At 33.8% G+C, this 1,153,433-nt stretch overlaps 2 protein-coding genes, 1 long non-coding RNA gene and 1 pseudogene across 7 annotated transcripts; 1 reads left to right on the top strand and 3 right to left on the bottom strand.

Moving 5' to 3' along the window:
• Window positions 1-276,397: 276,397 nt before the first annotated feature.
• On the bottom strand, window positions 276,398-888,067 carry LOC146997625 (protein CASP-like). Its single transcript, XM_085814364.1, has 4 exons — window positions 888,000-888,067; window positions 419,195-419,305; window positions 276,570-276,696; window positions 276,398-276,429 (listed from the first exon to the last, which is right to left on the bottom strand). Exons 1-4 carry the CDS (start codon window positions 888,060-888,062, stop codon window positions 276,398-276,400), a joined length of 333 nt encoding a protein of 110 aa, XP_085670490.1. The 5' UTR covers window positions 888,063-888,067.
• On the bottom strand, window positions 843,499-847,980 carry LOC146997626 (histone H4-like; annotated as a pseudogene).
• Window positions 888,068-888,164: 97 nt separating the features above from the next.
• LOC118193983 (uncharacterized) lies at window positions 888,165-904,391 on the top strand. The gene is made up of 6 exons (XR_004759027.2): window positions 888,165-888,372; window positions 889,087-889,180; window positions 889,951-890,035; window positions 892,937-893,099; window positions 902,499-902,600; window positions 904,145-904,391. It is a non-coding gene; the product is annotated as an uncharacterized LOC118193983 (long non-coding RNA).
• Window positions 904,392-1,019,743: 115,352 nt separating this feature from the next.
• Window positions 1,019,744-1,117,819, bottom strand: LOC118202508 (ribosomal protein S6 kinase beta-1-like). 5 transcript variants are annotated; one of them, XR_015040730.1, is made up of 18 exons: window positions 1,117,421-1,117,689; window positions 1,103,818-1,103,855; window positions 1,094,617-1,094,734; window positions 1,093,420-1,093,488; window positions 1,089,862-1,089,933; window positions 1,083,728-1,083,861; window positions 1,078,498-1,078,598; window positions 1,078,155-1,078,245; window positions 1,075,676-1,075,766; window positions 1,061,276-1,061,317; window positions 1,060,751-1,060,816; window positions 1,045,395-1,045,535; window positions 1,043,712-1,043,819; window positions 1,043,468-1,043,565; window positions 1,035,719-1,035,866; window positions 1,035,584-1,035,624; window positions 1,025,845-1,026,078; window positions 1,019,744-1,023,951 (listed from the first exon to the last, which is right to left on the bottom strand). XR_015040730.1 is itself a non-coding variant. In XM_085815279.1 (18 exons), the coding sequence occupies exons 2-17, from the start codon at window positions 1,117,559-1,117,561 to the stop codon at window positions 1,035,619-1,035,621; spliced, it is 1,464 nt and encodes a 487-aa protein (XP_085671405.1). In that variant the 5' UTR covers window positions 1,117,562-1,117,580; window positions 1,117,696-1,117,819; the 3' UTR covers window positions 1,019,744-1,026,078; window positions 1,035,584-1,035,618. The 5 variants fall into 5 exon arrangements, 4 of the variants coding, with proteins under 4 accessions (XP_085671405.1, XP_085671408.1, XP_085671404.1 ...); XM_085815279.1 differs by adding an exon at window positions 1,117,696-1,117,819 and having other exon boundaries at window positions 1,019,744-1,026,078; window positions 1,117,421-1,117,580; XM_085815282.1 differs by adding an exon at window positions 1,117,696-1,117,816 and having other exon boundaries at window positions 1,019,744-1,026,078; window positions 1,117,475-1,117,580.
• Between the last annotated feature and the right edge of the window lie 35,614 nt (window positions 1,117,820-1,153,433).

The following is a 1,153,433-nucleotide window of genomic DNA, read 5'->3' as shown; positions in this document are numbered from 1 at the left end:
CGGAACATGCACGTAAAGTTTTATTAGAAAAAAAGTGTTCTTATTAGTTGAGGATCCAGTTTTAAAAGAAACTTTGGGAACTGGATAAGGTAAGGTTAAAAGCCAGCATAAGTAAGGCTTACTAGCTTTAATAGTAATGGATGCTGGAAACGGAATTGATAATGCTTTATAAGCATACGTGCCAGCACTTTTATACAAGACAGTCATTCTTCACCGAAGCAGAAACCTTCAAAACTGTGTCAAATCACTTTTATACAGGAGGGGTACTCTTTTTTTCCATGTCAATCAAATTTAACTTGGAAAAAAAAAAAACTATGTTCGTGTTTTAAGACGGGAAAGGGACAGCTAAACAAGTAGAATTTTCATTTGTTGTACTAATAAAAAAAAAGTAATGTCCCATTTCAGGCTTTTTTAAAAAATCATTCCATTTCCGCTTCTGCTGATAAAATAAGTAAAAACGATTCCCATTTCAGCCTTTACATTCAAAGACAATGTAAATCTGAAAGCGAGATAGAAGGTTACTTTGTTGTGAAATACTGTCGATATGTATAAGGTGCTGTCACAATGACGCTTCAGCCTTTAAACTAAATTTAGGCACGGCTTAGGATAAACAGTTAAAGACATTAGTGATTAAACATAATACATAAAACCAGATGTTTAAAAATTTAAGTTACTATTCAGTATCATTAGTATCTCTTGAAGTAGGATCATATCAATTTCTAATGAATAACCGCGGCTGAAATATTTCGAGAATTGAAACGTTTAGAAAGCTGAAACACTGAAAGCGAAAAATGAAAAGTGTTGAGATTCTGGCTAGCATTTACTCTGTATTAAAAATTCAGTGCTCCAAAAAATCATGAAAATCATCAGTAATACTGTTATCACGGTTTTTAATAAAATCGTTTTTTAAAATTGTGACTATTTTATAGATTTTTTAAAAATGTGACTATTATTGTAGACGAAAATATTAAGGGTGATTCAAAACTAGAAGCACAAACTTCTAGAAGGGGTGGGGTACATCGTGACTCTGAATCCCATAGCAATTTGAGCGTCGGAAGTGCAATCCCAATAACATAGGGATGTTGTTAGGGGATGTCACAGGAAAATCGTCGACAACCACTAGCGAAGGTATTAGGATGGAAATAAGAATAACATTATGATTGCAAATTGACATTAAAAAAACCGTAAGTTTAAAGCATGTCATGATCTTCCCGATAATGAAGTTTCTCGAAGTTTTCTGCTATGTATATTGATATCACCATTTACAGTTTCGAAGTCTGAGTGCGCTGGTTATCTGCTTGAGGGCTCTTTTCGCCAGAGCTGTAGTTGGAATGCAGCGTTAATCATGTCAAAATCCGATTCCGTACGGAGAGCAGGAAACAATTTACGAACGCGGAAACAGAGGACATGTATATTGTGTGTGGTGAAGTTTACTGCAACGGAAGGGCTGCGACCCGGTTCTATGCCGAACGGTACCCGAACAGACATGCACCGAACTGCCGAATGCTTCCGAATTTGAACGTAACCTATGTGAATACTGTAAATTCTTCAAGAGAAAGCATGATACAAGTCGCCCACGAATAGTCTTAGAAGACTAGATATTGCGTCGAATGGAAGAAGCTCCTGGTAGAAGTATACGAACCATTGCCCCTGACATGCAGCATCTCAATCAAGTGTATGGCGCATATTACAAAGGGAATGTTTACATCCATATAATTTACGAGTCCAGTCATTGCACCCTGAGAATTATCCTCGACGCGTGGAATTTGCACTTGGGTACGTGGCTAAATGCAACGAGAACCCGACGTTTCCATTGTGCATTCTTTTTCACGAATGAAGCCATTTTCTGTCGTAAAGGGATTTTTCAGTCAATCAAATGTTCATGTGTGATGCACCCACATGCTGCCAACGATTGTTTTCCGTGAATGTGTGGACGGGTATTATTGGTGATTACTTAATCGGCTCAGATCTCTTACCACCCTACTAGATGATCGAAAATATAGCATTTTTCTAGAGAAGGTACTGCCACAATTACTCAACAATGTTTGGCGTACAATGCGGTACCAGTAAAATGGGGCTCCAACTCGTTTTGCATGTGCCGTGTGGGGTTACTTCAAATACGTTTGCACAGCAATGGACTGGACGTGGAGGACCCCTCCCATACCTACCACAATCACCCAAATTATCTAGCCTGGATACTTCTTGTGGGGGACCCTAAAAGCCATGCTCTACGAGACACTCGGTGAATGTAACATCCACCTCGTCTCAAGAATCTCCGTGACAGCTGCAAATGTCCATGCTGGGTATTTCTGAAAGAGTGCCGTGCATCGCCATTGTGAAGCCTGGATAAAAATGAATGGTTGGAACTTTGAGCACTTGTGAAACTGAAAGTATAAATGTATTCTAAAATATCGCTAACTAAAGAATTTTACCACCCAGTATTGTCTTGTCTACCCGGCATATTTGTTTGTACTCTAGCTGAACAGAGGTAGTAGGAGAAAAAAAATTGTTGGAATTCATCATGATCACAAATTGACATTTAAAGATCATAAAAATAAGTTCTAGCTTTACTGATGATGGAGCTACCCGATATTTAACGTGGCTTAAGAAATTGCATTATTAAGATACATGACTTATTTTAAGCTTATGTATGGTCTTTCTCGATCGCTATGAATTCATATTTTCCATCCTAATACCTCTGTAGGTGGCTGTCGGCAGTCTTCCTGGGACAACTCCTAATAATCCCCTTTCTCGCTAGGATTGCATTTTCGAGCCTGCATTGCTATGAGATTCCGAATCGTCTATGGTTTGGTCTTCTAGTTTTGAATCACCCTGCGGAGGAAAACGATATTTTTACAACCATCTACCGAATGGAGTGGTATTAACACAAAACATATGTCTTCTTTTTCGGCTGAAATAATTGATCTTTACGCACCTTAAGAAGGATAATTTTAGTTTGGCTTTCTTTGTTTAACTCACAGTTTATTCCAGAGTAACTTAAAATGCTCGAATTGTATCTTACAATGTCCCTCCTCCTTCAGTTTCTTCCCCCCATAAAAATATAAAGGCTAAAATGGTATGAATTTTGATGTTCTCATCCAGAACACCTATAAAAGGAGAAAGAAGGCCTGAAAAGGCAAGATTTTGTTGCTACCTTCAGGAAGCCTGAACTGGGAAAGCCCAAAATGGGGCAGCAGGAAACAACAAGTCCTATTTCCATGAAAATCCTCTGGCATAACAGTCCTTTAAGGAGGACGCTTTTTTTTTCTTTAATAATTTACCTTGGTATAACACAGTTTAATAAGACTTTTTTTTTTTTTTTTTTTTTTTTTGTAAATATCTAATTTTACTTCATCAAACTAGCAACGTAAACTATAAGAATACATTTTTCTATTGTGCGGGAATACGAAAATCAAAATACGAACATTCTATTTTTAGTTGAAGAGAATGACTTTAGTTTGAAACTAAGATTTAGTAAAGATAATTTGGAACATAGGATATCTTTCTAACTTTGGAATTCCTACACAACGCGCTTCTAATTAAGTTTAAATTAATTTATTATAACTCAATCCACTCCAATGAGTATGAATCTGAAATACAGCTTCATTCACACAACTCAGTGATTATCAGGCTGAAGAGTTGCAGAAGAAAAAAAAACTTTGAGAAATATAATGATAGCAATAAATAATAATTATTTGATATATATATTTTCGCATTCACGAGAGCAATTTTGAGTACATTAATTTGAGCAGAATCAAATTATTAATGAATACTTGATGCCAAACTTAAAAAGTGATAAAAAGTTGACTTTCGTTGCAACTATCAATTAATATAAATTTCATTTTAAAATATCCTAATACCTCAGAAAAAAGGAGCTATGTATACCACTAAGCTGACCAATTAGACCGCACTCAGTGTCCAAATACTTGTGTTTATTTTTAAGCATTTTGTTCCAGAAATTCCTGTCTCCTACCCATTTCAGAGTTAATAAAACCTTCTTAATTAGAACGAGCGTGCAGTTTTTAAACGCTGAGAACATTCGAAAAGGCAACTGTGCGCGAAGAATTAAAATTAGTGGGAAGAATGGTTGACATTGGCAGACGATTTTGAAAGTATTTATCGAATGTTTGCTCTGAAAGAGGGCTGATTAAAAGATCGGAAGTCTGATTTAAAAATTAAAAAAATAAATAACTAAAAGGATACAAAACGAAAGAAAGAATACTTTAAAATCTTCGTGGAATAACCGGATGGAATAACAGGTCCGTTACGGTTTCGAGTTACCTAAATGAGTATTTCGAAACGCAATCATTCCCACATGGATAACTTCTACGTAGTAATTGTTGGCAATAATGGAGAACTTCAGCTGGATAATGAGGACGTTTGCTGCAGATTACTTTAATAAACAATCACTTACTTCGCTAAACACACGATGTAATTTAAAGCTCCGATAAGCAATACTGCAAAATGATACTGATGTCAAAAGTCTCTAAAGGGTACATGTACAGCATCATGAAATATCTAACATTATTTGGTGACACTGTAGAAATAAATTCAAAAGCAATTGTTTGCTAAGCTTAAAAGATTGCTTTAAAATGGGGGAAATCGTTGACTGAGTTTTAAATAACATTGACACTTATTAGGAATTTTGTAATTTGCTTAAGGGGACAAAGAACGTTCAAATTCGTAAATTTCCTTCGGAAATTCGAAATTTTCTTTTTATTACTCTCGCCCCAAAACAAATAATGTAATTGACATGTACAAAAATAATTCTTAAACTGCAATGTATTTTAACAGTTTTATAAGACAATTTCACTATAGAATGTTAATTTAAACACTTTTAAAGAGAATTTAGATTTTTGAAAATTCTGGGTATTTAAACTGTCCTTTAAATTTTTATCGAACTATTTTTATTATTTATTTATATGATCATGACACCACTCTGAAGAGAACTAGAAATGCATTTTATCATTGATAGAGCTTGCGTGAATTATTAGGCTCTTCGTAAAATAATGGCCAATTAAAATTTTTAAAAATTGCTTAGAAATTAATAAATAATTTATTTCCCTCTGATATTTATCTTACTTTAATATGGATAAGCTATTTATTTGTCATTTGATTTAGATTTTTTCCAAACGGCAGATTGTGAACAATTGCAAATGTGACTCAGTCCATTAATCTATACAAGGCCGGATGTGGTGGTCTTTTTATTATGGAGGCACCTAATAAGTGGGCCACCATCGCCTTTCCTATGAAGGGACGGACAGTTACAACCATGCCTTCTCCGGGATTCGAACCCAGGCCCTTCGGCATCGGAGTCAGCTTCCCTGACCACGATACCGACTGGGCGTCCATTTGATTTAGACTGATTATACAAAACACTGTAGATTTCTGATTAAATTTAATGCGCAAGGGACTACAGGAATACAAGTCTAAAAGCATGAAAATATTTTTAAAATAAATATGATATAATACACACAATTTACGTAATCTACTTTAAAAATCAGAGACCCTTTTTTTTTGTGATATATTAAATTTTTTATGCGATATGTACAATATAAATAAATAAAACACAGGATCACAATTAAAAAAAAGTAAGAAAAACGTAGAACTTCCTCAGAAGACATATTGTTACATACAAGCCATTTTCAAAATGTATAAAAATATTAATATTCGCTTCGAAGACACTGAAAATTTGAATTTGCCAGCATGGACCATAGAATAGCTGAATTGCGACACATTTGATGTGCTAGAAAATTTGAATCCATTGAAGCACGACGTTGAAGCGGGGTTTTACTGAAAACACATGGTTGTTAAGTTTTGGAATTTAAAAGTCTTCCGAGAGAAATATCCCAAAATAAATATTATTACAGAACAACATTATTGACTTTCCCATCTGCTTATCTAATAGAAGTAGCTAAGTCAAGTCAATAATTTACTCCAGAGAACAAGAAACAGGTTGAATATTTCTGAACGAGGTGACTAGGGAATTATCTTAAGCGATTTTATGCCAAATATTGCATCAATCATCAAGCGCAGCCATCGCATTAATTAATATCTGTGATTTTTGCTTCTGAAAACTTAGTTGTAAAATTAAAATTAATAATAACGCAAAAATGTAATAAGATGTAAATCTAATAAGCCATTTTTTTCACAAATTTCGGTCTTAGTCTATTATCTTCAAGTTATTTTGTCCAATTATTTGTATTATGATTATGTTGTATGCTATAGCAGTTGCAAAACATCGTGACACACATGCAAATATTTCTCCAGGGAAAAAATGGAAAAAGAGAAGAATTCTAGAAGGTAGTATCATAATAATAAAAAAATAATACATGAATGCACATACAATTAACAATCACCTATTAATTCACCTGAATTAAATAACGATTCTAAATAAATGCAATGAATTATAGCAGATTCCGTATTTAAGACAATCATAATGGCTCAAAATGATTTTGATTTTATCTTTCAGAAGTAATTTTAGAGAGGTGATCTTCAGTATCAAGGTTTACTTATGATGTCAGGAATATTGGTTCTTTTCAGCAGTTATAGTATATGGATGGATGGTGTTGCCCTCAACAGCATTCATTCACTGTACATGAATAACAACAAAAACAACCAAAAAAAAAAAAAAGTAAAACCCAAATTTGAAAACAGTTCAGGATCCACCAAAATTTGACTCCTGTCCCTGCTTCGGAGGACTTGCACTAGTTACACATTACACAATTATTCTCGTATAATATTCAAGTTGACAACTTGGCGGATGGCCGTCAACCCAACAGAAATTGACACCGGCCAACTTGACATCGTATTACGGAGGGGGAGGGATTTATTAATATTCTAACACAATCACAAGCAGTGCAAAGGAGCAAGTCAGCCTTCAAATACACCTAAATGGGTTGAGTTGGTTTTACATTAACGGAAACCCGGTTACACTTTGTGGCCGCAATCGGGCGCGCTCCACCAATCGCCGCTTGTCATCTTCTCGAAATCGGTTGATTTCTACCCGATTTCTCCCGAACGCACGGCCCGCTCGGCTTTTCTACGAATTCACCCGACACGTTTTCCGGAAGCTATTCTTACTCCGTTTGCTGAAGAGGAAGCAGGGAGAGTGGGACTTAGTAGCTGGGGGAATGTGCGTTTCGAATCCCCAACGGAAAGTGATTTCTAATTATTTCAGAGAAACGGTTGAGGGGTTGTAATGGATAATGGATTATTTTAAGCTTATTGAACTGCGAAGAACCTTCTCAACTAATACGTCTGCTACTGAACTCAGCATACAGCATACATGTAATCGCTGGTTGTAAAATTAAATTCTGCGTTAAGTGGACTTCATGTTCTCCGCCAGTTAGAACATAACCTTCTCAGAAAGGCGTAGGTGGCTGTCATATATTACTCAAATCTAATTGAAAATGGGGATTTAAAGCATTTATGCTTAATTAACTTGGAAACGATATTACTATCAGTGATAGATTATCAAATATATAGGCAGACTAAAGTGAGCAATCAATTGAAAATACAGAGCGGGCATCCGTTCTGTATCACAAATTAACATGTATGTAAAGACCATCAGTTGAATTATAGACTACAGGGACCACAATATCTTACCACGGATTAATAGGTATAACGCACTGACTTTTTTTGAAATTGTACGGGTGCTATAAAGTTTTGAATTCGCAATTCAACTACCGATGTTAATAGTGATTTTAATATTGCACCGTGAAGCTATTAAAGGCATGGTTAGCCAGCGATCTTACGACAAAACTATTCCACCTACAGATTTTATATCCCCTATGTATATATTGCATTGATTCATCATTCTATTCTACAACTTACTTGTGAATATTCTTCACAAATTCAATAATTAAATGAAAATTTATCGACATCTCTCACTTTTTTGCTCCTGAATCGTAAAATTTTTGTAGATGCCCAAAAAAGCAGCCGTCAGATTAAAAAAACCTTTCCTAATTCACATTTTACAGAGAAAATGGGTAACAGATGTGAACATGACTGCTCCCCATACAGTTATATACGTATCATAGACCCTCACATATAAATATTCATACAAATGTGTACATACATGTAGGATAAAACTTTTGATTTCTTCCCCCGTACGTTGTTTCTTTGCAACTCTACGCATTGTGTTACTATGTTACTAATAGGATCAAATAAATGATATTTAAGTTGGATGATCCAATATCCGTTAACATTTGTTCATCCATTGTTGGACATTTCAGAATGATCCAAATGCCTGTATTTTTTTTAATTATGAAAATTTAAAAAATGGTTAGAATGAATTGCAAATTTCCAGGAATACAAATCACAACAAGGCCTTTTGGGGAGGGATTTATAAACATATGCTTATATACTTCAACTTTAATAATATTAAAATCTTTCGTAACGTGAAAGATATCCTAAAAGTGATTAATTAGAGTTTCGTCTGCAAAAGAAAATGTAAAATAGCTTCTAAATTGCCATTCTGATTCTGATCGTTATTTTCGATACCATACAGAACTCTTTATCCTGGTAAAGTTGCACTAAATATAAAAACCGAAGGCCATAACGAGCACAGAATAATCAACTTTTCTATACTCTCTCTTATTACTATAGTTCATTTTAGTTGGTTTTCAAATTTCGCTGTTGCTACCTTCCTAAATTGTTCTAATACATTAAAATATTAATTATATGAGGTAACTGACATCACAACCACCTCGGATAATACAAAACTCGGTTAACAGAGACTGGGTTTTAAGTCGTGCTAATTTTCCTTACGAAAAGGTTTTTCTAAAATTATTTATTTGAAATTCTAAAAGTAAGCCCATAAACACTATTGTTAACATTTTATAAACTCTTCTACCTTTCTTCCTCCCCCCCCCCAGTTCTCCACAAGATTTTATTTCGTGACAAAAGTATTCTTGAAAAAACTGTATATAATAAACAAAATGCATCAAAATTTACGCAAACTGTAAACTTTTGTCCACTTTCTTCAGTTAATTTTTATAAGACTTTTCATTCATTCTTTTTTTAAGTGCATTTTTTTTCTTTTATGGCAATTTTATAATTATAGCAGATTCCGTATCGGTACCACACCAATTATTGATCAACAAAACATCCATAGGGCAAACATCAGAGAGTTGTAAATATTAAAGAACTTTGCTCAAGATTTCAGTGCCAATCAGAGGTCGAGCACTAAAATCGCTGAACAATGGTAGTTCAACCCGGGTTCAACTGCATGGGAATTATTGTGGTTTTTCTCATGTGTTTTATGTAAATTAAACCCAGTTTCTCTAGAGTCCTCAATGAAGGTATCTCTTTTCTTAGGCAGAAAGAAGTTTGCTTTGCTGTAAATCTCTTCAGATGGTTAATATGCACAAATTCAGCTTGCGTTACGTCATCATCCTCAGCACGAAATTCATCCTTGCAATTTTTATTGTTCTTCTATTCTTTATTCTCTTCTGCATTATCTATTCTATTCTTTATTGATCTATTCCGCGGATGATTTTGTCATTCAAAACTTGAAAAGCTGCTTCACTGATTTCTACATTTACCAATTTCGAAATGGTATCTTGAACAGTGTTTTCATATTCCTTAAACATTTGAAACACATCTACAAATTGCCAGTTAGTATTCCTTTCATCTTTAATACCTATAAATCACATCTTTTATTGTAATGCACAACAGAAAAGTCTTTAAATTACCCTTAACTAGAAAGACGCCAAAATTACTAATAAGAGAATTGGTTTGATTTGGTTAATTATGGCAAAACATTCGAGTGCTAAGGGAAAGGATGCGTTCGTGGAGGACTTTCTAAGGGAAACTGGATCGTACACATGTTACATATGAGGAAAACCATGAAAACGTCTATATGCAACCAGCCGGTTCTTCAGGATTCGAGCCCTGGAATGAACTACCAGTGTTCAGCATCTTTGCCGAGTGGTCGCTGGTGAGCTGATAAGAAAATTAGCGAATTTTACGACTTTGGACATTTCTTCAGTGATTTACTTTTAATTGATTGTCGTTCATGTTGACAGAGACCTTAGCTTATAGAGGTCCAGTTATAGAAGTTCTACTGCCTAACATATTAAGGAATAATATTTTTTAATCTTTTCTAAATTTTACTGTAACCGTGTCCGTAATCTATTTTATAGAATAAGCATATGGCTCAGTTACGTTAACTGCAGCTACTATCCGTTATTTTCTTTGGTTAAAACGGCACTCTATATGGCATATATAAAAATATGTAAAAGATACGTTATAATTTAAATTAGCAATAACCCTTTGACGCTTAATTTAAATTTGGTATATCGCTTCTATATTCTAAAAACAGTAATTTTTTTCTGCAATGCGTCATTTCGAGACTAATCAACGTCATAGGACTCTTGCATAACGCTGGCGATGTAAATGAAACTCAAACTCAAACAGACAGTAATAATTTTACAGCAGTATTAATTATCCAATCTAATGCATTGAAAACCGAAATAACTGGCCCTGAATTAAGATTTCATCTGAACACAACTACAACTGCACTTCTGCACTAAGCCTTCAGTCTTCTACACTTCAGTCTAAGTGGAATACTGCCTGGTACTCACTTTTTACTGCAAAGCTAACAAAAATGTAAAAATTTTGAAATAGATACAAATAGTGTACCAAGTTGTTTGAGGCTGCACCATGTTTACTGAAGCAAAAAAGATCTGCAGGGCCAGAGTGGGGAAAGACGAGATGTAGCTCAAGATAAAAAATTCTGTAGTAGAAGTCTTTTGAAGAATTACAAAATCACTTTATATTCCCAACGTATCGTTACTAATTGCTGATTGCTCTATTCAGACACATCTATGACATAGCACAGCCCAGTGGGCGAAATCTTCACCCCAAAATTTTAAACAACGCAGTTTATTTTTTCTAAACAACAGGGAAATGCAGCTAAGTGAGAGACGTAGCTTATACAGGCATAAGTAAGCAGCAAAAGAGAGTGCGTATATCCTGGCAGGAGTATATATAAACTCAGAGTGCTTTGTTTTAATCCTGCACAGTAACTGAGCAAGAGTTTTCGTATTGAGGTTACTGCAGAGAAAACGCAGATGCCTTGAAAGGGTTGTGCTTTAATTTAAAATTAGAAATTTACAGGTCTGTTGCCAATTAAGTGTCTTTCAAATTTCATATTTTACATACATATTATATATATATATATAAACGTAACAGGTTGGAGAGAGGTAACTGTAATGGATTAGATAAATTTATTGCATTTTAATAACTTGGTCTTTACTCCGTAGATAGAAGCTGGCACTTAACAGACGTAGCCGTCGATTTAACTTAATTTTCTTACTAATTAATACAATTCTTTAGACGTTTTATCTGATTCACACATCATTAGGGGCTCAATATGCATCCCACAATTTATATATTTACTTTAAGCTTTCATCTTCAGACGATGGACGATAAAGCGACGCGTGTTAGCCAGAGCGAAGCAAAGCGGAAAAGGAGCTACACATTTAAAAGAAGCGTGAGGAATAAAGTCAAAAATTTTGGTTTCTACTGAAATCATAATAATTGGATATGCGTTGTGTGCATTGCGGCCTTATTGAAAATCTTATGATGCGGGTTAATTTTGAAATGACGCAGTTTAGATTTATATATTATAACCAGTTACTATTTTTAGGACACAAAGGGGAAGTATTCAAATTGAAATAAAGAATAAAAGAGTTATTGCAAAATTAAAGTTAGTGATTTGCTTTCATATCTTACATATACCTATGTTATAAATTAAATAGAAAATTGTTTAAACACAATACATATTCAATATGGAGTAAGAAGTTGGTAAAAAGGTGCAGTAAAACACTGTGTATCTATAATAATAAAAGCAAGTGTAATGTGTCTGTCTGTCTGTCTGACCGAGCTCTCCAGCCAAATCTATCGCACGCAGGGACCTGGAATTTTTTATACGGAAGCACAAAGGGGCTGGCCACCAGACCTCGAAGCCCGATTTTCGATTTTTGAATTAGAAAAATTTAAAAAAAATTATTTATAATTAATTAATCACGGTTTTTTTGACTCACTGATATTATTATTTGTTTTCAAATAACGTTCGATTGTAACAATTGATTTCTTTATTCTAGCGTTAGTTTGCTGTTTTGACGATACATTAAATCGATTAATTACAATTCATTTCTTTTTTGTAGCTTGTGGGGGGGGGAAGAGAGAGAGACAGTCTACATGTCCTACACTACTATTCCTGCGCTATTCACTTATCTGCATTTTCTAAATGCACGGGCAACGCCGGGCGGGTACACCTAGTAAAGTATAAAATAAGCGTGCCAGACGTAACAACCCATTAGTTACAGAAAATCAGTTGATGCATAAAGTTTGCATAATTCACCATTTGCATAAAATGTAACAAATTGTTAAAATATGTAATACAACAATTTTTTTTTTTTTTTTTTTTTTTTTTTTTTTTTTTTAAGAGCAGCCAAAGAATTTTCAACAGAGCCACTTCCGAATCACATCTGGATGATCATAAATTCTTGAGGCAAGGGGGCTTAATTCTCACTAATAATTTTACCTTTTCTGCGGTTAAAAATTTATTTAAATATTCAACCCATTGCTGTTTACTTATTTAATGCTTTTTCTGGTTGCCTAATGGATGATTCTTAATTTACTGTTTATTTTTACAGTATTTTTAGTTTTAGGATCACGTCGGAGAAGATTATACTTTGGTAATTAATTAAAATTTTTAAAAAATTTAAAATATTTTTACTTTACTGCATTTTCAATGGTTTTTAATTAATAATTTGCATTTTAATTGTTTTATTTTGAATTTGCTTTAATTTTATTTGACACTTTCTTTAGAATTTTCTGTGAATTATTTCAAGAATTTATAACCATCCAAATATAATTTAGAAATGCCACCTTGTTGAATATACTTCGATTGCTCCTAGAGAAAGACAAAAGAAGTTTCAGTAATTTATTATAATATTTTAATAAATCATTTTATTGAATTGATTTGATTTTATTTCAATTTTGATATTTGCGCTTCCTCTTAGATCGTTGATCAGTTTGTCTATTTAATTATTAGCATTTGATTGTTTAATTTATTTTACAGCAATAATACGAGATTTTAACAATTTGTAATCTAAAACTAAAATTTTTAAACTTTTGTTACAATGAGAAATTACGGAACCATTTAAAATTTCGCTTATTTATGAAAGTTAAAAAAAAAAAAAAAAACCATAGAAAGATTAAGATAAGCATAAGACATTTTGGAATTAATCTGAAATTTCTACGATTCTTTAAACATTGCAAAATAATTTAAAGCATGGGACATAAAAACAACATCATTCCAAATATCATTCCAACTGTAGTGGGGGGGGAGTATTATATTGTATTGTTTCCTCTTCATTACCGCGTTTTAAACTTGACCCCGACGCCATTTTGAAAAAACAAAATAGAGGGGACAAAAACGACATGTCGACCCATGGAGCGTGACAAGCATTAAGAACTAAACGGGTATAGAAAAGGAAGGCAACTCGAGGCGAAGATATCCTCCCAGAAAACAAAAAGATTCTTTCAGTTTTGGAACATTAAGCAACAATGAAACAAAGCAAGCGAACAGTACTGTCGCTCTATTGCCCAGGTCGTTTGATGGGTCAACCGAAAAACAAGAGAAAAATGAGTGGATGACACAACAGACAAATAAAATAAACGTTTAGAGAGGAAAAGACTCCCTTTTTCTTTCTTTCTTTCTTCTTTACTCTCCTCTTGAAAACATTATTGATTTACGTTCTTTTGCGTCGGAAATCGAAATCAGGATAGCTACAATTTATACTTACACCTTTGTCATAACAGACGATAGATAGATATATATATCGTGGTCATAAAAAGATCGACCGTTATGGGCAATCGGCAAAGAATGACTAGCGGTATTCTTCCCCCCCCCCTTCCCCTCAAGGCCGCTGATTTTTCTTCGCTTCACCTGTCCGGTTGCGGTTGACTGATGCGGTGTTAAGGGGGATGGTCGGGGGGTAAGCAATATATCGGAGGAGGTTAGGAAGAAAATGGAGGAGGACACGTCGGGGGGTTGAGATAGATGAAAATGCATTCGAGCGTATCCCTTACCTGTTCAACAGGTGTTCCACAAGAACAATTTGTAACGCTGAACCAGACAAGAGGAACAGTAAACAAGCGATATCAACAGCACTAAATCTACAATCAAAGGAAATGTGGCAATACCCAAATAAAAAATTAAAAACTTCAGTCGAATCTTCGATAGATCAGTTGAAAAGCTAATAGCTGATAAAAATATCTATTTTTGTACTGTGAAACGTGCGAGGGAAGAGAAAAAATGAAACTGGTTTTATTGTTATTATTGGATAATGAGAAATACCAACAAGTGCGTGCGCACAATATGTAAACCAAACAGAATGGCAAATATTTCAATTCTGAGAATCGAAAATTTTTTAATGTAAGTCACGAGACCTGATGATGAGATTGAGAATATCAAACTTAATATTGTATCTCAAATATTATTATATTCATGTATTTTACAAAATAATAAGATATATTATAATATAATAGTAGTGCCAATCCTTTCTTATATACAGGCCTCTTAGTTTTTTTCCATTCTTCAGATGTTCTTCATGGAATCTGGCGAACTTGACAGTAATAATATTTGCAAGTGTTTGTCGATCTTGACAAACAGTGTCTTACTGCCAAAAGATCCCTGCCTCTCCTGATAAAAACACCTACTTTTATTAGCAAAGGCATCGACAGGTATTTGCATGGCATAGGCTCTTATGTCAAGCAAACGATGAAGGCATTTCTAAAGAAGAAAATGCTGCATGATGGCCACGTTCTGTTCTTGGCACCATGGGACTACTGTCTTTGTGCAATTATCTGAATTTGGAATGCATTTTAAAAACCAGAAAACACAGGCGAACTCAGGATAGTATTATGTGAAACAATAATAGGCTAAACCGTTCAATAGATTCCAAAAACCGATGGGAAACCTACACGATAGACTACAGCAGAAAACATTTGAAAAAAGTGTTGTTGAAGAAACAAGGGACAGGGCGAGAGACATGGCACAATGCTGTAACAAATGATTATATGTAGTATTCTACTCTGCAAATTTTTGAATTACATTTTGCAATATTTATTTCCATCTCAAAACTGTCCAGCTTCCATGTTCCTTGTAGAAATCAGCAAGGAATCAAGCAATTAAATAGGTTCTTAAGAATGATTAACTTCGATTTAAGACTTTATACATAAAATTCTCAAATGCAAAGTGAAATATAGCCCAATAAGTGAGGGAAAAAATCCAAATTTTATTTAGGATCATAATCACATTCACACTTCAAATTATCTTCCGTTAGTCTCTCAAATAACCATCAAGATCATAATTAAATTCTTGCTGCAGAGTATCCTTTATTACTGCTGTCAAAATAGCAACAGTGCGATTTTGAGGTCAAGTAGGCTTACGGATAAAGATAGCATAACATATCTTTAAGAAACTTCGCAGAGACAAAATGGTATATTTCGAAATGCGATAATTTAAGCTCTAGGAGGATATTTGCGAAACTCCAAATCATCGGTCCACTTGTATCTGATCTGCTGCTAAGGAAAATTTCATTTAGAAAACATGTAACTCTAAACGTTTCGGTGATGCCTTAAAATACAGAAATTTTCTTTTTTCATTTGATAAATGGTAATACCTTGGCTTACGTTCCTCCGATTTACACCTGCCTGCTCTTAATATTTGCTTCTTTTTTCTCTTCCAAGGATAAACTGTTTGCATCTGAAACTGTCCTTATAAATGTTTCTTTCCCTCTTTCACCAGCTGTCAAGACCCATTTAGAAAACCGCTTATGTTTTACATTCAAGGATTTTGAATAATGTCGCCATATTCAGAACGAAAATTTCTTTCGTGTTCTATAGTCTCTTATCTGAAAATTAACACAGACGATACCGTAAAGGCAAGCTTTCAAACCAGCCTCAGTTTCATTGCAATACTAGCTGAAAAGCACGCATAATGCATTCCTGTTTTCTATTTTTCTGTTTTTTTTTTTTTTTTTTTTTTTTTTTTTTTTTTTTTAGTGAAACTTTCTTTGTGATCCGCATGCGGCCCTGCTGTGAAAGGAGCATGATCAATTACGATTTCAATCACCTCTTTTAGTTTTCGCTGCATTCTGGGGCTGAAAAACATGATGCGTAGATTGTCTCTCGGTGGTAACGATGCAGGCCATAATCAACCCCGACGAGTATGTGCCGTTATTGACGCCTGAAGAAACTTTTTAAATGGACGAGTCTGCTTCGAGGAATAGGTTAAGTAGTTAAGTCGCCTATCTCAAACTTTAAAGAAATGGAGATCTTGTGAGATTTAATCACACTCGGAAAGAATTTTTCGTGAGGATAAAACTCAAGTTCGATACTTTCTGGAATTACATAACCAAAGCATTCTTGAAGAAACTAAGGAAAATGATCATCGGAAAAGAAGGGAAGGAGGCGAAAATAAAAACTGACATGGCTTCGAAATGTTAACGGAAGTTAAAAATTTGCTGAAGTCAGTAAGATTACCTTCAGAGACACTGATTCGGACGAACAGAGATTAGCAAAAAAAAAAAAAAAAAAAAAAAAAAAAAAAAAAAAAAAAAAAGATTAAAAAGCATTCAAAATTACCAGAATATCCGGCGCTTGAAATCTGTTAAAGAGCAAATAAAAAGCCTGTTATAGGCCAGACAAGAAATATACAAATTTTACATTGATGTCTTTTTCCATCATGCCTACAATGAAGTATTTCTAGAAGAAAATTAGATCTTTTTGATCCAGACTTCAGTATGGAATTTTATCTAGTCTCCGAAGATTCTGTCATAGCAAGATCATTTAATTTCATAATTGTGGAGCAATTTACGTACATTTGAGATTAATAATGATTTATGTACCAAATGAAAGTGTCATAAACTTTAATTCTAAACATATTAAAATTTTTGCAATGAACACAGATTTTACTTTTATTTATTTTATTTAATTTTTTTCTTTCTTTATTTGTTTTTGCTGAACACTGACTGCACAGTTTGAGCGTTCCTATTTTAATGCTGAATCTGGGGAAATATTTGTGGAACTTTAAAAATAGTGTTCAGGATTTCCAAAAAAATTTCACATCGGAAGACGCCATATTTACTTTGTTTTTTGCTTGGAAATATGTAAAGAAATTAATTTACGTCGTTGTTGGCGTAAATTGGGCCATATGACCATGTTTCTAAAAGTAGCAAGGATTAGCTTGGTTTTGAAACACGTTCAGCGCCTGTGGCCGACATCTTGCACACTCTCTCAATATGACGACGAAATAATGATTCAGGGTAAAGATAATGAGTTACGGGGAGGAAGTAAATGAAAGCGACTTGCATGGCAAGAAAGTTAGGAGGAAGAAAGTCGACGAAGGATTGCACACTTTTAAAAGATTTGTTGAGAAATGTTGCTATGAAACATCACTATATGCACAGCGAATTTTTAAAACTGCGGCAATATTCGTACATGTTGGCAGACATTCGAAGTTACATGATATCACACAAAGAAATTTGTAGTTTCATATGATAATAAGCACGGTAATTTCAAAATGTTACTTAATTTCGTTTTTCTGCAATATAAATTCATATCTGAATGTTTTAATTTTAAATAATCTATATGAATTTCGATATTATTTATTTAATTGCTACAAACAGATCAAAAACACGACCGACAGACATGATGCATTTTCTATAGACGACATCGCAAAGCATGAACAAGTAAGTTCTATAAATATGCAAGGTTTCATCAAGATGTGGAAAACCTATGCCACTATATTGGATATGATCAGGTTTTATGGCCGCCATGGTCGCCAGATCTGGACACCTTTGGATTTCTTCCCATGAGGTCATCTGAAGGAACTGCTTTATCGAGACCTAGTTACAAGAGAAAGTGACTTAGTTGCTCGTCTTCATGTTGCGTGTACTTTGATGGATACCGCGCTGCTGCAAGATATGCAGTAAACTATTTCACGGTACGCGCATGCATGCTTCGATTATGCGCGGTGCACATTTGGAACATCTTCCTATACAAATAACGATTAACATATGCACATACCGATGTTTATGTTTCTAATATTTTTTTTTCTGGCATCGAATATGATGTCATACTTTTGTTTCGTATTTATCTCGAAAACTATGGGTCGTACATGTACAGTTCTCTTGTCATTTTTTATTATTCCAAGCGAAGAATCTGGCCGTGCAGAGTTCTCTTGATGGGACACCCTGTATATTCAATTATCCTGAAAAATGTCTTTCCAGAATCTGCGAGGTTCCTTTGCTGCCAGTTGAAAGGTATTCTACTCTATATCACATAATACATCAGATTAATACACGATTAAAAAGTACAAAATTATATTCATAAATCCGTGTTTTACTTCCCCTTTTAAATAAAAATTAATACCATGTAATCAGAACTGATTGTTAGTATTTTGATATGTATTTAATCTACATGATCTTGATCGTCTCACTTTCCTGAACAAGAGCGAGATCGTCGATGAGATTTGATTCTATTACGTCTGCGAAGATTATGATAAATTTTTTCCCCCATGCAATGGACATTTTGACTGAAATTTCTTCAGGGCACGCCTTTCGATACACTTTCATACCAGTGTATTTCATTATAAATTTGCTAGGATATTATGCGGGAATGTGATTAGCCTAAATATTAGAGTACGTCTTACAATGCATTTCAGAAAATTATATCCAGCTTCTAAGAACAGCACAACGCTGTGCACCTCCTTATTTTGTTCAGCTTACATCTTAAACAATGAGTGAATTTAGGAAAGTAAACTTTGTGTAGCTAGCGACACAGCAGAAAGCAGCAGAAGAGACGAGCGAAGAGAAGAGGGAGTTGCGACGTTAATTAAGCTTTTATACGAATTCCATTTGAGATCACATGACACTTTAATGTTAATGTTATTACATGACACTTTAATGTAATGTTTACTTTTAAATGTACAGGATTTAGGGTTCAGATTTTATCGGTAAGTGCACATCAGAACTGCAGGGAGAAAAATTTATTGGTGTTATTTTTAGAATGAAACGGAAGTTAATTTATTATTTGAAAACTATATTTTGCATATTAAATGTCTCATATTTTACATATATATATATTGATTGATTTACCACTTATTCTTTAAATTTTATGTTAGAAAAATCCTATAGGTATTGTATGTAGGTCATTTAATTATATTTTTTTAAACAGCTTTCGACGTATATGTTTATCACTGGAGTAGGTTATACTGAAGTAATGGGGCATGAATTCTAAAATTAGATCAAAAACAAAACAGAAACAAATCACGAAATATTTAGTTTCACAAAAATATTGAATAACATTCCTCTAATTTCAAGGATAATTGATAAACGTCCCTCTTCTACAGCATTAAAAAAGTGAAAATTCTAAAGGCAAAATAAAGCAGAAACACAAACTGGGAAACAGCAATAAATTTTCTAAATGGCAATTGAAAAAAATCGAAAAAGATACTCGTCAGTGCAATATATAAAATAAGGCAATTTGTTTTTCCTCGCTTCTGAAAAAGAAGGATCTTTGTCAATCGTCGTCGAAAATTGATGGACTTCTAAATGAAATCTATGCCAATTTAAACTTTTAATTCTTTAAAATTTAATTTTATGTTTTTAAATTTTCATTTTTTTACTTTATTTTATTCTTTCTATTTTTTTGCTATTATTTTATTTTACTTTTTTAAATTTATTTTTGCCTAATTTTACATAAATATGCTCTCCTTCCACCTACATTTTTCGAAATATATGCGGTATTCATATATTTCAAAATATAGGAATATATTCTTCGTAATTTTTTTTTAATTTTATTAATTTTATTCCATCATAAGAAAAATCGTTAAATCCAGGAAATCGTTAAAAATCAGATATCATAAGTTGGGTATATTTGACACACTCTTGTACAAAAGCTGCTCAACAAGACTGATTGAACAGGCTTACTGTTGCTCAAGTACGCTCAAATTTGTATGGTTATATTTACAGAATAGAAATACATTATTTAGAAAAAGCAAAAATATAAGACAAAAGTATACATTTCTAGCTGTAAAACAGAGAAAGGGGGGGAAACGGCGCAGATGCAGCATTGCTATAATCACAGCTGAAAGGTCCACACTGCATTCACCCTGTATATTGATAGACATTTTGTCATAATGTGTGCCATGTCCTTTCAATTCTGGACTTTCCCGGAAATATCACTCGGCGTCGCTCGAAGCAGAAATAATGGAACTGATATTTTTTCATGTTTTTTTCTTCTCTGCTCTGCCCTTTGTTCAGAACAAAGAACGTAAAAAAAATACCATCAAGTAATTGTACATGATAAATGTACATTACTCTGATTGAGCAATATATCTCGAATAGCATTTTCAGCTATTCCATAATTGTCAAGACTTTCACATCGGAAATCAAATAAAAAAATTCAATATTTGAATGAAACGAAACGTTTTTGAAAACCATTTGAGCCCAATGGCTGACCAATGGATAATAAAAGACGATTCTGCCGTTAGAGGCAAATTTTTGTACTAATTCAAGAAGGACATAGATGGAAAGTAACAACGCCACACCTTATTAACATAAAGGAAATTCTTTCCTTTTGATCAAGTATCCGATTTCATTGGATATAAATAAAGAAAAGTTATTATGATATGTGTCTATTGGCATACAGCAGAAGATTCTCAATGCGAAGAATTCCCTTTGTATCTTTCATAATGTTTTTAAGAATACACTTAATATAAGATTTTCGTTACTTTATTGTAAAAGCTGTACTAGTTGTGAAGATTTTGTTAGATAATTTTGTGAGGTACACTGAATGTATAAGTTGGCTTAAAGAAAACTGTCCCCCAAATTGTGCATAATTCTGACACTAAATTTACCCTTGTTAATTTAATTTTGTTATGAAACTATCATGCGCTACAGAGTCCGTTTCGTGCCATTTTGTTACAAAGGCTTCCATTGCATATTTTGCTGGATGTTCTCCCAATGTCTCCTTTCTTCCAGTTTCGGGTCAAGGCAATCAATCGAGAACTGTTCACCGCTTTTCCTTGAGACAATTGTAGTAATATTTTTTTTTTTTGGAACTCGGTTTCTTGAATATATTTAATCCAGAATCTTCAGCTTTGGTTAAAAATTGCGGCTTTATCAACAATCCTTTTATCTTTTCGGAATTTGGTTCGGTATAGTGAAAAAAATTTCTTAGTCCATACTGGTAGTCGAATAACCTTGTGGTGCCACTATAATTATTCAAGTCCAATGTTTCTAATAATACTAATATAATTCTGACACTAAATTTACCTTTGTTAATAAACAGTAAAACAGATTCGCTACAAATTCCGTTTCGTGCTATTTAATCACTAAGGTTTCCACTGCATATTTTGCTGGAGGTTTTGCCAAGACACTTCCTTTCTTAAAATCTTGACAAACAATTCAGTACTCGTTTTTCACGAATTGTGTTTCGTATGACACTCATCAATGAATACGCGTCGTTTTATCGTTAGTACCAGTTTGTGCTGTATTCATCTGATTACTAAACTACGTTTGTTGCAGTTTTTAAGGATCCGTTTGCTATTTAAAGCATATTTTCATGAAATTCTCAAAACACTCTTTCAGAGCAGTTTTATTTTGGCCATCCTGTAAGAGGTATTCCTTATCTGACTTCGAACTCTCAGTCGGCTAAAGTTACCGATTTGTCAATTTATCATGGCTAAATTCTTTCGTACCTACTAAAAATAACAACATTTATTCAAAACTCCAAAAGTGAATGTTTAGGATTCAGTAGGAAAGACATCCCCGGTTTAAAAGAGACTTAAAAGCGACAACAAAGATCCTAATCCAAATATTATTTTACCATCACACAGGTACTGTCGACTATTTTGTCATCACTGTGTTTTAAAGATAATATTATTCGAATACTTGCCCTCATAAGCTCTAACATATACTCCTAAAGACTACCCAAATTTTCAGCAGTATGTAATTTTTCCTCCGGTACTGCAGAGATTTTAGAACGAATCGCACTTTTCGATTTCTCGATTGCCTACTCTCTTTATTTAAAAACTCCGGTTTCGAAATATTCCCAAAGAAAATAATCACGAGCGGACAGGCCGGCGCTAGGCATTTTGCCGCCCGGTGTAATTTCTGCGGATCCTAAATTCTGTTATTCGATGCCTCTAAATTCTAAATTTTTGCCGCCCCTAAATTGCTCTATTTAGTGCTTCTCTTAAATGCCCGTTTAATGTCAGCGCATTTTGAAGTAAAGGCCTCTAGATCAGGGACTCACGAAGAGCTCAATAGTGATCGCTTGGGTATCGATGAAATTTTAAAGGAAATCAATGGTGATCAAAGGGTGATAGTCGAATATACATGAGTAACTGACGGCACAATGAAAATCCCACTAATTACAAAAATTATTAATGTTGTAAAATAGGTACTTAATTGTTTATTGATTTAAAGTTATAACATATAGTAAGGTGGTGTATTTAATTATGGCAAAGCACACAAGGGCTATCTGCCTAAGAGGAGGGATGCCTTTCGTGGAGGACTTTCTAAGGGAAACTGGCTCGTATACACGTTACACATGGGGAAAACCACGAAAACACCCATGCAGCCAGCCCGTTCGCGGGATTCGAACCTCGGACCGAACTACCAGTGTTCAGCGACTTTACCGCTCGGCCGCTGGTGGGCCACATATAGTAAGGAAAAGACCAACTTAGTGAATAATATTTATAACTTTCCCCTTTTCTTACCTAGTAGAAACAGGTTTTTGTCAAGTCATGTGATAGAAATGATGTCACTTGTGATAAAAAATAAGAAACAGGTTGAGTATTTTTGAAAGAGGTTATTTAAAAATTAAGTTATGCAATTTTATGCCAAATATTGAAAAAAATTTAATAAATAAAACGAAGCTATTATATTAATTAAAATTGAACTTTTGTGCAATTAGAATCTGTGATTTTTTCTTCTGAAACTTGTTTCTATTTATACAGTTAAAAATAATAGTAACAAATTATACAAAAACACTTTTTTTCAAACATTTTATTTCCATTCTTAGTCTAGTTGTTATCTTTAAGTTATTTATTCGCAATTATCTGTATTATGATTATGACGTGAACTATATATTATAAAGAAAAATATAAGGGGTTGATCAAGGATACCATTCTTTTACATGGTGTCGAAGGGAAAAAAGTCTAGAAATCCTGGTTTTCGTAATCCACACAGAAATGATGTAGCTTCTTTTGCTGTATTTGCTGCACTTTCATCTTCTTGGAATCAATAATGCGTACTTGATGGTCGTGGATTCTAAGCTGTAAGAAGTTGCATAATATCTTTATATACCAATCATATGTCATAATGATGCTGCGGTCTTTTTCCAACAAATATGGCCGTGTTACCCAAATCAGGATGGCAACAGAAATGACGTGACATAGGCTGCTTGAATACATACACAACTCAAGTGTCACTACCAAGGTAAGTCGCACGGCAGAACAGTCAAAAACGAGGGAGATCATTGTGCCGGGCTCACTCCTTTTATTAGAAACTTATTGATAACTGTTCTGGAGTGCTGAATAAAAACATACTGCAACAGATGACATGACTTTGATAAAGTAAAGACCACTTTTAACCTAGACTTTGAGTTGCGAATATTGACGTGAGAAAGTACTATAATTTGTTTTTTTATTTTTCGCATCCCGTAAAATCTCAGTGTGAAAGCATTTATCGTTCTCGCAGCATAGCAGCGGCCTATCCTCGGAGATGTGTCTATTTGATATGGCATAAGGTTATTAGACATTAATTATTATTAACATTGTTAGTACTAGATTATTATTATCATTAGACATTATAATAGTTTCACTCTTGCAGCTGAAGAAGCGGGTTTTCGAGTAAAACCTTCGAAACTAGTACTGAAAATTTAAAAATTAACACTGATTACTGTTATTCATAATTCTAACTGTTATTTAGCTTGTTGCATTTAATTTAATGGTATAAGACCTTTCACATATGTTACACATACAATTGCTTAACTAAATTAAAAGCAGTTCACGTATTTCCTAATAATTTGTATCTTTATTTTTTAGTAATATTGAGTAATATTTTAGTAATTTTTAGGTGTTTTTACTTGACATGGCATGCTATCTTTAACATATGCTCTACATTACTTAACTAAATGAAACACAGTGCACGTGTTTCTTATTAATTTATACTTTTTTAATAATAATTAGTAATATTTTTAGAAATTTTTAGGTGTTTCTATTTGACATGAAGTGAGATCTGTAATGTATGTTATAACATTTCTCAAATGAAAAGCAGTGCACATATTTTTTAATAATTTATATCGTTATTTTTTTGAAATTTTAGTAGCCTTTGTAGCAATACTTTTTAGTAATCGATGTAATTTATAAGGTATCTAAAACTTGGGATTTATAATATACCTAACTGCCTAACTGATGATTTTTGTCAAAATACGGTTTTCACCCAGTACGTTACCGAACGTTAAGCTGAAGAAGATTTTTGAACGTAACTTTAGTTTCGATGACTCGAGTATTTATTGCGCGTATTTAAAACAAACATTTCATCATCTTTTTTATTTTGTTGTGTCTTTACTCTAGTTAATAGAATTGCGATGTGGACAATAAGTTACTCCTTACCGTATACGAAGGCAACTAACTGAGAGCTGGCAAGTTAATCTAAGAATTATTAAAAAGCTAGAATTTTACAGTTAAATCTAGAAATAAGGAGAAAACATGTTTCTTGCGTAATTTTATTTACATTGGTAAAAAATTCCGACTTGTTTCAATAAAAATTCGAAAAACACGCTGGATCATTAGTATTCATACAAGCCTTCACTGACCTATCTGATATACTGCGCCAGGAAGCAACTAATCCGTGTGCAAATATATTCTGGTAGTTATTTCGTTACTTATGCGACATATTAATTATCTCTGGGCATAGTGCCAAATAACGCATTTCTGGTGGGAAAGCTATGACATTCGATGGCTGATTGCTTTGCATAACGTTTCTATATTGCTGTAAAATCTCATAGGAATATTTAACGTTCGTAAAAATTTTAACATTTGGTGAAAATGTTAAAATGCGTGCTTGGCAGAAGGGAAAAAAATGTTCCTAGTCTTTTGCGAAGAGCTCAGAAGACCAAATTCTTCAATGTCATTAATTATTTAAAAGTAGAATTTCACTTGAAGAACTGCATCGAAAAAACCACGTATTACCCCGAAAGTTTCGTACAAAATGTGTAGAAACGCGTTTTTTTTTTTTAATGATGGACATCTCTTTACAGTGACTTAAAATAATATATCCCTAAAAGTTAATGAAAATAGTGTAGCGGAGGTTAATGAGGCAAAGTATGCCGCTTTATTCGATAAGTTAGGAAAAGCTAGAAAAGCTATGGAAAGCTAAAATGTGTGGGAATGTGAATGAACGTTTTGACGCTAGAAACATTCTTAGGGGAATATTTTCAAATTTTGTTTTTGAATTTTGCATTTCAAGTGATACATGCTGTGTACAATGAATGTACATGCGCCTTGGCAAAAGTTGCAATTGCAAAAAACGCTACGCTACTCTACTCTACTGATGTAGGCTTAATGGTTATAACTAGTTTTAGTTCAATTTTCATTTTAATAATGTCTAAATTTTCTGCATCGCCTTATACAAGTGACTTATAGGTTAATCGCCGGTGGCTTTCATCGTTGTCATTTGCCACCAAAGGCTTTGACACGTACCAGAATCCTACATTTTATTTTGCTAATAGACTTAAATTCATTGCTCCTTTCTACATCAATGGTTTGTGGATTAACTGCATACTATACATCACCACTAACACGAATTAGAAGGCGTGAAATTTCATGAACTGTGCGCTAAAAATTCCGCTTGAGGATTACACGCGCATTGTGTGTTTATGTGCGTGGAAAGGGGGATCTTAAAACATTATTTGAAAAAAATGAAAAATTTGGAGTTTTTAGAAGAATAATGGAATTTTTAATACGATTAATTTCTTTAAGTGAATCATTAGTTTTTAACAAGAGTCCTAGTCTAGACTTCTTTCTGAAACAATTTATTTTCAGGGAAATAAAAACCTGCGCTACAAATTTAACCTGTAAGTGGCCATTACAAACAATTTCACCTTCCAGTTATTCTTCCCTTTTTAACAGAAGCAGCATTCGGAATCAGCATTAACAGAAGCTCATTTTTTTTTTTTTTTTTTTTGTAAAAGATAACCACGAAAAACGAAGCCGTCATTACTTGCAAAATGTTCGCGTAAGACCTGAAACAAAAGTCACAATGAGCCAGAACAGAATGAAAAAAAAAAAAAAAAAAAAGAGCGAATGATAGCGTCTCACGCTGTCAGTCACTCGCTGACACAGACCAGATGCCTGTCTTTAATGACAGAGTGGACCGGAAAACCAGAGCCCCCAATGGGACTCGACAAATTGCTCAATAAGCGAACTTCCATTCCTTGCTTCTCCTAACCTTTACAGGGATGTGGAAAAAATGAAAGCTATCAAACACATACATTGCACATGCTAGAGGTGATTCTTTTGAATGCTGCACATGTCCATACCAGAAATAATACATCTGAATGCTTGGTCCGAAATCAGCAAGTGCTTACGAGTTCGATGAATACCGTTATTTCCTCTCGTACTTTCCCCCATAGCCTTTTAGCGCTAGTTTCTAAAAAATTTAAGAATATTCGCATAATTTTCCCCTTCTTGTATTGTATATAATTCCCCCTAGAGTAGTTTATTGGTTAATTGATTATTTGATTTTTATTCAGCGTATTCAATGTTAGCATTTTATTATTTGAAACGTATTTTGTGCAAATTCTTTGTTAAGCTACCAAACGTAAAAAGTATTCTCACTTTTTAGAAAATTTCCAAATCTATGATTTCACCTTATTTCTTTTATCTGCATTCCATTTCCTTGTAGTCTGATCTACTGCTGATGTGTTCGATTTTTCAAATCCGAATCTTTTTTTCCTCCCCTTTCTCTTTCGTTCCTCCCATGTCCCTCTTGGGGGAACTGCGGTCAAAATTCATTCATGTGAGGTGCCCATGGGGTCTTGCATTTGTATAACTGAGCCGGATACTTCACGCTGCCGTCAGATATTGTGATATTACTATTACTATATATTTTTATTGGAATATAGGATTCTTTTAAAGAAATAATATTAAGATAATTACCAGTTATCTAACAGTGACTACTTTTCATTCACTATGCTGTTACCGCGTTCTTCGAAAATAGTCGCCAAATCTTGGCCTCTCAATTTTTGAACGACAAAATTAGTTAAAAAATGGGGAAATGGCGTATAATAACATACTGATCCGAACACAAAATGATCTTACGTTAGTTTACTTTCCATTTAAAAAGCAAGCATTTGAAAGCCGTACACGTTTTAAAAGTGCTACTTAGCACTTTAAGAAATGCATTAAGACGAAATTTCTCAAACGTGTTTTCAAGTGGAAGCCGCTTTAATCAGTTAGAATGTTCTACGAACCATCTTACTTTTGCCCCTTTCGAAAATGTCGCTGCTAGTATATTTATATTTTTAAATGCAGTTAATTAAAACCGATTTAATTTTATATTGGTATTATGTAATTAAATTAAAAGAAAAAAATATAGTAGTTTAATAATTCCAGAGTATTAGAATTTGGATGATATTTACCTTATTAGCTAAAAATTAAATAAATAAATTATGATGTTACTCATATTAATGAGATGTATGAGCCTGTCAATTCTTCTTGCATAGCTGTTCTATGTTTCAAAGTACGCTGGTAAGAAGCAACGCAGTTATAGTGCTTTAAATCCGTAGTTTTAGAGGATCTTAGCTGCAATGGAGTTATTTTGCTGAAATATGCTAAAAGCGCTGCATACTACGAAAAGATTCGTGCGCATTAGTTAGAGGATCACAGCGGTTAAGTTAAACTCTTATGAAATGCTTCGTTTCTTGCACGTTAATATATTAGAATCAAAGGATCATTGGACTACACCACGAAACCACAAGCGCATGAGAAGTACAGCGGTAAAATTGCTAAACTATGGCAGTTCAACCGGAGTTCAAGCCCTGGCGAATGGACGCCCTGCAAGAAACTTTTAGAGGTTTTCCTGAAGTGCATTGCTAATACGAGCCAGTTTCCCTTATTAAGTCGTCCACAAAGGCATTCCTTCCCTTATGCCGATAACCCTGCAGTGTTTTGCCATAATCTGAAAAATCCAATCCAATCTATGTTCATAATCTACATCAGCATTAAGTAAACTCTAGATAATTTTACATACTAAGCAAAGAAGGTACAGAACAAAAATACGAATAATATTCACATAGAGAACCCAGGTCGCAATTTAATAGGAGGACCGGAAAGTAATGTCGCTTTCTTACATTAAATTCAAACGAATAAATTTGTAACAAGTTTTTATTTTTAATCAATAATATAATCACTCTCGTTATCAGCAACCTTTTGCCATCTAGTATGCCGATTTCAACCCCAGACCGATAAAAATCAATTGGTTTTTGAGTAAAATATCTCGAGATGGCATTTTGGACATCATCCAAATTTTCAAATTTTTTTGTCACTAAGAAAATGTTGTAGTGATCGGAATAAATGGAAACTCGAGGGTGCGATATTGGGCGAATATGGTGGGTGAGGCAGTACCTCCCTCCCAATTCATTATATTTTGCCAGTGTTCGTCTTGCACAGTGTGGTCTTGCATTTTCGTGTTGCAGAATGAGACCTTTTCCGTTGACAATCGCCAGATATTTTTCGATTAAAAGATTCGTTCACTAGATCCAAGTGTTCACAATAAAGGTCTACATTAACAGTTTTTCCAGGTTTCAGCAATTCAAAATGAACAATTCTGCGAATACTCCATCAAACACCCAGAAGCGCCTTTTCGGGATGTAAACCCTTTGTAACCCCTATTAAAACTGCCTTTTGAGTTTTGGATTATCACATAGGACTTATTTCTTTGTCTCCGATCAAACGATCAGAAAACGGTTCTGTATGGTGCCGTTGAAGCAATACGTTGCATGTGATGGATAGGTTGGCTTTGTTCTTTTCAGACAGATTATGGGGGACTCAAACACCTGCTTTTCTTATTTTTCTATTCTGCTTTAAATATTCTTGGATGGTCGACCAAGGTTGGTTAAGAGTGTTTGACATGGATTTGCTTCCACGTCTGTACTTAGCATGTTGTTGTCGACATGCGCAGAAACGACATTACTTTCCGGTCCCCCTATTATTTATTTAGTCATAAATACAGAGCGTCTCATTTCAACTGAAACAAGATGTTTATAAGAACTGTTCAAAATTCCATCCACCAACAGCTATACATGCTTGACAGCGACGGTCGAGCGACTGATACATTGGGAAATACCAGGTATTTCACGTACACGTACACATGCAGCAGCTACTGATATTCGAGAAACGAGATCCTCAGCTGAGTCAACTGAAATAATAAACAAGACTCTTCCGATGTCTCCAGAAAAAGTCATCGAGGCTCGATAAATCGGGAGGGCCAAAGGGACTTGTCCACCATGGCTAAGCATCGCGCTTCAAAAGTGGGAATCAGATAAATGCGAACGTCAGTGTTAAAGTGGGCTGACGCCTCATTCTGCTGGAGCCACATTCCGGTTATGAAAGGAGATAGGAGCATCTTGCAGCACTTCTGATAACATCTATTGCAGAAAAATAGTATAACGTTGGCCACTGAGTCGTTGAGGCAGTAGGTATGGACTAATTAAAAATTTTTGGAGACGCATGTGGTTGTTTTGCGTTTGGATTCTGAGTTGCCCACACATGAGAATTGTGAACATTAAATACACCCATGTAGGTAAACATCACCTTATCCGTGAATGGCACATGAGGTCTGAAGTCTGGCTGCAGTGCAGACTGCTGAAAACGCCACTGGCAGAAGTGCAGACGCAGAGGATAGTCTTGCGGATTCAAAGCTTGTACTCGCTAAAATGGAAGGGGTGTAAGAGATTTTCGTTAAATACTCTATAAATGGTATGTTAATACACAACTACGTTTTGTACAACCGCTCTTGTACTTGACTCGGGTCAACTAGCTACATTGTCCAGGATGCTTTCTTCAAATCTTGAATTGCGTACAGTTCGTCACGAACTTTATTTGGCGTTTGGACTTTATTTGGTGACGTTTGGTTCGTCACCAAATAAAGTCAAAATAGGTTATAAAAATTGCCAAGTGACAGAGAAATATGGCAAGTAAGGGATTAAAACATCAAACAGTTTGGTTCCGATTTTAGTAAATTATTTAAAATTAGACAAAAAAGCAATCTTAGTTTGGCATAAATTTTGAAAGCGATCAGACACAGGTTCCTCTTTTTTGGAAAGAAAAAGTTCCCCCCCCCCTCAAAAAAAAAGTAGACTGCGTTTTCCTTGAAAAAAAAAATATTTCTGAAAATATGTCCGCCAAACCAAGGTTGCATTTTTGCTTAATTTTAAATTTTACGTCTGCATGTTGTCTTTCAATGAGGGATGCCCTACGAGTGTTAAGGTACAGTATCGTTCTAATAATTTATGAACAGTTCTTAAATGAACTTTCGTCTTTTCCTAATTGCACCTCCTTTCATCACTGCTAGATCATTTCTCCCTCCTTTATAAATTTCGAAAAACAAATAATACATTTATTTAGATTTAGGTGTTTTTTTAAGCGTTTTTGTAAATTAAGCAACAAAAAGTATATAGCACTTTGACAAATACCAAAACTTAGGAAAAAGCATTTTTTTATATTCCTAAACTAAAACTAAATATGTAATAATAAAAAACGCACCGCATTCTCTCCTGAAACTATGAAATTCCCCCCCCCCCCGGCCCGGGTGAAATTCTGCTTTGTTGACAATACCTGGGCTAATCTTATCAAAACAGCCGTGGACAAACGGGATCACTTTTAAGTGGCGTATACATAGAATACAATTTTCCATTTTCTGCTCTCTCTTGTTCATTCAGTAAATTCTGTTTTCCATAGAAGTTTTCCATTCACGCCCCATACGATTTCGAATGATCTACAAAAAATTCAGAGAAATAGCTTTAACGAGGCGAGTTGCGAAGCACTAAGATAATGTAGAACTAAGGCAACCTCATCTCAATTAGAACCATACATATCACATGCAAATTCTGTACAGGTAGTATATGTACTTTAGTGCTTCATCCAATTCAGTATACTACAACACATGCGTAGCACTATCAGTGACACAATACTGGGGAGAAGGGAAATAGAGGCGATAAGAGAAATAACAACAACAATAATAATAATAATAATAATAACCCAGCCCCAAATTTAACGCCTTGTTATCGTATCCTCAATATTATCTTAATAACAGAGGAACGAGGAATTTAACAACCCATTCCTGCTCTCTCCGCTTTCCTAAGTGACAAGGTGTTAAGGGGCATGGAACGCAAAAAGAGCTCGAAAGAACATAACCCTTAGGGTCGAACAGCTTCTAAATGAACGAGGGGGCAACAAGCCGTTATCGTTTCTTTTTTACGACAAAACAACGTTCTCTGAGCAATTTTGTTTTTCCACAGCACTTTTAAGGTCGTCAGCGAAACAAGACCGACAAGCCGTAGCTCGACTTTTAGAAGCGTTTTTTTATTATTATTATCATTATTATTATCATTCTATTCTCCAACGAGGGCTGTTTATTCGTTAACACAGTCATGGAGAGTGGAGAAAATAAAGCGAACGCGAGCATATGACCTCCGGTAGAATTCGAAAAAGAGAGAAAACTTTTTGGAATTCACCCCCGCACAGCTACTTTTTTGTTATTTAATCATCCATTTCTACATACAATAGAAGTCTGGAAAATTCGAAATGATTGTGCCATTTTTTAAGCCCTGAAGACACTAGAAATGGTAGTGCTAAGAGTTAGTGGCAGACACTTCTTCAGAAAATGAATTCTAATGCTTTTCCATGCCCATTTTTTCTTCGCAAGTAGAATATTTTATGCGTCGTACAACTTTCTCGAAGAAAAATCGTTAAGTGTTACTGATACACGTAATGAGTCGAAAAGTCTGACTTTTGCGAATATTAGAAGCACTTATTTCATTTTAAAGCAAACTGTAACAAAATATTTTACGATTCGTCTTTTGCTTTATAGAAGGAAGAATGTAAACAGATGGGTGTGAAGAAAAATATTTGTTACGCTTTTTTTAGTTTGTATTTACAAGAAATTCAGAGACACAGTAAATTCACACAGATATATATATATATACATAATCACAAAATTTTAGTTCTTGCTTGCTGATAAATTAAAAGCATGTGAAAAGTCCATAGTTTATTTCAACCAGCTATTGCCATAAAATCTGCAATTTAAATTTCAAATTAAATCTGAAGCTCCTTAATAAATTGAGCAAATTATAAGAAATAAATGTACACTCTGAACACACACACCAATTTAAAAAAAAACATACTTCTATATCTCCGGTTCTACTAGGCTGATTCATGAAATTTAAGTTGCGCATTTCATGTCTCGAAAAGCGACTTAGGATTTGTATTAGATTTATATATGTAACATTGTTCTAACATAAGCATTTTGACGCAAAATTGGACTTTTTGCAAAACTTCATACCGATGTTTTTTATATTTCGATTAAACGACTCAAATTATGCCAAACTATTTAATTTTTAAAAATTTGGTTTAAAAATTTTTCTTACGTACTTTTTCCAGTTTGCGCTAAGACTAATTCATTTGGTGGAATTCCTAATTTATGGTAGCCTAATTTTTTTTTTTTTCGTTTTCATTGCGCACGACCGGAAAAAAGTGGTCCTTTCATTATTTCAAAGAATTTTAACAAAATATGGTATCCATATTTGGCGTTATTATCGCTTATAACAAGCATGCGCAAATTTCAGAACGTGCTAATATATAAATTAACATATATCTTGAGAAATTTTGAATAAAAACTGTATTTTTTGGCAGGTATGCTCAGAAATACATCTACAGTAAGGTAATGGTAAAAATTTTATAAGTTACACTTCAAAAAGTTTTTCGAAAAATTTATAAAAATTACTAAAAAATGAAAATTTTAAAGCCAAATCAGAAAAAGAATTTTATTTAGATTGAACCTAAACTTCGAACTGTGAAAGAATAAATCAAGTAAGTTTAATAGAAAAAAGAGATATTAGTAAATATATACCAAATTCAATTAACAATGAGGAAATGAAATTTTGAGAACATTTTTTTGGAAACTACTAGTGCGATATTGACAAAACGGCATTTTGACATAATTTAAGTCGTAGAATCGAAATATGAAAAAAAAAAAATAGATATGTCATTTCAGAAAAAGCCCAATTTTGTGTCAGAATAATTATGTTAGAGCAATGTTATATTAAGTCCTACATATAATTCTATATGATCGCACTTTCGAGACATGAGAAAAGCAAGTTAAATTTCTTCAGTTGGCCCAGTAGGACGGGAGATATCGAATTATTATTATTTTTTTTATATGTGTGTATGTGTATAATGTTACCTCTTAATGAAGGTGACCACTAAATAATTTGTATTTATTTTATATTTTAAGCAAATTAATTAAAAGATAATAAATTTGTTTAAAATATTAAATTTATAAAATCAAAAACCAAACGACATTCTGCCTAGATACGTAATAGACGGCGTTAGAAACATCTTTTAGTGATTACAGTCATGTCGCAAATGTTAATGAAAATTATCAGCTGGATATGCGATAACATTTTAAATTATATTAATGGGATATATTATTAAAAAATTAAAATGAACATTTAAATTATGTATTATGTGAAATATGTTTATTGTTTATAATATATTTTCTGTAAGTCAAATACATACCTGCTATAATGCAAATGAAGGAATTTTATTTTTTTCGTTTATTGTATTTTATTGTAGCAAAGATTAAACGCCAAAATATTTTTATTCCCTTGAAATAAAATATAAAGCATATTTCTTCCAGTAAAATTAAACACTGAAATTATTTTTATTTATCAAGGCCAAAAACGTCAGGAAAGTAAGACAACACGTTAAGTGATTGTAACTGACGTCCTATGTAAATAACATAGGACATTAAAACAAAATTCTTTGTATGGAGAGGAGAGAGAGAGAACTGTCATATGTTTACTTAATCTATTTTTAAAATAGATCGTATTATAGCATTGCATAGTCCTCATCTGCATCATAGCAAGTACGTTAATTTAAATCTATATTTATATCCTGATAATATAAATTTATATTTTAATTTTTAATAATATAATTTTAAATGCACATAATTTATCGTATATACAACTAATAATTTGCTCGGATATTTGCAGCATTATTGTATTTGTTAAAATGTGCTTCTAACGCCAGTTATTATGCGTTTAGGCAAATAATAAGTTAAGACAAATTTTCATGGCTTAGAATGACTCATGGAGGGGAAAATAAATTTAAAATTAAGAAAAAAAAGCCTGAAAGCTTTCAGATTTTATATTACGCCCGAAGAGTGTTACTTTTATATCTTAAATATCATGTTCTTCGCACTTAAATTATAAGATTCAATTCAAAAGCAATATCATAAAATATTTAAAAAGAGCATATCTTTAGAATTTCCGATACACAATCTCGAGCGCTGAAGATAAAAGTGTTCTTTCTTTCGCACAGTGTTGCCATTGCTCTCTTTGAAATCGTTGAGTTTGTTAATCAAAAATTCGTTAACTTTTAACAAAAACGCCCAGCTGCGGTAAGATAGCTTCCCCGCAAAGCGGGATTAGGGTTACCAGAAAGTGGTAAGGAAAGGCAGGGTTGCCAGATTTCGCGTGAAATAACCGAAATAACCCATTTGGGGATATTTGGCGTCAAAATTGGCGATATGCCATAGACGGAGCTAGAACGTTCTAAAGCGAATTCTTACCGGTTTTCCCAAGAATATGCTCGAAGGCAGGTCAAAAGCTGTTAATACCCTACCTGTACGCGGAGTAGCAGGGTATCGGTAGTTGGCCGAGTTCAGTTGTAGCGCCTTGAATTCAGAAATTAGCTCGACAGGGATCGAACGAGTTGGAAGCTGTATTTTAGTGCTTTTCCGTGAAGTTGCCCTCATCATTTTAGCCTGAGGGCTGTGTTGCTGATTGTTTCAGCCTGTTTATCGTAGTTTTCCGACGGCTGTAAACGTGTCTTTGGAACTCTTCTGTGTAATACTGACGAATAAATTGTGTTTTGATTCTTCATCAAGTGTTGTCATGAATCACTCCAAATCCACGAACCTGTAGAAAGTAACAATATGAAACAGATAATAAACAAATTCCAGATTCCAAATTTTGGCTTCCAGATTCCCATATTCGAGTGGAGGACTACGTTATTCAGAATTTGATGTCTTTAGGTACCGTTGCTTTTTCGCAATGCGAGAAACATAGATACATTCTTGCAGATTCTTAATTATTTAATTTCTTTCAATATAATGCAGGGCTCTAATATTTGATGGCAACACTGTGAAAAGTGAAACGCCGTTTTATAGTGGATGACGCAAAATTCCAAAACGAAATTAATAGCCCTTTTGGGCAAATTTCCCCTTTGGGTTAATAAATAAATAAAAATTAAAACAAATAATTAATTAATTTGTATCGCATAACTGTTTTTCCATTAGTATTTGTTTATTGATCGACTGGATCATTTTGATTAGTACAAAGCACACTGCTGACTGTTGATTAGCCACACCTTTTGATGCCAATACTTAGCTGCAACGGATTGGCAGTAGCGTGTTCTACACTCCTAAGACAGCGGTATCTGAAATCATAATTTGTAACGAACCTGCAATTTCTGAAAATAAATTTATGTTTTCCTTATGAAGAGTACTTTTCCTTACCGTATAATATGACTCGACAGAGTTTGTTTACTGAAAGTGAATGACGAGAGGAGTTTCAAATACACACTACTGCTGGCTGCCCAAGGGAAAAGACGTATTTGTATAGAATTTTCTGATATTTTTCGTTGAATATTGACACCCGGTCTACTTCCTGTACGTGTTCATGCAATCTTTCGTATTTTTTAAAAATTTTATTTAAACAGTTAATAAAAAAATTAAATCACTAAATTAACAAGAAGCTTAATTTTATTTATCCTAAAAAGAAAAATTAGCAATCCGTATAACTTTCGGTTAACTAGAATAATTAAAAATTTAGATAGTTCAATATTTGGGTGGTTGGGTTTTAAGATAATTCGGATTCTAGATAAAATTAGAACTCTATTGTACTGCTAGAGAAATAAATTCCAATTCAGTCAATGGGATATTAGGATTTTTTGAATTTCTGCATTTTAAAGATACGAAAGTGCACGTACATACACGCCACCCCCCACACCAAAAAAAAAAAAAAAAAAAAAAAAAAAAAAAACATTTGAAACAAATCTTGGTTTAAACTAGCTTTAAAAAATAGCTTGTCACTCAGATTAAAAATGTACTTAAAAAATTATCCTGAGTTTAAACATTTAGCATTTTTTAAGAAAAGAAGTTTTCACTAATTAAGGTATATTTTACCTTTTATTATTCTAAATGACATTTAGAATATTAATGAATTTAATGTCATTCAGAATATTTTTCAAGTCATAACTTAAATATCTTTCTGAGTTACAGAAAACGAACTTTAGACATTTTTCGTAGAATTCTGAATTATATATCTAAGTTAAAAAAAATTCTTTGGCATAGTTAAAATAAGTATTTTCTTTATTAAGTTTCAGAATATTGCTGGTAAATATATATTTATGCAGTTTCTGAATACAAATGCTCTTGGATATATGATACATAAATCGAGGATGATTTATTTTTAGCTCATTAACTCACTGTAAGTTGAAAACATCGTTCAGTACAAAAGGAACGGAATACTCATAAAATATCCCAAATATTATGCTTTAAACTTATAATACTTTAAAACTGCTAAAAAGGCTTGCATTGGATTCAGCTAACCAGTATTTGGGTTAAATCTTTTCGCATAAAGCCTATCTTTTATTAGAAAAGGAAAATGTATCTGCCGTGGACGCAGTCATGTGATAAATATTCACATTTTCAGAATATTAAATATTGCTATGCTTTTTTTTTAATATTCGCTGTAAGATTTATATTTGTTACGTAAATTGATGAGAGTAACCGATTGATTTATTTCGGATATCGTCATTTGTAAAAATTGTAAAAAAGATTCCAGGTTTACCCCCCTTCCCGCTCTTTTGGCATGTTTGTTCATAAAGTTTATACGAACTGTTACCACACAAAGTACCTTATTCAGTTTCTGGAAACGCTGGAAAATATCAAAACTTAATCAAATTTAATTTAATTATACTTTGTTTAGAAGCTGTGAATGGCACCGATTTGTAAAGCAGTTTAAAATTGAATCCTAAATTTTAAGACTTTTATTTTAGAAAACAGATAAGATGTTATTTTTATATATTTAAAATTGCGAATTTTATGATTCCAACAATACATTCCATATGATGTTATAAGATCTAATTTTATAATTTGCATTCTTAAGATATTATGAGATGAATAATTTCTAATTATGAGTTGCCTAATTTAGTTATTAGTTATTTAAGTTATTATTTATTGTTACTTTAACAGTTATTCTTAGCGTTAGTCGTGAAGTCAGCATCCTGTTTACTATGATTCAGATAAAACGAAGAGGAAAAAAAGGACGAAGCAAAAAAAAAAAAAAAAAAGTGTGTGGTCTGGACGTGTAGCTGCAGCTAGTGGTAATCCGAAAATAATAATTACGTACTTTCTTATATAGTAAAAAGAAACACTCGAAAAAAGATTAAATAATACATTTTATTTTATATGTTTTGGTTTCTCTTCTTTTTTTTTTTTTTCCGATCTTAACTGTATTAAAAAAATGCATATGCACGCAAGAAAATGAGAATAGACATTTCGATTTAAAACCACTACAGACACACATAGGCCAATGTTTATATTTAGAAGTGCCGCCAAACCGTGAAAGTGGTTAGCGACATGACTGCCGCACAGAAGGGTTCGGGTTCGAATCCCGGATAAGGCGTGTATGTTTGTACAGAGTCTGTGAGGCACAGAGGCACACTAAATATGCGGTACACCGAAAGTCTCTGAAGAGGTTGGTGAGAAGGAAAGAGGGGTGGGAAAATCCTCGGACTCGTCCCCCGGGGTGCTCTTCTACAAAACTGGAGGCAACCTGTATGGTGCTCAAGGTTCTAGCCAACGACAAGAGCAATCTTACCTCCTTTCCACGATGAATTGCATGGGCTTCCTTTGACATCAGGTAAGCGAGATAAGTTATAGCAACAACAACAGCAATGTTTACGAGTAACGTTTTCGAATATGAAGGTAATTGAAAACAGTTCGAGAGAGATCATAGCGCAGTAAAATAAAATTAGTTCTCTCTGTGCACTGGACGAGTAAACATCAGTATTAACACAACAAAAAAATTATTCCGCACCGATCATTAAGGATTGAACATTGGACAAGAATCAGGTATGTTTATTGGTCATTTTATTTTAAAGCATTATTCGATTCGTTAGAGAACTGGGGGCTTACTGGTTCCGTATATTAAAATTTTCATTGACAAGCTGAAAATATTATACGCGTGAAAAATATCATCGGACTTTGCATATCTCTTTGCCAAATATCGAAACTAATATCATATTTAGTGAAAATTTTAGTACTGTGTGCCAACTCTGGACGAATAAAGACACTGCCCGCAAATAATTGAATATGGTGATTTAGACTTCTATTCACAAATCTTAATACTGAATATTAAACTATAACTTTTCACAAAGTTCATCTACCCCGCTGATAATATATAAAACATTATTGCTGCACTAATAGCACTTCCTTGTATTATCATTATTATTGTTATATGATCGTTCATTGCTTGCATTGGATTCAGCTAATCAGTATTTCGGTTAAAATCTAGTACTTTATTAGTATTATTATTTGTAGTTTTTAACGTAAAAAATAAAATATTATATTACTTAACAATTTATAATGGAAATGTCTTGTGACATGTTTAGCACATTGAATGTATGAATGTATAATTAATTAATCAATCAATCACTTAATAATCAGTTAATTAAATTTTATATTAGCTAATGCAATATTTATAAAATTACACGTATAGTAGTTACATATGCGATAACAGAAAGCATTACAAAAAATAGTTCAAACAATGGGGTCGCTGACTCAAGAAATTTTGTAAAACATTACCACTTGAGCATCAGTACTTCTTAAAGATTCAGAAGGTGCAAGATTTCACAGGAAGCTGTGCAGTTGCTTTTATTCTTTCTGTCTTGATAAAATCTAGTACTTATTAGTTATTACTTACAGGAAGCTTACTAGTTATTACTTACAGGAAGCTTAGAGAATTATAGCAAATTAAAGGACTCGAACATTTTTGCTCGGCAGTCGTTACAGTGGTTACGAGGCAATACAGAGAGGGAAAATGACCCTGAAATGCCTGTTCTAGAGTAACAGACCACAGACTGAATTTTTTAACAGTTTTTCTTTTAGATATATATAATATAAAATATTACAAATATATAGATATCAGTTCAGTTTTTAAAATGAAAAGAATGTTTAACATAGTCTATTTGCGTCACATATAAACAATATAAAAATATTACCTTTCTATTCAAAACTCATTTTTCTACAATCAACTTGCCATGATGCCATTACAGTACGTTTCCCCCCTAAAGTAGTTGGATACGTCTTGAAACATCGTGTAAAAGGAAGTTTGCCGCTTTATTCGGTATGGTGTTAATGCAGGCTGCTTATAACATGATGGGCTTGTGTTAAAATTTAGGGTTAGGTAAGGAAATTTATTAATTTAGTGTCTTCGGCTAATTGGGGGCATTTAAAATCTATGACTTCCAAGGGACCACCGTCAGGAAAATGAAACTTTCATGGAAGCTAGCTAGTATCGTCAATACAAGAAACCTTCGCAAAGACGTTCCAGCAAGAAACATCTGACTCTTTTATGAAGGTTTGTAGGGTTTTCCTTATTTTACATAGCCCACCAGCGGCCGAGCGGTAAAGTCGCTGAACACTGGTAGTTCGGTGCGAGGTTCGAATCCCGCGAATGGGCTTGCTGCATGGGTGTTTTCGTGGTTTTCCCCATGTGTAACGTGTATACGAGCCAGTTTCCCTTAGAAAGTCCTCCACGAAAGGCATCCCTCCCCTTAGGCAGATAGCCCTCGAGGCTTTGCCGTAATTAAATAACCTAACCTAACCTAACCTTATTTTACATAACAAATTTGTTTTAAGTTTGATACCTATTCTAGACTTCTCAACTTCCCCTCACATTCTCTCGCCAGGATGTAAAAGTTAAGTAAAGTGCTTATTTAAACGGGTGAATATCTGATGTTTCCAGAGTGTGTTTTTCTAGCCAAGCGGCATGTTTCGTTGTTACTTCGCTGTTACGCTGAGTAAGCCTTTTGGCCTTATCAGATTACATTATATTCTACGTTTAGTTTCCACTGCAAGTTGACGGTGCTTGTGTAACGCACGAAGCCCCGTGCCTTTCTGTTAAACTATTTTGAATTAATAAAGGGTTATTTTTACCCTTCGTCTGAGTCAGTAGTTTTATTCACGCCTGTGCGAGAATTCGCCAGGTCATTATAGGTTTTATTCTAGTTTATGTGGAACAAAAGAGACATACTCTATACGTTAACTTTCTAATTAGAAAACAGAAGCCTTCGTAAAAGACGCTGTTACCATTACGCTAGGATACCATAAAGGGAAGTAGTATTTTTTGTTTGTTTGATAAATCAAAGTAGTACATACACTAAATCTTACTTTTATAATGCACTCTGATAAATCTTGCTGATCTCCTTACGACATTTGCTGGTTTCAAATTAGTATTTGACCTATATAGTAAATGTGCCAACCTCTTAATTTCGGAAACCCATTGTTCAGATTTATATCTTGAAGCCATTTTCATGAAAGATACTGGCACCTCCACAAAGGTGTTACTACTTTTATACTGAAGGACGCCATGAAGTCATCTTGAATCGAGAATACCTTTTGACAGGCTTAGTGGTAGGAAAAGGAGTATATGACTTTATTGGGGGTGAATTTCCTTGGTACACATTGGTATTGCAACCGTGGAAGGTACACATTGGTATTGCAACCGTGGAAGGTACACATTGGTATTGCAACCGTGGAAGGTACACATTGGTATTGCAATGTAAAATGGTCCAACTGCAAAATTCGCTCAAATCATATTTCATGAAAAGGGAAAACAAGAATTCATTTTCCAAAATTCTGCAGTATTCATATTTTTTAATTAAAGTAATCAGATACTGAAATCTCTCCGTCATGACTGTAATTTTAATTATTTCGCAAATAAAACTGAACAACAAAATTTTTTCGCTGATTAGAAATTAGCGACAAAATTCTGGCAAAATAAGATAATTTGATAGCTGAACAGAAGCATTATTGCCAATCCATTGGTCAGGTGAGTCAAGCTTCTCCTGATGTTGCGATAATAATGTGCAGATAGGAAATTCGCTTACCAGTTGTTTCTCATGCTGAGTGATATCAAGTGAAGCTAGACGAACCTGGGGAAAAACAACCGCCAATGACGCAGAAGGTCTTAGCCTGTGATGACAAAAATGTGTGTAGTCATGTTTATAGCTAAAACGCAGCGTGGATTAATAATAACATCAACAGCAACTTCCTTATTAATGGTAAAAAAAGGCTATATCTCCAGTCTCTATTCAGAAAAGTTAGCTTCATGAGAAATGTCGGGGAAGGGAGATTGCCAGAAGGTGAAATAAGGTGAAGTAAACAGTAGCACCTGTTTCATTTTCAAGACATACCGATGAGACAGATATTTATGAAAAATCTTCACAAGAACTTCCAAAAACAATTGTTGATGCTAAGCGTTAATAATAATAAAAAAAGGCAAAATTCATTTAGCATTTTTTTCTACCTTTAAAAGAGCAGAAAACATAACTTTATTTGAGATTTACATCACTCCATATAGTTGAAAAGTGCCATTTATTTAATAATACGCTCTCCATTGCCAAAAGCCACATAAAGAACGAAGAAGGAGAAGGGGGGATTCTTTGGAGCGCCATCAATTAAATGACTCACTAAGATTGCCCTGCAAATATCATCCGATACTCTGTGTCAAATACTTGTGAGTGGGGGAAAGAGTTAATTCGTGTCCAGATATATAGCGCCGATAAAAAGGTCACCGACGTCTGAGAATGTGCAGTTCTTTCATTTCAACGCGACTTTCCGCTTCTGGCCCTCTTGAGAGTGACGTCAGAACGAATAAGTAAGTATGTAATTCTATTCTGTGAGCATCGGATTGAAATTCCTAAGTTTCTCTGTTTTTAAAATCGATACTGGCTCTGACAACAATGTATTTCATGATACTGAAAGCGATTCTAAAAGTGTCATTTTACAAATTTTGAAGAATTATTTTTTATTACACTAATTCTTTTCCGTCTACAGTTCAATATATATATATTTTCAAAACGAAAAATATATAATTAGTACGTAAGGAATTTCACCATCCCCCCACGCATGCTTTCATGGTGTAAATGACACAGCGTTCAGCTAGCAAATGGGAAAACCAGTGGTTCGAGTCCCGGCGAAGCAACATTAGATTTTTCAAGCTTTCTTCTCCAAAACATCTAATGGACCTTTATTCTGGCATCCGAACTAAAATGTGATAGACGATAACTTCTCAATATTTGAACTCTGTCGACAAATCTTGCGCCTTTTCTCCGAGGCCTATGAAGTAGAAGAAAATCTAATGAGGTCATCACATTTAGCGGTGTATGACGCTATAAGACTTCTGAGGAACGAATTTCTTCCAGCACTGTTTGAACGGGGCGGTTTTTAGATGAAACAGTTCTGCTTGACTATATGTTGCGAGTACATAGACGGGATACTTTACGACGCTGGCGAAAATGCACACCATGCGCGGTGTGCTTCAGTGATGAGTCCCGCTTTAACTGAGCCCCGATGACCAGCGAAGGTGAGTCTGGACAGCGGTGTGATACCAACCTGACTGTCTTCCGGCAGACAGGCCGACAACCAGGAATGATGGTCTGGGGTGCCATTTCATTTTATAGTAGGATCCCTTTGGTTGTCATCCTCCGCAACCTTACAGCATGGTCGACGAAGTTCTAAAGCCTGTTGTGTTGCCCTTCATGTCACGCCACCCTAGGCTTACATTTCAGTAAGCTAATGCTCGTTCCCGCACTGCACATGTTTCTACCGCTTGCCTTAGTGCTTGCCGAACATTACCTTGGCCAGCAAGGTCGCCGGATTTCTCTCCTATTAAGCACGTTAGGAGCATTATGGGCAGGGCCCTCCAACCAGCTCGAGATGTTGACGATCTAACGCGCCAGTTGGACAGAAGTTGGCACGATATCCCTCAGGAGAACATCCGCAACCTCTATCAATCAATGCCAAGCCGAATAACTGCTTGCATAAGGTGGACAAATGCGTTACTGACTTTTTCATTTTGTGAAGCTCTACCACTTCAATAAATCATCCAATTTTTCTCAGACTGTAATAATTTGTTTTTCTGTACATGTACATCACTTCTACAGATTTTCGTCCCATTCGGATAACTCCTTCTGGGTGCGTCGTGTCTTTTTTTTTTTTTTTTTTTTTTTTAAGTGTATATAGAAAAGTATTTAAAAATCAACAAATCTGAAACTATGTGCAAGTTCAGAAACAAATATTTATTTTTAGTTCAGATAATTAAACTATATATCGCCCTATTATTTAGTATGGTGATTAGTAACATTCCATCTGATTTTCCTACAATTTGGGATACAAAAATACTACTACATTTTTCAGTTATACCGTTCTTGAAAAAGGTAACGCTCATAATAGCTTCAACAACTTTATTTTAGTGTACAGTTCTAAATGTTTTTCAGCGGGCAAATGCATAAGGTTGCATAAGAGTTGCATAAGGGTGCTGGTACAGTAATGATTAGACACTTTTGTGAAGACGTCTCCATACTTGAATAATTTAAGTCATCTAAAAATGCTAAACTCATCCGTATTATGCCATTTCACTGGAGTATAGGTATACAAAATATTATTTATTAAAAGACGAATACCTGTTTACTTTGTCAGAAAGGAATTTTACTTGATTTAAATTATGGCAAACGTATGCCATTTTTAAAAATCAGTTTAACTTTATAATAAAATACATAACACGAATATTTCGAATATGTAGTCATTATAATGTTAAATGAACATTAACGGAGCGAAGGGAGCAACAAATTTATGCTTCAAGTTTGTTCAAAAATTGGCTTTGGAATTCAAGTTCCGACAATTATGTTACTTTCCTTTTTAAGCCCACCAGCGGCCGAGCGGTCAAGACGCTGAACACTGGTAGTTGGGTCCGAGGTTCGAATTCCGCGAACGGGCTGGCTGCATGGGTGTTTTCGTGGTTTTCTCCATGTGTGACGTGTATACGAGCAAGTTTCCCTTAGAAAGTCCTCCACGAAGTCCTCCCTCCCATTAGGCAGATAGTCCTCGTGTGCTTTGCCATAATTAAATAATCCAATCCTTTTTAAATATTAAGTTTTTTACATCATCGTACTTATTCTTCAACACAGTACGCACATTTATCAACACAATACGCCTATTTCAGAAGCTTCAAGCCAAACTTAGTTAGACGAAAGTAAGTATAAATAACGTAATTTCTTAATTGCAATTTATGCTGAAGCCTAGTGAGATTAATTAATGTCAGAGTACGCCTTCGTCGCTTTTAAAAGGTTATATCTGCCTTGCTGGCTTGCTGTGATTTTGAAAGCTTTTTTGGGGCAAGTAGGCATCTGAATTGCATAGAACACTTGAAAAGATCTACTTAATTTGGCAGCTAAAATTATGAAGTGGCAGCAGTATTAGGTCAATTATTATGTTCGTTCACAATTTAGCAAAATTTTCAATTTTTATCTTGTGCATTGAGTAAGACGAATATATGTGTGGTAATAATAAATTCTCAGCTACTGTTATTTACAGTCGAACCCCTCTGTAACAAGTTTCAACAGACCGAAAATTTCGTTCTCTATATCCTGTTTGTTATATCCAATCTCATAAGAAAAAAAAAAAGGTTCATCTCACTAAATACCTTAAAAATTGATTGATGAATCACACATAAAAAGTTATTATAGCATTGTAACATCCTTTTTCGTTGTTTTTCACCTTCACCATATGATAATAAGTTTACACACAATACACACCATCATACGCACCTAAAAAAAACACCCTTAGCATAAAAGTTATGGTTTAGATTCGTCCCTCTAATTACGCATTTGTAATCATGAATCAAAACCAGCCTTTAACAGACTACGGCAACTTAATCAAAAAAATTGAATGGAATTAAGGAACCGATTCAAGCTCTTTGTATCGCTTCAATGGTTTTCGGCTCAAAGTGTACCATAATAAGATCTCTTAAGGTATGTTTATGTGTTCTGCCGCTCAGATGGTATATGGTTAGTGATGCTGTTTCTGTTCTGAAAGGCTCGGGTTCGAATCCCGGCGAAAGCATTGGTGTCTGACGCAATACCCTCCTTGCCACGATAAAAGTTATAGGCTTTTCCTGATTATGCCCAACAAGTGCGAGTAGTCACAACAATAACATTGTGCATCAAGATAGTTTCCAAGATGGTTAGGGTAAACTTCTTGGTTTCCAAAGGCGGTAATACACATACCTTGCATTGCCCTTTATTTAGAACATAGAGGAAGGTAGTGGTGGTGGTGGCGGTGGTGGAAGATAAAAAGGACAGTGAGAGACTTAAAAGTTGTTTTTCATTATTCTGATCCCTAAAGTGGATCAGTTTTAAAGGTTAGTAATTTTTTATTTGAAAGCTGCAAAAATTCTGTAAGAAAAGTGTGATTTATATAAAACATTTTCATTCCAAAATAATTATAAAGTTCATTATGTCCGATTTTTATACATTTGGAAGTTCGCTACAGCTGTATGAAATATCATCAGGTCTACAGAAAATTAGACGGGAATAAAAAGTTCGTTCGTTATAAGCCTAGTTCGCTATAACGAGATATGACTGTAGTTGCATTTTAGGTCCTTTATTATTGTGCATATTATAATTCATCTTGACACCAGTTAGCCTAAGGTGGGATCTTAGATTCAAATCAAAATGCCAAGCAATACATTAAATGTTAGAGCTACAACGTCTTTTAATAGGCGACTGAGACCAAATGCTGCGAACATGAATATTCGCTCAAGTAACTACAAGTCATACCAGTTTGAAATAAAGTGGACATCCATTGTTTATCCATAGGTAATGTGAGTACAATACAACTGCACTAACTATCTGGAAAGCAGGGCCCCACAAGGATCCGTCGAATAAATTGAAAAGGTTTTGCAGTTGGTGCTTTTCACACTTCCAAAGATTTAAACTGTTGGTACTTTTTGCACTTAAATAAATTTACAACAGTTGTTGCCTTTCGCACTTTCAAAGATTTAGAACAGTTGGGACCTTACTTACAACAATTCAGAAAAATCTTTTCGCACTTACATAAATTTAAAAGAGATAGTGGACTTTCACATACATTTATAACAATTTAGAATAACTGGTGCCCTTCGCGCTTGCGTAAATTTAGAACAGGTGGGGCCTTTTGCCCTTATGAAAATTTACATTTACAAATCTGCGATAATTCATGAGCAGTGCGAATAGAGAAAAGTTATTTGTTGCAAAACATTTGTAAATAATATCCATTATTTACTAATTTGTTTATACAAGGATTGTTAATGCAATATATATATATATATATATATATATATTATCGTTTGTTCTTTCTACTTTACTTTAAATTATATATATATATATATATATATATAATATATAATTTAAAGTAAATTATATATATATATATATATATAATTTAAAGTAAAGTAAAAAGAACAAACGATAAAAGACCTAGTAAAATTTCTGAATGCGAAGTTCTCTTATGCTACGTAAAGTTACTAATTTAGAACAGGTGGTGCCTTTTGCACTTGGCATTACTTGGCATTTTTAGAACAGGTGGTGAACAGGTGAACAGGAACGTTGCATAGATGCAACGTTCCTTTATGCAAAATTTCTTTTCATAAAGCATTTTGTGCAAGATAGGAATTTTTTATTCTATCACGCATTGTTTAATAGTACAATATAATGTAATATAGCTATTTGTTTAGTTTAGTAAACATATTTTTAGGCAGTTCATAATCGTTTCTACATCTTTTTTAATTGTTTACTTTTTATTGCACAGTTGATATACTCGTTAAGACAAAAGAGTAATTAAGTTGCAAACACAGACGGAACCTGATAGAGAAGGTGCAATAAAAATCTCTTTCTGTCTCTCTCTCTGGCAGATCTCATCCCAGACAGCAGAACGAAGAAAGCGAGAGCTCTGAAAAGAACAGGGGCGGTCTTTTCAGTATAAAGTGGTACGGATAAATGAAGAGCGGCACAGAGCAAATGAAAGCCGAAGTAAGCCTCGCTCATTCTTTCCCGCCGAAAAGAACTTGCGAAAGAAAAACTGAGCGGAAGAAGAAAAAGAAAACATGTAATGGCATTTCTCACTGATAGAGAAAAGGTCCCAGTGCATTGAAAAACTCGACGGGGCCCCCTCAATCTTCGTTCTGTGGCAGATGGGCCATTACTGCTGCCCAGATTCGTGTCCGAAATCGGAGGATAATGCGCAGGTTTCGCTGGTCGTTGGTAACGCCCGCCAGATTTCATTCACAATTGAATCGTACCGTGAGAGGATGACCTGTGAGGTGAGGGTTTTTCTTCTGGTTTTTCATGAGATGAGAACTTTTCACTGGACGGGAATTCAATCGTCGATAAGTCCATTCGGCTGGAATTTAACACCGCTCGGATGGGCAGTCAAATAATAATATCATAACTGTTAAACGATATTCGCCTGTTCCAAGACTGGGAAACGTTTTCAAGTTTTAACTAATGACCATTATTATAATATTTAACATAACTGTTAATTAGCTTTTAGTTCGTTTCTTAGCAATACATAAAATATAAAACAGAATCAATGCTTTAAAATCAAACATTGAAACTGCAATAAATCTTTGTATCAATTATAATTAAGCTTTATTAATCGAAAATGTTAATTTTCACTTGCGACAACTCTCAATACTCCTAATGACTTTTTAATAACTTGTTTTAGGGAATTTGATAAATAATTTACTTCTCCAACGTAGTAATGTGAAGGAAGGTCTCCAGAGCAGGAATAACTATAAATGTCGAATGGTTAATTGTTTGGTTAAAGGTACCCAAGCCGTTTACCTAAAAGGAGGACTTCCTAGAGACAATTGATTCACTTGTCATGTTACTGACGAAGAAGATCAAGAAAACTCTGTGCATCCATGCTATCTGTCAAGAACCAAATCCGAGATGAGCTACCAGTGTTCTCAGAAATCTTATAAACTCGATTATTGATGAGATATCAAGCAAGGATAGAATTTTAAAGAACCTGAAAGAAATGCATATTTTCATATATTTGAAATTACTCTTGTAGAGACATTAGGATTTTTTGGAAACAGAAGAATTGAAAAATTTGCAATACCTTCGCCGGGAATCGAACCACGGACCTCTCAATTACGCGCTGAGCGTACAGACCACGAAACCACGAAGGCACGCAAAGAAGGCGGGAGAAATACCTTATATAGTCCCCCTTTTAAAGGACAACTGGGGTTTTAAGGTGACCCAATTGCCAAATTCTGGGTGAGGAGAATCATCATCCAGCACCCTTTTATTTCACGCACCATTGTAGAGACAATAGGATTTTTTGGAGCAGGCAAGATGAAAAATTAGCAACGCCTTCGCCGGGAATCGAACCGCGGACCTCTCAAGTACGCGCTGAGAGTGCAGACCACCACACCACGAAGGCACGCAAAGAAGGCGGAAGAAATATCTTATACTCTGAACTTCTCCAATCTAAAACAAACAGAAAAGCGAATTTAAATACACCAAATTTCGCTTTAAAACTCAAAGAAAATCACATATTTTCCGACTTTTTAAAATAAAATTTATCATTTATTTCCGGTTAGAATGTTTAAGAGAAGTAGGCCTAAAAAATATTACTCATTTCAGGTCGCGCGGAGAGCTTCCAGATTCAAGTTCACGAATTTATTCTCAAGTCAAAATTTCTTATATTTTCCATAAATTTTTATAAATTAATGAAACGTTATACTGAAACGTAATCACACAAGTGCATTTATAAATGTTTAAATTGCATGATATCTTTCTGTAGATATAAAATTTTAGCGTGTGAGATTAATTAGAAATTTAATTCACAGGGGAAAAAGGATACTAAAAGAAAAGGAGAACCTGCTAGTATTTTGTTTACGTGAAAGTTTTATATTAAGCAGTCCACAAATTTCAGTCGTATGATTTTAGTGAGAAAAATTTATATCTGAAATTTACCTACAATTCTATTGAACTTATTTTTAATTGCGTGAAATTGCGAAAAATTGGACTGTATTGCTTTTCTGCGTATACATATTTAAAAGTCGCAGGCCAAACACTAAATTTACTTAACATAATATTAAGCAATATAATTTTTGTTATTTATATCAAAAAGTGTTGTCGCAAAAATTTGATTTTTTCACAGTCTGGAAATAGTCCAAGAAAAGTTAAATAATTTTTATAAAAATTAAAAATAAAATGGGAAATGCAGCAGTCCTGAATAATACAAAAATGATGCCGATTTTACCAGAAATTAAAAATAAAATTGGATACTACCGAACATTCTTCTTCTTCAATGGCCCAAGATGGGCCCTTGCCTTCCTCAGAATCGAATTCCAAGCTCTTCTATCCCTGGCCATGGATATCCTATTGGTTATTTTTAAAATTCTTAAAACTATTGAACATTATTTATAATTAATTTTAAGATATCGTGATAACTATCATTAACAAAAATATAAGATAAGTTTACGACTGGGTAGCAAAATATTGAATTTTTAAACATTTTTTACTTAAATTAATTCCTCCCAAAAAATTAAAAATAATACTTTTGATGCTTAAATCCTTTCTTTGAATTTTAAGACAGCCGTCGTGTATAAAATATTCTAAACTTATTATTTTACTAACTAATTACTTTAAACTTATTAACAGACTGCAGCAAGCTGATACATATATACATATGTAGATGCTTAGTAATAAAAATAAAGAATGCTTATAGAGACTTAAAATATAACAATTCTTATGCTTAAAATATTCTGAAATAATTATTTTAAGATTAATTATCCCAATTAATAATTATCTGTTTGATTTTACATATTATAATGCATGAAGGAGATTAAAAAGTAACTGTAACATGACAATAAAACACTAAATCACATAATAGACCGTCCATTCGAACTTGAGGTATCATTGCGTACTATTATTTACTGAAGTTGTATTTTCCCTCAAGTATGTCGATCAGATTGGAAATATAAGCAAACAAGAGCGGAGACGGCGGCTCACCTTGTGCAAAGAAAAACAGCATACAATTATCCAGTTATTCGAGCATATTTTAAAGAAATTGGCTGGTATTTAAGTTACACATCGGGACTTAAACCCGAATTAAACTACCAATGTTTAATCAAAACCGCAATAACAACCTTGTATTTAGCGTAAGTATATTAAAACACTCTATCGATTTCGAGGGCAGCTAAAAGCCCCTCCTCATCAGGAGAACGAAATTCCTAGAAAGGGGAAAAAAAGAAGAAAAATAAAGCATTGGCAAAGGAGGTCTCAGAAACACATGGTCCTTATCAGCACTGCACGTGGTCGTAACCGGATTTTGAATCAGAGTTAAACTGGCCGCCTACTTTTACTGAGCCAGGCTATCTGATCCAAAATATGACACATAGACTAAAACGCAAGAAAATCAGAAAAGTCAAACAATAGGGAGAGAGGGACAACTGCACCTTCACGCACCAAATCTGAACTTCGAATAAAAAGGTAATGAGGAGGGACCTTTAGCTGCCCTCGAAATCGATAGAGTGTTTTATTGCGATTTTGATTGTCACATTGGCGTGTTTTCTCTTCTATTCTTGCCAATGTTTAGCTCGGCCGATGAAGGTTGCGAGATACTGTAAACGGGAAATTAAAATAGAAGTACATTATAAATTGAACACAGACTTGTGAGTAGATCCTCAAAGAGACATTTCAAGAAGCTCAGCACAGGCAATGAGATGAAAGAAGTTTTGCATAAAATAGTTATGTAGATGGTCAACGGAGACTATTTTTGCTGAACCTAACAGTGATTGAACTGCTAGTATACTGGCACTGAACATAGTGAATTTACATTAAAACTGATGAAATACTTTCAGCCCTATTTATGCCTATTGTATAAAGCCATCAAGTTAGCCTCTTGATTCTCATGCCGTTATATAATCTATATAATAAGCAAACAAATTTTTGCACGAACATAATAGATAAAACATTTACATGAAGATTCGAAAATTACTTAAAGAAATATTTTTTCAATGAAACAAATTCGAGAATGTTCACGAGTAAAGAATACTTTTATAGTAAAAGGAAAGAATTAACGAATACTCAGGCGGATTTTCAATCAAAATGGGTATACAGAGAAAGATATTTCAAAGATGAAGGCTTATTTTATGAATCCACACCCCAGGGCTTCTATTATATTCTTCTATTTTTTCTCTTATGATTGAATGGTTAAATCCTTCTCCAGGATTTCTCAGACAAGAAATATCTCAGCATTTATAATTATTTCAGAATAAATTGATGTGGCTACATCTGATAGTTATGTATTTTCTTGTTTTTGATGTTACCATCCATTTTATCTTTTCTTGCCATTTTTCAACTAAATTCACCCTCTTTTTGGTACAATGATTTTGTGTTATTAGGCTTATACTCAGGCCGAAATAAAATTATTTTTTCTCGTTTGATATCTGTTTTACTGTTCAGTGCTCATTAAACACAGCATTAGTTAGAAAATACTTTTGATAATATATAACTGTAATGTCAGAGCCCGGTTAAAACAGTCTCTGACATCCAACACCCACTTCCTTTGTTTTATGAAAGAGAAACAGGATTATGAGGAATTATAAAAGAATTCTGGAACACTAGGTTCAGCTCTTACAGGCCTAGGTTTTAGTCAGGCCCTGTATAGCTTATGATTCTCTCATGCATAGAGTAAAATGAGCAGAATTTAACAACCTGAAAGAGAGCATACAAATATAACAAAGATTCCATTAGAAATATTCATAGTTTTAATACTTTTCATAGACTTAAGAAGTTTCTTCATATTATTAGGATATGTGTATTATGCAGCAGAATGTACATGCCTAATGATGATGATCAAAAGAGCCAAATGTACATGATGATCAAAAGAGCTACTAATCGAAAACAGTATAATTACATAGATTCAAGTAGAAATCTCTGGTAGTAAGGCATTTGTCCAAATGGCAAATTGGACCAATGCCTTACTACGAACCTTACTTTGGTGTGAAACTAATGCCTTTAACCTGCAAGAGTTTTAGACACACTTTTAGCAGATGTCTGTTGCCTAAGTGATACAGACTTCATCACTCTATTCATCCGAAACTAACATCCTTTGGGGTCATTTTTAAAGGGTTGATGATGAACAAAATTTCACAGTGAGAAATATATACTACAATATAAGGCAGGATCTACTATTTAAGAACACACAACTTCAGCTTTGGGAGCCTGACAGGAACACGATATGCAATGAGTCATGGACTGGATTGAGATTTCATAGACTGGACTGATTACGAATCATGGACTAGATTGAGAGTATAATTTTGCAAGCAGTGCGCGGAAGATATTCAAAGGCGTCCAACTTCTGCTTCGAGACTCTAATAACAATAAAGTACGCAATAACGTAGACTGAACTGAATGTACATCTTAGCGGATAGTGTATCTTGCAGATCCTCGCAGTATAGGGCCAGAGATCATATAAAATCCTTTTACGTTACTATCGAGACGTTTCGTGTGAAGTCTATAGTTCAAATTTCACAGTTAGAGTCTTAGGATTGTATGCTCATTTAAAAGTATCCAGGTTTTGCCTTAGAACTCTGATGATAACAAAGCATGCAATATCATCGATTAGACTGCAAGTGTAGTGTGGAGTGCTGGGCCAGGATTATGGCCCAAAGGGTAATACGAAATTTAATAATTCCTCATTGTATTGCCATCCATCATGTAAGATGTTCTAGTAAGCCATTTACAGACGTAAGCGAAATATTGCGGTCGGTCTTGACTTCACAATAAGAAATAAAAGATTGTAGAACAAAGATTTTCCATTTAATATCGTCTAAAGTTTTCGTCATGACTATGCCTATAAGAAAGCGCGCAGCAATTTACTATGATATTTCACATTAATAACCCATCGCAACTGAAAGATGCTCTTTGGCTTAGCTTAAATTCTTCTGCAGCATAAAATCCTATGCTTCATAAGTTCACTTTGGTCTGTGGCGAATAATTTTACTTTGATCTGCATCAGAAGCATTTGATAATAATTATACTGTCGATATATGTACTGCATTAAATTCTGAGTGCAAAGATTGCCTTACTGATCACATGTCTCGATAACGGCAGTTTCATCGGTTCATAAAAATTATAATCTAATATCACAGTTATATCGAATGAAAACAATTTAATCGTCTTCTTCAAATAATGGATTGAAGCATTCTGATATTTAAGAATAAAGCAATTTTAGGGACAAAGTCAGTTACAAAGGAAGACTGAACGTTAACATATGGCATTTAAGTCTGATAATTTTCAGAACATTTAACAAGTAAACTGTGTGACTTTCTCAAAAGTATATAATCAAAATTATTACATATTCAGTGTTTGAATTACAAGGCCAAAAAATTGTTTATACGGCGTGGAGAGAAAACTTGTAGCATCATCTCCTAGATTTTTATCTAATACTGAAAAGAGTCTTCTGCTAACTTCTAGCGCAAGATAACATTCTGGTAGATATTTTTAACCAGAACAGAACGAGCGCTAATTTAAAATGTAAGCGGAAAAATTTAAGTCATTTAATGAGCAAGGAAATGCTTATAAAAGTTTGGTGAAAAAGTATGACTTACACGTTACGAACGAAATATACAGACATTAATTTTAGTGAAAGTTATTGTATATGTATATAAATTTATTATTCAAAAAATGGTACAGTCATTATGAAAATGACACTTAATAGAAAAAACATATAACGATTGTAATTTATATATGGCTATGAAATTTTATATTTACTGTTAAATTTGTTTTTAATATAGAAGATAATATAAGATATTGAAGTTAGAAGTTCACTGTATTCGGTTCACAATCAGTACGATATTTGAGATTTAATTTTTTTATTAATTATTTTATCAATATTAAACGTTAGTCATTTCTTTTAAAGTTCATAATGCTTTAGAAAAAGAGTTTCAGAAAATAACGGCACCAAATATGCTCACTAAATCGAAACATTAAGATGAGTTAACTCTCTGTAAAAACTTTCCCAAAACACACTTATTTCTTTAAAAAAAAAGTATTCAGTTTGCGTGAGTGACAGCAAGAGAATGAAATTTCCTACGTTTTCATTCAAAGATAAATACAGGGATTCCCTTGCACGTGCACCATTATAGTCCTGTAGAAGGGGTCCAATGTCAGAGGTCGTTCGGCATTACAGGCATTCACCTGATAAGGGTGTCTTCCACAGAAAGTGCATCCTCACTCGCTTATTACACTACACAATGGCCCGATAGAACAGCGGGTGTTAGAGCAGTTTCCTATTTAAAAACCATCTCGAAAGGTACGAAAATTAAATGGAGTTTACAGATGATAATTCGAGTAAAAGGCCCAAGCGCATTTATTTTTCTTATCTTTCCTCCTCCGAAGTATGAACTTAGTAGTAATCAGTATGAAATAAAAATAGGACAAACATCTAGGGAATATTTCTTGACCTGTAATTATTTTAAGTTCGTATGAATACCATAACATCTTGCTTACCAGTTTTCGCTGACTGTTTATTCCTCTTTACCAGCTTCTGCACAATTAACAGATCATTTACATATATGAAATAGCATTAATTACTACTAACTTGCAGACGGAATCTTGAAATGATTTGTTAAGCATAGTTGGCAAATCCATAAAACTTACTGTTACGGTTATTTTATTACTAGAAAGTTTGCTTTGTGGGGAATATATAAAAATAAATTTAAGTTTCATAGAACATTCTTTCGACAGTTTGGAATATATTTTCCTAAAATTTTGTTACTCAATATGAGAAATTTTATAACTGGAAATATGCGCCTAAGATCGGCGTTTATGAAAATAAAATTTGTAAATCTCAATATACCCTTGAGTTTCAAAAAATTTGAATCTTGGGATGATATTTCAAAATTTATATGACATACCAGTTACTACTCTCAATTATGACATACCAGTTACTATAGTTCAAAAGTAAGAAATACTTGAAGCTTATAGTTGATTTACATATTATTCTATTAGATAGTTCTTTTGTTAAAAAAGCTGTTGTTGTGACTGATCTAGCTTGTTTGATATCAGATAAAGTCCACGAAATTCAATCGTGGCAAGAAGGCAACATGGCGCCTGTCGCTGGCAAAAGCCTTGGGCTCCATACAATTACAGTACTGCTTTGCTAAGTTTCACCCTTTTGAAGGAGAGCACTCTGGAGGGATGGGCCGGAGGGTATCCCACCCTTGTTTCCCTACCACAAACTCTTGCGAGGACTTTCGGCTCCCCATATATTTTGAGTGCTCCCGTGCTGAACAGACACTATACAGTTACAAACTTCCACGCCTTCTCCGGGATTCGAACCCGGGCCCTTCCGTAGATAGTCAGAATCACTAATTAACTAACTCGGTTTGATGGCTCATAAATAAGTACTAGATATTAGAAACTGCCGTAACTAACATACTAACACGCATATATTTCTGTATTCTAATTTTTAAAACCTTAAAAAATCACTGCAAAATTTCCACTAGAGCTTTAAGTTGTCTCTAGTTGATTGTAAAACTCAAGAATTACCTGTTTTATAGAATGGATGCATTCCTGAACAGAAACATGTTTGTGCTAACACTGCCCACGGTGAAAACTATAGAAATCTACACTGGTATTTAAAAAATTAAAAAAAAGTCACATTTTTTCGAATATCTCCATAACTGATGAACAAATTTTACTGAAAATTTGTATACACATAAGATGATATTATAATACAATTAAACATATCATGCACCAGTCTACATATAATCGTGCGTAAGGCTCATCGACAAACGAAAGTCAAAAACAAAGCTCTCAAGATCGAACAAAATAAGAGTTTCACAGGAGACATGGTCCCATCTGCAATCATATAGATCTCAGAACGTGACTTTTTACCAAAAATGAGGCAATTTATGGATCTCTGTGGCAATCCTTCCCACTCCTATAGCTATGCTATTTTCAAGTCCTGAAGATCTATGGGGAAGGGAAAGGAAAATTGGAAGTGCTCTCCAGCCCTATGTGGACGAACGTTGTCGTCTATAAAAATGAGCTAAGGGCCAGCTGCCTTTCTGAAAAGTCGAACATAGGGCTCTAAGATCTCTTCCCTTCACTCGAAGCAGACACACAGCTTCTACCGAAGACATGAAGGAAGATTTATGCCCTCGTCCAATATGATATTCACCCAGAACGTCAAACCTTTGCTGCCACACTTGTTCCTCTCCTGAATGTTAGAAGACAGGTAACCCTAATTATCTCAAGATGAAGGTACTTCGAAAAGGAGTGGTTAAGATGAATCGAAATGCATATGTGAAGAACAGTCCCTCACTGGTGCTTGGTCCCAAGTCGATGTTCTCTGCACCATGCTCTTACGCGCAGAAGTGAGTTGGAAGCAAACAACAGGTCTTTTTGCAAACACAGGACATTTTTTTAAAGTCATAGTTTTGCCTTTTCAGGTATGCACTTGGCTCTTAGTTAATTTTTATGTACGACAATGCTCATTCATATAGGGCGCCAAATCTGCGGATCCAAACTTTATAGAACACGTCCGGGACGTTCTTGAGAAGGCAAATACAACTCGTCTTGCCCCTCTCAAAACCCTCCATAACCTCAAAATGGCACTGCTACATGAGTGGGACCGGCTGCCACAGGGACTCATAAACTGCCTCATATCTAGGATGAAGTCACTTTGCGAGAGCTATATAACTATTAATACCTCTTAGCTTCCTTTTTTGCTCTGCCTAGCAACCTGTGTTTTAGACCTTGCCTCCCCGATGTAATTTGATGAGTGTGTACTTCGACATGACCTTGATGGTATATATTTGGTGTTATATACCAAACTATGGCCATAACAAATTTCATTGAAATCTGTCCCCCAGTTCTGGTGATAATGGATCAAATATGAAAATTCTCTTGATTTTGAACACCAGTGTATCACTCAGCCATCAAGAACAGAATCTAGGAAAAATTTCTTATGCTTGCAACTTTAACCACTCAGTTAGTGGAGGAGAAGTGCGTGAGTCAAATGCAACAAAGTTTAAAGGTTTCAAGCTTTTGCGAATTCTGAAGACACTGTTTCATTCCAATCACGCCCTCCGTCATCTGCAGTCATAGCGGCAGGGGGAAGGAGCATCTTCAATACCATGGGTTTTTGAATGCTAAAGTAATAAACTTGTTTTTCAGTACCTGCAAACATATAAGTCACAGTTCTTCATTCTCTCAATTTTCCTTTTCCAGCGCATCTCTTCTTATCTACGCCCTACAGACTTTTGTACTAATGCTAACATCAGTATTACAAAAACATGATTAGAGAAGAAGCGCAAACGCCGAGGGAAGAGAAATTTCTGTTTCACATATGAAAGTATTTAATCCATTTTCAAAGACACGGGGCAGTCAAAGAATGTTTCTAAAATATATAGCACTGCCATAAATCTTTGCTTTCTGCACATATGAAACAATATTTTAATTTTTGGAAAACTTTTTTTGTTGAACACATATAGTCTAACTTCAAAGCTTCCTCTATTAAAAAACATTTTAAAGCTAAGATTTTGTATAGAAATTTTAGAGGAACTTGTAAAGAACTTTTTATTTACAAGCTTTTCTGAAAGTACTATTTGAAACACAATTGTATGCAATTATTATTTAAAACGAATTCATTATTTTGATTTTATTTTTCACTGCAGGTTTTTTGCCTTTTAACATAGTGATAATTTAAAGTGAAACTTACTTAAAGCGGTTCATATCACTCATTGTTAATTGCGAATTATTACAAATAGCTATGGCTTAAACAAAGCAAGAAATTAGCTGGGTTATTTAAGTGGTTAGGATTTTAGCTGTCAATTATTGCATAAGAAGTAGCTCAGCAATTATTTCTTAATCAAAAGTCCTTTGCGTGCGTAATATTTGTAACCTAAAACACACCGATAATATTATAAATTGTACTTTTTAGAAATACCTTATAATTAGAGTAAATTAACAAATGTAGGGGGAGGGAAGAAAATCATAAAAGTGTAAATTTGAAAGCGGTATGGTTAAAAAATCAACAAGTTGTTAAGTCAATATTATTCGAAATGGAAGACAATATGAAATCAGAGTTCATTATTCAAATTATTATATGTATGCAATTTATTTATTCTTTATGACTAATATGTTAACAATTTTTAGGGACTGTTTTATTTTTAAAAATGTATAGCGTTTATTTTAATTTTTTAGACGCCATTGTTCTCGCAAAAATATAAAATATTATGAAAATTAAATTTTAAATAAAAGGAAAGAGAGAATAGGCGTGAATATGATTGATCAATTTCATATATATATAACAACTTCATAATTTATCGATCGATTATCTTTTTATGGGTTTAATGAAATAAATTCAGGTATTTACTTAAGACATGATTTTATTCAAAACTCGCTGAAGAGATAGAGTACTCGAACACGAGAGAAATAATTGGTTGTTTATAAATACTTCTGTTTTTAAGTAGAGGTATCTATCTTATAACACAATTTCGATTTTACATTATATGAAAATTGTGGAAAACTTCGTATAGCACGACAATACGGTTTCATTCTAGCACACTAATGAATATGCGGAAAACCTCATGCAGCGCTTTATATATACACATATTTTGATAGCACAAATTTTATTTTAAACATTTACAAAATTAAATGACGTAATATGCCATTGTGAGTAGTACACAATAACCACCTATTTATTTATACAACAAAAATAAGACAAATTCTTGGAATACCCTCATTCTCTTACATCGAAATTCTTTTGAAATTGAGTCGTGCCATTTACACAGAATGTACCTTGTACTCCAAGTGTTCAGTTCGAAGACTGCATGAATTACGTAACTGTGATTTTATAAAAAAAATTGAAAAACGTTTTGAGTATGTGTTACTAACTAGTTTTGCCGTCGTTTGTAGTAGTAATTATTGAGAAATTATAATCCCAACTATGTCTTAAAGTAAGAAAAAACTTTTAAAATAAAATTTATTTCTTTGGAGCTGTTAATACTAATTTTGAATCCTTTCTTAAAAGCGGAAAAGGCATCTCACGTTGCAAAAACTCACGTACGAAATTTAAATGAGGCAACAGTGCGCAATTAAAAGGAACAATTTTTTTCTTTTTAAAGTTTTCGGAACGCATCTCACTGTTTTGTATTGGTAGCTAGTCTCGTATAACACGGTTTTGACGTAACACTGAGTATTTTCTAGGAATCTACCTACCGTGTTATAGGAGGAATACCTAACATGTTTCGCTTCGCTTTCCAAAATAAATTTAATATGTTAAGTACTGTACAAAACCCAAGCTATGCGGGAAAAAAATGAAGGTTATTATTTTTATAGGTTCATATATAACCTAAGATTGCATTGCTGTATTCATTACACAGTTTATTTAAACAATGAAGACATTAGACGGAAGATTAAGTTGCCCATGGTTTTGAGTCACTCCCTACTTTCTTCTTGATTTATTTCCTTTAATACAACTAAAGACATTCCTTTAAAGACTTTTCAACCCTTTTTTTCCCAGTAGCTATTACAAATGCCAAAAATAAAGTACTGGTCATATGACTTGTCAAGCGGTTAGGTGTTACTTATAGCGCAGTAACTTCGTAAATTAGTGCATGTTATTTTTCAAAATAACGATCTTTAATGCTTGTCGATAACTTTGAAAAGATAGGTCAATAAATTTTTCCAAAGAATAACAAAAAAAAAAAAAAAAAAAAAAAAAAAAAAAAAAAAAACCGCATGAATGGTATAGTCAATAACATTTATTTTATTAAAAAAGAAGTATTCAAACTCATATCTGAAGCAGTATCTTTATAAATTTCACCCGTGATTTGACACCATGGAAAAAAAAGAAATGTTTCACTTTCAGTTACTGGAAAAGTTTTTTTTTTTAACTGCAAGCACTTCGTGTAGGTAAAATGATAATGGATCATGCATGAGAAGGTGCGTTAAAAGAATTACTCTATGGCAAGAATTCCCAACCTTTTTCTTGCATTAATCCCTTTTTAAAGGAATGGTTTTCTTCATCGACCCTGTCACAATTTTCTATTATACAGTATACCACATAACCGTAATACAAATGACTGCTCACAAATAACTTGCAGATAACAATTAGATTATGGAAATGAACAAAAGCTCTGAAAAAACGGTTTATTAAGTTTATGTTTTATTATTTTTTATATTAATATTATTTTTAACTTTACAAAGATAAGTTTTCAGAAACAAAATTACGGATTGTGAATTCACAGAAGTGCGGTTTCAATGGATGTAACGTCTGCGCTTAATATAGTGGTGCAATTTTACTTTTAATATTTGGCATAAGAAAGCTTCACCTCGTTCAAAGATATTTTACCAGTTTTGTTTCCTTTCTAGTTTTTCATTCTTCGAATATTTCTGATAGCGTTTTCTTGTGTTCTATTTTTTTATATTGTACTTATTGCGTAAGAAATTTATACATTAAAAATATTGTCGATTTAAAAAATATATAAAAAAATTGTGTATTTTGTCCCTTATATTTATTTTATATGATTCCTTCCTTGCTATAAGATATAGCTTTATATCAATAAACAATTAATTATCAAATTTGTTAATAATTTTTTCTATAATCCTTGATATCTTAACTATGCCAACCAACTGCTCAGGCTGTCGATCTCCGATCGATCTCTTGACCATCACTGACTACCTTTAAAATTTCACCGACCCTCAGGGTTGTTAATACTTATTCCGTTAGGAACCCCTGCTCTCAGTAATTTAAAGAAATAGTAAAGTTGCTTAATTAAATCGAATGAAATCTTTCTTTACTTTTTTATACTCAAAATTACCGTTATGTGTATGATGAATAAAAATTTTAATTTTTTCCCCTTGTGCATGTCAAACACTGCAAAATTAAGAAATTCAAATTAAGACACGAATTAGTACAAGCATTAATTTTTTACTTTCGAAAATCGAAAGTTATGACTCTTGTTTCAATTCAGAATGCTATGGTGTATTTATTTACTTCCTTCTATTTAGCATATTGGATATAGTATTTAATTATCCTGAACTTTAGGTATTTGCGTGTTTGTGTTAGAAGGCATTCAGAAGAAACTGTAAATACCTAATAAACGAAAGTATGAAATTCGTCTTAATTTCAGCTTGTCAGCTATTTCAACGGATACGAGAAAATCGTAATCTCTGAAAGATTTTAAACGGAGAAAAGGTATTTCAATATATAAGAAAATTGGGTAAATCTGTAATAGATTGGCGATGGTTTATTGCACTGTAATAACTTGCAAAGGCTTTACTGCATAAACAGAATGATGACAGTTACAGATAGGTATAGCCGTCGATTCCACACATTTTATTTCTGGTTAAAGCAATTCTGTAGACGCAATATCTGATTTTCATCATTTTGGGAGCGATGTGTACCGCACAGTTTTGTAAGCTTAACACATCATAAGACAATGGGGCATTCAGAAAAGCTAGCGGCAGCGGCAAGTTGGCAGGTTGCAAAAGGAAAGCAGGAAAGCGAAAAGTGACGCATTCAGAAAAAGAAAGTGTCCAAACGTTATTCTTTATAATAAATTCAGAAAACGAACGAATGAGTCCTGTAAACACCAATATAAATGAAAACGAAGCTCAATTATGTGTAGCTGCGATACCTTACAAACTAATTATGCTTGCATCATAGGAATCTAATAACGTCAAAACTGTCAAAGGAGCAAAAAATCTTACTTTTGCTGATCGTGCGTCGGTGCAAAATGGCTAAAATATCGGAAGTCTGAACATGTGCGAAAAGGCATATTGCCAAATTCTGTCATAAAAAATAAAGGGTGGGAACGACTTAAATGGTATGCATTACAAAAAAAAGTAGGTATCTGATTTCCTAAAGGTGCTCATTTGGCGAGCTTTTGACTGAAGACTGAGATCCGGCGTAATTGCATTGTTTAATGAATTCTGAGAAGACCTTGTTGTTAGAACTGGGAAAGACGAACGAAGTGAAACAAAATGGCAAATACAGTATTTTGGTTATCTAGTTGGGAACTTTCAAACGAAATAATTCAGTATAAATTCATTGATGCAAAAATTTATCTTCAATCTTTGTCCACATCTGAAAATGTTTCTGCGGAAAATGGAAGTTTCATGAAAGAGAAAACTCTGAAAAAAGCAAGGCGGGCTAACATTTAAAAATACATAGGTGATTATAACTCCCTGAAACATTTCAAAAGTTCTTAACAAATAAACGTTAAGAGATAATAAGAATTCAGCTGTCGTTCCTTTCGTTCCATATATCAGAAATTGCGCGCATTTTACAGAAATTCAACACTCGGGTAGTCTTTTCTTCTATCAATAAAATTTACAGTTCCATACTTAAAGACCCCATTTCAGTTATGAACACCTGGAATACATACATCATTCTTTTCAAATGAATTTACATTGGTCAAATTAAGATAGCTTAAAATTTCGTGCTAAGGAACATGAAGTTCCAATCCGTCTTTATCCTCAACTTTTAAAGAAATTATTTCATAGCTTTTAAATTTTCCATCAATAGATGGCGTCAGTAGCTTGACTTCTTTCTTATTGTTATCGCTTCAACACAGGCTTCTCTTTAATCACTGTCCAGAGTTCAAGAGCATTCTGGGTGTCTCTAGTAGAGAGCTTAGGACCATTCTGACGTGTTGTTCCGACAGAAAAAATGTTCAGACTGAATTAGCCCCACCTCCTTAATTTCTCAGTACTATTTTACATCCTTTGATTCATTATATTTGGAACGATATCAAAGAAAAAACAAGATCATTGATTCGTCAGCCCTCTTGAAATCGAGAGGCTTTGACGATAGACACAGTGCAGAATGTTAAAATCTCTTGACCCTGGTCGGGAAGTTAATGTCTCTCTACTGCCAATTGGAACGAAACGAACTATTGTGTCTGCGATGTCAGAACAATATTGCGTAACACGTCGTTAAAGCTTAGAAACAGTGACTTGCGGGGACCGCACACACGATTTTCTCATCTCTGTGTGGTCCGCCGCATATTCAATAATGTGGAACGGATACAAAATTTTATTATTGCAAAGCAGGGACAAAAGCATTAAATATTATTCTTATACATTCCACAAATGCTCATCACCTTGTCCACCTTGTCTCACACGACATACATCTATTATTGTTAAATCTCGTTGATGTATACTGTTATATATTACTTTGATTCTTATTTAATCTTATTAGGCCTGTTAAGTTAATGATCGTTAAGTTAATCTCGTTGACGTATGCTGTTATGTGTTATTTTGATTCTTATTTAATCCTATTAGGCCTGTTAAGTTAATGATTTCCGAAGCTATTTGACATCACGTAGAGCTATGTAAAATAATTAAGGTAAAATGCTTACTAGCAAATTATTCATTCAATACACTTTATTTTTACACTTGGATTATAAAGATCACTCTTTTCTAACACATCGATTATAAAAATCACATTTTTCTAACACTTCGATTATAAGAATTACAGTTTTTATTAAGCTCAATTCTAAGAATGATCGTTTAACGTTAATTCAAAAAACTTTCAAAGTCCCAGGAGCAGTTAAATATACAACAGTTCACCGGTGCCCAATTCAGTGAAGCTTTCGCCCCCGTGGTATGTTTTCCCTGATATTTGAAAAAAAAAAAACGCTGTCTTTTTGTATCCATTCTCCGTTATACTCCAGGATCTTTTCAACAGTATCATCGATGCTGTAATCCTATTCGATTGCAATATATCGTGAATAAAATTAATTATTGCTTAAACATCCTCCAAAGGAAATGTAGAGCATATTCAGCATTTGTGAAGTATGTGAAAAGAAACTCGTTGAATTAAAACTTTTTGGGGAATTTATTAATAACCTTGTATATCAGGAAAGACTAACTACCGGTTTCAGCAGGGCCGTAAAAGAAACTCAGATTTTTAATCTAGACTCAGTAGAAGCCTAGATGTTTACACTACACAGAATAAATTTAGGGGGATCTAAAAGTCAGTGAACATTTAAAAATTTTGTACGGGAGAAATTTACGATTTTGATATCACTCCCAAGAACAGGATTACTAGATGCAAAAGTGAAAAAGGAGGATATTAATTTTGAAAGCGAGACATTTCAAAACAAAGATATATAGACCTTTATTGTGATAAAAATAATAACTTCAATATTAAAATAATTTTTAGAACACAGAGCTCTCATACCAATTAGACATTTAAACATATTTTTCATAGTTACCTATTTTTGTTAAAAGTTCTTCATTTCTCAATAAATAGTTATAAAAGCAGTAGCAAGCCACACTCTTAAAATTTTACTGTGTGAGTATTATCGAGTTCACTGACTCCAAATTAATTCTATTATGTTTCTTGGTATACTAAGAATTAAACTCTGAAAACATTCTCTCAAGATTTGCGTTATGAGATGAATGTGATTTTTTTTTAGTTTCTAATGGTGAGAATAAGGTAAAAGTTAAACAGAACAAAACTGTGTGACCACATAACGTAAAGTGTCAATATCTCATCACTTGGCCTCTAGCACGCCAATACCTCTTCACCTCAGAGTCTTTTTCCGATGTAGGTCCTGTCTATTTCTTCAACTGAGCCGCAAAGTGGGCAGTTTGGGCTGGTAAGAATACCAACACGATAGAGATGGCTCACCAAGCACTCATGACCAATTTCAAGCGTAAAACTAGCCACAGGGTTTTCCGTGATTTGACTGATAATTTCCTTTCCAAGATGTCCCTCCAGCTCTTGTTCGAGACCCGCGTCATAAGTTCACCTCTACATTTTTGTTTAACAAATTTACGAATACGTAATTATGTAGAATGGTAAGAACAATTTGTAGATATCTTTTGAACATTTTCTGTATAGCTTTTTTGCAAGTTTGTCGGCCTGATCTTTAGCATAAAGGCTACAATGATCGGGAATGCATTATAATATAATTTTTTAACCCCTTATTCTTAGTTTCTTCAAAAGAATTTGGCATTCAAGGATTTTATCGGCGATTGGATAGGCCTCTGAACAATGCAAAAATACAAAAATGGAGCTCATAATTGCCATTCAGTATTGGGACAAGATTTAAAAGATAAAGTTCATGGTTCATTCATGTTGAAATAACCTGCGATAGACATAATCTCCTTGCCTTCAGATTCGAGGAATGACATCAAGTTGCAGAATTGGTCATACAATTTTTTACGCATTTGAATTTTTCGTGGGATATCGTGTTGTGCACGAATGTAAAAGTAGTATAAGAAAATACAGAATTGTAGAATAATTGTAGAAATAAATATAACAGTATTTTTACACTGCATGAATATTTTCGAGAAAAAGAAGCACATTTTAGGGTTGACAGAGGATATTTTATTTTAACTGAAAAAGCAGAACTTGTTCCCCTTTGGATACTATATGATAAACCTAAACAATATTCATTATTATGTTTAATCAGTTACGACTAGGCTCTTTTCATAAACTGGTAGAACAGTAAACATTGGATTATGCATTGGACACCCAAGTAGGATGGAATATCACTCCGTGTTGCTTCCCCAAGTCTTTGAAATTATTTTTGAAGAAAATTCAGCGATAAGCCGCTATTTTGAACAGAAATATTCATTCAGATTTCTAGACCTAAAAATTTGCGATTTTTAATTATAGGGATTTCTGGAATCAAGAACACTCAAAGAAACAGTCAATGTCCTTGGCAACTTTCAAAGACGCTATCCGGTGGCGTGTATCAGATATCCTCCAGGAAATATTGCTTCTGCCCTGTGTATATCATAGCTCGTCTACAAGGAAGCTTAATAAAAAATTGGCTGCCATGTTCAGAATTTATTTGAAATATTTTTTTCCTTCTTTTTATATGAAACGCGGTCTGACGTAATCGTAATTTAAAAATGTTCAGGATAAAACTCCTTAAAAAAGTACCGCCTTATGCATACAATTGCACTAATATGCAAAGAATATTCACCAAAATTTGAACCTATTGAAATATTAATTGACTAGCGGATCACCACGTAAAAGAAGAACAGGGACATTAGGAAAAAGACAAATAGTAATTTCTAGAGACATTAGGTATATTTTGGAAGCAAGGGAGATTGAAAAATTAGCAATCGCCTTCGCCGGGAATCGCCGTGGACCTCTGGAATACCGGCTTAGTGTGCTGACCACTACACCACGAAGGCACGCTAAGAAGGCGGGAGAAATACCTTATATACTCCCCCTTTCAAAGAGCGACTGGGGATTTTAGAGGAAACAGTCGCCAAATCCTGTGTGAGGAGAATCATCATCCAACACCCTTTTAGTTCGGCCGCCACTGCAGAGACATTAGGATTTTTTTGGAAGCAAGAGAGATGAGAAATTAGCAACTCCTTCGCCGGGAATCGAACCATGGACCTCTGAAATATTGGCCCAGCGTGCAGAACCATTACACCACGAAGGCACGGTAGGAAGGCCAGAGAAATACGTTATAAATTAACTGAAAATAAAGGCCGTTTAAAGTAATGTACTTCGCAAGTATTTAAGTTCCAGAAGAGCAGAAAAGAAGTAGAAAAGGCTTAAAAAAGAAAAATAAATTAAAAACACTTACTCTTTTGACAGCAGCTAATTTACAAATTGGGAAGATCTGCCTTACCTGAGAAAAAAAAAAGAAATTTTATTTTATTTTCATATTTCATTATCGTTGAAATACATTTGAAGCAAAATAAAAACAATTACTGCTTAATGCAACATTTTTTTTTTAAACAGCCATCTTTGTTTATTCCAACATTTCAGGCTTTTCAAATGAAATTTAATAGGCAGACATTATTAAGTTGTAACTTTCTTCTTATACTCATTCTCTTTGATCCTTATATTTTCTTATGAATGTATTCTCTTGTAATACATTACTCGTCACTTCTCATTCGAATCTTAATAATTTCATTAATAAAGGTCTCTCATTTACGTGGGCACGCTGGCAATGAAGGAAGCGAAAGAGTTGACTGGCTGACAAAATAAGCAACAAGCCTTCAAATTAAAATCAAAATGACATTGCCTTAAGTCATTATTCAAGAAATAAAGTTGGAATAAAGGAAGTCTCAAGTGGTGTGAATTATACCGAATATCTTGCCTCTCCGATTAAATTATTTTTTCATTCTATTCCTCACATACTCAATAATAAACACTTTTTCTGCAATTACTAAATTTCTAACTAGCTGCATTAATTTCAAGTCATAGCTGAAGAAATTTGGGCTATCTCATATAGTCTTATGTTTCCGTAGCTTCGGAAGAGTGCAAAATATCGAGTATTTGTTGCTCTACTGTTCAAAGCTTACGGAAGGTAAGAAACAAAAACTCATTTTTCAATTAAACTCTTTAAATATTGAGTCTCGTCTCCCTCTCTATGTATTTGTTCAAGATAAAATGATATTCTTCAGATATGATTCAGACAACATGAGTTTACAGATTTTAAAAAGGATTTCGATAGAGTAATTAAAAAAAAAAGCTAATTTTTTCAGATAAAAATTTCTGGCAACAGCTTATTATTTGAAATGAGAAATATCATCTGCTAATATTAAATTTCTTCTTTCAAAATTTAGCATGCAAATAACCTGTGGATTCAAGGATATGTTTCTGCACTTTCCAAGCAAAAATATTTTTATTCTATAACTAAAAAATGTTGCGAAATACATGGTATTAAAACTTAGAAATGCAATGTAAGAAACATTATTAATCGGAAACAGAAAAATTGTCAATAATTCCTTCTACATGGGAAGAAAACTCCAAACGAATACCCGAAAAAGGTACGTATTGTTTCTAAAGTTAAACCGCTGGTAACAACAAAAAATCCCTCTGACGCAGAAATCAATCGTAAAGTCTTTAAATAAATCTGTAGTAATAACAAATAAAATAATAAACTAAGATTTATGATAGTAAACCAAAATTTAAACTTAAAAAGTTAAAACCCAGAATTACTTATATAATTACACAAAACTATCCAGCATACAATTACATACTAATACACAAAACTATTTAGCAAGAGGTAACTGGAACTATATAGTATACAGTGACTTTTCATGAAACTAGGTTTACCTAAACGATATATATATATATATATATAAATAAAGGTGTCTCTTTATTATCAAAAACTGCACAAACCTGATTTCGTCAAAAGAAAGTTTCAGTAAGGATTCTATGACTGTCGCAGAATTCCCTTACAACGTGAAATTAAAAATACGAAGAATTGAAAAAAAATGTTAAAATTAATTCAACGTACTATCTAGAGAACGTTTTACGTGCGATATTTACAGAAGAAATTCCATTTCTTTATCCCAAGGGCCTTCAAAGAGGGAACTTCAAAGAGGGAGACGAAGTAACAAGTCGTATTTCGAAAAGTACCACTGCATTCCTTGAAAAAAAAAAAAATGAAGACTGTTGTAGGTATTGCATATTTTTGTATGTATTGCATATTTATAGAGTGATGTAGGTATTTCGTATTTTCGACGTATTCTTAAAGTCCTCTAACGTTTCACCTATGGACTACTGTAATTTTGTCTCTTGAAAAGAGCTCTCTCTAAGCGCAAACCCATCACAATCGATGGACTCCGGAAAGTAGTGGAAGAGGAAGGAAAATCATTACCCCTGGAGATTCTATGAAAAGCCTTTTTATCATGGAAATCACGATGCAGACTTATAGTACAGAAAAAGGCTATCAGATTGAATACTTTAAAAAATACTCTTTGCATTTTAAACATTAGTCAAATGGCCCCCAAAACTCGTTCTAAAAATGTATAAACACCATGGGTAGTAGGTAAATTCGAATCTCTGACTGTTCAACGGTCTTAGTAGTTTGTAGTAGTAATTACTGATTGCATTCTGTCATCCTGAGAAGAGCTGTATAAGTATTTTTGGGTTGAAAGTTCCAGGCTGTGAAGTAGTTTCGAAAAATAAATCTCATCTAGTTTTCATCGTTCTGTGTACATACAATTCATTATGGACCTGTAAGCACGTAACACCATGTAATTATAAAATATTAATTACGGATATCTCCACAGATGTCGCATAAAGGTATAAAAGTGTTAATAACTAACTATTCATTATGCTTTCATAAAAAAATAAGAATATTTTACCAGTCTTTTCTTTCTTTCTCCCCCCCCTCTCTCTGTGAGGATCATAAAAAAAGTTAAATTTTTTGTTAAGACAAGCCTTTAATTCCCATTGAAGCTTTTTCCGTACAGTATACTTTATTTTGAGCAACTATAAAATAGCAAGAATCGGTATCTAAGCATATCACCTTTTTCGAATATTTTATTTATTTTACATGAAACGCTCTCAGTAGACGTATTAGGTTTCAAACAAAAGCTCAAATTTGAAATTTATTAATGGTCAACTTTAGCGTTCTTCAACTGCAGTTCTTCGATATTGCGAAACGTTTATCAACATTTAATTATTAAATGAGAAACTATAGTGTTACGGATTTGGCATTTAAATAGCTAATGTTAGTTGAATTATAAATTGAATTGTTTTATTCCCCGTGCAGTGAGTGTAGCGCGTGACGAATATTAAAGGAAAGCTAAGCCGGAAAATTAAAAATACTAGAGCACGTGCATTTAACATTTAATAAATATCTCTTTTTGATTTCGAGATAGTTCCAGAAAATTCTCGCGCGCGATGTAAAAATCTTATAAAAAGGAGGAAAACCTCTCAATTCGATGATTTTTAGAAAACTGCTCTTGTTGACTGTAGCAAATTCGTGGATTAGCTTTCTTTAGCTGTTTTGAACTAAGTTCTCTTGAACGTTTGAGTAGTTAAAACACAACTACTGTGAGATATTGTAATACTGCACGAATATCTGAGAAAATTGAAGAATTTTGATTTATTTGTTGTGATAATAATAAATCTTGTTCATTTTTCATAGGACTTGTGCATTCATTTCATAACGAACCCGTACGCAACAATATTTTTTCATATGCCAAAATTATCTAAAAGTGGGTAAAAGCGCATAATAGGCTGCATCAACAAAGTTCAGTAGGTGGAGCTGTGTGACGTACATAAATGGGTGGAACTAAGCTTGTGACGTCACAATGTAGTCTCGCATTTATACTACGCATACATTCTATTTCCTCTTAAAAATAACAATAATAAATTGTTTATTATTGTAAATTAATATCAAATTCTTTACTTTTAATTTACATTTATAACATTTAAGCTTAGGCATTACTGATAATAAGTATAATAATTTGTTTATATTTAAAATTACCATGATACAGTAAGCGAATTCTACCAGTTATTAAAACGATACACAACGTCGCAGTCTCTAATACTTGTAGAGCTTCAAGATTTTCAAAGATTTTACTAAAGCATTTATACAAATAAAAAAAATTTAATTTAAATTCATATTGTGGAACATCTCAATTTTATCATTTTTACAAATTACCTTCTTGCTACGTAACGACATAATTCCTTACATACCAATAATTAGACAATTTTCATTATTTTCTAAAAATTTTAAACTTTACATTAATAAAAAAAGAAGAAGATTTTTTATTGCACATAAACATCATTACACAGCTTTCATATCAATTTCTAAAATTCCTAAATCACGCCATATTCTGTGTAGGCATACTAAAATTCTACGCATTAATAAATAAAAAAATCTAATTTCTCAGAATGAAAGAAAATAATATAATAAAATAAATACTACAAACTTGGAACACTAAGCAATGTTTCATATACGCACACACACACATATTATCAATGAACTCATATTATTAAGTGCAATTATGATACCAAACACTACGTATTAAAATATGAGGTAAACGTTACTTCAAGGGTTAAAGTTTACAGTTTTGCTACTGTTGAGTAGATCGTCGGGCTATCGATATATGTCGTAAGTCGGAAAGCGTTATAAACATATCAAAAACAAAAAATTAAAAATACAATTTAAATAAAAAATGATGTCTTAAATATAATTCACAATTAAAACAACAATACAAATTTAAAATACACAAACGATATGTTAAACAGTGCACATAAATAGTTACATTACTGCTTGGCATCACACAAAACCTCGTTTTCCCTTTTACACAAAGATCCGTATTCGCTCGAAAAACATCAAAGAATTCCACAAACTCGGTGTCCATGTGCTCATCCATCTATTTTCACTTAAAAAAAAAAAAAAATCCCAGAATTGCACAAACTCGGCGTTGCGCACCACACTGGCTTTGCCCATGTGCACATCGATCTATTTTCCCTTAAAAAAAATCCCAGAGTTACACAAACTCGGCATCGCGCACAACCTCGGCATTGCGCACCACATTGGGTTTGCCCATTTGCACATCGGTCTATTTTCACTTAAAAAAACATCCCAGAATTGCACAAAGTCGGCATCGCGCACAACCTCGGCATTGCGCACCACATTGGCTTTGCCCATGTGCACATCGATTTATTTTCACTTTAAAAAATCCCAGAATTGCACAACCTCGGCATTGCGCACCACATTGGCTTTGCCCATGTGCACATCGATCTATTTTCACTTAAAAAAACATCCCAGAGCTGCGCAAACTCGGCATCGCGCACAACTTCGGCGTTGCGCACCACTCAAAACCGTCTATACGGTTTTTTCGCTATACTAGTTTCATATCTGTTCCACAAATTGGGCACTTATACGATATTGCAATCAAACCTTTCTCCATACACCACTCAATAAGGCTCTTTTAACCTCTTCGCTCCAACTGATAAAAAAAATCCAGATTCAGATACTCATCCATTCTGCGGTAAGCACCGATTTTGACACACTCATCAATAATCAAAACATTCTTTAAGCAAAAGAATTCTCTTCTGTATTTTTAGAAGTTACGGTTATAATTTTTAACTCATGCATTCAATAATTTCAATCGTTTGGTAATGATCGTTTTCAATCGTTTGGTATCTTAATAATACATTTGTGAGAGATAATTCGTTGCGTTAAATGCTAACACTACCACACAACACACAAAAGTAGATTTATAATTAAAAAATATCTCGCGCAGAACATTATAAACCTACCATTTCAACTCAGTTAAAATATAATTTAAGTTTTCTTTAAATACGAAGCTATAGCATACTTATAACTTGTTTTTAAGAAGAGGCGTAACCAATAGTACGTCATAAAAAGGCGTGTCCAAGCGTAAGAGAAGTAAACACAGCATCGACTGATGCAGCCTATTCTCCGATTTAGCCAAAAGTGTTTATCCTCTAAAAAAGTAGACGTGAAACTGATTTATTTCCTTGAAAGCTTTTCATACTCATATTCTAAAAACCACCCAGGAAGCAGAAGATGATAAACCCTGAACACGATAAATGCAGCAAGAGCTTCTTGCAAAAGCGAAGAATATACAAATTCACTGAAGCAACATTTCACTAAAGAAAACAGAAGAAGCATGCAAAGCCTGATCATTACTCTGAACTGGCTAGGTCTTGTGAGCTACATTTGTCAGTATTTGCGAATACGTATTTTATTGAAATAGTCCATTATCAACCCCTAGTTGTTCCCATTGATATGAGATAGTAGCTTTAGATTCTGCTGAGTCACCAGAATTGTTGAAATAACGAAATAATCCTGAACTACACCCAATCAAGAGGTTATATGCTGTCTAAGTATGCAGTATGCAGATCAATGAAGAATATCAAAAATTGTCGTGCATAATTTGCTTGAATTCAGAAAATTTAATGACATTTAGCAAGACGTCTTTACATGGTATTTTTATTTTTGGAAAGGAAATAAAGAGCGAGCGGGAGAGGAAAAGAAAAAAGAAATTTAAAGAAAGAAACGTTACTCCACCCAGATGCGTAATACATGACGTTATAAGCATCTCTTATTAATCAAAACAGTGCGGCAAATATTTAAAAAAATATCAGTTGGATATATTAAATGTGGTCTCAAACTGAATTTGTGTGGGGGCGTGTGTGCAATCTAAAACTGACGAGCCAGAAGTTATTTTTTTAAAACGAAACGAACAAAGAAAATAAAAAAGCTTTTAAATAAAATTTCAATTTATCTTACTAAATATTTATCAAAATATACATAAAAAATAATAATAATATCCAAAGAAATAATTCAAATTTGTATTTATTATTTAAAAATTTTTAATCTGTTTATATTTTTACTTATTTATCTAAAGTTTGGTACTTCAAAGACATTTTCATTCTTTACACTTTGTAATTCAAATAGATTAACAGTTAAACATTACATTTTCAAACAGATATTTATTTCAGATGTAGATTGTAGCTGTTTATATAATCATAAAATAACTTGACTAAACTAAAAACTTAATTAAATAATTTAAATTAAAAATAAACAAAACCTTAACTATACTAACTTAATTAAATAATTTAAATTAAAATAAACAAAAACTTAACTAAATTAACTAACTTAATTCAGACACAATAATACGCGGAACAAATACTAATTCAGAAGTCAAATAACAAAAATCAGCGTTATATTTTCAAATTTTCACAGGACTAGTTTCGATGGTTTTACCGAACCACCATCCTCAGCTGCAAAAGCGCAAGGGAACAAGATAGGATATAATGATAAGAAAGCCTGGACAGAAAATAAGCTAGTGGCGCCATCTGTTGATGAAACCAGAACTAAAACATAATGTCTTTCAAGGCCGAAGTCAAAGACGGATTGGAATTAGGATCGTTAACTAGAACAGAAAGATTTTTTTGAATGTGAAATGCCTCTAGAAAATCCATTTCTCCAATGGAAGATGTTTTTTGAATAATTTTGGCAACAGAAAAATTGAAAGTGTGATTTTCGGACCAACAATGTTGGGCAACAGAAGACTTCTGTGTTTCCTTTTTTTTAACATATGCCTCATGTTCCTTGACGCGAAATTTTAAGGCTCTCTTAGTTTGGCCAATGTAAATTAAACCACACTGGCAAGGAATCGTATAAATACCCCAGGAATTCATATCCGGAATGGGGTCCTTGAGTATGGAACTCGGAATTTTATTGATGGGAGAATAAACGACCCGAAAGTTAAATTTCTGAAAAATATGTGCAACTTTATAGCTAACTGATGGAAAGAAGGGAAGGACAACAGAATTTTTATAATCGCCTAAAACAAGAGTATGTTGAGATGAGGATTTTTTAACTGCTTGATTAATAATGTTGGGTGAAAAGCACCTGTCAATAGCTATTGCTTTTAAACAATTTTAGTTCTTCATCAAGGGATAGTTTGGAGGAGCAAACATGAAGAGCACGGAAAACATAGGAATAAAATAAAGCTAACTTTTGTTTAGTCGGATGACATGATTTAAAATGTGGTGGAAGGCAAACCGATGAAGGTTTAGGGTAAACCGTAGTACTGAAGTTGGATGTGTTACGTGTGACCACAATGTCGAGCAACGGAAGAGAATTGCAAGTCTCAAGTTCAAAAGTGAACTGAATAGCAGGATCAATAGAATTCATTGTTGAAATAACTTTATTTAAATCATCTTTATTACCTTCAAACAGGGTAAAAGTATCGTCTACGTAGTGGAACCATACCGGGAAGTTTAAAGTTTCAAACAATTTTGATTCATAATAATGCATGTAGATATCAGCCAGGATGAGACTGAGGTTGCTTCCCATGGTTAATCCCTCAGTTTGTTTGTAATATTTATTTTGGAAAACAAAATGTGTTTGTTTCAAACAGAGTTGAGTGAGAGAAATTAGCTCATCAATTTCGATGCAAGAAAAATGAAATTCGCGAAGTCTTGTTTCTAGACATCTTAATGCACCCTCCGCTGGAACATTGGTGAATAATGATTTTACATCAAAAGAAACCATGAGTAATTTTCTAGGAGAAATGTTTTTAACCTTTAATATAATAATTGTAATATAAAAATATATGCCAACGCTTAACACTGGACCGGGAATTCTAAATATATGCTGCTGTGCTGCTCTTAAAAATTTGGTGATTTTGCTGTTGAATTGCAAAGGGCGTAAGTGCGAAGGAAACGATGTTTAATAATAAAGCTAAAAAGGCCAAAAGATAAAAAAAAAAAAAAAAAAAAAATCGACAAGCACTTTCTCAAACAGGAGTAATTGCGCTTTGATTCAGTTAAAGTTGCAGTTAAAAAAAACTTAGCATTTAAATTAACTGAAATTTATTTAATACTTTTGATCTGGACGGAAGCCAGAAAAAATAAGATGCAGTAAAAATTTTACTTTTAGGAAATTTTAAACATGCATATAAAATATTTAATACATGACTACATATAATAGTGTTATTATTTACATAATAATGTCTTTAGGGAATTTTGAAACAGTTTCGCTATTTTATAAGCAAGCTTAGAAATATCTCTGAACAGCTTAAATGCAATGTTACGTATGAAATGGTACGGAAAAGAAAAATTTTTATAAATGAAACAGAAACTCTCGAATACTGTGTTATGGTATTAACTGGCAGAGCTCCGGCGACAGGGAGATATACTTTACAAGATAAATATACGAGCAACATCATATACTTCCATTTATTCTTACAAAAACACAAGTAAATCTACGCAGCTGTTTGCTTTTATGCCATGTAAGAATTCCACCTTTCGGTCACAAGATGAAAAAAATGGCGAATCCCATCCTAGAAGCTCTCGGCGATTTTATTTTAATCACATCGGAGATTGAAAGCGTCACCTTTGACACTGAACCCTTCAAGTCGGTTCAAATGCGTATCCAACATTCCGAGCGTCGTTTTCCTAAACGTAAACACGTTTCCAATGATTCGTTTAAATTCTTCTTTGGCCCAAATCCGAGAGGTCTTAGAGAGTGCTGTTTGTTACTCAGCACGTAAAGAGGGAATGGTTAAGAGATTACCCGAATTTAATGGAAATCGAACGAATTGAACCCGACGTCAACCGCAGCGGAATAGCAATTATCCAGTGATATCCGCCAGTGTATCATCATCATCATCATCATCACCATCATCATCAAAAGAACTCATAACTCCCCATCCCGCGTTCCGGCTTCACCGGCCCGAAGGTAGTTATTAACAACCAGTTTTTCGATTTTGTACAACACACGATCGATTATTGCAAAACACAATGAGTGAAATTCCTCTACCCATTCTGCGAAACTCCCCCGCACACGCGATGCACACAGGGCCGAACGAAGAAAGAAAAACAACGATAATAAAAAATCATGAAAACCGGACAGGGTAATAAATCGTTTCCGAGAGGAACTATCAGGACGTACGGGCTGGTACATGATAGATATCTTGACCCCTCACCCGACAGGCGTAGCTGAAAAGCCATCGCCGCACCCTATCCGACCGGTGAATAGCCAATCGCACTGCGCCCCGGGCTAAAATACCACGTGATCATCGAACATCGTGAAGCGTGTTCGGCGCGATTCATTCCAGAAATCCACGCAAATGTATTATTGTTATTAGTCCATCACTGGCTTACCTTAAATTGAGAGGTTCCGAAAGCAAAAGAAGACGTAAAAGCCTGGGCCCAGATATAAAAGCTGAGTTTCCACTGTCGTCATCCGACAGACTAAATGTTATTTGATATTTGGAGATTTATGGCCAGCACCTGTTGTTTTAATACAACCCGATAAAGTTGTTCATACGCTTTGGGAGGAAGCTGCCAGAGAAACTAGTGGTTAACGTGAACTGAGAAATATGCGAGACGTCACTCGAGTTTCATAGAAAATCCTTCAGGAAAAGTACCTCTCTTTTAAAAACTAAATGCAGGATTTTTCAGTAAAGCGAATAATAGATTAATTGCCATAAAAACAATCTGAAAGGATTCAGATTTTAACGTCGGACCAGAGTATTTGTTAAGGTTTTCATGCTCTCGTGTTACCATACATAAAATTCAAGAAAAAATAAAAATAAAATATTAGAAAAAAGGACATACCTTTAGAATTCCCGGTAGAGTGTTAGGGGTTGTCATACTTTTTTTTATATTCGCTATACTTTTTTTTGAAAGCTAGGTATTCGAGCGGCCACCTGCTTAAAAGAATTACCATAAAAGAAAGGAAAAAGTATGTAACGATTTCAATGATTTCAGCTAACGCGATTTCATAAAAATATTTAACATTTCTAATTACATATCTCATCATTTATATGCATTTTTATCTGAACGAATCAGATTAAAAAGTAAAAGAAATATTCGTAAGAATTCCTTTTATTGTTTTTCAATCACCTGGGTTGCTACTCACTAACAGAAAGATTTAATTTGACAGTTAAATAGCTTTACTGTATGGCTACATGTTGGTGTGTGGAAGTAATGAGTATTTTATTTGAGGCAGTGGCAATACTTTCAGATAGTCGAATTTGTGGATTAAAATTGAAAAATATATATCTTACATCTTGCCGTATGGCAACAGTCTGACGTGTTGGAGACAAGTGTTTTATTTTGAAAAGGGTTGTCCCTTTTCGCTTTCAAAGCGCTGAATTTATGAAATAAAAATTCGTTAAATTTGAATAAAATATGAAATAAATAAAAATAAATTCGAAATTCAAAATTTGGTCTTCGAGGTACCTATGTTCGGGTGAAGGACTACGTGTATTAAAAATTCGGTGGCTCTGTGTGCTATCGTTTTTCACAGTGCTCGAGGAACGTAGATCCAGATGTACAGATTCTTCATTGTTTAATTTTTTTTTTTAAATAATGCGTCGCAATAACATTTAGTGGCAACAATTTGAAAAGTGATTCGGACAAAATGTGAATGTCGAGGCAAATAGCCCTATAAAGACATTAGGTTATTTCGAAGCAGGAGACATAAAAAATGAGCAATGCCCTAGCCAGGACTCGAACCTAGGGCCTCTCGAATACGCGTCGAGCGTGCTGACCACTACACCACGATGGCATGCTAAGAAGGCGGGAGAAATACTTATAGTCCCCTGGTGCTAATAAGGAATGCAATTAATGATTCAGAACGGAAACATGAACTTCAAAAGTGCGATTAATAAAAATAAATAAATATAATTAAAAAAAACCTGAAAAGCTGTCACATTTTATATTACGCCCAAAGTGTCATTTTTTAACGTTTGGTATATTACCTTTATTTATTAAATATCATGTTCATCGCACTTAAATCACATAAAATTCAGTTAAACAGCAGTATAACAAAATATTTAAAAACAGCATATCTTTAGAATTTACGATACAGAGACTCGTGCGCTGGAGATAAAAATGTGTGTTCTGTACAACGTTGCCATTGTTCGCTTTGAAATCGCGATCAAAAATTCAAATTTAATCAAAAATTCGTTAAAGTTTTACAAAATATGAAATTGATAATAGAAAAAAATCGAAATTCAAAATTCGGGCTTGCAGGTGCCCACGTTCGGGTGAGGATTACGTCATTCGAAATTTGATGGCTCTAGGTACCGTCGTTTGTTTCACAATGCTAGAAACATGCAGATTCTGACTTATTTAATTTCTTTAAATGTAATAGAGGGTGATAATATTTGGTGGCAACAATTTAGAAAGTGATACGCCGTTTATAGTGAATCGACACAAAATGCCGTTTCGAGACTAATAGCCCTTCTGAGCTAACGTCTCTTTGGGCAAAAAAGAAAAGCCCCGTTTTGTTTCTCCCTGCCCCCCTTTTTTTTAAAAAAAGAGAAACTTTCTAACGTTTCCAAAAAAGTGTTGCACGAATTTTGTGTCCTAGTAAAATAGAAAGTGCTGCCATTTCATATGCGTAAAGTATCTCTTTCATACGCGGAAAATATTTATCCGAAGCATGTGATCCAGTGGAAAAAAAACTGCATAGCCACTTTTTGAATAATGAAGTCTTCTTTTTATTAAATAAGTGTTCCCACTTAATTAACATTAGTTTATGATGGAATGATATCACGGCAATGTTTCGCTATTATTTCGTGCTACTATTCTGATTATCTTGTTTTAAATATAGGATTTTATATTTTGTATTTTGCGTCTTCAGAGATAGACTGCAATATAAAAACGGAGATCAATTCAGATTATCCGCAATTATTTTAATCGTTATAATTTTTTATGATTTTAATTCTTAAAGTCATTGATGGCAAACTTTTTCTTAAAGTAAAAAAGCACAGCTGAACACAGAACTGCATTTGCTGATTGATGCTCATTGTTAAACGCGATTGAAGTCCATTGTTGGCTTGTTGATCTCGATTGTCGAGCAAAGTTACTCCTGAGATTCTGTGAGATTTTCAATTAAATGTGACGGAATATATCTGAACACAGCCTTAGTAGGCAAACAACAGGGACAAAATATTAAAAACTTTGAAAGTTCATGTTATATTTTAAAAAATGTGATGACGCAACTGACTAAAAAACAGTTGGTATAATTCGTGCTCATCGAAATTTGCACTAGCCGCTATAACTTCTTACAAGATCATATACATTGCTGCCGGGATCGAAATCTTGTCCATGTTAACCGAGTGTTCGCCTGCGAATTCGTGTTGAGGCGGCTTATTTTATTTCTTTTTGATAACCGTAATTTGTGTGTTAAAAAGGCAATCTTTTGGTTGAATGTGTAATGCTCACAATTTCCCCACATATGCATATGAAATCATTCTAACGCAAATGTTAACCGCTTGTCTATCGAACTCTCTTACGTAGACCAGGAAATTATTAGGGAGAATGAGGCACGACTGGGAACACGAAGGAACGTGTTCTATGTCTGTATATTTATTGGGGGGGGGGGAGAGGACATCCCTTAGAACGTATAAACGTGAAGAGTAGCATACCTTCTGCCACCTACTGATTCTTTTAGAAGCGGAGCGGCCTTTTTTTTTACCTTCAGCAGTTTGTCGCAATGAGAAGATAAGGGTTTCTTTTTGAGAAAAAGTAAAATTTTCAGTTCCTCATTTCAGTCTGAAAAATTTTGAAATCCCTCGATAATTATCAAATGAAGAAATTGTGAAATTTTCTAAAAATATCTTCTTTACAATCTTATGAACAACTATTTTTAATTTATTTTTATTTTTTATTTATTTTTTTTAAATATATATAGATAGACACAGGAGGAATGAAAACGAAAAAACGAAAGCGTCGGAACCTCGTTACTATTAATCATTCTTCTCCTGAACTATAAAACTGATGATATAGGATACAATTTTCATTAATTATATTTTGTACAGAAACTATGAACTAGAAATAGTGTTACAAATAAGGACGAAAACTGTTAAATTTATGCCACGTGTTACTGTTATATACTGTTAAGGTTATTATAACGCGTGAAAGAGTGTTTTTACCGTTCTGAATAAAGAACTGAAGAAATTTAGGTTAGATACATGAGCACTTTTCTGATAGTATTAATGTACTTCCTCGCATTTCACCCTTTTAGCTCCAGATTGGGAAAATTTTAAAAATATTCGCAGTTTTCCCATTTATCAATGCATTTAGAAAACGAGCTCTTCTAAAATTTAAAACGGATTCATTCACATAGTGATTATTTTTGTCTTACTAACAAAGACAAACCCTCGCAAATGAACAGCGAAGGTCATGCCGAACCTTTCCCTTCTAACTGTCGAACTTTATGCCAGCCTAATACAAGAACGAATCACAGTAAAGCAAACACGAACTGATATTCAGTCTGCTATTTCGCAGATTCAGTTGCACATTCATCTTCTCTAAGTACTTATGGATGATTTGAGGCTTAAGGAGTAGCAGAGGCAACAATAAACACAGGCAAGATTCAAGTTACAAGGAAGTAGAAAGGAAAATATCTTATTAGATAATATAACGTTAATATCACTATGTATTGTTATATTATGTATTTATATAAAATGCTAACAGTAAAATCATTAAAATAAGTATTAAAAACTGAGAGCGCAAAACATTAGCGTTTAAATAGTTTTAAGCTAAATACCGGAGGAAAAATTAACTGAAGTAATGTAGCGGTGGATCACATATAAAAATCAAGAAATACTAAAAGCAGTATTAGCCATCCCATGGAAGATAAAATCTTTCAAATAATATTTTGACAGCAATAAATTTCGTTAATTTCATATTACGTTTTAACACAGTATGTTGCATTTTCTTTGTCTGGGGAAATTTTAATTCTTTAACTCCCCATTATCATCTATGGCAGTGATTCCTAAACTTCACGCGTATGAGAATCCATTCCATTTAATGTGTATTTTTCCGGAATTCTAATATTTAATTTGTATTTTTTGCTCAATAGAAAGTAACCAAATAATTTTTCTTCAACATAAAAATTGTTGTAATTTCTAATTTGCAAACATGGCGAAATTAACTTTATTGATAAATAAATTAAAAAAAAAGTATATTTTAGTATAAGTAAAAAGATTTTTCCCCCGAAGAAAAGTATTTATTATTTATTGCAGTTCCCAACTCGATATCTTTGCCATTATTGCTTACTAGATATGGAACATATAACTCAATGTTTGAAATATTACATCTAACATCGATATAATATGTTACATCTGATCTTATCGATATTATATCGGATTATAAATGTAAAATAAAACATTAATATGACATATAAATGTTCAAATCCAACAGATTTTAACGCGCATATTTATATCCGCGTATTATAAGTTAGAAAAACATTTTTGCTTAAAGAAAGTAATTGTGCAATAACTTTCCCGCCGATTTCTTTATCTGCATCCCTTACGAAAAATTGTAAGTCAAGAAAGTTATTCTGTTTAATTTTATTATTAGAAATTTACTTAGGGAAATCTTCCCGAAATACTTAAAGTGTTGTTGTTGTTACTTATGCTCACTTGTCTGACAGTAACATCAGCCCAAGCCCACGAAATTCCTCGTGGGAAGGAGCCGAAGATACGCCTGTCGTTGGCAACAGCCTCGAGCACCTTATAGGTGACAGTTCGATTTAGCTCAGTTCCACCTTCCCCAATTTTGATGGACAGCACCCCGGGTAGGGGACGGGTTGGAAGGTCTCCCACCCTTCTCCCCTTCCACCAAACCACACGAGAAAACTTTCGGCTCGCCCATATTTAGAGTACCGCCATGCCGCACCGACAGTATACATTTACAAATATCCATGCTTTCTCCGGGATTCGAGCCCGGGCCTTTTGGTACGGGAATCAGCAACGCGAACCACTATACCGGTTGGGCGGCAAAAATCATGTGATATGGCGTAATCTGGGAAATGACGCACTCGAGAGAAGTTTATTATGAGCATTTATTATTTGCTAAACGGAAAAGGGAAATACCCATATTATAACGAAGAATTAAGGAACTTTTGCAAATTTAGGTCAGAATTTTGATTTACACATTTTTGTATCTTTTTCTCTTTTTTTAGTAGAGGTGCTATTAGTCTCGAAACTCACATTTCGCTCGTATCACTTTAGCGTCCAAATCACTTTTCAAATTGCTTCCACCTAATGTTATCGGAATTTGATGAATTTTTTTTTTTTTTTTTTTTTTTTTTTTTTGTTTTAAATTAAATAGTAAAGAATCTGTATGCATGTTTCTCGCATTGTCGAAAAACGACGGCACCTACCAGCCATCGAATTTTTAACGCAAGTAGTCCTCCACCCGAACACGGGCACTTCAAGCCCGAATTTTGAATTTCGAATTTGTTTTTCATTTATTTCATATTTTTTACAAATTTAGCGCATTGTTATTTAAAAAACTCTGCGGTTTGAAAGCGAGAAGTGACAATAAAACAGTTAAATAAAACATTTTTATCTCCACAGCGCTATGTTGTTACCATTGAGCAAAATGTTAGATATTTATCTTCCAATTTTAATACACAAATTCAACTATTTGAAAGGAATGTGCTGCTAATCGCCTCAAATAAAATATTTATTATCTCCACGCACCAGAGTGTTGTCTATCAGTAAAGTGCAAGATGTTAAAATTTAAAATTTTATCTTTTTATTACTGAATAGCAAACCAAGTGATTCCAGAGCAATAAAGGCAGCTCTTAAAATTATTTTTTATATTTTACTACTTTTTAATCTGATTGTTTTAAATATAAATGCATTTAAATCATGAAATGCCTAATTACAAATATTAAATATTTTTATCAAATGGCATTAGCTCTACTTATTAAAATCATTACACACTTTTTTATGGTATTTCTTTTAGGCGGCTGGCCATTCGAATGGCTAGTTTTCATAGAAATAATATAGCTAATATAAAAAAAAAACAGTACGGCAACCTCTATCAGGAGTTCTAAAGATACGCTGTTTTTAAATATTTTGTGATTTTGCTCTTGAACTGAATGTGGCGTAGGTGTGAAGAAAGCGATGCTTAGAAATAAGACACACACACACACACACACACACACAAAAAAAAAAAAAAAAAAAAAAAAAAAAAAGCTTTAAAAGGATTGAGTTCAGGAGCAGATCCGTAGCCTTCGATGCTCAGCGAGTGTATAAAAATCCCTAACTAATCCTCTGGTGCCACCGTTAAACCTGAATCTTTTCAGATTTTCTTTTTGTTTTTATTTATATTTATTTTATATACGTGTCGAAAGGTTTAGAAAGGTAGGGAGTACAATAAAATATAAAAACGAGTCCTCGGACATTTGAGTTGATAAGTGCTAGTTCATTGACATATGTCTTACAAATTTATCATTTAACTGTCTGCAACTTTTCTACGTTCTTTCACAACCGTAGACACGGCAGACAGTTAACTACATAAAAGGAATTACGAGCTGAAAATATCGGGGAAAACTCAAGCAGAGAACTTAAAATCAAAGTGGAATCCATTATTCATCACGCATATATTACGCATTATTCATTATTCATTAGTCCTGTTGGGTTTTCTGAGAAAAATCAGCCACATGCACAGTTGAAAGTCATTACCTTTGTAAGTAATCTATTTCTAAATTTCGCGAATTTTGAGAAGGCTCACACCTCAGTTGTCCATTCGATCACGATGACAACCCGTTAAAGAAGAATGAAAGACATTGTTAAAAAGGAAGCTATTTTATTCTACTGCCATTTCTATAACATTTCTGCTAATACGTTTTCTTTTACTGAAATGGCATGAATATATAATAACTTAAATTGTTGCTTAAACGGTAAAATGAAATCTCGAGCCAGATTCCGCCATTGTTACTTTAAGTAAAGCTTTAATTCTTATATGACTAAAACATTCACTTTTCCTACCTCACTCATTCGTATATATCAGAGGGAAAAGAATTAAAAAATGAAAAATACTCTTAAATATTTAACGATATAACGAAAATTTGATATTTATGCTTTCCAATATTAAAAGCAAAGCACGGTCGATACCTTATATGCATTTCCTAGATTAAACATACAGGATATTTCAAAATGATTAAATTAAATTTCAGATGACTCTAACATTGAAAGTTTTTCATGTAAGGTCTTATGCGATCTTTTTGGCGGCAAGAGAAATGAATTACAACCGCAGGTACAAGTACAAATGGTAAGAACACCAGAATTTCATTATTAGTCGTACAGGTATAGTTCTGTCGCACTAACTGTGCACTTCTGTGCAGTTCCGCTCCAGTTTCGATGAAGAACACCCCGGAGTACGGTCTGAGGTTCTGCTACCAATTTCTAGAGAGGACATTAAGCTCGCTGTGTATTTTGAATGCCCCCTTGCCACACAGATTATATACGCTTAACATCTGTACCTTCTCCGGTATTCGAGCCCTGGAGCATCGGTTGTTATAACTACAGTATGCTGTGAATAATTTCGTCAAAGAGCAACATAATTGTTTAAACAAACTCTTAAATTAATAAGTTCAGTGGTTAAGATCTGATTGGAAGCCAGTTGAGGAAATTAAGTGGATCCTGTTAGTTGAAGAAAACAGACTATTGTCTACGTTAATACTATCTTTATATATATTAAATATATTTTTTGATTGATGTTGGATCCTGATTTAGTTAGTGTGTGTTCGAAATTCTGTCGTGGTCTAAGTAATCTTGTACAAATTAAGATTTAATTGGCTGCATTTATATCTTTTGTGAAAGGAGGCTTTGAGTTTTACATCAGGTCTATCTTGGCTGGTAAATCTGCGTTTGTACATTTTATCTGTGCTTGTACATCAATCTGTAGTTGCACATGCACAAGTGCTGAGTTAGAATAAACTGAGAGCGTTTTAATTCTGTGTCTGTCTGATGGTTAGATATTCTAATAGTGATAACTCCCCTCACAAAATAGAGTTAACACCTTATTGATACTCTATTGATACATCTAAATTATTTTCAATTTACAATAGGTATTGCAATCTGGTCCTCTACTTCTGATTTAACGCAGCAGAAAGATTTGCTAGAAAAATTATCAGCATTTTGATAAAATTATAAAATTTACAGATTTCCTTTTAATTTGATGCATAACAAATGAATGTAAGTTAATAATTATGGAATTAAGCTAATCTAAAGTCATCTTGAATCACGCAATAAGATTATTGTTTTAATTGTTCATGGAACTAAAAAGAGTCACACACCTTATAGGGAAAAAAAAAAAAAAAAAAAAACTTAAATAGTTTTTTCTGTCACTTCAGGTTTTATTTGCCTTTTTGTGCTTGAAATCTTAGATATACACTGAAGTGACAAAAGTCATGGGATACCTCCTAATATTTTGTCGGTCCTCCTTTTGCCCGGCGAAGTTGCAGCAACTCGACGTGGCATGGACTCAACAAGTCGCTAGAAGTCCCCTGCAGGAATATTGAGCCATGCTGCCTTTATAGATGTCCATAATTGTGAAAGTGTTGACGGTGCAGGGTTTTGGGCACGAACTGACATCTCGATGATGTCCCATAAATGTTCGATGGGATTCATGTCGGGTGATCTAGGTGGCCAGATCATTCGCTGGAATTGTCCAGAATGTTCTAACCAATCGCGAACAATAGTGGCCCGGTGACATGGCGCATTGTCATCCATAAAAATCCCATCGCTGTTTGAGTACGTGAAGTCCATGAATGGCTGTAAGTGATCTCCAAGTAGCTGAAGGTATCCATTTCCAGGCAATGATCGGTTCAGTTGCACCAGAGCACCGAGTTCATGCCATGTAAAAACAGCCCACACCATTATGGAACCACCACCAGCTTGAACAGTGCCTTGTTGACAACTTGGGTCCATGGCTTCGTGGTGTCTGCGCCACACTCGAACCCTACCATCAGCTCTTACCAACTGAAATCGTGAATCATCTGACCAAGCCACTTTTTTCCATTCGTTTAGGGACCAACCGATATGCTCACGAGCCCACGAGAGTCGCTGCAGGCGATGTTGTGCTGTCAGTAAAGGCACTCGAGTCGGTCTTCTGCTGGCATAGCCCAAGGAAGACAAATTTCGCCGCACTGTCCTATCGGACACGTCCCTCGTATGTCCCACATTGATTTCTGCGGTTATTTGACGCAGTGTTGCTTGTCTGTGAACATTGACAACTCTACGCAGACGTCGCTGGTCTCGGTCGTTAAGTGCAGGTGGTCGGCCACTGCGCTGTCCATGGTGGGATGTTATGCCTGAAATTAGATACTCTCGGCCCACTCTTGACACTGTGGATCTCGGAATGTTGAATTTCCTAACGATATCCGAAATGGAATGACCCATGCGTCTAGCTCCAACTACCATTCCGCGTTCAAAGTCTGTTAATTCTCGTCGTGCGGCCATAATCACGTCAAAGCCTCTTCACATGAATAACTTGAACACGAAAGTCTTGCCAAAGCACTTCGCATTTATACATTTTATACGCTATACTACTGCCATCTGTATATATGCATATTGCTATACCATGACTTTTGTCACTTCAGTGTAAAGCTATTTGCCATCAAGTCTATCATTTTGAATCATCTGTACTTGTTTGGTTTGGTTTATTTCATTACACATCGCACACAAACTATCTGCCTAAGGGAAGAGTTGTCTTCGTGAAAGATTTCCTAAGAAAGATCGGTTCAAATCCATGTTACGCATGGGGAAAACGCCATGCAGCCAGATGATTTGCCGGGATTCGTGTCCAACTCCAGTCGAAATACCAGTGTTCAGCGACTTAAGGAACTAGGTCTAATTTATTATATTTCATATAATCCAGCGGCGGTGAGGCGGTAGACAAGGAAAGCTGTAAATTTTGTTTAATTTTTGTATCGGCTGACTGCATGGCATTTCATTATTTTCTTTTGAGTAATATAAATATAACCGACGGTTTTTCTTACAAAGTCTTCCTTTCTGTTTTCATTTCTAAACCAAATAACCCTTGAGTGTTTTGCCAATACAAGCGTCACCGACTAGTTAAGAACCAAAACACTGTAAAAAGCTGTAAATCGTCTATTTTTTCTTTTCTTTTTCTTTTAAAACTTAGATATATTATATATTCACAGAAAACAATACAGTATATATAATTTGCAGCTGAATCCAAAAACGGTTTTTGAAGCTTGTTTTACTTGAAAAAGAGGGCAGCATAATTTATATCGTTAAATATTGGTTCTAGACATTTATTTCTAATTACAAAATGCCTGTAGAGGAAAAGTTGCATTTTTTATTACCCAGCCTCCCCATCCTGAGTGCTCAAACTGTTTTTATAAAATTCTCTAGTTTACTTTAATAAATTTTGTTATTTGAAGCCCACGTTTAAAGTCAACATATAAGGAAATAAAGTTTGTAGCCACGTTTTTCAAAATTCCTATGTAACCAATTTCAGTAAAATGAAGAGATACGCAAATGTAATTTGTACTATGGCTTTAAGCCAAAGTTCATGCATTTAAACATTCAGCATAAATGAAGAGCTGCTAATTATAATATTAAATTACTAAGCAACATAAAATATTTTTATATTGCAGGGGTTGTAGTTAATAGCTACAATAACTCTGAAAAGAACTATAACCATATTTCTGTGAATTTGCCATTAACAGCATGGTACACCTTAACTTAAAGTTTCAGTTCACATTAGAGCAAGAATGCTCGGAATATGTGCTTACAGTTATAAGGTATTTCTTTCGCCTTCTTAACGAGCCTTCGTGGTATAGTGGTGAGCGCGTAATTAATTGAGAGGTCCGTGTTTCGATTCCCGACGAAGGCGTTGCATATTTTCCATCTTTCCTGCTTCCAAAAAATCTAATGTCTGTACACAGTTACTGCACCGATGCATTTCTTCAGACTAATGGAATTCTGAAGCTCTTTGTTCTCAATCAATGTTTTCATTGGATAAAAAGCGAATTCAGGGAGATAAAGATATTAGGGCTCTTTCGTAAAAGTAATGCATTCATTTTGTCCAATCTGCCACCTGAAACAAGTATTTAACTCGTGCTGCGCTTTCACTGATAAATGTGGTGGTTATCCAGTTTGCTGAAAGAAATATGTATAATGCTTCTATATCTCTGGAGAAAAACTCTGACCTGACCAAAATTCCTTGCAAATAACCCCCCAGCATACCTTCCCTTCTAGACAAAAAATTTCTCTGCAGTTAGTCATAGCACAGAAACTGGGTATTGCATTTATGGAATTTGAATCATATTCAATGAAGAATTTGAAGCCTATTTCATGCAATCTTTGCTTAGGAGTAATTAATTTCTTGTTCGTGGGTTAGTAAAAAGAGAATTTTCTACTGCCTGAAGAACATTATGTTTAAATTTACGTAGCATTTGGTTAGGAAGCATTGGTTTAGGAAGATTTATCTGTCTCTCACCAAAGTTGGGGTAATTCCTATTGTTCACTCTCATTCCAGATGGCCTCTTGTAATTAATTTACATTTATCCACTGCACTGATTTTCTACTGCCTGAAGAACATTATGTTTAAATTTACGTAGCATTTGGTTAGGAAGCATTGGTTTAGGAAGATTTATCTGTCTCTCACCAAAGTTGGGGTAATTCCTATTGTTCACTCTCATTCCAGATGGCCTCTTGTAATTAATTTACATTTATCCACTGCCCTGCATTTTCAACACGGTACAGTGCTGTCGTCGCCATGGAATTCAATCACTAGAAAGTAGCTCATACGCAGTTGTTTCAATATTTATTTTTTAGTGGATTATGTTATTAGGTGCTTTTTGTATGAATTCATTAACTATTGTATGTTTGTGTAAAGTAGAAGTAGTTTGGATTTATTAAAGTTTCCAATGGCGGGCTCTACTAGCTTATAGGCTTTGGCCATTATTAAGGCCGGAGGCGGTGGTCTCTTTATTATGGAATTACGCACACATTTAAAATGCAGCCCACTGTTGCGTCAAATGAAGGGATGGACAAATTACATCCATGCCTTCTCCCGGATTCGAACCCAGGCCTTCCGGTACGGCAGTCAGAGGCACTAAGCACTTCCCCATCTGGACGTCTGATTCATTAAAATTATTACAAAATGAAACCTCGCAGTCGTCTTTCGACGCCATTTTGATTCGCGGTCACTAAACACCTATTTAGCTAGCCTACTAAACCTATTTAACTAGCCTAAATAACTTAACAATACACCTCAGTATATATACCTATAAAATAAAATGGAATTTTTCGCTTGACATGGCACTTCATAACTTCAGATGTATAGTATAGTTAAGAAGAACAGTTAACACAGAACAACTTCAGAAGTACAGTTAACACAGAACAACTTCAGAAGTACAGTTAACACATAAAAAAATGTGTGATTGCAACCAAGTTGCATATGCATAAGTGGAATGTATCTAACTGTGGAATGTTTTAAAAAACTTTCAATCCTAATTTAAATTCTTAAATTTTTACAGCATTTTGCCAATGATAAGATATTAAGCCTAAAACATATTAAACTACGAACTGTAAACTGAAATTATCAAGTTGTGTAAGGATTTAAGTAAGGGCATGTAGTTAAGACATACTGCAAATATAGACAGCCTCGTCCAAACATTCAGAAACCAGCAGTGCAACAGCATTGAATATAATAACCCATCAAATAAATATGCTTTTACAAGAGACTAGCAACGCACTATGGAAACAGAGTCTAAAGGTCTACCAACTGTATTATTATGTAAGTAATTTTCACAGACTTAATTACAATCCCCTTAAACCACGTGTATCGATTCATTACAATGATCGATATCCTTATCACGACGATATTAGAAGAAAAAAATAGTTAACAGCATAATGATGAAACCCCAATAACCCATCATGATCCCACCTGTGAGCTGCCGGATCACGTCCGCAAGGAAAAGAAATCAAGAAAAAGGTATCAGGGCCCCTGCCCCTAGGAGTGGCCACTATAGCACGTGCCGTCGATTTCTTCATGAGTCGATTGAGCGTGGGTGGGGGTGGGCTATTCTGATCTCTTCGTAGAGTGGGTGGAGCAATTTTAATTTTTTCTTCTTAGTTTTTTAAACTTCATCAGTATCCGAGAAAGCCAAGTGTAATATTACGCTGTTTCGGGCATTATTTATCATATGTGACAGGATGCATGGCGATGGAAAAATGGATGTGGAACGATAAACTTCGTTTATGATTGGTCAAATAAGATGCTATTTTTTACGATCCTTAAGTCACTGTGGTGTATGAGTAAAAGAATTGGTATTCCATTCACCTCACCATAGGTGGTCCTAATTACTTGAAAGGATGAAGGATTTTTCTCTGTATACGTGTGCCTATCACGTTTGGAAATGTGTTTATTGTGAATCATCTCGATTATGAGTATCGTCGTTAAATGCCCCAGGACATGATTTTGATATGAATCCTAGAGATGAAAAAATCATAATATTAACAATCCCATACCATATTAAAAATTGCCTTCAAAATCTCTCTACCTATGTCTACCAATTACATAAGCACACCACTCTACATGGCTTCATGTCTAATACAAGAAATAAACCTATGCACATTATCTGTGCCTTTTAATGTGAATAACAATAAGCGTCATTCACGTGCTTGTTAAAATTATCAGCAATAAATTCATCATTAGTAATTTAATCTTGACAACTGCTAACGCAAAAGACGAGTTCGATGTTACTAATTCCATTAATATAAATCTCTACTCAGATTTCATTTTGGGCTCACCGATGGGCGTCCTGTCTCTGTTTTCGGCAGCTCAATAGACTGTTTGCAAAAAGTTTTCTTCATATGTGACATTAAATATCAGCCATTCTGTTTGTCTGTATAAAGGGATCGCTTCTCATGTTCATATAGTCTTAGCACGCATCTCAACGATAAATGAAGTGAAATTAATGAAACCAATCAGAATGTCTCCTACAAATATGATGGGATTAAATAATATAATATTTACAGTACAAATATGATGGAATTAAATAATATAATATAATATTTACAGTTGTGCCATACTGCTAGTAGTTAAATGAGATGCAATTGAAAGGCAGAGAACTCAGAGTAGTGATTACATAACAAATCTTATAGAATTATAATAAACTTTTTGTTGCATAACGCCATATTGAAACTAAAGAGATAAATGAAAGATCATCTTTCTCCGTACAGATTAACTGTATTAAAATTTTCCCGGGCAAGATTTTCTTTTCAAAGTGAAAACAGTGTTGATATATACTTGTATATTGGGTGAATTTCACAGAAACATTCAATACTTACAAGACCTCAGAGGATTCTTATTTATTGTTATTCAACTTATAAATGGTATCATTAATCATACTGAGATATCTATCCTAATACTTTTATCTTCAAGGTTAAAACCATGGACCCCAGAAAATGACAATATCTGTTTTTTATATTTATCTTGAAAACAAAGAATGGGGGGAAAATGTGATCTTAGACACATGAAAAATAGAACTTGAAGTGTGCTTAGCGGGTAATGGTTAAGTCCATAAACAATGTGACTTCTCTCGCATTGTTCTGAAAGTGTATTTCCCCCATAATGTCACGATCTAATAAGGGTCATCCGCTACCGCAAGTTCCTTTCATTCGTCACACCAGTCAGAAGCTGTCGGAGGCTGCAACAGCTTCAACTTTTCGAAGTGACATTCCGTGTGCCCTACTAATCATGTTTTCGTGACAGAGAACATAGATGAAATATATGAGTAACTGGCGCGTACTGCAGATTGTTAACTGGTCATCGACATTGGCTGTGAGGGCTCGTGTCTCATTTGAAGGGAATGGCTAACAGAATGCAAACGGTGAGTTAATAAAAACTTTTCAAAGCGAATAATGAACATTTAGTTAGGGAAATAAATCCATCGCAAGAAAAAATTGTTAGAGTGGACCAGGATTCATCAAACTTTCAGTGGCAGAAGGAATCTCTGAAATATTTTCAGACTATATGAAACCTCCAAGTAAAATTTCTGTGTCTACAACTAACGTCTGATCCGCCAGGCTGATTGCTCTGATCCGTCCGTTTTAGATATAATAGTCCAGAAACCACCGGTAGAGCAATATTCAGCAGAGAATTTTTTCTGTGGATTTGTTTGTATTTAGCCTGCGTTTTACTGCTCATTTTCTTCTTTTCACAAAAGATCACCTTATAGCTTAAAATTAGGTAAAACAGCAACATTATTTTAAGCGTATATTTTAAACAAAGCTCTATAGACCAAGCAACAAATACCTAATTTTAAGTTTTACATTGTTACATTGGTGTGTTTCTCGCCCTATTTGATTAATTCGCCCTATTTTATTTCTCGAGAGCTTGAGAGTAGAAGAGACGCTTCAAATTTCAATCTCCGAAGGACGCTCGATCAAAAATTGGAACAAGTTCAAGCACACAGACCTCGCATACTTTGCGTACATGAAATAATCTAAATCCAAATCCGTATCGTTTATTCATTCATTTCGCATCAAGTTCGTTAATTTTGTGTCTTGCCAAAGGTTTTGTTGTAGCTTTACACCCACTGTTCAAGAATAACACATGGTTTTAAATCCAATGACGATCCCGTAGCGGCCTATATTCATTCATTCCTATTATACATTACATTACATTACGTAGTAATTACTTGTAGTCTTTTGGGAAAGAGAAAACGCGTCACATTTTACTTTTGGAAGCTGCACATGTTAGCTTTTAGAATCGCAAAACATCTGCTAGTACCATCAGTCGTAAAGAATGCAGCGCTACCCTTGCAGATCATGATGAGCATATGATATTGTATACGCAGCATACAACATCACAGTTCATTGGCTCTCAAATTTTCTTCAGGTTGTGTCCCTTAATCAGAATTGAAAGTCTAATGCACCTGAAAAAAAATTTCGCCGGTTTTCAAAAATTTTTATAATTGCCTGCCTATTTTTAATTTCTTATAAGAAAGTACCAGTAACATAAAACTTTGACGCCATTTTTTACCGAAACTTGTTACGATCAGATGAAAGAAAGTTTAAAAATTACATTTTTATTGCCGAAAATTTATTATGAACATTTTCTCCGAGAATTTATTTATATATATAAACAAGAGATAATAATGAAATAAAAAAATGGTAGCTAAATAATTAACTCACACCACACACACAAATCAAAACTGGAGCAAAAACAAAACAATCCAATACAATTACATAAAAATGTAATACGACACGAAGTAATAGCTGAAAATTGTTTGGTCTTTTTCAGGAAGTAACCGAAACCTTTTCACAAAAATCACGTTTCTGAATTATATCTGGATGATTATAAGAACAAATTTATAAAATGATTCAAAAGTATGTAAATAAAAAAAGTATTAAGGTAATTTCAAACAAATATATAAGGCTATTAATTTTTTTATAAAATATTAATAAATACTTAAGCTTAAAAATTTTTAAAAATTAATCAGTCATCAATATTCAATCTGCTCGGAAGTGACCCCAAATCATGCTGAACAAAAATTAAGCAGTTTAAAAATTGGAATACTCTAAATTAGAAAACAGAAAAACAATTTACTAAGTTAATTAAAATGCTAAACTCAAGGCAGAACTACTAAATAATTGTTGCAGAGCAAAAATAATTAAATTTTATAGTCAAAATTTATGGAAACAAAACCAAATTATTTAAGAAGATAATTTACCTAAAATTAAAGCAAAAAGGAATCTTTGAAAATAAATTTTGCATTAATTCAATGTTTCCAAGTTGAAGAACTAGAGGAAAAACCATATAAGGCAATAAGCGTAAATTTAGGAAGTTCAGAATCACATGTCTGAACATTTAGGATTTAAATTCACTGTATTGATGGTTGTAATCCCGACTTATCAAAGGAAAAATTCCGATTCCCTTTGATAAGTCGGGATCTTTCTATAGAATGAGCAATAAATTCTCTTGGTTCATTCTTTAGTTTTACATTTTAATTGACAATTTCAGTTTAATTGTTTAAAAATTTTAAATAATAATTACCACAAGAGTATACATTTGCTACCCAAATTTCATCTTACATTTCATAGGACATAATTTTCATTTGTATATTTATATATATAAATAAAGAAGTAACACACATTTTTCGAATAAAGCGTTTTTATTCCCCCACGTTTTTTAACAGGCTTTGTTTCTGTAATTAGGTATTTTCTATCTCAATGGATACAAAAAAATAAGGTAAAAGAGGGGGGAAAAAAAAATGGAATAAATTCTCCTCCAAAATATTGACCGCACGTGTAATTATTAACAAGAGCGTAAATGCATTCGTCGGTAAACATATTATGGCGAAACAGTTCGTTATTATAAATAATTGTTGAAGCTAAAATGAACAGTTACGGTATTTACTAGAAGAAAAATAAATAATTCTGTTTATATTAGATATTTAAAAAATGATTAGATATTTAAAATAAAACAATTAATTTAAATAAAGTATGGCTAAGTATTCTAAAAAAATCGCAGTTAAGCAATGCTAGCCAGCTAGCTGATAAAAATAACCAAAATAGAATAATTTTCCCTATTGATTTCAAAAATTCTACATTGCTTCACATTTTTTTTCCCATTTTCTTTCTTTTCCTTATTTTATATCCAATTTTTGTTCCAGAATTGGTTATATACCCCTTGAAAGTCATTCACGTTGCCTGAGAGTAAGTGAAATACTGACATTAAACGGTATCGCCAAACTTATTAATATGATGACGGTGTGCTCTTCTTTTCGATTGCTATTAAGCTGTAAATGGCACAGCCACTTACAGCTTAATGCATTCGTCGAGAATGGCCAATACCCATCGGTCATTTAACCGTCTTATTACAGAGGACGTTGCCAGGGTTCACCACAGGAGGCGACTGAATTGCGCCCTTAAGGGGAATCTTCATCCCAATTTTGATTCCCCGAGCGACGGATTCGAGAGTTTCCCATACCTTTTTCCCTAGGAAAAAACCTCTCAAGAGAGCTATCGACTCGTACCTAATTTAAGTACCCCGTGACACACATACATTATACATCCAAGACTTCTCCGGGATCTGAATCCGGGCCCAGCGATTCAGAAGCCAGCATCGCTAACCTGTACTGTTCAAGGCGATTGCTGTAATTAAATACTTTTATTATTATCTTTAACATTAGCATTGCTATATGTAGTATTACTATTATAATTAATGCATTCGTCGGTAAATACATTTAGTCGAAACAGATGCTTATCATTACGGGGAAACAGATATTCATCGTCATGCATGCTAGTAAATATACGCGTAGATATTGCTTCACAAAAGGTGCATTGATTTAAAACAATCACTTTTTGAAATGCGATAGATTACAAAACAATGTCTCTGTAAGTATAGATAGATCTTTTTTTTAAGTAAGAGTTTATGAAGCAAAAACCTATACTTTAATTGCGAGATAATCACCAGAAATAAAACAAAAACAGAAGGAGTGTGTTACAACCAATGCCTGTATCATCGTTATATAGAGTAAACATAATCAAAAGACATATTGGCTTTGTCAAATGAAAAAAGACAAATTTTAACAATTAATTGAATTGAAAACAATCGGTACATTTCCCTAAGACTAACTACGAAAATGAAAAAAAATGAAAATCTGGCTGGAAGATGGTAATTTTCTAAAGGCAAAAGCAGATTCTTTTGATTTGAATTGTTAAACAAACCGGCCATATTTTTCTCGGAATTTGAAAAGACGATGAAATCAATCTTGGCAGCCAGCTCATAAAGGTCGTGACGAGGAAGATAATATTACCTTGAATGATGTGGTCGGTGTGGGGAATGGGGAGGACGGAATAAAAGAAAACTTCTCGATTGCACATTTCGAGCGAGAGCATTAATTGGTGATCCATCGTCATCTACCAACATACCACGAACGCGCACTGTCATTTCTTCTCTTCGTATGGAGGAGAGATGAGGGGTAGTCGTGGAAAGGCAGAGACGAATTTGGCACCAGACAAAATCTATTTCCGCTCTTCGGCATGGGTCGAGGCAATTAGTTGAGAAATCGAGCGACAGCACGTGGGTTACTCGAATTAGACGCAACTGGTGGGCGGGAAAGAAGGCCTGCCGATACAACCAATTCACGGATCGAATTTCGTTACGGGGAGTTCAGCTTATGAATGTAGATGGCCAGATTAGTACGAATGATGTCAAGGTAAATACAAAAAATAAGAATTTTGATTTACATCGATACCTTAGATTCTAAGAGTGGCGTTTAATGTAATCCGCACAATAAAAACGTATACGTCGCGTTGAACTTCTTCTTCTTCTTCTTTTTTTTTTTTTAATTCTTCAATCAAATACTCGAGGTTTGAAGTTGCATGTATTAAATAAAATGTAGTTAATTATGTTCAGCTGGATTTTAATCAACGTCGAGTATTATGTAAAACGCCAATTCTGCAGTTCATGGCTATAAGTTATTCGAATCATGCAAAAACTATCTGCCTAAGCGGAGGAATGCCTTCATGGAAGACTTGCTAATGAAAACTGGCTCGTATTCATGTACATGGAGAAAAACACACACACACAAAAAAAAAAAAAAAATACCCTGCAGTCGATTCATTTGCCTAGGATCGAACCCATGTCGAACTCTCAGAACTTAGTGGTCTTAAGCATAAGGCCATTAGTGGGGTTGGTTATAAATTGAAACGTGAGTAATAGTTACGTATATGTAATATTAGTTAAGGAGTCAGTTATCAGTTATCACAGTTAGTCAGTTATCAGTTATCACAATGACAATTAACTAGAGACATTTAAAAACGTACGAAAAATACGCTTGGTGTTTGGTGTTAGTCCCACTAGAGGCTGAATGCTTGATTTATTTGATTGTGCTAAAGCACGCGAGATATAAGTTATGTATCTGAGAGAAGGGATGCCTTTTAACCACCACAACCAGAAAATAAATACGCGCAAGATATGGTAGTAGATTTTGTATTTTCCAAACAGGATGGGCTGAACTCTTTTGGCGGCTTAGTCAATGGGCACATTTAGCGCCAAAATGAAAAAAATTTCGTTTATAAATTTTCATGTTTATATAAACCCATTTATACTGCTATTACTAAATTTCAAAGAAAACACAAGCTAGTAATAAAAATTCTTACACAAACTCCTAATAGTGAATAATTACTTTACTGAAACCGAAAAGTAACGTCTGTGTTAAATAACTAAAAACAAAACTTTTGTTTTACACAAATATTGATTTATTAATTAATATCGGCACAAGTACCATTATTTTTATAGGAAAGATTTCTAAGAATTCTATTATAAAACACTAAACTAAAAACACTTCTAAACTACCCTAAAAAATAACATGTTTACGGAAGAAAAAATCTTTTAATACAGGTGATAATAAATATGAACAATAAAATATGACTACCATAAAATTTCATATTTTTATTAAATTTCAAACTGGTATGGTACTCTGACCTCTTATTTATCTTTCTCTCAGAATAAAATTAACATACCAAGTTAATTCATGAAAGCTTTTTTATAAGTCACTGCTGGTTTTCTCTTGCAAAACTGAGAAAACTTATGGGTTTTTGGAAAACGAAAAGTGAAAAATCAGTTGTGCCCTCGTCGAGTGAAAACAAACTAAATACTTCCTAGTTACAAGATGGATATGCCAACCATCACACAACAAGAACATGTACAGAAGGAATGCCATGTTATGCAGAGTTAAGCTTTTACTGATGATTTGTTACTTTTAAGATTCTCGACCTGATCATTTTTAATTCACTTTATTTAATTCTAGAAGATATATAAATTATCGAGAACAAAAGATGTCGCACGAAATTAAGGATAGCATTAGTTTTAATGTGAATTTTTTATATTGTAAAACCGCAGATGACTTCAGAAACAGGATAAGAAACCGCCCAGGGGGCCAATTTTTGGAGGGTGTCAGCTATGTTATTCTCCCATGTGACATCTAAAACAAAAGCTATGTTATCATTTTAAATATTAATATGTTTAATTTCTGGGGCAAAAACTTTGCTGATTTGCTGAAGTATGTTTCAAACTATGCAACCAACGAAGCAACGGGTCATTCAAAGTTATTTTGGAACCTACAAGAGTCAAAAACGTCTGTAATTTAAAAGTAAGTTATGTACGCAGATAGACCACTTATATAGAGCTACATCGTCCTTAGATCACCTATAGCCAAATATATATTAATTAAATGAATACCTTACTATCCTGAATGTAAGACGAATCATTTTCTCCTAAAAATGTAGTTCTGAAAATTATGGACGTTTCATATGCGCATGATATGCCCTTATATTAAAAAATATATGTCAAGATTTTTATCTTTTAAATTTGAACAATTTATCTTTTAAATTTGCATTAAAAGAAAACGCACTTACTGAGTCTTATCTCAAGGTATGGTACTCTGACCTCTTATTTATCTTTCTCTCAGAATAAAATTAACATACCAAGTTAATTCATGAAAGCTTTTTTATAAGTCACTGCGGGTTTTCTCTTGCAAAACTGAGAAAACTTATGGGTTTTTGGAAAACGAAAAGTGAAAAATCAGTTGTGCCCTCGTCGAGTGAAAACAAACTAAATACTTCCTAGTTACAAGATGGATATGCCAACCATCACACAACAAGAACATGTACAGAAGGAATGCCATGTTATGGAATACTTTGAAAAATGCAAGGTCGTCTTAAATGCGAAACTGTCCTTTACGTTTATTTCAAGGTCTTATAATCTTATTTCAAATTAGATTCGAATTCAGAAACAACCATAACAAAGAATCTTTAGATCATATATATATATATTGTCTTGTTCATATTGCTATGAAACTGGAACTCATGTAGGAAAACGAACATTAGCAGCAATAACTTTAAATTACTGCTACAAAGTAGCTATTCTTAACAGAACTGCCAAATATATGTAGGCGCGTAAAGAACAGAGTAAGAAAGGAAAGAATGAAATCCGTAGCTCTCAATAACTCCATACTCCTGGAAAGTTCCGCCCATCGAAAAGACAGCAGCTATGGTTAAAAACCCACAGAACCAGCCACTAAACTTCTTTCAGGTGAGATATGACGACTAGCTTCCAACGCGAGTTATAGAGGCAGAAGCAACTGGTCGTACATATTAGACCCGGAGCTGCCCAAGGCTCTGACTTTCATTGTTCCGTTACGTAAAAAAAAAAAAAAAAAAAAAAAAAAAAAATAAGCAAAACTGGGAATCGCAGGGTCACGCCGCCCGGGCCCTATTCAATCACTGATACAGATCGAAGTGGTTCCAAACCCCCCACACAGGGCGTGACCTTGCAGGATGTGGAATAAAATCGAACTGACAGGTCGTTCTATTGCGAGGTATGCCGATTGTGGATTATATATTTTGCCGGAGATGTTCTTTTTTCTTTTCATCTTTGGGATGCTTTTGTGGTGAATTCCTGCTTATCTAAATCAACCTGCAAGGCCACTTGCTACTCCGAGCAGGAATTGTTGTACAAAAAGGTCTCCCATTTTGTTTTTACAATTTTATTCATGTCTGGTATTCTTTTATTCTCTTCAGAGAGAGTGGGATTTGTTGTCGCTTGCCTCTATACAGAGAGCGGGGGTGGTACAATAATTGTGAAATAGTTATTAATATATCTATATTGAGATACGCATCTGATAAATTTATACAGAGATAGTCCCCATATAACACGAAAAAATACACCGCGCTGTACGAATTTGAGTTGCTCGAAACAATTAGCTTCGACAAAAGCAAGGTCGGGAATTAAAAATTAATAAAATTGCACTGTTTCCCTTTCGTGTTTATTAAATGTGTCGAATATCACAAAGATATTATATCACCTGCACAGAGTCAAAACTCGAAATCTGCAATTTTTGTATTCTAGCTTTCATCTGAAGCGTTTTTTAATCGAATTGTTTATTATAGTTGGTTTATTTGATTATGGCAAAGCACGCGAGGGCTATCTGCCTAAGCGAAGGGATATATTCATGGACGGTTTCCTGAAAGAAATCGGCCTAAAAGAAACTGGCAATTCATTTTACAGATTTACGATTTTTTACAACTTATGAAAGAAAACTTATAAAGAATATGTACCGTGTGTAAATCGGTAAATGTAGTTTTAGACTCCATGTAGAATATTTTGCAAAAGAGTATATAAACTAGTTCGTAACTTTCATGTTCCGCAAATGGGATCTATAAGAAAAATACATGAGCGCTAACAATGGTTAATTGTTTTTGTTTTGTTTTTGTTTTTGGTAAAAATAATCACCTGTATTTTATTTCCACTACTTTTGTGTTCACTTTTTAAAAATTCAGACTGTAAAATTACTTTAGTGCGCAAACGTAAAGAACTTGCATTTTTTATTCGGAAAACTAGCTATTCCACATGTAATACGAAATTCTTTTGCTATTTAAGCGATGAATACCAGGCAAAAGTCATTTATGCATTATTTCATTTACCGCGGTTGTCGCATGTGTTAGCGTTTTAAATAGGAGAAGGATACCTCTCGAAGATAGATAGTATGCCAAACAATGCTTCTATTTACGTGATTCATTTCCAGTCTTAATAAGCAAATGATTCTGTATGAAGTACGTTATACATTTGTTATCGGCACTGTATAAAATCTGGCGTTCTATACAATACCTATAGGCATTCCATAGAATGCCAAATGACAAACCTGAAGTATGAAATATATATCCAGTTCGTTTCGGATATCCATACATTTAGTGCATTCATACATAATCCGTGCATTTTGTTTCCTCTACTTTTGTGTTCACGTTCATTCCATGATTCTATGCATTTCATACATTTTAGTACAGCGTTTTCTTTGATAAGAAAGGCAGAAATTTTGTTTTATATAACTTTCATTTTTTTTTACCTATTTTGAACACAAACGTTTTAATGGCACCATTTCATTATTTTTTCAAAATAACATTTCTATTTTTGAGGGAGGCACGTCTTTTAAATAACAGCCTAATCATGATATTTTTCCGTACTTTGCATAAATAGCTTTGTCATTTTATAGATTGCTTAGCTATTATATACAACGCCTAAGGAAAGTATCTAACAATTCTCATATTTCATATTTTGCCTAAAAAGCCATACATTCTCTAAAATGCCTAAGTATTCTACAGAAAGCCGGCGTTTCATACATTGCCTGCAACATATTGATTAAAAAATTTCTTATTAATTAAGAGTAAGTTTTTTCCCCTCCTCCCAATGGCGAGCGCTTGCCTGTGCCGGCATCGACCACTCCTAAGGCCAGATGTGGTGGACTCTTTATTATGGAGGCACCTAATAGGTGGGCCACCATTGCCTCCTATGATGAGATAGACAATTTTTACATCCATGTCTTCTCCGGGATTCTAAACCGGGCCCTTCGGTATCGCATTCAGGATCCCCTAACCACTATACCGTCTGGGTGGCATTAAAATTAAGTTGTAGAGGTTTATAAAAAATTATCACGTGAGCATATAAATTTAAGCATAAAAGTTATACTTGAGTATAAAAATTGTAAATATTAGATACATTTTATAATAGAACTAATCGAAACTATAGGCCTTTGGGTTAATTATAGGCCTTTACGTCAACGGTGACCTACAATTTGACGGTTAGGGTGAGGCAACATAATGTTCCATAAAGCGATGAAACTTGCTAAGGGAAATGGATAAAAAAATTGTAACGTAACGCAATAATTCAAAAATACCGACAAGGTACCGCTGAAGATGTTTTTTTCTATAAGTAATATAGAAGCACCCTGTACTTAAATTTCACAAACTTTCTTATGCGTCTCCAAGCTTTTTCGAAAATTTTCAAATGATACCAGTAGGACGTACAGCAGAATTCGTCTTAACTGGCACTCAATTAACCGGCAATATCAAAATAAAATCACTTTTAAAGATCTAACTTTAAATTCAAAGTTTAAGCTCATGAGATAAAAGATATGTAATGGATTAATAATCCGAAGATTTAAACGTGGACAGCATTAGTGTTATGTTTCTACCGCCTAGTGTAACAACTTTATTTAACCAAAGGATTATTTAGAACATACAAATGACCTACCGATCCCATTTTTTTGTGTGCCGATGTGCAAACATCAAAGTTTAGAGCCCAAGACTTCACATTGAAAGATGGCACATTATTTGTGGCTCTTGCTGGAAAGATTTTGGTTCTTGCTGGTTCTATGTGTCAACTGCGGCCATGCTCCTTTTCGTAGATGACAGACGAATCCGAATCGAGTCACGAAGTTTCTCTTGACTTTAAAGTATGGTACGGTGGACGGAACTTTGTATGAAATTTCTAGAGATAGCATTAAAAACATGAACTAGCAAGTTCTGCAAACATACATTCAATCATCTGAAAAAATCTCTTATCTGGATTCTGTGAGGGTTATTTTTTTTATTTATTTTTTTTCTGTCAGTTAAGACAGATTCTATGTATACATATTTCGAAAGTTTACGTTTTTATGTTATAACTTTTGCTTTACAAAATTTGTAAAAATTGCCGCTGTTCTTCAAAGTATACGCCAAATCATTTCAGACGTAACTGATCTATCACGCTTTGCAATACATATGACTTGAATAATTTGCATTATTAAGATATTTTAGTTTTAATTAATTAATTAATTGTTAGTTATCGTGTATTAGTGCTATTACCTTTGCGTAATATTTGCATTAACTTCTTCTGAGGCACTACAGCCTACTGTTGGCCAAGTCTATCTCAATCAGTCTACGCCATCTGGTCCTATTCATGGGAATACTCCTCCAATCTCCCCAACGTATGGTATTAATGCCATCCTCAACAGCATCAAACCATATAATTGGTGGCCTTCCCCGCTTTCTAGCTCCCATAGGTTTGGTAAATGTGAGTTATTCTACTGGGTTTGTGTCTTCAGTTCTGTAGAAATGACCCAACCATCGAATCCTGTAGCTTTTCATGACCATGACAATACCAGGCTGTCTAAATTTTTGGTACATTTCGTGATTATACATCGATCTCCAAACACCATTTTCATAAACAGAGCCAAATATTTTTCCTAGTATTTTACGTTCAAAGATCAGTAAAGCGCAATAGACGATTCGTACTCTCCCCTGGCGGAGCGTCACATTTGGAAAGTCAGCAAAAACTGTCTCAGTGAATCCAAATAAAAAGGGGGGAGAGACAGTTCCATATCTCCTGTATTTTCATTAACACGGTCATAAAATTGGAGACAAAATAGTCAATTCAGATACACCAGTAATATCCAGATTTCAGGCCATTTTAGTGCAAATTAAAAATTTTATTGTTTTGTTGCCTCGCTTCATAGCCATTTTAGTATTTTGAAAATGCAATTTAAATGCATTTTTGAAACTAGAAACGTCTTTAGCAGAAAATCAGTAGACATAATGTTTATTACATGACGCCGGTGATCTCAAACTGCTGCCTCGCATACGGCCCCCGAAGCAATTTTATGTGTGACATGAATATATCTCAGTTATGCAATTGTTACAAAAATTTCAAGATTCTAATTATTTGAAATCCGAGTTTACATAATTTTCATTACCATTAAAAACTAACGAAAATAATACACCAGAAAATTTATAAATTGAGCTACTTATCTTACAAAATGATATAAACCTTATTCAAAGCTCTGAGGGTACAGATTTGCTTAATTTCTACTCGAATTTGTCAAAAAGTAAGTATGCTCAGTTACAGATTGTTTTGTACTAAGAATAATAGTCTTTTTTTTTTTGTGAATATATTTATATCTGATTAGCTTGTAAGAATTATTAGTTAATTTAATCATTTATAATTTCAGCCTCTACTACTCTTTTCCGTTTTTCTCACCAGAAATGTAAATAAGTTTGATGGCATTTAAGTTGAGGTTTCTGAATTGTAAGTCAAATCATTTTTCAGCCCTTTGAGGCACTATGATTTAGTTTTGACAGCTCTGATAAAAATGTGATTATTAAATTTATTATTATTAGTCCAAAGGGGCTTTGTCCCTAAAGGACTATTGTTTTCGCTTTGCGATTTTGCGTTGAATCATTATAAATGTCCGTTTCACTTTTCAAATTTTTGCCACCAAATGTTAGAGTCCTGTATTATATTTGAAGAAATTAAATAATTAAAAATCTGCATAAATGTATGTCTGTTTCTTGCATTGTGATAAAACAACGGTACATCGGTACATCGAATTTTGAATGACGTAATCCTCTTACGAATATGGGCATGTGGAAGACCAAATTTGAAGTTTGGAATTTGTTTTATTATCGATTTCATATTTTGTAAAACTTTAACGAAATTTTGATTAACAAACTCAAAGTTTTCAAAGCGAGCAATGGCAACACTCTACGGGGGGGGGAAACCTTTTTATCTCCAGCGGGCACGGAACTGTGTATCGGAAATTCTAAAGGTATGCTCATTTTAAAATTATTTTGCTACATTGCTATTGAACTGAATTTTATGGTTTAAGTGCAAAGAATATGATATTTAATGAATAAAGGTAACACACAAAATGCTAAAGAAACGCCTCTTTGGACGTAATTTAAAATCTGAAACCTTTCAGATTTTTTTTAGCTTTACAATAGTTAAACTATTATTAAATGTAGTTAATTGTAATTAGTATTAATGTTATTTATGTAATAATGCGTTACAGCAGCCATCATTTAAAATATTAAGCCAGTGTTCGTAGCTAATGTAGATTTAAATCAAATTGCGTAGTCCGTGACTAACGTGTTTATTCGCATTCTTTTTGCCAATTTTTTATTGTGAAAATCTAGGCGCGATTATTATGCGGGGAAATCTACTAAAGAATATTATGCACTTTTGACGATATTTTTTCTGCTTAAAAACGCGGGTGCGACTATTACGTGAGGCAACTAGGCGAGTAAACACGATAATAGGTAAAGTTTTTAAAATTTTGCATTTAACTTTAAGTAGCATCGTCACAAGTGGTGGCTGATTCTGTGAGCACAAGAAGTAGATTTGTATTCTATATTCTGTTAAATAAAATGTTTTGCTTTTAACTTTCTAAAGGTAAAAAAAACTTTATATTTCAGACAGAAAATAAGTATAAATATGATTTTTTTGTCTTTCCCATTATTATATTAACGTATGTTTTTATAAATCTTTAGCAAGCGAAAAATATGTAGTTAAAATATTTTTTATTTTGTTCATAAATAAATTTTCATTTTGCTATTTTCTTTTCCCATTTCGGCTGTTTTAAGACCGAGCGCTCATTCGATTCGCATGCAGGTAGGTATTAAGGTACCCCGACCACGCACTTATCATCCATGGACATAGCATGTGTTACAAATGCACGAAACATACCGCTGCCACATAGAGATATTTATCAATTTATAAGTTACCGACGAAAGATGGCTTTGACAATAACTGTCTTTTAATTTATTTTTATGATCGATCGAAATTTGCTTCACATCAGCGAGGATCAAACTTTAAATCACCAGTAACCAATGATCTTTTTTTCAGTTTAATCACTATTTTAATAATCAGAATTTACTGTACTCTCAGCCGAGAGTGAACATTACTCTTGTTTTTTTAGACTGCCTGTGAACAATGTTCCTTCATAGCCACCTCATAAGGAATTACCACATTTTTTGTGGATGCTTTAAGTGATATAAGTGATTCCAGATGACACTTTCATTTCGAAGTTGAAAGATCTGTGGCTCGAGCCCCGGCGAAAACACAGTGGGTGTTTCATATTTCCTACATCTAAAAACTTAATAGTCTCTACAGCCTTCGGTTTAGTTTGATTTTAAAAATTCTTCTAATTAATATAATTTTAAATATATTTAATTTATAATTGCGTTCAGCTAATAGTTTTCATGCCACCTACAGCTTCATTTTATATTATGTCTTAGGTTATATTACGTTCTATATTACGTCTTAAGTGGAGCTATCTTTTTGGAGGGAGAAGCGGGTTCTTTGCTTGCTAACCAGTCTTATTTTAAACGGAGTTCAAAAAGTCTTAAAAATGCAAGGTAATTTTTTTAAAATTATCCTACTTCTATGTATTCATTCGAATTTTTCTCCTTGAATCATCATCCATTCTCAATGTTTAGCGACTAAATCATACTAGTTGATTAGTAAAACAAATAAAAGATCAAAATATTCTCCGATACACAGCAATAAATCATGAAACACTTAAATGTTAGAAGCCACAATATTAATGAGGACGTTGGTTTTTCCAATTTCTTAGAAACTGTTGCTTAAACTCTCTTATATTATTATTTCCTACTTCTTTCCTTTCTTAATATTTTACTTCTTCTTTGCTATTATTGCGATAGATTACTCTCGTTTACTTGCGGTTTTCCACTCTTAGACATCAATTCATATTTATTGAGGGTTTTCCCTTAACCAAGCACTTTTATTTCCTCTCCATTTTCAGGTTTTTCAGTTTATTTATGTATGGGGGTATTTACATACGAAAACGGCAAAAGTTGTGCAAACTAGATTATGGTGGATATATATCTACATACGATTACTTCAAGAACTCAGCAAATGATGTGGCCAAATTTCAAAATATACAAGAATTTACTATTACTTCTGGCTCTGGCCGACCATCTGTAAGTTTGGTCAATTGAAACTGGCCAAGAGCGTTGTTTAAATGACAATTTAGTTTAAAGTATATTTGTTTTGCTCTTTATTTGTATTTACTTTTGAATTTCGGATTTGCATATAATGGTTTAGACAAATTTTGTTTTTTTGAATGGTCATTTTATATAATGTAAAGTTTTATTTTTTTTTATTTTTTTTTTATTTTATTTTTTATTTTTTTTTAAGTCAGTTTGGCACAATGTTTTGTTTTATTCGTTGAGATTCGATTTTTTGGTTTTATATGAATTTTAATGTCTTAAATGGAAATTTAATGGATTCTTTTTTCAGTTTTTGATCTCAAATGAACCAGGAGAACGAAACACGTTTTCGAAACATATTGTTACGTTTTTCCTTACGTACGGGTTCGTGGATTTGGAGTGAATAACGAGAACAGCATTGATGAAGTATAAAACACAATTTACTAGCTAGTATTACTCAGGACAGCTCGAAAAACACATTTACAGTCGTCAAAACGTCAAACACGCTGAAACAATCAGCAGCACAGCTATCACGGTTAAGACAGCTTCACGGCAAAGCACCAGAGTACAGCTCCCCGATTTCTCACAAAATATGCCAACCCTTCCTTCCCTTGCTATTTTCTGGAAATCCTAAACCTGCTTTGCGGGGAAGCTATCTTACCGCGGCTGGACTTTTCGTAATCGACTTTTATGAAGTTTTATAATTCATTTTTCCCTGATGAATTCTAACTTGGGTTTCGGTAAAAGGAGATTAATTTTTATATTTTCATTATATTTTTATATTTTTCCCTTTTGTATTTTTATTTTTCGAGTTTGTGAATTCTTATTTTAATTTGGATTTGTTTAGATATTATGTTAGATCTCTTATACACGGTTGCAATTATTAATATTGTTGAGAAATTGCCTTGCTTTGACTCCAATACACACACATACAGTGGAGCCTTTTAAATTTTTGGAGTGTTACCGTAACGTTATATTACATTGCGCTTTCATGGATTTATTATCTATACGCTTTGGCGAATGTTATTACTGCACTATTCATTCCACAATAGTGATTATGAAGTCATACGTCGCCTGCAATTGCACCTGCAAGGCCCTGGGAGTCATCAGTACATTTACTGCACCATTCCACACAGATGACTTGTGGACTGATAGTCAGTGATAACCAACCAGCATCAGATGATTGACGACCACATGACTTGCACATGACTTGCACAGCCTATTAAATTATACACAATTTTTACTTCACTTCATTTAAACTTATTTCCTGGAATTATTCAAACTTAATTAACCGATCCCTCGAGGCAAGTTAAGAGTAACATCGAAAATTGCAAATTTCGAAATTAAATATCCCAGACAATTTTTGTAATATGGAAGTCAAACATTTTGTTACTTTAATATTATTTCACAGCGAGTATAAAACTTTCCCAAATACAAGTATTAGAACAGGGAGACCGCCTTAAATTTTAAATTTCATTATTTGTCGAAAACGATTTTTTTAAAAATTTGACATGAATATTTTCGTCATTTAAAACATTTATGTAATTCAAATTATGTGACTGACCAACGACTGCAAAAATAAAGGCCGGGTAAGGACTTTAAGTAGGGGAGGGTATATGGGTACATGTATATATATAAATAGAGAGAGAGAGAGATACGTTTGATATCGGAGATTGAAATAATAAGAAGGAGGTGCACAACTAGATATTCTAGCAGCTCCATATGCTTATCATTTTGGAGTTATGTGAGATAAATACATACATACGTACAGACGTCACAAAAAAAATCCCTTTTGAATCCGTTTGAAATCCATTTTACAATCCCTTTGAGAGAAAGAGTACTTTATTCTGTCCGTACATACACAAAATAATCCAATTGGTTTGGGAACGGTCAAAATGGATATTTCCTTCGAAATATAGTACGAGAAAATTTTCTCGATTGTAATACTTCCTTTACTTTGTACGAGGAAGCAAAAATCTATCTAAAATTTTTGTTTTACTCTATACCCATAACTCGATCGTCGATAATCTTAAGTTTGATTCTGACATCAGAAAGATCCTTAACGAAGCGTTTCCAAAATTATTTGAACAGTCAACGGTAACTTCAATTTCCTTATATTATTTTACTAACGTATCTAAATTTATAGTGAGTTTCAGCCCTACTGCCCTTCAGGTTTATTTCATTTTAATATTTTATACAAATCATTGCTCTGTTCCACGCTTGCAAACCGTAGGTCGACGACAGTCTAAGATTTAATTTTAAAAACATCTTGAGCAGTCTTTCCAAAATAGTTTGGAATGTTGTGTTTCATTACCTTACCTTATCATGCTCTTGTGTTTTGCGATTCCATGTAAATGGTATTCTTAGATTATTGCCATTCTACAAAATATTTAGCGACGAAATTTAATTAATTTGTAACTATTAATTATTTAAAATCTGATAACTGTTAGGTTTTAAGCTGTATACCGCACTGTCTTCTCTTGTTTATGTCATTCGCTCAGAATAGAAGATAATACAAACTTTCCCGTGAAAAAGAACGATTTTTAAATCTAACTCATGCTGTTTCTTATAAGCAGGAGATTGTCGATGCTCGTGATTGTAGCGCTCAGTTACCATCTAAAGCTTTGTTGATTAGAAGTATTAAGATTTGATTTGAGGGAATCAGTGGTAATCGTCCAGAGTGGTAATTGACCTAACAGTTTAGCTCGTTGCGAAGTTTGAACCGGTATATAATGGCCGGAGGATTTATAACATCAAGGCGCTTTTTAATCCTGCACAGCGACTGGGCAAGAGTTTTCGCCTTGTGGTTACTGCAGGAAAAATGCAGATGCTTTGAAGGGAGTTTTAGTTTTTTTTTTTTTTTTTTTTTACTACCTTGTACGAAGTAAAAAGGAAGTATTGTAATCGCGAAAAGTTTCAGGCAACATATTTCAACGAAAATATCCATTTGACCGCTATCGAATGCAATTTAACGATGTTTTTGCGTGATATCTGTACGTAAGGACAGAATAAAAGACTCGTTTCCTCCAAAAAAATTATAAAACGGCTTTAAAATTAATTCAGAAGAGAATTTTTCAAGGCGTCTGTACGAACGTACGTACGTACGTACGTATCTCGCATAACTCAAAAACGAGTAGCCTCACAACGTTGAAATTTTGTATATAGGACTGCTATAACATGTAGATGTGCACCTCGTATTTTGGTTGCAATCGGCTGCACCAAACGTATATAAATATATTTATATATATATCCACTCTGTTACCCGGCTCAGTGATCTCAGTTTCTTTACTCTTGTATGTGGGTAAATTGTACATTTTTTGCTTTAAAAATGATTGAATTATGTTATTATCTTCCAGTTAAGGTTTTTGTGCCTTTCGTAATTCTGGAAGCAATATTTGTACAATTATCAACAATTTAAAAGCTGTTTAAGTGCGGTTAAGTTTTAAATAACATGGCGGACATATTTGTTTACATTTGAAGCAGCAGAATTGTAGATTTGTTGCCAATCTAGAGAGACTAAGCTTCGCAACACAAAAATAACGCCTTCATTTATTATTGCGAATTAAATCATGCTTAATTCTTTCTGGATTTTTTTCGAGGAAATAAGTGTTTAAGATTTACTTCGTAATTTTTAATGCAGATATTTTGAGTTTTTATGTATTTTTGCCTTGTCGCGAAGTGAGAACTGAATTAATTGAATAAGAAATACTAAATCGTCTGTGAAAAACTGTTTCTTTTCTGGTTTGTTTGCTTAATTTCTTTCATACATCGTTTTAGCTTTAATATAGTATATGAATAGAACATGTGGCAACGATAATTCTTCAAATAATATAAATTTTGTGCATTCAGAGTGTCGTTATAGTAAACAAATATAGTGAATTTTAAAGAGTGCATTTATTCTATTGTGGTTTATGCGCTGTCGACGAAGTAGATTTAATTCAATCCAATCAATTTAAATGAAATTCAAGAAAAAATGCGTATAATTTAATATTCCGTACAAGGAAGTCATGTGGTGTACACATCAGATTTTTTAAATTAGAAATTTAAAGATCTGCTTCCAATTAAGTGTCTTTCGTATTTTATATTTTACGTATAAACATATGTACATATGCATTGATTTTATGAATCTTTTAAACATGAAATACTGTTACGAAATGTACAGGCGCGGTAAGATGGCTTCTCCGCAAAGCAGATTTAGAGTTGCCATAAAATGGCAAGGGAAGGCAGGGTTGCCACATTTGGCGAGAAATCACCCGTTTGGCGATATTTGGCGACAAAATTGGCGATATGCCATAGACGGATGGAGAACTTTCTAGAACGAATGACTACTGGTTTAGCCCAGAATGTTCTCGAACACAAGCGAAAGCTATATAACCCTGCTGGTACGCAGTTAGTGTCTCGTCTAGTTAGTGTAGAGTTAGCTAGTCAGTCCGTGCGGAGTCGATCGAGTTGATAGTCGGTCAGCGAGTGCCGAGTGGGTCGTCGAGTGCATCGAAAGAGTCTCGTAGTGTATCGCGGTTAGTGCATCGTCGAGAGAGCATGTTGAGCTCTGGGAACAACTGAACCAAAGGGGCGGGAGCTGTGCTCTGTGTGTCGTCGAGTGCATCGCGAGTTGTAGCGTGGAGAGTCTTGAGAGTACGTCTAGTTCCGAGAACGAGCGAGCAGAGTCGGGAGCTGTACTCTGGTGCTTTGCAGTGAAGCTGTCTCCACCGTTTTAGCCTGATAACCTGGAGGCTGTGTCGCTGATTGTATCAGCGTGTTTATAGTAGTTCTTCGACGACTGTAAACGTGATTTTGGAGCTGTCCTGAGAATACTGGCCAATAAAGTGTGTTTTGATACTTCATCAAGTGGTATTGTTGTTATTCATTCCAAATCCTTACGAACGTGAAAAGAAGAAAATAACGTAACAATACGTTAATCTCGGTCCAGATATTAAAAAAAAAAAAAAAAAAAAAAAAAACTTGTTCGAAATTTACTTTAGAGGTATACATGTTCGGGCGCAGGACTATACATAGTTTTCAACACGCAGGCGAGTTTAAAACTTGGTAGCTCTAGATATCTGCGTCTTTTCACAGCGCGATAAATTCACATACTCACTCCCATATTCTTCATTTATTAATAGTATTTAGTGCACACTTTTCTAATTTCTAATAATTTTAAATTTATTTGTTTATTAATTTTTGATATATTACACAGATTAGTTAAGATCTGTAAAACGCTCGCTAATTTACATCTACTATTTCTTTAACTGCATTTTTTTATTATTAAAAAGCAGTATGTTATACTGGCCATCTCATTCGTAGTAACCAGGACATATTTCAAGATGTGTGATATCTGTATGACATCAACTTAATCCATCTCGACACTTTGATTAAATTGCTGACGAAAAGTCATAAAAAATGGAGAATAATAGCCAAGGGTAGCCCATCGGGTACAAGGTGGTCCGGATACCTCCTGGAACTGTGTGGAATTGCCTAATGAGAAGCGTTCACTTTTTCAGCGTTGGTCTGTTCGTCTCTAATTACGTCAGCTATTTGTTTTCATACAATAGCAAAAAAGAAGGATTTTTCATTTGGACACATTTACAAAAAATTATTTAAATTCTATACTTTATAGAGTTTCTATAATATTATTAAGTTATTACATTTTTTTCAGCGGAAACATGATACTTCATTTACATCATGTTATTTAAGAATTATTTTTAAGTACACATTATTGATAACTATAAACTTACTAACGTGAAGAACCGCAGAAATAAAAGAAAGGATAAAGTTCAAAATTTAATACAGTTCCTCGATAATTAATTAATACAATTTTAAAAATTATATGGATGTGCAGAGCAAAGGAAATCATTTGTCAATGTGCATGAGCCAGACGTAGGTTTTCCTTAATGGAAATGTACCCACTCATTCGCCGAGGGTAAAAAGGAAAGAAATTGCTTTCAGATTTTTCCTGTTTATATTTTGAGTTCGAAGGTATATAAACTTTTCTGCAGTTATACAGTGAACCATCTCATTTATTTTCGAATTCTCAAAGATTGAAAAAATAAGTGGTATTTTTTAGAACACAATCAGGCATCGGTTTTGATAATTATATATTTTATTTTCTAAGGTTTGGTTTTAGTTTAATTATTTATGGCAAAGCACACTAGGGCTATCTTCCTACGGGAAGGGATGCGTTCGTGGACGATTTTTAAGGGACACTAGCTTGTATACACGTTACACATATGGAAAAACCATGAAAACGCCCATGCAGCAGTCGCCTGGAATCGAACCCAGCTCTGAACTACCAGTGTTCAGTAATTTTACCGCTCGACAGCAGGTGGGTCTATTTTCGAAGGATGTCATTCCCTAGTACGACCGAGACCGTCAAGTACGTTTATGAAGGCGATCACCAAAGTATGTAATTTCAGTCTCAGTCTAAAATATTTCAGATACGTTGGAGTCTTGCATTACCTTTATTACTAATCTCGATATGTCATCACGTCATCACTAATCATCTTTAGAGCCATTCGTAATTTAATTAATAAATTAAATTTTATTACTAAATTCAAGAATCACACTTCTACTTCAGTATTTTCCTTTGATTTAGCCTTCTCTCTTTTTATTAAAATTAATTCACTTGTCGTAAGCGTGACAATATACTATATAAACTGATTTTATTAATCTTTTAAATATAAAATTCGTTATAAATTAAAATTTATCAATTCAATATTTAACAGCGATTGTTAAAAATTATAATTATTAATTTTTTAAACATTAAATTGTAAAATTCTAAATATTTTAGCATGTATTAAATTTTTAATGCATTTATATATATATATATAAATTATATTTTTAACTAATAGTGTTTCAAAGTTACTAAGCAATACTCTGTAGCACTATTCAATAACTAGTCCTGCCGAGCCTGGTGGCGAGCGAAGATACATTCAAGAACCTCATATTACTTTCCTATGGTGTTCTTGATAATGTGTTCTTGATAATGTCTTCTCTGTGTGAACCTAATGAAGTCGTGTTGTTCTCAGTAGTCCTGCACATTTATAGCTAATGACAAGCCTTCATATCCTCCCTATCATTCATAAAATCCTCCTCAGTCTGGACACGAACTTAGAAACTAATAAATTAATATAATTTTTTTTTATTAATTACATATTAAAAATTCAAAATTGTCATCAACATATTTTGAGAAACAAAATAGGATTACATATAGGTATAAATTTTTCGATAAGAGACGGGTTACTATCTAGTTTCTCTCTCTCTCCTTTTTTTTTTTTTTTTTTTTTTTTTGTAATGGCGCCTTTGCTGACAACAGTAAAAACAGCAACATTAAAAAATAGCATTAAGAGCTAAAATAAATGTAAATCACAAGCGAAAGAATAACTGAAATCAAAAGTACAGTACTCTCATCCATTTTTCTTTATTTTTTTCCCTTATTTTCCCAAGATATGCAATCAAGGAACAAGTAAAAATTCCAGTTCCGGTATCCTTTCGCTCTCCAAAGCGATGGAGTGGATAGAAGTGTGGGCCTTGTTCCTCTTCATGACTCAAGGAGAAAATAAAATAATGATAATAGTAAAAAAAATTAACGTGACCCACAGGAATTGGATAGAAAACTTATCATTTGGGTAATATCTTAATTCTTATGAAGAAGGAGAGCGCACACTCGTTTTATCGGTATCCATCTCTGCCTGCGTTTCTTCTTCAAGAAATAGAGAAAGTTCATCTGTGTCTCTTGTCTCCACCACCCCACCAATCACGCTTCTCGCTGAGAACAAATTACGTCATAATCTAATGTTATGGTGTGGTACCAGGTCCCCCTCATTAATCGACACGGGATGAAACCTTTCATGCAAATCAGCATTTGCATAGAGCTGTTTAGAAAATTTTCTTGTTTTGGTGTTCTAGGCAAAAACAAAAAGATTTCCCGAAGTTTTTTTTCAATAAATAAATGCAAAATATGCTCGCAATTACATACAGTAATTCTACTCCTTTCGTTAGTGATATTCACTTGTTTTTGACCAGGGATTCCCGACGGGGTCAGTACAGACCTTCTGAGGTCGATGAAATTTTAAAAGGGATCATTGATGATCAAGGGGTCGATAGCCCAATATCCTTCGGCAGTTGCTCGGCATAATCAATATCCCATTGATTGCAAAAAGCAATTAATAAATTGATAATTAATTGTTTATTTTAATTAAATATTTTCAGAAGGTCTCCGCAGAAATCGACACTAAGTTTAGCTATGCTAGACATCTATACACGGGTCATTGCCCCAATTCTGCATATCTATAGACAGGGTGGGCAGAAAGTAACTCCCTGTTTTCAGTTTGGAACAGCTATTGATGTTATGTGTACATTGCAATGAAAGATACCTTGTTTTGTAGACTGTAGTGTGACATTATTTGTAATATTTTTCCTTTTCATATACCTAATATATTTTTCTTCTTTTTTTTCAAATGAGAGATGTCACAATGATTAAGTATTCAGACCAGAGCGAAAATTGCAGCAAGGTATGAGGTGTGGCAATCTGTAACGCAGGTTCAACGGTAATGGAGGGGTGAACATGGGAAACATGCTGTTTTGGATGCAAAGACAATTATGTCAATTAGACAATGTCTAGAAAAAAAACGGAAAAGGAAAAAAAATATTAGACATATGAAAAAGGAAAAAAAATACAAATAATGCCACACTATATAATATCATCAAAAGCTGTTCCAAATTCAAATGAGGAAGTTACTTTCCACCCACCCTGTAGATCTGACAAAAGAGAAATGGACATGCGCTGCTGTGGTATCAAGGGTCATTTCAGCCATTACCTATACGACTGTTAAATGCCACATCAGTTAAACCACATCCTGCTAAAAAGTAATGAACGAAAATGGTGCGAACTGTTTTCTGGCAATCGTGGAGCTTTAAATAGAGATAATCAGATACATAAATGATAATTCTGATCAGTTGTAACACTTATCCGTAGTACTGAAAAGACCGTAAATATTAAAGACTGTCAACACTACTTCTGTAATAACTGTAAAACATTTTCATAACTGCAAAACCTAATAACACAGTTCCGCATTCTCTTCAAAATTTAAATGTAAAGGCACACCTCCAAATTTTGTCTTCCGGAACTACAGCTGTTAAAACGTCATTGCACATATTTATAAAATTCTGCTTTCAAGATTTGTGAAATTCCAGTGTCTATAGGTTTCGATTCCCATACATGCAACTATAAATTATTATTGTAATTCTATTAATGCACAGAAATAAATGCCCGACTGATCTGCCTGCTTTGGATCGTGATTGGCTAGGTAGTAGTTAACTTCCCACTGGAACACAACAGCTTGAAGCATAAACAGCAAACGGGTCGTCCAGTTAGCGGTGGAAAAAACTTTTTATTGATATAAAGCATCACATAGCAAGAAAGAAATCCTATCAAATAATATAAAAGAAAAGAATACACAGAATTTTTTTCCCAATGGCAGATTGTAAACAGTTACAAATGTAACCCAGTCCATTAATCTATACAAGGCCGGATGTGGTGGTCTCTTTATTATGGAAGCACCTAACAGGTGGGCCACCATCGCCTTTCCTATGAAGGGACGGGTGGTTACAACCATGCCTTCTCCGGGATTCGAACCCAGGCCCTTCGTCATAGCAGTCAGCTTGCCTGACCACTATACCGACTGGCGGCAAGAATGCACAGAAATTGTTTAATATATTTTAGAATATACAAATTTTTCTGCAATAAGCGCTAGCTGAACGTGGTCATCATAGCCGTTGCCATCATGGATCTACAAGTTCGCAGCCACTGGTTTGAGGAGGTGCCTGTAATTTGGATACATTAGTAAAATAAAATTAAACTGGAGGAAACCGGTGACCGACAAGACCATTGATCATCGGCAACCGACGATTTACTAGTCATCGGTGTGCAAGAGTACAACAAATTTAGACAGATTATTAAAATAAAATTAAACTGAAAGGAACTGGTGACCTACAAGGTCATTGGTTAACAGCAACCTACGGTTTGCCGTTTACCGATGTGCGGCACTGAAGTAAATTAAGATGCATTATTTTATTAAAATAACATTAAACCGAAGGAAACCAGCGACCTTCAATAGCATTGGTCATCGGTGACCAACGTTTCGGTGCACGACGATGCAATAAATTTTAATACACTATTAAGGAATCATTATTAATTAGGATCATCACCAAGACTCAATCAAGGTTAGTTATTGATGTGACCTGAATGTTATTAATATGGGCTGCGCAATGTTTATTCAGGAATAATACTTGTCCATGTGCGTAGATAACAAACGCATGATAGCATAACATAGAATTTTAGAAAGCCTCTTCTAACGGTGTTTCTGACTTTATTATACTCCATTTCCTGTCATATTCTCTCCTGGCTATTTAGGCCAGGATCTGAAAACTTTAAAAACATTCGCGTAATTTTTCATTTCCTCAATGAGTTTAGAGAACGAGCTCCTCTAAATTTTAAAATGTATGTGTTCATGTAATGATTACTTTCGTCCCATTAACAAAGATAAAACGTCGCAAACTTCCCGCGAAGGAAACGACGACTGTTGAACTGTTGAACTTTATGCCAGCCTAATACGAGAACCGACTAATTACAGCGAAGTAAACACGAACTGACATTCGTTAACCTATTAGTACCTACTAGCAACTTATTAGTATTTAGACTTCTACATACATGAAGGTATACATATCTTTGGTATTCGTAGATCTTTTGGATTGCTTCGTGGAAGTTAACACTCTATCATCCGGCCAGTATGGTTTTCCTGAATTCCGGAAATGTTCTAAAAAATATGCTCTTTAACGTGAGATCCCACTTTGAGAAACAAAAAGTCACACAGGAGCCAGATACGGCAAGTAAGGGGAATGCTTAAAAGATCTTAAGGCCTTTATTTGCAATAAGCTGATTGATAACTGGTCTACTGCGCTGAAAAGGTTTTTCTTGCATCTAGCCGTTAGACTTCTCAAACCCATAATAACAGGTACAGGTTACATAAAACCACAGACAAAAAATTCCGCTTAAACTTTTTTTTTTTTTTTTTTTTTTTTTTGTAATTGGACGATACTTTAAATGGAGAAAAACTGAGATGTATTAGCAATCGTCATCAGTTTTTGTCATTCAACAGTTTCAGAGGGATTGGTTAAAAAATTGACTCGCAAACTCTTTTATAGACGTATTGTATACTCTTTTTTCTTTATGTGTGTGTGCAGATTATTTTGCCCATTTGTAGCCGTAAGCTTCTTATATCAGCGTTGAGTTCTTATATCAGTGTTGAGTTCTTCCAGTGTTGAAAAGCTTTATTAACATATAATTTTTAAAAACATTAAAAAAAGACAAGTTTATTGATGGATACAATCACAAGAACAACTTCTCACAGTTGTCAGTCAAGACATTCATGTCGATATCATATGGATTCTTAAAAAGCTAATATTCTTTCACAAAACCATCTCATTCAAAGTCTTCGTAGCCTTGTTAATAGCACGGCTGCTGAGAGGTCTTTTAGTATCGAAAAGATCGTAGTTAAGGACAGAAAATGAAGACTCAGGAAAATATTGGGACTACGACAATACTAGTTTTCAATTAATTTGTTTTCATATTATTGCAGTAGTTTGATTACAGTAGCCTCAGAAACAGTGATTTGTATTTCTTATTTTTAGTTTTTTTAAAAAAAAATATTGTTATTTATTTTAGCAAATAAACACAAAAATTTCTTTTTTACTTTTTAGATTTGCAAAATTTTACTTTTTAATGCGAAAGTTACGTATCCCTATTTACAAGTAATTCAAGTTACTTTTGTCCTGCATTTTCTCTTGCTTTATTCCAAATATTTCAAATTATAAACGTTTAGTAACAGGATATTTAAAGTTTCACATTTGCACAGATGGATGCATACGGACCGGAAATCCTTGAACAGGCAAGGATCAGATATGTGTAAAACATGAGAATTAAATCAATATTATATTCTGAGGTTTTTATTCTTTTCTTTACCTTCTTTTCGATTAAAAAAAGATAAAATAATAATAAAAATTACTAAGACATAAAAATTATTAGTATTAAAATATAGCTGGAAAAATTTTGTATTTATCTATTCGGAAGCCCGGGAATGAGAATCAAATGCAGAACTGAGATAAATCAAGAGAGACTGTTCTTTTCGATACCTTTTATTCAATACTTTTTTATTCGTATAATTTGTGTACAAATAAGAAGCATGAAAACTACCAAAATCGATTATTTTCCCCTAAGCTTCAGTAATTCGTATAATTTTTGTAAAAACAATTTCTAAAAAATACCATGTGCTTAAATTCTCAAAACTTTACATATACTTTCAAAGCCATGTTACCTAGAGAGGCCTTAGTCACAAAATGACACCTTTATCTGATTATGAGATGCCATATTCATTATTAATAATTAAATCACTGCTAAATTAATTCAATCAATTATTACACTAATCTTTAGCCCTGTTATTTAAAGAGCACGAGTCCCTTTCGACGTGTTCAAGTATTAAAAAAATCTGATGTATACACCACATGACTTCCTTTTACGGAATATTAAATTATACGCATTTTTTCTTGCATTTCATTTAAACTTATTGGATTGAATTAAATCTACTTCGCCGACAGCGCATAAACCACAATAGAATAAATGCATTCTTTAAAATTCTCTCTAGTATTTGTTTACCATAGCGACACTCTGGCGCTAGATGCACTTAACAGTATTATATTTCGTTCTTCGCGAGAATGCAAAAATACATAAAAACTCAAAATATCTATATTAAAAATTACGAAGTAAATCTTAAACACTTATTTCCTCGAAAAAATTCCAGAAATGATTAAGCATGATTTAATTCGCAATAATAAATGAAGGCGTTATTTTTGTTGTAGCGAAGCTAAGTTTCTCTAGATTGGCAACAAATCCACTATACTGCTGTTTCAAGTGTAAACAAGCAATGGCCGCCATCAAGAAAGTTATTAGGCTTAGCGGCACTAAAACAACTTTAAAATTGTTGATAATTCTAAAATTATTGCACACAGATTTGCTAAAGGCATAAAAACCTTAACCGGAAGATTTAAGAAACATAATTCAATCATTTTTTAAAGAAAAAAATGTACAATTTACAAACATATAAAAGTAAAGAAACTGAGATCACTGAGCCGGGTAACAGAGTGGATATATATATAAATATATTCATATACTTTTGGTGCGGCTGATTGCAACCAAAATACGAGGTGCACATCTACATGTTATAGCAGTCATATATACAAAATTTCAACTTTCTGAGGGTACTCGTTTTTGAGTTATGCGAGATACGTATGTACGTTCGTACAGACGCCACGAAAAATTCTCTTCAGAATTAATTTTAAAGCCGTTTTATAATTTTTTTTGGAGGAAACTAGTCTTTTATTCTGTCCTTACGTACAGATATCACGCAAAAACATCGTTAAGTTGCATTCGATAGCGGTCAAAATATATATTTTCGTTGAAATATGCTGCCCGAAACTTTTCGCGATTACAAGACTTACTTTTTACTTCGTACAAGGAAGTAAAAATGATTAAAAATTGTTTTACGTACGCAAAAGCAAAAATGTTTACCAGTTGCATCATCATCGATAAATTTGACTTAACTATATTTTCAAAATTGCTTTAAAACGAAACCTGAGTCACATTTACGTTTTCTATGCTAGCTGTGTTGTAACATGAACACAGTTATTTATCACTGCGGGACGTGTTTTGAGCTGTTGGAGATGCTGATTATTTATTTTTCCACCATAAACCAATCTTTTCAATCTGCGAATGTTTTTCGTTTCGAAAAGAATGTTCGAGTTTCGTGTAATGAAAAACTATTGTTGTTTGAAAATTACTATGTGGTTATCACAAGGCGGCATAATTCACACTTCTCTCGTACCTTAAAAATAGCTTTTAGAAATAGAAATCATTAGAATTTAATCCCAAACAAGGTTGAATGTCTTCTGTGTTATGAGATCTCCTCTTTGAGATAGGCAGCTGTCAAGACTCACCCACAATACGGCAACCGGAGTGAGACATGACAGATCTCTCTGAAGAAGAATTAGAAAAGGCTCGGCTATTTTTTGATGGCTAAAAACCCTTTTTTGAGAAGAGCACGCCGGGTCACGAGGTGGGGAATCTCCGAAAAAAAGTCACGAATGTGTTGCACAGAGATGGACCAAGATAGGACATTCGGAATTTCTAGTCTCGTTTCGGTGGCGGTCACTACTTCAAGAAGGTCTCCTCCGCAATAGAATAGGTGAAGCTTTGTTGAGAAAAGGGAATTCTTGCCGAAAGACACGATTTAAAAACGTATCTTATACATCTGGTCTATCTTATTTAATGCAAACTACATTTTTTACGGTGATGCCAACAGTCTAGTGCAAAACAATTTTAAAAAAATTATACATTCCTAACTGCGTATTTTTAAATTGAGGTTGCAATAAGGCTAAAATTGCAGTCTCTCTAAATACTATGTATACTAATTTTGGATAAGATAGCATGAAAGGGAAGACCATATGAGCAGTTTGGAAAGCGGGTCACGTTATAAAATAACCTAAATTATAGTTATAATGATGCTCAGTAAATATCCTACATTATTTTACCCCTACAAACGAGTATCATTTAAGTAATTTCATTTTGCCATTAGATAAATATGATTGGTTTACAAACGCTTCGTACAGCACACATAAAAAATTAAAAGGTTAAAATGTCTAATTCAAAATATTTTACTCTTTACTCATGCTTATTAACTATCACCGGATCAGTTTGACTGCTGTTCGATTGCTTCTGTTTATAGTGATTGAGGCAATAAAATTTAATTGTTGAAGCTATATAAATACATTTAAAATTATTCAACTGTATGATAATTCTAAATGTTCTTAGAAATATTTGCCAAAAGTTTCGGATTTTTTTAAACTTTAGTAAACATTCAGCTGAAAACCTGAAGGTGAATAAGTGCTTGAAAGTTATATCAAAAGTAAACATAGTTAAAATTAATACAAAGAAAAAAATATCATGTGGACACCACATGACTTCCTTGTACGGCTTATTAAATTATACGCAATTTTTGCTGTACTTCATTTAAGATTATTTCTTGGAATTAGAATAACTTAATTAACCAGTCCCTCAAAGTAAGATAGAAATGACACCAAAAATTTTGTGAATCCATTTTAAATCACTTTTATAATTCATTTAGGGAAAAAGAGTCTTATATTCTATCCTTACGTACAGATGTCATGCCAAAGCATGGTTAAATTACATTCGATAGCGGTCAAAATGGATATTTTTGTTGAAATATGACACCCGGAATTTTTCGTGATTACAATACTTCCTTTACTTCATACAAGGAAATAAAAACATCCCGTTCATAGCAGAAATTAATCCTAAAAAAATTGGAGTAGAATTTGGAAATCTGGGATTTGGAATAAAATCATAGTTACGCTTCATATCTGTTCCTGTAGCAGCATCCTAAAATCATTTGTAACTAAAAAAAATTAAATATTAAAATTAAAAATTTAAATATTTTAACCATTCGATCACAAGAAAAAATCCTTCAAAAGTTCTAAATCAAATTTGAGATTTTCGAATACATATTAACAAGTAAATATTGTATTCATCATAAAATATAGAGCAGGAATTTCCAATTTTTTCTCGCGTCGATCCATTTTAAAAGAATAGTTTTTTTCATTGACTTCCATTTTTTTCTGTAATATAGCATATGCTATAATCATAATGCAAATAATTATGCACAAATAACTAGCTTAATGATAACAATTAGACTAAGAGTATAAAAAACAGATTTGAAAGAAAAAAATTATTAACCATACGTTTCAGTACTTTTTGTTATTTACATTCCATTATTCGTATATACGTTTTTTATATTCTTATTTATGATTCATTATTTTTAATTTTACAAATATAAACGAGTTATTAGAATAAAATCAGATTCTAATTGCCCAAAAGTTCTAATTTAGTTAATTTAATGGTTGTGTTTGATATAACAATGCAGTTTTTTTTAAATATTTGGCATAAAATTGCTTAATTTAATTCTCAAATCTCCTCGCTCAGAAATATTCAGACAGTTTCTTGTTTTCTGAATAAGTTATTGACTTGATATAAGCCTACTCCCGTTTGGTAAGAAGAGGGGTAAGAAGTCAATAACGTTGGTCCCGGTAAAACAGCTTTGATTTGAGAATATTTTTCTCGGACGGCTCAAACTCCAAAACTTAGAGTGCAAATGCGTTTCAATAAGACTTGATTAATTTGTACACTAAAAATTTATATCAATAAGTAATTAAGTACCAATTTTATTAATAAATGTTTTGTGATTTTGATTTTGTCGATCAATTATCGGCTATTGATCCCCAGTCAACCCTTTATTCTTTACAGAGCCCTTTAAAATTTCATCGACCCCAGTGGATCCACACAGTCCCCGTTAGGAACCCCTGATATAGATGAATATGCAACTAAAAAACATATTTTTGCATAGGAATCAGACTGATTGTGATCTCAAAGTTTTTGGATAAAGCTCGCATTTTCATTTCCATATCACATAGCTATTCCAAACGGAGCCACAGTGCGATATGATTGCTTGAAACCTAAAAGCCCGCATTTTGGGACGAACTGATTAAGGCACGGAGATAAGGGACGGCGAAGTAAAGCTATTACACATATAAGGCCTTCCTCTATTTGTTTTTTATCCCACATTCTGTGGGAAACTACGAAGTAAGCAATTACTCACATCAAAAACTTCATAGTTTTGTTAAGATAATGTATCTAAATCGTAATTTCTTAGAAGAATGAAAAGAAATCTAAGAGGCAGCATTATTTAAAGTAACTAAGACGGCTTTGCGCTCAAGCTAAAATGCGATCCACTTTGAGTTACCTGTTTTTAGGAACTAATTACGTGTAAAAAATTCCGTTAATTTTATAGGTTTAGAGACTTTTATAGCTATAAATATTAATTATATAATGCTTAAACGTGTTTGTGCTAGTTTGCTCCCAGAGAAGCTACCGTTATAGAATAGTGCTAAAGCGGTGTATGCAACCAGTTATTATTATTTAAGTCCTTACTGCAACTTCTTCATTCTGTATTCCTCACCAGAACGCAAATTAGGTTTGTGCGTATTTAAGATGAAGGTTCTGAATATTTACATTACAGTTGTCAACCGCGTCTTACTGTTAATTAGTTATTCTCGCCAACTCTGCTGAAAAGTTATATTCCGGCTTTAGCATTTCGCTAACCGATGTTTCAAAATACGCGCCGGTAAAATACCTGAGCCAGCTTAATTTAAATTATTTTATGTGTAATCTTAGGCTAAGTTTCTACGTTTGAATTAAATTTTGTTATATTAATTTAAATATCCACGAGCAGTGGACGTTTCGTCTGTAGTACAAGTTGTGCCTGTTCTGTTACATTAAGACTAAGCCTTCTTTTAACCTTCTTTATTGTAAATTGTTTAAGACGTAACGATAACTCGCTGTTAGTGTGAAAACGTCTGCAGGATTTTTATTCTAGCATCCAGTTAAAATAGAAACCTACGGACTGTAAAATAATTAATTAGATTAATTTAAAACAGTTCGCGTTCATATAACTACAGGCAGAGAATGTAAAAATATGAAGAATTAAAATGTTCAGGTCTGACCTCCCTCTTGATAAAGTTTGGAGTCGATAAATTTTAATACGTTGCATTTTTGTATCAAACATGTGACTTTTTCTTTATTAAATACGCATCATCATGCAATGTTTTCTTCCAAATTTTGGTTTAAGGCTTACTTCTCAAATTATTATTACGAACTGCCTTCCATATTTACTAATGCCACATTACATTTTGTGAAAATATTTCATTTTATTTAATTATCATAGGATCCCTAAGATTTTTTGAATTTTCAGGAATACTTAGTAACTTTAAGGAGTAGTATTTTCATTGATTTATGTAATTTAAAATTTCAGTTTAACCAGCTTTAGAGCTTGATTAATTATTTTAGAATATACTGCAGTTTTTTCAATTTTAAAATTAATTTTTTATTTATTAATTTTATAGGTGTATTTCACAATTCTAATTTTATACAATAATACCGCATACGAAAAATGCTAATCAGAGATATACAGTCATACATAAAATCGTAAGTTTGTTTAATATACTGTTGTATTTACTCGCATACTCCCCTCTTTTCTTATTAATATGTTCGCTTGGAAAGGAATTCTCGCTGGAGGGAGAAAAACGTGGTAGACGGGTTAATTGATAAACATAGCATACTAAAAAGAACGCATAAAGAATATTATTATAGTACGTATTTCAAAGTATTTATCAATTTCGCCAATTTTCGTTTTTTAGATGCACAAAATACTTTCCTACAGAGGGTGTTTATACACTTTAAAAAGAAAATACTTTCGATAAAGAATTAAACAAGGTAAATGTTTTGGAGTAAAAATGTCTGGCAACAGCTTATTGTTTGAAATGAAAAATGTCATCTGCTACTTTAAAATGCATTTTCTTCCAAAATGTTACATATAAACAAGCTAGGGATTGAAGGATATGCTTTTGACTTCCGTAGAGAAATATTCCTATTCCATAATTTAAAGACGTTGTGAAATGTATGGATTCAGATTTGTAGCTGCAAAGCAAGCAACATTATTAAGAGGAAAGGGAACAACCGTCAGTCATTACTTCTACATGAAAAGATAGCTCCAAACAAATATCCAATAAAGATACCTATCGTTTCTAATGCAGGGGTTCTCAACCGGGAAGAATTCTCCCTTGGGGGAATTTAGTAGTGCCAGGGCATGAATGCGGTCAATCTTTTTTTTAGCTGTTCAGTAATTAGTTTTAGTTCATGAACATAAAATATACTACTTTTGTTCAAGTTTTCATAGTTATCCACATTTCTACATTTTTTGTTGCTTAATTAATAAAACATGTTAAAAAATAATCTAAATCTTGCAGACACATTAGGTATTTTGGAAGCAAGAGACATGAAAAATGAGCATCGAGAATTGAACCACGGATCTCTGTAATACGCGCCCAGCGTGCAGACCAGTACACTACGAAGCCATGCTATGAAGGCGAGAGAAATACCTTATAATTTAAATTAATGTACACGTATTTTTAAAAATTTGGAAAGAAGGGGGATGGACTTCTGCTAGTATAAAAAATTGTTCAGAGCTTCTGCTCTAGTGCTTCTGAAATTAAATCATTTGTAACAAAAACAAAACAAACAAAGAAAAAAAAAAAAAGAGAGAGAGAGAGAAAGAAAAGAAAGGAAAAACCCAATGATGCAGAAATTAAGTGCAAAGTCTTTAAACACATATGTAGCAACAATAAATTAAATAATAAATGAAGATTAACAACTCAAAAAAGCTAAAAAACGTAAAGTTCACAGCCTTTGACGTGGCATGTGGCTCAGCACAGAACAATTTGCAGAATTCTGTATGAAAAGCAGAGATAAATGAAAATACATTGCAACCATTGATGAAACATGGGTTTAATGACATGACTGCTACAGAAAAAGATTTATTTATTTAGACATTTAGACATTAAGAGACAATTATACATTAAGAGCGCCGAAATCGTTCTAAAAAATGTAAATAACCTCTGTGCCACTACATACATTTTACATTGTTACCATAAATAAGAAGTTTTTAAATGATATGCTAAAAAAAATTAAGGGAAAAATTACGCGCGAGAGAGTAATACGTTACATCGTCAAGGCATGCAGAAAGGAGAGAGAAAATACCTTATATACTCCCCCGTTTAAAGGGCAACTGGGGATTAGGGGACCCAATCGCCAAATCCTGGTGGTGAAGAATCATCATTCACCAACTTAGTTCGGGAGCCACTATAGAGACATTAGGATTTTTGATGCAGCCCACATAAAAAATGAGTAAGGGACCTGGACTCGAACTTGGACCCTTCGAATGCGCGCCTAGTGTGCTATCGTTACACCATGAAGGCATGCAGAAAGAAAGGAGAAAATACCTTATAAGTTTAGAGAAGTAACGAGTAGGAAACGTTAGGGATGGCAACATTTTCAGAATTTAGGTTCGGTAGAGATTGCAAAAACATCTAGCGGGCGGCAAAACTCCTAGCTCCAGCCCTGTACCTCTTGTGAAATCATCTGTCATTTACGCTGACAGTATACCATTCGATATTACTTATTTCTCTTCAAAAATGCATAGCATGTTTCTGTAAAAACTCGATGCAGTGCTCGATTAATTCCAGATCTAAAGTGTCACTATTAGTCTGAGGATAAATGCTGTAGGATTTTAAATTTCAAACTAGCTTGCTACATTTTCTTTATTTTTATGAACATGGATTTAAAGCTCCTCTTTTTTATTTTAAAAATGATTTATTACCCTTCGCTAAATAATTTTTTGATGACATCTTATTCATCGATAGACAAAATACGAAAATAGGCGTGCCCATACAGATTCCTGTCATTGATAATGTTACGTTACTTGTGTATACTATGCAGTCCTTGCTTTCTCTTCTTTAAATTCATCGGATAGTCACCAATGCGCAGGAATTACAAATAAAACTTTCTCTCTTTTTTATACCAGCTTTGCATCGGTTTTCGTTTTAAATGTCGAGGTGACATTACAATTCGGTGACCGGATACAACGACACGGTAAATGGTTTCTCGTCCCACCTCAATCATCAAAAGAAACGCTCCTTTGTTGGGACTCTGTACTTTCTCCTCTTTTTAATTCTTTTTTTAAAGTTCACCAACAAAGGAACCTGCGGTTTGAGGAAAAAGAAGTGTCCTCTTGATTTCCCAATTTCTCTGTCTTTGGAATTTCGAATACCTTTGCGAAAACAAATAATTTATTGCTTTTTTTTTTTTCTTTTCCTCTTAAACCAGAACACTCCAAAGTCCAACTTCCTGTAATTTTCAAAACTCTAATTGGCATTTTACCATGTTATTGCGTTTCATGTTAAAATGCCAATTACAGTTTGATTAAGCTAATTACAATTATTTTTAGAAGTATTAGCTGAAAGGTTTAGATTCAGTAATCTCATATTTGGTACCAATTTTAATAAATAATTTTATTCTAATCCTGTTCCTCTCCCCTCCGAAATGTTTTAAAACCGTACCCTATTTTTTTACTCTTTACTTATTTATTTTACTTATTATGTTCAACAGATAGTATTGCATTAAACGTATTATTATTGTTGTCAACCCTGAAAGATACAAACGATGATTGAAAGACTATTTTTTAGATTTTGCTTCTGCTGTTAAAGTTACGCTTGACTTTTTTAATATTTGAGCTTAGAAAATGAAAGTGTAAAAACCACTCTCTCGTCTTGCACAGATCATATTTTTCGAACCTATTTCACAAATAAATCGATTCGTATTGCACATGTTTATTTTTTACTATTACAGGCAAATTCCTCTCTAGGGAAAACGGTTTATGACGAACCACGAACTTTTTTTGTTCCCACCCAATTTCCTATACACGGTTCCTATAGACAGTCTATAGACCGATTCCTACTTTGTACGCCTGCAGGAACTTCCAAATACTCACAAATCGGATATAACAAACTTTGTGTATATGTCTGGATATAACGAAAGAACTTCTTGTTCCTGTCCAATTTTCTATACACTTAATGTTATTTTACGCGACTACAGGAAATTTCCAGTTGCGTAAAAACCGGATATGACGAACTTTGTGAACATCTTGGACTGAAAATGTTTGTGTTTTTCAAACTTATTTCTAGAACTTACGTAGTTTTCAACTGAAAGACTACTAACCCTTAAATTCATCCTGTTTAGGTTATTATGACAAACTCATTTAGTTTGCTGTTCTTTTATCTTCACCCCCACCTTTCTCTGTGTTCTAAACAAAAGGCTATGATAGGTATATGTTGCACTCAGTTTTTGGAAAACCGGAATACGCAATAAACATACTTTAAAAGGTTCTACTGTGCCGCGAATTGAGCCAAATAAACTGATTTACAGAGCCAAACAGTCTGAATCGGTTCTTTGAGTCAAGTTTTTTAATTGAATTGTCAAACAGCATTCTATTCTCTGTTGATCCTTATTCATACTTGTAAACGTATAGTTTTAATAGAAATGCGCAATCGAAGGATTTAATCTATTTTATGCTAAGTAATGTTTTCTGTAAAATTATTAAGGCACAGTGAAACTAAAAAACAACGAAGAAGAAATTTAGTTATTCCCCATAATAATAATTGTAATTAACTTTTAATATTTATTAAATTAAAGTTACTACTAACACTTTTCCGGAGATATAACAATGCTACCAACTTTTTCTGTGTGATTCATCAATCAATTTTTATACTACTTCTTGAGATGATCCATTTTTTTCTTATCAGATCGGACACAGCGAACCAAATTTTCGGTTTCTTGAAATCGTTACAGCGGGGTTGGACTACATTTCATCTATGACGGTGGCCACGGTAAAATAGCTGCAAGGCGGCGGTTCTGAAATTATAAGATGTATCGATTTTCGTGATGTACTTTAGAGGTATCGCACACTTTAAACAAATTTAAAAATGATGCAACGGTAAAGCAAAGGTGCACTCATATAGATTTCGTAAACCGAAAAGACAATATTATAATTTCAAAATTAGTAAAACCTTTCTAAAGCGCTTCAAGCGCTCATTCATTTGCCTGCACTCTTAACTTCCAATTTTGAAGATAAAGTAAATATACCTTTCTAACTTTTGAACTTGTCGCTCAGTGATAACTTAGATCTTAAATAGTCACGTTTTGCATACACAGAAGCATCCCCTCAGCTGACCTGTAAACACATAAAAGAACAAAAATAGGTGCGATACATTTGAAAGGCAAAGCATAAGGATTGCTTGAACAGTTTTTCCAGCATTCTTCGGGAACACCAAGGTTGATATTTTGGTGGCCTAGGATCTGTAGGCATAGGTTCTCCAGATGGCGCATCCAAGCGCTCCAAAAGAGCCAAAGGTAATGACTACCCTTCTTTAAAATACATTTTGATCATGCATGATCAGAATTCCTTTTGACAGCATCATGGAAAGCTGTCGATTGAATTTGAATGACTTACTTGGCACATAAAATTATTTATGTCAATGTTCTTGATGTGACTGAATAGTTTGAAGGCTATAGATAGTGTACATAAGTAGCTATTGTATAGATATTGTACATTATACATAATAAAGAATTAAAAAAACTGAAGATTCCAAATGAACTCTGAAACTGCTACTTATTTAAAGGTCCTAATCCACTCTCGGTTTATTTAATCATGGTAAATCGGGGGCTATAAGCTTTAGAGAAAGATGCCTTATTTTAGGAATTTATAATAGAAAATTGTTCTTATTCATGTTACGGGGGGGGGAACCAAGGACACACTAAACTAGTCCCGTGTCACTCGAAATTTTATTACTTAAAGTCCACGTTATCTCAGCTAATGAGGGATCTAATGTACATATGCAGTCAGGACGACTGGAACTTTAACAGTACAATTATTTCTTTGCATTTGATACAAAAGAGATCCTTATGTGAAGTATTTACTGCTTTTCGATTACCAGTCTTGTGTAAAGTGTGCTGCCAGAGATATGAAGTCTTAGTTATATAGATAAATAGAGTAAACCTTCTCAATTGCCTCAAGGATCTTTACAACACGTATTTGAAAAATCTTTACAAATCATACTCACAGAGGCTTAATTTTGGGAAGTATGGTAGATGGTGGAGCAGTTGTAACAAATCAGCTACATGCATGCGAGTTCTGCACAGCAAAATTCCAGAAGAGTTCTACAGAAATTTCCGCCACTTCTTTTATAGAACTGCCCCAGGTTAAGTTTTAAAAATAGGCAGTTAAACTGTATATGCTCTATAGGTATAGTATACGTTATGACAGTACCCTAACAGTCGTGAATGAAAATCAATTTAACCTTCGCGTTGTTGGGGTTTTGATGAACTTCTGCTTTTCATGGTGATGTACAATAATGCCTTTCGTTTGACTGATATTTGAGTTTTCGTTCAAACAGTCTGGCTCATGTTTCACCCATCTGCATGCTGTGACATAAAAACGTTTGTTTTTTTATGCCATAACGTACAGTTGGATGAAAATTTGCTATTGTGCTCCATGTTTGCTTGATCACTAGTCATTTTTACATTTTCAACCTCGTTCTAATTACGAGAATACCAGCTATAAAGCTTCACACTGACAATTCAGATAAAAATATAATCTTCTCATACAAGAATATGCACACAGTGTTGAAATAATTTATTGTACGGTAAAACTACCGTGAAATATGAACCAGAAGCATTGATTCTCTTTATAATGAATATACAGCAGTCTTACACCACAATCAATATTTCAACCTATATGTATTACTCCTTTGATACTATCCACCGAGCCCACCAGCGGCAGAGTAGAAAACTCGCTGAATACTTGTAGTTCGGTCCGGGGTTCGAATCCCGGCGAACGGGCTGGCTGCATGAGCGTTTTCGTGGTTTTCCCTATGTGTAACACGCATATCAGTCGGTTTCTCTTAGACGTCCTTCACGCAGGCGTCACTCTCCTTAAGCATATAGCCCTTGAATCCTTTGCCTACAATACATTTCTCCCGACTTCTTAGTATGTCTTCGCTGTGTAATGGTCGACACTTTCGGTGCGTATTAGAGTTGAGTTGAGAGCAGAATCTGGACACCCGTACGGCTTACTAAGACTATTCGGGTCTAGTCCAGGTTCCGCAACTATCCGGGGCAACACCTCATGGGGCCTATAAGGGCATACATTGGTCCTGTATACATCCTTACATAGTTCATAACATATGCTTATAGTTACATAGTTCATAATATATGCTTACATAGTTACATAGTTCATAATATATGCTTACATAGTTACATAGTTCATAGTACATGCTTATATACAAGTACTTCATAATACATATATCTTTCATAATACTTGCTTACATAGTTCATACATATACATGCTTACATAGTACATAGTTGCTTATATAGTTCATACATATACATGCTTACATAGTACATAGTTGCTTACATAGTTCATAATATATTGAGCCTGTTATATAATACATACATAGTTCATAATAATTTTCATTGGCCATAGTACATACATGTTTCATAATATACTGAGCCTGTTACATAATACATACATAGTTCATAATTCATTCATAATACATACATAGTTACATAATTCATACATATTCATTGACCATAGTACATACATGTTTCATAATATATACAGTGGGCCGTAATATATACATGTTTCATAATATATACAATTAAAAAAAGAGATAGAAGAGAGAGAGAGAAGAGAGATTGACAAGGAACTATTCCACACTGCAAAAATCTGTTCCCAATTTTTCCAGTTTCTGTATTATCTTGCATATTTTGATGCGAAATGCTGGCTGTTTGATCAGATAACGCTAATGAGAAGTTACCTGTTCCGGAAGCTGCACATGCCACTGTGCGGTTAGAGAGCATTGGGTCAAGTAATGGTCTGGTTTACCAATGCCTCCACAGACACAACTTTCGGTATTTGCAATTCCTCTCTCATAGTAAAAGGAGGGGAAAGGCCCGTGCCCCGTCACAAATCTCGTTATTTGTGGGGATGACTCGAGACGATCGAGCGAAACTTTATGGTAATATTCATAGGTCTTCCTGCTTTGTTCGGTAGAATCCCATTCCCATTGCCACTGGTGTTGAGCTGCTGTCCTTGTCACTTTTTTAAGGTGAGACCACGGGAGTTTGGTAATTACGCATTGTGCATCGATATTGTGAGCTGCTTCTTTTGCTAGCCTGTCGGCTTCCTCATTACCTTGAATGCCGGCATGCGCCTTTATCCAAGATATGAGGATATTCATTGTCGACGAACGCTCCTTCAGCGTGTCCTGAATCTCCGCTATGATAGGAGAAGGATGTCTGGGATTTCGTAAGGCATATATGACCGAGAGGCTGTCTGTAAGAATATTAATAGTGGATCCTACTGGGGGCTTGTTAACTCGATAGCTTTGCGAATCGCAATTGCTTCAGCCTGGAAAACTGAATTATTCTGTCCCATATGACCTTTCCATGTTATCAGCGTTTCCTTGTTCTTAGTTACTATAAGGCCACAGCCTGCTTGTCCGTCAACTTTTGAACCATCCGTATAAACATAATATTGATCCTTTTATGTCAGAGTCATCTTTCCATGATGTGTGGGCCGAGACTCCTTTTCCGTAGTTAGACGAATGGATGACATTTACTGGCCTTATTTTTTCAGAGGCTGTGCTGAGACGTGGTGTGTTTACAACCCCTTTTCCTTGGTGTGAAGGATGGGTTGCATTTATGAGACGTTTTGTTTCATACTCCTCTGGATCATAGCATAGCGGTCTAAATGTATGCAGAGATGTAATTGGAGAACAGTCGTTACTGCTGCTTCTTGTGCTGCTCTAATATGTAATGGCAAAAGTCCCGCCAGTATTGTGGCTGCCGCTGTCGATGTTGTACGGTATCCTTTTGCAATAGCCAGAGCCAAGGGGCGTTGTATACTACTGAGCAATTTCCTTTTCCTTTCGTTCATTGAAGTTGCCCAGATTGCCGCTCCATAGAGGGTCATTTTTCCCACAACGGACTGATAGAGGATTTTTAGGATATGTGGTCTAAGGCCCCAGTCTGAGCCTTGAAGCCTCCTTAAGGTATTTGCAATTGCGTGTGTATTCGCGCGGACTGCTCTGAGATGAGGCAGCCAGGAGAGCTTTTCATCGATTGTAAGCCCCAACAGTTTTAGTTCCCGAGTTCGTTTGATTGTACGGCCCTTTAGATTCAAAACTGGATTTCTTGCAAGAGTTTGACCTGGTTTGTGTACGATCAAATACTTTGACTGAGATGGTGAGTTTCTTGCCTTCACAGAGCCGTACAAATTGTGCTATGGTCTCATTACTGTTACTTTCCAGCTGGTCTCTCAATTTGCCTCTGATGATAAATGTCGCGTCATCAGCAAAAGCAATCACCTTTGTGTGGGTTGGCCACAGTGCTTTGAGAATGGAATTAAAAGTTGCATTCCATAGGTCAGGACCTGCACATGAACCCTGAAGGCAGCCCCTGGTCTGCTTTCTCTCAACAACTCATCCGTCATGCACTGCTACAAGAGTGCGATCAGAGAGATAACTTTTGCACACCTGCAGCAGATTATCAGGGATCTGAGCGTCGTGAAGTGCCTCCAGGATTGCTGGCCACCACAGGGAATCGAACGCAGTTTTCAGATCCAGACTGAGTACGGCTACATGGTTGTTAGAGTCATACGCGTCATAGATTCCCTATTGTAAATTCCCTATTGCTCTCGAAAACCATACTGAGAGTCCGTGATCTCACCCTTAATCTCCAAGTAGTGCTTTATTCTCTGAACTAAAAGTCTCTCATAAATTTTCCCTACGGCGGGCAGGAGACAGATGGGCCGGAACGAGGCCGGATCGTTGGGGTCCTTTTCTTTCTTTTGGAAAAGAATAACTTGCCCTGTATTAGAGAGGTCCGTGGTACCGGCGAAGGCATTGCTCATTTTTTATTTCTCCTACTTTCAAAAAATACTTAAGGTATTTATCTACATTGGCGTCCGAACTAAAAAAGGTGGTGGATGATGATTATTCATTACCAAAATTTGGCGATTGGGTCACCTAATCCTCAGTTGCCCTTTAAAAGGGGGTATACAAGGTATTTCTTCTGCCTTCTTAGCATGCCTTCGTGGTGTAATGGTCAGCACGTTCAGTGCGTATTCGAGAGATTTGTGGTTCAAGTCTCGGCGAAGGCACTGCTCATTTTTCATCTCTACTTCTTTCAAAAACTACCTAAGCTCTCTACTTGCCATAATTAAATAAACCAAACATTTACCTTACATGAAGATCAAAATAGTATTACCAAAAGGTCGACTGTGATCGACTGGTCAATTAGAACTCTTTTTCACAAGCTTAATTTTATTATTATTAATATTGTTTTATAGATCATCTTTAACCCTCCATCATGGATCAGCCCAGAAGGCTTAATTTCATCAATTTAGGAATTGATAATCAGTTAGCTACATATTTCTCATGTAAAAATTTGATGTTATAAGAAAATAACTTGGCAATCCTAAGATAGATAAATGTAATTATTTGTTTAATCAATAATGATAGTGTACGCAAGTATGCAAGTATTATCTGCCAAAGGCGAAATTATCTTGCTGAAGATTTAAAAAAAAACTGGTTTACGTCATATTTTTAGAACGATTTTGATAAAGAATTTTAAAAAAGCAAATGTTTCGAATACAAATTTCTAGCAAAAGCTTATTATTTGAAATGAGAACTGCTACTTTAAATAGTATATTCTTCTTTCAAAATTTCGCCATGTAAATAAGCTGCGGATTAAAGATTTTGTTTTGCGCTTTGCAAACAGAAATATTCCAAAATCCGCCGGCGCAGAAACAAATTGCAAAGTTTTCAAATATAATAAGAAACTAAGATTGACAACTTAAAAAAGCTAAAAAATATAATGTTCACCAGCTTTTACCGAGGCATGTGGATCAACACAGAACAATTTGTAGAATCCTCTATGAAAACTGTTAAGTAGCACATAAATGCAAATGCACTGTGACCCTTGATAACATACTGGCTGGATTACATAACTGGCTGCAACGAAGAGCAAAAAATATAGAAACTGGTTCAATCAATGCAAAGAAATTTCAATAAGAGGTTTATAATTTTAGCAGGATTATTTTACACTGGGGAATTAAAAATAAAAAGAGTGGGAAAAAATGTTACAATTAACTCAACATACTGTCAGGAGAACGTCTGATATTTGCAGAGGGAATACCATTTCTTTATCGCAATGACTTTCAATGACAAATTTCAGCAAGATAAAGCAACAAGTCATACTTCGAAAAGCTCTATCACATTCCTTTGCATAAAGGAAGCCTGATGCATACATAACTTTTCAATATATTCCTTAAATCCTCTGATTTTCCACGTGTGGATTATTGTGCCTTCGGTCTCTTGAAAAGAACCCTTTTTAAAGTGCAAACGCACCGCGATTGATGGCCTCTACAAAGAGGAATGGAAATCAGTATCCTTGTAAATTTAATGAAAATTCCTTCTCTCATGGAAATCACGATGCAAACTTAGAGTCCAGAAAAATGCTATTAGGCCGAACATTAAAAAAAAAAATACTTCTTACATTTTAAACATTAATTAAAGGGTTCTGTAATCGTTCTAAAGATGTGTAAACACTCATTGTGTATTAACTTTACACATTGGGACTGACATAGAAACGGGGTTCGAAGCCGGGTGGAACTACCATTGTTTAACGGTTTAATCCAATCGACCACAGTTAAGCACTATAGATAAACGTGACTGGAATGCTACTTTCTGAATCGCTTCAGATAAAACAACGGATCTTTTTGCTCAATTAGCTCTTTTTAGTCATTTGAATAAAACTGTCTGAGTAATTCCTGCGCAAAATTTGAAATGAAAGCAAAATGAAGGAAAATACATCACTGTGCTGTTTGTTAAGAGATCGTGAACTTCAACAAACTGAGATCAAAGAAGAAGTGAAACTTTAAAGCTGATGGGCAGATGAAAGGAATAACCTATTTATTGGTGTATGAAGGAAAACGCTGACAGGTTTGCTTTCTGTTAATCCTTCTTTGACGACATTAAAGAGGCGTATGCAGTTGAATTTTTTTAATCGCTTCGCATCAAAAAGCTTTAAATGTAAGAAACTTGAAAGGTGCGCAAAAGGATCCATCTTACTACTGCCAAATCTAATTTTTCTTTGTGAGCATATGTCAGCAGTTTAAAAATTTATAGCGGTCACTGAAATTGAAATGTGGAAACCGACTGTAACATTCCATTAACACTTCCTTGCTTATATTTCGCATTGCATCTTATCCGAGAGATAGAAGATTCAATCTTTATCCAATTTCATGTTTTGCATACTGATACAGAAAATAGCTAAGCTAGAGAAACACGGATAATTAATTCAGAATTCGGTTCCTGAAAAGGCAAATGGAAGCACAGAATTCCCCCTCCTCTATAACACTACCGACGCAATATACCTATGCCTATGGTTAAAACCGATGAACACAGTCGTTAGGGGCGAATGACTGAAATTGGGTGCTTTGATATCATTTTATAACTCTGTTTATTTTCTTTAACCGAAGTTAACAAAGTTCGTGAAGGCTATCTTCTACAGGGAAAGAAGTCCTAATGAAAGGTTTTTCGAAGGGAAACTTAGTGAAGTGCACCTGTTGCATTGATTAAACTCCATAGATTCGATGATTTACTTTTTCCTAACAAGCCTCGTAAGTCCTCATATAGCATCATGCGACTCGTTCATTTTAGGAGGAAGTTTAAAGTAGTATATTGTTATATTGTTCTTTGCCAACATGCCAGCAATGTAATTATTTTTTTTAATTGTTAGTATGAATAAGGGAAGTCGCGAAACGCTTAAAGACCTTACACAGTTTTCCTTTCATTTCAGTTTATATCGCATGCTATTCTCTGTTCTGTATTCGCAATTTCAGAAATAAAAGTTGCCTGACATAGGACAGATATTTTCAATCAGTCTATACTTTTGAAACTATAGTAGGTTATAGTAACATATTTTAAAAAAAATTAGCAGCTCGTAGCAACACTTTTTTTTAACTATAGTAATCTAATATAACACATAATCAAATTTACGGCACTTTCAGTAGGCTGGTTTTACATAATTATGGCAAAGCATGCGAGGGCTATTTGTCTAAGGGGTGGGATGCCTTCGTGGAAAGCTTTCTAGCGAAACTGGTTACACATGGGAAAAAAATATGAAAAAGCCGTTCAACGACCTAACTGTTCGGCTGCTAGTCAGCCTCATAAAGGCACACGAAAACTAAAATTGCACGTATGTAAAGTTTGAAATTTTGCGTTATTAAAGAGCCTTGAGTAAAGCACACGAAGCTGTCAGATTAACGGAGGGGTGCTTTCATAAAGGACTTTCTTACGATTATTGTCGCTGTTAATTACTTGAGTTTCGTAAGACAGACAAAGGCCATCTGCCAAGGATAATGATGCCTTCATGCAGGACCTTCAGAGAAAAATTGGTAAATTATGCTTAGGAAATACCACGAAAATTTCATCGAACCGTTCTGCCTGTTAGAATTCGAAACTGGTAGAAATTACAGTTAGTCAAAAGTCTAGGCCACGAGTATTTTATTCCACATGAAATTGAAATCATAAAATGGAAACCACATTAGACTTAACTATTCTGATAATAAAAATAATAAAGACAAGAGAATATTTTGGAAAATTTAGAACTCTGCTCCGGTGAGTCTTCATTTTAATTCTGGCGTTCAAATAAATAAATAAATGTATAAATAAAATAAAAAAATTAAATAAATAAAAAATAACAAAGTTTCTTTTTCAGATATTATATAAAAATTCCAAAATTTCCTTGGTTCACAGAACGAGCGATCTTTCTCTTGCTGCATTTTTCCCAGCCATGCATTCAAAAAGCAGCTCTCGACAAACGATTCCAGACGAAAATATGCAATTTACAGCGAAAAAAGATAATTAATAACGCACCTTTGCCGAGTTTTTTAACACACTTTAGTATGACAATTTTCATTTTTCCTCCTCTTCCCCCCGTAATTTTTACCCCTACACGGTTTCTTTTCCCCATACGCATCTCGAGCGGTGTCGAGAAAAAAATTAATACAAAGTTTTTTCCACTTTTTTTTTAACTTCCCCTGCGAAGTCGCAAATGAAATAATAATAAAAGATTTTTTTTATTATTATTTTTGTTGGAAAACAGAATAGCGGTACCCAAAGAAGTATATATATCTCTAAGCCAAATGCGAACTCTTCCACAGCAAATGAGAAAAAAGGAAATTAGTGAGTGAAAGGGAGAGGGAGAGAGAAGAAGGAAGGTAGGGAAAGTATCCACCACCGTTTCCCTCATAACATTTCTCTAATAATAAGAACACCTGAAAGAATTAATTATGCGGTTTTGTCTGGAAATTAATATCCAAAGTTATTAAAAACAAAGGCAAAGAAATGTAAGAATTCCTACGAGTCACAAACGTGGCGCTCAACAAATATGCAACTCGCAAAAAGTGCAGAACAATGGGAGAAACTGGGGAGTCACTATCCACAAAAAATTCTACCCTGAGGTTTTCTTTTTTCCCCTTTTCTTCTTGTAACCCCTATCCTTTTTGGTAGGTTACCTATCTGAGATATTTTTTATCTCATTATTATTACTCGCCTGAAATTCTTGAAGTGCTAGGTGCGTGATAATGAAAAAATATCTCCCGCGAAAACCATTTGCGAATAATGGCAAGAATTAACATGGCACATAGAACGGAATGTTTTGTGAGAAACGAGAAATGAATGCATGGGGGATAGGTATTAAGCACTTCTCAACAGATACGATTAGTGCGACATTTCTCATCAGTCCGTACAGTTTTATTGTTCGCAGTATAGGACAATAAATAATTTCTCATTTCTGCATTATAAATGTCGTTATTTCAGAAATACTTCATAACTCCCGTGGAAAAAAAGTCTTCTCTTGTTCTTCTCTCTTTCTTTCTATATATATACGCCATTTTTCTTCCCGTATTCCCTCCCTAGCTTTTTAGCACCAGATTCTGAAAATATTCATGCAATTTTACGCTTTCTTAGTGCACTAAGAGGTACTCAAAATTTTTAAATGGATTCGTTCACAAAGTGATAGTTTTCGTCTGACTAAAAAAGACAAACTCTTTGAAACTACTTGCAAAGGTCACACTGAACCTTTTCCTTCTAACTGTTGGATTTTATAATAGCCTAATACAAGTGCGATCTCATCACAGCGAAGCGGATACTGATGTTCAGTCTACGGTTTCGCTGAGTCAGCCGCGCATTCGTCTTCTCTAATTATTTATGGATAATTTCAGGCCTCACCAGTAGCAGAGATAACAATAAGCAGACATAATATATCTTATGAGATATTATAATGTTAACATTACTATGTATTCTTATTGGAATGTAGGTTTCTTTTGAAGAAATAATACCAGGCGATACCAGGGGAAAGAGCTGGCTGCATGGTTGGTGTTCATGATTCTCCACATGTGCAACGTGAATATGAGCGAGCTTCTCTCAGAAAGTCCAACCGAAGACATCCTGTTCTAAGGCAGATAGCCCTTGTGACTTTGCCATATTCAAGTAGCCTAACTTACCTGCTTTTGTTGCAGAAAACTTGCTAACGTCCGCAGCTTCAAACGTACATTGATGAAAAAAAAAATTCTTAACAGCAAGAAGGAAATGTAATAGATAAACAAAATTTGGTAGGCAGGCTTAATTCATCTGAAAGATGACGTCTGCTCAAATTTCGCACTAGGCGCCTTTGTGTGGCGCTACTAGCGCCACAATGAACATGAAAATTAAGTTTGCTTTAATACAGCACGTAAAGTTCATGAGCGTTATTTATCGTTTCATTATTAAGAGGATATGGACAGTCTAATTCTCCTTCAGAAACCTAAGATTTCATTTTAACGTCATATTATGCGACATTTTAATGATATGAATATTAAGTAAAAACTGAATGCCTTGATGTATTAGTTATGTTTTAACATTTATAAGCACCAAAATAACTGTTATTAATAATGAACGCAATAATTTCGCATTTGCTTTGATATTTGTAGAAGGTGATATAAAATGAATAATTCGATTTTTCAAATGACTCTTTCAGAAGTTTGTGAGTGCAAAGAAGCAAGTAATGAAGGAAATAGACGGGAAATTTTTCCTAGGTTTTTAATCAGAAATTATTTAATATAACCCCTTTTTTATTACACGAATAAAGAAAAGACTGTAATCATATTCCTGGGAAGCAGACAAATGCCTAACTAGCAAAGTGTCTGAACTTTGCGAGGAAAGAAATTTATTGAGTTAATTACTCCAACGTATTCTGTATTATCGTCTCTTCTGCAACCAGGGCTTAATGTCTAAAATTAGGAGCGCCGAAGCCCCGTGAAAGGCCGTAAAAAAAAAAAAAGGTTAGTTTTGTTAGTTATTTTTATAAATAAAATAACTAACGAAACTAATAATCAACATAATCAAATAATTAATAATTATTATATTAATTAAAATGCAATGAAATGCAAAGTGAAGTATGAAAATTTAATAAATAATTAAATTAATGATAAAAAGTTAAGCAACAAAATAGAGTACCGGATTTCGTTTTATTTTGGGCGCCGGGTAGAGATAAAATTTCTCTGAAATTAATATTCTAGACTATGAAATTTCCCTTTCGTTTAATATATATCAAACTAAATTACGGTTCACAGATGCAGAATGAATGTACTCTGAAATTGGGTTAATCATTTTGTACTATCATGAATATCTAGAAGCAGTTCTACACAAAATCTATGTTTTATTGGGCGCCATTTTGTTTAAAGTTTAACTTTAATTTTTTTTTTTTCTTGTTTCGTTCAATTCATTTCAACTTGCCAGAATTCCACAATGTATTGTAAACAAAACAAAATTTTATTTATATGACTTGCAATAATGCGTCATAGATTTATTGCATGATAGACAACCGTAAAAATATCGGAACAACTGCTACCACTGGTGGAATTGCTAGGCAGCCATTTCGAACCATGACTCAAAGTGCAATTGTTACGCAATAGCAATCAAGAAAACCAGTTGGAAAAGGCGACATGACAATACCGCATAAATGAATTTTCATAGACTTTTGAATCATGCTAACTGCCCAAACTACAACAGACATCGACCATTCGGTTCGATCGAATCTTAGATACATACAGCTAGAGGACCAGTCGGTATCGAACCCGACCATCGGGTGAGGGAAGGAGAGAGGACAATTTTATCGAAAGCAAAAGCCGCAAAATCGGAAATTTTCTGCACACCTCGGCACGATCTCCGAGATGTGATCGAACGATTAAAGGTGGACAAGGCGGCTGGCGTGGTACAGACACGGTACCGATTGTTGCAGTGGCGAAAAATCGTTAACATAACGGGAAATTTTGCTCGAAGAGGAGGGGGGGGGGGCGAGAAGTTATTCGGGTCCAACTTTTCCGGCGTATTCGGGAATTCGGCGATGCATAAGCCATTCATTGCGTAACACGGAAGTTGGGGGGAAATGATTTGTTTCAGTGCTATCAGCGGAAGTCGGTCGGCCAAACGACGACCGACTCCGTCCTATTGAGCGACTTGGTTCGAACGACTGGAAAGGTCGACGCCGTCATTTTGACTTTTAACGCTTTAAAGGAAATTAATTAATTTAGATAAATCAAGGCGGTTACGGATAGAACTCATTTTTGAGGCTTGCTTCCCAGGAATCGGTGGTTTTAGGTTAAAACCGGCCAACTTCAATTTCCTCGTCGTTTCCTGGACCCGTCTCCTGAAAAGATCCCGGAGAAAATTTTCGGGGATAGAAATTTTAGAATTACTGCTCCCCCCAATCAACACTCCACAGCCGAGACAATGAAATGGAAGTCCCCAGTCATGCCATTGCAGCCGCCCGGGGAAAAGAGATACTAGTTCAATAATAAAAGCATTCAACAAAGGAAAGCATCGGGTTCAATACAGACAACGTTTTCGAGCGGGACTTGGAAGTTCCACAATAACAGCGACAAATTTTCTCTCGCTTTGTGCTGCATTTGAAAACGGAACGGCTTTTCAAAACAATATGGCGGAAACCACGTGTTCTAATCGTTCGGTATCAGTGTTTACACGAGCTTTTGTCTAGTATTTTACCGAAACTGGGGAGCGATTTTTAAAATAAACGTTAATAAATGAGCTCCTTTTGTTTAGATGCTTCCTCCCCCACCCCCTTTTTAGCAGACGGTTTTGTTTTTCAGTTATTTTTATGCTTTATTATTTTCAGGGAAGCAGAGATAATTATCAATAGCAGTTCAATATGGCTTCTCGCGCGCTTGCAGGCGTGTGATTAATTTCTGAGCATTCTCTGCCTAAAGTTTTTCGCCGCTGTTTTTCAATTTTAACTTTCTATTTAAAACGCGCGACGGTATTTATTATCATTAATGAAATATTGCAACATAAAACGGTTTTAAAACTTGTTTTTCAGCGGCATTCAGAAGTCTTTTGTTTCGGAACGATCGTGGAATCTGCGAATGAATGAGAAATGATGAAGCGATTTTTTTTTATTCAACTCAGCTCGCGGCAGAGGATATAAAAGGAACACGCATTTGCAAATAATTGCGAAAACCGAATAAATGATGGCTTTCGTATATCTTTCCGCGGTTACAGGGAAATCCTGAAGATTCATCTAGCATCCATTATTGAGAAATGTTTCACTAATTTATACAGATATTTATCTGCCTCAGGGTAAAACAAATATTTGAACCGATATCTGGAATCAGCCGTAGTTGCAAATATATGCAAAGGGAAAAAAATATTCTAATCACGAGCAGATAATAATGCTTTTTTTTTTCTGAAATAAATTATTTACTCGAACGAAAAACTTTCGCAGCGGATGCTTCTGGTATAGGATTTTCTTTAAATTATAGCAACCGGTTTTTCTGTAAATAAAGAATCGAACTAAAAATAAAATTCGCAAAGAGCAATAAAAATGGCGATGATTTATCATCATTAGATAATAACGTAATTCTATTTGTATTCCAGAAACAATGAAAAGCTTAACTGATATAGTTTTTTTTCCTATTTTGTGATTACTTGTTTTTTAAACATTTAAAAAATAAAATAACAAAAATTACCTTTCCTGAACACGCAAATTTGTTGTTAGTTCCGCATACTCTGAAAAATCGAAACCTTAAAATTATTTTTAAACAAAATTATAAAATGCATTTGCCATTTGTATTACACGTAGCTATTTTATGTTAAACACAATAGGTTTTTCTTTTTATAATTACTAAATGAAATTTACAAACTTTTAAAGTTTTACTAAAATTATTGTCAAGAAGATGAATTTTTTTACACAGCTTATTGTCATAACTTAAATTTTAATTAAAATGTTAAAATACACACACGCAAAAGAAAGAGAAGAGACATAAAGTTTAGTGTGTCTATAAAACATTCAGCAAAATTTTAGTAAAAGTTATTTAAAGTAGTTAATAAGTATCTTCTTACTATTCGATAGGTTAGAGTTAGTTAGTTGGTTAACTGCTGACGTTAAAACACCTAAGGGCTATCAAAAGGGGTACTTTCGTGGCGAATCTTCTGAGCTCTTATTCACATTACACTCGGAGAAAATTGGAAAACACATGCATCCAGTGGACTCGCCTGGGCAAGCTACCTGTGCTCAACGTTCTTTTCCTCTCGGCCGCTGGAAAACGTAAATAGTTTTTTATATATTATTTGTGACTACAACTACTAAGTAACATATTTTATGTCTTTTTTTTAACTTCGACGACATAAGTAAATAAACTAAAAAATAAGACCGGAATCTGAAAATTTTAGATCCCATTCTGCTGTTAAAATTTTTAAATAAATAAATAGAAACATAAAAAAAACTTATAAATATTTCCTTTTCCTTTTTATATAAAAATTATATCATCTGCTATTAACTTATATAACTGAAAATACGGCGTTGAATAAAATTAACTGACTCCATTGAAAACGACTTCTGAATTCAGAAATTCCGACGCTTGTTTCTGATTACTTTTGGTCCTCCATTTGCCAAGCGGTAAGATTAGGATTGGCTATTTGAATATTGAAAAGCACATGAAGATAACTGCTTAACGGAAAGGATGCCTTCGTGGATAACTTTCTGAAGGAACTGGCTCATGTTCATGTAACACATCAGAATAACTAACCATACAGCTAACCCTTTCGCCTAGACTCGAGTACAGATTGAACTATCAGAATCCATTGGTCTTAGCCACTCGGCCACTGGAGGGGGGCTAAGTCTGTTGAGCACTGATAACTAGTCATGGGTTTAAATCGCAGCGAAAGGATTGGCTGCATTGAGTTTCCATGTTTTTTTTTCCATGCGTAAGGTAATTACTGGGCAGATTCCCTTACAAAATCTTCCACGAAGACATGTTCATATAAGCAGATAGCTTTCTGTTTTTTTTTTTTTTTTTTTTTTTTCTGTAATCAAATAATCCAGTATGATTTTTAAACGGAAAATGGAATGAACCGAATAATACCAGTATATTAAAAATATGTTTTTATTAAGCATATATATTTTTTAACTTTTAATTGTTTCTTAAACTGTGTGTCGCTACCCCCTTGGGGGTCGCGGGACCTGCAGCAGAGGGTCGCCAAAAATTTGAGCAGTTTTGATATTTTTTAACTTATTATAATAATTTTTCAATTAGAAAATATTTTTACACAATATATCAGAAAATAGATAAAAATAAGACAATACAGTTAAAGAAAAAAACGTTTCGAAGAATTTATTTTATAATATAAACGCTCATTTTCCTTGCTTTGCATGTGACGCTGTCATTTCGTCTATTACTTATTTACAATTTTCACATTACTCTATGTCTTAAAATTATAAATTAAATTTAATGACCTAAAACTTGCAACGGTATATTACAGTACAAGTGAAAAAATTGACAGTTTCAATGTGTGTGTCGGTTTTGAGCAATACTTATGGGGGTCCCACAAATTTTTTGTTAATATTATGGGGTCTTGGGGTCGCGAAAAAAACTCAGCAATAAAAAGGGGGTTGCGACTGAAAAAATTTAAGAAACCCTGCTTTAGAACTCGCAAACATAGAAAACTTTAGAATACGGGAAAAGGGACAAATCTAGTGAGACTTTAGTTAGTTTACATCTGTAAAGAAATTTATATATATATATATATATATATATATAAAATTGTAGAAAGCTCGCCTAAAAGTTACCAAGAGCTGCTGCTCCAAAAGGTTAAAGACGTTTTCAAAAATTAATACACATGAAAAGCAAATCATTAGACATGTAAAACATAAATACAATAAAATTAAATAACAGAAAAAGTTAAAAAGTAAGCGGAAAATGGTAAATTAGCCCAATTCGACATCCAAACAGGCTTTTCAAGGGAAATTTCAATTATTTGAACGTCGAATCAAGCTCTGTTTCGGCGAAACGCGTAATGGGGTTAGCTTGATTCGACGTTCAAATAATTGAAATTTCCCTTGAAAAGCCTGTTTGGATGTCGAATTGGGCTAATTTACCATTTTCCGCTCACTTTTTAACTTTTTCTGTTATTTAATTTTATTGTATTTATGTTTTACATGTCTAATGATTTGCTTTTCATGTTTATTAATTTTTGAAAACGTCTTTAACCTTTTGGAGCAGCAGCTCTTGGTAACTTTTAGGCGAGCTTTCTACAATTTTTATTTTTTACTTATTTTGCAGCATATTGCGCAAGATGTTTTCTTGACCAAAATTGTTATTACTGCTTTGCTTGATAAATTATATATATATATATATATATTTAATTCATTTTTTCTGCCGCTTTTTGCCCCTGAGGTTCTCTTATTCCAGAATCTATGTACATTTGAGTGGCAGGTAGTTATACTGCAATGACGACGCTAATGTTGAGAATATTGACTGAGGTTAGATCCTGCTCGGTGTTCGAAATTCTATCAGCATATAGGCAATCTTGTAATCTCTAGTCCAATTAGATTGAAACTGTTGCATTTAACCATTGGGAAAGCAAGTTTTCTGTTTTAAAAACCAGGTCCAAAGTGCCTAGCAAATTTGTGTTTGTATTGCAACAGCACGTGTGTGTGCCATTAGAGAACTTCATGTTCTCTTGGGAACAAACTTCAGTAGCCATCGTGAAGGCGATGAAAGTGATCCAAAAAGACTCCTTAAGGACACACCCTTTGGCGGTGTATCCGTTGCTCATCTTGTAAGATTAATGAAACGAGACTTTTGCCTGCGATATGCCGAGACAGTAAGACGCTTTAGGGCGTCGGAAAGGATGTTGTCTTTCCCCTTCTCTAATAATGCTATAATGTTACTTCTTTTTAATTAGTCAAGAAAGCCTACGTTAAATTTTTAAATATATCTAAAAAGACAACATGTCTTCGTTTTCCATCTTAGTGTGCCGGATGTTCGGCGACGTTACAGCTTAAATTTATTGGTGACACTACGATATGAAATTCAAGGAAGCAGAGTTCCGCAATCAAACGAGAACTCTCGTGTTTTTCTCTAAAAAGACAGTAGGCGTCAGTCATGGTAAAGAAGAGGACCGTCAGGTTCCGAAATACGGCTCATCTTAAGTTTTGCAGGACAGCTAATGTAGGAAGACCTACAGCATGGTGTTTAAGCGTGGGACTAGCAGTGTCCGAAAAGTGTCTGTGTTGTGAGAAGTATTCTAAAGTATCTGAATCATCAGCATCCATACAAGTTTCAAGCTGTGATATACAACTTCTACAGGTTCCAGGCATCAAACAAGCTGATTTGGTTTTGTGTTTCAAGTAAGAAAGCATAAATTTTAGAAATCTGAATTTTTGTCAGTCTGAAATGTTAATGAGTTCTGCTGAAACGAAGCTTATATAGTTGAATGTGTAAGAGAGAAAGAATTATTATAAGTTTGAAGATTTTAAAATTTAGCTGGTATTTTGACATATCATTTCTAAGTCGCCTTGAATGTTTCTAATATTAGAGCTTCCTGCTACGGTGTATAAATATTAGTTTGCGAAAGAATTATAAGAATCGAAAATTTTCTGGTTAACATGTTAAAAGAGAAGATTAAAAATTCCTAGTATCTTATGTCTAAACTGTTATTATATTGATATGTGGTTATGAGAATTTATATATATTTTTAATGTACCTTTGAACGCGTAGTTTAATATATCTAGAAAATAGTGATAATCTGAATGTAAAGTGCATTGTATCATCATAAATTATCAAGTTGACCAATTACAATTGATTTTATCGTGTACATATTATAGCGCAAATTATCTTCAATTTGTGTATGAAAAATGAAGCGTACGAGGGGGAACATGAACGTAAAAAGTCTGTTTGAAAATATTACTTCAATGAGGCTTCAGAAGGAAAATAAGAAACAGGATAGAATTAAAAGAGAAGAGAAAGAGAGGCAATATAGAATTAGGAGAGAAAAAAAAGAATACCAAAGCGAAACAGAAAAGAGAGAGGATAGAATTAGGAGAGAAGAAAGAGAATTCGAAATAACCAAACTGTAATTGCATGCTTCAGTCGTTAGACAAAATTTGGACACCGGGCGCTATTTACTCGGGAACCAGACTGCTGAAAAATTAGCAGAAGATCGAAATTAAAGAGTTTTTTGTCAAGAGCCGATATACCGACGTCGATATCAAAGAAGTCGCGAAACTTACAATACCGGAACTGAAGACCCCCAAAATGCAATAAAAGGAGTGAAAATGAAAAGCACATAGCGACAGAGAACATTTCGCCCCCCGCTAATGAGGCAATTATACATTTGCCACGATCTCTGCTTTCAGAAAGCGAAGCTGGTTCTTCTGCCTCTCTTTCATTAGATACGACGCGATTTTCCTTAAAGAGAAAGTAATAATTTGAAATCACTCGTTTATTTAGCATGTTTAAACTCTCAAAGATGTTCTTTAGAAAGCAATTATCTAAAAGGAAAGGGGCTGCTATTTAAAGGCCAGGAAGACTTGGAAGATGGTCGAAAACTTTTGATCATTCCAAAAGCAGTGCAGGAAATGAATATAGATGCGTGTGAACATTTACCAGTCACATTTAGTGGAAAAAAAAAAAAAAAAAAAAAAAAAAAAAAGATATCAAGATCGCACTTTGATTAGCTTTGCAGTACCCGGATGCTGTTCCAGTAGTTACTGTGGTGGATGCATTATTAAACCTTTCCAGCGAAATGGTATTTCCTATAGAAATTCGATACGATTAAGGAACTTAAGCTGTGTCAGTTTTGGCCTCGTACAGACCAGTCATATTTTCGGTCCATTCGACAGGGCCTGGGAAATTTGGAAGTGGATTGTCCGAAAGAAATTCTGTTGTAAATTTTTCCAGGGAAGAAAGGAAGATACACAATTTGGCAGTATAATTTTAATTTAAGCACTGGTGAGGTAGAATAAACTTAAAGTATTTTAATTCTGGTTTTGTTTGTTTGGTGGTTAGCTATCCTGGAAGTAATAACTCACCTCACAGAACAAACATAAGAACTCATTTTTATGGTAATTGACATTGCTAAGCTAGTTGAAATCCACAGTAGATGCTACATTAATTCAAAATTCAAATTAATTTTCAAATGATTGTTTCGTGAATGAATAATGAATGCTTGTAATATTGAATGTAAATAAAAATCTTTCGAATTGTTGATTAGTAAAAATATTTACTTGAATCTGAATATGATTTTATTGCTAACTCTAGACAATAATAAACTCTGTCCAAATGTATCAAAATATCCGGTTACCCGCCATATTTATAGTTTTTAAAATATAAAAAATATCAAAATATTAGATTATTGAAAAGTGAGGGACACCAAACGGGAACTAAGATAACAAGGACACTGAAGGATAACTTTGGCCTTCCAGTTTGCTGAACTGTGCAGTGCTGGGCTCGGAAAAATTTTAAAATATTTTCTCCCTTTTTCAATTCATTTAAAAACGAACTATCTCTAAATTTTAAAATGGATTATTTTAGGTAGTTAAATAACAATGAAAAATCGTCGTACAGTAACTGAGAAGGTTACACCGAAACGTTCCTTTCTAACTGTTGAAATTTACGTCAGCCTAATATAAGAACTGACTCACGCAGCAAAGACAACACGAACTGACATTCAGCCAACGATTTCGCTGAGTCAGCTAAACAATCACTTTCTCTAATTATTTGATGGTGTGAGGCTTAAGGATCAGCAGAAGCAACAACAAAAGCGGGAGAGATTCAAGTTACTGGAAAGAAGAAATGTAGATATTTTATTAGTAGGTTTCTTTTAAGGAAACAATATTGTGTAGTTACCTATAGTGTATTTATGACTACTTTTCATATGTTACGTTCTTACTATAACCACATCCTTCGAAAATTAAATTATTCACATAATTTTCTCATCTGGATTTTCGGCAATAAAAAAAGGGAGTAAAAAGGGACGGGGGAGGAATACGCGAAGAAATATGGTATTCATGATAGGTAGCGTATCCTTGAAAAGTGTGTACTGAAATACCAAAAAAGTATTTGCTGCCTCCAAAATAGAATGTCTAGGTACCCCTTTTTGATAACTAATTCTGAATGTAGCATGTTTTGCTAATATAACGAGTAAAAATACATATTTTTAATGCATGGTCTGCAGACTGAATTAATGCTGAAATATTAAAAAACACTTACCGCAATATTTTTGGTCATATCTAAAACTAAAATTAGAATGCTGCTAAAAATGACGGATCTTCAGTCAAATTATTAAAGAGTTATTTAAATTAATTCAATTTAACTATTGTTGTTATATAATCATTCTTATTTTTATTGTTCCTTAAAATTTCTTTTTTTATTTTTTTTTTATGAAACTTCGATTTTTTTAAAAAAATCGACCATTAAGAATGCTGAAAATGTTTAAAACCTATATTTTTATTTTAATTCCATTTAATTACAGCTGTGTAATCATAAACATTTTCAGATCTGGCGACTGATGAAACAAAGTAAAGCGATTTCGTTCGCAATTCGGCGATTTCCTCTTTTCGATAAGTCTGACCTCTAATCTGAGACGACTGTTTCTACATTAATTTCTCCATATTACCGTGGTGATATGGCTCTCGCGCGCATCATTACCTGTGGCAACATGAAATTTTCTAACAAGTGTAACCAGTTATGGACAACGAGTGACATAATAATCATTACATAATTTTTCTTAAATAATGTCTATTACTACTCTGAGTGTATTTTCTTGTGTACTTCTTTAATCTTTTTGGAATATTTACGTAAAATTAGTTTCAGCCTTAATGAAACATCTAAAGACAAATCATGCGTAAATAATAACCGGTCGGTATCGGCAGTTTCGTGAAAACGCAATCTGAAATGAGAATGTGAAGATATATTGTAAGCAAGTGAGTTTGAAATGAACAACTACTGTGACTGCCGCCTAATATGTTTAGAAATTATCTTTAATTATATAAAAAATAATCGGTTTTGGACTTACGAAAATAAAAAATACAAAAATTTAATTTTTTTAAAATTTTTAATAAAATTTCATTTTATTATTTTTAACGTAGGTTATTTTAATAGCACATTATTTTTTCTATTTTGAAAAACAAATCAGCTAAATATTGATTCGTTTATATAATATTGCGGGCACTACATATTACAATATTATGTGGATGACCCCCAAAAAAGTATTTTATTTAAACTAGTTTCGATGTTAGGGATATTAAATAAAAGTAGCAAATGAATTATTGACGATATCGAAATGAGTATGCAAAGTTTCATGCTCATATTTGAGCTTTAAAATGTTTGTGCTTTAGGGATATTTTGACATTTTAAAGGTATCTAACTTCTCAAAGTATTTATCACTCTTTACAATGTTACACATAATATGAATATTTTGTTGAAATATATATTCGTGCAGTCCAATAATTTTAATATAATAATTATAAATAATGAAATAATAAATAAAAAGCAAATTCAAAATTTAAGTCGCAGTTCTGAGTTATCAAAAAAAGAAAGAAAACAAAAACAATCAAGAAGATGTCGTTTTGTGCGGAACTGCTACTAAATTTTAAAAACTACTATTACTAATCATGCAATGAATGTTTTTTGTACGCAAGTATTCCCGCTTTTCGATTTACTCACAAGTAGTGAACCCTCTTGAAGACAAGTAAACTACGGTTTCGGATGATCTAGTTTTTCTGCGGAAAAGATTGCCTTAACATTCAAAAGAGGTCCTTTAGGGAAGTGGTTGCCGCGAAAGGAGTCGCTATATTTATTTATTTGTTCTTATTGTCAAGGAATTTACGCTGAAAACATCGGAAGCTATAAACATAACTATACAGGCACACATAATCCACCTGCCCAACCCTTTCCTTAGCTGACCCTCAACAGATTCGTTGCCAGCATCCCGATCACGATAACAAAAATCATTACGAAACCATTAAATTGGAAGCTTATCCGCTAGCGTTCATTTATTGACCTTGGAGTTCGGGTGGAGCAGGGCTAACCGATCGCTTGATTTCCTTCCTCCCTTGGCTCGGTGCAGCAGGGAGGGGACAAGTATCCCGGATTTGGTAGAAAGATCGTGAGTTGAACTTGGGAAATGAAGATGCAATCGAAATTCGTGTCCGCATAGAGAACGCTAATTGTTCCTTGTCCAGACATGCTAATCAGGGCATCGTACGTCATTCCTGGAGTTTCATGTCTGTGCTATATGGTTGTAGGTTCTGGAGCACAATAAATATACTTATTTCCAGCAATCAATGTGCATTAGTGTTTACAGGACCATTGTATTAGCATTTTGCTTTGATTTTTTTTTCACCTTCACAACCCCACTTTTTTCAGTTTTCTAACCTATAATCATGATAGTAAATTAGGCATTTTGCAATAATTTAACCATTTAACTTACATCGGAGATTTATATATCGTCGAAAAGGGCCAGTACTAAAGGACTTTGCCTGGAGATTGGACTAACTTTGATTGCTTATTATTATTCGAATATTCAAATGTTCTCTTATGTCATCTGAGGGCTCATAAAGGATATTGTCTTCGATATTTCAGATGAAAGCTATATCTTTCTTTAAAAAAATCTTCCCAATGCAATCTTCTTTCCATAAAGAAAATGATTAAATTTATCGTTACAGTGACAAATCTGTCTGTAAAAGATCCGAATAGAAAAAATGCTCCAGTAGAAGTGTATAAATATATGACCTTAGAAAAGTCTGTTATTCATTGTGCTTAAGGAAGAAATGTTTATAATAACGCCATTAAGAATTGCATATAATGTTTTTAAAACACTATATTTGTTATACTGACAAAAAAATGCACTGTATAACTTGAAAAATAAATTGTTGCGTGAATTGTGAACTGGTAGTTTACGAGACCTGTATGGGTTTTCGATACAGAAAGAAAGGGGCAACCGTTGGTATTTGGTAGCGTACAGTAACATGAAAAATAGGAAGATAAGGTTATAATTTCTTTTAAAACCATAAAAAAGTAAGATTAAGTTTTTTTCTTTTGGAAAAAATTTAAAATTTATGATATTTACCATGAAAATGATTTTATTCAAAATGAAAAATAAGGAGAAAAAAATTACGTGAAACTGAATGAAGATGACTTTAGCATAGAATTCAGTATTAAATTCTTGTCGTTAATTTTTTGAAAAAATTTTATTTCGAGTGAATATGGAAAAGATCCTTCTTTTTTAAGATTTAAAAAGGCAAAATATTCTGCAAGACAATAATCTCACTGAGACATGAACTTAAATGACCAATAATCAAAGAAAAATTCTTTTTGTAATACTTTATACAGTTAATGATGTTCGTAAGTAAAGCCTAAAGAATTGTGAATAATGAAAGTAAAAAGAATGAAAAGATGTAAACGAACAGTAAACTATTTCATTTGTCTTTTGTATCCCATTAGTACGATGTTTGTCAGTGCAATAAAATGAGTTTATATTTCCTGTTTTTATATTTTCCATAATCATCAATCCATGTAATGGAAAATCACGTAGAAGACGACTCATTTAGTTGTCTTAGATTTTAACTTGTGGTTTGATTTAGACGGTAAAAATATGTTTCAAGAAAGCCTGAAATATAATCAGGATTATGAAATAATTCAAACCACCCCGCGATTAGGAGCAATAAAAGCAGTTACCATATTTGCAAGGTAACTAAGGAAACAAATAACATTTGCTGAGACACCAACGACAGTTAGGTGTGACACTGTACACACTGTAGTTTCCTGAAGCCTCTGCATAGCGGAACATAAAAGATAACAAGATGAAGTGTAAAATACGAGTATAGTGAATGCTAAAGGGAAATTAAAAATATTCTTTTCAGGTTTCAGACTTGAAGCTAAAGAAGCTTATTTTAATAATACTTGCTTCGACTTTGGGAATTTCTCTAAAAAGTAATAATAAAAAAAGAAGAGTGAATTCATAAATTTTCGTGCGAATAAGAAGTGATAGAAAATTTCGATATTATTAAATTTTATAAACGAAACATTATTCGATATTACGCTTCTTCATTTTGAAAAAAAAAGGGGGGAGTGAGCAGGAACGTGAATTAAGCAGTTAAAATAAGAAAAAATTGCAACCTGTAAACATTAGACTACATTTTTAGCACTTTTAGAAAAGGAATTAATAAAATTTTCAAAATTTAATGATATAAAAAAACCGTAAAAATTAAGAAAAAAACTTGAAATGTAACTTTTGCATTCAAATTTCAAATAAATACCTTATAGAGTTAGTCTTCTTTGCTAGCATAAACTAAGTCCAAACTCCTAACAGACTTGAAGCAAATCATCGCTTCGTCTGAAAAAAACTACAGAGTCTTTTGGCGATGTAACTTAAAATATCAGTCAATTTAAAATTTAAAAATAAGTAGTCCAGTAGCTAGTGACTACACAAATGATTTAAAGCGAAGTCGTCTTAAACTTCTCACCAGGGTAACAACTTAAATGTAGGCAACTATAATGTAAAGCCGAAGACTAAAATCTAATCTGAGCTAACAGAACCTAGGGATGTGGTCTCGAGAGGTAGAAATACGCTGTATCTTACAATCCGAAAATCTCGCCTTATTATACTCTCGAACTAATTTGCATTCTGGTAGGGAAACAAAGAAAAGTGACAGAAAACATCTAAATCATAAAATAACTGATTATTCAAAATAACAATAACTACAACCTGAAAAAGTTTTAAGGCGAACAATTACGAAAGGCTTATGAATTTAAGAAGCAATCCCCAGAAATGCACAATACAGAACTTAAAAACATGTTTTTTCGATGCGTTAATGATATAAATTGATATTACCTTTCTGAGATAACCTAAGTAAAATATCAATAATTTTATAAAAGCAATACAATTTTTTATTCGTTAGCCAAAAACAGAAGAAGAAGATGGTGAGCTGGGATTCTTTTGTAATAACTGCTAAAATAATGTCTTCAGCTTCTTCTCTTTACTTCCAAGCCGGAAGCAAAGGCCGTAATCAATCTAATAACGAAATTATAATTAACCACTTTAAATGTATTGGCGGCTGGCTACATGGCTGAAAAATGCCCAACGCCCAAGCCGAGTCAAACCAGATTGAAATGAGTGCGTTCAATAAGTAAGAAAAAACAAATAAAAGAAGCCATGAAAAAAAAAAAGAAAAAAAGAGAAGAAGCGAGGGAGAAAAAGTCGGAGAAGTCGTAACCTTCCGCTGAAAGAAAACAAAAGCTTTGGAATCTTAAAACCATTATCGAAAGCTATTTCGTACGGAGCTCTGACCATGCCGCTACCCACCCCTTTAATACTGGGATAGGCTATTGTTGATGGGAGAGCCAAGGCCACGTGCGGCCTACTACCACGTGCTGGCCCGTGTAGCGAGGCCCACCCACACCTGCCAAACTATGCGGGCGGATCAGCCGAAGATCCCTCACATCATTGAAAAGAAGTCTGGAATAGATTACTTCGTTTTCAAGTTCCTCTAATATCTTTCTACCCGTCATTCCAACTCATTGTGTCCGATAAAAAAAAAAAAAAAAAAAAAAAAAAAAAAAAAAATAGTACATCCAAATAGGTGCTGCTTCAAATAAATTAGCAACTACCCAAGTAGGAAATATATTTTATAATTAGAACAAATTTTTCTTTACATTTGATTGCCGTTTTATTAAAAAATTCGATCAATTTGAGAGAAACACTGATATGAATTTCTTTCCTACAAGCCAAATAAAAAAACAACTTGTTCTCATAGTATAGCTGTGTTTATTGTTTCATTAATATTTCATTATTTTATTAGTAAGCATAAACACAGCAAATTTATTTTATGAGCAAAAGGTTTAAAGGCTCAATTAAGACATTATTATTATTTGTATGATTGATTTTATGAATCTGTGATCGAACTTGACGGACTAAATGAAGTGTGGACTTTATGGACTTTATCACTAATGCAATTGCATTTTATTTTTTACTCTTAATACCCCTTTTATGTAAATATGTGTCAAATTTTATGCATTCAATTTATGTACTGTAATATGAAAAAATTCATTAATTTGGTTACTATCATTTAAAATTAAAATAAATCTAGTTAATGATGAATTCGGGACAATACTTGTTACTATTAGTAAAGAGTAGGTACCCCATTCATGGTACATTGAATTGAACTAGTATTGCCCTTCGATGTAGCACAAGATCTTCAATAGATTTTCATTTAAAATGCGAATTTACTTATTTTTTGGGGGGGGGAGGGGAAGATGAATTGAGCGATTTGCGGTCGTATATTTTCAAAAATCATGTGATTTAAGGACATCTTAAAAAATTTAGAATATAGTCTGGCCTATCAAAGAAGTGTCTAATATTAATAAAAAAATATAAATTTAAAAAATAATAAATATGAAGATTATACAACTATTTCTCCTCTTCTTTTAAGTAAAAAAAAAAGGTCTTTTGCTATCAAATCTTAAAACTAAACATTCAGTGTTAATAAATAACATTAAAACTCAAAAAAATTTTCAAAGTTAAATGTTTTTGTTCTAGCACTTCTCTTTTTAACTTAAATTGTTAAAAGCAGAACAATATCAAACTATTAAAAATGTATATTACGTTTTCGATGAAATTTAAAAAAAGTATTATATAGAGATGTTAACAATCTATATGGCTACTGTAAAATTTCATCACATCCATTCGATTTTATTTTAGGTGCAGACGATACTAGACACTATTTAAAAGTTTCTGGATAATGCTAAAAAATATTTTATTTATGACACTGGTGAATAACACGAATTTTAAAGTCTTTTGTTAACTATACTTTTAAGTTACTGTTGCTGCTTCTTGCTGCCATCTTTTCAATGCTAATTTTGTGCAGGCGCTACTTCCAAACCGCTGGCGTAGCTGATAATAAAAACCACATCGCGGGAGCGTTGCAAGAGAACAATCAGTGAGAGAGGGTGAAAGTGACCAACCCGCTCTTTTCTCAGCGATTTCTCGCACTGCGGCAAAGCGAAAAACCATCATCTGACCTTCCTTCCCAAATGGATAGATACCTCGCTGTGCGATTACTCCGCAGTTTTGCGTTTAGGAATAGCCTAAAACAAATTACATCTCCACTTCTTCTCCTCTGCAGTGGATAGATCCAATTAGACATCGGTCCTTTTAAAGTGGTAATTGCAAGATTGTGCCAGGCATTACCATCCAGCTAAATGTTCACTCACTAATCGTAGAACCAGCCTGTGATGCAATCACTGGAAACAAAGATTACTGGAGAAGCCAAGTTTTCTCTAAATCCCTGCACTCCGTAGACGACGATCAGGAAAGGAAAGGGGGGGGAGCGAAGATGTACCATATAAACTCTTCTTTACAGAACAGCAAATAAAATTACATTCCCAGCCTACCACCTCCTCCCCGCGGGGAATTTGCATTGCGAGGCCTATTTCTGGTGGGTATCTCTCACCTTGCCAGACATATTTTGCGAGGGATTCCGCGAGGGGGCATCTGAATTGCAAATCAGGGAGAGATTTATGTGTGTAATTACTTCTTTTAATGGAATAAGACTGCTAGCTTCCTAATTTCTGCGTCTCATACACTTCTACTTCCACTCTCTCCTTTGTTTCCTTTAGTGGCGCAATATAACACGACTCCGATCCCTCCCCAGTGAAAAAATGCAAATTATGAGCAAACATTTTGGCAGAATTGTTGCCGATAAATCTGGAGTTTGGGGCTGAAAGCGAAAGAATGCGGCTGGCAACTCCGCTTAAAGAGTCCGAGTGGTAAATGACGTCACAAATAAAACGACGCTGGCGGGTACATAGTCAATTCCTGATCGGTATTCGTAAAGCAAACTTACCACCTCTCCCACGCACGACATTTCTTAGCAGAAAATTAGATTTGCTTTCTTAAATGTAAATGGATAATGAGGAAAATTGCATTCGTACTCCTAAGGATTTTAAGTGCTTAAGAGTTAGCTACAAATACCTATAAATGATTATATGCAAATGGTTTGGCAAATATAAAATAAATTTAAAAAAATCATTTAAAAATCAAACGCTTTTGCATCAAGATATATATATATATATATATCTTTTATTACCGTATTTCCTCACATATTCCCCCTTCCTTTTTTAACTAATTCTACTGCTGAAAAATCGAGAGGGGAAAATTATGCGAGTAATTTAATTTTCGATGAATGAGGTTATAGTAAGAACATAACAAATGAAAAGAGGTCACGAATAAATTACTATTAACTATTATAATACTATTTCTTTAAGAGAAACCTATACTCCAACAAGATTACATAATAATATTAATATTACAATATCTGACGGATTTTAAACCGTAATTGAGTCGAACATGTCGTGTTGTCATTCCGTAAGCTTGAAAAGCCCTAGGAACACCTCGCATGAGTGACTCTTGACCGTATTTTCCAAGGGAGAGAGAGTGGAGGAGCAGAGAACGGGAGACGGACAAAAAATTTAAAAAAATCGAACTCCAGAGGCAAGGCTACGGTGAGCTGGAATATAAATAACAGAAGTAAGGTAAAATCGCATGTTTGGGAAGTTTCTTAAGTGTGAGAACAGCTTAGTAACTTTTCGAAAAAAATGCATAAAATATGTTTCAAATAATAAATATAAAGGGAAATAAAGCGGATGAAAATTTAACACAAAAAGTAATTACAAATTGAATACACTGAATAACGATTAAATTAATTAAGGAAATGGAATTTACCTATAAATTAGTCCTCAGAAAGAAAAGCTTGCACAGTAGAAAAAGGGGGAAAATACTGCGAGTATTTTTTGAATTTTCAGAACCTAGCGCTAAAAAAGCTAGGAGAAAAAGGCGAAAAGAAACACGGTAATTACGATGCTGCTTAAAATGTTTATAAAAATTATGAGTTCGCTATGTTATAAATTAAATATCTTTAAAGTTATATTTCTAAGATACATTTTTAAAAATTAAATACAAATTTACTTTACTGTGAAATATTTTAAGTTATTTTTAAATCGTTTTTTTAAGCAGTACAGCTGCAATTTGAAAACTAAATTAAATATCTTACTCATATTGAATGCACATCTCTGGATACTGGCCATATGTCAAATTTGAAGGGAAAGAAAGATCTTACGCCTCGTGCAATGGCAACATTTACTAACGCAACGGTAGGTTTGCTAACGCAAGGGCATTTACTCAACGGCTAACGCAACAGCTCCCAAAATTTGGAATGACTTCGCTAAAGACCTTTAACTGTAAGAGATACGCAACCTTGCATTTTCATAGGCTGAAAAGAAACATTTGATTATTTTGAATGAAAGGCCACCTAAACAGTATAGTGGTTAGGGGAGCCTGATTGCGATGCCGAAGGGCCTGGTTTCGAATCCCGGAGAAGGCATGGATGTAAAATTATCTGTCCCTTCATAGGAGGTAACGGTCGATTAGGTGCCTCCACAATAAAATAGCCACCATTTCCGGCCTTAGGAGTGATGTATGTGTGTGTGTATTGAGAATACGGCAAAGCACACAAGGGCTATCTGCCTAAGGGGAGGGATGCCTTTCGTGGAGGACTTTCTAAGGGAAACTGGCTTGTATACACATTATACATGGGGTAAACCACGAAAACGCCCATGCAGCCAGCCCGTTCGCGGGATTCGAACCTCGGACCGAACTACCAGTGTTCAGCGATTTTACCGCTCGGCCGCTGGTGGGCTGCCTTAGGAGTGGCCAATGCCGTTATAGGCACGTGCCCGCCTTTGAGGTTTAAAAAAAAAAAAAAAAATAGACCCTTTGAATGAAAGAAAACTGAAATTGTTGTTTCAAATGAAGCCAGTTGAAGCGATATACTACTTAGTAGAAAGCCTTTATTTCCGTTTTCATGTTAATTAAAACCCATAGAACCAAACCTTTTCCGGAGGCATTTGAATCCATTCTGAAATTTTTAGTGCTCAATGGTCTTATCCATTTGGCCACGAAAAGCTCGCCAAACAGGAGATGTGCCATTATATTTTTTATTTGTTTTATTTGATTATGAAAAAGCATACATTGGTTATGCGCCTAAGAGGAGGGATTACTCTTAGTAGTTACTGTGGTGGATGCATTATTAAACCTTCGTGGATGCCTTCGTGGAGTATTTCTAAGGGAAACTGGCTCGTATCCACATTACACACGAGAAAAACCACCTAGCCCGCCCATGCCGCCAACCCATTTGCCTAGAATCGAAACCGAGTTGTACCACCAGTGTTAACGATTTTACCGCTGGTCGCCTACCCCTTACCATCATGGAGAAGTTCGAAATGAAAATTAGTTTTTACTTGGAAATTCATCGAAGAATGGTTGTTAATTATTAGGGCACTGGACTTAAAATTTTTAAAGTATATGTAATAGATTTAAATGTTAAAATGATAAACAATGCCTGCGGTTTATATACTAGGCTTTATTACGTACGTTTGCACTGTATTTTTGTCGGATAAAAATGAAACTTCAGTAAAGTAAGTTAAAACATTACTGTCATAAATATCAAAGATTAATGACTGAAATTGGAATATTCGAAAAAATGTGCTATAAAGCAAATTTTCCTCCCAAATAATGTGAACGAATTTTATTCTTTTGTGAAAGCGTATGTTGTAAGCATGAATAAGACTAATAACGGGTTTGAAATTACTTCGACGTACACTCTTCGAAGACCATCAGTGAAATATTTCAAGCTGATATAACGGCTACAGCATTTGCTTATATTTCCTGAAAGCAGTTTTACCAAGCATTTGGACTAATACTTTTTTATTCAAAAAAATGTAGCTGTTTTACTTCTTAAAACTAATGGATGATACTGTAAAAGAAATGTTACATTTGGACTCGGCAATAAAAGAAAGTCTGAAACCTTCTTTCAGATTTTATATTACGCGTTTTTTTAACGTTTTGGGTGTTTCTTCGTACTTAAATTATAAAATTCAATTCAACAGCAATATCACAAAATCTTTAGACTTTCCGATACACAGTCTCACGCGCTGGAGATAATTTTTTTTTGTTTTGTTTTGTTTTTTGTTTCCCGTACAGTGCTTGTTTTGAAATCGTTGAGTTTCTTTATCAAAAACGCCTAAATGCTTTACAAAATATGAAATAGGTAATAAAACAAATTTCAAATTCCAAATTTGGGCTTCCAGATGCCCATATACGGGTGGAGACGTACGTTATTCATAATTTGATGCCTCTAGGTAGCGTTGTTTTATCACAATGCGAGAAACATATACATACATTTATGCAGATTCTTCATTATTTAATTTCTTTAAATATAATACAGAGCTCGAATATTTCATGGCAACAATTCAAAAAGAGATTTTCCATTTATAGTGATATAGTGAATCAACGCAAAATGCCAAAACAAAATTAATAGCCCTTCAGGGCAAATTGCTGCTTTGGCCTAAAGAGAAAAAAAAGCTCAACAAAGTTGAAAAACAATGAAATGCAGATCATTGTTAAAGAAAAGGTTAAGAACAAAGTTATACTAACTTATAAAAAATATTTCGCATATCAGAAAAAGTATACTCTCGATTATCTGGTTTGTGGATTATTCGTGCGTGGACATGGCCACGCACGCATCCTCCACGGTGTGCGTGAAAGGGTGCAAAAACAACGGATGGTTAAATTTTTACCACCAAATGTTACTATAGTTTAATTCAGCCGATGGACCAAATTGTAATATCATCAGTGAAACAACTTTACCCTTCTTGCCTTCTTATAACGTTTGCTGAGAAAGATGGTGATTTAACGATATTCTGGAAAAGTTGATTGTATTGGATGCTATATACGGAGTAGCAAAAGCTTAGTCGAAAGTAAAACCAATAACATTGGTTCGATCATAGAGGAAGATTCCTCCTAATGTAAAAATCGAAAATTTAACTAATTTTGAAGAAGTCTAGATAATAACTGAAGCTGTATGCCAAAAAAATGAAAATGTAAAATTCTTCAAAATTGTCGTTAGGGAAAACATCAAGGAATGGTTTGATGGGCGATTCGCCTGGAGCCGGCTTCCATTGCTTGAGTCAGGCAGATCGTTTCAAATGTCACAAGAACAAAAGAGGCAGGCAACGGTCTGAAAATACAAACGACGAAGATACTAGCAATTACATTAGTTCCAAGACAGCAATAACTTTTGCTAAAACTCTCTTGGACTTCGTCGACCAAAAGCAATGCGAATACAATGATGCAACAGCACTTCATAAAACACTCAGTGGAATTCGACAAATATTTAAACGTCCTCAAAAGCAAAGTAAAATTACTATTTTTGTTTAAATAAACACGCATACAATATGCGTGAAAACTGTTAGTTTGATTAACCATGTTTTCAATTAACCGTGACCTCCTTCCCCGGCATTAGTTCAAGTAATTGAGAATACACTGTATAAAATACACGAGCAACAAGGCATTTCACACATTTTCTATCACTATATACATCAAACAAATTTCCTAATGAAGAAAAATACGAATTAATGCAAGGAAGAAACATCAATTCTTCTATTTCCATCCATTGTGTGCATCTGACCATCGCTTGACAGCCATGCTCAATCAGAAAGAGAGATTGAATGCCAATAGTTCTCTTTTCGAAATAGAAGGCACACATTCATTAGTTAGATTTCTAACACCCAATGAAAATATCACAAAATGCGATGTCATAAGAAGACTGATTGCATTAAACAGGAGAAAAAAGAAAACAAGAAGCACGAAAAGCAACTGGAGAACAATGGGATTTTGTCAGAGCTTAGACGGACAAGACAGGTACTATCCGTATGAGATGGTTTTAGATTACAGACCAGATTTCTTGTAAAGGTGGTCCGAGAAAAAGGATGGTATTCTTACATACGAAATCTAAACCTGTTTATAATATAAACTCAACAAAAGCCATATTTTCGAATTCAGGGGTTATTTACGATTTATAGGTGAGCTTCTCTTTGGCAACATTTAACAGGCTATTGAAAGTGTTTAGTTGAAAATAGAGGTCATATATTTTTTCCTACTCTCATCGCATCATGGTACTTACAGATGTTTTATAAGATTTTGGTGATTCAAGCACATCTTGAAATCGCTATACCAGATTAAATATTTTAATGCTAGAAACGTCATTAGTCTCTCCATTTTTGGCTTTACGCTATACTACATTATGCTACAACAGCAATGAATCCATCTTATCTCTCAATCTGTCCCTTCTAAGAGCGTTCATATTTCTTGGCGTAAGAATTTTTAGTTTACATTTGAATTTATAGTAGTCCATTATAACCTATTAGGGTAACAAGCTAAGAAGCTGAAAAATCAAATAGGTACTTCTTAGTAATTTTTTTTATCTTCTAAATTACTTAGAAATATTTTTATTTTTTATATTTCAGATTAAAACGGTGGGTTATTTACCAGTGTAGAATAATCGACTATTTAAAAATAATACGCTGATTAGTAATTTGTATAACTACCAGAAAAAATATAATTTTAACTTAAAGAGTTATTATAATGTAGCATTTAATTGATAATTTATGCAAACATTTATACCCCTAGTGCTATGAATAAAAATGTTTCCAATACAAGATAATAAACTTAATTCGGTTATGGATTGCTGAAAAATTATTATTTGGTTTTTTAATTACGTCAAAGCACCCTAGGGCTATCTGCCTAAAGGAACGGACGCCTTCCTGGAGAATACTCTAAAGCCAACAGACTCGCAGCCACATTACACCTGGGAAAAACTACGAAAACCAGCCATATAGCGCTTTTGCCTAGGTTAGAACCCAAAACAGTCGAGTTACCTGGATTCAGCCATGTTAACCACTCAGCCATTGGTGGAACTAGTGATTGAACAGTCATAATTATATTCGTGTTTAAGTTTCGGCGAAAGGACTGGCTGCTTGGAGTTTTAATACCTGAAATTCAATTTTTTTTAAATACGTGAAATTAAGGAAAACTATTTGTGATTCGCTCACACGTATTCTTTGCAACTTTCTTTAGGTTTAATTTGTTTGGTTGGTTTATTTGATTATGGTTAAACATGCGAGGGCTATTTGCTTAAGAGTAGGCATGTTATCATGGGGGAATTTCTACGGCAGCTGGCACATGTCCACTTTACATGTGGTGAAACCGCCTATGCAGTCAGCCTGTTCACCTGCAATCGAACTTAAGTCGAACTACCAGTGCTTAGCTCGGCTAAGGAATATATCTGTTTAAGCTCTATCATAAATAAGTTGCTCATCATTCTTCTTTATTCTTTCTACGCACGCAACACACAACAGCGCCGTCTGTTTGGAGAAAGGAAACAGAAATCTCGATAAACCTGTATAAACAATATAACCTATATTATGCATTAAAAATATGGAAGTTTTCTCGACTTATGACAAGTGCAGTTCCAGCGGTACCGGAGTTGTAAGTCGAGTCTGTGGCGTAAGTCGGAGACTCATTTTTTCTTGTCACTTTCATTAATATTTTTATAAATGAGATTTTTATTTAAAAGAAAAAGGCTTAATGTAGAAGCTTACTTAATATTATAAACAATTAATTTGTATTTGTATTTTATAAAGTTAACACATACTGGTCCTTTAAATTAATTAATAAGAGCAAAAACAGATAAAAGATGTCTATAATGTAAAACACAGGTGAGTAACTATTTGAATGATTTTTTGAATAGGAAAAAGTTCTTTTAATCAGAAAATTTATTAATGCTTCTTGTTTTTATTTATTTATATTTTCCTTCATATATTTCGGATAGTTTTTCGAATTTGTTTTTCAACTTTGGTGAAACAATCAGTGTATTGATCGGTAGTTTTTACCAAGTGAAATCATTGATTTAATTTAGAAAATGCTTCAGATTAATCCTTAAGATACTTTACGTCTTGAGAGTATTCTACTTTTTAACTTTTCACAATATGCATGTAATGAAAAATGAATAACATGATCATAGTTCACGTAACGCGCGCATCTTGTAGGCGCAGCAACGCCTGCAAAATGCGCTCATTTTATTTTTTTAAAAACAAATTGCATCAACCTGCCAAACGATAATCAGCATGTATTACTAGAACATCTCAACTTGCATTTTCTAAAACGCCTCAAAAGATCACGCTATGTTGCGCGTACATATTCTAGCGTTAAACTAAGAATTTTAAGCTTTGTGTTTAAACGTCGTAAAAGCGATTTATCGTAAATCGAGGCATACTTGTAATTAGTATAAATCACACAAAGACTATCCTCTTTTTTTTTTTTTTTTTTTTTTTTTTTTTGGAAAAATTGCATTATATGGAGGATTTGGAGGATTTTCTAAGAGAAAAGGGCTCGTTTTCATATTTAAAATAAATTTTGAGATCATACAACAGCATTCTATAACTGTACAAACATAATAAAATATTCCTTTAAATTTCAAATTTAGCAATAAAGAACCCAATTTTTTGAAGTAAACTTCATATTATAATGTGCATGATTAGCATCTGATAGCTATTTTGATTTAGCTCATTATATTACTTTATTTTATGATAATTTGAAAACTATCGCGTTCCTATAAGATCTGCTAAGGAATATGCTCACATCTATAGACTTTTTTAGCATGTTAACATAAAGCAAACTTGCGGAATATAAATTTTTTACGACCTTAATTTTAAACAAACTTTTTCACCACATAGTTATAAATCGTTTTTTGTCTTTTAGAAGTTGTTAATTTGACTTCTGTAAAATTATCTTCACAGAAATTAATTTTAATTGGACAAAATACAACTCTGCTAAGTCTTTGTAGAAAGTAATTATAAAATATACTTTCAGAAATAGAAATAGGAAACATAATTTCCAAAAATGAGAAAAAAAAATTTTAAAGATAAATCTACATTAATTTCTAAATAGGACGTGCTGTAGACTACTCTAAAAATGAAAGGAGAAATGTATTGGCTTAAATCAGCAAGCGCAAACTACATTGTTAACAAGTGAATTGCAACTATGTTATAAGTTAAAAAATCAGCATAATCCAAAATATACCGAAACTGAGATAAAGACAACTTGAGCGAAACATACGCGATGGGATCACACTATAGGTACAAATAAAAAAGTTTAAATCCCAATCACCCGGAAGTAATTGCAGAAGTTTTGCCACAGTTGTAGCTGATTAAAGCGTTGATGAGAGAGTTCTGTATTCTAATCCCAAAATTTTTTAATTATGTCCCCCTTCATCAAAAACGTAGAATACAGTTATATGCCATATGAAGTACCCCTGAAAATTAATATCTACGAGATTCTTTTCGCCCCTCCCGCCAAAAAAAGAAAGGAAGTGTGAAAGGCTCAATCTATTAGATCGTACTCCTTGTACAAGAAGCTAGATTAATTTAATCCTCAAATTCAAGAAGCAATATCACTAGCTCACATACCAAGTACAAATAGAAATAGTCAGATCTTAATCATAAGTGCATGCAGTAGGAAGTTAACTATGGCTTGCATAGCGCAACAAAAGTAGTGTGCTTGTTAGAAAATAAGCAAGTTTAGGTTCGAGTCCCACTCGAGATCCAGATGATATTTACATGATTCTTACCGACGGCTGAACTCAACTATATTCAGATGGGGGAAAATTACAGTGCTTTCGCAGTTCATGGGTAAGTTATTAAACACTTATACTAAAAATGTTTATTAAAAAAACTTTCCTAATTTTTTTTCATCTAACACATTTAAAACAGTAAAATACATTGTAAAATCTAAAATCTTGCGTTGTATAAATTCCCATAATTTTGGTGTGTATGTGTTTACTTGTTTATATCTGTAATGATTTATATTCTTTCTCTGTGTAACAGGCTCAGCAAACTGTAATCGTTTAGCAATAAATTAAGAAAAAATTTACTTGTGGAAAACTATTTTATTTTGAAAGCGCATATCCTGCATGGGCTATTATACCACATGGATACTCATAGCACTGGGCTGTTCTTACAAGAAGACAAACTTTTGCGCACCTTGCCTTACGATTCTATAGCAATTGTATAGAAATCCAGTTACCATTTGTTGGACGGTTATTTCCTTCTTCACTGTCAGATAGTTTTTTTTCAATCCGAAAGCTTCCTTAATTTTCAGGAAAGCTTCCTTAATTTTCAGGAAAGATTGTAATCGCTGGGGGCGAAGCTGGGGCTGTAAACCGAATGGCTACTTCCTGCAGAAGATTCTGAATAAACTGCGATGTGGATTACGTGACATCTAGCCAGGGGTGTCGTAAAGGATGCTTAGATTTTTTAGAAAGTATTTCGTTGGCAGTAAAGAGTTCCAGCATGTTATTTGCATTTCTCTGTGGACTAGTGACAGATCTACATGACGACAGTACACACAAACTTATAAATGGTACAGCAAATTCCTCGGCGCCATGAATGAATGTTTGTGCTTTCAAAACTAAGGCTGCCAAGACGGTACAATGGTTAGAGGAGACGACCGCGATACCGAATGCCGCGATGCTCGGGTTCGAATCCTCGAGAAGGCATGGATGTAAATTGTCTGTCCCCTCATAAGAGGTAACAGCGACCGTCTATAAGGTGTCTTCGCAATAAAATGACCACCACTTCTAACCTTAGTAGTGGCGAAAGCTTAAAAAAGGCTAGTGCCCGCCATAAAAAATGGGGGAAAGCTTTCAAAGCTAAATGGCTAAATTATTTCGTTCTTTTGATATTACTAAATGAGTACTACTTTTTGGGGAGAAAAGTGACTAAATGGTACACTAGAAATAACCAAGGCCGGTGCTAGGTATTTTGTCGCCCGGCGCAATCTCGGTGGATCCTAAATTATGTATTAGCCGGTGACACTTTTAATAGCAAAAATTTTGCTTCTCCTAAATTCTAAAAGTTTTTTCATCCCTAAATTATACTGCTCGATGCTACACCATATTTTCAAAATTTTGTCGCCCCTAAATCCCGTTGCACTAGTTGCACCGGGCCTGGAAGTAACCTCTCTTTTAGTGACTATAAATTAAGTAACGGACAATAAAAATGAAAACTAAGCAAAAATGAATAAAAAGAATCTAACATTCGAATTTGGGTAAGATGAAATACTCAACTGTAGTCAAAGAAAGGAATGAAATTGAGAAACACAACATATTTTTTATTAAAGATGAACAATGGATTAGATTGAGATAGGCAATCAGTAAAATGTAAAACAAAACATCTCAAAGTGTATCTCAAGATCGCACAGAACTTATACTAGTGTCTTGTCTTTTCGGATAATTATAGCAGAACAAGTGCCAAAGATCTTTAAATGAGTTTCTAAGAACTGAGATATTTAACTATTAACATAATAATTAAAATTTTACCTTAGTTTAACCATAATAAATATCACATGTTCACTTTAAAACATAATTTGACAAATTTAAATATAATTTTACTCTTAAATGTATAAATGGAGGACAATTTTGCATTGAAAACTTTAAATGGATTCGTATTTAGTCTAATCCCTCAAGTTACTTTTTAATTAAAGTGATCGTAATTTAAGTGATCTTAACTAACTCTTTAATTTAAGTGATCGTAAATTTATAATTTGTATGTACCCCCTGAATGTTTAATTCAGTTATGTTTTAAGCGTTTTATTTAATCTTTTAAGTGTATTGTATCTTTATATATAGTTATATTTTGTAACGGATACATTGCATATAAATATTATTATCATACGTATACTGTTGGACTTCATTCTGTGAACAGAAAAAAAAAAAAAAAAAACTGTTGTATATTTGTATATGAACAGAATCTCTGTCACCTCCATACATATGAATGAATCTGCTAATATACTTCCGACAGAGCGCCTTTAGGAATTCACGGAATGCAGTGGTATTTCCAAATAGTGTAATACGTGGGATAAATACCAGCTTACCCTTCTAGACATCAGGTATCCCCGTTTTCCGTCACCTTTCTTTTCAGGTCCGAAAAGACAAGAAACTAGCGTCTCAAAGAGATCTGATTTTGAACTAGGCTGTGATGAATCTTTAAAGTCATAACATTCATTAGCAACCGAGACTGATATGATGAAGAGCGAAATTTAAAAACGGATGAACAGAACCATAAAATTAAACTACTATTTTCAAATGTAGCAAAATTACTGAAGCAGACTGAAATCCTATTACCAAAGCGCATATTCTCGATCGTGGGCGAGATCCCAAGGTTGTTACAGTGTTAAAAACTCAGGGAAAATCCTTAAAAATCACGTAAATAATCGTCTACAAAGCTTACTTCCCGCTCCCAATAAAGCAGAAAAGAAGCTTGTTGTCGATACGAACAAGATCTCTGCAGCTAAATATATCCATCCGAACTTCCTCTGAAGAGCGAGCGCAGAGAGAGAACGAGCGAAGGCTCACTGCTTCTTCCTTCACAGATCATTTTGGGGAAACGATCAAAGGCAGTCAGTACAACTGTTGCTAATCCATCACGGTCACGTCGCCCTCCCCCCATCCAACAAGGTTTCCCTATCGGAAGATACCATCGCATTCGACAGCGGTAGTCATCATATAAAGGACCCCAGCAGAAGATCAGAATCCCTTCTTTTTCATCCTGGCTGAAAGCCAAATGACGTCGTCTTCTTTAGCCATTGCTTCATGCTATTTTGGGGGGGTGACGACTACAGAGAAAAGAAAAAAAATAGGAAAAAATTATCTTGATAAAAAAAGGGGGGAAACTGTTTCGTATCATTAGACAGGGAGATTAACAGCGTTTACCAACAGGAAGTTCTTTTATGAAGCAGCGAGCATCGCTCCCTCCCCAAAGGGAAAGAATTTATGTTCAAAAAACAATTTTTTCTTCTTTTACTTGTACACAAAGGGAGGCCATTGTCTTGCGCGGCGATAGCTAGCCTTTTATTTGTACAGCTCCAGCCTCCGGTATTTCCGAAAAAGATCACAGCAGTTTTCTTAAACAACAAAAAGGGGTTCCATGCCCTGGGTACCTTGCAAGCAAACCCTCATTCAAGGCTTAACAGCATCTTGAAGTGTGCTTCAACTTATCTATACTTTGATTCTTCTGCTGACACTATAGGCTAATATACGACGCAAATCACTCTATTTATCATTCAATGTGTCACTTACAACGAAGTTTTCATATACGCGATAAAAATGTATAAGATTATGAGAAGATAACAGCATCTACAAGCGAGTATATAACAAAATAAATGTTGAAACCATTATTTTAAAATTGTAAAGACTATTGTGTATTCTGACGTAAATGTTTTCGAACAGAAAGTAAAAAATGATTTTTGTGATAAGCCCCATCTCTTTGGATTAGAGAAGGGTTAATATTTTGCTTTAAGCAGAAAATATCTTACATATTATGTTCATCGTGTATTATCAAAGACCTCTTCCCCCCAATACCTACCAATAATTGAATGGCTAAATCTGCAAACATTGGTAAAGAGCGTTTACAAATTCAGCTTTTGGCTATTGAACGACTTGATACCGTGGAGGCTTTTTCACATGTGTTTCACGAACGAATCGCTCCTCTTAAATTATTGCTGTGGAATATATTTTCATAGCAGTAAACCAACTTAATTTTAAAAGCCATCTGGTAAGTTAGAATTGTAATAATATAATAACGTGGTTAAATAATGTGTTCCGGTTTGAAAACACACTTTTTTTTTTTTTTTTTGCTTCTGAACGGCAAGGCTAAAACCAGTTAAAAGTACATTGATTTAGAGAACGCTGATTATTTATTTTCTTATTTCAAAATAAAAGTTGTTAGGATAGCTCTCAGGATATTGCATCACTTCCAAAGAAACAATCGTCTCGAAGATTTGTCATAGAAAAAAGTGCCAAAATTGCTTTTCTCAGGAAGGTTTTCCTCAAGACATCCCCCAAATAGACAACCCTAGAGAGCTTCTCTATAATTAAATCCATTCCAATCCAAGGCAGTTTCTAACAGCTCTCTGAAGTTAAGAAAAGTTTGCTATCTCCAAAAGTGATTACTTCGCACGAAGTATGGACCATTAAACGGTTGATATAGTATAAATTCAAAATTCATTTATTAAGGCTGAAGATTTTCATTGTATTTACAGAAATATTTTATCTAAAAAGTTTTGTGTTTTAAATGTTCCAGTAGATAACCCTTATTTTTCACTATCTACACCATAGCTTTATACTTCTAAGCCAATAAAATTTTGTTTAATAGCGGAAGAGATATCCATTCCCCTTGAACAGCTTTCCAAAGTCCAAGGAGATTTTTAGCTCGACATCTAGAGAATCCGCTTTTTGAAAATCCAAAAGCGCAGAAATCCGTGGATGATAGATACGTGTGGATGATAGATACATCAGGAGATTTAGTAGGGATATGAGGTATGAATCTTGATACATGTTTCTTGTTCCATTTTATCCAGGAAATTAACAGTGGATTTTGAATGGCACTGTGGGTAAAAAGAACGTATTGGGTATAAAATATATTCCTGATAATATGTGGAGTTGCGCTTAATAGTTTTCCGCACTCTCTTTAATTTTTATTTGTTTTTATATCAAAAATCAGCAGCAATTATAAATCCCTTTGATAACCTTTCTTTAGATTCTTTGAGCCTTGTTCTAAGATTTTATTTCTTCTCGTTGATGATAGATAACATATGGATCTCTTTTAATTGAGGTCATTTAAATATACCTAAGATTCATCTATTGCGACCATATTTTTCCATTTTTGTTCAAATAATTATTTTTCATCGAGAATTCTGTAGTGCGTTCTGCTTTTGGCGATATGTCGTGAAGAAATAGATGCACATTACGTTTTTTTAGTCTTTTTAAGATTCAAATTAGCATTAATTACTTTGTTTACAGTTGACACTGAGAATTTTAAAGATTATGCAACTGTCCTTTGCCTTCGAAGATTTTCCTTTAACATTAAAGTTCTTACCTTTGCAGCATTCGAAACGTTCCGTTTTTCCCTTGGATATGTGTTTTGAGAAATTTTTTCCCTGGGAGTCAAACTTTGACATTTTTCCCTTTCTTATTGAAAATATTATATATCATTGCTTTAGATACTGAACAATCATGGCTTTTACAGCATTTTTTAATAACTTAATTTGAATGATGTTCTTCGGAAAGTGCACAAACATAATCTTCCGTCCATTGCTTCGTTAAAAACGCCATTTTGCATGAAAACAAAATTGTCAAACAGCAGACGATAACATATACTTTCAAAAATATAGCTGCAGCTAAAACAATTTTCCCAAGCGGGAGATTTTTTTTATATCAAAGTTGCCTAAAAATGTGTGTAAACAACCTCTGGATTCGAAACGTAGAAAGAAGCGGGTTTTACAAAAATATGCACAAAGAAATCTTGTTAAAAAATGAAAGACTATGTTGCCAGAATAGTTACAACTCTCACGGACAAGTGATGCTCCAGTTACCTCAGAAGTCAGTACAAGAGACAGAAGACGGGAACAACATCGGACAAATAAATTACAGAAACATGATCGACAATTCATAGATGAACTTTTGTATTAGAGACATTGTGAATAATTCATAAACATTTTAAATTTTCCTATTTAGTCAAAACGGCGTGAAAGTATCGATTTATGTATTTCTAGTTATATTGATATGAAATTAATAAACTTAGTAATATTAAAGTGCTCTACTGCTAGTTAGAAGGCTATTTTTCCTCTTCGTTTAATGTTATCAATCGGTTAATATTACCAAAATAGCCGTGGAGAAACGTGACCACATTAATCGGCGTTTACTATATTTGCTTTCTTGAAAAACGAATTCCGGAAAAATTTTCAACCCATTTCGAAATGTATTCCTTCGAGCTTCTAAGCTAACTAAGAGCTTCACATTTTCTTGTCCAAAATACGCCATGGCTATATTAATGTAATAAATTCTTCCTTTCTAAGCAGTACCAAAACTGAGACGCAAAACTTTGCTGATAATATCTTGTACACATCAACAAGGAGTACAAGATTAAAAATGAGTTCCGGAATGTCGACGACAAGGTTAAAAAAGAACTGAACCACTCAGAGTTAAAAGAAAAAAAAAGAAGAAGAAAATGAATGATAGACACGAAATAGTCACTAAGTAATGGCACAACCTTGTCCTCACGATATTCACTGAGTAAAAAATCGATCAGACAGCATAGAGAAATTAACTAATGAGATTGGCTAAAAAATAAATAGCGATTTTGATCGTTTGGGCAGCTGTTTCTCCATCTGCGAAACAATAGGAGGAGGGATGTGTAGTGGTCGGGGTCGAGCACTCGCAATTATCGTCTGCCGTCATTGTCCTTTCTTCGTCGTAAAGGGATTCTTTGCCATCGGAGGAGGGACAGGTGGCCCCTTTGATGCCAGCTAAGTAATAGATAATTAGAAACTAAAAGTTATACTCCATTCAGAAACCGCTTTTAATCCCGATTTGAGAAAGCGGTGCTTATTTGATACCGCAATGCATCAATGCAAATATAATAATCTATAAGTATTGTATTACAGGTAATTGCCAGAAGGGTAAAGAAAAAAGCACTTGACCTTAGAGCTTGGTTTACAGAGAAAGAAAAGATTTTATGGCCTTTAGATCGTAATTGAATACTAATAGTCGTTACTGTTGGCAACAATTTTCATTCAGACTAATTTAATATATTTGTTCTAAGAATATTATTTTATTAAAGAAGGAAATTTTTTAAATACATTTTCCCCCTTAGGAAATAAACATTGGTTTCTGTTTATGTTTTTTTGTTAACAAGAAATATTTTTGAATTATTCTTTCTTTAGTCATAAAACCGCATTTCAATATATTCTTTGCAACATTTTGTGTTTTAATTTCTCGCAATCGCAACGGTCTTTCTCGAGCCTTAGTATTTAATTATTAGTTTCCAAGTGCTGCCATATTTTATAATATATATTCTCTGTACTACTTATGTTTCAGATGTAAATTGATGAAAGTACTATTCGAATGACTGGCTCCGAATATTTTCACCTTTAAAAATTGTTACTGCTTGGAGTTGTAAAAAGGTTTCCAAATTTTTCGTTAATTTTTGCTCTGCTGGCATTTTTATTCACAAACGTTATACGAACTGTTAAAACATAAAAATGCTTATTCAGTACCTAAAAACATTGGAAAATATCAAAAATTTTAATTTAATTATTCTTTGATTTGAAACTGTAGAGGGCGACAATTTGTAATTTAAGATGGACTCCTAAGTTTCGAAACTTATATTTCGGGAAATAAGTAAGATTTTTTTTTTATGTATTTAACATTGTGAATTTTAAGATTTCAATAGTACATCCAAAAACGTAATTTAATTCTACCTTAGATCCCCCTGAAAAACGCAACATAAATGGCATTTACTATCTGGCTAATGGTTCTAGCTATAAAATCAATGAAATAAGTGAATTACTGCAGTTACGAAATTGGAATGCGCAAATGATATATCATTTCCAAATGTAGAGGCAGAATTTGCAGTTGACATAGCGCATAACTATGCTATGTTTCTTTCGTACGTTTTGTTTAGTATTTGAATATTACTTTTACTTTGAGAATTTTTCCTTCTCAATAAATTCGAAATCTAATGTAAAATTAAATAATTTCCTCCTACAAACCAACTTTAATTCTACGAGAAAAAATCTGATGTGTACACCACATGACTTTCTTGTTCGGAATATTAAATTAGACGCATTTTTTTCCTGCATTTCATTTAAACTTATTGAATTGAATTAAATATACTTCGTCGATAGCGTATAAACCAGAATAGAATAAATGCGCTTTTTAAAATTCACTATATTTATTTACCATAGCGATATTCTGGCGCTAGGTTCACTTAACAGCGTTACATCTCAATAATTTAACTCAAAATGAAAAAAAAAATCATCTGAAGAATCATGTAATCGTTGCCACATGTTCTATTCAAATACTACAATAAATCTAAAACGATATAAAGAAAAAATTAGTGTATAAAAGAAATTAAACAAATAAAAAATAAACAGTTTTTCACAGATGATTCAGCGCTGCTTAACTAATGCGCATGCACTACTCGCAAACATTCTGCTCTATCCGAAACAGACTGGCGACAGTATTTCCTGCTAATATGAAAGACTTATTGCCTCGAATTTCATTAAAGATGTATTTCTCATTCAATTAATTCAGTTCTCACTTCGCGGCAAGGCAAAAAATAATAAAAACTCAAACTATATTCATTAAAATTTAAATATATAGAAAAACATAAAATACAAAATACAGTTAAATTTTTGTTAAAAAAATTACAATTTAAATTATAGTTTCTACGTAAAAACAAGAAATTCGGCCTGCGGACAAAAAGACAGATTTTTAGGGGTACAAAACTGAAAGTTTACTTTTGGCCTCACTCGGCAAAAAGACACTAAAGGCATAGAAACTGATTTAATTTGTTATGGAGGCTATACTGAGTCAAAATATGAGATAATTTAATAACTTAAATGATAATTCCAGAATGGATTAAGCATAGTTTAATTCGTAATAATAAAAGAAATCGTTACTTTGTTGTTACGAAGCTTAGTTTCTCTAGATTGGCAACAAATCCACTATTTTTCCCAAGTTTCAAATGTAAACAAACATGGCTGCTATAGTAAAAAAAATTAGGCTTAGCCGCATTTAAAAAACATTTATATTGTTGATGATTATAAAACTACAGCATGCAGGTTAACTAAAATCATAAAAACCTTAGCCGGAACACAAGAACAACATAATTTAATCATTTTTAAAGCAAAAATGCACGATTTACAAACATATAAAAAATAAAGAAACTGAGATCACTGAGCCGAGTAACAGAGTGGATATACATATACATATATTTAAATCCTTCTGGTGCGACCGATTGGAACCAAAAAGAAAGGCGTACAACTACATCCTATAGCAGTCCTATGTGCAAAATTGCAACGTTCTGAGACTACTGGGTTTCGAGTTATGCGAGATAGATACATACTTACGTACAGACGCCACGAAAAAAAATCTCTTCAGAATTCATTTTAAATCAGTTTCATAATTCGTTTGGGGGAAAAGTGTCCTTTATTCTGTCCTTACGTACAGATATCACGCAAAAACATCGTTAAATTGCATTCGATAGCGGCCAAAATGGATATTTTCGTTGAAATATGCTGCCTGAAACTTTTCGCGATTACAATACTTCCTTTTTACTCCGTACAAGGAACTAAAAAGAAAGATTTGTACGGTATTTTATGTTAATTAACCAGTTATTGTGATTTAAATTCTTGCTGTAATTTCTTTTCGTATTCCTCACCACAGAGTAAATTTGTTTTGTGTGAATTTAAGATGAGGGTTCTGAATGTTCAGATTAGAGCTTCTAGCAATCGAATCTTGCAGCTGTTTACTCCCAGCTCTGCTTACGGTTCTATTTCTATTCCTTAGCGTCTCGCTGGCCGATGCTTCAAAATACGCACCGGTAAAATTCTGAGCCAGCTTAAGAAATCTATTTTACGTGTAGTCTTAATATATGTTATCTAGGTTTTGAATTTAATTGTCTGTTAATTTAATTCAAAAATCCACATGTAGTGGATGTTTCGTCTGTAGCCCAAGTTGTGCCTGCTCTGCTGAAGTTAAGACTAAATAAAAAGGTTATTTAACCTTCTTCAGCATTTTGTGATTTGTGTAAGAAATAGCGATTACTCGCTGTAAGTGTACTAGGATTTAGAGCTTCCAGCTACAAGGGAACCAATAAGGTGGAAAATTAAAAGTGAAAGATATTTACTTTAGGGTCCTGGTCCGGTAAAAATTAGTTTAAGATAAAATCAGGTTTCATGTATAAATATGTAAGTAAAAAACTCATTGGGAAGTCATGTAAATAGTGCCTAGTAAAATATCTTTACACATTAGAAAGGGTATCATCTCATGTATTATGAAAACGCGGGGCGTGCATTAACTTAAGTATTAAATATCAAATATGCTACACTTAAACACTTAAGTATTAAATATGCTAGAAATGTAAATAAATGATGGAAATACAGATTGTACAAATTGATTAAACTATGGACGTCATATGTAAAAGAATGGTTTTTAAATATATATATTACACGCCAGCGATTTAATATTTTTATACTTTTTGAGCTATAGCTGTGTACGGAACAAATCAATATAAATTTTATTATCAGTAGCATCTTCTTTAGTGCAATATTTCCGAAATTTTCGCACAGTTATGATATGTTATTATTTCCTTGCATTTATTATCTACACGAAATGGTATATATTGCCGCAGCCTGAAACATAGAAACATTTATTTATTTTATTTTATTTATTTTGCATGCGCCTTCGCAATTAGCGAGTTTTCACAGTACTGCTGTTCGGTGAAGAAACGATCTTCAATTAGGTTTCGAAATTAATCAGTCCGAAAATGCTTATTAATTTGAGGGGGAATTTAAAAGCAGCAAATGCGCAAATAAAAAGTTTAAAGGGGAAGTTTTTAGGTTTGTTTTGCGGAATGTATGTCTTAAAAAGATAATTTTTGTCAAAATGATATTTAAAAAATTAGCTATTTTTTTGCTTTTGTGAAAGGGTAGATTATGAGTTATCCAAAATAGCTCTCCTCAGATTATTTCAGGTAGAGAAAATACTGTTTTGCTTGAGCTTACTGCAGATAAGCGACATTTTTCTACTCTTGTTCGTTTTAATTTGAAATGGTGAAAATATTAAAGAGATAAATTAATAAAAGTGTAGCTATATAACCCAAATTATCCTACATATGTTTCAGATTATTTAAGAAGGTAATAGGTGTATAATTTTTCGTACTTTTCCTACTGTTTATATAATATAATTTCATTTTATAAAGAATACAGCATTTTAATATATTTCAGTATTTTCACTTCGTTTCCTGGGGCTAGTGATGTTTCTAAAACCAGCAACTTAACATCTTTTCAGCATTCTGTTAGTCTTCCCGAAGGCATCAAAAAAGAGGCACCAGCTTCTCCGCTGTCGAGGATGGATAATATCATCCATAATCGTATTAGAAGTTTCTCATTAGATATAAATACATCGGATATATTTTTCATTCAATTTTATACTATTCTATGAATTTTTAAACTATCACAGTAATTAAATTTGGTACTTATTATCCAAATCTGGCACTTCTCAACTCTGTACATTTGGATTGTATTTAAACACACGAAAGTGAAATAATAATGTATCCATTTGACAGCAGGTATCGTGTCTTGTACACAGCTAAATGCACTCGGATTAACATTTTCGTTTATTTATAACACACAACGTAGATTATATACACTTTATACGAAAAGAAAGCTATATTAATTAGAGCAGAATTGCTGATTATATAATCACTGCATTGAAGATTCAGCCTCTTCCGCAGAAAGCCAGCTTCCAGTTCACCCTTTTCTCCACCTAAAGGACACTACTTACTTTTAGGATTAAAGTTTAGAAGGACCAGGCACTACAAGTAAGTGACAATTTTAATATTGATTTTGGATGCGCAGACAGAAAAGTAAAGCCTCAAATTCTTTATTTGCCTGGGCATTACGCATAATTAAATCGACGTAATTCAAATTCACGGATAATGAAATTCCACTGTAAAGGAGGCTTTCCTGTTTATCGACCGAAAACGCAGTAAAGTTGAATCCCAGTAATAAATATAATCCTGTTTAGTATTTGCATTACCTTATATGGATAGGTAGCAGCTTTGAAAGCTGACAATAAATTATTGTAATCCAACAATAAACAGACAATTATTCATTTTTAAACTATTTTTTTTTTCAAATTCACACCAAAATACTGCTTATACTTTAATAAATGTATTTTATAAAATGTGTACCTATATTGTAATTCGAACAGATGTTAGAATAGTTTTTATGAGCATCGTTTGCATTTAAAGTACGTTAAAATGATGTTAAAAGATATTATTTTATTTTATTTTTCAAAGTAATTCATTCTGATAGAGCTTTGGCGATGAGATAGCTCTATTGTGCTTGCTAATAAGAATGTACATTAAGCTAGTATATTAAGTTAATCAATTTATTTATTAAATTATTAAAAATCCTTTTGTAAAATAACAATATATTTTAAAATATGTTAAAAAAGTTTTTATATTTAAATAAAAAAAGTCTAAAAGTCGCTGTAGTTAAATATAGAATCAAGGCAAGAATGTATCTTAATAAGATATAGAATAATATTTCTCAGCTAAATTAGCTTCAAAAGAAGATATTGAACAAGGTTTTATAATATAAGGAAATGAAATGCATCAGTTTTAAAATTTATCAGTTATAAATTCATTCAAATTTTAAAAAATGCCAATTGATGTTGCAAAAAACTAAAAAGTGTTCCTTTATAATAATTAAGTCTTTTGAATAAATAACATTTAAATAGAAAGTAATAGAATGACAGTTTTAAAATGTGGTCTTCACCCTTAATTTTAAGAATTCAAAATCCAAATTAACAGTTAAGCTGGTGGCAGTTGATTCGCTAATAATATCAATTCTTAATGAATCAGCTATCAATGCAGTGTGTGTATATGTGATAAAAAATATGTAAATAAAGTTTCTAACTTGAATTTTCAGTAGTCACTTAACTCTTTATTTAACATGGTTTATTCCCTTTCTGTTCTAAAAATAGTAATTGCTCATAATAAATCTCTCTAAACTGCGTCATTTCAAAATTAGTCTTTTTCATACGATGCTTACAAATTACTAATGACGCAGGCGCTAACATAACGCCAAAAATAATCTCAAATTTGAGAATGGAAACTTAAAATTAACCAACAAGAATAAAGCTGAACCGAAAAAAATGAAACAGAATTAATTTATAATAAAACAGAATCCTGTGGGCAAAAATGCTAACCTTTATATCGTAATTAAAAAAACATGTTTACTAAAAATGTTAAAACATTCTTTTGTAAATCTAAAATCATAATATAATTAAGAGTATTTATTATAAACAATTTACCTCCAAATTTATGCAATCAAAGGATATAAAAGGATATAAAAAGATGAAAAACAGATTCACCTTACATTACAACAGGCTATTTTGGAAAAGTGAGAGGAGTATAGAGAGCAAACCTTACACTTCCTATTCTCCTAAACATAATAATATATAAACAGACATAAACAAAATTTTAAGAAGTGATAACATTGAAGTGAAATACATAAAAAAGATTGTATTTAATTAAGTTTCCTTTGGAACTTAATTAAATACAATCTTTTTTATCCTTTTCGTTTAAAATCCTTCATTATTAGCTATTTTTTTCTTTCTGATATGTTTAATTGAAAACAATGTAAGTTAAAATTATTTTATGTATTTAATATCATATGTTTATCCTAAAATCAGAGAAAGCTAGTCTTCTTTCAAGATGAAAACGAGACACATATGAAAAAGTCCAAAATTTGGACTTACGGACTACCAGCAATAAACAAATAAATAAGTAAACAAAATTAAAATACGGTAATAAAAAAATCTCACCCTTACAAAATATAATAATGGAGAATATAATAACAAAAAAAAAAAAAAAAAAAAAAGCTGGCACGTTGTAAAAGCGAGTTTTCTCCAGACTAACCGAGGTTCCAGCATGTCACTTTCAAACAACTGCTGGCTAGGTAGTCGAACCGTGGCCAGTGGCAACGCATTGTATTGATGTTGGTCAGGATCACACATTCGGCCCTCGACTGGATACATGTGTATGAAAGGAAGCAAGGCCGGGCTACGCATTTTGCCGCCCAGTACAATCTCTGAATGTTCTAAATAACCCTAGATTCTTCTAAATAACCGTACATACCTGCCTAGATCCTAAAAGTTTTGCCATCCCTTAAATTTCGTTGGCCAGTGTCTTTCTTGTGTGTGTATGGATAGCACTGTTTTACCTGACCTAAACAATAATTGAAGTCCCAGTGTCTCCATATTTGCATGTCGTTTTACTAGATTTAAACTAATGATTTGAAATCAGGAAATTTCTAAAATCCGGAGATTCCGGATTTCGGAATTAGTACTGTATAAATTATCATCTGAAGTACCTTTTCCTCTCTCTTGTGCTCTAAATGCATTGAATGTCATTGGGATGGAATTGGCCTAATTAGCATACTTTCCGATTTGTATTAAACACTTCTGTCATTTAAATAAATGCAAAAAATGTACGCTGTAAAGAATTTACTCAAAAGCAAATGCTGTACTATTACTTTCTTTCAAAATATAATTAGGCAACATAGATTCAGTTTGGCCATTCCAATAATAAAATAGAAAAATATAAAAATGTGCTAAAAATGAAACCAGCGACCTCAATTTTGGGCTTAAAAGAATAAGCAATATTTATTATATAGTCTCCACATATACGATAGAGTTACATTTTAACTGATTAGAACTTTAAGAGGACTATCCATCAACCGTAATCTGATGCAAAAAGTACTTACTATCTGGTTCTTAACTGCTCGTAAATCAGGATTTCGCAAACGAGCCACATATTTATTTACTTTTAAACATCAGTGTATAGAAAAATAAAAGTAAAATTAACATGCTCTTCTTTGTGTCCTGTTTCCCATTAATGACTACGAGATGCGTAGAAGTTGCAAGCATGTTTTAGTAGTTTCGTGCGTTCAGAGAATATGTAAATAGTTACAAAGAAAAACCCACTTCCGTGTAAATAGTGTCTGACAGAAAAAAAATTAAGTACTAAGCCGAAATTTTATATCCTTTTCTTCCAAAATCTCCGTAGGCGTAATTTTAGTCTACTTATTATTTAAAGCCAATTTCCACTTGAAAAAAGGCTTTATTCCCCCCCCCAGAACTACTATTTGCTATTTGTCTGAACAAACAGCAACCGAAATCAACTAGCTGTTACACAAAACATAAAGGTACAAGGCCATATAACGTGCAGAATTGTTTAATACAGGATTTCGCAGACTGTGGTTTGGGAATCGCAATTGGTCCTCAAGGTCTGCTCTTGTGGTCTTCTTAGGTTTGAAAAATTTTCTTTTATTTGTAAACGAAATTTGTAGCTACAAGTAGACTACTTGTCTTAGTATTAAAAGCTTAATTTCCATTAAAAAATGGTTTTTATCTCTCCTTCTCAAGAACTATTATTTACAATTTGTCTGAACAAACAGAAATTGAAATCAACTGATTATTAATCAAAAAATAAAGGTAAAACATAAAAAACTGCAAAATTGCTTAATACAAAGTTTCTCAACCAGTGGTTCGAGGACCGCAAGTGGTCCACAATATTTGCTCTTGTGCTCTGCTAAGAAATACTATTTACTATTTGTATGAACAAACAGCAATTGAAATCGATTTCTATTACACAGAAAATAAAGATACAAGTGTATATAACGTGCAGAATTGTTTAATACAGGTTTTCTCAAACGGACCACAGTGGTCCTCGAGGTCTGCTCTTGTGGTCTGTCCAAAACATTATATACTATCTGTCTGAACAAATAGCAATTGAAATCAACTGTCTGTCACACAAAAAATAAAGATTCAAAGGCACATAACGTGCATATAACATATCACATAACGGTATAATAATTAAAAATTATAAAAGTTTTACAATAGCACCTTTTTCGGTTTACGATAGAAAGACATTTAGGAAAAAATGTGAAAGGGAAAAATATTGTCCAACCATTGTTTAATATAGCGGTTGAAAATAAATAGCTTCATAAAAACAATTAGCTTTTTTTTCACAACATAAGACATAAAAAATCAACAATAGTCTGAGCCTGGTTGCCAACCAGGACCCTAAAATTAGGGGGCCCCAGTATTATTCTATAGCTCCTCCAAATTGAATTTTTTCCTCTCATAAAACAAAGAGATGTGTTGCCCCATGGCCCCTAATGCTATGCCTAAGGCTCTGGACTATCTTAATCGAATTCTTATATTGCTTTCGCCAAAATAAAATCACGAATTGTCAGGTTACTAGATGGAGCTGCTAACCGCTACATCACAAGGACACAGATGGCAGAATGACATAATTCCTTACAATTTTAAACGCGCTCAGGTTTAGGTTAGTTTTGCAAGATCTTTTGATTGCCTACTAAAAGTGTACAACAGATAAAAATTCACCAGTGTAATTTGTCAAACATATATATCCAGAGTGAAATAAAAATGGTTTAACATATCTCGTAATGCCAAGTCAAGCATATTTCAAATCTTCCTATTTAGCACATAATAAAGTCCATTTTTCGATACTGAAGCAAAGAAGTAAAGAAACTGCACACTTGGTGACATGGCAGATAAAAAATGCAGCCTCCCTTTCTCCTAAACACTAATCTCCAACATTTTCCATGGCATCCAATGCATCATAGTCACTATCTTTTTCTCCGATCGGTCACCAGTGGTACAGTGATACAAATCATTGTCACTGGTAGACTCTGGTTCGGTTTGATTAGTTTATAGCATAGCATTGTAGGGCTCTCTACCTAAGGGTAGGAATGCCTTCGAGGAGGACTTTCTGAGAGAAACTGGTTTGAATACATGTTACACATGGAGAAAACCACGAAAGCGCTCCTGAAGCCAGTCTGTTCGCCTGGAATCAAACCCAGGTCGGAACTACCAGTATTCAGAGATATTACCACTCGCCAGCTGGTGGGCCTTCGATTTGGGTTCGAATCTTGGCTTGAGCATTTTCGTAGTTTTCCAACGTAGCCTGAGCCAGTTTTCTTTAGAAAGTCCTACGCGAAGACATCCCTCCCCTTAGAATGAATGTCCTCACTTACTTTGTCATAATCAAACTAACTAAGCTCCTCTGGTAGACGTTTTTCTACTTTTGGAAATTAAAATTACTCAGCATATATGTTTTATTGCCTATATGATTTACCATATCATTTTCCCCTTCAGTGTTCTTTTAGGTTTCCCTTCATAAGCCAATCTATTAACCTACTTAGAGTTAGCAGTTCTCCACAAAAAAGTAAATATGATTTGATAACAAATTTTACAGTACGAATTTAGAGGTAGAGATTGTGCAGGCCGCAATGCAATGTAACAAGCCCAACAGATATAAAAGAAGAGAGAGAGAGCCTATACAATAGACGTTTCTAACATCAAAATTGAGCGGACGTAAAAAGTGGTTACAAGAGAAAACATCGTGAGAAATAAGAAAACAAAGAAAAACATCGCAATTCTAAAACATCCTATCACAAACGTCGTAGTCTAATATTAAGCGATTCAAAAACTTCGCGGATTATAAACATCGCCGTCGGAAATATGGTAAAAAATAAAGTAGCTACAAATCATCGCATGACAGTAATATCGCAAATATACTTTTTTCAGGTTTTTAATATTGTAAATGCATATTCGCATAATGATTTGTGATCGCAAAAAGGAATTACTTTTATATTTTTGGATTAACTAATAAATTTTTGCTAAAAAATTAAGAAGGAAACTTAAGCATTCAACTAAAAATGAGTAGAAAATTAATGCTATTTATAATAGCTAACACAATTTTATAATCATTAAATAAATAATTTAAGAGAGGTAACCACATACAGTCACTCATCTTCAATTTTCTAATCTTTTTTAGGCTACATTTTTCAACAAAAATTGCCAATAAAACTTTATAAAAGAGGTAATTAATTAATGACCTTTATTAATTTACTATGTAAGCTTAAATTTATGTTAACTGTTATATCTAGCATAATTTTTATACTCATTTTCAGTTTCTAAATGCTTAAATTTCCTTCTTATTTTTTCAGCAAAAATTTACTACTTTAGTTTAAATATCACGCTGAATAACAATCAAAAACAAAGTCCAACATTAAATTTTTAATAATTTACGCTGATTCTTAGTGTTGGACTTTGGTTTTGAAAAATTTATTAGTTAATTAAAAAATGTGAAATATAAAAGTAAAAACATTCCTCATTCCTTTTTGCCCTCAGAAATCATTATGCACTTATACGGATTTTCAAAGCTTGAAAAAGGCATGTCCGCAATGTTATCATCATGATTGCAGGTGCTTTATTTTTTACCACGGTGTTTTAAACAGCGAAGTTTTTCAACCACTTTATCTTTGACTACGATGTTTTGTACTACGATATTTTAAAACTGTCATGTTTTTTCTTTGCTTTCTTTTCTACCATGATGTTGTATAAGACGCCAAAAAATGTCTTTGAAATTAGACTTTAAAAATGTGTAAAACAATTTGAAAAGATTACAATAGATGTTTTAAAATAAGAAGCATTACTAATGTGCTTGCAGAGAAGGAAAAGTCAGTTTTGTCAAAAATTAAAAGACCAAACTTTAACTGAGTTAAAAAGTACTACGTTGTAAGTGTTTATTTGAAACAGCAAAGAAATTTGGCGCCAACTGTATTTATCTCACAGGCATCAGTCCAGCAACTTTTTTTAATGCGCTAGCGATAAGCTAAACAATTTAGATTATTCGCTACACAGGTTTCAACATCGAAATTGATGATTTAAAAAAATAGCTCAAAAAATAAAATTTAGTTTTTAGTTTTATCACGAATGCTTAAAATAAAGTATTCAATTGCATAATAATCTCTTCTTATCTGAACTCAATAAAAATTATTTATTCTCATTTGAAAATCAAATTAGAAATAACACAACAGTACCTCGGTATACACAATACAATGGTATCTCAATATTATACGACGGTACTTTGGTATAAGTCTAGTAATCCGTTTCAGATGGACGTATACCAAGCGAACTTTTCCAGTAAGAAGTAAGGGAAAAATAATTAATCCATTCTTATAAAAAATCCTATTGTTATTAATATAACAATTATATATTTATTATATATAACATTAATATAACAATTAATATTTCAGTATAAATTGTTATTAATATAACAATTTATACTGAAATTAAAATGCAGTGAATTAAATATATAAAGTAGGGTTGCGTAAGTCGTACCCCTAAAAGAAAGTAGATATAAATCATAGGATTTACGAAAAAATAGAAATCATGTGTGATAATAATACCTTGTGTCATCGTTGTTGATATTTATTACAATTAAACTCCATGCAGTCTGCTCTTATGAATATATGGATAAAATTAATAAAATTTATCAGCGCGAACTTAATACAACATAGACAACCGGTATTCTATGGCATACCACCCATAGTTTAAGTCGTACTAGATTATTACGACTAAATTTGTACTTAACCCATAGTTTAAGTCGTTTAAAATTGGACATTTATAATAACACTTACTTTTTCTTAATTAATTAATTTATAGAATTTCTAGAATCATTAGGCCATTTTGAAGCAGGAGATGCGAAAAATGTGCAATGCCATCGTGGGACTCGAACCTGGACCTCTCGAATTCGCGCCGAGCGTGGTTCCGTTGCACCACGAAGGCATGCTGGTAGGAGGGAGGTAATACCTTCTTAAGTAATTACAACAATGATCACAAAGAATTTTTTTCATTTTCTCATCACATTCAATAGATAAATCGTGCGCCCATCCTTTGCATTTTAAGAATTGAAACACATTTTCTTTGCGGTCGTCCTCCCAAATATTACAGGAAGAAGAACACAATATGAAATAATATGGTTGATTGAGGGGTAACTCGTTTTGACGGAAGAGCGTAGTTGGCGTGATATTATACCTAATATTTAAAAGGTACAACTTAAGAAGTGATACGACTTGCTCAGCCTTACCCTACTGTGCATAAATGAAGCATTGCACATGATACAATGTTCTCATGTTATCCAGATTGAAAGCTTATCATGCTTTAACGTCTCTGATCCTTATTTGGTAGTCGATTTCACCACATTTGCAAAGTAAGCCGATTTAATGGCATTTATGTTTTTCACATTCGTAGACACCATCGTACATGGCATACGGTATACAGTAGCCAAGTCTTGTACACGCCTGCCATATTCATACTTTTTTCACCTCCGTGATGATCCTAACAATTTTTTTCTTTGAATGACTCTCCACATTAACTTCCCTAAAACTGATTGTTAAAGAATTTACAAAATTTACGAAAACAAATCCCTTCAAAATTCAGAATTATAGCATGAGTTGTCTATTGAGTAGTGGCAACAGACGTACTGACGCTCATTGGCAGTCGAGCATTGCTATGAAAGATGTATACAAGCAGTCGTAATTCATTTAACATGAGTTATTTTCCAAGTTAGTATCGCATATCGAAAAAGAAAAAAAAAACCTAGGCAGGATTTATACCAAGTTGGATGTATTTCAAAATTCTTGTATACTGAGGTAGCTCTGTATTTATAGAATTTATGTAATATATGAATATATTAGTGGCTGCTTGTAAAAACAAGTCCTCGGGCGCAAAATTAGTTTAAGCTAAATCTTTTCCACTGCATCTGTATGCATAAATCGGTATGAAGAATAGGATAATATATACATCGTGCTTTGTAGAATGAAGATATATTTGTTACACGTCTTTTTAACGCTTCGAAGAGGTGTTGTTATTTTCAGCTACGAATAAAATTCTGTCTTTTAAAAATCAGATCAGAAATAAGAGAGAACGTTGTTCCTGTTCGACGACTGATATGAGTTTTCATTTATTTTCGAAAATACATAAATGTATTGTTCATCAGCGTAGCAAATTTAATCCCTCAAAAAGCTATTTTGTTTGAACTTCTTAACAATTTGAAAAAGAGTTATTTTCCACGACAAATGCAATAAATAAAATCAAATCCTGAAACATAAATATACAAGATCCCTAAAAGCTTATAACCAGTCGACAGCTCTTTCTCGTAACAGCTGATGTATGTATCTAAATTAAAATGGAACAGTTATGACAACACTTTCTATTAGCATATTAATTGCTAACAACTAAATAAACTACAATTTCTTGTAAATTCTATTCTAACTGAAATGTATTTTTATTTTAAGAGTTTTACATTCAAAACAGAAGTACAGAAATAAACGCCCAATAATAATAAATAACGCTTTTTTTAAATTAAATTTCTTTATGAATCGAGTTTAAATTTTTTCAGCAGTCAAAATTTACATAGTTTAGAATTTTAAAGTTTCTCGAATATTCTGAATCTCAAGATTTGTCAAATTTTTCGTATCATAATAATAAGACGAAAGGAAAAAAGAACTTATAAAACTTGATAAAAGCTGAACTTGATAAAAGTTTTTAATTAAAAAAAATTCAAACGTGAAATGCGAAACAAAACTTGATAAAAATTGAACTTGATAAAAGCTTTTAATTAAAAAAAATTCAAACGTGAAATGCGAAACAAATTTAAGGACACTTCTTTTAGAAGTATATCTATACTAAAGATACAAATTGAGTATATAATTAAATTTCTTGAATCTTAAGGCTCATTTTCTCAAAACCACTTGAAAATATTCAAGTGCAATGCAAATTTTCTCACAATTTCATAAATCAAAGTAAGTGTAGACGGTCGAAATAATTCAAGATATATATAAATCTTAAATACTCAAATCAACACGGATCTCTAAATTCTCTTCAAATAATTAATAGTGTGATGCTCAGGTTTGTAACAATGTGATACTGCTGTTACAGGCCTACTGAAATTGCAACGCTTATATTCTTTTATTAATAAATGTTCCTATTGTTGGATGTTATTAAATTTAATCTCGCCAAGTTTTGACTTAAAATTTTTCAAAAGTTTCTTTATGCTCAGGTTTGAAAGATTCGAAAATCTGAAAAATTCGAAGATTCAAGTTTTCAGATCTCCATTCATCTAATTCCAGAATTCCAATATCCTTTCTTTAGTTTTATGAAATGGCAAAAGTACATATTATTTTTTATTTAAGATAAAGAAGCGAAATGCCATAAAATAGTAGTTTCAAATTCAAATTGCAAATGCACGATTTGAAAGCAGCTAACTGGCTGCAATGAATATTAAATAAATAAACATATTTTTAAAATGTTACAAAGAAAAAAAATTCAAATTTATAGTTATTTTCTAACTGAAATCTAAAAACTGGTAACTTCCAGAAATTTCTATTAGTCACATTTCGCAATTCAAAGGTATTGACAGCTAAATATTAAAATTTTCAGAGTGACATTTATTCAGATAATTCTAATATATTGAAGTAACTACTAAATAACTGACTTGTAATTCAAACTAAAAAGAAATATACAAAATTTCAGTGAAGGACAGAACTTGAGAATAAATAATGACAATATATATTCCCTTTCCTTTACTTTTTACACTTTTCTATGATGCATACAGAAAAAATACATATTTTTACGCAAATAATTATACAATTCTTTGTTTCTCAACAGCTTTCAGAACAACCCCTCATGGCGTTTCGAGTTTTAAAAAGTTTGTAACCTTGCCGTAAAATTACAAGAAAGTATCTTCTTCACAAACCAAACTGTAGATACTCATAGGCCAACTGGTTGTTTTCGTTAAACTTACTAATTTTCAACTACGAAAAAAATTTTTCACGTGTAAATGCACTCCCGAAAAAATGGTTATTCTTATTGAAAAAATTTCTAACTGAGGGTATTTATCTTCTGACTAAAATACGCATTTTCAAATCTTTGAATAAAACATACATCACAATTAAATTAACTGAAGTTAAATTAATCAGCTCCTTTTAGAGATTTTATGGTTAGTTAGTTACTCACGTTCTTCTTTAACAACAATGAAAATAAACGTAAAACTGTACTCATATCATTAAAACCTTAAATCTTTCTTAAAATTTTTGCTATAATAAGTAATGGCATTAAAATGCTAATTAATTTACGAGAAATGTACTTGCCGTTTTTATTTACTTCATAGCATGGCATGTGAACCAAACGAAAATTAAACCGACGATTGCAAATGACCTGTAAGTTTATCGCCATCGGAGTGGCACAAATTTTCATGAAATTTATTCATGGCTTTTAATTCTCTCATTTGTTAAGCAATTATGATTGACAAAATTTGATAAATAATCCAAAGATTTAACACTTTGCTGAATGGTAACACTGAGAATTAGCTATTTGACAGCCCATGTGGAAGATAAATTATCACTAGATGGTCACCATAATGAATTTTACTACGGTAATTTGCAAAGGGAAATTAATGCTAGCAGTTCAGGACCAGAAATTTTTCATTTTATTTAAACGATAAAATGCATTTTATATAAATAGTTGGAAGACTACATATAAGTTGAAGTTTAATATCAGTGTCCTGCTTATTTTTGAACTATCAGCTAAATTTTCTTTTAAAAAATGAAACTGAATGAACTCCTTTGAAGTAGAAAGCGACATCAGCACTTCCGCTTCCAAGGCGGCACTGCTTTTTATAAGAAAGCACTCACTTGGCAGCAGAACTGACAATTAAGAAACAAAGGGTTAAAACCTCCTCACGCAGAATGATGGAAATGTATATCTTCTCTAGTGGCACGACTTCATACACTTGATGAATACAATGGGTCTCGCGAACACTACAGACGTAATAACTAACGCAGTGACTTTTACAGTAATTCATATTTTTAAAGAAGTCAATCAGGTCTCTAATATAACAGTAATGACTCTTTGAAATTACAACACGAAACTCCACTATAAGACTCTCATTTTATATCAGAAAAGGTGAAGAGGAAAAAAAATGTGCTCAGTTGATTAGTGTTAACGTTTACAGAGTGTTAAGTGTTACCACACTCAGTTCAGGACATTTGTATTTCACATTTGTATTTGCTATATTATATCCTAAGTCGCGCTTTCGAGACATGAAAAATGCAAGTTAAATTTCATCTATCGGCCCAGTAGAACGGAAGATGCCAATGTTTTTCCCAAAGTGTATAAATTATAAGGTATATTCTTTGTTATGGTTTCTTATAGTAATTTCCTGTTTAGTTACTTCGTTAACAGCATCACTTTTTATTTAACTTAATGAATTACATTATTAAAAGAAATAAGTTGCAGATTTAATTTAAAAGTAATACCGAGCAAGAAAACTAACTACTGGGTTTGCAAGAAAGTAAGTTCCTTTTGCACAAATAGAATGTTCTTTTTCTTATTCTCCAGTCAATCTTATATATTTTTTCCTTTTTGAGATTAGGTAGCGACATTTTTAGGTTGCTATAGAAACAAATTCCATGTGTTTTTGTTTATAACTGTTAGCTACATGCTGAAATGGTGTGCAAAAATAAACATTTCCGACACATTGTACATTTTTATTTTCGTAAAGGCAAGAAAGCAGTTGAGGTCACAAAGATACATATGAAGCTTATGGTGTTAATTTTATGTAACAGAACGCATGTGTCAGAATTGGTTTAAAGAATTTCGTTCTACAGATTTTTCACTTGAAGATGACTAAGGTTCTGGCTGACCTGAAGTTGGTGATGACAAAATTTGAGCAGAAATTAACACAGTGAATTAATATTTGCGATACGCATTTCAAACTTAAGGCACTCGATCCTTTTTTGAAACGAATTATTAGTGGGGAAGAAAAATGGAATGTCTTCAATAACATTAATCGAAAAAGGTCATAATCCAAGCATGATGAATCCGCACAAATAATATCGAAAGCTAAATTACATCAAAAAATGAACACGCTCTCAATTTGATTCGATTACAAAAGTGTTGCTTATTTTAAGCTGCTTTCAGGCAACCAAACGATCAACTCCGATGTTTACTGTCAACAACTCAAGGAAGCAATCAAAGAGAAAATGCCAGAATTGGTAAATCGCAAAGGAATCGTATTCCACCGCGACAATGCGAGGCCTCACATCTTTAGCAATCCATACGAAATGACTGAAGCTTGGGAAGTGCTGTCGCATCCCCCATATAGCCCCAACATCGCACCATTGGATTATATTTTATTTCGAATTTACAAAACTTCTTAAACTACAAAAAATTTCAGTAATAGCGATGACCTCGAATACCACTTGGTTGACCTTCTTGCTAATAAAGACTAGAAGTTCTATAAGCACGGAATCATGAAGTTACCAGAACCACGGTAAAATATCATCGAACAGAATGTAAGTTATTTGATTAATTATAGTTCATTTTTTATATAGAAAAATTTGAGTTTTACTTCACACTAAAAAACCGAAATTACTTTCTTGGCAATTCTATATTTAGAAACGTAAACAGGAAGAGAAAATGAAAGAAATTCTTTTCCAAACATTTTAGAATTTAAATCTCTATTTTTACTTTTAGCTTAGATGATGTGCCATTACGATGTTTATAAGACACAATAATATTATGAAGCGAACTTTTATATTTATATCACACAGGAAAATATAAATTCTGGACGTATTTTGGCTGGAAACCAATAAAATTTATTTGAAATGCTAATGAAACAAAGAAATTTAGTTATTTTCTCAGATCCTCTTTAATTTTCATTCAAAACTTTGATGAAATAGCTATTGTATTGTAATATAATAGCTATTTCATCAAAGCTATTAGATGCGTTACCACTCATATAAAACAATAGCTATCCGAAAGCGATGATCAATAAAACATACTTTACTGTCTTCTCATTTTGCTTCTGGAAAAATCAAAATCAAAATATATACGCGAAAAAAAGAGATACTGTTTAAGAATTTTATATTTATTAAATCGAGAGTCATAGTTATCGAAAGTTTATGTTAAATATTAATTGTAAAAATTCTAATAACGAACTTTATAATTTATATTTTATACTGTATCGGATAAAGCAAGAAAATTACATTATCTTCCTTTTCTCCTAAATTTTGGAGAAATGGAAGGTAACATAGATTTCATTTTTCCAAAAGAAAAAAAAAATTATCAAAAATACTTACACATGCCTTTTGAAGCATCACATTACACGCAAAATTCTCGCTGAAGTGTAACTTAACGAAATTTTCAAAATTATTCCTAAAATATTAGTTTACAAAGATTTGGTAATTTAATGCTATGTTATGTTTTTTCTATCATACATGTGAGAAACATACACATCGACGCCCACTGCAAGTTGTGACATCATCTGCAGCAGCTCAGTACAGCCTTCTTAGCAGGCTTTCGTAGTGTAGTGGTCAGCACGTTCGACGTGAATTAGAGAGGTCCTTGGTTCGAGTCCCGGCGAGAGCACTGCTCATTTTTCATCTCTCCGGCTTCAAAAATAGCTAATGTCTCTACAAACGTTCCAGTTTACTCTATACCCTATTTGAATAACTTAGTCCAATTGCAAAGGAGATCCTCGAATATTTATTAGTTCATTTTGACTTACATCGGCGTTTTTCAAATTTCTTGCCCTCCAGCGGAACCCTTCTAATAATATTCCTTTCTCAAGGAATTCCTATGTAAATACTGTGTATGATTAGCCATATATTTAGCCTACTCGTTGTAATTTCTTGTAGAATTCTTGGTGATTTCTCTCGAAACATCAGAGTTTGGATTAGTTAGTTTGCAAAGTTTAAATATCTTTTTGGCAATCACGCATTGTAACTAAACTTTAGATCGACTCGCAGAGAATTATCGCTACGTCTAAAATAAAACTGAAACTTGATAAGGGTGTAAAAGACCCTTTTTAAAATTAATTAAGAACAAAAGCACACTTTGTACTTACAACTCAGCCATCGTGGCTAGATTATGTAAAGTAACAGTACGTCACATGTAAAATTTAATTTAAATAAACTAGTAGCTAAAGGCTACATAAATCAATTTAACCCGAAATTGGGTCAAAACTTAACCGGTGTGGATATCAGCTACCGGCAATTATAATGCAATGCTGAAGACTGCAAATCTGATCTTATCTAGCAGCCTAGTCAAGTGGCCTCGAATGGCTGAATACGTCTTACACTCTAAACACCTCATCTTAAATACACGCTAACTAAATTTGTATTCTGGCGAGAAAACGGAAGCAAGAAGTGACAGTAAAGATCCAAAACATAAAATAACTCGTTAATTAACACAAAGGAACCTCGTAAGTTAGTTAATAAAGCAAAGCAAAGGGCTGTTATCTGCTAAGTCACCGAAGGATCACCTGGATTTCAAGTCAGGTAAAGCTATCAGTGTGCAGCGGTCTTCCTCGTACGGCCACTGGTTTATTCTAGTATTCTCGGAAGTACCGGTGAAATACGTTGATTTAGATAAATAAGGCAATTAATGAAGTTTTATATAAGTATATTTCAACAAATTTCAAGCGATATTTTTTCATGTGCATTAAAATAAAAAGATTATTTTTCAGCTAAATGGTAAAATTCAATAGCAAAGCACAGCGTTTTTAATTCTATATGTATATCAATGGGTATTTTGCTCGAGATGTTTATTGCTATAAAATAGGGTTGTAGACGTTTTTGGCTGTAGAGTTTTCAGGCTGCACGAGATTGCTATTATTTAGCAGGCGGAGAATCCAACAAGTCTGTTCTTTATGATTATCACGCGAGACATGGTGTAATTACCTGTAAGAAAATAAAGAACTTGCAAGGGAAACGCATTATTCCCATAAGTAATTTATGCGAGAATTATTCCATACTTTCTAATGAAATTTTGCTCTTCTTCAAGTATACAGTTCGAAGGAAATTAAACAGTAAAAAGTACCCCACAGAGTGACCATAATCTCATTACAAAATCAAATTCGAGCACAGACATCAATTCAACGAACTAGCTTCGCAGTATGTTTTTTTATCACTCAAAGATCTTTTTAAATGTGCCAAGGATATTTGCCATACACACTGCGTCCATTCTTTTTCAGAGATTCTCTGTTACGCGCTTCCTTTGTTCGGAAGTCATGCATGAAAATATAATTCTATTTATCTGCTGTATTATAGTAGTAGTAGCTTCCTAATTATCTTACAACATGAAGAGGGGGGCGAGAATCTGCTAATTGTGGCACATCCGTCCGATTTATACTAATTTATATTTAAGCGTATGTCCCAGCAAACATCTGCCAGCCGTAGGCCACAGACGGAACAACAATGGCGACCATAAAATCGAATGTACACAGCTACGGCATTGTCCACAGTAACGTCAAAAACGTGCACCTCGTTCACGACCTAACCCACTAAAGCTCTTATTAGTGGGAAATGAGTCTTTCTCTTTTGCGCCTCCTCGATCCAGGTTCCTCGCCGTCAAGACTCACGAAAGGTGTCACTGGTTGGCTAGCATGAGCCAGAGATTAAAATGCTTGCTTACGTACGTTAAGCAAACATGAAAAGGGGATTTAATTTACACAATCACTCCACAGTTTAGTGTAGTTCAGAATAATTACGCATTTTGATCTCGTAAGTATGATTCTAAATTAGCAGAATACTTCTGACTCAGCAATTTAAATCTCCGAGAAATATATACGTGTCATCAGGGCTTAATTTCTAAAATTAGAGGTGCCTATGGAAGGCAGTCAGGAAAGAAGGACTAAATAAATATATAAAATAACTAGTAATTAAAATAATTACATAATTAAATTTAAATGAAATGAAACAGGAAGAAATTAATAAAAATGTAATATAATAACATAACTAGCAACTAAAATAATTAAATAATTAAATAAAAATTAAGGAGATAAATAAAATTTTAATATTTAAATTAATGATAAATAGTTGAATAAAAAAATCGGACTTTTGCGGCTCCGTCTGAAATTACAGTTTTACTGAACAGTTTAGCCGGCCTCGAGCCGAATTTAAGCTCTCAATATACAGTATAACATATTATTTGAAGGGATGATAGACAGAAATTCATTCTATTTCCAACAAACCAATTAAAAAAGATAAAACGATTAATGTCAATTACGAGAACGGAGAGAACAAGAGAAAAAGTATGACAGTGGGAAAGGAAATTTTATCGGAGAAGTGTAGCTTCGGAAATAAAGAGGGTTCACAACATTTTCTAAACACGATGCCCTACCGATACAATTGTAGCTATCATAAAGAATAAAATGACAGAAAATACTTCCCCTGAATATGATCCGATAACAACGTGACAATAAACATAAGGCTCCTCTGTTACAAGTTTCGTTCAACTTGTTTGGTTACGTCGTTAAAAAATTCTGCAGGAGCTCTGCAAGAGTGGGGGGGCGTCGTACAGAGGAAGATAGTAACGTTGTACGGGCACCATAAGGTTGACCACTTTTAGTACTTTCACAAATAAAAATTTACCCGCTCTCATAAATTGACTGCACTTCCAGGAGAATAAACTTTGACATGTATGTAGAGGCTTTTCTTTCTTTAAAATCTCAATCTCTGTCCAAGCTTTGTGTCCGAGAAGGCAAGCATATATTCAGAAGTTATAATCTCCTTAAGGCATATTTATCATTAAAATAAAATTTGTTTGATAATATTGTGGTTTACTCATATAAAAGAATTTTCTGCTGAAATTGTGGTTCAGTTATATAAAATAATTGTCACAGCCGTCTCATTTAGGACTCCCAGGAACTTCGGCTGGAATTATGATTCATCTAAAAAAATTTAAAAGTACCGGAGCAGGGCTCCGGTTCAATTTAAATTCTTTTTGATTACGTACACCATATTTTAGCTGAAAATAGAGCAGAGTTTGAATTTTAAAGATGGCAACTGTTTTACCAACAAAAGGGGTTTTAAAGGACTGAGGTGTTTCTTACCAGTATAGATCCAAGCATACATAGAAATGATGAACCTGCCGATGTAGAAGAATCGGCAGGTTCATCCATCTCATTAGCCTTGAACTATTAAAAACAAATGTAAATTTCCTTCAGTCAACTTAATTACATAATACCGAAATAAAAGCAAATGAATTTCAATTTATTGAATTTTAAAAGTATAAGGCAACAAAGTAAAGGAACAAAAGAAAGAAAAAAATCTTCTCTTTCTTTTGTTTTCCTAATTTATTTAATTTTTACAATATTGTAATTCATTATTTACATATTTATCATTGAATTAATTAAATTCCTTAATGCTACATCTTTTTATAATTCATTTAATTTTAATTATTCATTACTTTTACCACTTTTTTATTACTATTAATTTTTATTTTTGTTCGCCTTCCCTGGGCCCACCATGCGGCCGAGCGGTGAAGTCGTTGAACACTGGTAGTTCGGTCCGAGGTTCGAATCCCGCGAACGGGCTGGCTGCATGGGCGTTTTCGTGGTTTTCCCCATGTGTAAGGTGTATACGAGCCAGTTCCCCTTAGAAAGTCCTCCACGAAGGCATCCCTCCCCTTAGGCAGATAGCCCTAGTGTGCTTTGCCGTAATTAAATAAACCAATCACCTTCCCTGATAGCCTTCTGTAAGGTTATGGTACTTCTAATTTTAGAAATTTAGCTCGGTTTCTAAAAGCAAAAAGAGAGCACAAAGTGCTACTGTATTTGTGATACATAAATATTGGCAACGACAGCAACAAAATAGGTCAAAATCCGAGTATACGGTACTGCTTTGGCGCGATTTTGAAAACTGTCGCCAACACCAAAATGACTCGCTTACTGTTCATAATGAATACCGCATATTACTGTTCATCATAAATACCGACGTTACTATTCATCATAATTTCGCCAAAAGTTGCATCATAAATACCGCATATTACTGTTCATCATAAATACCGACGTTACTATTTCATCATAACTTCGCCAAAAGTTGCCAAATCCTGCGTGTACCGTATACTAGGGTTAAGCTCAAAATAGTTATATACAATCGATCTACCTAATAATCGAGATTCGAAGTAATAAAAAGACAACTCCAATGTCAAGTTAAGTATTAAAAAATATAGAAAAAGGATTGAAATTCCAATTAAGTAGTAACAGACGCTTGCGTCCATATAAATACAGAAATTATACATTCGTATCAGCAGCATTCCAGACTACTGTAATACCTGAATTTAATTACGTCCGACATATAAGCGATACTAACTGGGTAGTTTAATTCATCATTCCAGAAATACGTGTAGTATTATACGCTATTTGGATTTCTAAGGAAAGGATAAAAAATGGTTCATAAACTTAAATTTCAGCAATCAGAACTTCCATTTTCTTGCCTTTTACTGAGCTGCTGATATGAAAGAAATGACCACGATCTGGTAAATAAATTTAAATTTCAGTTATAAAACTGCTCACAAATTTTTTCGTTGTTTCTTTTAGATGTAGAGTTTATGATACTACAGGGCAGGACCATAGCATAGACACATAAGACAAATGTCTAGGGTCCGGTTTTAAGGAAAGGGCGGTCAAACCGCCCTTTCCTTAAAACCGGCATTGCACTTTGAAAATAGCATTGCACTCTGAAAAAAAAAAAAAAAAAAAAAAAAAAAAAAAGATAAAAATAAAATAAAAGTTTATTCATATATTCAATTTAAATTTAATCTAAATCTGCAGGTTTCCTTTTTTATTAGATGCACTGATATAAATGGTCCACTGTATATGAACAACATTTCTCTGATTAGTTGATCTGTAGGTGGGATATGATACGTGATGCTGGGTGCATAGTGCATGGTGCGCAAAAGTCAAACATTAAACACTGCAACAGTAGAGATAAAGAATATGTATTAGATTTTCTTTGGAAGAGAGACGATTTTTGGCTCTAAATATTAAATTTCTGAAAGTGATTAGTTAGTTGAAGTGTTTGAAGTTTTTAATGAAATAAACTAGTGGGCTGCGGCCAAAGCAAAACTTATATATTCTATGTACACCTGAAAAGAAAATGTATAAAAGATTTTAATATAAATGAAATCAGTTCATTCTTCCCAAGCATCATCCAATTCGTAAATAATTTTTTTGTTCACAAACCAGGAAACAAAAACGTTTGACACTTTTGTTAATACCTATGACGTCATGATTTAAATTTAATGTAATATAAACAACTTTTTTCAACAATATCAATAAAAGAATTAATGTTGCAATAACATACCGTGTTCGTTATCCTAACCGGTAACAACAAAATAGCCAACAGCAGCTATTTATTTAACTATTTATTTGCTAATATTAACGAAACGTTTTCGACATACAATGACGTCACATGCAAGCCCGTGCTTTCTTCAACGCCAGAATATGAAACTATATAATAATAAATAATATGTTTAATGAAATAGCATTGCATTTATGAAATAAAATGTAATGCTATTTTTATTTCATATTTAAAGATTACAAATTTTTAATTAACAAACTCTACGATTTGAAAGCGATCACTGGCAACATTTTTCGAAATAAAGCAGATTTTTATCTCCAGCGCGCGAGACTGTTGCCACTCGGAAAAATGAGCGTGAAAATTAGCGTTTTCAGAGTTTTTAACTAATATTTCGGCTGATTAAAGCCGTACGAAAAAGAGAATGGTCGAAATGGCTTCCCACGAATTTTTGGAATCCCGCGGTACCCCTCTCTAAATTCAAATCCCCGCCGTTCCGAAGGAGATAATGCCACAAACAAACAAACGCTCACATATTTTTACTAGTACCGATCGTATAAGTATGTTATATAAAATGAATTATCATCACTCTTCCGGTGCCGAAAAAAGAAAGCGTAAAAAGGAAATGTAGGAAGAAACATATAAACAAAAAAATGCCTTGTTTAAATGTTATTAATACCAAAAATTTATGCCGAAGATCAGTCTGGAAATAAAGATTACAGAAAAAGAAGCTGTGTGTATTTTGGAAACCAGGAAGTATACACAGAAATAACATAAAGCAATGAAACCGAAATTGAAGTAATCAAAATGAGAAACATAGAAGGCATACCAGATATTGTGCAGAAAAACCAAATGAAAGTGATTAAGAAGAAATTCAAAATAGAGAATATATTCCTAACACCGTTAATGGTACTTTAGTTTTAGAAAATTTGGATATTTGTTTATGGCCTTTAAATTTAACAACAGACATGCAACATTAATTTGCTTGAAAATAAACCATTATCAAATATTCCATTTATACATAACGCTCAAATATGTAGTAACAGACGGTCGAAAAACTGCAACTCGATCATTAAAGAAAAATATTTTTATTCACAATAAAGTAAATGGTGAAAAGATTGAACGAGAGTAGTTAGTGTACACTCCTAAAAGTAAAGCAATTTACTGCTATATTTGCAAGATATGTTAGATCAAACGAACAACTTTTACAAAAGGATACTCGGACTGGAAAAAATGCAAATATAAGAGAGCAAGAACGCGAAAATTCTAGTGATCATAGACATTTCATTAAAATTTTAACAGCCAGAAATTTAATTGAAATTTAACGATAGTATTTAGTTGAGGGACATACGTCCCTCAACTAAATACTATCGTTGGTATAGATACTATTGTTGGATTATAAATACTATCGTTGAAAAACACTTATTTAGAAGAAAAAAAGCAATGGAGAAAAATACTGCTACGTAAAAGTAGTAACAATAAAGTTTTTTGCTAAAATTGCTCTTGCATTTCGTAGCAGTAATGAACTTTTTTCTGCTTCCCATAGCGGAAATTATATAGGAGCTCTGGTATATTTGACAGAATTTGATGAGTTTTTAGCTTCGTATATAAAAAAAATTTGGGTCACCTGGAAGAGGCAAAGTGAGTTATCTTTCACGAACTATTTGAGATGAATTTATTAAAATACTGAAAATAAATTTTAGAAACATATGTGTCAGAAATTAAGTCCGCCAAATACTTTTTAATTATAATTGACTCTACCCTTGATATAACACACGTATAACTTTTATATTGCGTTATGTATCAGAAGATGGAATCTCAATCGAGAGGTTTTTCTGATTTTTAGCAATTTATTCGCATACAGGAGAATCGTTAGAAAATGAACTTTTAAAGAACCTTGAAATATTAGATTTGAATACTTGCAACTGTAGTGGACAATGCGACAAACATGTCTGGAAAATACAATGGGCTCCAAAACCGCATTAAAAAGCCCATTATGTTCCTTGTACTTCACATTCGTTAAATCTGATAGTAAGTAGTGCTAAGGAATCATGTTTGCAAGCAATAACATATATTAATTTATACATTTTTTTCGGCGTCTACTCATAGATGGAACACTTTAGAAAAACATTTTGCAGCAAATAATAAACATTTTACAGTAAAAAAATTATGTACTACTAGGTAATTTTGTACAGCTGATGCAGTTAAAGCAATTCGTTCTGGGTTTAACGAAATAGAAAATACTCTATACTTGATATATCTCTAGATGAATCTCAGAAATGTTCTGTAAAACTGGAATCCCGAGAAATAGCAAACAGAAATACTAATTTAGAACTCATTTTATTAGCAGTTGTTTGGATAAAGTTCTTTACAGAATAAATGCAAGCAGTATATCCTTACAAGATCCTACTATGGCAATCTCGTTTGAGGCAAGTAATTTCGACAATTTATTTAATTATGTTACTAGTTTACGAAATTTATTTCCAGAAGTAGAAGCGGAGATATTAAACGCGACAGAAATAACAGCTTCCCATACTAATAAAAGGTTACAAAAACTGAAAGAGTTTTTTGATACAGTTTATCATGATGAGGATGACAAAAGTTCATGTAATCAGGATCAAGAAGCCTTTACACGAAATTGCTTTTACGTAATATGTGACAAAATAGCTTTTCAACTAAATTTATGTAGCAAAAGTTACATTAACGAGCTTTTAAAAGATTAATTTATAATAAATTTTATAATGTGTCAACTGACTCTGAAGATACCACATTACTAAAAAATGTTACATCGAAGAACATTGACAGAAGAGAATTTGATGAGGAACTGTTACAATTTCTGTTACTTTGTAAAAGCCAAAATTTAACGTTGCCATCTGACATCCTACGATTTATAAACACTACAAAAGTTGTATAAACATTTCCAAATATTTCGGTATTAAAATACGTAAAAAACTATTTACGAAACTCATTAAGTCCAGCAAAATTTACTTCTTTAGCTGTACTATACATAGAACAAAATGCTTTGGACAATATTGATTATGAAGAAATAACTGATAAAATTGCAGAATTGGAAGCCACAGAAAAGGATTTTTGAATTAATTTCATAACAATTTCTTTTTCAAAACTATGGTTTTGACATTTCGTTTCCTTAATTTACGTAATTTCGTAAATTTCGTTTTTTTAATTTACGAATACAAACAAAAAGTGCCAATTCTATTGATTGTATTGATACATAATAAAACGCATGTTTATAATTATACTAGCAATGGAAACTATATTAAAGATTTTTGAAAAACTGACTATTTTTGTTAATTATTATAATGTACGTATCATTTATTATTTTGTTAGAAAGTTCTCGTACAAATTACGTAACACCCCGGGTTTACGGGGCCCAGCAGGAAAAAATGGCTAGGGCCCTAAAATAGGTTAATCCATCCCTGACTAGCTATCATCATAAAGACAGAACTTCCCTCCAGGTTTAGTGTCAAACCTCTGCTCAAGAGAAATTGCAGCAAATGTCATATTGCAACCACGAAAGGATGGGAGGTTGCCGTGGCAAAAAGTAATAAATAATGCCTGTTCCAACCGTGAACTGTTAATACCCTATCTCTTTCAGAACTATCTTTGAATCAGACCGCGACAGGAGTTTAAAAAAAGGTACCAAAGACACACAAAAATAGCGGTGGTTTCATCCCGATGGCAAATTGCGCCGATTGGACAAAAACACTGATCAAAACCTCAAAAGCAAAGAGACGAGAGTCAGCCATCGCTGTCCCAAATTAGGATCCGCTGGATGCAGAGAGAAAACGGAGATCCAACAGCAATCTGAGATGAAATGCGAGAACCTGGGTACGTCTGAGGCAGGGGTGGTGAATGAGGGCAACAACACGAGTTGCCATATTCTCATCGACAAAGGGGCTATGTTACAGATGGGGAGAAAAGGGGGGTCGGACACAGAGAAATGTTTGGTGACGCGGGAGAGGAGATGCTGTCAGGGAGTCAGCCATTTCGGACGGTTGTTTGCGGTTGACGCGGCAGCGCTCGCGCGGGGCAATTAAGCGAAAATGGCGACCGCTAATTACTTAATTAAGGTGGAGTGTCAATCATAATTACTTCCGTTCTAACGAGCAGGTACTGTTTGCGAGGCCGAGCAACAATGGCAAGCGTGCGATTGCTGGCTTGCAAGCAGCTTGCTGTTGCCTGCCTGATCTCTCCCCTCCCTTGGCCGCTAAAGCAACCCTGCCGTTTTGTTTCGCCGTCACATGGGCATCAATTAATTTCCACTGGGTATGATTTCTATGAGACCAAGAGCATGATATCCAGTAGGTGCTGGAGGACTTTATGGTCCAATACATAAAAAGGACTAAAATTTGCATAATTGTGCATTTGGAAGAACTCTTTTTTTTGGGGGGGGGAGATTTTTATTTACAAATGAAAGACAGCATTTGATGGGGGAGGTCTAATTTATAAAAGAAACAATCGCATTAGCAAGAGAAATATTCTTTTCAGCCTTTGCCTTTTAATACATTCTTGTTTATTTTAAAAAATTCTTGTGCATGTTATAGTTCGATAGCAGAGGAAGATAAATTAAGAATGTTTTGAAAATGTAAAATTCATCAGGAACGTCAAAGGTTTAACAGAAGGAAAAAGAAATATTTTGGGAATAGTATAATAGTTTGGAAGATTTTTCTTCGATTTAAAAATTTCGATTGAAAAACGGGAGACGTAGAAAATACTCATTGCAACACTGTTTATATATTTTATTTAACAGAAGACGCATAGCAGAATACGCAAACAGAAAAATCAACTTCTTATGATTCTCGCAATATCAAGAAAATTTGCTCTGTCTCTTAATTTGCTTTATATAGAACTGAAAACAACCTTGGGGTGCTTTAAAAACCGTAAACCCCCCAATAAACAATTAATACCTACGAAAAGTTTAATGGGATTATAATTTAACTATTATAAATTAAGATTTTACTAGGTTATGCCACACCAACATTTAAAATTTGTACGAAGAATTTTGTATCGCTCTGGCTATAGCATATCGAAAGTGTCACATAGTTATCTTCTTATGAAAATGTGCATGATGGTAAAAACATTTAGCATTGTTTTTTTATTATTGGTACTTCTGGCCTAAAATTTGTGTAATTCGTTTAAATAGGCGAAATTAAAATAAATAACGATATTTTTTTTTCTTTTTAAATTATTTTTTCACTTAATGCATAAAACCTCTTCCAGATCAAATTTGAAGTATTAAACGTATTTCAAGTAACCCTGTATGGAACATGCAAAATCAACTGGAGCCCTGTTTTACTGGTACCACGCTGTACACCAAACATTGTAGAGTAATTGTGGCAGTACTTTATAAGGTATTCTTCCCGCCTTCTTAGCATGCCTTCGTGTTGTAGTGGGCAGCACGCGAGACGCGAATTCGAGAGATCCGTGGTTAGAGTCTCGGTGAGGGAATTCCTCATTTTTCACATCTCCTGCTTTCAAAAAATCCTAACTTCTCTACAAGTTCAAAATTAAAAGATTTTATGAGTTAATAATTATTTTTTCATTGCATAACTGAGGATTCCGAAAAAGCATGGGGGATAGTTTTAATTTTTTAAAACATACTTAAAATTACAAAACCAAATTGACTTTTATCTATCAGGAATAACTGAAAAGTTTTTTTACAGGAATCCTTGATGTAAAAGAGGAAACGACTTCTAATAACGCCGCCTGACGATTTCTGTTGCAAGAGTTTTTAATTGTTACATCAATCATTTCATCATTTTTTTACTTTTATTTAAATTTTACTGTCTAAATAAGTACCCGCCGCTTAATAAAATCACTTTATTTCCATACATAATTGAGTTTAATAAGCGGCCGAATTTAATAGACGGCGATTTGTGCATTGCAGATGATGATATCAGTTTAAAACTTTCCAAGTAAAATAATAACTGACAACTTATTCAGTAACTCACGAAATAATAATTAAGCTCAAATTAAATTACTCTAGAGTTGTGAAATTTTTATAGAATTAACTCACGAGATTCTGCTCTGCAGAGGCAAATTAGATATCACTAACGGTGACTTTGCTTATTCAAAACATATATTTGGTGACGCAGATTTGTGTGTGTTAAGATCCTAAATGAAAATATGAGAGAAAAGAGAAATTAGAAACTGAAAAACCTCAGATTATTGTGAAACACCCTAAAAAAAACAATTTATCACTGCAATTTTTTTAATATTAAATTATAAGCAAAATTTAATTTGTAATTTGATTTGCGTATTTGGTTTCCAGTTCGACATCCGATATTGTTACGTTATCTGGAATTTCCTCCTTTCTCAATGTATGCCGTCGTGGTGTGTTTGGAAGCACGTCCGGTTGGAAAACTGAAGGTCTGAAGTTCGAATCCCCGCGAAGGCATCTCTGATTTCTCTTTTTTACTGCTTAAGTATTTAGTCACTTCAAAAGGTTAGGTTAATTCATTAAGATAAAGAACTCAGGGCTATCTGCCTATGGGGGGGGAAATGTCTTCGTGGAGTACATTTTTAAATGAAGCTGACTCGTATCCACGTTATACGTACGGAAACCACGAAAATTCCCATTAACACGCTCGCTGAAATTTGAATCTAAGTCGAACTATTAGTTTTCAGTGATCTTAGTACGCGGCTGCAGCTGGGCCTTTGAAATTCGACGCAGTTTTATGTTAAACAGTTGACTGACGTACCGCTTAAAAATTAAGCTCCAAAAATTGAATATATAGAACAAAAAATCGCACATTTAAAAAGAGCCGCTGAAAATAGCAATGCCAAGTTTCAGGACGGGGTGGAGAACTTACTATGCTATTATTCCACTGTAAATTAACGCCATGCGGGAACTCTTTCACTTATTTAATAAAAAGAAAGTATAATTCAAAACATAGTTGACCAATCTTTTTCAGTCAGCCGCTTTTGCAAGAAGCTTGCAATAATGCAGTAACAACGATTTTTTTGTTTTCCCTTTCTCCTTTTTTTTTTTTTTTTTTGTTTAATTTTTTCAGGGCGCAGATTCCATATGTGAAAAACAATAACACTTTCGTCGAAGTGTTAATAAGAATGTAGTTATTTTTACAACTTTTGTGAATTCATTTTTTAAGAATTTTCAATGAATGTTTTTTTCTACATTTTATTTTTTTACCAGCACGAGTCTGGTCTGTGAAAGCAGGCGAGCGGACATGCTGTTTAACCATGCAGTTAGGACTACTTACTCAAGGGAAAACATTGGAACGGACACGAATAGAACAGATGAATGAACATCGGAAAGCAAGTTTGTAAAGTGAAGAACCTTGTAGACAAGGAAAAAAAAACTGCAAGACTTAAGTAAAACAAATTTAAAAAAAAGTCCTCTTCAACCCATCCGGGAACGAAGCGTCGACAAAAAGGACAAGCTTCGATTTCAGCTGCATCCGATAAAGAGGCAAGAGTTCGAGGGCCGAAACCGGTCGTTCTCGGGTCAGGACCCCATTTCCCGGAGAGTCCATCCATAAGGCACGACGCCCACAGCTATAAGGACCACTCCCTCGAACGTGGCTAATAAGGCTGTGCAGCTCATTCCGTACTCTCTCATTCACTCGACCCACACCAATTGGGGATCCTTAAAAATTTCAATCATTACTCCAGGAGCGTCTTCAAGCAATTTGTTTTGGCGATTTGTTTCTCGCACTTTGTTCCCTCCCTCCCCCCACTTTCTTTTGATGTCACCTGACCGAGGTTGAGAGGATATTTCTCGAAAGAGAAAAAGAAAGAAAGAAAAGTGAGAATAAATCAGTGGGAAGTGAAAGTTTGATGGATTTGAAAGTTTCGCGAGGTGTTGTGAACTGCTGGCAAGGTCATCGGTAAAGTGCCATCTAAACTTTTCTTGCCGCACCACCATTCTTGGCTCGGAAGACGGGAAAGAACAGTAACTGAAAGCTGCGTGATTTTATAGCTTGCGTAGCATTAAAATGCTTTTACTTGATAATCAGAGTGAAAATGTTCGTATTTTTTTTGTAGTTGCAAACAGTGAACATCATTTATGTACATCATATTCATAAAAATACTTACCCGATCCTTTTTTCTCGCAATCGCTGCTCATATACTTCCGATTACATAAATATTTTAAATGATGAAGAGATTCACGTTTTGGTATTTTTAAGAGATAATTTTGTATAAAATACGAAATCTAGCATTTTTCACTTTCCTCCGCTCCCTATACTTACATTTTGGAAACTTTTCTATTCATTATAAAAGATAAAATAAAATTAAAAAAACTTGAGGATGACAAAAAATTGACAGAGATATTTGAGTTTAAAATTTGCTATATCTGACGTTATTTTCAATTTGCATCCAGGAATTAGCTAATAAATAAATTAAAAGAATTCGAGGTTGATTTTTCTCCCTTAAATGCCATTCAGTAATATTCTTTTGTGATTTACTAGTTCTCTTTATTTATAATTATGGTATGCCAAAAGAATTTTCACACAAGTGATTTATAAGATTTCAGAGTCTAAAAATACGTTATTAATATTCTCATGAAGTTTATCACTTTAAATCATAACCTGATAATCGTAAAAAATATTAATATACATTTTTTTTTTTTTTTTTTTTTTTTTTTTTTAAGTAATGCAAATAATATTACGAATTGGTTATGTGCCAATAGTGAAGCCTGCCAGGGTTACAGAGAAAAACATCGCAACAAAAATGTCGCGGAGAAAACAACCCAAGGCGAAAACGTCGTGGTACAAAACATCGTGGGAGAAAAGAAAGCAAAGAAAAAACATCGCAGTTCTAAAACATCGTTGTACAAAATAATCGTCGTCGAAAATATCGTGGCAAAAAATAAAGTACGTACAAATCATCGCAATCATGTCTTTTTCAGGTTTTAAAAGCTGTAAATGCATATTCGCATAATGATTTGGGAGCGCAAGAAGGAATAGGGATATTTTTACTTCTATATTTCATATTTTCGAGTGAATTAATAAATTTTTACTGAAAAAGTAAGAAGGAAACTGAAGCATGTAAAAATTATAGAAAATGAGAAGAAAATTAATACAACTTATAGCATTTAATAGAATTTTAAATTATTTTCTCCACCGATGCTATGTACCACAACACTTTCGCCTTGCGTTGTTTTCTCCGCAGCGTTTTTGCCGCTATGTATATTTGCCAGAGGCCACCTCCTACCAGTGCTTTCTAGAAAACGAATTTTATAAGATTCTGGAAATAAGATCTCACTTTTTTTAAAGGGGAGATTACATTCTTTATCAGTATTTTTCACAATAATCTGTGTAGAGATTATTGTCGAGTAATCTGCTAACAACGTAAACCTTTTTCTAAACGAAATCATATTTTGGTCTCGTACAAATGCAAATATTTCGCTCTTCAATTTGCGTACGGTCCTCGAATGTAATTCTCGATTCTTATATCAAATATTTTGGCCAAATTTTGTCGTAAACTTTGTGCGCTTTTTTTTTTTTTTTTTTTGATAACGATCACAAAATTTTACTAAAAAAAGCAGAGCGGCCGGAGGAACGTGTAAAAAATTAGATTTGTCAATTTTTATAAAATTGATTCCTTTAAATTTAAAAATATCAAAATATGAAACTTTACGTCATTTAAAGCATTTTCGCAAATGAAATAGTTGCGAAAATAGAGGACGGGTATGGATTCTTGTGGACCATGGTATGTACAAAGTCCAAAATACATAAAAGTAAAAGCTTCTATTATAGCTCAGCGTAACTGCCTCAAAATTGGTACGAATATACTTCAATATCCAATAAAATGCACTATTGGAATTTCAGTACCCAACCACTTCTAAAGCCAAAGGACATCTAGAGATTTATTCAAATAAACGCTAATAGAAATGTCCATAAATTTTTAATATTGACGAAATACTGCACATTCTCTACATTTCTTGCAGAACAAGGATAATGTGAAAAAAAAGCCATACGAAATAACATTTGAATTAACCCATTGTCAAGAAACAAGAAAGATATAATTTTAAATTACGCTGTAATTTAGTTTCTTTTTTTTTTTTTTTTTTTTTTTTTTTGTTTTTTTAATTTTTATTTTTTCCCAGAAGTTCTTAAAAGAAATGTGACAGTGATTAGAAAACAGAAAGAATACTTAAATATTTAAAATAATCAATAAATGACAATTTAGACATTATAAGAATTATTTAAATGACCAAAGATTGGTAAACAAGTATTTTATAATGTATTCAAATTTTATATGTGTTTTATTTCATTGTGTGTTACCATCGGAGACCGGCCCCGGCACTTCTAAGCTTTTAAGATAAATCCTAAGCTGGCGTGCTCTGGAGCCCTAAATAAGAGGTCTTCGGCACTTCTTTTATGTAATTGAATCAAAATTTCAGCATAAAATTCTTTGATCTCGAAAATTTTCTTTTAATAATAATAAGTAAGCCTTAAAAATAGATTTTAACTAATGAAAACATGTCTTCCTTTTCCTGGGAAATAAACCCTTTGACGGGTGTTGAGGTTTTTGGAAGGTTGAGGAAAATACCCCTATCCATGTGTCAAAACTTTATTTTCCTGGCCATGCAATGAATATATGAGTGCGGATAAATTTTTTCATCCCGAAATCTAACGTTAGTGACTTTCTACAGAAAAGAGCACCTAAGGACTTTTTTGAGTAAACAAATGCGGGGCTGTGAATATTGTCCATTTGTACAGAACCTTCCGTTTGTTCTCAGTTTATACATCAACCTCTTTGGATTCGGGAGAAATTTTTTCCCTTGTTATATTCTGCTTGACAGATAGAATAATACTGGCAAATGATTGCGGTCAAACAGTGCTGGACTCTTCACTCTTTGTTTTGATGCCTCTACATCTCTGTTAAAAATTCTTTCCATTTATTCATAATATTTCTAGAGTTTTCTTCATAGTTAGTGACGCTTTAACCATTCTTTTTATTTATTTATTTGTTTTTTCCTTTGCGTGCTGGAAAACGAATAATCTTTGTTGATATCATCCATCGAAATAATAACTTTTACTACATATCCGGGGTTTAAAATTTCTTGTTTTTCAGTAAAATTGTAATTCCAATTGGAGCTCCAAATTAGACGACGTCTAATATTTTATTAAACTATTTATCATTAATTTAACAATTTATTAACTTTTCATTTACATTTATATTTTATTCAATTTTAATTACTTAATTATTTTAATGATTAATTAATTTATTATTTATGTGTTTCTTTATTTTCGTTCCGCTTTTCTGACGGTCTTCCGTAGGGCTCCGGCACTTCTAATTTTAGAAACAAAGCCCTGTTGCATGATTGCAGATTGCATGATTGCAGATATCCACAGGTGATTACTGTAAAGGCCCTTATTTTCGCGGGCCGTAGATTTCGCGAGCTGAAAATTTCGCGAATTTTACATGAACAGAACCGAAAGTGGAAAAATTTCTAAAGTACCTAAGTAAAGTTGAGAAAGTTGAAAAAAAAAAAGTATTTCGCGAGGCCTTAAATTTTCGCGTTTACGACGGGCTGGCGAAAATCGCGAAAATTAAAGCCTCGCGAAAAAAGGGCCTTTACAGTATAATTTTCAAGAAGGAAATCTTAAAAATTCTTTGTAGGCGTAGAATTTATATAAGCATAGTATGAATTTACTGTTTGTTTAGTTAGTTGAAAGACTGTCTTTAATGAGTGAATTAAGTGCCGATTAGGATCGTGGCATCCGTGATCAGAAAATAATTGAATTGTGAAAGGGAGGAGATTATTATTTAATATTTTTCTATTTAAAATCGTTTTGAAAAAGTAGTAAAATCCGCTTCTCTCTGACCTGACATAAGGTCAATGACCTTAACGCATAAAGCACAATAATCATTAAACCATATTTACATTAACCACAGAGCTTTCAACTTGTTTATATTTCAGTACCACGTTTTCTTTTGCGGCTTAGCAATTTTATTTATAACTTGTAGAAGTGCTATGGTAATTCTTAAGTTGGATTTTCTACTCTTAATACATAAAAACATTTGTAGTGTACGTGCTCTGAAACTTTCAAAAATTTGTGTGCTGTTTTTCACATCGAAAGCCGTTCTTCTTTAATTTGCAACTTGCTTTTAGAATATTAAGTTTCTATAACTAGTAAGAATTATATTAGTTTATTAATTTTTAAATTTCACACTGTTTTGATCTCTTCGGCTTCCAGTACATATTTGTTAAATTCAGAAATTTTCAGCAACCCATGCTGAATCTTAATAGAATTGAAAACCCTTTAAAGGAGTAATAGTTTCTTTTAAAAGTTTAGCTTTGTAAGCTAGACTTCCAGCTATCTAATTATTCGAGAAATTAGAACTGCAAATTGTAATTGCTTTTTTATTAGCGAATAAGCGAAGTCAATTTTGTGTTATGCATTATCTTAAGTGGAACTACAACTTCAGCTTAAAATTAGCATTCAATAATTTTTTATTTTTCTTAAATTTATCATTCAGATATTTTTTTTTAACTTTTTTTTATTTTTTATTTTCTTATATTGTAGCTTTCTTTGTTCTTGTAATGTTTCCGATTCCCCTCACACTAATATACCTTACGACAAATCACTAAGCAGAAAACAAACTGACTAGTCAAATATAAGTCTGCGAAGTGGCACTCGTGGTGGTTAAATTCCTAAAGTTTTGTTACAAAAACAATTTTCTAAGTACTGAAGTGGTCTCTTATCAACAATATATCACAACGGTGTATCTAAATCTTACTTTTGAGTATTAAGTGAACATCCATCCTTCTTCAAGAAATTTTTGTTTAAAACCTTGAAGAAATGATTTTGAATAAAACTGTATCGATTTCGAAAGCGATTTCACATACATCCTTCTTTTTCAGAAGCTATTTGTTTCAAAAATGATTGAAATAATATGGACATTTTACTTGCCCATTTATTGCAACTTCTGGCGCAATTTCTAGCAATTCCTTGGCGAACCCTAACTGAGACATGCTGCCACAAATTCGATGTTTTTGTTGAATAGCTAGTAAAAAGTGATTTACAGTAAATCTTCTGATGTCCGCGTGCATGTTTTCTACTTATAGCAATTCACCGCATCCCGATCTGGTGTGGAAAGAAAGTCTCAGCTGGCGGCCGCACGTGGCTGCCGGCGAAACCAGACCTCGCGCAGCGTATTGACAGGTGCCGCGCCGATCGCCCGACATGTCACATCCGGGTCAGGTTTGGGCCCTTAAAAGAAACATCACGTAAAGCAGTCTTCGATGGGCACTCCTCCCCAAGAAATCATTAAGTCCGTCTCTCGTTTTTCGCTTCTCCTGTCCATCCCGTGGCGGGTAGCTTTCAAGGGGGTGGGACGGGCACTGTTATTGAAAACGTTTTGCAATAAAACCGCACGCTTACAGCAGCTGGAAATTAGAAATTCAAAAATAAATAAAGAAATAAAATAAAAAAGAAAGGGTTTGATTCGTCGAAGCGACTGGACATCCAGGTGGCGCATGCAGCATTTCGTACTTAGCCTCTTCGAATGCAAATGAAGTTCTAGTTCTCATTCAAATAAAGTTCTTGAAGATAGCTTGTAGGCGCTCATATCGAAAAAACAGTCTGGGCTATTTAAGCTGCCAATTCTAAAAACAAGAAGTGTAAGCAATATTTTTTTTATTTATTTAGTAATATCTAAAATCAGGCCTTATTTGCTTAATTAAGCAATTTCGCATCTTGACAAATACAATCCAACTGCCAACGAATTAAGCTTTTCATAAAAAAAAGTTTGTTAATTACAGAGTAGTGGAAAAATTACTATTGCAAATCATCAGCTAAAAAAAAAAAAAAAAAAAAAAAAAACTAGAGATGCTTAAGATAATAGCAGTGATTTCACATGATATAATGGTACCTAAAGGTGTTGTTTGTATTCACAAAAATATGTAATTTAACTTTAGACAATCAGAGATATATAAACATATCGTTTCAAATGTGCCCTGGCATGTGCCCGAATTTTTAATTCTGAATTTATTTATTTTTTTTTATTTTTAAGTTATATGTGAATTTAAATAATTTTTCACAATTTTCCATTAATAAAAACGTTTTTTTTTTTTTTTTTTTTTTCATTGGACAGTTTCAAAATTTATAGTATCGTAAACTATAACCATTTCTGGATCAATGAAAGTATATTTTCCCTCTTTAGTTTATTGGATTTGTTATTTCATTGTACGAAGTAAAGGAAGTATTGTAATCTAAAAAAACTGGGTGTCATATTTAAACAGAAATATACATTTTGACCGTTCCCAAATATCCATTCTGACTATATATGTTTTTTGGACGTACGGAGCGAATAATGGAATCTTTTTTCCAAAACGGATTGTAAAATGGATTCAAAAGAAATTTTTTCATGACCTCTGTATGTATCTCATCTGTTATGCAATATACACTCTTAGACAAAAAAAAAAAAAAAAAAAAAAAAATTATTCGAATAGGTCGAAGTGATGTATATGTACAGAAAAACAAATGATTAGAGTTTGAGAAAAATTGGATGATTTATTGAAGTGATTAGATTTATTGACCTTTACAAAGTGAAAAAGTCAGTAGCGCGTTTATCCACCTCTGGCCCTTATGCAAGCAGTTATTCGGCTTGGCATCGATTGATAGAGGTTGCGGATGTTTTCCTGAGGGATATCGTGCCAAATTCTGTCCAACTGGTGCGTTAGATCTTCAACATCCCGAGCTGGTTGGAGGGCCCTGCCCATAATGCTCCAAACGTGCTCAATAGGAGAGAGATCCGGCAACCTTGCTGGCCAAGGCAATGTTCGGCAAGCAGTAGAAAGATGTGCAGTGTGTGGGCGGGCATTATCTTGCTGAAATGTAAGCCCAGGGTGGCGTGACATGATGGGCAACACAACGGGCCTTAGAATGTCGTCTACGTACCGCTGTGCTGTCAGTTTGCAACGGATGACAACCAAAGGGAATGAATGAAATGAAATGGCTCCCCAGACCATCACTCCTGGTTGTCGGCCTGTCTGCCGGAAGAAAGTCAGGAGGTATCACACCGCTGTCCGGGGCGTCTCCAGACTCGCTTTCGCTGGTCATCGGGGCTCAGTTCAAAGCGAGACTCATCAGTGAAGACTATTCTACTCCAGTCAGTGACATTCCAGTGCGAATGAGCCTGACACCACTGCAAACGGGCTTGACGTTGTACAGCCTCAGCCCCCCTTTCTGTGATCCATCTATGAATAGTCCTTTCGGTCACTGAAGCACTAGTTGCACGTACAATCGATGATAATGATACATCTGGGGCTGTGAGTACCGCTCCGACGATTGCTCGGTCTTCACGTTCTGTCGTTTCTCTAGGCCTACCGCTTCCTTCTTGACGCTCTGTGCGGCCATGGTTCACCCATTTCTGCCAACATCGTCTAAGAGTGGCATCGTTCCTGCTCGAATGTCGAGCTATTCGCCGATAGCACCAACTGGCTTCTTTAAGTTCAACTAGACGACCTCTCTCAAATTCTGACATCTGCGCATATCATTCGCGCACCTGTATGCGAGGCATAGTTACTGCCTACCAGAGTACACGGAATGAAATTCGTGAAGAATTTATGACCTGGAATCATAATTTCTCCTTTTAAATAGCCAGCCAGTTGCGCAGATCAGATGCGCTGTAGCGACAACCGTTCATTCATTGGCAGCCAAAATATAAAATTTTGAATTTTCCGTCGAAACCTGTATGCATATCAATCTGTGTCCAATTTGCTTTATATCTTCTCGGTGCGTCGTTTTTTTTTTTTTTTTTTTTTTTTTTTCTAAGAGTGTATGTACGTATGTATCTCACATAACTCGAATTTTGTATTTCGAATTTATTCTACATTTATTTTGTGTTATGTGAAAATTTTACGAATTTTTGACATTTTTTCTGTCTAATACACGGTATCCTGTTATTGCACAGTTGCACAATTTCAGATTTTATGTCTTCGTAAACTGAAGTCACTTCTCTTTCAAATGAAAATGTGTTCCACTTCTGCAATACTTTCCAATATCCCCCTTTTTATTTCTCTTTCCTTTTTCTTTTCTTTTTTCCTTCTTTTTTTTTTTTTTTTTTTTTTTTTTTTTTTACGATCGTCACATCGCAAAATGAGACAAAACTGTGAAGATTTTTTTTTTTTATTTTTTTGAATAAAGGCTAGCCGCCTAGTCGTGAAAATAAATCAAGTGCATATCCGTAAATGTTTTATTTCACACTGACTGTTATCGAAATGCAACAGTAATATAAATGTTACCGGCGTGTATGAAAGCAGCATTCTACAGAATACCTAGGCATTTTATAGAATTCCCCAAAACTGCCAGATACGTATGAAATGATTAACATTTCATTCATTTTCTAAGCAATCCAGAGAATGCCAAATGACAAACTGGCAAAGTATGAAACACATCTCTGTTTCGAATATGCATATATTTAATGCATTGATACATAATCCATACATTGAATACATTCATTCCATAATTCCACGCACCTTTAAACAATTTCATATATTCTTTAATAAGAAACGCATAAATTTTGTTTTGTTCCACTTTACTTTTTATGTATTCTGAATTTAAGTTTTTAATGACACACTTTTTTTTTTTTTTTAAATAACATTGTACTTTTGAAGAATACATGTCTTTTAAATAGAAGCCTTATAATGAACTTTTTTAATAGATTACCTTATAAGGTATTTTCTCTTTACTTTCTCCAGGGAAAGGAGGAAGGTAATTAGAAGTATATTCGACACGTTTTCGAGAAGTCCAGGTTTCACGTCCCGGCGAGGGCACTGCTCATTTTTCACGACCCCTGCTGAAAAAAAAAAAAAAAAAAAAAAAAAAAAAAAAAAAAAAAAAGAGTCTACAGGTGGCACCGGAACTAAAAGGTAGTAAACGATAATTCGTCATCACCAGGATTTGGCGACTGGGTCCCTTAATCCCCAGTCGCGCTTCAAAAGGCGGAGTATATAACGTATTTTCTCCCTCCTTTCCGCATGCCTTCGTGGTGTAATTGGAAACGTACTCGATGATGCGTTTTTAAGAGGTCCACGGTTCGAGCGAGGGCACTGCTAATTTTTCACGTCTCCTGCTTAAAAAAAAAAAAAAAAAAAAAAATGAATGCCGAAGTATTATATACTACAATGTTTAGGGAATTAGGGAAAGTATGTAATAATTCTCATATTTCATACTTTGCCCAAATACGCAACGCATTTTATAAAAGGCCTAGGTATTCTATAAAATACAGGCGTTTCATTCATTGCCGGTTACATAAACATAAATCATCGTTCTTTTTCTTTTGAATACGTTTTAATTTACGTAACTTATACTCCAGTTAACCAGCTCGAAAATACAACTAAACTGTTAATACATAATAATTCCTATTGTAATTAGCAGTATCTATTAATTACAATAGGGATTCACGGTATTTTTAAAATTTTTCTCGGATTAATTGCAATTTTAGTTAATTGTGGATGTCGTCCTCACTATTACTTCCCAGTCATCTATAAACTTCCTATCTAGGACATCTTCTCATCTTTTGATACATCTTTATAACCCTTACATCATCTCATCTTCTTCCTTATCAAAGAGGACCACATATTAACTTGCAATTGGTTTTCATTCCAGATTTACTAAATGTAAGGATTATGAATTCATAAATCCTTCGTATAGTGAAACCTCGAATTACGAATGTCTCTCATTATGAACACAGAATTGGTTCAGGATCAAATCATGTGAACAAAATGCGTCTCAGATGATAAACAGTTTCTCGCAATACGAGCATTTAAGTTGGAAGCAATTGGTTTTCGAAGGTCGTATGAGATAAACTCTGACTCAGAATTTACGGAACGCCGCCGGAGTATGTTTTGCCCTGGCATTAACCATAAGAGGATGGCTGCCAACTCGGCGGATTTATATATAGTATATTTCCATATCTATACCTTCTATATAACTATATTCTGTACAAGTTACCAAAACATTACAGGAACATTAGAACTGCAGACAATACACACATACAAATAATATATAGAATGTTAGGTTATTCAGACATGAATAATTATTATTATGTAGATTGATTACGTATGTACGAAAAAAATGCTTTTACAGTTTTGAATAAAAGGTTATGTTAATTTTATTAACAGTTAAAATTTGATTTAAACTTCCTTTCCCATCGCTTCTTAATTTCAACTTACCACTTCCGGCCAGAACATAGTTTTAGAATGAAGTTTGAATGCAAATGCAGGAAGAGCGGTATTTAATCGCGAAGTTCTATTGTCTTTGTCAGAGAGAACCAGAGATGCTGGTTAGCATGCGTCCGCCTTTTTAGGCTACTCTCTCTTAAGCTATTATTACGCTCGGCCATACTTTAGGTCCTTGATAGCTTCTCAGTCAATTAGCGTTAAGGGGTCAACTCCGTTAGAATCTTGATAGCTTCGGTTATATCTTTTTAGTTAAGATTAGTTTAGTCTACTTCTTAGTCTCTTAAGTTCAACCCCGAGCGTCGGCTTTATTGTACAACTCCAAGACGGAGTTTTGTTATACCTGATTGGAATAATAAAAGGATATTTCACCCTTCTTATCTTGTTGTTTTCTGCCACACAAACTCAAGCGATTATTCGCTTATCAGTTCTTCTTCTTAGGTCAACTCGGCATTGATGATTCATTTCGCTATGCACAATTGATTTGATTACAATCCCCTTTTCACAGTTTTTTGTTTAACTAAAATGGAAACAAACTGTTTCTATTTTAGATTGTAGCCGCTTACACTTTTTTAATTCGCTCGAAGCTAGCCTGCAAATGCTGAAAATAAGGAGAGGCAGCAGCAGAAAAGTGTCGCGATGGAATGTACATGCGCAGGCTTATTCAAGGTCGATTTAAATTCCTGTTCTCGGGCTTTTACCGAAAGGTGTGTAACTTCTAGGTTTTACCAAGCCACTTTGGTAAAAGCTAGGTTTTACCAGTAGAACCTAGGATTTACCAGACTTTGGACTTTTACAGAGACAGATAAATAGTTAGCTATTCAGCAAAACTTTCATTGTGAATCAGACAAGGCAATCTGACTGTCCGGATTTCAGTCCAAAAGTTCTCGCGCTGCAGAACGCCTGCCCATAAATTCTGGAAGTCAGTCAAAAAATCGTCTGTATTTACTGTATTTCTCCTCTAACATTTTAGCTGTAGGTTCTGGAAATTTTTAAAATATTCCATGACTTCCCCCTTCCTCTAGTAAACATAGTTCTTCCCTCTAACGGTTAGTTTATTGGCAAACTCTTGATTATTTTTCATTTTATTCACTGTATTCAATTTGTATTTGCATTTTATCCATTTTGTTTTCTTTTGCATTTATTATTTTAAGCGTATTTTGTGTATATTATCTTTTAAGCTATCCGGACGTGACAGATATTCTCACACACGAGAAATTTAGAAAGCATGTCATCTCACCTAACTTCTGTTATTTAGTTTCAGCTCAGTGCAGTCATATTTACTCTGGTGATATGTTCCATGTTTCGAAATCCAAGTCTTTTGTTTGCCTTTTCGCCTTCGTTTCTCGAAAGAACTGCTTGAGAACTGCGGTCAAGACTCATTCACGTGAGCTACCCGTGGGTCTTTACATGGAAACTCAAACACCGCTAAATTACCGTCAGATATCGGCTCAATATCCGTCAGATATTGTCAGGTTAATATTACTGTATACTCTTATTGGAATGTAGGTTTCTTTTAAAGAAATAATATTGCGATACCTGTAAGGATTTCAAGTTTTCCTAACGTTTATTTTACTTTAAAACTGTGCTATCCTCTCTTATTTTCCATTTCCAGCCAGAAAAAGCGCGATTAGTTTTGTTTACGCAAATGCGGTTGTAAACAGTATAATTATTTAAGATATGTCTTTTAGCCAAAAGAGAGGCTTCTCGCGGTCTTACCACGCGCGTGCTTTTCAGTCAGTTCATCTCTGCCTTAAAGGCCAGAACTTAGTTCTCGCTAATATTTGAAGACGTATTTTAGTTTTTTACATTCTGCTCACTACATACGTTGTGTTACAAAGCCAGTCTTCGCGTTACTACTCTCTGTAGAGCATTTAAGTTTAGTTCTTATATAGTTAAGTTAGTTTGTTTCTTATTTTCTACGTTTTAGATTATAAGTCTGGTCTCTGTATCCCGAAGTGCGGCAACGGCTGTACGCTGTGAGAAATAGAGGGTAAATTTAACCCTTCGCATTTGTACTGTATCTTCTACACATGCACGAACATAAGTTCTGAGTAAACTCCCTGTTCCTACTCAGGACTCCAATTTAGTTTCCAAAGGCAATTAGAAGGAAAGCAGCAGTCCTACAGTGGCGCCAGAACTAAAAGGTGGTGAATGATGATTCTTCACCACCAGGATTTGGCGATTGGATCCTCTAAAACCCCAAGCGCCCTTTAAGAAGGGGAGTACATGAGATATTTCTCCCGCCTTCTTAACATGCCTTCGTGGTGTAGTGGTCAGCACGCTTGACGCGTATTCGAGAGGTCCGTGGTTCGAGTCCCGGCGACGTCATTGCTCATTTTTCAACATCTTCTGCTTTAAAAAAATGCCTAATGTCTCTACATACTTACTTTTGGTTTACCCATGACTACGTTTCATTCGTTATGCTCTTACTGTAACCACGTTTTTCGAAAATTAAATTATTCGCGCGATTTTCTCCTCTCGAATTTTGGATGACAAAATTAGAAAAAAAAAAAGTGGGGTAGGGAATAAACGAGGAAATACGGTAATAATCCGTAGTCTGATAAATAAAAGTTAGTTGAGAAATGCATGAAGCAGCACAACAAAATTTAAAAGTTGTTTTAAATGAAAAAGTAAATATAAATCTTTTAAGAACATTTTGTCGCCAGTTTATTTCTTCGTTTCGTAATTTTCCGAAAAGAATTTAATTTAACCTAAAGACAGGTTTTTTTTTTTTTTTTTTTTTTTTTTTGAATTTTACAGAAACGAGTTTAAAACGGAACTACACCTAAATACGAAGCAGCTATTTATTTACAATAGCATCTATTGAAAATATGATTGATTTCTTTAACTTCCCTATTGTTTCCGTGACTGTAAGAACTGTCGCTGGTTTTAAGCAAATGGTGGGGGCGCCCGAATAATGATTACCTTTCCCGAAGGCGTTACCGTTCTAATACTTCGACCTTGAATGCCTTGCAATTCGCATCGAACGCGAAATGCCAATGAAAGACGGCTTACGAATAAATAAAAAGCAGGAACAGAAAGTGGGGATTAAATAAGGAAAACAAACCAACTCTTCGATCAGATCAATCATGGTGGCTGGCGAAAAGGAATAACGTTGGAAGCGATAATAACAATAGACCTTGGGATTGAGTACGTAGCGTGCTTGTGATCGCGAGCACGAATGGGAAACTTATTAATACGCGTTATATAACGCTTGTAAAGCGAAAGTTCATTTACTATTCGCCCGTTTTCCGAGGTACGTCACGCGATGTGCTGTTGTTAATCGGATGCTTATTAACCCGAACCATCAAAGTATCGTGTTTCTTCTCTGGTTTCGACACACTCGTGGAATAATTTGATACGCAGAATAATGAAAAGGAAGAAGGGTTCGAAAACTTCCGAACAGTGTTGAAAATAAGTCTAAGGTAGCGTTTAATCTTCGGCTGAATAAATTTGAGGACAGGTATGGAAAATAGCAACAAAATTAATTCGTTTAAGAGTTTTCAGATAAAGCTGCGAAATTCAAGAATTATATATACCCAAGTTTGGAAATTTGCTAGCCTTAGCTCCGATTAGCGGAATTTTATTCCATAGCCTCCGGAGGTAACGTTGTTTTGCTCCCTCCGGTGTCGAGCTTTCGTACAATATGGAGAACGCTGGCATGTTGGTAGCTGTTGTTGTACTCTTCTAATTACGAGCTATCAATTATTTGTTTTAAGCTACAGATTATTTTCAGGTTCCTGCTGTTAATTTCATAATAAAGCAATTAACTATGAAATTAATCGCAGGAAGGTATGATTCATGGATTATCATTTTTTACGTATAATTTAATTTATTTGATTATGGCAAAGTAGGCGAGGACTATCCACTTTCCCTGCCCTTTTTTCATAGAAGCCAAACCTCACAGTACCTTATAATTTTAATTAATAAAAGCATTTATATGATTTTTAATGCAAAATTATTTCGGATTATTTTTATATGAGTGATGGACGAAAACGTAAATGAGAGGTACGTGTGTGGTTTCACCCGAATATCGTGAGATATCTTTCACGCTCAAGAAAGGCAAACAAAAAGGGGTCACCCCTTTTCACGAATGAGAAGTGACAATCGTTTACTAATGTGAAAAATCGCTCCATCAAAGTTAGTGGCGTTTTTCCCCTAGAGGGAGGTCGGAAGTCACACCCTAAGAGTCAAATACGGCTCTTTCGAATTTAGAGAGAAGATACGAAAAGAAAACATATTTTACAATTTAAAATACAAATTTTAATTATTAATAAGGATTTTGTGATACATTAAAAAAAGCACTTACATTCTTCAACTGTAATTTTTTTCAATTATTTTATGCTATTCTTCTCCAAGTACATAACGATTTGTTTCCCTTAAAAAAATTAGAGAATTGCAGAGACTCGTCATAGCTCAAACCTTAGCAACATCAACTATCGAATAAAAGCATCTCCTTGTTGTTTCCTTTAGAAATTTTGGCGCAAAATTCTGTATTTTTCTGCAGAAATTTTACCTGTAGTTTCTACTACTGATGGCAAATTGCACAAGCCCATATTTAAATTAAGTTTAGAGCAAAAAATATGATGATCTGTTTATAAAAACGGGTGGAATAGAGCAAAAAGAATATAGAATATAGAAGTTTGGAATAGAGCAAAAAGGACTCGTATGAAAATGACTAGCATAGTTGCCATAGTTTGGCATATTTTGAAAATTGGCAGTTTCTACTAAGGTGGTTGAGATAACACATAAGTACGCAAAAGAGTTTGAGCAAATGAGCTGAGTATGTAAAAAATTTCTGTCATGCCACAATCACCATATTTGCCAGATTTCTTAACCTTTGGCCCCATAGCTCTCTTTTCGATACTTGCGTTTTTTTCTGTCGACCACTTTCGAAAAACAAGAATTGCCGCCAAATAATGCGATTTAGCACCAGTAATAGATAAACGTGTCGTCATAAAAATCATCGCTTTTTTTTTTCTTTTATTACCTCGAACCTTACTTTGCTGATTTAACTGTTGTAAAGAAGGTGGGATATAAGTTAACTGCTATCTCTCTTTTTTTCTTACGTATTCTAAAATATAAGTTTACAGTCTGGGGCTTGCCTTTTACAGAAGTCGCAAAAATAGAATATTTTCGTACTAAGTAGTTAAGTACGTTACGGAACTGTATGCATGCTTATATATTAGTTATTGAAAGATTCTAGGGTTTGGCAAAATATAAAACACTGAGCAGCCGCTCGACTCCATTGAGATTCCTGTCATAGAGAATTTATGCAATGCCTATTCACCAGGAAGACGATCGTATGTTTGCGATTTTATATGCCATCTGATATTTTTGGCCGTCAGAATGACTGGTGCAGGTTTTAATGAATCATTTTTTCCCCAAATAATCTCAAAGCTTGAGCGTATATTTAATTAAATCTTTTATATGCCACATCTACAGCTTGTGTCTGCTGATTAATTAATAAATAAACAGCGATCTGTGATTACATATTAAAATAAAGAGCAATCTGTGCCTCGAAAGTTCCACCGGAATGATTGGAGCAAGCTTGACGGTATTCCCGTCAAACATTATGGTCGAGGGAAAAATACCTAAGGACTGGTAGTTCTGCAAGGTCAACATTTTCAGATACCCAAGACACAGCAACAGAAAATCTGTTTCAGATACCAAAAGAGGTATCGCCTCAATGTTCCCAGGAACTGCTAGATCACTGAACAAGTAGATGTGTTTTAGTGGGCGTTCTATCGAAAGGGGAATACATAATAACTCTTCAAATTTTAAACTTGCTAATTATTGCTAATTCTTGCTAATTATTTTTAACATGATGATACAATAGGCATAAAATTTGACGGAATCCAGGGTAGGTTTGTAAAAGAATACTCTTCCACCTCACCCCACATTTCATTAGTGGAGTAGTTAGAAAGGGGCAGGAGGGGACGGTCTGTCCCGGGTGGCATATTTTTAAGGATGGCATTTTTTGCCCGAAACTTTATTTTAGAAGTTATTTTATAAGCAAAGTCAAGCTGATCATCGAGATGAATGAAGAATAATTAGATTCTAAATTGCTATAAGGAACTAAACTAAGGGGGGAGAGGGAATGGAATTTTTATCCTAGAGATGTATTCGAAGAAATCACCAAGTGGTTTTAAAAGCTCCATTGTCTTGTTGTACCTTTTTCATTCTGTCGAAACATCAGAATTCAAATTTCAAATATCAATTAAATTATGATCAAGATCACATTAATAAGAAGGGATTTCTCATTAAGAAAGAAATATTCCAGTGTTTTATTTTCTTTAAAGAAATCGACACGGGAGCATGGCATCAGAAGCTCCAAATATTGTAATACCAGTGCGGACATACTTCTCCATCGCTTCTGCAAGTTTGTGAGAAGCGTATTGCAAATAAAAATCAATTAAGAAGTATTTAAGAACTACGAATCTCTGTCTTTTACTTACGAAATCATCCTCTGCTGTCTATATAACAGTAACAGCAATCAAATAAACTTCTAAAATACAACTGATGGTTTTGTGAAAGACAAGCAAAATAATAATACAATTTTGAAAAACTGAAATTAAAATTTGTCTTCAAAATTAAGCGCAGAGTTTTAATTTATTTCCTTACGTGTCGTTTCGACACTTTCGTAGTTATTTGATCAAAAGTACTAGTTAAGCTAATACAATGCAATATATTTTGCCTGTCTTAAAAAAGTAAATATTAAAATAAATAAATAATAAAAAAGACAAAAGCATCTCAGCGTTACATATAAATACAAATAAAATACAGAACATGCGAGCAAATGAACACACATACAAATAAAAGAAATTACACGATTCAGTAATGAATTAAGAAATATTATTTTTAGCTATCACAACAGTTTTGATTACAAATGACAAAAAAATATAGTTACTCAAAAAAGAAATATATTGGGCTTTAAATGAATTTTAAAGAATAATACATGTTATAACATAAAATTATATATATAAGAGGACATAGAAAGTTATAACATAAAATAAGAGGTTGTAAAGAGAAACATAATAATATGCCAAAAACAAAAACTTCAACCAATCCTGCGCTATAGCTGCAGGATTGAAGTATCAGCTAGTTTAACGTTATCGTTTGCAGTTTTGATTTAAAATCCGTCATCGTCAGCATGCCCAGGATTTTACATTTGTAGTCGCTTATAACCTATAATGTTACTATAGCTAAAAAAGAAGTTTTACTCTCAAGTACAGTTAACTAAAACCGAGTAACATGAAAAAAAAAAATGCTTATGTATATTTTTGAAATAAATAATTAAAAAAAAAAAAAAAAGAGAGATTAAAAAAAGGGGGAGCAGAAGAAGGAAAAAATAAATAGATTAAAGAAGCAAAAACTTTTTACTCTGACTCGCAGAAGCTTTGGGGCGAGCGGTAAACCATACCAGCGGCCGAGTGGTAAAGTCGCTAAACGCTGGTAGTTCGAAGTGAGTTCGATTCTAGGCGAACGGACTGTCTGCATGGACATTTTTTGCAGTTTTTCCGATGTGTAGCGTGGATACGAGCCAGTTTATCCTACAAAGCTCTCCACGAAGCCATCTCTTTCCTTAAGTCTAAAAAGGCCTCGAGCGGTTTGCAGTAATTAAATAAATCATCTCAAACCCAGAATCTTTAGCGTAATGGAAGTTGTATAGAAAAATAAAGTATTTTAAATAACGAAGTGATACTGAAAATCTATAAAAATATTTTAATCGTCGACCCCAATGAATTATAATTTATAGTCTCGGAATTAAAGAATTCTGTTTTTTGGATATATGTATACATCATCCTGCAGTTTCCTTAATATGCCCTTTCCAAAATAACGCGATTTCATTATATATATATATATTTTGGTAGATCGTTGCAATCAATTCTTCGTGGGCACAAACTTTCATATTAAGTCATAATAATAATTTAATGATTTCTTTTCCTTACCGGACACATATGCCCCTATATAATGAGATTAAAAAAAGTATTCAGTACATTTTTCTATCATCTTTACTATTCTAATTACACATTAGGAGTTCTTTTATCATTATACCAGGCCTGAATTATTATTCCTGCGCTTTTTTTTCACAGTACGATACTTTTCAAACTGAATCAATATTGTTATTATTAATTTTCTCATTGGCCTAAGTACTAAAATTTTCCGCATAAAAGTCAAAAAGTGTAAAAATAAAGCTTTTGCAGATGACACACTTTTTTTGAGGGGGGGGGGGCACAGTTTTTCGAAATAAAATGATCTTCTTTCACGCAATATTTCCCAAACTGACGCGCTGTCGTTATATGCAGAATCGCCAAATAAGAAAGCTGAAAGCTTTATAGAGATGACTGAACTAAATTAACAGCCTAATGTCCAGTCAATCATTTGCAACAATGTTATCAAGCTCTTTAAATTAAGCCTAGTTGGTTCATCAATTATGGCAAACTGGACTAGGGCAAATTACCAAGCGAAAAGTGATAGAAAACCGGGAACTCACTACCAGTATTCAGCAATCTTATCCAGTCTTCCATAAAGTCAAATTAAGATTATTAAAATAATAAAGAAATATCGAAACCAACGTTCAAGCTTTTAAAATTACCATAATTTTTAGGTGACGTAAAATTTGATTTAACGGTAAAGGTTTGGTTTTATTAGACATTAACACTCATTTATTATCTTTATTTTAAGAGAAAACATTTTTAAAAAATGTATGATTTGCTACTTATTTGCATTTTAGCATAATATTGTTTGCAGCATACGCTACCTTGGTGATTCCTATTTGAGCACCATTCGTATACCAAACATTTCTCCTCAATACTATTAAACGATGAAGAATTTGTTTGTATGTTCCTCGCATTACGTAAAAACGGTGACATATAAAGCCACCAAATTTTGAACAAACGTAGTCCTCTACCCGAGCATGTGCACCTCGAAACCAGGGTTTTGAATTAATTTTTGATTTATTTCATATTTTGTAGAAATTTAATAAATGTTTGATTAATGAACTCAGCAACTTGACAGCAAGCAGTGATAACACTGTTCGAAATAAAACATTTCCATCTCCAACGCGCGAGATCGTTGCCATTTGACAAAATGTGAGTTATTAATTATTCAGTTTTAGTCGACTTCGTATTAGAATAGTACAATCACCAGAGTAACCGTGCACAAGGCACTAACACCCTGATTTTTTTAATGACTCACATCAGTTCAAAGAATGTCCATAATGGTAAGTACAAAAAAATCTTAAAGGTTTCAGATTTCAAATGTCGCCCAAAAAGGTTTAATAAGTTTTTTTATGCTCTCACCGAGCTCACAGTCTACCATTTCACTGTTGTACATACTTCGACTAACCCCGCTTTTTAACACAAAGCGCGTCAGCACAGAAGGGCTATCGATTTCGTTTCGGCATTTTGCGGTGATTCACTATAAACGACGAATCACTTTTTAAACTGTTGCCACCAAAAATTGGAATCATGTTTTATATTTAAAGTAATTAAATAATTAAGAACCTGCATAAATGTACACATGTTTCTCGCATCGCGATAAAACAACGGTATCTAGAGCCATCGAATTCTGAATAACGTATGTCTTCACCCGAGTATGGGCATCTGGCAGCTCAAATTTGGAATTTGTTTTATTATCTGTTTCATATTTTGCAAAGCATTTAGGAGTTTTTGATTAAGAAACTCAACGATTTCAAAGCGAGCAATCGCAACACTGTACGCGGGGAAATATATATATATCTCCAGTGCGCGAGACTGTGTATCGAAAATTCTAAAGATGTGCTCTTTTAGATATTTTGTGATATTGCTGTTGAATTGAATTTTATGGTTTAAGTGCGATGAACATGATATGTGATAAATAACGGTAATACAAAGAATGTAAAAAATAACGTACTTAAAAACAAAATTTATTTATATTTTATTTTTCCTACTTTTTAATTTTAATGATTTAAATAAAAAATTATTTAAATCATGAAATATATAATGAGAAATATTAACGATTTTTTTGAAAACACACTAACTGAACTAATTAAAAAATCCTTACATATTTTTTTTTCTTTTTGGGATAACTATTGCATTTTATGCGGCTGACCTCTCACGACGCATAACGATAAAAAAAAAAAAAAAAAAAAAGTAAAAAGAAAAAGAAGAAAATGGGATTTTATTTCTTTTACGTGATATGTAGGCACGAATAAATTTTTCTCATTACAACAACAACAACAAAAAAAAAAAAAAAAAAAAAAAAAAAAAAAAAAATTCAATTTGAATTTTTTGGTAGCCTTTCACGTGTTACACTTCAAGGATATCCATTTAGGGCACTTTTCAGGTACTAAACTTCAATCTGATGCAGACTGCAGTTTTTATTAGTATTATTATTCCATCTAAACAGCCTAGAAGCCGCGTAACTTTTAAATTATAAAAAAGATGATAGGGACAATATCCGCTTAATAACTTTTGACCATATTCGAAAATGAACCAACATTTCTTCGAATAATCCAGACGTTCAAAAATTTGATTCTCTTTTATTCATCGAAAACCTGTCTGCGTACTAGTTTCTTGTATGGGTGTAAGGTGGAAAACTATGAATTTAAAGACACTTCCTTATATCATTATGCAATAAGGCCGCAATAAATCATGACAGTGATGTTCGTTTTTATTTATTGCCCTCAACACCTCTGAGGCTATTGTTCTTGCGCGTCTACAAGTTCGGACGACATGCAAATGATGTATGAAGGAAAAAAACTGAAAACTTGAAAAAGAAAACCCTCGAAAAGCGTCTACTGTCAGCGCCACTTACGAGTCTTTGTTTTATATTAATGAGGAAATTAGTACAAGTAGCTTCTGCGTCGTAAGTAGTTTGAAATAGTGACACTCTGATATATGCGGTCTGAAAGCCTGAACTATGTCGATGGCCACGCAGACTTATTTTACACCAGTAAGTCAACGATTCAGTAACGAATCGAATAGCGCTATGTGTGAAACTCGAGATCGCAACGGCAGTGATCTCGAATTGGCGCACCTCTCCAGGCAAATTTTTACATGGCAGGCGAATACATTTCCAACAAATTAAAACGACATAGAAAATATACAAATGTAGCTAATGAACTTCCACTGGGCTATAAAATCTTAATCAAAAACTCGAAGGTACAGAATTACGACATTTGTAGTAAAATTAATCCCTTTAGTGTACACACACAGGAAAAAAAAAATTAACCCAAAAGAGGCTGTTAGCTTCGAAATGAGATTTTGCGGTGGTTCAGAATAAACGGTGTATCATTTTTCAAATTATTGCTACCAAATATTATCGATGCATATTATTTTTAAAGAAAGTAAATAATGAAGAATCTGCATTTATGTATCTATCCTTGCACTATGAAAAATGACAGTACGTAGAACCATCAAATTTTGACTAATGCAGCTCTCAACTCGAATATGTGCGCTTGGAAGCCCGTATTTTAAATTTCGAATTTGTTTTAGATACCTAGAGCCATCCAGTTTTGAATAACGTAATCCTCCACCCGAATACGGTCATCTGGAAATCCTAATTTGGAATTTGTATAATTTACTATTTCATTTTTATAAAACTTTAATGAATTTTAGATTAACAAACTCAACGATTTGAAAGCGAGCAGTGGCAACATCGTTCGAAATAAAAGATTTTCATCTCGAGCGCGCGAGACTGTTGTTATTCGGAAAAAAAATGTTAGATATTTATCTTTCAGTTTTAATAAACAAACTTGGCTCTGCGAAAGCAATGTGTCGCAGCCGGAAATAAAACACCTTTATCTTCCAGGCGCCAGCTTATTGCCATTCAGTAAAGCCTACGATACTTACAAATTTAATGTGTAAGGTTACTGAGTAATAAACTAAGCGATTTAAAAGCAATAAAAACAGTTCTGAAGAATGTTTTCTTCTACTTTTTAATGTGATTGATTTAAATAAACATGCATTAAAATCAAGAGATGTCTAATTAGAAATATTAAATATTTTTATGAAGTGACACTAGCTGGACATTAAATTCATTACATACTTTTTATTTTTTATGACAATTTTTTTACTCGGCTGTCTGCGCGAGTGGCTAGTTTTAAAGAAATAATATAGCAAATATAAAAATATGCATGACAACCACTATTGGAAATTCTAAAGATATGCTGCTTTTAAATGTTTTGTGGTTTTATTCTCGAATTGAATTTTATGTGGCGTAATTGCGAAGAATGTGATATATAATAAAAAGAGTTAACAAGTAAAACGTTAATAATAAAAAGACTGTAATTTTTTTTTTGTTAGTCATCTTACTAAGAAAACTAAATATTGACATGAGCAACTGAGAAAAGACTACACACACATATATATGCCAACAATTAACACTGCATCGGGAATTCTAAACACATGCTGCTATGCAGTCTTTAAAAATGTTGTGATTTTATTACTGAACTATATGTGGCAAAGTGCGAAGAAAACGATGCTTAACAATAAAGCTAAAAAGTAAACAAATAAATAAATTGGTTAGCAGGGAGTGAATGCAAGGGCAGAATAGTAGATGCGAGCTCATCGAGATCGTTAAAACCCTTAACAAACTCTTTTGGCCGACAGTTAAAATTTCAAACTATTCAGATTTCCCCCCCCCCATAGTAAAAATTAACAAGTTTTGAGAAACGAAGTATCAGATGAAGTACCAATAAATGTGTATAATTAATTCACAATGAAAGTAGTGTCTATTCTCCAAGATTACGAACTTCATCAAAATCGAAACGCCATGAAGCATTTAGTAAGAAATAAAAAAGTTTATAAATTTTTACATACAGATAGTTGTAATTTTTTGCGTGTGTGTCAGAAAATTTACTGTATGAAAGAATCAGAATAAATTGTCATTATTTATTTTCAAGTTTTGTCTCACGTGGAAAGTTTTCGTAATTTGCTTATTTTTTATTTAAGTTAAAAGAATTTGATGTAGTGGTTAATTAAACGTATTAAAATAATTTGAAGTAAATTCAAACTTATTGACTGCTAAATATCAGTGAAAATTTGATATTTAGCAGTCAATAAGTTTGAATAACTAAGCAACTGAGATTTCTTGCATATACCAAGCTTTAGATTTCAGATAGAAAATAAATAAAATTTGATTTTTTCCCTTCCGTCATTATATTACTGTTTATGTTTCTTTTGATAAATATTCAATAAATTTAAAATTGAGTTAATTTTTAAAATCCTTATTTTGTTAAAAAATGAAAAAAATTAAAATTCGGTCCTTCAGCTGTTTTCAGATCATGCATATTCGGCCCGCAAGCAATATGAGTTTGAGACAATTGCGCTGCGGTATGCTGCATGGGAATGAGAACTGGGGAATTAAAAATTACAGAATAAATTCAAATAAAGTTGTAGCCCACCAGCGGCCGAACGGTAAAGACGCTAAACACTGGTAGTTCGGTCCGAGGTTCGAATCCCCCGAACGGGCTGGCTGCACGGGCGTTTTCGTGGTTTTCCCCATGTGTAACGTGCATACGAGCCAGTTTCCCTTAGAAAGTCCTCCACGAAGGCATCCCTCCCTTTAGGCAGATAGCCCTCGTGTGCTTTGCCATAATTGAATAACCCATAACCCAAATAAAGTTGTATATGCATTTGAAGATTTATCGAGAAGATAGAAACGAAGTTAATTAATAAATAAATAATATTATATGAAGATTAAACGAAGGTGCGTCGATTAGTTTATTGTTTTATTTTACAACTCAAACTTTGCGCATATGAGAAATAAAGTTAACAAATTAAATCAATTAATGAAATGAATCAAATTCACTGTACACATTGTTTCAAGAAAAACATTGTTAAACTTTAAGAAACACTGATCAGATGAATGCATTTGCAATAGACACATTTTGCCCTCTTCCTCTATTCTAATATAAGATAACCAGGGTGTCCATAATTTAAGCACCAGACAACAAAATTAAATTGAAACGTAATTTTATGAAGTAACTGGGAATAATATATTTCGATGTAGTCTTTCGTTCAAAGAATTTCATTTGTTCAAATTTTTTTAAATGGCAACAGGGAACTTGGTTGTTTACATACAAAATAGCGTCATGCACTGAAAATGCAATGTGCGTTCACTGTTTATGGGAAACAAACTCTCCGAAAACAGTTTAGCTGAGATTCCGACATAAATTTAATAAACCTCCACCAACGGAACAATCAATTAAAAGATGGTTACGTTAAAACTGTTTCGAGAGACTGAAAATGTTTTTCATAAAGGAGGTGCCTACCTGCACCTCCTTTATGCAAAAATTAATTATTTTTAAATAAAAATTTAATTAAATCATGAGATGTTTAATTAAAAATATTAAATATTTTCATTAAACGACACTAGCCGGACTCATTAAAATCATTATATATTGTAAAGTTACTTTTACTTTGCATCAACCAGTTATTTATAATTTCATCCTACACTGTAACTTCTCCTGTGCATTTCCTCACCAGAATGCAAAGCAGTTAGTATTTAAGCTGAAGTTTTTGGATTCGTGTTTTTGCATCTCGAGGCCACGTTGCTTTACTTCTGCCATCTCGATTAAGTTTGTAATTGTTCGGCTTTGCGTTTATTTGTTGCCAGAATTTAAATTATTACTTCGCCTAGAGTTTTGGGCCAAATTCAATTTAAACTTAATGACTGTTATTTTAGTTGCATCGACATAAGTGGTGGCTGATTCTTATTAGCACGAGAAGTGTATTTATATTTCAAGTTATGTTTTAATAAAAAGATTGTTTCAAACTTTTCCAAGGTTTTCAAGTCTGTAGTTACTTCAGACCCAGCGATAATTCCCTCTACGTCTGTTATGGTTTGATCTAGTTTATACTCCTAAAGCCCATCAAACTCTGTAATACACTTTTTATAATGATAATTCTTTTAGGCGGTTGGTCGCTCGAGTGGCTAGTTTTCAAAGAAATAATATAGCGGATATATATATATATATCCATACATACATTTATGTAAATTCTTCATTATTTAATTTCTTCAAATGTAATACAGGGCGATAATATTTGGTGGCAACAATTTGAAAAGTGAAACGGACGTTCAGAGTGATATATATATATATAAAATGTGTAGTAAACCTAACACTCCATCGGGAATTCTAAAGATATGCTATTTTAAATACTAATATTGTGATTTTGCTGTTGAACTTCATGTGTCATAAATGCGAAGAAAACGATGTTTACATAATAACGCTAAAATAATAAAGAATAAAGACAAAAAGAACGTGTTAGCAGGAGCTAGAACTCACTGGTAATCTGCGATGCTCAGCGTAAGCATAAAAAACCTTTACCTTAACGGTGCGACGTTAAAATCTGAATCCTTTCAGTTTTTTTTTTTTTTTCTCGTCCTTACTTTTTTCATTTATTAAAATTTTTTAAATAGCCGTCGTATTTATAAATCAGTAGTAAAACGTATTTGATATTAAAATACTCCAGTGTTAGTTCTTATATGTAAAAGTAAAATCGAAAAACGATTAAATGTTAAAAAAAAGGGGAAAAAAATCTGAAAAGGTTTCAGATTTTAAATTACGTAGAAAGAGACCTTTTTCAATCATTTTGTGTGTTACCTTCATTTATTAAATTGTTATTATTTATTTACTCTTCGCACTTAAGCCATAAAATTTAGTTCGAGAGCAATATTTCAAGATAATTTTAAATTCAGCATATCTTTAGAATTTCCGATAACAATCTCACGCGCTGGAGATAATTTTTTTTTTTTTTTTTTTTTTTTTTTACAACATTGCCATTGTTCGCTTTGAAATCCTTGAGTTTGCTAATCAAAAATTCTATAAGTCTTACAAATGTGAAATCGATAATAAAACAAATTCCAAATTTCACATTTGGGCTTCCAGATGCCCATATTCGCAGTAGGATTACGTCATTCAAAATTGGACGGCTATAGGTACCATTGTTTTATCACAATGCGAGAAACATACATACATTTATGTAAATTCTTCATTATTTAATTTCTTCAAATGTAATACAGGGCGATAATATTTGGTGGCAACAATTTGAAAAGTGAAACGGACGTTCAGAGTGATTCGACGTAAAATCGCAAAACAAAAACAATAGTCCCTCAGGGACAAAGACTAAAAATCCACATTATCTTTAACTACTCTTTTCTTTACGCTGATAAGAAACATATTATTACATTTTTCAAGAAAAATGAAATATTTCATATGCGTGAATGGCAACAATTTAATCATTTTTAGTGACATATGAATTTTAACAGAACGGAAAAGAGCGCAAACAACATTTAAAACTCAAAAATAAGAAGAATATAGTATGAATTTTTCATTTTATAAGGGATGAGAAAAGATTGTTACAATTTGTTAATAATAGAGAATTAGTTTATGAATTAAAATGCAGAGAAATGAAACATAACTTCGTTTGCATTAATATCTTTATGAGTAGTTTAATTATTTTATAACAATTATAGCATTTGCATCGGTAATCGAAAAGTGGTACTGCAAAATGGTGAATAAAATTTTATATTCTAGAAAGATAATTCAAAACTTTCGATTACAAATACCAGTTTAGAACGCAACAATTACGATTCGACTCAGTAAATTCTTTACAGAATCAATTTTCCAATGTTAACATCAATTCCTAGAAGTTCTTAACAATGAAAGAAAAAGAGACGAAGAGAATTGCACACCGCTTAATTACTTATTACTCGCTAATTCTCCCTGTTTCATAAAACTGCCTCTTCCTATTATAATTCCACTTTTAATGAGCATCTAGTAATCAATGACAAATGGCGCCATTAATTAAGATTCTATTAAGTACGATTTCAATTCTCCTGTTGGTTTTTACATAGCGTTATCACCTGGAAAACAAGTTTCCAAACTAAAAAGAATCCGAATAATGTCAGATGCATTTGACACGAAATTTTCAACAAATTAATTATCCCTACGGCTTATTTCGGTTTTTAAACGAGCTAATAAATATCGCGTATTATTCGAAATACTTTTTTTTTCCTTCACGCTTTAAAATGCTTTACCTGGAAGGCGTTTGAAACTAATTGCGGATGTCTTCTTATCAATTGGCATTCCTTAACATTTCGGGCGCAGACGATTAGTCGAAGCGTGAATTCTAAATTAAAATGGCTACGACGTCAAGTTTAATTGTTTGTTAAAAAACTGCTGCGCCTAATTGTGACTGACGAGGTACTACATATACAGAAATTCTTCCACCAATAATGCCTTGTAAATAGAATTGCTTATTGGGCAAAATTAGAAGAAAATATGTCCGCCCTAAATGTAATTAAACACCGTAACTTCGGAGACTTTGGAATTACTTGTAGTTTAAGAATTTCTTATGAGGTAAAACGCATAATTTAATACATACTATTGTAAATCTAAGACTTAATACTGTTCTTATATTCGCTTGTTTAGCAATATTTGAAGGGCAATATTATACATTTAAGTTCTCATTTTAATTGATATGTATTAAGAATTCGCTATAATTCTTTCTGAAGGTTGGGTTCGTCAACAAAAATTTGATGATTTTGTTATTAAAAACTCTAAGGAATGTAATTCAAATATTTATTTAATAGTTAAAATGTAGGCGAAGTAGGCGCATTAATCACAAACTGTATGATTTCTTCTTCAGTCTCTTATTTTTTTCAGCAACTTATTAGGCCAAAGCAGCTATTATTCTCGAAATATGCGCTTTCATTTACTAAAATTTAATTTCATTTACTCAAACGGCATATCACTTGCCACCAAATATTATCGCCCTGTTCATAATTAATTATTACCCAGAATCCTCCTTACAAAATTAACTACTCATGCAATATTTGAAGAAATGTTATCCAACTACAACAAACCCTCGACTAACACTTCAAAACAATTAAAAAAGTACTTTACATATGTCTTCGATAATATAAGACCCAATACCGTCCTGTATTATTTTTAAAGGAACTAAATAATGGAGAATCTGGAGGTATGTAGATATGTTCCTCGCACCGTGAAAAAAACGACGGTACCTAAAGCCTTCCAATTTTGAATAATGCAGTCTTCCACCCCTAACTTGGGCACCTGAAATCCGAATTTGTATTTGGAATTTGTTTTATTATTTATTTTATATTTTGTAAAATTTAATGAACTTTTGATTAACAAACTCAACGATTTGAAAGCAAGCAGTGGCAAAATTGTTCCAAATAAAATATTTTTATATCCAGCGAAAGAGACTGTTTCCAGTCGGAAAATGTAAGACCTTTTAATTAACCAACTCAGCTCTATGAAAGCAATATATTGCCGCAGTCGGAAATAAAATACTTTATCTTCCTCTCGCCAGCGATTCTGATACACAGTTCCGCGCGCTATACACACATCCCGATACACAGTTCCGCGATGCATTTCAGACACAGCTCCGCGCGCTGCAGATAAAAAGGTTTGCTTTTCCCCCCGTAAAGTGTTGCCATTGTTCGCTTTTAAATGGTTGAGTTTGTTAATCAAAAATTCGTTAAAAATTTTATAAAATATGAAATCGATAATAAAACAAATTCCAAATTTCAAAATTGGGCTTTCAGATACCCATATTCGCAGTAGGATTACGTCATTCAAAATTGGTTGGCTCTAGATACCGTTGTTTTATCACAATATGAGAAACATACATACATTTATGCAGATTCTTCATTATTTAATTTCTTTAAATATAATGCAGGGCTCTAACATTTGGTGGCAACAACTTTAAAAGTGATACGCCGTTTAAAGTGATTCGACGCAAAATGCCAAAACGAAAACAATAGTCCTTCAGGGACAAAGCCCCTTTGGACAAAAAATAATTAAGGGAATGCAATTTGCTAATGAACTAGCCATCAGACTAGAAAACTATATACAATAAAGCAAAGTGAAAGTTATGTGGATATTTTAAAAAAAAGAATTGGTACCTAGAGCTAGGCGGAAAAGTACGCGAGGAAATATGATAATCCGTTTTAATCATACTACCGTATTAATAATTTAAAACTGATTTATCGCTGCAAATTTTCGATAAAATATGTTATGCAACGTTAAAAATAATGTTAACAAATTAAGGACTACGTGAAGCGGAAAATGTATCATTTCATTTAGTCGCACTAATGATTATTGCGTTAAATGAAATTTCCTTGTATCTGTAAGCTAGATGTCATCATTGATAAACAAAAAAACTGCGTAACAGTTTCTGCTTCATAGTATAGTGTTTGGTAAGTAGGCAATCAAAATATTAACTTTTGATTGCTCAATTTCGCCGTAAATGAAAAAGATATAAATTTATTTTTACTACCCTCCTGCAGGAGTTTTTTTTTTTTTTTTAATTTTGTTCATAACCACTAAAGAAGATGAAGCTCAATTCCAAGCAGCCACACACGCTGTGTCTCATAACCATTGATGATAAATGCTGTCGCGGTAGTCTGTCAGATTACACAAAAGCAAATATTGTACCTTCTAATTTAGGCACGTCTATCCTTTCATTCTCCATTATTCATTTTGCTAATTACGTGAACTTGGCGTTATTTTCCATAAAAATATCCAACAAGATGTGTCCTGCATCATTCTTATGCCGGCATAGAACGCCCTTTGGAGCTTGTATATCATTTTAATGCAGCAATCAGGTCCAGGTTATTATTTTTCAAAGCAACTCCGGGTCGAACGTAATTGAATCTGTCCATTGAAGAGCATCACTCCCGGCTGCCCTTCAATTAAACCCACCAGCAAGCTCAAGACGGCAAACTGGTCATTAAACGGGTCTTATCTCTTAAATAATTCAGGACGTGACAAGCACTCACCTGTTGGTTCGGGAGCGTGGGTGGCTATGTAAATATTTAAACTCCACCCACAGCAGGATTAGGGGAGGTGAAATGAACGAAGAGGATACGCCACATCAAAACGCAACAAGAATGGTTTAAGTTGGGGGCAGATAGAATCATTCCCAGTAGAACTCCGATAAATCGTTCAGCCTGTGAACCTGAGTTGAAAAATGCGGCAGAATGCACGCTTTTAGATTGCATCTGGCATCAACCCGAAGGTTCCAGTAATCGAACGTCCCTCCCTGATGAGTTTGAAGTTCAAAGGGTGTAGATGTAGAACCGTGATGGGCTGCATACTTTCGAAGCTGCAGAGTTTAATTGCTACAGTAGTCATGCTTCAAAGCTTAAAGAACATAGCTTAAGAGCAATACGTTCGAATTCTTAGTAGTATGTTCGCGTACATTAATAGCACACAAGCAAGTTAATTTCAGTTGAAAAAGGAATTGAACAAAAATAAATTTCAACACATGATCTTCATAAGTAGCCAAAATTCAACTTCAAAATGGAATTCTAATAAAATTTTAATATCTGTTTTTCATTTCCATCTCTGGTATTAATTACTTCGACTTAAAATTTTTACTTATTTATTATTTGATTTATTTGTGCATTACCGCATCATCTTAGAAATTTTATTCCTTAATCCATACATACAGGTTTTAGAATTGGTTCTATTTTGGATTTTACTCGATATTTGGATAGCAGTGGCTTCTACGGTTTTACCTATGAATGTCGTTATTGTTAATTATCATCAATTAATGGTACTGGAATCTTATACTCGTAATTTTCCTTTGAGACCTTATTTTGGTCAATCCAAAGGTTCATTTATTACCTTTACCCTGATCTTCGAAATCTTAAAAACATTACTTATTATTGGAACTAATTCTTTTTTTTCCCAAATTTTTTACTTTTCTTTTTAATCTCCATGATTAATTAATCTGGCTATAAATTGATTTAGCTATTTATAGGGTTTTCGTTTTCTTGAATTTTCTTTTTATTCCCGCCCTTAACTTTCCATTTTTCCAATTTTTTCATTGAAATCTAAATTATGATTTCGATTTTTTTTAAATTCTGGCACTTACATGCTTAAACGTTATTAGACACTCAACAAAAACATATAAGTACATGTTTTTCTATTACTTTATATATGCATATTTCATTAAAAACGATAATGCACTATTTTCAACAATGGCCTGAGGTATTTTTAACTGCCACAGATGTTTTTACACTTAAATACCTGTATTATATAAAATTATTTTATTTTGTACTTCAGTATTTTACATTCGTAGTACATGTATTTATTTATTACCGGTTAACCTTAACGGTGGAGGGAATGGTGCCCAAATCCTCCGTTACTATTACTACTACTACTACTATTACCTGTCAGCCTGAAAAGCGACATTTTCAACAAACAATTACTGCATTATTTTCAACGATATGGCATATTTTTAAAGTTTAGAATATTTTGCTATGCTTAAGGGCCAAAGACGGGTGCACGGGTTTTTGACATCAAATAATTTAAGCAATCATCTAAGTATTTATATAATATGTCATTATGTAATTGTCAAATATTCATCATGAGATTATTAATTTAAGTAATTTGAGCAATCATTTAAGTTGTAGAGACATTAGGTTATTTGGAAGCAGGAGATATGAAAAATGAGCAATACCCTCTCCGGAACTCGAACCACAGACCTCTCGAATTCGGGTCGAGCGTGTTGACCACTACACCCCGAAGGCATTCTAAGATGGCGGGAGAAATACCTTATATACTACCCCTTTTAAAGGGCGACTGGAGTTTTAGGGGACCCAATCGTCAAATCCTGGTAGTGAAGAATCATCATTCACCACCTTTTAGTTCGGACGTTACTGTAGAGTCATTAGGATTTTTCGGAGATAGGAGACATTAAAAATAAGCAATGTCCTCGCCGGTACCTGAACCGCGGACATCTCGAATTCGCGTCGAGCGTGGTGACCACTACACTACGAAGCCATGCTAAGAAGAGAAATACCTTATAAAGTATTAGAATATGTCATTCATTGAATATCCTTCGTGAGATTTTTACTGCTGCAATTCTATTTCGTCATTTTAGAGTAACTTTCCCTGTTGTGTAATCGAACTAAGTTGTACATATACGCTCATAAAATTTCCCCTTCTGAGTTTATTATAATTTAATAAGATTCATATTTAAATCATCTGCTTTTATAGTGGTTAGTGGCCTGCTATACCGACAGGCCTGAGTTCAAATCCCGAAGATAGTCGTTGATATTTGTAAGTGTATAGTGTCTGTACGGCAAGGGGGGCACTCGAAACATGCGGCGAGCCGAAAATCCTCTCAAGAGGATGAGTAAGGAAAGAGAAATGTGAGACTCTCGAACTATCTCCAGAGTGTTTCTCTCAAAATTGGGGTGGAAGCTTAAGCGGTAGCTATTCCTCAATACCTCAATCGGCTGACGTACTCTAGAGATGATGGTCTAGCTTCTACCTATAGTTGTTTGTGTCTTTGTAAATATAGTGTCTTTATTGTGTATTATCTATCATGTTTATTAAGAAATCACTGCTTAGCCTTGTTCATTGAGTTCCTCTGTGTTTTAGTAGCATCTTTCTTAATTTTTATCTGCATGACACAACCTCATCATTACGTATTTATGCAACTATATTGCGATAGGAACACATTTGTTTATTTTAAGTAATTGAATTGTTTGTCTTTTATTTTATCTATTTTTTATTCATTATACATTGATTTATTTATTTACTTCTTTTGTATTTGGTCATCTTCTCTTTTCGACCATTATTAAAAATTTGTTATAATCTCGTTCATTACCTACTCGACATCCGATAGTTGGAGTACAGCAGGCGCTGCTTAATGTGATCTCATTTGCACATTACTATTTTAATAACATTAACCGAATGAGGATATTAAGAGATGAGAAAAATCAACTTTAAAATATAGAAATTTGAAATGATATTTTTCTCGTAGCTTTTGTCATCCGAATTGAATTAATTTAATATAATTACAACTAGAAACATGCAACACAGCATTTTTTATTAGAAAAGAAAGCACTAATAGTTGATTGTCTGGAATTCTTACTTGAAAGTTCATTTTTTGAACTGTTCGTATTGTTTTCAGAAATTACTTCACCGATGCTGTACTCAAAGGACATTTCTCATTTCAGCATCTAGCTCTCTGAGCGTCATGGCCGGCTTTATCTGGTCATGAGATATTTTGTTACTTGATATATACTAGCTTATAATTTAAGATATTTTGCCTTCTTACTTTCATTAATAATATAAATGTCATCTTAATGAATGTAAGTTTATGAAAATAGAGACTAAAATAGGTAAATATACAAATTTACCTAATAAGGACTCTTTAGATATAGGTGTTCATGACAAATCCAAAAACCCGAGCCGCTCAGTGAGCTGGAGAAAATTCACCGATCTCGTTCTCATCTTTTTCAGAAAGTTTATGACGTGATATTCTTGTAAATTTTTAAGAAAGTTACAGGCAGATATTTTATTCTGCCACTAAATCTGCAGCTTGAGGTTTTTTTATCAGTATCCATCGAAGCATTTTTTGTTGTTTTGTCCAAAACAGAAGAAAACTGTATCTAAAACTGTAAGACCTATCTCTATTATTCCACATAAAGTAAATTAGATCCTACAATGAACCTGGCGAATTCTCGCACAGGTGTGGATAAATTACCAGCACAGAAGAAAGGGTGAAATATAACCCTTTAATTAATTCAAACTAATTTAACAGAAAGGCACGGACTTCGTGCGTTACAAAAACACCATCCACTTGCGGTGGAATTAAAACGCAGAATATAATACAAATCAAACCTGAAATAAATAGTGCAAGAACGCACTTAAATTTACGCCGAAGGGGTGGACTCACAAAAATCTAACCGGCGTGATACTAATCTGATAAGGCCAAGAGGCTTTTTAGCGTGACCGCGAAATAACAACGAAACGCTTGGCTAGCGAAACATGCTCTGAAAAAACTGAGATATTTACACGTTTAAATAGCACTACACTTAACTTTAAATTTACAATCCTGGCGAGAGAATGTGAGGGGAAGTTCAGAAATTTAGAACAGGAAATCAAACTTAAAATAAATTTGTTATGCAAAATGAGGGAAAAAAAAAAACTAATGACGTTGACGGAAAAAAAAGTTAATTCTGAATAGTCTGGCTAGTATGGAGGAACAGTGATAGATGTACATTGGTGAAGCTGTGTATCAAGACAGTGAGAGCCTCAATTATAACTTCTATGGAAGATGAAATAATTCGGTTGCGATTCAGCTCGGGAATAGAATTTTTCTTAACTTTTGGGGAGATCAGTCTTCGGCTGGCTATTGCATCTGCATTAGCAAGGTTTAAACTATTGGAAAACTGAGTACCATTTCGGGTTTCTTTGGCGAGGTAGTCGGCTTGCTCATTGTCAGAAATATCGACGTGAGCAGGAATCCATTGCAGGGTGCAGGCATTTGGGACGAGCAAAATAATGCCTTGGGCACGTTCATAGCTGACCCTCTGGATCGCCTGGAGGAAAGATTTAGAATTAGAGAAAATTATCATGCCACTGGAGTTCTGAACTGTCATGGAGCAAAAAATAGTCAAAGCACCCTTGATAGCAACCAGTTCATAGATATTGTTTTGAGGCAATTTCTCGAACAGAAATTTTATGGGATTCATGTTCGCGTTTGCATATATAAAAGAATGTGTGTATCGAAGCATTTAACCCTCTGGCTGATTATCCCGCGATTTCCACGGGCATTTCAAGTATAGAAAAATTTGCTCATCCCGCGATTTCCGCGGACATATGTTTTTCTTCCTTTATTGAGGACCCCATCCCGTTTTTTCCCTGTTTAACCATTGAAATAAATTATATACAGTATTAGGCGTTTAGTTTACGTTTTGGCCAACATATTGTTGATAGTGCCGCTTTTTTCTTACAGAAAAGGCTGCTAGAAAACGTTCAACGATTATCTTGATTATTTAATTAAATTATTGAATTATTAATTACATTTATTGATTAGATTAATAATTAAATTGATTATTAATTAAATTTATTGAATCTGGTGCAAAGACTATGAAGTTGGACTTTGCCTTGAACCCTGTTTTGAACTCTATCATACTAAACTGCATTTCTAAGGTATTTTTCACTCAGCGCTTTATATTTTCTTAAACTTTACTTTTTTATATTATGCAATAAATAGAAATTAACTGTAATTCGACTAGTTTCTCATGATAAAAATCTATATAAAAATTTTTTTCTAGGGAAAAAAAGTACATTTTTCAATTCTCCAATATATGTAGATTTAAAATATGAAACACAAAAGTAATTTTGGAAGCGATTTTGGTCCAAAAATTGAGCAGTCAGAGGGTTAATTCCTCAAAATTCTTGTTAGTTGCAGACTTTTCAGTTCTTCATCTTTTAGTTTATCATTTATTAAGAGGTTGGCAAAATAGTTTTTTTTTTTTTTCCCTTTTCTGAGACGCGGTTACAAAACCTTAATATTGCTTTAAATAAAAGTCAAGATATTTAGTAATTTAACCCGCTACTTGGCGACTTAGCTCTGTCATTTGGCGAAATCTTTGTTCTTTTTCAATCTTATTGACGATTTTATCTTTCATTCAGAAAGATTACTTCAGTATAAAAATTCCATTCTATAATATTTTGATAACATCAACAGACTTGTTGATCATACTAAGTGATGTATTTTCAATGTTTTCGTACAAGTGGGAATTCGGCAATTCGATTACAATGAATGATAACACTAACGGCAATCATACTAAGCGTTGCGTATTTGGCAAAGACTCTGTTTTAAGTATATACATCCTAGACATTGTGTTACAGATAATTACAATAGTGGGGCTTTTCAGCCGATATACTAACGCCCCAGTGGATCGGCTTGACTTCTGTTGGGGAAAAGAAAGAAATTCGAATTCTACTTTCTTATATTTTTTGTGAAAGTAAGTTGAAGCGTGTTATCCTCTCACTAAATAAGAGATTTTTTTCTTGTCATCTGTCCATTCTGATCAGCAGATCAGTTTATAACGCATTTTATCCCTCCTTACTTCTATTCCCTCTTTATTTCTCCTTACTTCTACAAGTGGCGTCCTGATATCAAAAAAATTCTATAAGGTTACTGTTTTCATAACCACTGTATTAACATAAACTCTGTATAATTAATGACGTTCTGTTACCTAGTTTGGGAGCACTTAACATTTGATTGTTTCAATATATTTCATCACAATATCACGTTGTATTTCATAGTACAACTTTCATGGTCTTCCAAATTTATTTCCTTTCAAATTATGTCAATAAATTCATTCATTAGAAACTATTAATTGCTTTATATTAACCATTTTAGCAGTCTTTCTGACAGATGTTTCTTCTTCTGAGCACAAATTAAGGATCAGTTTGCGAAACTCTTGCCGCCAATGCTCCCTTGAAATAATTATGATTTAAATACCCTAGAAGTACCACAGATTCTAAGGAAACTTGTTGAAAAATTCAAAGAAATACTTCTTAAATACCGCTTATTACTTCGTTGCAAAATAATATCATAAACTTATATATTATCTTTACTGCAAATTACTTTATTTGCGGTGTCAGTAATGTCCGAGCACTATTGTAGTTAATTTTAGCAGTTTAAAAATTAGATAGCAGTTCTAAAACTCAATATTTTACTTTAGGAAAAAATACTTAACAGTAAAAAAGAAGGTCAGTAAACTTGTACGACAAAGAAATCCCTTTATATAACATTAGCTTAACGCATTAAAAATTTTTGACATTTTTCTAGGAGCGTGAAAATGTTCGATTATGTTTTTGAGACTCTTTCAAGATAATGATATTTGTTAAATAATTTCTTGTTGTTTTAATTTACGTTAAGAATTTATGCAGTTTCTCGTATCTACTTCTTTTCGAGTAAAGCGAATTACAGTATATTCTCGATTATCTGAGTGCGAACTATCCAGTTTGCAGATTATCCATGCGTGGCGGTTGCCACGCGCCCACATTCAACGCCATGAGCCAGTGTTTGTAAAAACGAAATCACGCGAAAGATCTAGCATGCTCTAAAACCCGCTAAATTGCGCCTTTAGGTTTAGTTTCAATGATTACCTAGTACAATTTATTCTGCGTGTGCAGATTAATCTAATTATGAAAAGGTCGAGACAATAACTGAAGCTGTATGCCAAAAAATTCAAAATGCCCATCGAGAAAACATCAAGCAGTGTTTCGATGGCAATTCAACTGCGGGCTGGGCTCTTAAGGCTTGAGTGATGCGGGATGTCGTTTTAAACGCCACAACATCAAAAGAGGTAGGGAGTGATACTGAAAATACAGGCGCCGAAGATACTGACAATTACATTAATAGCGGTTAGCGTGTTAGGCTCGGGATCTAAAGGTACCGAGTTTGAATTCCGCTTATCACTATTAATTTTACAAAAGTTATAATATCCATAAGGGACTTCTAGTCGAGCTTCCTTCTTAACCCTTTGGCTACTTACAGAGACATATATGTCCTACTAAAAGTTTAAAAGTTACTGCTGGGTTAAAAAGTACTTAGAATCTCCTGAATGCTGGGGATCATTTTCCAACAGCTGGAAAATCAAGACCCTGCTGTGGTCGTTGTGTACAAATGAACACAGAAAAAAGAACAAATATGAGTTCCCCAATGTGTAATGTTAGGTTATGCAAAGAATGCTTTACCCTGTAACATACGATGTAAAATCTATTTCATATAATTACGTTTTCCAGAATAATAGGTGTGCCTATAGTAAGTCGATCGCTACCTTTGGGACATACGTATCCCACTATTAACTACGACTGGATGGTGGTGTATTTAATTATAGCAAAGCACACGAGGGCTATCTGTCTAAGGGGAGGGATGCCTTCGTGGAGGACTTTCTAAGTGAAACTGGCTCGTATACACGTTACACATGGGGAAAACCACGAAAACGCCCATGCAGCCAGCCCGTTCGCGGGATTCGAACCTCGGACCGAACTACCAGTGTTCAGCGACTTTACCGCTCGGCCGCTGGTGGGCCAACTACGACTGGAACATATGTGTCCCAGCCTTTGGCTTGAAAAATCGTTAGTCAAAAAAATCCCAAATGCTAAATTTACCTTATTTATGGTATATTTTGATCATTTGGATCGAAAACGGGGCAATTTTTTTTTTTTTTTGAAATTCGTGGTCAAAGGGTTAAGCCCATAACGTCCCATCTATTAATCGTTTGTTTTTCCTTTCTCTTTAGCTAATGCTTACTCTCATTTGTTTCATTTTGTTAATTATGATGTAGAGGTAATTGCAATTAATGCGCAAAGGTATTCCATAACCAAAACGCCTTGGTCCTTGGTCCAAAGGGGACTGGAATACAACGATAAAACAGCACTTGAAATATAAGCTGTGAAATTCGATATAAAGTTCTCAAAAATTAATAAAATAATTTTTTTAAATAATAAACACATAAAAATGCATGAAAACTGATAGTTTGGATTATTCAAATTTTTCAGTTATCCCTAACCTGCTTATCGGTAATAGTCCGGATAATCGAGAGTACACTGTATCTCGCAGTTGATGAATACGCATATAAATAACCAATGCTCTTAAATGCCCGATTTTTGGTCATCAACAAAACCAGGCATTAACCTCAGTCTATGTGATTGACCCCCGATTTAAAAGTCGAACTTCAAAACAAGATGGAAGACGACGCCTCTAAGTAATCCTCTTCGGGAAAAAAAAAAAAAAAAAAAAAAAAAAAAAAAAATCCCAGTACAAAAAGGTTCACGACCTCTGCTCCAGATAAGGACATTTTAAAACACGCCGGCTTCTATAATCTAACGCAGCATACTGGCACGTCTCATTGCCTGGTACGGTCCATTTTTTCTTGCTGTTTTGTTTCGCTTCGTTTTGCTACAAGTTAACCTTCCACACTTTTTGTTTGTTGTTGCCTTCCCCTCTCGTCTCCATTCCTTCCCCCTCGATCTACAACCAGGGTATTAAGTCTGTTTCTACTGTTGAAGTTTTGACATTTGTATGCGGTGACAGTTTCCCGCTGTCGTACAGGATTTAGGGATGCTTATCTATCAATCGTTTTTTGGAGGTCCCCTTCAGCGCATAGCCAGAATGGATGTGAGGCACGCGGGAGGGGGGAGAAGTAACTGAAATAAAATATTCGACATTCCCCGGGGGTCTAGTGAAATATCTAAATAGGTAGCTGCACTGGAGTTGAATTGAGACTAGAAACTAGCTTCTTATTTGTGGGTAGATTTTCGAATCATTCAAGCAAGTCATCGATGCAAGTCATTCAAGCAAGTCATCAAATGAAGAAAAACAACGGTTAGAAGATTTGTATGCAGCAAAGCTGTCTGAAAATCAAAGTTATTTACCAATAAATATTGGATAACTCTCATGTAAGATATTTTATGACACTACAAAAGTGTTAATATTCCTCTGATCCATTCATTCATTAGGATGAATAATACAACTATTTTCGGAATTCATATATTCAATTCGGTTTATAGAAGTATTTCTCGGTACTCATGGGAAGAAGTTCTTATAGAAGTATTTCTAGGTACTCATGGGGGAATACCGAGAAATTTGTCGGTTCTTCTGTCTTAAACTACAATAAAAGATTTTTCGGAATTTATGCACTGGTTTATAACACAGAGCATATTAAAGTTGCGAAGATGCTTTCTCGATTATTGGTATAGTGGTTAGTGCTTCTGACTGCTGTATCGTTTGATGGGTTAGGGTTCAAATCCCAGAGAAAACTTGGATGTTTATGAATGAATATGTGTGGCATGAAGTCACTCAAAATACACGGTGAACCGAAAGTCTTCTGGAGTGGTTTGGTGATGGAGGATAAGGAGTGGAAGAACCTTGGACCCTTCCCCAAGGTGATGTACGTAAAAATCGCGGAGGGAGAGGATCTAGGGAAAATCGCACTGTCACCTATACGGTGCTCAAGTCTCATGCCAAAAACAATGCAATCTTGGGTTCCTTGCCAATAAAATTTCGTGGATTTGTTCTAAATAGATAATACAAGAGAAAAAAGCCACAACAACAACATATTAAAGATTGAGATACAACTATTATAACAAATGAGAAAATAACTTTAAACATATTATAAATTATATAAGCATTTCAAAAATTGCAGATCCAGTACAGTAGCTGAAGGTATCTGCAACGAAGCTTCATATTTTTGCAAGTGGCACTTTGGAGTACAAAAATACGAAACCTTGTTATAAATTTAACATTTTACGAATTTAAACACGGGAAAGAAGTATTTTTTCTCATTTCTGTGAAAGGTACGGGCTTACCACAAATATTCCCCTCCCCACAAGAAAAATGCTCTATTTAATTGTTGCGTCAGATGCCCAGGAACCTTACGAAGAATGAAGAAAAAAGTAAATAAAACCTGCTTCTGAAAACCAGAAACAACTCGTACGCCAAACCCATTAAAAATACCCTCTTCTCATACTAAACGATGGATAGAAGAAGAGAGGAAAAAAAAGGAATCCTCGCGCCCTTGCTCGAATCAACTAAAGTACAGAGCAAACTCAATCGAATCCAAAGCACTCGGTACATAATGCGTTTGCCGAATGACTTCGAAGACCCGTCGAATGGGACCATATCAGAAGTCGTAAATCGCCACAGGAGCCTTGAGGTCGAGTCCTTCCATTGGCCCTGGCAAATTTATTACTAGGGGCGCACGTGGGGCGCAGCTTTTATGTCTGCCCCCGGTTAAGTGGATACAGCCATTTCGGAACCGTGCGAATTTTTTGGACTTACTCTGCCGTAGTCCCAATGGAATTGGATGGATTCGGATACTAAAGGCTGTCTTGGATCTGTCGGAGAATTTTGTGGGATGTCTGGGATGCCCGCAAACTTATACAGCCATTAAAAGTTACCAGGCATCCGATTTTTTATGCTTCCCTCGGCATTATTGTATCACTCCAGAAGTGCATTTGGATAAATTATTTGGGTTCCTCATACAGGTCTTGCAGCTATCCTTTTACCTAATACGAAGAAATAAAATTTCCCCAAAACATGATGATATACTACACATGATTTAAGTGTGAAAATAGCGTTCATTACAGAAGTGTAATTAATTATGATGAGTGCATCATATTCGCCCAAATACGAAAAAGTCTTACATATAATAAAAAACTACCGAGTATTTACCGACCATTTTTGAAGGAATTTTACACTTCACAATTAAGATACACTGATATTTTCTGCTGGATATATTTAGGATTTTCTGCGAGAAAGATATCATATAATCAGGGTGCAATAATTTGATGTGAAACTAATTTAAATGATTCTATCAATGAAAAAATTAAGAAATAATTTCTTTAGTACATATTTTATATGTTACAAGGCAACTTTAGGACGGGTAACTATAGGTTTGGGCTTCCCTGTTCCGAGAACTAGCTCACTACAGGTCGACTCTGCCTTCGGGCACGTCGTGGAGGTTCAACCTCCACTATTACCCTCCAGCAGAGCCGCGCACCACCTGGATACGTCACCAGGCAGCACCGGTCGTCAATTGCTCCTGCCAGTCGCTCGGGCGAGCCCGTCGCAGCGGGACATTACCCAGCGACCCCGGGGGAAATCCCCACGGGTTACTAGCACCACGCCGCGCTAGGACGTGCCAGACTCCGAGGCCGGCCAATAAGTGACCTTTCCCAGAGCCTTCAGAACCACCAAGTTCATAAATTTTATACCCCCGTGGCCGAGACTGCCTAGGTACAGATCCTAGCCAGTAGCTTCGCAGAATTCTCTACGTCGACCCCCGGGGGGGTCTTTAGGACGGGTATGGTGTTTAGGATGGCTTTATCTGGGGGAGCGGGGATTGACCCACATTCGAATGAAAACGAAAATTATAATTAATGTAGGAAAACGGCGAGAGAGCAAATTTCGCATATCGAATAACTGTGAATAAACTCATCTCCCTCTGCTTTTTGAAGCCATTTTCTCCACTGCCTTTCGGAGGACAATTCGCTCTGGTTTACTTGTTCGTATCTCGAGATATCGTTCTTCGTCTAAGATATTGTTCATCTGGACAATTTTTTCGTGATCCAAGGTTCAACTATATATTTAAAATAGGTTGACTTCAGTCGATTTCGCAAGAAACTAATACAAGCCTCTTGTCTTAGAAATAGAAACCTTAGAATTCTTTTTCTCTTTGCTATCTATCAATATTAGCAAAGACTAAACAGAAATTTTGAAGAGACGGATTATCTAGAAATACGTTGAATTTTTCTACGGTAACAACAACAAAAACCCCCCACCCCCCAAAAAAGACTCAATTTTGCCTATTTGTCAAATTTAAGATTATTAAATTTATTCCAATTTGGTAACAGTTAAATTTTTTATTCCTTCTTGGATTATGACATCATAACTAGTCCATTTCAAGAATATACGTAAAAATGAATTATGGAAAAATGAGCCTAAAATGCTCAAGTTTCGTAAGTTTATTTTGCATGAGTGATGGTCGTACTCTGACAATTTATTCCGGGTGTTAAATTAATTGATCAAGGCAAAGCAACTTGAGGGTTATCTTGTATGCAGAGCGATGCTTTCGTGGCGGACTTGAGAAACTACTTCATATCCACGTTACGCATACGGAAAACCACGAAAACTGCCATGCAACCACCCGGAATTCAAACTCAAATAGAACTAACTATGATACCAATGTTCATCGCTTTTAGCTCTCGGTTTCTATTGAGTCATATTCAGAAGTGGATAATTGGATGCATATTTTCAGCCATATAATAGATTAAGTAATTAATAATTTTTAACTGGTAGCGGTTTTAGACCGGTTGTATACTTGGCGTAAGTTAGCAAAATCTTGAAGTTTTTGCGTTGCACATTATTTTACGCTAAACCAAAAATTGTGTTCAAATAAAATTTAGTTAGTCTAAAAATTAAAATTTAGCTGTTGTTTAGTTGCAAGATCATGGTTCTAATTCATGTACTGTCGACAGTCCATTTTAATGCTTAAGAAGCCGAAGATAAAAAATTATGTTCAAAATACACCGCCTAGAAAGCAAGTTTACAAAGATATACATATATACGTGTATATTTGTTATGATCAAATATCTTACTTCAGCTGTCTCAAACTCAAACTGCGTGTGAACTGAATGTTCGATATAAAAATAGATGACGGGTGAGAATTTCTTTTCTTTTTTCTTAAAAAAAAGTATCAACAAAATAAAAAATATATTAAATAAATTTTTTATTTCGCTTACTAGATACATATCGAAGCATACACAAACAACAACAATAATATCGCAAAAGGAAAAAAGTATCGACTTTATATTTATTTTCTATGCGAGGTCTAAAGTTTGATGCCTGTAAGACATTTTGGATGGTTAGACTTTGTTATTCAAATATATTGATAGCTAAATACTAAATTTTCAGGATAACATTTATTTAAAATAGTTCTAATAAGTTTATTAAGCATTAAATAACTTACTTTAATTTAAACAAAAAAGAATTATGAAAACGTTCTAAGTTTTCAAGAAAATTTGCGAAGTGAAACAAAAATAGGCAATAAACAATAACAATCTGGTCTCTTTCTCACATTTAACAAATTTTTCTTCGATCTAGAAATAAAAATGCATATCTTTATATGTAAATAATTATAAACTTTTAATTTCTTTCTTTGGCACATGATGGCTTTTCGATTCTCATAAAATTTTTAGCTTTGGAGAGAAATTATTAAAAATTTTATTCATTACTGCTTTTAGATGCTTACTGGCCAATCGGGTCTTTTCTTACTAATTTTCAACAGTGAAAAAACTTACGTATTCCCAAATAAATTCTTAACAGAGCTTATTTATTTTTTGACAGAATTGCAATTAAAAGTTAATAAAACCTTTATAGCTTCAGATATTCGAATAAGATTTAATATGTCTCACTTTAAATTAATTAGCTTCATTATATAGATTTTTTGGTGCGTTTTTCACGTTCTTTCTTAATGGTAATGAAAATAATGTTAAGTCGGATTTTAAATCTTTGCAACACCGTATTTGAGACAAATTTATAATTTAAATGGACTTCCCGGCCGTATAAAATTAATAATATGGGTGCTTAATATGGCCTGCCGGCAGCCAGTTTGAGACGACTGTCTTACCTGACTAAGTAAGGGTGAATTTTTAAATAAGGAATATCCTGAGAAAGATTATGTAACAGAATTTAGGGAACTGCCGTGATATAACACACATTTTTACAAAGAAAGAGTAAACACATAAAAAAAAAAAAAAAAAAAAAAAAAACATTAACGAAAAGAGAGCGACAGAGATGGGAACTAGCAGATACAGATGCAACCATTAGATATAAAACTATTATCCATTCCAGCATATAACCCCGCAGAGCGGAACTTCGTTTGAATTTCTACACTTCGTGGATCAGGCGTGTAGGAAAGCTAAAGAAATGCAAAATAAAATCCTCCTTTTCGCAATCTACCCGCATCATCAATCCTTAAAGAGAAGGAATTGTTATTTTACTTTCTACATCCACAAAAGAGCGTCCTCCGAATCCCCACCCTCCGAGTGTCTTTGTTCACATCCGTTTAGAGTAGGAACAAACGCCGCAAAAGTGGTTGACCCACCTGACACGTTACCTTTTGTGCACAAGGTAAATCCTCTGAGTCATTAACGTGTCATCGAAGAATGTCCTCCCTATTGTCGATGCACAGACTTTCGCTAAGTGCCTCTATTTTCAAGATGAAAAAAAACCTTCCCCTTAAATGCTTTTCACCTCTGTGGTCTCTGATAAAAGAGACCGCGCGCATTAAAGGGTATGCGTTTATTAATAGTCCATTTATGTAGGATATTGTGTGGCTCTTTGTAACTTATAGGCACCTGTCAGTAAGTATGTCTTAAGCAGTCGCACGCAGCGCAATGCCTTGAAGCAATTTTATAATCGAACGTGGCTTAAAGCATTTTATTGTTTGATTTTAGTGTCTAAAAGGTCTTAAAAGTTTTATTTTCTTCTTTGATATTTTAGAACAGAAAAATTAAAGATATTTTAGTTAATGCTCTTTTACGCATAGCAACTTCTTAGTTATTCGTTGTTCAAATTCGTATACTGAAAAACGAAAGCTTATATTAGTTAGCTGAATACTTGAAGGATAAAAGTTAAAATATCATGTTGGTTTAACCTTAGTTAAACAAAGCTTCATTTCACAAGGAGAACTTACAAATGCACTATTTAGTTTTTTTTTTTTTTTTTTTTTTTTTTTTTTTTTTTTTTAATAATAAAAGCTTTTCCATGAATAACTTGTACGGAATTAAAAAGTATTTCTCTCCCGTGTTTTGTGTTGTGGATAGCACATCAATTGAAAAATCTGTGGTTCATTTCACGACGACTGATTTTTTTTCTTTGAATAAAATCTAATAATCTCTACAAATTGAGAGCACAATATCCCTTCAAGATTTGCTTGACTTAGAGTTATAATGGTAGTTTCTTCATACTAATCAGACAATATATATATATATATATATATATATACCTTGCAATATTTTATCAATCATGCAATTGCGAAACTTATAAACAGAAAAGCGAGGTACCAGTATTAAAGAGGAAAAAGAAAGGTAGCATATAATATAAAAACTTTAGAAACACACATTATATAAAATTTAGCAAAGTAACATACATAGTTGTTTTTAATACATTTTGCCATTTTATTTTCAGTTATAATGTGCGAAGCAAACAAAATATAAACACAACAATACAAAAGCAAACGAACTATAGCCTCACCAACATGTTTTCTTTTATTATATTTTATTATAAAACACTTCCTAGCGGAAATTTGTTGAACTACCTCCTGACAGAGTCCTTTACCATATCTTTTGAACAATGCAAATATAAATTTTGGTGCCAGTCCACTAAATAATTGTAGGCACACAATGCTCTGAACAAACCTATTTAATGGAATTACCTGGCATAATAATTCTATTAGTTGATTCTTGTACCCTTAAATACACCGAAATAAATTGTTAGAGCAACGAGAATGACACTAAAGAGATGTGATATTACATTGCATATTATTGAATGATCTTTTATTGTATTTAATAACTAGTATGATTTTTGAAACTGTAAACTACTGAAAAGAATTTCCGGAATACATTTCACGCTTTTAGGGAAACAGATTTTATATCGGATTTCACCATTTGGAGGAAAGTGTTGGGAATAAGTATGGCTTAAAGCAGAAATGCAAAGATTTGGATGTACACAATAGAAGAAATTTGATAAATGTAACTTAAAAATGATATCCTATTTTGACTTTGTGTATATGGAACAGTATAAAATATTCTTTAACTATTAAATACCTTGAACATTATTGTTAAAGATTACATCTGAAAAATAATTCAGAATACGGAAAAAAATATCCAAATCTGGACAATGACAATTACGTCACGAAAATTGTCTTTGTTTTATTATTCGTTCTTACGCTTCTATTAAGTTTACCCTTATAAAGTAGTTAATTTATAAGTTTAATATTTCATAACTTTCTATTGAAAACAAATACTAAATTATCACTTTATATTTTCAGGTGATTATTCTGCATTTACTTAAATGAACAGCACTCGGAAATTTGTTTCAAAATATGATTAATTGCAAGTTCAATAATATGCAATAAGTGCAATATTTTATACTTTTATGTTTAAAATAAATGTAAAATTATTCATTGTTTTACATTTTGGAACAATTGTTCTATATTTAATTTAAAAAGCAGCTTCTAGACTTTTTTCTTAAAAATATCATTATTTGCATGTTTTACATCATTCAAAATATCATTATTTGCATGTCCATTTTCTTCTTATACGAATATTATTTTGTATAAATTTTTACTATTATTTACTATACTGTTGGCTAATTTGTGTTAAATCACGATTGTTCATTAAATGCAGGGATATAAAACAGGCATATGTATCTGTAAGTAGACCCAGTTTACGATTTCACTCAGTCAGGTGCACATTCCTTTTCTCTAATTAATTTTGGATCGTTTGAGGTGTAAGGAGTAGCAGATGCAACAATACGAACGGGGAAGATTCAAGCTACAGGAGAGTAGAAATGAAGATTTTATTAAATATTTTAACATTAATATTTATATGAATTCTTATTGTGATGTAGGCTTCTTTTAAAGAAATAATATTGTAATAGTTATCTGTAGTTTATCCATGACTACTTTTCATTTGTTATGTCCTTACTGTAACTACGTCGTTTGGAAATTAAATTACTCGCATAATTTTCCCCTCTATATTTTCGATAAAATTAGTTATAAAAAAGGGGAAAATACCATTTATACAATTAACGAAAATGATATTTTCAAAAATTATTTTAGAACAGATCATTGTTTCCAAAATAGATCGAATATTAAAATTTGTGCTTATTTCAAATATTTACTAGCTAGTTTTTACTATCAACTTTCGATTAGATTGATTCTATCTTGTAACTGTTGTGAAAACTTTTGCATCCTCTACACGAAAAAGACCATATGAGCAGGAGATTTACTGCATTTTGTCCTTATTTGAAACTTCATACCTGCTTCATTATCATTACATTAGAACCGGAATCACGAAGAATCACTGTCGATAGCTAAATAATCTGTAGATTGATAGATAGGTTTGTGACAGCATTTCCTTCTCACGCATTTTGTAATAAAAGCCTGCCTTTTTAAAGAAATTGGAAAAACCATTTGAGGTGTTTAATCTCTTCATATAATAATCTTTATATCAGAAAAAGGCGAAAAGAAGATTTAAAAAAAAAAAAAAAAAAAAGTGTTTACTATGGCCGCAGCCAGCTGATCTTACAAGGTCAAAGTGAAAACCTTTTTCTCCTGTCTTCCTGTAAGTTAAAGAGCTGCCAATTTTTTTCTATCTGCATGCGATGAGCTTATCGCATCACATGGTAGTGCATTCCTTAGCATTATATTTGCCGCAATTTATTACTGCATTTTAAGTATTATTATTAATGCTTAACAATGTTTTTACCCAAAACACTGTGTACGGTGAAGTTTTTGCTGCGTTTCATGGGTTGATTTATTTTGTTAAATTTACTGCTCATTCTTGCACAACGTATCAGTTATGTTGTAAAATTTAACACCAAAATAATTGATACATCTTTGTTTAATCTTTATGCAATATTGTTTATTTATTTTTTATTTCGTTTAATCTTATCGCCAAGTCTCAAAATACATATACAATTTTAAATTTAGATTTATTCTCTACATTTTAATTCTCTCATTATCATTCCCAAGCAATTCATACTATAGTGAATTTCACACCCGAGAAAACAACGCAAGGCGAAAACGTCGTGGTGCAAAACATCGTGGGAGAAAAGACAGCAAAGAGAAAACATCGCAGTTCTAAAACATCGTGGTACAAAATATCGTGGTCGAAAATAAAGCGGTTCAAAAACTTCGCAGTTTAAAAACATCGTCGTCAAAAATATCGTCGTAAAAAATAAAGTACCTACAAATCATCGCATGACGATAACATCGCACACATGCGTGTTTCAAATCCCATATTGACATATTACGCAACTGACTTTCGCCATAACTAACAAAACAACATCCAAGAATTTATACATGAAAATGTTAACGGCATTTTAAGAATAAACGTAAACAAGGCAAAATATAATTTTCACTAAAACAATATACGATTAACAAATGTCAAAGAAAATAATTTGATAATTAACTAAGCAATTTTTATAGAGGTGACCTCATGCAGTTGTTTATCTTCAATTTTCTAAGCACTTTTAGACTGTATTTTGCATTAAAAAAATATCAGTAAAACTTTATAAAAAGTTAATTTATTAATGACCTTTGTTAATTAACAATAAAAATTTGAAGTTCTGTAAGTTGCATTAATTTTCTGCTCATCTTCAATTTTTAAATGCTTAGGTTTCCTTCCTATTTTTTCAACAACAATTATTAGCTCATTCAAAAGTTGAAATACAGAAGTAAAAGGACCCTTCTTTCCTTTTTGCGTTCCCAAATCATTATGCGAACGTGCGTTTACAACTTTTAAATCCCTTAAGCGCATGTGTGCGATGTTATTGTTATGCGATGATTTGTAGTTACTTTATTTTTTACCACGATATTTTCGACCACGATATTTTGTATCGCGATGTTTTAGAACTGTGATGTTTTCTCCTTGTTTTCTTTTCTCCCACGACGTTTTCGCCTAGCGTTGTTTCCTCCGCGATGTTTTCGGCGGACACCCAATTTTCGTGTCCCCTTGAACCCCATCGTATTACATTCCTCGATTTTTTTTCTTGTAGAAGTATTGTTAGTTACATCTATATAAAGAGGAAACATAAACTTGCATTCGGAAGCCTTACATTACTATACAACATCAGGAAAAAATTTTTACTATTAAACAAATAAAAATGTTGCCATCTGGTAAAATATCTTTGCATTTAATTAAAAGAAAACTCAGCTCTTTTTTAAATGTGTCGTTTGATCGTCTTGCATATTTCGCGTATTATTATTACAGACGTTCCAGGAAGAAATATAAGCAATGCCAGTTTCTCTATGAGTTTATTTTTTAAGTGTAGACAACAAGTGATCCATTGCAAAACTATAGCAATTAGTACTTAAGGTTATTTATTACGATCGTAAATGAAGCACTAACTTACTTGACGTCAATACTTCAAAAATATTGTTTTTTTAAAAATTTTAATAAAATTTAAAAAAGTATGGTCACAGCTTACATATATAAAAATACCGATAGCTTCGAAATATGAATAACCGAAAAACAAACTTCTTTGAGAACACCTTCGAGAACAAGGAAGCTCTGGGTGAAAAAGATAATTAAACAGCCATGACAACTGCTAAATTTTAGCTGAACTTTAACAAACATTTAGCAAAATTAACATTAATAAATTTAAGCTGAAATAAATTTTAAATACGCAATGAGGCAAATGTAACCGTCTGTTTCATTTTACGGTAAGGACTGCATAATAAATTTCTAACAATAGTTGTACATATCGTTTTCGAGGCATATGACAAACAATATTTACAGCAAATTGATCGAAATATAAATCTCTAAGCTGCATGCTGTTTATGTTTGCAACAACTCTACTCTTAGAATGTGTGTTCAGTAAGTAACATAAGAAACACTTCGGTTACAACATTAATTAAATTTTGCTTTCACAAAAAGTTATTGGAATTCCTCAGATGAAACTGCTTTAAAATAAATATCTGAATTCTTAATATATTTTGGAGGCAGCTTAATTAGTTATAATTAAATCGAGCAATTTCTAATTCTTCAGCGCTTTTGAAAACTATCTTCCGGGGTTATCGCATCTTTTTCTGAGGAAAGATTGTGATTGTGATTATTCAATTATGGCAAAGCACACGAGAGCTATCTGCCTAAAGGGAGGGGTGCCTTCGTGGAGGACTTTCTAAGGAAAACTGGCTTGTATACACGTTACACATGGGGAAAACCACGAAAACGCCCATGCAGCCAGCCCGTTCGCGGGATTCGAGCCTCGGAACGAACTACCAGTGTTCAGCGTCTTTACCGCTCGGCCGCTGGTGGGCCTTTTCTGAGGAAAGAGCTTGTCCATCGCTTACCACTGGCGGGTTCTCAGTCGAAACATGTTTGTTGAAACCCGCGTTCCACCTAGCTACAGGGGACTTTTTTGAAACTGAAGTGAAATTGTTTTATTTGAAGCGTTGTACGCTTTCTCCAAAGAACTGGTAAAGTCAACAAATCAGATATCCCGAATATAAAAATTGTGAGAAATGTTTTTTTCGACGCGCAGTTGATGATAGATTGTACATGCGATACGGGTTTCAGACAGACTATGCCATCAAGAGAAACATGAAATCGCATTTGACTGAAGTGGATATTATTATCACCACACGAGGACGGAAATCTTTCAGATTCCAACTTAAAATTTCTTACCAGCATAATCATTTGTTAAAAAATGATTTATTGAAAAACAATCCATATGGGAGGGTTAAGAGCATCGGGATGCTTTTACAGTGCTACGTAGGCATGAGGTAGAACATACATCAACATCGTTGGAAGAGAAAGAAAGTTTACTGCAATTTCTAGTGCTATACAATGCTTCTGCAGATTTTTTAGATTTAAAACGTACAAAATCGAGAATCGCTTGTTTCCTTATTTTAATCTTTCATATATATATTTCTAAATTTGTTTAATCAAATACATGAAAATATTCAAGGACTATCTGCCTAAGTGAAATGAACCTTTCCAAGGAAAACCGCCCGTGGAGCTCATCCATTCGTCAGGATTCAGAACTATATCAAACTACCGGTCTTCAACGGTCTTATCTATTCGACCACTGGCGGTCTCATAAGTTTCTTCTAATGCTGCATACAAATGACATGCTCAGAGAACTTTTGATGCCTGCAATAACAGGAAAGCAGCACGAGAGCTAGGATAAAGGATAAATTATCCATGGATGTGCTGATTATCGGTACTGCATGTTTGTTTTAATTTGCAGTTAACATTCTACGATGTATATGAAAATTACAACTGAACTAAAAATGTTTCATTTGGAAGCACTGTCCGGCACGTTTTCTCCGAAGAATTGGTATTTGCATAAATCAACAAATCAGATATCTCGAATATGAGAATTCTGCGAAATGTAGAAAAATAGATCCTGCAAGTCGAGAAAATAATTCATACATTTTAATAAATACTTTCTGTTGATTTCATTTTTACTGTTTTGCCTGTTTTTAATGTGTTTCTGGTGTGTTTTTAAGTTAGTTAAATTATGCGTAAGCAAGAGTAATATCTTTAATGGCATCAAAACATTGCCAACTAATCAGTGAATTAAATTAAATATAGTAAAGACTAAGTTTCACATAGAATTTAAATATCAGTTAATTAGAAGAGAGTTTCAGAAGTTTTTATTATCAGAAACGAAAAAATATATATCTCAACAGTTAGGATGCCTTAAAAAGCCAGACAGACTTAATAAAACATTCCAAAATTCAAATTCCATTCCGAAGGAATGTCCTTTTAGCACTTTGACAATTGTTTATTTTTATTTTCTCCTGTCTGAAAACTGACCATAAATTCACGATAAAAGCAATTAAGGAAAAAAATACGGGATATTTTTATTTTAAAATTGCATCATGTATGTAAAACCAGATATTACACTAAATATCTTTACTTTTTTCAATAAATATGTTCATTAAAATGAAAAAGAATTTTCAGACACTTAATAACAATAGTTTTATAAAAATGTGCTTTTCATTCTAAGAAACAACACCTAACAATTGTTTTATCAGTACAAAGAAAGTACTTCCTCATTTTAAATTGAAATCTTATACTTAGCTTTAAATAAAATGCCCCAAGAGCGCAACGAATTTTTTATAAGCCACTTTTCTTACTAAACGGATAGAAATTTTAAAGAGCGAGAATGACTGCACCTTATGAAATAACATACAGTTGAAATATGAGTTGACTACGATATATGATTCTTAAGTGCATATGATGCACATATGTATATGATTAGTAAGCACAATTACAGATCGCATGAACTTATTACATGAAACACTGAAAGGCCATGATTACGTCATACTCACTGAACACTATAGTTCCAGGGTTGGATTACTCCCTCACTGTAGTTTCTTTACATCAAAAAGTTCTACTCAATACTACTGACTGAAAGATGAGATAGTTGTTAGAGACTCTGGCTGCCGTACCAAAGGGCCCGAGTTCGAATTCTGAAGAAGGCATGAATATTTGTAAGCGGTATAGATGTTTGTATGTGCGACAAGGAGGCAGTTGGCGAGCCGAAAACTTCTGGAGAGTTTGGTGGTAGAGGAAGAGGAGTGGGAGACCCTCAGACCACGTTCTGGGATCCTCCCGGAATGGAAGCTGAGCGTTTAGCAAGGCCTGGTGATACCCAATATGCCTTCTTAGATGCACAGGTGCTGGCTTTGCTTCCTGCTGTGCTTTGCTGCTTCAATATTATGCCACAAATCATGGTTTTTTTTTTTTTTTTTTTTAAATTGCTTACATTGTGACTTTTCTCACATTCTTTCGCGCTCACTCTTCTATTTAACAGATATATAAGGAGAAAGGAAAATTCAGGTAAATCTTTTGAAATTTTAGCATATATAACATCCTTGAAAGCATATATAACATCCTTGAAAGCTTACTTAAAAAATATATATTTCCTTGGAATTTGACATCCCCAAGGATAAGAATAAGGAACGGGGGACGTGGGCACTATGCCTCTACAATACGGTTAATTAGTATAGCACCACGTCCACCATGATCTCGAGAACCCTTAGGACAACACTAATTCAAATACGTGAGTACATCCCCAAGAGAAGCGAAAATGTGTACCCCTCGCTTTTCCACAGCAACCTTTCATTTAACATTTGTACTTCTTATATGTTGAATAAGAACACTGGCCAAGTAGATAAGACCGCTGAATAGTCTTACTTTCATCTGCATTCGAATCCTGGCGAATAGAGTAGCTGCATAGGTGTTCTTGTGATGTTCACATTATATAAGTCCATTGCCATAGCAGCATCTAAACGAGAGTGTTTCCTTAGAAAGTTCTGAAAAAAAGCGTTTCTTTCCTTCAGAAATAATCCTAGTGCACTTAGCCATAATCTAATAAAATCGCTTAGAAAATTCTGCATGAAGGCATCTGACCCCTTAGTCTACGCATGATTTGGCTTATTAGCTAAATAATAATAAACACACTATAACTTCTATAAATGCTGAATATCATAAATATATAAACATGTGTTTCAGCATTTTGTATGAATAATTAGTATTTAGCGAGCATGCTGCTATATTAAAATGAATGTGCATTATCGTGAAACGCTATTAGTGGATGGCCAATATGTATTTCGACAAAAATGACATCGGAATCTTTCATTCACATTCTTTGCTGTATTAAAAACTTAGACAAAAGTGAAATTAGTTATTTGAAAATAAAATTAAGCATTAATGGATGAAGTGAAGAAATGACATTCCACTTTTTATTGTTCAACAGTCCAGACAGTAGCGGCCTTGTTCAAAGTAGCAGGGAGACAGACGCATGCAAAACGCATATCCGCACGCGAGCGCATGATTGCTTGACAGTGACTGATAGCACGAGTCATGAGAGAGATATTTACGCATTAATGAGAAGAAAATAGCACTAGAAACTCGTGATCTTCTAAAATATTACACTTGCTGTGCTCAGAAGCACAGCAAGTGTAATAATAAAATATGTTATGTCGATTAATAAGCAAAATTCAATTAAAATGAATTAGGTAATCAATTTTCTTCATTGCGAGATTTATTAAGTTGGTTAATTGCCAAACTTGAGCGTATTATGATTGTTTTAGCTAAAGAATAAACTTTTTTTGCAAAAATTTTTAACTTTCTTTTAACTGTTCGTCAAATCTGAGAAAAAGGAAGAATCTTCCGAGTTTTAAGATACTCAGCTGAAAGTTAAACAAATAAACACACAAAAATAAATAAAATATTTCTCGTTTATTAATCACCGTATAAACGCAGTCAAAATTAAATGCAAAGTTAATAAAATTAAGTTCAAATGCAATAAAACTTTAAGGCAAATGCAATGTTATTAAAATTTAATAAAATTAAATTCAGACTTTTTGCTACTTGCAGAGCGATAAACCAAACGTCTCAACTACTATATTTCTTCAACTCTAAGACATCTTTTTTTGCAAGATGCTCCCTTTGATTTCATAAAACCAATGGGGAGGTAGGAGTGGACCTTTAATTCCAGAAATGAAATGATGTAAGATTCTAAAATTTAGTTAATATTTTTTAAATAATCGAATTCGATTTATTAATAACAGTAGATATTTTTCTTTAAATTAATAATTTGTGTAAAACTTACTATTTCAAAATAATTAGAAAAATAAGTGAAGATGCCATCATTCAGGATGCATTCCGTTATTGGCAATACTTATATTCATTAAACAAGTGCATTTTAAATTTCATGAGATAAAGGCATACAACTAAAAATGTCAAAAAGAATAAAAAAACTCTCACCAAAAACCTCATTTAGGTATGTTAATTAAAATTTACTTATTAATCAAGTTTAATAAAAAATCAAATAAGTTTAATAAAAAAGATATTAATAAATATATACCAATTTCAATTAACATTGAGGAGCTAAAATTCTGAAAGCTAATTTTTTTAAAACTATTCGTGCGAATTTTACGAAGCTTGGCATATTGACATAATTTGAGTCGTAGAATCGAAATATGGAAAATAATCGGCATGTCATTTCAGAAAAAGTCTGATTTTGTATCAAAATACCTATACTAGATACAAATCTAATACATATCCTAAGTCGCGCTTGACATGGATATGCATTAGTCATGAAAAACGGAAGTTGACATGAAAAGCATGAAAAGACATGAAAAACGCAAGTTGAATTTTGTCAATCGGCCCAGTAGAATGGCAGAAGTAGAACTGTTCTATAATTTTTTTTCGCAGTGTACAAAATATTGGATCAACAGTAAAGGTATGTATGTAGATAAACAGAATAATGTTGAAAGCAGTAACTGTCTCTGATTTCTTTGAAATAAGGAAACAGTAATATTAGTGCATTTCATCATATACGCTTATTCTTAAAAATCTTTCTTTCAATCATCCTCTTCAGAACTGTTATTTACCAGTAAATAAAAAAAAAAAAAAATAAAAATAAAAATAAAAATAAAAACACCTTTAAATTTAGCATTTTGTTTTTGAAACACGGACACATTGTTGTATCTTTTACTATATAGAGCAGTCCCTAATTTTGCCACCTGGGCCGGTCCTGGTGTTTTCTGCCCTCTTGATGTACAAAGAAGTAGCTAAAAAAGTAAAATTAGGCAGAGCAACAATTAAGTTAGTATAATTTTTTTATTTTACAAATTTTTGCTATTTATGCCGACAGATGCCGTTACCTTCTCGTTCGTTTTATTCCTTTTGGGAATAAATACAACCGTGCTTTCCCTTCGTTGCAGGTTTCTTTGCTCCTGATGAAGAAGTACCTATTTGCCTTCGAAATCGATAGACTCTTGACCAAAAGCTACGCGAAACAAACGGTTGTTGCTTTGCTTACTTTTATGTTTTACATTGGCGTGTTTCTCTTTTCTCTTAATTAAAAAAGTTTCGACATATTATATCGGGAAATAAATTTAAATTCTCTATGTATATTTGGAGAATAGTTTTAAAGCTAACATTTTAAACTTAAATTATTATTATTTTTTTTTTTTGTTCGCAAAACCAACGATGACATCATAGAGGTATACTTGATTGGTCTAGTTACTGTAATGTAGACACACTAGAAACATTTCTTAAATGCAAAATTAACATTTAAATTCCTTAAAGACTCCTTAAATGATTTTTTATTTAGAAGACGTTTCTTACAATTAGCAACAATTGTAAGGAAAGTTCGCACTAGTATCAAAAGGGAAAAATTCAAAAGAACCGATCATTTACGTTCCAATTTCGTTTTCCTAAGCAATAATGGGGGAAAAAATCTCAAATACTTCCTCTCTTAAGATGAATTCTGCTTTATTAATGCCACCGTAATCTGGTTGAAATTCGTAAATTTCATTCAAAAGTTTCGATGGAAGAATAAAAGGTATAACAAGAATATATAAATGTAGAAATCTTAATGGTGATTTCTTTGAATACTTTATTTAGAATAAAAACTATTTGTTTATTTCTCAATTTAATTCCATATGGCAATCCATCAGGATCTGATTATTATTTAAGTATCTCGACGATCTACATGATTAAACCCTATAAAATAATATTTCATGCGAAAATGCGCCACCAAACTTGTGCCGCTCAGGGCGGACCACTCCCTTCGCTCCCTTCTAGCTAATGTTTTGAAATATCTTTATGTCCCGAAGCAATTAAAAATCTTGTAAATTCTCTGTCATGTAACTGCTAGATGAGTGAGGACAGCTAGAAAGGCTTTATTCAAAAAGAACATATTGCGAAATATTATTTCATTAGAAAAATAATAAATATTTTTATTACAATTCAGAAATACACTCATGTCCATAAATTAAGGATAATTCGGAGTCACGCGGAATTCGAACTCTAAAATAAATATATCACCTGTAAAATAACTTCACACATCTTCATAAATCATATGCAAATTTCCAGAAGTAACCAGATGACACCGATGGTACGTCACAGTGACCAGAGTGTAGAAGAATGATATATAAGGATTACAGGCAAAGAAGTAAAATTGTTCACAGGCGCTTTATAAGCATTTCAGTGCAATAACTGAATAATTATGACACAAAGGACGCATTTGGGCGATTTTTTACGTGGTAGAATTATCGGCCGTCTGGAATGTGGGCGTACCCAACTGGAAGTATCAGACGAACTTGGAATTGCCCAGAGTGTCATCTCCAGGCTTTGGCAACGATTTCAAGATGATGGTAATGTGAGTAGACGTTACAGCACAGGTCGCCCCAGAGTTACAACGCCGAATGAGTACCGGCATTTGGCAGTTACTGCCAAAAGAAACACGCGGAGCACAGCCTCAGACCTGTCTCATCAGCTCTCTTCAGCCAATGGTACGACAATTTCAAGGCAGACCGTGTACAGACACTTAGGGCAGATTGGTCTATATGCTCGTAGACCTGTCAGATGCGTTCCACTTACTGCCACTCACTGTCGCCTGGGGTTAGCCTGGAGTAGAGAGCATGCATTGTGGACACCGCAACAGTGGGCTTGTGTGATGTTTTCCGACGAGTCCAGGTTTAGCTTGTAGTCTGATTCTCGCCGGACTTTCATATGGAGAGCTCCAGGTACCCGTTACCACCAAGAAAACATCATTGAATGACACCGTTACGGTGGTGCAGGAGTGATCGTTTGGGGTGGAATTATTCTGGGTTCCAGAACTGACCTGCATGTTCAAATTGGAACCATGAAAAGCCAAATCTATCGGGACGTCATTCTGGAACAACATGTACGTTTGTTTCGGGGCGCCATGGGCGCACAATTTGTGTTTATGGATGACAACGACCGTTCTCACCGCGCAAACATCGTAAGCGAATGCCTTCAATCGGAGGATATCACCCGTATGGACTGGCCAGCATTCTCACCGGACTTGAATCCAGTAGAGCACGTGTGGCACATGCTCGGCCGACGAGTTGCAGCCCGTCAACCTCCTCCTACATGTCTACCGGAACTTCGGAGAGCATTGCTTTTTGAGTGGTGTAATATTCCCCAAGATCAGATCGCTAATTTGATACTCAGCATGTCTAGGCGTTGTACGGACTGTATTGCATCGTCTGGAAGACATACAATGTATTAACAATCATACCAACCATGTAATATTGGTTTTTTGTAAATAGGTTTTTTTTTTTTTTTTTTTTTTTTTATAATTTGCTCCAGGGAGAAAAAATCGCTAATTTTTTAATAATATCAAATATATAGCATCTTTTTTTGCTCTTTACCTTTTGTTTAATAAATAAGCTTTACAAATAAGTCAAATTTGTTTTGCTTCTAACTCTTCGTTTGCCTGATTTTGCATTATCCTTAATTTATGGACATGAGTGTAAAAAGAAATATAAAATAGTCTGCTCCAAATGAAAAATGTAATGTATGTACTGTGACACGGGCTGAAAATTTTAAGAATCACTGTAATATAGTCAATAATCGAACTCAAATCGATAATTAAAAATAATTTTGAGAATCTTCAATATTTTAGTGCTGCAATTTGTGCTATAATTTTGAGAATCTTCAATATTTTAGTGCTGCAATTAGTGCTCCACTAATTATTTCAATTAAAATAATGATGAGAGTGTTTGGTGGGTGTGTTATATGAATCAGCGGCAAATTGTTGATTGACTCCTTCTAGTAACGTGTCCAGGTTTAAGTCGATAGGAATTTCTGAGAATCGCGGCGTAGGTAGGCAATAAAAACGCAACGGTAGAGACTTAACCTAATCACGCATGGTGTAATTCCCCGGTTTCCGTCTGGATAACTCGACTGCCCTCGACTGCTTCCATCGATAGAAATGGTCGACCCCCCACCCTTGGAACTTTACCATTTCCCGCTGCCTGAACGGAAGCGAAGCTCTTTTAGGACCGCTGATTTGTATGTGTTCTCCGTATTTGACGTCACGTCATCTGGATATCAGCTCCACCCCTTTTCTATATTGTCATGCATCGCAGGTCCGCTTCCTTATTGATTTATTGATACTGATCTGATGGTCACCACGCCCTGACCAGGCTGCTATGGAAACAGGACGCCGCGTCCGAAAATGCAGTGTTTTCGTTGATTATCACTTCACTGATTGCATGTTGTCCACATTAGTTTTGAGAATTCCCTCCCCCAGTTTCTTTGAGTGCATGCGTTTGACGTTCAGACAAATTAACCGCTAGCGGGAGCTGCTGCTTCGAGTCCCAGAAAAAGTTTGTCCCTGGGAAAGTTTCTCACTTTGCTCCCCGTATCTATAAATGATCGTTACACATCTGGGCTAATTTATCACTAGAGTCCATCACAGCATTCAGAAACTGAATAACTGGATTGTCTTTTTACAGTACGTCAAATATTTATTTACTGCTATCAGAGTTTAAATTGCGTCGGAGCACAACGGAGCTTGGCTCTGGTACTTCTCATTTTACGAGATAAATCGTAATTCTAGCCGAAGCGCACTGGAGCACTAAATAAAATAGTTCCGGCACTTCTTTCAACACACCACAATTTCAACTGAGAAATTTTATTTTAATACGCAATAAGCCTTAACAATTCATTCTAACTTCTAAATGTCTATCCCTGGAGAACAAACATTTTGGAGAAACAGAAAACCCCTCTCACATTGCGAGAGATTTATTCCGTATGAAGTGAAATCAATTGATGAAAGCAGGCAAATTTTTATCCTGAAAGTACTAAAAGTGATCATCTTGGTCGTGCAAATCCAGTGACTTCCCATTGTTGACTTCCTGCAGACTTCTGAAGGATGTAACCAAATACATGCAAAGAAAATTGTCATTTGTTCATAGCCTTATGCTTGTTTTTACGTTATTATCTATTCCGGGGGAAATTTTTTCTCTTGGCGCATTCTCTTTGACAGCTAGAATTACATTGTCAGGGCATCGCGGTCAGGATGTTTGCGAAGCTAAACTTCTCCGTTAAAATTTTCTTCCATATTCTCATACTGTTCTTAGCATTCTCTCTAGATTAGTGATGCTTTAATTGTTTTACCTTTTTTCATTAGCATCCTGGAAAAAAATGGTTTTTGTTTCTATCATCGCTTGAAATAATACATTATACCGTATACCCAGAGCTTAAATTCAGTAAATAATTATAGATAATTAAAAATAGAATCATGTGGCCCCTAACGATGATGTCACACTTGCATACATGGAAGTTCCGCACAAGTGGCATTTGTGCACGTCATCCCTGCGGGAACATGAAATTTTCTAATAGGTAAGACCAGTTATGGACAACCAATGACACTTCCGCCCAGCCTGTCAAAAAAATCAATCAGCCTTGTGATTTATTGACATGAATTTTCTTACTTAAAATAATAAGTCGAATAACAACTATTGGAGGAGTTAAAGCAACAAGAATAAGCGTAATATTCATAAATTTGCAGGGCTAGTTTCGGAGGCTTAAATATAGAGTCTTCATCTCCAACTGCAAAAGTGTGAAGTGTGTAAAAATTATTACTTACCAGAAGGTAAAAATTATTACTTACGTTATTACTTGCGAATTATTACTTACAGATGCTGTCTTTAGTAAAATCTTTTAGCGAACGCAGTAAAAACGCGAAAGCAGTACTGGGAAAATGTATGTTAGGAATGTATGTTAAGAAAAGGAAAAATGTATGTTATTAAAAGTCTTGAAGTAATCGGGATACAATACATCTTGAAACTAGAAGCCCCATTTTTTTAGTAACAGCTAGAATATTTGCCAGTTATTAAATTTACAAAATAATAGAAAGATAGTACAAATTGCCTTGCTTTGACTCCAATTTGCTTTTAACTTTAGATGCTTTAAGTCTATTTTACTTCAATCCTGCAGCTACATCGCAGGACGGGTATAAAAATTTGCTTTTAATTTTTAGCCTCTAGTTATGTTTCTTCATGTATATAAAATTATGCCTACTTGCAAACTTTAATTTATAAGCCCACTTTTATATTTCTTTACTAAGAAAATATTGTGTATTTACAGGATTTAAAGATGATGATATCTCTAAGTCAAGATCTCTCAAAAATATAATTCCCTTCCTTGTGTATTAGCTAAAAATACTGATCTGTTTATATTATGCTACGGTCAATACAAGACATTATTATATGGATGACAAAAATATTTTATTTAAAATATTTTAATAATTTGGAATTAATAGAGCAATTAAAGATATCGAAATAAGTACTCAAACTTTCACGCTCATAAACCAATTATAAAGACACTGAGCTTTAAAATGTGCTTTAATTTGAATTTTTGATAGTTTAAAGATACCTGACTTCTTTACATTAGCATTCTTTCACGTTAACCAGTACATAACATAAAACTTTTGTTAAAATCCATGTTTGTGTAATACAATAGCTTAAAATTTTATAAAACAAATTAATAACCCAAATCACTGTTCCAAGTTATTTACAGAATCATGAAGACGCGGTTTTGTACGGATCCGCGATTAAACTATAGAAAGTACCATGCATCAATGGATGTTTCTCGTGCGCTAGTGTCCCTAAACCGTTCTAATCGTGATGAATTTTGCTTCAAAACTGTCAAAGAGAAATTCAAACGAATTGAATGCAATTATTCTTATATATACGTCATTTTTACGCTACCTCTTTTAAACTTTCTGAAAATTCTAGTACTACACAATACTGCATTGTACACTTATGACCATATTTCTGCTTCAAAGCCAGAGTGAGACTGCTACGCGAGGGCTACTGTTAGGCGAGTAAACACGGTATGTGAAATCTCCGTTTTTTACTTTCTTCTCCGTTTAATACTAGTAGAAAAAGAAAAAAAAAAAGTACACCCGTCTTCCGGAAATGAAGTAAGTATTTAGAAATCTGCGTGTTATGAATAACATTATAGGTCATACAGCTTCAAGCAGAATTCTTTTCAAAAACCACAAGCAGATTCCAGTCCTTTGATTCATGGCTTTTTCTGCATCCCCAAATTGTGTTTGTGACTGCCAAAGGCGGCGGAACTTGAAGATCCCAGATGAAGTCCAACCTCATTGAAGTAAAGAGGACACTCTGCACTTTACTGCAGGTTATTTTTCAATGTGCTGTGAAAATATTAATGAACAATTTATATCTAATCACAGTAAAAGCTCTGTTATCCTCGGTTAATATGTACAGATTATAGTCAAAGTCAAATTATCCAGTATACACGTACAACATCTGGTAACATGAAAGACCACGAAACATACAGGATTCAAGAAAACTTATAGGTTAAAAAATTTCGCTGATTTTATGAATGCGATATTTTTTCTAAACCAAACGTTGAAAGAAAATTTCTCTGAACTGTTATTGTTTTCAATTTTCATAATGTTACGTTCTTGATAACAGGTCGTTTAATCGGTTACAGAAAAATACATTTTCTTCCTCCCCCTTTTTTAAATGAAAGAACTTATATATTTTATCATATGACATATAGAAAGAGCCTCACGAAGAGCCGCGCCTTGGATTTTAGAAAATTTTGAGAGCCGCAACTAAATTTTCCGAAAGCCGCAAGTTCATATTTACATCATTTTAAAAGGAGTGAAATAGGTTTCAAATGGAAAGAACTACCTTATTCTAAACAATCATTCAATGACAGTTTGCTTTCAGCATTTGGTGATACGTCGAAAGACAACGCGAAGTTTTGTGGTGCCTTTGATTTCTCTAATTACAGCTTGATGTGATAAAAAATGCTCTTTTTCAGTTTTTAAATACTCCGATTCTTAAGCCACACCTTCTTGCAAAAACTAATTTATCAGATATTTGTAATGCTCATGAAACTTCAGACAGCACCACAGCGACTGAAATTGTTTTTCTGCTACCTGAAAATTATCCTGGAATTCCCCTGCATGACCGTTCTACGCCAAGAAAGCCGAAATGTTTGTAGAAGGATCATGGATTTAACAAGATGAAAAACCCGAGCAATATCCCCCGAGGAAAATCTGTTGGTGAACTGAATAATTTTTCAATCATGTATATATATATATATATATATATATATATATAATGCTGTATGAACTTAAATCCATTTAGTGCGAATACAAGTTATTATTACTTGCGCAATTGCTGCAAAGTTAGTTAATAATAATTTATTTCCTAAACCGTATTGATTAATTGATTATATTATCTCCTAAGTTTAATTAAAGTAGAATTATTTTAAAAGTGTGCATCCATACTGGTAAGTTATATTTTGAAAGATGTTTTGAAGTAATTTGAAAGCAAAATGTTAATAATGTTTTAACGGGGACTGGAGTTAAATCATCACGAAGAATAATATTACAATTGCAAAAGTAAAAATTAAAACATGTAATTATTGTCATTGATCGGAAATTAGTTGACTTTTCAAGGGGAACAAACCAACTCCCGTTCAATGATCAATAATTGATAGAAATACGTAAATATGAAAGTGTTTCGTCTTTACTCGAGTTATAAATTAAAGCCAAACCGGCAATTCTAGTCAGGCCAAATATTTCCGCGAATAGTTGTTACTCAAAGAACTGATTCTCATGAAGCATTTTAGTCAATTCAATTTGGAGTAAAAATCAATTACTGTAGAGAAATCTTGTAAAACTCGAGTAATCGTCCCCGACACTATCATCTTTATGTATTTGAGTACTATATTATTTGTAGAAATTAAACATTGGAAATTGTCATTATGAAATCGAAATCAAAGTAAAGTTGAAATAAACATAGAAGATTATAAAAAAGATAAATAATGCAAACTTTGCAAAAACAAATCAAAGAGAACATAAAAATAATATAAAAATAATATAAAAATAAAATAGAAAATAATATAAATAATATCAGTGAATGTACATGAAGATATAAAGGCCAGAAAGGTATTAAGTAACTTACATTCTTTCTAGTGGGGGAGTTGGCAGTGTGTTCTCTTCGTGTCTGACTCAGAAGTGTAGGGTGTCCGAAAATTCTTAGCGGCAGTAGGGGCTTTGAATTATATCAGTCGGCAAGACTTGGGTGAAGAAATTTATGGTAGTGGGTGGGACTTGGAATTCTTGAGGGATGTATTTTGTGGAGTTCTTATCTGAGAGAGACCGTCTGTTAAGATTTTTTTAAAAATACTAGTGAATGGAAATTAATTAATTTCTGGCTAATTGTCGTGTCGCAATGATTAAGAATTTAAGAAAGGAAAAAGGCATTTTCGCTATCCAAGAGCTAGTAGACAGTCTAAAGGCAGGAAATAGGCCCATTTTTTTAGTAACAGTATAGTAACAGTATATGTCTGAAGACAATTAGCTTTTTACAATATATACAATTGAGTAATTACACTATATACAAATCTTTCAACTGACAGTCATCCAACTTATACCGCCTTCTCAGGTTTAGGAATAAATTATCATATCCCTATCAGTTAAATGATTTAGAGTGAGTATTTAACGCCTGCTCTTTTAAGGCAATGGTTGATAAATTGAAAGGGAATTAGATTATTTTTGAGAATTTTGATAAGGATCAAAATTTCGCGTTGTAAATCTATTGTATCTGTGCATATAGTTTTAATTCGTTGTATTTGATTAATTATAGTATTGTTAATTACTTTTTTGGATATGTTGGAGTTCCAATTTATTAATTTGTTAGTATTGAAATTGAAGTTTCTTGTTTTGTCAAAAAGTAAAATTTTTTTGTAGTTAATGATTTGAAGATCTAGAAAGTCTATGCTGTTTTGTGAATTATTAGTTTTATTAAGTTTAAGACAATTCGGATAAATGTCGGAGTTTTCAATTTTACCAAAATTATTAATTGTAATAAGGTCATCAATAAATCTGTAGGTGTGTTTGTAGTAATTTAACTCTTGTGGTTGTAGATTTTTTTGGAAGTTAAATTCTTTGACAAATAAAAAGATATTACAGATCGAGGTGCTGGAATGTAAGCCCATTGGCAATCCTCTGATAGGCTTACAATTTTAAGAACCGCGCGTTTCGGCCTGTGTGCCTATTTCGGCAGTTCCTTGAATCTTCAACTGCTTAATCCGTAAGCTTGCTGAATCTCAGCTGTATCTTAGAACGCGGTTAAGTTAGTTACGATTTTAGAGCCTCGTAGGTAGTGATCTCGTTATTTATTCATCCTGTCATTTATTTTTAGTTTCACATTTCTGTTTTGTTAAACCGCCGGGTCGGCGTAGTTTGTGAGCGTCAAGTGAACACAGCTGTTATTTCTAAAGTGGAATAAAAAGGGATTTAAACCCTTCTTACGAGTTTGTGTAATTTACAGTTCATAGCAGTCACTACCACTGTTGCTGACAAGTTGGGGCCTCGCAACACTATAATAGAAATACATAAAAAACGGAAAAGAAATACAACTAAAATATGATTCAACGTTGTCAAGAGGAGGTAGATCAGAAATAATTTTAAATTTAATTTCTTTCAAGTTTTCAAAAGGTTAGTTCAGAATTACTTACTTTTTTAGTCTATAATTAATTAATTTTTCAGTTGCATTTTGTGTAGAAATTAATTTTAAGATTTTTTTTGTTGTTGTTTAAAAAGCTTCTACAATACCGTATATATAAATATTTTCAGTTTTTTTGTTTTTACTTTTAGGTATTAGCTTACCATTAAATTTTTGGAAATTCAGCCCAAGAATTGACTTTTCAATTACATTACTTTTAAATATTTCCTTTTGAGATTAATTCACAATAAAACTAAAAATTTATTGATTTAAGTTTCCTGAAAAGCATTAATCTTTTGCTTAATTTAAAATACTATCATAATTTCAGCTGCATTTACATTGCACTACAGCTTTGTTGAACTGAAGCGAATTGTTTCTTCACTTTAACTTAAATGACTTTTACAAAATAATTCATTTTTATTACATCATTATTGTACGCCATATTTAATATTGTAGAGGAGGGTTTTCTAATTATTTTTATTATTAAATCAATTTAAAATTTGTAATTTATCTAAGTACATTATAGGTTTAGTAATGGTATTTTGCTACCAAACAGAACGAATATGTATTTTTTTCAAAATTTTTTTTGCTTTTATTGAATACATTTTTCTTCAAAATTTATTTGGTTGCAAATTTTTATTACGTATTTTAAGAAGTAGGTCCTCTTTTCTATAACTTTAGTTCAAATTTTCATATGTTGGATTGCTTCTTTTTAATATACTCCTTTGAATTCGGCCCACTTAAATAGAAATTACCATTATTTAAGCTTTTAAGATTTTTTGCTTGTTTATGATTTTGATGCTATTAAATTTTTAAAAGCTCTTAATACAACCTATATGATATAATAATTAGATAATTTTTTACTTTTTCATGTTTTGGACTTCTTATATTTGCATGTTTTGTTTTGTTATTTGGACGTAGTCTGCTCAAAATAATATCTTTACTTTAAATTGGTTTATTTTCGGCTCACTGATAACGGCAAAGCAACTCGAGGACTATCTGCCTATGGGGGGGTGATGCCTTCGTGGAGGACTTTTTAAGAGAATCTGGCTCGTATCCACGTTACTATGAGGAAAACCACCAAAACAACCATGCAGTCGGCCTGTTCGTCTGGATTCGATCCCAGGTCAAATTACCAGTGTTCAACGACTTTACCGCTCGGCCGCTGGAGGGGGAAATTTATTTATATGTTTTGTAATTTCTTCAGTCTGTAAGGGTTGGTCTGATAAAACTCGCCAATGTTCTTCTTTTTTTATTTGGGGGAGCGGTTTCACATTTTTATTCCAAATTGATAATAAACTTTAAATGTACTATTTATTTTAATTTATTTTGCATTTTACCACCATTTCTTGCTGCTTTCAGCGAGCTATTGGACTAGGTTTTGAACCTCTATTTTACTTCGTATTTTTTGTGTATGAGTGTGTGTATATATGTAATGAGTTCGAAATTGATTGCGTAGATTAATGTTGAAGCATATATAGAAGATCCGTAATGAGGAATGCAATCGTAGCATATTTAAGTAATATTTCTTTTATTGTAGTTAAAGATTTCACAGCCACAAATATCACACTAATCGTGCCTGTTCCAGAGCATAACGTCTGCATTTTTTACACTTTTGATTACTGGAATAACACAGCCGTAATCTAACTAAGCCGAGATGCAGAAGCGTAGTGGCTTGTGTTCAGGACGAAACCTTAATTCAGAGTGAGTTAGTATCAATTTCAATACATTTTGATTGGATAGCTAATAAAGCTGTAAAATTATTATTGGCTGCTACGAGTTTTACCTTCCCAAACCATTTACGCTACCAGTATTATGCAAAAGTCAGATGATATGGATTAATCTAGAAATTGCACAGTCCAGGAAAAGTTATTATAAGCAATTACTATTTCTAAAATAGAAAGAAGAAATACCTAAATTAAAATGAAGAATTAAGGGACTATTGCTAATTTAAATTATAATTTTGATTTATAATTTTTTTTATGTTACACACATATATATGTATATATTATAAGGTATTTCTTCCTCCTTTTCGCATGCATTCGTGGTGTAACTGGAAACACACTCGACTCGTCTTCGCGAAATCCGCAGTTCAAAACCCGGCGAGGGCATTGTATATTTTTCACGTTCCTTTATCGATATAATCTAATGACTCTACAATATACTTAAATTTTTTATCTTTTTAATAGTATCAAGTAGTATTTTGAATAGTACGAAGTTTCCAGATTACAAGTTTCTCTGCCGAATTAATTTAGAAATACAGAAGTCTTGCAAACTTTCGCATGGCGAAACAATTCGCCAGTAAGCGAGATATTATTCAGTCCACTAATGATATCTACTCTCTCTCTGTATTATAAATGGGGATATAACTGTAGAGTTGATTAACAGTGGTGTTTATCAGTACCGCAAACAATACCCCCGACATAGAAAGCTCTATCATTAGTGGTATCTTGTAGGCTAACGTTCCGCATAAAACTGTAGCTACATTCCGTTGTCAACTGACCTTCTCTAAATGAGTTTTTCAGGATGAGTTATTTCTTGTAATTGTGATGTAATACTGTAAAACGCAATTTATATCAAACAGTTCACATATTTCTCTTCTAAAAAAGTTTTTAACTTTAGAACTCGCAACTATGCCATAGAAAATGAGATAATATCTTGTAGTTACAGATGGATCTACGGATATCATTTCTTGAACAAACCGAAACAATGATGTGATCATTTAGTAGATGAAATTTGTCGAACTGGAATCTAATACCTCTATAATTAAATCTAGAATTTATTACCCACAACTAAGCTGTAAAATGGTAGAATAAACAGTTAAACTTTTGAAAAGCTGACTATTATTCTCCGAATTAAAAATTGTCTATAAGTAATAAGGAGTATATACATAGTGGGACCTCGATATACGTCATTAATCCACTCCAGATCCTTTGACGTAAATCAAATGAAATTTTCCACTAAAATATAAAGGGAAAATTATTAATCCGTTCTTGGAAAGAAAAAAAAACTGTTCCTTGTACCTTTAATTCCATGACACCCTTTAGCTCTAGGGAACGATGGATAAATTGAAAAAAAAAAAAAAAAGTTGCTACTAAACTTTTTTTCAAATTGCCAGCGCCGATTAGCCCAACCCCATCCGCCTCTGACTACGCCCACCTTTGTGGGCTCAAAGACTTATCGAGGCCCAACTGTGCCTACGGACAATCTTTAAGCTTTATACCGTAATGTCTTCACTACCTTTTGACCACACACAGAAATTCTCGCAACTATAACGTTTTCAGTTATTTTATGACGATCACGCACCAGTTCTCGAAAAATATGAACGTAACCCTAAAATCAAGACCGTTCTCGACTCTTTGTTTCATTTCATGGGTGTTCCGAAGGGGAACATTGATTTGTTTCTAAGAAAAACTGTAACGTGGAAATCCTTCACTCAAAGTTCGCGCGCATCTACTTATATTTGTACATATGTGCGTCGACTTCCTGTCGGTGACGACTCCTGTAGTTGGGAACGGATAACTTTCCAAGTTTGTAGATTAAGGAACTTTCCGAAGGTCTTTCAACATCATACCTGTAAGAATTCAGAGCGCAGGGCCAATAGAGAAATACTAATCAAGAAAGTCTAGGGATAATCAAGGAAGTCTTCCCTACACGCCCAGAAAATCCGGAACAGAAAAGATGTGCCCAGCTAGGTAGTTAGTTAGTAGAAGAGACAGATTTGTTCTCTTGGTGATTTTAGCTCTGCCAAGAGCATTTTCCTGCCTGCGCTGTCAGAATTATCTTCTTATATTTCTGCCAAGAGATCCAGAAACCGTTGCCTGGCTACCCGCTACCAACCTGAGAGTATATTTCTCGCAATGGCCAACTGCGGCCAGAAGGAATTTTAAGACTTATTGTCTCACTCAAGAACTAATTTTCACGTCTTTGAGAAAGGAAACCTGCTATGATATTTCTCCCAGTATTAAACTTCGAACAACGTTGAATATACTGCATATTCTTTCTTGCAGTTTTTCATTCATACATGAACAAAATTTTAAATAAAACAAAACGCTACCCCTTGAGTGTTAATACATTGCTACAATACTTAAGATGAAGCCTAAGAGATTATATATTGAAAAAGTAAACAATAAATAAAACAGAGTCTATTTCTCTGTAGAAGGAGGAATATCAGTTGCTCGTTAGTTGAAAATCGACGGTATTTGAAAACTGAATGAAGAAACTGAAAATAGGGCTTACCTGGTAGTTCGATGAAAGTCCTATAGATGGTGAGGAAGGCCGCTTCGGCTGCTTTACTTCTCTTAGACAAGCTATCCACTTCGGCTTGAAAACTTTTTAATAATGGCACCACAGCTTTCCTTATGTCCTGTAAGATAAAAAAAATGAAACTGAATACCCGATTTGTCAGCAGAAAAAAATAAGATAGCTTCGAACAGTAAGGGACAGAACGGTAAGGGTAAAACATGCGATATCTATGCATTGATAGCAAAAACACTGCTAAATGGCGTAAAGAATACCTTAATGATGCGTTGGATGGAAATATTTGTATAAAAATAAGAGATTCAGATTTTTGTAAAAATTAGTATAATGATGTAATGCTGAAAGTAGTTTCATAATTTGTACGCTTCTTCTTTCCTGTCAAGAAAAACTTCGAAACGGGTTAAAAATCCTATAGAAATTAGAGTATTGAAAACAATTACTCATTACTGAATTCATTTCTCAAAATGCAATAAAAGCAAAGTTTCGTGAATTTTATGATATTATTTCATTTTAAAAAGTGATGGATAGTTATTTGGTTCATCGATTATGACAAATCAGGCATTGTTTGCCTTAAGAGGATACCTTCGTTGTGAACTTGCTACAGAAAACCAGCTAGTATTCCTATAAAACAGAGAAAAACAATCACTGGAGCTCATTGATTCTTAAAAATAAACACTTCGAATGATGCTTTGAAGTGGTAATTAAGCGTGCGAAATTAGGCTAAAAACAACAACAAGCTGTCAATAATTTTACTTGAAACTTCAACAATTTCGTAGTTTTTTTTTTTTTTTTTTTTTTGGGCTGTTGAAGAACAATGGCTTATGTCAGTTGTCAGTTCATTCTCGAAATCGAGAGATGTTTATGCAGTATTTAAGTACCAGTGGTACATCGGCATACGTCCACTTTCTAATATGCCCAACTTCGTATGCATCCTGTTTGGATGTAAAACTTTTTGTTTGCTATGCGAAATTTGCTTGGAATTCGACTCTTCGACGAGTCACGACTGCGAGGACTGCCCTCGTTACCTCTTTCGAGATAATGCTCCGACTGCTTAAAAGCGTTAATACGCCTTTTGCTTCTTACTGTTCAGTAAAAACGCCACGCTATAACTCTGAATTTTCAAGTAATTTTGAAATTTTTCGAGTAAATGTTTTGTAAGTCCGTTAGCAATGATCTTTAATAAAGTCAATGAGAGGCCTCAAGCAGCGTAGAAAATTGTTAGGATCACCGTGAGAAGGAAAAAGAGATATTGCAGGAAAGTATGAAAATGGCATGATTATCTGATACTTGGCTATTGTATGCTGTATGCCGAGTAAGATAGTGTTTACGATTGCGGAAAAACAGAGATGATATTTAATAGGGTAACGTTGTTAAAGGCGTGAAATCGATTACCAAAAAAATTTCAGAGATGTTAGAACATGCTAAAAAATTGCTTTTGATCTAGACAGCAGAAAAACATTTATGTACAGTCTATATTTAACCCACCCATTTATAGCTATTTAGTATTATAGGTATTTTAGTATTATTTATAGATATTTTAGTATTATTTATAGGTATTTTAGTATTAAAAAATTTTATAATGATGGGAATTTTTTTTTGTAAGAACGGATTAATTATTTTGGGGGAGGGAGAGGGCACGTAATATTTTGCAAACATATCTTGACGAACTCTGCAATTAGAACTTTCGTTCATTTTCTTAACTAGCAAAATGTTTAACGTCAGTTTTCTGTATTCCTCATTTTTTAGAGGTTGAAGATGTATAAAAAGATTATTCTTTGCATTCTTAATTTTACTTTTAGTAAAATTACGAAAGAGAGAAATTTGTTCATTTCTGGTGACAATCAAAAAACTTATTCTACCCATATACAAAAAATAAACTTTTTAAATTGCAAGAACTTGTTGGTTCAAATATAAAACTGCGGTTAGTATTCTTGAAGGGATTTTGAAGATTTTCTCTGCAAACAATATGGCAAGCGAAAAAAAAATTGTTAATTAAAAAATGTGTCTAAAATTTAGCATCCTTTAACTGCATTAAGAATCACGAATGACGAAATAAAAAGAAATAAAAAGTATCATTAAATCTAGGGTATTTCAATTTAATAATCATGATAAAAAAATTATTCGACATGAGGAGAAACTTAATTTTTTTTTTTTTTTTTTAAATGAAGCACATTCGGATAAAGCTAGAATAAATTATTGCATTCCACGAAACCTTTTCTTTTTCCAAACTAATAATGCTTGTAAGTGTCACAAATTATTTTTTATGTTAAGATAGAAACACAATTTCAAGCCAAAATTTCATTCTTACAGTGATTTGTTATCTATCTCGAAAATTAGAATATATTCATTTTGATTCCTAATGATCATATTAGGAAGAAGTATCTTGAGACATATATTATCATTTTACAAAGGTAGCACGCATCTGGAAGTACATTTCTTTTTGCAAAGATATATATATATATTAAAAAAAAAAAAAACTCTCAGGCCACGCAAATACAAAACTGTATCTTATTGCTTTAACGATACCACGAAGATAATGGCACATAGTCACGCAACAGCGTTTTACAATGATTCCCATCTTCAAACGTTGATACCTTTGTAAATAATGGATTATTTGACGCGTGCAGATCCACTAATAATAAAAAAGTGATATTTATTTGACGACAAATTCGAATCGGAAGAGCTGTTTAGAAATCCGATAGATGGCGCGATTCTTCTTTTAAGCAGCTTGGACGAGAACAATCAATTGTCGATTTTGCGTCACGATTATCGATTTGTTTTTATACTCGGTTCAGACAGACCGGACAAGATACAGAAGAATTCCAGGCAAAAATTATAATAAAAAGCAAAATCGGGATGAATAATTTAGCTTTGAGAGGGTAGGAGCATTTGGAAGAGAGTAGGTTTCTGCTGTTTAATACTGAAGACTGACCAGTGGTTTTTTCAAGATCCAGAAATACAGAAAAACTGAACAAAATTGTTTTCTATTACCCTTTTTTACTTTCATATGTAAAAGAGACTAAATAACTCTTTTCAACGAGCACTGCTGAAAGACCGTTCTGCAAGTTAACAATAAATTTTGGATTATCCGGGATAATTCCGGGGAAGCAAGTCACGGATATTCCAAACTGTCAACTTTCAAGCATATTGTATTGCTTAATTCTTAAAAAAATCAGAAAGTTTACTTTGTTTTTGAGAACGTTTAAATATTTGTCGAATTTCATTTTGCATTTTTGAAGTGCATTTTATCACTATATTCGAATCTCCTTTCGACGAAGAAGACCAAAAGAGTTTCAACAAAAGTTATTGTTGTCGTCTCGGGACTAATATAATTGTCAGCATTTTCTTCGCTTGCATTTTCAGTGCTATTTTCTGATTCTTATGTTCTTGTGACATTTGAAACGATATCCGCATCACTTATTCTGGCCAGTCCTTGATCATACGACCGGCTTGTGCCGACTAAGAGGATTGGGGCTGTGCCCTTATAATAATAATAATCCGCATCACTTAAGCAATGAAAACCTAGTTCAGTCAAATCGCCATCGAAACATACCTCTTTTCCCGATCGAAATTTTTGAAGAATTTTCCAGCATGATAGCACGAGTGTTATTGGTTTTACTTTCGATCAAAATTTTGCTACTTCATATATGTCATCCAATACAGTTAACTGTTTCAAGAATTTCATTAAAACATCATCTTTCTCGGTAAGAGTTATAAAGAGACCAAAATCGAAAAGTTCTTTTACTGATGATATTACACCTTAGTCCATCGACTGAATGAAACTGGTAATATTTGGAGGTAAAAATTTAGCCATCATATGACCGTTCATTATTTTTACACACTCTCGCGCATAGCGTTGAGTGTGCATGGGTGAGCACAGACACGCACGGATATTCTGAAAACAGTCCGCAACCTTGATAATTGAGAGTACACTATAGTTAAAAAAGGTAATATTCTCTATCGAACTTTAAAAAAGGAGTTCAGTATCCTTCCTATAACTTGGTAGATAGGTTTCTAGTCGTGAAACTGTGTTATACTAAACTAACAGCCAATTCAAAATGGAGATATGGCTTTCGAAAAATTCTAAAAATGTTTTTTTAATAGTTCGCACTATTGCTTCTTTTACATTTTAACTTTTTGCGATGTCAGGTGCCTTCTACCTTTTCAAAATCGTAATTGCGTAATTTATGCAGTCTGCTAACTGAACACTTAGAGCACAATAATGCTAATTAATATACAGGAGATGAATTCGCAGTCAGCATAAAATTGTTTCCGGGGTCTCATGGGCCGTAGGCCGCCAATTTGAGACCACTGTACAGGTCAAATCTAAAGAATTGGAGGTGAAATATAAAGGCGAAGAGCAATGTAAGTAATTAAGATATGCAAATATATATATATATATATATATCTTATCAGGAATTCTGAACATACGCATATTTGTACACCTTATGCCAAGAGCTATCATAATTTAAAACGAAATCCACTTACGGATGTGAAGTAAATGGTTTAATTTTCGGTCATTTCAAAAATATGCGCAGCATGTTACTCGCACTTTTTTAAGGCAGATGTATTAAAATTTTTGACTTTTTGCCTTTTTCATATATTGAACAAAATATTCAACCGTTAAATATTTTGCTGATTGAAAACTGATACGAAAAATAAAAAGCGAAAGCTTAGGTTTCGTATGATAAATGGATTAATGTGTATGGTTGCTGTTGATCTGAAAGCTGAACGTACTAGACAGGTTAGCGAGCTATTGCTATGTCTGAAATAGTGTAATAAGGACGGACTTGCCAAGTAAGGCTGGCTCAGGAATGAGTGAGGATTTCTTGAATCGCTTTTCTTGCAACGACCGCCGCTGCATGCGCAACAGATTTTAGCCATTTTCAATGACAAGTTAGACAAGCTAGCTGAGATGGCCGATGGTATCATGGCAGCCAACGGAAACAGTGCTAGCAATCCAGTTTGAAGCTAGCAATCCAGTTTGAAAGTAGAAGAACGGCGGACATTGAAAGAAGACGCCAGTATGAGCAACGAAGCCAGACCACAGCAAAGTCAAGAACACGGCTACAGAAGCAAGTCGAATCAGTGGTCAAGAAAATCCGAGTATCCAAAAACAACCGGCGAAAGTCGACAGTTCAATAATAAGCCAGAAAAAAAGTCTGAAGGCCAGCGGAAAAAGAAGGAAAGCACGGAAATGAAAAATAATTTAAACTAAAACGGATTTCTGCTGACGGGAGGGTACGGAAATCCGAAGGCCACGAAACCCCCTCTTCCTTCAAGTTAAATACAGTAATGGTGAAAAATTTGACTCTTCCGAAGATTGAAGTGTTGGTGAATAATATCCCAGCCACCGCACTCCTGGATACAGGCGCGCAGTGTTCCTGTGTGGCAGAAGATTTTTTTAGGAAGTATTTTCGGAAATACCGCATATATAATTCGGATAATACGACAGTGTTAGCGGCGCAAGGAGAAAAATGTAAGTGTATAGGTAAATTACCGCTGTATGTCCGTATCAAGGACGAACAAGTAAAGGTTATGTTTTTCATAGTAAAGAATCTGCAAGCACGTATTATTTTAGGAATAGATTTTCTTTCAGAGGCACAAGCAACGCTGGATTTTAATGAAGCGTCCCTTAAGCTGACGATGAAACCAGTTCGTGGAGAAAAGGCTGAACCGCCGATGTTAAATCTTGACCACCTGCCTAATGAAGAACAGCGAAGAATCCGACAAGTGGTAAGTGCATTTGCTTCCTTATTTAGTGATATTCCAGGATTTACTCAGATTACTAACCATAGTATTGACACCGGAGATTCAATGCCAGTTCGCCACAAAGCATACCGGTATGATAAGAATAAGGAAAAAATTATAGAATGGCATATCACCGATATGCTACGTAAAAAGATCATAACGCCCATCTCAAGTAGTTATGCTAGCCCGGTGGTTTTATGTAAGAAAAATAATGACTATCCTTTGACACATCCAAAAAGGTGGAGATTCGCAATTGACTACCGTAAATTAAACTCCATAACTAAATATCCGGTATATCCGTTACCTATTATTGAAGAAATTCTAAAGAACATAACATCCACCAAATATATGACGACTTTAGACTTAACGACTGGTTATTTTCAAATAGGGGTTAGGCCTGAGGAGGTGCCTAAGACTGCTTTTATAACCAAGTCTGGCACTTATGCATTTTTGCGTATGCCGTTTGGCCTTTCAGGGGCACCGGCAACATTTCAGCGATGTATGGACATTGTGTTAAGGCCTGTTCTTGGAAAGTCCACATTTATCTATTTAGACGATATCATTATTACTAGTGATAATCTCGACCAACATGTACAGGATTTAAGACAGGTGTTTGCTTTATTAAATGAGGCCGGTCTAAAAGTTGATGTCGAAAAGTGCAAATTTGCAGCCCCTGAATTAAAATATTTAGGTTACAAAATATCTCAGAAAGGAATCGAGACAGACGAATCAAAAATAATCGCTGTACAAAAGTATCCGACTCCGAACACGGCAAAGAAGCTCTCTTCTTTTCTAGGACTTTGTTCATATTATAGGTTCTTTATAAAAGATTTTGCAGCTATTGCTGAGCCATTGTTAAAATTAAAAAGGAAAAAGGCAAGATTCTCGTGGACGGCCGAAGCCAATAGTGCTTTCGAAAAATTAAAACAAGCATTAACGCAAGCCCCTGTGTTGAAATTTCCTGAAAAGGATGAGAATTTAGAAATTTCAGCGGATGCTTCGGATTATGCGGTAGGAGCGGTACTTTCGCAAAATCAACAGCCCGTGGCATTTTTTAGCCGAACTTTAAATCAAACACAAAGAAACTATTCCGCGACCGAGAGAGAGGCACTTGCAGTTCTGTTAGCAGTGCAAAAGTTCCGAGTCTATTTTGGAAAGGCGCCAATAACAGTGTACTCTGATCATGCGGCGGTAACTAGATTGTACTCAGGGAAAAACTTATCCCCAAGGTTAATAAGATGGGCACTCAAGCTACAAGAATATAATCTGGTAATCAAGCATACTCCCGGAAAGGAAAATATCGTAGCAGATGCCCTACCCAGAATTAAAATAGATGAAGAAGGTAATACCGTAAAGGTAGCAATGCTCACAGCATGTACAATAAATTCCCGAGAAACTGTAATAACCGAACTGGGTAAGGATCCTGAGTTTGGAAGCATTTATGAGTATTTAAAGGATCCTGAAAATTTTAGCCACCAAGATATTGTGGCGATAAGAAATAGGGCGGCCCATTACGAACTAATAGATGGTCTATTATTTTATACAAAAACTACGAATTCCAAACAACGAATTTCGACCTGTTATCCCAGCTAGTCTTAGATTAAATATCCTGCAGGAGCTCCATGACAGCCCTTTAGCTTCTCATGCTGGTATTCGAAAAACTATCCAACGCGAACGCGAGGCAGTCTATTTTCCTGAACTGCAAAAGTTAACAAGGGCGTATGTCCAGTCCTGCCCAACATGTCAAGCAGTTAATTATATTAATTTCCGCCCGGCCGGGTTTCTAAATAGTATTAAATCCGAATTTCCAAATGAAATAATTGGCATCGATTTATTGGGCCCTTTCCCAAAAAGTCAGTTAAATAAAAGTCGCTATCTCCTTGTTATGGTTGATCATTTTAGTAAGTGGACCGAAATTGTTCCCTTAAAACGAGCCTCCGCGAAATTAGTTACTGATTCTATTTTAAATAAATATATTTTAAAATACGGGGTGCCCCTAAAAGTTATATCGGATAATGGTCCTCAATTTGCAAGTAATGTATTTGAAGACATGTGCCAAAAACTGGGCATACGTCATTTAAAAATGGTCCCGTATCGGCCGCAATCAAATATAGCGGAACGGGTCAATAGAAATATAGTGAAAATTATCCGTAGTTATGTTAAAAATTTTCATAAAAGCTGGGATAACTATGTCAATATATTTGCTTTCGCCCTTAGGACCGCAAAACATGATACAACGGCAAAACTCCTGCTGAGTTATTTTTAGGCAGAAAGATTATAACGCCGTTAGATAAATTATTTTATGTGCAACAAAGAGCCCCAGAATTTAAAATGGGTGATATAGAAAAACTAATTAAAGAAGCAAAAAAGAATACGGAAGTAGCATGGAGAAAACAAAAGCTGTATTACGACTTGAAACGACGGGGAGTAACTTATAAAGTAGGGGATGAAGTATTAAAAATTAAGCATTCACTTTCTTCAGCACCAGAAGATAAAACTGCCAAATTTTTTCCACGATTTGAAGGACCATATGTCATAGAAAAAATTACTCACGCTGTAGTAGTGTTAAAAGCCAGGAAAGGGGTAACCTGCTCCGCAAACATTCATCAAATCAAACCCTACTATGATCGTAATAAAATGCAAAATTTTAAAGATCTTTTGCAGGATCCGGCACGGCAGACACAGCAGGCACAAGCTCCAGAGGTGGAACATCGACAAGTACAAGGGCAAGCCATTAAGAGGCAGGAGCAAGTGAAAAGAAAGTTTCCCCGCGGAAAAATTGAAGGTAACAAGAAAAAGAAGCCGTTCAACCGTCCAGAAAAGAGGGCTCACGAACACCCCCAGAGTGAAGAAGGGAGAAGGACGACGTATGCAAAGAGAGCCAGGAGAAATGACGGCAACTATAACCCGGCTCTAAAACGGAAGATCTACTCATCCGACAGGACTCTCCGCAGCAAATGTCGCCGAACTGCGGAAGGGCCACCAGCGGCGGAGGGAAAGTTACAAGGAAAATTTGAACGGCCAGCAACGAGGTCCAAACAGGAACGCGAAAGAAGCCTCCCGGTTCCGCCAAGACCAGCTGCCATCAAACGGCCAAGACCACAGGCAGAGGCGAAAAAGAAGGTATTCAAGGGTGACCGAACTGGAAAAAAAAGAAAGCTTCTAGAGGAAGGCTCTGAAGGGCGAGCCCGCACACGAAGGAGGATAAATCAAACAAGAATCTACGCTACTTTCCAGGACTGGGCTCAGAAAAGAATGTCCGAATATCACAAAGATAAGTAAAATTTTATGTTACTTTGCAAACTTAAGTTAATCTTTCATTCTTACTGCAAGTGGCAGATTTCAAGAAGTTTTACCTCATGCGAGGACTACCTTTATCGCCAAAAGGGCGAGAAATGAGTTGTTACCGATTTTGGTATTATGTTTTTCAATTACTCGCGTGTAAAACTAAAGTTTATGTATAATAGCGATGTGTAAAGACTTAAATATTGTAAAAGTTATTGTATAAATTTTATTTAATACTTTCTGGCAAGAAAGAAGTTTTAGTCTGAAAGACTTTTTGAAATGTAGTATTTCAATGTAGAAAGAATTGGCACTTGCTTTGAAAAGAATAGAAGTTAACAATGTACTACTAATGTATGTTGTCAAATGCGTAAAATTAACGGCATGTTAATATGTTCTTATATACAATGTGAACTGTTATTTCAAATGTTAAGAAATACCGTGATATGGTAAAAGTGAAAGTAATGTTAAAAATTTGTTATTCGTGTGACTGTAAAAAGACCAAATCATGGTGAATATGTGTTAAAGGTTGAATGAATGTAGTTAGGCTCTCTGACGCTACACTTCAGAGTTAGCCACTTTCAGAATAGTACCTCAGGATTTAGAGTTGAAGTTAGGGTGTGTTACGAGGTCTTGGTATGTTGAATTTTTAACACGTTAGTGCTTTGATTGTAGGAGCAAGTGTTGAACACGTAGACATAAACACATTCGTGTTTGGTGTTCTTTTACAACACATGTCAGAGAGCATGGGGAGAGATAATTAAAATAGTCATGAATGAAATAAGAATGTTAAGAGAAATATAATTATACATGTTACTTGCCATTTCATTGTGTAACATTTCATTAAACTAGTTTTCCTTCCAGATCTCTGGAAGGAACCAGATTTGAATAAAAGCTCCTGTTTAGATGCAGTACAGATGAAAAAATTGCGTGTCCTGGGAGCTGTTATTGTAAAAACAAATTTCTTTCTTTTAAATTTCTAGTTTCTAGCGAAAAATGTTTGTAAAAGATTGGCCTCGCTCTTAGATTCTAGAGCTAAAATTTTTCAACAAGGTCGTTTTAGACCTCAGTTTCAAACTAATTAACTCTGGCGGGAAGTATGTAAGGATCTTAAGTTTTACTAACGTTTATTTTATTTTAAATCTTTACTATCACTTCTTATTTTCTACTTCTGGCCAGAATTATAAGCGTTAACGTATTTATGCAAAGTTTGTCTGGCGAACGCCAAGTATTTAAGTTGTGGCTTTTTGCCAAGCCAGAGAGGAAGCAGTTAGTCGAAGCAGGCCGCTTACCTTAGAAGTTTTACTCAGTTGCTGGTTGCCTTCCAGGCCAGAGGTTTAATCCTCTTGTTAATTTTAAACGTATTGTAGTGTTCACAGTTCTCTGTACTACATACGGCTTCCTGTTAATATAAGGCCAATCTTCCACGTTTATTATTTTAAAGTTAAATTAGAGTTTAGTTATATTTTTATATTCTTACGTTTAGACCACAAGTAGTGGGTCTTTGTATTCCGAAGTACGGAAATTACTGTAAATAGAGAAAACTAAAGGGTTTTGTATACCCTTCTTGTGTATCCTGTCTACTTCCCACAGTTTTTGAACATAGCTTTAGTAAGCTCTCTGTTCCGAGTCAGGTCCTTGCATGTTCCCGAAGAAAGTAAGACGGAACATTGAACCTGATAGTTGAAACCGGAATCTGCAGACCCTCCAAAAGCTGCTGGGTATCCCCTCTGCACATGGTGATGAAAAGCAATGGAGATTGGAGACCATGTGGGGATTATAGGAAATTAAATAGTGTCACCATTCCAGATCGGTATCCTGTTCCTCACATACAGGACTGTCTTCAAGTGTTAGATAGGAAGCGGATATTTTCATCTCTGGATTTGGAAAGAGCTTACCATCAGATTCCCGTGCGAGAAGATGTGCCAAAAACAGCCGTTTCTACACCATTTGGTCTTTTCGAATATTTATTTGGGTTATCGAATGCTGCGGCTACATTCCAGGGGTTCATTCATCACGTTCTCAGCGGACTGGACTTTTGTGTACCATACTTTGATGATGTATTGGTAGCATCTGAAAATGACATCCAGCACATGCAACATCTTAAGATGGTGTTCCAGCGATTCACGGATTATGGTGTGGTACTAAATGCAGCTAAATGTGTCTTGAGTAAATCAACTGTGAAATTTCTAGGACATATGATAACGCCCGAGGAAATCAGTCCTTTGCCAGAGAAAGTTTCACCAATTGTGAATTTCCTCAAACCAGGAACCGTGAAAGAACTTAGGCGTTTTCTGCCTATGTGCAACTTTTACCGCCGTTTTATTCCGCAAGCTGCAAAAAATCAAACAGTACTCAATACGTACCTAAAGGGAGCGACGAAAAACGAAAAAAAACCAATCGAATGGACGGAAGTAACCACAAATGCATTTGAGAAATGTAAGAAAGATCTGTCAGACGCGACGATCTTGTACCATCTTTCATCAGAGGCCCCACTCGCAATTGTAGTTGGTGCTTCTGATACAGCTATGGGTGCAGTTCTTCACCAACAAGTTGAAAAAGGATGGCAACCTCTTGCTTTTTACTAAAAAAAAATTATCTCCAACACAACAGAGATACAGTGCATACGATAAAGAGCTCCTTGCGTCATATATGGCCACAAGGCACTTTGGACATATGGTCGAAGGTCGTAACTTCATCTTATTCACAGACCACAAACCGCTTACATTTGCATTTCGGCAAAAAGAAGATAAATGCTCTCCACGACAACTAAGACAACTGGACTTTATCAGCCAATTTACGACTGATATTCGCTACTTAAAAGGTTCAGACAATGTGGTAGCGGATGCGCTGTCTCGGATTCATATAGCTACTATTAGCACACCATCTGCTATCGACTACTACCAGCTTTCCAAGGAGCAGGAAAATGATGCAAAACTGCAAAATATTTTATCCGGAAATTCGACTACCTCGTTATTGCTGAAGCCCCTCCCTATTGGTGAGCCTCCAGTTATTCTGCATTGTGATATCTCCACTGGTCGCATTCGTCCTTTCGTTCCACAGTCATTTCGTCGAGCAGTGTTTAGCAGCCTTCACTCTTTCTCACAACGGAGTAAAAGCCTCAGTGACTCTTTACTGAGTAAAAGCCTCAGTAAAGCTGATCGACGAAAGATATGTTTGGCCTTCAGTGAAAGCGGATGTCGCATCTTGGGCTCGTGAGTGCTTACAGTGTCAGAAATCTAAAGTGACACGCCATACCAAAAGTAAAATTGGTGTTTTTGTGCCACCTATAGTGCTAGATTCGAATACGTGCACATTGACCTCATAGGACCTCTCCCTCCATCCGAAGGTTTTGGATACTGTCTCACATGTGTCAATCGTTTTTCTAAATGGCCAGAGGTATGTCCATTAGCAGATATATCCGCACAGACTGTAGCAGCAGCCTTTTACGCAGGTTGGATCTCCAGATTGGATCCCTACTCCGGCTAACTACCGATCAGAGAAGGTAGTTCAAATCATCACTCTTCTATGCACTAACCAAGTTCCTGGGAACAGCTCGACACCGCACATGTCCATACCATTTTCTAGACTTTCTTAGAGTCTACGGTCTTTCGGACCTTGTCTGACTTCGTCCGAAACCGGAGGAAAAGCAACAACAACAAAAACTAATTTGCATTTTGGTGAGAAATACCGAAAGAAATTAACGTCAAGACTAAAATCATAGTTAGTTTAACATACGAATCGTACAAATACATGCACAAAGTTACATATTTTTTCCTGTTTGGATGTGACTTCGCATTAATACGCGAAGCTTTAGCTTGAGGGAAGGCCTCCTGTGATATTTAAAACAAGCCTGTGACTGCAACACCATAATGTGGACTCAAGATACGATGTTTCATTATCAGTATCCAATTTTTAAACAGTGGTTCTGAACCTTTTTGTTCCATGCATCCCTTTCACCACTCTTAGATCATTTCTCTCGTCCTTCCCAGGACTCGAAATATATATATGCACATTTATTTATTTTAAACTTATTATTAATTAACGTATTATTTATATTATTTTTAATGTATTTTATAAATTAAATGAGAAAAGGCATAGAAAGTGCTAGTAAATACCAAAAGTTCATTAAAAGTATCTTTTTACTTCCTTTTACGAAGTAAAAGAAGTAGTGTAATCACGAAATATTTCGGGTATCAAATTTCAAAGGTGTGTATTTTTTTAATTATGGCAAAGCACACGAGGGCTATCTGCCTAAAGGGAGGGATGCCTTTCGTGGAGGACTTTCTAAGGGAAACTGGCTCGTATACACGTTACACATGGGGAAAACCACGAAAACGCCCATGCAGCCAGCCCTCAAATTTCAAAGGAAATATTTATTATCTGCGTTCCCGACTCTTTCTATTTTGACTATTTTTTCTGCGTGACGTCTATACGCACAGACAGAATAAAATACTTTTCCCCCCAAAACGGATTGTAAAAGGCGGGATTAAAAATGGATGTTTTTGTTCCTGACCACCCGCGAGCAGTTGCGGTTGCATCTTTTAGACTATTGACGGGATATGACTGTCTACAGAATCATTTATTTCGCACTGGACTAGCTGATTCGCCGTTGTGTGTTTTATGTAATGGTGGACGGCCAATGACGGCAGAACATTTGGACGTGTGTGAAGCACTAACATATTTTTCTTGTAGATTTCAGCGCTATTGGCAAGCAAGGAGTAACGGCCAATGTAACTGGCATTTGACAAAAAATAAAATGGATGTTTTCGTGAAGTTTGAATCTACATACGTACACTGTGGGGAAAAAAGGGGGAGGGACAGTTCTATATCGCCCGTTCTACTGGGTCGATTGACATGTTTTAATTCCCCTCGTTACATTCGCACATTTCCTTTTAGCGTTTGTTGCTTATTTTTTAGCACGAGTGTATATATATATGTATACACACACACACCCATACACCCAGCTCCCTTATCCGGCTTAAAATTCTTTACTCGGCCTTTATAGTCACAATCGTTTGTGGTAGCCATATACTATTTCCAGTTCCAGTTATAGAACTGTTTTAAACGACGAAAATATCCATATTTTGGCAAAGTCAAATTTTAAAAAAATTGGACAAACAACGAAATCTATTTTTTAATATTGCTTGCTGCTTTTCATACTTATATTTTGGAAAAATTTTACTCGTTATGAAAAATTAAAATTATAAGAAGTTTGATTCCCGTTCGAGAAAAAATGACCGAGGTATTTACTTTTAAAAAACTTGCAATTTTTTATGTCATTTTCGACTTGCCTTGAGGGATCAGCTAATTAAGGAAGAAAAATTCGAGGAAATAAGTTTAAATGACGTGCGGCAAATATGTGTATAATTTAATAGGTTGTAGAAAGAAGTCGTGGTGTCTACATCAGATTTTTTTTTATATTCATAAACTAAAACTAAATACTTAACATTTAACTAAAAGACTAACCACACTGTCCCCCCCTCTTGAAACTATGAAATTACGCCCTGTTTGAGAAACAGGGTTGTTCTAAAATTATCAAAAGTTCCATTTTTCCCGGAATTCGAATCGTTATTAAAATGTTTATACTTGTGATATAACGCTCTACCATGGAATATGTAGGTGCTACCTACGCGTCGAAAAGTGCAGGTGAGTTAGGTGTATAGGTAGGGAGATGTAGAGGAAAGATACAAACAAAAACTAATTCATTTTGAAATAAAACTAGTCTTTTCTTTGCAGTGTGTTATTCTTTTCTTTCAATTTGAGAATCCACACAACCCGCAAACCATTAAAGGGCGTTCTAGGATGCCATAGAGAGCCCCTTTACACGGGGAAGAGCGCTGACCCTCTTCGCCCCTTCCCGTTCCACGGAATAAATTGCCGTCATTTCAAATTCAAAAACTTTTAGCGCACGGAAGCGGGCGTTTAAAGGTGCGAGATGCGGAGGGGTCGGTCGCGGCGAGAAATTTTGCAGTCCTGAGAGCAAATTGGAACTAAACTGCGTCAAGCTGATCTCAGGGAACGGCAAGAGGTGGAAAGGGGGTGGGGGACAGAATGATGGGGTATTAAGGGAGATACGAAGCAGCATCTTTCGTGCTTGCCTACCTTTTCGCGGAGGAAATTTCTTTATAGGGTTGCTACTAGGGTGATAATAGCCAGTCGCCAAGACCTTCGCTTCGTCTTCGGGGATGCAAGCAGGAAAACGTGAAAGTAAGCCTGATAGTATCCTCTCATAAAAGATTTCGGAAAGTTATACTAACCGTGAACATACGCTGATACAAGATTCAGTAAATTTTCTTGCAAATAGTTTATGCTGTAAATGATATCCTTTCAAAATAAGAGGATTAACACTTACAGGGTGACAGCAGCAAAAATAAAAAGTCTAAAACTCAGGTTTTAACATCGCACCTGGGGTTTGTTAAGGTTTTTAATTCTCTCGCTGAGCTCGCAATTGACCAGTCTGCTCTTGGACTCATTCTTGCTAACGTAATTTTTTTTTTTTTAACTTTATTATCAAGCATTGTTTTAATTGAACTCACGCCACATAAAATTCAACAGTAAAATCGCAAAATTTTAAGAGCAGCATATTTTTAGAATTTCTGGTAAAATGTTCATTATTGCCTTTTCTATATTTTTCAGCCTTTCCCCAGTTCATTATATCAATGTTCAGTTTCATTAACAGGATGATCTTCACAAATTGTTTTGTGTTTTTAACGTTATTATTAAACATCACTGTCTTCGCACTTATGCCACGTAAAATTAAACAGTAAAATCAAAAATTTTTTAAAAGCAACATATATTTAGAATTTGTGATAGAATGTAAGTACAGCCATACTACTTTTTTAATATTCCCTATATTTAGATAATACATGGCAATGGTATTTGGGGGGCAACATCTTTTTATTTGAAAAGTGATACGGATTAAAAATGGAGTTCGAGACAATTAGAACCTTTAGTGCTAAAAAGGTTAACAATTAATTTCAGAGCAGTTTATAATTTTAACTATTAAATCATTTTTTAAAAAGGCAGCAGCTATCAGATTTGCTTTTGAATGTGAAAAAATTGAAAAAATTTGAAAAAATTCTTTGAAAAAATTTCGGATAACATCAATTGATTAATTTCAAACATTTTTAGAACTTCAGAGGAGCCGTAGAGTAATTCGAAAGTATTATTAAAACACTGACAGCAAAATCTTTGATTAGCTTTAGTGGAGTAAAAAAAATAATTAAATTTGATGGAAGAATAATGTTAAGAATCCCGAAAAGAAAAGGAAAACTACACTAAGAAATTTAGTGCTGAGATTGCTCGAACAGGTGGTTGTTATGGTGTGTAATTGGTACAAAACGAGATACACTGTAGACGCCGAAAAAAAAAGTCACATATGCCCAATAATTGTTGACATTACACTAAAATAAGTACATTAAGTTATGACTACCTTACAAAAAGAAACAAATAAAATACTTCACCTTATTCTTCGTGGTATAGTGCCCTTAAAGTAAATCCACATACTTTATCTAACGAAGCTTGTTTATTGAACATTCATGAGTTGAATTTGCAGCAACCTTGATTAATATAAACGGTAAAAACATTACATGTCCGACCAAATCTTACTATAGTGACTCCATTAAGTAGCTACGCAGCCACGTGCTACAAAATGTGCTGGAGTTAATCTGTCGCAATCCTTCATCATTCATCATTGAAATCCTCTAAAATTTCACACTCGTACTCTTGATACCAAACAGTACACAATGTGTCGCTCTTTTTGGAAAATAAACACGTTGTATGAATTCCCATACAGTCCATTGTATTTTAGCATTGGGTGGATCATAGCTATTTGAACTCCACTTAAATACGCGAAAAGCGCTTCAGTTTTCTGTGATGGAATTAACAACGCTTGCAGAAGAATCATCCCAACAGAACCAATGAATACGCAAAATTAATTTTTTATTCGTCCTGTGCGTCTCGTCTTTTTTTTTTTTTTTTTTTCAAGCAACCTCTACGTAGCACACCTTTGATATTAACTATTAACTCCATCGCGGGAAGAGCGGGGCCGAAACCCTGTTCTCTCGTTTGCCGTTGTCGTCGAAAGGAGGGAGAAAAAAACAGTTCTGCGAGAATTTATTCCCCCATGTGGACTATTCAATGGCGATTAAACTTACGATTAAATGAATTAATTAAATCCATCAGTGAGAAAATTGTGTTCTCATTCACAGTGGTGTCGAAACGGATTCTATACGAAGACATCTTTAGCCTTAGGCAGATAGCAGAGTTGGACGATCCGCCCCGGAATTTATTCAGAGAACCGATTCACTTTAATGCAGGAATTTACTCTGAATCCAGAATATGGAGTAGTTCACGGACAATAGCTCTTGTTTAAAGCGTGCCAAGAATAGATATCTACTATTCATTTACTAACTGATTCACTATAGAAGGCGAGCATGTGCCTGACTGGCGAAAGAGAGCAGAGGTCTTGCTGGAAGCGTGCTAAGAGAGTTCGAATCCCCTTATAGAAGAGAAAAGAATATTTATGTTCCCATATTAAAAGAGTATTTAATATTTATCATTTACGAACTTTTTGAAAATTTTTTATTGTTAGTTTTTTGTAGAAAGGAGGTTTTAGGAATCTTAAAAACTAAACCTGAAAGAAATCAGTGCTGGGAATGAGCGTTTGATTGAGTCCGTTTTTCCGATCGCACTTCTCGTTCGATTCTTTCTACTCTTCGTTCTATTCTCGATAACTACTTTTCATTCACCTTCATTCGACGTTTCGAATAATTTTCATCAAGGTTAGTGAGCAGTGAGTTACAAAAAGAACCGTGAGAAAGGATTTGTCCATCTCCAGCAGAGAGCCCTCATGTGTATTACCATATCCCATCTTCCCACCAAAATAAAATAAAATTAAAATTAAAAAAAAATCTGAAAGGTTTCAGATTTTAAATTACGTCCAACGGGACGTTTTTAAACGTTCTGTGTGTTACCTTTATTTATTAAATATCATGTTCTACGTACTCAAACCATAAAATTCAGTTCAACAACAATATCGTATAATAATTTTAAAATGACCATATCTTTAGAATTTCCGATACAGAGTCTCCGGAGCTGGTGATATTTTTTTTTTTCGTGCAGTGTTGCCATTGCCCGCTTTGAAATCGTTTAATTTTTTTAATCAAAAATTCGTTGAAGTGTTACAAAATATGAAATCGATAATAAAACAAATTTCAAATTTAAAGGGCTTCCACATGCCCATTTTCTATGGAAGATTACGTTATCCTAATTTTGATGGCTCTAGGTACCGTTGTTTTATGACAAAGCGAGAAACATAAATACATTTATGCAGATTCTTCATTATTTCATTTCTTTAAATATAATATAATACAGGGCAATAATATTTCGTCGCAATTTGAAAAGTGATCCGCCGTTAATAGTTTTCAAAGCAAAATGCTAAAATGAAATTAACAGTCCTTCAAGGCCAATTGACCCTTTGGTCTAGCTTAAACCATAAAATTCAATTCACTGCAATATCGCAAAATAATTTTAAAATGAGCAAATTTGAGATACACAGTCTCGAGCGCTGAAGATACTTATTTTTTCCCCCGTACAATGTTGCCATTGCTCGCTTTGAAACCGTGAGTTTATTAATCAAAAATTCGTTAAAGAGTTACAAAATATGAAGTCGATAATAAAACAAATTTCAAATTCCGAATTTGTGCTTCCAGATGACCATATTCAGTAGAAGAGTGCTTTATTCAAAATTTGATAGCTCTAGGTATCGTTGTTTTATCCCAGTGAGAGAAACATACATACATTTATGGAGATTCTTCATTATTTAATTTCTTTAAATATAACACAGACCGATAATATTTGGTGGCAACAATTTAAAAAGTGAGCCGATATTTATAGTGAACCAACGCAAAATGACAAAACGAAATTAATAGTCCTTCAGGGCAAATACCCCTTTAAACTAAAAAAAAAAAAAAAAAAAAAAAAAAAAAGAGAGAGAAAGAAAAACTATAAATATCTGAAAGCTTTTAGATTTTACATTACGCCCAAAGGAACTATTTTAACCTTTTGTGCGTTACCTTTATTTATTAAATGTTCTTTGGACATAAATCATAAAATTCAATTCGTCAGCAATATCGCAAAATAATTTTAAAATGAGCATATCTTTAGAATTTCCGATACACAGTCTGTCGCACTGCAGATAAAGATGTTTATTTGTCCGTACAGTTTTGCCATTGCTCGCTTTCAAATCGTTGACTTTGTTCGTCAAAAATTTGTTAAAGTGTTACAAAATATGAAATCGATAATAAAACAAATTTCAAATTCCAATTTTGGGCTTCCAGATGCCCATATTCTGGTGGAAACGTACTTTATTCACAATTTGATGGCTCTAGGTACCATTGTTTTATCACTATGCGAGAAAGATAGGTACATTTATGCAGATTCTTCGTTGTTTAATTTCTTTAAATATAATACAGGACTGTAATATTTGGTGGCAACAGTTTGAGAACTGATCGACATTTAAAGTTTACAACGCAAAATGCCAAAACGAACTTAATAGCAACGCCCTTTTTGCTAATAAATAAAAATAATGGTTAAATATAAGATGTAATACTATGGTTAAATATAAGATGTAAGTTAAATATAAGTTAGCAAGCCGTAAGGTGTCAAATAAAGCCCATATTGGCGGAAAATTCATAGAGGAAACATTAATGGCATCATCAACCGATAAATCGGAAAAGTTAGGGGTCAGCATGCACGGCTCCTGTATCAATTTCTTCAAAGAAACAGGTCACATAACAGAAAAACAACAGATAAAATTTGGAGCTACCCTATTTACTTGTATATGTTGCTCCCAAGCCTTAGCACAAAGTTCTGACGATGTTTTTAAATATTCACGGAATTTTCTTTTTCCTCAATTCATTTTGAAAACGAGTTCTCGTAACTTATAAATTGGATTCGTACAAGTATTTGCTCGTAGAATTTGGGGGTATGGACTCTGGTTGATGAAGCAATAATTGTGAATAACTAAGGCATCTAATGTTCTTGATGGTTCTGGAGATTATTATACGTGGGAAGACAGATTGAACGGTGACGACTTACAAGCTTTCCAAACGACACATACAGCAGATACAGCAGTTACAGCAGCATTAAAAGCTCTGAGGCCAATAATAAAAGCTGGCGAAATGCAAGATGAACTAGAAATAAAAATATCTTTTTAGATAGCGAGTTTTAATATTACTCCTTTTTCTTATTGGAATGTAGGTTTTTTTTAAACAAATAATACTGCGATATTTGCTAATAATTTAGTCATGAATACGTTTTATTTGTTTTGTTTTTACCGTAACCACGTCATTAGAAAATTAAATAATCGCCTTTCCGATTTTTAACCGTAAAATGACTTGAAAAATAACCGTAAAAAAAAGAGGGAAAATGCGCCAATAAATACGATGTTCTTTTATAATATTTGTATAGGAATTAGCGGTTTGAAAAGGAATGTTTGCTAATGCAGCAAAAACGAGCTTTGTTTAAGAGAGCAGGTTTGTGCAGCAGGCATTAAAACCAATTCCCGATATCCCGCACAGAAAGTTTTGAAACCTTTTGCTTTATAAAGCATGACTTCCCCATAATGTACACATTCGTGAATGGATCTTTTCCACAAGATTTCATATCAGTATACTGTTAAAATAAGCTAAAATGCCTCAGACATTGAAAGATTCAAAACAGTCCTAGTATGATGATTTCTTTGGATCTACATAGAAAATGAACCAATCAAAAGGGTAGTTTCAGCTTCCTGAGGTCTCAAAAAAGGTGTTGGACAAGAGGCAAAGAAAATCCTTCTCAAAATAATATTACGTGCTTTAAATTTGATTGGTGCTTTAAATTTAAATTTGAAACGTGCTCGATTTTTATTAAAATAATATTAATAAAAATCGAGGGTAAAACAATGTAAATTACCCTAATATGTCATGAGTAATCATAGTGAGAAATACTGTAATCATTTTTATAAAATTAAAGAACCATGAAGATCAGAATGATCCTTAATGTGATTTATGACCCAACAGAGTGCTTCAAGACAATGAAAGTTCGCATCAAACCTACCACATTTCCTCTTTTTTTCTCGTTGAAAAAAGTCAGAAAAATTCAGAAAAAAAAAAGAGTCATATTTTTACGAAGTCTTATTTTCTCTCACTATACAATCTATAAAATCGCACTATATAAAATAATACTACCAATATTAGTTAATATTTTAAATATTTCTTTCCATATGATTTCGCATTTGTGTGAGCTGGAAATTAAAGCACACTAGTATGTAAAACAGTCTTAATTTTCATTTTAGCATAAATGTACAAATCATCGACGAAGATGCTGACTTAGAATACCTAGCGTGGTGACGTCATCCCAGCTTAGCGCAGTGCGGAGCAATCGAGACAACGTCAGATAGCGTCCAGACGTGGAAACGAGCGGAGGCAAGTAGACGGCTTGTAAATCCTCCAAGAGTTGGTGGAAACAGACGGTTTCCTTTGATGTTTAAGTTCCTTTAGCCAAGCTGATCAAATTATCTAAAGCTAGCCATGGATGTTACGTGTGTATAGGACTGAAATGTTCATCATTACATGAATCCTGTGTGGACTGAGTATAACTATCATGACATCACCTGCAATATTAATTTTTACTTAATTTACCTTTTATTACTTTTATCTATTTCTTATTAGTAAAATAAAGCATTTAATAACGAAATAGCCGTGTTCTCCTCGTGTTTTGAAAGTAAATTCTACATAAATATTATATTCATAAAAGTTTTATTCATATTCTGTGTTATGTGAACTATATCTTCCTGTTTGTTTCAGGAAAGCAAAGTTTTATTTTTCCTATTTAAGCGTTATAAATACATATAAATTTTAAATACAGTGAAATATATATTAATTTCACAAAGAAGTTCAGAAGTAATTTTCGTTACTCAAAATTCACAGATAATTAATGGTAATTCAAAAGACTAATATTACATTTAATGCAATCATAGTATAGCAATTCTAAATACTGTAAAAAACACATTAAAATATTGAAAACTTGAAATGATTAAAAGGAAAGGTAAAATTAAATAAAAAGTTTTTTAAGGAAACTGAAAAATCAAAGGATTGAATGATATCAGAAAATCACAAAAAACATTGCGATCTCTTATTCCTACACAGAGTGTTTACGTATTTTTAGAACGATTTCGGAACCGTGTAATTAACATTTAAAATGTTCAATCTGACAGCCTTTTTTTCTGAACTGCCTGTATCGTTATTTCCATCATAGAACGGCTTTCGCAAAATTTCCAGCAATATCGATTTCCATTGCTCTTCCATTACTTTCCAAGGTCCGTCAATGTGTTGGGTTTGAGTTTAGAAAGAGCTCTTTTCAAGAAATCAAAGGCACAATAGCCTATAGGTGAAACGTCAGGGACTTTGCAGGAATTCAATGAAAAGATATGCGTGCAGTACCTGTATCACACGTTTTCAAGGAATGCAATGGTCTTTTCGAAGTGTGACTTAAAATTTCACACACAGCCTAAGAGACAAAGGTAGTAAAGAAGCGGAAGAGCCACCACTCCATCTCCAATTGGCCACTACATAACGCCTCTTATCCACTAACCATTTTAAACACAGCCACCGATCGGCTGCTATGAACTTCCACATTGGACACTCAACAATGTGCAAAAAGTGTCATCTCCAATGTCCAGTGGTATCTCAAGAATGACCAGTTCCAGTATTTATTTGGTTCAAGAAAAGGTTAAATTATTTACATTTAGTAGGAAAGGTGGTGATTATGCGAATGTTGAGTTAGCCGATATGCATCTGATAACCAGTAAAAGATGATCACTCAGACATAGCATTTAGCTGAAGTTGAATCGGGCTGCTCGATCGTCACTGAACTGCCTTGCTCGATAGCCGGACCTATCATGTCTTGATGATTTGTTCTGGGGCATATGAAAACACTCATCTGGTGACAGAAGGTCAAAAAGGTTGGATGATAGAAAGAAGCTGTGGTTCTCGAAAAATAAACTATTGAGATTAAAATGGGCATGATCGAATAAACATTTTACAGAGGAAGAATGGTGAAATCCTGAATTTTCTGGTGAATTCCTGATGAACCGACTGTTTTGCTTCGTTTTGCATAAAAATAATCTTTCAAAAATATCCAAAATTTTTTGTCAAAATCCGTTGTTCAAAATGTCCAAAACTGTACGAATTAGGGGCTAATATGCCAAGCAAAGTCGTTGATTCAATTAAAGGTGGAAACATTAAATATTAAAACTGAGAATAAATAATGCTTATAACTTAAAGTTAAATTATTATTTTTCTATTTTAATTTCTATTATTATTTTTCAAAACTATTTAAAAATAGATACATTATAGTACGGTATCTAATATTTTTGGCCAAAGTTGTACATAGCGTTGCATAAAGCACCACTTATTGGGATTGCTGTTAGTGTTAGCAATGGGATGTTGTTATCTTTTTCCGAAGTTCCGACCATCTGTATACGAAACATTGAAAATACATCGTTTATCGTGACAAATAATACTCTTAATATTATCAAAATCTTAGAGAATAGTTTTTTAAAACTGAAGTATCCCAGATAAGGTCAAATTTATTGTAAAAATTGCGAGGGACCGAAGAAAAGTCGCCAAGTTAAGGATTAAGTCGCCATATTGCTTATTTTCCATTTTAGTCAACCATTTAAAATTAAGCAGAAAAGCAACGTTAATTTGGCGGAGGTTTTGAATAACTTTATTGATTTTGAGCGTGATCAGACACAAATCTCTCTTCTTTAGGAGGGAAAAAAGAATCTGTAGATTCAATCCCCCTGTTCCTGCTTGAAAAGAGGGAAAAAAAAAAAAAAAAAAAAAAAAAGAAAATGAAATCATCTACGCCAAACTAAGGTTCCTCTTTTACCTAATTTTAAATTTTACATCTGCATGTTCTCTTCCAGTGAATGAGGGATACTCTCCGAGTATGATTATAGGCATAGCATCGATCAAATAATTTTCAAAATATTACGAACTTCTGCATTAAATATATTATGAAAAACGCGTAAAACATTTTTTGTATTTTCCTAATTGAAATTCTGTGAAAGTACTTGTTTTTAGTTGTATTTATATTAACTTAGTTAAATTTAATTGATATTTTGAAAGATTTTTGTTTCATCGTCTAATGTTAGCAGTTAGTTAATGGTACCGAAATAGCCGTGGACAAACGTGATCACATTAAACAGCGCCCTTTGTAGTATAAATAATTTACAGGGCATCAACATGTTGTTGTCCATAAAATATTGCAAATAAAAAATTAGTTCTACATAAAATGAAATAAAAAATTTTCAGATTTCAAACATGACCTAATAAGTATTCAGCAGATCCTCTATTTCTTACACGGCACGTAATTTAAAGGTACTTCAATTCTACCCCCACGCGCTGTAACATTTCCCAGCTATCACCAAAACTGCTATAATGCGATTCTGTAATTCCTGTAAATGTTGCTGGCAGCAGGGGGATGTAAATAATAGTGACTTGTGACGAAGGGCGGGGACATCTGATGTCTAACATAGGTAAACAGGTATATGTCCGACGCCCTCTCCTATCCAGAGCAACAACTCCCAGAGGCAACAAGAGTGTCGCTTCGGGAGTTTATGCATTTTTAGCATACGATTTGCATAGCTTATGGTTTTTACATTGGCTACGATGCTACATGTGGTATGGAGTGGCAACTTGCTTATAGCATAGGAATACTGTAACGCCAAAGCAAAAATCACTACATATGGATGCGTTTCCTCACTCTACCAATATCAGGGCAGTTTCGAGTGCCACTTCACACAGCACATGAAAATTTTAGGGTAGGACCGTAACGATGGATTTCCTTTAAGTAAAAAGATAAGCTAGATTTTTTACTTACACGAAAAGCGTAAAAACTTAGTTAAATCTTAAAGTAAAAAAAAAATCACTAGACGTAAGATCTTGGTAGACAACAGGACAGTGCTAAATCATTAAGTGAGCTTCCCCATGTCGACCAATCTTAACGACTTTGGAGCTCATCATTCAGGTAGCAGCTTGTTTCATTGTGCCATTGAGATTAAGCTATATCCTGCTGGAATATGAAATTTTTTGCATCTTTTTTGATTGAATGAAATAACTGCAGTTGCAACATATCAAGACACGTAACATATCAGCCGCAGAATTATCGAAAGAAAAATAAAAAGCTCATAAATCTTTATTTGTGAAATAGCGTAGAGAACTGATATTCCTGATGAATCCCGTTTCTATATCAGTGCGACATAACAATTTTCAATTCCCATATCCGCATTTTGTGATGGTTTACCATTTCGCACAAATGAAAAGCCGCTATGTAATTTATTTGGATGAAAATGAATTGTAAAAATATCGTCTGCCAATAGTTTTTGTACGCAATGACAAAGTGGCCTAGACGTCGCAACATGTCAGACGGTAGGGCTTCAGTTGCAGTAGTTAAGAATACAAGCAAGCAATGTTCTTGAAATGCCATACCATATCAAAACAATCTAATGGTCTGATGGACTATATCTCACATGTCACAGTAACGATGGGTAAATATTTGCACATTCTCGCATACAAAATGCTTTCTTTTGTACACTCGCTAGTTCATAGTCGCAAGAAAATTTACATGCAAATTTAAAATTTAAGATGTTTCCTTTCGTTACGTAAACATCAAGAACCATTTGTAATAAACCTGTATATAGTATACCGATTTTTTCGACAGTTTAAATATAATATGCTCTAAAAATCTTTTTTTTTACACTCATCATTCTAATTAAGCAATTATTTATTGTTACACGGCAAGGTTAGATAACTTATTTATATGCTGTATTACAATAAAAATGAAACTTAATGATTTATTATAATATAAACGTAAAAATCATTTGAACTTCAGTAATTCAAGTAAGTCATTTCTTGACATGCAGGATAAAATTACTATACGTAGATTTAAAGAATTAATATTTTATGCTATAGTTGTAAGCTTCGATGACTTCTGTAACGATAAGATATGAAATTAGTGCCAGATGCTTATTAAATCTGCTAATGGTATTAGAGTGTCGAATTTTATAGAAGGAACAATCGGCAAATAAACAGATTGAGGGAAAAAATGTCCTCCAGGCAACAAGATCATTTACAAAAGACGGCGCCAGTTTGTGGTAGCGAAACGGTAATAAATCTTTCAAATGCAGATGCTATCGGAAAAGCCTGGCGCAGATGACTTAAAAAGAAGCCTACATGGTATAAATTCTTTATTTTATTATAAAACAGTCTCAATATTTCTTGCTGTTTTACGATGCCGTATTTTTAACTGTTCGTAAAACATAGTTATGTGATCAGCTAGCTCAAAATAAAATCGAATTCGTGAAAACTGCAGAAAACATAGTTACGAAAGCGATCGGTGATTAAAAATGTAATATACACTTCTTTTTATTCTATAAACATATTAAAGAGCCCAAAGAAGTGTTAGCTCAGAAGGTCTATCAATTTCGTTTGGCATTTTGAGTCGATTCACTATAAACGGCGAATCACTTTTGAAATTGTTGCCACCATCGCCCTGTATCATATTTAAAGAAATTAAATAATGAAGACTCTGTATAAATGTATGCATGTTTCTCGCAATTTGATAAAACAGCGGTAACTAGAGCCATCAAATTTTGAATAACGTACGTCTCTACTCGAATATGGGCATCTGGAAGCCGAAATTTAGAATTTGTTTTATTATCTATTTCATATTTTGAAAAGCATTTATGAGGTTTTGATTAAGAAACTTATAAAGTATTTCTCCCACTTCCCTAGCGTGCCTTCGTGGTGTAACGGTAGCACGCTGGGCCGGTATTCCAGAGGTCCGTGGTTCGATTCCGGGCGAAGGCGGTTGCATATTTTTCATCTCTTTGGCTTCTAATTAACCTAATGACTCTACAAGTGGCGCACGAATTAAAAGAGTTGTGGATGATGATTCTCCGCACCCAGGATTTGGCGACTAGGTCCCCTAAAACTCTAGTCGCCCTTTAAAAAGGGGAGTATATAAGGTATTTCTCCCACTTCCCTAGCGTGCCTTCGTGGTGTAACGCTAGCATACTGTGCCGGTATTCCAGACGTCCGTGGTTCGATTTCCGGCGAAGGCGGTTGCATATTTTTCATCTCTTTGGCTAATGACTCTAATGACTCTATAAACTAATTTCTAAATTCTATTTTTCCTAATGACTCTACAAACTCAACGATTTCAAAGCGAGCAATGGCAATACTGTACGGGGGAAAATATCTCCAGCGTGCGAGACTGTGTATCGAAAATTCTAAAGATATGCTCTTTTAAATATTTTGCGATATTTCTGTTGGACTGAGTTTTATGGTTTAAGTGCGAAGAACATGATATTTAAAAAATAAAGGTAACACACAAAACGTTAAAAAAAACGCCCCTTTGGGCGTAATATAAAATCTGAAAGCTTTCAGACTTTTTTTATTTATTTAATTTTTTTTTTTAACATTAGAGGTGGTATTAGTAATTACTATAATAGTAATAGAGGTGCTATCATTTTTTGTCCGTATCACTTTTGGGTTCGAATGACATTTCAAATTGTTCTTAATAAATTTTATTGCGCTATAAAAACAAATCATATAATAAGGAATAAGTATGCATGTAGTTATGCTTCTCACACAGTGAAAAGACGCTGGCACCTAGAGCAACCGAATTTTTCTTAGAAGTAGTCTTCCACCCGAATATGGTCACCTCGAATCCCAAATTTTGAATTAAAAAAATTTTTTTTTGATTTATATCATATTTTGTGCAAATTTAATGAATTCCTATTTAACAAACTCAGCCATTTGAAAGCGAGAAGTGATAACATTGTTCGAAATAAAATATTTTTATCTCCGGGGGCCGGTGTGTTAACATTCGGTAAAATATAAGACATTTATCTTTCAATTTTAATCCCCAAATTCGGCTACAGATCTCCCTGCAGCAGCGTTTTGTCATTCAGTAAAGCGTAAAATATTTAACTTTCAAATTTAATTTTTCGGGCTCTGAGTAGCAAACCAGGTGTCTGAAAAGCAATAAACACATTTCATAAAAATACTTTTCTTACTTATTATTTAAATTGATTGATTTAAAAAAATGCATGTAAATCTCTGAAATGACCAATTACAAATATTAAATACATATTTTTCTGAAATAACTCACTAAAATCATTTTATAATTTATTTCTTTTTTGTGATAATCTTTTAGGCGGTTGTCTATATAAAGGATGGCAAACCCTGATGCTCTGTCGAGAATTCTAAAGATATGCTGTTTTTAAATAACTTGTGATTTTGCTCTTGAATTTTATGTGGCATAAATGCGAAGAAAGCGAATTTGACAAATTCCTAACTGTTATAAACTGTTGTGGCTAATCGGCCGTGCGTATGAGCTTTCTTTTATCATCAGTTATTACAAGATTCTGTTGCTCATCAACGAAATAGTGAATTATATGAAAAAATATATTGTTACTAATTTTTGTATTTAGATAGATAATTTTAGTAGAATTTTAATTAAAATTGTTGTATTTTTCTGTGAAATGTAGCGCGAGACAAATTTTAAAAGAAAACTATGCTGAAATAGAAAGAATACAGGGGTAGATGGTATTTAACATTGAGTAAATGGGTATCTCGGTGATTTACATGAAACTGAATAAATGTAATTGACCACTATGTTAGCTGTAACCGTAATTCCACCCTCTTATTGCTTTCAAGTAATTTCGAGAAGCAGAAAGTACTAGAAATGTCTCGCGGCCGGCTGAACACTATTTAAGGCCGAAGAGAGAATATCTGCTTTCAGTTGCTTACTCACTGTTGTCGCGAGTTATTACTTCCACGTGAACTAAGATATCCGAGTTAGCTTTCTCTTTAGATGCTCTTTGCATTGCGTTTAGTTTAATGATCTAATGTAACTACTGTGTGATACTGTGAACACATGTACGAATATTTCTGTGGAAAATTCTGAGTTTTGAAATATTTCTTTTATTAAAAATAAATTTTTATTAACCTTGTAATGATCCTAAGTTTTACTAACGTTTATTTTATTTTAAAACTGTACTATCATTTCTTATTTTCTACTTCCGGCCAGAATTAAATGCTTTAACTTGTTTATGCAAATTGTCTTCTAACGCCCAAGTACTTAAGTTGTGGCTTTTTGCCAAGCGGGAGAGAGAAGGAGTTTTAGGAAGCAAGTCGCTTGCCACTGCAGTTTTACGAGTTTTCACTCGGTTGCTTTTAAGGCCAGAGGTTTAGCCCTCTTAATATTTGCAAACGTATTGTAGTTTCAGCAGCTCGGCGTGCTACATACGTACCCCTTTTAAATAAAAGCCAGTCTTAGTGCTAGGCATTTGTATACTAATTCAAAGTTAGCTTTTAGTTAGAGTTTTAGTTAGTAGTTTTATATTCTTACGTTCAGACCACAAGTGGTTGGTCTCTGTATTCCGAAGTTCGGAAGTGCCTGTAAAGTATTGGAAATAATGGGTTTCGTATACCCTTCCTGCTTTCCTGCTTGTGTCGTCTGTTAGACACAAATCTTGAACATAGCTTGAGTAAGCTCCCTATTCTTATTCAGGGCATTCCATGTTTCCAAAGCAAATCAAGAGAAACACAAGTCCTGAAAACCTATTATCAGACTTGTGCATTCAACCTATTGCGAACCCGTACGTACACAACAATATGTACTTCATAGCAACAACGTAAAATAATAATTGTTATATAGCAAAGATAATTGTAAAAGGAAGAGTCTGTCTGTGTGTGTGTGTCTTTCGCTCGTGCTGCGCGTAAGCTAATAGACCCAGGGCTACGAAATTTCGTACATAGGTGCATCTAGACAAGAGCCAGTGCACCTCGAGGCGATTTTTTTTTCAAAGTTCGAATGAGTTAAAAAAATTTTTTTAAATGAAATCGCATCAAATCGATAATTCTTTCTCATTATATTTAGCAACAATGGAACACAGCCATTGTTGCTGATATATCACTGTTGACATTGTTGCTGATATCAGCACTGTTACCAATCGGAAAAATGAAGGCGATAATTCTGTGCAGTTTTTAAATTTAATGTTTCTCTTGGATACTTTACGTTTGTCGAAAGATGGCAACGGGAAGTTGGTTAATTTATTTATTAGGATAATTAATATTTGTATTAAGGGATATTGCTTATTTCATTGTAATTTTTTCATATGTAATACTTTTTTTTTGATAAAGTAAGAGTAGCAGAGTAAAATATTATGTGCAGATATTAAATTTAATATTTGGTGTTCCCTTTAGGCATTTTTCCAGTACATTTAAAAGCCAGACGAAGGCTGGCTAGTTATAAATTAAACAGTCTAGTAACATTCTAATTAGCCAATAGCAAAATGTATTTATTTATTGCGTACATTATACATTGTCGTTTGTATTCCAAGTAAAATCCATTGGTCAGCATGGTATTTTATCGAAACATATACAGAGAAACTATCTCTCTTTCTTTGTGAAACAGTAATATATTTAAACATTTTGCTTATTTTCTGTTCACATCATTTCTTTTCAAAAAAGAAATGGTGGAAACAAATGTCGGAACTCCTAAGAACCGAAATGTTTTTTAACTGAGTTTAATTTTATTCAATTAAAAAAGATTTAATATTACGAGTTCAAAATAAAAAAATATTAATCTTTCCTGTAAAAAAAGGCAAATTTGATATGTGATTTTTTATAGTTACAAAATTTTTAAAACTTTAGTGGTAAACTCCTCTTTGAGATTATGTATTGTAATCTAAGGTTTTCGAATTGTCAGTTTATTTTTAAATAAAATTAACCGCGCTATATATTTAAAACTCACAGAAATTCTCAGGAAAGAATTTTATGACTACTTAGGACATTTTTCAGTACCTACTACAGCCTACCAGCGGCCGAGCGGTAAAGACGCTGAACACTGGTAGTTCGGCCCGAGGTTCGAATCCCGCGAACGGGCTGGCTGCATGGGCGTTTTCGTGGTTTTCCCCATGTGTAACGTGGGTACGATCTAGTTTCCCTTAGAAAGTCCTCCACAAAGGCATCCCTCCCTTTAAGTGGATAGCCCTCGTGTACTTTGCCATAATTGAATAATCCAATACCTTCTACGAATTTAAACTCAAATTTAATTAAATTTACTAGCAACTACAAAGCAAAAGCTATATTTTATAAATACATTATTTTGAGAATTAATGTTCGTCTGAAGCAAAATCACGTTCATTAATGCCCTTGCTCGTGATACATATGAAAATATTACATATATCTTTGAAAATTTTGTACGTAAAAGTGTGGAAAGATTTAATATATTAAAGAGTAATTAATATTTTATTACCGGAAACATTTAAATAACAAGATTAAGATCCTACATGCATTTTAAAAATTACGTTTATTAAATTATCTACCTAAATTTCAGAAATGTCCTTATTGGGAATATAAATAAAATCAGTACTAAATAAACAAATTACGTTGCCACTCCTTTTATCAAACACCCTGTTGCAAATATATAAATAACGGAGGTAATAAAGATTTCTTAAACATTTTTCAAACACAAAACTTCAGTATAGTTTTTTAATTTAAACTCATAGTTGTGAGATAAGAATTCAATTACATCATACTCAAACTAAAAAAACATTCTTCAAAAATCTTATTCGCTCATTCTGCGCCATGTCTGGAAATTTTTTCGTTTCTTTCATGGAATGCATAATATTCCAAAAAATATTTTCGAAGAATATTAGAATTTGTTTTTGCTTTAGTCTTGATTCGGTTAGCTTAAAAGATAGATTAGGTCTACTAATAACCAGTTAACGCGAAAAATAAGGTAGCTTTCTTGTTTTCTTCAAATAATATGAATACGAAACATTTCTCTTAGAAAGCCTCTCCACGAAGGTATCCTTGTTTAAGACAGATAGACCTGGTATGCTTTGCAGCAATCGATTGAAAAATGAAAACCGTTTTAAACTGCATGATGTTTTATATATCAGCCATAAACTACAGGTAACATAAAATTTTTTATGATTTTCTTTCATTGCTCTTTTTATCTAATTACTTTTCATTGCATGTTTGTAGAGCAGCTGTAAGGTATTTTTATCGCGCGCCTTCATGAGGATCCCTCACATCCCTAATCACCCTTTAAGTGGAAAATGTAAGGTATTTTCTCCCTCCTTGCTGCTTGGCGTGCTTTCGTGGTGTAATTAGAAAGCATGTCCGGCTAGTTATCGAAAGGTCCGGAGTTGAAATCCCGGCGAGGGACGCCTTCAATTTCCTTGCTTCGAAAAACCTTGAAGGGACTCTACACAGAGCGATCTGTTTTACAGATATATAAAGCTAACAAAAAACAAAAACGTCTTTTATCCTGCTAAACAAATTTCTACCAAAGATATGGCTGCCCTCGGTCTGAATCACTCTGAGGCCCCGGCCACAGCGCTCTTTCAGGCCCTTCAGTGCTAACTTTCCTTGCTTTTAAGGACCTTAGAAAGAAAAAAAAAGAAGTACAAATGACATTCAGATGTTGTATAAGGCAAGGTTATAAACAAATTTTGCAGTTCCTTTAACAATAATGCGTGGGGGACATGGTGATCGAAATTTCAGTGTTATCTGTCTGAATCATCAGTCTCAGTTGGCGGTCACTCAAATCACTCTTTAGTTTTCGGATGAGAATTTATTACTTCAGGTTTGGTGCCTGTCTATGATAATTTTTGAAACAATCAAACTTTAATTAGTTAAAATTTATTCTTGACCATGTTAAAGGCCAACCAAAAAAACCCATGTTATACAATGAAAGGTTTTGAGGGGTTAGATATCTGTGTTAAATGGGCACTGCCTGAAAAATAAAATTCTCCAAATATAACGAATAATTTGTATTTTAATCAGAAGCCTCGTCCTTATGATGCAAATTTTATGCTTAAACATATTCTATTTTGAAAATGTTCTCATTTTCATGGAATAGTTTGCTGACATATCTCATTCGTATGCGTGGCTGATAGTTTCATTTGATGTGAAGAGTTCTAGACGTGTAGTTAAATCATGTAATATGTGTAAGAAAAATGCAATGTTCAAGTGCTTATAGTAAACCACCTTTCAGACATAGAGTAGAAAGCACCTATGAGCATAACAAAAATATTTTTCTCGGGTATTAAATGCAAAAACGAAAGAAACAAACACGATTTTGAAAAGCAAACCATTTTTTATATCAAATGTTTAAGCTATCACCAATGATATCAATGTGGCGAAACTTTTGATTTATTCCATCATAAAAGAAAAATCTACATCTGAAATTGTTTGTATTGATGCAAGTTGTTCTTTAAGAATGCAAATAATGCATTTTAAAGCTAAAATTTTGTAGAAACGTATAATAACTTTAAATGATTTGTGTTGGATACAATTAAATAATGCTTTTGATTTATATTACTGTCACTAAAACTTTATGCTATTTGTTGACTCCTTCGAGGAGAAATATGCGACAGCTGAAATTATAGTAACGTGCAAACAAACATAAAATATTTTCCTGCTGTTATGATAACCCTTTTGCTTTCCTAATAAACAAACAAATAACGAGTGCCAGAGAATAAATGAAATTCCGTCGGTATAATTATTCTATTATTCGGTATAATTATGTGCAATAAATTAAATCTGTATGCGAATGTTCATGTATAAAACCTTTGTAGTGAAGTTCTTATATGACGTGGTTCTATTAATTCCGGTATGTTTTTCTGCGTAGTTTTTAGAACTAATATAAAATGCTTTTACTTTAAAATATCCCCATTCACATTTCGCCTGACGAGTGATCAAGTGAATAAAACTATTGAAAACAGGTAGTTTCTTTCCGTAAGCAATTCCAGTCATAGCTTTATTTTAAATCATGGTGTTTAATAACATTTCTAGAACAGAGCTTCTCAAACTATTTTGCTCCGTGCACCCCTTTCACCATTGTTGGAAAACTATTCCCCACCTCCTTTCCCAAACTCGAAAAAGTCATATATATTTATTTGGATTTAGATTAATTTTAATATGCTTTTATGAATTAAACAACAAAAATGTAGAGAAAATATTGATAAGTTCCAAAACTTGAATAACACTTTTTTATATCGATAAACTAAAATTGTATGCTTAACAACTAAATAAAAGTGTCACCGAACTAGTATTTCATCCATTTTATTTTTCATTGCATTTATTATTTGAAACGTATATTGTGTAGATCATTTGTTAAGCTACCCGGATGAGGCAGATGTTCTCACGCTTAGGAAGCTTTCCAAACATGTGGTTTCACCTTACTTCTGTTGTTTACGTTACAGCTCGTAAGCCCATCAGCAGCTTATCTACTGCTGTTGTTCTCCATCTTTTCGAAATTCGAGTCTTTTATTCGCCCTCATTCTCTTTCGTTTCTCCGATGTCTTCTTGGGAACTACAGTCAAAGTTCATTCATGTGTGGTGCCTCTCGAGCTTTACAGTGTAAGTGTGTCGGACATGTAGTGCTCGGCTCAGTTGCTATCAGGTATTATAGTATTAATATTACTAAGTATTCTTAATGAGCTGTAGGTGTCTTTCAAATGAATAAATAATATTGTGCTATTTACCAGTAATTTATCGATAACTACTTTACATTTTTTATGCTCTTACTATAACCTCGTTCTTCGAAAAATAAATTCCTCACATAATTTTCCCCTTTCGATTTTTTGGACGATAAAAATTAGTTGGAAAAGGGGGAAAATACCCGAGGAAGTACGGTCTTTAACAAAGTCTTCGGCTACGATAAAGTTAACAATTTTAATAAAAATAATTACAGATTGTTGAATAAAGAATTAGAAGTTCCAACAAATATGTGGAAAGTAATATAAATTAAAAAAGAAGTCATTTTTTACCCGCAAGTTAAAGAATAACTCCCGAACTTCTAATTAAATGGAATTATACTTCTCACATGCCATGTAAAGTTTTTGGTATAGAAATTTATCAGAATTGCATAAATTTGTGGAAATCACTCAAAGGCTGTTTGTCTTAGACGGAGTATTTTCAAACAGGTTGAATATGGCAAAGCAAGCAAGGCTATCTGTCGGAGAGGGAGACCGCCTTTGTGGAAGATTTTCTAAGAGAAATTGATTTTTATTTATGTTACACATAGGAAAAACAACGAAAAATCATCATGGAGCCAGCTCGATCGTCTGAGTTCGAACTGTCAGTATTCATAGGGCCTTTCGTTTTTGAAAATTCTTCCTTTAACTAATAGACCTTTCGTAATTGTTTAACTTAAAACTATTTCAGATGTCAAAATTGAAATCTGAACACAAACATTAGATAGCAGTTAAAAAAATTAATTCTTGTATCACGAATTTTCAAAAATGCAGTTTTTTTCAAGTTTGGAAGATCTCTTCCCCTCGAAAGTAAACGTAGGAGGGTATGAAACTGCGGACTCCCTGTCATATTTTTCATTCTTTAAAACAAAAGTAAATTTTATTACGCAATAGAAATAAATACGTACTTCAGTCAAGGTCGTTATTAAGTGCTTTAACTGATATCAAGCATAAGAACTTTTCCTCGCTGCAATGCATAGCACAGAAACGACAAGTTTGCGCGGAATATGGCGCAGAAATAAAGCAAATTGGCTAAAAATCGCCAACTTTGCAAGCCCTTCCAACTTTCCTAGTTTCTGCACACTCACAACACGACCAGAGAGATAGCGTGTGTTACCTCCGCAATGTGGAGGAATTCATGAATCACAATAAAGCTCTACGTTCTGCCTTCCCCCCTCCCGGCAGCTCTTCTTCGACCCCCGAGTCACGGAAACATCACAAACAGTGTATAAACCCGCCAGGAAAATCAATGGCACAGCGGATTTAAGAGATAGGTTGTTTAATATTTAAACAATGGACACTGCCCAGTATATGCTGCGGCGAAAATGCCCGCTTACGTCTCAGGGGGGGGAGGGCAGGTGGCTGTGTGTGTGGGGTGGAAGGTGTGGGAAGAGGGGTCGCGTCGTCTCCCACCATTAAACGAAACTGGAGCGCGCTGCTTAGCCTTCTTATTTCCGGAAAATTTTCTACAGACGAAGTTGGGGTTTTGCGTGAGATAAGACATGCTTCAGATTTTTTTTGGGGTGGTTGTCCGCACGACATTCTAAACTGGCCCCTTCACCTTTCCAATTCCCTCTGCGAATGGACAAGGGATAAAACTAGAAGGAAGTAAAACACCATAGTTTTTTTTTTTTCATTTGTTTCTCACTTTGAGAGGGATACTGCGATTGTGCCAGGGTTGGGGAGGGAGGAATTTCATTTCTTTGCCCACCCCCCCGTGTGTTTATTCTGAAAGGAAGGAAAGAAACAAATCGGAATGTAATGTACTTTTTTAATACGCTTATTTGTACACCTTTGATAGATGAGTAGGTTAGCTGGGGAGCATTTATAGTAGGAAATGCGTTTAAGATGAACAATTTCATTGCCTTAAAAGTGCGGGATGTGGGATTCTTTAGCCATTTACAGCAATGATTGTTTAACAAATGGAACACCGTTTTTCCTCTGTTTTTATTCTTGAAATAAAACTATTGCAATGAGAAAAAACTAAAATTTAAAAGAACCATAGAAAATCCATTAAAAAACTTCAAGCAGTCTAAACAAGGCTTTCCCAGCTTTTTTGTTACATCGGCTCACATACATCCGATTATCCAGAAGTTCCGGGCAGTTAAGGGGAGCTACACTCTTTCTCTTAACTGCCCGGAACAGCGTTCTCTGTACTGATAATAAATTACTTGTTTATACAAGCATATTGAGTATTATGCTTCGGTACGACAACCTTGTATAGCCACGGCGTACAGAGCTAGCATAACACGTCGTACAGGGGCTGTCGTGCTGTAAGAGCTACAGAGAACCGAAAAGGCAAAACTCCGACAGTCCGTTGTTATATTCGGAACAACAAATTTCCAGAACTGGGTGTTACTCAGCTACTCAGCTACCCACTTTCAGAAAAGTCTCAGAGAAAATCTCCATCATCTCAATTTATAATTATGATTACTGGTCACAAGATAATGCCAAAAGGACAATGACCATATTAAGTAATAATGTGTTCTTATTAATTTAAATCTTTACTTTTTTTTCAATAATGTATTTAACTGATATATATATATAAATACATTTTATTTATGACATATCCAACTGATAAATTTTATGATTATGCAACTTTGATATGTTTAATAAAAACACGAAAAAGTTATTTGTAACGCCTTATGTTATGCACCTAGTACAGAATCATTCGTAATTTAAAATATATATATTAATAGACTTTTTAAATTAAAAAAAAATTAATGGAAATTCTTCGTTATGTGTTAAGTTTTAGATTTCAGTTATTTTTTTTATTTTTTTTATTTCCCCCCCCCACCACTTTTGATTGCTGTAGTTGTTGTGGTTTGCTACTTAATTCCATATTTACTTCGTAATTTTATTAAAATAACAGTGTTAAAAAACTGATATATTTGCCCTTCAATAATTTTTTATTTCTCTAAGAAACACCAAAAGTATTGTTTAAGGCTAAATCCTCTATGCAAATCAATAACCGTTACCATCGATATAGTTATTTTCTCTAAGACGGGCTCACTAGCGGCTGAGCGGTATGATAGTTCGCTATGGGGTTCGAATCCTGCCGAACGGGCTGGCTGCATGGGCGTTTTCGTGGTTTTCCTCATGTGCAACATGTATACGAGCTAGTTTCCACAAGCAATCCTCCACGAAGGCATACCTCACTTAGGCAAATAGCTATCGAGTGCTTTGAAACACCAGACCAAATCAATGCTCTATGACGACGATTTGTACAACAGAAAAAATCACCTGGAACCGTGGAGGGTCGACTTAAAGGAGTTAAGTATATGATAAGTATTTAGTGGAATGACAGAAACGAAAGAAAATAAAGAAAGTACTTTCCTAAAGATAAATAAAGGAATACAATTATGTAAGAGAAGAGACTGAAATTCCGTAAACATTAATTTGTCAGCAATTCATATTTTTTTTAACAATGGTTACTTATTTACTTGAATTGTTGATTTTATCTCTTATTGAATTAAATCACGCTAATTACAAATATACGCTCCTAATTTATTGCTTTACAAATATACGCTTCTAATTTATTGTTTGTTGATTCGCCTTTACTATCATTTCGGAGATTTCATCATACAATTCAATGTCTCAAAACGGCTAGGGATTCAATAAAATATACTCGCTAGAAGTTAATTTTCTTCCTATTGTTCTTGCTGTTGAGATGGACTTTTGCACGTCTGATTATAAGTGTGAGAATCACGATCAGCTCTCGTCATTAAAAATGACGAGAGATGTTTATTGAGTAGACTAAATCAGCAAGGAACTCTATTTTTATTTTCTTAATAAATAGCTAATTAGCATCCCGTTGCATATTTATGACCATCATTGTTAATTAGCTAAATCACCAGATGGTTCGTATCACTTTATTATTTTGCAACGAATAAAATGCGAGGAAAAACTGCCTTTCCACAAAAAAGAAACTTTAAGTTTAAAAGTTTAGATAAAAGGGGAAAAATGTCAGTAATTAGTTACGTAATTGCCCCCCCCCCTTTTCATAAACATTTAGTGTTTTTTTTAACAGTTCTATATATTTGAGAAATTCATTGATATCAGTTCATACCTACAGAAAAAGAAATATATATTTATATTTCAACGAATACTGAATGATTGTCACTATTTTTTTCACTCTGTTTTGCTTGTTAAATATCTATCGGTTCATATTTATAAAAATCTGATGTGTACACCACATGGCTTCCTTGTACGGAATATTAAATTATACGCATTTTTTCTTGCATTTCGTTTAAACTTATTGGATTCAATTAAATCTACTTCGCCGACAGCGTATAAACCACAATAGAATAAATGCATTCTTTAAAATTCACTCTATTTGTTTACCATAGCGACACTCTGGTGCTAGGTTCACTTAACAGTATTATATTTCGTTCATATTATAACTCAGAATGCACAAAAAATTTATATCATTTAAAGAATTATCGAATCGTTGCCACGTTCTATTCAAATACTATAATAAAGCTAGAACGATGTATAAAAGAAATTAAGCAAACAAAACATAAAAGAAACAGTTTTTCACAGACGATTGAGTATTTCTCTTTCAATTAATTCAGTTCTCACTTCGCGACAAAGCAAAAATACATAAAAACTCAAAATATCTGTATTAAAAATTACTAATTATTAAAAATTAAATGATTAGAAATTAAGTAAATCTTAAACACTTATTTCCTCGAAAAAATTCCAGAAAGGATTAAGCATGATTTAAATCGCAGTAAGAAATGAAGGCGTTTATCTTTTTTGTTGCGAAGCTACGTTTCTCTAGATTGGCAACAAATTCACTACTCTGCTGTTTCAAATGTAAACAAGCAATGGCCGCCATCAAAAAAATTATTAGGCTTAGCGGCACTTAGACAACTTTAAAATTGTTGATAATTCTAGAAATATTGCATACAAATTTACTAAAGGCATAAAAGCCTTAACCGGAAGATAAAAACAACATAATACAATAATTTTTAAAGCAAAAATGTACAATTTACAAATATATAAGAGTAAAGAAACTGAGATCACTGAGCCGGGTAACAGAGTGGTTATATTTATAAATATATTGTATGACCTTAAATTTACTTAGTGCGAAATCGAGTTATTTTACTACTTGCGCAATTGCTGCAATGTAAGTTAATAATAATTTATTTATATACGTTTGGCGCGGCCGATTGAAACCAAAATACGAGGCGCGCATCTACATGTTATAGTAGTCCTATATACAAAATTTCAACATTCTGAGGCTACTCGTTTTTGAGTTATGAGAGATACGTACGTACATACGTTCGTACAGACGCCACGAAAAATTTTCTTCAGAATTCATTTAAAGCAGTTTTTTAATTTTTTTAGAGAAAAAGAGTCTTTTATTCTGTCCTTACGTACAGATATCACGCAAAAACATCATTAAATTGCATTCGAAAGCGGTCAAAATGGATATTTTCGTTGAAATATGCTGCCTGAAGCTTTTCGCGATTACAATACTTCCTTTTTCCTTCGCACAAGGAAGTAAAAATGGCTGACATCAACACTAAAAAACGTGGAAATTTGGTGGAACGGCCCTCCATGGTTAGTCAAATCTCTAGAATATTGGCCTCATTCTGATACTATTTCTAAACATTACAGTCATAACTTCGAGGCAAAGAAAGAAAAAATTCAGACCCTGCACATCGTATCTACTCAACCAATCATAAAGCCTGGAAACTACAGTTCTTACGTTCGATTGTTACGTGTCACATCTTGGATTCTTCGCTTTATTCACAACTGTAGGAAACAAGAAAAGTTAGTGGGTGAGTTACATGCCACAGAACTGAATCAAGCTCGTATTTATTGGATGCAGACCGTTCAGAAAGAATCCTTTCCTTCAGAATATGAAGCTCTGTTGACAGGAAAAAATCATTCCCTAAGAAATCAAGGATAAAACAATTTAACCCTTTTTTCAAGAACAATATTATACTTCTTGGTGGTCGACTATAATTTTCTGATTTATCTCATGCTGAAAAACATCCCATATTATTGGAAGGTTCTCATTATTTTACAAGTCTACTGATACGCCAAACACATTTACGAATGCATCATCTCTGTGTTCGGATTGTACTTTCTCAGCTTCGTTCAGAATATTGGATATTAAGAGCAAGACAAGCCATTAAAAAGGTGATAAAGACTTGCCTGTAAGACTTCCATGTAAAGTACTGAAACTAAAGAGAAGTGAACAGATAGGAGCTCCATTACCAGCTGAGCGAATTCAAAAGTCATCTCCTTTCGAAACTACCGGAATTGATTTTGCTGGACCACTCTAAGTAAAAAATAATAACTCCGTTACAAAAGCTTACATTGTCATCTTCACATGTGCTACAACTCGAGCTATCCACTTAGAATTAGTTTCCGATCTGCGTACTTGCATGCGTCCTGCGCCTTCCTACTTGCATTACAACGTTTTGTGTCTAGACGTTCACTTCCTCATACAGTGTACACTGATAATACCACAGCTTTCTGCGATGCGGACAAAATTATTGTGGGATACTATATCCTCTGCCAAGGTACAACAGTTTTATGCCAATCACAACATCAAATAGAAATTCATCGCCCCCCGAGCGGCTTGGTGGGGAGGACGGTAGGAAAGAATGATAGGCCCAATTAAGCGATGCCTTCGAAAAACATTAGGTAAGGTTCTTTTGGATGACGCTGGTTTGATCACTGTATTATGTGATATTGAAGCCGCTCTTAACAGTAGACTGATTGTCCACGAATACGGAATAAAAGATGACTCTGAGGAAGCTTTAACACCCTCGCACTTTCTCATGGGAAAGAAATTAACTACTATTCCTTCCAGCTCCACAAATCCTGAAACAAATTTAAATCGTATGTGGAAAAATTGTCAACATTTGATGGACTCCTTTTGGAAAAGATGGCAAAGGGAATATTTGATGGACTTGCGTACATTTCATCAAGTGCGGAATCCATCTGAAACAAATAACATACGGAAAGGGGACATTGTCCTACTACAAGAAGATGTTAGACCTCGCCACACCTGGAAAAAGGCCCGTGTTGAGGAGCTAATCCTTGGCCGCGATAAGAAAGTCCGTACTTGTGTTCTGCGCCCCAATGGACATACCATTACCCGACCTGTGCAGCTGGTCATCCCCTGGAGGTTGACCAGGGTGTGGAGGATGTTGCGGCAAAGCCAGCGAACTGTTAAAAATACTATTACCCTTTTTGTGAATGGCATCACTTACGTTTTTGGATTCATAAAATGTCTTTTACTTGTTCTATACTTCATGTTTATGTTAGGAAATAAATAAGTATAAAATACTATCTCCTAATAGCTGTGTTGCTGATTGTTTCAGCGTGTTTATCGCAGTTTTTTGACGACTATAAACGTGTCTTTGGAACTGTCCTTTGTAAAACTGGGGAATAAATTGTACTTTGATTCTTCATCGAGAGTTATAATCATTTACTCCAGGTCCACGATCCCTTAAAATAAGCATTATTATGAACACTTAATTTCCTTTAATTAAAAACCAATTCAGTTATACATTATTTAACCACCTAATAAAATGCATTTTTTCATAAAAAAATAAAGTGACAAACATTTAATTATTTGGTACAAATTTAGGAAAACCAGTTTTTACATATACCCAATTACACCTAATAAAATATAATCCAGAATATCATATTACAGACCTTTCTATTTATCCGAAACAACAAATTAAGTCTTGTTTCAAAACAATCAATCGGAAGTTTACTTAAACCTCGTTGCTATTCAAAACATGGAATTGGCAGAAGGACTTATGCTGGTCACATATGATTTTTTTTATTTAAATATGAAAATACACTTCACTAAAATTTCTGAGGTTCTTTACTACTTTTTTTTCTTCTTCAACTTTCTGATTTCTTTTTCAGCTAGCTAGTTAAAATTCTATTACCGTTTGTTTCTTCTTCGACCCCACTTCATAACTAGGCAAAGCTAATTGATATTTAAGCGGTGTCACAATAGGACAGTATCTCAGCAAGAAAAGTACGTACTAAGTTCTTCAAATAGAAATTTGTTAATATCTGCTCAGCTGACTTACTGGTGATGTGACACATACAGCACATAATAGATCCACAAAAGTGGTATTTGCGCACATTATCCCTGAGGGAACATGAAATTTTTTAACAGGTGTAACCAATTATGCACAGCAAGTGCCACTTCCGCACTATGTCAGAAGCAATGAATGAGCCTTATGATTTATTGATATGGCTTTTCTTAAGTAGTGTCTGGTCTTCCTCCGAGTGTTTCTCATGTATTATTACTTTTTCTTCAGAGTTCTTTTGATAACATTTATGTAAAATGAATTTGCTCTTACTGAGCGCCGCCTGAGATAACCACTGACCTGACTTTGTTGTAAAAGTTTTACAGTGTTAATAGTCATCCTGGCAGAAGAGAATATTTCCTCCGTGTAAAAATATAAATATAAATATTACATGGGCATACAAGGCCTGTGTATAAGCATAGATATGTTGATTACAAACATTGTCTTGTACAAGTTACATATGATAATTACATAAAATCATGACAGCTATGTGTACATTTAAACATTATCTGAATTCATATTTACAATACTTATATTGAGATAATCAAAGTAAACTTGTAATTCATTTACACATTGACTGGATTTTCAATATCATTTAAATTGCTTTACAATATTATTTTTATCAAGTACATACAAACTGGATAGTAATGTGCTCACATTACAATAGTTTTGCTCTTACAGTCCTGTTACTATTCTACAAGGTGAGCTATTTTTCTAGTGTTGATTTTCAGTTGTTGTAGTATTTTGAATTGCTATTAAAATTATGCTGCGAAGATACAGTTCTCAAGGGAGAGGGAGAATTTCTTAGTACTTTTCTGAACATAGCCTGATTACCTTCTCTATATTAGTTTTCGACTGCTTGTTGCCTTAGATATTCTTCGCCCATTGCGGCCAGTATTCACTACTTGGCATTTTTAAATGCAGTTTATCGGTTTGTAGGCAGTTGAAGAGGAAGTGATCTGCATAACCTACCGCACCACATTCACACAATTCTGATGCTCGTTTGCCGAATCTCTTAAGATAATGTGGGAAGGGACCATGGCCAGTGTAGAATTGAATTTGTGCTCAGTTGTATGCATTAACTGAGCATGTAACTTTTGGAAAGAACTTGTAGGTTCTCCTCCCTGTGCATTCCCTTTCCCATCTTTTCTGCCATTCTTGTGAAAGGCTATTCAGCGTGATTTTTTTTAAATAGGACTGCGGAACACTTATTACGTTTTCCAATCTACTGGAGTCATTGGCTGCAGATTTCGCTAGCACGTCCGCCACTTCGTTGCAAGTAATACCAACATGAGCTGGAACCCAGATCAGGATAGGTCTGACATCTGGTGGGATACTTAGCAGAATTTTCTGAATATCTTGCACCAAAGGACTCCTTGTCTTGTGCCCTCGGATGGACTCCAAACTTGAGGCAGAGTCGCTATATATGTTGACCGTTATTCCTAATTGATATTTTACCAAATTGATGGCTACTTTTAATGCAAGAAGTTCTGCCTGAAATACGGTATTTTTGTCTGCTAGTCGTCTTTGCCAAGTTTTAACCACTTCTCCTTCTTGGAGTACACAGTAGGCGCAGCCTGTGCCTTTCTCCGTCTTTGAGCCATTTGTATAAATAGCTATTGCCTTCTCATTTGACGGGGTGTATTGCATGTGTATTGTGTGCGATAAATCTGTATCTGCAGGGTGTCCAAGCATGATCGGTTTGCGCTTCTCATAGTCTGTGTTGTAGAATGTCTTTTGCCACAGAGAGACGTTCTTTTCTAGGCGCAATGTCCTTACTAATAATGATTCTCTCTCCACTAGAAGGTCCAGTGGAGATATACCCGCCGGCACTTGCAGTCCCGCAGTTGGGGATGTTCTATAACCTTTGCATATGATCAAAAGTTGCATTCTTTGTATGGTGAGAAGCTGCCTCCTCATATACTGAAACATCTAAAGGCAATTTATAACCTCTACAAGTATGTTTGCAATATTGTTTAAATATAAAATTAAGCATACTTGCAAACTTTAACTTATAAGTACATTTTTAAATTTCTTTATTAAGAAAATAATACGCATTTACATGATTTGAAGGTAATTATATCTTAACGTTAAGATATCACATAACTAGAATTTTCTTGCTTGCGTGCAAGATTTCTCCGAAACCATCGGTCAGAATTTCAAAAACGTTTCACGAATTGTTTAAGCTATAAGCGGCTTTAGAGTAAGCAGTTATTTATGCCTGTGGCCTAAAATGTTTAGAAATTATTACTAATTATGTTAAAAAATAATCGATTATGTCGGTGATAAAAAAGGTATTTATTCAAATATTTGGAATCAAACTTTATACTTTAATATTTGGAATAAAAAATAAAGATAGCAAATACATTATGAAATACATAGAAATAAGCCTACAAGATATTTTAGATTTAAAATGTGTTGTACTTATGGGATATTTTGATATTATAAAGGTACCTGACTTCTTAAAAAGTCTGGTTTTCTTACGAAGCATGCAGTATAGAGTTTAAAAGGACTCTAGAAGAACTATCTTCTAGTTTTGTGAATACAAGAACACAAAGTCAGAAGAAGGGTCTGTAGGACCCTTTTATTTAAACAAAAAGAAATAACAATGACCCAGATGGGGTTTACAAAAGCCAACACTTCTGGCTAAACTTAAATACGTAATGTTGAACTAAAAACAAATGTAATAGATTAGTCTAACGGCTCACATGATAAAGTAACGAGCAGGAAAGGCTCTGGTTTGTAGAAAACCGGCGAAACAAGCTTAATATCTGGAAGCACTCAACGCCACAGAATCAAATAGTTAATAGGTCACGATATAACGTGGCTTGAAGTAGGTAAAACTCGCTCTAAATATAACTTGCGTAACCTTCGCTTAAATAGCACTTTTTTCTGCCTCAATCTGATTAAACGCTCGCTATCTCATTTACATTCTGGCTTGAAAAACGTGGGTGAAAAGAGAGAGACAGAAAAGTAATCGAACATAAAATTAACTATTAGTTAAAACTAAATAGATAAAACCCCACAAAGGTATTTATCATTCTTTAAAATGTAATGCATACATAGCATAAAGATTTTACTGAAATTTGTACTTGTGCAGTCCAGTAGCTTAACGTTTTGTGAAGCAAATTAATGATAGAAGTCAAAATGCTCGTCTTTATTGGAAGAATGTTCCTGCTCTGTCAGTCAGTTTTGATTCACACAGCCTGTTTCTGAGGCTCAGTAGAATTATAAGTTACGCAAGATTTCTAACAGTTTAACTGACTGAATAGTCAAAACTGTTAATTGCTATCGGTTGTAGGCATGCTGTGTATTTGTTCTCCAGTTTTTGTACAGTATATTATTTTATTAAGTTATCGAAAGATAATCAAGAAGATATAGTTTTGGGCTTAACTGACGCTAAACTATGCAAACTACTATTACCAGTCTCACCATAGATGTTTCTTGTGCGCAACTATACCCGCTTTTCGAATTGTGCGTTAGTCTCTTGTTCGCAGGTGCCACTAAACAGACTATTTCCTAGCAAAGATAAAAAAATATCATTGGGTCTGGAGACAGAAACTGATTTACGTTGATAATTTTAGCGCCAAGATTCGGTAATAGCTTTTCAGTTAAAGGTAACTGTATCTTTGCAAGTGTTCGGTTTTCGACCCCCCCAATTGTAAAGATATCGTCGTTCCAATATCGTTGTTATTTATTCTAAAACCTAAACAAGATTAGTTATTCTTGGCCAAAATGCTCGTCTTTATTGGAAGAATGTTCCTGCTCTGTCAGTCAGTTTTGATTCACACAGCCTGTTTCTGAGGCTCAGTAGAATTATAAGTTACGCAAGATTTCTAACAGTTTAACTGACTGAATAGTCAAAACTGTTAATTGCTATCGGTTGTAGGCATGCTGTGTATTTGTTCTCCAGTTTTTGTACAGTATATTATTTTAATTGTACCAATAAACGTTCGAATAAATGTCAAGTTACTTTTATTTGATTGTCTGCAAGTTTATTATTCTTGTGCAGATGATAACTTACCATGACACTTAGGAAGCTAAGATAGATCGTTAGATTCTAGACATCAGACAAACAGAGATTTTTTTTTAACTTATGAGCTACTAAGTTCGTCTTTTATTTCTGAGGATAATTTTACCCAATTAATTGCAGAGTTATTAAGATTTGTCTGAAACTTGACAAAGATTTGAAAATTAACTTTACATGTTTTATGCAGCAGCAATCGTTACAACCTATGCTTTTCAATAAGTGAGTGAAAATAATTAAAGCTAGAAAACAAATTCTTTCTACCAATGGTAGTAGGCAAGCAATTTAAATGATCTCTTTCGTGAACAGAAAAGATCCACCATTAGTTTTGCTGCACGATTAAAAGAGACACACAGCTTGCAAAGTTTACACTACCACTTCAATGAAAGCTGTTAAATATTTCCACTTCACCTCCAGAGAGCGCTCTCTTGCTAATGTGACAAAAGGTCCCGGGAATTCTAAACAATCCAGCTTAGTGTTGGAAAGAGAAGAGAATCCCAGAGGGGTGGGGTCAGGGGAGGAATATTGAACCCGAAATCGTCCAGATTACTGATGACTTATGATCGCGGTTTCTTGGAAAAGGGTTTCCCTGCAATATTCATTCATTCCCTTTTCCAAGCAGTCGTTAAAAGCATTGGATTCCTTCCACAGAATGAAGCCGTTTGCTCCTGACCGAGATCTACTCCCCATCAACGAGCGCCCTCAAAAGTTATTGATGGAGCCCCGTGCTGTGATTAATAATGCCCGGGCGCTATGACAGATACCACCCTCCAATCCCTCCTGCATAGTTGGTAAAAGCCATTGTCTCGTTTCACAATCACTTAAGAGGCTTTTCTTCTTCTTCTTCGTGATGTCTTCGATTGGAAGAGTGTGAAGTTTTAAAAAGATGGGATTTTTCCGTTGGTGGACGAATTATAAGAAATGCGTCTTTCGCAGAGTTGTCCGTTTTCGTTTGTCAAGCCTTTATTTGGGTTTTGAGGCAAGCGTAATTGGGATCCATTTTCGAGGAAACCGAAAATGAATGGCTTGGTGTTTCCGGTGATATATTTTTGCATATTCTTGGGGCACTGCTGGGGGAAATAAATGCGGTTTGGCAACCTTCGTAGAAGATTTCAACTCCATTGGATAGGTGATCGATCATTTTAATTTGAAATGTGCATCTCTAAATTCTGAAGAATTTATCTGCAGACTTTTATGTAGTTGCCACTTAAATGTTAATAATTAATTAAAATGAAAATCAGATATCGGGAAGTTCTGCACTTTTTTCGTTGACTAATTTTTAATCATGACATGATCCATGCACAGTTATTATTTGAAGTCAGTTAACACCTCATCAAAAGATGCCCATAATAAAACAGAAGAAAACGAAAATTGATTGGGAAATCCACTTAACACTAATATCTACGCATTATGTGAGTAAAATGAACAAGAATAAATTTGGTAGTAATACTACAATCTATACTAGAAGATATAACCATTTAAAACTTATAAAAGTCAAATATTTAAATTTTTACTTATTATAAATATTTTAAAGAGTTCATTACATAGAGAGTAGATTACTCATTCATATAATATTATACTTTTATCAAATACTGATCGCAATTTTTTTAATCCCAAAGGGATATTACTCTCGAAACACGATTTTGCGTTGTTTCACTTTTCATTCGAGCTCATTACCATTCGGAAAAAAAGTAAGATATTATTCTTTCATATTTAATCTGCCTGTTATTGATTAGTAAATTTAACCTTTTTAAAAGCCAGAAACGCACATCTTATGAATATTGTTATTTTTTTTTTACTTTTGAATCTGATCGATTTAAATAAACATACATTTAATTCATGATATGTTATTCTCAATGCATATTCATCTACTAATACGCTATTAAATATTTAGCTATTCCACCGACGCGCTCTCTTTCGATGATCTATACTGATAAACCATACTAAACTTTATAAAAACCTTTTCGGGCGATCTTAAAAGTGTGAATTCTTTCAGATTTTTATTCTTTTCCTTTCCCCTTTCTTTTCTTTTTACTTTCCTGTACAACGTAAAGGAAGTATTGTAATCGCAAAAAAATTTCGGCTATAATATTTCAAGGAAAATATCCATTTTGTTCGTTCTCTAATCCATTTAAACAATTTTCCATTTTGACCGTTCTCTAATCCATTAAAAAATTTTTTTCCGTGATATTAGGTCCTGGCAGAATAAAGGGCCATTTTCCAAAACGAATCGCAAAACGGATTCAGAACGGATATTTTCGTGACGTCTGTACGTACAAATGTATCTCGCATAACTCAAAAAAGAATAGCTGTGGAAAGTTGAAATTTTATACATGGGTTTGCTATAATATGCAGTTGTGCACCTCTCTTTTCTATTGCAATCGGGCTCATCAAACTTGCTGCTATTGCGCAAGTATTAGAGAAACTTGTTTTCGAATTCAATGAATTTTAGATCACTCTTTTAAGATAATCCTACTATAATTAAACTTAGGAGATAATATAATCAATTAATCAATATTCTTTAGTAAATAAATGATTATTAACTTACGAGACTTTGCAGCAATTGCGCAAGTAGTAGTAACTTGTTTTCGCACTAAAGGAATTTAAGATCATACAACATTTGATATATATATATATATTTTTTTTTGTGCGGACGCGTCGGGAAATTGGAACAGAGAATTGAGACTAAAAATTTTTTTTAGGACAATTCATCTAATTAATTAAAAATTTCGTAACGCAAAAGTTTCACTTGTCTGGTTCGGCGAAACGCGTAATGGAGTTAGCTTGGTTCGACGTTTAACCAGAAATTTCCCTTGAAAAGCCAGGTTGGACCTCGAATTGAGCTAATTTACCATTTTCCGCTTTATAATGTTTATAAATTTTATATGTTTTTATTTGTTTTATTTGTTTTAACTTGTTCTATCGATTGGTTTTTTATATGTTTTAACTTTTCACTTATCACATCGATAGATATTTTACTGTATTTTTTGCAATTAATTTGTTTCCAACGATTAGTAATTTACTGTGTTTTATATATTTTACATTTTATTTCGCGTGTAGCCTAATTTTTCACCCTTCAATGACATTGTTTTTTTTAAAAAACTATGTTGAACTTTTTCTTGGAGCCACAGCTCCTGGTAATTTTTTGGAGAGCTAACTACAATTTCTCTTCCCATTTCCTTAATTTTGCAGCATATTGCGCAAAAATTTTTAGACCAAATTGGTCTTTTTGTATTGTACTTACTACCTAGCTTATTAATTATATATATATATCGCCACTCTGTTACCCGACTCTTCTCTTTACATTTGGAACTCTTAGTAGAATAGTGAATTTAGTCAGTTGGTGCAACAACTTCAAGGTCTTTTTTGTCCAGTGGAACCAAAAAGTTAACTTTTAATTTTGTGCACCAAAAATTTTGTCTTGCTGTACGTTGGCCGAATTGCCCTGTTTTGGCATAAAAACTCTAATTTTAATTGTAAAAATTGTTTTTCTTTTTAACTGGTTTTTATTATATTTTGTGTTTTAGTTTTTCTACATTTTACAATTTTTAATGTAGATTGAGTTATTATGTATATTTTTGCCTTGCCGCGAAGTCAGAATTGAATGGATTGAATCAGAAATATATCTCTAATGAATTTAGAGGAAACAAGTTTAAATGAAGTGCACCAAAAATGTGTAAATTTAATAGGCCGTACAAGGAAGTTGTGGGGTTCACATCAGATTTTTCTATTTCGGTATGAGACCAATAAATTACAAATATATTCTTAGAAACGATTTTTTGGAGTAAAACAAAGAATATAAAAAATCTCATTACGTATATTTTCTTTGCTTATGTGTAATATTAAATTTGCTGCGGTATGTGACTCGGAAAGAAACTCTATAGGACTTATCCGACTTAAGATAATGTCGGATAAAGAGTTTTAAAGAGTGTATTCTACTAATAATAAACCAGCATGCAGCAAAATAATGAATTAGTTAGAAAATAGATAAAACTGTCTAGAAATTGTGTATAATAAATAAATCCAGTTTTCATCTGCATGTCACTCATTTGTGCATTTGCTATTATTATTATTATTATACAAACGGCGATAGTTCTTTCTGTCATTATTGCATTCATGCAAACAGAAGAAATCAATATATCAATGTATTTGTATCTATCAATGTATTTGTATTGCATATTAAATTAATGTATTTGTATTACATAACGTTTTTGTTTTGCGCATTTCTTGCTAAAATTGATTTCATGTTAAAAGAAGAAAATAAATAAGATATTAATATAAGAAAATATATAAGTAATAGGTAAATAAGTATAATATACAGGGTGTTTATAAAGTCTCGGACCCATTAAAGATATATTAAAATTAATAACATAAATGGTTAGATAGACTCAAAAAGTTTCATAACCCTTGTCAATGAACTTCCACGTGTGCCCCCTTCGACGCACAGAGAATATCAAGTCGATATTCAATTTCACGCCAGGTACCGGCAAGCATATCGGCATCCACAGAGGTTATTGCGGTTGTAATTCTGGCTTTTAGTTCATCAATGTCCGACACTCCCCTCCTGTAAACGTTGTCCTTTACAAATCCCCAAAGGAAAAAGTCCCTAACATTGCAATAGTTGCCAAAAACAAAAGAGAGAAAAAGGCAATTAATAAGCAGACGATATTTAAAAAGTACAGATATTTAGACTGGAAAATGAAATTATCTGAAATTAACCACACGCACAGACGATATTTACAAAAGTAAAGATATTCAAACCTGAAAAGGAAAATATATAAGTTATTCCATCAATAAATGCCATAAGTTTGTTTATATCTTCATTATTTTAGGAGTTATTAAACATCAAAATGGGTCCGGGACTTTATAAACACCCTGTATATCTAAGTAAATAAGATATTATTTCAATAATTCTTTCAAACATTTCTCATATCAAAAACACTTTCATTTAATTCATTAAATTGACGAATCAAACTGCATCACACAAAATAGTCTTTAGCGATTCAGTCTGAAGCTATTAAACGTTACTTATAATAACAAAACATAAGTGACATAAACTTTTAAAAGACTTTTTGATAATTACCGTCCAGCTGAATTTCCTCAAAGGGAAAATAAGTAAATAAAAAATAATAAATAAAATAATCATTTTAAGTATAGATTTAAACGCTTTATAGTCATTTAAGAATAGTTATTGATGCCTATTGTTTTTTCTGGGGGAAGAGGGAGAGAAATTTTGGAGTCTTCAAAATTTCTAAATGAAGATCTATAATAAAAAACCTGATGTGGACATCAGTATGACTACATACATTTTTTGATGCACTTAATTTAAATTTACGATTACGTATTTCTTTGAATCTCATTAGATGTTATGTTTCTTATTCAATCAGTTCAGTTCACATTTCGGCACGGCAAAACACATAAAAACTTAAAACATCTACATTAAAAATTGGAAAATCAGAAAAAAAAAACCCTAAAATACCAAATATAGTTAATAACACATAAAAAAGAATTTTTGCAATTAAAATTAAAGTTTCCACAGGAAGGCAAACAATTGGTCAATGGGCAGAAAGGCGAAATTTTCGGGGTAGAAAAGCGTAAAGTTAGCTTTTGGTTCAACTGCGAAAAAAGACACTGAAGTTGATGCACCACCTGACTGAATTCCCTGGTCTACTAGGAATTTTAGACGTAAACAAATAGCCGGCATATTAGGCCAAACGTCCCTTGCACTTTTAAATTGATAATTCTGGAACTAGTGCATGCGAATTAAATAAAGGCATAAAAATCGAAACATAATTCAATCACATTTAAAGCAAAAAATGCACAGTTTAGCAACATATAAGAATAACAAAACAGGGCTCGTCGAGCCGGGTAAAAGAGTGTGTATGTGAGAGAGAAAATTTGGCATAATGTAATGCTTTATTCTTTTCCCCAAATGTTTCTGAATGCGTGTAGGGAAAATTTTGAATATATCTTTTCGGTTTTAAACGAGTTTTAATGTCTTAACTGAAAATGTAATTGAAACTTTTTTCGATTTTTGATGTCAAATGAACCAGAAGAACGAAACATGTATTCGAAACAAATTAATCGACTTTTATTAAACTTTAATACATTTTCCTCTAATGAATTCTGAATTGGAGTTTCAGTGAAAGGAGATTAACTTTTATAATTTTATATTGTTATAAGTTTTGTGAATTTTTTCCTTTCCGCATTTTTATTTTTCGAGTTTCTTCTACTGATGAATTCTTATTTTAATTTTGATATGTTTAGATACAGTATTATACCACGGTTGCAATTATTAATATTGTTGAAGAATTACCTTGCTTTGATTCCAATTTAATTTTAACTTTAGATGTTTTAAGTTTAATTTATTTTAATCCTGCAGTATAGCGCAAGACTGCTTAAAAATGTTTTGCTTTTAATTTTTGGCCTATTACTTTGTTTGGTTTTATATATATTTGCTTCTTTACATTATATATGTATATTATATATATATTTTGCAGCATTTTGCGCAAAAAAATTTTAAGACCAAATAGGTCTTACGTCACATTACTTGTTAGCTTTTCAATTTCTATTTCGATTTTATATATATATATATATATATATATACCGACTGATATTATTCAAAGCCCCCACTGCCGCTAAGAATTTTCGGACACCCTGCGCTTATGAGTCAGACACGAAGAGAACACTTTGCCAACTCCCCCACTAGAAAGAATGTAAGTTACTTAATACCTTTTCTGGCCTTTATATCTTCATGTACATTCACTGATCTTATTTATATTATTTTCTATATTATTTTTATATTATTTTTATATTGTCTTTGATTTGTTTTTACAAAGTTTGCATTATTTATCTTATTTTGTAATCTTCTATGTTTATTTCAACTTTACTTTGAATTCGATTTCATAATGACAATTTCCAATGTTTAATTTCTACAAATAATATAGTACTCAAATGCATAAACATGAAAGTGTCGGGGACGGTTACTCGAGTTACTTAGGATTTCTCTACAGTAATTGATTTTTACTCCAAATTGAATTGACTAAAATGCTTCATAAGAATAAGTTCTTTGAGTATCAGCATTGGTTCATAATTCCTTCTATTCGCGGAAATATTTGGCCTGACTAGAATTGCCGGTTTGCCTTTAACTTATAACTCGAGTAAAGACGAAACACTTTCGTATTTACGTATTTTTATCAATTATTGTTCATTGAGCGGGAGTTGGTTTGTTCCCCTTGAAAAGTCAACTAATTTCCGATCAATGACAATGATTACATGTTTTAATTTTTCCTTTTACAATTGAAATTTTATTCTTCATGATGATTTAACTCCAGTCCCCGTTAAAGCATTATTAACATTTGGCTTTCAAATTACTTCAAAACATCTTTCAAAATATAACTTACCAGTATGGATTCACACTTTTAAAATAATTCTACTTTAATTAAACTTAGGAGATAATATAATCAATTAATCAATACTGTTTAGGAAATGAATTATATATATATATATATATTAATCAATACGGTTTAGGAAATAAATTATATATATATATATATATATATACTGGTCATCAAAATTAAAGGATTATGACAGAAACAAAACGTAAATGATGCTTAAAAATTATTAATAGAAATTTATATAAAATTAATTAATTAACGTAAATTACAATGTTTGGCAGTTGATTGTTAACAAAACATTGAAATTTAAACCAGATTTATGTAAAGCGAAAAATGATGGAAAATTTAAGTAATCTCTTTAGTTAAACGTTTTTTTCTTTAATATGATGTATGGTCACCTCGGACTGACATGCACACCTCACACCTTGATTTCATAAACTTCATCAAAGTGTTGATCAGGTATTGTGGAATTGCACGTCGCTCCTCTAAATGTGCACTTTTCAGCTTCTGGAGAAATTTCACGCGCTGAAATCGGAATCCTCCACATCCTCAATCGGGTTTAATTCCGGTGAATAAAGTAGCCAATTCATTCTAGTGATATCTTCTGTCTGCAAGTATTCTGACACTACATATGCTCCATATTGTCATCCATTGGTCATATTGTCATAACCTCTGGGCCAATAACACCCCTAAACAGTCTAACTTGGGTTTGCAGTTCCTCGCCTACATATTTCCGAGCAGTAACAGAACCTCCTTGAAAGATATGCAAGTCAGTGCCGACATTTCTCTTGATTCTTCCCCAAACCATTATGCCGCGGTAACCGAAACGGGATATTTCACGTCAAGCTGCATGTTCGTTCCTCTCTCCAGATCAAAACACGTCTAGAATCACTGTTCAGACTATATCTGGACTCGTCAGTAAACAATACTCTGGCCTAGTCTTCTTGACTCCACAGAATACGACGACGATTACAGTTTAAACGGTCCTCTCTGGAAGCTGGAGTGAGTGGGACACAAACCATTGGTTTTTCTCGCATACAGTCCAACCTCGTTAAGCCTTCGTGCAGCAGTAGAATAGCTGATTTGAGTTCTTTTGGCAGCCTGAAGGTCTAAAACCAAATGTCTTTTAGTTCCTGCGCGATTTCTTCGAGCCGATAACAACAGAAAACGGTGCATTTGTTGTTCTTGGTCACCCTTGAACAGGTTGTCTATCAACTGATTCAGTGCTTAAAAAACGACATCAAACTCTTTATATGACAAGGAGGGATATCTTGGGGGGATGAACATTTGTTTTTGACTTCTCTCGTTTCTACCAATTATTCGCCACTCTTGACCTTCATTTAAATGATGCCTTTGAGCCATAACTACTGAAAACGGATCATTCCCAGACACCACATTCATTTTAAACAACACTAGAGACCGGAATTCCCACATACATCCATTGCGCACCACATTGTCAATCTCCGAATTTGCATATTTTCGGCGCTAAACGTACGCGCGGAAGCGCAATTTTGTGTTCAGTTGTACTTAATTAACATAAATAATTACAGCATTAGACATATAGGTTGCAACATATTAACTTAGTGAGCATATTTTTTCACACTATCCTTTAATATTGACGATCAATGTATAAGGTATTTCCCCCGCCTTCCTAGCATGCCTTCGTGGTGTGGTGGTCTGCACGTTGGGCGCGTATCCAGAGGTTCGCGGTTCGATTCCCGGCGAAGGCGTTGCTCATTTTTCGTCTCTCTTGCTTTCAAGAATCCTAATGTCTATACAAATGTATATATATAGTTAATCCGCGAGGTGGGGAATTATCTCGAATATCCGACTCGATAAGATGTAATTCGGATATTCTAAAATTCAATAGAAATGTAAATTGAAAAGAGATTTCTTCAGATATGCGAAATGACGAAACGCGGTTTTCATGAATTGTTGATGGTCGTATAGAGATCCCAATTCCCTTTGACAACTCGGGATCTTTCTGTGGAATCAGCAGTAATTTTCTTGTTTTATTTATATCTTTTACATTTTAATTGCCATTGTCATTCCAGTGAATTTATTTATAAATTAATATTGACTATTACCACAATAGTGCACATTGGCTTTCTAAATTGCTGTCTAATATTTTAAATCCATTTTACAATCCATTTTGGAAAAAAAAGTCCTTTGTTCTGTACGTACAGATGTACGTACAGACGGGGAAAAAAATCGTTCAGATGGATTCGAGAGGGGTCAAAGTAGATAGTTTCGTTGAAATATGATATCCGAAAAGTTTTTGCGATTATAATACTTCTTTTACTTCGTACAAGAAAACGAAAAATTAGCTCTGATTAATTAATAAATCTACATAAAAGATAACAAAAATTACTGAATTTGTGTCGACAGTTGAAAATATAACATTTCATTTACTATTCACATTTCATTGAAATGCGTGCATATAAATACGCTCCCTTTGTATTGTATCTAATAGTATCCGTATCTTGGCATTCATAACTAACAGTAAAACGCTTCCAGGCGCCTTTCGCTCGTAAAGAAAAACCACAAGATGTACTTCCCGTACTAACTGCTTTAAATGTCCCACGCAATGCAGTCTTGCGCTTCCCACCTTTTTCTTCGACGGCAAAGCAGACTTCAGGCACCATGCCCAGAATGTCACTGCACAATCAGTTCTGTTCACTCATTATGGCTTTTTTGTAAATTTTTATTTGCGGGAAGGGAGAGTTCGATTGTTAAACTGGGCAATATCGAGGGTGAAGTTACTTTATGCACAATCTTTTTTCAGTATGGAACACTGATGGTAGTTGGTAGTTCCTTGCGATCAGTTTCAGAAAATAACACTTCAGCTTTGTCATGATACTTCTTAAAATTGTAATAACGTTTTCTACTTAATTACATAATGGTGAATACTATAAAGATACTTCAGATCAGAGCTTTTCAAAACCCATTATTTTGTTAGGGGAGTACAGAAATCAATCCTAATTAACCAATTATTATGATTTGAACTTTTACTATAGCTTCTTTCCGTAGGTCTCACCAGAATGCAAATTAGTTGTGTGAGCATTTAAGCCAAGGTTTTGAATTTTTTAGAATCGGAGTTTTGGTAGCTGCGCCTGCAATTTTCGTCCTGTCACTAGCTCTGACAAAGATGACTCCGACTTCAGCCCTTTTGCTATTCCACGTTAAAAGCGCGCCATCAAATACTTGATGTATACCAGTCTGCTTAGTCTCTGACTAAGATATTTCAACTTATGTTAAATGCTCGCGAGTGGCAGAATTTTGTTTTGCACGCACAAATAGTGTCTTATGTTAAATTTAAAGAATTATTAAAGAGCTTACTTTAAGCTTTGCACGACTTGTCATCTTAATTTAAACTGGAGTGCTAACTCGCTTCTCAGTCTAATAGGATCTGAAGGGCATTGATTTAAACTTCTTCGCAGTTAGAACACTACCTGGTGTTTGCTATCTATCGAAAAATTGTGTATTATTATGCATCATATTATTATATTTTTATAAAAATTGTAAGGAAATTACATAACCTATATTCTTATCTTTTATTACACAGCAAAGTTGTTCAAGGCAGTTGTGGTAGATTTTCAATGACAAAAGAGAGGGGAAAATTTGATTACGAGAAAGGGCACTGTAAAAATATCGAATTTTAGCCAATTCCTGCGTGCAGAGAAAAATGCAGTAACTTCGACATCCAGATTCACAGGTAAACAAATGTGGCACCTGCCGAAGCTGTCGAGATTGGCATCTGTGAGAATTCAACGATTGACATGTTCGTTACAGAATGCCATGACATGTTCTTAACAGAAGTATTGATACTGATACGCTCGTTACAGGAAGAAACCATTAGGTAGAAACTTGATTATCTATCACTCTTTCAGACCTCAGTTTCGCACCAGCAGGTGGAAAATAATAATAATATTATAACAATGATGGCGGTGATGGTGACGATGATAAATAAATAAATAAAAATAAGTTCAGAAAAATTGTAATTTTAAATAGGCCAAAATTACATAAAGTATATTTTATCACCGTTTTCATAATAAAAAATTAACATTTTTTTAATAATACATTATTGGGCTCGTGCAGTACAAAATGTTTTCTATAAAAAAATTGCCATTAAAGTTCAATAACCACAACGTATTACATTTTTTAGAAATAATTTACTGGACAGTTTACTTAACTTATGTTTTATTACATGAAACCTGTATTATTGCATGAAATCATCAGAAAATTTATCTTAATTCAATTTGTATTTTATTTTAATTAGCATCTGAAATAAACAAAAAAAATCTTTTGATGTACAAAACTGTTCATTGAAATTTTTAATATATACCTTTTCGCTATTGCAACTGCTCAAAAAACAATACCACATCTTATTTTAAAATATCACGCAATGCGCATCAAAATGAAAATTAAATTGAAAATCGCTGAACTGAATTTAACTGAATAATTGATTCGAAGATTAAATTTAAATCAAACTGAAAATTAAAGCTTTCGAAAGAAATGAAAATTTAATAGGCATTGTGGTTTCTTTAAAAATTGTTTTGGATATATTTTAATTATTTTTTCACTAAACGTAACAGTAAAGAGCTATAATGCCATTGATTTGTGATAGGAATGTATTTTCGTTATCGACTACCCATACCAGATAGTGCCGCGGGGAAGAAGTTTTATTATCCGTGTTTTCTCTTATTCGTCATGATAATGGTTCCGAAACTGACGAATGATCGAAGTGACATCCAGTTTTAGTGAGCAGTTATAAATACTTGCAGTGCAATAGTTACAGCAATTACTGTCGAAATGCTCAAAATCTCAATAAATGCTAGTTAAATAAGCACTGAATATCTCTTAGGAAGCAGTCTCTTTCTCATCTGCTAACATGTTCGTTATTACAAAAATCTTGTCATCATCATTACTACAGAAATTGTACTACTTATATGTCCGTTACAGAAATTACACCTGAAGGAAATCTTTAAAAAGACAGTTTTCTCTTTCCAAGAAGCAATTTATATGCTTAAACATATCGAGTTTATTAAAAATGGGTAAATATTTGCTTTTACTCGGATTTGAATATTTACAGTTGAAATGCTTAGACCCCACAAATGCATTTCCTTAAACCCTTACATTAGTAAGGGACGCAGTTTGGAAAGTAGTCATTTCGTATTTGCTGCTGTCAAAAAGTAACTTGAAAGCAACGTGTTCAACTGTATCAAAACTAGAGAAATCAACAAGAGACTCCCCTCCAAAAAATTTACTCTTACGCGACTAAATCTGATAACGAAACCACAAAAATTTTTATTTTCCATGATATTGCGTAAAAAAAGGCCTAATTGTTAACTTGATTCAATTGTTTTTATCTGAGGAAATACTTGGTAATAATAGACTATCAAATGACACATCATCAGACCTTCAAGCATTGAAAAAAGCCTTTTCTCAAAGAAATTTAATAAGGCAGAATTCTGTTTTGCAAGCACAAATAGTGCCATACTGATATCGAATTCTATGTCTATTTTTATTTTATTTATGTTTTATCAATGTATATCTTTGATGGACATGCATATTTTAAGATTGATGACTTTGATAACTGCCGAAAGACTTTTGAGCGAATATATTGATTGCAATTTGGAATGTATTAAACCTGAAACTCTGGATACGTTTTTCAGAAGATTTAGAACCTTGAAGGAAGGAAAAAAACAGAAAGATCTATACACTCACCAAAATGGAAGGGAGAATCGAACTACACGACAACAGGTTTTTGTCGCCCTTTAGTATTCTACCAATGTTCGTCAAGATTCGCACAAAAAACGGACAATGCGTAAATCTGGGGTAAAAAATCATGAATGTCATTTATCTCTCGCTTAGTTGCGAAGCATACTGCGCAATGTTGTGTTATTACAATTACCTCAGGGTTTCCCACAGATTCTTAAGATATACTAAACGCATAATTTCAAGGTCAATGCCACAAAGTTCAATGTTTTTGACCGTACCAATAACATCCGTAACGATAGTTATGTGATTCCAAGCAGATTCAAAGTTCGAAGAAGATGCAGGACTAGGAGGGGGAAACGGAAGTTGTATATGAATGTGTCTCAACTTTGTCAATTCGACGTGAGAAGGAATCATGAAAAGACACTTCCGCGGAACTCATGCAGTACTGAAGGTAAAATAAAATGATTTGTTTTCAGATAGATTGGCGGATTGTTGACGATGCAGATGCAGTGTACGTGGATACAATAAAAATATATGCAGAACTCATCACACATTTTCTGCTTTTTTCCTTCAACTTCTTGAAAATAATCAGTTATTTGCTACATTTTGATACAATCAGGAAAGCAACATTGATAACAAATCTTTACAGCATGTTGACAGCAAAATCATTGTAGCAACATATAAAAAAATAAATGTGTTATTTTTTTACTGAGCATACTTTATTTCATTTATGCCATTCGCTTGGTCAAAAGCCTGGTCAACGTTAGGCATTTGGTCCGATGTAATCTCTGTAGTAGAATCCAGTGCAATCCTTAATACTCCAACCACTGCCCCTCTAAATTCTAAATATTTTTCTCTCCTTGAGTTCTCCTTTCTACTACCTCCCCTAAATTCTAAACATTTTGCTATCCTAATTTTTGTTGCTCCGTGACTCCCTAAATTCTGATTTAGAGAAGCAATTCGAATTCTATCTCCATCTATCAACTGTGAATTCTAGTATATCTAAATTCTAATCCCTTCAAAGAAACCAAATTCCCTAATTCAAAGAAAACCAAACCAAACAAACTCTAAATTCTAATATTTTGCCTAAATTCTGCCGTGCAGTGCAGGCGCACCGGCTCTGGCACCGGCCTTGGAGAAAGGCGAGCATAGGCAGATTAGTGACTAAACAAATAAATTAAAAAGAAGTGCTAGTTGAGATCTGATTTTGTCTACATAGCATTAGTGGTTTATTCGCTTTGTTTTTGGATAATGGTAGGTGGCTCGCTGAGAGAGATTTTAGCTCAAATATCAAGATAGACTAAAAATAAGTCAGGAAGAAACTGTTATAACCCGAAATAAGTAGGTTTAATCGAAATTGTAACAGACCTCTTTAAGTGTAATTGAACTATTTTATTCACGCCATGAACTCATGAACTGTAACCGAACTATTTTATTTAAACGCCATCTCGTGGCGATATGAAAAAACGTCAGTCGAACTCCAGCCGCCATGATGTTAGTTTACTATGTCTCTGTTATTCAACTGTTTGATGTTCCATTTGGTATATGTTTCATTTTTATGTATATTTCTTCTGTTTGTAACCGTTCCTGTGTGCTCTGTTAATAAATCCTTTTAAAGCTAGCCGGCATTAGTGTCTATTGAGGAACGGCTACATCACAAAATTTATTTATTTATTTTAATGTTTTTAGGAATTTAAATAAGGCAAAAATCCCTTAGAGGACACTCCAGCTGTTAATTCAGATTACGTTTGTTACTGTAGTTAGTGCTACTTGGGTACTGGCACAATTTTAGATAAAGATTTGCTGAGAGAGATTTCAGCCCAGCCACTAAAAGGCAGTTCGGAAAACTGTAATTAACTGGAATAAGTATTTAATTGACTTTTTTTATTTTTTTCCTAAATTTTAGGAATTTAAATAGGGCGAAAATCAGTTAAAAAGTTTCCTTCTTAGGTTTTCATTAAATTGCTTTTATTACTGCAGTTAATGCTACTAGGATACTACCTAATTTTTGAGTGCGAGATGGACAATTTTGGTAAAGAAGTATATAATTCGTTAACTCGTTTCTGATCTGTTTCAAATATATGCATGTATTTAAATATTTTGCCTTCCGAAACCAGAATTCTCCCCCCCCCCAAAAAAAAGGGATAAAAAGTAGTTAATTAAGAATGATTAAACAACGACAGTAATTAAATAGTTTGTAACTGTTTTCAGGTTTTCTTAGAAACAGTTTCTGTGAAATCATACGCAAATATCAAATCTGGAATTTTAAAGAAATTAACGACCAGAGTACGTAGCAGGCTCAACATTTACAATAATTTTTAAAACTTTCATATGGAGATTTGCATGCTTTAGCTTTTAACTTAAGCATATGTAATCAACAATTATTAGATTTTTCTGAATGTAAATTGATAGTTTTCTCTTTAAAACACCCTTCAAAAAATCATATCCGTCTTGTATGCACATTTAAAAACATAAGACACGACCTCTTATGCGTTAAAATTTTGTAAAATAAAACGTATTAACTCCCTCAAAATGCTTTTAATATGAAAGTAAAAATAAAAAAAGCTTCCTTATATGAAAAAGCTTTATTTTGTATAACACTATCAGAAATATAGGAACATCATGTAAGTACTTTTACTTACTCGGGGCCATACGATATTTACAAACTCTCATATCAAGACCAGATAATATTGGAAAGATGATTAGAAATTCATTTCAGGTCTTCTTCACGTTTTATTGAAATGAAAAAGATCACAGTAATACAAGGGATATTTAGAAATGCATCTTGAATTAGAAAATATTGTGGTTCAGATGACTAGTAAAAGAGTGTGCCGTAAGAATGCGACTGTGTACCAATTTTTTACCTTTGACTTTTCGATTTTATTGCATTTAGCATTTTATTTTACGAGCTTCTGCTTTCTTGAAATTTGATAATTTCTGAACTGACATTTAATTTATTTCTCGAGATTTCTCTAAATGAAGTAGGTAGCTCATGTCTTAAAACGCATTCACCTCGTTAATGTCTTAACTGACATCAAAACAGTTCACAGAATACAAATCATAAAATTAGATCATAATAATAAAACTTATAACATCCTACTGATTGTGTTATTGGAATTTTAAAATTCACAGCTTTAAACATATAAAAATAACATCTTACCTTTTTCAAAATAAGTTTTAAATTTTAGGAACCCATTTTTAATTGCTTTACATATAGTCGCCATACACGACTTCAAAGACAAATTAAATTAAACATTTTGATACTTTCCAATGTTTTCAGATATTGAATTAGTATTTTTGTATATTAAAATTTCGTGTAAACTTTGTGAATAAACATGCCAGAAAAGCAATAAAAATGAACAAAAATTTGGAATGATTTTATAACTCCAAGCAGTAACAATTTTTACAGGTCAAAATATCCAGAGCAAATTCTTTGAATATTTTCATCAATTTTTCGTCCCACATATCAATAATATAGCGAATATAAAAATAAGGTATGGCAGCACTTAACACACTGTAAAAATGCATACTAATCATATGACTGCGTTTTGGCACATACATTTGCCTTTTCTTACTAAGATAGTCAAATTATTTTCTTATCATACATTGATACTATAAATGTTGTAAAATTTGATTAGAAGAAAAAGCTTTTCGATTCCATAAATCACAATTTGTCAGATAAGTGAGAATGGTTTTAATATCTCGAAAAACATTCTGTTGTTTTCACCATGTTAGTTTCATGTTCTGGCAAAGCAGCTATTTTTTCCACTTCACTTACGGAAATTATTTGTCGCAAATGATTCATTGAAAACTGCTACTGCTTGAAAACCTTTGCCAAATGCAGATTTGCAGAACGCGATTTCGCATATTCTCTTTATCTTAATTGTTCCATTTAATTTGCCATTTCGCTAGAATTCCATTCATAGGAGGTTCAACGCTCATTCATCAATACTGAATGCTTGCATCAGCTCTGCCCAGAATTTATCAACAATTTTAAAGTATTTATGTCAAGTAAAAATGAAGCTAAAGACATCGTTCAAATTGCCAATTGCCGTAAGTGGCGGCGAAGAACTTTCAAATATGGGCGCAGGAGAAGTCAAAGAATTAGCTTAGAAATGACGAATGAAGAATTAGTTGATCTGATAACACCAGCCAACAACGAATTGAATTAATTAGGTAGCTGAAGAATTATACAAACATTCAAAGTTGAATATCGCGCATTGTCATCTGCAATTTGTGGAAACAGTTTCAGGACATATCGAGAAGACCTGATTCTGAAGACCTGACGATTCTAAAGATTCAGGACATATCGAGAAGGTCGATTAAGATCCATAAACACGAATTAGGATCATTATTTAGCCATTTTAGCGCAGCGACACAGGACTGCTACAGCTTCTCATCTCTGACGTGAGTTATACTGCAACTGGAAACCGAGTTTTCCGGTCTACATTAGCCCGAAGGCTTCATGATATAAGGTTGTACGCCAGAAGACCCGCTGTTTGCATTCCGCGCACTGCAGTACACAAGAGAGCGCGTTCAGCATGGTGCAGATCACGTATGCCTTGGACCAGTCATTAGTGGAGCATCGTGCTTTTCACAGATGAGTAAGATTCACCCTGGAAGGTTTCTGCGATTCAGATTGGTGAATTATCAGCTTGCCTGTATCTGGACAGAGCCTGGAGCACGATTTCTCGATCAGGGAAAAAGATTATTACTGCGGGGAAGTATGATGGCTTGGGCAGACATTATGTTGGACAGCCGTACACCCCCTGTATGTGTTTGACAAAGGCTCCCTGATTGTTATGCGGTATAGAGAAAAGATGTTAGGACCAATGTTTGACCTTTCAAGGGCGCAGTTGGTCCTGGGTTCATGTTAATGGACAACAACGCGCGTCCATATAGGGCTCAAATGGTCGACGATTACCTGGAAAGTGAGGTTTATTTGCCGCACGGATTGGCCAACCTGACCTCCTTACCTTACCCCTATAGAGCATGTCTGAGATGCTCTTGGGAATTTCATTTCGCCATTCCCATCCAAGAACCATCCTGAAGCTGAAAACTGCCTTGTTACAGAATTGGATTGACTGCCACAGGAACTCCTCAACTGCCTCCTGTCCATTATGCTAGCACGCTACGCGACCTGTCTGGCTATGAGAGGGGATCATACCCCATATTAGACTCCTTATTTTGGACATCCCGAGAGCTTTACTGATAATCATGCGTATATAAAATGACTTTTGAATGGTACATATCTTTCTTTTATATTAATGCAAAATTTCATAGAAATCTGTCTATTAGTTTTTCCGATATTCGACATAATGTGCAGACTCTCTTGATTTTGGACACAAGTGTTACTGCGTCATCTCTTCTTATGTTCATAGACACTACTGACTGCTCGGTTTATTTGTTTATTTTTCAGAAAATTGTACGTTGTGTATATATTGTAACAACATAAGGTGTGACATTAGGAAACTTCCTGTGCTCTTGGGAACGAACCCTGTTCACAAAAATTCCATTCTTCTTTCCATTTTTTAGTGAGATTTTCAGGAGATATTTTTAAACCATGATCTAGACCAAGGAATGGGAGTATATTCCACATTATAATTTTGATAGCGGTCACTCTTGCTAACTGATCCGCCAGTTCATTGCTATGTAATCCATCATCTAATTCAGCTGTTTTTAGAGCATGCTAGGACTTGCGCGTGTATGTGTTGGCACACTCTCGCGAAGAGCATGGGTACCGTCACGCAATCGCAAACCTGATAGTCCGGCACCGGGATAATCGAAGGTACACTGTATGTGTTTTTCGAATTTGGGAAAAGACGCGGTGACGATCTTCTAGCAATGGAGAAAGGGGTACATAGCACAAAACAGGCTGAGAACTACTGGCGTAGGAAAGTTCATTAGGCTTAGGACAGCACGAATGGAACTGTATGGACACATTTTTTTAGCGTTTTCCTTTTGGGTTCTTTTTGAATAAACGGAGTTTAATTCTGCTGCCTTTTTTTTTTTTTTTTTTTTTTTTTTTGAGTTTTTACTATTTTATATTTGCCTCCATTAATATGGAAACTTGGTTCATCAGGTATCGCATAAACAACTTTCCAACGCTGATGCTTTTCTTTAGAGGGTTGCAATTAGTAGGAAGATCGTCAAAGATTCTGTACGAATTACTTTAAGCTAAGCTTTAACAGATTCACGTTTCACTAAAAAGGCAAATCAATTAATATATTAAAGAAAGTAAATGTATGAAACTTATTCAAGCAGTTAAAGCTGTACAGCCAAAGGCTTTGATATATCTGTTGATTTATGTAATTTAACTGTTCTGGGATTCGGTAGTTGCCATTTGGGAAATCCAGTTTCCTTTAATTAACTTTCGGAGAAGGAGCTAACTAACTCTACCACGCCTTCATTATTTGGCGGCACAAATTCTCCACAATCCTTCGGTGAATTCGCAAATCGCACTTTAATGCGGAGGTGGATTTCGAATCTCTCTTTATTTGAGAAACAAATACACCCAAGCCAACAACCGTCTCGCCCCGCGTCCTATCTATCTATCACCCCCAGCAGTTCCACGAACGAACAGAGTCTTCACCAGCACACAAAAACATAAAAAAAAAAAAAAAAAAAAAAAAAAAAAACCTCGGTGATTAATCGACGCTCGCTGATCCCAAACTTCTTTTTTTTTTCCCCTTAGAGGAGCCTCGACGATTGGCCAAATGCCACGACTCCCGATTCTGAATCGGCAGCGCCCGATATTCGAGAAACTCGACACCAACGACTCGGTCTGCCACGACCTTAAAGGGACAAATCTGTCGAACGGTTTTGGGAAGTTGTTTTTTTACCGCGGTGTCGTCTGACTGCCTCCCATCTATCATTCCCGGCATGACAAGAAGTTATCCCTCTCTCTTTCGTTCGTTCTTTTTGGGATCCTTTCGGTAGCGAGTTTGTGAGAAGCCCGAGTAAACAACTTCTTTCGCTCTTTGGGTGATAAATTTATGATTAGAAACGCAGGTTATGTCGCTTTCCCAGAAGAAGCCAACCCGCCGAACATTCTCTGTTTTCAAACGGGAAAAGGCTCTTTAAATATACCTCCCGTTTCCGCTTGGAAAACCTTCAATTACAATTCATTTTACACTCAATGTAGTTCTTTTCAATCCACCATATTTTTAACAGACAGCATGGATAATGGCTGTTAGCATAAGTCAACAGAGTTAGTGGTAATACTCTGAGTTTCAGCCAGGGTTATCATTATGGTATCGAAATAGAGAACATGTTTTTCCATCTTACTCGAAATATAATGTCTTCTGTCCGCTTTAAAAAGTGTTTCTGTTTTCAGTTTTCATTGCTTCATGCACACTGTATCTCAGATTTAACAAACATATGTGAAACTTTCATACTTATCGAAAGAAGGACTACTAGAAAAAAATAAAATTAAAAATTCTGATGTTTACGGAATTTCTACTCAATTACTAATTTCCAAATATCCGCACATTCTGAATTTTGTGCCCCAAAAGGTCTTTTTCTAGCCTGCTAAATTGTAATAGGCTACGTAAGCATTAAAAATAAATGAAACTGTAATTAATCAGGTTAATCAGCGAGGCAGATATGGAAACCCAAGAGGTTTTTGGACGGAAGACAATATTAAAAAACTAAATCTTCTAGCTAGTGAAATATAGGTTTAATTATTTTTTCTTAAACTGCTTTGCATCTGCGACATTTGATAACTTTCAGCCTGAAGTTAAAAATAGGAAGGAAACTTGCAAAAGTGAAAGATCTCCAACCATCTTTCGTAAGATTAGATTTATCGAATAAAACGGGGACTAAATTATCTTCAAAAAGTAATCGGTGTCGGAAAAAGAGAAACTTATAACACACCCATTTCAAAGAATTAGTTTTCACTGAAGCGGTAAGACTTTTGAAGGTAACATAGCACCAAAAGGAACACTCTTCTCCCGTCCTTTGCAGTACAAAACTACAGAAAATTGTCTTCCCTTTGCAATACAGAACTTGGACTATTTGAACAGGTTTAAAATTTTCGGAACGTTCAATTGAATGTGTCATGGTTCCTAAATGAATAAAAGTATGTTAATTCACATAAGAATTTTTTTTTAGTTCAGAAACTTAATTAAAATGCCGTGAAAGTACGTATTTGCATGTTTTTAGCTACTAGCTCAAATGAGCAATTTACCAAGGAGGGCTATTAATTTCGTTTTGGCATTTTGCGTTGATTCACTATAAACGACGAATCACTTTTTAAATTGTTGCCACAAAATATTAGAGCCCTGTATTATATTTAAAGAAATTTAATGATCTGATGAAGAATCTGCATAAATGTATGTATGTTTCTCGCATTGTGATAAAATAAAGGTACCTAGAGCCATCAAATTTTGAATAACGTACGTCTCCACCCGAATATTGGCATCTGGAAGCCCAAATTCGGAATTTGGAATTTGTTTTATTATCTATTTCAGATTTTGTAAAACTTTAACGATTTTTGATTAACAAACCCAAGGATTTCAAAGCGAGCAAGGCAACATCGTACGAAAAAATCATTTTTATCTCCAGAGAGCGAGACTGTGTGCGAAGAACATGATATTTAATAAATAAAGGGAACACACAAAACGTTCAAAAAACGTCCCTTTAGGCGTAATGTAAAATCTGAAAGTTTTCGGACTTTGTTTTTTTTTTTTTTTTTTTTATTTATTTTATATTACTCTTCATTTAGAACATTTCAAGATTAAGGAAACAAGAAACTTTCCCTTTAAGTTTAGGAGGATAATTTTATATTTATATTAAATTAGTTAAATTCTATTGTTATTTTGAAGGATATTTTTTCTCATTGTTTAATTATCATTCGGTGACTGTTATGAAAAAACAGCCGTGAACGAATGTGATCACATTAAGCGGCACCTACAAGAGTGAAACATCTCATTGCGACTACCTTTTGTAGCTGTTCATCGTTGAAAGTTGTTACTTCCAAGAAAGTAAATTAAACGTCGACATTGAATATCGCATCTGTAAAGCCACCACAGATTCAGAGAAAACCAAAATTATCTGAAATCATAAAGTGGCTGCATTCATGCATTTGATTAGAATTTTAAAGAACTGCATTACTGAAAGAGAGATCATATTTTCAAGCCACTAATTTTAATTTTTTCATTCTACTACACGTTAAATTTTTATCTTAAAATGTTATTTACGTGAGACAGTGGTCTCAAACTAGCTGCTCGCGGGCCGCAGCAATTCTGTGCACCCTGTGGATACATTTAAATTATGTGAATTATGTGTTTGCTCCTGATGAAGAGGGACCTGTACTTGTTTGCCCTCGAAATCGATTGAGGTCTTGACTTAAATCTGCGCCAAACTCAAGTTTGCTGTGTTACTAATTTTATATTTATTTTATTAAACTCGAATTTATTTTATTAGATTTATTATTCTATATTTATTTCATTAGTTTCACTTTGTTGACAGTATGTTGTTAACACTTTTGTTGACAGTAGAGACAGATTTCTTAAATGCAAAATATGCATTTATATTGCTTAAATAGTACTAAAATGACTTTGTAGAGACATTAGGTTAATTGAAAAAGCTGGAAAGATGAAAAATTAGCAACCGCCTTCGCCGGGAATCGAACCAAGGTCCTCGAAATACCGGCTGTATGCTGACCACTACACCACGAAGGCACGCTAGGAAAGCGGAAGAGATACCTTATAACTTTTATTTAGAAAACGCTCCTCACAACTAGCAACACTTACAGCAGTTGAGAATGAAGGTTCACATTAGTATTACAATATTTGCTCTGGAGACTACAATTTAGAATAAACAGTTAAAATTCAAAAGCATCGTCCATCCACATTCCTATTTCATTTCCTCTAGCAGTAATAAAAATAAAAGTTTGAGATATTTCTTTCTTAAGGAAGAATTATTAATGCCACCGTGATCATAATTTAGTTGATATTCGAAATTTGCCTTCAAAAGTTTCGGCTGAATAAAAATGGTTTAACAAGAAAATGTAGCTGATGAATTCACTATGTTGATTTGTTTGAGTACTTTACATAGAGTAAAAACTCTTTTTCTTCTCAATTTACTTTACTTTAGAATCTAACTATTCTTCCTCTTCCTCGATGATCCACTTGACTAACTGCTGTAACATACGCCAAGTATGCTGCCTTGAAAAATATGCTACTCGGGTCTGACTGCCCTTTCCACCCCCGTTGAGCTATGGCACTGAACTTACTTAACAATAACTAACAACTTAACGATAACGATAGTTTGTTGTAAATTTTGAAACAAAGTTCTATTGTTTTCGAGGGTAATCAGACACAGGCAGGAGAAAAACCATTTTGGCAAATTTTGTCAAAATATTTTTGATTACTTCTGACTCTTTATTTGTCATACACTTACTTTATAACGTATTTATATAAATGTATCATGTGTAGGTGAATATTAAGAAAACAATAACACTCACGTACTAGCGCGCAAAAAAATCGAAGTAGTCTGATAAAGGAATAGCATACTAAGTGTTCTCTCTCTATTATCAAAATGAGTCGATATTTTCAGAATATACGAGTGAAAAAAATTCCTCCTGAATGCAAGAATTTGGGGAAAGTAATAAAAAATTACTAAAATGAGTAATTACCTTTAATTACCCAATTAGTGAAAAACCTCTCGTTACCCACATCCGAAAGAGGAGGAGAAAACTGTAGAAGACGCAGGAAGGGGAAATATGGAATATTCTGTTTTTCTCTTTTTTTCAACTATGACGAAGATAGGCTCTTCCCTAAACAATTACTATGAGATTTCGCCTAATTCAATTTATTCTGAGAGTTTTGCATACAAATGATTATCCTCTGAGCACGCGATATTTCTTTGGGAATGCAGAGTCTTCCAAGTATGCAAAGGTAGAGCAAGCACACACGTGTCGCCATTAATGGCCACGAAAATTTTTAAAAAAATATATGCGCAGTGAAATTATTTTAATTACTTTTATACTATTTTCTGTTCTGAAAAGGATTTCCCTGTTAGACCTATAAAAGCCTTTTAGAAACTGAAATTCGTTTTCAAGAATATTTTTACAACACAAGCGTAAAATACTAAATTTCTCTTAACATTTCTTCGTAACATAACGAAGAGTAATATGAAATTAAAAAGAGAATAATATATAGAACTATTGAAAGTTTAATATTACAGCGCAACAATTACATTTAATAAGTTTTTCAATCATTGATTTCACTTGCCATAAAACATCTGTTAATTATTACGTTTCTTCGAATTTAAGACGCACCCTTTTCTATTGTACAGACTCACTCAATAAATAAATAAAAAAATAAAATAATAAATCTGAAAGCTTTCAGATTTTGCATTACGCCCAAAGGGATTTTTTTAAATCTTTTGTCTGTTACCTTTATTTATTAAATGTTCTTTGCACTTTCATAAAATTCAGTTCAACAGCAATATCGTAAAAATAATTTTAAAATGAGCCTACCTTTAGAATTTACGATACACAGAATCGCGCGCTGGTGATAAAAATTTTTTTTTCCGTACAGTTGTGCCATTGCTCGCTTTGAAGTCGTTGAGAGTGTTAATCAAAAATTCGTGGAAGTGTTACAGAATATGAAATCAATAATGAAACAAATTTCAAATTCCAAATTAGGGCTTCGATATGCTCATATTCGGTGGAAGATTACGTTATTCAAAATTTGATGGCTCTAGGTATCGTTGTTTTATCACAATGCAAGAAACATATACACATTCATGCAGATTCTTCGTTATTTAATTTCTTTAACTACAACACAGGGCGATAATATTTGGTGGCGACAATTTGAAAAGTGAAATGGACATTTAAAGCTTTCAACGCAAAATGCCGAAACGAAATTAATAACCTTTCTGGGCTAACGGCCTTTGGGCTAAAAAAGAGAGAGCGAGAGCGTCTTAAAATTGCAAACCTTTCTGAACTACTAATAATACTGAAATAACAAGATTTTTTTTCTGTATTTCGAATTTCAGTATGAATACTAATTTAAAGTTAAATTAATAGTTAAACTGCAAATCCTACTTCTAATAAATGGGAGTCGATTATTAGAAACATTAAGTTGTATTTTACCACTTTATTTTCTTGGAATCAATTTCTTTCCCGCTATTGAGGAAATTGAAATCAAGGAACATAGAATGCATTTCAAAATCAGAGAAAGACGGTGTTTATGGAAAAAAAAAAAAAAAAAAAAAAAAAAAAAAACTAAGCTCGAAGGTAATAATTCATCTTTCTATATACACGTAAGGTTAAATAATTCTGAGAATTAATTCAAAAATTCGTTCTAGATCTTAACTTTAATTATTATGTAAAAACTTGTAAGAACTAGCAACTACGCACAAAAATTGGAAGAAGAATTTAAGAATTAATTCATTTGCTTGCCAATAAGAACTATGATGTAGAGATATGACACAAAATATTCTAAAGTATATAATTTTAAAAACAATTCTGAGGAGTTTAAATTCTGAAGAATATAAAGATTATGCTTCAGAAGCCAGGAAGATTTCATATTTTACGGATATTAATTAAAAACTTCGTAATTCATGCGATCTTGCATTCGTAATCTTGCATGAAATTATATATAAGGATTGTACTTGTTGTGTGCATTGTTCAGATTAAAAACTGGAAGTAATTCTGCGGGGACAGCTATATAGGAGTGTAAAGTATTATTTTAATTTATTATTATTAATAAGTATTATTTTAAATTAAAGAGTTAGTTATAAGCCAGAAATATAAATGCGTTTGAGAGTATTTAAGCTGAGGTTTTTGCGCTGTAAAACAACGTTTCTGCCTCTCGAGACGCCGCGTTACTTAGTTGTGCCATCTCTGATAAGATTGTAGTTATTTGACTTTGCGTTATAGCTGCCCTCATTTAATTTGTTACGCCGGTGAGAAATTCCGAGCCAACTTAGATTTAAATTAAATTGTATAGTTTCTGACTAGCAGGTCAAGTTTTAAATTGAGTTTGACTGTTACTTAAAGTTACTTCGCCCTTACGTGGTGGTCGATCCTGTGAGCACGAGAAATGCATTTTTGTTTTAAGGTCTGTTAAATAAAAAGGTTGCTTTCAACCTTTTCAAGATTCTGTAGTTCATTTCAGACACAGCAATAATTTGCTCAACGTCTGTTAGAGTTTGATGCTAATTTATGCTCCCAAAGAAAGTCAGACTCTATAAAGGTTCCTCTTTATTAATACACCGGGATTCTTACAGAGGCTAACTGGTGTTCAAGATACTTCCAACAGCTGGGCTCAGCATAAAGCAGCGGCACCTGTTATGAAGAAAAGTTTCCAACTTCAAAAAAGCAAAAGCCGGTATTCTTATTACATAGTAGTTAAAATTTTCCTTTGCTTCATTAATCAAAGTAGCAAACTAAGACGTTACTTGCGTAAGGATGCAACTTTAGGTTCCTTTTTACATGTTAAAAATGATTTTCATGGGGCACCTTTACATCGGGTTACCTCTGTGATGGTTACTGAAGCATACGTATTCTCGCACTGAAATTGAGTACTTATATAAAGGGGTTAACTATTTTAACTACTGTAATAGTATTTGTTAATTTAAGAAACACTGCGCAACGAACATTTCAAATTTTATAAACAACTTCGTAGAATATACAGGATAAATGTTTGTTGAAAATTTAAAAATGAAATAATAAAAATCACTTGACAGGAAACGGTGAAACATATTCATAATAAATTACTTAGCAAAACAGTTTAAAATATTTATCATTTTTATTACAATATGAGTATTTGCACATTTTTCTGAAAGCGGAACGTCAGTCAGTTGTCACAATCTAAAGATTAGTCGGCAGAATTGGCATATGTAACTAGCGGATTTTTAACGTGCAATATGCTTAATTTTAAAAACAGTTTCGGTTATGGAGTTGTCCGATTCAGTATTTTTCTTCCGCTAAAATGTTTACCGTTTTTAATTTATACTCAGTTCGAAAAGAAACACTCATTTGTTCTTTGATATTTTTATAACATGCAATATATTTGATTTTAGCATTCACTTTAGATTGCGTGGCATCATTCCTTCATTACTTTTTATTTTCTTAAAATGTTAAGGATGTAAGAGAAAATAAGGATAGGAGAACATGAAGAAAATAATAATTTCATATTTACGCTTAACACGCATCAGAGATTTGCATAAGCTCAGCACTGCGAACTATACATCCGCACTGTTGTTACGCAAACATTGCTTTGCAATTGTAATACTTTTTCTCGTGTTAGCCAGCTTGTAGACCAGCCGGAATTTTTGTTCTGGCGAAAAATAGTACTCTTGCATCATACATATATGCATGATTTTTAGTTAATGCAATAAGGACATACTGATAGTAATTTTATGGCAATAAGGTAATAAAGTGTAGAGAGAGAGGAAGAAGGGCTTGTTGTTTCTCCACCCTTCGATGTAATTTTTAAGAATCCAGTACCAAGTAGGGATAGAATACTTCCATGTAATAGTTTGGGTTTCTTAATTATATAAAATGCAGCTTATTCTATAACTTATTATATTCACTTCAGTTTTTCTGTAGATTTCGTCACAGATTTATGTTTTTATATTTTGGACATCATTTGAAAACTGGTAGTTCGCATATTGTCAGTTACATATACAAGCTGCTTAGTATCCTTAGAAAACAGCACTGAACGAGACAGTGTTAAACAAGATCATTTTAACATAAAATGAATAAAGGTAAGCGAACATGAAGCCAATAATAAGTATATAAATTTTATTTTATTAGCACTAGAAGTTTTATTATTTTCGAAATACCCTTTTTGTCGGTATCACTTTTGTTTTCGAAACACTATTGCCACCAAATGTTATCATGATGCATTATTTAGAAAGAAAATAAAGAATCTGTATATATGTCTGTATGTATTCACCTCACAATATGGAAAAACGACCTAGAACCATCGAATGTGCCCACCGAATTGTCCTCCACCAGAACATGGCCATTTTGCAGGCTGAATTTTAAATTTCGTATTTGTTTTTGATTTATTTTAGACTTTGTATGAAGTTAAAGATTTTTTTTTTTTTTTTTTTTTTGTTAACAAACTCAGAAATCTGAAAGTAAGACATGGCATCTTTATGTTACTGAGTAGCAAACGAAGTAATTGAAAAGTTTTTAAAAATACGTTTTCGACTTCTAAATTTAAATGATTTAAAGAAATATCCATTTAAATCATGAAGTGTCTAATTAGAAATAATAAATATTTTTATGAAATGGTAGTAGCTGGACTCATTAAAATCATAATATACTTTATTTCTTATTTATGATAACTCTTTTTAGTCGGTTGGTTTTCTTCAGAACATATGAAAATCATATATACAGCAACCCTACCATTCCATCGGGAATTTTAAACACATACTGCTTTTAAATATTCTATGACTTGTCTCTTGAATTTTATGTAACGTTATTGCGAAGAAAGCGATTTTTAACAATATACCTAAAAGATGCATTTAATTCATGATACATCTAATTAAAAAGACTTAATATTTTTATAGAATTATTTTACATATATAAATTTATTTAAATATACAAAAGATATATATATATAACGTTCCCATGTTAGTTTAAATGCATATTCATCTAATATGCTATAAAATGTTTTGTTCTTCCCACTAGGCCATTTCTAATGATAATCTATACTGATAAACCGTATTAAACTTTAAAACAGCCCTTTTGGGCGAATATTAAAATATGAAACCTTTCAAATTTTAATTATTTTAAAACCAAGGGGACGGTGGACTTTAAAATAGCTAAAAATCGACCAAAATATTGAATTTGTTTTTTTACTCTCGTAATATTCCAAATACGTAACTACATCGTATGCAAAAACCGAGTTTAAATATTCTAATTTTTAAAGAAGTTACTAGCATTTAAAATATATAAACAATGTAAACTTTGCCCTTTAAATTTTGGGTAGAGCTCACCAGTGGCCGAGCGGTAAAGTCGCTGAACACTGGTAGTTCGGTCAGAGATTCGAATCCCGCGAACGGGCTGGCTGCATGGGCGTTTTCGTGGTTTTCCCCATGTGTAACGTGTATACGATCCAGTTTCCTTTAGAAAGTCCTCCATGAAGGCATCCCTCCCCTTAGGCAGATAGCCCTAGTGCGCTTTGCCATAATTAAATAAACCAAACCTTTAAATTTTGGAGAAAATGTAAAAAAATATATTTCAACAGTTATTTACTGATGTTATAATTTATATATTTGCTCAAAAGAAGTGTTTATTTCTAAAGAAAGACTAGAAATGTCCGTATTGACAACTATTAATGAATTTAACTTTGGTTATGTAAATACTATACTCGTAGAACAGGAGGAAACAAACTCGCTTTCCCTACTCGTTGAAAAAAAGCGTGATCAACGTCGCTTGAACCAAAGCAAAAAGAGAAGTTTACCTGCTTGGAAAAAAATAGAAATAGTAAAAAATATTCTAAAGCATTTAAAAGATAATGTAAATGTAACAAATGAAGGTAAAACATATGGTGCGGGTGAATTTTAAAAGTTTCATTGGATATAATGCATAAATTGTTTCTACCTATATAACTTCGAATCACATACCAATTTGCGATATGTTTATTTTTGTCATATTTAATATTATGGGATTAAAATAGTTAAATGTTACGAAAATGTTATTTAGTGTTTACAAATTCATATTTAAAGTCAATCTGCTGTTTCTCAGGACCATGTATTAAAGGTAAGTTTGAAGAAAATCTTTAAATTCGTTTTTCTGAAAACAAATTTTTTCGCAGTTCGCATGTCTTCAAAATGCACCGTGCGTCTCATTTTTAATTAAAAATGAATGATATTTGAAAGAAACTATCTTGTTATACTTGTATGTTACAGTAGATCTATGTATGCATTTTTGGATATGAGGTTATTAAGAAGTTTAAACTTCTAATAATGTAAAACAAAAGGTGACATTTTTCAGAAAATTGGGTTTAAGTTCACAAAAAGCCTTTTTATAAATTTCTGATTAATCATATTCAATAACGGATACACACAAACTTTTGTCAAGTTTTTATAAATAACTTAAAGGAAAAAATAGAAAAAAATATTGAAAATTAAAACGCAAGGAGCATTTTAAGTCTTTAATTAAAATAATTAATTATTTGTTAAAAAATTTTTTAATTTAAAATAAATTGAAATTTTGAACATTTATTTTATAAACCGATGTTATAATATGTATATGTATAACAGTTCTTCTTAAAAACACAAAAACTTAAGTCCCCCGTCCCCTTAATCAAACAAACATTTTAAATCAAATTTTAAAAAATTTATCAAAACATATACGAGCGGTAATAAATGGCGTAAAGGAAAAAAATTCCAATTCATATTTAGTTTCTGTCTGAAATCTAAACAAATTTCTTTGGTTACACTTTGTAATTCAAAGATAATGCACATGTATGTACACCTGATTGCAGATATATATTCAGTGGGCTGACCGGCGTTGTAGACCACATTTTATTCCAATTGAACTGGTTTAGCATATGACGAAATGATGAATTATTGCCTGGCGCTCTGTCTATGGCTCCTGAGTTGAATTAATCTCTTTTGGGGCATGAATAAGGATACTACTACAAGAACTGAATAACCTCATTTTGCCTATCGCAAATAAGTGTACTCTGATTATATAACAGTTCATGAAGATCATACATCCTACTAGAGATGTTTATTGTTACATTCCTTTATTGTTTCTTAACATCATAAACCTCTGACTCTTCATAGTAAAATTGGCGACTATGTACTGATAGATGTAATTCCATTTAAACGCTTATTACTCAAAGATGATAAATTCTAATCTTCTCCCATAAGTAGAGCAGAAACATCGGTGAAATATTAGATAATATGCTATTCTTTAATATGTATCGGCTTGGAAAGAAAGTAATTTCGATTTTTTAGTGTGAAACAAACCTCAATTTTTTCTATAAAAAATAAACCTTAATCAGTCAAATATCTTCTATTCTGTTCGATGACCTTTCTTTCATTTTTCTGGTAACTTCATGATTCCGCGCTCTTACAGAACAGCTAGTCTTTATCAGTAAAAACTTAATTAAGTGCTATTTGGAGTCAGTCATCGTAATTACTGAATTTTTTACCATTCAGGAAGTTTTATAAACTTCGAAATAAACGATAATCCGCTAGTGCAAAATCGAGGCTATACAGAGGATGCGACATCACCTGTTAACGAAGCTCCGTACATGTTGCTAAAGGTATGTAAGGCTTCGCACTGTCGTAGTGGAATACGATTCCTTTGCGATTTGGCAGTCTGGCCTTTTCTCTTTGATTGCTTCCTCTAATTCTATAATCTGATGGCAACAAACATCTGAGTTGTTCCTTTGATTACTTGGAAACAGCTCAAAATACACAACACCTTGTAATCCCATCAAATAGACAGTGCGATATTTTTCTGATGCAGTTTAGCTTGCGATATGATTTTCACCGATTGATCATGCTTGGACCATGATCTTTTTCAATTAATGTTATTGTAGACGATCCATTTTTTATCACCAAATATCGAGAGTCCAAGGCATCTTATGCGATTTTCAGTTGTTGTTTGCGACACATTAAACCTTTTTGCCATCTCTCATGACGATTCCATTGATGTATGGCTAATGTTTTCATCATCAACTTCAGAAGTTAGGGCAGAACGTTGGTCATTTTCAAGTGAAAAATCTCCAAAACGAAATCACATGCGTTATATTAAACAATTAACATCATAAACATCACATATGCCTTTGTGAGCCTCAGCCGCTTTCTTGCCTTTATGAAAATGAAAAAGGAAAATATGTGGAATATTTTTTGGCACCATATGTTAAACCGACTGTAAACTAACAGTTGTAAACAAAAATAAACGGAATTTGTTTTTATAGCAACCTAAAAGTTTCAGTTGCCAAATCTAAAAAAAAAAAAAAAAAAAAAAAGTTTAACAGAACATAACTGCATCTATTTATGCAAACCTAAATTACTTTCTTGCCAACCCAATACCTTCTTCTATATCTTTAAATAAAATATAAAATAAATTACAAACAGTGAAACTTTTGTCGCCAGGGGCGGTCCGTGAGCTTGCTGCCTGGAGCGGACCCTGGATTTGCCACCATTTTTTATATACAAACAAATGACTAAAAATGTCAAAATGACACATGCAGGAAAATAAATTAAATATTTATGTTTTTTTTATGAAGTAACCCTTTAATTCTAAACATTTTATAATTTTATAATTATTTTGCTTATTTTCTTCTTTGCGAAAATATTGTCGACGTTGCAGAAGTCTACTTCACTGCTGAAGTTGCTGTTAGGTACAGAACATGGGAAGATTTCAATTACCTTTTAGAGAATTATTCTCAGAACTACTAGCATTTGCAACAATTGTACAGAAAGTTTGCAGCAGTGTTGCAGTATTAGGAAATTTAAACAAGAGATTTATTTAGAAAAAACTGCTAAAGTTAAAAAAGTACGTTATGATGGAATATTGTCATAACGAATTTTCCCCTGCCGTTTAAGATTGCTGTTTTGAAAAGCTGGCTTGAAAAATATAAGTTTGTTTTTTTAAGTTCTGTACCTCGAATATTTGGAGATTAGTTTTTAAAATTGCAGCATTACCGCAACTTTTATCTAAAAACAGTTCCAGGTGCTAAACTGAAAACTGTTAACAAAGATCAGATTTAAAATGTTCTTTAAATTTTTTATATTTTAGTAATTTTAAAACTGATACCTTTATGAAAAATAATGGTAAATTTTACTTTTACATTGCAATGTAAAAATTTTAGATTGCTATCTTTTTATATATATACATATATATAAACAAAACGAAAGAAGTAACACATTAGGGTTAAATTCCAGCCATTTGCCATTTCTCATTCCCCCGCCCCCCCCAAAAAATCGAAAACCTATATAAATAGAGCAGAGTGTCAGTGCGTTTATTTTTCAGACAAATCTACATGTTTTCCGATCTTGATGAAATTGGGCACCCTTGACCTTCAAAACAAGGGGAAGATCACAAACTGCGTGAGATTTCTCAAAACCCAGCCCCACGGAATTCGTATTCTTATATACTACATATATTTTACGCTAATTTAACAAATTTTTGATTAAGAACTCAGTTATTTAAAAGCTTGGTGCTGCCACTCTGCAAAGAATGAGATATTTATGTTTCAAACTCGGCGATATATAATCCCACGGGGTTCACACTCAGGGCATATATATTAGAACATTGCGCTCACGACATACATTTTAGGTTCACGTCTCCGTTGTTTCGTTCCCGCTGTCAGTGTTTACTAAAAACGTTCGATGGCGCCATGCTTGTTTACTCTTTAGAGCAGTGTGGAACTTTCCAGACCAGTGTAGAACGTTTAAAGCAGAATTTAAGCGCGCTCTCTATTAGGTTTTCGAGAATAATTCGAAAACGTCGAAGAAATTGATAAAAGTGGATGTTGATTGTCCTAAAAAAGACTTATAATAAAGCGATGATAAGTTATAACTAAAAACGTTACATGGCGCCATGTTAGTTCTACACTGTTTTACACTTTTATTCAAACTTGGTACAATTTTGCATTATTCATATGAATGAAAATAGGAGGAAAATCGTTGTTTACTTGAGATTCCCCCCAAAAAGTATCCCCATTCCGTTAAATGAAGTCTCTTCACTTTACGCAAAGCCTAGGCAACGTCGTGCGCTTCAGCTAATATTAAATAAAGAAATGACCAAACATGGTGGAGAAAGAGTATCTTGTAACACCATTTAACAAAGTGGTGAGACCTAGCGCTCATTTCGAACTTACCCTGCCGGGTTTGGTGTACGCTGATGCGGACATAATGAGTGGACCTTGTTCTGTACTCTTTATCTAGTACGTGATCAGCCATTTTTAAGAGCTCTAGAATCTGCAGCAATCAACAACGCAAGTGGGGTGAAGGGAAAGAAAAAAAAACAGAACAGTATTTCGGAGTTTTTTTCCTTCAAACATCTTGCATTGTTTCTAATTATAATGATAAAAAATAATTATTATTACTGTAATTTTCATTCTGCTGAAAGGGAAAGAAGAAAAAAAGTGTTATTCTCTGCCCCTTACTTCTTCTCTCCCATCTATAATGTGAATTTTAATCGTCTGGTAAAGTTTCGAGGGGATTTTTTTCCCCTTCCATTTCTTTATTTCTCTTTGTGATCGTCTTTAGCGGTTACGGTTTAGCCGAAATGCTTTCGTGAATGATTTCAGCGGGCTGAAAATCTTACCAACGCCTAATTTAACTCAACTCTAGCACAAGTGATGTACCACATGATGAATGATGAATTTCCGCAAGTAAGAGTTATTATAAACGAAAGAATGCGCGGGAATGCTTTTTGCTTACTGTTATTTTTTTAAAAATTCCCTCCTCCCCTCCAAAAGAAACAAAATATTTCTCCTTCCCCTAAAACGACAATAAAACTTGATAGGAAATGCTTATTATTATTATTATTATTATTATTTTCCCGTTGCCGTCGTAGGTTTTCTTTTACCAGAAAACATATCGCATGGCAAAAAATATTTTTCCATCATAATGTGTCTAAAGCGAAACCATATATTTTTTTCTTTCTCTCATTTTTTCTTCTCCCCCCTTTTTGTTCCATCATTCTAACAATGTCGAGATTTTGTTTTTAGCTAGTGAGCACGTTATTAATGTAATTATGGCAAAATCAGAACAAAGAAACGTTTTCGCACGGGTAGGAGGCTGTTGGTGGAAATATTAAAATAATAGCATTTAATTCCATTCTCCGAAACAGGAGAGGAAGAGGAAAGGGGTGTCAGTTTCACGGCTGTTTAACAAACATACGAAGAAAGAAAGAGGAAAAAAATGAAGGAAAAAATGTATTTAATTTTTAAAGAATCCGACAGGATGTGTTGTGGGGCTAGGGAGATAGTACGAAGAGTAAAAAATGTGAAAAATGTCAATTATAAAGTGCGAATGCATATGTAATTAATCTTCCGGCGGCGCGATGATATTTTCTCGTCTGTAAAGTATATTTTATTTACTTTTGTTATACGGGAACTGATCCAATATTTAAAGCGAACTTTTTTCTTTCATCATCCTTCAACAATAAGAACGAAAGATACAAAATTTTAATGTTATGGGATATTTAACGATTAAAAGACATGATTTACTTATTGTGATGTTTCTTATCCACCGCTACAGTTGACAATGCATTTCGTTAACAATATTCAGTATTTACTTAAGAAATCTAGTTTTTTTTATAGCTAAAATAATAGGAAAAGATATTTAGGTAACTAATAGAACTTTGGCTGATGTATATATAAAAAACATGGTAATAAATACAGGTAAATAATTTATTGAAGTTTTTTAGGTCATTTTAGGAAAAGGGGGTAGAAATTAGCGATGAAATTAGTTGTATATTTTAAACATCAATAAATGCTAATTATATATTACTCTGGAATGCAAAACTAAGTATATTATTCATAACTGTAGCAGAATTTGGGGTATAGTCGTTCCACCGTTACCTATTGATTTATTATCTACGATTTCAATTAATGGAATTTAAAGCAAATTAATTCTCCCAAACGGGTAAAGATAAAACATATATATAGCTTCAAAAGCGAAAACATCAAAGCGAAAACAGACTGTAATACGGTAAAGTAAAACGAATGCCTGCAAATAATGCCTTCTCACAATACGTCAACCATATCAAAAAATACCCATTGATGGTTTCATTACTCATGCAGCGCTTTGATGGAAAAGCATGATTTTTATTTTTCTGTTATGCTTTAAACAGCGCTTCTTATACAGTGGATTGCAACTTCAAAAGGGTGTAAAGAACGCTCCTGAACTCTCTAGAAAGACCTATGATGCTCTCGACTAGAGAGAACTTCGTTAGCGATCTCCTCACACTACAAGGACTGTAATTCATTTTAACATCTATTTTAAAGAACTGTGAATGGCAACGACTTAACTGAGTAATACGCATGCGTAAAGAGAAGAGACCTTCTGGTCAGACGCCTGTCAGAAAAGAGAGAGTTTGGGAAGCTCCGCCAGCGAGCTGAGGTGTGGAGATTAAATTTGTCCATTGATGACGAGTGCTATCATCGTTAACGTCTCTGATCGTGTCACCAACTCGGATATGTACTCAAGTTTTCTAAATGTATTAATTAAATGTTGTATTTGTGGTATGTGCTGTAATTAAAGTGATGCATCACCAATACCAGTGTTGATTCCGTTCCCACTGAAGCATCCACGACGTCACAGACGAAAAGAAATAAAAAATTGGAGGTTCCACCGAGATATGTGTGACAAGAGACCAGGTATGTGTTCTCCATAATATTTCATTTCCAGGCCTGAAGTGTATAATGTAGTTATTTATTACTTATTCGGGAAATCAATTCCCAAAGCAGAAGTAGCACGTCAATGCATACGAGTTTAAGCAATGTGTTTGGTTTATATATCTAACAAGATATTTTCCTTTTGTGGTATATTCGGGAAAACATTTCCCATTAACACGTAGCACATCAGTGCATTTTATAGCACGTCAGTGCGTAAGAGTTTTTTTTTAAACAATCAAAGTGTTGCATTTATATATCTAACGAGATATTTTTCTTTTGTATGATAATGGGAAAAATCCATTCCCGTAAATAAACAGCACATCAGTGTATTTATGTTTAACGTTTCGCTATAAATTGGTGTGATAGAATCTGAACTGTTTATTTTGTGTATATGTGAAAGCATATCAGTGCAATATTGCAATTTTCATTTCTAAGTCATTAGAAGAAAATTTATGTTAAATTTTTGTGAAAGAAATAAGTTGTTGAATATATTAAAAACTTGTTACTTTTGTTTTCTCATGAAAGCACATCAGTGCTGTATTTTAATAGAATGTGTATTTTCTGATAAGTAGAATATTAAATTCTATCATTTCGTTTTTAATTTTAAAGCTTTGAGCAGTAAAGAAAAGTTCTAATAGTGTTCTGATTTTTAAACCTGCGCCTATCAAATTTACGTAGTATTTGCGTTGGCCATGTGGATTCCAGCGGAAGTAGCTGTCATGAAAACGATAGTTAATTAAAGGTGTTTATATTTATTGGCGCCACTCTGGGTTTTTTTTCTGTCTGGCTGTACTAAATGAAAAGAATTTGTTATTAATTTTTTATACGAAGTATTCAGTAAGGTTGTTTATTCGTTTTATGTTTTAATGGAAATAAATTCAAAATGATTAATGCTTTTATTAACCTTTTATTTTTATTTGCCTAATTTTGTAAGAAAGAAGAAAGTGTTTTTTATATCTCTGATATATTTTTATGTGTATTATTTGTAAATAACTATTTGAGTTCTTATTTGTTTTGAACAAGTACTTTTGCGAAAATGCATTTTTGGGGAAAGCTAAGAAAAGGGATCTATTCCTTGTCGCTTCAGAACTTGGGGAAATAGCTTTAGAAGATATGAAAGTGATAGATTTAAAACAATTAATAACGAATAGTAAAAATTATGAGGAAGAATTTGTTAAACATTTGTTAGAAAGTATTATGACTGATAGGATAGAAAAGGAGAACTTAGAGAAGCAAACAAGAGCGAAAGAATTACAGTTAGAACAGGAAACTAGGGAGAGGAAATTTCAGATACTACAACAAAATAAAGAAATTGAAAAGCAACAGTTAGGACTAGAATGCCTTAAAGCAAAACAGAACACTGAATCTGCTAAACCTGGAGGTGAAGCGGTATTTAATCAGAATTTTCAGAAACTTATGCCCAAGTTTAATTTAAAAACTGATGATATCAGTTTATTCTTAGAACTTTTTGAGAGGCAAGCTAAAGTTTTAAAATTGCCCACGGATCAATGGGTGTCATATCTCATTGGTGTCCTTCTGGTTGAGGTAAATAATATAATTGCTAGGGAGCCTGAAGAACAGGCTAGAGATTACCAACATATTAAAGAATTACTACTTAAAAGATTTAAGTTAAGTGCTGAGAAATTTCGGCAACTTCTTGTTAAGACTAAAAAAAATCCTGATTCTACGTGGTACGATTTTTATCACGAAGTTAAGACATTTTTAGATGGGTGGCTTAAGGGATTAAAAATCGAAACATTTGAGCAACTCAAGGATTTAATGTTGGTAGATCAGATTAAAAGGCGCACGCCTAAGGAGTTTAAGGAACATTTTATAGATGAATGGGCCACGATCACTTCACCAAAACAATTGGTGGGTAAAATAGAGGAATTTGAAGATGCGAAAAAAACGATGGTTGGGAAAACGAAATTGGGTGAATTTAAAACGAAAATATCAGGTAGACAAATGGGTGTTTTTCAGTCCACTGGTAACGTTTTCAAAAATAGAAAAAACCCTCAAGGCACACAATTTAAAAAAGATGATGATGCACGCAATGTTGGGAAAAAGTCGGACTCGAATTTTGATAGGAGAAAAAGACTCCAGTGCTATGAATGTGGATCTTTTCACCATTTACGTCCTCAGTGCCCTAATTTAAAAACTCAAAAGGCAGATATGTATCGGATAAGCGGGAGATCAGAGAAGAATCTGTTAGATCCCTATACATTAAATGGAAGAGTAAATGGTTTTGAAGTACCTATTCTAAGAGATACAGGAGCAACGGTAGATATTATTTGTCAGAAATATGTAGCCATAGATCGAATGAAGGGAGAACACGTGTGGGTTCGACATTTGTTGAATGATCATATGACTTATTTACCTGTTGCTGAAGTAGATATTGAATGCGATTTGGGTACAGTAACCACCAAAGCAGCTGTTATAGGAGACCACTTAGACCAAGGGCGATATATATTAGGCAACCAGACAGCGGCTCTTCTCAGAGGAAATGAGAAAAATTATTCGTCGTATGTCGGGAATGTTAATGCGGTCGTTACTCGATCTCAAGCACGGCAATTTAAGGAAGCGGAAAATTTAAGTGACACGAATCAAAATTCTGAGCAGAATGAGTTAGAATTGGAAGAGGAGGACGATGCTCATGAGAAGTCTGAAAACAGAGAGATATTACCTCCTGTCGACCTTTGTGTCCCCACAAGTCCTGCGATTCAAATAGACTCAAGTACTTTTATTAATGAACAACAAAAAAGTAAAGAACTTGCGCCTTTATTAGAACTAGTAAAAAGCGGAAGTAAAACAAGTTATGGGATTAAAAATGGGGTTTTAGTAAAAAAGAAGGTAAATAAGTTAGGAGGAGGAGAATATTTAATTGTTGTTCCAGAAAACCTCAGAGAGCAAATTAAAGCAATTTGTCATGAAGGAACTTCAGGTCACTTAGGAGTTCTGAAAACAAAAGACCGGTTACTAAGACATTTTTTCTGGCCAAATTGTTATAAAGACATTGAGGAATTCGTTAAAACATGCGACTCCTGTCAACGTGTAGGAAAAGCAAGTGACAAAAAGAAAGCACCGTTGGTAATAGTACCTGTGATATCAGAAGTCTTTAGTAAGGTTAATGTAGATGCTTGCGGGCCTATGCCTACATCTACTGAAGGTAAGAAATATCTTATTACAGTTATGTGCTTAGCATCTAAATATCCTGACGCCGTCCCGGTACCGGATATAACGTCGAAATCTGTTGTAAGTGCACTCTTGCAGGTATTTAGTCGGATGGGCTTTCCAAGGGAGGTTCAAACTGATCAAGGGAAATCTTTCATGTGTCGCTTAACCATTGAATTTTTGAAAAGGTTTGGTATAAAAATTTCCAGAAGTTCGGTTTACCACCCCCAGTGCAATCCTGTGGAACGGTTCCATAGGTCAATAAAAAGGGTCTTAAAGGTCTTATGTATTGAAGCTGCCCCAAATTGGGAAGTACAAGTACCTGCCGCTCTCTTTGCTCTGCGGACAGTAACGCATGATAGTACAGGATTTAGTCCAGCTGAATTAGTGTACGGGACCAACCTCAGAACACCTGTCGCATTATTGTATGAGAAATGGTTAGATCCTCAGGAAAAAAGAAATACCGTGATAGAATATGTTTTCGAATTAATCAATAGGTTAAAGAAAAGTAGAGAATTAGCTACAGAGAAAATGGAAGAGGTGAGAGACAAAAGAAAGAAATGGTATGACAAAAATGCCGTGAAAAGGGAATTCCAGCAAGGAGATTCAGCTCCTCAATGGAAAGGGCCGGGAAAAATAGAGAAAAGATTATCAGAAACAAACTATGTGGTTAGTTTTGAAGGGAATCAGGAAGGGAATAAAGTGTATCACATCAGTATGTTAAAACCTTATCATAAGAGACCTGAACTTTTGTATATGGTGCTCCTTGACAACGAGGAGATAGTTGAACCCTCGGAATTAGAGGAGGATTTTCCTTATATGTTAACCGACCCCAATGTGTTTGATTTCAATGAAATAATAGCAAAAGATAATCTTAAAGAAGGACTTAGTGATGAACAAATCCTGCAGTTGGGAAAGTTGTTGGTAAAGTTTTCTGCTACATTTTCGAATATTCCAGGGAAAACAAATTTAGTCGAACATGATATCGAACTAATCAGTGACAAACGAGTATCGCATAAGCCTTATAGAATGACAAATCGACAGAAAGAAATTCTTAAAGTCGAGATTGAAAAAATGTTAAAATACAAGATTATTGAGACAGGACCCTCTGAGTATACTTCACCCATGATCCTTGTTGAAGCACCAGGTAGGGATCCTAGGCCGTGTATTGATTACAGAAAGTTAAACGAAATAACGCGTACTGAGTTCTATCCGATCCTCAATGTAGAGCAACGTGTTGAAACTGTTGCAGCAGCCAAATTTATCACCTTGATAGACTTAACTAAAGGTTGTTGGCAAATTCCGCTGACCCCTAGGGCTCAGAAATTGCTGCATTTGCTACAAATTTTGGCGTATATAGGCCTTTGCGAATGCCATTTGGGCTTAAAAATGCTCCTTATTATTTTAGTAAAATGATGAGCGAAATATTGTGCGGATGTGAGAAGTATGCTACCCCTTATTTAGATGATATTGCTATTTTTTCTGAAACGTGGGAGGAACATTTACAACATTTACATGAAATTTTAGAAAGAATAAGAAAAGCCAATTTAACTATTAAACCCTCTAAGTGCAAGTTTGCACAAGAAGTGCAATATCTCGGTCACATAGTAGGTCGAGGAAAGCGTTCTCCAGCAGAACTAAAAATCGAAGCGGTTCAAAATTTTCCTGTTCCCACAACTAAAACTGAGATTAGAGCTTTCTTAGGGTTAGCTGGATACTACAGACAATATATACCTATGTTTTATGCTATAGCCGAACCTTTGACAGATTTGTTAAAAGGGAATAACAAAAGGGGTAAAATTGTTTGGAATGATGAATGTAATGAATCATTCAAATCGTTAAAAGAAAAGCTATCTAGTAGGCCTGTTCTACATGCACCCGATTTTTCTAAACCATTTATACTACAGACAGACGCATCAGATCAAGGATATGGTGTTGCTTTAGCCCAAAAGGATGACAAAGGAGAAGAACATCCCATATTGTATCTCAGTAAAAAAATTTACTGATAGTGAGCGAAAGCATTCCACCACTGAAAAAGAGTGTGCCGCAATTCTGTATGGAATAAAAAAATTGAAAGGGTATATAGATGCGCAGACTAAATTTTCCATTCAAACGAACCATAATCCGCTAGTATGGCTAAAAAAATAATGCAGGTAGAAATGGTCGATTATTACGCTAGGCCTTAGCCTTGCAATCTTATAATTTTACAATACATCATAAAAAGGAAAGTGACAACTTAAATGTAGACTGCTTAAGTAGAAACTCTGTACATGCCAGTTAAATAGACTAGTTATCATTTTTTTTAAGTTGTCTTGTTATTTGATTATGTATATTGTATTTTTTAAATTTATACTATATAGTAAATTGTTAACTTTATTATTATTATGAATAAGTTATTATTATGAATAAGTTATATTATTATTATTATGAATTATTTATTATTATGAATAAAGACAAAATTTCTGTGTTGGTTTTTCATATATTGTATACGTATTGTTATATGTATATTTTTATGATGGCCTGGTTATGAGAGTGGAGAGCCTTTGTAACAGTGTGGTTTAAAATTAACTGGTAAAATGTTGAACAATCTGTATTGAAACCAGAAACTGTGAACTGTGAAGGTTTACTTCTCCTGTGTCCGGAGAAACAAAAACTGGAGGCGGAAGGTGTTTGTTTGTAGCGAACGCCTGCCTGAACTTGTATTTTATCCCGTAGGAACTTTAAAAAAAGTTTTGTTTCCTCTGTGTCCGAGGAAAACAAAATCTGGAGGCGGAAGGAGTTAGTCTGTAAAGAACGCTCCTGAACTCTCTAGAAAGACCTATGATGCTCTCGACTAGAGAGAACTTCGTTGGCGATCTCCTCACACTACGAGGACTGTAATTCATTTTAACACCTATTTTAAAGAACTGTGAATGGCAACGACTTAACTGAGTAATACGCATGCGTAAAGAGAAGAGACCTTCTGGTCAGACGCCTGTCAGAAAAGAGAGAGTTTGGGAAGCTCCGCCAGCGAGCTGAGGTGTGGAGACTAAATTTGTCCAGTGGTGACAAGTGCTATCATCATTAACGTCTCTGATCATGTCACCAACTCGGATATGTAGTCACGTTGTAAGGATCTTAAGTTTTACTAACGTTTATTTTATTTTAAATCTTTACTATCACTTCTTATTTTCTACTTCCGGCCAGAATTATAAGCGTTAACGTATTTATGCAAAGTTTGTCTGGCGAACGCCAAGTACTTAAGTTGTGGCTTTTTGCCAAGAGAAAGAGAGGAAGCAGTTAGTCGAAGCAGGCCGCTTACCTTAGAAGTTTTACTCAGTTGCTGGTTGCCTTCCAGGCCAGAGGTTTAATCCTCTTGATAACTTTAAACATATTGTAGTGTTCACAGTTCTATGTACTACATACGGCTTCCTGTTAATATAAGGCCAATCTTCCACGTTTATTATTTCAAACTTAAGAGTTTAGTTTTATTTTTATATTTTTACGTTTAGACCACAAGTAGTGGGTCTTTGTATTCCGAAGTACGGAAGTTATTGTAAATAGAGAAAAATAAAGGGTTTTGTATACCCTTCTTGTGTATCCTGTCTACTTCCCACAGTTTTTGAACATAGCTTTAGTAAGCTCTCTGTTCCGAGTCAGGTCCTTGCATGTTCCCAAAGAAAGTAAGACGGAACATTGAACCTGATAGTGGCGCCCAACGAAGAAGAATAACCATGGCCGAGTTTCAAGAAGAACCTGTGCTGCCTGCAGAAGCGGCTCAGAATCCAGAAATGCCAGCTGCCGCCCTGGAAGGATTTGGTTACATCGTCCAGACCATGCGCGCTTCGATGAAACCAGAAGCAACATTTAATGGAAACTCACCGGTAACCAGTTTTTTGGGAAAATTGGATGACCACTTCATGCTCTACCCCGTGCACGAATTTCAAAAAGTTACCTTAGCTACCAGCGCTTTGAGGGGCCAAGCGCTTAACTGGTTCAAGTGTATAGGCAGAAGTCTCTTGGGTCAAGCAGGAAGTCCCACATATACTTACGAAAATTTCAAGACTGCTCTACTAAAAGCCTTCCCTGTCGTAAGGGATCGTGCGAAATTAGAAACGGAACTTTTTAGTATATATCAGCAAAGAATCGAAAATCTCTCAAGCTTTATTTTAAGAAAAATTCACGTCTTCAAACTCTTGTATGGAAACCGTCCGGATCCTGAGATAATTCAAGTGATTTTGCCGAGGTTACTGCCCCAAGTGCAAGACTTTATTGAATTGAGAAATCTGGAAAAGTTATTTGACACTGGAACTTATACACTGGAAAAGTTATTTGAGCTAGCAATCCAGTTTGAAAGTAGAAGAACGGCGGACATTGAAAGAAGACGCCAATATCAACAGCGAAACCAATTTGGTGCGCCAAGACTACAGCAAACTCAAGCACACGGCTACGGAAGCAAAGCGAATCAGAGGGCAAGGAAACCCGAGCATTCATAAACAGCCGGCGAACGTCGACAGTTCAATAGCAATCGAGGAAAAAAGTCTCAAGGCCAGGTGACAGGTGACGGAAGACGGGGACGCCTGGTGTTTAACAGTGGTAAACAGGCATATGTCCCACGCCTTCCCCTGTGTAGAAGCAGCAACTTTAAATTAATAAAAGTATTTACAGTGCAACAAGAGCAGATGAGTGACTGTGTTACATTGCAGTTCAGGTTACATTAGCATGTCATAAATAGTCAAGTGCAAGACATAAAGAGAAAGGGTCTTAAATAAAAAAAAAAAAAAAAAAAAAAAAAAAAAACATTAATCACATAAACATAAGGCGTAATTATATGCCAATACTCTTCACTCAATACATAAACTTAAGCATATTGCTAATGCATGATAGTGTTGTATATTGGGAATACTGAGGTATCTAGAGATTCTATACTTACTACAGGGTGTACAGACAGTGAACAAAAGCTTAGTAAAAACATGATACTTGATAAAATACAGGACAAAATACATGATACAATACATGAGACACGGAATACATTGATAAAATACAAGAGACATGAGATACATTGATAAAATACATGAAACATGATGCAACTTTAGAAATAGTACACAACACTAAAAATGTGATATACAGAGCGGAATACGTATACAAAGGTATTAACAGAATACAAAACAGAAGATAGTGCATTAAAGATTTATGTACAATGGATATATACACAGAATACCCACACAGGTGACAGGTGACGGAGGACGGGGACGCCTGGCGTCTAACAGAGGTAACAGGCATATGTCCCACACCCTCCCCTATTCAGACACAACAACTACACATTACACATTAATATGATACATAATTAAGCACACACATTTGAAATACATGACAAATAAATATACATAGAGAAAACACAGTTCAACACAAAATATACAAAACATAACAGTACAATGATACAAAGTACACACAATACGACATTAAACAGCATAAAACATATATAAACATTACGTTAAACACACACATTGCATTAAACACATAAAACATATAAGGTGCACAGTTATAGTGGCAGTTCAGTATAGTTTCAGGGAAAGTACTTTACAGTGGCAGTACTAGGCACATTGCGCAGAATGTACGCAATACCCACAAGTGAAACACTAGCGGTATACAGCATGTAGTATGTATTGTTGCACAGTTTGTTAAGGCAGAATGCAGTCACTGAGACCATTATGAATAGCACTGTTTTATAATGGGAGGCAAAGGTCTTGGCCGTAGGCCTTAATGGTGTTAACGATTTTGCACACTGTGTTGATTGCCGCTTTATTTTTAAGGATAAACTTGTGGAAGGCAGGTATGTTCGTGGGTTCCGGGAAATGGTGCTGTTCTGTGAGTGGGCACCGGAAGATATAGTGATCGGGTGTCCCCTCTTCCCCGCATACACAGCGATCCGTATTAGAAATAGTGCGTCTGTTGAAGTAGTCCGGGAAGGGACCGTGCCCAGTTACAAAATTAGTAAGTGGAGCGTTTGCTATGAGTCTCTCCGTTGTCACCATCGGTAGAAAACCATACAGTCTTCTTCCTGTGTTTCCATGTTCCCATACTCTTTGCCACCACTGGACTGCTGCGCCTTTCAGCAGTCTTTTAAGATGGGAAGGTGGCGCCGGAACAGCGATGGGACGTGCGTTGATGTTTGAGGCTGCCTCTTTGGCGAGCACGTCCGCTGCCTCATTACCTGCATTGCCTTCGTGAGCTTTCACCCATGTCATGTCCACGTGTACCTGTGGGTTATCTTTTAAGAGTTTTTGAAGGCGGATGATCAACGGGGAAACATGGTTGTGTTTGCTTAGGGCCAGCAAGGCAGACATACTATCCGTATAGAGATAAGCTTTTGAGATTTTTCGGCTTATTAGATATTCAACAGCAGCTGTAATTGCTATCACTTCTGCCTGAAAGACGCTATTGCTGTCACCTAGGTGGCCTTTCCAATGATGTAATTCTTGGCTTTGCCAACAGTGCAGGAAAGCACTGCCAACGCCTTTAGCATGTTTAGAACCATCAGTGTAAAGTGTATGGTTGCTGATGTGCTGTATTTCTTTGTTGGGCTGTTGCATGATGTGGGTGTGGACCCCTAGTCCTTTATGCGCTGGATGTGTGTGCAGCGGTGTCTTGGGGTGCTCATAAAGTGCTGGACTGTAGAGAGTACCTGCGAAGGAGGCGTCTTTCCTCAAGTGAAGGACTCTCGTATATGTCGCCTCTAGCTCGGCCTGGATGTGTAGAGGGACTATACCTGCTAGTGTAAGGGCGGAGCTCGTGGCTGTTGTGCAGTATGCCCTGCAGATGCTTATGACAAAAGGGCGTTGGAGTGATGTTAACTGCTTGATTTTCCTCGTTGTCATCGGTTGAGCCCAGATTGCAGCTGCGTACAGCGCAATCTTTTCCACCACCGTGCTATAAAGCACTTTTTGAATGTGGGGATTTAGTCCCCAATTCCTACCTTGAAATTTCCGTGTCATTCTGGCTATAGCGGAGGTTTTTGCTCTCTGTTGCTGCAAATGTGGCACCCATGTTAAGCCAGAGTCCCAGACCACTCCTAGATACTTCTGTGTATCCATGAATTTAATGTTGCGGCCAAGTAATCGGATACAGGGACGACGTACAGGCTTCGTGCCCGGTCTTGGGATGAGGAGTGCAGAAGACTTGGTGATAGAAATCCTCAGCTTAAGGTCTTCGCATAGGCTTGCGAACTTGGCGCACGCTTCGCTGCCATTGGCTTCAATTTCGTCTCGTGTGCGACCTTTAACAAGGAGAGCCGCGTCATCAGCATATGCAATGATAGTTGTGTGATCAGGCCACGTCGCTTCGAGGATTTTGTTAAATGTCAGGTTCCAGAGCAAGGGCCCTGCACAGGACCCTTGTGGGCAGCCTCTGACTTGGGTCTTAGTAACAATGCCATTATTGTTTGCCATAAGTAATTGCCTATCTGTGAGATAACTCTCAAAGACTTGGTAGATGTTCTCCGGGCATTGCGCCTCTCTGAGGGCCTGCTTGATGGCGGGCCACCAAAGGGTGTCGAAAGCGCTCTGGAGGTCTATTGAGATGAATGCGGTCTGAAGATTCTGTGAGGGATTAAGCTGGACTTCATCATATATTCGTTGAAGGGCATGTGTGGTTGAGCAACCTGAACGGAAGCCATATTGCTTGGGACTGAGGAAGTTGTTTTTGTGAATATGATACTTCAGCCTGTTAACTATGATCTTTTCATAGATCTTACCCAACGCTGAAAGGAGACAGATCGGACGAAAGGAGCAGGGGTCTATTGGGTTCTTATCTTTTTTGAGAAAAAGTACCACGTGTCCCTTCTTGAAAGCTTGTGGAAATACTCTGTGGTGCAGGAGTTTATTGAAGTAGAGGCGAAAGAAGGTGGGCCGTGCTCGGAAGGAGACCTTTAAGATTGCATAATCAAGTCCGTCCGGACCCGGTGCCCTCTTCAGTGGTAGATGGCGGAAGATGTGAGTGATTTCCTGCATTGTAATGGGGACATCTTCTGGCGTTCTTGGGATCTCTGTGGAGTTTCTCAAAAGTCGCTGGGCCGTCGTGTCATCCTGTTCTGGATCCGCTGGGAAGATTGCATCAAGCAGTGCTGTGGCCGTGGACCCTGCTAAGTCAATTGTTTGTGGTAGATTCCCTGGCTGCACTGGCACTTGTGCCGGCTGGAAGATTTTCTGCGTGGCCAGTTTATGCAGGATTCCGTAAGGATTGCTATTGCTGGTACAAAAATTGCGCCAGCTGTTGATTTTGGCTTCTAGAATTGCTTTTTTATAAGTAGCCCGTGCTTGTCGGAATGCAGTTAGCAACCTTTCCGTTTCTGTGCCGTCTACAGCCGTTCGGAGACGGCGACGTAATGCTCTGCACCTTTGGCGCATTTGTCTCAGCTGCCTAGTCCACCACGTAATGCCTTGCAGTTTCTTGGCAGTCCTGATTGGTAGAATTCGCTCACATATGTCCTTGAGAGTGGTGAGAAGATTATCTGTGTAGATATTCATATCATACTGGTCATTAAGCGTATTAAGCTCCATCTCTTCTCTTCTGAGAGTTTCGCTGAGAATGCGATGCAGATGCCTAATCTTGCCACCCGGAAGCTTAAACCTTTTTAAAATGCTAATGCTGGTGTCTACTTGAATGAGGAAATGGATGTACTTATGATCGGAATTGCTTTCATCATCCATGACAGTCCAAGAGTAAATATTGTTGACAATGTCCGATGTTGAAAGGGTCAAGTCGGGCCAGCCTTTATGATACGAGTTGTCAAATGTCGGCTGTGCACCGGGGCTGTTATGCAAGTGCAGGTTATTGCTCGCCATGAAGTTTTCCATTTCGTGGCCCTTAGGAGTCGTGTCACGGTAGCCCCAAATGACGTTGTGGGCGTTGAAGTCGCCTCCAATGATGTGTGGTACCGTAAGACATTTCAGTCTAACGTGATTGTATGCTGTAGTTGCGTCAGTGAGGTCATCGCTGGGGGAGGAATAAACGGAGCTTAGTATGAACTGTTGATTGTTAAAGATAACTAGTACGGAGACGAAATCTCGTTCCATTGAAACCAGGAAAGGTGTCCAGGTAGGGTTACAGCAGGCAATGGCTGCTCTGGGTGCCTGCTCTGCTGTGGATTTCCTTTGGAAGATCTTCCATGCCAGGGAAAAACTTGCCACCTGGCCTTCACGGCAGTATGGTTCCTGGATTAGAAGAAAGTCTAAATTATGATGTATTGCATGTTGTATGGCTTGGGTTGAGGCAGCTTCTGCTCTCTGCAAATTAATTTGAGCGCATCGTATGGGTGTCTGGTGCTGGGTGGTTTCCACTTTTGTTTCTGGTCGATCTTCAGTGGGTGTATTTTTCGTTTTGTGTGGCGTCCAAGCTGGTGCGGAGGTACTTGGTCGTTGTGCGTTATTCGTAGATTGTGCTTCGTCGGATTCGCTCAACATACCGTGCATAGGTTGGGCATCGGATGTCGTATGCTGGATGGTTGCAGGGCATTGTACTATGTGTTCGGAAATTTGTATCTGCGCAGTTGATACAGGTGGGCTGGCATGCGTGGCAGTCCTTGATGCTGTGGTTGCCCGAACAGAAGGCGCAGTAGATTTTATTCGTGCAGCCTTGTTGAGTATGACCGAAATCTTGGCATCGGAAACATCTCTTGGTATTGAAGTGTTCCGCGATGCGGTGTCTTTGCCAACCAATGAACAATTTGGGCCATTGGAGGAGACTTCGGTAAGCTGCTGGCTGGCACTCCACGATCCATTTAACAGTATTTTCTCTGTCTTTGAGACGGTAGAGGATCTTTGCTGATTCTTTGGATAGATGGAACTCGGAGCTGAGCGCTTTTTCCAATTCTTCTGGCTGGACATCAGGTGACACACTGTGTATGGCCACTCTCGGTAATCTGGTCTGTGGTTGTCTGGTCTTGACCAGATCTTGCCCCTGTTTACTCTGTAGGGTGTTGACTAATTTCGTTGCGTCCTCTTTGGTTACGCAGTCTACCGCTAATCCTCCCTTCTGCAGGTTCCGGATGGTGCTAATTTTGACTCCCAGCTTTTGTAGTGGAAATTTCTCGTTGAGGACTGTTTTCAGGTCTTTGCTAGGGGTTGCTGTATTCTCTGTTGGATAAATGAGAATAGTATGCTTCAGCTTCGGGGCGGCAACTTGTGCGTAAGATTTAACGCGTGTGCTGTTGGAAGCTGCCGTCTGTATGGTGATCGGTGCTGTGAGAACTTCTTCCTCAGTGTTCACACCTATTTCAGTAGTAGGCCGAGGGTTATCGCTGTCTGGACCCTGCAGGGCCAGCTCTCTGAGTGCTTCTATTATAAATCTTATTTGGTCTCGTAAGTCAGCTGGAAGTACTGCTCGTTTGCCGCATTTTGTATTGCTGATGCGCAGAGCCTCGTCTGCAAATGAATGAATCTTCTCCGAGTAGCTTAGAGTGTCTCTCTGGGCTGGATTTGTAAGGTCGAGGTCCCTTGCTAAAATGGAGTTGTCACTTTCTTGCATATTTCATCAATTGCTTAGTTGCAGGAGAAAGTAAATTATAATCACTTTGTCGCTGAGAACACTGTTGTGAACACTTGAGCTGTGTGCTAAACACAGATTGGGTAGAACACTGTTGCAAATACTTATACACTTGAACACAGAGCACTTTTATAAACACTTGGGATGTGTGCTAAACACTGATTGCCCGGAACACTTTTGCTAACACTTGCACAGTATATTATCACAGTATGACATTTGTACACTTTAACACTTCGGCACTAAATTAGTGTTGCATTATGCACTACACATTATTCTTGGTGATCGTGCACATAGTTACACTATTTAAGCAATTAGTATTACACACTTACACTATTTAAGCAATTATTACACAGTTACACTATTTAAGCAATTAAATACCCTATTTAAGCAATTGTATACAATTTGTACTACACTAATCACTAAGGTTACTGTGGTGCAGATAAAGTTTTGATTACTTGAACACTGAATTAATGTGGCACTCTATACTTAATATATTATTGTCATTCGCTATCTTGTATATTGCACAAAAGTGAAAACACTGTTGAGCACAGTAGATATGCGAACCAAGGTGCAGTGAAGATAAATGTTAATTAAGTGGTACCGATAATCACAAATAATTAATTAATTTGAATAACTAAACTTAGATCATTACTTTCACAAATGCCAGTTAATACATTGTGATTGATAACGTTATCAGAATGCAAGAAAAATACAGCAATTATACTTGAGTACAGATAATAGGAGAACTGAGATACATAGCAAATTGGAGTAAATTTGGTAGAACTGATAAGTACAGATAATTAATTAATTTATTTAAGCGAAAACCTAATAGTCCGGTTTCTCTAGAAGTCTGTATACTATTCGTCACTTAAGGATGACCAGTAAATTTAATGTAGTTAAATAGCAGATATTTGCGGTAATTGGGAGACGAGATAATTAATTATTGCTGCTAATTAAAAATTAAAGAACGAAAGGCCTACCTTGGCCGTTATGTTTCTTCTGTTTTCATCTGTTGCTTGCACTGCTGGTAATCCAATGTAATCCGATTGAGAAAAACACAGAAATTATAGGTAAACACACTCACATTGCACTGTATAATATCGCAAAAATTGAAGAATTTCTTAAGTCCCGAAAATTGCTGAAGAAATTAGTAAATTCAAAAGTTATTGACGGATTTTCTCCAAATTTTGAAACTTCCACTTCCTGGGGCTTGAGTTGAAGAATGCCGTTTATTCCAGAATGCTACGCCAATTAGGGGGTTAATTAGCAGACTGATTAGTATTACTCCAGTACCTCTTGTTTACCTTTGTAGACTGGTTTCAATTCGAGGACGACGGGGGGTAGATGACATCCGGTTGACCGTCGGAGTGGGAAAAGGTCAGAGTTCACCAAATTAAAACGTGGTAAATTATATAAAAATTAATTTCGCGACTTCTAATTATCTCACTGCTATGAAATTACCATCAAAATACTCGTGAAGATGTGGAGCGTCTAGCAGTATGAAAATCCAGGCTCATCGATGAAAGGTGACTGCTGGGCGGGCGATCAAATACGCGTTGTAAGGCTTACTTGGGTATTCGAAGCGTAGATGAAGCAATTAATCTGTAATTAATTAAACGGTGGACCAATCTTGAAAATTTTGCATCGATGTGCTCCTTAAGATGTTGGCTATCCACTGCAGGTGATTTTAGCTAGATGCGCTGCGTATTTCCGCGAATGCTGGGGTAGAAAACGGAGCAACAAAGGAACGACCTTCACACACGCCGTCAACGGCAGCTCTCACACCGCCTAGGACAAGTTGCCCAGACGATCGTCAGATTTGCTATCAGTCCAGTGGAAAAAGAAGGAAAGCACGGAAATGAAAAATAATTTAAACTAAAACGGATTTCTGCTGACGAGAGGGTGCGGAAATCCGAAGGCCACGAAAACCCCTCTTCCTTCAAGTTAAATATAGTAATGGTGAAAAATTTGACTCTTCCGAAGATTGAAGTGTTGGTGAATAATATCCCAGCCACTGCACTCCTGGATACAGGCGCGCAGTGTTCCTGTGTGGCAGAAGATTTTTTTAGGAAGTATTTTCGGAAATACCGCATATATAATTCGGATAATACGACAGTGTTAGCGGCGCAAGGAGAAAAATGTAAGTGTATAGGTAAATTACCGCTGTATGTCCGTATCAAGGACGAACAAGTAAAGGTTATGTTTTTATAGTAAAGAATCTGCAAGCACATATTATTTTAGGAATAGATTTTCTTTCAGAGGCACAAGCAACGCTAGATTTTAATGAAGCGTCCCTTAAGCTGACAATGAAACCAGTTCGTGGAGAAAAGGCTGAACCGCCGATGTTAAATCTTGACCACCTGCCTAATGACGAGCAAGGAAGAATCCGACAAGTGGTAAGTGAATTTTCTTCGTTATTTAGTGATATTCCAGGATTTACTCAGGTTACTAACCATAGTATTGACACCGGAGATTCAATGCCAGTTCGCCACAAAGCATACCGGTATGATAAAAATAAGGAAAAAATTATAGAAGGGCATATCACCGATATGCTACGTAAAAAGATCATAACGCCCATCTCAAGTAGTTATGCTAGCCCGGTGGTTTTATGTAAGAAAAATAATGACTATCCTTTGACACATCCAAAAAGGTGGAGATTCGCAATTGACTACCGTAAATTAAACTCCATAACTAAATATCCGGTATATCCGTTACCTATTATTGAAGAAATTCTAAGGAACATAACATCCACCAAATATATGACGACTTTAGACTTAACGACTGGTTATTTTCAAATAGGGGTTAGGCCTGAGGACGTGCCTAAGACTGCTTTTATAACCAAGTCTGGCACTTATGCATTTTTGCGTATGCCGTTTGGCCTTTCAGGTGCGTCGGCAACATTTCAGCGATGTATGGACATTATATTAAGACCTGTTCTTGGAAAGTCCACATTTATCTGTTTAGACGATATCATTATTACTAGTGATAATCTCGACCAACATGTACAGGATTTAAGACAGGTGTTTTCTTTATTAAATGAGGCCGGTCTGAAAGTTAATGTCGAAAAGTGCAAATTTGCAGCCCCTGAATTAAAATATTTAGGTTACAAAATATCTCAGAAGGGAATCGAGACAGACGAATCAAAAATAATCGCTGTACAAAAGCATCCGACTCCGAACACGGCAAAGAAGCTCTCTTCTTTTCTAGGACTTTGTTCATATTATAGGTCCTTTATAAAAGATTTTGCAGCTATTGCTGAACCATTGTTAAAATTAAAAAGGAAAAAGGCAAGATTCTCGTGGACGGCCGAAGCCAATAGTGCTTTCGAAAAATTAAAACAAGCATTAACGCAAGCCCCTGTGTTGAAATTCCCTGAAAAGGATGAGAATTTAGAAATTTCAGCGGATGCTTCGGATTATGCGGTAGGAGCGGTACCTTTGCAAAATCAACAGCCCGTGGCATTTTTTACCCGAACTTTAAATCAAACACAAAGAAACTATTCCGCGACCGAGAGAGAGGCACTTGCAGTTTTGTTAGCAGTGCAAAAGTTCCGAGTCTATTTTGGAAAGGCGCCAATAACAGTGTACTCTGATCATGCGGCGGTAACTAGATTGTACTCAGGGAAAAACTTATCCCCAAGGTTAATAAGATGGGCACTCAAGCTACAAGAATATAATCTGGTAATCAAGCATACCCCGAAAGGAAATATCGTAGCAGATGCCCTATCCAGAATTAAAATAGATGAAGAAGGTAATACCGTAAAGGTAGCAATGCTCACAGCATGTACAATAAATTCCCGAGAAACTGTAATAACCGAACTGGGTAAGGATCCTGAGTTTGGAAGCATTTATGAGTATTTAAAGGATCCTGAAAATTTTAGCCACCAAGATATTGTAGCGATAAGAAATAGGGCGGCCCATTACGAACTAATAGATGATCTATTATTCTATACAAAAACTACGAATTCCAACAACGAATTTCGACCTGTTATCCCAGCTAGTCTTAGATTAAATATCCTGCAGGAGCTCCATGACAGCCCTTTAGCTTCTCATGCTGGTATTCGAAAAACTATCCAACGCGTACGCGAGGCAGTCTATTTTCCTGAACTGCAAAAGTTAACAAGGGCGTATGTCCAGTCCTGCCCAACATGTCAAGCAGTTAATTACATTAATTTCCGCCCGGCCGGGTTTCTAAATAGTATTAAATCCGAATTTCCAAATGAAATAATTGGCATCGATTTATTGGGCCCTTTCCCAAAAAGTCAGTTAAATAAAAGTCGCTATCTCCTTGTTATGGTTGATCATTTTAGTAAGTGGACCGAAATTGTTCCCTTAAAACGAGCCTCCGCGAAATTAGTTCCTGATTCTATTTTAAATAAATATATTTTAAAATATGGGGCGCCCCTAAAAGTTATATCGGATAATGGTCCTCAATTTGTAAGTAATGTATTTGAAGACATGTGCCAAAAACTGGGCATACGTCATTTAAAATGGTCCCGTATCGGCCGCAATCAAATATAGCGGAACGGGTCAATAGAAATATAGTGAAAATTATCCGTAGTTATGTTAAAAATTTCATAAAAGCTGGGATAACTATGTCAATGAATTTGCTTTCGCCCTTAGGACCGCAAAACATGATACAATGGGCAAAACTCCTGCTGAGTTATGTTTAGGCAGAAAGATTATAACGCCGTTAGATAAATTATTTTATGTGCAACAAAGAGCCTAAGAATTTAAAATGGGTGATATAGAAAAACTAATTAAAGAAGCAAAGAAGAATACTGAAGTAGCACAGAGAAAACAAAAACTGTATTATGACTTGAAACGACGGGGAGTAACTTATAAAGTAGGGGATGAAGTTTTAAAAATTAAGCATTCACTTTCTTCAGCACCAGAAGATAAAACTGCCAAATTTTTTCCACGATTTGAAGGACCATATGTCATAGAAAAAATAACTCACGCTGTAGTAGTGTTAAAAGATAGAAATGGTGAAACCTGCTCCGCAAACATTGATCAAATAAAACCATACTATGATCGTAATAAAATGCAAATATTTACAGATCTTTTGCAGGATCCGGCACGGCAGACACCGCAGGCACAAGCTCCAGAGGTGGAACAACGACAAGTACAAGGGCAAGCCATTAAGAGGCAGGAGCAAGTGAAAAGAAAGTTTCCCCGCGGGAAAATTGAAGGTAGCAAGAAAAAGAAGCCGTTCCACCGTCCAGAAAAGAGAGCTCACGAACACCCCCAGAAAGAAGAAGGGAGAAGAACGACGTATGCAAAGAGAGCCAGGAGAAATGACGGCAACTATAACCCGGCTCTAAAACGGAAGATCTACTCATCCGACAGGACTCTCCGCAGCAAATGTCGCCGAACTGCGGAAGGGCCACCAGTGGCGGAGGAAAGGTTACAAGGAAAATTTGAACGGCCAGCAACGAGGTCCAAGCAGGAACACGAAAGAAGTTTCCCGGTTCCGCCAAGACCAGCTGCCATCAAACGGCCAAGACCACAGGCAGAGACGAAAAAGAAGGTATTCAAAGGTGACCGAACTGGAAAAAAAAGAAAGCTTCTAGAGGAAGGCACTGAAGGGCGAGCCCGCACACGAAGGAGGATAAATCAAACAACAATCTACGCTACTTTCCAAGACTGGGCTCAGAAAAGAATGTCCGAATATCACAAAGATAAGTAAAATTTTATGTTACTTTGCAAACTTAAGTTAATCTTTCATTCTTACTGCAAGTGGCAGATTTCAAGAAGTTTTACCTCATGCGAGGACTACCTTTATCGCCAAAAGGGCGAGAAATGAGTTCTTACCGATTTTGGTATTATGTTTTTCAACTACTTGCGTGTAAAACTAAAGTTGATGTATAATAGCTATGTGTAAAGACTTAAATATTGTAAAAATTATTGTATAAATTTTATTTAAAACTTTCCGGCAAGAAAGAAGTTTTAGTCTGAAAGACTTTTTGAAATGTAGTATTTCAATGTAGAAAAATTGGCACTTGCTTTGAAAAGAATAGAAGTTAACAATGTACTACTAATGTATGTTGTCAAATGCGTAAAATTAACGGCATGTTAATATGTTCTTATATACAATGTGAACTGTTATTTCAAATGTTAAGAAATACCGTTATATGGTAAAAGTGAAAGTAATGTTAATTTTTTTTTTATTTGTGTGACTGTAAAAAGACTAAATCATGGTGAATATGTGTTAAAGGTTGAATGAATGTAGTTAGGCTCTCTGACGCTACACTTCAGATTTAGCCACTTTCAGAATAGTACCTCAGGGTTTAGAGTTGAAGTTAGGGTGTGTTACGAGGTCTTGGTATGTTGAATTTTTAACACGTTAGTACTTTGATTGTAGGAGGAAGTGTTGAACACATAGACATAAACACATTCGTGTTTGGTGTTCTTTTACAACACATGTCAGAGAGCACGGGGAGAGATAATTAAAATAGTCATGAATGAAATAAGAATGTTAAGAGAAATATAATTATACATGTTACTTGCCATTTCATTGTGTAACATTTCATTAAACTAGTTTTCCTTCCAGATCTCTGGAAGGAACCAGATTTGAATAAAAGCTCCTGTGTAGATGCAGTACAGATGAAAAAAATTGCGTATCCTGGGAGCTGCTATTGTAAAAACAAATTTCTTTCTTTTAAATTTCTAGTTTCTAGCGAAAAATGTTTGTATAAGATTGGCCTCGCGTTAGATTCTAGAGCTAAAAGTTTTCAACAAGGTCGTTTTAGACCTCAGTTTCAAACTAATTAACTCTGGCGGGAAGTATGTAAGGATCTTAAGTTTTACTAACGTTTATTTTATTTTAAATCTTTACTATCACTTCTTATTTTCTACTTCCGGCCAGAATTATAAGAGTTAACGTATTTATGCAAAGTTTGTCTGGCGAACGCCAAGTGCTTAAGTTGTGGCTTTTTGCCAAGCGAAAGAGAGGAAGCAGTTAGTCGAAGCAGGCCGCTTACCTTAGAAGTTTTACTCAGTTGCTGGTTGCCTTCCAGGCCAGAGGTTTAATCGTCTTGATAACTTTAAACGTATTGTAGTGTTCACAGTTCTCTGTACTACATACGGCTTCCTGTTAATATAAGGCCAATCTTCCACGTTTATTATTTCAAACTTAAGAGTTTAGTTTTATTTTTATATTTTTACGTTTAGACCACAAATAGTGGGTCTTTGTATTCCGAAGTACGGAAGTTATTGTAAATAGAGAAAAATAAAGGGTTTTGTATACCCTTCTTGTGTATCCTGTCTACTTCCCACAGTTTTTGAACATAGCTTTAGTAAGCTCTCTGTTCCGAGTCAGGTCCTTGCATGTTCCCGAAGAAAGTAAGACGAAACATTGAACCTGATAAAGTTTTCTAAATGTATTAATTAAATGTTGTATTTGTGGTATGGTCTGTAATTAAAGTGATGCATCACCAATACCAGTGTTGATTCCGTTCCCACTGAAGCATCCACGACGTCACAAGGGGTCGCAAAGCGAGAAAGTGGGGTCGCGAAAATTTAATCCAGCTATATGGATTTAATGAAAGATTAAACGCAATTCCTTCATTAATGTAACGTACTACATTTTATATACAGAACAATTATAAAATCGTTGTACTGGTAAAATTGAGCTTTAAATTATTTCATTACCGAAAAATACGTCTAAGCGTATCATAACACGATGTTGTATTGCAATGTTAACATAAAGTTATTTCAAAATATGCCTATGTAACGTCCTACACTACAACGGTGTGCCAAGAATAAGGTCGGTAACACTAATGTAGTGATAAGGCTTTTCCAATATCGTTTTCAGTTGCTTATGTTTCATCGCAACAAATGTGTACATCGCAAGAACAATACAGTATTGTTCTCTTCTGTTTCACTCGACTAAAGTTGGTATTTATTTAAATAATTGTTATGAAAGATCTTATTTTATTTATATTTCAGGATAAAAATATTTTTGCCCACGGATAAATGCGTAAACTTAAGTTACAAAGGTAATGACGCAGTTGGCAGTGCTACGAGGTCTTTTCAAGCAGGCTCAAGTAATCAGAAAGAGACATATAAGATGAGAAATAGAAAATATGATGAGACGTTTCTCCAATTTGAGTTTACTTTCAACAAATATGATGATAAGGAATAATCATTTTGTTTAATTTGCTGTAATGTTTTGGCTATGGAGAGTATGAGACTAACAAAATAAAAAAGGCATCTTGAATCACAAAGCATCCTTCTTATGGCATTAAACCATAAGAATATTTCGAAAGACTGCTAAAATCTCCAAATAAAGAAAACAGATTTAAGAACATTTTATCATTAACTATTCACTTGTGCCATACGAAGATTCATGTCTGATTACTAAAATAAGAAAAGGCATACAGGAGTTGAGAAGATCTTGTATTAGCTGCTGCAATTAAAATTGTAAGAATCCTTCAATGAAGTAAATATGGTGATGATATTCTGTAAATGCTTTTTTCAAATGATACTCTCACCAATAGAATTTCTGAAATTATCTACAACCTATTCAAGCAACTTCTTACTGAACTTAAAGATAGCCCAAAACTTAGAAATTAGTTACACGAAATAAGTGACATTAAAATAGTTTCAGCGTCCTTTGGAAAAACAGGAAGAGGGAAAGACATACATAGTAAAATAGGCGAATTTTTTTTAAACTGATGATTTAGAATGTAAAAATTGTAATGGGATATGTCCAGATAGGCGTAAATATTGGTTTTATATTATTTGTTAAAGCTGCTCGTAATTATCAATTATCATTTATACACTGCCTGACCGTTCTAGAAACCCTCTATGTTCCCTTTAAAAATGATTTAAAGATATCCAAAGCTATGCTATTTTATAAACTTTTCTTGAGAAATTAAGTGTTCTCTTCAAGGAATATAGCAATATATTTACTTTGAGATAAAATTGAAGACTTTGTTAAAAATATCAGCATTTGGAAGAATAAGGTGGAAAATGATTCAAAATGTTTTCGACAATCCACAGTTTTACAATTAAAAAGTTGACTACAAAATTTTAAAAAATCTGATGTGGACACCGCATGTCTCCCTTATACGGCCCATTAGATTAGATATATTTTTTCTACACGTCATTAAAACTTATTTCCTCGAATTTCATTAGAGTTATAATCCTCACTCAATCAATTCAGTGCTCACTTCAAGGCATGGCAAAAATACATAAAAACTCAAAACATCTTCATTAAAAATCTTAAAATAAAGAAAAACTAAAAAAAAAAAAAAAAAAAAAAAAAAAAAAAAAAAAGTTTAACAACAGTTAAATATAAAAAGTTTTTTCAGTTAAAATTAGAGTTTCTAATCCTAAACTAGCAATTCGACCAAGGGGCAGGGAGACAATATTTTCGGTGCACAAAACCGGAGAGTTACCTTTTGAGCCCACTGGGTAAAAAGACACTGAAGTTGGTGCACCAAATGATTTAATTCACTGTACTACTAATTACTAGTTTCAAATGTAAATAAATAGCCGCCACACTAGGCTTAGCAATTTTAAATTGTTGATAATTCTAGAACTATTGCATGCATATTAACTAAAGTCATAGAAACCTTAAACCGAACATAAGAAAAACATAATTCAATCACTTTTAAAGAAAAAATTAACAATTATCTAGAATATAAGAATAGAACTCACCCAGCCGGGTAAGAGGGAGCCCACATGTAAATAAATATACATTTGACGCGGCCGATTGAAAAAAGAAAGAGAAGTGCACGACTAGGTTATAGCAGTGTCATATACAGAATTTCAACATTCTACAGCTAATCATTTTTGAGTTATGCAGCATACATTCATATGTACGTGCGTACAGACATTCACGAGAAAAATCCCTCGCCCATTTTAAATCCATTTAAAATCCATTTTTCTATCCCTTTTGGAGGAAAAAATTTCTTATTCTGATCATACGTACTGATACCACTAAAAAATCGTTCAAATGGATTCGAGAGCGGTTAAAATGGATATTTTCGTCCAAATATGATACCTGAAAATTTTCGCGATTATAATGCTTCCACTCTTTCATACAAGGAAATAATAAATATTAGTATAGCGAACTTAAAACTCCTAGAAACACAGTTTCGCAAATGCTTTATATTTAATTTTGATTTCAAAATGTTTATCTTGGATTCAGAAACCATTTTTGATTGACATTAAAGAGTTAATTACCTGCTGTACTGAGTCGAAGAGGAATTTGTTGAGCTATCAGGTGACATGAAACTTCTTGAGTTTCCACAAAACTCCGTGAGTGAATTCTGGATTGGTGCTAGAACTGAATTTCTCACACTTTCCGAAACGGATTAAAAGTTCTTTTGTCATTCAGCATTACATATTTATGTTAAACAACTTCTTCATCCTTAACGCTTATTAAATCCAAATATCATTCAATTTTGAAAAACGCTAAAGATGTTTTCAGCAGTGTCAAATACTGCTTCCAGATTTCATTTGTCATGCAGAATAAAAAGGCGCATTCGTTCTACAGGTACAGGCTGAAAAGGGCATGACATTAGAAATTCATCATTGATCATACAGGTTTAGTTCCCACGCACTCACTGTTCAGTTTCGTCCGAATTTTGAGGGTGAGCACCCTAACCCGAGGCTTTCCTAACCCTCTTCTAAAACATCCAACCTCTCGAGAAGACATTTGGCTTACCATATATTTTGTGTGCCCCCTTACACAGACACTATATGCTTATGAGGATCCATGCCTTCTCCAGGATTTGAACCTGGGTCCATCGGCACAGCAGCTCACATCTTTAGCCACTATATCGAGAGCGCAGCTTTCTGCCGTGCAATGGTAACATACTTGTTAAATCTTTATAAGCTGCATTATTTTAGAAACTAATGCTCGTCATATGATTCTTGCATAACGCCTATGATGCATGTATTTACATAACACAAAATGTCTTTCGGCCGATAATGATATTATAATTTGAAGAGCAAAGCTTTAATATGTTAATGGAATCTCTCTTTTTCATGCTTGTCTTTGTCGAGCTATGACGTAGTCTTTTACTACTGTATATGTTGTGCTCTCCAACTGTTGCGCTGCATGTGTTACATTTTACATGCGAAATTGGTAAATATTACGTGAATCCCTTTCTGTGTTGTGGTCTTAGTTAACATAGAGTGTCCACAAAATTCCTGAATAACTTTACCTTATGATCGTCAGCACACTATAAGAAGTATTGCTGTTATTATATGTATATCAAAGTTTCATGGTGTTATTACACGTATATCAACTTTTCCCCTATATTTAGTTTTAGTTTATAATATACATAAAGTGAGGATTTAGAGGTCCGAAAATTCTCACGTCATAAGGCAGTTGAAGTGGGAAAGCTAGAAAGTGGATATTTGGTGTGGGAAGCTGCATGAGAAGATTTTAGAATCATTTTTCTTCAATGAAAAGACAATAACAGCCAGAGTTTGCCTTAAGACATAGATTGATTACATTTGCCTACAGTAGGAATATTGTCAATCAGAGATCATTTTGTCGCATTTCGAAGTTTATTATGTGTACTTGTTCTGCGTGCACCAAAGGACTGCGCTCCAAGGCGAATCCAAATGAGTCACTGTATGTCTGGTAGAAGTCGTAAAATCACACAGCTCAACTTGCATGGAGCGAACAGACAAAGAGCGACCATTTGTCGCTCTCCTATTCGGCATTCCGAAACTACCTAACCTCCAAGACAGCACAAGCTGCCCCTTCTCATGCTAGGGACTGGGTACGTGTGTTTTACGTTCCCGGTGACTAGACTACCAGAATACAGGTCTCTGCCAGTATATGTCGAGGTTATGTAACTTATGTCATTCGCCACAAAATCTCCGAACCTTTCTTGTGAAAGTATGACATATATCAAAGATATAAGCTGTTATAGTTCAAACAAGAAGCTGTTTAAAGTCGTTCAAGGACTTTGTGGACACCTTGTAGTTACTTAAAAATATAACCTCATCCAATACTACCTAATTCTTCATGATTTTCCTAATCTCGCTAAAATTTTGTATTGTTACAAATATTATAAAAAAGAAATATAAAAATAGGCTAAAAATTAGAATTAAAAAAATTTAGACCCGTCATTTAGACCCGTAGCTGCAGGATTGAAGTAGAATAAACTTAAACATGTAAATTTATTACAAAATTGGAATAAAAGCAAGGCAACTCCTCTATCGATATAGAGAGATAGACAAATAACGCGAACAACTAATGTTCACTGAAACTTTCTTCTTTTTCTTCTTCCATTTAAAATAACTAATAATGCAGCTTAATAATAACATCATATTATGTTAAAGTAAACTATCTGAATTACGTTAGGCAAACTAAAGAATTTTGTAGCGACTAGTATAGATGAATATCTTTTAAGATCATAGCGGCATCTAATACAGATTGAGAAATCTTCAAGCTGCGTGAATTAAATTGCGAATTCTTTTTATTTCACAAACAGGATATTAAGCGGACTGTGAAGCTAAGGAACCCTCTCATATGCACCTTGAAAAATGAATAAAATTATTGAGCATTATTTTTCGAAATAAAAATATTTGGACATAACCGTAGTCATCTGACAGATTTCAAATGCCGGTGAAAATCATTTCCTGCTAGCAATATTTTATTTTATTTTCAGGGTTTATTTTAATATCAAGCCTCAAAATTATTTTTGCACAGCACATCTCAAAAACTTTCTATTTTAAGTGTGTTTTTAATATCCTCATCGTTCTCTATTTTTCTATGTTAATAAATGTTGTGAGACCTTTCTTTTCGATCACCTTCCTGCACGATAACTTTTGAAATGACCAGCTTTTCTGAGAAACGCAATCATTATATGCATACACACACATATATAAACTTAAAGCATCTAAATTAATTAGTAAATTGGAATAAATGCAAGGTTATTCCTCTATAATGTAATAATTGCAATCGTTATGTTATAACATTATAACAGAACTAACAGATTAAAGGGGGGGGGAATTTATAGTAGAACATTCTCAAAAAATAAAAAAGCAAAAGGGAAAATATACAAAATTATACAAATAAAAAATTAATCTCCTTTTATTGAAACTCCAATTCAGAACTCATCAGGGAAAATGGATTAAAGCTTTCAAATTAAAGGGAAAGAATTAAAGCTTTAAAAAATTATTCGAATTTTTAGCCTATTTATATATTTATTTATGTATATATTGTAACTTTTTTTGCAGAATTTAATGAAATAACTGATGAGCTTAGCAAAATATAGATTTTATTCTCAGTTCACGCAGATAGATAATTTAAAATACAATTCTATGCGTAACAGCATTACAAAGCAGCTCACTACTATATTTTTTTTTCTTGATAAATTTACACTCATCTACAAAATGGAAATCTTCCAGAATAACTTTTTCAAACATTTTTTGACGTTGTTCAACAATAGTTACACTTTACAAAAATATGGCGTTGTCATTCCAATGTGAAGAAGGAATATATATATTTGTTAAATGAAAAATATTACAATATATATATTATGCTATTAGATGTTATATGATCTTAAATTCACTTAGTGCGAAATAGAGTTATTCTACTACTTGCGACGATATAAATATTATAATAAAAATCGAGATAAAATTATTTTTGAAATAATTCATTAATGATAAATGTAGTTTTATAACATGAAATTAAAATAAAGTTCTTAAATCTCGTTATTTGGCAAGAAATCGCTAAATCAAAACACGAAGCAGAAATCTACAATAATTTCCCACTTAATCCTCTACGTAAAAATCGAATTTTTGATACCCCTGTCTCACTTTATCAATAAGCCGATTAAAGGGACCAGCTTCTGCTTAAAAAGATATTCTCTCAAATAGTGATTATTGCCTTCCATTAATAATTTTGTGATACACTAACTTTTTATAGCACAAGACTAAAGAGCAATAAATATCTCCTCGAGGAGATATTTATTGCTTTCAGCACGCAGATTGTGTTCTGGTAAAGTAAAATGTATTACAGCTTGAGGGAAATACTGTATTTCCTTGTGTATTCTTTTTTTACTTCCTTGTACGAAGCACTATGCTACTAATGAAGTTGTCGGTCAGTGAAATGGGAAGTAACGATCAGACACGGAGTAATTCTTGTTCAATCTTGGAGAGGACTTGATGCAGCAACCTGTTCCCCAAGGTAGTCTCGAAGATGCTGTGCCGGATTCAGGTCTGAGGATTGAGCAGACCATTCCATCCGCTCCATACCTTGAGCCTCAAAATATGCTTCAACAACCCAAGCTCGGTGCAATTGAACATTGTCGTTTATCAAAACAAATCCAGGACCAAAAGCAGCGGCATATAGTCGGGCATATTATCAAGGATCTCGTCTCGATATCTCACACCTGTCAAAGTTACTTCATGGAACACATGCAGATCAGTGTGACCACGGAGAAAGATCCCAGCCAAAATCATTATTCTACCACTGTGTCCTTTCACAGTGTGGGATTCATTGTTCCTGGTGCATTGTTCCCTCCATACCAGCTGACGACCTGATTCACTCTTCAGTATAAACGTGAACTCCCGTCTGTGAAGAAAACTGATTCCCATTGTTGACAGCTCCAGAAGATATATTCTCTTGTCTAACATAAACGGGCAACTCTTGGTCCTCGGGACAAAGCGACACAAACAACTGGTCTTTTTGCATACAGACCTGTATCGCGCACGCTTCTGCGTTCTGTAGTAGCTGAGATTCTTGTTCCTGTTGCCACTAAATGATCTGCCATGAGCTGAGGCACAGTAATGTTACTCCTCCTTCGGGCCGAAAGAACTATATAATGGTTTCCCGCAGGTGTTGCAACTCTAAGTCTGTATGGAACCTGTCTTCTAGACACAGAATCCTCAGATTCAAACTGATTCCATAGTCACTGTATCAGGACTTGTACTCCTCTTTACTTGCTTTGGAAACATGAACTGTCCTGACTCGGAACAGGGAGCTTACTCAAGCTATCTTCAATAAATTGTGAAGTAGACAATACACACAGGAAGGGTATACGAAACCCTTTATTTTTCTATCTTTACAGAGCTTTCCGGAACTTCGGAATGCAGAGACCAAGCACTTATGGTCTGAACGTAAGAATATAAAACTACTAACTAAAACTTTAACTAAAACTAACTTTGGATTAATATACAATTGCCTAACTTTAAGATTGGCCGTTATTTAACAAAATCCGTATGTAGTACAGAGAGCTGCTAAAACTACGATACGTTTAAAAATTATCAAGAGGACTAAAGCTCTGGCCTTGAAGGCAACCAGCAACCGAGTAACTACTATGGCAAGCGGCCTGCTTCTAATAACTCCTTCCTCTCTCTTGCTTGGCAAAAAGCCACAACTTAAGTACTTGGCGTTAGCAAGACAAATTTGCATAAATAAGTTAAAGCTTTTAATTCTGGCCGGAAGTAGAAAATAAGAAGTGATAGTAAAGATTTAAAACAAAATAAACGTTAGTAAAACTTAGGATCCTTACATACTTCCCGCCAGAGTTAATTAGTTTGAAACTGAGGTCTAAAACGACCTTGTTGAAAACTTTTAGCTCTAGAATCTAACGCGAGGCCAATCTTTTACAAACATTTCTCACTAGAAACTAGAAATTAAAAAAGTCGTTTTTACATTATCAACACCATGAACAAGATTTTTCATCTGTACTGCATGTATAAACAGGAGTTTCTTAGTTGAAATCTAGTTCATTCCAGAGATCTGGAAGGAAAACTAGTTTAATGAAATGTTACACAATCAAATGGCAAGTAACATGAATACTTATATTTCTCTTTTAACATTCTTACTTCATTCATAACGTTATTTAATTATCTCCCCGTGCTCTCTGACATGTGTTGTAAAGAAAAACACCAAACACGAGAGTGTCTATGTACAAGTGTTCAACACTACCGCCTGCAATCAAAACACTAACGTGTTAAAATTCAACATAACAAGACCTCAGAACACACCTTATATTCATCTCTAAACCCTGAGGTACTATTCTGAAAAGTGGCTAACTTTGAAGTGTAGCGTCAGAGAGCCTAACTACATTCATTCAACCTTTAACACATATTCACAATAATTTGCTCTTTTTACAGTCACAGGAATAAGTTAAAATTTTTGGCATTACTCTAATATTTTCACTTAACATATCACAGTATTTCTTAACTTTTAAGATAACAGTTCACATTGTATATAAGGACATATTAACATGCCGTTAAATTTACGCATTTTAAAACATACATTAGTAGTACATTGTTAACTTCTATTCTTTTCCAAGCAAGTTCCAATTCTTCTACATTGAAATACTACATTTCAAAAGTCTTTCAGACTAAAATTTCTTTCTTGCGAAAATCTTTTAAATAAAATTTTATACAATAATTTTTACAATTTTCTTATGGTACCTTTCTCAAAGATTATCAATGCTTTTACAATATTCAAGTATTTACACATTCCTATTATACATTAATTTTAGTTTTACTCGCGAGTAATTGAAAAACATAATACCAAAATAGGTAACAACTCATTTCTCGCCTTTTTGGCGATAAAGGTAGGCCTCACATGAGGTAAAACTTCTTGAATTCTGCCACTTGCAGTAAGAATGAAAAATTAACTTAATGTTTCAAAGTAACATAAAGTTTTACTTATCTTTGTGATATTCAGACATCCTTTTTTTTTGCCCAGTCCTGGAAAGTAGCGAAGACTACCGTTTGGTTTATCTTCCTTCTTGTGCGGGTTCGCCCTTCTGTTCCTTCCTCCATGAGCTTTCTTTTCCTTCCAGTTCGGTCACCCTTGAAGACCTTCTTTTTAGCCTCTGCCTGTGGTCTCGGCCGTTTGATGGCAGCTGGTCTTGGCGGAACCGGGACGCATATTTCACAAGTGCACATTAGCGTAGCTACTGAGGGAGGGGTTTCGAAAATGGACCAATGAGCTTCTATTGCTCTTATGACGCTAAATATTCGTGCATGTGAGCGTATGTTGTTTACACTTTAATTTTCAGTTGTTTCGAAGCTATAAATGTATAGCGTAATAGTAGAAAATCTCGTAGTGCTTTAGTTTTATGAGTTTAATTAATCGCCGACATTTCACTTTCGCGATTTTTGTCACTCATTAATATTAGGTTTGATGTTCACGGCATATTATGTGGATTAAAAGAATTCAAGTGTATATTTTTTAATTCAGCTGAGAAGGACTGGAAGCGTTACAATGAGTGTAGTGTTTTCTTATTTCAGTGCTGGCATTCTTTTGATTTTTAAAGTGTAAGATTCAGAATACATATTGTGTACAACCTGATTATACCCATTGTTGGTATTAAAAGTTATATATGAATAAATTGAATATATTCGTTGTGAATAAGATAAATTCATTCTGTTTGATGAGTATTTCTTGTGTAGACAGTACATTTAAGAGTGAGCAGTTATTAAATGTGAAATTAAACTCATACAAATGCAAATTAGTTAAGTTCACGTTGAATAAAATTCTGCATTGACTATTATTATAGAACATCTTTTTCATATAGACTGCAATAAAAAATGCTGACTTCTATTTACATATATAACTGGAGTAAATATTTTTCGCACGTGCATACTTTTATATAAAGAAAGCATTTGAGCTCAGATATTTATCACATATTTCTTTCTTCATTTTATTTACCACTTATTAAATAATTTACCACTTATTTCACATGGATACTTTTGCGGACTGTCCAACATGTGTTTGTATTCATTTCAAATTCTTTCGACCGAGTAGTGAAATCTTCACAATCGCTTATATTTGATCTAACTTCGCAAATAAAAATTTTCAGAAGTGCGTGGCAAAATATTTTCAATCATCTTGCTTAAGTCTTAAAGCACGCGAAAGCTCATGTGACATGACAGAAATATTACTGGACGCCCATTGGTCCATCCTAGAAGCCACTCCCTCGGTGGCTACACAGGTGTGCACTTGTGAAATATGCAACCGGGACAACTCTCTCTCGTTTCTGCTTGGATCTCGTTGCTGGCTGTTCAAATTTTCCTTGCTTCTTTGCATCTGCAGCTGGTCTTCCTTCATCAATTTGTCGACATTTGCTGCGTAGACTCCTATCCGATGGGTAGATCTTCCGTTTTGGATCCGGGTTATAGTTGCCGTTATTTCTCCTGGCTCTCTTTGCATTAGTCGTACTTCTCCCTTCTTCATTCTGGGGGTGGTCGTGCCCTCTCTTTTCTGGTCGGTAGAACAGCTTCTTTTTCTTGTTACCTTCAGTTTTCCAACGGAGGAACTTTCTTTTCAATTGCTCCTGTCTACTCATGGCTTGCCTTTGTGATTGTCGTTGTTCCACCTCTGGAGCTTGTGCCTGCCGTGCCGGATCCTGCAAAAGATCTTGAAATATTGGCATTTTATTACGATTATAAAATGGTTTTTTTCTGGTCAACGTTTGCGGTGCAGGTTTCACCATTCCTGGCTTTTAATACCACTACAGCCTGATTTACTTTTTTATGATATATGGTCCTTCAAATCGTGGATAAAATTTGGCAGTTTTGTCTTCTGGTGCTGAAGAAAGTGAATGCTTAATTTTTAACACTTCATCCCCTACTTTGTAAGTTACTCCCCGACGTTTCATATCGTAATAGAGCTTCTGTTTTCTTTGTGCTACTTCAGTGTTCTTTTTTGCTTCTTTAATTAATTTTTCTATATCGCCCATTTTAAATTCTGGTGCTCTTTGTTGAACATAAAATAATTTATCTAACGGCGTTATAATCTTTCTGCCTAAAAATAAATCAGCAGGAGTTTTGCCCGTCGTATCATGTTTTGCGATCCTAAGGGCGAAAGCTAATTCATTGACATAGTTATCCCAGCTTTTATGAAATTTTTAACATAACTACGGATAATTTTCACTATATTTCTATCAACCCGTTCCGCTATATTTGATTGAGGCCGATACGGGACCATTTTTAAATGACGTATGCCCAGTTTTTGGCACATGTCTTCAAATATATTACTTACAAATTGAGGACCATTATCCGATATAACTTTTAGGAGCGCCCCGTATTTTAAAATATATTTATTTAAAATAGAATCAGTAACTAATTTCGCGGAGGCTCGTTTTAAGGGAACAATTTCGGTCCACTTACTAAAATGATCAACCATAACAAGGAGATACCGACTTTTATTTAACTGACTTTTTGGGAAAGGCCCAATAAATCGATGCCAATTATTTCATTTGGAAATTCGGATTTAATGCTATTTAGAAACCCGGCCGGGCGGAAATTAATGTAATTAACTGCTTGACATGTTGGGCAGGACTGGACATACGCCCTTGTTAACTTTTGCAGTTCAGGAAAATAGACTGCCTCGCGTACGCGTTGGATAGTTTTTCGAATACCAGCATGAGAAGCTAAAGGGCTGTCATGGAGCTCCTGCAGGATATTTAATCTAAGACTAGCTGGGATAACAGGTCGAAATTCGTTGTTGGAATTCGTAGTTTTTGTATAGAATAATAGATCATCTATTAGTTCGTAATGAGCCGCCCTATTTCTTATCGCCACAATACCTTGGTGGCTAAAATTTTCACAATCCTTTAAATACTCATAAATGTTTTTAAATTCAGGATCCTTATCCAGTTCGGTTATTACAGTTTCTCGGGAATTTATTGTACATGCTGTGAGCATTGCCACCTTTACAGTATTACCTTCTTCATCTATTTTTATTCTGGATAGGGCATCTGCTACGATATTTTCCTTTTGGTGTATGCTTGATTACCAGATTATATTCTTGTAGCTTGAGTGCCCATCTTATTAACCTTGGGGATAAGTTTTTCCCTGAGTACAATCTAGTTACCGCCGCATGATCAGAGTACACTGTTATTGGCGCCCCTTCCAAAATAGACTCGGAACTTTTGCACTGCTAACAGAACTGCAAGTGCCTCTCTCTCAGTCGCGGAATAATTTCTTTGTGTTTGATTTAAAGTTCTACTAAAAAATGCCACGGACTGATGATTTTGCGAAAGTACCGCTCCTACCGCATAATCCGAAGCATCCGCTGAAATTTCTAAATTCTCATCGTTTTCAGGAAATTTCAAAACAGGGGCTTGAGTTAATGCTTGCTTTAATTTTTCGAAAGCACTATTGGCTTCGGCCGTCCACGAGAATCTTGCCTTTTTCCTTTTTAATTTTAAAAATGGTTCAGCAATAGCTGCAAAATTTTTTATAAAGGACCTATAATATGAACAAAGTCGTAGAAAAGAAGAGAGCTTCTTCGCGGTATTTGGCGGCGGATACTTTTGCAGAGCGATTATTTTTGATTCGTTACCGGATAGTCATTATTTTTCTTACATAACACAACCGGGCTAGCATAACTACTTGAGATTGGCGTTATGATCTTTTTACGTAACATATCTCGAATGTGCCAGTCTATAATTTTTTCTTTATTCTTATCATACCGATATGGTTTGTGGCGAACTGGCAGTGAATCTCCGGTGTCGATATTATGGTTAGTAACTTCAGTAAATCTGGAAATATCACTAAATAACGAAGCAAATTTACTTACCACTTGTCGAATTTTTTGTTGCTCTTCCTTAGGCAGGAGGTCGAGGTTTAACGTCGGTGGTTCTCTTTTTTCTTCTCGAACTGGTTTCATCGTCAGCTTAAGGGCCGCTTCGTTAAAATCCAGCGTTGCTTCTGCCTCTGAAAGAAAATCTATCCCTAAGATAATATGTGCTTGCAGATTCTTTACTATAAAAAACATAACCTTTACTTGTTCGTCCTTGATACGGACGTATAACGGTAATTTACCTATGCACTTGCATCTTTCTCCTTGCGCAGCTAACACTGTCGTATTATCCGAATTATATATGCGGTATTTCCGAAAATACTTCCTAAAAAAATCTTCTGCCACACAGGAACACTGCGCGCCTGTATCCAGGAGTGCGTTGGCTGGGATGTTATTCACGAAAACTTCAATCTTTGGAAGAGTCAAATTTTTCACCATAACTGTATTTAACTTGAAGGAAGAGGGGTTTTCTTGGCCTTCGGATTTCCGCACCTTCCCGTCAGCAGAAATCCGTTTTAGTTTAAATTTTCTTTCTTCCTTTCCATGCCTTCCTTCTTTTTCCGCTGGCCTTCAGACTTTTTTTCTGGCTTACTATTGAACTGTCGACGTTCGCCGGTTGTTTTTTGATACTCAGGTTTCCTTGCCCACTGATTCGATTTGCTTCCGTAGCCGTGTTCTTGCCTTTGCTGTGGTCTTGGCGCACCAAATTGGCTTCGTTGCTCATACTGGCGTTATCTTTCAATGTCCGCCGTTCTTCTACTTTCAAACTGGATTGCTAGCTCAAATAACTTTTCCAGTGTAGTCGGATTCCTTAATTCAATAAAGTCTTGTACTTGGGGAAGTAACCTCGGCAAAATCACTTGAATTATCTCAGGATCCGGACGGTTTCCATACAAGAGTTTGAAGACGTGAATTTTTCTTAAAATAAAGCTTGAGAGATTTTCAATTCGTTTCTGGTATATGCTGAAGAGTTCCGCTTCTAATTTGGAACGATTTCTTACGACAGGGAAGGCTTTTACTAAGGCAGTCTTGAGATTTTCGTAAGTATAGGTGGGGCTTCCCGCTTGACCCAAGAGGCTTGTGCCTATACATTTGAACCAATTAAGCGCTTGGCCCCTCAAAGCGCTGGTAGCTAAGGTGACTTTCTGGAACTCATGGACTGGATACAGCATGAAGTGGTCATCCAATGTTTTCAAAAAACTGGTTACCGGTGAGTTTCTATTAAATGTTGCTTCTGGTTTCATCGATGCGCGCATGGTCTGGACGATGTACCCAAATCCTTCCAGGGCGGCAGCTGGCATTTCTGGATTCTGAGCCCCTTCTGCAGGCACCACAGGTTCTTCTTGAAACTCGGCCATGGTTATTCTTATTCGTCGGGCGCCACTATCAGGACTTGCACTCCTCTTTACTTGCTTTGGAAACATGAACTGTCCTGACTCGGAACAGGGAGCTTACTCAAGCTATCTTCAATAAATTGTGAAGTAGACAATACACACAGGAAGGGTATACGAAACCCTTTATTTTTCTACCTTTACAGAGCTTTCCGGAACTTCGGAATAGAGAGACCAAGCACTTGTGGTCTGAACGTAAGAAAATAAAACTACTAACTAAAATTTTAACTAAAACTAACTTTGGATTAATATACAATTGCCTAACTTTAAGATTGGCCGTTATTTAACAAAATCCGTATGTAGTACAGAGAGCTGCTAAAACTACGATACGTTTAAAAATTATCAAGAGGACTAAAGCTCTGGCCTTGAAGGCAACCAGCAACCGAGTAACTACTATGGCAAGCGGCCTGCTTCTAATAACTCCTTCCTCTCTCTTGCTTGGCAAAAAGCCACAACTTAAGTACTTGGCGTTAGCAAGACAAATTTGCATAAATAAGTTAAAGCTTTTAATTCTGGCCGGAAGTAGAAAGTGATAGTAAAGATTTAAAACAAAATAAACGTTAGTAAAACTTAGGATCCTTACAACTGGACCACACTGCGAGAGACATTGAGACGTCTAGCATCATAACTTGTGACTGAAGAAATATAATTAAAGAAAACAAATGCAGAAAACCGTCAAATAATTCATAGTTGAGGTGCAGGAGATACTTAGCGATGTAGGTTTATGTCGGTTTGGATTTTCCACTTGGATTGCCGTTTGGAACGGATAACACACAACGGCGCCTGAGAGACATTACCGAACAGCCAAGATGCAGGTGATGCTCGTCAATAATAATATTAAAACTTTCAGTAGTGAATCAGTAATCCTGCTGTTTCATAATAAACTGAGAGCAGATGCTTTTCTTTGCCTTACATAGTTTTCAACCGGCCGCGCGAGATATTTCTAGCAATGTCTGCTTCTCGAAAGCAATAACAGGATGGAATTACGGTTACAGCTAACATAGCAGTCAATTACATTTATTCAATTTCTATAGAAATTACCGAGATAACCATTTACTTAAAAATGCAGTTAAATGCATGTGCCTCTCTATTCTTACTTTTTACGGCATATCTTTCTCTTAAATCTTGTCTCGCGCTGCATTACTCGGGGAAATATAGTAATTTTAATTATAATTCTACTAAAATTACCTATCTGAATATAAAATTCGTAAGGTCATGTGATGCCCACATCAAATATTTTTTTTGCCAATTTTATCTTCAGAAAATAAAGGGGGGGGGGGAATTAAGCGATTTATTTAATTTCTGAAGGACGAGTAAGAACACAGCAAATGAAAATTAGTTTCGGGTAAACTACGGGTAATTAGAATAGTAATATTACCATAACAGTATCTACTTATGTACCTTCAATTCTACTTCCCTGTAACTTGAATACTTACCGTTCTTATAATTGCCTCTGCTACTCCTTAGGCCTCAGATTATCAATAAATAATTAGAGAACATGAATGTGCAGGTGACTCGGTGAAATCGCAGACTGAATGAATCATTTCCACTGCTCTTAAATTTATTCTTTGAAATTGTACAGATGATAGTTCAGGAGTGGTCAAACTTCATGTCAGTAAGAGCCGCATGTTGGAATTCAGGCAAGTTTGAGAGCCGAAACTAGATTTTAAAAATGCCACAAGTCCTTATTTACATCGTTTTAAATGTAGTGAAACAGGGAACAATAGAATGAGTCAATTGCTTCCTAGTGAATTTTAAAATTTATAAAAAAGACTAAAAAGTAAAATTCTGCGCTATTCCTGTAAAGATAATATTTTATTTAATAGAGAATAAATGTATAAATGAAAATTATTTTCTATGAAATGTGAAGTGAAATTTAGAAAGCAAATGTGTATTATTGTGATAGTTTAGTAATTGTAATTTGCAAATAATTACACTAGAATTGTTAACTAAAATGCAAAACTAAAGAATAAAACAAGAGAATCATTGCTGATTCCATAGAGAGATCCTGACTGAAGGGGAATTGAAACCTCTCTATACAACCATGAACAATTCAGGAGAAGCCCGTTTCGTCATCTTGCATATCTGAACAAATCCTTTTCCCAGTTTCATATTTTTGTTCAATTTTATAATATCTGAATCAAAATCTTAAAATTTGAGATCTTAATAATTAATAAAATAATTTCCCGACGCGCGGATAAACAACTAAATACAATTAATTTCAAAAATAAAGATAATAGTCATACGGAACAAGCTTTAAAAAGGGAAAATAATAAAAATATGTAAAAAATTGAAATAAAAACAAGATGCAAATAAAAAGAAAGTAATAAACAAATAAAAGTCATATAAACATGAAATTTTTGCATACTAGTAGGCCAAAATTAATTTTAAATTTTAATTACATTTTACCCTAACCAATGAAAATTTCAAAATGATGGTATTAAAGAAAGCTGAGACGCTGTGGATGCCATGATTAAAGTATGGGAGAGTACGATGACGAGTAGTGCAAAAATCGCAATTGCTTTGATGGTTAAGGCATCATTTTTATTTTTCACAGTAACAATTATTCCGAAATACACTTCTGCTTAGAACTATTACAAAACTAGGGGTGCTAAATACGGCCCACAATTTCGATATGCGTAGTTTACATTTTAGATAATGAAGAAGACGTGGTTTATTCAGGCAACAGCTAGCGAGAAAAAGAATTGCGTACTCAATTTGCTCCTATTTATAGCCAGAAAATCATTGTAGTTAATCCTGAGCAGCAATTGAGCTATAGATGTCGCAGTGCAAAGAGATCGCAGGGGAAGAGTGACGTAATGTGCTGCAGAGTGACGAAACAAAGCATATCCTTTAAAGTGGGGATGCGTTTAATTAAAATTTATGGAATTGAAATCTATTGTTAATTGATTCCAATTAAGTTTAATAATTTTATTTCATATTTTATATACATACATACCATATTTGCATAAGAGCCTAACTTCTGCAAGAGCTGCGCTATGGTCATACCTGTGTATAGATTTTATCTGTAGTTGAGAACTGAAGGAAGACAAAATATTAAAAATATTTTGTCTTCCTTCAGTTCTCAACTACAGATATTAAACTATCCATGCATTTATTCAATGCATGGATAGTACCGTTATCGGCCAAATGGAGAACTATTACATGAAAAAGGATAGGACCATAAATTGTGGCATAATCGGGTAAACAGATCAAGTAAGAAACATCCATCCAATATATTACAGCATTTTCTACAAAACGAAGAGAAAAAAAAATATTTTTTCAAATTTTATTTTATATGGAAAATACACTGTTCGACATTGAAAATGAAACACCAAGAAGGAGTGGTCAGAAATTTATGCAAATTTTAGAGTAGACGCACGTCACTGAGTTATGCGAATGATGTGGAAATGCGCAGTTCTCCGACGTACGTGAAGTAAGTATGGAAAGGAACGTGCAGAATGGGCAATATTCGTGTCGTTATTTCTGCCAGACGAATTATCGAAAAAAGTTGGTTTTTGTCCCGGAGGATACGTGTAATAGGAGAGAATGCCAGGCCGCTGTCAACGAAGGCACTTCCAGCAGATAGACGATTTTACGAGGGATATGGTGATCGGACTGGAAAGGGCGGGTTGGTATTTACGTCAAATCGCAGCTGATACCCACATGGATGCGAAAACGGTGCATCAGCTATGGCGAACATGTTTGGAACAAGGAAATGTGGGAAGAAGGAGGGGTGCACGTGCAGCCAGAGTGACGTCAGCACGCGTGGATCGACGCATCCGCCGACAAGTTGTGGATGACAGAATGGCGAAATGTCGTGTTCTCAGATGAGTCATGCTTCTGTTTATCCAGTGGCAGTCGCCGCATACGTGTGTGGCGTCGACGTGGAGACAGATCTAATCCGGCAGTAACTGTGGAACGGCCCACCGCGCGATAACGAGGCATAATGGTTTGGGGCGCTATTGCCTACGATTCCAGGTCACCTCTAGTTCGTCTTCAGGGCACTATGACAGCCCAACGATACTTGAATAATGTACTGTGGCCGATGGCAATTCCCTACCTTCAGGGGCTGTCTAATGCAATTTTTCAGCAGGATAACGCCCGATCACACAGTGCTCGCACCTGCCAACATACTCTGTAACGTATACAAATGCTTCCCTGGCCATCGTAATCTCTTGACCTGTCACCAATCGAACATGTGTGGGATATGATTGGACGCCGTTTGTAGACTCTCCCCCTGCCTCGTTCAGAAGACGAACTGTGGCAAATGGTTGAAAGGAAATGGAGAGCCATCCCTCAGGACACCATCAGCATACTTACATTGGTATGCAAAAATTAAGGACGAGACGGTTTTTTCAATATAACTTTGTACAAAAGCTTTCCAAATCAACACATTTAATACCGTAAGATTCCCAATACGTAAGGACATGAGTAATGTAAGCAACACTTACTAAAAGAGAAATCAGATGTATAAAAAGAAGCTTTATTGAAAAAGTAGCATGGAGCGCAATGCGACTGAAGGCCGAAACATCCCTGTGATAGGTGTCCAGCAAGAAACATCCGGTCTTTAAATAGAGGATATGATCTCCCCTGACTGCTAGGCAGGTTTCACAGCATCTGCCCATGCTGAGAATGAGGGTGTCAATGTTGAGGCATTGCTGCCCATTCGTCTTGCAGCGCCAATCGAAGCTCCGGAATCGTTGCTGGTGGTAAGGTACGAGCTGCAAAGTATCTGCCTAGAAAATCCCATACATGCTCGATGGGATTGAGATCCGAAGATCGTGCCGGCCAATCCATACGTTCAATATCCTCACTCTCTAAGAGCTGTTCGGCAGCTACTGTGCGATGACATGGTGCATTATCGTCCGTGAAAAGGAACTGCGGACTCATAGCGCCTCTAAAAAGACGCACATACGGAAAAAGAATCTCGTTACAATAACGGGTCCCGTTGACTGAACCTGCGTCGAAGATGTGAAGGTCTGTACGACTACCAAGCATGATGCCTCCTCAAACGAGATCACCACCACCTCTATACCTGTCCCTTTCAATGATGTTCGAGGGATGATTGCGGCTTCCCCGCTCTCTCCAGATGAGTATGCGATGAGAATCGCTACTCAGACTGAATCTGCTCTCATCTGTAAAGAGTACTCGTCCCCATTCATTGTCTCTCCAATTCCGGTGTTCCCGGCACCTCAGAGAACGACTTCTCCGATGGGCAGGCGTTAGAGGTACACACCGTACATGGCGTCGTGCAAACAGACCACCACCGTGCAGTCCTCTGGCCACGGTAAAAACGCGATATCGGTCGTCCAGTCGCCTGTGTCGTGTGTCTAGCGATTTCTCCCGCTGTCTTCCGCCTGTTTCTTCTGTCCTGTAAGGCAATATACCGGTCATCTGCGGGTGTGGTTCCTCGTGGACGACCACTACTAAACGCCCGGATAGCTGTTCCTGTAGTTTGAAATTGTCTCCAAAGTCGTGAAACGATGCTGTGAGCAATTCCGAACTCTGCAGCCACACTTGTCACACTGCGGCCTTCCTCAACTTCCCAATGATTCGACCTCGGGTAAACGCATCCAGATGTCGTCTAACAGATTGATTATTCGCCATTTCTCGCTGAGGCAGCAACTCGGTGTGATTTTAACTGCTATACGGCGTGCAATCTCTTTGCCAGAAATACTGATCTTACACCGACAACATGCTTTATATTACTCAGACACTCCCCCATTACGTCTACCTGCATATCTGCGCATGTGCTACCGTACATCACCTTACTTAATCTCCTGATTGGTCTTTCTGTCCGCTCTGTCTCTTCGTTCAGCTGATATGTTAATTTTTCGACTTCGTCCTTAATGTTTGCACACCAGTGTATTGACTCTATGCCTGGACGTGTTTCTTCGTGCATCGCTGTTCGCGGTGGTCCTACATTCTACTGAGCCGAGCCGTTCTCGCTCTGTATTCTGACTATCATTTTGAAATAAAGATCACTTATTGCTGCTTGCTGTCTCTGTCTTTTTTTCCAAAATTTGTCACTTTCTGACCACTCCTTCTTGGTGTTGCATTTTCAATGTCGAGCAGTGTAAAAGGTTATTTTCAGAGAAAATGCCAGATCCTGTTTTAATCAAAGAAAGCTGTACGAACTTTACTAATATACCTTTTAATAATGCCAGCGAAATTAAAAGGCTTTTGACAAAATTATTGAGGAAAAGACAGAAGAAATACTTTTGTCATTTATCTGTTTCAGAAAATGGAGTAAATATATTATACACGAAATTCAGGGATTTTACATTTGATGGCGTTGTCAATGCGAGCACTGTTTAGACAATGCGCAATTTTTATTCCAGCAGTATATACTAATGATAAAATATATTTGATTACTGACACTTCAAATCTAGATAAATTATTGGAACCACGTATGATCATTTGTGGAAAAACGCACTCAGAAGATTTCTTTCTTGAGTCCCATAGAAATGTAATATACGCAAAGAAAGAAACGAAAAGATTTAATATATATAAAATTGACTTAATTTTGTAGTTAAATACTAATTTCTAAGTACAAAAACAATAAAGTTGATCTAGAGTAGGCACTGCTTAATGTGATCACGTTTGTCCATGACTGTTTTGAAAACATTAACCGAATGATAACATTAAACGATGGGAAATATATCCTTCAGATTGTCAATAGAATTTAACTAATTTAATGCAAATATATTTAATATTCGCAAAGCATCGCTCGTGTCAGCATTTGCAGGAAATTCAACAATTTCATCATTTTCTTCTCCAGAACGTTTACCACATGATATTGTAGGATACGTTTCAGATGAGTGGCAGGTATATTTTTCTGTCACCGACGCTTCAACTTGAATTTTTTCAGATATTTTGGAGCGAGAGATATTTTTGAGACACCTGGCGTGAAAAAGCAAAATCTTTTAGAATTCCGTTTAGTTATTCCCATCTGATTAATTCAGTTGATCTTCCTAAAACTTAAAAAACGAGCTTCTTTAGACATGGTAGTCACAAATCAAAACCAAGCTGTTTGCATGTTTAATCCCTTAATTAAGGCTATGCCTGTGTCATTTGGCAGTTTCTGTTTTCTATTTCAACATTATTTGGCCATTTTATCTTTGATTTGGAGATTCTACGTTAGTTTAAATAGCTATATCTGCAATATTTTGATAATATTAACCAAACTGTTGATAACAATAAGTGACGTATTTTCCGTCCTTTAGTATACAAATGGCAGAACTTGACTAATTCGATAACACTAAAAGAATGATAACATAAACCGCGATCACTTTAAGCTGTATTAAGTACTAACTGTATCATTATTTGCTTTTCTAATGTATTACAATTTTTGCTTAAGTCCTCCCCACCCCCCAAAAACCCCGAAAGCTTTCAGACTTTATATTTCGCCCAAGGTTTTTTTTTTCTTTTTCTTTTTTTAAAACGTTTTGTGTGTTATCTTTATTTATTAAATATCCCGTTCTTCTCACTTCAGCCATAAAATTCAATTCAACAGCAATATCACAAAATATTTAAAAGAGCATATCTCTAGAATTTCCGATACACAGTCTCGCGCGCTGGAGATGACTTCCCAACCCCGTACAGCGCTCGCTTTGAAATCGTTGAGTTTCTAATCAAAAACTCATAAATGCTTTACAAAATATGAAATAGGTAATAAAACAAATTCCAAATTTGGACATCAAATGCCCATATTTGGGTGGAGACTTACGTTATTCAAATTTAATGGCTGTACGTACCTTCGTTTTATCACAATGCGAGAAACATATATTTATGCAGATTCTTCATTATTTAATTTCTTTAAATACAATACAGGGCTGTAAAATTTGTTGGCAACAGTTTAAAAAGTGATTAGCCGTTTATAGAGAATCAATGCAAAATGCGAAAATGAAATTAATAGACCTTCCGGACAAATTGCCCCTTTGGACTAAAGAATTATACTTACTTCATTTAGCAATGAATAAAGCAGATAGCTGAATTATGCAAAGTGATTCTTATTGATTGACGTATTTTATAAACCAAATACATGAAAAATATATATTTAAAAAGTTCTAATGGGAGCCCTTTCGGTTAGAAAATGAAAGTATGAAACGTAAGAACATGGAACTGGAAATTTTCAAAGGAAATTACTAATTAGGGATTGCCAGAGAGCCACAGGATGAGACAGCTCAATTTTGAGCAGACATAAAAGCGGAAAGGATAAAATGGAATTAACCAAATTGACGTTGCCCAACATCAGAGGCCAATATAACGAAGTTCTTGACTATTTTAGGTAAAAAACTGACTTACTCTTAATCAGTTTACGGTTATTCAAACTTATAAAATTATCATATTTCTATTTTCTGATTTGAAATAATCAGAGTTAAGAATTTAACCCTTCTGTGATTAAAATATTTCAAATTTCAAAAGACAACGGCTACAGAATCTTCGTTCGTATATTCATCTTAAAAAAATTAAACGAGAACCTACCATAAATAGTTCCTCGAATGGAACTGAAATGATATTTCAGAAATCACTCCTAAATTGCAAACTGGAAATTAGCATACTGTGCTAGCTGCGAAAGAAAATTTATCATCTTCATTTCATCCTAGTTCATCCCAAGATCACCACAATAGCTTTTGGTGGCGGTCGCAGTCTCGGTTACGGGCAAAAGAGGTCAAGCCGCCTTGTTCCCACGAAGCACTCGAAGCAAATTTCGCGTAACTTCCGCAAGAGAGAGCTAATGATGAATGGAACATGCAAGATCTTCTTATAGCAGCATAAATACCTTAGCAAACTTATGAATACATAAAACAGGATCACAAATGTATTCAACAATGGAAAGCAAATTACAATAATTGGAAACGTAGGTGGCTCTATTCTGCATGAAAAATGCGCAAACATTCCTGGAAGATTTCATTATTTTTTTTAAATTTAAAACCTATTATAATAATGAAAAGTCTTAAGTGAATTGATAATATCATACTTATTTGAAAACAAGACCCTCTTCCGCCAAATATAAAACCCTCCTTATATTTAAAGATAAATTTAAAAAAATTAAAAATAGGTTAATATTCAGAATGTCTCACAGTAAATGTGTTAAATGGTTAACTGAAATTTAAACCGAGCTATTTGGCGACTTAATTCCTTACTTGTCGGTCATTCGCCAATTTTAAAATGAATTTTGACTTTATTTGGCAAATTTACTCGTACTTCAGTTTAAAGACTTATTCTATAATATTTTGATCACATTAATCGAACTGTAGATCACAATAACTGAAGTACTTTCCATGTTTTTGGATACAAACGTACAGGACTTCGATAATGCAATAATATCAAAGATAATATTAATCGCGATCACATTAAGCAGCGCCTACTGTATTGAGTGTTTGACTTAGACAATGAAAAACAATTCTACTGCTATTTGAGTATTGTTACGTGCATACGGGTTCGTAATGGATTGAATGCATTCAGAACCCATGATAGCTTGATAAAATTTGCTTTTCCAAAAGAAGCATTTTACAATTCTGGAACTTCTCACAAAAGTACTCGTACAGCTCTTCTCGGGGTGGCAGAGCACAATCATTAGTTTCCACTTCAAATTACTAAGAACTTAAACACAAGACAATATAAAATGCCTCAAACGTAAGCTAACGTAAGCTGAGCTAAACTCCGAACTAAAATATGAATTAAACTGAGAATTGATGCTCTTCGCGGACTTATACGGTTTTCCTCTGGCCGAAGAGAAGTTTCTAGTACCTTTGATTTCTCAAAATTGCTGGAAGGTATACACAGTTACAGTTAACATAGGGTAGGATACAGTTAGAGTTGCATAGACATCGGACTAGTTACATTTATACAGGGATCGGACTAACATGTCGCCAAATGCTCGCCATATTTGGTGACTTGACACCAATTGGCGAGATAGCCATTTACTTTAATGTTAAATGGACTTACCGGCAAATCTTCAATTTCGGAGGCCTTTGATGTTACATTATGTAAGAAATTCTGCAATTTAAATATAATTTTACTAAACTTATTTACATGCAGACAAACCTCGAAACAGTGTATGTACTATTTGGGTTATAAATTGCTTGTTTACAAAATTTACGGCCGCTTCATTCTTTTTATGAGTTCAGATATAAATTTTAATAAAACTTTTCCATTAGGCATAACTTTATTATGTTCTGCTGCAGTTTTACGTCTCTGTTAAATTCAGGTTTTGAAAAGTACTGTATCGAAGATCAAGAGTTAAATTCTGAATAATTCGAACTCAAGACACTTTATTTAAAGACTCCTTAGAATTTTTAAGTTCGAAAAATGTGTGAAAAAAAAGAGAAAAAAATCTGGATTGAAAAACCACTGAGAAATTAATTAAAGAATGATACGGCTTTAAACACGTCAGTCTTTGAGTTTACACGGCTTTTTGCCTCCAGTAAGTCACTTTCTTCAGCCGTTTTATTACGCTGGGCAACTATTTCATGTCTCAAGAACAGGTGTAACTCCGCAGAATTTCTAAAAAAGGGGACCTAAAAAACCTCAGGGCGGAATGACAGCTATACAACTGTAGAATAATAAAAAATGATTAATATTTTGAACCTTGTAGCCTAACAGAACAAAAAGGCAAGGGGAAAAAAGGAAAACAAATATAAAAAGCTCCTCTCTTCTTGGTCTTGTCACTCTCGAAGTCATAAATGAAAAGAAAAAGAAGAATGATAAAAAAAGTCGAAGAACAGACAGGAGCAAAAAAAATGAAGCGAGAAATATTTTTCTCTAAAGCCAAACGATGCAGAAAACGCGCGAACCGAAACAACGGGCAAATCACGTGGCTTAAGGAAGGACGTATAAGGAATGTCATGAACAGCCCTCCTCGAAACTTTTTCGGACAAATTTCTTTGCCATATTAATCATTTTTTCCCCCTAATTATCGCTCGCCGTCGTATTTTCTCCAATCACAGCAGCGTAAACTGGTTCGTGCGACAATTAGTTTTTAATCTTCCATATTCGACCGACATTACCAACACGTAGAACGTCGCGAAAAGCGAGGTGGCGAAAAAAAAATCGCGGGAAAACCAAGAAAAAAAAAGAGAATGCAAAGAAAAAAATAAATAAAGCAGCAAAGTCGAACGTAAAAGGTGACGTTTCGCGTAATTTTAATTCCAGCTGTCATTTCGGTAGATTACAGCGCCCCCCTCTCGGCTCACCCCCGTGTCTTTCGCTTGGTAATGAACTTATACGTAGGGGGGAAGGGGGTAGGAAGGGGATTACGTTTCCCTCTCTCAGTGCGGGTAGAACTCTTTTCTCCGGAGAGATTCTTTAATTTAAACCTTGCCGAATTTTCTGATCAATACTCCAAGATGAGTTCTTGCTTTGCGGATGATTTTGGAAGGTGAGCAATCTCAGGGTCCTTTTTGACATTAATGAATCTCCAAACTTCCAACTTCTTCCTCCCTGCTTCCTCGCATACACTCCCTCCCCATCCATACCCAGATTGGAATGCCTTAATTCGAGCTTTCCAACAACCCTTTCGTAAAGCACCTGATTGAGAAAAATCTCGAGTTTTGCTGGGAAACAAATTACAGCGACTTTCGTCTTGTAAGAATCGCCGCGGATTATGATTTTCTTCGTGGCAGGGAACCCCCCCAAAAAACTAGATAAAAAAAACCTTAAAAGGGATCAAAAATATTTCTGTTCGATGCTAACGAGTTATTCCAAAAGTTGAATGATTTCACGTCGAGGTGTATTAATTCGGAACGTGCTACACGGTAAAATTTCCGTGTAGTGCCGCGCGGGGAGAAAAGGTTAAAAAATTCTTCATCAATTTGGTCATTTTCGTGTATTCTTTAGCATTAGAAAAACTTTTTTCCCCTTCCTTTCATTCGATTTCTGTTGCGGTACACGTAACTTATACGAAAATTCGAAAGACTGAACAGAAAAACAATTCAACTTTCTATTCCTGCACACATCCTTGGAGAATAAACAAAAGAAATACCAATTACAATAGTTGCTCGTACGTCTGGTCTTCAATTCTTACTGGATTGCCCGAGTAAAAAACATTCAATTCCTTCACGCTGCTTCTGAATTCTAATCACTACACTTCGGAGCTCTATCGAGCTTCGGATAATAAAGACTAATTAAAGCTAATTGCGTGCTTTATTTATGGCTCACTGTTATCTTCACACGGAACCGTATAAAAACAATATCCTATTAATTAAAAAGTATTCTTTCGTTCAATGCAATACAATTAATTTCATTTCATGATTCATGGTTATGTTTTCTTAACGGACGTGATCAAATATTATCTATTTTGTTTTTATTTTGACGTGTGTTCCATTGGAAGATCGTTTCCTAATAAATGTTGTGATTCTTCTTAGTAAAAATCACGTTTTACGACTTTTTTTTTTTTTTTTTTTTGTCATCCTATGATTTCTCTTTTACGTGATGAAGGGAAAGAGTTTACTATATAACTTTGAAATGCGTTGTTAAAAAGCAGACGGAAGTTATATATATTCGAAGTAAGTCGACACAAAGTTATAAAATTAAACATAAGATTCAAGCTCAATGTGATACAATTCAGGTTGCAAGGTTCCGTTTAAAATACAAGCTCTCAGATAATATTTTGTAGAGTTTGGTGTTCTTAGGTAGCAAAAACTAGACCAAACTCTAAAAGATAATATGTGAATTTTCTCTATGATTTGTTAGTACTACAGAGACAGGGAAAGGTTGTAAAGGACTCTTTTATCAACTCAAATAAAGGTTAACAGACGGCACCAGCTAGTGGTTACAGAATCCAACAGTTATGGCCTAATTCAAAGATAATGACAGTGATAGTGTCAGAGGACGTGGCCACCACCCCTTTACTATTAATTTAATTAGCATAATTCAAAGATAATGAATGGGCTGAAACTAAAAAAGTAAGTTAGCCTAACGGCTTCACAATTTGAATAAAACGCAGTCTGGCTCTGACCTAAGGTCGGCGTAACAAGCCTAATGGCAGTATAACTCAACGCTGCAGAATACTACTACTAATTTGTAAGAGAATAAAACTAGCAACGTGGCTTCAAGCAGACAGAACACGCTCTAGTTCTACCCTCTAAAACCTTCCTTTAAATAGTTATGGCTTTCTGCTTCACTGAATATCACACGAGCTATAGAAATTTATATTCTGAAAGGAAAATGGAAATTAAAGCCATAGGTCCAAAAATTAACATGAAGTAACTGGTTTTGCTTCTAATCTTTCTGTTAGGTTCAGATTCCTCCAGTGTAGTGCTATTAATTGATTCCCATGAAAACGTTAAATATAGACATCTCGGTAAAGTAATTTTAGCCCACTTTGGTGTTTTTCTTAAGAGTAATTAATTATTTCAAAATGTTCCAATCTTAGTTTTTGTTGATCAATTTGTTAGTTTTTTAAATACTAACCGTGGATATTTTATTTTGATATACGGTGCTTGGGTAATTAATAATAATAAGAGGTGAATCTGGCCTATGGAATGAACAAACATTTTATTTCAACAACAGATTTCCCTAAAAACGGCTTTTTTTCAATAAAACAACGTATTTATTAAAACTGATGGGTAATACAGCACTTTTAAGGATCGAAACCGAGCACTTTTAAGGAAGAGGTCCGAAGTAGCAGTAATGGTCGATATTACTTATTCTGAGATCCAAATTTAAAGAAGTAATCTGTAAAAAGTAGATTCCAAGGTCAAAATCTTTTATAGTAGTAATCTGTATTATTAAGACCTCATATTCTACAAAGTCGAAACCGAGGTCGAAATTAGTACGAAGAGGTCCAAATTAGTAATAGTAATATATATAATTTAGATTCTGATGTTCAAATTAGTAGTAGTAATCTGCATAATTTAGATCTTGGTTTCTATGCCGTATTTCGTCGAAACGGAAGGATAAATTATTAGTAATAATCTGTATCACTTAGACTCCAAATTATTATTAGCACTAATGCGTATAATTAAATCCTCAATTTCTACGAAGTATCAGAAACCGAGTCTTAATCAGTAAAAAAGGGTCCGAATTAGAAGTAGTTCTTATATAGGTCCAAATTAGTAATAGTAATATATATAATTTAGATTCTGATGTTCAAATTAGTAGTAGTAATCTGCATAATTTAGATCTTGGTTTCTATGCCGTATTTCGTCGAAACGGAAGGATAAATTATTAGTAATAATCTGTATCACTTAGACTCCAAATTATTATTAGCACTAATGCGTATAATTAAATCCTCAATTTCTACGAAGTATCAGAAACCGAGTCTTAATCAGTAAAAAAGGATCCGAATTAGAAGTAGTTCTTATATAACTTATTTTGAGGTTCAAATTATCAGTAGTAAGCTGTATAATTCAGATTCCATTGTCAAAATTATTTGTAGTAATAATCTGTATTATTAAGATATCAGATTCTACGAAATATTTAGTCGAAACCGAGGTCGAAATTAGTATGAAAAGATCCGAATTAGTTGTAGTAATATGTATAATTTAAATTCCAAGGTCCGAATTAGTAGTAGTAAGCTACTAATTCTGAGGTCCAAATTAGTAGTAGAACAAAATTCTGAGGTCCAAATTAGTAGTAGAACAACTATACAACTGTACAACTTTAGATTCCGAGGTAAAAATTATTTCTAGTAGTAATCTGTATTATTAAGACCTAGAATTCTGAAAAATATTTAATCGAAACCGAGGTCGAAATCAGTTTCCAATTTATTGGGAAGTCGTATCCCCTTGATTATTTTTATTTTCATTCAGTTTATGTTTGCATTTTTGTCTTAGTATTTCATCCGTTTTACATTTATATTTTAATGATATTTATTATTTTAAACTCTTTCTTCATTTAGCTACCCGGACGTAGGGTTTCACACTTAAGGAACTTCTCAAACATGTGAGTTCACCTTGCTTCTTTCATTTATGCTCCAGCTAATTATAACCTAGTATAGTGCTGAAGTGTTCGAATTTCCGAAATCTGGATAGATTTGCAGGTGTTGCATTCATAGGCATTTTTCATAGTAATTATTAGGAAGAATACAAAAATGAACATCATCTAATAAATATGACATAATAATAATATGCAAATTTTAAAGGAATGGAGTGCAAAACCGTCTATATGTAATGATAACATAAATTATAAAGGAACGACGTACAAAACAGTGCACACATAATATTGCAAATAACATAATAATACACAGAATAATGCAAATGATAATATACATAAAACATAGCATAATAATTCATGTAAATTATAAAGCAAGCATAAAATGATTGCACTGCTGCAATTATAAACAGAGGATTATAAAGTATTGCAGAAAACAGTGCACACTTACCCCTCTCCCCTTTCCCCCAAAAATTTAAGTCTAAAAGGAATTTAAAATGTAACTTGTTTAGTCTGTACTTGTGTTTAATACCAGCTTCAAAACAAATTAGGAACAAGAGGTGCATCAGAAGTATTCCAATTAGCGTATTATATAGAGTTCTGTAGGAATTTAACAGTTCTGTTTTTCAATTAAATTGCCTGTCGAGACGAGTCAGTTGTTTCCACTTGTTAAGGTACTTGTACAAGTACATATGCTTAGTGTGTTGATAGTCGAAAAGATAGTGGTCTGGATCTCCCACCTCACCACTACTATAAATATCAGTTGACCCTAAAACGAAAGCGCTTTAGGTACCTCGGAATGGAGCCATGTACTGTCATGAAGTGAGTGGTGTAGCCATTTATTACGCATAATTTAATGCTCACTTTTGAAAACAGTTTATATTTCCGTCACCCTGGAAATGTAAATACAGTAATTAAGATACTTCTATGAACAGAACAAAGTCAGTAAATTTCAACGTAGGTTCCCTTAGTAGCTTCGAGAAGGTCAAATCAGTATTCCAGTTCTCCCAACATTTGCCGTGGAACATCAATATCACAAGCTGGCGTGACAAAGACTCGGCCTTTGATATGCCCTCTCTCCGATTTAAGACAAAGTCTGACACACAGTAGGACTGCCCTTTTTTGGAACGTCATTAGTACTACCAGTTTCTTTAAAATTTTTCTGATTCTCTTAACATCTGAACGATTGCGTCCACACGAACTTCTAAATCGCCATCGATAGGCGACTTAGTTTCATGTAGAGTGCAATAGTAATAATTTCCGCATACAGGTTACCATGGCGTAAAAACGTTTGTATCCTCTCTCCTATATTTTAAATTACAATTGTTAAATAATTTACGAAAGAAGACTTACATGCTTTACGAAAAAAATATCTTAGTATTTATGTATCGTAACAATCTTGAAACATGAGTGCCGATAATAATTGATTTTGTTGTTTTTTCTGGTCTTATATGACTTTATACGTTTTTATTTTAAAAAGTACATATAGAGTATATAGAAAATATTTTTATTTGTTCTTGTTGTAGTCCATATTGCATGGAAGATTGGTTTCCAGAGCCTCAGGTCTGTCTTCTATTTCCAGCCCAGTTTTGAAGGACAGCACCCTGGGGGGTGGTCGAGGTGTCTTCCACACGGCTCCTCTACCACCAAGCCTCACGAGAAGACTTTCGGGGGGCTATATATTTAGAGTCCTCCATGCAAAGACATTATACATTTACAAGCATCCATGCCTTCGCCGGGATTCGAACCTGATTCGCAGTAGGCTTCCGTATCACTATACTGTCTCGGTGGCAATATTTTTATTTATTTTTAGATATTAAAGGTGAATGTGATTGTGTCGACTGATATTAGAAGTCAATATTGGCATAAAGTGTTTTTTTTAAAGTTAATTTATCATGGGTATATTTTGTGGTGGGCTATTTTAACAGGTCACGAGAAAATCGTTGTTCAGAGTAAAAGAATATTTAAAGGATGACAGTTTAAGATTTCAGAATACGGCTAGCAGCATGCAACTAACTAATTTAAAATTTCAGCATAAAGCTGATTAAGAACGAAAGTCCCTTCCAATGTATGATTCAATGTGTACATATATGACATGAGATAAAATATGTTCGTAGAAGATGTCGACAATTTTTGCAATTTTTTTCTTAATTTACACCAAACTTTTGACTTGCATTCAGCATGAAATACTCGATAGAATGACAGAAAAGAACGTTTAAATAAATATATTCAAACAACAAAAATGCTGAATAACGTTAAACTCTATGTTATAATTATTATTACCATGTACCCAAAAATATGTTTTATAGAATATCGGTAGTCTGTTATAAAAGATGGGCAAGAAATAGCAATAACACAGCTAACAAAAAGAAATTTCTATCAGGCACTTTTAGCTCAGTCTTCGAAACCCTCAGCTATGAAGTTTTAAATAAAAGTTATTATTTGATGTCTGTCCTAACGCTATCCGTTACTGCTTAATAAAAGGAGCATTTTTTTTTCATTTTAAAATTGTTTATTTCCGGAACAATGAAAAGAATAAAACGTGTGGACAATTCTGCCAATCAATGAGCACTTAAGCATATCTGATGCTATTAAAATCTTAATGCTTCGTCACGCAAATCAGGCGAAGAAACCCTCTGTTGCCACCCCCACCAATTAAAATAAAGGTAAAAGAAATTTTTTGCCCTAAGTAAAAAAAAAAAAAAAAAAAGCTTCCTTCTGCCCACTGTTTTTTACCCTTCTCTTAACACTTTTTGATTTCCATCCTGCTTAATTTTTTCCGTCCCCCCATTGTCCCCTCCCAGAAAAAGGATTTTTACAGCTTTCATGCATCGCCGCATTTATTCGAGCGCGAAGTTGCGATGCGAAAATATGTTTTCATTGACGGCAGACAAGCGGATCCATTAGAGAGGCGATTCGAGTAAAAGAGAGGGGCACAGAGCCGTGAAAGATTTCCCTAAAGGGCAGAAAAAAATAATGAATCCAAAGAAATGGTATTAAAATAATGCGAGAAATTCTCATTTTTTGGAACTCTGATTTAGCGATATTAAAATAAATAAATAAATGAAGCTTGATTCCAATTCCCTCATTTCTTTTATGATACCTGCTTTCTTAATTTAACTCTATCTTCACATCTCTACCTAATACTAAGCTAAAATTGTAAGACAAGAAAAAAAATTCTTGCTTAATTTTGCTTATTTTACGTATGATCTTAGGATAAAAAAAATTAACGTAAGATCAACTAAAAACTACAGAGAAAACTGTAAGAACAAACGTAGTTTATGTGTATTATTACCACTATGGCAGACTAGTTTTAACTTTTCGTTATGAAAATTCCGTACAGATAACAAAGAAATGAGATTCCATTACTAAAGACTACAAGCTCCAGCTTTATGCTTTCTCGAGGCACCATTACAGTTTGCAGCGACGTTGTTGTGGTATTAGAACCAGTTGCAACAATCTGAATTTCTGTAATTTAGCGGCCTGCAGCTGTCTGTTAATTGTATTGTTATTGCTATTGCTCACTTGTCTGACCTATAGTCAGCCCAAGCCCACGAAATTTTTCGTGGCAAGGAGCGCAGGTTTACGCCTGTCGTTGGTAATAGCCTTGAGCACCTTACAGGTGACAGTACGATTTAGCACAGTTCCATCCCCAACTTTGATAGGGATAACTTCGGAGGGACGGGTCAGAGGGGTCAGAGACCCTTAGAAAAACCCACCCTTCTTTCTCTACCATCAACTCCTCGAGAGGACTTTTGGCTCACTGCATATTTATAGTCCCCCATGCCACACGGGCACTATACATTTACAAACATCCATGCCTTCTTCGAGATTCGAACACGGGCCCTTCGGCACCGCAGTCAGCGACGCTACTATACCGTTTGGGCGACCTGTTAAGAGTATTAGTACTCAAAGTATGCTGCAGGGACGGAATCATTGCTTACTGAATGTCCATAATCATGGGAAATGGAGCGTTTCAGGCATTTTGGACAGAAAGTGATCCTCCATTTTCCATGACTATTATAAAATTCAATGTTTTACTTATTTGAGGTTAGAAGTAATGTTCTTTCGCATATATTGACGTTAAAATTGATTCAAAAAAATCAGCATCATCTAGGTGAATAGAATGGTAACTAAAAAATTCACTTTCTTTGGGGTAAGGACATATTTTCATACATTTATGAGCTAACTGCGTTACCATATTTTGTAAGTTCACTGTCATATAAATTGTTCATATATTTAATAATTTCAGGATCATTTTTTGCAACTAATTACGTTTTTGACCGATTGCTATTAAAAGTTTTCGGATATTTGGGATTGCTTAATCAGGAAAAGCAACAGTAGTATTAAGCAGACGTACTAAATTATCAAAGATACAAGTTGTGAGAACTAAAAAGTTATTTTAATTTGCATCTTTACTGTTCTTTTGCATTTCAGTCAAGCAACTCGCTGTTTCCAAAAAGTTACGAAGATTTTAAGTGGCAAACGTTGATGTGTAAAAGAGACATATTCGGAACCGTACAGAATGTGAAAAGGAAGTAAGCTCGGTATTTAAATTCTTCGGTTTGGCGAATAGCTGATGATAACGGTGCCTGTGCTGAAGAGTCCAGTCGAACAGCCGTCCAAATAATAAGTTCTGATAGAAATTTTAAATACTTTAGAATTCGCTAAGAAATTGCGATTCATATTACATTACACTGAATTGTGAATTTATCGACGTTAAGTTTTATTTTATATTTAAGGCCCAGTTCAGTGGCCTATGATCTTGTAATAGTTTTAAGTCAAGACCTCAGTAGTCAGTTAGAAGCCTAAAGCTAATCTGAGTTTACTCAGTGTTTCTGTATGAATGAATTGTACTTCACTCTCTTCATGAAAACTCGTGTGAAGGGATCTTTTTCATACCTGTTACGACTTGCACATATTTGCAAGCTGATCTTAGAGATACACAAGAATTTCAAGTTAAATAGAGGCACCATACGTTGACGCAGCTTAAAAAAGTGTAATCTTGTAACTAATAGGATTTCCACACACACAGATAGATATAAAAGCAGCGTTCGCCTTTGAAATCTAAGGCTGCTTCAAAAAGGATTACAAATAATAATTTTACTTTATGGAACCTTATTGTGATGGGGAATTAAAATGCATGAAAAGTAGAAAGCTTTAAAACTAACACTCAAGACAGCTTAGTTGAGTATTCTTGAAGAGTTCATGGGAAATAATAAAAAAAATCTAGAAATAAATGAGGCCAAAATTTTCGGATTGATTTCCGGAATTTACTTACGGATTTTGGCAGAATGTAATCTAACTTCAAAATATATATTATAAAAACAAATAACATGAAACACGACTATATGCTGATAAATGTTATATATGACGTGTCTGTACAGTCACTGGAAACGTACAGTAAAACTTGAGAAATACCGCATAAATTGTAAATATCAAACTTTAACAGCCCAGATTGATTATTTCTATCAGCTTCATTTTATCGCTCAGCTCCGCTTTGCTTTCCTTTTTGCATCAAATGCATCTACGGAGCAATAAGTTGCGAATTTAGAAAGAAAACGCTAATGAGCTATTCCTTCTAAACGAGCAATAAAGTGCAATTTCCGTCATTTATGCTGATATTCTTCCTCTGCTTGAAGGAGTGGCATTTCCCCTGTAACGAGATATTCCTTCGCCTTCGTAGCTTGAGCTGTTTTAACATTCCCTCCCCAGTTCCCTCATCTAGACAACATAATTTCGCGTCCCCCGAATTTCTATCGACATTATTCACTCTCCGTGCTAATCCACTGCATGTGAAGAGACAATGTTTTCTTTTACCTGCACCAAGTGAGACCAAGACTAGGAGTCAGAGGTGGGCGGGGATGGATAACAGGCTATTATTCTCGGACATGGAAACACGCTTTCGCGTCACTGGATCATCATAACGAAACAGCCGGCGAAGTAGAGTTTTAAAAGAGAGGAACAGGCAGGCAGACAGAACGAGAGCAATGGAAAGTGAGAGAGAACTCTTCCCAAGAATCCATCGCTTGATGAATAAAACATCGTCAACTATTGTGCGAGAGAGTAATTAAATGTTTTCGCTGACTTGCCGATGGCCGGCGACAGCTCGACGGCGGCCATGTTCGGGCCCGAAGACAAAAGGACAACTCGCACGGAAAGCAATAAATGACTCCGAGGGACTCAACTCGAGAGAATGACCTGGTGAAAACCCATTGGCTCCGAAATGAAGAGGTCCTAGTTGCTGCAAGAGTGGCGCAGTGGTGAGGACGAAGAGAAAGTCTTTGGGCGCGAAAGGGGTGGTTGTTGGTGTTGGGTGGGAGGGGGGACAGTCTGATCTCAGAAATGAATGCAACCGAGCAAGAGGCCATGAAGGGAGGCAGCACAAAACGGGAAAGGCCCCCATAGATCATTAACACACGTGGTAATACCACGCACCGATGACACTGACTACAATCGAAGTCCGTTCCTCGTGTCTTCCTGCGCTGAGCGACTATTCATCCCGCCATTCATTGGTATGCAGTATTCCGGTTAAAAGTTGCACGGCGAACCGGATTTGGCAAATCATGCATGGCTTCGTGCCCAGCTATAAATTTCTAATGCTCCTACTCCCTCTAGTTTAAACAAACCAAATTTCCGGTCTGGGATGTTAATGACTGAATCGACTCGGGATGGTGATCTTTCTTCCACTTGTCAGGGAATGGAACATCCGAAGGAATCGTTCAAGAAGCGCAGCTCTACCACCCAGTCCTTTGTTAGACACTCATTGATATACAGACTTGCATAGGATTAAAAAAAAGACTGAAAGACTGACAGAGATTGAAATAATGGATTTCCATTTCTCAAAGAAGCATTTCAATGCCTCAATAAAAAATTTGCATGAATTTAAAAGAAATTAAATGTATTTTGTTTTATTCTTATAACTGAAAAATTATGCTTGCTTTTATAAAAGAAGTATAAAAGCTTCATCGTTGACTAGCAACTTTATTCTACAAATCCAGGGTATAGTTAAGAAGGCAAAAAAAGTCTTATGGCTTCTAAAAGAGTTCTTAAATTACATTTTAAAAATTATTTTTTAATGATAATTTACTATTTCGATGAACAAAAGGCTGACATAACTTGATTAAACATACTTGCGTTGAACCACACAGATTTCTTTACTAGGAATTAATAATTTTTCAATTTGTTATTTAACTACTGATCACCGATTTGTATTTCTTTACGAAAGCAGAACGAAGATCCTCCTAAATAAACATGGAGTAACAATTACAAAAAGCTACCAGAAAATATTTCATTATGAAGTACACTGTTAGTAAATCTGTTTTACATATTATGTTTACTTTATTATTTATTCGATATTATTATACCATTATTTATTCCAAATAAAATATGACTGATTTTTCTTCTGTAGAATAGCGAACATAATGATACTAGAATAGTTTAGCTACACATATAAATACTTTAAAGCTATTTATAACTTGAATTCAGAAAAGTAGGCAAGGCTGCGAGGTTTATTTAATTTATATAACAGTTATTTTATATTTGGAATCTTTACTGTCATTTTTCAGTTGCAAGAAAGTGAGCGTGTGAGATTGTTTTAGACAGAGCGTGTTGTACGGTCTGAAGGCCCCGTTACTAGTTTTGGTATTCTAGGTAAAAGAGTTCCTGTCTTCGGCGTTGCTTCTTGCTGGTAGTTTAAATTTACTCCGGTGTAGTCCGAACCAACTTTGCGAATAAATTGCTCTCTGCAGCCTTTGGCTGTTACATATTTAAATTTAGCTTTAATTTAAATTTAAGTCCTCAACATAGTGTTGACGAATTTGTTAACACAGGAATGCATTCTTTTCATCTGAGTTTAAAATAAAAAGGTCTTTTACACCTTTCTCAACTTTCTAGTGATATGTCGCCTTAAGTCTAACAAAAACATTACGCCACATTTCACAGTTGTAAAAGATATTAAACCTCATACAGTAAATACATTTCATATTTAACAGTTACTTTCGTGAAAGAGATACCGAAACCTTTTCTGAATTTTTGTGGTTGTTCTTAAACCACAAAATTAGTTATATTATAATTAATTAAAATTAGTTATATCCTTATCAGCAACTCAGTACCTTATTTGTTTGAGGAAGGTAACCAAAAAAAGTCATTTAATTTAAACAAAACTAAGCAAAAAACATTAAAATAATGAATAAAACCCTTTTCCCCAAAAAAGCTTGTTATTACTCTTCACCGATATGAATACTATTTTAATTTAATAATATAAACGAGCAGCAATTATTATTAAATAGCAAATTTACTCTACACGTTTTTCAACATGAACTTAGTTCGTTGTTGATTGCTTTTAAGTAAACTGTAGTCAGCAAGCCACGCAAAATAACTCGAAAAGTAATCGAAGCATCACAATATGCTCCAATAAGATAAAGTTACTGCAAGTTCACGCTTGAAATTAGCTGAAGCATACTATTAGAATAATAACTGGCAAAATTAAACTTTAACAGCGGATGAAAAGTATCAGCACAATGCCAGACATACAGAATTTTCTCCCCCTACCAGAAAAACAAGTCGTTCTGAGCATGCCTGTTGGTTCGTGAATTCTATTACTAGGAATAATAGTATTTACGGCCATTTTAGCACCACAGGAAAATACGGAATAAAGTTTAATCCACAGAGGCAACACTAATACATCAATCAAATACGGGGTTGAGAATAATAATAAACATTTTGTCAAACACTGAATTTTTTAAAACTATATGCTATACTTTTATGTTCTTTACCAGATTAATTAATTAATATAGTCAGTATTAATTTAAAAATTAATATTTAGGTGCATTAAATATTTATTTGTATGTTGAAGTCACAAAATGTCTGCACCAATATATTCTGGACTGAATTTACGTACTTCTGGTGTGTTCTTCTTGAAGTCCCTGCTGAGGTCGACGAGTCTTTTTCTGGAGCTATCACTCTCATCTTGTCTGTTGGCCAACTCTCTAGCAGTGACGTCAAGGGCTTTCTATTAAAAAAAGAAAATTCGACGTTTAACTAATGACACAAATGTTATTACTTTATAATATTACTTAAAATTATTAATTTTTATAAAAATGTCTGCAGCCTGTCCCAAACATGTCCACAATATAAGTTTTCCACAGCAACAGGAGTACAGCGGAACCCTCTCTCTCTGTATTTATTGCTGTTACCCATATTCAGCTTTGTACATTCTTCTGTATTCATATGTATATTTTCAATTTGATTATTTTTTATCATTTATGATGTGCCCTCCGACATTAGCTTACGCACTTGCTGCAACTTAAATGTTGTTCATACAACGATTAGGATTTTATACAATTAAGACAAATAAATTTTTATTAAAGACATTCAATGAACCGCAAATATAATGTTCAAAATCTTTAGTAACTGACATAATAATGTTAAATTATTTGTAAATAAAATATGAAATCACTAAATATTACAATTTACTTATAATTTTGTAAGTCTTCGAATACCTAAAAACCAAACAGTTGTGATCATTCTCGCGATTTCTTTGTGTTCAGTGTGAACCAGTGACGTGGCTAAAGGGGAGCAGAGAGGGCGGTCTGCCTCAGGCGGCATATTTTCAGGAGTAGCATTTTTTAAGTGAAACATTATTTTATAGGGATTAATCTGATGGGCCTTCAAGACAGTTGAATAATAATTAGATTCTAAATCGCCGTACGGAATTAACTTGAGAAGAAAAGAGTTTTTATACCAGATAAAATATTCGAAGAAACGTATTACGTAATTTCAACAGCTATATATTTTTGTTATGACTTTTTTATTTTGTCGAAACTTTTTAATGGAAATTAATAATTTTATCTAACTTATGATCTCGGTAACATTAGTAAGTACCAATTCCTCGCCAGGATAAAAAGTATTTCAGAGTTTTATTTCCGTTATTGCTCGGGAAATGGAAACAGGAACGTGCAAGAGAAGTCCTTTCGAATTTTTGCAGTTTATTGCAAAATTCAATCTCCAGAACAAAGTTCAACTTGTTGTAATTACAAGTGTAAATTTTCCTCTTCATTCCTCTAAGTGCTGCTAGTTGAGATAAACGTTTTCTTAATAAAAATTAAGACACATTTAAGAAGTCTTTATTGTCTGTGTTACAATAAGAACAATTAAAAAAGACTTCTAAAATGTCATCGATGACTTTGCGCCCCCCCCAAAAAAAAAGAAAAAAAAGAAAACTAGCATAATAATAATACAATTTTACAATGTTGGAATTAAAGATTGTCTACAAAAATAAACATATAATATAATGTTAATTTATTTCCCTGCATTGTAGTTTTGACATTTTTTTAGTTATTTGTCTGTATATCAAGAAGAATAGCAAACCCAGGCACCACCCCACGCTCCAAAAGTTCTAGCTACGCCATTGATGTAAACATAAACTCATTTCTTCAAGCAGAAAGTCTCTATCCATTTCTTCAAAAATCATTCCCCTACAAGTATATATCCCGGTGAACGGAATAGCTGCGCTGTCGTTTTTGTAGTGTTCCCATATGATTGCGAGCAAGTTTTTTACGAAAGCATTCCTTCCCTTAAACAAATAGTTTTACTGAGGTTTGCTATAAATCCAATAAATCCTTTGTAAATATTTAGATATCGTTTGCTTTGCCTTTTTAAAAATCAATCAAAACGTAACGCACAGGTTCAATACTCATTTCGAAAATTACCTTTCACTAAATTATCCTGCCTTCTGTAGCGCTTACTTTGCTTTAATTTTAATATTTCACAAACCATTTACTAACTTTTTATCTATATTTCAATAATTTAATAACTATTAAGATTATTGGAGTGCGCAACTGCTGAATTGCTAGAAATTTGATAGCAGATTATAATTTGCAAAGGACAGCCATACAGACAGCTTGACGCAATTGATCCCAATCTCTAATTCAAAAAACGAATTGTTTTTCATGGTGAGATAGGCAACTTGTAATATACATGATAGCATACGCTATACTTGCAAACACGAATTACTACAACCTAAATGATTTCCAGGCTCAGTGGTTAACCGTTTAATTAACAATAAAGAAGCGACTGTATGATATCGAAAACACTCTGGCCGTTCCCCTTCTGAGACTTTTCTATACCTGAAGTTATCTGACCACATTTTATATTTATTTTTTTATTTTTATTTTTATTTGTGGCGCTATATAAAGAGAAAGTTAACAAAGAAAATTCATAAGCTGTGAAAAACATAGATAGTCAGCATAACATCTCAGCCTTGGAACGATTAGTATGCAATATGCTGTTCAATAGCCTGGTCCCTTCCAATATTTACTGTTATTTCGTGACATTAATAAATGAATCTGAATCGGTATGATCATCAATGAAAATAACACAGGGCGATAATATTTAATGGCAACAATTACAAAAGTGATTCACCGTTTATAGTGAACCGACCCATTTCCACTTGGACAAAATCCCACTTCGAGACTATTAGCCTCTTCTGAGCTTAATAAATAAATAATTAAATTTCAAGCTTTTATATTTTATATTACGCCCAAAGAGGCGTTTTTTTTTTCATTTACACACACATACACGTTTCGAGAGTATTTGGGTGAATGCTCCTTTGGGCTAAAAATAACAGTGTATCTTTAGAATTTTCGATAGATAGACTGACGCCCTGGAAATTAAAATATTTTATTCGGTACAGTGTTGCCACTGCTTGCTTTGAAATCGTTGAGTTTTTCAATTAATAATTCGTTAAAGTTTTACGAAAAATGAAATAGATAATGAAACAAATCCGAAATCCCGGCTTCCAGATGTCAATATTCGGGTGGAAGACTATGTTATTCAAAATTTGATGAATCTAGGTAGCGTTGTTTTTTTCACAGTGAGAGAAACATATATACATTCACGCAGATTCTTCATTATTTAATTTCTTTAAATATAATACAGGGCGATAATATTTGGTGGCAACAATTTGAAACGTGATTCAATGTTTTTAATAATTCGACTCAAAATGCCGTTTCGAAATTAATAGCCCTTCTGGTCTAACGCTCCTTTGGGCGAAAAAAAAATCCATTGGCGATAAAAGTCTAGACATATAAAAAAGTCGAGAGATCTAAGCGGTAACTGCCTTTTTAATGATTCGGTTACTATTTTTGTATACGAGATCAACTAGTTCATATCCACTGATCATGACAAGTTTAATATTATGAGTATCATCTAGACGTAAAACTGGAGGGTAAAGGAAAAAAAAAAAAAAAAAAAAAAAAAAAAAAAAAAAAAAAAAAAAGGAAACTACATATATCCGTTTAACGATTAAGAAAGCAAGCTCGAGACGAAATATCGCTGTTTCATAGCTTTGTCATTGTGGATTGAAAGTTCAAAGCAAAAAAGACGAATATTTTTTTTAATCGTTGTATGCTGCACTATTTCTTCCTTAAAATTTATTTAAATGCTAATGTCTACACATTTTTAGGATCGGGGATCAAAATACTCAAAAGCCTTGTTGAAGGGGCTGTAAAAACATTTTAGAAGGAGGAGAAAATAGTCTTATTTTAGGTGACAGAAAGAAAAAATTGCTAATCACATAAGCGATTATTATTTATTTTATTTTATTTTATTTTATTTTTTTACTCAGAAAGACCTGGAGAAGGGTGAAAAAAAAATCAGCACTTTATGAAAAATATATAATTTTTTTTAAAATTTTCTATTAAGTGATAGAAGATGCAAGTTCACTTTCCGTTCTGAGTATATGGGATAATTAAGAATATTTCTATTCGGTTCAAATAATTTTGTTTAAAACAACGTTTATCATTTAGTTTTTAGTTTCGGTCGATGTGACACTGAAATTGAGAAGCAGCGAAATAGAAAACAGAAGCTGGTAATTTGAGTAACTGAAAAAATACTATATTTGAGTGAGAAAAACATTTATCTTTTTTGTATACTAATAATATAATTTTTCTCTTATCCGAAAGCTGATGCCTGTCACTTGCAGTGGTTTTTTATTTCTACAACTGGAAAAAGTATTTAAAGATATTTATGTATACAATATGGATGTTAAAATTTGCTTTTAAATTTAGATTTGTGACTGCAGTGTAGCATACAATTAGACAAGAGAATGAATCCAAAATTTTGGAAATCAAATAGCTTACTTGATTGAAAAATACCCATTTAATGTGCAGCTAATGGTCGATTAAAAATACGCTTTGTACATTTAAGTATTATATATGTTATATAACCTTAAGTTTAAAGCTGAGGTGCAAAACTGAAGCGTACTTACGTATTATCGCAACCATCTTGACTCAGTTTGGCGAATTTTGAGGGTGAAAAAGAACAATTACTTAAAAAATATATATATATATTACAGACACACATATTATATGTTTCAGCCATATATGCAAGGACATATACGCAAAGACACTCAGTAAACCTAACTACAAATCGGTTTATGTTTCTGTCGTGGTAGAAATTTCGTAACTACCGTTTTCAGAAAGAATTCAAAGGATTGTTCTTTTAGTGATTTATAATAATAGTAAATAATGTATTCCTGGAAAAATTTCACCCCTCTTTCTTCTATTATAATAAAAATCTTACATCTATTAATTTTAAAATCGAGTTTAAGACAAAAATAATCATATTTTTTCTATAAAAGCCGTTAGAATGTGAATACAGCAAAAAAGAACGCATACGAAAATGGCGACGTCGGGAAATGAATATTTGTTATGCGCATGGTTGCCTGAATAATTGTTTTGCGTGTGGTTACAAGAGTTTGGTGTATTCAAAAGCTTTGCCGATATCTACTAAAGTAGTTGCGATAATACGTAAGTACCAACTGAAGTGTGGTGTAAGAAAAAATATAATTGTACTTTCCAGAAGCAAACAAGAATTATGTGTTTAAAGTAAAAATTAAGACCCTCGCAAATATAAAATAATATATTATTTTTTAAGGAGAGGAAGCACTAAATAAGTAATCTCTGTTGCTATCAATCATATGATGGAGCTCTCTACCGATAGATTTTACCTGGCATTTTGTATGTTTTCTGTTGCACCTGTACCTGGTGTGGTGGTGTATTTAATTATGGCAAAGCACACGAGGGCTATCTGCCTAAAGGGAGGGATGCCTTTCGTGGAGGACTTTCTAAGGGAAACTGGCTCGTATACACGTTACACATGGGGAAAACCACGAAAACGCCCATGCAGCCAGCCCGTTCGCGGGATTCGAACCTCAGACCGAACTACCAGTGTTCAGCGTCTTTACCGCTCGGCCGCTGGTGGGCCGCACCTGTACCTGGAGTTAAAATCCTGCAGACCTTACCAGACAAATGGAGAGTTATCGCTACATCTTAAAAAACTCACAAAATATGGAAGAAGCTTAAAATAACCTTCTTTTATTTAGTCTTAATATAATAGAAAAGCACAAGTTGTGCTACTGACGAAATCTGCACTACTTGCGGATGTCACAACAAGCTGTCTCAGATATTTTACAGGTGCGTGCTTGAAACATCGGTTAACGAGAATGCTAAAGGCGGAATATAATTTTTAAACACAGCTGGAGTAAAATATTAACAGCAAGACGCGATTATCGAAGTTTTTATCTAGAGATTCAAAACTCTCAGCTTATTATATACCCAAAGTTAATTCGGATTATGGTAAGAATGTGGGAAGGAAAAGTTATAGTAAAGACTTAAATCATAATAACTGGTTAATTAACATAAGATATATATCACAAATTTTCAGAATAGGCTTATTGGTTCATTTCGTTATGGCAAAGAACTCGGGGCTATCTCGCCTAAAGGGAGGGATGCGTTCGCGAAAGACTTTCTAAGGAAAACTGGCTCGTATTCACGTTACACATGGGGTAAAGCACGAAAACGCCCATGCAGCCAGCCCGTTTGCCGGGATTCGAACGCTGAACCGAACTATCAGTGCTCAGCGATTTCACCGCTCGGCCACTGGTAGGCTCTCAGAATAAGCATTACGATCAGAAATATTTAATATTTGCCGAGGATTTGCTCGGAATTTGTACTCTTTGAACTATCATATCATATATTTAACCATCATATCATATAGCATTTAACTATCATATCATATATTTTTGTAGTCTTTTAACTGTCATATCAGTGAAGAGGAGTTTAAATCTAAATTCTGAGAGTCAAATGAAGTTGAAAATTGTCAGAGGGGAAATTTTTGATACAATATTATAATTTATTTACTTTTTTATTATTATTTATTATATTTTTATTTTTAAGCAATTGAAATTCATTGTGGGAATCCAAGATTTCCATTTATAACTTGACAAGATTCCCACTTTCAAAATTAGCTTTATTTATTCTCTACTGGGAAAACTTTTAAAATTCATACTAACTCAATTTTCAGAAAAAAAAGTTTTGCTATAGATAAACAAGTTTCATTACATATGAGTACGCTATGGAAACTTTATTTCACTGTGATAGTATTTTGTATGTTATCGTCGATAAATGAGCTCTGAAAATGCCGTTATCGTATTTTTTGCATATCTCTCTTTTAAAACTCCGAAGAATTTTAAACTCGCTTTTAAACAAAATACTACACCGCATTCGAAATTTAACACAAAATTGTACCAGTTCGAAGAAAGAAAAAATAGCTGACAATATTCTATAAGAAAAATTTCTCGTAAAGTAATAGCGAAGGAAAATTTCTAATGCAGTTTTTTGTTTGAGATACATAAAAGTAAAAAATGACTAGACCTTAAAACATCAAATTTATATTTCCCTAAGTTTTCCCAAATTGCAATAGCAAATATCAGACATTAAAGCGCAAGCAAAAGTACAGATGAAGTCTAACTTAGGTATAATTCAGTTATGGACAACTAAAACAACTCAAAAGATATCAAATGTTAAAAAATGTACAGTAGCTATAAGAAAAATAAAGAAAGTAGCCTGAATATGACGTTGCAAATCTAAAGCGGCGTTAGCTAAAATGTCCCCATCTATTAGGGTCCTTATTCGGATAACCATCTGAGCGATTTTGCAAACTAGATGTTTAATATTTTTATCTTTTGATTTACAGCTTCATCTTATTCCTGCACGAAATTTTCTTGATGTTTTCAGACCAACGGAGAAAACATTTTCCCCCACGGTTCGAGAATAGCAAATGGTAATTACTTTTTAATATAATGCATTTAATGCGAATAATCGTAGGTTTAAAATAATTATCGCCTCGGAACGGTTCAATCTGGTGTAATGTATCTGCCAAGCAGTAGCGAAATAACACATAAAAGCCATATCGTGATGGAGCAATATTTTAAAAGGTGAGTTTTCTTATTTCAAAATACTTTAATCAGCGGCCAAAATGAAGGAAAAAGCCACAAAAGGGTAAAAACCAAATCAAGAAATCACGCCATTAAATCGTTTATGCGGAAGCATTTTTTAATCAAAAGTAAAAGGTTCTCCCTTCGGTGTAATAAACAAAAAAAGGCTGTACACTAGCTTCTTTATGCAACCGAATTTTTTCCATCCACTTCAGCCCGCCAAGTTTCTAGTGTTTCTTGGTAATGAAGATGTCTAACGCAATACGAGCCCCAAAGATAAATGATCTTTGTATCAAAAAGTTAGGGGAGGGGAGAAGAGCTGAAACATTCTAAGCCTGACCCGCAAAATAGGGTATTTTATCCAGAATTTGCGCCGCGATTACCTAGCGCACGAACTCGACAGAAAAATTTCTCTGAAGGTGAAATTTAACTAGCGAAGCTTGCCGACGAGTTTCGTGACGAATTTAAATGTTTAGGTGTAGTAACATTGGCTCTTTCTGTTCATTTTATTTGTTGTGGAAATAGGGGCGCCTATTTACCGCCTCTGCACCATTTTCATTGGGAATAAAATAGGCAAAAAGAACTAAATTCTTGAGGAATTTCATTCACCAATTGCTCAAACGAATCTCCTAGCCCTGGCAGACTGCAGATCTCATTTGCCTAGCCTTTATGGCTGTCGCGTGCGGATGCATTGTGAGGCGGTGGTGGCAGTGGCGGTCATATTGAACTTTTTTTCCTTAAAAAGTTTTGCATATTATAAAGAAAGAACCCATTCCGCGAGTGATTGTTGCCATCATACTTTGAGTTACACTTTACACGGAATCTTGCAGGAAGAGAGAAATTTCGCCAATAAGCAGGGGCAAAAATCACCGCATTCTGCAAAAACAGATCAAGACGGAGTGAAATTAGTTTCAGCCCCGGCGTATTCCACAAAGTCATCCTTCCGTGGGGTTGAAATGAAATTGGCTTTTACTGCCTGAGAGGAGGAAATCCTCCCTCCTCTCCTCCTTTACGCCGAGCTATATTTTAGGTCTAAACGATAACCGTACAGAGACCGTTATGTTTTCTAATTTCGAGAAATTTCTTTCCTTCTATGCAGCCACTGGCACGCCACAAAGTCATCGGGCTTCGCAATGCTGACGAATTGGAAATCGGGTAATTAGGCCCATTTCATTATCGCTCTATAACGAGAACTACCTTTCATCAGAATCATTCACGGAACAGTCTGATATTTTAATAATGCTCTTCCTCTCATCTTAAGAAGCCCTATTGCTTCAAATGAGTTTTACAGATCTTGCAATTATTGCATTGCAAAATTGTTAAGCAGTGCAAAGTAAAACTGGGGGTTTTATTTCTCCAAATAACTAGAAATCTGAATTTGTTCTAAATATGCCATATCTATTATCCTACATTTGCGGCATATAAGACGTTATCTTTCCTTCAAAATACTCGTTCTAAAACAATTATTTCCTTTTATGCGAAGCTTAATATTTATTTAAAAAATATACTAAGATATTTTATAACATATCCCTGAATTTTTTATACGAAAAATAACACTTAAAGCATGATAGCACATATTTATCTTTTTTTATTACACTCATTTACCTTTTTTTTAAAAATCATGTATGTATCTTTCTTGTTGAAAAACCTCCAGCATGACAGGCAATCCTATTCGCAAAGAGTATTCGATATATGATTTCTTCTCATTTGAATATTTCATAAATACAAATTTTATATTTCTTTTCATTGTGAAACATCTTCAAAACGTAGGTCAAAATATGAGGCCATCTTGTATTTGGCCATACGGTATTAAAATGGTGACTTCCGAACACGGCAGTTCCGCTCAAATGGTGTTTCCGCATATCATATCTTCAGGAACATAAATCTTTTAACAGCTATAATGAGTTACGGACAACAAGCGACACTGCGAATTTCACTCTTGTTGAAACATATAAAAGCAAATCATCCGCAATCTCTCGGTATCAGCAGTTACTCGTTAATACAAATTCTAAAGAGACAACGTGGCGACGCATTTAAATCAAAACTGAAAGATTGAGGGTGGATGACGACGCAGTTTTTATATCTCTAAGGATTTGAGGGATGTTTTGACATTTTAAAGGTACCTGACTCCTTAAGGTATTTATTAATCCTTACATAATATATATATCTTGTGAAAAACTATATTTGTGCAGCCTAGTAGCTAAAAATTTTGTAAAGCAAATTCATAACCCAAGTCATTGTTCCAAGTTATCAAAAGATGATGAAGAAGATGTGGTTTTGTGTCCAACTACCATTAAACAGTATAAACTACTATTATCCATCCAGCAATAAATGTTTCTTGTAAACAAGTGTCTCTGTTTCTTGTGCGCAAATGCCATTACCAATATAATGAGGCGCAGCTTTTCTTCCCCGCCGAACGCTTATTTTGCCGTAAGGCTCGCAGGGGCGAATAACCAATATAGTACGTATAAAAATAAAATTTACTGATGAGTTCTCTCAAGCTTTACATTTTTATAACGCTTATAATCATGTTATTTATGTAATATGATAAACGAAATTAGCAGGAAAAAATTCACATGTAGAACAATGATTTGTATAAATTAAAAAGCATATCTGATACATAATTTTTTAAGGTGATTACTAAAATGACTTTATACATCGGAGTATGCAAATTATTTAAAGAGTGTTGTCTTTTTCTAAACTGAGGAATGTCAAAAACAAAAGAAGAAAGCGAGAAAGAGCAAAACATTATAAAATTAAAATAAACCTTCGAGTTCTTCAACGGCGAAGTAAATATTTTTCATTACAACGATACCATCATCAGTTTTGAAACAGAACAAAAATTTCATTAGTTTTAGTACAAGACATAATTCAAGCTAGCATTAAATTGGCGTTAATTATATAAAAATACTCTACTGTATTTCAAAGCCATTTAAAACAGATGTATCTTCTTAAGACCAAAATTATTCTACTATCTTGTGCTTTCATCTTTGGTGTGCTGAGTATATTTGCCTATTGATCAGAAAAGAAATACATCTAAAAACTAGAAATTCTTGCATTGAAAGGCATTCGGCACTTTTTACCGACATTATGCAAATTTCTGTTACCTATCCATCGGCTACTTTCAATAATACTCAAAGTTAAATGAAAATATCAATTTTAAAGATGCACTGACATTAGCAATCTATTTCATTTCTTTCCCTCCCGTAATAAAAGAACAGTATATGATAGTAAATATGTACATAGTAGTAGTAACAATAGCAAGTTTAGGAGAAATAAGTTCTATGCCATTCGTCATATAGTTGTCCCACTCGAAGCGTTCGGTTTAGCGTTTGTGGAAGTAATCCATCTGCATGGTAGTTGCAGTAGATATAATAGAGAATGAATCAGAAGTAGGGTTATACGTTTTTTAGTAGATATAATACGTTGAGAAATGGCAAACGGTATACAAATCTTATAACTTTATTTTTTCGTTTCAATAAGTCACATGCCGCAACTTATACCATTAGTCAAGAACTTATACCATTAGTCAAGTCATAACGTGCAGTAGTAAGTTACAGCTGAAGCACGTACGACTACGTATTGAAACTTCCCATACCTTTTTTTTGCAAACTACGCAGAGATATGTGCAGTTAATAGTCTTATAGAGCAAACTAAAATCTAGTTATGGATGCTGTTTTACCCATGATAAACGACCACTTGAGAATGGAGATTTTTATCCTTGAGAATGGAGAGATACAATTTTAATGCAACATGTTTGCTGGCAGTTATGTAAAAGTGGAGAACACAGCTGATTAGCACAGCACTGATGCAACAACATCGGTAAGATTTGTGGAAGCATTTGTAATGGCTAACAGTTTGAGACAATGAATTGAGTCGGGTTGATATCGTTGTCCATTTTTCTTCAGTTCTTCAGTTTGAAGACTTGACTTCGCAATATCACTATCTTATTTTTCTTAGCGGTGATAGTGTCATCACTTGATACGGTATAATCTGTAATCATACCTCTGCCTCGCCCTGCAGTATGTCACTGAAATCACAGTTGTGTCATTCGAAGCATTTACCTTAGTGTGAATAGAGAGCCAATCTAATTAATGAGAAGCAGCTATCGTGCTACAACAATATTTAACTAGACAGACAGTTGCTATATCAAAGCTTTCAGCATAGCATTTACTAGCCGAAGAAATATAAGTTCTTGAGTTGAAGTAGTAGTATGTGACAAGCTAGACAGTTGGACCCACTAGAAGCATTCAGTTCATTACTTACAATAGAAATAATTCGACCAGGTACCAAATCTATCCCAGGGTTAGGGATGGCAGATGAGAAGGCATTATTGAACATAGACTAATGTTTACAATGGACAACTGCAGAGGGGAATTATGGGGTTGCATAAGTAGCAATTGGGAGGGGCACATTGTTCCAAGAGGCCCTTAAACCATTAATTCTTAAATTGTAACCTATTCCTTTGTTTTAAGATGGGTGGCCCGCAAGAGATCAAGTGTGGTGAGCCTACCGTTTCCTAAATCCGCCACTGCATGACTGCTGATCATGCAGAGATAGAAGTTAATGGCATGTGAACAGTCCATCTGTTAAGAATGCAAAATTTCAGCTAATGGAGACGAAAAAAGAGCCCACTGAAACCAAACTTATGGTAAAATATAGAACACTATAAAACAATACAAAATGTTACACATTATAATAATTTAACAGATAACTTTAAGAAATGCGCAGAATGATCATTAGTACCTAGAATCTGTTTTAACAGTTCTATACGTCGTAATTTCTAAATGCAATTAAAACCAGTGCGAAAGCTAGACATTTTGCGCAATGGCCCAGTGCAATGGCCGTGGCTTGCAAATTATGCCTAACAGTACTTGCTTAAATTCTCCAAAATTTGCCGCCCCTAAATTCCGCCGTCGGGTGCAGTCGCACAGGTAGCACCGGTTCTAGCGTCGTCTCTGAGTAAGACAATAATTTGACTACATACAGCATGATTTGAAAATAAGTAACAACGACATATGAGGAAATCCAGAACAAAGGTTATAATTTTCTATATAATTAAGATCGTATTATTATTAAGATAAGAAGTTAAAAGTAGCCCTAAAACAATATAAACTTAACCTTGAATTCCCACTTTCAGTTGCTCTCTTAGAAGCAAATCAAGATAACTTGCCAACATATTCCATTATTTGGAATTATTTATTGCTTATACTTAGGCAACATCTATCCTGTCAGCTTTCCTAAATGAGTAAAGGTTAAGGATGAAAAATGAAATGCACAAAATGAATATGATTTGACATCGCATCAGCATCAGGATGCAAAGGATTGAACTGCGGCGTAGAAAAAAGGCGGGGCAACCTATTAGACAGCGACGAGGACCACCCAGGTCCCAAGGCGTGGCCCGTGATCGGAAAAGCCCGCGGGCCACAAGCTGGCATGAGGCGCGCGCCAACTCTCATCGGAAAATAATAGCTTCCGAAATCAAGTCCCCCAAAGAGGCGACTTGACAAATGTAGAAGACTTAATTGTACCGCAGAGTTGAATATCGCCTAAAGGTAAATATGCCATCAGATTCAAGTTTTTTCTGACGTACTCTTTTTCATTTTTTATGCTTCTAGCTGTGTTTAGCTGTTCATATTGCGAGTACCCTTGTCAATGCAAGAAACTGGCCAGTGTCTTTCTATAAGTTAAGAGCTTCAGTCTAAAATAATTTATTATACATTTTATGTATCAATTTAAATGCCACGTCAGTACTGCCATTTATAGTGTTCTTTCTTTAAAAAAAAATATTTTGAAATCTCTCCACACTAGACTGTTTTAGCTAACAACGGCAGTTTTTACAGACCAAGGAAGAATGATGAATTATTTTGGAGTGCCTTTGATAAACTATCTCCACTAATAAACATTAAACAGTAAACAACATTAGGAAAAAATATATAATAGACGCTAAGTAAAAATAAAAGAGAAAGTCAGCATGGCACTCAAATTTTCAAGGATAAAAAAGAATATTAAAACTTTTGAAAAATTAAAAGTAATTAGTGTGATTCGACTCCAGTACGTGACGGTTACGAGTCTGAGGCGAACACTCAGCCTAGATGAAAACAGATATTTTTGGTTTAATATTTGTTTTTAAACTACGAAAAGTCTATATCTCATTAAAAGCGAATGATGCCTTCGGGGAAGGATTCACTTTCTAAGAGAAACTGGCTGGATTTACGTCACATTGCTGAAACTCTATGTAATCAACGCATTTAACCATCAGAAGTAGGAAATCGATGTGAATTACCAGTGTTTGTAGCTTTAACTACTTGGACATTGCTGGGCTTATAATATTGTTAGATTCAATAAATTAAACCTAACTATATAATTCAGAAATAAACGACTTTACGTGGCGCTTGAAGTTCACATCTAGAGTAATGTGAAAGAATATTGCTTCGAAGAATGTTAACATATGCAGCATGACATAATGATAAAGAAATCAAGAGAAACCCCCACCCGAACAACTTAATTATGCCACTTGTAATCAATCAGAAAGAAGCAAAATAATAAAACTGTTTATGTCAACTAAAGAAATTTTCCCTAGCTAGGACCAAATGACTACATTCTTGGCTAAACAATCCCTGTTTTTCAGCATTTGAAAATGTGATGCTACAATAGGGCAGTATAATTTGGACAGTTTTCACGTTTCATCTAGTAGCTTTGGTACTAAATGTAAAGTGAAAACTATTCAAACTATCAGCATCAAGATTAAGACCTTTTAAAAAATTTCCTTCTAACATTCCTTTACGAACAATATTACCAGAAATAATACGTATAGATATGAGCTTCGGTGAACAAAACCAAATAATACAGTTCTAAAAATTAAAGGGAACGAAAAAAGGGATAACATTTCATGTTTACAATTTTATTTACCCTGTCCTTTTTCTTTTATTTTTTGTGTATTTTATTTTTTTAAATACGTAAGACGATTTTTTTCTATCATTGAAAATGCTCTTTCGAAAGTTATTATATGCACAGTTCAGTATCTAAAATATTTATTGAGATAATCCATCAGTTGTATCAAATTTACATTACAAGAAAACATATCTACATAATTTGGCTATAATATAGCATTTAAATTATTTATTTATATTTTTCGCAAAACACCTTGAACGTGCTGTTATTTCTTATGGCTTTAATCGGAAATCAATCCATTTACCTCAGGCCACTCGCCAAAAACAAAACATTAAATACAAAATTATATCAGCAAAAATTTATAAACACTTCAAAAGTACCAATAAAATTCAAATATTTACAATATCAAAAAATAAGACATAAAAAATTTCACAATTAAAATCTTAAAAATTTTCAGTGATTAGACGATAGTGGGCATCTTCAAAACTCAGATTTCTCCAGTCGAGATTTGTGAAGGCCCTTTTGATGATTTAAACCTGAATATTCCTGTTGATTATACTAATATACTTGTAGATCCGTTGGAGTTTTTGGAAATACCCTATAATTTAAAACTGGATGAAAATAGAAAAAAAAAAAGACACACAAGATATTATTCTAAAAACAAATCTCTTGTTACTATTGGACAATAACTATCCTGAATCACAATGGATAGGTGTATTTACAGATGACTCTAGAATGAATAATGCTGCTGGTGCAGGTGCATATTGCAAACTGTTTTCACAGTATGTCCTAGTGGATTAACATTTTACAAATGCAGAAGTTCATGCGGTCTTTTTGGCTGTGTCTAATTTGAAATCTGGAATTGAGCTTTTTACAAAGGTCATTCTTATTGAAGTCGGCCATAGAGTCACTAGCTCTTCAACACCACTATGAGCCTTCTCTTGTGTCAAAAATAAAACGATGTATCAAGGAACTAAATAGGAAAGGTAAAACTGCAAAACTTCAGTGGATACCATCCCACGTAGATATGGATGGTAATGAAAAATCAGATTTTTTGGCAAAGAGGTTATTTATTGACAGGGTTTTATTCCTTTGGATTCCCTTAGAAGAAGTATTCGATAGAATTTTATGTCGGTTTACAACACAGAACTATCGATCGAAGGCTAAACTTAGGAAGAATATCAGGAATGATTGGAATGAGTTCAGTCGCAGGCCACGTAGAAAGGCTGCGTCTAATTTCAGACTGGATACAGCGCACGACTGCTTAGCCGAACATATCAGTAGAATAGGCATACAGACCGATAGACAATGCCCCATTTGTAAAACAGACACTATGAATAAGCAGCATTTGTTCGTGTGTCTGGACCTTGACTCTAATGGTGATGATCTCCTGTTGATGACCAGGGATCTAATGTCCTGAGCACGTGGTTGCTTCGTCTCTAATCACACCTTGAATATATCAAGCTTATACATGTAAAACTATCTTATATCATCTTCAGGCACGCGGGTTTACAGTATATGAGAAGCCATCTTATATTTAAGCTGATAAGGTATTAATTTATTCATTTACAGCATTTTTTAACATTGCAGAGCTGAATTGTGAGAACTCTAGAATCACATAACTAGCATTTTGCGGTTCAATAGAACCAGTGGAGACAGTTAGAAACTAACTACAACAGTGTACTTAATCTTTTACAGAAACTTAACCTCTCACAAAAAAAAAAAAAAAAAAAAAAAAAAAAAATTTCACAAAATACTGCATGTGTCAACGGAAACAACCCAATTTCGGTGTAAATTCTTAAAGCTCATCAATGATAAATTTATTTACTCATTAACCAAGTAACCAAAGATATTGTTAACCACTTCACTGTTCTCCCCCCCCCCCCCGCCGAGAGACTCGTCGATTTGAAAATTATCCTCAGACGTTAGCAACGTCGCACCTCTTCGGGATTAAATGCGGCCTAAATCGTTACTCTCGAGAGACACTCTGTCATTTCGTGTTTTCCAGTTCTCCCCACCCCCTTTAACTCAGAAATAATGAAAAGAGGTGACTGAAATCTTAATTCGTCACGATCTCTCCACAGCAAGATTGTATCAAGATCGCACAAAGGTAGGTTCTCTTAGAAATATAGTTAATAGGAATGCATTTCCTACCCCTCTTCAGCTGGTATTGCAATGGAACTTTTCATTTAAAAGTGTGCTTTTAAGGAATTGTTTTTATTAATTTTCAAGTAAGAGACAAGGAACACAAAAGAGATTTTTCTCCTGGGTAGGGAGATGAGTAGGCATTTTTCTAAACAGGGTCTTGACAGCTGGTGAAGGGGAGAAGAAATGTTTCTAAGGTCAGATTTAGATGCGAAAATTTTATCTTCACAGAATAAAAAATAAGCACATATTTGAGTTTCGTAGGACAGTGAAGCAGTTAATAACATTATGTTGTGTCAAAGGGCAAACTTGTTGCCTCGAATACAAATTAATAAATCCACGGAATACTTTTTCAGTACTTGGGTATATCTGACAGATAAAAAAATGTGATCGGGAAATATAACAAAAGCAGATATTTTGTATGTATTGCAAATGCTAAATATAACCGCAGCAACGTCAGCATAACATTTGCTTTTAAAATGTATTTAAACAATTATCATCGGAGCAATATCTCTTCACAGCCTACGGCAACCGCAGTAAAAAGAGGGGGGAAAATACTCCAGAAATAATAACAGTAAGAACCACATCGAGCATGCGCTTCTGAAGTCTGTAGGTTGGGGAGTGAAGAAGAAAAAATTAACTGTCGGCCGAATGGTCACGTGACAGATGGATTCTCGGTTTCGCAGGGGAAGCCAATCTGTCTTGACTTCGGCCCCCTCCCGCCCTCTGAGTCCACGAAGGTGTGAAAAGTTTAGCGGAGTAAAAACCTTCTCACCTTAAGGACGAAGGGGAAGACATAAAATGCGGCAGGGGGTGGCGAAGGGAAGAAGTCCAAAACAATCGTCGCGCCACGAAGTTTGTGGTTATTAATAAAGTATTTCATTTCTGAGTCTCTTCTTCCCAGGGGGGATTAATCCCTGGCCAAGCTGGCAAGTAATTAGTATGATAATGTGAGAGCGTCAGAAAAAAGAAATTAGAATAAAAACAACAACTCCGGAAATAAATCGTTCACTCATGCCGACAACTGAGAAGGATTCGAGGGGCTGATCAACTGCCGCAGGGTTTACAGCGAAGAGCGAGTACCAAATTTCCAGTTAAACGAGACTAGAATTAAGAATTAAGAATTAGACATCAAAGATTTTGGAATCATAGATCGGCAAAGAACTAATTATATCGATTGGAAAACAGTTATTGTTAAAAAAATATTGACACATAATTTGAAACTGTAGAATTCAAATAGTTTCCATGGCTATTCTATGCTTTTTACCACATATATATTAGCATAAATATGCGCTAGTTACCTTTCTATACTCCTTCATGAAATTATCTCCTCATTTCGATACATAGTTCTCGAGTGTTTGCTAAAATTAATTAACCTAAAAATGAATCTGCTTGCAATATTTTAATCTGGTTACAGGATCACGACTTCAAGGAAAAGAATCCTGAGTAAAACACTAACATTCTCTGATTCTTTCTTTCGCTGGCAGTGGTGTAGTTAGAAGAGTGCTGAGGCGGCAGGACAGGATAGGAAAAAGTGCAGGAGGCACCACAACATCGCCATAGACAAAAATGGTATTGCCCGGCTGCACTAACCTTTTCTGGCATTTATTGAGTATAAAAACAAAAGATTACATATCAGGTCATTACATTATACTGTTGACATAATAGATTACATTAAAGTAACAAGCTATTTAGATAAGAACATGCATATAGATAAACTGCGGTACAGGTAATTGAGGTACAGATATATTGTTATACAGGAATCAAGGTGCAGATAACATGTTACAATTAATTAGGTGTTGCGGTTTGACATTTGTTGGTGTGCTTGGAGGAATACATTAGCATTTGGGAAGATGGATGTAGATGGGTGTGATGTGAGTTATAATGCTATGTTATTTTTGTGTTGGTTGTGTCGTGTGATGTCCGCCTCGCGCGTCACATTTTTGGGGGGCAGCATTTTTCACCTGTCACATAATTTTATAGGGTTTAATCATGTGGATCGTCGAGGCAGGTAAAGAATAATGATATTCTGAATTGCTATGCGGAATTAAATTGAGAAGTACAATAGCTTTTACTCTAGACAAAGCATTTAAAGAAATCACGACGATAGTTCAATAGTTGTTTACTCTTATTATACATTTTTTATTCAGTTGAAATTCTGGATTGAAAATCACGAATATATCAGCTAAATTATTATCTTGGGGACATTAATAAAGAAGAATTCCTCCTCCAGTATTTCAGAGTTTTCTTCTGTAATTGCCAGAGAAAAAACGCGGCACTCCTTTATAATTTTTGCTACATGTGATTTGCTACATGTGATGCATCACGGACAATATTTAAATATTTAACACACAAAACAGCAAAATATCCATCAGTTTCGACCAACTCCCAACAATTATTTAATTTGCACAACATACTGGTAATAAAAACGACGATTATTACTCGATCAAGGCTCGGCTTCAGTTTGGACTCGAATCTGGGACTTCATCACAAACAGACGGGCAAGCTATTACTGAAACCAACTTTCTCCTAATACCCTCAAGAATATAAATCAAAATAATTTTTTAGGCCAAGGCAAATTTCCATTAAATTCGATGTCTCTGGAAGTTTTGCCAGTCCCACAGATATTCAACTTTCTTTGGACTTTTCTTTTCCCTATATTATATCCAAGTTCAGATCAGAGACTGAATCAAGGATTTTTTTATATGAGAAAGGCATGCTGTCTCTACGTTGCAGCAGCCAAATGGCAATTTATTTTTCACAAACAATCGTGAAAAAGATTTCACAGATCTGTTGTTGGAATTCTTATATTTCGCATATGAAGCTGCAGCAGACTGTCAGAGCATAAGTTTAAGAATTCGCTTGCTAAGGAAGCCTACATTTCAGTCGTTAAGTGTTTCGTAGCAGATGCCATTTAATAAAAACAAAACTTGCAACTTTCACAGTGGCAACTATTTATTTATAGCTGACTTCTACTATCCTTCGAAAAGGTCATTTGAGTTGCGTAGAAGTCATTGCCAGTGATGCTGAATTCGTAGTATGTTTGTAACAATGCATATTATATTTTACAGAAGGGAAGCCTTCGTGAATGATATGTCTTTTAATTGTTAAACAGCTTAAACTACACTGTAACTTGAAAATTAATCAGTTATGATTATTATTATTTAGTCCAAAAGGGACAGTAGTTCCGAAGGGGATATTAGCCTCAAAACGTCGTTTTGCGTTGAGTCACTATAAACGGCGTATCACTTTTTAAATTGGTACTACCAAATGTTACTGCCCTGTATTACATTGAAAGAAATTAAATAATGAAGAATCTGCATGAATGTATACATGTTTCTCGCAATGTAAAGGAAAAAACAATGGTACCTAAAACCATCAAATTTTGAATAACGTAGTCCTTTACCCTAACAAGGTAATTTGAATAATTTTGAATTTCGAATTTGTTATTATCAATTTCATATTTTGTAAAACTTTAACGATTTTCTGAGTAAAAAACTCAAGGATTTCAAAGCAATCAATGGCAACACTGTCTACGAAAAATACATTTTTATCTCCAGCGCGCAAGAACGTGTGTTGGAAATTCCAAAGATACGATGTTTTTAAATATTTTGCGATTTTGTTGTTGAATCGAATTTTATGTGGCGTGAGCCCCAAGAACGTGATATTTAATAAATAAAGTAAACACACAAAATGTTAACAATAAAAAGACAAAAGAAGGTTTATAAAGCCATCTTAGTAAGGAAACTGAACACTTATATGATGAACTGAGAAAAGACTGAAAAAAACAGAAAAATGAATGCCAACACTTAACTTTGCATCGGGAATTCTAAACGTATACTGCTATGCTGCCTTTAAAATTTTTCTAATTTTGCTGTTGAATTGTACTCGTATGGGATAAGTGAAAAAGAAATTATGCTTAATAATAAAACTAAAAAAATAAATAAAAGTGAGTGTGATAACAGACTGGTAGATTGAGAGCTCAGCGGAAATGTAAAAAAACTTAACAAACCCTTTTAAGCGAACGTTAAAATCTGAAACCTTTCAGACTCGGGGAAGTGGGAATTAAAGGGAAAGAAATTGCAGACATCAAAGTTTGTTGTTGAAATACGTAGCCGAGCTTTTTCGCGTAAAGGTATCCAACAAGTTACCAAGCGAAAGACATTTAAAACATGACAAGAATTCTAGCCCAACAGCCGCAATACGCTGAAGTTTGTCAAATCCAGAATTCTGTAACTGATCAGATATTGGAAATTCATTTGTTCAATATTGAATCTAAACCACGGAGTAAAGAGAGAATACTGATTTGTTCAACATGTGATTTAATTTAAATTCTCATATTCTATCGTCTGTTGCATTTTTATAAGACGTATTATATTAATTCCTGCGTTTGGCCAAAAAAAAAAACCTGTATTTCAATTTTTGGGCCATAAAGTTTTACAACCGGCCACTGAAGTATAATCTTATTCCGGAAACAGACATACACAGCTCACTTTTCCTAATTCAATCTTTTGTCATTTGAATAAATCCTTAGTTTATTTTGTGCTCATGCTTTTTTTTTCACCAATAGAGATTTAAGTTCTAATATTTATTATTTTCCATTTGTACACATTGCTTTATTAGTTATTTCAGAATAACGCACACATTTTTGCAAAAAGATCATAATTCAGGGAATGCTCCATGAAGACCAAATTTTTAATATTGTTGCATTGATGTTTCTTTAATAATAAGTCCAGATGAGCAGAAAGAAATGAATAATTTATTAGGAAATACAGCAAAATAAGAAGCATACACAGCGCAATAATAGACGGAAACAGCTGAAGGTCCTTAGAACACGGAATAAATCGTAGAGTTCCTAAAATCACTCTAACTTTCAGTTCAGTTACCGCTAAGTTTCAGAGCTGATTCGCAACCGATTCACAACTGAAATAGCTCTCTGATCATATTTATGCCTACAACATAGGCTTTAGGAACTTCTGGAACTTGCAGTGCTTCGAAAACGTATTCTCCCGAATTTTCCAGAAAGTCGTCAATTTGGCGAAAAAAATTATCTCCGAGGCCTATTAGGTACAAAATTGCCTATATCCCGTCTTCTAACTGCACTTTTTTTACAATTCCAAAGCTACTGCATTCAGAATGAAAAGGTCTACAATTCTATGCAACAAATAAATACTCGATATGCGGCTAGAAAATTGGATTAAACACAAAATAAAACCACAAAATTAGTGGTAAAAATAAATAAAACAATACAGTATAATTTAATAATACAGAAAATCAAAAAATATAATCAAAATATTTTCAATAATATATTTATGAATAAGACAAATGAGAATTAGGAAACAGATTACATTATATTAAAAGACTGCATATTTTACTTGCATAATGCTTAGTTTAATACGAAACGTGTACACTCAGTAGAAAAGCACTTTTTTTTGCAAAGTTCTGCATCTTCTCGTGAAAATTAATATCTGTTTATCTCTGTCATTTTAATTCAAAACTTCATTAAAGTATCGCTTTCACCTACTACGTTCAGCTGGCAGATGGAATACTGGAGAGAGATGAACTGATTGAAATGATAACTAATTAATGCAGAAAATTAGCTTGACTGATCCGTGTTTTGATCAAATTGACTAAAAGACTGCCAATAAAAAAACATGCTGTTAAAAAGTTTGTCAAGTGTATTATAAGCAGAGTATGTTACCTTAGTTACTCCAAAGAAAAGAAATCTCGCTTCTAGGCAATCTTTCTGTAAGGTAGTATTTTTACGAGAAAAAGGTATGGGTCAGTTGCTTCAATTAAGAATTTATTAAAATGTTCACAGGAATAAAAGATGTCATTTTGATAAGCAATTTATTACACCAAGATATTGGAATATCTATGCATGCATACAGAATGACGCTACACAATTGCCTTATCTTCATGAAAATTCTCTCTTTCATTCATATTTGCCTATAACAATACCTTATTTTTGGTTGTTGTTCCATCAGTGATCGCCAAAAATCCATTTCAGAATTAAACAGGGCTCTTCCACGAATGGGGTGTGGCTCACTAATGTTAGATCCAGATCATATATTCTTATCAATAAATGAAACCCACTGTTTCATGTGGGCAGGCATCAAAGGAAACTGATCTTTTTGAATAAAGGATCTTTCTCTCTTGAATCTAGGATAAACTGATCGATGACTTCTAGCTCCGACTAGATAGTAGGCTCCGACGTTATTTGAGATCAGTTATGTGCCAAACGTTCCTTAACATTCATGCTCATAAGTAACTGTGTTAAAAATGTTTCCTAGATCGATAAACACCATTGTGGTTATTACTTAAACCACTTGGCATTTTAACACATCTCTATTTGTGAGTTAAAATAAGACGCTGAATAACTATTACTGAAGATGTAGGCAACCAGAATCAGCGTAATATTCATAAAATTGCAGTATTAGTTTCAAAAGTTTGCATATAGAACCACCTTCTTCGCCTGCAGAAGAGCAATTGATGAAAGAGAAGCCTCCACTAGGGTGATAACAATGACAGGAAGGAAGGCAAGCTGCAGGCGACATCTGTTGACAAAAAGAGAAAACTGCTACGAAATAATTTCCTTAAAAGCTGATTTCAGAGACGAATTGGAAATGTGATCGTTAATTAAAACTGAAATAACTGAAAAACTCAGATCTCTATTTTTTCCCACGATATTTTATATACCGATGTTTAAAAACCGGAAGTTTTTGAACTGCTTGTTTTCTACGATGATATTTTATACCACTATGTTCCAGAACCGAGATACGCTTTCCTTTCTTTCCCTTTAAGCTGTTTTCTCGGTGACGTTCCAGTCCGTTATGCGTTTGCCGCGATGTTTTCAGCGGATCCCGCTGAAATGTAACTATACTTTAGAGGGGGGTAACTTACTATGATTTTCTAAGCATTTCCGAGTTGTTTGTTGTATTATATTACGTGAGTTTATTGGATAGGAATAATCAGACTGTGCAGAAAAGGGGTGAGTTGTTTATAGTACGAGTTAATTAAAGATTTTCATTTATTTCGTATAATATTTTCATATCATATTTACATGCGTTTGTTATTCGTGTGCACTTAGGTCGCAGTTAACTTGAAGCTCACATCAGTGCTCAGCATAATTATTGCCTCTTCCCATTAGATTCTTCAAAGATCTCGCTACGAACTAGATCTTATTCTTCTTGGAAAGTAGCAATAAAAGTTGTTTCTTAAAACTGTAAATGAGTCTTAGATTCATCGTGTAGATACGTAAACGTTAAACATTTTGCCCAATAAAGTAATACTTCAGAAAAGTAGCAAAGCCAATAACCCTCTGATCGGCACGGAGTTTCGCTTAGAAAGTCTAAATTTCCCAAAACTCCTATGAGAAAGATTCATTTTCTTATTTTAAACAGAGATATGTTCCTGAAATATAATGCCCGGATTTACGTACTTTTAATATATCGCCTTTATTTCTTGGTCAGATTTCAAGATGAACGTATATATACTTTCTTAACGTTATCACAGTCTTCTAAGCTGTACAATATAGGGCCTTGTTGAGGGTTGAATTTCTAACGGTCTGTTTCTAACTTTTGCCGTGGAAAATATATACTAAAATAGAAATTTCCTATTAAAATCATTTTTTCTTAGGTTGTGTAATCAATCTTTTAATTTTAATTACGACATATAGCAATTTTCTGAAAGTTTGAGTAGGAATCTATATAAATATTAGCACACGTACGTTCACCCTTTCGTTATTAACGTCGTTAAAAAACCTTATTTTTTTCATCCTTTTTCTTGGGGAAAGGGAAGTTATAACTCAATTCCTTTGAATTGGTGGGAGATAGTATAATCACGAAATTTTGTCAAGTCAAAAGTTTTTCAAAGAAACAAACGCAAGCTGTGAAATGGAATTTCTCTATAATTCCGTTTCGCAGCGTTTGATTTTCTGCATCTGCAGCAGGAAAAAATACTGCAGTTGCACAAAATATTGCCTTCGCTCTAAATTTTTTTAAGCCTTCCATCTTGTTTACTGCGTACACTGCATATGCTTTCTCCTTCTCCCACAGATATGTTGTGATCATTCAGACACGCAGAAATTACTACCGTATTTCTTCGCATATTCCTACCCCTTTCAGCGCGAATTTCTGAAATTAAAAAAAAAATATATTCGCCTCAGTTTCCTCCTTCTCAGAGCATCCAAAAAACAAACTCCCCGAAATTTTAATATAGATTTGTCCACATGGCGGTTGTTTTCCTTTTGTAACAAAGAAAAACCCTCGCAAATTACCTGCGAAAGTCACGCCAAACCTTTCTCGTCTGTTAACCTTTATGCCAACCTAATACAGGGAAGTAAACGCAAACTGATATAAAATCTACGATTTCACTGAGTCCGATGCACATTCACCTTCCCTAATTATTTATGGATTATTTGAGTTCTAAGTAGTAGCAGAGATAAGAACAAGAATGGGTGAAATTCAAGTTAAAGGGAAGTAGAAATGAACATACCTTATTAGATACTGTAATGTTATGATTACTACGTATCTTATTAGAATGTGGTTTTCTTTTAAAGAAAACTTTTGTTATAGTTACCGTAGTTTATGCAGGACTGCTTTTCATTTGTGATGTTCTTTCTGTAACCCTGTCCTTCGAAAATTAATGTTTTCGCAGAATTTTTCCCACTCAATTTTCAGACGATAAAATTATCAAAAAAAGGGGGAATACGCGAGGAAAAATGTTAAAATTATTAATTTTAATGATAAAGTCCCTCCCGCTGTTAGAAGTGATATCATATATTATAAACAAGTGGGAGAAGCAATTGTTTAACTGATCTAAAGCATATTTATAAGATAGAAATCTCAATTTATGATCTAGAACAGGGTTTCTTAAACTTTTTTCAGTCGCAACCCTTTTACCACTGAGAGTTTTTTACGACCCCCAGAGCCACATAACATTTACAAAAATTTTGTGGGACCCCATAAGTATTGCGTAAATCCGACGCACGCGTGAGTTAAACTGTCAATTTTTTCACTTGTATTGTAATATACTATTGCAGGTTTAGTTTATTAACTTTCAGTTTTAAGGCATAGAACAATGTGAAAATTTTAAATAAGTAACAGACGAAACGACAGCGCCACGTGCAAAGCAAGGAAAATTAACGTATATATTTTAAAAAGAATGCGTCGAAACGTTTTCGTTTTTTAATTTGTCTGTATTATTTTATCTTTATCTTTTCAGATACATTGTGTAAAAATATTTGATAATTGTAAAAGTTTTATAAAAAATATCAAAACTGCTAATATTTTTGGCCACACCCTTGGGAGTCGCGACCCACAGTTTAAGAAACCTTGATCTAGAAGAAGATTTGAAAAAGATCCCAGTACCTTTATGAGGGTGAGTTATGTTCCTTCATCAGTATCCTTTGCAAGAAGGCCAAGACATTAAGGTAGACTTGGATGATTAATTTTCACTTGAAAAGGTATTTACATATTATCGGAAGTCTTAGAGCAGAAGTCGCCAAATTTACAGAATATGCCAAAGTCTGAAACCCGCATAGTCATCCTTCAGACAAACATGCTCATAACAATTCCTCAAATCGTTTCGATTTCCAAACATTTTTAGTAGAATGGGACTACATTTTGAAGAGCTCAAATCTATAAATCGTAGATAATCTAAACTTTTTTAAGCAAAACTTCAGACTTCTTGAAAATGGTACAAATAACAGTAAAAAAGAAGGATACAAATCGTCAAAAAGGGAATATATACCTATTTACTTTCTTCACTTTTCCTTGAGTTTTTTCAGCATATGATTAAGAAAGTTCTGATTTAGGGTTACAATGCAAAACCTATGGTCAAATAGAAAACTATGCTGTGTAAGTAAAAATTGCAAAAGTAATATTATTGAAATTGATATGTTCTTTGAAATGCGTAATCTCATAGTATGTCTTTATTCCTTGTATTTATCATTTAAGCCGTTTCTTCAGAAGTATTTCCTTTAGATATTTTTTTAAGGCACGGGAAATGCTTCTGTGAGAAGTTACAGTTATGGTATTTTTTATTTATTTATTTATTTTTGTATAGGATTTCTCTAGAAATAAACATCTAGAAATAAACTTTGATGCGTAGTTATAACTATACGTATTCTGTGCAACTTACTTGTAGTTAGGATTCGCAGAATTTCTTTAACAATCCAAAAATTAAGGCTTTTGTATAGTCATAGCTAACAGATTATAATCGTACATTATATTAAAAAATAGCTTACACAAATTAAGGTAAATTTGAAACTAATTAATTATTTCATTCTGTTGCGTTTAAAACCCGAGGAGTAAAATATTCCTTAAAATGAGAAGTAAGAAGTGCAAAAGTTCTTAAAGAATACGTATTTGAAAAATATAGAAATTTTTTATTCAAGTTTTATAGAAATTCATAGCTAAATAATCAGCATAAATCATTACTATCGGAATTTATTCCATTTCCTTCGCTAAATTTCTACAAGGAGAGTAAGGTTAACTTAGATTACATGAATACGCTAAGCGATCGAGAGCAATCTGCAAATGAGAATGATATCTTCGTACAGGACTTTCTAAAGGAAACTGGCTAGTACTTACGTTACATATAGGGAAATCCTTGAAAATTAAGCACGAAGCTAGCCTGTTTCTCTGGGGTCGAGCTCCCAGTATTCAGTGGACTTAACCACGCGGCTACTGACGCTAAAGAGAGTAAAAAATCTGCTTATTGAGTAATTGATCTAAATATTTAATACCGTAATACGAAAATTTATTGCCATAACATAGTTCATTATATTCTGAACATATTTTATTGTCTATAATATAAACATAAAATTTTGATTCAATGAATTAAGCCTACTAATAGCAGCTTATGTAAATACTACAAAGCAAAATTTTGACAGCTAAATAATGAGAGGTACAAATTTATCTCACTGGAGTATATTCTGAAAAAAAAAGTTTTAATGCTGTTAAATATAAGTTAAAATAACGCGCCGAATAACGATTATTAGAGGTGTTAAGGCAAAAAGAATTAACGCAATATTCATAAATTAGCATAACTAGTTTCGATGGTTTAAAAATAGAACCTTCTGCAGCTGGCAGAAGTGCAAATAACGAAAGAGAAGACTGTATCCAGGTGATAAAAATAACAGGAAGGAATTTAAGCTACTGACGCCATTTACTGATGCAAAATGAAAACAACCGTGAAATAATTTAATCTGATGATATAGATGGGTTAGAACTGGGGTCGTTAGCTAAAAATGAATGATTTTTTTTTTAATGCGAAAAGCCGGTAGAAAATCTAGTTCGCCAAGAGAAGACGTTTTTTGAAATTTTGGCTTCAGAAAAATAGAAAATATGAATTTCTGACCAACAATATTGGCAACAAGGGATTTATGCGTTTCTTTTTATTCTAACATATGCCTCGTGCTTCTTAGCTCGAAATTTAAGGCTCTTTTCGTTTAACTAATTCAAATTAAGCCATATTAGCAAGCAATTCTGTATATATCTTAGGAGTTCACATTCGGAATAGAATCTTTAAGCATGGAACAGCAAATTTTATTGGTGAAACAGAAAACGACCCGACAGTTGAACTGCTGTAAAATACGTGCAGTTTTATTGCTACTCTACGGAAAGCGGTAAAAAAAGTCGTATATTAACATATAAAAGAGACACCCGAAAAGACCCCTCTTGTTTTAGGAAATTATAAGAGTTCTTTGTCATTCCTTTCTGTACAGATCTTTCTTTAAACAAAATAATGAAGTCCATAGCGTGTGTAATTATTTTAATTTTTCTCAGCTTTGGCAGGCAAAAAATGGAAACCAAATGCCTTAATAATGACTTATTTAATTCTAAACGCAAAATGTTTAATTCAGGTAGATTACGCACAAGATGTATTATCACACATATTACATTAAAGCCAGTTTCGGAATAATATACGTAAAAGGACCTGGAAGATTTCTTATATGTCACTGAATTGATTTAGAGCAACGTTTCGAACCATGGACCTCTGGAATACCGGCACACCGCTTAAACCATTTGGAGGGATTTTGCCTTTGAATTAAGAAATTGTTTTGAAGAATGGATCGCAGTCTTGGAAATTAAAGATTGTTAACTTTTACGATAACAGATCAACTAAGATGTCAAGTAAATTTCGAAGTGCATTAGCATTTCGAAGTGCATTAATGAATTGTCGGAGATAACATTTCCAAATAAATTAGCTGAGTTATTCGAAGAGTATGAAAACATGCGTGAATACCGAAAAAAGGTTACTGCAGTTCATTGTTCGGAGTCACAGGAGAGCAATAAAAATCAGCCAAGTTTCGGAGATTCGCAAAAGTATGCCAGTCTAGAGGAAAACTAGATATGTCTCCGAACAAAAGGAATCCTTTCGAAGTCCAAATGACCGACATTTTGATATAAGTAAACCTTGTCAGACTTGTGGCTCAACCCATGCCCGAAAATACAGACCCTACGCCCGAAAATACAGAAAGAACTCAAATCACCAACTATTCTTCACAGAGCGCAGGAGAATGAAGAAGATTACTTAGCGCCATAAACAACAATGGCTCAAGTAAACGGGTTCAATCTTTCAGGGTTGCGGGATTTTTGAGTATCTATTGATGTAATCTGCAATAAATACATCACTCCTTTAATAATGAGGTGCGAAAATGTTTGGCGAAAACAACCATTCATTGCAACGCCAATATGTTTACCCTTATCACACGTTGAAATTGAAGGAAAACTTGGACAAATAATAACAAAGGCAGTGGTCATTCGAAACAAGCTTGACCAAGAACGTTATCTGCTAGGGAACCTGACGGCTACAAAAATTAGAAAAAAATCAAATTGAAGGAACCTTTTTTAACTGAAATCGGTAGAGACTAGGGCTCAGCAACTCCGTCAGTCCGAAACTGAAAACCTCAGAAAAATGCTAGGAAAGGAGCGAAAATGTCAGGCTTATGCTCGCAGAGGAAATTTCGCCCCTCGCTAAGAGCTTGTCGACCCTTCGTCCCGAATAAAAGAATTGAGGGACGCAAATTTGCTCCTGCTCGACGCAGAGATGAATAGACTACCCCTTCTTTCAATAGACAATACTCGGTTGTCTCACTTGCAAAGCGAAAGTGAAGATTTAAAACCACGTTTTGACCTAAAAAATGGTGTGATGAAAATGCTATAAAACGAGAATTAAAGGAAGGTGATCTGTTGTTAATTTTGGCCACTTCGAAAGCAAACAAACTTTCGATTCATTGGTCGGGATCGGTGGTAATTGAAAATAAAGTATTTGAAACAAATTGCATTGCAAACTTAGCGGGAAAGAAAGAAAAATCCCGAATTTACTATATCAGTATGTTGAAGCCATATAATTAGAGACTTGAGGCAATCAATTATTATTTCTCTTGTAGCGAAAATGGTTCTGACCAGATTCATACTTAAAAGAGATTTTCCTTATATTGATGCCAATCTAAATGTTTATAATTATCGTGAGGTTACTAAAAGTAGAAATTTAGAAGAACTATTAGAATCTCCAAAAAAAAAGATCAGTTACATTTTTCGGAGATGATGCAAAAAATATTAAAAGGATTGAGAGGAATTTGCAGTTCCGTATCTAGATGATAAGGCTATTTTTTCAAAAAAATGGGAAAGCTATCTCAAGCACCTGCAAATTGTATTGAAACGCACACTTAGAGGAAAATTGACCATTAAAGACTTCGAAATTTCGTTTTGCGCAAAAACATGTCGTTTACTTGGGCCATGTTTTAGGCCAAAGGTACCGGAAACCGTCAGATGTTAAGATCAAAGTTATAAGAGTTTTCCCAACCCAAGGACTAAAACTAACATAAGGGTATTTCTGGGATTAGCGAGCTACTGTATACTGACTTGTATAATGTTTTGAATGGTATATATTGTATAATATCTGTCTGAAAATTGAAAGCTTCTATTTTGTCTGAGTGTAATTAAGCTTAATCATTAGTAACTGTATTATTTTTTACACTGACATCAATGTAAAGTTTCAGTTTCAATCCTTGATACTTAATCCAACATAGTCTAAATATTGTTACGGAATGCCCAGCTGCGGTAAGATAGCTTCCCCGCAAGGAAGGCTTAGGTTTGCCAGAAAATGACAAGGGAAGGCAAGGTTGCCATATTTGAAGCAAAATAGCTCATTTGGTGATATTTGGGACAAAATTGACGATATGCCATATATGCATGAAGAATATTCTGGAACAAATTCTTACCAGTTTGGCCTAGAATGTTCTCGAAGGCAGGCCAAAAGCTATATAAACCTTGCTGGTGCGCGGAAGAGTGAGAGTCTTGTAGTCTAGCGAGTGCATCGTCGAGCTTAGCGAATGCATTGCGAGTTGTAGCGTGGAGAGTCGCGAGAGTACGTAGATTTCCGAGAACGACCGAGCCGAGTCGGGAGCTGTACTCTGGTGCTTTGTCGTGAAGCTGTCTAGGTGCCTGATAGCCTGACGGCTGTGTTGCTGAAGGTTTCAGCATGATTGCCGTAGTTTTTCGACTACTGTAAATTTGTTTTTGAGTAATATTGGCTAATAAATTGTGTTTCCATTCTTCATCAAGTGTTGTAGTCAGTCATACCAAATACACAAACCCGTACAGAACGCAACAATATTTTTTTTATATTAACTTTTTGGCTGATTTTATGCGTCTCTAGCTGTGGTAATTAAGCAAAGATATACTGGACATCTATGACAGCCGCCCATGAAAGGGAAGGATGTGTAACAACACAACATGGGTGTGTCCTCACAGAACTTCCTGTTATCTTGGGAACGAACCCCAGTGTCAACCGTGGGCCGGTGAAAGTGAACAAGAAAGACTCGTTAAGGATAACCCCCTTTAGCCGTGTTTCTGTTGACTCGTAAGAGTGGAAAGGTGCCTTTATCTACGAAAAGCTGAGAGAGTAAGACGCGTCGAGCGTCGGGAAGTCTGCTATGTTTCCTTTTCTGTAATAATGCTGTAATGTTACTTATTTTAATTAACCAGAAAAGGCCTACGTTAAGTTTTTAAAAAAATCTAAAATGACAACCCCTCTAGTTATTTCCATCTCGGAAGCTCGGTGACGTTACAGCGTTAAACAAAACAAAAGGTTGCTCTTCCCCCCCCCTAATTTTAAACGTATGACGAAAATAAAAACCAAACAGTTTGTTTGTTTAATCCTCTACAGTCATTTGGCAAATTAAAAAATTTATTTTGACCTTATCTCAAGAATTTACTTCGGTTTGAAAAATTCATTTTATAACATTAGCTGAATTGTTGATTACAATAAGCCATGTATTTTTCAAGTTTTCTGATACAAACGGAAGGGACTTCTGGTATTCGATAGCAGTATTCGAATGATAGTATTAACAGCGATCACATTAAGCGGTGTGTACGGTATGTGAAATAAAGATTTATTTTATGTATGTGGTTTGCTACAGATTAAACAAAAGATAATGTCGCAGGTTCTCATCTTTTTTCATAGCTGAGCAATTTGTAGAAAATCCCTCGAAATCTTCAGATCTGCATAGAAAAGGGGAGGAAGAGGAGTGAAAGCGAAATAAAAGTAAAGCGACACTGAGAAGAAATTAAATAATTAACCACTTCGGCGACAACTTTCTCGGAGACGCAGCGTTATTTTATTCCCTGGAATTTTTTTTCACCCCCGAAACTTCATTTTTGTAACTCTCAGTGCGGATTTTTTTCTATCCTTCTTTCTCTCTCCTTCATTTCATTCCCTCGTTTAATCTTTCGGGGGGCTAGGCGAACTTAATTTGCAGGCGCGCAGTGTCACACGGGATCCGACCCGGTGATTGGAATATTTCGCAGTCACGTGATCGATGGACGGAGATTAAAAAGCAGCCGGCGAGAGACTGGAAATAATTAGTGGCTGTTAATTGCTTCTTAGCTTAATCAGGGAGGTGCGACGCACCACCAGAGGGCGCCGGCTTCTCAACCGATGTAGAAGAATTTTAATCCCTTGTATTAAATCTTGGTTATTGTTCTGCCGACGGTTACAGAGAAAGTTTCGAAAGCGAAAGTGCTTCAAGAATTCATACCCAAAACTGAACGAAAAAGAAACATCCGAATGTTATAGTTATTCAGCTTGGTAAAAATCATCAGTTACTAAATTGCTTTATTTCAAATTACTCTCTCAAAAGGCAAGCATTTTGGTCGCCATTTTTTGACCATAACTATATTAATACCATCGATATCATCACATGCAACACAATTTCATTACAAGTGTCCCATTCCGCACATTTTATTTTATGATCAAATCCAAACTTTATTGTATAATCATAATTTTCCCACATTCGCATGCCATCCAACGGGATAGTTGTTAATGACTGTGACTATTGCACCGAAGGATCCATATTCGAAACTCGGAAATGACATGTATGTCGTAAATGTATAGTGTCTTTGCAGCTGAATATATGGCGAGCCGAAAGTCCTACCATGTGGTTTGGTGGTAGGGCAAGAAGGGTTGGAGACCCTCGTGCTCACCCCCGGATGCTCTCTCTGAAAACGTGGGGGGAATTTCGGAAAGTTGTACTGTCGCATATATGGGCCTAAGGCTCTTGTCAATGAAAGACGCAACCTTCTACTCCTTGTCACGATAAAAATTCGTGAGCTTGTTCGAATTAAGTCAGACAAGTGAGACTAGACACAGCAACAATAACACATTCGCATTATAGTCCACATTATGTAAGAGTATACAAAAGCAAAATGTTTCCATAAAAATGACGTAAATTTTGCCACACGTATAATTTACTAAATTCATACTTTCCCGACAGCATACACTTTTTTTTAAACTTATCACCGATTCATCTCGCTATGTTTAAAGCAACCCTGATGAAATTCTCATAGTAATCTGTGAGTACTTTAATCATATTTATTAATCCTATTTTCAAAGCATACTTAAATCTCAAAAAATATCAATAAAAGTATGTCAAGCTGACATCAAAAATGTTTGAAAACGTTTGACTTCCTCAGACTAAATGCAAATCTTCAGTAACAGCTATGTAATGTAAGTGAAATAAGTTAAAATTGCCCTTCAGTTCAAGGTTTTACAAAACTGTTTCAAAAGTTAAACTTAAAAAAAAAAATAATGCAAAATTAGTTTACTTTATCTCCTTTTTGGAGGTTGCCCACGTGCAATGTACTCAGGCTCTGTTTAGCTACACTGCTCCGTGACAGCCATTTTAGAATTCTGACTTTTGCAATACCACACACATACACATCATAAATCAAACTGCTCCTATTGCGGCAGGAAAAGGTAACATTATGTTTACGATACCGGCAATGTAAGAAATGCTAGCATTCTATAGAAAACTTAGAAATTTTATAGAATTCCTGACGTTTTCAAGCAAAGTATGAAATAAAATCATTGTATACTTTTCCTAAGAATTATATGTAATACGTAGCTATTTTATGGAATAGCAAATGCTATTGTGGCAAAATATGAAAAAATGCCATAATAAGACGTGCATTCCTCAAACGTACAAATGTTATTTAGAAAAAATAATGAAATACTGCCATAAAAAACATTTATTCAAAATACGTAAAAAAATTACTAAAAAGTTGTACTAAAAAATTATGCCTTTCTTATTAAAGAAAACAAAATGCTAAAATACATTATAAAATAGAAATAAAAATTAACTTACTAGTTGCGACATGGTAGGCTAGAATAGCATTTTGAATTACACTTTCTTTTTTCTACCAAAGACATTTCATATTTTGGTACTTTGTTTTGTACACTTGACGAAACGGCCGATTTCACTGGACTGAGCAACTGTAACTCACCGGAGAGGAATTTTATGGTCAAGAATATTTTCAATTCTAAGCAAATTCTTAGGGCATAAAGTGAACTGTAATCTCCAACATAGTTGTTCTAAAATTTCTTCAGAAGTTTCAAGGCGGTAGAAACAGCCCTTTTTCGTACTCATTAAAAATGCCATATATTGCAAGAATCACGTCTTTCCATGTCGAAGTGAGATATATGAACCCGCGCAGTAGTTCCGAAGGAAGCAGTGAGAATTTTTTTTTTTTCGAATTCATTTTCCTTTTCTTGGCTTTGCCAGTTTGTCATTTGGCATTCTATAGAATACTAGGAAATATCTAAAATATTAATTGTTTCATACATTGCTGGCCAGTTTTCGGCATTCTTTAAAATGGCTAGGTATTCTACAGAATACCGGCTTTCATACATTGGCGGTAAAATTAGACTCAATCAGATGCGAATAATCTCTCCGAAACCTTCATAATGGGGTGCTCAGTTGATTCTTATTATTTTATGTTCCCCATGAGAATTCCGGAACTTTTTGAAGCCATCCTAGAGTTGTAATAAGTTTGCTCCAAAAAGTTCTAAAAACAAAATTTTTTCTAACTAAGAAGTACAGCAAATGAAAAGCCCTTTTTTTAACCATATATAAATAGCGAAACTCGATAAGCAGCAAGTTTGGACTTCCGAACCATCTCCTTTCCCCATTTAGGTTTTTATGTTACAAAGAAAATTACACAATAAATGTGAAAACGGTTCTTCCATACAACATACATAAGAACGTTAGTAACGCATATGAAATATATTTTTAATGCTGGTTTTACTTATCGTAATAATTTACAACCCTTGTCTTAACTTTATATTCCGCATCTAAGACAAAAAAGTCCTTAATCCCTAAAATGGTTTAACTGCATAAATTTTCATTCAATAGAATAAAAATAATATTTAAATTGTTTAGACATTTAAAAAATAATATCCATGATCTTCATGCCTGTTTCAGTTGTTTGTTGATTTTATTATTTAGATAACTACTTGAAAAAGGAATAATCACATTATCAACGAAGTTTAAGCCTGCGAACGCCGCGGGTTTTGTCCTGAAATTTTAAATTTACCCAAAGTGGCGTGAATAACTGGTATTCTATTGATTACAATTCTAATACGATACTTTCAATTTCTACCTCGATTCTTTTTCTTCAACTATATATCCAATTCGAAATCGAATATGTCAGGTTTAATGTATTTGATTATGACAAAGCACATGAGAGCTGTCTCATTAAGGGAAGAGTTGCCTTCGTGAAGAATTTTCTAAATAAAACTGGTTCGTATCCACATTACACATGGGGAAAACCACGAAAACGCCTATACAGTCAGCCCGTATTGTTAGGATGTATACAACTCCACTGGTTTCTATAGCTTTGATATAAAATGACATTCACGTGTATGAATGAAGAAAAAAAGAAGAAAAAAAATGAAGAAAAAATTCTTCTTTATGAATCAAGGAATGGATGGATCAATTATGACAAGAGTTAAGACAAACCAAAAAAACTATGAAGAAGTTAAGATAAATCAGATGTGGCATAAAAGTAAAACTTATTTAAAACACAGGTATCATTAGTCTGATTGTTTAGTGCTCGATTGAAAGAAATAAGATTATGCAGATTAGATCAAATCAAGGCTTAAGGGAGAGGTGTCTTCTTAGGTTCAGTTAAATAAAAAATTTTAGAATCGTCATTGAGATTAATCTACAGAACGAGAAATTATTTTTTTTTTATTCAAATAATACTTTTTGTAATGTATGTAACTGTTTTAAATTTGCTTGTATTTATGCAGTGTGAGGGGGGAACCATAAAAATATCTTTATAGATAACCAGTTTCAAACCCCGATATGCGCAGTGGTTGAAATTACTAATCACTTCGCAGCTTCAGCCTTTCGTGTCAAAATTTAGACTCACTCTTTTATTATATAAATTTCCAGATTTCTTTAAAAACATGTGTTCCGTTTACATACATCTAGATGCATACGGAAGCATCTGCTGAAAAACGAGCAATACGGTTAAAATACTTTCTTTGCAGTCCGATCGGCAAAATGTATTTAGATCAAATTTTGTGTAGAATTCCTAAGCCTCCTTAAGTAGACACAAATGTGTGCATGTATGTACAGTGCAAGAGATAGTAACATAGTGCTGAAATTTAATGATAAAAATCTCTTTCAGTTCTAAATAATTATTCTCTTCACTGCAAAAATAATCACTGCTAAAAGATAAAACAACAAAGCGGATATAAATGATTAAACTTTTCCTTCTTATTTCATACCTAACAGTTCTTTGTTTTATATGTAATCATTATTTAAATAACTCATTACCCTTATATTATTTAGTTATTTACTGAATTCGGAGTATGAAGTATAAAACACGTTTGCTCAGATTTTTATAATCTTCTGAAATTTATTTTATGTATAATACAATCGGAAGTAAAAATAATTAAAGTGCTAATATGGAATACGCCTCCTTCTGATTTGGACACAAACGTAGCAACGATTCGTGTCTTCAGACAAGTAAAGTTTTGAGTTCCATGAGTATTCTGCAGTAAATAGGAACAACTATTTTGAAGGCATTTCAAAGATCTGTCATAAGGTTCAAATCTAAAAAATATGCTGGTCACCCCACCTGTTTAATACATTGACACTTAAGTACTATTTCGTTACCATCTATCAGAAGATTTATTTGGATCAATGTTGGACTGCCTAATTGTGGATTGCATTGTTGCTTGAGTATAAGATGTATGCTCTCGAAACAAAAAGGTCATCTGTCCTTTTGAGACCCAGCCATGGATCTCAAGGAGACAAAAATATTGAGACTCGTGCATATAGACTTTTTGCATATAGCTTTTGCTTCACAGTAGTGTTAGATGTCGGACTTCTTACAACTGTGCTAACAGCATCTCAGAAAACAGAGACTGCTATTAGGTATTTCCGTTTTGGCAAGCAATAAAATATGATCTTTGAGCAATGTGACTTGAAGAAGTCATTGACATTTATTTGGTCACGTATGCCATATGGTGTCCTAAAATATGCTTATTGTGCCCTAGTCCACCTAGAATTATGTTACATCTGTTTTGAAGAGACTTTGGTTACGACACACAAAAAGTAGGAATGAAGGTAAAAGAAAAGTAACAAACAGCGTTTTCCTGTATGAAAATAAAGCGGATCCTGACATACAAATGTAGATGATTGTACAGATTAATATTTGTTTTCGCTAAAATTTGGAGAAATTCTGAAAAATGCAAAAAGTTTTCCCACTGAAGATATCCATACCATTCATTACAACCGGTTTTCTCACAGTATAAAATAACATTAAGTATATAGGAAATTGAAAGGGACGAGAAGGATTATTTTTTATATCTGGGGTTTCGGCTATTAGCGACTTTGTGATAGCAGGGCTTGACTGTAGATGTAATAATTAACGGAAAAATTGCGAATCATGGATGTGAAATAAGTTAGAAAAAACACAAAAATAGACAACAGCGAGAATTAAAACAGAATTCTGTCAGTACAATATCCGATGAGTAATGATATTGAAATTAAAATGCGTCTTTGTAAGTCCATCAGTCTAATTAAATCCCCCCTCCTAAAAATAAAAAAAAAAAAAAAAAAAAGAGCCGGCAACTGCACACCTTTGGGGGGGGGGTATTTTCTTATGTACTTTTACCTCTTCGTATGGCTGTTATTTATATCTCTATATTACTTATTGCATATAATTTTAAGATTTCTGCAGCTACTCGATAACTTATAACTTTGTTATATAATTTATCCCCAATCTACTTCTTAAGCTAATGTTGTACCAATACATAATTCTGCTGAACAAATATATTAATTTACAGATAGTTTTATGCCTTTCTTTTAACTGCATTCCTATAAAAATGTTTATGCAAATATCATCCTGCCCATATTTTATCATTGTGTCTTCTGCTGCAATATGTGTCTTTACTATAGCTTTAGTATCTTTATAATATTGTACCTTTGCATATTGTTTTAGCTACTGTGTTTCTTTCCATGCATGTAAATAACGTAATGTACAGAATTGAGTTGTCTGAACATAACGCATGTCCTCCTTCCCCGCTAGACCTAAGTTAATGGTAAATTAACTCACCGACAAGTTTCCAGCTTTACATATATTTGGTTTGCATCCCAAAGACATGCCTGGCGGATATGGCACAAGCGTAAAATTACACAGTTCCCGTAATGGGGTTTTTAGTCGAAAAGCTAAAACTCAACTCGGTGGATGTTTGCCCCATTATCGATGGGGTAAAAAGATATAATTAAGTAGAAAAAAATACCCGATTTTTTTAAGAGATAGTTTCGATAACCGTTCAGGTATCTGAACGCCAAACACTGGCGGTTGTATTATTTTACGTTACCGGAGGGGAAAAAAAAAGAAAAGTTTCCATAGTTGATGAACATGAAACAAGAAATTTTGCTAAATTATTTCTCTCAGTGAAAATAAAATCATAATATTGCTAGTTTAAACAAACTACAGCTTAAGATCAAGTTTCCTTCAGCGCTACATTTTGCTTGTTAAAAGAAGAGAGCCACTGGGATGCAACTAAAAAATTTCAGATTCCACTAAATCTATTTTTCAAGCTAATGGAGCCGTGCAAATGTCGCTTTGAGTAAAAAAGACGAAAAATTCTTCCCGCAATTTAATCGCGGAGACAACGAAGTAGCGTTTGCGGTGGAACCTTCCAGCAATCAATCGCCCGCCCTCTGGAGACAGGAATTCTTTATCATACGGTCAGTTATTAGATAAATAACTGTCCGCAAACAAAACAAATTAAAAAAAGGCTAATTTTCCTGCGGGATTTTCAGGAAGTGATCCTCTCAACCCTCGTTAACATTTTACACCCGCGGTATACGGTCCGTGACGTCACACATGGCTAACTTCGAATAAAATGGACTTTTTCCGCCAGATTTATTTTTTCCCGTCATATAGTCTCTTCCTAATTACCTACCCACAATCCCTTTCGACCACCCTCGCCACTATGGACCTCTTTTTAAAATCGGAGTGAAATTTTTTTTCCTACTTTTTTTAACGCACGTTTCTCCGGTTTATTTTTTTTTATTTCCCTCCTCACCTCCCCACCACAACTCTTGATTCCCCGTAACAAAATAGGTCGCTCACATTTCAATAGAGTGAGCATCGTAAAAATTGGACAGCTATTTTCGCATGCAGCTTCACAATCATTAGATTTGCTTTATTTTTCTCAAATTTTATTTATTTATTTATTTTTAGACGAGGGGAATGGCAACGCCGACTTATGTTTACGAGGAAGTTTTTCCCACGCCCTCCGTCTGACGCGCCAGGTCAAGGCGTACGAACGAATATATAACCTTTTTTTCTCCAGATCTTCGTGACTGGTGATTTGCTTCCAATTCAATTGAACACTCACTTTTTCCCTGGACAAGGTGGAGAAATAAAGAGCGGCAGGGAAGAGGGAAGAAAGAAAGAAATCGAATTATATGTTTAAGATAAAATTCGAGCGATATTTTAATGATGTCAGATCGTTCACTGTGCGATAATTTTAATTATTACACGCACTTTTAAATCCGAAATATAATTTAAAAATTTCTCAGCATCCTGACTTAAATCCTGACACTAACCATTAAAAAAGCAATTTTTTTATTATTGTACTATACTTAGTTCAATATTGCTTATTATTTCTTAAAATAAGTTTCGATAGAAGAAACTTTCTTTTTCTTCCCTGTTATTTTTGATATACCAGTAAACATGCCCGATTTTTTATACTTTATTTTTAATATAATGTTTTTTCTTCTGAAAGAATACTGGCATTAAATTCAAATGAAGTTTTTGTAACGTTCAAGGGAAGTATCGCATCCCTCATGTGTTCAAAGGAAGTATCGCGTTCATCATGTGTTCAAAGGAAATATCGCGTTCCTCATGTATTCAAAGAAAGTATCGCGTTCCTCATGTTTCGAGTTGTAAATGGTTAACATGCAAGCAACTGGATATCTGCTTCGAATTCTAGTGAGGGCACAGTAGTAGTATAAAAATGACAGTTCTGCGACAGGTGGGTCAGTGGGTCAGGGGGCGTGGTCAATGACATCACAGAGGGCGGGGCCAAAGGCAACGTCATTACACTAGGAGGCGTGGTTTCGAGTGGAGTTGAGTTGTTGGTAGATTGCTGGTTGAGTTGTAGACCTCCTGCTTATCATTTAAAGTTAGTTTTTTTTAAATTGGCAACGGGAAATATTTTCTGCATCTTAATTTTGATGAAATGTCGATGCTGCCCTCTCTTGACGAAAAAGTGAATTATATGTTTTAGAAATATATTTTTTAAGTCTGGTGTTAAAATTATTCATTGCGCGACTCTGAAAACAATGTAAAAGAAACAAATAAAAAAAAAAGACTTTCCTTTAATGAAACTACAAGATATTTTTTTTTATTACTCAATTTTATTCTGATACTTTTATTCTTTCTAGTTTTCCATGAAACTTTAACTTATTTCTCAGGTTTTCTGTTCATAATAACATATTTATTTACTGTCATATTTTTTTAATACTTAACGTTTCTAATTTGTAATATTTTATTTAATTTCCACATACTAGTTTTTTTTCATACCTTTCATACCATTTCAGCATACCCTGATTTTTAACTTATATATTATATTTCACAAACGTTCCCGCACATGCTGTTTATTTGTTACACTACTTAATTTTAGATGTAATTTCACACTTTTTTTAACATTATAATGTTCAATATATTCTGAATTTTAACTTCATTTACTTTTTTTAAACCATTCTAGTATTCTATACACACTTTAACTTAGTGGTTTGAAATTCTATTTAAAAAGAAACGTTTATTTTTCGTGATCTTAGTTCTTTTACTAAATTTTCTACAGAATTTCTAATTTCTTTTACATGTTTAACAATATCTTCCTTACATTACCGAATATTTTTTTTAAAAAAACTTAAGTCTATAACTGCTAATTGCTTTTCTTACGTTCATGATTTCCCTTCTGTGTTTATATTTCTTAATTCTTATTTAACTTATTTATTATAATGTTTTTATTTCCGTCTCATCACTCGTAATTCCAACATTTTATCCCTTTTTATTCATTTTAACGACATGGATTGTTTTCATTTACTCCATATTCAAATATTTCCTTACAATTTTTAAAATACTTGTTTTATTCTCCGATCATAATAGATCATCTACAGGTTTTACTCAGAAATTTCCATTCACAACTTTACAGTTTAATACCATTTATATCTAAATGTATTTCTTTCTCGTATAGCTTTACGATCTTCAAAGTTTTTAACATCATGTTTAGTTTTAAATCCCTATTACCTTTATGTGTGTTGATAATTTTCATTTCTAATTTTACAACCACGTTCAGTGTTTCATCCACACATACCAAAATATTTCTTACATCTTCTGGTATTTAGTCTATGGCATATTTCAGTACTTCAAATGAATTTACACTGCTCACATTATTATTTTTTCATGTTTTAGAGACACTGACTATACTAATTTTACTATTTTTCATACACTAATTGCATCTATGTCAGCACTCATGATAAAGTAGCAATTGTTTTGCATCACATGCATAAAGAAATTTTTAAAACCAACTTTTTCAATATCGTAGTCAAATTACTGTTTTCCAGATGGGAATTACCAGTAGTCTTTGGTTTTACTCTGTTACATCTTTTTAAATTTTAACATCTAACTTTTAATTCTAATATACATCTTTCGAACAGTTTTTTCTTTTAATGATAGCCTTAACTTATTTGTTCAAATTAATTCTTTAATTCACCTTCTTTACTATCTTTTAATACCTTCATAATTCACTATGCAAACGCAATGTCTTTCACTGACATTCTGTCTGTTAATACCACAAGTTTCCTTAATTGACAAAAAGTGAATTATTTCTCATTTCAAAATAGAACTACTATATTTTTGCACAAACATTACCTTCATCCATTCAAGACGCCCCTTAACCTGTAACTGATGTAGCGATAGGAAAGGAGACTCTTATCATATGCTCTTTCGACTTTTGAGGTTTTTAGAACTTCTTTGGCAAGTATATCAGTACCATCAGAAAATATACTTGACATTTTTACTCAGTTTAAAGGCAACATACTGTTATAAGAATGGTTTTAGTTAAATTTATAACACAAATAAACACATTTTGTGCTAAATAGGCATAAACATTTAGATTCAGAATATTTTTTTTTAATCCGATGTAAGACTTGAATTTCATTCATGATACGGATTGTCTCTTGATTTTTTTTGTTTACCTTACACTAATAGAAAATTTTTATTTTACAAGTTCAGCTTTTAACGAAATAGAAATAAAAACTACGATACACCTGGTGTTTTTAAGAAAAGGAACTTTGATATATTTCTGGAAATGTAAATGCTTTTTAGAGTTTTTTTTCTTTCAATAATGTTGATTTTCATTACTTTACTAATTTCAATAATTCTCTTATTAGCTAATATGAATGAAAGAAGATTGTCAAAAATGTGACACAGTATAATTCTTACGAACATACGTACCTTTACCAGCATACAGATATTACCGATTGAAATGAAAAAAGATACAGATATTTTACTCCAATCTACATTAAATTAAAAAAATATTTAAACTTTCATACATTCCAAAGAATAAACGAAAACTCAATAGATATTGTCATGTTTGTATATATGAGATAAAAGTTTTATGAATGGTATTTAAAGTAATGCTTAGAACTTCATAAAAGCGAACATTCACTATGTTAATACACATATCATCAGTTATTTACATAATTCAATGTAATATTAATCATTACATGTACTATATGCATATATATTTATAAGTTTAATTGTCTTACAATTGAATAATTAACTATTGAGAGAAAGAGGTTCATATCTTACACTATTTAATTCACATGGAACAAATTTTTCCATCAACCACATTGAACCGCGTTTATTAAATTCGCCAAAGCTCTTTTATTTCTGCATTTTCACACTCACGACACATTTTAAATGTAACTATTGATTACCATTTCAAACACCGATATCATAACTCAGTGTAAAACTACATCATAACTCATTTTTTCCCTACTAACTACAATTTTATATATTCAAGAAGTACATCTAAGACATGATCATTTTCTATGTTCTAGCAAATCGATTCAATTGCGAACATACTATTAAGACTTGCGATTTTAGAAGACTTGCATATATTAAAGATGTCAACGTTTCTTCGTTTTTATAAGATTCACATCAAATCATGTCGCATTCGAATGTAAGAGATCACTTTTTCTTTTAAACACTTGTAAACAATGGATGCAATTTATAAGAAGAGAAGTATCATGCTGTTTCAAAACATCATCATCAGCATATTTCTGTTTCTTTTGACACCGGCAACATTTAAAAAAAAAAAGTTTCCTGAGATATTCTTCAAATTCTGTTTTACTTGAAAAAATGTCCGAACATTCAATACGATGTAAAGATTCATATTGTTTTAAATTCTTATGCTCACTAAATATTTTTTATCATGATTTATTCTTAAAAGTAACTTTATTAGTTTTCATATCCTTTTTACATGAAAAGAACTTGTGATTATTCACTACAAAATTCTAAGACGAGAAGCTTCGCGACTTTTCAAACTATAAACTTAAATTTATTAGGACATACACTACATCTGATGTTTCTTTCATGAGATTTCAAATATCTCTTCAGATTACTGGTATTCAAGAAACCTCGCAAATATATCACATAAGTTCAGCGAATAATCGCTTCATAAACTCTTAAATTTTCAACACGAGTGAATCACTTGAAGCATATACTGCACTGTAAACATACAATACTTAAAAAAATTGTTATAAAAAATAAAAATACATTCATTTCACCAAGAAGCTTTTCTATTTAAATACATTTATTTATTTCCAAAGAACAAGTTTCTGTATTATACATAAAATATACTTAGAATTTTCTTTCATTAGTTAATATCAAATTAACGACAATATCCATTTACTGACATTTGATATACATGTTTGCTTTAAAATTAAAACTAAAATTTCAATATATTTCTATTAAAAAAACATAAGGAAAAAAATACTCATAACATCAACCAAAGACAGAAATTTAAATAGAATAGCTGTACTTATATTAGTGCATTTTTATAATCTTCATAACATTTCGATTCAAAAAACCTATTACAAAATAAATGAAACATTTTTTTCTGCCTTAAAGAATCTCTTATATTTTTAAAATTAATACATAAAAATATATCTTCACCAATATATTTAATTCTATCCTCAACACTTATTATAATGCAATCATGTCTTGTTTGTGAAGGATGATTTACAATGCAACCTTCGCATTTATATAGCTTTTTTATCACAGAATTTAATTCAGTTTTGATAGAGTTTATGAGTTCTTTAAAAAGTTCATCATCATCACTTACCATATCCGAACAATTGTTTTTACATTTGATTTGCAACGGTAAAATAACTTCAAAAAAACTTTTATATAAAGTATTAGATACATCAGGAATAATTTCTTTCAATTTTTTTAAAATATCACAGTTTACTTTTAGGTATGTAGGTTTTAGTTTAAAAGAATTTTCATCTTGTTTAAAAACTTGTTGAAAAATACACTCACCTTCTTTGTTGAAAACTACCAACTCATTATTGCAAATGATGCTGGCACTCGTATAGACAAGATTAAATTCATATATTTTTGAGGAAAATTCTTGCCATGTTGCAGGAGTTATAACAACACCGCGTGTAGTAGGTTATAATATTTTATTTTGTTCCACACATTCACGTAGATGAATGTTCATTCTGTTTTCAAACTGATTTATGGACACAAAATATCCCCAACCAAGAGTCCACTGTGCAATCAACTTCGAACTTTCTTTTTTTCTGTTCTCGATTATTCGGCATGAAGATATTTTCAGGAACAGACTTCATATAGTGGGCAAACCAGTTATCCTCTGGAAGTTCATCCTCATTATCTTCCAAGCGTCGTTTTTTAATTTTCGAAATTTTTATGTTTCGGAATGTGATACTAATTCTAGGATCTTTAACGTCAGGTTGAGAGGGTATTCCGTGCATCCAAAATTGATTCGTTGGGGGTTTCATTACAAGGAGAGTTCCATGAGTTAAGTCCACGCTTCAAGATGTGAAATTTCGCCTGGTAAATACCATTTGACGTTTTGCACCTAAACTGATGATAGGTATATCACTTTCAGGTTCGAGACAAGTTTCATTGTCTTTATGCGTTGAAATTTTCGCCACTGCGTCAGGATAATAGTTCAATAAAGCAAAATTATATTTTTTGCCAGTTATCGTTTCAACATAATCTTTTACATTTAGAAGAGTTTGAGTCCATGGTTCTGCACAAATGCTCGTTCCAGAGAATTCGTAACTAAGTCCTTCATCACCAAAACCGAGTACTTTTCTTCGTGGAACATACTGAGTCCCATTAATTTCAAAACTAATATTTTTAAAATCATAATTTGATTGTTCCTCTAGCAAAATATCAGCTTCATTTCGTGAATAAAATTCTTCGTATAATTCCACATTTAACTCTGTATCACATATATTCCTCATATTCGCTTTTGAATCTAACGACAATTCTGAATGATATAGAAATACGTAGCATTCTTAAATAGCAAAAATTATCTAAAACATACATTAACGAAATGATTTCATCAACACTTATCGTAATACATTCTTGTCATGTCTTGTTTGTGAAGCCAGTCTTTCCGGCGTCATATGTGTAAAAATAATCATGATAGGATAGTGGGAAAGAGTTATAGTGTCCTAATGTTGTTATTCTGAACCTCGATATTACATATATGCATAAGGAGAATCTTAAAAGCATCATCCATTTATCATGATAGAGTAATGGAAAATTTCTAAAACTCTGATAATCATACGCGAAAGAATGTATTATCTTAAGGTTATTGTTGCTATTCCAAATTTCACAGTACATACAGAAGTGAAGGAAGACCCTTGATAAGCGCTGTAGACTTCACGTTATCATGATAACGTACAGCGCTTATCAAGGGTCTTCCTTCACTTCTGTATGTATTGTCAAACTTGGAATAGCAACAACAACCTTAAGATAATACATTCTTTCGCGTATGATTATCAGAGTTTTAGAAATTTTCCATTACTCTATCATGATAAGTGGATGATGCTTTTAAGATTCTCCTTATGCATATATGTAATATCGAGGTTCAGAATAACAACATTAGGACACTATAACTCTTTCCCACTATCCTATCATGATTATTTTTACACATATGACGCCGGAAAGACTGGCTTCACAAACAAGACATGACAAGAATGTATTACGATAAGTGTTGATGAAATCATTTCGTTAATGTATGTTTTAGATAATTTTTGCTATTTAAGAATGCTACGTATTTCTATATCATTCAGAATTGTCGTTAGATTCAAAAGCGAATATGAGGAATATATGTGATACAGAGTTAAATGTGGAATTATACGAAGAATTTTATTCACGAAATGAAGCTGATATTTTGCTAGAGGAACTATCAAATTATGATTTTAAAAATATTAGTTTTGAAATTAATGGGACTCAGTATGTTCCACGAAGAAAAGTACTCGGTTTTATTGATGAAGGACTTAGTTACGAATTCTCTGGAACGAGCATTTGTGCAGAACCATGGACTCAAACTCTTCTAAATGTAAAAGATTATGTTGAAACGATAACTGGCAAAAAATATAATTTTGCTTTATTGAACTATTATCCTGACGGAGTGGCGAAAATTTCAACGCATAAAGACAATGAAACTTGTCTCGAACCTGAAAGTGATATACCTATCATCAGTTTAGGTGCAAAACGTCAAATGGTATTTACCAGGCGAAATTTCACATCTCGAAGCGTGGACTTAACTCATGGAACTCTCCTTGTAATGAAACCCCCGACGAATCAATTTTGGATGCACGGAATACCCTCTCAACCTGACGTTAAAGATCCTAGAATTAGTATCACATTCCGAAACATAAAAATTTCGAAAATTAAAAAACGACGCTTGGAAGATAATGAGGATGAACTTCCAGAGGATGACTGGTTTGCCCACTATATGAAGTCTGTTCCTGAAAATATCTTCATGCCGAATAATCGAGAACAGAAAAAAGAAAGTTCGAAGTTGATTGCACAGTGGACTCTTGGTTGGGGATATTTTGTGTCCATAAATCAGTTTGAAAACAGAATGAACATTCATCTACGTGAATGTGTGGAACAAAATAAAATATTATACCCTACTACACGCGGTGTTGTTATAACTCCTGCAACATGGCAAGAATTTTCCTCAAAAATATATAAATTTAATCTTGTCTATACGAGTGCCAGCATCATTTGCAATAATGAGTTGGTAGTTTTCAACAAAGAAGGTGAGTGTATTTTTCAACAAGTTTTTAAACAAGATGAAAATTCTTTTAAACTAAAACCTACATACCTAAAATTAAACTGTGATATTTTAAAAAAATTGAAAGAAATTATTCCTGATGTATCTAATACTTTATATAAAAGTTTTTTTGAAATTATTTTACCGTTGCAAATCAAATGTAAAAACAATTGTTCGGATATGGTAAGTGATGATGATGAACTTTTTAAAGAACTCATAAACTCTATCAAAACTGAATTAAATTCTGTGATAAAAAAGCTATATAAATGCGAAGGTTGCATTGAAATCATCCTTCACAAACAAGACATGATTGCATTATAATAAGTGTTGAGGATAGAATTAAATATATTGGTGAAGATATATTTTTATGTATTAATTTTAAAAATATAAGAGATTCTTTAAGGCAGAAAAAAATGTTTCATTTATTTTGTAATAGGTTTTTTGAATCGAAATGTTATGAAGATTATAAAAATGCACTAATATAAGTACAGCTATTCTATTTAAATTTCTGTCTTTGGTTGATGTTATGAGTATTTTTTTCCTTATGTTTTTTTAATAGAAATATATTGAAATTTTAGTTTTAATTTTAAAGCAAACATGTATATCAAATGTCAGTAAATGGATATTGTCGTTAATTTGATATTAACTAATGAAAGAAAATTCTAAGTATATTTTATGTGTAATACAGAAACTTGTTCTTTGGAAATAAATAAATGTATTTAAATAGAAAAGCTTCTTGGTGAAATGAATGTATTTTTATTTTTTATAACAATTTTTTTAAGTATTGTATGTTTACAGTGCAGTATATGCTTCAAGTGATTCACTCGTGTTGAAAATTTAAGAGTTTATGAAGCGATTATTCGCTGAACTTATGTGATATATTTGCGAGGTTTCTTGAATACCAGTAATCTGAAGAGATATTTGAAATCTCATGAAAGAAACATCAGATGTAGTGTATGTCCTAAGAAATTTAAGTTTATAGTTTGAAAAGTCGCGAAGCTTCTCGTCTTAGAATTTTGTAGTGAATAATCACAAGTTCTTTTCATGTAAAAAGGATATGAAAACTAATAAAGTTACTTTTAAGAGTAAATCATGATAAAAAATATTTAGTGAGCATAAGAATTTAAAACAATATGAATCTTTACATCGTATTGAATGTTCGGACATTTTTTCAAGTAAAACAGAATTTGAAGAATATCTCAGGAAACTTTTTTTTTTTAAATGTTGCCGGTGTCAAAAGAAACAGAAATATGCTGATGATGATGTTTTGAAACAGCATGATACTTCTCTTCTTATAAATTGCATCCATTGTTTACAAGTGTTTAAAAGAAAAAGTGATCTCTTACATTCGAATGCGACATGATTTGATGTGAATCTTATAAAAACGAAGAAACGTTGACATCTTTAATATATGCAAGTCTTCTAAAATCGCAAGTCTTAATAGTATGTTCGCAATTGAATCGATTTGCTAGAACATAGAAAATGATCATGTCTTAGATGTACTTCTTGAATATATAAAATTGTAGTTAGTAGGGAAAAAATGAGTTATGATGTAGTTTTACACTGAGTTATGATATCGGTGTTTGAAATGGTAATCAATAGTTACATTTAAAATGTGTCGTGAGTGTGAAAATGCAGAAATAAAAGAGCTTTGGCGAATTTAATAAACGCGGTTCAATGTGGTTGATGGAAAAATTTGTTCCATGTGAATTAAATAGTGTAAGATATGAACCTCTTTCTCTCAATAGTTAATTATTCAATTGTAAGACAATTAAACTTTAAATATATATGCATATAGTACATGTAATGATTAATATTACATTGAATTATGTAAATAACTGATGATATGTGTATTAACATAGTGAATGTTCGCTTTTATGAAGTTCTAAGCATTACTTTAAATACCATTCATAAAACTTTTATCTCATATATACAAACATGACAATATCTATTGAGTTTTCGTTTATTCTTTGGAATGTATGAAAGTTTAAATATTTTTTTAATTTAAAGTAGATTGGAGTAAAATATCTGTATCTTTTTCATTTCAATCGGTAATATCTGTATGCTGGTAAAGGTACGTATGTTCGTAAGAATTATACTGTGTCACATTTTTGACAATCTTCTTTCATTCATATTAGCTAATAAGAGAATTATTGAAATTAGTAAAGTAATGAAAATCAACATTATTGAAAGAAAAAAAACTCTAAAAAGCATTTACATTTCCAGAAATATATCAAAGTTCCTTTTCTTAAAAACACCAGGTGTATCGTAGTTTTTATTTCTATTTCGTTAAAAGCTGAACTTGTAAAATAAAAATTTTCTATTAGTGTAAGGTAAACAAAAAAAATCAAGAGACAATCCGTATCATGAATGAAATTCAAGTCTTACATCGGATTAAAAAAAAATATTCTGAATCTAAATGTTTATGCCTATTTAGCACAAAATGTGTTTATTTGTGTTATAAATTTAACTAAAACCATTCTTATAACAGTATGTTGCCTTTAAACTGAGTAAAAATGTCAAGTATATTTTCTGATGGTACTGATATACTTGCCAAAGAAGTTCTAAAAACCTCAAAAGTCGAAAGAGCATATGATAAGAGTCTCCTTTCCTATCGCTACATCAGTTACAGGTTAAGGGGCGTCTTGAATGGATGAAGGTAATGTTTGTGCAAAAATATAGTAGTTCTATTTTGAAATGAGAAATAATTCACTTTTTGTCAATTAAGGAAACTTGTGGTATTAACAGACAGAATGTCAGTGAAAGACATTGCGTTTGCATAGTGAATTATGAAGGTATTAAAAGATAGTAAAGAAGGTGAATTAAAGAATTAATTTGAACAAATAAGTTAAGGCTATCATTAAAAGAAAAAACTGTTCGAAAGATGTATATTAGAATTAAAAGTTAGATGTTAAAATTTAAAAAGATGTAACAGAGTAAAACCAAAGACTACTGGTAATTCCCATCTGGAAAACAGTAATTTGACTACGATATTGAAAAAGTTGGTTTTAAAAATTTCTTTATGCATGTGATGCAAAACAATTGCTACTTTATCATGAGTGCTGACATAGATGCAATTAGTGTATGAAAAATAGTAAAATTAGTATAGTCAGTGTCTCTAAAACATGAAAAAATAATAATGTGAGCAGTGTAAATTCATTTGAAGTACTGAAATATGCCATAGACTAAATACCAGAAGATGTAAGAAATATTTTGGTATGTGTGGATGAAACACTGAACGTGGTTGTAAAATTAGAAATGAAAATTATCAACACACATAAAGGTAATAGGGATTTAAAACTAAACATGATGTTAGAAACTTTGAAGATCGTAAAGCTATATGAGAAAGAAATACATTTAGATATAAATGGTATTAAACTGTAAAGTTGTGAATGGAAATTTCTGAGTAAAACCTGTAGATGATCTATTATGATCGGAGAATAAAACAAGTATTTTAAAAATTGTAAGGAAATATTTGAATATGGAGTAAATGAAAACAATCCATGTCGTTAAAATGAATAAAAAGGGATAAAATGTTGGAATTACGAGTGATGAGACGGAAATAAAAACATTATAATAAATAAGTTAAATAAGAATTAAGAAATATAAACACAGAAGGGAAATCATGAACGTAAGAAAAGCAATTAGCAGTTATAGACTTAAGTTTTTTTAAAAAAAATATTCGGTAATGTAAGGAAGATATTGTTAAACATGTAAAAGAAATTAGAAATTCTGTAGAAAATTTAGTAAAAGAACTAAGATCACGAAAAATAAACGTTTCTTTTTAAATAGAATTTCAAACCACTAAGTTAAAGTGTGTATAGAATACTAGAATGGTTTAAAAAAAGTAAATGAAGTTAAAATTCAGAATATATTGAACATTATAATGTTAAAAAAAGTGTGAAATTACATCTAAAATTAAGTAGTGTAACAAATAAACAGCATGTGCGGGAACGTTTGTGAAATATAATATATAAGTTAAAAATCAGGGTATGCTGAAATGGTATGAAAGGTATGAAAAAAAACTAGTATGTGGAAATTAAATAAAATATTACAAATTAGAAACGTTAAGTATTAAAAAAATATGACAGTAAATAAATATGTTATTATGAACAGAAAACCTGAGAAATAAGTTAAAGTTTCATGGAAAACTAGAAAGAATAAAAGTATCAGAATAAAATTGAGTAATAAAAAAAAATATCTTGTAGTTTCATTAAAGGAAAGTCTTTTTTTTTTATTTGTTTCTTTTACATTGTTTTCAGAGTCGCGCAATGAATAATTTTAACACCAGACTTAAAAAATATATTTCTAAAACATATAATTCACTTTTTCGTCAAGAGAGGGCAGCATCGACATTTCATCAAAATTAAGATGCAGAAAATATTTCCCGTTGCCAATTAAAAAAAAACTAACTTTAAATGAAAAGCAGGAGGTCTACAACTCAACCAGCAATCTACCAACAACTCAACTCCACTCGAAACCACGCCTCCTAGTGTAATGACGTTGCCTTTGGCCCCGCCCTCTGTGATGTCATTGACCACGCCCCCTGACCCACTGACCCACCTGTCGCAGAACTGTCATTTTTATACTACTCACAGTTGATTTTTCATGTTTTCAAGTTCGAAAAATCTCAAGTGGCTTTCGAGCGAAAATGACGTGGACGATTATTTAGTCACCAAATGAATTTGGTCAATAGCGTCCAGTCCTTCTTTAAGAGCGGAAGCATGTATGGAATTATCGCGCGTGTATCCATGGAGTAAGCCAGTGGTCTCAAACTGGCGACCCACGGGCGACATTCAACCCCGAAGCAATTTTGCGCGTACCGCGAATACATTTTCCGTAAATTAAATAGCATTATTACGAAAATAATTTGTATATAGGTTTAAGATTTTCATGATTTGGGTACAATTTTACATAATTTTCTTTATTAAAAATGAGTGTCGAGTATTATATCTTCGGAAAATCTAGAAATGGAGCTAATTAATTTTAAAATAATTAGCTCCATTTCTAGATTAATAAATTATTATTATAAATATTAATTCCAGATTAGTAAATCACATTCAAAGATTTGAAGATACAAATATGATCATCTGTTATTAGTATACAAACTAGTAATTTTATTAATGTACCTGTCAAAAGATAAATATTCTCAGGAATTGTTGCAATCGCTTTGTCTGGAAGTCCATTTACATGTAAACAGTTTTTTCTTTTTTTCCTGGAGTTGAAAATTAATATGTGTATGAAAAGAACTAGATGGCCGACGTTTACATTCAGAATATTATTTTTTCTGTATGCGCCATAGAACAATTTAATAAATAAAAGAATAAGTTTCATTGTTTATTCTCAATTTTTGTCACTCCTGGAAAATTTGTGTATGCTTCTTTTCAGTTTAATGTAAACTACTTAATGGTTACTTCAGTATATTAGAATTATTTGAATAAATGCCATTACAAAAATTTTAATTTTTACCTGTCAGTGGGTATAAATTGTGATCAACAGAAATTTCTTTCAGGTACCATAGGTTTCAAGCAAAAAATAAGTATAAATTTGAAATTTTTATTGCGTAATTTTTGTGTGTCATTTTAACAATTTTTTTATGTGTACATTTTAACAAAAATGTAGTAAAAAATTTTCAAGTTAACAATTCTTTGTTAGCAAAAATAGAAAAAAGAAAAAAAAGCTCACTTTTTACCCTTTCTTCTTCCCTCCCCCTCAATTGCGGCCTTCCAGGTACTTTCAAATCCCGCATTTGGCCCACATGCAATTTGAGTTTGAGGTAACCCGTGTAAGAGATTTGCACATTCAGCAAGCAACTGGAAGATTTCGTGGTTCGAATCCAGGTGCAGTAAAATGCTTCATGTTAACTAGTTTGAAGTAACGTAACTCCTATAACGTTCGATAACGGTAAAACAATAGAGCAGAATTCGAGCAGTTAATAGCACAAAAATTATTCTACTAAAAACGTTACTCTTGTTTCGCGTGTCAGGTAAGAAATGACAATGTCATTTCTGTTAGCTGCACCAGATATCATGGCAATCATATGTTGCTGTGAGAAATATCATCAGTTGAAAACTACTAATATATACGTTTTTATGGGAAAGGCGATCTATAATAACCGCCCGATAAATCTTGAAAAAATTACATTTGAATCTTCTCTCACTTTTCTGCCTTCGAATTTTTCGAATCTTAAATGAAAGCGTTTTCTTTCAAAACTTGGCAAAGATTATTTTAACTGACGTCCAACAAAGGTGTTGATAAATGCAACGAATGTGATGGTCGCAATATTAGCGTACCTGGATCAAGGGTATTTCGTAATGGCTCTTAATTTTCTGCAAAGAATTAGCGCTCTGTGTTTAGAATTTTCAGACATTTGATACCGGTCATGTATGAAACGATAAATATTTCATACATTTCCTAGGCGTTCTATAGAATGCCAGAAGACAAAGTATGATATACATCTCCAACTCGTTTCTGGTTTGGGGAAAAATAAAAGCCAAAAGAATGAAAATGAGTTCCGAAAAAAAATTTCAACTGCTTCTTTGGGAGCTGTTGTGCAAATTCCTATTCCTGACATACACAAGGGAAGAGGTGGTTTGCACAATACATTGCAGTTGTAATGAGTGTGACAGAGACCGGTTTCTATCGCCATGACACTTCTGAAGGAATTTTAAAACAGCTATATGTGAGATTACAATTCGCATTGGATCTTAAGAATCTTAAGAACTGACCATGAAATTCCTCTGCGGCCCGTCTAGTGGATGCGGGCAAGGATTCGTCATGTGTAAAACAAATGCCAAACTATGAAATATCATTGCCCGAAAAAAAAGCAATGAAGTGTACCTCCAAATGCTATTACATCTTACCATGGGCGACAAGCAGGCTAATTTTAATATCTTAATTTTTACATGAATTTTTTTTTTTTTTGTACAACTATAATTTTTCTTTACGTTTTTTCAATAAAAGCTTTTTACTGGACCTCTTTCATTATTTTTTTTTCAAAATAACATTTGTATTTTTGAGAAATGCACCTCTTTTACCTCTTTTAAATAATAGACTTACCATGATCGTGTTTCATATTTTACCTGAATAGCATCTGTCACTCTACAGAATGCCTAGGTATTATATTCAGTGCCTAGGGAATGCTTATAATAATTCTCATATTTCATACTTTGCTTAAAATACCAGGCGGTTTACGTTATAAAATGTATTTCAAAGTTTAAGAATTTTAATTATGTTCTTCTATTTACTAAATTTCATTTACGGTAATTTATTCGCGTATTTTTTCACGATTTTCTAGCTTTTTAGCACAAGTTTTCTATTTCTAGCTTCTTAGCATAAGTTTCTGAATTTTTTTTAAGAATTCACTTAAATTTCCCTTTTGTCAAGACATTCGTACAAGAGGTTTCCTTAAATTTTAAAATGGATTTGTCCACGTAGTGGTCGTTTTCGTCTTACTAATTGATTTGTTCGTGGACTTTTGGTGCATTATCTGAAAGATGAGGTATTAATAATGAAGAACTTCAAGGAAACGGTAATAGATAATAACGTTTGATGGATCTGAACGTCACTGCATCTCGAAAGACAGACTGAATAGTGACAAAGACGATCACAACGGTGACGATGGCGACGACCTGCAAGCTGTAGAGCACAAAGAGCAGGTCAAATAGCATTACATGATTTGAGGCTTAGGGAGTAATAGTGGGCAACAACAAGAACGGGTGAGATTCAAGATGTAGGAAAGTAGAAATAAAGCTATATTATAAGATATTGTAATCATTACTATGTATTGTCATTGTAACGTAATTTCCTTTTAATAAATAGGTTTCGTTTCAATAAAAAACATATGATAGGTATCGGTAGTTTATTTACGAATACTTTCCAATTTTTATGCTCTTATAGCGATCATCCCATTGGAAAATATATTATCCACATAATTTTCCCTTTTGTATATTCATAACGATAGAGCTAACTAAAAGAAGGGGTAATACGCGAGTAAATACGGTAAAACGAAAAAAAAAAAAAAAAAAAAAAAACTTAGCGTAATATAATAAGTAAAAGAATACTTATACGCAAAAAAAATACGAGAATAAATACGGTAATACGCAAAATGTGCGATTAAATATAGCTCCTGTTCAGATTTATAAACCTAAGTAACAAAGAAAAATTAATAGCATATTCAATATCCTTCTTGTCATTTATAAGCAACTTCTGTGGGTCACACCTAAATACTCATGAAACGTTCTCGAGTAAAACCTATCTTCTTTTGAACAACAAATCATTTAAAAACAAGAATGAGAATATTGTCTGGACAATGTTCTATTTGAAAAGCAGTCATACCCAAAGCATACAAATTACCTCCAACCAACCCTTTTCTCCCGTCTTCAAATTTAGAAATGAAGTAAATAATTAGAAATCATTCTAATTTGAGAAGTATTTGTTATTCCCCTCAAGTTCGTGCTCATTGCTGAAAGCAATGCCTTTACGTCAGTTGTGGAAACAAAGGCGTTGCTGCTATATAGGTTAACGCTGCTTATTCCCATTTGGGGCATATCAGTAACCATTTGCGTGTGCAGTCAAAAGCGAAAATAGATTAGGCTTTCAACTGAGGTTCCTGGGAAGGAAATTTTGTGACAATTTTGCTTTGTCTGGATGTGTACTAGTTTTTACAAAATAAAAATAGGAAAATAAAATTAGCCTGCAATATAAAATCTTCAATGAAGAACTTACCGTTAAAAATCTCTTAAATTATGAAACTTCATATAAATATTTCTCTTTCCTTCTTAAATAAAATAAATTGTAAAATATTAAAAAAATAAAGTATAATTTAAAAATACGATTTTTATACAATAGGCTTTTATTTAAAATGGATGTAATAACAAGTGCATTAAAAGAAGAAAATAATTTATCATAAGATTTAATGAGAATAATAGATTAAACAATTCCATTACTATGTAAAGAAACAAGTAGTTCTCCATTACAAATAATAGTTGATGATGAGAGATTAGATACTGATAGCTGACTGATTGTTGAAAACGAAAATTTACAATTTTTGGTGACAGAAACAAAAAAAAATCGTACGTCTGTTTTTCAGTGGTAAAGGACACAGAGAAACGATTTGAAACAGTTACTCATCCGAAGCAAATAGGTGTGTGATAGCAGCTTTAGAAAGTCCTCCACGAATGCATTCCCTCTTTTAAGCAGATAGCCTTCGTGAGATTTGCCATATTAAAATAACCTACCCTATAACCTTGCTTCTACAGATCATTAACTTGATGACTTCACTTTTGGAAACTTCAGAATAATAGTATCATGATGGTATTTTCACAAAAATTTCATAGAACTGTTTACTTTTACGACTTAATATTTAATAGTATATTATCTTTATCTAACTATTGCTTAAAGTTTCATAATTGTTGATTTTCTTGTCCATTTTTATAGACATCATTCTCAACAATTTCACTTTGAAAATATTCTTCTGTGATGTTCTAGTTTCTCTTATTTTCGCTATTATGTTCTCAGATCCGCTTTTGCGTCAAATAGATAATAAAATATACAGTGAGTTAGTTATAACAGAATCCCACCTAAACGTTTATTAGAAATAAATTTTAAAATTCAATTCAACAACAATATCCCAAAATATTTAAAAAAGCACAGCTTTAGCATTTCCGATACACAGTCTCGCGTTCTGGAGGTAAAAGTTTTTTTCCCCCGTACAGTGTTGCCGTTGCTCGCTTTGAAATCGTTGAGTTTTTGAATCAAAAATTCTTTAATATTTGGCAAAATATGAAACAGATAATAAAACAAGTTTCATATTCCAATTTGGGCTCTCAGATGCCCACATTCGAATAGAGGACTACGTTATTCCCATTTTGATGTGTTTAGGTGCAGTTGTTTTTTCACAATGCGAGAAACATACATACATTCACGGAGATTCTTCATTATTTAATTTCTTTTACTATAATACAGGGCTCTAATATTTGGTGGCAACAATTTGAAAAGTGGAACGACATTTATACTGAAGCGAAGTAAAATGCCAAAACGAAATTAACAATAGCCTTTCTGGGCAAATTGCCCCTTTTGGCTAAAAACAATTCCAGAGCTTCATATTAACGATCGATACTTCAGTTAAACGATCTGAAACTTAAATACCTCACCGTCCTACAAAGCTCATATATTTGCTGCTGTGTTTCTTCCAGAGATAAATTTTTTGCCTCTGAAACAGGCCTGAAATTGAATAAATGCAAATGATCGCTATGTTAGCTTTAACCATAGTCTCACACTCCTATTGGTTTTCAATAATTTCGAGAAGCACAAAGTACTAGAAATATCTCGGCGGCCGGTTGACAACTATAAAAGCCCAGAGAGAGAGCATCTGAGTTCAGTTAGTTATTGCTGTTTCGAGGTCTAGTTTCGAGTGAATTGAGATAAATCCGAGTTAACTTTCCCTTTAGATGCACTTTGTATTGCATTGTGTTTAACGTTCTTAGTTGTTTGAAGTGCAAATACTGACTATACTGTGTGATACTGTGGACACTTGTACGAATATTTCTGTGGAAAATTCCAGAGTTTTTACATATTTGTTTTGATATAAATAAATTTTTATTAAAATTTATCGGTTTGTTATCGAACTTGTGCATTCAGTCTATTACGAACCCTTACGCACACAACAGTATTTATCGACCTTCATATTTCAGGATTACTGAGATACCTAGACACTTTTATCCGTTTTCGAGCAAAACATGGAAATCTTCTGTAAATTTTATAACAATTATAATTTAAAATACAGGCCAAAATTATCAATATTTTGCACGCGGCTGCTAGCTGTATGTGGAAATTATTACTACTGCAATCTGCTTGACAAATGGTTGTGAAACATTTTTGAATACGTCAGCATATTTAATATGCGTATAAAATCAAATACGAATATTTTTATAATGCATTTTCATGCAAGATGTAATTACTGATTCATAGATACGTCTTATGTCGCATGCACATATTTAATTACTGAAAAATTTAAAAAACTGGTCGCGGGACCCGTTTAGTAACCTTTGATTTAGGTTATTTTGTCATGAGCTGTTTTGTCATGGGCTATTTTGTAGTGAACTATTTTGTCGTGGGCTGTTTTGTCAGAGTACCCTTAAAATGATTTCTTCTTAATTGCATACTTACAATTTTGCTTTCATTAAAAACTTTTATTATTTGTATTATTATTATTACAGCAGACACCGCTTAGTATGATCGCTGTTAATATTATCATTCGGATATTTTTATTGAATTGCCGAAGTGCCGTTCATTTGTATAACACGTGGAACTTACGTCTCTTACTGTGATCCAAAAGTTGGTTAATGTTGTAGAGTTCCTCACTTTGTAAATGCTAAGTTACAGTTGAACGTGAATAATCTTAAGAACTGATAAGCGAATAATCGCTTGAGTTCGTGTGACAAGAAACAACAACAAGATGAAAGGGTAAATAACCCTTTATTATTCAAATAAGATTTAACAGAACTCCGTCTTGGAGTGAACAATAAAAGCCGACACTTGGGCTTGAACTTCAGAGGCTAAGAAGTAAACTAAAACTAATATAAACTAAAGAGATATAACCGAAGCTATCAAGATTCTAACTGAGTTTACCCCTTAACGCTAATTGACTGCGAAGCTATCAAGGGCCTAAAGTAAGGCTGAGCGTAATAATAGCTTACGAGAGAGAGAAAAGGCGGACGCGTGCAGACAGAATACCTGGTAACTCTCTCCCTAAGACCGAAGAACTTCGAGGTTAAATAGCGCTCTTCCTCATTATGTATTCAGACGCGATTCTAAAACTACGTTCTGGCCGGAAGTAATAAGTTGAAGTTAAGAAGCGACAGGAAAGGAACTTAAAATTTAACTGTTAATAAAATTAACATAATCCTTACAATGTTATAAAATTTTGAAAGTGAGGTAAAGTCGCCAAATAAAAGATAAAATCTTCACATAAAGTATAGAAAGTGCCAAGTTATTAAAGAAATGTCACAAGGGATTAAGATGGCCCACCAGCGGCCGAGCGATGAAGTTCCTCAAGACTGGAAATTCGGTCCGAATTTTGAATCCCGCAAACGGGCTGGCTGGCATGGGCGTTTTCGTGGTTTTCCGCATGTGTAACGTGTTAATACGAGCCAATTTCCCTTAGAAAGTCATCCATGAAGGTTTCCCTCTCTTTCATGCAGAGTCTTAGGGCGGAACACGTAAATAATAATAATAATAATAATAATAATAATAATAATAATAATAATAATAATAATAATAATAATAATAATAATAATAATAATAATAATAATAAAAGGAATTAAGATGCTTTAAAAGAGTAAAGCGTTAACTAGTGAACTATAAGGATAATTCAAAGGCGTGTATTCGTCATTAATTTTTAATCAATAGCTTTTGAAATAGGATAACAAACTGTAGAATAGTATTCTTCTTCTTTTTGACAAGTTTACAGGGCATAACGTAAGTTCGCTCTTAAGGGGGCTCATACATCTTAAACCCCTCATGAACTTCAAATATGTGACTGTTGCAAGAATTGGGATATTTTATTTATTTTAAAAGCACTTACTTCCAACCTTTTACAACTGACTACATAATATAGCTTCTTTGGAAACTAGTAACCAGAAAGTTTGTGTTGCCACTAATATTTTTGTAATTTAATCCTCTTTATGACAAAATATTTCGCCATGTTTCCACCTTGCGCGCATGATATTTTAAAAATGGCTAATGGTACATACTTGAAATTGAATGGAATTCTTTATATGGGCACTATGTTCTAACTGAACCAAAAGTATGATAAATATTTTAATACTGAAAAATTTTATGGACGAAAACATTACACATTTTTTTAATAAAATACATTTTATAACCTCAACTCCAAATAAAATAAAAATTTAACGAGAAATTTTTAGAATTTTAGGTTTACAGTAGTTTCCGAATGTTATAAAAGCTATATATTAAATATGGAATTAAATTATGCAACAGAATATTTTAAACTGTGCGCGCAAGGTGGAAACATGACGAAAAATGTTGTCACAAAGCGGATTAAATTATAAAAATATTTGTGCCAACACAAACTTTCTGATGACTATTTCAGAAATCAGCTATATTATGTAGTCATCTGTACAAAGTTGGAAGTAATTGCTTTTAAAATAAATAAGTTATCCCAATTCTTGCAACAGTCACCTATTCGAAGATCTTATGGGTTTTAAGGTGTATGAGTCCCCTTAAATACATTAAAATTTATATTTGCCAACAATAATCACATCCATAATCAAGGGATTGTTAGAGCTACGAAAGAACATTATCTCCTTGAAATTATTGTTAGCGTTTTTTATAACATTAGATGATACGGATATCAGTACAAATGAATTATCAATAAAAGCTAGCTTTTTAATGCTCTGCATTTGCTGAACAAATCTCACGAAAGACTAGAAAGCACCATTCTGAAGAATATTCTCTGGAAAGACTAGAAAGAACCATTCTGAAGAACCATTCTCTCAGAGTTTCGTAGTTCTCTGAGGATTCGGTTTCAAAAACTTTAAGATTTCTCCAAGCCTTCTAATTAAAAACTTGTTATCGTTCCAATACGTCTCGCCTCCAATTAAATAGGGAGCTCAAATTTCAGAGTTGACATTACAGTCTCTAGTAAATCGGAAAACGTCGATGCCTGTTAACTAGCTGTTGTTTTGTAGAAAACTGACATTTACTTATGAATAGCTGATTATTTACTTATGAATAGCTGATTACTTATGATTACGGCAAAAGACCGAAGTCTATCTCCTCATGAGGGCTGCCTTCATACAAAAATTTCTAAGTAAAAGTGGTTTGTGATTTCATTATCGATTAAGAAAACCATAGAACACTATGCAATGAAGCTTTTTTTTTTTTCATCAAAGAATATTTCGTTTCAAAAAAAGGGGGGGGGGATTTATTTGGTTATTCTATTTCTTCACAACACAGTAAAAATGAAATGCAGAAAAGAAAATAAAGCTTGCGTAGAGTACAATCTTTTTTTTTTTTTTTCTCATTTTTATGCTTCCATCCTCATTCCAGAACTGACGGTTCTTTTTTTTACCTATTCTTTCTGATAACTACTATAGGCGTAAAGCTTTCCAAAATAAATACTGTCCGGCTGAAACTGACTTCAGTCAAAATTGATGAGCAGAATTTCCGTGAGATCATAGCAGCCTCTTAAAAAAAATAGTGAAGTCAAAGCGCATTATCGAGGTTGTTATGATAGCAGCCAGCTCATTCGCCGAGAACCAAAATAAGAGTAAGTAACTACTAGAGGTCAGCCGCCTTATAAACCCAGCCGCTTCCCGGTTTAGAAGTAAACATGCTAGCTGTTACATACGTTATCACGTCAAAATAGTTAAATCTACTTGGATCTCTTTGATGACTATACGAATCGAAAGAATACTTGATCCGTTAGTATATCAAAACAAAACAAGCCAAGGCTAGATATCTAAGGGGAAAGATGTGTTTATAGGAAACTTTCCAGAAGGAAATGACTATCTTCACGCTACATTTGAAATATATCATTTAAATCTAAAGCCTGTTGGCTAGGTTTTACTTTAGGTCGGATTGTTAGTGCTCAGGGATCTTATACCCTCGGCCGTTGGTGAACCCATATGAGAATGAACACAGGAAGCGGTACTTGCGTATTATGCCGTAGATCGCGAAATTAGGTAACATCGAACATTCAAACATGGCGCAGATCCCACCAAAGCTGTGCCAATTGTTTCTATGGAATTGACGCCTCTTCATTTAACAAAAAACCAATATTCGACACACTTCGTAAAAAAGCTTTCATCGATTTCTATATTTTACAGAATACTAGAAGCACAAAGTTCCGGCAAGCGACTGTTTCAGTCTATAGCTCTTTTGTCGACCATAATCAGCTAACCATATCGTATCTGCTAATGCATCCCTTTTTTTTTTTAATGGAGGGATCCTATAAATTTGAAAATAATCCACGGTTGCTGTCCCAAATTTTAATTATTTTCATTTCAAAATACATGTATTTATATCCCTGTTCATAAAAATAAAAACTGGCTTATCGAGAATCAATTGGGGTTATATCAAACGAAAGCGCAGACGTTATGAGTGTGCTGTTACTTCACGCTTAATTCACAATTGGCGCTAAATCACTCTACTTGGCGAAAGTTTCGCGGTCGAAGGCGTAATACGTAAGTACCTATGAAAAATACAGCCAATCCCTTTTAACGAATCAGTGCTTTGCAAAACGTTAAATATGTTTACTGGAATGCTGTCTCTTGATGTCTGATCATGTTTTAATGCCTGAAGTTAAGTTAATTGCCTGAAGTTGTGTATATGTAATCATTTATCATATTAATATGTAAGTAGTATCTTCTGTGCAAGGAGCAAATAATGTGCAAGCAGCTTATGTCTAAGCAGTAATTAATGAGTATCTATGTATCATAATATGCAAGCAGTATTTCATATGCAAGCAGTAACTTATGTGTAAGGAGTAATTTATGAGTATTTATGTATCATACTAGTCTGTAAGCAGTAACTTACGTGTAAGCAGGAACTTATGTATCATCACTAGGCAGCAATTCATGAGTAAGTAGTAATTTATGTACAATGCAACAGAATATGTATGTAATGCAATGGTATAACGCAACTATGCACAATGCAACTATGTAATATAATCCTTGACTGAAACAGCATGCTGTTTCATACGCCACACTGAATAACCAAATATGTGCAAAGTGTGATCCGAATGTTGCCATATGTACAATGCTATACGTAATAATGTATCATATTAATGTGTAACCAGAATTTTAAGTGGAAGCAGTAACTTATATAAGTAGTAATTTATGTGTCATCAGCAGGCAGTAACTTGTGTGTAAAGTAGCAGTTATGTATAGTACAACAGTATATGTGTGTAACGCAGCGGTGCATTGCAACTATGTAGTATATTCTTTAACTGAAACAGCATTTTGTTTCATACTCCGCACTGAATAAACCAATATGAGTGAACTGCGATCTGAATGTTGCCATATGTACAATGTATTATGCAATTGTGTATCATATTAATGTGTAAGCAGTATTTGTCAGTATTTGTATCATAATAATGTGTAATTATGTATCAAATTAACGCGTAATGTAGCATGTATATGTAACTGAGCATCGTATTAATGCACCATATTGATGTAATCATATTAATGTAAGCAGTATTTCATGTGCAAGCAGTAATTCAGGTACAAGCAGTAACTTATGTGAATGCGATAATTTACGAATAAGCAGAATTTATATGTTATCAGTAGGCAGTAATTTGTGAGTAAGTAGTAATTTATGTTGAACTATCGATAAACTCCCGGTGCGCCCTTATGGGGCCACAGGGAGTTGTTGCGTCTGGATAGGGGAGGGTATGGGACATATGCCTGTTTACCTCTGTTAGACGCCAGGCGTCCCCGTCCTCCGTCACCTGTCACCTGTCACCTGCCTGAAGTTAAAGTAGTTTCTACGGAAATTTTATCTTTTATGATAGTTTTGATTTTGGTACAATAGTCCCTTTACTTTTCTAATATTGAGGAGAACAAAATTATAAACTCGGTAAGGCAGCTCCGAGTTCTTTAAAGTTGGTCGGTGCATTAATTTTATCATTCTAAATATTTTTAGCGTATTTATATTCAACAGTAGTTAAATAGGGAAAAAACAAATGTATCAAGGTAACTTCGCATAAATCAGTTGGCTTTTGTCGTATGCGCAGTTTAGAGTAGACTTTGTTTATATAGCAATTTCACTAATATTCGTTGAATATCGCAGTTGAAAAAATGGGGCTCATAGCCACTTTGTTGTTATTGTTACAGGTTACAACTATTAGTCTTAAGAGCAGAGGAACAAATGACGGGAAATTCATCTAAGTACTGCGCTTACGTATAATTATTCTGAAACAAAAGGGTAGAAAACTATTACGGTCTATCACAAATTTATCGATGTTTAATACACTCATTTTTAGCACAGTAGATGGATAATATCATCATCAACCACAATCTCATATCCATGCCGACAGCCCACATACATCTCTTGCAATAGTGCCCAATCGCTACGAACAGGTACTTTCATTGTCCAGTCTGATGAAAGCACAGTTTCTCTCCTCTATTGAAAATCAAGAGGCGATTTATTCTCAAATAGCCTGTAATTAGAGGGTGGGTTGCGAAGACACTCATTCGAACGAACCGGACCGTGTAGAACACGACCGGAAGCCATACAACCGAAGAAAAAAAGTTAACAAAAAAAAATTGCTTAGTCACGTGGTGCATGTCCATCATAATGGTCAAACGAAGAAATTACACTTCTCCCCCCTCGCTTCTTTCTATTCATTTTACATTGATTGAGTCGCTTGTATCCGCTGTTACAGACGAGAGAGCGGGGAAAAAATTCAGTAAATCTCCGAATTCGACTGACTTGGGTGGTTTCGGGTTTATTTGTACGGATCATTAAAATCCTATGTAACTGAAATAAGAAAATGGCTCACTTTGTGGGAAATGTCCGCATTTAACAGGAAATAAATTGTCGAGAAAAAGAACATCAGCTCTATAAATTTCCCTTTAAACGAAAAAATGAAATCTTGTCTTATTTGGAAAGAACAAAATGGTTGTGACAGATAAATGTGTAATTACTAAAGGAAAGGCATATCAATAATACACAAACACACATCAAAAGAAAAAAAATTGACTTAGAAGAAAGTTTACAGAATCACCTAAATTCCCTGAAGATAATTATACGTTTAGCTTTCATGTTATTTGATTCCCATAAGTCAATGGTTCTCAACCTCTTTTGCTCCAAGTACGCTTTCACTATAGCTAGATGATCATCCCCCCCTCCTTTCAAAAACTCAGAAAATATGTGCATTTACAGCATACTTTCAATTATTTGGATGGGGATTATCCGGTTTCCGAACTATCCATGCGCGGCTGTGCCCCCGCGCATGCTCATTCAACACTATGCGCCAGAGTGTGTAAGAAAAATCATGCGCAACTGTGAGCATGCTTTAAAAACCATTGACTTGAGTATTCAGATTTAATTTCAACGATTACTTCATACCATTTATTCTGCGTGCATAGCTGAAGGCATCGTCTCGGTTGATCACTGGGAGTTTTTTTTTTTTTTTTTTTTTTGTTACATACGTATTTTCGTGCATATATTCTCCTGATTCTTTTAAAAATTGATTTAAAATATTAGAACTAAAAAATTATTAAAAACACGCTACAAGTACTATGCACAAGAAGGCTGTTTTAACATTAAAACAAAAACGTAGCCTTAATCGAAAGATCTGAACATGGCAAATATAAGTTCATCAAAGAACATGAAATTGGCCCGCAAACTGTTCGTGACATTGTTAAACAAACAAAGAAATTATATCAAATTCACAAGAGATTAAAGATAATGAGAATTACATTAGTCCCGAGAAAGCAACGATTTCTGTTGAAACTCTGTAGGACTTCATCGACCAAAGGGGGATACTAATACTATTATAAAATAGCACTTTGAAGAATTTGTTTTGAAATTCGACAAATATTTAAACGTACTCAAAAACAAAGTAAAATTAATGATTTTTTTAAGAAATAAACACATGCAATATGCATGAAAGTTACATAGATTATCTGTGTTTTTCAGTTATCCGTGACTTCTTCCCCGATATTAGCACGGATACTTGAGAGCATACTGTGTTTGAATTTAGATTATTTTTAATGTGTTTTGTTTAATTTAAACAAGAAAAAGTAAAGAAAATGTTAATAAGTACCAACACTTTAGTAAAAGTAGCTTTTTTATGTTTATAACTAAAACTAAATACTTAACAAGTAAATAAAAGGTTAACCGCATTCCTACTAAAAGTATTAAATCTCCCAAGGCGAATTCCCTTCCTCTCTCCGTTTCAGAATCCTTGCTGTAAGCCACTGATAGCAGCTTGAAAGGATATTGTAAGAAATCTCTTGTTAATTTATCTCTCGGAATACATAAGGCTCTTCATTTCGAATTGTTAGTTAAAAAAATCATAATAATCGAGATCTAGAATTATCCGGGGCCCACTAGCGGCCGAGCGGTAATGTCGCTGAACACTGGTAGTTCTGTCCGAGGTTCGAATCCCGCGAACGGGCTGGCTGCAGGGGCGTTTTCGTGGTTTTTCCCATGTGTAACTGTATACGAGCCAATTTCCCTTAGAAAGTCCTCCACGAAGGCATCCCTCCCTTAAGGTAGATAGCCCTCGAGTGCTTTGCCGTAATCTAATAAAACCAAAACAAACCTAGAATTATCCGGATTTCCCCATCTTAAACTTACCTTACACGTATCAGTAACAATAAGCTAGTTAGTTTTCTGAATATTTGTTCTCATAGCAGCGCACTGATAGTTTATAGAAAACTATACTTAAAAGACAAAACTTTCAGAGACTAATTTTTAGCATTCCAATTCCTCAATTTTGGCATTACATTTTGTAAAAAATAGGAAAACAAATCTACAATTAAGGGTAGATATTTTCAATGTTAGGCAAACTACCTTTCGTTAATGTTTATTTTTTACTGTGCCAGTTTTCATTTTACTATGCTGTGTTTATAATTTTTAAGGACTGTTATTTTTTAATACGTCTGGAAGCAATTACTGGAACTATTGATAAACTCAAAAAATGCAACAATAATTTTCAAGAATGGAAATTTAATGAAAATTCCCCTTATCAACAAGCAAAAAAAAATTATCTTCTTACATATTAGGCAGATGTTCAAAGCAACAAAACATAATGAAGATATTACAATAATTTTGCCAAATGGAAATGAAGGTTAATGTATCTAAAAAACAGTAAATTTTTTTATTAGATATTTATCCGATAAACAATTTACCAACTTAGATTTAAAAATCATCAACAATAATAAGCATCATGAAGTCAAAGCTTTTAAATGTAATATAACCAAGTTTTCTTGATAAATATTGCTTCCAATTGATTTTAAATAAGCACATGATTAAAATGTTTAATTAATGGTATACAGGTAATATATCCATTTAAATTTATGTCATACAAATCATATATGAATGAAGAATTGCAATATGCGCCATTAATATTTGAACATATTAAAAATAAGATAATGATTTTAAAATTTTTCTATAAACTATAAATTCATCGCAATAGTGTTTGCAGAAAGAAAAAATATGTAGATGGAGTTTTCAGGAAAAGAAATATGTGGATAGCAAAAATGGCTTAAAAGATTTATTTCCTTAAATATTGATCCTGAACCTATCTTTATATTATACAGTTTCACGAAATTAAAATATATACATATAAATGCAACTTTAGAACTAAAAAGAGGAAGAATGTAAATACAGAATATATACACTATATAATCATTTGAGTTATACCATCTCATACATAAGAATGTGCATAAATAATATAGTGCCGTTTTTGTTTTAGTGATTAATTTATGAGGTATGGTTATTATCAATCTCCAAGCTACCAGATTTAATGGGTACTACAGTTGAAACTCGTTATAACGAACTTCAAGCGACTTGAAATTTAGTTCGCTATATTTAGTGGTTCGGTGTATCCGATTCAATACGAAAAGTAGATTATTTTACTTTTCGTATATTCAATTATTCTATTATCGTATTTCGATCACTCTAATTTCTTGCAAAAATATAAAAACAGTGATTTGAAATTTGTAAGAAAACAAATAGCAAAAAATATTGAGAAATTTGCTTTTAATTAAAATACATGCGGTATTCTATAGAATGCCCCCGTTTCATACATAGCCGACAACAGATATTACAATAATATCCAAAAATCAGTGGTAATGGTATTCATGGATTCTTGAAAATAGATGAATTATGTTTTCGGTCATCAAGATGGCAAAAACGGAAACTGCAATCCCTAGGCAACTGTAGACAGAGATGTACAAGCGCCTCGAAAGCTCTTCTTTCTCCTTTAAGACCAAAGAATTTACCGTCGTGGGCTACCATAACCATTGCCCTTCCCATTTCTGTCCGGTGCGATGGGTTTTCCGGCGAAAACCACAAACTATGACTAGGTGACTCTACTTCGGGATTGATTCCATTGGGACCCACTGGGTACTTTCGATGGATATTGTGTCTCATCGTCATAAGAAAAAACTGAATTGAGTCTAGGGAGTCGTAGACAGTGAGAGGTACTGGAGTTGGGTCAGAGGAAGCAAAATGAGAAGATACAGCCCAGTGCCAGACCATAATTTAGGTCTTATAGTCCCTACTGACACACTCGCAGATAAACTGTTCTACATATTGTTTACTGCGTGTTTAGCGTTGAGAGTTCGGGAAATTATGAAGCAGAGAAAATGGCTTTCAAAAATTGGCAAAACTTGTTTTTTAACTGGCCAGTTACCTAAAAAATAAAATATATGTTTAATTTTTACTAAAATAAATTTAAATTTCGAATAAAACTAAAAAATATTTTATCCTAATACGGCATTTATGTAAATGGTTCAAATTGATATTTAAAGTGTTTTAGTTGTTCTTTTTTTTAATAATTACTTGAATTCTTTTTTCATATAAAAGAATAATGAATGTCTTGAATTGGTTGCAATTATGTCACTTCTGTCTTCTTTCAATAAATACTTCTTTTTAATCTCAGAAAAATGAAAAATAAATAAATAAATGGAAAAAAAATATGAAATAAATTCCACCCAAAAGAATCTCACCATCATCTACTGGATGTACGTTGCTTTTAATTACTTCTTCAATAATTGATTCTGTTACCTTCTTTTGATTCTTTCACATTGAAATTCAGAGCAAGGTTGTAGAATACAATGTACTGTAATTCAAAACGACTAACTATATAATGGGCAGGATTAAGGAATTAAAAGGGCCGCATTCGGCTTACGTGGCGGCTTTTGCCGACCCCTGGTCTAACGTATATTCTGCACTTAAATCGTAGAGAAGCAAGTAGTTTCTGAACTTTCTAATGCTACTAATGACAAACAAATTCATAATTTTGAAGAATCCTTTATCGAAGGCTATAGGATTAATAAAACTGCCGGATTTCTTAAAGATAACCGGCTGTTTATTTTACGTAACACAACAGAGAGCAACTCAAATGCATTGAAGACATCGGCAGTCGTAGAAGAAAGGTCCTGAAATCACTCCTCTTTCTTCATCTCATATTTCCCAACATCAATAAACAAACAAAACGGGTGGGGATGAATGAAATCTAGGCTTAAGAAATTATGGCGGAGAACATTAACAAACAGAAATTACGGAGAGTGTTTCTTTTGCTTTTTATCTTTAGCCTCCCCTCCCCGCTACTTCATCTTCTGATATATATATATATATATATATTTAATCCCTCACCCTCCTTACTTATAGATAGAAAGTAAGGGGAATATTTTTTTCTCTTCCCCTTTCTGCTTTGTTCGTTTTTTTCTCTTTCCAGTCGATCAGCGGTGGTCTAGTCTCCTTAATTTACTGTCATTTCCTGCGTGTGACAGGATGTACCGCACGTCTGTACGTAGAAAAAGGGGTAAGTATAAAGATGGCGCCACCGGCCCACGAGGATTTCCATCCGCAGATATTAATAACAATATAGAAGCCGGATCCTGACAGTGATAGATGACAGATTATCCTGAGCCAATGGGTCCGGCTAACAAATCAGCATGCAAATGAAGTGGAACTTGGGCAAATAGCTCCATGGCGCCATTTTTCATGGCATTCCTCCCCCTTGCACATATTTTCCTTTTTATTTATTTATCCACCCCCTCCTCTTGATATTTTTTTACTCAAAAATCTTAGCTCTACCCCCATTTACCCCTCCAGACGCTCGAATCCGATAAATTCTCAAGGGGTAGGGGTGAATGCAAGCAAGAATGGAAGGGGTGGAGGGGATATGGAAGTCAAATGGGGGAGTGTCGTTTGAAAGACAGAGAAGGCAGCAACGAATCGGTCGGGGAGAAAATTAGAACCTTTCGCTCTGAAATCGGGTCTTTTCTTCTGCAGAATTCTGCTTTCTAATTTTTCTTATTTCGAATGTCAGGTTGTGTGGATGTTTGTGGAGCAGTGGGAGCATCCAGGAGATGAGGGAGGAGAAGAGTATGTTGATAAATGAGGCGCGATTAATGATTGACGGAAAACTGACCTTTGGCGGAAACAAACGTCTTCTCGCACATCGCGAAATCAAGCCGTGTATAAACACCGTAAATAGGAAGTCGTGTTTGGGAACGTTCTGGCATCGTAAAGGATAATCGAGGAAAGAATCAAAAATGGGGTTTGTTTTGGAGGGTTTTTTCTTCTTCTGAACGTAAATGCTATTTTGATCGATCTCCAGGCTGTATCCTTGTCACTGGTACGATAGATTTGCTTATTCAAAGCATTTTTTAAGCTTTTTGCAACTTAAAGATGCATATAGTATAGATTCAGTAACTGATAGAATATAAATGCAGTGATACCTCGGTATTCATCATTAATCCACTTCAGATCCTTGGATGTATACCAAACGAATTTTTCCAATAAGAAATAAAGAGAAAATAATAAATCCTGTCGTATAAAAATCCTGTTGTTATTATTATAAAATTATTTAATATCAAAATACAAATACATACTGCACATAAATGAAGCATTGAACATTATAGAGTACATAAAAATTTTTCTGCTATTCAGTTCAAAAGCTAACATTATTTGAAAATGCTCCAATGTATCTGATCATTATTTGGTAATCGATTTCATCTCCTTCACAATTTTAGCCGATTTAATAGTTAGTGCCTTTGTTTTTCACAATCTTAGAAGCCATCGTAATTGGTATGCGGTTGCAACAACCATATCCCACACGCATAATTCTTAAGTATATATCGGCATGGCAACCGAAGGCTCCAAGTACGGCCCAGTGGGCTTTTTTCTGCTCTTGTGACTTTGAATCTTCTTATTTGTATTCTATTTCGCAGCTATCCGCAGTATTCAGCGATTATTAGTATTTCAAATTCTTTCAACCATATAGTGAGATCGTACTTATAGTTGATCTAATTTGATACTAATTTCATACTCATTTGATCTAATTCAAATTTTCAGAAGAAATCCATTATGCTTTTATTATTTTGAAGAGGAAATTGAACGATAGAACATTTTCAACCATTTTGCTTTAAGCTCGCCAAAGATCACGACATAAAATGCTATTGGAAGAAGCTCCTCCTTCGGTTGCGATACCGATGTACACTCACTAATTATGCGTCCCGAATACGCATACCATCTTTACACTTTTCAACAATCTCTTTTTTCATCATAATTATCCTAACAATTTTATTCATTGTTTTACTATTTTCATTAGTTAATGAAAAATTTTATTAATAAATTTACAAAACATTTACGTTAAAAAATATTATCTCTTGAAAACTGAGATTTAAGCACCAGTTGTTTATTGAATAGTAGCAACAGGTGTACTCATAGGTTCATGAGTAGTCGAAGCATTATCTCCAAAGATACTGTAGAACGTACAATCGGGGGTAATACATCAAACTCGAATCGCATTCCAATCAGCTATCGAATACCAAACAAAACTTTTCTCATCCAAATAGGACGTATACCAACTTGAATGCATTTCAAAGCTGACGTATACCGAATTACCACTGCATATATTCTCTTTCTTATACGGCTCTAAAAATATAGTTTCCAAGCATATATGAAAAATTAAATTGCAAAAATATTCCTCTACGCATTCAAATTTATACTTGGAGAAATATTGTGCTTCAATGACACAAATGACAGCAAAATCTAGAAATTATGCAGAAAAGTATATATCTAAATTCAAAATGGAGGGCTAATAGCCCTAAAAAATGAGATATTCAAAAACCCGACTCTTAGCGTTGTTTATCGTCATTAAAATTATTCAAATCATAACCTAAGAAACGCTTAATAGTTTCAATTCAGAATTTTGAAATATCTAGTTTCATTGATGCCCAGCACACACCTTCATTAAAAATAAGAACGCGATAGTTGCAAGTTTAATTATACCATATGATGATGTGCAGTTTTAATTATACCATGATTATCAGTATCACGAGTGGGCGACGCTGAGTGTTATACAGCTTCAATATGGTATCTAAGACGTCCGAGTGAATTTTCGAGTGAATTGACCGAATTTTTTTTTTTTTTTTTTTTTTTTTTTTTTTTTTTTTTAAATTTCCGAATCTTCTGGTTAATTACTACCATCGATAACTTACTACCAATCCACTGTCTGCCGTGTTTGTAGTCTGGGGTCTTCCACGTGTACCCAACTACAGACTGTTGCAGGCACTTCAAGACCATTTCTTACCTTGAAACCATAGCACATAACGATGAACAGGACTGCTAAGGTTGAATCTTCACATTTGCTAAAATCCTCTAATTCCTTCTGTGCTGTGATGATGATACACGTTTTACGATCATAAATCAAGGGAGGGTTGCTAGACCTAAGTGCCTATTTTAAAATAAAAGACTGTAGTGAGAATAAGTTTGTGTATTCATGCGTCTGCGGTATCTTACATCTTAGGAAGGGGAACAAAGAGAATGCACCGTGTGCAACACAAATGTGTTGGAAATTATTGCATTATATGCAGTACTGGAACCCAAACAGAATACTTTGTACAGTGGCATAAAAGAAAGTTCGGAGATGTCATTATTCCCTAAATGGAGATCTCTGTAAAAAATATATGATTGCTAACAATAATTTCTCTGTCTAATTTAAATATCACAATTGTGTCTTTCACAGTTGGCAATTAAGAAGTTGATATATGCTAAATGTTTCTAATAATTCATGTTACGGCATTACGTGGCGCACATGACTCCAATTGTCTGCCACTTGAACTGCTCAGCTAAGGTTTATTAGATTTTGAGTAGTTAATTAAAATTTGATACTTCATTCAGCATTTTTAATGGAAAATAAACTCAAGATTCAAAAACTTTCGTTATGTACTTTATAAGATATTTTCTCCCTCCTTTCTGCATGCCTTCGTGATGTAACGGTTTGCACACTCGGCGCGTATTCGAGAGGTCCGGATTCGAGTCCCGATGACAACATTTCACATTTTTCATGTCTCCTACTTCAAAATAATCTATTGACTCTACAGTGGCGACTGAACTAAAAAACGTTGGTGGATGATGATTCTTAACCACCAGGATTTGGTGACTGGATCCCCTAATCCAAAGTAGCCCTTTAAAAGGGAGGTATACAAGGTAGTTTCTCCCTCCTTTCTGCATGCGTTCATGTGTAACGGTAGCACAGTCGGCGCGTATTCAAGAAGTCCAGGTTCGAATCCCCGCGAGGGCACTGCTGATATTTTACGTCTCCTGCTTCTCAAAAAAATCCTAATGACTTTACAACTTCATTTACTAAATTTTCCTTTTGCTTCTCTTTAATAAATTTCGGCGCATTTTTAAAACCAATGTTCTTAAATTTAATATAGGTATAGTTTTAAAAATAATATTTTAAAATTTATTTCTCATTATACACTTATTTCAAACTTTGTTTTATTTAAAAACTACTGAACAATTAAGCAATTTTTTTCCTTACTTTCTTTTTTATTTTATTTCATTATGTTTCGAAGATTTTAGGGATATGAAAAACCTTCAGGATTTGGATTCGAGAAAATGCGCGATTTGTGCCACCTCTATTACTTTGATTGTTATGGATAGCGGATATCTTCATGCCCATATATTTTCCTACTTTTGTTCATTTGAAAAACATCTTCAAGCAGACTAGTTAAAAATACCTTCCGTGAAACTGAAAAATGAATTTGGTAAAATTTTTGTTTTTTATTAACATCCACGAACTTTCATTAATTTGCATTCGATTTCAGTCTTATAAATTTAAGGATATTACGTTTTACTTAAAATATATTCCAGAAGTTATTTTTAACTGCTTATGCGTGTAATCTTACATAGAGTTTTACAACATTTTTTTTTCTATTTTCTTTTAACAAAAATTATATATTTAAAATACACTCAAGAGCCAAAACATTATGACCAGCCCTACATTTTGCGATGAACGCACCTGGATGACGTGGAAGGCACGTGATCAGGTGGAAGTGGTATTTAACTGTTGCTGGAGAGTCTGAAGAATCATTCTTTCACTTACTTCTGTGTATGATGGGAAAGGCTGCGGATCTAAGTGACTTTGAAAGAGGACAGAGTGTAATGGCTCGAAGGCTCGGAACAAGTATTTCCGAAACTGCACGACTCGTGGGTTGTTCACGATCTACAGTTGTTAGTACGAATGAAAAGTGGATAAATGACGGTGAAACCAGCAGTAGACGACATGGTGTTGGACGTCCACACGCTATCAAAGAAAAAGGTCGTCGGAGACTCTCTCGCATGGTGAAGCAAAACCGGAGTCAGACAGTGGCTCAGTTGACAGCCGAATACAATGCAGGGCCAAGTAGAAAAGTATCGGAGCACACTGTTCAGCGGACACTGTTGGATATGGGGCTACGCAGCAAACGTCCCACTCGTGTGCCTTTGCTGACCAAGCGTCATCGCCAACTGCGCCTGCACTGGGCCCGGGAACATCGCGACTGATCCATGGATCAGTGGGAGAGAGTTGCCTTGTCAGATGAATCACTGTTTATCATTCATCACGCCGATGGCCGTGTCAGTCTTCCAGGCGAACAGTTGCTCTCTCAATGCACAGTAGGTCATACACAGGCCGGTGATGGCGGTATTATGCTCTGGGAAAAGTTCTCTTGGGCGTCTCTGGGACCCGTGGTTATGGTAGAGCAGACCATGAATGCTACAGGGTATCTGAACATCATTGCTGACCAGTTGCACCCTTACATGGCCTCTGTTTTTCCAGTTGGAAATGGAATGTTACAACAGGACAACGCCCGTGTCACAAGGCTTAAATTGTGTTGGAGTGGTTCCAGGAACATGATGCTGATTTCCAGTTAATGTTCTGGCCGCCTAACTCACCGGATCTCAATCCGATAGAACATATTTGGGATGTCATGGGACCGCAGCTCAGAGGTCAAAGATTACCAATTCGCAATATCTCGGATTTGCGTGACCGTTGCTACAACATCTGGTACAATCTGTCTCCGGTCATCTATCAAGGACTTGTGGCATCCATGCCAAGGCGGGTTGAAGCTGTGTTGCGCGCCAAAGGTGGCCCAACTCGTTATTGACAGGTGGTCATAATGTTTTGGCTGAGTGTAAATTACATTAGTTTCCATTGAACAAAGTAAAAAAAAAAAATGAATACGTAAAAAATCTAATGATATTTTATCTGCCTAAACATACAGCTCCGTTTGCATTTTATCTAAAATAAATCAGTTTGAATTATATAAACCCTAAAAAGTAAGAAAAGGCTTTAAATGATACGCAGCTGTTTTTCTATTAATATTTATTAGATAGCTATTTAGCAAACTTACCGCAGTGAAATCTACAAATTCCACATATTCATTTAAATTAATTTAAAAGCTTCTTAAGAAGTATGTGCCGTGTTTTATTTATTTAAATCAATGAAAAAATATTTATTCATTTAAGTATATGTGTTGGAAGAATCAAATGATTCTGTATCGCGGCATGCATAGGATGACAGAAATATTTTTTCTTAATTAGAATCAGGTTACAATTACTCATAAGAATGTTCATAATGTTTATAACAGTTATCAGTTATGAAATGATTATATTTTGGAATATATCAGTTAAGTGTAATATTAAAATCTAAATATCGATTTAAATTATTAAAAACTGCGCATAATAATACTTTTCATTAGCTCTTTGTTAAGTTGAATGCATTATTTGAAACCCTATTTGAAAAATAATCTTATGGCATTCAAAGCAACAACCTTTGGGAAACCAGCTAAAGCTGTAGCATAAAGTAATCAGAAGCTATAAAATTTTCGAAGTCAGAAAGCTTAAAAATGAACTGTATCTTTACCAGGATTCGAAATTCTCTCAGTCTTCCCCGTTTAAAATGTGACAGGGATGAGGCACGAGAACTAGTCGATTTAATGTAAGTGGTGAAAAATATCGGCCACTACATTTTAAGTTCGAGCATTACAGTCGCCGACATTCAAATCGCCGATTTTGTCATATCTCAGGCTTTCCCATTTGAGGTCTTTTTAAAAACTGTGTGATTTCAGCCTCTCTTAATGAGGTGAGTAATCGATTCCCATTTCAACCTTTTCATTTCAACCTTTTCAAAACAAAATCCGAAAAAAGCTCGATAAGCGGTCACGTAACTGTAATGTACGTATAAAGTGATGTCACAATGACTCTTTATATGAAATTCACGATAAAAACCTAATATCAAAAACAAGAAGTTTTTAAAATTTGAGTATGATAAGTACTGTTTTCTTGAAACAGAATACTAACTCTTAAAAATTGAAATATTGAAAGTAAAAAAACCAAAAAAAAAAAAAAAAAAAATTCACATCGAAACAGAAAAATGAAAACTTGTGAGGATTTAACTAGCATTAAATATGTATTAAACATATAATGCATATCTAAAGAATGATTAAAATCGTGAGTGCTACTACTATCACAGTTTGTAATACAATAGATTTATTATTTTATAGCCTTTTAAAAATGTGACGTTCATTGTAGAAACGATTATTAAACCACATAAGAGAATGGATTTTTTACGACTATCTGCCTAACAGAGCTATTGTATAGTATTCAAGCAAAGAATTTGTCTTCATTTTGGGCGGAAATAAGTAATTTTTATGCACTTTAATCTTCCCACCAACTATAATGAAAGGTTAAAAATAGAAAGGCTAAAATGGCACGATTTTTTTGTGTTTGCATTCAGAATATCTGCAGAAGGAGGCAAAACTCTGAAATGGCATGATATTTGTTGCCACTTTCAGAAAGCTTGAATCGGGAAAGCGCGAAATGGAAGATCATAGATATTTCAACTCCTAGCCGAACGTGATAATCACATACAGCACCAGATAAATGCACGGGGAAGTGTGGTATTTCCTCACAAGAGAGAAATTCAAAATTTTCAAGACTACTAAAGACGTTTCAAGAGTTAAGCAATAACGTACATTTAATAAGAACTAAATGTGAGTTGTTGCTTTCAGATATCTCAGCTTGTAAAGCATTTATAATTTGGAAAAAAAAATTCCTTTGAAGTGAAACAGTCTGTAAACTAGCTCTTTGTCCGGCCATATGGAATAAAAATGTAAAATATTATATGTGATGGAAACTAACACTTACGAAGCTGCGTGAATGGTAAACTAGTGCTCTCAAACTGGCGGCCACTGAAGCAAATTTAAGAGGCCTGTAAGTATATTTCTTGTAAATTAATTAGAATTATTAAGACATCAAATTTTACGGCAAGAATTAAAAAGAAATTTAAGATTTTATTTGGTGTTCATTTTAACATTACTTTCATTACCATAGAAAACGAATGTGAGTAACAGCCTAGAAGGACTAATGCACTAATTAATTTACGTAGTCGTATAAATTTTATTCAAAGATTTGAAGATAAGGATTCGATTGACCGTTTTTCGCATTCTCAAAAGATAAATACCCTCAGTTATGAATTTTTATAATAAGAATAATCGCTTTGTTTGAGAGTACATTTATATATGAACAGTTCTTTGTTCTTCCCACAGTTAAAAACTAGCAAGTTCTAAAAAAAAGCGCTTGACCAATGAGTTTCTATTACTTTCTAGTAATTTTATTTCAAAATTACAACTTTATTAAAATCGAAACGCCACGATAGTTAACGAAACGCAATGTTAAAGCAAGAAATAAAAACGTTTATAACTGTTTGCATATAAATATATGCATTTTTTCTGTAAGGCTCAAAAGGAAATTTAATAAATAAAAGGAAAAGAGCAGGTTGTCATTATTTATTCTTAAGTTTTTCCCCTTGAAAAATTTTTGTAATTTGCTTATTTTTAGTGAAGTACATTATTTAGTGGTTTATTATACAACACATTGAAATTATTTGAAATAATTGTCAGTCAGAAAACTTACTATTTAGTTGTTAACATGTTTGAATTGCAAAATGTAATCTGCCGCCCAAATGACAAAGTGATTACCGATACTGACTTCCGTACCAAACAGCTCGGGTTCGATTTCTGGAAAAGGTATGGATGCTTGTAAACGTAACGTTTCTGCGACATTGGGGGCACTCAAAATTAGGGGCGAGCCGAAAGCCTTCTCGAAAGGTTGATGGTAAGGGAAGAAGGGTGAAAAACTTTCGTATCCGCCCCCTCCCGGGTTGCTCTCCCTCAAAATTGAGAGCGGAATTGAGTATAAATTTGGACTATCACCTGCATGATGCAATTGCATGATGCTCAAGGCTCTGGCCAACGACAGGGGCAATCTCCTACTCCTTGCCGGAATAATAATTTGTAGGCATGTTATGATTACATAAGACAAGTGAGATTAGTAACAACAATAACAACGCAAAGCATACCGTCAAGAAATTACTTTCAGGTACTAATCTTCAGACTTCAGGCAGAAAATAAATATAAATCGGATTTTTTTCCTTTGCATCGTTATTATTACTGTTTATATACCGTTTGATAAAGATTTAGTAAATAAAATTTTTAATTTAATTTCCTTAAAAGAATCTTTTCATTTTGGTTTAAAAATTTCTGCCCCCATGCAAATTGAGTTTGACCGCATGTGGTAACGAAATGATAACAACGTAGGATGAGTTAACGATCTGTTAAAGAGATCCACAGCATCTCCGTCCGAAGAGGACGTAAAAAATTAAAAGTAAGCTTAATTTTCCTAGTTTTAAAAGAAAACCCCATAGCGATCTTGATAAATCTAGTTCTACTGATAAAACGGAGAAAATCCGAGGCGAAAAAAGACAAACATAAATTTTAATAAAGCTCATTTAACACCACGTTGACCTTAAACGAGATCGTGATGAGAAAACTTCGCAGTGCAGATGTGCTAGCGAACAAATTTGTTTTACTGAGTACTACTTTGTAAACAAGTGGAAAACCTGTCGTCTCCTGTGTAGAATCTCACTGCGGTTGACATACAAGTACATCCAAACATGAAATGTTTTTTGCCTAAGAGAATCAAGCGAGTGCCCAGACTATTTATGCAGTGCTGCATGATTTGCGTTCGCTACTGACGGACAGCAAGAATGAAAAACTTAAAGAGTTGATATGACATCTGTGAATTTATTAATGATATTCGCAGGCGTGCGTTCTGTGTAATTCATAACTAGAAATCACCTACGGCGTCGGTGAAGTTCGTTCGTCTCTGCAGGAGAGTGAGTATTTTTAAGATGATAATAAATGCTAGAGGTCGCACATGGAATAATTCATAGTACATTTTTTCCACACAAAGCTGTCATTATGAGAATGAAAAAAGAAATTATTTTTCAAAATCGTGTGCATGTTTTAAGAAAAAAGGTAAAATTATAAATTTCTCTTCTTATTTACCTCCCCGTTGCCTAAACAAGTTTTACATACTTGCTTTGATGCTTTCTGATAGCCACTCTAAAAAATGAAAATTAGATTCATTTAAAAATTATGTAAGAGAAGCTACAAACGACAAATTTCTTAAATCAAAATTTTCGAAAAAAGAATTCGAATGAATCAAATTCTTATGTTAACCAATTTTATAATATCATTTGTTTTATTCCTTAAAATCCGTTTTATTTCCCAATATATATATATATAAATTTAAAGCATATAAAGTTAAAATTGAATTGGTATCAAAGCAAGGCAATTCCTCAACAATTTTAATATTAGAAGATTCTTGCCTTTTAACGTACAAAGTTATTCAGTACAGCCAAGTACATCACATCACGTTATTCAAAGCCTTTCAGTCTTTCCGACTGTGCAAAAGTAGGCTCAGTTCATTTAAATTTCTCTTTGACATTTTTGAATTAAAAATACGTCACTGTTAGCAACTCCTTCATCAAATTTTTCTTGATGATTGATTGCTTTTACGAATCACTGAAAATTTGTGAATTCTATTTTTACATACCTGCTCATAATGCAAATGCTTTGATAGATAAGCTGTCAATAGACATAAGAATGGAATGGACTTAATGTGGAGCCAGTTAAGACTATAAATCTCACACAATACAACTTTAAAGGCATTAATGGCATGTTGAGACTTTTATAGTTATTTACATTTTATAGTTTTATGACTTTTATAGTTTATTCATTTAGACAAATAGATTACAAAGAAGATAAAATGATCGTTGAGCCTTCCAACCGATCATCCAGAAACAGTCAGTGAGAGAGAAAAAAAAAGCTTGGGGGGGGGAATAACAACCACCAAGGGGCTGGTCTTCCCGAAAAAGAATCTTTGATGTCACTGATGGTTCATCGTGTTCCCAAAAGCAGTGTCTTCGTTTCTGCAACTTCTACAAGTGAAGTGACGTTGTTGAACTGAAGCATTGAGAAGAGTCTAACCTTGGTCGGGGCAGCCAACCCATTTGCCAAGATTTGAATAAAGGTCGAAATGTCAGTGTTCAGTTGCCTCTTCCGCTTTTCCACTGATGGGAAGGATAGGGACAAAAATTCCGTAAAAACCTGTTTTAAGAATGGGTTTTGAAAATTTTGCACGAAATATTATATTATCATCGCAACTATGATGAAAAATAAAAAACACATAAGTATGTAAATCAAAATTCTGATTTTAATTTGAAATAGTCCCTTAATATTCCATTTTAATTTGGTTATTTTTTCTTTCTGGTCTAAAAATCGTAACTGCTAATAACAAGTTTCTGGAAACTGCATCATTTCAAAATTAATCCTCTTCATGTAATGCTTATATAAAGCTAATGATGATGCCAATAATTGCTTAATGCATCAGCCAATAGTAAAACTGCATTTTGGGAATCGAAATGTTGATAACCAATAGGACTAAAGCTAAACCAAAACTAAATCGTTCTGAACCAGGTTTATACCCTAGATACATTGTATTCTCTCCCCGCTAGCATACGGGACAGCTGCTACTCTTTTCCGCATCGAAACTAGTTGTTAAGATGCAGAAAATCAACAAATGGAGTAAAAACCGGAAGCGCAAATAGCGCCCGTTACGCTATAAGTTATGAACGTGCTTCTCAAAAATAAAAAGCTTTAAACTGGCCACTGCTAAGATCTTTTATGCATCGTTACTCTGTCATTATGTGGTTACATCTTCATGAATTAGTTTTCGTCGCCATGTAATTTACATCGTTATTAAGAATGATAGTATTACAGATGCGAGTGCATTAAAGAAAATTCTCAAAACATTTCTCCTTCAGATAGCGTAAGTAGTCGTATCAACATTTTTATATACTGAGAAAACGAAAAATATTACGCAGTCAATTAGTATTTTGGTGTTGATTTTACTACGAAACATATTAGTAAAGAAGCAAGAGACCAATTCAAAACTAAAAAAAGAAAAATCCGTAAAAAGACATTTTAAAGAATGTTTAAAATAGTGGTACTTTCTTCACAAAAGGATTTATTTTCTATTTGTATTTATTGCATTTTGCTTTCTCTCTGAACTATAAAAATTTACTGGACCTGCGAATTAATAATTATTTACCGAATACATTGCAATTCAATCTACATTTCGCTGAAATTAATTTAAAAAGTCTCTTTTAAAATATGTTCTATCGCTGTACAAATTATTTATTCATATTTTCAACTTGAATGGTATTGAAGTTCAGAATAAAATACTAATATAAATACTATACTAAAATAAAACAATGGAAAATTTTTACTTCAAAATATTGAGTGTTAACATATATATGCTTCTTTGATTTTACCGAAAGCACAACTAAAGCAAGGTTTCAAAAAGGGACTTTATTGTGGTACTATAACATATAAATTCAATGGAAAAAAGTGTTGACATCGTTAATTTATACAACGAAATAGCTGAAGACTTGTTTTATTAAAAGTAAACGGAATTCTACTATATTCAATTGGATAGAAGTTCCACTGCATATTAAGTATTAAAATACATGTTATTTAGCTGTTCTATAATGTTTCGTTTATTATTATCAATATTTTAGTTCTAAAATAAAGAGCATCACTGTGGATATTATTACTAACAATTCCAGTTTATTAAGTGCTAATAAACATTCACATGCAGGAACTAATTTTTTTTTTTGTTTCAAACCATGTAGAATGCTCATTTTTTTCCATCACGCAAAATCAAAAAAAGATAAATAAATCTTGAATCTGATTCAACATTTATTAGTAAATAATTATCGTGTAGAATTTTAGTTTTGGACTTGTTCAATTTTGAATTCTTGTTTTATTATTTCTACGGTTTCATTTGAATTATCACCGAAGATATAAATCAGCGGTTCTCAACCTTTCGACTAACGCGTACCATCTAAAAAAAAAACTGAAAACCTTTAGTACCACCACTACAAAGTACTACTACCACCACCACCACTCTTGAACAAAGCTCAGATCGTATAAATTTACGATTGTTAGAGAGAAAACTTAATCAGGATATTGGCGTTTTAATTTTTGAATTTAATAGTTCAAAATACTTTGCTTCTTTGCGTACCATCTATTTTTCTCTTGCGTACCACCGGTTGAGAACCCCTGATATAAATTTTAAAAGTAACACATTTAAGGTAATGCCAGTTTGATACGAGTATAGAGAGGTAATAATTCTAAGAACTGTCATGTAGAATTTTAGTTCTTGACTAGTTCAGATATTTTATTTCTGTTTTACATTTCTATTTCAACTGAATTCTTAAAGAAGATACATGGTGTCCTTAATTTATTCACAGGATAACAAAATTTAATTGAAACGTAATTTTACTGGAAATAATTTATATCTTTAATTCAAATAATCTCATTTGTTCTAATTTTTGGGAATGGCAACACAGAACTTGTTTGTTTACAGGCAAAACGGCCTTTTGCAATGAATTAGCAATGTGAGTTCTCTGGTTATGGGAAACAAAATCTCCGAAAACAGTTCGGAGGCGATTCCAACATGAATTTAATAAACCTCCACCAACGGAACAATTAATTCAAAGATGGTTAAAACAGTTTCGAGAAACCGGACATGCTTCGCATAAAGGAGATGCAGGTAGGCTAATCGTTAGTAATGAAAACGTTTCCTCCATTCGAGATGTGTTTGCGCTCAGCGCCAGGAAATTCATTTACCGTGCAGTCTGCAAATAGGAATTACGAGGTCAGCTGTTCATAAAAATGTTCATGAACGGTTGAAATGACTGCGTATAAATTACAGATTTGTCAACAAATCAAATATAATGATCGAGTCGTTCATATGGAATTTTCGGCAGCATTAGTAATGATCAATTTCTTAAAAAAATCATATTCCGTGATGAAGCAATATATCATGCTTCGGAAGAGTCTAATCGACATAACTGCAGGATTTGGGGGTCAGAAAACGTGCACTGTGTAAAAGAAATTGAGCGAAGTAACCACAAATTTAACGTTTGGTGTGCACTAATTCATAACAAAGTGACACTAAAATTTCTCGAAGACAACAATTAATTCGGTTGTTTACTTTAAAATCCTGATATCGTTTGCTGTACCGCAATTAGAAGAATGCAACTAAACGTTTTTACCGACAGGATGGGCTTCCTGTCACTGGGCTATCCAAGTGCATGATTTCCTTGATGAAATTTTTGGATTGATTGGATCGCATTTTGGGCACAAGAAAGAAAACTTTTCGCTTAAGCGGAAAACTTTTCGCTTAAGCGAATATATTAATATATTATAATAATATCCATATTAATACACTTAGTGATGACTTGAAGAATTACTACAATATACTGAAATAACGAAATAAAAAATTACTACAGTATACTGAAATAACAAGATAAGCAACGTCTGGGAGGGAATCAAAAACAGATTTGACAGTCTGTGAGCAACTAATGGTCCTATGTTGAAGTGTATTAATATAAAATTCTTTGAAGTACTAAATAAACGTCAGTCAGTCTTTTCCCCTATTTCTTAATCTGTATTATTTAAAATAAATATTTATCCGGTCAATAAATTATGTAAACCCAGTACAAACTTTAAAACATTTAAGGTAACATATTCGTGCAGTTTGATATAAAGAGTTAAGAATTGAAAGAATTATCATGTAAAATTTTAGGGTTTAACTCTCAGTTTTTAAGTTATTTCTACTTTACCATTTTTACTGATTAACTGAATTCTTACCGAAGATATAAACTTTAATAGTAAGATAGTATTTGAGGTAACACATTTGTGCAGTTGGATATCAGAGTTAAGAATTCTAGAGCACTGTTTCATCGTGATCATGCTCAGAAATTTGGCTTAATATTCATCAGGAAGCTCGGCCCTAAGTCTGAATATTAAATACAATAATTGGAAGTAATGTTTTATTAGCCTGTAGAGTCATTAGGTTATTTTGAAGCAGGAGACATGAAAAATGTGCAATTCCCTCACCAGGACTCGAACCCTAAGACCTCTCGAACACGCGTCGAGTATGCTTTACCCACGACTTACAATTACACCAAGAAGGTGTGCAGAAAGGAGGGAGAAAATACCTTATAAGCAGAAAGGAGGGAGAAAATACCTTATTATTTTAAATTTTAATTCCGGTGAGAGTATTATTTGAACCTTTTAAAACTTTGCAGTCATTACACATTGCTACTTTAATAAATTGCGTGAGTGAACATTGCAAGTATAAAGCTTAATTCCTGCACAATCCACTGAAGCGAAATTTTGAAGCCTCACATATTAAGTCCTCATATTTGATTATTCTCTTATTCTCCGTCATTCGAATCTTTCGGATTCTAACTTGAACCTAGTTTTCCACGCCACAAATGACTCTACAGTTATAAAGACCTAAGCCTTCTCCAGGATTCGAACTCATGTCTATCGATACGGTAGGCAGCATTGCTAACTATTACACTGATCACAGCGACTACGCTTGAAGTTTAACATATGCTACCAAATAGTCGATCAGTATCTAAATATATCAAGATATAATGTAAGAACGGCAAACTAACTAAACTTAAAAGGACCTGTGAGGTCTAGAATTTTGCGCATTGAGCTGCAAAATTTGAAATAAAACTATCAATATATATATATATATATATATATATATATATATATAAGAGATAAAGAGATAACCATTTAAAAGTATATATATATATATACTTTTAAATGGTTATCTCTTTATCTGGAAGTGTTATACTTTTATGATTTAGAAGATAAATAGAACATCTTATAAAGCGTTGACTGACAACAAAAAGATTACTTTTTCTCCTTTACGTGATTTTCTTTGCTATCAAGTCTTAATAAAAAGAATCGAGACGTTTAAAATTTCTTTCTCTAATAAATACATAAAAGAAAATTTTCAAATAGCAAGCAAATACCTCTTCTTTTAGTACATCATGACTTTCGTATCCGGCTAAATATTTCTTATGGGTTATTTAATATTTACTCTCGGATGCGACGGACAACCTTTAATTACCTGACTACTTTAAAAGACTTGTTCTCTTTTACCTCGACGTCGAAAGCTCCTAAATCTTCTCTCAGTCTTTTGTGCTCTGGAAGTCTACACGGTGCTTACATAATAAAAATTCCGAAAAACACGCAACTAGAAGATAATTTAACCCGCGATTCCCAGCGGGGGTGTCCTTTTGTACCTCTAAAAATTCCCGAAGCACGAATATCGTTGCAGCAGCTTCAAAAAGCCAGACAAGGTTGGGCATGGCCCATCTGACTTTGTGTTTACTCAGGATTTTCTAAGAAGAGCTCGCCGAGGTAAACAGGCTTTGCCCCTCACACGGTTACATCGAAAACGCCGCTAACAGACGAGGTCAGGTCAGTTTGAACCACCCCTGCAGTTTTACGGCGTCTCTGCAGCCGTAAAATGCTTGTCTGCTCTGGTCGTTTAAAGGACGAGGCGTAGCAAACAGTATGGGCTATGAGAAAGATATATCCGGACGGTTGAATTGCTGCATGGTTAGCACCTTGTCAGATGCGTTGACCTTTTGAGTTGCTCTTTTCTAAACAATTGCCTTATTGTCATCTTTTGCTTTAAACCCTACTTTTCTTTCCTTCGTTAAGGTCGCATCCATTTTTTAGACAGTTTAGCTAATATCGGCAAAGTATTTTTACGTAGGGAACGTCTTTAACGGACACTTGGCAAAATATGTAAACTGTTACGTTACCTTATGCTGCCGTGCAATTATCATCCACACGAATTAGCAACGATTGCTACCACGAGAATCTTCAATTAACATAACAGCGGCTGAAAAAATAGTGCCTTTTCAGAATATTGCCTTTATACATAATATTATATTTGGACATAAGATATTTAATTTAGTTTTCATATTATTACTGCTGAGCTATTAAAAAAATCAAAGCTGTTCCTAATGATTTAAATCTATATTTCCTTTTAATAATGTATCTAATTGATATAATTTAAAACATCTAATTTATAATATCGCATTTTTTCTCCCCTTTTCCACTAATTTTACTGCTTGAAAACCAAGAAGAGACAAATGCTCGGCGTATACTATTTACACAGCACATTAAAAAGCACATATAGAGATATATTAATATTATTATATTATGTAATTCAAAGAACTTTATAACTTTCAATAATATTCTTTTTACCTGCATAAAAACTTTCCTATTAGTGCACACATTTTATATTGTTACCATAAATCAGGTGTTTCAAAATTATATGCTGAAAAACCTAAGGGGCTTTAAATGATAAACATACCACATTAAAAAGAACACATAAAGATGTAATAATATTATTATATAATAATATTACAAATGACTAAACATACCACATTAAAAACAACACATAAAGATGTAATAATATTATTATATAATAATATTAGAAATGACTAAATATACCACATTAAAAACAACACATAAAGATGTAATAATATTATCATATAATAATATTAGAATTGACTAAACATACCACATTAAAAAGAACACATAAAGATGTAATAATATTATTATGTAATGTATTACAAATGGCTATCACTTTTTACTTACACAAAATACTTCCTGTTTTTGCACACATTTTACATTGTTACAATAAATCAGGTGTTTCTTAATCATATGCTAGGAAACAGGAGAAAAAAAAGCGAAGGAGAAAAATAAGGGAGTACATGAGGTGGATTTAATAGATAGTTTTGAATATTCGAAGCATTGTCGGAATTAATGAAAGATGTTTCTTATGCCATACATTACATGCCTCTGTATAGAATCGTTTTTATGTAACATTTTACTTTTCTCTAAAAGTCTAAGAATAAACTTTCATATTCTAAGTAAATTTAAAATTTTATTTCCTACGAAAGCGTCTAAGATCATCAATAGTAAAATCATCTGTAATTCAAAATAGTACCTAAAACCAGTTCATTACACACGAAAATTTCTGCCAGCTCCCGATGTATCGGAGCCCACAGATGACTCAAAGATATAGTCGTTAAAGTCGCTAAACACTGACAGTTCGACTGATGTTCCAATCCTGGTGAACGGACTATTTGTGTAAGTGTTTTAGCGGTTTTCCTCACAAGTAACGTGGATACGAACCAGTTTGCCAGTTTTGAACTTCTAAATTCCTCCATGGAGGCATCGTTTTCCTTAGGCAGATAGCCCTAGCATTCTTTTCACAGTCAAGTAAACCAAAACCATATGTACTAATTTGTGATACGTAGTCTCAAGTTCTGATTCTCCCATTGATTTATAAGTTATGGTCAGTATTTACACGTGAAATGTATATGTGGGCCAATGTTGTGTATTGGCCAGACCCATGTTTTGTTGTATATCATAACAATTTTCTATAAGTATTACTTTATAGTTATTAGTAAACTGTTCAGATTTCCTTTTTCGGTTCATATTTATCTCTGTATTAAGAATTTTCTTTTTAAATTTCAAATGCGTTTTTTTGTAGACAGATTCAACTCAACATTGGGACTCATATCTGGAAGAAAGAAAAATTGTCCAATATGTGAGACAATCGGTAACTTCAAGAAAATGAATCATACCTTGGCCAACGTCTTAAATATGAGTCATAGTCCGTTTGGCACGTAGTCATAATTTTGAATAAAACGACCCAGAATTCTCATTCTGGAATTAACTGTTTTTAAGTATTACTTGTCAAAAATAATTTGTTTTCTGTTACACACATTCCGCATTTTAACAGTTTTTTTTAATGTAAATAATTCCTAGTTATAAGAATAGTTTATATATGGCAAACACACGCAAGAATATGCCGTGTGGCGGGTGATGGCTAATTTATCATCACTTGCCTCGCACCAAAAATCGTGTATGCATAATTGTAAAGCACTAAAAAATATATTATCGGTCTCTGAGAAACCGCATCCTTTTATACATTGGTAGCGAAAGTATTAAAACAAGCTGCACTTTAAGCTTTAAAATTTTAAAACCGTAAATCTATATCTTAGTAGAAAAAAGGAAGATTTTTAAAAGGAACTACACTGGTGTGCAAAAATTAAGCACGAGACGGTTTTTTCAATATAACTCTGTACAAAAGCTTTCCAAATCAACACATTTAATATCGTAAGATCCCCAATACATAAGGGCATGAGTAATGTAAGCAACACTTACTAAAAGAGAAATCAGAGAGATAAAAAGAAGCTTTATTGAAAAGGTAGCATGGAGCGCAATGCGACTGAAGGCCGAAACATCCCTGTGATGGGTGTCCAGCAAGAAACACCCGTTCTTTAAATAGGGAATATGATCTCCCCTGACTGCTAGGCAGGTTTCACAACGTCTGCCCATGCTGAGAATGAGGGTGTCAATGAGTTGTTGAGGCATTGCTGCCCATTCGTCTTGCAGCGCCAATCGAAACTCCGGAATCGTTACTGGTGGTAAGGTACGAGCTGCCAAGCGTCTGCCTAGAAAATCCCATACATGCTCGATGGGATTGAGATCCGGAAATCGTGCCGTCCAATCCATACATTAAATAACCTCACTCTCTAAGAGCTGTTCGGCAGCTACTGTGCGATGACATGGTGCATTGTCATCCATGAAAAGGAACTGCGGACTCATAGCGCCTCTAAAAAGACGCACATACGGAAAAAGAATCTCGTTACAATAACGGGTCCCGTTGACTGAACCTGCGTCGAAGATGTGAAGGTCTGTACGACTACCAAGCATGATGCCTCCTCAAACGAGATCACCACCACCTCTATACCTGTCCCTTTCAATGATGTTCAAGGGATGATTGTGGCTTCCCCGCTCTTTCCAGATGAGTATGCGATGAGAATCGCTACTCAGACTGAATCTGCTCTCATCTGTAAAGAGTACTCGTCCCCATTCATTGTCTCTCCAATTCCGGTGTTCCCGGCACCTCAGAGAACGACTTCTCCGATGGGCAGGCGTTAGAGGTACACACCGTACATGGCGTCGTGCAAACAGACCACCACCGTGCAGTCCTCTGGCCACGGTAAAAACGCGATATCGGTCGTCCAGTCGCCTGTGTCGTGTGTCTAGCGATTTCTCCCGCTGTCTTCCGCCTGTTTCTTCTGTCCTGTAAGGCAATATACCGGTCATCTGCGGGTGTGGTTCCTCGTGGACGACCACTACTAAACGCCCGGATAGCTGTTCCTGTAGTTTGAAATTGTCTCCAAAGTCGTGAAACGATGCTGTGAGCAATTCCGAACTCTGCAGCCACACTTGTCACACTGCGGCCTTCCTCAACTTCCCAATGATTCGACCTCGGGTAAACGCATCCAGATGTCGTCTAACAGATTGATTATTCGCCATTTCTCGCTGAGGCAGCAACTCGGTGTGATTTTAACTGCTATACGGCGTGCAATCTCTTTGCCAGAAATACTGATCTTACACCGACAACATGCTTTATACTACTCAGACACTCCCCCATTACGTCTACCTGCATATCTGCGCATATGCTACCGTACATCACCTTACTTAATCTCCTGATTGGTCTTTCTGTCCGCTCTGTCTCTTCGTTCAGCTGATATGCTAATTTTTCGACTTCGTCCTTAATTTTTGCACACCAGTGTATTCAAATTTGAAAGATTTTGCAGAGCCAATAATGAAGATTATAAATACGAACCGAGAAAGAATTTGAATTCGGCACTGAAACTCATATTTTGGACTTTATATGTTTTTTTTCCAGTCATTCCCATTTTTTGACCATACAGCCCGGCTTGTGCCGGCTAGGAAGATCACGGTTGTGCCTTTATAATAATAATAATAATACCTATTTTGTAATTTTTGAAAAAAATATTTTAATTATGATAGGTTTTTAAATCACACAAGTTGTAGAATTAGTAAGTTCTTAAATACTGTCCAAGAAGATCGTGCAGCGTCAAAAAAAGATATCGGAAAAGCTTTTGTTTCGTGTATTTTGCGTACTGACTCTTTTTGTGTCAAGGTACAGAACTATTTTATTGAAAAAATATTGATCAGTTACAGTTATAAGAATATTGTTCTGTCTATAAAGTTATTTACAAAAACATAGCTGCTATTTCGAAATAAGTTGTATTTACTATTCTAGAACGTATTTTTAAATAGTGGCCAAATAAAATAAATTATGCGGGCGTCAATAACCATCTCAGATTGGCGTCAATAACCATTTCAGTGTTAATATAAAACGATCAATTTTATATTACACCAAGTAAAATAGACAACTAACCTTCTGGCGTTCAGTAACTGTAGCATTTCTATTGCAACAGAGCATTAAAAAAATTCGGATGGATTTACGAATAACGAATTCATTTTAATTAGTATTCATTGAAAGATGCGCCATAATCATGCGACTTTTTGACGCTAAAGGCTTGAAAGGGAGAGAAAAAAAAAAAAAAAGAAAAAGAAAAAAAAAGAAACGAAAAATATTCTCAGAGACAGAGAGCTCTCAACGCGCGAATCAGTGAAAGCGAGGTGAGTTTTTGCTCATCGACGTATGTAGCCCACGCTCCCTCCTAAATCACGAGAGTTACTGTCAATAACCCAGATTAGCAAGCCCCCGGCGGCGAAGAATTTCCCATTCCTGGCACAGTCATCAGATATTGGCGACTTATTCAACATCCCGGCCAGGGGATGATTTAGGGTCCGATAACGGAGCAATCATAAATACAGGCCAGATTAATTGGACGAATGTCGCTCGTATTTCCGTCCTTTCGATGCCAAATTTGCAATAAATTCATTTCCATGGACGCATTATCTGCAGTTTTTATACCCATTTGTAGCCATTGTCTATTCTTGGCGCATCTTTTATGGCCATGAATATGGGGGAACGGAAAGAAATTATCTTCAGGTTGTTTGGACTCGGATTAAATGAAGTTCCATTGGAGAAGGCCCTTCTTTGTGGTGAAAGGATATTATTTGTCGAACGTCGAAGGCCATCCGAGTTTAGATTTCGGTACCTTTTGTCCATGAACAAGTTATGTCCTTGATTGGCGGACTCGTTGGAAATACTTCGTAACTTTATATGCACCATTTCCTTTGCTTGTTGACAAATTACAGGGCGTATGCTGCTAATAACATAATCATTTTCTTCTTTTATATATATATATATATATATAAAAAGGTTGAATATTTTTTAAGCATTTAATTTATACTTTTTTTTTTCAGTGTCAAATTTCTTCTTTCGTATATATGTCACCTTCTACTGCAAAACGCACCCTTTACTTTTGGCACCAGTAACATTAAAAAAAAAAAATCTTCGATCTTAATAGAATGAAACAAATGAAATAAAACGGTCGGTTATTTACTAGGTTAAAGCTAATTAGCGCTGTTTTCCTACGGGGAATGATGCCTTCCTGAAACACTTTTTAAGGAAACCCTCTCGTATTCAAGTTACGTATTTCAAAACTCGCAAAAAGCAAGCAGCTAGTCCGTTCACTTGGGGACCCACCAGCGACCGAGCGGTAATGTGGCTTGGTAGTTCGGTCCGAATTCTGAATACCGCGAGCGGGCTGGCTGCATGGGAGTTTTCGTGGTTTTCCCCATGTGTAACGTGTATACGAGCTTAGAAATTCCTCCACGAAGGTCTCCTTCCCTTTAGACAGATAACCTTCGAATGCTTTTCCATAATCAAGTAAGCCGAAACAAACAGTTCAGTTGGTTTCGCACCAAGATGAACTACAGTGTACTCTCGATTATCCGGGTAAATGCCAGAGCAGTAGGTCACGGATAATTAAAAAATACAGATAATCGAAATTACTAGTTTTTATGCATAGTATGTGGTTATTTCTGAAAAAAATCAGTAATTTTACTTTGACAACATTTAAACATTTGTCGGATTTCACTGCGTATTTTTTATCACTGAATTTGAATCCCCTTTGGTCTGCGAAATCCAACAGAGTTTCTATAGAAATCATCGCTGTCTCGGGACTAAAGAAATTGTCACTATTTTCATCAGGATCACTCTCTGCCTTTTCTGTTCTTGCGACATTTGAAATAATATCCGCATCACTGAAGCACTGAAAGCCTGGCTCAGTCGAATTGCTTTCGAACCATTTCTCGATTGCCCGCTCCACATTTTCAAAGAATTTTACATTTTCAATTTTTCGGCATAAGAACTTCAGTTATTACCACGATTACTTACTTCTCAAGTAGATAAATCTCCCATTTCTAGTATATTAAGAAGTATTTTTCTCCTTCTTCTTCTAAGTATTTTAGAAATGATCGAATAGTTCTCCGTAAATTGTTATTAGGTTTACTTCCGACCAAAAATTTTAAGTCAATTTTTAAAAGAATAAGAAGAAAATATGAACGAAAATATGTACGAAACAAAACAAAAAAATCCTAGAGATCAATCAAAGCGTTTCACATGCAGAATAAACAGGTAATCCTTGAATCCTTGATCCCTTGTAGGTAATCCTTGAAACTAACCCTAAAATATCAAAACAACGGTTTTTAGAGCCTGTTTGGGGCTTCGCATGTTTTGTTTTTACGCATTCTCGTACATAACTTTGAGACGCGTATATGGGCACCGCCATACACGAATAATCCGCACTTGGAATACTAAGGTACACTCTTAGCATTTAATGGTCTTAACCACTCGATCGCTGGTAGAATAAAATAAGATAGTAAATAATTTTAATAAATATTTTTGTTACTGTTACAAACATGGGATTTATTACAAAGAATATAATCCATTTATCCCAATAGTTATTGCTACCATGACTTCCTTTTAAATCAAAATCAGAGTGATTCGTTGAGTAGCTATATCTGCATCTTAATTCATATTCTGGAAGTTCATATTCTGAGGTCCATTTGTTTTTAGCCATGCTTATCTTTTAATTATTCCAGAATATATTATTTACTGACATACTGAAAGTATTGCTAATGTTATATTCAGGAACAAAGAAGTATATTAAATGTATAGATAGTAAAGATTTCATATTATAAATAAATAAATAAAAATATATTGCAGTATAAAACTTTACAATCTAAAACCTCGAAGAAGTAATGCTTAATAATTTACACATATTCTTGTATGAAGCAAAAACTTATCAGAATAATATCCAGATGATAAAATATTCAGTATTTAACTAACTCCAATTCAATATAGCGTAGTGACGAGTTTTAACTGCTTCAATGAAAACTTTTAAAAAATAGAGCTCCATGATTATTAGGATTAACTTTATCGAGAAAAAAAATGGTAAGTAATTTTTTTCGCAAGAAGTGATCATTGGTAGTAATTTTACTGTAAGAAAAAATCTAATGTGTACACCACATGACTTCCTTGTACGGAGTATTAAATTATACGCATTTTTTCTTGCATTTCATTTAAACTTATTGGATTGAATTAAATCTACTTCGCCGACAGCGCATAAACCACAATAAAATAAATGCATTCTTTAAAATTCACTCTAGTATTTGTTTACCATAGCGACACTCTGGCACTAGATTCACTTAACAGTATTAATAATTATATAACAGTTAACTTATATAATAATTATATAACGGAAACTAAGTTAACTGTTATATAATCCAATAATTATATAACAGTTAACTTATATATTTCGTTCATATTATAACTCATAATGCACAAAATTTATATCATTTAGAGAATAGAATTACCTAATCGTTGCCACATGTTCTATTCAAATACTATACTAAAGCTAGAATGATGTATAAAAAAAATTAAGCAAACAAAACAAAAAAGAAATAGTTTTTCACAGACGATTGAGTATTTCTCATTTAATTAATTCAGTTCTCACTTCGCGAGAAGGCAAAAATACATAAAAACTCAAAATATCTATAGTAAAAATTACGAAGTAAATCTTAAACGCTTATTTCCTCGAAAAAAATTTCAGAAAGAATTAAGCATGATTTAAATAATAAATTAAGGCGTTTTCTTTGTTGTTGCGAAACTAAGTTTCTCTAGATTGGCAACAAATTCACTAGTCTCCTCTTTCAAATGTATACATCGATGGCCGCCATTAAAAAAAGGCTTAGCGGCACTTAGACAACTTTAAAATTGTTGATAATTCTAAAAATATTGCATACAAATTTACTAAAGGCATAAAAACCTTAACCGGAAGATAAAAACAACATAATACAATCATTTTTAAAGCAAAGAATGTACAATTTACAAACATATTAGAGTAATGAAAGTGAGATCACTGAGCCGGGTAATAGAGTGGATATATATATAAATATATTTATATACGTTTGGTGCGGCCGATTGCAACCAAAATACGAGGTGCACATCTACATGTTATAGCAGTCCTATATATAAAATTTCAACGTCCTGAGGCTACTCGTTTTTGAGTTATGCGAGATACGTACGTACGCACGTACGTACATACGTTCGTACAGACGCCACGAAAAATTCTTTTCAGAATTAATTTTAAAGCAGTTTTATAATTTTTTGAAGGAAAAGAGTATTTTATTCTTTCCTTACGTACAGATATCACGCAAAAACATCGTTAAATTGCATTCGATAGCGGTCAAAATGGATATTTTCGTTGAAATATGCTGCCTGAAACTTTTCGCGATTACAATACTTCCTTTTTACTTCGTACAAGGAAGTAAAAAATGGCGGAAATTCAACAGGAGGCAGTAACGGGATTAGGATTTGGTTAAAGATTCGTATCTTGGGATTTATTCTAAAATTTCATAGTACGGAGAATTTCTAATAACGTCTGTCAAGGAAGAAAAGAGAAAGAGAAAGAAAAAAAGAAAAAATTTTTGTAGATAGCCGTAAGACAAATAATTAGTCCGTAACTTCAGTAAGTATATTACATTATACAATTAAATTCTAGTAATGTAATGCGCACCGTTATTTATTTCAGATCAAAATTTCTAGAAGTCAGTGACGATTAAATGCATTATACTGTTGTACTGTACATACACTGATATTCTTCATTAAATGATACTGTTTCAAAATAATTAAAAAATAACTGTTCTATATCAAGAAACTGTTTGCCAATCCTGCAACACAGTGGAAGGCTGTTTTATGTAACTATGCAGAACGACAAATCTAAACTGTGGGTAGTAACTTTAGATTCAAATTATGGCTTGGACTCAGGAATTAGTTTACTTTGCAAATATTTTTCTCATAAATTTGAATGGAAGATGGAAAATAGTCTAATAATTAAAACAGAAATTTAAAAAAATGCATGCAATCATTTGACATTAATTGATAAACTCGATATTTAAGGAAAAATTTGATATTTTAAAAATTTAATAAAAATATCCTTAAAAATTTGCAATAAATTTACTACTATACAGATTAGACAAATTCTAAATTTTCTCAATTTCGATAAGGAATTGCAAAGCGTTCCCGAATTTTTTTTAAATCTGAAATCTTTCTGATCCTTAAAATATAAACAAGAAGAAGGGAAAAGAACTTCTACTTAATATTAGAATATTTTAAATAAAATAAACTTTGAAATTTGGTATTACAATTTTGAAATTTCATATCTGCGTTTGATAGAAAAAAATGTTAGCCGTATAATTTTTAAAAGCATTTCTATATTTGTTAAGAGTAAACAGTGAAATTTAATAAATAAAGTACACAATAAAAACTCTTGAATTTTGAGACTCCACATATTTTGACAAAAAACATTTGACTTTCAACTAAATTTTAATTAACAATTCATAATTCAATAACCGTAGCTGTGCCAGTCTAACAAGGAAAAAGCAAAATGGCATACCATTTGCCGGGGCATGAGCTGCTAGAAAATCTAGAACTAATAAGTTGTATGTTAATTTTACCTTAAGTTATATGTTATCTACATGCAAAATTATCCAAACGACTCGAGGGTTAGTTTCGATTACTTGGAAAGTCATGTAGATTTCGTAAGATGGCGTATTGAAACAATATGACACTACGTCATCACGAAACTATACTTGTGAACCAGATTCGCGTTTTCGCATGTCGAATCTTTTTCACAATTCGCGGGTTTGAAGGAATGAATATCAAATCTATGACCGCTAAAAATATAATATAGTTTACTTCAACTGAATCCAGATAACTTTTTAGTAGTATAAAATGTAATAATAACACTAAAGGGCAATAATAATCCCAATTTTATTTCACTCGAATATATAATTGAGAAAATATTAAATTTGAACCAGTTTGAAGTTTAGAATTAAGTTAAATTCAATTTCCCAGAATGATGTTTGGTTTTACAGAAAGTTTGATGCATATCTAGGATTGTGAGTCTCTCACTAATACATCACTCGAAATACATCAAGAGCTTTCTTATCAAAATAAATGCTTATCTATAAAACTTTGTTTGATTTTATTTCGAATTTTTTTTATTTCCTAGCATGAACTTTTGTAAATCTAATATTTCTTTTCTAAAAAGATTTAAACAATTCAGGAGAAAATCTGCTACAAATTATTTCTGTTGAAGATTCGGTCTTTGCTTTCTCGGTATTGTAGACAAAATTTTGTTTATTTTACGTATCGAAAATCTCATTAAAATTCATCAAGCACTGTTTGCGAAATCAACGTTTTTGTTTAATAACTTTTTCGCAGTTTAATTTATTACAAAATACGGGCAAATCTGACAACATCAAGGCACGCGATATCGTGATTAGTTAATTAAAGCGTCAAGCAAGTACAAAATATTCTTAAAACTCAACGAGGAAAAGTGTGAAACGCTTTCCTATGTTTTGATATCTCCGTTAACATTAGCATACCACTTACTCTTCTCACTGTTACGTTTTCAGGGGCTCATTACTCGTAAAGTTAGAGTTATTAGTCTTCAGAAGAGTACTGGTGGTGGCCTTTATGTGTTACATTTCAACATTAAACGTTCTGCTGCAGATTGTTATTAAAAATATCATCATTCTGAAATGATCCTCCCTTCCAGTTTCACAAACAAGTACTTTTATTCTGCCAAAATTGGGCGAAAGTTGAAAAGGTAAATTTTTGGAATGTCACGCTAAATAGAAATCATTACACTAGGTCGCGAAGCTACACTTGATGACGAAAATGGAAAAATAATTAGAGAAAACAATAGTTTTAGTCTTCATAAACTCGTAGAAAGCCTTTTGGCATTGTCGTAAATTCTCGGTGGAGGGCGGACGGGAGGTTTTCTTCTTGGTCATTAATTTCCTCGAAAGAGAAACACTCTAGGGACTGACTTCTTATCTCTACTCGCACTCAACACATTTGGAAATTTCAACCCAAATTAACCCGGACTCGACAAATAGTTTCGCTATTTAAATCTCCGAAATGAATTTTTAAAGTGCGCCACCGAAGTTGCCGCGGTACCGGTCGATTAACTGCTGTTCGGCAAAGGTTCAAGGCATTATTGGTTCTTTTTAAATATTCTTCGCTGGATAATTGGACATATCACGATGCAAAAGGGAAACTGCTGAGAGAAAAGTTGTTTGCGTGCTACAGCATTTCAGATTTTAGACTGTGTTTGATGTTTAAAGAAAAGCCAAGGATAACGTTTGCGAATCTTAGTACGAAACCATTCTAATTTTTAAACAAAATTTATAAAGTACAAAAAACGTACAAACTTCTCGTACAAAAAAATAAAACTTTCATTTTCTGGTGTCAAGATATCAAAGTGTCAGCGTACAAATCAAATATGTTACGCTATGCAAAAACAGACTGAAACTAGGACCAGTTGTTTAGTAAAATAAGCAAAAATTAAGGAAAATATATGCTCAGTATTACATAAAATACAATTAAAAATCGTTTTTATAGAATAAGCTTTTATTTCAAATGGATAAAATAATTAATGCACTATATGGCGGAAAATAATTTATCATATAGTTTGATAATAAGAATAATAGATTAAATAATTATATTTACTGAACTCATCTACAATTTTATATCGCGAATAACAAAAGCTTGGGGTGCCCATGATAAATTTGAAAAGTTAATGGCTCATACGTTTCACAATCCAATTAAATTAATAGAAAATTAAAAATGTAATGGCTTATACATGTGGCAATGTACTTAAATTAATAGATTTCGTTATTTAGGCCTCCCCACGCTTTTATTATTTGCGATGTAAAACTATAGATGAATCCTATAAAGAGAACAATTTAATCTGTTATTCCCATTAAACTATATGATAAATGATTTTCCTCCTTTTAGTGCATTTATTATCATATCCATTTTAAATAAAAGCTAACCTTTTTTAATTCTAAATTCTAATTTTTTAACTTATTTTCTGTTTTTTCAGTCTAAATTATACGTTATCAATGATGAAAATTTTAGTGATTATTAAAAACACAAGAAAGAAGACACAAGAAAGATTATAAGAAAATTATAAAATAAAGAAAAACCAGTGAACATAATTCAAAGCATAAAGAAATAGCTTTGAATATTTAATTTCGGAAATTGGCTGTAACAGCAATGTTACAACAAGCATTTAAAAAAAAATGAGTTTGCCAATTAGTCATTAAGTACGCCACGATGGCAAACTCATAAGCAATTTTTCCATGAGAAACATTGTTTTTTTCTTCCGTCGTCTTTAAACTGCATCGCATTTTTTTAAAAATAGGTAGAATATCTTTCGCTTACTATTTCTTTACGAAAGAGGGTGAAAACATTGTTTTATAATCTGTGAAAATTTCAAAACTTTATATCCGATACATATTAAAATTTGAAATTTTAAATCATAAACGTTAAGTCTAAAAATTCGAGCGGTTTAAAAAAATTGCCGAAAATTCAGAAATTAAGCTACAATTTATAATTGTCTTAGACATTTGATCAGAAAGTTTTTTTTTTTTTTCGCTGTGTTCGATGTAGTAAAAGTTTGGTGTGTTTAATCAGTTCGTTAAGCGAATACATATGCCAAAAATCATTTAAACATTAAATAAAAAAATCTAAATTGAACTTTGAGGGGGGGCGAGGGAAAAACACTTCACCCTATTGCGCTGTCGTTAACTCGATAGCTTATCAGAAAATAGGTTAGAAATTGATGACAAACTTTTACCCATAATGAAAACACGATGAGTGAACTAAATAATAAAAGCTTATAGTAATTTATTAGTTAACGACCTAAAGGTTTTGAAAGTATTAATTATACCTAAAAACTTTTCATTAAGTTCTTGCCATTGGTTCTAAAGTTCAAGAAATATTTTTGAAAATTTGAAAAAAAAATTGAGAAGCTTAGTATCTTTTATAAACCATTATTTTGGCATGTAAAAATATAATTGCCTCTGTCACCGTGTATCCCATATATCAGCAAATTTAAACAAGAAACGGAACTTTTGAATACAAATTTTATAAATTTTACGATCAGTATTACATCTAGCTAAATAAAAAATCTAACAAAACATTAGTTGGCCAGTTATTCATTTGGCCAAAAAATTTACCCAACAATATTTTAAAGCTTCTGTATTTCCTTCTTCTTTCCTTCAATATGAATGTACATATCTAATGGATGTGTATGTACATATCTAACGGATATGAGAGGCTTGGTTTGTTTAATTACAGCAAAAACACTGGCGGGCTATTGGCCTAAGCGGAGGGATGCCTTCGTAGATGCCCTTTTTATAAGGATAACTGTCTTGTACATATCGTATACATGTTAAACATTAGGAAAACAAGAAAATGCCCATGCAGTAGGGATTTGAACCTCGGACTGAACTACTAGTATTCAGCTACCTTATCACCGCTGGTGGACGTGTTTATGATAGAGGCGCATGCATTTGATTCCTACGGAATGCTTCAAGGAAAAACATATTAAGACGGCGGTATTAAAAAAACAGACAAACAATAATTTCAGAAATGTCTGATTCCTTTAGCAATGAAGAATGCAGCACTCACATCATCTGATCTGATCCTTGTAATCAAACACTACGTAATTTCTATAACACATTTTCTAATTCTTCGAAATATACTAATTTAGAAAACATGTTAAGGAATAATATTATTCCCTCGTATGTGTTCCTGGAGTTTTAGCAGTTAGACCACCTCAACACGCGCATGTTCGTTCTTGTCGTACGGCGAACTAGGAAATTGGAAAATTCATAATTTGAATTCTGAACCCAGTACAACTGAGTTTCTTATGTTTAACGTTCCAAGAACATATTGCTTTTTACATATGTACATGCTTAAAATTCAGTATGATTGCATAGCTTGGTGACTTAGCGTATAGAAAAAAATAATATGGCGTGCCTTTACTTATAACGGTTTTTTTTGCAGCATTGAAAAAAATGATCTAAAGCTATAACTTGCGTGGGAAGTTCGTTAAAATACGTCTGTTGCTGATGCAATGTGCCGCCTACCACATCTAATGAGATATGATTGATAGGTTTTCATATAAATCATAGATGTCATAATCAATGCTGTGAATCAATGATTATCATCTCATGCATTTACACCGTCGTAATGCGAATAAAAATATTCAGATTTTATGCACATTTTCGGATTATGGTTACGAAAGAGATATCTAAACTAGTCTGCCTTTCATTGCATATATTCTTGTCTGATTTCCTCCCCATCCTATAAAAACGTTAATATCCGTCACTTTCTCTTGCAGTGCATTCTGGTAATTCGATTTCAAGCATTTGACTTATTTTATTCCCTTCTAACAATGAATCACAGCAAGGGTCAAAAGGGACAGGTTTGTCATCAATCAATGGAAAACAAAAAAGAGTGACCAGATACAGGTCTGTCATAAAACATCCGCGAAATCATACTTTTGTTGTGTAACTTATTCCAAACTCTTTGCAACCAGAGTGACAATGTAATTAGTAACTCAATAACATATCAGTTAAATCCTGAAATATAAGAATTATATGTCGTGAATTTGCAGTCAGTGTTAAAACAAAAAATATTTCCAATTATTGTGCCTTGAATGGTTTTGAAATTTATAGATGATAGCACAGTTTCGAAAGAATCAACCCGCATCATTTTGAGTGAGTATTTATAAATCATCTGATAAGTGCAGTTTCAGACCTAAGTTCTCTAAATTATTTTTTGTTATTTTGAATCGCTATATTTTAAGTCAAAGCTTTTTACAGTTTCAGATGTGATATGTTCAAATTAGAAGTATAAAGGTTTTTAATATTTTGAGGAAAAATGAAGCCCCAGTGTTACTAATCGCTTCAAATCACAGAATGCTGTAGAAGTTACTCAGCTTATTAATTTAAAGAATTAAAACTAAGTTGATTAATTAGCTTATTGAATACAACTTCAGTCATATTCTTGCAATTAATTACTCTGAATCTCACTATTAAAGTAATTTAAAAGAGAATAAGAAACTTTTGATTATGAAGTTGTAAATAGCTATGGCAGTGAATGTTAGCCAGGTCCCCGCGCAGTTGTGAGCAATTTAAGCTTTCATTGTGGGCGGTGGGGGTTTTAGTCCAATAATATTCAAGGAAGATCGAAACACGCATGGATGTGTTGATATGTACCCTAGTTTAGTTCTCTTCTTAACCATTTCCCTTAGGGCAGTGCTCTCCTGTTACCGTGTATTTATTCAGGTTTATTATTTGTTAGTGAATTTTCGGTACTTACGTATTAACGCCACCGCAGTAGAAGTTGCGCTGATGCGCCAATAAAGACCAATCCTGCTGTTCGCACTTAGCTTTTGGATTGCTTTTTGCCTTGTCGCTTGCTGATTTTTGACGCCGTTTTTTTAGTGCTACGAAAATGCGTCTTTGGGATTTGCCAAACACAGAAGAAGATGCCATTTTATTTTTTCAGGAACGAAATATTTTACAAAAAAAAAAAAAAAAAAAAAAAAAAAAAAAAGAAAGAAAATTTACTAATTTGCATGATATGAAACTTTATTTTGGTAAACGTACATTTTGGAAATGTAATTTGAGACAAGGTGATCAGCAATCGGGACTTAGAAAAGGCAACTGGTTTGAAGGAAGCAGTATTCCATTTTGTTCAGCTTTGACATTCATATACTGCTGGTGCGAGGAGTTGACGTCGATTAAATTTTGTGAAAAGCAACTTGATTTATCGGATAAAACTGTTATAGATTGGAATAATTACATGCGTGAATTATGTGTCTTGGATATGGAGAATAAGCCAAAGAAGGTTGGTGGACCAGATTGCATTGTGGAAATTGATGAAAGTTTGTTTACTAGGCGTAAAAATAATTGTGGTCGAGTATTACGCGAACAGTGGGTGTTTGGTGGTGTATGTAGAGAAACAAAAGATTCGTTTGTTGTCACTGTTCCTAACAAAACTGGCTCTACCCTTCTTAATAAAATTATTGAAAACATTACAGACGTTCGCACAATTTATTCTGACAGTTGGAAAGGTTACCAAACAAATAGAATAGAAAATGAAGGATTCCTACATGCTAAAGTTAATCATAAATACAATTTTATTGATCCTGATACGGGAATTCATACACAAACAGTTGAAAGAATGTGAGGCAGTGCAAAATGGAGGAACAGGAGACGTAGGGGGACAGCGAAACATCATTTAGAATCTTATTTAGCAGAGTTCGTATGGCGACAGCATCACGTCAAAGAAAATAGAGACTGTTATTGAATCTATGTTAAACTCTATATCGGCCCATTTTCCACCGAAATCCGATTGATTACTTTGATTTTAACTAAAGTGTTTTGATTTTAAATAAAGTGTTTTAATTTATGATTTGTCGCAAAAATTTTAGGTGTAGATTGGCGGCACTTAAAAACTGCCAAATCTGCATCTGCGGTGGCGTTAATACGCAATACCGAATTTGCAATATTGCATTTTATCTTTCACTTTTCCTGGCTTCAGAAAACCCAAGAATTCTCCGAAAAGCTTTTTTGTTTATTCAGTTATGGTAAAGAATGCAAAAATTACGCATTCAATGTCAAAAGTATTAATACATTAATAAAAACTTTAAAAGATCGTTTCTACTACTTATATTTTTCAATAAGTGCATTTAAAATGTAGTTAATTGCTATTTTTATTTATTACGAATACATTTTGATTTAAGAAACTAAAATGAAAGGCTTCACAGTTAATTTTTTGTACGAAATACGCAAAATTATGTTAATTTGTACTATACGCGAGTGCCAAAAGCATTCAGACGCCTTTTGTTGAAATATAAATACAACTTGAAATGACATGTGATTGCACTTTACTATTGCAATTAACTATTTTGAAAGTATTTATATGCGAGTTTCGCTATATTTTGATATAACATTTTGTCACTTATGATATAGTAAATAAGATTTAAAAAAAAAAAAAAAAAAAAAAAAAAAAAAAAAAAAAAACAGAAGAAAGAAAATTAGCCATTAAGTTGGTGAAAAAAATGAAAAATCTACCCTGAAACCTGTAAAACACTTATTTTGAAAAAGCGGGGAAAAAGTCATAAAAATCTGAAAGCTTTCAGAATTTATATTACGCCCGAAACGGCGTTTTTTTGGTTACCTTTATTTAATATCACGTTCTTCGCACTTAGCCATAAAATTCAATTCGACAGCAATATCACAAATAATTTGAAAAGGGCATATTTTTAGAATTTCTAATCCCCAGTCTCGTGCGCTCTTTTTTTTTTTTTTTTTTTTTGTATAGTGTCGCCATTGCCTGCTTTGAAACCATCGAGTTTGTTAATCAAAAGTTCGTTAAAGTTTTTTTTTTTTTTTTTTTTTTTTTTTTTTTTTTTTTTTTTACAAAATATGAAATAGGTACTAAAACAAATTCGAAATTTGGACTTCCAGATGCCCATAGTCGAGTGGAGGACTACGTTATTCAAAATTTGATGTCTCTAGGTACTGCTGTTTTTTCACAGTGTGAGAAACATACATACATTCATACAGATTCTTTATTATTTAATTTCTTTGAATATAATGCAGGGCTCTAATATTTGGAAGCAACAATTTGAAAACTGAAACGCCGTTTATAGTGAACCAACGGAAAATGCAAAAACGAAATTAATAGCCCTTCTGGGCAAATTTCCTCTCGGGCTAAAAGAAAAGAACACCTCATATTTCAGTCCACAAACGGAGAGCTGAGTTGGAACAAGAATACCAACGGAAAATGCCAAAACGAAATTAGCCGTTGACATTGCAGTTTCTAGCTCTACAACCAAAAGGATATTAAATAAACAAGATTTTCACGACTGATCTGCTCGGAAAATGTTCTATGTGTCTGTCCTCAATGTAAAGATCTATCGAGTATCGTTGGCAAACAAATATCAAATCGACCTCTCCAATTTTGGAATAAAGACATATTCTGTGACGAATCTAAATTTAATATTTGTGAACGTGATCATTTTATCATCAGCGTAAAGCAGGAATAGCACTTACGAGAAAACACTTTTTTCTCTGATTTTGCGCCACAGCAAAATGTGTATACTTGTTTATGGTGGGTATATCTGTTTACTTACAGAGTCGGCAAGTTGACATTTATGAAAGGAAAAATAGGTACGTAGGCATATTTAAAAGAAATCTTAAACAGACTGTTCAAAAATGGGATTGGGAAGTGATTTTGCGTTTCAGCACAAAAACAAATTGAAGTGCGCTGCTTTGGATACCAGGCTCTGTAGTCTTTTTATGATATGCCTCCTCAGTCACTAGATATAGTTATGAAACTTGTACGAGAACATTTGAGATAAAAAATAAAAATTCATCGAATTTTTAAAAAGATGCAACTGAAAAAAGCGTTGCGAGAAAAATGGCAGAAAATTACACCAGAATTTAGCAAAAGCTGAGTTAATTCAATGCCCTGAAGATTAACAGAAGTCAAGGAAAAGGCTATGTGACCAAATGTTAATAAAATTAAAAATCAAGAAATTATATGTAATGAATTGTTTTGAGTCTAGTGTATGAACGCTTTTGATGCGTTCAATTAGAATCAAGATACTTACTTTTTTCTTTTTCAGATGGAAATAAAAAAATAAAAAAAAAGAAGAAGGAGAAATAAAAATAAAACTTTATATATTCTGTGATTGTGAAATACTTCCAGTACGCGAAAATAATATTAAATACTCATTATATCACTTTCTTTTTACTAGTGCATGAATATTGATTGACGGTGTCTATATATCAAATGGAAGGCTTTCTAGGATAAAATAATAAAAATAGAAATTAAAAACATCTCCATTAAGTTAATAATTTTTTAAAGAAAGAAGAATTTGAAATAACACACTGTAAAATTGTTTGGCACACATTTTATTGGCAATAGTTATTTTAAGAACAAGAACACTATTAATTGATAAGTAACATATTTACTTTAACGATGGCCAATATGCAATGTTTGCGCATATAATATTTCTGTAGAAAACTGTTTTTTATTTTTAAACTTAATACGTGCTCCGCCCTTAGGCACTGCATGGAAAGGGAGGGATATCCCGTGGAGGTCTTTTTAAGGGAAACTAGTTCGTATCCACGTTACACACGGGGAAAACGCCAGAAACGCCCATGCAGCCAGTCCTTTCGCCGGGACTCGAACCCCGAACCGAACTATAGCAGTTTTTATCGCTCTGCTTCTGGTGAGCCTTAGATAACTGTTTGGGGGTGCTGCTCTCTAGATATCGAAACTGGCCCGTATTCATGTTACAAATTGGTAAAAATGGCAAAAAATGCCCATACAATGATGCCCCTTCGGAGTACCATTTATAAGAGATCGTAAAACTATTTTGAACTTCACTATCTAAAAATAAATGCTAATACTGAGTCTTAGACCAATTAACGCCGAATTTTCATTTGCTATTAAAAATATATATATAAAAAATTTAATGTACTGACCTCTTTTTAACAGAACAACACAGATTTTTTTCGAAGTGCATTAATTATGTGAAACAATTAATTTAGTGTAAGCAATGAATGAAATATATAATTATGTATTGAAATATTCCACAAAATGCATATAGAGAAAATTAGCAACATATCTTTCAGCAAATTTTATTAATTGAAATTCTGTTTGATTTATTCAGTTTCATCAGAAATGAGTGGATAGACGCTAATGCGTAATAAAAAAATGCGTTATCACAAGCAGAAATAGCTAAAACATATCTGCGTCTCAATGAAAGACTGGATTAGTTGATACAGCAAAATCCATAACGGATTATATGATTAAAGATTCAGAAAAGAAATGTCGTAATATCTTATATTAACCTCAGTACAGAATGCGGAAAGCCAAGTAAACCTCTTACAGCCATTTCGTTCAATACGTTAAGCAATACGTTCAATCGTTAAAACCGATCTTTTTTTTTTTGCGGGGGGGGGGGCTTTGGTGGATCCTTTTGGGTTACAAAGTGCTGTTGCCATCTGCCGCTTGAATTTGACTGCAAAAATTCTGATTGTATCTTGCTGCGGCTTTATTGATACGTAAGAAAACTTTTTTAATTACCAAAACGCTACACAATAAACTCCGTGTCTTAAAACCAAATGTGTATTTTGACATTTTCAAAACCATTTTAGCATTTTTATTTTATTCCAAAATCCGAAATTTCCAAATTCGCGACGATTGCGAATCGCGTATTTTTTACTGCGATAATTTAAGGCTTAACGCAAATTTAAAGGCACATGCACCCTCATTTTCTCTTCCAAACACAGGTCTTAATCAAACAGACGATGCTACTTGTGGATGGCCCCTCATAGTGAAACCTTGAAGGCCTCAGTTCACCATAAGCCATTGGTATGTTTCCTTTTGGGTACGGAAAAAAGAAATAATAATGAAAAGTAAGATTTATTCCAATCAGATAAACTTTCGATGTTTCCAATGGAGCTCATTTCTTTTTAAAAAGCGAGAGCTGTTGCGGAAGTAAAAACCTTCGGCCAGGCTTTTTTATTTTCATTCTTATTTTTTCGTAACCACGCGATCATTTAAATGCGGTAGAGCTCGGGGTTAAAGCTACTCCCCTCCAGTGACTGACATCGGTCACATGACAGTCTTTAAAAAAAAAAAAAAAAAAAAAAAGAGTTCCAGTGGGGGGTGGGGGTAGGGATATCTTAAAAACGACGTGCCGTGTCGCCAAACGCTAAATTATTTTGTATCGGTAGAGCTGAATTTTAAGTTATGGTAACAGTAAAAAAATCGAGGGACGTGTTCCGATTGTGTATGACAGCACGAGACAGTCTGTTAAGCACCTCTTGCGTCAACTCTGTTCCCGTAATAGCTATATTAAATAACTAAACTGGCGTCTGCGAATACCGCTTCATTTTGTACTCGAGAAAAATAGGCCTCAGAAATTACTTATCTCAGTGACAAGCATCTGAACTAGTTAGATACAGCTAAGGGCTATTTGTCAACTTTGAAAGTGCTTCAGTAGTCGAGTGCTGAAAAGAATAGTCTGAGGCATTGTCCGTAGTATTATTTGTAGTACTTATGAGACTGACTGGCAGCAGCGCTCCTTTTGCAGTAAAAGTGTACGGAACAATATATGATAGATATTCAATAAAGACTGCTATATATATTAAAATTTTATAAAATATCCATTTAAATTGCATGGTTTGCATTAAAAAGTAAGAAATAACCTTTTTAATTATCATGATATTCTTAATCGCTTCTGACTGAACTTCACAATAGATCGCATTTTAAATCAAAATTGTGAAACAGAAATTTAAGAATATAATAATTCCTATACCATCCTTATAAAATCATCTAAAAGTACTCATTTATATATATAATAATGCTGTTGTGGGCAGTACATATTTCAATATTATGTGGATGCCAAAAAAATATTTAATTTAAAATATTTCACTATTTGGGATATAAAAATTGCAGCAAGCACATTATTAATACAGTATGCAACTAAAATAATTATGAAAAATATGGATACAAAATTTCACGTAGAGTTATTAGGGCTTTTTTTATTGCTGGAGAAGCGAAAAATGTGCAATGCCCTCGCCGGGACTCGAACCTGGACCTCTCGAATACGCGCTTAGTGTGCTACCCTTACATCACGAAGCCATACAGAAAGGATGGAGAAATTACCTTATACAGCTTTAAAGTGTATTGTATTTTAAGGCTATTTTGATGGTACTGACTCCTTAAGGTATTTATCATTCTTATAATAATAATAAAAAGGTATATTTTGCATTGTTTAGTTTATGTTGAACTATTCTTGAGTGAAATAACTTTGCAATTTTTTTTTTCATTCTGAGTGCTTTCTTTTTATAAACAAAACATAAGCTTTCCAGTGGCATCTATATATTTCGAAGAAATTAGTACCTTTAAAATTATATTTCAGTTCCTTAGAGAAAAAAAAAACGGAAAATCTGATCTAGATTAAATTCTTGATATATTCACGAAATCAGCAAAAGAATTTCATTTTCGCCAAACATTTGATATTTAAGTTCTATTTGTTTGACATAATTCAAATTTCGAGCATCCATTGCAAACGATACGAAATATAAATATGCATTTACACAATCCGATAAATTTCAGAAATAAGCTAAATATAACACCGATTTCAGAAGGAAGTTTGCAAGTTTTTTTTTTTTTTTTTTTTTTTTTTTTTTTCCAGTTTTATAACTTTTCTTTATTTCTCTCATTTCACCTAAAAACTTTTTAGAAGATGCAAATTAGTAGTTTTTAAGCTGACGATGAATTATTTAGAAAACTAGCAGTTATATTCATTATCAAGTTGCTGTAAATTTTTACATCATATCGCTGACGAAAAGAGGAAGAAAAATGATTTAAGATTGCTTTCAGGCTATTTCAGGCCATTGTTTGGCTCGGATATTTGAATACTGCAAAGCTCATGAGAGCCATTTGCCAAAGGATAGGAATATCTTCACCAAGAACTTTCTAAGGGAAACTGGCATGTCTTCACGTTACCCACGATGAAACCCAAACAATCAGTTAATTGGTTTGCCTGGGTTCGAACCCGGGTCAAAGTATTAAAAATCAGGAAATTTGCCCTTCGGTCATTGGTAGGGTCCTTCAGATTGTTGAATATGAGATAAATGAAGTTCATAACAGAGAAGTTACAGCTCAAATCAGTGAGAATTCTAGGAACAGGTTGCGGTTAGCGTTGTTGACTGCCGTAGCAAAGGGCGCGGGTTCGAATCCCGGAGAAGTGGATGTTTGTCAATGTATAGTGTTCGTGAAGCATGGGCGACTCTTAATATTCGGTGAGCCGAAAGTCATCTCGAGAGGTCGGTGGTAGGGGAATACGGGTGAGAGACACTCGGACCCGTCTCGCTGGTATGCTCTCCATCAAAATTGGGTGCCTAACTGACCTAAATCGCACTGTCACCTGTAAGGTGCTGAAGGCTGTTGTCAACGGTAGGCGTAAACTTGCGCTCCTTGCCACGAGGAATTTCGTGGGCTTGGTCTGAGAATAGATCACACAAGTGAGCATTAGCAATAACAACAATAAATCATGCCAAAAAACCAAATTTCTTATTCCAGCAATCGATCTTCCGCTAGAACTTTGGACAGCAGACAAGAGGTCTTTTCATACATATCTTTTTCCAGAAACATAGTGACGACAATTTTCATGCGCACTCATAGTTAAACAGATACGATCTATTCTCCAGTAACTTCAGTGCCCGCAATAGCATAGACCCATGCATTAGTGGTGATGTGGCATCTGAGGTGAACTTGATTATTATTTGTTCTCATGCCCATTTATAACAAACGTTCATATCAAACGTATCTCAAGGAGTTGAAAGAAGAAGAAAAGTGATTGAAGATTGCTTGCACTATATATACATTTGCAACCATCTCAAGGAGTTGAAAATTTCATAATACAATCAAATCCTCTACGAAACGAAATTAAAAACGATAACCGAATAATAACTTATTCCAAGGCTGGAAGCTGAAGATCCTGCTTCATCCTTCAATAAGTACTTAAATAAATTCCAGAATTTTAATGGCAAATAAAAATAAAAATGTTTATCAGTACCAAAAACTCGTGTATAATGGATAATTTAATAACATATTATTGTAACTGATATGCAACCTTCTCTTTACATTCTCAGTGAGAATTTACGTGGGCTTCCGTGTGAAGTTTCCTTCCCTAGATACTAGTAAGTATGCGAAAAGATTACGTCTGGTAATCTCCAGTAATGTTCAATTGCCTTCGCACTTATATAGGTATGACTCATATCTCTCAACTACGTATTAAACATTTACCGTTCATCTGGGAAGGAACAATACAGTGTCTTATTAAAAACCTCCTGATTGTATGAAGGAAATGAAAGTTTCAGTTTTCTTTTCAGAATCAGTGCAGATGGCAAGATAACATATTTCACATATTTAGGATTTTTATACTCTTTTTTAATTGGGTAGCGGTATAAAGGTTTTGTTTATACTGAAACCAGGATTTCTCAACCTAATTATGAAAGTAGCAACCACCGACCTTCATAGGCAATTACCTGATTTCTTTAATTATCTTAGATTTACAAAAAGCTCGATCAACACTTTTATTGCACGCATAATAACTTGTTTTGTAATCGATTCATCAAACGTTTGAGACACTGCCTAAGCACTTTGTCTGTTTTAGTAAATGACATGCAGGAAGAGCCTATTTAACTGTCGGAAAAATTCAGCCTTAATTGAGAGTTATTCCTAATAAGTTAAGATTGATATTTTCGACGTGTAATAGCACATATCGATTTTCTTCAGAAGAATTCTCACCATGGTTTTCACATGTAAAAAAATTGTTAATCTTTACTTGGGTCGTATGACAGCTGCAACAAATGGTACTTTTGAAATATTATAATATAGACGCTATACAAATTTTCTCTTCGATCAAAATCTATGTGTCTAAATCAGAATTAAAGTGAAACTATTTTGGTGTTCGGGGTGTGTATACTCTTCATTATTCGATGCTCCGGGTGTATTTAGCTTTTACCGTTAATGATTATTATATCAATTCTTTAACTGTGCTGAGAATATTTTGGCAGATAACCCTAAATACAGTAAAACTAGCATATCCTTCACCTCTAGCCTAATTTATTAATTTACTGATTACATAGAATTATGTGATAAACATTGCCACCATTTCACTGAAATCAAACTGATGATATTATGCTGCATAATTTATTTAATTACTTTAATAATATAAGTATTAACTATGTAAGTGACCGCAGAAATTCATTACCTTAAGCTATAGTCGCAACGTAAAATACCATAAATCATAGCTTATTTTTCCCATTATATAATTTTTAAACGGTAGATTCTTATAATTCGTAATCACTATGAAAGTAGAAATCTAAAACTGTCAATTAATTATATTATTTGGAGTTGTTCTGTTTAACGCACTGGTCTCTTTAAAATATAAGGATAAACGTAATATTAAAAATAAGGCTAATAATAATTATAAGCATAAATTAAAGGAATTATTACTTCCTACACAGCAGTTTGATTTACGACTTAATAAATAATTAGAAATTTTCTTTCATTAATTATTACTAAGATAAGAAGAATAACAGCCCTACCCACGTGAATAAATACATGTTCATTATCAATCAGACCGTCAAACCGAATTCGGAGAAAATCAAAACACATGTCCGCTAGAGTTTTGAAAACGAAAACTTTTTATTTTTTCTTAATTACAGATGGCAAAAACGATAAAGTCAAAATCGGAATTTCATGAGAAAATCAGTGCAGCATTGTGCCATTCAACTCCATTTTTTCCGACTTCAGTTTCAAACTTTTATTCGTTTCATTCGTTTTGTACTTTACTGAAACTGATTTCGAAATAATCGTTGCATGACTGGTGCAGAAAATTATGACTGATCGGTATTTTTCATAGGAAATGAGTTTAAAGTATGAATATCAAGCAGGTATCTTATTCTTTTCCATTTCGCTAACAATTACGTATATAAACTGATTGAAAATGAAATTTTTTTAAATAAGAGAAGAAAAATGAACTCTGTGAAATAATTGCGCTACCTGCACAGAGTGTTCCTGTCAGTTCAACGAAACTATTATCCCTTCATTTTAAGAGTGAAAATACGAAAGCTTAGCCAAACAAAAAATGAATGTGTATATATTATATATACATTTAAATAACATAAAAGTAATATTACTATATATATTACAGGTTGATTGGAACAATAATTGTAACTATGATTGTTTAAAAACATTTAAACAATGTTAAAATCATTTATAACACTTTTAAGTCTAACCAAAAATCCTTAAATTTCTTTGTTAAGAACAAAAAGTAATTGTAGTAACAATACAAAAGCATTTTAGCGATTTAACAAAGAAATAGTTCGATTTATTTAAATTAAATAATTTAATTCACATTTCAGACTAAATTTAATATTACATGAAATGGCCGAAGCATGGAAAACATCCGTACAGATATGCAAAATTAGTCATCTAGCTTATGAGTTTAACTGTAGGTTGAATGTTTTTGAAAGATTATTATGTTTTTTTTTTTTTTTTTTTTTTTTTTTTTTTGATTAGATGAGATCAATTGTTATTCAAAGAAAACAACTAGAATATCTGAGCACTGATGTGCTATTGACCGTTTGAAGTCTGTTATAGATATTTATATTTTCTTTGATGTTGACTACTTGTGCTTTTCGACACAATTTCAAACAATGATCCATTGTTGTCGTAGAGATCTGTTAGCGTCCAATCGCGTGGAGATCTGTTTGCAGTCACCCAAGGGTTACCACACCCTCTGATGACAAGTATATTACTTTATTTGTTAAGTAATCGCGTTATCTCTAAAAGCAATGGTTTCTAAAATAACTAGAAAGTCAAATTTGAGACTACTGTGAAGCATAACTACTGTGACTATATATGAAAGGCTTGTGGGCGCGCTACAACGAATATGTCAGCCAGAGGAGCACAGCTGAAGTACAGTCATCAACATGCAAAGTGAAAAGTAGCTGAATAACCCAAGGCTTAGGATGAATGAAGATTTGCGCTGGAATCCGCTAATAAGCATTTGGAAAAAATCACAAACACGGAACAAATCCAGTATTATCATTATACATGGCGTATTGAATGTTGTCAGCATAAAGTGGGCTTTCTTCGTTTCATAGATCTTATTGAATGCACATATAAATATTTCATTTTATTAGTTTTGGCATTTTTCGGTTGTCATATGCTATGAGCTGGATCATAATTTTCAATATTTTGTCTTGATTGCTTCACACTCAGGAAATATCTATTATCTTCTGGTGTGATTGGCTGCCTAGTTTCGCAATAGTTTCCTTTTGTGAGTTGGCAGCTAAATATATAATACTTGGGTGTCGCCCCTTTCTCGCCGCCATATGCATCTATCGTTTTCGCTTAGATTTCGAGCAAAATAGTATGCGGGAAAAGAGCAATGTCCTATTATGAATAGATTTATCAAGAAATTACATGGCAGTTGGTCATACAAGGGGATTCGTATTGTTTACATCATTCCTTTTTCCAGATTTCAGGTGTTCTAAGAAATTCTTGATAAGCGTCCTTGAGAAGTATTATTTCTACTGTAGGCAGTAATTCATTCTGTGCCGCTTCTTTGGAAAAAGTATCTGCTTTTTCATTATACACTTGACCAGTGTGAGTAACAGTTTCATTATACACTTGACCAGTATAATAATCAAATAGCCAAGTGCTAAATCTTGAATCTCTTGCACAACTGGAGATTTATGTATTTCTGCAATTTGCAGTTGCCTGAATCACTGAATGTCCGAAAAAATGGCAAATAAACTGATGTTCCGATGTATTGCCCAAATAATTGCTCGTTTTATAGCTGTCAGCTCTGCTTGGAACACGCTACACGCTCTTACATTCAGGCAGATGGTCTTTGCAGATTTCTTTATGTTGTTGAAATTAGAATAATATGTCCACTCCGGACTTTAATTTTCGACTTATCTGTATAGGCCATCGGGTATTCGATTACTGCATTAATTTCTGCTTTGATGACAGTTTTGATATTCGGATCCGATGCTGAGTGTCGCAATTATGCTCTTAAGAAATTCATTATGTAATAAGTTCATTTCTTGATCGTTAATGTAAAACAGTATTTCTTTAATTGTATAATGTTTCCTGGGCTTTTTGCACCTGTCGAAAGTAAGGAAAGTAATTTGGTACGCATGCAGCATGTTTGGTGTTAACACCACTATTGTTTGCATCATTGTATAGCCGATAGTTTATGAGCAGTAGTGTTTCGGCTCTACATTGTTTAATGCCGTGTTTACCACCACAGAATGCACAATTCTCCGAACAAGTAATTTGGTATATAACGGGATTTCTTTCTTTCTTTCTTTTTTTTTCATAAGATGTTCATATATATATTATTAATGAATGGTTCTTTATTTTCCGTTCCTGTGAGGGAAATATATTTTCCTTGTGTGTTCTTTGGGTGTCTGTATATTCTCATACTATTCTTCACCATCTTTTGCCACTTTAGGGACTGTAACGAGAGCCTCTTGAATATCAAACGAGTAGACGCTTGGCATCCTGGATTTAATACTATTCGTGACTGTTGTTGACTGGACAATTTTAAGAATCACAGGCTAAATTTTAAATTAATTTTCTTATTAAGATAACTATATGGTATTTCCCCTCAAAATGTATAAATAAGAAAATGTATAAATATATGCGAGAGGCATACTCATCGACGTCCTCTGAATCATCAAACAACCAGAGGTGTAACGTCATCTGACGCCAGCCTAGCACAGCGCAGAGCAGCAGACGAGCTCTGAACCTGCTGAGAACAAAACGTGTTTCCATGAGCAGGGCTGAGGATTCCTTCAAGGTTTAGGACGATGCTTGTCTACAGCTAGCCAGGGATGAGAATAGATGTATTCTCTCAAGGCATAAACTTACGTACCTGTAACACCTGTAGATACTGATAGAGTGTGAGAATTACTCAGTATTACACGAACTGTTATGGACTACTGAATCTTTGTGAGGTTGCCTTTATCTAAAACAATGTTTAGGTCAATTTCATCGTTCACCAGCCCATATGTTACTTTCATCTTTTATCATCCTTTCACTCCAGCTTATTAATCTTACAAATAAATTAGTTAGTTATGTTTAACTCGTGCTCTACGAGTGATCTTCATATTGGGTAACCTCACATATATGCTGCTAAAATATCTGATTTTAAACGGTTGAGTTCTAAACTACTTATAATCTTTCTTTCCGAAGGGATATTCTTTATTAATTTTCTTAAGAAGTATGCGCAAAAGTAAGTTTATATTATAACATGTGCGGATTTTAGATGTTGTTATTGCAAATTCAATGGGCAACAATGAAAAAATATTATTGAGCTATTAAATATATTTAAAATAAACGCAAATTTAAGGATTTTTATATGCTATTGTGGTGTATTTGATAAACTGATATTTTTAACAAAACGTATATCAAACTGATGATAATTAATTATTTTTTTGTGTGTGCAAGTAGCGAGTTTCTTTTTCTTTCGGGAAAAAACCCAGTCTCTTCTGGCTAGCTCTAGTGAAAGTAATTGAAGGAGTATATTGGACTGCTGCATCCCTGCTGGGTATCCGTTTCTCGTTTTGCAAGAGCAGGAGAAAATGAGCCTTTTGTCAGAAAAATGCCATTACAGTAGACGTACACGTCTTGCGTCTGGGAAGCGCTGACGTCCCCCTTACTGTAAAATTATGCTGTAACGTTGTTTTTATACACTAATTTAGGCCTTATTATAAACTAGTTTTAAAATAAATCTTACAATAAGAGAACCTATCTTACTGTTTTTCATCCGGAACGTTACACTATTATGAAGTTTTGCAATAATAAGCTGATATTTTCAGATTAAATTTATTTAAAAATTACATTTCAGATTTCTTGCTTTTGCACTGTTAAAAGGTATTTTGACAGAGTTTTTCAATCTTCATATATTTTTGTAGTCCAAAGGTGGGCACTTCCCTGCTCAGCACTCTTCGCGCCGAAGGACAGGAGACGTGGCCATTTTATTGTGGAGCCACCTAATAGGCGGACAAATTACATCCATGCCCTCTCCGGGATTCAAACCCGGGCCCCTCGGTATCGCAGTAGGCTCCCCTAACTATTAAACCGTCTGGGCGACCAATCTCCACATATTTGGTATTTTATTTGCTTTAAATTTTAACTACAGTCGTCATTCTTATACCAAAATGTTCATTGTTCAGAGCTCTTACTGAGGATATAAAACTTGTACCGAAAAGGCAGCTTTATATGCACACTAATAGTCTTTCAATCGGAACACAAAAACAATTCGTTATGCTGAGACCGCAGAGTAATAACATGAGGGATCGAGCTTGATCTTTTGACACTGCTTCAAATAACACTAAAAGGAAGTACAAATTCAGAAATTCAAAATCGGCCGGTGGGCAAAAAGATTCTAGCAAACAATGCACCCAAAAGAGCAAGTGGGTTTTTAACCAGCGGGTTTTAAAACTTGGAATTATGATGCACCAAAATTCTTCATGCTAAAAGCTCGGAGTTGACGCAAAAAACACACTAAGCCTAATTAGGTTTAACTACACGCAATGCAAAAACGTTAATTATATTTCCAGTTTCACTCAAAATCAAAAATACCAAGTCCCGCTAAATGGAAGATCACTTAAATTACATTTAATACAATTATAATTAAAACAGAAATACAAAATAAAAGCATAAATTGAAAAGCTCACTAATTTCTATGGAACACTCACCACGTCATACGTAGACTTGAGTTAAAATATAACATGCTAAATAACGATTATGAGAGATATTACGTCCTAACGATTACTGGAGGTGTCAAGGCCTAAGGTTATTGGAGATGTTAAGATGTTTTTGTTTTCAAAACACCTCCATTAATTTCATAATTATATTATTCCTTAATGAAGAACAAAAACATTTTAAAGGAATCATCTTGTCCACGAATATTCAAATAGACTTAAAAAAGAAATTAACTGTTCAACTTCGATAACGCCAAGATGGATTGCCCTTCCTCGAACAGTGGGCTCCCAGATTCGACACCTAGTCGAAGCCAGTGCCTTTGTAAATTGACTGCAACGTGAATCACGTCCACAGTGAGAAAAATTAGTGATCTAAACGTATCTTGGTACTTTCTCCAAAAGCTAATAACATACATAGCCAGACAATTTAACTAACTTCACAAGTTGCAAGCACACCAGCCTCATTATGAAGCACGTAAATTATTTCTATAATATTGTCCCCGCATTTAAGTAAAGGGACTGGTAATGGTTTATCTCTTGCAGTTCTTGGCGCTCTGATCAATCACCATGTTAATTTCGCAACGCAGTGATAAGCTCCCGAAATCGCGTATTTAGGCGGCGTTTGTACGGGCGGGGATCTCCGCCTTGCCATTACCTGATCCCGCAATTGTCTCTGTCGAAAAGTGACTCGCATGGAAGACAAACCGCTTGTTGAAATATTCAGAGGCAGGAAGAATATTAAAGCGCCCTCATTTATCTGCGGTTGTGGACAGGTCCAGTCTCGCCAGAAAGCCGGACGATAATCCCTTCCAATCCATTTCGCCGGGGTAACATTCATCACTGAACCCCTTTTCCTTGAGCCCTTTTCCCCCAATGAACCCTCTTTGGCTGCCGAACCAAGTCTAGCAGTCAGTTTCTCTCTTTCACCACTGTACCTCTGGGAAATACGAACACTACAATGCTTTAGCGCTCGGCTATGAAGATTTGGCGCTTTATCGCCTTTCTTGGCATTTCTTGTGTAGTAAAACTAAGTTAAACTAGTTTTCGAATAACTCTGTTTTGTTTTGCTTGCAAAATAATGAAGAATTTGACTTTAAGTTTCAGTTTTCAAGAGCTTAAATACTAACCTTTATTAACAATGTACAATAGCATTTACTTTAAAAAAATGCTTCTAAATTAGAGAACATTTAAATTTTTAATAAAACTACGTAATATATCACACAGAAGCGAATAGAGTTTCTAAAAAGCAGTTCCTTTAATTTAATATAAACAAAATCCAAAACCTAGTTTTGTAAAAAACAATTAAGTGTCTTTAATTTTTATATCTAATATTTTACTGTTTAATTAGGTTTTGCTACAGAGAACAATTAAATAAATACGTACATTAATTAATATTATTTAAATTATTAAAGAAATTATTAACTCAAATTCAAATTTAATGTGAATTTTTCATTATTTTTCTTTTTCATTGTTCATCTTCTTGAACGCATCCTTCTAATGTAAGTTATGAAATTTGTAAGACAAGTTGATAGCGGTAGTGTTATGAACATTAGTTCAATCTTATTCGGAAGAAAGAGCAATTTAGAATATCATTTTGTATTCGGATTCTAGTTTGATGAGTAAAAAAGTTTTAAGATAACAGTTGCTACTGATAACAGGTTTTTTTAAATGTTTAAGAATGAATCCCCCAAAATTGAAGGTAGGGTTCATAAAATTAAACATTTGAAATCAATTATACAAAACAACAGTATCAAAAGGTTAAGCAGGGGGCATTGTTATGAAATTATGGTATCATATATTGTATTTTCTCGCGTATTTTTCCACTGAGCGTTTTAGCGCCATGTTCTGAAACTTTCGCATGATTTTCCCCCTTCCTCAGTACGTTCTGAGTACGAATCCCTTAGATTTTAAAATGGATTCGCTCATGTAATGACTGTTTTCGTGTTATTAACAAAGGCAAACCTTCGAAAACTACCTACGAAGGTGAGGCCGAATCTTTTACATCTAACCGTTGAACTTGATGCCAGCCTAATAGAAGAACCGACTCATCACAATGGAGCAAACACGAACTGACATTCAGTCTACGATTTCGCTGAGTCAACAGCACATTCACCTTTTCTAATTATTTGTGCATAATTATGATTTGAGATCTAAGAAGTAGCAGAGACAAGAGTAAGAACGGAAGCGCTTTAAGTTACAGGAAAGTAGAAATAGAGATAGCTTATTAGATACTGTGATGTTAATATTTACTGTGTATTCTTATCAGAATGTAGATTTCTTTTAAAGAAATGATGTTATGGCAGTTATTTGCAGGTTATCTATGACTACTTTTTATCTGTCAAGGTCTAAGTGTAATCCTTTCTGGCTCCTTTCTTCTGTTCTGACTTCCTTTGTAGATTTAATTATTGGTATGATTTTTCCTTTCTAGACTTTTTGACGATACAATTACTAAAAAAATAAGGGAAAAATACGCGAAGGAAAACAGAATCAAAGCCACATGAAAACTTTTGCATTCAACATCGCTGTGCACTTTTTTTTCTACTGGAACACTTATGTCTGAGGCTTACAACAAACCCTACACTTTATATTGAAGAAAATATTGTTACGAAAAAGCAAAACTTTTTTTTAAGCCCAAAGGACAATTTGCCCAGAAGGGCATTTTGGCATTTTGCGTCGCCCACTATAAAATGGCATTTCACTTTTCAAATTGTTACCGTCAAATATTAGAGCTCTACATTATATTTAAAGAAATAAAATAATGAAGAATCTGCATGAAAGTATGTATGCTTCTCGCATTGTGAAAAAACAACGGTACCTAGAGATCAAATTTTTAATAACGTAATCCACCCGAATATACGCACCTGAAAGCTCGATTTTGGAATTTCGGTTTTGTTTTATTGTCTACTTCATATTTTGTAAAACTTTAACGAATTTTTGATTAACAAACTGAACGATTTCAAAGTGAGCAGTGGCAATACTGTAAGGGGAAAAAAGACTTTTTATCCCCATCTCCGCGAGAGTGTGTATCGTCTAAAGATATACTCTTTTTATATATTTTTTGATACTTTTGCTGAATTGAATTTTATGGTTTAAGTACGAAGAACATGATATTTAATAAGTAAAGGTAACACGCAAAACGTTAAACAAACGCCCCTTTGGGCTAATATAAAACCAGAAAGATTTCAGATTTTTTTTTTTAAATGATGCGCCTAATTGACATAATTTAACACGTTCTCTGCCCAAATTGATCTCGTGTATCCGTTCATATTAGCACCGACCATTTAACGGAAGTAAGCTCCCAAGAAACGTACGCGAACTCAATTGTTCCGCTTGAGTCAGCGTATGTTTCCTGTCAGCAAAGTTCCGGAAGCGTAAACGGGCCTTCAGTCTTACGCGAGTTACTGAATAAGAATTTGAGCAGTCCGTTTATAACATTCGCCAAGTCAATAAACCAAAGAAAAAAATCACCGTAGCCCTAAAAGAGCTCCGGCTCTTCTTTTGAAGGAATTCAACCATAATTTTGTCTGAAATACTGCGATAAACAAATCAAACACATCCAGTGCTCCAACTTATTACTTTAGAATATACTCTACAATGCCATTTTCCTCTTTTAGCTTGCCTCGTAACCGTGGTAACGAATGCTGCGGAAACTTCTCGAGTTTTCTAATTTGCTAAAGTACTGTAATCTACTCTGTAGAATGCTGATGACATATGCAACAACAGTGAATAAAGGGAGGCTCGTTACAAACTTGAAGTGCCTATTTTTCAAATAACAGACTATGAAGAGTTTCCACTAAGAATAGCAACTGCAGACTTTTCGGAACGATGTAACCAAATATCAGAAAACAAAATGGTCATCTGATACAAAATGTTACATTTGCTCTCAGCTTGCCAATGAACCTAGGATTAGGTGGCCCTTTTTTTTTTTTTTTTTTCTTGACATATTCTGTTTCAAATTTAGAATTAATAATAGGGGAAAGTGACCAGAAAGTTTTGAACTCTTTCCTGTCTCACGTCTACACTTATCCGTTAAAATGTCCTTTCCCATTCTCTCACATTGTTTCTAGCGTTCTCTCTGTTTTCATTAATACTGCTTTAACTGTTTTATCTTTTTGTTTAGTGGTGTGCTGGGGAAAAATATCCTTGTTTTTATCATGCCTTGAAAGGGTACATTATATTGTATAGTGAGAACCTAAATTTAGCCGCAGCCCAAATAAATCAAGATGGTGTTTTATTTTATTATTTAACGGTTTATCGTAATTATTATATTTGTTTTACTGATGGCCTTCCGCAGAGCACCAGCAATTCTAATTTTAGAAATTAAGTTCCGATTTTGTCTAGAGCTTTTGTTCTTTATTTTATAATTTTGTCGAAACTTACTCCTGAGTTGTGATTTTAGATGGTTATTAAAGAAATATAGACCTTCTGGCCTTTCGAGAGATGCCTTTGCAGAAAACTTTACAAAGAAAATTAGATCCAAAGGACTACGATCTAGTGTTCTAAAAATACTAGACCTATGGCAAATACTTTGCCACAAATTTTAGTGCAGTCTTCTAAATTTCCATTTCTATTACTATATTAATTCTTTTCAACTCTGTTAAATATATGAAAACTAATTTTTAATTTGAGAAATATTAATGTGCAATGAATTACAAATACTTGGATCTTGCATTACGTGATTCTCGCATTGAATCCAGACTTTGGATTGGGCCTTCAAAACCTTTTAATTGTAGCACCATAGCCATTAGAATATAAATGATATGTAACATATGGCAACAGTTTCTTATCTGATTCTCTTTGAACGTGAATTTCCTCGCCTGGTGAAAACAATTAGGTCTACTTTTAAAAGTTGAATAAAGTAATTTTCTATGATACTTCTTCATCTTTACAATAGGTTAACAACCTAAACATTAATGCTTAACCTCCTCCAGAAAATCTCAATATTTGACGACTGGCTCTTGCTGCTCAGATTCTGAAAGTCTTTACCGAATTTGAATTTCAGAAGTTTCATTCACCCAGCAGAAGACAGTACCATAAGCCTTCAATTTTCGAACGATTTGGCGGGGAAAAAACCCAACAACTCAACTCGTCCAATTCGGCAACCCTAGACGGACCACCAGTTCATTCCGTATGCTAATGAAGTTCAGCAAGCTCAGCAGCGACAACAAATGAAAAGTGTCATCTTAGATTGGGATTAATCGTCTCCACCGATAGTTTCTGCTGTTTCTCTCGGCCTCCCCGATTCGCCTATATCGCAAACGGTTGTCTACGCGCGCCTCTGCGGATTAAGCAAAAGAGAACGATTTTAAATTTGTGAAAAAAAAAAAAAAAGAAAAAAAAAAAAAAAAAAAGGAGGGAGAGAACCAAATGTCTGTCGTTTGAATGCGGTCCTGACAGCAACAAGTCGATTTCATCAGCATATAAATGAGAAGAATGACTGAAACCACATTGCGGATGTTATCTGGTAGGTGGAAGACAGTCCAGATCTTCTCTGCAGACAGATTGCAAAAATTGCATAGTGTAAGAGAGGAGACGTCAGCTTCTGAAGTAAAATTCGGAAGAACAGTAAGACTGAAGATTAGCTTTAAAAAAAATTCTTTAAATTACTCAAAAGAAATTAAATTAATTCCTTTTAAATTACTTAATAGGAAGAATAGATCCCTTAAAAAATTAGCTTTCGTTAGTGTTAGAGATTTCCCGCTTTGATTCATTATAATTAAATTGATTATTAATATCCGTTTGCCTGATAATTAATCGATTGTTAATGTCCATTTATCCATTTAATCAATTTGATCCATTTAATCAATTTCATTTCTTCAGTTTGAGACTGTCTTTTTTCTGTTATGCATGTAAATTCTTTGTCTCATAATATTCCGAAGATTGTACTAATAATATCTTCACATAAATTTAGGAATGTATTCGCAAAAAATCTGATGTGGACACCATGAGTTCGTTGTACAGCCTGTTAAATAAAGCGCATTTTTTCCTGCATTTCATTTAAACTTATTTCCTACAATCTATCCCCTCAAGGCAAGCTGAAAATGATCTCAAACACGGCACAATATTAAATTACATATCCCCTTTAATTTTTGTCGTACGGGAGTCAAATTCTTATAGTTTTATTTTTTTATATCAAGTACACAACTTTCCTAAATATGAGAATAGGAACCAGGAGATGTCAGTAAAGCTTAGAATTCGTGATTTGCCCAAAATTATGTTTTTAGCCCAAAAAGGGGGTTAGCCCGAATGGGCTATAAGTCTCAAAACTGGATTTGGTGGCATATGACTTCAAATCTCTCAATCACTTTTCAAATTGTTGCCACGAGATATTACCGCCCATTATTACTTTTAAAGAAATTAAATAATATAGAATTTGCATGAATTTATGTATGTTTCTCGCACTGTGCAAAAACGACGGTTCCTAGGGCCATCAAATTTTGAATAACGTAGACCTCCACCCGAACAAAGGTCCATGGAAGCCCGAATATTGAATTTCGAATTTTATATTTCATATTTTGTAAAACTTTAATGAATTTTTTAATAAATCCAACGATTTGAAAAAGAGCAATGCCAAAACGGTACTAATTAAAACATTATTATCTCCAGCGCGCGAGTCTGTATATCGGAAACCTAAAGCTGTGCTGTTTTAAATATTTTGTGATTTTGCTATTTAACTGAATTTTATGTGGCGTAAGTGCTAAAAACACAATACTTAATTAATAGATTTAACACACAAAACATTAATAATAAAAAGACAAAGACAAGAAAGTTTTGATAGCCGTCTTACGTAGAAAACTGTACATTGAGAAGATAAACTGATAAAAGTCTGAAAAAAATAGAGAAATGTATGCCAACACATGCTTCTGTCGGTGATACCCAAATTATGGGTTGCGCCTTTGCAATCGATAACGTTTTAGGTTAGGTTAATTAATAAGGCAAAGCATCTCGAGAACTATCTGTCTATGCGGAGGAATGCCTTTGTGGAAGAAATTTTAAAGAAAAGTGTCTTGTATCCATGTTACACATGGGTAACGATCGATACTGTATAATAAATTAAGTATACTTCATCATATTAGTGTTATATCTTATTAAAAGAAAATAAAAATTTTTATTATTAGCAAGTGCGTTTATCATTTTGAATTGTTCAGATTTTTATATTTAAAATCTGGAAGACAAGCTAAATTTCTTATGTCACAGTGAATGACAACTTTCTGAAAACGGACTATTGACCATGCTACGAGGAAGACGAAGATCATATATATATCCTCTTAAAGCAACAATGCGCGTGGATGGTACGGCAGCGTAATTCTATGATAAAATGTAAAATCCCAAAATATTCAAAAAGACTACAAAGATGTTTCGCAATGAAACATACACGCTGAATTATTAGAGATATTATAAATTAATTAGAAAGCTTACGGAGCTTTCCTTGATCTGGTAAAAGTTTAATCTAAAACTCCTAACAGACGTGAAATGAATTATCGCAATGTCTGAAAGTAATTATAGAGTCAAATGAAGGTTTAAATAAACCTTTTTATTTAAGCAGAACATCTATAATAATAAAAGCAAGTTTTATGTGTCTGTCTGTCTGTCTGACCGAGCTCTCCAGCCAAATCTATCGCACGCAGGGACCTGGAATTTTTTATACGGAAGCACAAAGGGGCTGGCCACCAGACCTCGAAGCCCGATTTTCGATTTTTGAATTAGAAAAATTTTAAAAAAATTATTTATAATTAATTAATCACGGTTTTTTTGACTCACTGATATTATTGTTTTCAAATAACGTTCGATTGTAACAATTGATTTCTTTATTCTAGCGTTAGTTTGCTGTTTTGACGATACATTAAATCGATTAATTACAATTCATTTCTTTTTTGTAGCTTGTGGGGGGGGGAAGAGAGAGAGACAGTCTACATGTCCTACACTACTATTCCTGCGCTATTCACTTATCTGCATTTTCTAAATGCACGGGCAACGCCGGGCGGGTACACCTAGTAGTACATAATACACATTCTTGTGCTAATAAAAATCAGCCATTGCTCATGATGACGCAACTAAACAGAAACAGTCAAATTCAGCATAGAACGTGGAATAGTAGTCAGGGACTACACGATTTAAACATCACGAAGCTGGCTCAGTAACTCTACTGGCGTAACAAATTCAAATGTCACCAGCAATTACGCAAAACCGAATAATTACAAACTACAGCTGGCAGGAACGAAATGTAGCGTGCCCACGCAGTAAATTATAAATAACTATTTAATTTAAATAATAACCTTATAAGCTTCTCGGTGATTTGGGGAAAACTATAGGAGTTTCATTTATTTTTAATGAAACTACTCAAGAAGATTAGCAATCACTTCGTCTTGAAGTAAGCACGTGCTTTCAAAATGAAAATTCTAATTAGAGTAGAATTTCGAGTAAGAACGCGTCACATTTTTTTAATCGTCTTCGTAGAACATTTTATTTTTCGAACATTTAAAATTTTTCATTTACATGGAAAAATTTTCTATTCAACAGGTGCTTGGCCAACAACAGGAACCTTGAGGTACGGTCCTAGTGAGAAGAGAAGGTAAAATAATAATAAAGGTAATAAAAAATGACTCAAGGTGTTAACGAGGTATTGTTCCGATACCTCATCAAAAACTCATCGGGAGGCCTCATATTACGAAATGAAAATATATCCACGGTTATATGCCGAAATGTTTGAACGTGCAGAAGACAATTTTACGGTTTAACTAAGAGGCTTGTCATTAAAACTTCAAATTCATAAAGATAAAATATGACATAGTTATTGACTTTTGTCACTTGCCTGAGTTTAATATGTCACACAAGTAATAGTTAGTTATGTTATTTAAAACTTGTAGTGTCGGAAGGTGTCATTTGATTCAATGGAAGTTTCCACAAATTGAAGTAAATAAAGGAATATTTTCATTTTACAAGCGTCTTTAGGACAGCTTCCATAGTTTTTGAAAGTTATGTTCATTGCATTACGTAACATTACTTTATCCTAGAATGCATTTATCATTCATACGGCGTGGCAAGTATTGCCGTTTCGTCAAACATAAGATTTTGAATTTATTTCGCATCTTAACAAATACAGAGGATGTTTACACAATTTTAGAACACTTTTTAGAATGATTCGTTTATTTAATGTTTAAAATGTAAAGAGTAATTTTTAAATGTTCGGTCTAATAGTCTTTTTCTGGGCTATGAGTCTGCATCATGATTTCCATGATAGAAAGGCTTTTATATGATTTCCAAGGGTACTGAGTTCCATTTTTCCACTATTTTCTAGAATCCATGAAAAGTGGTGGGTTTGCGCTTACTAAGAGGTCTTTTCAAGAGACCAAAGGTACAATAGTCCATAGGTGAAACATCAGCGGACTTCAGAAGAATGCAACAAAAAGATGCATCAGCTTCAATTTATGATCAAGGAATGCAGTGGTACTTTTCGAAGTATGACTTGTTGCATTATCTTGATGAAGTTTGATTCTTTGAAAGTCCCTGGGATAAAGAAATGGAATTTCTTCTGTAAATATCGGACGCAAAACTTTCTCTTCATAGTACGCTGAGTTGATTGAATTTTTCCCCCACTCTGCATCTGGAAAAGCTGGTGAAAGTTATGTATCCTAGCTTTTTAAGTTGTAAATCTAGGTTTATGTTTTTTACTTATTTTTGCTACAGATGCATTTAAAGATTTTGCAATTGATTCCTGCGTCAGCGAATTTTCTGTTGTTACCAACGATTTTAGAAACGTTAGACACATTTTCGAATATTCGTTTGAAGTCTTCTTTCCTTGCAGAAATAATGACTGGCGGTTTTTCCCTTTCTGATTAATAAATAATGTTGCGTATTTTGCACATAAAAATTTGAATATCATACATTTCACAACGTTTTTGAATTATGGAATAGGAATATTTCTGTTGGTAAAGCGCAAAAACATATCTTTTTATCCACAGCTTGTTTACAAGCGACATTTTGAAAGAATCAGTTTAAAAAAACTACATCTCTCATTTGAAATTATAAGCTGTTGACAGAAATCATTATTATGAAACTTTTCTTTTCTTTTATCGAATAGTTCTGAAAATGTGTTAACACCTTCTGTAACTAGTTATCACAATGCTGGTAGAAGCTCAGGGCTCTGCTTGTGTAGAAATTTAAAGTAATATCCTTCAGAAGCTAGCAGACTGAAAAGCGAATAATGGCTTTCCTTGAAGTAATATATCAAGTCTTGACAAGGTTAATTTTTTTATTAGCTATTTAAATTAAACAGACGGTACCACTTGTGTGTACCATTTGAGGGTATTTAAAATAACATAAGTTGAAATTCAAATTCAAATAACGTAGCCGGAGACTACTTAAAATGATCTGCTTAAGTTGGCTTAAATATTTTAAATGTTGCGTTTCTAACCTTGGGTAGAAAAATGGAATGATTTCTGGAAGGGATAGGAAGTTAACTGCAGGCGAGACTACCAAAACCTCTAACACTAAAACTTTCAGCCCACCAGCGGCCGAGCGGTAAAGTCGCCGAACACTGGTAGTTTGGTCCGAGGTTCGAATCCCGCGAATGGACTGGCTGCATGGGTGTTTTCGTGGTTTTCCCCATGTGTAACGTGTATACGAGCCAGTTTCCCTTAGAAAGTCCTCCACGAAGACATCTCTCCTCTTAGACGAGATAGCCCTCGAGGCTTTGCCGTAATTAAATAACCTAACCTAAAACTTTCAAAACACTCAACTTAAACAACTAATTTGCATTTTGGTAGGAACTACGGAAAGAAGAAATTATAATGAAAGTTTACATCATAATATTTTTTAATTAACATAAATTATTGTATAAGAGTACTGACGTGCCTGCATATCTACTGATTCAATATCTGCTTTTTCAATTATTCGCGCTTCAAGGCGGCTTGAGAAATAAAAAAAGTAATATTCCCGAAAAATTCCGAAATTCAAACCAAGCAACAATTGGTTAAAAGCAGCTAAAAATGCTTAATACGCTCTTCTAACGCACCTGCATGCTCATTTCGGACCGATGTGTATGATCTTATTCGTATTCTCAAATTACAGGGAAGTCTTGATATGCTTTAGATCTCACACCAATTTGATGCTAGAAATATATTTGTAAAGAATTTCAGCTGTCAACATTGGGAAAAGACGTTTGCTATCCCACTTATATAAATGCGAATATAATAGTAGCATATTTATTTCGTCTTTTCAAAATTTCATTATTTTAATTATAAGCTCATAGTGAAATTATTTTATGAGGAAAAAATTTAAAGTCTTAATTAAGACAATATGATTTTTGTTTGAATGATAAATTTTTTGAATGTTTCATTGAACTTCATGGACTCCATGAACTGTGTCTTTATTAATGTTATTTTTAAAGCAACTGCATTTTATTTCTAGTTTTTTAATTCTCTTTCTTGTAAATAAGTTTCAAAATTTATACTTATAAATTAAGAATTGTAATATGAAAAATGAAAATAATTTGGTTACTGTTATTTAAAATTAAAATACATCTAGTTAAAGATGGATGTGGAACGTTACCTGTGTGACCACTGGCAAAGACCACGTGTCTCCATTCATCATCAAATGAACCAAAATTTATATGATATTAGTACTTTGCTTAAGGTAATGCAAAATTTAATCGTACCAATGCGTGTTACAGAAATATCCTGCTTTGCACAGAATTCGCAATCTTCATGTATCTTCGGTAATTTTTCGAACGCATTAACCCTTAGGTATGGCGGCATTGCCGAGCTACTATTTTACAAAGAGCCTGATTCCTAAAATGCAGGGCCCACCAGGGGCCGAGTGGTAAAATCGCTGAACACTGGTAGTTCGGTCCGAGGTTCGAATCCCGCGGACGGGCTGGCTGCATGGGCGCTTTCGTGGCTTTCCCCATGTGTAACGTGTATACGAGCCAGTTTTCCTTAGAAAGTCCTCCACGAAGGTATCCCTCTCCTTAGACAGATAGCCATAGTGTGCTTTGCCGTATTCTCAATACACACACCTAAAATGGAAGCATATATATACGTTTGGTGCTGCATGGGCTGCATGGCAATAAAAAAAAATCTGAAAGGTTTCAGATTTTAAATTACATCAAAATGGGTGTTTTTTAAACCTTTTGTGTGTTACCTTTATTTATTAAATATCATGTTCACTTAAACAATGAAATTCAGTTCAACAGCAATATCGCAAAATAATTTTAAAATGAGCATATCTTGAGAATTTCCGATACACAGTTCCGCGCGCTGAATATAAAAAGGTGTTCCCCCCCCCGTAAAGTATTGCCATTGCTCACTTTTAAATTGTTGAGTTTCTTAATCAGAAATTTGTTAAAATTTTATAAAATATGAAATCGATAATAAAACAAATTCCAATTTTGGGCTTCCACTTGCCAATATTCGGGTGGAAACATAAGTTATTTTATTCAAAATTGGATGGTTCTAGATGCCGTTGTTTTTTGAGAATGCGAGAAACATACATACATTCATGCAGATTCTTCCTTATTTAATTTCTTTAAATATAATTCCGGGCAATAATATTTGGTGACAACAATTTGAAAAGTGAATCGGACATTTATAGTGAACCAACGCAAAATGCCAAAACGAAAATAATAGTCCTTCAGGGCAAATTGCCCTTTTGGACTTAAAAAAAAAAAAAAAAAAAAAAAAAAAAAAAAAAAAAAAAACCCGCACAATTAGATGTTATAGCAGTCTTAAATACAAAATTGAACGTTCTGCGGCTAATCGTTTTTGAACCATGCAAGATACATACATACGTACGCACATCAGACGTTATTTTATACATAGACAGTTTCCTTCTTCAAGCTTGCTTTTAAAAGTTATCTTTTTGAAATTAAGATTCATGAAATTTTGTGATAATTGTGAAAAATTTAGCTAACCAATTGATGTCCTATTTTTTAATCGGGAAATGCATCAATAATGATAAAGCTAAATATATAAAAATATATAAAATGATAAACATCTAAATGCTAAAATAATTTAACTATTCATGACACATTCAAAGCATATCAAATGTCAGTGCCGAGAAATTGAAGTTGTAAATCTTCATTGAAATTTTTTAAGGAAATAAATAAACAAATTCTTAAACTAAGTTTCCGAAAAGAATGGTGAAGTTCTTCACATAAGTTGAATATTTCGCGTTTGAATTCTTTGTTTTCTCATTTTACTTTACATATGCATTGAAAACAAAACTTCACATATCAGACATCTCTAATAAAACGTTTAAGCCTTAACGCTTTTAAAAAAATATTTAATTAAATATTTATTCATCGCGTAAGTTCAAAATATGTTGACTAAGATTTTTCATTTTAATATCGTAGCTCTTTTGATTTCAAGAACTGCTTATTTTTCTGTCAAATAAACTTAACGTAAACGAATATTTTTTTTTAAATCAAAGATTTACTTAACCTTTATTGTACAAAATAATAACAGATTAAAGGGTATCATTTTACAAAAATCAAGACGCATTTCATATTTGTGGAACATTAAAGAAAAAGAAAGACGTCATTCTTTGGAAAAGAGTTTTCCTCATTTGGTAATGGAAAACGTATTCGAATTTTATTTCATCTGCATTTAAAACAATCACTTGTAAGAGTATTTACACTTTCTAAGATTGACAATGGTTAGCACTCGAACGCCATTGAAAATTCGACGTTAATGAACACACAACACTCGAGGCGAAATTGGATCTTACATTACGCTGCTTTCCATTCTTTTTTTCTACTCTGTCGTTACCACCCTAATGACACCAAAGAACAAACACGACACTCCTGCTAAGTACACATCGAACCTTTTATAATATTTTACAAAAGAAGTCATCGAACAAGAAGGGTATCCATTGTTCTTCCCCCCCTTTTTTTTAATGAATAAGAATCGGAACATTTTTAGCTATATGAGAAGTAATGTGTGTAATGTAATTTAAAAAAAAAAAAAAAAAAAAAAAAAGATATTTGACCAGCAGATAATTTATTTCAGTCACGTTTTCTGTCGCAGAACTCGATGGTCTTCGATTATTATCGATTTAGCACAATAGTCTTCAAATTGTGTTCGAGAAACTTCAGTGTTCTGCGGGGCTCAAAATAAAGTTTTCAAAAGAAAAATATAAAACACTTACACTAGTGGATTAGTGTTAAATAAAATATAATATATTTAGTTATCTTTGAAAATTAATGAGAAACTTCTTGCGTGACTGCCGACATCCGTAACACGACATCAGCGGTGATGTACGTGCAAAAGTATCTATGTTTTTTTCTATTATGCAATTTATATATATGCAAAAATGTTTCTCATGCAGCTACAAAAAATTTAATACCATTCGGAACGGTACATTTAAGTGAAAAATATTTCTCAACATCTGTGGCAACAAAATTAAAATATAGAAAAAATTAAATGCAGTACATGAAATTCGACTGCACATAACATCAACAGAGCTACACTTCGACAGTTTGTGTAATAAAATGCAAGTACATCCCAGTCACTAAATATAATGCTAGGGTAAGTGACATCTGGAGCACGAGTTAATGCTATTCATGAGTAAATCATACTAATTTTGAATAATTTTTTAAATAAAAATTACAAACTTTTCATTATTTGTCCTTACATAAACATCTATAACATATGGATTTATTTTAAATATTATTTTTCTAAGGGTGGGATGGTGTTTCTGGAAAAACGTTTTAAATCTAAGGGTTCCGGGATTCGATAAAGTTTGAAGACTACTGATTTAGCAGTTAATATTTGGAGATGGAACTCGCAATTTATTGGCATTTGTGTTAGCGTTGGAAAACCCAGTACAATGTCTTCGCTAATGTATTAAATATATAAATGCTAGTAAGCCTCCAATTCTTCTAAAAAATCGAATAAGCGAACGCGCGAAACTTTGCAATCTAATTTGCGTCCTGGGTAGGTCTACGGAAAGAAGAAGTTATAATAAAAGGTTAAATCATAATATTCTAATTTTATAATTCATATTAAAATATTTTACAAGACTACTAAATAAAGCAATGTGAAATAGCATTTGTACTTTAGAATATATACAGACACTTTCACCTATGACAGTAGGTGACGTGAAGTTTCCGCACATGGCATTTCCGCATAAATGGCATTTTCGCCACATCACCCTACGAAATTTTCTAACAGGTGTAACCAATTACGAGAAAAAGTGTCATTTCCGCACAACCTGCCAGAAACAATCAATCAGTTTTTTTAAAAGTAATGTTCATTCCTGTTCTGACGGTAATTATAGTTCTGAGCATTATTAGCTTTTTCGGTATTCTTTTTAGAAAATTTACGTGAAATGAATTCCCTCTTATTATTATTGAAACGTCCAAAAGGTAGCCATGCGTAATTTATAACTGCTATCGTTATCAGCAATTTCATTTTAATGCAAACTGTAATCTGATAACTAGGAGATGTATTAAAAGTGAAATCGAAAGGTGCAAAGGGTGGAAGACGGCGCAGAATGAAATAATTTTGAAAGTTACGGAAGGTATTTTAAATGTTACGTGGCGAAACAAAAGTTAAAGTTCATTTATCGAGTGCATGTAAACAAGACAGAGAAGACGACTCAATATCAGCAATTTTTAATGATGAAATCAATGGACTGTTCGACAAAGATCATGACTTCATAGCCGATAACTGTTCCTTCAGATTGCAAGTTATAAAATACGGAGATAAGCTCGAGTTTGCAAGCTGGAACCAGATAGCGCTAATGATTTAATTGTTCCTAACGGTTTTCTTTTGTACGATAGCCAACACATTTTCATCTTTAGCTCTGAAAAAGCAAGACAGGTTTTGAAACAAAGAACAAATTATTTTATGTATGTTTCATATCTTTGAGCTGTATTCCTAGGGTGAAGATTTCAGTAGATCAGTGAGCGAACATAAAATGATAATTGTAGCATACGCTCTGATTCTCCATACGAAGAAAGGACATTATTATGAAATATTTGAAGCATTAAAGGAAATGAAGGAGTTGAGTGAAATCCGAAACACATGAGTTTTGAACAAAAAGTATTTAGATGCCATAATATGCTCATTTTTCAATACAAGCATCAAAGGGTAACTGCATAATTGCATGCAATTATGCAGTTATCATGTTACACAAGCACTTTGGCAAGGTAAATCGTCAAAGTGCAGGAAGATATTAGCATGGTAAATCGTACCAGGAAAATGATGAAATTTGACTAAATATAAGGATTTCATCAGCATTACAGCATTTTCCTCAGCAACTCGTCAATGAAGGCAGGTTAAAAATAGAAGAAAATTGCTCAAAGCGATTTAAGAGAATTTTTTTATTATTTTGTCAGGCAATGGAGAGCTAACGAATATATTTCTGTGGAAGTGTGAAATTGTTATTAGGAAAAACACAGAATAAATATTTTTAATGTATATCATTTTAATCGTTATTTAATATATTATTAAATACGATTAACTATAACACAATGTAATTATTTTTAACTTAAATTATTTTCCTTTTTAAATTAATAACGCAATATAATTATTTTTAGCATAAATCATTTTAATCGTTATTTAATCATTATTTGTAACTATTATTAACTATTATTATTTAACTCTTATTTCAACGTAACTCTGCAATGCTACGCGCAGTATCTACTGCATTATTATGTGGATGATAAGAAAAGATCTTTTATTTAAAATATTTAAATATTTGTAACATAAAATAAAACTAGCAAATACAATAAAATGTCACGATCATAAACCAGTTAGTTATGGGGATACTGAACTTTAAATAGTGTTATATTTTTGCCATATTTTGACATTTTATATATACCTAACTCCTTAATGTTTCATTTATTATCATTCTTCCTTCATTAACATGTACATAATATAGACATTTTGATAAAATATACACTTGTTTAAGTCCAGTAGCTTAAAATTTTATAAATTAAATTAATAATCACTGTTTCAAATTATCGAAAGTTAATCAAAGAGGTGTTGTTTGTAATGAAGTGCCATTACGTTATACAAAGTGCTATTACCCCATCCAGCAATATATGTATTTGCGCGGAAATGCCGCTGCTTCCGATTTCTGTGGAAACGTCATGCGTAAAAGTTTCCCTTAATCTAACACTAAGGGATTCTGACATTTTAATTAACTAACGATAACTTAAACAGTAACTTAACATTTTTGACGCTAACTTAATCTACAGAAAGACAAGTGATAAATGAAAAAAAAAAAAAAAAATTCGAAGTACTATATAGCATGACGTTTCATTCATTTTTCTAGCAGTAATAGTTTTCAAGCATTTGCGACATTACTCACGATTAAACAATAAAGGCTCCTTTGCAATATTATGTACACAGTCTCAAGCCGCGAAGTAAATAAGAAACAATAAAGCATCGCTCTAAATCCCGCAAGCATGTTTGCGCTCGTATCCGGATTGCATTGGGAAGGCAACAGTGAGCCCGTTTATTAGGGGATGCTTTCATAACGGTGCCCACACTCTTATGCATGTTGGCCGCTATTCTGAAAGACAAAAATCTTCATAAGGGTGCATGGCATAAAGGTGTTCGTACCCTTAAGAAAGTTACTTCTTTTTCAAATCAGAAACTGATCATATCAAGGATGCATGCAATTTATGAAGGTGTAGAGTATCATTTAATTTTCTAACCAGTTATTTTAAGTACCATTCCTCTCAAATCTCATTTCATTTCCCGCCAGAATGCAAATTTCCAGCACGCGCTATATGCAAATTAGGCAGAAAGAAGGAAGTATTTAAAGAAAGGTTTTGGAGGGTGAAATCAGAGCAAGTTCTACCTGTTTGAAATCTACGTTGCCTACTTTGATTCTCTAGCGCTTAGAATTCTGTGGCGTTGAGTTATTCTCCCCATTAGGCGATTTCGGTCAGAGCCATCTGGCGCGATAATTTAACTGTGAAGCCGTTAGTTTATACTTAAACTTCGTCAGTTTTAAGTTATTCATTATCTTTTGATTTAAGCCAAAAGTTTTGGTTTCTGTAAGCACGAGTTAATGTCAACTTTTAAACTTTATTTGAGTTCATAAACGGTTCTATACACCCTTCTCCTGATTTTGTAGTACTTTAAAAGACTTGGTGATGATTTACAAAACAATTTTCCAGAGTCGCGTATATTTTATGCTAGCTAAGAATACACGACGCTACAAAGGTATTTCTCTTTTTGAAGGGAGACGAACTTGCATAAGGTTGCGGGCATCCTTAAGAAAAGGTCTCTTTGTGATAAACACTTCTCCCATTTAGCTTTACAAGTGCACTTTAATTTATAAACATTTTATTTCTTTAATTTTCAAACATTTTTTGAGTCAGAAGATGCGGGAACGATGAGATAAAAGCGATAAGATAATAACGAAAATTTTCTCACGCAGTTCTCAAGAGACTGTCTTTGCAATGGTCCATACTTTTTATGTGGATTTACATTTATAGGATCGGTTTTGCGAAGAACAGAGACCACAGGAGGCAAAATCTACATACTGTCGACATGGTGTAGAATCATCACCGGCATACAATTGCTCCGGTACAAAGGATTATTTTTTATCGTCCGTATCACTGTTTTCCTGTAGGTTTTATCAACACGATTACACAAATTTCTACAGACGTATGGGAAACATCCTAAACTCGTGTATCTCCCCGTGAATCACTCCGTCAGAAACGCATAAGCTGAGAAAGATTTCAATGGATTTCATATCAAAGGGAAAAAAAAAAAAAAAACAGTTGCACATAGTACGCCAAAGTCCAGTTTTTTTATTCGCTTCCAATACCTCATCAGCCAAAAGTGAAAAGAATCGAATGACGCTGTGAATGAATTTTCATTAATGGGCGTTATCAATGGCGATACGACGTATGCGTCGTGGCTGAGCGAGTGTCCGCAGTGATAATTAACGGACAATTTTTTCCTCTTCCCAATATCTGGAAATTGAGTTCCCCCCTCCCTCTGCCCGAGAGAGGAACGGCGGGTGGGAAGCAAGGTCAAGGTTCGTCGAAACAAATGATGGGAATCGGAGCTTTCCCAGTGCGGAAATCCACTTCAATGGAGAGGCAAAAACAATCCGCTCTGCTCACCATATTATACAGTGTCTCTTCTCTCTGTCCTCTCATGACGGCGGAAATGCCACTCTCACTCATTCATCGCCCTCGGGGACCAGATACAAATTAAACCTTCTGGGAAAACAGATTAATCATTAGAGCAAATTACAAGCGAAGAGAAAGCCGAGAAAAGCAGATTAAGTTTTATAACCGAAATTGATCTCATTAAAATTTATGCTTGTCATGTAGGGTGCGGTCCTAAAACTTTAATTTAGAAGAAATTGCCACCAGCGTTAAGGTAATTGTCCTCTATATACATCAAATTAAACATGATCTTTTGGTGCTTCTTTTATATGCTTCATACAAATGTCCGATGTTGTCCTGCTCAAATCATATTCCAAATGTAACTGTTGTCTTTAACAGATGTTCTCAGACGAAAGTGAATATGTACGTAAGACAGAAAAAATGCAAATGTCAAGATTGTTATTTAAACTTACAATAGACTTAATTCTAATCTCTATTTTATAAATAGTAATAACTTTCTGGACTTCGCCAATTTTAGATCAATCCATACCACATGACTTAATAACGCTGATGACGTAACTAATGCGAAACCTAAACCGAAATTTTAACATAACCAATTCGGAATCTGAACTCTCAAACCTTTGTCTTGGTGAGCTGCCATGTTGGATAACTGCGCATAGTTTGCTTCTAACTCTCTTTCCGTTAAGACGCTTAGCCTCTATTAGCTATTGTCCATTGTTCTTAAAATATAATCTGTATAAAATTGTGGGGTGCATAGCGCACCCACAATGATGATATGCAATGAAAGCGAATATATGTCCTAAGAATTACTTATCAATGAATAATTATGTGTGAAATTTAGCTAAGTTGTCTTCGAGTGTCAACGCAAATAACCATCGTAATCCATAGCAGCTTTCTCCAAGTCATCCGATTACATGTATATATACATATCGGTTGCACATCTAGAAACTTGATTCAACCCGCTTCACAACTGCGGCAACCAAAAGGCGAGCACAAGCTTACCTTAGTGGCAGAATTTAAGAGCCTCAGAATTTGTAACGAAGCGGCAAGAATGCTAGTGCTGATTCTGCTTACAGCATGACAGTATATGGTAGGACAGTGATAGCAAATAACGACACGTCAAGATTCCGAAAAACCCTAGCTTAATTCTGCTGACATGTCATATATAGAATCATCCATTTGCCATCTATGTTATCAGTCTACCAATGCATTCGAACGTACCCGAGGTAAGAGCAGCACATGTTGAAAAATGACGAAGCCATTGCAAGAGAGAAATACTTTTTTATTTCTTAAATTGTATTCTCCGTCGACGGCTCTGGAAATGCCTCATGCGTATCACCCAAAAAAGGTTCGCCTGTCATTTATGACACATATGTAATAGGTTCCTCATTACAGCAGTAGGATGACTTCCTTACTGAATTAACTAATATTAAATTACAGGATGGAACGTAAACACTAAAAATAAATGGTCTTGAGTTTAAATTCTGCCTCAAGAACATTCCCCCCAATCACAAAAAAAAAAAAAAAAAAAAAAAAAAAAAAAAAAAAAGAATAACGGCCTTCTGATGTCCTTTGTTAGCAACGATATATTCCTATAGTTAATCTCAATAAGACACTCTGTTATTTATTTATATAAAACTCAGCACAGTGAAAAACGTTGTTAAGGGCACAGAAAAGAAAAGAGAATAGTTTGTGTAATTTTCAGAAATCAACTGTAAAGCGAATGTGGGAATATTTGCTGTCCCCTCCCCAATTCGATACTCTTATAAGATAAAAGTGTTCATAAAAAATTATGATGATGGGCTCAAGAGTCTCTTATGAAGTAGTGCAAGGATTTATGAGGAATAATAAAGCAAAAAAAATATATCCGACAAATGTTTTAAGATCTTCTGGATGATTACCACAAGCGAAGATTCAGATTGCCACTGGAAATTCATTTTCTAGATTCCCACTTGTAGGTTTTTCCTGAAAATTTAAGAACTGTGTACGATGAAGAACTGGAAAACTCCATCACATATTTTTAAAATGGAACTAAGACCTCAAGGTCGATCAATCGATCAGATGTCACATAGGCGAATATTGCTAACTTCTAATTAAGAGAAAGAACTTGTTGAAGGGAAAAATGTAATTGCAAATGTTAAAGCTGAGCATCAATACGTGTATTGCACATTATTTGTTAATTTTTATAAAGTTTATAATAATCATAATAGCTATTAAATAAGTTTATAATAATAGTAACCTAATAAATAAAAAGTTTTTAAGCTTAGCATTGAGGCTAAAAGGCGGGTTTCTCAATAATAATATAAGTTTATTGTAATGTGATTTATTTTTTTGCTAAGTATTACCTGAAAAGATTTCGTATGTAAGTAAGTTTATTAGCCATTTCATATGGTAACAAAATTAGCATATTTGTCTTTTTTGATAGTAGTAAACATTTTACCTAAATTTCAAGTTCATTGAAACAATCTCCTATTTACAGACCGACACCATTACACTAGCGTAAACATAAACAAAAATAAAAGAAAGATTTTATCAACACCTTTCGAAACAAACAAGTTTCCGAAAATAAAAATTCCGAATACCAGAACCAGATGACATTTAGTTATAATTTTCCAAAATCTTCGTTCTAACCGTGAAACAATAACCAATACTTTAATAAAAAAATGCTATCCCCTAGCACCTAAGAAAGCGTGAAAATTCTTTAATACAGTTCCTTAATTTGACATCCTTTCAATGAATGAAATAAATATTCAGAGAGATTCGTCTTTAGAATCATGGATCATTGACAAATTAGAAATCAAACGACAAAAATTAGCGTTACTTTTAAAACCTTCAACAGGACTAGCCTTGATGGTTCTGTAGAATCATAGAGGCAGGTCTTGTGACTTTAAGAACAAATTAGTATTTGAGCTCTAAATTAGTATTTGTTCGGCGTGTTATTATATCTTAAATTATCAAGTACTTCAGATTTTGATAAGCAATATCTACCATACTGCAAAGTAGGCGACCATTTCACAAAGTGAGTAAGTAGATTTTCGTCTGTTGCTATAGTATAGGGGTTCTCAAGCAGATGGGAATTCCCTCCTAGGGAAATCTTTTATTTACTTGTGAAACATTTAGTTTTAGTTTATGAATCTAAAAAACTACTTTTATTCGAACTTTGGCATTTATCAACACTTTCTATGCTTTTTCTTACTTATAAAACACAACCAAAAATCTAAATTTAAATAAATGTATATGTATTTTTCGAACTTTCGAAATTTGGGAGGGGGAATGAACGTCTAGGAATAGTAAAGCAGGGAAGATCCAAAGTAATGGAGATAGTGCGCTTAAAAAATTTAATTGTGTTTCAATCGATTGCAAAGTAGCTAGTAAAAGCAGTCTTCGCTTTTTTTATGGTTTTTAGGTATATTTTCAAGGTTGTGAGAAACTGCAAATTTTAGTTGTGATTTGTAAATCTTAGTTCGTTGCGGAGCTAAATGTGTGATTCGAGTGAATTTCAAAGAAGTTTAATTGATGGTTGCCAACTCAGCTGTAAAATTATGAGAGATATCGAGAGGTAGTGTATCTAAAGTCGTGATAGAGTACAGTATTCTCCACAATCGTTGAAGGAAAATGTAACTTATTGACAAAGCCAGAAGGACGTTACAGAGGACAGTGACATCAAAAAGAAAACCTGTAGTGAAAAAGGTAATAGCCGAATTCCATAAATTAAGTTTCGACGCATAGGGTCAAAGCCGGATTAAGACGTTTAGAGACTCTAAATACATATGATGGTAAATATTGTGATGTTTCCACATAATACATTTATAGTATAATACATATTTTTCCCAATTTTCTTTTAGGTGTTGATTTAACTGTTATTTTAACTGTTTTAACTGTTAATGTTTGATTATTTTGTGGTACTTCTATTTTTGATACCCTAAAGACGTGTTCATTTTGCCTAATGGTTAATCGAGCTCTGCTTAAGGTATAAAGGCAACCGCATAAGCTGAATTTTTAAAGCACAGCAGCTTTCTCATAACCTCTTTAAAAATAAATGCAGAACGAAGACTACAGTAAGTAGTGTAGGGAACATAAAACGGGAAACGTTGATCAACGGTAACAAGTGTGAATTTTAGATTTATAAATAATCCTCTACATCCCACCTTAAGGCAAGTTTATGTGCAAAACGCACCAGCAAAAGCCTACGATCCAGGCTATTCAGTTTTCTACAATAAAACATAGAGATGTTCAGTTATGTTTTGGGCAATTATGTTGCAGTTTTCAGAAGATTCCTTACACAAAAATATAAATATCATTGACCACATAATCCTTTCAAGCAAGCAAGTCCGTTCATTGCTACAGATACTGTTTCCTCCGGTTAACTGGGTTTTTCAAGATATTTCATTCAAGTCATATAATTCAATCCCAGATTAAAGAACATGAAGATGAAGTTACATATCTTCCCTGGTCTGGTGATGTTATCATCACCAGCTTATAATTATTACCATATTAACTATCACCAGATAAACAGAAATTAAAGTTCATGGATATTAAACTACAAAACTACTGCAATTTGTGTCGTAAAGTATAGTACGAAATCCTGTTTTTCTCCCTCAGAATCTCTCGAAGCGTTAAAGAAATGTATGATAGAAGAATGGAATAAAATACTTTTAACACTTTACATCCCCGACAGGCTTCTGACCTAAGCAGTGTACAAAATATACTTTTAACACTATTCTGAACTCATATGTCTCCATTCCAAAATGGTTCGAAACAGTTTTGGATAACAAAGATGAACCTGCACTCTTTAACATGTTCTCTGTCATCTATGAGGATACTCGTAGTTGGTAAACTGGATTTACTTGTTAACTGCGAGATAACTCGTTATTGATCACCTAACCTAAATGACCAACTACGAGTATTCCTGTAGCAAACGCATCGAAGGTTTAGGCATTTGGTGTTCAGGAAAGGACTAACTAATACCCTTGACTTACTGAAACGGATCATTATTTCTTAAAACGTAGCTATCACATCATTTGCTTTTCAAAACTACACCTAAATGTTTAAAATGCAAAATCTTTTTTCTTTTTTTCCTGCGCACGCGCGCGTGTTTGTGTATTCAGTTGGGAAATGTTATAAGCGCACTACTCAAATTTTGTTCTGTGATTCGTGAGAGACTAATAGAAATTTCGTATCGCAAGTGAGGCGTTTTATAAGAACGCCCAGAAAGGGTGAGTATGGTTTATCTAGTTCCGAGTTATCTCGTAGTTGCGACAGGCTGCAAATATATTATTTCTTATAACAAAAGTGAGTATACTCGCGTGAATTTAGTTGCTGCTAAAAAATAATCTGTTATTCTATATTTAAATAATAAACCAGAAAATAATTTAAATGTACAAAAAAAAAAAAAAAAAAAAAAAAAATCTAAAAGCTTTCAGGTTTTGTATTACGCCCAAAGGGGCGTTTTTTTAACGTTTTGTGTGCTACCTTTATTTATTAAGTATCATGTTCTTCGCGCTTAAACCATAAAATTCAATTCAACAGCAGTATCACAAAAAAGAAACCTCGCGCACAAAATATGTAAAGATGCACGCGATGTTAATGTTAATGGAACGCTTTGAAATCGTTGAGTTTGTTAATCAAAAATTCGTTAAAGTTTTACAAAATCTGAAATAGATAATAAAACAAATTCCAAATTTAGGCTTCTATATGTCCATATTCTAGTGGAGGACTAAATTATTCAAAATTTGATGCTTCTAGGTACCGTTGTTTTTTCACAGTGCGAGAAACATACATACATTCATGCAGAATCTTCATTATTTAAGTTTTTAAAATATATTGCAGGGCTCTGATATTTGGTGGCAACACTTTGAAAAGTGAAACGCCGTTTGCCAAAACAAAATTAATAGCCCTTCTCAGCTAACGTTCCTTTGGGCTAAAAATGCAGATAAGATCTTGGCGCATGTGAACGGACAAGCCTAAATGTAAGTGCATAATTCCAGAACCGTCTTGACACATAAATTCTACAGAATACTTTGCGTCTTGAATAAGATTTCTTTGAGTAAAACTTTAGTATAAATTAAACGAGAATGTAGGGCTGCATCAGGACTAGTTTCACATTTAACTTAATTTTGTGGCGAACTAATATATATTGTATTAACATGTAGAAATAAGTCCTTTTGTAACTAAATTGCAAAGGTAATATATTGAGCAGGATATTAAATACTATATTAAGCATACATAGCTGCACAACATGGAACCGATATTATTATGTCATTACTGCATAATCAAATAGAAGACTGATTTAAATAAAACCAATTATTCTAACAAGAAATCCTTTAAATTATTTTGCATATGGTGTTTTATGTACTAACATTTTATTACCAAAAATAAAAACTTCCTCTTTTCTAACTTTTGCTAATATGAAGGAATTTCTATATTGTCGAAATCAATGTCTTCATTTACTCATTTTGAAAAACTGCTTATGTATAACATTAAAGAAAAATCGCTTTGATTAACAACGACTCACTTTACAGGATTCCATATTTTTCAATTCCTTATAAAAGCATCTACGAAGTGAACCTATACAAGATTGCTGGGACATAAGAAGAGTAAAATATTCACATACTGACCTGAAATCAAAGGAAAGAAATTAAAAAATTAAGTTAAAAATAAAATTGCACAATATGAAAATACACATTTAAATGTGAAACATCATCTTTAATGGTAAGCAGTCAGTCGGCATGCATTGAATAAAAATAATCAATTTAAAATTAACATGCAGCACATAAAAATATACATAAAAGCGCAACTTCAGTTATCCCGACTTCAGATAATCGGAGCTCCGAATCAATTTACTTCTTCTTTTTTAGGTCCAGTAAAATTAAGATTGATTCTAATTTATTTTCAAATTTTGACGTTAGAAACGTTTTAGCGAACAGTTTCCAAAACATTTTAACTGTCACCTTCGTTATATTACACTATCTTGCACTTCTCAGACACTCTATTTGGCAAGTGTTCTTTCACGCGCCCGAGCAAACAGCCAGTTTCCAGAGCGCTGCTGTTCCACATAATATTGGCCCGGTGGATGAACAATAAAATTGCTAAACGCTGGTTGTTCGGTCCTGGCTGCAGGGACGCTTTCGCGGTTTTTCCCACGTCTTACGTGTACACCAACCAGTTTTCCCTAGAGAGCCCTCCACGAATGATTCCCTCCTCTTAGGCAGAGGAGCATCAGAATGCTTTGCTATAAACAAATAAACCAATCGACATAATATTACGATCTTTACCTTCTAAATTATAGCTCACTAGAGTTACTTAAGAAACTAGGCTCTTCGAAGGGAATAAATGCATTTTTTAATTATTTAAAGTTTTATCTATTAATATTGTACCTATCTATTGTAGTTTAGAATATATTTATTTTATACTACCTCGATATAAATTATTTTTAAAAAATGCTTGTATTTGCTGATATTAGAAACGCCTTTAGCGTTACAATACCATGCATTTATCATCCATGCAGTTTGCCGAGTGTTGCCATTATGTGAAACATAAGTTATTTGATTTACATATCACCATTACATAATACTAGTTAATGCAGTAAAGTACACACGTTTTAAAGGTTTAAGTTTTTTAATTAATTTAAATGAATGAGTATATCCGGAGATTGGCCTACAATTGTTTGGAAAATATATAACCTATAAATATTAGTTAAAAAGCAATTACATTCTATACATAAGCCAACTGTTCTTTGTTTATTCCGTGAATCATTAGTTGCTCCTAATCACTGCATTTCCTAAGGCAATTTTTGTTTGGGTGGATGAGGGAGAGCTAACAAAAAGTTCTTTGGAAAATAATGCAGTGTAAACATTTATTTTCTATTAGCCTTTCAATGCAGGTCTTACCTCCTCTTCTCCCGTACGACTTTTGATCTCTCGGATAATCCTTTTTCTTCCCCCGCCCCAGGATTAAAGGTATTTTATTTAAGTGTATAATCTTTGTTAAAATAAGATATAGTAAATAAATAAATAAACAATATTTTTTAAAATTGATTTATCTGTATTTGTTCAAATAACGCAGATAAACCAATATCTAACTTTTGGGATTTCATGAACATTCAAATAAGCCTGTGGTCTTGGTTAGTTTTATATATCTGGAATTCTACCGTAAGTGTGAGGAGGGGAAGTGTCGATTAAAAGAAAAATATCCAAGACAAGGAAATAATAATAAAAGCTAGTTATTTAAGCTAAGAATGGAATAATATAGAAAGCAACACACCTATTTAACGATTTTCCTTCAGGAAGTGAGTTTCTAAGCCCACAAAGAACGTATGACTCACATTTTTCATATTTTAGTACAATAAAATAAACATATTTGGTATACTCCACATTATTTTTAATGCTATACAGTCGATCGACTTTTAACTGTCTGTTTCAACAGTAGATGGCGCTAGTACATGAGGTTCCGCAACTACGAAGAAAAGGAACTGTAAACAAGAAAACACGTGGCTCTTAATTAAGCTTTTAAAACTGGCATGATGAAACGACAGCGTGGGGCTCGTGCCGTTGGATCCTACGCGCCGATAAAGCATAAAATTAATTTTTCACGAAAGGTTTCTAAATCCATACACAGTTATTTATAAAAATTATTAATAATCTTGTTACAAAAAATGCGGTGATTTCGTTCATTACATAAAGATACCGAGACACATATGGTATTTTACAAGTGAATAAAAGGAATCGTTTGGTACAACGGGATGCTACTTGAGTACCGGAATCGTCAGGTACCTACCAGATTATGTAATTCACTTATCAGCCAAAAGTGAAAACTTCTGCCGGTACTCTTCTGTTATCGGGAAATGTATGAATTTATGCATGTATGGATGGATGGATGGATGTGTTCATATATGCATATATATATATATGTATATGAGTATATATGTGCGTGCATACACATAGATATATGCATACATACATTCCTTCTGGTAGAGTACCCTTCTACCTCTTAAATTACTACTTTGACTATGTCAGCACTTCTTGATGATGTAAATATTCCAAAGGCTTGGTAAACGGTTCACTGGCTTTATATTAGAAAAGACAGAGAAAAACTATAGTATGGACGCATTCAGATGAACAATGTTATTAATGTTTAACATTGTTTTTATTTGAAACGTTCTGTGCAGTGAAGTTTTTGATTAATGAGCTGATTTATTTTGTTAACTTTAGGCTCGTCGTTGCGCAAAGTTATGTTGTAAAACAAACAAACAGAAAAAAAGGCCCGCTTTCATTTAATACTTATTTAATTTTATTTATTAGCCCAAAAGGGCTATTGGTTTTGAAATACGATTTTGTTTTTCACTTTTCATTCGAGACTGTTATCATTCGGAAAAACGTAACATATTATTCTTTCATTTTTAATATGTTACCGATTACAAAATCTAAACTATTTAAAAGCACTAGATGCAGTTTTTAAGAATATTATTTTTTTACTTTTTAATATGATTAGTTTAAATATAAATGCATTTAATTCCTGACATATCTAAATAAAAACATTAAATATTTTTACAGAATTACATTACTTACGTTATCGCTTTTTAAATATGCAGAAGTTATATAAAGTTCCCATGTTAGTCTCAATGCATATTTATCTAATATCCTATAAAATATTTCGCTTTTACACCTGGGTTATGTCTGTCAATAATTTCTACTGATAAACCGTATTAAATTTTAGAAGAGCTCTTTTGGAGGATCCTTAACACTTTCCGATTTTTTAAAAAATTATTTATTTATTATATAATTTCGTTTAATCTTATCGCCAGGTTTCAAAACAAATGCCCTACTTGAAAGTTGGATTTGTTTAATTCCCATGCAAATCATATCTTAGCGAATTTCACGCTTTCGCTTATTCGATTCGTCAGAGAATCGGAAGCTCACTTAGTAATGTTAGTTATTTGTAATAACTGGTAATGATATCGTGGCTCGAGTTTCCGCTCATCATTTTCGGGGATTTTGTAAGATTTCCCGAATATTAGATTTTTCAATCAGCGAATGATGATTAAATCCTCGAGTTTAATGTTGATTCCACTTAATTTAGAATCTACAGTACAACTGTTCCATTACTTTTATATTTTAGGAATTTTACGTGGAAAGTAATTCGATTCCGAAATCTTAAACTAGAACATTACATTTTAAATTATCGTAAGTTTTGAAGAAATTTTGTAATATGAGAAAAAATAATTTCCCGAAGTTATCTGGCTTCCATTGCCTGTCAGTAGCGATAAAAAATTTTGACGCTGACCAACCCTTTTTTTTTAGTAAAAGGTTTTCCTTAAATTAAAAGTGGAAAATACTCGGAACTCTCAAACCCAGGTCTTTTGCACAGTGGTGACTATGCTAAGCTATGACCACTACGTTAAGCTGCTTTTAAAAATTTTGTAATTTTGCTGTTGAATTATATATGGAGTAAGTACGAAGAAAAGGACGCTAATAATAAAGCTAAAAAGACAAAAAGAAATGGGTTAGCAGGAGTGAGTTCAACAACAGACTAGGTAGACTGCGAGGTCAGGGACAGCGAAAAAAACCTTAACAAATTCCTTTTGGGCGATCGTTAAAATCTGAAATCTTTCAGATCGTTTTTTTCTTTTTTGGTCTTTTTATCCTTATTATTAAGAACCGTTTTCTTCGGACTTCCGAATATACATATAGACTTCAACAGCAAAATCACAAAAATTTAAAAAACAGCATATATTTAGCATTTCCGATACAATGTTAAATTGCATGCATTTTTTTGAGTCTTCTCTTAGTTTTTAATATTAATGTTCAGTTTTTTCAATAAGATGACTTGAAAAACTTTTTTATGTCTGTTTATTATTCCCGTTTTGTATGCTAACTTTATTTATTAAATATCACGCTTTTCGTACTTATGTCCCATAAGATTTAATTCTACAAAATAATTAAAAATAGCATAGCTTTAGAATTTATGATAGACAGCCTTGCATGCTTAGATAAAAATATTTTATTCCATACAATGCCGCCACTGCTTGCTTTCAAATCGTTAATAAAAATAAATAAATAAATAAATAAACACGTTAATCAAATAAACTTTTTTGAGGGTGTGTGCTTCAATTAGTTCATGCGAGAGAAGCGTTTCAAAGTTGGAATTGATTAAAAGCTATCTTCGATCAAGAATGAGCCGAGTAAGACTCACCAACTTAACAATCCTTTCCAATGAAAATGTAGTAGTTGAAAATATTAACTCTGATGAAGCTATAAAAAATTTTTCAGAAGTCAAAGCTTACATAAAACAGTTTAAGTTTTTTTTTTACTGACCCACCCCCCAAAAATATCATAACAATTGGCATATTGCTATGGGTTTTTTAAATATATGTTTGTCTATCAAATGTTAAGTTGTTTTTCCTTTAATCTTAAAATGTTTTGCTTTCCAAATCATAACATTTTAACTATTTAATTTTATTCATATATTACATGGCAATAATTCCAATAAGGGGGGTGCCGGGGAAATTTTGCCTTGAGCCTCGATAGCTGTATCTTTGTCACTGAATATGATCTTTCTTAGGAAGATAGACTAAGCTTCTTAGGAAGATAGACTAAGCTTCTTAGGAAGATAGACTAAGCTTCTTAGGAAGATAGCTTAAGCTAATTTATAATGTCAGAAAGCTGATGTAAGAAGTGCAAACCAATATTTGAGTCGTAAGAAACGTAAACCACGATGCATATTTTAAGTAAACTCGCTAGTTAGCTGACGTAAGGAGAAGAAATGAATCTGTACGTAAATTGTAATTATATGATATTTTAGATTTGGCTTTTCAAAAGCCTAAAAACTAATCCCATGGCACAAAAAATATAGGAAAATGTTCGATGTTTGGTTGTATGTTTTAGAAAAATAAAAGTTTAGATTCTTAAATTCGAATTTCAGCAATTCAGATTTATTGATGCAAAGAATGATATTTAGTCAACACCTACGTATTTATGTTTAAAAATTTTAGAGCGAGTAAAATTGTTTACAGTAATGTTTTTCTCTTATAGAAATACTTTAAAGGAAATTCCCCCCCCCGCGCAGTTTAAGTGTGAATGCTGTTTACAATAATATTTACTTATAAACATTAATTTACATTAAACTGCAATCATTAATTTACATCATAATTTATTTGCATTACAATCACTAATTTATTCGCTTTCCAGTTATTTTACTATTTAATTTCATTTTTATGCTATAAATATGAATTTAAGATTTATTTGCTATACATTTAATTTCATGTACTATTATTTTTATAAAATAATACCTAATAAAATATTAATATAACTCAATTATACTAAACTTTTACTAAAATCAAATAATATTTTATTTCATATTAGTTAGTCTGTATTTACTGTTGAAGTTATTACTTTATTTAACTTTTCGTGGCCCCTAAGAGCTGTCCATAAGATTCCGGTACATTCAATTTAAAAAATTATTTGAAATTAGAATTTATAATTTAAAAAAATATCTAGTTTTGGGGTCATTTGCGTAGAATTTTTAACGTCTTTTATTCATTATTTTTCGAAAGTCCCGTTAATTTCAAATTTTCGATTATTTGAAATTTTTCTGCATATTCTTTTAAATTTCAGCTATGCGAAGTTCGGCTATATTTCTAATATTCCTTAAAATATTTTTAGCTCTATATTACTCAATTTACTTTTTTTCCTTCAATTTTATTCTTTTGCTTGTCGAAACTTTATCTTTCTAACTATCTATACACAAACTTCATAAAACTCTCTCTTCTCTGTTCTCGGATACATCTTAAATTATTTCCCTTCACGAAAGTTGGTTTAGAACTTTCATTTTGTCCATAAAACTTTCGTCACATCTTAGGGGATGGAAACTCTCTGCCTGTTTACAACCTCACGTTTGATCCAGGTCGATGTTTTACGTTTAAAGTGGGGTAACGGGAAAAGTAAAAAAAATATTCCGAATTCTTTTAGAACTTTTTGCAGATAGCGAGCTTTGTAAAATGTTTCTTGCATATTGAAAAATGATCAATTGGAGAACGTAATTCGCAATAGCAGAAATTTGCAAAAGCTAACTTCCGATTCTTTTTATTGTCCAAAATTCATAGCACGGGTATAAGAATATATTTTCAGTAAACAGACATTTAAATAGAATTTAATAATATCTAAAATACACAGATAAATTGAATGTTTCGTTCTGTAGAATGTTTCTAAAGTTTTCTCTATCTTTACCACGTGACTTTGTTTGGAACTGAAAAGCAAGCCCGCCTAGCAGTTGGGAAGATCCTAAGTTCGAATCCCAGCGAAAGCATTACACAACTTTCAACTTCCTTTCTTCGGAATACGTAATGATTCTACAAGTGGGTCCCGAATTAAGAGGTGGTGGACTATCATCACCAGGAATTAGGAATTGGGTCCCCTCCTCTCCTGTCGCTTTTATGTGGGGAGAAGGTACGATTTTTATCCCTTTTTGGCACGTGACTTTGGGGTGTAATTGCAGAGCACGTTTGGCTAGCAATCGGAAAATTCGGAGTTTAATTCACGACGAGGGTTTCATCGTGATTCATTTTCTTTCAGCAATAGTAATATTATATAAAAGTATAAATGTAAGGAAATATAAACGAAACGATAATTATAAAATGTTAGCTTTTGATTTTGCTACGAAAATACTATTTTAAGAAGCAATCCGCGAATTCGATAAGTACCGAAAGTTAATAGTCATGGATTCGCTTATGATTTTTTAAATTAAATTTCAGTTTGCTATATAATTTCTTTATCAATAATTTCATTGTTAAGAAATTTCTGTAATTAAAACTCAGAAATTTCAATTTCAGCTTTCAGAATTGCAATGCGTCTGTTTCCGTGGAATTTGCTCTGAAGTAGATTCGATTTTATGGCTTCTGTGGCTGAAACATATACACGAGCGAGCAATACATACAAGAATAGGTAGAAATAGCTATCAAGCAAGTTCCTTTCTTCTGCACTCCATATTGGTGCAGATAGACCTTTTTGTAGCCTTCCAAAGAATAAATCTTAATCAGAAGGAAATATCGAATAAGATTTACGTATATACGAGGACTGTTAAAATGTTTCAAATTGTGCACCAGCGGTTGCAAATGGCGTGTTCCGGCCACTGTGCGCATCTAGTGGCATGTCTTGGTAACATATTGCCGTTAACTGGATTTCAATCTATGCCTTAGCTGTCGAGTAACTACTAGCTGAGTGAAGTCGAGCGAAATTTCAGGTAAAACTGGGAAAAGCCTTCACGGAAACATCCAGATCTTAAACCAAACATAACAAAGATGATTCAATGAGCCGAACGCAGTGTTATGATTAGTTTCAACGTTTTAAAGAAGGCAGATGCTCGGTTGCCGAAGTAAGAATTCGACAACCTTCCACGTCAACAGAATAATTTTATTCAGTGCAAATATGAATTTGTACCACGTGGTCAGACAGTAAAAAAGTAAGTGCACGAGAGAATTCTAACATGAGTGAGAGATGCTGTGCGTAGGTAGAGCCTGAAATTTTGGGACATCAGTTGTAGATGTTGCATCAAGAGAATGTTTCAGCTCACGCATCACTCTCCGTTACCAGTTATCTGGCAAAATAACACTTCCGTTGTATCCCACCCACTCTTTTCTCTGGCGTTGTCCCCGGCAATCTTTTTTTTCTTTCCCAAACTTAAAAACACTTTGAAATGGCGCCGTTTTATTTTCACAAAAGAAATTGAGGAAAATGCGACGAGATTACCATACGTCATCGAAACAAGATATTTCCAGCAACCGTTCCAAAAGTGGAAGAAACGACGGAAATTCTGTATTGACACTAGAAGGGTGTGCTTTTGAAGTGATTGCTAATTTGTATGATTAGCAATAAAGCAAGAACAGCAAACGTTCATTCTTTTCTTGAATAATCTTTGTGTCTTTCAAACACTGAATCAGATACTGTTTGTGTGTATATATATATATATATATATATAATGTTGTATGATCGTAAATCCATTTAGTGCGAATACAAGTTATTATTACTTGCGCAATTGCTGCAAAGTTAGTTAATAATAATTTATTTCCTAAACAGTATTGATTAATTGATTATATTATCTCCTAAGTTTAATTAAAGTAGAATTATTTTAAAAGTGTGCATCCATACTGGTAAGTTATATTTTGAAAGATGTTTTGAAGTAATTTGAAAGCAAAATGTTAATAATGTTTTAACGGGGACTGGAGTTAAATCATCACGAAGAATAATATTTCAATTGTAAAAGGAAAAATTAAAACATGTAATCATTGTCATTGATCGGAAATTAGTTGACTTTTCAAGGGGAACAAACCAACTCCCGTTCAATGAACAATAATTGATAAAAATACGTAAATACGAAAGTGTTTCGTCTTTACTCGAGTGCTTCTTCCAAAAATTTTACCCAGTCATTTACTGCACCACATTTTCCAGTCATAGCTACGCAAGAGTCTTCTCGGCCATGATTAAAAAGTAAACTTGTGCACTCCTTAATCAAACTCTTCTAATTCTAAGTTATCTACAACGAAATTAAACCATCCCACATATATGGCCTTTTCTTCCTGCGAAACTGCTTGGAGTTAAAATCCCAGTTTATGCTGATGCGATAAGAACGCTCCCCGAGTGTATTCAGGATAACAGGTGACAGCTTTATTCACAGATCCTGCTTTCGGTGGGTTAAAGGATAGCTTTCGAGTGCTTTAACTTAATCAGTTAACAAACAAGCGTAATAAAATTGTAATTTTTTGTTTTCCTTTTATTAAAGCCTTTTTTTTTTTTTTTTTTTTTTTTTTTTTTTTGAAAACTAAAAGATTCTAATAATCTGTATTATGGTAAAATGCACATATTTTGAATGAAGCCTTCGAACTCAGTGTTTTTTAGAATACTGTTTCAAAACCTATTTCCAATATGTAAAATGTGAAACAGTTACTTCGGTTTATCACAATTCAAAATATAGGTCGCATTTCTAAAATAAATTACAAATTTTCTTTACTGTACTTTTTTAAATATTCACAAAGATAAGAGCATGGTTATTTGTTGACTGAACGAGAGCCAGAAAACCACAAAGACACATATTATTTTATTTAAGGGCTGAGAAAACGAGGTTCGTAGATGAGCTCATTAGTTCTGGGAGGGATAGATTCTGCTTTTAATTTAACGAGAAATAAATGAAAAAAAAATTAGCATCATTTGAAAAGAATTCAATCTACCCAGTATGTTGGACAAATCTGATTCACAGAGAAAAGTTAATAAAATTCTTAATACATTTTCTCTTATTTGTCAAAAGCGGCAAAGCTATAAGATCGCTGACTCTTTGTATTCGACTAAAGTTTCAATCCCAGAAAACGTGCTAGTTACTCGAGGGTGTTCATGGTTACCATGTGTAATGTGAATACAAGGTCTGTTTTCCTTAGAAAGTCCTTCCAGAAGGCATCCCTCCTTTTTGTCACATAGCCGTTGTGCACTTTGCCACAGTTCAAATAATCTAGCATATTTATCAAAACTTCGAATATTCGAAACTTTATATTTACTTACAATTCGAATATTTGATTCGAAACTTTATTGTACAATTTCGTTACATGTTCGATGTATTCGATTCGAAACTTTATTGTACAATTTCGTTACATGTTTGCACTTAAATATACCTAATTAAATAGGAAACTTCGAGTTCGATTTTTCAGGTTCTAGTTAAACAAATCAACTGTTTTTTAAGCGTATAACATTGCAGTGTAAAACGTGAAACTCCAAACTGAATTTGGACCCACTACCGGCCAGGCGAAAAAATCTCTGAACACTTAGTTCGACGCGGATTTGAAAGTTTAGCGAACAGCCGATTGCATGGGCATTTTCGTGTTTTTCTCACTGTGAAATTAAATTCAAATCAGTTTTCCTTAGAAAGCCTTCCACGAAGGCATTCTTCTCCTTTGGAAAATAATCTTTGCAGTAATGTAAATAATTCAATCTAAACAGAATTTCTTTTATAATTTGCATTATTTGCTCGTGCAACTACACTACGAAGGACTATTATACTGTTAATATTACACTACTATATTACAAAATCTTAAAAAAATTATGTAACTGTTAAATCTCAAAAGCAATAAAGCATAGTTTTTGAAGTGAAACAGATAAATAACAGATCGCTCTTTGCAACTATAATTAACACATTTATTTAAAATTAATTACAAATTTAATTTTCTGATTCTCATTAAAATCAACTCTGAATATATACAAATATATAACTGGTAACTATATACACATAAACATGTATTAATTTTTCGCGATTAGCAGTTGCTGTAATTTTTGAAAGAAATATGAATTCGCGACTTTCAAATTCATTTACGTTTAGAGTAATTCAGATTTAATATTGATTCCCTGATACTTCGAAAAAAGCAAAAACCTTTTATATATATATATATATATATATATATATATATGTATATATATAAAGAGAGAAAGAACACAAAATAAATAAACTACAAATTTAATCAGATTTTTTTTTCAAATTTTATTTTTATGCAATATGGAATGTAAATTTGGATTTGCAACACATTATATCTAAAATCCTACAACTAAAAAAATTCGACGAAATTTTTTCTCTCGAAACTCAGACGCCATCATTAACATCAATAAAGTTCCAACTTCTCAATGATTTAATTTTGAATTTAAGCTCCAAGTAAGTATTAAGTCTTTCGGAGCACCAATTTTTTAATAAAAGCCTTTTTTCAGCGTAAAAGAAAATATCTTTCATCAACTACCTTCAAAACGATAGAAAGTAATCACGAGTAACATCAAATTGGAATTTTTTTTGACTAGCTAAACAGGGTCTTAATAATAGGGAAGAAAAATGAATTTCTAAATTTAATTTCAACACTTACGTTCCTACATTTTATAACAGTGACAAATTGAAAATTGCATTGCAGGGAGGGAAGCACTGGCATACATAGATTATATATATACATATATGTTCAGGAAATAAAGTTCTTGGTAAAAGGGAAATTTATTTCCTGGCTTCTTTTAAAATTGGTAAATTGTAACGAATATTATATGTCATATTTGGTTATTCAGCATTTGGAAGTCTACGAGAAACAGCCAAAAAACTGCAAGATAAAGTAAAATTTTAAAATACAGAACAGTGTAATTAAAGTTACGATAGTAACTTTCAGAAATTACGAACATTTGATAATCACGAATAAGATAAAGAAATCAAAACAAGGGTGTAGCTGGAAGTGGTCAGTGTCTTGGCCATCCTTACGATGTTGTATCTAAAGAAAAAGCAAATATTTTCGTAGAATAATTTTTTATTTTAAAAAAGAAAGATCTTTAAATTATGTTTCGACATGCACTGAAATTTCCATTTAAAAAACTTGAAAAACTGATGTACTTATTTTTTTGTTTGAATACAGCAGAGTACATGAGAGGAAGGATCAATGTCTTCGTGGAAGATCGGGAGGGGACATAGGAAAATCAGTGAAACCTTCCATACAACCGGCCCATTCGGTAGGATTTGAATTGCCTGTACAGTAAACCTTGTCGAACGCGGGGGTTATGTTATTCAAACGTTACGTATACGGCAAAATCACGTTCCACAAAGTTAATTTTTCTATGGAAAAAAGTATTTGGTCAGAAGATTCAGATTAAGAATGTACAATTTAAACAAATCTAAGTATTGTTGTAACGAATTTTTTTCTTCAATTCATTTTCAATCTATCGAAAACATTTAAAATAGTTGAAGACTTCTGGTCAAAGGCAAACATTCATTGTTGATGAATAAATGCTGAACCGCGTATGAATGAAATTCTAGAGCTGAACAAATTAAATGAAAGCAATTAAGATAACACCTATATCCGAAAATTCATGCTCGGCAATGGTTTATCTTATTCAGTGATCTTATCCACTCGAATATTAGTATACACCTAAAAAGATGAATTTAGACAGTTATAAAAACATTTCAGATGGCAAGTTTGTCAAATGCAGAAATAAACTTCTTCAAGTTCCCGCCTTTATAAATGCTTTATAAATTGACACCTGTTACAGTTTTATTCGTTTGATTAAAAATATATCTCAAATTAATATGAACTGTGACCATTAACAGGTCAAAGCTGAACCGTCTAAAAAAGCCCGAGTTTTGTATGAAATCACTTCCAGTGATGTAATCATACGTATTGCAGAAAATCTGGATTGTCCCCTCTAACACTTCACGTAAGAAATTAAAAAAAAAAAAAAAAAAAAAAGGCAGTTTCAAAGTACAAGGAAGTTATTCAAGCTTTAAAATAAGTCTGTGCCACTCACATGTTATTAAGCACTTTTTGTAATTAAAAAATTAAGGAATTAAAATGAGATCCCTGATTTGAGATGTGTATGCATATGCGATCAGAAGAGAGCCTCACTTATTAAAAAAACCTAAAGAGGATGGATGGTCTATCATTTAATTAGCTCTTTGTCCCTTCTTCGCCACAAATTAAAGAATTAATTAACTTCTAAGTCCTCTTCTTATTTTTAGCGTTATTTGAAGCGGCGAAACAAATTCCGCAACAAGAAGGGTTTCTACGTACTATTTTGAGGCTACGTTCAGAAAAAGAATGCATCTCGGCTTATAGAAAGTTCGGCTTTGGGCATGAAAAAAGCATATTGCTTCAGTATGAGCACTTCATATTTTTCTTATAGAAATTAAAAATGGGGCAAAATGATATAATTTGAATTTGAATTTAAATAACGATGTTATTAATTGTTACATATAAACCACAGCTACCGACATCCTATCCCGTATTCACGTTATACATGCGTGAAACCACGAAAACTCCCATGCAGCCAACCCTATTGTCGGGATTTGAACTCGGGTCGAATTATCTGTATTCAGTGGTTTAACCTCTCGATTGCTGTTGCATTGTAACTCTTTAATTGCGAGTTAAAAAAAAAATACGGCATTTGGCGGGAAAATATTTAGCTCCAAATGGGTAACAAAAGATGAAACATGCACAACTGGTTCGATTTAACGACAGGGATACGTTTCTGAGTACTTTTAAATGCAGCAATAATTTCTAAACTTTTAGTGGAACATATGCGTCCCGTTAATGGTCAAAGGGTTACTATCTGAAATGTGACACAAACTGGTATTCTTTTGCGATGAAACATCGGTTCCCGATACATGGTTCTTCCCATCTAGTATTTGTTCTTCACGGAAAATATTTATATCAACATGCTGTAACAAGTAAAAGTGAAAATAACTCATTTTCACTTCCTTATACGAAGTACAAAAATCCTGTAATAACGAAAAAGTTCGGGTACCATATTTCAACGGAAGTATCCATGTTGAACATTCACAAATCCATTTAGACGTTTTTTTTTCTTTTTTTTTTTTTTTTTTTTTTTTTTTTTTTTTTTTTTTTTTTGCGTGGCGTCTGTACATGTGGACAAAATAAAGGACTCTTTTCCCCTTTTCCCCAAAACGTATTGTAAACTGGATTTAAACCGGATTCATAAGGGAGTGTTTTCTTGACATCTGTACATATGTATGTATTGCGTATAAGTGAAACAGAATTAGGCATAGAACTTTGAAATTTTGCATATGAGACTGCTTTAACGTCTAGTTATGCACCTCCCTTTTTTACTGAAATCGGCAGAACCAAATATATGTATATAAGAACAGTCACTGGATTATGCCTTACAAAAATGATTTAAGTGAACTTTAATTCTAGTGTAGTGAAAAATTCAAGTATTGTCTTTAGGAAGTAAAAAATTGTTTTAATTAAAAGTAAATTTATGAAAAATAAAAAAAGAGAATGTTAAGAAAACATGAAACAATCATTGCCATTAAACGGAAATTAAATGACTTTTCAATGGGAATAAACCACTTTCCGATCAATTAACAATAATTAACAGAAGCAAATGTGTTTCGTTCTCTTAATACGCAAGAACCAATTGTAAAACTCCAAGCCAGGAAGATATTGATCCAAAACTGTTTCAAAATACGGGTTAAGTACAAATCTTAATAGGATAAATAAGTAACTGTTTAGAATTAGTTTAGAAGTCAAACGACAAAAATTAGCGTTATATTTTCATCACCGATATCGTCCACCAGCGGCCGAGCGGTAAAGTCGCTGAACACTGGTAGTTCGGTCCGTGGTTCGAATCCCGCGAACGGGCTGGCTGCATGGGTGTTTTCGTGGTTTTCCCCATGTGCAACGTGTATACGAGCCAGTTTCCCTTAGAAAGTCCTCCACGAAGGCATCCCTTCCCTTAGGCAGATAGCCCTAGTGTGCTTTGCCATAATTAAATACACCACACTATCATCACTGATATCATTTTATTTGCGCTTTGGCAACTGGGGTTGATAGTTCGGTAAAACCATCGAAACTAGTCCTATGAAAATCAGAAAATATTCGAAATGATTTTTGTTGTTTGACTTCTAAATTAATACTTGTTCGGCGTGGTATTGTATCTTAACTATTAGGAAGTTTACCAGATTGATTCAAAGTCAAGAACTAAACTAAATATTCAAGTAAAGATTTGGCTATTCTTTCATAAAAGACCATTCACCGACACATTTGCCACTGATCATGGTAAAATAAACGTAAAAGGTTAAATAAACGTAAAGGCAAAATAAACGTAAAAGAAAAATAAACGTTTTATACTAAATAAACGTAAAAGGAACTTAAACAGTGTAAAAATTAATACATTCTTATAAAAATATACAATAGTAAAAATGTACGAGCTTTAAAAAATAACACAATTATGTCACATTAAAACGAGCAGAAATGAATTAAAGTTAACTCACATAGTATTTGCTAAACCCATCCCCTTACCCGGCCGTTATTTTCGCAATCGTAGTCACATACTTCCAGTTACAGAAGTGCTTTTAAATGACGAAAATATTTATCTTTTCGCAACTGGCACATGGGCATATTTTTTAACACATGGGGAAAATTAATTTTACAAAAATCAAATAACGAAATCTAACTTTTAAATGGTCTCCCGCTTTCTGTCATTATATTTAGAAACGTTTTATACTTATTATGAAAAAATAAGATTATAAAATGTTTGACTCCCATATGAGAAGTCTGACCAGGATATTTAATTAAAAAAACTGCAGTTTTTGAAGTCATCTGTTATCCAAGTTAGAATAATTCGACAAAACAAGTTTAAACGATGTAAAGCAAAAAAATTGTGTATTATTTTATAAGCCGTACAAGTCATAGGGTGTTCACATCAGAACTTTTTTATATTGAAAAATAAAGCATTGCTTATAAGTAGGTAATTTATTTTCTCGACTGATAAAAATACGAAGTGCTTTTCCCGATGGCATCACAAGGATGAAAAAATTGTCACTTTTTATTGATTTAGTCGTCTATAAGATTTCTTACATAAGTTTATTAATATTTTTCAATGAAATTTTCACAGAATATTCTATAAGTAAGCGTGCTTTTAAAGTAAATGAGCAATTTTAAATAATAACTTTAGATGTACCTATGATAAAAAGGCATCGTAAACATCATTTCAAAAGTTCTGTTTATATTGCTGCACAATCGTAAAAGTCATATAAAAAGTTTTAGTTAAGCAATCTCAATGAATTAGGATGCTTTGAATGTGAATTGTTAGTCCAAAGGGCCTTGTACCTGAAGGACTATTGTTTTCGTTTTGCGATTTTGCGTTGAATCACTATAAATGACCGTTTCACTTTTAACTGTTGCCACCAAATGTTACAGTTCTGCAATTTATTTGAAGAAATTAAATAATGAAAAATCTGCATAAATGTATGTCTATTTCTCGCATTGTGATAAAACAACGGTACATACAGCCATCGAATTTTGAATGACGCAATCCTCCTACATATATGGACATGTGGAAGACCAAATTTGAAATTTGGAATTTGTTTTATTATCGATTTCATAGTTTGTAAAACTTTAACGAATTTTTGATTAACAAAGTCAACGATTTTAAAGCGAGCAATGGCAACACTTTGTACAGGAAAAACGATTCTGTACAAAGTGTTGCCATTGCTCGCTTTGAAATCGTTGAACAATTGTACAGAAAAAAATATATATCTCCAGCGCGCGAGACTGTGTATCGGAAAATCTAAAGATATGCTCATTTTAAAATTATTTTGCGATATTGCTGTTGAACTGAATTTTATGGTTTAAGTGCGAAGAACATGATATTTAATAAAATAAATGTAACCCACAAAGACGTTACAAACACGTCTCTTTGAGCGTAATGTAAAATCTGAAGGCTTTCAGATTTTTTTCTATTTTTGAATTTGTTTATTTTTTCTACTTATTCTAAATTTAATAAAATAATTATGTTTTTCATGAAATTTCATTCATCTCTAAGGCTCCGCCATTTTGTGCCAAGTTTTATGTCTGGTGCTAAGCGGCATACTGTTAACAGAAAAGTTAACATTATTTTATAGCCGTTTTGTGAAAGAATTATAACGTTATAATGAAACTGCAGACTATATGTTGCCGTTTTCGTCTTTTAGGATTAACAACAACGATTCTAAAACTATTATCGTTTTTAAATGTGATAATTAGGTTTTGTTTCGTTTATTGAAATTACGGCAAAACACATTAGGGCTATCTGCTTAAAGGGACGGCTGCCTTTGTATTTTCTAAGGAAACCTGGCTCGTATACACGTGGCACATGGGAAAAACGACGAAAACGACCATGCAGCCACAGTTATTATAAATCACGTCAAGACTATCTGTCTAAGATAGTCGATTGTGTACAAAGTGTTGCCATTGCTCGCTTTGAAATCGTTGAACATTTGTACAGAAAAAAAGAATATCTCCAGCGCGCGAGACTGTGTATCGTAAAATCTAAAGATATACTCATATTAAAATTACTCTGCGATATTGATATTGAACTGAATTTTATGGTTTAAGTGCGAAGAACATGATATTTAATAATAAATAAATGTAACCCACAAAAACGTTACAAACACGTTCCTTTGAGCGTAATGTAAAATCTATAAGCGTAATGTAAATACTAAGGAAATGGATGACTTCATGAAGGACTTTCTAAAAGAGAGAGATCGTGTTCATCTTAAGCATAGTGAATGGCATGAAATACATGTGTAGCCAGCTCTAAACTCAGGTCGAACTACAATGTTCCACGGTGTTATCCATTGGGCTAATGATGTGAGAAAAATCGAATGTGTCTTATCGGGAATCAAATCGTAATTACAGTAAAATAAAGAAGAAATTACTATTAATTTCTAGGAGAAATATTTTGATTTTTAATCATTCCCAGAAAATTATTTTTATATATTTCAGCGAGTTTAAAAAAATCCGAAAGAGTTCAGAGTTTAATGAGCGTCCAAAAGAGTTCTTTTAAAGTTTAATATGGTTTATAAATAGAGATTTTTAATAGAGTGGCCCACGTGGAATAGCGAAACATTTATAGCATACTATATGACTATATGACGCATTTAGACTAACATGGGTTCTTATAGTTATATATCTTCTGTATATGTTATCTCTAATGTATAATCTTCTGTATATGTTATCTAATGTATGCTATTCTTTATATCTATATCTCTAAGTTTTATATCTTTTGTACATGTTAAAAGTGAAAAACATAAGTGACATGATTCTATAAATATACCGAATGTTTTAATTAGATTTATTTGAAAAGTATTTCTGTTTAAATCAATCAGATTTAAAAGCAAAATAATAATTATAATAATAATAATATTCTTAAAGACAGAATCTATTGCTTTTAAAAATAATTTAACTCATTAGTTAATAACAGACAGATTAAATAAGAAAGAATAACATCTTACGATTTTCGGAATGGCAACAGATTCGAATGAAATGTGAAACAACGCCAAACCGTGTTTCGAGACTAATAGCCCTTCTAGGCTAAAAAAAGTAATGCATACTAAAAAAAAAAAAAAAAAAAAAAAATAGACGGTAGTGTCTTTCTTTTAGTTTAAAGAGCCGCTGGTATTTAATGAGCAGGATTACTAAGGAAAAGTGAACAAATAAAATATAGAATTATAGAATATATAATTATAGAATAATTGTAGAATATATAATTATAGAAATATAATCATAGAATAATTATAGAATATATAATTATAGAACAAATAAAACAAACAAAAGATTTTACACACACATATATTTTATTTCTTATTTATTACATTTATTCATTCAAAGTGACCCTATGTAAACTTGGTCGATGATATCAGAAATAAGATACATAATTTAAAATGTCTGCAGTCATATTCCTAGTAAATGTAAAATCTATAAATGAACTGCCAAGTGTACTTGGATAGTTAAAATGATGTTTCATAAAATCAAATGCTTTATCATTTCGTTTGACGTCTACATTGAAATCTCCTATCATAATAATAGGAACAACTATAGGCCAGTTGGCGAAATAAAATATATAAGCCATATACAAAATAATGTAATAAATAATACAAAATGAATAATCAAATATATAAGTCAAATACAGCAAAAACACCCGAACTTACTGACGGTCTATATACGATTGTCTACCATACGATCTTGCCACTAACATACGGTCGCGCATGCGCACGGAGCTTTAATGTTACCAAATGTTGCTCTTTTTGATGCGTTACCATATGTATATCCTTTGATTATTATTATTATTTTGTGTGTGTGTGTGTATGTGTTTGCTGATGTGCTCTTTCATCTGTTTAATGACGTATTTAGATCGATTGCAATATTTTTAATTTCGAAGTATTCGCGTACTTTTTGCTTTCCCATCAGACCATTACCAAGGAATGTAATCCAACATTAAAAATACGTATATCTATGAAAATAGAAATCACATCATATGCATTTCACTAATACTTATATATTTATCTACTTGATGCGTATATGACTCACACCTATAAGCTACATAAAATTTTTAAATATTTCAAAATTTGAAATAAAATAAATTCCAAAAATTTCAACTATCAGTTAGCATATATATTTTCTATAAAATAAAATTTCTGAGCATGGATAATTCTGATGTTTTTGCACAGCAAAAATTTATTTATTTATTATAACAGAATGCTTTTCTTTGGATTTACATAGAAATACATTTATTTATTTATTGCTAAACTCGTTATTTCGAGTCTACGATATAGAAAGCACCCATGTGATGTTCAAAAACGCGATGCACGGAACAGCGTTCGGCGTCATAACAGAAGGGTAATGTAGTTCTAGCAGATGGAACATGCGTTCTACGAGACAGAAACAACAACAACAACAACAACAACAACAACAACAAAAAAAAAAAAAAAAAAAAAAAAAAAAAAAAATTATTTTTTATTACAGCAAGAATAAACAACAAGAGAAACATTATGTCTCAGATATATAGATATATCTTAAGTTTTTTTCTCTATGCTATATTTAAAAAGATAGCACGACTTTTGCTGCATCCTTAATAATAAGAAAACTCCCATTCTGAATAAATCCAAGCATCAGAATTGGCGTGAAATATGAGAAAGGGAAAAAAAGAGCTATGAAATCATAATCTTACTGTCGAAAATTTTCACGGAATTAAATTCTTCTCACAGCGACTCATCACTCGTTGCAAAATTACGTTAAGACGAAAATCGTCTCCAAAGAAACGTTGAGATAAAAGAGGTACTAACAAGTCAAATTATTTCTAGCAGAGCTTTGCCTTTAAAAACATATTCTCTCCTTAACGTTATCAAGTCGAGACATAATACACATCGTCTGTCCCTTGTCGACGCTGAACAACGAACCAAACGTCGACAAGAGGCATTGCACGACATGCCCGAGCCTGGTTTTGAAAAATTGTCCAACGTGTCAGGGAAATCTAAACAGAAAAGAGATCAACGCTCATTAGAATGAACCAAAAAAAGAAAACAGTAAAAAAATGTTCAAAGAAGTAGACAAGTCGAATGTTGAACTGCCACTCAGTAAGTTTTTAACACCCCAATTACCTGAAAAAGAGCTTACGCAGGAAAGAAAGAAAGGGGGAGAAATACAGTGGCGGGAAAAAAAAATCTGGGCAAGAAACAAGAACGGGAAAAAAAAAAGACCGAATTAAAGGTATCCACATTAAAAAGATTAGTTTATTTTTCACATTAAAGGCGCCTGCAGAAGAAAGGAAATGATACAAAAAGGGAAGGGGCCCTAGCCTGTCAGAGAAATTAGCTACAGTGTGGAACGCGTTAGTGCAGCGTCAATGGGGATGGGGGAAGGAAGAAGAGCTGATTACTGTAGCGAGAAGGAAGCGCAATTTTTAATTACTTCTTAATGAAACAAAGAATCTTGAATGTAGGAGAGACCTTTTTTTGTTTTTGCTGTTTTGTTTTACGCTTGTGTGTGTGTGTGTAACATTTGAAATGGCCTGACGTGTTTCGAATACGTTTTAATATATAGATATATGAAGAGAACCCTCTTATAAACGAGAATTCAAAAGAACAAATGGAAAAATGAACTTACGGAAATATGCAGATATGATTTTTTGAGTAGATGCGATAAAAAATACCTTGGAAAAAAAGAACTTTTTTTTTTATTCTTTTCTTGGTGGGTCAAATTACTTCAATTAGAAAGGTTGGTTAAAGACTGAGAAGTATTCTTAACTTTATATCCTGTTCGGAAACCGCGCTATTAAGCTAAAATCCTGTAAAAACGCAGAAACTCTAATACTCGTTACTAAAGTTTTTTTCGGGGGGGAGGGGTTATAGAGCAAACGTTTTCTCTCTGGGAACAGTTTAAGACAGAGATATTGGTCAGTAACAGAAATAAAATATTGAAACTTAATTTAAAATCAAGAATATTGCTTAGAGAGAAATAATCGTTGCGATTTTCAGTACTTAAATTGCGCTAAAGCTCACAGGATCCCAGCCCCGGTATTTCTGAATCTTTGAGCTAAACCGAAATTTTAAGGGGCCTCTGACATTTCTTTTATATAAATAAACCATAATTTCAACAGAAAAATTCTTTTGATAAATTGATTCTAACTTGTGAACGCAGTGCCCTCTTTTTTTTGGGCAGAAACCTTGGACGACGGCTGACTTTTAAGAAAAGAAAAGCTCTCACCCACTTGTTAAAGGCTTTTCCTGCAGGAAGTGGAAGGAATTTATGGGGGGGGGCGTAAATTTTTCATTGCCGCAAGTACTAGAAGTTTTAGTAACACCTTGGTCTTACACATGCAACAGTAGCTACTTTTAGCCCTACTAACTTTTGAAAAGATGAAATTAAATACGAGTACAAGAACAGTTACTTGAACGGAGCTTTACGTTTGTTATCAACTAACTCTCATATTTTACCTGACAGTTAGAATTTATCGGCAAGGGAATATGCTCATAAAGTGTTACACTCTTCTCCCTTTGTCTTCATACCTACATATCATCCGTTAATATTTTCTCCATAAAAGTAATACATTATACTGTAAATTAAGAGCTTAAATTCAGCCGGTGCCTGGATCTGCTGTCTCTCAGTTTTCAGTTTTGAGTAAAATTGTAATTCCAACCGTAGGTTAAAAAAAAAAAAAAAAAAAAAAAAAAAGGAGGCCCAGTATTTTATTTTATTACCTTAAACTATTTATGAATAATTTAATAATTTATTACATTTTTATTTATCTCAAAATTGGGCAAAACAGAAAACTTATTATGGCTTTAGTTGCAGAATTCTTTCTGTTTCTGAAGAAAGGAACCTAGGTCTGATTTCCTACGAAATCGATAAAATTTTGCTCAAATTCTATGCCAAAATAAGTTTGCTGTCCTATGTAATTTTGAGTTTTATACTCCCTGCTTCTCTTCAAATGTTTATTTTTTCTTTGCATTTTACTGAACTTTAAATATTAATTATTTTATTTATTTATTTTTATTCCTGATTCCTGACGCCCTTCTACAGGGTTCTGGGACTTCTGATTTAAGAAATGATGCCTTACCGAGTCTGTCATATCCATACAACGTTTTCGGGTAACTGCATTTTCCATTTTCAGGGACATTTCGCGTACAGGCTTATTCAAACCTAACTCCGAATGCAAAATATCACTTTTTCTACTTCCAAAAAATATCATTCAACTTTTAGTGTTTCATACTTCTGAAAAATATATATAACTATATATTTGTTTGTGTATACTAAATGCATAATTATAAAAAAATTAAAAATAAATCACTGAATCTCTCTAGATGTAAATTTAAAAAGAATTTGCAGCGCTCCCTCAAAATTTCAGATTTTTATTTCTTAGTTTATTTAATGAATTACAGCAAAACACGCATGGGTTGTTTGCTTAAGAAAAGCCTTCGTTTAAGACTTTCTGAGGGAAAATATTTCATATGAGGGAAACCACAAGCATGACCGTATAGGGACACACGAGGAAAAACACGAATATGCTCAGACAACGAATTTTTTAATGCCCTCGAATATGCTCCATGAAGCCTCGGGATCCAAACCAAGTTTAAAGTATCAGGTTTTTAGCTGTTTTACTAAATTAGCTATTTTTTTCCCAATATACTATTTTCTAAACTTTCGAAAATATAATGTAGACTATCAGGTTACACTTTATTTAGGCTTAAATATTACCAAGATGTAACTTATGTTATATCTTAGTTTGCAAAGTCTTGTTCACTCTTATAGTATTTATTGTTCACGTATACGAACAGTTAGTGTTTGCTTATATTTCGACAAAAAATTCCCTTTTCATTAACAGTTTTTGCTGGTAGTTCTTTTAACAATTGTATGAAAGGCAAAAACAGGTTTATTTAGGTTACTAGAACTGTCTTCTTAAAGAAGTGATGCATTCGTAGAGGATTTTTTAAGAAATCGGGTTTGTATTCACATAAAAAATGGCAAAAACCATGAAATCTCTTATGTAGCCATCATATTCGCTGGAACTTGAAGTCAGATCGAACTAACACTCTTTAGTAATTTTACCACTTGACCGCTGCTGAGTTCATAAAATATCAGTTATTCTTCCACTGAAAGGATCCTATTAATTAAAATTTGACAGCTTAAAACGTCACTACACTGTATATATATTTTAATTATAGCCATTTGAAATAATACACTATTATGCTGTATTTGATACCACACTCGAATCTATGTATAATATTTCTAAATTAATCTAATACATCAAAAAGATAATTTTAATTTTACCGTGACACAAAATTCGTATAATGGAAACAATAGTATCCCTTTCGAGGCGTTAAAAAGTTTGTTGTAAAAAAGGAACTGATTCATTAAACCAAATTTTCTTAGATGCTTCTTCAAGTGACATTGGTTCATGTGATTTGGATAATCCATTCAAGAGTTATAGCATCAGCATTCTAAGCATCTTGAAACCGTGTCCTGAAACTTTAAAATCCTCCAAAATACCACAAGAAAGTATTTTCTGTATTATCATACAGGAATTTCTCTGTCATTTTCGGAACAAAACCAAGATATTTGCCAGCAATAACTATTACAAAACAATAACTCTTTAGTTTAGCGAAGATATCCATCAAAATTAGAAGTTGTTTTTTTCTTGTCCTTTATTGTCCTGCCACATCAACCCAGAGGTTTTTCCTGCATCTGGTTATACGGCAACCAGAGGTTATATTGCCTCATGTCGAGATTGTGTAGCCTGCGTCAATTGTCACAAAATCTTTGAGCTTCTTGTGAAAGTGTAACCAATACAAAATGTATAAGTTGTTCCATTCCCAAACAACAAGCTATTAAAGTTGTTCAGGAACTTTGCGGACACCCTGTTTATATATATATATATATATATATACGCATATATGTATGTATATGGCTTTGTCCTTTGGAGGTTTGAGAAGAATTAGGTCCCACAGACCATATGTTATTTCATGCGGAAGAATAAATCTATCATACCGATCAAAAGGCGAACTCGTGCCCCAAACGAAGCCGAACAAATTGCCCGCACGCCGAGAATAACAACACCCGAAAGAAGGAAACATTCGTACTCTTAGCGTTCACGCTCGAATGATGCGAAATAAAAACCCGAGTTTCACTCGGAGAAGACTCGTGCCACCGCTCGGGAGAAGAGCGAGAGAAATGACGCGTTCGGCTGGGAAAACAATATTTGTGCGTCTGTCTGTAACGCGGGCGGAGGCGGGGAACAATAAAAATCCCAAATAAATAATCCGAAGCAGAGAGAAAAGGATCACTCAAAAATCGCGCGCCCCGATAATAGTTAATTCAGGACCGCGGAAACGTCATTCCGGAAACAAACAAGAGTCTCGTTAGGGCTAATATCGAAAACGGCCCGAAGAGGAACTGGAGGAAAAGCCAGCGCGGAAAAAGAAAAAGGCAGCAGCCTCAGCCACCGGCGTGGCCTGTGGTTTTCCCACGCTCCCCCTTTTTCTCTTTTTGCCTCTTTCTCCCTCAGAAGGGGGTGAGGAGTAAGAGTAAAGGGAGAGCAGCTTCAATTAATCCTCCAGTAAGTGTCCCTGGCCTCGCAGGCTCCGATTGATTTATCGACAGTTAATTGGGAGAATGGATCGGTTGCTATGGTGACTGACCGGGACCTTCATCTTTTCTCCCTCCTCCACCACCCCTAGACCAACATCTTTCTCTTTCTCTCTTTCTTTTCTCTCGACCCCCTCCCGCCACCACCATCAACCCAACCAACCCCCCTTACGCAATAAAAGTGCGACGCTGGTTTTGGTTTTTGCGTTTGATTTTCGATAACCGGATTTGTATCGATCCAGGGTTTTCGGGAAGCCCATCCCTCGCGCTCTCCCCTTCTTTCATTCTTTTTTGACGGATGCGGGGTGGCTATAAAGGGTCACGACGGTGGTCGGGTGGAGGTGGGGAATCGGTCATTAATTGTGGATGCGCGCGCAGCGTTTTCTTTTAGACCACCGTTCTTATCTTGGGGATTCCACCACCCCGACACCCACTTCATGAAGATACTCCATCTCCGGCCTTATATGCATATACGTGTGGCGGCCTCTTGTTATTTTACCGAATTCCTCTATTTATATGCTTTTCTTTATTATTATTATTATTCAAGTCCATCGCTGCTGTAAATTTAGTTTAATAAATTAAATTTTCGTTCAGTTTTCAAACCGGATTTGGACCGTCCCTGCCTTAGTTTATTAAGTAAAGAGTTGAAAAAGTGGAATGTCTTTTATTGGAAATTCAAATTTTTGTGGGTATTTCCGTTTCCGGTTAATGATCGTTCCGTCTGAATAGCAAGAGACTTAAAAGGCATTGAGCAGATATTTATTATTGTTATCTTCCTTCAAAGTAAATTATTGTTTTATTGATGCTGGTCATAATTTTCTAAACTTTAAATATGAAACACAAAACTTTTATTTCGCTGGCAGAATATTTTTTTTCCTTGCTTGCTTTCCTTGCTTAACCGTAACACACTTGTTTTACAAAGCATAAATTATATCGCACGTATACTTCATATACGTAGCTTACAAACTTAATTTTTATGACGAATGTTTAGTTCGTATTTAACTCTGTAACTCTTAAGAAAGCTGGCATGGGCTATTGACACTAAGTAATAACACCTAATCTGCCACTAAAAGAAAAGAGAGATTTGATTAGTTCGTCAGAAAGATGTGCGACCTCAGTGGACTATGCGAAGCTTACTAAGGAGTAAGAACTTTCCCAGACTTAATGATGCAGAATGCAAACAGTAAAATACACATAGAATTTTAAACAAGGGTATAGGTAACAAAACTATCAGTGGTCCACAGGATTATGCTTTTACATGAACTCAAACACTGATGCTGTAAGGTTTAAAAAAACGAATGTTTATCGCTAACTCATGACTTTCTTCTAATTACACATTTCATTTGAAATATGAAATTAGAAAGCCATATGAAAAGTAATGCGAAAATATGATATTATATAATATTTAAAGCAGACTCAAGAAGAAATGTGTAAAACAGAAATAAATAAAGATAAGAAAGCTGATTCTGATGACTTTAAACAATCCATTCATAGTTCCATAGTTCATAATTAGTGTTCGTAATCGCAGAGCTCTGTAACACAGCATAATGGTTGCTCAGCGCAGCGTTTATGAGAATCAGTTAGCTGCTAGCTTCAGTACTTAAACCAGCCATAGACAGCGGAACGTTTCCTATTATTCATACAACATAATGATTGCTGAGCGTAGTGTATATGAGAATGAGTTAGCTACTATCTTCAACACGTAAACCAGTCATAGACAGTGGAACGTTTCCTATTTTTCATCTTTCTAGGCTTCAAACGATCCCGGGACAGTCTTGGCCAACGTGGTAGAATAAGAATCGCTCTCGCATCATAGGAACGAGTATATAAGAGAGCCGTAGACTTATCAATAAGGTTCCGTAACCGGCACTGAACAAACAGAAGCAAGCTAAATCACAAAGAAGGCAACCCACAAAAACGCAGTAGGCAGTCCAATAGTCGAGTGAATATCCTTATGTGGCCAAGAAAGATTGGCCTTCATAAGCTAATTCGTCTGAGGCCTCATAGGCGCTTCACATGAGGACGGAAACAGGAGGCAAATAGGGAGGAAGAGACCGTTGTTTCATGAGACAAGGCACCTACCAGATTAGTTAAAAGAAATAAAAGAGCACGAAGATATTGCGCTGCAAACGTCTTGATGCCAGTCTTAAACAATACGCTACTAAAGCCTGATGTAAAAATCCTCCGCAGTAGGCAGCATGGCCGTTCTTTACTTCCAGTGTACTCATATCTATCGCCATTTCCCAGCGCCGTGGCAGCTAGAAAAAGTGTAGATTTGCAATAACATACAAATAGGAATACTTAGAAACTATAACCCCCAAGATCAATCAGTTCATTGAGCGAGAGGAATTAATCTAATTTTGGCTTCAGTCTTTATTCAACTTTGGTAGCAAAGGACAACTGACATCAGATTTTGAAAGCTGTAAGAACCGAAAACGGTATCCGAGGACAATCTAGAAATAACTAAAAACCAAGCAATTGTTGTACAGGGTTTCTCAAAAGGTCGTTGCCAAACTTAACATATTGGTCTGTCACATTATGATAAATAAGATATGACAGACCCATATGTGAAGTTTACACAGGAACTTGTGACCGAAAATGCAGACGGTGACCGCTAGAGGGCAAAGCTGGCAGGCGTAGACGGGCAGAAAGAAAGTAAGTGCAAAGAGATGTTAATGTGATTTTTATTAAAAACATTGTTAAATCACAGATGTTCAAAATTCCTTCCATTTGCCACAATGCATACTTCACAACGTCAACGCACGGATTCAAGAACCGGTTCAAAATGGGTAAGTGTGTCACTGACACTTACCGCCGCTTTCACGATCCTAGCGACGAAATCCATGTCCGATTTTACGGTCGTCTCACATACCATGGACTTCATCCCCACAGTTGGAAATCCAAAGGAATTAGTTCGGGGGATTGCGGTGGCCATGCAACTGGTCCGCGGTTCAATGCAAACAATGCATATCGGCCTGGCAACGACCGTATCAGACACCCTGTATTTAATTTCGAAAGTGATACATCTAGGAGATTCTCTGTTTGAAAAAGTGAATGGAGACTAATGACTATCCACACATTTTCACCCTTTTTATTATCGTAACATACATTAAAAAAATTAAAGAACGATTTTTTTTTTCGCATTGAAAATACAGTACTGGGAATATGAGACGCTATTGTTTAAATGCAAAAGATAAAATTTTGCTCAAGAAGGACAGTATAACTGGAGGCATAACCAGGGGTTTTTACGCTTAGAGTTAGCTACAATTTGAGGCTAACAGGTAAAATACGGTGGATGAGTTTCAAAATGATGTGTGAAGAATCATGAAGAATTTTGGTGTTGTGGAAAAAATCACTAAGAGTAATTTAAAAAGATTTGAAGAAACTTGTGTAGACATTAAGAGTTTTCGAAACCAGGAAACATAACTTCGTCCTCTCAGAAATTTGAACCCCGGATTATTCAGCTGCTAGCTGAACGCCCTATCTAGTTATACCACAAGATTCACAAGGGGGAATGCAATAATTCTTTACATTTTCCCTCACATAAAGGGTAGCTGAGGAGAGGCAAGAAACCAATTCAGCAAATTAAGCGATTCACCACATTTGGGTTCGACCTCACGGGGATTCATGGATCTTCGAACTGCTTGCAAGTGTGCTCTCACTTAGACAGCAAGCACGGGGAAATGCAATAATTCGTTAAAAGCACAGATTTCCAACGCTATGGATGGTTCTGGTTAACATAATTAACCTAGCAAGTAGATGAAAATGATGACATCTATTTGGAGAGCGGCAAGGAAAGATAAGCATGAAGCCAAGAAAATTAAGAATTCATTAGCATTTTAATATAATGTTGATAACAGCATATCACTTTTAATTATTTCATTTTATTCAACTGTAATCAGCGTTTTATTTGCTTCATTTTGATTTTTAGAGGTACCAGTATTCAATCGGACTTAGTTTTAAGCTTACTTTTAAAGTACTTATGCTGAAAAAAAGATTTAGATATTCAGCGAAACAAAATTTCCAAACTTTCGGAACACGAATGTTAAATTTTAAAATACAAGTTCTCTTTCATAAAACTAAAAATTATTATGTAAATCATTATGTAAAAATAAACTTACAGCCTTACCTTCAAATACGTACCTCGATGATGGATTAGTAAAAGATTTTCCGGAAAAGTGTGAAAAATATGCTTGGAAATGTGATAAGTTATTGATGCTTTTCAAAGGGAAAAAATAACAAATTATTTCTATTTTTTACTTTAATAAAGAATCACTAAGAGTAATTTAATCACTAAGAGTAATTTAAGTTCACCTTTTTGTTTAAGCTTCGAGCAATGGCAATAAATACTTCTAAATATTAATAAAACATACTATAAAATATTTTCGTTACGTCAGATATTGAATGCTTTATGACGTAAATCATAAGCAGAAGACATGATTATACCAGGTTAATTTGAATACGACAAAGAACACAATGGCTATCTTCCTGAAGGAAGGAATGCCCTCATGGAGGGTTTTGAGAAAAACTAGTTCATAATTCCGTTACACGTGAGTTAACACGAAAACTAACTATGCAGCCAAACCCATTCGCCTGATTTCGAATCAAGGACAAATTAACAGTATTCAGTAGTCTTTAACCGCTCAGCCACTAATGAAGCAAATGTATTGAAAGAGATTATATATTTTAAAAATAACTCAAATCCTTACGTATACATATCGTAGGCTTTCCTCCCCTTTTTTACAGTTAGACTTGAGAATCAACAGATATTCTTGTATTATCTTTCTTTAATTACAGTTTAATTTAACCAGTCTTATATTAAATATCATTAATCCTTATTGGTTAGTTATATTGAATAAGAGAAACAAAGTTAAATCATATGTAGCTTCATGAAATCTGATTATACAAGCTTTTTATCTGATAATTTCAGAATTAAAAATAATTAAAGAATTAATGAACTTCAGACTACTATTGACATTATTTCAAAGATATTTTCAAGGGTTCAATAATTAACGAATCATTATTCCTGTTTCGCTGATATGAATTTAAAAATAAGGAACAATACAAAAATTAAGCTAGTAATAAGCATAGAATTTAGCTCATAACAGTGATACAATCACAAGCAATTTGAGTTGAATCCTAATCAAAATTAGAAACATAACTCCCTGCCTTATTGAATTGAATGACACATTTTCCCATTAATTATTTAGAAACACGATTAAGATAATTAAACAATTGAAATCGGGATAAATTTTTAGAATTAAAATGCAATTATCTCGAAACTAAAATTCAATATTAATGATGTTTCGCTTTCAAATTCATCTGTTGATTTCCACATCAGGAAGCCATTAAAATATTTATTATCATTCATTTCAATTACTGATTACTTTATTTTCTCCTGATAATTACCTCGTTAGCTTGTTCTGAACGAATATTTCGATTACATTACAACTCGAATGTTTCGTTATCAAGAATATAAATGTTTTAAACACACAGATAACTGCTATTGTTGAGAATCAGAGTTGATTCGTTTCTTTTTATTTTTTTCATAATTATATTCGCTCAATTGTAAAAATTACAGATATTTGTTTAAGATCACAATCTGGAATAAAATATGCTACTAACTTTTCAGTTTTGGATGTTTAATACAAGCAAAGTTTGAAAATCCTATTTTGTTAAAAAGGTGATCATTTGAAAATTATTCTGGATCAACTAGAGAAGAAAGACAAGCAAAAGAAATCCTATTTTAGTTTTCGAATAAAACTATCCACTTACCAAAAGTTTTTTTCCCCTTTTTAAGACTCTGGAAAAAAGCAATATTTGTATTGTAAAAATGTTAAGCGTTCTTGTTTAATGTTTCCAATTCAGCATGAGAAACAAACTTGCTTGTTGTAAGTAATGTCAACATACAAAACAAAAAGGAAATAAGTTGCATAGTTAGGGAAATTAAGAATATCGAAACAGAAAAATTGCTCTAGTCGCTTAAAATAAATGATATTAAAAGAGAAAGATATAAGAAAGATGAAGGGGGAATGAGAATCTCAGAACTTCAACAAACAGAAATACAAAATATTATAGAAAACTACTGATTTTTAAAACATTTATTTTGGGGAAACCTCACATTCGTCATAAAAAATGTGTTTAATATTTACATCTTGATTTTAGTTGTTAATTTAAACTGGTTTGCTTATTGTTTATTTTACTCCCTAACTAAGTACTTTTTTAATTTTTAGCTTAAAATCGTCTTGAATTTTATTTTATTTATTCAATTATTTATTATTAGCAATAAATAAATAAATAAATAAATAAATAAATAAAATATAATAAATAAATAAAATTCTAGCCTGGTAAATCCATGAATCATTGCCAACCGCAAGGTATTTTTAGTATGTGTTTTTAACTGTAATAATAGATTGTCTAACAACTGTGCAATCATGTAATTATGTGACTACTTGACCCATTAATAAGTAAAACCAACAGTTTTACATATGTAGTTAGTCGGAAAAACCAAGTAAACCAAGTCTTACATATGAAAATAGAATTGGAATTTGAAGCATAGACATTTGAAAATATTGACACATATTATTTGAAGTATGGAAATATAGAAATGGTGTTTGAAGTATAAATATCGTGTCATATGAAGTGCTGACACCTGATATTTTAAATATAGAGGTATAGGAATCATGTTACTTGAAGTATTGACACATGTTATTTGAAGTGTTGAAGAACAGAAATCGTGCTTAAAATACAGAAATTATGCTATTTGCAGTATAATATCGTATCATTGGAAGCACTGACGCATATTATTTGAAGGATAGAAATCGTGCTTTAAGTACAGAAACTGTATTCTTTGAAGTACAAAATATATTATTTCAAGAACATTTAAAATTGTTTAAAAATTAGTTATTCAATTTTTAAATTATAGTATACGTGTTACCAACAATGCATGAAAATCGGCATTCTATAGAACTGGCCACCAATGTGTGAAACGGTTAATATTTCATAAATTTCCTAGGCATTCTACATAACGCTGACAAAGTGGAAAAATATGAAATAAATCTCTGATCATCTGTCAGATATCCATACATTCAATACACTCATACAAAACTCACATTAATTCCACGATTCGATACATTTTATGGAGTTACATATATTGTTTTCTTTCACAAGAAAACCATAAATTTTGTTTTGTACAAATTTAATTTTTTTTGCATGTTTCGAATAAAAGTTTTTAATGGCACCCTTTCATTATATTTTTTAAATATAATATTTTTAAAATAATATTTGCATATTTGAGGAACACTCGCATTTAAATAATACCCTCATCATGACCCTTTCCATACTTTGCCTAAGAAGTATTTGTCATTCTATAGAATGCCTACGTATTATGTACAATGCCCACAAAAAGTATACAATATATACAATAATTCTCATATTTCATACCTTGCCTATAAAACCAGGTATTCTATAAAATGCCTAGGTATTCTATAGAACGGCGGCGTTTCATATATTGCCGGTAACATCTAATCCATTTAAAGCAACTTCAAACTGTTTAGTGCTTATGATTAACATGTTAAGCGCTAAACCTGTTTTGTTAGAGCACGAGGGCTGCATCGGGAATTTATTAATGCAAAATATTAGGTTTTATACGTGACCAAATATACGTGATATACGTGAAATATAGGTGGTAATATACGTGACCAAACAAGGGCGTTTGCATATATGTTTCAACATGCAATTAATCATAATTTAGAGTTCAAATGGCGAACAAGATGAATCAGCGCCAGTTTTTGTAGATTTGCAGTACTGGTTTCGAAAGTTTCGCTACAGGACCTTCTTCTTCAGTTGCAACAGTGAAAATGATGAAAAATAAGTCTGCAGTCACGCGATACCAGAGAAAACAAGGGACTAGAAAATTCAATAATGTTCCATCAGTAAACGAAAACGCAAGCTACTGGCACCATCTATTGATGAAAAACAAAAACAACTAACTATGAAATAATTCTTTAAAAGCTGAGGGCAAATTGAGATTGAAATTTGGATCATTAACTAGAATTGAAATATTTTTACAAACGTGAAGAAAACCTAGTTTGGCAACGGAAGATGTTTTTTAAATAATTTTAGCTGTAAAAAAAAAATTGACCAAAAATGTTGTGACACGAAGCAGCCGATTTATATGTTCCTTTTTTTCAAACATATACTTCATATTCCTTAGCACGAAGCACTACTGCAATTCCTTACCACAAATTTTTAAAAATTACCTCTATTCCTGTGTGAACTTTCAAATAATTATTCCAATGCCGTTTGCTCTGAGTAAGTTTTAAATTCCTACTAGAACGTATGAATACTACTTCCAAAATATCTGCACTGTTAAATTAATTTAATGCAGTCTTGCAAAATCGTAATAAATCTTCGACTTCTACTTTTTACTTAAAGTCTGGTTCGTTGGTTTGTTAGTTGGTGTCAGGTCCATTGAAGAACCAAACCAGCCATAGAACTGCCAGTGCTGTTTTAGTTTGGTGGATATCTATTGAGTAAAGCTTTTCTTGAGATTGGCCATCGGTATTTGGAAACGATATCAGTATTGTATGGTAAGTGTAGATATGTTTTGGAATGAATTTAATATGAGGATAATTCCTGCAATTAGTATATGCTGTTGTACTATCTGGATTGATTCTTCTTTTTAAGATGCCTGACTCTTAATATTATAATTATTTAAACGATCTCTTTGACATTTGGCATGTATTTTGCAAAAGTGCAGTTTCTTTTCTTTTGAATTTACTTTCAGCCTGATCTTTACAACCGAAATGGCATAATTAAAAAAAATGCTTGCATCACTCTAACAAGCTGTTAATAAGAATATTAATACTGTATTTTAGATATACAGTATACTCTCTATTATTCGGCTATGGATTACCTGTGCGGTAGTGTCCACGCACGCACACTCAACGCTATGCGCGAGAGTGAGAAAAACAAATACCCGTAAATCCGAGGATGGAGAAAGATTCTCCCTAATAATAGAAATCGGATATTTATCTAACTGTGAAGGGCTCGAAACAGCAACTGGAGCTGTATACTAAAAAAAAAAATGAAAATGCAAAATTATTTGAAAATATTGATCGGAAAGACATAGAGAAATTGTTCATAGGCGATTCGACAGATTCGAATTTTTAATTGCTTGAGTGATGGGATATCGTTTCAAATGTCACAAGAATATATAAAACGAGTACAAGAACAGGCAGAAAGTGATGCTGAAAATGCTAGCAAAGAGAGTGACACTGTCAAGTATATTAGTCATGAAGCAAAGACTTCTTTTGAAATTCTATTGGACTTCGCGTCCAAAGGGAATTAAAAAAAATGATAAAACAGCACTTTTAAAAATATACAGTGAAATTCGACAAGTATTTAAACATTCTCAATAAACTACCGATTTTTTTAAAGAAATAAAAATGTACAATATGCATGAAAATTGATACTTTGAATTATCCGTGTTTTTCGATTGACTTGCTTCCCCGGCATTAGCTCGGATAAAAGAGAGTGCATTATTTTTTTTATTCTGTTGTTAGTAAATTTTTTATGTAAGATTAATTATTCCGATACCTGTAATTCGAGCCTTTTGGGGAAAGCTATAAAAATTTTAATATAGTATAAGATTTGATTCGAACTACCCGTGTTAATACTATAAAAAAAAACTAAAACGATTCATCTGAGCCTTTTGCATTTTTTCGAATTCTGCTACGAGTTTATTTATGGCTTCAAATTGTTTAATAGACTTGCTTGCTTACACAGCTAAAAGATAAAAGTGTTTTCTAGGCTTCAATAAAATACCTCAATCATTAGTTACGTTGGAGGCGTATTATTTATTTTACTTTGAGTGCTTACCTACCCTTGCTGAAATTCGTCCGGTTCCATAGACAAAGAATGATGCATTTTTACAGCTGAGCTGGGCCGAGACGCTTCCGATCATTATCAATAGTACTTATATTTTCTAATCATAGGTTGCCTGCAGAAATGACGGATAGAAAAAAAGCATTACTTTGGAAAATGAACGGGGAGTCGACGCAAGAAAAAAACTGGCGATGCTACTAAGTGTTTTCTTCGCCCTCCGTAATAGCAATGGTAATGTCAACCGGAACAATTGAATGCACTTTCAATTCGGCTATTGTGTCATCAGTCAGGCATGGAATTAGACCGGTTGAAAATGCCAAGATGATGATGTCAAATCATGACCTGCAGGAGGTCCTCTCCACGGCCGAGACCAGCTGTCTCGTTGCTTGAGGTAAGTAGGAGTCGTCTAGTTTAGTCTCTCATATCTGTATATAGAGAAAATAGTGGTGGATAAAAGTTGAAGGGAGTAAACCGTAATGTGGACTTTAATAGTATATGAAATGAGTACAAGTTGCGACTATTTATAAAACCTGAAGATCTACCCACTTTGAAATTTAAAGAGAAATAATGATTCAGAGTTAATGGCTGCTGTTAATATATTATTATAATCCTCTTACGGATATCTACGTCAGTAAACTGGCCGGACATTAGGACTTAAATTATACGGAATTCAAATTAGAATGCTCTTTAAATTGTTCAAAGCTATGCGAGTGTCAATAGAAATGAAAGTGAAATGAAAGTGAATAGTGTGAAGGATCATTACAATACATTAGTAATAATGTCCAGGGCTTCATTTTCTAACTAATTCACTGAAGAAACTAAAACATTTTTATAAGATTCATTGCCTTTTCAAGTTCTTGTGCGAGTACTGGAAGAGCAAGAAATACTATTTATTTACACTGTAATATTACGGAAATTATTCGGTTTTTCCCCAAAGCAACGAACTTGAAAAACTCTCTGCCCTGTGTGGGAATTGAACCTGATACATTCCAGTTACTGACTTATATATACTGATAAATACACCCCAAAAATACATAAGAGAAACGCATTTATTTCTTTACTCTCCGCCACTTAGATGACGGATGAGAAGGACAGCAAAAACTAAAACTAATGTCGGCTTATCATCACACATTTGAGTTTGGGCTCCCACTCTAGAAACAACTAGGTTTTTCTGGAGCAGGAATCTTGAAATATTAACCACTGAAACTGAAAAGACTCGATTAATTCGAAACCGATCCAGTCCAGTAGCTAGCTCGATATGTTGATTATTAACGAGAAAAGGATATGGGAGCGATGCTGTAGTTCCTCAGGCTCTTACAGGAAATATACCAGTCCTCATTGTTAGCAAAACAAAAAAGCATGCTTTCAACGTTTTCTGAATTTGATCCACGCAAAATGTAGTTGATTTGTTGCCAGTTTGTATCTCTTGAATTAAAAAACAATTTTTTTTTCTGTCATTTCCGTGTATTTTACCGTAAATTCCCTAATATTATGAAGAAGAGTGGGTATTTTGATATACGTTTTCCATAATTTTAACTGAACGGATGCATTTATTTATAGTCATTCTATTTTTAGGTACTCTTTCGTAAACTTTATCCATCAAACTTGGTTTAAATTGGCCGGAAGCAGTTTAATATAATAACTGATGTACTAATTTTTTCAGATTAGAAATGCCCTTAGTGAAGTTTCTTCAAACAGTTTTAGAGCATTACATATCGTTACGATACTTTGCATTTGTTACCCATGTACTTGGCAAGTGTTGTTACTGCACGGTGTTAAGAAGCCGGTAAGTCCATTCGCCATAGATGACCTTCGGTTTAGACATTAGTTTTGTTTCAATAATTTATCTAAATTTGTTGCACCACACCATACTGTTGTGACTGCCGGTGACTCACAACACATAAATTACCGGTGACCAACGGTATTGACGAGAACAAGTTTTCTTCACGTTAATTCTATTTTAATAATCTCTTTAAATTTATTGCATTGCGTTATTGTAGCAGGTACAGATAAAATCAGTATTCTAAAAGCAGGTATAGTAAAAGCAGGTATAGTAAAAGCAGGTATAGTAAAAGCAGGTACAGTAAAAGCTGTAAATTACTAGTGATGTATCATGGGTCATCTGGTAATGCCTTCCCATACTAACACCAAATTTTTTTTAATTGCAAACTTTGTAAGTGTTAAGAAAGAAAGTCGGAGGAGATGAGCTAGTGAAGCTTTCCAAAGGATCTAGTGTTTACCTCTAATGGTCCATCGTGCAATCCCACCGTACACCCCGCATTCAGTATTTATGAAAAATAATGATTTAGGACATAAAAGGATTAGAATGCGGTTTCAATACGATATGAAATTCATAAATTAAATTGATAATATCTATTGTAATGTAACGAAAATAACAGGCAATCATAATAAGATACATAATGACAGATGTATCTGTTACTTATAATGAGATAATGTTGTGACTGATTTCGTTTGTCTGATATCATATCAAGCGGCAAGGAGGCAATATTGCGCCTGTCGTTGGCAAGAGCCTTGGGCATCATACAGATGATAGTACGACTTTGCTGAATTCCGCCCCCAAATTTGAAGGATAGCGTCCCAGGGGGACGGGTCCGAGAATCCCCCACTAGCTTTTCTAGAGGACTTTTGGCTCGCCATATATTTTGAGAGCCCCCCTATGCTGCACAGACAATACACATTTATAAACATTCATGGCTTCTCCGAGAGTCGAACCCAGGCCCTTCAGTAAGGTAGGCAGAGTCACTAACCACTGTTCCGGTAGGAAAGCACGTAATGAGAAACATTGTAAGCATGAATCTGAGAGCTCGGGATTTGAGAATGCAAAAACTGGGAATACAGCAAATAATTTTGAGGAGAAATCAACAAAGTTTTAAAAAATGATTCTTAAAATGGTATACTGGATCAGGTTATTAACAATTTATAAAGTTCACAAGTAGAATACGTTTGAGCGTATTAACAGGATATAAAGAGTTTATTAAATTTATGCGGCAGGAAGAACATATACTGAACAGAGATTTAAGCCGTACGAAGACAATCATTGCGTAATTTTTCGGTCATTGCGTAATTTTTCGAAACTTCGGATACTGATCTCTATCTTTAATTAGAAACTTATGCAATGCCAGGAGAACAGTTTATGGGGATTTTATGCGATTATCTTCATTTAAGGGGCATGAGAAAGTGTAATGATCAGGAGTTAGCTGTTCCCCACATATACAGATGTCGAAGTTCGCTCTATTTCTTGCGTAGAAATAAGTGGGCAAAGGGTACGTGTCCTGTTATATAGTGATTTAATGAATAATTCGAGTACAGAGATGCGAAGCTTACATTGGGGATCAAACTATATGGCCTCATTGCAGCAGAATCGTAATTAATAAAAGATGTTTCTAACATATATCATGTATCTGGGCAGAACCGTTTACGGGGGTTACAAATTTCCTTAGCGGAGTCTTTCTAAACATTTTATTTAATATTTATGTACACTGTTTTCATCAAATGAACTTAAACCACTCGTAGAATACAATAGATGTTATCAATCTGAGAATATAGACAATAATTCATGTTATTAATGTTATCATAGAATATTACGGGTTAAACCATGAGAGAATCAACCAAACATGGTTTAATTTAGGAAGCAGTACCATTTAATGAAATTTCGTTCAAGATACAAGAGCAACGAATAAAAAAAGTATTTACTAGGAAAAGGCTTTAATGGGCAAACTGTTCATCAACTTTAATTTTGACCATCCTTTAAAGTTACATCGTGGTGAGCATCTTAAATATCGATACGTAACCCTTATGATTATAAGTATTCAGCTCTCATTTCATTGATGCTAATGAGACGTCTATTCTAAGATCTATAATCTAAACTTATTTAGTTTCAAGTAAAAGAGTTCAAGAAGTTAGTTTTTTTTTATCTGACACGCAAAACAAATGAGAGCTCTTTCCTATGATATATGATGTTAAGTCGTGACCTTCTTGTTTGCATCCGATAACAAACACTTTCGAATAATGCCAAACTGCGGCAAATTCGAAGAATGTGGATATTCTCGGAATTCTCATCCAATCACTCATGATATGTATTCTTCGAAAGCGTAGGGTATGATGACACGTATGATGAATGAAGAATCGGAACATGTTTCGACACGGCGGAATATCAAAATCGTTTAAATGAAGAAGGTGGAACATCAGAACCGTTTAAATGAAAGGGTTATCTCATTATAGTTAAGATTCACCAAAGCTTTTCTTTTTCTTCTACCTTTAATCAGCCTGAAGCGTTTGTCCTCTTCTATCCTATTAGCTTTATAAGATTTCTTTGAACGAGTCAGGAGGGTACTCCTTAAAGCCTTGCATATAATTACTCATTCTTTCAAGTGATTGAAATGATATAGTATTAGGTGGCACGTCTTATTAGTGTTAGTTATATGGTACATTCACAACACATATCTTGCATCCATTATGGGTGTGGCCACCTTCAGAGGAAGAAAAAAAAGAAAATTCTGGCTCAGTTTCCTGATATTCATGGTTATATAAACAGTTTTAGCTTTGAAGCAGCGTAATGTTTTTCCAAAATATACTACGCTCGATTAGATGCAATTAAAAGTGAAGAAAAACTGGGTTTTAACTGAAAAAAATAGCTGTATGAATTCGTAAAATATTGATCAATGTCGCAAAGAAGAGAACAGGCTATAGGAAAAATATGAAGGATTACAGTTAATTTCATTATCATTATCATTATAAGGGCACAGCCCCGATCCTCCTAGCCGGCACAAGCCAGTCGTATGATAAAAAAATGGGGCTGGCCAGAACAATTAATATTATATCAGTTTTAAACGAAATATACTCTGAACTATTCAAGAAAATTCGGAACCCATTCGATGACTGAAAGTAGAGAGAAAAATAAAGATTCCAGAAATTTCCAATGAAAGATTTTGAGTATAAAAAAGGTCGTCAACGTTATAAAGCACAAAATCATGCAAATCTTACTCTATGTCTCCATAAAAAAAATAAATAAATAAAAATAAAAATAAAAAAATATTATGTATACACCACATGACTTCCTTGTACAGAATACTAAATTATACGCAATTTTCCTGCATTTCATTTAAACATATTGAATTAACAGTTAATGAATTTTGATTTAGGTCTACTTCGTTGATAGCGCATAAAGCACAACAGAATAAATGCACTCTTTATTTTCCCCTATATTTATTTACCATAGCGACACTTCGGCGCTAGGTTCAATCAACAGCGTTATATCTCATTCATTTTATAATTCAAAGTGCACAAAAATTATATCATCTGAAGAATTAACATATGTTATATTGAAATACCATAATAAACCTAAAACGATATTTAAAAGAAATTAAACAAATAATAAAGAAACAGTTTTACACAGACGATTCAGGGTCGCTTACCTGTTATAAGACCTACGCATGCGCTACTAATTAATTCAGTTCTCACTCCGCGGCGAGGCAAAAATACATAAAAATTCAAAATATTTTCCTTAAAAATTAAAATATGTCGAAAAACATAAAACACTAAGTACAGCTAAAACTATTAAAAAAAATATTTTTATAATTAAAATTACAGTTCCTACGCAAAACAAGCTAATAATTTAAATGATAATTCCAAAATGAATTAAGCATAATTTAATTCGCAATAATAAAATAAGACATTATTTTGTTGTTGCGAAGCTTAATTTCTCTAAATTGGCAACAAACCCACTATGCTGCCAAGTTTCAAATGTAAACAAATATGGATGCCATGCTAAACAAAAATTAGGGTAGTCGCACTTAAAAAACATTTAAATTGTTGATAATTCCCCAATTATTGCATGCAGGCTAACTAAAAGCATACAGACCTTAACCGGAAGATAAGAACCACAAAATTCAATCATTTTTAAAGTAAAAAATGCACAATTTACAAACATGTAAGAATAAAGAAACTGAGCTCACTGAGCCAATTAGCAGAGTGGATATATATATATATATATATATACATATTATACTTTTGATGCTTCCGATTGCAACCAAAATGGGAGGTGCACATCTGCATGTTATAGCAGTCGTATATAGCAAATTTCAACTTTCTGAGGCTACTCGTTTTTGAGTTATGCGAGATACATTCGTACGTACAGATGCCACGAAAGAAAATCTCTTCAGAATTCATTTTAAATCAGTTTTATAATTTTTTGGGCGGAAAAGAGTCCTTTGTTCTATCCTTACGTGCAAATGTCATGCAAAAACATCGTTAAATTCCATTCGATAGCGGTCAAAATGGATATTTTCGTTGAAATATGATACCCGAAATTTTTCGGGTTTACAATACTTCCTTTTGGAAGTAAAAAGAGAGAAGAAATTGAAAGGATTTTCGGTGTGACCATTATTGACCAAAAGGTGCACAAAGGCAAAGTAATTATTTGTACATATCCAGTTTATTTTCCCACTCTCTTCACTGCGTATCCTATAAGACAATCGTCAACGAACAATATTTTCGGCACTGAGCGAATCACCAAATCTGTTATGAAGTTCTCTTTCTTTACAACTTTGATATTTAAATCAGTGTGTAGGGTTTAGATTAATTTTAACTAACATTTATTTTAAGTTTAAACTACCTTTCCTGTCAAGCCTTACTTTCCCTTGGAATTGCCAATGCCAGAGTATGTAAATTTTAGTAGAACGCGCAAGGATTCAAATTGTCAGCGGAAGTAATCTGAGTAAAATAGAAGGGAAACGAGTTCGAATGTGTGCTTTCTTGCTTCACGAGCGTGGAGGTGGCTAGTTAGAAATTGAAGAACCACGCGTTTCGGCCTGTGTGCTTACCTCGGCAGATTGTTAAATCTTTCAACGTAATATTCAGAAGTTTGCTGAATTGTCAGTGGTATCTTAGAACGCGGTTAGGTTAGTTACGTTTAGAGAGCCTCGTAGTTAGTCACTTGTTATTATTCCTTTTTAGTTTCTTATTTTTATTTTACCACCGGGTCGGCGTAGTTTGTGAGCGTCAAGAGCACGCATCTGTAATTGCTAAACTTGAATAAAAAGGGATTTAAACCCTTCTCAAGACTTTGTATATTTTCCAGTTCATAGCAGTCACCACTATTGTTGCGTGAAGGTTGGAAGAGCGCAACATTACATTGGCGCCCGAACACTTGTCGAATTGAAATGGCCGAAAATTGGATGGAAGCTGCTGGACAACAACAAGAAATGGCAAGCCAATTGGAAGGATTTGGATACCTGGTCCAGACGATGAGAGCGTCAATCAAGCCAAACGTCAATTTCGACGGAAAAAAATCGGTGGCGATATTTCTAGAAAGCCTCGAAAATCACTTCCAGCTCTACCCTATGCCTGAAAGACAAAAAGTTGCCATCGCCACATCTGCACTAAGAGGACAGGCCGCGCTATGGTGGAAGAATATAGGCAAACTTTTATTAGTGGAATTCGGAGGCCAGACATATACATTTGAAAATTTCAAAAAATCGTTATTAAAGGCCTTCCCCATAGTGAAAGTTCGAGCAAGGCTAGAAGCCGAACTGTATAGTTTTTATCAACGGAATATAGAAGAGTTGACGGACTTTATTCTGCGAAAAATTAAGCTGACGGATATGCTGTATGGGAAGAAACCCGACGCGGAGATTATTGAAATAATCTTACCAAGATTGCTACCTGCGGTTCAAGATTACTTTGAAATTAGAAACCCAAGTACATTGTAGGAGCTCTTCGAATTGGCGGTCATGTTCCAAAATCGCAGAATATCGGAAAACGCTAGAGGGGCATCGTATTCTCAAAGTATCCGAAGGCAATCTTCAAATGAGCAAACCAGAAACGCATATCGCTCTTATGGGGGAAAGAGCTATCAAGCTAACTCATCGAAGCTCGAAGCTCGAAGGTCAAGGACCAAAAAGGAAATTTGAAAACAACCGTCTGCGTACCCAGAAGGCAGAAGTTGAAAGGAAAGCTTTAAACGAGTAGAGGGGCCTGTGAAAGCGAGGGTCCAGACCCCGGAAGTTTTGAAAAAACCCTCAAAAATATACTTAAATACGGTCATCGTAAAGAACTCACAGTTACCAATTATACAAGTCCTGGTTGGCGATGTACCAGTAGAAGCCCTCATCGATACAGGAGCAGAAGGTAATTTTATGAGTGTTATTTTTTTTTAAGAAGAACTTTAATAGGTTACGATTATTTAAAAATAAAAACACAGAAATCATAGCAGCGCAAGGACAAACTTGTCAATGCATCGGAAAACTATCTTTAAAGATACAGGTTCAAAACGAAAGCCTTAAAGTATTAATTTTTGTAGTGAAAAATTTGCAAAGTCCACTTATTTTAGGTATGGAGTTTTTAAAAGCCGAGAAGGCCAAACTGAATTTTCAGGAAAGTTCTATCGTGCTAGAGATGGATCGGAGGGTTGTGGAACCAGTGGAACAACCGCAAGTCGACCTTAGGTATTTGAATGACCAGGAAAGCCAAGCCATCCAGCAAGTGGTGAGTACTTTTTCAAACTTGTTTTCAGAACGGCCTGGTAGTTGTCAAATAGTTACGCATGAGATACAGTTAACTGCCGACAAACCCTGTAGGACTAAACCTTATCGCTATGATAAACAGAAAGAGCAAATCATAGAAGAACATATTCAGGAAATGTTAAAGAATCAAATAATAACGCCCATAAATAGTGAGTACGCGAGTCCAGTCGTACTATGTAGGAAAAAGAACGAGTTTCCTCCTTCGGATAAAAGGGCTTAGAGGTTTGCTATCGATTACAGGAAACTTAATAGTGTTACTAAATTCCCAGTTTACCCTTTGCCGGTTATAGAGGAAATTATTAGAAAGATTAAATCTACAAGATACATGACTACGTTGGACTTAACGTCTGGCTACTATCAAATAGCTATGAGACCCGAAGACCGCGAGAAAACCGCGTTTTTAACAAAATCTGGCACTTATGCATTTTTACGCATGCCCTTTGGGTTGTGTGGGGCCCCGTCAACATTCCAGATAGCTATGGACATTGTTCTAAAGCCTGTCCTAGGAAAATCGACTTTAATCTATCTAGATGATATAATTATAACGAGTAGTACGTTGGAAAAACATATTAAAGATCTAGAAGAAGTTTTTAAATTATTAAAAGAGGCCGGTCTTACAATTAACGCCTCAAAATGCAAGTTCGCAACTAAAGAACTTAAATATCTGGGTTATAAAATTTCGCAAAAGGGTATAGAAACTCAAGATTCAAAAATAAAAGCAATCAAGAATTTCCCACCTCCCAACACCGCCAAGAAACTTTCTTCTTTCCTTGGGCTATGTTCTTATTATCGGTCATTCATAAAAGATTTTGCTAATATTGTTGAACACTTGTTAGTAATTAAAAGAAAGAAAAGTAAATTCACGTGGACAGCAGAAGCAAATACCGCATTTGAAAGGTTAAAAGAAGCGCTCATCAATGCCCCTGTTTTGAAATTCCTGGAGGGGGACGAAAACCTGGAAATTGCAGCAGATGCGTCGGACTATGCTGTGGGTGCGGTTCTCATGCAAAATGGCCATCCTTTGGCATTTTTTAGTAAAACGTTGAACCCTACACAAAGGAATTATACAGCTACAGAAAGAGAAACATTAGCCGTATTAATGGCTGTACACAAATTTCGAGTTTATTTCGGCAAAGCGCCAGTAACAGTCCTTTCGGATCATGCGGTTGTTGGTAGACTTTACTCGGGGAAAAACTTAACGCCCAGATTAATAAGATGGGCTTTAAAACTTCAAGAATATAATCTCATAATTAAATATAAACCGGGTTACCTTCCAGGGTAAGGAAAACAATGTAACTGACGCACTTTCTCGTATAAAACTGGACGATGAAGGAAATGAACTCAAATGCGCTGTGTTGACTTCAAAAATTTTAGATTCTAGAGAAACAATTATTGCTGAATTGAAAGCTGATCCTGAATTTGGAAGTATCTATGCATATTTGAAAGACCCCGAAAGCTTTGAGCACACAGATATCGATGCGATAAGAAATAGAGCAGAAAACTATGAAATAATAGATAATTTATTATTTTATATGAAAACAACAAAAATAAATCTCGAGTACAAACCAGTCATCCCAGCCTCGCTTCGATTAAGCATTTTGACGGAATTACACGACGAGAAAACAGCGGGTCATTTAGGGGTCAGAAAGACTTTAAAAAGGGTACGCGAGGCTGTATATTTCCCGCAATTATACAAAATAGTAACTGCGTATGTCAGGTCCTGCAATCAATGTCAGTTAATAAATGATATTAATTACAGCCCGGCCGGGTACTTAAATAGCATTCGCGCTACATTTCTGAATGAACTTTTAGGCATAGATCTTCTTGGTCCTTTCCCCCAGAGTGAGTTAAATAAAAATCGTTTTCTTTTAGTAATTGTAGATCATTTTTCAAAATGGACAGAAATTGTTCCACTTAAACGCGCGTCAGCCAAAACAGTCGCAGATGCATTTTTACACAGATACATTTTAAAATACGGTGCACCGATAAAAGTCATTAGCGATAACGGTAAACAATTCGTTAGCCAAATATTTGAAAATATTTGCACTGGACTTGGCATACGCCATATCAAAATGGTTCCGTATAGACCACAGGCAAACATAGCAGAAAGAGTTAATAAAAACATTTTGAAAATAATTCGAAGTTATGTTAGCACACATCACAAGCGCTGGGATGGCTACATAAAAGAGATAGCTTATGTTTTAAGAACGGCAAATCACCATACTACGGGAGAAACTCCAGCAGAATTATTTCTAGGACGGAAGTTAATTACGCCATTAGATAAATTATTCTTTGTGCAACAAAGAAAGCAAGAATTTAAACAAAAAGATGTGCAAAAACTCATTGACCAGGCGGTTAAAAGCTCGGATACGGCAAGAAATAGACAAAAATTATATTATGATAGAAAACACCGTGAAGCAGATTTTAAAGTTGGGGATAAAGTGTTGAAGGAGAAATTTTCTTCATGAAGTGCCTCAGACAATTTTACTGCAAAGTTAGCTCCAAAATTTGAAGGCCCCTATGTAATTCAGGAAATCAAGGGAGTCGTATTGTACATTAAGAACGAGAGAGGGGAAATCTGTAAAGCAAGTCCCGACCAGGTGAAAATATATTATAATCAAAATGATTTTGAAATCTTTAAAAGTTTCTTGCAGGACTCAAGCGTAAAAGAAGTAGAAGGTCCAGAAGTGACGTCACCCGCTCCACCACCCAAGAAGCAGAGAAGTGAAGAGAAACCTAGCCCTTCTACAAGTCATACGACGGTACCGAAAAGAAGAGATGAAAACGTTCAGTCTCCAGCATTTAAGAAATACAAGAAAGCAACGCCGCCACGTAAAGAAGCTTTGGTAAAGAGGAAAAGACCACCTACAACGTATCGCAGTAGAAATTCTGCATCGAGGAGAACGCTTCCAGGGCCAGAGTGTCAGGTGCAAACAAGGCCGCCGTTCCCGAGAACGAAAAGACAGCAGGAGGAACGAAAAGACCACCACCAATAGAAGAAATTCAAGCATGATTCCAGAACGGAGGACGCCAAGACCAGCCGTCCAGGGGCAAAACGGAAAAGACAGCAACCCGACGACTACCACTCCAAGAGGCCAGAATGCAGAGGGAGAAAAAGAAAAAGCAACGTGGACGACACTCGAAGGACACTAAGGAGACGATTGACGTCGATGAAATCTATAACGTGGGAGCAGTTCTGCCAGAAGAGGACGTCGCAGTTCCAATCATCGAAAACTCAAAGATAAGTTAAAATCTTCTATAATTTTTTTTTCTTTTGTTCCGAAATGTTATGCGTAAATACGAAGTTCTGTGTTTCGACGGAAGTCAATTTGTCTCGGTTGAGACTTAGTTTTGTTTTACTTTATTTAGCTAAGGCAAAAGTATTATTTTCTTTAAGAATAAAGTCTAAGAACAAGCAGTTTCTGTTGGTCGAAAGACTAATTCTGTTATGTTAAAGCCAAAATTTGGCCGAAGATAAAAATAACTTCGTATTCTTGTATTAATAAGAAATTTAGTTTCAGTGCCGCCTACTTGGCGAAGAATTTGGAAGTAAAACTTTATTTTTCTCTTATTCATTTTATGGTAAATTGTAAAAATCATATGGATTAGAATTTTGTAAATATACGTAAATACTTGAAAGTTATGTAAAAGTAGAATTTAGTCTAGAAGCATAAAATTTTAGATGCTAAAAGTAAATGCTCAAAAGAAATGAATTCAAATTTAAGTATTAAACTGTAGATAAAATCATGCTTTAGAGCGAGAGCCTGCATGTCTAAAGATGAATGAGGGGGAAGTTAGAATGAATGTGTTTTGTAGGGTTCTCCACCTACACTTGAATTTTAAGAATGTTAAAATAGCCCATCGAGTTGTAGAATGTCGAGTAAGGTGTGTCTATTTGGTCGTTGAATTCTAACAAATCATTGTGGTTAGGGGAAGTGTTGCAATACTAAAACACGAATATTCCCGTTTGACACCACACATGGTGGAGAGCCAGGGTAAAGTTAAATTCATGTTTGAATACTTGAATGAATGTGAATTAAGCAGTAACTCAGGAAAATAAATCGTTCAAAAACAAAAACTTATTCAGTGTCAAGAAAGTGTAAATTATAATGTATTTAAAAAGATACTGATACTTATTAATTCCAGATGCTGGAAGGAAGAGAACAGATTGATTGCTGAAGTCTAGGAAAGGTTGCTGTAAGAAGAGAGAGTTAAATAAGTATCTACAGAAATTTATTCTACCTTTTGTGAGGAAACAGTTTTTTTATGTAAACGACGCTCTTAAACTTTAGTTCAGAATTGTGGAAACTTTTCAACAGGTCGTTTCTAGGACCTGCTTCCAAGTTTACCAAATTTTGGCAGCGGCAAATGTAGGGTTTAGATTTATTTTAAGTTTAAACTATCTTTCCTGTCAAGCCTTACTTTCCCCTGGAATTGCCAATGCCAGAGTATGTAAATTTTAGTAGAACGCGCAAGGATTCAAATTGTCAGCGGAAGTAATCTGAGTAAAATAGAAGGGAAACGAGTTCGAAGGTGTGCTTTCTTGCTTCACGAGCGTGGAGGTGGCTAGTTAGAAATTGAAGAACCACGCGTTTCGGCCTGTGTGCTTACCTTGGCAGATTGTTAAATCTTTCAACGTAATATTCAGAAGTTTGCTGAATTGTCAGTGGCATCTTAGAACGCGGTTATGTTAGTTACGTTTAGAGAGCCTCGTAGTTAGTCACTTGTTATTATTCCTTTTTAGTTTCTTATTTTTATTTTACCGCCGGGTCGGCGTAGTTTGTGAGCGTCAAGAGCACGCATCTGTAATTGCTAAAGTTGAATAAAAAGGGATTTAAACCCTTCTCAAAACTTTGTATATTTTCCAGTTCATAGCAGTCACCACTATTGTTGCGTGCAGGTTGGAAGCGCGCAACATTACAAGTGTGACTGTGGAATTTTGTTTTAAATTAACTTGTTCTTCTTTTAAAGTCGTTAAATGTATAGTGTTGTTTATATAAAGATATATATGTTTAAAAAGGTAAGTATATATGTGTTTTCACATTGATGAGCTGCTCCTCCAAAAATGTTTTATGCAACTCGAACGGTTTTTCAAAAATAAGTAAACTCAATTTAGAATTACAAAATCGTTTTCAAAGTGCCAGACAAAACTGATTATATGATTGAAAAAAATTTAAATATACGTTGATGCAGTATTGAAAACTTTGAACCAAAATATTTGAGACAACTTTTAACTTCATGACATAAAATGAACTTCAATTTACAAAAAAGCGAACATGATAGCCCACCTAATTGGATTATAAGACTCTTTACGCATTACTTTTACAAATGAATTGAGGAGACCAACTGGATTTCAGTGTGAGCCGTCAAAATAGGCCACAATAAAATACAATATTATATTGGTTATGCGATTTACACACTTTCTGCGATGAAACAGAACAATTGGCTATACTGGAAAAGTGTTATCTCTACATTAGTTAAAGCAGCTCCAACCTTATTCTCATCACATCTATGTTATGCAGGACATAAGTACAAAAACTGTTCGTAGGATTTTAACCAAAAAAAAAAAAAAAAAACTCCAACAAAATAACCCATGACAAAAGTAAATGTTCTTCACGGGACCTAGTTAAAAAGCCTTTGATTTAAACTATTTTATCATGGTTATCGAAGATATGTCTTCAAGAATGGCATTCCCACATGTGAAGCAATAATTACAATATTGTTACGGTTTTTGTATTTAGTTTGCTATTTTAGTAGAATTGTTATTAAATTCTTTCATTTCCCCTTGCAATGCTGCGCGCGACAAGTTCTAAGAGAAAGCTTCGCCCAAAAAGTAAAAATACAGGAGCAACGCGCATTTAACATTTAATAAAGAGATATTTTTATTGATAAAGAGATATTTATATTTTATTTTATTTAATAAAGAGATTTGTTTTATTTGTTGTGATAAGAATAAATTTTGTTCACTTTTCATTCAATTTCTTACGAACCAGTACGCACGCAGCACCTTTTTTGTGTCGGAACTGGACAACTGAACAGATATTGAATGCCAATTATAAGAGTGATGGAATAAGAATTCAAGCAATTGATGATTGCATTTGCTACATTCCAAGAGAAGATGGAAGGGGCCGTCAACTCTGTTTTAAAGAGGAAATGGAAACGGGCCAAGAATATGTTAAAGCAGAAATGAAAGTCGTTCAAGCAAGTCAAGAAGAAATGAGAAAGGAAATTACTTGCATAATAGAAAACAAATATTAGGCTATGGAAGGCCGAATAGACGCGGTTGAAAATAAAGTTGGAGAAATTGAAGAAAGAGTTTCTTTTGTAAAAGAACAAATAGAGGAGAGAGTTACTCATTTGGATGCCACCCTTTGTTGCCTTCCAGACTGCGTCTGGTGATAAAATTGACATAGATGGGAAGTTAAACGTGAACATCACATTTGGAAGTGCCGCCTACCATCTCACGGCATACGTGGCAAAGATTACAGATCCTTGCATACTCGGATTGGACTTTTTAAGGAAATACAATTTTCTTTAAACTTGAAAAACAACAGCCTGCTTTCAGAATCAGAGGACATACCTATTCACCCTCAGAAGGGATCCTCACCTGGAAGCGCCGACGCCTTGTCTGAAAGACCCTGTTCAGAAAATTGCCGAAATCATACTAGGGTCGAAGAGAAACGTAAGATTACCGCCTATTTTCCATCTCAGATGCTCTTCGGTCGTGACCTTCGTCTGCCTTGTGATCTTCTGTTTGATCATCGCTTGAAGAATATATCCAAGATTTCCAGGCCCGGTTTGAAATGATGCAAGAGCGAGTCAACATGGCGACGCAAAAGTAAAGACCCGATACGACACGACAGCTGCTGGACATCGATTCAACGAAGGAGAGAAGGTGTGGTTGTGGAATCCGATTCGAAGGAAAGGACACAGTCCTAAATTACAGTCAACTTGAGATGGTCTTTACACAGTCCTGAACAGACTGAACAACGTTGTGTTTCGGATCCGTAAGTCATCGAACTCTAAATCTAAAGTCGTTCATTGCGACAGGTTAGCTCGTTGCTATGGCCATAGTACGTATTGTATAGTATTGTAAATAGTGTAAGATCATGGTCCTTTTTATTTCTAAATCTGTATTTGATTTGTATTTAGTTTTTGATAGTAATTTATTTGTATTTAGTATTTGATAATAGTGTTTGATTTAAGTTAGTTATTGTAATTATTGTTTATGTTGTTTGTTATTGTAATGTAATGTTTATTGTTGTATTGATGCCCTAGTTGCAAGTTTGGCTTCCTGTCCAGGGATTGTATTGCCCGGGACGTGCAGTCCTTGGAAAAGGGGCAGTGTTACGGTTTTTGTATTTTTTGTATTTAGTTTGCTATTTTAGTAGAATTGTTATTTTAAATTCTTTCATTTCCCCGTGCAAGTTTCAAGAGAAAGCTACACAGAAAAAGTAAAAATACAGGAGCACGCGCATTTAACACTTAATAAACAGATATCTCGTAATTGTACCCTTTTGCTATCCAGAAAAATCGAGAAGATACCAGAATGTTCTCGTGCAGGATTAAAAAGCTTAGAAAGGCCGAAGAAAAACATCTCAATTCAGTTGTTTACATAGTGCTGTTATTGATTGTAGTGAATTCGCGGTGAGATCGGATTAGCTTTCTCAGTGTTTTGAATTGAGTTTTCTTCAACGTTTCAGTAGTTTAAAACATAACTACTGTGAGATATTGCTATATTGTACGAATATCCCTGAGGAAATTTCAGCATTTTGTTTTATTTGTTGTGATAAGAACAAATTTTATGTACTTTTCATCGGACTTAAACATTCAATTTATTGCAAACCCGTACGCACGCAACAATATTTTAACGCATGATACTTAAGATAACCAAATAAAATGCTCTTTTTCCCAATTTTATCTCAAAGAAAGTATTTTCATTAAAGATCCTCTGCAAGGTCCTTAAAAATTTACCTTCGAAACAATTCATACAAGGTGATTAAAAATACCTGAACCAGTTTCAAATGGCTTTGTCTCTGAAATTTACAAGCACTGAACTACAAAAAACAACGAAAGTATAAAGTGTATAATGAAATTACAGATAAAACATAAAACCTTCCATTTTTTACATACATGTGTTTTACATCACTTCTTTAATTATATGACGCATGTAAAGAGGATAATCATAGTCATACTTGCTTATCATACTTGCTCAAGCGCATCTTTTAAGAAAGAACTTAAATTTATCTCCCGGCAGAAGAAAAATGGGCACCGTATAAAAACCGGTGACCAAAGAGCTTAACTATGAAAACGAAGTCTTTGAACTCATTCTTATTAATATAACGCGACACTGAGCATTTAATAAACGTATTAACGCAACCACCTTGGCGCAATATGTCAATTTTTTATAGTTGAAAAGGTAAAAGTTACTTAACAGATGCAAGCTAACGATTTTCGCGTCTTTTTTTAAAACATATTGCTGAAGTATCCATATTTATAGTAAAACACACTTTAGCAATTTAAATATAAATTTTAATTATTAAATAATGATTATCAAAAATAATATCCTTATGTTTTTTTTTTTCGGAAACCTTCTATAACTTTTTGCACTGTTTTCCCCATGTACACATCGATCAGTTTTTGCTTAAAAACCATCAGAGAATAGCACAAACACGGCATTGCTCACTAGCTATCTATCAAACATATCTCGTCTTTGTTTTGTTTAGCGATTTTGCGGTAAAATACTGTATTCCTGCAGAAATTTTATAGCAATTTTTTACGTTGCTGAAAATTCCACATATCCTAACCCATTAACCGCCAAAACTACAAGGAATGTTTCTTTTCTCATGAAAATAATAACAAATATTTAATTAAGCATTTATAACATAAATTTACATTGAAAATAAAAAAAATGCTCTTACTTGTGGAAAAAGCGAGTGTTGAGTTCGCGCAATGTCAGCGAAATAAGACTACGGATGTTTTAATGAGTAAGATTGTATCCGTGTGATGTTTCTTTTGAGTGGAGCGCAGGATTACTTTTCAGCTGTATAACGTTTTATAAATCTACAAATCACTTTACTTGTAATTAATTTAATATTAAAATATACATTGTATTTCTTTTACAAATACAGATTATTTCATTTGAAAGATTCAAGCATGAAAAGCTTGATTACAATCATGATGTAAAGCTACATTACATACTTTGCATCTGTAAACAGTTTGGCTATAATACTCTTTACAACAAAGTCTTTTGTTATCAACAGACTTTACGATAAAATGCCTACCATCTCCATGCAATGGTTTTTGAATGCTGAATTTACTAGGTCTTCCTGTTGCTGATCTATTTCTGGCTAATTCTACACTCTCAATAGGAGTTTGCAAAAGGAATAATACATTCTCATGTCTGAAATCTAAAAGAGTATATTTCCAGTAGTAAAAAGTGGTGATATTTAGTAAGTTTAGATATGGTCTCACCTCGTATAATTTATTAGTATTGTCAATTTGACATTTTTCAAATGCAAATTCTGCTTCATATTCCTGTACGGCAAACGGGATATCGATTCGTTATCATAAATATAACAGGAACAGAAATGTCCTTATCAAAAGACCAATACATTTTTTCTTGAGGTAAAGAATGATATTCTGTAAGCAATACTATTCCAATAAATCTTCTCATATAGGCTTCAGATGCAATAACTTTTTTTTTCTTTTTCCTGAGCGTATATATTTGTCTGTTCAACGAGAAAAGAGTAAATGTCTAAACCAAAAAGAAAATCGAAAATCTGCGCACTAGTTTTACCTTGTATTTTGTCTTTTATAATTTCTCTTCTATCTCTTTCTTCACGTTCTAACTGAGACATAACTAACACTTCCTTTCTTATCCACTTCAAGATTTCAGTCTTCTGCTTTTTAAACTTTTTAGTATGACTATAACTGATTTTAGAAGGCTGAAACTTACTTCTTACGTGAATTTCAACTTCCCCATCAGTATCATTTGGTAAAATATCATTATCATTATTTAAAACATTGCCATTCCTTTCTTCTTTGTCACTAACTTCTGCAATTTCTGGGGAACAACAACAATATCAGTTTCATTCTGGTCATTATTAACATTATCATCATCTGTTTCTTCATCAAAAAATCTTTGAAGGGCTTCTTCTAATGTAAAATACCTCGTTCTAGGCATTTTTAAATAACCAGAACATCGAAAGGAATGAGTGAAAAAGGAGATTGACTACATGTTTCCTGCTGACGTTGCGTCAGCGCAACACCTGTTTTCCCTCCCTTCCCAACAAAAATATAAATATCTGACGGATGTAAAGTTCTGATAAACGGTGACCTTGACTAAAAATAGATCACTCATAAAGACGGTGATTCTTTCGTTAAATATTTTCAGAAAAAATACCCGGTCGAAAATTTTGCTTAAATTTTGATTAAAGTATGAGATTAATTATTATAAACAAAATGATTGTTGAAGGCAAATATTTTTTTAAAGAAATAATCTTCATAATATTCCCTACACAAAATCATCTGCTGATAAAATATCTTATGTAGTTATATTTATATACCCATTTAGTTTGACCGTTGCGTCAACGCAACACCAGCGGCTAATGGGTTAAAACTGAGATTATGCAAAAAACATCACTACTTATCTATAAACTCCTTTATAACTTAGAATGCAACTAAAGAATGCATACGAAAACGGCGACGTTGCTTCCCTGAGGCATTGCTTTAAGCACGGTTACCAATGTTTGGCACATTCCTAAAATTTGGCGACTTCTACTTTAAGTGGTTACATTAATACGAACATGCCCAGCATTTCATTCAGTCAGAGAATACCAGCAGCATGTTCCTGGTATTCTAAATGAGATTTCCTTTCTTCTTTTGATTTGTGTCAGATCCATACACGGTTCACACGTATGGAATTATATTGATCAGAAATTGAGCTAATTATTTTGAATTACCCTGTATTATCAGCAAGTGAACAATAGTGCTCAGAATCCTTCGCAGAACTTAAATAAATTTGTTAGGTTTTCTACGTATCTGCATTTAAAGCATAGCTGTTGAACTGCTGTCTTTCAAAGCATAGTTACAAAGCTGCCATTTTCACGCTATTTATGGCCATCTAATTATACATTTAGCAAAACTTCTCAGCTATTCATTCTCCGAAAGAAATGAGAAACCTGAAAGAGGAATCGTATGCGCTATTTTACAGAAATAATGTCTCATTATCGAGTTCTGATTTTATTTTCACGGAAACCATTCGTCAAAATGAATGCGCTTGGATTAAGGAAAGCATTGCTATTAAAAGCATACTTAAATTAAAGACAGTATCCATTTAGTTAATCGTAAGATTAAATTTTTGATTTCTATAACTTTCATACTTCTAAATATTGCACAGGACAAAAAAGTGGAATTATAATATTCGGGTTAGACGTTGATTATTATTTGATTGAAGGAAGGTTGAGCAATAAATCCAGAATCTAAACCTTTTCAAGTCATTTGGTGGCAGGAGATGTGAAAAGTGAGCAGTATCCTCTCCATAATTCGACCTCCTGATTGCCAATCAGACGTGCTTTCTAGTTACATCACGAAGACAGGTGGAAAGCAGGAAAAATACCTTATATACTCCCCCTTTTAATGGGCAGTTGAAAAGGAGGGGACCCAATTACCAAATCCTGGTGGTGACGATTATCATCCATCAGCTTTTAGTTCGGGTATCACATATAAAGTCGTTAGGTTTAGCGATGCAGCGAACGTAAAAGTGTGCAATATCGTCGCCAAGATTCGAATACTGGACCTCCCGATTGCCGAAAGCAAGTGGAAAGAGGAGAGAAAATATCTTATAACATTTATTTATAGAACTCTGCGTACAGCTAATAAATAATCAGTCAGACATTTGTTAAAATTAGACAATAAAAAAAATATTCTGCAGGATAACGATGCTATTTGTAAATGACGAAGAAACTAGCGTTCAAACTGTAACTATTTACAAAGAATCTTATGACCACTTATTAAAATATCTTTCTTGCATTGATAATAATAAAGTGATCCCTTTGGTGACGATCAGCTTCTTAAGGCAGGCATATCTGAAAGTGATTAGTAGTGCTGAGAACAAAGTAACCTGGTATTCGACGGCACCTATCTAAAGAAACTTCACACATAAGATGTACAAAATCAACAAACTGCGGATAACCGTTTTACAGACGATCACTGTGTATTATTTCAATTTAAAAGATAGACAAAGACATCATGTAGTTATTAATAAGTCATCGGTGCCATCATTTTATTTATTTAATTTTTGCCAAAAAGAATCTGTCATAATGATTTTCTAATTATTTTATATATAAGATGATTCACAAATCAATAAATATTTTAATGTATTTCTTTGAGTATACAATACATGGTAAAGCAAGTATGCATAACATTACGTTTTTTTATAATAAACGAAATTTATCACCTAAATGTTTGAGTTAAAATAGCATGTGTTATACGATCTTGGGAACTTGAATTTATAGCTTTGCTAAATTACTTTCATCATAAGTTAGAGTTATACTGAGCTTTTACAAAAATGAATTATTCCTAGTCTGGTTTTTAAAATGCCAGTTTTTATCTATGTAGAGCTGATTTTTATCCTACTTAATTTAAAAACAAAGCTCACCATCAACTTTTAAACCGAATTTGAGTAAGTCTCGATTGTATCCAGAGCATCAGAGCTCTGGAGTTGACTATCCAGAGCATCAGACCTAAAACTTGTGAATTTTATTTAAGAGATTACTCAAGCTGTCAAATTATTAGGTTCCTCGAAGAAGAAAATCTTGAAAAAATGGTTTAACTCATGTCTTCCAATTTGCTGGCTGGAATTGGAGTAATGCTTATGGCTTTCATTCCCCTCTTATCAAAAGAAACACTGAGGGGGAGGGGCATCTAGTTATCCAAATCCAGTTAGTAACGAATTAACGTCCATCATATTTTTAGTTCGGTTCCATTTCAGTGTCATTAGTGTTTTTTTATAAAGAAATTCTGAAAAATCAACCATAACTTTGTTGGATCACAAGTCTTCAATTTCTGCTACATGGATGTACCGACTCCGTGATAGAAACTGATGTAAGATGGATGTATCGACTTTCGTAATAGAAAGATTTTTCTATCCCGAACTGCATGATAGAAAAACCTTTGACTTTTCCTCAGATGGGTATGAAAAGATCACTTAGCATCACTATAAAAGACACTATCCGACAGCAAATATTACTGATGTCAACCCAAATATTCCTTCATGCCCTGTATAAGATCTTAGCTTATCCTCAACCGATGTCCTTAGCTTATCTCCGCAGTTGAGTCTATAATGGTGGTTGCCAAATTTAGCATTGATTGTGAGGTACAAGCGAAGCAAATAGAAAAGCGAAGCGAAGCAAATAGAAGCGTGTTCTATTAAAAGCGAAGCAAATCTGTTCTAACGAAACTAATAAATGAACACGTGAAACGCATTATGGTATGAATTGTATGGCAGCGAGAATGGGAGAATTAATAGGTAGAAAATAAACATAACATTAAAGTTATATATACATTTTGAGACTTGGAGATAAAATTAAACAAAATTAAATAATAAATAAATAATGTTAAATAAATATTAAATAAAGGCGGATTCATTATTTTATTGCTTTACCATATAACATGACTTTGCGCAACAAAGCAGTAAAGTGAATAAACAAATCAACTCATGTTATTAATCAAAACCTTCACCGTGCACAATGTTTTGGGTGAAAAAATTGTTAAACATTAATAAACATTAATCAGCTGAGTACGTCCGCAGGACACACATTTTTATAATATCGCCTTTTCTAATATAAGATCATGTACTTAAAAAAACTTCATGCAAAATACACCATAACTATTATGTATTTCTACTCAAATCACATTGCTGTGCACTGCAAATGCGATGAAATACGAATTCTTTAAATGATGACAGACTTTTGGATGACTTTAAATAAATACAGGGCAGTTCTCCTAGAAAGATCTCAAAGATGATTTTTCTGAAGGAAACTGTAATACACAAGTGATGCTCGATAACTGTACCTGTAAAAAATATATTGCACAATTTTTCGGATTAAATATTAAATTATTTCTGTGGAATACAATTAAGAGATTATTTCATTTCCTGAAATCACTGAAATCTATAAACAAATAAGCACACAACAAAAATAAGGATTAAGAGGCCGGCTAAAAAATTAATCAACCCAAAAAATCTAATTAGTGCCCTTTATGAACAAAATATTCAAATTTCGATTCACAACAGCAGTCGATTTCTTTTAGATCCCTTAGGAGACTTTGGGGTCATTTTGCAGCTGGAAAAAGTGCAGATCTGTTCTGTAATTAAGGATCACTACAGGAAACAAAATCTTGAAACGGGGCCAAGTTCTGCTTCAAATCCTAACCACTGTCCTCTATTATCTGATCGATTATTTGATGACGCAGAATTAAATTGTAATGAGCAAATCCATTGCAGTGGTTGTTTATTACAACTAAATTCTATTTTAGGAGGACTTAGTCTGACAGATTCACTGCCGCTCGATGTAAGCGAAGGATTATTTCAATGTGGCCTTTCTTTCTGCTATAGCCCAGTTTATTATCCTGTAGGAATTATCGGTAAAAGTCCAAATGGGAATCGTATGGATCAATGAATACCCTTAACAGTTTGGCTTTCACTGACAGAATTAGGCCTCTAAGTGACCTCTTGTGTTTGTAAGTCCATTTCAATAATTCAAATGTATGTTGGGAAATAGTATAAATAGTTCGACTGAATAATTTAAACTTGAAGATTCACTAAGGCTAAAGAATTGTTTACAGAAACGAATTATTCTACAAATCGTCGGCATCTTGTTCCAACTGCACCAACTTGCAATGGATTTCATACAAATATACTGCGATCTCTTATTTTCACTATAAAATATACCTGCTATTTCTAAACAATGAGAAAACGAAAAATCGCTCTAAAAAGTGAAAACAATTAACTTTCGATTTTATTAATTTAGTCTTACTTTATTTCACCGTTTCAGTATTTTATTATCTCAATAAATCGATGTTCAGTCAAGTGAAGTTTTATTGCATTTGAGGAAAGCTTACATATTAAGATATTTGGTTAGAAAAACCTTTTGGTCGAAGGCCAGATCAAGGCTTTTAAAAGCCCTAAGTACTTCAAAGATTTTGGTGCCCCCATATATTTTACATAAGTTTGTTTTTTTCCTCCATTCTTTCACTCTTGATCTTTTTAGCCGGACCATACTTTCCATGGTAAGATCGACACCAAGAATGTTTTGTGGTGTCACCTTTTCTTGAGACTGTAAATACCTTTTTTTAGTTTCCCTTTCGTTGATGCCCTAAACATTTGTTTATGTTTCTTAATTGTCAATCCAGCTCTGTTGGAATTTTTATGCTTTCCAGTGTGCTGCAGAAGGCCACCCACTGGTATTAGTGTTGCCACGTAAAGGAAAACAGGTAATCTGTCAACAACAATGAATATAAAATTAAGATGCTAACTGAAAAATAAAAAATCATCAACTCTGTGTACATGACAGAAGAAAATCGCGCATCGTTTTTCCAATGGTTTATTCAGTAAAAAACGTATTTCAATCATTTGATTGCCTCAGAGTGGAATATGCGTTAACGCTTTAGGACTTTGCAAGTGTTATCATATATCACTCTGTCTGGGCATATTGTCTCTGGCAAACATGTATTTTAAATTAATTTTTTTTACTCTTTCTATTCCAGTTAGTGAAACTATGATGACACTGATAATTTATAAACTACCAAAATAAGTTGTAAGGTATCTTATGTTAATTAACCAGTTAATTATGATTAAGTATTTACCACAACTTTTCCCCCTGTTTCTTTAGTTTAGAGCTTCTAGTATCAGAGTCTTGCTGTCAGTATTCTCGTTAGCTCCACTTAAAAGTGATATTCCGACTTTAACGCTTCTCTAGCTGATATTTTAAAATACGCACAGCTAAAATATCCGAGCCAGCTTAATTTAGTCTATTCTATGTGTAGTCAGAGACTACGTTATCAACGTTTGAATTTAATTGTTTCTTAAGTTAATTTAAATATCCACAAGTAATGGAAGTTTAGTCTGTCGTCCAATTTGTGCCTATTCTGTTATTTTATGATAAAATTAGAAAAAGGTTATTAACGTTCTTTAGTATTTTGTGAGCTGTTTAAGACGGAGCGATAAGTATCTATTTATTTAACAGAGCCTACAGGACTTAAGCTTCCCCTTACAACAGAAACCCAAAGCATATAAACAAAACAATCAAAGAGACTGTAACTTTACACTCTGTTTATGCTTTACTTCTTCGCATAACATTCAACGCATTTCATTTAAAGATACCTGTAAAGCCACTTCAATCATAAACATGAAGAAAAAATTATTTAGAATATTTTTGGCTCTTTATTTTACCTATAAACGTAATTTTCTCTAATTATTAAGCACAGAGTAAACGTTGCTGGATAATCTCAATTCACAGTAAACTACATCTTTATTAAACTCCAAATAGAATGTTCAAGGCTAGCGAAAACAAAATTTATTTTTAGTGTTTCTAAAGATATAAAAGTACTTGAACCACTTCCAGTCAATCTAATTAAAGCGTTCACAATAACTAAAGGTATGGAATAATTTTACTACGTATTACTCTGTCATTATCTTATTGCATTAATTTACATATTTAGACTAGTTTAAAATTGAACATCACACTTTATCAAAATAGAATCGAATATCTATACTTAAAAGAATCGATATTAATCAACTGATATTTCTGCGACGTCGACACAAGTCTCGAATATACTAATATCGATATCCAATATAGATAATGAGAAAACAATGCTCATTCATTCCTTGCTTTGGCTTTGCAATTATTTAGGAATTTCTCGCTTTCCGTCTTAACTTTAATGAAAGAGAGATATGGCAGACAATTATATTCATCCCTGGGTTTAATTTGCAAACTTCAGCTCTTAACAGCTGTCAGCACTGCCTTAATCTAACTTCTTCGAGCCACTGTTCTTCCAAGTCACACATAAGGTACAAAAAGCAACATTTCTTTCTTTTTAGGTGAATTTATTGCATCACTGGGCTCTTTGCAGCAGTCAATATATGAATACTGATAAAGCATGTTTACAAATGGAATTATCTTAGAAGATAGTATGCTCCGTTTTAACCTCGTTATTTGAAGTCAAAATCATTCCTAGATGTATATGTGCCCGTTAGTATATATGTTCGCAATGTTAACAGGGTCGAAGTCCTTTCTAATTATTTAAATTTGTGATTCTTTTGACAACAGAAAGGCAATGTTCTGTTTATCATGTTTTCTGTAGTCAACTGAATCGGATTGAATTATTTTTATTCAAAGTACACGCGGAATAACTGACTAAGAGAGTTCATGCCTTCGCGGAGAACTTTTTAAAGGAATCTGGTTCGTATTTACGATACACATGGAGAAAAACACTAAAACTTTCATGAAGCCAACCCGTTCGCCAGTGTTTGAGCCCGAGTCAAATTACCGGTGTGCAGCGATTTTGCCACTAGATTGCTGATGGGCGCTTTTGCAATCAAAGCTAACAGAAAACGAATAATTAAAACACTGTAAGCTCGATTTCTTTATCATAATTTTATGTTACATATACTAGTATCACCAGTCGTATATTACTTGTACAAGTGTCCAGGGTTGTCTTAACGGATGAGCCCATTTTTAATGGAGCCTCACGAGCATAGGGGCTCCGTGCTAATCTTTTTACAATTTTTTTCTGTGAGTGAAAGCCTTTGTACAATTGCAGATTCCGGACTATGCCCGAAAGTGGTCTTTGTAAGACGCCCGGACCTGTCACTGTGTGAGGTTGCCTAAGGGGCTCCCAGCACATTGCCCAGGACACCTGTAATACTTTTAAGACGCCACTGCAAAACCCGTCACACGCATTGTAAAACAAATGAATGTACACGTTAGAACACTAGAATGCATGTGCCTAAATGCTGCAATATATACTACTCTGCAATGTAACGTATACTGTTTTACACTATAACGTACACTGCATCTAATCAAGATCTATACATTTGCATCTTTTTATATAGCTTTTCTGGTGCGTTTAAGCTGATAATATTGAAAGCTAATTAAATTGCTTTTTCAACAGCGTACAAAAATTTTCAATCAAAACTGGGTTGAAATTGGGCAAAGGTCATACGGTCGTCACTAGTGGCCGGTGTTCCATGACTAATGATATGTGCACACTGTAATCTAGGCGTGATTATTCATGGGTTTATTCAGATTTGAAGATTTCTGGATGTTTTAAAAAGTGTTGGTATCTGTTTCAACATAAAGAGATTAGCTGATTTATCATATTAACTTATTAGGAAAAGAATTGGTATAATTTGGGATAAAAAATTGCACAGAATACCGGAAAATAAGTCAGGCAGTTAGCAATATCTTTCCCGTCCATTTAACATCAGTGACCACACTTCTGAACGGATGCTTTCCTCATCCTTCATCCAATTTGGCTCTAAGTCTACAGCTCTTTCTACTCATCCTCCACTACTACCTCGCGTGCGCAATAGAAAAGAAAGGAACGCTATTTTTACTCCAGGCAAACTTCGCAGAAAAGCAACCTAAAGAGATATGAAAAATGCGACTTCCGAGGAAAAATATCCATTTCATCTGCGAAAAGGAGATCTTAACACGTGGAAGAGGATGTGAAGGGAAGGGAAAAAATATCCATCCTTCCAAGAAAGAAAATGACGCAGTATTGAAGTGGCCACTATCTGACGCTAAATTTTTAAAATGAATACCATCTCTCTTTCCTCCTCTTTTTCACGCCACCATCCCCGAACACAATATCGTCGAAGAGGCTGAGATGACTGTTAGACGAACGAGGGTGCGATTTATAACACTCTTGCTGCGGATAGAAGGGCGATAACAGAAATATGCCAATAAATATCGGTCATGTGATTTGAGTCGGGCGGTGTTAAGAACGCCGCTCTTGATGTATAGGACGGGGCCTAAGGGCGGCCTTCCATTATGGAGGCGATCAGCTTCAATCTAAAACGGTGAATGTCTGTTCCTCCTTTCTTGAATCGATATCGTGAGGAAGCAGTGGGGAGGGAGGACTGTTTTTGTTTCTCGAGGAATCTTCAGTCTCGAATCCGTGGAAGAGGAGTCCAGATAAGACGTCTCTGGACAACCTATTTCTCCAATTAGCGACTGAATAATGAAGCGATACGGTTAGTTGGGCTAACTGTTTGGTATGCGTGAAACATACAGCTTGTCCATTAAGGAGTTCTACGTTCTAAAAGCATATCAAACTTGTCCCGGGGAGTTGAAACTGTGATAAATAGATTATTATCGTACGTGTTTTTCGAGTAAGCAGTTTATAGGATCATTTTAACAGGTGTTCGCGGATGCTGTTAAGCATTAAAAAATTTAATATTCTGTTCAGTGTTACGCATGTTTATCAACAAACAGAATTGATAAAGTTCTTAATGCCACGAATATAAGCCTTCCGCATTGTGGATATATCTGGGACCATGATGAACCTTGTAAGGTTCATTTATGCTACATATTTTAAGCTACGCTCTGGTTTTTCATTATACGAGCTTTGTATGTATATATTTTAAGCTGTGATGCTTTTCTGAACCGTTCCCGATATTTTGCCATCATTTCAGTTGTGGTAAATTTACCGTATTTTTCTTTTAACCTATTCGGCCGTGCTGAATAAGGACCTATATGTGTACCTTAGAGAGGATCATATTTGTGACGGGCTTAGTTTCTTCTGACTGAAGCACTGGCTGAGTAAAGCTTCTAATGTTTTCAATGTTCAGCCTAAATATAATCTAGTTTCCCTTAAAAAAGTCTTCTACAAAGCTTTAAAGCTTACAAAGCTACCACAAATAGTTCCACAGATAGTTCTCAAACGCAATTAAGGAATTAAATGTATAAAAATAAGAACCTTTTGCCGCCGTGAAGATATTCCTTATCTTAGTAAGGTTAGATTATATGAATATCGAAAAGCATGCAAATGCTCTCTGCCTAGGGGGGATGGATGCCTTCGTGAAGGACTTTCTGAGGGAAATTAGCTTGTATTAACGTTATACATGAGGAAAATTGCGAAACCAAACCCTGCAGCCAGCCCGTTCACTTGGAGGTGAACCCAGTTCGAAATCATTTTAGGGATTTCAGCAATTCGGCATTAGTGGGGCTTCTTGCCTTAGGCCTGTGGTCTCAGTTCAAATTCCATACGGGTTGAATCCTCGAACTGGAAACATCTGACAAGCCGGAAGATTATTTGTAACAAAATGTATAAATATTTTTAACACAGCAAAAATAAATAAAAATGATAATAATAAATTTTAAATTTCGCTTACTGAATATTTATTAAAACATGTAAAAGCAATAATGATAGTAACACAAAGCCGAACGAGTTATATTTATTTTCTGTCTGAAGTTTCGTACTTGCAAGACATTTCTATGATTATACTTTGTAATTCAGTCGCACTGACAGCTAAATATACAATTTTAGACTGCCATTTATTTCAGGTAATTGTAGTACGTTATGTTATACTAAATAACTTAGTTTTAACATTGGTCGGAAATTTCAGGGGACGGAAGCTCCCTGTCGGCCAGCAAACTAAATTTACTTATTTATCAAAAGTGGGAAATTCTTCCACATTGCCCCAGTCACCTGACCTTACGTTACAAGCATAAAGCACCAACCTATTCATTCTTTTCTGCTTCAATAGCAGTTACGCATAAGCTCAATTGCAAGTTTTAGACCTCTGCCTTGGGCAAATACAGCTATCAAGTGCTCTGCCATAATTACTAAAATTAATTAAAAATTATAAAGCCAGAATTATTAAAATAAATGTTATGATATATAATTAATAAAATATAAATTTCAGTATCTACCACGAAGGCATCTCTTACATTAGACAGACAGTTTTGAAGAATTTAATTAACCAACCAAATTTTTCAGGAAAAAAATTAAAGGTTTTGTGTATCCATTCACAGAAAGCTTTTGCAGCAAGCAAACAATTGGGCAGATTCTACTGTTCAGTACTAAGATGTGTCTGTATTTTTCCAAAAAGGTGTTGTGCCTTAGCATAAGCATATATAGCAGTTTAGGATCCAACATATATATCCGGTTGATTGCTCTTTATTGAAACAAATTGAATTTAAAGATATTATTACATTCAGAATTTCGGCTTTCAAGTATCAAAATGTTTTTCATACTTTTCTTCCAGTTCTTTTTTCCCCAGCATTTTCAAATGAATATTCTTAGGGAAAATGGTGCTGCTGGAATTTTTCAGTTTTGATTAAATTTGCACTAGGAATGGTATAGGGTTTTTACAGATATTATAGGGATGCATTCTTGAATCACTGTGCAACATCAGATATGACGTTCATTATAAAAATTGCCGATTGTCATATATTTTATATTAGTAAACATCTCACATTTCCCTCCCCCGAACTGTAATAATATAAAATATTAAAACGAGAGTTCTAATACACCTTATATTTTAAATAAGTTATAAAGCTGAGCCTAGCAGTGGGCCAGTCCGGATCCAGGCGAACAAGCTGGCTGTGCGGGCTTTTTTGTCGTTTTCTCCGTATGTAACGAAAGCCTCTATAAGCAGGTAACGCTTGCGTACTTTACTATTAAAAAAAAACTGTCTGAAGAAGTTAACTCAAGCTCCGAATAAAATAAGATCCTTAATAAGTAACTCAAATCAATATTCAACGGAATCAATCGGAAGCCACATGCAAGATAATTTTTGATTAATAAATTTACAGAAAACAATGAATCAGTTAGATCGTTATCACGGTTTAATTATCAATAATCGTCACTGAGAATTAATAAAACATTCAGCGCCTTGTATAAGTTTACAAAACTGATCTGAAGGAATACATAATTATTTGACAAATACTGTGTCAAATGGATCGATCATAAGACTGAAATCAGATGACTCAATATTCTAAGCACCAATTGACTTCACGGGAAGTCAACGGCGATTGTCACCAAATGAAAGTTTTTCGAAAGGAAGGAATCTTCGTGATTTCGCTCATTGAACTTCATTAGGCAAAGCAATCGTTTCGGATCTCGTTGATAGGCGGAAAAGCTAATCTATACGGCAGGAATATTTCCCGGCATTCATCACTTCGGGGCCAAATACCCGATTCAAATGGGAAGCTTTAATAAACGACTGACTCCTCCAGATTTTCGGGTGCCCTATTACATGTGCAGATCGCATCGGATTTCCGATGCAATATTTTGCTATGGAATGCGAATGCATATCCTCCCTACCAAACAGAAGCTGGCTGTAATCAACATCTGATCGATTAATCGATTCTACGTTCGATCGATGTCTCCCTAGCTGCCGTAAACAACGCTTATGGCGCAGCTACTATTGGCAATCGATAGCTATCGATATTTATCGATCAGAACCATAGCTCTACGAGAAGGTACCATTCGTGAAAAAAATGTATCGATTATCAATACTTGGAAATCGCTAGGGAACTCTTTTTTTCCATTGGGGGGGGGAAGAAGCTTCAAGCAAGAATAGTAGATGTACAGGAAAAAATTGAAGAGTATTCTTCTGTTTGGTACAAACAAAAATTCAGTTTAAAACTTAACGTTCGTGAGAATTTCATGGCTGCTTTAAAAACGAGAAAGGGGAAAGAGAAAATTTTGCAGTAATTAACCTGAATTATTTACTTTATTTTGTGTTACGTTAGAATTTTTACTGTTCCTTATAATCGCTGGGTTTAGTTCGATATTTTTTTTCATTTTATTTTCGTGTTAAACGAAAAATTAAAATGACTACTAGATATCAACGTAAAATTTTTAACATTGACATATAAAGCAACGGCATAATAAATAAAAACTGCGCAGTTCCTTCCTCATATTTCTTGATTGAGATTCGATAATTTATCATGATACAAGAGGCGATAAGACAGTAAGAATTCCATCACAGGCTGATAAAAAAAGAGGCACGTGTAAGAGTTGAAGAGCTTAAGAGCTCAGTATTGCGCGATCCCAATGCTATTGAACATAATTCCTCTGCTGGAGGAATGGAAGAAAACATAAATGTAAAAGATATATATTTAACTAAATTCATTATTATCAAACAACTTCTTACTTTCAGTAATGAAAATATTACAGTTCTATTCACAAAAGGTAATATCACATTACTTGCTAATATTTTTTAAACGGTACAAAATTACATTTTCATCAATACAACGTTCATAATTAAATCATATTCCAAAAAAAGAAATGGTTGAAAATTTAAGAAAAAGCGGAAACAAACCGACATAAATTCATGTATATCAGGCGATTGGCTAAGCTGATATATGGGATGTATAAAACACACACACCAAAATCAGGGGGGAGGATCACCTTTAGATTGGCGTAGATTTCATATAAAAATATTCATTTTGAGAATGACTATGTAGGTAACTCTTCTTTCTCTTCAACTATCGTCAAAAATCATCTTATAATACCAAGCTGACTACTAGCTTGCAGATTCGAAATCCGCATAAGGCGGGACTCACTTTTACCCCTTTCTGGAAGGTGCAGTATTGGACTATCTCTGTAGTACAGCGTTCTCAACGATAAAAATGCTAAACGACCAAAGGTTTGGTTAAATGACCTAAGGTTAAGGTCATTCCCGGTAAATGTGCTAGGAGAATCCTTCTAGGTATATTAGATACAGTTAGGCCTTGCTAACTGCTAAACTTCAAGCCCCGATGGAATTCGGAAGGAAAACACCCGAAGGAAGTCCATGGGTCTCCCACCCCTCTTCACCTACCACCAACTTCTGGAGAAGATTTCGGCTAGCCGTTTATTTTGAGTGCTTTTTTGATGTTCGTCTGTTACAAATATCCACGCCCTCTCCGAGATTCGAACCGGACCCTTCATTACGGCATTCAGCGCCATTAACTACTATCCCGTTTCGCGGTTGTTTGGCGTCTGATTAGTCTGGAGAAAAAATCTCCAAGAAACAAAAATTGATATGATTCTGTTGTTATTGATGTTGGTTATTGTAATGGGGCCGTCTATCAATGCCTAACTGCAACCCTGAATTTTCGTTGGCCAGTATTCAACAACTGATCTTTCTATTTGAAAGTGTATATATTTTAGTTGACTGGACACAAATCAAGGACTAGCAAGCGGCCACAGCTTCTTATATCAGGGTAGCATACTAAGAAAAGAATATTATAGCCACTTACCAAACGCAGAAAATAGATCATCAGCTTGGCATCGGACCATAAGTTAACTTTAGGTTTCATTGTTTTAAACACTGGCTACTAAGCGACTGTTATCGGATTTGAACCTGACTGATTCGATGTTTTGAATGACGAATAATGTTCGACTCTATCGCCAGCAACATTCCAACTTACTTAAACGCTCAGAGAGGGAAGTTTACTACAGCCAATATAAAAAAGCAATATCCATCTAAAATATCATTTGATTTCCCATTAGTATACTTAGCCAAAATTAATGAAATTAATTCTAATGTATAAATCCCGATAAGGTAGTGTTTTCCATAAAGACATAATGCCGAAACTTTTGAAAAAGAACTCGTAATAAACAAAAATTCTCGAATACATGTTTCTTACTTCAGAAAATCAAAATATGGGTTGGTTTACTTTGGTTTAATTCACTATGGAAAAACACACTAGGAGGAAAACTGGTTCGTATACACGTTACACATAGGTAAAAATCACGAAAACGCCCATACAACTACGCTGTTCGTCTAGAATCGAACCCAAGTCATAACTACCAGTGTTCAACGATTTTACAGCTCAGCCGCTAATAGCCCCTACCGTAATATGGGAGGAATCCCAAAAAGTGAATTATGTTTGTGAGCATTTGAAGTTGACTTCGATCTACGTAAGTACTAATAACATGCGCATGTAAAATTCATACGAAAGTGCCACCTGAAAAACCTAATGTCACGGCTAACAATACTGTATCAATCAGATTCAGAACTACAGTTATTTCTACAACGTAGTCGTCTACTAATAGTTGGCAGAATAAGACCACAGATCACTGACAGTGTGACTTGGGCCCGATTCCTAGCATCTGAATAGGCTGCTTGCATGTAGTTTTTGGTAAATCCCAATATATAAACAGTTTCCTTTATGAAGATTTGTTCGATGGTAACATCGTGGAGTAGATTGCTCGTTGCAGAAACCAAATCCTAGAAAGACCAGCCAAATTAATTAAAACAAAACCAGTTTACCAAATCGTTAATAAGAAATGAGATTAAACGTAAGATTTTTGGACTCTCATGAGGATGAAAACGTAATCTCATGATTGATGAAAACGTAAATCTAAGTTTTCGTTTAAAATTTTATAGGTTTTACTTCATCTAGAAGCTAAAGTCCTACAGACTCTATTAAACTTATAGCGAATTATCGTTACGTATTAAACAAAATACAAATACTGAAGAAGGTTCAACTAACCTTTTAATTTAATCTTAAATTGAGTAGAACAGGCACAGCCTATAATGAACCTTCCGCTACCTTAATTATAACTTTCTGTTATGTTTAAATTAACATAACAGAAAGTTATAATTTCAGTAATGTAGTCTAAAACTAGATATTAATAAAAAAACCTATTTAGGATAATTCAGATATTTATCGGAGTGTATTTTGAAATTTCAAATGTCAAGACTCTAAAGCCGGAATATAACTTTAAGCGAATCTGGTAATAGCAAGAGTAACTAACAGCAAGAAGCGGCTGCCAGAAACTCTCCTCTAAACCTTTAAAAACTCTCAACTAATTTGCATTCTGGTGAGGAATGCGGAAAGAAGTTATAGTGCAGACTTCGATCATAATAACATGTTATTCAACATAAAATACCTTGCAATTTATTAAAGAAATTAAAGCTGAAGATTTAGTTACGCTTATGAATCATAAAAAAAAAGTGATCTCCAGTGTTAAATAAAATATAACCCACACTGCTAATTCTTAAATTCAAAGACTTCTGCTGAACCCGAGACTGTTTCGGAGAATAAAGATTCCTGCTTTAGTGTTCCTAGATTCTAAGCTATCTATTCTCTTCAGGTTTCTTTGTTTGGTTAAATGATTATGGGAAAAGATGCGAGAAGATTATCATTCTTAATACTTAATCAACGACTTCAAGAGATTCATATGTCCCTGAAAATTTGAACTTGAAATAAACCTGGAAATTTAGTTTTAATATTCTCAGCTAACTATAAAATGGAGAAGGGAGGAATTATTATTATTTCTTGAAATACACGAAATAAATAATTTATGATAATCGTTTTAGTCTGTGTTCCTTGTTTCTTTCTTTTTGAATTCCCCGAACTCTATACAAATAACTATTAAAGTATTTATACAAACTTCAGGTCTTTAGTGCGAAAAGCATAAATCAATATTTTTCCCACCTCAATTAAATTTCGATATCATAAATTTTCTAGCTTAGAAAAATAACCAGTGTGCTTTTCAATAATTTTACATAATATTTGAACAGATATTAAAGCCATTATCCGCGTAAAATCAAACTAAATGTGAAAGCAACACGAAAAGAAAGAAGATACACCCTCTTATATTACAGTCGAAAGATACATGCAGACCTGAAACGTAAGTTCGCACATCAATGCGCATTTAAAAAATCCTCTATTTGTATTCGATCCCTTATTGCATGGCAGACAACGCCCACCTGTTACTACGTCTTTTCCGATGTAGCGCTAAACTTCGGCATAGATTACACCCTCACCTCCACGCGGACGACAGAAGACATCGACTGCCATCAGCAGGTAAAGTCCATCTCCAACACGTCAACCCTGCTTCGACCAGCGAGAGTCGGCAAGACAAAACGTAATGTAAACAAAAAACTAAAAATTAAAAATAAAACTAAAACAAAAAACCGGCATCTGGATTCAAAAAACAATGTCATTCCGCGAAACACCGGCGACGATGTATAGCGATTGCGATCTGCCTGTCAGAGCCACTGGAAACACTTTACTCAAACTGTTCTTTATTTTGCTCCGGAACTCGTCCTTTTTTGTCTCTTGGTAATAAATAGCAACTGGTCGAACATAAACCCTTAGTTACTAGGCCATAAGTTGTCGCGGAAGGAATTACGCGCAGTCTGGCTCAACGGGCAGGCTGTACATAAATTTGTTTCTGAGGTCTCCAGGCTAGCATGCTTCTGGGAACTGAGCTTCTTTTGACAAATGGTTGCGGTCTGCGCTACAGGGATGGTCTTTCTGGAGGTTAAAGAGAATGTCTGCACGGATAATTTTACAGGGGAAGAATTTTTAAATTACGTTTAAATTTCAAAGATCGGATCGGTAGGGTGATAAAAATGCTACAATAATAAGTTTTCTGGAGGGGGGGATACAGGTTGAGGGTCCATTATCGTAATCTTTTCACCACAAGGCATTTGGGATTTTATAACAGTTGGGTGGGCAAGTCACATATTGTTAATGAGATTTAAATCCGAGTTGTGTTTTATTAACGCTTCAAATATATAACGCTGAGGGTATTTTATTATACCATTTTTAATACTTTTACACATAAAACAAAATTTTTACAATTGAACCATAAAATATAGTCCTTGCTTAACTGAACTTGTGTTGAAATCCCGATTAACCGAAAAGGTGCAAGAAAATGCTATTGAATCAATGAATCTGGAAACACTAGAAATGAAGGTTTCTTTTTCCATTGTTTCGCTCAGTAGATGCAAATAATTTATTTTATACTGCCAATTAGTTATCTCAATATATTGCCCAAAAAATAATAATTAATTGAAAACAATTAAAATATTTACTTTTTTCACATTTATTTTGTAACTCATTCTATAAAAAAGTCAATATACTTGTTTGTTTGCATAACTGAATGCAGAATAGCACAAGACGGTTATCTATCTAAGAGGTAGGATCCTTTCACAGAATTTTCTAAAGGAATGTGGGTCATATGAGCATTATACACAGCAAGAAAATACACATTGAGGCAGTTCGTCACGATGATTCGAACTCGTATTGAATTGCAAGTATTCAGTCAGCTATCTTATATATCATCACTTGTTACGCATCTATAAAGAGGAAAGTTTTGTTAAAAATATTAATTACCCTAACGAACAACATAAATTCGAGTCATCATCACTAACATTTTTTCATGAAATCCTCCCCTTTCTTACGTGGATAGAAATCTCTTCTCCGCATTGCCAAATGTAATTATTATAGCAAGTAATTAACAAAAATACTTAATTAATCTGGAAGTTAAAGAATCATCTTAACTGAACCCTTTAGTTTCAGAGTAACTTAAGTTCATTTTTTGAGCCTATGGATATCAAGAGATATGATTTATATAAAGGCGGTTGCAAGGAATGGAAAAGTTTCGCAAGTCCAGCTTCAAAAAGAAAGCGATAGAAGCCACACAGAATTCACATTTACTTAAAACCACTATAATCACAAAATCAAAACCAAAATTTCCCCCAAACTTTTAAAAATGAGCTTAACCAATTCGGAATCAAGAGACTCATCTCGAGATTATTAGTCATTTCTATATGCTACTAGTAAAATATGAAAGCTGGCATTCTATAGAATACCTACACATTTTACAGAACGCCGACAGCTGGCCGGCAATTTATGAAACTTTTAAAATCTCACATTTCCTAGATATTCTCTAGAATACATTTACGATTCATTTCGAATGTCCATACATTTAAAACATTCATACACAATCCATACATTTAAAACATTCATATACAATCCATACATTGAAAACATTCATACACAATGCATACACTTAATACATTCATTGCCCAATTTCATATATTTTCATACATTGTTTTTTGAATAAGTAAAGCATATAATTTGTTGTGTGCAACTTTCATTTTTTGTTACATATTTTGAATAAAAAATTTTAATGACAAAGTTTAAATTTTTTTAAAAAACATTTGCATATCTGAGGAATGTACGTGTTTTTTATAATAGTCTTATCATGAAGCTTTTCATACTTAGTCTAAATAGCATTTGCCATTCTATAGGATGCCGAGGTATTATATACAATGCTTAGGGAAAGTATATAATAATTCTCATATTTCATACTTTCCCTAAAAACGCCAGGCATTCTGTAAAATGCCTAGGTATTTTATAGAATACCACCGTTTCATACGTTGCTGATAATATTCATATTTATTCAAATATGCGAAATAAAATGTTATTTTTCTTTATAAGGGTGTTTTTCGTGGAGAAGTTTTAGAATTTATGTCCCATACGGCGAAACGAAACAAAATCCAAAGGTCGTCAAAAATGGCAAAAAAGCCAGAATCCGCAATTGGACTTTTATCAAAGTGAAAAGAGAACTGATAATTATTAATAACAGCCTGTGTATAAAGTCAAATATTAATAATTAAACGTTAATAATTTTGGATATTCATATTTCAGATCGGTACTGTAAAATAAATCTTTTGATAACTTTTTAAATAACTTATTTTAATTGCTTAAACTTATTTTATTCTTTTGATAACTTATTTTAATTGCTCAGTCGTAAACGACTCGATTCAGATCGAAATGCTATTGTAGTTTTGATATTTTTTTGAAGCAATCTTTTTTTTTTTTTAATTTTCAAACAAATGATGGCAACACATCGAAATTTACATGTCAAAAAAGTACTTTCCGACTCTCGTTCTAAGATACAACACAAAACAAAGAAAAAAATTACCTTTTTTATGCTGCATTATTTGCCCAGACTTAATATATGCTGAAAATAAAAAACACATTTACTAGATTTTTGTATCTCCTGCCATTAATGTCATAAAAACTAAGAAACAGTCTTCAGAGCTATCAAAACGTTTAGAATTAATTAGATATAATATATCATTAATTAGCTTAATTAGCTTACAAGATTTTTTTAAAATTTAAATGAAAGATAGGGGGAAAACCCACATTAGAAAACTCGAAAGTATATAAGCACACTTTTTTAACGAATGCTGATGTTTACATAAATTGCAAGGTTTTATTGATTTAACTCTGCAAGAAATAAAAAAAAAAAAAAACTGGAGAATAGATTATTAGGAATAAATTTAATGGGAACTCTAAACGCTCACAATATATTGCGCAAAAAATTCAAACGCATTTGATTTTAAAAGCATTAGTTAAAAACTGAGTTGCTTGAATTTGATTTGAATTTGAAACTTATGAGAAACATGTAAACTTTTATGAGAAATATTTAAAACAACAGTTGGTTATTAATTTATAAAAAGATCTGTTAGTATTTTTGCTAGTTATCCGGGATTAGCTCGGACAATCTGGAATTTATAATTAGTCTGGTCTGTATCTGGGATTTTTAATTTTCCATTTTACTATTTAAAAGCATCGGGCAGTAATATGAAGTCAACCTATAAAAGTAAATTTCCTGCAATCATGAAAAGATTTACTTAACCGGCCATAAAAGATAATAATTACATCTTTTAAATTTCTGATATGAGCTGGACTAATCTCATATTAGAAAAGGCGAATAGGAAAAAAAATGTGTGCGGCGTGGACGCACTCAATTGATGTTTACGTTTACAAAGTGCTAAGTGCTGCCATACATTTTCTTTAATTTTCGCTATGTTATTTATGTTTTGGATTTAAACTGATGAAGAATCTGCTCCGCATATCTTCACCTACAAAATTTGTTACTCTTTGGCGTTGCAAAAATGGTTCCCAATGTTTCGTTATTTTTTTTGCTCTTCTGGCATGTTTATTCACAAAGTTTGTGCGAAACATTAACACCTAAAAATGCTAACTCATGAAAATACTGAAAAATGTCAACATGTTTAATTTAATTGTACTTTGGTTTCAAGCAGAGGATACAAATGACTTATAAAACAATTTAAAATGGAATCGTAAGTTTTAAGACTTTTTGGAAAACCGATAACATGTTATTTTTATATATTTAAATCTGTGACTTTTAAGATTCAAATAATATGATCAATAGGATTTTATAAGCCTTATCATTATGATTTAATTTTATTATTTACATTCTGCGAACTGTTTTGAAATAAAATTCCCTGAATACTCATGAAAATTATTCTAACGAAAATTAAAGCATTTCTAAGATAATGAATTTGTAAGGAATTAAGGCTTTCTTCTCATGTCAGCGCGTCATTCCCGCATTTGGAAGGTCCTGCGCTCGATTCTGGGCAAATGCACTATCAATGCCGGGAGATGAATCACGTAGTTTCTCTGAATGTTTCGCGATTTCTCCCTTCTAGTCTCTTTCTTCAAACAACCAGGTAGTTAGCATAATTCTTTTGACTCTGTTCATTTCTGAGAACTTCAGAAGTGAAAACGGTGACATCATGCTTTAGAACATATTTATTATTTATTGAGGTGTTCAAAACAGAATCATGCTTATAGGATTTTAATCTAAGTCAAATTCAAAAATTACATCCTATAAATACTTCAGATTTTTATTTTTAAAATTAATCAATATTTATTGGCGATTTATTTCTTTTCCTGCTCTCGTTTCTTATCTTAGGGGAGTATCTTATTTGGTCAACCCTCAGCATATCTCACTTTGTAAATATGCATGCATAAAACATCCCCAAAACAAATGTATATGTTACCCGGCATTGTACAGAACGCCTAGAGCTGATTGGCAATGTATGAAACGATTAATATTTCATACACTTCCTAGGTATATAGAATGACAAATGACAAACTATCAAAATATGAAGTACATCGCCTAGTTGTTTCCAATATCCATAGGTTTAATACATTCATTCCATAATTCGATACATTTCATACATTTTTTTTTAATAGGAAAGGCATAAATTCTGTTTTTTACAAATTTAATTTCTCTTTATGCATTTTTAATAAAAGGTTTTAATGACAATTTTGAATAAAAGGCCTCTTATATTTTTTAAATAACAAAATATTATGGTGTAAAACGGATACTACATCCACTATCACCAGAGCCTGATGGAATCTCAAATCGCGGCTGACTCGTGAACAGGTCATGAGATGCTATGCATCGTGAATATGGTAGCTGCTAATTGAGAAGAAAAATTCTGATGCATAATTTGCAGTACCTCTGATTGGGAAGGTGATTGTTTATTATCCCAATTCTAAGCCAAAAATGCTGGGAATATTAGCACAGTTGATTCTTGTTACTACGACCACTTACAATAACGTCCCTTAAAACGCCCCGTATGTAAGGCCCACAACTGATGCGAGTATATAAAATCAAATTTCGCTCGATCATTTGCTATATCGCATCCTTTCTTTGAAAGAGATTACAAACCCATTTACAGCAATTGCCAACTATCTTATTAATAATACTAAGTAAATCAATAAAAATTACTTTTACTATTAAGCAAAGGACATAGACATTTGTCCCTCAAACTATATATATTTAAATAAGAATTGAAATTAATGTCCATCAGAAGAGTTAAAAATCCACTCAGATATTCTATCAGTGCAAAAACATTTCCCATAAGGTAGAGGCTGAGAAGGGAAGAAATGGGAATTTTAAACTGAAAAAAAGGGAAGATAAGAGATTTTACTTTTTCTTAAATTTTAATCCGTATTAAGTCACCATAATTTTAAGTAAATAAATTTGCTATCTAAGCCAGCTTTGGTGTGTAGTCAACGATGTCTAGACGTATCAGAAAGCAAGGCTAACTTATTCTTTCACATAGTTGCGAGGAAATTTTACATAAAGCAGTTAAACAAATCATTTTGTAAAACGTGGAGTTCTAGAAAACTACAGGGGGCGCCTGACCTCTCATACCTTTATCTTTACCGTTCTTTTCACATTATTGCCTCGAGGAATTCAGAACTTGTTCTCGCAATAAGCCTGAGCGCAGTTTTTTACTAGTTATTTCTAATGAGGCTCATCACTAATAACTTAAAAACACTCCTCTGACAGAGAATCCAAATAAAGTATAGAGCTTTCTTTCGTATTGTATTTTAATTTGCTCTCAATTGAAGTTTTGATGCATATAGTACGGTAATAGAGCTTTTTTTCTGTATTTCCAAGGACGTCCTATCTGCATCGTGCATATAATTTCATAGAAACTATTTTTCTTTTAAAAATTTAAACATATAAATATAGTTTAGTAAGACACCTAAGGTCTGGCGCATTTTTCCTGAGAAAAAAACAACGCTCAATTCTAAGCCAAATATATAAATAAAATGGTATATTTATAATAAATAAATAAATAATATCTCAATATAAATTGGATTTCCATCCCGTGTCAATGTGTATAAATAGTCTTGGGTGGAGAGAAAAAAAAAAAAAAAAAAAAACCCACTTGAGATGGTCTTTTTTTCCTCCGTTGGAGAAAAAAAGACCATCTCAAGTGTTTTTTTTTTCCACCCGAGACTGTTTATACACATTGACACGGGATGCAAATCCAATTTATATTGAGATATTATAATTATATACTTTTTTTTTATTTTCGGGGTGAAACGAAGGCTGTATACGGCCCGTAGGCTATGAGTTTAACATACCTGCATTAAGGCTTAGTCCCCCTAAGCGGTCGCATACCTTGCATACCCCTACTTATGCCACTGGACAATGAGAAGAATTTTATTTCAAATGAGTTGAAAATGCAGTTCCTTATTCCATGTCTTACTTTAAATTAACAAATAAAATAGAAGCCGTTTAATGTCATGTGATCATGGTTAATTTTATTATTCGGATAAACGAATTGCCGACCTCTAGTCTTTTGTATGCGAAAATATAGAAAATACATCACTCATTGTGATCAATAATTCAGTTAATATGATCAAAGTATATTAGAATAAACTTTTTAAACTAAAATTAAGCCGTCAAAATGCATTAATTGCCAAGTTACGGAAAAATGCCACAAATAAGCGATTCAGACTCTCCAAACATCATGGTTTCGATTTTAGTTAACCATTAAAAATTAAGGAAAAAGTAACCTCAGTTTGACTTCGATTTTCAATAAGTCAATAGATTTTGAGGTGCACCCCCCTAAAAAGAAACTTGCAAGGTTTATCCCCACTCCCTCTGAAAACATCTACGCCAGAGTGTGGCTTTTTTGCCTAATTTTAAATTTTATATTGGCGAGTTTTCTTCCAATGAGGGATGCCTTCCAAATATTAAGATTAGGGGCACAGCATCGATCAAATAACTTCTGTAAATGTTATGAACCGTTCATAAATGAACTTTTATATTAAAGATATTGTGAACAGTTCATAAATGAACTTTTACATTAAAGATATTGTGAACAGTTCGCATAAATGAACTTTTGCATTAACGACATTGTGAACAGTTCATAAACAACGTTCGTTCTTAATTAAAATGCTTTAAAATTACCTATTTATAAATTTATTGGTATTTTTATATAAAATCAGTTTAATTCCATTACTTTTTTTGAAAGCCATTTTTTCTCATTGTTTAGCGTTATCATTCGGTTAATATTATCAAAACAACCATGGACAACGTGGTCACATTAAACAGGCTTATTGTACTTTCATTTAGCTTTCCTAACAGTATCAGTAAGTTCGTAACTAACGCAACGAGAGAAGAGTGTTAATTTTTTTGTCTATTGTTAATTTTTTGTCTATTTGTGCGCACAATATGGCACGGAGAAAGAGATAGCTAGATACTATCGTAAATTTTAAGACACGCAGAACATCGGCCTTTGAATACACCTTTTGCGTTTCTCCGTTGAATATTTAGATGCTTGGGAGGTTAAATTTCAAAAAAATTCTTGAAAGGATCTTGGAAGTTGTATCATAAAGTACTGGCTCGTTGAGCCTTACATTATTAAAAGGCTATCTAGGCTCTAGCTATTTATATATTTGGAGATATTCGAAAATATCACGCGAAGTTTAACGCTTAATTTGCGCCTGCCAGTCAAGCATCAATAAATCACCAGGATTTTGTTCCAAATATAGTAAATGCCCATAACTATTCATCTTTTGGTGGAAAAAATAAGAAGGAACATGTAAAAAAAATAAAGCAAAGAGAAAAAGGAATTTACTGTAATTATTCTCATTTGCGGGAAGAGTTCAGAAGTCGTTGTATTAAGTACGCCGGAAGGAGGAAGAAATAAAATAATAACGAAAAGGATTTTTTTCCCCAAGCAAAAGGGCTCGGGGGCTGTAAAAACCATTTCTGTTCTTTTGAATATTGATGAACATTTTTACCACTTGTTCCCTGTTAAAACTTTTTCCCTACCACACCCCCTTTTCTGCGAAACAACAATTCCTCGTTAATAGCATTATCCCGAAGATGATGATGGGGGAGAGGTAGCGAGCAGGGGGCTGGAGAGAGAAATATTACGACTCAAAGAAGCATTCGAACTTCAAAAGTAAATTCGCTACGAGCAAAAACGTCGAGTTGCTATATCGTTATTGGCCGATACTCCAGGATGTGGGGAAGGAGGTGGAGAAGAGTGAGGAGAAATGGGGTAGAAAAAAAAATCAAGGAAGTAACGCAAAAAGCGGCGGTACTTGGTTGAGAAATATTAGATTATCAGAATTAACGTGCCTTTTATTGTAACGTTAATGAACTCAAAGAAAATGGTCTGCGCAGTGCAGTGTTTTAATTATCGGGTTCTAGTGGTTTTATAAGTTGAGGAGGGCCGCACGGAAGGGAAATACCTTTTTCCAGGAATCGATGAAGTCTTGCCGACAAAAGGAAGTAAGGGGCAAAAAAGTGCTTCTCCGCGATTGCTAATTGCCAATTAGATCTCGAAAATTTTCTTTCGAGATACACTTTTTTTTTTCCATCGTCAGGGCGGGGTTAAAGTTTAGAAGAAAGGAGGAAGGTTAAAAAAAATCGAACTTTATTGTGAGTGTTGAAATGAATAGCTAGCACCCTTTAGGGGTTTTTTTAAGTGGGGGTAATCTCTCAAAAATACTCAGTTGTCAAAAAAAAATATATTCGTTTATAAGAGATATTTAAATGTCGACGAGATGCCTTTTTTTGGGCGAAAATTTTATTTGTATGATTTTTTTTTTAATCTTCTAACATATCCATAAAACAGACATAGCTACTTTTATACAAAATATGGCAAGATTTTACATGCCAAGGAAAGCTTTTTCGAAGTTTTCAACAAAGGGATACGAAGAAATGACATGAAGTTTTTTTTTAAATATTAAAAGCAACAAGAACAATAATGATGTTTAATATATTCTGATAGTTTCATGACGCTAATCATGTTGTAATTCTATTTTGGAATGACGGGTTAAATTTTCCTTTTCACATGAACATAAAAATGTACTTGATTTATCTTTTCTTCTTCTCTGTCACTGAGATAATAACTGATATTATATTTTGTTTCTCGTAAAAATACAGGATCCACGAGGATATGGTTGAAAGACAAGCTTATTAGCCCGCAATTTTGAAACAGCTTTGTTGCTTGCTTGCACATGCTGCGTAGTGATATGTTGTGAAAGTTCGTTTACTGGTTGATTCATTTAGACAAAACAAATGAGAGCTAGCTGCCTAGGCTTTAGGATGCCTCATGTAATATATTTTATGTAAAACTTGTTGTGAGAGATATGTTTCATTTTAATCTTCTATCAGAATGGCCAGCAAATTTCTTCAGTATATCATCAACGCAACTTTTCAAGAAATCTTCTTTTCTTCGAGAAATTTTAGGTAACGAAGTTTGCTCCTGACATACTTCTTTCTCTCTGATTGGCTGACTTACGTAAAACAGCTTTTCATCCAGTACCGTAAAATATTACATGAAAGGCGGGTTACTTCGTCCGTGCAAACCTTGGTTCTAAGAGACGCTTTCTAGAGACAGATGCCTATTGTGTTCCGTGTCGATATGTATGATGCCATAGGTATACGTATAAAAGGTGGGTATGACGCGGTCCAATCCTCCTAGCAAGCCTAAGTTCGCCTTATGGGATTTCTAGACTGTCGTATAATAGGTATGGTTACACTCAATCGGTTAGATTTATTTATCTAGTTTCAGCTCCGAATTATTATCTCATTATACTTTACTTTCAACTTTCCCATATTAGAGTTGCTTTCATGAATGCCGATACCACTAAAAGTTACTAGAACATCAGGAAATATGAGAAAATTAAAATTTCTTACAATCTACTGGCATTAGAAAATAGCATACTTACACTGAAAGTAGGAAAAGGCAAACATTGCTTAATCCATCTCAAACAGAGACCTTTTTGACAGTGAAAAACGTGAAAATTTCCCTTAATAAACAATTTTATCTTTATCGTAGTAAAACTAAAAATTAGCAACATTAAAATTTCAAAATATTTTATTTATAGGAATTAAACATTATTGGCATTATCTTAAACACATTTAATTTTTGTCCTCAATATTATACTTTTGAGAAAAATCTTTTTATGTCCTTGAAATGACAGATTTCAAATGCATGATCGCATTTAAACACTTAAAAAAAAATTCTTATGCATAGAATCACTTCGAATTTGCATTGATATTTGCAGATATCTTCAGAAATTTAAAGGAATTAATTTTTATTTTAACATATAAAGTTGAAAAAATTAGACAAATTTTTTAATTCAGGGCAATTTGAATTTCTGAAAAATATAGCATATTTTTAAGCAAAATCAGGGTCTCAATAAGTTCTTCGAGATAATGCTTCGAGAGGAATTAAATAAATTCTCAATAATGCTTCGAGAGGAATTTAAATAGGTTCGCTCAAGGCTTTACAGAAGTAGCATCATGAAAAAAATTTAAGGTTTGAGTTATAGATAAAATTTTAGAAAGAGATGTACCTTAATATTGTTGCGTTATTTTCTTCCTTCACGTTCGTACGGGGTACGTAGATTTGGATTGAATAACGACGACACTTGATGAAGTATCGAAACACACTTTATTGGCTAGTATTGTCAGGATAGCTCCAAAACACGTTTTTACAGTCGTCGACGAACTACGATAAACAAGCTGACACAATCAGCGACACAGCATCCAGGTTATCAGGCTATCACGGTGAAGACAGCTTCACTGCAAAGCACCAGAGTACAGCTCCCGACTCTGCTCGGTGGTTCTCGGAACTCCACGTACTCTCGAGACTCTCCACGCTACAACTCGCGATGCACCCGACGACGCACAGAGCACAGCTCCTGACTCTTCGGTCAGCCATTCCCAGAGCTCAACACGCTCTCTCGACGATGCACTAACCGCGATACTCTACGAGACTCTTTCTGTGCACTCGACGACCCACTCGGCACTCGCTGCCCGGCTGTCAACTCGATCGACTCCGCAGTGAATGACTCGCTAGACGAGACACTAACTCGATACTAACTCTCCGCGTACCAGCAGAGTTTATATAGCTTTTGACTGGTGTACGAGAACATTCTGGGCTAAACCAGTAAGAATTTGTTCCAGAAAGTTCTCCATCCGACCATGATATATCGCCAATTTTCTCGCCAAATGGGCGATTTCTCGCCAAATATGGCAACTATGCTTCTTGCTATTTAATGGCAACCCTAAAACTGCTTTGCGGAGAAGCCATCTTACCGCGCCTGTACATTTCGTAACAATATTGAAAGTACTCATTTTGAGAAAAACGCAATAGACGAAAAAAGTTATTTTATCAATACATTTTCTTCCGATCTGTTAACTTTGCTCACCAAATTTATGTTATAATGACAGCTGTGCAGCTTCACGTTTCCTTTTGTTTTCTCTTTTGAAGATTCTTGTTGCTTGAATAATTTTATAAACCATTGATTCGAATTTAAAGAATATATCTTGTCAATCTTTTGAATTCCCTTATACGTAGATTACATCTGTTAATTAATCTTTGAAATTTCCAGCCTTTATTCCAAAATATAAGTTCTTTAAAACATATATCCTCCTATTTAAATTTCAACGATTTTCTACCAACAAACCTAATTTAAAAGCTTCGAACCATCCATGGATATACTGAAGTTAATGATTATTCGCAAACTCAGATCAATCACTATGAAAAGTACTTTTGTGCTAACAAGCATAATTCTGAATAGAAATGCGTATGCATACTACTTTTGGCATAAATAGAAAATAAAAATTACAAAATAAAGGATAAGTCGCAGTTAAAAGCTACTTAAAAGACACTTATTGAAAACTTATAAGGTATTTCTCCCACTTTCTTGGCGTGCCTTCGTGATGTAGTGGTTCTGCACGCTGGACCAGTATTCCAGAGGTCCGTGTTTCGATTCCTGGCGAAGTCGGTTGCTAATTTTTCAACTCTCCAGCTTCCAAAAATCCTAATGTCTCTACAGTTGGCGCCTTTGCCGGGAATCGAACCTCGGACTTCTGAAATACCGGCTCAGTGTGCTGACCACTACACCACGAAGGCTCGCTAGGAAAGTGGGAGAAATACCTTATAAACTGTCTCTAAAAAAGGGGCGTGTCTGTTTTAATTTATAACTTTTAACCTAATTAAGAAAAGTCTAGTACTTCAAACATTTTTTGAAATCAGAAAAGTCAAAACTATTTTTTTAAAATAAAAATCTGATGTGTACACCACGTGACTTCCTTGTATGGAATATTAAATTATACGCATTTTCCCCCGCATTTCATTTAAAATTACTGAATTCTATTTCGTCAATAGCGCATAAACCACAATAGAATAAATGCACTTTTTAAAATTCACTATATTTATTTACCATAGCGCATTCTGACGCTAGGTTCACCTAACAGCGTTACATTTCATTAATTTTATAACTCAGAATGCACAAAATTATATCATGTAAAGAATAACCTAATTTTTGCCACATGCTATTATTCAAATACTATAATAAATCTAAAACGATGTATAAAAAATTAAACAAATAAAAAAGAAACATTTTATCACAGACGATTCAGCACCGCTTACCTAATGCGCATGCGCTACTCGTAAACATTCTCCTCTGAACTTTTTTGAACATTATAGAAAACTTTTCCATTCTTCCAAATCAAGGATCACATAGTTCAGTGCTGACAAAACAATGCAACTGTTTGGCAGATTAAGTACAAAATGTTTTAATCTGACATATTTCGTCTGTAATACTTGTAAAAATATATCGCAGATTTAAATATTAAGATAACTCTCATCACCTGATATAATAGAAATTTGATTTGCTATTAAAACGACACATGCCGAAATTAAATTTTGTAATGCTCGTAGAATCGGATATGGATCCAATAAAAATCAAGATTTTTTTTAAATGTCAAGCTCTATGCAATTCTGAATAGACCGAATAGTATTAGATATTCATATGCTTTTCAACCTGCTACGCAATAAATTCAATTAATGAATATTTCAACTTAATTTTTACCCTGATAAGTACATAGATACAAGTACGCATATTTGTGACTATGAATTTTATTACACTTCAGTTAAGATGGTAGCAAAGAATGCAATTTTTTCTAAATATAAAAAACCCTTAACTAATAATTAGCCCATTTTACTAATCATCACACTGAGTAATATGATAAAGAATGTGAAATAAAATTATCTTATTTGAGACTTTCTGATAATAATATTTTCCGAAAGCTTTACTTTTTACACTGACCTGGTAGTTTAGTTTTTCTGTTTCTTTCTGGTTTCTTCCACGATAATTCGTCTAATTCAAAAGTTTATGCAAAATCAAATCCTAAATTTTAAAACGTTTACTTTCGAAAACAGGTAAGATGTTATTTTTATATATTTTAAATTGTGAATTTCTACGATAATTTAATCAATAGCAATTTACTTTCATCGAACTGTTTTGATAAAAGTTTTAAGATATAATGACCCGAATTAGCTTTAAGGCATGAACTGCTTACTTTAGTTGTTTTTCCCTTTAATATACTAACTAACTAAAGGAGTATACTAACTAACGGGAACAATTCCAGCATCAGCAGTGACTCGGCATCTTGGTTATTATAATACAGAAAGGCTAAGAGACAAAATGGCAAGGGAAAAAAAGACAAAATGATAATGAGAAAAAAATTTAGGGATCATGGACGCACTTAGCTGATCAGAGTTAATATTTACAAATAATGTTTTCGAAAATGAGAGTAATCAAAACCAGCCTGAGAGAGATGACTGAGTAGTCAAAAAATTTCAGTTCTCTCCGTGCTATCTAAGAGAGTTAACACCAGTATTAACACATCAAAAATAATTATACGAGTGTATGTATGTAATAAAAATAATTATATATGAATGTATATATATATACACATTCGAGATAGATCATTGAGGTTTGAAAATAAGAATTGAACGTTGGAAAGGACACTACGTTGGCTGGTTACTTTAATTTAAAGCACTATTCGATTCATTACAAAATCGGAAGCTTATTAGTATTTGTAGAAACTGTAAGGCATTTTCTCTTTCCTTTCCGCGTGCTTTCTTGACAAAATGATATTTTACATTAAATCACTTTAAATTTTTATAATACACAAGAGAAAAGCATTTCTCCGTAAGATAAATTTGTTAATTTTGATGATAAAAATGTTTGTTTTGATTCGTTAAGCTCAAAAATATTAGAAACTGTTCATTTCGTAAAAATGCTATCCTTTCAGGTTCAATGTTCGTTTTTTATTTATTTTTTTTTTTAGGGTATAAGAATAATAATTTGCACTTTTCGAGTAAAGCTGGGAAATTAAAATCAAGACTTTCTTTCAGCTAAAAGTTACAACCACTTTATTTAACGTTAGCAAATTCAACCACACCATAAACTTTATTCATTTAACTCTTTTATTTATTCTTTTACGTGAAAATATGGATTTTAGAAGGAAGTGTCCTTCTAGCATGCTAGAAAAGTTGGTTTAGATCAAATCACGGATTTGTTCGTAAGTGAACAATCGCCAGTGAAGCTTGTAACTTCGCAGCTGCAGCAAGGCCCAAAAAAACAAGAAAGAAAAGTGAGCAAAAGCAAAGAAAACTCACCCCAAGCTCTCGCTATTTGTCAACAAGATAACATTTCCCTCTATTTCACGGGGAAAATGTAACATTTTTTTTTTTTTTTTTTTTTGTTATTATTATTTTCCTATGTCACCTCCGTAGAATAATGCATTAGCGAAGGTTTTTCGACGCTCGAGCGAGCATCGCTAAAATGGGGGAGGAAAGCAGTTGGGGTAAGGGGGTGGCGTGTGAGAATAAGTAGCTGAGATACATTATGTTCAAAGCTATCAAAATGATGACAGTTTAAGAACATAAAAAAAAAAAAAAAAGAAAAATCCAGCCGTGATTCACGGTTGGCAGAGACGGAAAAAAAAATTGGGAATAAGGGGGGGAGAGAAAAATATGGCGACGAGATTTGAAACATTTATTTATTTTATTTATTTCCGGGGAAAAAAAGACAAAAGAACGAAAAACGATAAATGGAAAATGACTTAAAAAAGATTAAATGATGAAGTAAAAGAAATGATACTCGAAGTAGTCCGACAATGTTCATCATCCCAGTCGAACTTCACTTCGACGCGGCTGCGGTTAAGGCGCCTTTGAAAGCCGTGAATTATTATTAAATAAAAGTGAAACTGCGGCCCATTACTACAAAATTGTGCCTATATCTTATCTCCTATATAAGAAGATTACTTTCCTTATCGTTATCACTCCCGGTCCAGTGCTCTTGACAATTACACATGCGTGTCAGGTACAGTCGCTTAACGTACATTTTTCTCTATATTATATTGTTTAGAGAATGGCAGTTTTTATTCATGTTTTGGATATCACACGTTGCATTCCTCATTTGTGAAAATAAGGAAAAGACATTAGTTAATTAGCGTAGTGTTCTTCAGATTGCGCTAATTAATAACTTCATGTGTTTGGCAGCAATGTGCGAGTGCTAATTAATTAATAGTAATATGAAGAAATAAAAATATTGCATTATTCTTATTATTGCAATATTTTTACTTCTTCATATTAAAAATTACTTACACATACGGTCAGCAATAGTATCAATAATAATGCAATGGAATACTAATAGTGTTAAAACTGTAAACGTTACATTTTATGAAAATAGTACTTTTGGAGGAAATGCAAAGCGAAAAAAATGTATAAGGACGCTGATCGTCCACCAAAAGGCCAAGTGTTTAAAACCGTTAGAAAACGGTAGTTCGACCTGATTCGAAACCACGCGAGCGGGCTGTTTGCGTGGGTGTTTTTCTTGATTTGTTTCGTGTATAACGGGAATACGAAAGAGTTTTCCTTCAGAAATCCTCTACGAAACCATCCCTTTACTCAGGCAGATAACCTTCACAAACTTTGGTATATTCAAATAACGCAACACAACGATTGCTATCGTTGCAAAAGTGTCAAACATTTTTACAGAGTTGAGATATTCTTCACCATCTTCGAAACTTCCAAAAGCATGCCTCGCATTATCCTTATAAATATTGGTTTTTAACTCGAAAATAGGAAGACAACTTGGTTATCATAAAAGTGCTAATACCCAACTAGTAGACGAAGACATCCTTAATATAATTTTAAATTTATATTCCTAACAACTGAAAACAATTATTTAATTAACCTCCTAAACGTATCAGTAGATTTTTCATGGTACAATGTAGCATTAAAAGGATTTAAAAAAAAAGGAAATTACATAAGTATAAAATTCTATCAAGTACTTAAAATCTGGTAGTAAATTAGTTAAAAAGTTAGTAAAGACTAATATTAGTCTTTACTAACTTTTTAACTAATTTACTACCAGATTTTGAGTGCTTGAGTTTCCTTCTTGCTTTTTCAGTAAAACTTTATTGGTTAATGCAGAAATGGGAAATATAGAAATAAAACTGTCATTGATTTCTTCTTGTGATCACAAATTATTAAGCCAAAATTAACTTAATTTTGTTTCAGTTTTGTTCAAGTCCGTTTGCGATTTTACTATCAAGCGGTAATTTGCAGGTGCTTTATTTTTATCACAATAATTTGTATAACGAATTTTTTTCTTGCCTTGGGTTGTTTTCTCCGAGACACCTTTGACCTATTTTCACCTACAACCACGTACACATGTAATACTTTAAAAGTATAGAGTTCAACAGCTCAAAGCTGCTACGATGGTTTCAGCAGCCTCCCAGATTTGTTTTACAATCATCTAATAGCGATTTGTACTTTATTACCGATATTTATGTATAAACAGCATTAAGAGTAGCTGCTTCATGTTGCAAATATTCCAAGTTACCATTCAGAAAAATAACTGAATGAAAAATGTTTATACCATACTAAGAGAATAATTCTAGGATTCTCCACTGTCAGATTTCCTAGGACACCCTACAAAAAGGAAAATCAGAAGTCAAGCTAAAACATCAATATCAGACTAAAGCAAAGGACACAAAGAAAAAACTGAGATCAAGCTGGAAAAAAACATTTCCAGAAATGAAGTCCAGAGGAACTGCAAAATGAGCTTTGAGAAAATCAAGGCTGATGAACTATCATCTGGAAAGTAAATCTGAGAAGAAAAACTAGAGGAAAATCCAACGAATTGAAATAGAGAAGGTGAAGAGTAAAGTAAAATAGAAGATAATTCAATTTATAAAATTAAATCTAAATGACACTTAAAACTACACATTGTTGTAAAGGCATTTTCTCCCTGCTTACCGCCTACCTTCGGGGTGTAAATGGAAGAACATCTGGCTAGCAATCGGCATATCCCGGAGTTCGAATCCCAGCGACGGCATACGTGATTGTCTCACATTTCCTGCGTCAAAAATTTCAACAAAAGATCTCTTCAATTGTGAGCGAATAAAAAAGTATGGTAGACGATAATTCGTCAGCATCAGTACTGGGCGACTAGGCCTCTCCCCCCCCCCAATCTCCTTTTAAGTGGAAGAGAATATAAGGCATTTTGTTCCTTCTTCCTGCGCACCTTTTGTGATGCAACTGAAAACACTTCTGGGTAGCAGTCGGCAGGTCCGGAGTTTGGATCCCGACGAGAGCATTGCTAGCCGGACGTGCTTCCAATTACGTCACGAAGGCATCTGTTAAGAAGGGAGAAATTAATTTACAGTTTAACTTTCAGGTATTTCCCGCGACTTCTAAATTTGCACATAGCTAGAAGTCTAGAATTCTAAGAATACAAATAACGAGTAAAACTTAGCTAAAGGTTTATTCAAGCTATGTTTAGTAAGTGTGCAATTAAAATTTAACAAAGTGCAATCGCCGCTGTTTTCAGGGTTTAGAAATACAAATGCTTAAGTATGTACAGCATAACAAATAGTTTCAATGTCTAAGTAACCCGATTTCAATTACTTGTAAATGTTAGAGCTAAGCGCTAATAAAGGCAAAAAATTTCGCACTAAAATCAGATCGGCACACAGTTGGGAGGCTCGCGAAATAGACTTCTTTCTAATGCACTGCCAAAATTGTCTTAAAATTACACATTCATTCTACATTTAAACACGACCAAATTTGCATTCCAGGGAAGACAAACGGGAGAACAGAATTTACTAGAAAAACTTAAAAACTAACACTTTCTGAAAGAAAACTAAGGAAATGAGTTATTAAATTAAGTATCGTATATGAGGTTGGTAGATACAAGTCTGACATTGGATAGTTTTGATTTTTTTTCGGGGGGGGGGGTCATCCCACCAATAGATGGTGCAGTTTATTTATTTAGAATTTAGATGGTAATATAGGTAAGAGATTTAGGTAAAAATTGGTAGAAAACTTTTGTAATAGTATTTGAACTGTTTGTGTTTTTTGAAAATATTTGTAATTTGGATTAGAGCAAAATTAAAATATCATGCCAGAAAATAGCGAAATTTTATGAAAAAGATGGTTACGGGGAGGAATTGAATTTGGAATGTCTACATTTCAAGTCATATCTGATAATTGATGGCGAAAAACTGAAGAAAAAACAAGGAGAAGACACGGAAAAAGCAATATTCATAAGAAATATAATTTTACAAATGCGGATGATGATGAAGAACCTGGGATTATTGTCAACACACTTTTCATGTATAATGAAAGACTATTCACAGTGGGAAAAAATTGAAATAGTAATGAGAATATTCTTGTCGTTTATTTTCAAAACTTAAGCTTGTTAAAAATGAATTGAGAAATAGTATGATTGAATCTCGTTTGGATAATTTCAGCTTGATGAGTATATAAAATATTATTAACAGTTGATTTTGAAGAGGTAATTAATGATTTGAGAATTTAAAATGTAGAGAATGAATTTTCTAATAAAACTTCATTTTATTACGGATTGCTTTCATCAAACCTTACATTTTATGAAATAAAAGGGACGCAGTGCATAGGATACTTTTGCATAGGATCTCAGGGCTTCAAGATGTCGTAAGACGTCTCTGAAGACAGGTCGAACTACCAGTAATACGACTTCTTTAATAATAGCTGGAAACTTCCAGCTTTAAAATGAAAAAACTCCACGTATTATAAGATTAATCATAAATACATTATTATACGTCAAATTTTTGTATATGTATAATTTCTTATCTGCAGGGAGATATTGTTAGAATATCGCATTTTATTGCTCATTAAAAGTTTTGGAAATGATTGGAATCAATTAATTAATGAAATAGATTAGATTAAAAATAAAATACGGCATGGTAGCTTAAAAATCGTAGAATTTTACTTCCATGCACGAGCTAGATTCCCATAAAATAAGTTTAAAAAAATCTGCAACTGCTAAGTAACTTTATAAATAATTGCAAAAAATGGAATAAAAATTCTTTCAATCTCTTGCAAACGAAAGAATTTCTTAAAGCATTTAACATAAAACTTTTATTATTTATTTCATATGAAAGTCATACGAAATGTTGTCATTCCTTCTACAGCATTGCAGGAGTTTAAACATTGTTTCATGCTCTTGACAATGACGCATTTATGTACATTTTAAATAACAAAGATAATTGTTACCTAAGAACAGTAAGACCGTTTCGAAGGTAAAAATAGGAAAATTTGCGTTATATTAAACATATTTTTTTCTAGCGAAGCTCATCGCATGGTCAAAATCTTTTGTTACTATTATATGAAAGTAAATATTTAATTTTTAATCCTCAGTATTATATTTCTGGAAAGAAATTTTGAAAAGTCCTGTAAATGAAATATTTCAAATACATGATCACACCCGATACACATAAAAAAATTTTTTAATTGAAAATTAAAGAATTTTCCAAATTTCCAAATTTTTAAAAAATTTCGAATTTTAAAAATATGTGGATGTTTTTAAACAAAATTAGTGCCTCAATAATTCAACAAATTTAGGGAAATAGCATTCTAAAAAAAGATCTAGAATTTGTTTGATGGATAGAATTTTATGAAAATGTATCTAAACGTTGAAAACAAAAGTAGTGAGAAAACGTGAAAAAGAATAAAAATCGCTCTTTCAACTACATTTAAAAAATTTTGTTTGACATTTTTGTTCCATAAAGATGTTCCGACAACTACTCTACACTTCCTTTTATTTCGTATTTTAGAGATTCTTGCTTTCCGAGTGATTTTTTTAATCACTGTTTAAGTTTTCAAGAATGGAATTTGTTAATTTTTCGAAGTTCCTTACGCTGTGTTATATCTGCGTTAATCTTTGACATTTTCAGCAATTATGTTTAACGAAAATACGTTTTTTAAAACATATAACCATATCCTCTCACCAATTTTCAACGGTTCTACATCAACAATCTTATTTTTCAAAGCTTACGTCCATCCATAGATATGCTCAAACAAATGTTCTTTCAAATTCATATCTCTGAAAAATATTATTGTTACTTAATAGTGAAAAGATATTTTTAAGCATCACTTATAAATGAATTAGATGTTCTACTCTAAAGATTAATTTTCGGTGCATATTTGCTTGGCTTTAGCCAATTATAAGTTTGCCAACACATCTTCGTTATCATTTCCTTTATTTTATTATTATGAACACTAGAAATAAGCTAATGTTTAAGCTCATTTGCACAGTTCTTTGTTGATCACATTTCAGCATTTGCTTTTATTTGTGGAGTATCCTTAATATATTCATTAATGCATCTTGAAAATTTTGTGGAGTTTGAGAGGAATGCAAATATTCCTGAAAGTATTTACCTCGAAAAGGGGTAAAATTATTAGAGAATTAAAGTTACTTACTAGATCCTGCAATATTCTTGAAGGATGGAACTCATTTACCCCAAGGTCTTCCAATAGTCCAGGAGAAAAGAACTCAATTTACCTCACTTAAAGTATTTTTTAAGAGCAGATCTTATTTATACCAGACTATTGTACTATTTTGGAAAAATGGAACTCATTTAGTCCAAGTCTTGTAAGGATCTTAAGTTTTACTAACGTTTATTTTATTTTAAATCTTTACTGTCACTACTTTTTATTTTTAAGTTATTTTCTACTTCCGGTGAGAATTATAAGCGTTAACGTATTTATGTAAAATTTGTCTGGCGAACGCCAAGTACTTAAGTTGTGGCTTTTTGCCAAGCGAGAGAGAGGAAGCAGTTAGTCGAAGCAGGCCGCTTACCTTAGAAGTTTTACTCAGTTGCTGGTTGCCTTCTAGGCCAGAGGTTTAATCCTCTTGATAACTTTAAACGTATTGTAGTGTTAGCAGTTCTCTGTACTACATACGGCTTCCTGTTAATATAAGGCCAATCTTCCACGTTTATTATTTTAAAGTCAAATTAGAGTTTAGTTTTATTTTTATATTTTTACGTTTAGACCACAAGTAGTGGGTCTTCGTATTCCGAAGTAAGGAAGTTATTGTAAATAGAGAAAAATAAAGGGTTTTGTATACCCTTCTTGTGTATCCTGTCTACTTCCCACAGTTACTGAACATAGCTTTAGTAAGCTCTCTGTTCCGAGTCAGGTCCTTGCATGTTCCCGAAGAAAGTAAGACGGAACATTGAACCTGATAGTGGCGCCCAACGAAGAAGAATAACCATGGCCGAGTTTCAAGAAGAACCTGTGCTGCCTGCAGAAGCGGCTCAGAATCCAGAAATGCCAGCTGCCGCCCTGGAAGGATTTGGTTACATCGTCCAGACCATGCGCGCTTCGATGAAACCAGAAGCAACATTTAATGCAAACTCACCGGTAACCAGTTTTTTGGAAAAATTGGATGACCACTTCATGCTCTACCCCGTGCACGAATTTCAAAAAGTTACCTTAGCTACCAGCGCTTTGAGGGGCCAAGCGCTTAACTGGTTCAAGTGTATAGGCAGAAGTCTCTTGGGTCAAGCAGGAAGTCCCACCTATACTTACGAGAATTTCAAGACTGCCCTAGTAAAAGCCTTCCCTGTTGTAAGGGATCGTGCGAAATTAGAAACGGAACTTTTTAGTATATATCAGCAAAGAATCGAAAATCTCTCAAGCTTTATTTTAAGAAAAATTCACGTCTTCAAACTCCTGTATGGAAACCGTCCGGATCCTGAGATAATTCAAGTGATTTTGCCGAGGTTACTGCCCCAAGTGCAAGACTTTATTGAATTAAGAAATCCGACTACACTGGAAAAGTTATTTGAGCTAGCAATCCAGTTTGAAAGTAGAAGAACGGCGGACATTGAAAGAAGACGCCAATATCAACAGCGAAACCAATTTGGTGCGCCAAGACTACAGCAAACTCAAGCACACGGCTACGGAAGCAAAGTGAATCAGTGGGCAAGGAAACCCGAGCATTCAAAAACAGCCGGCGAACGTCGACAGTTCAATAGCAATCCAGGAAAAAAGTCTCCAGGCCAGTGGAAAAAGAAGGAAAGCACGGAAATGAAAAATAATTTAAACTAAAACGGATTTCTGCTGATGGGAGGGTGCGGAAATCCGAAGGCCACGAAAACCCCTCTTCCTTCAAGTTAAATACAGTAATGGTGAAAAATCTGACTCTTCCGAAGATTGAAGTGTTGGTGAATAATATCCCAGCCACCGCACTCCTGGATACAGGCGCGCAGTGTTCCTGTGTGGCAGAAGATTTTTTTAGGAAGTATTTTCGGAAATACCGCATATATAATTCGGATAATACGACAGTGTTAGCGGCGCAAGGAGAAAAATGTAAGTGTATAGGTAAATTACCGCTGTATGTCCGTATCAAGGACGAACAAGTAAAGGTGATGTTTTTCATAGTAAAGAATCTGGAAGCACATATTATTTTAGGAATAGATTTTCTTTCAGAGGCACAAGCAACGCTGGATTTTAATGAAGCGTCCCTTAAGCTGACGATGAAACCAGTTCGTGGAGAAAAGGCTGAACCGCCGATGTTAAATCTTGACCACCTGCCTAATGAAAAACAGCGAAGAATCCGACAAGTGGTAAGTAAATTTGCTTCGTTATTTAGTGATATTCCAGGATTTACTCAGGTTACTAACCATAGTATTGACACCGGAGATTCAATGCCAGTTCGCCACAAAGCATACCGGTATGACAAGAATAAGGAAAAAATTATAGAATGGCATATCACCGATATGCTACGTAAAAAGATCATAACGCCCATCTCAAGTAGTTATGCTAGCCCGGTGGTTTTATGTCAGAAAAATAATGACTATCCTTTAACACATCCAAAAAGGTGGAGATTCGCAATTGACCACCGTAAATTAAACTCCATAACTAAATATTCGGTATATCCGTTACCTATTATTGAAGAAATTCTAAGGAACATAACATCCACCAAATATATGACGACTTTAGACTTAACGACTGGTTATTTTCAAATAGGGGTTAGGCCTGAGGACGTGCCTAAGACTGCTTTTATAACCAAGTCTGGCACTTATGCATTCCTGCGTATGCCGTTTGGCCTTTCAGGGGCACCGGCAACATTTCAGCGATGTATGGACATTGTGTTAAGGCCTGTTCTTGGAAAGTCCACATTTATCTATTTAGACGATATCATTATTACTAGTGATAATCTGGACCAACATGTACAGGATTTAAGACAGGAGTTTTCTTTATTAAATGAGGCCGGTCTAATAGTGAATGTCGAAAAGTGCAAATTTGCAGCCCCTGAATTAAAATATTTAGGTTACAAAATATCTCAGAAAGGAACCGAGACAGACGAATAAAAAATAATCGCTTTGCAAAAGTATCCGCCGCCAAATACGGCGAACAAGCTCTCTTCTTTTCTAGGACTTCATATTATAGGTCTTTTATAAACGATTTTGCAGCTATTGCTGAACCACTGTTAAAATTAAAAAGGAAAAAGGCAAGATTCTCGTGGATGGCCGAAGCCAAAAGTGCTTTCGAAAAATTAAAGAAAGCATTAACGCAAGCCCTTCTGTTGAAATTTCCTGAAAAGGATGAGAATTTAGAAATTTCAGCAGATGTTTCGGATTATGCGGTAGGAGCGGTACTTTCGCAAAATCAGCAGCATGTGGCATTTTTTAGTCGAACTTTAAATCAAACACAAAGAAATTATTCCGCGACTGAGAGAGAGGCACTTGCAGTTCTGTTAGCAGTGCAAAAGTTCCGAGTCTATTTTGGAAGAGCGCCAATAACAGTGTATTCTGATCATGCGGCGGTAACTAGATTGTACTCAGGGAAAAACTTATCCCCAAGGTTAATAAGATGGGCACTCAAGCTACAAGAATATAATCTGGTAATCAAGCATACCCCCGGAAAGGAAAATATCGTAGCAGATGCCCTATCCAGAATTAAAATAGATGAAGAAGTTAATACCGTAAAGGTGGCAATGCTCACAGCATGTACAATAAATTCCCGAGAAACTGTAATAACCGAACTGGGTAAGGATCCTCAGTTTGGAAGCATTTATGAGTATTTAAAGGATCCTGAAAATTTTAGCCACCAAGATATTGTGGCGATAAGAAATAGGGCGGCCCATTACGAACTAATAGATGGCCTATTATTCTATACAAAAGCTACGAATTCCAACAATGAATTTCGACCTGTTATCCCAGCTAGTCTTAGATTAAATATCCTGCAGGAGCTCCATGACAGCCCTTTAGCTTCTCATGCTGGTATTCGAAAAACTATCCAACGCGTACGCGAGGCACTCTATTTTCCTGAACTGCAAAAGTTAACAAGGGCGTATGTCCAGTCCTGCCCAACATGTCAAGCAGTTAATTATATTAATTTCCGCCCGGCCGGGTTTCTAAATAGTATTAAATCCGAATTTCCAAATGAAATAATTGGCATCGATTTATTGGGCCCTTTCCCAAAAAGTCAGTTAAATAAAAGTCGCTATCTCCTTGTTATGGTTGATCATTTTAGTAAGTGGACCGAAATTGTTCCCTTAAAACGAGCCTCCGCGAAATTAGTTACTGATTCTATTTTAAATAAATATATTTTAAAATACGGGGCGCCCTTAAAAGTTATATCGGATAATGGTCCTCAATTTGTAAGTAATGTATTTGAAGACATGTGCCAAAAAATGGGAATACGTCATTTAAAAATGGTCCCGTATCGGCCGCAATCAAATATAGTGGAACGGGTCAATAGAAATATAGTGAAAATTATCCGTAGTTATGTTAAAAATTTTCATAAAAGCTGGGATAACTATGTCAATGAATTTGCTTTCGCCCTTAGGACCGCAAAACATGATACAACGGGCAAAACTCCTGCTGAGTTATTTTTAGGCAGAAAGATTATAACGCCGTTAGATAAATTATTTTATGTGCAACAAAGAGCCCCAGAATTTAAAATGGGTGATATAAAAAAACTAATTAAAGAAGCAAAAAAGAATACGGAAGTAGCACAGAGAAAACAAAAACTGTATTACGACTTGAAACGACGGGGAGTAACTTATAAAGTAGGGGATGAAGTTTTAAAAATTAAGCATTCACTTTCTTCAGCACCAGAAGATAAAACTGCCAAATTTTTTCCACGATTTGAAGGACCATATGTCATAGAAAAAATAACTCACGCTGTAGTAGTGTTAAAAGCCAGAAATGGTGAAACCTGCTCCGCAAACATGGATCAAATCAAACCCTACTATGATCGTAATAAAATGCAAATTTTCAAAGATCTTTTGCAGGATCCGGCACGGCAGACACCGCAGGCACAAGCTCAGGAGGTGGAACAACGACAAGTACAAGGGCAAGCCATTAAGAGGCAGGAGCAAGTGAAAAGAAAGTTTCCCCGCGGGAAAATTGAAGGTAGCAAGAAAAAGAAGCCGTTCCACCGTCCAGAAAAGAGAGCTCACGAACACCCCCAGAATGAACAAGGGAGAAGGACGACGTATGCAAAGAGAGCCAGGAGAAATGACGGCAACTATAACCCGGCTCTAAAACGGAAGATCTACTCATCCGACAGGACTCTCCGCTGCAAATGTCGCCGAACTGCGGAAGGGCCACCAGCGGCGGAGGAAAAGTTACAAGGAAAATTTGAACGGCCAGCAACAAGGTCCAAGCAGGAACACGAAAGAAGTTTCCCGGTTCCGCCAAGACCAGCTGCCATCAAACGGCCAAGACCACAGGCAGAGGCGAAAAAGAAGGTATTCAAGGGTGACCGAACTGGAAAAAAAAGAAAGCTTCTAGAGGAAGGCACTGAAGGGCGAGCCCGCACACGAAGGAGGATAAATCAAACAACAATCTACGCTACTTTTGAAGACTGGGCTCAGAAAAGAATGTCCGAATATCACAAAGATAAGTAAAATTTTATGTTACTTTGCAAACTTAAGTTAATCTTTCATTCTTACTGCAAGTGGCAGATTTCAAGAAGTTTTACGTCATGCGAGGTCTACCTTTATCGCCAAAAGGGCGAGAAATGAGTTCTTACCGATTTTGGTATTATGTTTTTCAATTACTCGCGTGTAAAACTAAAGTTGATGTATAATAGCGATGTGTAAATACTTAAATATTGTAAAAGTTATTGTATAAATTTTATTTAAAACTTTCTGGCAAGAAAGAAGTTTTAGTCTGAAAGACTTTTTGAAATGTAGTATTTCAATGTAGAAAAATTGGCACTTGCTTTGAAAAGAATAGAAGTTAACAATGTACTACTAATGTATGTTGTCAAATGCGTAAAATTAACGGCATGTTAATATGTTTTTATATACAATGTGAACTGTTATTTCAAATGTTAAGAAATACCGTGATATGGTAAAAGTGAAAGTAATGTTAAAAATTTTTTTTTATTCGTGTGACTGTAAAAAGACTAAATTATGATGAATATGTGTTAAAGGTTGAATGAATGTAGTTAGGCTCTCTGACGCTACACTTCAGAGTTAGCCACTTTCAGAATAGTACCTCAGGGTTTAGAGTTGAAGTTAGGGTGTGTTACGAGGTCTTGGTATGTTGAATTTTTAACACGTTAGTGCTTTGATAGTAGGAGGAAGTGTTGAACACGTAGACATAAACACATTCGTGTTTGGTTTTCTTTTACAACACATGTCAGAGAGCACGGGGAGAGATAATTAAAATAGTCATGAATAAAATAAGAATGTTAAGAGAAATATAATTATACATGTTACTTGCCATTTCATTGTGTAACATTTCATTAAACTAGTTTTCCTTCCAGATCTCTGAAAGGAACCAGATTTGAATAAAAGCTCCTGTTTAGATGCAGTACAGATGAAAAAATTGCGTGTCCTGGGAGTTGCTATCGTAAAAACAAATTTCTTTCTTTTAAATTTCTAGTTTGTAGCGAAAAATGTTTGTAAAAGATTGGCCTCGCGTTAGATTCTAGAGCTAAAAGTTTTCAACAAGGTCGTTTTAGACCTCAGTTTCAAACTAATTAACTCTGGCGGGAAGTATGTAAGGATCTTAAGTTTTACTAACGTTTATTTTATTTTAAATCTTTACTGTCACTACTTTTTATTTTTAAGTTATTTTCTACTTCCGGTGAGAATTATAAGCGTTAACGTATTTATGTAAAATTTGTCTGGCGAACGCCAAGTACTTAAGTTGTGGCTTTTTGCCAAGCGAGAGAGAGGAAGCAGTTAGTCGAAGCAGGCCGCTTACCTTAGAAGTTTTACTCAGTTGCTGGTTGCCTTCTAGGCCAGAGGTTTAATCCTCTTGATAACTTTAAACGTATTGTAGTGTTAGCAGTTCTCTGTACTACATACGGCTTCCTGTTAATATAAGGCCAATCTTCCACGTTTATTATTTTAAAGTCAAATTAGAGTTTAGTTTTATTTTTATATTTTTACGTTTAGACCACAAGTAGTGGGTCTTCGTATTCCGAAGTAAGGAAGTTATTGTAAATAGAGAAAAATAAAGGGTTTTGTATACCCTTCTTGTGTATCCTGTCTACTTCCCACAGTTATTGAACGTAGCTTTAGTAAGCTCTCTGTTCCGAGTCAGGTCCTTGCATGTTCCCGAAGAAAGTAAGACGGAACATTGAACCTGATAGTCTTACTCAGCATTCTTGGAAGACGGAACTCATTTACCCCAGGATTTATTATATCCTTGGAAGACCGAACTCATATACATCAAAGCTCTAGGATATCGTAGAACTTATTTACACCATGGTCTTATGATTTTTGAGAGGTAGAACTTATTTTCTCCGAGATGATTCTACAGTACGGTTGAAGGCTGGAACTAATTTTATGTCCCGGTCTTTGATGCCTATTAACAGATATCCCTTTCCACTGCTATTATAAATAACAAGCATATTAAGGCTGCCTCTGTTTTATCTCAATTAATAAACCATACGCTTCCATGGCAAGCTGCTTTAGAACGTGAATCTTGCAATTTGAATAATTTCGATTAATCTTTTCAGCTTTATAAATAATTCAGTATTTCTTTCTTTTCCTAGGAGTCTTAAATCTGCAAGAATTTTCTGCCTCAGAAAAGGAAATGTATAGCGTAAAAATGACAGTAAATTAATGCAATTTATTTTTAATGTAACTTAAAATACTTAAAGAGATGACATTTAAAACCAAAATATATTTAGTCTTATCCTGACATTAGGTTTCTAAAAAATTCTCATAAGTTTATTAAATTAGTATCATTCTCCCTCGAAGTGCAATGAATTCTAATATAAAAATTGTAGGATTTCTTTGTTACTGAAAGCTAGAATTAAAGCCCTGCAGATATTACAAGACTAATAGCGAGTTGTCGCTACGTCTTGAAATTAAACTAATGTTTTTAGTTAGTCTAAAGTTGGACGAAACAGGCATAACTTGTGCTAAAACAAAGCTTCCCTTACCTGTGTTTATTTAAATTAACATAATAGATGTTAAGTTCCAAATGCAGTTAACGTAGTCTGAGACTACACATAAAATAAAATAAATTAAGCTGGCTCCAAAATTTCATTGATGCGTATTTTTAAAAGCATCGACAAGACGCTAAAGCTGGAGTATACTTTAATCAAAGCTGGAGAGAATAACTAACAGCAAGACGCGGTTGCCAGAAGCTCAAATCTAAACTTTCAAAACACTCAGCCTAAATACACCCAAACCTAATTTGAGTTTTAGTGAGAAATGTGGAAAAGAGAAGTTATAGAAAAGAATTAAACCATAATAATCAGTTAATTAATATAAATTATCTTACAAATTAATACCTACCTAAGACTGGATTTTTGACTAAACTTTGAGTATTTGCAAATTTTAAATTTTAGATGGTAAGGCGTCCCCCCCCCCGGATTTTTGGATTTACTAGATCCACAGAATATGCGCTACTGTACGTAGTCTCACTTTTGTGATAGGAAAATAGAATAAATGCATTACCAGTATTTTCTAATACAATTTTCCTATTTGTCCTGCTATATTTATGAAGATATTCTCTTAAATCAATTAGATACCTTTATTTTATGATAGAAGCTGGCGTCAGAAATGATAATACACTATACGCCGCTTAATGCAATCAGAGTCTTTCGGATATTGCTACGAATTGCTGAAGTCCTGCTCTATTTTACAAGAATACATGAAAAAATATATCGCTAACTGTGATCAACAATTCGGTTAATATAATCACAGAACAACAGAATAAAATTCTCTTAAACTGAAGTAAATTCACCAAATAAAAAGTGATATTAACAAAAGAGTTTTAAATGTATTATAAAAATCATCGAGTTGCACAGAAATGTCACCAAGAAAGTCACCAAACATTTTAGTTTTAATTTTAGTTAATGATTTAAAATTAGTGTCCCTCCAAAAGTAGATTTTTGATAATTTTACCGATTTTGAGGGGATAGCACACTCTCTCTTCTTCAAATACAAAAAAACAACAGGCAACAAATACAAAAAAACGCAGATTTTTCCTCCTTGGTAAAAAATAAGAATCCCTGAAAATATCTATTATAAGCCTGCTTTCTGCCCAATTTAAAATTTTACACTGGCAGGTTCTCTTTCAATGACAGGTACCCCCACGAATATTAAGATTAGGGTATACAGAATCGGTCAGATAATTTCCAGAAACTTTATAAACTGTACATAAATGAACTTTTACATTGAAGACATTATGAAGCAAACATTTTTGCATTCTGCTAAACTGCAGTGGAAGTACCTATGTATGTGTTTCTAGTAAAGATTATGTGAAATTAATTTTAATTAATTAAAATTAATTGAAATTTATTTCAATGATATTTTGAAGGATATTTTTCTCATTGCTTAACGTTACCATTCGATTAATGCTATCAAAATAGCAGTGGCCAGACGTGATCACATTAAGTTCCGCCTATTGTAGATTGAAAACTTATGCCTTTCAGAACGTAAGAAAGGCACTGCACCAATAATGTGTCCGTTTCCGTAATGCAAATTGCAGCAACTAGCTAAGGCACTTGAAACAGCAACAGAAAGCAGCAGAAGGCCTTCAAGCAACAGAAAAGAACTCTGAATTATTGTTGCTGCAGACAAAAGTTCTGCACTTAGGCATTCACGCGAGAATTCAAGGAAAGATGCGCGTCACGTACACGGCAATCGCGACAGGCGCATTAACGCTCACCGGGTTGTTTAAAATGCGCGGCCATCCTAATGGCAAAACCGTCTCGTTTCCCTCTTTTAATTCGTTTTCGCGGAGGCGAACCGCTTTTAAATACATAATGAATACTTAATTGAGCCGGATTGTTTCCCCCAGTAATAAATTCGTTTGACTCTCGCTCTCCAGATACATTTATATTTGTGTCAATGACGTGCTTCGAATTTTTCGCTTCCAAAAGAATACCTTCCGATTTGGGTTGCCTCTAATTCCTTAAGTTCCATTCGACCGATAAATCAACTTTGCGCCCATTTAAACGTAATGAGTTAATATTCTCGCGCCTTTGGTTGCATTAGAGACGTTTCCCAGAAGCGCTTGGGGAAATCATTAAGAAACAGCATAAGTGCTCCCGAACACTTAAACCATTGAAGGCATTTGAGGCTATGTATCAAGCGTAGGTAAACAGTAGTTTGGAAACAAATGTGGCTTTTTTTGTACCACAAAATGTAGCAAATCAGTGGAGGACTTTTGAAACGTATTTCCCGTATCCAAACAATTAAAAAGCAGAATGCCTTCATGCTAAGCAAATGCATCAAACTTTCAGTAATTAGTTATTATTACAACAGTCTTCCATTGCATATTTACCAGCAATATATATAACCGAGAAACCAGTATTCTATAAAATACCTAAGCATTTCATAGAATACCGAATACTGCCCGGCAGTATATGAAACGGTTAACATTTCGTACATTTTATAGGCATTCTACAGAATGCCAAATGACAGGCCTGCAAAATCTGAAATACATCTCCGATTCGTTTCGAATATACATACATTTAATGCATTCATTTCATAATTCGATACATTTCATATATTTTTATACACTGTGTTCCTTAATAAAAAAAGATATAATCATTTTTTACACAACCTTTTTTTTAAGTATTTTAAATAAAAGTTTTTAATGAACTCTTTCCTGAATTTTTCAAAATAATGTTTTATTTTTGAGGAATACACATCTTTTTTCAGGAATGTAAGTTGTCTTATCATGACCATTTTTCATACTCTGTCTAAATGAAATATGTCATTCTAAAGAATGCGTAGGCATAATATGCATGCTAAGGGAAAATATATAATAATTCTAATATTTCATATTTTGCCTATAACACCAGGCATTCCATAAAATGCCTCGGTATTCTAGAGAATGTTTCATACATAGCTGGTAACATATAAATGAAATCTCTAAAAAAATACATAATGCGCAATTGAGGATATTGACTAACATGTTTATTCCCGTTAAAGTTGGTTATTATTACAATTATCTTCCACTGAATAAATGAAATCTATATGCGTAAAAAAATAATAAAATGTATATTACATAATATATTATATTATGAGATTTACTTCTTATTTACATTTTTAACCTTTATACAAAAATATTATGTTTACTATATGATACATTTTAATCATTTTTATAGCTGCAATGTCGAAACTCAATTTTATGAGAGATCTCCTATCTTCTGTTGACTTCCAGTTTATTTATCTAGATTTATCTCTAGATCTTCGTCATCCAAAGGTCAAAGAATTAATGCAATGCATTGACATAACTAACACCTGATACAACGCTTTTAATTAGTACTGCATGTTATTAAACTGAATTTTATTAACTTAAATAAGACCTTGAAACTTTCTGTGGAAGTGCAATATTTTTTAATTACAAATCATAAAATTAAATGAATCAATAATCAATAATTTTAATAGAATTTATAAAGCACTAAAATTTATTTATAGGAATCAAATATATTGATTCGAATCCAACAGTATTCCTGTATTCAAATTTCCATAGCTGAGATGGACTCTTTTAAGCAGTAAAGAGGCAGAAAATATATTACAAGAAATATGCAATATACTGCAGTAAGTTGAACATCCTTAGCATGAAGCATCATTTCGATTATCTGAGGCAGCCTGAAACATTATCTGCATTACTTCTAACATAAATATATAAATCATTATGAGGTTGGTTCATTTAGGTTTTCTAAATATGGCAAAGCACGTTAGAGTTACCTGCCTAAGACAGAGACGCCTCCGTAGAGGACTTTCTCAGAGGAAATGGCTCACATTTACGTTACATAAGGAGAAAAACACGAAAAGCACTCTGCAGGCAGTCCGTTTGCCTTGGGTCTCGGTTCCAACATGGGGCGGACTACTAGTGTTCAGCGGTCTGGAAACGCTCGGTTGCTGGCAGGGCCTCATAATGAAGCATCGTGCTGAGGCGAAAGAATGGGCATTATATTCAGTCATCTTATCGAAAAGTTAGATAACCCTAAACAACTATTTCAACAATCTCACTACAAGACAGCAATATCTAGAGATGCAAAGAACAATCATAGGGGTTATGCTCCAGACAAACCTACAGAATCAGTACATGGAATTTACATTAAGTCTCGGTTCGAAAACCAGTATATCAACAGTCTTATTACAAGACAGCAATCTAGGCGTCTTTCTGATAATTTATCAAATATTTTGTGATACAAAGAACAATCGCCACATATGCTCAAGACAAACCTCCGGCGGCAGCTCATGGAATTTTCATGAAACCTCTCTTCCAAAACCAGTATCTCAACACCCTTACTATTATGGAGCAATCTAAGAGTTGTTTTAATATTTCATCAGATATCTATTGATACAAAAGCGATCATCATATTGATTATGGCCCAGACAAACCTCCAGCGTCAGCACATAGAATTTTCATTGTCTCTTCGAAAACCGATATATCAACAGTCTTATTACAAAACAGCTATTTAGGCGCCTTTTTAACATTCCATCAAATATATACTGAGAACAGCAATCATCATACTGACTATGGCCCAGACGAAATTTGGCGGCAGACGAACTTTGGAATTTTCTTCAAGTCTCTCTTCAAAAACCATTATATCAGCAGCCTTACTACATGACAGCAATATAGGCCTCTTTTTAACATTAAATCAAATATCTAATGCTACAAAGAACAGTCATTATACTCGCTATGGTTCAGACAAACCTTCGGCAGCAGTACAGGGAATTTTCAGTACTCTTCTAAAAACAGTATATCAACAGTCTTACTACGTGACAGCAATCTAGGCGTCTTTTTAACATCCCATCAAGTATCTAGTAATACAAAGAACAATCATCATACTACCTTCGGCGACAGCACAAGGAATTTTCATGAAATCTCTCTTCGAAAATCAGGATATCAACAATCTTACTACAAGACACCAATCTTGGAGTCTTTGCAATTTTCCACCAAATATCTATTGAAACAAAGAACAATCATACTGACTATGCCCCAGACAAATTTCATACTCTATAACTCTAGATGAAATGTATGCAGCTACGCTCTAGACAAAGATACGTAAGGCTGTAAGTAATTTTAAACATCTAATTTGTAGAAACATTATGAACAGAAATTTTGTAAAGGTCCTATGGAACATCTTCAGAATACATAGTCTTTCGTTCAGTATATATTTAACGCAACAAACAAGTTAAAGATATGTGTATATACACACACATACCTTGAAAGTGTCACAAGCGTTTTAATTTTTTGTTACTACATGCACATGCATTTTCTACGAAAACTGCTTTCCTTTACGTTAAGATAAATTAATTAAATTCATCTTCAAACATTATCAATTTTTTAACCCCTTAGCTATTATTAACGTCAGTACAAAGAGAAGATTCAATATTGTTATTTTTGTGAAAAAATTTAGTACTGAAGTAAATGTTAACAGAAGTTTAATAGTAGGCCTTCAAAACTGAATAGTAAATTCAAATATAGACGAACACTGAGTTTAATTTGAATTACTTTTCACTAATTTCTTCACATTTGTTTACAATAATTTCTTTATTGATTCATGTATTCGAAAGCACTCATTAATTCTAGTAAATTCACTTTAATGAAGCATGACTACGAATCTGTTATAATCCTCACTTGCTTACTAAAATAGACAGTAAAACTGCAGAATTGTAGCAAGCTTAGAAAATGCTACTATATTTTTATTTACGTACGCATCGGAATTTTGATTACTTTTGCATTTTATATAAGTACTGCATTTTTTATGTTAAGAGGAATTAATTTATCTTCATTTTCATTTCACATATTAATTTATTTAATATTATTGATCAAGTTTTCCTAATACCTATATAATTCTAGTGCAATCTGAAGGAGATTTTTTTAATTAAGTATTTAAGACGAAGAATTAAAAGAAAATTTTTCCGAAAATTAGAAAATTACATGTTTAAAGCTGTTTAGTGGCTTGTTACAAACCTTGACATATTTCGCTCATAAATGTTTTAAAAGAGAAAACGATAAATATTGTCTTGCAATTGAAGCAAAACTTAAGTTTATAAAATCCAACTCATGTATATCTAAACTGAAATGGTGTTGGGCTGCTACTGATAGTAGTGCTTTCATTACAAAGTAGTCTTAAATTTCATATTGCTGATTAACATTTTACAATAATTAACATTAAATTTTATATTAGAAGAAAATCGAAATTTAAAAATAATTCTTCCGATTTCTTTTGCTCTATTTATAACAAAAATTGGTTTAATCGCGTAGCACACTGGAGCGAACATTTAAGATGAAATCACATCTGATGCTTCTTCTGATTTTACTTTACAGTACTGAATTTTACAGTAAACCCTTACCGAACGCGGGAGTTAAGCTGTTAATCCGAGATTGTGCGTACGGCAAAATCGTTTTCTGTAAATTTTACTTTCTGTGGAAAAAAACGTGTTATGTATGATTTAGATTCAGAAACTAGTATGCATAATTTCAATAAATCTAACTACTGTTGTATTTAAAAGGAAAAAAAAAGAAATAAATGCTATTTGAAAGGATTGTGATTATTGCTTAAAATGCCCAAGATTATACAATTATTTTTTAAAAAGCTTATGATTTTTGCTTAGGACAATGACTAACGAAAGTTTTTAAAAGTTCCGCGGTAAACAGTGTAGAGTTTTTCAACGTCTTTCATAAACTGTCCTCTTTTTTTATTTGATTTGAGTCAATCTCCATTGCAAATTAAAACCCTTCTTTTGCCTTTTTTAACTTCTTTAAAATAAAGACGCTTTATCTTATTCTTCATTACCACTGCTTTCACGTCTGATATTATAAAAATTATCTATTTCTTAATTCGCCATTTTTATATTAATTCTTTGACTTGTCTTTCTTCGATTTCTGAAAACTCTTCGCTTCCAATTATTTTTGCAATTGGTGCGATTTCTTTGGCTTCATTTCCAATCGTTGGAAATCTTTTAAAAGTGCTAGTAACTTTTGGCTCGGCTTGATGTCCTAAACTATTCAGTGTAGATGAATGCATGCTGAACCGCATATGAATGAAATTCTAGTGTTGGATAAATTAAATGGAAATGATGATGATAACGCATATATGCAAAACCACGTCTGCATATCAGTGTTCAACAGGATTTACTATATTTCGTGATAATGATCATATCTTGCAATCGCTTGTATGCACGTAGTTAAAATCATCTGCGCAATTCTATGAAAAAATTTTTGGCTGTGCATGGGCTATTTTAATCGTGTCTTTTGTAGACATTTCGTGAAAAACAAAAGAATTTCTATTTTGCCATTCTCTGAAATTTCATGGCAACCGAATTAAAGATATTTCTTTTCGAAGAAGAGCTTAGTTATAATTAATTCTGTACCATAATTTTAACAGCTTAGCTTCCTAGTTTGAAAATAATAAACATGAATAATTCGAAAATTTATAACCTACCTTTTATCTTATAGTTTAAGATAGTGGTCTCAATCTCAAATTAAATGTGGACCGAATGAGCAAGCTGAGGAACCAGGAACTTTTATATATATAATATAGCGAAAAATTTTTATTAACAAAACATAAAATATTTTAAATTGCGTTTACTAAATATTTATCAAAACATATATAAAGAATAATTATAACATCACGAAAGAAAAAAATTCAAATTCATGTCTATTTTCTACTTGAAAGCTACTTCTATTTTCTACTTGAAAGTTTGGTATATACAAATAATTTTTATTGGTTACACTTTGTAATACAAATACATGAACAGTTAAGCATTACATTTTTAGACTTTCATTTATTCCAAATAATTGTAACTTGTTCAATTAATGATTAAATATTGTTACGAAATGTACAGGCGAGGTAAGATAGCTTCCCCGCAAAGAAGTTTTAGGGTTACCATAAAATGGTAAAGGAAGGCAAGGTTGCCACATTTGGCGAGAAATCGCCCATTTGTCGACAAAATTGGCGATATACCATGGACGGATGGAGAACCTTCTTAAACGAATTCTTACCGGTTTAGCCCAGAATGTTCTCGAACACAAGTCGAAAGCTATATAAACCCTGCTGGTCCGCAGTCAGGGTGTGTCTCGCATAGAGTACGAGAGTGTGTGTGCCTCGTCTAGCGAACTGATAGTCAGTCATTGAGCGAGTGTCTCGAAGTCTAGCGCCGAGTTGGTCGTCGAGTGCATCGAAAGAGTGTTTTAGTGCATTGTCGAGTTTTGTCTTAGACTGTGCTGAGAGCTACACTCCTGTGTATCGTCGAGTGCATCACGAGGAGAGTCTCGAGAGTACGTGGATGTCCGAGAACGACCAAACAGAGTTGGGAGCTGTACTCGGGTGCTTTGCAGTGAAGCTGTCTCCACCGTTATTGCCTGATAGTGTGAAGGCTGTGTCGCTGAACGTGTCAGCGTGTTTATAACAGTTCGACGACTGTAAAAGTGATTTTGGAGCTATCTGACAATACTGGCGAATAAAGTGTGTTTCGATACTTCATCAAGTGTCACCGTTATTCACTCCAAATCCACACAAACCCCGTACGAACGTGAAGGAAGAAAATAACGTAACAACTGGTGTCAGAAGAAAAGAAAAACGCAACAATATATTACTTTAATTTAAACTAAAAATAAATAAGTTTTGAAAACTTTATGAAATTTGAAAATAAGTAATCACAACCTAGTCCTTTCTTTTATTTATTAAATTTTGTTTCGACGCATCAATAAAAATACATATTTCTGTAAGTAAATAATTGTAAACTTCTCTATATTTTACTACAGCTTCTCTCCGATGGCTTTGCGATGCTGATAAATTTGTAGTCTTGGAAAGGAATTTCTAGAAATTATCTTATAAGTGTAGATATCCATTGTTCAATAGGGTTCTTTTCTTATTAATTTTCAACTGTGAAACAAAGTTGGTCACGCATAAATGTATCCTCAAGCAAAGCAATTACTCTGAGTAAATGAGCTTATTTATTTTTTGACAAGTATGAATAAAAGTTAATAAATGTATCTTCAAATCAGATTTATACCGCGCTGTAAATTAATTAGCTTCATTTATAGATACTCTGGTGTGTTGTTCATATTCGTTTTAAATCGAAATGGAAATAAGGTAAACTAAGACTTCAATTAGCTAAAATCTTGAAATCTTTGCAACACCGTATTTGCAACAAATAAATAATTGAAATGTAATCACGTGCTTCCAGTTTGAGACCACGGGTTTAAGAAATCTGTTTGTTATTTTGATACTTTCCAAATATTATAATCAAAAGTGTGATACCTTATTTGAGCCTTATTGCAAAACAGATTTTATTTTCCAACCCAAACCGGAAATATAATTTAATCACCATCTCCATTTCAGCATTCACGTCCCTCGTTTTTACCTTTATTGTTATGAATTTTGTATATATGTAAACACTTTTAGTGAAATTATGCGTAAAACTGTGGTATCTCTTGTATAATGTAACGTAAAATGTCTTAAATAAGCGAAGATTTGGCGGAAAAATGAAAAGTGCCTATTGAACACTGAGGTAAATGGCTGTTTCACTGGATTGGCATGATATCGCCTTGCTGGCGATGGTTTCAGCGACTAATTTTTGTCGCCATATTTGGTGACAAATGCCAAAAGTCGCCAAATTTGGCGATTACTTGGCAACATTTTGGTCCGGCTTTTGTATAATTATAACTAATACTGTAACGGATACGTCATTCTAGCCGTATCAGAACCTTATATGCAACTTTAACTTAACCATATATGCCTTTCAGTAATTTTGAGAAATGAAAGGTACTAGAGACTCGGTGGCCGGGAAAAATTATATAAGCCCGGAGAGAGCATACATTTATTTTTTCCTTTTTACAATTTGCATTTTATTAGCTACTGTAACTATATTAACTTATGTATTTACAACTTTGAAGGATTGAACATGATTTCGCTAAAATCAAATAGCAATTTACAGAGTTTCCCCTTGAATGGGTAAACGCATCACTCGACTTTGAACTTTCGCATTAATATGAATAGCACTCTTTATTACTGAACATTGCACTATGTAAATATGTAATTACTTTTAAAGACAAGCTCCTGCATGATATGTCATGCCTTTTTATTCTTTTTTTTTTTTTTTTTTTTACTTTTTATGTGTGCATATTTTGTATATTTCTGCATTTATATAGAAATATAGTCAGCCAATCAAATGTCATCTCCTGAACACATGGCAATTGATCATACCCATCATCCATACTTGCTGCTCTGTCCTCCTGGACCCACGTTCTGAATGCAGCCCTGTGGCGAGGCTAATTAGCGCTTATAACAAAATTACCATCCATTGCCTTACACCGCCCACCAACTATAAGTTAAAGCCCTCAGTGGCTAATTGCCTAAGAATTCTCATGGTCAGCGGTCAACGGTGATTCTGAATTAGTTTATTTGAAGTGCCCGTAGAGGCAGTTGCACCAAGACAGCCGGAACACGTCGTGCGAAATGCACTATCAGCGACAGTTGGACAGTTCTCAGTTTTTAGTTCAGATTTTCGTCGGAGCCTCGCTCTTTACATGCACTTGGCATTGCGTTCGGTTTAACGTTCTAAGTAGCTTATAGTGGTAACTACAGATTATGCTCTGTCTTACTCAGAACTGCTGTATGAATACTTTTGTATTCTAGAACTATAGACTGTTTCTTTTGGTAAAATAAATTTTATCTAGCTAGCATCGGTTCTGTGTGCATTCAATCTATTACGAATACGTACGCACGCAACAGTACAGCTGTAAAGGAGGGTGAGTGTATGACACTTCAGTCCTCCGTTCGTTACACCAAAACAATCATGTGGTTTATATTAGCCTAGATTGGCATTTGACTTTTTTTAAAGCCCAATTTTTTTTAGTCGTTTTTTCCCCGTCCTGTTCTGTTTTATTAGCATGCAGCACTATACTGTATTCGTTACGTTAGGAGTTCTTTTAAGAACGTCTTTAAAAATGATAGTATATTGACACTAGAAGGATCAAAATGCACGGATTTATGACAGTAAGTCTTTTAGATCGAAACATATTTAAAATTGCCGATCTCACCTTTGCGATGGAAGTGCTCTCGTGTAAAAACCGACGAGAAAGTAATTGACCAGATAAGACATGCATGTACAAGGCCGGAAGCCAAAACTGAGGCGCAGAAATATACTAAATTTGCTTTTTTTAATTCATAAAAGGGTTATGAATGAAATGAAGGAATATTTACAAACTGGGATGAAATGGGAATAAAATTACTGAATTCATTTCAGCCTCTCTCGACGGCTGAAATGGGAACAAAAGTCGAAAGCTGAAATGGGACCTCTACGGCTGAAATGAGATCATATTAAGGTAGAAATAGGAACCGGTTTGAAATGGCACTAAGCTAATCATAAGGTATACAAGGAATGCATTTTCAGACTTATCTATTATTAGACAGTTATTAGACTTACTTCGATAGTTAAAGTTATATTTTTAGTGATTATTAAAAAAGCATTAAAGATGTATTCTAGACTAAAGCACAATAAGTGTAAAGACCTAAATATCATACAGTGCGATTCTGAAAAAAAAGTATTCCATTTTCAAAATCAAGAGGGCTTTATTTTCGTTCTTGAATTTTCTGTACCAACAAATGCAGGAAATGGAAATACAACGAGAAATAATAATAATAATAATAAACGCGAAACAAAAGATTACAGTACAGGTTCACCACAATGTGCTTCATTCTTTATCCAATCGCATAAATGGAAAGGATCTGTCAGAGTGTGATATACACATCACACTGGGAAAAAAAGTCACAAATCCTGAACTTCCTCCGATTTTTTAACCACAAAAGCGAGAATAGGATTTTGTTTCCATTTAGTCAAAAACCGAACAAGAGTGAAGAAAAGAAGAAAACATTAAAATGGATAAAATTCCCTTAAACAAATTTCTCCGAAGAATCAATCACTATAGACATGCGGAAAAGACGGTCACGTGACCCGTCACTTTACTCTGTCACCGTTGCTTACAAACAAAAATCTTTTTACACCCGTTTTTCTTCGGCCGTGGCTTTTCATTCCGTCAGAATCATTCGATCCTCCATCTTTTTTTTATCCCTCCCCGCTCCTGATTGCCCCACCCAAAAAAGGGAACGGAACGCTTTTTTTGTGAACGTGTATTTGTGGGAGTCGAGAACTGTTCTATGAAAACCCATTGTCTAGGCTTTCCATATAAGAGGATCAAGGGGTAGAAGGAGCAAGACATCCCAACATCCTATCAGTCGCGTCGCTAGCATTCTGCGCGACTTGAGGCGACAAGACAGGGTCATAAATTTTCGTTTGTCCCCATTTATTCCTCTCTGAAGCCCAGTATCCCCTTTTTTCCGCACTGCGATGCCTTGGCACAGATGAAGAGAAATAGCGCACTTCTCTTCCCAGGAACCTTTTCTCCCTACCCTTCTTCTTTTTTCCATCCCCTTTCCCGAGTAATCCGAAATGGTGTTTTATTTTTTAATGTTATTTCTTTTGTTTCAAAACGCTTTGTTTTCTTTTGTGTATTTTTGGAACCGCAATATGCCAAATCGCTGGCCACATCTGACGTTTGGTATTAGTTAAGGGTCATTGGCGAACCACTGATTTTTCTAAATAAATAGGAATAAAAAGAAGGATGTGAGCACAGTCGGCATACCCCGCGCCTCCCTCTTCTTTTTGACAGAAGGTCTGTAAATATTACAACGAAAAATAGTCCTTTTTCCACTATTGTATTTTTTTTTTTTTTTTGTTTCTTACTTTTGCTACTTTAAAAAATTAATTAATTAATTAAATAATTATATTATTCTTTCAAAAATGCAACTTGGTTTAAGCAGTCAGAAGCCAATTTTAATAACTAAATATTTATTTCTTCCTCCTCCCTGTCTTATTCAGATGCACACAAAGATTCAAAAAACATATTTTACTTCTGGATTTTTCTTTACCGTCTGTTTATTTTTACAAACTGCTGTAAATGCATCATTTATAAAATACATCTTGTATCAGAAAAGTCAAAGAGACAAAAATGCGTATGGCATGGATGCAATCAGCTGATCAATGTTTATTAATATTATACGGTATTTTTCCCACTTTCCTAGCGTGCCTTTGTGGTGTAGTGGTTCTGCACGCTGGGTCGGTATTCCAGAGGTCCGTGGTTCGATTCCTGACGAAGGCGTTTGCTCATTTTTCATCTTGCCTGTTTCCAAAAGTTAAAAAAGTATTAAAGTCTACAGCGGCGCCCGAACAGGGACACTGTAAAGACATTAGGTACTTTTGAAGCAGGCAAGATGAAAAATGAGCAAACACATTCGCCGGGAATCGAACCACGGACCTTTGGAATACCGTCCCAGCGTGCAGAACCACTACACCACGCTAGGAAAGTGGAAGAAGTATTTTCACCCCAAACACTGCGTACAGTGAAGTTTTCGATTAATTTCATGAGTTGATTTATTCGTTATCTTTACTGCTTATTGTCGCGAGCAGTTATTTTGTAAAATAAGGCAATAAAATAAAGGGTCAACGATTCATTTAATATTTATTTAATATTACTTATTAGCCCAAAAGTAGCATTACCCCAAATGGGCTAGTGATCTCAAAACGGGATTTTGAAATGAATCACTATGAAAGCCTGAGTTATTTTTCAATTTGTTACCACCAAATATTACCGCCCTGTATAAATAGCGAAGAATATATACGAATTATTTAAATAACTTCAATAACGAAGAGTCTTCATGTATGCATACATGATTCTCGCACTGTAAAAAACAGCGGCGCATAGAGCCATCAAATTTTGAATGATGTATAATAAATTTAGAACCGGTAGTCCTTCACCAAACATGTGCACCTGGAAACCCTAATTTTGAATTTTGAATTTTATATTTCATTTTTGTAAAACTTTAATGAAATTTTGACTAACAAACTCAGAGATTTAAAAACTAGCAGTGGCAAAACAATGTACGAAATAAAACATTTTTTGCTCCAGCGCACGAGACTGTCTATCGGAAATTCTAAAGATATGCGGTTTTTAAATATTTTATGATTGTGCTGTTGAATTGAATTTTATGTATCGTGAGTATGAAGAACGTGATGTTTTATAAATAAAATGGAACACAGAAAAACTTAATAATAAAAGGACAAAGAAAGTTTTGTAAGCTTGTAAGGATCCTAAGTTTTACTAACGTTTATTTTATTTGAAAACTGTACTATCACTTCTTATTTTCTACTTTCGGCCAGAATTAAATGCTTTAACTTGTTTATGCAAATTGTCTTGCTAACGCCCAAGTACTTAAGTTGTGGCTTTTTGCCACGAGAGAGAGAGAGAAGCAGTTATAGGAAGCAAACCGCTTGCCACTGTAGTTTTACGAGTTTTCACTCTGTTGCTGGTTGCCTTTAAGGCCAGAGGTTTAGCCCTCTTGATATTTGCAGACGTATCGTAGTTTTAGCAGTTCGGCGTACTACATACGTACATTTTTTAAATAAAGGCCAGTCTTAGTGCTAGGCATTTGTATACTAATTCAAAGTTAGCTTTTAGTTAGAGTTTTAGTTAGTAGTTTTTATATTCTTACGTTCAGACCACAAGTGGTTGGTCTCTGTACTCCGAAGTTCGGAAATATCTGTAAAGTATTGAAAATAAAGGGTTTCGTATACCCTTCCTTCTTGTGTTGTCTACTTCACACCTTCTTGAACATAGCTTGAGTAAGCTCCCTGTTCCTATTCAGGACCATTCATGTTTCCAACGCGAATCAAGAGAAACACAAGTCCTGACAGTGGCGCCTGAAGAAGCAGAAAAACCATGGCCGAGTTTCAAGAAGAACCTGACATCGTCCAGACCATGCGCGCATCGTTGAAACCAGCAGCAAGCTTTGATGGAAACTCACCAGTGACCAGTTTTTTGGAAACATTGGATGACCACTTCATGCTATATCCAGTCCATGAGTTGCAGAAAGTCACCTTAGCTACCAGGGCTTTGAGAGGTCAAGCGCTTAATTGGTTCAAATGTATAGGAAGAAACCTTTTGGGTCAAGCGGAAAGTCCAACCTATACTTACGAAAATTTCAAGACTGCCTTAGTAAAAGCTTTTCCTGTCGTAAGAAATCGTGCAAAATTGGAAGCGGAACTCTTCAGCACATACCAGCAACGAATCGAAAATCTTTCAAGCTTTATTTTAAGAAAAATTCACGTCTTTAATATTTTGTATGGAAGCCGGCCGGATCCTGAAATAATCCAAGCAATTTTGCCTAGGTTACTTCCCCATGTACAAGACTTTATTGAGTTAAGGAACTCGACGACATTGGAAAAGTTATTTGAGCTCGCAATCCAGTTTGAAAGTACAAGAACGGCGGACATTGAAAGAAGACGCCAGTACTAGCAACGAAGCAAATTTGGTGCGCCAAGACCACAGTAAAGGCAAAAGCACGGCTACGGAAGCAAGTCGAATCAGTGGTCAAGAAAACCAGAGTATCCAAAAACAACCGGCGAACATCGACAGTTCAATAATAAGCCAGAAAAAAAGTCTGAAGGCCAGCGGAAAAAGAAGGAAGGCATGGAAAAGAAGAAAGAAGATTTAAACTAAAACGGATTTCTGCTGACGGGAGGGTGCGGAAATCCGAGGGCCAAGAAAATTCCTCTTCCTTCAAGCTAAATACAGTTATTGTGAAAAATTTGATTCTTCCAAAGATTGAAGTTTTGGTGAATAATATTCCAGCCACCGCACTCCTGGATACAGGCGTGCAGTGATTTTTTTTAGGAATGTGGCAGAAGATTTTTTTAGGAAATACTTCCGTAAATATAGAATATATAATTCGGATAATACGACAGTTTTAGCGGCCCAGGGAGAACGATGCAAATGCATAGGTAAAATACCACTCTATAGCCGTATTAAGGACAAGCAGTAAAAATTATGTTTTTTTATCGTAAAAAATCTACAAGCACATGTAATTTTAGGGATAGATTTTCTTTCAGAGGCAGAAGCAACGCTGGATTTTAACCAAGCGTCCCTTAAGCTGACCATGAAATCAGTGGTCGAAGAAAAAAAAGAACCACCCACGTTAAATCTCAACCACCTGCCTACGGGAGAGCAACAAAAAATTCGCCAAGTGGTAAGTGAATTTGCTTCGTTATTTAGTGATATTCCCGGATTTACTCAAGTGACGAAACACGAAATCGATACAGGAGATTCACTACCAGTTCTCCACAAGCCTTATCGTTACGATAAGACTAAAGAAAAAATTATAGAGTGGCACATTCGAGATATGCTACGTAAAAAGATCATAACGCCCATCTCAAGTAGTTATGCTAGCCCGGTTGTGTTATGTAAGAAAAATAACGATTATCCAGTAACACATCCGAAAAGGTGGCGTTTGGCAATTGACTATCGTAAATTAAACTCCATTACTAAATATCCGGTATATCGTTACCTATTATTGAAGAAATTTTAAGGAACATAACTTCTACGAAATACATGACTACGTTAGACCTAACGACTGGTTAATTTCAAATAGGTGTAAAACCAGAAGATGTGCCTAAGACTGCTTTTATAACCAATTCAGGAACTTATGCATTCTTGCGTATGCCTTTTGGCCTTTCAGGGGCACCGGCAACATTTCAGCGATGTATGGACATTGTGCTAAGGCCTGTTCTAGGAAAGACCACATTTATACATTTAGACGATATCATTATTACTAGTGATAATTTGGATCAACATATAAAAGATTTGAAAGAGGTGTTTTCATTATTAAATGAGGCCGGTCTAAAAGTTAATGTTGAAAAGTGTAAATTTGCAGCCCCTGAATTAAAATACTTAGGATACAAAATATCTCAGAAAGGAATCGAGACGGACGAATAAAAAATAATCGCTATTCAAAAGTATCCGTCGCCAAATATGGCGAAGAAGCTGTCTTCTTTTCTAGAACTTTGTTCATATTATAGGTCCTTTATAAAAGACTTTGCAACTATTGCTGAACCATTGTTAAAATTAAAAAGGAAAAAGGCAAGATTCTCGTGGACTGCCGAAGCCAACAGTGCGTTTGAAAAATTAAAACAAGCGTTGACGCAAGCCCCTGTTTTGATATTTACTGAGAACAATGAGAATTTAGAAATTTCAGCGGATGCTTCGGATTATGCGGTAGAAGCAGTTGTTTTCCAAAATCAGCAGCCCGTGGCATTTTTAGTAAAACTTTAAATGAAACTCAAAGAAATTATTCCGCAACTGAGAAAGAGGCACTTTCAGTTCTATTAGCAGTGCAAAAGTTCCGAGTCTATTTTGGAAGTGCGCCAGTAACAGTGTATTCTGATCATGCGGCGGTAACTAGATTATACTTGGGTAAAAACTTATCCCCAAGGTTAATAAGATGGGCACTCAAGTTACAGGATTATAATTTGGTATTCAAACACACCCCCGGAATGCAAAATATCGTAGCAGATGCCCTATCCAGAATAAAAATAGATTAAGAAGGTAACACTGTAAAGGTGGCAATGCTCACAGCATATACGATACATTCCAGAGAAACTGTAATAACCGAACTCGGTAAGGATCCGGAATTTAAAAATATTTATGATTATTTAAAAAATCCTGAAAATTTTAGCCACCAAGATATTGTGGCAATAAGAAATAGGGCGGCCCATTACGAACTAATAGATGGTCTATTATTTTATACAAAAACTACGAATTCCAACAACAAATTTCGATCTGTTATCCCAGCTAGTCTTATATTAAATATACTGCAGGAGTTTCACGATTCGCTTTTGTCATCTCATGGTGGTATTCGAAAAACCATCCAACGCGTACGCGAAGCAGTTTATTTTCCTGAGCTGCAAAAGTTAACAAGGGCGTATGTCCAGTCCTGCCCAACATGTCAAGCAGTTAATGATGTGAATTTCCGCCCGACCGGGTTTCTAAATAGCATTAAATCAGAATTTCCAAATGAAATAATTGGTATCGATTTATTGGGACCTTTCCCGAAAAGTCAGTTAAATAAAAGGCGGTATCTCCTTGTTATGGTTGACCATTTTAGTAAGTGGACCGAAATTGTTCCCTTAAAACGAGCCTCCGCGAAATTAGTTACTGATTCTATTTTAAATAAATATATTTTAAAATACGGGGCGCCCCTAAAAGTTATATCGGATAATGGTCCTCAATTTATAAGTAATATGTTTGAAGACATGTGCCAAAAACTGGGCATACGTCATTTAAAAATGGTCCCGTATCGTCGGCAATCAAATATAGCGGAACGGGTCAATAGAAATATAGGTAGGTAGGTTACGGAGAACTGAAACGCCTGGTGTCTAACAGAGGTAAACAGGTATGTGTTCCAAGCCCTCCTCTAACTATAGCAAATGCTTCCTGGAACACACGAGGCTGCACCAGGAGATTATTGAGGTTGTCAAAGGGAAGTACATGGCCTTACAAGGGCATTAGTAATATTGTATTACAGATTGAAGAGGCAAGCTGTGGTGTTACAGATAGTAGGTAGTTATACTAAATATACTTGGATAATAAGACGTACGCATAAGAAGACATAAAAATGCAACGGCAACAATACACAAAGCACAATGCGTAAAATGCATAAGCAGAGAGCACAGAAAAAAAAACAGGTACATACACATAGTCACTTAAGGCACAAAAAGACAAATGGAGTACATGAAGTCACATGAAAGCTGGAGCACAATGTTAGTGTAAGGCAGTTCTGTTGTATATAAATACAGGTACATCTTGAATGATGAATGATGAGTTCATGAATACTCATGTGTGCAGAAGAGTGCAGTTAGATTGCTAAGACGTTGATTATTGTAGCGTCGCTAAGAACATAGATAAAAACACTGATAAAAGGCACGAGGATGTTGTAGCACTAATTATTGGGCAGTGCACCGTGAGGCACACTATAATAGAAATATAGTGAAAATTATTCGTAGTTATGTTAAAAATGTTCATAAAAGCTGGGATAACTATGTCAATGAATTAGCTGTCGCCCTTAGGACCGCCAAACATGGCACGACGGGCAAAACTCCTGCTGAGTTATTTTTAGGCAGAAAGATTATAACGCCGTTAGATAGATTATTTTATGTTCAACAAAGAGCCCCTGAATTTCAAATGGGCGATATAGAAAAATTAATTAAAGAAGCAAAGAACAACACTGAAGTAGCACAAAGAAAACAGAAGCTGTATTATGACATGAAACGACGGGAAGTAACTTATAAAGTAGGGGATGAAGTGTTAAAAATTAGGCATTCACTTTCTTCAGCACCAGAAGATAAAATTGCAAAGTTCTATCCACGATTTGAAGGACCGTATGTAATAAAGAAAGTAACTCAGGCTGTAGTGGTGTTAAAAGCCAAGGATGGTGAAACCTGCACCGCAAACATTGACCAGATCAAGCCCTTCTATAATCGTAATAAAATGCAAATATTTCAAGATCTTTTGCAGGATCCGGCACGGCAGGCACAATCTCCAGAGGTGGCACAACGACAATCACAAGGTCAAGCCATGAGTAGATAGGTGCATACGAAAAGAAAGTTTCCCCGTTGGAAAACTGAAGTTAACAAGAAAAAGAAGCCGTTCCACCGACCAGAAAAGAGAGGGCACGACCAGCCCCAGAATGAAGAAGGGAAAAAATCTACTAATGCAAAGAGAGCCAGGAGAAATGGCAGCAACCATAACACGACTCCAAAACGAAAGATCGGACAGGAGTCTACGCAGCAAATGTCGACGAATTGACAAAGGAAAATCAGCTGCAGATGCAAGGAAGCAACAAACGGTTGAACAGCCAGCAGCGAGGTCCAGGCAACAACAGGAGAGAGTTGTCCTGATTCCGCCAAAAACAGCCATCAAACGGCCGGGAGTACAATCAGATGTTAAAAAGAAGTTCTTCAAGGGTCATCAAACTGGAAAAAAAGAAAGCTCACGGAGGAAGGAACTGAACGGCGAACCCGCACAAGACGGAGGATAAACCAGACGGTAGTCTTCGCCACTTTCCAGGACTGGGCGGCAAAACGGATGTCGGAATATCGTAAAGATAAGTAAAACTTTATGTTACTTTGAAACTTTTAAGTTAATGTTTCGTTCTTACTGCAAGTGGCAGAATTTAAGAAGTTTTACCTCATGTGAGGCCTACCTTTATCGCCAAAAAGGCGAGAAATGAGTTTTACCTATTTTGTTACTATGATTTTCAATTACTCGCGAGTAAAACTAAAATTATTGTATAATAGGAATGTGTAAATACTTGAATATTGTAAAAGCATTGGTAATCTTTGAGAAAGGTACCTTAAGAAAATTGTAAAATTATTGTATAAAATTTTATTTAAAAGATTCTGTCAAGAAAAGACGTTTTAGTCTGAAGGACTTTTAAAATGTAGTATTTCAATGTAAAAGAATTAGCACTTGCTTGAAAAGAAACAGAAGTTAACAAACATTGTACTACTAATGTATGTTTTAAAATGCGTAAAATTAACGGCATATTAATATGTCCTTATGTACAATGTGAACTGTTATCTTAAAAGTTAAGAAATACTGTGATATGTTAAAAGTGAAATGTTATAGTAATGCCAAAATTTTTAACTTATTGGTATGACTGTAAAAAGAGCAAAGTAGTGTGAATAGGTGCTAAAGGTTGAATGAATGTAGTTAGGCTCCTGACGCTACACTTCAGAGTTAGCCACTTTTGAGAATAGTACCTCAGGGTTCAGAGATGAATGTAAGGTGTGTTCTGAGGTCTTGTTATGGTGAATTTTAACACGTTAGTGTTTTGATTGCAGGTGGTAGTGTTGAACACTTGTACATAGACACGCAAGTGTTTGGTGTTTCTCCTTACAAAACATGTCAGAGAGCACGGGGGGGGATAATTAAATAATGGCATGAATGAAATAAGAATAGTTTTAAAAGAAAAATATACGTATTCATGTTACTTGCCATTTGATTGTTTAACATTTCATTAAACTAGTTTTCCTTCCAGATCTCTGGAAGGAACCAGATTCAACTAAGAAAAACTCCTGTTTATAGATGCAGTACAGATGAAAAGTAATTATCCATGGAATTGACCATGTAAAAACGACTTTTTAATTTCTAGATTAGATAGTTTCTAGTGAAGAATGTTTGTAAAAGATTGGCTTCGCGTTAGATTTAGAATCTAGAGCTAAAATTTTTCAACAAGGTCGTTTTAGACCTCAGTTTCAAACTAATTAACTCTGCCGGGAAGTATGTAAGGATCCGAAGTTTTACTAACGTTTATTTTATTTTAAAACTCTACTATCACTTCTTATTTTCTACTTCCGGCCAGAATTAAATGCTTTAACTTGTTTATGCAAATTGTCTTGCTAACGCCCAAGTACTTAAGTTGTGGCTTTTTGCCAAGAGAGAGAGAAGGAGTTTTAGGAAGCGAGCCGCTTGCCACTGTAGTTTTACGAGTTTTCACTCGGTTGCTAGTTGCCTTTAAGGCCTGAGGTTTAGCCCTCTTAATATTTGCAGACGTATCGTAGTTTTAGCAGCTCGGCGTACTACATACGTACATTTTTAAATAAAGGTCAGTCTTAGTACTAGGCATTTGTGTACTAATTCAAAGTTAGCTTTTAGTTAGAGTTTTAGTTAGTAGTTTTTATATTCTTACGTTCAGACCACAAGTGGTTGGTCTCTGTACTCCGAAGTTCGGAAATATCTGTAAAGTATTGAAAATAAAGGGTTTCGTATACCCTTCCTTCTTGTGTTGTCTACTTCACACCTTCTTGAACATAGCTTGAGTAAGCTCCCTGTTCCTATTCAGGACCATTCATGTTTCCAATGCAAATCAAGAGAAACACAAGTCCTGACAAGCTATCTTAGTAAGGAAACTGAATACTGAAATTATGAACTGAGAAAAGATTGAAAAGACAGAAAAATGTATGCCAATACTTAACACTGCATCTGGAGTTCTAAACATATGCCACTATGCTGGTTTTACAATTTTTGTAATTTTGCTGTTGAATTTTATATGGTGTAAGTGCAAAGAAATTTTTCGACGATGACGAAAAATTCGAAAACGAAACGACGAAGTCTAAATGACAATTTATTTTTCATTTTAATTACGAAAACAAAAGTGCCAAAAAATAAATAAAATCGTGCCGAAGCAAAATTGGAGCTTTCGAAATTTAAGTTCCTTAGCTGAATTTTAATTTTGTTTGACAATCAAGATTTATACTTTTTGAGTTGGAAAGAGCAAATATTGTTTTTATATACTTAACGATAAAACCTCCTCTGAGGTTTCAAATTTTCAGAATAGATGTTTTGTAATTTTTTTCTATCCAGTTATGTTGAGTTCGACAGAATATATAATTGTTATAAAAAAATAAATTTCATTTTCGGCTGCCTCTTGAGGTGCGCATGTTTTATATTTGAACAGACAGCTTTTCGCATGCTTCTTCATTAATGAATTTATCAACTTTATTTATTTATAAACTGCACATTCATAGATCTGATGTGAAAGTTTTGTGTTTAAGCCTTTTTTTTTCTTTCTCAAGCAGAAACTTCCAGAAGCTTTAATATCGTCATATACGTAACATATTCTCATATTCGGTCCCGTATGGCGTTATGTTTTCCTACAGGACACCGCTATCAGACGCCGAGTGGATATGAGGATTGAAAACTGGTAAATCGACTCAATTCAAATCTTGGTGGATGAACTCTCTCTACATGCGCATTTTCATCTTTTTGCCGTATAAATGTGAATACAAGTCCGTTTCCATTAAAAGGTTCGTTCTTTAGGAATAATTTAAGTGGTAACTTTCGAGAGTATTGTCATAATCATCCAACACGTGTAAGATTCGTCCAGAAACATAAGATCACGTAATATGTGAAGCCGTTTTATATTAAGATAAATATGTACAATTATTGCTGTTTCTTATCCTTCTTATCTGAGAAGATCTCGATTAAGTCCATGAATTCATCATGGCCAAGATATATTTAAGGTCTATTGTTGACTAGGCCTCGGCATTTTATAGGTGACAGTTCGACTTACTCCTCTCCGTCCCGATTTTAATGGATAATTTCCTGAGCGTCCCTTCATTTACTAACCATTCGAGTGAATTTTAGGCGGGATAGTATTTTAAGTGCTACAGTGCCGCAAAGGCGTTACACATTAACGAAGTTCCATACCTTTTCAGGGATTCTAAGCTAGGCCCAAGACTATGTCAGTCGACTCACCTACCCCCATGCAAACCGAGCGGTTTGTTTTGCATGCAAAACTATCTTGTACTCGGGCCAATATAGTATTATATTTTTCCTGAAAAAATTATTTTATAAAAATCAGCCAAAATAAGATTATTTTGGCTGAAAACATTGCGTGATAATTAAGATAAACAACGTATTAGACTTAAATATTTTTTAAATGCTCGCAGTAGAATTTTGACATCAGAGGGGTAAAAAAATTAAATACAAATATAAAAACTGTTTTTATAAATCAAAGGCAGCTTAAAATTTCAAATAAATGCTCTCAGCTATTTGAAGATCATAAAAGATCTCCTTTTTATGCAAATGTAAATTTCTTTTTGCTTCTCTAATTAAATAAACTTTCCCCGCAAAATTAAAACATCAGAAACTTTGATTAAAGCATTAAAAAAGAAATTTTCAAACGCCAAAACTACATTTTTTTTCCTCACCCTAATTCTGCGGATGTGAATACAGTTGGTTAAACCCCTGTAATTGAAAGTGACTTAACTCATGTGCGGAATGACGCCCGTTTAATTTTACCCTCTAGTGTGCATGCCAGCTCAAAGAACAAAAGCCGTTGCACAATGTTGGAAAGGGGGATGAAATGTGCGCCATCATTTCGGAACAAATAGTACACCTTCACCAAATCGGAACATTCCCTTTAGATCTGATTGGGTGTAATGTATCGATTTATCATTACCACTGGCACGTATCCAAAGCTGTCTTACGAGGCATCACACGCCAAAAGTTGCACCCTTGCTCACAAGCAGCGAAAAATGGACTAGCAAGCCAAGATTTCCAAAGCTTAAATTCAGATTGAGGGTTGCCGCCATCAGATTGAAAAATTCGCATCCCAGATTTCAGTTTGCTTTACAACGGGTAAATAAATCCCTTTCAATTAAAATATCCTTATTTTACTGAAGATATTTGATGGACGTCTTTAGTCAAAGATTTCTTTCATTTATAACGGGCGAGGAAGAAAGAAGAAAAAGGAAGATAAAGAGTATAGATACAGAGGAGAAAATGGTTTCAAATGAGTCCCATACGACATCTTATGAAGTGTTACCATATTGGTCTGAATGTAAAATGGTTTCAAATAGGACGACTTCGTATTTTTATTCTAATTACTGGTCTACTATTCTGCATTAAATAGTGAAGTGTTTCAAAACTAAATATTCAAGTGTTTCAGCGTTATAATCCTATATTAAAGTGTTTCAGGACCAGCATAAGGTGGCATTAGGCGCAAGGTAAAGCACCATTTTGTATGAGGCCACGCTTTGAAACCATATTGTTAATAAATCAAAATAAAAAATAAAAAAAAAAAATTCAGTAAAGCTAGAAATATTTTTAGAAATTTAAATTGACAAGACAATTCTATTATAAATAATTTTTAAGTATTAAATTCATTATAGGAAAAACAGTGACTTCATTAAAATTTACAAAGTCTTCTTTTATTTGAAATAAGCTGTCCCTCCGTAGAAAATAAAAATAACAAGGATTACTATATTGTATAAGATTTATATACGTGAATATATCCCCAATGATGCAGAAAACTCTAGTGGCAATGGATGTTTTTTCCTTAGCATAATCTACACAACAGTAGAAGGAGGAAAATATATATAGAACTGTAAGTTTATAACATATTTATCTCTTAACTGCGCTGTATTGTGACAGACACTTAATATGAAAACTAAGAAATAACGATAGTTTTAGTAGTACTAAGAAAATTGTTAGTTTTACAATTGAAAATTGTTAGTTTTACATTTTATGAAAGAAAATTGTTAGTTTTACAATTGAAAATTGTTAGTTTTACATTTTATGAAAGAAAATTGTTAGTTTTACATTTTATGTCGCATGATCATAACAGATTAGTGATCTTCTAAAATTCTAGCCGGGGCGCACCGAAGCCCTAAACAAAAAGGCTCCGGCACTTCTTTTATGTAAGCGAACTGCAATTTCAGCAGACAAATTTTATAATATCTTAAATATACATACGCTTAAAATCGATTCTAAATTTTGAATGCATGTCTGTCTTTCTCTGGGGAACAAATACGATGAGACTTTTAAGGACAGAAAAACCTCCACTCATATGCCAAAGGCTTATTCTCCAGGAAAGGCAATCAATTTATGAGAGCGGGTAAAGGTTTCATTCCCGAAAGTACTATAAGTAATCACCCGGGTCGTGCACTTTCACAGCAGAGCTCATGCAGACCTTTTGAACGATGTAACCAAATACACGGGACGAAAATTGTCACTTGTATAGATATATTTCTCTCACATTGTTATTGGATCGGAATGGAGAAAATTTTTTCTTCTATAGCATTCTGCTGAACAACTAGAATTATATCAGCAAGTCATTGCGGTCAGAAAGTTTTGGACTCTTCTCTCTTTAGTTTCGAAACTATCCGTCTCCTTTCAAATTTTTTTTAATACTCTCATACTGTTTCTAGCATTCTCCCTATTCTCATGAGAGACGCTTTAATGGTTTTAACTTTTTTCATTGGTTTTCTGGAAAAGGGTTGGTCTTTATTTCTATCATTCCTTCATACCATTTCTATCATTTCATTCATACCATATATGCAGAATTCAAATTCGGCCCAAGGCCGACTGAAATTCTGTGTTTTGAGTGAAACTAATCCCAGCTGGAAACCTAAACAAGGCGAGGACTAAATTTTTTGTCATTTAACTTTTTATTATTAATGTACTAGTTGATTAAGTAGTTACTTATCTCTTTGCAGTTTATTTCATTTTTAATTTAATTATTTTAATTACTAGTTATTTATTTATTTCCTCCTCCTTTCGGACATCCTTCTATAAGGCTCCGGCACATTTAATTTTAGAAATTAAGCCCGGAATTCAATTAGCATTACCTGGCAAGTAACTGTAAAGTAGCATAAGTGTTTACATCCAAATGTGTGGTTAACGTCAGTCGTCAATTTAGATATATATGAGAGTTAATGTAAGATGTATGTAGCGTTAGAAGCTGTACAGATGTTTTGTTAAGACAGTATTAGGAATATGTCCTTGAATAATAAAAACGAGTTAATTATTATTATATTTTTAACGTATCTTCAGGAAACGTCGTGCAATTTGTTATAAAATGGTTGATGTTTGTTTCCAAGTGTTTTCCTATCGTTTCCAAATAAATAAAATTGTAAAATTTGTAAAGACATTAGGATTTTTTTGGAAGCAGGAAAGATGAAAAATTAGCAACGCCTTCGCCGGGAATCGAACCACGGACCTCTGAAATACTGGCTCAAGGTGCTGACCACTACACCATGAAGGCACGCTAGGAAGGCAGGAGAAATAACTTACATACTCCTCTTTTTAAAAGGCGACTGAGGTTTTTTAGATGACCCAATCGCAAAATCCTGGATATGGAGAGTCATCATCCATGCCTTTTAGTTCGGGTGCCACTGTAGAGACATGAGGTAATTTTTTGGAAGCAGAAGAGATGAAAAATTATCAACGCCTTCACCATGAATCGAACCACGGACCTCTGAAATACCGGCTCAGTCTACTGACCACTACACCAAGGCACGCTAGGAAGGCAGAAGAAATACCTTATAAATTGTAAAATTATAGTTATAAGGAATTAAAAGTGCCAGTTTGAGTATTTTATCTATGAAATTATCTTTTCTTCAATTTTAAGGCTTAAAAAAGTAAAATACTTAATAAGTTAAGAACAATCTAAGCATTCTCCCAAAAGAAAAACTCGGGGAAATCCCTCGTCAAGTACACATTATGAAAATTTCCATTCGAACTATGCGTCTAAGTATCGTGCATTATAAAAGAAAAATAGGTAAATATATATATACATCAAGAAATCTGAGGTTATTCATAAGACTAAATTTTACTGTCATTTCGCCACCACCGATTATGGTTGTCAAAACCGCTATAAAAATATTTTTCAATAAATGTAATACTCTTATATTAATATGATTCATGTATTTTAACAAAGCCAAAGTTCATCTGATCCTATCATTGGTTTGGTTTGTTTGATTATGACAAAGCACACTAAAGCTGTCTGCCTAAGTGAAGAGATATCTTCGTGGAGCACTTTCTATAGGAAACTTGCTCGTAGCCACATAACACATGGTGAAATTTTCGCAGCCAGCCCGCTTAGCAGGATTTGAAGCGTGGTCAAACTACAAGTCTTCAGCAACGTTTGCCCTCGGCCACTGAAAGGGCCCCTGTTGTTGTATAGCTTTTAAAATATTATTTATTTACTGTTGTCGTTGTTGTAGTAGCTTATTTCACCTGTCTGACCTTATCAGAACAAACCCACGACTTTTATCGTGGCAAGGACTGCAAGACTGCACCTGTCGTTGGCTAGCTTTGAGCACCATTAGCTCTGAAACTCCCACCCCCCTCCAATTCCGTCCCAGTTTAGAAGGACAGCATCCTGCTGGACTGATCCAACGGTCTCCTAATCTTGTTTCCCTACCACCAAATTACTCGAGAGAACTTTCGGTTTGCCGTATAGTTTGAGCGCTCTCATGCCGTAGAGACACTATACATTTTAAAATATCCATGCTTCTGCGGGATTCGATCCCGGGCCCTTCGGTATAACAATCAGCGTTTGTTTATTTTAAATTTTTAATAGTTACTTTTCTTTTATAATATAACACACATGAATAAAGAATACTAAAAACAGCTGAACGGATAGAATAAAGGGGAGATTTTTATATTTCTCATGTTCTTCTCGAAACAAAAGACGAAGAATTTCTTAGAACAAATGCAGAAAGCAAAATGCTGTTATCATTATCAATAACAAGAAAGCTAAAAAGCATAACATTAAAAAATAAAAAAAAAATGGGCGGGAATCATATACAGAAGCTGAGAAAGAAAGAAATGAAAGAAATCAAGAAGATTTAAAGCAGGGATTCTCAGCCGCTTTCTTGCATCGATTCCTTTTAAAAGAATAGTTGCAACATTCATTATAACACAAATAATTGCGCACAAACAACCTAAAGCTAGCTATTAGATTTAGAATATGAACAAAAGTTCTGAAAAACAATAGCTGGTCAGATTTACTAAGCTTTTTTTGTACTATTACTATTTTTTATTTCACAAATATGACACAAAATCACAGATTCCGACAGCCCGAAAGTTGAGTTTAATTAATGTTATGTTTGTGCTTGTTGTATTTATGCATTTTTTTTTAAATATTGGAATAAAAGTACATAATTCTTTAGTACCGTCGTTCAGAAATATTCAACATGTTTCTTGTTTTTCGTAGTAAGTTATTGACTTGACTAAACTGCCTGTGTTCACTAAATAAGAAGACGGAAAATTAAAAAATGTTGGTCCAGCAAACACTTTTAATTTTGGAATATTTCTCTCGGATGGCTTTTAAATTCAAAACTTGTGCCCATGTGTTTTGAATAAGACTTTGACTTATTTATATGAAATAAAATTGTAAAATTATACTTATAAGGAACTAAAAGTGCCAGTTTGAGTATTTTATCTATGAAATAATATTTTCTTCAATTTTAAAGCTTAATAAAGTATAATACTTAATAATAAGTTAAGAACAATCTGCACATTCTCGCAAAACAAAAACCCGGCGAAATCACTCGCCAAGTACACACTATTATTTTATTAAAGTTTTATATCAATAAACAATTCATTTTTAATATTATTTATTAATATTTATTTTTTGTAACCGATAAGATCTTGATTATGCCAATCATTGACGGTGCATCTTAGACAATCGAAGCCAGGATGTCCATACTGACCCGTTGGGAAACCCTGTTTTAGAGAAATGTTTCGATCCAGTCTGTACTTCAATCATCATCAGATCTTATAAATTCAAAAGTCAAGAATGTTACCCAGAACGTAATATAATAATTACCAGAAATGTAAATGGAATGATTTTATGGTGATGTTATAGAGAAAGGTTTCTAAAAAGAATAGTTATAGGGTAATTTCTCCCTAATTTCTTCGCGCCTTCGTGGTGCAACCGGAAGCACGCTCGGCACGGATTCGGAAGACCCGGAGTTCGAATGCCGAGGAGCGCACTGCGGATTTCTTCAGGTTCTTGACTTCGAAAAAAATTCTAAATGTCTCTATAAGTGGTGAAAGAACGCCCTTTAAATCGGGCAATATATAAGTTTGCGTTCTCATTTTTTCCATCCTTTTTCCATTATGCATTCGTGGTATAACTGGAAACACGCTCGACGCAGATTGGGAAGGTCCAAAATTCAGACCTCCGGTCAGGTCATTGCACATTTTTCGCATTATTGCATTTATTCCCCTAATAACTAGACAGTAACAACTAAAAATAAAATTTAAAAGGATGATTTCAGGAGAAAGGTTTAAAACATATCAATTACTATTAAATAATTTACAGTTAGTATTTAGAGACAAAATGAAAGCTATTTTTTCCTTCATTCAGAAGTGTTTATTTTATTCACATTATGTAAGCGAAACTAATAAGATTTTTAAAATGACAATAAAATATAGACTAATCGTCGTTTTAGTACATCGAATTAACTTTTTTAGCACATTTACGGTGTATTCATAGCTTATAGGCTAATAAAATAAAAACATAAATATCAGAAATTATAAAAACGTAAGTTTTGTAATGATACCTTATAAGGTATTTCTCCCACTTCCCTAGCGTGCCTTCGTGGTGTAACGGTAGCACGCTGGGCCGGTATTCCAGAGGTCTGTGTTCGATTCCCGGCGAAAGCGGTTGCATATTTTTCATCTTTTCTGCTTCCAATTAGCCTAATGACTCTACAACCTTCAACAGAACAAAAATGTTGCCATAACGACCCACTAACTATGCCTTTGCCACCCACCGAAGGCCTGGGTTCAATTACAAGAGAAGGCATGGCCCAGGCCTCCAGTTCCAGGAGAAGGCATGGATGTCTATAAATGTATAGTGTCTATAAATGTTGCGCCAGACTGTAAACATATGGCGAGCCGAAACTCCTCATGTGTGATTTGTCGGTAAGGGAGAGGGGTGGGAGACACTCGGACCACGCCCGGGGTACTCTCTCTCAAATTTCCAGAAATAAAAGAAATACGAAATCTAACGGGGTGAAAGTAGAAGTCCAACCTCCTTGAGGTTTGGGCAACCATCTTCCAAAAAATACATGAACAACAACAACAACAGTTATGCGTTTTAACAAAATTAGGAGCCTCAACTCTAACAAGTGGAATGCTAGACTACATAGAATACTGATTCATCATATTTCAGTAATTTTTGGCTTCATTTATTATCTGACATTATGTTACTTTTTTTATACTTAAATGATTCATGTGGGATTTGTCGTATATTAATACGACATAATACGAATACGTAATATATTTGTATATTAGCTAATATAGCATTATATCACTATTCAATAAACTGAATTAACTGTTAATTTCTGGGAGAAAATATCACTTTAAATTTTAGTGTATGTGTTGTTAATTGTTTTTATACATTTTGTTTTCGTTCGCTCATGGTGTTTTACCGTGGGTGGAATTATATAATCGATTTTTAACATATCACAAAATTTTATTATTCATACCATCGAATACAGCTGAAAAAAATCTTTTCAGTCAAACTTGTATGAAAATTATAACTTAATTTCGGAACTTCTGGAGTATTCTTGAAAATCACTGGAAATTTTAGACTTTGATTTTATAATTTTAAAATTTCAACATCTAAAAATGTATAGAATGTAAAGTTTGGAAATTTTCACAGAATATAAAACAAAGCTTTCGGCCTTGAATAACACACTGGACATATTCGTTTTTTTATATATATTCGCTTTTTTTTTTTTACTTTAGTTTCAAGTGAAATCAAGATTTTATATCTATCTACAATTTTATATCGCTAATACTAAAAGAGTGAGGTGCCTAAATAACGAAATCTATTAATATAATTGCACTGTCAAATGTATAAGCCATTACCTTTTTTTAATTATTAATTAATTTAATTGCATTGTCATAGGTATAAGTCATTTTTTTAAAGTTTCTATTAATTTAATTGAATTGCAAAATATTAAGCTATTATATTTTTTAATTAATCCTGGGAGCACCACGCTTTTATTACTCGCGGTATAAAATTGTAGATTAATTCTGTAAATAGAATTATTTAAATTATTATTCCTATTAAACTATACGATAAATTCTTTTCATCGTTTTAGTGCATTAATTATCATACCCATTTTAAATAAGAGTTTATTCCATAAAAACCCTTTTCTTAAATTTTACTTTACTTTTCCATTTCTTCTAACTCGTGATCTCTTGAAACTTATAAATAAGTGAATAACAACTAAACTTGTATTTATTATAATTGATGTTTCGCATTCTTACTTTACCCGAAATACTTTATTGTTAGCATATTTTGCTGAAGTTAACCATCCGAAAATTTATGCTTGTAAATTTGATCAAAATAAGAACGTTTGATAGAAAAGCATTCAGCACTTTCTTATTAAAATACCTGCTGTGGTTACTTGCAAAACTGGTAAACTTATTCTCCAGATTTCCAGTGTACCTTAGTCGCCCTCGATTCCAGGCGAAAAGGCTGTTGCCTATGTGTAACCTAAATACGAGTCGATTTCTTTAGAAAACACTCCACGAAGGCATCTTTCTAAGACATCCCCTTAGGCAGATTGCAGTAGCGTGCTTGGCAATAATCAAATAAACCAAACCAAATTAATCACGCTAAAAAATTCTTTAGTGGGTTACTTTTGCCCTCCAAAAATACAAAAAACTATTCCAAGGATCTTCCGAGATTTAAATAAAACGGCTATTTTATATCTTCCAATACATACGGTTACATGCGCAGAATACTTAACTGCTTTAAATACGAATAACCTAAAACAGTTCTACCCATTGCATGAAGGAATTTCGAGACTAAGACTTTCATAGGTATGTTAAAACTCCTCTGGAATACCTGTTATGTAAACACCTGAAATTTCAATAACCTTTCCCAAAGATCAGCGCCGAAGCATAAATACATTTCTGCAGATAAAACAATTTCGCGAGCTGAGCCGCCAGAGGCCATGAGGAGAGACAGCATGAAAGAGAAGGGGAGAGAGAACCGAGCAACAAGTGGTGTGTCGCCGCTATTAGAAGCATCTTCTCTTCTTGGCTGAAGCCATAGCTATGGGACAGCCAGCCGCTGACATCCAATAAATATTTATGCGTTGAGAAAAGTCCAGGATGAAAAAGGCTTTTCTAGAATCGAAGAGAAGAAGCACAGAATATCCGTGACAGTCGAGAGCGATTCTTCTCTTCTTCCTTTTCACTTTGGAGAGAGGTAGGTGGTGAGGATGAAGTGAAAAAGGTGGTGGAAGGAGAAAGAATTTTCATAGCACAGAATTCCGTTTTTCACAGGCGATTGATCTTAATTTAATAGTGGTTTTTGCCACAGTATCGATGCTCACAGTTTGTGCTTAAATTTATTGATTTGTTTGTGGTTTGAAAAGATCTGTATTATTACGCAACCAATAAATTTACCGTCAAACATGATAGGATTTTGAAAGGGGAAGGATATAAAGACTGCTATAAAAGAGATTTCGCAAAGCCAGCGGTAAAAAACAAGTTTTCGCATCATTATTAAATTTAAAGTGACTAGGGGGAAAACTGCAGTTTTTATGAAATTTTAAAAAATTTTTAGGGCTACACTAATAAAAAGTTTGCTAACAAAAATGTATAAAATACTAATTGTATTAATTAAAAAATGCATTCTGAAAACTCCATATTATATTTTAAAAATAATCTTAAAAAATTTATAAATGTTATTATAAGTTGCCGTGTCATCTACATACTTGCATTCCAATTTAGCATCTGAAATGGTTTTAATAACCTTACTATTTTTAAAAACTGATCCCCAGAAATTTATGATATAGAATATAAAATCATATATTAAAAATGAGATGTTTGAAATAGGGATGTTAGTTGTTTCGTGGGTTTAGAAATATTCAACCAAGCGTTAACGTTACGTAGATGATTTTACGCTTAGAAAATACAGAAATTTTTTATTATTCACGACATCGTTACGCATTGTTTTCACTAAATCACTTACGCTTAAGATTTTCACTAAATATTATTTTATGTAGGCTAAGTAGCATTACTTTCTATTTTGCCAAGATACAAAATTTCGCAGAAAGAAAACAATAATTCCTCCAGTGAGCGTATTTAATAAAAGGGAGGAAAGGAAAGTTAAGTTTACAGATATTTTTCCCTTAACATTGGCGAAATTTTTACAAGCATAAATAATATGATATTACAAAATCAATAAGTAGTGATCGTTGACATCTATGATTCTCTCTATTTCTTTATTATGCGGGGCCACCTACGTATATGTCGCTATCACACCCAAACCATGAATCAATAATTCATATAACGCGAGCACTTAAATGCGTGTTCTAGGTTGCCCTCCGAACTTTTATACTATTTTACAAAAGAGAGGTGTGCATTATCTAGTGATTACAATAACAGATATATTTTTTAAAAGTCATAATTCGAATTACAGTGGTACCTCGATATACATCATTAATATGTTCCAGATCTTTACAAGAATACCAGACGAACTTTTCCAATAATAAATATAGGATCCTTCTCATAAAAAAATACCATTGTTATTATTACAACACTGTTTAATACTAAAAAATATATATGCAGTGAGTGACATGCATACTCTACATAAATGAAGCATTGCACATGATACTGAACATAAATGTTTTTGTCCTATCCAGATCAAAAGCTATTTTTCAACAAGGTCTATCGTCTACAATCTTTTTTTTTGGGGGGGGGGTAAGTGGTTTCACCCCTTCGTAACGTTAGAGATTTCATTTTCACAATCGTATACACCAAAACATCGTATATATCACGGTGGTATATACCAAGTTCCGGGTATGCATATCGTCTTCAAGCTTTTCAGTCTCTTTTTGTACCTACATTGTGATCCTAAGGTTTTCTTCATCGCTCGACTCTTCTCATTAACTTTCCTAAACTTATTATTAATGAATTTACAAAACCTTTGCTCGAAGAAACACAAAAATCCCATGAGTAGGGAAATAATGAGAGTTCCAGCTCGGGAGCGGGATCTTAGGAGATAAGAGGGAGCTCCCGAGAAGGAATGGTCAGCTGTGGGAGGGAGGCTTATCTGAAAATGGGGATAAGGAGCCTTATCGAGTAGGGTTAGTTGCTACGTCACAGAAAAAAGACGTGTGCTTAGGTTTTATTAATTTGGTCATTTAGGCATTTAGTAGTTATATGATAATGTGTACACTCTCTTATTTATATTGAGTTCTTAAAAAAATTTATCGGGCTGGTGTTTTAAGTGACTGATACAATTATTTTCTTGAAATAGGCATTAGTATATAATAAAATGTTTCCTTAACAGTATAACGTTTTTGGAAAATAATTATTTTCTTACTTGTATTTACCCGAATATTGAATATCTACAATACTGTTACATATAATGGGTTTCATACAGGCAATATATTTTAAACCAAATCATAAGTGTATTAAAGTACAAATCACATTGAGTACTATGTTTTAATTTGATGATTTAGACATTTATATCCATGTGATCACTTGTGAACTTAGTTATTTATATTAAGTTCTTAAAAACATATCAAGTACGTGTGTTATGTGGCCGATACAGTTATTTTCTTTAAACCAATATTACTATATAATAAAATGTTTCCTTCAAAGTATAACCTTTTTGTAAGATAATTATATTCTTACTTGTATTTATCCTATGACTGAATATCTACAAAACTTCTACATGTCATCAAAATTTAATAAGAGATTATATTTTATTGATTTACCGGAGGTGATTTCCTTCCTTAATAAATTTTTAGCCTTTGTATTTTTTTTCTTCGTATTCTAACTATTTTACTACGTATATGATGATTATTTCTTAGGTACCTTTAACGACGATTATTTTCGAATTAAATGATTGAGTGATCCTATACACTCAGAATTTTAACTAATTTGCTATATTTTCACACTATGTACATGATTTTAATTTAATTTATAACGTTTTAACCTTCTTAATTTCATACAGGCTCTTAATTTTAGCTTGTTGTCAAAGGGCACACAGCCTGACAGTCTGAGCATCCTTTTTTAGAATATTTTATCTCTTGTAGTTTTCCTGCACGCAATATGAGGATTCGTATAGACTTCACCGATATTCAGCGGCTGATTGTACAATCCAGGCTGTCACGACGTGCAGATGCAATTTACAGAACGAACAATGCTTGACTTTTCTAGCAATGTCTTTTAGAATATAATAATTTTCCATGGCTGCCAGGTTTTCAAGAAATACAGTAATAAAACACGTTGAAGACATGGTGGAAATGGAAATGAATTTAAAGCTTTATCATAATACGATTGAAATAATTAATCATTTGCGAAGTTTGTGAGCAAATCTTCTGTAGAGACGTACAAAGGTATTTGACATTTTTCCGCTCACAATATTGGTTCATGTACTTGCCAAGACAGAAATGACCTCTCATTAAATTTAATCTTTATATACCATTTCTCAGCAAAACTCTTTCATGCTCCAAAATTCCAATCACATGTATATTTACACAATGTAATATAAAACGGAGTTTCGCAACTAAATACAGAATTTCACGTGTTCATATAAGCTTTATTTTACTTTTATTATTTATTTATTTATTTCAAAAGATTGCAAATATCTTTAAATGTCCTTCAAATGATTTCTTAGGATTTATTCCAATAATTTCAAGAAACTTTTATGATCAAAGTTTTACCACTGAAGTATCAAAAAAGGTCTATTAGATACAAAACAGTAATACAAGTGCTGATATGTAACTAAATAAGCATAATATGATGAAGTTTTAAATTAATTTATAAAGCAGCCAAATTTTGGCAATATTAAAAAGCTTGCTGCAAAGGAAAATACTTTAAAAAAATATATTCAAAATGATGCTTGCTGAATTTTTTAGGATTCTAAAGAACTGCGATGTTAAGCAAAAAGATTTAATACCGTATTGACTCGCGTATTTCCGTCTTTTTGTTACCAGTTTTATTGTACAAAAATCAGGGAAGGAAAATTATACAAATAATTTAATTTTTGAAAGGTACATTTACAGTGAGCGAAAAAAAAGTATTCATGAGTAAACTACCAGATAACTACCGCAATATTATTATTTGAAAGAAACCTGCATTCCAACAAAAATACATATTAATATTGACATTACGGTATCTAATAAGACATCCTCGTTCTTTTCCCCTGTACCTTGAATTTTCCATGCTCTTACTGTTGTCTACAGACTGCTAATTTATTGGTGTTTAAATTACTGTCTGTCGTCTGCTACGGTTTGCAACTCGACGCTTCAACCTCGACGACGTCATCGTATTCATCATCTTCGTTACCTTTCATAGGGCTCCCCAATGATCAGTCGTCAATGATCTTCGAAACCATCAAGAAGCATCACAGTTTACTTGGAGTACTTCACTATTATTGCTTCAGCAATCAGAACCCATGCATACAAGAGCAAATCAATTCATAAGACGAAAATCTTAACTACTTGGATGAATCCATTTCAAAATTTAGGGAAGTTTGTAGACACATTAGGATTTTTTGGAAACAGGAGACTTGAAAAATGAGCAATGCCCTCGCCGGGAATCGAACCACGGATCTCTCGAATACCCGCCGAGCGTTTTGTTTTTAGTTCGGGTGCTACTGTAGTGACATTAGGTTATTTCGAAGCAGGAGAGATAAAAATGAGCAACGTCTTTGCCGGGACTCGAACCATGGGCCTCTCGAATACGCGCCGAGCGTGCTGACTACTACACTACGAAGGCATGTTAAGAAGGCCGGAGAAATACCTTATAAGCTTGCTTTCCGAACCTCTTAAGTAAGAGGAAAATTAGGCGAGTACATAAAAAAGAATTCAGAATTTTTGCTTAAATACGGTACGTATTTAAGCAAGCTAGGGGGTTGAATATGCGAGTAAATACGGTACGTATTAATAAACATTCAAACAAATCAACCTCTACCCCGTCAAATTACGACTACAGATTACTACAGTCGATACAGAGTATACCTTCTATATCTGCTTGTTAAGAAATTTAAGGTGCCGCCGCAGTTCGTTTTTCTCTTCTCTCACAAACTCGCTGCTTTGAATGTTATGTCCGTGTAAATGGCTGTGAACTGACCAAAATGGACATTCAAATTTCAGAATTCAAGACCGAAATTTTGTTTCTTCATTCTAACCGTAAACAGCCTGACATTTATTTTGCACGGTGCTGAATGAAGCGTACCCTCAGGCGACACATTTCAATTCTCGTTCATCGCGGAAGAATCCCCCACTAGGAAACAAAATCTCCTTATCGTTTTTTGACCAGTCCTCCTTGAACAGCAAGGAAAAACCAATGCTGGACATCAGCCATCGCTTTCAATGGCCACAATCCCCGGCACTCGACGAAATCAAACGAGAATACATACCGATCGAACGCCATAAGCTGCCATCGCTGGCAATGCTTCCAAACTCAACATCACCCCTAACCACCGCTCCTCCGTAACATTTTATGCCTTTATTTATTTCTCCAGATACCCAAAGACCCATTCCCCGATCTCCAGTTACGGTTACGGCGCCCACTGTCTCTCTCCCCCCCTCTTATCTGGGAGCCGTTTTGATCCATTTAACCTCGAAGAGGGTCTGAGTGGCGATCGTGCAAGGGGAAGAAGGAAGGGGAAAAAAACTACCAGGGCACGCTTAATAGCCGCAAAATGGGGATTTACGCCACTTTCCATCCCTGCAACGCTTTTCGAATGGAAATCATAATAGTGTCTTAGGGGTTTCTCATGATCGGGATATTAGGGTTTTCCATCTAAAGCTCTCGCCCAATAAGTGAAAGAATGTGCATGTAAAAACAATTATTAAACTATCATATGATAACATGAATTTCTTTTCACTTAGAAATAAATCAAAGTGATTTTTAAGATTGTGGAATCTTTTAATTCAAGAAATTCTATTACTGCATAAGTTAACTGTAAGGTTTTCAGCACACAGAAAGAGTAAGTTTAACAAAAAGCATGATTTAAGTTTTTTTTATTAACTTTTTTCTGCAGATTCTAACATTTTTAAAAAAATGAAAAGAAAAGAAACGGCAGAATCTTCCTTCTAATAGAATTTTGCTTTAAATTCGTGCGAAATTTGGCCTTTCCTTAATTAATGATAAGTCATATGTCAGCTGATACATTACATCCTGCAAAAGAAGAAATAAAAATTAACTTACTAAGCCGAATATAAGAAATATCCTCTTTCCTGAGCCTTACACTTTGACTACAACATACACAGGGCGAACTAATTCTCTTGGAAAACAAAAATTTCTACCTTGAATGAATTCCCCCAAACTAAGAATCCCCCATTTAAAATATTAAAACCTTGCTAGTTCCAGTACACTGATTAACTATTATAACCCATAATAATGGATGAAACCTTATACACTAGATCAGAAGGTCACAACCAGGGGCGGGGAGAATTCATAATCTCAGAGCAGAATGCGGTCAGCTTTTGTTTAGCTGCTAATATTTAATTTTAGTTTACGAATTTAAAAACTATTTGGTATTTTCAACGCCCAGCTGGGATATTGGTTAGCGACGCTGACTGCCGTATCCAAGAGGCTGGGTTCGAATCCCGGAGAAGGCATGGATGTTTGTAAATGTATACGGCGCTCTAAATATGCGGCGAGTCGAAAGTCCTCACGAGAAATTGCTGATAGGGAAACCCGGTCCCCCCCCCCGGAGGCTCCTCCTCAAAGCTGAGGGCAGATCTGAGCAAAGTTGTAATGTCACCTGTACGGTGTCCATGTCTTGAGAACAGCAGGCGCAGTCTTGCCTCCTTGCCACTATGAATTTCGCGGTCTTGCTCTGATATCATACAAGTGACGTTAGTCACAACAGAAAAAACTACTTTTATTCAGCTGTTAATATTTATCAACATTTTTGTGACTTTTTTTTTTTTTTTTTTTTTTTTATAAAACAAGTTTAAAATAATCCAAATGTAAATAAACGCATATGTATTTTTTTGAAAATGGGAAAGAGGAGAGGATGATCTTCTAGCAGTGGCGAAAGGGATGCTTGCGGCAAAACAAACTGCGAATCATTGTACTAGATAATAAATTATTTGCTCAGTGTGATCATTTGCTTTTGACATAGGGATTTTTGTCGCCAGTACATAAAAATAGTACACATTAAGGCTACACATTTTATCGTATCGATAATTTAAGTTTTATTGTGAATAAATGTTTTCTCATTATGATTATATACTATAATATTTCTAATAATTTAACAGTTCGTGTATAATTATTACCATCATCTTGTATAGTTGCAACATATTAATTTAAAACGCTTCATATTGGATATATGATACATATAGTGAAGGCAAATTATTATTATCATAGTTTAAATTTAAAAAATAATACCTAAGTTACTTAACTAAATTTATTGTTAAAAATATAGGTTACAAATCGGATGAGAACTGAAATTAACTGGCCAAATGTTACCCTAAATCTATATTGATGGGATCATTTATTACCAACACATAAATTAGAAAACAGTTATGTTAGAGAAAAGGTGATAATTTTAATCAGTTTGTAAAGAAAAAGAAACTAAACGTAAAGTCATTGAATATGTTTATATTACACACATGGACAGAACAATAAAATTAATTTTGTAAGTTCCACTAATGTCCTATTCCCAGAGATAAAGAAAAACACAGTGATAAAAATATAAATACAATATGCATGCTGAATTCTCTTCATGTTTATTCTTTACTTGTAATAAAAGTAATAAAAAACTTAATTCTCTTAATTGCAAAATCTTCAGCTAGAATATTTTGACAAAACATTTTATTTATGAAACTTTTATTATTATTTTCAAGGTCATTCAGCATAACTCAGTTTGTATGCGTTCATATGAGCTAACTCTAATCCGTACATTTCAGGTATAAGTTTATTTGTAGTTATTCAAAAGCTATATTTATAAAATAGATTCCGCAAGATATTAAATTTGTTTACAGCTAGTTAACTACAAAACTTTTTTGGAAATCTGTGTAATATCTATGACTGATTTTTGGAAAATAAACACTTTTTCCAGTTAATGTTTCTTAAACAAGTTGCATTTGCCTGTGCTGTGTCCTCTTCAAAATGCATGAGAAATAGCATCAAAACTAAAACATGATTTAGTGGATAACAGATCGGCATAAATTTGAAAAAAACATTTAACTAACTTTTTTGTGGAATGATGTAGAATCAATTAATTTCTTTCATCCGTTTTATAAAATTTATATAATGAATTCAAGCTTAAAAATGACTAGCGGCAGCCATAAAAAATAAATTCATAAGGTAAGCAAAAGAATAAACGTGTCCTTCTATTTGAGATTTTTAATAATTTATTACTACTTTTATTTTTTATTTCATGAATTTTATTTTATATCAGTTTCATGTGAATAATGAAAAGCAGATTCTTAGAACTAGTTAAAAGCTCAGACTCTTAATACTTTAACTACCATAGAAGTTAGTTACAACTTACGATGTTGAAAAATGCTTAACACATTTAATAGACGTCAAATAAGGTAATAGCAACTAAGTTAATTAACTTAATGAATTAATGAGGAAGGTAAATAAATTTACGCCAATTAAAATTTTATGAATGCTATTTAATTTTTACGCTAATTGAACAGTCGACGGTGAAGTGAAAAATCGATATTCTGTTTCATCACGAAACAAAACAACTGGCTTAAAAAAGGTAATAAATTAGAAACAAAACTTCGAATACATACGGGATATTAATTTGAACAAAAGGGGTATCAAGCATTGTAAAACACCGAGTTGTGCTTTGTGAAGGATAGAAACGAGGGAACATATTATATAAATTTGTAATCTGTTTGATTTGGAGTGTATTGCCTCGTTATATTACTCTCGGATTTAATTTCTCTGCTTTGCTCTTGAAGCTTTCTATTCCCCATCTATTTTACTTAAGATTTCTCTCTTCCAAATTTAAACTTACTTCTTAATACGCTTACAAGAAAAGTGTCATTTGCCAGCGTATAAGACGCCTTTTTTTCTTTGAAAATAGGTCTGAGAAACGGGGTGCGTCTTATACGTCGATACTCAGTTTATTCGGAGTTAGCATTTCGCAAGTTTGTGAATGGATCAAAGCTTCATGGGATGCTGTGAAAACAGAGACAGTGGTTAAATCATTTAAGGGTTTTGGCGAAGAAGATTAAAAGGTGATTTTTCCCAGATAGAATGGGGTATTTTCAGAAAGTATTACTTCGTATTTGTTAGTCCAAAGGGGATTTGTTTCTGAAGGATTATTATTTTCGTTTTGAAATTTTGCGTTGAAAACTTTAAAAGGCTTTATCACTTTTCAAATCGTTGCCACCAAATATTGAGCGCCGCCTGAGATAACCACTGACCTGACTTTCTTGTAAAAGTCTTACAGTGTTAATAGTCATCCTGGCAGAAGAGATTATTTCTTCTGTATAAAAAATATAAATATAAATATTACATGGGCATACAAGGTCCGTGAATTAGCACAGATATGTTAATTAACATACATTGTCTTGTACAAGTTACATGTGATAGTTACATAAAATCATGACAGTAGTAGTGGGAAACAGCCGGTTCAGCAACAGGAGGCGGTGTGCGGTGCAAATTCAGAGGCGGTGCAAGCGGAGGCGGATTACGGATGAGCCAGCACCCGGAGGCTCAGCAGATAAGTAGGAATGTTTCGGGATTCTTGATTTAGTGGATAGGATGACGTCACACTTTGATAAGAGATTATCTTTCATTGATTTTCCGGAGGTTCTTTGTTAATCCATGTTTAGAAAGATGTTAGATAAGAAGGGGTAGTTTTATTAACTTAAGCTGGTAAACAAGCGATTAGGGAAGTGAGGCTTTGTTAAACAAGGATATATACAAATCCTAGTAGTGGTAGTTAAACAGGCTGTCACTTCCCTAATCGCTTGTTTACCAGCTTAAGATAATAAAACTACCCCTTCTTATTTTAGATGATTCATTTTCAAAAGGTTGGATATGTTGGCCATTCTCTTGGAAAACGTGATGCTACATTTTTAAAAACATGAAATGTGCTTAATATACGAAATATGCATAGAATTATATAAAATGTGATTAATTTTTTGAACAGTTTAATGTATTCTTTAAGTAGATCCTTGAGTATTGTAGTTTATGTTCTGTATGTAATATGGATTATGCAGTTTTTCTTATAGTTTGTACTGTGTAACTGTAGTATTACGTGAAATTTATGTATGCTGAACTTCGAAAATGAAACTTAAAATAGCTTTGTGCAGTAAAAATGGTAAGTAATATGGGTATAAAATGTCATTAATTCGTTGTAATAGTTTGCGTATGAAAAATATAAACTTCTATTTTTGGAAAAAATATCAAATCATGTAATAAATCTGGTTGGTCTTCAAGTTCGAATGTAGTGATATAACTTTGGATATAACTTTACATAGAAATATCTGAAATTTTTAATGGGAATTTAGATTTTGGAAATAGTTTTCTATTTTTGATACTGTTTCGTTGCACTAAGTCTTCTATCTCGTATGCAATATCATTGTTATTCACAAATGTTCATGAATAATGAAAAATATTTGATTTTTTCCATGAAATTTTTAGTGTCATTCAGTAAGCATCTGCAATTAAACTCGTATGGCACTCTCTAATTAATGTGAAATGATATATATTCTTTGAAAAAGATTGGGCTATGTTCTTAGAATCTACGAAATAGTGAAATGTTTGGTATGAAACGATAAAAATCTTGCACGAAGTTCGGTATATGTTCACTCTCATTATTGAAGATCTCTTCCTAAATTCTGAAATAGTGATGTTTTTACTCTTATTATTTTCAAAATTTGGTACTCCATGAATTAAATAACTGTACTAAACTTTATCAAAAATTCAAATATTTTATTAATTGGTTGGTTTTATTTAAATGGTTTAGAAGTAAATGAGCGGTATGTTAGGCAGTTTTTTTTTTCAGAAATATAAGTATTTGAAAACTCTATAGATAATTTGCCTTGCTGAAATTGATCTAAATGTTTTAAACTATATGGGTGATATGATGCTATGTTATCATCTAGTCTTTTCTCTTTGCAAATAGTGCATACAGTTATAATAGGTTTTGAATCTTCTTTCTATAGAAGAATTTATTAGTATGTCTAGAAGAGGAATTTCAAAACTATTTCACGTTTTTGTAAAAAATAATGTAGTATCTGGTTGTCATTATGGTAGAAAGTGTTATTCAAAAGTTTCAGAGCGGTAGAATATGATACTGAAATAACGTTTTCTGAAAATAATCAATGTATTTCTCAATATTATAAATTAAAATAGTCAGAACTAGAAGTCTTTTACACAATGTGAGCATGAAAGCCATTGAAAAATCTGTTGCAGTCATATAAAATTTAACTCGAAGATGAAAATTGTTGCTTGCATGATTAAACAATATCAAAATTGAGTTTGAAACTAAATCACTGAGTGCTACATATAGATGTGATCGTGATTGTTTCAAGGTCTTTTAGTAGAAGATATCTGTTTTATAAGTAAAATTATTTTCCTTTTCCAATGAAAGTTAAGTCTAAAGCTAAATCGTTAGAAAAGTGAGATCTTCGGATTTTCGTCTATTAGGAGAAATGTGCATGTTTACATAATAAAATAGGAGTGTCACTGAACTTTCTCGTTACTACAAAAGGGTAGATTTAGAAAATAAAGGAAAATTTCTAAAAACGTTGGTTCATTACCTTACTCTTACTTCTTAAAAGTTGATAACTTATAAGAAAACTCTTTTTAACCGTATAATGCTTACAGGAAATGATTTCTTACTCAGGTTTTATATTAATGCATTACAAGATTTTACATTTCATTTAAGTATTGTTAAAGTTTTACTGTTCCTAATGAGTGTGATTTTCTTAATGTGTACGTGGATATTTAAGTGCATTTTTCTCAACAACGCTTGGGAGTAATTTAATAATATGTCGCATAAATATGTTTTTTTTAATCCTAATTGAAAGTTAATTAAAATGATTTAGTAGCAAATGTATGTAAAGTGCTAATTGTACTACAGAATGATTCATGACGTTTCTGTGTATACTGACAAGGGTAGATAAAGTGAACTTCAGGTTTTTCTCACTGATAATAAATCTGCAGGCGATAAGAATCTGTTAAGACTCATTTTTAGGTAAATAAATTGCTTTCTATCGCACATTTTCTAAACATTTGTTGGGAATTCTGGGTAAATAACTTGAATTCGGTAAAGGTTATATCCTCATTTGGATAAAACCTTAAATATTCTACAGAGAAAATTGCTTATTTCATATTTAGTTCTTAATACTAAGAAAATAGTTCTAAGATAGTTATTCTATACGTTGGAAATACTGCAGGAAAAGTTAAAGGCTTTATATGGTTTTTGAAGTTTTTCTCTCAGAAAAAGGTGATATTTAACAGCATTAATTAAATTGCATACACAGAGAGTTCCTATAATGTAAATTTATATGTACAATTATAGGAAAATGGAACACTTATTTGGATGTAATTTTATATTCTAAAGGGGTTATTCCTCATTAAATGGGTATTAGTAAGGAATATTTAATTGATGTAATGAGTATTTATGAATAAATTTCTGTATTCGAGATGGATGAAAGTTAAAATATTCGAAAATATAGCGGAGATTTTGGTAAAATGTCTCTTACTGTTTCTTTCTTTGGTTCGTTCTGTAAATATAAGTATATTGGTAATGATATATGTTGTGTAAAGATGGTAGTGTTTCACAAGATTTCATTCATAAGAGAATAAATTGGTAAATAAATTAATGAAAACTGACACTCACGAAAGAAAATCCTAGTATAAGAAATTAGAAAAATAGACTATATATGTGTAGGGAAATTGAGTTGGAATTGAACTAGGTTCGAAGAAATGTGTTAACATTATGCACTAGAAATAAAAGTATATCGATTAAACATAATTTCAAGAGCTGAAATGATAACCAATGGGTAAAATCTATGGTCCTTCATCTCTCATTTGATACTGAAAATGTTTATCTTAGGAATTTCCTTTGTGCATGTAGCGTAAATAATCGGTAATTTCACTTGAACGTTGTCCATGAAGGCAGAAATACTCGTACTTGGTGCAGAAAAAAAGTGATAAATTTAAAATTTGCATAGTCAGGGCATTTAAAGTGTAAAAATGATGGTATGAATGCAGTGTAGTAAAAAATACCGAATTAAAAGGTACTAAGCGTTCAAAGTAATAAGAAAGGATTTTTTATGAGTACATGAATCAGTGAAAATGGTTCTAAAATTATAGATGAAAACTGAGAATCCATTCTAAAAATTCGGAGCCTATCAAGTTAGCTTAATAGCAATCGAGGTTCAAAACTGAACATTGGTAATACTGAAGGGCTTAAAAAACATATATTCAGATATAAATGATGTAAAAAAATACCAGAATATGCAAGAAATATTAAAATTTGAAAATGCGAATGAAGTTAATAATGAAGGAAAATAGTAGAATCAGTCATGGTAAGAGTACTACAGAATGATAAATTGTACAGTAGGCAAATTAAAACAGTACTATAAAATATAGACTAAGTAAGGCTATTCAACGATCTGGGTTGGAATAACAGTTAAAGGTTCTAAAATAAAATGTTTAATTGAAAACTGTCTCTATATTTAAGACATTGAAACGTGTAAATTTAGCTGAAATAGTAAAATCAAAAGCGTGATTACAATCGAAAATTATAAAAAAGAATTAAAATTTAGAGTATTTTGGAAACTAGAAAGAAACAAGTGTCAGAAATGTATAAAAAATACATCTGAAATTAATTAAAGTTCATGTATATGGTAGGAAGATGCAATAAACAAGTTCAAAATTAGAGTACTTTAAAAATTACGAAGGTTTAAAATGTATGAAACACGTTAAAAATATCATCTAAAATTAAATAAAGTTCATATATATGGTAAGAAAATTGAGGAATTAAGCTAAAATTAAGGATATGTTTGAAATTACGAAGGTTAAAACGTAAGAAAGTTAAAAATTAAATGAAAGTCATGTACATTGTGTGAAAAATCTAGCAAATTAGTTAAAAATTCAGAGTATGTTTGAAACTAAAAACATTAAAAAGTAGAAAAGAAGCTAAAATTTACATCTAAAGTTAAGTAAAAGTTAGGTATATGATTTGAAAATATAGGAATTGTTAATTCAGAAGTCAAACAACAAAAATCAGCGTTATATTTACAAAATTTAAATAACGCTGATTTTTGTTGTTTGACTTCTGAATTAGTATTTATTCGGCGTGTTATTGTGTCTTAATTATAGGAATTGTGTTAAAATTAAGACTATATTGGAAATTATGAAGGTTAAAATGTATGAAAACAATCCAATAACATTCATGTATGTAGTGTGAAAATATAAATTGGTTAAAAATTAGAGTACATTGAATATTATGAAGGTTTAAAATGTATAAAACAAGCTAAAAATGTAACATCTAAAATAAAGTAAAGGTCATCTATATGATCAAAATGCATGAAATAAGTTAAAATACAGAGTATGTTGAAGATCGCTAACTTTAAAAAGAGAAAAAAAAATTCCAAATTGCATCTAACATTGAATAAAATAACACATGAAATACGCGTGTTTTAGTAATTACACTTCTAAAACATAACAGATAAGTTAAAAGTATTGATTAAAAGGACTTCTGGGTAGTATAAATTTAATACTAAAAATGAGTAATGTAATTAAGATTACGGAAAGTAAATCTGGTATTATGAACAGAAGATTTAGGAAATAAGGTAAAATTCTGATTATATAGGGAAGTCTTAAAAAAATTTACATATAAAATTAAGGCCTTCTGAATTAGTCATTAAATTCGAAAATAATCGTCGTTAAAGGTACCTAGAAAATAACCATCATATACTTAGTAAAATTGCTGGAATACAAAGGAAAATATAAAGTCTAAACATGGATTAACAAAGAACCTCCGGAAAATCAATGAAAGATAATCTCTTATTAAAGTGTGACGTCATCCTATCCACTAAATCAAGAATCCCGAAACATTCCTACTTATCTGCTGTGCCTCCGGGTGCTGGCTCATCCGCAATCCGCCTCCGCTTGCACCGCCTCTGAATTTGCACCGCCTCCTGTTGCTGAACCGGCTGTTTCCCACTACTGACAGTTATGTGCACCTTTAAACATTATCTAAATTTATATTTACAATACTGAGATAAGTAAACTTGTAATTCATTTAGACATTGACTGGATTTTCAATGTCATTTTTAACTGCTTTACAATATTATCTTTATCAAGTACATACAAAATGGATAGTAATATTCTCACATTACAATAGTTTTTGCTCTTACAGTCCTGTTACTATTCTACGGGACGAGCTAATATTTTTCTAGCGTTGATTTTCAGTTGCTGTAGTATTTTGATTTGCTATTAAAATTATGCTGCGAAGATATAATTCTCAAGGGAGGGGGGGAATCTTAGTACCTTCCTGAGCATAGCCTAATCATCTCCTCTATCTTAGTTTTCGTCTGCTTGTTACCGCAGGTATTCTCCGCCTATTACGGCCAGTATTCACTGCTTGGCATTTTTAAATGCAGTTTATCGGTTATGTGGGCAGTTGAAGAGGTAGTGATCTGCATCACCTACCGCACGCCATTCACACAATTATGATGCTCGTTTGCCAAATCTCTTAAGATAATGTGGGAAGGGACCATGGCTAGTGTAGAACTGAGTTCCGAAAGTTACATGCTAATTAAGCATGTAACTTTCGGAAAGAACTTGTAAGTTCTTCTTCCTGTGCTTTCCCTTTCCGATCTTTTCTGCCATTCTTCTAAAAGGCGTGATTTTTTTTTAAATAGGATTTCGGCACACTTACTGCGTTTACCAATCTACTGGAGACATTGGCTTCAAATTTCGCAAGCACCTCCGCCGCTTCGTTGCCAGTAATACCCACATGAGCTGGAACCCAGATCAGGATAGGTCTGTCATCTAGAAGAATTTTTCTGAATATCTTGCATCAAAGGACTCCTTGTCTTATGCCCTCGGATGGACTCCAAACTTGAGGCAGAGTCGCTATATATGTTGACCGTTATTTCTAATTGATATTTGGCCAAATTGATGGCTGCTTTTAATGCAAGAAGCTCTGCCTGAAATACGGTATTTTTGTCTGCCATTCGTCTTTCCCAAGTTTTAATCACTTCTCCTTCTTGGAGTACACAGTAGGCGCAGCCTGTGCCTTTCTCCGTCTTTGAGCCATCTGTATACATAGCTAATGGTTTCTCATTTGGCGCGGTGTATTGCAGGTGTATTGTGTGCGATAAATCTGTATCTGCAGAGTGTTCAAGCATTATCGGCTTGCGCTTCTCATAGTCTGTGTGGTAGAATGTCTTTTGCCACAGAGAGACGTTATTTTCTGTGCGCAATGTCCTTACTAATAGTGATTCTCTCTCCACTAGAAGTTCCAGTGGAGGGATACCCGACAGCACTTGCAGTACCGCAGTTGGGGATGTTCTGTAACCTTTGCATATTATCAAAAGTTGCATTCATTGAATGGTGAGAAGCTGCCTAATCATATGGGCGGTAAGCTTCCTTCCCCATATGGCAGCCCCCTATAATATGATCTTTTCTGAGATTGTTCTTTACCAGCTTTTGAGCATAGTGATTGGAGTGCCCCAATGAGGTCCTGTTGTTCTAACCATGGAATTGCTAAGCTGATTTATTTTCTGCTTAAGCTCTTTAATGTGAGGTACCCAGGAAAGACTACTGTTAATTATAATACCGAGGTATTTACTATTTAAGATCGGTGACCTCTTTTATAGAGACTCCATTTAGCTTGATGTTGGTATTCCTATTTCGCGCTCCATGCGTACATATAAACAGTTGTTTAGTTTTATCTGCTGAGATATTTAATTTGCGCTGATTTGCCCAGCTTGCAAAAGTATTGATTGCGTTTTTTGCCTTTAACCTAATGTCCGTGCTACCAGAAATGACCAATAAAAAGTCGTCTGCATACGCCTGGATACCCGCTTCTTGTTGTTGGTCATAGAGCGCAAAGGCTGCGTTCCCCAAAAATTCCAAACTGTAGGTCCCAAGCATCAACCCTGGGGACAACCTCCTTCCAACTTGACTTTGAGTACATCATTGTCTGTTGTAACCTGTATCCAACGATCCTGCAAGTAGCTGCGTATAAGATTCTGTATTTCCTTTGGGCATTTGATGGTGTCTAGGCATTCGACTACGTCTGGCCGCCATAACGATTAGAGTGCCCCTTTTATGTCCAACGATATAATCAGTGTGTCCAAATTGTTGTATAAGTAATGAAGAATCTGCATAAATGTATCTATATTTCTCGCATTGTCATAAAACAAGGGTACCTAGAGTCATCCAATTTTGAATGATGTAATCCTACTGTGAATATGGGCATCTGAAAGCCCAAATTTGAAATTTGTTTTATTATAGATTTCATATCTTATAAAATTTTAACCGTATTTTGATTAAGAAATTCAACGATTTAAAAGCGAGCAATGGAAACACTCTACGTGGGAAAAAATGAAACCTTTTATCTCTAGCGCGCGGAACTGTGTATCGGAAATTCTAAAGATATGCTCATTCTAAAATTATTTTGCGACATTGCTGTTGAACTGAATTTTATGGTTTAAGTGCAAAAAACATGATATTTAATAAATAAAGGTAACACACAAAACGTTAAATAAAACGCTCCTTTGGAGGTAATTTAATATCTGAAACCTTTCAGATTATTTTATTACTTTTATTTTTAAAAAGCTGTAAATTTACTAAATCAGTAATAAAAGTTTAAACTTCAACAATGTGGATAAAAAAGGAGGTGCGTCTTATAAGCCGGCAAATACGGTATTTAAAAATATATTAATCCTACTTAACACAAGTAAATGTGCATAACAATAAACAATTTTTAAAAAAGATTTATTTGAGGATATTCATGACAAAACTTTAGTAAGTAGTGATGATAAAGCGATATTATGATTCGTTGCTGAAAATAAATAAAATAGCTTCTTTTTTAAAGCAACTCATTAGTAGAAATGAGAAGTGGTAACATCAGTAGAAACAATTTTATTTCAAGGAAAGATCACGCGCTAAGCCAAAATAAACATCGAGAAGAGAGCTGCATCCCCCAAAACTTATGCCTTGTGTGTGGTGGAACTATAAAGAAATTTCATTTAATTATTGCCAGAAAACAAATTCGGAAACATACTGATCCAAAATGGCAGTTCTAAAAGCAGAAACCGAAGCAAAGTGTCTAGAAATGACCAATATTATCAATAAGAATTGTTGAAATGCTTTTTGCCCCTCCCATATTCACTAGCTCTTACCTCTTCTGGTTTTCTCTTCTTTAGGTCACTTCAAAATTCTCTGAATGGGCTGGAGTACCTCGATAATTTCTTTACGAATAAAACAAAGCCCTCGTTTTTAGAAATGGAATTTTCTAGCTTTCGGAGACATGACAAAACATCAAATAACAAAATGGTGCGTATTTGAATCAATAAAATTTTCTTATGTTTTTGTATTTCTTCATTTGTATTTATGATTAAAAAATTTCCGGACCTTTCGGATCGCTGGCACTTTAAAGTTCACGATTCCCTCTTTAACGAAACAAACTTTTCCAGCAGCTTGCTTCAGATCTTCAGTATATTAAGTAATATTACATGTGCATGAATATTTTCAAAGCAATAATTCCAACTATTCCAGTTTCAAAAAACACTTTCACCAGAAACTTTTATACACACTAAATCTTAAGAAAGTGAAAACAAAATTCAGATTTTTTTTGAAAGCTTTAGAGATGTATATTCTTAAACATTTTTTCTGGCTATAAATGCTTTCGTCAGTTCGTCTGTTATACAGATGTGCGATGATAGACTGAAAAAAATTTCCAAAATATCATAAAAAATGCACAAAGCGAAAGAAGAATATAATTTTTTTCCTTTTACAATTCCACTTTCCTTCATTTCTTGTGCATCTCAGTTTTTTTTTTTCCAATTTTCCTTCTTCGCTCTTCTTCTTCAGTTCTGTCCTCCATTACTTCATGAACATTTCTGAGGTATTTTGTGTCAAAATTCCGCAAAGAGTGTCAAGAGTCCACGATCATTTTTGAATTGCACATCAGAAGTGTAACATGAATAACATCTTAGAGCAGTTTTCTTTTTAGCGCTCTTAGAATCATTCTGCCGAAGACTGTTCAAGCTAAAATTTAAATTTATCTTCCTTCACCGTCAAGAAAACCGCTGGGAAGGAAAGAAAAAAATTAAAATAAAAATACTGGCGGATAGCCAAACTCCATTTTCGCCCTACCTCCCTCTCCTCCTAATTTTGTTAAAGTCAATATCTGAGCTCATAAAGGCTCTAATGATGAGAAAAATGAGAATGTTTCGAAGTTTACTGTAATGTTTCATAGAAGCTCAGAAGAATGGTAGCTTCGATTTAAACGAAAAGGCGATCATGTTTACTTAATTTTTCACTTCTAAAATTTCAGCGGAATTAGAACGAAGTGTTTTCTTATTTTAAAACACAATATCGTATAACAATGTTTAACATAGGCGGCATTTAAAAATGAATTTTCATTAGCGCATTTTCGCCGCTTTATTTACCACTCGAAATATTGAGATGAACTTAGATCCTGAAAAGACTGCATTTGAAATTAAGTAAGAAAATGTTTTCAAAATTATTTTCTAATCTTCAGTTAATTAATAAATTTATGCAAATGCCTTAGGGTTACATGCGAATGAATTAATCAAATCGTCATTTAAATAGCAGTAAAAAGAATCGCAAGCAACTTTTCTATATTTGAAATCATTATTCTTAGATTGCATAAAACGCGCAAATTTTGTGAATAATTTACCCGAATTTAAGAGTCAACTTACCAATCTGAAAATTATATTTTATTTAAAACTCTTTTGTGTCTACACTTTTAAGTCCAGAAGTCGTTATATAACCGCTATTATATCATATAACCATAAATATCGATTATGTAAACATAAATACTGGTAATTTATGATCCTCATTGATGAAACATTACTGTACTCCTTGCGCGAAGAAATAGTACTAATTTTACCTCATACCTGTACATACTGGTCATATAACCATAAATATTGATCATTTATAATCCTTATTGATGAAACATTACTGTCTCTTTGTGTTACCTTATAATAAAAATTTTACAACAACGATTGTGATAATTACGACGCTATGTAAATAGCGATTTTATATGGAATAATATTTAGTATTTAACCTCATTGGAAATTTATAATCATTCCTTTTTGCCGCGGAGTTCAAAAATGATAAAGTCCATGGATCGAGTACATAAATGCGAGCAAAAAAAATATGACTAACGAGTCGCTGTTTACGACTTTGTTTTTCTTTCCAACTTGCCTTTGAGGTTACCCTGTCGATGTTTTTCGAAACGGGTCACGGGTGCACTTTTCTTGATGTTTTTTAGCAACTCAGTTTTAAAGATGTGTGGGCAGCTTCCACGCCAAAAGTCTCAATTTCATCCCGAGCCTATTGTATGAAAAGTTGAATATTTTACCAAAAGTTCCAGTGCTCAAGCCCAAAATTAATCTTTGCAACATAGAAACTAGAATGAAAAACAATAACGCTGTCTTATGTTCCCCAGTCGAACATGCGTTATGCATTGTCTGAAAGATGTAGGCATCAACTTTCTTATTTTTTTCTTTAAAGAACGTACGTATCACACATTCAAAACATTTTGGAAGACCAACCGTTTAGTATAATTTTTCTGTTTCGTCACCTGACATAAAACATCCAATCACGATGAATCACTTTAAGATTACCATGTAAAGTGAAAAAGAGTTCTCTTTTACAAATGATGGTTGATGATGAGGAAGCTGATTGGTTGCTGAAAACGAACAACTTAAAATATTTTATGAAAGGAGGAAAAATCGTGCATCTTTCAATGGTAAAGCAGGTAGAGAATTGCTTGAAACAGATGTCTGTCCGAAATAAATGGATCTGTGATAGCAGCCTCACAAGCCTAAATAATTTTTTAATTTGCTTTACGTTAATATAATTAAATCTTTAGATTTAAAATAAATACGATTTAACACTTAGCAATAAAATCTCCTACTAATCATTTACTTTTATTAGTGTTTAGTTTTAATTTTGTATTTATTTTACTTTTTTACTTCCTTGTACAAAGTAAAAAGGAAGTATTGTAATCGCGAAAAGTTTCAGGTAGCATATTTCAACAAAAATATCCATTTTAACCGCTATCGAATGCAATTTAACGATGTTTTTGCGTGATATCTGTACGTAAGTACAGAATAAAATACTCTTTCCCTTCAAAAAAATTATAAAATTGCTTTAAAATTAATTCTGAAGAGAATTTTTCTTTGTGTCTGTACGTACATACGTATGTATTTCGCATAACTGGGAAACGAGTAGAGTCAGAAAGTTGAAATTTTGTATATAGAATTGCTATAACATGTAGATGTGCACCTCGTATTTTGGTTGCAATCGGCCGCACCAAACGTATATAAATATATTTATATATATATATCCACTCTATTACCCGGCTCAGTGATCTCACTTTCTTTACTCTTATATGTTTGTAAATTGTACGTTTTTTGCTTTAAAAATGATTGAATTATGTTGTTTTTATTTTCCGGTCAAAGATTTTATGCCTTTAGTAAATCTGTGTGAAATATTTTTAGAATTAGCAGCAATTTTAAAGTTGTTTAACTGCCTCTAAGCCTGTTTTTAATGGCGGCCATTGATGTTTACATTTGAAACAGGAGACTAGTGGATTTGTTGCCAATCTAGAGAAACTTAGCTTCGCAATAACAAAGACAACGCATTCATTTATTATTGCCAATTAAATCATGCTTAATTCTTTCTGGAATTTTTTCGAGGAAATAAGCATTTGAGATTTACTTCGTAATTTTTAATATAGATATTTTGAGTTTTTATGTATTTTTGCCTTCTCGCGAAGTGAGAACTGAATTAATTAAATGAGAAATACTCAATCGTCTGTGAAAAACTGTTTCTTTTTTGTTTTGTTTGCTTAATTTCTTTTATACATAGTTCTAGCTTTATTATAGTATTTGAATAGAACATGTGCAACGATTAGATAATTCTTTAAATGATATACATTTTGTGTATTCTGAGTTATAATATGAACGAAATATAATACTGTTAAGTAAACCTAGCGCCAGAGTGTCGCTATGGTAAACAAAGTGAATTTTAAAGAATGCATTTATTCTATTGTGGTTTATGCGCTGTCGGCGAAGTAGGTTTAATTCAATCTAATAAGTTTAAATAAAATGCAAAAAAAAATGCGTATAATTTAATATTCCGTACAAGGAAGTCATGTGGTCTACACATCAGATTTTTTTATTATTATTTTTATTTACCAGAATTATATGAGATATCACAACTGTCTTAAAGCAAAATTTTGGACGCATTTATATGTCTTAGAAATTTTTAAACACAAGTTATTCGTTCTAGAAGAATTCCATACAGATTTACCCCAAGCAAGAATAGAACCAAAACGCTCTTGTATTTTGGATGACCGTTAATCCAGCAAAGCATTTGATAATTCGCTATTTATTTCCTACAGCAGTATCCATCCGATACAATGGATTGCCTAACACCAATCAACACGATTCGAAGATAAACAAAGTGCTGCTTCATGGGAAAATCAAGAAGCGCGTGTCTTCACATTCCAAGCCTATTACATAAGCCAGATTACCAAAGATTTGCTTCGATCATCACTTCCAATTGGAAATTTTTAATTATTTAGTGCTTGTGATTTGGTGAAATGCTTATCTTATAATCTTATGAGGTACCCAAGTCACTTGAAACTTCGCGTGTAATTAATTTAGACATAACTGAATGGTTAATGCCACTGAAGTACTGATACTTAAAATTTGATTGCTCAAAAATGAAAAATAATTTTGTTTTACAGAATTCATTCCATTAACCTTTGAACTTTTTAACATACTTTTAATTTATGCACGAAGAATATTTTGTCTTAAGAGTTAATAATTAAATGAATTTAGTTTCTGAGTAAAATATTATAAAAAAAAGTTAATAGTTATACAAATAAAGTATTTTTTGAAAGAAATATTAAAACTTCACCTCAAAACATTTGAAATTACAAAATAATGATGTCTAATGTGCGCTTTCATAAGCTATTAAAACATGACTCAAACATGCAATTTTAACTTCCGTACTTTTAGAATATTTTTACAATAGCACTTTTATATATATAAGTAATGCATATATACTTCCGTACTTTTAGAATTTTAACTTCCGTACTTTTAGAATATTTTTACAATAGCACTTTTATATATATAAGTAATGCATATATACATGTTCAAAAAAAACAATTTTCATCTTTCTCAAATATTGAATCGCACGAGAGAACATCTCACAGGTGAGTAGTTATTACTTTAATAAAAAGTTGATTAAATATACTAAGTAAAAATTCATTTTTCTAGTGCATAGAAAGAACTGAGATAGAATTCGCATCAAAAGATTTTGGAAAATAATAAGATTTTGCCATGATTTAATCTAGTTTGAATATTTTTAGATTAAAACCTATTCTTCGCATATGCGTGCAGATAAAATATGTTACGTATACGTCAATTGTGGAATACAGTATTAGGGAAGTAAAGTAAAAGCAATGCAGGAATAAGTTTGAAAATAGAATTATTCCATTTCAATTTCATACTGTATTTTCATTTAGTGAAATCACGGGGAAAAAAGGTACTTCGAAGTAAAAATTAAAAATTTTGTCACTGAAATACATAAACAGCTAAATCCTTCCAGTACGAAAACTGAAAAGTTGTTATAAGGTATTTTCTCCTTCCTTTGCTCTCCTCCAGATACGGTGCATATTTAAGAGGTCCAGGTTCGAGTCCTGGCGAGGGCATCGCGTATTTCTTCAATTTGTTTACTTCGAAAAATTCTAAAAAAAAATTTACGAACTAAAAGCTGGCGGACAATAATTCTTCACCACCAGGATTTGGCAAGTGGGTCCGCTAATCTCCAGTTGCCCTTTAAAAGGGGGAGTATACAAGGTATTTTCTCACTCCTTCCACCATGCCTTCGTGATGTAATTGTAGCACATTCAGCGCGTATTCGAGAGGTTCAGGTTCGATTCCTGGCGAGAATGTTTTGTGCTAGAGACATGAAAAATGAGCAATTCTCTCCCCGGGACTCATACCTAGACAACAGCATGAAGGCATGCTGGAATACCTTATAGCGTACATAAAATGAAAATCATTTAAATCAAAACAGTTGTTTTTTCTAGACCATGCAAGATATTTCTATTCATTTAGTTTCGAAATCGTAATAATACGTATTTCCGTTGCTTATCGGTTAATATATATTAACTTATAATGTAAACTGGAAGATTGGAGAACCTTGCATATCCTTCCTAACAATATTTATCTTTTATTAATATAGCTAACTAAAATAATTTATAACATACCTAACTGATAAGCTCTATTAACATTTACACTATCACTACGTAAATTAATAAGATTCCATCTCTTACATCACTACAGCATAAACATTTGTGGTTAGCCTAGAATGAATTCAAAACTCCTTTATCTGGCGCAATAATTTGATTTTTGCAGCCTGTTTTTGACAATTAAAACTTTTGCCACCCTATAGGAAGAACATGTCACCACTCGTTATTCCAATAAAATGTTATCAGAAATTTAAAAAATAAAAAAAAAAAGAGTCACAGAATCCATGGCCAATAAAATTATTTATCCGATATCTTTTTTTAATCACCATCCAATCAAAAGCTAGCATCTGCGGTGGAAATTACCAGATCGATATAATATAGCTTTTAAGTATAATGGCTACTTTTATGAACGCATTAAAATAAATTCGTAATCGATTTGGAGGGTTGAAAAAAAATAAGGAGGCGGTAGAAAAAAAATTCCGTGGGAAAAATCGGGACTGCGTGATTAATTTAAGCTGCAGCGACCAAAATTCCTTCCAGTTTAAAGCGATTTCGCGTTTAAAAGTATTTTCTCATTCTCATCCGTTCTGCGTGGTTTGGGAATGCTTTGTGAAGGAAAACTCTGATCGATCTGAATGAAAAGTGGTCAGTTTGAAATTTTCTTTTGAACGCAGTGGTGGTGAGAAAGGGGTGAGAGGATTTGTTTTGTTTTATTGCACAGGGCTAGTTGCATTGGCAATCGTTACTTCTCTAAATTTGTTTACTTGCTTATTTATTTATTTTTGCATGTTTTTAAAAATCTTATGAAACAGCCTGCCTGTAACTGAAATAAAGAATATTATCATTTCTGGAAAATATAATCTCACGATGCAACATGCACTAGTTACAACTAGAATACATAAGACCTTAGGAATACATTGCATAGAGTGTTTTTGAAAGGTGCGTATATCGACTTATTTATTTATCATAGACATATACTTCGAAACATAATTATTCACAATGAGATACAGAATTTATGAAAATGGTTTCAGCGCTTAGGGATATAGTGGTTTTAAAATACAAAATTTCTTATTTTATATGTTCCTCATATAGCAAAGTACAGTTAGAAAAATGTTCACTATGCCTTTAATGATTTAAATTCAAGTTTTCTGTTTCCTAAAGTGATAATTCATATCATCTCTTTTTAAATTAAAATGCACACTCATTATCGTTAAAGCGGCTGAAATCATATATCATCTATAAATGAAAATACACGCGTAAATGTAAAATTAGATAAATTAAGTTTATATAGATTTTATAGAAAGGTCTATCGATTTCGAGAGCACCTAATATTGATATTCTCCTCCTCTGTTCTTGAGAAAAAGGAATTTGTTCCTATCTCCTTAGAAATCAAAAGAATTTTATACGACATCTATGGTGGTCATAAGCTCCCCCCAAGCACAACACCTCGGAAAGAAATATAGGTTTTCATCTATCAAAGCGGGATAACGCAGATCAAGGAAGACGAGTCTAAGAAGGCTGACGATTTCAAATATTACAGCTAGTTCGTCGTCGCTGTCTCGGCATTGCAACACACCCACTCGTTGTTAAAGCTCACGAGTAACAAAATGTGGGTCCAATATGGCCCTCCCAAGAGTTCCAAACATTGTTTTTCAAATGTACACATCTCAAAACCACCGTTTCACCCATGCAAGTTCATGTTTTATGTTTGATGTGTTTCGTAGCCAAGTGGTTCATTACAAGCTACTATCACCAAACCATTACTATACTCGCAGCAGCTGCAACGGGTGTTCTGAAACAGAAGGAGCCAGTGTTGGTTAATCGCCAGGATGCTGTACCTTCACGATAATCAGAGACCATATATGGCATGGACAACCAGGAATACCATTCAGCGCCTCGGCTGCGAAATACTGCACTCGTCGTAAATCGTATTTTTTTCATTTTGATAAGATTTAAAATATTTAATTTTTTAATATTATTATAATTTTTTGAAATATTCAATGCTAAATTCTTCTCGAGATGTTCAATTGTAATCTAATGTTTCAAGACTGCACATTTTTCTTTAATTTTACATGTCATCCATCTGTTTAAATGTTTATTTCAGGTATTCACATACATTTGAATGGAAACAATCAAGTTTGAAAGCTTGTTAAGGGAAAAAGCTCATAACAAAAAGTTTCAGAAATTGCTTATTGTTATAGTCATTTTAAATTAATTATATACTAATATAGACTATTTTAGTTTTAAAAAAGAATTAAAATAGCTGCTTTATATCGCATTTTGAACAAGCGAGGGGCTCTGCTGATCATTAGATACATTTACTGTAGGAGATTACAAATAACTCTTTAGTTTACAATATTTTCCCTTTTCATTCATACTACAGTTGAACGATCTGTTTCGAAACTGATTCAAAGAACCGATTCACTTTACTGAGCGAATGATCAATTGATTTCAGAAAACGGAGTTGTAGCTCTTTTACAGTTCACGGACAACTGTTGTTGAAAACGTGAAAAGAATTGAGATCAGCTTTTTGTTCATGGACTGATTCGTTTCACAGGACGAGCGAACGTCTGATTAGCGAAAAAGAGAGAGGAACTCTTGCTGGAAGCGTGCCAAGAAAGCTCGATTCCTATTTTAGTGGAAAAAAGAATGCTTATCTTCCCATGTTAAAAGTGAATTTAATTTATAGCATTTCGCAACTTTTAGGAAAAAAAAATATTCTAGAATTCCATTGTTAGTTCTGTGTAGGAAGAAGGCTTTAGGGAATCTCAAAAATGCAGGTGAAAGAAATCATAGCAGGAAATCAGCGTTTGATTTAGTTGAAGGTTCCGATCCCACAACTCGTTCGATTCTTTTCGCGATTCGCTCCAAACCCGCTAAGCGACCTCGATTCCATTGCTGGTTCGATTCTTTCAACTTTTCGCTGCATCACTACTGACAGCTCTTGATTCACTTCTCCTTCCGGATCTTTTTTATCAATGTTATTGTTAGTGAGCGGTGAGTCACCGATTCATTTCAGTGAGCGAACGATTCAGATCAGTGCCGTAAAACAACGGTTTTTCCCATCTTTATTTCAATCTATTACTGTCAATAATTTTAATTTTTAATAAAACATGCATTCTTTTAAATCTAAAACTGTTGTTTAAAATTAATAGCGATTTAAAACTTTATTAAAAAATTCTATGTCATGAATATCGACATCTACGCAGTTTCTTCAATGCAATATCAGAACTATATTATTTCTTCAAAGCAATAAATATCTTATTTTACCTAGTTTAATAACGTTTCTAGATTTAAAATTAAAAAAAATCATCTTGCAGGTTGCAAAAAATCATGTATCAAGTAAAAAAAAAAAAAAAAAAAGAGGGAGATCAAGTTTAGTGATTAATCTTTCGCATAAAGCTGGAAATAATATTATCTCACTCCGTTGAGCTAATGAGATTATCTCGTTGATCCGATGAAATAGATTATCGCGTTGATCAAATTCACTTAAGCAGGGTTTTCTTGATATTATTGATATATGTCAAAATTTGTAGAACCAAGGAACATTGCTGTCAAACTTATTAATAGTAACTTTGGTATTTTTTTTTTTTTTTTTTTCTTGGGACGAAAATGTTTTACACTTTTCAGTATTTATCTTGATATTCTAGGTAGTAATCTAGGCTTTTAATACACGCATATTACCTTTGAATTGGAGCGCAGAAATGTGTTTCGTAGAAATAAAATTTTATTTCAAATTAAACTTAACTTTAAAGCATTTTCCTTTTTTTTTTTTTTTTTTTTTTTTTTTCAGTAAATGGCTTTCCTAAAAAAAGAAACTACGCAAATTTCAAAGTCGACAAATTCCTGGTTTTTAAAAGTAAATAAAATATGCTTTATGCTATTGGTCTCAAACAGGAGTTCTCCGAAGCAATTTTATGTTCCTCGCAAAGACATTCCGTTATATATTTACTGTAAATACGGTGTTGCAAAGATTTCCAGATTTTATAGTTGTTTGAAGTTCGAGTTTATATTATCTTCACTTTCATTAAAGACAAACATGAAAAATGCATCAGCAAATCTACAACTAAAACTAATAAATTTACATTGTGACATAAATCTTATTCAAGGGTTTAAAAAGATGCACATTTTATTAACTTTTATTACACTCGTTAAAAACTAAATAAGCTGAGTTACGAATTTTTGCGCTAAGAATAATTGCTTTGTTTGATTAATATGTGAACATGTTTAGTTCGCAACTAAAAATTTAATAAGAAAAGAATCCGCTTGACCGATAAGCATCAGCAACCCGTGATGAAGGTAATTTTTTCCTAAGATTATAAACCTTATCACAATCGAAACGCCATTAAATGTCAAAGTGTGATAAGAAATAAAGATATTTTTAACTATTTGCGTATAAACATGTGTATTGTTGCGTGCGTACGGATTCGTTACTAAATGAATGCACAAGTCCGATGAAAAATGAACAAAAATTTATTATTATCACAACAAAAATGCTTAAATTTTCTCAAATTATCACGCAGTATTACAATAAGATACATTTACTGTAGGAGATTACAAATAACTCTTTAGTTTACAATATTTTCCCTTTTCATTCATACTACAGTTGAACGATCTGTTTCGAAACTGATTCAAAGAACCGATTCACTTTACTGAGCGAATGATCAATTGATTTCAGAAAACGGAGTTGTAGCTCTTTTACAGTTCACGGACAACTGTTGTTGAAAACGTGAAAAGAATTGAGATCAGCTTTTTGTTCATGGACTGATTCGTTTTACAGGACGAGCGAACGTCTGATTAGCGAAAAAGAGAGAGGAACTCTTGCTGGAAGCGTGCCAAGAAAGCTCGATTCCTATTTTAGTGGAAAAAAGAATGTTTATCTTCCCATGTTAAAAGTGAATTTAATTTATAGCATTTCGCAACTTTTAGGGAAAAAAAATATTCTAGAATTCCATTGTTAGTTCTGTGTAGGAAGAAGGCTTTAGGGAATCTCAAAAATGCAGGTGAAAGAAATCATAGCAGGAAATCAGCGTTTGATTTAGTTGAAGGTTCCGATCCCACAACTCGTTCGATTCTTTTCGCGATTCGCTCCAAACCCGCTAAGCGACCTCGATTCCATTGCTGGTTCGATTCTTTCAACTTTTCGCTGCATCACTACTGACAGCTCTTGATTCACTTCTCCTTCCGGATCTTTTTTATCAATGTTATTGTTAGTGAGCGGTGAGTCACCGATTCATTTCAGTGAGCGAACGATTCAGATCAGTGCCGTAAAACAACGGTTTTTCCCATCTTTATTTCAATCTATTACTGTCAATAATTTTAATTTTTAATAAAACATGCATTCTTTTAAATCTAAAACTGTTGTTTAAAATTAATAGCGATTTAAAACTTTATTAAAAAATTCTATGTCATGAATATCGACATCTACGCAGTTTCTTCAATGCAATATCAGAACTATATTATTTCTTCAAAGCAATAAATATCTTATTTTACCTAGTTTAATAACGTTTCTAGATTTAAAATTAAAAAAAATCATCTTGCAGGTTGCAAAAAATCATGTATCAAGTAAAAAAAAAAAAAAAAAAAGAGGGAGATCAAGTTTAGTGATTAATCTTTCGCATAAAGCTGGAAATAATATTATCTCACTCCGTTGAGCTAATGAGATTATCTCGTTGATCCGATGAAATAGATTATCGCGTTGATCAAATTCACTTAAGCAGGGTTTTCTTGATATTATTGATATATGTCAAAATTTGTAGAACCAAGGAACATTGCTGTCAAACTTATTAATAGTAACTTTGGTATTTTTTTTTTTTTTTTTTTCTTGGGACGAAAATGTTTTACACTTTTCAGTATTTATCTTGATATTCTAGGTAGTAATCTAGGCTTTTAATACACGCATATTACCTTTGAATTGGAGCGCAGAAATGTGTTTCGTAGAAATAAAATTTTATTTCAAATTAAACTTAACTTTAAAGCATTTTCCTTTTTTTTTTTTTTTTTTTTTTTTTTTTCAGTAAATGGCTTTCCTAAAAAAAGAAACTACGCAAATTTCAAAGTCGACAAATTCCTGGTTTTTAAAAGTAAATAAAATATGCTTTATGCTATTGGTCTCAAACAGGAGTTCTCCGAAGCAATTTTATGTTCCTCGCAAAGACATTCCGTTATATATTTACTGTAAATACGGTGTTGCAAAGATTTCCAGATTTTATAGTTGTTTGAAGTTCGAGTTTATATTATCTTCACTTTCATTAAAGACAAACATGAAAAATGCATCAGCAAATCTACAACTAAAACTAATAAATTTACATTGTGACATAAATCTTATTCAAGGGTTTAAAAAGATGCACATTTTATTAACTTTTATTACACTCGTTAAAAACTAAATAAGCTGAGTTACGAATTTTTGCGCTAAGAATAATTGCTTTGTTTGATTAATATGTGAACATGTTTAGTTCGCAACTAAAAATTTAATAAGAAAAGAATCCGCTTGACCGATAAGCATCAGCAACCCGTGATGAAGGTAATTTTTTCCTAAGATTATAAACCTTATCACAATCGAAACGCCATTAAATGTCAAAGTGTGATAAGAAATAAAGATATTTTTAACTATTTGCGTATAAACATGTGTATTGTTGCGTGCGTACGGATTCGTTACTAAATGAATGCACAAGTCCGATGAAAAATGAACAAAAATTTATTATTATCACAACAAAAATGCTTAAATTTTCTCAAATTATCACGCAGTATTACAATAAGATACATTTACTGTAGGAGATTACAAATAACTCTTTAGTTTACAATATTTTCCCTTTTCATTCATACTACAGTTGAACGATCTGTTTCGAAACTGATTCAAAGAACCGATTCACTTTACTGAGCGAATGATCAATTGATTTCAGAAAACGGAGTTGTAGCTCTTTTACAGTTCACGGACAACTGTTGTTGAAAACGTGAAAAGAATTGAGATCAGCTTTTTGTTCATGGACTGATTCGTTTTACAGGACGAGCGAACGTCTGATTAGCGAAAAAGAGAGAGGAACTCTTGCTGGAAGCGTGCCAAGAAAGCTCGATTCCTATTTTAGTGGAAAAAAGAATGTTTATCTTCCCATGTTAAAAGTGAATTTAATTTATAGCATTTCGCAACTTTTAGGGAAAAAAAATATTCTAGAATTCCATTGTTAGTTCTGTGTAGGAAGAAGGCTTTAGGGAATCTCAAAAATGCAGGTGAAAGAAATCATAGCAGGAAATCAGCGTTTGATTTAGTTGAAGGTTCCGATCCCACAACTCGTTCGATTCTTTTCGCGATTCGCTCCAAACCCGCTAAGCGACCTCGATTCCATTGCTGGTTCGATTCTTTCAACTTTTCGCTGCATCACTACTGACTCTCACAGTAGTTTTCTTTTAACTACTCAAATGTCCAATAGAACGTAATTCAAAACAGCTAAAGAACGCTAATCCGCGAATTCGCTACAATCAACAACAGTAGTTTTCTAAACAACAACAAACTAAGCAACTACTACGAACTGAGATGTTTTCCTCCTTTTATAAAATTTTAAAATCACGCGCTAGAATTTTCCAGTACTTTCTCGAAATGAAAAAGAGTTATTTATTTATTTAATGCACGCGCTCTTGTATTTTCAATTTTCCGGCTTAGCTTTCTTTTAATATTCGTCACGCGCTTCACTGCGCGAGAAATAAAACCATTTAATTTATAATTGAACTAACATTTGCTTTTTAAATACCAAATTCGTAACACTGCCCCCTTCCCAAGGACTGCACGTCCCGGGCAGTACAATCCCTGGATAGGAAGCTAAACTTACAACTGTGGCATAAATGCAACTGAGGCATAAACATTACATTACAATATCAAACAACATGAACAATAAATGCAATAACTAACTTGAACAAATCAAATGCTATCAAATACTAAATATAAAACAAATACTAAATACAAATCAAATACTAAATACAAATCAAATCAAATACACATTTAAAAACAAAAAGGACCATGGTCTTATACTATTTACAATTATTTACATTATGTACTATGGCCATAGTAATAAGCTAACCTGTCGTAAGAGTTCGAAGACTCACGGATCCGAACCACGACGTCATTCGTGTTCAGCACTGTATATGGACCATCCGAAGGTGACTGTAATTTAGGACTCAGTCCTTTTCGTTGAATTGGGTTCCACAACCACACCTTGTCTCCTTTGTTGGATCTCTGTCTAGTAGCTCTTGTGTCGCATCTGGTCTTCATTTTCTCCGTCGCCAAGTTGACTCGCTTTCGTGCAGAACGGTGCATCCCCTCAAACCGGGCCTGGGCATCTTGGATGTGTTCCTCAGGCGATGAAGGCGCATCCGTAGGGCGACTAAACAGGCGATCACAAGACAGACGAAGGTCTCGACCGAAGAGCTTCTGGGATGGAGAATAGCTGGTAGTCTTGAGTTTCTTTTCGACCCTGGTATGATTTCGGCAGCTTCCCGAGCTCGATCTTTCGGACAAGGCGTCGACATTTCCAGGCGAGGATCCCTTTTGAGGATGGATAGTCATGCCATCAGATGCTGAATGCAGCTTATTGTTTTTGAAATCTAAGGAAAAATTGTATTTCCTTAAAAAGTCCAATCTGAGTATGCATGGATCTGTAATATCCGCCACATATGCCGTGTGATGGTAGGCGGCACTTCCAAACGTGATGTTTACGTTTAACTTCCCAGTTATGTCGATCTTGTCACCAGACGCAGTCTGAAGGGTAACACAGGATGGCGTCCAAATAAGTTTATCTTTAAACTGTTCAGCTAAATCTTTCCTAATGATGGTAACATTAGCTCCTGTGTCAATGATCATATTGCAAGGAACTCCATCGATATTCCCATTAATGGACATTCCGTTACTGTTGCCACTCACTGTATAAATTTTAAGCGCTTTAAAACAAGGTTTTTCATTATCTGACAACCTCCGTTCCTCGATATGGTCACTAATTCGTTTACTGCGTCGTTGCTGGGAAATGGTCTTATTTTCCGTACCTCGGGATGTTCTGCAATTTCTTCGTATGTGGCCTTCAACTCCGCAGTTCCAGCATTTTAGAATTAGTTTCTTTTCACATATGTTCCGTCTCAAGCCACTGACTTGTCTGGTAAAATCATCTGCTTTATATTCCGTACCCTGGGGTGCTCTGCAATTCCGTCTTAGGTGACCTTCACTACCACATCTCCAACACCTTAGAGCCACTTTCTTCTCCCTCCTACTCCTTATCAAAGCGTCGACTTGTCTGGCTAAATCATCTAAACGAGCCATCAGTTGATCCACTGGCTCATGGACTCGCACAGCTCTAACTGGATGGCGGTCTCGACGGGTGGCTTGCTGGGCTGCCTCAAATTTCATGGCATACACTAAAGCGCTTTTCAGATCTTTTACATCCGCCATTCGTAGAGCTTTTTGTATTTCAGTATCCCGGATGCCATCGATGAAATATTGCAGGGACAGGATTTCCCTTGTTTTTGTCGGGCACTCCGAAAAGGCGAGGTGGGACAGCCTTTCAACATCCGTGGCGAGCTCCTGGAGTGATTCGGTGGGCTTCTGTTGACGGGATTTTAATTGAAGCCTGCTGTAGTCTTTTAAACATTTCTCGCCAAAGCGCAGCTCCAAAGCGCCGGACAGAGCTTCGAAATCTAACCTTTTGTTTTCGGGAAGAGTCTGAAGGATATCCGCTGCGTCGGCTCTTAAAGAAGCGGCGAGATGACAGGCCTTAGCTTGGGAATCCCATCCATTCGCATCCGCAACGATAGAAAACTGGGTCTTGTACACTTGCCAGGATGTCTTCCCATCATATGTGGATAGCTTCAGAGGTGGACGAGCAGACATCGGTAAGAATTTAAAATCATCATTCTTGCTCCCTGCCGTCGCTACGAATTTCTTTAACGTTTCCATTTCTTTGGCAACTTCAGAAACTCTCTCATCAATTTGTTGTTCGATTTGGTGTTGGACGGCACAAACTCTTCCTTCAATTCGTTCCTCCACAGCAGAAACTCTCCCTTCTATATGTTCTTTTACAGAAGAAACTCTTTCTTCTATTTCTTCTTTCACCGAAGAAACTCTTTCTTCAATTAGTCCAACTTTATTTTCAACTGTGTCAATTCTGCCTTCCATAGCTTCAAATTTATTTTCTATTATGCAGGTAATCTCTCTTTTCATTTCTTCTTGACCTGCTTCAATCTTTTCTTGACCAGCTTGAACGGCTTTCATTTCGTCCTTAACAGAGTTGACGGCCCCTTCCATCTTTCCTTGGCTAGATTTCATCTCTTCTTTCATTTCTTCTTTAAACGAGGCAAAGGCTGTTATCAATTGCCTTAACTGCTCTTCCATCGCTCTTGTTATTGGCATTCAAATCCCACTCCTGACACCAAAAATTGTTGCGTGCGTACGGATTCGTTACTAAATGAATGCACAAGTCCGATGAAAAATGAACAAAAATTTATTATTATCACAACAAAAATGCTTAAATTTTCTCAAATTATCACGCAGTATTACAATATCTCACAGTAGTTTTCTTTTAACTACTCAAATGACCAATAGAACGTAATTCAAAACAGCTAAAGAACGCTAATCCGCGAATTCGCTACAATCAACAACAGTAGTTTTCTAAACAACAACAAACTAAGCAACTACTACGAACTGAGATGTTTTCCTCCTTTTATAACATTTTAAAATCACGCGCTAGAATTTTCCAGTACTTTCTCGAAATGAAAAAGAGTTATTTATTTATTTAATGCACGCGCTCTTGTATTTTCAATTTTCCGGCTTAGCTTTCTTTTAATATTCGTCACGCGCTGCACTGCGCGAGAAATAAAACCATTTAATTTATAATTGAACTAACATTTGCTTTTTAAATACCAAATTCGTAACAGTATTTTTAACATGTGTCGAAGAAAAATTTAAGAAATAAGAGAAAAAGACTAAATTGTTATTATTTACTCTCAACTTTTGTCTCACTTGTAAATTTCCTTTAAAAGCTTAGAAACTCTTCATAATTTGTTTATTTTTGGCTTATGCAAGTTATTTAATGATATATTAAACATTTTAGAATTATTTAAAATAAATGTAGACTAAGAATGAAATATTCAGCTGTCACTATATTTCAATTACTAAGTGCAGCTAGCAAGAATGTCTCACAGGTACCAAGCTTTAGATTTCAAATGGAAAATAAATGTAAATTAAAAATGTTTCCGTTGCAATATTATTATTATCGCTTATGTATATTTTAATAAATATTTAGTAACGGAAATTTAAAATTTATTTAAAATGTTTTTTATTCTGTTAACAAAATGTTTTTATTTTATATAGAACATTCTGGCGCGTCAGTTGTTCTCAGATTGTGCATTCGACCAGCATGCAATTTGAGTGTCAAACCACTGTTTTATATGTTCGATGTTATTAATTTTTATTGAAAGTAAACTGACCAGATTTATTAAGATAAATGTGAAATTAATGTTTTGAAAATTTTATTTTTTTTAAATATTAATCTATTTATGATTTAAAGATTTTTCAATCAATTGTGAATCTTCCGCTCACTTTGGGATTATGGCCTCCAGAGAATGTTTTTCTAGAAAATCTTAAATAAATATAAGCGGATTAAAGCATTACAGGTTCAAGTAAGAGAAAGAAAATGCATATTTGTTTCAGCTGGTACAGCTAAGTGAAATAAAAGGCTTATAATTTCGATTCGAAACAATTCGATACCGCCGTCCATTTGATTCCAGACGTTCAAAATTTATTCACGGCCCTTTTTCCTCTCTTTTTTACTCAAAACGTATTCAAACATTTGGTAGTGTACTATCTGGGTTTCTTCTTTAATTACGTTCTTATTACTTCTTTGCTAAAAAGAGATCAAAATTTAAATGGAAAATAATTTCCAACATCACTGCAGAATACGCATTAAAAAAGACACTATTTTTTTATCGACTGCTATGAAAATGAAACGTTTTCTAAAGATAATATTGCCCAATTTAAGATAAACTACTAGGCAAGTGGATCATGGCAACATTTAGGTTACGGTAGAAAATTAAACCATATAGCCATCTTAAAATTTAAAATCATTGCAAATGCATAGAAAATTCTGTGTTAATACACATATATGATGAAGTTTTTACAAAAATTCCTTACAAATGACCGTATTCAAATCAAGCAGATTCAAATGCAGGTATGAGAAAAATAGTTATGCTTTTTGGTGTTGATTCACATTGTTAATAACTTAAAGTAATACGCTCTGAAATATTTTTATCAAAAATAAACAGTAATATTGAAACGTCAATTGGAAAAGCATTACAGTTTTTCTAAAGAAATGGTATTCTTCATCAACACTCTTATAGTTTTCTTTATTATATGCCGTATACAATATAACCAATCATAACACAAGTAACTGCACGTAAATAAATCAAAGATAATAATTAGAATAAGAATAGGAACCAAAAGTATTGAAAAATGGTTTGTTATATGTATTTTTAAGCATTTTACGTATTATTATTGTTATTCATTTTACAAATAAAAACAAATTTTCAGGAATAAAATCACTAAACTGATTCTAACTGCCCAATATTCAAATTCAATTAATGTAGTCGCTGCACGTGAAAGGTTGAAACAATTTTTTACTTCCTTGTACGAAGTAAAAAGGAAGTATTGTAATCGCGAAAAGTTTCAAGCAGCATATTTCAACGAAAATATCCATGTTGACCGCTATCGAATGCAATTTAACGATGTTTTTGCGTGATATCTGTACGTAAGGACAGAATAAAATACTCTTTTCCTTCCAAAAAATTATAAAACTGCTTTAAAATTAATTCTGAAGAGAATTTTTCGTGGCGTCTGTACGAACGTATGTTCGTGCGTACGTACATATCTCGCATAACTCAAAAACGAGTAGCCTCAGAACGTTGAAATTTTGTATATAGGACTGCTATAACATGTAGAGGTGCACCTCGTATTTTGGTTGCTATCGGCCGCACCAAACGTATATAAATATTTTTATATATATATCCACTGTATTACCCGGCTCAGTGATCTCACTTTCATTACTCTAATATGTTTGTAAATTGTACATTTTTTGCTTTAAAAATGATTGAATTATGTTATTTTTATCTTTCGGTTAAGGATTTTATGCCTTTAGTAAATCTGTGTGCAATATTTTTAGAATTATCAGCAATTTTAAAGTTGTTTAATTGCCGCTAAGCCTGTTTTTAATGGCGGCCATTGATGTTTACATTTGAAACAGGAGACTAGTGGATTTGTTGCCAATCTAGAGAAATTTAGCTTCGCAACAACAAAAATAACGCATTAATTTATTACTGCCAATTAAAAAATGCTTAATTCTTTCTGGAATTTTTTCGAGGGAATAAGCGTTTGAGATTTACTTAGTAATTTTTAATATAGATATTTTGAGTTTTTATGTATTTTTGCCTTCTCGCGAAGTGAGAAATGAATTAATTAAATGAGAAATACTCAATCGTCTGTGAAAAACTGTTTCTTTTTTTTTTTTTTTTTTGTTTGCTTAATTTCTTTTATACATAGTTCTAGCTTTATTATAATTTGAATAGAATATGTGGCAACGATTCGATAATTCTTTAAATGTTATACATTTTGTGCATTCTGAGTTATAATATGGATGAAATATAATACTCTTAAGTAAACCTAGAGCCAGAGCGTCGCTATGGTAAACAAAGTGAATTTTAAAGAATGCATTTATTCTATTGTGGTTTATGCGCTGTCGGCGAAGTAGGTTTAATTCAATCTAATAAGTTTAAATAAAATGCAAGAAAAAATGCGTATAATTTAATATTCCGTACAAGGAAGTCATGTGGTGTACACATCAGATTTTTTAAATATGGCATAAAATTGCTTAATCTAATGATTAAATCCCCTCATTTATCCACATTCAACCTCTTTTTTATTTTCCATTCTAGTTTTGTGTTGCTCATATTTTTATTGTGTTTTACTTTAATACTGCACTTACTGCATAAAACATTTAGATAATTCAAAAATTATTATTGATTTCTAAAATACAATTTTTTTGGTATTTTGCAGTTATATTTATTTTATATGATTTCTTCCTTACTACATGGTATAATGTAATTATACGAGTTTGCTGCAACCCTCCTGGCCAATAGTAATCAGACTCATGGCTAACGCAGCGCACTCAGCACTTACTACATCAATCAATAAACAATTAACTATCAATTTTATTCATTATTTTTTGTAATTAGTGGAATCTTCATTATGCCGATTAATAGCTGAAGCATGTTCGGCTATCGACGCTCAGTCGATCCTTTAATCCTCATCGACGGCTTTTAAAATTTTATCGACCCCCTAGGTTGTCAATACCGACTCCGTTGGGAACTTCTGCTTTAGGTGCAAGACCTTTTAAGGGAAACTAGCTCGTATCCACGCTGCACAAGGGAAATCCACGAAAATAACCAGCCAGCCAGGCCGTTAGGCGGGCCTCGAACCACGTACCGAATTGCCAGTGTTCAGTAGCTTTTACCACTCGGCCGCTGGTCGGTCTATGCAAAATTTAGCACGAACTTAACCCTTTGTAAAACACGTATATCGAATCATATAAAGTGTAAAACTTTAGACTCATAATGTGAATTTATCAATGAACAGAATAAGTTTTTGGTGCCCATGACGCTTAAACTGAATATGACACATAGTTGATCTAATTACTTTTAGACCAAAGTAGAAGATGAAATCCAAATGATATATCGCAGAAGATTCAGAGAGTATTTTGAACGCTTAATTTTGAATATAACAGCAGATATATTATGAATTTAAATATAGAGAAATATCCACTAGTGTTAAAACAGCATCTTTTAATAGAAGAACAAAAAGGGGGTAGAAATGAATTTTGATTCTAAATTCAATGATATTTTTATGAGAAAATTACGTTGCAAACTCTGCTTTATCTGATGTCAACTGGTTTCAATCTTGCAGCGTTTGCTTAATGGCGAAGACATCATGTACAGCACATGTTTGGACAAGATGGAAGTTAGTCAATAATAATGGATCATGAGGCATACATGCGAGTTAAGCGATACAGTTATACGAAATACCTGCTTTAGCTTATTGGCACAAATCCAGATCCTATATTGTTAAAAATCATGTTTACTATAAGCTCAATAGAATGTTTGACATAGTTCATCTCAAATTACAATTCACAGAATTTTGGATTCAAATCAATATTGCACAATTTAAGACTGCTCACATAAATGTAAAACGGTAGTTATATGGAAAAAAGTAATTTGGAAGATTATTTCAGAAAATTTGTTGAATTCCTGAACATTCTGAGGATTTTCTGTATTTCCTTATCGTTTCCAAGCCAGAAGATACATTCAAGTAAATTTATCTGTGCAATAAAATTATAATTTGTGAAGTGTCCAATAAAATGTGAAACAGACAAAACATTTATATTAGAAAAGACGACGAAAAAGAAGTACGTATGCCGTGAAAGCAATTAATTAATACAATTTAAAATGAATTTTAAGATTCCAAGAATATAATCTGTAGGATGTTTTAAGCCTTATTATTATGATCTAATTTTATGATTTGCGTTCTGTGAACTGTTTCGATGTTATTTTTAAGGGTGCACAGTTTTGAAATGAGTTGGCTTTACGTTATAGCTGCCGTCATTTAAACTGTACTGCTGTGAGAAGTTGGAGCCAACTTAGAATTAATGTTAATTGTGTAATCTGCGACTACCAGGCTTAGTCTAAATTCTGAAATTTATTGTTATTTTTAGTTGCACCGCGACAAATAGTGGCCGACACTGTGAGCAAGACACGTGCGTTTATGTTCAAGTTCTTATTTTAATGAAAAGGTTATTTCTACCTTTTCAAAAGTCTGTAGTTCATTTCAGACACAGCGGCAATTCGCTTAATGTCTGTTAGGAGCTTAATACTAGCTTATGCTCCCAGAGAAAGTCAGATTATGTAAGATATCCTGAAATGAATGAGATCGTTGATTAATTTAGTTATTATTTATTGTTACTTTAGCATTATTTCGAGCATTAGGAGTGATATTAGTATTTTGTTTAGTATGATTCTTAAAAATGGCGAAGAAAGAAGAAGGGCAAAAAGAAAAAAAAAAAAAATTGCGTGGCGTGGTCAAACTCATTTGACATTTACAAAAAGTGTTTTAGAAAATGAGAGTAGTCAAAAACAATCTAAGAGAGATCACTGAACAATCAAAAATTTCAGTTCTGTCTATGCTCTCGACGAATAACTTCAGTAACAACACATGAAAAAATTTATTCAAAACACTGGGAACTGAAAGACAAGAACTGAGCATCGGACAGGACACAGGTACGTTGGTTGGCCATTTTAATTTAAAGCATTATTCGATTCGCTAGAGTATCGTTATCGACAGTAACTAGTCTCCACAAAAAAGAAAGAGACTGTGTGACACTTCGTTCATGCTGCGCGTAAGCTAATAGACCCAGGGTTACGAAATTTGGTATATAGGTGCATCTAGACAAGAACCAGTGAAGCTCGAAGCAATTTTTTCAAAATTCGAATCAGATTTTTTTCATTTTATCTTTTCGGTTTTATCGCATCGTTTTGAATAGTTTCATTCTTTTATAAATGTGGTTTTGGCAATAGTTTCTCATTCAATTGTATACTGGAGCGCTGACTGTTGAAAATCAGCACTGTTGCCACTTGGAAAAATGAGGGTGATAATTCTGTGCAGTTTTTAAATTTAATGTTTCTCTTGGATAATTAGGATAATTAATATTTGTATTTAGGGGTATTGCTTATTTCAATTATTATTTTGTAATTTTGTTATATGTAACACTTTTTTTATGAAGTTGTTCTGCAGAGTAAAATCCTGCGCAGTTTTTATATTTAACGTTTAGTATTCCCTTCAGGCATTTTTGCGGTACATTTAAAAGCTAGACGAAGGCTGGCAGCGTAGCTACTAGTGTCTTAATAAAACGTTTCGAAGTATGTAACTGCAATCAAAATGTCTTTATTAATGCTCAGTATCGGGAATTTCAAACCTGTTAAACTCGTTTAATAAATTATTGCATTTTGAAAAGGTAAGGTTCTTTCCTTCTTTACCTTTAAAGTTTATTTCGAAGAAATTTTGCATTATCCATGCCAGTTTCTTCAAAACAAAATTTGAATGGGGAGAACAACATTTAAGCTATATTTATGGCAAACGTACTGTGGAAATTATACGGATTCTAGGAATTTGAATGGTAGATGGGATTATTGTCAAAGATTACTGTGAAAATTATGACAAAGGGAATTATCAACGGTTATTGCACCAGAGAAGAATTGTCAAAGATAACTGCGCAAATTACTAGAGAAAATTTTAGATTGCGAGTATATAAATCTCATCATCTGTCTTCCTCGTAATGCTTTCGTAGACAGCGTTGAGACTATAATAATACACAGAAACTCAGAAATCAATAATTATAGAGAGTAAATGCAGTAATGTCGATATACCATGTAATGTTGGGAATACCACGAATGATGGGATAATAATGGGATAATTAATACCACGAATGATGGGATAATTGTGCTGAACTGATGTAATGTTGAATGATGGGATAGATTGTGTGCGGAAATTAGAGGAAGATCATTTATATTAACTCCTTCAGAAATTAGTCTTAGTCTTATTGTATTAATGAGCATAAAATATTGTAACGAAACATACTAAATTACATAAATAATTTTAATGTTTTTGACATGGATAAAATGTATCTAAAAATGCTTCTTCTTCTTGCCATTTTATGTAAAACTACATTGATATGCTATACTCTATTTAGTTGACGCTGATATAAACTTAATAGCTCCTAAAATATAATTATTGAAGATTATTAACAACAAATTTCAGGACTATATTACAATATAAAATTACCGAACCTTACCAGATCCTTACTAAAAATTTTCTTTAGGATTTTGCGAACTGATCTAAATTCAAAGGACAAATTTCTTGCAGCAATACTAAACACTGAACTAAATTTGGTCGGTAGAGAAACTGTATTGAATTTGGTCAGAATTCAATACAGTCATTAGGCTGATATTCTTTTTATGGTTTCGTTTTCGGCCCTGCCTCGAAAAGCCTAAATCATCGCATCAATCTTTCTTAAATACGCTTAGGGTAAACTGAGTTAATAAAAGACTCTTTCATATTTTCCAGAATATATCTTTATTTTTTATAAACTTAAAGTTTGAGTAGAAAATTTTTAAAGCGCCTATAACAGAAAATAGTCTTAAAACTTAGCCTCCATCCTAAAACATCCGAATGCACAAAATTCCCAACACCCTTCTACCGCATTTTCTTGCGTTTTTCCTCACTTTTAGGAATAGGTTCTGAAAATTAAAAAAAAAAAAAAAAAAATCGCATTACTTCCTCCGTTCTCTACTGCGCGTGGTTTTCCCCTCTGAGTGCTATTTATTTGTAAATTGCATTTACAAATTATGTTTATTATTTGTATTTTTATTCACTATATTCAATTTATATTTATACTTTGTATAACAATTCAACTATTTTTTCCCATAGCATTTTTTGTTGGAAAAGTATTTTGTCCAGATTCTTCGTTAAGCTGCCCTAACGCAAGTCTTCTCACACTTCAGAAGTTTTCCAAACGTGTGATTTCATCTTACTCCTGTTATTTATGTTCCAGCTAATTGTAGCCTTTATGTACAGGTGATGAGTTTGATTTTGCGAATTCCGGGTCTTTTGTTCGTCACCTTTGTTCCTCCAATGCCTCTGTCGGGAACTGCGGTCAAGACGTATTTATGGAAAATGTGTCCTGACGCTTTGCAAGTTAAACGAACTGGACACGTCGTGCAGCTAAATTACCGTCAGAAACAGTAATGTTAATATTACTATACATTCCTATTGGAATGTTGGTTTCTTTTTTCAAAAAAAAATTGGACAGTTACCATTAAGGTATCCATAACTACTTTTCATTTGTTTTGTTGTCACCGTAACTATGTTCTTCGAAAATTAAATTACTCCAGTAAATTACTTTTTTCCCCCTTTTGATTTTCGAACGATAAAATTAGTCAAAAAAATCAAGAAATACGTTAGTTAAAACGCTACGTCATAGTTTGTTCAGGTTCCAGTACCCATACGTAACTTTATAGGCATTTTTTTGGCGTTTATCATGTGTAAAGTAAATAAAAATTAGTATTTTTTTTAAATAAATATGATTCTCCTAAGGCAGATTAAAAAGTTACGTTTAGTAAGTTAACGTAAATTGCCAAAATCTTGGTCAATCTTGTTTAATGCTCATTTAAAAATCCATTGAAATTTAACGCTGTACTTGAAATTCTATTTCTTTGAATATTAACACATCAAAAATATTATTCACTACACCACTCTAGATTGAAAAATTATGGAAAGAACTTTGGACTGGACCAGGTACATTGGTCGGTCATTATAATTTAAAGCATTATTCGATTGTTTATTTTTAATTTAAACCATTATTTGATTCGTTTTAAAATCGGAACTTACGAATAGAGTTGTTTAAAAGTTTTCACTTTTACAATAATTTCAACGAAAAGTACTTTCTGCATTTACATTTCCTGAAGAAGATGGATTCGTTTTGGTTTCCATCGAAATGCGCTGAACCTCTTTTGTGTTAAAATTAAGCCGAAACAAATATTAAATTTCATTAACATTTTAATTGTTATTTTTTCAAATTAATGTACAAACTTGACTAGTACACAGCAGAAAATACTGGCTTATAAAGTCTGTATAATAAGCTCTTGATCTGAAGGTTTGCTCTTAACATTAAGTTTGCAGATTTAATACCGAGAAATTGAATTGATTATAGTACGACCGCGTCGAACGCAACCCTGGCTGGCATTCTGCCAAAACACTTAAGACCGTCTATAAGGGAACGTTAATTATGTGCTGCAGGATAATGAGGTCACTTGAGAGTTTGCTTTTCATCAGAAAGAAGGAATTTACTATCGATGGAGGGAAAGTCCCCGCGTCATCGGGTGATCCTATAATCCATTGTCTTTCGCGCCTATATTTCATATTCGCAGAAATAAACGTGAAAATTCGCATTGATATGCAACGCTGGAAACCAAAATGATTGATTTTTTTTTTTTCATAAAGTATGAATTCTACGTTAACAGTGCATATTTCACTGATTATTTTTAAAAATAAGATTCCTAAAAATAATCGAACTGTATTTTTGACGGAAATATTCTTTCTGTAATAAAAAAAAAAAAAAACGAAAAGAAAATGAAAGATAAAAAAGGAGAAGAAGAAAAGAAAATATCAACACGTATCTACCCCTTTTGAACGGGGTCTATCCTGATCGTAGTTGATTTCATGTGATATCTATCAATATTGCGATCTTTTATGCAAGAAATTTTCCTCCCATTTCAGCTATTAATATGATGAATGTAGATAATCATCTATTAATGTAATGCATCCCATTATTATAATGCACATAGATTTTCTGCTTGAAGCGTTAAACAGAGAAGATTAATTTTTAGGGCAATTTTATTGCAATTTGTATTTTTACAATCTCATGTTCGGTAGTTTTTAAAATTTTTTTTAACTCTTCCGTTTTTACTTGTACCCCTCATTCGCGTTTATTCGGTTTTTGTAACCATTTCCCGGATATAGAAATAGGTAGACTTTTATATTTTTTGGAACTAAATTTATATTTAATTTACGTTCCGACCTTTAACTTCATTATCAATTTATTACGATTTAGCAGCTTCAGCGCAGTTTCGTCTCTTTTCTTTTTTAATTTGTTACTGCTTCAATTATGACTATTCTTTAGAATTATTTATTATAATATAGTTGTTATAGTTAATTAAATAATTATAATAATCATTTATTATTGTAAAACTATTATAACTAGTTATAATAATTATTTTATTATGACTCATGGTAATGAAAATTATTCAATAAAATACAATAATTGTAATAGGTATTATTATACAGTTGTAATGATTTATTACACTTTACCATAAAATTATGAATGTACAGCAAAAATTAAGCTTCGAACACACTTATATTTTTACCAATATATAAATAGATATATAAATTCACAAAACTAAGCAAAATGTTGTCAAACAGTTAATTACAAATGACTATTAGTATATTATCTTAGATTACTTGAAAATAATTTTCTGCCTCCTTAAATCTGTGTTCTTTGAACAATAGTGAAAATAAACAGGAAAAAAGTAAGAACGGAAAAATCCGTACTACATGATTTATGTTCCATTCACCCTATTTCGTCAATAAATAGGTCTCAATGTCGCAGGCGTGTTTGTACTCATGGTCGTGGCTAGCGCGATTAGACAATACTCTGACATTGTCCACCGCCAGTTTGCATCTTCAGATGAACAGGCTTAATGCGGAATGAGATAAAAATTGAGTGAGGAAAAGATGTTAATTTGATGGTAAAATTCATTCATGTAAATAAAGCATGATGCTTCTTTTGCACTGTAAGTTTCAGCTTTTCTTTCTCCAAATGAGTCTTGTGTCTTTTGCATGTATGATAATTAATAACTACATACAGTAAAAAACATACTCTGAATTTCGGCAATGTTAAAGTATTATTCATTTTCTGCATAAGCACTAAATTCTACCAAAGATTGCCAATAAGTGTGCCAGGGAAGTTTCCGCTTCGGACCTTGATAGCTGGAAGTCTGCCATAAATGCTGAATCGTTATAACTGATGCGGTTGGCGTATATCCCTATCCAGTATGTTATAAATTAGTGATATCCTTTACCTTCTTTATGAGTGTCGAAGTAATCTATTCTGGGAAGCAATAGGTAATTGGCATTAATTTCAGCTGAATGCGAAATGTTCATTATTTCTCATCATTGATTATTATTGACTTAATACGCGTCAAACTACGTTTGTCAGAGAGCATGAATTCTATATCAACATATCCGATTTGCGAGCAGAAGCCTGATTCGAGTCTTAATATCGATGAACGTTAATAATAGATTATCCTAAGTATTTGTCTTTGAATTTAGAGATATATTTAGAATTTCCCTTCGGAGGCGACAAGAAATGCTGCATATTATGAAATCTGAATATACTCGATTCTGACGCGATTACTATGTATGTTTTATGTAAAATTAGTAAATTATATTTCTGTAATTAACACTGATCCAGCATTTTTATTTATTATAACACTGATCCAGCGCACTTTGGATTGCATTCCCTTAATAGGACAAAGATATGCTCAGATGAAGTATTATTATTGATCTTGCAAGAGAATCAAACGATGCCAATTAAAAAAAGGGTCTTCTCCGACTTTTACTGAAATTTTTTTCTATTAAAAGAATCCGTTTCATACTGTCATTTTTATCAGTGCATTTCTTTCCAGTACTTGATCTCGAATCAATATTGCTTTGCAAGCATATATCCCTCTGTTTAAAAATTTCGCTTCAAAGTCATACCAGGTGCTTGAAACTTGCAATAATCGAATCTGGCTATCAGAAGATCTGGTATACTCTCTTATTAGAAGAAATATATGAAGTAACCACATCCGAGAGAGATTTGTTCATATTGAAGTACAAACGAAATTAAAGCGACTTTTCGGTGGAAATTCGCATCTTAAGCAGAAGACGTTTGAGCAGAGATATTTGCTTTTTTAATAGAAACATATCCTGTCGCTCACAGTGAATCACTTTATTTGCCAGATTTATCAGCCTATGTTTTCTCTATTATCAAAGTTGTTTTGTGACATCAACGTTTTCAGATATCGGGCCCACCAGCGGCCGAGCGGTAAAGTCGCTACACATGGTTGTTCGGTCCGAGGTTCCAATCCTGCGAACGGGTTGGCTGCATGAGCGTTTTCACGGTTTTCCCATGTGTAATATGTTGAGCCAAGTTTCCCTTAAAACGCCCTCCACGAAGACATCCCTCCCCTTAGGCAGATAGCCCAATATGCTTTGCCGTAATCTAAAAAAAAAAAAAAAAAAAAAAAAAACTTTTCAGATATTTAAGAAATTATCTCACTCTTGCATAAGGGTTCCAGGAATGTCAAGAGCGTAAGTATTCGCATTCTGATAGGTGTTACCTCGATGATGACCAGGTAATAATTTTTTAACATTTTAAATAAAAATGCCTATAAACATTATCTATACTTTATACAGAAGTATTACAGTATGTAAGTACAGTTTAAATCAAATAGAAATCAGTGCGTAGGACAGTACGTCGCATAACATAATTTAAGACTTTAATTCCAAGCCACAGTAAACAGGTGACAAATGACGAAGGTAGGAGACACCTGACGGCTACCAGAGGTTAACAGAAACTGCTCCCAGCCTTCTCAGCAGGAATTTATTTCAACCACAAAAGTCGGACATGGTCACACAAGGGCTGAAAGTACATAAGTGATGCAATAACAATGATTATTTTTTCCATTTCATAATAAACAGTTTGGTGTTATAGTAGTTTAATGTTGTCTAACAAAACATTTAATTTTAGAGCATAACACATAACTTAACATTAATTAAAACTAAAATTATCCTTAAAATTATGCTAAAAGTAAAAATAAACTAAATTCAAAACTACAAACAAAATTTTTGTTACACTAATTATTCGCTTGCTGGAAAAGAAGTGTAATGCAGTGAGTGCCTCTGATTTGAGTAGTGCTGTTGACAGATATCTTGTCCTTTTGCCGCTATGAATTTTATGATTCCGCAGATTTTATATATTGCTATTCAGTTCTCCATTGTAAACGTAAGCATCAACGTTGTTGGCAGGAAGACGCAGATGATCCGTTGCTGTTAGCGAGCATTGATAAAAAAAAGTGATCAGAGCTGTCTTTATTTCCACAGACGCAGAAATCTGTGTCCAAGGTACTAAAACGATAGAAGTACGTTGGAAAAAACGCGGTATGAAACCATATGTTCATCTTCTGCGTCACCTTGGTCCCATTCCCATTTTTGGATCGCTTTGGCCAGCAATGAACGCTTCAGATGGAATGATAAGCTGGAATGTTAAGTCCTACGTTTATATTGCTAGTTACTTCCCTTGGCGAGCATATCTGCTATTTCGTTTCCCTTTAGTCTCTTTTAAACTAAAGTTATAGGTGACAAGTGACAGAGGACAGGGACACCCGATGGCAAGCATTGATCAACAGGTATTGCCCCGCGCCCACCACTTTCTGTAGACCTGGCATCTCCTCTGAGGCTATGAGACGCCTTATCGGAAGTTCGTTTTAAATATTACTTGGTTACATTGCCAAGCAAGAGCTGTTAATTCAATTACATCTGATGATTAGGAAGATTACTTGATGATACTAACATAACATCTCAGCAGAAATTATACAAATGTATGCACCCCACTAATACATACATAAAGCACATATAAATACGCAAACCACATTTAGACACATAACAATCACACGAAGGAATGCAATTATTCAAGCACTTATATAAAGTACATAAAGTACTTAAAACACATAACTCACATATGGAAACATAAACACAATATCATCTGTATCGTGTCATACATCAGTATTGAAAGCAGAGCAATTCTATTCTGTTGTATGACACGATACAGATGATAGATAAGACATAATATTTGCAAAATACTGCTAGCAGTAGTTCATACAGGTATACGTAGATTGAACTATTACATATATACAGGCATATAAAATACGACAAACTTAGTGAAATTCTAATATTATGACTTAAAATTAAATTATGATACAAGCAGATGTTCAAGCCACAGTTAAAGAAAATATAAATATGTATACATTTTTTAACAATCCATGGGATCCTCAAGGAACAATGATTGACTGTTAATATTTACTACGTAACAGCAGCTGCTAATGTACTAAAATCCTTCCAGCAGCGAAAGGTTCAAATTTGTTAATTTCAATAACAGTATTATTTAATTCATCCAATGAATTAAAATAGTTAGATTTTGTTTAAATGATATAAATATTATTTATTTAAATTTAGGAAAAGTCAGCATAAATTTTCAATATACATACCACAAACATTGTTGAAATTTTTAATTTGTTAAAAAATTATTATTGGGAAAAAAGCTCGTTGCTAGACGAAGCTCAAACAGTAATTCCGAGGTGCATAATATATAACATCAGAAAAGCTCTTGTTAATTATAATAATGCTGCAAATGCTCATAAAAATTATCAATCGCATATTATTATAAATTAAATCAATTAGATATATTACATAAAATAAAGTAAAGCTACAAAATTAATATAAAAATCACAGACGCAAATTAATCTATTAAAGAAAGAAATATAACACCAGTTTATTGTTTTTACATAGCTTTGTTTGGTAAGAAAGCACTACTATAACTTCAAGAACAAATTAAAAATACAAACAGAAATTTTCTGAGAACTGGCTACCTGTCTGTCCGCGCGAAAAATAAATTAAGGTTTATTTCTTCCAAGGAAGCGACTTGGCAAGCTACGTGAATTATAAGGGTTCTCATTGCTTGATATCGTAACATAACGTAACAATTCTCGAAAATTAATTTCCAACCGCAGAGAATGGGACCCAAGGAACTTACGACTATTCGAGCACAGCAGTCTTTAGGCCAGATGCCAGTAAACCTTTTTCGATAATCAAATATCACGATAAACTTGCATCATCGGGAAAATGAATGGCTTTTCAACCGCAGTTTATTTTAGCTTACAAAGCCCTTGGCTTCTGATCCGAATTTTTACATTTCAAAGACACACAGTCACATAAAGGCATTCACAAAGAAAACTACTAACTTCTTCCGTGATATTTATTGAATTCGAAAACATTACATTATAAGCGAGCATTAGGAAGAATGTCATTACCGAAGAAAAAGGCAACACGAAATGCACCGCAAACGTTAATGGTGCGCGAATTTATATTTAATGCCTAATAGACGTCAAACGATAATTAGTAGCAAAGAAAAAATACCAAATTATTAATAAACCTGACCGAAGAATAAAAAGAAAATGTTCTCTTGCTCCCTTTTTGTCGTATGACTTCATCAGTTATCATAACTTCATAGGTTCCATGTGGTAACAAGGCCGGCGAATATGTTCTTTTTTTTTTTCTTCAAGAAGAGAAAAAATAACAGGATGAAGGGGGGATAAGCGAATAGGAATAGCTCTTTGGAAGCAAAGAGCGTGACCAGTGGAACGTGCCAAAAGTTCGATGCCATATTTCAGTTATGACAGCTAAACGATTTAAGTTATTGGCTATTGTGTCTTGCTTATTGGTTTGCAGTTTTGTTCTACAGCCCTAGGTTCGTCCATTACTACATCGTCGCGCGGCCGAGGAATTCGAAGATTTATGCTCTCCGACTTTATAATCTTATAAGTTAATATTGTGGGTTATTGATTAAATGGACGAATCGGCTCGAATGGAAGATGATCTCGAATTCCTGAATGTTCGTTTATCGAAATGCGTATTAAAACGTCGCGTTTCATGGACATTGATAAGATTTCATGGAAGATACGTCTTAGATTCAGAATTTAATGTCTGTCTTAAACAGTTTAGTTAACTAAAGGAAGTCGATGCCAATTTATATAGCCCACTATTTATATTTCTTACTTCATATCAGGAATTACTAATTGTTTTATGATTGTTTCAGTATGGTTTTCATGAAATACTACAAAGTAAATAATAATTGTCATGTAGGACTTGTGCTTGTCTTTCTGTCCAAATAACAAATATTTTAAAAGGCTAATACAGTTAATCTACTCAATTAAAAAACGGTAACTTGATTAAAAAATATTCAGATTTTTTATTCCATTTATTATTTGAATTAACGATTAACATTACAGAAATCTCTCGCATCCAGTTGAAACTAATGGTCTCTCCTATGAAAGAAATTGTGTCAACATCAATTTATGCCCATTATTAGAATGTGAAGTTGCATAATATATTTCCTTGTGATCTTTCTAATATTATATGATTAATATTTTTTCTGCCACGAATATCATCCAAAATCCTCTGTCTTCTGTAATAAAGTACATTTCGATAACCTCAGAGATCACGTGACTTATGTATAGCTGATGTAAACAAACAAAGTCATTCCTCCTTTTCTTGTCTTGCGGAATGTATCTCATTCTCACCGATTTTTTTTATTATTACGAAAACAAATACAAACTTCTCGTATTTCACAAAGTATGCCATGAGGCTTATAGAAGTAAGTGAGAAACTCAGTAATATCACTACAATAAAACATAACATCTGGACCTGGAGAGAATAAGAAATATATCTACAATAATACAATTAACATTGTAATAAGAATACTATAATATAATACCATAAGTAATAATACTATGATGATAATAATAATACCATGCGAATATATAATAATAATAATAATAAATCTGAAAGTTTTCATATTTTAAATTACGTCCAAAGGGGAGTTTTTTAACATTTGTGTTACCTTTATTTATTAAATAGCATGTTCTTAGCACTGAAACCATAAAATTCAGTTCAACAGCAATATCGAAAATAATTTTAAAATGAGCATATCTTTAGATTTCCCATACACAGTCTCGCGTGCTGGAGATAAAAATGTTTTTTCTGTACAACGTTGCCATTGCTAGATTTGAAATGCTTGAGTTTGTTAATCAAAAATTCGTTAATGTTTTACAAATTGATAATAAAAGAAATTCCAAATTTCAAATTTGGGCTTTCAGATGCCCATATTCGCAGGAGGATTACGTATTCAAAATTTGATGGCTCTAGCTACCGTTGCTTTATCACAATGCGAGAAACATACATTTATACAGATTCTTCATTATTTAATTTCTTTAAATATAATACAGGGCGATAATATTTTTGGCAACAATTTGAAAGCGAAACAACGCTTGTAGTGAATCAACGCAAAATGCCAAAACGAAATTAATAGTTCTGGGCAAATTGCCCCTTTAGACTAATAATGCATTAATACTTAAGATAATAATGCATAAATGGAATACAATAATAATACACTAATACATAAAAATAAGATAATAAATGCAATTATATATATAAATAATAATAATAGTATAAGGAATGAAAAATTTTAAAAGTTTAATCAACACATAAAGTCGGGCAAGACCTCAGATCTCTTGACAAGATCGAAGAAATTAGAAGGCTATCTAATAAAAAGATGCCTTAAACTCGTCTTAAATATTGTTCTGACACTCGCATATAACTCGCAGTACAGTAAGATGTGCTCTACATCTTCTACAGTATTGCCGCAAGCAAAAAGGTCACTGGTCACGATATTAAAACGATTCAAGTTCTTTCTAAAATTCCCATGACCAGTTAAAATCTGATTTAGTTTATAGTCCCGTGAAATGTTCTTACACTTAAATCTGTGAAAAATTGTTAATTAAACCCTCATCTACTGGGGGTTTCATGAAGCATTCAAGTCAATCACAGTTTTATCACAAGCAAAACCATTCCTTGTTTATAAAATTCCTCGTTTCATTTAATGTATCAAATACTTAGAAGTTATCTTTAATATTAGTGGTATATAATTAATTAAATATTGTTTCGAGGGCCATGGCCACGAATAAGGTTTCTGAAAATTTACATCCTTACGAAATCCTTGAAATAGTATTCAGGTCTTAGAAGAAAGCTCATATGATTAGATCTTTTCATTGTATAGACTAGGGGTCTTTAACCTTTCACGCCCGAGGGCCAAATCAATAAATTCACAAAGATCCGCGGTCCACGTGTCTGTCAAAAAAAATAGTGTAGTTAGAAAACATATATATATATAAAAGGGAGGTTTGTTTTGCAAGACTACAATTGATTCTAAGAGAAGAGATAGTGTTACAGATCTGTATAAGTATACATTAGCTCCAAAAAATCAAACGGGAATCGAATTAAATTGTTTTGCAACATTTTTTAACTACGAAAAAAAAGTATAAAGATGATTGTACAGAACAATGTTACAAAATGCATTTACAATAAAAAAATATAACAATAATAAACTAACGTTACTGGCGGGAAATAGTAATTAGTTTCAAGGTGAAATTTGATATTGCTTTTGCTTGATTAAAGTTTCAATATCCGGTTTAATCTGCGTTGTTGCAATTCGTAAAAGTTTCCTCCAAATGTCTGTCTGTCATCCGTGTTCTTTTTTTTTATTTTAGGATTTTCATTTTACTATAACGATGTCACATATGTAGGCACTGCCAAAGCTAGAAGACACGAAGAGTGCATGTTTACCTATTCCTGGATACTTGTCTTCGGTCACGTACTTCGAATAAAAATCAATTAATATAGTGTTACGAACTTGGTATTTAAAAAGCTAATATTAGTTCAATTATAAATTAATTGGTTTTATTTCTCGCGCAGTGCAGCGCGTGACGTATATTAAAAGAAGAAAGCTAAGCCAGAAAATTAAAAATACAAGAGCGCGTGCATTAAATAAATAAATATCTCTTTTTGATTTCGAGAAAGTACTGGAAAATTCTAGCGCGTGATTTTAAAATGTTATAAAAGGAGGAAAACATCTCAGTTTGTAGTAGTTGCTTAGTTTGTTGTTGTTTAGAAAACTACTGTTGTTGATTGTAGCGAATTCGCGGATTAGCGTTCTTTAGCTGTTTTGAATTACGTTCTATTGGATATTTGAGTAGTTAAAAGATAACTACTGTGAGATATTGTAATACTGCATGATAATTTGAGAAAATTTAAGCATTTTTGTTGTGATAATAATAAATTTTTGTTCATTTTTCATCGGACTTGTGCATTCATTTCGTAACGAACCCGTACGCACGCAACAATTTTTGGTGGCAGCGGTGGGATTTGAATGCCAATAACAAGAGCGATGGAAGAACAATTCAGGCAAATGATGACTGCATTTGCTGCTTTCCAAGAAAAGATGGAAGGAGCCGTCAACTCCGTTAAAGAAGAAATTAAAGGCGAGATGAAATTGGGCCAAGAATCCGTTAAGGAAGAAATGAAGGCCATTCAAACTGGTCAATTAACTTTTAAAGACGAAATAAAAGTTGTTAAGGAATCTGTTAAAGAAGAAATAAAAGCTGTTCAAGTCAAGATTGAAGAAAGTCAATGCGAAATGAAAAGAGAAATTGCCTGCATAATAGAAACCAAATTCGATGCTATGGAAGGCAGAATAGATGTGGTTGAGAATAAAGTGGGACAAATTGAGGAAAATGTTTCTTCTGTTAAAGAAGAAATAGAAGAAAGAGTTTGTTCCGTTCAGAAACAAATCGAACAACAAATTGATGACCGGGTTTCTGCGGTTGCCAAAGAACTGGAAACTTTAAAGAAATTCGTAGCGACGGCTGGGAGTAAGAGTGATGATTTTAAATTCTTACCGATGCCTGCTCGTCCATCTCTGAAGCTATCCACATATGATGGGAAGACATCCTGGCAAGTGTATAAGACCCAGTTTTCTATCGTGGCGGATGCGAATGGATGGAATTCCCAAGCTAAGGCCTATCATCTCGCCGCTTCTCTGAGAGCAGACGCAGCGGATATCCTGCAGACGCTTCCCGAAAACAAAAGGTTAGATTTCGAAGCTCTGTCCGGCGCCTTGGAGCTGCGCTTTGGCGAGAAATGTTTGGCTTTGGCGAGGCTTCAATTAAAATCCCGTCAACAGAAGCCCACCGAATCACTTCAGGAGCTCGCCACGGATGTTGAAAGGCTGTCACATCACGCCTTTTCGGAGTGCCCGACAGAAACAAGGGAAATCCTGTCCCTGCAATATTTCATCGATGGGATCCGGGATCCCGAAATACAGAAGGCCCTACGAATGGCAGATGTAAAGGATGTAAAAAGCGCTCTGTTGTACGCCGTGAAATTGGAGGCAGCCCAGCAGGCAACTCTTAGAGATCGCTACCCAGTCAGAGCTGTGCGAGTCCACGACCCAGGGGACCAATTGATGGCTCGTTTAGATGATTTATCCAGACAAGTCGATGCTTTGATACGGAGTAGCAGTGAGAACAAAGTGGCTGTAAGATGTTGGAGATGTGGTTCTGAAGGTCACCTACGACGGCATTGCAGAACACCCCAGGGCACGGATAATAAAACGGATGAGTTGACAAGACCAGTGAATGCTTTAAGACGGAATAGTGGTAAAACAAAACCGACCCTAAAGTGCTGGAATTGCGGTGTTGAAGGCCACCTACGAAGGAACTGCAGAACTCCCCAGAGCACGGAGAATAAGGCATACGATTTAAACAGACAATTAAATGCCACGGGAAGGAAAAGGGCTGACAAGAAACCAAAGTGCTGGAACTGTGGAGCTGAAGGCCACGTACGAAAGAATTGCAGAACACCCCAGGGTACGAAAATTGAGACAATTTCTGAGCAACGACGCAGGAAACAAATTAATGACCATATCAAGGAACGGAGGTTGCCAGATAATGAAAAACCCTGTTTTAAAGCGCTTAAGATCTCTATAGTGAGTGGCAACAATAACGGACTGTCCATCAATGGGAATATCGATGGGGTTCCTTGCAATATGATCATTGACACAGGAGCTAATGTTACCATCATTAGGAAAGATTTCGCTGAACAGTTTAAAGATAAACTTATTTGGACGCCATCCTGTGTTACCCTTCAGACTGCGTCTGGTGATAAGATCGACATAACTGGGAAGTTAAACGTGAAAATCACATTTGGAAGTGCCGCCTACCATCACACGGCATATGTGGCGGATATTACAGATCCATGCATACTCGGATTGGACTTTTTAAGGAAATACAATTTTTCCTTAGACTTGAAAAACAACAAACTGCTTTCAGGATCTGAAGACATGACTATCCATCCTAAGAAGGGATCTTCACCTGGAAATGCCGACGCTTTGCCCGAAAGAACCAGCTCGAGAAACAGCCGAAATCATGCTAGGGTCGAAAAGAAATACCAGACTACCAGCTATTCTCCATCTCATATGCTCTTCGGTCGAGACCTTCGTCTGCCTTGTGACCGCCTGTTTCATCGCCGTACGGATGCGCCTTCATCGCCTGAGGAACACATCCAAGATGTCAAGGCCCGTTTTGAAGTGATGCACCGTTCCGCACGAAAGCGAGTGAACTTGGCGATGGAGAAAGTGAAGACCAGATACAACGCGAGAGCTACTGGACATAGATTCAACAAAAGAGACAAGGTGTGGTTGTGGAACCCGATTCGGCGAAAAGGAGTCAGTCCTGAATTACAGTCACCTTCGGATGGTCCATATACAGTCCTGAAGAGACTGAATGACGTCATGATCCGTAAGTGTTCGAACTCTAAACCTAAAGTCGTTCATTACGACATGTTAGCTCACTACAATGGCCATAGTACGTAATGTAAATAATTGTAAATAGTATCAGACCATGGTCCTTTTTTGTTTTTAAATGTGTATTTGATTTGATTTGTATTTAGTATTTGATTTGCATTTAGTATTTGATTTGAATTTGATAGCATTTGATTTGTTTTATGTATTGCATTTATTGTTCATGTTGTTTATTATTGTAATGTAATGCTTATTAATACATTTATGCCACAGTTGTAAATTTAGCTTCCTGTCCAGGGATTGTACTGCCCGGGACGTGCAGTCCTTGGGAAGGGGGCAGTGTTACGAATTTGGTATTTAAAAAGCTATTATTAGTTCAATTATAAATTAATTGGTTTTATTTCTCGCGCAGTGCAGCGCGTGACGTATATTAAAAGAAGAAAGCTAAGCCAGAAAATTAAAAATACAAGAGCGCGTGCATTAAATAAATAAATATCTCTTTTTGATTTCGAGAAAGTACTGGAAAATTCTAGCGCGTGATTTTAAAATGTTATAAAAGGAGGAAAACATCTCAGTTTGTAGTAGTTGCTTAGTTTGTTGTTGTTTAGAAAACTACTGTTGTTGATTGTAGCGAATTCGCGGATTAGCGTTCTTTAGCTGTTTTGAATTACGTTCTATTGGATATTTGAGTAGTTAAAAGATAACTACTGTGAGATATTGTAATACTGCATGATAATTTGAGAAAATTTAAGCATTTTTGTTGTGATAATAATAAATTTTTGTTCATTTTTCATCGGACTTGTGCATTCATTTCGTAACGAACCCGTACGCACGCAACAATAGGATTTTCAAGAAACTCGCATTTTACTGCAGAGTCACAGAGTAAATCTATAAATTCTAATTGAAGATCATATGGAACACATATTACATAAGATAACGTGAAATTTTTGAAAAATTCATCATTTTCAGAAAACTTTATCGCAAATAATATCAGACATGTCAATAAAATGTTTTAAATATCAAGAATAAGTGAAAAAAATTTAAGACAAAAAGCTGATAAGGCAATTTTTCTTGAAATCAAAATTTCTTAAAATTTTTCAATTTTTCTTCAAATTTCAACGTGAAGCCACTAAAATACCTTCAGCGGGCTACCCGTGGCCCGTGGGCCGTGGGTTGAAGATCCCTAATATAGACGATTACTAGAATTTAGAAAAAGTTGAAATGATAAACGCTGGCTAAAAATCTCCTTTTTGAATTATAAATATTTTCAGTTAATAAAAGTTGGTTTTCCTAAAAAGTGCCCTGTAGCAACCGCAGAATCCCTTGGGAATTATATGGTAGTAGTAGATGTGTAAAATTACATAAAGCCTGAGAAAAGTTATTTTATTATTTTCTTAAAGTTTGCTAAGAAGTACCAGGCGAAATACTGACAGCTGCTCGCAAAGCACGCAGTGTTTCTAACGTAAAACAAATTACAAGCACATGCCTAGAACAAATGGTTAACGCAATACCACTGCCTGAGAAGAACCTTAGGAGGCAGCAGGGAAGATGAATAAGTGAAGATTTTGCAATAGCGAACAACTAGGTATTATTGATTCTGAGCAAAAATTCGAAAGAGTGAAAAAGAAGGAATAGTTGAGAAAATTATAGCGTGTGCTAAATAACTGCGAAGATAATTTTGAAATACATCATAGATATCACACATAAAGTAGTTTTTGTAATTATAAGTAATATTATGTCGTACGTTCGAACCTGCTTAAAGGTGCTTTCAAGGAACATTTCTGAAAAAAAAAATAAATAAATAACACTTCTTAAAACTTATTTATATTAATTATTGAATCAAGCTTCAGTACACAAATTGCATGTATTGCTATAAAACATGTAGTGGATGATAATCACAACTAAGACTCACAGGATCATATAATAATTAGTTATAAAAATGAATTAAAACTGATGTCAACTACCTGTTGATCCTTAAAATTTATTAGCTCGGAATTAGCTTTAAGCACTTGAAGTATCAAATTTGTGACTTCTATTTTTGAGAATATTGGTTTCGCAAAATGTTTTTATCTAAGAAGCTAGAGTATCAAATTTATTACTTTATCAGTCACTCAAGGTTTGCTTTCTATAAGAAAACGATTATTACTTTGATGTTGGTTATTCTTATTTTTTTCCCTTTAAACACTCGAAGTATTGAATTTATTGCTTTGATATTGGTTGCTCCAAATTTTTTCAGAAAAAAATTTGAAGCATCGAATTTGTTATTTATTTCTTTAATCACTCGAAGTATAAAAAAAATCAAGTTCTTCGCTACCTCAAAATATATATGTAAAGCTTTGAATTCTACTTTCTTTTGCAAGAAACACAGTTTGGTCCTCTTAAGAATTCAGTTAGTTTACGTTAAGAAGGTCGTCTTAAAAATACAGTAAGTTTGCGAGTTTTTTTTTTTTTTTTTTTTTTTTTCAATTTTTGTTTCAGATAGGTTTTAAGTTTTTTTAGCTGTTTAAGGTTCAGATTGGATTTCCTTATTTCTAGAAATCTCTATGAAAAATTGTTTCGTTTTCTTGGTATTAAAAGTTTAGTTTAATATAATCAGATGAACTGAATTTTTGAGTGAAAAATTGGTCTAAAGTATACTTGATTTGTTGTCTATTTGTAATTGATTTTGAATTTCAGATTTGAATAGAATGATTTTAGACCAATTTATTTTTTGAATGGTCAATTTGCATAATGTAAAGTTTTATTTATTTATTTATTTATTTATTGGTTGTTGTTGAGTATTCAATTTGGCACAATGCTATGTTTTATTCTTTTTTTTTTTTTTTTTAATGTTTCGAAAGCATGTAGGAAAAATCCTGGTACATTTGTAATTCGATTTTTTCTGTTTTCTATGAATTTTAATGTCTTAAATGAAAATTTAATTGAATCTTTTTTCGGTTTTTGATCCAAATGGATCAGGAGAACGAAACATGTTTTCGAAACATATTAATCGACTTTTATGAAGCCTTAATTTATTTTCCCCTGATGAGTTCTGATTTGGAGTTTCAGTAAAAAGAGATTAATTTTTATATTTTTATAATTGTGTATATTTTCCCTTTCGCATTTTTATTTTTCGAGTTTGTTCTGTTATGAATTCTTATTTTAATTTTGATTTGTTTAGATATCGTGTTAAACCTCTTATACACGGTTGTAATTTAATATTGTTGAGAAATAGCCTCACTTTGAATCCAATTTACTATTAACTTTTGACACTTTAAGTTTATTTTACTTCAATCCTGAAGCTATAGCGCTGGACGGGCTTAAAAAATTTTGCTTTTAATTTTTAGCCTATTATTATTTTCTTTCTTTATATATATATATATATATATATATATATATATATATATACATATATATATATATATATACATATATATATATAATGCCGTATTAAATATTTGAATGTTAAACGAATTTTCTCCGTAAGACAAAATAAACTGGTAAAAGGCAAAATAAAGAAAATTACAAACTTGTAAACAAAAATTTCATTTCAAAGACGAAAAATTAGAAAAAGCGAGAAATTTGTACATATTAAAAGCAAAACATTATTTTTTTAATTTCCTTCGTTTAATGCTTCAAACAGAACTTTTCAGAAGTGTTTTGAAGCCTTAAACCGAGTTCATTAATGAGTGATAAAAACATATCTCGTTCCCTGAGACTTCAAACGTCTTTAAATTAATGTAACTTTCTTTTCAAACATAATTTAACTTAAAAGTCTCATGAAATTCGTTTCTTTTCCCGACATGGATCCATTGTTACCGTTGTTTTCGCCAGCTGGTAACAACGTCTATTTATGCCGGAAGAGGTCGCCCAACCGGGATATTGATAAGCGACGCTGACTACCGTACAGAAGGACCCGGGTTCGAATCCCGGAGAAAGCATGGATGTTTGTAATTATATAGCGTCTTTGTAAATGTAACCCCGGGGTGGTGTCTTAGAACTGGGCTAAAGTAGCACCGCTTGGATAACTGAACTTAACTGAGTTAAGTTCTAGTGTATGTTGGCTAAAGTCGGGCTGCGCAAGGCCAACGACAGGCGCATTTAACACCTTGCCACAATGAATGTCCTGGGCTTGTGCTGACCTTTGTCAGACAAGTGAGAGTGGTAATGACAACATGTCGGAAGCAATTTTGTTTAAACTGGAAGCAGCATAATTTTGTCAAAATATCCAAAAGAAATTGTGTACTTTCAAACTATAGCTAAAAACTGCGCTGACCATATAATGCAAATTGCAGAAATGCTTGAAATTCCAATCCGAAGGCCCCATGTCGTATATCTTAAAAATGATATCATAAGGCCATATCGATATGTGGTCCGCAATGAAACGATGAATTCAACAATTTGGGGGAAAAAAAAAAAAAAAGGTGCTGACCCATCGGCCTTACGCAGCACAGTACACATTTTCTCGAACTGTTCGACCACGAGGTTGCAATTTAAAAACGATGCACTTTCTTGAAAATTAAATTTGACCTTGTGAAGAGAAAAACTGCATGGATTCTTAAATAGAACATTATCAAAAGTTTCGAATAACGAAATTCAGATGCATGATTTGGAATATCCTACTATTATTACTAGAAATTTGCTTTGAAACTGAAAAGATAATATTTCATTTAGTACCGATAGTCATCAAAAGCGGCAAGGAACGTATGATGGACTAAATGTGTTACATTCGTATACAATGACATTTTAATTCGAAAACCCTCCTTAAACTTACACTAGGACCAAATCAAGATCATCACGGGGATGGGTTTAGATTAGTTTGAGTTTATAGGTATCAAAGATTCTATTTAATTTTATACATTCTGTAGGCAAAAGATATTACTGCTAACATTTTCTAAATGTTTGCATGTTAAGTAATATTCTGAGAACTTCAGAGTATTTTATGTTAATTAACCAATTATGATTTATACGTTTACTATAACTTTTCCTTTTCTGTAATCCTCACCAGGATGCAAATTAGCAGGTTAAATATTTAAATCGAGAGTTCTGAATGTTTCAGATAGAGAGCTTTTGACAGTTTACCTCCTGTCGCCCAGCTCTACCAGCGAATATTCCAGCTTTAGCTACTCTGCTATCAAATTAACAGCAGCTAAGTTAACCGACGTTAATACGTGACATTTAGAATACTGAGTCAGTTCAAGTAGACCACTTTATGTTGTCTCGGACTACGATAATTTTAATTTAAAATTTCAACCTTGTTACTTTACTACCCGCAAGTGGCGGCGTTTGGTTTCTAAGCTCAAGCGCCGCCTTCTATTTAATTTTAATAATATAATAGTATAATAGAGCTAATAAAAGGTTTATTTACATCTGCTTAAGTCGTTGTTATAATATTTCAGACACCCTGATAATTCGCTTATCAGTTTAAATTAGATCAGAAGAAATTTAAGTTATTCTACTAAATTAGACCCTTATAGAGCATTATACTGTAATAACATTCGAGAAAAGTCGGTACAAACTTTCATCACCGCAAGAAGCTTGAACATCAACGAATATTTACTTTACTGATAGATTAAATCATTGGAGAAATTTAACTTACGTAACTTATAATAGCTATTAATCACACAAACTAAAATAGTCCCCAACTCAAATAATTAAGTATTTAAAAATGCAGTGTATTCTGGTCCGAATGCGGATTATCCCGTTTGTGGACTATCCGCGCAAGTTAGCACCCACGCACGTACGCATGGAAAATTATTTTCTTTAGAAGCACTGTCGTCATAGAAGACTTCCAAAAGTATAAATTAGATCATTAATAAAGCCCACCAGGCGAACTAAGACTAACAGACTGATTCATGCTGCTATTACAAAAAACAACGTATGTATTCTCTTTCGTCTGTAATAAACATGCACAATGTAAACTTTTCACTCAATCTGAAATTTCTAGCAGTCTGCTAGTATTCTTTACATCAGATAATAAATTTCTTTTGCTAATAAATCTCTTAGTCTCCATAAATCAAGAAACAATAAAAACTCACAGAAGCAGAAAACTTGGTGAAACATTTGAATGAAATCTGAATTTAAAGAAATAATTTACACTGTGATACCTAAGTTAGCATAAAAATATTTTTCAGAAGAAATTATTTTTCATAGAAAACGAGCCCAGAGATAAACTTAGCGAAAAATGAGATTTTTAATGGAATGACAAAAGTACTTCAATATGGAATGTTATTTCTTAACAGCAACTGAATGCCCAGAGGTAATGTTGCATATCATTTATAATGATATTTGTAAGCCAAGTAAGGAGAAAGGACGATTACGCCTTTAACCACTTCCCCATTCCCCCCCCCCCGAGATATACTCGTTGATCTGAAAAGTGTCTTCAGGCGTCAGTAACGGCATACGCTCGTCTGAGTCAAACATAGCTTGAATCGTTACCCCCGAGAGACACACGTCGCTTTTTGTTTTCCACTCTGCAATCAACCAGATTGTAAAGAAAATGAAAAGAGGTATTTAAAGCTGAATTGCTCACTCCCTCATTACAGCGGTATTGTATCAGGATCGCATTAAAGGAAGTTCACTTAAAAATATGGGAAATAAGAAAACATCTCCGGATCCTTTCAGTTAATATTGCAATGAAACTTTTGTTGATTTAAAAGATTGTTTTTAGGGGATAGTATTTGTTAACTTTCATATAAGAGACTACATAACACACAAAAAATTTTTCTCCTGAGTATGAAGATAATATTCAACATCCATGAGTGCGAAAAATAGGCGGTTTTCGAAATGGATCTTGACAACTGATGAAAAGAGGGGGGAACATTTCTAAATCCAGTTACAGGCACAAAAAGTTTATCTTTGTAGGGAAAAAAGAAGCAAATTTTTGAGTTTGTAGTACGGTGAAGTGGTTAAAAGAAGTATAAGATTCCTTATCAGAACTAACTCTTTTAAAAATAAAAACAAGACTTTCTGAAATATATAACACATCTCAATTTGAATTTATTCTGTAAAACTCAATCAATCAATTCATGCACACAGTAGTATTCAGACTGGGTTCCTGGTCATATTCAGCACTAGCCGCAAATTCATATTCCAATATGAATACTTCTTCTACTGGATTTGTTAAAATGCATTTTGTAAAAACTCAGGATAAAGACTCTTGAACATTGAAGGGATTTATACCCCTGAAGACTCCGGTTTTCATTTATCAGCACACAGAGGTACGCTCATATACTTAAAAAAATAGCGCCTCGAATGCATTTAACCTAAGTAGCAATAGATTCTTTGAAGTATATTACTTAGCGTGGTAAATGATAGCTCGAGAGAGTGATTCCCTATAGATTTTCTCGATATTGAATAGTGTCTGATAATGCATTGTAGCCAGTATTTGAACCAATGAAAAGACGGACCTTTATTGATCATGAGTCAGTCTAGAATGAATGTGAGCCAGTCGCTCTTTAAGTGAGGGAAGATCCGCCCAACCGGTATAGTGGTTAGCGTCGCTGACCGCCGGGTTTGAATCCCGGAGAAGGCATGGATGTTTGTAAATATATAGTGTCGGTGCGGCATGGCGGCACTTTAAATATGCGGCGAGCTGAAAGTCCTCTTGTGTGGTTTGGTGGAAGGGGAGAGGTATGTGAGACCCTCGGACCCATCCTCTGCAATGCTCTCCATCAAAACTGGGCCAGAACTGAGCTAAATCGCACTTTCAACTGTAAAGTGCTCTAGACGTTGCCAACGACAGACGTATCTTGCGCTCCTTGCCACGAGGAATTTCGTGGGCTTGGGCCTATGTTACTGTCAGACAAGTGAGTATAAGTAACAATAACAACGTGAGGGAAGAAGAATGTAAATTAATATCTGCTTATGGTACAGGCCACAACAATACAAAGCTTAAAGGCCTAATAAAACATTCAAAATATCTCGAAAAAAAAACAATTTTTCTGTTTTCTCACATGATATAAAACAGCCAATCAACACAGAACACTTTGGGTTTACTTTGTAAGGGGGGAACTGGTTCTCTATTATGGTCATGATGAGGGACTCGATGCTGATAGCTGACTGGTTGGAAGAAAAAAAAAACAAGTTACAGTTTTTTTTTAAAGAAAAAAAAAAAATATTGCGCGTTTTTCTTTCAGTAGTAAACTAGATAGAAAAGTTGTTTGAAATAGTTGTCCATCAAAAACAAATGGGTGTTTGCTAGTAGCCTTAAAGTCTTTTTAGTCTAAACTGAGCTCTTGTCGTCTTGAATTTAACGGCAAATATCGGTCTGGCATAGGTTGGTTGACTATTTGAATATAGCAAAGCATATGAGAGACATTTGACTAGGAAAAAGATGCCTCAGTGAAGGATTTTTTAAGGGAAAATGTGTCATTACTTAAGGGAAAAACCTCAGAACAAGCATACAGTCACTGAACTCGCTTGGAATCGAAGTACCAGTATTCAGCAAACTTGAATCTATCGGCCACCAGTGGGACCGATCTTGCAGAGGAAACTTAAATCTAGATCTCTTTTCAGTAATTGGAATAACGAATTCATGCTTATAAACTGATTTCGTAAACCACGAATAACAGTATAAGGTATTTTCTCTCTCCTTCCAACATGTGGTGTAACAGTTAGCCCTCCAGGCGCGTATTCGATAGGTTGCGGTTCGAATCCCTGCGATGGCACTGCTCATTTTTTCCGTCTCCAACATCAAAAATACCTAATGGCTCTACAATAGAAAAGCTGTCGTATAGAACAGAAAAGCTACATTTAATGGCTCACTGCCAGTTTATGTTTTTGTACTACAATCAGATTATAAAAACTGATAGATGCTGTACTGAGTTTTCATAAGTTGCACTGAAATGTCATTCTTTTACTAGCTACGCTATCAGTTTGGCGAAGATTGTATTATCATTAACATTTATTGCGAAATATCTGATTTTTTTTTTGTATCTAATGAAAATAGCGCAAGCTAAAATGCATAGAAAAATCATCCAATTGATTTCGGTGCTTAATATTCCAAAACTTTTCAATAAGGGATTAAGGAAAGAAAATTACTTTGGTACCACATGTTGCTATTGACTACCAGAGATGAAATGAAATGCCGCAGAAAGAAACTATACAATAAGAGCGCCAACCACAGAATAGGGGAGAAAACCTCTTTACTCTTTAGAATAGTAACATTCGTCTGTGTCTAGCATTCAAATGGATTATTTCCATTGCTAGAGTAATCGTGAAATTCGTTGGCGAGACCGAGAGCAGCATCTGCAATGCACCGCAATAGCCAAAATTGAACCAGCGCCTGCGCGTTTTGTTAAAACGAGGGAAACACTTTTGTGGATTAGAACACATTTTAAGTATATTTGCTAATGAACCTGCTTTCAGTTATAAGTAATTATGTTCTGCTGCGTCTATTGCGAAACTAGGAAAGGATCAACTTGAGCCATCATTAGCCACGTTGCGTATTAAAAATGTAAAACTGAATGAAGGAATTTTTCATTGTATACACACACTACAGATAATTTTTTGTTACATATGTCAACACTCAGTGAGAATGGAAATTAACTTTTATATTTAATACATATAAAATAAAAGAAACGATACATATTACGAAAGCTTTTTTCGATTTTAGTTCAATTCTCGAAATTATATTTTAATTCAGGGGATCACTTTTGTCCACGGCTATTTTGATAACATTAAACGAAAAGAAAAAAAATCCTTCAAAATAACAATGAGATTTAACTAATTTAATATAAATGCAACTAGAAACATTGCTTTCAACGGCATTTTAATTCTGAAAATGAAAAAAAAAATTGTACTCATAGTCTTAATATTTGAATGGCCTCCTTTGTTAGGAGAAACTTGCCAACGTGATTTCAAAATCATGCGAGGAAAAAAAAAAAAAAAAAAGAGAAGTTTTAAATTTTGCGTAGATGTTTTCAAGGATTTCCTCCTCGCTCCGAAGAAGAGAGATGTGTATATCATATCGTTCTCAAAATAGACAAACTTATTCATAATCAACATCAAACTGAAATTACTTTTTTGTCTAATTTTAAATGGTTGCCTGAAACCGAAATCAAGCAGTTTGATAACTTAATCGCTTACTTGGCTACATTTCTTTGTGACTTGGAAATTTTTATAATCTGTTTTAACTTTATTTGGCGAATTTATTTGACTTAACTTATTATGTGATATTTTGATTGCATTGATTGAACTGTTGATCACAATAATCAATGTAATTTCCATGCTTTCGCATACAATCGGACGCGACTTGATAACGATAACATAATCGGACGCGACTCCATAACGGTAATTTTATAACAATGTCCGAATAATAACATTTACCGCAATCGCAATAAATAACATCTACTGTTTCTTTTAGCCTTTTATCTGGTCATTCAAAAATGTATTAGGCTGCTATAAGAATTTGAAAATCGGGAAAGATTCAACTTCAGAGCTGTTTTACGTTTTGTCCAAAAGCTTTGTGCAGTTACCAAATAATCGAGAGAAGTTTCTTTTCTTCAAATAGAAAAAATATTCTGTGCCATTTTGGCAGAACAAAGTTTTAACTATATCAAAATAAATAAATTAGTTAATTAAAAAAGAAAGAAAAATAACTCCAAATGAATAAAACAGAAAGTGTGGATCTCGTGTGAAAAGGCCTTTGGAAATATTGACAAAAATTAATAATTCCTTTAATTGCATTTTGTAGAAATTTCTTCCACCTATCAAAGCCCAAGATGAAGAAAAGTATATTCGACACAGTACAAAATAAGATTTAAAATATATTAAAAGATAAATGTTAACTGTTAGAAAATAAAGTAAAAGCTTGAACTCGTCTTAAATGAAACTGGAAAGGTAGTTTAAATTGTTCTAAGAAGTGGCTTTAAGTTTCTTTGTTTTTTTGCCCTTTCTCCTATCCTTTTTTTTAAAGCAACAATGAGCCTGACTGTGCGATCATAGTCAAAGAATATGTTACAATTTCATATCTTCAAGCTAAAAAGGCGTGTGAATCTTCATTTTATAAATATGCGCCTACATCTTTCGTAGGTGAGGTTTTCATCAGGGCTCTTGCAGACGAGTGATGTGGCTCTTGTGCAAACAAGATATATCTATAAAATATGGTAAACTAAAACTATTCCAATGTCCAAAAGAAAGTGAAGAATTTATTTAATTTCTTTTTTAAAGTTATTAGTATATTTAAACTAATCGATGTTCAACTTTAATTACTTTATTTCTTGTTCTTTAACAAATTTAATAATGTTATTTAAAAACATAAAAAGATAATAAAAATATAGTACTGATTCTATAAGACAATTTTGTAAAGAAATTCATAAAAGTTAGATTTGCTTGTATATGCTTTTTGAATGGATGGATGGATGCTTTTGGATGATTTACCGAAGGATCTGCTGAATTTCTGAATCATTAGTGTTGTTGTTTATACTAACTAGTCTGACGTAGTCAGTCCAAGCCCACGAAATTCCTCGTGGCAAGGAGCGCTAGATTACGCCTGCCGTTGGCAACAGCCTTGAGCACCATACAGGTGACAATGCGGTTTTGCTCAGTACCGTCCCCTTGATGGAGAGCATCCCAGGAAGAGGGTCCGAGGATCTCCCACCCCTCTCTCCATCCACCAAACCACACGACTAAATTGGGGTGATCTGTCAGCGAAACATAAAACGCATGCAATGCATCAAAAACATTTAATATCATACAGAATTTGATATAAGTTAAAAATAATTTAAAAGTTGATTCGACGTTCGCATTGACGAAACATTTTTAGCAGTTTCAAGCTTTGGGAATTTTTAACAAATCTGATGAGAGTCACAGCTTAGAAGATGATGTCACCTTTAGAAAATTTCGAAAATCCATAAAATTTGGGTACAACAGCCTTGCTTGCTTTGGAATGAGCATGCATCAGAGAAATAACGGGATAATTTTGAAAAATGATTTGAGTCGCATTGGAGCTGATTTAAAAATCCGAATTTTCATAAGCATTACAAAGCTGTGCTAGTTCAATATTTATGAGAAAGCTTCAGAGTATTTAAAAACTGTAAAAGAGTACTTTTTAGCGTATTAAGCTGTAATTAAAGATACAAAGACATCACAAAACTTCGCGTTGTCTTCGACGCATCATCGCTCACTCAGAGTAAACTATCATTGAATGATTGTATAGAATTCTGTGTTTCTTCTTATTTCAAACATGTTTCACTACTTTTAAAATTAGATGACTATGCACTTGTAGCTTTTGAAAAATTGTCTTTTGTGGCTCACGGACTGTTCTGAATTCCAACAAGCGGTACTTACTGGCACGAAGTTTAGCCACGCCTGGTGGAGAACCGTCTACTGTAGTAAAGGAGAAGTGAAAGAATATTAAATAATTATAAACAAAAAAGAAAGAAAGTACTAGATCCGTTGAAATGCTAATACGTTTATAATTGGAAATGTTTGCAGCAGTTTACGTTTACAGCATGTTTACTGTATGTTTGCTGTGTACGTCAATACATTTACAGCAGTTTACATAACAAAATTTCTTGGATCCTGGGATATTACAACACACCCAAGTTAGTAAGAAATTTTAAAAGCCAGTATAAGATATTGAGCATTATTTTTCTACGTAAACAATAACATTTTTAATTCTTCTGCAAATATATATATAGTAATTAATAAACAAAAGTTAGTAAATTCAAATTAAGATAATAGATTTTATTAAACTCGAGCAATATGCTGTAAAATTAATTAATAAATCAAGAGATAATAATTAAATCAAAATTATATCATGAAAGAGGGGCAATTTTCCAACAGGAAATACGCATATTAAAATTAAAACAAAAACATTTCATAATAGATACAAAAAGCATTAAAAAAAACTGAAATAAAACTTATAAATTTGTTGGAAATTCCTTGGTCTTTTTCAAGGAGCAACCAAAGAATTTTTAATAGAGCCACGTTTCTTGAGTCACGTCGGAAAAGGTTATATTTTAATAAATAATTAAATTATAATTTTTTAAAAAAATTTACCTTTTAAAACACTTTCATTAATTTTAATTTTCTTCATTGGTGTTTTCTTTTAATTTTTTCAAAAATATTTCCAGTACTAACACTCTATATATAATTCAGAAACGTGGCTCTGCTGAACTTTTCTGCTCTTCCTTGAAAAAGACCAATGAATTTTCAAAACAATTTTATTTATTTTATATATTTTATATCGATTTGTTAATTTTATTGATTTGTATTATTCATTTTATTGACATGCTTTATTATTAGTCCAAAGGGGCTTTGTACCTATAAAAACAACGGTACATAGAGCTGTCGAATTTTGAATGACGTAATCCTCCTACGAATATGGGCATGTGGAAGACTAAATTTGAAATTTGGAATTTGCTTTATTATCGATTTCCTATTTTGTAAAACTTTAACGAATTTTTGATTAGCAAACTCAAGGATTTCAAAGCGAGCAATGGCAACGTTGTACAGAAAAAATATTTTTATCTCCAGCGCCTGAGTCTCTGTATCGGAAATTCTAAAGATAAGCTCATTTTAAAACTATTTTGCGATATTGCTGTTGAACTGAATTTTATGGTTTTTAGTGCAAAGAACGTGATATTTAATAAATAATGTAACACACAAAATGTTAAAAAAACGCCCCTTTGGACGTAATTTAAAATCTGAAACATTTCAGATTTTCTTTTTTTTTTAATGTTTTTTATTGAACGGTTTTATTAATTTTATTGTATTGTTTTTGTTTCGATTTTGACAGGCGTAGTTCCTGTTCGAAAGTTGCCCCTCTTTCATGATCTAATTTTGATTTAATTATTATTTCATGATTATTAGTATTTAATACTTCTATATAAAGTATTTATATTTTATATAAATTTTTTTATATGACTGCTTCTATCAAGGCCGTCATTAGGTAAATTGCAAGTAATACATAATTAGGTAGATATGCAAAGTTAGATAATGCGCAGTGTCTGCAAGGCTTAAACCCTGTTGCTCGGCTTCTCTTAAAATCTAAAAATTTTGCTGCTACAAGCATTTTGCCGCCCGGTGCAAACATCACACCGGCTCTGTCCTGGCTTCTTTACTATTGAAATCAGCAAGCTGTACTTGTAACTGTACACGCGAGTCATGAAATGAACGAAGTGAACGAACACAGACTGCACAAAAACAATATACATTAGAGAAAAGGTCATTTTCAGATGTAGCATATGTAAAAAACTATAAATTGAATATAAATTCCATTTTCTTTTCAGAAACTTGCAGTTTTCTGTGATTAATCAAAGGAATTATAAATTAACATTAAATAATATATGCTAACATTTTCTTCTTCATCGGTCTTAAACGGTATTAAAAGATAGCATTTTCCGTCTACAAAAATGCCTACCACCGAATCGGTAATGCCAAATCCCAGAAGCCTATCTTCCTCTCTTCCTGTTTTGTTTGCGTCACAGATTTTTTCTTTTCTTTCTTTTCCTCTTTTCTACCTTCCCCTAAGGTATTAAAATTATTTCAATGAAATTATATAATTTTTTTCAGTATTTTTCTATAATAAATAATTTATGAAAATTGAATAGAAGGAAATATTTTAAAGTTTTTAGATTTTAATTCTTTACTTTTACTATTGTTGCGTGCGTACGGGTTCGTTACGAAATGAATGCACAAGTCCGATGAAAAATGAACAAAAATTTATTATTATCACAACAAAAATGCTTAAATTTTCTCAAATTATCATGCAGTATTACAATATCTCACAGTAGTTATCTTTTAACTACTCAAATATCCAATAGAACGTAATTCAAAACAGATAAAGAACGCTAATCCGCGAATTCGCTACAATCAACAACAGTAGTTTTCTAAACAACAACAAACTAAGCAACTCCTACAAACTGAGATGTTTTCCTCCTTTTATAAGATTTTAAAATCACGCGCTAGAATTTTCCAGTACTTTCTCGAAATGAAAAAGAGTTATTTATTTATTTAATGCACGCGCTCTTGTATTTTCAATTTTCCGGCTTAGCTTTCTTTTAATATTCGTCACGCGCTGCACTGCGCGAGAAATAAAACCATTTAATTTATAATTGAACTAATATTAGCTTTTTAAATACCAAATTCGTAACACTATTCTTAGCTTCTCTTCTATTTTTACTTTAGTTTTCTATTCATTAATTGCGCAATTCGTGTAGCATTTCTTTCGAATGATAACATTTTCCTAACTACCAAAGAAGGAAGAATAACTACAATTTTAATGCAATCGAACTCATTGTTATCAAATTAAAAAAATAGGGCCAGCAACATGGTACCTAACTTGGAATCATTTTAAATTATGCATGCAACGGTTACTGTAATTATGTAATTGCATCAAAATAAGTTGATGCTGTTGTATAAAAACTTTAATTTCTTTCTTTCTTAAGGCCTTTGATTGGTTTACCAATTAAAGACAATAAGAGACGATAAGTAGAGAAACATAAACAAAAACTCTGTTGCTGATTAGGAAGTTAATCCTTATATGATGTGCCCTGATGAGACGGCACGAAATTAAAAGAAATTTTCGTGGTCAGAGTCTCAGATTTCGAATCCGCCGGGTGAACTGAAGGTACCGACACCAGGTGGCGCTTGAAATCCCATCGTGACTGGCGGTCTATTCGGACTCCGAACACGTGCGCTGGCATTCAGTAGGAAACCGATCCGAATTTGCATGGAAGGAAATATGGCACCGCTAGATAGACCACTTCCCCTTGAACCCCCCGCTTTTGCACCCCTTGTCTCTTCTTTCCCATTCCGAACCACCATGGTACGGTAGGAATACAACGGCAACGGTTCCCGTATTGATTGGTGAAAACTCCCCCAATGCCTTTGTGTTTCTTTGAGCATGCTATGCATATTAAAAAGTATCGATTTTTCGCGATGCCAGACTAGCCGAGTAATTTCAGTGTACTGTATTTGCACAAGAACATTACTACGTGCCGGTTCTGGTAGGGGTGTTGAGGAGTGCTCGGAGAGATGAAAACCCGGTTCGCGTGGGGGCACGGGGAACGGTTAGGACTTAACGTTCTTTTTCAGCGAGCGCGGGAAGAAGAGGTGAAAAGGGTTGGGAGGACGAAAGGCAAAAGTGGAATTTTTACAGTTGTTCGGAGATCTGGTCGATTTGTATTTGTACGCTGGTACTTTCTTATGTGCATAAATGCATACCAGATGACCTTAAGACTGCTAAAGGTATTGACACTGGATTTAGTGTTTGGGGAGTTAACGCAACCATTGAAAAGTTTCCAAAGTAACGATTATTTCCTTTCCTCGAGTTTCGCATTAGTCGGGAAGATCATCGAGGGATAAAAAAGAAGAAGAAATAAGCACAAGGTTTACTTAGGGGCGAAATAAAGCCACCAGTTAATTTTTAGTTGCCAAAAACTTTTCTTCTCCTTCAAAAAATTCACTACCTTGCATACGTCAATGTAATGATTTATCGCATGAAAAGCAGTTGTATTAGCATTGGTAAAATTTCTGTTTATGGTTCAAAAGTGGAAAGTCTTAATATATATTCCAGAAGAAAAACAATATGAAACTATTTTTCGAAGCCCACAGGGGTGCTTATCCACCAGTAAAAGAAGCGAAATGTATGCAATATAAATAATTTATAGAAATGACAATGCTTGAAATGGGATTTCATGCCTAGAGTTTTATTTCAAGATTCAGGAATGAACTTTTATTGGATGTTCTTTTAAATGTAGATCCCTTTCAAACAATAATAAAAGAAAATGTTTAATTAGCATTTATTTAGTTTTCAGATTATAAATACAAATCAATTCTTGTTTCTACGAAGAAAATCTCTTAATGAAATAAATTACATTTTTTGTTGAAATTTGCCATTAATAACAATATTTAAATGAATAATATGTGAAACAAGAAGCTTTGAAGATTTCACAGAAATGATTTGAATAGCATACACAAAGGAGACATGTGTATTATGCATTTTTTTACTAAAACATTCTATGCAGCTATTGCGTTTTGCGTTAACTTATTAAATTCCATGGGAAGTACATTAATGAAAACATGCAAAAAAATCTGAATTATGAAAGATTAAAAATTAAGATTAAAATTAGATTTAAAAGTTAAATTTTACTTTTCTTATAAGTCACATTTTTTGTTTTTGGTTGTATCAGACTTATTTTACTATATTAGACTAGTATTATCAGGTAATATTACGTCAGTCTAGCTCATTTTTATGTATTTCACGTCATGCATTTTGTTCTTTTCATACTATTCATTAAAAATATTAAAAGAGGTTAAATAAAATTAAAAACATTTAAATGTGATGCAAACATGTAGCTTGGTCATTCGAACTAATCTTAAAGCTATCACTAGTTTCAAACATAATAAAAAACACATGATTTTAAAGACATTAAAGTAAGAAATTTAAAACCTCGGTTCACAAATTTTCGTTCCTGAAGGCCATTCTTCAACACAGATGTTCGTAAACCGAAATAATTTACAGGAAACGAAATTTATTTGTTTAAAAGGATAAATTCGTTCCTTGACAAAAATGAGCGATTGCTTATTTAAATTTTGCAACAGTACTTTGGGCACAAGTTTGTAAACAAAACAAATGGAAAATCTGCCCAGTATGATTTGTTGAGGCCTGCTTTTCAATATGTTTTTGAGGTGAAACATGGCGTTGCCATTGAAAATGTTTATGAAATAGTTATATACAGGATGCTATCGTTACGTATAAACTTTGCATATTGCACTATTTTGCACATAAGAGTGCTAGGGTGCTCTTTTTCTCCCTTTATTGAAGATACTTGTTGCACAGTTTCTTTTTATTACTGCTTCTGAAAAGTTGTACTTATTTCTTGTTGAACTCAATTTTAGTTATCTTGTAAATTGCCCACGTCTTCATAGTAAAATTTCTAGCCCATGGTTTTGACTCAAAATATCATAGACAACAACAACAAGAACAGCATTTTTTTTTTTTTTTTTGTTCTTGTTGTTTCAGAAACAAGAAAAAAAAAGTGCTTTGCGACACAACTGTTTTTTTTAGAAAAGGGGAGAAGAGAAGGTGGTAGCATTGCAAATTATGTTACAGACTCAAAAGCGTAAGCGCCTGCATCGCAATTGTCCATATTTCCTTATTACTTCATGTCAAACTTTGTTAAGCAACGTAAAATATTAAAACAACTACCGGGCTGTGGCGAAAGCAAAATTTATAAGTTCCATGTACACCTGAAAGTGAAAATGCATAAAAACATTTCAGTATGAATAAAATCAGCTCATTCCTTCTAAGCGACAAGAAAATCATAAAATCAGCAAACTGTACGATTTGAAAGCGAGCAGTGGCGAAATAAAGCATCTCTATCTCCATCGCGCGAGACTGTTGCCATTCGGAAAAATGAGTGCGGAATTTGCTTTTAAGAATTCTTAATTAATATCTCGGCTGATTAAAACCGTACGAAGATGAGATGAAAATTATTATAGCAAATGTTCGAAATGGCTTCCTGCTAATTTTTGGAATACGGGGGCACCTCTCTCGAAACTCAACTCCCTGCCGTTCCGGAGGCGATGATGTTACAAACAAACAAGCAGACAGACAGACGCACACAGATTGTAATAGTATAGATATTTCCAGATATCTCTAAACGTAATTAATGTAAATGGCATAAGCTACTTCAAAAGCCTTTGGAAACCGTAAGTTCTGAATTTGAGTGTTCGTATCTGAAAACACCGTTCTTCATTCGAGACGTTTTTTGATCAGATAATGAAGTTATTGATAAAAAATTATGAACCTTTCGGTTCATAATGTGAGGCGTTCGTGATCCGAGTTCCCTGCATTAGCCCTCATTAAATGTTTTTTTTATAAAAGAATAATCCTTGATTAACAGAAATGACCATAAAAGTTCCAGCACTTTTAAAGGAAGCTGCAAATACTATATCCTTATAACGTTTCCAAAATTTTATATGTCGAAGTAATCTTTGAAATGATTTGAATAAATTTTGCTTATATTTAGGCAACTAGCTACAGTTTCCTTGTTGGCCTTTTTAATTATAACCAAAGTTATTTATAAACAACAATACTTAATTTTAAGACTTTATATTCTTTACTATCTTTTAATTACACTAAATTCATATCCTACAGTAATCCATTTGTAAATGTTCAATGTTGAATTATTGATACGAACTAAAACTTTTATGCTTTCATACGCTTACGAAAAAAGTAATAAAACATTAAAAATGAAACTTTTACATATATTTGAATATTTCCAAGCAAACTGTATTCGAGGAGCAGATGATCATACGAAATCAAATCTGCCACTAGTTTAAAAACCTATTTCATACAGCAGCAATCGAGCACCTATTGCCTCTAACCATTCCATTATGAAGAGAGTGACAGGGAAAAAAATAGACAAAAAACTTCGTTTTCATTTTGCAAGTTGACGTAGTGTTCTATTGGCTCACAGAAAACCCTTGAGACTCTGGTAGGGCTTTTTCTAATCTAGCCGATGACAATTTTATATTCAGATCAATACCCTGGGTGTGGTGAAAAAAGTCATTTGAATAAATTACGACTGCTTTTTCCTATAGGAACCTAGTTTTGATACTACGTTTTAGTTCGAATGTACCTCACAAGCCAAAGGACAGGTCTATTTTTTTTATTTTTATTTATTTATTTTTTTTTTTTTTGTGAAGAGGGGGTGATGTTTTTGTATGCCCATCGTCTAGCTTGTCGGGTTTCAGGGTTATAAAATTCGCTCTTACCGATTAGATTAATACACCGAGTATGCTGGAAGTGATTAAAAAAATGAGGCCAGAACAGGAGATTTCGATTTCAGTCTTCCGTTTTTATAAAAGGCAATTAAAATCTTACTGCGTGCGAGTTTAGGAATGTAAACTGATGCTTAAAGAAAAAATGAAAATTCAAATTGCAGTCTAATCTAAAAGAAGTATTTACGATTGAAAATTTCAAAAAGTTAAACATTATTAGAAATAATAAACATTTAAAAAATTTAAATACAAAAATAACAATCTGAGCTTCATGTAGATTCCAATTTGAAACAGCTTTAAGCTAACCAGTGACTGTGGTTCTACTAGTTGAAGAATCAATCTCCAGCTATTAAAAGCAAAGACTGTGCAATCGAGCTGACCAAATTAGCAGTGCTATCAGCAAAGAAAAACGTTTTCTATAATAATTTTCATCTTAAACTAACCTGCTGAGACCTTTTCCATTTATTTGGCAAAGAAAGAATTATCCAAAATATAGATGTGCACCTTTTTTTTAATTGGATCACTTACAGACGAAGATTGCAACAAATATTTGACTTGAAGCGACAACGGCTTATATTTATTAAGATAAGAAATCCATGCAATGAAAACAATAATATTTCTTTCGAAACGCTACAAATGTGGCAAATAAAATAAGTATATTTAAAGGGAACTTCTTTTTCTAAATTACTTCTTGATTTAAAACACTCTTCAATTAATTTGACTCAATTAAAAGTTTAGAATCATTCAAGGCACTATAAAACAAAGGAAAATTATAAAACCCACTTATACATAGTCAATTAGATTTCATTACTCAATCAATGCCTAGTAACAGCTTTAACGCGCTGCTTGCCATGAGTATTATCCCAATAAAAGTTCCTCGCTGACACGTGATAATCTCGCATGTTCCTTCAGAAATGCATAGATACTAGTGTTTTTCATGAATGGATGATTAGCAAAATAAAGGTACAGTGTACTATTCATTCTTCGCGTTTGTGTCGGGGAAGCAGTTCACGGATAACTGCAAAACACGGATAATCCAAACTATCACTCTTCATACACAATGCACATGCGTATTTCTTTAAAAAAAATATTAGTTATTTTATTTTATTTTTGAGAACGCTTACATATCTGTTTTGAAGTGCTATTTTATCACTATTCGAATCCCCATTAGCCCAAGAAGTTCAACAGAGTTTCAATAGAAGCCATTGCTGTCCTGGGAGTAGTGTAATTGGAAGTATCACACTCTTCGCTTGTATTTTCAGTATCGCGCTCAGCTTCTTCTCTTCTGTAACATTTGAAGCGGTGCCCGATCACTAAAGCATTGAACGCTCGACTCAGTCGAATCATTTACAAACCATTCCTCGATGTTTTTCACATCGACATTGTCGAAGAACTTTACATTTTCAGTTTTTTACTTCCATGTACAAAGTAAAGGAAGTATTGTAACCGGGTACAGTTTCGGGTACTATACTTCAACGAAAAAATACTATTTTCGCAGAAATATGATACCTGATTTTGTTCGTTATTCAAAAGTGGTCAAGACCACACTCGAATCCATCCATTTAAACAACTTCTTTTTCCGTGACATCTGTTCGCACGCACAGAATAAAGAATCATTTTTTCCAAAACGCTGTAAAATGTATTTTAAATGGATTCAGAAGTTGTTTTTTTTTTTTTTTTTTTTTTTTTTTTTTTTCGTGACATCTATGCATACGTACTTACTTACACATGTATGTATCTCGCATAACTCAAAAATGATCAGCCATAGAACATTGAAAATTTGTGTATGGCACTGCTATAACACCTAGTCTTGCTTTATTTGCAATAGGCCGCACAAGCATATAGATATTATATATACATCACACACACATTCTTAGCCGGGTTAGGTGAGCTCTGCTTTTTTTATATTTATCTGTAGGTAAATCGTGCTTTTTTGCTTTAAATGTTACTGAACTATGTTATTTTTATGTTCCGTTTAAGGTTCTTATACCTTTAGTTAATCTGTATGAAGTAGTTGTAGAATTATCAACAGTTTCAAAGTGGCGCTAGGCTTAACGTGGCGGCTATTTGTTTACATTTGAAGCTCTTAGTGGTATAATGAATTAAATTAGGTTGATGCATCAACTTAAGTGTTTTTTTACCACTAGGGCCAAAAGTTAACATTAAATTTTTGTGCGCTGAAAATTTTGTATTTCTACTCACTGGTCGCATGCTAGGTTTCGAGTAGGAATTCTAATTTTAATTGCAAACCTTTCTTTAACGCTGTTTTTAACTGTATTCGGTGTTTTATGTTTTTCTGTATTTTAGAAATTTTAATGAAGATTTTTTGAGTTTTAATGTTTTTTATTTACCTTGTCGCGAAGTGAGAACTGAATTGATTGAACGAGAAATATATTCATACAATGGAATAATGAAATTCGAGGAAATAAGTTTAAATGAACTGCAGCAAAAATTGCGTAGAATTTAATAAGCCTTACAAGGAAGCTATGTGGTGTCAGCAGCAGATTTTTTAGTATAAACTTCAGTTACCGTTTTGACGTCATCACAATTAGATAAATCTCAGATTTCTATATTGGGAAGAATCTTTTTCCATGCTCGGATTTGCGCGTAGAGAATAAGCCTTTCACAAATGGGGGGGGGCGGATTTTTCTTTTCTTAAAAGTTTCAACCTCCGTCAACATGTTTGTTCCCCAGAGAAATACAGGCGTGGATTGAGAAGTTAGAAACCATTTTAAAGATATATTTACTATTAAAATAAAATTTGTCTGTTGAAACTGCATTTCATTTACATAAAAATGTGTCAGAGCTTCTGTGCACTGGGTAACTTTTTTTGAATAGTCTGCACTTTAAATCAGAAGTACGTCATAGAAATAGGAGAAATAAAAATAAACAACTGAAAAAAAAAAAAAAAAAAACAGAAGGATGCAGCAATCGTAGCGCCATCTACTGAGAAAACAGAAAATGAAGTATCCTTCCCTTCAGTTCGATTCCTCAGACTTTTTTTTCCTTTAAATTTTATGCTCAGAAGCTTTTTTAACAAGTACAGATAGTTAAATCTTAAAGAAATAACTTTAAATTTACATAAGTTGAATCTAAATTCATCATAAAGTTTGCATTGTTCGTACATGAAGGGATCACAAGACCTACACAGTCTGTTTATAATTGCGTCATAAGAAATACACAATCTGTAAACAGTGGCATAACTAGAGAGGTGCGGAGGGACAGGTCATTTCCGGGCGGCGCATTTTTTGGGTGGCGGCATTTTTCATGTAATAAAGATTATTTATTTACCTATTTGTGTGTGTGGGGGGGGAGAATAAATAAATAGTACTAAATGATGTTTGGAAACATAACATTATACAAACACGCGAAATATATATATATATATGCATTATTGCATATATACACATATAGTCATACATATAGAACAAATTAACTATATTTATATTTATTTTATGCTCATATTTATATTTATTTTATTCTTCGGATGCTGTACCAGAAGGTGTTTATGAAATTGCAAAACTCAGCAGTTATGTCGCCGTCTGTGTTCAGTTAGTGGACAAGTTTGTTATGACTAAGTAAAGAACAAAAGTCAAACTAATGAAATATTATATACACTACTCTGAGAGCTCATATCTTTTGAGAATAAATTAATGATACCAGTTTTTCTTTTTCGTTTCTTAGCTGGATTGTTTATAACACAAAATTCTTTTAATATTCATTCATGTATTCCGAAAATAAAAGTTAAAAGTCATAACTTTTAAAAATAAATTTCTGAATTTTTGATCGTATAGCTAATTTGGTGCCCCTTCTATTTGTTTACCTGAGGCAAGTGCCTCGCCTCCCTCACCCTCGTTCCGGCCCTGAGTACGAGCACACAAATCGCCGAAAACAGCTCGTGCGCTTATATGCCCTCCATAATCACAACTCCGCAGACACGTATTCGATTCTGAAAATTTGCATAATTCTTCGGCCGCATAATTGGTACCTTTGGTTCAACTTTGCATGAAATTAGACATAATTTGCAAATTCTCTTAATTATGCACACGAGTATATTTATTGGAACTACAAATAAGATTTTGTTTACAAACGTTAACTGGTTAAATTTTACTTAAAGCTGACTGCTATTTAAAACATAAAAATCACGGAAGGTCAAGTGCTATTTAAAACATAAAAATCACGGAAGTCAAATCAAATTCTTTTTGTTTTATTTATTCATTCATTTACGGGTTTCCTAGGAAATGGGAAATTAAACTTGAGTTACATTAATTACTAGCAGGGTTTTTTCCAGATCATTTTCTGATTTATGTTGCGAAAACTTCGTAATTCATTTCTCTTAACAAAGGTATATTTTCTCTAAAACTAAACAAATTTACTAGCTTAACTTTACAAAACATTTATTTTAATACAGCTTTTTTTTTTTTTTTTACATATTCATTCTAACATTAACATACAGCATTCAAATGCTGAAGATCTTATTATCATCCGCTTTCCCTTTCTTTTCTTTACTTTCTAATCAGTTCAATCAATTATAAGCGAAAAAAAATAGTTAAATTTGAAAAATCTCTGATAATTTCGTTTCAAGTGTTTTTCAAAGTAAATTTAAAAGTCGTGTAATCGTTAAACGCTTCCAAAATAAACTTCAAAATTGTTCTTTCAAAGTGAACACTAGTCAAATTTCCTTTTTTAAACGTCACATTTAAAAAGCACAAAATGGTAACGCATTTTTTAAAATCGCTGTTGCCAAATATATAGTATTTTATTTTTTTGCAAAAGAAATCAAATATTCTCTTAAAATCGATCTCTGAACTACCTGTTCTTTCACACTTTATGAGAGTAGCTTTGCATCGCCAATTGGAGCAATTTTGAAATCATTCTTTAGAGCATGCTTAATGGTAGCATAGTAGCTTTGTTTGTTTATTTGATTATGGCAAAGCACTTGAAGGCTATCTGCCTAAGAAAAGGGATGCCTTAGTGGAGTACTTTTTAAGGGAAACTGGCTCGTATACACATTACACACAGGAAAACCAACGAAAACGCCCTTGCAATCAGCTCGTTTGCTGGAGTTCGAATCTCGGAATGAACTACCAGTGCTCAGATACTTTAACCATCGGGCATTTGTAGGCCCTATAGCGCAGTAACATAGGGTACGAATGGAGAAGTTATGTTATTATTTAAAATAATGACTTCATAATTTTTAACTGATTTTTGATAGTTTGTGAAAATTTGGTTATCAAAAATTGCTTTTTGCATTTGATTTGGTTTCTAATTACTGCTTCTGCCACTGATACACTTTATTTTGTCTGCTATTCATGAACAAACTAAGATATTTAAAAGCAGTACGTGCAGTTCTTAAGAACATTTTTTTTCTTACTTTTCAGCCTGACTAATTTTAAAATAAGGCACTTAATTCATGATATACATAATTAAAAACATAACATATGTTTACAGAATTACACATTTTTCACTTTTTAAATTGTTGAAGATGATAAAGTGCCCCATCTAATATCATATAAACTGTTTCGCTTTTCCACCTGAGCCACATCTATCGATGACCTCTACTGATAAACCGTATTAAAATTTAGAAATGACATTTTGGACGATCGTTTAAATCCTAACCATATCAGAATGTTTCTTCCTAATTTTTATTATCAGCAGGCTATATATCGCATATATTAACACATATCAATAACAGGCATTACTGTTACCCGAAATTTAAGAAATTTTCTGTACAGCCTGTTTCTATAGAGATGGATTGGAAGAGAAGGCAATATTTCGGCCATTTCAGGCATTTTTTCCCTGTGAAAACACATCAAGACTCGGGTGCAAAGCTGGACAGTCTTCGACAAAGAATGGTCTCCGAATGTGAATCCGTAATGTCTTAAAACAAGGCAACCCCTTTTTTACGAAAAGGATATATTTCAGAAACGGGCTCGCAATGCGGATACATAGTAACAAAAATAAAGAGTAAATATATAGTAATAACAATAAATCTTAAAGGGATTCAAATTTTAAAGTCGCACCAAACGTTTTGTTAAGGTTTTTTATAGCTCGCAGTTTATCCATCTGCTGTTAGACACACCTCTGTAGACAGAGCTTTTTTTCTCTTGTCAAATTTATTGCTAAACACCACTTTCTTAGCACTTACACCACATAAAATTCCCCAGCAAAAACACAAAGGTTAAAAAAAAGTAATATATCTGTCGAATTCCCGATACAGTGTTCAATGTTGCCATACACATTTTTTTAACCGTGAAAGGTTATAGTTCTCAAACCTCACTTTTGGTCGAACAATTCTGCTGTTCGTTTCACCTATCAAATAATTAGCCATCAGGCCAGTTGCCTAAACTAGTCACTATAAAAAGAAAAAAATATATGATGCTTTTAATAAAATCAGCTAATATAATTTCATGGATCCAGATGGTAATTAATAAAAGAGATAAAAAACTATGTTTACTGTTTTTAAACCACTTAGTTTGTTAATCAATAACAGGTAGACTAAATTTAAAAGAAAAATTAAATTATCTTATTCTTCACCAAATTCACCAACCGACGCGAAGATGTTAAAAATATTTTAGACGCATATCTTTAGAATCCTCGGTAAAGTATTAAATGTTGCAATACATTTTTTAATAATCGCTGTATCATTTTATTAAAAATAATACATGGCAATAACATTCAGTTGCAGCATCCTTTTAATTTGTGCTGGTCATATTATTAGTCCAAAGGGGCAATTTGCCAGAAGAACTATTAATTTCGTTTTGGCATTTTGCGTTGATTCACTACAAGCGTTGTTTCACTTTTCAAATTGTTGCCACCAAATATTATCGCCCTGTATTATATTTAAAGAAATTAAATAATGAGGAATCTCTATGAATGTATATATGTTTCTCGCACTGTGATGAAACAACGGTACCTAGAGCCATCCAATTTTGAATAACGTAATCTTTCACCGAATATGGACATCTGGAAGCCAAAATTAGAAATTTAGAATTTGTTTTATTATCGATTTCCTATTTTGTAAAACTTTAACGAATTTTTTATTAACGAACTCAGCGATTTAAAAGCGAACAATGGCAACGCTGTACAGAAAAAAGCATTTTTATCTCCAGCCCGCGAGACTGTGTATCGGAAATTTTAAAGATATGCATGCTCATTTTAAAATTATTTTGCGATATTGAATTTTATGGTTTAAGTGCAAAGAACATGATATTTAATAAATAAAGGTAACACACAAAATGTTAAAAAAGCCTCTTTAGACGTAATTTAAAATCTGAAACCTTTCAGGTTTCTTTTTCTTGTATTTTTTCAGATTATATTCTGATATATTCGATATATTATTTCTTTAAAAATAATATTCGATATATTATTTCTTTAAAAATAATACATCGAGATAAGATATGGTAGAAAAATTGACACCGACAAAAAGATGTCGTTTGAGATTAATACCACTTCTGGTGGTAATAATAAAAATAAATTTCCAATTATATTAAAATAGAATATGTTTATGTTAATTATAAAAATTGCATTGTTCTAACAATTTGCTTTTTACCGAGAAAATGTTTATGATAAAGTGTTCATAAATGTTGCTAGCCAAGAGATAAAAACTTCAAATTGTTATTGTTGTGCGATTGAAATTAGTTGCACACACACAATAATGAACAGAAATAAAACTACTTCTTCAGCACCAATGTTGTCTGTATCGCTTAGTTATTTTTTAACCCGAAGAGAAAGAGAACTCTGCTTACAACTCGAAATGCAAATTCATAAAATTACTAATTTATGTACAAAGAGGTTACAATGGATGTAAAGCGTAACACGCTGTGGTTGGACAGAAAATATGAGGATAATGGGTGCAGAAAAAAAAAAGAGTTCATTGCATGCGGAATCAGATGTTTTTAGTAATTGGAAATTCACCTACTCATGCAGTGCTACCTATATATATTGCTAAGATTAAACTCTGTCAAAAGTTTAATTGCGGAATTCTTACAATTGTTAAAATAAAATAAGAATTCTACATATATTTATTCCTTATTTTACGAGTGTTTTTTGTCCAAATATCTGAAATTTAGAATTTAGATATGTAAACGCCAGGCACTTTAAAACTGCTTCGCGGGAACCGCGTCTGCCTTAACACAGTAAATTCTTGTCGAATGCGGACTTATGGAACTCGATTTTGTGTATACGCGTTTCTTAATTGTCTGCATTTAAGTTACCCAACTCGAGAATTTTTTGTCGCCCAGACGGTATAGTGGTTAGGGTAGCCTACTACGGCACCGAAGGCCTCGAGTTCGAATCCTGGGTAAGACATGGATGTTCGTAAATGTATAGTTTCGGTGCGGCATGGCGGCACTCCAAATATACGGCGAACCGAACGTCCTCTAATGTGGATAGGTGGGAGAAGAGAGGGGTGGGAGACCCTCGAATTCCCTCTTCCCCGGGGCGCTGTCTCTAAAAATTGAAAGTGGAAAGTAGAAATCCAACCTCTCTTCGGAGTAGGCTCTGGCAACCACTTTTCCAAGCAATATGGACAAGACAACAACAACTCGAGAATTTCAATTATATACGGTAAGCCGCAGCTTCGATCACGTTGCTATAGATCTGTTTAATGACCGGTTTGAAAATTCATTCATTCAAGGAGTGAAACATTACTTCGAACTGCAAAACCTGAGCTTTGAGGTTCTCCTTGTTCCAGGATACGATACTGAAGCCCTCATAACATTGCATCCAAATGTACAGGTTTTTATTCCTTAAACCATATAATGAATCAAGGAATCATAAAAACATTCAGCCTTATTATTTCAGGCATATTTCCATCTCCAAATAAAGCACTAGACGAAAGAAAGCACGGCACTAATGGCATTTTAAAAGCAATTCAACAATAAGACATTGTATAAAAATGATTAAACTCTCATAAGAACACGTGAATTCATCAACAATGAATACATGCGGCATCAGCACTGGCCAGAAGTTGTCAACAACAATAAAAGACTTCCATCGATTGAAAATAAAGTCAAGGAAATCGTACAAGTTGCAAAAGCAATAGTTTGCGAAAGCTTTTCAGATATGAAAGACGAAAAAAATCAAGGAATTAATTGAGAAATGGACAAAGAAGAATTGGATGATCTTCTAACACCAGCCGATGGTGAAAGCAGCGATCAGTGAAGAGAATAAAGAACCTTTAACGTACAAGAAGTTAAACGAATTGTTAAAAAATGCCATGGAGCTTAAAGAAAGAAGAGGACCCTTTATGAGAGGCATTGAAAAACTTAACACTCCTTACCGCAAAACGGTTAATGAGTTCCGTCAGACATTGTCCCAAACAACAGTCACCAAATACTTAAAAACATAACTGTATTATGGACCTACTTTTCAAGCAGTAATAGAAATCCTTTCAATTAACATTTTTTTCATTTTTACCTTTTAATACAAATATTGTATCAATTATGCATACTTCCTTAATCTGAACTATATCTAACTCGTTTTCTTCATAGAAAGGTAACTTTGTGGAACGCGAATTTGCCGTACGGCGAAATGTATTAATGACGTAGCCCCCGGCGCATAAAGGTTTACTGCATATTTACAGGCAACTAAAAAGACTCAAATATTAATCTGTGAGTAAAATATTTGTAATTATTTTTTACTTTGGTTTACTTTCATTTTAGTTTATTTGTTATTTTTATTTATTTATTGTGTGTACGCACATGTACGTGTTTATCCGGATATTTCGATTATTCATGAAATACATGGAGAAAAGAGTGTGTTTTTTTTTTCATTGATGATTTCGCCGCTGCAGTTTTCTTTCTTTTTTCTTTTCTTTCTTTCTTTCTTTTTTTTTTCTTTCTTTTTTTTTTTTCAAATAAAGTCCATTATACAGTAGTTCCAAAAACTGTTGTTGGCCAATATTTTAAGATCTAATAAATACAAAAAGGTATAATTTTGTCTTCTGCAGTTTCATTTATTAATAAATATTAAAAGGCAAATTACCGATATGGTTGCTGTCTAAACATCGTAATTATCTACCAAAAGATAGATGATGCACAGAATTGATTCAGGCTTGTACATTTGCATGATAATAATTGTTGAAAGAAATTGAATTTATTATAGAATGCACTGCATTTTCCCCCTTTAATTCGAAATTTTTAATGATTGTGAGCATCAGTAGAAACAAAAATTGTTCGCATTTTTTGCACACATGATTATTAAATTTTTGGTTGCCACAATATGAAAATTATTCAATTTTTGCCGCAGCGCTTGAATCCAAAATAGTATATGGTATCACATCAATATTAGCAATGATTTCATTACAAATACCTTTAAATAAAATTCTAAAGCATCACAAATAGAATTAAGTTAAATGCAAGCTTATTTAAAACCAGATTCCAAAAGAAAAGTTTCTTCCTTCCTTTTTTAAAAAAAATTCAGAATTTGATAAATTTTACAAATAAGAAACAAAGTTTATTATTCTGCGATTTATCTTAAAATTGTAAACTGATTACGCTTTTGTATTACTTTCAGACTTCCAAATTAACTTTGTTCTCTTCCAGATCGCAGTGTAAATGCCGATAAAAGAATATGGAAAAGACCGAATAAGAATGAGGCAAATAAAAAGCTACTTTAATCTAATTGAGCGCATTCTTTAAATAGTAAAAATCGGCAAGAGCTATACAAGAAAAAAACTTAATCTTGCGGGGGCTGTTACTGCGAATCCCGTTTCATATGCTAATTCTTAATGATTTAAAAACAATAGCTAGTGGAATTAAGCTAAACAAAAACGTTCAAAACAACGACATAATTCGGAAATAACTGTTTGAAGAGAAGTTTTTCAAAAGTCTAGTTTCTGTTCTTAAAATAATTTTATTTGTATTTCTATAGAAAAATCGTAAACTTCAGATTTCTATACAGCGGAGCTTTGAGATGATTTATTTTGAATTAAAAATAAAAAAAGACATACTGTATCTGGAAAAATAACGCAAAAATAGAAGTAAAATTCTTTTTATGTCGTTTTTCTTTCAAAAATCATTTTAGAGTAGAAGGATGTCAAAGTGCACGATTAATTCCGAATTAATAATTTTAATGGAAATATAAGTGCAATCCATGAACCAAACTTGACTTTTCCCCGATTATGATTTACATCCATTTCCGTATATAACGGATTTCGGAGATTCAAAACGTAAAAGTAATCTTAAAACGATATTCGGCTCTTGCTTGCGTTAGGTCCCTGCGCAATTTATGGTTAAAAAACTGCAAATACGTAATACTTTAAGTATCAGTAACTTTATAGGTTATGAATGCATGGGCTACCTAATTAATGAAGTCTGTTAATTTAATTGCATTAGGTATTTATCCCTTCCGCTTAGCATGCCTTCGTGGTGTCTCTGCAGAAGTGTCAAAACATACAAGCCATTATCTTTTTAAAAATTTTCTTTTAATTTAATTGCATTACCAAACGTACACTGCGCAATAAATAAATAAATAAAATGGGACAGTTCTTTATGTTCCGCTTTACTGGGCCAATTGACGAAATTCAAATTGCGTTTTTCATGTTTCGAAAGCGCAATCGCACTTATTCTGAAATGACATGGTAATTGTTTTTTCATATCTCGATTCTACGACTCAAATGATACCTAAATATTAAATTTGGTAAAATTTCGTGCGACATTTACGGAAAAATACAAAAATTTACCTTGGCGTATCATTTTCAGTTTTCGCCAAGATTAATTTTCTTAACGAACTTCTTAATTTATAGCAACCTATTTTTATTTTTTTTTTCATTGCTGACGAGCGGGAAAAAAGTCATCCTTCATACTTTCAAATTATTTTAATAAAGTGCGTAAACCACAATTGGCGTTATTATCGCTCAAATAAAGATGCCAAATTTCAAAATGCTCCAATATTTAAATTCGTGTATGTCTTAGAAAATTTTGAATACAAAACTCTAATTTTTTACAGGTGTGCCTACAAATACATCTACTTTAAGATGATATTAAAAATTTTATAGGTTATAATACAAAAATATTTCCGAAAAATTTATAAAAAATATTTAAAAATAAATAGTAAAAAATGTACGAATTATATCTGGATTAAGCTTAAATTTCGAATTCTGGAAGAAGGAATCAAGTAAGTTTAATAAAAAAAAAGAGAGATTAATAAATATATACCAAATTCAATTAATATTGAGAAGTTAAATTTTGAGAGCTAATTTTTTAAAAACTACTAGTGCGATTTTTACAATTTTGGCAGTTTGGCATAATTTGAGTCGTAGAATCGAAGTATGGTATGTTATTTCAGAAAAAGTTTGATTTTGTGTCAAAATACCTATATTAGAATAAAGCTATATATAAATCTAATATAAACTGGTGTGCAAAACTTAAGCAACAATGTACAAATTTAGCAGATAGCCATGAAATTGCAGAAAAGGAGGTCTGTAGATCAGTACAATGAACACGTAAGTCAGTAGAAACGTCATGCGTATGCAAATATCAGGAACGAGACGTCAAAGGCGACGTGAGCGTGCACTAAATGCGTGATGTCGGCGCGCGCAGCTCAATAGTAGAATAAAAGGAAGGACGGAGACGCAATTCAGCATATTCGCTACAAGTGCCAGTGTGTCACTTCGTGAAATATGGCTAGAAGAAAAAATCTGGACGACTTCGCACGTGGAAGAATGATCGGAAAGCTGGAGGAGGGCCGTACTGTCACCAGTGTAGCTGCAGAATTCGGAATCAACAAAAGTGTCGTTTCGCGCGCTTGGAAAGCGTTCCAAACCACAGATACAGCTGTTAGAAAGGTTGGTGGTGGCCGCCCAAGGACGACAACTGCAGGGGATGACCGATATATCGTCCTGCAGGCGAAAAGAGGCCGATATATCGTCCTGCAGGCGAAAAGAGGTCAGCAAGCGCCATTGCTCAGCAACTCTGTACAGCAACGGGGCGACAAGTGTCGCGGTTTACTGTGGCCAGACGCCTTCACAAAAGGGGCCTATTCGCCCGCCGTCCTGAACGCTGCCTCTCGTTGAAAGTTGGCCACCGACGCCACCGTTTACAGTGGTGCAGAGAGCACAAAAACTGGACAACTGATCAATGGAGTCGTGTCCTCTTTACGGATGAGAGTGGGTTCAGTACCAGAAGCGATTCTCAACGCGTTTTGATTTGGAGAGAAGTCTGAAACCGGTTTTATCCCAGTAACATCAAGGAAAGACATCGTAACGGTGGTCCTGGAGTTCTTGTCTGGGGAGGCATTATGCTGAACGGGCGAACTGAGCTCCATGTTTTCGACAGAGGGTCTGTAACCGGGGATCGCTATTGTGAGGAGGTACTCCTTCCCCATGTGCGTCTGCTCCGAGGTGCCATTGTCAGAGACTTAATTTTTATGGATGACAATGCACGGCCACATCGTTCTCTTGCTGTTGAGGAGTTACTGGAAAGTGAAGATATCATTCGAATGGATTGGTCAGCGTACTCCCCAGATTTAAATCCCATCGAACATGTGTGGGATGCTTTGGGGAGACGCATTGCAGCACGCTTACATCCTCCGGAGGACACCCAACAACTCAAACAGATGCTGATTGAGGAATGGGCACTCCTACCGCAAGAAATGTTGCACTAGCTGGTTCTGAGTATGCGGAGACGGTGCGAAGCAACCATTGCAGTGAGGGGAGAGCATATCCCATATTAAGGAACATCTGCTTGTTGTTCGTCCTCTTGGAAGACAATCATGAGTCACGATACTATGCGTTCAATAAAGCTTGTTTTTGTTTGATTCCATACAGTATGCATTGTATTCCTTTTTCAGCTCCGATACATAATACTCTCCTTCATTTCTGCATTTCATGTCTCTCAGTTGATTTCTCGTGGAGTTATGGCAAAAAACCCTGCTGTTGCTTAAGTTTTGTACACCAGTGTATATCCTAAGTCACGCTTTCGAGACATGAAAAACGCAAGTTGAATTCGTCAATCGGCACAGTAGAATGGGAGGTATAGGCACTGTCCCCCCTTTTTTTTCGCAGTGTACATGCCATTACCTTTTTGAATTTATCATGGGCGACACAAGCTTCTTTTATTCCCGATATAAAATCGTAGATGAATTCTGCAAATAGAACTATTTAATGTATTATTCTCATTAAACTATATGATAAAATATTTTTTCTCTTTTTAGTGAATTATATATGATATCCACTTTAGGTAAAAGCTTATTATATAAAAAAAATCTTTTCTTTAACTGTAGTCTATTAAATGTAAGCTTTCCTTTGCTTTGATTTTCACTTAAAGTTGCGATTTTCTTGAAATTTTACACTCCTACTTATTTGAAAGACAATAAAATATTTTATAACAATTTTGTATTTTAAAATTCCATATATTTTTTGATTAAATATAAAATCGATTTTTCACGTATATCATTGCTCACCTGTCAAACTGATTATCGTGGAATTTCAATATTTGCACCATCGAATAGGATGGAAAATAAATTTAAAATCAGATTACTTGAAATTTTTATACAATTTATCGATTTGTGGTGATGTTTCTAAAACTGATCGATACGCTACTAATAACAGACTTTTAAACCAAAACTATCGAAAAGAAATTAAAATGAATTGGACGTAATTTTCCACTACCAAATATACGAAAAAAATGACGTGTCACACGATGGATTTTTAAACAAACTTTAACAAAACATGAGAGAAGTTTAAATGAACTGAATATAATCTCTAACACTGGATATACTCAAGACCTTGAATTCACATTGATGCCGCGTCGATTAATTCATTAATATGCCGATAGAGGGAGGAATTTTCTTTCGTTCTGAAGTGATTTTCTTTGGCACTTTCCCTTCCTTTATGGGCTAAGCAGTAAATGAACTATACACGATGTTTCATATTGAATGGGACAAAAAGAATAGCACAGTATAAATTCTGTAATGATTTATTGAGCCGAAACAAATCAATTCTGAAACAAAATTATACAAGTTTCATCTAGCAACAGCGTAAAATCTTCCGGTTGTGAAATTCCCGCCAGAGGCATTGTTAATCAAAACGGCGCCATCCATGCAGGCGAAAGCGTACTGGTTTTGAAATAAGCCTAAACAATCATTGCTTATTGATATTCAAAAGACATTTTCGTACGAAATTTTCTAAAAGACCACTGCATTATTACAACGTCGAAAGGTGGATGAAGCAGTTTCAAGACACGGGCTGCTTGCATAAAAAAAATCTAAACCCTTTCAACAAACCGTTGCGTAAAGTTTTCTATGAGAATTTGCAAGATAATCTGGTGGTAGATGGTTTCGCGAATAAACTTTGTTTACTGATGAAGCCATTTTTCATGTTTATGGCAAAGTTAGTCGCCATAATTTGGGCCACGGAAAATCTACATGGTATAAGTGTGATTCTCCAATGATGAATGTTTTTTGTGCCATTACCAATAACTGTGTTTTGGGTGCTTTTTTCTTCGTGTAAAAACCGATTAAAGGATGCATTTACAAAGATATGCTATCACAGTGGTTGTTCCCTCAATTGGAGGAAGCAGTTCTCGGCTTCATTCTGTGCCAAGATGATGCTCAATCACACTGACATTAAAACGTACGGCCAGTATCTAAACTATAGTCTATTGCATAACTGGATTGACCATTCGAAGTCAAAAGATATGCCATTACTTTGTTGGCCACCTAGATCCCCAGATCTAACCCTTTGTGGGTTTTTTTCCCTGTAGGGTTTTATTAAAGACAAAGTGCTCGTCCCTAATTTTCTCAGGACTTAAGGACTTAGAGCAACTGAAGCAGCGGGTAACTGTAATGTTCAAATCATTAATAAAACATATTAAATCACTAATGTAGCAGGAAACTAGAATACCACATAGATATTTGCCGTATAACAGCAGAGGCACACATAGAATAGCTGTAGAAACTTGAATAATTAGACTTTCACTGTAAATTTGATTTATCAAAATAAAATAATTACGACGTTCACAGATATGCCTTTTTTCCTGCTCCATTCAGTATGAAACATCCTGTATACATCTACATATATATATGTAACAAAAAATAGAAACAAACGTAACAAATGTTGACGTAGCAAAGACGTAGTAAATGTATGGAAGAAGAAGGAATTCTGGTTGCGTAGAATGCTAAAATGTTGAATTCTTAATAACTAAGAAAATCAAGTCAAGGCGGAATTTAATCAGCCTTGACTTGATCTTGGCGTCAAGGCGGATTAAATTCCATTTTATTTTAATTGACATTTGAAGCCACAATTCACTTGGCCCTCTAATCGTTCCTATTTCCAGAACATTTACATTTCGGTACTGACTGTTGCGATAGGAAGAGAGCACAGCGAAATAGCGTCTAAGCGGCAGAAGACATAGAACCTAACGTGCGCATTTATCCAATATGGAAGCTCACCAAGAGAAGGTTATGGCTTAGGTTAGAATGGTTTTAGTTCTCAAAATTTTGAGTTCAAGTTTCGAATAAGCTACGTCATCAGCGTTACGTAAGCCATGTGACGTAGATTAATCTAGAAATGGCACAGTTCAGAAAGTGAAAAAAGTGAGGTATTAAAAGGCTATTATCAAATTAAATCATAAAGCTGACTTACATATTTTTAACCTAATTATATTTTATATTATATCTTATATTATTACCTTTTTACATGTATATAACTAGTGCGTTTTCAATTACAATTTTAATAAAATAGCTAAAAATAAGGTATATAATTTAGTTATCACAATACTCTTGGTAATATGTGACTAAAAATAGAATCATGAGGCGTCTATAAATAGTATTATGTAACGTTAATGGAATTTTAAAGGCTAGTAGAACTAACAGCACGGAAATGGCATACGTAAGAAAGTACATTCAGTCATTACATTTCACAATCTGTTTAATAATTTTGATTGAAAATTTGTCATTGTTAGCAGCCTTAAGACTTTATTTTCGTTTACCCAAAAATGTTATGATAATTAAAACATGATTATAACATCTTTAGTTTATTTACTTATACCATATAATTTAAAAAGACATTTTTTACATATTTTATATTTGACATTATTTTTCAGGGACCGTGTACATATTTGCAAGTTGCATATCTAAAAAAAGAGCTTCTATTTCCCAAAGAGATTTCGGAAAATACTTTCCCCCTCCCCTTTCCAAATAGGTCAGATATGGAAGAAGAGGCTAAACGCAGTTAATCATGGGTGCTTTGGTGATTTGCCAAGTTGCACTCCGGGATGCACCGATGTGTGTTTGCAAGACTGGCACATATCGGTGCTCTCGAGATCTATGCCCGAGTTTGCATCGATATTCACCAAACGCTGCTTCTTTCTCTCTAAATCCGCTTACGGAAGAAGCAAGACCTTAAGTGTGACGTCAATACACAGAAATTTCCTTTTATCCAATGAATTTCATCATCTAGCCGTGCAGAAATCGGCATCGCAGACGCTTTTCTGGCTGTTTAAATATGTATTCGTCTGAGGGAACAAAACCCAGGAGAATTTTGAATTATTTTAGTCATCATAGACGGTACTATTAGGTACTTAATTTTCAGGAATTAGAAGACATGATTTCAGACTGCGTATTTACAGAATCGGAAGAACAATTACTTTAATAAACTGAAAATTATTACTAACAGTAACTGTAATAAACTGAATATTATTAATAGCTATATATAATAATATTCAATAATCATAATTCATAATGTTCAGCAAACTGAATATTATTTATAACGCTTAATGTTAATCGAAAGATCATATTCTTTAAAGAATTTTCTTAAAGAACTAATCAAGCAAAATATTTTTAAATTGTACTCCAGGGATATATGCTTTTCTTCAAAACTTGCAGAAATTTCGTAAAACATAAGGTAATTAATCTGAAACACACAAATATAATAAAGTGCCAAATTATATTGTATTAATAGTTATATGTCAGTATGCGCTTTAAAGCTGGTGCATTTATGATGTTGAGCTCCCCATATGCTCGTGAAACCAGACACAACCACAAATGACAGAACTCTCAGGAGATACATGATCGTACACTTGCAAATGTTCATCAGGCTTACATCTTTGGCGTATCCTGAAGTATCGCTGCGTACCCCATTTTGAAGACCGCTGCTCCTAAAACAATGTAACAAACGCTACCTCGGAATAACGCCATTTATCATTAAAAGTCATAGGCATAAGAAAGTTGTCAAATAGACATTACAGTATTGCTTTTAAACCTCTATCCTTTTCTTAAATAGTTTAATGTCATATAAAACGCAGACTTAAATACATTTAATTTTATATAATTTATTATACATTTAATTATACGTAAGATATTTCTAAAATACAAATAAGTATTGTTTTATTACATTTTAATACAAATGATTCGTCTCAAATTGAGTGGTCGAGTGGATAAATCTGCTGTACACAAGTAGTTAGACTTGTTCCAAATCCGGTCAAATGCATGTATGGGCATTTTTGTTGCATGTATGGGCAGTCGTTGCATGTATGGGCATTTTTCATGATTTTCCATAGAGTAAGGACCACTAATAGCCGAGTGCTTTAAACCGCTAGACACTGATATTTTGGCTGGAGTTCTAACCGCGGCGAACGTTGATTGCATGGCAATTTTCATTGTTTTGTCATATACATAGGAAACTAGATGTAACGTGAATACTAATCAATTTCATTAGAATATCCGCCACGAAAGCATTCTTTCTAATAGGCTAATATCCTTAGTGATCTTTATTATAATCAAACAAATTTACTCACTGTGTACAACGTGAATGCGAGTTAGTTTTTAGGAGGTCATTTGGTAGATAGTCTTTGCGTATTTTGCCTTATTTTAACGAAGCAAATAAACTGTTTCACATTGACGTTGAAAAAGCCAGATCTAGTTGTCAAAATGCACAGCTTTAAATTCCTGTTGCCAAATGTTTATAAGCTTTTTGTTTCTAAAAAGGAAATTAAAACTTTTATTAAACAAATCGTTAAAGTACAAAAAATGAATTATCGGGATTATTTATTTTGTCCAATTTGCATTTTCGATTTCTTTCCCTGTAAATAACATAACATGTTAACAGACGTTTCGCTGTAGTTATCTGAATTTAAAACAAAATCCTCAATTTTTTACTTATTTCTGTCAAGAGAAAAATATAAGGAGCTCTAAAAAACTGTTGTTGTTATCATATTTTTTCATTTTTAATGTACATTAAAACGCAAAATCCGGACGTTTATGATGATTTGTAATAAGCCATCACCATCATAGTTGTATGTACATAAATGGCTAAGTAAAGAACAAACGGGTACTTTTGCGTTTCGCAGGCGCAAATCTCGCCAAGCCGACTTTATTGGCGACAACATACAGTATACACATAAAAAATGTTAACAAATGTTAGTTCTTCGAATTTTTTATTTTGAAGGCATAAACATTTTAATATCGTTTAAAATTTTGAAAAAAGCCAATAAATAAAGCCAATAAATTTGTAAAAAGATATTAATTTAAGAATTTACTATGCTTTAATGGTTCAACATCCTGATTCGCCGATTCGTATCACGTGACCCCAAGTGATCTCGTCTCACGTAAACTACGCTACAAAAATATAATTCTCTCAGTAATTATCTACATTAATTTCAAGTTAAATCTTAATTTGGAATACAAGTTTAAATGCAAGAACTATTTCAATCATAGAAATCACGAAATATTTCAATCACGAAATCTTACTCATTACGTAAAACCGCAGTGCTTTACTTTGCTAGTGCATTCTCATTAGAACTGAATTTAACACTTGATTATGCCTTTTCTATATTTTCGTCTTCGGGTGAGTGATGTGATTGCATTCTAATTATATTACCGCGAATTGGCTTAGAGCATGAAATTTAACTATCTGGTAAACATTCTATGTAATTGTATGTCAGTATTGAAAGAAACAATCAATCTGATAAGAAATGGCTGCAACTTGTTTTGAAAATGAGGCGTAAAAGTTTATCAGCGAAGATATTCCGTTTGGCATCAGTTGTACCATTATTGGCGACTTTATCGTTTGCGCCGGCAAAACGGAAAAGTACCCACAGACGATTCTTGGATGGAATTAAATGTCGAACAACAATTCAAAAAGAAAAAAAATATTCAAAGCAATGTAATAAATCTCTGGTTTCAAAAGTTGCATCCGTATGGGTATCGAAAGGCTGATCCAAACATGTTTACTGATTGGTTTACATGATGACATGATGATAAATATCCAGATTTAATAAAAGGCAAAAACTAAATCTATCCTAGAGTGCACTACAATTTTTTCCTACAATGGGCTTGACTGCAATCAAAATGATAAATTACAATAAAAATAATGTCTTTATAAAAAAAAAAAAAATAAAAATAAAAACCTTTTCTTATAATCTTTAAATTCTTTAAAAATATCCTACAGAGCTTTCAGTTTTACAGTGTCTTCGCAGCCGAAAGGTTCTGATATCGCTTTCAGCATTAAAATAACTGTAAGCGTCGTGTCTTATTGTTGTTTAATGCGCAAAGCCTTTGTACTATGTTTGTTCCTGTGCTCTTTGGATAGCCGCCCTGATAACGACGCAGGCTACCTAACTGGTGGGAAGAGGTTCGAATACTGGAGAATGTAGGAATATTTGTATGCATATAGCATTAGCCTGGCATGGAAGCGCTTAAGATACTAGCGAACAAAAAGACCTCTCGAGTGGTTTGGTGGCAGGGAAAAGGAGTGGAAACCCTTGGTCAATGCCCCGGAGTGCTCTCTATCAAAATTAGGGCGGAGCTTTACAGTTAGTGAGGTGGGACTAGAACCAGTGAAATTCTGGTATTCTGTCCACTTCTACCCTTACTCCTTAAATCTTATTTTAGTCACGTAAATGAGAAACCTTGAGTGGAGTTATTGCACCGAGTTTCTTCAAATTTGAATTCCTTAAGAATGTATGACATCACCTTCCTATGTATAATAACTCCAATTTTGATTTCTTTCTTTGTATATGTATGTATGTATGTATATGTAAATAAGTATATATTTTAATAATCTCTTTAATAATATTAATAGTAACAATAAGATAAAGCATGTATTTCTGTTAACCCGAAATAAATCACGAAATCTTTTAGCAAAAATCGCTCATCGTATTTTTCGATATTGAAATAGTTATTTTCATCAAAATCCTCCCTATCGCATTCATTTTCCATTTTTTGAAAACGGTTAATTTAATTAATAACTGACAGCTGAACTGAGATTTAAGAGACCAATTAATTATATTCGCCTAAATTGGCTCCTCACTTTAGAAATTTCAAAACAATTAAATTCGCAGCTATTTGGTCTTTATTTGAAACTGATAAGATATATTTATAAACTAATAAGGATATTGAGAAAATTAAAGTATCACCAAATATCCGAAACGCGTGTCAACTGCAATATTTGATTTCATTAATTAAAGTAGAAACATTTAACAGTAAGCATCTTTCAAGTCCTGAGATACTTGACAGTTGCTAACGGCAGTAAATCCAATCGATAATCAAAATAATTTTATGTGGAGAGAGGCGAACGAAACAAACTGATTGAGTCGGTAAATATATAAGAAAAATGTCGCTAGAATTGTTAGCTATAAAGTAAGCGTAAGAAGTTCTTTATATATAGAAGAGGTATTTTCTCTATGGTTTATTACAGTAAAAAGAAAAGTGCCAATCTTGATAATGTCCAAAACTTTTCATTGCGTAGTAGACATGTTTATTGTATGGTTCATTACAGTTTTTGTAGTCTATTATTTAAAAATAGGCACTTCAAGGTCGTAGTAAACCTCCCCGCATTTACGATCAGACCTTGTGTCGTCATCACACACAAAAAGAGAATTAGAAGATTTTAGCAAATTAGACGATTCTACCTGTTCTCCACAGAAGTTATTGCCATCGTTATGAGTCACTGCTCACGGGGAAAGCAATGGCGTTACAATGCCTATTCTTAATAGTATATTGTGGTAGAGGCAGCTTCTTCACTAACAGGCAGGAGCCCGACTTCTGGATAAATCATGCAAGTTTAACGTATATGTGCAGAACAGAGGAACATATGTTCCGTCGGGTAAAAGTCTTTCTGAGAGGCTGGTTGCAGAAAAAGATGAATATGTATGTCATGCAGTATTAATAGGGCAAAAAGAGGGGAATTTATAACTTTATAAATATTGCACAGCTAAAAAGTATCCCTTTTATACACTACGTCACAGTGAAAATGCATGAACAGAAAGTGATGAAAATCGGCAAAAGGAGAAGCACCGCAATGAGCAATAAGTGATATACTTGTAAAAAGAGTGACTATATAGTATGCTCAGCAAGTTGTAGAACCACCGTTGGCGGGGATATAGGCAGCAACATATCTAGGTACAAACGCATATAGAGAGTGCGGCCCATCTTTTGAGCTATAGATGTCTATTTCTGTTAACAGTTTGCCACGGTTCATCTTCTGAACTCGACGGTGACAAAGCACAAAAGCAACATGCAATCACGTCCCGGACATATTCGATGGGGGAGAGATCCGGCTAGACAGGTGACCACGGAAGCACCTGGGTACCCTGCACGGCATGTTGGCTGATACCCGCCGTGTGTGGTCTGGCGTTAACTTGCTGATAAATGGCATTCAGCACCCCCTGAAGGTAGGGTAGAGTTATCGGATGGAGCACGTCATCCACGTACCGTTAGACTCGACCGGGCTGGACCTGTCATAACGGCTCCGCTAGACTTACTGACTGTCATTGCTTAAACAAAAGAGTGACTCATCAGAAAATCCACATTATGCCACTTCGAAGTCCTCGTAGCTTTATCCTGATCCCATTGCAAACGGAGGCGTCTGTGCTGTTGGCTTAGTGGCAGCCTTCTGAATGGACGCCGAGCGTTTAGGTCATCGGTTAACTATCGGCGAATAATGGTCATGGTCGATATCAAGAGTATCCTGCAAATACCGCAAAATGTCGACGGAAGGGTTATCACCGCATGAGTGCGGATGCGTCGGACTACGCTTGCTGAAGTCACTCTTGCAGCACCTCCATCTTTGGAATGTGGCACATTATCTTCTTCTAACCATCTTAGACCACAGCCGATGCGCCTTACATGCGGGTCCGCTACGATTCGGTGCAAGGACCAAACTGCTTTTCTCAACCCGATTCACTATACCAACCATACCCGATCCACCACATCAATCTTCCCACTCGTTCTGGTCACCATACCAAATATACCCGATCATCACACCAAATCTTCCCTCTCGATCTGATATCCTCTGAGATAGAAAAGAAACTCTGCCCAACGAAACAGCGCAACTATTGTCGATTCTGCAAATTCCATCCTTTATTTCTCGCTTAACTTGTGCCAGAATGCAATGCAGAATTTGCTCATTAACTGAAGAATGCAACGATAAATGCAATTTGCATATTCTGCGGAGCATGTGTCCACGGTGTTGCATTTTCACTGTCACATATCGTATTCACAGGGAAAATATTCAGAAATACGTGGGTATACGGATAATTAACATAAAAAAATGTCATAAATGTTTTAAATGCTGTTTCGTACATAGTAAAAAATGTTAAGCTTTACTTAATTACCACATATATATATGTAAGTTTTATATGTAAGTATATATATGTAAGTTTTTCACATATTCATTTTATATGTAAGTTTATGTAAGTTCAGAACTACACGTAAATGTTTGAAATATACGAAAATTATTAGTAGGACGCACGATTAACAGGAATCGTTTCGTCCTGTGTACCTGTGTTAAAACTTAATACCTGTGTTAAAAAACAAATATGCGAATGAAGTATATGAATAAATATACGAAATGGCACCTACTAAAATGTAAGTATACTAAAAGATAAAAATATACATTAATATTTACTATTTTTCACCGGATATTTCAGATGATATTTTTACGTAAATCTTTGAAGTATTTTTCGGGGCGGGGGGGGGAAATTCCTAAATTGTACATACCGTATTTCTTCGAATTTCCCCCCTTTTTTTACTAATTTTATCGCCTGAAAATAAAGACGCGAAATTTATGCGAATAATTCAACTTCTGAAGGACGCGGTTACAGTAAGAACATAATAAATGAAAAGCAACCATGGAGAAATTACAGGTAAGCATCATAATATTATTTCTTTAAAACAAATCTCATTTGTTTTAACGAAAAACACCTTTCAATGAGAATGCATAATAATATTTTTTTCCAATGGCAGGTTGTGAACAGTTACAGTGTAACAAAGTCCATTAATCTATATAAGGCCAGATGGAGTAGTCTCTTTATTATAGAGGCACCTAATAGGTGGGCCACCATCGCCTCCTATGAAGGGGACGGACAATTACAACCATGCCTTCTCAGGAATTCAAACCCAGGCCCTTACATAATAATATACACATTACAATATCTAATAAGATATATCCCTCATATCATATCATATCTAATAAGATATATTCATTTGTATTTTTCTATAACTTGAATCTCGCTCGTTCTTATTGTCGTTCCTGCTACTCGTTAGGCATAAAATCATCCATAAATAATTACAGAAAGGTAAATGTGCAGATGTGGTCTAAATCGCAGACTAAATATCAGTTGATGTTTGCTTTGCTATGATGGGTCGGTTCTCGTATTAGGCTGTATAAAGTTCAACACATAGAAAGGAACGTTTCGACATGACACTCGCAAGTAGTTTGCAAGGGTTTGTTTTTGTTAGTAAGAACAAAACAATCATTATGTAGATGTATTCATTTTAATATTTAAGAAAACTCGTTTTCTGAAGACTTAGAAGAAAGGAAAAATTACGCGAATATTTTAAAAATTTCCAGAACCTGGAGCTAAAATGCCAGGGGGAGAAAAAAGAACGGCGAAGAAAAAAGAAGGGTGAAGAGAAAAAAAATGTGTGTTGCGTACATGTACTCAGCTGATGAATGTTTACGTATACAAACAATGTTTTGAAAAATTAGGATAATTAAGAAAAACACAGAGAGATCATTGAGAAGTCAAACATTTTAATTCTATCCATGCGTTGGAAGAGTTAACATCAATATTAATGCATCAAAAATTTATTGGAGTCAGATAATTGGGGGACTGAGAACAAGGATTGAATGTCGAACAGGACACAGGTATGTTGGCTCATTATTTTATTTTAAAGCATTATTCGATTTATTAGAGAAGAGGTTTATTAGAAAAAGACATAATATATCTTAGGTTTTATTCTGCGTCGTTATTATACTGAAGGCATAAATATTGTTTGATTTATTAGATAAAAGAGAATGTGATAGTTCTCGAAATAGTTCCTTTATTCTGAATACAGAACACGCGTGGCAAATACGCCATAAAAGAACTTCAAAAAGGAAGCAATTTCAGAATGTTCAGTAAAGTTCCTTTCGTCAGGCACATGTGGTATACAAAATAGAGATTTCAAAGCTTGCAGCTAGCCTCGAGCTGAGGATGGGATTTCTGCACGCAAGGATATTTCAAAAACCCAACAGAAAAATGCGTCCTTTCTACCTCATCGAAAGTTCGCATACGAACTTCTTCCACAAAATGAAGAATCTTAGTCAAATTAAAAATGAAGAAAAGTCTTTCCGGAATTAGATGGAAAAAAGTAAAAACAGCTTAGGAAGACAACCAGGAAGGCAGCAGAAATTTAAGCATCCAGTTCCTGGGAAAAGAGCTCCGTGTTGCGTGTTCTAAGTTTCGTCCAAAATAAATTAAAATTCACTAGCGAGAGGAACAGAGTTAATCAGCACGTTACATTTAAATTACAGAAAGTGGTGTTGAGAGCCTAAAGATTTGCATATTTACGATCCGATAACGACCACACAAGTAAATAGTTTTTGTTTCCACCACAGCCACCACGCAAAGAACGTTCTTCTACAAATAACATTTCCGATTTACGTTCATTGCCTTTTTTTTATACTTTTATTTTTATCGACTTATTTCTTTCTTGTTTTTTTAGAATTTTCTTTCCACTTTTAACTTCCGAAGCCGAATGTTCGCATGCTGCATACAACAAATTTATAGTTTTTATGAAACCAACGCTCATTGGAAATTGACTTAGTTACAGATTTATTCGAACAAGGGAAACTTAAAAAAATAAGAACATTGCATTAAGCTGAATTTAAAAGCATTAAGCGTGGAAATTTATTGCTAAAATATATCAGCGGGTAAGAAAGATGAAAAAGCAATATTCGCTACAATTTATGAATTGGTCACCATCACCAGATTTATTCAGAAACGTATAAATTGCATTAATTTCTCCAAAATTTCCAATGTTTTTATGTAAGAAATAAAAAATTCTTTTCGCTCTTTTCAAATTATAGCAAAAGATTAGAACAAATATGGAAATATATGCATGTGTTTAATTCGAAATACTTAACTTATTCATAAATATTTGTTGCACGTTTAATATTTCCACTTCTACTTCTGTTTCTTCAAAATACCAATACTTGTAAAAACCAGGACTTCGAGTGCAACACAGGACTTAATTACTTCGTAGTTAGAAACTTTATCGTATGTGCATAGAACTAGCTTTTAAGAGATTTATATTTCACGTGAGATTATTTCTTAGTGATTTCTCCATTAAGCGTTACTAGTAATCGAATTTAATTTAATAACCAACGTTTTATGCATTTTTTTCCTTTTTATTGTAGTGTGACGAGTTCCATTCAAATTCAGCATTCGAAAAATAATGTCTGTCTTCTTCAAAGATGTACTTTAAATGGCATCGTCATGAAAACTTGGACTTCGATTGGATCTCAAGTAAGGCCCAATTCTTCAGACGGATTTCCGGCTGCTAAAATTGTTGGCTGCATAGGCTAGGCCTTTCGGACTTCCCTCTCTCCAACCCTCATAGAAACAGAGACATGAGTCAATTTCCAATAGTCCTTTAGGCTAGAATAGTCAACCTGGTCCCTACCGCCTACTCGTGGGCGATTTAACTTTGCATGGTGGGCTGTGAAGGTTTTTATCTGATGATGAAGATCACGAACGATTGAGATACACTCACACATGCATGAATGTACACATATATACTTAACAAGTTCTCTATATTTGACCGCTCCCCACGCGTAGTTCTCTTCTGTTTCCATATATTTAAACGGATCTGCCACATTTCTTATATGTTGTTCTATTAGCATAGTGGACATAATAGGGTTATCGCATCTAACAACGAGTGAGGCTAGGAGAAACTTTTCCAAGAAGCGAGCTTCTCCTTCTCTTACCATTGACGGTTTCCTAACCGAAACAATGTTGACGGAACCGATGTCCCGGGCAGCTATGTGAAACATAAATTTTTTGTTTATTATAAATATACGCAAAGTATAGATAAATATATAAACTATAAATAAAATAACTATTTATTTTACTAAAACTTCCACTCAATTATTTTGAAGTTGCGCTAAATTAAGTTACTGCGAAACGGTTTTTTGCAAAAGAGTGTACATAGCTGGCTCGACCCTTCTCCTGTTATAAAATATATATCTTTCCTACCTGAGTATTTTCATTTATCTCTGCATAACACAAATAAAATACAGAAATTATAGGGATACTTCAACCATGTGCAAAGGATTTATTATTCGGATTACAGCTTTATTATTCAGGCTACCAGATGCACAAGATCGAGTGGAGGAATGTGTTATTCAAAACAGGATGGCTGTAGATGGCGTGATGTTTTCACAATGTGAGGAACATACATACATATATACAGATTCTTTATTATTTAATTTCTTAAAAAGTAATACAAGGCGATAATATTTGGCGGAAGCAATTTGAAAAGTGATACGCTTTTTATATTGAACTAATGCAAATTCCCATTTCGAGATTAATAGCTCCTTTTGGGCTAATAATTAAAGACAGTAAATGTGCAGCTCACTCAGCGAAGTAGTAGGCCGAATGTCAGTTCGTGTTTGTTTTGCTGTGATGAGCCGGTTCTTGTATTAGGTTAGTATAAAATTCAACAGTTAGAAGGTTTAGCGTGACATTCACAGGTAGTTTGTGGGGATTTGTCTTTAACAGTAAGATGAAAACTAATATTACGCGGACGAATCCAAGGGGAGCTCCTTTTCAAAATGCTTTGAAGATAAGGAAAACTACGCGAATATTTTTAAAATTTTCAAAACCCGATGCTAAAGTACGCGATGGTGAAAAATACATTATTTCATTAATTCGAAAATTCTCTCTATCTTAACGGCAAAGTTCTAATCTACAAACCGCACCAGTTATTATTGAATATTTTTTCCCTTTCTTTTAACACATCTCAAATACATTCGCAGATATTTTAAACTAGATAAATACGTAAACTATAACTGCATAACATTATTCATTTGCAATAAATCAAAGCAAAAACTCCACGAGAATGAGGCTTCCAACATTAATTTTTAAGTAAGCGACTTCAGTTGTTTCGTACGAATCGATATGGCAGTATATTTCCCAATATGTAATGCATAAGGAAATGCTAGGTGTTTGAACATAAATTTAGGGACACATTTAATAGATATTATAGTCATCTTATTTTTATACTACCGTATCTGAGGATTATAAATGCCTACAATAGTGATATTTATGAATAACAATAAAATCGCAGTATGAAAGCATCTGATCGGACGACACATATTTTATTAAAAGGTTATTGAGAAGTATCAAATATTATTAAAAATCACATTAGTTCTCTTGCTTGCACCCACAATAACTGTTATAGTGTGAAACAAGCATTTAAGATTCTGTGTAGCTGACACTGTTTTATCGATTACGATGTCATCGCTTTATTTAATTTTCTCATTGATCTCCAGATCAAAACATTAACGAAACGGTCTAAAGCTAAATGTTCTACACAAGCAGAGTGGATAATAATACCATTATTTTCATATGTTTACTTTATGCAACATATCAACTGCAAGCATACTTACTGCTAAATTCGAAAATCAACAAACATCGATGGCGAACTACTAAAGCACGTATTTCATTGAATTTTGTTAACGAACTGATACACAAATTGAAGTTGGCCTAATTAGCACAGAATTTAATGAATCTTGCACGAATGGTCTCTAAGAATTATCTTTCAACTGACTAACGGAGGCAGGAAGTCCTAATCTAGACCAGATGGACATAAACTAGGGATACTTGCCCTCTAACGAGGTTCCAGCTCATAAAATTCATTCCTGCCATTAAGCACGAGCTTTACATCCTGTTCTGCTGTACTCTATCTAACCAGAAGTCTGCCATATTCATTACACCCCATTTCAACTTACTATGCAAGCTCTTCGAGGGCGGCTCACTTCTACAATTTATGTAAGTAGAAGTGGTAACTGTAATATAGGATAATACAACATTACCCATGTTTTGAGCATTATAACAGAGCAACAAGTGTTGCAGTTTATTCAGCGTTAATGCGCTCTGTGAAAGTTGGAATTAACGATGAATCTACTGTAAGATTCAAGAAATCTTATTAGGTTTCATTTCATGAAACTTAATTCGAATTTCGCAAGAAAGCGAAAACTCTCAGAATTCTGAAGTCATAACAAGGCAGTTTTGTTGAATTTCCGTATATCTGGCTATTATTCACTTAGCTCACTACACTAAGACTTTGCCACAAACTTTTTCACAAGTTGGAAGTTAATTAAAAATCAAAACAAAATAGTAGCAAATAAATTCTAGCAACTAAGATATCGATGAGAATCTTCGAGGCAGTAAAAAAGAATATCTGAATAACAATTTAAAGCTTTTTCCGCGATTTTCGGGGATACCCTTAACCGGTACTTTAATTAAATAGTTCAGTACTAAATCAAATCGAATGGATTTTAGGCAATATGGTGGTTAACCATTGAGAATCTCATAAAACCAATAAATTGTATCAACTCCACGCTGGTGGTGTAACGTCAGATATGGTCTCTGCACCGAACTAAATTTAGAGAGAGAGTAGCGAATTTAGTCTATGATCAGAAATATATTATCATAAATTTAATTTGTAAAAACAGACATGAGAAGGTGAAGTTTTGTTTCAAACTCGTTAAAATTTTCTTGGAAACACTTGTTTTCATGAGCAGGATTCATAACAATGACTGTCTTTCTGCACATAAATATTTTCACGGAATCCAGATATTTCAAAAACGAGATAGATAAAAGTCAGGAGACTGCAGACACCGAAGAGCTAATCGAAATTATACTTCAAACTACTGCTGACGTTGAAAAGTGTCACTCTAGATTATTTTTGAAGAATTTGCTCTTCCAGTTGGACCAAATATGTAACGAAATGAAAGATTTGCACTTGCTTGAATGGATAGTTTAGGCCCTAAAAGCTAACTGAAGACACAACTTTTATATTACAAAATTATAAACACATGCATAGAAATTGGTATAGAATGATTCGCCAACTAAAACTCATAACATCTAAGAAAACAACAAAGTAAGCATATAGATTAATTAGAAGAAAAGAAATGTCGCATTTTTATTTCGCTTTCTTCTTCAGTTGCTTCTGATTTAATTAATATGCTTCCGCTTTAATTAATATTCTTTATTAATATTACATCCTATTTCGTTGTTCTGCTATCACAGAACCGAAATTCCTAAATGTTATCATTAACGATAAGAAATTATGTTTCAAGTACGTCAGGGAAATCAAGCACCAACGTATACCATGGAAATCTGTCGAGTCGTTGGAAAAAAAAGAATTTTCAGAAATCATAAATTACAACACGTTAATTGGCTAATGCGATTCCAAAAGCATCCATCATCGCTAATTTGTTGCAGATAGTGAAACAATCCCCCGGGGAAAGGGTATTTATTACCTACAAAATATTTCTGATAAATGAGTGTTAGAATTATACCTGAGTATCGAGAACAGGAAGTTGGTACTGATTTCTAAAGTATGTCATCCAGTATCCCCCTTGTTTGCCATATTAATTCCCATACATCAATCTCCCGTTCATCAAAAGGAAAAGGTTGGTGAAAGGCATTCTGCACGATGATGTTGAAAATTCTACAAATTGCTGTGGCCATGTCAAAATCCTTTCTGAGGATGAACTTGTAAAAATATATCCATACATTGGCTCAGCATGTCTACCAAATATCTATGTAAAAAGAGATATTTTTAATGCTAAAACGCTGAATTTATACCAAAGAATACATTTTGTGCTTTAAATTGGTCTCTTTTTAAATGCACTACAGCTCATTGATGCACGCAGCAGCGAAAGAGCACTAAAGCAATGAGTTCTGTATGAAATCAAGCAGTGTTTAACGTATGTCTAATTTTTTCCCCAATATTTATTTCTCGCCTAAGGGAACATCAACATTTTCTTAGACTATCATTTATATACCCTACTATTTTTACAATTATTTATATTTTTGGCCTAAAAGCATGTTGCATGTGCTATTAAAAATATTTTAATTTCTTATATAAGAATTTCCCTATAGATAAGTAGGATATTATTACTCTGATCTTCCATGCTACAGGTGGAACTTCGAAATTTGAATAACCGTTTACCTGTTGCATTCAATTATAATTAGGGTTATGTTAATGAGTTCCTATCTGCATTCCGCTACCATCCAGTTAATGGATTGCAAATAGGAAAAACTTTAAGTATATTTTTAAGTAAATTTAAGCGATAAGTTTTACTTGATTATTTTACTTGGATTATATTGTACATAAAATACTTGGGCTTCATACTAGTATTTTAAGATTAAAATTATTTTAAGAGAACAAAAAATTACTCAAGTTTCTTTTCTTTTGAGAACAACCTTATCCATCTCAATACCCTTTCACTCAACAGTCTATTTGAACTCTGATCTTTAGATTTCCATTTTTCGACACTTACTGAATTGCCGAGTAATTTTTTTGAACTCTAAATTAATTTTTAGATTTCAATGGCAAAAAATGTTTATTTTTTAAATAAGAAGTAACCCGATACATTTGTTTACAATAAACAATATTTAGTACATAATAATCTCTCATATTATATAAATAACACATTTAAGTAAACCTTTATATAACTTGGTTTTCACATAAGTCGAATGCATAAATTGTTTAACTATAGCTTTGAACAAAATGCAGTACATATTGTTATTATATATATATGCACATTGTTGTGAATATTTGTAAATATTTAAATCCTTTTTACTGTATATTTGCTTTTTGTTTTGTTATGGTGCTTTGCACCTAATTTATTTTCTGTTTGTTTTTTTTTCTATCTAATGTGTTTATGAACGTTATGGTTCAATATTAACACAACTCGTTTTTTTATTACTCTCTTCTTTCATACAATGGACAATGATAATTATACGTGCTCAGGTATGCAACCGTTCTTATGATTTGATCCGAAAATATCGCATTGACCTTAGTATATACTCTAGTCATGTACTGTTTTGGGTTCTTAAATCAGTGTCTAAACAATCACAAAATTTTTAAAAATAGCATATCTTTAGAACAGAACGTTAAGCGTTGCTAATTCATTTCTTTTCATATTCGCTACATTATTTATATTTGTTATATGATTTCTTTAAAAATAATACATAGTGATAACAGTTGACGGCAGCATCCTTATTTATTTGAAAAGTGATTCGGAACAATAGTGAAACGGACAGAAAACTGAGAAAGGAAGGATTATAAGAAGAGAAAAGAGAAGACTTTGCTTCATAACGTGAGTTCACCTTCATAATAAGCTTATTCTCATTGCATTTAGCATAATTCCAAGAATAAGTTTAATGCTTATAAATGTAATACGTTTTTCTCAATCACATTACCCATTTAAAATTCCAAATCTGAGAAGTTTTGAATTATCTCATAATATATGTTTTACGATGGTCTGTTTAGAGTTTCAACTATAGTTCCACTTCCTGTTTACCAATTTAGCCAAAATCTAATATATTGTTTCCATGGATACATAAAAGTCTTAAATACAAAAACTGAAAAGTTTTTAATTATATTTTAATACAGTTTTTCACTAAAACCTGCTATGGACTTCAAGTAAAATACTACTTCTGATTGTCCAATTTTATGCACAATCTGATCAACTCTTTATATGATTACAGAAAGCTTAAGTACGGGAAGCAGAAATTTCTGGGAATTTGATATAACAATTATCGTGGACGAAAAAGTCATCACACATATATAGACATCATTTCAAAAATAGTAAAAACGTCTCGTGGGGATCCTAATTCGTGCTTATTAACTGAAAACTCATTGTCGAATTTTTGGACCGAAAACATTACTTCCTTTACTTATGTATATGGTTTGATGAAAGGTGAAAACGAATATTTTACATTCGGCTATTTAGAACAAGATAAATTCGACATTCCTTTCTCAATTAGTTAAAGTTTTCGAATCTTTTTTTTTTTTTTTTCATTTTTAACTGTTTGAAGTAATTATTTGTCTATAATTAGAACAGCTTTTAATGCAAATATCTAAAACTGTGAGGTACAGATAACAGAAAAAAATTCAAAGTTATGTAAAACTGACAACACGTATTAAATTTCTATAAAAAATTATATGGTTTTTTTAGTTAAATGCCCTAAAATTTTTTTAAACAATTTTAAAACTTTAATAATATTCTTCGCTAAATTGGGATTAAAAATATATCCACACACAAACAATAATTCTTAATGGCTGATTTTAAGAAATTTTTAAGAAAACTTGAAAAAAAATATTTTTTCCACCTTCTTGGCATGCCTTCTTGGTGTGGTGGTCTGCACGCTGGAAACGTATTCCAGAGGTTCGGGGTTGCTTCCAGTTAACCTAATGTCTGTACAGTGGCGCCCGAACTGAAAGGGATGATGAATCTCCACACCCAGGACTTGGCGTTTGGGTCCCCTAAAAAAAACCCAGTCGCCCTCTTAAAGGGAAAGTATATAAGGTATTTCTCCCACCTTCTTCGCATGCCTTTGTGGTGTGGTGGTCTGCACGCTAGGCGCGTATTCCAGAGGTCCATGGTTCGATTCCCGGCGAAGGCGTTGCATATTTTTCATCTTTCCTGCTTCGAAATAACTTAATGTCTCTACAAACTGAATGTAATCCTTCTCGAATATGTTATTTCTATATTCTCATTTCTGTTGTTTCTTGAGTTTCCGTTAATATCCTAATGTAATTCTAGGATTACAATCAGTCTACGGCGAAAGCTCAAATTTTATTTTATATGATATATGGGCAAGAATATAATGCTAGTTTAAATTTAATTAACTTTAATACCTTTAATTAAACACATATAATTAAGTAAAGTATTTTCATACATTTAATTTTAATCGATAGAATGCTCAAAAATTAATAAAGAAAAAAATACACTCCTTGTGAACGTATGAATATTATTCCTTTTAATCTGGCTTAAAATTATTTAAATTTCTAGTATAGCCTTGGATTTCTAGTAAATAGCCTTGGATATTTAGAAGCAAGAACATTATAAGATTTATGAAAAAAAACAGCAATGATTTTTATTGAAAAATAAATACCAAAAGCTTTCTTATTGGGGTGGGTTTGGCAAAGCTTACAAGAACCATCTTCTTCATAAAACATTCATTTATGTAGGACATTCTTTGGGAAGCTATCATTTACTTATGGGGCCCTTGAGAAAATAAACATGTGAACAAAATAAAAAATAATAGAAAAATAAATATACAACTCACAGCCTATCTTTTTTTGACATATATAGGACCCACTGCGACGTTAATAAAATTTAACAGTTTTATTCGTTTGACAACCGCCACTTTCGTTTCTTTGGCAATGAAGCAAGTTATTGAGGAATAACTTTCGCTTGTCAATAAATCAAAAATATGAGTTTAAATTGTTGACTGTTGGCTAATTTTTCACACGATGATGCTGAAAAAATTTTACGGGAAAGAAATATATCGTTGATGAAGGTTTTGCATGATATTTACAACGCAGCTCCATTGTTAAATATTCTATGAAACAGCAAACGCGAAATTTTACTCCTTATTAAAATTCTCAAAAATAATCTAACTCCCATTCAATTTATCAACCATTGCCTTAAAGGAGCAGGCGTTAAATACTCACTCTAAATCATTTAACTGATAGGGATATGATAATTTGTTCCTAAACCTGAGAAGGCGGTATAAGTTGGATGACTGTCAGTTGAAGGATTTGTATATAGTGTAATTACTCAATTGTATATATTGTAAAAAGCTAATTGTCTTCAGACTTATACTGTTACTATACTGTTACTAAAAAAATGGGCCTATTTCATGACTTTAGTCTGTCTAATAGCTCTTGGACAGTGAAAATTCCTTTTTTCCTTTCTTAAATTCTTAATCATTGCGACACGACAATTAGCCAGAAATTAATTAATTTCCATTCACTAGTATTTTCAAAAAAATCTTAACAGACAGTCTCACTCAAATAAGAACTCCACATAATACATCCCTCAAGAATTCCAAGTCCCACCCACTACCATAAATTACTTCACCCAAGTCTTGCCGACTGATATTATTCAAAGCCCCCACTGCCGCTAAGTATTTTCGGACACCCTACACTTATGAGTCAGACACGAAGAGAACACTTTGCCAACTCCCCCACTAGAAAGAATGTAAGTTACTTAATACCTTTTCTGGTCTTTATATCTTCATGTACATTCACTGTTCTTATTATATATTATTTTTTATATTATTTTTATATTGTCTTTGATTTTTTTTACAAAGTTTGCATTATTTATCTTATTTTGTAATCTTCTATGTTTATTTCAACTTTACTTTGAATTCGATTTCATAATGACAATTTCCAATGTTTAATTTTTACAAATAATATAGAACTCAAATGCATAAACATGAAAGTGTCGGGGACGGTTATTCGGGTTAATTAGGATTTCTCTACAGTAATTGCTTTTTACTCCAAATTGAATTGACTAAAATGCTTCATAAGAATAAGTTCTTTGGGTATCAGCATTGGTTCATAATCCCTTCTATTCGCGGAAATATTTGGCCTGACTAGAATTGCCGGTTTGGCTTTAACTTATAACTCGAGTAAATACGAAACACTTTCGTATTTACGCATTTTTATCAATAATTGTTCATTGAACGGGAGTTGGTTTGTTCCCCTTGAAAAGTCAACTAATTTCCGATCAATGACAATGATTACATGTTTTAATTTTTCCTTTTACAATTGAAATTTTATTCTTCATGATGATTTAACTCCAGTCCCCGTTAAAACATTATTAACATTTTGTTTTCAAATTACTTCAGAACATCTTTCAAAATATAACTTACCAGTATGGTTTCACTCTTTTAAAATAATTTTACTTTAATTAAACTTAGGAGATAATATAATCAATTAATCAATACTGTTTAGGAAATAAATTATTATATATACATATATATATTACAATATTTTAACTATTTAAGGATTCTTAAATTTGTCAGTCATTTTATTCCAAAACGAAGATGGGCACACCAGTGGCCGAGCGGTAAGGTCGCTGAACACTGGTAGTTCGGCCCGAGGTTCGAATCCCGCGAACGGGCTGGCTGCATGGGTGTTTTCGTGGTTTTCCCCATGTGTAACGTGTATACGAGCCAATTTCCCTTAGAAAGTCCTCCACGAAGGCATCCCTCCCTTAGGCAGATAGCCCTCGAGGCTTTGCCATAATCACACACACACACAAAAAATGAAGATGTACGTTTTATGATTTTTTAAGCTAAACATATTTAACTTGTAAGGTAATTTCTGTTAATTAACAAGTTATTATAATTTTGATCTTTATTATGACTTCTTTCTTTTCTATTCCTTGTTTTAAGTATATACGGGAAGTTTCAGCAAATCGGTTACAAACTTTCAAGAGAGATATAGTAAACCTAGACGATGGAAAAACACATAACAATGCAGGGTCGGAAGCGCTTTCCTGGGGCGGTACTGACGACAAAAAACACAAGAAACGGACAGGGGGAAAATAATGTTTATTGTGTTTAGTGCAGCGGAGAACGAAAAAATAAGAGCAAAACAGAGAATATAAATAAAATAAGAGCAAAACAAAAAATAAGAGCAAAACAAAAAATCGTCATCAAAGAAGGTGCTCGAAATCACGACTCGGACCGTGATGCAGGAACCGTGCGTTATGCATCTTCCAAGCGATCTTCCAAGCGTGATCCAGATCTTCTGTGTGACGGAAATGTGAGGCCTACATTACGGTTCGGGGTCGTAATTTCGAATACCTTCTTTAATAAAGATCGCTGTCTGATTTTGCTCTGATTTGTTAGTTTCTGCTGTACTAAACATAAAAAAACATGTTTTGTCACACTGTTCGTGTCCTTCCTTTTTTTGTGTTTCGTGTCGTCACTACCACGCCAAGAAAGCTTTTCCGACCATGTATTTCTATGCGCTTTTTCATAGTCTAAGTGTGTTCTATCTCTCCTGAAAGTTTGCAATCGATTGGCTGAAACACCCTATATAAGCTGATAATTTTGAATCTTACAAACAAAGAGCCTTTGGGACTCTCGTAGCGCTGTTAGAATATTACCAACACTATCTTAAAGTAATTATTCCGGCTTTGGTGTTTTTCGTGGCCCGATTGCTTTAAGTTATGCGACGGTAAAATTAGTTCAGCCAGCTTATAGCTTAGTTGATTGCCTGTGTAATCTTAGACTACTGATCAATGTTTAAAGTGAATTGATTTTTAATTTTTAATTTGCATCGTCGTAAGAAAAGGTTTATCTGTAACATAAGTTGTGCCTTTTATACTAGAAGTTCAGAATAAGCATAAAAGATTATTTTAACATTCGCAAGTCTTTGTCATACTAATTCAGACGTAGCGATAGCTCGTTAATTTGTCTAGTAGGGTTGCACGACTTAAATTCAAAATAAAGATCAATACCAACTTTAAAAATTATTTAAGTTAATTGCCAATATGTATAGAAAATTATATTCTGCTAAAAATTTCAGACTTTTATTAAAATATCCAGACTAACGCAGCAAATATATCTAGAAGCCCCAAAAAGAAAAATACATAATTACTTGAAAAAAAGACCTCTCATAGATGCCAGTTTGTTGCTACCGCATTCCCATGCACTCGTTCGAGTCTTTCAGTTTGAAAATTGCTTCAAGAAGAAATAATCTTTTCATATGCTTCCACTAAAGAACTCAAACAATTATGCTTACAAAATTATTTTAACATGTTATAAGTATTATAAAAGTAAAAACTGTCATATAAGATCAGGTTAACATAATACTTCCCCGAGAGATTACTTTTATCTTCATTATTGACAAAACTTTGAAGTACATAAGTGTGCGATTATTGTCATTATCCCGCTTGAAAATATTCAACTTGTAATAACGAAACAATTTCTAATGCTCTTATCCACGAAACATCACAAAAAATGTCAAAATGTCACACTCCTTTTCACTCCTTCATTAAACCTCCAGACTTCCACATGACGTCACAATTAGTATCAATAATACGGGAGTGCAAACTAGCGCTGATAATTCTTTCCGAGCATCTCTCTAGGGCGACCAACTGTTGTATCGACCCTCCGCAGTAAGCATATGCAGCGTTGATAAATAGAACAAGCAAGCTTCCTCGTTAAATTCAGCTTAAAAAAAGTTAGGCGAGCACCAACTTTCCAATTACGAGAATGTTTAATTCCATTTTCTAGTTCATCCGCGTAAAGCAAATTTCTCTCTCTCTCTCTTTCTTTCCTCCCATATATATCAAGAACTAATCTCCAATGTGAGCTAATCAATATTTTTGGGGGAAAAGATAGGAACTCCAAAAAAATCCATTCTGGTTGCAGTGTTATTGATTATTTTGCCCCCCATACTTTAATTATTCAGGCAGAAGTCCAAGTCTTTGTACGTCTAGAGATCCACGCGGACCTCGAACCAATAGCAAATCAAATCGTGTTGCCACGCGATCGATAACAAATTGCTCACGCGAAAGCTACGATGACGTCACCTGCTCTTTGATGATTTATAATTGGCCAAAATCTGGCACCGGATTCTCTCGCTCTCTGACGGCATCGTCTGCTGCAGCTCTATTTTCCAATTATGATACTCTTTTAAGTCCTACACATTCGAGTTCATCAATGACAAATTTGGAATCTCAATGCTAATACCGAAATGAAGTAATTTTTTTGGTCATAAATCACTACGGGCCAAATTACACCTTATCTAAAACCGCTAATGAAAAATTTCTACTAAATTACCCAAGTCTCAATTAAATTTGATTTAATTCTGCCAACTTATAGATAATATCATTTTAGAATAATAGAAAAAAGTGGAAAAACTGAATACCAAATTTTACTTTGACGTCCGGTATTCCATATAATCCTACAGTTTAAGCTATTAATTAATACTGAATTAAAAAAAAAGAAATTCCCTTTAGATAATCGCGTTGAAAGTTAAATTCTGTTTCCTGAACTCACATTAACTAACAATTAAAGCCTTAAAATTCCATTTTTGCATTTTTACCCTCAGCTTTACTAAAACATTATATTAACATCAGTCTGAATTGAAAACAAAATATTGAATTCTTTATCAACCTTCAGAACAAGACCCCATGATACCTTAAAGAAACCTAATTGGTCAGCACATGACCTCCCACCAATTTGATAATCTAAATAGCAACAGGTAAAGTCTCACTTCCGATTGATCATTTGTAAATAGAATCTGATTTATTGTTCCAATAATTAGAAAGATCTGTAATACGAAATTTTTGATTATATTTTATTAGATGTAATCAGTCATATGTAAAGACTGGTTATTTTAAATTTATACCAACATAATCAAATGTTGGCCTCTTTATTTTTTTATTAAAAACTGTATTTTATTAGAAAGTTGAATAACATATAATAAATGGTTTTTAATTAAAAATTTAAGTGTTTATAACATAATTAAAATAAATGCTTTGTAACGAATACCATAATTTAATTATCTCTTATGCTATTTCAATTTATTTTGATTTGCACGTCTGTTCCCGCGATGTTTAGAAATGAGCAAACAATGCTCGTTCAGTTGCAACAATATATTATGTTGATTGTCTCAAAACTGTTATGGGCTTCCGGTTATGCATTAAAAACTCTTATAATTTAAAGTAATATATCGCTTCCGAGTGCCTAATTTTACATAAACTCTAATCAATTCCTTATATAAACCAAAATGTTTAAATACAGATATTTGATATATGTTTGATATAAGAACTATTGCAAACAAACATTCGTCACACACATACAAACACACCATAATACGTCATTGTAAAACAGTCGAAACATGTTGTGGGGATTTTAATTCGTGTTTATTCATTAAAATCTCGTCATCGAATTTTTGGACTAAAAACATTACCTATGTATATAGATTGGCGGGCAGTAAAAACGTTAACATGCTATAGAAGTAGAGAGGAATTGGGACACAAATCTATCTTTATGTTTTTAAATACCTCCGAATTTGAATCTGTGTCAAAGAAATAAAAATGTAATATGGTATATAAATAACTATTGTTTTTGTGAAAGACGATTTATAGGTCCTTAAAAACACATAATTTAACATACATGGCACATGACTTAATATAGTACATTAACGTAAAGATTTTTCTGAAATGTAATTTCTCTAGATAAAATTTGGTTTTGATTCAACACATTTATGTGACTTAGTAGATTTTGATTTTGGAGTCAAACTCATTTTTATATGCACTTTTCAAAATTTAGAAATCAAAGGTTATCGTCGTCTAAAAATTAAAGGATTATTTTAAAAAACAAAGAAGTTCACAATTTTTCATTCATTATAAATTTCCTAACTGTGATAAAATAAGAAATAATTTCATATGTATTTCCTTATTTTTTCATCAGTCCTTAATTTTATTTTGTTAACTTTATTGTCGTTCTAACTAGCCTTTCTCAGCAACAAGTGTCCACCAGTAGCGAGAGGATAAGATCGTATTTCTAAATTCTGCTACTTGGACCTGGGTTAAAATATAGCTATATGAATATTTTCGTAGCTTTCACTAATTTTAATGTAAATATGAACAATTTCTCGTTAGAAAATCCTCCACGAATACATCTCTAGTGTCGCTTTGGACAAATGTACACTGCTCAAAAAAAAAAAAAAAAAAAAAAAAAAAATGGGACAGTGCTATATCTCCCGATCTACTGGGCCGATTGACAAAATTCAAATTGCGTTCTTCATGTCTCGAAAGCGCGACTTAGGATATATATTAGATTTATATATAGCACTATTCTAACATAGGTATTTTGACACAAAATCGGACTTTTTCTGAAATAACATACCAATTTTTTTACATATTTCGATTCTACGACTCAAATTACGCCTAAATATGAAATTTTGTAAAATTTGGAGCGAAATTTACGGAGAAATTCACAAATTTATGTTGGCACTTTTTTGTCAGTTTGCGCCAAGAATACTTCACTTGGCGAACTTCTTAATATATGACAACCTAGTTTCCTTTCCCATGAGAGGAAAAAAAGTCACCATCGTTCCTTTTTTCCAAATAATATTCTTTATATTATATTTTTAATTATAACTTATTATTTTAAGTAATTTTTTCTTTTTCGAATTTCATTTTAATTGTTTAAGTTGCAAGTTTTTTTTTTTTTTTTTTTCGAATAACTGTTTTAAAAATTTCTATTTACCTATTCGAACTGCGTAAATAAAGGTGCAGCGTTTATTTTTTTAATAGTTTTTTTTATATATATTTTTCGTCATAGTTATTATTTTAGGTAATTTTTAAATTTTTATACTTTTATTTTAATTGTTTGTGTTGCATTGTCTCTTCAGATAATTGTTTTAAAATTTTCTATTTATTTCTTCGAACTGAGCATTTTAAATATATTTATTAATATCAATTTTCCAGAATTTGATTTTATTTATTTGAACTGCGTTTCTTTCGGAAGAATACTTTGTAACCCAGACTACGATGAGTTTGAAAACTGCATACTATATTAAAAGAGAAAATACAGTAAAGCACAGTTTTACACGCCTTTCAATGTTCCGTTCAGAAAAGATATATATAAATAAGAGAGATGTATAACCGACATTTTAACTTAGGATGCCTTGCATACACTGCTTTAAACAGTTTTATCATTGTGCCCATTGCTTTACACAATTTTATCCTACATTTGGTTTCTTAAAATGTTATTCATATTTTAGTCAAATATTTTATTTTTGAAATCGCAAGAATCAAATATCATAACATTGAAAAGTTTTAAATTAAAAAAAAAAAAAATACTAAATTTTACGAAAAAATTTATTTTTCTTCTCTTTTTCTTTAAGCATTCTGAAAGTATATTAAAAAGTATCCAACTTTTCGAAACATTTTGGTATTTCTGACAATCATTTTAAATAAACTTATCGCCTTCCATTTCATAAAGGCCGAGCGGTAAAGACACTGATCACTGGTAGTTCGGTCCGAGGTTCGAATCCCGCGAACAGCCTGGTTGCATGGGTGTTTTCGTGGTTTTCCCGATGTGTAACGTGTATACGAGCCAGTTTCCCTTAGAAAGTCCTCCACGAAGGCATCCCTCCCTTTAGGCACATAGCCCTCGTGTGCTTTGCCATAATTAAATAATCCAATCCAATCCTTAATTAAATATAATTGATTTGTAACTTCTACTAGAACTGACGTTAAGAATTGAAGTGCAAATAAATAATATCGTGTGCAATCTTGATTAATATAAAATTAAAAATATTTGCACAGAAAAATATTTGCATTCAGACAGAAAGTTTTTTTAAATATTTGCAATTACTTTATAAGAAGGATTTATTAATAACCGTAATAGTTACTTATTATATTACTGATGATTAGGAATCAGTTCTTGACAATTACATTCTAAATTAGAATTTTAAGAATTATTAGAATTTTAAATTAGAATAATGAAAAAATACATTTTAGGATAAAAAATGAGTTGATTTTTTATGTTTTAAAACTTCTTGAATTCATTTAATAAACATCGTATCCTCGTTGTTAATTGAATTCAGAATGTTGGGTGTCGTTTATATAATTATTCTTACTTGTCCACGGAATCTGCTGACTTATCCAGCGATTAAGTAGCTGCAAATCATTTCTGCATAACCATTGAACTTCCATTAATTCAGTTTCTAGAGGGTTGTATATTTATATCATAATTTGACATTTATAAAAATGATTATTCTAAATCTTATGTTTCTATAAAAATATACTGTGCTTTAAAAATATGATGATAGTACCAGCCGCTCTTTCAGCCACTTCAAAAGCATCAGTTTGTTTAGAAATAAATTGTGCAGTTAATGTCATAAAATTCAAATAAACATCAAACGAAAATTCTCAGTTTTAGACAATTCGATTTAATCGAAGTAAAGTAGCAGACGATAAAACGCCGAAGGTAAAAATTTACTCTTATTTAAAAAAAAAAAAAAAAAAAAAAAAAAAAAAAAAAAAAAAAAGATAGAGAGAAATTAAAAAAATATTAAAAAATTTATTTATAAAAATAGCTTTTCATATAGTATTAATAAATATTTATTACGCATCATTGAGGGAAAAAATGTCATATAATTAATTCTCCGTAAAATTTTACTTGAAATTTAAGGTTAAAAATAGCTGTGGCAATACAGTGTAACAAAAATCCATAGACCACATTTGGCGTTATTATCGCTCAAAAAAAAGATGCCAAATTTCAAAACGCGAAAATATGTAAATTTGTGTATATCTTAGCAAATTTTGAATAAAAAAGTCTAATTTTTTCCAGATATGCTTAAAAATATACCTACTTTAAGATGATGGTAAAAATTTTATAGGTTATAATTCAAATTGTTTTTCGAAAAATTTATAAAAATTATTTAAAAATAGAAATTAAAAAAATAAAACACAAAAAATGGGTAAATTTTATTTGGAATGAACCGAAATTTCGAAATGTGAGAGAAAAAATCAAAAAAGTTTAATAAAAAAAGAGATATAAATAAACATTTGCCAAATTCAATTAACATTGAGGAGCTAAAATTTTGAGAGCTAATATTTCAAAAACTACTCGTACGATTTTTACAAAACTTGGTATTCTGGCATAATTTGAGTCGTAGAATCGAAATATGTAAAACAATTGGTATGTTTTTTTCAGAAAAAGTCAGATTTTGTGTCAAAATACCTATGTTAGAATAGTGCTATATATAAATCTAATATATATCCTAAGTCGCGCTTTCGAGACATGAAAAACGTAATTTGAATTTCGTGAATCGGCCCAGTAGAACGGGAGATATAGCACTGTCCCATTTTTTTTTTTTTTTTTTTTTTTTTTTTTTTTTTTTTGAGCAGTGTACCTGTTACTTAAGATATAAATTTTAATTTAAGAAAGGCTTGAAAACTAAAAATACTTTTCGATTCACGCTAAAATTTTACTCCAATCAACTGGTCGAATCAAAAAGTAATTTTAACTCTTAAGTTCTGCTGCTATAAATTGTTTCTTTTGTTGTTGAAACACGGCTTATTCGAAGCCATGTTTCACAATAAGCATTATTAGTCTTCAAATACAAAAGGTTTAAATGTAATTATTACACCTTTCATGTAGAACTCGCATTAAAACTCTAAATTTCTGAGTTAACATACTGCATCTTTTGGATGATAGAATGTAGTGTTTTTCTGTGTTTGTATAAAAATCATTTTTAGGGTTAGATAATTATCTGAAGCGCATTTCAGTAATCAGAAAAATGAGCATTTGTACGTATTCATATTTATTTTATACTCAAACTCATAAACTCCGAAATTCGGTTTCTTCTTCCAAACGCTCTGCTGGCATCAATTGAAATGTTAATTCCGATTGATGACACTCTTTCATAACGACCTTAAAAATATATTTGTATTATAAGTTTCTCTATGTTTATTTAAATGTTTAACGTTTTAAACGTTTTTAAAATGTTGAAATTTCTCAGACATTTTCACAGCCTCATCCATAAATCTAAATGGAGTTTTCCAAGTTAACTTTCGCATAAGATCCTTAAGAACGCGAGAGTTCGTGAACTAAAAATATTAAATCAAACTAACGAAGGGATTTTTAACGGGGTAGGTACTGATCCCCAGGGAGTCGATGAAATTTTAAAAGGGCTATATGAAGATCAAGGGGTCGATAGCCGAATAAGCAGCTTGATCAGCATAATCAAGATCTCGTTGATTATAAAAATAATATTAATAAAATTGATAATGAATTCTTTACAGATATAAATCTGGAATTACATGGGCACATTAAGTTTTGTAATTTAAAAATCCTCTGGAAGAAATATCCCTAAATGAAAGTTGCTTCTGGACCAACATTACTTCTGGACTTTTCTCCCTCCTTACTTAGCGGAAGCAGACTTCAATTAAGTCAATAACTTACTTCGGAAAACAAGAAAGAAACACGTTGAATATTTCTAAATGAGGTAAATTAATTTCAGGAATTTTATGCTAAATATTTTTTAAAAATTCATTAATACATCAAGCTGAATTGTCACGATAATTAAAGTCGAACTTTTGGACAATTAAAATCCGTGATTTTGTTTTTGAAATCCTGTAACATTAAAAATAATAGTAATGAAAAAAGTAATAAAATATAAATCTAATAAATCATTTTTTCAAAATTTTGTTCATATTCTTAGTCTAATTGTTATCTTTAGGTTATTTATGTGCAATTATTTATATTATAATTTTGCTGTATGCTTTGCAATAAATTAAAATGTAAGGGGGTTGATGAAGAAAGTCATTCTTTTTCTTTTAAAAGGCTTCGATGAAATAAAAGGGTTGGGACTATCTGACCCAAACTAGCATTAAGTAAAATAAAATACAATTTTTGCTAAAGAAAACTGCTTAGCAGAAATTTACGTCACTTGATTCTTTTTGAAATTTTAAACCTATGAAAACGGAAAGTTCACGCACAGTCAGATAATATTAGTTTATTTATTTAATTAAAGCAAGTAACTCCTGGTTGATTGATTGGTTAATGGATTGTAGTAAAGCACGCAACGACTATCTGTTTGAAGGAAAGGATTCTTGCTTGGAAGACTTTCTAAAGGAAACTGGATCGTATTCTAATGATACATAAGGGAAAAGCACCAATAAACCATGCAGCGAGCTCGTTTCCCAGAATTTCAATCCAGAAAGATATACCAGCGATCATATGTCTTATCCGCTTCATTACTGATGGTTGGGATTCGAACCATAGATCTTCCGAAAGCCTACCGAAAGTGCTAACATTTTCACCAGAAGAGACCGCAGAGGGAAGTCGATAATTCTTTATATTTTCCCCCACTTAAAAAACGATTGCGAAGAGAAGAAAGAGAACCAGTTGACATAATTTAGGTGGTGAGGATTTCATGTTCAATCATATTTTCCTCGGGCGCCACTGTAAAGCTTTTTATATGTGTTTCGAACGATAAGCGTGAAACATCAGCTACTCGCCGACATTTAAACCATAGGTCTTCCGATTGCCAGCGCGACCCGCTACCAGTTACACATCGACATCATATAGGCGGAAAGGCAATAATTCTTTATAAATTTAACATATTTCTAAGTCAGCTTATGTTTTGTTGAAAAGAAAAAAAATAATCGCGTTTTTAATTGAGGTTTCTGCATCAAAACAAGTTACTTTATATGGTGTTCCAAAAATACTAAGCAAATATAAAAAATATAAACGAGCCTTCAAATTATTCATGATAATTAAGTTACTTTTATGACCTATATACAGTTCTTCTCCGTTTCTCCATATTTCTTAAATGGAAAAGCAAAATATTGACTGTATTAGGAAACTAAAAACATCTTTCAAAAATTAAATGTAAAAAGTTCGTTTTTTACTGCTTTTAGAGGGTTTTATTTAGGGAAGTGGTTTTGGTGTGTCTTTGGGTAAACTCTTAAAACAAATTTTTGTCAATTTCTACCGAATTGATCTTCTCAAAATTTTGCATAATCCAAAAACAGGTACCAATAGAAGTTTGTCTGGAATCGCTAATCCAAGTTATCAGTTTTTCCGAAACCAATCAATGGGCTGCTAATAATGATAAATTTTTAAATCCAAATTATCAATGGGAAATTTAAGTATATTGAATTCAATTTCACATTATCTGACAAATTTTGAACGAAAAACGGCATCATGTACTTAGTTGCCATTCGATTAGAACGAATAACTTTGTGATGTTCAAAGACAACTTCATTGTTTTCTCCCTTTCTTCTGCGTATTTAAAAAGCATAAAATAAAAATTTAAAACTTTTTTTAATTCACTCTTTTTAATAGATGATCAAGAAAGCAAAAAGTCTAGCCTAGCTATTGCAATAACTTTGATCATATTTGACCATAAAAATAAAATCATTGAGTACTCGGAAAAAAAGTGGATTCGGCCATTCAATGATTTTTTAATAAATAATAAAAACATGATAGCATTGTGGCATAGAAGGAGTCAGCTGACCAATGTTTATTAATATTTAACAATGTTTTTACCCAAAACCTTGCGTACAGAGAACTTTTTGATTAATTTCATAATTTCATGAGTTGACTTATTTTGTGAACTTTACTGCTCATTGTTGCGCAGAGTTATGTTGTAAAACTGCACAGTAACATAACTGACCCATCTTCACTTAATCTTCATTGAATATTATTAATACTGGAGGTGCTATTTAGCCTCGAAACTTACTTTTTATTCGTATCCCTTTAGTATCCGAATCACTTTTTAAATTGTTGCCGCGAAATGTTATCGCTGTGTATTATTTAGAAAAAATTAAATAATGAAGAATATATATGTACGTGTCCATGTTCTTCGCATTGTGAGAAAAGAACAGCACCTAGAGCCACTGAATTTGCAATGCACATAGCCCGAGTTCTGAATTTCGAATCTGCTTATTTATTATTTAATTTCATTTAAACTTAACGCCGAATCTCAAAACATACATACAACATTAATGTTGGATTTATTCTCTACCTTTTAATTCTTCCATTCTCATTCTCACGCTTTTCATACCGTAGCAAGTTTCAGGCGTTCGCTTGTTCGATTCGTTAGAGAATCGGAGGCTTGCTAGTATATGATTACATTTTGATTTTAAATTTTGTTTTAAAATTTACTATTCGTCGTAGTGCCGTATCTGCATTTTTAATCGAGTATGATCAATAATCTCGTAATAACTAAGAGAAATTTATTATTATTCATTTTTTGTTGCATTTAACAATTATTTTATTGCATTCTTGCGCTTAACTTCAAAAATATTTCGCGTATACGTATTATTAATTTTTTTATAGACTGCTGCAAATCACAATTGAACTCTCCATATTAAAAAACTGTATTCATTTCTGCCCTATTCTATAGAATATTTGAAGATTAACCGTCACCACAAATTACGGACTCATCGCTTTCCCTTGCGTGCATTCACACACTGTCGATACAAAGTAGCAGCACAGATGTGATTGATTGTCCACCACTAGGGCTTCTGTTCCGAAGCTTTTGACAAACGCGAATTCTGTGTTTGCAGAAAGCGTGCCTGCCTTTTTAACAAGGCCTCATGAATTGCGCGGAAGAGATAACTGCGCCCCGTCGGCTTAGCAAACATCGCAATTTAATTTCCGCAGGCCTGGAATACCCGAGGAAAACGAGAAAATCAGCCCGATTATGTCATTCTCCTATAAACGGCTGAAATCTTGATACCTTTTGTTTGGTTCCCTCTTTCCACTCGAGAATGGACAGCGATTTCTAGATGAGTTAATTGTTTGACGTCATTCGTCGCGTTTGCAGCATATCATAGTTGCGCGATAATGAAAAAATATTTTTGAAATAAATTCAGGAAATTCTGAATGGAAAATAGAAATCCCTTCCCTCTATGATTCCTACTTCTTAATTCTATTTCTTTAACTGATGCACTGATTTGGCTAGTATCTCTTTCTAAGCTTGACTGTTATAGGCAAAGTCCGGATTTTGATGACATATGCATTTTTTTAGTATTTTCCTCTTTTAAAGCATTTTTTTATATTTTAGAGCATTTTTAAGGTTTTTAGAGTATGTTTTTGGGCATTTCAGAGCATTTTGAGGTATATCCACAGATTCAAAGGGAAAAGTAAAGATTACTCTTGAATTAACGTCGTCTCAACACCTATGACTAATTCTACAAGGCAAGAATATCCTATCCACAGAAAACTGATTATGTAATGTGTTAGTCCTACCTGTTACGACAACCTTTTTTCGCAAGTATGAGTGTCACTTCTAAAAGTTTTTCCTATGGCATTTCTTAACTCTTTAAGACCTTTTGCACACGTTCAGTTCCATAAGATTACATGCAGAGAGGAAAAAGCTATTCCATGGACACATTCTTGGAATTCACAGATGTGTACAATACGCTGTGTACAATTTCTACCTCCATAAAATCTCCTTTATTTTCCTTTTTGCTTAGCTGATATAATCCGTTGGTGGTACGTTTATAAAGTATTTATCCCGCCTTCTTAGCATGCCTTCGTGTTGTAATGGCCAGCATACTCGGCGCGTAGCCGAGAAATGACTCTACAAGTTGGCGAATGACCCGGTATCCTTCCACTTTTAAAAATGAATGTCGGATTAGGAATGTCATGAATGTAAAAGACATTTGGCGAGCAAACGTTTCGAAAGAAAAAAGCAAAATAAAGGGACAAGTATATGTGTAGCTGTTTGGATTTTAATTCACTTGCTATTTGTGTCATTTCTAAAACCCCGTTCTAAGAGCATTTCCTAGCTATTTTAAAGGGCATTCTCGGTGAATTTTTAGGTCACCAAAATCTGAGCCCTCGTATCAAGATTTCACTGCCACAGAATTTCAGATCAAAATTAAACATAAAATCTTACATTTAAGTAACAGTAAGTAAAACATTTTTAGGTAATAACCGTATTGTCACACATCTAAAAATTAATGACAACTACAAAGGCTGATTTTAAATGCTAACTGCCTTTATTTCTCTTTCTCAGTGTTAATCATAGAAATCCTACATATCAGTTTGTTAGGACAGCCATTTTTCAGTATATGGTTACAGTGAGTGGAACTATTAGAACATTTTGTCATAGCGGATGTAGAAGAAATCTTTATGACCATACGTTACAGAAGTAATTGAATTTTATGCTAATTTTGGAACGGCCGTAAAAAAATAAATGAAATGTTACGATATGTTAAGCGACTGAGAGGTAAAATCGCTGAACACTGGTAGTTCGGTTTAGGATTCGAATTCCGGCGAACGGGCTGGCTGCATGGGCGTTTTCGTGATTTTCCCCATGTGTAATGTGTAATGTATATACCAGCCAGTTTTCCTTTAAAAATCCTCCACGAAGGCATTCTCCTTAGGCAGATATACTCTTGTGCTTTTCCGTAATTAAATAAATCAAACCAAACGTTACGATATATACGTGGTTATTAAACATTTAATTCATGCTTCAGTATTTTATTAACAGAAGCGAAGACATATGAGTGATTGATAAACCAGTTTCTGACAGTTAACCACTGAGTTTACAGATGCCAACACTGCACACCCATGAACAAAGAGCGATCGGTGGCTATTATGTCAAAGTTTTAAAAACTCTTTTCATGGAGCTATGAAGGGAAAAAACAGAATTTTCTAAGAAATGGTGATTTTGTTTCAAGATAATGCACTGCTGCATTTTGTTGTTTTATCATTTGCACTACTTTAAAGGTATTAAGGAAAAAGAATCAGGGTAATAATTTGAATATGTGCTCCTGGAATATATCTAGGTTTCTTGCCAGTGTGGCTTAATTTTCATTTGTCAGACTAAAGAAATCCTTAAAAATTACGCGCTAAGGAACATGAACTATATGTTAGAAAAAAGAAACGAATAAATCATTTGCACCCTAATACTGTAGGGCAAGAAAATCATATTTTCCATTTCTCTGTAGCCAAAAATCATCTTCTGATGGGAAGTTAGAATTTCTAGAAGCATTTTACATCACAAAAAATTTTTCTGTTTTTAGTTAATAATTCCAGTGCTAGTTCATCTTTACCCTCAGTTTTAAGGAAATTACTTTATATTTGTTTTTATTTTTTTTTTCGTCAACAGATGTCACTAGTAGCTTTACTTCCTTCCTCTCACTCTTATCGCCTGGGTGCAGGCTTCTCTTTCGTCATTTGCACTTCTGCAGCTGAAGAAAGAGGTTTTACATTTAAACCTTCGAAACTAGTCCAGCAAATTTATGAATATTACGATGATTCTTGTTGCCCTAACGCCTCCAATAATCATTCTTCGGTGTGTTATATTAACTCTTATTTTCAGACAATGAAGGTAGTAATTTTCAGTAGAGAAAAATACTCTCTGCATTGTTGTTTAAAATTTTTGTATTTGTGCTGGGATGCGCGCTAGCACATCGTCTGCGAGACTATCTGCGCAGTCGCAAAGCGTTACCATGTTTACCATTAATATCGTTGAAAATAAAATATAAATGGCTGTTCTAAAGATTTGAAGTTGTGTTTTAATTGCTTATTCGGATAAAATTTTTTGAATATTTTTAAAGAGATTTTAAATATTATTAACATTTCATTTCATGGTTTCCAGGTGTTTATAGAACGCTGCGAAAATCGCAATTCAATGCGAAGAACTAAAATTTGAAAAAGAAAAGTGCTACCCAGACAGTATAGTAGTTAGGGGAGCCTGACTGCGATAACAAAGCGTCCGGTTCGAATCCCGGAGAAGGCATGGATGTAAAATTGTCTGTCTATTCATAGAAGGTAATGGTGGCCGCCTATTAGATGCCTCCACAATAAAATGGCCACCCCTTCTGGCCCTAGGAGTGGCCAGTGCCGTTATAGGCAAGTGCCCACAATTGAAAAAAAAAAGTATAGGGCTCGCAATGTAATTTGGTTCAGAATAAGAAAATAAGTCCTAAAAGTTTTCAAACTGACTACTAAAATGTTTCCACCACTTGCGCGAAGACATAAAAGAATGCTCAAAAGAATGTCGTTGGTTTCATACGAAGTTTTAATGATTTGCAGAAACTTCACTCTGTTACTTTATGGCAAGTGTTTCAAGAAAGTATCGTCAGCCTCAACTTATTTACCAATGTCTACGTTAAAGGAATTCTCGAATACGCATTTTCCGTTTAATGGGAGTGGTTAACAAGCACAGATTAAGAGCAGCTTGAAAAAGCTTTAACTGCAAGACGCTTATTTTAGAGTAATACAGCATCAGACATGACTCGCTCGAAATGTATAAGGCTCTTCTGAAGCGTCACCCGACGACTTCTTCCGTTCTCTTAAATGGCTGGAGGAAACGCCATTACCTCCAAGCTCCAAGATGTCCAAAATTCCTTTAAGATAAGCTGATAGGTTATTTTCTAATTATCGGAAATATCTGATGCCTCTTTATTATGATTTATTGACTTTCAGATTAATCCTTTTAGCACAGAACAAATTTTAATTCCCATTATCTATCAGAACTCCTAGTTTGGTTGGTAGGTATAATTACTGACGCAAAAATCAAAAACGATTATACCAGGCCAAACACAAGTTACATTAATTCCAAGCAGCTAAAAAAAATTACTGAAAAATGAATACCGTATGGAATTTAATGCCATAGTTTGGCTTTAAAAACTAAGCGATTTGAATAAAGCATAAATAAAGCACTCTGAAAGTCCTTCTTTTCAGTTTTTTACGAGAGTTTCGTATAAATGTGCTAGTTTTGTAGGCTTGAGACTACAGTTCATAGCAGCCTGGTCTTACATTTTTGACTGCCAACTTATATAATTATGTCATAACATGGTAAACTCTTTAACGAATTTGTGATTTTATAGATTTTTCCTTATGCGCTATATTTTACAGATGAAAATCAAAAATGTGGTGGACCATCAGGATTTCGTTTTTTCTTCACCACTATTATTTTTGTGGTTGCGTGCTCCCCTCTCCATTTACCAGCACTTTTATTTCTTTTGATCACTTGACTATTGATACGCATGATTTGGTTTAGCTTAGTCGTGCTTAATTATTACATAATCTGGTCGGGTTTGCGTTTTGTAAGACTTTAGAAAAGCATCTGATAAAAAAAAAACGTTAAGTTTGTGGAGTCTACTTGCTTATCTTCTAAGTGACAAATGTATGTGTAGTAAGTTCTTGTAGGAGCTACACAGAAGAAGAGTTAAAAGTATCCTTTATTAAACTGTTTATAATGTACAATGCGTCAATGTGACTCTAACACACTACGCCTCCCTTGGGAGATACTGAAATAACCAAAAACTAAATTAAAATTCGAAGATATTCACAAGTAGCAGAAATTAAGCTACAAGGCTCAGATATTCTTGTTTCTTAAACCCGCGTCGAAACTAGTGGCAGCAAAGTAACTGCTGTTATGCTACGTAAACCAGTTATAACTGCAAAAGCTCACGAGACAGAGGTGACAGCAATAGCCTAACTCTCTCTAAACTTTCCTTTCCTAAAACTTGGGGTATTTAAACTTTTTCTTCTCAAGGTAGAATTTGCATTTCTTCACGCGCGCTACCAAATTTAAATATTCTGGCATTGACATTTAGGGGAATGAAAGATCATAGGAAAGCTTAAAGTTAAATAAAATTGGTTATTTAAAATAAATATAAACCTCTACAAGCTAATATAAGAATAAAATGAATTTTTACTATTTCATTTTAGGAATTAATATTTCCATTTACTAACTTAAACATGATATTAAATCTCATTTCTTACAGAAAAAAGTTTTAAATTTCTTATTAAATTTAATTAAGATGTGAATGAGAAAATAGATGAAGAAAATAAACAGAAAAATGGAGACAAGTGTTGTCGGTACTGTTAGGGTTTTCGGAGCGGGAAATGTAAAATTTCAACTCTGTCCTCACCGGGATTCGATTCACATATTTTCAGTTAAGTATTTAAGTTATATTTAAAGAAATTATATTTAAATTATATTTCAAGAAATGGGATAAACAATTAAGAGAAAGGAAGTCAGCAGTCGTCCATAAACGATATTCAGTCAACAGTGTATAATAGCGTAAAATATCCTCATTTTTCTGGAAAAAGATTGTTTCTAATCAGTTTAATTAAAAAATAATTAAGCCGAAAGCGAACACGGATTTCAAATTTTAATTATGATTTATATTCAAAATCATATGCTTATAAAAGGTATAAAAATACATTATAAACTGCGACATTTTTTTATTCTAAAGCGGGAAAAATTGTATTCGAAAGTTATTCATTATAAACAACAATGTAAAATATATGTAATTTTTTTCCTTGAAAACTATCTCTCTTAAGTGCATTCGAATGAAGTTTTTATCCTTGAAAACTATGCCTCTGAAAGGCAGTTTTTATTTTATTAAGTTTTATTTTTAATTAAAAATTTACATGTACAAATAGTCGCCTCAAACTTACTAGTTAAAAATCCTTCAAAGGCCATAAAATTAAATCTCACTCAAAAATATTAATCCAATTTCGATATAAATTTCTGGTACGATTGTGCATAATAAATTAAGGTAATCTGAAAACTCAGAAATTACAAGCGAAAAATGATCTTAAGAAATTAAAGACGTTGGTACTAATTACTAAGATGAACCAGTATTCCTCAGAACGTTCTCATAGAAGTCGCATTTCCTAAGCGATAATCCTTCAGGAATTTAGCAGCAGGCTTCAAAAAATACCAATTATCAACTTATGAAACAATCTTTCAGAAGAAACCGACTGCCGGTCTCTTCCGGAGGACATGATGTGTTAAGAAAGAGTAAAAAAAGTAAAATTTATCAAATAAAAAACATAAAATAAAATTGTTACTAAAAGAAATAAAAATTATCTTTAGGAAGATGGTTCACTATGTGTTGTAGTATATCGCTAAAACAATTTTGAATAAAGTATATCCGAAAACCATAAATAATATTTTAAAGCATTTTTAGGAAATATCTAAATGCAAAGTTAAATACAAAGAATCCTCTTTAAAGCGACCATTCACGATTACATATCGTTTTAGTCTTCTTCGGATGTTATCTTAGAAAGAAAAATTTAATACCTACGTTTATTTATGTTCTCAGAAACACTGGTCATCATAGAAAGATAGTCGCTAAAAGAATTCACAGTACTTATATATTATTTCTGAAAAACGCCTGCGATTAAATTTTCTGGCTATACTTCTAAATTTGATTGACGTGAAAATGAACTAGTTTCTCAGCGTAAATCGCTGAACACTTGTAGTCAGACCCGGTAAACGAGCTTTAGTTGCATGAGATTTGTTTGTGGTATTCCTAATGGATAACATGGATACGAGCCAATTCCTAAGAAAGTACTCCACAGACGTATCTCTCCACTTACGCAGGCAGCCTTAATTAACTAAACAATTTTAATATGGTCAAATTTATGCAGTTACTCATTTTCCCTTTCTGATCTTTTTAAGCCGTATTTTTCATGAAAAACTGTCAGTACAGCTGTATAAAAGGTGCAAATTAAGTAATGATCTTTAATAGTTATATACATAAATTTAAAATTCTATTAGCTGCTATACGTGCCGTTAATTTTCCATTATTATCTTATACACGTGAACAGGTTCTTATAATCATGAACTTCAGAAGAAATTCTGTTAGAAGCAGACAGGCAGATGAGCATTAAGCATCATTTCTAAAATTAGTACATCGCAGTTCGAAATGAATTTAACGAGCTTTTAAAAATGCAGTTGCACTTTCATTCGTCACATTAATATTTGTAAACTTTTTTTATAAAGTTTTAGAATAAATTATACTGGCCTGCTAAATTTGTTTTTATGTTAAATTTTATGTTAAAAGACATTACCATACATTTAAATTTAGATTATATCTAAATTTAAATGCTAAATTTGTTTTTATGTTAAATTTTATGTTAAAAGACATTACCATACATTTAAATTTAGATATAGATATAGATTATCTATATATCTTTTGTAATTTGTTTTTATGTTAAATTTTATGTTAAAAGACATTACCATACATTTAAATTTAGATATAGATATAGATTATCTATATATCTTTGTATATAGATTATCTATATCTATATCTAGCAGGCCAGTATAATTTATTCTAATTAAATTTAAATGTAACGTAATTTAAATGTGTTTAAATATAAATTTTGCCTTTGATAGGACCGCCTTACATTGAAGCCTTTTTTCTTCATGAATTAGCTGCAAAAATCCAAACCCACCTTATATTATGAACTATACAGTAAATAAACAGGTAACTCCCGTAATCAATTTTCTTTCTTCTTGCCGAGTGTCTTCGTGGTGTAACTGGAAGTATGTCCAGCTAGCATTTAGGATGCCTAGAGTTCAAACTCAGTGAAGGCAGTTTTAGTTTTTTTTCCTCTGAAATAAATCTGATGACCTCTACAAGGTTATAAAAAAACCTATAATGTTTTTATTTTTATTCATAATTAAAAACATATATTTCTTAAAACATAAAGTAATTCTGATTTTTGTTGTTTGACTTCTGAATTAGTATAAAATAATTCATTAAACGCATTACACATCATTAATGGAACATAACGTTTCTTCGTCATTAATCACTGTTAATCCAGTGCTTTTTTTTTCTAGCTATCCTTACGTTCTCAGTTCTGTACAACAGCATTTCGACTTCTGAATTCATGACATTTCTTTAAAATCTATATTTTTTAGTGATTTGAGTTTAGCTAGACCTTTATAAATTTCATTATATGAAGCTAAACACTTGAAAACGTTTGCTCTAAAATTCACCGCTTTTCTCAGTAGACAGATCTTCATTTAGTACATGTAGCTCCAATCATTCGGCGAAATGGGAAGCAATTAATTATTTCTTCTTTCTTTTGCCCGCCTTCTCGATAATTTCTCTTAATTCAATTGTATTTTAATATGTTATTATATCAAAGTATAAAGATATTGGACAAGGCAATTTCTTTGCCCTTTAATCGAGCTGCGTTAAAGCGAAGGAGTTAGCAAGAATGCTGTTTATACGGATTTCCCACAATTTAACCTATTACAATGGAACCATACGGAATTTTCCATATTCTCGAACCATTTCAGATCGAAACTATGTTGTAGAAGCGTCGAATCAAACGAAGGCTGCTAATATTTTGGTTACACTGCATAACATATTGTATAAATGTTTTGTGTATACTCTTCGATTATATTGTATAAACTAATAAAGTACCATATCTAAGATCTTTAAATACTGACATTCATTAAATAAATTTTAAGCTGAATTAATTACCTGGCTTTATTGATTATTTCGGAACTGAAACAATTATTTAAAATTTTAACACTGTTATAAATTATTTATATGTTATAATCAATCAGCCTGTAATAATAACAAATAGTTTGATAAAAATAGTTGAAATTATTGCACCCAAATAACAACCAATAAAATGTAAGAAACTCAAGAGAGAACTATTCCAGTTTAAATGAAATTTATGCTATAATAATCTGTTAAGCTTTAAAAAAAAGAAAGAATAAAAAGAAAAGAACAAAAAAGCAGCACTATATGTAAATCTTTTTATAGTTTTAGAAATAACAACGTTTTGCAAATTTCTAGTAATATCGCATCTGTAAATATACTTCTGTCACTTTTCTTTGCCTGTAAAAATATCAACCGTTTACATTTATTTGGAGTTTATCCAATTCAATTTTTTTACAGAAATTCTTTAGGGTGAGAGATTCAAATAAGGCAAAGAATAGTTAAGAATAATTCTTAAACAACGATAACATTTAAATGGTATCTCGGTATACGACCGCTATATAATCAGTCCAATTTGTTACAAGTCCTGTTTGGACGCGAAAATTATTGTTTGGTACACGGCATTTGTTTGAAATACTACTCAAGTTCGAAGAGCCACGACTGTTCAGCCACAGACAATTCTGCACAAAAACGCCATAATAAATCTACAGCTATCTCCGACGTCAAATCTTTGTTAAACAAACGGAGTCATCAGAGTTCCATTCATATCGAATAACGTATTATTTAAAACCACCGGAGTATTACAGGTTTGGCCCTGAAATTTCAGTTACCCAAAATGTCATGAATAAGTAGTATTTTCTTTACTTTAATTCCAAAATGTCCCTCTCACTTTGCACCCCGACATTTCTTCTAAAATACATCCAACCCCCTAATCGGATAGATAAGGAATTGGTAGAAATTTTCATGTGTAATGAATTAAAAAGCCATCCTTCTATATGGAATTCGACGTCCATAAGGTTTGTTGGGTTAGCAGCAAAGTTGTTAAAAAGCAATCAATGACTCATGAATTCTTAAACATTAATGTTTGTAATCGGTAGTGGAATTAAGTCGATTGGTACCGATACAACAGTTCCGCTTCTAAAGTAGTTTTAGTTCGACTAACTTTTTAAAATTTTGATTGTAATATTTGTACAGACAATTCCACTCAAATGCCTGCATTTGCGTAAAGCTGCTTCAGAAAACACTATTAAATGGGCATAAATTTAATTGCTTTTAAAGGAGTGAATCTAGTTATTAAATTTTTCCTTGTAACACTGCCTTGTAACACACATAGGAATTTTTGCAAATGTCTGCGTTTCTTAAAATTTATTGCAAAAGTTTTCTTTTCTCAACTTTCTGAAAATTCATTTAAGATTAAAGAAAATAATAGAAAAGATCATACAATAAAGCAATGCGTGCAAAGGTGGAGAATTCACCTCTTTCCTCAATAGTAATCATCATGTATTACAGTAAAAAATCTGGTATCATGTATTACAGTAAAAAATCTGGTATCATGTATTACAGTAAAAAATCTGGTATCATGTATTACAGTCAAACATCTAACGTTTTTTCATTAGCTCACGAGCAAAAATAATAAGCTCTCGATATGAACATTTTCAATGTGAAGGGGTATTTTTTACTTCTGAAGGTACTATTGTCAGAATCCTAAGTTTTACTAACGTTTATTTTATTTTAAATCTTTACTATCACTTCTTATTTTCTACTTCCGGCCAGAATTAAAAGCTTTTAACTTATTTATGCAAATTTGTCTTGCTAACGCCAAGTACTTAAGTTGTGGCTTTTTGCCAAGCAAGAGAGAGGAAGGAGTTATTAGAAGCAGGCCGCTTGCCGTAGTAGTTTTACTCGTTTGCTGGTTGCCTTCAAGGCCAGAGGTTAAATCCTCGTGATAATTTTAAACGTATCGTAGTTTTAGCACCTCTCTGTACTACATACGGCTTTTCGTTAATTTACAGCCAATCTTGGAGTTAGGCACTTGTTTAAGTTAGTTTAGTTAGAGTTTTAGTTAATATTTTTATATTCTTACGTTCAGACCACAAGTGGTTCGTCTCTGTATTCCGAAGTTCCGGAAATCATTGTAAAGAGAGAAAAATAAAGGGTTTCCTATACCCTTCCTGTGTGTATTGTCTACTTCACAATTTATTGAACATAGCTTCAGTAAGCTCCCTGTCCCGAATCAGGACAGTTAATGTTTCCAAAGCAAGTAAAGAGGAATACTAATCCTGATAGTGGCGCCCAACGAAGAAGAATAACCATGGCCGAGTTTCAAGAAGAACCTGTGCTGCCTGCAGAAGCAGCTCAGAATTCAGAAATGCCAGCTGCCGCCCTGGAAGGATTTGGTTACATCGTCCAGACCATGCGCGCATCGATGAAACCAGAAGCAACATTTAATGCAAACTCACCGGTAACCAGTTTTTTGGAAAAATTGGATGACCACTTCATGCTCTACCCCGTGCACGAATTCCAGTTTGAAAGTAGAAGAACGGCGGACATTGAAAGAAGACGCCAGTATGAGCAACGAAGCCAGACCACAGCAAAGTCAAGAACACGGCTACAGAAGCAAGTCGAATCAGTGGTCAAGAAAACCCGAGTATCCAAAAACAACCGGCGAACGTCGACAGTTCAATAATAAGCCAGAAAAAAAGTCTGAAAGGCCAGCGGAAAAAGAAGGAAGGCATGGAAAAGAAGAAAGAAGATTTAAACTAAAACGGATTTCTGCTGACGGGAGGGTGCGGAAATCCGAGGGCCAAGAAAATCCCTCTTCCTTCAAGTTAAATACAGTTATTGTGAAAAATTTGATTCTTCCAAAGATTGAAGTTTTGGTGAATAATATTCCAGCCACCTCACTCCTGGATACAGGCGTGCAGTGTTCCTGTGTGGCAGAACATTTTTTTAGGAAATACTTCCGTAAATATAGAATATATAATTCGGATAATACGACAGTGTTAGCGTCCCAGGGAGAACGATGCAAATGCATAGGTAAAATACCACTCTATAGCCGTATTAAGGACAAGCAGGTAAAAATTATGTTTTTTTATCGTAAAAAAATCTAAAAGCACATGTAATTTTAGGGATAGGTTTTCTTTCAGAGGCAGAAGCAACGCTGGATTTTAACCAAGCGTCCCTTAAGCTGACCATGAAATCAGTGGTCGAAGAAAAAAAAGAACCACCCACGTTAAATCTCAACCACCTGCCTACGGGAGAGCAACAAAAAATTCACCAAGTGGTAAGTGAATTTGCTTCGTTATTTAGTGATATTCCCGGATTTACTCAAGTGACGAAACACGAAATCGATACAGGAGATTCACTACCAGTTCTCCACAAGCCTTATCGTTACGATAAGACTAAAGAAAAAATTATAGAGTGGCACATTCGAGATATGCTACGTAAAAAGATCATAACGCCCATCTCAAGCAGTTATGCTAGCCCGGTTGTGTTATGTAAGAAAAATAACGATTATCCAGTAACACATCCGAAAAGGTGGCGTTTTGCAATTGACTATCGTAAATTAAACTCCATTACTAAATATCCGGTATATCGTTACCTATTATTGAAGAAATTTTAAGGAACATAACTTCTACGAAATACATGACTACGTTAGACCTAACGACTGGTTAATTTCAAATAGGTGTAAAACCAGAAGATGTGCCTAAGACTGCTTTTATAACCAATTCAGGAACTTATGCATTCTTGCGTATGCCTTTTGGCCTTTCAGGGGCACCGGCAACATTTCAGCGATGTATGGACATTGTGCTAAGGCCTGTTCTAGGAAAGACCACATTTATACATTTAGACGATATCATTATTACTAGTGATAATTTGGATCAACATATAAAAGATTTGAAAGAGGTGTTTTCATTATTAAATGAGGCCGGTCTAAAAGTTAATGTTGAAAAGTGTAAATTTGCAGCCCCTGAATTAAAATACTTAGGTTACAAAATATCTCAGAAAGGAATCGAGACAGACGAATCAAAAATAATCGCTGTGCAAAAGTATCCGTCGCCAAATACGGCGAAGAAGCTCTCTTCTTTTCTAGGACTTTGTTCATATTATAGGTCCTTTATAAAAGATTTTGCAGCTATTGCTGAACCACTGTTAAAACTAGAAAGGAAAGAGGCAAGATTCTCGTGGACGGCCGAAGCTAATAGTGCTTTCGAAAAATTAAAGCAAGCATTAACGCAAGCCCCTGTTTTGAAATTTCCTGAGAACGATGAGAATTTAGAAATTTCAGCGGATGCTTCGGATTATGCGGTGGGAGCGGTACTTTTGCAAAATCAGCAGCCCGTGGCATTTTTTAGTAGAACTTTAAATCAAACACAAAGAAATTATTCCGATACTGAGAGAGATTCACTTGCAGTTCTGTTAGCAGTGCAAAAGTTCCGAGTCTATTTTGGAAGGGCGCCAATAACAGTGTATTCTGATCATGCGGCGGTAACTAGATTATACTTGGGTAAAAACTTATCCCCAAGGTTAATAAGATGGGCACTCAAGTTACAGGATTATAATTTGGTATTCAAACACACCCCCGGAAAGCAAAATATCGTAGCAGATGCCCTATCCAGAATAAAAATAGATGAAGAAGGTAATACTGTAAAGGTGGCAATGCTCACAGCATGTACGATACATTCCCGAGAAACCGTAATAACCGAACTGGGTAAGGATCCTGAATTTAAAAACATTTATGAGTATTTAAAGGATCCTGAAAATTTTAGCCACCAAGATATAGTGGCGATAAGAAATAGGGCGGCCCATTACGAACAAATAGATGGTCTATTATTTTATACAAAAACTACGAATTCCAACAAAGAACTTCGACCTGTTATCCCAGCTAGTCTTAGATTAAATATACTGCAGGAGTTACACGACTGCCCATTAGCTTCTCATGCTGGTATTCGAAAAACCATCCAACGCGTACGCGAAGCAGTTTATTTTCCTGAGCTGCAAAAGTTAACAAGGGCGTATGTCCAGTCCTGCCCAACATGTCAAGCAGTTAATTATATTAATTTCCGCCCGGCCGGGTTTCTAAATAGCATTAAATCCGAATTTCCAAATGAAATAATTGGCATCGATTTATTGGGCCCTTTCCCAAAAAGTCAGTTAAATAAATTCGGTATCTCCTTGTTATGGTTGATCATTTTAGTAAGTGGACCGAAATTGTTCCCTTAAAACGAGCCTCCGCGAAATTAGTTACTGATTCTATTTTAAATAAATATATTTTAAAATACGGGGCGCCCCTAAAAGTTATATCGGATAATGGTCCTCAATCTGTAAGTAATATATTTGAAGACATGTGCCAAAAACTGGGCATACGTCATTTAAAAATGGTCCCGTATCGGCCGCAATCAAATATAGCAGAACAGGTCAATAGAAATATAGTGAAAATTATCCGTAGTTATGTTAAAAATTTTCATAAAAGCTGGGATAACTATGTCAATGAATTAGCTTTCGCCCTTAGGACCGCAAAACATGATACGACGGGCAAAACTCCTGCTATTTTTAGGCAGAAAGATTATAACGCCGTTAGATAAATTATTTTGTGTTCAACAAAGAGCCCCAGAATTTAAAATGGGCGATATAGAAAAATTAATTAAAGAAGCAAAAAAGAACACTGAAGTAGCACAGAGAAAACAGAAGCTTTATTACGATATGAAGCGACGGGGAGTAACTTATAAAGTAGGAGATGAAAAGTTAAAAATTAAGCATTCACTTTCTTCAGCACCAGAAGATAAAACTGCCAAATTTTGTCCACGATTTGAAGGACCATGTGTCATAGAAAAAATAACTCAGGCTGTAGTGGTGTTAAAAGCCAGGAATGGTAAAACATGCACCGCAAACGTTGACCAGATAAAACTATTCTTTAATCGTAATAAAATGCCAATATTTAAAGATCTTTTGCAGGATCCGGCATGGCAGGCACAAGCTCCAGAGGTGGAACAACGACAATCACAAGGGCAAGCCATTAGGAGGCAGGAGCAAATGAAAAGAAAGTTTCCCCGTTGGAAAACTGAAGGTAACAAGAAAAAGAAGCCGTTCCACCGACCAGAAAAGAGAGAGCACGACCACCCCCAGAATGAAGAAGGGAGAAGTAAGACGAATGCAAAGAGAGCCAGGAGAAATGAAGGCAACTATAACCCGGCTCCAAAACGGAAGATCTACCCATCTGATAGGAGTCTACGCAGCAAATGTCGACGAATTGATGAAGGAACACCAGCTGCGGAGGCAAAGAAACAAAAAAAATTTGAACAGCCAGCAACGAGATCCAAGCAGGAACGAGAGAGAGTTGTCCCGGTTCCGCCAAGCCAAACTGCCATCAAACGGCCGAGACCACAGGCAGAGGCTAAAAAGAAGGTCTTCAAGGGTGACCGCACTGGAAGAAAAAGAAAACTCATCGAGGAAGGAACCGAAGGGCGAACCCGCACAAGAAGGAAGATAAACCAGACCGTAGTCTTCGCCACTTTCCAAGACTGGGCAGAAAAAAGGATGTCTGAATATCACAAAGATAAGTAAAACTTTATGTTACTTTGAAACCTTAAGTTAATTTTTCATTCTTACTGCAAGTGGCAGAATTCAAGAAGTTTTACCTCATGTGAGGCCTACCTTTATCGCCAAAAGGCGAGAAATGAGTTGTTACCTATTTTGATATTGTTTTTCAATTACTCGCGAGTAAAACTAAAATTAATGTATAATAGGAATGTGTAAATACTTGAATATTGTAAAAGCATTGATAATCTTTGAGAAAGGTACCTTAAGAAAATTGTAAAAAAAATTATTGTATAAAATTTTATTTAAAAGATTCTGGCAAGAAAGAAGTTTTAGTCTGAAAGACTTTTGAAATGTAGTATTTCAATGTAGAAGAATTGGCACTTGCTTGAAAAGAATAGAAGTTAACAATGTACTACTAATGTATGTTTTAAAATGCGTAAAATTAACGGCATGTTAATATGTCCTTATATACAATGTGAACTGTTATTTTAGAAGTTAAGAAATACTGTGATATGTTAAAAGTGAAAGTAATGCCAAAAATTTTTAACTTATACGTGTGACTGTAAAAAGAGCAAATTATTGTGAATATGTGTTAAAGGTTGAATGAATGTAGTTAGGCTCTCTGACGCTATACTTCAGAGTTAGCCACTTTTCAGAATTGTACCTCAGGGTTTAGAGATGAACATAAGGTGTGTTCTGAGGTCTTGTTATGTTGAATTTTAACACGTTAGTGTTTTGATTGCAGGCGGTAGTGTTGAACACTTGTACATAGACACGTTCGTGTTTGGTGTTTTCCTTTACAACACATGTCAGAGAGCACGGGGAGATAATTAAATAGCGTCACGAATGAAATAAGAATGTTAAAAGAAAAATATAAATATTCATGTTACTTGCCATTTAATTGTGTAACATTTCATTAAACTAGTTTTCTTTCCAGATCTCTGGAAGGAACCAGATTTCAACTAAGAAACTCATGTTTATAGATGCAGTACAGATGAAAAATCTTGTCCATGGAGTTGATAATGTAAAAACGACTTTTTTTAATTTCTAGTTTCTAGTGAGAAATGTTTGTAAAAGATTGGCCTCGCGTTAGATTTAGAATCTAGAGCTAAAAGTTTTCAACAAGGTCGTTTTAGACCTCAGTTTCAAACTAATTAACTCTGGCGGGAAGTATGTAAGAATCCTAAGTTTTACTAACGTTTATTTTATTTTAAATCTTTACTATCACTTCTTATTTTCTACTTCGGGCCAGAATTAAAAGCTTTTAACTTATTTATGCAAATTTGTCTTGCTAACGCCAAGTACTTAAGTTGTGGCTTTTTCCCAAGCAAAAGAGAGGAAGGAGTTATTAGAAGCAGGCCGCTTGGTATAGTAGTTTTACTCGTTTGCTGGTTGCCTTCAAGGCCAGAGGTTAAATCCTCGTGATAATTTTAAACGTATCGTAGTTTTAGCAGCTCTCTGTACTACATACGGCTTTTCGTTAATTTACGGCCAATCTTGGAGTTAGGCACTTGTTTATTAATCCAAAGTTAGTTTAGTTAGAATTTTAGTTAATATTTTTATATTCTTACGTTCAGACCACAAGTGGTTGGTCTCTGTATTCCGAAGTTCCGGAAATCATTGTAAAGAGAGAAAAATAAAGGGTTTCGTATACCCTTCCTGTGTGTATTGTCTACTTCACAATTTATTAAACATAGCTTCAGTAAGCTCCCTGTTCCGAATTAGGACAGTTAATGTTTCCAAAGCAAGTAAAGAGGAATACTAATCCTGATACTATCTAGCTCGCTACAATTAACGGTTATACTTCTACGTCAGTAAAAGCATATTATATTACTTAGTACCTCCATGAAATGTAGCCATTTGTCTTAAAATGCTGTAATGTGTGATTTGCTTTAATTTTACAATGGTCAATTTCAGCTGTTTTCATATTTTTTGAACGGGTTAAGTGCACTAACATAAAAAGTAGTTTAAATAACAAACTGCAGACAAATATAAAAATAATAATGTTTTTGTACTTTGCACAATAAATGGTGCAACAAATCTGTCGTTGAATGATTTGAATCCCATCATTGGATTAAAAAATGTTAAAACAATTTTATTACATTTCATAATAGAATTTTATATCATCACAAAATACAAGTGCAATGGTATCTCGGTATACGACCGCTGTATAATCAGTTCCAATTTGTTATAAGTCCTGTTTGAACGCGAAAATTATTGTTTGGTACGCGACATTTGTTTGGAATACGACTCAAGTTCGAAGAGCCACGACTGTTCACACTACGCTAGTTTGCCTCTTTCGAGACAACACTACAACCAATTTTGCACAAAAACGCCATAATAAATCTACAGCTGCTTCTGACGTCAAATCTTTATTAAACAAACGGAGTCATCAAAAACTTTGCAGAGAATTATCATCCCAACAAACAAGCAACAACAACATTGTCTGTGACCAAACATTGTCAGATTTACGAAATATCCTGAACAAAGAGCCGGAGTAAAGTTCTCTGAACGGATTTTTAGAAAAGGTCAGACCTGGTGATCCTCAGCCAGGTTCAAATAGGAACCTGATAGAAGAAATGAGAAAAATTAATTTGATAAATATTCATCTATGTACAGTATCACGAATGAACTGAATTTGTATTTTAGTATTGCACGGTTATATAATAATAGCAATAGGATTTTTTATAAGAAAAGATTAATTATTTTCCCTTTATTTCTTTTTGGAAAGTTCGTTTAGTGTACGTCCAGTTTGGTATAAATCCAAAGATTTGAAATAGATTGATGACGTATACCGTAACAACACTACGGTTACGGTTAAAAAAGTATTACAAAATTCAAAATATTTTAAAGCATGTGCTATAAGCAGCAGAGTGTTATAAATGGCATTAGAGAACTGCTTTCTTTTAAATACATACTAAAGATGTTAAAACGGTGTCAGAAAGAACAATGCATGCTAAAACAGTAAAGAAACTAAAAGTGCTACGCTGCATGCCAATACTTTAAACACCTAAACCAGCATTTTAAACCAGTATGAATGTTAGAATGGTATCCTCCACGCATATTAACCAATAAATGTTTAAACAGTAAGAAATCGAAATAGTATCACCCTTGCACTTTAATTTAAATAATCTTGGAACAGTACAAATGTTCAAACAGTGTCAATGGATAATGCAATCTTATGCAAATAATTAAAATTTTGTGTTGAAATTATATCATTAAATAATATAATAAACAATAAAGAGCTGTTAAAATTATATGGATTTAAATAGTTGAATTATGATAAAATCTGTGAAGAGATTGATGCCTTCACGGAGAACGTTTTAGTGGAACTGGTTTGATTCATTTGAATTGATACCACCAGCGGCCGAATCGCTTAACGCTGAACGCTGGTAGCTCGGTCCGAGGTTCGAATCCCGCGAACGGGCTGGCTGCATGGGCGTTTTCGTGATTTTCCCCATGTGTAACGTGTATACAAGCCATTTCCCCTTAGAAAGTGCTCCAAGAAGGCATCAATCTCCTTAGGAAGATAGATCTAGTGTGTTTTGCCACAATTAAGTAAACCAAACTAAACCATTTGAATTGGCACTCCGCGGCTATCGGTCTAAGAAAAGTGATGCCTTCGGGGAGGATTTTCTAATGCAACCCGGTTCGCATCAACATATGGTGAAAACCACGAAAACTCCCAGCCCGTTCGCCTTGAATTGAACCCAAGTCGAACAACCACTGATCAACGATTTTACCTCTTGGCCAGTGGTGGGTCTTTCTTTCTAAAGGAAAGTAGCTCATATTCTCATTATATATGTGAAAACCACGAAACTTCCATGCAGCCACCTCTTCCCTGAAATTTCAGACTGGGGCAAACTTCTAGCATTCAACGATCTCACCACTCAGCAGCTAAAGATTTGTTAAAATTATATGAATAAACAAGGTTTTAAGGTATGAATGCATATATTAAAATGGCATGCAATCTGAAAAAAAAAATTAGGATGCTATTAAAATATCATCAATGGATAAAATTTGAGATATCTACTTTTTTGTAAAAGAAGTATCGGAATTGCGAAAAATTTCAGGTATCATATTTCAATAGAAATATCCATTTTGACAGCGCCCGATTCCATTTGGACGACTGTTTTGTCTGACATCTATACATACGGACAGACAGGATTGTGTTTTCCAAACGGATTGTACAATTAATTTAAAATGAATTTTTTCATGAGGTCTGTAAATATATACGTATGTATGCATGTATGTATCTCACATAACTCAAAAACGGTTAGCCGTAGAATGTTGAAATTTTGAATATAGGACTGCTATAACATCTAGTTGTGAAACCTTCCCTTTTTTTTCCTGTAATCAGCAGAATCAAACATATATATATAAACCCACTATCCTTATAAGGTATTTCTCCCACCTTCTTAGCATGCCCCTACCTGGTGTAGTGGTCAGCCCGCTTGACGCGTATTCGAGAGGTCCGTGTTCCCAGTCCCGGAGAAGGCATTGCTCATTTTTCATCTCTCCTGCTTCAAAATAACCTAATGTCTCTACACCCTTACCCAGCTTAAAAGTCCTCACCCGGCCTTTATTTTCGTAGTCATTAGTGGTAGTCATTAGTCGTAGTCATGTACTTCCAATTACAGAAATGTGTTAAATAATGAAAATATTTATGTTTTGAAAATATCAAAATAAGAAAAAAATATTTTCGACAATAAACGAAATATAACTTTTAATGCGGTCTCCCTTTTCCTATATTTGCATTTGGGGAAGTTTTATACTCGTTATAGAAAAATAAAACTATAAGAAGTTTAACATTCGTATGTCAAAAATTGACTGAGATAGTTAATTTCAAAATTTGCAATTTTTGATGTCATTTTCAACATAAATCGGTTAATTAAGTTAGAATAATTCGAGGAAATACATTTAAGTAAAGTTCAATAGAAATTTTGTATAATTTAATAGACCATGCAAAGAAGTGATGTGGCTGCATGACTCCCTTGTACGGCCTGTAAAATTATATTTTTAGAGCCACATCAGATTTTTGTAATAATGTATTACTACAACGATAAAGGAAAAATAGTATAGCAACGTGTTTTGAGATCTCACATAAAAATCCCATGCTTATATATAACTTTTGCATGTTTCTCCATAAAAGTAATACGTGAAGATGCATGTTCTGTACAAAAGAAGGAGAAGCAAAGCATACAGTACGTTTACGTTCAAATATTTAAATTATTTACTGCATACGCATATTAAAGGATTTAAATATTTGTTGATAAATTTACACGCTTTTGCAAAAAAATCGAAACACCAAGAAGAACTTTTGCGATCGTGACAAAATTTGGTATGTAAAAACATTTTGATCGAACATGCAAATGATCGAAGTTTCAAGGAAAATGAACAAGAATTGCGATCATAGCGCGTATTTCTAGTGCGCAATTCGCGAATTACAAAGCCAGTAACAGGGGCAGAAAGTTTATCTTGTTTTGTTGCTGCCATTGTAACTTCGTAAAGAAGCAACTAAAGATCCTATCATCATGATATCGAAGACCTTACAGACAACTAAACGACTTCGAACGTGGTCGCACTATAGGGTTGCGCGAAGCTGGGTGGGCATACCGAGCAATAGGCCAGCACCTGCAGCGTACAGACACTGCTGTGCAAAGATGTTGGCAGCAATGTTTTGCTACAATGAAATTGCCGACGAAATGAAATCTCTGGAATGCCAAGGAGCACAAATGCGAGGCAAGATAGGATGATTGTTCGCCATGTCCGAACCGCCCCAAGGGTAACATTGTCGACTATTCAACACACTACACGCCACTATAGCCACACTATAGCCACTCCTATACCTCCTGTGGTACCGTCCATCATCTCATGGCGCTTGTCTGAGGCGGGGTTACGCTCACAGAGGCCTTTAATTCGTTTGCCTTTGACCCCACAACATCGGCGGAGTCGTCTGGAGTGGTATCGCAGCCGATTATCATGGCTGCCATCATCCTGACATCGTATAGTGTTCAGCTATGAATCCCGCTTCACTCTTGAAGCAGATGATCACAGTGTTTGTGTCTGGAGAGGACGGGCTATAGCGGTCCTAATCAACCTTTGTTTTACAAAGGCAATACAGCCATAATCCCTGCTGTGATGTTGTCGGGCGCTGTTTCTTATGACAGCAAGTCATCTTTAGTCATCCTCCGTACATCTTTAACAGCTCAACGATATGTTGATATCATCCTGCGGCTCGTTGCATTACCCTTCATGGCACGTCATCCTGGAGCCATTTTCCAACAAGATAATTCCAGGTCACATACCGCTCGCATATCGCTGGACTGTCTCCGTGCGGTTGATACTCTTCCTTTGCCAGCAAGGTCACCAGACCTTTCACCAATCGAGCATGTCTCGGACATGGTAGGCCGCCAGATTTGAGCACTACAAAATATCGCAGATCTGGAGCGACAACTGAGGAATGCCTGGCAGAATGTGTCACAGGATGACATTAGGAACCTCTACCACTCCTTGCCTCGACGAATTCAAGCATGAATTGCCGCCAGGGGCGGTTCGACCAACTACTGATTTGAACACTCATTGGGTGATTGTGAGCCGTGAACAGGTACTATGGACCTTGATTTTTTAATCATTTTATTAGCTGTGTATGAGCTATACACATATTCAGTTTCATCAAAAACAACCACTTGCTTTATGGTGCTTCGATGTTTTTTGCAAAAGAGTGCATTATGCCTTATAATAATAATAATAAGTTATTTATGTATTAAAATAAAATATTTCCGTAGTGTTTCTTAATTATTTTATACATTCATGAATTTCGAAGCCTGTTAAAATTCTCCCATAATTTTTTACATGTGTGCTGATTGATTTCGCTGCGTGTATTTGCTTTTCAGAAAGAAACGCATTACTTCAATATATCACAATATTAAACGTTTAGAAAACCCGAAATCTTTACGGGAAGTTACTTGATAAATATCAGTTGAATTAACGTTTTTTATAATGTTAAAGAGAAAATAGTAATAAACAGAACTTTTTCCATTAATACAAGAAGGAAGAATGGTAAATAGCAAAAAATTTTTCCTTTCAAAAACTTTAAAAAGATTAATAACAAGATTTTGTCTTTTACTTCTCAATCAAAAGAAGAGTAATAAGTAGAAATTTTCTTCTTAGAATGTAGAAAGAAGAAATAAGGCTTTTTCTGCAAACATTCAGAGAATAAATACCAAACAATTTTTTAACTCCTGCAACTTTTAGGAAATGATAAATTATTTATTTTTTGTATTGTTTTGTCACGACATAAAATTTAGGTTTTAAAAAGAACTCTAAATTCTGAATGCTTATTCTAACGTTACTAAATTTTAAGCACTTTTATAACGCTGAAAGTGTTTTAAAGCGATTACAGTACTAAATATCTTTTCAATGACTGAGTGTAGATCCATGGTTTGTAGTTTAAAGGGACAATTCAAATAAAGCAGGCTTTTCAACTACGCAAATTTTGCTCACGTGACATCTTTTAGTAAAATTATAGGCAATTTAAATTTTTACGTAGGTATTTTATGAAAAACATTTTCGACTATAAGCTTTTCTGTATTCTACTCGGTAACTTTTGCCAAAATATCGGCTCGTAATATACAGAGGGTGTTTACATACTTTTAGAACGATTATGATAAAGAATTTTTTAAAAAAAGTTCTGTAATAAATGCTTCTGACAACAGCTTAAAATGAGAAATATCGACTTTAAAATGCTTGAAATTAGAAATATCGACTTTAAAATGCTTGAAATTAGAAATATCGACTACCACTTTTAAATCTATTCTAATTTTAATATATCGCATGTTAATAAGCTGTGGGTTGATTTTGCGCCTTCCGAAGAGAACTATTCCTTCCTAATTCATAATTCAAAAATATTGTGAAATACATCGGATTAAAATTTACGAGTGTAAAATAAGAAACATTATTAATCGGAAAGGGAAAAGCCGTTAATCATTACTTCTACATGGAAAGAAGACTCTAAATGAATATCCGAAAAGGTATGCCTTCTTTCTAATGTTTCTCAAGTTAAATCATTGGTAACAAAAAAAATTCGCAGACGCAGAAATCAACTTCAGAATCTTTCAATATATCTGGATCAACAATAAATAAAATATTAAACCAAGCTTTAAAACTTAAAAAACGCTAAAATACATTATGTTCACCACCTTTTCCTGACGCATCTGCCTCAACCCAAAATAATATGTAGAACTCTGTATGAAAATTATTTAGCAGTAGATAAATGGCAATACATTGTGACTCTTGATGAAGCATGGATTTACCTAAATGACTGCAACAAAAAAAATGTATAGGAGTTAGTAGCTAACCGTTTCCTAGGAGCTATACCTCCAGTACTTTTCCTTGCGGTCTGCTTAGTATGAGCCATACCAAAAGTATGAGCTTCTTCAGCACGACTTTACAATGCAAGTAAAACTCAAGAAATTAAAATCGCCGGTCTGGCTATTCGTTTTTGTAAACTTGTTTGACAGATAACGTGAGTATACAAGACTTATGAAAAGTCAAATTTCTATGCCCCACTTCGCGTGTCTGCATCTCTACTCTAAACAGACTGTCTAGGAAGACGCCGATAAATTCATTTGGATATATACTTTCCGAGAGTTAGTTACTCTTTCTAACTATGTTCGACGAAACTGCTACTGTTTCAGCTACGCCTGCTGCTGTTATGCCAAAGAAAGCGAAGAAATCTGCGAGCAAAAATTCCGAACACGATACCATCACATCTAAAGTTTCAGCTACGGTCGTAGAGGCTATAGCTAAAACTTTATATGTAGAGGAATTTGAAATTATAGTTTGAAGTTGTAATTTGAAATTGTAATTTGATGTATTCGTAGAAGAATTTGGTGGTTCTTCCGTTCAATTAAGAAGCATATTGTATCGCATCACAAAGTGGATATTGACCGTTTGATCCTTTTTATCAAGAAATATCTGAACAGTGCCGTAGCTGGTGGAAGCCTAGTTCAGACGAAAGGAAAGGTTGCTAAATGGTTCATTCAAAATTAGTGCACCTGGCCAGAAAATTAAGGAGTCGAGAAAGCAGGAGACGAAGCCTAAGAAGGCAGCTGCATCACCAGCAAAGAAAGCTAAAGCTCCTGCAAAGGAACCAGCTGAAAGAAAGCTGTAAAGGCAACGAAGCCCAAGCCTTCCAAAGCAAAGAAGCTTAAAAGCAGTTAAAAAGGCCACTAAAAAAGCAAAAAGTAAAGGGATCAGGGACTGAAATAATTTTTTTTAAAAAAAGGCTCTTTTCAGAGCCATACAAATTAAAAAAAAATTAATGACTTTATTGCAAAAACTGTTTCTCTTGCAATTTCTCTATCTATAAATAGTATATACCTAATATTTAATACGAGACGTAAGTATGTCTTCAAAAGAAAGTTTTTTTGGGCTCTTGAAGAAGAGAGGCCTCTGTCTGACTACCCAATGAAATATTAAAAATAATCAATACTTTGTGATGAAAGAATTAAGGAATATAAAGATTTTTTAAAATCTAGAGTTTTTAAATATTAGTGTATCACAAATGACAATAAATAAGTCATTACAGAAGGAATATTAAATACTCATTTTAGTTCGACTGAAACAGTTTTAGTATATACTGATTTAAAATGATATCATTTAATCGGGAATACTGTTGAAATGAAATTATACAATAACAGCAATAAAGGCATATCTTTTTTAAAACTTTTATGGCCCTTAAGATGGCCTTTTTGGGGGGAGGGCAAGGTAATGAGAGTTAACCACCAAATCCATGCAGACTGCGCCCCTGTCTCTTTAATGCGTAAACGACATCCATAGCAGTGACAAGTTTCCTTTTCGCATGCTCGGTGTAGATAACAGCATCTCGAATCACATTTTCCAAGAAATCTTTCAGTACTCCTCGCGTCTTCTCATAGATGAGGCCCGAAATACGCTTTATTCCCCCCCCCCCCGTCTTGCCAAACGCCTGATTGCTGTCTTAGTGATACCCTTGATATTATCTCTCAAGACCTTACGATGCCTTTTTGCATCCCTTTTAGCAGGGCCTTCTACTCCTTTACCACGTCCGGACCACAGCAAGTATTTGAAGTTCTAGAAGATGAACTAAAACTTTTCGGTATATAGTTTTTTTTGTGCTTTTAGCACACGAGTCACGTGACGAAAACAGTCTCCGTTCGACCAATGAGAAAAAAAAGTAATAATAAACGACTGAGAGGATTTGTAACAATTAATGTAATTTCCTTTTCTGTTTAATGTCCGCACAGCATTTTTTTCCAACTTCACACAAATCTTTTTATGTAATACATAAGGTATGATTGCGTTTTTCTTCTTCTTTTTTACGTTCGTACGGGGCTCGTGCGGATTTGGAGTGAATAATGACAACAGCACTTGATGAAGTATCAAAACACACTTCATTGGCCAGTATTCTCAGTACAGCTCCAAAATCACGTTTTTATAGTCGTCGAAGAACTACTACAGACACGCTGTAACAATCAGCGACACAACCTTCAGGCAATCAGGCTATAACGGTGAAGACAGCTTTCTCCAGATTCACCAGAATACAGCCCCCGATTCTACTCGGCCGTTTTCGGAACTCCACTTACTCTCGAGACTCTCCACACTACAACTCGCGATGCACTCGACGGTACACTAGAGTACAGCTCCCGACTCCTCGGTTCAGTCGTTCAACACAATCTCTCGACGATGTACTAATCGCGATAAACTAAGAGATTCTTTCGGTGCAGTCGACGACCAGCTCGGCACTCACTGACTGACTATCAACTCGATGGACTCACTATGGACTATCTGACTAACTCTCCACGTGCCAGCAGGGTTTATGTAGCTTTTGGCTTGTGTTCGAGAACATTCTGGGCTAAATCGGTAAGAATTCGTTCCAGAAGGCTCTTGCACCGCCCATGGCATATCGCCAATTTTTACGCCAAACGCGCGATTTCTCGCCAAATATGGCAACCTTACCTTCTTTTTCCATTTTATGGCAACCTTAAACCTACTTTGCGGGGAAGCTATCTTGCCGCGTCTGGACATTTCGTAACCGTATTACAATCGAGAAGAGTTCAGGACAACAAGAAGTTTTTATTTCTGCAAAACAAAGTGGCTCCGTCCCTCAAACAGGAAATTAACGCGCAACTAACGTTAACTAACGCGCAAGCTGGCTCTGACTTTCTCTAATGATAATTAATAAGACTATTTTTTTTCAAAAAGTTATACCTCTCTCTTACTTCTCACTAAAATGCGTGAGTAATGAAAATTAAACATTGACCAAAAATAAAGTTTGAGGGACAGTAGCAATATTTATTGTATTTTCTTACCTAAATTTGACAAGTGTATTCTTTTTACTTTAAATTAAAATACATCTAATAATTACATACATAAAAATAATACATAAAAAATTTTCTATCGAAAGATATTTTATTTGTTGTTGGTTAAGAGTACCTTCCTTTTTTTGAATAAAAATACCTAAAAGTTCAAAATAGGTAAGAATAGAATTTTATATTATTACTATATTATCGCTATGATAGACTCAAACGCGAGGTTTTGATATTAGACACAAGTTGCTTTCAGCTGCGTACTTAGATATGAAAGTTTCTGCCTTAATAAACATCTAAACAATGAATGAAATTTTTAATAGTTTATTTTTCAAAATAATTTCCCTCCATACATGTTTTTCATCATTTAACGAACAACTCTATGCCTTTGAAAAAATAATGTAAAGAGTTTTCTTCAGAATATTCCAGAATTATTCTCTTTACATCATCGTCATCATTAAATCTTTTTCCACAAAAGCTAGATTTCAGCATCATATGAACAGATCACAATGAGCTGGAACTGAATCTGGGCTCAAAAGAAAGAGGGGTTCATACTCCAAAATCACACCTGTTTTTTTTTAATTTCATTGACACATTATTGTTTTTACCTCTCCCCCAAACTATATAGATAAGCAAGGGAGATAACGTTTTCGGTCGAAAATTTTGATAATTGCTTTCATTTAACTGTTTCTAGTTAATTATTTCAACGTTTGTTTTCAGTGAATAAGCAGGAGTTACGATCCCCAAAACATGTTTTTACTATTTTTACAATGATGTCTATTTGTATGCCTGTCTGTGAGTATGTGTGGGACAATCTTTTCGTCCACGATAACTCTTATATCAAACTAATAAAAATATCTGTGCTCCGTACTTGATTTTTTTTCTTGCGTTTATATAAAGAGTTGAGTAGATTTTGGGTGAAATTGGATAGCCGGTAATTGTACTTGACTCAGTCCATAACAGTTTTTAATGAGCAATCGGAAATTGACTTTACTCGAAGCCCGTAACTGTTTTTAATAAAAAACTGTATTAAAACATAATTCCAAACTTTTCAGTTTTAGTACTTAAAACTTGTATATTCATGGGGATAACATTAGATGTGGACTAAAAGGGATAAACTACAAGTGACACACTGAAAGGATTTTCGCGAAGAAAAATTAAATAATGGTTTTCTTTCCAAAATGTATATTTTAAATATATTATAAAAACTAAATTTTCTTTAACTGAAAACCAATTAAATTGTACGTTAAACTAACCAATAAAGTTCAATTTTTAATAAAAATTAATAAAGTGGCAAACATTTGTTTACGTTCTTATAAATTTTAAAAAAAAGATTTTAACCTATTCATTTAAAATCCAATAATACCTAACTTTTTATAATCCAAAATTTCGTATTACAGATCTTTTTATTTATCGGAACAACAAATTAGATTTTTCTTACAGACAATCAAACAGAAGTGATACTTTACTTTAAAACCGTTCATATATAAAGCACGGAATTAGTGGGAGGTAGTAACAACATCAGAGTTTTTAAATTTCTGAAAGAAGTCGAGGTTCTTATCATGCAGTGGTTTTGTGCATGTGGAGATGCTTATGTAATATGCATAAAATAGTTGTTTAACATAGATTCAGTTTTGCTGTTATCTCCTTGATGTCGCCTTGGCAGATAAAATGGTTAGCGATGTTAGCTGCTGTATCGTTAGGCCCGGGTTCTAATCAAAGAGAAGACATAGATGTTTTTAAGTGCGTAATGTTTGTGCGGCATGGAGGCCATTTAAATACTGGCTAGCCGAAAGTTATCTCGATTGGTTTCGTAGTAGAGGTAGAGGGATAATAGATCTCCGTATTCGTCCCTTGGGGTATTTTCCATCAAAATGGGGTGGAGCTGCGCAGTTGTGCCGTGGGATATACCTGTATAATGACAAAATCTGATGTTTCGTCCACTTCTACCTCTACTTGACATCTTCTACATGTTTTGACTCTTGTCACCTTATATTTTTCCTATTGGAACGAGGAATATTTTCTTGTGTTAATATCTACAACTCTTGACCTATACCAAAATCATCTTTTATAGATACTCGGCCCAAGAGAAATTACTTTATCCAACCTTTCACAGAAGAATAGAAAGGAATGAAACGAATTCAGCATATAGATGATTCAAGCATTGTTTTACTTCTTTTGGATGAAGACTTTCATTTGTCAAAAATGTAATGAAAGAACGAGAATCTTTTTTAAACATTTCAGAATAATAATTCAGAAGTCAAACAACAAAAATCAGCGTTAATTTACAAAATATTATCGGCGTGTTATTGTGTCTTAATTAATTTCAGAATAAATTGGTGCGTCACTTCATTCAGTAAACAGTTAAAATACAGCGTACTCGATTTCACTGGTAAACCCTTTGTAGAGACATTAGGATTTTTGGAAGCAGGCAAGATGAAAAATGAGCAAACGCCTTCGACGGGAATCAAACCACGGACCTCTGAAATACCGGCTCTCTGTGCTGACCACTACACCACGAAGGCACGCTAGGAAGGCGGGAAAATTACCTTATATACTACCCCTTTTAAAGGGGCCTTTTCTAGGGGACCCAATCGTCAAATCCTGGGTGTGGAGAATCATCATCCACCACCCTTTTAGTTCGGGCGCCAGTGTAGAAACATTAGGATTTTTGGAAGCAGGCAAGATGAAAAATTAGCAAACACCTTCGCCGGAAATCGAATCGCAGACCTCTGGAATACGTGACCAGCGTGCACACCACTACACCACGAAGGCACGCCAATAAGGCGGGAGTCACCCCAATGAACCTTATCACTTTCATTTCTTATTGCCACCCCATTTCTCCAAGAACTTACTTTCCAAACTTTGTTCTTATATTTAATGCCGAAAGCGTTTGGGATCGACCAATGCATTTTAAGAAATACAGAGGGGTGTTGACACATTTTTAGAGCCATAATCTGATCGTCTAATTAATTTTTAAAATGCAAAGGGTACTTATTTAAATGTTCGATCTGATAGGCTTCTTTCTGGACTGTGAGTCTGCGTCATGATTTCTATGATAGAGTACTTTCCAGTACTTTCCAGAATATATCAATCATGGTGAGTATGCGCTTAGAAAGAGTTCTTTTCAAGAGACCAGATGCACAACAGTCAGCAGGTGAAACATTAGAGGACTTTTCAGGAATACATTGAAAAGGTGCATATACAACACTTGCATCAGTCTTTATTTTTTCAAGGAATGCAGTGGTACTTTACTACGAATGACTCCTTGCTATGTCTTGATAAAATTTTGCTCTTTGAAAGTCACTGGGATAAAGAAATGGGTTTTCTTCTGTAAGTATCGGACGCAAATCTCTTAATATTACATTGAGTTGAATATTTTTTTCCATTTTTCTAATTTTTAATTTTTCACTGTAAGAGAATCTTAACACAATCATAAACCCCCTTTTCTTTGCGTTGACAGTACCAGTTTTGTACACTTTTTTATATTGGGTTTTGGAAAAAATACATCTTTTTTCGTTGCAGTCATTTAGGTAAAGCCAAGCTTCATCAAGATTCCCAATTTATTTCCATTTATCTCCTGCTAAATAGTTTTTGTACAGGATCCTACAAATTGCTCTTCGTTGAGCCACATGCCTCGGGAAAAGTTGGTGAATATTATGTTTTTTATCTTGTAAATCGTGGTTTACTATGTGATTTAGTATTGCTACAGATGTATCTAAAGGTTTGGCAACGGTTTTCTGCATCGGCGTATTTTTTCATGTTAACAAAGACTTAACTTTAAAAACATCAAAAACAGCACGTAAATTTGACACGGACGGTTTTTCTCTCTCCTATTAACTATATTGATTAATTTTTCTTCAAGAAGTTTAAGAGTATGCCCTTCACGATGTTTTTGAATTAGGGAATACGAATATTTCTCTTCAGAAAACGCAAAAACGTATCTGTCAATCCACAGCTTGTTTATATGCAACATTTTGAAAGAAAATAAAGTAAAGGACGATATTTCTCGTTTTAAATAATAAGCTGTTGCTAGAAATTTTTACCCCAAAACATTCGCTTTTTTAATTCTTTATCAAAACCGTTCTAAAAATATGCAAACGTTCTCTGTGCATCATGTACCTAACAAACTAAGAACTTAGGCTTACAACAAGTAAGCCGGAAAAGATTACTATATATTAATAATATGAAATTAAATGGAAAGAATATTTCAAAATTTAGTAGAAGTTTCATTCTGACTTACAAGTTTTATTCGAATCGAAGTGTGGTTTAATGTGAAAAAGTTAGATAAAGCTTTGTGCCGCATAAAAGTGTCAACATCTAGCAAACCTTTACTAATAATTAATGTTTTCACTTTTGTTAAATAAATTTGTCGATTGGAAAGAAGTTAATTCTGTGCATATAAATTTGTGTCTAATACCATGATATCACAGTAACAATAAGCATACAATAACTTTTGTCAGGACATCGCGCCTCGAGAAGCTTGTAACCTCTTAACAATAAGCTCTTTTTTTTTTCTTTGCTCCGACATTCCTCAATTCATAAATATTGCAGGAAAAAAAGCCATATTCTCGCACCAAATATAATGCAAGGGTTCAGGTTGAAAAACAATCTCCAAGCAGACAACATGGAACTCCTAAGATGATGGAACAGATAAAGAATATTAGACAGCACAATGCGAATCCTTTTATGTCGCTGCATTTTCTCTTTTCCGTCTAAAAAAAAGAGGATGCAATAAAAAATGCCTATCCTCTGAGACTCAACACACAAACAAACTGCAGGAAGACAGCGAGGCTGCACCGCTAGCTAATCAATATCCCCAGCAATCGATATCGTCAATCGATGTAGGAGAGCTTGAACCGTTGGCGTTATCGATACTTCATTAAGATTCCTGTCGTCACCAAATGTTGGAGGCCCTGTAAAAAGTGCATAAAAAAATACATCGGATGGAGACTCTTTAATCTAAAATATAAACACTGGCAAAAGGAAATACTCTATTTCTTCCGGCGTACGCATTAACGGGTGGCATTTTTTCCTGGAGTGCTTCTGATGTTGTTGTTGTTGTTATTTCAGACTTGGTGGTGGTTGAGAACAGTCAAGATATTGAAGATTGCTTTTTGGGAAGGAGAAATCTGAATGGATGAATGATAGACAAAAGGACTCGAAATGCGAACGCAGAAATTTCGGTGGAGACCATTATCGAATTGGGGTGTTTGCTCAAAATCTTCTAAGTCTACGAAGGGCAGCACACTTTTCTGTTAGGCAGCAAACATATTGATATGGTTTTCCTTTTGTTTTAAATTAGAAGAACCGGAGTTTTCTGCCTTCTGCTTGGAGATGGGATTTGACTTCAGCTATCGATTAATCTAAGAAATACAAGTCTTGTAATATTTGATGCATTTTTCTTCAAAACTCATCTAATATATCGTAAGGTGCAACGATAAAGTTGATATTTGACGGAGGGAAATAGCTCGAGCATAACGACCCTAATTTCAAGTTTGCCGCGGAAGATAATAGAAATTAAAGGAGAAGGACAAAAGCAATAGCAGGTTCGTAATGACAATTCCAAACGAAATCACTCTCGTATGTTATATTTTGAACAGATTCCTATAACTTGAGTTAAAATGGAAACTGTTCGTTGCTGATGACAGTGGATTTAGCCAATTTCAAAAAATAAGAAGAACTCACTGCAGCTATTTAAATTACTTTCACGAAGAATATTTCATAGAATATTTCATAATATCGCTTCTTTGATTTAAAACCAAATTATTATAATACATTACGTTTAGTAAAGACTAATAAGCTTCCGATTCTCTAACGAATCGAATAACAGAACTCTACGGTATGAATTGCATGGGCATGAAAACTGGAGAATTAAATGGTAGAGAATAAATCCAACTTTAATGTTTTATATATATTTTAAGACTTGAAGATAATACTAAACGAGGATAAAGTAAGTAAGTATTATTAAGTAAAGACTGAACGAAGGTTGATGAATTAGTTTACAAATTAACTCAAACTTTGAGTAACAAAGAGCAGTAAAGTTAACAAAATAAATCATAAAATTAATCAAAAAACTTCCCTGTACACAATGTTTTGAGTAAAAGCATTGTTAAGAATTTTATTCTTTTTTTCCCCAATGGCAGATTGTGAACAGTTACAGTGTAACACAGTCCATTAATCTATACAAGGCCAGATGTGCTGCTCTCTTTATTATGGAGGCACCTAATAGGTGGGCCACCATCGCCTCCTATGAAAGGACACATAGTTACAACCACGCCTTCTCCGGGATTCGAACCCAGGACCTGCAGTATCACAGTCAAGCTTCCCTAACCACTATACCGTCTGGGCGGCTGCATTGTTAAACGCTGATTAGCAGACTGCATCCACGCCACACACATTGTTTTTCTTCTCGCCTTTCCTAATGTAAAACACAGTGCACTATCATCCATAAAAAGAGGAAATAAAGTTTATCTTATAAATATTAATTTACAGACACTTATCACGACTTAAATAATTTTGTCATGACACGTACTAAGAAGCAGATAGCTTCTCATGTTGCAGCATCCCCCTTTAGCATTACAAAAATCAGTGCCATAATATTCTAAAATGCTGTGGTGAAAAAAGTGTTTAAGTATTATTCTGAAACGAAAATGTAAGATTTTACTTTATAATTCTTTGAACTGATATCTTTTGCTATATATTGAGAGTACATAGTTAAAACAATAAATGTACTTTTCGAGTTAATATACGTAATTCAATGATTGAAATAGATTTCAAGATGTCGAATATTAAGCCTTTTCGACTTCAAAAACACAACAAATTGCTAATTATTCGAGGTAATATAGAAAGGTGCTACTTGGAAAATGCAAATAAAAACAGAAGGCCGCAAAACTTTCAAACGTAAAATTACGGGTGTAAGTAACTGAGTCAATTTATATGATTACAATATCATATTTAAGTCTTTTATAACCGAGTGAACTTAATATTACATGTAACGAAAGAAAAGTAAGCATTCATTTATTTCCGCAACACATTATTCAACACACAATTAATTTGTATAATATTTGTAGGAATAAGAGAACGTACTGCTAAATTAAACCCCATTTCCTCGCGTATTTTCCCACTTTTTTAACTATTTTATCGTCCGAAAATCGAGAGACGAAAATTATACGAGTAATTTAATTTCTAAAGAACGAGATGACAGTAAGAACATAATGAAAAGTAATCATGAATAAACTACTGGTAAGTATCACAATATTATTTCTTTATAAAGAACCTACATTCTAATAAGAATTCATGGTAATATTACCTTTACAATACCTGACGGTGATTGAGCGTGTCCGGCTCAGTAACCTTGTGAAATTCTAAGAGGCAGCTCACAGAGATGAGTCTTGATGGCAGTTCACAAGAAAAATATAAGAGGAACGAAGGAGAAGGAGGGCTAAAAAAAAGGTCCCGATTTTCGAAAGATCGATCTCATTAGCAGTATATAAGTCTAAAATAAGCTAGAACGTAAATAGTAGAAGTAAGGGTAAATCACATGTTTGAAAAATTTCTTGAGCATGAGAATACTTGCCACATCCAAATACTAATAATCTACACAAAATACGTTTCAAATAATAAATGCAACAAAAATAAAATGCCTGAAACGCCAATACAAAAATGCAAATAGAAATTGAATACACTGAATAAAATTAATGATAAAGAAGGGAATACTATTTAATAATAAACTGGCCCTCAGAGGAAAACACTATGTACAGTAAAGCAAAGGAAAAATTATGCGAATATTTTTAAAATTTTCGGAGCATAGTTTAAAATTGCTAAGGGGGCATACGTGAGGAAGTATGGTATTTTAATACGAATGATGCGTTTCAGATTGGAGTTAACATACAATGAAAAGAGTTTGCAATTAAAAAACTTTTAAATATCTTATGACTACAACAGTCACAGAAATAAAATTTTGCAATCTGATTTTCATATTCATTGATTCCAGATTTATATCTAAAGTAATTTAAGCTGTTCGATAGGCTCCGACTAATTAAGGAATATAGCCCCGAAATTCAAGATACAAACGAAAAATAAAATATTTAATATTACTTATCCAAATGACAATGCTAACCAAAAGAAAAATAAAGCTTGCTCATAGGATAACTTTTGTATACATTTCATAAGAGAAGGACATTTATTAAAGATAAAGTTTCATATTTTTTACTGGATCACTTACTTACGATGATTGAGATGTATTAGCCCCAAGTAAAGTTGCAACAAATTTTTTATTTTATTTTTTTATTTATTTACTTTTTGCTAGGACATGAAATAGAATAATGGAAAAATACCTTCTTAGAGATATTAAATTATTTTATAATATAGTTTACTTATCTCACTTCTCATGCCAACAACAGGTGCAGTATTGCACTCCTTGCCACGATAAAATTAATCGGCTTGTTCTTAGCTACATCAGCAACTATAACATAACTCATTTTGTACTTTTTACATTCTTTAAAGTACTTTTAGAGTTCAGTTAATTTTTAACAACTCCTTGTTTGTTACAGTATTTCTTGCAGGTTCCTCAGCGTCAAAATGTCGGCAAGGGAAACAATCATGCAAACATGCTGTTTTCATAGTATTCACACTATGGCAGCGTGGATATTCTGTGCACTTAACAACACACGTTTTGTGTGTGCTAAATTAAGTCCACAATTTGTATGAGCTACAAGAATACCTATTCCTTATGCTTATTATAAATGCAAACTAGTATCAAAAAAGCACAAGAATATTTAGTTATTACACTCATATCTTGCTTTGCATTATGCGTAATCTCCATTACTGGTGCTAGGTAAACATCACCTATTATTACTACTATCGTTACTATTACCAGAAATTCATTTTTATTCTTTTCTTAACTTAAAAATTTTAGCAGTGACATGATTGCTGTTAATTTTTTACACGGCGTAATAATTTTGAATATTACTGTAATTAAATTACAAAAATTCCCGTTTTTTTGCGGTATAATAAATATTTAATTTCGCCGTATAATAAATATTTTTAATGCAATAAATATTTAATTTTTCTTGCGAAATAACATGATTAACTAATTTTTCAATAACGAATGAAAACTTCCAGTCTGAATTTCATTTTAACATGCTTTCGTACAAGTACAAAAATGCTCCTAAAACAAGCGGTGTCTTAAACGTATATTTGTCAACAGCATCTATCAAAAGATGTTAATACAATGTAGTGGAATTGCTGCTTTGATTAACGAATATTAACATTGTAACTGAAATATGAAAAAATAGCGTTATCATGCAAATTTACGTTCGCAAATTGAGACTTTTTTGATGTATAATTAACCTTTGCCTTTTAATGAATGTTCGTTATAGTCTTCCGAGTTCCGTTTTTCAAATAAAAATTCTAGACTCAGTTTCAGACTCAAATTTCAGATTCGACAGACGATTTTAAAATTTTCTGTTTTTACTATCGACTTTAATTTTCTAATAAAAGATATTATGCTATTTAACATAAAATATCTCTTTTTTTTTTTCGAATGCAGCTACCCGATCCTTTTTTTAAGGTTTTTAATGCAGCAAATGCAAAATTTAAAAGAAATCCAAAGAAAGGGTTAAAAAAAAACTGAAAAGTTTCAGATTTTAAATTACGTTCAAACAGACTTTTTTTTAACGTTTTGTGTATTACCTCTATTTATTAAATATTACGTTCTTCGCACTTAAACTAAAAAATTCAGTTCAACAGCAATATCGTTACGTTATTCAAATTTTGATGGCTCTAGGTACCGTTGTTTTATAATAATGAGAGAAACATACATACATTCGTGCACGTTCTTCATTGTTTAATTTTTTTAATATAATACATGGCGATAATATTTGGTGGCAACAATTTAAGAAGTGAAACAACGCTTATCGTGAATCGACGCAAATTGCCAAAACGAAATTAATAGTCCTTGTGAGCAAATTGCCCCTTTGGACTAATAATAATAATTAAGAGAAAAAATTACTTTGAATTAGAAATATAAATTTCGATCTCGTGAGAAGGAATAGTATAACTTGTTCCGATACTTATTTTTAAATTACTTGTACTTTTATAGTTTGTATTTTATCTTTCGATAACGTTTTGTATCACATTCATAAATAATTTATGTACTGTAAAAATATATTGTGTTTTATAGAATTTTTTAAGAAAATATGGTTTCAAATTTTTTAAAATTATATCTTTCTATCTAAAATCTCTCGTGATTTAAAACTACTTAAGATGAAATCGTAGAATCAATGAATAAATTTTATGAAGGTAGCATGATCAGTTCTGGAAGTTTCTAGCCTAGACGTTAGCTGTAAATGTGATTTGATTTCCCAGCAAATATGACATGTTAAAGGAGAAGACACATTCAAGGTGATGATAAAAAAGCACCTAATTCAAGGTCATACGTCATTTCACGTATTTTTGGAAGGGCAAGATAGATTTTCTGATATATTTGTACAGTTTCTCGCATATATAGGAACCAACTTATATATAAAACCCTAATGCTGGACAACAAAATAACTTTACACTATCGTACAGAAACAAAGAATCGCATGTGATAACAGTTTGCTTTGGTTAATCTGCAAAGAAAAAGCATTCTTCCCATACACCGTGGCAAGGCACTGGTCAGCAAATTCACTTTGCAATTGATCTTAACTTTATTTCTGAGTCAAAAGACATTTTTCTAGAGGCATTTCACATTCAGAAAAATCTTTCTGTTCTTGTTAACGATCCTAATTCCAATCCATCTTTGCCTTTGGCCTTTAAAGAAATTATCTTTCAGTTCTGGTTTCACCAACAGATGGCGCCACTTGCTTATTCATGTCCAGGCTTTCTTATCTTATCTAATCATTATTTCCTATCTTGTTCATTTGCGGTTTTGCAGCTGAGGATGGTGGTTCGGTAAAACCATCGAAACTAGTCCTTTGAAAATTAACGCTGATTTTTGTTGTTTGACTTCTGAATTAGTACTTATTCGGCGTGTTATTGTGTCTTAATCAAAAGACAGTTCTCTCTATAAATCTTTTCATTTAAAATATCAATATATTTTTCAAATGATCCTAAGGATTAAATATAAGAATATTCTCTGAGCATATTACAGTAAAATCCCTCTAACAGTTACCAATTTCCCCAGCAATATCAAAATACCGTCAAATCTGGAATTATAGGTTTAAATCCGAAATTTAGAGATATGAGATAAATTACGTAATGAGCTAATAATCTGAAGACTTAAGACTATTTGTGTTATGCTTCTGCCGCCCAACATATTAAACTAGTGAAACTTATAAAACTAGTGAATCAAGAAGTTATCTAAAATATAAAGATGAACTACTTAACCCTTTTTGTGCGTCGAAGTGTGAACTTTGAAAATAGCTTCCACGGTTTTCAGAAAAAAATTCTCTCTGAAGAATGTCATATTTACTTTTTTTTCCTAGAATATTATGAAGAACATTATATTACATGAATATTACTGCAAATAGTGACCTACGATCATGTTAGTTGATGACGAGTCGAGCAACAAAGACGAATTGTAGATGACGATACGAATGACATGGCTTTAAAACATTCCGATGCCCGTATCAGGCATATTGGATTTACTTACATATTCGATGTTTACGTTTTAGTGAAGGAGAGCTACAGGCTTGGATGGATGCAAACAATTGTGTTCCCTTCGCAATCTTTCAAGGTGACGAGGAAATAACCAGACATGTACTGGGAAAAGAGAAGTATGAAGACGTTATACAGAGTGCGAAAGTTACGTGGAAGTTCAACTGGCGAAGAATAGCAGACTTTCAGATTTCCCGAGAAATGTTCGTCTTTGCACGTACGTGATGTTATTATGCTTCATTATATACACAGCAAATTTCGTAAAACTATGCCGAAAATCTAATAAGCAGTTGTTTGAAGTTACATGGCATCATACAAAAAAATTCGTAATTCTTATTTAATAATAAATATGGTAATTTTAATATGTTGTTTAATTTTGTTTTCCTGAAATATAAAATCTAGTTACGTATTTTAATTTTAAATAATCTGTACGATTTCAGTATTACTTATTTAATTTTGGCTTATAGATTAGAAACACTACTGACTGATTTCGTATGCTTTAATATCTACAGATGACATCTCAAAACACAAACAAGCATATTTTACAAACATATATTCAATTATCCGGAGAAAACTCTTATCCGGAATAGATGCGGTCCTTTGCTGCCGTTTAAAAAGGATTCTACTAAACCATTTTTCTAAATATATCATATGTTTGATATGCCTATTTCTCACAGCATGTCTGTTCCCTGCAGAATGTCTTCTACCCAGGCATCTCTCTTCGAGCAAAATGTCTCTCTAATGCATTAGCATAATTAATAATTTAATATTTATTAAGAAGAGGGAAAAGTATCTATTTCCTATTTTTAAAAGAAAGTAGGCTCAAACAAGTCTACTTTCTTTTAAAGGTAAAATAAATGTATGCAATAGACTCCCATTAAATTTCAGTAAATAGCGAAAACAAAGTTATACCAACTTTAGCTTTAATGCGAAAGAAATAGATACCTTTTTTGAGAAGGTTTCTTTGGTTAATTTGGAAAGAATTGAAATTGTACACCCCATACGCCATTATAGAGTGCTGGTCAACAAATCCAGCTTGCAGTTCGAATGTCTTTTCGATCCTCTGCGAAGACACAGTTTTCCCCAACTCTTTTCATTTAAAATAGCGATATGTTTTCAACAGCTGCTGAAGATGAAATACCTATTACCTATAAAAGTAGGTTATACACCCAGAACGTTCTGCCCAGATTTTTTTAATTTGTTAATGTAATAAGGTATAGTTAGGGATTCTGTTTAAGAATAGGAATGTGTCGCAATACAAGCCTAAAAAATTACGTTTTGAATCCGGAAAAAGAACGCTTGAGGGATAAAATAAAGTTTGAGCAACAGAAATGTGCTATTAAGAGAATAAGCCATGTTGAAGAAGAAACGTGAGATTTTTTAATTTAGGAAGCAATTCTCAGAACAGTCGCTTCGGTTGAAATGTGATTTGGATAGTTAAAAAAACTTTAAATGTCATTAAAATAAAATAATAATGCAAAATAAATAAAAATGTATAAATGAATATTCAAAAATGTACAAATGAATATTCATTTTACTTGTTAAAACGTATTTAATTTAATTTCAGATTTCGCAGAATTCTCGTCGAGACATTAAAAAAAATATAATATGTCAAACCTAAGAGAATTTTACTTTAGAATATTTAGTGCGATAGGTTGCCTTTATGGAAACATTTATACGAGAAACTGGCTCATATTTGTGTTACACATGGACTGTGAAACAAAATTGTTCTCTCAGCCAGCACGCTTCCTAAGATTCGAACCAGGGTCAAACTACTAGCGTTTAGCGACCTTAGCCGCTCGACCACTGGTGGGTCCGTTCTGCCTAGAAATTGCCAGGGATTTCTCGTTTTTGAAAATGACAACATCTTTGGTAGACTGTATTTAGGAAAATGCATACAAAAAGCTGAAATTAATTTTTGCTGGCATTTCCTAAACTTTTTTCACATAATACTTTAATTCTCGCTTTTCAGTACACATAGAAGCATGCTTATGTGTGTACAGTTTACGTTCATACGCTTTCTAATTACTCTCGTTAAATGTGAAAAATCTAATGTTTGTTTATCATACAAGTAATTCGTTCATATTTCTGGTAGGTTGAATATGATATAATGTATTTTATCCCTTCTTCCAGCATGCCTTCGTGGTGTAACGGTAGCACACTCAGCGCGTATTCGAGAGATCCAGGTTCGAGACCCGGCAAACGCATTGCACATTTTTCACATTTCCAGCATAAAAAAAACCTAATGCCTCTAAAATCTAATAGCTAACATTAAACACAGTGTGTTTATTGTAAGAAATAATAACAATAATTTCTTGAAATAGAATAAATTTAAAAAATAATTAATGGAGAGCATTCAAAACAATAATATTAATAAAACATAATTCCTATTTAAACTAAAATGAAGTAATTAAAGTGCGTAATTGAAATTACATTGCTTAAATTCTAATTTATTTCACATTTTTATGGAGACTTCTTAAATATTCTTAAACTGGATCTATAACTATAAATTTTATCACGCATCATACATACAAATAAAATGTTTGTAGCAAAATGAAAGACATATACCTATTATTTGTAAAGATAAAAATAAATTTATCATAAATTTTGACATTTTGATTTATTGACGCTTAAAATTAGGATTAGAAAAAGAAAAAGAAAACTTCGCACTTTCGTTTTATTTCAAGTCAAAAGTTCAGAATTTAAAAGAAGTAATATATGAAATCGCTTTAAAGTACTCCACTCAATTCGTTTCAGTAGCGATTACTAGAAAGCTGTCACAAAGAAATTAAATTAGTAATAATATTAATTTAACAGATACAAAACGACATCAATGAAAATTCGTCAGAAACGAAAAAATATCTTTATCACATTTATTTCTCAGAATATTTTCCATTTCAAAATACCGTAAATAATTTAGTCATTCAAAATGTTCGAAGAAGAAATAAGATTAAATATTGATAGTCATGAATGCAAAGGTGGTAGAAGTAGTAACAAACAAAAAAATATTTTGAAAAGAATTAGAAGAAAGATCATTTTCAAGAGATGAGACAAATTTTTCTCTTTAATAGAAATGTTCTATCTTAATCACAGCCGAATTATTTAAACCACGTAATCTAATTTTTCTAATAGCTCTCATACATTTAAATTCAAGTAATCAAATACTTTGTTAACAAATTTAACGGCTTTCTTCATAATAATATAAATAAAAAGTCTTTGAAGTATTTTCATGATTTTTCGAGTAAAAGCTGAATTTTTTAAAACATGAGCTTTTCTTTAATTACGTAGAGACAAATTTTCAGAGAAGCAAATTAAAATTCGTAAGCATCGCACATATTTTAATGTCATATGTTTATCAGTACACTTTTATGTTTTTTTGAAGAACATGAAAGTGAGCTTGAACATCTTCTTTGCCCAGTACAACTCGATGGTCTCAGTATCATCCGAATAGGATAAGGCAAAAGCCAGAAGGGAAAGTATTATCCTCCTCTACGTCATGAAGTGAAACAAATGCTATTCGGCAAAACGAATAGCTAAAAATACCTAAACCCGTGTCTCAGACAGTCGCAAAGCGACTTCCAAATGTGAACCTACGTCATATTAATGAAATACTATTATATTCCAGATGTGGGTATTTTCCGTTTATTGTTCATCCCTTGTTAACTGTTGCTATGGAATTCCTTTGGTTTGATACATGATAGAAAGAAAAGATGGAGGAAATTATATATGCACATTCATCAAAAAGTGAATATATATAGATAAACAGATAGATAGAATGAGAGATGGACCTTAATGTTAGTCTTAAAAATTACAAATAAATTATACTTTACTAAAGTCGCTAAATTAAAAACTAAGAGTATGAAATCAGTTATCCGGTGTCCAATAAAACTATATTAAATATTATCTGAAATTCAGCAAGAAATTGTTTCATATTATGTGCCCCATAATTCACAAAAAAATTCCATGAGTACTGAATTGAGAAATAGCAAATTCACCGAAACGTTTTCTTACAGATGTTCAAAATGTTATAAAAAAATCCTTTCACGTACAGAGAAACAACAATCTATTACACCTGCCGACATTTTGAGTCTGAGTTTTATTATTTTTGGTGCAGCAAACAGCTGTGTCCGAAGATCTTCAAATATCTACAGTCAAGTACTTTAAAATAAGCACTTAAAAGTCTTTTCCCCCTCCCGCTTTGCTTCGTAACCACGGTAACGACAAGCGGTGGAACATGATTGAATTCCCGAATTTTTCTTTTCACTTCATTTTCGTTTAGATTATTTCGCTTCTAAATAGTTTCAGATGAGGAGGAGAAAATAGGTGCTGTGCTGTGATGACGACACGTGTTCTATCGCATATGGGGGAGGGTTGGAAAGACCTCGAAATGTCAGTTTTAAAGTAGCAGACAACAGCAGGAGGTGCCAACCACTACTGCAATTTTTACTGCAGGAAACACGTAAAATAAATTTAATAATCAATTAACTTAATGTGTTCTGTTCAGGATTTGAACCACAGATTTTCCAGCTGCTAGATGGGCGTATTAACTACTTACATCTCGAAATCACGAGTGAGGAAGGATATAATTACTTCCAAGTTGACTGCAGAGTACTAGGAAGAAATGAACTGCAGTTACAAATCAAAAAGCTCTGTTCTAAAAATTCGAAATGTTGAAATGCGTAAAATATTATTGGCTTTTATTCATTTCCATTTTTTTTCAACTTCTGAGATAAACTATTTCATATCGATATATAGTTACAAAAATACACAATTATATTTTTGAAACTTTTCTAGGTACTAACTTCATAAAAACTGATGAACTAGAATTATAAATGAGAATTTATAACTATTTTACACCTATATACAGCATTAAAGTCTTTAAGAAATTTTTTAAAAAGGTTTTAAAATGATGAAATAGCATGTAAACTGGTAAACAAACACGAGTAAAGTTTTAGCATATTTGCATTTACTTTTAATTAAACTTTCGTCCTTGATAAGAAGATCGGAAATATCCAAAAGGGATGACAATTTGTTTTTAATTTTTAACTATTTTTAACCTTTTATTGTGCTTTCTGATAAATTTTGATTCATTTTCAGACACATTTGTAGTTTGCGAGTGGAGTTTCTTAAAAACTTTATCGTACCTTCTCAGAGGATCGAATACAGGTCTTCAAATTACTGAACCATTAATATGCTAACTACTACATCCCAAAAGCACTTGAGAAAAACGTTTTCACTCCTACTACGTTGATACATTATGGATATCGTAATACCACAGTCTACCACGAAAATCAGGACTGTGAAGTTAAAGACATGAAGTTTTATTTCTGGCTTAATACAAACGAATAAACTATTTACAATCAAAATCATCAATGGAACATCTTTAAAACACTGTCATCTGACGCAACTCGTCCGAAATTCCTTTCTACGAGTCTCCAGAAGGTAAAAATTTCCATTCACCTGTGTGCTTGCAATTTTTAAGTTCGCAAATCAATGGAATGTGAACATCTGACTTTGTGCCATTAAGGTTTGGCTGGAGGGAACATTCCCAAAAGTTGGGGGGCCACGTGTTTTTTTTTTTTTTTTTTTCCCTGGAAACAAGCGCAAGCGCAAACTCTAAGCCTAACTGCCACGTGCATATAGAACAAATGAAAATTCGCTGTTTTTACAATATGCTTATTTGGACTATGTTAATTCCTTAAAGCTTAAAATTGCGAACATTTTAACTATCGTTATTTTTAATTATTTTTATGGAAGTAACTAATAAACAGAAAGGGCTTTTAGGTATCGTAGTTAACCATATAGTTATTAGTTCGCCTTTTAAAAACTTCGACTACGTTTATTATTTCGGTATGATGGTTAACGGCATCAGTTACAGAATTCATGTTTAGATTTTAAAACGTAACTGTTAGAATGGTTACGTTAAATATGCGCAAATGTTCATATTTTTATACGATTGAATACGGAAATCTAATTAAAAAATAAAATATTCTTGATTATATTATTTGCTGTGGCTCACTGACAGAGTAGGACAAATGGATGAAATTAAAATAATGACTTGAAAACTTCTGCAGTAAATGTCATAAATTACCTTTGAGCATTATTCTGTAGTGCGAAGCTGATATGTTCTCTACCAGGGCATACATTTAAACGTATTCTACACCTTAATAAAAATTTTAATTAATATAGCACCGTAAACTGGACATAAGATTCATCTGATTTCTAAATACTGTAAGGGTAATTGTCCATTAAACATTTTGAAGAATAAAAGGATGCTTTCGTAGCACTTCGATAAGATCCTATTATTCCCAATTAGCAGATAAATCTTGTCCGTTATATGCGGAAATCAGAATCACGATAACCGTTTGCAATAGACAGGAATTTTCGCTAGCATGTCGTTACTAATCAACAATGCATAAGATTTATATTCGATATTATAAATATGCATTACTTAATTACTTAAAAGCGCATCAAAGTAAGAAAGTGAATCGTTTAAAAGCTATTTTATCTGAACTTCCTGAAAGCATTTCTCAACAAATGTTATTTTTTTGCATAAATATAAAAAATAAAATTCGTTCGCCAAACACTATAATATACTGATTAGAAAATGTCTTACATTTCCGTACACTCTCTTCTGCATGTAAATCCCATCCAAAGGTGATGACGAAATTTTGTAGTAATATACAGACTGTAATCGGGTCTTGACATCTTAAAACTTAAAATGTAATACATTTTAAAACATTTTTCTGCTTATACCATTTTATGTTCAAAAGCGAAAGGCGGAAACAAACCTTATAATTTCTGAAATCGAATTTAGCTTTATAAGTTAAAAATTACAGATAATGCCCTTATATTTCCATATTTCCTGATTTATAATTAATATAATGTTTTTTAAAATGAATTATATATATATATATATGTGTGTGTGTGTGCCATATTTCTCCGTGTATTTGTCTTTTATTTTACTAATTTTAACGTCCAAAAATCGAGAGGGAAAAATTTTGTAAATAATTTAATATCCGAAAGACACGGTTACAACAGAGAACATAAGAAATGAAAAGTAGTAATCAATGAACTGCAGGTAAATATCACAATGTAATTCCTTTAAAAGAAACTTAAGAATACATACTAATATTAGCATTCCACGATCTAATAAGATATCTTCATTTCTACTTCCCTGTAACTTAAATCTGTTGTCTTTGACAGACCTCAAGTCCTCCATAAATAATTAGTGAAGATGAATGTGCAGCTGACTTAGAAAAATCCTAAACTTAATATCATTCCGATTTGCTTCGCTTCGTTTCTCGTATAAGACTGACACAAACATCAACAGATAGAAGGGAAAAGTTCGGCATGACCTTCGCAGATATATTGCGAGTGTTTGTCTTTGTTAGTAAGACGAAAATATTGACTATATGGATGAATCCATTTCAAAATTTAGGTAAGCTTGTTCTCTGAATGCATTGAGGAACAGGAAAATTACGGGAATATTTTAAAACTTTTTAGAATCTGGTGCTAAAACGTTAGAGAGGAGAATACGCGAGGAAGTGCAGTACTTCGTCTTTAAACACTTTTTATGATAAACTCTTCTTTGAAGGCTTTGATTGCGTATAACTGGAAAGTGGGCACTAGGAGCACCTGAAATTTTCTGCTTATAGAAATTCGAACAGCTTTACGATATCGGATAAACACGGAAGCAAGGCTCACGCAAACTTATATATATATGTTAGAACCTCTCCATACTATCACCAACAATTCATGAGTAGCACGTTTCGTTATTTCGATTTCGCATTTCTGAAAAAAATCCTAAATTTTCTTATCTTCTTTAAGATTTAAATTCGAATTTTATGAAATTGAATAGGAAATTTAAGATTGGAGTTCGGATTTTGTTCAGAAATGCAAAATGATTAAATGCTCTCCTCGTGAATTGGTGGTGATTGTATGGAGAGGCGCCAGTTTCCCTTGATGAGACGGGAATCTTTCTGTGGAATCGGAATCACCAATTTCATTATTTGCAAATTCCATTTATTAATTTCCACAATAGTACACATTTAATATCTACTAAATTTCCCTTCGTATTTCACAGGAAATAATTTTTATTTATATATTCTCTATTATATACAATGTGTGTGTGTGTGTCTTGTGTGTGTAAGTTTGTACAGTATTTATGCATAGATACAAGTTTGCGTGACATAGGTCCTTTTTGTTTAGTTCATAAGCTTTTCTTACATTATATATATATATATATTGCTTTAAATATAGATCTTATGAAAACTAATCACAAATTGAACATTAGTTGAGATCGTATAGAGATATTAAATGGGAATCAATGGGAGGTTAATCAGGTTCGTCTATCAATCAATCGATTATCGACGATTGCGTCTTTAAAGCAATCTATAGAAGCAGTTTCCCAGACGCAGTGGTGGCTTTTGACTGATAATCTTCGGATTTTACTTTCAATTATAAAGTAAGAGTTTAGAGTCAATTTTTCCACCCAGCTTTGTCATTTATACAGCTGATGTGAGATATACACTCTGCACAAAAAGGGGGGGGAAGTTGAGGAACTAATATTTTGAGAGCGAATGTTTTAAAAACTAGTCGTGCGATTTTTACAAAATTTGGCACGTTGACAAACTCTGAGTCGTAGAATCGGAATAAAGATAACAAATCGTCCAATTTTGTGTCAGAGTAGCTATTTTAGAATAATGCTGTATATAAATCGAATGTATATCTAAAGTTGTTTTTTCGAGACATGAAAACATAATCTGAATTTATCAATTGGCCCAGTAGAATGGGAATTATAGAAGTGTCCCATTTCTTTTTGTGTAGAGTATACAATAAATGCTAAGTTCAAATTACTTTCTTTAATACTTTTTGGTGCTTTAGGTTTTTCTGTATTTCAAAATTTTTATGAAGATGTAATGAGATTGTATACATTTTTGCTTTGCCGTAAAGTGAGAACTAAATTGACTGAATTAGAAACATATCCCTAATAAAATTCAAGGAAACAAGCTTAAATGAAGTGCAGCAAAAAATGTGCATAATTTAATAGGCCGTACGAGAAAGTCATATGGTGACCACATCCCATTTTTATGTACTCTAATTAAGGCTCACCAGCGACCGAGCGGTAAGTCGCTGAACACTGGTAGTCAAACCCAGAAAATAACTCTCCAAAACCGACTCGCCAAGGAAACTAGTATCTTCCAAGCAGAACTACACGCAATTCGAATGGCAACAGAATATTCAATCGATAACAATTTACAAAAAATCAATATTTTCTCAGATAGTCAATCAGCAATACTAGATCTACAAAATCCCAAACACACATCTGAAATAATTCAAGATATTTTTAATAAAAAATTATCCAATATCCTCAAATATCACCAAACATGTATTGGATAAAGGCTCACGACGGAGTTCTTGGTAACGAAGAAGCCGATTCAGCCGCCAAATCAGCTACTACCAATAACAATATTCCTTCAAGAAAAATCTCCTGGCCGAAATCATACCTCAAGAAATATCTACATAAAATCAGCCTCCAAATGTGGGAAGAAGAATGGACAACAACAAATACAGGAAGGCATATCATAATTACATCAAATAGCACCTCATGTAAATGATACAAGTACAGTGGTCAGTGGTTATATAAACCGCTTTTTAACTGGACAGGGGTCATTTCCCCCACACTTCTTCAGAATAAACATCTTAAACTCTGAGCAATGTGCATCTTATCCAATCCATTATATCACTCAATGTCCATTAACAAAGTCAACTCATATTAAATTGCCTAATTCAAATATCAATGCCTTCCTTCGTTTTGCAATTAACAACAAACATTTAAAAAATAAAATAGAAAATACAATCAAATATCTATCTTCAATAGGCAAGAACTTATGTGAGCACTAACCTAATTAACGTCAAAATTCATTTTTGAAGCTGCAATTCATCTAAAATTAAGTAATTATCTTAAAAACAAATCCATGGAATAATAATGATATAGTAAAAGAAGATGAAGAAGGCACGAATTCATATAATAAACTTTATCTCAAGGAACTATTATGAACTGTTATAAATTATGACTGTTGGCCTACTATTATTGTAATTATTATAACTACTATAATTATATCTAATAAATATGATATCAATCATAAAATCAATATACTATTATGCACTATTTTAAATACTAACTTTAAAAATAAACCGAAGTGTTTTGTGGTTTTCCCCATGTGTAACGTGTATACGAGCCAGTTACTCAGTTTTGTAGAGGACTTTCTAAAAGTCCTCTACGAAAGCATCCTTTAGGCAACTAAAATATACTGTAATTAAACCGTATATTGTAATTAGACTTTTGTAATTTGCTATAATTAGACACTATAATTGTTTTCGTGCTAACTTTCATAAAAACTTTCTAATTTAGCAAACTCTGTGATCTGTTAGAATTTAAAGGCACACCGATTTCACATATTTGGTCAAAACTTAATAACATTGTACGATATGCCTATTCAGTAATGCCTATTTTGGATTTTCGACAAATTTTCAAATTTTATTTTACTCGTACGGCAGAAGATGAGCATCACTGATAAGTCTAAAATTTCCCTGAAAGAGTTTATTTTATTCAGTTCGAAAGTTCAGGTAGTCAGTGTTTTCCACCATCATCATTATATGAATATTTCATACAAAGAAAGTGTTTTGAATACGCTTTTAAATATCTTTTTCTGTTAATCGCCTATTTCTAGACTGCCTTCGGGTTGTAATCTCTATTTTCGTAAGATTTTACCCAAACCAAAAAAAAAAAAAAAAAAAAACGCTGACTTTAAAAACAAATGTTGGTACTAAATAGTATGAATAGAATACAAACTGGAAAACAGTAGGTGCACTTAATGTGATAACGTTTATCTGCGATTATTCTGATCTGATAATACTACCTGAATAATAATATTAAACGATGAAAAAAAATGCTCTTCAAAACAGCAATGAAATTTAACTTATTTAATAAAAATCTAACCAGAAACGTATAAATGCTTATATTTACAGCCTTTTAATCATTAGAATGAAAAAAATCTGTTTATGAATTGTTCAAAAAGTCTTTAATGCAAAAATTCATTTATGAACTCCTCAAAACGTTTCTGGAAATTATTTCAGGGATAATGTATCCCTAATCTTAACAACCTGGAGAAAATCCCCCTTTGAAAACGAATATGCTAAACTTAGTAGATGTTTTCATGGTTTTTGTTTTCAGGATCAAGGAAAAGGCAGAAAAAAATTTAGGAGAATTGTTTCGGGATGGGGGCCTCTGAAGGAGAAGGGATTATGTCTAACCCCCCTCAAACTCGATAGTTATTCAGTATGAGCGACAAATTAGGTTTTTTTTCCTTAATTTTAATTGGTTGATCGAAATCAAAACTAAGCTGTCTGGAGGCTTAATCCCTTGATTGGCGACATTTCTCTGTCAATTGGAAATATTTATAATCCATTTTGACTATGTTTGAAGACTTACTTGAGTTTGAAAAAACTTTCTATAATATTTTGGTCATATTAACCGCATTGTTGATCACAATAAGCAACGAATTTCCCAAGTTTTCGTATACAAAAGGATGAAACTTCGGCAATTGGATAATAATATAGGAATAATAACATTAGCCGCAATAATATTACGCGACTTCAACTTTCAAGGCTTCAATGAAGAGAATCGGTTAATATACAAGACTTTTTTTTCAACATCGCTGTTGCTGTTATAATTAATGCGGTGAAGTTCTTCACAGCCAGAAGAAAGGCACTGATTAAGCTCCGACTTTCAAGAAAACCCAGCAATAAGTTGGTGCCAAGAGGAAGGAACAAGATGAAGCTTGAATGTTATCGATTTCCGAGGGTTCAGTGAAAACGTGCATTTTGATCAATAGTTTTATTGCTTTGCTTCTGTTTAACTGAATGTGGCAAAGCGCATAAGGGCCATCAGCCTAGAGGGAGGTTGCCTTCATAGATTACATTTTAAGGAAAAATGTTTTGTGTTCACGTTACACATAGAAAAACCGATGAAAACATCCATGTAACCAATCTGTTAGCCGTGATTCAACTCAGTCCGAACTATCAGTATCCACCAGCTTTTATCCAGTTGGCGACCCATGAATTTCCAATCTCTAAAGAAAATCATCAAGTGTTGATATAAATAACTAATCACTCAAAAATAGGAAATAATAATAATAATAATAATAATAATAATAATAATAGCACTATATTTAAATTTTGTCTTTGGAATTATAAATTTTTCCAGTTATGTGTATTATTTAACAACATCGCCGTTTTCCCTAAGACAAAGTCGTTGATTTGAAAAGTGTCCTAAGGTGTCAAGAACGAGATACACTCGTCGGGCATTACCCCAAGAGAAAATCGTCGCTTTGTGATTTCCAGCTTCCAGAATACGGCGAAAATGAAAAGAGGATATTTATGGTCATACTGGTCTCGCTCTTTCCAGAGAAGTATTGTGGATCATACAAAATAAAGTTTCACTTCACTAAAGTGGTTCCTTCCAACTACATCACATATCCTGTGAATAGACTGATCACGGACTATTACTGCAACAAGGGCATCTTAGAGATAATGAAGCAAGTGAATGAAAATAATTATATCCAAGAAACTAAAGATTAATGTAAAATGTAGAAAGGCGGCCTAACCGTCAGATTGCTAGCAATGACTAGGATGACTTCCTAACCGTGTAGTGCCATTAACTTAGTTTGGCGGATCAGGTTAAGTAAAGTGACCATATTCACTAAAGGGGAAATAGGTAACAAAAATTTGAAATTTGTAAAACGGTGAAGTGGTTAAAGAAGAATAAGGATACATATTTTCATCGAGAGAAAAATTTATTTTAACATAAAATATTAATCTTATCCGAACATAAAACGTAAGAAACAACTCTATTAAGGGACATTAGAATTAGAAGAGTTAAAACAAACTGGCATTTTAAATGAAACTAACTACACAGAATCGACACTTGCATGAAAAGCTGCTGAAATAGTATGCGAAGTTTTACACTTCCGGCCCGCCTGATTACCTGAAATTGGCTGTTGCAAGTTGCCTAAAACACATTTCGTTAAATCCTAACGAAAACATGTCACGCCACACGTAATAGGCAGCCGAGGATGAGGGTGGGTCTCTTCGGTGGGTGCATTTTGATGTAATCCCCAACACTGAATCCTTTTATAGTATGGTATTCAGAAAGTGAGACAGGGAAAAAAATGAAGGGAGGGGTTGGTCTAATGAGTGACTAAGAACTAAGACAGCTCCTAATGCAGACATGCACTACTGATTCAACGATTGATTGCCCTCCCCTCTCTTTCTCTGATTATCGATTTTGGAAAGTGACTGAGAACCAACCCCTTTTACAGGAGTTTTTAACAGGCTGTCTTTCGGGCCAAATTACTAATCTGGAAAGCGAGAAAGGCCGTTACAGGGCAATCAAAAGTGGGAAATGTGTTTTCGAAGTAGAACTTTTTCAGTGATAAACTAGCTATTATTAAACAGAATAATGTTTTAAATTCTGATAAGACGCGTAACATGTCTTCTTTATTTTTAATATATTGTATATGCTACCAGCAATGTATGAAACGCTGGTATTCTATAGAATTCCTAGGCATTTCATAGAATGCTTGTCGTTTTTAAGCAAAGTATGACATATGATTATTATTATATACTTTCCCTACGCATAAAATGCGAAATAAGATCTTCGTAAAGTTGTTATTTTAAAGACATGCATTCCTAAAAAATACAAATTTCATTTCTAAAAAATAATGAAAGAGTGCCATTAAAAACTTATATTTAAAATGGCTTTAAAAAATAAATGTTGTGCAAAACAAATTTATGGCTTGGAAACAATGTATGAAAACGTATGAAATGTATAGAACTAATGGAATGAATCCATTAAATAGATGAATTATATATAAGAATTTGTATGAATGTTTTTAATATATGGACATTCGAAACAAATCCGAGATGTATTTCAAACGTTGCCGGTTCGTCATTTGGCATTCTATATAATGCCTATGAAATGTATAAAATGTTAATCGTTGCATATATTGTCGGTCAGTTTTCGACATTCTATAAAACGCCTAGGTTATGCCGGCCTTCATGCAGTTCCGGTAACATATAACCTTTTTTAATACGGGCTGATGCTAATCAGGCTGACAGAACCTTTGCTAGGCAGACCGGTTGTCCTGCTGTCTAAGAAAAGAAAAGGAGAAAAAATGCTGATGTACCTTGGGCTTAAGTATAAAGCGAATAAAACGGAAGAATGTAAGTATTTATGTTTAAAACCTATGAATGGAAACATGTATGTCAGTGAGTTTAATTTGATGCAAAAATTAATTAAAATATGCACGCGTATATTTTTGGTGTACAAGATTCATTATTCAGGTAATATGAACACCAGCTTCCAGAACTAAAATGCGCTATTCGTAATAACATTTCAATATGATTATTTTATTCTACAATTAAATTCCAAAAAAGCGAAAAGGTGAGAAAATAAAGTATCCTACAATATAGTTTACTGTTTTTCAATTTTTAAAAGGTTTCTTCAAAGTCTCTGACCTTACAAACGCTTTTAGTGCATTCGTTTTAGAATTTTCTAACCCGCAGTATTTTTACATTAAGCCATTTATGAGCGATATTTTTCTTGCTTTTGGTATGCTATATTATGTATGTATTAGAAAAAAAAACTATACTTATGGAATAAATTAATCAACCAATTGACCAGCAACTGGTATCAAACTTGACAAAAGAGACAATAGGCTAGTGAACTAGAGGGAGAGGAGGGAGCGGTCCGCCCCAGCGGCACATATTTCATATTTTTTGCGTGAAACATTATTTTATAGGGATTAGTCGGATGGATAGTCGAGACAGATAAAAAATAAGTAGATTATAAATTGTCATAAGGAATTAAATTGAGAAGAAAAAGAATTTTCACTCTGGATAAAGTTTCAAAGAAATCACTATGTAATTTCAACAGCTACGTAATTTCCTTATAATTTTTTTACTCCATCGAAATTTTTTAATTCAAATTATGTATATACGAGTAAACTAAATTATGATCAAGATGGCATTTCTCAGTAAGAAAAAAAGTATTTCAGGGTTATGTTTCCGTCATTATTAGAGAAACCAAAAGAGGGACATGGAAGTGCAGTCCTTTTGGATTTTTGCAGTTTGTTCTAAAATACAGTCTCTGGAACAAAGTTACAAATATTGTGATACGAGTATAAACTTTCTCAATTGTTGATTGCTGCTTGTTGTGAAAAGTGTTTCCTAAATAAAAATCACTTACGATGTATCTGAAAACTACAAATGTATACTCTGCATTTAAGAATTCTTTCTGTGCTCTCTACATGACAGCAAGAGGAGCATTGTAGCAGACCACTACAATGACATAGATGGTTCGCAAACAGGAAAACGAACAAAATAAGAATATAATTTTAAATTGTTGGAATTAAAGCTTTTCTGCAAAAACAAGCATAGGGTTTTAGTTTATTTCCCTACATGGCATTTTGTAGTTTTTTGTCTAGACATCGAAACAGGCGGCAAATTTAGGGCCGCCCCGAGTGGTAAACGTTCTAGCTACGCCACTGCCATAGGCTAATTCATCTTTGAAATCATAGTAAAACCTGTATTTCCTCCGTCAATGGCATCTGCATATAAGCTGTTTGTAGCAGACTTACTTCAAATACACTTCCAAAGTTTATTACTTTTTTTATGTAATATTACTGGTTCAAGAAATTTCTGAGCAATTAGCGAATAACGGCAGAAACATATAGTTTTCTTCGGTAGAATACGACTTCTTATAGGTTTTCTAAGCGTCAAAAATAAAAAAATAATTTAAATAAATAACGTTTTACTATAAACATGGGTTTATCCAGACTATTCAAGGTGTCTGTGGGGACACTGGATCTGCAGATCATTATATAGTGGAATGTCTATAAAGAAACAATACCATATCAAATTTCCTGCAGCTAAAGTCATTTTTTTCAAAAGATTCCTCATTAAGCAAAGATATTTTGTTCTTGAAATTAATAAAACTATAAATCTACTTGATGCATTGGGAAAAGATAATTGCCATTACGCTTAAAAATATTAATGTAATATCAGCATATTTATTTCTTTTGTAAAATTTTATTATTTTATTAATAAACTCACACATAGTAACTTTATGCTGCCCAGACGGTATAGTAGTTAGGGGAGCTTTTTGCAATACCGAAAGGCCGAGTTCGAGTCCCAGAGAAGGCATGGGTATTTATAAATGCATAGTGTCTGTGCGGCATGAGGGCACTCTAAATACGCGGCGAGCCGAAAGTCCTCTCGAGAGGTTAGTGGTAAGGGAAGAGAGGGGGTTGGGAAACCTTCGGACCTGTCCTCCGGGAGGGTGCCTTCCTTCAAAATTGGAGGCAAAAATTACCGAAGTAGTACTGTCACCTGTATAGCGCTCAAGGTTTTTGTGAACGACAGACGCAATCTTTCTCTCTTTGCCGCGATGAATTTCTTGGGCTTGTTCTGATTACTGTCAGACAAGTGAGATAAGTCACAACAACAACAATCGTAACTTTAGCGAATGAGCATAAGGTGTGAAAGCTTATTTAAGACATTATGATTATTTGTATGATGAATTTTATGAATGTTTGATCGACTCTGTGAACAGTTGACTTTATAACATTTGTTTTAAATGTAAATGGATTTTATTTTCAGTTTTATTATTCCTCTTTCATGTAAATATGTTGCAAAATTTATACTTCTAATTTATGTATTCTAATTAATTAATATTAAAAATGAAATTAGTTTGGTTAGTTTTATTTAAAATCAGTAAAATACTACAAAGAAGAGTGAGAAAGCTCTAAAAAGAATTTAAAACTAGGAAAAATCTAACAATAGACTAAAATTTATTTTTCAGAAAATTTCTCTTCACATCGAAGAAGATTGACACTGCTCTTCTTCAATGAAAGACATTCTACCTCATTTACCGAGGAATACGTCACTTAAATAACTGAAGTGAACATTAATAAATAATAACTTTAGCACTAATAAATAACTTTCAAAATAAAGAACTGTAGTGCTTTATACTTAATTAAACAGAAATAAAAAGACCCCAAAAGTATGAAATGAGGCGTTTAATCATTTAAAATGAAAGAACAGGATTTGAACCCAAGTCATTTATGAAGCTGACTACTTTCTTTCAAGGCTTCCACCTTCGACAATTGGTGGAAGCCTTCAAAGAAAACCAAATTCACCAGCATTTTAATAAAAATAAATTTAAAAGAATATTAAGCAATCGATAATGAAAAGTGATAGACATCATTTTTTTTCCTTAGCATTAAACAATTTTCAGCTTAATTTCAAAATTTCTGTTAGCACAACAAGCGCTAAACAATTTTTCGTTGAAAGATACGTGCACAAACTTGTTACTTCCAGAAAGAAAATATACTTCCATTATCAGCTCATTTCGATTCTAGGAAACAGTCTTTAAGAAATATGTGTCATAGGTTATTTATTTCAATAGCAAAAGGAACGAAATAGAATAATGCACCATCTTTCTGCAGAAAAGTGCTTGACGCCTACTGTCTTATAACAGAAAACAACCGACAAATTTTAAACATTTGGAAAGATATGTTACCGGCGATGTATATAAGCTGGCATTCTATAGAATACCTAGGGATTTTACAAAATACTGAAAACAAACCGGTAATGTATGAAACGATTAACATTTCATACATTTAATTAAGACACAATAACACGCCGAATAAATACTAAATCAGAAATCAAACAACAAAAATCAGCATAATATTTGCAAAATTTTCACAGGACTAGTTTCGATGGTTTTACCGAACCACCATCTTCAGCTGCAAACTGCGGTTTCGCAGCTGAAGATGGTGGTTCGGTAAAACCATCGAAACTAGTCCTGTGAAAATTTTGCAAATATTACGCTGATTTTTGTTGTTTGACTTCTGATTTAGTATTTCATACATTTCTTAGGCACTCTGTGCACAAAGTATGAAATACATCTCCGAGTCGTTTCGAATGGGAACTACTGTGAGTGTAGTTTGTTATCCGCTGTAGTAAAAAATTCCGACTGCTTCTTTGGGAACTACTGTGCGTGTTCCTATATTCCTGACATCGACAATGGACGAGGTTATTCGCACAATATATAATAGCAGCTGTAAAGAAGGTGGCAAAAGACGGTTTCATATGACTTAGAGCTTCTGAAAGAATTTCAAAACAGCTATGTGCTAGATCACAATGCACGTTATGTTCGAAGAACTTGCTTAGAATTAAACATATTCCTGACCACGAAATTCCTCTTCGGTCAACTGGAATAGCTCAGTTTAATGGAAGCCGTCAAGGATTCGTCAATTGCACATGCAAAAAAAAACCGTGCCAAAATGTGAAATATCTTTCAATGAAAAACGAAATGAAGTTTAACTCAAAATGTCATTCAAACGTACCGTGCTGCAACAAGTAGGTTAATTTTAATGTCTTACGTTTTATAGGAAAATTTCGTTTTCTTTAATAAGAAATACATAAATTTTGTTTTGTACAACTTTCATTTTTCTTAACGCATTTTGAATAAAAGTTTTTAACGGTATTCTTTCATTATTATTTTCAAAATAACATTTATAGTCTGGAGGTATGTACTCTTTTAAATAATAGCCATATCATGACCTTTTCTCATACTTTACCTAATAGCATTTGTCTTTCTATAGAATGCCTAGATATTATATACAATGCACAGGGAAAGTACATAATAAATATATTTCTTGCTTTGCCTAAAAACGCCAGGTATTCGATCAAACGCCTAGGTTTTCTATAGAATGCCCGCGTTTCATACATATGGTAAACGCTGAGACACATATTACAAATATATTAATAACAGTAAATATTTCTTTATAACGCATCTTGTAATTTATAGCATTGGAAAATATTAGTTGATTACGAAACCTTTTCTTTCTCTTGGTTCAAAAGTCTCGGCAATAGATTACAAATGAAAATACATGCTTATGCTTTACATACAATTCAGATATCGATTCATCTAACACGAAATAGCATACTTCGATTGTCCCAGTGCACAGAACTCTAATGTTATGGGGGAAGGCGAACCGAAAAAATTATTATGTACTGAAATGTATTTATTTGTCTTGTTTATTTAGCATACCGAGGTAACGGATATATCGTTGCTTCCATAGCAACTGTACATGCAAGCTTTCCATGTAAATAATATAAATAGTATCTGTAAATAAAGGTATTTGTTTTCAAAATATTTGTGGGTTTTGTTGTTAAGATCTATAATTATGTACAAGAAACTGCGATGCGATTAAATTTTAATTTCTAACACTAAACCAAGCCCACGCAGTCGGCAAATAATCTAATAAATGGCAGTCATGTGATCTAAAATAACATGATTTTACATTGAAGTCCTCTTCCTAGAACAGTATTGGAGTAAAAGCGGTTGTAATTTAATTACAATAATTGACAGAATAAATAGAAAACCTACAACCGTAAAGATTAGAGCTTGAGATCCTACAAACAGGTACACATCTTTGTATATGAGAATAAGAGGAAGATGTTTTTTTTTCCATTTCTGTATCTATTTTCAAAAACAAATTATTTTTCCTTACATAAAGAGACCCACCACATACTGACATCATTATAGTCTGTTACTTTTGAACAGACACTTCAAAGCCATTTCTTACCCTCAAACCACGACACATAAGCATGACAATAACGGCTGCGGAAAAAAGATCGAATCCTCTAATTAGCTAAAATCGCTTAAGTTCCTCAGTGCGTTTCGATAACACACGTGACGACTGTAAGTAATGGGAGGGTCGCTATTTTAAGTAACAGACTATTCCTATTAAACAAGTGTTTATTTGATTGTGGCAAAGAATATAATAATTATATACCTAAGAAGAGATACCTTCATGGAGGATTTTTTGGGGGAAAACTTACAAATTACATGTTACAAATGAGGAAAACAAATACTTTATATACATGTTATAAATGAAAAATCATGTAAACTATTATGCAATCAGACAGTTCGCCCGCATCCAAACCCATTAAGGTAACGATTAATGTATCATATAATATGTTATCACTGAATTATTTATATTCAATATCACCAAATGAATTTAGTACATCTTTAGTTAAACTTACTCAAAGACTAGTGCCGCAGACTAAGAAAGATGGTACAGCAAAAGTAAAGAAAATAAATAAGCAGGAATTTTTAAAACATAAACAGAACAAATCCTCTCTCTTATTTTGAAAAAATGGTTAAAACAACTATCTGCTTAAAGTAAGATATGCCTTCATAAAGAACTTTCTAACAGAAATTAGCTCGTACTTAAATGACAAAAGGGAAGACCACGAACGCATCCATAACGTAACATGAAAACAAGGTAACGAAACTGAGACAATTAAAACAGAAACCCACTAGTGACCGAGCGGATAATTTCTAATCCTGGAAAATACGTTAAATGAGTGGGTTTTTATGAATTTTCTATGCGTAGCGTAAATATGAGCCAATTTCCTTAAAACATCCTTCATGACAGTATAACTTACTTTAGGCATATAGCTCGTTTTGGTTTTTCTGCATTCAGTTAACGAGCCGGCCAACTAAAACAACAAAAAATTATGAAAATGTGGACGCCCAGTTAATGAAAATGAGGCATCTCTTAAAGAAAGCTATATTTCATTCTTTAAAATGCAGTCATTAGATCGGGTGGGCTTATGATTCTCACCAGACTGCATGTGACGGGGAAAAAAGATAATGGAATTTGAGTTAAGGAATTATTTCACATTTTCCGTTAGTTGAAGAAGTTTCAGAAAAGTATACAGTTTTCTTAACGATGACAAAAAATACCCTTTAAATGAAAAATGGAACTTAACTAATTTAATATAAATAAACTTAGGAATTTATTAATAGACTTTTTCACAGCAGTTTATTCAGAAAAATGTAGTTTGTGAACTTTCATAACGTTTCTGGAAATTATTTATTCGATTCTGCACCACTTACTGGAAGGCATCTCTCATTGAAAAAGAACTCACCAATATACAATTTAAAATTAGACAAAGTAACCTCATTTTGCCGTAGGTGTTTCCAGGGAGGGATATTCTGTAGAGTTTTTTGTTCTTGAAGAAGAGGAACTTGTGTCTAATCCTCTCAAAATGTATCGAGTTACTGAAAATCCCTGATTTATATTTATACATTAAACTAATGCCTAATTTTTGAATGGTTGACTAAAATCGAAACCAAGCTGTTTGGCGACTTAATCCTTTACTTAGCAATACTTCTGTGTAGCTTGTCAATTTTTAAAATGCATTTAAAACTAATTTGGCGTCTGTACTTCAGTTTAAAAAATTATTCAAAAATATTTTGATAATATTAACCGAGCTGTTGATAATAATAAGACAAATATTTTTAATGCTTTTGTATATAAAAAGGCAGAACATCGAGAATTTGATAACAATATCCGAACGATAACATTAGCCGCAATCACAATAAGCGACGTCTACTGTAAAATAATAATAGGATAAAAGCGCAAGCAGAAAATAATGACACAGCACACTTTTATTTGAATAAAACTACGGCTAATAAGTAATTAAAAGGGAGTAAATATCCTTTAAATAATAACCAGTAACAGCACTTACATAAGTGCCATTTAAGTAATAATCAATAATACCACTTAAATAAGTAATTTAAATGAAGAAATAATAGCAATGTATTCAGATTTTATAATTATTGTAAAAGTAATATAAAAGGCAGAGTGACGTGATATCCAGGCGATGACTTAAATAAACTTAATTTACACTGTAAGGTTTTCGTTAGTTTTGACATTGAAAACAAAATTAGCAGTCCAAAGGATTTTCAATACTATTACGTTACGTTATCATACATTTATCTTTCGCATGATACCTCTTATATATCTTCGGCACAGGTTCACAAATAGCTAGAGTACTTACGTATTAACTCAATCCCTTCAGAAGAAGTTTCAAAACTTTCAGAATATGCTAAACACTGGCAACCATGCTCATAACAGTCCTTCATTCAAGTAACGTCGCCATTTTTATGCATTCTTTTTGTTGTAATCCAAGTTACAAAGGTTTTCATAGAAAAAAAATGTGATACTTTTTGCCTTAAAACACAATTTCAAAACACGAGCTTGTAGAATTTTCCAGCAAAGAAAGAAACTGCTGTACCATTTTTGCAGGAATATAGCATTTTGCAGCGAAATCGCTTAAGGGATATAATGACGAAATGCGTTTGGTAGATAGCGGGTGCGTCATCTCTGATATTTTTGAGTGAAACCAGATAGATACGTACACGGGGAGACAGTACAAAAGTATTACAGAAAGTTTTCAAGAAAAATGTGTGTTGTTTTTAATATATGGTATAGACCTTATTTAATAATCAAAATTTGTGCCTTAAATTTCTAAACAGTTATTTTCGATAAATATCGATAGATTCATAATCTTTATAAAAAAGTCACGAAAATAGCCAACCTGCACATGACAAGTAACTTTTCATCTGTAAAAAATCGCCATATGTGCCAAGGTGGTTGTGCGAATACGTAAGTACCATTGGTAGTTCTCAGAATGTTGTCAATTGACAGAACATAAAAACGTTAATCTACCTTTCAAATTTAATTAATCTGTAGTTGCTTTACAATCGAAAGCAATAAGCATTCCTTTTAATAATTTAAATTTTCATTTTATTTTTAAAGACATATCTAACAGATATAATTTAAAATAAATTTAATTTGCAATATATCCAGCTTATATTTAAATGATCATTTGCTGCAGCAGTGTAATCAGTGCAAGGTATATATAACGCATTTTATATTCCCTACTTCAGTACTAAATCATTTGTTTTTATATTTAATTTACAATAGACTACAGTAATATTTTATGTATAGCATGATTTCAATTAATTACTCAGGAAGTTCAATCATTATTTCTCACGAATTTGCTAAACTGTTATTATTACTCAGAAAACGAAATATTTTCATAATTCGGAAATAAACTTGCACACTTGTTCAAATCTCTAAAAGAGGAATAAAATTTTTCATTGCTTCCTAAAAGTATAGAAATTTTTTACATTAGTTCCACTATGATCTTTCGCAACAAACGCCGATGACACAGAGAATGTATTTCCCACATGCATAGCATGCCATTTCTTTGGTCAGCAATTTTGAACGCCATATCAAAAAAAAAAAAAAAAAAAGTTGGAAATTCTAAAAAGCATAGACTTGCATATGAGACAGAATGTCGGCATCGTAGGCCAGAAACGGATGTGTCAAAAATCAATAAGTGAAATACCACCCCTAGGACTTTATCTCTCGGATCGTATATCAGCGATATCGATGCTCAGTTTTATTTATATTCGAGAAATATTTCGGATCTGAATATTATGTGCGATGTAAAAGAATAACCTCACCAATATCTTGCACTGTTCTTAAGAATGGTAAAATTCTTTCGAATATTTGACATTAAAATTTTCAAGAACGGAGTTTAGTAAGAAAGATTTAAGTTAATTGATAGCGTCTTTACTGAGACTTAACCTTTGCTAATCGACTGGAACGTCTGCTTCGTTTTTTTAAATCCTTAAATGCATTTTAACTACACAAACGCTTGGAAAGCGACCTTGAAAAAAAAAGATATTTGATAAAATGTTTAGGACCGAACATTTAAGAATTTGATATGCGCATTACCTTTTTTTTTAAATCGAAATTCCTCTCTTCATACTTTTTGTTTCTGAAATCTATATCCTTCTTTTTGTTTAAATCTTTTATAAATTCAAAGCTTAAACTGCTACGAGAAACTTTAATTTTGAACAAAGGATTACAGTGAAATACTGTAGTTAAAGAAAGCGATTACTGTAATCTCTTACAGTATCTTTATTACTATAGCAAAGCTACTTTAATCCAAAATAAAGTGAAAGAAATTTTTCTAGTTCTTCTTAGAAATTCTCGGGCCAACCAACAGCTGAGCGGTACGGTTGTGACTCGATCTAGGTTCGATTTTAAGCGAATGGGCTGGTTGTATAATTGGTTTCCGTGTTTTTACTTAAGTGAAACGTCGATACGTATCGGTTTCTCACAAATAGTATCCACGAAAGCACGCCTTCACTTAGTCAGATAGACCTCGCGTGCTTTGCTATAATCAAATAAGCCAAACCAATCTTAAAAATCCTCAAATTTGCCTCAGGTTAGGTTTCTGGAATGTGACAAATGACGGCGTTTCATACATTGTCAGTAACACACATATTCTTAAAGCTACTTCTGCCAATCCTTATTCTTATTCAACAATCTTTGTGGTATAATTAAAGAGTAAAATTTAAGATATTGTAAAATTTTCGTTTGGATATTCTGAAAGCTTAGCGAAATATGAAGAGTTAAAAAAAACTTGCCGTCTGATTAAGAATACACTAATTGTGTATGAAATTATTGCAAACCTTTATTAAGGTTTAAATGGTTAGTACATTAAGCTGGCAACTGGAAGATCCTCGGTTCGAACCCTTGCAAAGATACAACTGATTTTTCATATTTCCTGCTTCGAAAAATCTAATTATCTTTAGTATAATTAGATTGTGAATAAAATCAGGGTATATAAATAACAGATTTCCTCAGTTTTGGATTTGTTTATCGATTACCACAAAGCATTGAAGGCCAATCCTGCTGAAAGAAAGAATCCATTAAGGGAAGACTTTCGAAGGGATAGCAGTGCAAAATTATTTTGCACATGAAAAATCCCGCAAAATCCAATGAACTGTGCACTTGTGGATAAAGTGGTGGTAAAACAAAACTATTAAAAAAAAGGTTTTGTACGATAAGCTTTTATTAAAAATGGATTAGGTATTTAAAGCACTGACAGAAAAAATCATATAATTAAATGGGAATAATAGATTAAATAATTATATTTACGGAATTCATCTACAGTTTTATACTACAAATAATAAAAGCGGGGGCGCCCATTATAGATTAAAAAAGGTAATGGCTTATATTCTTTGAAAATATCGCAAAATTTTTGTTCCTTGCAAAAGAAGGACCTATTTAATACTCTGTTAAAATACACGGAGTTTTCTATAAAATAAAGGTTCACCTTATGTAATTTTAAATTTCAAATTTTGGGCTTTTTTTCTGCACACATTCGCTTTGTGATATGCGAATGGAATATTTTATTGAATTTTTTGTTGTTAATTATGGTAAATAAAAAAGCAATTATTTGTTGTTTCGCTCCCCATTCTCCTTCCTTTCTGAATCGTTTTTCACAGTCCCAAGAAAATAAGCCAAGTTTTTGTTCATTACCTTCCAAAACCATTTTTGCAATAAACGTAATAGGAATATTTACCAAAAATATAACATATTTAAAAAATTGCGTTATACATAATTTTATACTCCAGTGTATGAAATTCCATTTCTATAGAATATCTAGGTATTTTAGAGAATGCCTGGCGTTTTCAGAGAAAGTATGGAAATATGAGAATTATTATATACGTTCCCTAGGCATTGTATATAATACCTAGGCATTCTATAGAATGACTAATGCTATTTAGGTAAAGCATGAAAAACGGTCATGATAATGTTATTATTTAAAAGACCCGCATTCCTCAAAAACAGAAATGTTAATTTGAAAAAAAAAAAAAAAAAACAATTAAAACATGCCATTAAAAAACTTTTATTAAAAATACGTAAAAACAAAATTTATGCATTATTTTGTTAAAGAACACAATGAATTAAAATATATGAAATGTACGTAATTATGGAATGAATGCATTAAATGCATGGGTTATGTATAAATGTATTAAATACATGGACACTCGAAACAAATCTTTGATGTATTTTATATTTTGCCCACTTGTCATTCAGCATTCCGTAGAATGCCTAGAAAATATATGAAACGTTAATGGCTTCATACAGCTGGCCAGTTTTCGGCATTTAAATATCATATAGAATGCCGGTTTTCAAACATTGGTTGTAACGTATACAAACTTTCATAATCAATATTTTATCATAAATTTTGCATAAAAAATCTTTCACAATTTTACTATATTTTTATTTTGTTTCCATTTTCCATGTTGGTCATTTCATGTTGATTTATTTTGATACTTATCATGATTTTGATACTAATAATAATTAATGGATTATTAAAAGATACTCTGTTTTACTAAAGCATGAAAATGTCCGTATTACATTTGAAGGGTGAGAGGAAAATGTTCCTGTATTTCGATTTCTCTGCGTGACGCTTATAGTTGCAGTGAAAAGGAACGTACAGAGCGTAAAGTGTGAAAGGAAGTAAAATGAATATATGCGCTTTTAAACAAGTTTGTGGTTCTAGATCCCACTTAGGAATGAAAAGTGAAAACTTTCTACTAAAAAAATTAATTTTTGTGAACCAGTTAACAAAAATCTAAGTAATTGTCACTTTATTTTATAAAAAAATATTTCATATATTTTTTTATTTGATAATATTAAAAAAGAAATGCTTCAGACTTAAAAAAAAAAAAAATATTATTAGTTATCAGTTTCAAAAGGAAGGCTGTACCATCTGTAAAGATAAAGAAGCATTTTTATGTTGTTTTCATATGAAAATAAATCTTAATTAAATTCTAAATCAAATTATAATCCAACAACGCATTTGTTTCTTAGCCTGATCTCCTTTGAAACCAAAATTTTATAACCCAAAATCTTCAGAAATTTAAAAATAAATTTAGATTTCGGATAATTTTTTTACGTATATCAAAGGCCGTATCTTGTCTAAACTATCAATGCAACTATAAATATATCTACAGTTTCAAAACGTTCAACACCTTTACGCTTGTTCAGGAAAATTTTCTGCTGTTTGACCAACGCTTTTTAGTATTTTAAATTTTAAAACCCTTCTAGTTCACAGAGCTCCAATAAAACTAATGTTTATTGGTTATGGTTCATTACAGAGGCATTCTACATCCCTTGAAATCCAGTATTGTCGTGTTAATACGCAACCTAGAACGGATATTTATAAATGAGAAATGGATGCATTTTGATCTAGCAAATTAGAAGAAATTAGAAGGTTGAATGGAGCTCTGAATCATTAAGACCCAGATTTTCATTTCTGAAGTCCAAATTATAATTTTTTATTTTTAAAAATATATTTAAAACTATTTAATGCATCTTAAAACTTTAAACTCAACGCTCTCCATGGTGAATTCCTCATACATTGCTTCTAAAACTTAATTTCAGTCGCATTCAAACAAATCAATTTTGGTAAATAAATTAAAAACTAATTATTTAAAACACAACATTTGTTTCCTTGTGGATAAGCTGAAAGTGCAAAGTCTAAATAATATTAAAAGAGAGGAAAGATACTTTCTCCTTATCCAACGTGTCAGCTTCAACAGGGGGCAAAAATGGCGATATATTTCCGATAAATGGTCTCTTTATAGTTTTAATTTTCCGCGTGTACTATTTAATATTATATTTTCATCACAGATCTCAGAGATTTAACGAATACTGACACAGAAGCTAAATGAATTGGTACGTATCTAACAACTGCTTTCGAATCTGTATTGCAAGCAGTAACTAAACGGTGCCCTTCAGAAATTAAAAAAATATATATATTCGTCAGACACATCGTCATTCAGCTCCCAATCTCCAAACCGAAGCTTCCAATCTGGAAAAAGACACAAGTATCGAAAAATATTCTAAACTCGCATTACAAGAATAATAAAATTAACAGCAGGTAGTTATATGCATAAAAATTGAATTGACAATAAAATTTTCTTGAATATTTTCCTTTCTTTATTAAAATTTAATGTTTTAAAATTAGGTAAAAGATTTACCATAAATTCTGAACGAAATTCCATCGACTTCGAGATCGATGAAATACGGATCCTCTTTATCAAAAGCAAACACGTTTTGCAATTTTTGCTCTTTTTATTTTTGTTCTCGAAGCAAGTTTTAGAAACAAAATTTTTCTAAGAAGAAGTGCGTAGGTCTATTCGTTCTCAAAATTTATAGAGATTTATTCAAAATCTATGCCAATATAAAGGTGCTATTTTGTCTAATTCTAAATTCTACATTGACGTGTTTCTGTCAGATGCGATGCTAGAATGTGCATCACCTACAAATTAATATTTTAAAACATTATTTTATAATACTGATTGCTGAGATATTAACTAATCACAATCTGAGAATATTTATTTCCCTTAGATAACTGACGATTCAAATGTTGCATCTCAGTGTGTTTAGATGTATAATAAAAATTATTTCTTACAGTACTCAAGTATTTAATATTTAAATGACTTACTAAATAAACAAGGCACTTCCGTCTTTAAATAAGCAAAGACTTTTAACTCTCATTCATTAATTCAACAGTTGGACAATTAATATTATTTTCGAGTTTATTGTTTGGCTCAGTTTTCGACTGAAATAAGGTGATTAGATTTAATAGTCGGATATTTATTTATTAGACGCATTTAATTTACTTCAGTTTATTTCAAAGTAATTGTATATTTTCAAATTTGGATATTTTTACGGAAAGATAAACAAATGCTTGTACACATTTCGTATATTTAGTTACATTTAAAAACATTGAAAGCGTGTAATATAATTTAAAGCAGGAAGCGAAGCACACGAATTTCCAATTTCAAAGTATTTTCTTCCGATATATCGAAACTTTGTTTTAATAAAATATTCTAGAAGTGAAAGAACAATAGTTATCATATTTTCTTGAAATTAAGCTCAATAACTACTCAGTAATTCTGATTGCCATAAAAAGAGCAATATGCTTACTGTTTTTATGATTTTCATGAAATGTATATCATAGGTCTATTCTAAACCCGTACATTTATTCACCGTAAAAATTTTAATCTGCTTTTCTTATAGTTGAAGCTAAGTCATTCGATTCTTCCGAACTAAATATCATCTGTCTAATTTTTCTTTTTTAGAACGAAAATGGCCTAAGTTTTGGGTAAAATACGTAAACTGTTTTAAATCTTTTTATTTGTATGAGAATGTGGATCGTTCCCGTTATAGGACGATGTGCGCTAAGCAGTTTTTTACAAAAAAGAAAAACATACGCCATAGTACTAGTCGAAACTTAATGTTATTGTTTCTTGTGTTAATTCACGTGGAAAGGTCGGATAAAAATTTAAAAAAATCCTCTGAGCGTATTTTAACCGATACTGCCCATTGGCCATCTTTAAATTAAATAAATTGTTCTTATCTTTTAAAACAGCGTTCTTATTTTCAAAGCAAGTTGTGCCAATAAAAATGTTTTTAAAAGAGTGTCATTCATTACATTTTAATCATTTGTTGGCAGAAATACCTAATCCAAGAGGCATATTTCTTATGTTTGGCAAAATTTAACATCATGCCGTCCTATAATGAAAATGTTTCATATTTTTAATTCCCAGAAAGGCAACTGATAAAAAAGAAAAGCTATGGTAAAAAACTAAAAGCGTTTTAATATTTAAAAAACGTAATTTAAATTGAAGAGTCTAGTATTTTTAAAGATGAATATGCAAAAAATAAGATGAATCGATCTCAGATCATGTGTGAAATATTAATTTTCTGTGGTTTCATAGTACTATGAAAAACGTAATAGAAAGCGTTATCACATAGCTTTAAAACAATGAACTGATTTTAAATAAATCTGCGCATTTTAATAGGGGCGAAAAAGCAAATAAATAGCAGACAAATATGTAAACAAAACGCCCGCTTTCGAAATACTGTAGCAACGAAAATGTTAAATGCAATATAAATCATTAATCTGAAGATAAAATAAATTATCAAAGTTTATAAAATGAAAAAAAAAGAAAAGATGTTATTCGTCTACTTTACATTTTTAGTCCATGCAAACGAATTATATTGCAGGGTTAAGCAATTTCACCTTGACGATTAGTAAAATTTATAAATATTTAAGTATACAGCTCTACATTTATTTATTTTTTATTTTATTTATTTATTTTTTTTTTTTCAATTTACTACTTATTTTCTCCCGTAATAAAAGCAATGAAAAAAAAATCAGCTAAAATTAAATACTGACTTCCACTTTACCCATGTGTAAAACTTCCTTTTGCAGCCTTGCAGTCGACACGAATTTTTGTGAAATGTAATTTTAATTTGATATTAACTTCAAATAAAAAAAGAGGATGAAAACTTCAAGAGTGATCTTTCTTGGTGAGTAAAAGCTGTCATACAAGATAAATTTTGCTTCTAAAATAAAACCATGATGCCCTTCGGAATATACTAAATCTCTTTTTCAGTATCAAAATTGTCAAATCAATCAAATCAATCTAGGCTTAAAACTAAGCTTTTATTGTTGTTTATTATTTTATTGTTAAAAAATCAAAACTAAGCTTTTATTGTTATCATTAAAACTTCCAAATAACAGCCGATTCTCTCTTTTTCTGTTAAATCTAAACGACCGTTAGAAATTTGCGATTTTAAAACAATACTCAACCCAGTTAGTTAACGAAATAATGAGAGTTACTAATCACAGTAGTGAATTACCATATTTTCAAATTTATAAAGCTGCTCATTTATTTTATAATTTTTTTATCATTCATAACAAATAGTAAGACGGAAAGTGTAATTTTTATTGCTTCAAATTTTAGTACATTATACAAACTCATAATCACGAGACATTAAATTCAGTTTTCACTCTAATATTTCATGAATGGGAAACGAATATTATGTTTTGCCTATCTGATATTTAACCCACGAATAATTATGTTTAGTAATGTACAATAACATTAAAAAGGAGTGCGGACTTATTTATTTGCCCGTAATTCCCCTACTCATGACACTCACTAAGTGGTACCGTGCGCAAAAGAAAGGATATATACGCGGCAGCACTCGCATCGGAACTCGGCATGAATCCAGCCGACTGCCGGCGCAGGATCTCAAAATTTTAACGATACTTCACTGCGCGAGTTTTAAACTACAGTGCACATGGGAACGATCCTGTCATACACACAAGTACTGAAATTTGGGACGTCGCGAGACACCGTACACTTATAAAAAAAAGGCTGCAGATCTTTTTCTATCACATCTATACTATGTCAGTGGCAATGAAAAGAGCAACAAAGAGAAGCTGCTCTACTCATCTCAGCTCTACCGGAGGATAGAGAGAGGCATCGATATCTGCTGATAACCTATCAATATTTTTTCTCAACCGAAGCGCCACTTTGGTAGTGTCTCCAGCTTTCTAAATCGGGCTGGTTGGACTTCAGATATTCATAAATCAAACTTGTATTGTAAATACAATATTAAAAGCCTACCTGCAGCTGCGGTAAGTCGAAGTTTTTCCAGTACTGTACCAAAGACTGAACATTCGCAGCCATCTTTGCCCAAGACGAATGACAACTAATTGTCCACGTGACCCAGCATCCCTTTCGTAGCCTCGTTATCAGACTGCGTTGGTGAAAATTTTTGCCGTCCGTGAATTTGAAATTCGGAGTTGTGTGCAGGCAATTTGTTCTTTTGTCTGAGTTTTAAAAGGCTGTACTAATCTTATGATATCAGTCGAAGAGCTATTATGCTTTGCATATAAAAATATAATGGTTTCGGATGCATTTCAAAGCTTTAAATTTATGGTGCATTTTGAGTATGATTGTTGGTGCATTCACTCTCGATTGTTTACATTTGTCATAGGTTTGATATGCTATCCTATATTCTTTTAGGAGTTAGATTTATAATGATTGATTACCAAAATTGTATTTAGTGTTCTGTTAATTTGAAGAGTTTTACTTCTCTGTCAAGAAATAATTACAGGAAATAATTTTGGTGCTTCTGAATATCCGTGTAAATTAAGCAAAGATTACCATGTGCGTTTGTTTTTAAAAATTAACCGCTTTGTTAATGAAGTTATATAACAAAATTTACAGTTTATTCCCATTTTAGCATTTTTTTTAAAGCAGTATTTATCTGAGTCATTTTTAGAAGTTTAGTGTGACTATGTAATCGAGGAAGTTTTATCTTTAAACATCTATTTTTCGTTAAATACAAAACTAAAAACTCATCCTTCACTTTGGTAGAAAATTGTGCTGGAGGTTATATATGATTTTATATATTTTGAGTGATATCTAATATTATTTATTAGAATATAAATTGTATTCTTTTTATCTGATAATGATTTGTAAAATGCATGGCTATAATTTTAATGCTTTCTTATAGTCTAATTTTTATTTAAAATTTCAGGTTCTTAACAGTGTAGTGGCTTGCATCTAAATTTTCTGTTTATCATTCTCCTACATTAAAAAATAATGTTAATATAATATATCCAATATATTTTCTTATCTATATGTAAATAATATTAATCAATATATCTATATGTGCTAATCCAATATATTTTCTTATCTAATTAAGGTAGTGGATATTAAAACAGGTACATTATGTCATCTTTAGCCTTGCATTAACATACATCTTTGGAGAATGATGATGCTACAGTCTCTCTGCTATGGTATGGTAAAACAGCGTATATAACGAACTACTTATATAATTTTTTGTATTGTCTGTTGTAATTTTTGTGATTAATAGTATCATTTCTTTTCCTTTTTATTACTTCTTTGAATGTATGTGTATGTCTTTCTTTTTGCATACATGGTTAAAATACATTAAGCCTTTCATATTTGATGCTCAAGTATGCATTTTGAAGCTATTAAAGTTAAAAAATTTTTGTGTAATAAACCTGATAATATTCATTTTCAAAAACAAATTTCAATTCAAATTAATTAGAATTATAGCTAATTTGGTTATTTGAAAAGTCTTCATATTTGAGTTGCCTTTTCTTTCTTTCTTTTTTTTTTTTTTTTTTTTTCTGTAATGTAAATAAGGGAATTTTATTTCTTCATGTAGGATATTTTGCATCAACAAAGGTTATTCGTTTAAAAATTAAACTATCTTTATTTTTTGAAAATTTGAAATTGGTGGGAAAAGTATACAGTAGACTTATTATAAATCTTTTCATGTGAAGTTACATATGTAAAAATATTTTACACTGCTAAGGAAAACAATGAAATCGTGAGTGTTTCTTGCATAGCATACCAATTTTCAAGTGTATTAATCAGAGTCATTTAAAGCAAATTCCATGTAATTATAATTATTTTGTTTAAACTGAAAGTAATCTTTTAAATTAGTATGTAATGTTTCTTATGAGAGCTATTTCTATCATTTAAAAATGTAAAGAAACAGATTATGGTTGTAATTTTCTGATCTGACTGACTTTTGCAGCTGACTTGCGCCAAGTGTTTTGAGTAGTGTCTGCTATGAAAAATATATATATTCATTTTGAAATAAGGCTGTTGTAAACATTAATGTAAGTAGTATTCTATTTTTTTAGCTAATATATTTTAACTTATTTAGAAGTTTAAAAAACAATTGATTGAAAGTAATACAGAAATTTCTGTAAATAGTCTTTCAAATGTGAAGTCGCTTTCTTTTGTGTTTGAATGTTTAATAGTAATAATATCATAATTATTATCCCAAATTGTCAATATGTGTATTTGTATAACATTTTATCCAACATTATCAGGAGTAAAGGCAACTAATATGTAAAATGTAAATATTTATTTTGGCATAACTGTTGCAGATATCATAAAATAAAATTTGTACAGATAATTTATGTTTAGAGTCATACTGGAATAGATGCTGCAGTGCAACGGCAAGCTCAATCAGGAATAACATTTATTGTAGCACCCAGTATAATAGTGGCTACAATGCTTTCAGGGATCATTCTAATTTTCTTTCAGTATAAATGACATATTTTTTATTAAGAAATCTAGAAATCTACTGTCTTTTTGATTAATAAAAGTGCATGGGAGATAGCTATTAGATAATGGATATATAATAACAGTTGTAAACTGGCTAAAAGGGAAGTCTGAAAGTTTCTTGAAAGATTTCTGTTTATGCATAGTGACCACAAGTTATGGAATAGCTAGCTCAGGCTTAGGTAGACTTAATTTGACTGAAGAATTTTATCATTTTATAATTGAAATTGGGAAAAGTAAATGCTATGGATGAATAAAATTCCTTTTACCAATAATATGTATTACCCCTTATACTACACAATCCACAATACTTATTAAATTGGTTATGTTCATTAACATCTTTTTTATTCCTTTGCTTGCTTTTGACATTCACACCAGATGGTGTACTATCAAAAATGACAAATTTTTGTACACTTAAATGAATCGAAAGGAGAAATTGCTAATTTTATAAGCATTGTTTGATACAATGCTTAAATGTAAAAAAAGTTCTTGTTGAAGTCACTATTAAAATCATCTGTGAGAAGTCACGTTCACACTCGTTTATTAAAACTGAAATGATCTTGATCTCATTTTAAAGAGACATGAGAGGTGATTGAACAGGATGTCAATTATTTTAATTGGCAGATTTTTTTTTTAATCATTAATTAAAATCAGAAATTTTCCCATTTTTACTTCCTTGTATAAAGTAAAGGAAGTATTGTAATCACGAAAAATTCTGGGTATTGTATTTCAAAGAAAATATCCATTTTGACTGCTATCGAATGCAATTCGTCAATGTTTTTGCTTGATGTCTGTATTTAAGGACAATAAAGGATTCGCTAAAAATATATTTACAGGTGCCCCTTAGCGATTTTTGGCGGTACATGGACACCGAGTTTGTGCAATTCTTTGACTTAATATTTTGGCTTCGTATAGTGCCGATTTTTGTGCCAAAAATTGCCGCTACACAAAAACCAAAATAACAAGTCCAAGAATTGCACAAACTCGGTATCCATGTACACATCGACCTATTTTCGCCTATTTGGCATTGCGCACTATCTCAACTTTGTCCATTTACACATCGATCTATTTTCACTTTAAAAGTCAAAGGAATGGCCATTTCTACTCTAGAGACAAACAAAAAATATATAATCTCAATAAACTACATTTTAAATCAAACAGTGAAATAACATAAAAAAGGAAATTCCTTATAACATCTAAGTACTGACAAAGCAAATATTGACTTACCTTAGAAATTTCTGTGTCTTTAGTCAAACAAAATTCCTTAACGGCATCCAAAAACTTCCTAAAATTATTTGAACTGAAATTTGTATACTGACATTGCCACATAAATTCACAAAAATAAGAGTAAAAATTATCCTCCAATGTTTGATCATACACATTTCCTTTGTATAAACAGGACACTTATAATGGCTATTAAGTACACCTTCATTTACACACTAGTCAATTAATGCTTTTTTCCCTTTCATTCTGAATTGTACAGAAACTTCAAATTAATCTTGCCACATTCAGCCATTTTACCGTGTAAACCACAAAATAAGCAATTTACTTCCTAACCAACATTGAAGACACAAACAAGCTCGGACAAATCTTTTTCCATTAGTCAAATTCATTGCAATCATGCAACCAATTACGTCATAATAGGGTTTCCATAACATTCAACTACTCAGGTTACCATAAATGAAACAACAACTTAGTGATAATCCAAGGCACACCCTTAAATATGCTCTGACCAAGGACTCTTTCTCCCCAAACGAATTCTAAAACTGATTTAAAATGGATTCAGAAGCGATTTTTTTTGTGATGTCTGTATGTATATATATATGTTTGTGTGTCTTGCATAACTCAAAAAGGAGTAGTTTCAGAAAGTTGAAATTTTGTATATAGGACTGCTATAATGTGTAGTTGTGCACCTCCCTTTTTGGTTGCAATTGGCCACACCAAAAGTGCATAAATATATACATATATATACCCGCTGTGTTGCTCGGCTCCGTGTGCCCAGTTTTTTTTTATTCTTATATGTTGGTAAATTGCGCATTTTTTGGCCTTAAAATGATTGAATTTTATTGTTCTTATCTTCTGGTTAAGGTTTTTATGTATTTAATTAATCTTCATGCAGTATTGTGGAATTATCAACAATTTAAAAGTAGTTTAAGTGCTGCTAAGCCTAATTTTTCTTACTGTAGCAGCCATATTTGTTTACATTTGAAACTTAGCACAATAGTGAATTAAGTCTTTCTGCACCTTCAGTTTCTTTTTGACGAGTGGAACGAAAAAGGAAACCGGAAAATCTGCTTTCTTGTCTGCTGGTCGAAATGCTTATGTTTGCACAGAAACTCTAATTTTAATTGTAAAAATTGTTTTTTAATTGTTTTAGCTGTATTTGGTGTTTTAGGGTTTTTTATTGTTTTAACTATAATTGGTGTTTTATATTTTTCTATATCTTTCAGTTTTAATGAAGATATTTTGAGCCTTGCCGCGAAGTGAGAACTGAATTAATTGAATGAGAAATATATCTCTAATGAAATTCAAGGAAATAAATGTTTCAGCAAACATTGTCACCATTCCATCTCGAACAGAGGAGAATGTTTATGAGTAGCACATGCTCATTAGGTAAGTGGCACTGAATCGTCTGTGAAAAACTTACTTTTCATTTGTTTAATTTCTTTAATATGTCATTTTAGATTTATTATAATATTTGAATAGAGCATGTGGCAATGATTAGATAATTCTTCAGATGATATAACGTTTGTGCATTCTGAGTTATAAATTGAATCAGATGTAATGCTGTTAAGTGAACCTAGTGCCCTATTTGTCACTATGGTAAATTTTAAAGAGTGTGTTTATTTTGTTGTGCTTTATGCGCTATTAACAAAGTAGATTTAATTCAATTCAATAAGTTTAAATGAACTGCAGGAAAAAATGTGTATAATTTAATATTCCATACGAGGAAGTCGTGGTGTACATTACAGATTTTCTAAGTGATGAAAAATGGGTTAAATCAAACCTAAGATATAAACAAGCTATGTTAGTGTAGTAAAAACTCGATTTCTCTAAAAGCTTGAGATGCCAATATATGTGAAAATTCTGGATAGTTTATAAAAATTCTTATTAAATGTAGAAAAACGAAATGAAAGCAGAAATTTCTGGTCAAAAATTATAAAATAGAACATCTTATTTGTTAGCAACTTGAGTATCAAAAGCCTACATTCAACTCTTTGCACTCATAAATTACCATATAGTCATCATGATAAGCTTTACCATTGTGCTTCTATGTTGTCATATAGTCACCATCCTCTTTTTAACCGTTTTGTGGCCTTTTTTTCACCCTCTGGTACTATGTGGAAGAAAGTGGATCTAAGGGGTATTGGTTCATTAAGCCAGAAAAGATTGTTTGTAGTGTTTCAAGCATCTTTCTCCACTTCACTTTGCCTGCTTATTTTTGAACTCTACTACTTGAGTGAAGTAGCTTGCCCAAGGGAGGAATATGTAGTAAATATATTGTAATATTCAAGCATGCCCAAGGGAAGAGTAGATGTTAAAATTTTTTTTTTTTTAATTTACCTACTAAATGAGAAAAAATAATGCATTTCAGATATAGAAGCCTACGTATTTCATATACCTTAAACATATGAAAATAAAACTACTTATCCAAATGTGAAATCCCAACAACCATCAAAGTTGGCAGACTTGTCACCAAACTTGTGTCAATCATTCCAGCAGAATTTATTCCTTTCCCAATGGCCACTAGTTGATGATCTTCTTTAATCTAATCATTCAAGAAATATCAATCCAAATGATAAATACAAGGTATAAAACATGTTTTAATATAAACAAGCATAAATGCACATACATAACATACATATGAGGTATTAAGAATATCTAAGTGAATTTTTAAGTGATTAAGTATGATGCAGCATGCGAGCCTATGCTTCTTGTGTGATCTTGAGCCATCTGCCTTGTGAAATCATAGTTCACATGTATCACTTTCTTACAATGATATCACTGATGAGATGTTTTAAATTGTAATACCTCTAATATCCACATTCAACCAATAATCCACATATGTTTGCAAAACAGGTAAAACTGCACGTTCAGTGGAAACAGGGTTCGTACGGTCCTTAAAAGTCCTTAATTTTTTCAAAAATGATTTTTGGTCCTTAAAAGTCCTTAATTTTGGCCAAAATGAATAAACGGTCCTTAATTTTGCTCATTTGACATTTCTTATCATTTCTAATGATTGCCTTCTAAGTGTGAATTACGATTTCTCATGAATATGGAATTAAAATTACACGGCTCTTAATCAGTCTGTTGGCGGATTTGCGTTGCAAACGATAAAAAAAAAAAAATAAATAAATAAAACAATTAGCTACCCGAACGAAAGTATCGGTGTCTGATTGGCTGTTCACCCAATCTTTCGAAACAGGTGTTATCCATAAATTTTGGCAGATTATGACGAAAGCGTGAAGCCGGAAGTGATGAGTCAAAAGTGATGAGGAAGGTGCTCGAGAAAAAAAAGGGGGATTCCAAAAATATTTGCCAAAATAAGAGCAATACCAACCTGGAAAGCCACAACCCTTCCGACGCCAATAGGAAGAAGATGCCTGAAAAGTGCATTTTCAATAAACTGTGGCTTCATCAAGCTGACTACAAAGACTGGATATTGATGGATGGCAATCCTTAAATGTGGTCTTTGTCTGAAACAAATTGAAATTTCTAGAATGGGAGAGTCAGCGCTGAAAATTCACATGAAAATTAAGTTTCGTTTTATCATTTCAATTTGTTTTTACGTGGTTTTGCTTAGCTTAATTTCTGTGTTTGTTTCAATTAAGCCATAAATTAATTTTTATCACCTTCTATGGAGTTTATTCTCTTTTGCACATACTGTATGTATGGGATATCGGGATTATGAGTTTATTTCTGCAGAGGGTCTGTTATCGATTTCGCGAGAAATCTATTGGCTCCATTTCGATTTTAGGTCGGCAAGGGCAAATTTTTTAACGCTAGCCGAGAAAAAGTGAAGTTCGGAAATATGTTTTGAAGCTTCAATAGAGAATTAAGTATTTGGTTTAATCCTATGCTGTTGATAGTAATGCATTATTTTTGCTAATGGCGATACAATTATTAGTTGAAAACAACTAATTGAAACTAATTTTCCTGAATTAACTAGACGCAAAATTAACTTTCATGAATTACTAAAGTTATTGGGTAGAAGTTTAACTGAAAATATACATTCCGTATTGAGGTCTGGACTCGTCGGGACTTTGGCGATCCCAGATTTGAGATTTTTCCGGATATTAGATCATTTTAAATCTACTAAGATGGCACGTAGATATTATAAAATTCAAAATATGAAATCATGATTTATGGAATAATGAAGCATTTATGATTTAAAGAGTATCAAAATTTACAAAAGAAAAGAGCTTAATATTTATATGTTTACTTTATTAAACATTTCTTTCAATGTGAGTTGTTTGATTTGTTTTCTTTGCTAATACTTTAGACTAATACTATAGACATATAATTTCTTGTTCAGTTATTAAGTTCCATTGTTCAAGTCCTGTAATTGCTGTGTCGAGAATTCCGAATAACTTGTCAATCAAAATTTTTTCTCGTTCAGTAACCTCTCTGTTACTTTCTTCACTATCGGTAGCTGTATTTTCTGGATTTAGAACCATACTACAGATTTCGCCCTCCGTTAATTGATTGATGATTTGGGCATTGTCATCGCAATGAAAAACTTCTGTTTTAACTTCCCTAAATTCTGCCGCCTGGTGCGTCCATGCGAGCTCTGGCGCTGGTGCGACCATGCGAGCTCTGGCGCTGGTTCTGGCTTTATGTGAATAACAAATCAGTTATTCTTAATTCAAATAGCACTAAATATAATCGTTTGTCCTATGAGTATCATTAACAAAATCTATTTTTAGCATAAGGAAAGAAATTTCTGTTAAATCTGCCCTTGTCAACATTTTAGCGCATTAAACTTAAATCTGTAATCGGATAATACTCTGTTATTTGGCGTCGCTGCATGAGTCATTACTCAAGTTGTCATCCGTTGATAAACTTGCGGTGATGAAAGCAAAATACAATAAATAATTATTCACGATTTCGGCATGAAGGATATAAAATATTAGTTGGTTGTAAAATTAACAAATGTTTCGGTTTGAGATTATGCCAAGCAGATACGCAGCTATGGAATGAAGTTACTAATCACACAAATTTATGCTAAAATAATTATTTCTTCAATAATGAGATATTTTATTTAGTGCCAAACTGAGATTAAGAATCGGGATTTCTGACATGTTTTTTTATGATGAGGAAAAAAATCTAATGCACGTGCGTAAAGCATACCCCTTCCCTTCAAAAAAGCCCTAAAAAATTGGTTGGTGGTGGCTTTGAGGTCCGGATTTTAGATCATTCCAGATATAGGATGTCCGGATCTCAAACTTTGTACTGTATGTATATGTTATATACATATAGTAAAAAATGTATATTTTCACTGTTCAAGTATTCACTGTGACAAGTATTCTTATCTTGTCACATGAACAGGCCTCTGTGGAAAGGGGCTTCTCTGTAAATAAAGCAATTGAAATTGAAAATTTAAGTGACTCATCATACATTTTTCAATGCACAGTATTTGATTACATAAAATTTTCTGGAGGTGTTCTTAATATCAAAATTAATAAAGAAATGAGATCAGCAGCAGCTTCTGCAAGAAGTGGAGTTCGTTATTTAGAAGTTCAGTATTTGGGAGAACAAAAATCTTTAACTAAATCTAAAAATTCAAAGAGGAAAAGAAATATTATTGAGGAAGAAATTGATTATATGAAGCAGAAGAAAAAAATTCTTCAAAGGGACATTAAAGATATTTATGAAGAAGTAGATGCTTTAGCAGATGAAGCTGAGACCAGCAGGAACATTGATTTGTTTATCAAAGCAAATGAACTTAGATGAATAGTTAAAGAAAAGGAAATAGACATAAATAAATTAGATGTTAAAATAGCTGAAAAGATTTCAGATTTAAAAAAAGCATAAATGTTTTGTATCTTTAATTGTACAGTTTATTATTCTAGTATCTTTCAAAAAAACCAAGGAAATAAATTGTATGTTTACAAATCAGTTATTTTAATCTGCAAAATATTCTTACATTGTGATTATAATAGTAGTTGACTGTGTTTAAATAAATATCAAATAAGTTGAATAATAATCATGTAAATCTCTAAAATAGTGGTTATTACTGTAAAATACACTTATACATGTTTTTCAAAAAATTATGTTCCTAATTTAATGTTATCTACTTCATAACTTGTAGGGAGTTAGTTTAATTTTCAAAATTGTTTAATGGTATGTATTAAAGTGAATTTAATAATAGTGCATAATACACACTTCTGTTAGTTTCTTAAAGTGAAATTACAAGCATGAAGTCGGTTGTATGGATAATTGCTTTATTCTATTCATTTTTTTGTTTGATGATAGGTCCTTAATTTTTTCTTTCATGGTCCTTAAAAGTCCTTAATTTTCATGTAAGGAAATGTGTATGAACCCTGGGAAATTATTTATACATCATTAGCATCACATAGAAGTAAAAATTTATTTATCCTGGCTGTTGCTGCTATTAAAAGAGTTGGAAGCAAATTTAAATGTAAAATTTGTAGTTTTGTAATCAGCAATCCAACAATAGGTACAAATAAGAAAAGAATTAGAAAACCTTTTTTCAGTGATTGTTCAGCACATATACATAATTTATTCACCAAAAATTTTATTTATCCAATGTTATTGAGCATGTTATTCAAATAATAAAATATTTTTGAAATAACTAGCCTGTCTGAGCCAAATTTAATCTGAAATATACTGGAACTCAGTATAGGACTCTGTAAAGGACAGGCCAATTTTCAGGTAAATTGTGGAAAAAAATTCACTTGCAAAAGTCAAAAATATTCAGTCAAAAGTTCCTAACATAGCAAACAAGATGTAGATGATCCCTTATTTCATATGAAGCTAATTTCAATCACTTTGAGCAAAATCCAGAAAAAGATTGCAGCATTGCTAAAGGTATATTAAAGTTGAAAATATCTTGAAAACAACTTAGACAAGTCTTGGTAATACACATATAAAATTATTTAAAACATGATATAAACAAACACCATTATCAGTGCATTTAGTGTATATTTTATCACAGAAATATAAAGTTTAAACATTATTAGCAACTAAAAAAAGAAACAGGCATTGGAATTGAAAGAAAAGTATGGAGAAATTGCTTTGTTTAGTATTGCACTAAAATATATAATTCCTTTTCTACCTCTCTGCAGAATCCTTTTTTTAAAAAAAGTGATCAAGTCACTGAATCACTGACAGAAATCAATAGCTTTTGAGAAAGAATACGTATAGGGGAATGAACTGGATATACACTGCTCGACATTGAAAATGCAACACCAAAAAGGAGTGGTCAGAAAGTGATGAAATTTAGGAAAAAGACAGAGACAGCAAGCAGCAATAAGTGATCTTTATTTCAAAATGATGTTCAGAATGCAGAGCGATAACGGCTTCAGCTCAGTAGGGTAATAGTAGTAGTAGTAGTAGTAACGGAGGACATAGGCTCAGTAGGGTGTAGGATCACCGCAGCTATGCACGAAGAAACATGTCTAGGCATAGAGTCAATAAAAGTGCGGATGGTGTCCTGAGGGAAAGCTCTCCATTCCCTTTCAACCATTTGCCATAGTTTATCTTCTGAACGAGGCAGGAGCAGAGTCTGCAAACGGCGTCCAATCACATTCCACACATGTTCGATTGGTGACAAGTCAGGAGAGTACGGTGGCCAGGGAAGCATCTGTATACCTTGCAGAGCATGTTGACAGATGCGAGCACTGTGTGGTCTGGCATTATCCGGCTGAAAAATTGCATTAGGCAGACCCTGGAGGTAGGGGATTGCCATCAGCCACATTACGCTATTCAAGTATCGTTGGGCCATCATAGTGCCCTGAATACGAACTAAAGGTGACCTGGAATCGTAGACAATAGCGCCCCAAACAATTATGCGACGTTGTCGTGTGGTGGGGCATTCCACAGTTACAGCCGGATTAGATCTCTCTCCATGTATGCGGTGACTGTCACTGGATAAACAGAAGCGTAACTCATCTGAGAACACGACGTCTTGCCATTCTGTCATCGACATTGCTGCATTCAGTTCAGCAACATTCTAAATGTTGGCGTCTATGCTGTGGGGTCAATGGCAGTCTTCTTAACGGACGCCGTGAGTGCAGGCCACGTTTAACCAGTCAACAGGAAATGGTTCTGGTCAACACAGGAACATCCAGGGTATCTTGCACATGCTGCAGAATCACAGTACAAGTGACTTGCGGGACCACCACAGCTTGTCGATGGATGCATCGATCCACGTGTGCTGACGTCACTCTGGCTGCACCAGCACCCCTCCTTCTTTCCACATATCCTTGTTCCAACCATGTTCACCATAGCCGATGCACCGTGCTAGCATCCATGTGGGTATCAGCTGCGATTTGATGCAAGAACCAACCCGCCCTTCTCAGTCTGATCACCATACCCCTCATAAAATCGTCTATCTGCTGGAAGTGCCTATGTTGACAGCGGCCTGGCATTCTCTCCTATTAAACGTATCCTCCGGGACAAAAACCAACTTTCTTTAATAATTCATTTGGCAGAAATAACGATATGAATATTGCCCATTCTGCACGTTGCTTCCCTTATATCTTACTTCATGTGCGTCGGAGAGCTGCTCATTTTGTATCATTCGCATAACTCAGTAACGTTCGTCTACTCCAAAATTTGCATAAATTTCTGACCACTCCTTCTTGGTGTTGCACTTTCAATGTCGAGCAGTGTAATTAAAATGTTAAGCACAAGATCTTCACCAGCTGGGACTAAAAAATTTTTTGTAGTTTGGAATCTGTGACGGAAAAAAAAAAAAGTCAGGGATTGAAAAGGAAGCAAAACTTTTTTTCTTTTGCTTAAAGCTGTGAGTGCACATAGCAGTAATGCAGATATATTATGCTTAAAGTCTTTTGATAAAATTATATAGATTGCAGATAAACTACTAGAGCAGTTTTTTTGGGGGGGAGGGAGGAGTTATTTGGTAGTTTGTATGCATGTGTGTAAGTTTCCATTGTAGTGACTAGTGATATTATTAAAAACACTGAAAGTTACCAAAGCCAAAAAGCTCCAAAAACAATTTCATTATATTTTATGTTACTCATTAATAAATTATGTATAATTTATACAATATTAATTTAAGTCTAAAAATATGTATTACACTTCTTAATATTACCTAGTCAGAGAGACCTTTGAAAAAAATATGTGGAAACCATTTTATGATTTAGAAACGCAATCATTTTGCAGCAAATCAGCGATTTTTTACGAGAAAGAAAGGTGATTTGATGAATTTTGGGATTGCAGATTATAATTGATATGGTTATCTAAAGAACGGTTGTGTGCATGGTGTTGCCAGAGTTTGGTGATCTTCTACTAAGGTGGTTGCGATAATACATAAGTACCATTTTTTACACCCTGTGATGGAATCTCCTTTCCTAAAAAGTACTCTCAAAAGCCCTTTAGAATTTATCATATAGAGAAGTCCAAATCCATTGTTTCAAATGGTTTTTCACATTAATGCATTTGTCAAGAATGACCAGGCATTTGGTTACTGAGAAGAAAAATCCAAATCTTTCATGCAAATATATTTTTCTTTTAATCAGAAGAAGATCATACAGCCAAGTTTTACAATCCAGCACCTTGACCCATTGTGGAATTTTAGCATGCCATTATAGCCTGTAGCCCATCAGTGGCCAAGTAGTAAAGTTGCTGAACACTGGTAATTTGGTCAGAGGTTCGAATCCCATGAATAGGTTGGCTGCATGAGCATTTTTGGGGTTCCCCCCATGTGTAACTTGCATACAAGCCAGTTTCTATTAGAAAGTCGTCCTCCACTTAGGAGGCAGATAGCTCGAGTGTGCTTTGCCATAATCTCAATAAACCAAACCATTATAGCCTGCATGTCAAGTCGACTTTCCGTGCACCCTTTCAGAACTTCCATGAAGTCTGGCCATATCAGTGCAGTTTTTCCGTCGATATCCTCACCCAATTTCTGTTGAAACTTTTCTATTATCCGAGTTTTTTTCTGTTTGTAAAACTTTTAAATAATAAAACCCAATGTTTATCTTCCTTTAATCAAATAATTTAATTTGATTGGCTAATTTTCTGTGAGCAGAATAAAATGTCATAATGTGCTTTCAATTCTGTTAATTCATGAAGTTCTGCTTATTCATAAAGACCATTACATATCTAGGCTAGGTCTAAAAGGAAATTTGGTGTTTTTTCATAGTAGTCTTTCATGCAAATTCCTCTCAATTTCTGTTAGTTTTTGAAATGGGCAACTAAAGCCTTAATTTTCTGTGTTCCATCATTGAAGTTGCTTCATATTGCCAAAGAAGTATCACAGTACCATTGTTTTATCACAGTGCGAGAAACATATATACATTTCTTCAGATTCTACATTATTTAATTTCTTTAAATATAATACAGGTCTCTAATGTTTGGTGACAACAATCTGAAAAGTGAACCAACATTTACATTTATAGTGAACTAACGTAAAATGCCAAAACGAAATTAATAGGCCTTCTGGGCAAATTGACCCTTTGGACTAACAACACATTCGTTGGTCCTATTTGGATGCATTTGGTAATAACATCGTCATTGTTAACGTTCAAGCATTTCCAACACACTCTTTGGAAATAGACAAATGCTCCAGTAATCTCATGCCAGGATGTCAGTGTGTATATATCCACATCGGCAATGCATTAATCGCCCCTGCAGTGACGCTCTCAAACTGAAACGGTTTATTCATTATATATTTGACACTGAAAGTTCTAATCTATGATTAGCAAAATGCTAAACTATAATTTTGAGAAACTGGTATTTAAGTATACATATTTCAGCCAAACATTCCCCATCAGCTGCAACTTACAAGAAATTTTCTTTCAGAAAATCATCATGAAAATCAAGTTCCCTTAAAAGATCATCAGAGAATTTAATACTCCTTCAGCAGTTACATCCTTACATTCTGTTGTATCAAGGAAGGAGTTGGTAAGTTAATTCATGCTTTAAATGTAGTTCTTACATAAATAATGAGCAAGGACAATATGACTTATTGTAGCACTTTCAACTTTATAAGGCTCTTAGTGGCAATGATTTTCATTTATACTGCAATAGCATTCACAATATTGATATATGCTCTAGTGAAATGTAAAATATGGCCCATGTTAAGTCTTATCAAATCTTGCTTATCAGTTTCTGCCTCAAAAGTCGGGAAATGCTGTGCCCACCAGCGGCCGAGCGGTAAAGTCACTGAACGCTGGTAGTATGGTTCGAATCCCGTGAACAGGCTGGCTGCGTGGGCGTTTTCGTGGTTTTCCCCATGTGTGACGCGTATATGAGTCAGTTTTCCTTAGAAAGTTCTCCACGAAGGCATCCCTCCTCTTAAGCAGATAGCCCTAGTGTGCTTTGCCATAATTAACTAAACCAAACCAAATCAAACCATGAAATGCTGGATTCTTTTTAATAACTTTGTGTGAGGCAAGGCAAGCAAAAAGTTCTTGCTGTTTTGGACAGTCAGAAAGAAAATGTCATAAAACAAATACTAATCACCACTAATCCTCAAAGTAAACACTGTTGGCATCCAGTGCCTTTTTCCAACAAGTGGCTAGCTGTGCAATGCCATCATGGTAAAACTCAGAAGTCTTGGAAGCAAAGAAGTCCATGAGGAACTTCTTGAGATCTGGCCAGTTATTGAAAGATTTCCTATGAAGATGGTTACCCAGGAAATGGAAAAGGTGGTAGTCTGTTGGGAGGTCTGAGGAATATGGTGGATAAGGTAGTGTCTTCCAGCTCAGTCTCTAGATGGTGTCCAGCTGCTGTGAGTACAGGCCTGCCGTGATAGTTTGTCTCACTGGCAGGAGCTCATAGTGCACCACTTGGCGACTATTCCACCAGATACACAGCATGATCTTGCGTGGGTGGAGAGAAGGTCTCGCAGTGTGAAGCACAGGGTCCCATGGTGACAACCAATGTTTGGATTGCCTGGGTGTGTCATACTGAACCCACGTTTCATTGCTCATGAGTATTCGATCAAATATGGATGCATTGTGGTGCCGAGTAAGCAATGACAAACAGACGGCGACATGCTGTTGCTTATTTGCATTGGACAGTGAGTGGGATACCCACTTGCTCAGCTTGTATACCATACCTGTGTGATGCAAATGGAGTCTGATCATTTCATCAGATACCTAGAAGTGTGCAGCAAATTTACCACATGTTTGGCTACTTCACTCTCTATGGCTGTGCTCAGAGCCTCATCGTCCAGTGCTTATGGCCGACTGCTGCATGGTGCATCACTAAGAGACATATTCCTTGACTTGATCTTCTGGAACCATTGCCTAGTGGTTCGTTTGTTAACAGCATCATCTCCAAATGCCTGACAAAGTTAGCGACTTAATTCTGCTGCTGACAGGCCCACTTTAAAATCATACTGCAAACATCTCCAAACAAGTGCCTTTGGCACGTCCATTTCAATTAGTCACTGTGTGAGTTATGTTTGAAGTACCAATACGCAATTTTATACTTTTTTTCAGTGTCTGGTCTCCCATCCTAACCACTTCATCTCCAGGTTTGACGACTATTTTTATGTCGGGATTCACTATTCCAATGTCATATCAGAAAAGGCAAGAACTTTTACCTTCTGAAAGGTTTACTTTTTTTTTGCCTTTTGAAGCATTAAAAGAGCTGCCTGAAATTTTTTAAGCATTGCCTTTTTGCCTTCAAAAAAAGCATTAGTATATGAAAAAGAATTTTGAAATTTATTAAAGAAATCAAATATTGTAAAAGGTACTGTATTGTTCACTGTTTGTGTATTGCATTGCGACACTTAATGTTGATAAATTATTCCAAATGGAGCTCATGAACATAAATAGGTATAAATAATGATAATAACACAACATAGGAACATTTTCCTGTATTATTTCATTGTGCATGTATTATTTTATAATAATGAATTTTTCACATTGCATGAGAAATCATAAAATGTGAAAGATCAACACAGTGAGAAGATCATGTTGATGATTGTGGAATGGTCATGACTGGGCTTAGGTGACACATCTCAAGCAAAAATATATGTAAAGAGGTATGAATCATTGAATCTTATTTAATCAATATAAAATTTTTGATAGTTAGAAAAGTATGATTTTTATGGTAAAATCACTGTCCAACAATTTCTGTACAATTGCATTTGCTCACACTCAAATTTGCATCAATCTTTAATTTGTTTTAGTCGCTTTTAATCCCTTTCAGAATTTCATTTTTTTATTTTAAACTATCATTTCAATATATGTGTAATCAGTTGTAGACAAAAATTAAGAACTTTGGAACCTAATTCACAAAGACGTAAGAAAATAAAATCAAAGCCAGTAAAATCCCAAAATTTCACGTGCTTCTTAATCAGTGGCATCAAAATCTTCGCATATAAATTGTTTGCTGTCAACATGTTTTGGATGAATGTAGTAATCTTTCTGAGATGAACCACTGCAGACAACTTCCTTTATTGAATGAAAATAACTATGCTGTTTCTATTGTAAATACAGTGAACTTTTCAAATTTATAGCATGCAGTATAGATGAATGTTTTGTTATGTATGTATTATTTATGTACCATACAGATGTTTAAACTGCAAAATAAGTTATTGTGAGAAAGAAACCAGAATATTAAATATTCTGTGAATATAGAATATTCACAGAATATTCTAACCAGAATATTCTGTGAGAAAGAAACCAGAATGTATGTATTATTTATGTACCATACAGATGTTTAAACTGCAAAATAAGTTATTGTGAGAAAGAAACCAGAATATTAGCAATTTTTTGCAAATTCTTTCAAGATGCATAGATATGAAAATTTTAAGGAAATCAAAAGGATAAATTTAAAAAAAAAAAATTGACTTATCATACCCAGTTTTCTCTTCTTTCTTCAGATTTCTGCAGAAGTGCAGACCTTTTGTATATTTTCTGAAAGTATTTAGTCTTTTACACTGAAATATTCAGGATTTCCATATGCTGCTGAATCAAAAAGGTCCCTGGATCAGCCCTGTAGCATGTCAGCAAAGGAGTGTTTAAGGTAGTAATAACAGCTAAAGTGACCATCAGTCTTGGTAAGGCAGTATGCTGAAAAGCATTCCTTAGTTAGCGTGAGGAAAAATTATAGTGGTGTTTTCGGGATCATGTATACATAGGAGTCTAAGTTAACAATGTGGATCTTGGCAACAGTATGAAAACAGTGACCTTTTAACTGCAAATTCTCCTTTAGGAAAAGGAAGAAGTTAGCAAAAGCTAAATCTGGTAAGTATGCCTGGTTTGGAAGTATTAACTTGTTAAAGTTGGTGAGAAATTCGGAAGTGGTGAATACTTAGTAACAAGATACATAGTGGTCATGGAGAATCCTATGCACATGTTGCATTGTTGGATTGAATCGTATAATATGACAACATCTGTAGTATTAGTGATCACTCTTCAATGTTCGATGTGTAAAAGTTCTGAATTCCTCTCTCATTTTCAAGGGTGATGCTCATGGAAGAACTTCCAGATCTTTTATCTTCAAGGGATATTTTTTCTACCTTTAAACCCTTCTTGGTTAGATTTTTTTTTCCCCTTCCAAATTTCTCACCCTCAAAAAAAGCTTTTTTTCAATTGCTGAAAATTAATATATATTCTAACCTAAATTCGAAAATGCAAAATATTTTTGACAGTAAGCAGTTTTTGATGGACCTATGGGTGGTCAAAGATGTGATATCCCGTCCACTGATCACCAGTTTTCTCTGCAATGCACCCAATTTTTAAATTTAAAACCAATACAGTGAGATATTATATTTAGTAACTCTGTTATTTTGATATGTTTAATATAAATATCTGCATAAAAATTATTATGTAAAAATGCTTTAGAAAATGGTTTTCCAACCTTTCCATTAAAACAGCTTTACAACCTGCCTTGAACACATTTATCACAAAACCATAACCAATTTTTAATCCAAAAAAAAAATTTCTTACTTTATAAAAAATATTGGCTGTGAATATCAAAAATTATCTTGAATGGTTGTTTAGTTGAAATTCTAATAGATATCACGTGAATATATTCAATAACAGATATTCAGGAAATCTCAATGGGAAAATTATGAAGAAACCAGAACTAGTCATGCTATCTCTTAGCAATATTTCAAAAATACAAAAATAACCACGAAATTTAAAGTGACATATGAGTAGTGATGATTCAGTTTCAACGACGGAATTTTTCACTTTGTCATATGGCATGCAATGCCAACCTTACGGGCACAAGAACGCCGAACATGTGAGATGATAGGAATGCTTACTGTTGTGATATGTGTAAAGATGATAGGAATGCTTACTTTTGTTACACTGATAGGAATGCTTACTGTTGTGTTACATTCATAGAGCTCGAAATATAATGGATAAGAAGTATGTGCTATATTGAATATTCCATTATAGTATACCAGATCACTACTCACAACTAATTTGCTTAACAAATTAAATCACTCATCATCTTCACAACATAACAAGTATCATATTTGACAATAACAAGTTACAAGAATGCATGCATCTGCATGCGAGCACTAGTGGAACTATACTACTTATTCTAATACAGATATGGTTACAGTTACATGCATAGAATTTTGTTACAGTTTTAGATATCTATATATATAAAAGGAAGAGTCTGTGTATGTGTGTGTGTGTCTTTTGTTCATGCTTGCACTTAAGCTAATAGACCCAGGGCTATGATATTTAGTACATAGGTGCATCTAAGCAAGAGCCAATGCAACTTGAAGTAATTTTTTCAAAATTCAAACAAAATTTTTATAAAAATTATATATTTTTTTATGAAATTGCATCAAATCAATAATTCTCTGTCATTATATCAGCAACAATGGCATGCAGCCATTGTTGCTGATATCAGCATTGTTGCCACTCCTATAAATGAAGGTGATATTTCTGTACAGTTTTTAAATTTAATGTTTTTCTTGGATATTGGATGTTTGTTGATAGAAGGCAACAGGAAGTTGGTTAATTTATTTATTAGGATAAGTAATCTTTGTATTAAGGGATATTGCTTATTTCATTGTAATTCTTTTATATGTAACTAGCAGCTTCGCTGCCAGCCTTAGTCTGGCTTTTAAATGTACCCGAAAAATGGCTGAAGGGAACACCAAACGTTAAATTAAAAAACTGCATAGAATTTTACTCTGGAGAACAACTTCATAAAAAAAAGTCATTACGTATAACAAAATTACAATGAAATAAGCAATATCCCTTAATACAAATATTAATTATCCTAATAAATAAATTAACCAACTTCCCTTTGCAAAATCTTAAGAACTCAAATGGTATAAAGGAGGTTAAGAACTTTGTTTCCTAAGAAAAGTCACTCAAAACTTTTCAATATCTTAAAAACAGTGAAATGAGCAATAAATAATATAAAAGAATACAAAAAATTCTGAAAAGCAAAGTATAATTAATGATATTACATCTTATATTTTCAAGAGAAAAAAATTATAATGAAATAAGCTATATCCCTTAACACAAATATTAATTATCCTAATAAAAAAATTAACCAACTTTATGTTGAAGAAAAAAAAAATCATGCAAAACTTTTCAATATCTTACAAACAGTGAAATAAGCAAAAAATAACATGAAAGCAACTCAAAAAACGTAGAATTCCGCACAGAATTTTACTCTGTAAAACAACTTTATCAAAAAAAAAATCAATAAAAATTTATTATAGATATATATAAATGACGATGAAATATGCCAATCTCTTAAAAACAGTGACATAAGAAATACGATGAAAAACTGTTGCCAAACCCATATTTCTAAAAGAATAAAACTATTCAAAATATGCGATTTCATTAAAAATCTATCATTAACAATAAAACAGGAAAATTGTTGCCAAAATCACATTTTTAAAGATGTGAGAAGTGTACTCAGAAGCTTCATTTAAAAATATTTTTTAAAATACAAAATATTATAATTTTTCCAAAATTCTTTTTGTAAAAGCAGTCACAAAGATGAAAGTTTAACGTGTCTAAAATAAATAAATAAACTATACATTTTTAAAAATAAACTTTTTTAGGAAAAATCCCATTGAAAAGGTGTTAAGCTCTCTTTGTTAAATAAATTTGTATTTAATAGATTTATTGAAACATGAAATTTATTTTAGGTTCGTAAAATAGCTAAGTGCCTACATTTCATGACGATGTGAAAATGGAGTGTATAGAGTAAAATCTTGCTTTCCTACAACCCATTATGTCTCAAAATGACACGATTTCATCACGAAACATAAAATAAAAAAATTCGAATTCGAATTTCGAAAAAATCGCTTCGACGTGCACTGGCTCTTGTCTAGATGCACCTATGTACCAAATTTCGTAGCCGTGGGTCCATTAGCTTGCACGCAGCGCAGATGAAAGACACGCAGACAGACTCTTTCTTTTATTATATGTAGAGATACATTTTAATTGAAATTTGTGGAGTTTTTTTTAATATATATAAAATTGTTTTGCAGAGTAAAATTCTGTGCCATTTTTAAATTTAATGTTGGTGTTCTCTTTAGGCATTTTTCTGGTACATTTAAAGGCCAGGCCAGAGAAAGGCTGGCCGCATAGCGGCTAGTATGAAATAATGTAGTTAAACAGACAATTAGAAAGTAAATAAAAGTTCAAAAATCCAGTTAGGGTTAAACCACTACAATATCCCCTCCCCCAAGTACTGTAGGTGCTGACACATCATATGTAGTAAGAATTAAATCTCACTACACTATTAAAAACTAATAGTTTTCTATATGAGCACAAAGATGGTACTTCTTTTGATAATTTCTCTGAGCTAGTGGTTGTTCAACTTTCACTAGGAATAACTGATGCTGTTAGTAAACTGTCCTTAAGAATAACTAGTCATTGGTAAACTGTCATTAGGAATAACTACAGTTGATAGTATGTTGTACTGAGTAGTGAAGGTTTGTTTTGAATGGTCAATTTCAACAATAGATTCTTTTCCATTTATCAGAATGAAGTGTTTACTAGTCCATTTGACAATATATTGCATGAACCATCGTGTGATTGTATTAAGGGGGCTTTCACTGTGTCACTGAAAAAAAATTGAGCAAGTCTCTAAGGAAGGGTGCACAAAACAGAAATGTTTATTATGTGTAGTCGTAGAAGTGGAGATAATTCCTGCATGGTATTATATAGATGTCAGCAAGCTTTCTCCTACTTGCTGCAGGATCCATCTGCAGCAAATAGTTAGAAAGCTTTTAAGAATTCTCCTGATGAGGACAAAGTTGTTCCATACGACATCTTGAAACAAATATCACCAAGGTCCTCTTTGAAAGCTGAGCAGTGAACCAAAAAAGGACAATTGGTAAAGTTTCTGTCCAGCCTGTGTCATAATTTTATATTAAGACTTGCTTAAGGGTCTGGTGAATTCATTCAAACAGTCCATTGCAAAATGGGTAATATGGTGAAGTTTGAATTTAGCAAACTCCTAAAATCTTGTTGAATGAGGAAATTAAATGACACTCCAATTTTCTTCTTTCGTCCATAGTTATAATTTCTGGGACTCTTGATTCATCGTGCAATGAAACTGCAAGTGACTGTTTCAGCCATATCCTTCAGGTCAATGAGAAAAATTATTTCTAAAGGTGACAAGGTGCGTGTGTGTATATATATCTCAGATGGAGGCAAGGGTCACATGGTGTCAAGGTGAATGTGCTCAAATCTTTGAGAAACAATAGCAAATAATTGTAAAGCACTACAACAAAAGTCTAGGCTACCTAACACCTGATATACATACCTCTGACAAGTTTGCCTTGCATTACAGAGGTTAAATGACATAAAAGAAATTCAAACAAACTGAATGTATTCAGGGAGATCGCTTTGCATGCATAGAGAGAGCATAGTTGGTGTGATGTATGTTTTATAGGCAATTATCAGAACATCTCGTGTGTAGCCCACTTTGTCTCCCTGAGCCATTTGAGAAGATTTAATCTGTTCCGGGCATACTCATCAGTAATTCCAGTAAGATTATACCATGAAAGATTTGCATCCAGCTTAACTTCCAGGTATTTGGCAAGCAAGGTTCAGGGTAGATCTGATGCTTTGAAAACCAGCTCATTTTTCAGTCAATTGGGTGAAAAGCTGGTATGCAGTTTTTTCAAGGCTTGCCATCATTTTAGTATAATCTGCCGCTTCTGCAATGTGTTTTAGAGTTCTGTTGAGGGTTGTCTCAAGCTGGTATATATTTTTAGTTGTGGTACACAGATCTGCATAAAAATGATATAAGACGTATAGTGTCTGTGTGGTAAGGAAGCACTCAAAAGACATGGAAAGCTGAAAGTCCTCTCGTGTCGTTGGGGGCTGGGGAAGGGAGGTGGGAGATCTTTGGATTGCCCTCCAGGATGTTCTTCTTCAAAATGGGATGAAGGCTTTATTTAAGTCACCTATCATACTGCAGAGATGCTGGCCTACCTTCTACCTGTTACTAGATTCCCATTGTGTGAAATTATTCTTGCAAATGATGTTGATGATGATTTTCAGTCTTTCTACGGCAACATACCAGTTGCAAGTTCAGATTTTTACAAAAATTCTTGTAGTTAATGATAACATATGTAATGATCATATGTGAAAATCCAAATTTTATCTTTACCTCCAGAATGGTACTATGACTCTTTTCAAGATTTCCAACTATTACATGGCATTAAAACACTTTTAAAAATTTTGTCTTTCTTAAAGTAGTTTATTAAGATAAAAAGTAATGCAAATTAATATATGTTAAACATAATATGAAAATTAATATCAGGCACATTAAATTTGTATAAAAAAGAAAAGCTCCTTATTTTCTTTTTTAAAATTTAAGACCTTCTTTCTGTTTTGGAATTATTTATTTATTATTCTAAAGTATTATGCGAAAATATTTTTTTAATTATAGCAATTGAAAGCAAAGACTCATTTTCAAAGTCAATTTTATCAGTTCTGCAAAGGACCAAATATTTCAAAGCTTCCTTACAACTGTGTGAAGCTATGTGAAATTTTATGGTAGCTTTGTTTTCTTCAGTTACGACTAATTCAGTAAAAAAAGTAACCTTTCTCAGTTTTTAAATGCTCCAATTCTTCGGCGATACCCCTTTATAAATTTATTATTGATCTATTACAGTTTCTAATGCTCATGAAACTTTGGCATCCACAAGCAAATCTAACTTTCAAAGATTTCCTTTACAAAACTGTTTGATAAAATCAGAACAATATTTTTTTTAAATGTTTTTGAATAGTGGTATTCAGTTTCTTAATTGACAAGAAATTAAGTAAAATAATTATATTTGGACATTAAATAGTTTTAGTTTACCACATTTCACATATACATTTTATTTCCATAAGAGTTGCTGCACCACTCACCTGCAGAAACCACATATGGCTCGCGAGCCACATTATAGTCACCCATTATGGAGGATAATATCCTCTCTAGGAATATAGTCAGTATAAATGCTTAGATAATGGCTTCTCATGGAATGTAAAAAATTCACCTAGACATGCATTGAAAAATGCTTTGTAATTCACTAATACCTTCAGTGCACTGCCGGTCCTAAACCCTCAGCTTCCCACGTGCAAATTAATGTTGGCCACCCTTTTTTACAGAAAAAGTGTAATAAGTTTGATAATCATTTCACCACCCTTTAACCATCTTAGGACCATTTTTGCTGATTTTGCAAACACTCCAATCTATAACTACCCAGCCATTCAGTGTGGCTAGCTATGTTTACATTTCTAGAATATACTCATAAAAATTAGTTGTTGATAATAGAATTTTATTTGATAATAAGAAGCAAACAGCTTTCTTCACAGGTCAGTTGCTAATGGCAGGCAAATAATACTTCAATTTTTATTTCAATTGCTCAGCTTTAAGACAGATATATAAAATATACATTAAAGTCTCAGTTTAATCAAAATTTGTTTTAGATAATATGATATCAATATTATCTTAGTAACACTGATACTGATAAATTGCATCTAAATAATCATTTGCAGCAAAATTTGATAACTCTTGCTATTTTTATAGTTTGGATTTTCTATACTAGAATTAATGGTTAATTGATCACAATTATTAAATGGCGATTATTATACATCACTTTCAGTTTGGAAGGTAAGCACTTAAGAAAGAAAAGGATTTCATTCAACTTATTCAAGTAATCAAAAGATGGCTTACCTAAAAGGTGATATAATTCCATCAGTGTTATTACTTATCTCTAATAAGTAGGCCTTATGTTTCTAAAATCTTATTCAATCATTTAGCCATCACATTAATTATATAAACTCATGTTCTTAGTGCATACCTAAAATAAAATTATCAATAAACAATTTTGTAATCACATAAGAAATTCATAAAAGATTTTGTACAATTATTTCAAGCATATTAAGAAAATTGCATTCAGAAAATTATATAAAAATCTGTTTAAAATTTACATTAAAATAAATCAGTTAATATGGCTTCCTAAAACTTAAATTTTCGATGCAAAACTATGAATTGTTATGATTTGCTCATAAAAATACACATTTTATAGCAGTTTTGAGTTTAATAAGTTTATTTTAAAAACTTTGCATATGCTCTGTAGAAAGGAAGGTAAACCTACACACCTAGAAATATTGATCAATCATAATCGAAGTATATGAACAATAAAGATACTAAGAGACTGTGACTGAGAGGTGACTAATATTAGATACCATTGAGTTGAACAAATGTAAGTCCGAAACTTCTAAAAATACCAATATATCAAATGTTATTGGTTACCTCTCTAATATCGTGAGCAGCCAGCCTTTAGCAAAGTGCAGTAAACTAATGTGGCATGAACTCATCTATTCAGAATTTCCTATGATAGCCATTCAGTGATGCTGTCTCAATAGCTTCCCAAGTCAGCAAAGTTATCGTAGGTGCTGTATCTCCAGCATGAAAGGCTCTATCGATCATACATCAAATATAAACTAGTTAGAAGTTGCATAGTTTGGCACATAATCTATAGTGCCAGACAGACTTAATTGTTTGAAGAATATTGCACGTGCTCTGGTTTCCTCTTTTGGTTCCACATACTTATGTTAACAAATCTATTCGCATATGAAAAACATTTTGAGTCCACAAAGAAGTTGTTTAACAACTGAATATTCAGAAATATGTGTCAAACTGAAAGTCAGATTATACCCCTGATACTCAGATATTAAGTAAAGTAGTACAGAGACAACATTCACATTAAAAATTTAAATTTTCTATTGAACTATATTGAAGGAATACTTATATTTTAGGTTGCTTATTTTAATAAATATGTTTAAAAGATACATGATACATGCACAATTAAAATTTTTATTTATGTTGAAGGAATAGTTATATTGTATGTTGTTCATTTTTGTGTTAGTAAATATCTTTAAATGATGCATAACTAATATATAATAAAACTTTAAATGACTATGCACTATGAAGTTGCAAGTCTGGTGATTTAGGTGATCAAATGTGTTAAAATAGTCCAAAATGCTCCTCAAGGCAATCATGATCAATTTGGGTCTAGTGACTTGATGTGTTATCATTTTGAAAGATCCTATCATTACTGGGATATATAAAATCCATAAAGGGTTGCAAATGATCCTGAAGTAGCTGAACATGTCAATTTCCTGTCAAAACTGGTTCAATTTGACTTAAGTCCCCTAGTTCATGCCCAGTAAACATGCCCTATGCTATTATGGAACCACTACAATGTTCGAGAATGATTTGCAGACGAGATGGATCTATAAGGGTTGTGCCACACTCCAACAGTTCATACAAATTGCAAATATACTCATCAGACCAAGCTACCTCATTCCAGTCATGCACTGTCTGATACATGGTTTGAGCAATCCAGAAGAAGCACTGAAGGCAATGGCTATGCTGTGATTAGTCACTTGATTGTGTTTTCTGCTACTCTGTCTGATTAAGACTAAATTTTACTGCATATTCCTCATACAAATACCTTTAAAATGTCTTCTCACCAACAGCTTAATGCAGTGCTTGCTTATTATCATGGAGACTTGGTTTGGTTTAGTTGATTAAGGCAAAACACACTAAGGCTGTCTGCCTAAACGGAGGGATGCCTTTGTCAAGGACTTTCTAAGAGAAACTGGCTCGTATACATGTTATACATGGGGGAAAACCATGGAAATACTCATGCAGCCAGTCTGCTTGCTTGGAATCAAACCTAGTCAGAACTACCAATGTTTAGTGATTTTAGTCACTGGTGGTGTTGTTTAGTGATTTTAGCCACTCTTAGCCACTGGTGGGTCCAGCATGGATGTCATTAATCTGTCAAAACTGGTTCAATTTGACTAAAGTCCTCAATTCATGCCAAGTAAATATGAAGCTGATTAAGCTGTATCACAATTTCTGTGCTGGCAAAATGATCAAATACCCATTTTCTGCCATTATGGGGTTGCTTTTGGAGTATCGTATAGTTCAGGTGTCGACAACCTATGGCACGTGGTAAATTTCTCAGTGGCACTTTACACTCTCACTTTCACACACTATTCCACACACCATTACTCTATGCCACCACTTCCCTAAAGTTATCAGGCAAAGATAAATAGTTTTATCTCTTCTCTCTGGAGCTGTCAGGAAAATTTAGTTGCCAAAATTTCATCTCAGCGCATAATTTCGGTAATGAACACTGTTGTTAAATTAGTTAATTTTATAGTGTCTTGTTCTTCATAGGTACTCCGGCAATTTAAATCTCTTTCGATGAAATGGAAAGAGAATATGTAGATCTCCCCTTATACAGCCATGTTTATTGGCTTAGTTGAAGTTATGTCTAATTTGTATCATTAGTGCATTAAAGTTTTTTTTTTTTTTAAAGAAGAATCAACATTTCTCAGAATTGAATGATAAAGAATGGTTATGCAAATTGATGTTTCTGATTGATATAATTAAACATCTCAAAGAACTAAGGGTTACAAGGAAAGGGCAAAACAGTGCTTGAACTTTTTTAATACTTTAAAGGCTTTGATGAAAAATTAAAAATGTTTTTCCATGTTAATAATACTAGTGTCTATAAATACTTCACAAACGTAAAGAATTTCCACAAACATTGCCTTTAGACAAAGATGAACTTCAAACCTACATTTAAACACTTAAGGAGAAATCTTCCAAGAGACTCAAAGACTTTGAAACATGTATGTCTACATTTTTCTTCCTAATCAAATCAGACTTAGTAGACTCATTTATAATCCCACCAGATTTGACAATTTTTAAGTGGATGGAAGATGATAATTTTAAAATGGAACTCACTGAACTAAAATCTTCAGAATTATAGAAAGCAAAATTTATGGAATTGTGGGAAAATCTGGAAGTTTTTTTTTTTTTTTTTTTTTTTTTTTTTTTTTCATGTTGAAGGAATAGTGTATTATATGTTGTTCATTTTTGCGTTAGTGATCTGGCCTTTTCTTATTGTTTGCAAACATAAAATGATTTGTTGAAGAATTCTCCAACTAATTTTGCAAAGACAGCTGAAAGACTTTTTGAATCATTTTATGTGGTTGATTGTTTAGCGGACATGCAAAATATAAATGAAAGGAAAACATTTATCTCAAAGGCAAATGAGCTGATGCCTTCGGCTGGACTTAATCTTAGAGGATGGGTCAGTGGCTCATTACATAAAACTGTAAAAAAAAATGCTTGAAGACTTAGATGGTACTGTTCAACAGATGAACTAAGATATAATGTGCCTTTAATAAACTGCTTAGAAAATTCTTTGATACAAAGATCACTTTTATCCTTAACTCAAAAAATGTTTGATTCTATTAATTTTACTGCTTCTGTGACATTTATTCCTAAATTATTACTTCGAAAAACATGGTATCTAAAATTAGGATGGGATGAAATTTGGGTTTTCTGTAGCAGATTTCTAAAGATAGAATTATTGATTATATTCTATTTGAAGAAAATGCTTGTGTTAGATTTATGTCAAAATCTAGAATTGTTCCATCAAAAGCATTGACACTTCCCCATCTTGAACTCATGGCAACTTTAGATGGAGCTTGTCTATATTCCTTCATCTGAAATGAGCTGAAAGAAGAGGATTTCAATATATATTTTAGGACAGATTCAACCATTACTTAAGCCTGGATAACACAAAACAAGGCCCTTGGCCTGTCTTTCTGAAAACTGAGTAAAGGGAATTAAAAACTCAATAAACTAGAACAATGAAATCATGTACCAGGAAATATGAATCCTGGAGATTTGTTGTCAAGAGGTTGTCTTCCCCCAAAACTCTTAAAGCCCCAATAGGGAAGGGTCCAGAATAATTGTACAATGTTCCTAAAAATTGGTTTTGTTATATTCGTGTTCCTGAATTAAAAGAAGCAGAAAAGAAAAAGCAAAAGACTAAACTTTGGGTGAGAAACAGTGAAGTGGAAATGAAAATCTGGCAACAGAAAATTGTGTTTACTAATTTGTAATTTTATTTTACTTTTGTATGTTTAGACAGCTGTTAGCCATTTTTAGAACTAGCTTTTCTTATATTAAACTTCTTTATTAGTAGTAAATAAGGGTTTATCTTTTAATTTTGTGCAATTCGAAGTAGATTTTACACAAATATCAAATGTTGTCTTGAAATTTGCTGCCATATATCCTATAACTGCTAATGAAAATAAGCCTTGCAAACTGCATCCTAACATGACCCATATGTATATGTTCAACTAAGAAAAGTTTAAAAAAAATTGGTAGTTTAAGGGAGGATTGTGACACTTCATAACAGTTCTTAGAATTCATAAAAGCAACATCACAATATAAACATCTAAAACAAGACCTTTCACAGGAGGCCTCCTTTTCAACATTATTCTAGATGACATAAGAGTAGCGATTCAGAAGACACTCCTTCTCCAGGATTCAAACTTGGATCCGTCAGTATAGCAGTCAGCATCATTAACCATCATGCTGTCTGGGTGGCTACTGCAAGTAACATCAGAGTTCATTACTGGGGCCTCTGCAATCTTTAGCATGAAGGCTGTGAACATTCTATTTACTATATGGACTTGAGAAATGTGTGCCAGCCAGCGTGATATTGATGAATGCACAATACAGAGCTGTGCAGCTTGCTTTAGGATTAACAATTTGGACATTGGGTATTTGAAAATGATTAGCTAGTTCTGACCAATTGGATTTCCAGTAGAATTGGACAGATGAAAAGATGTGTGTGTGGTAAAAAAAAAACCATGAATTCATAAATCCAACGTGTCACCATGAGACCGTAAAGTTATATTGTCTCTTTTATATGATGTTTGTTTACTGGTTCATGCTATTAAATTTGGTCTCATCTAACGGAACAATGTGCAGCTATGCAAGTGTAAAAATCCCAATGTCACTGGATGTCAGCATAATGAAACACTTCTGGGATGCTATGTGAGTGCTGCGAAACACACAAATCTTACACCTCTAACTACACCAAAATTTTAGACCTTTTTGAAAGAAGTATGCTGTTCATTGTAGAATATCCCCTCTGTGGGTCTTCTCTCGATGTGGAAGAGGGACGACAACACTTATGGGTGGTTTTTCTGTCTATGCAACAAAGGGGTCTGAACACATCCACAGGTTGGTCACCTGCTCAATGCATATAGTGGGAGTAGTTGGGAGATTAACCACCTTCACATCATTTATGCAATGATCTGTTCAGGTTAGCAGCTGCTGTAAGGATACTGTCAAATCTGACTTGCACTGTGTAATCACTAGATAATTTTTAGATAATCTCTAGTGTTAGAGTATTCATTTCTATATGGTTACATCCTAGTGGTTCTTGGTCAGGAACTCTGGTGCTACAGTACTGATCAAAATTAAGAACTTAACTGTTTCATTTGCCTGCCATATTGTGTTAAAAAATAAGGATATTTTTTATAAAGAAATTTTGTAATCTAGTCGATTGCATAAATTCAAATCGTCAGTCAAAATTGTTACAAGTAATGTATATATTTATTTAAGGTAATTTTTAATTACAGTGAAATTAAGGCATTTTTATTTATAAGTTGGCTTTTGTATGACTAAACTGCGGAACACTTTACAAGAAATAAATGTGAAAGAAGTAAATTCATTGTGAAAGGAAATCATGGTGGTAGGGCCGGAGGATTTCTAGTATCCATTTTGCAAAAGTTCCGAACCTGAATTAGATCATTTGAGCTTTCCGTTTCCTTATCATCATTGGTGAATTCCGATAAAGAATTTTCAGGACTACCAGAACCATTTACAAAAAATTCAGATTCCCTATCTGATCCAGTATCAGAATTACATTCTGTTATGAGTCATATACTGTCACTCATCATTCTTTTATTTCATGACAAAATTGGGAAGAAATACTATTCGTAAACACTGAACACATGGAAACAAACTTGTTGAATTTCCTCACATAGTGAAAAGTGGTAAAACCTGTCCTGGAACTGGCTTTACAATCCAATCTCTCTTGGACCAACACTTCAAAGTAAAAAAAATGTGAAAATACTGGGAAAATCAATGGATTGGTGTAGAAAAACACCCTACCCGAGTGGTGTACGGATAAATAAAAAAAAGTCCCTTTTTGCAGCAGACAAACGGTATTTGGGCAAAACATTTAAGTGTGTTTAAAGGATAACGAGAAAAAAATATACTTGCTAAGTTAATATTGTAACCAATGCCCATTGCTGTAATTATTATGTTAATTAAATGCAATTGAACACGAAATTCATTGTTCCGTGCATGCATTATCACTGGAAATATGCAAATTTGGTGTTTGACAATGTCATGCACAAAGAACGCATGTTAGAATTCCAGTGTGTAGTGTTGTTTAAAGTGAATGCGATTTCTGAGAGAGATCAGAATTCAGAAGTTATGGCTCAAAGGCATCATTTAAGTGAAGGGCAAAAGTGATGAATAATTGGTAAAATCGAGGGAGGCCAAACACAAATAGAAGTCACCAAAGACCTGAATATCGCTCAAAGTGTCATATCAAGAGTTTGGAGTCACCTTTTAAGCACTGGATTAGTTGGTAGAAAGCCTGGTCAAAGGCAACCAAGAGAAACAATTTCATCACAAGACTGTTTTCTGTCGTTGTCGGCTCTAAGAAACCGCAAATCGACTGCAAGAGATTTAGACTTTCATGCTGCCACGGGAACTCAATAGAGGAGGTGATAGGTTAAACTGATGTCGTTGTGATGTTCATTGGAGCCAGGAGCGACTCTGAGCCCAAGTATTGTTTACCGTCGAGTCCAGATTGAAGAGTGATTCTAGACATGTTTTGATCTGGAGAGAGGAATGAACACTTCAAAGTACCCTCTGAATGAACACACATCTTGCCTTCCTTTATCCGTGAAATATCCCTTTTCTGTGACTGCGCTTTAATGGTTTGAGGAGGAATAATCACAAATGGCCGCACCGAGCTGCATATCTTTCAAAGAGGTTCTGTAACCTGTTCTTCTGTTTACTGTTTAGGAGTGCTGTTGGCCCAGTGTTTTTGCTAATGGATGACAATGTTCAGCCTCATCAAATATATGGGGTGTGAAAATACTTGCAAACAGAAGCTATCACTCGAATGGACTGACCATCTTACTTACCTGACTTGAACTTAATTGAGCATGTGTGGCTGGCCCTAAGGCGGTGAGTTTCAGCACACCAAATTCCTCTCCTGACCCTCCAGGAGTTGAAAAGTGCACTTTTAGAAGAATGGCGTGCAATTCCAGAAGACTTGATCAACACTTTAATAAAGTCCACGAAACCAAGGTGTGAGGTATGCATACCTCACATATACTGTCTGAGGTGACACCATGAGAGTGACAGAGTGTCTGAGGTGACACCATGTGTCTGAGACAGTACATATACATATACTGTCTGAAGTGACCATACACCACATTAAAGAAAAAAAATTTTCCAGAAGAGGTGACTTAATTGTTCCATCATTTCCAAATTTCTGTAAATCTAGTTTTAATTTCAATATTTTGGGAATAATCAACTGCCAAACATTGTAATTTATGCTTTTATGCAAATTTCAATTGATAATTTTTCATTAAGTATCAGTTAGGTTTTAATTTTGATAATCAATGTAGTTTACTGTGGACAGAATGTTCTCGCAAACTTATGAAATATATTTCACTGCAGTTCTAGGCTTTTGTAAAGGACACTCTGAGTATTAGCCTGGCGTACTAGGTTTTCGAGGGGCAGTGGTAAAGGAGGACACTCCAGACTATGTGTTGTTGTTATGACTTACTTCAGTTGTCACAGTAGCATCAAAATAATACAGCACAGTAACATCAAAACAATATATCCCACAACTGTAACATCAAAATAAGATCATGAGTGCAGGATTGCAGCTGTCATTGGCATGGGCTTAAGCTCTTTATATGTGACAGTATGTTCATATTGTGTGTGCCAGCATGCATACTCACAGACATAAATTTACAATACTTACAGAACTAGTTTAACCATTAACCCTCTGAGTGCTCAATTTGTGGACCGAAATTGCTTCAACAATTGTGTATTTTTTGGCATATTTTAAATCTCTATATATTGGAGAATTGAAATATGTATATTTTCTCTCTAGAAACAAAATTTTCATATAGACTTTTACCATGAGAAACTAAGCTGTCAGAAAAGCTAATTTCAGATGTTATCACAAAAAAATAATAATAATAAACTTCAATTGAATTACAGTTAATTTCTATTTATTACATTATATAAAAAAGTAAAATGTATAAAACTTAAGAAAATATAATGCACTGAGGGGAAAAATACCTTAGAAATGTAGTTTAGTGTGATCGAGTTTGAAACAGGGTTCAAGGCAAAGTCCAGAGTCCATCAAAACAAAAGTCATTTTCAGAATCAGATAAATCATCAGAAATATATACTTTGTCAATCGCTTAACGTTTTCTAGCAGGTTCAGGTTGTAGTGCAGTGGACACCCATTGTTTAACATTGGTAATACATTAATTGGTAATATGTTTTCTAGAAGCCATTTCTGATTAGAAAAAGGTGGCAAACATGGTGAAGTTAGATCGGTAAGTACTTCACATGCCGCAATTTATTGGTCGACTAACATCTGATAGTCAACACCTAAATGCGCTTCTCAATAAAGGAAGAAAAACAGATGCCTGCGAAAATCGCGGGATGAGCAGCCAGAGAGGGTGAGTGAGTGAGTGAGTGCACCGCTATGATGGCTTCCGACCACGGACATGAACCAAACGGAATTATATACCATCACGGAGGGGAAGACTCCAGAGTAACAAGGTTGAATATTACAAACTAATAACAGTTTTTTACATATTGTTAACTGCAAGGCACTAAGCGTTATTCTGGTTATCTGCTTTAAGTTCTGAACTTTTGAAACATTATAATATTATCCACGTTTGTTTCTGCTTAGGCAGTGTCCTGAGATTTTCTCTATTTTATCAAGGGCTATTCTGTTTTTGAGTGTGCTAGTCGTCCACATTGCCCAGGCACAGTCCGCTGGTTTCTTCAAGTGCCAGGTTCTTGTATGTACACAATGAAGTAATAATGGTCCGTGTCGCCTTCCTCTCCGCATTCGCAGAAAGGAGTATCCCTAAGTCTGAATCTGTTCAGGTATACTGGGAATGGTCCATGACCTGTCAAGAACTGTGTTAGGCTAGCACAGTGGGTCTTTATTTCCATGTTAACTTTTGGCAGTAAGCGAAATGTCCTTCGTCCTACCTCTGCCTCTGTCCATCTACTTTGCCAATTTTATAGCAGACTTGTCAAGGTTGTTCGCTTAATATGAAACCAAGGAAGTTTAGTTGGTCTTTCTAATATATCCGTGCAGTTGGCTGCCTGCTTGGCCAGTTGGTCAGCGGCTTCATTGCCTTGAATTCCTGTGTGAGTGGGAACCCATTTTAAAGTGGGTCTTTGCGAAATAGGCATTGTCAGAAGCTGTTTCTGAATTCTGTATACCAATGGACTCCGGCTGTTTTGACTTGCGATAGCCGCCAGACTTGATGCCGAATCACTGAGTATGGAGAATTTCACCTGTTGACATGTGTTCGCATATCTAATTGCAGCACTGATAGCTAGAAGCTCTGCTTGGTATACCGAGTTGTTCGAGCCTAATTTCCTTTTCCACTCGAATGTTACAACTCCATTTTCTAGTCTACAGAAGGCGCTGCCCGTGCCGTTCTCAGTTTTGGAGCCATCTGTGAAAAGGCTATTGCTGTACCTCTGAATTGGTTGGTCGTTTATACTGATACCGTCAGAGAGATTGAAAGCTGCTGGATGAAAGTTATTGTAGTTGTTTTGCTCCTCGTAGTCCGAGTGGTGATAATTATGACCCCAGAGTGTTGAAGTTTGACCCAGCCTGGTAACCCTTACGATAGCTGCCTCCCTTTCTACTATCAAATCTAGGGGAGGAATTCCTGCTAGTTGTTGTAGGGCTAGTGCTGACGTGGTACGGTAGGCCCTGCATACTTGAAGTAGCTGCTGTCTCTGAATAGAGAGCAGGGATCTTTTCATATGAGAGGTAAGTTCGTCACCCCAGATTGCTGCTCCATAAGTTATTACTCTTTCTGTAATGGTTCTATGCCAAATTTTTAGTAGCTTAGACGAGATACCCCATTTATGTGAAGTCATGCGTCTCATGTTGTTGCTTAGGATGCTAATTCGAGTCTTAAGATTCCTGACATGTGGCATCCAAGAAAGTCTGTTGTCGAGTAATAGCCCAAGATATTTCAATTGGAGAAAACATTTTACCGGTATCCCATGGAGTTTAATGCTTGGGTTGCGTCTTAGCTGCCTGCTGCGTCCTATGAGCAAAGCTTTAGTTTTCTCTGCCGAAATCTGAAGCTTATGTGCTCTGGCCCATTGGGAGAACAGATCAAGGCAGTATTGAGATCTCATTTCGAGGTTACTCCTTCCTGCCACAACTAGCATAAAATCGTCCGCATAGGCTATGATTCGAGCGTATTCTACGCTCTCAAACTGACGAAATGCCGAGTTTGCCACTATATTCCACGGTGTTGGTCCAAGGCATGACCCCTATGGGCATCCTCTAAAGACATTTTTGACATAAATGCCGCTGTCTGATGTTACTTGTACACTTCGATCTTGAAGGTACGAGCGAAGGATGGTAATAATGGCTGTTGGGCACGCCATGTGCAGCAAATTTATAACGTCTGGCCACCATAGGGAGTCAAAGGCTCCCTTGATGTCAATGGCTATTGCCAGTGAGTGCAAATTGTTATCCTTGTTCTGTTAATAGTGGCCATTAAGTCTTTTATGGCATGTTCAGTTGAGTTGCCCATTCGGAATCCATATTGGTTGGGATGCAGGGCTTTGTTCCTTTGCAGGAAGAAGTCCAATCTGTAAAGAATTACTCTTTCCAATACCTTACCGAGCGCTGGCAGTAGATAGACTGGCCTGTAAGATGTAGGTTCTGCCGGAGTTTTGCCTGATTTTAGGAATAACGCCACTTCTGCCAACTTCATATTTTTAGGAAAGTACTGATGTTTCCAGCAAGCTGAAATGACCGCAAGGAATAGTTTTGGGAATTCCCGGTGTATCTCTCTAATGATGATATTATCAATTCCATCCGGACCTGGAGCTCTTTTGGGTGCCAGAGTACGTATGATGTTATCCACTTCCATTTGCGTAGGAGGGAGTTCGTCTCTTCTGCTAGGTAACTTGGCGAAATTTCATACTGTAGGTTTTTCTCGCTTCCTCTTGCTCCTGTAAGAAATCCTCTTCATCATCATCAGGAAAAACTGCATTTATGATCTCACTGATTACTTCGATGTTGGATGAGGCAGTGCTATTGACCATAGGCGAAAGGGTCGTAGGACGAAACACCTTGTTACATGTTATCTTTTGAGTAGGTCCAAAGGCTTTAGTGACATTACTACAGTAAGTTCTCCATGAGATTAACTTGGCCTCTTTAATTTTTCTTTTATATAAAGCTCTGGCTTTATTGTATGTTATCATTTTGAGTTGCCGTAGATATGGATCTACCGTGGATTGTGCTTTTCTGCGAAGTGCTCGAACTCTGCTCCTCTCTGTGTTAAGCTCTGTTGACCACCAGGATATCGAGTGTTTTGCCTTTACAGATTTCAAACGATATGCTTTGTGGGCGGCTTGCACTATTTTTGTAACTAGTAAGTCGTAGAGATTATCTAAGGAGTTTCTGTCCTGGCAGTTGTTGAAATCTTTGATAAATTTCTCTACATGCGCTCGAATGTGTTCCCGTAAAACGGAATGTCCTCCAAATGCCGTTTTGAATCTTTTCTTTATTATGTAGTCTATAGGAGTTTCCAGCCTGTAAGTAATAATTTTGTGATCACTGAGTGACGGCAGGTCACTCACTGTCCAATCTTGTATGTACGGAGTTGTATTGGGAGTTGATATTGTTAGATCTGGCCACCCTCGAGCTCTAGATGTTTCAAAGGTAGGCGGTGAGTCCTGAGCGTTGATGACAATGAAATGCTTACTGTCCAAGAATTCGAGTACCGCAATTCCCCTTCGGTTCTCCGAGTCAGCACCCCATAGTTGACTGGTGGCGTTAAAGTCTCCTGCTATGATACAGTGTGATGCCCCAGTTAGAAGGTTAGAATTAAGTTCCTCTAATAGAGAGGTAATATCTTCACTCGGGGGTAGATACACAGCAATAATATCAATGCTGCAATTACTAGTGTCTAGTCTGATGGAGACTGTATGCTCTGTGATTTTCATTAGGAGAGGGGAGAGAGGGCCACTGTAAATAATCGCAGCTAGCTGGTTCTTTGAGAGAAACGTTCTGCTGTGCGTTGGAACACTAGGAATCCCTCCGTTGTAAACGTATGGCTCTTGGAAGATTCCGACATTGGCAGCAGTATGTGTCATTACTTGCAGCGTATTTATGGTTGCTGCATAGCACTTCTGCAAGTTACACTGTAAAAATCGAAGACCTGCTATATGTTTGTTTAGTGTCATCTTGGTTTAGTTCTTTGCAGTGGTCCTTCTCAGACTCTCGAAATGGGCTCCATACACTGGGCAGGAACTTGAAGTAGCTGGGTGATCTGTGCTGAAAGAGGTCCCCTTTTCAGAATTACTACTGCAGCAATTAGTGCAACTCACTTTTTCCGAGCTACACTCCTGCGTCGTGTGGCTGTTACCACACTTCGCGCAAACTGGAGCGTTTTTACAGTTCCTGCTATAGTGACCGAACTCCTGTCAGTTGTAACAGCGTATGATCCTAATGTACGGATGGAGAGGACAAGACTCAAAACCCACTAAAAGACGGCCTAGCTTAACTAGGTGTTCTGCTGACTTAGGGTCTATGTCTATCACCCAGTTTTTCCTTCCGCTTTGCCCGGAACGGCTTGCTCGTATTTGAGAAGCACTGGGATTGAAATTGGGCAGTTGGTCTACAAGTGCTGCTGTTAGATCTTCTTTTCCTAGATTCTCAGGTACTCCAAAAATAATTACACTTTCCCTTCTTTGCCAGAGAGGGTGAAGCAAAATAAGCTTCTGGCTTAGGGCATCAAGGAAAGAAGGCAACATAGAAAGGTCCTTGTGAATTCAAGGAAAGTGGGCACTGCAAAAATTTTCCTTTGCTGATTTAACTATAAAATCTATGATTCAGCTAAACAAAATATAAAGAGAAGGAATGGGGGGAATGACTGTTATTGTATATATATGCGGGATCACCAGTATCTAAGTGCTTTAGGCCTGTAACAATCTGAAATGGGATATTAGCTGTAAGATCAAACAATTATTAGTTTGTAGTTAGTTTTTATGGTTATTTTCTGAGTATTAAAATTGAACTCTTGGTTCTTATTTATTAGTTTTTATTAGTCCAAAGGGGCTTGGTCCCTGAAGGACTATTGTTTTCGTTTTGCGATTTTGCGTCGGACTCATAAACGTCGGTTCACTTTTCAAACTGTTGCCACAAAATGTTAAGAGTCCTGCATTATATTTGAAGAAATTAAATAATGAAAAATCTGCATAAATGATTGTCTATTTCTCGCATTGTGATAAAACAATGGTACATAGAGCCATCGAATTTTGAATGACGAAATCCTACTGCGAATATGGGCATCTGAAATCCCAAATTTGGAATTTGTTTTATTATAGATTTTATATTTTGTAAAACTTTAACGAATTTTTGATTTACAAACTCAATGCTTTAAAAGCGAGAAATGGCAACGTTATTTAGAAAAAAAATACTTTTATCTCCAGCTCGCGAGACTGTGTATATCGGAAATTCTAAGGATATGCTTAATTTAACATTATTTTGCGATATTGCTCTTGAACTGAATTTTATGGTTTAAGTGCAAAGAACATGATATTTAATAAATAAAGGTAACACTCAAAACGTTAAAAAACGCCCCTTTGGACGTAATTTAAAATCTGAAACATTTCAGATTTTTTTTTATTTTTATTATCTTTGTTCTAAAAATATCCAGAGCTGAGGTTTAATTTTCATTTTTGGCCTAGCTGGTGTGCTTTTTTAAGTCAAAAAAACTGAATTAATTTTGATTTTTCAAGGCATGCTTGCTGGATTTTTTTTTTTTCAAAATGTGGCTGGTATTTTAATATATTGTTACGAATTTTCTACATATACGGATAATTTTAGTGAAATTATATGTAAAATTGCTATATTTTTCTGTGTAGTGTAACTTGAAAATCTTAAGAAGCGAAACTTGCAGAAAAGTAAGAATATTAGAAAACTATTTAACATTGAGTAAATGGCTATTCTGGATAATTTGGCGAGATATCACCAAGCTGGCAACGGTTTGGCAACTAATTTTTGTCGCCAAACTTGGCCACGTTTTGGTCCGGTTCCAGTAGCAAATTATTAAACTTATTCAGCAATAACTTTAATAATTTTAATTAAAATATATTAAAGTTATTTAAAATACTTATTAGGTATTAATAACTTTAATTGAATTCATATGTAGCGGTAACCGTACCCGGCCCTCAAATGCCTTCTTCGAGAAGCAGAAATTACTAGCAATATCTCGGCGGCCGGACGAAAATTATATAAGACCTGCTAGAGCAACACTATTGTGTTGTGTTTAGCGTTCTTAGTAGTTTGAAGCGTAACTACTGATTGTATTGAAAGTTATGTACGTGGCACAGGAGAAAAGTGATTTAAAGTGTTATTAAGTGTTGATATTGTATGGTGAAAGTGTTTTCAAGTGTTAAATGATTTACGTGAAAAGTGATTTAAAAAGTTTACGTTCTGTCGTGATTTAAAGTGTCTTAACGTATTTAAAAGTGATCCAAAGTGTTTACGTGAAAGTGATAGTACGTGGTGAATTCCATCAACACTGATTTAAAGTGATTAAGGTGATACAAGTGTTAACGTGAAAGTGTTATTAAGTGAAAAGTGCTCAACGTGTATCGGTGATTCAAGAATGACACGTAACTCATCTGCACAGTCGGAAGGAGAGCCTCAGATGCAAAGGTCGGGTTTCGATCCGCAAGAGTTACTCGACAGTGACCAAGACCATCAAGGCAAAGTTCACCTGCTCTACGAATTTATAAGAAATACAGCCAGCACTTATAGAAGGGGCAAATTCCTCCTACCTCAAGATCTTCGTGAGCGACTGCTATGTGCTCTGGACGCTCTGGAAACGCTAGCCTTGAGAGGCCCACACCTTTGCAGAGAGTCCAACCCTAGCAGACATAGGAGTAAACACGTCGACGGTTCTTTGCTGTGAACTTGCTCACTCGATTCAGCAAAATGCGAAAAGACAGGTGAAGCAGCTCCATGCAAGCAAAGATACTATACAGCAGGATGAGCACCCGGTTATAGAGGGCAAAGATGGCCAACCTACGTACGCGCAAGCGGTAAAGCGGAGATGGAAAAGGAAAGTCACGAACATGCCGACACTGCTGATCCTTCCTAAACGTGATGAACAGAGTGCGGATATACGCGGAGTACTAGAAAAGCATGTCCAAATTGAAGATCTGGGTGTCAACCTTCGGGGCATTACGAACTTAAATAGTGGAGGTGTGGCGGTGCGATGCAACAACAAGGATGAAGTACAGAAGATAAGTCAGTTCCTAGCTCAGCACGACAACCTAAAGGATACAGTACGCACGCGTATACCACGGAAGAGAACACTGAAATGCACAATCGACAATGTACCGTACGGCACCTCGGAGGTGGAAGTACAAGAAATGCTACAAAAGTCTTGCAAACTTGGGAATAAAGAGTGTAGAGTCCTCTTCAAACGCCCGGACAGAAGGAATAGAGCCACAAAGTGGGTGATTGAATGTACCCCTGGTGCCTTTCATGTCCTCATGTCCAAACGAAGATTGTTCCAAGGATGGAGGGAACATAGTATCTACGGGTTTACAGGAGCCAAGCGCTGTTTCCGCTGTCAGGACCTGGAACATACGTCGAAAAACTGCTGCCACAGGCCTTACTGCGCTTACTGCGGAGGCTGTCATGACATTAACGAATGTAAGGCGGACTGCCCTGAATGCATTAACTGCATCATAGCAAACAGAGATTCAAAAGTTAAAGTGGATACACACCATGCAGCGTACGCAGCAAACTGCCCAACATTCCATTCGCACATCCAGAAGATTAAAGCACGTACTGACTACGGCGAGGACAACTAATTTAATAGCCCAGCAAGCAAGGCATCGTCTACCTACTACAACAGCCAGTTCACTTAATAACAAGCGCACCTCTCTAGGAAGCAAGTCAATTATTTTCACAGTTAGTAATTTTACCTTAAAAGTCAATTAATTTACAAAAGTAATGGAAGTGAATTCAAGAACAGAGGAAAGCAATGTGCTCAAGTTTGTCCAAATCAACCTCCAAAGAGCGCGCGCGGCTACTGCACAGCTAGTGCAATATGCTATGGAGGAAGAGGCGGACTTCCTTTTAATTCAAGAACCTTTTCTTTATGCAGGGCAAGCAGCAGAATTTCCCCTCCAATGGACTGTCATCCAGGATTCAGGAAGTGAGGGAACAAGAGCGGCAGTAGTTTGTTGCCACAGCAGATGGTTGCCAGTTGTGCTAGCAAAGTCAAGAGACATGGTCACAATTACAGTCGAGGCTATGGGACTGAGTGTCCTGGTCACGAATGTTTACATTCCACCTACAGTAGACGTTTCTCCCACATTAGATGCCTTGCAGAATATCCTTACGTCCTACCCGCATGCACACCATGTATTGGCAGGAGATTTTAACTCTCATGCGGAGGACTTCAGATATCCGACCACAGACCCAAGAGGTAGAGAAGTTGTGGACTTCATTGCATGCAACGGACTCATTCTTCATAACGTGCCGGACAGTCTGCCGACCTTCGAGACCCAAATGGGAAAAGGATTGCCCGACATCACTCTGTCAACAGCGCGTCTGGCTCAGAAAATACAGCGCTGGACCGTAAGTGACACTCCCTCAAACTCGGACCATCGCTATATAACATTCCAGATAGGTCAGCCACATGCGCAGTTTATGAACAAGCGTTATAGAACCAATGGCAGAAAATTAAAACAACTTGTAAGCAGGCTAGGACCAGTACTAGAGCAGGTGGACGAGGCACTTATGAAATGTCAGAACATAAAGGATGCTGACGACTTAACCACCAGTATGATACGAGATATTCAATCTATCTGTGATGCCACCCTAGGCCTGAAATCACCAAAAGTTTTAAGAGTGGCAAACTGGTGGACAAAAGAGCTCCGTGCACAGCGTAGTCGCACCAGGGCATTTAGGCGTAAGATGAAGAGCGAAAGAGACCCAGACAGGAGGCAAGCCCTTAGTGTTCTTTATAATAAAGAACAAGCTCAGTACAAAAGGGCAATTACAGCCGCAAAACTTGCCAGCTGGAGGGAGTTCTGTACTAAGAATGTAGAAGTCTATGGTGCTCTCCACAAGATAGCTTCGAACAAAGTTTACAGACCACCGCAGCTAAGAACCTTTGCAGGGCAGCAGGCTGGACACATAACGGAAATCACGCGCAGGACAATTCTTGACGCCGTACTTCCGGAAGAGTATATTACAGATCCGTCCGACCACCAGGCTTATACGCTGCACACATCTGTCCCAGATGATATGCCATTTACGGAGAAGGAAGTCTCCGCAACGATCAAAATTCTCCCGAAAAGTCCCTGGTCCGGACTCAATAGACTATCCGATCTTGAGAGCAATACATAAAGCAAGATCTGGCTTTCTCACGCGTTATTTTAACAAACTGCTAGCACTGCAAAGCTTTCCGGAATCTTACAAAACGGGGCAGGTTGTGCTCTTTAAGAAAGAAGGGAAGGATCCAAACAGCCCATCCTCTTTTAGGCCGATTTGTCTTCTCCCGGTAATAGGGAAACTCTATGAGAAGCTCCTAGTCCAGCGGCTTAAATTTCATATGACGCAGAGTGGGGCAATCTCTGACGCTCAATATGGATTCAGAGAGCTACGCTCAACGATTGCTGCCCTATCAAAGATAAGAGACTATATCAGCCACTTGCATGAAAGGAAACAGCATGCAGCGGTCCTAAGTCTGGACCTGCAAAGCGCATTTGACTCTCTGTGGTGGCTCTCAATTTTAGAGGCACTGCACCAGGCAAGGATCCCTGATAACCTCTTGCAGGTTTTCAAGCAATACCTGTCCAATAGAAAGTTCATAGTAACACACTGGCGGTGTCATAACCAGAAGCCAGACAAAAGCCTGTCCACAGGGATCGTGCGCGGGTCCAGACTTGTGGAACGCAACTTTCGATTCCATCTTACGATACGAATGGCCGTCCCATACACAGATAGTAGCCTTCGCGGATGACGCGACCTTTGTGGTGGGCGGCAAGAGTAGAGAAGAACTGAAGCAAAACTGCAATGATGTAATTGATACCTTCTCTCGGCTATGTCAGGAGAAAAAGCTAATAATTTCTGAGGCAAAATCGAAATATATAATTTATCATAAGCCAGGCCAAACTTTAATAAGAAACCCAACCATCCAGCTTAATGGGAAGACCATCAAAAGGGTCAGAGAACTAAAACTCCTGGGTATTATCTTGGATGAAAAGTTCACCTGGCTGCCTCACCTTAAAGCGCAAAGAGAAAAGGCTCGCCGAATCGCAAACAATCTGCAAAAAATGCAAGGCCCGCACTGGGGCCTTCGGCCCAATATCTACAAGATACTTTACTCCACTGTCGCGGAGAGGGTCCTAACCTACGGAGCAGCGATCTGGGCAGCCCCGATGACAGTCAGAAAGGCAGAATTGCTAAGTAGTGCATAGCGACCATTTGTCCCGGCCATAACGAAGACCTACAGGACAACGTCGATTGCGGCCGCTTCGGTATTAGCAGGGCTTATGCCGCTCCCAATCAAAGCGCAGCAAGAAGCCTCAATTGCAAAGGTGACGCAACTCCAACAGCCATGCACATATGGGGATACATGCTATCTGCCAGAAGTCTACGAAACACGCAGGTCCAAACTAAGCACACATCCGTCGGAATATAAGGCATAAGGACTTTCCACTCACCAGCGTTAACCCCGCGCTTAGACGAACCAGGGGCCGTGTTTTATACAGACGGGTCAAAAATTGATAACGCTGTAGGCAGTGCCTATATAGCCTATATAAATGGAAACATAGCAAAGGAATGGAAGGGCCGTCTGGGCGCACAGAACTCAGTGTTCCAAGCGGAAGTAGTTGCCCTCACAAAGGCAGTGAAATGGGCAATTGACACACGGCAGAGTCGAGCTACGATATTTACTGACAGTCTGTCAAGCATTTATGCTATCAACAACCCTCTCCAGCGCTCCGCACTAATCTCGCACCTGCAAGAAGTCCTCCGTCTACAAGAAAAGTCAATGAGAATCCAAATTTCCTGGGTGAAGGCGCACGCCGGAATCCAGGGAAATGAAGCAGCAGACGCTCTTGCCAAGGAGGCTGCCCAAAATGAGGAAACGGAGCAGATTCAGGTGCCCCTGCCCCGGTCATGCCTAAAGAGGCAAATAGAGGAGTCCGCCATTGGAAACTGGCAGAATGAATGGGACCAAATCCCGCAAGGCCGCAGAGCATATGAGTTCCTGCCCAAGGTAGAGGTGGACCGGCTCATCTCAGCGCCCTACCTCACGCGATATATAACAGGCCACGGCCCCTTTCCGACGTACTTTGCAGAAAGGGGTCTAGCAACAACTGATATGTGTGTCTGTGACAACTTGGGCTCACCAGACCATTATGTCACGGAGTGCCCCTTAACAGCAGAATGGCACATCAAATTCCCAACCACCAATGTTCTGCCTTTCAAACGCCTTCTCGTAAAACATCGAGGCACGCGGCAAAAGCTTAAAAGCATAATGGACAAACTAGAAAAAATGGGCATAGACCTCTGCAGGCCGGAATAGGGCACATGCAATAAACACAATTGGCATAACGATTTTCAAAGCTAACTAAAGTAGGTAGGACAGCAATGGTATGTGTATCCGTAGTATGGAAATGTAACTGTTTTTAGTTATCCACGAGCCGACGTGTCGTTAAAGGCTATTAGCACAGTAATGGACAGTGCACATATAATACTGTAGATGTAACGTGGCATGTATTGAGCACGCATCTGTTAAGCGTCTTACAACTGTGAAGTCTCTAGATGGTTGCAGTGCCAGGGTAATACCCGAGTAGTCATATAAAGCCGTCCGGGTGCCCTGTCCTGTCCGGATTATCTTTTCCGCTTTGGCCTAAAAGACACGGACTTATGTAACTGTGGCCAAAGAGGATCTCCTGATCATTTTCTTTTTGATTGTGACCTAACTCGATTGCACCACTTCCATATACCTGCTGAAAGGCATAGGGGTCAGTGGGCTCAACACCTCCTGAAACATAATGGAAGCCATAATAGACTTATAAGGATTTTGCATATATGTAATGAACTCTATGCCTTCTAGATGCTTACAATGCACCTTACATCAGAGAAGTTTTGTTTTTCTTATATTTTATTTATTTTTATTTATCTTTTTAATTTTTATATTTATTATTATTGTATCTTGTCATATGTATATATTTATTTTGTACAATCATGTTAAACATTCTTTGTTTATATAGCATAGCACATGTAAAAGATGTATATTACCAAATTTTGTGACACTGTAAATTTGTAAAATTGTATTTTGATTAATAAATGCTCGCTGGCCTGTCGGTCCTTCCTGCAGGTGATGGCGGCTGCTAGTGGTAGAATAGTTTCACTGATCAGGCGTTACTCCGCTTGGCTTACCTTAGGACGGAGGCCTGATCAGTGGTGTACCTGTACCTGTCACCTGTCACCTGTATTCTACGATACTGTGAACATCTGTACGAATATTTTCGTGGAAAGTTCCAGAAATGTGAACTGTCTCTTTTGATAAAATAAAGTTTATCATGCATCGGTTCTATGTGCATTTACGAATCCGTACGCACTCAGCAATTTTTGGTATCAGAAGTGATATTGAATGGCAGTGGCAAAGTCTTTGCTGTATTAAGAGAAGAAATGAAAGCTGTTCAAGAAAAGATTGAAGAAGAGGAAATTACCCATTCCATCTCGTCACTCTCTAAAGCTATCCACATATGATGGTAAGACCTCCTGGCAAGTGTATAAGACACAGTTTTCTATTATGACGAACGCAAATGGATGGAATTTCGAAGCTAAGACTTGACATCTCGCCGCTTTTCTGAGAGCTGACACAACGAATGTCCTCCAAACTCTTCCCGAAACTATGGAACCATGGGGTTCCATGAAGATCATGCAAGCGTTCCGCGAAACTTGGGGTTCCATGGAGATCATACAAGTGTTCCTTGAAACTGTACGTGCTTTTTTTAATAACGTTTAAGAAAGTATGTTAAAAGAAAAAGTCGTAAAAATTAATGCCTCTGCCAAATGAAAAACAAAATAAAAACTATAACTTGTGCTTAATTAGTAATTTGGATAGTCGATGCAAATGCGAGAGTCTGATGTCGCGAGTTGTGACAGCGCAGTCGGGACAATTTTTGGTATTCTGGCGAATCGCCCGGAGTCTAGCTGTCGGTGATTGATTACCCGGCTCATTTCTTTATTGAGCGCTGTACGCAGGGAATAGAAAGATCTAGAAACACAGATCTAGAAATACAAAATCCCATCCCCAGTTTTAAAAATACAGAGAAACCCCGTGTACTTGAATATAAAATTATTCTGCAGTTAAGTTGGCGATGTATGTATTATAAAATAAAAATTGATTGAAAGTTTTTTATTTTAATTTTTTTATTATTGATAATCCTTATTCGTTATTATAACATTACATTACACATAAAAATGCAACTTATCGGGGACCATAATGTAAATTATAAGGAAGTCCAAGCAGAATAACAGACAAACATTTATTTTTCGATGACTTAACACACAGATACCATGGGACAATTTCATTGATATCCTGCACCGATGGAGCGACTGGCATAATTAGAGGGGCTGTGCATTTTATTAAAATTATCTCCAAAATCTATTCTAATAACCACTACATAACACAAAGGCAGACACTAGCTGCAAAAAAATAATTATTCCCAGTTATAAAATTGCTCTTGATGAGGTCATGGAAGTCATTAACTTCATAAATTAGTTTACTAAATAATTGTTTATTCACGGAAATTACTAAGTATTTGTTTGTGCTTACGAAAGGACATGGGAAGTGTACCTACATCTCTTCTTTTACAAGCGTAAGTGAGATGGTTATCTCGAGCTAAGGTAAAAGTATCTTATTTTTGAGCTAAGGTAAAAGTGCGTGCACATTTATGCAATTTTTTAACACAATTTCGAATTGAAAAGTCGGTTATTTGAAAGAAATCAGCCACTAAAAATTGCTTATTTGAGCTAAAATTTTTACAAAGATCAATAAACATCTTAAAATTTACAGGGTTAATTTCAGGGGAAAAAATTAAATGCATTTACTGTTCACGAAAAAATTCTTACTTTGAGGAAAAAGAATTTTAGGCAATTTGTATGCGTTCCACTGACTTTGATTACTTCCTAACAAGAAAGGGCTTACCAGAAGAGGAAGGGGATACCGGAGACATTTAAACTCTTTGAATTTGTTATTTTTAATTATTTTGAGAACTTTCGAATTAACTTTGAAATGACATTTTGAAGCAAATAAATATTATTTGAAATGATTGTTATTTTTATTGCAAATGAATACAGTACGTACGAAATGTAAAAACCATATTCTTGAAGGAAACTAGGGGTTCCATTATACAAGTGGACATTAAAAGAGGTTTCCACTTTTAAAGAAGATTAAGAAACGAAATTTTAGAATATTAGACATAATTTATAATTTTGTTTTTATTAGAATCGTTAAATAAAATTACATACAATTTAGAACAACATATGTGAAAGATGCGTTATGGGTATAACATAATTTAATATGATTCTTGTAAGCATGCGTAACAGTAGGATTTGTGTTGTCAAGTAAATGTTTAAATATTTATTTAAAAGTATTCATGCAACCAAGTTGTTTGCGTGTGTTTTTCTCGATGTCCACCCCCCCCCCATTACCTCTCGGACTAATACTGCGCCTTCCCAGGTCTTCTCAGAGCCCACTTTTGAAAATTACGGTCTACAATATCAATTTATATTTTATGCGTTCATCTTTTTTTATAACTATCTCTACACGGTGCACAAACAGCCTTTAGAAATAGTCTTGAAAAATGCATTTTAATTAATTCTTCTTTTTTGTCACTGAATTGGATTCCAATTAACACACCAAATCTAATTCACCTTTGATTATTTAATATCCGTTTATTTGTATAAAACGAGTAACTTTTGTTTTATAGAATGTGCCTACGCAGTGATGTTACAGAATATTATAAGTACTATTCTTGCGATGCGATGTATGAAGAAGGCCATAAATGATGTTGAAGTAATTCAAAGGTTATCCAGTAACTAGTAAACCTTCTGTCGAGGTACAAAACTAGACACACGAGGTGGTAAAATTATGTTTTGAACTTTAAGCTCCCTCGTTATCCGTAACGACAGCTATCCATCGGCAACCAAAAGAGCTGCGTGCCAAACGATGTGCCATTTGGGGTCGTAATATTCCATTAGCGTTCACCAATGGGCGACCGATCTGACCTCGACGGATTTCATTTAAGAACTTCAAAATTAAAGGAAGGGGAGAGTGCCGAATGTCTTACCGATTTGTGGCCCGAATGACCGCTATCCTTCCAGCTGGCGCATGATTCCGTTTCAGAAGCTTTAGATACGTTCCGGCGCCGCCGTACCTCGAGTTTCGTCGAAATGACTACGAAACGCATTTGGTTAGATTTTAAGTCTTGTGGGAATTAAAGGAGATTTGTAGGGAAAGGGGTTCGGATGAGAATAGCTTTTCCTCTAATCAGCCGCTAGTTGCATACATCTGTGGCTTTGGCCGCCACTCGCTTACGTACTGGAGGGTTACTTTAATATGAATATTATGTCCATTACCATTTAGAAACCATTCATTTCACTCGGTCACATAGATTCTTGGGTAGTTATTCTTCAAGTTGTAGATTTTCAAAAAACGGTAAGAGTAGCTTGAATTTCTGTCTCCTTCCTTTTCATTTGTATGTTATTTGAATACGAAATGCAACGGCCGAACAGGATATACGGGAGTTAGTGTGATATGGCTGAAAAAAGTATGATAGATGAAAAGTATCTTATAAATGGATTTTAATTAACATAGTGTTGTTAATACAGAAACAATAAGCAAATATTAAACTCAATATTTTAGTAAAAAGATAAATATTTCAGAAGAAAAAATCATTAAAAAACAAAATCTGAAATGTTTCAGATTTTAAATTACGCCCAAAGGGGCGTTTTTTAACATTTTGTGTGTTACCTTTCTTTATTAAATATCATGTTCCTCGCACTTAAACCATAAGATCCAGTGCAACAGCAATATCGCAAAATAGTTTTAAAACGAGCATATCTTTAGAATTTCCGATACAGACTCACGCGCTGGAGATAAAAATGTTTTTTCTGCACAACGTTGCCATTGCTCGCTTTGAAATCCTTGAGTTTGTTAATCAAAAATTCGTCAAAGTTTTAAAAAATAGGAAATCGATCATAAAACAAATTTCAAATTTCAAATTTGGTCTTCCACATGCTCATATTCGTTGGAGGATTACGTTATTCAAAATTCGATGACTCTATGTACCGTTGTTTTATCACAATACGAGAAATATACATACATTTATGCAGATTTTTCATTATTTAATTTCTTCAAATGTAATGCAGGACTCTAACATTTTGTGGCAACAGTTTGAAAAGTGAACCGACATTTATGAGTCCGACGCAAAATGCCAAAACGAAACTAATAGTCCTTCGGGATTCAAATCCCTTTGGACTAATAAAAATATTAGAACCATTAATTCATTATTAAGATCGGGCTATCTTTTGAACTTTAGTTTTGTTATATCGTTTAATAGCGCTTTTGTTAGTTTTTTTGTTTTCTTCTAATACATTTCAATAATTTCATTTTATATTGATAAACAAATTCTTAAAGTCAAATGAGCATTTTTAATGCGTACTCTGAGTGCAGCATCATGCTATAAGTGTTGAAGTATGCCTTTTACGCATGTTGCTTCTATCTCGATTTTGAATTTCGAAACGGTAATAATACTTAATCAAAAGATTTTAAAACTTTATATGCAATAAAAAATGAAGTATTCAATCAATATGCATTTATAATACACAAAACCGTTTTGCATTTTATGCAGCCTATCTCTGTAAAGTTTTGTCCCTCCTTACCATATGCCTTTGTGGCGTAACTAGAAAGCACGTCTGGCTAGCGCAGAAAGGTCTGGAGTTCAAATCCCGGCGAGAGCATAGCTCATTTTTTTATGCTCCCTGTTGAAAAATAAATAAAGAAAGAATGATGACTCTACATGTAGTGGCCGAACTAAAAGGTGGTGGGCAGTAATTCGTCACTACTAGGATTTGGCGATTGTGTGCCCTTCCTCCCCGTCTGCAATTTAAGTGGGAGAAGGAAGAATGTAAGACTTTTCTCCCTTCTTACCGCATGCCTTTGTAGTCTAATTGTTACGTCCAGTTAACAATCGAAAGGCCCAGAGTTCGAGTCCCGGCTCATTTTTCATGTTCCCAGCTTCAAAAAACCTAATGGCTCTGCAACTTCTGTTATAATATGCGCGTTCAATAAGTTCCCAGCTTAAATAAGATGCAATAATTTAAGATGAAAAAATGGCAATGCACCATGCTTTAAAAGTTTAAAAAGAAAAATACATACAAACTCTGATAAGAATTTTAAAATAATAAAACTCTACAGACATTGAAAAAACTCTAATAGACATTGAAAGATGACATGTTTATTCTCATTATTTCGAATACTAAACATAATCAATTCTCTCTGATGGTACATCACTGTTGCCACAAAAAAATCTTTAACTTGAAAAATATTTATTGCGCATTTGAGAAACAGGCATTATCATAGTACACTATTATTTATAATCCTCCCACCTTGCAATTTGAAAATAAATTGAACTTTGCAAAATTATAGTAATAAAAATCTGCTGTGGATACCACATTACTTCTTTGAATGGCCTATTAAATTAACACAATTTTTGCTGCACTTCATTTAAACTTATTTCTTCGAACTTGATTAGAAATATATTTCTTATTCAATCATTTCAGTTCTCACTTTGCGATAAGACAAAAATACATAAAAACTCAAAACTTCTTTAAAAATTCTAAAATATAGAAAAATCTAAAGCACCTAATGCATCTAAAAAGCAGTTAACAAATTTTTGCAATTAAAATTTGAGTTTCCACGCAAAATCAAGCAGTTCAGCCAAGATGCAAAAAGAGAAAATTTTCAGTACACAAAAATTTAACGTTAACTTTTAGCCTCACGAGGCAGAAAGACACTCATGTTAGAGCACCAATTGTACTACTAAGAGTGTTATTATTAAGTATAACTTTGTAGATGACGCTGCCATTGCGACCACAGATAGATTAAGTCAATCGCGTGACTACTCGTGCTTTGTACACGAGAGTAGATGTTCTGTTTAAGTTAGCTGAATTCGCAACAGAACTTTTTATTGGTTTGAAAATAAAATCACATTTTAATACAGTCCATCGCTGTTTGTTATTAATCCGCATCGCGACATTCATATTCATTGGTCCTGTTCCACCGGAGTGTTTATATGAGTTTTTTGGAAACAATAATTCCTTTTGCTCAACTTTGATTTCGTACGCTATGACGCTACGAATGCCGCTAAGCCTATTTTTAGTACTTTCGATTCGTAGATTATTTGTTTACAATGCTTCGCATTTTGTGTTTTCATTTCTGTTTTAATCTCTTGGTTTTTAATCGCTGCAACGAACATCAATTTAAGACACAATCACACGCCGAACAAATACTAATTCAGAAGTCAAACAATTTTCTTTCGGATTTTTAGCTTAAATTGTGTGTTGAAATCGTGGTTTTTGCAAGTGCGAAAACCGTGTTTTTGGAGACATTTCAAGCTTAAAGTTTTAAATGTAGACAAAAAATTTAGATAGTAATATCGCACCGTGAATTATTTGTTATTTTTTTAGTTATTTTAGGTTATTTTGTTGATTTGTGCGCAATGCCTATATTGTGCAATTCGTAGATTTTTTTTAAGTTTAAACAGAATGTTGTGTACATGGTATTCTTTGAAATTTATTTTTGTTATGTTAATTTATTAAAGCGAGGTGGGCGTAGTTCGTAGATTCCTTTGCTGCCTATATTGTGCAATTTGTAGATGTTTTTTTAAGTTAAAACATATCGCTGTGTACATGGATTCTTGTCAAATATTTTTGGTTAGAAACTTTACGTTTTTGCTATTTAAATTTTTTCTTTCTCTTTCGGATTTTTAGCTTAAATTGCGTGTTGAAAACGTGGTTTTTGCATGAGCGAAATCCGTGTTTTTGGAGACATTTTAGACTTAAAGTTTGAAATGTAGACAAAAAATTTAGATAGTAATATGGCGTCATGGATCGCCAAAAATGTTTGGCGACCTGAGGGCGCATATAAGAGTAGTTCCGTTTATTATTATTTTATTTATTAATGCATAGAATTCTAGTATGCCTACAGAGAGTATGGCGTGATTTAGGAATTTTAGAAACTGATATGAAAGCTGTGTAATGATATTCATATGCAATAAAAAATATTTTTCTTTTTTATTAATGTTAAGTTTAAAATTTTTAGAAAATATGATTAAATTGTCTAATAATGGTATGTAAGGAATTATGTCATTACGTAGCAATAAGGTAATTTGTAAAAATGATAAAATTGAAATGTTCCACAATATGAATTTAAATTTAAAAAAAAAATCTTTTTTTATTTGTATAAATGCTAAAGCTTAAAAATCTTTGAAAATATTGAAACTGTATGAAATACAAGTATTAGAGACTAAGACGTTGTTTATCGTTTTAATAATTGGTAGAATTCGCTTACTGTATCATGGTAATTTTAAATATAAACAATTTATTATACTTATTTTCAGCAACGGCTAAGCTACGTAAGCACCTGAACGTAACTAAACGTAACATTAAAACGTAAGCACTTGAAATCAACAGAATCTCAGAGTACTGCCGTTTTGAAAAGATAATCCAAGTATTTCGTTTCGCCATATTGATTCGCCAATTCTACAGTAGGATAACTGCTGATATCACAAAATACCATATAGTGGTAGGCCATAACGAGACTGACATCTTAAGTCAAGTAAGTGATATAATTGATACTCCTCCAGTTATTGATGCTTATGCCCCCTCTTAAAAAAAGATTAATTAAAGTTTTTTCTGACTCTGAAGAACAAAAGTTAAAAAAAAAAACTTTTGAGAGGCATCGATTTAGGCGACAAACGCCCATCTGTTTTACTTCAACAAATGCAAGAACTGGCGGGACCTCTCGTTGGGAATGAACTACTAAACTCTTTGTAGCTTCAACGCCTTCCAGCCGAGATGCAAGCCATATTGGCGTCTTCGTATATCGAACTTAAAAAATGAGCAGCTATGGCTGACAAAATCTCTGACTCCACAAGTCCTGCTCAGCTTCATTCAGTGGACGTCAAATCGAAATTAACTAATTCTACTGATACAAGTAATGCTTTAGATAATTTACAGAAACAAATATCTATCAAGAGTGAGATCGAACGCGAGAATACAACGTAAAAAGTTTTAAATAAGCAGATAAACTTTTTACGTTGTATTCTCGCGTTCGATCTCACTCTTGTGGTCGTTCTAATTCTAGATCTAGATCCTTGCCCACGAATAAACAAACCGAAAACACATCCATGTGTTGGTACCACACCAAGTTTGTCAAAAAAAAGCCGTTAAATGCAACAAACCTTGCACTTTTTTAAATCGGAAAAGTAGAAGGCCAATCTGCGTGGCGACGAACGCCATAGGCCAGAATAATTGTTGCCGCCTGGTATATGAAAAATCTTTAAGAACGTATTTTTTGGGTTGGCACAGGAGTTGAACTGTCTGTTTAGCTTCCTCCTTCACAAGACCGATGTAAACTAACATCATTGTTCAATTTAATTGCAGCAAATGGCACCAAAAATGATCTATATGGAAAACGTTAATTTACACATAGGTCTACGCCGAATTTTTCCATGAACTTTTACTATTCCTAATGTTTCGCAACCAATTTTGGGCGCAGACTTTTTAAGTAATTATGGCATTATTGTTAATTTGAAATCCAAAAAAATTAATTGACAGCATGACTAACGTTTAGTCAGATATCCCGGGATACTGTACCCAAACTTACAGTTTTACAACCATTACATATATTTAATGGTTTACGTTAAAAATATGATTCTCTGTTACAAGATGTTTTAAAATAGCCTTTGAATAAGAATACCCTTGGTATTGCACACATAATCGAAACTAAAGGTTCTCCAGTAGCAGCTAAGGCTAGGCGCCTAGTGACGACAAATTGGCTGCCGCAAAAACATAATTTACTTATTTGGTGCAAAAAGGCATTTGTAGCCCTTCTAAAAGCTGCTGGAGTAATCCTCTGCACATGGTCTTGGCGGCCTTTCGGGGACTACCCTAAATTAAATTCAATCACTATTCCGTATAATTATCCAATTAGACATCTACACGATTTTACATCCAATTTGAGCAATAAAACTGTTTTTTTTTTCAACATTAGACCTCAAGAAGGCATATCACCAGGTACCAATGAATAAAGAGGACATACCAAAAACGGCAATAGTTACTTCTTTCGGATTACTTGAGTTTAACTACATGACATTTGGTTTACGTAAATGCTGCGCAAACCATGCAAAGATTACTGGATCAAATTCTGTCAGATTTAAATTTCTGCTTCGTATACAAAGATGATATTTTGATTACTTCATCATCCTCGACGAACATATACTTCATATCGAAGAAGTTTTTAAAAGTCATAATTTGACTGTCAACCTTCCTAAATGCACATTTGCTGCCGGATGTGTAAAACGTTTAGGTCACATTATCGACAAAAATGGAATCATTCATTTACCAGAAAAAAATTTAAGTTATCCAAGATTTGCCCAAACCCAAAACTGTAATAAACTCAGACGTTTTTTAAGAGTTCTTAATTTCTGTAGGATATTTTTAAATCATGCTGCTGAAGTTCAACTTCCTTTAAATGGTATACTTAACATTGCTTCCTTTAAATGGTATGGTTGTAAGAAAAATGGCAAAATACCCTTAAATTGTTAACAGACACTGAAACAGCCTTAGAGTCATGTAAACAGCTTCTGACACAGGCTACAAATTTAGTCCATCCATCCCCCAAAAAGAAAATTGCTGTCATGTGCGACGCAGCAGACAAATCCATAGGCGCTTGCGTCCAACAGCTTAATGTACAAACATGGGAACCATTAGGATTTTTCTCCAGAAAATTGAGCGACACAGAACAGAAGTACAGCATGTAGGACAGAGAGCTCTTAGCAATATTTGCCGCTATTAAATACTTCAGATATCTGCTTGAAGGTACAAACTTTAAAAAACAACAGTATTTACAGCTCATAAGCCACTTATAAAAGCATTTTTCCAAAAGTATGACAAGCGTGTAAACGCAGTAAAACCCTCGTTGCGTACACCTTACACTAGTTCTTACAAAGTGCTTCAAAATAGCGATAAAACTTTTACCATCTCGAAAGAAAGACATGAGATCACTGTGTCTATCGACAAGGTAAAACCTGCTTATTTACTCCCAGACGATGTATCTGAACCTTAGTTTAACTGATGTGGATAATGCCTCATCACAGCAACCAGCCTGTCCAGTAAACTAATCACCTGAACAAAGTGCTCCTGCGAAAGCAAATTACCAAACTCGTTCAGCACGTCGTGTTCACTTACCAAAACGATTTGTACAAGAGTAATTTTGTTTTTCTTTTTCAAATTTTAGCGCATATTTTTTCCTAGGAAGGGAGATGGTATGGGGTTACCTTCCCCCCTACATTTCTTCAGTGTCTCGAGTTCTCCTCGCACATGCGCGATAAGACTCTCATCTCTGCGCGATTGCAAAATGAACTTTCCCCTTCTGTTTTTACCAGTTCATGTACACACTTTATTCATCGCTAAAATTAATGTTATTCTAACGCCATTTACATATTTTGATTTTAAAAGAGTTTATTTTTCTAAATGGGTGTTTAACAGTATCTCAGAACCCAAAAACTCAACCAAAGGTAACTGGTGAAGTTACTTCCATCAGTAAAAACAGTCATTTTATTACAGTAAACCATTCGACAAAATTTCGTACTCTTAAGCAATACTCCGACTTATGCAAATCAAATTTGTTGTTATCAGGTTTAAAACATAATGTTCAACATAACACATGGTCCACCTGTGCATTCTAAAGGAAGACAGTTGGATCATCGAAAGCTTGCAGTAATAAAGCAAGAGTTCCAATTTATGCTGGATAGTAACATAATAAGACCCTCAGATTCTCAATGGGCAAGTCCTCTTCATGTGGTGCTAAAAAAAGATAGTACTCTTCTCCCATGTGGGGATTATAGACAGCTAAACGATAGAACAGTTCCTGATAGATATCCTATTTCTAGGATCGAGGACCTCATATTTTAAATCATCATCATATTTTAAAGTTACAAATAGTTATTCCAAAATAGATTTATTTAAAGCCTACTATCAAATGCCCATTGCAGAAGAAGACAGATGTAAAACTGCTATTATTACTCCTTTTGGATTATACGAATTTGATGTAATGAGCTTTGGTTTGAGAGATGCACCACCAACGTTTCAAAAATTTATAAATACAGTTCTTTCTGGTCTAAATTTCGCTTTTCCCTACTTAGATGGCATTCTGATAGCATCTGCTGCGTTATACAGAATCCATTTGAAGCTAGTGTTTGAAACATTAAATGATAATGGACTGCGCATTTAAGTTTCCAAATCCATCCTTGGTATACAAGAAATAGAATTCTTGTGCTATAATCCTTGTTTTGCTGAGAAATGCTTGGCGCCAGAGCAGAATCTTGGCTAATGGCGCATGCGCCGCCGGAATTGGCACTGAAATGTGTTCTGTGAGAAACTTGATTTTGTGGTACTTTGGAAGTTGCGATTCATATGTTACGTTTTAAGGTGAAACCTAGCGCCAGAGAGTCGCTATGGAAAATAAATGTATTGAAACTGTATAATGTGTGTGGTGTTATTTTATTATGATATATAGCTATCGACGGGAAATAGAATAAGTCAATACAAGTTTTGTGGCCGATCAGAGCCAAAACAGGTAATGAAGTTAATGAGACTGTGATATTACTTTCGGTTTTGTGAAATGAAGAATTACATAGGATACTTCCAGATTGAAGTTCTGTAGAAACAAAAGGGTAAGTACCCTCCTCCCTTTTGAAGCTCACTGTACCTTTTTGAAGCTCTTTATTTGTTTATTGACTTTTGCTAATTAAAATGTCACTAAAGGAGGTATTAGCGAAAAAACGTACATTGAAAACACAGTTAACAAAGTTAAAACAAAAGTTTGCGGACGAAAATGTCCAAGGAAGTGACTTGGAAGTACTAAAGAATAAATTTAAAGCGTTTGAGACAGAGATAAATTCTAATTTCGATTCTTTGTTCGGGTTATGTACGGAAGAAAGTATTGATGCTTATGTAAAAGAGAAAGAAGAGATTGAAGATATTCTCTTAGATGTAGAAGTCGAATTAAATCGTAAATTAGCTAAACTTTCCAAAGAAATTAAATCGGAGCCTTTGGTTTGCACGAATACTGAGAACAATGTTAAATTGCCCAAAATTAATTTGCCAACGTTTTCGGGTAACTTACATGAGTGGCTTTCATTTAAAGATATCCTTTTAGCCAGTGTTGATTCAAATCCTAATTTAACAGATGCAGTCAAATTACAGTACTTAAAATCTGCGCTAAGAGAAGATGCTTATCTATTGTACAATCAATATCCATAGTTGACTCTAATTATAAATTAGCCTTTTCATTACTAGAAGAAAGGTTTTTTAATCACCACGAACAAGTGTACGTTCATCTGAGACGATTTATGAATATGCATCTTATGCAAAATGAGTCTGCGTCAGCAATATTAAACTTAATTGACATTACAAATGAATGCGTGAGATCATTAGAAGTTTTAAATCAGTGTTAACGGTTTTTCTTCCAATGTATTTGCACACATTTTAAGGCAAAAATTAGATCCTAACACCAAAATAGGGTGGGAAAGAAAATTAGAGAAAGAGAATTTGCCTAATTTAACAGATCTTATAGAATTTCTTAAAGATCATGCAAGAACTCTCAACGCTTCAAATAGTGTGACTAACACAAAAAAAGTTACACAAGAGTTACCACTGTCGTTTCTAATGCAAATGAAAAACATTTTCAGAAATGGTGTAAAATTTAGTAATTTAAGGTTATGTAATTTGAGCAATCACAAGCTTTTTAATTGTCCTAAATTTCAGAAGTTAAGTGTAAAAGAAAGGGTAGAATTTGTGAAAAAACAGAATTTATGTTTTTGTAGTTTTAATTTACACAGTGTGAGAAATTGCCGTTCTAATTACTTGTGCAAGAAGTGTAAGAAAAAAAACATAGCTTTCTCTTGCGTTATCAAAACGAAAATAATTCCGTTGGTAGCACAGTAGAAAGAGCAGACACTTCAGATCAGGAGTTGGGTGATTAAAACAGCAATGCGTTAAATGTATATGCACCTGCATTTCAAGCTAAAACTCAAAACGAAACCTTTACAGCCGCTACGGGTACTAATAGTGGGAAAAACGTGATTTTATCTACTGCCTTTGTGTTCATTGAGACTAATGATGGAACTTTAATTAAGGTGAAAGCGTTATGTGATAGTGGAAGTGTTTCTTGTTTTGTACCACTGAATTAGCGGATATACTTAATTTAAAAAGGGAAAAGACAAATATTTCGGTTTAAAGTATATCAGGTATTTTAACTATGATAAAAAGAAAAGCAGTTGCCCTTATCTGTAATTAGGAACAAACATATAAAAGGAAACTAGAGGTTTTGGTAATTCCAAAAATAGCAGGTTTAACTCCCGCAAAGTTTATCGATGTTAGTAAACTTGTGATTCCTGAGAAGGTGAATTTAGCGGATCCGGAATTTTATATACCAGAGGAAGTAAACCTGTTGCTCGGCGCGGAAGTTTTTTTATGATATGTTACGAGCTGGTAAAATCTATGTTCCTAACACAGGCTTGATATTACAAAATAGTGTGTTTGGATATATAGTTAGTGGAAATGTAAATGATTCACGGAGAAATAATTTATCGTATTGTGGGTTAATAAATGATAATTCAGAGAGTGAATTGAAAATGTTTTTCGAACTAGAATCATTAGAAATTAAAGATGATCCTTATTGCCATGAGGAAGACAAAGCATTGGAAATATTTAATAAGACAGTTTGTTTTAAAGCTGGTCGCTACGAGGTTACTTCACCTTGGAAAAGGGACTGGAGGGAATTAGCTGATAATTACCGAGTAGCGGAAAATAGATTAAAAACTCTTGCAAAGCGAATGAATTATGACAAAACACTGTTTTCTACATATAGTGAAATATTAGATGATTATCTCAAGCAAGGTATCATTGAGAGAGTGTCAGATGGAAATATACCTATCGGTAAACCAGTGTTTTACCTACCACACCAACCGGTATTTAGAGAAACCAGTGCTTCAAGGAGGACTAGAATAGTGTTTGATGGCAGCTCACATGAGTTCGGGCAGCTATCACTGAACGATTGTTTATGGACAGGGACAAATTTAAATCCTAATATGTTCCATCTGCTAATTAATTTCCGATTAAATAAAGTTGCAATTTCAGCGGATAAAGAAAAAGCATTTTTGCAAATTGCTTTGGCAGAAAAGGATCAAGACGCAGTGCGATTCCTGTTTGTGGAAAACACACAATTAAATGATCTAAAACTAGCGACATATAGATTCAAGCGCGTAAATTTTGGGATTAAAACAAGTCCGTTTTTGTTGGCTGCAACAATTAAAGAACACATTAGAAAATATCGAGATGAGCAGCCAGATGTATTTAAAATATTGGATTCTTGTGTTTATGTTGATGATTTTATTACTGGACAGGACAGTATAGAAGAGGCTCTAAGCTTATCTCGAAAAGCTAAAGAAATTATGAGTGCAGCAAATATGAACTTGCGTAAATGGGTATCCAATGATCCTGAGCTGATGAGAAAATGGGAAAAAGAAAATTTCGAGATCCATCCACATAAAATCAATGACTCAAACGAGACACTTGAGACACTTAAGATCTTGGGAATATCTTGGGATACTAATGAAGACGGTCTGAGTATAGACACAGTTTGATGGAATTCCTCAAGAATAAGCGTAATACAAAACGGTTCATCTTGAAAACTGCCGGGAAGATTTTCGATCCCTTTGGGTTAATAACTCCATTTACTGTTAGACTTAAATTCTTGCTACAAGAACTTTGGGTTCGAAAATTGACATGGGATGATGAACTACCTACAGATATCTGTCAAGAGTGGGCAAAGTGGTGCTGTGAGTGTCATCATCTAAGTAAAATTGCAGTTCCAAGATTCATTTTGAATTCCGAAGCTGATTCCATAGAGATCAATTGCTTTTCAGATGCTAGTCAGAGGGCGTACGATACTGTTGTCTACGCAAAACTGCGTAAGCAAGAATAAATTTCTGTGAGTTTCGTCGCATCAAAATGTCGTGTTGCACCTGTGAAAAGAATTACGTTACCTCGTCTTGAATTACTTGGGGCATTACTAGCAGCGCGTTTAGGTTCTGGAGTGAAAAAATTGCTCGATCAAAAGAAATCCTCGAGAATATTTTATTGGACTGATGCCAAAATAGTGCTATACTGGATTAAAGGTACCAGTACTAAACGGAAATCTTTCATCGCCAACAGAGTTAACGAGATTAGGAAGTTAACACAGCCGACAGAGTGGTTCTATTGTTCAAAAAAAAAAAAAGAGAACCCAGCAGATGTTATGACGCGTGGTGTTCAAATTGACTTTCTTGTGAACTGTTCCAAATGGTGGTCATGCTGTGACTTTCTAACATGCTCAGAGATTCCTCATCAGGACTTATCAATTGAGGTAATTGAAGAAATGTGTCCAAATGAACTTAAAAAGGACAATGAACTGCATAACAATTCTAACTTAGTTTTAATTGCATGTAATGAACCAAACCTCTTTAATGATATTCTTAATTTGTCTTCTAATTATACTAAACTTATTCGTATTGTAAGTTTCATTTTCAGGTTTATCCATCAGCTTAAGAACCCTCAGGTAAGGAGTTACGGAGTACTTACTTTAGAAGAGATAAAGGATGCTGAAGTGTATATTTTATTAGAGGCCCAAAAAAGTAAATTTCGAGAAGAAATAAATCAATTAAAAAAAGAGTAAGTGTGTAAACCTCAAAAGTACTAGTGTAGAACTCCCCCCCGGGGGTCGACGTAGAGAACTCTGCGAAGCTACTGGCTAGGATCTGTACCTAGGCAGTCTCGGCCACGGGGGTATAAAATTTATGAACTTGGTGGTTCTGAAAGCTCTGGGAAAGGTCACTTATTGGCCGGCCTCGGAGTCTGGCACGTCCTAGCGCGGCGTGGTTCTAGTAACCCGGGGGTCTCCCCCGGGGTCGCTGGGTAATGTCCCGCTGCGATGGGCTCGGTGGTCGGTTGCAAGTCCGCCGAAGGAAGTCCGTGTCTGTATGCGCTCCGCAATTATTCCCTGTAATTAGCGGAAATTTTAATTACAAGTGATAGAAAAGTTGTTTTTAAGTTGAGTGAGTGTTGGAGGAGCATTTTGATATAAGTTATGTGTTTGTGCGTCTAGTGGTTTTTGTGAAATTAGTGTTTTTGTTATTCGTCCATTGTTCTTGTCTTCGTAGCGTCTCTTCTGTGTGTGTCAACAGTGTTGTGTAATGTGTTAACCTTACGAAATTTATTCTAAGTCCAAGAAATCATTGATAAAAGTGTTTTAAAAATTCATTACCCAGGATTACATTGGATTACCATGTTCGTCTTATCACTGCCAAGGTAGGCTTCTTACATTCTATCTATTGAGCTGTGAGTAACATTGAATAACCGACCAGCTTCATTTTGCGTCAGCCATATTGTCAACAACAACTCGACCTTGACTAAGGTCGTATGCACAGTTCGGTAGAGCCTAGTAACAGGCACTTTGTATTTTAACATTTGATTCTGTGGTCTTGATTACTGAATATAACTAAATCTTATTATTTAATCCTACTTCAAATTCTTGATAATGCTCAATTGTTGTTAGTAGTAAGAGCGTATTCAGTTTTAATATCATTTATATGTGAATTTAATGCTGTAAGTTCTGTTCATTCAATAGTATAGAGGCAGCTGGTTCTGTTCTATGTAACTGCTTTTTTATACAGCCTATTTCTATACATTATGTCAAAATTTTAATATTATCCTAGAAACTTAATTTTTTTTTTTTATTATTATTATTATTTAGTTACATTAAGTCTGATCTGGAAGACTTATCGAACCAGATTTTTGATATCACATTTAATTAAATTATTAAAAATTAATTTGTAAATTTTCAATAGCCTCTGGTTCCGATTTGCATAACCGGGACTTACACAACCGGGTTTTCACAAGAGCTGATAGTTTTTGTGCTAAATAGGTACTTTCAAAGGGCTATTACTAAAAACTGAATACATATGTGTCAATAATAGTATTTTTTTTCATAACTTTATACTTATAGTACAAAGCACTAATGGTATTTTAGGTCTCCGATAGCTATCTAATTATTTTTAAATAATTCTCCAAAGTGGGATATATGAGTTTTATTCACCACGTGTGTTTGTTTATATTTTGTACTTAGCTATTTTGCCCATATTTTTAGTATTCTGTGGTAGTATTGTGTTATACAACGTTTTAAAGGCATATTAAATTATGATCTAAAACTATAATTTAGCTCTATTTGATTTTTTTTCTCATACTGTATTTATTTTTTAAACATACGAGTATTATGTGTTTATTTGCAATTATTGTGCTTTATTAATGGTTTTATTACCCTGCAAGATGTGTTCACCAGTGCATTTTTGTTCAACGGAGAAAATTTTCTGTCTCATACCAGAATTATAAAGGAAAATTTTAGGGATAAGTACCCCCCACACAGGAACACTTTTTAGACTAATCATACGCTAAGCCCCCCCCCAATTTTTTTAAACCCAAGCTAGCCCCACAAAATTACACAGGTTCCCCTTTCCTTCCTATTGACATCCCCAGTTCCCCCTCTTCTCTAACTCCATTAGTTTCAGTGCTATTCCTATTTTAATTACGTTTAATTGTATTTAATTACGTTTTATTTCTCTTGCAGCTCTTCCCTGTAACATTCTAACACCTTCTTTTCTTTTTATTCACTCTCTACACAAAATTCCCTTTTCGTAGACACCTTACTTATAGTTAAGAAGTTATAAGCCCCTACCCTTCTTCTTTCCCCCTTTTAATTCACAACCCCCACTTTTTATTTCTCTAATAACTCAGCAGCCACACCACCTAGAGCCTCCATTCCACCTTCGTTTGTCTTCCCTCCTTATTACCTCTCCGATTTTACCTCTCACTTTTCTCTACGACCCTTCTTTCCCCCCTTTTGATTCTAACCCCCTTTTTTTATTTCTCTTATTACTCAGTAACTATTTAACCCAAAGTTTCCACTCCACCACAGTTTGACTTCACTTCTTCTCCCTTATTAACAATTTCATCTACTATTCATCTACCCCCTCTTTCTTGCCCCCCTTTCTAATTTGTTTCTTTCATCTGTTCTCAGTGTCCATCCCTCTTCTTTCTTAGTTTTCCCGACATATAGTGGACTTAGAGGAATTTCTCCAACCACGGTTCTTTTACTAGATGGTCAATGAATAATCCTTGTATACTACTAACTGTAATGTTAATCTACTGAGGTAAAACTACCTCATCTTTCTTGCATTCTGAGATAAACAGGGAGCAGTAGGCCCGTATATTAACAATCTCAAACTACACTTCAGAACATTTTGTGGTTAGTGCAAGGTATAATACACTGACATCCCCAGGTGTGACTTTCTTACTAGGCTTACTGTTTAAATTGTACTTACTCACAGCCTACCCTAATTATAGTGTCACTTTGTCTCTGTTATCTGTACTGCTATAGTGATAGTGTTATTTTAATATAGTTTATGCCACACATACATTAGAACCTGCATCAAGGCAACAAGTTCTTTATTTACTGTGACAGCTTTTACACAAGGCTTTTAATAGTCCACAGTGTAACATATTTCTCTCTGAACTGAGTTAGTCCTATCTGTGACACTGACTGAACTTTAATGCAGTAATACCCTGTACCGAACTTTGAACTGTTATTTTTTTTTGTTTTGTTTTGTTTTGTTCAGTACTGCTATCTTGATAATATTCCCTGTATTACTGAACTGTGCAATCAACTGCATTTTCAAACACAATTGCATACCTCTCTATCATATTCGTGAATGTTAAGAATCAGTGTTGTGTGACATCAATTTTGAATAGTGTTGCAATATTGAAGAGTGCTCCTTGCCATGCGACGAAAATCTGCTGTACCGACTGAAGAAGACCATACCCCTATCAATAGCATACTAGACCCTTTTGCCTTACTTTCTTCAGATCGGACGCACGCAGAGAAAATCGTAGCATTAGCAGAAGATATCAGACAGGCCTCGGCGACATCCAGAAGGAACAAGTACCTCTTGCCAAACGACGTAAGGATACGCATACAAAAGTCGTTAGAAGTTCTACAAGGGCTAGTTCTAGAAGGCCCGGAATACACACTAAAGCCTAAGACAATTGAAATTGGGGTCAACACATCCACCTTCGTCTGTTGCGAAGCAGTACGCGCACAGATTTCTACAACCTCGAGCGATCTTCCTGCACTGAGTGCATCAGTTTCTTACGCAGCAACATCAGCAGTTATACAGGAGCCACCCCCGCGCTCTTTTGCAGAAGTAGTGAAACTAACACAGAGGCCTAGTTTAATAATAAAGCCTACTGGTAAGAAGAGAGAAGCACGACTCAGGAAGGAGCTCGAAGAAAAAGCCCCGATTAGCAGCCTACAAATTGCGGTGGAGCATATCTCCTCAACATCGAAAGGAGAGTTAGAGGTCTTTTGCAAATCAACTAAAGACATAGATCAATTAGAAGAGAAATTACAAAATGCCAACCTTGAAATTGATCTGCAAAGACGGCAAAGAAGAAAGCCACGCTGCACAGTTCATAGCGTCCCGGACAACATTATGCCCGAGGAACTCATCGGGGAAATCGCTGCAACAGCAGAAATCCCATCCACAGGCATCAAAGCGCTCTTCAGACTCCGAGAACGGAACCCAAAGCGAGTCAAATGGGTTTTGGAGTGCGAACCGTCCATCCTTCCGGCAGTTCTTAGGGCAAGACGAATTTTCACAGGCTGGCACGCACACGCAATCACAGAGTACCTGGGCATCCGTCGCTGCTACAAGTGCCAGCAGCTCGGACATACCCAGAATAAATGCACATGCAAGAAGAACTTCTGTACCTACTGCGCCGGACCGCACAATGTCAAAAACTGCAAAGCAGAACTACCAGAATGTATTAACTGCCGTGACGCAAACGATAGACATGGAACCATGCACGACTGTAGGCACCCAGCCTACGCAACTGAATGCGCAGAATACCAGCGAGCAGCTGCCTACATCCGCAGCATCACCCAATATTAATAACAACACACCACGTAATTGCGAAAGTCAACAAGCGCAAAACGTTCAGATAAATACAGTGTTTAACTCAAACGAAGAACCCATCAGATTTTTACAAATCAATATGCAGCGAGCCAGGGCTGCGGTCGCTCAGACAGTTCAATTCGCAATTGATAATAAAATAGACTTTATCATAGGTCAAGAGCCATATACCCGCGATGGCACGGCAGCAGGTTTTCCATTGCAATGGACAGTATTTCAAAGTTCCAATCACGACCATCCACCAAGAGCTATAATAATAAGCTGTAATCCAGACTGGTCTCCAGCATCTATCTCACTCGATTAAGATCATGTAGCAGTGCTCGTAGAAGTACATTCCTTCTCTGTTATCTTAGCGTCGATCACATAATACGGCCTGGGGATATCGAACTACAGACCCGAAAGGGAGAGAACTAGAGGACTTCATATCCTCAAGTAATCTAATAGTCCAGAATACAGCAGATGCACCACCATCCTTCGACAGGGTCTTTGCGCAGGGATGGCCAGACCTCACCCTGACCACTCTGCACGTAGCACCTCTTTTGCAGGACTGGAAAGTCGAAGAGGAAGAGAGCCTCAGTGATCACAAGTTCATTACCTTCTCTATATCGCAGACCAACTCCGTGTCCAAGATCAAACGCTATAACCTTCCACTCCGAAAATTAACAACATTTACGAAGAAAATTAAAGTGCAGCTAATGCGCCTCGAACCTTCGCTCCAACTAGCTAACACGTCAGCAGAATTAGAAGACTTCTCCGTAACATTACAAGAAACAATGCAAGCCATATGTAATGAAAATCTCCCTCTTAGAAAACCTAAGAGACTCCAAGGCATTCACTGGTGGTCGAGTGCGCTCAGAATACAGCAACGAAAGTGCAGAGCACTGCGAAGAAAACTCAAAAGCGAAAGACGGTTGGAAATAGAGTCCAACACCCTCACCATATTTCAACGGGAGCGGGCGCGGTACAAAAAGATGATTATTCAGGCTAAGATTACTTCCTGGAGGGAATTCTGCACCCAAGCAAAAAAGACGTATGGTATTCACCACAAAATAGCTACCGGTAAAATTTTTAAACCTTCGCAGCTACAGATCCCTCTCTCAATCACCAACAGTCAGGACTACACGGCAGACACCCTACGTACGCTCCTAAACGCAGTTTTCTGCAAAGATGATGTACAGCAGGACACAACAGAACAAGCTCTTCTCAGGACAGTAACAACCACACTGGACACCCCAACAGACCCGGATATTACAATTAATGAACTTCAGAAAGTTCTTGCAACTCTGCCGCGCAAGAAAGCCCCTAGGCCCGATGGGATGGACTATGCTATCACCAAAGCAACGATCAAAACTCACCCTAAATTCTTTGTTGACTATTTCAACAAGCTTCTGGCAGCAGGTATATTCCCAAAACCATACAAGATAGGGCAAGTTATTTTATTTCTGAAAAAGAACCGGAACCCAGCCGAGGCCACATCCTTTCGTCCTATCTGTCTCTTATCGGCAATGGGTAAGGTACTAGAAAGGATTATCATGAACAGGCTACGGTACCATTTACACACGCAAGGATTCTTAAGCCCGAGACAATACGGGTTTAGGATGGGCACTTCTACAGTCCACCTACTCTTCGACATTAGAGAAGCAATTTTAGAGAATCGACATAGCGGCCACCATACTGCCATGATAAGCATAGATCTCAAAAACGCTTTTGATACATTATGGTGGCCGGCTATCAAACAGGCTCTGCGGAAGGCAAAATGTCCGAGCAACCTGTATAAGATGCTAAGCAACTATCTACAGGATAGAAGACTACTAGCAGTTCACAACTCAGGCATAATAGAACAGGAGCAGACGAGAGGCTGTCTACAAGGGTCGTGCGCTGGTCCACACCTGTGGAATCTAACTTTCAACGAAGTTTTAACAGTTACTTGGGCAGCGCACACAAAGATCTACGCCTACGCAGACGACGCAGCGCTAATAGTGAAAGGTCGAACCCGAAGAGAATTAGAGACTCACTGTAACGAAGTGTGCCAACAATTCTATGCCCTATGTGACAACCTTAAACTGAAAATTGCAGAGCACAAATGCAAAGTGTTATTAATACCTAAAAAGGGAGGTTCTTTATCAAGAAGACCAACCATTAAGATCAACAATCAGAGGATACAAATAGTCAATCAACTAAAATATCTGGGCCTTACGTTCGACCACAAGATGACCTGGATACCACATATCCAGGACATCAAAATTAGAACAGTGACAATAGCGAAGCAAATGCGATTATTTCATGGCCACAAATGGGGCCTCAATCCTCATATTCAGAAGGTCCTCTTCACCACAGTGATAGAAAAGATAGTCACTTATGCAGCAGCAGTATGGGCTCACCCAATGCAAAGCAGGAAAATTAAACACCTTTCTACCATTCAAAGACCTTTTGCATTGAGTATCACTAGAGCCTACCGCACGACGTCTTCAGACGCGATCAACGTGCTGGCTGGCCTTCTTCCCCTACACATCCGTGTCGAAGAGGAGGCAGCAAGACAAATCGTCCTGCAGCTTAAAAGACCTGTCACCTTTGAGGAAGAATATTTTAATCCAGAGGACTATGAAGCTAAATGCTGTCCTCTGAAAATCCATCCAGCAGCCAAAGGCACCGGAATAAGCATAATTACCAATCCAACTACGGCCCACCGTCCAGCACAGATTACTATCTTCACTGACGGGTCGAAGATAGACGAAAACGTGGGAAGTGCCTATGTGGTCATGCTGCAAGCTACAGTCATAGATCAATGGAAGGGTCAACTAAGGCAATTTAATAGCGTTTTTCAGGGAGAAGCAGTGGCAATTGCGCAAGCAATCCGCTACCTGCAATCCCACCACTCCCGCAACGCTACAATAAAGACAGACAGTCTTTCTTCTCTATACGCAATAGGAAACCTTGACCACCCGTCCGATATTATTCAGGGAATACAGGAAGATCTGCGAAAAAATTCCCAACTCCATACAAGACTTGAATGGATCAAAGCGCATGCCGGCCACCACGGCAATGAGTTGGCTGACCATCTAGCCAAAGAAGCTGCCACAGGAGCAACATCTCAACAAATCAACATCCCATGGCCAGTGTCTTACCTGAAAAGAACATTGCGCTTAAAGGCAATCGGGAAATGGCAGCAGACATGGGACAACAGCGATACCGGCCGACGGACTTATTACCATGTCAGCTACGTGGACACTACCAAAAATTTTGCAAACATGCAATTGGTAAGATACATTACGGGTCACGGACCATTTCCCGAGTACTTTAACAAACGCGGGATAAGTAACACTAGCCAGTGCGCCTGTGGACAGACTGGCTCTCCGGAGCATTATCTAACCTCCTGTCCCCTTACAGAAGGGCTACACATCAACCTTCCGTCGACCAATTGACAAGCTTTCTGTAAGTTTTTGATAAAACAGAGGCACTTGGTTAGAAAAATAGGGCTTTTAATGGATAAACTGGCCGATCTTAACACAGACCTGTGCCATACTTAGCCATGTAGACGAATAGTAATTCAGTGTCTATCACCAACTACCAACACCACAAAATAACTGTGAATTATCGTAAGGAGTGTCCAACACTCCTAGTAATATAGCAAGAATAAACTATTTAATCAATTTGCATTATGCCAACCAAACGAATTATGTCTATTATCTGTACCGCAATATGTAAATAAGGACCATCTGTACCTGTTTATAAATGTATCTTAAGTACCATCACCATGTGGTTATGTTTTATGTATGTATATGTATAATGCACCCAATGCTTCTATACTCAATGTAATTATGCGCCTTGTACTTGTATATATGTGTTCTAGTATAAATGTTACTGTATTGATCATTAACTGTATTAATCATTGCTGCATTATTGTATTAATATTATTTAGCATCATCAAATTAATAGCACCATTTGAACCTTATTACGTACTTTCAAGTCCACGAGACTAAGGCACTATGTGCATTAAGATTGTGAGCCCAATGATTACTATGTGCCTAATAATATGTATATATATCCTCGTATATATGATAATGTAACCATGCATCCGAATATAACATGACACTTTACCGCATAGTGTTAATCTAAAGTCTTAATTCTAAAAACCCCATTGCATTAACTAACTTCTATAGCATTATTATTATATATATATTTGCTTATATATTATGTATCGTCTGTATATGTACCATGTATATTATGCTTATAAATCCAATGATTACTGCGTGCCTAATAATTGTGTATACGTGTTTTAGTATGTATATAACTGCATCCATGGCTCCGCGCATATCATCCTGTAGTATGGCACTGTACCACATAGCGTTAAACTAGGATCTTACACTAAAACTAACAGCACCAATGAATTGTTCCAGCATTGTACTAATCTTATGTATTATGTACGTATATGCATAGTGCATCTAATAATTATGTATCCTATGTTAAGTATGCACCTAAAAAATATTTGTATATTTTTATATATATAGTATTAACAAGTAGAAATATTACTGTATTCATGCGTCAGTATTTAACACTGTGTAACATGAAGCCGTTTCGCATAGTGTTAAACTAGAATTTTACTATAAAATTAACTGCATTTATTACTTTCCATAGCACTGTATTATGAACCATCTGTTTATATATATATATGTATACCATGTACCTAATGTCTGAGAATCTAGTGATTATTATGTGCCTAAAAGTTGTGTATATGTATATTAGTATATATATTAGTTTATCCATCCAATCGCCTACAGCATCATGTAACATGTAAAAAACAGCACCAATCACTTGCCCTAGCATTGTATTAAGAAACTAATATATGAATATGTATATGTATTATGCGCCTATTGTATATGTACCCAATGACAATTGTACACCCTATAATTGCGTATAAATGCATTATTTTTAAAATACTATAAAATTAATTGCATCAATTATCCTCAACGGCACTCTACAATGTACCATCTGCTCATGAATATAAATGTGCCATGTACCTATTGATTATGAAATCGAATGATATAAGCATTGTAAATAGGTATAGGATTGTAAATAAGAAAACAGTATAGCATTGTAAATAGGAAGCTGTACCCATGCACCCGCATATATTTCTACGTAACGTGACACAGTAAGGCAAAACATCAACGTAGTGTCCTATTATGAAATTAAATAAGCACCTATTACTAGTTATAACATTATTTTATGGATCTAGAGTTTCAGTATATGAAGTAAGTACGAAATGTTTATGTCACCAATGACTATTGTGTACCAAAATATAAGCGTATACACGCTTTTGTCTATATGTAAGTGTGTATGTCCTTGTTTATATGTAATTGTACCCATGTATCTACTAGTGTTATCACATATCTTGGCACTGTATAGTTAATATACATCTATTACGCACTGAATAATCATGTACCTAATGTGTCTGTATATATGTATATGAATTTATGTTCTGTATATATGATAATGTAACTATGCATCTGCACATTTTATCCTGTAACACGGCACCGTATCGCAAAGAACTAACTAGAGCCCCACTCTAAAATTAATTGCACCAAAGACACTGTACTACACAGTACTAATCTAGGGTCTAACTTTTAATTCACTGTACTAATTACTTATTCCAGCATAACATTGCGCACCTAATATTTCAGTATGTACACTGCTCAAAAAAAATATGGGACAGTGCTATATCTCCCGTTCTACTGGGCTGATTGACAAAATTCAAATTGCGTTTTTCATGTCTCGAAAGCGCGACTTTGGATATATATTAGATTTATATATAGCACTATTCTAACATAGGTATTTTGACACAAAATCGGACTTTTTCTGAAATAACATACCAATTTTTTTTCCATATTTCGATTCTACGACTCAAATTATGCCAGAATACCAAGTTTTGTAAAAATCGTACGACTAGTTTTTAAAATATTAGCTCTCAAACTTTTAGCTCCTCAATGTTAATTGAATTTTGCAAATATTTATTAATATCTCTTTTTTTATTAAACTTTTTTGATTTTTTCTCTCACATTTCGAAATTTAGGTTCATTCCAAATAAAATTTACCCATTTTTTGTGTTTTATTTTTTAAATTTCTATTTTTAAATAATTTTTATAAATTTTTCCAAAAAAATTTTGAATTATAACCTATAAAATTTTTACCATCATCATAAAGTAGGTGTATTTTTAAGCATATCTGCAAAAAATTAGACTTTTTTATTCAAAATTTTCTAAGATATACACGATTACATATTTTCGCGTTTTGAAATTTGGCATCTTTTTTTTTGAGCGATAATAACGCCAAATGTGGTCTATGGATTTTTGTTACACTGAATTGCCACAGCTATTTTTAACCTTAAATTTCAAGTAAAATTTTACGGAGAATTAATTATATGAAATATTTTCCCTCAATAAGGCGTAAAAAATATTTATTAATACTATATGAAAAGCTATTTTTTTAAAATTATAGATGATATTATTCAAATTTTAACAATGTTTTTTAATTTCTCTCTTTCTTCCTTTTTTTTTAAAAAAAAATAAGAGTTCGTTTTTCTAAGAGTAAATTTTTACCTTCGGCGTTTTATCGTCTGCTACTTTACTTCGTTTAAATCGAATTGTCTAAAACTGAGAATTTTCGTTTAATGTTTATTTGAATTTTATGAAAATATTTTATGACATCAACTGCATAATTTATTTCTAAACAAACTGTTGCTTTTGAAATGGCTGAAAGAGCGGCAGATACTATCATTCATATTTTTAAAGCACATATATTTTTATAAAAACACAAGATTTAGAATAATCATTTATATAAGTCAAATTATGATATAAACATACAACCATCTAGAGACTGAATTATTAGAAGTTCAATGGTTATGTAGAAATGATTTGCAGCTACTTAATGGCTGGATAAGTCAGCAGCTTCTGTGGACAAGTAGGAATAATTATATAAACGACACACAACATTCTGGATTCAATTAACAACGAGGATCCGATGTTTATTAAATGAATTTAAGAAGTTTTAATACGTAAAAAATCAACTCATTTTTATCCTAAAATGTATTTTTGTGCGTAGCGTATTTTCATTATATCCTTAAAATTCTAATTTAGAATGTAATTGTCGAGAACTGAATCCTAATCATCAATAATAAGTAATTATTGCGGTTATTAATAAATCCTTCTTATAAAGTAATTGCAAATATTTCAAAAAACTTTATGTCTGAATGCAAATATTTTTCTATGCAAAATTTTTAATTTTATATTAATCAAGATTGCACACGGTATTATTTATTTGCACTTCAATTTTTACCGTCAGCTCTAGTAGAACTTACAAATCAATTATATTTAATTAAGGATTGGATTGGATTATTTAATTATGGCAAAGCACACGAGGGCTATCTGCTTAAAGGGAAGGATGCCTTCGTGGAGGACGTTCTAAGGTAAACTGGCTCGTATACACGTTACACATGGGGAAAACCACGAAACCGCCCATGCAGCCAGCCCGTTCGCGGGATTCGAACCTCAGACCGAACTACCAGTCCTCAGCGTCTTTACCGCTCGGCTGCTGGTCGGCTATTTAATTAAGGAATGACCATCTAAATTTAGAAACAGCGTACCGTAACAGCAATTTAATTATTGGCGCCGTATCTTTCATGTTACTCCCGATTGGCAAGATACATGATTTTTAATGAGTATTCGGGTTTTGCTCGTAACTTCATTTGGAAATCGCGCTTAAACTAGGTTAGTTGGTTATTTGAACATAGAAAGAACATGGGAGCTATTTGGTTAAGATGCTTTCATAGAGAACCTTTGTAGAGAGAACCTAAAAACTACGAAAACCAACCATGCAGCCTGGGTTAGACTTCGCAACAAACAATTAGTATTTAACAATCTTCAAATGCTAGGCAACTGGTGAGGCTCCAATTAAATCTCTAATTTAATATTTTATTTGTAAATATTTAAAATATTGTTGTATACTTAGACACAAAAAGCAGAATTTAAGTTTTGTTAACTCGTTAGTAAACTACTAAGCCGAAGTGCAAATCAATATTCAATTTCTTTTGCAATAATTATATTCACTTAATATTCTTGGAATATGAGCTAAAGAAGGAACGTTCTCGGAAGATTAAAGAAGTGTCTAAATCCAGTGATATAAGGTTTGTCTTACAAGCTCAGGATTAAAACGATTCTGCAATTGCCCGAGTAGTTGACTTCTGAATGGCTGTGAATTAAGCAGATGACTTTTAATCTTACGTTTTCAGTCAGAAAACGTATTCCAAATGTTTTGTATTGCATGATTCAATAACCAGTCGGAGAACCGCTTGTGTTCCGAAAATAAGTATGTGTACTCAATCGTCCTGCATGTTTTTCAAATTTGTCTTCTTGTGGCTTTTTTTTCTTTCCCAAAAACTAAAGTTGCCTCTCAAAGGAAAGTTTTTTGATATTGAAGAGACAAAAGGAGTATGACATCTACTTTTAGAGGCATGTCAAAAACAGATCTCTACAAGCCTTCTCTTCCATTACATGTTGTGCAGTCAGACAAAAAGTTGCATCAGCGTAAATTCTATAATCTATTTTTATTACACTTTGATTACTTTATTAACATACATTGAATATATACTAAATCTTTTACTTCAGTAATTCGGAATTTTTGACGGAATTGTCGGAACTAGGACTTAGAAGCTAAGTCAAATTAAATATTTTGATAACCCAATAAATTCAAGGTCGAATTTCAATATTTTATTTTCGAAGGGAGGGGAAATTTTTTCAGTTTTGGTCCATTATCCGAAGTATATTTGCTTCGATCTTTATTTTTTCATAAAAGCGAAAAATTTACGTTTGGTATACATATAACGCATAGCTTCAAAGGAAAATTTAATAATATATGGAGTGGTTATAATTAAAGTTCCACATTGAAACGGTCATAAAACGAAAACTACTGGATCAAATGTTATCAAACCTGGTAATCGTGTAAAGGAGGTCAGAGGAATTTATTTTCCGCGAAAAAAAGGAAGTTCCATACCTCATCACCAGGGGCCAAATGGCGCTGTATGCAATATTTTTAAACGAAATATGGATCGGAATCTAACTTAACCTTTTGTTACACGGGTTTAATATGTTGTATACCCTTAAGAAATTTTGAAGTAAGCAAATTACCATTTAAAGGCGTTAAATTCGATAAACGTCGAATGCGCCATCCGTGTAAGTGAGAAATTCGTCCGTGGAAACCACGAATTAGCGATTAGAAAATGTGAGATCGCAAATCACTCGCACAAGTGCATACAATCTGGAAATCGTTTTCTTACAGATCGCTAATTTGTAATTTTTGAAGCCTGAATTCAGCCCTAAAACATGAAGATACTCATTCAAAACGCTTTTAATCGATTTGGGCCAAAGAAATCCCTCATGTTATCTACCTAGTTCCATTGCATTCTCCTACTGCATTCGATTGCATAGCAGTTTCATAACTGAATCATTTTTCTCTGAATAGCAGTCGACAGCTGGACCAGTGTGATTGCAGTTCGTTTAAGAGTCAATGTTAAAATGTTTCGTGATACATGAACTGCAGTTAACGTGTCATTTTAGATACTACGATTTTTATGCAGGGCTGGGCCCCACCTCACATGTGTCGCATAGTTACTTAGGCAACATTTCACGAATGAACGTCTTATAGGCCGACATTTCCCCACTTCCCACCAGACCTCAACCTCTGTGACTTTTGGCTATGGGGTTATCTCAAAAGCTCTGTTAATGGTGATAATCTAAACAATTTGGCAGAAATGAAAAATGTGATACACCGACATGTCCGTAACATTCCTCCTGATATGCTAAGAGCTGCTGTTGAGAATGCAGTAACAGGATTTAACTTGCTTTCGGAAAATACTGGACGCTACATTGAACATGCTTTGTACCACGTTCCGGAAAATATTAAACACATTTTCAACAGATGTTTTCGTGTCTTATTTCATTTAACAATCTTGTATACACCGCAATTTTTCCCCTGGTTGTGAGTTTTAAAACTCTTTTTTTTTTTTTTTTTTTTTTTTTTTTTTTTTTTTTCCCCCGCGGAAAATAAATTCCCATAACCTCCTTTACACGATTCCCAAGTTTGATAACATTTGGTACGGTAGTTTTCCTTTTATGACCCTTTCAAATTGGAACTTTAATTATAACCACCATGTAAATTAAACTTTAAAAATTTTACAGTTTGGTTCAAGTCCCAGCTTTAAAAATATATATATAAATATAATCTTTTATATTAATCCTCTTAGAAAGAATGTTTTAAGAAGCTAATTTTTCTCTCGCGTTATAGATTGTATAAAAAAACATGATCTTTAATATGATTTAGATTGTTTCAGCCGATATAAGAATCGGGTTACTCGGTGGTAGAGAATAAACCCTGCTGGACTGTTTTATTTCTTTGTCATTTAGCAAAAATCTTTTAATTCAAATATTTATCCTTTGGACTTCGCATTAAACTTTATTATAGTTAAAATGACTAGAAAATGAAAAGCTGTCTTCAGCTGAAACGCAAATTCATGTAATTGATATTTTAAGAAATTGACAAGAATGCAAAATTTATGGAAGTCTAGCAATCGAAAAATCTTAATTTTCTTGTGTGTGCACTTAAAATAACTGTAGAAGGAAAGAAGAAAATTAGGGAGAAAAGTAAGCAAAAATTTGCAGGGAAATTTGGCTGTCAGACATACCAAGATGTTTCAAAAAGTTGGACGCTTTTGAATATACTTTCAGGATACTTCAAAGAATTTAGGTGTTCAAAGAAAAAACACTTGGACGTGTACACCAGCAAATACCATCAATTGAGCTTGTGGTTAACAGAAAAGACAAAAACGATATCATTGCAGATTAAAGTGAAGAGCGACTATATGGTTGTATAAATTTAAATTACGTTATAGAACATCATATCGTATCATAAATGGAGAATCCCATGATTTTCTCATTCGAATTATTTGAAGATTCAGGAGTTTATCCAGTGATATATGTGGATGTCACCTAAAGATATTTTCTTTTTCCCTCCTGATGAAACAGCGGCCGAGCGATAAAGTCGCTGAGCGCTAGTAGTTCTATCCGAGGTCCGAATCCCGCGAACGGGCTGGCTGCATGGGCATTTTCGTGGTTTTCCCCATGTGTAACGTGTATGCGAGCCAGTTTCCCTTAGAAAGTCCTCCACGCAGGCATCCCTCCCCTTAGGCAGATAGCCCTAGTGTGCTTTTTCATAATTAAATAAACCAAAACCTCTTGATGAAGCCAGTCTTTCCTTTCATCTCATACCTTCAAAATGTTTAGCCTCTAAAGACTGATAAAGGCTCTGACCAAATATTGATGAAATGGATTGAATTGAATTAATAAGTTACGTCAAAGCAGGGCTATCTGCCTAAAAGGAAGGATGCCTTTGTAAAGAACTTTCTAAGGGAAATCAGCTGGCATACACGGTACACATGAGAAAATCCACGAAAATGCCCATGCAATCAGCCCGTTTACCGGGATTCGAACCCCGGAGTGAACTATCAGTGTTCAGCGACTTTACCTCTCGGCCGTTTGTGGGCCTTTATGAAATGGAAGGCGATAACTTTATTTAATATGATTGTCAGAAATATCAAGATATTTCGAAAATTTGAATGCTTTTTAATATACTTGCGGAATGCCTAAAGAAAAAGAGCAAGAATAAAGTAGAATGCCTGAAGAAAAAGAGAAGAAAAAATAAATTTTACGGTAAAATTTAGTATTTGTATTTTTTTTTTTTTTTTTTAATTTAAAACTTTTTAATATTATGATATTTGATTCTTACGATTTCAAAAATAAAATATTTGACTAAAATATGAATAGCATTTAAGAAGCCACATGTAGGATAAAATTGTGTAAAGCAATGGGGGCAATGATAAAACTGTTTAAAGCAGTGTGCAAGTCATCCTAAGTTAAAATGTCGCAATCCTAAGTTAAATTTCTCTCTTATTTATATATATCTTTTCTGAACGGAACATTGAAAGGCGTGTTAACTGTGCTTTACTGTATTTTCTCTTTTAATATATGCAGTTTTCAAACGCATCGTAGTCTGGGTTACAAAGTATTCCTCCGAAAGAAACGCAATTTGAATAAATAAAATCAAATTCTGGAAAATTTATATTAATAAATATATTTAAAATGCTCAATTCGAAGGAATAAATAGAAAATTTTGAAACAATTATCTGAAGAGACAATGCAACACAAACAATTAAAATAAAAGTTAAGAATTTAAAAATTACCTAAAATAATAACTATGACAAAAAATATATATAAAGAAAACTATTTGAAAAAAAAAAATAATAAACGCTGCACCTTTATTTACGCAGTTCGAATAGGTAAGTAGAAATTTTTAAAACAGTTATTCGAAAAAAATCATGCAACTAAAACAATTAAAATGAAATTCGAAAAAGAAAAAAAATACTTAAAATAATAAGTTATAATTAAAAATATAATATAAAGAATATTATTTGGAAAAAAGGAAGGATGGTGACTTTTTTTCCTCTCACGGGAAAGGAAGCTAGGTTGCCATATATTAAGAAGTTCGCCAAGGGAACTATTCTTGGCGCAAACTGACAAAAAAGTGCCAACATAAATTTGTGAATTTCTCCGTAAATTTCGCTCCAAATTTTACAAAATTTCATATTAAGGCGTAATTTGAGTCGTAGAATCGAAATATGTAAAAATATTGGTATGTTATTTCAGAAAAAGTCCGATTTTGTGTCAAAATACCTATGTTAGAATAGTGCTATATATAAATCTAATATATATCCTAAGTCGCGCTTTCGAGACATGAAGAACGCAATTTGAATTTTGTCAATCGGCCCAGTAGATCGGGAGATATAGGACTGTCCCATTTTTTTTTTTTTTTTTTTTTTTTTTGAGCAGTGTACATGTCTTCTGTAATCTGATGATAATGCTTCAAAGGGTCATAGTGTACTCAACATATGAGTACACACGTTATGCATATATGCTATCGTATCCATGCTTTTGCATACACGTCGTAACATGGCAATGTATTATCCAGTGTCTAACATTAATTAGCTTTAACGCCACTGTATGAAGTACCAAATTTGTATGTATGTTTATATATTAGTATATTAGCACAATGAACACGTATGATTATCTAGATAAAGGTGGACGTGGCGCTATACCGATTAACCGTATTGGTAGAGGGGTGGTGCCCACGTCCTCCGTCGCATGCGATGGGCTCGCCCAAGCGACTGGTAGGAGCATTAGACGACCGGTGCTGCCTGGTGTCTTATCCAGGTGGTGCGCTGCTCTCCTGGAGGGTAATAGTGGAGGTTGAACCTCCACGATGTGCCCAAAGGGGGGGGGTTAGACCTGTCGTGGGCTTTAGTTCCCGGAGCAGGGAAGCCAAAACCTTTAGTTTAGTGTAGAACTAAAAAAATTGCAAAAATTGGTTGTCCAGATGAGAATTTAGCGAGTTTTTATACCACTGAAGGTATAGAGTGGAAATTTATTCCTTCAAAGTCGCCAAATTTCGGCGAAATTTGGGAGGCCGGGGTTAAATCATTTAAGAGTCATTTCAAGAGAGTTATTGGTAATCAGTGTTTAACTTTAGAATTTTTAACTGTTTTAACTGAAATTGAAGGAGTATTGAACTCAAGACCTCTTACTCCAATTTCAGCTGATTACAATAAATTTGAAACTTTGATCCCAGGTCACGTTTTGGTTGGTAGACCTATCACAACTCTAGCTGAGTCAGATTTATCCAACATAAATGAAAACAGACTTTCTAAATGGCAAAGAATCACTAAGTATACACAAAAAATTTGGAAATTATGGAAACGTGAATATCTTAATAATTTACAAGAACGTCACAAGTGGAAATTTGTAAAGGATGACGTTCAGTTGGGAACTCTTGTATTAATAAAGGATGAAAATTTGCCTTCAACCAAATGGTTAGCGGGGAGAATAGCTGAGGTTTTTCATGGTAGGGATAACAAAATAAGAGTAGTAACTGTAAAATTGCCTAATCAGCATTTGCTGACATTGGAAGTTGCGATTCATATGTTAAAGTGAAACCTAGCGCCAGAGAGTCGCTATGGAAAATAAATGTATTGAAACTGTGTAATGTGTGTGGTGTTATTTTATTATGATATATAGCTATCGGCGGGAAATAGAATAAGTCAATACAATCCTCAAGGATCACGACCTTTACCTGACAAAGTCCAAACTATTGTTATTTACAAACTTCCAACAACCGATCACGAACTCAGAACTTTCTTATGCCTTATTAATTTTTATCGGCGGTATTTAAAAAATGCATCAAATAACCAATTTCTCCTACATGACTACCTTAAAGGAGCTCGGAAAAAAGATAAACGAAAAGTTCAGTGGACAGACAAAACTAAGGAACAATTCCAGCGATGCAAAGATGATTTAGTCAATAGAAAACTCTTTATCATTTCCGAATCATGAACTACCTCTGTCATTATATACAAATGCTTCAGACTCGGCGATTGGAGCGATACTTTAACAATTTGAAGATAAGAGATGGAAACCTATTGCATTTTATTCCAAAAAACTAAACAAAGCACAAAAGCATTACAGTATTTACGACAGAGAGTTGCTAGAAATTTACCTATCTTTCAAACACTTTCAATGTTTACTGGAAGGAAGAATATTTAAAATATTCACAGACCATAAACCCATAATTTTTGCATTTAAACAAAAGCCAGAAAAAGCATCACCTCATCAACTTAGACATTTACAATACATCTCTCAATTTTCAACTGATATACAGCACATAGAAGGTCGAGACTACATCGTTGCGAATACTTTATCTAGAATTAAAAATAATTCTTTGATCGAATCTGATAAAATTGCATATGAACAAATTATGGATAAAAAATTGCAAAATTTGAAGACATCAGCAATTTCTCTGAACTTCAAGCAGTATCCACTACCTTCTGGGAAGTCTTTGTGGTGTGAAACTTCAACGAATTCAACGACCATATATTCCTGACAGCTATCGCAAAAAAATATTTCGCCAAATGCATAACGCAGCCCATCCTGGCATCAAGTCATTTGTAATTCTCTTATCGTCTAAATTTATTTGGCCAAGTATCCGTAGAGATGTGCAGCTTTGGACTCGATCTTGCATGGCTTGCCCAAAAAGTAAAACGAATCGGCACACAAAATCAAGTTTCGGTGACTTTCAACTGCCTTCAGAAAAATTTTGTGACGTGCATTGGACCTCTACCGACATCAGATGGGAATATTTACTGTATCACTTGCATTGACCGGTACTGGATGGAAGAGATTCCGTTTAACAACATTTCAGCAGACACAGTTGCCAAAGCATTTTATTCTAACAGCATTTCGAGATTTGGTACGCGATGTCGCCTAGTTACAGATCGTGGAGCGCAGTTTAGCTCAGAGTTGTTCAACAATCTATCAAAAATGTGTGGAATAAAATTGCAACATACAACGGCTTACCATCCCCAAGCTAATGGGAAGGTCGAGCGCCTCCATAGATCTCTCAAGACCGCACTTATGGCACACAATAACCTGGCCTGGAGTGAAACACTTCTAACTGTTCTTCTTGGCCTACGCGCAGCTATGCAAGAAGACTCTGTATACACCATTGCTCAAATGATTTATAGACAAAATGTACGATTACCTCGAGAATTTTTTCAAGATAGTGCAACTCCTACACCACCTGATATTTTTGTCAAGCAGCTAGAAAAAAATGTGGAACATATTGGACCAAGAACAGTGTACGATAAATATGTCCAAATCATATTCGCCAAAGACTTGAAAGCAATATCACATGTGTTTATTCGCAAAGATAGAGTTTGAAAGCGATTAGAACTTCCTTATGATGGTACTTTTCAAGTGGCTAACAGAAAAGAAAAATATTTTACTGTAAAAATCAAACACAAAGACGTTACAATGTCTATTGATAGATTAAAGGACTGCATATTTCGTTAAATCCCTTTGAAGTGAGATGGCGCTGCCATCGCTACTTTAAGAAAAGCACTGCTCAAATGGCGAAGCGGAGAGCGTGTAGTTGTCCTCTACGAATGAGTAGAATAAAGATAATGAGATAGTATGGTTTAGTTTGTTAATTAGTTTAATTCAGAGTTACACTCCATTCTGAATTAGCTGGACCATTTTGATTGGTCCTGTACAGCCGGAGCGATATCGGCTAATTAAAAAAGATAGTCATAGGAACCGAGATTTTGCCATTTTGTTTCTGGAGAATTTGTGTTTGTGGATTATAGCCAGATGCTTAAAGAAAGGGGTAAGTAACTCTTGAAACTCTATTCATTACTAACTGTTGCATTTAGTAAATTCTGAATTAAGTTTGTGTGTTAATATGTTATTAATGATAAGTGTAGCGAAAATGGCTACGAACTTGAAGGATGTTCTCACTAAAAAGAGAATTCAGAAAACTATCTTATCGAAGTTGCGAAAGAAACTTTCTGAGCCAGATTTAAGTGTTAGTGATTTAGAATTGTTAAAAATTAAATTTAACAATTTGCAAAATGAATTCATAAAAATTTTTATTTCATTATTAATTTAAATGCTGAAGAAAATATTGAAAAAATATTCAGTGAGCAAGATGAAATCAATAGTATTAGTATTGATATAGAATTTGAAATAAATAATAAATTGTAGAAAGTTGTTAAAGAGAATCAAGTGGAAAATACAATAATTTCTAAAAATTCTGTTGTGCGTTTACCTAAGATTTCGTTATTGACATTTTCAGGAGAAATGCATTCTTGCGGCTTTCGTTTAAGAATATTTTTAAAGCGAGTATTGATCAAAAGCCAAATTTATCAGATGTAAATTGCAATATTTGAAATCAGCACTGAAAGGAGATGCCTTCAGAATAATCCTTTAGAATTCTAAAGGATATTATTTAATCTTTAGAATAATTTAGAATAATTCCTATAGCGGATAATAATTATAAGTGGGCATGGTCTCTCCTTGAGGAAAGATACTCAAACCCTAAAGAACAAGTATATGCTCATCTCAAAAGATTTATGAGTATTCCCGTTTGTTACGGAGAACACAGAAAATATATTAATAAAATATATTCAGAACAGTTCATTCAATTGCGGGCTGCCTCTACTCGAGGCTGGGTGCTTTATGAATAAAGACAAAAAAATCTTAATAAGCCAACATTTCTTTATTTTCATCATAACAGTCTTAGTTTTCGTTCTGTCTACAAGCAAACATTCAGCACGCAGGCTGACGTCATGAACAGTAGCGCGCCGCGCCAGTTATTACTTCAGTTCATTTCACAACATCCTTCCCCCCCCCTGAGTCTCAAGCCCTTAACAAACATTATTTAAAAGATCAAATTTTTTTGGAGCTTTTACAAGTCGTCCAGAGGAGGAATATTGTTGCATTACCATTTTATCAGGTGCAATTTCCCCTTTTAACGTACATCCAGCACTAGAATTAGATTCCTCTTCACTCAGTTTCTTATCAGGAATTATGTTTCTTTCATTGGCCTGTATCTCCAGAGGAAAGATGCGTTGCATTGGTCGTACAACTGTTCCATGCCGGGTCTTAAGTTTAACCGTGCGTATCTTTCCATCACGTCCAGGTATCAATTCTGTAATTCGGGCTAAGGGCCAAAATAAACGTTTTTTGTTATCGTCCCCCATCAGTACTATTTCTCCAACTACAGGTTCCCGAGATCGTTTTTCATTATGTTTTTGAACCAGTTGACTAACGTATTCTTTTCTAAAGCGTTGTCGCAGATTATTTAACAATTTATTCTATACTTTAATCTCTTATTACGACTTGACGAATTTAATTCATCAAGATCTTCAACATTGAAATTTCTCTTCTCGATAAGAAACATGGCGGGTATCAGGGGGACAAATTCCTGCGGATCTTCATAAACATACGTTAAGGGTCTACAATTAATTATAGTTTCACAATCGCAAATAATAGTATAAAGTTCTTCATATGATAACACTGTTTTACCTAAAGTACGTTTCAGCAATTCTTTTAATGTACGAACCAATCTCTCCCACCAGCCGCCCCACCAAGCTGCAGTAGGTGGAATAAATTTCCAGAGTATCCTTTCAGTTCCCGTTTCCTTTAATACTTTAGCCCAATTTTAGTTTTAATAAATCATTAGATGTACCCCGAAAATTTGTCCCGTTATCACTATAGATTATTCTAGGGCGTCTGCGCCTAGCAACATATCGTCGAAGCGCCAGAAGAAAAGCATCAGTAGAAAGAGATTTACAAGTTCAAGGTGAATGGCACGGCACACAGCGCACAGAGCGATCCACGCCTTTCCTCCATTTTTTTTAAAAACAGGGGTCCAGCCAAATCAATCCCTATGATTTCAAACGGCGCACAATCCGTAATTCGGCCTGGTGGCAGAGGTGTCGGTTGACTTGACATAGCCTTAGTTTTAAATCTTTTACAAACGATTCAGTTAAAGAGGACATTTTTAGTGGCCTTTCTAGCTCTGACTATCCAAAATCTTTCTCGTAATATACATTGCGTCATCTGAAGACCATCATGACAGTTCTTATTATGTACATTTCTGATTAATAACTTAGTGAAATCACATTTTTCTAGCAACAGTATTGGATACAGAAAAGATTCATGGTCATCTCTATTTGGTATTCTCGTTTTAACTCTCAGAATACTATAATCATCAATGAGCGTTTCAATAGAATTATAAGATTTCTTATCAGTCAGATAATTTTGAACCAAACGAATTAAAATTTTCTCAGAATTTTCAATTTCATACTGTTAAAGTTCAATGTTTCTATTCTTTTCAGAACCATCTTTACAATTATTTACAAATCTAAATATCCATGCAAATATTCTAATCATTTTATCACAATTGGATACACTGATTCGATGGCAAGGGGTTGCGTCTTTTGATAGATCAATATTCACTATTTTTATCTTTTTCCTCTCCAATTCTACTTCTTCATGCAAACAAATAATCTCACCAGTGGGCCAGTTTTTCAGGGCCTTTTCGCAACCACAAGAGGCCTTACCACCATCTAGACCAAAGCATTTGCTTCGCAAAACATCCGCTCGATAACGAGTCGGCAATATTCAGCTACCCTGGGACATGTCTCCATGAATGATCTCGCGTCAACGAATCTCTTTAACCTTATTTTCGACGAAAACGGACCAATTTCCTTGCTCTGATATCCACCAGAGGGTAACTTTTAAGTCGGGCAGACTGAGAGCCTTTATAATAGAATTTGCAAGTCTAGAACCTATACAACAGGCCATTAATTCTAAGCGAGGAATGCTTAAAGGTTTCAAAGGCGAAACTTTAGACTTCGCCCGTACGAGATTTCTTTTTACCTCAGAATTAAATACTGATCGAACAAAGACGCACGTTGCATATGCCCCTTTGCAAGCATCCATAAATACATGTAGTTCAGACGTGTCTTTAATAAACAAGTATCGAGGCAAAGTAACATCTTTCAAAACATTAAGCTCTTTAACCCTTTGCGGCGAACTATACGTTAACGTTGGAATTTCAACAAAAAAAAAAAAAAAATTGTATGCAGTCTATTTAGTTTTGAAGGAGTATACAGGTAAAATTTTGTAAAAAATTGCACTTACCGTTTTAATTCTGTGGGTGTTTCATGAGGTGGAACACTGCGTCGCCAGAGCTTTTAAAAGTGCGACTAAGCGAGCATTGCAGTGAAGCACGAAAATGAGTAGAAGCGTTTGTATAAGAATGAAAAAAACTCTGTATTATGACTGTATATATGGTTTCCTGGATATACACAATATTCTTGAATATATACGGATAAATGAGATAAATATCTATATACACAAGTCCTATATACAAAAATATTTACAAATTTTCCTATTTCTTAGCTTCGTGAAATTGTTCAAAGCAAGTCACACCTTTTGATGGAAGCACAAACCAACTTTGCGGGGTTTTGCACATAAAACTTGTTTTGTGCGGCTTCTGCTTCGTGCTACAATGTGCACATCGTCTACGCGTACCCTTCCCTGGTATGTGTTCAACACTACTGCAGCGTTTTTCCCCGGAAACCTTTACTTTATGCCTGGGAGTATCTTCAGGTCTTGAAGGAAGTCGCCTCTTCAAAGTTATCTCTGACGCTTTCATGGCACAGAGGGAACACAGCAAATTTAAACGGAAATCTTTGGGGTATAATCTAAGGGTAATTCATGGAACACTTTTAGCGCTTCGGAAAGAGTTAGACCTCTCCGCGCTATTTATTGAAAATTAATAATAAAAAAAAATCGATTAATATTAACAATAAAGAAAAATAAGCCTGTAATATATACATACACGAAAAATATCTACACAGTTATTGAAAATAAACGGGAATGAGACTAAAAAGCGACAGAAAAAATTCGCGCCGGTCTAAGTAAAGATGAGTCAAGCTACTAATAAAATTCCCGCCTAAAAAAAAACGACTCGATGAAATTCGAGATGCCAATATTAAGGCTTTCATAACACAGAATACATCTCACCCCTCAATACTGCTTTATTTGAATTCATTCCCCCCCCCAAAAAAAAGACAACGGAAACAGAAAACGTAAACAACGGATGTTTTCTCCTAAGCACAGATGTTCTGATTCGTAACAGCATGAGATCGCTAAAGGCGCAGTGTTCCCGCTAATGGAACACCCGGTTTCATTGAATGATTCTGCGTATGGTTTTTGTGTGAAAGATTTAAAAAAATATAGAACAAATAATTTGGAGTACAGCCAGAAAAATTATGCCTAATTTTTTTTTCCAAATAAAATTTTTTATATCATTAAAAAAATAGAGAAAATTACTTGAAAAAAAAGTGGATTTTAATAACACATAATAAATGAAAATTCTGTGTATCCTTGTGATATGCTGCTATCTACTGTTTAAAAAGAAAAGTTCAAAGTTTATGATAAAGGCGTTTTTATCTATTTACGGTTGAATTTAAAGGTTTCAGAAGCGATTCAATTTGGGTGTTCCATGTAGTGGAACACTGAGCCGCAAAGGGTTAAACCAGTTCAAAAATGTATTTACATCATTTGGAAACAATTCATCACCCCTTGCAACTTTCACTTTCCACAATTTTTGCAACAACAGTTTCGGAAGCAATGTAGTTGGCGTTAATAAACCAATAGGATAAAAAATTATTTGCACAATTACCAAAATTGATCTCTTTCTGATTTTCGTATCACAGGTCAATGTATCTGTATCCGTGCAGCACCTCAGCGTATCATTATTCAAACTACAAATTACCCTCAGAACGGAAGTTTACCCTGAATGATTGTCAACCAGCCACATTGCTTTCAAAACCGCGCAAGTTAAAACATCCGTTTGACATGATTAATTTGAAATGTTCAATAAAAGTAAACTATTCATCAGTAACAAAAACACTAGATAAACACATAAAATGATGATTTCAATTTTTGAACAACTTCACTATACTGACGTGGACAGTTTTCTAATAGATGCGTTCAACAAGTACAGGCTCAAAGAAATTCCAAACACAACTCTGCAATGCCTATAAATTAATTGTCCTTCATTGCATGGGGAAAAAATCCGAGAAAATCTCTATCTTTAGATGCTACGGATCTAAAGATAACCTCCTAACTTTATTCATTCAAAGGATTGAAAAGGCTTTCAGCCTTTTCAATATCGGCACTAATACCTATTGGATACATCCTAAAATGATCTATAATATTGGGTATTAATTCAATAAGATTCATTCCTTTACACAAACATTCGTTCAAAGAGAGTTTTCTTTTCTCAGAGGCAGAGGCGTCAAAAACAGGACGAATTTTCGTGGTTTCACTTCCTAATTTGATTACAGGCCTATGCGGCAAATAATGACATTCGTTATTCAGTTCGTTTTCTGGTTACGCGATCAATAAAATTCAACCTTTAACATTCCTTGAACACATTTTGATAATCATCGGAAAATTTACTATATCTGAATTTATAGATCATCTTTTGATACCTTTTACAGGATAATTCTTTATTATTGGTTGAATGTGTCGTATCTCATTTCCACGGAAGTTCTTCATATCTTCCGTCTGGAAGAATTTTCATTTTATGCTCAAATTCAGATAAATTAAAACTTTCTTTCATTTTAACAGTTTCGATTGGAGCGCATATTCCTATTTTTTCGAGCTCCCATAACTCATTCAAAGGAATTCTCCTCATATGCATTGAAAATGTTTTCAAAATATTATCCTTTTCACCCGAATTTCGTTCTCCAAGTACAGTGCACCCAAGTTTCGTTTCGACAGTCGCTACCCCCGATTGTAATTCAATAGAATTTCCCGTCAATAATTTTCCTATAACATCTGCTCCGATTAAAAGGTTAATTTCAGTTTCCTTTCGCAATGGATCAGAAAATTCGATTTCCTTTCCTTTTAATTCATTCAAAATCTCTTTATCCTTAACCTTAGGAATAAAACCGCAAATCCTTTTTTCAGAATACATTCAAAATCAGAAGTTCAGTTCGAAAATACTAATCCATAGAACCTGGTCCCGCCGAGGGTACCACTATATTACGGAGAACACAGAAAATATATAAATAAAATATATTCAAAACAATTCATTCAATTGTGCGCTGCCTCTACCCGAGACTGGGTGCGTTATGAATGAAGACAAAATATTCTTAATAAGCCAATACTTCTTTATTTTCATAGCAGTCTTACGTTTCCGAGATCAGTTATCGTTCTGTCTACAAGCAAAACATTCAGCACGCAGGCTGACGTCAGAGGCAGAGGTAGCACCTCGCCAGTTATTACTTCAGTTCATTTCATTTCAGTTACTCAGTATTTGAAACGAGTCAGCTTCTGCAATTTTAAATTTAATTAATGTTACAAGTGAAGTTGTAAGATCGTTAGAATGTTTAAAACAAAGGTTAGATGGGGCTTCATCCGTTATATTTTGCCTTTATTCTTAGCCAGAAACTTGATCAGAATACTAAGTTATGGTAGGAAAGAAATTTAAAGAAAAAAAAAAGAAAAAAAAAAAAAAAAATACTGGACATCAGATCTATTAGAGTTTCTAAAAGATCACGCGAGGATATTAAACGCTTCTAGAATTCCAAGTCTAAACGAAGTCAACCAAAAGTTTCTTAAATGGTTTCATGTGTGACTGTAAAACCTGTATATATGTATTTGTAAACTGTGTAATGCGGAACATTATTTAAATGTCCTAAATTTCAAAAATTCAGCTTGAAAGATAGAGTATGTCAAAAAGCACAATTTATGTATCTGCTGTTTTGGAAATCATTGAGTGAGAACCTGCCTTCCAAATTAGTCTTGTCGGTTATGCAGAAAATAGCACAAATCGTTATTGTGTTATGAACAAAAAAAGTTGCGATTCCCAAAATAAAAACAGTTGCGAAATCGCTTCTCCGTCGGATGAAAAGTCAGACGCCAGTCAGCCCACGGAAACCACAAAACTCAACGTTCACGCAGAGCCATTCATAAGTAAGGATAACGAGTGTTTTATGACAGCTAACCTAAATAAATAAAAAGTGTAATAGAGTCATATTATTGACAGCGATTGTTTATACTAAGGGAAATGAAGGGGAAATATTACCAGCCAGAACTTTGCTTGACAGTGGAAGTAAAGGAAAATGTAAATGTATCAGTAGGATGTTTATCTGGGATTTCAACAACGGTGAAATAAAAAATGAGTGCGGTTATCTTAAATAGAGAAAAAACGTACACTCGTAAACTAGAGTTTTTCGTAATTCCAAAAATTACTCATTTGATGCCTTCTAGAATAACTGATGTCTGTAATGTTATGATTCCACAAGAAGTTACGTTAGGTGATCCAGACTTTCACAAACCGGGTAAAATTCAGTTATTTCTTGGATCTAAAATATTTTTCGATTTGATAAGATCTGCGCAAATTTAGGCACCCAGTACAAATTTAGTGTTACAAAACTCAACATTTGGGTATTTGGTAAATGGGAGCATTGAAGATTTACCACATGAGAAACAGTTAATGCATTGTGGGTTAATTTATGACAATGCCGAGGCACAGCTGAAGAAGTATTTTTGATTTGGAAACAATTGGTATTAGAGACGATCCAAATTCTTACGATGAAGATAGAGCATTATAGATATTCAATAAAACTATTAGTTTCAAAGATGCTCGTTATGTTGGTAGCCTACCCTGGAAGAAAAGTTGGGAACATTTAGGCGACAATTTCGGTGTCGCAGGAAAAAGAATAAAGATCCTGATGAGGAAAATGCAGCATGATAATGCATTATACTTAAAATATAGAGAAACTTTAGAAGAGTACCGAAATCAAGGGATAATAGAAAGAGTATTAGATTCCTCGAAACCAGTAAACAAGCCAGTTTTTCATATGCCGCATCAGGCAGTTTATAGAGAAGAAAGCATTACGGCAAAAAAATGCGTATTGTATTTGATGCGAGCTCAAATAAAATACGTAGTCTGTCCCTAAGTGATTGTAGCCTGGTATTAATGTGAGATCGAACTAAAGGCGATGTCGCGCATCTACCCGATGCTTAAAAACTGTTGGAGTCGTGATATAAGATTACTAATAGATCCGTTGAATATAAATAAGTTTAATTAATAGCAAAAAAAAAAAGATTATACATTTGATCGGATTCTGCGTCACAGACTCACACACACACCATCGATAGATAAATAATAACTCAGTTTAGTTCAAAATAATTGGGACTTCTTCACTTCAAGTGCAGTGGCACTGAGGCTGATTTCCAACGTCCTTCCCCCGCCCTTTTGAGTCTACGGCTACTAAAGGAGGCTCAAAACTCTTCTGAGATATTAAATAAATCAAGTCGATGAGGCACTTTAACAACTCTTCCGGATCGGGTGGTCTGGACATCCGAAGAGGGACTAGTAGCATCCACCGTTGGTTCTGGAACAGCTTCACTCTGGGCATCCGAAGACGGAATAAAAGCATTCACCATTGGTTTTTGGAACAGCTTCACTCCGTCTTGCATCACTCTCTTTAACCTGTAAAAGAGAATCTAAAAACTCATTAGATTGTTATAAAAAAATAATCTGGATAGGTCTAGTTAAAACATTAGATTGAGTTTTCAGTTTAACAGTCCGCACTTTTCCGTCTTTTCCCAGTTATGAGTTCTATAACTTTGGCAAGAGATCAATAAGACACGTCTTTGAAAATCATCTCCATCGAGAACTATATCACCAAATTTCACATTGAAATAATGACGTTTCTTGCCTTGATATTGAATTAATAAGCCAAGATACTCTTTGCGAAAACGCATTCTTAATTCCTTTAGGAGCTTAGTGCGATATCGGATACGTTTACGGGAATGATTGGCATCAATAAAATCTATATCAGTCACCTTATTTTCAGAGTTTTCATGAAGGAACATCGCTGGTGTAAGAGGAACCAAATCATCGGAATTCTCAGATAGGTATATAAGAGGAAGCGAGTTGATCACAGACTCACAGTCACATAAAATGGTTTCTAGCTCTACATACGTTAGAACTGCTTTTTCCAAAGTTCTCAAAAGCTTTTTCAGTATTCTAACAATTCTCTCCCACCAGGAGGCAAGATGGGTTAAATCTGCACTGAATTCGATACAACTCAACTTCTTTATGAACTTTATTCCAATCAATTTCACAAAGATTGTTGAATGCACCTCTGAAATTGCTTCCATTATTAGAATATATAATCCTCAGATGGTCTCTTCTGACAATGAAACGTCGCAGAGAAAGAAGAAAAGAGTCGGTGCTTAACGACGTAACTAGTTCAAAGTGTGTGGCTCGATAAATAGCACAGGTGAACAAAACTATCAATGTCTTATCTCTATGTTTAATGTAGAGGGGACCTGCAAGATCTATCCCGACAACTTCGAAGACTCTTGCGTCTTTCATTGTATCAGCTGGTAAGGGAATAGGTTCTGTAATCTGACTTTTGACATTATAACGTTTACATTTGATACAGTTTTTTATAACGTTACTAACAATTCTCCTACATCTGACAATCCAGAATTTTTCACGTAACAGAATGTGTGTTCCTGCATAACAGTTCATTTCATGAAAATGTTCAATTAATCTTTGAGTGAAAATACATTTTTCTGGTAATAATATGGGCGAAATAAAGAATGGGAAAGCTATACACTCGGTTATTCGCGTTTTAATTCTAATGAGTCCTTCTTCATCTTTATATACGTTACAGATAGATACGTTATTAGGCACAGGGATCCTTTAAATTGATCAGATTGGATCCTTTAAATTGATCAGATTGGATCCTTTAAATTAGAAGCTTTCCTGCATGTTCTACCTCCGATAATGAAAGTTCTCCAAATTTTCTACCTTTACGTTCACTATGTGCATTACCTACAAAACGCAATATCCAGGTTACAAGACGAACAATGGATCGATATTAAGAAAATCTCCTTGTATAAAATGGTATACTTTCTTCAGAAAAATTAATATTATTCAGTGAAACTTTCCTTTTTTCTTCATTTACTTCCCTTTAAAAAAAAAATTAGGTAGACATCTCTCTGAATTCTCAAAGAGCCATGATGGACTTTTCCACCACTGAGTTTTAAGTAACTTTTCAGGTAAATATCCTCGAGAAATAACATCAGAGACATTCATTTTACCAGGAACATGTCGCGAATCTTCTAGTGAGGTTAGCTGGTAAACAAAATATATGTAAGTCTCTAATAAATCAGACAGGATGGAATGTAAAGTAATAAACAGAAAGCGTTATTCCACACAACGTTTATTGACGAACACCAAAGACGAACTGATACATATACATAATTATGACATGACAGTTTCTTATTACAAACACTACCGCCATCTATTGGCAATCTAAGGATACATAGTCATAAACTTAACACTCCCCCCCCCATGCATCCGTAAACGGATGCATCAATTTTACTGAACTTCAAGTTATAAAGTCTTTCAGTTGGTCTTCTAACAACACCCTTATCCAACTGAATATCACAAGATCTAATTCTACCAAATATTCTTCATAAACCTTTTCCAAAAAATGCTCTAATAATAATTGCCTATACTTCCATCTTTTAATCAACTGAAATCTTGTAGATTCTAGTTTAGATTCAAGTAAAGGTAAAACAGTCAATCTAGATCCAGTTATAAAATGAGATGGTGAAAGAGGATCAGGTTCATTTGGTTCATTGTATACATAGGTTATAGGTTTAGAATTAATAACAGCTTCAACTTCAACTAAAACAGTATACAGTTCTTCATAATATAAAGAAGCTTTAACTAAGATACGTTTTAAACAAGTTTGTATAGATCTTACCAAATGTTCCCAGAATCCACCTCACCGAGGAGAGCCTTCTACAATAAATTTCCATTCAAACCCATTTTTCCCAAGGAAATTTAGAACCTTTTCATCTTTACATAATTCATACAAATATTTTAATTCATGATCAGCAGCTTTAAAGGTCTTAGCATTATTAAAATAAATAGCTCTGCAAATACCTCTACGTTCAAAAAAATCTACCCAAGGCTTGAATGAAACACTCCGTACTTAAATTTGATAACAATTCTAAATGGAATCCTAGAGTCACTGCACAGTTAAACAATAAGATATACACTTTTGTACCATCTTTCAAATACAAACGGCCAGCAAAATCTAGACCACTTATCTCAAATGATTGAGCTTTCTCCACTCGGTCAGCAGGAAGAGGAGCCGATATCTCGTGTCCAGCTTTAGCATTATATTTTTTACAAAATCTACAATCATGTAACACAGATCTTACAAAACGTCCAGCTTTTAAAATCCAAAATTTCCCTCTTACTTGCTCTAAAGTTTCATTTACACCAGTATGAAGTACCTTTTCATGACAGTTCAAATGATTAAACGAGAAAAAAAAAATTATTTAGGAATATTATAAGATGAATTTCATCGACATCTAATGATGATTTTACTAATCTACTTCCAACTCTTAAACAACCTTTTTCATTCATTACTGGACTTAACCCAAACAATTTGGAATTATGAGACAATCGTTTTTTACATGTAACATCATTCAATTCTGCAAAAAAATATTCACCTTGTGATAAGTTAATCCAACAACACGTAACATTACATATTTCATTTTTGGGCACAGGACCAATCACCCTATTCTGTGACTTCAGATTATTAATGAATCTAAATACATATGACGTAACTCTTAAAAGTTTATGTAAATCACTAAGATTCTCTATTTTTAACACAGGATGTAACACAAGCCAGTGTTTCCCGTTCTTGTAACTTAAGTCACAACCCTTTCTTCAGTACTATCTACTATGTTACAATGCTCGTTCACTTTAGGCCAATTTATTTCATCTTGATGAAGCCATGGAGTTCCATGCCACCACACATGATCTCACCACACAAGCTCACTCACTTTAACACCACATGTGATTTTGTCGGCAGGATTCTGAGATCCTGGACAATGATGCCACATACTCGGGGATGTTTTGTCTTGAATTTCCGACAGTCGATTTTGTACGAATGTTTTCTATCGCCGTGGTGAGTTCTTTATCCGGTGAAGCACAATAAGAGAATCTGTCCATAAATGAATCTTAGCTTGAGGCAAATGCACACGGATTGTAGTTACAAGTCTTGCACCTAACACTGCTGCCATGAGCTCGAGTATTGGTAAAGATAATTTTTTCAGAGGAGTCACTCTGGTCTTGGCTATCACTAAACTTGCTCCGGAATATTTTAAGATGTGGAGTTTCACGTACACTGCTGCTCCGTAATCACTTTGAGATGAATGGCAAAAACAATGCAGTTCCAGTGTTTCCGGCGTTTCATCAACATCACGAAAATACCACCGAGGTATCTGCATATTAGGTAGATCACATAGTTGACTATACCATTTGTTCCACTTGTCTTGCAATTCTGGTGGGATAATTTCATCCCAATCAATACCTTTCAGCCATAAATCCTGAAACAGAACTTTTGCTTGAATAACATATGGAGCAAGAAACCCAACAGGATCGAAGATTTTTGAAGCCGCTTTCAAAACACAACGTTTTATTTGGTCTTTTGAGAGGATGAAATCAATAATGTCTTGGGCATTAAAACAGAAAATATCCTTAATTGTATCCCATTGAAGACCAAGAATCTTTGAGGGAGAATCACAGTCAGGCAGTTTAAAGCTAACGAAGTTGTTACTTGATTTGTACTATGGTTCTTTTAAAGTATCCGAATTGGAATTCCATTTGGTCAGAGTCATTGATGCCCTTTTCATTACATCATTGGCTTCATGATATCCACAGCTTCTTCCTCCGTATCTTATCCACAAATAAAATCGCCAACGTACATGAAGTTTTCTAACATTTCTACCTTAAGCTGATTGTCAATCACTTCTTTATATTGCGCATAAATGTTCAAGTTTGATTTAAATTGTTCGATCAGATTTAAAAACCGTCTTTCAGCATTCTTAAAATTGTCACATAAAAGTCACATTCTCATCTTTTCCATGGAAGTCTAACTTCGTATTTATCACCCTTTTGTGTAATTGAGTTGTTAAATAGCTATAAGGCCATTTCATTTTGTTCTTTATCAGAAATATTTTTTATTCCTATAGATTCAATATCCCAAAACGATTCGACGCTTTTTAGAAGTTTCTCTTCTACACTTACGTTTAAACAAGCATCATGGATTTGAAAGTCTGATTAAAATCTGCCTTGTATACACCACCCAAATAAGGTTTTCATCGCTACGGCATTTTTGTTTATCCTTTTTATTTCTTCGCTCGCAATTTTCCACATAATTTCCGCACCGATTAAAGCAGAAATATCACTCATTCCATCGGCGTTGCCGCAGTCTGTCAAAGTGACGCCGAATGCTTGGAGGTTGGACTTGATTTCGACATCTGTACCCGTATATTGGCATTTGCTATGACGGGTACTTCAGTGACTTCGATATTTATGCATTTTTCAGGGTCGTTAATATTTCGGAGAGTAAATTCAACCTTCTTTCGACGCAAGAGTTACCCGTTCGTTTCACTGAAAGTATGCAGATTAAAAAAAGTTTCTCCTTTACTGGTAATTGTAATTTTCTTGATAAATCTTCTCGAATTGCAGAGATTTGGCCACCGCCGTCAAGAAGACGCCTCACAGTACAATTCTACTTTCTGCCTTCAGCCACAGCATACACCGTTTGAAGCATAATATTAGATCCAGTTTTGGCAGAAGAATTTTGAACAATTTCCGCCGATGTTTCGGTTTCCTTATTTTTTACACTGGAGACAGCTGATGCGAGATTTACACAAACACTTTCATGATGTTTACTGCAACAATTTGTGCAGGAAAACTGTTTATTCTTACAGTTGATTGCTAACTGTTTACATCCAAAACACAGAAAACACCTTCCTGTACGTTTCAAAATGTTGCTTTTCTCTTCAGAGTTCACTTCAGTATATTTATATTTCGTATGGTCTTTTTTATCACAAAATATACATTTGTATCCAATTGTTGATAAAGCAGAAGCAGTCGGAACTTTCGTTTTATAATTCGGATAAGCTTTCGTGCGTTGTTCATTTTGACGAATGTATGGTTTCTGATTTCTTTTCGCAGAGTTCATTAAACTTGCAGCTTCTCGACAATTAACTTCCTTACTAATTCAGAAGTCAAACAACAAAAATCAGCGTTATATTTACAAAATTTTCACAGGACTAGTTTCGATGTGTTTTTACTGAACCACCATCCTCAGCTGCAAAACCGCAAATGAACAAGATAGGAAAAAATGATTAGATAAGATAAGAAAGCCAATAGTTAATATTTCTAATGTTAGTCTTTCAGAAGAACAAGAGAGAATTCTAAAATATAATTTTAACTTCTCACAAACCTGTAAACCCTCGATTCCAAAGATTTTGGCTCCTATCGAAAAAGCTTTCAAGTTCAGTAAAGTTTCAGATTCACAGAAAGAAATGATTAGGCATCTTATCGCTCATAATGTGAAATTCAATAATAAACCTTTGAAACCAAATCTAACTGCGAGAGAAAGAGCTACAATGCGCGAAATTCATTCTAACCCGGATATAATCATTTCAAAGGCCGACAAAGGTGGCCAGATAGTCGTCATGGATAAGAACACTTACATCGATGGTGTCACTAAACTCTTAAACGAAGGACCATATAATCCGATCCCTAAAGATCCTTCAACTTCCGACTTGTCAAAAATAAAAACTGCGATCAAATCTTCTCAAATCATTTCAAGCAACTTAAAACATTCGCTTATCCCATCTGTAGCGAATTGTGCCAGATTATATGCTCTTCCCAAAATTCATAAAAGTGGTATTCTTTTCCGCCCTATTGTATCAAATTTAGGTACAGCCTCGTATACATTAGCTAAATATTTGGTTTCTAGATTTTCCACTCTATTAGACAATAACATTTACACCATAAAAAATTCAATGTAAAAAAGGTTAAAAACATTTCTCCTAGTAATTTACTCATGGTTTCTTTTGATGTAAAATCATTATTCACCAATGTCCCAGTGGAGGGTGCATTAAGATTTCTAGAAACCAGACTTCGCGAATTTCATTTCTCTTGCATCGAAATTGATGAGCTAATTTCTCTCACTCAACTCTGTTTGAAACAAACACATTTTGTTTTCGAAAATAAATATTACAAGCAAACTGAGGGATTAACCATGGGAAGGCCCCTCAGTCCCATCCTGGCTGATATATACATGCATTATTATGAATCAAAATTGTTTGAAACTTTAAACTTCTCGGCATCGTTCCGCTACGTAGACGATACTTTTACCCTGTTTGAAGGTAATAAAGATGATTTAAATAAAGTTCTTTCAACAATGAATTCTATTGATCCTGCTATTCAGTTCACTTTTGAACTTGAGACTTGCAATTCTCTTCCGTTTCTCAACATTCTGGTCACACGTAACACATCCAACTTCAGTACTACGGTTTACCGTAAACCTTCATCGGTTTGCCTTCCACTACACTTTAAATCATGTCATCCGACTAAACAAAAGTTAGCTTCATTTTATTCCTATGTTTTCCGTACTCTTCAAGTTTGCTCCTCCAAACTAGCCCTTGATGAAGAACTAAATTATTTAAAAGCAATAGCTATTGACAGGGGCTTTTCACCCAACATTATTAATCAAGCAGTTAAAAAATTCTCATCTCAACACACTAAAAGGCACACTCTTGTTTTAGGAGATTATAAAAATTCTGTTGTCATTCTCTTCTTTCCATCAATTAGCTATAAAGTTGCACATATTTTGCAGAAATTTAACTTTCGGGTTGTTTGTTCTCCCATCAATAAAATTCCGAGTTCCATACTTAAGGACCCCATTCCGGATATGAATTCCTGGGGTATTTATAGGATTCCTTGCCAGTGTGGTTTAATTTACATTGGCCAAAATAAGAGAGCCTTAAAATTTCGCGTCAAGGAACATGAGGCATATGTTAGAAAAAAGGAAACACAGAAGTCCTCCTTTGCGCAACATTGTTGGTCCGAAAATCACACTTTCAATTTTTCTGCTGCCAAAATTATTCAAAAAACATCTTCCATTGGAGAACTGGATTTTCTAGAGGCATTTCACATTCATAAAAATCTTTATGTTCTAGTTAACGATCCTAATTCCAATCCAAATTTGCCTTCGGCCTTTAAAGAAATTATGTTTTTGTTCTGGTTTCACCAACAGATGGCGCCACTTGCTTATTCTTCTCCAGGCTTTCTTATCTTATCTAATCATTTTTTCCTATCTTGTTCATTTGCGGTTTTGCAGCTGAGGATGGTGGTTCGGTAAAAACCATCGAAACTAGTCCTGTGAAAATTTTGTAAATATAACGCTGATTTTTGTTGTTTGACTTCTGAATTAGTGTTGATTCGGCGTGTTATTGTGTCTTAATTAACTTCCTTTTTTACGAATTCTATAAGTTCCTTTATATCAAATTCTGCTTCCTTTTTTCGACTTCGATTAAATTCCAAATTTAATTCCTCTGGAAATTTCTGTAAAATGATAGGACAGAAAATATTTCCATAACTTCCAGAAGTAACGTTTAACGATTCTAAACTTTAAATGTTTATTTCGCATTCATCGTACAGGTTACGCAGTCTTTAACATTTCATATGTTCCCTACTGGTTCAAGATATAATAATTTATTCCTATGCGAAGTGATTTTTATTTATTTATCACCACTGAGCAGGCTTCTGACCTAAGGTGTATACCAAGTAGAATAGTGCCTGCTCAGCAGGAGATCAAGTACAATATAACAGTCACCACTACTAGGGTAGGGCTGTACATATTTTTTAACAAAATCAGACAGTACCTACAGTAGCAGTATTTCAAAAACAAAGACATCTTGCATTCATATGCTACATATAATTCAGGGTTATAAGTTGATACTTAATATAATAAAAAGAAAGTTGCTGAATAAATTTTACAAATACTTAATATAATAAAAAAAAAATTAAGGGAAAAAATAAAAATAAAAAATAAAATAAATACAGAAAAAGTAATATAAATAAAATGAATAAATATATGCAAATAAATAAACGTAAATATAAATAAAAAATAAATAAATGAATGTATAAAAGTAAAAAAAGTTTATACGACGATTACTTATCTATTTGATGAGTACGAATGTGGCTATCGTATGAGTACTTACCTAGTTGATGATTGTGAACATCTTTCTTTGCAGAATTGTAATATTTTAGTCAGTTTAGTAAGAGCTCCCTTAGTTTTTAATAGGTGTGAAGTTCATTGTTCCCAGTATTGATCAAATGGCTTGGTCAAGTGAAAAGGTTTCGTAAGACAATAGGAAAAGGCATCATGATATGGAGTTCCTTGCAGGCCACAATCACAAGTGTCCAGTTCTGTAATAGCAAATCGATGAAGATATGTTATGAAAGGTCCATGGCCTGAAAGAAAGGTTGTCAATGCAGAAGAATATGTAAGCATCTTCGTAGGGACATGGGGACAAAAACGGAAAGTCCATCTTCCCGTTGTTGCAATATTCCATCTGGATTGCCAGTGATTCATTAAGTGCTTATAAATAATCCTTTTAAGATAAGAACTTGGCAAGGGCAAGGGATATTCCACCAAGTTAAGGCCAGTTGCTGCTTGCTTGGCAAGTTCGTCCGCAAAATCATTGCCAACTATGCCCGTATGTGCTGGAACCCAGGATAACCGTGGACGAAATTCTGACATTATGTTGAGAAGTAATTTTTGAATTTCTGCGACTAGCGGATTTCTGGAATTTATACCACCAATTGCCTTCAAACTAGATAGAATGTCACTGCAAATATGGGCTTGTGTATCGAATGTATAGGAGAGTTGAATAGCTTTATTTATTGCTGTCAATTCAGCTTGGAAAATTGAGTTATGATTACTTAATATTCTTTTCCAAGTGTGTTTCACAATATCATTTAGCATGACACACAGACCACAGCCTGTGCCTAATTCAGTACGCGAACCATCTGTGTAAATGGCAATCCCGTGAAATGGAAACTGAGGCGATCTAGAGGAAATATAAGAATCTAGATCATTATAGGAAGGGTGTCAAAAATAATCTGAATATTTTGTCTCGTAGTCTAAAGCTGAAAAGTGAATATTCCATAGAGTGATATGTTTTTTCAGTCGTAATATGCAGGAATGTATATTTCTCGCTCCGCAGTTAGGTCGAGAGGAGGAATACCAGTTATTACTTGCAGGTCTGCTATCGACGTTGTGCGGTACCCCCTACTGATTTGTAGAAGAGGCATTCTTTGTATGGAGAGAAGTTGACGGCGTTCATGTTTAGTTAGAGAAGTTACCCAGACACCAGTACAGTACAAAATGATTCTTTCTGTGACTGTCTGATACCAAATTTTTAGTAAGGAAGAAGAGACACCCCAGGTTTTAACCGTAGTCCGCATCATGTTATTATTCAAAATTCCAATTCGATTCTTAATATTTTTCAGGTGCGGCAGCCAAGAAAATCTTAAATTGTGAGACCTAAATACTTGACTTGTTGAACTACCTTAATAGAAGTGCTATACAATTTAATTGTGGGCTTTCGTTTAAGAGGGGCTACAATTCCTATTGTCATAGCTTGAGTCTTAAATACTGAAATAGTAATTTTGTGATCTCTAGCACAGTTGCTGAACTTTTCAAGGCAATATTGTGCTGTTGGTTGTAGTTTTGATTTTCCGTTTACAATAAGAATAAAGTCATTTGCATATGCTATGTTAGAACAATTGGGTGTATTTTTGAACTCTTGGAGTAATGAATTTGCGACCACTGTCCATAAGACAGGACCTAAATATGAGCCCTGAGGGCATCCTCGATGCAATTTTTGAGCAACAATTCCAGAGTCTAGAGTAACTTGAATAGAGCGCTCTTGGAAATAGCTTCTTATGAGGTCTACGAGATCGCCTGGACACTCCATAGTGACCAAGGCATCAAGGATGTCTGGCCCCCACAGAGAGTCACAGGCTCCTTGAATATCTAAGCTAATAATGAGAGAGTGAAGATTCTTTTCTCTGTTGGCTCGAATAACTGAAAGAAGACTCGAAATTGCATGTTCTGTTGATTTGCCTCTAAGAAAACCAAATTGCGATGGGTCCACAACATTATTACGAAATAAGAAGTATTGTAATCTACCCAGGATAACGCGTTCCAGGAGTTTCCCAAAAGCTGGGAGAAGACATATAGGACGATAAGAAGATGCTTGGACAGGGTCCTTGCCTTTCTTGGGAAATAGTACCACTTCTGCTCTCTTTGTATGTAAGTCTGCTCTCTTTGTATGTAGGGAGTCGGAGTCTCCAACAAGTATTTATAAATAATACAATAAGGTCCGGAGCAATTTTAAAAAGCATTTGAATGATAGTATTGTCTATGTTATCGGGCCCTGACGCCTTTCTCGGTTTAAGGTGTTTTATTATCTTTGCCAATTCAGATTTATTTGTAGGAGGTTCAGTAGACTGCCTATATGAATCATAGTTATTAAATTAGGCTCTCAGTTTTGATTGTTGTGCTGTGTCATCAGCTGGTGGATCATTCTTGAAAAGGAATGAAAGAACGAATTTTATTGTGTCTATTGGTGACTCAGCCATTGGGAGTATTTCTGCTGGTAGAACTGTGGGCCTGAAGATCTTATCTGTGTCGATTTTGAAAGTTGTCTAGTAGATGTCCACTGTTTTTGTGCAAATTGCAGCCAGTAATCTTGCTTGGCAGATGCAATTTTTCGTTTAAAAGCAGATTGTGATTTTTTATAGTTAACAAACAGGTCACGACGAATAGCAGGGTCAGTTGTTGCTTGTGCTTGTCTTCTGAGTTTTCGTAAATTTCTACGATCCGTAGATAAGGTATCAGACCACCAAGAAATACCAGTACGTGTGTGAGTCTTTTTAATTCGAAATGTTTGTCAACATGCTATCTTACAGCATACTATCAGTTGGTTGTAGACGTTGTCGAAATCTGTAGTTGAATTGCATACTCTAAGATTCTTGGTGAATGTGTCTATAAAAGGAAAAAAGTGCCTCTTTAGTTTTGTATTTCGACAATAGAAAGTTTTGAAGCGTGGTTTGAAAATTGCAGTGAGGGTGGCATGGAAACTAAAAGTAATAGCATTATGATCACTTAAAGTGCTAAAGTCATGGACTGTCCAATCTTGTATTATCGGTGCTAGGTTAATAGTTGAAAGTGTGAGGTCCGGCCAGCCTTTTGCACGAAGAGTATCAAAAGTTGGTGGAGAATCAGTAACATTTAGAATCACCAAGTGATTAGATTCAATGAAATCTATTAGTGGAGCTGATCTTGAGTTTTCTGATGTTGCACCCCATAGCGAGCTTGATGCAATGAAGTCTCCTCCTAAGATGTAATTTTTGGATGGGATTGCGATTATTCAATTATGGCAAAGCACACGAGGGCTATCTGCCTAAAGGGAGGGATGCCTTCGTGGAGGACTTTCTAAGGGAAACTGGCTCGTATACACGTTACACATGGGGAAAACCACGAAAACGCCCATGCAGCCAGCCTGTTCGCGGGATTCGAACATCGGACCGAACTACCAGTATTCAGCGTCGTTACCGCTCGGCCGCTGGTGGGCCGATGTAATTTTTGAATGAGCATAGTTTAAGGTAATCTAGTTCAAATAGTAATAAGTTCCGATTTGCAGACGTGGTAACTTCACTGCTTTCGCTTCATCTTTAAGTGCAACATTAGCCATTTCGTTCTGATGAACTGTTCTAGAAGATTCCGAATTCTTTTTCAAAAATCGTTGCATTCTTCCTCTTCATATAATAGTTTTATCCTGGTATGCTTGACTTAGCGTAACTTCATTTTCAATCTCCTCCGAAGTTACTTTCGTTTCGATTTCTGAATCTAAACTTTTCAGTTCGTTGATTTTTTTCAATTAACTGTTCATATAAATCCTCGATTATTTCATTTTTTTCCTTTAGCGGAACATTATTTGCTAAATTCGTTTCGACTTTGGTTATCAGTTTCGTAGTTAATTGTCTTACAACCGATCGTTTCTTTTTCAAATTTTCAAGAACGCCCTCCATTTTCGAAATATTCAGTCTGTCGATTTTTCTGGTTCGTAACAATCCCGGTTTGGAGGCACCATAAACAAAATATATGTAAGTCTCTAATAAATCAGACTGGATCGAATGTAAAGTAATAAACAAAGAGCGTTATTCCACACAACTTTTATTGACGAACACCAAAGACAAACTGATACATATACATAAATATGACATCACAGTTTTTTTTACAAACACTACCGCCATCTATTGGCAATTTAAGGATACATAGTCATAAACTTAACAGCTGGTGGATCTCTTTTACTCCGTTTGAGACAAAAATCGACCACTCCCATTCTGGAATCCACCAAAGCGCCACCATGGAATCACACCAGAACGTAACTTTTACTTCAGGCAGATCAAGAGCTAACCTATGAAATGTGCTAATCTAGCTCCTATACAACATGACTTTAGTTCTAATTTAGGTATCGACAGTTCCTTGAGTAGTGCAACTCTAGATTTAACTCGTAAACGACGAATTTTGACACCAAGAGAAACTTCTGTGCGCGGCAGTTTTACCAGATAATTTGAAAATGACTTTTTCATGTTATCTGGTAAGTGTCTATCCCAGTTCAGTTTATTTCTCCGTGTCTCCTGCATTAATAGCTTTGGCAATAAGGTAGCAAGCCAGAGAATTCTGAGTGGAACGAATATTTGCTGTATCAAAGACAAAATGTCTCTCTTTGTCTGATTCGGTTTAAATTCAATTGTAGGTACCAAGCATCTCAGAGTATCTCGATCCAGATTCCATATCATTCCCAAAAGAGAAGTATCGCTAGAAGATTTGCAAATATGCGAACTACGCATATTACTTTTCCAGTTTCTTAAATTAAAACATGCATTTTTCAGTAAACTGTGAGCTCGAGGGACAAATTGTTCCAATTCATCTAAATTAAACACTCCAGTGACACAGTTATCGACACAAAATGAATGACGAAGTCAATAGGCGACATCAGAATATTCTCCAGAGGCATATCTAACAAATGATTTAAAGATGCCATAAGGAGAAAAGGACTTGTAACCCCAAAAACTACTCTACAGTGTCTATAATGCATTTCTTCAGTTTCCGAAGAAAAAAAGAATCTGAGAAAGTTTCTGTGTCGTTGATTAATACATAATTGTAAGATGTGGTCTGATGTTTGTTAGGCACTGACCCTATTTCCAAACTTAATTGTAAGAAGGTGTTTTCATTGTCCGACGATAATCCTATGGAATAAAACCTAAATATATCTATTGTATCGGGGATTAACTCAATTAGGTTTGGTCCTTTAATCAAAAGATCGTTTAAGAATGGCTGATTCGCGTCTTTCGCTGAGGCATCAAAAACTAGTCGAATTTTTTAAGTTAGGCTCTTTTCTTTAATTACAGGGCGATGCGGTAAATAGTGTCCGAATTCCTTTACGCCGTCATCTTGAACCTTTTCGATAATTCCTAGCCTTTCCCATTCCTTAAATACAAAAATGTGATCATCTAGATATCCTTCATTGGAGGCGCGTTTACACATTTTCTCATGTCTTTCCAAAGTCATTTCTTTGTTATTCGGTAAAATGGTCTCATTCTTGAATGGTAACGGTACCTCATACCTTCCATTAGGAAGAATAGTCAAATTATTTTGGAATTGATACATTGCATCAAAAAACATTAATTTCTGACTTGTATTTTCATTTGGATCACTGATACCAATAACATCAAGATCCCATAAAGATTTCAAAGAAGCATTATTTACATGTAGGGAAAGACTTATTAGAGCATTATCGCTAACAGTATCATTTTTTTTGCCCATAACCGTCCAACCCAGTTTTGTTTTGACTGCAGGTAAACAAGAGGGTAATTCCAGATATTCGTCAGTTAACAATTTACCAAGGACATCTGCGCCTCTCAATAATTCAATTTCATTATCCTCGAAAAATGTGTTACTGACCTTAATTTTCCTGCTCTTCAATTCCTCTATAATCTGAGCATCCTTAATTGTTGGGACAAACAGGGCTGTGGAGTCGGTAGAGAAAATGGCCGACTCCCTCATATATATATATATAGTAGGGAAGTTGAAGATGCTAAATAACAATTTCAACGTTTTCCACACCACAGAAAATTTAATAAAAACAAAATCAGAAGAAGGTACAGATTGAATTATATACAAGTGCTGTTGAATATAAACATGATTCTGGATAGGTTTACCAATCTTATAACATAGCAGCTTAGTGCCTACTCGCACTTGCTGTCGTATTATGCAGTTCAATTTACCACCTCCTCGTGGAAGCATACAGTTCATAATTTTTCCGGAGACATCTTACCACCTTCGCGTGGGATCGAAGACTATGTCATACTTCTCTTTTTACCTCGCTCTCGCCGCTGGCGCACAGGTGAGGCCCTCTGGTGGCTGTGTTACACTTACGGATACTACAACTCGGCCTTCCTGGCTTGGTTTTCGTCCTTGAAAACACGGATCAGCAACACTGGAACATTAAAACGGCACCTGAAAATAAATTTTAAAAAAACTAAAGAAAAGGAAAATAAAAAAAGAAAAAGATAGAAGTGCGGAAAAACCATACATAGTCCTATATAGTCCAAACCTAATCAGCTGCTGTAGTGGTACATCCAGGACCTTCATGGTGTCCCACTTTTTCCACCTGGTAGCGATCTTTGCCTTTCCTCGCTGTTATATGATATGGACCGAAGAACTTTGGCCTTAACTTTAGACCACCTCCATACTGCGTTCTTTGTATGGCAACTAGGTCGTTCACATTGTATACCTGCGCCTCTTTTCTCTTCTTGTTGTATGTTTTTCTATTCTCTTCCTGAATTTTTAAAATGTTTTTCCTTGCTTCCTCTCTTATATCTTCTCGATCTTTCATCATAACATTTCTTTCTTCTTCTTCAAGAATTTCCATAATCTTTAAGTCTTCTCGATTTCTCATTTTAACACCAGTGAGGAGCTTAAATGGAGAACTCTTTGTGCTTCTGCTCTTAGTACTGTTCAGGATCCGTTGTACATCTCCAACATATTTGTACCACTTGATTGGATCATCTATGGATAATTTGGATAGGACTGGAATCAGAATGAGATGAACTCTTTTCACTTGTCCATTTCCTCTAGGAACGCCTGTAGTTGTAAATATTTGCTGGATCTTCTCTTGACTACAGTAATCTTCAAAGTCTTTAGAGGTAAACGCCGTACCTTTGTCACTTATAATTCTCAAAGGATTGCCGAATATTGATTGTTGCAATTTCAGCTTCTGCAGTGCCTCTTTATCACAAAATAAACAATTAAAATTTCGCCTACCTGAGTTTCCTTGATTCATCGTGATCACCAGTGCCGTGGTAGAAGGTATTCCAATACACTTTTATGTTAAAGCTTCCGTTTTCTCAACGTCCGAATTACTAGTTCCAAAACCACTACGAGGGAGTAAAACCATCTCTTCTTGTAGCTCCTGTTTTAGAAAATTCATTAAACCCTTCAAAGATCTATCTTCCGTTTTCGACGAATCAACACTATTTCTGCTCCTTTCTTAAGCAATAAGGACTTTCTCAGATAGGCATGATTCTGCAAGAGGTGTTAAAAAGTCACCATATTTTTCTTGAGTCTTTCCCAACGATTCTAATGCTCTGACTTTCGTTTCCAGTTCATCATATAATGTTGGAAGGTCTATTTCAGATCGTGTCGATATAACATTCTTCATCACCATACTCAGGAGATCTCGAACATAAATTTGAACCAGTAAATCTTCTCTACCAAACGTTCCCGTAATTGCTCGACAGTCTTTGGATAATTTGCTACAGTAGCTGGAAAACTTTCTACGAACCTTGCAGCTTTCGATTTCGGAACCACAGCCTGCAATAGGTACTGGGACTTGTCTCCTGCGGCCAATCGGTGTGTATTTTTTCAAACTGTGGCCAGAATGAGAGAAAATCTTTAGCTCCTGCACGGAACTTCTTTAATTCGATTTTAAGAAGTTTAAACTGCTTTTTCTCAGTAACATTCCACGCCATTGACGATTCCTTAACTTAGTTTCCAATCGTACATTCTTTTATTTTAGAAATCAGCTCGTAATACGTATCTCTATATTCTTCGGATTTCGATAAATCATCTTCATAATTCTGTTCAGAATACTCCTCAGATTGCAAAGTAGCGTTTTCTAATTCATATTGACAGCTTGCCAGTCGTTCGAACTTAATCTTGAGCTGCAGTTTTATAACCGAAAGTTCGTTGACATCTGGATTTTCTTTCGAATGTGCAATATTAATTTTATTGGAACACAGAGTAAAATTCTTTTTCAACCCTTTACTTTTGGCTGTTAATTTCGTAGCATCCATCTTTTCCAATCAGTTGTTATCTAGAGGCCCCACGTTCGGCGCCAGCAAAATATAATATGTGGGATCGAACTAAAGGGGTTCTCGCGCATCTACCCGATGCTTAGCAACTGTTCGAGTCGTTATATCAGATCACTTATAGATCCATTAAATATAGTTTAATAGCAAGAAAAAGGATTATACATTTGATCGGATTACATATATTATATATATATTGTTCAACCAAGAACAATCCATCCGATCTTCTAATGCGTGGAGTTAGTGCCTCTTCTCTTGTGAATAATTCCAAGTGGTGGACATGTGCAGAATTTTTGACAGAGCCACATCTTCTTTACAAGTGCTTATAACCAATAGTTCCAGATTTTGAGCACCTAACAGCAAATGAAAGGGAAATATTTGTGCAAGAAAGCAAAAGTTCTATTGGCATTAATGACATTTCTAAGAGAACTGTGTTGGTATTCATGAGCTCTAACGTTTTAGACGAACACTTAATTAATTAAGTAATTGTTATTAATATTGTTATTAATATCAGATCACTTATAGATCCATTAAATATAAATTAATAGCAAGAAAAAAGATTATACATTTGATCGGTTACGTATATTATATATATATATATATTGTTCAACCAAGAACAATCCATCCGATCTTCTAATGCGTGGAGTTAGTGCCTCTTCTCTTGTGAACAATTCCAAGTGGTGGACATGTGCAGAATTTTTGACAGAGCCACATCTTCTTTACAAGTGCTTATAACAATATTAATAACAGTTAATATTAATAACAATTATTATAAAATTATTAATGTGTTCTTTTTGATATTTTTAGGTTTATTTATGATTGCAGGAATGGATCAAAAAAAGGTAGGCCCTCTTCTACTAGAAGAGGTAAGAATAGCTGAGGAAACGCTTATTAAGGATGAGAAGAGGGCTATATTCTGTAAAAAGGATATAACAATTAACTTTAAAAATTTATATCTCTTTGTTGATTGTAAAGGAATAATTCGTGTCAGCGGCCATCTTCAAAAGCGTCTTTACCAATTTCTCAGAAATATCCTGCGATCCTGCCAAGCGTCTTTACCAATTTCTCAGAAATATCCTGCGATCCTGCCAAGAAATTCTAAGCTAAGTAAGATTTATTTTTTTAGTGTGCACAAACGATTATTGCATGTTGGCCCTCAGGGATTACTGAATGTAGTATGTTTAAACTTTTGGCAAAAGATTTGGCGCGAAAAAAGATTTGGCACGATTTGACTTTGCATGGCATGCTTTAAAATGCAAACCGATGTTTGTCTTCATAGATTATGGGTAATTTACTATACGAGAGAGTTAATAGAACATCCGCATTTAGTATTTCAGTTTTGGATCTATGCGGTCCCCTTTATTACTTAACTTAAGTAATAAACAAGTAACTTACAAGCATCATAGAAAGGTTATGCTGAATAAAATTTACATTTGTGTACGTATATGCTTTGTGACACGAGCTATCCATCTTGAGCCTTTGTCAGATTTGACTTCTAGTGCTTTAATACCACTCTTAAGCGTTTCATGGCTAGACGCCACAAAAGTGCGAAAATATTCACTGATAATTCCCCTAATTTTGTAGGAGTTAATTCTCTACTGGAGAAATTTTACAATGTAATTAATTTTCGTGACAAAATTTTGACCTCATATTTGACGTCCGAAGGAATAGACTGGAACTTTATTCCTCCCAATTCCTGTCATTTTGGAGGTCTATGGGAAGCCGGTGCAAAGTCCGTAAAGCATCACTTAAGGAGAACTATAGAAAATTTGCGTTTCACGTATGAGGAGTTTGAAACAATAATTGTGCAGGTAGAGGGAATACTAAATTCGAGACCATCTTACACCCATTTCCAATTATTCTGATTGTTATGAAGTTTTGACCCCAGGTCATTTCTTAATAGTGAGATCGATACAAAAGATTCCGGAGCGAGTGGTAATAGACATAAATGAAAATCGGTTAAGCCGGTGGCAGAGAACAACAAATGTAGTTCAGATTATTTGTAAAAAATGGTCGAATGACTATTTAGGAACACTGCAGCAGAGAAACAAGTGGATGATAGAGAAGGACAATACTTCTGTTAGTACTACGGTACTCGTCAAGGAGGAGTATCTGCCAGTTTGCAAATGGATTTTTAAGTCGGGTTATTAAAGTCTACCATGGATCTGACAATAAAGTAAGAACTGCTAAAATCAAAATAAAATCAGAAGAATTAAAAAGAGCGATCACGAAGATCGCCGTGCTTCCTATAGAAAACTGAACTGATATTTTTGCATATGTAAAAGAAAAATTGTATTTTGTTCTAGTATTGTAATAGCTGTAGTTATTGTAATAGTATTATGTTGTTTATAAGAACATTAATTTTGCTTTAAGAATGCTTTGTATAATTTCTTGAAATTTTGTAATTTCAATCCGGGGGGAGTGTTAAATTCCTTAGAAGCGAGATGGCGCTACCATCGCTACTGTAAGACAGAGACTGCTTCAATGGCGAAGCGGAGTGCATGTAATTGCTGGAGTGTCTTCCCCAAATGAGTAAAATAAAGATAATGAGATATCATAGTTTAGTTTGTTAATTAGTTTAACTCTTTCACATCGAAGTCGCCCCAAACGCCCGAGCATTTAGACATCGACAGGTCGCCCGAACGCCTAAATAATTTCCTACCTAATGTTTTTCCCCACCACGTTACTGCGTTGCTCCTTCCTTTCAGGAGTTGTTAAATGACACGTTAATCATTCTTTTCAAGGGACTAAAAGTAATTCTGTTATTTTAATGCACCTTCTTTTTCCTTTGTTTACGGTCAGTGTTTATCTATCGATGTCCCAAGTTGCAATCCCGTCCCAAGGGGGAACTTCACACAGGCTGAAAGCGTCCAAGAAAGACGTTGTCGTTTTACTTAAGTAGGTTGTTGTTAGTTATTTGTTAGGTTATTTGTCATGGGGGAAGGAAAAGCATTCCAACAGATATTCGTATACAAGGGCGTTTTCGATGTTTGAGGAAAAATGATTTGGTCCTCTCTCGATGAAAAAGAGTTAATTAAGATTAACACTCCATTCTGAATTAGCCCGACCATATTTCTTGCAAATACCAGACGTTAGTACGAAGCAATCAACCACGTCAATAAGACAACCTGTCAAACCTCCAACAGATTTACTTTGTAAAATTAAAAAGCTTCCTGCAAAACAATCGCGTATAGAACGGACAATAAGACCCTCTGTGCGATTTCGGGATTAGCATTTAAATATATGTATAATATTTTTTTGTAAATAGTGTGTTTTGAAGGTAATAATATGGTTTACCGTATCTTAGTTACTGGGAACGGAGTACTGCTGTGGCTTATACAGAAATTTTAAATAATGGTTTATATCGCTTTGTTTGTTTTTTGTTGTTTTTGGAATGGCAACGAAAAAGATTATTCAGTTTTTATTGTTCTAAAAAAATTGTTTGTTTACTATGAGCTTCGGTACAGATTATTTTTGAATTAAACGTGGATTAAAGTTATTTAAAGAAATGGAGAAGAAATGAAGAAAGATTAATTTGGAGTCAGAAGCCAATACTTTCTCTTAAAATGCGTCTCGTGCTGCATTCACGGAGAAATAAAATTTTAATTATAATTCTACTAACATTAGCTATCTAAATACAAAATTCGTAACAATTTTAAATTATCCGAAAATTTTATATGTGCGGAATCTCGCCCGTCTATAAAATCAGTCTTTAAAAAACATTCAGCCATTGTCTGCGATAAACGTGCCAACACTGGCAGCGCTTTCCCTTTCTGCCCAAGATGGAAAAGTTGCTGATTCATCCTTGGTATTATAGGATTGGATTGGATTGGATTATTCAATTATGGTAAAGCACACGAGGGCTAGCTGCCTAAAGGGAGGGATGCCTTCGTGGAGGACTTTCTAAGGGAACTCTTGGTATTATAAGAGCCTTAGTTCACATAGTCTGAAATACGTGACGATAAGATTGCATTGTTACATTCTTGTACTTGCGATTCAGTTCCTCAATCATACGGGTTCTTCCACCATGGCCAACTGCGATATGAGCGTCGTGTATGACGTTTGAAGACTTCATCAATTGTAAGGATTTCTACTTTATCTGCAGATAATGTTGCTATAAGTTTGTCCTCTCCTCCAATATTTAGAATAGCATAGCGAATGATATTCTAAATATCATTTCTGCAATGAATCATTTGGTTTTCTTTCACTTCATTTATTAAAAAAGTGCATTTCTCATTTGTTAAATAAAAGATGGTATCGTGCTTATTTTTTTACAGATTCAGACAAAATGTCGTAAAACATTTTCCTTATAACATCACTCATTTTCTTTTAGCAAAATAAAAAACGCAAACTATGTTAAAATGGAAACAAACTGCTTCTATTTTAGATCGTAGCCACTTGCACTTGTTTGAATTCGCTCGAAGCTAGACTGCAAATGCGCACAAAAGCAGGGGGAGGAACAGAAAAATATAAATCCCTCGTTTCCGACTTTTACCGGATGCTTTGGTAACTCCTAGGTTTTATCGCAAAGGCTTGGTAAAAGGCCGAAATGTAATCATATTAAAGCACTTCGGACTTTTACCGAGCCACATTGGTAAAAACTTGGTTTTGCCAGTAAAACCTAGGATTTACCAGACTTCGGGCTTTTACAGTAACATATCTACGAAGAATTATTCAGTTAAACAGCCATTTTCTGGGTTGAAGGGAAATTTACAAACAAAATCATAGATATAGAATGATTTAAATCCATCAAGGAGAAATCTCACCTAAACTGTTGGTGACACCAGAATTATGGTAAGAAACTTCGTGCACCATCGTAAGGACAATCGTTCTTCCTGAATCACTTGGAACGAAAAACTAAACAGGCCATTTAATATCTTCATAACAGTGCCACACCCTTACGCAAGTTGGCCACTGTCTAAAAATTCAGAAATCTTAAGAATGCTTCTGCAGCATAAGGAGGCTTACAAAAACTGAAGATCAGTTTGTCACGTTAAATTACTTCAGCACCCTTGTGTAAATCCTTTGTTTAAAGGTTTGAATCTGCATTCCAGCCAACGCTGTTTTTTGGAAATGCTTATTTCAAACACTAAATAAACTACATTACTTCTCGTAATATGGATTGTATCATGAAATAATTTTTGTTGAATGAAGATATATTTGAACATTTTTTGTTCTGTTTTACAAGTATGTATATTTTAATCATTAATGAATATATTGTTAATGGGCCCGTGATACTTAGCCGACGGGACACTTAACTGACACCAGTTAGCCGACACGGACACTTAGCCGACAGGTCACTTAGCCGACACGGACAGTTAGCCGTCAGGACATTTAGCTACGGGACACTTAACTGTTAAAACTTTTAGTCAACAGGACACTAAGTTGACAGTGACGTTTAGCTGACACGTACCCAATAATTATTTAAACTTACTATGAATTATAAAATTTCTCGACTTAACCATAAGTTCAATATTTAAATTATTTTTTCACCTATCAGTAAAATTGATTTTTCGATTCTTTAAGATCTCATATGTGCTTTTAATCATTGGGATAATTTAGCATTGTTTGGTATGTATCATGCTGTTTGTTGTATATTGGCTAAATTGTAAAAGACGCTGAAATTTCTGGTTCTTTTGAACACTTTCACATCATTAATAAATTTTTTTTGTTTACTTAATAATATTAATTTTCAATCTCGCTCTTTCAAATGCTTTCAAATTTTTAATACTTTTACAGGGTTCGTATACATTTCCTTGCATGAAAATTAAGGACTTTTAAGGACTTTTAAGGACCATCAAAGAAAAAATTAAGGACCTATCAGCAAACAAAAAAACGAATAGAATAAAGCAATTATCCATACAACCGACTTCATGCTTGTAATTTCACTTTAAGAAACCAACAAAAGTGTGCATTATGCACTATTATTAAATTCAATTTAATACTTACCATAAAACAATTTTGAAAATTAAACTAACTCCCTACAAGTTATGAAGTAGATAACATTAAATTAGGAACATAATTTCTTGAAAAACATGTATAAGTGTATTTTACACTAATAAAGTCACTATTTTAGAGATTTACATGATTATTATTTAACTTATTTGATATTTATTTAAACACAGTCAACTACTATTATAATCACAATGTAAGAATATTTTGCAAATTAAAATAACTGATTTGTAAACATAAAATTTATTTCCTTGGTTTTTTGAAAGATACTAGAATAACAAACTGTACAATAAAAGATACAAAACATTTGTGCTTTTTTTAAATCTGAAATCTTTTCAGCTATTTTAACATCTAATTTATTTATGTCTATTTCCTTTTCTTTAACTATTCTTCTAAGTTCATTTGCTTTGATAAACAAATCAATGTTCCCGCTGGTCTCAGCTTCATCTGCTAAAGCACCTATTTCTTCATTAATATCTTTAATGTCCCTTTGAAGAATTTTTTTCTTCTGTTTCATATAATCAATTTCTTCCTCAAGAATATTTCTTTTTCTCTTTGAATTTTTAGATTTAGTTAAAGATTTTTGTTCTTCTAAATACTGCATATATTTAGACCTTGCAGAAGCTGCTGCTGATCTCATTTCTTTATTAATTTCGATATTAAGAACACCTCCAGAAAATTTTATGTAATCAAATACTGTGCGTTGAAAAATGTATGATGAGTCACTTAAATTTTCAATTTCAATTGCTTTATTTACAGAAAATCCCCTTTCCACAGAGGCCTGTCCATGTGACAAGATAAGAATCATTTTCACTATTTTCCATACTTTTGAATAGTGAAAATCATGAAAATAAGAAGTGAGAAATGTGGCAAGAGAAAGATTTTGAGGATCAAAAGTAGAAAATTCATGTAAATTTGTCTTAACTACTTTGTCTAGAAACTCTCCAAACTGCAGCAGAATTTCATCACAATCATCTTGTAAAACACGTTTATTCCGCATTAATACCGTTAGAACTATTTTCATTTCGTTCTGGGCTTTCTCTGGTCATTTAACCATCACTTGCGGGTCTATACAAGATGTATTTCGAATAAGAGAATAATTTATTGGACATTTAGATTAAGTGTTGTACCATTGTTAAGACACATTGTTGACCTTCTTGTTTCAATGCAAAACTTTCAGCTTGTGAAATGTCCTTCTTGCGGCATTTATCATTCATTAACTGCTCAGCAATGAATCCCAAATAAACTTTACTTTTATCATTATAACAATTTGGATCATTAAAATTAAATTTATAAAGATTTTCTGCTTTAGTTATTTTTGAATATTCTAGTTTCAAAATTTTAAAGTGCTGAAGGCAATCATTTACAAGTTTTAAGATATCTTCAGCAAAAAAGGGAACAAGTAGTTTATCACTTTGATAATATACAAGGAAAGGAAATAATATTTTCGACAGAGAGAGAAAAAAATTTAGTTTTATAAGAAATGTTTTATCTTTAGTTGCCTCCAAAATATTTGAGAAGGATTTCGATGAATTTTTTTAAACTTTCCCATTTCAACTTTTTTAATGTACAGTAGCAAGTCATCCCATATTTCAATGGCTCTTTCAACTGCTGGGACATTTTGCAACCATCGGTAAAAGCAGAACTTCACGGGTTCAAGCTTTTTTAAGCCAGATATACTTAAAAAATCTTCATGTCTTGCAGGAAAATCTTTAAAAATCCAATATAAGGAGGATAAGAATGATGGAATGTCCCAGCCAGTGGATGACATCCCATGCTTGAAAGCATTGTTAAGAATGTGTAAACCACATGTCCCTAATGTCAAGCATTGAATGTTATATTCCTTTGTCAAGTCCTGTTGCAATAAATCATAAAATTTCCAGTTGACTGCAGGACCATCCATCGATATTTGTAAGAGTTTTGACAAGTCTAGTTTTTCAACACATTCATAAAATTTGGATAAAATAATTTCACTTGTTGCATGCCCTATAAATGCAGAAGTAAGGTACTGAGTTCTGATCTTATTCTCGTGATGCCAGTACCTCACATGAATATCTAGTTGCTTCTTTTGATTTGTCAGATTAAGACTCTCATCAAATAGTAATGTAAAAATATACTCTCATCAAATAGTAATGTATTTTTACAATGCTTTAGTAACAAAGTTTTAAAATAAGGGCCAAGACAAAAATAACAGATATAAGCACATTTCTTTTCACCACATGAAAACTGTTTTGCAATGGAACTATCCGGGAACATTTTGGTGAATAACGGCCCAATATCATCACATGATTTAAAAGAATAGTGGCTTTTGATGCACTTAAAAGCCCACAATATTTCTGCATCTGTAACTTCAGATTTGAAAAGAAAAGAATTGATTTTATTATTTTCTACACTTATTGATGTTGAATTAGCAGTTACATCGTTTCCTGAAGTAGATGGTTCTTCTAACTTCACAAAATTCATGATACTGTTAGAAGAAACTCTGCAGTTGGGAAGGGAGAGATGTTTTGCACCTAAAAGGGGCATTACATGCAAGGCATTAGTAAAATTAAGTATCGCATATATATGTATATAATGTATATATATATATATATAATAAGAAATCTATTTATATAATCAGAAATGTATACTGAAAATATACATTTTTTACTATATATATATATATATATATACAGTACAAAGTCCGAGATCCGGACATCCAATATCTGGAATGATCTAAAATCCGGACCTCAAAGCCACCACCAACCAATTTTTTAGGGCTTTTTTGGAAGGAAGGGGTATGCTTTACGCATGCGCATTAGATTTTTTTCCTCATCATAAAAAAACATGTCGGAAATCCCGATTCTTAATCTCAGTTTGGCGCTAAATAAAATATCTCATTTTTGAAGAAATAATTATTTTAGCATAAATTTGTGTGATTAGTAACTTGATTCCATAGCTGCGTATCTGCTTGGCATAATCTCAAACCGAAACATTTGTTAATTTTACAACCAACTAATATTTTATATCTTTCATGCCGAAATCGCGAATCATTATTTATTGTATTTTGCTTTCCTCACCGCATGTTTATCAACGGATGACAACTTGAGTAATGACTCATGCAGCGACGCCAAATAACAGAGTAATCCGATTACAGATTTAAGTTTAATGCGCTAAAATGTTGACAAGGGCAGATTTAACAGAAATTTCTTTCCTTGTGCTAAAAATAGATTTTGTTAATGATACTCATAGGACAAACGATTATATTTAGTGCTATTTGAATTAAGAATAACTGATTTGTTATTCACATAAAGCCAGAACCAGCGCAAGAGCTCGCATGGCCGCACCAGCGCCAGAGCTCGCATGGACGCACCAGGCGGCAGAATTTAGGGAAGTTAAAACAGAAGTTTTTCATTGCGATGACAATGCCCAAATCATCAATCAATTAACGGAGGGCGAAATCTGTAGTATGGTTCTAAATCCAGAAAATTCAGCTACCGATAGTGAAGAAAGTAACAGAGAGGATACTGAACGAGAAAAAATTTTGATTGACAAGTTATTCGGAATTCTCGACACAGCAATTACAGGACTTGAACAATGGAACTTAATAACTGAACAAGAAATTATATGTCTATAGTATTAGTCTAAAGTATTAGCAAAGAAAACAAATCAAACAACTCACATTGAAAGAAATGTTTAATAAAGTAAACATATAAATATTAAGCTCTTTTCTTTTGTAAATTTTGATACTCTTTAAATCATAAATGCTTCATTATTTCATAAATCACGATTTCATATTTTGAATTTTATAATATCTACGTGCCATCTTAGTAGATTTAAAATGATCTAATATCCGGAAAAATCTCAAATCTGGGATCGCCGAAGTCCCGACGAGTCCAGACCTCAATACGGAATGTATATTTTCAGTTAAACTTCTACCCAATAACTTTAGTAATTCATGAAAGTTAATTTTGCGTCTAGTTAATTCAGGAAAATTAGTTTCAATTAGTTGTTTTCAACTAATAATTGTATCGCCATTAGCAAAAATAATGCATTACTATCAACAGCATAGGATTAAACCAAATACTTAATTGTCTATTGAAGCTTCAAAACGTATTTCCGAACTTCACTTTTTCTCGGCTAGCGTTAAAAAATTTGCCCTTGCCGACCTAAAATCGAAATGGAGCCAATAGATTTCTCGCGAAATCGATAACAGACCCTCTGCAGAAATAAACTCATAATCCCGATATCCCATACATATAGTATGTGCAAAAGAGAATAAACTCCGTAGAAGGTGATAAAAATTAATTTATGGCTTAATTGAAACAAACACAGAAATTAAGCTAAGCAAAATCGCGTAAAAACAAATTGAAATGATAAAACGAAATTTAATTTTCATGTGAATTTTCAGCGCTGACTCTTCCATTCTAGAAATTTCAATTTGTTTCAGACAAAGACCACATTTAGCTTTATAAGGATTGTCATCCATCAATATCCAGTCATTGTAGTCAGCTTGATGAAGCCACAGTTTATTGAAAATGCACTTTCCAGGCATCTCGTTCCTATTGGCGTCGGAAGGGTCGTTGTCTTCCAGGTTGGAATTGCTCTAATTTTGGCAAATATTTTCAGAATCCCCCCCTTTTTTTTCTCGAGCACCTTCATCATCACTTTCGCATCTTAAAGAACTCCCGGCTTCACGCTTTCGTCACAATCTGCCTAAATTTATGGAAAACACCTGTTTCGAAAGATTGGGTGAATAGCCAATCAGACACCGATACTTTCGTTCCGGTAGCTAATTGTTTTTTTTTTATCGTTTGCAACGCAAATCCGCCAATAGATTGGTTAAGAGCCTGTAATTTTAATTCCATATTCATGAGAAATCGCAATATTATTGACCGCTATAATGGGCTGTTCATGCCACCGTACTTGAGGTAAAAATTCTGTAACATTTCATTGACCACGCCTCTCGCTGAAAATAATTACTTAGGTTAATGTTTATAGCACTACATTGGTGCATTATGTTTAATTTAGAAGTAAAATATTCTTAAAGGTTTTATTTCATTCATAACTAAATACATTTCGGAATTGAATTATGAAGAGTGAATTTTACTTCTAAATTAAACATAATGCACCAATGTAGTGCTATAAACATTAACCTAAGTAAGTATTTTCAGCGAGAGGCGTGGTCAATAAAATGTTACAGAATTTTTACCTCAAGTACGGTGGCATGAACAGCCCATTATAGCGGCCAATAATATTGTGATTTCTCATGAATATGGAATTAAAATTACAGGCTACTACGTTTTTCACTCTTCATATATCTAAAACGTTGCTGATACGAATTTCCGGACGTGGGAAAATCGCCGAAGAGAAATCTGCAGAAGGAGGGGCACCAAGCAGGGCGGAGCAAAGCGAGACATCCTGAAAAGTGACCGTAATGTGGTGCCATCGATCGATGCTAGATTTAACTAGGTCAGTCATGTAACTAGATCATATTATGTTCTCTGTTTTGAAAGTCGCGATGTGTAATTTTCAATATAATATGTTATATTGTTTCATGTTTTTCTTATAAAATGTAACTCTCTCAATATCTGTTAAAATGTATAAATTTTCATTTCACTTTTCATTAATTTTAATTTTTTTTCCTCTTTCATTCCTTCTCTTTCTCATTTTTGTTTTAGCTACATGGTAGTAGGGAAGTATTTGGTGCCCATTTTCCTGAATGCATTCAGAAAGTTCTAGCCTAAAAAGGCAATTTTCATTGGAAGAGACTGGTTATATATTAAGTAAAACAGTCACTCTATTTCTGTCAGTCCCAGCAGCAGCGGTAAAGTCACTCAACACTGGCAGTTCGGTCCGAATTTAGAATCCTGCGAACAGACAGGCTGCATGGGTGTGTTCCCACATGTGTACGAGCCACTTTTCCTTAGAAAGTCCTCCACGAAGGTATCCCTCCCCTTAGGCAGATAGCCCTCTGGCTTTGCTGTAATTACATAAGTCAAACCTACTTCTGTTAGGTGGCCGTAGGCCACGAGGTACGAATTCCCGTCCCGGAGCCCTATCCCAGATTAATAAATATGCAATCCCTAACCTGTAAATAGTATTCTGAGGGTGTGACTAGCATTTTAAATAAAAATGTAGTTCCAGTGTGGCGAGGAGTAGGGTGAATCACACTACTTCCCGACAGGGAAAGGAAATTTCATTTGAGCGAACACTGAGGAGCGAACATTGAGGAGCGAAACGGCTTTATACGGAAATGAATGTAGTGCGATGTATTGAGCAAAGTAGTAATGAAATGTGAAGATGAGTGAGTGAGTGAGTGCACCGCTATGATGGCTTCCGACTACGGACATGAACCAAACGGAATTATATACCATCACGGCGGAGAAGACTCCAGAGTGACAAGGTTGAATATTACATACTAATAACAGTTTTTACATATTGATAACTGCAAGGCACTAAGCGTTATTCTGGTTATCTGCTTTAAGTTCTGAACATTTGAAACATTATAATATTATCCACAGTTGTTTCTGCTTAGGCAGTGTCCTGAGATTTTCTCTATTTTATCAAGGGTATTCTGTTTTTGAGTGTGTTAGACGTCCACATTGCCCAGGCACAGTCCGCTGGTTTCTTCAAGTGCCAGGTTCTTGTATGTACACAATGGAAGTAATAATGGTCCGTGTCGCCTTCCTCTCCGCATTCGCAGAAAGAAGTATCCCTAAGTCTGAATCTGTTCAGGTATACTGCGAATGGTCCATGACCTGTCAAGAACTGTGTTAGGCTAGCACAGTGGGTCTTTATTTCTATGTTAACTTTTGGCAGTAAGCGAAATGTCCTTCGTCCTACCTCTGCCTCTGTCCATCTACTTTGCCAATTTTGTAGCAGACTTGTCAAAGTTGTTCGCTTATTATGAAACCGAGGAAGTTTAGTATATCTGTGCAGTTGGTTGCCTGCTTGGCCAGTAGGTCAGAGGCTTCATTGCCTTGAATCCTTGAGTGAGCGGGAACTCATTTTAAAGTGGGTCTTTGCGAAATAGGCATTGTCAGAAGCTGTTTCTGAATTCGGTATACCAAAGGACTCCGGCTGTTTTGACTTGCGATAGCCGAAAGACTTGATGCCGAATCACTGAGTATGGAGAATTTCTCCTGTTGACATGTGTTCGCATATCTAATTGCAGCACTGATAGCTAGAAGCTCTGCTTGGTATATCGAGTTGTTCAAGCCTAGTTTCTTTTTCCACTCGAATGTTACGACTCCATTTTCTAGTCTACAGAAGGCGCTGCCCGTGCCGTTCTCAGTTTTGGAGCCATCTGTGAAAAGATTATTACTGTACCTCTGAATTGGTTGGTCGTTTATACTGATACCGTCGGAGAGATTAAAAGCTGCTGGATGAAAGTTATTGCAGTTGTTTTGCTCCTCGTAGTCCGAGTGGTGATAACTATGACCCCAGAGTGTTGAAGTTTGACCCAGCCTGGTAACCCTTACGATAGCTGCCTCCCTTTCTACTATCAAATCTAGGGGAGGAATTCCTGCTAGTTGTTGTAGGGCTAGTGTTGACGTGGTACGGTAGGCTGTGCATACTTGAAGTAGCTGCTGTCTCTGAATAGAGAGCAGGGATCTTTTCATATGAGAGGTAAGTTCGCCACCCCAGATTGCTGCTCCGTAAGTTATTACTCTTTCTGTAATGGTTCTATGCCAAATTTTTAGTAGCATAGATGAGATACCCCATTTATGTGAAGTCATGCGTCTCATGTTGTTGCTTATGAGGCTAATTCGAGTCTTAAGATTCCTGACATGTGGCATCCAAGAAAGTCTGTTGTCGAGTAATAGCCCAAGATATTTCAATTGGAGAAAACATTTTACCGGTATCCCATGAAGTTTAATGCTTGGGTTGCGTCTTAGCTGCCTGCTGCGTCCTGTGAGGAAAGCTTTAGTTTTCTCTGCCGAAATCTGAAGCTTATGTGCTCTGGCCCATTGGGAGAACAGATCAAGACAGTATTGTGATCTCATTTCGAGGTTACTGCTTCCTGCCACAACTAGCATAAAATCGTCCGCATAGGCTATGATTCGAGCGTATTCTACGCTCTCAAACTGACGAAATGCCGAGTTTGCCACTATATTCCACAGTGTTGGTCCAAGGCATGACCCCTGTGGGCACCCTCTAAAGGCTCCCTTGATGTCAATGGGTACTGCCAGTGAGTGCAAATTGTTATCCTTGTTCTGTTTGATAGTGGCCATTAAGTCTTTTATGGCATGTTCAGTTGAGTTGCCCATTCGGAATCCATATTGGTTGGGATGCAGGGCGTTGTTCCTTTGCAGGAAGAAGTCCAATCTGTAAAGAATTACTCTTTCCAATACCTTACCGAGCGCTGGCAGTAGACAGACTGGCCTGTAAGATGAAGGTTCTGCCGGAGTTTTGCCTGATTTTAGGAATAGCGCCACTTCTGCCAACTTCATATTTTTAGGAAAGTACTGATGTTTCCAGCAAGCTGAAATGACCGCAAGGAATAGTTTTGGGAATCCCAGTGTATCTCTCTAATGATGATATTGTCAATTCCATCCGGACCTGGAGCTTTTTTGGGTACCAGAGTACATATGATGTTGTCCACTTCCATTTGCGTAGGAGGGGGTTCGTCTCTTCTGGTAACTTGGCGAAATTTCAAACTGTAGGTTTTTCTCGCTTCCTGTTGCTCCTCTAAGAAATCCTCTTCATCATCATCAGGAAAAACTGCATTTATGATCTCACTGATTACTTCGATGTTGGATGAGGCAGTGCTATTCACCATAGGCGAAAGGGTCGTAGGACGAAACATCTTAGCTTTGTTATAGTATTTGAATAGAACATGTGGCAACGATTAGGTAATTCTTTAAATGATATAAATTTTGTGCATTCTGAGTTATAATATGAACGAAATATAATACTGTTAAGTAAACCTAGCGCCAGAGTGTCGCTATGGTAAACAAAATGAATTTTAAAGAATGCATTTATTCTATTGTGTTTTATACGCTGTCGGCGAAGTAGGTTTAATTCAATCTAATAAGTTAAATGAAATGCAAGAAAAAATGCGTATAATTTAGTATTCCGTACAAGGAAGTCGTGTGGTGTACACATCAGATTTTTCTTTTATATAAAGCTCTGGTTTTATTGTATGTTATCATTTTGAGTTGCTGTAGATATGGATCTACCGTGGATTGTGCTTTTCTGCGAAGTGCCCGAACTCTGCTCCTCTGTGTGTTAAGCTCTAGTGACCACCAGGATATCGAGTGTTTTGCCTTTACAGATTTCAAACGATATGCTTTGTGGGCGGCTTGCACTATTTTTGTAACTAGTAAGTCGTAGAGATTATCTAAGGAGTTTCTGTCCTGGCAGTTGTTGAAATCTTTGATAAATTTCTCTACATGCGCTCGAATGTGTTCCCGTAAAACAGAATGTCCTCCAAATGCCGTTTTGAATCTTTTCTTTATTATGTAGTCTATAGGAATTTCCAGCCTGTAAATAATAATTTTGTGATCACTGAGTGACGGCAGGTCACTCACTGTCCAATCTTGTATGTACGGAGTTGTATTGGGAGTTGATATTGTCAGATCTGGCCACCCTCGAGCTCTAGATGTTTCAAAGGTAGGCGGTGAGTCCTGAGCGTTGATGTCAATGAAATGCTTACTGTCCAAGAATTCGAGTATCGCAATTCACCTTCGGTTCTCCGAGTCAGCACCCCATAGTTGACTGGTGGCGTATAGGAACTGGAGAAGTCTCCTGCTATGATACAGTGTGATGCCCCAGTTAGAAGGTTAGAATTAAGTTCTTCTAATAGAGAGGTAATATCTTCGCTCGGGGGTAGATACACAGCAATAATATCAATGCTGCAATTTCTAGTGTCTAGTCTGATGGAGACTATATGCTCTGTGATTTTCATTAGGAGAGGGGAGAGAGATGGCCACTGTAAATAATCACAGCTAGCTGTTTCTTTGACAGAAACGTTCTGCTGTGTGTTAGAACACTAGGAATCACTCCGTTGTAAACGTATGGCTCTTGGAAGATTCCGACGTTGGCAGCAGTATGTGTCATTACTTGCAGCGTATTTATGATTGCTGCATAGCACTTCTGCAAGTTACACTGTAAAAATCGAAGACCTGCTATATGTTTATTTAGTGTCATCTTGGTTTAGTTCTTAGCAGTGGTCCTTCTCAGGCTCTCGAAATGGGCTCCATGCACTGGGCAGGAACTTGAAGTAGCTGGGTGATCTGTGCTGAAAGAGGTCCCCTTTTCAGATTTACTACTGCAGCAATTAGTGCAACTCACTTTTTCCGAGCTACACTCCTGCGTCAGTTGGCTGTTACCACACTTCGCGCAAACTGGAGCGTTTTTACAGTTCCTGCTATAGTGACCGAACTCCTGGCAGTTGTAGCAGCGTATGATCCTAATGTACGGACGAAGAGGACAAGACTCAAAACCCATTAAAAGACGGCCTAGCTTAACTAGGTGTTCTGCTGACTTAGGGTCTATGTCTATCACCCAGTTTTTCCTTCCGCTTTGCCCGGAACGGCTCGCTCGTATTTGAAAAGCACTAGGATTGAAATTGGGCAGTTGGTCTACAAATGCTGCTGTTAGATCTTCTTTTTCTAGATTCTCAGGCACTCCAAAAATAATTACACTTTCCCTTCTTGGCTTGGGGTCCCGAAATTCAAGTGTTTCTAATAGTGCTGGCCTGTCCTCGATTGCCTGTTTCAGGCGTAGCAGGTGAGCTTTTTCTCGACACCGGATGAGAAGCTCTCTGGACCTTGTGGGCCGAATCTGCACTAAAGTGATCCCTAGCTGGAAAGGTTTCAAATCTGCCGAAAGTTGAGATTTAATCCCTTCGGGTGTCCGTGTGGAGTTCTTTATAATAGAACGTGCTCCGATAGAACTGGAGAAGATCTTGAAGGGGGTGAAGTTTTCCGCTTCTTTCGTGTCACCTCAGTGAAGGGATATTCTTTTGTGGACTGTTCTTCTGGGGCTGAGGATTCCACTGCTTGATAAGACTCGGAATGTTGAGGATTCTCGTGAGGTGGCTGTAAACTGTGTGCGAGTTACTATTGTTGAAGAGCCAAGACTTGTCCCTGGAACTGGGCGAGATAAACCTCTTGTTCCGTTAACGTTATGCGAACGGTGTTCACAAAAGATGCAAATTGCTTTCTTTCAGAAGCGTTTAGTCAGCGAGATTCCTTTGCTTGTAAGATGAATAACTGGAGTTGGTTACAGATGTGGTTAATTGCTTCCAACCTGGAGTTAGGTGTCGAAGTGCTAGCGGCACCTTTAACAGAAAGGGGAGAATGTTGAATATTATGCTCCGTGCCGGCTGGTGATGGGGGAGTATCCGAAGGCATAGTAAGTAAGAGAACACAATGAAGATGCTTTCAGAGCATAAAAAACGAATGAGAAGATGAATGACGGATACACATGCACCTGCAATATTCCAGGAATACTGAGTTTACACGATAGCACTGTAAGGAAAGGTAGCGGAACACAATGCACACACTTCACAACGCTAAACTTGAATGGGGAGATGCACGATCAGATCGCATGCACTTGGGCTAGAGTACTAAGCATGTACTGTAGCAATAATAGATTAGACAGTTGCGAGAACACAATGCGTCCACTTCCACGGCACTAAAAGTGGATGAAGTGATGTATAATGAAACCTCATAAGCCAATAGTCTTTCTTGTATATTGAGTATGGGCTGTAGCACTATAAGAGGAAATATATATATATATATATATATATATATATATATATATATTTGTTTTATATAAAATGTGACGCACACACTTTCACCTAATCACGCACACTATTACACAGTACTGAGTAATAACAAAATGAATACTAGTACACGATGCACACACTTTCTGGGACTCAACTCGAATGAGAAGATACGCAATCAAATCACACAAACTGACAGTAAAGTATGCACTATAGCACTATAAGATGAGATAACTGCAAGAACACTATACTTTCACAGCACTGAAAATTTGATTAAGAGATGTATGGAGAAATCTCATAAATAAATTATCTTGCATAAATATTGAGTTTGCGCTGTAGCACTATGAGAGAAAAGATTAAAAAAAGAAAAAGAAAGAGCAATAACATGTGCACACATTCACGGTAAGCACTGAATAAAAATTACGCACTCTGTACACTGTAACGCAGCGCTGTGTAAAAAAAAAAAAAAAAAAAAAAAATGAATACTTGAGCACAATACACGCACTTTTCACTGCCCTAAGTAAGTAATTAAACTTCAATGAGGAGATGTACAATCAAATCGCATGCACTGCCGATAAAGTATGTATCGTACTGCGAGAACACGATGCACAAACTTCCGGTATTAATAATGAATAAGGAGATGTATGGTGAAATCTCAAAAATCTTCTTTACATATATTGAGTATGTGCTATAGCACTAGTTCGGACTGGGGTATGTAAGAGGTAAATACTTCGTAAGCGTTAAAATCTCTTTCAAAATAAGCAATGCACACACTTTCACAGATATGAACTGCTTGAGCTGAATGCAAACACGCACTTGGCACGAATGATGTGTAGTATTAATAATAATAATAATAATAATAATAAAAAATACACCGACAGTCGTAAGATGATTACTACTCTCATGTGGCCAAAGATGGCGATTGAGAATCTTTTTTCCTTCTTATTTTGAAATATATATATATAAAATAAAAGAGATTTTGGAAGGGGTGGATTTAGAGTAGTATTCGATTACAAGCGCACCCCTGCGCTGCCTGTGTCCGAGACTGAGAGGAGGGGAAAATGCTAAAGTTCCTTTTTCTTTGATTGTTTTTTATCTCATATCGTGCGTAATGTGTTAAAGGGCTGATCACGTACGATGGAGGCAGGATCTTGGAAGAGCTCCTGAATTTTCAAAGGTGTTTTCCGGAAAATCTTCATTTATTTAAGAAAATTTTCGCGAATATCCTCTGCATTGTCTCGTTCTCAAAGCCGGGAGTTCTCCTGTACCTGGGGGGTCTTGTCTTCCTTGCAATCTTTTGCAGCACTAAGACGGAGCGTTCAGATAAGAACAACTTCTTTTCTCTAAGCTAAATCAAATATTTGTCACTAAAGTACCCTTAAATTCATTTATTTATTATGATCATTATTATTATTATGCTCATTTTATTATGTTCTGGCATTAAATACTTAGTAATTGCTTTAAATCATGTGGTTCTTTTTTGGTTACCATCTCGTAGGTACGCTATCCTTATCACTAGCTCTTATCAGTAGTGTTAGCATTACCCATTGGGGCCCCTTTGAGGAATTTCTCGAGAGGGAAAAACACGATCTCGTGCCTCAATGAATGTATAGAGTTGTAGTTTTTGCTCCTTTAATCTATATTTCCTATCTATTTAAATTAAAAGCATATATTAATACAGTGTGCCTCAAATTGATAAAATAGTACACATATAATAAATTATGACCATTGACTTAATAAATAAATAAAATGCTTATTTTTTAAAAAAATTAATTAATATTAAAATAAAAAAACTCCGTAATTTATTTAATTATTTATTTTTGCTGATATGTTCTCGCCTTGTTTTGGATTTATGATTCTATCTGATGGTGTTTTCTGAGTATATAAATATGTTGGAAATCGCAATAGATGATGTTAGTTAATGTATAACTTTGCATGATATTATATGTATCTTGATCTTATGTGTCTTCTGTTACTGTGTCTCAAGGTAGAGGCTAATATTGGTTTCCATGTTAAAAAATAAAAGTTTAAATTTAAAAATTTTAGTTTCCCTGTTATAGCAAAAGTTAGCTTCTAAACTTGACTTATACTGTTATGTGATTGGACCCCGAATATTTACTATTTTATTATTAATTTTCCCTCATCTTTACATCTATTCAGCTTAACAAAACACACTCATTACACACACCTGGAAGACTTTAATGTAAATGCTAACAACTTTGACTACACTCATGAACACAAGCGTGGTTTTTTTTTTTTTTTTTAAACAAAATTCTCTTACTTCCTTTTCTTTTCTTTCTATAGGCCTTTTTTTCAATTATAAATAATTTTTTTTCCCCCACTCCATTACTTTTGGGCCATTTATTTTTTACTTTATTTTGTCCCATCTTTTCTTCCTGGCCTTTCGAACTCGTATAAAATATACGAAGTTCCTTTTTACTCTCTCCTCTGAAATACGAAATTGCCCCCCTTTCTATATACCTTTCCTTCGCACCTATGCTTGATTTTTCGCCCATCGGTGCAGAACGACTTAGCGGGTGCAACAAAAGACATCTGTCTACTTTGTCTGTCTGTCTTCCTTTTTCTTATCAGCAGAAGGACGGAGGGTCGGGTAACCGCGTTACTGTGTTTTAAAGTAACGACGGTCAGGAACACAAGCCGGAACAGTAATACTTAGAAAAATTAATTAAATAATCAGTGAATAATGATGAAACTTACACAACTGAAGTCCTAGTGCTTTGCTGTAACTGCAGATACAAAAAAATCTCTTGTAAGCCTGAATATTCCGTTCACCGTGAAGCAAAATTCATACGACCTCTTTCTTATCTCTGCGTATAAACGCTACCCTCGAAATGTGAAGGTAATAGAAATTTAAAAGCATTGGGAAGAGCGAGACTCATTGTTAGCTTAATGTCGTGTCGGCTAACTGGTGTTGGTTAAGTGGTTGTCGGCTAAGTGTCCGGGCGACCGATTGTTAATAGTTATTCATATTTATTTATAATTTATTCCGTTATAGCTCTTTCAAACAGAGCAACTTCTTATAGAGAATTTCTTCACAGAGAAGAGTGCAACTTTGTTTTCTAGAGGGCTCGTAAGTCGCGATGCTAAAAAATTTGGGAAACACACACAAAAAGGGCCGAGACAGACTTGGAATATTTCATTACTAACCGTAAAAATGCTTTTTAATATTTGATATCGGCATACACATTGATAACTAAAGAATATCAGGATATTTAAACCATTAGGTAGAACATATGAATTGAATATTTGATAGAATTCTGGAAGATTTAGCATAAGATATTTATATATATAATTATTAGTGTAGTTAAAAAAGGTAAAAAAAAAAAAAAAAAAAAAAAAAAAAAGCCAAATACTTGCGCTAAAGCTGCTAAGCAATAAAATAAAAACTTATCAGGTTGTAATGAACATTTTTCTGCCAAAAACATTCTTAATAAAAATAGAAATGAAAAACATGAAAGCAGTACCTTGAGTGTGGTTAGTAATCAACACCCAAATGTATGTTTTTCTGCCAACATTTTGGTAGTTTTTCAAAGCCTTCGGCGCAGAAACTTGGTGGCAGCGAGTCCAAAAAGCAGATCAACTTTATTTCAGATACCCTGTGCAGAATTGAAGATAGCACCAGCAAGATGGCTGCATGTATGAAAAAGGTATAAGTCCGAAGGAGCAATGTCGAGGCTGTATGGTGGGTGTGGCAAAAGATCCCATTGAAGTCCGTACAGAGTTCAGCTGGTGAATGCAGACACATGCATGGTCTTGCATCATCTTGATGAAGCATTACCTTTTTGCGCTGGAACTCGGTTCAACATTTTTCCTTAATCAACACAAACTACCATCTTGCTGTACATCTTACTGTTTCTACCTTTTTCCAGATACACTTTGTGGATGCTACTTCTTTTTGTTATTCAAATTGTGCTTTGTGATGCTGTCAACAGGCTCATAAGGTGCAGACCTACTTTCTTTTTGGCCTGTGAAGTTAATTCACTTTTCATCACAAGTGAGAATCCAGTTCAGAATTTTGTCCTTGCCTTGATATTTGAGCAAATTAGCGCAGGCACATGTGGTCTTTATCTGCTTGAGTCAGCTCATGCAGCACCCAGCGATTGAACTTGTACATCTAGTTTACACAATGCAGAGCGCGACTAATGGATATGGCACTAACGTCAAACTCCTTAGCAAGCTCTCGAGTGGTTGTATACTGATCTTCTTCTACAAGTTCTTGCAGGCAGGCCTTATCAACATCGTAGGCCAGCCAGAGCACTTTGCTTCTTGAATGTCATAGTCCTTGTTTTTAAACTTTAGGTACCAAACCTCCACAGTGTCATATGACACAACATTAGTACCTAAAGCTGTTTTTGCAACTGAACTGGAAGTGATGGTTCTAATCTGGTAGCATGATGATTCCATTTCAGAACACAAATTTCACAACACACGGCAAATCTCTTTCTTTCAAATGCCAAAAATCATTTGACAAAATATGATTAAACACAATGATGCAAACTGTTTGCAATACTATATTTGTGGTGGGGGGAAAATTTTCATTAAAACCCCATTATTTAAGAGAGAATTTTTTATTTATACTGGGTTGGCAACTAAGTAATTGCGGATTTCACTCATAGATGGCTTCAGTTGAATTTTTAGGGTTGCAGACGTAGTACAAATGTAAGACACATTTTGTTATTTGATAGTTGGCAATTCAGCTGTAAACAGTAAAAAAGTTTTTTGATCGGTTGCGTAGTTTTCATTTGGCGTTCGTCGAAAAATGGAAAATCAAAAGGAACATTTTCGTCATATTTTGCTTTTTTATTTCCGCCAAGGGAAAAACGCATCACAAGCTCATAAAAAGTTATGTGCTGTTTATGATGACGAAGCCTTAAAAGAACGAAAGTGTCAAAATTGGTTCGCCAAATTTCGTTCTGGTGATTTTTCACTCAAAGATGAAAAACGCTCTGGTCGTCCAGTTGAGTGATGATGAGGACCTAATCAAAGCAATAATTGATTCGGATCATCACAGTACAGCACGTGAGATTGCAGAGAAGCTTCATGTATCACACACATGCATTGAAAATCACTTAAAACAACTTGGCTATGTTCAAAAACTCGATACATGGGTTCCTTACGAACTGAAAGAAACGCATTAACAGCTGCGATTTGCTAAAGAAACGTAATGAAAATTATTCATTTTTTAAACGACTGATAACTGGCGATGAAAAATGGGTTGTTTACAACAATATTAAGTGGAAAAGATTGTGGAGCAGGCCAGGTGAACCAACTCAAACAACATCAAAAGCTGATATTCATCAAAAGAAGGTTTTGTTATCAGTTTGGTGGGATTACAAAGGAATTGTGTACTTTGAACTCTTACCACCCAACCGAACGATCAATTCTGATGTCTACATTGAACAACTAACAAAATTAAACAATGCAGTTGAAGAAAAGCGGCCCGAATTGACAAATCAAAAAGATGTTGTGTTCCATCATGACAATGCAAGGCCACACACATCTTTGGTCACTCGGCAAAAATTATTGGAGCTTGGTTGGGATGTTTTGCCACATCCACCATATAGTCCTGACCTTGCACCATCTGATTACTTTTTGTTTTGATCTTTACAAAACTCCTTGAATGGTAAAAATTTCAATAATGAAGATGATGTCACATCGTACCTGATTCAGTTTTTTGCTAATAAAAACCAGAAGTTTTATGAACGTGGAATTATGATGCTGCCTGAAAGATGGTGAAAGGTCATTGATCAAAATAGGCAATACTTACAGAATAAAGTTATTTAGTTCCATGAAAAAATTGTCTTTGATTTTCTAAAAAAAATCCGCAATTACTTAGTTGCCAACCCAATATATCGTCTCCCAGGGAAATAAAATTGAGGAAACTTAATAAAAAGCTAATTCTACTGTAATAAAATATGCCAGTAGTATAATTAAAAGACGGAAATAAACAAATTTTTTAAATTAGGAGATTAATAAAATCGGTAAAACGATAGTGCAGATAAAAACGAAGCAATTACTGTTATTAAATAGAAATTGACTTATCAAGGGGAACAAACCAATTAACAATAATTAATATAAGCGAAAGTGTTTCATCATTTTCCCCAAGTAAGAATCAAAGATTAATCAAATTACAGTCAGGAACTAATTTGATTAGTACAGTACAAAATTAACTTTTAAAATGTTTGGCCAATCTTATTTATTCGCACAAATTAAAAATATTTTTAGTTTAGTGAACTTCTTTGTATGACTTTTAGATCAGGATTGCAATGATATAAGACTGCAAGAGAATTTTTCTTGATTCAAAATTATTTGTGTGAAAATGCTTTTAGTATACAGATTGTAACAAATTAAAACAAAAAAATTACACATTAGAATATAACTGAATGGCATTTATGGGGGAAAAAGCAACCTCAAGTCATTCTAATATTTTTATTAAAAATGTCAAAAATCACAAATTTTGAAATTAAATATCTCAGTCAATTTCTGTTGCATGACAACATTACATTTTGTTTCACTTTTATAACAAGTATAAAATTTTCCTAAATGAAAGGTCTGGAAGAATGTATAAAAAGTTAAATATCGTGATTTTTACGAAATTGATTTCTATAAATTTAAAAATCCTAAAATATAAATATTTGCATCATATAAAGCATTTTCATATGACCAATGGTTGCAAAAGTAAAGGCTTGGTAAAGATATTTATGGCTACAGAGTATATACTAGTATTATGACAATGTCTGACTATTTTTGTTAAGAAAAAAGTCTCTATAAAAACAGTAAGTAAAGCAACATCAGAAAATCCATTCATATAACAGTTCACAAAGTTAAATAAACCATTACAATTACAATCAAAAGGAATTCTTATTTTCAATATGCAAAGAATACTCAACCAAATCAGTTATTTTATAGCCTGCTTTAGATTTTGTACAATATCACATAGAAATATTCAGACAAAAATATAGTTTCATTTACCTGGAAGCGAAGGACAATTTTCTTTTTAAAATTTTTATATGTATTTATTAAATTAGTGAGAGATAATCAAACTAAAAAGATTGATATCTATAGTTTCATACAATCCATTTTATTATTTTCACACCAAAATTCACAAGAAGTTTCTTACTAGTATCAAGCATATGTACAGTAGGGGATTATTGAAATTTTTCTATCAGAATTCTGATTCTTTCACTTAGGAACTCGGATATTATTAGATCTCTTGCATTGTCTCAAATGATTAGGTTAACAGCCACACAGCCTTCAATAACAGAATGTTATAGTATTACTGGTCAAGCTGAAGAGAGCTAAAGGAATCGAGGCATCAATAACCTTTTTTTATTGTTAATCCCATTTAAACAAAGCAGCTACATTTTTCAGCATCATAGAAAATATGAAATACTAATTGCCAACAATTAGCATAATTTACTTTACAAACTTAATTTCATCACATTTTTTTAATTAAAATTCCTGACTGCAAACCATTTCGGCTTCAGTGCCTTTTATCTTGGGGGGGGGATGCTCTCTAATTATAACAAATATTGTTGAATGTATGAATTCACTTGGATAATGGGAGGGTTCATTTGTGAATCATTTATTGTAATGCTCCTTTAAACCCTCTGACTGCTCAATTTGTAAATCAAAATCGCTTAAAAAATTTTGTATGTTTTCTTTGGGGCATATTTTAAATCTATATATATCGGAGAATTGAAAAATGCATTTTTCCTTTCTAGAAAATATTTTTTATAGATTTTTATCATGAGAAACTAAGTTACCAGAAAAAGCAATTTCAGATGTTATCACCAAAAAAAAATTTTTTTTTAAATAAATTTCAGTCAATTTTTATTTATTGCATAATATAAAAAAAGTAAAATATATAAAATTTAAGAAAATATAAAGCACTGAGGAAAAGTATCTTAGAAATGCAGTTTAGTAGAGTTCAAAACAGGGTTCAAGACAAAGTTCAACTTCACAGACTTTGCACCAGATTTCAATAAATCTAATTAATAATCGATCTAATTATTAATTTAATCAATAAATCTAATTAATAATTCAATAATTTAATTAAGTAATCAAGATAATCGCTGAATGTTTTCTAGCAGCCAGTTCTAAGAAAAAAGCGGCAAAGAGTGGAGTTTGTGCGGTAATACCGTGTGCCTTCAAACGCCGCAATCTAGTGGACATTAACAATATCTGTTGGCCAAAGCGTAAACGTCTAATACTGTATATAATTTATTTCAGTGATTAAACGGAGGAAAAATGGGATGCGCTCCTCAACAAAGGAAGAAAAGCACATGCCCGTGGAAATCGTGGGATGAGCAGATTTTGCTACATTTGAGTTGCCCATGGAAATCGTGGAATGAATAATTATCTTTCTGCTCTAAGCTAGTCTGACTAGATCCAGATCAAAGGATATCAAACTGTTTTTGGTGAATGCAGAAATGATGTATGTATTTCGTAGAAAGTCACATTTTAAAACATGTACATTTTTTAGTGTTATTAAAAAAGTTCATATGCTTTCATAAAATGAATTTAAAAGTATGACTACAAAGGCAAAATGTACAGAACACAAAACATTTATTATTGAAATAAGATATCGAATATGAAATTCATACAATGTTATCACATTTTTAACAAAAAATACTTACATCCAATGCCTTGGCACATCACTTATAATTTAAAAAATAATTTTATATATACTTTATCCAATCAAATTTTCAGTGAAAATCAAATTTCAGTTTAAAAACAAATTCTTTTGACTGTAAATTTAATTCAAATGATTGGACAATAAATAAATACATTACTCAAACTACCAATTATTACAGAAGCTATAAATAAAAAGGAATCATTAATTTTTATAATATTTATAGTGATACAATGCAAATTCAAATATATACTAATTTAAATTACAAACAGTAAGCAATTACAGAATGAAAAGGATGGCCAATATTAGGTACCAAATCTGATGAAAATTCTTTGTTTGCTACACATAATAATTTTACACAAAGAATATTCATTATTCAAATAAATCTATTTTCAACTTATGCAGCCTTTAGTTTCGTATTAAGACATAATACAGAGTAATAATAATGCTCAATCTTATAAAATCAGACAAATTCTCAACATAAAACCATGCATCATTTACCTAGTATGAAATATCATAATTATTATTTTGCATATGTTTTATTGAGGCACTTCTGGCAAGTTTGAGCTTTCTGAATTTTAAGAAATAGCCATCCTTACAAAAGGAAATAACAACATTAACAGAACTAGAAATAGACTAAAATAAAATACTATGAATATACACCTATTAGTTAAATAAATGACTAGGTTGAAGTGGACTATTGTTTAACTATACAACTATTACTTATGTTCAAAACATCGTTATTACCTTATTCATACCAAAATATTTTCGCAAAAAATTCAACAGCAATGTACAGCAAGAAACCAATTAATTTCCTTCATATTTTGTTTAGTACTATTAATTACACTTAAATAAATTTATATACACATTTAAACAAATCAAACACTTTTTACAAAAATGATAAAATTTCATCACACATTTGATAAAGTAATTTTCGATAATATTTATGCATAGTGCACATGAATCACCTTTGGTAACATGAAATATAATTTCAGTTTTGTTAATTTTTCAATCACAAAGTCACAGCTAGATCAAGAGAAAATACTTCAAAATTCATTAAACAAGTTTCCACATCAGCAACCAACCAAAAATATTTAACATTCCTTTTTTGAAAAAGTTTACATATATATACTCATAGTCCACATATTTTGTTTAACATATAAAAAAGACACTTTTATTAAGTAAGAATCATCTTGTTAAAAAAAAAAAAAAGAATTTGCATTGTATAAAAATTAGTTTTATTACAGATTAAACATCTTAATGAAATAAGTATCCAAGGATTACACAATCAGTCATAAACAATATAATAAAAGAGCTCCTAATCTAGTTAGTATCTATGAAGAGAAAGAAAAATATTAACAGATGTTAAACGTTTTCAAAACCAGCAAGAATAAGGCAAATATGTGATAAATATGAAAACAGATACTTCAACAATGGTTTTTAAAGTGAAAAAAATGTCAAAACCTTTTTAACCAATAAGTTGCATAAAAAAATAGATGGAAAATATAATCAAAACATAAAAAAAAAAAAAAAAAAAAATATAAGAGTTGGCAAATAAAATTTAGAAAAGACAGTATATAAAATAAAATAATAAATATGGAAACTGAACTATTTAATAGATTAACAATAATAAAATACTGATAAAAGTGTATATATTTTATTATATATCAATTTATGGGAAAAGCTAATATACAAATTATTCATTTATTACAATACACTCTTATTTTTCTTAAACATGATTGCAAATACTTTCAAAAATAAATAATAAAATATACAATAAAGGTTTCAATAACATTTTTTAAACCAATATCACCCACTGAAGTATATTTTTTACAAATAATAACAACAACAATATGTACACGACTATTACTTTCACATAGCACCCAAAGGTAACAAAACATATACAATGAAGAAATACAATTAGTTTTTCATTTTTTTTAATAAACTTTGGTCTTCCGAGATGCAAGATATTTTATAATTCATTGTGTCTGCAAAATAAAAACAGTATCTTATTTACAACGGTAAATATTTTTTTTTAAATAATGCAATTAAAGTTAGAAGAAATGTAGAAATGCTTTACGTTTAGGGCAATAAATGAATTAACGAAACAGAGAAACAAAATCTTGATTAAGTCTTTTATGAGAGCATGTGTGTATGTATATAACATATACGTATATTCATATAGAGAGTGGAATACTGAACATTTAAGCATTTCAGTGTTTAAAATAATAATAAATAAAAATAAATCCCAAAGATTCCACCCCCTCTTTTTGCAGATAAATTAAAAATATAATAAATGAAGCTTCCATTTTTATAAAAGTTATGGAGCTTAAAGAGGTGAAAGGCAGTTGCTATCATCTTTATTGGCCCTTTAGTTTTGCACTACCAATCTGGAATAAATGCCCTATTTGTCTGCTCAGTTCTCCGAATTGGGGAAGATCCGAAAAGCATTTCATATAATGTTATATTGTGAGATGCTTTTCTATTGGATTACATTTCTACTGTAATCAAATAATGAACACAATCATTTACTAACATACGTTACATACTTAAAATTCAGCTTAGAAACAATACTAAAAACAAAATATTACACATGCTTAATAAAAAATTTTAAATACTTAATTATTAAATCAAATACATCAAAGAACAGTTTGACAAAATATATATTCACTAACTGTGATATAAAATACATGAACTTCAAATACATATCAAGTCAAAAATGATGGGAAGGGAATACACAACTTTAATAAGAAACAGAAGAGGGAACAGAACTCCTCCATTTCAGAAGATTTCAAGAATAGTTTTTTCAAAAACAAAAATGCAAATTTTTGGAAAGTATACAAGTTTAGAGCCATTCTAAATAAGATCATGCATATTAATTAATAAACACAAGCAGTTGTCCAAATACAAACTGAACATCATGTTCATCATTACCTGTCAACTTAAAGGTAACCTATACAGTCTGAATAATATGTTCTCAGATAATGTATACACTGGCAATGTATCCCCAATTATAGAAAAATTAAGTAACATAGCAATTAACTAATACAAAAACAAAAGTACATTAAAATGGCTCTTAAATGGAAATTTTTGTTTGATTTATGAATAATGTATATAATAAAATTTTGCATAACTAAAGCTTATCAAATCACAGAAGCACAGTTTAATATACTATACCAAACTCAAAACTCATACAAATCTGGTGTTTTATTATTTTTTAAATATCCTCTTTAAATACAATATTTCACATATTAGTAATCGCAAATATTCATTACTTCCTTGCTTGTGCCAAATTAATCAAAACAATCCAAAACAAGCCTCACACAGGAAAAACTGGTACTTTAAATTTACAGATATATATATATATATATATATTTAAAAAAATAAATAAATAAATTTCTTCCATTAAGAAATTATTTGTTATTCTTTATCATGTAGCTTAGTTTTTACACAATTCCATAAAACAATCATGGAAAACTACTTTGAACATAATCTGAATTCTTATAAAAATACTCAGAATTCTAATGTTAATGTATTAAAAATAAAAATAGGTAGAAAATTGGACCTAAAAATTTTTATATTTTACATTAAATTCTTAAATTTCCACATAAAGCTTTTCAAAATGGAATACAACAGTAATAGGAAAGTCATAAAACATAAAAAATGAGCTTTTTCTGTAATTTGTTTAATTATAAAAATTTTCTCAAAATACACATTTAAAGAAAATATAAACATAGAATTCGTATTGGATTAATTAAAAAAAATATGCATGATTTTTTTAACTTCACATACAAATAAATGAGAGAATCACTTAGCATTTATAAAACTGTATATGCAGACTATTATAACAAATCTAAAGTAATTAAATATACATTACTTACTAAAACTCTCTCAAAAATACTTATAACATATATGTATGAATGTACATTTATTGTTTACTGTACAGTGGAGTGCTTACTGCACAAAATGCATTAGCAGCCAAAATCAGGCCCCCCTTTTTTTTCTTCTTCTCCATCTCTCTTTCACTTCTTAACTTTCTTTACAACAATGAATGTCATCATGAACCGCCCATTAGAGAAGTTTTTCAGTATAATTAAAAAAAACATTAGGAAATTCTAGAAAGACAAAAGTACAAATTAGTATATAATTCATGCAATAAAACTACACTATAGGAGAAAGGGGTTAGATAAACTAGTTCTAATCATAAAATTTAATATCTCAAATAACCATGAATTCACAGCCAGATGAATGCTCATAGAAATTAAAAGCATATACAAAAAGACTGCTGCACCTAGATTATACAAGCTAAAAGCAGCTCAACAATATGGGATGTGTTCAGTAGGCACGAATTAGAACCACCACTAATTTGGAAACCTCTGATTAGTAACTACCTAGTACAGTAGAAGACAAAAAATGCACAGAGCTTGGGTTGATTCTATTTTAAAGTTTTGTAAATTAAATAAAAAAATATATAAAAAATTAGTACGCACACACACACAAAGGAAAAAAAATCATATAAAAGGAATTAATTCTTTTTTTTTTTTTGTATTTTTATGAAAAAATATTACATATATTAACATTTTATTTACAAAAATCATAAAAAACATATAATTTTCCTCCCCATTTTTCAAACATTCGTTTTAAAATTTTAGGCCGTTCTAATTTGTGACCCTTTAAAACATCATACAAAATCATTACCTCCTAGTCAATAGTTTTACTGCTTTAAATTCATTATTCCCTCAATATTTGGAAGTTATTTACATTTAATAAAATATTTACTTGATAATGGCATAAAGGAATTTTCTATAAAACTAGGTCACTTGCTTTGATATTAAATCAGAAAATTTGTCACTAATAATTGCCGAAAATCCTCTGTATATCTCCAACTAAAGAAACGTTTTAATGCAGAATTAATTTCAGCATCTTTTTTTTTTTTTTTTTTTTGTTTATAAACACCAAACAGCAAAAAATATCTTCAACGAACCATAGTTCCTTTTGCTGCGATGACATATGCCATGTACTTCATATTTTTAATTTAAACATTTTATATTTTGCAGTTTTTTTCACTGTTAACATCTGAGAACCTGCGCTGATTTCAGTGCAGATGGATTTTAGGTAAGCAGGTTTTTGCTCTTCTCCTGTATTATACCTAATTAAGTAATCACTCTGATCAGGGTTCGTACACATTTCTGCACACGGAAATTAAGGACTTTTAAGGACCATTAATGAAAAAAATTAAGGACCTATGAGCAAATGGTAAATGAATAAATTCAATTAAAAATATTATTCTATCCTTGAATTTCACTTTTGTAATACCATCCTAAAAATAAAACAGATTCCTAAGTAGTATGCATTATTACTAAACATGAATTAACTAACATAATTATTAATAAGTTTGAGAATAAAATAAACATCATGCAGTTTATCAAGTAGCATTAAATATTTTGCACTTATAATAGTTGGACATATTTGAAAGAAGATAAGCGACATTTACGTTTTACTAATAGTTAACTTTATGCTTTTTTTTTTTTTTTTTTAATAATGTCTTATTTTGTCACATACTTGGTCAGTCTAGAGGTTTAGGAAATAGTAGGGAGATTTTATGTCAAACGGCATAGGTTAAAATGAGAAGTGAGATCATAATCAGCATGATTCATAACAAAAGACTGAATGTTGTCACTCTGCTGCTTGTCTATAGAGAGACCTGCTGTTTGGAACAAACCTGAAAGGCCTGATGTAGGCACGGTTGGCAAGTGTTGAAAGTTAGTCAAGCTCTGCTTAATGCAGTTAATGTCATAGCTTTGTGTAGAGTTTCAGGGGTTGTAAACCAGTTAATATACTTTAAGGTTCCAATAAGCCATTAAAGCGCCAGAGATGATAAGTTAGACAAAACTAGAAGAGAAACACGCTAATGTGACAATCAAAAAACAACCTTATATTTAGCGTAAGTATATTGAAACACTCAATCGATTTCAAAGGCAGCTAACAGTCCCTCCTCATCAGGAGAAAGAAATACCTGGAAAGAAGAAAATAAAGGGGAAAGAGTCTCAGAAACATGTGGTCCTTATCAGCACTGCACGTGGTTATAATTGGATATTTTTTTTTAAATCAGTGTTGCACTGGCCACCTACTTTTACTAAGCCAGGCTATCTGATCAAGCATAAAGGACAAGAAAAATTAGCGAAGTTAAAAATAGGGAGCGAGGGGCAAATGCACCTATACGCTCAAAATCTGAACTTCAAATAATGGAAAGCAACCACTGAACGGATTTTTATACCCTCTGGTAGTACCAAACACGAGGAGGTAACGCCATCTATCGGCAAAAATAACTGAATTAAGATAGTAGAATTTTAAAGGCATTAGGAAGAACTGGATTGGACTTCAAATCATTTAAACCTGCTAAATCTTTGCGAATATGAAAAGCCTCAAGAAAATCCAATTCACCTATGGAAGAAGCTTTTTGGATAAGTTTTGCAGACCCAAAGTCAAAATTATTAATTTCGCCTTTTCTGACATAAGATTCATGTTCCTTGATACGAAACTTCAACGGTCTTTTTGTTTGGCCAATATATCTTAAACCACACTGACACGATATACTATAAATTCCCCAAGAATTCAAGACAGAAACGCAATCTTTTAGAATCAAAGGGTGAATTTTATTAATAGGGAAGAAACAGACTTGAAAATTGAATTTCTGGAGAATCCGTGCAATTTTATAGATAACAGAAGGATAAAATGGAAGAACGACAAGGTCATTGATATTATTTCTAACAGTGGAATGTCTTCTTTGATGGGAAACTGAAAATTTTTTAACGGCTTTATCAATAATCACGGGAGAAAATCCACGGTCAATCGCAACTGCTCTCAAATAATTAAGTTCATTGGTAAGCAAAAATTCAGAGGAACAAACTTTAAGCACTCAGAATACATAATAGTAAAAAGAAGCCATTTTTTGCTTAACAGGGTGGCATGACATGGCATGGGGTGGTAAACAAACTGCAAAGGGTTTACGGTACACAGTGGTGCTAAAATCAGCTTCATTGTGGATTATAAGAATATCAAGGAAGGGGAGGGAATTGTTGGATTCAATTTCAAGAGTGAATTGGATGGCTGGATCAATTGAATTCATAATAGATAGAATCTCGGATAAATCCTCTTTATACTCATCAAAAAGTGCAAAAGTATCGTCAACATACCGAATCCAAAGACGAAAAGGTAGTTTATCAAATAATTTCATCTCAAAATAGTGCATATAAATGTCAGCAAGTACCAGATTGAGAGGATTACCCATAGCCAATCATTCAACTTGACGAAAATATGCATTTTGGAAAACAAAGTGGGTTTGATTTAGAGAAACTTTAGTAAGCGAAACCAACTCATTAATTTCAGTATATGTGAAGTGAAATTCCCGAAGCCTAGTTTCAAGACAATTTAGTGCTCCTTCGACCGGAGCATTAGTAAACAGTGATTTGACATCAAATGAAACCATAATAGAACTAAGAGGAGAAATATTTTAAAAGTCATTGATAAACATCAATGACTTTTTCAGAATTTTTTATCAATGACTTTTCAGAATTTTTTACAGTGTGAATATTGTTAGCAAGTAAAGAAGAAAATCTGGAAACTAAATATTTGGCCAAAGGATATGAAGCAGTACCTATGTTGGAAACAATTGGTCAAAAAGAAATACCAGTTTTGTGGACTCTTGGAAGAGCATAAAGCCTAGCGCAATTAGTAATAGGTGGAATAAGTGATTTCTTCAACTGCGTTGGCAGAATATGAGAAAATTTGATAGAACATTCATATGAACATTCAGAAGAAATATGAAATATATATGGTAAGGGCCGGTTATAGAGCTAATGTGGCAGAATTTTTAGAATTTAGCGACACACCAAGCAACAAAATCTAGAAATGGAAAAACTTTTAGAATTTAGAGCAGGCACTGGAAGCAGAATTTAGAAAGGCACTAGGCAGCAGAATTTAGGATACACAGAGATTGCATCAGGTGGGAAAATGCATAGCACCAGCTCTGTGTATGATGCATTTAGACACATTAGATGAATCTTTTAAATTACCAGTTTTCTATTTCTTTATTAATAAAAAAGCTCTTTCTATGCCTGCCCAAGTGTTAAGATTAGAAGCATTTTTGATATTTTCCATGCTTTTGTCTAGTGAAAAATAGAGAAAATAAAGGGAAGATAAACATGTTAAGAAAAAAGATTCTAGTATCAGGAGTAAAACATTCAAATATTATGTTTCCACTGTTCTTCCAGACGTTCTCCAAAAAGTAAGAAATTCATCGCAAATTTTCTGTAAAATGTATCCATTATGTGTTGATATGTTGATACCATGGGGATATTTTTCATTTTGTCACATATTTCTCGAATCTTCTAGATCGTGGGTCTATAAACTTGCCTTCAAATCCTTCTAAGCTTTCCATGCTGCAATGTCAAAAATACTAAAAAAAATTATCCCATTATCCCAACCAATTCTGTAACAGCAAAAAGCCAGAAATATTTGGGGGGGGAGAGGGAGGATGTAAAATTAATTTTATAGAGAAAACTGATGCATATTGAATTTTGAATAATCTGAGACAATTACATGAGAAAAATGCTTATTATGAAAAAATTAAAAAGAAGACATTTTAATTAATTACATAGCTAATTTTGCTTTTACTAAGAGCTGAATTATGCTTTATAGCTATATACCTTGTTTATTTTGCAGATTTAAAATATTGTATAATAAGTTGCCAAAATGAAACTTTATGAAACAGCAAAAAATAATAATGTTTAATTTTAATGTTATTTTAAAAATATAATTCTAATATATTACCATTATTTTAATGAAATTTATCAATGTTATGATGTTTTAAAAAAATTGCCGAAAAATTCTCTGATTTCGGAATTAAAAATTTTCTATAGAAACTGATCTTAAAATCGCCGAAGTTGACAAGCTGTCAAATTTAGAACCATTTAATAAAAGAATTCGCAATCCCAAAAGCGAAAAGTTGTTTAAGAGCTCTTTATTAGAACAAATGAATTTCGAAATGCTTATGTTTCACTTCTTGCTTAGAAACTCGAGTATCCCATCATTTATATTAGAAATAGAAACAAATTATAACCCATAAACCCATTCAATAGATAACCATACACGTCAGTGAGTTGCCAAAAATATTCCTCCAAAATGCTAATTTACACTCAAAATGGCAGTCGTAAAAACAGAGAGAAATTTCAGATGATTAAAATTAAGGACCTTCTACTGATTTTGGCCAAAATTAAGGACTTTTAAGGACCAAAAATCGATTTAAAAAATTTAAGGCCTCTTAAGGACTGTACGAACCCTGTCTGATGAATGCAGCTCCACACATATCCAGAAAAATATTAAAGAACATTCAACCTAAACAAACTTTTAATAATAAACTTTCTAATAAACAAAAATAAATCAACTATAACCAAATTTTTAATGATAAATCTAATACTACTGCAGAATATTACAAAAGTAAAATAAAATTTACAGCTATTCAGTATTGTTTTGAATAATCACTACTGCTGATTTCTTCAAATTATAAATAATTTATCTTATGGAAATTTTCATGCTGCATTGTATATACACAACCTGGTGAAAAAATTTGCAATACCATGACGATTTGGCTGCATAATTATGCACTGAAAGGAATATACAGCTGAAGAATTTATGCAAATGATCTGAAATGCAAATTTGTGATGTGATAAGTCAGCGAGAAAAAAGAGAAGAAAATGTCAAAAGACTCAACAACTGGCACACTCTGTTGTTAAGGGATACCTCTTTCTTGGGCTGTTTCTAATCTTGAACACACTTCTAGCTGAAAACATATATGGCAGATAATGCCAAAGTCAAAACAATCAGATGCTTTAGTAAAGGGTTTTGTTTCAGATCTATGCATAGCTGATAGTTTTTGTATTATATCTTGGCTAAAACACATCTACATGCATTCACAGGGCAAAAGTTTAACAATGATTAAAGAAATGGATATGAACCCTGTCAGCAATACTGCTGTGCTTAGACCCGGGGTACTCTCAACCCAGAGCCCGAGGGCAACAAGGTAACCTTGCATAGCATCTGCCAAGCTTCAGGAAATTTTTTTTTTTTTTTTTTCTGCAACAGTCTTTTTTGGGATTGCACATAGAGGGGGTTCGCACGGAAAAGGTTAGAAACTTAATTAGCCTTGTCTTGGGTTTCGAAAACATCGAGGGTGATGGCATGTCCTTAACTTGATCCTTCTCCATCCGGTTTAAAACGACAATGCGAATGCGCACCTCGGGCCTGGGATTCCCGGCTACCCAACTGCTGAAAAAAAGAATGCCTGTGAATGACACGTACATGAATGCAGCTACTGAGAAGGTAGACAAAATTTCACCAAAAGGAGTAATTTCTGTATTATGTTTTCGTAAAACAGGGCTGGGCAGGCTTGATGCGCATCCTCACAAGTTAATAGGAAGATAAAGTTTTAAGAATGCGGGCACAATTTTACAAGGCTCATCACACCAAAAAGGGCTGACAAAGAGTGACAAAAGTTGAGGGAACTGCAGGTCAGAGTCGACCCTTGATTCGAGTGTATGGCCCAATTATATCAAGTATTTAACAAGGTGCAAAGGGCAACTTTTGACCCACGTTCTTCACCAGTCTTCTTTGAGCTTTTGGCAGTGACAGTATCGGTGGTGCATCCAGTCTTGTTTGGCATCCTCATTCTGCTTTGGAACTTAGCGATTTGGGTTTTTTTAGTAGGCCCAGCAAAAGGCAGAAGATATACAATTACAATTCAAGATGGGAAGAAAGTATTGCTTTCTTGATGTGAAAGGAAAGTGCCTGTGTTTGCTGTGTGGTGCTTCTGTAGCATTGGCCAAGAAACATAATGTGGAACGTCAATTTCAGACGAATTACGAAACATTTACAACAAACTGGCCAGAGAGTTCAGAAATTAGGAAGAAGAAAGTATGTGAGCTGAAATCGAAGCTTTCAGTGCAGCAATCAGTATTTGTAAGGCCAGTTTCAAAGTCCAAAAATGCAACAACAAACTTCGTTTAAAATTGCTCATTTGCTACCAAAGAAGAAGAAAAAAACATTTCAAGACAGTGAGTTGCTAAAGGCATTTCTTGCAGGTGCCAAAAGCCTCTTTGACAGATTTTTCTAACAAGCACAAAATCATCAATGCAATTCAGGACTTTCAATTATCGGACAGCACTGTTTTAAGGAGAACAGAAACAATTGCTGATGATATGCAATATCAACTGAAGAGAGACTTGGAAACATGTGAATGGTTTTCTCTCCAATTTGATGAGTGCATGGATATTTCTGACACAGCACAGTTAGCTGTTATGATAAGAATGTTATTTAACAACATTTCTGTTAAAGAAGAATTATTTAAAATTCTGCCTTTGAAGATGAGAATGCGAGGAGAGGACATTTACAACATTTCTAGACATTTGCGGCAGAAATTGCCTTGCTGGTTAAAAAGCTATTGACAATTACCACAGACGGAGCACCAGCCATGACAGGAAGAACTAATAGCTTTGTCGCTTTAAGCAAGAAAGACGAATGTTTTCCAAACTTCATGTCTTATCACTGCGTCGTTCATCAAGAAGTGTTACATGCAAAGATACTTAGATTTCAACATGTCATGAATGTTGTCACGTCAATTATCAATTCTATTTGTGCGGCTCATTTCCAACACCAGCTTTTTAAAGTACTGCTGTAAGACTACAAAGATAAAACAATCGACTTCATCTTGCATGTAGAAGTCCGATGGCTCAGCAGAGGCAAAGTTCTATCACGGTTTTTATCTCTAATCGAGCAGATAAAAGATTTGATGCAATCTAACCCTGACAAATTCAGTAAACACAATGAAAAACTAAGCGACTCTTTGTGGCTACTTGATCTGGCTTTCCTTGCTGATATCACTGAGAAACTTAACATCTTAAATCTGGATCTTCAGGGTAAAGACAAGGAACTAGTTAAAATGATGGGATCTGTGAAACCTTTCAAAATCAAATTGACATTATGGATGTCTCAAATGAGATCAAAGTCCCTGGTTCATTTTCCAAACATGAACAAAATGGCGAACGACGACAATTTTCGGTCCTTGTGATTTTCTGGCCATCTCGAGATGCTTCTGGACCAATCTGAAAAGCGATTTCAAGATTTCAGTTGCCTGGAGCCAATGGTGAGCTTTTTTGTTAACCCATTCATCACAAAGCAACTGAAAACGCCACAGCAATTGCAAGAATTATTGACGCAGAAGCAGAAAACCTCGAGCTGGAAATAGTTGAACTGAAGAATATTATCCTGCAAACACATTCCACATTCTGGAAACTTATGGAAAAGAAGTTTCCATTATTAAGAAGTGTTGCATATGAAATCAAATCTTATTTTGGGTCTACCTACCTCTGCGAATACCTGTTTTCAACCATGAACATTATCAAATCAAAGAACCGTAGCAGGCTCACTGATTCACATCTTGACAATAGCTTGCATGCGGGAACCTCAGCGTATGCACCTAACGTACATATGTTTGTAGGAGAAATTCAGTGTCAAAAATCGCATTAAGTGCAACACCATAAACAGAAGAGACACGACTATATTGTAAGTAATAAAAACTTTGTACATGAAATGTATATTTTGTTTCTATCTCGATCCATTTTTTCAAATCTTCTTTATGAGGGCGTGTTGTTTTCTTAAGAGCTAGCGTTAACTAGTAATGTGGTAATATCGCCAAGGGATAGCCTGAATATCACCCGGGACTTCGCTTTCTGAAACTGTCTTGTGTGCCTCAGCACCAAAAAAGGTTGAGTACCACTGACTTAGACAGACACCCGCCCACTTGAATCAATGCATCTGAAGGCATGCTGGGCTACCACATAAAGGATGACAACCATCAGCAAGAATACTTTTTAGGCAATTGGTTGAAAGTAGCTTTTAGTCATGCCACTCTTTATAGTGTAAGGTAACAAGTCTTGCAGTTTGATCAATGACAGTCATCAAATAAAAGCCTGGAAACAAGTCCAATCCTGCCTCAAATACTAAATGCTATGCTCTCTAACAACACAAACACACCAGGATTACAGTTAGCGACACAATTAACATTGTTAGCTGCTCACCTCTGGCTCATATCAGAGACACAATGTCAGTATGATGACGCATGTGTAATTGCATACATGTACACAAAAGAATAAACACATTATTTGCTCTGAAAAATCTAAAACCTTGTTCAAGATATCACAATCAATATCTAAAATGACTATCCATTCAGCAATATCAATATCTAAAATGACAGCATCCATTCTTTAACTGCAAGCTGTTTTAAAAATTTCATCATTCAGGTTTCATTTTTTTTAATTACACACTACACTTTTTACAGCACACAACTACTCCCTTACTCCCACTATAATAATAATAATAATAATAATAATAATAATAATAATAATAAATAAATAAATAAATAAATAAACTTTGATCTATTAACACATTTATCTGTAAAACTGCACTTATAAAATATCTGAAAATTTTATGATTATCTCTCAAAATTTCATATATTTCAATTATAAAAAGAAATTTTGTGTAATATTAAATAAATGGGTAACTCACCTATGTTGAATAAATATCTAAAGATTCAAAATTCATTATACCTAAAAATAAAATACAAAATTTTAGTTAGTTCATTGCAAACAGATTTAATTTTTACATTAAAGAAAGTGATGAAGGGGTAAAACTTCAAATTACTTTTACATTGTGTCTATTACGAACTGGTATTGCTGGAGATCTTGGGAGCTGAGCAACATTTGAAACAGCCTGTGGGATATGATCCTCCAACTGCATAGGTGAGGGTTTGGGGCTTTCATAATTAAAATGTGGAGAAGCTCGACATGGGCTATGCATTAAAAAAAAAATGCAGACATTAGAAACTGTATGCAATGAAATTATTGCTACAATATAATACTTTATACTAATTCAGAAGTCAAACAACAAAAATCAGCGTTATATTTACAAAATTTTCACAGAACTAGTTTCGATGATTTTACCGAACCACCATCTTCAGCTGCAAAACCGCAAATGAACAAGATAGGAAATAATGATTAGATAAGATAAGAAAGCCTGGACAAGAATAAGCAAGTGGCGCCATCTGTTGGTGAAACCAGAACTAAAACATAATTTCTTTAAAGGCCGAAGGCAAATTTGGATTAGAATTAGGATCGTTAACTAGAACAGAAAGATTTTTATGAATGTGAAATGCCTCTAGAAAATCCAGTTCTCCAATGGAAGATGTTTTTTGAATAATTTTGGCAGCAGAAAAACTGAAAGTGTGGTTTTCGGACCAACAATGTTGAGCAACAGAAGACTTCTGTGTTTCCTTTTTTCTAACATATGCCTCATGTTCCTTGACGCGAAATTTTAAGGCTCTCTTAGTTTGGCCAATGTAAATTAAACCACACTGGCAAGGAATCCTATAAATACCCCAGGAATTCATATCCGGAATGGGGTCCTTGAGTATGGAACTCGGAATTTTATTGATGGGAGAATAAACAACCCGAAAGTTAAATTTCTGCAAAATATGTGCAACTTTATAGCTAATTGATGGAAAAAAGGGAATGACAACAGAATTTTTATAATCTCCTAAAACAAGAGTGTGACTTTTAGTGTGTTGAGATGAGAATTTTTTAACTGCTTGATTAATAATGTTGGGTGGAAAGCCCCTGTCAATAGCTATTGCTTTTAAATAATTTAGTTCTTCATCAAGGGCTAGTTTGGAGGAGCAAACTTGAAGAGCATGGAAAACATAGGAATAAAATGAAGCTAACTTTTGTTTAGTCGGATGACATGATTTAAAGTGTGGTGGAAGGCAAACCGATGAAGGTTTACGGTAAACCGTAGTACTGAAGTTGGATGTGTTACGTGTGACCAGAATGTCGAGAAACGGAAGAGAATTGCAAGTCTCAAGTTCAAAAGTGAACTGAATAGCAGGATCAATAGAATTCATTGTTGAAAGAACTTTATTTAAATCATCTTTATTACCTTCAAACAGAGCAAAAGTATCGTCTACGTAGCGGAACCATGCCGGGAAGTTTAAAGTTTCAAACAATTTTGATTCATAATAATGCATGTAGATATCAGCCAGGATGGGACTGAGGGGGCTTCCCATGGCTAATCCCTCAGTTTGCTTGTAATATTTATTTTGGAAAACAAAATGTGTTTGTTTCAAACAGAGTTGAGTGAGAGAAATTAGTTCATCAATTTCGATGCAAGAGAAATGAAATTCGCGAAGTCTGGTTTCTAGACATCTTAATGCACCCTCCACTGGGACATTGGTGAATAATGATTTTACATCAAAAGAAACCATGAGTAAATTACTAGGAGAAATGTTTTTAATTTTTTTTACAAACTCTATTGAATTTTTTATGGTGTAAATGTTATTGTCTAATAGAGTTGAAAATCTAGAAACTAAATATTTAGCTAATGGATACGAGGCAGTACCTAAATTTGATACAATAGGGCTTAAGGAATACCACTTTTATGAATTTTGGGAAGAGCATATAATCTGGCACAATTCGCAACAGATGGGATAAGTGAATGTTTTAAGTTGCTTGAAATGATTTGCGAAGATTTGATCGCAGTTTTTATTTTTCACAAGTCCGAAGGTGAAGGATTTTTAGGGATCAGATTATATGGTCCTTCGTTTAAGAGTTTAGTGACACCATCGATGTAAGTGTTCCTATCCATGACGACTATCTGGCCACCTTTGTCGGCCTTTGAAATAATAATATCCGGGTTAGAATGAATTTCACGCAATGTAACTCTTTCTCTCGCAGTTAGATTTGGTTTCAAAGGTTTATTATTGAATTTCACATTATGAGCGATAAGATGCCTAATCATTTCTTTCTGTGAATCTGAAACTTTACTGAACTTGAAAGTTTTTTCGATAGGAGCCAAAATCTTTGGAATCGAGGGTTTACAGGTTTGTGAGAAGTTAAAATTATATTTTAGAATTCTCTCTTGTTCTTCTGAAAGACTAACAATAGAAATTCAATGATAAACCTTTGAAACCAAATCTAACTGCGAGAGAAAGAGCTACATTGCGTGAAATTCATTCTAACCCGGATATTATTATTTCAAAGGCCGACAAAGGTGGCCAGATAATCGTCATGGATAGGAACACTTACATCGATGGTGTCACTAAACTCTTAAACGAAGGACCATATAATCCGATCCCTAAAGATCCTTCACCTTCGGACTTGTCAAAAATAAAAACTGCGATCAAATCTTCGCAAATCATTTCAAGCAACTTAAAACATTCACTTATCCCATCTGTTGCGAATTGTGCCAGATTATATGCTCTTCCCAAAATTCATAAAAGTGGTATTCCTTTCCGCCCTATTGTATCAAATTTAGGTACTGCCTCGTATCCATTAGCTAAATATTTAGTTTCTAGATTTTCAACTCTATTAGACAATAACATTTACACCATAAAAAATTCAATAGAGTTTGTAAAAAAATTAAAAACATTTCTCCTAGTAATTTACTCATGATTTCTTTTGATGTAAAATCATTATTCACCAATGTCCCAGTGGAGGGTGCATTAAGATGTCTAGAAACCAGACTTCGCGAATTTCATTTCTCTTGCATCGAAATTGATGAACTAATTTCTCTCACTCAACTCTGTTTGAAACAAACACATTTTGTTTTCCAAAATAAATATTACAAGCAAACTGAGGGATTAGCCATGGGAAGCCCCCTCAGTCCCATCCTGGCTGATATCTACATGCATTATTATGAATCAAAATTGTTTGAAACTTTAAACTTCCCGGCATGGTTCCGCTACGTAGACGATACTTTTACTCTGTTTGAAGGTAATAAAGATGATTTAAATAAAGTTCTTTCAACGATGAATTCTATTGATCCTGCTATTCAGTTCACTTTTGAACTTGAGACTTGCAATTCTCTTCCGTTTCTCGACATTCTGGTCACACGTAACACATCCAACTTCAGTACTACGATTTACCGTAAACCTTCATCGCTTTGCCTTCCACCACACTTTAAATCATGTCATCCGACTAAACAAAAGTTAGCTTCATTTTATTCCTATGTTTTCCGTGCTCTTCAAGTTTGCTCCTCCAAACCAGCCCTTGATGAAGAACTAAATTATTTAAAAGCAATAGCTATTGACAGGGGCTTTCCACCCAACATTATTAATCAAGCAGTTAAAAAATTCTCATCTCAACACGCTAAAAGTCACACTCTTGTATTAGGAGATTATAAAAATTCTGTTGTCATTCCCTTTTTTCCATCAATTAGCTATAAAGTTGCACATATTTTGCAGAAATTTAACTTTCGGGTTGTTTATTCTCCCATCAATAAAATTCCGAGTTCCATACTCAAGGACCCCATTCCGGATATGAATTCCTGGGGTATTTATAGGATTCCTTGCCAGTGTGGTTTAATTTACATTGGCCAAACTAAGAGAGCCTTAAAATTTCGCGTCAAGGAACATGAGGCATATGTTAGAAAAAAGGAAACACAGAAATCTTCTGTTGCTCAACATTGTTGGTCCGAAAACCACACTTTCAGTTTTTCTGCTGCCAAAATTATTCAAAAAACATCTTCCATTGGAGAACTGGATTTTCTAGAGGCATTTCACATTCATAAAAATCTTTCTGTTCTAGTTAACGATCCTAATTCCAATCCAAATTTGCCTTCGGCCTTTAAAGAAATTATGTTTTAGTTCTGGTTTCACCAACAGATGGCGCCACTTGCTTATTCTTGTCCAGGCTTTCTTATCTTATCTAATCATTATTTCCTATCTTGTTCATTTGCGGTTTTGCAGCTGAAGATGGTGGTTCGGTAATACCATCGAAACTAGTCCTGTGAAAATTTTGTAAATAAAACGCTGATTTTTGTTGTTTGACTTCTGAATTAGTATTTATTCGGCGTGTGATTATGTCTTAATTAATACTTTATATTAAATTATTGCTAAATGTACTATATCAGAGTAATATGAAAAACACAACACAGTAAAAGTATTTTACAAAAGAAATATGCAGGGTCTCAATAAATACTGAAAACACAGACTTCTAAAATTTTCTTTTTAAAAACTTTCACTTTCCCACATTCATATTTTGTACTAGAATACCTCATATATGAACCAATTTAGTCCTAACAGTAATTCATAAAGATCATGTTCAGAAAATAGTTACGTAAATTTATTAATTTGAATTTTATATTAGAGATTGCATTACCACAGCATCTATACATGATCAAGTTATTTTCTATTAGACAGCAAAACATGTAAATCTGATTTCCCCCCCCCAATGAATTTATAAAATGGAATAAGATTTCATAAAATGAAAATTTGTAAAATAATTTATGATTCCACCACCAAAACGACGTTTACTAACCATCATAATTTTTCCAAGAGTCATCTGTCATTGCTGGTATTGTAAAAAGTGAAAAATTATCCATACTGCTGAATGCAAAGAGGAAGCAGCACCAAAATATAATCCAGTAACACAGAAATTATACCTTTCATATTTGTCATTCTCATTTCTTTTACAATTTTTAATGTCAAGAGAACGTTCCACCCAGTTTATTGAGCATGAAAAGTTATTTAGTTCCTTTAATATTATTCAATAACTCTATAGCAATGGTCTCAAATTGTGAGCCCGCAGGCTACCCCTCACAGCAATTTTACGTAGCCCCCAAATATATTTCTTACAAACTAATTAATATTATTATGATATTAATTACTGTAGCAAATATTTGGGGGAAAGGTTTAAGATAGAGTCTAATTTTACATTATTTTCATTGTCAATAACAATTGTGATATAAATCTTATTCAAAGATTTAATCAAAGGTATAAATCTTATTCAAAGATTTATACATACAGTTTTGAGTAACCTTTTTTCATATATGTCAAAAGATAAATACACTCAGTTATGAATTTTTGCAGTAAGAATCATCACTTTATTTGGGAATATATTTATATGCATTGGTTCCATCATATATATTCCAACAGTTCGATTAGAACCATCATTTACTTCCAGTTCTGTTGCAAAAAGTCAGGTACAGGATGTCACCAAATTATGTATACAGCTTTAGGTAATGTTGCATCATATGACACTGTGAAAGTTTGGTACCGAAAAGTTCAAAAACAAGAACCATGGCATTCAAGCAGAGCACTCTGGTCGGCTTACTGATGTTGATGAGGCCCGCCTGCGAGAACTTCTGGAAGAACATTCTACAACCACTTAAGAAGAGTTAGATGTTAGTGCCATGACCATTAGTCATGCTAAGCATTACATAAACTTGATGTACAAGTACAATTGCCCGGTGCAACATAAGCTGACTCAAGCAGCAGACAAGGACAGACATGTTTGAGCCTGCACTAATCTACTTGAATATCAACACAAGGACAAAATTCTGGACCATATCATCACTTGTGATGAAAATTGGATTTACTTCAACAACAAAAGTTGAAACGGGGGTAGGTTCATGCCCAGTGAGCCTGTCGGCAGCATCGCAAAGCACAAATTAACTAACGAAAACATCATGCTTTGTATCTGATGGGATTGCCGTGGTATCATCCACAAAGAGTATCTGAAAAAAGGTAGTTTCCTCTACAGTAAGATGTACAGCAAGATGGTAGTCTGTGTTGACTCTACTATCAAGGAAAAACGTTGAACTCAGGTTCTGATGGAAAGAGGTCTAAAACCTTGAATCAATACCTAAAGTGACTATGGAGCGCATTCATTTTTCAACTGCAAAACTGTTTCCATCAAAATAATGCACATGTGTCTCCATTCACGGGCTGAACTTTGTATGGACTCAAATGGGATCTTTTGCCATACCCACCATACAGCCCCGACATCACTCCTTTGAACTTCTACCCTTTTTTACACCTGCAGTTACATCTTGCTGGTGCTATCTTCCATTCTGCACAGGACATCCAAAATGAGGTTGATATGTTTTTGGATTTGCAGTCACCAAGTTTCTGGGCTGAAGGTTTTAAAACTACCAAAACCAGAAAATCAGATTTGGGCGGTGATTACTACCTGCAATAAAATGCACTGCTTTCATGTTTTTATTTCTAACTTTATTAAGAATGTTTTTGACAGAAAACTTTTGTTACAACCACATATAACTGACATGAGCTTTCTCGATCATACTTTCATGTAAGAAATACTTCTTTTACAGAAATGTACTTGTGAGGAAGTGGCTGATGCAGATAACTACATTTTTAAAGGTCCTCTAACATTTCAGTTTCTTATAAAGTATTTAACTGACAATAAGCTCCTTTTCAAAGGTACCTGATCAAGAATTTACTTCTGGCAGCAAAAGTACATAATAATATATAAGTATTAATACATCAATAAAAATGACATAAAATCCATGAAAGAACAGAACTGTATTCTATTTTTCATGATCTAAATTAACAGTTTATTAAATTATTGTTAATACTACACGACTAAGATTGACATATTGGCTTAATTGTATTAGGAAAATTAATATGCTCCATATAAAAGCGGCATATTCATGATATCATGTAAATATAGTTAGTGCTAGTTATTGGAATGTGTTGATGAATAGTCTGGCATCGATGTACAAATTTAAATTCAAATAGTTTTCACCTGAAACTGTAACCCTATTTATAGAGTAGTTATGTAATGCAATTGTCTAACAAATGTTGAAATCTTGTTGCCTCAGCTAAGCATAATAGTCTGTTGAAAATTGTAGAGCAGGTTCCAAAGAAAGAAACAGTGTTTTGGTTTATTTACTTATGGTAAAGCACTCGAGTGCTATATGCCTAAGGGAAGGGATGCTTTCGTGAGAACTTTTTACGGGTAACTGGCTCACATACATGCTACAGGTGAAGAAAACAACAGAAATGCCTATCTGGCCAGCCCATATGCCAGGATTCGAACCCTGGATCAAACTACCAGTGGGGGGAGGGGACTTTACCACTCTACTGCTCGTGGGTTCTCAGTGTAGAGCAAACACAGCTCTAAAATTTGAAGAATTCTGGTGTAGTCACTCTTCAATGGGGATACTCTTATACAAGGCTAGTACATAAGAACAATATCTGCCAAATTTTAAGAGCTGTCTAATTTTTTTTTTTTTTTAATAAAACAGCACAAAATGATACAAATTAACTTTCGGATCCAGAATTTTTTTAGCACTGTACTAAAACAAAAGTAATGTGACAACACATGCAAGACTAACACAATGTAAAAATATCTTGCTTTTCTTATAAAGCTGATTAAATGTCACTCTTTATTAACAGTAATTAAAAAAATAGAGAGGAATGTGCTTTGATTTTAAAAAAAAACGCAGATTTTCCAGCTTATCAAATTATGCTTCAAGATCATAACTGCACAATAATATGAAAATTATTTTTTGACATTTAGGAAAACTACGTTTATTGAGCAAACTTTCATATGTGTGAAATTTGTAAATAAAAAGTATTACTAAATAAATTATTACCTGAATGCACCTCTTGGACTGAGACCATATTTTATGGGTGACCTGGATTTACTATGAAATACTTCATCTAATACGGATGGTGCTATGTAAGAAAATCCCTAAAAGAGGAAAGTCGTAAAAGAAAGTTAAAGAAATAACGTATCTATTGTTATCAACGTTATATATTGAAACAACAACGTATCTATCTAATAAAACAACAACGTATCTATTGTTGTTTCATTAGAATTCAAATTCAGATACTTACACAAAATATCTGATTCTGACTTTCACTTAGTGAAGAATCATCTGGACTATCATAGGGTGCAATACTTGTAAATTTTGGATCAAACTGGGATACATCATCTTCACTAACCTATTTAATAAATATATTGCTAAATACAAAATAAAAAGTGCAGATGAAAATGGATTACAAAAAGCTTATAGATATTAGAAGTTACAGTTTTATTTTAAACCTATCAAATTTTCAGTCAAAGAAACTGCAATAACTAATAAAATTTGTCAGAAAGAGAGAAGCATTAAATATATGTTTATAACTTCATCAAAACAATTTTTATTAAGGACAAATTCAGAAGATTTTATATCACAGACACATTAAATTATCTTTTACTGTAAATAATGAATGCAACAAAAATTATATTAATTAAAATATAACTTTTACGTTATTATTTAAAATTATTTTCAGATCATTATGAAAATAAATACAAATAGCACCAATATTTAACTAAACACAAATAATCCCAGAAAATTCTTCAAAAGCCGCTAAAGCTTTAGTAACAAGGTTACAAAAGATATACAGTAATGCAAAGACTCACAAAATTCTAAATTATTAGGTTGCTAAAAACTGTAGTTGTACAACTAGAAAATATTTCTGGACTAGAACATTATTAAAGGTTTAATAATATAATAAAAAGGAAGGTATGAGGCAACACAAGTAAATTAATTGCATCCATTAAGAATAAGCCTTAATAAGTTTTTAAATAAATCCTTTGCTTGTAGTTGTTTTTAACTTCAAAAAAGGCTTAAATCATTTGGTTAACAATGCATCTGATAAAGATACTGTGAAAGAATACAATGCAAAGCTAGATTCTTACTTTTTTTTTTCCCCCATGACAAAGTCAACTTTAAAGATCAGCAGCATTCACCATAGCATTTGGCTACAAATAACAACACGGTGAGGCACATATCAGAACGCAAATGTTAATGAGCAACAATTTGTACTCAGCAGGCAAGCTTCATTAATGGGATTATATGTTTATATGTCCATGTACATTAATATACTGCTATTTCAAAGCTTAGCTTGAATCCATCCGCACAAGGGACAAAAAGACAGCCCATTTACATCAATGTACAACTCAAGCGACTCGGGTGAAAAAAAATTAATTACCTAGGCTTAAACCTTAGCTTAAACAAGGATCCACTAAGTGGTTTTGTATATTTGTTCAAATTAACAAAAAAAAAAAAAAAAAAAAAACTTTAGAACTGCTTTTGCTAGTACCAGCATCAGTTCTGAGCCTGCTGTTCAAAGCTACAACATATTACTGATTAATATATTTAAGAATGCTGAATAAATGGCAGCAATGAGCCATCAACAAGGCAAGCTGAATGAATGCCATCAATGAAACTGAGTAACTGGTACAATTTACCTTTTCTGAGCAATCTTACATATTTTTTTGTGCTAGTGTAAAACATTTACAAATTAATGATACAAGAAACAAAGGAAAACCTTTATATTCAATTCGGTAAATCATTACTTAAATGAAGCTTTGATTTTATTACTTAAGCATAATTTAAATCAAACAGAGAATTTATTTTCATTTATTTCACAAGAATTATAGTTGTTCAAAGTACTCATTATTCATTATCAGTAAGACATATGAAATGACTACCAACTAGTGTTAAGTTTAAAAAATATTTTTTTCCTCTTTACCAGGGGAGGCTTGAATGGAGGTTCTACTCTTCTAGCTAATACATCATCCCAGTTTACATGGCGAAAGAATGGATGGCATTTGATTGCTTCCGCATCCTCCGGACCACTGCCAAGCCTCTGATTAACTGGTCTTCTCAAAAGCTACAGAAATTATAGCACAGTATTCACATATTGGCTCTCATATAAAGAAATTGTGTGAAGCATTTAACAGAATAGCTAATTAAACATGCTACACTTCATATTCTGACAAAGTATACTTTTGTTGATGTATCAGCTTAAATTGTTATTGTTAAAAAAAAAATCTTAACTCAGTTAATGTAGACATTACTTTTCTTGATTTAAGAAAATAAATTAAAATGCAAGATATTATAATTTTTATTAAGTTTTTATCATTATTATTTAAGCAATTTTCTAAAAGCAAGAGCAATTAATTTCCTTAAAATTGTTCAGCTTAAAACTTTTGAAATTGTAAATTTAATTTATTTCAGCAAATTTAATCTTTTCTATCTTTTCTCTGTAATTCTTTTAATATATTATGTTGTTATGATAAATTTCAAGACAGTTTGACCATCTTGCAGTATTTTATTGCTTCAGAACATATAAATTTCTATCTCACAGGGTGTTCAAAATAGTAAATATTTTTTGCCTTTAAAAATCACAACTTTTAGTATATTTTTCAAAAAAACTATGTGTTGTCCTTCTTTTTCAGGTAAGCTGTATTCATAGAGTTGTCACAAAAGCAAAGAAATCTGGTCTGCCAAATTCCGTGTCCTATTTTGGAAATAAAAACTACATATCTCATAGATTCAGGCTATTGAGTGCTTATTCCTCAAATGGGAATCTGAAGGCAATTTTTACTAAATAATTAGGCAGCTAATTGTTTTCTTGTGCAATTCTGAATATTGGGGTCAGGAGAATTTTAGGGATTGTTACTTTAATTTACAGCAACTCTTTCATTTGAGCCAGGGATATTTTGCAGCTTGCTTCATCAAAGAAACATTGATTTCTATGAATTGGCTGATGAGAATGTTTCTGCTGCATCTAAGGAAAATGGAGATATGGAGAATGAACAAATTTCATCATTTTAGCTTGCATCATTTCTACATTGCAATACTCTATTCTCTCATGGTCAAAGTCTTGTTTGCACCCAATTTGTATTGAAAATAGCCTGACAAGACTATTTTCAATACAAAATTAGAATTAATTAGATAATTTATTGTTAAGACTACATGACTAAGATTGACAAATTGGCTTGATTGTATTAGGAAAGGAATTCTAAGGACTGAAGAATGAATTTAATTACAGTATGAAAATTTCAAGACAGAATTTAGACATTTTTCTAGTTTTTATAGGAATTCAAAAAGATGTGAGAAAAAACTGAACATTACAGGCATGTGGGAAAAAAATATGCTAAAAGTTAAAAGTGTTGAACATTACAGGCATGTGGGAAAAAAATATGCTAAAAGTTAAAAGTGTTATGTTATAACTGAATGCCTTCATTATCAAGAAAAATTAGACAACATTTCTATTGTTTATTGTAGCAAATGAACCAAGCCAGATGAAGATTCTCTGGCTACTCGACGTCTGCGAAGTCGGGCGGGGGGGGGTTAGACTGTAACAAATGAGCATCGTCGGCAAAGCTCTCTACCGATGATATGGAGAAAATTGGCACCCAACTCGCAGCAGCAGTATAGAGTTGCAGAACGTGTCAAATTTACTTTTATTTCAGGATACTTCATACAGATGTTTGATAACCATTTTGTTGTCTTATATGAAAAGAATGGATCTTCTTACCCCAGAGGTGCATTGCTAATATCTACCCCGATATGTATGATTAAGATAAGTAATCTTGACTTAAAACGATTGAATAATATTTGATTATTTGTAGTATTAGAATTTTAACTGATACTAAGTTTTGACAAATGTGTGAATTATAAGTACTGTGAACCAGTAGTGTTTATTTCCAGTTACTGTGAAGTTGATTTCTTCTGTATGACCCTAAGTGCTTAAAATTATCAATGATATCTAAGGACTGAAGGACAAATTTAAATATATTTAGAATTCAAACAAATATAAAATTAGAATATTAAGCTTTAACAACCACAGTGTGAACTTTAACTGAGACTTTACGACAGTGTTTAAATTTCGCAAAAGACAAAAATGTCCTTTTTGTGTAGGGGGAGAAGAGAAGATTTAAAACTTCTTGCCCTTGAATTGGATTTAGTCGTGGCAGACAATCTAAACAATTAAAAGAACTCGTAACAAAATCCGATAATTATGATGAAGAATTAGTGAAAAATATGTTGACTAATATAATAAATAGAAGAAAGACTTGAGAAACAAGCTGAATTAGAACTTATTGCTCAAGAAGAAACTGCTAAGGAAGGAAAATTAGCCAAGAAAGAGCAGAAGAGCGAGCTTATGAATTGGAACACTTGAAACTTCAACTTGACGTTCAGAAGACACCTCTCTCCACTAGAACAGGTCTTGTTGCTAATTAAAAAAATCAGTTGGGATTTTGAGAGAATTTTACCTAAATATGATCCTAAGGATAATTACATGGTCTTATTCCTAAACGTTATTGAGAGACAACTGAAATTTTTAAACGTTCCACAAGAAACTTCGGTTTCGTATTTTACTTAGTGGGATCGTTACCAACAGAAATTGGAAAATTAATTGTTCGTGAACCAGACGAGGAATCAAGAGATTGCCAAAAGATGAAGGAAATGCTTTTAAAGACAAATAAGCTCACTGCTGAAAGTACTTGGCGTGATTTCTATTTTGAACTGACCAGTTATTTTGAAAATTGGCTTAAACAATTAAATGTTACAAAATTTTATGATCTGAAGCAGCTCATTATATCTTATCAAATGAAAAAGAGAGTTTCTCAAGAAGTAAAAGATCACTTTTTGGGCATTTGGACGAACTTAAACTCGCATGCAGAATTAGCAGAAAATTTGGACACTTACGATTGTTTACATAATAACCAAAGCAAAGTTGCAATCTCACCAACTCAAAAGAAAACTTCCAATTCTGAAGGTGGTATCCCCAAAATCCAAGCCAGTGAAGAAGACACATACCAATGTAGCAGATTTAGCAAAAAGCCCAGATTGTCAGCACTCCACGAGTTCAACCTCAACTTGTTTTGACAATATTTATATACAAAAGTTAAGCAACACTAAGACTACTGCAGTGATGAATATCTCTATCAATGGAATATAGAGCACAGCTTGTGTGGATAGTGGAGCAAGTCATTCAATCGCTGGCAAAAAACTCTACCACAACTTGAAAGAAGATTGGGTAAATTTCGAGAAATCCTCTTGCCCTGTTTGTCTCACTGATGGCAGCGAAACAATGAAACACATTTGCACAACTTGTATGAAACTTGGCCTTGAAAGATGGACTTTCCCTTTGACGCTGATAGTTCTTCCTGATGCTACAGGTAATTGAACACTACTTGGAGAAAACTTCTTAAGGGAAGAGAGTAGTTTTAAATACTCGAGAGCAAAAGTGTTTTTTCGGTGACAGTCCAAATAAATATTTTCTATTTGCTGAGTTCAAGTCCAATCCTGTGACATGTTAACAAATCCTTGCCTACTACCTCCAGACAAAGGTGAAAATATAACTGAAGAGCAGTGAAAATGATTGAACGCCTTATTAATAAAATATGAAACTATGCTCTCTCCAGGGGGGAGAGAACCAACTCCTTACATCGAGCACCAAATTGATACAGGTGACTCACCTCCAATGGCTACAACCCCTTACACACTATATCCAGAAAGAAAGGAGATTTTGAAGAAATCAATGCTCTTCTTGCATCATGCATAATGGAAGAGTGAGATTCACCATAACGCAGCACTCATTGTTTTAGTTCCCAAGCCAAACGGTGCCTTTCTATTATGTATTGACAACAGGAAACTGAATTCCATGACTCAGTCTGATCCCTACCTGCTGCCTCATATGAATGAACTTCATAATGTAAAGCAAACTAGATATATGCCTACCACAGACTTAAAATAAGGGCATCAGCATGTTAAGATGTACTTTCCGGACAAAGAAAAAATTGCCTTTGTATGTCAGTTTGGAGTCTATAGATTCACAAGAATGCCTTTTGGTTTTAAGATGGCACCAGCCACATCCAAAAAGTTAATAGATATTTTCCAGAATGAGTTAAAGATCCACACTTATCTCGACGATATTATTGTGATGTCTTTTACTTTTGAGGAGCATCTCGAACACTTGCACTTAGTTTTTGATTGACTCTTAAAATTCAAACTTCATGCTAATTGAAACAAATGTCATTTTGCTTGTTCTAAAGTGAAATATCTTGGACATTTTATCACAAGTTCTAGAGCTGAAGTAGACCTTGCCATAGTAAAAGTCATTCAGCAAATTTCCTCACCAAAGAATGTGAAGCAAGTGCAAAGTTTCCTTCAGACTTGCAGCTGGTATTGATGCTACATTTCTAATTTTGTAGAGATCTCAAGACCATTGAGTAATCTCACGAAGAAGCACTCCATTTGGAAATGGAGATCAAGAAAGATTTCTAAGAATGTTTCGCAAAAGAACCAACCACATAATTCTTCCTCTGGCTACTCACTGAAACATCTTCATAGCCAGGAGAGAGACTGTAACAAAAGAATATCATCGGCCACGTCCTCTACCGATGATATAGAGAAAATACTCAGTTTAATGCACACGAGCTGAAGAAGTGAGCTGTTATTGTTTGAATTCAAGCTCTTAACTTAAAACTATTTGATGTAATTCCATTTTCTGTTTTGATTGTTTTCCAGTATGGTGTTGTCAGGTAGTAATAACACATTTAAAACTATCTCCTAATTAAATGATTTGATTTTTTAAGCATTAATACATTATTAATTTGACCAATCGTGATATTATAAAAATTATGAATTAGATGTAAATTGTAACAAGTTGATATATTAAAAAAAAATAATAAGTACACATGTACAATCCATTGGTATACAGATACATACAGTTTCATTGCATAGCTCATCATCTATAACACTAAGTATTAGATTATTGGTTGTACACAATATACAGTGGCTTCCAAAAGTGTTCGTACACTTATGACTTTCATTGAAATAGGGCTCTATCCATTAATTAAAAGTAAACTTTCTGAATGAGATTTTAATAATAAGATCTATAATCCATTCATAACAAAATTACATAAAATATTTTTTAAATATAGCGAAACATTATTTTTAAGAAATTAATAATCAAAAATTGACAAACATTTTATCTGACAAAAGTCTTCGAACACTGAAATATTTTTGGATAAAATTAAAAATTAGAATTATCGTTTGCCGCTTTTTTTAATTTTTGCATTTTGGTGGCATTTAAAAAATCCTTTGCTTTAATTTTTTATTGTTTACTTCATAATATTCCATTTACTATTGAAAAATGGGTCGCAGTCGTAAAGAAATTACAAACAGCATTTGAAAATTGATAATTTTTTACCATAGCAGTGGTAAATCAATTTGAAATATCGCTAAATTATTTAATTTATCCCATTCTACAGTGCAGTATGTGATAAAACACTTTAAGGAAGAAAATCAGATTGCAAACATAGTAAGAAAAGGTCGACCGAGAAAGTTAACTAAACGTGATAAGAGATTTATTATTAGAAAATTTGTGAAAAATCCATGTTTGAGTGCTGTAAAAGTTTCTGCAGAATTTAATGCAAAGTTTTCTACTTCAATTTCACCTGAAACTGTTCGACGAGTTCTCAGAGAAGCTGGATTACATGGGCGTTCTGCCCGTAAAAAATTCTTTGTTAGTGAGAAAAACAGAAAGCTTAGGCTTTCATTCGCAAAATTAATGATAAATACACCCGAAACGTACTGGAATAATGTCCCATTTGCTGATGAAAGCAAATGTAACATTTTTGGTTCCGATGGTCGAATAGCTGTATTAAGTTGGAACAGTTAAGCATAGCGGTGGAGGTGTTCTTGTGTGGGGGTGCAGGGCAGCATCAGGACTAAGTAATTTGGTATTTATTGATGGCATAATGAATCATTCTCTTTATTTAAATATTTTAAGAGATAATTTCAAATTATCAGCCCAAAATTTTGGTATTGGAAACAACTTTATTTTTAATCATGATAACGATCCTAAGCATACGGTTCTCAACGTTCGTCTGTGGTGTCTCTATAATTGCCACAGGTTTTGAACACACCACCTCAGTCACCAAATTTAAACTCCATAGAAAACATTTGGAAAGAACTGGAGGTTAGAGTAGGAAAACACAACATTAAAATGAAAAGCGAACTCAAAACAGTCATGATGGAAGGAATGATGAACATTGATACAGAAATTACAAAAAAAATTAGTAAAATCTATTTCCAGACGTTTAAAAGCTATTGAGGCTAAAGGATATCCTACTAAATATTAATTTAACGACAAATGAAAATATTTACTAATATGTCAAGATTTTTTGAAGTGTACGGAGACTTTTGTGAGATAAAATGTTTGTCATTTTTTTATTATTAATTTCTTAAAAATAAAATTTCGCTATATTTAAAAAATATTTCATGTAATTTTGTTACGGATAGATTATAGATCTTATTATTAAAATCTTATTCAGAAAGTTTACTTTTAATTAATGGATAGAGCCCTATTTCAATGAAAATTATAACCGTACGAACGCTTTTGGGAGCCACTGTATAAATCAGACATTTCCTTTTCACTGATCAAGTATTATTTACGCTTTGTTTTGGAACTTAAAATATCTCATGTGGACGCTACAACTTCCTTGTACAGCCTATTAAATTATACACATTTTTTGCTGCATTTTACTTAAACTTCCTTTAATTTCATTACAGATACATATCTCATTCAATTAATTCAGTTCTCACCTTGCGGCAAGGCAAAAAAATACATAAAAACTCAAAGCACCTTCATTAAAAATTGCAGAACGCAGGAAAACATATAGCCCACAAATACAGTCCCCCCCAAAATTAAAACTGGTTTTTAAGCAAAAATAAGCAATTCAGCGGGCAGAAAGACATATTTTTTGGTGACAAAATTTAAAGTTTACTTTTGGTCCCATTCAGCAAAAAGACACTGAAAACGCTGCACAGACTTAATTCACTGTTTTACTAAGAGCTTCAAATGGCGTCCTACTTTGGATTAGAAAGACCTAAACAGCTTTGAAATTGTTGATAATTCTATAACTTTTGCACTACATCTGGGCATTCAGCCCAAAAAGTTTAGTGGTTAGGAGAGCCTCCAGCAGTAATGAAGGGCACGGATTTGATCCCAAAGAAGGCTTGGTTGTAACTAAGTTGATTGTCAAATTTAAAAAGTCATTCTAGCAGGGTTGCCACTCAAATAGGAGAATGAAATTCGCTGACTTTTCTAGGCGTTTTCAAGAAAATTCCAGGATATCCATATAGCACATGCTGGCTGTGCTGAGGGTAAATTAATAATGGTACCACTTGAAACGGGAAAAAAAAAAAAAAAAAAAAAAAAAAAAAAAAAAAAAAAAAAAAAAATTGCCAATTGCATACGACTTAAAAGTTTTATTAACTAATAATAAATCATTTATAAATCATTTAGAAGGAAGAAAAGGTTTAAAAGATTTTGTTTTATATGAGAATGAGGAGAATTTACTTTTGTTCAACATGCAATGTACATACGCACGTGACTCGAGGTTATTGGAAACCAAAGACGCTGGAAACTTACTCTGCCTTTCTAAAAGACAATTTAATTGGTGCTGCAAAAATTTGCTCTACACCAATCTGTCCGAATGACTCATGCAATATATAATTTACTAAGAAAGTGATCGCTTCCAACTTTGGCACGAAAATCATTTTTTTAGGGCGATCACAGTATGAAATTTCCTGACTTTTCGAGATTCTGACAAAAATATTTAAATTCCCTGACTTTTTTGGGTCAATTTTCAAATTTCCTGACTTTTCCTGATTTTTCAGGTAGCATGGAAACCCTGTTGTAGACTTTAATAGATGGAAGACCTTCCTTCATTGCACTGCTTTTCATAATTTCATTAAATCTGACAACCAAATTTTTAATCAAGAGGTATCGCAGTGGGAGCTCATGCATCTATTAGCCTAAGTAACCATTTTTATTTATCAAAGAATTTACATTCCAAAAAACATTACAACAAAATGATTTAAATTACTATGCTCATACTTACATATACATAGATGATTTCATTACTCTTAATAATTTTAACAAAACAGAAAATTCCCAAATTTGTCCAAACAGCCTCACTCTTAATAAACTAATTCATCACTAAAAGTTATTAACTATCCAGAACTTTAAATAGTAAACTACATGCAGATTCAACTATTTGACAAAAACACGGAGTTTCAAATTTAATTAATTGGACTTCTAACATTTCCAGAAAAGTAAGTAGTAACACAACAATTAATCAAATACAATGAATTAAAAAACTTTGTACAGGTACACTATATATCCAAAATGAAATTTTTCTTCTTATTAAATTTCTTAAAATAAATCCAGTACCAAATAATTTTATTAATTTTTGTCTTAAAAAAAAGGCATTATACATTCAATCGATCATTTAAATGATAGGGTTATGATAATTCAAAAAGCAAAACATGTTCAATATCTTTCTGTTAAAGGTTTGTAAATTTTGTAATTACTGCAATTTTTATATACGATGTAAAATAACCATTTCTTCTAGCATTAGATCCTTTTATTAACAAATTGGGCCAATTTAAATTTCCCAGGCCTGTTAGTAGACCTTTACAAGTGAAAATTTCTAATTCTTCTATATCTCTTTGTACAATTGAGACCATTAGCCAGAAATAAATTAATTTCTTATGTTTGATAAAGTTTAAAAGTCAAATTTAACTAACATAGAACATTTCTCTTACAAACTCTATGTTAGCCTGCATGGCTTTTGCCAACTTTATGTTAGCTTGCATGGCTATTCATTTTCCTGCCTTGCAAAAATAGCGTCCAACATATCACGGCTGACTGTCTCCGCCCCCATCCAAATACTACAACATTATTCAAATTCCACTGCTATGAACATTGACTGTTCCAGCTATTTTGTCTTTGATTCAAATTTAACAAATATGCAAGTTTAATTAAATTCATTTCTGGCCTTTTTAATGCTTTTAAATATCTACATTTGTGATGTTTCAATTAAGTCAAATAAAAATGTATTATTTTGCACGTTGTTTCAGTTCATTATTTAAATCTGTTTTTACATTCTTTTTGCATTGTTTTACTATGATCAGTTGTAAGTTTCGGGGAATAGTTTCTCTTAAGGTATTATAAAACATTTTACTTTAATCATTAGTTTGGTTCTTGGCTTGCATTTTAAATCAAACAGAATAACTTAGTAAATGATAATTTAACTGTAATTTGTTTGAACTTTGATTTACTTTGGAAAAATGATGAAATATATTAACTACTGTTAACTGATTGGAAATTGGTTTGTTCCCCTTGATAAGTCAATTAATTTCCATTTAATAACAATAACTGCTTAACTGCTTCAATTTTATTATAATGGACTATTGTTTTACATATTTTTTCAATCTACTAATTAGGAAAAAAAATATTTCTGGCTCTTAATTATATTACTAGCAAATTTTACTACAACAAAATTCTAGTAAGCTTTTCATTAAGCTTCCTAAATTTTACTTTCCTAGGAGATGATATATAAAAAAACCTCTTACACATGTTTGGTGCAGCCGATTGCAACCTAAAAGGGAGGTGCAAAACAATGTGTTATAGAGGTCCCATGTACTAAATTTCAACTTTCTGAGACAACTCGCTTTCGAGTTATACAAAATACATGCATATGTGCAGACAGAAGTCATGAAAAAATCTCTTCTGAATCCGTTTTACAACCCATTTCGGAAAAATGAATCTGTATTCACAATACAGATGTTATACAAAAAGACTGTTCAAATGGAGTCAACAGTGCTCAAAATGGATATTTTTGTTGAAAAATGATACCAAAAATTTTTCGTGATTACAATGCTTCCTTAATTTCGTACAAGGAAGTAAAAACCTTGATCTGCATAACCAATTTAATCTCAGTATGAAGTACAGTCGAATCCGGTTAATTGCGCCACCAGATAATCGGAACAGCTGCTTTTTCAGACCAAATCCTAAAGAACCGAAACAAACCCTATGTACATAAGCCTAATATTATTCGCTTATTTGGATCAAAATTTCGTTTAATCGGACCAAAAACGTGAGAGCGAATAAGAAACAGAAGCCACAAGTTGGCAGCGTACAGCGGATGTACAGGTGGTCTGTGACATATGGAAGGATCTGTAGTTACAGCTCCCCAGGAAAATGCTTCATAAAGGTCAGCAATTCCTTGAAGTACATGACAAAAGCAAAACCGGTGGGAGGTGAACATGTGCACCATTTTCTTTCACCTGTGCCTCCGAGTTTTGAGGAAAGTGTCCGGCTCCACCTGAACGGAATTCTTGCCTGTCAATCATGTTTAAAGTTTACACGAGAAAGCTATCATTTTATCACATTTTGGGGATGATTTTAGTGCTAAAGTTTTAAATGGCAGGCACTTTATCTCCCTCTTGACCTCAACATCTTGAACCTGAAACACCAAGGTTTCTTCAGACAACTTTAGTGAACTGCATGCGTGTCTTGTCTCCCCTGCCAAAATGCCACGACGGGACTTGATGTTAGCTGAAAAACTTGGTTTCCTGGACAAGATCAAGCAACAACCACGAAACACTAGTCAGCGTCGAATGGTGGAAATAACCGGATTGGCAAAGACTACAATTTCGCTCTTGATAAAACAAGAGAATGAGCTGTGAGAAGAATGGGCACAATGTGGAGGACGAGGAGGAACTTCCAAAAAACGGAAGTGTGAGGGCAAGGACCCAGATGTCGATGAGGCTGTTAACTCTTTGTGGCACAGCGTGTCCGGTCTGGACACACCTAAAAATTTCCTTCTGTATGCACAGAAAAATTGAATGAAAGAGGATTTATAGGTTACTCTGAACCTTCCTTATTTATAGCAGATGGCAGATCAACAAAAACCAGTCCATATATTTTAGCCATGTTTAGTTTTTTTAAGACCCTCATTTTTCAAAGAAATCTTCCAGATTTTTTTTAGGGTATAAAAAGAATTGTTTGAAAAGAAATTTCTATGTTATTTTTTTGGCTGTAATTTTTACTTTGAAATCTTGCCTGAAATCAAACGGTGAACCCTAGGTGTGCCCAGACCAGGCTCATCGATAATCTAGGACAATTGAGAGTCTGTAGTTTTTGTTTCTCCACATCTCATCGGTCAGTTCATTGACAACAATGCTCGTTTCAGCACCCTTTTCGAAGCTCTATTCCAATCAGTGTGCCTACTTTGGGCACACCCACAGAATTAAAACGTTAAGTGCTATCTTAACTAAATTTTACTTGTGTACTCCTCTAGGCCTACCTTTTTTAAATCAAAACTCCAACTTTAAAAGGTAGTGTGCCGGAAAAAGGTAATGAATGGTTTGCCATTGTTACTGGATGATCTGGGCGAGTAAGTGGCCCAATGTTAAAATGCAAAGCAGAAGGAAGGACACACTAAAAAGCTGGGCCACGATGACTTCAAAGCTATGGACAGTTGGTTGTCTCGATGGAAATCTAGACATGACATAAAATTCAAGAAAACACATAGAGAGAAAGAAAGTGCTGATAGTGCAAATGCTGAAGAATGGAAATCAACAATACTACCCGAGCTTCTGGAAAAATTTTCAGCACATGACATCTACAATGCAGATGAGACTGGGCTGTACTATCGTGCTACACAGGATGACTCGTTAAGTTACAAACATGTTGCACTCTCTGGCTCCAAAAAAGTGATGGATCGCGTAACTGTTTCGTGTTGCTCAAACATGTCAGGAACGGACAAGAGGAAGCTGTTGGTTATAGGAAAAAGCACTAAGCCTCGCTGCCTTAACCCTTTGATGCGCGTGATATTATTTTTATAATTTTTTTAACTAAAAATTCTAGAAATTGAATATTATTATCCTAGAGACAAATAACATATGAATTTAAAAAAATCTACTCTTGCCCGTTGTTTTGTGGGTGGTGGTCGCACTGTGAAACCACCGCGCATCTAGGACTTTGAAACTTACCTTTTTCCATGCGTGTTTCTAATAAATGACAAAATTTACGAATTAAAAAAAAAAAAAAAAAAAAATGCACGTTAGAATTGCATAATATAGATATATTTTTACATTATTTTACAAACTAAATCGTCAGAAAAATTAAAAAATAAACATTTATGCAATTTTTCTACGGCAGTGAAAGTATAAGTACCTACATAATAAGGACGTCTGGCTACATGGATTAAAAAAACTCAGTAAAATAAGGATTTAAAAAAAAAAAAAAAAAAAAAAAAAAAGAGACTCAGTGTTTTTTTTTTTTTTTTTTTTATTTCACAAAGAACAAATATTTTTTGTGACACTGTTCAAAGCATGTTTTGTCTTTTTGGTACATGCATAGACCCACATTGCAAGTTTAAATTTCACTGGAATATGTCCAGCGTTATTTAGTTTCTTTTCATCTGGCACATGAAATTTGTGGTTTTTTATGTTAATGAGGGGGGCTTGGTCTTTTTGGTACGGATCATTCATTTCCCATTCATACTTATTTTATTCGTATTTCGTCTCAAAATATTTTAAATTTAAATAAAACTTAACACGATTTCTATTTTTTTTTTTTTTTTTTCTTTTTTCTTTTTATTATTTCTATTTTGACGATGAGGTTTGCTGGACGATGAGGTTTGCTGACCTCATTGTCAAAAGCCAGCGAAGCCTTAAAGCACTTGGTTTTGGAGATGGATGTGGACATGCTCATTGAAAGTGAAAATGATGATTTACATGTAGAACTTCAACAGGTACAAAATTGTGAAGAATTTTTATCCGTTGACAGCGAGCTTCAATGCTACGATGAAAATGAAGATTACGACGCTGCAATCGTTGCAGCAAAACACACAACAGCATCGGAAGACCAAGAAAGTGATGATGATGATATCATTAATAAGTTAGAGCAAGTGACAACACAGGATGCGAGGAAATGCATTGAAACTTTGTGTCGGTATTTCATGCAGGAGGGAATGAAGGCAGTCCCATTGCTGTGTTAGATGTTTGTGACGATTTCATTCACGTGCAATCCATCAAGAGAACGCATCAGATCACATTGGATAAGTTCTTCAAATGTTGACTAGTACTTGGTAAGAAATTGTTTTTATTGTGCTTTGCATGTTGAGTATCGTGGAGATTGTTTCTGAGAATTTATTTCTAAATTAATTTTCTAAATGAAAAAAAGTTCGACTGTATTTCTTGTTTGTACTTGTATGTTCGCCATACGTGTGTACCGCACCATAAAGTTCATAATTACATTTTAGTACGATTTACATGTACATTTACTGTTTGCTACATATAGCATGTCCCGTCTTACAACAGGAAATGTTTGTGTAATCGTACCAGGTATTAGGACCAAAATGATCGCTTCCCGATGTGGTCCAATTAACCGGAATCGACTGCATTTATTTTAAAAAAGTAAAATAATTGTATTTACCTGCACTGGTCCAGCTATCAGTAATTTTAATTCTGATAAATTTCTAACAATAAGTTACCAAACATATAATACTTAAATAAAGAACGAAACAGAAATTTGTGTAAAATCTCAACTGTATAAATTTGGCTCAACAGAAGATATGTAAAATTTAATGCTTCATATGTTTAAAACTATTTCAATTTCACACATAACTAATATAAAGATTAAGGAAAATTAAATAAGGACTGAATATTCAATAAAGTATGCTAAATTTTTTGCAATAATTACAGTTTGCATATTTCCTAAAAACACCTCATCTTTCATAAACTTTAAGAAATATTTCTGTATTTTTAACATTATTTCTTTTAACAAAGGTAATAAATACCAGGATTGCCAATTAAAGGAAAATGACTCGAAGTGTTCTGATTGATTATTAGCTGATTGAATAACAATACAATTCGAAAAATTAAGAATACTCCAAGCAGTGATATTTGAAATGGTTTTGCTTTCTGAAGAACTACTCCTCACGATGCACTGCTTTGGAAAGAATTACATTAGAGTAGAGTTCTATGCCATGACAATAATTTCACGTAAAAATGATGAGGGGAAAAAAAACATGAAAAGCAGACTTTTCTAAAATTAACAAGAATTTACTGTTTCTCAACTACATATTAAGAGAAGTTTTAAAATGAAATATTTTATAAAACAAATGTAATTAGCAGACATGCTCAAAGTAATTATGTTTACATCTGAAAAAATAAAATTACACTTAATTCTGTTTATTTATTCACCAAGCAAATTTGTATCACATTTAATTTTAGATTTTAAAATACAAAAAGATTTTACAAATAATTTTAATGGAATTAGAGAAATTGTACTGCAACAAATTTTGTACAGTTTAATAATTTCAGTGAAATTATGTAAAAATTTCTTTTTTGTTTAAAACTGTAACAAGAAAATCTAAAGAAGCAAAGCTTGCCGAAAAGTAAAAATAAAAGGGCAAGTCTATTTGACATTGAGTAAATGGCTATCTCAATTAATTGGTGAAAGCTGGAGTTGGTTTTGGCAACTAATTTTTTTCACCAAATTTGGGGAGAAATCGCCAATCTTGGGGGCATTATGATCCGATTCTTGCATAACTGTAATGGGAAATGTAAATGAATAACTGGACTTAATCAGATTATGCAACTGTATCCAGCCCTTAGATATAACCTTAACTGTATACAGCTTCCAGTAATTTCGAGAAATGGAATTTATTACAGATTTCTCAGCGGCCGGCTGAAAATTACAAAAGATCATAGAGAACACATGCTGTCTGTCAGTAGTCGTTATTAGTTCAGAGATGAACTTGGAGGGTTGAAATAGCAGTGTTAGCTTTGCTCTTTAAATGTGTTGCTTTGCACTGTGATGTGTGCAGTTTAGTTGCTTAGCATTGTAATGTGTTTAACGTTCTTAGTATGAACTACTTATTGTATTCTGTGATACTGGGAAAAGCTATACGAGTATTTTTGCGTTCCAGAACCGTGAATTGTTTGTTTTGGTAAAATAAATTTTATCAAGCGATCAACAATTCTATGTGCATTCAATTTATTACGAATCCATGCACGGTTGACAATATGATTATCACAAAATAAGGCAGATATGTCTTATATGTGAAACTTATTTTTAAACATTATAAGGAATTTTGGCAGCAAATCTTAAAGAAACTAAGATTTCATAACTTATTTGTCTGTTTTAGAATGCAACATTTTTATATTTCTTTTAAGCATATACTTAATTACTCCTCGAAAAATAAAATGAAAAATACATTTTACCTTTCTGATTAAATCTCTGGAATCAGATGTGACATAGTGAGGAAAATTCAGCTTATGCTTCAAAATCTGAAAATATCAGAATAATGAATAAAAACAATAACAAATTTGCAAATTTTATGAAAAAATACAATTACTGTTTCGTTGAAACTGCACAATATGAACAATACAGAACTTCATATCACTAGTAATATATTTTTCATTAAAATGAAATGAAATAGAAGTGAAATCTGAAATGTGTTTATTACAACATTCATGTTTTTAGTAACACAACTACAGAAAACATATTAAACCAAACAAACAAAAAAAAGGGGGGGGGGCAATGATTTATCCTCATCATTTCACTATAAACAAGCTTATATCTGAATTTTAAAAATCAGAAAGAGAACTCTTCTTAACTATTGTTTATCTATATTTATTTTGGGAAACATTACTTATGAAGCAAAAGATATTATAAATTTTAATTTACTGCAATATATTCTGCATATCTTTATATTCCCTGGGGGAACAAAAAAATATGATTCTTACCTTTTCAATTGTTTTTTTTCTATTTTCAGCTTGAAAAGGAGGCTATTAATGAAAAATTGAGAAATTATGCAAATTTCCAAACTAATAATATCATTTTATTCTGTAACTGAAGTTAACCCATTAGCCGCTGGTATTGCGTTGACGCAACGGTCAAAATAAATACATATATAAATATAACTACCTAAGATATTTAATACCAGCTGATGATTTTGTATAGGGAATATTATGAAGATTATTTCTGTAAAAAATATTTGCCTTTAACAATAATTTTGTTTATAATAATTAATCTCATACTTAAGGCACAATTTAAGCAAAATTTTCAACCGAGTATTTTTGCTGAAATTACTTTAACAAAAGGATCGCCGTCTTTATGAGTGATCTATTTTTAGTCAAGGTCACCGTTTATCAAAATATTACATCAATCAGATGTTTATATTTGTGTTGGGAAAGAAGGGAAAACAGGTGTTGCGCTGACGCAACGTCAGCAGGAAACGGGAAATCAATCTCCTTTTTCACTCATTATTTTCGATGTTCTGGTTCATGTATTGCCTGCTTTAAAAATCCCTAGAACAAGGTATCTTACGTTAGAAGAAGCTCTTCAAAGATTTTTTTAAAGAAGAAACAGATGATGATAATGTTAATAATGACCAGAATGAAACTGATATTGTTGTTGTTTCCCCAGAAACTGCAGAAGCTAGTGATGAAGAAGAATGACAATGTTTTAAATAATGATATTTTACCAAATGATACTGTTGGGGAAGTTGAAATTCCCGTAAGAAGTAAGTTTCAGCCTTCTAAAAGCAGTTGTAGTCATACTAAAAAGTTTAAAAAGCAGAAGACTGAAAACTTGAAGTGGATAAAAGAGGAACTGTCAGTTATGTCTCAGGAAGAACATAAAGAAAGAGATAGAAGAGAAACTATAAAAGACAAAATACAAGATAAAACTAGTGCACAGATTTTCGATTTTCTTTTTGGTTTAGACATTTACTCTCTTCTCGTTGAACAAACAAATATATACGCTTAGCAAAAAAATTGCCCAGAATTTATTGCATCTGAAGCCTACATGAGAAGATTTATTGGAATATTATTGCTTACGGGATATCATTCTTTACCTCAAGAAAAAAATGTATTGGTCTTTTGATAAGGACATTTCTGTTCCTGTTGTACGAGAATTGATATCATGTTTTTCAGTACAGGAATATGAAGAATTTGCATTTGAAAATAGTCAAATTGACAATACTGATAAATTATATAAGGTGAGACCGTACCTAAACTTACTAAATATCACTACTATAAAAGTAATATAATATAAAGTCTCTTTTAGATTTCAGACGCGAGATTGCATTATTCCTTTTGCAAACTCCTATTGAATTAGACAGAAATAGATCATCAACAGGAAGACGTAATAAATTCAGCATTCAAAAACCATTGCATGGAGATGGTAGATATTTTATCGTAAAGTCTGTTGATAACAAAAGACTTCGTTGTAAAGAGTGCCATAGCCAGACTGTTTATAGATGCAAAGTATGTAATGTAGCTTTACATCATGATCGTAATGAAGCTTTTCATGCTTGAATCTTTCAATTGAAATAATCTGTATTAGTAAAAGAAATATGATGTATATTTTAATATTAAATTAATTACAAGTAAAGTGATTTGTAGATTTATAAAACGTTATACAGCTAAGAAGTAATCCTGCGCTCCACTCAAATGAAACATCACATGAGTACAATCCTACTCAGCAAACATGCGTATTCTTATTCCGCTGACGTTGCGCAAACGCAACACTCGCTTTTTCCACAGGTAAGAGCATTTTTTAAATTTTCAATGTAAATTTATGTTATAAATGCTTAATTTAATATTCGTTATTATTTTCATGAGAAAAGAATCATTGCTTGTAGTTTCAGCGGTTAATGGGTTAAACAATAAATAAATGCATTAACAATTATTAAAAAAAAACTGATTTGCACACCACGACTTTCCTGTACGGAATATTAAATTACACAAATTTTTTCCTGCATTTCATTTAAACTTACTTCATGAGAGATAGATATATTTTTCATTCAAATTATTCAATTGTCACTTTGCAGCAAGGCAAAAAGACATAAAAACTCAAAATATTTTCATTAAAATTGAAAGACATAAACCACCAAATATGGTAAAACAATTAAAAAACAATTCTTACAATTAAAATTACAGTTTCTATGCAAAAAAACAAGTAATTCGACCAGCAGGCTGATTTTTCAGTACACAAAATTAAAAGTTTCTTTTTGGTCCCACTCTGGAAAAAGACACTGAAGGTGCAGAAAGACTTAATTCACTATTCTGCTAAGCTTCAAATGTAAACAAATATGGCTGCTTTAGTAAACAAAAAATTAGGCTTAGCCTTACTTAAGCAACTTTTAAATTGTTGATAAGTCTACATATATTGCATGCGGATTAACTAAAGGCATAAAAACAAGAAGATAAGAACAACATAATTCAATCATTTTTAAAGCAAAAAATGTATCAACATATATAAAAAAAAAAAAGTTATCAGTAAAGACATTAAGTAAGAAATTTAGAACTAATATTTTACAAAGACCACAAATTGAAATTCATAATTAATAAATTTCAAATAAGCCTATAAATGCAATTACAAATTTAAAAAATGTTTAAAACCATAACTTTTCAAACAAGCAATATCCCAACTTAAAAAATTAAAGAAATTTAATGGAAAATTAACATAATAGAAGAGGAGCTTAATCAACTTCAATGCCACTATGTCAGGAGGAAGAACTTTTGTGGAAGAGAAATTTCAATTGATTTCAATGTTCGCGCTTTTCATGAGTCACTTTTCAAAGTCACACTTTTGAGATATGAAAAACTTAAGCTGAATTTTGTCAAATGGCCCAGCAGAAAGGGAGATATAGAACTGTCTCATTTCTTTTTGTGTGGTGTACTTTACTAGTAAATTATCCATATCATTAAAACAATGATCATCTACTGAACTTCAAGGAGTTTTACTAAAACATATCAGCACTACCAAATTGGTACCCAGTGGCAGAGCAGCTAGTTCGTTGTGCAGCAGAACAACTTTGGGGTTCGATCCCCGGGCTAGGTAAAGTTGACTCAGCCTTTCATTCCTACAGTGGGTCAATAAAATGAATACCAAGTTTGCTTGGGGACTAAACACCAGGGGTCTTGCAAAAAACTGACCACTTGCCCAGGGTATACGCTCATGCAGCCAGGGGCCCACTGTCAAGAAAGCAGATATCAGGGTAGTGCAAGCCATGGCTCACTAAGGGTTGCTGCGCCATTGAGTTTTTAAATATTTTAATTAACTATTTATCCAACATATCAATCAACAAATCTACTTATAAAAGGCTTTTTGTTCCCTTTGTACAAGCTACTAAATTGTTCCTTTCCATGATTTTGTAGCAGAGTGCAGCAATTCTGCAGAAATTTTATCACGATTTCTTTCACTGTCAGCAAATCACAATACAGTTCAAGTTTATAACTCACCTTAATACAAAAAATATCCCAATTTATTAATAAAAACCATTGGAACTTGGAATATAACAAAACAAACGCAAGTAAAAAAAAAAAGACTTCTACTACGGTGATTGTGCTAATATGCAAGTACCTTGACATAAACAAACAGCTATAAGGATTTTAAGTTTTACAAACCTTTATTTTATTTTAAACTTTGCTATCTTCTCTTATTTTCCATTTCTGGAGAGGATAAGAGCGGGTACAATTTTTATGTTAATGAGTTTGCGAACTGTGTAGGTATTTAAGAAGTGGTTTCTAGCCAAGAAGCGTAGAGAGCCTTCCTGCTACCCTGCCACACGCATGCTTTTCAGTCAGTTCATGTATGCCTTTAAGGTCAGAACATAGTTCCTGGTAATATACTAAAACGTAATAGTAGTAAATGCATTTCGCTCACTACATACGTAATGTCAAAAGACCAATCTTCGTGTTAACCCTTTGCGGCTCAGTGTTCCACTACATGGAACACCCAAATTGAATCGCTTCTGAAACCTTTAAATTCAACCGTAAATAGATAAAAAAACCTTTATCATATACTTTGAACTTTTCTTTTTAAACAGTAAATAGCAGCGTATCACAAGGATACACAGAATTTTCATTTATTATGTGTTATTAAAATCCACTTTTTTTCAAGTAATTTTCTCTATTTTTTTAATGATATAAAAAATTTTATTTGGAAAAAAAATTAGGCATAATTTTGCTGGCTGCACTCCAAATTATTTGTTCTATATTTTTTTAAATCTTTCATACAAAAACCATATGCAGAATCATTGAATGAAACCAGGTGTTCCAGTAGCCTGAATACTGCACCTTTAGCGATCTTATGCTGTTACGAATCAGAACATCTGTGCTTAGGAGAGAACATCCGTTGTTTACGTTTTCTGTTTCCGTTGTTTAGGGGGGGGTGAATTCAAACAAAGCAGTATTGAGGGGTGAGGTGTGTTTTGTGTTATGAAAGCCCTAATATTGGCATCTCGAATTTTTTGGCAGTAGGTTTTAGGAGGGAATTTTATTAGTAGCTTGACTCATCTTTACTTAGACCTGCGCGAATTTTTTGCTGTCGCATTTTAGTCTCATTTCCATTTATTTTCAATAATTGTGTAGATAATTTTCGTGTATGTATATATTGTAGGCTTATTTTTCTTTATTGTTAACATTGATCGTAGTTAATTTTTTTATTATTAATTTTCCATAAATGGCGCGGAGAGGTCTAACTCTTTCCGAAAATTTGTAAATATTTTTGTATATACGACTTCTGTATATAGATATTTATCTCATTTATCCGTATATATTCAAGAATATTGTGTATATCCAGGAAACCATGTATACAGCCATAATACAGAGTTTTTTTATTCTTATACAAACACTTCTACTCATTTTCGTGCTTCACTGCAATGCTCGCTTAGTCGCACTTTTAAAAGCTCTGGCAGTGCAGTGTTCCACCTCATGGAACACCCACAGAATTAAAACGGTAACTGCAATTTTTACAAAATTTTACCTGTATACTCCTTTAGAACTAAATAGACTGCATACAACTTTTTTTGTTGAAATTCCGACGTTAATGTATAGTGCGCCACGAAGGGTTAATAGTTTCTGTAAAGCATTTAAGTTTAGTTCTTATTTAGTTAAATTAGTTTATTTCCTATTTTCTATGTTTTAGACCAAAAGTGCTGGTCTCTGCCATCGACGATGTCAGCTCTATGGGGACATGCGTTATTGGCCATTAACACAAAAGTAGGGACAACTGCTGCAGCGTACAATCTCACAATGGGTTCTACGACTTCATCTCGATACTGGACAGCCGTCAAAGAACCCTGTTTAAAGATGTGCAGGTCGGTGCGGTATCCTAATGAAATCCCTGCCCAAACCATAATGCTTCCGCCTCGGAATGCGTAACGTTCGGTGATGTTTTGGGACTGATTGCGTGTTCGTTATTCACGCCATATCCTTATACGCTTGCCATCTGACTCCAGAGCAAATCTTGACTCATCAGTAAACATGACATTGTCCCAGTCAGACCCATTCCAATTGGCGTGTTCCCGGCACCACTGTAATCGTGCCCCTCTTGACTAGACGGATAGAGGAACACAAACTTGAGGTACCTGGGCATACAGTCCACTCATACGTAATCTTCGGCATACAGTAGCTGCAGATATTGCCTTACCAATGGACGCTGTAACCATAGATGTCACACGTGTGGAGGTCGCTCTGCAATTCTGCTTGGCTACAATAGCAATATATCGATCTTCCGCGGGGGTTGTAACCCTTGGGTGACTGGCTACGGGCCTTCGGACAACTGTCTGCGTGGTTTGGAATTGTTTCCATAAATGTGAAACTACAGAATGATGAACGCTGAAGAAAAGTGCAACATCTGTGATCGACTGTCGTGCTTCAATGCACCCCACAGCACGCCAGAGCTCAGAATCTTCCATTTGTCTTCTAGAAGTCACAGAAACATGTATGTCTTGAAAACAAACTGTATAAAAGTTTTAAACACCTTCTATCAGCACTTTTCGTTCAGTTAAAATTTGATTTTTGACAGCCGTATCTTCTTTACAAGTGCTTACAACCAATAGTTCCAGATGTTGAGCACCAGACACCAAGTAAAAGAGAAACCTTTGTGCACGAAAGCAAGCAAAAGTCCTATTGACATTAATGACCTTTCTGAGAGAACTATGTTGATTGATATGAAATTGAACATTTTAGACGAACTCTTGAATATTAGTAACAATTTTTATAAAATCATTAATGTACTTTCTTATATTTTTAGGTTTATTTATAATTGCAGGAATGAATCAAAATGGGTAGGACCTTTGACTAGAAGAGGTAAGAACAGCCAAGGAAACACTTATTAAGCATCAGCAGAGGGCTCTACCTTGTAAAAAGGACATAACAGGTAACTTTAAAAATTGAAACCTTTTTGTTGATTATAAAGAAATAATTTGTGTTGGTGGCCATCTTGGTAAAGTATCTTTGCCATTTTCTCAAAAATATCCTGCGATACTCCCAAGAAATTCTAAGCTAAGATTTATTTTTTTAGTGTGCACAGATGATTACTGCATGCCTTAAGGATTATTAAATGCAGTACGTTTAAAATTTTGGCTATTAGGTGGCACAGATTTGGCACGAAAAACAGTACACCTTTGTGTAGCATGATTTAAATATAAACCAATTTTGTCTTCACGGATTATGGGTAATTTACCATAAGAGAGAGTTAATAGAACACTCCCACTTTAGTGTTTCAGGTTTGGATCTATACGGTCACTTACAAGCATCAGAGAAAGAGCATGCTAAATAAAATTTACATTTGTGTATGTATATAACACAGGCTATCCATCTTGAGCCTTTGTCAGATTTGACTTCTGATGCTTTAACTGTCACTCTTAAGCGATTCATGGCTAGACGTGGCAAATGTGAGAAAATATTGACTGTTAATGCCCTAATTTTGTAGGAGCTAAATCTCTATAGAAGAAACTTAACAATGTAATTCATTTTCCTGATAAAACTTTGGCCTCATATTTCACATTCAAAGAAGCAGACTGGAACTTTATTCCTCCCAAGTCTCCTCATTTTGGAGTGCTATGGGAAACCAGTGTAAAGTCAGTAAAGCATCACTTAAAGAGAACAATAGGAAATTTGCATTTTACATATGAGGAGTTTGAAAACAGTAATTGTACAAATGGAGGGAATACTAAATTTGAGACCTCTTGCATCCATTTACAATGATTCTGATTGGTATGAAGTTTTGATCTCAGGTCATTTTTAATAGGAAGATCAATACACAGAACTCCAGAACCAATGATAATATACGTAAATGAAAATCAGTCAAGATGGCAGCAGAAAAACACAAAGGTTGTTCTGATTATTTAGAAGAAATGGGAACATGGGAACTCTGCAGCAAACAAGCAAGTGGATGGCAGAGAAATACAATATTTCTGTTGGTACTCTGGTACTCGTCAAAGAGGAGTATCCGCCAGTTTGCAAAGGGATTTAGGTCGGGTTATTAAAGTCTATCATGGATCTGACAAAGTAAGAACTGTTAAATTCAAAACAAAATCAGAAGAATTAAAAAGAGCGATCACAAAGATCATCGTGCTTCCTATAGGAAACTGAACTGATATTTTTCATATGTAAAATAAAAATTATATTTTGTTCTAGTATTGTAATAGTATTATGTTGTTTATAAGTATATTAATTTTTGCTTTAAGAATGCTTTGTATAATTCCTTGAAATTTTGTAATTTCAATCTGGGGGTGTGTTAACAACTGCCGTGAAAAACGTACAAGCATTTCCCAGTGCCACGGTTTTTTACACAGGCACGTGTAGTTATGTGATGTATTAGGAAGAAAATAAGCGCAAGTTTTACTTTCTAAAAACTGTTTACTTTCACAAAGTAAAGAATAAAAGAAAAAAAATGAATGCAAAAAATTTAATGTTTTGAGTAAAAGTATAATAAAAAGATGTAAGTATAATAAAAATGATGTTTTTATAATAAAAAAGATCCCTAAAATGGAGTTTCGATCAATTCATTTTAGACCAGTAAAGTGTAATATCAGGTTTTAGTGTTATACCTTGTGAAATCAGTATGCCTAAAAAAACATATATCTCTTCTGAACTGGTTGAATTCCACGAGTTTGTTCTTGATTTTTCGTTTGCAAGGTGTTGGTTCATATACTCGTCTACAAAACGCTTAGTTTCAGTAACAATATGAAGCACAAGCAGTTCATCAAAAAATAATTCAAAAAAGATAAATGGGTTTGAAACATCTGTTATATCTTTCTTTATTCCTGGAACCTACTACAAAAAGTAAACGAAAACGGAGGACACAGAATAATAATAAAAAGAAAGTTTTACCCAAACAACACCAGCCAATACCGCGTAGTCATTACTTTCATCGCTTTAGACACACCCCTCTCTGCAATTTCTTCCCACACTTCTCTGAAATAGTATCCTCCTTCGCATACTCTGTCAAGGTCATTGTGGTGTTGCATTCCAAAGCTTTGCGAATAAATTTACGGGTAGCAGCACAAAGCAAATGATAGTATTTTGGAAGGGCGTATATATAGGCCAGTGGCAGTTAAGGAGTTAAATTCTTTTGAAGCGAGATGGCCCTGCCATCGCTACTACTTCAATGGCAATGGCATCGCCATCTCGCTTCAAAGGGACTACTTCAATGGCGAAGCGGAGTGTGTGTGCTTGCCGGAGTGTCTTCCACAAATGAGTAAAGTAGTAGTCATAGTTTAGTTTGTTAATTCGTTAGTTTAACTCTTTCACATTGAAGTTGCCCAAAACACCCGAGCATTCAGACATTAGGTCGACCAAACGCCTAAATTGTTCCAGTAGCATAATAGCAGTAGTTATAATAATACAAGTAGTATTAAGTTGTTTATAAGTACACTGCGAAAAAAAGAAAGAGATAGAAAGGGGGGACAGTTCTATATCTCCCACTGAAATTCAACTTGTGTTTATCAAGTCTCAAAAGCGCGACTTAGGATATGTAATTGATTTACATATAGCATTCTTCTAATATAGGTATTTTGATACAAAATCGAACTTTTTATGAAATGCCATATTTCGATTCTAAGACACAAATTATGCCAAACTGCCATGTTTTGTAAAAATCGCATGAGTAATTTTTAAAAAATTAGCTCCGAAAATTTTATCTCCTCACTGTTAATTGAATTTGATATATATTTATTAATATCACATTTTTTTTTTACTAAACTTACTTGATTCCTTCTTCCATTATTTGAAATTTAGGTTCATTCCAAATAAAATTCCCCCATTTTTAATGATTTATTTTTAAAATTTATATTTTTGAATAATTTTTATAATTTTTTAAACAATTTTGAATTATTACCTATAACATTTTTATCATCATCTTAAAGTGGATGTATTTCTAAGTATACCTGCCAAAAATTAAGAGTTGTTTATTCAAAATTTCCTAGAATGTATGTGAATTTACATATTGGCGTTTTTTTAAATTTGGCATATTTGTTATAAAAAATAATAATGCCAAACGTGGCTTATGCATTTTGTTAAAATTATTTGAAATAATGAACGATGACATTTTTCTGCTCATTTACAATGAAAAAAAAGGAAAGGAAAATATGTTGCTATAAAGTAAGAAGTTCCCCCAAATTAATTATTCTTGGGGCAAACTGAAAAAAAATTGTGACGATAAATTTTTAAATTTCTCCATAAATTTCACACCATATTTTACAAAATTTAATATTTAGGCATAATTTGAGTCATAGATTGGAAATAAGGAAAAAAAATTGACATGTAATTTTGAAAAAGTCTGATTTTATGTCAAAATATCTATATTAGAATAGTGCTATACAGTCAACAGTCATTAATTCGGACACCCATAATCCGGAATGATCTATAATCCGGACCTCAAAGCTACAAACTTTCTGTCCATGCGCTGCGTTGACACATGCGCGTAAGACCTTTACGGCTGCAAATATGCGTGTGCGCACATGCATAATACGTTTACGCATGCGCGTTTAATTTATAACGGATGGTATAAGCTAAGCTAAAATTATCTAATTCAGTTAATGTTGCAGATTGCGTTGTTCGTTAATCTTCGAATTGGATCCAGCTTATTATTTTTTGCAACATTAACTGAATTAGATAATTTTAGCTTAGCTTATACTGACTATTATACATTAAACGCGCATGCGTAAATGTATTATGCGCATGCGCACACGCATATTCGCAGCCGTAAAGGTCTTACGAGTACATGTAAACGCCTATGCGCAGAAAGTTTGTAGCTTTGAGGTCCAGATTATAGTTCATTCCGGATTATGGGTGTCAAAATTAACGACTTTTGACTGTATATAATAGTTTAGATTGTTAATTAGTTTAATTACAGTCCATTTTGGTTAATTAACCAAACCACCATGTGCACCCAACATATGCTAGAAACATATTAGCTTTTACAGAGTTTTGATGAAGTAATTACTGATTGAATAAGGTTGTGAATAAGCTGCTTGGTCAGATTAGTGAAAAAGCAGGCGTGAATAGAGTTGGAAAACAAGATGTATAAGTGGAATTTTGTATAAAAATGGGGAAAATTCCTATCGAAATATTCCAAATGCTTAATCAAACATACAAGGATAATGGTATGAATGAAATGCAGTGCTCTGATAAGTTTCAGCATTTTATAAACACCAGAAGTTTTGTTGCTGATGATCCAAGGACTGGATCATCTACCATGTTATCAGATAATTAACATGTTTATTTTGCACCACGAATTTGTCCCATGCAGTCAGATAAAGTCTAACCCAGAATTCTAACATGACTGAGAGATGCTTTGCATAGGAAGAAATTTGAAATAATGCCCCAACTCAAGCATAGTTCTTTGTCAGCAATTATCTGGCAAAGCATTACACTTCTCTTGTGCACCATCCAACCTACTCTCTGAACTTGGCCTCAGCAGACATTTCTTCTTTTCTCAAACTTAAAACCATTCTGAAAGGACATTGTTGGAAGTCCATACAGGAAATTCAGAAATGTGATGGTGCCATCAAAAAGAGTGATATCCAACAGGCATTGCAGAAGTGAAAGAAATAATGCATTGACATTAGAAGAGAGTACTCTGAATGGATTATAAATTTGTATAGCGAGCCATACCGCAAGAACAGCAAAAACTGAACCTTTTTTAAACCCACATAGTGTTAGCCAAGAAGGGCTATTAGTCTCAAAATGGGTGCGTTGAATCATTTTTCAAGTTGTTGCCACCAAATATTATCATCCTGTATTATATTTTAAGAAATTAAATTACAAAGATTCTGCATGAACATATGTATGTTTCACGTATTGTGAAAAAACAAAGGTGCCTAGGGTCATTAAATTTTCAATAGCGTAGCGATTAACTCAAGTATGATCACCTGGAACCCCGAATTTGGAATTTTAATTGTCTATTTTATATTTTTGTAAAACTTTATCGAATTTTTTATTGAAAAAAAAAAAAAAAATCAATGACTTCAAAGCGAGCAGTGGCAACACTACAGGGAATAAAACACTTTTCTTTCCAGAGAGCGAGACTGTCTATCGGAAATTCTAAAGATAAGCTGTTTTTAAATATTTTCAGCACTAAGTGGTGTTAGCCCAGTTTGAAACATGCATGTGTTTGTAAATGAAAAAAAAAATGCCTGTTTAGGCATAATATAAAATTTGAAAACTTTCGGATATTTTTTTAACAGTCCTCATACTGTGATAGAAATTAAAATGGGAAATGTTGACGTCGAAGATAATTCTTATGATGCTTATGAAAATGTAGAAATGCTACATACAAAAAGAGAACTCCCTACCAGCTGCAATGCATGACATTAATAAATTGTTTTCAATGTAAACAGCTGAAAAGAAAAATTTGAAGTCTCTTGATTTTTTTAATAAAAATATTCCTACAATCTGCATCATAAAATTTCATATTATTTTTGTGCTAAAAAATTACACAAAAGTTAAATTCATAAATATTTCTTGTTACTGATTTTTAGTGTTTTTGTATTTTTATACATTTTATGGATAAATGACTGTTTAAAATTACAAATATATATTTTAAATGGAAATGTGTAATTGGAGAAATGTGTCTATGACTTTTATGCTAAGTAATTTTTTTGTGTAAAATTATTAACATATGCTGAGAGTAAATAAAAAAAAAAAAAAAAAAAAAAAAAAGTAACCGCACAAAATAACAATTGTATATAACTTTTTTTTTTAAATAGGAGTAAAATATTTTTGTGGGATATAAGACAGTGCTATGATTCCAAAATCTATTAATTTTTATGCAATTTTTGAGATGATCTATTTTGACTCATCACCAAATCAGATACAGTGAACCAAACTTTCAGTCACTTGAAGTTCATTATGGCAAAGTTTGACTGTATTACCTACTTAATTTACACAGAAAATTATTTTCTATCTAACATAGTTCCAACACAAACTGAACTAAGGTATGTTTTTTTTTTAAACTTTAAAAAGCCAGGTTTTAAACTGATTATTGTACCTTTCTCTACAAAGCTGTACTACTGCAATCATCAAGTTATTTATGCTGATCTTGAAAGCTGCACTGCACTAGTTTAAGGCTACAGAGAGCTACGAATACACACAATTTAACAGTACGTTAACATGATTTGATCTTCCTTTATTCACACTCAGGAGTCATTTCATATACAGTCAAAAGTCTTTAATCCGGACCTCAAAGCTACAAACTTTCTGCGCATGCGTCAATGCATATTGCTTTAACGCATGCGCATCTATTCATGCACATAATACATTTACGCACGCACATTTAATGTATAACGGACGGTATAAGCTAAGCTAAAATTATCTATTTCAGTTAATGTTGCAGATTGCGTTGTTCCTTAATCTTCTAACTGGATCCGGCTTATTATTTTTTCGGACTGTTAGAGTAATTTTATAAAAGTAAGCTCGAACTTTCGATTATGTCAAAAAGAATTTCCGATTCTGGAGCTACCAAAGGATCTACAAAGCGAAAGCATGTTTTGATGTCCATCAAATAAAAAGTGGAATTGCTGCAAAAAATGGATAAAGGCATATCCTTTGTTTCTCTAATCATTCGAAATCTGTTTATCAATTTCACGCTGCTCTGCTGCGGAGGGGAGGGGGGGAGAGGGGTGGCACGCAATGAATTGGAAGTTGATCTGTCAGCACTACCCTTATCTTGAGAGCAGATGTTTTTATTTTATTTGGCTTATAATTCCTTACTAAATGTAGTATTTCATCTCGATGTACTCCGTCTTTGATATGATTTAAATCAAATTCCTCGTCGTTATAATTCGCTTCCGATAGTGAAGAAAGTGACACAGAGGTTATTGAAAACGAAAAAATTTCGATTGATAAATTAGTCGGTATTCTCGACACAGCAATTATAAGACTTGAACAGCGGAACTTTGTAACTGAAGAAGAAATTATGTCTGTTTATAGAATTAAAGAGAAAGTATTATCACATAAGATGAAGCAACTTAAACAACTTACATTGAAAGAAATGTTTAATAAAGTAAACAAATAAATATTAAGCTTTTTTTTTTGTAAATTTTGATACCCTTTAGATCATAATTGTTTTTTATTTCATAAATTACGGTTTCATATTTTTAATTTTATAATTTCTGCATGCCATCTTACCAGATTTAAACTGGTGATCTATAATCCGGAATCGACGACGTCCCGACGAGTCCAGATTAAAGACTTTTGACTGTATATAGAATATCAAGATTACATGAATATCGATAAGATCACATCAGCCATGCACTCCCTCGTGACAGCCAATGATCTACCACAGTATTGCTACAGCAGTTGATCAAGATGTCTCACCTGAAAAAGAGAGCACTATCACTGAATATCCAAAAAACTGGCACAGCTTGATCTAATGAGTTGTGAACTAAGTATTTTGTGCCAACAACAACTATTAGCATCAGTATTTTTAACTGGACTCACAAATTCAGTTAAAAGAAAATTTTTAAAGTGTAAAACTATTTGTTCCAACAAAATTCAAAGAACACTACTTTTTTTAATCAAGTGCTCAGATGCCATTCTTTTTACATTTTTTTCTGACAATATTTATTCATACTACTAAAGCACTTTTTTAACCATGTATTCTTTTCTTGGGGTTATGGCCCATTAAGCCCATTTCATATCAAGCTGAACTTCATAATTATACTCATTGTGTAATCAAGTTCTCAATAAATATAATTTATAAATTACTTTTAAACATAATGATAAAAATTATTTTAAAGATAATGATTATAAAAAGTGCTGTGGTGAAACTGAATGAACAACACTTCTAAACCAGATAGCAAAATTATCCTAGGCAAAGTATTTTTAGAACTAGAAGCAACTTACTGAACCTGTCAGCATGTCATACATCAAAGCCCCAAGACTCCACCAATCAACTGCTCGTCCATGTCCACTCTGTGTTAAAATTTCTGGAGCCCTGTACATGTAATGTAAAAGAATATTGATTACATAACTGTAAGAAAATTTCAACAGTAACAATAATAAAACAACTCTAATAAACTGTCAATTTGAGAGATGCTCATAAAAAATTCTTAACAGCACATATATATTTCAACTTTAGGAAAGTGTGGGGATAAGAAATAGTAGTAGTTTACTAAATTTAAGAACTGTGCAAAAATCGATTTCAGATACACTGAATCAAGCTGTCTGTTGCAATTAATGTTAGATTCTGCCTCTCTTCTAAGTATACTCAACTTTTATTTTTTTAACTTTGTTACATGTCAAATTAATTATGAAAACAAAACCTTTTTTGTGCTTACTCTCATTAACACATCTTACACTTTTCTTTTTGAAATAATTTAAATAACCCACATGGAAAAATTTGAAAACTATGATGATATAGTATATGTGTGCGCATGTGTATAAAATATAAAATTTGAAGGGCAATTGGCAATACACTTTTTTAACTTCTGAATTTTCAATTAAAGTACATCCCCTTCAAGACATCTGTACTTTTCCTGCAGTAACTGCATTGCTTTAGACTTTTGCCCAATTGCTGCTCAGGATTAAAACAGACTTTCTGAGCTTATAAATATTACGCAACTACTAACCATCGCTCTTTTGCTGCCTATGCTTGCTAGCTAAAAGACAGCTTTGCCGCTTCTATTCATTATTAAAAATGGAATATGCAGTAGTTAAAATTGTGGGATCCAGATTGCTCCTATCGTGCAGTGCTGTGTCATAGAATAATCCACAAGTAATTCTTCAAACTTGGTCATTGCCTTTACTATATTACCAATATTTCGGTAATCTTATAACTTCAATCCACTCATGAATGGAAAATAATTTCTCGTTTTCCCTGGTCAAACACTCATCTAATATCAAATTACCTACAACAAACTAAATTATCAACACACATGCACACGTGTAAAGAAAACATGTAATGCAAATAGCCAGCTAATGTAAATGCTGTTAGTTTAACAAACAAATAAAAAAATAATATTTCTGTAAAATGCACTCTGTGGTTTTAAATTACATAGAATAATGTTTGAGATCAGAAAAACTAATTTGATAAAGAATTTTCCCAATTATTTGAACTGATGACAGGACTAAGATGGAGATAAATGGCTGACTACACATAGATTAGTCTTACACAGATGGTAAGGTGGTCTAATAAAGTGATACAACATACTGTGAAAATAATTTTAAGAAACTGGTAATGTGAATGGAAGATCAGACTTAAGTTGTCCAATGTAATAAACCAAATAATGACATCTGATCAAAACAACTATGTCACCATTAAGTACACACAGCCCCACAAATAGATGACTGGTAAACAGATCCTTTAGGGGGCAAACACCTTAATATAAAGGTACTGCATTTCACAGTGGCCTAATTTAAATGTAGGGATCATTTGCACAAGAGATGAAATCCCTATTCACTCCATGAGGTTCTGCTGCAAGGCAATTGCAGAATAAGCTGCAATTGCCTTGCAGCAGAACTTAAAATTATTTTCATGCTAAAAATGTAACAACATTCAAAGCTCATACATAGAAAAAGATAATATAGATGAAATGATGAGCCTAGTCCTTAAACCTCAGCCCTGTATTGCATATTTGAAATCTCAAAGGAGTGTTACATGAAAAAATATCTTTTCTTTATTCCATAGAGCAAGTCTGAAATAAATCTGAGTGCCAAGGTGCTGATCAACAAGTACTTGCAACAAAAACTGAAAACATACAGCAATAAGAAAATTTAATCAATATTTTGCTTTATGATGTTAGGCTTAATTTCAAACAGCATTTTATAATAAAAAATTTTCTTAAAATCTTCAGTGCTAAATAAGTCTTTCACAAATTGTTTAAAACTTTCCAGCATCAGCAAGAAGACATTCATAATACCAGTTATGTAAATCTAGATGCTGTTCCTTTCCCCCCCTCCAACTGTTTCATGCATCAAGCAATAGCATATTTCATGATATGGGACACCTCATCTAAGACAAAGGATATGTTTATTACAATTTTAATCCTCTCTGAAAATGGAGCACCTTGAGATTTGCAGGACTCTATAACTTCACTTTTGGCATTAAGTGAACCCCAATTTTTATTTTACAGTATTTTTGTCTTTATGTGGGATATATACCCTCTTGATCTACATTCCCTGCAGATAGATGATGTAAACAATCCAGACAGCCAGGCCCTTTATTTATGGACATTAATGAATATATCTTAAATTGCCAAAATTTGTTTATGTTTCTAAGAATAAAATTTTGGGTGTTAATAAATATGAATAACGACATTAAGAACATTTCAATCTTTGAAAAAAGGCCCAAATGGAGAAAGTCACAAATTGCAGAAATTCTTACATATATTCAATTGTTCCACAAAATGTGTGAGTTATTGAGCCATCTGTTATAGACTCTTTACAAAGGCCAAAGTCAGTGAGCTTCACATGACCTGAGAAAGACAACAGAAACAAAAATTCAGGGTTAATATAATCATTCTTCATGAATTTAACTGATTTACAATTTCCTACCTAATTATTATTAAAGAAAAGAGGCTTGAATAATAAATATCTAAAAGCTTACAATTTCCTACCTAATTATTATTAAAGAAAAGAGGCTTGAATAATTAATATTTATAATAAATATCTAAAAGCTTAATAAATTTATCTTACTGCTTGACTACTGAAATAAAAGACATATTTACCCTCCGCATCTAATAAAATATTCTCAGGTTTCAGATCTCGATAGATAATCCCTTCACGATGTAAATGTTGCAAAGCTAATATTATTTCACTCAAATAAAAGCTGTAAAATACAAATTTTAAAAGATATATAACCAAAAGTAAAGAAATCTGCATATAAAAGTATGCATTTCTATGTACACAAACATTTACTGACCCAGATATTTAGCAATCCTTTTTTTGATTAGTACAGTTTTTAAAAACTAGGATACCTGTAACTTACATTTTTGAAGCAATTTTAAAATTGAAAGCACACAAATTAGCCAATTACATATGACTTATATATATAATCCCCGAAGCATTACTATTAAAAGTATAATAGTTGTTTCCCCACTGAAGAATGAGATTAGAATCTGCCTAATCTGGATTCAAAATCATCTTTTTTTGCAGACATTTTGCTGCTGAATAAAAGAAAGAAGTCTAATGATATTTTTATATAATTAAATTTCGTGATAGCATGCCATCGCACTGCTAGAATTAGTTTCAGGCATATGTCACATAAAATTGCTTGAAATCTGAAAGTAGTATAAACTAATAATAAATAAATATAGTACGAAGAAATCACATTAAATGACACGAATAACATTAAAATAAAATTATTTAAAGATTAAAAATTGAATTACAATAATAAACAATATTTTGGCAAATATAATGGTTAGCTTAGATGAGTGATTACAATTTTTTTTATTTTACTGCAACATGACAAATAAGGTATTTAAAGATTCTGCGGTAAAGTCCTAGAATATGGTATGGTATGGTCTTGGCACGATTTTGAAAATTGTCGCCAACATCAAAACGGCCAGTTTACAGCTCATTATAATGTCACCAAATCACTAGGATTAAACCAATTTTGCTTTATACGAGAATGGGAAGGTACTTTCTTTCATTCAACATGCACTGCACATGCGAGTCTCTTGATTACTGAAAACTTGCTTTGCTTTTCTAAAAGACAATCTGACTCGAACTATGAAAATTAGTTCTACACCAGCTGCCTGAATGACGTTCATGCGATACATAATTCGCCAAGAAAGTGATCGCTTCGAACGTTGGAGCAAAAATCGCTTTTTCTTTGGATCGCCGTTATGAAAGTCCCTGACTTTTGCAGATTTTGATTCAAATGTTTATATTCCCTGACTTTTAGCTGACATTTTTGGTCAGTTTTCGAATTCCCTGAAATTTTCCAGTTTTCCAGGTAACGTGGCAACCCTGCACGTTAGGCCATATGTGACAAGATTTCGATTGTCTGATACCATATATAGTGTTATACAATTATATATGATATACAATTTTACTCTTTAAAATGATGTACTTTGTTATTTTGTAATGCTACTTTTTGGGCTATGATAAACTTTTAAAAGTGTTTCTGAACTTTTGTGGAATGCTATATTTATTTTTCTTCACATATGCCAGCATATAGAGATTACATAACCAAGATATAAAAAATTCCAATATTTTTTTTGTCACAAATGATAAAGAGCCTATATTTTAATGTGGGATTGCAGATAAATATTCGTTAATCCAAACTGCACAACAACTGTTCAAATTACAAGACATTTCTAAGTTTCTGAATATGCTAACAAATTTTATATCACAGATAACTTGCAATTTACATTTTAACAGATTACTTGTCAAAATTAAAAGATAATGATAAGATTATTGAAAATACTTACTGAAAATGATTACAAACAATTTGAAAAAAAAAAAAAAAAAAAAAAAAAAAAAAAACTTAACATTAAATGTTTGCCAACTGATTAATTTCAAAATACTGAATTTAAGTCAGATTTATGGAAATTTTAAAATGGATAAGTGATTTCTTCTGTTTTGTGACATTCTTTCTTTAATATAATATATACACAGAAAAGCAAACTTCACATCTTCACTGAATTAATAAAACTGCTAATCAAGTCTTGTGAAACAGCATACTCTTTTTCTAAGAGTGCACTTCTCAGATCCTGGAGGGTCTGGAAGGCATTTGGCATGCTGCAATGAGGTGCTGTATCCCTCAGGTGCTCAGATGGTAAGTTGGCCAATCCATCAGAGTGATATTTTTTGCTCCAGATGTTCTGGTATCATATATATTCACTGAGGATCAACACTGCCATCCCATTACCAAAAAATTTGGGTCTATCACCCCTATAATTGCTATAACCATACTTAGTTTTCCAATGACAGATTACAGAATTACATGTAAGTAAGTGATCAGTTACAGTACATCCATCAAAGAAATACAGCTCTGAGCTGCCATTTTTGTTGACTCTACCCTGAAGCGGGATATTTCAAACAAAGGAAGGTGGCAAGCTGTCTTAAACTATTCCCTTTCACCAGATCAAAACACTTTTAGAAAATCCATGGACTTGTTAATACACAGTACATGATCCCATTTCTCTAACAGCACTGATGATGATGGCAACTTAAATTAGTACCTTTACATGATAAAGCCTTTGTTTTTTCACATAAAATGCAGAACTTAGCAGTTGTAGAAGATAAGCACAACTGCTAAGTTCAATTTTTATAGCAGACTGAAGGTCTAAACTCTCTTGAAGTTATTTCATGGTTTCTTCCAAGCTGACAATGACATAAAAGTCTTTAGATGCAATTGTTGCTTTAGGAAGAAAAAGGGAATTTTGCATTTTGTTCAAAAGATGGAGCACGTTTTAGACAGATATGCACTAAAATTCAAAAAATCCAAATTCATAACATGAACTCATATTTTCAAAAACTAAAAATTGAAAATTAGTTCAAAATTTCACCAATGAATCGAGGTATGCACATTAGGGTTTCTCCACCAACAAAAACTTTGATTTTTGTAATGTTTATGTATGTTAATAGTGGGTCGTTGTCAGCTGAGTTTGACTGCTAAGACATTAACTGATTAAAACCTAAGCATGAAATCAGCCATTCTAGCTTTATTAGTTTTGTACTCAAAAATAGATGAAAACATGCCAGGGCCAAATCGTTCGGTCAGTACAAAACCTGAGCAGCTTTCAGGAAAACTGCACTATGGACAAGAGAAGCGACACTGCTGGCTGTGTCCAAATAACTTGTGACAGCAATTAGTGATCAGTGATTGGGAAGCTGTAAGAATAATCACTATACCAAGTTTATTAGTCTTGCAGATCTTGCACAGTGCATTCAAATTGTGTTCCTATATCTTGTAATCATTCTATCAACTGAAACCAAGTATATTCAAAAATGAGAGGAATTTGCCAGTTGGAGAAATGAGAAAAATTGTTGTTTATCTAAAATGGATTCTCAAAACACCATAGAAATAAAAAATATATTTTTCATCACAGAAAATGCACTAAGTTAATATCCATAATTGTCAAATACAGGCAAAGGACAGTCCCAAGTGTACACAGAGAAGACCTGCTGCACATAAGTGTACGATACAGCTTCGCTGCATCCACCTTCACTGCCCTATATTTCCTTTTTTGAAAGTCATAAGCAGGAAACAACTAGGAAATATACTACTACCTGAAAATGATATATGAGAACAAGGTATCATATTTAAGGGAATGAAATCTCATAACATTAATTACATTCACGCAAGATTAAGTCTCCCTCGTATATTAGTAAGACCTACATAGTAGTCTTCCTCGTAAGGGCATTTGATTCCAAATAACTTATTAGTTGTTCATGCCCAGCTATCGAGCTTCCTCTTTTGTCAGTTTCTTTGTTGTGGGGCTATTTGAAATCACATGTTTTCATCATACAGTTTAGAGCTTTCAATAAATAATCAACACAAAACTTGGTCCATAACAACAAAGTAATTTTGCACATAAAAAAAAGTCTTGCTGTGATAATAATAATAAAGATATTAAAACATTAAGGCAGAGAAATTTGCTTGTCACAAAAAAAAAAGTGGTATACTTTGTTTTTTCTTTTTTTTTAATATCTTTGAAATATTCACCAATAATAAAAAGCTGGCTGAAAATCAAAAACATTGTAATGAAAATGCTTTGCTTAAGAAACATTTTGATTCATTTAGAAAAGAGCTCAATACATGAATAATTGGCTTAATATCAGAATAATATATCCCTTGAGTTAAAAACTACCAAAATGGTGATAATGTGCCAAATCTGGCTATCCTTTATTTATGATTGGTTTTGCATAATTATGAAAACCTTCAACTAGGTTCTTCTTTGACACAAAAATGTTAACTTATTTCATGCTCGATTTTCTCTCTGTTAATTTACACATGAACTTTAAAATAAATTTCAGAATTTTCTTTTGTTCGTGTGTCTCTGTACAGAAAATATATATACTTATGAGTTAAACATATATGCTTCTTATGTCATTGGATAATATAAATGCAGAATGAGTTCTGAATAAATAATTTAATAATTTTTTGGATTCTGCAGCTACCTGATAAATATATAGTCTTTGCTCATAAAAGTAAAAACTTTTCTGTGACTTTATATCTCAACTAAAACACAAATACAATACAGGTCTTTCACTCCTATTTCATTAATTTATGTGGTGCACGAAGTACAGAAACAACATGGAGAACTTCTATCATGTGTTTCCAAAGCCTTAAAATTTTTTTGAAACCATTTGCAGATCATGAAGAAAAGTAAATATAAATTTTAAGTTATATTTATCTCATTTTAAATTGCTATTTTTTGCATTTGAAATTTTATGCATCCATGTTTTTTCTCAAAATCACTAGAAACCCATTTTGAAAACTGTTTTTGTCCTTGGTGCATCAGCTAAATGAAAATTTTTCAATGTCGCCAAATAGTACCCTGCAGTAGAAAACATCATGAATACTCATTTGGTTAATTTCTTAAATATTTATACCAATGCCTCCCAAACAGATTCAAATGGTACCGTTTACAATATTTAAAATTTGAATTTTCTGCAAATTTTAATCACATCATTTATGTGAATTAAAAAATAAATATTTGTTTGTTACATACATGCCATTTCTACATTTAAAAAAAAGTGTCAAAATTTTAGTACAATAAAGCAAAATTTCTATTTTTAATATGTGAATTAGCTCTTTGAAAACTGCTAGATGCAATTTAAAAGATTCCAGAATTGATAAAATTAAGGAAAAAATACAATAAGCAGGGGAAAAATGTTAGCGGCTGATTTATATAAAAAATAATTAACTAAATATATAATAATATCATATTATGATACAGGAACATGTACTTTTCCATTAGCTTGCATGATAATAATGTCTCTTACCAAGCTGTGTCTTCTAATAACATAACTTCTCTTTCAAGATGCATAAATAACTCTCCTCCACTTAAAAACTCTAAAATCAAATATAATTTTCGACCAGTTTGAAAAGCATAGTGCAGATCAACTATGAAAGGATGCTGTAATAAAACAAATTTTAAATAAGAATTTAAAATGTAGGGAGAAAAAATATTCTATTAAAATACTACATAAAATGAAATATTTAATTAATTCACATAAAATGCAAAGGTGCCCCCATTAAGCTAAATTAATAGCAAATCACAGTTACCTAAATTAATGAACACTACTTAAAAATACAACATATACTAAAAATTATAAAAATTTCATAATATGCCTATCGTAATTTTATTTTGCAAAGCATGTGCTTACATAAATAGTTCTATTAAATCATTTGAAAACACCTGTCAATGCCCCCATTTGCAGAACTGGGAAAAAAAGTCACTCTTTTTAAGGGTTCCTACACAAAGCATGAGTTTCATAATTAAATTATGGAAATGCTTACAATATTCATAATATGGAGATTTCTTTTCATTTTTGGTTTGCTGCATTCTAAAGTAAACTACTTTAAATGCTTTCTTCTCTTCACTAATCCTAGTTATTTCTCATTATTCCTATCTTCATTTTCATTAGAATTTATTATACTTAATCCAACAACTACAATTTCTCTTTGTTTTACAATTTAATAGCCTAAATCATCACTCAATACCTCCAAATAATCGAGTAGAATAGAAGTTCTAACTTCTTTTATAATAAGCTGTTCCATCAGTGATTATTAATGATTAGTTTTGCAGAAATAAGCATTGTCTGTATTACATTTAAAAAAAAGTGAAAAAGAAAAATCACAGCTCAGAGAAAAATATTTAAAGTGGTGGTTCTGAAACTGCGCTGTGGCCTCTTCCCAGAGGTGCCACGAAATATTGTAAAAGCTTCAAAATTAATTGATCCAAAATATTTAGCCTAACTAAACAAAAAACAAAGTGAGACACTAAAAATATCTATTCTTATTGGGCAGTTTTTTTTTTTTTTTACTTTACTCTGTATAAAACTAAAGTCACTCACACAGAATTTTTTTGTGAATCAGACTTCAAAGCTGCACCTTCTCATTTTCTTTGTATTGTTGGTAAAGTTAATCTCATCATGTTGTTTGATTCAGGTTTGCGTGTACTGAAGTTTGGAGGTCATTGTTTCCCCCCCGAGTTGAAAATCCACCATTTTCTTTCCATTTGAATTTCATGCAATTTATGCATGTGACGGAAATGGCAGTCAAATCAGCAGCAAAACTAACAATTTTGTTGACAGATTTATTAGGAAAATGCTCCCAAAATTTGACAAAAACATTCATAATGATAATCTTAGCAGAGCTGCATAGTGGTTTTCAAACCTTATGAGGTTCTGAAATTGCACACATATGTCAAAGATGAAGCAGATGTCATTCTTCACTTCCTGGTCAATGAATGAATGCAGTAATTGCTTTTCTCATTGAGTGTGAGGATGAAGTCAGGGTTGCTGAAATTTGCATTTTTGGCCAATAATGCCAAAAAAAGGGGAGTCTACTATTGTTATCAGATGACTGACATGATATTAGCAAATTTTTAAATAAAATGCTGCATGAAATGTAATTTATCGTTTCACACATTTCTTTTCATTCCATTCTCTCTGCTCAACAATATTCGTATTTCATAGTGTAATTTTGATAAAATGACACCTTGAAACAGTACAACTATATTCTATGGAAGACGCATACAAATTCTATTACATCCAGTGTTCTCAAGTTAGCGTTGTCGGCTCAAATCAGTCAGTCAGTTAATAATCTAAATCTGGTGAAATTAAACTCAAAGCTTCATATAATTGAACAGTGATATAAATTAGTTCATGTAATATACTTAGTGTTATGTTACTTCTTGTTTGTTGTCTTACATAGTTACATAGTTTTGTGATTTTTTGCTTTTGTATCTATGAAAATGGACTGATTTTTTAACAGTAATAAATGTAATAGTGTATGCCTTCAACCACTGGCAGGAGTATGAAGATACAAAAACATTGTAAATATAATGACAGCTATTTAGAGTTTAGTTTCACATCAACAGAAATGAATGGTGAAGAGAAACCGGAATGTGTATTGCGTATAAAAGTACAGTGTTGAGTTGATGTAAAAGTTGATGCAGTCTTTGCTAGCACTTTATAAGGTGGTTTACAAAACAGCCAAATGTAAGAAGCTCTATATCATGACAGAAGAGCCACCCAGTTATACAGTGGTTAGGGGAGCCGACTATGATACAAGGGTGCGGGTGCGAATCCCGGAGAAGCCATGGATGTAAATTGTCTGTCCCCTCATAGGAGGTAAGAATGGCTGCCTATTAGATACCTCCATAATGATATGACCACCACTTCTGTTGATTCCACCATTACTAAAATGGCAAAGTTTAAATTAAAAGGGTGGGCTATATACATATGTACAGACGGAAAGCAAGCTATGTCGGAAAGTTAGCGTCCCGGGATAGGTGGGTGGCCAGTGGTCTGAATTCACGGTCCTTTTCTAGGACAATATAATCAAGAACTTTAAGACTCTTGAGGCGTGGGCAATTAATTGCTTTCTTAAAGAAATTACTGTTCATCCGGTGCAGAAAATTTAGGACAGGCTCGATTTTAACATCCGTGTGTAGAATTTTGTTTGAGACGTAGTAATGTGCATAAGTCATAATACGCAGCAGCTTGTTCTGCATAATTTGCAGTTTATCCAAATCCGTAGTCCTCATAGTAGCCCATGCAGGCGAGGCGTATGAGAAAATGGATCTGATGACCGAAATGTAGAGATGCCTATTTCTTCATAAGTCTAATTTTGAATCATAACTGAGTAGAGGGGTGAGACTTTGAATCACGCCAATAGTTTTCCTACGAATGTGCATAATGTGGTCCTTCCAGTTAAACTTGGTGTTGAGTACAATACCTAAATACTTTGCCTTGTTAACACGGGGAACCTCAGTGTTGAAAAGCATAAGTTTTTCAGTGCTATTAGTCCATGAGTGCTTCCTCCTTATAATCAGTAGTTGGGACTTATCCACACTGATACATATCCACCATTTGCAAAACCAGTGCTCAATTTGCAGTATAATGCTCTGCAGCTCGCGGATCGCAAAGTTGGGGTTTGCCGACTTCACTGCTAGTGCAGTGTCGTCAGCGTAGCATCCAAGAAAATAATTATAATCCAATTTGGCCCTTAGAAGATTTGCGATATAAAATAAGTACAAGACAGGACCTAAAATACTCCCTTGTGGGACACCGGCCCTATTTCTCTTAAAGTCCGAGCAGTCCTTTCCTATAGAAACGTGAAATTTACGCCCACACAAAAAGGAATGAATAATCCTGACAAGAGCAGGCGAAAAGCCGTGGTTAATAAGATTAAAAAAAAGCCCCTCATGCCAGACACGGTTGAAGGCTTTTGCCATCTCCAGCATGAGTAAGGCGACAGTCTGATGATTATGTAGAGAGCTGCCAATGTATTCAGCGAGCCTAACAAGCTGCTTGGTGGTGGACAGCGAGCGACGGAAGCCAAATTGCTCAATAGGAAGCAAGCTTCTCCAGATAAGGCTCCATGCGTTTCAGAATAATCCGCTCAAGTATTTTACCAAAACCCGGGAGAAGGCTACTAGGGCGGAAACCCTCTGGCTTGGTCGTGTCCTTGCCTGGCTCTGGTAGTACTATCATTTTAGCGCTATTCCAGGACATGGGGAAATAAGCATTTGTGAGGCAAGTGTTCAAGATACCAGTGTATTTAGTTATAGTGCCTAGTGGTAAGAATTTGATCGCAACATTTGTAATGTTGTCGTACCCTGGGGCCTTATTATTTTTAAGCCTTTTAAGGACATCTTGAATTTCCTTAGGATCAGCGAGCTGTAAATCCTTCTCCTTAGAATGTGCAGCAAGCCAGTCTTTAACATAATACCTCACATGGTACGCAAGCTCTACATCGCTGGGATTGTCATTGGGTTTAAATTGTTCTACAAAGTGTTTGGCAAGCACAGATGCCTTTTCCTTATTAGGCTTCCTTATTTCCTTATTGTTAGGTTCATTAAAGGCTGCAACTTTATCATCCCGTATCTCCTTTCTGTGCACAATGATATTTTGCTTAATACTCCTGTTTAATTTATTAAGGGCCTTTTTGACATTGGGGTCCCAAGACCTTTGCTATTGTTTTCTCATTTTGTTTCTCTCCTTAATTAATTCCTTAATATACGGGGGGGGAAGCTTATCAGAATAATTATTAACAGGTACTGTGGTAGTGGCTCTGTTATAAGCATTATGAATAGTGGTGGAGAGTTGATAGATAGCAAAATCAATATCCTACGGGTTTTTGAGTCTAGTAACGTTGAAAGGCTGCTTGCTTAGGTAGTCAGTGAAGCATTTCCAATTTGTGATCTTCTTTTTGTCCACATTGATATCTTTCTCTTTTTTGAGCATGGCAACAACTGGTACATGATATGAGTCTAAATCACGTATGACCTCCACGTAAATGGGGATGGGAGTGTTGGCTATGAATAGATCTAAAATATCCCCTTTATTTGGCTGCTCAGGGAAGTATGTATATTCACTTGGAACATAAAAGTAAACAGGTTGATTACATATGAATTTGATAAACTTCTCACTGTTCGGGTTTGTCTTTCTACACAGCCACTCCTGATTTTTAGCGTTGAAATCACCTGCGAGAATAGATGGCTTTATGAGCCTCAGAATATTCTTTAAAATGGTATCCAGCATGTGCTGCGGCGGGTTATAGGGTGAAGTAAAATACATAAATCCATAGTAGGGTAAGAGCACAGAAACAGTAATATATTCCAGGCCTACCTTCTTTGATGAAGTGAGATATATCTCACTTCTAAGACTAACTAGTGAGACTTAGAAGTGACTAGACTTCTAAGTCACTTCTAAGAGTGAGTTAGATATCTCTCTCATCAGGCAATATGTAATAATGATGTTCTACTTTGAGCTTATTTAGAAGTTGAATTATACCTTTATAGCCTTCGGGAGTTTCAGTGAATACTTTAATGGCTCCTGGGATTTGGTTGCCATAGAATTTGAATTTATTCTGATGAGTTTTTACCTTAATTTCTACCCAACTCAATTTACCCTCTTTCAGAGTGATTGGGGAGATCCTGGATTTTTGTTTTATCAATGGCAGCCTGAGTATTATAAACATTATTAGTGTCATTATCATTTTCTGCACTTATGGTATCCATATCATGATTATCTAAATAGGTGTTATCAGTTTGTTCAGCTAGCTTTGTAACTGTGTTTACAGTTTACAATTTGATTGTTAGTTTGGTTAGGCATGATTTGCATTTGCATGGAAAATTTCATTTTCTTAACCTGATTATATTTGCTTTTAGTCCTGATAGTTCAGATTTTGTTTGACATTCTTGATGCATTTATATCTGAAAATAATTTGAAATGGCCTAAGTGGGTTGTACTGATCGAGCTCACTCCATGTCTGTCTACTATGGAAGATTACAGATTCGAAGTAAATCACATCCATTTCTACTGATTGTCATCACGCTTGTCAAACACTTCTCTGGCTAGCTAGATTACCAGATCTTTTTTCAGAAAAGCATATGTGGGTTCTGATGAATAGGTGCCTCTGACAGTTCCAGAATGTTGGTGATGCAACTCAATAATTGGAAAGAATCTGGCGTAAACATCCTGCAGGTCATTCATCAACTCTACGAGGCAATGCCAAGTTTAATAAAGGCCAATGGTAAGTAAATGCCTTTTTCACACATTTGCTATATGTAGCTTTATTTTGCATAAATCTTGAATCTCTATCTCTTGAATAAGATGTTCCAATCTTCTGATGAAATCTTAATTGTTTTCTCCTCATGCAAATATACAACATTTGCCAAATATCATCCCATTCAGATAACTTCTTGGTCTCTTAAGAGTGCTCAATTACATACAAAATTACTATACAAAAACTAACAGAGTGATACTTCTTAAACCCCTTTTCCACCATACTTTAACATAAAATTAGCAGTTGCATACAAAAGTATTCCATATAAGTTTAAATACAAGATAAAATTAAAACTGCAGATAAATATTCGATATAAATAAAATATCACTGCACTTACCTTAACTGCTTCCAATATGTTACGCTCAGCCTTTGTATGTGCAGTATCTTTCTTATTTTTTACAATGCTGGCCTAAACAAAGTGTAAGGAGGCAATATGTAGCAGGTAATAAATTATTTTAAAAAGTTGATTGTTCTAAATATAATTAGAATAAATTAATAAAGCAATAACAGGACACTTTAAGAACAAGCAGCTTTGATTAATGTTACATATTAATGTGCTACACATTAATAGTATTAATGTGTTACACATTAGCAGATATCAGAAATTAGAAACTGAATTTATATGCAAGTGCACTAAATGACATTCTGAATAATATAATTAAAAACACAACTCTTCTCCATCTACTGAGTGGAACTCAAAAGGCCAGTACCACATTGCTCAGAATTTATGACAATGTTATCAGAATTAAGAGTTACAGAACACCGTTAAATGTGCTTATAGATGCAGCAGGCTTTAGTTAGAATCCTCATTAGTATGCACACCTTGAAATATTATATGAATGCTAAAGCACTTTTATTTTACTAGCATATTAATATTATAATACAAACAATTTGAATTCACATTACTATTTTCTTCAGGTTTCTGCTCTCTTCAAAACGTTTTTTCTTCCCTCTTCTTACAGTTTAATTTCTACTGTTTCTTGAGCTATGAATACCTGGCACAATTGGCATCATATTTCAGACCTTTTATGATGTTTTCTATGCACAAAAGTTGGTTCCTCTAATTTAGCAATATCTGCATATTTATACATTATTTAGCCCTTGAAAATATTCAGAAGAATATATGCCAAGTTAGAAATGCTTATTAATTATCAAAATACATTTGCAATTGATAAAAAGACAGGAGTTGTAATTCATTTCTCAATTTTAAATAACCTATTTAACCTCTTACCAAATTAAGGATAGTTGCATTTTAAGTATTTCACTTTATTTTAAAATGTCACTATGCATCCTCCCCCCTTTTCCATTCTTTTTTTTTTTTTTTTTTTTTTTTTAAATAATAAAGCAGCATTCTAGAACTTTTTCTATTACATTTTTTGATGTTTACACCTTAAATTATTACACTGCTTATTAATACTACCTAAATTTATTTTCAATAATGCAAGATACAACATTTTCCTATTTGTATCCATAACTGCAGTAAAACAACAGTCATAAAAAAATTAATATAGCATTTCCTTTAAAATATTTTAGTCAAAGTTAATATCTGTATATTTTTCACATCTGCTTATAAGTGATTTTGTATTATCTTGCATTAATTTACCAACATATATCTTTAATTGACACGCAAAAAACTCAAGAACAGGCATTGAATTGCATAGCACTATCTTCAGTGATGAAATCTGTTTTTACTTTAAGGCAGATGATCGTCACATATGCATCTGGCACAGATCCAGCAAGCACACATATTTGCAGCTTACTATTTAGTGACACATTACTATTAACTCCCAGCATAATGATGTAGAGAGCTGTCATATATGCCAGCTGAACCATTTAGTTATAAGAAGTAATCTAACAACACAGAGATGCACCTAACAGACCTTACTTCCCATCACATGTCTAAGAAGATATTTTTCTAAAGACAATGCTTAGTGATATATACCACATGTCTACTGTTTTGTCAAAATCCCCTGATAATTCCCTAATTAAACATGTCAAAGATATGTTAGACCATAAAGTGCACCATCCACAGAATATCAGCAATATAGAATAACTGCAGAATGCCAGACAAATTTTTAAGTTGCTTTGAGAACGTGTAATAATTATATGTTTGAACATATCGTCATCAGAGGGGACTTCATGCTTTGACAATAACATTTGTGATGCAATTATACATAAGCATTTTGTATTGTAACCATACACTTATCTTCTCAACTATATCATAAATGCAAAATTTCATTTAGGCTGGATAATGGTTTTGGGGAGAGGGGTTCACTTCTCCCCAGAGTGTATTGATTCATGCATACGTATGAAATGTAAACTTAAAATGAATCATAACCATTCTAAATTCCCCAAATTGGACTCTTTTGAATCTCTCTTGAAATAGAAACAATACCTAGTGTTGATATGTGATAAATAACAATAAAACTTTAACTATTAAATAAGATTTGAACTTGCTTAAAATCTGCATTTCATTTTTGAAAGTAAAAGATAAAAATAAAAAATTACCAAAATATTATTAAAAGTAGATTATAAATTAAATTTATAACAAAAAGTGAAATCTATGTGATTACATATGATTGCAATTTATGTCATTACAGAATTTATCACTAACCTACAAAAGATTCAAAAAGTTATAAGCCACAAGAGGTTAAAAAACTTTCAGCTGAACTAAAGCTTATGAAAGCTGATTAATTACTGAATGCCCTCTCAAGTTTTTCAAACATCAAAAGAAGCAATGATTTTTGGTGACATAAGTCCAAAAAGAAAACAGAATTCTCTAGCTAACTAGTCAGAAATTTCAGCATGTCATATTTGTCATAAAGCCATATGCTCTATCTTGAAGCCAATGGATACTATCTATTTCAAAGTTTCTCAAATATTTGTACATTTTCAAAATATCAATGTCATGTTACGACCCTATCTCAGAAAAAATTACTGAATGTTGCCAGCAGATATACACTATACAGCAACTGTCAGGAGGGCTACTACTTTCCATTCCTGCCCTATACTTGATCTGCAAAATGTAGATTATGTATAGGATTTGTTTTTTTATCAGGTACTTTTCCATTATGCACCAGCCACATTTTTCGACACCTATGAAAAAGACGTGATACACATTGAGACCCAGCCACAGCACCATGTGGGAACTATGAGTATATGTGTGTGAACAGTACTGCCAAAACGCTGGCAGGTGCATAACCAAAACGTGCCCTTTATCGAGAAAATGTGTCAGTTAACTCTTTATGCCACCTTCTCAAATGCTACAAATGTTCCTTGCTATCTTAGGTTCTGAATTTCCTGATTTAAGTTCCATAAACTGCATGCTTGTGATTTGATTGGATAACTCCATTTAACTTAATTTAGCTCTCAGCATTAAAATATGACATCTACTGATGCTAGAGTATCAACTATGGTCCTAGATATGAATAAATGTGATTATACAGACTCATTCCAAAATAGTAGTACCTTTGAACAATCATATGAACTGCTACAGTGTATTGTTAAAAGGAACAAATAACTAGGATATGAAAGATATTATTTCTTTTCACTAGAATTATTCTATCTTTTTTATAAAGCTCTTGACAAATATAAATTTTACTAAATATAAATATTAACATTCACAGAAGTCCAGACAGGAAATGAGAATAAGTTACATACTTATATTCGTATATGATATATATGTATTATCATTACTTCGATCAAATAAAGAAATATACTTAGACTTTCCTTCCCACTTTCTCAGTATATTTATATAAAATGCTTTTTTAAATTGCAACATCAATTTAAAAAAGATCACAAAAAATATTGTAAATAAAATTAATTACATACGATAAATATACCATGAATGTATTAATTTGAATTTAAAGAATCTTTTAAATGATGAAGAATTTACTTTGCGCAGAACTTTCATAGCAAATATTTTTCCAGCATCTTTTCCAGTTATTTTTCGAACTTGAAAAACCTAAAATTAAACAAAGCATGAACTAAAATACACATATGAAACAGCATACACATACATCTTTCTATCTATACAGAATTATGAAGAAAACATGAACAGTTTTAAATTGAATATGTGCAGTAAAAATTTAAAAGCCCAAGCAGCATGATTTATATATGTAAAGAAGAATGTCTGTTGATGTGTTTGCTTGTTCGCGATACTCAGTCACTACGATAGTTATCATCATCAAACTTTCTAGAATTTTTTTTGGGGGGTCCTGGGAAAGGTCGATGTCCACTTTCTTTTAAAAAATTCAATATACATATATTTTATGCAAATTTAATGAACTTCTGATTAAAAACTCAGCATCTGAAAGCTTTGCATTGCCACTCTGCAAAAGTGTAAGGTATATGTGTTTCAAATTTATTCAGAATACATAGTGATGTGTTGCCACTCAGGAAAACACAATTATATTAATATGTCTTGATTTTCATAAAAAACTTGTCTATTTAAAAGAAATGTGTTACACTGCCCAAATTAAAATATTTCAAAGTGTGTTATCATTCAGCAAAGCATGAAATATTTAATTTTTCATGCAATAACACGCATCAACATGTGTGTTATTGCATCACATGCATTTTCTTTGCTTTTGAAAATGAATTTGTAAAAATCAGCACAAATTACTCTTTCTGTGAAATCATTGAAGCACCAGGAACACTGTGACGTGGGAAGAAAAATTGTCCGCACCAGATGGGGAAAAAAATACTGTGTATCCAAAAGCATTTCAATAAACAGAATTAAAACACAAATACTTTCTTTCCTTTAAATAGCAATACAATGCATGTCTGATAACAGCTAGTATAACAAAAGAGAAAGTTATTGCACATATTAAGTCTAATCAAAAGCCAGAAATACCTAAGGTAAATAAATGGATGTCAGTTTATAAAGAAAATAGAATTATTGACTTTTGAGGGAAGACTGCAACTTTTACATAAAAGAATCTACAGCACATTTTTCAAAAAAAAATTCTTTTATTTGTAATGATCATCATAAAAATTACATGAAAACAAAAAATTACATCTATTATGATATGCTTTAGAATTTCACCAGAAATGTATAATTAAATCTATAAAATAAATTCAAACTAATTACTTTTCCATAGCCACCTTTCCCTAAAACTTTGAGAAGTTCAAAATCTTTAGGTCCTGTTTTACCAGATCCTACATCTAATTCAATGTCTGATATGGGAACATTTTCAATATCATCAGAGCTATTAAAAAAAGTAAGTACAATTTCAAATTCTGTAATAATATGTACAGGATGCATGTTAAACTAAAAACAAATAAAATTATTCACGATTTCCAAAGAACACTTTAATCACAACAACAACAACAACAAAAAAAAAAAAAAAAAAAAAACTACATAACTATATTTACTTTTTCCATAATAATAATAATAATAATAAAAAAACTGCGTTTAAAGTTCAGCTATGATCAATCTATTCACACAAATAACCCCCCCTCCCAAAAACAAAAACATTTATTTTATTTTGAAACTGCGAAGAAATATCCCAGTTTAGCTTGTGCTATCTGACTGCACATGGAGATCTACCTTAGTCAGTACGGTAAAAAGTGACATACCACAATGCAGTTAGGGAAAAAATTGCTTCAGTTGCACAATTAATAGTTTATTAATTACATAAAAGGTATTTAAGCCATAAAAATCAGCAACTATAATTAAATGTTTTCTAACAATAAACAAAGCACAAATGAAGAATTGTTACTTCCTAAGATATAATGTGGTATATTTTAGACACAGCAACAATTCACTGCTAGCTACTACTTATTCCCATTTTATTAAACGCCAAAACATTTAAAAACAGTATTTTTTAAATTTAATTTGACACAGGTTTTGAATAACAGTACTGATTTCAGGACCAATAAGACACAGATTCCTCTTCTCCACAAACAAATTTTTGCAAACATTGTCAGAATAGAAACTATTTCATATAGAAATAATGATAATAACCCTATCATCATTCCACTTCATTCTTCTGTCAGTAACAAAATTGCTCGAATTTTCCAAAAGTTTCATCTTTCACACCATTTTCTCAACTATCATTAACTGCTAGACTCCTAAAGCTTCCATTTTTAATTTTAATTCTTAGGGAATTTATAGTATATTTTTTACATGTGGTTTAACATGGAAGCATTAAAATTTCACATCTAGGAACATGAATCTTATATTTGGAAAAAAATAAATAAATAAATAAACAAATCCTTCATATCTAATCAACAACTTGACTTCGCTTTTGCAAAAGTTATTCATAGAGCTTCTTCAGTTGATGAACTTTATTTCATACATACATAAAAATTTATCATAAATAGTTAATGACATTAATTCCAGCCCAACTATTTCTAATGGTTTCAGAATTCTAGCATCTCAGTTATTTAGAATTAATTGTTATTTACTTAAAACTACTGCAAAAAGTGTCAAGTAAATAACGAAATTTCCTTCTACACAACAAGCAATATATCCATTCTTCAAACAAAGATACAGAAAACTATTCTAAATGATACATTAAATTCTGGGGAAATTCATGGAAAGGGAAGAAAATAATAATAATGAAAACTGCTGCAAATAAACAAAAACTTCCCTCTCTGTTGCACATTAATGAAATATATTACTGTTTCCAAAATGCCACTGGCATACAATTTCCAAAAAAACTGATAAGGTATAAAACATTCTTCAAGAGTGTGAATGAAATTGTAATATTTAAACAAAAATTTACAGAGAATTGCCTAATATTTTCAATCATATTTGCTTTTTAAATACAGACAAAGTCTCTTTTCATAATTTGCAAAAATTTCTAATGTTAAGGAGAAAGAACTACTAATACTAGAATTGTAAACAATGGAAATATAATGACTGTTATCAGGTATATGACGTAAAGAAACTGAGTAAAATTACTAAAGTTAAAATTTTCTGCTTCTGAGCTGTGTAACCAGACAGTCTAGCAGTCTTTCAGTTATTATTAGAGCAGACAAAAGTATAAAAATCAACCCAATTTAAATTTTTATTCCATATATCGACAACTGCATGCATCCCATAGTTTTTGGTACTATCCCAAAAAATTGCAAATTATGAAAAGTGACACCTCTGGTTTTATCAGAGATAGTTACAGGGAAAAAAAACAAATACTTGCAAAAAAAAATCAATACTTCCTGATCATCAGTTTCAACACTATATTAATTTTCATACAGATGCAGTGTTTTTGAAGCTGATGGCAAAAAGTTATACCTTATTTAAACATTTTATAATAGAAACCATTATGAAAAATGCCTTGGTGGTTTAGCTGTTGAATTCACTAAATCAAATGGCATGTTTGTTGAATGTATATAATTTATTAAACATAGTTATATCAATTTATGCAGTTGATATTTGAAAGTACATTTATAAATAAATTAATAAATATTAATTTTATGAAAACTAAACTGAAAGACCATAAATAACTTGAATACCATCCACTGGTCATAAAAGTGTAAAACTGAACATATAGTACCTCCCCACATAAAATGTCGTTTCTCATAAATGTTTGCTTGTATTACTATTATTGTTATGGATTTTGTATGTATGTAAATAAATTTAATGAAATTATATATGAAATTCCAGTATACTTTGTATAATGTAACATGAAAAGTCTGAAGAGAGTGAAGCTCTGTCGGAAAATAAGATAATAAGAACAAATATATTTAACATTGAGTTAAATGGCTATTTCAGTAAACTCGTCAGATATCGCCAAGCTGGTTTTGGTAACTAATTTTTGTCCCCAAATTTGACAAGAGATCACCAAAAGTCACCAAACTTGGTGACCATTTTGATCCAATCCCTGCATAACTGTAACTGATACTGTAATCGATCCCTATATGTAACTGTAACCATATCCAGCCCTTATATGTAGCTTTTAACTGTATTTGCCTTCCAGTAATTTTGAAGAATTGAAGAAACTACAAATTTCTCAATAGTTGGGGGAAAACTATATACGGTCTTAGAGAGGATCAGTTTTCATTTTTTTCAGTGCAGTGCAGTGTTAGATCTGGAGTACTGACAGTTTGTGAGAGATGTCCGTGCCTGCTTCACTCAGCTTCCGTGTCAGCTAAACATGGTTGAAAATAAGGTTGGAGAAGCTACAGAAACTGTTATTACAATCAAGTAACAAACCAAAGAAAGAGTTCCTGTTGTCCAACAACAAATCAAAGAGAGAGTCTCTATTGTCGAAAAACAAACTGATGACACAGTTTCTGCTGGTGTAGCCACGGAAATTGTCAGCTTAAAGAAATCCACTGCGACAGTATGAACACAATACTGATGCATTTCAATTCCTAACCATCCCTTCTTATCGCTCTTTAAAACTATCCACATATGATGGAAAGACCTCCGGCAAGTGTTAAAGACTCAGTTTTCTAGAGTGGCAAATACACGGGATGACCAAGCTAAGGGTTGCCACCTCTTCACTCCTCCGAGAGCAGACACATTGGATATCCTTCAAAATCTGCCCCAAAACCAAAGGCTAGACTTTGAAGCTCTCTCCGGCACGCTGGAGCTGCACTTTGATGAGAAATATTTAAAAGACTACTGCAGGTTTCAGTTAAAATCTCACCAACAGAAGCCCATAGAAACACTTCAGAAGTTCACCATGGATAACAAACTGATGTCTCATAAAAGGCTCCCTCATCTCATCTTTTCGAGCTGACTGACAGAAACAAGGGAAATACTATCCTGCAGTACTTCATAGATGACATCCTGGATTTTGAGATATAGAAAGCCCAGCGAATGTCAGATGTCAAGGATCGAAAAAGTGCTTTAGTGTACACCATGAAATTTGAGGTAGTTCACCAAACAACTAGAGATGGCCACCCATTCAGGGCTGCTCAAGTCCAAGAGCCAGTGGATCAAGTGACTGCTCATCTAGACAATTTAACCAAGCAAGTCAATGCCTTGATATAGCACAGGAGTAGCAACAAACTGACTCCAAAGTGTTGTAAATGTAGTGCTGAAGGGCACATACGAAGGAAATGTAAAACACCCCAGGGCACGGAAAATAAGACCACTCCCCAGCATACATGCAGGAATCAAATTAGTGGCCATCTCATGGAGTGGAGGTTGCCATATCTGGAGAAACCTCATTTCAAAGCATTTCAGACTTCTGCAATGAGTGGTGGCAGTAATGGACTTTTCCTCATGGGACATATTAATGGAGTTCCTTGCAATATGACCATTGATACAAAAACCAATGTTACCATCATTCGAAAAGATTTAGTTCAAAAGTTGGGAGGTAAACTCATCTTGATGCCGCCTTGCACTACACTCCAGACTGTGTCCACAGAAAAGATTGATATCGACAGAAAATTAAACATTATCATCACATTTGGAAGTGCCACCTACCATCGCACGACATATGTCGCAGATATTACAGATCCTTGCATACTTGGATTAGACTTTCAAAGGATATACAATTTTTTCTTAGACTTTAAAAATAACTAATTAGATTCTGTCTCTGAGGACGTAACCCTGCTCTGAACTAATGATGAAGCAGTTAAATCTGTGGACCAAACCATAGCTCACGACAATATCATAGTACCAGCAAGAATAGATTTTTACTTCCTGGAAGACCCATAGCCCTCCCCCCAAAAAAATCCAGTATGGTGTAATGGAATATCCCAAAAAGCGTAACAGCATACGAGGAGTATTAGTAGGCTCAGCACTCATCCAGTTATCCCAGTGAAAGTTACCAACATCAGTGATAAAGCAAGAATCATTAACAATTAAATGGTTGCAGGATAAGACCCAATAGACCACCAATCTCTATGTCTTTGGACACCCAATATTGCAGAATGCACAAACAAGCAATGAAGGAAAGCTGTCGAGTGTATCATTCAAGAATTTCAAGATGCTTTATAGCACTTGTTTTCTGATATAGGTCAAACCAGTCTGACACAGCACAGAATTGATACCAGGGAACATCCACCAATCAAGCAATATCCAAGACATCTACCAATTGCTAAACAGGAAGAGGTAAGAATATTTCTAAAGAACATAAAAGAAAGTGACATCATCAAGCCTCCAGCAAGTCCTTGGGCTTCCCTCTCCAATCATCCTGGTCAGAAAGAAATACGATTCAACAGGATTTTGCATTGACTGAATGTTATGTCGAAAGACAAGCTACCCTCTTTTTAGAACTGACGATATTCTGGATGTGTGATGATATTTTGACTGTGAAAGTGATGCCAATCATGCAATGCCTGTGCCGGCAGGAAAGGGCGGGCTGTAGAAATGCACCTGAAGGAAGCTCCAATGTTACAATGTAGAAGTGTCTTCCTTGGACATCTGGCACGATCTGCTAATCGCAACAAATACATCCTTGTATTTGTTGCTTGTATGTTGTCATTGATTACTTCACAAAATTGATTACTTCACAAAAAGCAAATCCTATCCTCAATCAAAAAAAAGCTGTCATGGTAGCAGAGGTAAAGATACAACATTTACAGGTTTGGAGTGCCTCCTCAGTTATATTCTGATTAAAGAAGGAATTTTAACTTAGCTGTAATTGAAGAACTCTGTAAACTACTCGGCATAAACAAAACCCAAACGACGCTTTTACATCTACTGTCACATGGCATGGCAAAGAGGTTTAATTGAACCATCTTTAAGAAGCCCTCGCTGACGGTTTCAAAAAACCAACAGGACTGGCACCAGAAGTTGCCTCTGTCCTTACTGGCCTACCACAACGCTGTCCATAAGATTACCAGCTATTCCCTATTTCAGGTGCTCTTCAGTCATGACCTGCATCTGCCTTGTGATTTGTTATTTAGTCACCCTCCAGATGCACCTTAATCATCCGAGAGGTATAATCATGATCTCCAGGCATGGTTTGAAGTGATGCACAGTTTTGTTCAAGAGCAAGTTAACTTGGTGATGGAGAAGACGAAAACCTGATACCAACACAAAGACATCGATTCAATGAAAGTGACAAGGTGTGGTTATGGAATTTGATTTGATGAAAAGGATTTTCTCCTACACTACTGTTAACTTGGGACTGTTCTTACACAATCCTAAACAGCTGAATGATGTACTTCAAATCAGTAATTCATCAAATTCTAAGCCTAAAATCCTTCATTACGAAAGACTAACCTATTACTATGGCCATAGTAAGCAGTCCTCATGGTGTATGTAATGTAAACAGTACACTTAAGATCAAGGTTCTATATGAATATAAATTTATGCATTTAGTATTTGATTTGTTTGTTATTTATTGAAATTATTGTTTTAGTATCATACTGATTTTCTTTAGTTGTAAGGATGGCTTCTTATCTAAGGACTTTACTGGTCTGGTTTCTGCAGTCTTTGGGAAGGCCACAATGTTACAAATTTTGTATATATGTAAATGATGTTAGTGAAATCATACACGAAATTGTAATACCTTTTGTATACAGGGTTCATAGCCACATTTTAGTTAAAAAAATAAACACTTATAAGCACTTTTCAAGCACATTTTAAGAAAAAAAAAATAAGCATGTGTCTAATTACATCATACACAACGGCATAACCTTAAAAGAAAAATTAGACTTGCAATTTAAAATATGAGCAATGCAATATTTATTAAGAGAATGAGCATTACCTCAAGCATGGAAAACAATTAATTTTTTTTTAAATTTTAAATGACAGTTCAATTTACAGAATTAGTTTAGAATGAGAGAAAAAAACTATGCAGAACTAAACTATATTACAAGATTTAATGATGAAATTTCAGTTCAAAATATAGAAAATAAATAATAATAAGCCGTATTAATTGTATTCGCTTGGCACCTAATAATAAATACAATTTATTTTTCCACTCATATTAATATTTAAATAATTTAAATCAAAATTCTGAACATTTTCTAAATTTTCATTGCATAACAGTTTTCCCTTAACATATATTCCAAGCAAAGTAATTTAAGTAAAAAAGAGGAACATTTCTGAAATCAGGAGACGGAAAATTGCTTCATGCAATCATCCTTTAACAGTAAAAGCTTAACTAACCCGCATACTTGGAAATTGCCAAATATTCCGTACAGTTGAGCGTAACTGGAAAAAGAGGATAGGGGGAGTTTTTAGCCGTTCTTTAGATTTCTGGGTTAAATAAATGATTTTGACATTTCGATATGTGGCATCATATAAAAATAGACCAACGGAACTGAGAAATATTCTGCTTAGAAAGCACAGTCAAACTCTTTTAAGTGTTCATAAATAAATCTCAGACTGAACATCAAAATTAATTATCTCTGCAAAATATCACAAACGTTATCGCGCAATACGCAAACGTTATTGCGCAATACGTGTATTCTTCCATACGTGATATTACGCAATCAGAATCAACAGCTGCCGGTTACGGAGAATAAAGAACTAAATAAAGGAAAAGAAAGAGACTAATCTGGGGTGTTTTTGATTCTAATTTTGAAGACTGCGTTAAATTTCCTATTCAATCCAGATCGGACAGTGACAAAAAAAAAAGTCCGCTGCTTCAATATTAGAGATTTTGTGGAGAAAGGGGAGAACTTACCAACCTTCGTACTGTATAAATACTGGCAAAAAAAAAAAAAAAAAAAAAATTTACTTTGACTATTCGATTACTTTCCTTTTATTTAAGCCATTCCAACACATTCCTTAGTAAGCTAATCTGTGTAAAAATGCACACATTTTTGGAAGTTTATCTACACTTCAGCAGCTCCTGCAACTATATTATTATAAATATTCATACATATGCTCATAATATAAGCATAACGATCATTAATAAACACGAATATGAACTGACCACGCGGAACGAGAATGCAAATTATTAAAATCTTGATAGAAATTCAAACGTGTGTAGTATTTGGGTGGGAGGAAAAGAATATCGAATGTACCGGAATTTTTTACGGTTTTCGCAATTCTTTGACCAGTAGAACGATGTGCACCTGTCTGTACTCTCGCGTGCACCATAGGTTATGTTAATGCACAGAAAGGGGGAAAAGCTTATTTCCGGGAGTATGATTCACCATCTGACGTTTCATATAAGGAAGAAAAGTTGTTTTAGGCTTTGGTACGGGGGAAAATGCGCATTCATTAAAAAAAGCACTAAAAGCAAAAAATAAGCACTAAAAACAAAAAAATAAGGGCTTTAAAGAAAAAGTAAGCACCTATAAGGGCCTTTATATTTTATTTTCAAATATAAGGACTTATAAGCACTTGTAAGGACCGCTACGAACCCTGGTATAATAGAACATGAAATTTCTGAATTCAGCGAATCTCTGCCATAAAGTACGATTACATGTGACAAGTCGATTTAAGAATGAGGTAAATAGTTATCTCTCTAAATTAGCAAGATATCACCAAGCTAGTAATGGATTTTGTAACATAGTTTTCCATCAAATTTGGTGAGAAATCATCAAACATCACCCAACTTGGCAACATTTTGGTCCAGTCTCTGTTTAAAACTACATGATACTCTTTATGAGTACCTGTAATTGATTCTTATATGTAACTAACCATATATGCTTTCCAACAATTTTTAGAAACTGAAGGTATTAGAGATCTCTCGGTGGCTGGGGTAAAACTATAGAATTCTGGAGAGAGCATCACTTCTGTTTTCTAATTCAGTGTTAAGATCAGAGAAGTGGGAGATGTCTGCACTAGCTTCGCTCTTTAGCTACAGTTTGCAATGCATTGTATTTAAAGTTCTTAGTAGTTTGAAGTGATAACTACTGATAGTGCTCGGAGAGTTGTATGAGTACTCAGAAGAGTTGTATTAGTACTTTTGTGGAAAGTTCCAGGACTGAAAAGTGTTTCTTTTGGGAAAATAAATTTTCTCAAGCTTTGAACAGTTCTATATGCATTCAGTTCATTAGGAATCTGTATGCATACAACATTATTATTTATATGCAGAGCTAACTGTACCTGAAAAGCAGTAGAGATAATCAAAACAAATGTTTTTTGCTAATGAAATGACCTTTAGTGAGGGTGTGAATTATTCAAAAGTATTACAAACATGGTTTTTACTAATTAGTTGACAACTTTTTGTAGGAAAACGGATTATCAGAAAGTACCAAAAATTTTTTTATTGTAACACAACACAATATTTACATACACAAATACAAAAATAATTATAAAAATAGTTAAAAGCTTTTTTCACAAAATGCAAGTAAACTGTCTTTCGCATAATATGTATAAATAACAAAGAGCAGTAAAATAATACAGATTAAGAAATTACCAAATGATAAAATTCCATAACATAGACATTCAAATGTAAACACAGGAATAAAATTTGTCACTTACCCTAAAACTGTATGTATTTCAACATCTTCATTTATTTTCTACAGGGAGGGAAAAAGAACAAATTTTAGTATAAAGATGAATTAATGTTTTAGGATATGCATTTCTTAATCTTATATTATTCACTATTTTAGAGCCACACACGACCCATCAACTTAGAATAACATCCTGGGTTTGCCTTTCCATGCATTTCTCTATTGTACTATGGCCCTATTATATTGACAGGACGTAACTATGCTGATGATGCAGTGCAGCCCCATCTTCATTTATAGCCACAGGGTACCCCAAATACTATTTTAAACATAACAAGTGGCGGTACAACTCTGATATACGCCGTAATTTCACCAAATGTGGCGATATGTGTTCTGCGCTGGTTTTTGGCGCGATTGCGTGTTGTATGACAACCTGTTTTGGTACAACTCTGATATACGCACTAATTTCACCAAATGTGGCGATATGTGTTCTGCGCTGGTTTTTAGTGCGATTGTGTGTTATATGGCAACCCTGTTGACACTGAAAAATCTTTCGCTGGAGCTCGTCGGTTCTCAAAGATAGGGGGGAAAGATAAAATGGTGGAAGTTGGTAAACTGAATTTCGGCAAAAGGAAATATCATTGTGGCCATCCTATTGAGGGGCAGTGGGTATTTGGAGGTGTGGAAAGAGGATCTGGGAGAATATTTTTAGTGGCTGTTGTGCATCACAGAAGTTTTTTTTAATTGTTTGAAATTTATTTTAGTTATTTAAGTTTATTTTGTTGATTAGTGCGTAATGTCTAGATTGTGAAAGTTGTAGATGTTTTTTAAAGTTGAAATTGAATGCTGTGCACATAGTATTCTTTGAAATTTATTGTTATGTTAATTTATTAAAGCGAGGTGTGCGTAGTTCGTAGATTCGTTTGTTGTCTAGATTGTTCGATTCATAGTCATTTTTTTAAGTTTAAACAGGATGCTGTGCACACGGTATTCTTTGAAATTTATTGTTGTTATGCTAATTTATTAAAGCGAGGTGTGAGTAGTTCGTAGGTTTGTTCGTTGCCTAGACTGTGCCATTCGTAGATTTTTTTTAAAGTTAAAACTTATCGCTGTGTACATGGATTCTTGTCAAATATTTTTGGTTAGAATCTTTACGTTTTTGCTATCTAAATTTTTTGTTTTTCTTTCAGATTTTTAGCTTAAATTGTGTGTTGAAATTGTGGTTTTTGCATGAGCGAAATCCATGTTTTTGGAGACATTTTTAGCCTAAATTGCGTATTCAAAACATGTTTTTTGCATTTGCGAAAACCGCGTTTTTGGAGATATTTTAGGTTAAAAGTTCAAAAGGTAGAAAAAAAAATTAGATAGTAATATGGCAGCTTAGAGTTTCTCGCCAAAAATTTTTGGTGACTTGAGGGCGCATATCAGAATAGTTCCCAAGTGGCTACAAAGAGCACAGCTCCCCCCGAATCCATCATAAGATATGCAAGGGTTTCCATGGCCAGCCCAACCTCCTGGCAGCTCAGCATTAGCAAAACAACTGAGTATTGCATTACTTGAATTTCTTCTACGAAATGAAGATGAACTAAAGGCTGACATCAATAATGCATGATGCACAATTCCACATGGATATGATTTGAAACTAAGGGATATGTTGCAATAACATGTTAAAAAATGTATTGCTCTAAATGTGATCAGAATATCTTGTTGATGCATTGGATATCTAGGAGCTTTATTGTTGCAGATCTTTGAAAATTACATCTGTCAATGACTTTGTTATTATCTATTTATGTACAAATTATCATTTTTTCATAAGGTTGCCTTTTTTCTGTCCGGCAATAAATAAAAAATAAAAATAGAAATAAATCATTTTTAATTAATTTACTCTCTTTTAATTAACTCTTCTAGAAGTGCCAAATTTCCAATCATTTTAACTCTGCTTTACAAAAATGTTGCATACATTTTCATAACAGTCAACATTTAGAAAGAACTTTTGGAATTGATTTGGAAAACAGCACTTTGTGATTAACAAGCCACCAGTTGTAACTGTATACCATAACACCAAATGCGGTAACCTGACATCAGTGTGACATGCAGGAAGAATACACATTAATCCAATATTTTTTCAATTTTTTTTTTTTTTTGGCTAAAATGATTTGACACAGAATCCATACACATTACACAATTTAGCAACTGCCAAATGACAAAGAATCATGATTAAATTCTTGCAAGATATGAGTATCATCCTTATACAAAGAGAAAAAGTCACAAATTGAAGTTTCATTTTACAACTACTATAGTACTGAAAATGGAACAGATCGTATGATTAAAAGGTAAGTTTACAGCAAGGATTTTCATTACAAAGTCTGACAATCCTTTTCTGTTTACTTTTTAGTTTATTTCCTTTCTGGTATCAAGGGTTTAATAGAATTGTCAATTACAACTGGGAATGAATCACTGTAAATCTATCAACTGAAATAATTACATACAGGATTGGCATTTTGTCATGTGGTGGGAAAAGTAAGGAGGAAGCAAAAAAAGTTAAGAATACATTATCTGCCCCTTCATGATTTTCTTTTATATAATTGAATTTGTGGTTCATAAAAATGCATCAATATGTATTCTTACTGCATGAACAAGTATGCTAATCAAAAAATAATTTTTGATATGACCAGCAACCTGGGGATAACTTGCTTTGTATCCCCCCTTAATCTCAAAACACAGTTTAGTGTTTGCAAAGGATGAAGTAAACTGCTACTTTTCTATTTTTCTCTTGTCTTTTGAGTAAATAATTAATATTTGAGACCAGCCATCTACAGAATAATTAGTAGTAAAGTATTTTCAGTTACTGGATTGGTTATATTGGTAAGCATAATCAGTACATTGAGAGACTGAGATTTGAAAAAAAAAAAAAAAAAAAAAATGAATCTCTAAAAACAGCGGATTTCAATTGGAACCAGAATCAGAATAGAGAACCATTTAAAGAATATCCATTTTTCGAATGGCTGGATGCATCAAATACATCTCTTAAAGATTTATCAGGTCGAATAACTGGCTGTTGAAGCATATAATAAACACTTCTTGTTTCTTCAAAACCTTGATTTATTTCCTCAGCTATACACATTTCTAAATGTTGTTCTATTAACTGACTGACAAAGTATTGGATCATTTCTCAACCTTTTAAAAAGTTTGTTAAGGTAAGCTTCTGCATTTACATAATTCATTTTTAATTAAGACGAATTTCGATTCCAAGGGAATTTATATTCATATAACTTTTCTTTAAATTTGATAGCTCTGTTAAAATTCTCTAAAATGTCATTACCTATTTTACTGCTTTACTTCCCTTTTTCAATTTGCAAAACTGCTTTAACTGTCTTGAGATCAATTTATTGTTCACAATAATGTCCATGTTTAACAATTCACTGTTACAATCAGTCTGACCTTGAAGGCACCATTCAAGCATTGTTTCAGGTTGTTTTATTTTTAAAACATTGTTTTATATTTAAACATTACTGTTTTTCTTGTTTTATTTTTAAAACATTTAAGTCTACCTGTTATCACTTCATGACAGTAATCTGCTCCGATCAGAACAGCAGTGTTTTTGTCACAGTATTCACAAGAATCAGCTAACTGTAATCCTATTAATTCTTTGTTAATTTTGGAAAATGGGATATCAGGAAAAGGTAAATTAGTTGTGCATATTTTATTAGTTTCCAAAACTTCAATTTCCATATTTAGGGGTGGTTCCTTTCTGTTTTCGATTTTGACTTTTACAACATTGTAAGTTTATTCTGTTCCCTGGTTAATTTCAAAGGCAAATACGGACAACGCCTCCTTTCGAATAACAGGTAATTTACACTTTTCTGAAACGTCCCAAATTATAAAACTTCTCATCGATCCATTTTTTAATAGAATACGAACTGGTTCTAAACTATCCTCATCAGAGGATGGACGTATCATCACAGTGCATGTTTGTGGCAATGCACTACGGAAAGTTTCAGTTTTTAATTGACTAATCTGAACATCTTCCTTACTGGATAGAATTGCCCACAGGAGCTTGTTTTTTTTTTTTCTGATTTGGTTTCGAGTTGGAAACAAATAGATCTATTACGTTTTTTATTATATATTTCACACATTTTTCTTTTTTTTACATTCTTTAATTCTATGATGAGGTTTAAGGCATAAAAAACGAGCTTGACATTTCCAAATATTTCTTTTCTCATCCCCGGTTTTAATTTCACAACGCTCAGAATTGTGTAGTTCGTTACAATATATACAATTACTCCTTGCGACTGGAGCAATACATTCATAAGTTTTAGGGGAACTTTTATCAAACTGTTTATTGCGCTTGTTGCTCACATTTTCGTGAGCGGAGTGGAGACAATCCTTTGATTTATGCCTCCAGTTATGAATCATTTCCGCTGAATGTTCTGTTTTTCTTTCTCTACTGTCTGCGTAGCTCTTTCGGCACTTTTGATTTCTTTACGAATAAATTCCATTAATTCATTAACGTTTCATGTTTGGTCACTGTTTCTACTGTGATCATATTCTAATGTAACCTCTGATGGAATTAATTTTAACAATACTGGGCAAAGTAAACTTCCGTAAGTTTCTGATACCATGTTTATTGACTTTAAGCATCTAATTTCAGTTTCACACTGATCATATAGATTCCTGAGATCTTTATATCCCTTATATTTCTAACAGAGGAAGGATGTAAGAGTTTATTTATGTGAGCATTTATTACCAAATCTTTTCTTCCAAACCTGTTAGTTAACAATTCTACAGCTGAATCGTAATTCTCATTTGTAAGCGAAAGTCTGGAAATGGCATTATAAGCTACCCTACCTAGTATTGAATAAATTCAATTACTACCTAGTAAGTAATTAAATTTATTCAATGAACAAAACGTTATTCAATATAAAGTTATAAGCATCGTTTATTCACACTGCAAGACCATACATTCATGCACATTCTTCCTTATTTAATTTCTTTAAATATAATGCAGAGCTTTAATATTTGGTGGCAAAAATTTGAAAAGTGATTCAACTTTTATAGTAAACCAATGTAAAACGTCGAAATGAAATTAAGGCTCATCTTTACTATACGGTACCCCTCGGTTTCTGTCTGAAAAAAATCACTACGTGGTACTGGTTGATAGTGAAATCCGGAAGCCCGCTGCATGAAACAGTTTTTTCAATAACCCTAATGTTGATAATGTTGGCAATACTAGCCTTGAGGAAAATTGTGTTTTAGTTTTTGCCATTAAAAAGGGGTTATTTCTGCGAATATCGCCAAATGTGTTGTGACAAATTTAGATTTTGGTTATTTTTTGTAATAGTAACCCTTTCGTATGGACCCAGGTTTAGTTTTAGTTGCTGCGTTTGCTTAAACGTACGTGGTATGGTCTTGGATATTGAACTTGCTATTATTTTGCTGTGGGCACCATCATTTAAGTATGTCTGAGGTGGGTAAGAGGATGAATGTTGATTAACAACGGATGAGCCGAAGTGACCAAAAAATTTTTTGTAATTATTTAACTGAACAAAAATTTAACTGAACTGCTTACGTGGAGGATGGAGGAGATGGTGGTGGGAAAGGTGAACGTATGCAGGCAAAAAAAAAGTATGTTACAAAATTGACGTTTCATTTATTTATTTGTCTCTGCGTGTTAATTTTTGTTAAAAGATTTTTTGTCTAATGTTTTATGTTAGGAAATATGTATTTTTGGTTATATATTACTCTTTGTTTGTGTGTTAAAACATCGGCGAATTTTTTCTGGCTAACATGATAGTTTTAACTTTATTTTAGCTTCCTGATTTTGTTTAAGTGAAAACTGATCGATGTGTACATGGACAAAGTAAGAGTACAATGCCTAGTTTGTGGAATTATCTTTTTCCCCCCCCCTAAATTAAAATATGTTAATGTGTACATGAACACCGAGTTTGTGCAAGTCTTTGACTTCTCATTTTGGTTTGTGCGGTGGGGGGGGGGGGGAAGATCGGCACAATCTTGAAATTCGTACCGATCCTTCCTGGCGCTGATCTTGAAGTCAAAAATGAGATAATTTGCCAAGGGGTACTGTAGAGTAAATTTTAACCATCAGTTAATTTATGGGTGAAGTGCAGAATTGCCCACTTATTTGTTTGGCGCTTTTTACAAGAACAAGAAGAATTGGATTTTTGTCAATTTTCTTTGACTTTTTAAATGAAAATAAGTTGTTGTGTACAAAGTCGAGAGAGTACGCAATGCCATTTTTGTGCAATTCTGGGATTTTTTTTAAGTGAAAATAGGTCGATGTGTACATGGATACTGAGTATGGGCAATTCTTAAAAACACGCCAAGCAGTGGGTGATTCTGCACTTTCCAATAATTTCAATTTTACTACATATAATTCTGCAGATATACCAGGCAAAGTTTTTGTTTTACTTCATTGTTTACTATATCAAGTAATGTAATGTACATTTAAATAGAATTTAAGTGCACCAAGCGAAGTTGGTTGATCTTTGGATTATGGTAACATGGCGATTTGTTGGCGAAAATTTGGCGACCAACTCTGCTATAGGAACTTTCTACTTTTTTTTCTGGCACCATTTTGTCTTCACGAAGTAAAGACATGTTTCTTTTCTTTTTATTTACTGAACACTTTTTCCAACAATCTGCTAGCCGAATTACACTTATGCTAGAAATTTTATGGAACAAAACTGCTTAATTATGACAAATATTAACTACAAAATTTGGAAAAAGTGCAGAATCGCAAACTCCTTGCCGCGTTTTTCAGAATCGCACATACACAGTAACCATGTACACGTCGACTTATTTTTACTTAAAAAAACATCCCAGAATTGCACAAAAATGGCATTGCACACACTCTTCACTTTATCCATGTACACTGCTTTTTTCTCATAAATTAGAAAAATTTGCACGAAAATGCAGTAAAATTTGGCTGATCTTTAGAATATGGTAACTGGTAGTTTGGCAACATTTTGGAGGCGATAAAGGTTACTACCTGGGACTTTGGTAATAATGTGAGCAGTACTCAGTTCCGATTACGCATTATTTTGTGTGAGGGAAATGAGAGATCATGGGATATGTCATGTGATATTAATGGACGAATTACGGTTCTTTAATCGGAAAAGGGGGGAATTTTGAAAAATATTTGTGGCTGTATATTATTTTGTATTAAGCTTCATTGTGTCTTGTGTGAAGCAGGGTTGAATAATTTTGGGATTTTATGGTGCTGTCTAAAGTGAATTTTGGTTGAATGGTGCATGAGTGTAGGTTTAATTGCGGATAAGTATGAATGTCCAAAATGTGGGAATGAAATGAGATTGTGTGAAAGGAAGGATACTACTGATAAGTTTGAATGGCGGTGCAAGAAATCTGGTGAAAATGGACATTTTGTGAAACGGGGTGTAAGGAAGGGTACGTGGTTTTAATTATAATTTTATTGAATCCATAATAAAAGTGTATCCACCATGTAAGCAAGATTCTGAAGAAGATTAGGTAAGTTAGTATTTTTAATTATTTGAGGATATTATTTTTATGCATTGTTCTAAATGTAAGGTGGCAGTAAAGTAATTTGGTATTACTGGGAAAATTGTTATTAGCAATGATTTAGTTTAAAGAAATTAGGATTGTAAGCTAATTTTTATTAATTTAATGTATGTGCTTATTTATATTTTAAGTAGTGTTTTTGAATTTAATTATATTTTAATTAAATGATAGTTATTTTGTGAATTTTATGTTTGTAGGAATTTGGTATACGTTTTAGTTGAAGTAAACGTGCATGGAAATAATTTAAATATTTGACACTAAGTATTTGTAATACTTGCGGTATGAATTCGTTGGTGACGTTTATAATATAATAGATGATTTAGAGGTAAAAGTTTTTGGATATTTTATTTATTTTATATATGGAAATGTTCATATTTGGAAAGGGTATATACTTTTTCGCTATCAGGTAATTTCATATATGTTCTTACCGGGTTTAAAGATTCAGAAAATTGTCCTGTATTTTCGTGAAATTTTTCTAATTTATGAGAAAAAAGCAGTGTACATGGATATAGTGAAGAGTGTGCGCAATGCCATTTTTGTGCAATTCTGGGAATTTTTTTTAAGTAAAAATAAGTCGACGTGTACATGGTTTATATGTATGTGTTATTTTGAAAAACGTGTAAGGAGTATGGTATTGTGCACTTTTTCCCAATTTTGCAGTGAATATTTATCATGACTAAGCAGTTTTGTTAGATAAAATTTCTAGCATAAGTGTAATTCGGCTAGTAGATTGTTGGAAGAAGTGTTCAGTAGATAAAAAGAAAAGAAACATGTCTTTACTTCGTGAAGACAAAATGGCGGCGGGAAAAAAAAAAAAATAGAGGGTCGCTGTAGGAGAGTTGGTCGCCAAATTTTCGCCAAAAAATCGCGAAGTTACCATAATCTAAAGATCAACCGAAAATTTTATGAATCTTTAAACTCGGTAAAAAGCACATATATGAAATTAACCTAATCGCGAAAAAGTATATACCCTTTCCAAGGATGAACTTTTCCACGTATAAAATAAATAAAATATCCAAAAACTTTTCTCTCTAAAGTATCTATTATAAAACGTCACCAACGAATTTATAACGCAAACATTAAAAATGGTTGCAAATACTTAGTGTCAAATATTTAAATTATTGTGAATCTTTAAATTCGGTAAAAAGGACATATATGAAATTACCTGATCGCAAAAAAGTATATGCCCTTTCCAAGGATGAACATTTGCACATATAAAATAAATAAAATATCCAAAAACCTTTCCCTCTAAATTATCTATTATAAACGTCACCTGCAAATTTATAATGCAAATATTAAAAATGGTTGCAAATACTTAGTGTCAAATATTTAAATTCTTTCCATGCACACTTACTTCTACTCAAACGTATTCCAAATTACTACAAACATATAACTCACAAAATCATGATCATTAAATTAAAATATAATTAAATTAAAAAACACTACTTAAATATAAATAAGCACATACATTAAATTAATAAAAATTAGCTTACAATCCTAATTACTTTAAACTAATTCATTGCTAATAACAATTTCCCAGTAATATCATATTTATTTATTTATTCCTTACATGCATAAAAATTATATCCTCAAATGATTAAAAATATTAGCTTACCTAATCTTCTTCACAATCTTGATTGCATGGCGGATAAATTTTTCTTATAGATTAAATAATGCAGTAGTCAACTGGCAGTCTATTCACCCACTAATAAGAAATTAATAAAATTTCCCCCATACTCAAACGACTTTCAGCAAACCACGTACCCTTCCTTACACTACGTTTCACAAAATGTCCATTTTCACCAGATTTCTTGCACCGCCATTCAAACTTATGTGTAATATCCTTCCTTTCACACAATCTCATTTCATTCCCACATGTTGGACATTCATACTTATCCGCAATTAATCCTACACTCATACACCATTCAAGCAATTCTTTTCGATTACACATAAACCCAATAAAAATTTCGGATTTACTTTACATAGGGGCATGGGATCCAAATATTAAGCAATACTTTCACAGAACGTAGAATGAACCTAATGCTATAAAGTACGGCAGATATTTTTACAAATTTACTCCCTTTTCCGATTAAAGAACTGTGATAAATGTCACAAGACATATTTTATGATCTCTCACACAAAATAATGCCTAATCGGAACTGACTACTTCTCACATTATTCTCAAAGTCCTAGGTAGTAACCTTTATCGCCTACAAAAATGTCGCCAAACTACCTGTTACCATATTCCAAAGATTAGCCGCGAATTTTTTTTCTCTTATTCATAGCTCATTATATTCTGAAAAATAATATGCATTCAAAAAGGTTAACATATAAAACAAAGTACCAAAAAAAAAAAAAAAAAAAAAGAGGAGAGATTTAAAACAAAAACTCAACCCTGTCATATACAGTCAAAAGTCGTTAATTCGGACACCCATAATTCGGAATGATCTATAATCCGGACATCAAAACTAAAAACTTTCTGCGCATGCGCCACGTTGACACATGCGCAGAGGCGTTCACGCGTGCGCGTAAGACCTTTTACGACTGCGCATATGAGTGTGCGCAAGTGCAGAATACGTTTTCGCGTGCACATTTTATGTATAATGGACGTATAAGCTAAAATTATCTAATTATCTATTTCAGTTAATGTTGATGATTGCGTTGTTCCTTAATTTTCGAATTGCATCCGGCTTATTATTTTTTGCAGACTGTAAGAGCAATTTTATAAAAGTAAGCTTAAACTTTCGATTATATCAAATAGAATTTCCGATATATATTTGTTAATATGTAAAGGATCTAAAGCGAAAGTATGTTTTGAAATCCGAAATCTGTTTATCAATTTCACGCTGCTCGGCGGCGGGCGCCTAATGAATTGGGAGTTGATTTGTCAGCACTATCCTTATCTTCAGCGCAGATGTTTTTATTTTATTTGGCTTATAATTCCTTACCAAATGTAGTATTCCATCTCGATATGCTCCGTCTTTGATATGATTTAAAACAAGTTCCTCGTCATTATAATTCGCTTCCGATAGCGAAGAAAAGTGACAGAGGTTATTGAAAACAAAAAACAAGAAATTATGTCTGTTTAATAGAATTAAAGAGAAAGTATTATCACATGAAACGAAGCAAAACTTAAACAACTTACATTGAAAGAAATGTTTAATAAAGTAAACAAATAAATATTAAGCTTTTTCTTTTTGCAAATTTTGATACCCTTTAGATCATAATTGTTCTTTATGTCATAAATTTCGGTTTCATATTTTTAATTTTAGAATTTCTGCATGCCATCTTACGAGATTTAAACTGATGATCTATAATCCGGAAAAATCGATAATCCGGAATCGCCGAAGTCCCGACGAGTCCGGATTAACGACTTTTGACTGTATACCTATTTATCAATCAGTGATCTACTTGACAAAACACTATACAATACAATACCCTTTTCGGTTGATCTTTACAATATGGTTACTGGTAGTTTGGCTACATTTTGGAGGCAATAAAGGTACCTGGACTTTGGTAATAATGTGAGCAGTACTCAGTTCCGATTACGCATTATTTTGTGTGAGGGAAATGAGAGATCATGGGATATGTCATGTGATATTAATGGACGAATTACGGTTCTTTAATCGGAAAAGGGGGGGAAATCCGGAAAAAAACTGGAAATTTTGTATTTGGCTTTATTCTGAGTTGTGTGAAACAGTGTTCGTGAATTTTTGGATCCCATGGCCGTAACTAAAGTGAATTCGAAATGGGTATTTAGTGGTATTGAAAAGGGTAGTAATAAATGTTTCTTTAAGGTTGTGCGAGATAGAAATAAAGATGTTTTATTAAGTTATTTATTTTACCTGGTACCTTGCTGTGAAATATACGTATGATTTTAAAGATCCTGAAACAGAAAGAAGAAAAGTTTATCGGACACGTAATCAAGATTCTGAAGAAGATTAGGTAAGTTAGTATTTTTAATTATTTGAGGATATTATTTTTATGCATTGTTCTAAATATAAGGTGGAAGTAAAGGAATTTGGTATTATTGGGAAAATTGTTATTAGCAATGATTTAGTTTAAAGTAATTAGGATTGTAAGGTAATTTTTATTAATTTAATGTATGTGCTCATTTATATTTTAAGTAGTGTTTTTGAATTTAATTATATTTTAATTAAATGATAGTTATTTTGTGAATTTTATGTTTGTAGGAATTTGGTATACGTTTTAGTTGAAGTAAACGTGCATGGAAATAATTTAAATATTTGACACTAAGTATTTGTAATGCTTGCCGTATGAATTCGTTGGTGACGTTTATAATATAATAGATGATTTAGAGGTAAAAGTTTTTGGATATTTTATTCATTTTATATGTGGAAATGTTCATATTTGGAAAGGGTAAATACTTTTTCGCAATCAGGTAATTTCATATATGTTCTTTTTACCGGGTTTAAAGATTGAGAAAATTGTCATGTATTTTCGTGAAATTTTCTAATTTATGAGAAAAAAGCAGTTTACATGGATATAGTGAAGAGTGTGCGCAATGCCATTTTTGTGCAATTCTGGGATGTTTTTTTAAGTAAAAATAAGTCGACATGTACATGGTTTAGTGATATTTTAATTAAATGATAGTTATTTTGTGAATTTTATGTTTGTAGGAATTTGGTATACGTTTTAGTTGAAGTAAACGTGCATGGAAATAATTTAAATATTTGACACTAAGTATTTGTAATACTTGCGGTATGAATTCGTTGGTGACGTTTATAATATAATAGATGATTTAGAGGTAAAAGTTTTTGGATATTTTATTTATTTTATATGTGGAAATGTTCATATTTGGAAAGGGTAAATACTTTTTCGCGATCAGGTAATTTCATATATGTTCTTTTTACCGGGTTTAAAGATTGAGAAAATTGTCATGTATTTTCGTGAAATTTTTCTAATTTATGAGAAAAAGCATTGTACATGGATATAGTGAAGAGTGTGAGCAATGCCATTTTTGTGCAATTCTGGGATGTTTTTTTAAGTAAAAAGAAGTCTGCGTGTACATGGTTTATGTGTATGTGTTATTTTGAAAAACGCGTAAGGAGTATGGTATTGTGCACTTTTTCCCAATTTTGCAGTGAATATTATTTGTCATGATTAAGCAGTTTTGTTAGATAAAATTTCTAGCATAAGTAATTCGGCTAGTAGATTGTTGGAAGAAGTGTTCAGTAGATAAAAAGAAAAGAAACGTCTTTACTTCGTGAAGACAAAATGGCGGCGGGAAAAAAAAAAATAGAGGGTTGCTGTAGGAGAGTTGGTTGCCAAATTTTCGCCAAAAAAACGCCATGTTACCATAATGTAAAGATCAACCCCCTTTTCCTTTGAACTATACCCTTCAATACTTTCTTTAAAAACACTACTAAGTAGTTTCGATCAATGTTGTTAGGATATAACCACAGATCTTTTTATAGATCACTAATATCCGATAAAACCCATTTTTTAAATGTAGTAGCTTCGAATGAATATGTTCTACAAATAAACATATTTTAGACAATCTTAACATTCTATAAAGTATATTCATTATTATGTATGTTTTTGATCATATTTCCTTCTCATTTAATATAAGCACTTCCTACAATTTGGTAGTAATATCTAACTTAAAGACAGTATAAATTTAACAAGTCTACCACACAGTAAAATATAAACAAACATTTTCAAAATCGATTGCATAATTAAGTCCCAGTACGGCTTATATCCTTAATATTCGTCATTAATTTAATAAGATATCGAATTAGAAAAGATCACAGGTATTAAAGAAAATAGTGAAATTAAATCCACGTTCTACTTTCAGAATCGACCTATATGAATATAGGGCAAGGTCAAAGAATTACATGGCACGTAATGATAATGAAATAATTGTTTTTTTCACAAAGAAACTGTTATACAGTTTTCAACTTAAAAACAGATAACAGGAAATAAAAGTATTTACGCAAAGAAACAACAAGGAAGTCATAAAATAAACATGTACTTATAAATCTTTACACTACATTAAAATCACTAACATTCATAATTATTGAACTGAAATGTACATTTAAAGCTAAAATATACACCTTATTTGCCAAAATTTTTGAAGAAAAATGTATCAATATGGTTATTAGGCTTACTTGTCCATCAACTTCAATAGCATCGTCTTCCGAATCCTCATCCAAGTTATCTGTATCATGTAATTCCAAATCAAACACATCAGCCATTCCAAATATTTCAACAATTCTGCGGAGATAAAAAGATTTCTGTAGTACCCTTAAAGGTCAGAATAAATAAACGTTCCACGAATTGCTTTTATTTCGCTCACGACGAGAAACGAAAGGAAAAGTCGAAAACAAACCTTTGACGTTTAGTTGAACGTTTCCTTCCAACAAAAAATGGCTCTGTCTATGCGCCAGATTCCGCTTCGGAACGTCCATACACTTCAAAATTCAGTTGACTACCGAGAGTCATAAAAATACCTTTCCCCCAAAAATCCCTATTCCAATTTTTTGTCAGCTTCAGAAAAATAATAGTGTATTCCAAGCCGAGGCGATGGCAATAAGTAAAGCAATAAAATACTTTAAAGAACATTGAAGACATAATATAACTATAAAATCTGACAGCCTTTCCACACTCTACGCAATTAAAAATCCTACCTCCTCTATTATTGCAGCAATTCACAAAGATTTACAACTTAATGTTTCATTCAAAATAACTCTAGAATAGATAAAAGGCCATACCGGGATATACGGCAATGAAATAGTGGACCAATTAGCTAAAGAGGCTGCTATTAAATAAATTTTCCAAAAAACTTCAATGAAGATAGCAGTATGTGGGATAAGTAATTTCTTGGCAATTTTCTTGAGTTTCAGCAGTAGTTAGATGAGGCATAATATTTATATGGTATAAATGTACTGTAGAGTAAGTCCTATGAAGTATCAAGTGTAATCAAAGTACAAAATCACGATAAAATAGAGATGCAAAAAAATGTAATAAATTGCAGAAATCATCGTAAAAATAAAATAATGCTTTAAAATGTTTGGGTAAATAGTAAAGATGAAGTGGAAAATATATACAAGTCCTAAATAAATATTTTGTTGAAAGACTACGAATCAGGATCGAATTCGTGACCACGTAAAAACAGGAGCGGAGGGTCAGAGCAAGGCTGGCCTTGGTAAGAGGCTGCTGTAAGACCAAGATGCAGAATTTATAGATGTCCCATGGCCAACCTCTCATCGAAAACGGTATCTAATATCAATTGTCGTATCAAAATGGCAAGACGAATGGAATAACAGTGAAACGGGTAAAAGAACACACAACACACGCCAAGGTAAACCCACAACGGCTAAATGCAAACCCACAATTAGTGCGCTTTGTTTCAGGCCACGGACCTTTCCCCGTAAATTTCGAAAAGTTTGGTATTTCAAACACGATTACCTGTATTTGTGGCCAGCTGGGAATGCCTCAACATTACATTATTGACTGTCAACTCACTAAAGATTTTCATACTAAAATGCCAACAACAAATATTCAAGCTTTTAGTAAATTCTTAGTAAAACAAAAATACACAGTGCAAAAAAAATCACAAAAACAATCGACATCCTAACTGGGCACAGATTTATGTCAAGTAATATAATTTCATATAACCAGTTATAAAAAAGATGTAATCTTCACATATAATAAAAGAAAGAGTCTGTCTGTGTGTGTGTGTCTTTCGTTTGCGCTGCTAATACATCCACGGCTACGAAATTTGGTACATAGGTGCATCTAGACAAGAGCCAGTGCACCTCGAAGCGATTTTTTTCGAAATTCGAATTCGAATTTTTTTCATTTTATGTTTTCTGACGAAATCGCGTCATTTTGAGACATAATGGGCTATAGGAAAGCGAGACTTTACTCTACACTCTCCATTTTAACATCGTCATGAAACATAGGCACTTAGCTATTTTACGAACTTAAAATGAAGTTCGTGTTTCAATAAATCGATTAAATACGAATTTATTTAACTCGGCGGAAGTCCCACCGAGAAAAGTTACTAGAGCGGGCGCGTGCGGTATCACATACCCCAATATTTAAAATACGATAAAAAATAGTTTTATTTAGTTTTAAAGCTGTTTTTCTTGTTCTCGTGTATTATAAATGCGTGAATAATAATTGGGTTTCAAAAAATTAATTTTAAAAATAATCTTAGAGTTAAAATTAAGTTAAATGAAAATGATAAAAATTAAACACCATGCCTCTACGTTTCATTGCATCTTTAATACAAAATGCTTATTTTATTTCTTTACACTTTGAACAAAATATATTCATGTGTTCTTGCCACAGAATGTTTTCACATTTTAAACATTGCATTCACGTTCTTCTGTCCTTGGCGCGATTACAATAAAAGTGAATGCCTTGCAAATTTATCACATCTTTCATACTTAGTTGCTTCGAATTTCATGTATTCGTTTTAATTCTTCGTCGAAACTTCTGCTTTTGTTTTGCATGTAGTACGTCCGTTTCTTGGTAAAGTATTAATCTCTGATCTTTGTTCAATACATTTTTTCATTAATTGTAATGCTAAGTCTTTCAAAAATAGACTTCTGTTTCTGGTTGGCGGATTAGCATTTGAATGTAATATAATTCAAGCATTCATTACAGCAACGTTCAATGCAGGAAAGAAAATTACCACTGGCAACCTCCTTGTTATTCTGGAAATTGAATAATTGGCTGACATTTCATCCCACACATCCACTGCTTCTTTAGGTCATATTATAAAAACATATAATACCTAACGTTGTATTTTCTCCAATAGTATCGTCTATAGTATGATCGTTATATAATGTTGAAAGCATAAGAACAGTTTTTCCGTTTTTAGTAACATCAGGAATCAATGTTTTATTTTTTTCGAAACCAAAAACAGTGTTGAAAATATTCTTAGTTTCATCTTCAGTTTCCGAAATCCAATCTTCATCGCTTTCAAATATTTCTAATAAATTTCACAGGCGTTGCACCTCCAATTCATAGGGAGTCATTCTTTTTACCATAATGTGGTTAGAAAATTTTAAGAATTTAATGTCAAGTACTTTAAAATCACTTGCGAGTAGAAATATTTACTGTTACACTCTAGAAATAAATTTCTGAACTAAATATTCAGTCAGAAAAACACTTACGCGGACAGGAGCGTGGGCTGTGTCATCGTGACCTTCGAAGGCCACGGTGTCATACCCCAGTTCCAACAAAATATCGATAAATCTTTTTCTGAAACACACAGGCAAAGAAAAAGCGGTTCTGAAAGTCAACCACAACTAGAAACTCAGCTACTGAATGCAGCACAGAATTTCAGTTTCACAAGTTAGGAATATTCCACTTTTATGTAGGGGTGGGGTATGATACACCCCACGCGCTTTCCCGCGGGTTAACAAAGTGAGCATAACACCTTTTCAACGGGATTTTTTTCTAAAAAAGTTTATTTTAAAAAATGTACAGTTTATTTTTCTTTGATTTTTGGATACATTAAACTTTCGTCCTTGCGACTGCTTTTGCAAAAGAAATTTTGGAAAAATGATAATATTTTGTATTTAAAAAAAAAAAATAAATGAAGCTTCCGAGTACACTTCTCACATCTCACATCTTTAAAAATGTGATTTTGGCAACATCCTTTCTTATTGTTGTGATCTTATTGGTTCTTTTGTGATCCTTTCTTATTATTGTTGATAGATTTTTGATGAAATCCTATCATTTTGAATAGTTTCATTCTTTTAGAAATATGGGTTTGGCAACAATTTTTCATCGTATTTCTTATGTCACTGTTTTTAAGAGATTGGCATATTTCATTGTCATTTATATATATATATATAATACATTTTTATTGATTTTTTTTTAAAGTTGTTCTGCAGGGTAAAATTCTGCGCGGAATCTTTTGTTTTTTGAGTTTCTTTCATGTTATTTTCTGCATATTTCACTATTTGCAAGATATTGAAAACTTTTGCATGATTTATTTTCTTCAAGAGAAAGTTGGTTAATTTTTTTACTAGGATAATTAATATTTGTATTAAGGGATATAGCTTATTTCATTGTAATTTTTTTCTCTTGAAAATATGAGATAAAATATCATTAATTATACTTTGCTTTTCAGAATTTTTTGTTTTTTGTATTCTTTTATGTCATTTATTGCTCATTTCACTGTCTTTAAGATATTGAAAAGTTTTGAGTGATTTTTTTTTTTTTTTTTTTTAGGAAACAAAGTTCTTAACCTCCTTTATACCATTTGAGGTCTTAAGATTTTGCAAAGGGAAGTTGGTTAATTTATTTATTAGGATGACTAATATTTTTATTAAGGGATTCAGCCATTTTTCCGGTACATTTAAAAGCCAGGCGAAGGCTGGCAGCGAAGCTGCTAGTAATATAATAAATAAAGAACTAAAGTAATAAGTGCAATCTGTAATAGAGTAAAGCAAATACCATCAGTGCTAATTTAAAAAACTGATTAATTTCTAGCAAAAAGTATCAATCATATATAAAAAGTATAATCATATATTTAAAATGTACATTCATTTAATATGTACACGGCTCAAAAAAAAAAAAAAAAAAATGCGACAGTGCTTTATATCTTCCGTTCTACTGGGCCGATTCACGAAATTCAAATTACGTTCTTCATGTCTCGAAAGCGCGACTTAGGATATATATTAGATTTATATATAGCACTAATCTAATATAGGTATTTTGACACAAAATCGGAATTTTTCTGAAATAACATACCAATTCGATTCTACGACTCAAATTATGTCAGAATACCAAGTTTTGTAAAAATCCTACGAGTAGTTCTTAAAATATTAGCTCTCAAAATTTTAGCTCCACAATGTTAATTGAATTTGGAAAATATTTATTAATATCTCTTTTTTTATTAAATTTTCTTGATTTTTCCTTTCACATTTCGAAATTTAGCTTCATTCCAAATAAAATTTACCTATTTTTGTGTTCTATTTTTTAAATTTCTATTTTTAAATAATTTTTATAAATTTTTCGAAAAAAATTTTGAATTATAACCTATAACATTTTTAACCTATAACCTATAACATTAACTATAAAGTAGATGTATTTCTAAGCATACCTGCAGAAAATTAGACTTTTTTATTCTAAATTTTCTAAGATATACACGAATTTACATATTTTCGCTTTTTGAAATTTGGCAAATTTTTTTTAAGCGATAATAACGCCAAATGTGGTTTATGGATTTTTGTTACAGTGAATTGCCACAGCTATTTTTAACCTTAAATTTCAAGTAAAATTTTACGGAGAATTATTTATATGAAATTTTTTCCCTCAATGATGCGTAATAAATATTTATTAATACTATAAGGAAAGCTATCTTTTTTTAAATTATATTGTATTCAAATTATTAACTATTTTTTTAAATTTCTCTTTTTCTTCCTTGTTTTAAAAAAATATTTGTAAGAGTAAATTTTTATCTTCGGCGTTTTATCGTCTGCTACTTTAATTTAACTTCGTTTAAACCGAAGTATCTAAAACTGAGAACTTTCGTTTGATGTTTATTTGAATTTTACGAAAATATTTTATGACATTAACTGCATAATTTATTTCTAAACAAGCTGTTGCTTATGAAGTGACTGAAAGAGCGGATGATATTATCATCCATATTCTTAAAGCACAGTATATTTTTATAGAAACATAAGATTTAGAATAATCATTTTTATAAAAGTCAAGCTATAATATAAACATACAACTCTCTAGAGACCGAATAAATGGTTATGTAGAAATGATCTGCAGCTACTTAATAGCTAGATAAGTCAGCAGTTTCTGTGGACAAGTAAGAATAATTATATAAACGACACCCAAATTCTGGATTCAATTAACAACGGAGGTACGATGCTTCTTAAATGAATTTAAGAAGTTTTTAAACATAAAAAAATTAACTCATTTTTTATCCTAAAATGTATTTTTATGCGTAGCGTATTTTCATTATATCCTTAAAATTCTAATTTAGAATGTAATTGTCAAGAACTGAATTCTAATCATCAATTATTACGGTTATTAATAAATCCTTCTTATAAAGCAATTGCAAATATTTAAAAAAACTTTCTTTCTGAATGAAAATATTTCTAATTTTATATTACTCAAGATTGCACACGATATTATTTATTTGCATTTCAGTTCTTACCGTCAGCTCTAGTAGAAATTACAAATCAATTATATTTAATTAAGGAATGACCATCTAAGTTTAGAAACAGCGTACGGTAACAGCAATTCAATTATTAGCGCCGTATCTTTCATGTTACTCCCGATTGGCAAGCTACATCGCGCTTAAACTAGGTTAGTTGGTTATTTGATCATAGAAAAAACATCGGAGCTATTTGGTTAAGATGCTTTCATAGAGAACCTTTGTAAATTGAACCTAGAAAACTACGAAAACCAACTAAGCAGCCTGGATTAGACTTCGAAAAAAACAATTAATATTTAACAATCTTCAAATGCTAGGCAACTGATGAGGCTTCAATTTAATATTTTATTTGTAAATATTTAAAATATTGTTGTATTCTTAGACACTGTAATACTTCTTTGGCGATATGAAGCAACTCCAATGATGGAACACAGCAATAACTTTTATTTAACACTCAAAAAAAAAAAAAAAAAAAAATGGCGACATACAAACAAGAAGAGAAAACATATTCTATCATTTAAAATTAAATTACATTCTTCGTGCGAGAGTCGCACGTGGCACTCGAGTCTGGTTTCAAATATTGCCATTCACAAATACCTTAATGTTCATCTATTTAAGTTATTTAAACAACAAGATTTTAATATTATTTAAATCTGTTACAACCTCTCCCCCAACGGAGAGACTTTTACCGAAGCGAAAAGTTCTGTAAATTTCGAAAGTTTATAAGCTCGGCTTGCTCAATTGCTTAAAGAGAAAAGATAACTTCTCTCATAAGTTTCCAAATTTTCAGGCCGAAAATTTTAAATTTAAAACAAATATTTTACACCACATTTAAATAGCAAGAAAAAAAATGGAGAACGTTCAAATACATCAGTTGAGTATACATTAAATAAATAAATAAATCCTGAACGTGGTTACATACACTAAGAGAGAACGTGGTTACATTACTTAATTCTACTCAGAACATCTACGTTCTTGTGCAAAGATCCTTTGCGATGAATGACCTTAAAATTAGAAGGTTGTAATGAAAGTGCCCAGCGCATCAATCTAGAGTTACATTTGGCGTTGGATTGTAGCCATACCAAAGGATTATGATCAGTTTGAATCAAGAATTCTTGCTGACCATCCAGATAAAAATGCAGTTTCTTGATAGCGTAGATGATAGCAGCGCACTCCTTTTCAGTAGTGCAATAATTCTTTTCAAACTTAGTAAATTTTTTGCTTATATACAAGATAGGATGTTCACGTTGTTCATCATCCAATTGGCATAGTACTATGCCCATGCCATTGTCTGAGGCATCGGTTTGTATAATAAACCTTTTATCGAAGTCGGGAGCATACAGAATTGGTTTCTTGCATAGCAACTCTTTTAAATTTTTAAAAGCTTTGTCACATATTTCAGACCATTGTATATTTTCTTTTTTTGTTACCCCCTTCAAAGCGTCCGTGAGGGGTGAAGCAATTTCCGAAAATCTCGGTATGTACTGGCGATAATACCCTACCAGTCCTAAGAAAGCACGTACTTCTGTTTTAGTTTTAGGTGTAGGATACTCCTTTACAGCCAGGATCTTTACTTCATCCGGGGTTCGTTGTCCTTGTCCCACAACATGGCCTAGGTATCTCACTTGATCTTGTGCAAATTTACATTTTGATGGTTTTAGTCGTAAATTTGCTTTCTGTATTCTCTCTAGAACAGAAGTTAAGTTTTTAAGGTGCTCTTCCCAGTTTTCTGAGTAAATGGCAATGTCATCCAGGTATGGTACAGCGAAACCTTCGCATCCAGCCAGGACTTTAGTCATAACTTTGCTAAAAAAGTATGGGGCATTTTTTAATCCAAAGGGTAAATGTAGAGGCCTGAAACTTCCAAAACTAGTTACAAATGTTGCATATCTTTGGGCTCTTTCTGTTAACGGAATTTGCCAGTAGCCTCTAGATAAATCTAATAGGGTAATATATTTTGCTTTTGCTACAGTTTCGATACGTTCTTCAATATTAGGCAAAGGATAGTATTCAGTTTTAGTAACAGCATTGAGTTTACGATAATCAATACAAGGCCGAGGATCCTTTGATGAAAATTCTATCAAAATCATGGGAGATGTATAGCCCGATTCTCCTGGCTCTATAATTTTAAGATCGAGCATTTTCTGTATTTCCCTTTTGAGAATTTCAGTCTGTCGGGGTGACAGTCTGTATGGCTTTATTTGTATTGGTTCGTTATTTAATAGCTCAATATCGTGACAAACTAAGTTTGTTAGTCCAGGATTATTTGAAAAAAACCAGAATATTTCCATAAAATCTTTTAAATCTTCTATTTGCTCGGATTTCAACCTTTTCTCGAGTTCATTCTCCTCTATGATGTCCGAAAAATTTAATATACTTGGATTGGAAGGTAAACGAGGAATGTTCATTTCTAAGTCTCCTTCCACTTCAGTTATCATATTAATCATTTCTGGTCTTTTGTAATATGGTTTAAGCATGTTAATGTGATATACTTGATTTGGCTCATTTTGTTCCTCGAAACTTACAATATAATTGGTTTCCGAAATTTTCTGCTCTATTTTTCCAGGTCCTTTCCACTGTACTTCTAGTTTATTTTGACGATTCGTTGCTAAAACAAGAACTAAATCTCCTATAGCAAATTCTCTTTTCACTGCGTTTCGATCGTACCATGTTTTCCTCCGTTGTTGAGCTTCTTTCATGTTTTCCACGGCAAGTTCTTGGCATTTCTTCATTCGATTAATAAATTCGAAAACGTAACTGACAACATTATTACTTTCTTCAATCGGTTCTAGCCACTGCTCATAAAGTAAAGTGACTGGCGTTCGTAGGTTTTTGCCATGAACTAATTCTGCTGGTGTAAAACCAGTGCTTTCGTGTGTGACTGTTCTGAGAGCAAAAAGAACTGATGGTAGATAATTCTCCCAATCCGAAGTCGCTCCTATACATACGACTCTTAACACCCTTTTTAGCGTTCTATGGAATCGCTCAACGGGATTACTCTGCGGATGATACACAGAGCTTCTTACATGTTTAATGCCGAAACGGTCCAAAAATTCCTCCGTCAAAGCACTGACGAAAGAGGTCCCCTGATCTGTTTGGATCACTTTTGGGAAACCCATACGACTGAAAATCTGTAAGAAAGCATCAATCACAGATGGCCAAGAAATGTCTGTCACCGCAACAGCATCTGGATATTTGGACGACATACACAGAGCTGTAATAATATATTTTTTTCCAGTCTTTGAAATAGGTAGCGGACCAACGGCATCGACATTTATTTTAGTGAATATTTCGGAAATTACTAGTACTAATGTCATTGGAGCCTTCTTTTTGTCATTTCCTTTTCCAGCGCGCTGACAAGCATCACAGGTTCTTACAAAATCTTCAGTTTCTTTGTAACACCTCGTCCAGTAAAAATATCTAGCAAGTCTGTCTTTGGTCTTTTTGACACGCAAATGACCAGAAGTTCTTTCGTGGCACATCTTTATAATTGACGGTTTGAGTTTTTCAGGTATAACGACAAGCTGTCTTTCAAAGCTCATTTTATCCGTCGTTTTTTTAACTAAAAGTTCTTTTCCTGTCAGACTATAGTTCTCATTTTTGCATGTACCTTCTTTAACTTCTTGGATGATTTTAGACAATTCCTTATCAGCAAGCTGAAGTTGTGCAATTTCTTCTGAGTCAATGTTTACCAGTTTCATGAGAGTTTCATCTTCCAAATTTAGCTCCGGTAAATTATCTTCTTCTTCAAAAACATCTCTGGATGCTTTATTTTCTTCCTTCATCGGTTCCAAGATCTTCTCTTCGGCTATTTCTCTTTTCTTTTGAGCTCTAGTAGAGACAGCATTAACCTGGTGAAGACAACTATCAGGTTCCTTTCTTTGTTTATTCAACAGTGCAAAAGTTCGGTTGCCAAATAAATACCTTCCTTTGTCGAGTTCATTTCTAATAATGGCAGCCTTAGTTATTACTCGTCCAAGATCGCAATTTAGTTCGATCTCAGCCAATGGTAAACAGGTTGGATTCAAATCTAATGGCTGTTGCACCCACACATTTTCACCTGTCAGCATTTCCGGCGTGATGTATTTGCGACAAACTATATCAATACTAGCACCTGAATCCCTTAATATAGGAATTTTATGACCATTTACGTAACCCATACTAGTATAAGGTAATATAAATTTGTCATCTGGTTTTGCACTAATTCTGTTAAGATTAGCAGGAGATTCAGTACTATTCTTAAGTTTTGGACATTGGGGTCTTAAATGTTGATAGGACCCACACTGATAGCATTGTGGCGTTTTTTGTTTTTCATATTTATCATCTGGACGTGGACTTCTAGGTCTATGAAACCAGCTTTGCGAATTAAATCCTGATAACAATTTTTTTTCAGTTTTATTTTTATTATCTGAACTCAATTTACCTTGAGTTAGTGCATTGTATCTTTCTTTCTGCCGATCCACTACAGGCCTCTTTTGAAAGTTTCCGAAAACGTTTTCATAGGCATCAAGTTTTTCAGCTAATTTTTTCGATGAAATCATCTCTACCCATTCATCAAGAAAATGATCTCGAATTTCAGGAGGAACTCGACGTTTAAGTTGGTCAAGCACCATCAAATCTAGCAACTGATCAAAAGTCTTAACTCCTAGACCAGTCACCCATTCTTTGCAATAATTTTCTATTTCATAATTGAAATCCACCCATGTGGATTCGGTACTTTTTTGATGTTTCATAAATTTCTGCCTAAACTTTTCCGGGCTTAGTTTAAACCGTCTTAACAATAAATTTTTCACGTGTTCATAGTCTTTAGCTTTATCGGAGGGTTCTCTAGCTATTAACTGGGTTACTTCGTAAGGAAGAAGTCCTAGTAAATGAGATACAAATTCTTCTTTATCAATTTTAGCCCATTCTGCTTGCCTTTCAAACAATAGCAAATATAGACACCTTTCTTGTCATCGAATTTCTGCATAAGGTGACGGTTTCTGCATAAGGTTTATAACAGTTATAATTAAAAATATAAGATAAAGAACATTATTTGAAAGAAGGAACGATTGGGACTTTTTTTCCTCTCACGCACTATGTAAAAATGGAAATGAAAATAGGTTGCCACATATTAAGAAGTTCGCCAAGTGAACTAATTTTGCCACAAACTGAATAAAAAGCGCCAATATAAATTGTTGAATTTCTCCTTAAATTTTGCACCAAATTTTACAAAAGTTAATATTTAGGCATAATTTGAGTCGTAGAATCGAAATATGTAAAAAAAATTGGTATATTTTTTCAGAAAAAGTCCGATTTTGTGTCAAAATTCCTATGGTAGAATAGTGCTATATATAAATCTAATATATATCCTAAGTCGTTCTTTCGAGACATGAAGAACGCAATTTTAATTTCGTGAATCGGCCCAGTAGAACGGAAGTGTCCCCTTTTTTTACTTCTTTGTACGAAGTAAAAAGGAAGTATTGTAATCGCGAAAAGTTTCAGGCAGCATATTTCAACGAAAATATCCATTTTGACAGCTATTTGACAGCAATTTAACGATGTTTTTGCGTCATATCTGTACGTAAGGACAGAATAAAATACTCTTTTCCTTCAAAAAAATTATAAAACTGCTTTAAAATTAATTCTGAAGAGAACTTTTCGTGGCGTCTGTACGTGCGTACGTACGTATCTCGCATAACTCAAAAACGAGTAGCCTCAGAACGTTGAAATTTTGTATATAGGACTGCTATAACATGTAGATGTGCACCTCGTATTTTGGTTGCAATCGGCAGCACCAAACGTATATAAATATATTTATATATATATCTACTCTATTACCCGGCTCAGTGATCTCAGTTTCTTTACTCTTATATGTTTGTAAATTGTACATTTTTTGCTTTAAAAATGATTGAATTATGTTGTTTTTATCTTCCGGTTAAGGATTTTATGCCTTTAGAAATCTGTGTGCAATATTTTTAGAATTATCAGCAATTTTAAAGTTGTTTAATTGCCGCTAAGCCTGTTTTTAATGGCGGCCATTGATGTTTACATTTGAAACAGGAGACTAGTGGATTTGTTGCCAATCTAGAGAAACTTAGCTTCGCAACAACAAAGATAACGCATTCATTTATTATTGCCAATTAAATCATGCATAATTCTTTCTGGAATTTTTTCGAGGAAATAAGCGTTTGAGATTTACTTCGTAATTTTTAATATAGATATTTTGAGTTTTTATGTATTTTTGCCTTCTCGTGAACAGAGAACTGAATTAATTAAATGAGAAATACTCAATCGTCTGTGAAAAACTGTTTCTTTTTTGTTTTGTTTGCTTAATTTCTTTTATACATAGTTCTAGCTTTATTATAGTATTTGAATAGAACATGTGGCCACGATTAGATAATTCTTTAAATGATATACATTTTGTGCATTCTGAGTTATAATATGAAGGAAATATAATACTGTTAAGTAAACCTAGCGCCAGAGTTTCGCTATGGTAAACAAAGTGAATTTTAAAGAATGCATTTATTCTATTGTGGTTTATGCGCTGTCGGCGAAGTAGGTTTAATTCAATCTAATAAGTTTAAATAAAATGCAAGAAAAAAATGCGTATAATTTAATATTCCGTACAAGGAAGTCATGTGGTGTACACATCAGATTTTTTTTTTGAGTAGTGTACATGCATTCAAATTACGATAAATAAATACTGACTTTTCGCGATTATGAAGGCATGACGCATTGGCAGTTAAATTGTCATAGAGATATTATAAACTTGAAAATCAAGTTACAAGAAAACATACCCATGTTGATTCGGTATGATCAAAGACAGATAGGATTCAGTGACATACAAAAGGAAGAGACAAAAAAATGTTGAAATAAAATGTACTATTCTGGAAGACATTAGCACAATATATAAGGTATAATATGAGGAATGCAATAGCTACCTTGAAACTGAGAATCTCATTAAAGAACTGCAGCAAAATGAAAGGAATTTTGCAAGAGGACTTAGACAACATTCTAGTTGAAATAGTACAAATAACAAAAGAAAAACTTCACGATAAAAAAATAATATACAGACTGTTTAAAATAAAGAGAAATTACAAAAGAAAGCAATTCATTAGAGAAAATTCTCCAATCAAAATTTATGTAGTAAGTTATGTTAATAATGTGAATACAATTATTGTATAAACTTTATTTGTAAATCAGCCACAATATATGGCAATGTAAAAATTCTAGAATTATTATTAAATACTAGACAAGGGCAGATGTGGACAGAACCGATTAACCGTAATAGTAGAGGGATAATGCCACGTCCTCCGTTACTATTACTACTAATATTGCAATTTTTTCTTTCGATAGCTCAAAATATACTTGGCACTGTAAATACCTTCAAATACTTAAAGTGCGTAATCTTATTTCACCTAATAATTAGAATGAGTTATAGCACCCATACATGGTTAGCTTCCAAGAGGGATCAGCAGGCATGGGTGAAACGTTTAAAACGATCAGTATTGCTCCCTGCCGTCGCTACGAATTCCTTCAAGGTACCAGCTTCTTTGGCGACCGCGGAAACTCAGTAATCGATTTGTAGTTCCACGGCAGAAATTAGCTCTTTTATCTGTTCTTTGACAGTGGAAACTCTTTCTTCAATTCTTCCAAATTTATTTTCCACAGCCTCTGTTCTGACTTCAATAGCCTTAAATTTGTTCTCTATTATGCAAGCGATTTCTCGTTTGATTTCCTCTCGGCCCGCTTTCATTTTCTCTTTAATGGCTTTCATCTTTCCTTTAACAGAATCTTGGCCTCTTTCATTTCTCCTTTAACAGCCTTTATCTCTTCCTTAGCGAAATCTTGGCCAGCTTTCTTCTCTCCTTTAAATGCAGCAAAGGCTAGCACCAGCTGTCTTAACTGCTCCTCATCGCTCTTGTTACTGGCATTCTATCCTACTGCCATTACAAAAAATCGTTGCGCGCGTACGGGTTCGTAATAAGTTGAATGCACAAATAGGATAAAATGTTAATAAAATTTATTTTTATCAAAAACAATATTTCTGAACTCTCGAATTTTCCACAGAAATATTCGTACAAATGTTCAAAGTACTACACAGTATAATCAGTAGTTACACTTCAAAATAAACGTTAAGCACAACTAAAAACTAAAAACGTTACTAAAAACGTTAAACACAATAGTGCAAAGCAAGCGCATCTAAAGAGATTAATCCGATCTCACGCTGAACTCGCGACAATAACAACAGCCGCTAATTAAACAACTGAGAGCAGATGCTCTCTCTTCGGCTTTAAATAGTTTTCAACTGGCCGCGAGATATTTCTGCCACTCTCCGCTTCTCGAAATTACTTGAAAGAAGTACGATGGTGGAATTACAATTAACATAGCGGTCAATTACATTTATTCAATTTTAACACATATTACGGTGATACAGAGACGGACCAAAATATCGGCAGATCGGCGCCAAATTTAGCGACTTCTCCCGATTTCTCGCCAAATTACCAAGATACCCATTTATTCAACGTGAAATGCACTTACCCCTTTATTTTGATTTTCCTGGCATATTTTTCTCTTACGCTACATTACACAGAAAAATATAACTATTTTACTTATGACTCTACTAAAATTACCTATCTAAGCATTGGCGGCTCGTAGCTAAAATTAGTGGGGGTGCTGCTCCAAAAAAGTTGAATGTTTGTTTTAAAATTGTGTAAAAGCAAACATGCATAAAAATAAAATTTATTTTGAAACTTCATGAAATCTTACAAGAACAAAATTTAACATTTCTTATTTACTCTAACCTAAATTGCTACAGTTCAATCTTTATCTATTCATTTAAAAATGAAATCCATTTTCTTGTTTTAATTTGCGTGAAAAGATCAATAATTTTCTCCTTGATCTCTGGATGACAACTGAGGAAATGCTTCTCTATTGAAAGCACTGCAAGCGCATTTAGTCTTTCCGAATTCATAGTGCTTCTTAGAAAAGTTTTACTCTTCTCAATGTTAAAAAGCAGCTTTCTGCCTCTGGTGTAGTCATGGGAACTGTCAAGAGAATTTTCATCAATTTCGTAATTTCACTAAGAACATCGTCTAGATTATCTTCCAAGGTAAATTTCAGTAGCTCATTAATTTGCAGAGCTCATTAATAGAATACTTTTACATGTACTACAATAGAATACTTTTAGTTTAGATTCAAGTTTTTCTTTGTCAATCATTGGATATGCTTCAGTGGTCAGTATTATTTCTTCTGTAGGATGTTCATTCCTAAAACTTGTTGAACTTAGCAGCTGCTAAGTGTTTAGTGGAAGAATATCTGTCCATGATAACAATACATATAAAGTCACATATTTCCTTAGCTTCTGCCATTGGTGTCTTTGAAGAATTCTCCCAGTACTTTGAGTTTCTTAATTCTAAAGTAGCAGTTTTGAAATTTGTTACAATTCATTAACTTTAAACACAGTAATTTCTCTGAATTGTATTTGCTTGTATATTATTTCAACATGAGGCATAATCTGATAAAAAAGCTGTAACCAAAACTTGAAATTATCATCATTTAGATATTTTAAAATTCCTGTTTCTGTAAGAATTTGATCTGCGTTTGATGTTGACTGAATTTCAGTAAGGCAATTTTTTAAAGGCTGTAAATTTTCATGAACTCTGTTTATGGTCCGTGTGTTGAAGTTCCACCTTGTAGAGGAAGGACGTGGAATGCTAACGTCCATATGCTTCTTTAGAATGGACACACATCGCGGTGATCTTGAGATGAATGTCGGAATAGCCAGAATGTTAGAAAAAAATATTTTCGCGTTTTCTGAAATACTTGCTGCAATTTTTATTATTAAATTAAGTTGATGTGCATAATAGGGAATGAAATGTGCATTAGTATAAACTGCTTTTAATTATTGCTTGAACTCCTGCTTTTTAGCCTTTCATGATTTTTGCACCATCAAATGTCTCAGCTATCAATTTTTGTTCATTTCCCTGAAGGATTATATTCAGTTGTTCTAAAATACATTTTGATATGCCCTCTGTAGTATTATTTCTAGAATAAAGAATTCCCAGAAACGCTGAAATATTTCTCCATTCAATACATATCGTAGAACAAAGACCATCTCAGTGTGTTCCGAAACATCTGTTGTGTCATCAGCCATTAAAGCTACAAAAGAAGCTTTTCTAATTTCCGTTCTTATCTCCTCATGGTATATTTGAAACAGGCAATCAAGTATCTCATTCTGAAATGGTCTTAGAAACAACTTTGAAGACTGCACTAGTTTCTAAGTGATCCTTCAAATCTGAATCTAATTTAGATGCAAAATTTAATAATCCTCTAAATACCCCTGGATTTTCTGAAACGTCTTTTTCATCATGTCCACGTAAGGGAGCTTCAAAGTTTCCGCACTTCACAACCGCAAAGCCAACTTTTCCGTTGGTACCATTCAGAATTGAAATTACGAATATATTTCTTGTTGTGTCTTATGCCTGGCTGACATATTAGAATATCAGGTGTTGAACGACCTCTTTAACTTTTTCATGGAGAGACAGCTGGTAAAACGAAAGCTCTTGAAGTTCACTTATAGTCACAGAATTTATTACTTGAGGATGCAAGGTCATGGTTAAAGTTTTATGTAAAATAAAAGAACCGAAAAAACGAATCAAATGGAATAGCTGAAAAATAATCTAATCAAGAATATGGTGTATGGTTTTTAAACACAGCACACGCGGAGTAAAAAAAAAGAACCACCTCCCAACGGCACGCACGCCAGATTCGGCCCTGCAAAAGCGACAGTGCTCTTCTCTCTCCCTGGCTCGCGTGCTGCTTTCTGTGTGCGCATGTTCTAAACAGCCAAACACCACGCCGTTGGAACTGTGAAGCGCGCAGTTCCATACAAAGACTTTCGTACCTTTTTCATAAACTGGGGCATGGCTACTGACATTAAGGTTAAGGATTAAATATTTTAGAACTATAAAGAAAGAATTAGAGAATAAAGGACACATCATATTAAATATTAAAAATAGTTCCACATTGCTTATTACAAGCACTGTATTTAAGTATAAAGTTCGTAACACTGTCCCCTTCCCAAGGACTGCACGTCTTGGGCAGTACAATACCTGGAAGGAAGCTGTACTTATACGTAACACGTTAATGTAATAACCATAACAATACAATAACAAACAACGTAAACAATAATTGCAATAAAAAACTTAAAACAAATCAAATATTAAATCAATAAATGAGTGCACAAATTTACAGACTAACAGGACTATGATCTTATACTATTTATATTATATGCGCTACGTACTACGGGCATAGTAAGGAGCTAGCCTGCCGTAATGAACGACTTTAGGCTTAGAATTCGATTACTAACGGATCCGAACTACGACGTCGTTCATCCTGTTTAGGACTGTGTAAGGACAGTCAAAAGGTGACATTAACGCCACTGTGAGAGCTCCCGACCTAAGGGTTAACCTAACGGGACTGTAGCTCCCACAGCGGAAAAGGATGTACAACTCTAGCTGCCGCCATACAGCCCAACAGACTAACGGCATTTTTTATATTCATAATCAAAGGAAAAAAGTTTACAGGTACATTGCAAGAGTTTAACTTTGCACAAAGTGCAGAGTATACATTCATATTGAGTAGATGCAATTATAAGATTCATATGAGTAGATGCAATTATAAGATCAATGGTAGTTAAGACATTATCATTGGATTAAACTATTAACATAAGCTAAAAATAAAACATTAGCAGAAAAATATAAACAAAACTTAACTAAGGGTAACATACATCGCTATATACCTGCAGTACTGGTTATTACAGTACTGCTATATACAGGTTATTTACATTATACAATTAAAGCTGAATATAGTTTTAATGTTTGTATTATGTGGCACCATACCATTTATGACGCTATTGTTATACATTCAACAATTATTCACTGAGTACACTATGTAATAAATTCATCACAACACGCGAGCGTGCGCTTAAAATGCAACAAGGTTTCAATATTAAAATAAAGATGATTAATTGTGTGTAACACACTTTAGAACATGCTGTGTTATATAGAATGCAGCCTGCGGTACTATTAATTAGCAGCTTAGCACGGAAACAAAGTATTGCCATTTCGTAGAATAAGTTCTTTGAACTCTGTATGCAACAGTGAAGTTACTATGACTTATATAATAAAAGGTGAAATATATACACTGCTAATAATTTTTCTGTATAATAATACTTAGTAGTATTACTAGTAAAAAGTACTTTGAGCAGCATTAAGTGCCCTTTATCACTTGCAATACTAAAAGAAACACATGCTTTTCTGGAATCTGTGAAGAGCAGTACAGTTTACAAAACATTAGAGCCACTTCCATATTATACAAGTTCCAACAATAGTCTTTTACATAATGCGGTAACCTTACAAGAGGATCTACAGTACTTCCAAAGGGTAATACCCAACAATAGATAGGCATTACAAGAAACCATCCGTATAGTAAACCACAAACTAAACAAAACATATTACAGAACAATTTATAATATTCATAAATTACACAATTCATAACCTTTAACTAATTGATATGTCACATACAGTGCAATTATAGTAATTCTAAATCATTCTGTTCAATTGCCATGTACCAAATTATTTGCTATGTATTATACAAAACAAATTCCAATGTGCTATGCATAAGCTTACAGACAAGGAAGAATATTTCTTGCTATAGTTTATCGTGTTATACAGTACCATTCAGCATACTTCTCATGTTTGTTACACTAAGAATATGTAAATGTTATATCACGATTTTAATAATCAGACTGTCACTACTACATTTTGATTTGAGGTTAGATAATTCCAGTTGGTGCAAGCAATTTACAGAGAACTTATTGTTCAGTTGTATAATGCAGTTCAGGCTGTCTTAATATTAAGTTTCACCAGAGATGCTGACATATTTTAGATGCTATTTAGCGTTCATTTGGGAACGTGAAGCGACTATTGCAAATACTTATGATCAAAAGGTGACTGTAGTTTAGGAGAGAATATTTTCCGTCGAATCGGATTCCATAACCATAACTTGTTTCCTTCCTTGAATTGATGTCTTGTAGCTCTCATATCATATCGGGTCGTCATCTTCTCCGTCGACAAGTTGACTCGCTCTCGTGCAAAATTGTCATCACTGCAAACCATATCTGTACATATTGGATATACTCAAGCGATGAAGACGTACCCGGAGGGGAACCAAACTAGAGATCACAAGGCAGACGATGGTCACGACCGAGGAGCATCTGAGATGGGAAACAGATGGTAGTCTCGTGGAAAGCACTTCGATAAGCCAGTAAAAATAGAAGTAACATCTTGCCCAGTCCTCTAGATTTATGGAAATCACCAACGAGAGGTTATTAAGGATGATACGATTAAAACGCTTTATTATGCCGTCTGACTGGGAATGTAAAGGCGTCGTCTCTGTTTTGTCAATGCCAAGTAGGTTGCAGATTTATTTTATTACAGCCTAGGTAAAATTTCACCGTTGAACGGAATGTAACTGAAGAGGCACTCCGAACTAGGAAATCCAATACTGTAACATTACCTCTGCTATTATGACAGCCTCTTCATCAGGAATGTGATACGCCTCAGGCCATTTGGTGAAGTAATCAATGACAAGGAGGATGTACTTGTTTCCATTAACAGTGTGTGGCAAAGTCCCAAAATGCCAAAGGCGATACGTTCAAAAGGCGCTCCTGCATTTAACTTGTACCTTCATCCGGCTGTGTTTCTTTGGTCCTTTCCGACTCTCACAAGCATCGCGAGATTGACAGCCCTTTTGGACGTCATCCTTTTCATTATTTCAATAGAAGCTCTCTCGAACTCTCAACAAAGTTGTCATTATTCCGAAATGACCTCCTGTAGGGCTGTTATGTATTTCTTTTAGGACATCAGGGATCCAGAATCTTGGGAGTATCAGCTGCCATCAATATATCTTTCCATCATCCAATTCAAATTTCTGGTATAAGACGCCATTTCGAATGTGGACTGAGTCCCAGAGAGCCCGATATTGTTTTGTCGTAGGACTACAGATCGAAATGTCCTGCCAGGCAAGTTTTCTGTTTGAGGAGTCCATTAAGTCAATTATGGGTTTAATGTCATTGTCTTCCAGCTGATCTTTTCTGACTTCCTCATCACTCCACGTGTCTCGATTAGCTGATGTTAAAGTTGTAACATGTGGGACGACCGGATTCAGCAGCTCGTGTTCACTTCGATTCTGGTACGATATTCGGCAGCTTTCTGAGCAGGGACTTCCATACAAGGCGTTGGCGTTTCCAGGTGAGTATCCCTTCTGATGCTGAATAGTTATGTGCTCAGATTTTGAATGCAGTTCGTTATTTTTAAAGTCCAAGAAAAATTTTATCGCCTTAGAAAATCCAACCTGTGTATGCAAGGATCTTTGACATGTGTGACATATGCCGTGTGATAGTCGGCGGCACTTCCAAACGTCATGTTTACTTTTAACTTCCCATCTGTTTCTATTTGACCATCAGACGCAGTCTAGAGGGTAACACAGGATCGCATCCAAATGAGTTCATCTTTAAACTGTTGAGCTAAATCTTTTCAGACAATAGTAACATTCTCTCCTGTGTCGATGACCATATTGCAAGGAGCTCCATTGATATGTCCCTTGATGAAAAGTCCAATATTGCCGCACTCACTACAGAAAACTGAAGCTCTTTAAAATGAGGCTTCTCATTATCCTTAAAACTCTGCTCTTCGACACAGCTATTAATTTGATTCCTGCGTCGTTTCTATGGAATGGTTTATATCCGTGCCCTTGGGTTCTGTAATTCCTTCGTATGTGGCCCTCAACACCGCAGTTCAAGCACTTTAAGGATGGTTTCTTGTCACTCCTACTACGTCTGAAGCCACTGACATGTCTGTTTAAATCGTCTGTTTTAATTTCCGTGCCCTGGGTGTTCTGAAATTAATTCGTACGTGGCCTTCAGCACCACATTTCCAGCCCTTTAGAGTCAGTTTCTTCTCATTCCTGTTCCGTATCAAAGCATTCACTTGTGTAGTTAAATCGTCTAGACGAGCAGTCACTTGATTCACTGGCTCCTGAACTTCAGCAGATCTGATTGGGTGGCAGTCTTTACGAGTTGCTTGCTAGGTCCCTTGAATTACACGGCGTACAATAAAGCGTTTTTCAAATCCTTGACATACGCCATTCGTAAAGGTTTCTGTATTTCAGGATCAAGGAAGCATATAAGCATTCTGTACCGCGCCACGAGCACAGGGAAAATCCTTGATTGGATATACTTTCAGATGACATCATTTTTCTCTTGGTGTAATGACGTTTAGGCGGAATTTTTACGGCTTTGTTTTCGATGAATAACGTCCATGAGTGACACGGAAGCATGAAAATTATCGTTTGTTTTCTTTCGAATGAAAAAAATATAGTTGCAGCGTTCTTCAGATGGATTTCTGTTTCATGGAATAGTAAAATTATAAAATCTTTCTGTTAATATCAGATGCTTTTAATATCAGAAGCAATCTTAAGCGCTTAGATCATATAAATAGCTGAGTTCGTGAATTTAGAGGAAAAACCAAAACACGACGATCACGATCCAAGTGTGCGCAAGACATTATATACTAGCAAGTCTATTACATTATTTCAGTTTTGTAGCAATCTGTTGCTTTTACATTGGTAAGAAATATTTCCTTTCCTACTATTATGTTAATTCCATGTTAATGTAATGTCATTTTTATATTCTGTTGCCTTAAATGAAAGAAAAAAGTACGTTCAGTATTATTGTCGCTGAATTTAATACACGTATATCATAAAATAAACTTCCTTCTCTGACAAACACTACTTTTTTTAAAAGATACAAAAGATGTTACACATTAAACAATGGACAGTATTCATAAAGTAATATTATTCAATTTAAAATGCGTATCTCTATTTCTCTGTTCCAAATCTACATTAGCCTGTCTGCAAAAATATATTTTACTTCTTCAGACTGATTATAAATATTATGAATATTTTAAGTACTATGTTAGATCCCATCATCGTTTTTGATACTTATAGAATGAACATAAAATAATGAATTAATAATCACAACAACTTTAACGTTTTAAATTAAGAATGCATTCATTAAAAATCTCTGCACTTAATATTAATACACATTAACCGAGTTAACACAAGAAATAATACTTTCAATCTGGGGGGGGGAATTACCACATTTTTTATATTACATTCATCATACAACAGTGTAGTAAGAAGTGTAATCTCATAACAAAAATATAACGCAAGCAGTAATCTTTCGATAATAATGTAATGTAAATGTAAGCAAACGGTACGGAGGTGTAGCCTCGAGCTCAAGCAATGTCAAGGCGTTCCCAAGCGTACAGGAAATGATATCATCGGAAGCCATATCCAATCATAAGGAGGGATTTTTCTCTATATGCGTGGCGCAGTACAGAATGCTTATATGCATCCCGGAAGCCGTCTATAAAGTACTGTAAGACAGGGTTTCTCTTCTTTCTGGTCGGGCATTCTGAAAAGGCGAGATAAGACAGCCTTTCAACATCCGCCGCCGCAAGTTCCTGGAGTATTTTCGTGGAGTTCCTTTGACGGCATTTTAATTGAAGCCAGCTGTAATTTTTTAAATTCTTCTCGTCAAAGCGCAGCTCCAGCACCCCGGATAGACCTTTGAAGTCTAGTTTTTGGTATTTTGGAAGAGTTTGATGAACATCCGTAGCATCTGCTTTCAGAGAAGCGGTGAGATGATAGGTCTTAGCTCGGGAATCCTATCTATTTGCATCTACCAATATAAAAAATTGTGTCTTATATACTTGTCTGGAGGTCGTCTAACCATAAGTGAATAGCTTTAGATTGGAATTAGCGGTCATGGATTTTAAAACAATCAGTATTAGTAGTAAGCCACCGTAACCGGGCGGCGGAAGTGACGTCACAGAAAAGGGGCGTGGGCAGTATCCAGAGGGGCCTGGAACCGGAAGTGACGACACCAGCGCGTTCTTGTATCACGTGATGGAATGACATCATCAAACTTTCGTTTTTACGGTGTGGCAACGATCTTTTCAAAGCTTATATTTTTGTGGCAACAACCCTATTTTTCCAAAGTTTTTTATTTTTTGTGGCAACGACACTATTCTTTATGTTTATGGCAACGAGCTCTTAACCACGTGTTTGGCAGGACATCACTTTTAATTTATTGTTTTTAATTATTTAATACGTGATTAATTATTTAATACGTCATTACTTTTAATTATTTACTCATTTTTATACGATTCATTTTAATTATTTAATCCGTCATTATTTTTAACTAGTTTCAATTGATTCCATTATATTTTAATCCATTTTAATGAATTTTAAAAATAACTCCACGGCTGAGATTCGAACTCGCTATCTCTGGGATGGGAGGTCTAGCACTTTACCGGTCGGCTACCCGGTCCTCTTATCAGACTTGTTATTTGAAACCCTCTTTGGCCCTTTGACTTTTTGCACCATTGATGATATAAGGCTGAAAGTCTGAGCATGCGCTTCATTTGTTTTTACACGACGGCTAGGATTTCTTTTGGCTTCTTAATCATTACTTTATTCATTGCTGTTTTAAATATAAGATTTTCCCACAGTTTAATTTTTTTTATTATTAAGATATTTTTAATTGTTTTCATTTTTCATCTTATTCTTACTATTTTTTAGTTAATTTATTAATTTTTTATTTCATTTTTTTTTCTCTTTCCCAAACATAAATTTTATTTTTAACTTTCGCAAATTGACGTTTACTTCCACAAAAGTGAACTTAAATTTTCTTTTTACTTTTTATCTTGCAAAGTTTATTTTTTTATATTTAATTTTCTTTTTGGTTTTACAAAAGTAATATTTATTTTTACGAATTGAATTTTTCCTTTTCACTTTTTTATTTTGCAAAAATTTTTTTTTTCGAAATATTTTCCTTTTCGTATTTTTACTTTACTTTATTTTAATTTTTTTATATTTAATTCTCTTTTTGGTTCTACAAAAGTAATATTTTTATTTACGAATTGAATTTTTCCTTTTCACTTTTTTATTTTGCAAAAGTTTTTTTTTTCCTTTTCGTATTTTTACTTTACTTTATTTTAATTTTTTTGTTTAAACTTTTTTTGGTTTTACAAAAGTAATATTTATTTTTACAAATTTAATTTTTCCTTTCCGCTTTTTATTTAAAAAAAGGTGCTACTACATTTTTAACTTAATTTTTTTTTACAAAAGTAATATTTAGTGTCATAATTTTAATTTTTTTGAGTTTTTTGTTTACACAAATGCAGTTTTTTGTTTTTTCCCTTTTGCATTTTACTTCCAAAAGTAAATTTTATTTTTTTCCCTTTCCCTTAATTTTTTTGTTACATTTTTATTTTACCCTTAATTATTTTTTCCCTTGTTTTAAATACAATACGATGTTACATTTCCATTTCTCCAAAAGTAAACTTACCTACATTTCTGTGTCTTTGAAATTTTAAGCTGGAATTTACATGCATATAACTTCACTAGATAATATTTTCTGTAACATTAAGCCAATATACACAATGCTCTTTCTATATAGTTTAACTGGAATACTACATTTCTTACTTTTTTACTACTAAGTTGGAGATACTCAGAACTTTTCCTTCTAATGCATTGTACTAACTATTAATGACTGTATTAACTTTTTGGCCAACTATACAAAACTTTGTTGATTCCCTTTTACACGTCTTACTTTTATTCAAAGGATTCACCAAACTATGTCTGACAAATGTAATTTTTACACTTTCCATTTACACATTTACCCTTATATTTAACTTATAAAACATATTCATGCTGTATTTCTGATTCCTTTTCCCCATAATAAATACACACTTACACATGTTTCTTTATTGTAAGACTTACTAACTTTAAACAAATCTTACAAGGAGCAATAAATTTTCATGGTATGAAGCCCACTCAAACCAATGCATGGAGCATTTCTACCCAGTTAAGTTTAGATACATAGCAATAGTACTTCATTTCATTTGATCTTCGCTCTTACGTAGAAATTACAATTCTACTTAGCTTTTGTAAGAGCAAAGATCAGGTGCTCACTTAGAGCTTCAGAAGACTGCCGGCGTGTTTCCTTCGCTGGAGCCGCTTTTTACGAAAACCTGCTCTATGACTAATTTTGTATAATTAACATCCAGATTTTGCAGAATACTTGATCTTTATTATATCTCCTTTTATTAAATTTACATTTTATATTCTATGTAATTCAAAAAATAAGCTTCGAATAGGATGAATATTTGCACATTCTACTGAATTGTTTAGATCTGGAGAATGTCTTTTACTTCCAGATTTTTTATCTTATGTCTGCATAACCTGCATTTATTCCATTCGTCTTCCTATTACTGATAGAAAAATTACATTTTGCGTGAGGGATTTGGAATACCGAAGTTCATATGAATGTTGAATAAAGAGAACAAATCCGGCATTCTATCGTAATTGACTAACACTCTGAATAATAAAATTTTAAGAAAACATCAGTTTCATTCACGTGAATAAAATACATTTTCCAAAAACGTCCAAAAAAATCTATCACAAGTGTCAACATAAAAGAGCTACAAATATATTTTTAAGTATTTAAATAATTCATAAGCTGAAGATAAACCAAGAGAAAAAAGTATCGAGAATTCATTGGCATATACCAACAGCAAAGATAAAATAGTTTCCAATAGCAAAGAGAAAACAGTTTCGAAATGTCTAAACGACTACTCTCAAAACGTTTGAGAAAAGACGATGACATCACAAAGACATAAATTTTATGTAATATGACATTATTTAAAAAATTTTCGTTCCAAATTCTAGTTCTGATATAGGAAAATACACATTAAGTAATTAAATTCTGGGTATTCGTGTACATGATTTTAAAAAACAAATATATAAATTTTTCGGAAAATTTTGCATATTTTTCTATTTTGGTAATAATATTTTTAAGTTAGGAAAATATTCTGTACTGAATATATGTGTCTACGAAATTCTTTGGAAAAAGTGGAAAGTAAATAATCATTTCGATACTTCGCTAGAAATCAAGTGTTATAGTTAAAAAACGCTTTAAAAATTAACCAAGAGGACAACAAAGTACATATATAAATTATTTTGCTAATCGGTTATGAACTTTTAAATAGGATATATCCAGAAATCTTCAAAATTAATAATGAAACGATCAATTTAACCCTTGAAATTTTACTAAAGAAGTCTCTGTAATAGTAAAATGCTGGTTAAAATTGTGATAACAGAAGGAAAAAATATGCTTTTTTTAAAATATTCGCATGATATGTAATAAAAATGAAAGCATGGCCCCGGTTCAGCAATGCAATACAAGGCGTTAAGGAAAAAAGTTTCTAAACTGAGTTTTTTTATCACGTACGAAGTGTATTGAAAGAGCGAAAATTAGTAATATATTAGCAGTGGATTAGGAAACAAATTTTCAAAGATAATACTGTGGTATGAAAATTAATCAAAAAGTATAATATGTAAAACTTTTTCTTCGTAATAAGTTATGAATGTTTTCGTTTCGGTAGAATGAAGTTAGAAAGTACAAATTTTGTAATGAAACACTCATTTAAGCTTTTAAGATTTTATTAAAAGATGCAATAAAACACATTCACTTTGAAATATAATGCAGTAAGGTAAAATATAACTCTGGTTCATCAATACAATATATTAGTTATGTACAATTAATTGTTAATTTCGAATATGATAAAGAAGGAACCTTTGAGTCAAAGAGAAATATATTTACAAAATAATGATTCTTATTTTATTATTAATTTAAATCAAATCTGATGTTTCTTATGAAGATGAGGTATTTTCTTAGACATGTTTCTAAAGAAATTAGTATATAAACTTTTAAGAAAGAAATATATTTCACGAGAAAAACGTCTATGACAATGCAAATCAGTCATCGTGGTGACTTAGAGAAAATATTCCAACTCTGTATGAGCTGGGTTAAAAGTCTCTATTATCTACATACGAATACGTCAATGTCAGAGAAAATTAATCTATCCCCATAGAATACTAAGATAAAAATTACATTTCTTTTCTTAACTTCTGGTTTAGCGTGATAGTGAAGTTAAATCTTCCAAACGTGTAACAAAATTATTAAATCGAATGATATAACTATTTAGTAAAAATTTGTTCTCAAGACTTTACGTGGCACTGTAAACGATAAAAAAGGAAAATATTTGAAAATTCAATGATTTGCAGTGGCAGTAAGGTAAAAAATGGTAATATTCAAACTGTTCTAAAGGTTACCAATAGGGTGTTTCACAAAAACGGTTTATGAAAACACGAACACATCACAGCCACCCACAAATAACTTCTGTCAAAACTGAAAATTCTACACTCAAAGTTTACTTTGAATTCAGGAAAAGAAACATTAGGGGTTTCGAAATGAAGGTACTCATGTAAACTTTCCGGAATGAAATGTACAGTATTTCAGGAAATATTCATTTAACTTCTAACTTGTTCGTAATTTTGTTAAATCATATGTAATGAGCGTATGTGAGACACGAAAATGCATTCGTATGCGAAAAAATAACAAACATTTAACTATCTGACAATGAATCAAATTTCATTTGAAATGTAATGGCATGAAAAGTAGTATAATATATCTGTATGGAAAATCTTGATGATAATTTCTGGTGTGTTTTTTTTCGAATAAAAAAAATAGTTAAAGGCTCCTAGGTTAGTAATGAACTACTAAATTCGGTCAATTTTCATCAAAAACGCCGTAAGAAGTTCTCCGCACTGGTAAAATATTACTTAAATTCTCTAGCTTTGAGACTTCCCGCAGACACTGGCAAGACCAACGGCTGTCTGGTCAATACAGGATAACTTTGTGTTTAATAGGTTACTTCAAAGCTATGAAAGAAATAACAGTTGGGTAAAAAATATGGACATTTTCAAGAAACAATTGTTCTCTTATGTCCTTTTGGCATTATAGTTATAAACAAAATGCAAAAATTTAGCAAATACGTAGATAAATCTCAGGAAAAAATGGTAAATTAGCATGAAATGTTTACTTGTTGGGTTTATATTTATTTTAACTAACATTTATTTTAAGTTTAAACTATCTTTCCTGTCAAGCCTTACTTTCCCCCTGGAATTGCCAATGCAAGAGTATGTAAATTTTAGTAGAACGCGCAAGAATTCAAATTGTCAGCGGAAGTAATCTGAGTTAAATAGAAAGGAAACGAGTTCGAAGTTGTGCTTTCTTACTTCACGAGCGTGGAGGTGGCTAGTTAGAAATTGAAGAACCACGCGTTTCGGCCTGTGTGCTTGCTTCGGCAGATAATCTTTCAACGCAATATTCAGAAGTTTGCTGAATTATCAGCGGTATCTTAGAACGCTGTGAGGTTAGTTACGTTTAGAGAGCCTCGAAGTTAGTCACTTGTTAGTATTCTTTTTTTTTTAGTTTCTTATTTTTATTTTACCGCCGGGTTGGCGTAGTTTCTGAGCGTCAAGAGCACGCATTTGTAATTTCTAAAGTTGAATAAAAAGGGATTTAAACCCTTCTCAAGACTTTGACTACTTTCCAGTTCTTAGCAGTCACCACTATTGTTGCGTGCAGGTTGGAAGCGCTCAACATTACATACTTAAAATGTATGTAAAGTTTTAAAACAGTGATCGTAATACATTTGAAAAATAGTTCATATACAGTGCATTAAAATTTTGCACCCGATCTATGAATTCAGGAAAATCAGCCCAAAAAGTCATTTATCACGCTCGCTTGCTTGCAGTATATTCTCTTGTCGTTTTAATCTTTTTGCTTTTGAGTTGTATTATTTCTGAATCTGAAGCTTTAAAACACAAAATCACTCTGATTTATCAACTAGCGTCTAAATTTAAAGTACAGTCAACCAAAATGGAAGATTTTAGCATAAGTAAATGTACTACAGACAAAATAAAATTAAAAATTCATCATTATTTTTCATGCTCTGTTCATGAAACTAGTCCTGACTTAAACCATTCGGAACATTTTCAGAAAAAATATTCGTTTCTTGTTCATGTTTTTGCATACTCAGATACTAATTTTGTTGGAAATATGGCATTTTCTTATTCCATTTTATATTTCACTGTTAAAGTCTGGCTTGGGAAAATTGTTTTCCTTGGAAATGGCATACTTGTCCTATATGTCTGTGACTGTTCTAATAAATTACATTACTAGCAAGTGTGAATAAAATCCCTAGTTATACAGGAATTATCTTGAATGCTTCCTTAATCTGAAATGCAAAATGTAACCCATGTGCAAAAAAAGAGCAAGTTTTTATCTTAAAAAGTTCTCCACGAATACATCTTTTTCTCGGTCCTTACATGCTTTTCTGTATTTATCACTCAAGTTCATTGTGTACCTCTCTTTCATCTCATTTGTGAAGTATTCCTGTTTGAATACTAACATTTGAATTTGTTTAACTGATTTTAAAGTACATGTATATTTTGGTCAATGCGTGGGGGAAATGAGGAACTGTGGCACTGAGTGTTCTAAGCATTCCATACTGCATCTTTTCTTAAGATTACAGTCGGTTAAAAGAGAAATGCTTTTCGTAGTTTGTGAAATATATTTTATTTACTTATTATGTGTCATGCTCATGATAAATAAAAACATGTGCGCAGGATTATATGACTCCAATGTTTAATTAAAATAATGCTTTTTTGAAAGTTTGGTCTTTCTTGTGACATATTAAAAAGCGTTAAAATTTTTAAAGTTGGTAATTATAGTAGATTATATGGAGTTTCTGTCATTATTACCTGTTATGTATAATTATTTGTGTGTAGGTTTATTTACTATCTATGAGAAGTTAAATATCAAATAATGCTGTAAGAGTTAAGCAATGTCAGTTTGAAATTTTTATCTTAAAATTATGTGTTAGGTAAATTATGTTAATTACTATGTTAGATCATTATTTGGAGCTCTACTCAATATTTCGTGTAATGTATCATTACTATGTAGGAATCATTTGTCAGGTATGATAAATTTAATTTCGTTCTCAAAAGGCTGTAAGAGTTCAGTGCTAAATAAATTATTGGCAATGTGAAATATGGGTATTTTTCAGTTAATTTACAATGAATACGTTAAAAATATTCCAAGTTAACAAATTTTTATATTCCAAGTTGAGAAAAAATCGATAATGTTTCATTTCCATGGCTGAATATTAATTCCATGTGTATTATAGACTTTAAATTCTCCTTCACAAATGTTTGTGAAGGAGAATTTGCTCCTTTAATATATTTTAATTAATGCTCCTTTAATTCAAATTTAAAATAATACGTTACAATATGGATATTCTTGTCTGTAGTTAAAATATAATTCAATCTTCTGTTCCTTGTTAAGAGAGTAAGGCTGTGATAAGTTCAAATAGAGTAGTGTTTATAAAGTTCTGCGGTAAATGGGGGAATCATATTAAGAATCCGAGTGACGTTTTCACATGAAGGAAAAATCAAGGTTCAGTGTATGTTTGGTGATTTAAGAAGGATGTGTGCAAGAAAATATAAGATTTTTTTGTAAAATATTTCAAAGAGTTAGCAAAATTTGTGTTAGTAGTATAAATGAATCTTACTGAATAAAAGGGAGTGTTCTGAATATATACGTATAAATGTCTGTAGAGTAAAATAAGAAGAAATGTAGTACTATTGGTATGTATCTAAACTTAACTGGGTAGAAATGCTCCATGCATTGGTTTGAGTGGGCTTCATACCATGAAAATTTATTGCTCCTTGTAAGATTTGTTTAAAGTTAGTAAGTCTTACAATAAAGAAACATGTGTAAGTGTGTATTTATTATGGGGAAAAGGAATCAGAAATACAGCATGAATATGTTTTATAAGTTAAATATAAGGGTAAATGTGTAAATGGAAAGTGTAAAAAATACATTTGTCAGACATAGTTTGGTGAATCCTTTGAATAAAAGTAAGACGTGTAAAAGGGAATCAACAAAGTTTTGTATAGTTGGCCAAAAAGTTAATACAGTCATTAATAGTTAGTACAATGCATTAGAAGGAAAAGTTCTGAGTATCTCCAACTTAGTAGTAAAAAAGTAAGAAATGTAGTATTCCAGTTAAACTATATAGAAAGAGCATTGTGTATATTGGCTTAATGTTACAGAAAATATTATCTAGTGAAGTTATATGCATGTAAATTCCAGCTTAAAATTTCAAAGACACAGAAATGTAGGTAAGTTTACTTTTGGAGAAATGGAAATGTAACATCGTATTGTATTTAAAACAAGGGAAAAAATAATTAAGGGTAAAATAAAAATATAACAAAAAAATTAAGGGAAAGGGAAAAAAATAAAATTTACTTTTGGAAGTAAAATGCAAAAGGGAAAAAACAAAAAACTGCATTTGTGTAAACAAAAAACTCAAAAAAATTAAAATTATGACACTAAATATTACTTTTGTAAAAAAAAATTAAGTTAAAAATGTAGTAGCACCTTTTTTTTAAATAAAAAGCGGAAAGGAAAAATTAAATTTGTAAAAATAAATATTACTTTTGTAAAACCAAAAAAAAGTTTAAACAAAAAAATTAAAATAAAGTAAAGTAAAAATACGAAAAGGAAAAAAAACTTTTGCAAAATAAAAAAGTGAAAAGGAAAAATTCAATTCGTAAATAAAAATATTACTTTTGTAGAACCAAAAAGAGAATTAAATATAAAAAAATTAAAATAAAGTAAAGTAAAAATACGAAAAGGAAAAAAATTTCGAAAAAAAAAACTTTTGCAAAATAAAAAAGTGAAAAGGAAAAATTCAATTCGTAAAAATAAATATTACTTTTGTAAAACCAAAAAGAAAATTAAATATAAAAAAATAAACTTTGCAAGATAAAAAGTAAAAAGAAAATTTAAGTTCACTTTTGTGGAAGTAAACGTCAATTTGCGAAAGTTAAAAATAAAATTTATGTTTGGGAAAGAGAAAAAAAATGAAATAAAAAATTAATAAATTAACTAAAAAAATAGTAAGAATAAGATGAAAAATGAAAACAATTAAAAATATCTTAATAATAAAAAAAATTAAACTGTGGGAAAATCTTATATTTAAAACAGCAATGAATAAAGTAATTATTAAGAAGCCAAAAGAAATCCTAGCCGTCGTGTAAAAACAAATGAAGCGCATGCTCAGACTTTTAGCCTTATGTCATCAATGGTGCAAAAAGTCAAAGGGCCAAAGAGGGTTTCAAATAACAAGTCTGATAAGAGGACCGGGTAGCCGAGCGGTAAAGTGCTAGACCTCCCATCCCAGAGATAGCGAGTTCGAATCTCAGCCGTGGAGTTATTTTTAAAATTCATTAAAATGGATTAAAATATAATGGAATCATTTAAAACTAGTTAAAAATAATGACGGATTAAATAATTAAAATGAATCGTATAAAAATGAGTATATAATTAAAAGTAATGACGTATTAAATAATTAGTCACGTATTAAATAATTAAAAACAATAAATTAAAAATGGTGTCCTGCCAAACACGTGGTTAAGAGCTCGTTGCCATAAACATAAAGAATAGTGTCGTTGCCACAAAAAATAAAAAACTTTGGAAAAATAGCGTTGTTGCCACAAAAATAAAAACTTTGAAAAGATCGTTGCCACACCATAAAAACGAAAGTTTGATTATGTCATTCCATCACATGATACAAGATGGCGCTGGTGTCGTCACTTCCTGTTCCAGGCCCCTCTGGATACTGCCCACGCCCCTTTTCTGTGACGTCACTTCCGCCGCCCGGTTACGGTGGCTTACTACTAGTATTGGTCCCTGCCGTCGCTACGAATTTATTCACGGTATCAACTTATTTGCCGTCCGCGCAAACTTTGAAATCGATTTGTTGTTCCACGGAAGAAACTCGCTTTTCTATCTGTTCTTTGACAGAGGAAATTTCTCTTTAATTTCTTACTTTATTTTCCACCGCCTCTATTCTGCCCGCCATAGTTTCAAATTTGTTTTCCATTATGCAGTTGATTTCATTTTGGCCCGCTTTGATTTCCTATTGGATCGCTTTTTTAACGGAATCTTAGCCCGCTTTCATTTCTGCTTTAATCCTTGCATCTCTTCTTCAAAGGCTGCCACAAGGGACTATCGTAACTATTAATCCATTGCTCTTGTTACTGGCATTCTATCCTACTTCTGACACCAAAAATTATTGTATGCGTAAGGATTCGTAATAGACTGAATGCACAATTCTGATAATAAGTTTAAAAACATTATTTTATCAAAAGAAATATTTCAAAACTATGGAACTTTTTACAGAAATCAGCGTACAAGTGTTACCAGTATCACACAGTATTATCAGTAGTTACACTTCAAACTACTAAGAAAGTTGAACACAAAGTAATGCAAAGCGCATCTAAAGAGAAAGCCAATCCTGTCTTAAGCTGAACTCGTAACGGTAACAACAGCAGCTAACTAAATAATGAGAGCATATGGTCACCCTTTGGCCTTAAATAATTTTGAATTGGTCGCGAGATATTTCTAGCACTTTCTGCTTCTCGAAATTACTGGAAAGCAGTACGACGGTGGAATTACGGTTACAGCTAACATAGTGATCAATTACATTTATTCAATTTCAATACACTGTGATAAGGAACCAGACCAAAATGTCGTTAAATGGTCGCCAAATTCGGCGACAAAATAATTCTCCAAACCCGTTATCAGCTTTGCGATATCTCGCTAAATTACTGATATACCCATTTACTCAATATTAAATGCATTTGACCTTGCATTCTTACTTTTTCGGCATGGATTCTCTTAAAAATTTGTCTCGCGCTACGTTACACAGAAAAATAAACCATTTTACATTTAATTCTATGAAAATTACATATCTAAGTACAAAATTCATAACAATATAAACGTTAAAATTCTGCAGCTCTAAATTTTTAGTACGAAGAGGCATTATGCACAGAAGGACTATTGATTTCGTTTTGACATTTTGCGTTGGTTCACTATAAATGTCGATTCACCTTTCAAATTGTTGCCACCAAATATTATCGCCCTTTATTATATTTAAAGAAATTAAATAAAGAATAATCTGTATAAATGTATGTATGTTTCTCGAATTGTGATAAAACAACGCTACCCAAAGCCATAAAATTTTGAATAACGTTTCCACCAAAATATGAGCAACTGGAAGCCCAAATTTGGAATTTGTTTTATTATCTATTTCGTGTTTTGTAGAACTTTAACAAATTTAACGATTTAATAGTCACACTGTACGGGAAAAAAAAAAAAAAAAATTATCTCCAGTGCGTTAGACTGTGTATCGGAAATTCTAAAGGTATGTTCATTTAAAATTATTTTGCGATATAGCTACTGAACTGAATTTTATGGTTTAAATGCGAAGAACATGACATTTAATAAATAAAGGCAACACACAAAAGGTTAAAATACGCGCATATTGTAAAATCTGATAGCTTTCAGATTTTCATTTTTTTTTTCGAATTTATTTATGTTCATTTCATCTTCGAAAAGATTAGATTCTATTTCATTAAGAATTTTAGCAACTGCTAATCTGCATTTATCGCGTTTCTTTTTCAGTTTAGAAATAAATTATTCACTCACTCTTTACTGATCAAAATATTTCAAAATATGCAATACGTAATCAAAATATTGAATTAACACATTTGATTTTTAAATAATAAGAAACTATTATTACATCCTCATAGCAAGGGATGCCATAATTTCTAAAAATGTTTACTAAAGAAACGGAGAATACTCACCTTAAGCTTTCATTTCCGTTTTCAATAAGTGGATTCTTTCATAGTGTATATATCAAAGAATAGGATTTGATATAATCCTATGCAGTGCTTTCCAAATGGCTCAAAGCTAAGATTCATTCAGATTCACATGAAAGATTTAATATTTTGAAAACCTTTGCAAAAAAAAATTAAAGTTACAAACACATTTTGCAGCTTTTTACATAATACACTATGCACTCAAAATTCTAAGCGGCTTCAGTTCGAAATCAAAACTTAGAGTTACAGTTTCAGAGGTAGGAGAACGATTGCGATGTATATAGTAGCAAATTTTAAAATTTATTATTGATCAGGATTAATGCGGTAAATAAGCCTGTTTCATCTCCTGTTTTCTAACCAAAATTTAATAAATTTACTTTTTAAAAATTCATTCATTAGATTCCCGTCATTAGATTTATTAGATATCCAAAAGCGAGTGTCTTACATAAATGAATCATTATTTACACAATATTCAAAATTAAAAATCTTATCCAACTTTCATTTTCTAAATTTTCTGGAGAGTAGAAATGAAAAATCATTAAAAAATCCTATGCAGTGTTTTAATTGTACTCAAAACGGAATACACACACACACACATATATATATATTCCATATATACATATTCTGTATATATATATATGTATATATATATATATTGTTGCGTACGTACGGATTCGTAATAGACTGAATGCACAAGTCCGATAAATGGTTAATAAAATTTATTCTTCTCAAAAGAAATATAACAAAATGCTGGAATTTTCCTCAGAGATATCCCTACAATTGCTCAAAATGTCACGCAATATAATCAGTAGTTATAGTTTAAACTATTACAAACAATAAATAGAATACAACACAATGCAAAGAGAAAGCTAATCCGATCTCATGCTGAACTCGCAAATAATAACAATAGCAGCTAACTAAACAACTGAGCTGAGATGATTCTCTCCGGCTTTTTTAAGATTTCAATCGGTCTCGAGAAAGTTCCAGTAATTTCTTTGCTTCTCGAGATTTCTGGAAAGCAAAAGAGTAGAATTACAGTTACAGCTAACACAGTAGTCAATTACATTTATTCAATATAAATATAAATTATGAGATATCTATTTAGAAATCTATTTATACATGCTCATGTATTTTTACTTTTCCGGCGTAGCTTTCTCTTAAAATACGTCTTTGCTGCATTG

The sequence above is a fragment of the Stegodyphus dumicola genome, chromosome 4, assembly GCF_044657685.1.
Source record: "Stegodyphus dumicola isolate Sdum_Otavi_A_Nest chromosome 4, ASM4465768v1".
Lineage (NCBI taxonomy): Eukaryota > Metazoa > Arthropoda > Arachnida > Araneae > Eresidae > Stegodyphus > Stegodyphus dumicola.
This window is presented reverse-complemented; position numbering and strand designations above follow the sequence as displayed.

What these genes read in the sequence shown, in the direction of transcription:
- LOC146997625 (XM_085814364.1), bottom strand. Translation starts at nt 888,062, where the DNA reads ATGGCTGCGAATGTTCAGTCTTTGGTACAGTACTGGAAAAACTTCGAC. An exon ending in TCGACTTACCGCAGCTGCAG is followed by an intron (nt 419,306 to 887,999) that starts GTAGGCTTTTAA and finishes TTTTTTTAATAG; the next exon opens with AAAGCCCTTGACGTCACTGC. An exon ending in GACTTTCATCGAACTACCAG is followed by an intron (nt 276,430 to 276,569) that starts GTAAGCCCTATT and finishes ATAATCTCTTAG; the next exon opens with GCTTCATCTTAAGTATTGTA.
- LOC118202508 (XM_085815279.1), bottom strand. Translation starts at nt 1,117,561, where the DNA reads ATGGCTGATGTGTTTGATTTGGAATTACATGATACAGATAACTTGGAT. An exon ending in ACATATTGGAAGCAGTTAAG is followed by an intron (nt 1,083,862 to 1,089,861) that starts GTAAGTGCAGTG and finishes GTTTTATTACAG; the next exon opens with CATCCTTTCATAGTTGATCT. An exon ending in GAAAAAAAACAATTGAAAAG is followed by an intron (nt 1,060,817 to 1,061,275) that starts GTAAGAATCATA and finishes TGATATTTTCAG; the next exon opens with ATTTTGAAGCATAAGCTGAA.